General features: G+C 32.8%; 15 protein-coding genes and 5 long non-coding RNA genes across 38 annotated transcripts; 10 read left to right on the top strand and 10 right to left on the bottom strand.

Moving 5' to 3' along the window:
* Positions 1 to 12,640: 12,640 nt before the first annotated feature.
* On the bottom strand, positions 12,641 to 45,274 carry LOC115874945. Its single transcript, XR_004048932.1, has 3 exons — positions 45,067 to 45,274; positions 25,939 to 26,206; positions 12,641 to 13,541 (listed from the first exon to the last, which is right to left on the bottom strand). It is a non-coding gene; the product is annotated as an uncharacterized LOC115874945 (long non-coding RNA).
* Positions 45,275 to 58,522: 13,248 nt separating this feature from the next.
* Positions 58,523 to 232,347, bottom strand: LOC115874943 (transducin beta-like protein 2). Of its 4 annotated transcripts, XM_030890254.1 has the most exons (8): positions 180,425 to 180,909; positions 172,339 to 172,485; positions 171,538 to 171,642; positions 77,352 to 77,572; positions 64,197 to 64,383; positions 63,946 to 64,137; positions 63,698 to 63,883; positions 58,523 to 58,894 (listed from the first exon to the last, which is right to left on the bottom strand). In XM_030890254.1, the coding sequence occupies exons 1-8, from the start codon at positions 180,558 to 180,560 to the stop codon at positions 58,674 to 58,676; spliced, it is 1,395 nt and encodes a 464-aa protein (XP_030746114.1). In that variant the 5' UTR covers positions 180,561 to 180,909; the 3' UTR covers positions 58,523 to 58,673. The 4 variants fall into 4 exon arrangements, with proteins under 4 accessions (XP_030746114.1, XP_030746113.1, XP_030746112.1 ...); XM_030890253.1 differs by lacking the exons at positions 58,523 to 58,894; positions 63,698 to 63,883; positions 63,946 to 64,137; ... (1 more) ...; positions 77,352 to 77,572; positions 180,425 to 180,909 and adding exons at positions 158,752 to 160,748; positions 164,402 to 164,686; positions 164,775 to 165,404; positions 232,199 to 232,347; XM_030890252.1 differs by lacking the exons at positions 58,523 to 58,894; positions 63,698 to 63,883; positions 63,946 to 64,137; positions 64,197 to 64,383; positions 77,352 to 77,572 and adding exons at positions 158,752 to 160,748; positions 164,402 to 164,686; positions 164,775 to 165,401 and having other exon boundaries at positions 180,425 to 180,919.
* On the top strand, positions 93,940 to 96,002 carry LOC115874946. Its single transcript, XR_004048933.1, has 2 exons — positions 93,940 to 94,030; positions 95,644 to 96,002. It is a non-coding gene; the product is annotated as an uncharacterized LOC115874946 (long non-coding RNA).
* Positions 232,348 to 242,060: 9,713 nt separating the features above from the next.
* LOC115874942 lies at positions 242,061 to 242,541 on the top strand. The gene is made up of 2 exons (XR_004048931.1): positions 242,061 to 242,231; positions 242,286 to 242,541. It is a non-coding gene; the product is annotated as an uncharacterized LOC115874942 (long non-coding RNA).
* A 6-nt stretch (positions 242,542 to 242,547) lies between these two features.
* On the bottom strand, positions 242,548 to 256,104 carry LOC115874941 (nudC domain-containing protein 3). Of its 4 annotated transcripts, none has more exons than XM_030890247.1 (7): positions 255,962 to 256,104; positions 255,556 to 255,678; positions 255,318 to 255,499; positions 255,000 to 255,233; positions 246,693 to 246,816; positions 246,532 to 246,633; positions 242,548 to 242,727 (listed from the first exon to the last, which is right to left on the bottom strand). In XM_030890247.1, the coding sequence occupies exons 1-7, from the start codon at positions 255,997 to 255,999 to the stop codon at positions 242,595 to 242,597; spliced, it is 936 nt and encodes a 311-aa protein (XP_030746107.1). In that variant the 5' UTR covers positions 256,000 to 256,104; the 3' UTR covers positions 242,548 to 242,594. The 4 variants fall into 4 exon arrangements, with proteins under 4 accessions (XP_030746107.1, XP_030746108.1, XP_030746109.1 ...); XM_030890248.1 differs by having other exon boundaries at positions 255,848 to 255,972; XM_030890249.1 differs by lacking the exon at positions 255,962 to 256,104 and adding an exon at positions 255,848 to 255,943 and having other exon boundaries at positions 255,556 to 255,745.
* A 3,754-nt stretch (positions 256,105 to 259,858) lies between these two features.
* Positions 259,859 to 288,337, top strand: LOC115874940 (fanconi-associated nuclease 1 homolog). Of its 3 annotated transcripts, XM_030890246.1 has the most exons (9): positions 259,859 to 260,470; positions 263,389 to 263,611; positions 271,346 to 271,479; positions 273,571 to 273,687; positions 275,123 to 275,253; positions 276,981 to 277,482; positions 277,543 to 277,725; positions 285,517 to 285,809; positions 285,860 to 288,337. In XM_030890246.1, exons 1-9 carry the CDS (start codon positions 260,266 to 260,268, stop codon positions 286,787 to 286,789), a joined length of 2,718 nt encoding a protein of 905 aa, XP_030746106.1. In that variant the 5' UTR covers positions 259,859 to 260,265; the 3' UTR covers positions 286,790 to 288,337. The 3 variants fall into 3 exon arrangements, with proteins under 3 accessions (XP_030746106.1, XP_030746105.1, XP_030746104.1); XM_030890245.1 differs by having other exon boundaries at positions 271,349 to 271,479; positions 276,981 to 277,725; XM_030890244.1 differs by having other exon boundaries at positions 259,860 to 260,470; positions 276,981 to 277,725.
* Positions 288,338 to 289,244: 907 nt separating this feature from the next.
* Positions 289,245 to 326,034, bottom strand: LOC115874938 (programmed cell death protein 7). The gene is made up of 8 exons (XM_030890242.1): positions 325,949 to 326,034; positions 323,551 to 323,681; positions 315,829 to 316,279; positions 308,897 to 309,148; positions 308,633 to 308,847; positions 291,922 to 292,078; positions 291,743 to 291,865; positions 289,245 to 289,633 (listed from the first exon to the last, which is right to left on the bottom strand). Exons 3-8 carry the CDS (start codon positions 315,935 to 315,937, stop codon positions 289,332 to 289,334), a joined length of 1,158 nt encoding a protein of 385 aa, XP_030746102.1. The 5' UTR covers positions 315,938 to 316,279; positions 323,551 to 323,681; positions 325,949 to 326,034; the 3' UTR covers positions 289,245 to 289,331.
* On the top strand, positions 300,878 to 305,083 carry LOC115874939. The gene is made up of 3 exons (XR_004048930.1): positions 300,878 to 301,045; positions 303,300 to 303,555; positions 304,594 to 305,083. It is a non-coding gene; the product is annotated as an uncharacterized LOC115874939 (long non-coding RNA).
* Positions 316,164 to 325,839, bottom strand: LOC115874891 (tubulin-specific chaperone A-like). Its single transcript, XM_030890191.1, has 3 exons — positions 325,733 to 325,839; positions 323,551 to 323,681; positions 316,164 to 316,279 (listed from the first exon to the last, which is right to left on the bottom strand). The coding sequence occupies exons 1-3, from the start codon at positions 325,837 to 325,839 to the stop codon at positions 316,164 to 316,166; spliced, it is 354 nt and encodes a 117-aa protein (XP_030746051.1).
* Positions 326,035 to 326,342: 308 nt separating the features above from the next.
* LOC115874890 ((E3-independent) E2 ubiquitin-conjugating enzyme UBE2O) lies at positions 326,343 to 383,679 on the top strand. Its single transcript, XM_030890190.1, has 22 exons — positions 326,343 to 326,721; positions 329,414 to 329,545; positions 329,650 to 329,745; positions 332,212 to 332,355; positions 332,427 to 332,611; positions 342,792 to 342,968; positions 347,574 to 347,609; positions 352,217 to 352,313; positions 352,378 to 352,552; positions 354,394 to 354,518; positions 354,571 to 354,780; positions 354,832 to 355,002; positions 364,927 to 365,052; positions 366,716 to 366,874; positions 366,933 to 367,028; positions 367,104 to 367,302; positions 368,313 to 368,476; positions 368,543 to 368,793; positions 375,112 to 375,362; positions 379,746 to 379,912; positions 379,965 to 380,135; positions 383,226 to 383,679. The coding sequence occupies exons 1-22, from the start codon at positions 326,518 to 326,520 to the stop codon at positions 383,376 to 383,378; spliced, it is 3,489 nt and encodes a 1,162-aa protein (XP_030746050.1). The 5' UTR covers positions 326,343 to 326,517; the 3' UTR covers positions 383,379 to 383,679.
* Positions 383,680 to 391,823: 8,144 nt separating this feature from the next.
* Positions 391,824 to 422,694, bottom strand: LOC115874934 (oocyte zinc finger protein XlCOF26-like). Of its 4 annotated transcripts, XM_030890236.1 has the most exons (9): positions 422,444 to 422,694; positions 421,776 to 421,971; positions 412,820 to 413,020; positions 408,582 to 408,782; positions 401,899 to 402,099; positions 395,525 to 395,710; positions 392,442 to 392,534; positions 392,275 to 392,382; positions 391,824 to 392,062 (listed from the first exon to the last, which is right to left on the bottom strand). In XM_030890236.1, the coding sequence occupies exons 2-8, from the start codon at positions 421,826 to 421,828 to the stop codon at positions 392,328 to 392,330; spliced, it is 990 nt and encodes a 329-aa protein (XP_030746096.1). In that variant the 5' UTR covers positions 421,829 to 421,971; positions 422,444 to 422,694; the 3' UTR covers positions 391,824 to 392,062; positions 392,275 to 392,327. The 4 variants fall into 4 exon arrangements, with proteins under 4 accessions (XP_030746096.1, XP_030746099.1, XP_030746098.1 ...); XM_030890239.1 differs by lacking the exon at positions 401,899 to 402,099; XM_030890238.1 differs by lacking the exon at positions 408,582 to 408,782.
* A 2,015-nt stretch (positions 422,695 to 424,709) lies between these two features.
* Positions 424,710 to 513,882, top strand: LOC115874889 (DIS3-like exonuclease 2). The gene is made up of 14 exons (XM_030890189.1): positions 424,710 to 424,913; positions 424,969 to 425,070; positions 425,122 to 425,390; positions 425,463 to 425,604; positions 425,664 to 425,890; positions 426,460 to 426,667; positions 457,499 to 457,629; positions 458,074 to 458,137; positions 458,492 to 458,732; positions 460,153 to 460,406; positions 493,947 to 494,144; positions 494,199 to 494,283; positions 496,823 to 496,973; positions 511,347 to 513,882. Exons 1-14 carry the CDS (start codon positions 424,877 to 424,879, stop codon positions 511,578 to 511,580), a joined length of 2,343 nt encoding a protein of 780 aa, XP_030746049.1. The 5' UTR covers positions 424,710 to 424,876; the 3' UTR covers positions 511,581 to 513,882.
* LOC115874937 lies at positions 479,529 to 480,270 on the top strand. Its single transcript, XR_004048929.1, has 3 exons — positions 479,529 to 479,801; positions 479,861 to 479,944; positions 480,020 to 480,270. It is a non-coding gene; the product is annotated as an uncharacterized LOC115874937 (long non-coding RNA).
* LOC115874936 (cytochrome c oxidase subunit 6A, mitochondrial) lies at positions 513,782 to 515,100 on the bottom strand. The gene is made up of 2 exons (XM_030890241.1): positions 514,886 to 515,100; positions 513,782 to 514,099 (listed from the first exon to the last, which is right to left on the bottom strand). The coding sequence occupies exons 1-2, from the start codon at positions 514,986 to 514,988 to the stop codon at positions 513,870 to 513,872; spliced, it is 333 nt and encodes a 110-aa protein (XP_030746101.1). The 5' UTR covers positions 514,989 to 515,100; the 3' UTR covers positions 513,782 to 513,869.
* Positions 515,101 to 520,066: 4,966 nt separating this feature from the next.
* Positions 520,067 to 537,235, top strand: LOC115874871 (myoneurin-like). 4 transcript variants are annotated; one of them, XM_030890166.1, is made up of 6 exons: positions 520,067 to 520,187; positions 520,254 to 520,553; positions 520,620 to 520,987; positions 523,743 to 523,950; positions 530,902 to 531,082; positions 536,849 to 537,235. In XM_030890166.1, the coding sequence occupies exons 2-6, from the start codon at positions 520,354 to 520,356 to the stop codon at positions 536,948 to 536,950; spliced, it is 1,059 nt and encodes a 352-aa protein (XP_030746026.1). In that variant the 5' UTR covers positions 520,067 to 520,187; positions 520,254 to 520,353; the 3' UTR covers positions 536,951 to 537,235. The 4 variants fall into 4 exon arrangements, with proteins under 4 accessions (XP_030746026.1, XP_030746025.1, XP_030746027.1 ...); XM_030890165.1 differs by having other exon boundaries at positions 520,254 to 520,987; XM_030890167.1 differs by having other exon boundaries at positions 520,254 to 520,987; positions 530,902 to 531,086.
* A 7,316-nt stretch (positions 537,236 to 544,551) lies between these two features.
* LOC115874933 (BAG domain-containing protein Samui) lies at positions 544,552 to 604,327 on the bottom strand. Of its 2 annotated transcripts, none has more exons than XM_030890235.1 (6): positions 604,157 to 604,327; positions 558,088 to 558,281; positions 553,836 to 554,116; positions 548,406 to 548,517; positions 546,535 to 546,656; positions 544,552 to 546,474 (listed from the first exon to the last, which is right to left on the bottom strand). In XM_030890235.1, exons 1-6 carry the CDS (start codon positions 604,178 to 604,180, stop codon positions 545,369 to 545,371), a joined length of 1,839 nt encoding a protein of 612 aa, XP_030746095.1. In that variant the 5' UTR covers positions 604,181 to 604,327; the 3' UTR covers positions 544,552 to 545,368. The 2 variants fall into 2 exon arrangements, with proteins under 2 accessions (XP_030746095.1, XP_030746094.1); XM_030890234.1 differs by lacking the exon at positions 604,157 to 604,327 and adding an exon at positions 572,169 to 572,504.
* Positions 604,328 to 617,619: 13,292 nt separating this feature from the next.
* On the bottom strand, positions 617,620 to 760,794 carry LOC115874888 (inactive rhomboid protein 1). Its single transcript, XM_030890187.1, has 22 exons — positions 760,775 to 760,794; positions 758,266 to 758,475; positions 739,783 to 739,890; positions 737,880 to 738,014; positions 736,026 to 736,175; positions 731,255 to 731,518; positions 724,378 to 724,584; positions 719,702 to 719,869; positions 713,219 to 713,384; positions 702,274 to 702,563; positions 671,909 to 672,511; positions 665,971 to 666,120; positions 645,590 to 645,863; positions 645,183 to 645,385; positions 639,556 to 639,729; positions 639,260 to 639,502; positions 636,058 to 636,235; positions 635,744 to 635,764; positions 634,583 to 634,671; positions 629,974 to 630,247; positions 624,752 to 625,006; positions 617,620 to 618,718 (listed from the first exon to the last, which is right to left on the bottom strand). The coding sequence occupies exons 1-22, from the start codon at positions 760,792 to 760,794 to the stop codon at positions 618,284 to 618,286; spliced, it is 4,617 nt and encodes a 1,538-aa protein (XP_030746047.1). The 3' UTR covers positions 617,620 to 618,283.
* Positions 760,795 to 851,712: 90,918 nt separating this feature from the next.
* LOC115874928 lies at positions 851,713 to 908,786 on the top strand. Of its 4 annotated transcripts, none has more exons than XM_030890228.1 (16): positions 851,713 to 852,025; positions 857,133 to 857,185; positions 857,239 to 857,467; positions 860,875 to 861,156; positions 861,218 to 861,478; positions 863,914 to 864,035; positions 864,107 to 864,317; positions 864,376 to 864,527; positions 871,539 to 871,727; positions 871,787 to 871,853; positions 873,965 to 874,081; positions 880,344 to 880,958; positions 883,552 to 883,773; positions 887,833 to 888,390; positions 907,900 to 908,073; positions 908,130 to 908,786. In XM_030890228.1, exons 1-16 carry the CDS (start codon positions 851,821 to 851,823, stop codon positions 908,768 to 908,770), a joined length of 4,098 nt encoding a protein of 1,365 aa, XP_030746088.1. In that variant the 5' UTR covers positions 851,713 to 851,820; the 3' UTR covers positions 908,771 to 908,786. The 4 variants fall into 4 exon arrangements, with proteins under 4 accessions (XP_030746088.1, XP_030746087.1, XP_030746090.1 ...); XM_030890227.1 differs by having other exon boundaries at positions 863,914 to 864,044; XM_030890230.1 differs by having other exon boundaries at positions 863,914 to 864,044; positions 907,900 to 908,068; positions 908,130 to 908,594.
* On the bottom strand, positions 908,786 to 914,639 carry LOC115874931 (probable transcriptional regulatory protein Teth39_1009). The gene is made up of 4 exons (XM_030890233.1): positions 914,273 to 914,639; positions 914,065 to 914,218; positions 909,384 to 909,476; positions 908,786 to 909,324 (listed from the first exon to the last, which is right to left on the bottom strand). Exons 1-4 carry the CDS (start codon positions 914,436 to 914,438, stop codon positions 908,943 to 908,945), a joined length of 795 nt encoding a protein of 264 aa, XP_030746093.1. The 5' UTR covers positions 914,439 to 914,639; the 3' UTR covers positions 908,786 to 908,942.
* Positions 914,640 to 916,913: 2,274 nt separating this feature from the next.
* On the top strand, positions 916,914 to 917,345 carry LOC115874887. Its single transcript, XM_030890186.1, has one exon. It carries the CDS (start codon positions 916,914 to 916,916, stop codon positions 917,343 to 917,345), a length of 432 nt encoding a protein of 143 aa, XP_030746046.1.
* Positions 917,346 to 931,167: the final 13,822 nt, after the last annotated feature.

Here is a 931,167-nt window from a genome sequence, read left to right as displayed (position 1 = left end):
ATCTATTTTTTATAAATTATCGTTACTTTTTGATGTTTGCTCTTTGATGTTGTTACTCTTGGTGGCTTTGGTGACTATTGTTGTGTACGATTAAATATGGTTCTTAGTGTCATTGATCTTGTTGAAAATGGTCGAAATTATGAATATTCTCTTGGTCCTTGAAGAAAAATAGGTAAACTTAACACAATATACAATTTGCAGCCTCATTGGCAGTATGAGCCGACATCTACAGACAGTTATAACAGCCGGGGGAGGCAATACAAAGTAATAGAGTATTTTTACAAGTTTTTTGTTTGTTTGTACACTTAGTTATTACAGTTATGTTTTTTTTTTAATATCCTTAGTTCTGTTAGTGTTACTAATATTTATTAACACCAAGCCTGTATCGTTACTTTTTAACGTTTCTTATATCTTAATTTAATATAGAGTTCTAATCCAGTGTCCATATGGTATTACGGCAATAAATCCACCTCGTGATATTAAAAAATGACATCATAAAGTAATGATAGTTGAAAAAATTGCAAATTTTGCAAATTCATTCTTAAGACTTAAGTAAGGCATGTGCCGACATGAGTCAAAAAACAAAATGCTCAGGAGAGGTGGTTCTGAATTATTGCACAGAGTGTTTTAAAATTAGAGTAAAAAATGTGCAATTAACCCTATATATTCAGCCAAATACTAAAGTTTATATAAAACTGAGTTTATGATTTAAAGCGGATAGACTTATATAGTTTGCTAAAAAAATCATGAAAATAAAAATAAAAATAATAACAATGTAGAACATAATTATTTTGTATACGGCTATTGCACAATGACATTGAGAGAAATCAAATTTAGCCTAAGTTCAAACGAACAAACGGTTCAATAAATAAGTAAAACAAAAATTGACAAAAATATAGTGTGTGGATCTTTATATACAGTGTGTTTCAAGAAACATGTGCCATCTCTCCTGGGGAGATTTCCTACGTATAAATAAGATTTATTTCTCATATCAACATAGGTCCGATTCTGCTTTGTTTCGTAGCTACAGGGTGTTAAAGTCTTAATAATATTTCGATTTATTATAATTTTCTTCCAAGTACTTTTAGTGATTCGAATGAAATTTTGAGGGTTAAAGTTACTATAAGTGCTATATATTTTAGTGCTAAAAAAGTATCGATAAATTCATCAGGGACATGCAGATAGATTATCACTGGAATATTTTTCGAAAAAAAATATATGCGCCACTGACTTTTTTCTTTTGATATCAAAATTGTGTAGACCGTTTAATGCCAAGTAAAAGTAATCTCTTGGTATTTTGACGAAATGGGCCTCCTTGATGAGATAAACGGAATTTGATTAATCACAATTAATAAAATTAAAATTAAAATAAAGTTAATAAATTTATATTTTACCTAATTTATTATTAAATATTATTACTATTAGTTATTATTACTGTTAGTCCAACCTAACAGCAATATCAAATAGAAAATAATGGTATTTAAGATAATTTCGAAAAAAAAAAAAAAATTTTAACATCCTGTAACTCTAAAACTATGCATTTATAGCAAATGATATTCTCAAAATTTCATCCGAAACGCTAAATGTACTTGGAAGAAAATTATAATGAATCGAAAAAATATGAAGACTTTAACACCCTGTAGCTACAAAACAAAGCAGAATCGGACCTATGTTGATATGAAAAAAAAATCTTATTTTTACGCAAGGGGTCTCCCCACGAGAGATGGCACATCTTTTTTGAAAAACCCTGTATATCTGGCGTAGACATGAAGCTAATTTAGGCAAGTAGCCATCTGCCTAGGCAAAAAAATAAAACTCTAATTCACCACAATACAACAAAACACTTTACACACTGGTCTTGCGTATCGCTAACCATGTTAGCGTCATCAGCAGATGATTAAGATTCTACCTAGGCATTTGTTAAGTGCCAAGGCAAATAGCAAAATTACTAAATCTCTAAAATAATTTTACTATTTGACGTTGCACTTAGAAAATGCCTAGGCAAATTATAACATCATTATTATTATTAATAAGGATAATTTACTGAAAATAGTTGTCCTCTTAATATTTCACCAACAAAGTAATATGAAATGCGCCATATACCGCTTCATTCCAGGCTGTTGATACTTACAGAATCCCAATATTCTCTGTAGTACCCTCTTACAAAATACTTATATTTACATTAACAGAAGCTAGCCTTGAATGCGGTACTAGACAACTTTATTTATAAAATTTGTTCTTTACTATTCTGTTTTGACATACGAATTAATGACTTTTTCGATTAGCAAGTGAACAAACAAACATTGAACGTTTTTATCTATAGGAATATGTCAATTAAGCACAATCTAAAAACAGTGATTATTTGACTTGATCGACTAATGAACAAATATCAAAGTTAACAAAAAGAATCATACGTGTTATATCATATAAGCATACTAATTATATACCAAAAAATCTTGAATTGATTTTCACAATGTACAATTATATTATTTAATACCAGATGTAATAAATGAGACAATAAGTCATTATCATTCACTGTTGTTATGGATGTTGAAATTTTGAAGTATCCGTGCTAATGATATTTTGAACAAAAATTATTTCAATTTGTTTTTTTTTTATTTTAATTTGAAAATCAATATCAAGTTTTGATGGTAACTAGTTTTGAGCTGCTATTAAACTTCATTCAGAACCTGGAAATTGGTGGAATAAATTAGTTTTTTAAATTAGCGTACAACTTTGTTGCTTTAATTTCAATGTAAGCATTTAGAACGCCAAAATTAGTGGTAGTAATTTTCAATTAGTAAAATTTTAACTTTTTTCCCTAATTACACTTTTTTTGCGAGTAATTTTACTGTTTTATAAACTAATTATAGGCTTTCTCTATCGATACAACTGACTACCGCAAGCTGTTGCTAGGATATTCTATTAATTTTAATTGTATTTTTCAGACATAGTGAATGATCGTAAACTCTAAATATAAAGTATAATTGAAACCACTAGTTTATTCCACTAATTTAGAGGTTCTGTATGAGGCTCTACAATTTTAAATACTGTTAAAATAAATTTTCAGAATCTTTAAAATATATTGAATCGTGCGTGTAACTGAGTAATATATATGTTAAAACTGGATGTGTTGAAAATACGTGTTCAAAATAATGTTTAACTATCCTATGTATAACGTCTTGCCCTAATAAGAAGAAAATGGAAAACATCTTTTCTTTATGATAAAGTCTGCGCAACAATGACCCTAATGATTAAAAATTTAGGAACTGGTTTTTCTTTTAAAATCATAGTTAATGCTTGAAAGTAATGGAGTAAATTCTTAATTGCTTTTGCTCGCAGCAGTTTCTCTAAATTGCAGAAATTGCTTCTAGCTAAAGCTTTTTCTTAACAAATAGAAGCAATTACTAACATTTTCTTAAAATGATATGAATAAATTAAGAAAATGATTTTTCTAGTGGAGTAATTGCTTTGGAATTGAAGGGTTAAGGGGAAAAACATGATAAGCATCATTTCACTGATTTTACAGAATATACAATGGCATGTATAGCCATTTAAAAATCAAAACTTGTAGTCATTTCCCGTGTAACAGGAAGTGGCCGAAAAGAACTGAATACGTCAATCAATCCTAATTTATGTCATATACTAACATATCAAACCCCGCTTTTCTATCTGAAAAAGTAAAAAAGTTATAGGGGTGAGCCACTTTTGAGACGCACCCAGTATATGTAAGTATCACATTAATTCTATACTTATATGTAGATATAAGAGTTATAAAAACAAATATATGCTTTGTACTGAAATTTCCTGAAATTTTTGGTGTGATTCATCTTTTTTAGACCTATTAAGTAAGCAAAAGCTACAGAAGATAAGAAAAAGCAGCATTTACTTAAAAGTTTTATTCATGTGAACACTATAGACCGAGAGCTGGCTACATAAAAAACCTTATCATCGTTATTTGGCTATTTTTTTGTGTGAAGTATCCTTTTGTGTAGCCATTGTGAAATAGTCATGTCTGCCAGCGCGATCTCGGGACTTAAAGCGGGGGCGGCCAATCGAAAGGGTGAAATTTTGACACAAAAAAAAGTAAATATAATAAAATTATTATAATTGCCAAATAGCTTTTATTTATTATTAGGAAACGTGTAAAATTGTTGACAGACATTTTTCTCGTGGCTAAAATGCCGGCAGACAACGCGAAAGAGTCATAGAATTTTGACAAAAGAAAATCATCGCATACATGCATGTCGGTTGGTGGAATGTCATGTTTATTGTTAATTAATTTAAAAAGCCGTATGCAAAAGGGCAGACAAAAAAATCGTTATTGAAATAATAAAAAAATATATTTATAATATAATCGTATATTATCTGATTTATCTATACTTAAATGGATGAGGCGGCCCGCGTTTCCTGAATAAAGCGCTAGAGTAATATCGCGCTTTTGATAACTGTCTGCAGCTGATTGAGCCACGACCTTTTTGTCTGCCCTTTTGCATACAGCTTTTAAAATAAATAAATATGACATTTCACCAATCGGCATGCAAATATGCCATAATTTTTTTCATTCTTCAAATTTCATTTTTTAATAATTTTTAAAATTTCATGCCTCTTTCGCGTTGTCTGTCGGCATTTTAGCGACTAGAAAAATGTCTGCCAAAAATTTTCCACGTTTCTTAATAATAAATAAAAGCTATATTCGCAATTATATCTCATGTATCTTATAATATTTTTAGTGTCAAAATTTTACCCATTCGATTTCCGCCCCCGCTTTAAGCCCCGGGATCGCGCTGGCAGACTCATATTGGCGGATTTCATAATGGCTCGGATTTCATAATGGCTACACAAAAAGATACTTCACACAAAAAATTAGCCATGTAACGATGATAAGGTTTTTTATGTAGCCAGCTCTTAGACTATTAGCACTGGATTTTACTTAGAGCAAATACTATTCGAGCAATATAACAATTACTTGATTTTTATTCATTAGGATCAATGATTACTCCCAATAACTCTACTCTGATATATTTTTATATTACATTTATCTAAGCCATTCTTTAGGAGTTCACAATGTTTCACTTTGTTATCAAAGAAAAGAGTTTCGCAAACTTTTTTTGTGTATAATTCCATTCCATCATCACCATCATTGACATCCTTTATCCCTTGTAATGTGTACTTATTGCCCTATTTGGATATAATAACAAAATAACAAGCATACCAGTGGCGAATCTTATCTTAACCTTTACGGTATAATATGGTACATAATATCAGATATTTACTGAGTTTCTAAATATATTATAATATTTGTTGTGTAGTTCAATGTATTTGAATGCTTTTTATCCCCTCAGTTGAAACTAACCAGAACAATGTAGTTCTTTAAAGTCTGACTAAATTTATAAATGTTAATTTATAAGAGAGATTCCGTTAGATTTTATAAGTTTTTAATCACAGCCAAGATTAATAGGTTTGATATGATAAAATTAAATGAAGTTTTTTTTTAAAATAATATGACATATCATGATATAGAAATATGTTGAAAGTTTATTAAATGATTTTAGTTTATAAAATAGCTTATATACTCCCCGGCACAAAATTCCGCCACCCTAAAAATTTGATTGATGTTTAAGTTTGATGTTTCATAACTTTTTATTTTGTAATCTGATTTTTAAGATTATGGTATCAGTGTGAAGATAAATTTATTTGTATTATTTTTTTTTTTTTAATAGCTTATATTCTTCGATTAGGTGGGTTTATACCGGGGTAAATCAAAACTGCTTTTAGCAACAAATTCAAAATACCCTGTAGAAAAAATGAGACGGGCATTTCCGATAACAAAACACTTTCCTGTAATCTTAGATGTATTCCTAACATTTCATTTTTTGGATTATCCCATTATCTCTATTCGTGAGTGTTTGGGAAGACTCGAAAGGAAACAATGTTTTTGCGACGTTTCGCGACGTTATTGTCGCTTCTTCAGGCACCAAAACAAGGGTGAAGAAGCGGCAATAAAGTCGCAAAACGTCGCAAAAACATTGTTTCCTTTCAAGCCTTCCCAAACACCCACGATTTTTTTCTTTCTGCGTACTAATTATTACTGGGAACTAACAATAATCATAATTATCTCTATTCTTTTATCAGCTACACATTTTTAAGTAAAGTATTGATTTCAGAGATTCTTTTATTAACAATAACAATAATTTTATAATAATTTTAATAGCGTGTATAATCGCTCGCACAATAACAGCTCGAGCTCTTCGTCGTATCGAATGAACAAGGATAATTATTTTTTCTTGATCTATAGCTTGATGAATATCAAGCTAAAGATCAAGAAAACCCTTTGCAAGAGCTAAGGCTAGTTCTTGTGAAGTTTGTGGTGGAATAGGACCACGACGAACCGCTCTTTTAAGTTCATCGCACAAATGTTCGATTGGATTGTGGTCGGGACTACAAGGAAGCTATTTCAATCTTCGTAGTCCAACCTCATCCAGGTACTCGTTAACTACTCGTACTCCTAATTCGTTACCCCGCGCAACGTGGGCCCTGGTTAATGCCATGATAATTGTGCATCAGTATAAACTGATTTCCAATAAAAAGAGCAAATGGGAAGACAATTTCATGGAGGACATCCTCAATATAACGGTGGGCATTGAGAGCTCCATTTTCAACAAATTCAAGATTGTAAAAATATAAGTACAGGCAGTCCTCGTACTTACGGCAGGTTAGGTTCTTCAAAATAGCGCCTTAAGTCGAAACGACGTAAGTCGAATCTTATTTTGTCATAAGATCCTATAGAAAATGGAGAAGTTAGGTACTTTTGTAAGATAAAAATACAATAAAACAAAGAGATGTGCGTTTGTATATATTAATATTATTGTATTTTTAAATAATTGGAGTATGAGAAACAGTATATTGTGTATGTAGTTAAACTTATAATAATACAAGAAACAAAAAAAAAACGAAAAAAAAATATATATAAAAAAAGTATTTTTTTTATGAAAAACAAATTAAGGCTAGTATTTTTACAGTCCCGGGCTTTTTCATTATCTAATCAAAAAAGTATTTTTAACTATCCATAATAGTAAATCTAATACCCTTGTTTATATATTCTTAAAGTTGTTCAACCGACTAGACAAAATGTGCTGCCAACTGGAGGACAAATCGTGAACCTTTCGGGGCGGAGTCAAAAATATCGATTATTTTCGTTATTTTCCTCAGAGTAATGTAATAATATAGCCCCGGGTTTCTGCGAACTTTAATAGTGATCAGCTGATTAAGAAATTTAAACGAAACTTTTATTTTATTGTAAATTGTGGATTATTTTTCCCTGTTATTTTAAGAATTCTAAACCGTATTAACAAAGAAATTATTATTTCGATATGTTGGTACATTATTTATAATTTATGATAATGCTAATTGCTGTTAAATAATATTAAAAAAAAAAGTTACATACCTATTTTAATTTGATTTAATGCAGGTTTATAAAAGAATCATTTCATTCTTAGATTATTTTATTCTAAATTGAGTGCTTTACGAATTTTACGATATTTTTTTTTGAAAACATAAAACTTTTTACATTTTTGATGCCAACTAATTGGCATGGTATTATTGGTATGGGAATTAGCCAAGAAAGTAAAGAATTGGCTATAACTTGTAATTTTTCGAAAGAAAACATATTATACCTATATCGCTGATATAAAGGTTAAAGAATGGCGCTTTTTATGAAGTATTGGCCAACTAGGGTTTCCGTTTAAAAAAAACATAATGTTTGTGTCATATGTCAAAAATGACAGGCTTTAGAAAAAAAACAGAAAACACAAACTCATTAGGTATGTGATTATCTACAACTTTTATCTGAAAACTTTTAACATACCTATGGTAGATTATAATGGAATTAGAGACAAGTTTTAAAATAGCCAAAATTTGTTTTTTTCGAAATGTCTAGTAAGCCTTGAACTTCTCCGAAAAATCCGAAAGGCGCATATTTATGACCCCACAAAACTGCAATTCTTTCCCCATTTAACCGACTCTCTATCTCCAGTAGTTTCCGAGATACCCATAGAGAACATCGTAGGAAACTCACCTTGTATAGTATTTAGAAACTAACTATTATTATTATTTGACTAGATTAATTTGATTAATAAGACTCGATTAATTTAATTTAAAATAAATTTGATCTGATTTTTTTTTCGTATATTCTACTACCAGAAAACCAAAATTATATGATAACGCACTTTTCAACGAAGTTGAAGGAAGATATGTATCTATCACAATACTTAATAGAATTACTACAATTAGAAGAAAAACAAAAAGAAAAACTGCCCTACATTTAAGTAAGGCACTCCTGTTATTAACTTTCGATAATTATATTGTATCAAACCTAAATACAAAAATGTGCTTGTTGAAATAACTCAAAAAATAGAAAGATTCCATAACAGTGTTTAACTATGAAATCTTCGAAATGTCTATATGTTCTAGAAGTATCTTATTTACTTACTATGTAGACTGGTTTTCAATGTTTCCATTTATAATGGTATAGGAAACTGGGCTAAGATGTTATAAAATAAATATATTTATGTAAATATTTGGTTTTAATTATTTTAATAAATTTCCCTAGGTAATTATTTTTCCTGATAGGCCCCTTGATCACAAATATCAACTTCACGTTGTCGGCAGTTAAAACACGGCTTATCCGGAAAATTGCCCGAAAACAAATCACCGAAACGAAGATTGCCTTAATAGGCCAGTCAATCTGGAGGTTGAGGTGGAAAAAATTAGTAACCAACCGATCTCAACGGGAATGTATACATGATACAATGATCTCCTATGTAACCCCTCAAAAGTCCCATTCGGTTCCAGTGGGGGACGTTTGAAAAAAACCGCCGCCATTTTGATTTTTTTTGGTTTTTTTCAAATGTCTCCGTTTGCATAACTTTTTTCGGAAAAACAAAAGATAGGACTTTTGTAGATAATTAAATTTAGAACATTTTACCTTCAATATTTTTTTTTCTAAAATAAACAGTAATAGAGATTTTAATTTTTTACTATACGTTTTATAAATTTTCCAGTTATTTTAAACCAATCAGCTATAATTTTTGCGTCAACACTATAGTAATAATATAGACACAGATTATACAGATTATAATCTTTGTTTTTTCTTTATTATTTTTCGTGGTTCCAATTTTCGGAATCGGGCACTAGTTAGGTGACTAGTTTGCGCACATAGCAAGCCCACTTATGGCCTCTAAAATTGTGCACAGCACCTGACCCGTGCAGTTATTAGAGAGATATCGGAAAACCGAATAGCGTCATCCAGTATTTATGCGCACCTTATCATTGTTACGATATGCGCGAGTCAATTTTTAACGCAACACCCGCTAATAACGTTACCACCTGACGTAATTTGCGGATCAATTACACCAAGCGCTCTTTCTAAATAACCTCTGATAACGTTTAAAAATTGCTTAAATCGGCATGTGCGGGTATTTGACAACCCGAGCCGGCCGGCGCGGCAAGATCTTTTATTTTAGGTTATGTTTGAATTGTTTTAAATTATTGCTTTAGTTTTATTAGGTAATTTGATATTTAAGTAGCTGGGATTAGTTTTAATTAAATAAATATGGCCCAAAATATGGATTCCACCTCTTCCAATACTAAAGAACCTATAAAGAGTCTTAGGTTTACAGCCGATGACGACTTAGCCCTTCTAAGAGAATTTGTTGCTTGTTGCCCTTAACCCATTGGCAGACGTTGAACAATAAAGCACTGGAAATAAGCACTTTAGCCCTTTAGTTTTAAAATACCTAGTAAACAAAACAATTTCAAAATTAGGTTAAGTTTAAATAGCGGACGCGACGCGATCAGAATTCTTTCCGTTCCGATAACTATAAATGAAGAGAATTAATACCACCTCACGTAAAGGAAATAACACCTGGCCTTATTAACGTCCAGTTGCACGCTATTCGGTTTAGCGATATCTCTCTATTACGCTGTTTATTGTTATTTTGCGCGAGTTTATTTTTACGCAGAGGAAATTTGACTCGTTTGCACATCGTCATAAAAAACAATTTTCGTACCACGAATTAGGGACAAGATTTTTATCTGTATACTTATAGGATACCTAATCTGTGATATAGATAAACCAAGTATAATTTTAAGCATAAAAACAATTAAAAATAACGTTTAGATATTATTTATTAAATAAAATCTTCTCTGACGTCATCCTGAGCGTCATTTTCGTCCTCAACTAAAATGCAAACGTTTGTGCAACTGATTCCGTAGCACTGAACACACTTTGAACAACATTTAAGACCCAGTTTTCTACAAGAGCAATTTTTAGAGCACTGACTCTCTTTGCAATTAAAAAAAAATAATTTTAGTAGGTCAGGAGGCGCCACATCTTCTATTGATTGAATAGGTGTCAGATTGCCTTTTTGATTTTTCTTCCATCCTATTGTAAAGGATCTAACTTGTTACCAATCCATTCTTGAATCTAAAAAATACACCTTATAACATTTTCTATAATAGATATATCTTTACAGTTACCTGAAAGTATGTCCTAAGTAAATGGAGGTTTGCAGAGTTCTCGTTAGTGCTACGGAATAGAGTTACGTTAGTGCTACGGAATCAGTTGTACAAACTTTTATATTTTAGTTGGTGACGAAAATGACGATCAGGATGACGTCATAGCAGATTTTTTTTAATAACTTTAATTTAATAATAATTTTTTTAACAATAATTTTATTTAATAAATAATATTTAAACATTATTTTTAATTGTTTTAATGCTTAAATTTATACTTGGTTTATTGATATTTTCACTATACTCTTAATGCCAATAATCAATAATTATAACTGATTGGTTTAAAAAACTGGAAAATTTACAAAACGTATAGTAAAAAATTGCTCTATCTCTATTAATATTTATTTTAGAAAAAAAATTATTGAAGGTAAAATATTCTAAATTTAATTCTCTCCAAAAAACATATCTTTAGTTTTTTCGAAAAAAGTTATGCTAACGGAGATATTTGAAAAAAAAGAAAAAATCTGAGATGACGGCGGTTTTTTTCAAACTTCCCCCACTGGGACCGAATGGGACTTTTGAGGGGTTAAATAGGAGATCATTATCTACACATTCCCGTTGAGATTGGTTGGTTACTAATTTTTTCCACCTTTACATATAATACTCGGCTACGTTTACTGGCTTATAATGAAATATTATCCGAAAGAAGCCCGCAGAGCATTTTAGTGAACGAGAACGCTGCCCAAAAAAGCACTGCAACTGTAATACCCTGGTAATTTCTGTAAAATTGTATTTATGTACTGTGAAGATTGTATTTATTGTGCTTGTCGTCATCCCAGTAGCTACAGGCTACAGGTTCTAGAATTTTCACTAGTGAGTATTTATTGTTTCATTTTTCGCTATAATAAGCGGTAGCAAATTAAAAATCATGAACATAGGTAATAAAATAACATAATATTTAACAGACAGAGAGCAGTAAGTTATCTTCTGTTATCAGTCTTCATTAAGTGTCAGAGTATGAATTGAATCATTGGTCAAGAACCATTCATTAGCTGTAAAATCATTAGGGCAGCCAATATTCGAACAGTTCAAAATGTGCATGGGATTTCCTGTTTCCAACGCCGATGCACCACCCGGTATAAAGTAAACAGAGCTGCAACATGTCAGTTTTAAAAAGACTAAAGTCTTAAGTGATTTCTAAAATCAAATTGATTTAAATCTTAAATCAAATTCAACATACAGTTCAAATGATTTAAGTCTTAAGTCTAACTTAAATAATTTTATTTCAAGTCAAGTCATTTTTGTAAAGACTTAAATCAATATACCTAACGTTATTTAAGTCATTTTGATCTGCAAGTTAAGTCATCAAAATGACTTCAATCAAAATAATTAACGTCAAATCAAGTCAGCCAAAATTGCACCCCAAAAATTGTGATTATAATAATTTAACTTAAGTCTTCCATAAACAGACTTAAACCTTTTTAATGATTAAGTCTTTTCTAAAAAGACTTAAATCATTTTCTATTTCGGAAAAAAGATTTCAAGAACAAATCATTTTGAAAAAGACTTAAATTTTAAGTCTTATGTCGGGCTTTCGAAAAATGACTTCTGAAAAAATCAAATGACTTAAATATAAAAACTTAAGCTTTCTGTGAGATTGGAGCTCTGAAAGTAAATAATAATAATAATAATAGCTCCCGTATATGTATAGAGTTTAACGCCTTGGGAGTAGCAAGGTACAGCTTGCCATGCTAGAGCCGTTCGGTATACAAGGAAGGTAATGTGGCACTACGCTTCACCCGCCTATTATTACCTCAGGACTGTGAATCCCAAGTACTCATTTAAGGCTGAGTCGACCTAGGTACCTAAACTATTTTTATTTTATTAAAAATAGTCGGCTGATGAAATGCCGGCTGTGGGATTCGAACCCACAACCTTTAGATTGGTAGACGAGAGCTGAATAAATTATTTTTTTAAAGAATTAGTATTTTTAATTCCGTTATATTAAAAAAAATAAACTTATAATAAACATAACTTATAATAAAAATAACAAATAAATGCATAACAAAAACGCTGTATTTTAAAACTTTCGGACACAAGTATTTGAAGAACAGAAAAATACAAAAAAAGACATATACTTTATTTGAAAAACATTTTAATATGTATAACAGATTTTATTTTATTTATTTAAAATAAATGGAAAAATAGATAATAGTCTAATAAAAAATATAATCAAAATTTTTTATGAATAAGCGTGCTGAGGATGATAAGAGAAAAACAATTCTTATGGGGAGATCACATTAAATTTTTTTAACTATCAAAACCATAACCCAATTTCATAAAACACTTTGATAGCTCAATAGGTAGATATATAAAAATACAAACAGAAACTTACTTAATTTTTGTATAAAATTTTAATAAAACATTGATAATAATTTAATAATATTGACAAAATATAATTAAAATCTTGTTGGTAAGGAAATTATGACTAGAAGAGAGAAACATTATTAAAACAAAATATAAAGAACCAGAAATTTATAGAGGCCGTGATAGTTGTTGATGTGGCTATACATAATATTTAGGTCACAAAAGAAATTGTGTGGATTATTGACACAAGTCAATCAATTATAGTCACGCAAGTGTGTGTGTCTGTTACAAGAGTACACATATTGTATTATAAATATAATATAAATCGATATAAAAATTTCTTTGATAATGCATTTTTTAATTACCTTTCACATCAACAAGACAACAAATTACGATTTTATATTACATATATTTTTTACATTTACAATATAACTAAATTACAAATATAATTAACAATATACACAAAGTAGTAAGTATATAAATAGAATATTTCGTAAAAATAGTGATACTTTTTGATTTAGTAGGGCTTGAGAGTAGTGCCGTCAGATCCTTTAACTGTGAGACCAATTTTTCCTGTTACTAGTAGAACAACTACTATTATTACAATAATAATCACTAACAACACTGCTAGACAAACGATTCTCCATAGACAGGATAATCTGGAAACAATAAATATACAAATCAATTAAAAATTCTAGAATAGTATACAGTGTCACAGATAAAGTCCGCATCATATGAAACTTCTTTATACAGGGTGGTCCGAACTGTATTCCGGAAACTTCGGCAGCATAAAAAGCCGTAAAAATAAGTAAAAAAGTTCGTATAAATGTATGTCCTAAAATGGTTAGTTTCGGAGATACATTGTTAGTTTTTTTTCATAATATCTGAAGTAAAGTCAATATTTGGATAAAAATTAGTGTCTGGAAGTTTTTTGACATGCGAAATTTGATTTTGATGTCAATATGACTCTCTTTGTAGGGGGCGCCACCTATACGTCGTACAAAATAAAAACCGTTGCGAGCTATCGATTCGGCTAATAAATGTGTCTAAAAAATACCACTACACAAATATGGCCGTTATGGGACGTTTTCAATGAGCTTTAAATTTCCCACTCGATACTGTGTTGGCAACGCCGAGGAAGCGTTTGCAGCGGTGCCACGTTTATTTGACATTTGCCAGAATTTTCTGATCGTTAGTTGGGAGTTGTGTCTCGTGTGTATTGTATCTTTTAAAACCTTTATCTATCGATCGAAAACTGTTGTTTTCAGAATAGTTTGTGTAGTAGTTGTTAGTTTTTTCTTTGAAAATACATAAGCAGTTAAGTAATCGGTGCCAAAAATTAGTGTCATCTTTGATACAATATTTTGAGAAAGAAAGGGACAATAACGGCCCGTTATATTATAATAAAGTATTTTAAAGTAGACCAGTAAAGTGAGTTTTTTTTTATTTTGAGAAAAAAACCTACTAATCTTCTATGGAAAATACTTATTAATTCTTCAAATATTTCAAAAAGTTGCCTATATATATGATAATCATTTACCACTCTTTATAATAGATAGAATAATTGCCCGAAACCCAGACTGTTATGTTTTAAACATTTTGTTTCAAACAATATTTTTAAGACACCACTACTTGTTTTAAATATTTGTTTAAAACAGAGTATTAAATACGTTTGGTGTGCAGGTGTTTATTTAAATAAAAAATTAGAAAAACTCTTTCAAAAGAAAAAAAAAACAACTATAATACAAAAGGAATAAAAAACAGAGTAATCAGCTCAACTTAATATTGTCTAAATAAACTATTAATTCTGTACTACTACTTGGAGGAGCACCATTAAGGTTTCTAAAATCGAATTAAGTTTTGTCCTTTGGCTTTATCATTACTCAACACGATATGGTTTAAAGCAGAGTATAAAAGTGTTTTAAACATAGAGTATTTTAAACATATTTTCGACTTTGTATTTACAATGTTCTTTAAAACCATAAAAAATTGTTTTAAACAATAAAAAACATGTTTTGTTTAAAAATAGTTTTTTTCAGCGCTGCTTTAAACTATTTAAAACTGTTAACAATTTAAAGTTTATTTTAGAATATTTATTAGATCTTAAAAAAATTTTAAAAATATTTCACTTCCGATTGCAATCTGGCAACAATGCTGTCTAAAATCAACGCACGTGCTCGATGACATGCAACGGATTTTATTTTGTACGACGTTTACATATGTTTTAACTGTTTCGAAGAGTAAAAACTTTTCTCGGCCGTACCTGTATAAAGCTACTGAGTGAAAGCATTTCCGTGACTTTTTACATAAAAAATATCTCTTGGTAAAAATCGCTACGAGCAACTGTTCTCAAGATATTTAGAATGGAAATCAAAAAACTTCCAGACACCAATTTTCATCCAAATATTGACGTTACTTCAGAAATTATTTGGAAAAAATCGAAATACAGATGAAAATTCTAAACCCTGTACCTCCGAAACTAAGCATTTTAGGACATACATTTAAAAGAACTGTTTTTACTTATTTTTATTTGCAGAATATGCTGCTGAAGTTTCCAGAATACAGTTCGGACCTCCCTTTATATAGTTTGCATCACACAATCAAATATTTTTACAACAAAATTTTACATTTCGTAAAAAACTATTAATTTATTCAAAACATTGAACTAAACATATGCGTGCTAGATAAATATTTCAAATGACGGGTCCCTATCAGTATCACGAGAACCGGCAGCTATTGGTTAAAAATTACGTTTCATCTAGAGGGCTGAAATTGACATATTTATATAAAATTAAAACAACTTCTGCAAATAAAGTTTTTCAAAATTTGGCCAGAAAACCTGTTTTTTAACCATTTATTATTTTAAACGTCAAATTTGACAGATACACGAGACCAACAGAGTAAATTTTCTTACGTCATTTTTAATCTAACTCATTAACTCTTAAATGATGCGGACTTTATCTGTGACACTGTATTACATAATGAGTGTTGTAAAAAGCATATTACGCGCGATTGGAAAACTAGAAATTATATTATCGTTGATTGAAAGAATTGGAAAGATACGCAACCTAATGGGTAAATTCGTGACAAGGCTGATTTGATTTCCCTTTACGTCTCAAGTGCTTACGGTGGTGACACCAATCGTTCTGCGGTCAACGCATAAAACACTTTTTTTCTCTAATTCGTCCAGCGAAGACATATCGAAAACGGTGTGGATCTGAAAGCGACAGTGTTGCCATATTAAAATGTGTAATATCTATAATACGTTTGACGAAAATATCTTTGGATTAAAAATCCGCGTTTATATATTGAAAATTTATTCTTGTTAAACATAGAATAAACAACAATTCTTTTATAGGTAGTGAATATGTTGTATCATCGAAAGAAGTCGTTTAGTTGGCTTGGAAATGACGATTATTGACACTTACCATAATATTTACATATGAACAGCGATCTTCATTTCCAAACCAACTCTGACGCCGTTCTTTGTTTAATCATATAATATTATATTAAATTATTTAATGTTTGTACTTGTTGTTTAACGTACTGTACCCAAAATCTGTAAATCTACGGATTAATCAGTAGTTCTGGCAACACTGTCGCCAGCAACCACTCACTCTTTCGACTGAAAGGAAAACTACGGTCAAGGTTATTAAAAGATAAGGTTGTCTCGTAACTTTTGGACCAATAGGAGCGAAGCGGAATAGCATTCTTCTGACGTAGACAGAACGTATAAAATCATAGATAAAAGGAATAAAAAATAAAATGCGACCGACAAAGAGAGATAAATGGACAATACAATAAAGAAAACACACATCAAACAACTGAACACTATTGACGCCATACACTATAAACAATAAAGTACACAATGAATATCGATTCGGAAATGCACTGTCGGACTGTGGGCAGTTTTTATTCCTTTATCTATGTGTGGTATTATTCCTATGACGTAGTAGATGACGTTTTCGATAATGGCGGATCGAGTTACGAGACAACCTTATGTTTTAATAACCTTGAACTGCGGTACAGTATTCTTTATCCGCTGCGCTGTAAACGACTATCAGCGCGCAGCGGCGCGGAGCTAAACTAAGTATCGGAATTCTCGGACAGGCTGACGGTAACGCCAACTACATCTCGGACAGGTTTTGTGCCTCAAAATCGCCCATAAGGTTGCGCATCTTCTTATTTCTTCAATCAACAATATTACGCATTACTATGCTTCGATCAGCGCGCACGCTGATTTGCAAATTTTAGTCAGCCGGTCATTTAATTGCAAAATTGAAACCAATATATTCTTATGAAGCTGCGAAAACAAATAGTCGACCGATCGACTCCATAAGAATGTATTGTTTTCATTGTATGCAATTTTTATCTGTTCTATTTTTTTATAATAAAACGTACCGTTTAACTAAAAAACACAAAAAATCTGCGAAATTTAACCTTGAATAAAAAAATTGCACACGGATCGATGGGGATTTTTAACATTTCATTTATAATGGTGCTCCGAACCTTTTCGTACCAATTTTATTGTTTTATGGAATGTTTAAAAAACACATGTTAAAATTATTTAAATCAATGTTTTTTTAATTGAACGTTCTTTTATTTAAATTAAAAACACGACTTCTCCAGCCTTGTGTTTATCGCAGAATGACAGAAGGAATCAAGGGAATCAAAGACATAAGCCTATAAAACTTCAAGAAGTTCTTGGATAAGATAAACCATTACAAATGGGCTGAAGAAATTCTTTACGTTTAATTTTTATTTTAAATTAAATTACTTCAATAAGAAACACAATTAACTTTACAAGTGTCATTCATTCCTTTCATATGAAACTACACAAAGAACTTGTGGATAGTCATATAACGTTAAGATAACGGAACGGATATGGAACAGAAACGGAATGTATAGTGAGAATCAACCTTTTTAATCGGATGCGAATTTTGAGGTGGATTTTCATGCACCCGTCATCCGTATCGCGCGCACTTTATCCTAAATTTTCTGTCCTAAAATCCTGTCCGTCATCGTAAAATAATTTAATTTTTCGCATATTAACGGATGTTTTTACAACTGTAATCTAAGCTTACTTTTTTGTTGGCAAATTTGGGACATTTACGCTATCGTGAAGTAGTTATTCTCCTTCTAAAATTTATACGTATAATATATTCCATATCAATTAAACTCAGTTACGTAATCGAGGGCGCGATTTTAAATTCATTGTTACCAAACATGGACATATTCGGCGCCGTGCTGACTAACTGGAATTTAAATTTCGCGCTGGAGATTCAGATGGTAGCTCTGCTGTAAAAAATGCCAAGTTTCTTCATCTACTTATTTATTTCCTGACATTGTCATTCGTTTTGACACTTTAGTTTTGTATTACGAGTTTTGGGTTTCAATATATAATGCTGTGATACTTTAAGCTTGAAAATGTTTACCAGCAGACCTTGCAGTCGAACATTGTTCTTTTTAGAACCTCTTCTAGTGCAAAGTTATGGCCAGCTTAATAGCGGTAAAAAACTCATCGCAACTTTATTAGAATATTTTGAACGCGAAAAACGGATCCTAAAATATTTTGATTAAAAGGAAGAAGTATAAAGTGGATAAATGTATGAAAGTGGGCAACGCTGTGCCGGTCAAGCTTAATGACGTGACTAAATGTTTATTTCGTATGAACTGTATATAATTTTACAGTTTAAAGACTCAAAAAATTAATAATGACTAGTGTAGAATTATTTCTCCAGTGTGCAGCTTCCAATGTCAGAAATGTTATAAAATTTATTGCTCTTGTCCCTTCTATTATCATAGTTGAGTAGTTGCACTCTCGCAAATATTTTCTGCCAGTTTTTGCAAGCTGGCACAGGGACGGATTGACAAAAAATGAGTGCCTTACTGTGCGCTGCTATTAATTGTGGAAATAATTCAAAAAATTGTTCTTTGAGTTTTTTTTAGATTTCCATCAGATGTAAATCGGCAAGCTGATAGTAATTATCAATTAACATTTAATTATATTTGTTTATTTTAGAAGCTCAGATATTATGTAATTAATTAAATGTTATTATTTTTTTTTAGCATGTGTGCAGATTTTAAAAATAGTTTTTTAGATATACAGGTTGTCTCAAATATGCGCATAAAAATATTTTTTGGTCAGGGGATTTTCCATAAAATGTTCATTCCAATAATAATTTACGAGATAATTTATATAAATTGGTTTTTGAAACAATTTTAGAGTAAATATTTTGTACATCTAAAGTCTCCGCAACTGATTCATATTTTTTAAATGAAAGATTTTTATAATAGCATAATCTCTTATAAATTTAGTGGACTGTATTTTTTTATGTTTTTTTTTTATTTATTTTTTATTATAAGTGGTCGTAATATAACAATATTCAAAATATTATAGACAAAATATTGAGTTTATATTTGAGGGAAGAAAAGTGCCACACCTAGCTTTAAACCACCGTAAATATACAGGGTGACCCATTAGTGCGAGGAAGTCCAATATCGTCGTCGTTGTCGAAGATGTGCAAAAAGCTTTATTCATATGTTTCAAGGTTTCTAAAGGGGTCGTGTATCCTAAAATATTTTGTTATATACAGGGTGTCACAAAAAAAAGTTATGGTAAAGTTAGTTTGATTTTTTTTATTATTTTACATCATTCTATATAGGTACATTATTCTATATTGGGTATTTTTTATGGCGTCACCAAAATCGCAATATTTAAAATGGTATATCACAACTTTTTTAAATGCGACATTCTGTATATTATTTTTCTGTCAGATACAGAATTAAAAAGTGAACATTTTTTTATTAATTTAAAGTGTTTCTAAATTTTTACCGCTGTCGCAGATATTCGCAGTATTATATTACATATGGCTCTTTCAACAGTAAATTTTTTTCAAAGCCACCTAATATGATCTTTGTCTAAAAATGTTCACCTTTTAATTCTACATCTGAAAGAAAAATAATATACAAGGTGTTGCATTTAAAAAAAATGAGATACAACATTTTTTAAATATTACGATTTTGGTGACGCCATAAAAAATATCCTGTATAAGATAAAGTAAATTTTTCTACACGAATTTATTCCGATATCCTTCATGTTTAAGAAAACATAGCAAAGTATTAATAAAATTATATTCACTCTAGTTTTTTACCACTTTTCGTATATAATGTTTTTAACCAAAGTTTTAGTAAATAAGAAATAGATTGGCAACACTGCAGTGTGCTTTAAATAGATTTTCAGATACAGAAGAATTGTTACCTACACGAAATGTGAAAATATTCTGTTTTCAAGCAAGTTTTTACTCGATGATCATTTTTTTTATTTGATTTTATTGTGAACTCATATTTTCCTAAATACATATCTGTGAAACTATGGCGAGTGCCACGTCTATCCTTTGCCTAGTTAATAGACCACGACTATACAGCTACGTCGTCGGCTACGGAGGCGAGAACAAGGTCATATAAAGTGGCAGAAAAAGAACAGAGGATTTGACAAGGAGTAAAACTACTAGTTTCCTTATACTATGCTATTATTACACCTAACAAAAAAAAAAGAAAACCAAAAAGTTTTTGATACGGGATATTTTTAGAAACCGTCGAGACCAAGGCGCCTATCATAATTTATCTAAATATCATAAATAAAATTATGCTCACTGACACTGAAAAATAACTTAATTCCTCAAGGATGTTCAATCAAGCTTTCAGAATTTTCTTACTATTGTGGGACCAAAACTAACAAAACTGTATTGTGCGCGAGAAACCATCCAAAACAAATTAAAAACGTATTTTAATTACGTATACGTTTTTGGCCCTGCTTTAACAGTCTAATATCGTACCGTCGCGTCGGCGTCGTATACCGGACGCATAAAAATCCAGTTTTAACCGGATCAGTAAAAACGCATAATGTGACACTGCACTTATAATTAATAATAAAATGGTGCATTATCACCATCCTCTGAAACTGACGCATTTTGTCCGCACCGGTGAAAACTTATAACGTGACCCCAGCAAGGAACGTTTGTAATGTACTCCAACTCAATTACAACATTTACTTAAAAAAATTCCAGTAATTAATTTTTACAATCCAATAAACCTCTAAATATAATGTAAATTTAAGGATATTAACAAATATTACAACAGTACAAGATGTAAATAAATAAGTTCGGAAGAATATGAGAATATGATACATGGTGCTACAAAAAAACCAAGGATTAAGCCTAGTTCATGCACTTGCGAATTAGGTTTTACGAATTGCGAAATGCGTTCTGTTTGCGTTCTGATTGACTACCTTCAAGGAAGACCTTGAAAGCGACCAATTGCAAGGCAAAAAGAACGCATTTCGCAATTCGTAAATCGCATTTCGCAGGTGCATGAACTGGGCTTTACTGAGTTCTTTAAGAAAACCGGATTTTTTTTCAAAATAAATTATATTTTTTCCTGCCGTTACTTTTTAGAAAATAAAAAAAAAACTAATTGCACATTCTCATAGCCATTTTATCTAGGCTAGATAGTATTTTTAGATTTTCAAATTACCTGATAATTTATGAAAATTTATTTGAGATTTTGAAAGAATTCAGTCTCCTGAGTAAAACGATATGTCACACTTTATATATCTATTTTCTTGTTTTGCGTATAGTTAAACAACAACAAAACTATTTAATTATTATTTTAAATAATTTCAAGTCCGACTCACTTATTTTTTTAATTATTATTAACTTGATTATATTAATTGTAACAATATCGACGAGTGCTAATTAACATTAAATAACAAAAAACCAAGCCATTTGAAAGATTGAAATAAATAATAATTTAACTTTTTTTATTGTGAATTTGAAATCTCAATGTACGATCTCATAATATGCAAATATTAATCAAAGTTATTATAACTAAATCAACTTGTGTAAACTAGTTTCTAATGTCTACATGTTAAAAAAGGTTATCACCCTCCCTATTGCACAAATTCATTTTTCGTTCAGTTTTTTATTTGGTTTATATTATTTTATATTTATATTTTTTACTTTATATTATTTTTTATTATTTTATTGTATTTGATTTTCCGTATTCAATGTTTTACCCTAGTCATAGTTAAGTTTTAAGGCTCATCAATATTGTAACGATTAAATAGATTAAAATTTAAAAAAAAACAGATCCGGACTTGATAATAGTTTAAATAAACTGTGTTTAAATGCCCGAAACTAATAAAAAAAAAAATATATATATATATATATATATATATATATATATATATATATATATATATATATATATATATATATATATATATATATATATATATATATATATATATATATATATATATATATATATATATATATATATATATATTAGTTTATATATACTGTATATATATATATATATATAATATATAAAGTGTGGCATATCATTGTACTCAGGAGTCCGAATTCTTTCAAAACCTGAAATAAAAAATGCATGTCCGTATATATGTAAAAAAATTAAGTTATGTATATAAATTATCAGCTAATTTGAAAATCTAAAAATAATATCAAATAGCCCTGATAAAGTAGCTATATAAGAATGTGCAATTAGTTTTTTATTTCCTAAAAAGTAACGACAGGAAAAAATAACATTATTTTTCAAAAAAGTTTTGTTTTTTGAGGCAAAAATTTTTCAAACAAAAAATGTTTCGATTATTTTTCACGATTCTAATTTCCCATTTTTCATAGTTAGTCTTATTCCGGGTATTTTTCAAAAGTGAAAATATCATTCTGAATAAAATGGCATGCCATATACCAACTTTTGAGATTTTCGCTTGGAAAAAATAGTATTTTAAATTTGAATTATGGAGGATAGAACTAAGGAGTATCTTTGTGTAATCTTACTGCTTGTTAGCGCATCTGTGGTCATTTAGTGAACCTTTATTTTTACCATTTTGGTGAAGACTTTTTCAATTAAAGTCCCATACTCTTATGGGACTCTTTTGCCTATCTCTATCCTCCATAATTTTAATCTAGCGTGTCATGGCCATAGATCATGGCATATACATAACGAAAAGTTGACTCAAAATAGCAAGTGTATGGTTCCAGTTGAAGGTTGGAACCTTTGGTGTGACAACACCAAATTAAAACACTAATTCACCACATCTCTGTGTATTAATTGTGGTCAATTAGTGTTTCATTTTGCACGTATATGGTACTAAACTATATGGTAAAAAACAATGCATTTTCCAAATATACATGAATTACATAATGTTGTAAGTACCAAAAAATCGGTTTGTCAAGTTTTATTTGTAAAAAGTTCCATAACCAACGACTTATATAAAACGCTAAGTGCCACGGCTATTAAATTGTATTGAAAAAAATTAACAACAAAGACACCGCCCATTCTTATACATTAGTTATGAAACAAAAAATATTTAGAAAAAAATCGTGGGTATTTGGGAAGGTTCAAAAGAAAAAAGATGTTTTTGCAACGTTTCGCGGGAAGCGTCAAGTAAGTAAAAAAGCGATAATAAAGTAGCGAAACGTGTCAAAAAAACATAATTGTTTCCTTTTGAGCCTTCCCAAATATCCACGATTTTTTTCTACATACTAATTTATTATTATTACTTAGGAACTTATTTAATTACTTAGGAACAAACAATAATCATAACAAAAACTATTGTTTATCACGAATGTTAATGAGCCATCCTCATGTCATTTGAAAAACTTCAGTTATGATTTATGGTTAAAAATACAATCGGCATCTTTTAGCCGGCCAAAAAAAATTACGAAAAACATTAAACGATCAAATTGATTTTTCCAAGGCTCCTTGACTAAAAATGAGTGGTTTCATCACAGATTGACTCTAGATTGAAATTTAAAATACTATTTCTTTTTAAGCGAAGACCTCAAAAGTTGACATGATATGTCATTCTATTTAGAATGTCATTTTTGTCATCAAATAAAGTAAAAATACCTAATTTAAGGTGCCATTTAAAAATCAATAGTTGTAGTAATTTCCGCGCCTCAAAAGGGGCTCACCCCTATAACTTTTTTATTTTTACAGTTAAAAAGACGAGATCTGGTATGTTAGTATATGACATAAATTAGGATTGATTGACATATTTTATTGTTTTCGGTCACTTCCGGTTTCACCGGAAATGACTCAAACTTTTGTTTTTTAAATGGCACCCACGGTATTTTTTTACTTTATTCGATAGAAAATGACACTCTGAATAGAATGACATATCGTCCCATTGCTGCCAAAAGTCACTAACTTACTTTTTGTTACTTCCGAGAAAACGCGTCTAAAGATGAATTGCATTGCATAAAGATGTTATAGTTAGTAACTATTCGGTATCAAAATAAAACATAAATAGCCAGAAATCGTAGTTAATGAATTTTTCAATCGATTCTCCGCTTCAAAATATAGTTAGTGATTGAATTTTTGGTTGTTCGGAAAATGTTAGTTAGTGACTTTAGGCAGCAATAGGACGATATCATATGTCAACTTTTGACATTTTCGCATATGGTTTATTTGAAATTATATCTTGCAGTTCGTAACGATAATTTGAATCGAAATACCAAGTGTGTAGTACCAAATTATTCGTAAAAAATGCTTTTTCCAAATATGCTAATGAGCCACCCTCGTTCCATTTGAAAAAATTGAGATATGATTAAAAATACGATTTGAGCATTTTCTAACTGACCAGGAGAAGACACTAAAAACATCAAACAATAAAATCTATTTTTCCATGGCTCCTTCATTAAGAATAAGTGTTTTTAACATAACCATGGCACTCTAGATTGAATTTTAAAATTCAATTTTGTTTTAAGCGAGAATGTCGAAAGTTGACATATGATATGTCATTCTATTCAGAATGTCATTTTCTATCGAATAAAGTAAAAAAAATACCAAGGGTGCCATTTAAAAATCAAAAGTTGTAGTCATTTCCGGTGAAACAGGAAGTGACCAAAAACAACTGAATACGTCAATCAATCCTAATTTATGTCATATACTAATATACCAAATCTCGTTTTTTTATCTGAAAAAATAAAAAAGGTATAGGGGTGAGCCACTTTTGAGACGCACCCTATAACATAAATTAGGATTGATTGACGTATTCAATTTTCGGTCACTTCCTGTTTCACCGGAAATGACTACAACTTTTGATTTTTAAATAGCACCCTCGGTATTTTTTCACTTTATTCGAGAGAAAATGACACTCTGAATCGAATGACATGTCATATGTCAGCTTTTGACATATTCGCTCAAAAACAAATCGAATTTTAAATTTCAATCTAGAGTGCCATGGCTGTGTTAAAAACACTAATTTTTAATCAAGGAGCCTTGGAAAAATAGACTTAATCGTCTAATCTTTTTAATGTCTTGTCCTGGCCGGTTAAAAGATGCCCAAATCGTATTTTTAATCATATCTCAATCTTTTCAACCTCGTTTCAAATGAAACGAGGTTGGCTCATTAGCATATTTGGAATAAGCATTTTTTTACGAATAATTTGATACCACACACTTGGTATTTCGAATCAAATTATTGTTATGAACCGCATGTTATAATTTAAAGTAAACCATATGCGAAAATGTCAAAAGTTGATATATAATATGTCATTCTAATCAGAGTGTCATATTCTATCGAATAAAGTAAAAAATATACCGATGGTGCTATTTAAAAATCAAAAGTTGTAGTCATTTCCGGTGAGACTGAAAGTGACAGAAAACAATTAAATATGTCAATCAATCCTAATTTATGTCACATACTAACATACCGAATCTCGTTGTTTTATTTGAAAAAAATAAAAAAGTTATAGGGGTGAGCCACTTTTGAGACGCACCCGATATAATGTTCAAGATTAAATTTGCTTTAAAATTTTAGTAGATACATACTATATTAAATACGGAACTGGGCAGAATCAACCAATCACAAAGTGTGATTGGTTGAACAATTAAAAAAGTTATAGGGGGAGCCACTTTTGAAAAAGACCCGCTATATATCAATTTTGCGCGTCGCGTCGCGTCCTATAAATTTTATAATATTCAGTTTATAGATCGTAAAAATATTGCAAATTAGGTACTTACGCATCACAGATAAAACACACACCCATCGTGGAATAATTGATGTATTGATGGCAATTTACGTTCTACTTAATATTCAGCACAAGACACATTTCTACGAAATAAGACCAGCTTGTAGTTGTTTCTTTCTTCGACCTTGAGTCCAACCTGATCACTGTTTTGTTGTCTGTACGTTCAGTGACGAGTATATAATTCGACTAAATTAATCTCGTTTCTATCTTCTTTAACTGATGACTTATCGTACGGTAGTAAACCTGGTGACGCAAATGACCTGAAACAGGAACATGTGTGTAATAAACTCTATGAAATATAAAAATATATACCAGTGAAAAAATATTGTAGTAAGATCTGATCATTAGATTAGATTTTTTAATGGATATACAGGGTGGGTCAAATTGGACGCTTTTAAAGGGAAACACCCTTTTCTATACGAGATAGACGAAAATAAATATCGGTGTCTGAAGCTCAATTTTCATCAAAAACATGATGTCGAAAACCGCACATCGATATCTATTACCGTTTCGGAGTTACAGGGTGTTTTTTCAAAAATGTGCATTTTTAACAAATCGCTGTAACTTTTTTGCTATGGAAAATGTTGTATTTCTATGAAAACATTTCCAAGGCACCTTTTTACGTAGAACTTAATGGTTTAAGTATATTTTTTTTTAAATTAATAATTTAAGAGTTATCAATAGAAAAATTGTTTTTTTTATTTGGGACAACCTGTATATTTTTAATTAACTGAAAAGAACTTAAAATTACCTTTCCAAAAATATAGCACACTTGATGTTTTGTTATAATCTCCTTCGAAATACAGAATTTTTAAAAGTTCGCCACTTTTAACTAGTAGGCTTTGCAGCCCTTTTTGATGATATGCCCCTAATGGAACTCGAAAACATATTTTTCCAGCAAGACGAGGCACCGCCTCAGAACGCTGAAGTTATAAGCAAATTTTTGCAGCCAATTTCAAGAATAATTGAATAGCTAACCAAGATCCCAGCCGTTGGCCGTTGAGGCCACCGGACTTAGTGCCTATGGATCTAATCCTATGGATATCTTTGCGGAAGAATAAATGTTCTTATTTTGAAATTGTCCGTTAATTTTGACAAGCATTAGAAGTACTTAGTAGTTATGAGATTCATCCCCCACTGATTTAATGAATTCCGCGAGAAATGTTCAAAAACGGCCCCGTCTGTCCATAACAGAAGACGGTCGATATGTCGAACACCTGTGGCAAAATCTCATGTCTTGGTTTGCTATTTATTTTTATTGTTATTAGATATAGTTTAAATGTGTTGATGTTGGTTAAATATAGTTTAAATTCATATAAAATGCTGCATCTCTCATTGCAAATATTATTTTCATAATAAATTGATGATTGATGCTCACAGCTGGAATTTTTTTGCATTACAGTGCGCGCCGTTCAAAGCCTACTTATTTAAATACGAATTTTTATAAACTCTATATCTCGAAGAGGAATCGAGCAAAATATCAAGTGTGCTATATTTTTGGAAAGGTAATTTTAAATTATTTTCAATAAATTAAAAATATACAGGGTGTCCCTTATAAAAATGAAATTTTCTGTTGATAATTCTTAAATTATTAATTTTAAAAAAATTATACTTAAACCATTAAATTCTACGTAAAAAGATGCTTTAGAAATGTTTCCATAAAAATACAAAATTTTCCATAGCAAAAAAGTTCAGCAATTTGTTAAAAATGCACATTTTTTAAAAACACCCCGTAACTCCGAAACAGTAACAGATATCGATATGCGGTTTTCACCATCATGTTTTTGACAAAAATTGAGCTCCGGACACCGATATTCGTTTTCGTCTATCTTCTATAGAAAAGGGTGATTCCCTTTAAAAGCGTCCAATTTGACCCACCCTGTACAGGATGTTAGGCTTTCACCATTGGGGTCTCGGAAATGGTGAGCGATACAGGTTGACTTAAATTGGGGCATAGTTGACTATCAGTGAGCCCAATGATAATCCGTTTAGTAACTGAATTTATCTTTTCGATTTCCACAAATATGACGAAAAATTTGAAGTTTCCGGTTTTATTTTTTACGAGTTTATTTTGACAGAAAAAAATATATAAAGACATTCTCAAAGAATCTTTCTTAGCTTTATCACCTCCCAAATACAGTGACGTAGGATGTAGCGCACCTGTTCCAGAACTGTATAATGAAAAATATATAAGATTAGGATTTCCATAAAGGCTTTTGGAAATTCCGGACAAGTGAACTCCGGACAAAATCCGGTGAATCCGGACAAAATCCGGATGTCGCAAAAAAGAAACTATAAAGAATGTTATTTTAACGCCTAGACATAAAAGTAAAGCACTTTTAAGCCTAAGCATAAAAGTACGAAAATATATAATTAAACTAACATGAAGTATCAAATTCAACCAGCGTAACCATAGTTTCTCGATATATAAATATAATTACATAAAAACGGTTGTTGGCGCCGGGAAGCACGTATAGCCGCCCATACTAAAATATGTTAATAAAAAGCTTTTTTTTATCTCAAAAACTGCGACTTTGACTGATTTTGATGTTATTTCAAATTTTGTTGTAAATATTATTCCTAATCTTAAATTGAAAACCGCGTTTCGCTAGCTACTGTAATTTTGGAGTTACGATTTTTTTTAATTTTTAACCCCCTCCCATACCCCCTTACCAACAAAAAAAACTAATGGCCAGATTCTCGGTTGCCACAGTATTTTTGTGCCAAATTTGGTAAAAATAGGTTTAGCGGTTTTTGAGTTATCGTGTTACAGACGGACAGACAGACAGACAGACACCATGCAAATATTTTGTATTTAGGTCATTTATGACCCAAATAATTAATTTTCAGTGAAATTAAAAAAACTTTTTTTTGCCGATCTTAATAGCCTACCATACCTGTTGGTATAGTCGGCTAAAAATAGCATATTCTATTCGAAGTAAAAATGACTTTTTTGGCTCGCCTGTATGTCGACAGTACAAACAGTGTCAAACGTACAGCCTCGCCAGAAAAAAGTGTAATTTTTACTCCTAATAAAACAATATACTATTATGAACTTTTATAGGGCGCAAGTAATAGCCCCGGAATCAACAAAATATAAACAAAAAAGAAATTCACTTTCAAGGAGTGCACCAAAAGCGACAAATTTGAACGCCAAAGTTTAGAAATGTGTACTTCGAATATGCGTCGGTTTGGTTTGGAAGGTTTGGTTTTGGTTGAGGAAGAACATCTGTTGTCAGAGAAGGATGGGAAATACCCTGTCCCCTCTACAACATAGGTATGATGGGTTATAGAATGTGTGATGACTCAAGAAAGGGGGGCCCAATAGATCTTTAAGATCGCAGTGATTAACCCCCCTCTTACCCATTCTACATTCTACATATGCGTCGGTTAAATAGAGCTAGTAACATCATATAAATATTCAACAAAGTAACTGAGAAATATTGGTTCAAAACAAATCTACCCATGCCCTTGATGCCAGTAGTACAGCACCAAGACCGTTGGGCGATAAACGTTTGGGGAGAAATTCTAGGAGGGCGAATGATTGGACTTTTTTAATCATCTGAATGGAATGAACTAATAATAATTCCTAAGAGAGGAATTGCCAATTTTGTTAGAAGGTCCTCATTGGTGCAGTTATGAGGCTTATTTTGCTATGAATGTGTGGAGCTTCTTGGATACATCTTACTTCATATATTGGCATATTTCCATTGCCAGCTAGGCCACCGGATTTAACATGTCTGGGGTTTATTTATGGGGTCTAATCAAGAACGAACTTGGATAAATAACAATTAAATGACATTAAAATGAAACTAAAATATTTTAATATTTTGACTTTATCGATTTTCCTCTTTTTATTTTATTATACCTTTGTTTTCTAGCCTACTTATAAGTTTCAATAATATTATTATATATCTAGGCTGCAGCCTAATTTTGTTTTTTTCTTCATAATATCTCCCGTTAAGGAGGAGATAGAAAGTTGCGGTTTGTGGTATCTTTTTATTTAACTGTGTAAAAATAAATATAGCCTGTCATTTGATATTTTTGTGCAAACGCGCAACAGCCCCTCTAGCTACCACTGCAATATATATGTAGACAAAGTTTATACTGCAAATCATTAGGAAAGAAAGGATCTTTTAAACGAGCCCTAGCTTGTTTACATCGGCTAACCCAAACCAGACATATCCCTATTTTAATAAAAGCAAAAAATACAAATTTTCCATTGATAACAATAGCAATTTTTAAAATACCTTTTCACCTGCATATTTTTGAGAAAAATCCTGTTTTCTGACCATCCTAGCCATCACAGATGCGCTTCCTAGCGGACATTTTTCAATCTTGAAAATAATTTCCAGCAATTTTTCTTGACCGATTTACTTATTACAATTTTTTTTCTAAAATTATTATATTATTTTATAAGTAGTTTCTGAGATACAGCCGGCGCGGCGTTCATTCTTAGTTGGCCATCCGGTATATTACAATAAAAGTCTAAACAACTTTTGCTTTTGGGACTTTAGAAGTTCATAAAATCCGCAATAGCTTTGTTTTTTTCTTAATAGTTTCGAAAAACGATTTCTTAAAACGTTCTTTAACATGTGCATATTGACAGCACAGGTGAAAGTACTCCGAGAGTACTTTAAATTACACACGATGGTCCGCGCGGACGCGGACAGTCCGCTCTATGCATATTAGAAATGCTAATAACGATATTAGAAAAAAAGTAAAACAAGGGTCATTATGTTAAATTATTTAATGGATTTCTAAAAACTCATTTTATTTTCATTCTTACTCAACCTCAATACTAGACTATTGTATAACAGACCATAATTATAGCGCTTATTAAATACGCTATTGAAAATAATTATGAAGCATATACCTAATATGTAAAACATAATGGAAGATTTTTGCCAGGTCCGGCGCCGCCACCTAGGCTGGTAGCGGGAGGGAATTTAGCTTATAGCTTTAAAATTGTGCACGCAGGGACGGTACTACGTATAGAAAAATCAAGATAATACATTCGGACTGGACGCCTCATATAATTACGATCGAACTTCACTTCAGGTAAGTTCGTTTGATCGTATAATTAATGTCGTTTATTTAACAATAGTAAAATAACCTGTATTTAACAAAGAACTATTTTATTAAACACAAATAAAATATTTTTTATTCATAATTTGTTCCTACTTAACTTATGATTAAGCGAACTATAGACGAATTACAGCTTGTCCCAGTATTCCGTTTACATAGAACTACTACGTATTTTTGAAATCAAAATAAGTTCATTGAACACCATTTACCTCTATACGAAAGAGTGCTTCGTTTGTCCGTTAGAGGACATCAAATTTTAAAAAAATAATCACATTTTTTCAGATATTTTATTAACCGTTATTCCAATTTGAATAAGATTTTGGGTGTCTTTGTTTTTCTAAATGCTTTAACATTTACCTTTCACACAAATCACGAAAAAGTACAAGAAGGGTAAAAACTACCCCCACCCTTACATAAATTTTAATATAAATATTTTCCAACTTAACCAACGACCGATTTTTTTTTGTAAAATAGTAGCTCTAGTATTTACTACATTTTTTGTCTATTTAAACGCAACCGCGCATACTTTTTGAGAAAAAAAAATATTTTTCCAATTAGCTGACTTTCAAAAAATGTTTTTGTCACATCAAGCTATGGAGGTGCATAAAATTTTTATGCTCTAATAATCTAGTTGGTGAAAATATGGAATTTTATGTTAGTATATATATACATAGTATCAAAAATTATATTTGACAATAAACTTCATAAAAAGCGTAAAAAAATAATAAATTTTAAATTAATTAACGTTCGGGTTTATTTTTGATTGGTGCCGTCTAACGGGCAAACGAAGCACTCTTGTATAAAGGTAAATTATGTGCAATTAACTTATTTTGATTCCAGAAATACGTAGTTCTTTTATGTCCACGGAGTATTGGAACACCGTAAACCATGTTGTAGATTTTTTTTAGGTTACAAGTAACCAAGAACTTGATTCTTTTTTAAAATTAATAACAGTACTCCGGTATTTCTTAAAAAAGAATTATGCGCCAAATGTTTATTAAAATGTGTAAAGTCTGAAGCTATGTTTTGTCAATTTGTTGTTGTACTCGTCTTAAATCAATTTTGTCATAAATTGTGGATACATTTTTCTTGATAGCTCAACAAAGAGAGATAGAGCTCGCTCATACGTTAGAAGGCAATATCTCAAAATCACAGTTTGTCGCTTGGGTTCTTTTCGATTAGCATTATCCATTTGTTCTCTTAATATCTCCGGTTAGAGACAAGATAAAAAGTTGCGGTTTGCGCTGATATTTTGGAAATTTTGTGCTCTATTTAACTGTGCAAAGAGAAATATAGCCTACTCTTTAATTGTTTTATGCAAATGCGCAATATCTGTTATGATGTCAAATAACGCCCTCTAGCTACCACGTAAAAAATTATGGAAACAAAATTTATACTGGGTATCATTAAGGAAGAAAAGCTCTTTTAAACGGGCCCTAACTTGTTTAAATCGGTTAACTCAAACCAGAGTTATCCTTATTTTAATAAAAGCAAGTTTAACCTTCCCCCACCACTTTATTTTATGATATAGAGCAAAACACTCTATGTGAAAAAAACTACAAATTTCTCGATGATTACAATGGTAATATTTAAAATACTTGTTCACTTGCATATTTTTTGAGAAAACCCCTCTTTTCTGATTGGCTATCAGAGAAACGCCCCCTAGCGGACATTTTTCGAACTTGAAAATAATTTCCAGCGATTTCTCTTGGTCGATTTACTTAATAGAATTTTTCTCCCAAAGTTAAGGTCGGCCCGCAGCTTTCGCAGGCCCCCCTGTCTTAGCACCTATATGTAAAATAGTTCATTATTTATTATTCCAAAGATATAAAATAGAAAAATGTGACGGTGATATTCTGAGGTTATCCCCAAAACTTTTTTTGGATTAACAATATTTACATTTGAATTAGGGGTAGTTTCCTGATTTCAAACGTCATAAATTATAATTATAATTATAAAACACTAACAACAAATCAATAGGGAAAAATTGAACAAAACGTAAGGCGAAAAAATACGCAAAAATATTCCACCTGGGCCCCTCTGGCTCAGTCCGACCCTGCTTACATCAAATTAAATTATTACAAGATAGAATTTATTAAACTGTGAAAGTCCGCTTAATCTTAAAAAAAATATTATACGTGTTTTTCTAAGTAAAAACTGACAAGTTATAGAAAGTAGTTAGGTAAAAACATAATGTTATAATCAAATTATAATCAAAATCAAAGTCCCAAACGCCTTCAAAACACACAGAAAAATGTTTGACCGTGGTTGGGTTTGGTTTGATTTTGATTATATCATTAAGTTCTTAAATACTGACAGATAAAGTATCCGAATTTAAAAAGTTTCAAAATGTAAGTATTCGAATTCAAAAGTATTCGAATTCAGAAAGATTCGAATTCAAAAAGGTTTAGAAATGTAACTATTCGTTTCTTTAATGTTAATGTTCTGTTCGTTCAATTTAATGTTATAGTATTAACCGTCTTTTTGAAAAAATCAGTAATAGGGTGAATAATGCCAGTAGTTGGACATAAACCAGTGGTTGGACAAAACGTATTTATTGGGAAATAAGTTAAAAATATGGCTTAGTATTGCCTTCAAATAATTAAAAACCCAATTCTACCAATTCTTCCGCTTTGTTCTATAACATTTTCTTTGCCTAAATTGTCACCCTGAAACTGTTAAAAATTCTGGAAAGTGACCACTTGTTTGTGTTTCCTAATTTTTGCCTGTTAAAGATGGAGGTGAGATAGTTTGTAAGGTAAGTTAAAAATTTTGTATCTAATTTATGAAGTACTTATAACTTTACGTTTATGTAGAATAATCTAAACTTTTTTTCAACGAACAAAAAAGGATACTTTTTAATATTTTAATGTTAAATATAGGTGTCCTATAAACTCGTATATAATTTTGTTTTAAATCCAGTAGTCGGACGAGTGTCTGACTACTCAAAAAATAACTCTTTTGTTTTAGCCTTTTTCTTGATAATTGATATGTAATCTATTGTCTTTTTTGTTTGAAATATAACGAAACATGAGTTTTTGGTAGTGGTCGGACAGCAAAAACTCAACACAAACGCAGATCAAATGAAATATAAGTTTTATGACCACCGGTCAACGCTAAATTTAATATATTTGAGAGGTCGGACAGTAGTCCCTTTTCATTATCATATTGCAGAATTCAGACTGCTTTTTTATGAGATTTTGGTTATTTTCAAGCATGACGCCTAAAGTAAAAGAGAGTAAAAGAGATCAATACAATAAAGATGCATTAGAAAAAGCAATCCAAACTGTCCGATAAAAAGGAATATAGTGTAAATTATGCAGTCAGTACAGGGTTCGAAATCAACAGTACAGGACCGTATTAAAGACAAATAAGCGCCGTTTGCAAACGAATGGAATCAGCACTTGTTTTAACAAGAGAAATTGAAAAAAAATGTTACCTGGATTGAAAACTTTTTGCCGTTTGCGGACTTCCAATAAAAAAACATGTGTGTATGTAAAACAACTTTAATTGAAAAAATTGTATCTAGAAGAAGAAAAATTGAAAACGCTGTTTACTAATGGAAGCGTGGTTTTATGAAACGCGTTGGTATCGTTTAAAGATTATTTTTTTCATATAGATAACATACAAAAAAACGGTATATAATGTTCAAGACTAAATTTGCTTTAAAATTCTACATACAGGGTGGCCCATCGAAAACGTTCCGCAAGGCATAACGGCCAGGGTAATTTTTTTTTCAGAAAATTCAAAAACACGTCAATTTTGTTTGTGAGGGGGGCAACTTTTGCCCCAAAAATGATTGCAAAATCTTCAACCCTCTAAGCGGGGGTGTCATCCCCAAACTTTTTTCAAATGGGAAGGGGGGTCAAGTTGTACCGCAATGAAAAGGGCTTTTTATTCTCTATACTTTCCCGCTTCGTTTTTGAAAATCGGTCGAGTCATTGAGAAAATATGAAGGATTGAAATTTGAAAAGTTTATTTAAACATTTATCAGAGTAAATGATAAGGATAAATTCCTTCAACCAATTTGCTGTTTTTTCTTATTATTTCTAGATGTTTACGCATTTTTTCGCTTGCCACAAGGTTGAACGATCAGGTGCCGCAGTTATGACTGTGCTGTTCTGTGACTTGTGCGTTGAAGTTCCTCTCAATATCGTTAAACTTTTTAACAATTATGGTGTACTCACTTGCAGAAAAAGTGGAAATAATCGAACTTTATTTTAAAAATAATGAATGTAGCAATCGGGTTCCGCAGATATTCAATAAATGCCATCCTGAAAAACACCTTTATGGCAAAATTGTTCGCGAGTTAGTAGCAAAATTTCGCGTAACTGGTTCCGTTTTGAATAAAAAGAGGCAGAGGGAAGAGGGAAAACCCTGTAGTAAATGAAGCTATATGGAGGTATTCGTATTGGGACAAGTTGCTATAGTCCGGGCCACTTATGATTTTATTGGGAACAAAATAACATAAAGCTGGGACTAGTCTTAATCGATAGCTTTTATAGTCCGATTGAACATACTAAAAGTCCCCATATCTCTCACTAGGGGAACAAAAAAAAATGACGTTGCCATCTTGGATTTTTGACATTTTTTTCTTAATCTGGTCTTCACTCAAAAACTACTTATTTTTAGAAAAATAATGAAGAGGGAAAATTTTAATACCGATAAAAATACTATAAATAGAGATACATCTGACCTTCCGAAGTACTACCCTTATCAAGATATATGTCTTGAAGTACCACTGACATATCGATTTACTATAGAAATTTAAAAAAAATTAAACCAGAAAAACTTGAATAATTTTCCGTTTTGCTCTAGAGGTAAACATTTAGTCAAAAATCTATGTACCGTCCGATAGTACTTGCAGTACTATCTAGCACTAACCAAGTATTACCCAACAACTGGCGAGTTCTTATGATCTAATATATATTACTACTCCGAAGAGTAAATTATAATTGGTCAAAAATATCTAAACCGTCTAACAATATTTGCAGTGCTGCCTAGTACTGCCCAAAATGTGGTGTATAACTATTGCCTACAGTTGTTGATCTCTCGATTTTGCATGAAAACTAATAAAAAATTCGAAGCTAATTAGTTTTCGATCATATTAATTTTTGATCATACACTTGTATATAGAAACAGCGAATCTATCCCGATTTTGAAATAGTCGAGGAAAGAAAACGTCAAAAGACTGAGTACTTCTGAAGAACACCAGTTAACACGTGTATTTTGTCGCTATACATACAAAAAATATAACTAAAAAAGGTATCTACATTTCTTCCTCAGGCTCGATATCATTCATCGGATTTAATTCGGGGATATTATCGCAAGAGTTTCCTTGGCAAAATCCGCATAAATTTGAGCAAAAAGTGCTAATCTTTTACAGCTGCATTGCTTTGTGCATGAGGTTTTACAGTTACAAAAAATCATCTTTAAAATAAATTCGGGAGATACTTAATTGCATCCTTCCATCCCTACACCAATGGATCAGGAGAGTAGCCTAACCATTCTTGTATTTCGTTATAAATTCTAAAGATATGGAATTTTGCGGCATCTGTGGTGGGAGGAAGAGCAGCCAAATTGAAGTTTGTGCTAAGATTTTGTCTAGCGGTTATAGCATTGTATTTTTTAAATCTTAATTCATCTAGTGAAATTATTGAAGTTTCTCCGTAAAGAGATACTAAAAAGCACTCGCCGGCTTTCAAGTCATCATCAATATCACAATATTCTCGTATCTTACAGAACTTAACCCGCACACTTTCATAAGATTTGATCAGCTGTTTAAATCCTGAATCGACTTGTCTTGATTCTGCGTGGGGGACGCCTACTATGTTATGCAATGACCGAAACTAGGAAAGTGTAAAATCGTTATTTTTGGGGCTTACTCAACCGGGTCTCACAATGCAAATTCACCTCAAATATCCCTTTAGTTGGTCATTGGCAAGCACTCTCTCATTGTACATGAAAATAACAAAACAAACATTTACTGATCTGGATAAAATTGATAGTTAAATAGTAAGACTCACCCGGGGGTACTCCGCCCCAGCCACTGACATCACTGACATTCTATTCAATATATCCCATTCCATATCTTCCATCTAATTCAAATATTATTCGGATCTATTGGTTAATAATCTTCAACAACTAGCTAGTGTCACCTGAAATAGTATAGGGGCTTCCCGCGGACGCAAATCTGTCGTTAAACAGATTCGCATCCCAATCGATGGGGTTAATTGGGGTCCTCACACAACGCCCCAGCGGTGTCAATCGAGAAGCAAGAGAGACCTCAAACTCTCAAGACCATCCTCGAAGGAACGACGTCACAAGAGGTTTTCTACTTCCATAGTCAAAAGACTCGCTACTTCCAAATGTCAGCTCTGTGACAAAACACAACATTATACAGCCGGCCGGCCTATCAACGACTGACTGGCCTGCCGAGCTAAGCCTCCTCTTACATCACAATTTTACCTGATCACAAATATTTACATCGCTTGCCAATGAATCATATTGTTTTCTCTAATCGACCTTCAAATAGAGTGTTTTAGCATTACCAAATAAATGAATAGAGAGGTTCCGAAAGAATGCATATTGTTTATTAGAATAGTGAATAAATAAAAGCATTATTATGACGAACTTATTTTCCAAGTTTTACATTCGGCCAACCTGAACTTAGTTGCGCCCACGCAACTCTAATCTGACAGTGTCTCTAGCAACATCTGACATCTATCTCTAGCAACTCAAATCTTGTCTCTGACAACTCTAGTCCGTAAAATAAAATAAAACAAACAACTGACAACTAAACAAACGTCACAAAATTAAACCCTCAAATAAAAGTGCCCTACACACTTGGTGTCTCACACACAAGTCGTAGAACAGATGTCATGCGAATGCATACAAAGTTAGAAAACTAATTAAACACACATAAAATAAAGGACACAGCGTATAAAACAGTAGTTAATGACAAAAAATTGACTAGTAAGTTGACTAAAAACTGCATAGTAGAAAACAACGAACCGCCGACTAACACAAAAGTAGATCGACTGCACACCATATTGTTCAAATAAACTGCGATACAGAAGAATCGCTGCAAAGCTTTACCTAGCAGTAAAAAACCACAATCTCTGATACATATTATGATATTAAAATGCCTTTGAGAAGAAAAAACCCTAAGAGTACGAAACAAGTTAATGCTCAATTGGAGTGCTCTAAACTACCTGTTGATTAGGGATCTGTTACCTTTGAGATGAAATCTAGGATCGACACTGTGCATTCAAGCCTTTCGATTGTCAGACAAAACTTAAAAGATTTTTACTTGAGTGCGACACTTTCTCCGTTTACTAGTATGTAAACGTATTATTTCTTTATATGGTGCAGATACAGCCATACAGCAAACAACTACCGTAGCTCCAGACAAATTTGTCCAAACTGCAGCGGAAATTATTATATTACATAGGTTTGTACAGCCTAGACGAACATGTTCAAATTGTGAATATACAAAAGAGATGTTGAAGATTAGAGATATTGACATGAAACGTACGTATTGAACTGTAAATATATAAAAGATGACAAACACAACAGAGAATTGAATAGCAGCAATCTTTTTATATTACAAAGGGTTCATGTTTGTATTTAAATGCTGCTGGTATGGTAATAAAATGTTTTAATACCCGTAAATGTTAAGATACCAATTTTAATCAAGAAAATCTCTTATTGTATTTCTTACAGAAACGCACATACTTTTGTAAATAGTGAAATATCAGTTGCTGGTTACAGGCATTCTGTTTGTCAATCGAATGACCGTCACTCAGTTGGTGCAACAATACAGGTGGTGAGCTAAATCCCAGTGACTGTATTAAGAGACGAAGAAAATATGGGACACCACTGTTCTCCATCGCTACACAGCATAATCAACAATAAAAACACCATTGTCAGCGCCGTACATCGCCAAATAGGAATGTGAAACTACCATCAAATGTTCGAGAGGAAATAATGAATTATCTCTTAATAACACCACACAAATCAACTATTGCAGGATATTTCGATGAATGTTGGAGAACAAACGACACTAATAAAAGATATATATAGACCCTGTCAGACATCAATTACTGATACTCGCACTACCCACAGCAGCTACCAAAAAACATAGTTACCACCAAAACGGCATAGATTACGAAACCACAAAAACCTCACAACAGCAGAGAGATGCGGCATATAGAATATCAAAGTGAATAGTCGCCAAATCAACAATCTTATATATCACTGTCTATCATCACTGACGATGCAATAGTCATGACAGACAGCAACAAAGATCTGCAGAATCTATTTCGAAGAATCCCCAATGTCTCCTGCAAACTTCAAACGATATGATCTGAATACGAATTTTATGAAACAAAATTCCTGTTTACGACAAAACACCAAATTATATTTTTAATATATCCATAGAAAATGTGACAATAGAAAAAGTCCAATACTACAAGCACTTGAGCACAATAATAAATAAAACTGTCGAACAGTTATAAGAAATAATATCGAGGATCGAGAAGCCCGAAGCTTTTCTAAAACTCAAGAAATTTCTTTGCCGTAGAAACATTAACTTAACCCAATTAAGAAGTAGAAACATTAACCAATTAAAAACAAAAATGCTCCGATGCTTTATGATGTCAACCTTATTATATGCCACTGAAATATGAACCATTAGAACAACCAAGATTGGTGACTTCCAAAAGATAGTGTTACGAATGTTACGAATTCCTTGGGCTGATAGAGTTACAAATATCATGGTGCTACGTCGTATGCACAAAGAAGAAGAGATTTTTAAAATCCTTAAGAAATTCCTAAGAGATCCCAAGTCTCAGTTACTGCAGAATATTCTGTGGCGGTGGAAAAATCTAGGAAGAACGTAATCAAAGCAGAAGAAGAACATTCTGGCTGAAGAACTTCAAAGAGTGGTGGCCAATGTTGTGAGATGGATTATTTAGAACAGCTACAAATAAAATAAAAACAACCAATCTGATAGCCAACCTATGTGAATGCATATTTTTTTTTTGTCGATATTGTCGAATGATATTTTTCAGTCAGCCTATAGTTACATAAACAACTGAATGTTCCGAGCGAAGTAAGAATTGTTTTTGTCTTTGATTTACGGTTTTATTTTTTCATTAATTTTTTTTATGATTTTAAAACTATCTGTTTATCTATTTAAGAGTTATATCTTATTAAAAAATATTTTTGTTGCCATGAAATATCAGTTAAAAATGCCTATCATTCTTTTAATTTATCTTAACAAGAGTAAATATTAATAGAGAACATTTTTTTAACCAATTTTATTCATAAGTTCAGATTCAAAAAAGATCAATCAGAATCCAGTCGAAGAGGATCAGGCCCTTAATCCTCCGCAACCAAGAGTCCTCGAGGATCATTATCAAAACCAAACATTAATTAATTTACATGTCTTAAGAACATGCCTTCGAAAACATTTTGATCAGACTTTACTTTCCAGAAAACTTTAAGATTAATTCAAAATTAATACTCTAAACAGGTTTTTATTTTATTTAATACAGTTTTAAATTAGGAAACGATACTCAAAGAAGAGACATATAAAAAAGTTCAGTTGACTAACGATAAGAGAGACTGGGAAGATTATAAAAATAAACAGAATACTATAAAAGCAGAATGATAGAAAAGCGTTCTATGAAAAATAACATCGATGGATGTCGTGCTAATCGTACGAAAATGAGGCAAACAATAAAAAATTGGTAGGCAGTAATGAAGTCATACCGGTCATACCCTTACAATCCCTTTCCAAAATTGACGTTCAAGTATCCAAGAAAATTTTAACACTTCTTATGCTGAAAACATTATAGATATTTCTAAGAGTATATCAAACTGATGACGTATATCAAACTGATGAACTGATTTTGTCATAGGAATTATACCACAACGCTAAAGTTAGAAAGGTTTAAATTACTCAAATTGAAAGAGCTACTTAGTGTTTATCTTGAAAAATAAATCGACATCTGAAAAAGTTTCCTGCGTAATTTTTGAAATTTGTTTGACGTAGACTATCCTCTATCGAATTTAATAGACACTCCTTTATCTACCGGATAAGTTTCAAAAGAAATGAAAACTAGTCTAATAATTCCAGTTCTTGGACAGCAAGACCATACAAAGACTTTAGACCGATATATTTCTTCCTGTATATTGACAAAATATTAAAGACTCTCATATGCTACCAGGTACGTACTTTCTTTGAAACAGATAGGAGTATTTATAAAATTCAATCCGAATAAATAAGATTTAATTGTAAACAATGTAGATTGTTCTTAGTGACAATCCAACTGAAAATTCTACCTGCGTATTTATAGGCCTAGTCTGTGTCCACTTTTTTCTTTAAGAATTTATTTATCGATTTTTGCGAACCCTGGTATGTTTACTTTTAGTTGACAAAAACGCCTATGTTTTTGTATTGTTTAGTTTTCGGCCCTTGCCTTGAACAAATATTATCGCCACGGAGTTATTCAGGCGTAGAGAAACAAAATATTCGAACACTGAAATTACGAACAAACTTCCCTTCCTTTAAGAAATGTGATGCAATAGAGTAATAGATTACACAAACACAAGAAATGTTCAAATGACAAATTTTTGAAATTAAGAATAACCTAAAAATCATATTTTGATGATCTCCTAGTTGCGAGACCGGAAAAACACTTTTAGAATATACGTGCTAAAAATAATTTTGATAACAAAATTTGAAAAAATGCATATATGTAAAACCTTCTAATCAGTGATGGAACCAGGCTATTTAATGTACTTTCTACTAATCTGACGAACGCTCTAGTAATGCTAAATTATTTCAAAAATCTATGAAAGTCAACAAAACAATAATAATGTTCAATATAAGTAAATAATATTGTTATTCCAAGGATATTTTTAGTGAACCGATTGCTTGACCCCACACCTGAATGTAAAATCGTTATTTTTGGGGCTTACTCAACCGGGTCTCACAATGCAAATTCACCTCAAATATCCCTTTAGTTGGTCATTGGCAAGCACTCTCTCATTGTACATGAAAATAACAAAACAAACATTTACTGATCTGGATAAAATTGATAGTTAAATAGTAAGACTCACCCGGGGGTACTCCGCCCCCTAGCCACTGACATCACTGAAATTCTATTCAATATATCCCATTCCATATCTTCCATCTAATTCAATTATTACTCGGATTTATTGGTTAATAATCTTCAACAACTAGCTAGTGCCACCTGAAATAGTATAGGAGCTTCCCCCGGACGCAAATCTGCCGCTAAACAGATTCGCATCCCAATCGATGGGGCTAATTGGGGTCCTCACACAACGCCCCAGCGGTGTCAATCGAGAAGCAAGAGAGACCTCAAACTCTCAAGACCATCCTCGAAGGAACGACGTCAAGAGGTTTTTAACTCCCATAGTCAAAAGACTCGCTACTTCCAAATGTCAGCTCTGTGACAAAACACAACACTATACAGCCGGCCGGCCTATCAACGACTGACTGGCCTGCCGAGCTAAGCCTCCTCTTACATCACAATTTTACCTGATCACAAATATTTACATCGCTTGCCAATGAATCATACTGTTTTCTCTAATCGACTTTCAAATAGAGTGTTTTAGCATTACCAAATAAATAAATAGAGAGTTTCCGAAGGAATGCATATTGTTTATTAGAATAGTGAATAAATAAAAGCATTATTATGACGAACTTATTTTCCAAGTTTTACAAAAGCGATATTAGGGATGACCGAGATATGCGTTGCCGGCGTCTTTTAGATGGTACCTATGTGTAGTACATTTCAGGAAGATTTTCCGAAAATGGAATATTTTGCATGCTTCATTAGAAACACGGCGTGCTAATAAATACAAATTTGCACGAGACAATATAACTAGTCAAAAGTACACCGCTCGACGACACTACTTGCAATACTGCCTTGCACTACCCAAGTACTACCTAGTACACAAATTCCGGCCCTAGTCTGCCTAAGTACCATTCCTGCACAAGTATTGCCTAAGTAGAAACTGCCCAGCTATCTACTGTCTAATCGACTGCTCAGAAATAATATGTAAGCCACCCGACAGCATACTTGCAGTACTGCCCAATGTACTGACCAAAAATTTTTACAGGTACTGTCCAAAATTTTTCATCCATCGATCTTGTCACTAACCTTTTTATAAACAGCAAAATATTTACTTATTTCAGGTTAAAAACTACAGGCCAAAAATTGTTATGTTGGTGCTCCTTCTACGTACCTATCTTGGTAACGGTGCTACCTAGGAGCCTCGAAGGTACCTCTTATTATAGAAATTTTATCCGTCTTTCATTTATCTTCTAACATATTTTCTTTAAAAATTAAAAGTTTTTGAATAAATGGCAAATTTAGAAAAAAATGCCAAAAATTCAAGATGGCGGCGCCATTTTGTCAATGTTCCCCTTATGGCAGGCATGGGGACTTTTAGAATGTTCAACAGGACCATTAAAACTATCAATTAAGACTAATCGCAGCTTTATGTTATTTTGTTCCCAATTCGCCCTATAGGAAATTTCTAAGTGCCCCGCATTACTATGGATAGTACGCTGAGTACAAGAAAATTAGCCAATGCAAAATTATAAAAAATTAATAAAAAAACACAAGTTCCACCCGTACAAAATTCAGTTGGTACAAGAACTCAACGAAGACGATTTTGATCGTCGCTTGCAATTTTGTGAAACTGTGAGTGAACGAGTGGCGAATGATAATAATTTCCTATTTAATGTGTGTTTTTCGGATGAGTGTACTTTCTTTTTGAACGGTGTAGTTAATCGGCATAACTGTCGGTACTGGGCTGAGGGTTTTTTCACGAGGTGCACACACAAAGCCCTCAGAAATTGAACGTGTGGGCTGGTATTTTTGGAAATTCTATTTTGGGTCAGTTTAACGATATTGAGAAGAACTTCAAGGCCCAAGTCACAGAACAGCTATCTAGCAACTGCCGCACCTGATCGTTCAACCTTGTGGCAAGTGAAAAAATGCGTAGACATCTAGAAAAAATAAGAAAAAACCTCGGAAAAAACAGCAAATTGGTCGAAGAAAGTTATCCTTATCATTTACACTGACAAATGTTTAAATAAACTTTTCAAATTTCAATCCTTCATATTTTCTCAACGACTAGACCGATTTTCAAAAACGAAGCAGGAAAGTATAGAGAATAAAAAGCCCTTTTCATTGCGGTACCACTTGACCCCCCTTCCCATTTGAAAAAAGTTGGGGGATGACACCCCCGCTTAGAGGGTTGAAGATTTTGCAATCATTTTTGGGGCAAAAGTTGTCCCCCTCACAAACAAAATTGACGTGTTTTTGGATTTTTTGAAAAAAAAATATCCTGGCCATTATGCCTTGCGGAACGTTTTCGATAGACCACCCTGTATATTAAATACGGGGCTCTGCAGAATCAGCCAATCTAATCAACTAACCGGCCGGACCCTGGCAAACACTGTCCGACTACTGACAAAAGAGCACTTTTATCACTTAAAAAAATAATTTAAATCATCGATAGGTTTATGAAAAAAACTGTTATATTTAACGTTAGGCCTAATAACCACACTATCTATTTCATAAAATGTAATAATTATTAATATATTTGTTTTAATTATTAGTTATTTTAGTTTTGTTTTAATTGTTAATTTCTCTATTTAAAATAAAATGTGTACAAACAAAAAAATTGTAGTATGACTCATAATGACATTATAACAAAAACAAATAGTACAATAATGCGAGTAAAATAGCTCTTTAAACACCTTGTATATGACATACCAAAACAGGAATTTTACATAAAAATTCTGTGTTTTGATTTTGAAATACGTCGGTAATATGATTATCGAAAACGCGACGGACGCCGGACGTGATCTGGAGAAGCCATTTAAAAATATCATTTTATTAGGTGGGTATATTAAAACAAATATTCAGAAAATAATATCGTTGTAACATAAATATGTAAGTTTAGAATCATTGAAGCAACTCACCTTGAACTATATTACCACTTTTATTGTAAATTACTACTAATAATATGTATTTTAAATTTTGTTATTTCTGAATAACGCACCTACACTCATTTACAAAACTATACACAATGCACAATGTAACTATTTTCTCTAAAACTAATATTCGTTCTGTTCATAGGTTCTGTTCACTAACAAGCGTCTATTTTGTATGGTATCTAGCGTGTCGACTAACCAAGAGGTCGTTTATGTTGTGCGTTCGGTATTTTTTCTGTTAAATCATTTATATTCTACGTCTCTACGTGTAGATGACATTGAAAATATCAACTAGAAAATCTTATGCATTAATAATTGAAATTAAAAATAGAATGAAATTAATGAAATGTATTTATTGTTAACAAAAGCAAATTTTCTGCCGCCATAAGTTTTGCTTGAGATACAGAATCACGTTTTTAACTTTTTAACAAACAATGCTAAGTTTGATATAAATTATTATTGTTTATATGGTACAATATAGAGTAAGCAACGCTCTTTTAAACGAGCCCTCGCTTGTTGGATTCCGATCATCCAGTCCAGAGTTATTAATATTTAAATAAAAACAGATCTAACCTTCCCCACCACTTTATTTTTTATAGATGGGGGAAAATGGCTCTAACAAAAAATATTCAAAATTTACTGAAGATTGTGAAGCTATTGCTTATTATAGTACACCTTATCTAGGCAAAATTGTGTAAAAACTCCATTTTCATATTTTTTTGTTGCAGTTGCGCCCCCTAGTGGTCGTTCTACAAACTTGAAAATAATTTCCAGCAATTTCTCATAGCCCCTTTAGTCATAAATATAGATACAGCCGAGGGCTATTCTTAGTGGTACACACGGTACATATTTTTTTGTGCCGTTTTTTGCTCTCCTGTAAAATTGGGAATAATGGAGTTAGCAGTTTAATTATTTTAATTCTCTGTCTACAGGTATTAAAAATATATAATAAGCTTTTGAACGTAGATGCTAGGGGGCGTTGTCTTACAATTTAACAAACATTGCGCGTTTTTTCAAAAAAATTAAAATAGCTTTTTATGAAAATAAGCAATAGTATATGTAATTTTAGCTGATAGTAAAGAGTAGTAAAAGCTTAAAAAGTCAGCGAAAACCGCATTTTGATATCTTCTTTCAAACCGAAGATATTAGCAAAATTATAATAAATACCAAAGTGTAAGCCCTTAATTACCTTATTTTTACAACACGGTATCAGTAACCCTCTTAATTATGTCCATTCTAACAAAAAAATAAGATACAAACAGTTAGTTTATTTTAAAATCGACGAAATACCAGAATACCATAATACCAGAGGTATTAATATCTAATAATTTAGATATTAATAACAGTGAACAAGAAACGATGATTCAGTGAAGTCATGGTAGGCTTTGGGAAAAAGTTGCTTTTGACGTCATAGTATAAACGTCAAATTGTTATTAGATCAACATTTTGATAGTCTTATCAGCGTTTTTTATCTTTTAATTGCTTTTTCAAAATGCCTTTATTATTTGAAATAGTTGAAGTTGTTGGCACTTTGGAAATTTTTGTATAGTAAGTATGTAATATTATTATTAACAATATTAAAATAATCAATATTATTTAAAATGTTTATAGCACGCCCATGAATTGCTCATGTAGAGATAACTTTGTTTTTCCCCTTACCCTTTAAGGATACCCTGTATTGCGACGCAGGGTCGAACTGGCCATATAATCAGGTTGGCGATTGCCAGCCAGGCCCCAGCCTTCGCGGGCGCCCCTAGTAGTTCATTATCTATTCTTAAATAGAAATGAAACAAAAAAAGTAACGGTAATATTCTGAGGTTATCCCCAAAACTTTTTTTTAATTAACAATATTTGCATTTTGGGTGCATTGCATTTTGGTTTACTTTACATTACGGGTAGTTTCCTGATTTCTATATATAATAGAGAAAAACTGACCAAAACGTAAGGCGAAAAAATACCCCCCCCCCCGGGCCCCTTTGGCGTAGTCCGACCCTGGATCGACGTACTGTACTAAAGAAACATACGAATAAAGAATTGGCGTATCTGCTTCAGCGTGATCGTAACGTCGCGTCGTAACGGAAATTATGGAGATAGCAGCATTTCGGCGGCTATTTCAGTCACTGGGAGTTAGCAGATATTATTGAGTTAAAATAACAATTTGTTTTAATTGTAAAAAATTTAACCTGCTTTCCATATTTATATAGTATTTTTTTTCTCTTTCTAACGGTATAAAAAACTTATTCACGTAAAAAATGGAGTTAGCATGTTATCACGTTTCACTGATGATGTGTCATATTGAACCAAATTGAATTTATATTCCCTGCTTTGATCTGATATAATATAGATAGAGTTAGATTAGATTACATTATATTGAGATAATTTGTATTATTACATTACACGGGGTGAGTTTTAAATAAGTGCAAATATTTTCAGGGCGGGTAGATCTCGATAAAAGAAACATATTTTCTCTTTACCGTTTTTGAAATAAATCCAAAATTATACATTATTATTAAAAAGAGTTATTTTACTTTTTTTTTCCAAAAGAAATTATTTTTGGTTAAAATTTTGAGATCCACTGGATCTTTTCTGGATTTTCTTTCTTGTAAATTTAATAAGTTAATAGCAATTAATAACAACGTTAATAATTTAATACAAATTATATTTTTTAACTAAAAACTTAAAAAATGTCCAAAAAAGTTTTCAAAAAATTCTAAATTTTCGCGACAAAACCTCATAATCGCGTTTCTGGGTTCGAAATATACTAGCCCTAAAAATATTTGCACTTATTTAAGACTCACCCTGTAAAACAATAATTAAAAAAAAAGTACTGTATCTAAAGATGTGCATATCATTTAAAAATATATTTTTAAATCATTATTGCGCTATGCATGCTGCCAACAGTCTGCTGAATTTTGTCGGCTATTGGAAAATATTTGGAGGAGTAAAGCTACTGTTTTCCTTATATCAAACGATCGAAAAAAACGGCGTCAAAGACGGCTGGGGAATAAAAATCGTTGATAATTTTGGCGAGGTCAAGTCCTAGACGTCACTGATTTGGCCCGTACTCTTCTTTATTTTTTAATGGCGCCTATACTGCCAGTTGACCTTAAGAAGCTTGTAACTTATTTTTATATTGAGAAAAAATAATTTTTAAATGATGCAGATAAAATTCAAGAAAAATATTTGTTTGAAAATAGATTTGTGCCTAGAAACGTTCCTTTTTTAATATTTCTATAATTAGCGTCAATTTTTGACAAGTTTTATGTCAATGTTTAGTAAATGGCGTCTAGTGCTTGACGTCGCCAAAATGATCATCGATTGTCTTACCCAGCCGTCTTTTCTTTGTCGCCGTTCGTTATTTCGATTATACGGTACTATAGTCTTAGTAGCTACCAGTGGATTCATATATCAAAAAGTCTCCACAAATTTTTTAAACCATCTTTCAGTATTATAATTATTATATAAATCTTCCTAGTCATGTCACTTCGCAGTGGAACATGCCGATAGCCATCCCAAAAATATAACCCTATGCCTAAAACACACCTTTTATTTTTAAAATCGGCTGTTTTTATAGAATATATATAATATATATATATATATATATATATATATATATATATATATATATATATATATATATATATATATATATATATATATATATATATATATATATATATATATATACATAAAAATTTATTATCCGTAATAAATAATTAGTCATATTTTATTACTTACCGCGCCTGTTAAACTAATCTGCCTTATTACACACTAAAGCAGGAAAGGGTTAGTAATTTAACAAAACTGTTAATCTTATCTCACCAAATAGGAAATCAATAGTTTAACTCAAACAAAAGCGCCATTCCAACCGATAATGTCCCATACAGCACACTTCGTCCCAGGGACGGACGTACATTTTACGTCGGTACGTCCCGGGACCAATTAGGGACGTACTATGTACGTATAAAAGTATACGTACTTAGTACGTACCCCATGTACGTACTATTTACGTACATTGTAGGACTTCACTACGGACGTACATGCGAATACGTACTAAGGACGTACATGCGACTACGTACTACGTACGTGTCTTGAAAATTTTTGAAAACGCATTACAAAATGTTATTTAATTTTAATATCATGAGTGGAATATTTTGGTCAGATATACCCAATAATAATGAATGGACTGGATCAGTGGATCTTTTCTAGGCTAACGTTAATTCAAGTCACTCTAAACTACCTCTACTTCTTTTATTAATAAAGCTAACCCGACCGCTATAAAAAATGATTTCCTAAATTATCCAATGACCATAATGCATGACAGCCTTTGAAGAAATCTGATGGGTTAAAAATGTACTCAATCTGATGGGTTAAAAATGCGCACTCAGTGTAACTCCATCTTTTATTAATCAACGTAAAAAATAAAAACAACAATACACTGAATGCGCACCTACTCGGATCCAGTTTTCGATTGTGTTGTGTGAGTGGGTGTCATGTGTCATGGTGGCCGTAGGTTGTTTGGCTTCCGCCTTGTTTTCTTTTGTCGTTGCCTTCGTTGCGCGTTGTTTCAAGGTAAGTTAAAGTGTAATAATATAATGTGACTATTTCACCTAGCACAGTCACAACCTCGAATGATTGAGAATCGGCTCATTCAATTTTTTCAAAACAGAGGCAAGAATTAGATATTTGAATATTTAGTTTTCTTTTTGTATTTTTTAGTGCGCTAAGGGTGTAGTTGCCGGACCGAAGCCAGACTCACGGGTGTATCAAGACATAAGGGATGACCCTGTACCTGAGTTTTTATATTAATAAATATTTTAAGCTGACTTCCATTGAATTATTTCTAATTAAATTCCTAGGTCGTATACGTCGTTGAAAAATGTACGTCCATAGTACGTACATTGTATGTCCATACTACGTACATTGTACGTATACTTTCGATCATTTTACATCCAGTTTTGGTCCGGAGCAAAACATAAAATGTACGTACCTGGAATGTACGTACATGCGACGTACATAGTACGTACTTTACCACATCCCAGGGACGTACCGGGGACATACATAGCGTTAGAAAATGTACGTACATAGTACGTACCTGTACGTACCAGGGACCTGACGTTCGTCCCAACATTACGTACCAGGTACGCGCATAGTACGTACCGTGGCTGTATGGGGTTTTGGTTTTAGTTAATGTAAATCTATGGAATTACATTAGCACAGAATTACTATTAGCACAGAATATCTAGCTACGCGTAGCTAGATATTCTGTGCTATTAGCCAAAGAAAACCAACATGCAGAAATATTTTCTGTGCTAATATGAGAAGCTAATAATTTTATTTAACAGACCTCGGGTAGAGAGAGAGACCGCCATGAAATAATCAAGCGACCAATTGTTATAAATAAAGCAGTTTTTAATTAGTGTGTGCCCTTTTGTGTACCCCATTAGATAACTAGAAACAGTGAACTAAAGTGAACTTAAATAAAATCCAGAGAACAAGTGACCAGGGTTCTAGTTATTTAACAAAGCGTAAATTATTTGCAATTGTAAAATTTTCAGAAGGCTTCAAATATAACATAATTTTTTGCAGAAAATGTATTCGAAAAATTGTAAAATTTCAAAAACAACTCCGTAACAACTCAGTGACAAATGGTTAATGAAATGAGTAAAAAATAAAGCAGTTCCTTTAAAAATCTATAAGTCAGGAGATAAGTGTGGTTTCCAACGTATACTAACCATAGATTACTTTAGATTGCCGACTCCCATGTTATTTTAAGGGCTGTATATTAGCGGCATCTAGTAGGAAAACGAACCGGTTTTTGCGTATTAAAGAAACCTATATTACCGACATCCTTGTCGCCTTTATTTGAATCGATGTTCTTTCCATTTTTATAATCAGATATCAACTATTAAGTTACAAGTTTTAGTTAAACCTAAGTTTTGTCTTTAAATTAAAACACAAAACTTAGGACTAACTATAGCTAGTAGCTTAAATTAATTTCTATTAAGAATAATTAGTAAAACAACACAATATTTACATTAAAAACATTTATTTAATAATGATTAGACTTAAATATACAATAAAATATAATGTTCGTTTCGAAATATTAAAAAAATAATACTGCATGTAGAAAATAGAAGTTTTAGTTTTATCCGGATTAATGTCTAGTGAATAAAAGTTTGCATATTTTAGTATTAGGTCTAAAGCTTTATTTACCTTTTACCAAGTTGAATTCAATTCAAAAGAATCAAAAATGAGAAATATTAGTATCATCGGCATACATAACTATGTTACAGTGGTGAATCAGCTGCATATATTAAAAATAACAGAGGCCTCAAGATGGAACTCTGAGGACCTGAACCTGATATAAATTTTTACATGGAGTACGGAAGAGAGTACGTCTGATCCAGCAACCCCTCACTTGCTTCTAAAAACTATATAAACTATTAACATATTAAATATGCCGCTTTCATAACTAAATCTACCTGGTAAATTTACTATCGGAAGTGTTTTATATTTTAATTGGCCATTAAAAGTATAATCTTCAGTTGTAAAACGTCGATAGGCTTTAAAATTTTCTCTGGTGGTATATTGTCTTCTATAAATTTGTTTCAGCTGCGTATCACCGAAATAACAAACTCGGGCAAACTATTTTTTGGACTCGGAAAGAAATGATCTTTCAGTCCATTTCAGCACTTCGAACATACCACAAAATGACGGCATGGTGATGGTGAATTTTATTTCACGCAGAACAAAAATAGAAAGAAAAACACAACGGTGGCAAATCGAACACCCTTAATAAACCGTACTAAAATTATGAAAAAAAACTCGATAGTTTTTGATAACTACACTTCTTATTTAGAAACAGACACATCGAAAGCTAAAATTTACCTTTGTTTACCTCTTTTACAAAATGGTAAACTAAAGTGGAGGAGGAACAGGAAACAAGAAGTTTAATTACGATCTTTGTTCTTATTGGTTTGGTTGCGGTTATTATATTGATGTTATTTAATTGTACTACATGTCTGTTGCTATATTCTCCATAATAATAATTAATTTTCTGGTCTTTCTGTGTGCTGGGTGGAAATGACTCTTTTGCGTTCCACGTCTGTGTAACGTGGAGCTCTCCCCAAAAAGTGCGGAACCCGTCAACTTCCGGTAGCACAGATTTTATAAGAACGACAGTGAGTGGATGAACATACGAAAACAACTATTTGTAATTTTGATTGTTGTCAAGTTAGACATAGCCGTGCCATAATTTGCCGTGTGTGCGCCGCCTAGCGGCACACATTAAACTTATCTTTGACAATTTACCTATAATATACGGAGTCCGGCAATAGTGCGTCGGGCACCAATAGCTCCTAGAATAAAAAACTTGTGATTTTTGTTTAAGTATCAACCTAAAGTATGTACTAGGATGTATTTGAGGAAAATATTTTAACTTCTGCAGGATGACCCAAAAAAGCGTATGCGAATCGGGATGATTTTTTGTTAAATGGAACTACCTGTATATTATTGCATTTTTGGCTTCCTTTCAGATCACTTTACATAATCCGAATAAATGAGTAAATATATTTAGATAGTTTAAGATATATTAATAAATAAATAAATAATGTATATTTTTCAGCCTTTCTTAAAAAAAACATTAAAAATACATGAACTGTCCTTAAATCAAAACTCTATTAGGTACTTACTTTAGATGGTCTGTACTTACTTTTCTATAAATATCGTAATCCTAAGTCATACAGGATGTTCAAAATTCTACGCCAAACTTGAAAGAGCCATATGAAACAATACTGCGAGTATCTGCGAAAAGGTTAAAAATTTTGAAATACTTTAAATACAAAAGATGTTCATTTTTTAATTCTCTATTTAATAAAAAAAATAATATACCGGGATTCCATTTAAAAAAAAACAAAGAAAAATTATTTTATATTTTAGAAAGTTTGGCGTAGAATTTTGAACGCCCTGTATGATTTAATATTACGATATTTTTAGCAAAGTAAGTATAGACCATCCAAAGTAAATGCCTACTATAGTTTTGATTTCAGGGCAGTTCTTATATTTGTAATATTTTTTTAGTATATATTGGAAAATATATATTTTTTATTTATTTATTAATATCTCAGAAACTATCGAAATATTAAAAAAAAACTCATATCTAAGGATTATGTAAAGTGATCTGAATGGAAGCCCAAAAATGCACTAATATATGGGATGTTTCATTAAAAAAAATCATCACGATCCACTCACACTTTTCTTAGCCACCCTGTATAAGTTAAAATATTTTCCTGAAATACATCCTACTACATACTTTAGGCACAGAACAGATACAAATTTGTATCTGTTCTGTGCTTTAGGTTTGCACTTAAAGAACATACCCAAGTTTTTTATTCTATGATGCCCCACGCACTTTTGCCGGATCCTGTATTTTTTTTCATTAATTACCTATAAATGTTAAGTTCATTAAGTGGTCTCGGAGATAGAGCCGACCTCTATTAATAGACCATCCTCTACAATCACTTGAAAGTGTATCCGCCATCTATGTGTCGTTTATACTTTTAACAAATTTTAAGTCGTTTTTATGCTAGTACAATAATAATAAAAACAAATTTTTACATTGCGGTTTTACGCATTAGTTTATGATAAAAATGTAATATCTTGATGTTATTTGACGATAAAGTATGAGTATAAAAGAATGTAATTTTATATTATTTAAAAACTTACTTGATTCAGTGAGCTGTTCAATACTGAAAATACTGCATTTGTTGTTTAACTGATATTATGCATATAAGTTATTATTTATTAGAAATAATCCATGTCAAAATTAAAATGACATTTAAATAATAAGGTTATAGAAAAATCTGTACCGTAGTGACGTTTACGGCAATCTTTCTTTAATCTTTAGTTTAAAATCAGGCTTTAATCTCTATTAAGATTAAAGCCTGATTTTCATGCACCAGTTGTCCGACGATACGATGCTACGATATTAATTTTATTGGTAGAATTTAAATACTTCAATGTGTTACTTTAGGTTTGCACTTAAACAAAATTCTCAAGTTTTTTTTATTCTAGAAGCTACACATGCCTTACTCACTATTACCGGACTACCGGACCCTGTATAAATGTTTGTGAAAGCATGATGCGATTCATAAAACCAGCGAAGTAGTACTGGGAAAATCCAACAAAAAGAATCAACCAGACTGGTTTAACGAAAATCAACCGCATATACAGGCTTTGTTGGAACAAAAGCATAGAGCACATCAAGCCGTCGCTGCAAATCCACACAATTCAAGACTAGCAGATAACTTTAAAGCAGCCAACAACACGCTCCGAAGAAATCTGCGGTAACTAAAGGATAACTGGTGGTGGCAAAAAGCTAACCAGATTCAAGACTATGCCACGCATCACGACTATCGTAAATTCTTCGAGGCTGTAAAAGAAGTAAACGGCCCAACTAAGAAGGCAAGGTGCCCAATCATGGCACAAAATGGCGAACTTCTAAAAGAGGAAGAGCAAATAAGAAACCGCTGCACTAGTATGATGCAGAACCGACGCTTATATGTCACCCTGAATAATAGTAAGAGCAAGTGGAGAACTGAAATGAACGGGCTGCTGAAGGGAGCCTTTTGGCGCCAATACTATTTAAACAGCCATAACCAATAATCAACCTCTCCCTGCCTACTCAAAACATTTCCTTTATGCTGACGACCTGGTAATAGCTGTACAAGACTTCAGCTTTCACAGCGTCGACCAAAAACTGGAAGGAGCACACAACACAATGCATAATTACTACGACCGAAACCCAACCCGGTTAAGACGCAGGTTTCTGCTTTCCACCTACGCAATAGAGCCGCTGGGACAAAACTATGGAGAGGTAGCTTACTGGAACATACAGAAAAGCCGAAGTCAAAAAAAGTGGGACGCAAAACCATCGGTCTTAAAAACAACTGCACGTTTTTCGACCGGAGAATATGCCTGTTTTGTGTGGAATAGGTCAAGCCATTCGAAACAAGTTGACGTTGCTTTAAATGAAACATGCCGAATAACAAGCGGGTGTATGAAAGCAACAAGCTTATCTCAACTTTACAGAGCCTCTGGATTTGCAGCTCCCTCACAGCGCCGCGAAGCAGCTAAACAAACTGAAAAGTTCAAACAGATGTTCGACGAGCGCCATTCGCTTTTTGGCGAGTTCCAAGGATCAAACAGACTCCGATCTCGAAAAAACCTTTTAAAAACTGTTCAAGATCCATCGCTTGGATACTGTCTTAAAGAAGAAGATTCCGCAGGCCAGCATCTTGATTAGGTTATCTGAAACCCTAAACCACATCAGAACAGAAGGAGCGCCTGCTAAAATAACCAACAAAGCGAAATGGGAACTTATCACTGGCGAGGACACAAGATCTGAATGTGGCGACATCCAAAACATGGAGCATCTGGAGGATTTATGTAACTCCGACGAAAATGCTCTAGGCGTCGCCCGGTACTACTGGGCTAAAGAATTTTAAATAATACTTATACATTATGTACCTCTATGGTTCGGACACGAAAAAGAAAAGAAGGAGTGAAATAATAGATGTGGAAATGTTTTTGTAACAAAGGCTTAAGAGAAACCGTTTTATCATACACTAGCGTGTACCAGCGACTTCGTTCGGGTCGAATTAATCATTTGTAATGGTGATGATAAAGCAAAGCAAGAATTTCCATTAACATACAAACTGGATAAAATTTTCTCACATTTATGCCAGCAAGAGAAAAAACGATATGGCGATATTATTACATAACTTGGTAATATTTGAGGGGTAGTTTTATCTCGTTGGAATTTGACTTTCGAAAAATCCGTTTGCCAAAAATAAGCTTTTTACGTCAATCAGTTTAAGCAGAATCGTGGTTAAGAAATTACCCAACTTTTTGAAACACCCTGTATGATTTTTAAAAAAATTTCAAAATATGTAAAAAAACCAAATAAATTATGCTTGTCCAAGCGTTTTCCCGAAAGACTAACCGTTTTTTAAATAACAAATATTGTAATATTTAAGGGGCGTTTTCACCCTCTTGGAATTTGAGATTCGAGAAACCCCTCCTTATCGAACCTTTACACCCCACAGTCAATCCGTTTGCCAAAAATCAACTTTAAACGTCAAGCAGAATCGTGACTCAATGGTCATATTTTATAAAACACCCTGTATAAATTTATAAAAAATCTTAAAATATGTAAAACAACAAAATAAAATATACGTGTTTAAGAGTTTTTCTGAAAAACTCACCGGTTTTTAAATAAAAAATATTTTAATATTTAAGGGATAGTTTTACCCCGTTAGAATTCGAGTTCCGAGGAGAAAAATCCCTTCTTATCGGACCTCTACACCCTAAAGTCAATCTGTTTTCCAAAAATCAGCTTTTTACGTCAAGCGCTTTAAGCAGGATCGTGATTAATCAATGACCAGATTTTTCGAACCACCCTGTATAAATATTTTTAAAAAATCTTAAAATATGTAAAAAACAAAATAAAATATACTTGTTTAAGCGTTTTTTCGAACACTTGACCGTTTTTTAAATAAAAAATATTGTAATATTTGAGGGGTGGTTTCAACCTCTTGGGACTAGAATTTCGAAAAATCCCTTCTTATCGAACCTCTACACTCTATATTCAACCTGTATGCCAAAATTGAGCTTCTTACGTTGAGTGATTTGAGCAGGATCGTGATTAATCAGTATGTCAGTCACTTAAGGATTTTATATATTAGTATAGATTTCAAAATTTAAATCTTTACAAATTTAGCATTTTAGTCAATACAAATAACTATCCAGTAACATGTTTATTTTTGTTATTGATGACAGTATGTATTATTTTAATTTTAAATATCTTAAGAACAATTACACAAGTATACACGGTTTTGGACCTGAGCAACTAAAAACAATTTCTAAGGTAATTTTTGGAGGTGAATCCAAATCAGCAGTCCATTTTTTAAGATTGGTTCTAGTTTTTGAAATATTCAATAAATTCATTATTTTACTATTTTTGACCGTTAACGGTCATTTATTGAATTAAACAATATAAATCAGAAATGAACAGAAGTTGAACTGAGTCTTTTATACTGCTTGGGATCTGTTTCACGGATTAGGGTCCAACGCAGTAATCGCTCATCATGCCTTCATCCCAAAATTCTTGGTATCGCCTTTCGATTTTCGCTATATATTGGTGTAGCCGCTCTCCTTGCTCTTCGCTTGTGTCGTCCAAGTTTTGTGGAAAAAAATCAAGATGTGAATGCAGAAAATGTATCTTGAGAGACATTCGAGCTCCAATCTTGTGGTAATTTTGCAAAAAATTGTCGATTACTTGCTTGTAATCCGGTGATTTATGATTACCGAGAAAGTTGTGAACAACACGATGCCCATGCTGCTGCCTCATCAAGCATTAAACATTTTGTAAACGTTGCGTCAGCCATTAGTTTTCGAATATCAGGTCCGACAAATATTCCTTCTTTGATTTTTGCGTATGACAGTTTTGGAAACAACTTGGTTAAGTACTGGAAAGCCGGTCCTTCGCGATTGAGCGCTTTGACAAAGTTCTTAATAAGGCCAAGTTTAATGTGAACAGGTGGCAGTAAAACCTTCTGTGGGTTTACAAATGGTACAGAGGACACATTTTGTTGTCAGTGCTACTGCCATGCACGAACTCGAAAACTAGAGCCAATCTTGACAAACGGATTGAAGATCTGAGTTCAGGGCATCAAATAACGTTAAGAATCGTTCTCATCTGCTCGCGTCCAAAAGTTGACCCGAATTTGTAAACTTGTGTTATTGAAGGGTTGCCAGGTTTGCCAAGATACCTTTCTTACATAAAAATGGCGTAAATGTTAGTAATGAGTAGTGTAATACAAGTATTCAAAACAGTTAAAAATACAAGTAGGAATCATACCGTACGATAAAAAAAAACGGCGTCCAGTTGGCTGGGAAATGACGATCGATGACATTTCCCATATATGAAATGACAGCGATCCTCATTTCATAGCTATCGCTGACGCCGTTTTTTTTCAATCATACGGTACTAAGTACCATCGAAATCGAATTACTCACACAAATTTTCATCCAAAGGAATTACAGTTTAGTGAAGTTCAGAAATGATATGGAAAAATCTGAAATACAAATTAAACTCCTACACCCTGTATCTCCGAAACTAAGAGAATTTTTTTACATAGGTAAATATAATTTATCATGCAGAATATGTTGTCGAGGTTCCCCTATTACCAATTTAAACCATCTTGTATGTATATTATGCTCTTTTTTTCTGATGTGTATTTAAATTGTACCATTTTTACTCTTATATTTCTTTCAGTCTTACTCTTAGTCTCTATCTGTAGTTCTAATTTTTACTATTCACAACATTCTCAGTAGATATATTTTTTTAAGAATATGTAGTGTTAAAAAATGTATAACATTACTTTTCAAATTATTTTTATTTATTAAAAATATAAAATAGTTGAAATTCCAATATGATTTAAATTTAATAACAGCAAGAAGGGTCCCTAACATGAAATTCAAATATAAACTCAATTAACTCAAATTCAAAGTATTGTAAAATGTTCTATGAACTAATAAATCTCCCCCATGTTCTTCAAAAAAGTCTCGGATTCTTTAATAAGTTGTAGTAGGCGATCTTTGGTGGCAGATGTTTGATGTTCTTTAAGTTTTTCTTTGGCTGTGACAATACTGCATCGATATCCAGTAACGTTGTGAAAAATTTTTATCTGTTTATCAGCTGATACCAAAAGGTACTTTCCTGAGGCATCGAAGAACAAGGCCGTAATACTACCTAAAATAAAATCCAATTTTTAAAAATATCTATACCGGGTGCGTCTCAAAATTGGCTCACCTCTATAACTTTATTTATTTTTTCAGATAAAAAAAACGAGATTTCGTATGTTAGTATATGACGTAAATTGGGATTGATTGACGTATTCAATTGTTTTTAGTTTTTAGTTTCTTACTACAACTTTTGATTTTTAAATAACACCCTCGTTATTTTATTACTTTATTTGATAGAAAATGACACTCTGAATAGAATGACATATCATATGTCAACTTTTGACATTTTCGCTTAAAAAACGTATTTTAAATATCAATCTAGAGTGCCATGGCTTGTTCTGGCCTGTTAAAAAATGCCCAAATCGTATTTTTAATCATATCTCATTTTTTTCAAATGGAACGAGGGCGGCTCATTAGCATATTTGGAAAAAGCATTTTTTTACAAATAATTTGGTACCACACACTTGGTATTTCGAGTCTAATTATTGTTATGAACCGCATGTTACAATTTCAAATAAACCATATGAAAATATGTCAAAAGTTGACATATGATATGTCATTCTATTCAGAGTGCCATTTTGTATCGAATAAAGTAAAAAATACCGAGGGTACCATTTAAAAATCACAAGTTGTAGTCATTTCCGGTGAAACAGGAAGTGGTAACAGTTGCATATACGGTTTTCGGCTATTTTTGGACTATATAAGAAAATTTTTATATACTCACATTCTATTGACCTTAGAGATTGTAAATATGCTGGGGGAGAAGAGAAATTGTGTTTCTTTAAGTATTTTTTCAACCAAACAAACTTACGGGACTTGGGAGCGAATAGGGGTGCTGGGCGGGGTAAAAGCGTACAAGCTGGTAAAACATGACATACAAATATAGAAACATCGTATTTTCCATTTAAAAAAATTGAGAAAATATAGATTATGCACGGAATTTAAATAAAACAAACATTGAACAATGAAAATAATATATTTTATTTTGATGAAATATATAAAAATAAAACCTTAAACTAACAAAATATAAAAAACAAAACCAAAATAACGTTTCACTCTTGTGTTTTGTTTTGTTTTGTTTTGTGTTTTCTTCTTTTTCCCTAGATTAAAAAATAGTTTATTATATTTTTAGGGCTATTTGGGATCCGTTTCACTTTATGGCCCTCAAAATTAAGACATTTTCCATAAAATGAAGTGTCTATTCTAATGCTGTGAAGACAAACATAAAGAGCTTGAGTTGAGGAAAAATGCAATTTTGGTAAAATAAGAGAAAATTTTTTCTAACATACGAAAAAAAACAAAGAATCAAACCAAACAAGATCAACCGAATCTAAACCAAACCAACAAAAACCAACCAAAACAAGCCAACCAAAACCAAACCAACCAAACCGCTCATTGTGTTTTCATTGCTACAGCTATAACTAAGCAATTCTCTATACCGCTGGTGGCGATTTAAAAAATAAATAAAAACATTTTAACAACAACCTATGACGTCATTTTTCCCTTTGAAAAAAAAGGATGCATGAAATTGCGGACAATTTACTAGCTGATTTGGCAACCATGCATCAATTCACGTTTGTCAAAATTCAACCTTCACTACTGTCAGCATCAATGTATCCTTGAATGTAACCTGCCAATGATATCTGAATAAAACAGTTTTACATAGTTTTTTTGAAGAAATTTTACATTAAAAGCTTAATTAAAGGATTGTAAAATGGTTGTGTTATGAGTATCTTTAATCAGAATATTGTTTTTACCCCGCCCAGCACCCCTATTCGCTCCCCGGTCCCGTAAGTTTGTTTGGTTGAAAAAATACTTAAAGAAACACAATTAAGGACAATAGAATGTGAGTAGCTAAAAATTTTCTTATATAATCCAAAAATACCCAGCATATTTGCAATCTCTAAGGACAGTAGAATGTGAGTATATAAAAATATGTTCTTATATAGTCGAAAAATAGCCGAAAACCGTATATGCAACAATTATCCAAGAAGTGACTAAAAACAATTGAATACGTCAATCAATCCCAATATATGTCATATACTAACATACCAAATCTCGTTTTTTTATCTAAAAAATTAAAAAAGTTATAGGGGTGAGCCACTTTTGAGACGCACCCGGTATATGTATAAACACAATGTAAGTGATCGATAATTTCGGGTAAAAAACAATCAACAGTTCTGTAATTTGCATTTATATGAATATATAACATATAATTTACATGTTATATGAAAAAAAACATTTTATTTGTAGATTTACTTTATATTGTCCCTCATGGGCTGTGCTTTTGTGAATCTTCCACGTACTCTGCCGACCACAAAGCCTCAAAGGCCAATATGTAAGAAAGAGATAGACTAAGGAAGTAACGTGTGAGTTAAGGTTGTCGCTCACCAGGTAGGCGGGGCCGGGAATAGATTTTTTCCGTCTGCGAAGGGACTGCGCCGACTATAGCGGGGACTACTTCTTATACAAATCTGTATCAATTTTAAAACTTCGCACCCTTAATATCTTTCTTGCAGTCAAAAATATGAAAAATCGGAGAGACACGTCAATTTTATTTGTAAGGGGGACACGTTAAATGAATATTTTTAGCCTTTTTCTTTCAACCCCCTAGGAAAGGTAGATGTTACCCTTACAATCTTAAATAGGAATGGAGTTCGTTCGGAAGTGGCACATCATTTTAAAGAGCGTTTAATTCTCTTTTCAGTAATATCCTACTTTGTTGCTTTTTGTCCTGTGTTGGTTTCCGAATAATTGCGTTTCAAAGTTGCAGAAACAATTAAATATGCCTGCATTGAGATTTTGGTTTTCTGGCTAGTGTTTACACAAAAATTAGTGCAATGGATCTCCTTGTAGTAGGTACAAATGATTAGAAGATTAGGTTACACCACTTACGCCCTATCTTATAAGTTGTTCAAAATGTTGTTCATTTTCCTGTAAACAACAATAAAGTCTGTTTTCAAACTCCTCCCTAACACTAAACGTTCTCTAAATTCCTCCCTAACATATCGGAAAACTTCACCGGGAATTGACTGGCATTCTACTGTAATTCGCCTTTTAAGACCAGCAAGATTGTGTCTTATAAACAATGGATTTAAGATGTCCCCAAAGAAAGAACTCTAAGGGTGTTAAATCCGGTGATCTTGGAGGCTATTCAATTGGTCCCCTTCTGCCAATCCATGAACCCGGAAATCTCTCGTTTAACCACTGCCGGACCGGAACAAAATAATGAGGTGGAGCCACCGTCCTGCTGGAATGTTAACAAATCCTCCTGTAAAACTGGATTACCCTCTGCATCAATTTGAGTTTCTAGCTCTTGTGTGGTAAGAGGATCAATAGTCTGTTGAAGCGTATAAAGATACAGATCACCTGTCAAGTTTCCTTCAATAAATAAAGAACCAATAATGGCATTTCCGAGAATACGAGCCCAAACATTAACTTTTTGGGTATATTGTGTATCTCCTTCTCGAAAAATATGCAGATTTTCGTCAATCCAATATCGACAATTTTGTTTGTTAACATTTCTATTTAGAAAAAATGAACATTCATCGGACAAACAGATATTCGGTAGAACGTTAGGGTTGGCGTTGACTTGACGACCAATTGAAGTGTCTGCATTTTGGAATTTATGCATTTTCAGTGTTTTTCTTACAGTCTCGTGTGATATTCCTCTGTTGTGCTACTGTCCGCAAGGAGCTGGTGGGCTCTGTAGCAAATAATCGCAAAACCTCAATTTGAGCTCCTTCATTCATCACTCCTAGGTTATTTCTTTTTCTATTACTCACCGAACCAGTTTCGGAGAACTTTGCCACCAAATCCAGCACATATCTGTGACTTACTTCCCGATTTTGATTTCTTTCATTGAAAACCAATGCCGTCCTTCGTGCGCACTTTCCAGCGTCTCCATAAATGAAAATAATTTCAGTTCTTTCTTGAAGAGAATAAACCATTCTCACACTTTATGCACTTAATAAAAGTTATCACTGAACACCCCAACAATCAAAAGCAAATTAACAATAGTAATATTCTTGTTTTGGCTACATCTTTTAAATTTGCTGAACATGGTTTTTTTGTTAAGACAACAACGTATTTTTAGAATTTGTTGGAAACAGGAAATTTGTTGATAGTATAGCAAGGCTTTTTGTGGAATTTCAGTGATAAGACATCGAATAAACGCAAATTATCTAGGTAGGTACTCGTAATTTTTTTAGATTACTTTGATGTAAATATTTTTTGAGGTTACTTTGCCAATCCCGAAACAAAGTTTCAAACGGTGCTATCCATGGCCGTAGCGAAGGGGAGGCAGGGGGTATGCCTTCCCTGTAAATTGCCACTCATTCGAATTTGACAAAAGAAAGGTAAATGTTTATGATGTTTTCTAAAAAGCAACTAAGATACCACTGAAAAGTGAATTAAACGCTCTTTAAAACAATGTGCCACTTCCGAACAAACTCCATTTCTATTTAAGATTGTAAGGGTGACATCTACCCCTCCTAGGGGGTTGAAAGAAAAAGGCTAAAAATATTAATTTAAAGTGTCCCCCCCCCCACAAATAAAATTGACGTGTCTTTTCAATTTTTCATATTTTTAACTGCAAGAAAAATATTAAGGGTGAGAAGCTTTAAAACTGACACAGTTGTATATTTTTAATATACATAACGTACAAACCAACGACGATAAATATGGCTATTTTGGATGCTTCATTTATAAATAGAGAGTATTGTTAACTACATAATAAATATTAGATTCTTAAAGTAAGAACTTATGTAAGAACTAATGAATGTCTTCATTGTCGCTACTACTAATTTACCTTCAGCAACATTTTCAATTGTGCAATCCAATTCACCGGTAAATGTTGAAAAAAATTGCAGATCGTTAGCCGCCGCGATTGCAATTACTTCAGAATTTGGTGATAACGCTATTAAGGCATTACTTCCATCTAGTTCGTATTTCCCCGTTTTCTCGAATCTAACTCCCTGGCCTTGTTTATAATTCACTGAAATATAAGAATATGAATATTGATATATATGAACGTTTCTTGAAACTACATTATATTACCATTAGTATCAAATAATCTCCACGTTCCATCCTTAGATACTGTAGCCATATGAGAAGAATCTACATCAAAAGCTACATCATATACACCTGATGTATGACCACCTAATGTCAACTCCACAACAGATTTTACTTCTTTAAACTCTCCAGATTTGTCAAATATTACTTCCCACGTTTTAGCTTCTGGTGTAAAACCTAAAAGCATTAAACACTATCATAACCTCTCCATTCGATTTTTTTTCAATCGATTATACCCGATGCAACTACAAATCTTCCACAGGGGCTAATTTTTGCACAAGTTGTACTCATTAAGAAGGTATCTACGGTTGCTAATTTCTCTCCTTTTAAATCCCACAGAACCAGATCAGTTTTATTAGAGCAGGTCATTATAAATTTTCCATTTGTGGCAATCCCCATTCCAACGATGTCAGTGTCATGAGCCTAGAATAAATAAAATAAAGCTTCAATTAACTTATTACATAAATCATAAATACAAAAATTCGAAAATATAGTTCATACATAAATTCAAAATTCGTTCTAATTTGAACAATACGATAGAACTTCTAAAAGCTTAACTACTTTTAGAAATGCACATCATTCTACATGTCCGGTTCAAAAAACAATATAGACAATACTAATTATATTAAATTTCATTATTCAAATAAATATTTTTGTAGAAATGTATTTTAGCATAACAAACGAAAAGTTTTTTTCTTTCTTATACCAAAACTCTAAACACAAGGTGGTGAACACTTCCCCCTACTGTCAAGCTTGGTAGTGAATGAATTACTAGAAAAAAAATCACTCTAGCGGGAATAGGGTATGCAGATGGCATAGTCATGATCGCTCGGGGGAAACATGAAGGCACCCTGTGTGATATTATCCAAAGGGGACTCCGCATCATTGAGAAATGGTGCAGGACTTTCGGACTGAGCATCAACTCAGACAAGACCGCTGTAGCGAAATCTGAAAAACTTGAAAATAATTCATCTAGTTAGAAAAGATAGAATACTACCATCACTGAAAATCAAATATCTGGATATAACCCTGAACAGTAACTTATATTGACCAGGCATATTAAGAACATGACCAGCAAAACCACAAAGACTCCCATGATCTGCAGAAGACTGGCGGGAAATAAATAGGCGCTGGATGTATACCATGATAGTAAGACCCTTGATTATCTATGGAGCAGCTGCTTAGTACACAAACTAGAGCAACGTACAGCAAGACAAAACCTGCGCAAAATACAGAGACTGGCATGCATCTGCATCACAGGTTCCATGAGAACATGCCCAACAGCAGTAATGGAGGTCATTATAGACCTGTACACCTATGTACACTACAACACCACTGCACATTGTCGTCGGTAGATATGTCAATGCGACAATGATTAGAATGATCATTAACGGAAACAGTACTGGGAGAATTTTCAGTTCATAGGCTTGGGACACCCTCACAAAGAAAATTCCACTCGTCCAACTCCCAGTAAATGGCATACCAAGGATGTACAACTTTGAGACCTCACTGTAGTATTGAGCAATAAAAAGAATTGGAAGAGGGAAACGTTTGCTCAGCAGGTAAAAGACCATATCATAAAATGGTACACTGATGCTTCCAAAACCAATGCAGGAGTATTTGGGCCGAAAACTAAATAAAACTCCGAACCAATCGGCACCTACCCTAGCATTTTTCAGGCGGAAATCCACGATATCGAAAGACGCGTACAATTTATCTTAGATAGGAGCTATCGGAAACAGGAAATTGCCATCTTATCCGATGGTCAAGCAGCATTAAAAGCGATCAACTCAGTAACCATTAATTCGAAGTTGGTTAAAGAATACCTAGAGAAGCTGAACAAATTAGGCAAAGAAAATACTCCTCCTACTCTGAGTGCCAGCTCACCAAGGACTAGAAGGCACTAAAAAAGCAAACGATCTAGCTAGAAAAGGGGCGAACACTCGACTATCTGAACCAGAACCGTTCTGCTTTCTAAATGGAAACCAACTTACAGCAGAACTCAAGAACCTGGGAGACTCCATCCATAACCTGGAAGGGAATCTGGACAATAGGAACGGTCTAACACTCGAAAAATTTCTCAGAACCTACGACTGAGAAAAATCAAAGATTTTCTTTGATTTAATTAAGAACAATCTTCGGACGGTCACAGGTTTTTAATAGCACATTGTCTCCTCAAAGAACATCTCTGTAGGTTGAAGCTAAGAAATAACGGCGAATACAGATTCTGTGGGGAAAATGGGGAAACACCAAAACACCTTATCACTGAGTGCGCCGAGACGACAACCAGTTGTGCCAGAAACTTTAGTACAATTGATGTCGAAGATGGAGAGCTAGCCTCTATTGAGCCGTCTCAGGTACTGGCTTTTATCAAAGCCCTGAGGCTGTATGATGAGTTATAACTCGTTGTAAAATGTAAAATTTTTAGGAGGGGGGTAATCACCGCGACCTTACTGATATGTTGTGTGTTGCCCTTTCTTGAGTTATAACGAGTTATAACTCATCATATAGTCTCAGGGCTTTAACAAAAGCCACTATCTGAGACAGCTCCACAGAGGCAAGCTCTCCATTATCGACTTCAGCCGTGCCAAAGTCCATGGCACGAACGGTCGTCGTCTCGGCGCACTCAGTGATGAGGTGTTTTGTTTGGTTCGGTTCTAGTGTTTCCCCATTTTCCCCCCAGAATCTGCATTCGCCGTTGTTTCTCAGCTTCAGCCTACTGAGGCGTTGAGGAGACAGTGTCCTAGTTAGAAACCCCGTGACAATCCGAAGATTGATTTTACTTTAACCAAGCAAAATCTTAGATTTTTCTGGATATCGGTAAAAATGCAGGAATTGGAAACAGTGCGAACGATGGAAATGTTAGCGAAAGAAAAAGATTAGTTCAAATGTGTCATACCACTCGGTGCGAATGGCAGCAATCTGCAATGCGAACGATGTCAGGTCTGTCCTCGGCTAAAGAAAAAAAAATGTTAAAATGTGGGCGTTAAGATAAACATGCTGGAAGTGGAAAGAGTATGAATGGTGGAAATGTTAACGAGATTCGCTCAAATGGTGCGAATGGCTACAAAGCGAATGAATGGTAACATTCACCAAGCTGTAACATTTATCGTCGACTTTAGATTAGAAAATGCCTTGTCCATGGAATATCATGTAGCGCCATCTCGAGAGTCATATAAATAGAGTTTTAAACTTTTCTAGAAGTGATCGGAGAACTTAAAAGTAGATATGAGCAACAAATCACAAACAGCGATTCAATCCTGCGATTGGCTCCCATAGGAAACTGCGACTTCGATTTTTTTTCTATTTGTGAGTTTCAATTTAGGCAACAAATATTACTACAGTTCCGATTTGCGATTTTGCTGCAATTTGCAATTTTGTTGTGATTACGATTTTGTAAACTAGGACCCTGATAACCTTCTATTTGCGAGTTTGAATTTTTAGCAGTTGCGATTTACGATTTTGTTGGGAATGTAATTTTGTGGTCCATTCAAGCATTTTATAGTAACTAGGATTGAATTTTTCTCTGATTTTATTTATTTATAGAGAAGGTATTATTTTTTTAGTGCCAAGATGATAATATATCGGGTGTTTCTCAAGAGTGGTTCGCCTGTATAACCTTTTTATTTTTTTCTGATAAAAAAACGAGATTTAGTATGTAATCATATGACATAAATTAGGATTGATTGACGTATTCAATTCGTTTCGATCGCTTCCTGTTTCACCGGAAATGACTATATACCACTTTTGATTTTTGAATGGCACCCTCAGTATTTTTTTACTTAATTCGATAGAAAATGACACTCTGGATAGAATGCTTAGTACAATATTTAAATATTAAAATGGCAATCGCAGGTTACAGTCCCAGCGATTTAAAAATAGCAATTGCAGTTTCAATTACGATTCGGGAATCGCAGTTTTACACATCTCTACTTAAAATTCAAAGATTTAATATAGATTTAATAATAAGAGTCAAAAATGTAATATAAATGGTTCTGTTTAATTACGCTGGAAATCGCTGCATTTCTCAAATAGGTAAATATTTCGGCATTAGCTTCGCTATTAATTGAATTTCCCAGACTCTTTCCAGACGGGAAATTTTTATATTGTTCGTGATAAAAACATCATTGTCTGCCACGCATATCTCTTGACTTGAGCAGATGCGCTTCGTTTATTTTTACGAATGGATAATAAACAAGAGTATACTATTGTTTTCCGCACTATTATTTGAAGTGGCTGTTTATGTAATATTAAGTAGTCCTTTATTATTATTATTAAAAAGAAAAAGCGTGGATGTAAACGAAAAATGGAACAAATGCACTTAGATGCAATCAAATTAAGCTTTTCGACCCAGGATAAAATAAAAAGAACAAAAACGGAAGATTAAATTTAAAATATTTTATATCTTTCCCCTTTCAATATAATTTTTATCATACTTTTATAATCACTTTTTATAATATTAAATTAACTAAATTATATAAAATAAAACCTTTTCAAAGACAAACAATATAATATATAATTATAATATATAATAAAATGACACCGTTGCCTAAAAATGTTTAATTGTCTTATACCGGGTGCGTCTCGAAAGTAACACACCCCTATAACTTTTTTATTTTTTAGATCGGCATTGGCTCAGAAATTATTTTGAAAAATTGAAATAAAAATGATACTTCTACACCCTGTAACTCTGAAACGACGCATTTTGGGACATAAATTTATACGAACTTTTTACTTATTTTTATCTGCAGAATATGCTGCCGTTCGGAATACAATTCGGACCACCCTGTATAATGAGTATCGCCATCCAAAAAGTCAAAGATCGAAATAAAAAAATATATTTATTTTTTTATGACAGGTTTATTCAGGAACTACTTGATTAGGTAATATAAAAATAGGAATTATTATATTTCTTGAAACTGACTCAGAATGATTCAACAATATGAATAAGCAAGTTGAATTTATCAAAAAGTCAGAAACGGAATTTCCTCTTAATTTAACGTTATCTAAGAATCTAATAATTTATAAATTAATATTGCTATGAACTTATTTGTCAGCTGCTTAACGCAAATTTGAGCTGCTAATTCTTCCAATATTTTAAGTAAACCAAATAATATTTTAATTGATTCAGGTAAATTAAAAAAAAAATAATTATATTGTTACGGATTCCGTGGGTCCACTAATTTAAACTCACGATAAAATACTTAACGAATTTATTTTCTCACTTTATACACAATTACTAACTTATAACACACAACAAACTAACTATTTATAAGATTCCTTCACCAAATTGTCCGATTTTCAATTTCCACGCGGTATATTCGAATTTCAAAAACTGTCTCAGTTGTCGATGGCTCCGGCTTATATACTCTATTGACTGCTTCTCGAAACTTCTCCAATTCTCGGAAAGCGTACTTCTTCATACCAGACAATTCTATTGTCTGATTCCCTTACTTCTCGACTTGACTAAAAGATGGCGCCTGAAAAAGTCTTTTAATTTCTGGCGGATACGTTGCGGTTGTGCAGGCAACCAGTAATACATTTTTAATTTCTGGCGGATGCGCCATTTTTCTTGACATTGCCCCCTTCTCAAATTTGATCGTCCCGATCAAGGTTTCCTGTCTGGTATCTCTTCAATCGATCCAGATGAACTACTTTCATCTTACTTCTAGGGCTGCGTTGAATCCGGTACACAACATCATTTATCCTCTTGATGACTGTATAAGGACCTTCCCATGCTGGAGTTAACTTTGGGGACCTCCCTTTCTTGCGCTGTGGGTTATATAACCATACCATATCGTCCTGTTGAAATCCCGTAGAATTAGCTCTGAGGTCGTAACGAGCTTTCATCCGGTCACTGGCTAGCGTAATCTTACTTCTCACGGCCTTATGAATTCCCAATAACCTTTCCTTCAGTTCATCCGCGTAGTCCTCTACGTTCGTGGTGCTGTCGTCTGGTGATCCGAACACCAAGTCACAAGGCAACCGTAATTCTCGACCAAATAAAATCTTCGATGGTGAAAGTCCGGTGGTGTTGTGAACTGCACTTCTATATGCCATTAGGAATAGTGGTATATGCTGATCCCAATCTCTTTGATGTTCATCCACCATTTTCGAGAGATGTTCTTCAATGGTCTTATTGAATCTCTCGACCATCCCATCAGACTGCGGATGTAAAGCTGTTGTCCTAGTCTTGTGAATACCAAGCAGATCACACATCTTCTGGAACAGTCTTGACTCGAAGTTCCTTCCTTGGTCAGTGTGAAGCTCTAAAGGAATTCCAAATCTACTGAAGACATTATTGACTAATACTTCAGCTACAGTCGATGCTTCTTGGTTTGGAATGGCAAAAACTTCTGGCCATTTACTGAAATAATCCATCGCCACTAAAACGTACTTGTTGCCCTTGTGCGTTTCAGGGAATGGGCCTGCAATGTCAACAGCGATTCTTTCGAATGGCAGTCCAACGTTATATTGTTTCATTTTTCCCCTAGATCGAGTGCTTGGTCCTTGGCTGGCTGCACAAATTTTACATTGTCGACACCATTTCTTGACATCTTCGCAATAATCCACCCAGTAAAAGCGATCTCTCAGCTTGCTCAAGGTCTTGTTTACCCCAAGATGGGCTCCAGTTTTACCACCGTGAATTTCTTCCAATACCTGGGTAACTTTCTTCCTTGGTACCAGTAACTGAGTTGTTACTGTGCTGCCATCCGCACTTTCCCATGTGCGCTTTAACAATCCATTCTCAATAACCAGTGAATTCCACTGAGCCCAGAGAGCTTTGAAAACGAGCCCTCTGTCCGCAATATCCTGCCACGGTGGTCTCTCGCCGTTACCTTCCTTGAGCCGTAGTATTGCTCCGATGTCTGGATCTTCCATTTGATCTTTCCTCAATTGTGTCGTCGTCCACTGTTCATCGGTTCCAAGTTTAAACTCCTTATCATGACAGTGCCTTCACGTTGTTCCGTTTTACAGCAGTGCTTACAATCGGTTTGACAGGGTCTTCTGGATAAACCGTCTGCGTTACCATGCATTTTTCCAGCACGATGTTGGATGGTAAAGTGATACTGTTGGAGCTTCTCGAGCCATCGTGCTATTTGACCTTCAGGTTGTTTCATCTCCATAAGCCACTTGAGAGCCGCATGATCTGTCCTAATTAAAAATTCTTGGCCGTACAGATATTTATGAAAATGATCAACTGCCTTCACAATTGCTAGCAGCTCCTTCCGGGTAACGCAGTAATTCCTTTCTGGTTTGGATAGAACTCGACTGTAATATTCTATCACTCGTTCTTCGCCATCTTGCACTTGTGATAGCACTGCACCTATGCCGATATTGCTGGCGTCGGTATCCAGGATATACCTCCCTTGTTGTTGCGGGTAGGCTAGAATAGGACTTGAACATAAAGCCGCCTTAAGTCTTCCAAAGGCTACATCACAATCGGTGTTCCATTCGTAGCCGACTTCATCACCTGTAAGTCTATGTAAGGGTGCAGCTATATTGGCAAATCCCTTGACAAATCTTCTGTAATAGGTGCATAAACCCAGAAAACTTCTAAGTTCATGTTTGTCGCGAGGTTTAGGCCAATCCTTAATTGCAGCGATTTTCTTCTGGTCGGTGTAAATTCCGTCTGCCGAAACTACATGACCCAAGAATTCCACTTGTCGCTGGAATAAGCTACACTTCTTCGGGTTCAAGTACAGGTGCGCATTCCTTATGCGGCCGAAGACTTCTTCTAAATTTCGCAAATGCTCCTCAAAAGTTCTTCCCATAACCAATACATCGTCGAGGTAAACCAAGCACGTTTTCCAAGTTAATCCTCTTAACACCACCTCCATGAGACGTTCGAAAGTGGCTGGAGCATTGCATAATCCAAACGGCATGACCTTGAATTGGTATAGTCCGTTTCCTGTAGAAAAAGCCGTCTTTTCTTTGTCTTCCTCGTCCAGACCAACTTGCCAGTATCCACTCTTTAAGTCGAGAGTGGAGAACCAGCACGAACCTGCCAGTGTGGTTAACGTGTCGTCTATACGTGGCAGTGGGTAGCTGTCCTTCTTAGTGACGTCATTGAGCTTCCGATAGTCCACGCAGAATCGTGTACTACCATCTTTCTTCGTCACCAAAACAACAGGAGATGACCATGGACTCGATGATTCTTCGATAACTCCATCTTCTAGCATCTTATCTACCATTGTCTCCATTTCTTGTTGTTTGGAAAGGGGCACCCTTCTAGGACGTTGTCGAATCGGCTGAGCATGACCAGTATTAATCCGGTGCTTCACAAAATCCGTTTTCCACTGTTGTTCTTCTCAAAATACTGCCATGCTTTAGCAGGAACTGCTTAGCCTTCTGTTTCTCCTCAGGTGTTAGGTGATCCCATAGCTGTTCTAGATGTTTTAGTGTTTCTTGGGATGCCTTTTGTGTAACAGCTGACGACACTTCATCACATCGGGTGACACTTCTTACAGGTTCGCAGATGGCTATCTTGTCACCTTTTGGATCTTGACACAATTCGGGAAAACATTCGCAATTCTGATCGGTATATATTCTTGTCGGTGTTCACCAATGATTTTCCTACTAAGTACCTATCCTGTTTGTTGTCGCTACTTTGTACCAGTCCAACACAGCACCCAGCGATTTTCTCCACTTTACCGAATACGATTTTCTCGGTATTACCAGGTATCACCACAGTTTCCGCTGATCTTACATCCATTCTGCCTGGTCCCTCGTCTGGAGATAACATGAACTCTTCATTTCCAATATTTAAGATATTTCTCTGGTGATCGAACGAAAATCCATGTTGACGAATCACATCCATGCCCAAGATGAAGTCATCTTCAATATCTGCCACTAAGACGCTATGCTGAAACTTCAAATTTCCTAACTTCAGTTCGACGATAGCCTCTCCCCGTACAACGGCCATTTCCCCCGTAACTGTACGTAAACACACTCTTCTTCCCAGAGGCATCAGCTTCAATCCTTGCACTGAGTTAGCCCGCACCAACGATACCATAGCGCCAGTGTCCACTGTCATTCGGATTCTCCTACCATTGACCTTCCCGTCGATCACTAAACTGTCAGCGGTTCTTCCCAGACTCCTAATGGAAAAAATCCTGGGGGCTCTGTTCTCCCCAGTCAATACTCGCCCCTTAGTATTGACTGATTTTAGTTTTCCTGGTGCCTACGTTCTCTGGATGGTGAACGGGACGCATTTGAACGCGGCAATCCTGTTTAATGTGGCCATTCCTGCCACATCTAAAGCACCTTATGTCCTGGGATCTTCTATGGTTCTCTGTCTGGGTGTTGTTGCTACTCTTGTTCACTAGTAACTCACATAGTTTACTAAACATCTCCTCCAAACGTATGTGAGAACTTCCGGGCTGTTCCTCGACCGTTACCGATCTTATCTTTGGTCTAGGGATGGCGCTAAAGGCAGCTTCAATTTCCAGCGCCCTGACCAGTGCTTCGCTGCTGGTAGAAAATCGGGATATTTGCAGCGCCCTCTGCAATTCGTTGTCCTTCAGTCCGCTGATAAAGCACTGAGCAGCGAGTTCCTCCCTAAATCCTTCCGGTGCTTCTGGATATGCCAGGTGTACCAGCCGACGTAAGTCTGCTTCAAATTCCTGCAGACTCTCTCCGGACCTCTGCAGGCGTGTCTTGATCTGGGCCTGGTAAAGTTGGCGTCGATGTTGGTCGCCATATCTTCTGTCCAGTGCAGCAACCAATGTTTCGTATTCCTGCTGTTGGGCTGCAGGAATAGTTTGTAGCAATTCCAGGGCAGGGCCACGCAGCGCGATGACGAGTGCCGCTGCTTTCTCCTGGTCAGTCCATCCATTGGCAGCAGCCGCTGCTTCAAACTGGCGGTGGTACATCGTCCAGGTGGTTTGTCCATCGTAGGTCGGGGCCTTGAGGTTCGCAGTTCCATGAACGCCAGGTGTCCTTACTTGTACCTTGGTCTTCTGTAGGTCCATCTCCAATTTTTCTATTTTCTGCTGAAGGCGTTCCTCCAGATCTTCTACAACTTCTTGGAAATGGTTCTCCTGTCGTTTTTCCAGGTCTTCAAAATTCTTCTGTAGTCGAAATTCCTGATTTTCCAAAGTTTTCTTAAGACGGTCCTGATCTTCAAATTTTTCTTTCTGGCGACGCACTTCTAAATCTTCAACAATTTTCTCCAACCGTTCTTGTCTAATTCCTTGATTTTCTAAAATTTTCTGAATACGGTCCTGTTCTTCTTGTCTTTCTTTTTGACGTCGCTCCTCCAAACGAATTTCCAAATTACCCAGTATTTTCTCAAGCCGGTCCTGTTCTTCTTGTTTCTCTTGTTGTCGTTGAACTTTCAAATCTTCGAAAATTTTCTCAAGCCGGTCCTGTTCTTGTTGACGTCGTAGTTTTTCCTCTTCCTTTTCTCTTTCTAATCGGGCTCGCTCTTCTTCTCGTTCTTTACGGAGTCTTTCTTGTTCTTCTGCTTTCTCTTTTTCTAGTCGGGCTCGCTCTTCTTCTCGTTCTTTACGGAGTCTTTCTTGATCTTCTGCTTTTTCTTTTCGCAGCCTCTCTTGTTCTTCTGCCTTTTCTCTTCTCATATTCTCCATAAAATCGCCTAATAGTTTGCTAACTTCCTCCATTTTCTTCGCTTGTTCCCTTGTACCAACCATAAAAATACTCTAATCCGGTCTAAAAATCCTCCAATCCACTTAATTTTCTCTTAAAATCCTCTTGAATCGCACTTCCGACACCAATTGTTACGGATTCCGTGGGTCCACTAATTTAAACTCACGATAAAATACTTAACGAATTTATTTTCTCACTTTATACACAATTACTAACTTATAACACACAACAAACTAACTATTTATAAGATTCCTTCACCAAATTGTCCGATTTTCAATTTCCACGCGGTATATTCGAATTTCAAAAACTGTCTCAGTTGTCGATGGCTCCGGCTTATATACTCTATTGACTGCTTCTCGAAACTTCTCCAATTCTCGGAAAGCGTACTTCTTCATACCAGACAATTCTATTGTCTGATTCCCTTACTTCTCGACTTGACTAAAAGATGGCGCCTGAAAAAGTCTTTTAATTTCTGGCGGATACGTTGCGGTTGTGCAGGCAACCAGTAATACATTTTTAATTTCTGGCGGATGCGCCATTTTTCTTGACAATATATACCGGGTGCGCCCCAAAAGTGGCTCACCCCTATAACTTTTTTGTTTTTTCACATTAAAAAACGAGATTTGTTATGTTAGTATAAGACATACCTAAGTTAGGATTGATTGACATATTCAGTTATTTTCCGCCACTTCCTGTTTCACCGGAAATGACTAGAACTTTTGATTTTTAAATGGCACCCTCGGTATTTTTTTTACTTTATTCGATAGAAAATGATACTCTGAATAGAATGACATATCATATGTTAACTTTTGACATTTTTGCTTAAAACAAAATCGTATTTTAAATTTCAATCTAGAGTGCCATGGCTGTGTTAAAAACACTAATTTTTAATCAAAAAGCCTTGGAAAAATAGGTTTGATCGTCTAATGTTTTTAGTGTGTTGCCCTGGCTGATTAAAAGTAATGCCCAAATCGTATTTTTAATCATATCTCAATTTTTTCAAATGGAACAGGGGTGGCTGATTGGCATATTTGGGAGAAGAATTTTTTTATGAATAATTTGGTACCACTCACTTCCACGGTATTTCCAGTCAAATTGTCGTTATGAATTATGAATGGCATGTTGTAATTTAAAATAAACCATATTCGAAAATGTCAAAAGTTGACATAATAATATGATATGTCATTCTAGTTTTTACGAAAAATAAAAGGAATAAGTATAGAAAATATGACTAAGAAATGACACAATAAGAAATGAACTAAAATACAACCATTAGAAAAAAAAGTAAGGGTATATAAAAACAAATAAAAGGAACATGGTAGAAAGAATGACAGATGATAGAATTCCACCAAAAATGCTACGATATCAACCTCCAGGAAGGAGAAGTATTGGACGACCAATACAGAGATGGTGCATCAGGTTTTTAAACCTAAACCGAAAAAGGATACGACGACATCATTCTATTCAGAGTGTCATTTTCTATCGAATAAAGTAACAAAATACCGAGGGTGCCATTTAAGAATCAAAAATCGTAGTCATTTCCGGTTAAACAGGAAGCGACCGAAAACAATTGAATACGTCAATCAATCCCAATTTACGTCATATACTAACATACCACATCTCGATTTTTTATCTGAAAAAATAAAAAAATTATAGGGGAGCCACTTTTGAGATGTACCCGGTATATTACTGGTGCAGACACGCTAAAGTGAGATTGCTTAGCAAAATGCAGGGTTTTCATATCTACCCATTACAGGGTGTCATTTAAAATTCTTCACTTATGCTACTGGTAATGGTTCAACTACTATTTTGAACGCAAGTATTATTAAAGTAAACTATTGAAATAAATTAAAAAATATATATCGTGTAAAACTTGGAAAATAAGTTCGTCATAATAATGCTTTTATTTATTCACTATTCTAATAAACAATATGCATTCCTTCGGAAGCTCTCTATTTATTTAGCTAGTAATGCTAAAACACTCTATTTGAAAGTCGATATGATGAAAACAGTATATGATTCATTGGCAAGCGATGTAAATATTTGTGATCAGGTAAAATTGTGATGTAAGAGGAGGTTTAGTTTGCCGGCGGCGAGGCAGTAGTAGACGGGCCGGCCGGCTGTTGTGCTGTGTTGTGTTTTGTCACAGAGCTGACAATTGAGGGCTGCGAGTCTTTTGACTATCATAGTTGCGAGTCGTTTGACTGTAAGGCAACGCGGTCGTTTGACCACAAGAAGAAAACATTTTGTGACGTCCTGCCTTCGAGTTGGTCTTGAGAGTTTGAGGTCTCCATAATGTCTTCTCGATTGACGATGCGGCGTTGGGGTAGTGAGGTACCCCAATTAATCTATTCGATTGGAATGCGAATCTGTTTAGCGGCAGATTTGCGTCCGGAGGAAGCCCCTATACTATTTCAGGTGACACTAGCTAGTTGTTGAAGATTATTAACCAAGAGATCCGAATAATATTGGAATTAGATGGAAGGTATGAAATGGGATATATTAAATAGAATGTTAGTGATGTCAGTGGCTAGGGGGCGAAGTACGTAAGCACTTTTACGCCTAAGCACAAAAGTAAGAAGATATATTATCAAGCTGACATAAAGTGTCAATTTCAACGAGCGTATCCACAGTTTTCAAAAAAAAAAACACAGGAATGTTTCCAAAATATGGACCTTTTTTATACCAGGTAATTAAACACATTTAATTCCCAATATTTTATCAGAATTTAAAATTTAACAAAATCAATATTCATTCATCATTCTTTAACATTTTCTTACCTTTGGAAAAGTAAAAGCTTTATTAGCAGATATCCATCCATCTTTTTTCTTTTCGATTTTAAAGATCTCAATGCAGTTGTCGTTGAAACGATGAGCAATAACCGCCTTGCAATCTGGACTCCATTTAACATGAGTCGCATGATCATATTCGACATTAATGCGTAAAGATCTTCTATCTTTCTGCGAAAAGTCTTTAGTGTCCCAAACAAAAATTGTTCTATCTGAAAAAAAATGAAATTTCAACTATGTAAATATAATGATATGTTACATCTATAGGTATAATCAAAAATTATAGTAAAATCTACTACAGGGTAATTCAAATTCGAACCCCACAATTGGGAGCTCTAAAACTATACCTATAGGGTGATTCATGGCGATGGCACGTTAGACGTTTATGGAGAACCAGTGATGGGATCTTTTTTAAATTTGGATTTTTGGAAAAATGCACCTGCTCCATCCTGTCTAAATTATTTCCAGCATTATTAAAAGTAGTGATATCTTTATTACTTTAAATGGAACACCCGGTACATTATTAAATTTTTCGAAACTACTTTCATATCTCATAATTTTTCTATATACTAACCTATACCTATCTTTAATAATTTTCGAGATAAAAAATTAAACATGTGTAAAATTGACAAAAACATGATCGCTATATATTGTTAAAAACATTTGTTAAATCATAAATTCGGCATATTGAAGCCAGTCTTTGTATATTATTTAAAAAATCTAAACTCAAAATTGTTTTTCAACGATATATCATGTTCCTATACCTAAGTCTTCTGATTGCTTCAATAAAGCCATTTAAGAAAATTTAACAAAAGATAATAATTCTATTATAATTATTTCGTTTAAAGAAAATCGATACCATGATAAATATCCAAACTTTATAAATATTAATTATTAAGGTGCGTACTCACTAGATCATTTTGGTCCGAACGAACCAAGCGAGCCGAGCGCGCACGAACGAAGTCAATAAGGAAAAGATCGCCATGTTCAGAGTGCTTGTTGCGTTCGCTGTGTTCCCACGTTCAGTTGTATTTAATTTTTATTCGCGCTTTGAATCTCTAGGTCACCGTTCTGCATCGAGTGTGTTAATGGACCCGGAAGATGCTATTATCGCTGCTGGTGCTTTTTTCGTTATACAAAACATTACCAATAGGTAAAAGAAGAAAACATCAAGGAAATTATGAGCGAGAAGTTTGTTTTTACGCCGTCAAAATGGAAGGCTACTGAGAGCCAAGATCGCTTAGCTATCACTTTACGGTTCTTAGCTACCGGAGACCCGGAGACTCATATACAAGTTTATAATATCTATTTAAGGTTTCAAAACAACGCATTGGTGTTATAGTTTTAGAAACATGCAAGCTTTGATTGAGGGTCTGAAGGATCAAATAAAGGTAAGTATTTAATTCAGTATATTTATTTTTTGCAACATATTAACAAAAATTATCACTTTTACCTTTCTGTAAAAAAGTATAATATTTTAGTGACCGTAATTAATTGCACGATTACTAAACCCTATTTTTTATTTAAATGGATAATTTTGGCACGTGTCAAAATTTTAATTTCTCGTTGTCTTCTCAATATTCGTAATTTGGTACTTTCATTAATTTTATATGCTTACCTGAGTTAGAACAAATTAGCATCATTATTGTACCCGAAAATGCAATGGTTCAGTCGCTAATATTTAAAAATTTGACCCATGCCAAAATTTTCCATGTGAATAAAAAACAAGCTGTAAAGCCTGTTTTTTTTAATAAAAATTTGACATTTTTCACGTTATTGCTTCTTTACAGCTAGATTAGAAATCATGTGACATTTGCCTAATCTTTCCAAAAAAACAAGCTTTATTATTATATTCGTTATAATTTATGTAAATGTACCTTTTCCCGTTCCAATAGATTTTTTTCCTTTCGCCTTCTCCCTTCTGAAACTTGCCAGAAGACTTTCATTTTTTTCTTTGCTTCTCCAGAAGCACATCCCATGATCTCATCTATCTGCCTCCAAGCATCAAACTTCTTAACTTTATTATAGTATAATCCATCCTTCGGCCCTGGATATTGTTCATAAATGTCTATTAACTGAAGGCACTTTTCTCTATTTCACTCCATTTCGTTTGAGCAAAGAAAAATCAAAACAATGAAAATTTTTAGCCGCGAATGCTCCGAATAGGACGAACACCATGAACGCAACGAACCTCCGTACCCACTGAACAACGCATCCCCTTTGAGCAAAATGCATGTACCGACAAGCCGGCGAAAATGTTTGGCGCGCTCGTTTCGGTAAAATTTTGCTCGCGAACACGTATTCACTTGCCGAATTCGGCTCTGCGCCCTCGGCTCGTTTGGTTCGTTCGGAGCAAAATTCTCTAGTGAATACGCACCTTTAGAGTTTATTTGCTAAATTTCTAAAATTGTCATACTAACAAAATTCTTGAAATGAGATTATAATTATAGAATTATTAATTTTTCATACGGGAGCTATTATTATATATTAATTTTTCAATAGCTCTACTTAAGAAACTGGAAGGTTTAGGTATAGGAACATGATATATCGTTGAAAAGCAATATTAGTAGTCTTTTGATTTTTAAATAATATACATAGATATGGTTGATTTTAAAATAACAAAGATTTGAAGAATTCTATAACAAACGGAAATAAATAATATTTTTGCTCTCCTTGCATAATATCCAATCACTGTAATTAGACAGATCGAATATAAATAAATAAATAAATGCCTTTTTGTCAAAAATTTTTTCAATTTGTAGACAAAGGTAAACTAAACAAACAAAGTAAACAAACAAGGTACACAAACAAACAAACAAAAGATAATACAAAACATTATACAAATAATATTGTCATTATTGTTTAAAATAAACATTTATAAATGTTTACAATGTCAATCAAATTCAATTTTCAAAATATTAGAAAGCCTTGTCTAGTAAATAAGAGTTCAATGCTTTGCGAAATGAAGAAAATGATATTATGGATTTGATTTCAAATGGCAGGTGATTGTGCATTTTTTCGAGTTGTATACACGCTTACGTATTAGGCAAACGGATTCAAATATAAATAAGGAAGGAAGAGTCAATATTTTTGATTTTTTAAAAAAGTCCTGGCAATGAGTTCTGCTGTTTAGTCCCAGTGAATATCGAACAGCTCTCTTCTGGACCTTGAAAATTCGGTCAAATTGAGTCGCACAACACGTACCCCAGAATGGAAGGGCATACCTGAGGTGCGACTCAAAAAGTGCATAATAAACAGTTCTAGCCACTGACAAGTTAAGCTCCTTAGAAACAGATCTTAATGCAAAACAGGCAGAGTTCAATTTTTTCGACAAAGCTTCGATATGTATGTACCATTTCAGAGAATTGTCTACAACAAGCCCTAAGAATTTTACAGATTTTACGACGTCAGTGGAGGTGTTGTTAAGTACAAAAGGCTGCAGCGAGTTTTTATACGACAAAGCTTTAGTTTTAGAAATGTTAAGACTCAGGAGGTTCGAGTCGCACCAAGATTTAATAGTGATTAAATCATTTGATATAATCCTATGAAGTGCCGTGACGTCCTTGTTGCTTCAAGTGAAGCTAGTGTCGTCCGCAAAAAGACATATTTTGCCACTGATGTTTATGTTAGCAATGTCGTTAATAAAAAGAAGAAACAAAATAGGGCCTAGTACTGAGCCTTGTGGTACTCCACATTCTATTGGCTTCCTAGAAGACAACGTGGTATCCACCCTCACAAGTTGACTTCTGTTGCTCAGATACGACTTAAACCATTCGAGAGATGTTCCCCTGAACCCATAGTGCTCCGTTTATTAATTAGGATCTTATGATTTACACAATCGAACGCCTTAGAAAAATCACAGAAAATTGTTGCTGTAGAATGATGGTTATTTAGGCTGGAGTAAACTCTATTAAGGAGGGAAAACATAGCGTCATTTGTGGACTTGTTGCTTAGAAATCCAAATTGATATTCTGTAAGGATTTTGTACTTAAATAGAAAATATACCAGCCTTCTTTTAACCAACCTTTCTATGATCTTAGATAGCGTTGGAAGGAGTGCAATTGGGCGATAGTTAGAAGCTTCATCTTTGTCTCCTCCTTTATGCAGAGGAATGATTATTGCCGTCTTAAGACATTTTGAAAAAATACCATTTTGGAATGACATGTTTATTAAAGTAGTTAGGTGATTCCGAGAGCTTTCTGGCAGATTCGAAAATATTTTTAAAGTTAGCCCGTCCGTCCCATCAGATGAGGATTTATTTTTGATGGTATTAATTGTACTGCGAAGCTCTTCTACAACTACGGGCGAAAAAAAGAAACTGTGTAAGTTTACATTATCATTAGAGAGATATGAAAGTGGATCATGAGAAGGACATATGGTATTAGTTAAGTTTCTCGCTATATTTACAAAGTAATCGTTAAGGTTCTCAGGTGAGGTAGAGATTTGGCTAGACGAAGAAAAGCTTTGTTTCTCAAATCATTCACAATAGACCATGTTTCTTTAGCAACTATACCGACTTTCGTTAACTTATAATCCAAATTTGAACTTTAAAAATGTTTAATTCCTGATTTTGCCAATGTTTATTCACGATCATGTTTTTGTCAATTTTACACATGTTTTATTTTTTATCTCGAAAACTATTAGAGATAGGTTAATATAATAGAAAAATCATAAGATATGAAAGTAGTTTCCAAAAAGGTAATAATATACCGGGTATTCCATTGAAAATAGGAAAAATGCTACTACTTTTCAAATGATGCGGCAACACATTATAATGCTGAAAATATTTTAGAAAGATGGAGAGGATGTATGTTTATGTAAAACATAAATCAAATTAATAGTTCCTTGAAACCACATACTGAGTGTTGCATTTAAAATACAAAAGTAACATGATTTTAAAAGTAACCATATTCAATATTAATTTTTTCTCACCCTGTATAACTTTTTTATGGTCAAGTTTTAAGTTGATTTAAAGTACAATGGTCATTTTAACTACATATATTGGGTTATACGAGGTTAATTTCAATTTCATTAGAATTTCGTTAGTCATTACAAAAAACAACAAAAAAAAATCACCTTTAATGTGCAACTTTTTTTGGAGAGACCCTGTAGAACTCTTTTGGGACAATATATTTTTAAAAATGCTTTAAATTAACCTACATATTTTTTACATTCTTTAAACTGTTACTGCCGTTACGAGCCTCTGCGTCATATGAGAGGCGCCACCCTGTATTACATTAAAATCAATTGAGTTTTTCAGAAACTATGAAATGATGAGTTTGAGATTACTTTTAAAATTTGCATTAAATTTAAAAAATATTTCTTGTATAGAGAAAAATGATATTTTATAAACTCAAGTTGATCAAATGAGATTGAATCATGTTAAATAAACCGTGAACAATCCTTATCTATGGTTGCCAACTTTTAAAATAAAAAATAGAGGACTCGAAGGTAAAAAAGAGCAGAAATAAAGAAAACTTTAAAATAAAACAAACCATTTTCAACAAAACTTTTTTTTTCACAAAACAAGCAAATAATTAATAACAGTAAGTAAATATAAAATAATTAAACATGTTTATCGCTTCCACAAATATTTTTTGTACATAAATATTTCTTCATTTTCTTCATTTTCATTTCTGTACAGTGGATGTTTCTATACAGTGCACAATGAGTGGGAGTAGCGAAAGACACAGATTAACAATTTTTTAAAGCATTGTAGCGATAGACGAATATTTTTTAGATTTTGAGTTTGGTATGTAAAATAGAGGACTTTTTCAATATGTGAGACAAAAGAAGACAGTGAGATCAAAAAGAGGACTGTCCTCTGGAATAGAGAACGGTTGGCAACCCTATCCTTATCCCATATAATTTTACTGTATAATGAGTTTTAAAAATTTGCCTGAATGACCAGACAATATAACTTTGCCATCTAAATGAAAAGAAAATACTGCAATCACAGAAAGTATCTCATAGTAGATATCATCAAGTATCTAGGAATAACCCTGGACAATAAACTTCTCTGGAAAAGCATTAAGAACATTGCCAGCAACGCCACAAAGGCTCTCATGACATGCAGAAAACTGGTAGAAAATAGATGGGGCTGCGCCCCTAATATTTTGCGCTGTATGTATACCATGATAAGACCCATTATACCTATGGAGTAGTTGCTTGGTTCACAAAACTAAAGCAACGTACAACAAGTCAAAACCTGTGCAAAGTACAGAGACTGGCATGCATCTGCATGACAGGTGCCCAACAGCAGCAATGGAGGCCATCCTAATCCTAACAACACTGCATATTTTCGTCGGTAGTTATGCCAATGCCACAATAATTCGAATGGTCATTGACGGAACCAGTACTGGGAGAATTTTCAGGTCAGGGGCTTGGAACAACCTCAAAAAGAAAGTTCCACTTCTCCAACTCCCAGTGGATGACATACTAAGAATGTACAATTCTGAGAAACCTCATGTAGTATTGAGCAATAAAAAATATTGGAAGAGAATTTTGAATTAGATAAGACCATACCATAACTGATGCTTCCAAAACCAAAGCACGGACAGGAATAGGAGTATTTAGGCCGAAAATTAAATACTCCGAACCAATAAGCACCTACCCCAACATCCTTCATCTAAAGATGCGTACAATTTACCTTAAATAGGAACTATCAAAACAGGAAATAACCATGTTAAATGATAGTCAAGCAGCACGAAAAGCGATCAACTCAGTAAGTAGGTAACTATCAATTCGAAATTTGTCAAAGAATGCCTAGAGAAGCTGAACAAATTAAGCAAAGAAAATAAAGTCCTCCTACTCTGGGTGCCCGCTCGCCAAGGGATAGAAGGCAATAAAAAAGCAAAAGATCTAGCTAGAAAAAGGGGCAAACACTCCACTAACTGGACCAGTACCGTTCTGCTTTCCAACCAGAAACCAACTTAAGGCGGGACTGAAGAACCTGGAAGACTCCCACCGTAACCTGGAATGGGAATCATCCAACGGTCTAAGACACTCGAAAAAGTTTCTCAGAACTTCCGACCGAGAAAAATCAAAGATTTTCCTTGATTTAAGTAAGAACAACCTTCGGATTATCACGGTGTTTCTAACAGGACACTGTCTCCTCAACGAACACCTCAGTAAGCTGAAACTGAGAAACAACTAGTACGAGAGCTAGCAACGTCGGGAAAACAAGTATTTTAAGACGTCTGGCTCTTTGATATATCTTTTATTATGCTCTCTGGAACAGCATGCGGCCCGTCTGGCTGCCGATACCCGTTGCGTTTACTACTGCGCATCCAAAGAAGATCCTCTACTTTTTACTTGCGTTTTAAATTCTAGTATTGAATAAAAATCGAGCAAGTCTCCATTAGCTCGGCGCGTAGAGCTTACTCCTATGGCGCGAAGGGTCAGTGGTTCGATACCGGCTGGGGGTGCCACTTTTTTATTTTTTTCGTTTATATTCTGATAGTAAAGCATTAAATATTTGCTTTTTTATCACCAAAACGGATGGCGCTTATGGGTTTATGATCTGTAGTGGGTATAAGTAGAATTTGATACTTTCATTTGTTTTGAAGGATTATTGTGGTAATTAATTATTAGGCAGGTTTAGGATGGTCTGGTTGCCGCGCCGGTAGGTTGCGTTCATTACTGCGCATCACATATGTACAGGGTGTCCCATTTTTGTGCGTTTTTTGGGATTTCTCGTTTATAATTTTATTTTAAAGATTTAAACATAATATATAAAAATTAACATTTTAATGCTTTGTGAAAAAAAACGCATTATTGTATCTCCACTCATAAACGGGAAATCCCAGATATCCCAAATCCCAAAAAACGCACGAAAATGAGACACCCTGTATCCATGTGATGCGCAGTAGTGAACGCCACCTACCGGCGCGGCAGCCAGACCATCCTAAACCTATCTAATAATTAATTACCACAATAATCCTTCAAAACAAATGAAAGTATCAAATTCTGCTTATATACACTACGGATCATAAACCCATAAACGCTATCCGTTCTGGTGATAAAAAAGCAAATATTTAATACTTTACTATCAGAATATAAACGAAAAAAAAAATAAAAAAGTTGCAACCCCAGCCGGAATCGAACCACTGCCCTTCGCTTCATAGGCAAAAGCTCTACGCGCCGAGCTAATGGAGACTTGCTCGGTTTTTATTCAATACTAGAATTTAAACCGCTAAGTAAAAAATAGAGGAAATCTTCTTTGGATGCGCAGTAGTAAACGCAACGTGTATCGGCAGCCAGACGGCCTGCACGCTGTTCCAGAGAGCATAATAAAAGATATATCAAAGAGCCAGACGTCTTAAAATACTTTCTCGAAAACGTTGCTAGCTCTTAGACTAAACGGCGAATGAAGATTCTGAGAGGAAAATCGAGAAACACCAGATAGAACACCTTATCACTGAGTGCGCCGAGACGAAAACCGTTCGTGCCATAAACTTTGGCACGGCTGATGTCAAGAGCTGGCCTGTGTGGAGCCGTCTCAGATACTGGTTTTTGTCAAAACCCTGAGACTGTATGATGGGTTATAACTCGAGAAAGGAAAACACACAATAGATATGTAAAATCGCGATGATTAACCCCCCTCCTGAACATTCTACCTATAAATTATCCCTATATAATTTACTACACTACTTATGTAAAAACGTGTAATCCAGAAGCAAAAAACAACTAACGTACTGTTAAAAATCTTTAGTAGTAGATATTATATCCGCAACAAGAATAATAACATTTTTTAGCGTACGGAATTACGGGTATGTGAAGAAATTCGTGTGTGTACTATTTTTGCAACATCATAATTGTCGAAGTGAATGATAATGATGTATTATACAACAAATTTATTATGGTTTTCTATATTTAACAGACAGTTTGTTAGTAAATATTATAGATTAAGGTATCCATTAATATATGTTTTGTAATAGTAAATATATGCAATCTGTGGTTTTTGAGTAGCCCATAAAATCCAATTTCTATAACTACATAATTATTGGGAAAATACATATACAGAGTGTCCCCCGAGTCCCGGGGAGATTCCCCACGTAAAAATAAGATTTATTTTTCATTTTCATCAACATAGGTCCGATTCTGCTTTGTTTTGTAGCTACAGGGTGTACAGGGTGGGTCAAATTCGACGCTTTTAAATGGAAACGCCCTTTTCTATAGGAGATAGACGAAAACTAATATCGGTGTCTGGAGCTCAATTTTCATCAAAAACATGATGGTGAAAACCGCACATCAATATCTGTTACCGTTTCGGAGTTACGGGGTGTTTTTCAAAAATGTACATTTTTAACAAATCGCTGTAACTTTTTGGCTATGGAAAATTTTGTATTTCTATGAAAACATTTCCAAAGCACCTTTTTACGTAGAATTTAATGGTTTAAGTATATTTTTTTTTAAATTAATAATTTAAGAGTTATCAACAGAAAATTTGATTTTTTATTTGGGACACCCTCTATATTTTTAATTAACTGTAAAGAATTTAAAATTGCCTTTCCAAAAATATAGCACACTTGATATTTTGTTATAATCCCCTTCGAAATACAGAATTTTTAAAAGTTCGCCACTTTTAACTATAGTAGGCTTTGGACCCCTTATTGATGATATGCCCTTAATGGAACTCGAAAACATATTTTTCCAGCAAGACGATGCACCGCCTCTGAACGCTGAAGTTATCAGCAAATTTTTGCAGCCAATTTCAAGAATAATTGAATAGCTAACCAAGATCCCAGCCGTTGGCCGTCGAGGCCGCCTGACTTAGTGCCCATGAATCTAATCCTATGGATATATTTGCGGAAGAATAAAGGTTCCTTATTCCGTATAATCTAGACAAGAATTAGAAATACTTAGCAGTTATGAGAGAGTATCTTTCACCCCAACTGAGTTAATGAATTCCGCGAGAAATGTTCAAAAACTGCCCCGTCTGTCCCTAACAGAAGACGGTTAATATGTCGAACACCTGTAGCAAAATCTCATGTATTGGTTTGCAATTTATTTTTATTGTTATTAGATATAGTTTAAATGTGTTGATGTTGGTTAAATATATTTTAAATTGTTATAAAATTCTGCATCTCTCATAACAAATATTATTTTCGTTTTGATTGATACTCACAGCTTGAATTTTTTGCATTATAGCCGGTGCCGTTCAAAGCCTACTTATTTAAAGCGTGTTATATTTTTGGAAAGGTAATTTTAAATTCTTTTCAATAAACTAAAAATATGCAGGGTGTCCCATATAAAAAATCAAATTTTCTGTTGATAATTCTTAAATTATTAATTTTAAAAAAATTATACTTAAACCATTAAATTCTACGTAAAAAGGTACTTTGGAAATGTTTTCATAAAAATAGAAAATTTTCCATAGCAAAAAAGTTACAGCGATTTATTAAAAATGCATATTTTTGAAAAACACCCCGTAACTCCGAAACGGTAACAGATATTGATGTGCGGTTTTCACCATCATGTTTTTGACAAAAATTGAGCTCCAGATACCGATATTAGTTTTTGTCTATCTCCAATAGAAAAGGATGTTTCCATTTAAAAGCGTCGAATTTGACCCACCCTGTACATGCTTTTTTTAGAATAATATTCCAGTGATTACCCATATGCACGTCCCTGGGGAATATGTCGACAATTTTTTTAGTTTAAACTATGTCGCATTTATAGCAACTTTTACCTTCAAAATTTCATTCGAAACGCTAAAAGTACTTCGAAGGAAATTATAATAAATCGAAAAAATATTAAGATTTTACTCTGTAGCAAAGCAGAATCGGACCTATGTTGATATTAAAAATAAATCTTATTTTTACGTGAGGAATCTCCCAACGAGAGATGACACATGTTTTTTGAAACACCCTGTATATTTCCTTCCAAGCCACAATCACGCTTTACCCGACCCCTGAAAGCGACCCGAACAGTTCAGCGTAATAGACTCTTAAGCCAGAAATGCCGACCTAGTATAGGAAATCCCACGCAAATTTTAAAATTAATTTTTTTGGAAAAATATTTTAATGGAAATTTTTAAAGTAAAAACTTAAAAAAAGAGTACAAAGTAGATAAAATATTAGTTTAAATAATAGTTTTTTTTATTAGTTTAAAGTAGATATTGGAGTACAACGGGTTACCTATCCACATTGAAACTGTTCCGCTAAACCGTTATTGAATTACTTATTTACAAAATTTGGTCCTTAAAAAAGTAATTTGTACAACGGTAAAGCACTCCGGCTACATACGGCTTTGACAACACTAATAATAATAGTCTCCCATATCGGCCCAGAATATAATACAGGCAGTCCTCGATTTACGTCGTTTCGTGTTACGTCAAAGTTGTTGTTCCTCAAAGTTACGTCCCACTGTTTCGAGTTACGTCATTTTTTGAAAAAGACAATCCAAATTTTGAAAGAAGTTTGGACATAAACAATAAAATTTTAGCAGCATACAAGCAGGGTTGACAGATCCTCATAATGAAAAAGCGGGACAGTGTTGATCATTACTTAATTAGCAACTATTAAGACTTTTGACGACACCTACAGTAAAAGTGCCAACCAAAAAAATAAATATATACTTTATAAATATATCTACTTTACTCTATGGTATTTCTGTAGTTGCCATATTTATGTATTATATTTACTATTATGGATAGTTAAAAATACCTTTTTTGATTAGATAGTAAAAAAGCGGGACTAAAAATATTCTAATTATGTTTTTCATAAAATAATACTTTCTAAAATATAATTCGTTTTTTATTTTTTTCTTTTTTTGTGTTTTCCGTTTTTTCTTATTCTTGTATTATTATAAGTTTAACTACATATACAATAAACTGTTTCTCATACCTCAATTATTTCAAAATACAATAATATTACAATAATATTAATATATACAAACGCACATCTCTTTGTTTTATTGTATTTTTATCTTACTAACTTCTCCATTTTCTATAGAATCTTATGACAAAATAAGATTCGACTTACGTCGTTTCGACTTAGGGTGCAGCCACACTATCCTAAAAACGGCGTATCGGCGTAACGGCGTAATGACCTTGAATAGATTTCCAGTAATTCTATTGGCTGAAATTTTTGACAGATGAATTTGACATATAAAATTTCTGACAGATGAATGTTTCAGCCAATAGAATTACTGGAAATCTATTCAAGGTCATTACGCCGTTACGCCGATACGCCGTTTTTAGGATAGTGTGGCTGCACCCTTAAGGCGCTGTTTTGAAGAACCTAACCTGCCGTAAGTACGAGGACTGCCTGTATAAACATTAGCAGTAAAAAGGTCTAGCTTTTTCAGTAGCTGTGAACCAGTAGAACCGTCTCCATCGGTAAATTAGAAATTGTACTAGGAATATATTGTGGATAAATATCGGAGGAATATTCCATAACTCGGGAGATTTTTATCTATCTAATTTATTAATGCATTTAATCCCTTATCGATTATACCATATGATCGAAAAAAAACGGCGTCAAGAGACTACCGGGAGTGACAATCAGTCGCGGCTCGTCAGGTGCAGTAGGTAAACGGGCACTTCACCGAAAAAAATACTCAAATTAAAGAAAAATCTACTGCTTAAAATATTAATTTAGTTTAATATATTTACATGTATCTAAATAATAAAATGGTAATTTTTCATAAATTATTTTTTTTCCGGACCTCTGCATAATAGGTCCACCGCATCGTTAATTCCGGCCGAAAAAGTAGCATTATTGGCCAGCACGCGCCTACGTTTCCACGAAGCCACAAGTAAAGAGAAAACATTTGTGAGCCGAACGGCTGCACGGTTTCCATGGTAACGTGACGTCAGCCTAGCAGCAGCATGTAAGTTCCCCGCCCTGAAATTTTTTATCGGCGACCTATGTGAATGAGTTTTTGGGCAGTTCGCTTCGTCTTCCTTTATGCTAATATTAATATTCGGCTGCTTCGGCCTAACCGTGTAAAAACTGTAAAGTTGTTGATTATTTATTGTTGTTTGTTAATGGTTTTTGTTGATTTAACTTGTTAATTTTTGCTGTTTGTTTTGTTGTTGTGTTTTAAAACTGTTTTGTGTGTGTGTATGTGTTAAAAACTGAACCCAATCAATAACTTGGTGTGCAATTTGAAACATGAAAAATTGAACTGATTTACAAAAATTAGTAAAGTTAGTAATATAAATAAGTCAAATTTATTTTGGTTAATATTGCTTAGTAAACATTAATGTAATAATTAAATAATGATTGAATGGCTCCTCGGTTGTAACCAACAATTTTTTCAATGTCGAAATTTCAGTGAAAAAATTCACAGTCCTTTACAAAGATGCAACCGGGGTGGCATTGAAAATGATGAATAAAAACGTAAAAATATGATTAGTGTTAATATGAGTATATTACATACATATGTTTAAATAACGAACTTAACAAAAAACAACAGATTTAAAGATTCACTGAAAAAGTAGTAATGTTAAAATTAAATAAAACATTATCAATAATAATTATGCGATCGCACCTATCCGTAAAACAAGCAAGCAAAAAACCTCGAAAAAACAAAATAACATACAAAACATCAGGTTAACATGATGACAGATCATGATCAATGACAGATAAAGAATTCTTACGGAAAGTTACACTTTACGATATAATTTTTTAACTGTTAAAGGCAAACCCCATTTAAACACAAAACTTTTTAATACCTACTACTGTATCTAAAAGACTTTTTTTTAAATTACTAAATTCTTAGCCACGCTTCTGTTTTTCTTGGCTGTTGTGCGTCACGTCACAGATTAACAGGTCCACGTTTGCACCACAATGCGATGCTGCAGACCACCAGGTAGACTGGTCGAAGAAATTTATGTTATACAACTTCAATCAGTTCAATCAACTTAGTCAATCTACACAAATATTATCAAAAACTTTTTGTCTTTTAAAATGTGTTCAGATTTTGTAAAAAGTATATAGTATTTGTAAAAAGTATTAAAAAGTCAAAATCGCAAAACTTAAAATCGAGTTTCTTAGTTTTTAACTAATATAGTGGCGAATTACAAAAATTCCTTTTCAATGAAAATTAATGAGTTAAATAAAATAATTTAATAAATTACTAGCTTTTTCTCGCAACTACGTTCGCGTTACACCTCGAATCGTTCATGCATTGATTTAAATGATTTTTTACTTCTTTATAGAGAGCTAGTGAGCATAGATGTTTTTTATTTTTCATCTTTTTTTTTATTTATTAAGAGCACTAATACTCTCTTTATAGGTTATTTTTCATTCTTTGAAGGATAATTGAGGAAGATATATTTCGTTATGATGTCACTAAATAAACCCTTGTATAAAATTTTATACTGTCTGGTTTATAATGTTATAGTATTGCATTTTCGTACAGCAAACTTTCATTCCCTATTCTACTCCCTAAGGGTATAAATTTCATAAATTCGCTTTACCTTTGTGCCAATTTTTATTTGTATGATCCAGAGGTCACCAAGTTTTATATAAATTTTTACTAACTTTACCCATTTGGTTGATGAATTTCAAAAATTTCTTTTAATTCTTTTTGTAGGATTTCATTCTTCTAGACCAAATAGTAAGGAATTTTCATACAACAAACTGTTCCGAGATAATTTTACTCTCTAAGAGGATGAATTTCCTAAAATCGCTTTGTGTAGCTAATTCACTAATGTCGTTTAAACGAACCTTTGTGCTAATATTTATGTATCTAAAACTGGCGACATGAACTCACTCTAAAATATCTAAAAAGGTAATATTTAATCTAACTGACACACCACTGACAATGACAAATAATTTATTTCTGGAGGTATTGTGTGTAGGTGTTTTTCAGGTATGTTTTAGTATTTAGTCGTTTTACACAAAAAATAGCAATTAAGCACTATAAAAATACTTCATAACAAATCTACACATTATATACCTTTCATTTAAAAAAAAGAATCATCAAGATTAGTAAAGCGGTTTCGGTGGGATGGATGCAACAAAAAAAACCTTTGAGCTTTTATATATGTATGGATTAATTATTTTTCCAACATATTTTACTTTGCAAATTTTTATAAATATTCAGACTCGCCAATATCGTACTCTCTATATATATAGAGTATATGTGTCCAGCCTGTTTAGCCAAACGTAGGCCGATTCCTCTTCGGCGGCGTCGTGACCCTGGCCGAAGGAAGAGTCTTGAAGACGCTCATCCGCGCATAGGAATAAGTTGACTGCGTAGCGTATTGCGTATTAATCGATTCTGAAACTTTCTATCTCGTGTATAACATGTTACGCAAGTTTATTATTTTAATCTCGATTTTAATAGATAAATATGAAATGCCACCTGAATATCTTCCGCCATGACATGTTTTTACTTTTTTGTTATGGTAAAGTGATTTGTATAAACTTTATTCAATAACGTATATTTTCCTCCATTTGGTGATTTTTTAATTTTAAGCGAAAATTAAGTATAACATTTTAGGAAAAAGAAACACTGTAATATTTAAAAGAATAAGAAGAAATTAGTCTTATTTTGAAAGGAAAATATAGAAAAAAACTCTTTCTATAGAAAAAGTCTTTATACTAACTAGAATCCGGTGACATATACGCGGTCTCACCGGAAACAATGGAAACATTACTTATTACTTCGCATAACTTGAAGAATATCTACTTTTAATAATGAACACTTAAGAAATACACCAGTAAAAATATTTATTATTTGAGATTAAAACTCGAATTAAATTATAAATATTAGTTACCTATGTTGTTATAGCTTTTATAGGCCTGTTTAACGACTTAATAAGTTACCTAGCGAAAAAATCTGTGCGCGTACCTACCACTATTGTTACAGGTTAATTCGTTAAAGAACTATATTACACAAGTTAAAAAACGCTAAAAATTTTAATGGTATTACTTGCATTATTGGCCTTATAATGTAATTTGTTGGAATTATATCTTCTTTAAATATAATTAGACTTTTTAACGACTTTTAAGTTACCTAGGAAAAAATCTGTGCACGTACCTACCAGTATTGTTACAGGTTAATGCGTGAAACAAATGTGTTACATATTATTCGTGGTATTAGTGGTATTCATAGACTTAGAATAAAATATAGACTACACTATTTACATTTAAGCGCGGTCCAATATTAATTTTTGTAAACATGTTTACTCCTGGGTGCAGCTGACCTCGGCCGTCTGAGTCTTTCGCCTCCAGCCTATGTTGTCACGTCTAAAATATTATTAATATTTTTTTTGTTGTTATACACATATATTGAGATATTAAAACTGTATTTTAATAAAGTAGTGTTTAATAGTAGAAAGATGTATTAAATAGTCCCTATACTACTAAATTATAAGTCGGAGACTATTTAAAAATGACAAATTCTTTACAATTTGGCAACACCCATCAATCGCCGGGTCGCCTGTTCATTCTTTATTCTCTCGTAGTAGAGCCATAGTAGAGTAAAGCACGTGTCGTAAAACCTTGTTGTCACAGTTTCGCCATGGCTATTTTATTGTTTTTATTGGATGTTTTGATTTTGTATTTTTTTGGATTCGATTTTCTTAGTGTGTAGTGTCGGTTTAGTGTTTATTTTGATTACTTTTTTATTTAAAAACTATAAAACATGGTTCGTCAGTGCCAAATTTGTAAGAAATTGGACTATTTAAGTCCTGGAACAACATTCCACAGGTAAGTCAAATTTACTATTTTGGCGTCAGTGGCGTTGTAGAAAGGCGCTTATTTAGATAATAATTTAGTAAATTATAAACCCTGGAAAATCTGTATTTTTTATATTTATCATTTACGTAAAGGTTCTTACTAACCTCGTTATTAATATAACGAGTAGATACATTATTAAGTACATAAGAAGTAGACACATTATTTTCTTGGGCATTGGTTAATTTAATGCTTTTTTTTATGAAAAATGTGTTTCTTTTTATTCTAAAACCATCCTTAGAATCTAAAATAACATACAGGAATTCCAGAATGATATTCCATTATGAAACAACAATTTTTAAGGCTTATTATAAACTATAAACAATCGAGAAAGTCGAAAAAATTACAAGCTACCAAACATTTTAAAATACCAAACATTCCTTATTTTTTTTCAAGACTAAAATATTTTACAAACATTACTTTTTCCCTATAGTTTCACATCAGGTATAGAAATAACTACGTTTTTATGATAGGGTCACCATTATGATAACAAAAATGACGAACAATGGTCCAGAAATGTAAACAAGTACATATTTTTTGTAAATATTTTTCTTACCGCTTGCATTTTTGTCCATTATTATTTCACAAATTATACAGGGTTATGTAAACCAGGTAGATATTTCGTTTTTTTTATATTAAACAAAGATAAAATAAATATGCCATTTTAAAATTTATCCAGTACTTACCTAGAGTTTTTTCTTTTTTTTTCTCGACTGTTAATCTATTATTAATTTGTAATACCGTATGATCGAAAAAAACGGCGTCCAGTTGGCTTGGAAAAAACCATCGATACATACTCCATATAATTTTACATATAAAATGACAGCGATCTTCATTTCATAGCCATCGCTGACGCCGTTTTTTTTCGATTATAAGGTATAATTTTCATTTTTTCTTTTATAATGTAATATCACTTAAGTAATATCACATATAATCTGAAGATAGTTTTAGAATTAACCAAAACGTAAATCTTTAATAAAACAATCTGTTATTATTTGCCATATATGTATGTATCCAAGAAAATAATTTACATATTATTATTATATGTTTTACTGTTTTTTATCTTTATTTGAAACTCAGAAATGTTGCATTGGCTTTCTAAAAAAATGAACTTGTAAGTTTTTAAAATGCTTCGTTTCGGAGATACAGGGTGTAGAAGTTTCATTTTTATTTCGATTTTTTTCCAAATAATTTCTGAAGTGACGTCAATATTTGGACGAAAATTGGCGTTTGGGAGTTTTTTGACATGAAAAATTAGATTTAGATGTCAATTTGACTTTTACTAATAGGGGGCGCCACCTACATATTTTTTAAGTTATTTGAAGAGTAATACTTTTTGTCTGTATCTATATAAAACTACTGAGAAAAATTTACATTTCCAACGTTTTTTACTTAATAAGGTCTCTTGTTGACACTCGCCACAAGTATAGTTCTCAAGATATTTGGAAACGAATTAATCAATACATTCTTCATAAATTATTTGGAAAAAAGCGAAATAAAAATGAAATTTCTACACTCTGTATCTCTGAAACGAAGCATTTTAGGACATAAATTTATACTATTTTTTTTACTGATTTTATTTGCAGATTATGCTGCCAAAGTTTCCTGAATACAATTCCGACCACTCTGTATATCAAGATATCCCCCATTACGTACTAGTTTTTCTTAATAATTTTCTATACATTTTCCAACGCCAAGATGTACCAAGCGCATACAAATACATCAAGCTTCAAACAAGCTTGCACGTTGACAGTAATACCTACAGTAATATTGTATTATATTAATGTAATATTTTTGAACCAATGTTCAATATTACTGTAGTAATACTGTTTATACTCATGCCTTTTATATTTGTTTGAATTTGGTGCATATTTCCATTGAATAAAGTATAGTCACCATTACCATTATTATACTTACTCTATAATAAAGACAGTAACGAGTTAAATAAATGTAGTTTTCATTTTATTCACTTCCTAAAAGCTTGCTTTAATGGAACAGATTCCTGTTTTTTCTAATTTACATAATAAGACATCACTTTTACCGGAAAAAAAAATTAAACAATTATAAAGTTTTTTCTCTTTCTGTTCTATTATATCTATAGAATAGATCCTGTTTTGATTAATATTAGAGTTGTAAATGTTTGACTAAAATTAATATTTTATTAAATTAATAATTTATCATCAATTTCAAAAATTAAATAATTTCGATTATTAAAATTTCTTCTATAACACGTACTTTATTATTTTTATCGTTTTTAGACTCTAAGACGTATTTTTTCTAAGTCCTAAACTTTGCTTTTATATTTAAACTATTTTCTTTATCCTAAATCTTAATAATATAAAAAAGTTTAAATACGATATATTTTTAATTGAATTATAGCTTCATTAAAATTAAAAAAAATACCCGCCTATGATACGGAGAGTGCAGGTGCACTGAAGAAACATAAGACAGTGTTGCGTTGGGCGGCAGAGCCGTCAGGAAACGACCGTTACGACGGAGACAGCCTATCTATCGCTCGTGTCGCACTCGTTAGAGCCAAAAACAATAACACAACAATAACAAGACGTTGTCTGTCCGCATCTTCCAGCTATTTATGAATGAGATGCTCAGTCTATATTTTATTCTAAGTCTATGGTGGTATTATATTGGAATTAGCTTGGCATTAGTGGGGCATTATATGAGAAATTTTGGTATTTAATTTGTATTTTTGGCATTACTTTGGCATTAGTAAACAGACATTTGTCAGCGGTTTACTCCTTGTAGATAATCAAAAAGTTTTTTGATAAAATTTGCTTTTTATGTCAGATCATTTCTATGAAAAATTACATTAGATTTTTATTAAAGACGCTGGGTAATTAAAACATTGACTAATAAAGCTTGTCCACTTTAAATAAGGGGTCACGAAATATCCTCCTTGGAGTGTTTGGGTTAAGGGGTGTATAATAAATTAATCGTTGTTTTATAATAAAAACCACAAAATATTTATTTGTGAGTAAAATAATGCAATGCTTGGATATCTCTCCTTTATAATTAGGTGACTAAAAATACACTAAAATAATTAGAAAAAAAATCTTGTACTTATTTAGTAATTACGTCAATATTAATTAATTGACTTTCTGGTCTATTTTATTTTATGTACAAATATATTATAAATTTTAAGCATTAAGTAATAAAACACTTTGTGGGGGGGGGGGCCCTCTTATATCGTAAGAGGTTACGAAATATACTCCTGGTTACACCCCTTACAGAAAACAGTGTAAGGGGTGTAAATAAATTGTATAATCACTGTTTTTTATAATAAAAACTATAAAACATTTCTTATTTGTGAGATTAAAAAAACAAAACAATGCATTGGTTAAAATAAGTACATTCAATACATATGTATGTGTTATAACATAATATAGCCATTACTATTATACTATTATTATTAAAATAATATGTGTGTAACATATTTCTTTAACGAATTAACCTGTAACAGACATTTATATGCCCAGTATATTTTTGTTTAACAAACCAATCAGGAAAAATCCAAAACCTACCGTTATAGGAGGTATAAGATGATTAAACTTATATAATGACAACTACTTATCGGATAACAAATTAATTACTACTGTCAGCTAGTTCAGCTACTGTCTAGGTAGAATATACCAAGAGTACCTACACCTACCTATGATGTAGGTAGATTAAAGCTTATTTTGACGTAACCTCTCACTTCGGTGTCACAAGCTGAATTTTTCAGGGATGGAAGTACAGTACATGATATGGGGACCCTTATTCCGAAAGTAGTACAAAATTAGACCGGGTAAAACGGCACTATCATCAAAAATCGATATATTAATACAACCGTATAGAGAAAACAAATACTTATTTTTTGATCCAGTACACAATAAAGTCTTATTAGGGAGTAATTTTTTGTAATTATTTACAAAAAAATATTTCCATTAGCGCTTATGACCAAAAAAAAACTTTAAACATGAATAATCATTTCAATCATGCGAAAATTTGGTTTAAAAATAGATTTTTTTTAATATAACTTTCATTTAACGAAAAACGAAGGCCTAAATGAAAAAAAGAAACAATTTAAAAGTTTCGCTTATGTCTTGACAAGGTATCAAAGCAAACCCCATATTTTTTGCTTTTAAACTAATAAAGATATATCAATAAACAATTAGTGATGTAATGGTTTTTGCGCGCGCTGGCCGACTGCCGCCGCTGCGCCGAGATTTCCTATACCCTTGTATATATGACGTCATGGTGTGGCAAATGTAGCATTTTAATTCGATTTGGGCTCCCTTATATAGGATAACAGAAACATTTTCAATGTTAAAATCGAGGAAAAAGCGTTATACCTATGAAAATTACAAACGTATTTCACTGAATTCTCTGTTTTGAAAAAAAATGTCGGTTACGTTTTTCGGGGAAGTCCTTCAATAAATACAGTGTTCGCCATAAAGTTGGAAGTTTTTTTTGGTATTAGAGTTTAAAAAAACTTTTTGTGGCAATCAATTCTACTTTAAAAACAACTTAAAATGCACCAAGTCAAAGGTGAAACATAATTTTGTTAGTCACCTTTTTTAAAATAATAATAAGTTAACCAATTAATTTTTAAAAATTTCTTTTAAATATTTTGTATTTGACAGGTTCCAGATGTTAGCTGTCAACTATGACTTGGTGCATTTTAAGTTATTTTCAAAGCAGAAGTGATTGCCACAAAAAGATTTTTTAAAACTCTAATATAAGAAAAAACGTCCATATGGATCCAACTTTATGGGGGACACTGTATATAATGTTTATTATATTTAATTTCAATTTAATTATATTTTTACTGGAATGCAAAATAATGTGTTTATCGAAAACTGGTTGTATCTCTTTTTACTTAATGTGTTTTAACCCAAACTAAAACGAAAATATTATAGATATCAGTGTATAAATAATAACAAAAAAATGTTGACAAAATGGTGAATGAAACAAAATTTTTTCAAATAATATTTTAAAAAACTCTTCACGTAATTTTATACCCACGAGCCGCCACTGGTGACAATCAATGATAATTTTGGCGAGGCCAAGCAAAACTAAATTTCATTTACTTGGTCCATACCAAGATTATGAAATTAAACAGGTTGCCTCGTAACTTGACACTTGACATTAGCCACCATATTGCGCGTCAACGTGTGGTAGGTAGGTACATGGTAGGTACATGGTAGGTACTAAGCAGTTTTCAGCTTGTTTACAAGTAATTTTATATTGTTTTCCGTGTATTAAGTGCATTATAGGGCAGTTTTAGGGACGTACTACATTTTTTTTAGTTTTAGTATACTGAAAGTATTAAACTCATGAACTAGATATAAAAATATTTATTATTTAAATTATTTATCAAATTTTTCTTAGAAATGGGAATCATTACTACATATAACAGCCTATAATGTTCAGTATTATTTTTACTTAGTGATGTATAATATTTATAATAAATTATTTCGACTAGTGTTCGATATTTTAACAACTTTTAACATGGTAAAAAGCTAAAACTATTTTTTTCGAATACAAGTATTGCTTAAATATGTTAAATGTCAGCAAAATTAGAGAAAAATAAATAAAGATTTTATAAAAGAACAATATAACTTACGTAATTTTTATTATTATTAAACCTTTTGTTAATAGTTATTTTAAATATCACACTAGCTGACGTCATCGCGCCAACTACTGTGATTGGTCCAAAGTTACGAGACAACCTGTTGAATATAATAACCTTGGGCCCGTACTCTTCTTTATTAGCCGACCATACCAATAGCAAAGTTTACTGAATAAAATATAAGTTCCGTCACTTGTGCCGGCGGCAGGTATCAAAAGCCGCTTCACGCACGTGTTTCCCAGTGTATTACTGGTGTGTGGACTTTGGACCCAGCATACACGGCGGATCACGTTCGGCGTATTACTCTGATTTTGGCGTTATTACAGAGTGGTCTCGCATGCATATGGAATTATTTTTCAAGTGGTTATTTAATTTTCATTGCAAAGTGTTACATTAGCCTTAGTTAATTATTTATTAGTTTATTATAAAAAAAGCATAATTATTTTTATTATTTCTTAAAAATAATATTGAGTTTTTCGCCACTGGAAAAAAATTATTTAAAATATCTAATTAGAATTATTCAAGAACACTTTATTTTTTTACACGAAAAATCATATACTGGGTGTGTCTCAAAAGTGGCTTATCCCTATAACTTTTTTATTTTTTCAGATAAAAAACGAGATTTGGTGTGTTAGTATATGACCTAAATTAGGATTGATTAACGTTTTAAATTTTTTTCGGTCACTTCCGGTTTCACCGAAAATTACTACAACTTTTGATTTTTAAACGGCAACCTCGGCATTTTTCTACTTTATTCGATAAAAAATGACACTCTGAATAGAATGATATATCATATGTCAACTTTTGGCATTCTAGCTTAAAAAAAAATCTTTTAAAATTTCAATATTGAGTGCCATAGCTCTTTTAAAAACAAAACTTTAATCGAGGAGTCCTGGGAAAAATAGATTTGATCGTCTAATGTTTTCCATGTCTTGTCTTGGCCGGTTAAAAGATGCCCAAATGGTAATTTTAACCATATCTTATTTTTTTTTCAAATGGAAAGAGGCTGGCTCATTAGTATATTTGGAAAAAGTATTTTTTTACGAATAAACCACACAGTTGGTATTTCGAGTCAAATTGTCGTTATAAACCGCGTGTTACACTTTCAAATAAATCATATGTGAAACTGTTAAAAGCTGACATATGATATGTCTCTCTACTCAGAGTATCATTTTCTATCGAATAACGTAAAAAAATACCGAGGATGCCATTTAAACATCAAAATTTGTTGACATTTAATAGTATCAGCTTTGAATTTTATAGTGTACGTAATTCGTGTTGGAAAACCATATTACGCACTCATGGAATACTGCACTCGTGCGTAATATTATTTTTCCAAAACACTCGTTACGTAATATACTTTTACATTATTTACTGTTGATATTGTGTAGCTTTATTTTTTGTGTTTGTTTTTAAAATTTATTTTATTTTTGCTATATCTTTTTTATCTTGCCATGTCTAAATATTTATATGTAATACACCAATAAACTGATAGTATATTTTTTCTTTTGTAGATTTACCATTAGGTATTTTTGAAATACCCCACGTTCCCCTGCACCTTGTCGCACATTGCGATCAGTAAAAATTCGGCTTCTATTTACCCCGTCTTCCACTCCTGTTTTCATCGAAATCCGGCGTATCGGACGAGGCGGCTTCTGGCTTTTGATACGCGATTTTCAATGTGCCGATGCTAAGTGACCGAACTTATATTTTATTCTGTAAACTTTGCCAATAGTAGGTATGGTAGGTTATTAAGATCGGCAAAAAAAAGTTTTTTAATTTCACTCAAAATGAGTTATTTGGGTCATAAATCGCCTCAATACACAATATTTTCATGGTGTCTGTTTGTCTGTCCGTCTGTCTGTCCGTCTGTAACACGATAACTCAAAAACCGCTAAACCGATTTTAACCAAATTTGGCACAAAAATACTGTGGCGCCCGAGAATCTGGCCATTAGTTTTTGGTGGGGGTGGGGGGTTGGTAAGAGGGTATGGGAGTGGGTTAAATATTTAAAAAAATTATAACTCCAAAATTACAGTAGCTAGCGAAACGCGGTTTTCAATTTAAGATTAGGAATAATATTTGCAAAAAAATTTGTAATAACATCAAAATCAGCCAAAGTCGCAGTTTTTGAGATAAAAAAATGGAAAAATTTCTTTACTTTGAAACTAAAAGAACTGCCTACCTACTTTTTATTAACATATTTTAGTATGGGCGGCTATATGTGCCTCACGGCGCCAATTTTTTTTTAATGGCGCTTACTGCCAGTTGCCCTTAAGAAGGTTGTAATTTATTTTTATATAGTGTAAAAATGATTTGAAATGGTGTAGCTTCAAATTCCAGAAAACCTATTTTTTTGAAAATAGATTTGTATGTCTGGAAACGTTCTATCCTTTTTTAATATTTCTATAGTGTTCATTTTTGACAAGTTTTATGTCAATTTTTATTCGATTATGTCTTATTTAAACAGTACAAACTAATTTTTCCTCATACCTTCCCGTCCGATAAAATACTAAATACCTATTACAAATATTACTACCGTATGATCGAGAAAAAACGGCGTCAGCGATGGCTATGACATGAAGATCGCTGTCATTTTATATGTAAAATTATATGAGGAATGTCATCGATGTTCATTTCCAAGCCAACTGGACGCCGTTTTTATTCGATCATACGGTATTATTTACTGTTACTTTTCATTTACAATCATTTGACTTAATATATAAATAGTAACTTGGCCAAAAAAAATAATGATTGTGTATATTGATTTGCAATAAGTGCAATTTGCAATTTTTGATTTGTTATTACTTACAATATTGTACTTGAATGTATATAGGCTATGTGTATATTTATAAAATAATTCATTTTTTTTTATAAATGTGTTAGTTTATTTAGCTTATCATTTATATCAATACTCCAAATCCTACGTTCTACGTTGTTTTGTATTTATTTATGTAAAATTCTTGAGAAACTGGTTTCAACTGGACTAAAGTATAAATTAAGAAATAATTAGTCGTTGTACCTGTGGTAACCATATAAAAGCACAATTTTTTATATCAAAGCTAATAGAATAAATGGGAATAAATACATTTATAATTCTAAACAGTTAATAAAATTCGTTTATTTTTTACTAACACGTAAAAAATATACTCGTAGATGTATGTATAGATTACCATAATATTGCATTGTTATCAAATAATGTTTTCTAATAACAACTAAAGTAAAATAATATGCGATTGTATTTAATCAAAGCAAATCCTGCCACTAAGTTGTATCCTTGTTTATATATTAACTAGGTATTTAGTGTTGTGTGTGAGATAGTTCTGGGAGTTCACTGATAGATGGCTACGAGAATTGCATTGCGGGTCTTTCAAAAATTTGAATTTCTAATTAAGTGGGACAATAGCAAGAACGGTAAACTAATAAGAGTTATTAACCTAATAAGTTTACCGTTCTTGCGATTGTCCCACTTAAGTAGAAATTCGAATTTTTGAAAAACCCGCGTTTCAATTCTCGTAGCCATCTATCAGTGAACTCCCAGAACTAACTCACGGTGAATAACTAGTTAATATATAAACAAGGGTTGCATCAATAGCTGGGCTTTTTAGGTAATCCTAGCGTTCGCCATTCTACTAATATCTAAACACCAGCTGATACTGTGAGTACACTGAACACCAGAGTGCGCTGATGTTCGTCGATTTGCGTTCTAAACACTAACGAACACAAACAGTTAAGGAGGACGGCCACTTGTAATGCACAAGCGTTGTTCTGCAGAAATTGCTTCCCTGAAGTTTGTAGACGTCCTTTATAACTTGTCTTGAACTTTATTAAGTAGAAAATCGAACGATTTTACACTCATACCTGCATAATTAAAAAATTTGTTAGGGTAATTTCGCATTTTCTTGTAAAGTCGCAAAAATTCTCCATCATGGTCTCTATGCAAGTTATACATACAGGGTGGCCTATCGAAAACGTTCCGCAAGGCATAACGGCCAGGGTATTTATTTTTTCAAACAATCCACAAAACACGTCAATTTTGTTTGTGAGGGGGACAAGTTTTGCCCCAAAAATGATTGCAAAATATTCAACCCTCTAAGCGGGGGTGTCATCCCCCAACTTTTTTCAAATGGAAAGGGGGGTCAAGTGGCACCGCAATGAAAAGAGCTTTCTATTCTCTATATTTCCCCGCTTCGTTTTTGAAAATCGGTGGAGTCATTGAGAAAATATGAAGGATTGAAATTTGAAAAGTTTATTTAAGCATTTATCAGAGTAAATGATAATTAAGGATAAATTCGACCAATTTGCTGTTTTTTCTTATTATTTCTAGATGTTTACGCATTTTTTCCCTTGCCACAACGTTGAACGATCAGTCTTGCTAGATAGCTGTTCTGTGACTTGTACGTTGAAGTTCATCTCAATATCGTTAAACTAACCCACAGTAGAATTTCCAAAAATACCAGCCCACACGTTCAACTTCTGAGGGTTTTGTGTGTGCACCTCGTGAAAAACCCTGGGGTTGTCCTCAGCCCAGTACCGACAGTTGTGCCGATTAACTTCACCGTTCAAAAAGAAAGTACACTCATCCGAAAAACACACATTAAATATGAAATTATTATCATTCGCCACTCGTTCACTCATAGCTTCACAAAATTGCAAGCAACGATCAAAATCGTCTTCGTTGAGTTCTTGTACCAACTGAATTTTGTACGGGTGGAACTTGTGTTTTTTAATATCCTTTGGAAACTTGTACGATTCCCGCCGGTCTCATTGGCTAATTTTCTTGTACTCAGAATACTGTCCATGGCAACTTGGCCCAATACGAATACCTCCATAGCTTCATTTACTACAGGATTTTCCCTCTGCCTCTTTTTATTCATAACGGAACCAGTTTCGCGAAATTTTGCTACTAACTGGCGAACAATTTTGCCATAAACGTGTTGCGAATCGATTGCAAACATCTAGAAATAATAAGAAAAAACAGCAAATTGGTCGAAGGAATTTATCCTTATGATTGTTATTTGGGATATTATTGATAAATGTGTGTGTCTTTACCTCTGATAAATGTTTAAAAAACTTTTCAAATTTCAATCCTTCATATTTTCCCAACGACTCGACCGATCTTCAAAAACGAAGCAGGAATGTATAGAGAATAGAAAGCCCTTTTCATTGCGGTACCCCTTGACCCCCCTTCCCATTTGAAAAAAATCGGGGTATGACTCCCCCGCTTAGAGGGTTGAAGATTTTGCAATAATTTTTGGGGCAAAAGTTGTCCCCCTCACAAACAAAATTGACGTGTTTTTGAATTTTCTGAAAAAAAAATTACCCTGGCCGTTATGCCTTGCGAAACGTTTTCGATGGGCCACCCTGTACATAAATACATACTGCCATTACTCGCTGACGAGTATTTGACACGCATCAAGAAGATGGTTGCGCAAGGCGTTTTCTTTCATGAGCTTTTCTGTGACTGAAAAGCCCTATATGCGATTTTATCTCTCTTCCACACTCCGGACATTCAAAAATCTCATTACTTTGTTGCCTCTTTACTTTTTGGTTGTCGCTGTTAACTGAGTTTACAATTCTTCTCCATTGTGTTCTACTGTGCGCTGCTTCTTCCCACTCATTCTGCATGTTATATTCATACAAGTTATATTATATTTACAAAGTTCACATAAGAATTGTCACAGAGCAGAAGCCTTCTGGCAAATTTTGAATGGGGGGCATGATACTTAAGACACTCACGTAAGCTACAATTTGCAAGTGAACTTGATTAGATTGGTTATTGTTTTAATTATTTTCCGTCCACTACTGCGTACAAGGTATATTTACCCTCTACCCATTAATCTTCACCATCTACCCGACTAGCTTCCCTCCACCCGTCTATAGTGCGGGCTTGGCTTTAATCCTAACCCTAATTTTAGTCCCACAGTCTTAGCTGTGGTCTTGTCACTTACTCAACTCACTACTATTACGACTATTTACAACACAGGCCTTGGATGAAAATTTTCTTTAAATTACTTATAAAAAAGCAACAAAACATTCAGTATATTGAAGCCTCCCCAAACACAAAATCATAAAAATTTATCTGCGGAAATACATCACTCTATTTCCGACTTCAGAATAACTGAAATCAATTACATGAAAACATGTTCCTGCTTTACATTTTAAAATTTTTCTAAACATAAATGGAGCAAAAATTTTCTGTGGAAATGCGTAATTTTCATAAAATAGTGTTAACTTTAGAATAACTGAAATCAGTTAGATCAGGGGCGGATCGTGAATTTGTGGGGCCCTGAGCTGAAACTACTTAGGGGCCTACATAAGTACTCAACTAATAGCCATATCAAAAAACTGTTTCTATAATGATATATTATTATTCTTCTTCTTTACGTGCCGTCTCTTTCGTGGAGGTTGGCGATCACATTGGCAAAATCTTCACGATTCTCGGCTTTCCTTATAAGTTCTTCAAAAGTTAGGTGAGTCCAGTTTCTGATGTTTCTCAACCAAGATAGTTTCTTCCTGCCGAGACCTCTCTTTCCTTCAATCTTACCCTTAACTATCAATTGTAAGACGTGGTATTTTTCATTTCTCAATATATACCCTAAGTATGATGTTTTCTTATTTTTATTATATTGAGCAATTCTCTTTCTCTGCCTATTCTGCTGTAGACTTCGGTATTGTGATATGTGGATTTAAGTAACATAAATGTTACTTAAATCTACGCAAGTATTAGTTGTACAAAAGGCGACCTTATTGCTGTGGTAGCAATCTCTTCCAGGCAAACTTTGGGTGAGAGAGAAACCGAAATAGTGATATTTTATAAGAATATAAAAAAACAATAAAACAATTTTATTTATTTACTTATTATGAATTAGTAAAATAAATTGATAGGTAGTAGTCACAGAAATTGACAGTTATTTGGTCATCACATTCCAAGTCTTTAGTTAGATCACAATTTATGGAAAGAAGTGATAAACTATTTAGTCGATGGTTAGACATTGTTGTCCTATATTTATTTTCTACATAGGACATCTTGGAGAAGGAGCGTTCTGCTTTACAGCTAGTGATTGGCAATGTTAAAAAAATCTTTAAAATGGTATAGCAGTTAGGGAACACGTTAATAAGTTTATTTTCATACATGAGCATAAAAATGTCACTGCAAGAGGTGTAAGACTCAGACATAGATTGGAGTAAGTATGATTTTAATTGAATGCACTCATTCACTAAATGCTCGTCTACGTCATCGGGATTGTAATCAATAATATGAAGTGTAATTTCCAAATCTATGTTTTCGATATTTTTGTCTTGCAAATCCATTAAAAATTTGAATTTCTTGCTATATGTCTCATAGACTTGTCTCCTTTTATTTAAATCCATAATCAGCTTATCCAACGCAACTTTTAACGTGTCTCTTTAAATCTTTCTGCGCCGTATACTGAGAATTCACCTGTAGACTTATCTGAAAATTTTGGGATAATGCGTCTCTTGTTTATGTAATTGTAGTCTATTATTACACTAGTACTTAATTTTTTAGCTTTTTCGTCGTATTCCTGTAACATTTGATCTGATTGATGCCGTATGTTGCTCACAAAGTCTAAACCAGGGCTCTGTATTTTTTTATTAACTAAATGAAATCTCTCCAAAACTTCTTCCCAAAAGATAATTAAAATTGCAGTCTCGAGTTTCGCCATTTTATTGAATAAATTTCGTGCCTCTTTCCGGAAATCAACTTTCTCAACCTCATTTTCGCTGAAACTTTTGAACATTTTCATAATGTCATCATAATTATTTTTTAAGGCTTTGACAGCATCATAGTGGCAAGGGCCATCTTGTCTGGCTTAAACTTTTAACCTGAATTTTAATTTTATTTCACGATTCAACAGTTCCCACCTATGGGTCTATTGTTTTTCGCGGGGCCTGGGGGCCCCTTGTAACCTCGGGGCCCTGGGCTGCAGCCCAAACAACCCGTAGGTAGATCCGGCCCTGAGTTAGATACATGAAAACCATAATGAAAACATACTTGTTCCTGCTTTACATTCTCCCTTTCCTTGTGTAGGTATCAGTGGCGGATACAGAGGAGCTAAATTGGTTTAAATATTAAGCTTTTGAGTTAAAAATGATGCCATAAAAAGCATATTCTACATTACTTTTTATTTGTGCCCCCTTAAAATAAATATCAGGACATACACACAGTAGATATAATTGTAGTGTAGTAGGACTTGCGCGCAAAACCATAGACTTAAAATATATTTTATTTTAAGTATATAACCAACCGATCTACTCACACTTTTTTGAGCCACCCTGTAGAAGTTAAAATATTTTCCTGAAATACTTCCTAGCATATACTTTAGTTCGGAACTTGACAAAATTTTTAAGTTTTTTATTATAGGAGCTACAGATACCCGTCGCAATGTTGCCGGGCTCGTATAAAAATTTAGAAACGTGGCAACCCTTAGTTGCGGCAGGTTTTTAATAGGCACCCCGTGAAATGTGCATTGTCCTATTCATAAATATACGTAAAAATTAGGTTGGGTTTGATGAAAGAACGATGTTGGGTTGAAAGTGCGATGAGCGTAACAATTCGTGCAGCCGGATCTTAGACTATAAGCTCTGCTATGTCATTTCCACCCCGTATACTTAATAAAATTAATGATTCACCACTATTTTCTGGAAAATTAATAAAACTACTGATTAGAGCTACAATTCTCAGATTTGCAAATTATTTTATAGCCTGCTTAATATGTTTTTTTAATACTAGTGAAAGTTATTTAAGACTAATGAAATGTTTCATATATACTTTCTAAATATTGATCATGGTATTCTTAATTGGAAAATAAATAATTTAGAGACGAAGTAATATTAAAAGGTTAGCGACATTTCATAAGTTATGAAATTTGCCTATACATGTATTTATTAATAAATGTTATTAATTTATTAATAAATTTAATCGCTACGATGTCACATTTCTACTAAACCCACGCAAAGTTGAGGTTTTGTTCGAATATCAGAGCTCGCTTGTCCTGAATTTTCAAAAACTTTTATAGAAACGTAGAACGTTTGATGTAGTCAAACTATAAAATCAGATATTACACACTAGTCTACAAACTCTGAAAAACATGTAATATCCTTGGAGGATGTAGAATGTTTAGGAGGGGGGTTAATCACCGCGAACAGATCTATTGTGTGTTCTTGAGTTATAACTCATCATACAGTCTCAGGGCTTTAACAAAAGCCAGTATCTGAGACGGCTTCACAGAGGCCAGCTCTCCATCTTCGACATCAGCCGTACCAAAGTTCATGGCACAAACGGTCGTCGTCTCGGCGTACTCAGTTGTTCTACTGTTTCCCCATTTTCCCCAAAGAATCTGCATTCGCCGTTGTTTCTCAGCTTCAACCTGCTGAAGTGTTCGTTGAGAAGTAAAATCCTTACTAATATTATAAACGCAAAAGTTTGTTTGGGTGTATGGATGGATGTATAGATATTTTTTACTGTTTCACGCAAAAACTACTTAATGGATTTTAATGAAACTTTACAATAATATAGTTTATATATCAGAATAAAACATAGGCTAGAAATGACAGGTAGTTCGGTATTTGGATAGTTCATTAGTTCGGTAGTTTTGTAGTTCAGTAATTTGTAGTTTGGTAGTTTGGTCAGAGAAGAACAATGTTTGGTAGTTCGACAGTTCGGTAATTCGGTAGTTTGTAATTCGTTAGTTCGTAGTTTGAAGTTCGTTAGTTCGTAGTCGACGTTCGTTAGTTCGTAGTTCAAAGTTCGTTAGTTTGTTAGTTCGTAGTTCGATAGTTAATTTGTAGTTCGGTAGGTGGGTAGTTCGATAATTCGGTACCTCGGTAGTTCGTAGTTCGATAGTTTGTAGTTTTGTACATAGTTAGTTCGTTAGTTTGTAGCTCGTATTTCGAAGTTCAAAGTTCCTTAGTTTGTTAGTTCAATAGTTCGGTATATCGATAGTTCGTTGGTTCGTTAGTTCGGTATATTTTTAAATAGACGTTATGCCATTTCATGTTTTTTACATATTATATTTGATAATTTCAATCTAGATTAATTATATATATATATATATATATATATATATATATATATATATATATATATATATATATATATATATATGCCTTCCGGTACCATACTTTTTCCCCGTTGGATGTTGTGCGTCGGATACTAGAATTAGATAAACGTTCAATTCGTTAATCAATTATTTATAATAATTATCGTATATATATATATATATATATATATATATATATATATATATATATATATATATATATATATATATATATATATATATATATATATATATATATATAAATTAATAATTTTACTGTATTGTGAATAGTTTACTATAATATAATTTAACGAATACCTTAACCAGAGAAACGCGTAGCCGAATCTGCTAGTACTTAATAAATAGAAAACGTATATCCATCTCTTGCAGATTATATCATGTATCAGATTATAACCCAAATTTTAAACGCATTAAATACCAAAAAGTTCAAAACCGGCATTATAGGAAATATGGATCACTAAAATTCCACAATGCTGTGACGTTAGAAAATTTATCACGGGGCGCTTGATATCAACGGATGTAAACTCTTATAATGTGAGAACGAAGTATACATTGAGAACGAAGATATGATTGTTTTGAACTGTCCACAGCGTTTTTAGTAGGTTTAGTATTTAAAGTATAAAAAGTATTCAAAATTCCTAAATCAAAGGTTTACCAAGTAAATCCATTATAAATTCGTAATTCTGACGACTCAATAGATACACGATAAATAGCAATCCCGAGAAATAAATGACTGAAAACAATCTGAGAAAAGGAATACCGAAAATATGAAAATTTACTTATGTTTTGTCCACTTTAAATTTTCCACTCTTAAGGCAGGTTACTTAGAAACTTATTTAAATAAAATAGCACATCTCGATATCTCTCTGCAAATAAAAAAAAACAGCAGATTGATGGTTTGATTAAATTGATAATGCAAAAACAGGAATTCTATTTCTACACTCACCGGCACGAAAAACGGTAATCTTAAAATTTTGATGTGTTTTAAAGTTAATAATATAATCAGGGGCGGATACAGGAATTTATTTTAGGGGGGGCCCAAAATAAAAAGTAATGTAAAATATGCTTCTTAAGGCGTCATTTTTAACCAAAAAGCCTAATATTTAACACAATTTACAGATTTTAGGGGGGGCCCGGACCCCATGGCCCCCCCTCTGTATCCGCCACTGAATAATTAGTAATATATTTTGTTCTATTGGATCGATTTTGATGATTGTACCGGGCGCGTCTCAAAAGTGGCTCACCCCTATAACTTTTGTATTTTTTCAGATAAAAAAACGAGATTTGGAATGTCGGTATATGACATAAATTAGGATTGACTGACGTATTCAATTGTTTTTGGTCACTTCTTGTTTCACCGGAAATGACTACAACTTTTGATTTTTAAATGGCACCCTCGGTATTTTTCGATAGTTCTAGTCACATTAGATACCAGAGAATAATATAAAAAGAGTAAAATGTCTAAAAGATTTACCTGTAAGTATTCTTTTAAAAAAATACAAAATATCTCCGTGTAGGTATCATCGGCACCCAAAAAAATGCAACTGTTCTAGTCTTCGGCACCTGGAGTAACCTATTATCGGCAGCGCATTAGGAGATGTACTTTTTACATAAAATCAAATAAACCTGGTAGAAATTTATTAAGAAGATAAATATTTAAAAATAACACCAAAAAAAACATTCGTAAAAACCTGAGAATACTTTCTTTGGTATCGGCAAAATTACTTAGGTAGGTACTTATTTAATTTAGTTACTTACTTAATTAAGGAATCTTAAAAACTAAGTAATTCAAAAAAACGAAACTAAAAGTAAACTCTTTGGAAAAATTAAAAACAATAATTTAAATTAGGAAGTGTCACAAACTGGACAAAGGAAATCTTCTTTATCGTCTTTGGTTAATCCAATACACTCTTCGTGGTAATATTTATAGCAACCGGAACACAGACGCATCGCAATATGTCGATCTGAATCATATAAAGAACAGTACCATGTCTCGGTAGTTTCTGATGGTGGCGGGGTGGCAGGGTTTTTCTTAGGAGTATTTTTTTTAATCCTTTTCGCTTCCTTTTTCTGATTACCTCTCTTACGTACAGAAACATCATTCTTGGCTTTTTTCTTTTTATTTTCATTCTCAACAGATTTCTTTTCACGTTCTAATTTTCTTTTCAGTTTTAGTTCTTCTTCTTGCCTTTTCTTTCCTTCCTTTTTTTTCAAAATATTGCTGCCACTGTAAAGATGTCGTCACAGCAGGGATTTTCTTTCTTTGCTTTCGTGTTTCTTTTTCGGTTTTAGACTCAGGCCAGAAGAGGGATTTTTTAAAAGGTGTGGGTATGCATGAACTATTTTTAATTGTGAAAAATTCATAGCGATTAACGGTGGTTTTGCGTCAGTTTGATTTTGTTCTGGGGTCATCATCGGGGGTATTATTAAGGATTTGACAGGCGTTGAATGTCTGCCAATTGATCCGTATGTTTGTTCTTGTACATCGTCGTCATTTTTTCCATGTTCTCGGAAGGCACATTTGGAATGTTCCGGTATGTTTGATCCCGTTCATTATCATCGTTTTCTTCTATGTTTCCGATAGACACATTTGAAATCTTCGAGGTCAAAAGTTCGTATATTTGATCCCTTTCCTTATCACCAGTGTCTTCTAAATTTTTAATAGGTGAATTTCGGGTGTTCGCGATTAAAGGTAGTGGCGATTCAAGTTGAAGATCATTGGTAAAATCGAAAATTATTGGGAGGCTCAAATTGTCAACATTTATCAGTCCAGTGATGTCAAGGTCGTCGATGTTTTCCTTTTGTCCATTCATCGTGTTAATAAGATCTGAACGATCAAGGTTTGAATCATTCTCAATCTCAATAACATTACTTTTCTCATTGAAATTATTTTTTCTATTATCGAATTCAGTTCGCGCTATTAGCTTTTTTCCATATCATAAAAAGGCTTGTATGTTCAATAGCTCCTTCCCATATCTCTCCAGATTGTTTAAACGATACTAAAATTTCTGATGGAATTTCTTCTTCTAATATCTCCAAAACTGAACCTTGACCTTTCTGCTTATCCTCTCTTTCCCGCTGTTGTTCACTAGTGTCTTGCGATCCGCCCGCCTTATCCTTGTCCTTAAAATATTTCGAAAACTTGATATTATCAGCACAAAAAGGAATTAAACCACATGTTTTAAAACCATTTTCTAACAACATCTGGAAAATTACTCATTTTGTTTAAAAAGTTGTTTCTAAAATCATGACAAACACGTCTTTTGTGATCTTTTTTTCCCATTGTTTTCCAACCTCCTCAGCGGTGTATACTTTTTTTTTTTTCCATTCCATCTTTAAAGGTCGGAATACAGCCACATCCAGAGGCTGCGAATATGGGTGGCGTTAGGGCAGAGCGATATTAAAATTATATTTGCTTTGGAGCAAAATTGACTAAGCGTTAAAGATAAATGAGAGGTGTGGCCGTCTAAGAACAGGATTACAGGAAGAGGAATATTTTCAGCAATTATCCAAGGATAAAAAATATTGGCGATATATTCGTAGAAAGTCCCGGCCGTCATCCAACCACTGTCAGATTTTCCAATGGCCCAACGTTGAGGAAAATTATCTGTAATAGATTTGGGAATCCGTTTATAATTAAAAACAACCATTGGAGGAAGAATCTTTCCGGATGCACTGCAGGTAATTAACGTTGTAAGACATTCTTTATCATCATTATTAGAAAACGAGTAACTGTTTTCTCCCCTTTTCTCACTAACACTTTGTCACCCTTAGGGCACAAGAAGAATGCGGTTTCATCGCAATTGAAGACACGATTGGAGTTCAAAGTTATGTCGAAATTATTGGAATCTTTCAGATAGGTTTCCACTTCTTTAAACCAATAGCGAATTCTGTTTTCATTTAGGATGGCTCTTGAGCCAGATAGATTTTGTGGAATTCTTGTGGTGAGCTCCGGATGTCTTTTTAAGAATAACTCATACCACTTGCGTCCCGGTCGACCATCTGTGAATTTATTCGTCCGACCTAATTCTTTCAGGAGGAGCTGAACGCTATCCAAAACTTGTTTTTTTGTCGCAGGAAACCCACGTTTTGATATATCGAATAGCCACTGAACAAGCAAAGACTCTTCTGGTTCCGTGAGGGTAGTTTCTGGACCGCATTTTTTTCCCAACAACGTTCTGCCCTTGACTTTATCTTGCAGAGTTGCTCTAGGAACGTTATACTTTTTGCTAGCGGTTTTAACAGGCATTCCTGCCTGAACGGCACCAATAGCTTTATTTAAAGCTTCAGAAGAATAATTCAATCGTTTTTTCTTATCCATGCTATTAGTAAGCTGAAATGAAGAAAACCAATTATCAGCACTAGTATGCCCGCATTATCGGCACCCTTATTGAAAGTATATGAAATTTATAATCTTACCGAATTTTGGTGCCGAAAATTGGTATAAAGGAAATTAGGTCTTTTATATAAATAAAAATCACACCGAATTGACAATTCCTTTGTAAGAAATAGAAAAATAGGCCTTATTCGGATAGCGTACATTTCACCAATTAACGGCACCTATGCCGAAAATTAGCGCAAGAGTCTTTTTGGTGTTCCTATTATCGGCACCGGTATAAATCAAAAATTATGAATAATGTGACACTTATTATTACTTTAACACATATATTGAACCCACAAAATATATAGGACAACTTTTAAAGTCAATATCAGCATTTTAAGTATCAAAAATATGATGTTCCACTATTACCTGTTTGTAAACACACACACGAAGCACAAGTTGCCGCCAAAAGCAAGACAAAAACTGACAGGTCTAAACTAATTATTTTCACGTGTTGCAATGTCGGTTGATCGACAGGTTGATAGTAGTGGGGGTAGGGGAGTCAGGTTGTACCAGAATGCAAGAGATGTCGCATAATGTATAAATTGGACCAATTTCTTGTTTTTTGAATAAAATTCGGGCTCTGTGCCGATAATTAGCGCTGCCGATAATTGGTACGTTTACCTTATATGACATAAATTAGGATTGACTGACGTATTCAATTGTTTTTGGTCACTTCTTGTTTCACCGGAAATGACTACAACTTTTGATTTTTAAATGGCACCCTCGGTATTTTTTTACTTTATTTGCTAGAAAATAACACTCCGAATAGAATGACATATCATATGTCAACTTTTGACATTTTCGCATACGGTTTATTTGAAATTATAACTTGCGGTTCAGAACGAAAATTTGACTCGAAATACCAAGTGCGAGGTATCAAAGTATTCGTAAAAAAATGTTCTACCCTCGTTCTATTTAAAAAAATTGAGATATGATTAAAAAGACGATTTGCATTTTCTAACTGGCCATTACAAGACAATAAAAACATTAGACGATCAAACCTATTTTTCCAAGGCTCCTTGATTAAGAATTACTGTTTTTAACATAGCCATGGCACTCTAGATTGAATTTTAAAATACAATTTTTTATTAAGCGAGAATGTCAAAAGTTGACATATGATATGTCATTCTATTCAGAATGTAATTTTCTATCGAATAAATTAAAAAAATACCGAGGGTGCCATTTAAAAATCAAAAGTTGTAGTCATTTCCGGTGAAACAAGAAGTGACCAAAAACAATTGAATACGTCAGTCAATCCTAATTTATGTCATATACCGACATTCCAAATCTCGTTTTTTTATCTGAAAAAATACAAAAGTTATAGGGGTGAGCCACTTTTGAGACGCACCCGGTATGCTATGTAGCTAAATTATTTGATTTTTAATATCTCTTTCTAAATTAAAAATGCAAGTTTCCCTCTATCAATTATACGAGGGAAAACCACATTTCAAATCAAATTCAATTGCTTTGTTGAAATGTATCAAATTAATCGTCAAACAGAACTATCAAAGATCCCCACCCTAGGGCCCTCTCTCCGTCTACCATGCATGAACACACGGATAGCATACTCCTTCCTTAATATTTTTATTCAGAGACTATGAGATATAATTACTACATATATTGGGTATCTAACCAGCTATAGTATGTCCTCTTGGTTAGTAAAAATTAATATTCTTGCTTTATCTACAACGAAGTTACAGATGGGTCAAAATTTGGTTCAAAAGAATGGTACGGTTGTTCTCTACTTGCCGAGAACACGACCATGCCCCCAGATTGCAAGATTTAAATAAAATAAAACAGTGCATAATGTGTTTGTATTTTAAATGACATCCAACACAATCAGCATGGATACGAAACAGTTATTGTTCTTACATCATTATTTTATCTTCGCAGTAATTTTGATTCCTGGCAGTGACGCCAATAATTGTTTTACTATCATTACACAATCGCTTTTTACTATTTCGCACTTGAAAGTACTTGATAGTACTATATTTTCGGTCTAACCATTGATATCGAGTACACCAATCGGTATTAAATATATTTAAACATGTGGAACAATATTATTTTTATTTTTTTGGCAAAATGTTATTTTTTATTTCATTATGTTAAATATAATAAAAGATAAAATAGTTGAATTTTTAAACCATCTTATGTATGTAATATGAATTATTTTGTAAAGAAAAACTTATCTAAAAATTATCTTATATTTTTAGTTCTCATAACGGCATTTTATAGTAAACACATTCCGATTTTATACGAATGATGATCTTGATAAAATTATTAGTTTGATTTTATTTAAAAGTATAATATCGTTTTTAGAATTTGAAAGACGCTTTTAATAACGTTATATTTGTGCGTCTCAAGTGCCTACTCTGATTTAGGAGATCGATAGTGAGTATCGATTTAATAAATAAGATTAAGTGAAGCAATTTTTGAATGATTAGTAGACAAAAATTTATCTGTAATATTTGTTATAAATGAACACTTTAAAAATAAATATTCACATTCACGCATATGATATCAGCGGATGTAAAGTGGGAAAGTATTTTAAGTTTGCGTCGTCTTTTTTCATAACACATCCGATCACATCCGGCATGAATGAGCAGTGTGTGTCGATAGATGTTTCACCTTTGCTATGAAACAACAGCACAACAGAGTTTCCAGACGGTTATCCGTCCATCTACTCGCATAGTCTAACGTCGCTTAGCTTCGAAGATCTATCGGGAACCGGTGTTTCAATGTGGCTGGGCCGTTGCCCAAAATGAAAATAGTGTAGAAATTATATCTATATATGTAGAAGTATACAACATGACAAATAGATATATAGAGTAATTGGGCTGGTTTCGGGCTCGTAATTTCGGCACTGTCTTTGTCGACGTCATTGTCGGCATCGTCTGGACAAACAACTTTAGAGTCTCACACCAGTTCTAGTGACTTTGGAAGTACTTTACCAGACACTCGATATGAATCTAGACAGACCGTCATAATGGTTTATTGGTCCCGAGATTGGTCCTAATCCTTTTTTACATCGCTAACATAAACATCAGTGGCAAAATATGTCTTTTTGCCGACGACACTAGCCTCACTTGGAGCAACAAGGACCAAGGGTTCTTGGTGCGATTCGAACCTCCTGAGTCTCAACATTTCTAAAACTAAAGCTTTGTCGTATAAAAACTCGCTGCAGCCTTTTGTACTTAACAACACCACCATTAACGTCGTAAAATCTGTAAATTTCTTAGGGCTTGTTGTGGACAATTCTCTGAACTGGGACATACATATGTTTCTAAGGAGCTTAACTTGTCAGTGGCTAGAACTGTTTATTATGCACTTTTTGAGTCGCACCTCAGGTATGCCCTTGCATTCTGGGGTACGTGTTGTGCGACTCAATTTGACCGCATTTTCAAGCTCCAGAAGAGAGCTGTTCGATATTCACTGGGACTAAACAGCAGAACTCATTGCCAGGACTTTTTTAAAAAATTAAAAATATTAACTGTTCCTTCCTTATTTATATTTGAATCCGTTTGGTTAATACGTAAGCATGTATCAGCTTCTCAAGAAAGGCCATCTCACACTTAGGAACGCGGAGCAAGATCTTTATCTACATACCCCAGGCTCAGAGTTAGTTAAAAGTTCAATATAATACAACTCGAAAAAAATGCACATATGCCAATCATCACCTGCCAATTAACATCAAATCCATAACATCATTTTCTTCTTTTCGCAAAGCATTGAACTGTTATTTACTAGACCAGGCTTTATCCGCCGTAAATGTATTATATTTTGATAATCGAATTTGATCTTGTAAACACTGGTCTAATGTTTGCTATTGCTATATTTACCAATGACACTGAAATAAATTTATTTAGAGGTCATTGATATTCACTATAAACTAACTAAATATTTTTGAATATTATTTTTATTTTTTTTTATTCTTTAACATTGTAAACATTTATATAAATGTTTATTTCAAACAATAAGACTGACAATATTATTTGTATAATGTTTTGTATTATCTTTTGTTTGTTTGTGTACCTTGTTTGTTTACTTTGTTTGTTCACTTTACCTTTGTCTACAAATTGTAAAATTTTTTGACAATAAAGGCATTTATTTATTTATTTAAATTGAGACCGTCCAGCTACGTCCAAACAGGGGTTCCCGATAGATTACCGAAGTAAAGCGACGTTAGACGATGCGAGTCTACGAAAGTCTGGAGATAAAAGTCTGGAGAGTCTGTCGTGACGTTGCTCCATGGCATAAGTGTAAAATCTATTAATAGACACTGCTCATGCACGCCGATTGATAAGCTGGATGAGATCGGCTATTTCGTGAGTAAGAGTTGGTAGGATATATGGCCGAAGCCCGCGGTTCTGTTTCCACATAAACAAAGTAGGTCCTGCCCAGATTAATCTTAGTAGCAAAATGAAGATGTTAACTTAAAATACTTTAACTTTACTCTTTTTCTAAATTAAAAATCCCGTTTTTAATAGATTTTAAAACGTTCTTCGATACTCATTCGCCATTAATTCCTTTCGATCCACAAGCCTTCATCAAAGCCTCTGGATTTAATATCATCTTTCCAGCTGTTTCGTGGTTCTCTATTTCATCTCATTTGTTTTATTAAGAGTCGGTTAAATTTAGTATCTCTGTTTTAAAGGGATCAGCTACATTGAAACATCAATTCCCTATCGATGATCGAAATTCAACAACAAGCAACCAAATTATGGAGTGTTAGATGTTAAAATTTGATCGGGGTTTAACGTCTAGAAATTTCCGTCGTGCTGTTGGAAAAAGCAAAAGTATAAATCTAGTAAGACACACTGCTTATTCACGCCGGTTTGCGCTGGATGTATACCATGATAGTAAGACCCATGATTACTTATGGAGCAGTTGCTTGTTATACAAAACTAGAGCAACGTACAGCAAGGCAAAACCTGTGCAAAGTACAGAGACTGGCATGTATCTGCATCACAGGTGCCATGAGGACATGTCCAACAGCAGCAATGGAGGTCATTCTAGACCTAACACCACTGCACATTGTCGTCGGTAGTTATATCAATGCGACAATGATTAGAATGGTCATTGACGGAAACAGTACTGGGAGAATTTTCAGCTCAGGAGCTGGGAACACCCTCAAAAAGAAAATTCCACTTCTCCAACTCCCAGTGGATGACATACCAAGAATTTACAACTTTGAGAAACACCTCACTGTAGTATTGAGTAATAAAAAGGATTGGAGAAGAAAAAAACGCTTACTCAGCATATAAAAGGCCATACCATCACGTGGTATACTGATGCTTCCAAAACCAAAGCAGGGACAGGGATAGGAGTATTTGGGCCGAAAACTAAATACTCCGAACCAATAGGCACCTACCCCAGTATCCTACAGGCAGAAATTTACGCTATCGAAAGATACGTACAATTTATCTTAGATAGGAACTATCGAAAACAGGAAATTGCCATCCTATCCGATAATCAAGCAGCACTTAACGCGATCAACTCAATAACCATCAATTCGAAGTTGGTCAAAGAATGCCTAGAGAAGTTCAACAAATTAGGCAAAGAAAATAAAGTCCTCCTACTCTGGGTGCCTACTCACTAAGGGATAGAAGGCAATGAAAAAGCAAATGATCTAGCTAGAAAAGGAGCGAACACTCCACTAACTGGACCAGAACCGTTCTGCTTTCCAAACGGGAACCAACTGAAAGCGGAACTGAAGAATCTGGAAGATCTGTAAGGTCGCGGTGATTAACTCCCCTCCTAAACAATCTACATTCTACATTCTATTCACGCCGCCGCCGCTGCTGGTTCGAGGCCGGATGAGATCGGATGTCTCGTAAGTGTCGAGTTAGACACTCGCCAAGTCGGTAGGCCGAGTATATGGCCGATATGGCCATATTGTCTATATATCAGGCCAAGGACCACTATTTAGACTCCCGCAAACAAAATAGCTCATCCAGATTAGCCCTGTCAGCAAAAAAACAACGTTTACTTAGAATCATTTTTCCTTTTGTTTTGAAAGTCACTGCTCTTAATCATAATTTTTCAGATATATCGTGTTATGCATTCATTTGTACAGGGTGGGTCAAATTGGACTCTTTTAAAGGGAAACACTCTTTTCTATAGGAGATAGACCAAAACTAATATCAGTGTATATACATATGTTTTTGCAGCCAATTTCGAGAATAACTGAATAGCTAACCATGATCCCAGCCGTTAGCCGTCGAGGCCGCCGGACTTAGTACTTATGGATTTTTATCTTTGCGGAAGAATAAAATTTCTTATTTTTATATTGGCCGTAAAATTTATAGGATGTCCCCCGATTGTCTTTACAAGAGAAAAAAAAATATATTACTGACATTTTGAGAAAAATGCGTTCTTCAGAAATAAATTTTGCTTGTTCTGAAATGGTTAATTACCTTCAATGAATTAAAAGTATACAGGGTGTCCCGTATAAAAAATCAAATTTTCAGTTGATAATTCTTAAATTATTAACTTTAAAAAAATTATACTAAAACCATTAAATTCTACGTAAAAAGGTGCTTTTCATAAAAATAAAAAATTTCCATAGCAAAAAAGTTACAGCGATTTATTAAAAATGCACATGTTTGGACAACACTCCGTAACTCCGAAACGGTAACAGATATCGATGTGCGGTTTTCACCATCATGTTTTTGATAAAAGTTGAGCCCCAAACACAGATATTAGTTTTCGTCTATCTCCTATAGAAAAGGAGGTTCCCCTTTAAAAGCGTCGAATTTGGCCCACCCTGTACATCTCATCTGTTATCGTATGTGTCACATCTATGGCTGTCGGAATATCTTTATTTGGCATTTTCTCCACTTGTTAAGAAAATTCCAAAAAGTCTTTGCTTCTATTCGTATATATGTATAGACATTTCGGAGAAATACTTCAAAAGCAAGCAATATCTACGATGAGCCGAAAAGCTATGTGTTTGTGCCCCGGGCGGCAACACTCCAAGTACCTGCGGGGCGACAAAAAATTGTTATAAAGGCGGCGGACGGATTCTGTGGGGGCGGCACCTCTCTCCTAGAGGCTCTCCGCCCTGGGCGCCCTTAAGCCATACTACGCCACTGGAGTAAACATCTCTGTACCATTGAAAACAATGACTAGTGATGAACGAAACTATATAGTGGTCTTGCTCGGGTACAAAAAGCAAGACCAAGCCCAACCAGTGCCAGACTTACGCAAGACAAAGACTTCAGACCCAGCATGTGGTCTTACGTTTTTTCCATACTTTTTATCTACTGACATAATTTTTCAAAGAAATTACATAATTTATCAAAAAATGATTTTCAAAAATCTTATTGATTTTCCATTAAAAAGAAAACTGCAGGAATCCAATCCCTCAGTACCTAAATTGTATGAAATACCTAAAATTCATAAGCTCCGACTTATAATTTAGCCAAATGGTTATCAAAGAAGTTCGGAATTTACCCAATTTACCCGAACCCGATATGTTAAATTTCTTGGTCTCCTTTGGCGAGTCTTCGTTGCTCCAAGCCAATCGCACATACTCTAGGCTACTTAAAAGAATTACGTTAGGGAAATGGTCTCAATAACAAAGCTGTAACTGAATATATTATGCTTACATTGCTTTGTATGAAACAAAATGTTTTCAATTCAATAACAACTTTTTTGACACATATTTTGGTACCATAAACAACTTTATTTCAAAATTAAATAACAGTTTTTCTTCCATTAAATTTACGTATGGAATTGAGGACAACGACAGATTACCATTTCTAGATATATTTGTTATCTAGTTATTAGAAATACTATTCATTTCCTGGAATTTAATATCTATAAAACAAATATGTACCAATATGCCGAAATATATTCCTAATGGCTTTTATAATTGCGTTGAACATAAGATGTGTAGTTTTAATTTGTTGGTCGGTAGTCGGTAGTTGACAGACTACTTAGTTTTTCACTTACCAACGAAAGATATGAAATAGAAAGAAATTACATTAGGAATGTAGTTCTTAATGTAATGGTTGTAATGCTCTCTTTCATTAGATGATAAAATAATTAGAAAGCGTAGGTATAAATTTACGATTTCTGCGAATTAGACTTTTCAATTGGATAACGATACCTAAAATACGTTAAAGAATGCTTTAATACCGCTTGATAGAGAGTTAACCCCGTAACACGCGGACTAAAAAAAAATTGTAAGAATTTCAATCAAAAACTTTTGTATAGCGCTAGTGAATAAATTAAAGCAAATTTTAGATAGTTAAAACACCTCCAGTATAAAGGTCGGGTAATTATCAACATTTATGTAAGGATTGTAATCAGAGATATGTTGGGAAAACTATCAATAATAACTAAATTTAAAGAAAATATGCCTCAACTAAAATATGGTTGAGCCCAGAGCAAATAAACCTTGTGTTGCTAACAGATTTTTGATAAAGATCATTGTATAGATCTTAATAATTTAAAAGTAAATGAAACACGTCTCAAATTACAAGCAATTAAATGCATATGAGAGCGCTGTATATAAATTTAAAGACAATATGAATAGAAATAGTGATCCAGTTGCTCAATTGGTTTGTCTCCCTTCGCTGGTTTTGTTACACTTATGGTAATGGCAATCTTGTGACTACTAAATAATAGTTTAACATCCGCTGATCATGCAAACATCATCATCATCATCATTTAGTTTATTCTGTCCACTGCTGAACAAAAGCCTCCCTTAACTCTAGCCATTTCTTTCTATTTTGTGCCACTTTCCAATTTCCCGTCACTCTCTTAATATCATCTGCCCATCGACTAGGAGGTGGCCTCTGCTTCTATAAGCCTCGTGCCCCGATCTCCATTCTATAAGTCTCTTTGTCCACCGTCGATCTGTTATCCTAGCCACATGTCCGGCCTTCACATGTTCCACTGCATCCCTGACTCCTGCATCGATTTCTTATGGTATGATTGGATATTTTATTCCTAAGTGTAACTCCCAACATGGACCTTTCCATTTTCCGTTGCATGACCTCTATTCTAAAATGGATAACGGATGATATCTTGTTGTTAATTGATGAACATCGAAAGTATATAAGAACAAAACAAATGGCATGTATGGCAAGAAAACCAAATTTATATATGATAATATCCAGAAATCCAGATGTGTTTAAAAACTCCATCGTGTAGATAAATTTATGTACTTGGGCATCTGGCTCTCCGAAGATTGGACATCAGACAAGGAAATTAAAAGTCGCATCGAACAAACTCGGTAGGTATTTTTGAGGTTTCGAAAAATTGTGGTATGGAAGGTTGGACATTGAAAGCAGCTGCCATTAATCAAGTAGAGGCTTTCAAGATGTGGCTATATTGCAGAATCCTGAAGACACCTTGACCAAATGAAAAAGTTCTGGGACGTGTCAACAAACAGCGCGAATTGTTTGAATTGATTAAAAAGAAAAAAAACGCATACCTGGGGCACATAATGCGAAACCATAAATAGCAATGCTTGCATCTGTTGATTGAAGGCAAGATCGAAGACCGGAGGGGTATCGGAAGACTGTATTGGCCGAGGAATGTTAGACACTGTATTGGCTGAGGAATGTTAGACAGTGGACAGGCCTACATCACCATGTACCGTCGTTAGTAAACACCGCCAGGAACAGTGAAGCGATGGAAAATGTTATCGCAAACATCCATCAACGGTGGATGGGCCATATGGGAAAACGGGAAAATTCCCGGTGGGCCGGTGGAAAGATGGGCCGGTGGGCCGGTCCCGATCAGAGCTCAAAAAAGATTGGATTAGCAAAAATTAAATGGTTAACTAAAGTGACGTAAGATCCTTAGTGACTCCATAACTAACTAATCAGTTTGCATCAGTATAATTTACACCAGTTTGTAAAATCTATTGTTACTATTGTTAGTAGCAAACTATTGTCTTTCTCTGGGACACTTATAATTTTAATAATCATCTGTTGTTTGTTCGGTTTGAAAATTTTATTATACAAGGTGAGTCTATATATGCTCTATATATGCAAATATTTTCAGGGCTGGTAGATCTCAATAAAATAAACATAATACATATTCTTTTTATCGAGTTTCAAATAAATCCAATCGAATTATTAAGGTTTGGAAATTCAAAAGATTTATTTTAAAAAAAAATTGAATTGAAAAAATTCTAATTTGATTGAATTTTAATTGAAAAAATTAAAATTGAATCTGAATTTTTCGGTATTAGTGCCGTAATATCAGAGATTAAGAAACTATACCGTCGGAAAATTGGCGGTGAACAAGAAGTTCTAAAAAGTTTTCTAAAATATAAAGGAAAATTTAAAAGAAAATGCTCGATTTTTAACATCTTTTTTTGCAAAAAAAAACCTCATAGACGTGTTCCTGTGGTCGAAATATACCACCCCTGAAAATATTTGCACTTATTTAAGACTCACCCTGTATAGTTTTACCCACTATTCTTTTATTAATAACTAATAAATATGACTGACTGGCAGCAAAAAAAAGAATGAATAGCATTAGGTAAATTTAAATACTCTTATTATGGACTGTAATATAGCATTACATCAGAACACATTTGTATTGCCTAGGTTTTTTTTCGGTTGAGTCATGGCATTATCATAGAAGATGCCAAATGTGGAAAAGTATAGAGGAAAAGTTTCGTGATAAGAACTATATAATAACCTAAAAATGCTGTAGTTTTAATGGCGACCGCGGTTCATTCAGGAAAAAAGATGTGTACACGAGGAGGCTGCTGCTGTACCAGAAAAGAGAGAATTTCTTTCTACAATGTGTAAGAAAGTATATACCCGAAAAACTAAAGGTAATGTATTTCACAGAGGATTGGGTCAGCCGAACTGAATAAATCAGGAAGTCTTAAAGTTTCTCAAAATCGTGACCCAGAATCGTAGCCTATTCAAGATCAAATTACCGTTATCGATAATGGAAATAAAGCAGTAGAACCCTGTAAAACTGAGCCATTTTGTAATAAAAATTCAGATGTCGGACCCAATATTGGTCCCGAAAATTTTGATCGAGACAATTTAATTTTTTTTAAACCGGAGGCAAAAGAGCTTTTTCGCACGAGCGAAAAACACCCTTCCTTACATATTAATAAATAAAATATGTTTCGTCGTTATGGTCATTTTGTTTTTGTGGATTTGGGCCGGTTGTATGTTTTTCCCGGGCCGGTTTCCACTTCCCCATCCATCCCTGACAAATCCCTGACATCCATTAATGGATTTGCACTAGAAGAAGACCTCTATTCTATGTATGTTCTTTTCTTTTTTTGTAAAACTAAGTGTTTCAGCTCCATACGACAGGCAAGACACACTGGTTAAACATCGTTCTTTTTAAACATATTGTACTATATCCCAGTATATGCTTTAGTTTTAGTATTCTTCGTAGGATTTCGTGAGTGTGATTATCCCTTCTAATACCTATCTTATGTCCTAAGTATTTATAATATATGCACTTATGCCAAAAGTATGTTATTAATGTTTAAATTATCACTCAGTACTCAGTTTCAAATTTTCAAACCGACTTTTTCCGAAGCATTGTTTAGCATATCCAGCATACTCTGTGCTTCCTATATGTTATTAAAACAATATCATCTGCAAAACAGAGATGATTGATCAATTTGCCATCGATGTTAATTCCTGTTGAATCCCAGTTTATCACTTTTAACATACTTTCCAGCACAGAAACGAATAGTTTAAGGGAGAGTGGGTCGCCTTGTCTTACCCCTCGATCGATATTGAATTTGTCTGTGCATTGATTTGTCGATATTCTGATGTTTTCCGTGGTATTCTCATATATATGTCTTATGATTGCGGAGTATGTGTCTCCAGAAGCTTCCACTGGTCTACCGAATCGAAGGCCTTCTGAAAATCCACGACGACATGTATGAGTATTAGCATTAGGTCTATTATACTCAATGCATTTCTTGATAAGGATCTTCACTGCCAGAAGATGGTCATATTATGTTCCGTAACCTGATCAGAAACCTGCCTGTTCGCTCGAAAGAAAAAAGTCTATTATATATTTACGCTATCGAGAGATGCGTACAACTTATCTTAGATAGGAACTATCGGAAACAAGAAATAGCCATCTTATCTGATAGTCAAGCAGCGTTAAAGGCGATCAACTCAGTATCAATCAATTCGAAATTGGTCAAAGAATGCATAGAGAAGCTGAATAAATTAGGCAAAGAAAACAAAGTCCTCCTACACTGGGTGCCTGCTCACCAAGGGATAGAAGGCAATGAAAAAGGAAATAATCTAGCTAGGAAAGGAGCGAACACTCCACTAACTGGACCAGAACCGTTCTGCTTTCCAAGTGGTAACCAACTCAAGGCGGAACTCAAGAACTTGGAAGATTCCATCCGCAACCTGGAATGGAAATCTTGCAACGGTCTAAGACACTCGAAGAAGTTTCTGGGGGCTTATGATCAAGAAAAATCACAGATCTTCCTGGGTTTAAGTAAGAACAACCTTTGGATTGTGACGGGGTTTTTAACAGGACACTGTCTCCTCAATGAACACCTCAGTAGATTGAAACTAAGAAGAAACGGCGAATGCAGATTCTGTGGGGAAGATGGGAAAACACCACTACACCTCATCACTAAGTGCGCCGAGACGACAACCATTCGTGCCATGAATTTTGGTACGACTGATATTGGAGATGGAGAACTACCCTCTATAAAACCGTCCCAGATACTGGCTTTTGTCAAAGCCCTGGGACTGTATGATGAGTTATGATTCAAGAAAGGGGGACACAATGGATCTGTAAGGTCGAAGTGATTAACCCCCCTCCCACTCATTCTAAATTCTAAATTATATATTTGTCAATCGCTTGGTTAGTATTTTGCTAAATAATTTGTATACATGGCTAAGAAAGCCGATTGTCTATAGTTTTTAAGGTCTGTAGTGTTGTCTGTATTGCACCTTTCTTGTGTACAATAATGATGGTAGCCTTGTTCCACTGTGATGGGGTTATTTCTTCTTCAATCCTTTTATTAAATAGGACATTTAAAGCTTTGACGATTTCTGGTCCTCCTTCTTGGATTGACTCTATTACCAGTTCATCGTCGCCGGCAGCTCTATTATTTTTCATATCTCTAAAGGCACTCAAAATTTCTTCCTTGGTTATTTCTGGAACTTCTCCCTGACCTAACCTAACCGACCCCAGATTTAGTACCTTTGGGATGTCGTTTTTGATCCCCTGCTGTTTTCATGTGTAAAGATCTTGATAGAAAAGTTTAATAGAGTATAGGTAGCTTTTGTATTCATTTTCTTCCCATTGTACTATTTCTCAATATCTTCAAACTTTTCATACGTTCATAATTTTTTCCGTATTTGGTTGTCTCCTATGCTTTCTGATTTCTTTGGATATCTCTCTATTTAGAGTTCTATATTCTTGTGTGCCCTTGTCCTCCATATCTCTTCTCTGTTTCATTAAAAGTTTTATTCTTTGATTCAGTTTTTGTTCTTTTACTTGTTTGCGACAGAATTGTTCGATAGCCGTTTTTGTGGCGTCTTTAATGTTTTTGTATATTTCGTCTATCGTAGGAATATTTTCATAATTTAGATTTGAGGCTATATAAGAATCTTTGTTTTCAGGAGCTACTAGTGATGGGCAAAACTGTTATTTTTAGATAACAGTTGAAACTGTTATAGTTATTTATAAAAAACAGCTTAAAATAACAGCTTAAAAATAACAGGTTTCTTTATTTTACTGCTAAATATCTGAAAGAGTATGAGACGGTCATCACCAGGCGTATTAACGCAGTTGCAAGTTGCAACAATGACGTGCTCGGTGGTAGTATTTCCAGGGTGTCAAAACATTTCTAAATATCGATTGTTATCTAAAATACATCCCTAAAAACGGTGGTTATTTACAAATAAGCGCTGTTTACAAATTGCGATATAAAAAAAGCCAAAATTCGGCCACTCGTCTATAGTATATACCTACGCCCTGCCCCTCGATCCGCGTAGATCCTGAATTGCGTAGCAGTGTACAGGGTGCATCTCACTCGACGGGCGAGAAGCTCTTAGTTATGATTTTACCATTTGCGGTCAAAAAATAGCAATATAAGAAAATGTGTAGTATATTCTTCATAAGTAAACCAACTACACACTAGAGTTCGAATTAATTTTATACTTAAACTAGCGTGTACCCGCGACTTCGTTCGCGTCGAATTAATAATTTCTAATGGTGATGATAAAGCAAACAAGAATTTCCATTAACATACAAACTGGATAAAATTTTCTCACATTTGCCAAAAATAAGCTTTCTAACGTCGAGCAGTTTAAGCAGAATCGTGGTTAATCAATTACTCAACTTTTTGGAACACCCTGTATGATTTTTTAAAAATTTCAAAATATGTAAAAAAACAAAATAAATTATGCGTGTCCAGGCGTTTTCCCGAAAAGACTAACCGTTTTTAAATAACAAATATTGTAATATTTGAGGGGCGTTTTCACCCTGTTGGAATTTGAGATTCGAGAAACCCCTCTTTATCGAACCTCAACCCCACAGTCAATCCGTTTGCAAAAAATCAGCTTTAAACGTCCAGCAGTTTAAGCAGAATAGTGATTACTCAAAGGTCATATTTTATGAAACACCCTATAATATTCTAATATTTCAGAGTAGTTTCACCCCCTTAGAATTCGAGTTTCGAAAAATCCCTTCTTATCGAACCTCTACTCACTAAAGTCAATCCGTTTTCCAAAAATCAGCTTTTTACGTCAAGGGCTTTAAGCAGGATCGTGATTAGTCAATGACCAGATTTTTCAAAGCATCCTGTATACATTTTTAAAAAATCTTAAAATATTATTCTGAAAATTTTTCAGAATAAATATATACCTAAATATTGAAACTTAATGAGTAAGTACTGAAACATACAGCGCCATAATATCTCGACCTCCGTCCGTTATGCTCGTAACAGGTTGAAACAGAATGTATCTAAAACAACTGATGCGTTATTCCCCAACCTGTTTCGAACCTCCATCGACAATCGACCGATGCAGCAGCGTTCCTTTCCCACACCTATTATCTCGTCCGCCGCCCTGTTATGCTTGTAACAGGTTGAAAAACAACATATCTAAAATGACTGCTTCTCCAACCCGTTGCGAGCCTCCATCGACAATCGACCGATGCAGCAGCGTTCCTTTCCCACTCCTGTTATCTCCACCGCCAGGCGTTATGCCCGCAACTAGAGGTGGGTTGTGAAATCGCAGTCCGCTACTTTGTCACAGCTCCACCAACGTCGCAGTATGTGACTGCTCCAGTTCCAAGAAAATCGCAGTGACATTTCGGAGCAGTTTACAAGTTTAGGACTTCTGCGCTCGTGAGTAGCAATAGGAGCAATAGCAGGCAATAGTGTAAATTCTGAAAATGCTCCTAGCCCCGTCGCCCGGTCAGACTGTTCCAGTCACATTCGTCGCAGGTCGCAGTCGACTGGAGCATAGTATATTGAGTATATTCTGTGTACTGGAGCTGTTGGGAGTTTGGGAACGGGAAACGTAGCAGCGTTCGCTTTTTCTTTCATGAATCTAAATAAGATATTTATGTATTATATATTAATCACAAACAGATGTTTTTGACAAAGGTAATTTTTAACTTGTTAGTATGTTTATTTGTTAGTTAATTTTGTATCTGTGTTTTGTTGTATATCCTAAATCTTTTATTTGATCTTATACATTCATATAAGTTTTATTATTTATATCTATTTTTAAGGTCTGATGATGGCTAAATAGCCGAAACCGGTCACTAATAAAGATTTTTTTGACAGTTTCGACTTTGAATTGAATATAACATTAAGTTTTTACCATGGGCCACCACTCTGTGAAAATGAACAGACTCTTTAAGATATTTATAGCAAAGTGCTTGGTACTTAGAAACACTCAAATTCTTCTGAATAGACTAAAAAAATATAGCAACATCTATCAAACTAAGACATCAGTATAGTACCGTACAGCCGCGATTTTAAGAGCTCTAGGGGCCCGTAGTTCGGAAAAGTTCGAATCTTGTTCGCAAGGGCCCGGGAGGCTTGGGGCCCGTCGGTGACTTACCCCGATTGCACAGACGTTAAAATCGCCACTACTGATCGAAATAAAAAACGGCGTCCAGTTGGCTTGGAAATGACAATCGATAACATTCCCCATAAATTTTACATATAAAATGCCAGCAATCTTCATTTCATAGCTATCGCTGACGCCGTTTTTCGATCATACGATATAAATAAATAAAAACTAGACGATGATGTTGCCTATCATAATCACACCTATAGTCCTGTACTTTTTAGTAATGCAACGAACGGTGCCGAACACCGAGTGCGATTTTTCGGAGCAATTAACCTATAAAACTACATTTTTAATTTATAGGTTAATTGCTCCGAAAAATCGCTGCTACTTGTCACAGTGCTTCTATTGGAGCAGTCGCAGAGCGTAGCAGCTCCACAAAAATCGCAGACTGGCCCACCTCTACCCGCAACTGTTTCAAAAAACCTGCTTCTTTCATATCCTATTATTTTTAAGCTGTTGTAAATACGACCATTGACGGTATCGACCGAAGCAGCTACGTTCGCCGTAGCGCTTTCCCCACTCCGTTGTCCGCTGTCTCGCCGCCTGTATCGATGGTTGACGAAATAACATGTTTTCCATCCATACTAGTTGTTTTTTGGAATTGCTTCAAGCCGCATAGAATTTCGTGGTGATGCAGAGCGCCGACTTCGTTTTTCCTTTCACGAGCGGCCGATCTCTACGTGTCGTTATTTTATATCTGTTATTTTTTAAAAGTAGTAACGGTTGCGTTATGTTATTTATAAATAATTGTTATAAAATAACAGATAGTTAAATAACAACCCATCACTACTTTCCATAGCTCTTTGGCTCATTCGCAACCTGTTCACACTTCGTGCCGTCATCGTCATAGTCTCCAAACCATAGGTTTTGACAAGCAAGACGCATTTGTTGTAAACGTCTCTTTTTAGGCTATTTGGGATTTTGCTTTTGAATATAAAGTTAAGTTTACCAAAAGCTGCCCATCCGAGTTTGATCCTTCTAGAAATTTCGGTTTTGATTTTCCTTGCCGAGTTTTATGGCATGACCTAGATATATATACTCTTTAACGTTCTCAATCCTTTGTCCATTAACATTAACTTGCTCTTCATTTTTATTTAGGGTTTTAGTTTTAGACAAATTCATTTTTAAACCTACTTGCGCAGATGTGTGGTGAAGTTGTTCGAGCATTGTTTGAAGTTCTTCCAACGATGAGGCCAGGACAACGACATCATCAGCGAAGCGCAAGTGATTAAGCATCCCACTATCTACCTTAATACCCTTCTTGTCCCAGTTCAGCTTCTTAAATGCGTCCTCCAGGGCCAGTGTAAAAAGTTTGGGGGAAATAGTATCTCCCTATCGGACTCCTCTTTCCATTTTAATTTTATTTGTGATATTTATGTCATCCAGTTTGATAGTCATTGTAGCTGATTTGTAAATAGATGATATTATGCCCGAGTATATGTAGTCTATTCTGGCATTTTGCAGGGCATCGAGGATGGCGTGTAGCTCTATAGAGTCGAAAACCTTCTCATAATCCACAAAGGCGACATATATAGGGAAGTTGTAATCAGTGCTTTTCTCTATGAGAGTGCGGACTGCCTGAAGGTGATCCACAGTACTATATCCACTTCTAAACCCTGCCTGTTCCGGTGGTTGATAGAAGTCGAATTTGTTTGACAGGCGATTTGTCAGCACCTTTGTGAATATTTTGTAGAAGTGCGAGAGCAGGCTGATGGGACGATAATTGTCGAGTCTGGTGTTATCACTCTTTTTGTGAATAAGAGTGATTGTTGCGTTTTGCCATAGCTCTGGTATTCTTTGTTCCATAATGCATCTATTAAAAATTTCCGTCATCTTCTGCAGTAGAAGTTGTCCACCAGATCTGAACATTTCGGTTGTTACTCTGTCTTCTCCCGGTGTTCTGTTATTTTTCATTTGGGACAGGGCTTTCCTTATTTCTTCTACGTCTATTTCAGGAATTTCCTCGGAGTTAACATTAATGACTGGGAGTCTAGTGGGTTCGCTGATCGTTGTTATTTGCTTGCTGTATAGTGTTGTGTAGAACTTTTCAGTCACCGTCAGCATTGAATCTGTGGTCGAGACTAGGTGGCCTTCCGAATCTTTCAGTTGGTAAATTTTGTTACTTAAACTCTTCGTATTAATAGTGATTTTCCTGTAAAAGTCAACTAAATAAAGCTACCACAAAGTTCCGTGACAATATATAATCTTAAAATAAAAGCCGGTAAAAACGATCCCTGCAACTTTTAACCTCTAAAACTAAAATATTAAATTTTAAGCTAGACTGGAAAACTCGCCACCGTCTTTAAAGAAAATAAGTAATTTTCTAGTTGTTAAAAGACAAGCTTTTAAACCACATAATTAGTTCTTTTTGGTCCTTGTTGTTTATTAATTTTAAGGAAAATTAACTTACATCTAAAGGCTCAAACGCACTGACGACCAGCATTTGAGTCAATGTTATTAGGAAACACAGCTGCGACCAGTAATTAAACAAAAAAACATTAAAAACTTTTTTCTTTCAGTTATACAATTTTCTTTGCTATTATAAAAATACATAAGTAATAGTTTTCATTGATGGATATTTGGAACAAAATCTACTTTCTCTAAAGTTCTATGTCACATACATAGTATAATTTTTATAAATATATTGTTTAATTGAGGCTAATTACAGTTTGCTTCTATCCCTCCATAGATATTCTTTTATATTATCTTTTATATTTAGCTATATTTCTTTAAATCACGCACTAAAAAGTAGTGTTCGACCGATAGGCTTTTTTTGGCCGATACCGATAATCGGCCGATACCGATATGTTTCAGGCCGATACGATATATATCGGCCTATCGGCGTATTTTTTTTAATTGCCGCGAGGGCCGATTTTTATAGCGGCGAGGTTCAGCTCAAGTTCTTCCGCCTAATATATTATGCATATAATTTAATTCCGAACATCTGGCAACATTGCACCACAGTAGTAATAATAACTTTGGTAATAATAATAATGAATTAATGACCTTGGTAAATCCTCTAATCGTCTTCGCGAGACAGCGGCCGTTTCCAAGCATCCCGAGTTTCTTTATTATTCGGTATTTCCCAGAACACGCATTTTTCGTTCACTAGACTCTGGGCTTGTTTTGGGATTGAATTTGTCTAATCCTGTTAGGGTGTTTATTTTTAAATGCGTGTTGTATTTAAACTAATATAAAATGGCTTCAAAGAAAAGTATTTATTGGGAATATTTCGAGAAGAATAAATAATCTGTGACAGCTAAGACTTCGACGGTTAAGTGCCAATTATGTGTTTTATTTATTCGTTACTGTTTATCTTTTTGTCTTATTTTAAGGAAATCGTCCGGTTTGTGTTCCTATGCATTCCGATACTAAAGCTTTTTTTAGATACATTTAAGGGAAATTTGTTTTTTTCAAATTTTTTGTTTTAGCTTATTTTTCTGTTTATTATTTTAAAGAATCCGTTTCAGTTTGTATTCATATATGTTTAATAAAGTTGTTCCTAAAAAAATCAAGTTCAGTTAATTTTTTTATTCCTTTTTCGTGAATAATCAATAAAATAAAATATCGGCCGATATACATTTGTATATCGGCCGATACCGATAATCGGCATTATGGCCGATATGGCCGATATTTTCATATCGGTATCGGTATCGGTCGATCACTACTAAAAAGTTCCAATGTATAATTTAATAAGTAAACTAATAAATTGCATGAATTCCAAACTGACATAAAACAGTAATTTAACAACAAAATAAATAAATAACAATTTAATATAACATTATATTTTATCATTAAATAAAGAACGGCGTCACAGTTGGCTTGGAAATAAAGACTTTAGTAAAACTATCTAGAATAAAAACACAATCGAGATTTTATTATTTTTAAAAAACAGAGAGAAAATTAAATCAGATAAAACTACGGAAATTGAATTACGCGGCACCACGTTTTCTATTAAAAAGAATCATACTAAAAATATATACAGGGTCCGGCAATAGTGAGTCGGGCATCTGTAGCTCCTAGAATAAAAACCCTGAGAATTTTGTTAAAGTGCAAACCTTAAGTATGTATGTACTAGGATGTATTTCAGGAAAATATTTTAACTTCTATAGGGTGGCTCAAAAAAGTGTGAGTGGATCGGGATAATTTTTTTTAAAATGGAACACCCTGTATATTATTGAATTTTTGGCTTCCTTTCAGATAACTTTACATAATCGTAAAATATGAGTAAATATATTTTAATAGTTTTAGAGATATTATTAAATAAATAAAAAAAATATATTTTTCAGCCTTTCTTAAAAAAACTATTAAAAATACAATAACTATCCTGAGATCAAAATTATATTAGGTGTTTACTTTAGATAGTCTATACTTACTTTGCTGTAAATATCGTAATCTTAAATCATACAGGGTCTTAAAAATTATAAGCCAAACTTTTTAAAATATAAAATAATTTTGCTTCGTTTTTTTTTAAATGGAGCACCTTGAATATTATTTTTTCAATGGATGGAGAATTAAAAAATGAACATTTTTTGTCTTTAGAGTATTTCGTCCTGGTTTTAAATCGAGCTACCCATTTCTTGTCGTTCTTCTTGAGTATCATGTTAGTTCTTACCTTCTTTATAATATATACTCGGCTCTTACAATGCGGCGATCGCTTCCTATCGCAAATCTGTTTAATACTTACCTAATAATATACACTTAGGTCTTTGATTACATCTTTTCTATTGCTGATTATAAAACCTATTGCGTTTTTGGTTTTGCTATCTGGACTCGTCCATGTCCACTTTTTGCTGTTTCTTTCTCTTTCGTTTCGGCTTGCCAATTCATGAACTAAACTTTCCGCTTCATCTTGTTTGCTACCAACTTTGGCTAAAATCTGCAAACATGTAAACATGCGGTTGCGAAATACGCTAATATAATAAGAACTTAAAAAAAGAAAAAAAACAATAAGAAATAGCACCATTACTTGTTTAGAAGAGTTTGATTTCGACCTCTAGAAAGTATCAAAGTGACTTTCTCACGTAACAAAAAAATATTTTTTTAATTATTGTTACCGGGGCTGTGATGGCCATAAAGATCTGAACCCTAATTGGTAGTATTAATTAGAGTTTCCAGAACTGTACTAAAATGTTTTCGTTCAACGATTGTGGAGTTCGACAATTAGCAAGCAAGGGATGATTCTCAAAAGTAAAACCGATAAAAAATTGAGTTTCAAATAAAAAAAATATCAAGTTATTAAGTCATGAGAAAGTAAACATGAACACAAATAACGACCACAAGCGAAAAAAAAGACAACACATAGGTAGCTTAAGCCGTCCAATGTTAAAAGTAAAGTGTTTTGATGTATTATGATGAACTAGTGTCTTATTTAGCAGGAGATTTTTCAATATTCTAAATTCCACTAGTATGTAGAATGTTTGGGAGGTGGGTTAATTCTTGAGCTTTTCTTGAGCTATAAGGAGTTATGACTCATCATAGAGGCTAGTTCTCCATCTCCAATATCAGTCGTACCAAAGTTTATGGCACGGATGGTTATCATCTCGGCGCACTCAGTGATGAGGTCTTCTGGGTTTCCCCATTTTCCCCACAGGATCTGCATTCGCCGTTGTTTGTTAGCTTCAATCTACTGGGATTTCGTTGAGGAGACAGTGTCCTGTTAAAAACTTCATAACAATCCCAAGATGACGGTAAATAAAATGTAATGTGATTAATGAATATAGTAGTCCATTATTTTTTAAAATTTAATAGACCTTGAGAGCCAAGTAACACGCATATAACAGACATTTGAAAACCAATTTGTCATACAAGAAAACGTAATTGTTTCACAACTGATAACTTATTACTTATATGTCATCTTCATGTATATACTTAGACAAAATATCTAGGACAGTCATTAATGTACTCAAATATTCTCTTATCTCTTTAAAATATTCTTTTAAAACTAATCTAATTTGTGAAATACATAGATGAGTATCAATTATTAGTTATCTCAAATAAAATATCGGTTTTCCATTATTTTTTACGCAATTCTAAATTGTTGTAACACGTGGATTAAGTATGGTAGAAATGTGAGAGATATACAGGGTGACCCATTAGTCCGAGGGAGTCCAATATCGTCGTAGTTGACAAAGATATGAAAAAAAGATTTATACAGATTTTGCATGGTTTTATAATGGTGCATATCCTAAAAATCTTTTGTTATATACTGGGTGTCCCAAAAACAAGATATGATAAATTTTATTTTTTTATAAATTGCACTCCCCATTATTCGCTGCAGGTTTGGATTCAGCATAAAATTCTGCATATAGTACACTATTTGTATTTGAAACACTATTCGGTGTTGCCATTCAATTTTTTATTTACTGAAACATTGATTAAAAACACTATATCCGAAAAGTGGCTAAACACTGCAATGAATATAACTTTATTAAGACGTACCTATATTTTCCTAAAAAGGATAAAAGAATAAATCCTCGAAGGAAAAATTACATTATCCTATACAGGTATTTTTTATGGCGCCGCCAAAATCGCTGTATTTAAAATGATATATTTCAATGTTTTAAACGCAACATCCTGTATTTTATTTTTCGCTTCGATGCAAAATCCAAAAATGAACATTTTTTGTATTTAAAGCATTTCCAAATTTTTAGCGGTTTGGCAGATACTCGCTGTATTATATTACATATGGGGTTTTCAGTGGTAAAATACCAAACAAAGATGATTAGGTGGATTTAATAAAAATTTACTGCTGAAAGAGCTTTATGTTAATACCGCAGAGCCTTTATGTTAATACCGCAAATATCTGCAAAACCGCTAAAAAATTAGGAGCACTTTAAAAATGGCATTTTTAATAATGCGATGTTGTCGATGCCATAAAAATGGCCCTGTATATATAATAATATATAAATATATAAAGGGACGTCGAGACCGGATGAGCGAACGGGAGCGAGCAAGAATTCGGGTATGTTCTATGGGAATGCTTAACTGGTGTGGACGGCTCTGCGAGCGAACGAATGATTGCTTGCTCGCGCTCGACGCTGTTCCACGCCGTGTCGGTACATCAAAGAAAATTCGCTCTATTGCACGTTCGGTTTGGACAGGATTTTGTTTACCAAGTTTGTGATCGAATATCAAAAATGGAATGGCCGAATGAAGTTGTTTTAGAACTAATAAAGGAGTACAAAAATCGCCCAGACCCGTAAGGTTATAGCTAGCCTTTCTCTAGGTGAAATTGTTTTTCGGTAATTGGTATCACTTTTCATTATTTTTATGTCAATTAAATCTAATAAGGTATTAAAATATGTAAGTGACATCTGACAAAAGTTCTTAAATTTTCCAGAAACTTCTGTTTCAACATCGTTTAGTAAATTGTTACCACCATGAGAAACTCGATTTTTAAAAAGAGTTATGTTCCACCATCTCCTCTGCAGTCGTTTTCTTTTTTGACGTTTCAACAATTCATAAAATACAATGATAGACGCACAAGCAATCATTTTTTCCGACATTATGAACATGAAGTGCCATACACCGATCAACGCTGAACATACAAATAATCGCTAGGTCTGGACGGATGCTGATCATGTGCTCGAGAGCAGCAGAAATCACGAACGAATTTAAATAAATGTTTGCTCGCTCATCTGGTCTGGAGCCCTTAAGGTAATTAAAATTTTCTTCGCGATTTAATCTGTTATCCTTGGTATTTAGGAAAATATAGCTAAATAGTAATAAAGTTAAAGTTAACTCTAGTTTTTAACCACTTTTCAGATTAGTGTTTTTAACAAAGATATTTAAACTAATATCTTTGGTTTTTAACCAAACTTTCAGTAAATATGAAATAGAATGGCATCTAGGGTTTCCAATTTTCTGGATCGGGATCCCGTTTTGAAATCCCAGGATTAGAACCTATAATCTCGGGATTGGCTATCAGAATTAGAAATTTAATCTAAAGAAATACTTAATAAATATGCAGCTACGTATACAGGGCCGCTGATATGTATGGGAACGGTCGAGTATTAGGTAAACTATAAGAGGTACCGCAAAAAGTTAAATATAAAAGTTATAGGCTTTTTAAATATCTATTAGCGAGTAATAAATTTAAGTATACAGGGTCGGTCATAAAGTCATGGCACATCAAAGTTTCATTTTTTTTAAAGGAATCCCTTGTATATCGGTTCTTCCTTCAATTCTAAGCAAAAATCTAGATACACACAATGTACCTCAAACCAACCGTTTCCGAGTTATTGACTTTTGAAAATATCACTTAAACAATTCGATTTAAATCATTTTGATGTATTCGGTTTCATTTAACGATGCCATTCTGCGGAAACTGTGATACTTAATAATATTTTGACATTAGTTTTCAAGTTAGCATTTATAGATCTATAAAATGAGATTATCTATACTATATATAAAATCCTTAAGTGGCTGACATACTGATTAATCACGATCCTGCTCAAACCACTCAACGTAAGAAGCTCAATTTTGGCATACAGGTTGATTCTAAGGTGGGGAGGTTCGATAAGAAGGGATTTTTCGAAATTCCAGTTCCCAGAGGGTGAAACCACCCCTCAAATATTACAATAATTTTTATTTAAAAACCGGTCAAGTTTCCGAAAAAACGCTTAAACACGTATATTTTATTTTGTTTTTTTACATATTTTAAGATTTTTTAAAAATGTATACAGGGTGTTTCGAAAAATCTGGTCATTGATTAATCACGATCCTGCTTAAAGCGCTTGACGTAAAAAGCTGATTTTTGAAAAACAGATTGACTTTAGGGTGTAGAGGTTCGATAAAAAGGGATTTTTCGAAACTCGAATTCTAAGGAGGTGAAACTATCCCTCAAATATTAAAATATTTTTTATTTAAAAACCGGTGAGTTTTTCGGAAAAACTTGTAAACATGTATATTTTATTTTATTTTGTTGTTTTACATATTTTAAGATTTTTTATAAATTTATACAGGGTGTTTCATAAAATATGACCATTGAGTAATCACGATTCTGCTTAAACTGCTTGACGGTTAAAGCTGATTTTTGGTAAACGGATTGACTGTATAGGAGTATAGAGGTTCGATAAGGAGGGGTTTCTCGAATCTCAAATTCCAAGAGGGTGAAACGCCCCTCAAATATTACAGTATTTGTTATTTAAAAAACGGTTAGTCTTTCGGGAAAACGCTTGGACAAGCATAATTTATTTGTTTTTTTTACAGATTTTGAAATTTTTTAAAATATCATACAGGGTATTCCAAAAAGTTGGGTAATTTCTTAACCACGATTCTGCTTAAACTGCTTGACGTAAAAAGCTTATTTTTGGCAAACGGATTTTTTGAAAGTCAAATTCCAACGCGATGAAACTACCCCTCAAATCTTACCAAGTTATATAATAATATCGCCATATTGTTTTTTCTCGTGCTGACACAAATGTGAGAAATTTTTATCCAGTTTGTATGTTAATGGAAATTCTTGCTTTGCTTTATCATCACCATTACAAATGATTAATTCGACGCGAACGAAGTCGCTCGTACACGCTAGTATTTTATATAAGTTAATAAGTAATATAAGTAATAAGCTGAGATAAGTTTGGAAATTACAAAATTTTCGTTTAACATTTCAAAATTTAAAATTTATAATTCAGAAATTGTTGAATTTAGGTACATAATCATAATACATATAATGTACGTAAATTCACCAATTTCCGAACTATGAAGTTCTGATTTTAAAAGATTAAATTAAAATTTTGCAAAAACAGCGACCCTGTATATCAAAAAGAAAATTATTATATATTATAATAGACAAAACAAACATTCATATTTAGTAAGTATTATGCCTGTTTCAAAAAAAATAAAATATAGTAAACACGGAAATATAGGTAACATTTAGATATTAACGTTCTGGCTTAGTATAAATAAAATATGATCTTTGAAAGACTAAATTGTATAAATTGTAAATCATAGCATTTTAGATTGGGAATTTAATATAATTATAAACTTTATATCTAATATCGGGATTTCAGGGATTAAACATACACTGGGATCCCGGTTTGAAAACCCTACCTAATAGCAACATCGCAGAGTGCTGGAAATAAAAATAGTACTATGTGCAGAATTTTATGCTGAATCCAAATCTGTACGAAAAATGGGAGGTGCAATTTAAAAAAAAAATTGTAAATGTGTTTGTAAATAACAAAATATTTTTAAGATATGCCCCTTTATAACCATCTATAAACAACTGTATAAAACTTTTTTTCATATTGTCTACAACGACGACGATATTAGACTTCCTCGCACTAATGAGTAGTGATGTTAATATTTCAGAAATTTTTGATGGTTGCAGAGGAAATTTCCGAAACTTCCGGAAACTTTCGGAATTTTATGAAATTTTACAGTTTTACATATTTTTTTTAAATCAAAGCAAAACCTTTGAAGGCGAGTAAAAGGACATATAACTCACAATCTTTAAGTTGTTTAATTTAAATTTTAATGTTTAAAAATAAATAATGCAAAGGTTACCCCCTTGCTTTTAGCATTAAAATTTAAATAAAACAAGATACCCACATGTAAGTGGAAAAAAAACAATAAACATAATATTAGTTGTTATATTTTTAATAAACAATACATAACTCATAAAAGTCATAAACATAACACATAGCAAAAATCATTTGTACTTCGTACATAAACCATGAACTATGACTATGAACTTAAAAAAAACAAAAAAGCACGAAATATAAATTTAAAAAACGTAAAACACAAATAACTGAATTATTCTATTCCGGAATACTTTCAGACGCCGAGCTGGTCCCATCTTCATAGGGTATTATAGTAGTAGTAGTACTGTCTACTGTACTTCTATTTCCAAATCAGATATATTTGATGTATCATCTGGTTCTGATTTCTGATTCTGAAGGATGGACCTCTACCTCTACAGGTTCTAGTGGTTCTGGAGGAGTTTCATGTTGTTGAACATCATGCTCCATATCCACTTTTTGTTTTTGTAGTAGTAATTATTGTTATGAGCTACGAACATTATTTTGCCGGCTCTTTGTGCAGTTAAGCGATTCCTTTTTTAGTATGAATAAAACTGTACAGTACGTCTGTCCGTTCTGTAGCTACGGGGTATCCGTGAGACGGGAAACAATATTCTCTCGATGTTTTTCGTAAAAAAAATAGACGACGCGTCCCGTCAATAAAAATTCAACAAATTTGCAAGTAGCCAATAAAATGAGTGGGCGGAGCGATTTGCAGTGACGCACTCGTCAAATCGACGTATAAAATATATTGCTGTTTATTTAAATGTTTTTTGTCCGCATTCCTTTCATAGACACAGATCCAGCAGATGTACTGTAAGTACTGAAACTTTTCTCAGTGGCTGCAGATGGCGTTGGTAAAGACCGCAGAGCAACAGCTAAATATTTCAACTGAGTATTTTTACACATTGCTTGCCACCAACTTAGACACCATAAACCCGATTTGGCGCAATAATTTGTTACATCTGTAAAAATGGCTTCTTTATTATTGACAAACTGAGGATGTTTGTTGGTGATATATAATATAATTATGTAAGAATAGGCATACTTGATACACATTCGTTAAATTTTTGCTCAATGTCTTGAATTTTGAAAAGAAATTTCTTACAAAATTCGGATTTTTGCGAATATTCGCAATTTTGGGACCGAATATTACGGAAATTTCTGAAATTTCCTGCAAAATTCGAATGGAAATATTCGCTACCAACATCACTACTAATGAGCCACCCTGTATGTATAAATCAAGTCTTACAATGGAAATAAACCAATGCGTTAATGATCTTTAAACTATATTAGTTATAACATAACGACAGTTATCAAGATAACCAAAATTATTAAATAAAGTGCTAACGCTATCTAACGCTGTAACGCTATCTCAGTGAACTTGATCTGTAAAACCAACTTTTTTTATTAAAAAAAATATAATACAATACTTTTAAAGGACTACTCTTATTAAATTAATATCAAGTTAGCAAAAAATAAATAAATAATCGAAGCGGAAATTTAATTTACTGGCTCCTACTACTAATAATAATAAATATTAATATAGCTCTATGATGTGACCCTCAAGTTTAATTTTTAACAAAATCTAATGGTGCGTATTATAACCTCCATAAATTATTCCTACTCATTATTGGTTGCTAACTAAATATGGAAGTATCGTTTCATTTGCATGCCTTTTTACTACTTAGCAGACGAAAATATGTAGCTTTATAACAGTGGCGGCGCGCCATTCTGTACTTTGGGGGTGCACAGACTTAGTGCAGCAGTATTAAGTGCAGCGCGAGAGTTTTGAACGAAATATCGAGATATGGGCAGTGGCGCAACTAGAAGGGAGCTAGGGAGTGCTTAGTAGAGTGCAAAAAAATACATAGATTATTACCTTCATCTGATGAATTATTAATATCAATAATGCTATTTTATTACTACCAGTCAGTGACGTAGCGAGGATGTCGCGGGCCCGTGTTCAAATATTCTTTGGACTCATCGCCCCCTCAACAAATAAAAATATTGTTTTAATGTTTTAATAAGAGAACACTACTTTATATTCTTATAATATACAGGGTGTTCCATGCTGGGTGTCCAAGTTTCTAGAGAACTACAATATCTAGATCGGAGATTTTTTGCTCATCATTGTTTTACAACGTGATCTATCGATTAAAAATATTCTAGTTTTTTTCTTTCTTCCTTATTTTAAATGGATGCCCCCGTTTTTTATTACGCAGGGTCGCTTTTATGTATGGAAACGGTGGACTAGACAGTCACACAAAAAAAGAAAAGTGGAGTTTGCCTTTTACCAGACCATCATATCCTATAGTATTTCTCGACGCTGAGCACGAATCTGCTATCAGAATTACGCTATCACATCCCAGTTTTATTCTAACCTCAAGAACTTGGTAAAAATCCGTAAAAATTGAGGAAAATGTAGTAGGAAAAAATAAAAATTAAATGTTTTCTTATGTATAACACTATAACCTAATGTAAATAGGCCTGATAAACTCAATACACCCATCAGAATTGAGCTAGCATGTCTCATATTTTTTCTAACCTCAAAAAAACTACTACAAGTCATGGTTTTCAAAACTCGCACGGATCTTAACCAAAACCGGTATAGGGTTTTTTTTTTTGGTCGCTGATCATGAGTCTGACGTCGGATTGGCAGAATTCAAAATGGCATGGCGTATCAAAAATGGCAGATGTGAATTTCCAAAATCGCACAGATCTTAACCAAAACCGGCTTAGAGTTTTTTTTGGGTCGCTGATCATGAATCTGACGTCGGATTCGCAAAATTCAAAATGGCAGATGAAATATGGCCGACGTGAATTAAAAAAACACGGATCCGAACAAAATCAGTATATGGGAGTTATTTGGGTCGCTAATCGCAAATCTGAAGTCAAATGGGTCATTGGTTGTGAATCTGACGTCGGATTGGCAAAATTCATTATGGCGAATCCCATATGGCCGACCTCAAGAATAACCTACCCTGTGAGTGCGGGACCGATTCGAATCGGACTCACACCGTTCTTGAGGTCGGCCATATGGGATCTACCATCTTGAATTTTGCCAATCCGACGTCAGATTCACAATCAATGGCCCATTTGACTTCAGATTAGCGGTCAGCGACCCAAAAAACTCTCATATACTGATTTTGTTCGTTTGTCATATTTGATCCGCCATTGTTGCGAATCTGACGTCAGATTCATGATCAGCGACCAAAAAAAACCCTATGCCGGTTTTGGTTAAGATCTGTGCGATTTTGGAAATTCGCATCTGCCATATTTGATCCGCCATTTCGAATTCTGCCAATCCGACGTCAGATTTATGATCAGCGACCCAAAAAACCCCCCTATACCGGTTTTGGTTAAGATCCGTGTAATTTTCGAAAATCATGACTTGTGGTAGGATTTTTGAGGTTAGAAAAAATATGAGACATGCTAGCTCAATTCTGATGGGTTGTTGGAGTGCAACGCAATAATTTATAAGCGTTTTATTATCCTATTTATACGGTAATAAACATAATTGTTGAAAAGTTCGGACTATCATTACTGAATAAACCCAGAAAAGTAAGAAACTCTCCTACATGGTGGATAAGGCAGACCTTACTCCCCCACATGGGTGTTTTGAGTTTACAAGGCCCATTTACATTCTTTTTTTTGTGTGGCTGTGTTATTAAGTAAAATATAGGAGATACCGCAAAAAGTTAAATACAAAAGTTATAGGACTTTTAAATATCTATTAGCAAATAATAAATTTAAGTATACAGGGTCGTTCATAAAGTCGTGGCACATCAAAGTTTCATTTTTTTTAAATAGAACCCCCTGTACATTATTGCATATTTCGGTTCTTTCTTCAATTCTAAGCAAAAATCGAAATAACACAATGTACAGCTGGTTCCAATAAAATTGAATACGATTTAAAACATATTTTTATTATTTCGGGCAGTATATTCTATGATACCAGTCCCCCATTTCTCTACTCATGTCATGCTGACGTTCTGAAAAATTTATCTGCCACTTTGTCAAAAGCAAAGTTGTTTTATACAATGTCACAATAACCTTAAAATGTCAAACTACTTGACACATAAATATACACTGCCCAAATGTTCGAAAAAAACGTGTAAAGAGTCGTATTCATTTTTTTTGGAACCAGCTGTACCTCAAAGCAACCGTTTCCGAGTTATTGACTTTTGAAAATATCACTTAAACAATTCGATTTAATTAATTTGGATGTGTTTGGTTTGATTTAATGATGCCATTCTGCCGAAACTGTAATACTGTTGTAACGGGTTTTTAAATTCCTATTAGCTACTAGTAAATTTAAGTATACAGGGTGGGTCATAAAATTGTGTCACATCACACTTTATTTTTTTTAATGAAACCCCCTATATATTATTGCATATTACAATTCTTCCTTCAATTTTAAACAATAATCGTAATACACAATGTACAACAATTGAAATGTTAAAGGAAAATTTTGTAATTTCCAGACTTGCTATATTCTCATTTTATACATCTATAAATGCTAACTTGAGAACTAATGTCAAATATTATTAAGTATCACAGTTTCAGCAAAATGACATCGTTAAATGAAACTGAACATATCGAAATTAATTAAATCAAATTGTTTAAGTGATATTTTTAAAAACTCAATAACTCGGAAACGGTTGGTATGAATTTCGATTTTTGCTTAGAATTGAAAGAAGAACCAAAATATACAATAACATACAGGAGGTTCCATTTAAAAAAATTAAACTTTGATGTGCCATGACTTTATGACCGACCCTGTATACTTAATTTTTAAAATTACCCGCTAATAGATATTTATAAACCCTATAACTTTTTTATTTAACTTTTTGCGGTACCTCCTATATTTTACCTAAGTCAACCGTTTCCATACAATAAAGCGACCTTGTATAATTAAATTCTCTGTAAAATTTGTTGAATTTTGATATTAACCACTAATTAAATAGTGAAATAAAAACGTGGTTTTGAAAAAAAATATTTATGATAATTTATTTATTGCTCAATTCCATGACAGCTTTTTTTTGCTCAATTCCATGACAATTTAATTTTTGAAATAAATAGCCACATGCCCTCTCTTTAAGTCACAGTGGCTGTGGTAATTACAAACACAAACACTAAATATGACATTTAGGTAGGGAATGCAATCCCGCAAATGCTGGATCCCTCTGTGATTCCGCGGGATCAAAGTTGCGGGATTTACCGTGCGGGTTCGACACCAGGGGATTCCCATTACGGCTTGGTCATTAAAAATAAGTAAAACAAACAGGTTAATTGTTAGATTTCTTTCTGGCGTGCTTAAGTGAAGAAAAGCGTTTCACTAGTACTTGTGGACAATTACGTCAAATAAACTGCCGGATAATTATTATGGGGACAAGCAAAATTTTAGGGTAAATTGAAAGTTGAATATCTCTTGAACTAAAAAATATTTTGGGATGCAGCTTGGACCAGGTTTTAGATGCATCTATTGTGATTTAAATACTATGTGGTTTTCGAAAATATGAAAATATATTTAGCGAATTCTCGTATACAGGGTGTTTTATAAGAGTGAAAATTTGGTTAAGAATCTTTTTTACGACAAATTTACAATTTTTAAAAAATTAAAATTTTTACCTAGTACGACTAATCTGTATTGAAATTAGAAAAAAACAATTTGATCGTTTTTTTTTTGTTTTTGTTTTAAGGAAAATACGACGTTTTTTATACGATGGTCCTAAATGGTACAAAAAGCTTTGTACATTCTGCATATGCCAAAAAATTATTGATATAGAGTGTATCTGAAAGCAGATAACTAACACAAGTTCAACATCAGAATAATATTTTTATTTATAAAATAAGTAGATAAATTATAATAAAATTTAAGTTGTTGTCAACTTCCGGTATTTCCGGAAATGCCGCCATATTGAAAATATCTTTAAACGATAGATCTCGTTATGAAACAATGATGTACAAAAAAATCTCTGATCTAGATATTCTAGTTCTCCAGAAATTTCTAATGCACGCTCATCCATGGTCACCCTGTATGTATTTTTCTAAGAGGAAATCAATCGCTATATTTCTAACCAAACCAAACCAACAACCAAACCAAACCAAACCAAACCAAACATAAAACATATAGGTAAAAGAATTAAATATATTTTGGAATTTTTTCTAATATATTTGTTCTGGGGCATCTTTACTTCTTGTCATAATTATTCTGCATCAGAATATCTGAAATATCCAGAATAACTGAAAAGTACAGATTTCATTGAAATTTTAAAGTTACTTTCTATTTCCTATAAACCAGAAAATCTCCTGTTAGTTTGACTTATGTGAAAATTTTTGTAAAATATATTAATTCGAAAAAATCTTTGTTTGTTTCGAACATATTTGGTTTATTTTTTTCATCAAAATATAAGTTTGATCGTTTTTTTTTTTCATTTACTATTAAATCGTGCTCGTGCTGCAATGTTTCACTCAGTTGCAAGATTATCATACTCATTTTTCAATTGATCGAACTGATTTCTAAGGTTCTAGACGCTTCCAAGTAGTTTTTCAGACCTTTGAAACTACATCCTAACCTAACCTAACAAAAATAAAGTTTTATAATACAATTCGTAATGTTGAACTGTTAGAATAACGAGAAAATAAATATATGAACTGCTAGTGCACGAATTACATGTGCTCATGTGCCGGCTTAATACCATCTATTGTCGCTAGAATGTCGCAGGGAGCAAAGAACGCAGGCGAGCAAAGTTTTTACCAAATAAATCTAACTTTAGCCAGGTTTAGCCTGCGGGCTTAGTCTGTCACGTACCAAAACTGTCGTATTTACGTGTGCGGACCTGGCCTATCACATACCAAAACCCTCTAGATCACCCAGAATTTGTCAGAGAAAAATCCAACAAAATCATAATTCCCTTCGAAAACGGTCTAATTGCACTGGATATTCCTTTTCTGCTTCAAAGTCCTCTGTAATGCACTTCTGCAAAACAAGAAGTTGCACTCATATTGATGATATTAAATACCAGAATCATCCTATTCCTAGTGAAGGTCAACATAGGTTTCTTGGATTGATCTTGGGTAGTTCACTATCATGGAAGTCTCATATATCTTATATTAAATGAAAGTGTCTCAAACATCTCTACATCATTAAGGCTTTTGGTAATTCTAAATGGGGTTCCCATCCAACTTGTCTTCTTCAACTACTTAATAGTTCCATACTATCTAAACTTGACTATGGTGATGTTGTCTATAACTCTGCCAGAAAGTCTTACCTAAAATACTTGGATACAATACTCCACCAGAGGCTACAATTATCTTTGAGTGCCTTTCGCACTACACCGGTGGAGAGTCTTTATGTCTTATCTGGATATTCTTCCTTGTATCATAGGAGAATTCCCCATACTCTTAATTACGGAATATCCATTAAGTCAAAGCCTTTTTTGATTGACTATGGCAAGTTCTTCGACTTACAAGACAGTGAAACGTATACTGTTCATCTAAAATACCAACGCCCCATTAATATAAGATACCACCTATTTTCCTCCCAACAAAACATTCCTAATATCACTGTATCCACTTTTTCCCCCTCCATGGAAGGATCCTATTTCAGTTAATATGGAACTTTGTAAATTTAAAAAATCTGAAACATCCAGATATCTTTACAAAACTAGTCTAATACAAATCTTAGACAAAAAATATCGTGACTATATTTATTTTTACACAGATGGCTCGAAATCTGACCAAGGTGTTGGCTGTGCTTTTTACAGCCCGGTTTCTAATAAAAAAATCAGATTACCTAATTTCTCTGGCATTTTAACAGCCGATGATTCACTTACTTCCCTCAACGGTATTGCTTCTTTAAACTCCCTAAAATGCAGCATTCGAGATCTAGTCTATAAACTTACTGAAAGAAACTATAATGTTAACTTTATGTGGATTCCTGGACACTCTGACATTGCTGGTAACGACCGAGCAGACAAACTGGCTAACGAGGCAACGCTCTTACATTATTATGTCATATATTATTTTTAATCTGCTCATTCAATATTTTGAATGAGCAGATTCCATCTGTTGTCGATTTCAGAAATTTCCACAAAAAAGTGTACTTCAATATACTTCAAAATGAATGGGACATCCTCGAGGGAACTAATAAACTTAGATCATATATGCTACTTCTTCATCTGTATCAAAATATATATTCTCTTGAACGCGGATATTTTATCATGCAGCTAGGCTACACAAAGCTATGGCCAAGAGTGGGCCCATCCCCAACATGGCACTTAAGAAACCTGACGGAAGCTACACGGAAGGAGATGAAGAGAGAGCTAACCTGCTACTTCATACACACTTTCCAGGTAGCATATCCATTGATACGCAAGTAGCTCCGACCGAACCCCACCATCCTCGCAGGGAAGACTGGGAGACGGCCAAGCTAGTAATAACAGAACAAAAACTGAAATGGGCTATTGACACCTTTCAGCGTTATAACACAGCAGGAATAGATGGGATTTTTCCTGCCCTTCTAAAGAAGGGTCAGGAAATAGCTACACTCCATCTATTAAACATTACAAGAAGCAGCTTAGCGATGGGATATATACCAACCATCTGGAGAAGAGCTAAAGTCATCTTCATACCCAAAATAGGCAAAACTGACTGGGCTAACCCCAAATCATTTAGGCATATTAGTCTCACATCGTTCATATTAAAAACGATGGAGAAAGTAGTGAACAACCATATTAGAGTAAATCATCTACAGGTTAAACCACTGCACGATAGTCAGCATGCATATAGAGCGGGCAGATCCACAGAAACTGCTCTGTACCAGTTAACTGAGCTAATACAGGCAAGCCTGGATAGCAAAGAAACAGCACTTTGTGCCTTCTTGGACATTGCAGGGGCGTTTGACAATATACCTCACAAGGTGGTCAAGCAATCTCTTGAAACAAGAGGGGTGAACAGTACGATAATTCGCTGGTGTTGGGACGAACACGACACGACACTCTCAACACGAACAGCAGAGGCTGAGATAGGTACCAAAACTGTAGTTGTTAAAACAACGCAAGGAACTCCACAAGGTGGAGTGACCTCCTCCCTACTGTGGAGCTTGGTAGTGGATGAACTACTGGAAGAATTAACTCTAGCGGGAATACACTGCATAGGGTACGCAGATGACATAGTCATCATTGCACGGGGGAAACATGAAGGCACCCTGTGTGATATTATCCAAAGAGGATTCCGCATCGCTGAGAGATGGTGCAGGACTGTCGGGCTGAGTATTAACTCAGATAAAACCACAGTAGTGTCATTCACCAGAAAGCGAAGTTTGAAAAACTTGAAAAGAATCCATCTAGATGGAAAGGAAATACTGCCATCACAGGAAGTGAAATATCTGGGAATAACCCTGGATAGCAAACTTCTCTGGAACAGGAATATTAAGAACATTACCAGCAAAGCCACAAAGCTCTCATGATATGCAGAAGACTGGCGGGAAATAGGTGGGGCTGCTCCCCTAACATTTTGCGCTGGATGTATACCATGATAGTAAGACCCATGATTACTTATGGAGCAGTTGCTTGGTATACAAAAATACAAACCTGTGCAAAGTACAGAGACTGGCATGTATCTGCATCACAGGTGCCATGAGAACATGTCCAACAGCAGCAATGGAGGTCATTCTTAGACCTAACACCACTGCACATTGTCGTCGGTAGTTATGCCAATGCGACAATGATTAGAATGGTTACTGACGGAAACAGTACTGGGAGAATTTTCAGGTCATGGGCTTGGAACACCCTCAAAAGAGAATTCCACTTCTCCAACTCCCAGTGGATGACATACCAAGAATTTACAACTTTGAGAAACACCTCACTGTAGTATTGAGTAATAAAAAGGATTGGAAGAAAGAGACGCTTACTCAGCATATAAAAGACCATACCATCATGTGGTATACGGATGCTTCCAAAACCAAAGCAGGGACAGGGATAGGAGTATTTGGGCCGAAAACTGAATACTCCGAACCAATGGGCACCTACCCCAGTATCCTTCAGGCAGAAATTTGCGCTATCGAAAGATGCGTACAATTTATCTTAGATAGGAACTATCGAAAATAGGAAATTGCCATCCTATCCGATAGTCAGGCAGCACTTAACGCGATCAACTCAAGTCAGTTCACGTGTGGTTTAAAGGAAACACACATTAGTATCACGTCGTTCTTTCATATATGCGCATTTTATTATGAACGGAAAGCAATAATTTCTCGTTCGTTCAGCGTTCTTCTCAAGTTTAACAACTTAGGTCCTATACTTAACGTAATAATGAATCAAATAAATAGTTCTTCATGTTCATCTTCTCAGTTTGAAGGAGATTTAGAAAACGCATGTAGTTTACTTGTGGTTGCTGATAATATTAAAACTAGGTTCATGACTTTAATTTGAAAAGAGAGTAATTTATTGTCGATCGGTTATTGTAAAGCACCTCGTGTAAACGCACTTTTTCTATTAGAAATTCTTCCATTTTCCAACCCTCACGTTTTCACGCCTCACGAAATTGATGTTAAAACAGAATATTTGAGCGCGAAACAACTCGCAATATCACGTGATTTCACATGAATCCCCCAAGTGACAATAATGTGTTCACCCTTGATGTGTTGATTAACAAAATAAATGCAAAACATCGGTCTCATCAAATTTACTGCTCATGTGTGTTCACGTGAATTTACGTGACGTGATAGTAATGTAATTCCGTCTTTATTGACGTGCCGCCACTGCTTTGAAATATCAACCAGGAACACTGCCATTACTATATATTTTATGAATTAAAAATCACTGATTATACAACTTATACTTATTATTCGTGTAACAGTACGTTTGAAGCCATGTAGTTCCGTACTGACAAATTTACAATTCTATTGGTTTTCTATAATAATTATGAATTCCAAACAGATAAACTGCTTTTTGATTATCTACAGGGTCCGGCAATAGTGCGTGTATCTGTCACTCCTAGAATAAAAAACTTGGCAATTTTGTTTAAGTGCAAACCTAAAGAATGTACGAGGATGTATTTCAGGAAAATATTTTAAGTTCTACAGGGTGGCTCAAAAAAGTAAGTGGATCGGGATGATTTTTTTTAATGGAAAACCCTGTATATCATTGCATCTTTGGCTTCCTTTCAGATCACTTTACATAATCCTAAAATACGAGTGAAATTATTTCGGTAATTTCCGAGATATGAATAAAAAAATAAATAATAAAATGAAAGAAATATATTTTTTTCTACCTTACTTAAAAAAATTATTATAAATACAAGAACTGTCCTGACATCAAAACTATATTAAATATTTACTTTAGATGATCTAAAATTACTTTGCTATAAATATCGTAATCTTAAATCATACAGAGTGTTGAAAATTCTACGCCAAACTTTCTAAAATATAAAATAATTTTGCTTTGTTTTTTAAATGGAATGCTTTTGTAATGTTTTTAAAAATGAACATTTTTGTGTTTCAAAATGTTTAATGGTATCGCAGACACAAGCAGTATTATTTCATATGGTTCTTTCAAAGATAAAATACGAGTAAAAAATCATTGGGTGGCTTTGATGAAAATTTACTGTGGAAAATGCCATATAAAATATAAAGCCGCAAATATTTGCAAAACCGTCGAACTTCCATCGATAAAAATAAAAATTATTTCTTAATAGATTCTTCATTGTAAATTTATCATAGCTTACTATAATAAAAATTTCTATTTTTGTGGTAAAAACTAATTCTTATTTAAATGACAATTTTAATTTCTATTACAAATAGTAACAGGGTAATATCACAGAATATCTAGCTACGCAACAGAAGCCTCGTTACATGTATAAAATTGTAGGTAGCAAAAGGAGACAGGCTTTAAAAGCCTGTCTCCAAATCAGATATTTTGATGTGGTAGTTTCGCTACTACATAATAGAGGGCAATAAATTTAAAAGAAAACAGTTTTCTACAAACAAAATTTAAAAGAATTTTGTGCAGTGTTGCCATTGTGTAATTCATATCGTAATACTTCCTGATAAAGCCTACCTTCAAATTTGCTACATCATTTAAACATATTAAAATAGATCAGAGCTGTTTTTTTCGTTTTTGCGTAGCTAGATATTCTGTGGTAATATCCTTAATATTGAAGAATCTGGGAAGCCAGCGACAGTCTACAATTTTTTTAAAAAATATTTTTAGCCAGCTACAGTCTACAATTTTTTTATTTTTATTTTTTAAATTGAGACTGTAGCTGGCTTCTCAGATACAGAATATTCTTTAGGTATTTATTACACCAACGAGTGACGCGACGTGTATTTTTAAGCAGTCCACGTTTTTAAGCATTTATCAAAAATATTGTTATTTTAATACAAATTTTGTAAAGGTCAATCAAATTATTTATTATTTTTTTATTTTACACGTATAAAACTAGTTGTTAAACGTAAAAACTATTTGAAACGCATAAAAAACTATTTTTTAGCCTAAAAAAATATTTTTTACACCCAAAAAACTATTTTTGTTACACGTAAAAACTATTTGTTACACACAAAAAAACTATTTTTACGCGTAAAAACATATATTTTTTTAATTTGTTACTTTTGCACATAGCGCACACACCTTTTTTTAAATTCCCCACCCCCCAGAATTTTTTTCTAAAACCGCCCTTAAATACATGACACTTGAATTAAAAAAAGTTTTTATATTACATATTTATAATTGCGGCCTGATGAAAACAAATATTCCCGAAACTAGTTTCTTTCATTTCGACTTTTCATTGAAGGAGATCAAAGAGAAGAATATTTTTAACCTGGTAGAAAATAGCTACAATCAATGCCAGTTAACGATTAGCTTAAATACCATCCAGTGAATAGTATCGTCTACCGTCTACTAAAGTCAAAGTAAATCATTTAAAAAAACAACTACAGTCTATCCGACAACTTAGGGAAGACGTAGACAGTCGACATCCAAAAAATGACAGAAAATACAATTAGCCTGTGAATTAAAATGACGGACAAAACCGTAACTACCAGGGTTCATCCGTTGGATAGACTATACCTATACAGGGTGGCGCCTCTCATACGACGCCGACGCGGAGACTGTAAAGAGAACAACAGCTTGTAATGAAATTAAATTTTATGAGTATATGTAGGTAAATCGAGAGCATTTTTTAAAAATATAGAGAGTTCTATAGGGCGTCCCCAAAAAAAGTTACATATCAAAGTTGTGTTTTTTTGTAATGGAACACCCTACATATTAATTGATTTTCGGTTTCTAGGAAAAAAATAAAGGTGGGTTTCATTAGAGAAGTATATGGCTAAAATGTAAGGTTGTTGACATATTTAACAATTTTTAAAAAAGAAGAACAAATTTTAAATTTCAATTAATGCTACCTAAATTATAATTTATCCGGTATAGCGTAGTATGTAGTTTTGTTTTGGTTTGGTTTTAAAAAGATACAACGGTAATAAAAAGTTACACGTTTTACTTAAACCAACAATTCTATTAACAACCTTAATAGTATTTTGAAGAGATATTTTCCCCATTGAATATCGGAATAATATACTGGGTGTTCCATTTAAAATAAAAGAGTAACTTGCTGTTAAATGTGACCAATGTTCAATATTAATTTTGTCTCACCCTGTATAACTTTTTGGGTCAAGTTTTAATTTCATTTAGAGTACAATGGTTATTTTAATTACATATTAGGCTATACCGGGTAAATTCCAATTTAGGTAGCTTTCACTGAAATTTAAAATTTGTTTTTCATTTTTAAAAAAATACAAAAATTACAAGTTTAATATTATGTAACTTTTTTGGGGATTCCCTATAGATCTCTCTATATTTTTAAAAAATGTTCTAAATCAACTTACAAATACTCACAAAATTTAATTTCATTACAGCAGCCATGCAACCTCCGCGTCGCGTCGTATGAGAGACGCCATCCTATACAGTTATAATCAGGGTTGGAAAAAATCATGATTTAAAAAAATAAATAAAAAAAATCAGATTTTTTTTATTTAAATCAGATTTTTTGATTTTAATTCAAAACAATATTTAAATCGGATTTGCACATGACTAGGACTTATTTCCAATTAAAGTCCTATCCTAAATGACTAAATCTATCTAGATTAACATTAACAGTTCTACGGGGCGTGTGATTTTTCCACATATATTCCACCAATATACTCGGCAAAAAAAGTCGTTCGCTTCAGATCAAAAAATTTATTTTCAAACGTCTCAAAAGTATTAATTTTTTGTCATTTTAACGCCTAGGCATAAAAGTAAAGCACTGTTATGCCTAAGCACAAAAGTACAAAAATATATTATTAAACTGATATTAAGTGTCAAATTCAACGAGTGTACAAATTATTGTTCGATTACTGTTTATATTATTTGCAATGTGTGAAATTGATTAAAAAATTATTTGTAATGTTTAAAAAAAATAGTATGTTCTATTCGGAGTAAAAATGTACTTTTTGTGCCTCCCTGTAACGTCGGAATAGCTTTACGATGGTCCTTCAAATGTACAGCATCGTCAAAAAAAGTATAATTTTTACTCCTAATAAAACAATACACTATTGTTCGGAAATAGTCTTAAGTCGAGAATGAAATTAGTATGTATTATCTAATATCAAAGTGTAAAGTATACTTACTGCAGATCAAAATGTCGGTAGGAATTTGGAAACATACAACCGTTTCAAAAAAAATATAAAACAACATATTTTCTGACAACAATTGTAGATTCTCGGGAATAAAGATATAGTCTCTATATTAGAAGAACCTAGCACTAGACTTGGCGAATGATATGTATTCGAACAGCGAATTTTTGTCACTTATACAGAAATTTTTAAATAAATCCCTGCATTTAGCGGTCTAATGGATTCACGAAATTAGTTCAAAAATCGGTCCAACAATTAAATTGATGAATAGATATTTTTCTATATAGTTTTATAACATTTACAATTATTTTTCGATTTATTATCTGTTACATCTGTTATAGAAAATGTTTATAGTTTTCTAGGACACATTTTTATAACTTTTACACTTTGCAGTTATTTTTTGATTTATTATAAAGTTTCAATAAAATTATTTTTTTTTATTTAAATCACATGATTAAAATTAAAAAAATCACTTGATTTAAATCACGATTTAAATCATGATTTAAATCATTTGATTTAAATCATGCCAACCCTGTTTATAATGCAAATAAAAATTTCATTAAAATTCTGAGAGAATTTCGCCACTAAAACAACAATGTTCTAAACACGGAAAAACAGAAAACATATTATGCGTCACTCAATTCTTAACATTACGCTGGCACCGAGCTGGATATCGAAAAGAGGGAGCTTATCATTTTATAAGTCGATCGATGGGCGTCATATTTTCTACATAACATATGTATTTCTTCGAATTTTATTTTTCGTATTTACAATAATCTGAATTAGGAATATTGGTCAAATAAACGACTAAAGAATACAACGACAAATAACACCCGAGACCAAAGTGTGACCATTCTTCCAAACAGTGCCGTGGCACATATTTTTCTTAACATAGCCGCTTGAAGCGATATTTGTATGTTTGATAAATGTTTTGACTACGCCTATGGTGTATGCGGAGGTATCATACTAATTAATTACGAAAAAACGTATTAAAATGTTAACAAAAGGTACAAAACTAGTATCGACGTATAGCACAAATCAAGTACATATAATATCAGAAAAATAATTATCGAATTCAATAAAAAAAACTGCTAAAAAGGTGGAGTGGACTGTTTATTTCCCTATAAAACCTAACTCCTGGCTCTTTCTTATCATTACGCCTTTTAAATTTGAAAGCTGTACAAATTACATTTTATAATAATATTTACACAAAGTTCACTACACACAACCAACTATTAAAAATCGCTAAAAATTGTCGCTGATGACCAGCTGATGACTCATTCGTTACTTCCAAAAAAATGGCGTCTAAGGTCACAAATTCTGCTGCAGCCCGTATATGGGCGTTACATGTCCTTGAATTCTTTAGTCATTGGGAATAACAGCGCTTTCAAATGGAGCGGACCGTCCGTCGTGTTTTTTCAAGATAGCCGTTGGACGGAGCATACGCGCCCATTTGAAACCGTTCATATAAACTCATGGTACTTGCTCGAAGTCTCGGAGGCTCCGTCCTGACCGTCCGCGACATCGAGCAAGTACCATGAGTTTATATGAACAATTTCACATGGGCGCGTATGCTCCGTCCGACGGCTATCTTGAAAAAACACGACAGACGGTGTATTACGAACTGTGTGAGAATTGCTATACAGGGTGACCCAGCCAAGGACACATATACGGGTGGAAAATGGAGGTAATTACCTCCAAAGAATATACCAAGAAAAAGAAAGTGCTTTACTAAAAATGGTTCCATGTTAGTGGCGCCATCTATTGAGAGGGTCTGAATTTAAATACTCTCATTTGCATAATTTCACTTAAAACTCTCATTTTAAATATGAAAATCATCTTAAAAGTTATTTATTAAACATTAACAAATCTAATGTAAATCTATGTGTAGTGTAAAAAATAAAATTTAATAGTAAAATTTATACATGCAAAAAATAGAAGTCAAATATATGAACATCGTTTATTATAATAAAGCAAGACCAACGTAATACACCCAAAGTTTTTTATATACTAAAGGTCGGCATTTCTGGTCTTGGGTGCCGGTTTTCATGTGTACGAAGAGTACGGTCAACACGCTTAGTAAAATAAGATATACTGAATAAAGACAGAAGACGAGTATTTTCCCAAGCACATGGAATCTAGCGTCAGATTAAGTAGGTACCTATGTAATAAATACTTAGTATTTTTGCTCACTTCGACTTACTAGATTGCCATAACGACTCACTCCTATATGTAACCGCCGACCCAAAGGTTCGCTTGCCAGCGGGGTATATGATATTCTATAGTAATTAAAAAACTTTATTCTTAAATGCACCGTTTAGATTTACTTAGTCATCGAAATAGGACAACGGCCTAGCTACGTTGAAATACCGGTTCCCATTAGAACACCGAAGTTAAGCGACGTAAGGCGATACTGGTGGATGGACGGGTGACCGGTTTGAAACTCTGTATCGTGCTGTTGTCCAAAGGAAAAGTGTCAAATCTATTGATACATACTGCTCATTCACGCCGGTTCGAGGCCGGATGAGATCGGATATCTCGTGAGTAAGAGTTAATTTAGACACTTCCTAAGTCGGTAGGCCACTGACGATATGATGATATGAGCGAGGACCGCGGTTTGGATTCCGCGTAAACAAAGTAGGCCCCAGGTCCAGATTAGCCCTGGCAGCAAAAAGGAGACGTTAACTGAAATCTTTACTTTTTACTTTAATCGAAATAGTAGATTATTCTTTTTTATAATTCTGGTGCCGTGCATGCAATTGCCAAGTCGTTATAATATTATAGAAATAAAGATGACTAATATTGATACTAACGATTTATAACAAAAATGTTAAATACGTGCTTAAAGAGAGACTAAATAAAATAAACTGACTTGGTTTTACATGAGATCTAACAACTTTTTATAGCGGAGGAATTGTGTTGCGAGACTTGGCATTTTTTTAAATTCTATGTTTTTGATGGGATTTTTAATATTTCGTTATCATTTTGAAAAGTTAAAAAAAATCCAACACGAAAAAGCAATCTAGGCCAACAAGTTCAGTCAGCATATGTAAATCTGTTTATTTGGTTAGTTACTTAACGCTATCAAAGGAGAAATTTACTCGAAAAGAACTTTCACTTATATGGTTCCACTTTAGTACCAGTCTAAACCATAATAATGTTATGTTAATTGAGCTAAACATTCGATTTCAACAATTGCAACTTTCGATAATTCATTGTTCATTTAAATCTGTACGTATTTGGATATTTAATTTTTATGGTACCTACATTAAATAAGCAATAAATATAAATAGAATACTTATAAGTGGGAAATAAAACACTTCCTACATAATATAGTAAATTTTATTATAAAAATAGTTTACTTTCTCAAACTACTTCATTTTTCACAAACACAGCCATTTTGTCCTAACATATTTTCTCTTGAAAACAAAATATGCTAATACCGCAAAATAATACTTAAACACTATAATCAAATTAAAACATACTTTCAGTCAAAATATATTTATACAATGATTGATAAGTAGTGGCAGTATGCAAAATAAAAAGTTGCTTGAGGTAATTACTTTCATTCAATTTTTCAGGCAAACTAAAATGATGACTGAACGTCAACCAATTAAAAAGAAACATAAAAATGCGGTCCAAAAAAATTTAAAGCACCACAAATAAGTATACAAAAATAATTTAAATTTACTTAAGATAATATCACAGTAATACATGTTTCAATTTTTATATTAAAAGCAATAGTTTAATTTAAAACAGATAGGAAAGTAATTTCATCACTGTGAGTACAATCTTAGGAACTAACAAAGTTACAGACAAAAAAAATGATTTTTATAAAATTTAAATACAATATATTGTTTTTATATTTTACATTTAAGTTTAGTCCGAACTCAAAAAAAATGTAAAAATTATGAAAGACATATATATAATGTATAAATATGTCATCCTTGATATTACTATTATGTTGAACTGTAATTTTAATACTACTTAAATATAATAAAATATGAAACAAGCACTATCACAGCTTATATTTAATATTTTACATTTTTCAAGTTTGTTACTTAAGATAAGGTCACTTTATGAGAAAGTCTTGGGTTGTAAAACAGTCAAGTAAAGCCACAAAATATCACAATCAAGTTTGTGAAAAAAATGAGATTCTGGGTATCACATCTAATACTAAAAATTATATTCTATGAAACAGTAACATTAACTTGATATGTTAGTGATATAAAGAAACAGTGAAAATATGATTGGCGTTTACAATAAATAAAAGCTGATGAATAATGAAATGTGTAACATTCTAATATAAATAAAAAAAGGGTAGAAAAGCATTTAAAAATATTGAAAAGTTTTAAGAAATCAGATATAAGTGTGCTCTGTTGCAAAACATTTGTCCAAGTAGTTTTATATAAAAAATGTTTAATAACTTCATTAACTCAAATAATTAAAATTTTAGCAGTGTACGAAACATACAATATTTATTCGAGAAATATTAAAATCAAATAAAAAATGTTATTAAGAAATGTTTGCCTACCCTCTTACTGACAGAATACTAAATCACAACCTCTTAAGTCAATCTCTATTTTACTAATTATTAATCACCCAAATCTCCACACTTCTCCAACTGTTAAATTTAACATGTATGAGTAAATTTAACAAACCAGATAAATGAACAAATTCATTGTGATTTGGACTATGCCATTAACAGTTACTGATTGAATTCAAACCTAGGTAGTTACTAAACTTGTTTAGTATAGAAATTGCAGCCGTTAATGGCATAGTTTATAATCTCGTCTCACTCGATATATCATAAGCTCCATACATGCGCGCGCGTCCTCAAAAGAATCGTGGCCCGACTCACTACATTGAATATTACGTTGTAGACAATCACTGGTTAAACCTTTTAACGAACGTTTGTAGGGCAACCCTCTCGAATGGGGAAATGTGAACGCCGTGTCTACGACGGTCTTGTGAATAAGTCTTAACGCTTTAAAATCGTTTTCTAGTCCGTGACCGACCACCACTGTTTCATCAAAGATGAATTTTTTCAAATCTCTTTGCACTTCCTCTAAACTTTTAGGATTATTTTTCACAAAATCCACTTCACTTACGCCACTAAATCTCGTATTGAAATCTACAATCTTATTCTTAGGTTTTATAAATGCGTTATAAACTGGATTGCCGGAAATGCCGACAACTGTAATTTTTACAGCTTCGAGTCCTTTCACGGTGTAAGACATTTCACAATCTAAACTATACGCTCCCCAGTGCAGTCTCCTGGGTCGATACTTGACGGGTTCAGTTTCGGTAAACGATGAATTCACTGGAAAATAAAGAAAAACAATTGTTATAGTAACATATTTCTCAGTTGTACCAAGTAAAATTATAACTATCCGTTTTTGTAATAATAATATATTGTTTTATTAGGAGTAAAAATGATATTTTTTGTGGCAAGGCTTTACAAGAAAGTCATTTTTAATCCGAATAGAGAATGCAATTTTTTTCAAAGGTCACAAATAATTTTTTAAACAATTTTAAACGTTCCGAATATTAGAAAAATAGTTAAAATGTCTTTAAAAAATTATACATTGAGAAACTATGGTTACGCCTATGGGTTACGCCCGTTGAATTTGACACTTTATGTCAGTGTAATATATAAAAATAAAATATATTTTTTACTTTTATGCTTAGGCATAAAAGTGATTTACTTTTATGCCTAGGCGTTAAAATGACTTTTTTATATTGTCACGTCGCAAAAATTAATACTTTTGTGACGTTTGAAAAAAAATAGTATATTGTTTTATTAGGAGCAAAAATAATACTTTTCGTGGTGAAGCTGTACGTTTGACGACATACAAGCGAGCCACAAAGTCATTTTTACTCCGAATAGAACAAAGAAACTCTTAAATAAAGCTAAACAAGCCGTGAGAATGCATATAATATATTCGACATTGTTCTACTTCGCTCTGTTTGGTCCAATCAAACGTTTTGTAAACCTATCTTAAATATTTTTTTTTGTATTAATAAAAAATGTCGAAATGTGCAATGGTCACTGTGAAAACTATACAAAAAAATAACTGTAAAGGAGGACGCACACTGAATCCCTCCAGATCGGCCGGCTAACTGCAAACCATCATAAATACAGAGTGTCCCACAAATAAGTGCTAAATAAGTATTTTAACTGGTAGACAGGAACGCCCATGAGGGTTTTTTACGAAAAAAAAAATGCTGAATATTTTATATTTTTCTTGACATTTTCCGGAAAATATTGAAAAATGTTTGAGTGCCGCTTGTTCAGTTTAGGAAAATTTGTTTAAAGGGGTTCGAGAGAATACAGTGTTGACACCTTCTATACAAGTTAACATTTTTAAATTTCGACAAAAAAAATTAAAAGAATTTTATTCATTGAAGATTTTCTAATCGGTAGATTACTATTAGGTATAGTGCAACATCTATTATTTCAAATACCTTTTTTACAGTTTAGTAAACTGAAATTATGAATAATGAACAATTATAGCAACTTTTTTTCCGCCATATAATGAAATATTTTCCCTCGTTTCCCTCAACAGTTATAACGTATAAATATTTTGATAGTGCTCTTTGCATTTAGTGATTTTATGTTATCTAATTTATTTGAGATTTTACACAAAACAGTAAATCTCTGACAAAACTAAAATAAAATAGGCAAATGTAAGCCTGTAAAAACTATTTTGGTGTTTATTCACAAAAACAAGGGAGTGCGAGAGATATCAAAAAATAATCCTAAATAATTCAGATGGCATATGAATATATTTTGTGCCAAATACACATCGTTTGTAGTGCTGTCATGAACTGAAGTGAAATGAAGTGTTGTTAAGTATAGGGTTGCGGTGTTAGATAAAGTGATAAAACGACGTTCTAACCTAATTATATCAATTTGCAATCTATCGAGTCCGGTTTTCTAATGTTAGGTAAGTTTTTTACTTTTAATCTGTATTTTCCAAGTCGTTTTTAAATCTTTCTAGTCGATGTGTCAACACTGGGCGTCAAACAAGCCGAGATCCAGGTAACTGCTTGATATTTCCCACTGATTTATCGATTGCTGGCGGCGGCTGTCAAAATGTTGCCATTATTTTTTTAAATGTTCAGAGTTAAATAACTCCGTTATTATTAATTTATTTTTAAAATTGTAGAGAAAATATGTTTCTTTTGGCCAGATCTACCACCTCTTCAAATATTTGCACCTATTTCTGGGACACCCTGTATATATATATATAGATATATAGATAGGAGTGCGGCGTCTACAGGCCGAATATCAATGTAAAAGAACGGATTTTTTTATATATTACATAATGATAACACACTAACAACTATTTTCGCAAATATTGTGACTAGAACAATTTTTTTTGCTGCAAAACACAATATTCGCAGTCCGCACTCTTGGATCCAAAGTTTATTTATTTTAGATAAGTGCATAATACTACTTCAAGTAAATATTGTTTTAAGAACTATAGATGCGTTTCAAACATTTTGAGATTAGTAAATCTTACCAATATTACAACCGAAATAACAATGAGTCCTAAAACCAGGTTTAAATAGGAAATAACAAAAATATAATTGTTGAGTAACAAAGTTTGCAAAGTAGATAAATGTAAAACTAAAATTAATTCAAACATAACTTTTCAAAGCATTATTAATAAATACAAGTTCTCTTCGACATTTTTAATAATAAATGTTAAACTTGACAAAAAAACTAAGTTATGAAACTATAACGATGTTATATAATGCTTTTTAGAAACAGGCAAACATTAAGTAACTGCCTTAGATAATTTGATGTATCTCTAATAATAAAAATACCATTTAATGAAAACTTTTTTGTAGACACTGGATATTTTTGTAGACACTAGACTTTTTATAGATATATATTTTTTTATAGATAGATAGATATGCTTTGGTTTAATTAATTTTGTTATGTCGCTAAAATTTATTGTTAAATAATCCAGCATTTTCTGATAGGCAAATTATTACTACCTACGTTTTTCATTAATTTCATTAGATTTCATTCATTTCTTTACATAATACCAAACTTTGATAATACTATCGATAGGAAAGAATGCAATCTTGGTAAATATTAATTTTAGTTAAAACTGCCAAAATATATCATCGTTAAGATTTACACAGGATGAATCTTAAATAAGTGTATTGTTAGGGGTATATATTTCGACCCCAAAAACACGACATTGAGTTTTTTCGCGAAAAAAAAATTGAAAATTTAGTTTTTTTTTGAAAAAATTTTGGAATTTTTTTTTAGGTAAAAAACATCATTTCTTCATAATATGACAACATAGGTAGTAGATTAAATTTACAAGAAAACCCAGAAAAGATCCAGTGGTTCCCAAAGTTTAAGCAAAAAATGTTTTTTTGGAAAATTTCAAAGTAAAATAACTGGGTTATTTTGGACTGATTTAAAAAACGGTAAAGGGAAATTATGTTTCTTTTATCGAAATCTACCAGCCCTGAAAATATTTACTGCATTTCCTATAATAATATTACTTTCTATACCCAAGTTTAACTATATAAAAATTAAAAAGATAAATAAAGCATTTCTAAGTACTGATGCATCTTGTTGAAATGCCAGTCTTTTAGAAAAGATTTATATTTCTATTCTATTTTTATTTAATATTATTAAAAATGATAGAAATATAGAACTGAAAATAATTATAAAAAAATATTCTTTTAAAAGCAAATCACCCATTTGTTTCATTTTTATTAAATTCATTGTGAAAAATAAGGCAACTTAACTGTAGTTGTATCAAATCAATTTTCATACAAAGGGTCGATTGTAATTCATATAAAATTTTACTGTTTTATCTGTAATTCTTATAATTCATTCATCACACATCCCGATCTGTCTATGTTGAAGTCATAAAAAACTAAATGTAATAAAATAAGCACAGACTTTACGAAAAAGACTCAAAGAATTATTTCTTGGCTTACCTGTTATCTCCTTAGGTCCATTCCAAACGTGAAGGTTTCCAGAAGTACATCCCGTTGAATCTTTAGTACCGCCACAACAGGTGTATATCAAAGGTCCGTAACCGTGATAACTTAATGTCCTTAGTTTTCCCCAATGATACTGACAGCCCTCCAAACTGACATAATCACAAGCAGTGGTGAAAAAAAATTTGCCGCACCTAACGCAGATACGCTGTTTAATACCCTTGTAGTAAGTTGTGCCAGAGACTAAATGGGGATAACGTTCATCAGGCAGATCTTCTGAAGCTGTAACAATAATATTCGAAATTAGATTATATCATACTAGCCACAACCGAATTAATAATATGTTAGTTATTTTAAAACTGTTACTTACTGTCGGAACTGCTACTGCTACAATCCTCTTCGCTGCAATTACCAGAAATTTCACTACCATTCCCTGAATCTCCAGAGTCGTACGCTGGTACAAACTCGGCAGCATGAACATCCAAATAGTAATTGGCAGTATAGTCGGTATAGTCTGAATGGTAATAGTAGTGGCCATAATCTGTTTGATAAGTAGACACTTGATAAGAAGAAATTTGTGGTTTCTTCGCTGGACGAACGGGATATCCCAATTTGGTTTTATTCTCATGTTTTAGGGCATAGGTTCTTAGAAAAGTTACAAAAGTGTCTTCATCGATACTTAACAGTTTGTATTGTTCTAATGGCGTGAATGAAAGTTGACTAAATTTTAAACTTTCAATTTCATACTGGCTACCGACAGACGATATTTGGTTTGAAAATTTTTTACTAGGCAGCCTTCCACTTTTCTTCGAGTCGCTCGACTTATTATTTTCCTCCTTCGTCGACTGTTGGTTGTCGCGCCTTCTGTTCTTTCGCTGCCGCCGGCTCAGGCCTTTCACAGGGCTCACGCTCGGGCTGGTTGGCGAGCTGTTCGGATTAGAATCGGAAGAGCTAGACGAACTGTCATTAAGGGATGAATAATCGCCAGGATCAGGATCTTCTGAGAAAGAAAAATAGGTTCAAGTTTATATCTTCTAGGTGCACTTAACACTAAACTAAGTCACTGAAAATAGTTTGGTTGCCCATGCGATAATTTGTTAAATAATTTGCACCACGACAATCAGTATTCAACGTAAAATATAATCATTATTTAACAAAATAGTCGACTTCATTGATTTTTTGATTTTGTATAGAAAAGTCATAATATTTAATAATAATAATCTAGAATTGTGTGCCAATATGGTTGCTGATTTGTATTTTAAAGTAATTCAACAGTATTCTTATAGCAACAAGTAATACAAAGTATGTAAAATAATTTCTTAGATAAGAGTCGATATTTTATCTTCTACCATAGTATTTTGATTTCGGAAAAACGATTTATTTAAGGAGATTTTTAGTGTGCGTTTACACGACATATTTTTTTAACTTAATTTTCCAAATAAGCTCGCAAATAAGAATTCAAGAATTTAGGAAACGGGAAAAATACACTACACAGTGATATTATTCACTTGTTTGTAACCATGAATTAATCATCATCGAACCAACTAAAAAATTTATAAATTATTTATTAAGTGCCAAGGGTGCAAACAAATCAAGAAATTTTAAAACACATTTACTTGATTTTGGTCAGTTTTCTATTTAAATCGGACTTCCAATTAAACTCCTAAGTGGTTAGGTTAGGTTGTATCTTCGGAACTCCGATATCGATAAATTAACATTTCTACGGCGCAAGTTTTAAGGCTATCGGATGGCTGTAATGTTCTACAAGCAGAGGTTTGCGCCATAAAGGAAGCGGCCAGTTGTATATGAGAGAAAACCGCTGATAGACCAATAGGAGATATCGTGATATACTCTGACGTCTTGGGCGCTTTAAGAAACATCACCATGCAATCAGTGAGATCGAAAACTATGATGGACTGCCGAGAGGCACTGTCCTGGCTGCGTCAAGGAAACTGCCCCTTGAAACTGCCCCACGGGGGTAAACCTCGTGATATGGAAGATTTCCAACGACTACTGCAGAGAATACAGAGAGGAAGAAAAAACCATAGAGCACTTGCTGTGCCACTGTCCGGCACTGGAATACCGACGCTTTAATACTTTAGAACAAAGTTTTTTGGAGGGACTAGAGGAAGCAGCAGAAACCAGCATCTACATCAGCGACATTGGGAACTTTGCAGTCTTGGGAAGAGCTGTAAGTGCTTTATGTCAAGAAAGAATGAGAGGAAGGTTTGGCCCCAGACATTAAATAAGTATATGTATAATAGGTAAATAGGTATATATCTTTTACATTAATTTTTCGATTAATTAAAAGTATTTAGACGTAATTACAGTTGAGTGTTGGAACCTTTGGTGTTACAACAGCAGAATAAAACACTAATTCACCACAATACACAAAAACACTTTACTTTTGCACTGGACGCGCGTTTGATTAGCAATCCAAATGATTAAAATTGTCGGTAGTTTTTTTAGGTAGTAGAATTTCACGGTAGAATTTAGACGTTACAACAGCAAGTTTAACTTTTATATTTATGATGAATAGATATAGAGTATATTTGCTATAGGAATAATTTTTTATAGTTTTATAGGAAAAGTTTTTAACAGTTTATAAACTTTTACAGTTATTACTGTTAGTTTTACAGTTATTTTTCGATTTATAAGTTTTTAAACAAGCCGATTTTTTATTTAAATCCATGATTAAAATTTAAAAAATAATCCGTTTGCTTACATCAAGTTGGTTTAAATATTTGCACCCTGGTGCCAACATCCAACATCAACCTAACAAATATTATTTTGAAAATCAATTAATCAATAAAAAAAGTCTTACTAGCGGACATACTCAAATTAGTTTGGTATTAGCATTAGCCCTAATAATATTTAATATAATAAATGATGGCGATATTACGTGATACCGTACACCGTAAACGCTGGCATTACGTCACATTGATTCTACATACAGATTGTTAACTGGACAGTTACTTATAGGGGAACAGAATGGCAACACTGCCTATTGAGAACGCATGCACTTATAGGGTTTTCTGCCCAAAACTGTGACAAAGTCAGAAACAATTTTGATAATATATCCCAATCCTTTATCTCTTCAAAGTGCGCATAATACCGTATAAACAATCTGCTATCTACTATTTTTAAGAAATATATTGCCAATACACGTCATTCATACAAACGAAATTTGCATGTTTCAAGTTTAAAGTTGCAAAGTTCAAAAATCAATATAAAAACAAATATACAACGCTTTACCGGACAAAACATTAAATGAATTCATATAATGTAAATCATTATAATCCCTAGTAACTTAAATAATATTACTAATTAACTTTTTAATGATTTTTATAGATACAAAAATTTATTTTATGATCAGTTATCCCATTGACTAACTACGAAACACCCACTGAATAGTAAAACTGAAGAAGTCGAATAACTACTTTTATATAACCTACTATTTAATTTTTTTTATGCAATATCTGTTATGATCTCAAACAACGCCCTCTAGCTACCACGAAAAAATGTCTGGAAACAGAATTTCTACTGTAGATAATTAGGGAAAAAAAGCTCATTTAATCGAGCCCTAGTTTATTTAAATCGGCTAACCCAAATCAGAATTAATTATCCTTATTTTAATTAAAAGCAAGTTTAACCTTCCCCACCACTTTATTTTATGAGATATAGCAAAATACGTTATCTCAAAAAAAATACAAATTTCCCATTGATTACAATAGCAATATTTAAAATACCTCTCCACCCGCACTTTTTTGACAAAAATCCTGTTTTTTGATTGGCCATCACAGATGCACACCCTAGCTTTTCCGAACTTGAAAATAATTTCCAGTAACTTCTCTTGGTCGATTTACTTATTACAATTTTTTTCCCAAAGTTATACGATAAGTAGTTTCTGAGATATAGCCGGCGTCCATTCTTAGTTGGCCACCACATTCTACATTTCATAACATAAATTACAACGATATTATTGTGAATCTAAAGAGGCTCAAAAATAATATCATAAAAATATAATGAAACAACTTTTAGACTTTAACAACCCTTAGTAAGTAATATATCCGAGAATACATCTAATACAAGGCTATGATAAAAAAAAAAGATTGGCAAGCGTGTACCAGCAACTTCGTTCGCGTCGAATTAATCATTTGTAATGGTGATGATAAAGCAAAGCAAAAATTTCCATTGACATATAAACTGGATAAAGTTTTCTCACATTTATGTCAGCATGAGAAAAAACAATATGGCGATATTATTATATAACTTGGTAATATTTGAGGGGTAGTTTCATCTCGTTGGAATTTGACTTTCGAAAAATCCGTGTGACAAAAGTAAGCTTTTTACGTCAAGCAGTTTAAGCAGAATCGTTGTTAAGAAATTACCATTACAACTTTTTGGAACACCCTGTATGATTTTTTAAAAAAATTCAAAATATGTAAAAAAAACAAATAAATTACGCCTGTCCAAGCGTTTTCCCGAAAGACGTTTTCCCGACCCGTTTTTTAAATAACAGATATTGTAATATTTGAGGGGCGTTTTCACCCTCTTGGAATTTGATATTCGAGAAACCCCTCTTTATCGAACCTCTACACACCCGACAGTCAATCCGTTTGCCAAAAATCAGCTTTAAACGTCAAGCAGCAGTTTAAGCAGAATCGTGATTACTCAATGGTCATATTTTATGAAACACCCTGTGTAAATTTATAAAAAATCTTAAAATATGTAAAACAACAAAATAAAATATACGTGTTTAAGAGTTTTTCCGCAAAACTCACCGGTTTTTAAATAAAAAATATTTTAATATTTGAGGGATAGTTTCACCCCCTTAGAATTCGAGTTTCGAAAAATCCCTTCTTATCGAACCTCTACACCCTAAAGTCAATCTGTTTTCCAAAAACAGCTTTTTACGTCAAGCGCTTTAAGCAGGATCGTGATTAATCAATGACCAGATTTTTCGAAACACCCTGTATACATTTTTAAAAAATCTTAAAATATGTAAAAAAAAACAAATAAAATATACGTGTTTAAGCGTTTCTTTTCGGAAACTTGACCGTTTTTTAAATACAAAATATTGTAATATTTGAGGGGTGGTTTCACCCTCTTGGAACTGGAATTTCGAAAAATCCCTTCTTATCGAACCTCTACACCCTAGAATCAACCTGTATGCCAAAATTGAGCTTCTTACGTTGAGTGGTTTGAGCAGGATCGTGATTAATCAGTATGTCAGTCACTTAAGGATTTTATATATTAGTATAGATACTTTATATGGTATATAAAATGACAGCGATATTCATTTCTAGGAAAATACTGATTTTTTTTCGACCGTATGGTACATGACAACTAATAAATCAATCAATTATAAAAACGTTTAAAGTTATATTAACTCCAAAGTTTAGAGGCTCACAATCCAGGCCAGAGTTTGTCTAGCGCCAAATAATACGATAGGACAGACAACATCCAAAATAATCAATTTTTTTAATTAATTACATATTAAATTTATTTCTGGACTAATATTGTTGAATTAACATTAGGCTAGTGACCGCTAATTCGCCACTTAACTAGGTCTGGTCACTTCATCATCGTGGCCTGTATTTTAATGCATGCGACAGAGATAAATATAAATGACCGGTTGACAGACAGAGAGACAAAGTAAAAAGCGGCATACAATGTTGCCGGTTTTTACGTTTGTAGGAAAATGTAAATAGAAAAAAATAGTTTTAAATACTTTCATGTATATTACTGAAATAAAGAAAATATATCTAAACTGAATATAATCTATTACAGCTGCAGTAAAATGAGTAACTAATTGTGAAAAATAAAGTTCCAATCCTAGATGCGACATTTTTCATAAACGCCTACTTGTGCGGTATGAAATTTTAATGCAAAATCCGGCAATGCCGCATAGAAGAAATGTATCAACTTTTATCTCTTTTTAACACATTTGATTTTCCATTAAGTTCTACATCACTGTCTTACACGTTAAAATCCAGACCACGCAGTTTCGAAGACCACATCGGTATATTTGATCCTTTGATTGTACTTCAGAGGTTTCAGAATTTTTTTTTCAAATACTTTGAAATGTTTAAATTTTAATTATTTTATTTAAATATAGTTAGTTATCTCGGAACAAGTTTTGATTTATTAACAATTTACTAAAAAAAATAGAGATCTTCATTTATGATTGTATGTTGAATTTACAACGCTATGGCTATATATGGCTATTGATTAAAATAATTCTCAACATTTTTAATATCCGATTATTAATATTCATAACAATTTACTTACACTTCATACTTAAAGTATGTTTAATTTGTTGAAATCCCGACCTCTTAAACATCCGTCCATATTTATGAATCACCATGTATACGATAAAACTGATAAAGGCAATGTTGTAAAGCACCACGTGCTACCACGTTTGAGATAAGTTTTCATTGGTTGGTAAAACAGGTTCGGCGGTTGAGAGCCAATCGCGCGATTCACAAACAACGTAAAAAATCATATGGTTAGCAAAATACACATGTGTTGCTGTTGATTGCGATAAACGCGTCACTATTTCTTAGAAAATTGCCAGCTTATATTAAAGTCCAGCTGAATTAGGTTATTTACAGTGTGAAATAATATAATTTCGTAACTTGTTTTGAAATTAGAAGTTATTATATATTTTCGCCTGCTGACAATCAATGACATCAGAAATCAAGAACAAATGAAGGGTAAGGGGAAAAATACACGATGCCGATGTCCCAAAACTGACTTTTATAGAGCAAATTGATTTAATGTTGCCAACTATCATGAAGATACAAAAAATAATTACTGAGTGCGTTATTATTTCGAAATCGGTTGTTATACAGGGTGGCACGAGAACGGTAGTTTATGCCGAACTCGAAAACTCGAAACTCAATAGATTAAGTTGATTACTTAAAAATTCCTATAAAATGGCCATCGTTGTTTTTTCCCTTACCCTTTAAATGAGATCAGCGTATTTTAAAATATCAATATTTCTTGTTAGATTTAATTAAGAAAAATATTAATTTTGAATATCATAATACTATAAAAATTGCCAATGGGCACTCCCCTTAATTATCAGTGACATTAAAAAAGTAAGTAGGTATATTTTTAAAACTTACCATCTCCACATGAAGCTAAATATTTTCCATTTGCTGCAAAATCCATATCTAAAACTCTACCAGTGTGGCCTTTAAGAGATGCTAATAACCAAGGATGTCTAAATCCTGCAAAAAAAACTAAATTATAACAAGATAATAAAAACAAACTGACTAAATTGCGGGGCGGTGTAGACAATTGACGAAAGAAAAAAAAGCATATTAATAAATGGTGAATTTTTCAAGTACGGCGGTTATTGCTAAAATGATACGTTAAATTCAAGCATTGGAAATAAGGGTTATGGATTTCAAAAATCTGTCAAATTTTTGCATCCGCAAATTTTCAACCAGACTGACTTTCCACCACTTGGGATGTGCCAAACTGTTATTTCCATTAATAAAATGATTAATTTTAATAAATGTCAAATATTTATGACTAGAAAAATAAGTTAAAATATTTTATTTATAAAACTCATTCGAAAATTTTAGCCAGACTCACAAATTGCCATTTAATGTCACCATCCGAACAAACTATTATATATAGTCCATTAGCCCAATAGTTAATTTTTTTACTTATTTTCCAAGTGGGTACTGGGAAAATAAGTACAAAAAAATGTCTGCCTCCTGGACTATAAAAATATTCTATATCTTTAGACGGTGGTCTAGCTATAGCTCAAGGGTGATTCTTTAAAACGAAATAAATTTAATAAATCGATCTTCTAAATTTTGATATAAGAAAATTGATTCCAATAAAAATATCAGTGATTTACTGAGGTTATTGAAAATTAGAGAATCACCCTGTCCAACTGCAAATTATTAACATACCTTTTTCGCTAGCTCTGTTATTCCTTCTATTCTCTCTTTCTGTAAGTTTTTTCTTTAATGATGCCGTTTTTGCCGAACTGGTCTGTTCTTTCTTTGAATGCTTTCCAGATAATTCACCAGATGATTTGGATTTTCCAGGCTTCCCGTCTGAAAACAATAAACAAACTGAATTAATGAAAATATCAAAATATGTAAACTAGCATATAAATTAATCAGAAAATATTATTTTGTTTGCATTTACATTGATTGCACATGAACGGTACTAGGTAACAGAGTACAGGGATTAAGTAGATATAATCTCAAAAAATTATGAAAACTTGTCAAAGTTAATTCAGATATAAAATATAAGCTAGAAAGTTTTCACATAAATCATAATTTTTATTGTAAGTTTCTATTTTCTATTTAAATTATAATATTCATAATGTTCATATCAATAAATGACACCAAAAGAATATCATTAAGTCTCTAAGGCAACCTTGACGGCATTTATTTTTGATCATAATAATTTTTAACGGGTCTTATCTGACGAAGTCGTCTCTTCTGTCGTTAACCATAGGTATTCTAGGTCTCTTTGTTTTCAAAAAAACATGTGCATGAAAAATTATGTCTAAACTTAACCATTACCTCATACGAAAAGAGAAAACTAAATATACTGAATATGATTAGAGACAACCGAGTGGATTCATAACAATAAGATACTATACATAATATTGATTCAGTTCATTTTCAGTTTTTTTTCTCAAAAACTATACGATGTGGCCTTTTCCACAAGAGACAATAAATGTAGTAAATACTAGAGGGACCATTATACGAAAAGAAAATCTGGCGTCGAGTCGGTGGAGTTCTAAAAACACTTCTACTAAAATGTATGTAGGGGTGAGGGTAGATTTCACCCTTCCCGTACTTTTTCTTGATTTTTGAGGAAGTCAAATATTAAAGCACTTATTTTTTTAAAGTTTGATGCCCTCTAGCGGACAAACGAAGCACTTTTGTATAGAAATAAATGACCTTATTTTGATTTCAAAAATACATAGTAGTTCTATGTCCACGGAATATTGGAACACTGTATATATAACGTATTCTGAGACTCTTCTATAAAATCGTTGATTTTAATAGACTCTTAACTGATTAAACAACGATTTTAAAATAAATGAATAAGTTTATTCATCAAGTTTTCTTGGAAAATTTAATAATTAATATTGTATATCCTGCAATTATTGTATATCTACTAAAACTAAAAAAGTTCTGAAAAATAAAAAACTAATTCTATTTCGTCCTTTATTAAAAATAAAAATAAGTTATAAAAAATATATCTTTTTTGTTGACCTTAACTCGTATTCAATGAAGCGTTTCTGCCATGATACAAGTAAGAAAATACAAGTAATTTTGCTCATTTATGGGTTACAGTGTCTAGGTTGGCATTAAAAATCAATAAGGATAGAAGGCTTCAAACAACGTTCACTTGTTCCAGTGTTTGATCGACACGTGTTCTTCGTGTAATAAATCAATAGAAAGGGTGACAAAATCGCCATCCCGGTGTTAATATAGCATATTAACAAACGGATAATTCATAAAACTAACAAATTTTACTTTTCAAGATTCTAAATCGAGGTCGTGTTTAGGAAATCCTTCACAGATGTTAGCAACTAACAAATTACGCCTAATGTAAAAAATCGTTTCCCTGCTAATTATCTTAATAAGTTGTAAACAAAAATATTTTCCAAAATAATTCTTCCTGGTTACCCTATCAAATTACAATAAGTGAAGCATAGCTCTGTGTTGTGGGGGCGTCCATTAATTACATGATGATACTTAACACGATGATACTTTTTTTAGGACCAGAGTGTGCGGATCTCCGTCATGCGAGAGGGCCTACCTACTAAAAACACATCTGTGCTCTAAGCTCGCCAATCTCGGTACCGCTGAAGGCATTTCATCGAGAATGGAGACTTGTCATTCTTCTATGTTGATCTTGTCTGTACCCAAATCTTGTCTTTTTCGTCCTTCCCATTTTTCTTCATAATGTTCCTTAACATCCCGCAAATCGCTTCGATATTTTCGTTCAATAATGTCAGAAGGTTTCCGACATTTACTCTAGCGATCTTCGTACCACATACTGTTTCTGCGTTTTCCCGTATATCTTCGTGCCCGTGACACTCAAATACTCTATGGTTAGCCGAGTCTGACGCCTCGCAATACCAACATGTAGGAGAGCCAGCCTTGCGGATCCTGTGCAGATACTCGCCAAATACTTCATGGACAGTCATGGCTTCGTGATGTAGTAGTCTGGCTGTGTTTGCCTGGTCGCATTTTATCCAATCTTTCATATTAGGTATGAAAGTCTTTGTCCACCTGCTATATGTTTCCCATCGTGTCTGCCATTGCTCTAGTACAATGTTTCTGGCCTCTTTCCGGAAGGAGGTTCCGTTTTTATATATTTGGTTTCTTTCCTCGATCAGTAGACTGATCGGAGGTATCTTAGCAAAACACAGTACCGCTACTGTTGGACATGTGCAGTATGCCGATGCAACCGTGAGTGCTAACTTCCTGTTTATCCTTTCTAACATGTTTTCGTAATGTTTGAAGCCCATGGATCTGTCCCAGATTGGCGATGCGTAATGGTCGAATGAACTACCGAAGCCAGAAGTCTTCTTTTTTCCGCGCGAGGTCCTCCTACATTGGGAGTGATTCTCGCCAGATAGTGGATGATGCCAATCGTTTTATCCCTGATTTCTGTGACGTGTGAGGTCATTCGCATGCCCGAGTCGAACCAAACCCTCATATATTTAACCTTCTTTTGGTAAGTTATAAGTATATAAGTAAGTTATCCAGCTTTATGCTTAGATCCTTTGCCCTGCATTGTCCAACGAGAACGACCAGCTCAGTTTTTTCTGGGGCTAGCTCGCCGCCCTTGCTTTCCAACATATTTTTAATCGCTAGCGCAGCCGTTTCAGTCTTTTCATCAAGGGTCGTGTAGGTGGAAGCAGTTATTAAGAGGGCTAGGTCGTCCGCATATGCTAAGATTGCCCAGGCATGTATCGGTTCTAAGTACCTGATCATAAAATATATTCCAGAGGGTGGCTCCAACATGAGGCGTTTATGAAGTTTCTATCAGAATTTCCAAACTAATTTCTGTACACTGTAATTATGTATATGTACGAACATTCGTATATTACTCGGTATATTACATGTCAGTAAAACGCATTGTGCGACTGTCCTTAATGAATACAATTTTGACTTTTCTTACCGTTATTAAGCAATTGAAAAAAGCTTCCTGTTACCGGATATACGTATGTTTTTTTGATACCGTGGGAAATTATTTAATTACAAAGATCCTATCAATCCTCATGTTTATTTTAGAAATAGCTTTACGTAAATAAAAATTAAATACCATTTTTTTAAATGCGAATTATTCTAGATAAGCGGCCTAAAATCTAATAATTACATTCATGTTAATATCTATCCCCGATCTATCATACATCAACCACGCATCTTCAAAAAACAAATATACATATAAAAAAATTAAATCGGACAAAGTATAGATACTTTTACTCTGTAAGAACAACTGAAGACTTGAAGTAAATAATGTGCCAAAAAGTCCATTTGTCATCGGAAAGACCCCAAATTCCATATTTGTAAAAGGCCCTAAATTTCACAACCAACAACATACCATGCTGGAAACTCTTACTTTTGAGTCGGTATTTACATGTATGGAGGTGAATCGCTTAAGCCGGGTGTTCACGGGTCAATTTTAGTCGAACGACTGTTGACTCGACTGTAGATCGAACATGTAAACTACTTAATCGACTTGGTCGTTCAATGAAGTAATTCGATTCGACTAAAGTAAGCCGGGCGTGACGGAGATACGGGGGTTATCCCAAATTGCAAAATTTTCGGAAAGACCCTGTAGCCAGAAACGAAGAGCTATTATGTGCTTTAGTTTTAGTTTGTGCAAACCGCATTCTTCTATCTTCACTAATAACGGAGATACTGTATGATTTCAACAAAAATAAGACACACTGTACATTCGGCCGCAATCGTTCGGCAAAAGTAGATCGCCTTTCAACTTTAGTCGTTAATAGTTTACAGTAAAATAAATAAAAATATCCCGAAGATGCCTCTTATATCAGGCAAACGGCGAAATTCGTCTGTTTATATGTAAAATAGCAAAAAGTCTAGACACATAGGTATTATAAAGTGAGTGAAAAGTACCACCATTATCTGCCTGCTAAAACTTTCACTTTACGATTAAAGTAAACTGATTTGGTCTGAGAGAAAACAAATTTACTAGATGCCTTGACATCTACATTTAATACGAGGGTAGTTTGAAAAATTTGCAACATCACACAATGGAACAAAACACATTTTCTTTGAAAACGTATTTTTATTTTTTTACATAACCTCCTTGCGAAGCCACGCGCTTTTCCCAATGATACTCCACCTCATTAACCCGTACAAATAGTAGCCGGCAAAATAGTTCTTTAAGCAGATGATGACCCCTGGTTATACGTAAATAGTTTCTCCAAGTGCAACATTTAGCTTCAAATCCAAAATAAGTCGCTGAGAACTAAATCTGGACGGAGGATTGCCTTAACGTAAAGGATCGCCCTAAACTGCAGAAGTACGAGACGTTTGTCTTCAGTTTATTCAACTATTTTCATGTATATTGGTTCTTCCTTTCTGAAGATAATTGATTAGGGTGACGTCATAGGTGTCCGAATAACATTCACCATCACTTTTCCTATCGGAAAATTCATTAGCAATTCACTATTTTTATTACAATCAATAATTTATATTTTGTATTAAAAGTTTAAAAATAAAAAGTAATAACAACTTAGTAAGAATTTAATTATAAAAAAAATAAAGAATAACATTCCCAACAAGTGGTGATACGAGTCAAATAGAGAACTACAACATTTGGTGGCAGCGACTACAAGATTGGTGACGACGGTGGTCCAATCCAGGATCACGACACTTGGATTTCCACAATTAGTTACTCATTTTACTACAGCAATAGATTCTTATTAAGTCTCGGTTTTGGAACTACTCTACGTTGTATCATTGGCAAAACAACAAAAACAAACAATCATAGTTGTCAGATTAGTATCTAAAGTCAAAATTGACAGCCATTTTACTTCAGACCAACTTTTATTGGTTCTCAGGCGTATAGCCCGTGACCTGCAGATATTTTATACAATGTTATGAAGCAACTGTCTAACATCGTTTATATTATTATATTATCTTCGTTTATTAAGTTACTTTATACGTACGAACCCGCAACACTGCAAGCCGCTTTTTATTTTGTATCTCTGTCCGTCAAGTGGTCCTATATACAGGGTCGCTGTTATGTATGGAAATGGTCGATTATTCGGTAAAATATAGGAGATACCGCAAAAAGTTAAATGAACTTGTACTTTCAGAATCGATAAAATCAGGCCTTTCAGATGGGTGATAATCTAATTCACTTGGTGCAAATGGACCAGACTTTGTTTCATTGTCATCCGTTTTATCAAAAAAATATTTTTTAGCTCTAAACTTTAGCACGCGTGTTAAAATCGCGGACAGGGTTAAATTTTATGGACTTGATCCAGTTCACTTCTGAAAGGAATCAACAGAATATTCAGAAACCAAATAGAAACAGGCTATAACGACTTAATGTGTAAAGTATGACTTGATTCATATCTCTACTGGAAAAAAAAAATATTTTATAAACATATAGGTAAAGACGATTATGTTAAAATAGTAGAAAATTGAACTTAATCCATTTTAATTCTGACCACTCCAAATGACTATTAGATTATTCAGTTAAAGTCGTATCAACAAATTCAGTAATTTAAATATGGACGTATTTTTAGGTATTAAAATTAAGACAAACATACCTATTACTTATCTTGTATGGAATAACAGAAAAATTAAAGTGTATGTAGGTAAGTAAATAAACAGTTATGTAAAAATATGTTTATGACCTCAATTGAATTAAGATGATCATATGAAAACTGGAAATATTCTTTTTAATTGCTTGTAGGTAGGTTTATGGTAAGGAACGAAGGTCCTACTAACCAATTAATTAAGTTTAGAACTTTTTAGTTAATTTGAGCAGTTAATTTGAGATCTTTTTTGAGATCTTTTTGTCTTTTGACAATGATAATTATTGTTTATAACAATGATATTAATAAGGATAATAAAAGCAAACATTAACATTTCATGTTTAATCACTCTAAATGACGATATCGTATAAACATAAGAATTATACTCTAAAATAAATATAACGTCATAAGTATGTTTCATCAAAATAACTAAAAATCAAGGTCCTTATGATATAAATGTAATACGCATAAAATAAATGAAAATACTATTTAAACAGATTTAAAATACGGATTGGCACACCACTCAAGATAAGATTTCAGAACAGAAAGTTTTTAATTGTTTTATCAGTGTGCTAGATTTTTAGTAGTTCACTAATCTTTAATTTACAAGAAAAAATCTTAGTATCAAATTACAATGCACAGAGTGAAATTCGCAAGACTCATTACCTTTTTAAGTCACAAGTTAAGAAAGGTTGACGTACCTACCTAGGTAGGTATTCAATTCTCATTACAACATAGGCCTCTTTAATAACATAACTTTACATAGGTAGGTATGTAATTAGATGTTACAATTTAGTGCCTACTACGATTTTAATCAAAATAGAAAGGCGTGGATCTCAAATCTTGACTGTGATTCACTTCGTTATTTCCTTAGTAAATATGAAAAGTATGATATAAGCAACTTCCTTGAATTAACATGTCTACTTATACATAAATATAAATTAGTTTACCCCAATGACTAAAGAATATAAGGACATGTAACGCCCCTATACGGGCTGCAGCAGAATTTGTGACCTTTTTTTTGTTTTGGTGGCAAACAATGAGTCATCATTTGGTCACCAGCGACAATTTTAGCGATTTTTTAAGAGTTCGTGTGTAGTAAACTTTGTATAAACTTTATTACAATGGTGATTAGTTGTTCAGCTTTCAAGTGTAAAAGGAGCAGCGATAAGAAAGAGCCAGGAGTTAAGTTGCATAGGTAAATACACAGTCCACTCCAACTTTTTAGCGTTTTCTTATTGAATTCGATAATTTATTCTTCAATTTCAATTAACATCTATATGTACTTGATATGTGCTATATGTCGATACTAGTTTTGTACCTTTTGAAAACCAACCTAACCAATTTTAATACGTTTTTTTTCGTAATTAATTAGGATGATACACCATAGGCGTAGTCAAAACAATTATCAAAAAATATAAATATTGCTTCAAACAGCTAGGTTAAGAAAAATATGTGCCACGGCACTGTTTGGTGTCATCGTCACAATTTGCTCTCGGGTGTTATTTGTCCTTGGATTCTTTAGTCATTGTTTTACCCTCTATAAAAAACCTACCTACCTAAACTAAAATTCTCTGTTAAGGCATCTTTTTTAAACAAAAAATAATTAGGTATCGACTCAAACACTAGAAGTTACAAAAATAGTTAAAATCTCCAGTTCGTACAATTTAAATACAAATTATTATAATAATTCAAAATTTGTCCAACAAAATAAGCTAAAGATGATTACCTTAATTGAAGAATATGGTTGGATTACTCAATAAGAACATGCTATCCAAAAAAATATATTTTAAAGTCTACCTACTTATATGCCATAAAAAAATAATTAAAAAATAGCCTTCAAAATATTCAAAGTTCTGTGATGTATAAATTAATGACAATGGAGAAATTTGGCAACATAAAATTCTCTCAAGGGCGCGGTAGACCGAAGACAACGTGCTTATTAGTCACATTGGTTCTTGGATTTTCTCAACGGCAAAGAAATCGGATTGTAAAGTTAGTGATTAAAGTACACAAAACGATATATCTTGTTTAAAGAGAAAGTGTAATATATATTTTTAGATAACCTAATTTCGGTTCGGACCACCCACAAGGTAAAAAAAAATAGGCGGTCAAAAAAAGCACGTGAAATATGAATTGGAAAAAGCGGTGTTGCAATTTTCTGTCGTGTAAAACTAATTTTAAGTTATCGTACAAATTGTTTGAAAAATAACAATTACCTTTTCCAGAGCCAACTCTAGGGCTTTCCCGCTTAATCCATTTGATAAAAAACACGAAAACGGCCACACCAAGACCGACGAAAATGGTTAAAAGAACTGTCGGCCCCAAAGAGACCTTATTCGGAGCACTATCCATGTTCTATGTTAGTATACTTTTGTAAACTATATAAAAAACCAAAACGAAAGAGTAAACCAAAGTTACGACCACGCGGTAAACCAACTATCTCTCAAATGCCGATGAATGCAGTACTGTTACCATAACATCGGTCGAGGCGAAACATCTGTGAAGGCGGGCAGTGTTAAAATTGCATTGAGATAACCGGCAACGCGAACTCATAATTTACGCACAATAACAACCGAAATTTCATCTTTACAGCTTTGCTAAATATCAATAAAACCGTTGGAAACGTTATGCCCAAAGTACAATCAACGTTAAAACTAAACGAACGACTAAAAGCAACTGGATAATTTGTAGCGTGTGGCTTGGTTTCATTTTGTTCAGTGAGACGTCGCATGGCGTGGAAGAAAGCTACGTTGTCAATACTTGTAAATTGTACTTATCTTAAAGATTTTTAATATTTATTATTTTATTTATTAAATTTTAAATTAATCGAAAATTTCTATTTTTTGTTCTTCTATTTGGATAGATATAACAAAATAAATTGCATATTCACATTGCTACTTTTTTGTTCTTCTTGATGCTGAATGAGTGCGATACATCACTAATTTTGGGACTTTAGGAGCTCTTAAAATCCTCAAAAAAAACAGGGCCATATCTAAATTATGGATGGTAGAGATAAGGAGAAAAATCTCTTATGGAACTTTATTTGAGAAAGTGGTAATCAAAATGGGAAGAATAAGAGTTCACTAATTGTAAGTTTTATATGTGTAAGTAAAAAATACGGAAATGTATATTTTCTCAATCAGTAGTTTTATACAGGTACAGGGTGATTCAAACTTCCCGCCCTTGGCTTATAACAGGAAAAGGAAAACTGCAAATACAAGACAGGATTTGAATGGTAGTGTGTAAGGTATATTTTTTCGTATTTAAACATTTTTCAACTTTTTTCAAAATGGTGGAAATGACGTCAAAAAAAATATTTTTTTCACATACTCATAATTTTTTTTCATATTCTGAAAGAACATATTTTTTTAAACAACTTTTATTAAAATTATTAAAATTAATTTTTTTTTTTGAAAAATTATGACATTGTGAAAAAAATATTTTTTTTGGCGTCATTTCCACCATTTTGAAAAAGTTGAAAAATGTTTAAATACGAAAAAATATACCTTACACACCGCCATTCAAATCCTGTCTTCGAAATTTGTATTCTTTTTCATATTTACAGTCTTTAATAATAATTATTCCTGTTATAAGCCAAGGGCGGGAAGTTTGAATCACCCTGTAGAAACGAAAAGTTATTACTCTTCAAATCAGTTAAAAAACATGTAGTTAATTGGCGCCCCCTACAAAAAGGAGTCATGTTGACTTCGAAATCAAGTTTCCCATGTCAAAAAACACCTAGACACAAATTTTAATCAATCAATATTATATAGACGTTACTGAAATATTGACGTTACTTAAGAAATTATTTGGTAAGAACTTTTTTAAAACAGAAAATATTTTTAGCTACAGAATATGCTGTCTGAAATTGGTGTCTAGGATTTAAGGAATTTTTTTGACTTTGAATTTAATGCCAATTTGATTTTAATGCCAATTTGATTTTAATGCCAATATGACTCCTATTCGTAGGGGGCGGCACCTACATGTATTTTAACCTTTATTTTAACTGTTTTGAAGAGTATTAACTTTTTGTCCGTACCTGTATAAAACTATTGAGTGAAACACTGTATATGTTATAACGGTAAAAATAGCTACGAGCAACCGTTCTCAAGATGTTTAGAATGGAAATAGTCAATACATATAATTATTGAGAAAAAATAAACATGTTGAGTAGATAGTTATTTGACTGAAATGATAAATTTGGGAACTTTTTATTTCTTAAAAATTTTTCTTCGAAAAAATGATGATAAAACAGTTTCTGTTGAAGTTTTGGCACAAAAAGATTTCGAATTTATGAGTTCACTCTAATAACTATTTAGTCAACATGTTTAATTTGTGTCAATGATGATATCAGGTATTGATAATTTCGATTCCAAATATCTCGAGAACCCTTACTCGTAGCGATTTCTTCCAAGAGACGTTTTTTACGTAAAAAACGTGTAAAAAAACGTCGTAAATGTATATTTTTTTACTCAGTAGTTTTATACAGATGCGGACGAAAAGTTATTACTCTTCAAACCAGTTAAAAATATGTAGGTGGCGCCCACTATGAGTAGGGACGACGTTTATTTCATAAATTATTTGGAAAAAATTGAAATAAAAATGAAACTTATACACCCTGTATCTCCGAAACTAAAAATTTTAGGACATACATTTATACGAACTTTTTTACTTATTTTTATCTGCAAAATATGCTGCCAAAGATTCCGGAATACAGTTCGTACCACCCTGTATAATTAATTATTAAGTCTACTATTAAGGCTACTGAAAGAACAATATCGTTTTTAAATTTAAATGTAAATTAAATTAAACAGACTACTACTGTAGAGTATCTTATATTTTACCAGAAATATCAATGAAAAAGTGTGGCAACGCTGTAGCACATGTTCACATGGTCTACCGATAAGATGATGTGTCCCTAGTTGGAAGTAAAATACTTAATAGATTGTATCTTAGGATTGTATGTGAGATATTTAATCAAAGATTTAGTCAAACGCATATACGTATAAATTATTTATAATTATGCATAAGCACGCTTATTCTATGATTCCTACTGTATTCTATGAAGTAACAGTCTATTCTCGATATTGTATTTGGTATTTTTATTTTTACATTTCAGAACATGACTAATACGGTCTAGACTCCCATCAAATTACCCCCGCTCTCATACTTTGCCAGTCGTAAGTGGTCCACTGGAAAAGCTTATATTCGAAAATGCCTATCCCCCCACCCCACCGTTTTTAAGAAACTCAAAAAAATGTTGGATTCGATTTTCTGGCTGAACCGTAAGTCCCACAAAAAATGTTATGGAGCAAAAAACGAAGATAATTAAATTCTCTATATTTTGATTTCAAGTAACTAACCTCTAAAACCTACGGGGACAAAGTTAGAGGGCGCCAAAGTCACTCAAACGCAGGTTTTGTATTTTCCGGGTGAAACCATTTTTTTTACTGTCGCAAAGTTTTTAAAAGTACTTAAACCATAAAAAACCTATCAAATTGATGTGTAAGTTTTTTTACGTTTTACTGTTTACGAGATATATTGCATTTTTTCTTGTCATTCAAAATGTCATTCTATTGCGAATGCCATTTTCTGTCACATAAAGTAAAACAATATCGACGATACCATTTAAAAATCAAAAGTTTTAGTAATTTCCGCTGAATGCACTAGGCATATACATATTGATAATAAAGATGCGTGATTTATATAGTTTTTCTAAAATATCTTCATATATAAGATAATTTAAGTGTCCAAGTTAAAAAAAAGCTAATTTTATGTCAAGTGTGAAAAATGTTACTTTTACAAATTGCGCGACTAACTTGGCCAAAATGTATTGCCTTAAAAAATATATTGATTATAGAAAATATGTAAAAGTGGGCAACACTGTGCCGGTCAAGCTTAATCACGTGACTAAAAGTTTAATATGAACCATAAAATAATAAATACAAGAAGTGTCAAGTCAATGTTAAATTATGGAAACAGCGTGGCTGCCTGGGTAACTAATTTTCAGATATGGCGGCTGGGACATTTGACATGACTATGACATGACATAGACATGACAATTTCAATTTTATGAAATTTATTTCCGTTTCCGGTTTTTAATGGCGGGCTGTTCGGGAGGTTTAAATGAGGGTTAATATACTTTTTTACTCTTTCTAGTAGTAAATAATACAACAAAATTACTCAAAAATATTTATTTGGAATTTAGAACAATGTAAATATGCAAATCAACACAATTAAAGAGCTATAAACCAATAAACTACTGTATCAATATTAAATATTTAAATAATATCAGAGATGCTGTGTTAAAGCGAATTAGTAAAGTAACAGTGCATTGACTTACAGAAACTTGAAGATAAATAAATGTTTTCACAGCTTCACGGATAAATAACTGGAAGCAGGAAAAAGGCAACCGGAACCCACACAAAACCTGGAATCAAAAAAAATATGTAAAAAATATAAATATAGGTACCTACATAAGACTTTTGTGAATTAAATCAAACAGGACTTGAATGAAAATAAAATGAATAAAAAATATGATACATATACATCTAATACCTCATTTGTATTTTAAAAATAATCTACATACATAGATTTATAGCATTATTGCTATGAAAATACATAATAGGTACCTATGTGATATGTAATTACGCATTTCTGTTCATCTTGTAGAAATTTAACGTAGGCTAATAATAGTTCAATAATCATAATTTACCTTGTATAACTTGCTTTCAATTGCTCAAAATCACCGATCAGTCTTTAAAGTAGAGATACGGAAAAATCCTTGAAAGAATATCCCAAGATCCTTGGGTTTAAAGCTAAAAAAATATAAAAACAGTTAATATATTACCTATTTTTACCTATAATATGGCCCATACCTGCTACACGCCGAAACGTCGATTTCATCATTTTCTTCATGTAATTAATATCATATATACTTTATTAAAGTGTTAACAAGGAACTTTATATCAAAAAACATCTTTGTACTTATAAATTTCAGCCGAAATATCAGAAACAAACTTCCAATCAAATCTAAACGGCAAAAATTAAAATGGCGCCCGACCTTGCCAGAGGCCTCGAGGCTCACACTGACACACAGACAAAAGACAAAAGAACAGGACGCCGACGTGCATAAAAATGTTCCGTAGCAGAAATTGACAGAAATCATATAGAAATATTCAGATTTTTGTCTAGGACAGTCTAGAAGGCCATGCTTTCTGCCTGGGTAGAACCGCGCCACAACTGTTTCCAATTTTCCGGTTTACTGTCACCCCCCTGATATGAACTATAGACGCCTTAAAACTGTTGTCAATTTTTTTTCTAACGTCACAAAAGTATTAATTTTTGCAACGTGATTGACAATATAAAAAAGTAATTTTACCGCCTAAGCACAAAAGTACGAAAATATAGGTACTATTAAATTGACATAAAGTGTCAAATTCAACGATTCATTCTCGATATACCTATAATTACATACAAGGTATTACTTTTAAATATTTTTATATTATTTGGAACGTTTGAATTTGTTTAAAAAAATATTTGTGGCGTTTAAAAAAAATAGCATGTTCTATTCGGAGTAAATATGGCTTTTTGCGCCTCGCCTGTAATGTTTCAAATGTCTCTTTGGTCTGAGGTGGTCTAAGACCAAACGTACCGCCTCGCCACAAAAAGTGTTATTTTTACTCCTAATAAAACAATATATTATTGTACTATATCTCTCAGTAAAAAAGCAAAATATTTTTTTTTATTTAGGACAACAGAAAATGATGCAATGACAATATTGCAATGACATATATTTTTGTACAAACGTAAATAACATTTTATTTGCCCCTGGAGAAAAAATTGTACCTATATTGCAAGTTTTTCTGATAAGTACAGGAATTATATTTTGCAAAATATTATAATGCCAATTTTAATTAAAGTAACTATACAATGCGCACCTTTTCTCTTTTTTTTTCTACGTTTTTCTACCTTTTCTTTCATTAAAATATACTTTTATAATAGGCTAATTCTCCACTAGTATTTCGTTTTTATGACTTAACAATTCCTTGTCAAATAGGACTCCCATAACAATAAAAATATAAATATTCGGTTAGCTTAAATAACAATACGGTTATAAATTTAGTAAACACTGATGGAAATAAGGGGGGGGGGGGACAGAATTCTATAACCTTATAGAAATCCAAAAATTTACTAGAATATTGTAAATAATCAATAATCAAATGTAATTGGGGTTAATTAACTTAGAGACTATCAGATTTACTTTATGTGAAATCTACCTATACAGGATGAGTCTTAGTTAGTGAGTCTTTAATCTAGATAAAAAAAAACATATTTTCTCTTTACCGTTTTCCCAATAAGTCCAAAATAACCGAGTTATTTTATTTTGAAAATTTACAAAAAATAATATTTTTTCTTATATTTTGAGAACCACTGGATATTTTCTGGGCTTTCTTTCTTGTAAATTGAATCCATTACCCATGTTGCCATATTATCAAGAAATTATGTTTTTTAACCAAAAACTAAAAAAAATTCCAAATTTTTTGTTTCGCTAAAAAAACATAATCGTGTTTATTGGGTCGAAATATACTACCCCTAAAAATATTTGCACTTATTTAAGACTCACCCTGTATAATTGTTAAGAGGTATATGCTAGGTATATTTAAAAAAAATTGTCGGACATTATTTCTAACATTTATGGCTTAGTAAAAACATAGCATATAATTTAGAAATGAAAAAAATTGTTTTTTCTACAAACGTCAGTAAAAATGTAATTTTTAACGCATGCTGTCAGTGCCTAAAATGTGACATTATGTCACTGATTTTACCATCAGTCATTTTGGTTTGGTTTGGTTTGGTGCCAGTGCTAAAAGTAAGTCATGTGATTTACTTTTAACACTGCAGCGATAATTGTTACCCTAGCAACCATAAACTTCATAATTAATTTGATTTCAGAATGACATATTATGAATTATTCATTAACGTAAAAAGTAATAATACCTTGATATACAGGGTCCGGCAATAGTGCGTCGGGCATCTGTAGCGCCTAGAATAGAAAACTTCAGAATTTTGTTTAAGTGCAAACCTAGGCAAGTGCAAAGTGGCTCAAAATAGTGTGAGTGGATCTGGATGATTCTTTTTAAATGGAACACCCTGTATATTATTGCATTTTTGGTTTCCTTTCAGATCACTTTACATAATCCTAAGATATGAGTAAATCTATTTCGATAGTTTCAAAGATATTAAAAAATAAAAAATATATACATATATTTTTCAACCCTTCTTAAAAAATATTAAAAATACAAGAACGGTCCTGATATAAAAACTATATTAGGTATTTACTTTAGATGGTCTGTTCTTACTTTGCTATAAATATGGTAACCGTAAATCATACAGGATGTTCAATATTCCACACCAAACTTTAAAAATATAAAATAATTTTTCCTCGTTTTTTTTAAATGGGACACCCTGTATATTATTTTTTTATTATGTGGAAAATTAAAAAATGAACATTTTTTGTATTTAAAGTATTTCAAAATTTTTAATAGTTTTCCGGATACACGCAGTATTATTTCATATGGCGCTTTCAATGGTAAAATACGAAAGAAAAATCATTGGGTGACTTTGATAGAAATTTACTATGGAAAATGCCATATGAAATACAAAACCGGGATATCTGCGAAACCGTTAAAAATTTTGACATACTCTAAATACAAAAAATGTTCATCTATTAATTATCCATCTATTGAAGAAATAATTATACAGGGTTACATTTAAAAAAACTAAGAAAAATTATTTTATATTTTACAATATGTTTGGCGTAGAATTTTGAATATCCTGTTTGATATACGATTTACAGACAGACCATCTAAAGTAAATATATACCTAATATAGTTTTGATTTCAGGACAGTTCTTGTATTATTAATATTTTTTTTAAGAAAGGCTGAAAAATATATAAATTTTATTTATTTATTAATACCTCTGAAACTATCGAAATATATTTACTCTTGTCTTAGGATTATGTAAAATGGCCTGAAAGGAAGCCAAAAATGCAATAATATACAGGGTGTTCCATTTAAAAAAAATAATCCCGATCCACTCACACTTTTGTGAGCCACCCTATAGAAGTTAAAATATTTTCCTGAAATACATCCTGATACATACTTTAGGTTTGCACTTAAACAAAATTTCCAAGTTTTTTACTCTAGGAACTACAGATGCCCGACGCACTAATGCCGGACCCTGTATACGAGCGTAAACTTGTTTGTAGAAAAAATAGTGTATATGTGTGCTAAGAGTGATTTTATTTTGTTCGAAGAGGTGGGACACTCCACCTTCGGCGTCGTGTCCTAAGCTTCCCTTCTCACAAAATAATATACCACTTTTAGCACTTGTATCATAAATAACTATTAATAACAAAAAATATACCAAAAATAAATAATAAATTCAGAACTTAACTCAAAATGCTTTAAACTAAAAATAAAAAGAGAATTGTTATTTTTTTCTATAATAAAAATACACTTTTGGAAAAATATTTATCAAAGTTATTAAATAATTCTTTTATACCTACAGTAAGTATACCGGGTGCTATGCACCACCGTTGTTAGAAACATATTTTTTTTTATTTTTAAATAGCTTTTAAGTAAAAATAAATTAATAAATGTATTAATAATGAATTAACCCCTATTGCATATGATAATGAAACATCATTGCAGATGATAATGGAAACTAATGTCTATATAAACAAAATATTTAAAAAAAATACTTAGAAACTAGAAAGAATTTCAGTAATTTATTTTTCTAGTTAATATCTAGAAAAATAACTATATGTATATAAAAAAATTACCAGAAAAATAAATTACTTAGAACCTTAAAATAATAAACGCTTACCAATATAACACCAAATCTTAATGCACAACACCTCAATTAATATCACACAACATTTTATAATGGTATACATACAGACTATTCTTAAATACATGCGAATGCTGTAATGAAACATGAACTGAACACGACGGAAGACAGTATGATACTAAATAAGTTAACCGCACCCTTAAACCAGCACAGGTCTGAGTTATAAAAGTTATTACAAAATATACCTGAGTTATAATGTAAAATAAATTATGATTGGCCCATTTAAGGGAAAAAAGTAGGGGGTTTTATAGAATATAGAATTACAAGAAAGATACTTGTCACAACTTTGACAGTTAAAAAAATGTTGCAATTGAAAAAACTAAAATGTAAACTAAATAGAATTTTAGGGTCCCCTGACCTAAAATTGGGCATCGAAAACAAAAAAAAAAATACCGACGAAAAAGACCAGTTTCAATAAGTAGTTTTCAATAATAAAATTTGCAGACTATCGCGTATTTTTTAAAATATTAAATAAAAATGTTGGTGTTGGTACTATTTGACATTGCGGATGAATTTTGACCACAGAACATGCTTCTTTTGACAGGTGATACGAACAAATTATCACAAGGTTAGGCAGTGTTGCCGCTTATAACACGCAATTTCAGTAGTATTAGTTTTTAATTAATTTGATCATTGTTATGTAGTTTCATTTCCCTACTTAACCAAAACTCATTTTTATTATATGCATTTATCACAAACAAATAAAGATAATCAGTCAATATCAAAAAGTATATATACCGGGTGCATCTCAAAAGTGGCTCACCCCTATAACTTCCTGATTTTTTCAGATAAAACAACGAGATTTGGTATGTTAGTATATGACATAAATCTGGATTGATTGACATATTCAATTGTTTTCGGTCACTTCCGGTTTCACCGGAAATGACTACAACTTTTGATTTTTAAATGGCACCCTCGTTATTTTTTTACTTTATTCTAAAAATTAGTGTTTTTAGCACAGCCATATGGCACTCTAGATTGAAATTTAAAATACAATTTGTTTTTAAAATACAATCTGTTCAACAGTTGACATATGATATGTCATTCGATTCAGAATGTCATTGTCTATCGAATAAAGTAAAAAAATACCGAGGGTGCCATTTAAAAATCAAAAGTTGTACTAATTTCTGGTGAAATAGGAAGTGCCCGAAAACAATTGAATACGTCAATCAATCCTAATTTAAGTCATATACTAACATACCAAATCTCGTTTTTTTATCTGAGAAAATAAAAAAGTCATAGGGGTGAGCCACTTTCGAGACGCACCTGGTATTGTAAAAACCAACCAGATCAACCCCCCCCCTCATTAAATGTCATTTAGGACATAAATTAATATGACGACTTCAATTTTGAACAACTTTTAACGCTTTTATACTGTATATTTTTTAAAAGTAAGTAGCTATAAAAAAATACATGAATTCCGCTCATAAAGTAATTGTGTTGTTATGAAAATTTAGAAAAGATAGACATATTTAGCATGGGCAGTTTTCGTCATGATAACCGAATTTCAATATTGTTAAACTTTATACCATTTGAAAACAGTTTTATATTAGTTGTTTTAAGTTTAAAGCTTGATTTTCATGCATCCGTTGTCCGACGATACGATATTACTTTTATTGGTTGAATTTAAAGACTTCGATTGGTTAACCGTTTCTAACCAATCGAAGTCAATGAAAATCAAGCTTAACCCTGATAGACATAAATGTTTATACTTGAAATAATTTAATTATAAAACTATACTGAAATAATTTTAAATTTATTATAATCTAAGAAATTTTTAATAAATTTATTAATAATTAATTAACCTCTATTGTACATGATAATGAAACATCATGCCAGATGCCTATGGAAACTAGTGTCAATGTAAACAAAATAAATAAAAAGAATAATTACTCAGAAACTTAAAAATGATAAAAGCTTACCAATATAACGCCAAGTGACACAACACCTCAATAGTTATGCAGCACCTCAATTGATTTCACACAGCTTCTTTTAGGAACACAACTGAACACGACTGAAGACAGTACAATACTAAATAAGTTAACTGCACCCTTAAACCAGCACAGGTCAATTATATGTAAGACGAATTATGATTGGCCCATTTAAGGATAAGAAGTGGGGGTGTTAATTGTTATAGAATTACATCAAGAAAGATATCGTTACGCATTTGAAAGTTAAGAAATGTTGGAGTTAAAAATCTAAAATGTGAACTAAATAGAATTTCAATATTGTTAAACTTTATACCATTCGAAAAAATAGATTTGATTGTCTAAAAAAAATAATGTGCGCCACTGCCTTTTTTTCTTTTGATATCAAAATCGTGTAGGCCGTTTAATGCTAAATGCCAATTAAAAGTTATCTCTTGATATTTTGTGGAATCCTTGATCAAATAAACGCAATTTTATTAATCACAATTAATAAAATTAAATTAAAAATAAAATTAACAAATTACATATTTTACCTAATTTATTTTTAAATATTATTACTATTAGTTATGATTACTATTAGTCCAACCTACAGCAATTTCAAATAAAAAAATAATGGTATTTCAGATAATTACAAAAAACCTAATTTTAAAAAGTTTTAACATCCTGTAACTTTAAAACTATGCATTTCCATACCCATGTTTATAGGAACTTTTTTTCATATTTTTTGATGAGGAATCAATGAGTACTTATTTAAAACTTTTGCAAGTTAATTATATTATTTTTTTTTAAATGTTGCTATTAGACTTGATCAAAGCAAATTAATAAAATTGCGTTTATCTCATCAAGGAGGCCGAAATCGACAAAATATCAAGAGACAACTTTTAATCGCTATTAAACTGCTTATACTATTTCGCTAACAAGAGAAAAGAAAGTCAGTGGCGTACAATCCTTTTTTTAGAAAAATATTCCAGTGATAACCCATATGCACATCCCTGGTGAATATGTCGACACTTTTTTAGCTTTAAAATATGTCGCATTTATAGTAACCTTTATTTGTAATAAATCGAAAAAATATTAAGACTTTAACACCCTGTAACTACGAAAGAAAGCAGAATCGGACCTATGTTGATATGAAAAATAAGTCTTATTTTTATGTGAGGAATCTCCCCACGAGAGATGGCACATGTTTTTTGAAACACCCTGTATATTGTCCGCCACATACGTAATAAAAAATCATTGTTAGGTATTTTGTTTTTTTTTTCTATTTTCGGCCCAGCTACGTTGAAACACCGGTTCCCATTATAACACCGAAGTTAAGCGACGTAAGGCGATCCTAGTGGATGGACGGGTAACCGGTTCGAAACTCTGTATCGTGCTATTGTCCAAGGCAAAAGTGTAAAATCTATTGACACACACTGCTCATTCACGGCGCCGCCGCCGCCGGTTCGAGGCCGGATGAGATCGGATATCTCGTGAGTAAGAGTCGATTTTAGACACTTGCCAAGTCGGTAGGCCATTGACCATGATATGGCCTAGGACCGCGGTTCGGATTCCGCGTAAACAAAGTAGGCCCCGTCCAGATTAGCCCTGGCAGCAAAAAGGAAACGTTAACTGAAATCTTTACTTTACTTTTTATTTCGTTTTTCAAAACTTTAAAACAATTTGTATTCGTGTTATACAATACAGTATGTCTCCGGAGTGTCTTCACAAAAGAAAAAACTTTTTTATTATTGACATTTGAGAAAAATGCGTTTTTCATAAAAATTTTGCTTATTACCCTCTTAGAAAAAATTAAAAAAAAACATGAAAATATGGTTGAATTTTTTCTGTTTTAAAATCAAAACGCGCCTCAATGGTAATATAATTTCGTTTTTATTCTTTAATAGATTGTTATTGATAGAATTTTAATTAACCTCATATTTGCTGTTTTAAAATGTTAAAGAAGCACAACATTTATTTAGTTCAATGTAATGGACAGAGTGATACTAGTTAACGAAAAACGTGATTCTTTAACAGCAAAAGATATTACGTTAATCAAAATTAATAATAACCATCTATCAAAGAATGAAATCTAAATTATAGTACCATAGAGACGCCTTTTAATTTTTAGGACTTGGAGGGTCGGACTAAACGGGATTAACTATTATAGAACAAGCAAATTTTTTTATGGAGAATGCATTTTTCCCAGAATGTCAATAATAAAAAAGTTTTTCCTCTTGTAAAGACAATCCGGGGACATATTGTAGACTATTTTGTAAAAACATTCTACAGGGTTGTTCACCACATACGACACGGAGTATTGTAGCTAAACGTTTAGATTTTTACAAATTGTAAGTTTGGGGTTCGTTGAAGGACTATTAGAGCTACAATTTAAAAATATTTTTACAATATACAAAGTGTCCAAAATAAATAAAAAATATCAAAGTTGTATTTTTTTAAATAGAACACCCTGTATATTATGCTATTTTTGAATTCTACGATTGAAATAAAGGTAAATTTGATTAAGGTTTATCACACTTAAACCTTACCGTTTTTGAAATATTTTCAATTTTGTGAAATTGCAGTAAAATAATTAAGGCTTCATTACTCCAAGGGTGTCAAAGCTTTTAATACTAAATATTTACTGAAGATTATTTATTGATCAGATATTGTGTTTCAATAATAAAAATTATACCACCTCATACAGAGTGTCCAAAAATTTATATTAAATAATTACTAGCTTTAAACGGCAATAACTTGTTTAATTTAAGTGGAACACCCTGTATATTTTACGAGAATCAAATGTACAATTTAATTGTCTATCAAATTGTACTATACAATTTCTTACCTATCTCTTCAAGTTTTCGTAGAAAATGCATATTTTTATAATTTAGACCTCATTTATCAATATACCCATGGAATACTGACATTTTAGATTATAGATCTACCAAATGTTTAAAGAGTACAGATACTAATATTGTCAATATAGTTCGTTTATTTCATTAAAAAATAAAAAAAAACTGTTTAAATATTTGTTAAGGAGGACCAATTAATATGATTTCAGTATTCAAACTACATTAATTGACTGTTTACCTTCTTGGAAATATCCTCCATATCCCATATGGAAAAACAAACATTTGAGTACAGAATGTAAGTCAAGAATATACAAAACCTGCATACGACCAGTGATGACATATGGTGCGGAAACCAGAGCTGAAACATCAGTAACAAAGAGAATCCTACGAACTACTGAAATGAAGACCTTAAGAATCATAACTGGATACACATTGAGGGACAGACAGAGAAATGTAGACATAAGAGAAAAGTGCCAAACAAACGACGTTGTCAGATGGATAAGGCAGAGAAGAAGAGAATGGAACCAGCATGTCAATAGAATGGGCCCCGACAGAATGGCCATAATAATTCGCAACAACGTACCCCATGGCAGAAGACCTACTGGACGACCACCTAAACGTTGGCAAGACAGTTGGCAGTCAACCTCGCAAGAGTTGCTTAGACGAGGAGGGAACCGGAACTAAACAGGCGATACGCCTTCTAAAAGAAGTAAAAGAAGAAGAAGAAACTACATTAATTGACTGTTTACCTTCTTGATTGGTAATAATTACTCCAAATACTAAAAAACTGAATTTTGTATGTGTATTAGACAGTGTGGTAAAAAGTAACACCTTATAAATTTTATTTCATTTTTTGACGAATGCCTATTTATAACAACAGAGACTTTAACTTTCATAATTTATTATTACATTGATTTCTGAGTCAAATCCACATTTATTTAGAATAATTTATTAACTAAAAAACTAATTAAGTATGTAATTAACTAATTTTTGGGCGAAAGTAATGGTGGTATATTTAATTGATATACTCTTTTACAAAAATTTAAATAGTTTTCTTTTTGTAAACAAATGGGCTTACAATATTATTATTATTACAACCTGTACGTTCTGTAAATATGTATGTTGCTTTACAAAAATCTAAAATGTCAATATTCAATGGGTATAGTGATAAGTGAGGTCTAAATTATAAAAAAAGCATTTTCTACAAAAACTTAAGAGATAGGTAAAAAATAGTATAATACAATTTGATAGACAATTAAATTGTGCATCTAATTCATGTAAAATATACAGGGTGTTCCATTTAAATTAAACAATTTATTGCCGTTTAAAGCTAGCAATTATTTGTTATACATTTTTGGACACTCTGTATAAGGTAGTCTGGTTTTTATTATTGTACCACAATATCTGATCAATAAATAATCTTCAGTAAATGTTTAGTATTAAAAACTTTGATACCCTTGGAGAAATGGAGCCTTACATTTTTTACTGCAATTTTACAAAATTGGAAATATTTCAAAAACGGTAAGGTTTAAGTGTGATAAACCTTAATCAAATTCACCTTTATTTCCATAGTAGAATCTAAAAATAGAATAATATACAGAGTGTTTTATTTAAAAAAATGCAACTATAATATTTTTTACTTATTTGGGACACTCTGTATCTTGCAAAATTATTTTTAAATTGTAGCTCTAATAGTCCTTCAACGAACCCAAACTTACAATTTGTAAAAATCGAATCGTTTAGCTACAATACTCCGTGTCGTATGTGGTGAACAACCCTGTATAAATAAAAGGTGTGCGGTCCATGGAAGCGGGGAAGCTGATATAGAAACATCTCAAGCGTCTTCAAAAGATATACAGGGTGAGACTTAAATAAGTGCAAATATGTTCAGGGCTGGTAGGTCTCCATTAAATATTTTTTTTTCTCTTTACCGTTTTCCAAGGAAGATTTTGGACTTTTGGTGTTGTTTTACTTTGAAAATTAAAAAAATATAGTTTTGCGGTAATTTTGAGAACCACTGCATCTTTTCTCGGTATTATTTATTGTAAATGTAAACTACTACCTATATTGCCATATTATCAAGATATTTCTTTTCAAAAATTCCAAGCTTTCAAAAATGTTTTTGCAAAAAAAAACGCTGGGCGTATTTCTGGGACGAATTATATTACCCCTAAAACTATTTACATTTATGTAACATTCACCCTGTATTACAACTTAACATTTGAAATTATATTGGACTTATTTATTTATATTTTTTGTGGTACTGGTACGGATATTGTACGTACTACCTACCCATCAATAACTATTAAAGATCGAGCGTTTATTACGTATAATAAAATTAAGATAAACTATTTCGAATAGAAGAAAGTAAAGCCCATTAAGAAATTGTGTTGGTATTTTGATAAAAATGGGAGTAATGATAATTTATGCACAATATAATATAATACAGGGTCGCTTTTATGTATGGAAACGGTCGATTATTAGGTAAAATGTAGGAGATACCGCAAAAAGTTAAATATAAAAGTTATAGGATTTTTCAATATCTATTAGCGAGTAATAAATTTAAGTATACAAGGTCGTTCATAAAGTCGTGGCACGTCAAAGTTTCATTTTTTTAAATAGAACCCCCTGTGTATATTATTGCATCGGTTATTCCTTCAATTCTATTCAAAATACAACCAAAAACAATTGAATACGTCAATCAATCCATACGTCATATATACTAACATTCCAAATCTCCTTTTTTATCTGAATATGAAAAATAAAAAAGTTATATAGTGGAGTGCTTTAAGCCCTTATGATATACAAACCTCGGAATTCATTTACTGTGAACGAATTTTTATAAAACTTTTTGCATTGTATTGTTAATAAGATATATTACAAAGTTTACCCATTTAAATTCGTTGCTTTCACTTTAGTATTTAAATAAACACACACATAATATACAAATGCATACATACAAGATGGCTCCGTTTTTCCGGAAAAGCTCTGTATCAGGATTCCTATTTGAGATTTTCACTCCAAACCTTTTACAAAATATATGTTTAATGGTAGTTCACATTTCAAAAATATTTTTATAGATATACAGGGTGAGTCAAATATATATCATTTATTTATTCCAGTTTAGTGAATTTTGCTATAAAATTCTGGTTCCAAAAATACCTTAATACCATAGAGTGTACTAAGTGGTTTTTGAATTATGACCACGTCCATGAGGACGTCAATCTGGACGTCCGGGAACCTTCGTATGAGAACTTCCAATCGAGACGATCGACTTATTGTAAGTTTATCGCTAAGAAACCGCCGTTTGCCAGCTTTTCAAATTGATAATGAATTGCACTTAAGAACCGTACATATTAACTAACGGACTACAAGAAGAAGATTAAATGAAGCAAATCTTATGTCAAGAAGGCCTGTTTCGGGACCAGAACTTACTAGATGTGTTGACTAGGCACAAAAGCAAAGGCATGGTCTTAATGTAAAAATTACGAAAAATGTTAGTGCCTTCTTTACAACCGAATATTTCCAACAAAAATAAAGCTAATGAGATGAACCAAAAAACAAACCATCGAAAAAGGATGTATCTAGATGATAAAATAATTTTTAAATTTCTTGCTGTTTTAACGTATTTCACAGGGTGTTTCAAACTTTCATCAAAAATATCAACATTTTGTTTTCCCTCGTATAATTAACAGATGGGGAGTTTCATTTTTAATTTAGAAAAGGATACTAAGAAGTCAAATAATTTGGCAACACACTGCTTAAAACATCATCAAAATCGGCCCATTAATAAAATATATTAACCTTTAAAATACATCAAAGTTTTAAGATGCCCATTTTTCGTGCCGGTGAATGTATTTCAAAAACTATACATTATATAATTTTCTATATCTATAGTCATATAATTTTCTAATGAAACAAACCTTTATTTTTTTACTAGAATCCAAAAATCAATTAATATATAGGGTGTTCCTTTAAAAAAAACATAACTTTGATGTGTAACTTTTTTTGGGGACACCCTGTAGAACTCTACATCATTTTGGAAAATACTTTAAATTGACTTACATAAGCTCAGAAAATTTCACTTCAATACAAATTTTTGTTCTCCTTGCAAAAACCGCGTCGCATATGACACGCCACCCTGTATAATTCAATTTCAATCAAAATTTCAATGAGTAGAATATAAGCAGAATAGGTGCATAATACAGGGTGGCGCACCTCATTCACCTCGGTTGATTATACGAAAACGGAAAGATGTAGAAACAAATAAATTTTATGGGTATATGTGGGAAGGCAATGTGCATAATTTAAAATTATTTTGAAATATACAGGGTCAGGTTAAGATCCAAACCAAAGTTATATTTTTTCTTATGGAACACCCGGTATTTTATTTCATTTTTGGATTCTTGGACATAAAATAAGGCATTTATTGTAAGGGTTTAATATGTTCAAAAGCTTTGGTTTTTGAGATATTTAGAGATATTTAAATATGCATGCTATAATATAAAAGATTGTCAACACCTTGTACGTTGCTTTTCAGAATTAATTCTTGTGCTGACTTTCAAGCCAAAGAAATAAACTTTTCTGAAAAATTTGATTGATTCGTTTAATGTATACAGGGGTATAAAAATTGCTGGTCTATTTTAAATATTTATTTTACGTAAAAACCTCGTTATTTCAAATACACACCCTGTGTTTTTTAAAATAAATCGAAGCAGATTCAAAAGCTCTTTCAAGCTATATTAGGGTTTCCTATACCTATCTAGCACAGATTTTGAATAAAGAGCAATTTTTCATTAAAATGGCAACCAAGAGGGCTAGTGCCGTCATGGCAAGTTTCTAGTGACAGTTAGTAGCTATTATCAAAATCGAAATTAGTTTATGGACTTTATTTAAATTTATACCAGTTTACTTTTATTTAATTAACCTATAATAGTTTAATAAATAATATTTATTAAATATGTATTTATTATTCTATCAAGAAAAACAAAGAAGTAGTTCTAGTATCTAGTAGATATATGGATTTTCTATGAAAGAGCCAATTACGGCAAGTTTCTGCCTAATAGATTTTTTATAAACCACACTACCAGTTCTGCGAAATAGGACAAATAGTTTTTCAAAAAGAAACGCTTATTCCAAGAAGATATCCAAATACGAAGATTCCTATTTGGATATCTTTGAGCGTAAGCTCTTGAGGCCAAGAAGCAATTTTTCTCACAAAATAAAATCATTAGTAACATTCGTTCTGCTAGCAGATACTGCTTTATTTTTCTTGATAAAATAATGAATACTTACTTATTAAACTATTGTACATTTAAGTAAACTGTTATAAATCTAAATAATAATGTCCATAAACTAATGTCGATTTTAAATAGTTACACTAACTGTCACTAGAAAATTGCCATGGCGACACCAGCCATCTTGATTGCGATTTTATTGAAAAATCGCTTTTTATTCAAAATCTGAGCTAGATAGGTATAGGAAACCCTAATATAGTTTGAAAGAGCATTTGAATTTACTTCGATATATTTAAAAAAATACATGGTGTTGCATTTGAAATAACGAAGTTTTTATATAAAATAAATCCTTAAAATAGATCAACATTTTTTAGTACCCCTGTATAAATTTAAGGAAGTAATAACATTTTTCAGTAAACTTTATTTCCCCATTTTTAAACTCAGCACAAAAATTAATTCTGAAAAGTAATGTACAGGGTGGCAATAATCTATTCTATTGTAGCATGCATATTTAAATATAATTAAATATCTCAAAAACCAAAAATTTTAAACATATTTAACCCTTATAATAAATGCCTTTTTTTGGGCCTAAGAATCCAAAAATGAAATAAAATACCGGGTGTTCCATAAGAAAAAATATAACTTTGGTATAGATCTTAGTTCTAAAACCCCCTGTATATTTCAAAATAATTTTAAATTGTGCACATTGCCTCCCCACATATACCCATAAAATATTTGGTTTCTACATCTCTCCGTTTTCGTATAATCAACCGAGGGGAATGAGATGCGCCACCCTGTATGCATTAAAGATCGCGCACACTTTACCTACACGAAGAATCTACCGGTGAAGGTGACCGTGTTATTTAATAGAGTAGAGCACACTAGACCAGCACCAGCACGTACCGCCACAAGCCACGACCGTCAAAACAGGTCGTGTCGGTCAGGGACAAATATGACCAGCAATATTTATGCCTGGTCGTGCTGGTCCGACCTAATGTGCGCACCGGCGAACCAGCACACCTCCACAAACATGCAAATATTGAAGGGTTTGTCAGTATTTCGAGTACGCTAGCTGGCTCAAGTCGCATGATGTAGGTTAGATTTCGTTTATTTTTGTTCGAACCTTCAAATCGTTTTAAATATGAATGAAGAAAAGCTTATCTTACTGATACAAAAGTACCCAGAGCTGTGGGATACGAGCCACGCATTTTATAGAGACCAAGAAAGAAAAGATGCAATATGGGAGGAGATAGCAAAAAATAACTAATCAAATTTGATTTGTGACATTCGAAAATATTGGAAAAAACTTTTCTTCGAATCTTTTTAATTCAGGAAACAAATGATGAAATTCGCCATATTGCTTTCTCTTTTGATTTATAGGGTGAACCCAAAATCTTCTTTTTTTCTTAACTTCCTCGTCTTTTTCACACAACATGGCTAAAATAATAATTTCTTCCTCTGAACTACTCATTTTCAATACTTCTATGTTGCACGCTCTAGTAGTTGAGCCTTGACAACTGTACTTTTTTCGAAACTCTCGCTTATGTTGCTGGTCTGTGGCGGTAAAGTGTGCGACGTCTTAATAATTCAATAAATTTACTTAGAAAAAGAATTAAAAAAATCAAAATATTAAGAAGGAAATAATTAAGAATTTACTAAAATTACTAAAATAAAAAATTAAAAGCAACGAAAAAAAATGGGTAAACATTTAAGTATTTTATCTATAAAACACAATACAGAAGGTTTCACATTAATACATTCACAGTAATCGAATTCCGAGGTAAAAGTCTCTGGGCACTCCACTAATAGGGGTGAGCCACTTTTGAGACGCACCCGGTATATGCTTTTACGTTTTAATTGTGTTATAATAAGCAAATAAAAATGTTTTAATTATTTTGACCAGAAGTTTTGATTGGCGTTGTTGACAGGTGTCGAAATTTCTACACAAATAGAGCTAAATCGAAACATTTTGAAAACAAGGTTTCCATTCATTATCGATTTACTTTCGAAACACGAGTTTCTCTCTTTTTAGACACGAATATGATATAATGTAGATGATTTGTGTCCGACTCCATGTTAATTTTGTAAAAAAATAAATCAAAAACTAGCCAAAATGTTGGCTAGTGATAGCGTTTTTAACTACAAATATAGGTTTTTATCGCCTGTTGAGCTTTTAAACTCATAAGAACGCGTTCTACACATTTATATATTTTTATTTTCAGAAGCATGATATAGCAATAAAAATAAAAATTTATAAGTATTTCAAACAAAAATATTCTGGAGCAACAAATAATGGAAGAAGGAAGAAGGAAGAAGGAATGGAAGAATATATAGAAGGGGCATTAAAAATATGAAAGTACATTATTAAATTAAACGATGAATTTGCTTTTGCCAGACACTTTTTAAGCGAGAAAATTTAAAAACAAAGATCTTAAGACAAAAGAATTATGACGGAGGTCGACATTGTTGATGGTTATTCTCATTTTGAAATCCATACAGAGACATAGAGTATTCTAGTTTGGTATTTTGTTTCTTCACATTTAGAAACAGTGGCTGCTGAAAACGGGAACATTTTGGATTTTGAATTTTTGCAAATGCAGAAATTGTTTTGCCGTGGAAGCAAGAGCTCGACGGATGACCGTCGCGTCGAACGAAATCATCTGGACGGAGCACACGTGTCCCATGTGAAATTATTCATTTAAGCTCATGGTACTTGCTCGAACTCGCGGACGCTCCGGCGGACGCTCCGCTCCATCTGAAACAGCACTAGTTAGTGTACAAATTTATTTATTATAATGATTTCTCACCAAACAACAAAACATCCAAGCTGTTTTTATTTTGATAAGGTAAATTAGTATTAAGATAAAAAAGCCGATGATAAAATAATATCGGTGGTTAACCATTGTTTTTGCATACAACTGAAAAATAGTCAAAATATAGTCCGGTCGAGATATTAAATCCCGTGAGTTTTTTTAGGGGGCCTTTTTTATGATTCTAAATAAGGTGTTAAGTCCCATACTGACACTTCGCCACTTCGTCCCTTCACTACGTTGAAATTAAGCGTGGAAGTCACTTCAAAAATTTTGGAGTTTGGTAGCTACATTTAATTATACCAGCAGAAAAAATAAATAAAAGTGCAAATAAAAAAAATTGGCGCCGGGAGGCACGTATAGCCGCCCATACTAAAATATGTTAATAAAAAGTTGGTAGGCAGTTCTTTTAGTTTCAAAGTAAAGGATTTTTTCCAATTTTGGTCCCCGGTTATTTCCCCTATCCGCCACCTGGGGTCGCGTCCGATGGGAGTTTGGAGTTCTCCACACGGATTTTCTCAAAAACGGACTACGGAAACACGGAATATCTCAAAAACTGCGACTTTGACTGATTTTGATGTTATTACAAATTTTGTTGCAAATATTATTCCTAATCTTAAATTGAAAACCGCGATTCGCTAGCTACTGTAATTTTGGAGTTACGATTTTTTAAAATTTTTAACCCCTTCCCATACCCCTTTACCAACCCCCCACCCCCACCAAAAACTAATGGCCAGATTCTCGGGTGCCACAGTATTTTTGTGCCAAATTCGGTTAAAATCGGTTTAGCGGTTTTTGAGTTATCGTGTTACAGACGGACAGACGGACAGACGGACAGACAAACAGACAGACACCATGAAAATATTTTGTATTTAGGTCATTTATGACCCAAATAACTCATTTTGAGTGAAATTAAAAAGACTTTTTTATGCCGATTAGTCTACCATACCTGTTGGTATGGTCGGCTAATAATCCTCTCGGAAACAAGTATGAGTGAGGCTCTACGGATAGAGCTAGTGAAGCTCTGTATTCGCCCAATTAAAATTGTATTTCGAAAATACACAGTTTCCGAGATATTTGATTTGAAAGATTCCGATTGTCGATTTTCTGTCGAGTGTCGAGTTGTCGAGTTAATCACCGCGACCTTATAGATCTATTGTGTGTTCCCCTTTCTTGAGTTATAACGAGTTATAACTCATCATACAGTCTCAGGGCTTTAGCAAAAGCCAGTATCTGAGACGGCTCCACAGAGGCCAGCTCTCCATCCTCGACATCAGACGTACCAAAGTTCATGGCACGAATGGTCGTCGTCTCGGCGCACTCAGTGATAAGGTGTTCTGGTGTTTCCCCATTTTCCCCACAAAATCTGCATTCGCCGTTGTTTCTCAGCTTCAGCCTACTGAGATGTTCGTTGAGGAGACAGTGTCCTGTTAGAAACCCCGTGACAATCCGAAGATTGTTTTTACTTAAATCAGGAAGGAACTTTTTCGAGTGTCTTAAACCGTTGGAGGACACCCATTCCAAGTTACGGATGGATTCTTCCAGATTCTTCAGTTCCGCTCAGTTGGTTCCCGTTTGGAAAACAGAACGGTTCTGGTCCAGTTGTGGAGTGTTCGCTCCTTTTCTAGCTAGATCATTTGCTTTTTCATTGCCTTCTATCCCTTGGTGAGCAGGCACACCGAGTAAGAAGACTTTATTTTCTTTGTCTAATTTGTTGAGCTTCTCTAGGCATTCTTTGACCAACTTCGAATTGATGGTTACTGAGTTGATCGCGTTAAGTGCTGCTTGACTATCGGATAGGATGGCAATTTCCTATTTTCGATAGTTCCTTATCTAAGATAAATTGTACGCATCTTTCGATAGCGTAAATTTCTGCCTGAAGGATCCTGGGATAGGTGCACATTGATTCGGAGTATTTAGTTTTAGGCCCAAATACTCCTATCCCTGTTCCTGCTTTGGTTTTGGAAGCATCAGTATACCACGTGATGGTATGGTCTTTTATATGCTGAGTAAGCGTTTCTTTTCTTCCCCAATCCTTTTTATTACTCAATACTACAGTGAGGTGTTTCTCAAAGTTCTCAAGTAAATTCTTGATATGTCATCCACTGGGATTTGGAGAAGAGGAATTTTCTTTTTGAGGGTGTTCCAAGCCCCTGACCTGAAAATTCTCCCAGTACTGTTTCCGTCAATGGCCATTTTAATCATTGTCGCATTGGCATAACTACCGACGACAATGTGCAGTGGTGTTAGATCTAGAATGGCCTCCATTGCTGCTGTTGGACATGTTCTCATGGCACCTGTGATGCAGATACATGCCAGTCTCTGTACTTTGCACAGGATTTGCCTTGCTGTACGTTGCTCTAGTTTTGTATACCAAGCAACTGCTCCGTAAGTAATCATGAGTCTTACTATCATGGTATACATCCAGCGCAAAATGTTAGGGGCGCAGCCCCACCTATTTCCCGCCAGTCTTCTGCATATCATGAGAGCCTTTGTGGCTTTGCTGGTAATGTTCTTAATATGCCTGGGAATTTTTTCGAGACAACCCTCTAATTTATACCTGATACACCCAGGGTTCCTGGGCTAGTACCATTACATGTTGGTTTTTCTCAAAGAGTCTTGTGATTGTGGCGGAAGACCCTTTTGCATGGTGCAGGTTTATTTGGGATATCCCATGCACCAGGTTTCTGGGGTATGTAAGGATCCCCCTGTTGTAGGGAGCACAGGGTATTTCCCATACGACCCCTTTAAAAAAATCGAAGTTTTTATTTATTAACATTTTCCACATTTCTCATGGTACGGTTAGAAGTTAGAAGGCGTTAATGTAAGAATTCTAAATGGAATTTGACCCCGGTACAAAACAGAGAGGTAAAATATCACAAAAATATTTATGACATACTTAATAAATTTGTTGAGGATATTGCAAAATCCCCCCCCTCTCTCAGAAAAATGATAATATAGAATGTGTCATAGTGTCATTTAAAAAAATAGATTTATTTATTCTCTCTGTTTATTCTAAATAGGCAAAATTCATAAATATACAGGGTGTTTCAAAAAACATGTGCCATCTCTCGTGGGAAGATTCCTCACGTAAAAATAAGATTTATTTTTCATATCAACATAGGTCCGATTCTGCTTTGTTTCCTAGCTACAGGGTGTTAAAGTCTTAATATTTTTTTCGATTTAATATACTTTTCTTCAAAGCACTCTTAGCATTTCGAATGAAATTTTGAGGGTAAAAGTTACTATAAATGCGACATATTTTTAAGCTAAAAAGGGTCGACATATTCACCAGGGACGTGCATGTGGGTTATCAGTAGAATATTTTTCTAAAAAAAAGCATGTACGTCACTGACTTTTTTCTTTTGTTAGCGAAATAGTGTAAGCAGTTTAATGCTGATTAAAAGTTGTCTCTTGATATTTTGTCGTTTTTCGCCTCCTTGATCAGATCTACGCCATTTTATTAATTTGCCTTGATCCAAGTCTAATGGCAATCTAAAAAAATAATATCAATACCTTGAGAAAGTCTTAAATAAGTACTCATTGATTCCTCATCAAAAAATATGAAAAAAAGTTCCTATAAACATGGGTATGGAAATGCATAGTTTTAGAACCTGTAACTCTATTTAACTCTATGTTAAACTTTTTAAAATTAGGTTTTTTGTAATTATCTTAAATACCATAATTTTATTATTTGAATTGCTGTATGTTGGACTAATAGTAATAATATGTAATAATAAATTAGATAAAATATATAATTTATTAATTATTTCATTTTTATTTTAATTTTATTAATTGTGATTAATAAAATTGCGTTTTCCTCATGAAGGAGGCCGAATTCGACAAAATATCAAGAGATAACTGTCAATTGGTATTAAACGGCCTATACAATTTTGATATCAAAAGAAAAAAAGTCAGTGGCGCACATGTTTTTATTTAAATATTAAAGTGATAACCCATATGCACGTCCCTGATTAATTTATTGACACTTTTTTTGCATTAAAATATGTAGCACTTATAGTAACTTTTACCCTCAAAATTTCATCCGAATCACTAAAACTTATAATAAATCGAAAGATTATTAAAACTTTAAGACCCTGTAGCTAAGAAACAAAGCAGAATCAAAGCAAAGGTATTTCGCCCGTCGTTTGTCGCTTATACTTGCAACTCGTAACTCGTAACGCCAAGCAGGAAGTTGCGTGCACAGAGCACATATTCCTTCGGTGATGAATGGCAAGTAGCAAGCGACGAGTAATCACTAGATTTAGTTTACCAGGGGGATGACACTTCTTATGGGAGAACTGGCAATGGTTCAAAACTTGGCTACAAGCGATTTTCTAGGAATCTTGCTTACCGATAAATTATTGACAAGAGTGACAGATAAAACTTTGACGATCTTTCAGTAATTGAGTTCATCTGTTTTTCGTTCTAACGCGTGCGTATGGAGATAAACGATTTTTGGTGACCGACAATTTGTCATTGTGTTTGTCATTTTTCTGTCGGGTCGTTGACTTGCCGCCATTTTATTCTTTTGTTTACACGATGCACTTTGCTTTGCAAATTTAATACAATAATTATTTAAGCAAATAGGGTTTTTGATAAAACTCCTTGGACTAACGTGTAGGTAAGTGCTGATAAATAATGTGTACTATTTTTTTTTCATCTTAAATGCTCATTATTGTCATTCTCCTGATTTAGGTAACAGAAAAGGATCATCGAGTCAAACTGAATTTAATGTGTTTTTATCCCAGGACCGATAGTAAAATATATATTTTATGGATACCTTCCTAAATATCAACGAGATAAGCCATCGGAAGAAACGGACCATAGTACAAAACAGAAAGGTGTTTTTTTTCCACATTGAAATTATATATAGTACAATTCTTTTAAAAGTTCCTCAATATGGCCGACCTAGTTACGAAAATTGGTAATTTCTTTTTAATAAAATATAAGTTGGCGTTAGCGAATTACTCTTTGGTGAACAATAACATTTTTCAGGATTGTCAAGTTGACGTTAAAGTTAGGTTATTAGGTGGTTGTCATAAATCATAAATAAAAACATAGATTATTGAAATTATTTAATAAGAATAAAGGTATTTTACCGCAGATCCGAAGAGATTTTACTTAAAGGTGTTTTATAAAGTTTCTCAGTCAGAATATTAACTCCCCTGTTTCTTATATTTCAGTTAAAGGGACGTAAGAACTATAGGAAGTGAATTTTTGTTTTCATGTTTTGACGATATCTGAGAGTTCCTAGAAATCAAGATTATTGAATAATTATAGTTGTTTAATAAGTGAAATTAATAGAAGGCTTGGAAGTAGGATGACGCGTTTCATGTTATAGTTTATAGATCATCCCATTTCTCTTAATTTGTTTTTATTTCAGTACAGTTAATCACAAATTGAATTGATGTGTGCAAAAACAGCTATATATTTTCAAACATCTTATTTAAATAGTTCTTTTATATACTGTTAAACTGTATCAACTACAAAGTCTTTAGCGAAAAGTTACCTATAAGGTAATACATTTTGTAGATATAATTTATGAAAATTTGTATATAAAGATTAGAACACAATCCTCTGAGGGAGAAAGAAATACTAAAAAACTCATTAAATATACTTTATTAAAAATAACAACATACAAAAACATCCATGCAAACTGTAATAATCAGAACATTATTCATATTTACCTTTATTAAATTTGTGTTCACACTCTTCTCAGGAAAGACAGAAATGTTTGTTTAAATATTAACTTATTTTAAATTGCCAGAAACACATCAGAATATGTCACAACCACAACTATAGGTTTGGAATCAGTCCTAAATTTTATACCTAATAAGTGATGTGTCAACTAACAAGTATAGGATAAAAAAGAATTATTAATATAGAGTGTACTATACAATGTCCTTCTGCTTATTTATGAAATGACTTTCCTTTCAAATGTGAGGAATACCAGTAAAATAAAACATAATCTTTGGTTTGGTTTGGTGTTTGATATTCTAACTACATCTATTACAAACCTTAAGTGCTTTTAGTGAGTAACTGTATTTTTTATTATTCTTTGTGTATCCTGTAAAGTAAAAAAAACATTTTAAGAAATATAAAAACAATGCAATAGATATCAAACAGATTCATAAAAACTACTTACAATTATTGTACGTATTATATATTTCAAGTGTTACTTGATCTTTGGTCCCATTACCAACATTACCTTATTTAGGTCTTCTCTACTAACTCAACTTTTAAACCTGTTTTAAACCTTCTTTATATTTTAAAACTGATTTACAACAATCTCAAATGCCCGCGCTGTTTCCTGAAATTGAAATAAAAGTTTTAATCTATTTATTATCATATACATATTACAAACCTGAAAATTACTGATACGAGGAAACTTCTCAAAATAATTAGAGACCTTTTTACAAACATCTGGACTAATTTATTTTCACGAATTTGCGGACGAGTCAATGTTTTCTAATACGATTTTAAGCGTTTTACACATTTTGAATATCTTCCAGCCTATTCCTATCAGTTCTTGATCGGTGAAAAGATTATTTATAACTATATAATTAGTACTGCAGGCTGCAGGTTAAATAAAAGAACAAAATCAAGTAGAATTTGTGAATAAAAACTCAAAAAATAATGAAAATATTTAGAAAAAGGAAACGTAAACGTCAATGTCAGCCAAGTGTCAGAGTTCAATTGGATTTACCACAGATTATCAATTTGAACGATTTGAACCACAGTCGATTCCAGTCTAGAGATTTTCGTTTTTTAAGCCTCCCATACTGAAGTCCGCCATATTGGGAAGTTTTAAATGAATACAAGTATAGTGTATGTTTGAAATAATCGTCCAGTTGGCTTAAAAATGATGATCGATGACATTTCCAATATAATTTTATTTACAAAATTATGATATACACATATATTCAATTCTAAGCCATCTATGACGCCGTTTTTTCAATTTTGATATATAAATTATTTTGTCTCTTGATCTGTACTTGTTCTTTATCTATTTGTATCTTATCTTTTTATTTGTAACATTATTCTTTTAGTTTTATTAATATTTTGTGGATACATTATATTTTTGTTTTATATTTGATATTGATATTAAACATATCTTTAAAAAAATGTGTATTTTTTGTGTTTTTATGTATGTCACAAAGACTGTCATAATTGAAAATAACTGAAGAATTAAAATTTTAAATTTTTTAATCTTCCCTCCTTACGTCACAATGAAGTCCATAGTTCCTACAAGCGATATTGGGGGCACTAGTAGCGGTAGGCTTGTCAACAGTGTCAAATTTAAACGTCAATTTCACTTTCCAATTTCCAATATTTAACAGGGCGCTTGCACTTCTTCTGTATATGTGTTTTGTGTAGTTTACTTTGAAGATGCTTTGAAGTATTATCGATGTAGGTCGTAACATTTTGTAACGCAACGGATAACGTCGTATAAATTTGCTACCTGCAATGTAAGTATGTAGAAAATTCGCTCGGCTTTGTATCGAGTATGTCATATTAAAATGGAGTACTCAAGCGAATTTTCGCTCGAGTTACCCCATGACTAATTGAAATCGGGAATAGAGTTATCGTAGTCGGGAAACTTCGGCAACATATTCTACAAATAAAAATAAGTAAAAAAGTTCGTACAAATGTATGTCCTAAAATGCCTCGTTTCGGAGATACAAAGGGTAGAAATGTTATTTTTATTTAGTTTTTTTCAGATATTTTCTAAACTAACGTCGATATCTGGATGAAAATTAGAAGGTATCTGGATATTTTTACATGAGAAATTCGATTTCAATGTTAGTAAGACTCCCACTCATAGGGGCGCCATCTACAAGTACAGTTTTGAAGAGTACTAAATTTTCGTCCATACACTACTGAGAGAAAAACTATTTCCGCTGTTTTTTTTACGTAAAAAGGGGGGTCTCTTGATAAAAGTTAATAAACACATGTCATCATTGACAAAAAATAAACATATTGACTAGAGGTAGTTATTAAACTGACATAATAAATTTGCATTTTTTGTGTCACAGGTTCAACAAAAACTATTTTAATATACATTTTCCTAAAAAATGGTATGATTAATTTAAAAAGATGAAATGTATTGATTATTTCGATTTCAACAAATATCTTAAAAACGGTCGTCCATAGCGATTTTTAGCCAGAGAAAATGTATATTCTTTCCCTCAGAGCGTAATACAGGTATAGACAAAAAATTATTATACTCTTCAAAACAGTCAAAAACAAGTATATAGGTGACGCCCCCTACAAGTGGGAGGTGGGAGTCATACTAACATCGAAATCGAATTTCTGATGCCAAGAAACACCCAGACAACAAATTTCATCCTCAAATATCGACGTTAATAAATTATTTGGAAAAAACTTGTTACGTTAATTTACGTTAATTCATAAATTATTTGGAAAAAAAACGAAATAAAAATGAAACTTATACACCCTGTATCTCTGTAAAGAAGTATTTTAGGACATAACTTTATACGAACTTTTTTACTTATTTATATCTGCAGAATAGATTACCAAAGCTTCCAGATTATAATTCGGACCACCCTGTAATATCGAAAAATAAAAATTTTCGTCGTAAAATATTGTTTCTTGCTTGTATAAACGCCCCCATAACAACAACATTACAAGTCAAGAGTGTCACCATCATGGATCACTGAGCGATCCCTTCCTAACAAATACATCAGGAGTTAGGCAGGGATGTGTCTTAGCGCCTCTCCTATTCAACATATTCATGGCAACGCTCTCCATTATAGTGGACAGCAAACTGCAGGAGAGAGGATTAGGCATTAGATATAGATACGACGGCGGTCTGTTCAACATAAAAAGACAAAATTCATCACAGAACTTCAATACGTTGATGACTGCGCTCTAGTTGCAAAAACGTTACAGTAATTACAAGAAATGTTGAACACATATAACTGTGCATATGAGGCTTTGGGCCTTAAGCTGAACATCGATAAAACTAAAATCATGTAAACTCCCCCGGAAAATCACAACAAAGCTATTTTTATAGCTTTGTTGGAGAAGAACTATTGGAATATGTAGCGAATTTCAATTACATCGGCAGTTTGATTTCGGAAAAGGCCAATATCGACTCTAAAATTCAGCACAGGATTAGCAGCGCCTCAAGAGCATGCCGAAAATTACAAGGACAGGTTTTTCTACATGACTTAAGCACAAAAACGAAACCTGCAATGTACCGAGTAATAATAATCCCCACCATGTTATATGGAAGCGAAACCTGGGTGCCGATGCCGTAACGCCGACACATGAATGCATTAAACAAGTTGCAACAGAAACATCTTTGGACAACTCTTAGCAATCAAATAGTTCCATCATGTTTCAAACGTATCGGTCCTTAGAAAGCTAACTGCGAGAGTATTGAAGTCATGATTACAAAATGCCGCTTAAGATGGGCTGGTCATGTATGCAGAATGCAAGAAAACCGCATAACAAAATCTCTGATTTACGGTGAGCTTGTAGACGGTAAGAGTAGGCCGGGTGAACAACTCTAAAGGTATAAGGATATTTTCCACGAAAACTTAAAGGGGATTAACATGCAGAGTAAGTGGAAAGAAGCAGCTGACAATAGAACGCAATGGGGAAGAATTGTAAACTCAGTAACTGTAACAGCGACAACAAAAAGTAAAGAGGTAACATAACAAAGCAATGAGATTTTTGAATGTCCGGAGTGCGGTAGACAGATAACATCACGTATCGGGCTTTTCAGTCACAGGTTCATGAAAGAAAACGCCTTGCGTGACCATCTTCTGATGTGTGTCAAATACTCGTCAGCGAATGATGGCAGTATGTTTCAGAACCGAGAAATCCCGGTACCAAAGTACCAGGTTCCCGGTTCTTTTGAGACCTCAAAGACCCGGGACTCGAAATGATTAATTCCCGGTTCTTTCGGTACTTCCGGGACTCGGTAAGGGCCAAGTTTCGTTTAGCCGAAATCTGTTAAAAAAGAAAAAAAAAATTGTCATTTAGGTACCTCAGGGAGTATATTATTGAAAAAATTTTGCCGCGGAAATGCGTCACCATTTTTTGAATGCGGTCTAAAAGTATCGAAATGACATACATGAAAAATTAATTTTATTTCATATTTTAGACGTCTTTGTAAACACTAATACGAAAATGAAATTCCGCAGAAATGCACTGGTGCCATTTTTTTGAATATGGTTTAGAAGTAACAAAATGATATATATAAAAAATGAATATTATTTTATATTGAAGACTTATTTTTAAGCACCGCTACAAAAATGAAAATCCACGGAAAAGCCTTGTTCCACCACTATGCAGTGATCTTCTTCCCGACCTTTGACACTGATATATGAATAATATCTATTCTTATCAACTTAATATCGCTATGGTCAATAAATGCGAAAATTTAAAAAAAATTATCAATAAAGCATAAAAACGACAACTAAACCAAACCAAACCCTAAAAAAACAACCAAATCAAACCAACCAACTAAACCCACTATAAACAAACCAACTAAAACCAAACCCAATAAAAACAACCAAACCAAACCAAACCAACTAAAACCAAACCGAAAGTATGCAAAAAAGTTGAGAATACTATGGAAAACTTCGAAATATTGAAGATTTTCCATTACACCTCCCTTATGATCAATTTCCGCGGAAATAGTTATATAGAAAAGTCATAGCAAATTATTAATCAAACAAAAATATGTGGTTTTTATTTTCCTATCACATTTCGGCACTTCTAAACCCGAAAAAATCAATGAAAATTATTGTGATAAAAATATATTTTCGAATAAAAATTAGTTCACATCGTTATATTAAATGTTTTTACGTCATTCTAATAATGAAAAAAACTATTTAAAACACCGTAAAGTTTTAAATTTTAGTTAAAAATAGAAAAATTAAAAATTCGAGTTTTCTCAAAAACAAAGAATTTCCGCGACAAAAATCAAATTATGTAGTGCTAGTTTTCTTGTATAGAATCATCTTATAAACCGATATTCTATGTAACTGATTTCGGCTAAACGAAACTTGAGCCCTCGGTAATAATAATTAAAACATATTTTTTGTTACGTTCGAATGACTTTTGATATTTTCTAGCGGTCGAAATCAAACTCTTCTAAATAAGTAGTGATACTATCTCTTACTGTTCTTATATACTTCTGAAGTTATTTTGAAGTTTCTATAATGTTTATTAGCAATTATTGAAGTTTAAATATGTTATTTTATTATGTAGTATAATACTCCTGAATGTTTTAGTTATATTTTTTTGTGTTTTTTTTTATAGGCAGTTGGATCTTTGACTGAAAATATTGCAAATTTAATTAAGTTGATTGACGTTTTTTTTTTGAGTTTGATATAATTTTACAGCTACAAATGTGTTTTCTTTTTTTTTCGCTTGTGTTCATTATTTGTGATTTTCATTTATGTTTGTTTTCTCATGATTAAATAATTTGATATTGAAACTCAATTTTTTATCGATTTTACTTTTGAGAACCATTCCTTGCTTGCTAATTGACGAACTCCACAATCTATAACGAAAATATTTAGTACGGTTCCGGAAACTCTAATTAATACTACCAATTAGTGTTCAGATCACAAAACCGGACCTCGGAAACAATAATTATTTTTTATACTTTCTAGAGGTCGAAATCAAGCTCTTCTGATGCTATTTCTTATTGTTCTTGCTTTTTTTCTCTTTTGAAGTTCCTATAATATTTATTATGTTATGGTTTAATAGATATTTGCATATTTAATTCAATATTTTTGGTCTTTTGTCTCAAATTCAGTTAAGTTAGTTTATGTTGTTTGATGTGAAATTTAAGGTTACCTATATTTTTTTCTTTACTTGTGTTCATGTTAATTTTTTCATGACTGATTACTTAATAATTTGATATTATTTTCATTAAAAATCTCAATTTATTAACCAATTTACTTTGAAAAACCATCCCTTGCTTTGTGATTGATGAACTATTGAATAAACCAGTTAATTTAGTTTTTTTTTAGAATAACTAGTATGTATGTATATTTGTTACTTAAAAATACTATTTATTTGATTAGAAAGTGCCTATAGTAAAAATCCATTAAAAAAGTGCAAGACTTGCAAGAGTCTTGCAGCAAGACCAAGAACAAGACTACTATTAAGACGCATTCTCACAACTCGTGTACTTGACAAACATTTGTAATTTGTATACAGGGTATACACGGTGCATCGAGCATCTGTACAGAATTTCTAAGTTATTTATTATAGGAACAACGCCGCACTCCCGCCAGACCCTGTATGCCAACAAAAAATACTTGCCAAGTACACCAATGAGTCGTATACCAATTACAAAAAATGTTTGTCAATTACACGAGTCTTGAGAACGCGCCATAAAGACCAAGACAAGCGAGTTTTGGTCGTGCATTTGCTCATCACTAACAGAAGATAAAAATATATATTTTTTTTAATTTAACACATTAAGCATCTATTTCATTCTAAAATATAAACATATTTGAAATATTTGTTTGTTTTTGCTTTAATTTGAATAGTTAATAATAATATTTTTTAAATATATCTAAACGCGCAACGGAAACCCGTTTGAAAAACTCCAATTAATTTCGCGTACTACTGACATTGATTATGTTCATTGGACTATTAAACGGAGGTGAATAAACACTTGAAAAACGCAGAAAACTTGACTTTGGGTCATTATACCGTTAAAAACAGCCATCAAAAATACTAATGCGTAGAAAATAATCAGTGATATTTTCGTCAATATGTTTTTGTAATTTTTGGATTAAATTTATCGCCAATAATCAAAATATATTTGGCGAGTAACATGATATATTTCAACACATTACAGTTTAATGTTAAGCTGGGCTCAAACGACTCCTGTACTTGGCAAACATTATTTGTTATTTGCATACAGGGTCCTGCAGTAGTGCGTCGGGCTCTGTAGCTCCTATAATAAACAACTTAAGCCGCGTACACACTTAGCGAACGCATACGACCGCATGGTTTAGAACGAAGAAATTCGGGAAATGTGTACGTAGCAACGAACGCATACGTTCGCGTGCGGTTGCATTCGCTGACTTGGCGGTACTTCAAAGGGAATACTACCGCACGCAAACAGATGTATACTCTGTTTTTTTTCTCAGGTAAGATTTCGACAGACGATGACAGAAGAAAAGCAGATGACGTCCCATACCAATCTATTTATTTTACTGAAAAAATTTCTAATAATTTTTAAGTTATCTATGGATGGGTTTAAATATAAATCCGTCATACGTCGTGTCTTGTTGTTTTTAACCAGTTTTATTGGTTTATTTAAAAAATGACAGATCGTATTTCAATTTTATTGGTTTGACGGAACGATGAACGACAAACGGACGCCGATGCCCCAGATAGCACAAAAGGAACATTTACATTCTAAGAATATTCCTCCTAAGTTCTTATAAGTATATTCTTTTTTTAATAAGTATGGCATATGAATAGTACATTCTACTATGAATGTGATTTAAAGGTATATTATCAGCATGACCTTAGAATGTCTTCTTAAATTATGGTTTATAATAAATTATAAACCATAATTATTAAGTATATATTGTTTTTAATTAACTTTTCTTTGACCAATCTAATATATTTTTTATTTATAGGGTTCTTGGCTTTTGGTCAATAATGGTTTAATATTGACAAAAAGCCAAGAACCCTATAAATAAAAAATTATTAAGTATGTGCTATTCACGTTCTAAACATATCAATATCTGAATAAAAATAAGGGAGAATAAAAATTATTTCGAAATGAAAAAATAAATACAATACATTATATTTGTATATTTTCTTTACTATTAAATTTTTGTTTATTAAATAATTAGGGATTTTATATATTAGTGTATATAGATGCACTGTAAACAAATATTCAAGCAAAAATACAGTGTTTCTTATTCTAACAAATAAATAAACCTGTAAAACTGTTTAAATAAAAACGATCTTCCATTATGAAATAAAAAGATCGATTATACCAAAAGATAGTTTGATAAAACTCGATAGATTCTAATCGATTTTTTGGGTAAAAAGATCGATCTTCGATTGAAATCGATTCGAATCGTACATCCATAACATAACCTAACAAAAAAACAAAAAGTCAACTATAAACGTAAACGTGCTTCATCCAAACCTCTGATCCAAACTATTTTAATAACTAAAACACTGGGATAACGTAAAGGTAAGTGATGCAAATAATTATTTTAAGGATAGAATCGGTAAAATAGTTCTTGTTATGTTTGTGTTTTCAGTATCTATTTTAAGGGGAGTGAATTTAATGTTCTAAAACCATGAGACCTCGAAAAGAAATAGGTTATACTAAAAAATATTTTAAAATTCAACCAAAAAAAAGGAGCCAAAATCTTATTAAGTCAATGTTACGCAAATATGACTTCAATATTGTACATTAAACTGGATTCAGACTAAAGTGATTCTTTATTATCCTCCGTGCATCGTCAAAGTAGTAGTATCTCTGGTAGTATCATTGAAGATTTTGTTCTAATAAGTTCCCGTGCTGAAATTTCCTACAATGTAGTATTTATATAGGTATTTATTTAGGCTCTTCTATAATCATTTATTGTGTATTTTTTAAGAGAAAGATATTTTTTAGAATTATTAGGTTCGAGAATTATCTAGACTTGGTGGTTCAGGAATAGCATAAAGTACCTACAAGGAAAAGGAAAGTGATATACCTATAAGGTTCTGGGCAATGAAATTGCACAAAAATATTCTTGGGATGGGGCCAAACAGAAGAGAAGTTTGAAATCATTGTTAGTAGCCAAAAGCAATTTTAGGTAATCTGAACTTAAAGATATTTGGTGTTGCAAAGACTGTAATAACATATATTTTAGACTCCATGAAAGGTCAATTTCAAGAGTCAAAAGAAACCGAAATTATCAATATAATTAAAATATGGCTTGTAAAAACAAAAGAAAGATTAAAAAATACAAAGGTAAGTTGTGCAAATTTATTTGAACAGTATAATTCTGCTGATATTATTTCAGAAGGGTAGACAAGAGAATATAGAAACATAGACATAGAAGATAATATCAATGTATATCGTTATATTAAAATATTTTTAATTAATAAACATATATTACTCAAGTTCGTCTTTATCCTTACCTATTATTTTTAACCGTTCTATTTATTAGTTAATTTTTGATTATTACACACCAAATTATTTAATTTCAGCAAATTGTTTGTAGTGTGTTCCAGATATGAATGTACTGTATAGGTATCCTATAGATTTTAAGAGATAAAAAAATTGCTAAATATGAAAAAAATTGTATCTATATCTATAGTTTATAGGATATTGATACAGGGCATCCTTATACAGGACACCCAGTAGATACAGAGTTGAGGGTTGGAATCTTTGGTGTTACAACAGCAAATTAAAACACTAATTCACCACAATATACCAAAACACTTTACTTTTGAACTGGACGCTTGTTTGGTTAATCATCTTAGCGTCATCAGCAGATGATTAAAACTTAAATTTTGACCATCTGCTGATGATGCTAACATGGTTAGCGAAACGCGCGTCCTGTGCAAAAGTAAAGTATTTTGGTGTATTGTGGTAAATTAGTGTTTTATTTCGCCTCTGTAGATAATAAAAAAATATGAAAAACATATGAAAAGCATAAATATAGAATATTAAAAACATGAATATCATATAATTGGAATATTATTTTTAAATACATCCTTTTACGAACATATAATTCACGTTCATAGAATATATCTTGGAATGTGAAACACACTTCTATATCACTTGAATAGGGTGGAACGTAATCTCTGCTATTCATGTGCCATATATGTTCCCAATGAAAAAAAGGAATGTGAATAGAACATTGTTGTTCTCCAAAGTCACTTGCTTCGCATATGAAAAGAACGTAAATGTGCTATCTGGGTGCGTATGAACTCGCCTTTAGATTTTTGTCATTTTTGACGCTTGTCAAAGTCTTGCCAAATTATAGGTTAGAATTTTGTGTCAACTTTTGTTAAATACCCTGCGTTTTGGAAGATGATGCATGTTGATTCGTATTATTACGTGTGTTTTGTGTCTTTTGAAGTCAAGTGGAGGAAAAATCGAGTGAAAATTAACTGTAGACCCAGAGCACAGTTTATGGTTAATACTCGCTGCCCAGGCAGAAAGTCTTATACACCAATGAAGTTGCCATCGATAAAGTTTGTACACCATTTCGTCGTAGATAAGTGCATCTCGTATATGGTAGAAGGATCAAACTAAACACATACTAAAAACTGGAGTAGCTGTAAAATATCGACATCACACGATAGGTAAATAATGGATTTTAGTACTGCAGAAAAATAATGTCAAAAGGTACTGGTTTAAAAAAATTATGATTAAAGTTAATTAATCAACCTTTAAGGTATAAAATTTGGTAGGTGTTATTATTAATAAAATAGTTTGTTTTATTTACCTATGTTGTTTTATTTATTCCTGTGGAATATTACAAATTCGTATTTGTACATAAGTTATATTGATAAATATAATCATAAATGCGGGTAGTTTCATAAAGCATGAAAGTAAATAATAGTTCTTTTTTATATTTTTTTGGTATGTAGTGTCTTGTTCTTGTTTGTTTTGTTTTAACATATACCGTTTTTATTAAATAAAATAACTCGATTACATTTTTTCAGTTTTATACAGTTTTTTTCACAATATTTTGAAGTAATCACTTGTCATCTTGTCAATCAAATTTTAAATATATCCTGCAATGCGTTCCAGTTGTACCAACTTATTTCTTTGTAAAATAAAATAAACTACTTTGAAATTAAAATGACAGACACATCTATCACTGTCAAGGATCTTCTCGTTGGACAGACTATATACGCATTTCCGCATATGCGTTCGTCCGACTAGTCCAGACAGAAAGATCATTTTAGTTTATTGGTGTTTGATTTTATAACTATGGAGTGGAATAATACCTAATACCTTGATTTGTCTCTTATTGATGAATACCGATTATACGAATGCCTGTGGAATCCCACACATATTGATTATAAAAACAAATTAAAAAAATTAGACGCATGGAACTAGATAAGTAAAGAATTAAAATGTGCTGCACTCGCAATTGCAATTAAATCTTCATCTGATGACATGATGAATCTAAACTAAGTACAAGTTGTTCAGACTAGCAACTAGAAGCGGCTAGGGGCGAATGATTCCGGATGCATGCGTTCACTAAGTGTGTACGTAACAGCGAACAGCGAAACAGTACTTCAAACAAAATCACCGTATGTGTGCGGATTTGGTCGAACGTATGCGTTCGCTAAGTGTGTACGCGGCTTTAGAAATTAAGAAAATATTTTAACTTCTACAGGGTGGCTCAAAAATGTGTGAGTGGATCGGGACGATTTTTTTTAAATGGAATACCCTCTATATTATTGCATTTTTGGCTTCTTTGTGACCACTTTACATAATCCTAAGATATTATTAGGTAAATATATGTTTTGATAGTTTCAGAGATAGATAATTAATAAATAAATAAAAAATATATATTTTTCAACCTTCACTAAAAAAATGATTATAAATAAAATAACTGTCTTAAAATCAAATCTATATTATTAGTTATTTACTTTAGATGGTCTATACTTACTTTGCTATAAATATCGCAATCTTAAATCATACAGGATGTTCAAAATTCTACGCCGAACTTTCTAAAATATAAAACAATTTTTCTTCGTTTTTTTCAAATAGAACACCCTGTATATTATTTTTTGTTAGATGTAGAATTAAAAAATGAACATTTTTTGTATTTAAAGTATTTCAAATTTTTTAATGGTTTTGCAGATACACGCAGTATTATTTCATATGGCTCTCTCAGCGGTAAAATACGAGAGAAAAATCATTGGGTGGCTTTGATAAAAATTTACTATGGAAAATGTCAAATGAAATATAAAACCGCGAATATCTGTGAAACCATTAAAATTTTTGAAATGCCCTAAATACAAAACATTTTCATTTTTCAATTCTCCATCTATTGAAAAAATAATATACAGGGTGTTCCATTTAAAAAAACGAAGAAAAATTATTTTATATTTTAGAAAGCTAGGCGTAGAATTTTGAGCATCCTGTATGATTTACGATTACCAAAAAACGCAGCAATATTTATAGCAAAGTAAGTGCAGACCTTCTAAAGTAAATACCTATTATAGTTTTGATTTCACGACAGTTCTTGTATTTTTAAGATTTTTTTTAAGAAAGGCTAAAAATATATATTTTTTTATTTATTAATTAATATCTCTGAAACTATCAAAATATATTTACTCATATCTTAGGATTAGCAATAATATACAGGGTGTTCCGTTTAAAAAAAATCATCCCGATCCACTCACACTTTTTTGAGCCACCCTATAGGAGTTAAAATATTTTCCTGAAAAACATCCTCGTACATATTTTAGGTTTGCACTTAAACAAAATTCTCAAGTTCTTTATTCTAGGAGCTACAGATGCCCGACCCACTATTGCCGGACCCTTATATCGTAATCTTAAACCATACAGGGTGTTCAAAATTTTATACCAAACTTTCTAAAATATATCATAATTTTTCTTCGTTTTTTTAAATGGAACACCCTGTATATTATTTCTTTGTTAGATGGAGAATTAAAAAATTAACATTTTTTTTATTTAAAATATTTCAAAATTATAAAGGTTTTGCGAATATTCGTAAAATTATATTACGTATTACATATGAGTTTTTCAACAGTAATTTTTTAACAAAGCCACCTAACAGTCGGCACCCACGAAATAACATAACGTTATTTCGTTATGAACGCTAGGGCTGCTAACCGTTCCCTATTCCAGAGGACAGTCCATTTCAGTCAGACTTCTATCACGTATTGAAGAAGTTACCTTTTTTACATAGTAAACTCAAAATCTAAAAAAGTTTCGTCTGTCGCCACAATGCTTTAAAAATATGTTTTGCAATACCAGCAGAAATTAGCTGACCATACTTCGCAGCTTGTTCCTTGGAGGTGGACTTTTTTAGTGGGTAACATTTGACTCCCACACTGTCTGGAGTTCGTCTCGATGATGTCTCTCGAGATGGTGATGGGAACGAGCACCATTCGCCTATAAAAGTTTATTTACCACCCCCTCACAAAAAAAGCTCAGAGATGGAGAAAAAAGGAAAAATACAAGAAACAAACGGAACCCCAAAAGCCCCAATTTGCAAACCAGACCCATAGTCGCCCAAAATTATGGTAGGCTTCGTCCAGGAAGCATTGTTACCAATACTATCCACATTCAGCGCAGCGCCAGCGCACAGTGCTTCGTCCCATGGACAAAAATCGCAAAAAAAGTTAAAATTTACTAATATCTGAATATGTAATTTTATACTTATAGCAATATTCAATCATCCTGTATATTATTTTTCATAACCAGCGTTTTTTGTTAGCAAATATTTTCACTAAAAATAAATTTTGCGATCAGTATCTTATCAGTGAAAAGAATAACATTCATAGTAGTTCTGTATATTATGGAGTTAAACAGTACGTACTTAATTGAAAGCCACTATGGATATTGTTAAACACAAGGTATGTACTTTAAATTTATTTCTAAACAAGTTCGTGATTGTTTAGTTTTTATTTATTTTTTAAGATGATTCTTAAATGGGTATAAAAATTTTACGTTTTCAAACTTCAAAAAGACATAAAAAAACATATCAAAACATATCGTATTTATTGAATATTTTTGTTGTCATATTTATACACTTTTAATTTTTGTTTAGTTCACCTGCGTCTGCTTACGACGAACTTTATTTTATAATACTTTTCAGATGTAGTAAAATTGATAATCGGTGGATAAATTGATAAGCAATGCCGATCTGGTTAATACTTGGCTTGATCATAAGGACAAGAACTCAAAATTATTTGTATTTCAAAAAATGTGTTCTTTATTAGATATTGATGAACCTTCCAGTCAAATGAGACACCACTTGTGCCTGAAAAAGCCCACTATGTTGGAGCGAAACGTCGCTTAAAAAGTTTCCATCTTTCAATTTATTATAAAACCTCATACCCAAGAAAAGGAAAAAATAATATATGGAATGGTCTATTAAAGAGATAACTATTATTCAAATAATTCAAAACAATAAAAAATAGTTTATTATCCTAACGTAACGACTTACAAAAAAATTTGAAAATCGAGCAATTTTTAAAAGGAATCACCGAAATGCAAATTACTAATTTTTTAAGCTTATTAACAAATAACATGGATATTTAGCATCAATTCAACTGAAATACAATCCTTGTGACATTTTCACGAAATATTTTTTATTGGTGGGTTAATAATATTTCAAAATTAACAAAAATTGTAAAAGCTATCCTTTACTAAATACATGTGTACTAATAATGTGCGAAAGCAGTCTCCACCTTGTCCCGGTCGGGGCTATTTGCACTTAAACCAAGGTCTTATTGTAACCATTTTGTTAACAACTTCTTTTTAAAATTACAGTGACAGTTTGAAAAATTAGGCCACAGGTTGGAAGAAAAAAATAAAATGTAATGTAAACTGGCGACTTTCAAAACGTTGGAAAAAGATCCTAATCTGCGACAAAAAACATCCGTTTTTTTTTTAGATTCTGCAGCACAAAAATCTGAGCTAGTCGAAGCTGGAAATACATTCTTATTTTCATAGGCTAGCAAAAGATTTAGATCAGTTGAGGTATTTTAAATATAAAGCCCTTACATCTCGTCAGGTACTTATAGTAAAAATTTTGATTTAGCTACCTTACCTCCAACAACTAACGCAGCTGAAAATCATTATTATAGGACCTATTTATAAATGCAGTATTGGCTAAATAACGGAGAAGAGGCAACAGAATGTGGATGGAGTAAAAAAACGGATACCTTAGTTCCAACAACAATGTCAAACGCAGTGGCACCAGAATTTGTCTTGAAAATGATTGACTGTAATTGCAAATCTGGATATAATAAACTATGTATCATTGCGATAAAAAAAATAGTACAAGAATTAGTAGTCCCAGATAGAACTCCTGGTCTATAAGGATATTTGAATTATATTGAATTTTGGATTTAGCCAACAACTTTGTTTTTTTTGTTTATCGTTAATGCATCTGCAATGTCCCTTATGGGAACCCCATCCCTTAATCGCGTAAATATAATCGATTTTTGCTCTGAAGTTAAAGGCATTTTTTAAAAATTACGTGACACTGACACAAGAATATAGACCAGCATATTAAATCATATTTTGTTGTACTATTTTCTTTTAATCGCAATGGTACATGTTTAAAATCCAATATGCCATGTTCATGCTTGTGTGGTAACTGTAATGGTATTTCTTGCGAGAACAAACAAATATCGGTCGATGAAGAACAAATCGAATAAAATTGTAAATTTCATTTTTTTTTTCTAGAGATGACAGTTTGAAAAGTTAGGTTACAAGTTGGTAACACATTTTTATTAAAATGGTCATAATTTGAATTATTGTTATTCGATTTGTAGGGGTATGTTTATAATGTATTTATCATAATGAAAAAGTGTTAAGATCTTAAGTTAAGATCGTAGATGATATTTATGTCAAAAAGACATTCGCAAGTAGTTATTACATTTTATTTTTTTTTTCCAACCTGTAGCCTAATTTTTCAAACTGTCACTGTATTTTCAAAAACAAGTTGTTCACAAAATAGTAACAAAAAGACCTTGGTTTAAGTGCAAATAGGCCCGACCGGAACAAGGTGGAGGCTGCTTTCGCACATTATTAGCACACATGTATTTAGTAAAGGATAGCTTTGACAATTTTTGTTAATTTTGAAATATTATTAAACCACCAATAAATATTTCTTGAAAATGTCACAAGGACTGTATTTCAGTTGAATTGATGCTAAATATCCATGTTATTTGTTAATAAGCTTAGAAAAATAGTAATTTGCATTTCGGTGATTCCTTTTAAAAATTGCTCGATTTTCAAAAAAATTTTGTACGTCACTGCGTTAGGATAATAAACTATACTTTATTGATTCTGATAGAGTTTTTTATTCTCTTTAATTTTTACCTCTTGAAGTTTTTCGCTGTAACGCACCGTTTTCGAGTTATTTACATTTTTTCCCAAAAGGCACCAAAATTCAAGATGACGGCCGATTTTTTTTGATGACGCACACATCGGACAAATGGGGACTTTTAGTATGTTAATAAGGGTTACTAAGGCTAACTATTTTCAATGGTCGCAGCTTTCTAAAAATTTTTGCAAATTCAAAATTATTTGCACTGGCCTAATGTTCGAAAGAGTTACCACATTCCCTAATACACAAATTTATTTTTCGTTCAATCCTATTTATGGCTCTTTGAACATATTTGCTTCTTATACTTCTGAATGCATTTTGTTTTTTTTTTTCTAATTTCACTTTTACAAATTAAATCAAGTAACAGTAGCGTAGCGTAGGCACCGCAGCACCCGCAACGACGGGGGGGCCTCGTGATATTGGGGGCCTCGCCGGGGCATCACATTTTATTTACTAAATACATATATATGTGAACAGCGTCCCCTACAATTTCCAAAAATAAAAGGGAAAAATGAAAAATATGTTGGACTTGATTTAATTTTTAAGCTACATTGTTACCTTAATAATGTAGTATATTTTAATTTTAAACACATATTTTTTAGCCAAGTAAAACCTACATAAAGCTATATTATGTTTTTTAGTGTGTTTTTTTATTTTAATTTAAGGGCCCCAAAAAATCTTGCAGGGGGGCCTCACAATTGAAGTTACGCTACTGTCAAGTAAGGCCCCCGGAAGGGGGCGCCCCTGGCGGATATATGATATAATTATCATATTTATATTATTTATTATTTTGTTGCGTTTGATTTTCCTTATTCAATATTTTACCCTACGTCATTGTTAAGTTTGAAAGCTTATCTCAATATTATAACGATGAATAGATTAAATATTAAAAAAAAACAGAGCCGGTCTTGAAATTAGTTTAAATAAAATGTGTTCACATGTCCAAAACAAAAAAATATATTAAGTGTGGTATATCATTGTACTCAGGAGGCAGAGTTCTTTCAAAACCTGAAATAAAAAATGCAGGTCCGTATTTAAAAAAAATAGTTGGTCTCTGTATCTCACAAACTATCAGCTAGTTTGAAAATATAAAAATACTGTCAGATAGCCCTGATAAGAGAATGTGCAATTAGTTTTTTGATTTTCTAAAAAGTAACGTCAGGAAAAAGTAAAATTGATTTTTAAAAAAAAATTCTCAAAAAACTCAGCAATCCTTGAAATTTCTGAAACTTTTTTGATAACATGTTGGCTAACATCCCAAGGCGCAACTTTGCCCCATTTTAACTATCTTCGTATCTATTACGGTTTCCGAGATACCAATGCTCGTACCTCGAATTTGTAGCACCCTGTATACTATGTACCTAGACCTGTTTATTTGTATATTTTAATTTTACATTAAGTTCAAACACTTCAGTTAATTCCTCGTACTTTTGAAATGTTTTGTAAAATATGGAGGTGAATAAACACTCCAAACTATTCATATCATAAACTATATTCTTTTATGTATATCTATAAGAATCACATTAGTATGCAGGATTGTTCACTACAGACCTCTACAGACTATACACTTAGATTTTTACAAATTGTAAGTTTTGAATTAGTTGAAGGACTATTAGAGCTACAATTTAAAAATAGTTTTACAATAGAGAGTATCCCAAATAAGGAAAAAATATTATAGTTGCATTTTTTAAATGGAACACCCTGCATATTATTCTATTTTTAGATTCTACGATTGAAATAAAGATAAATTTGATTAAGGTTTATCACACTTACTCGTAAACCTTACGGTTTTTGAAATATTTTCAATTTTATGAAATTGCAGTAAAAATTTTAAGGCTTCATTTCTTCAAGGGTATCGAAGTTTTTAATACTAAATATTTACTGAAGTTTATTTATTGATCAGATATTGTGTTGCAATAATAAACAAAATGCTATCTTATACAGAGTATCTAAAAATTTATATTAAATAATTACTAGCTTTAAACGGCAATAACTTGTTTAATTTAAACGGAACACCCTGTATATTTTACTAGAGTCAGATGCACAATTTAATTGTCTATCAAATTGTATTATACCATTATTTACCTATCTCTTCAAGTTTTTGTAGAAAATGCATTTTCTTATAATTTAGACCTCATTTATCACTATACCCATGGCATATTGACATTTTAGATTATTTTTAAAGATGTAAGAAATTTTCAGAGTACAGATACTAATATTGTCGATATAGTTCACATATTTTATTAAAAGATTAAAAAACTGATTAAATATTTTTTGTTAAAGAGGGCCAAATAATATATGATCCCAGTATTCAAACTACATTAATTGACTGTTTACCTTCTTGATTAATAATAATTACTCCAAATTCTAAAAAACTGAATTTTAATGTTACTAAATATGTATTTGCAGTACTATGCACATCAATATTTAGTTTATAAATACATATATTTTTATACGTGGTAACTTAATTGCAACAAAATTGTCTCTGAATTAAAAGCCTGCAAATAAAACCGAAAAAAAATTGTTTTTACGAAAATTTTAAGTCCAAAATACTGTACGTCAGCCGTGTCGTACGGCTGCCGACGTGTCTCAATAAACTATCTTTCTCGCGCTTATGGATACTCATAAGACTTTTTTGTCGCGCTCATTTAAAATCTTTATTCGCGCCAGGCAAGTATTAAAACCCGTTGAATTCGTCTGGCAATTAACACATATTTTTTAATATTATCTAATAAACACGTTCTGAAAAATTTAGAATGCCTAAAGTATATTTTCCTGGTATAATAATTAAACATATTTGGGATGGTCGGGTTACAATTTAAACCCGAAAAAAAAGTCTGGCATACTTATTGCTAGGTTAAATAGATGCTAAAATTTAAGAATAAACAAATTTCAAGTTGCCTAAAGGATGTTTTTGGATTTATTTTTTTGCAAATGTAATGGGTTGCGCAGTAGCAAAATGACCACAAACCCCCTGCCCGACTTAGGGTTCTGGGTTCACCAGTTAATAAACTTTAATTTTTTATTATTTTAACTTGCCTAAAATATGTTCTCTAAATATGTCGTCAGCACTTAGACTATTATATTTTCTTATAGACACCATATTAGATTTTAACATATCTAAATAGATAAATTAATTGCGATCCTAACGATGTACGTGTAGTATGTATATGTAGTATCCTGTGTATGTATGCATACTTTCATAGTGGCTTTTAAACGTCAATAATTTCTAAAAATCGTTTTTTCAATAGGTAACCGATTATTACTTTTTGGTTGTGGCACAAATTCCCCCATAAGGTTGCGCATCTTCTTTTTCGTTCAAACAACGGTAGGTACTATATTTAAAAAGGGTAATGTCCTATATCTCCCAGACACATGTAGCAAGCTGTTTTTAATTATTCTAGGTATAATGACTACCTTATTTATATTGATTTATATCGATATTATTTATATGCGATGCATTACAAAAGAATTATCTAGTAAACGTACTTTTAAGATATGCTTATCACGATTAAAAATAATTTTGGTACTTATACAACATGCATTGCAAAACAACCTTAATAATTCATTATAAAGTAAATGTTTTCGAATAATACTTCTTTTATTTAGGCTTACACACAGTAAAAATGATGTGTAAATTTTCTCATTTTGTATACTATTCTTTTTTTATCGCAGGTTTCTCTGGAGTAATTCTTGTATGGGGTCGTACACCAACTTGAACGAGTCAACGGCCTGCCGATACTAAACAACCAAGCAATATATAAATAAATATAAAGAACTAAAAATTGCGCCTTCGGACATGTATCGCTCCTTGACTGACAGTATTTTTTCATTGTTTAGTACAGGGTGTCCCACTAAGAATAGCTCTCGGCTGTATCTCGGAAAGTATTAGCCGTAGCGGCTGCGGAAAAAAATATTTATTAAAGAGGCTATGGGAAATTGCTGGAAATTATTTTCAAGTTTGTAGAACGACAGCTAGGGGGCGCAACTGCAACAAAAAATAAGAAAATGGAGTTTTTACACAATTTTGTCTAGATAAGGTGTAATATAAGTAACAGCTTCATAATCTTCAGTTAATTTTGAATATTTTTTGTTAGAGCTATTTTCCCCTATCTACCAAAATAAAGTGGTGGGGGAAGGTTAGATCTGTTTTTATTTGAATATTAATAACTCCGGACTGGATTATCGGAATCCAACAAGCGAGGGCTCGTTTAAAAAAGCGCTTCTTACTCTATACTGTACCATATAAACAATAATAATAAACTTTTGAACGTAGACGCTAGGGGGCGTTGTCTTACAATTTAGCAAACATTGCGCGTTTTTTCAAAAAAATTAAATGCAATATTATATGTAATTTTAGCTGATAGTAAAGAGTAGTAAAAGCTTAAAAAGTCAAGGAAAACCGCATCTTGATATCTTCTTTCAAGCCGAAGATATTAGCAAAACTATAATAAATACCAAAAAATAAGCCCTTAATTGCCTTAGTTTTACAACACGGTATCAGTAGCCCTTTTGATTATGCTCATTCTAACCTAAAAATAAGATAGAAACAGTTAATTTATTTTAAAATCGCCGATATACCAGAATATCATAATATCAGATGTATTAATATCTAATAATTAAGATATTAATAATAGTGAACGAGAAACGATGATTCAGAGAAGTCATGGTAGGCTTTGGAAAAAAGTTGCTTTTGACGTAATAGTATAAACGTCAAATTGTTATTAGATCAATATTTTGATAGTCTTATTAGCAGCGTCTTTTATCTTTTGATTGCTTTTTCAAAATGCCAACAACTTCAACTACTTCAAATAATAAAGGCATTTTCAAGCATTTAAAGATAAAAAAGACTATCAAAATGTTGATCTAATAACAATTTGACGTTTATACTATTACACGAAAAGCAACTTTTTTTCAAAGCCTACCATGACTTCACTGAATCATCGTTTCTCGTTCACTATTATTAATATCTTAATTATTAGATATTAATACATCTGATATTATGATATTCTGGTATATCGTCGATTTTAAAATAAACTAACTGTTTCTATCTTATTTTTTGTTAGAATGGGCCTAATCAAGAGGGCTACTGATACTGTATTGTAAAAATAAGATAATTAAGGGCTTATTTTTTGGTATTTATTATAATTTTGCTAATATCTTCGGTTTGAAAGAAGATATCAAGATGCGGTTTTCGCTCACTTTTTAAGCTTTTACCACTCTTTACTACCAGCTAAAATAGCACATACTATCGTATTTTTTTTTTTTTTAAATGCGCTATGTTTGTTAAATTATAAGAAAGCGCCCCCTAGCGTCTACGTTCAAAACCTTATTATTATTATTATTATAGTATAATATAGAGTAAGAAACGCTCTTTTAAACGAGCCCTCGTTTGTTGGATTCTGACCATCCAGTCCGGAGTTATTAATATTTAAATAAAGATAGATCTAACCTTCCCCCACCACTTTATTTTAGCAGATATGGGAAAATGGCTCTAACAAAAAGATCCAAAATTTACTGAAGATTATCAAGCTATTATTTATAGTACCCATTATCTAGGCAAAATTCTGTAAAAAATATATTTTCTTATTTTCCATAGCAGTTGCGCCACCTAGCGGCCGTTTTACAAACTTGAAAATAATTTCCAGCAATTTCTCATAGCCCCTTTAGTTATAAATATTTTTTTCCGTAAGCCCTACGGCTAATACTCTCCGAGATACAGCCGAGAGCTATTCTTGGTGGGACACCCGGTACATAGAAGTTGATACAATTTGATTTAATCTTTCACGTTACAGTTCATTGTTCAACCATTCTCTACCTATTTTGATATCATTGTCATTCTCAATCTTTTCAACTTAATTCAGTTGACCGAATCTTTTCAATCCAGCTGGTTGAATCTTTTAGTTCACATACGAGATTCGATCTTTTAAACTAGTTCTGTCGTGAACTACACCACTCTAGTTCCATTCAGATGATTAAAAAAAGTCCAATAATTGGCACCTCCAGAATTCCTGTCCAAACATTTACCTCCTATCTTTATACTTGCATCCAATGTGGATTTGTTTTGGACCAGTAGTGTATATGTTGAATATTCACAACTTTGGTTGTTGTATGAAAAATGACTCAAACAATATAAACTTAATGCAAACTTAATAAAAACCCAACCCAAACTAAAACAAGAAATCGCAAACAAGTAAAATACGCTCAACAAACAAATTCAAAGACAAACATGGATAAATAGCAACTAAACGACTTTGACATAAAACTAAAGCTTAGATTACGAATCCGTATACAAAGTATCCGAAATACGAACGTTTTCTGAAACACTATAGCGGCGCGAAATTTGTAAAAAATAAAAAAAGTTTTATAATTATCGGAATTTCAGATGTTTTAATCTGACAACTATGTACATATAAGATCTACCAAGAAATTCGTAAAAAATAATTTGGTAAATGCATACCGAAAACGGTGTGGATCTGAACCGTGACAGGGCTACCACATTAAAATGTGTAATATCTGTAATATGTTTGACGAAAATACATCTGGATGAAAAATCTGCGTTTATGTATTGAAAATGTATTCGTGTTAAACATAAACGACAAAAATAAAAATTCTGGTACTGAATATTTCGTATGATCGAAAAAAGTCGTTTAGTTTACTTGGAAATGAGGATTATTGACATTTACCATAATATTTTACATATGAAATAACAGCGATCTTCATTTCCAAGCCAACTTTGATGCCGTTCTGTGTTTAAACATATAATATTATATAAAATTGTTTAATGATAGAAAATCCGTATTATTCGTACTGTACTCAAAATCCGTAAATCTACGGATTAATCAGTAGTTCTGGCAACACTGTCTCCGGCAACCACTCACTCTGTCGATTGAAAGCAGAACTACGGTACATTATTCTTTAACTGCTGCACTGTGATCGACTATCAGCGCGCCGCGGCGCAGAGCTAAACTAAATCTCGGAATTCTAGGACAGGCTGACGGTAACGTCAGCTACATCTCGGACAGGTTTTGTGCCACGAAATCGTCCATAAGATTGCGCATCTTCTTATTTTTTTCAATCAACAGTAGTGCGTAGTATAAGCTTGGTTAACCGCACCACATGTATTTATACTAATAAGTTTTAAACACATATCTACTGATAAGCGCTAATTAGTGCCGGTGTTAGTGCGTATAATTGCGATACAAACTAAGTTATGAGACGTACAACTTGCAGATAGAGAGAAATAAGGAGCAAACTGGAAACGTGGGTGTGTGACTGTGAGTTTGTTCCAGAACAACTGAGGATCAATAGTACAAATTGGTGTAATACATTTCTGTTAATTTCTGTAATTTCTGTTTTCCACTTATTTCTTTTCATCGAACTTGGTTTTTGGTTTGGTTTGGACTGCACCGATGAGCGCCAATTAGCGAGACTCGTGTGTTTGCGGTTAACGATCAACATACTACGTCGATTATTTTCACCTTCAATGATCTTATACTCATACAGTGGCGCATCTAGAGATTGAGTCTGGGAGGGGTAGTGTGAATATTCAAAAAAGTACTAAATTTGAATTAAATTTTTGCTGGAAGGTATTGTAACTGTGGAAAAAATCTACTTGGATCGGTTTGGATATTCTGTTTTAATTTGTATTATTAACTTTTTTGTAACAATTTTATTTTATACCAAATTTTATCTTATTAATTAATTTCTTTCTGGGAGGGGTAATTACCCCATTACCCCTCCCGTATATGCGCCCCTGTACTCGTAAAACAGAAAATTAACGAATAAGCGTCAGTTATGGATTTTTAAATTATTTATCAAATCACAAAGTTGGATATAAAAAATAAACTTTGTTCCTTTGTGTTACCAAAAACAAGGTGTTTTTAATATTTTAATACAGAAAATTACATCAATTTTTAACATACTCTGCGTAAATTTTTTTGCCACTTGGGTTATCTTTCGTCGTATCGATAAAGTAAAAACTGGTTCTTAAATCGCGTTTTTGACATAAAATCCAGTGGAGTAGTCAGACTGCGGCTATTATTCAGTGACTCGATGATTTGTCATTGTTAATTAAACCTTCCCTAAATTTATGTCTTTAATGAGACACACATTTTTTATATATTTTTTTTCTCTATTAAGTTTAGGAAAAGTTACCGGCAATAAATAAATACAGTTTCCTACCTGGTTTTGTTTTGAGAAAACTTATGCCACTTCCTGAAAGTCATCAAACTCACTAACCCACACACGGATTTCGAAATTAAAGCGCGAAGTAAAAACGTAATCGTTTTTTAGATACCTTAAATGAACAGTATACAATAACCGACCGTGCACCAGCATTTGTCTACACTATTTAATTAATAAACAAAGACAGCCAGGGTTTTCTCATTGGTCTTCGACCTGTTATCAAAACAATTGAAGGTCTGATTAATGCGAAAATTCATTCTTTGTTACGACTACGATAACACTGGCACCATGCAATTTTATTTAACCTTTTTAAAGGCAAAACTTTTTTAAAAATACCACGCTAATATTTAAAAAATAAAATAAAATACTGTCAAATATTAAATCGTTATACAAAAATATTTGTAAAAATATTGGTTGACTGCTGAATGTTCATTTTTTAATTCTCCATCTAATAAAAAAATAATATACGGGGTGTTCCATTTAAAAAAAACAAAGAAAAATTATTTTATATTTTATATAAGCTTGACGTAGAATTTTGAACATCCTGTATGATTTAAGATTACGATATTTTTAGCAAAGTTAAGTACAGACCATCTAAAGTAAATACCTAATATAGTTTTGATTTCAGGATACCTAGTTCTTGTATTTGTAATATTTTTTTTTAATAAAGGTTGAAAAATATAATTTTTTTATTTATTTATTAATATATCTGAAAATATCCAAAATATGTTTATTCACAACTTAGGATTATGTAAAATTATCTGAAAGGAAGCCAAAAATGCAATAATATACAGGGTGTTCTATTTAAAAAAATCATCTCGATCCACTGACACTTTTTTGAGCCACCCTATAGAAGTTAAAACATTTTCCTGAAATAATCTTTGTACATCTCCATTTATTGAAAAAATAATATACAGGGTGTTCCATTTAAAAAAAAACAAGAAAAATTATTTTATATTTTAGAAAGTTTGGCGTAAAATTTTGAACATCTTGTATGATATACGATTACCGATATTTATAGCAAATTTAAGTACATACCATCTAAAGTAAATACCTAATATAGTTTTGATTTCAGGACAGTTCTTGTATTTGTAATATTTTTTTTAATGAAGGTTGAAAAATATAATTTTTTTATTTATTTATTAATATATCTGAAAATATCGAAATATGTTTATTCATAACTTAGGATTATGTAAAATTATCCGAAAGGAAGCCAAAAATGCAATAATATACAGGGTGTTCTATTTAAAAAAATCATCTGGATGCACTGACACTTTTTTGAGCCACCCTATAGAAGTTAAAATATTTTCCTGAAATAATCCTTGTACATCTCCATCTATTGAAAAAATAATATACCATTTATAATAATACCATGTTTCCATTTAAAAAAAAACAAGAAAAATTATTTTATATTTTAGAAAGTTTGGCGTAACATTTTCAACATCCTGTATGATATACGATTACCATATTTATAGCAAAGTAAGTACAGACCATCTAAAGTAAATATCTAATATTGTTTTGATTTTAGGACAGTTCTTGTATTTTTAGTTATTTTTTATTTATTTATTAATATCTTTGAAACTATCGAAATGTATTTACTCATATCTTAGGATTATGTAAAGTGATCTGAAATGAAGCCAAAAATGCAATAATATACAGGGTGTTCCATTTTAAAAAAAAATCATCCTGATCCACTCACACTTTTTTGAGCCACCCTATAGGAGTTAAAATGACTCTGTATACTATTTAAGAAATCATAACTTTAGTTCATATCTTTAAAAATATTGTTTTAATAACATAAAATAACAGACTATGCCGCTGTATTCTACGTAAAATGTCCTACAATAAATAAGCTTTCATCTTCTCGATACCTTTCATAATAACAGAGATACGGGGGGGGGGGGGGGTAGCCTAAATCAAATCAAAATCAAAATTAAAAAATTGCAAAAATATATTGCAAAATTTTCAAAAAGACCCTGTAACTAGAAACGAAGGAAACATTTTATTTACGGGGTCTTCCGTTTGACAAAAAAGTGAACCAGGTTGTGCACAAACCGCATCCTTCTATTTCACTAACAATTCAAACCAAACAATGAACATACCGCATGATTTCAACCAAGATGGGACACCCCATAGATATATTGCAAAATAAATAAAATATTTACCTCATTGTCAGCATTATTTTCTATTGAAAAATAAAAATGTTAATATTTTAAATAAAAAACGATGCCAAGTTTTTTTCTAACTCTGTAATAAATATGGGATATTAATGTTGTTTCAAACGGTTTGCAGCTATTTACAGGATAAAAAATCCTCAATTTGATCGTAAGCAGTAGTGATGGCTATAGTTTAATTACTATCATTTTCTTTGTTAAAAAAATACAAAGGAATAATTGCTCTTTATCAGCATCAGGTAATAGGTAATTCGTGCTTTAAAAAATAACAAGATTTACGATAAACTTTTGCATACAGACTGTACTACCACAGTACTACAGTCGATAGAATTTAACACTTCTCTCATTTTGATATAAAGAACCTATTTTCTATTACATACAGGGTGTCCCAATATTCCGGAACGTAATTTTGGATTCAAAATAAGTTTATTGGACACAATTTACCTCTATACAAAAGTGCTGCGTTTGTCCGTTAGGGGGCATCAAACTTTAAAAAATAAACACATTTTTTAAGATATTATCTGACCCATTATTCCGATTTGAATGAGATATGAGGTGCCTGTGTTTTGCTAAGTGCTTTAACATTTAACTTTTGAACGGGAAGGTTAAAAATTGCCTCCACCCCTACATTTTTTAGTAGAAATATTTTCCAGCTCCACCAACGACCGATTTTTTTTCATAAAATGGTCCTTTATTCTAGTAGCTATTTACTCCATTTTTGTCTCTTGTAAAAAAACCTGCATAGTATAATTTTTGAAGCATACCTACAAAATATACAGAGAGTTCCAGTATTCCGAGGATATAGAACAACTACGTATTTTTTTAATCAAAATAAGTGAATTGTACACAATTTACCTATACTAGGGTCGGTATTTCTGGTCTTGGGAGCCGATTTTCGTGTGTACGAAGAGTACGGTCAACACGCTTAGTAAAATAAGATGTAGGTACTGAATAAAGACAGAAAGCAAGTATTCTCCCAAGCGCGTGGATTAGCTCTGTAGCGTCAGATTAAGTGATTATGTAATAAATACTTCGTATTTTTGCTCTCTCCGACTTACTAGATTGCCATAGAGATTCACTCCAGTAAGAGGCGGCTATAGGGGAGCGACTTGCCTGCACGGTATAGTTTGCGCAAACTAGAAGGAACACTGTGCGTTGTCCACACAATGCAAGTAGGAGCGTACATTCAGCATTATTTTTATTCTGAATTTGTGGTTCCGTTCGTGGAAATGTCAAGTGACGAATTATTGTTTTTTAATTGCTTATTGTTAAAGAAAAAACAGCAAAATAAACGGTATAGATCGAAGTGGAGTAAAAACTGGCTTTTAAATAGAAAACCAGAAGTGTCTAGCCCGAGGGGGAAACCGCTGGGGAAGTTTGTTTACCCGTTTACCTGGATATTTGCTATGAAAATGAATATTGCACATGGAAAAGTCGAATTGTTCGTTTTATAAATGCGTTCGGATTAAATCGTTTCATTATTTTGTGTCGAAATTTATTGGTGCAGGTTTAATCGGCCTAATTCAATTTTTTTATTATTCGTCTGCAGAAATCACCCTGTATATATTGTATAAACTTGTCTAGCTTAAAAAAATAATAAATAATAGGATTACACATCTATTTGGAATGTTCTATTCAAGTCTGTGCTCTATTCAATAAATTTGTCAAGCGTAACAGGATTTGATTTTTAAAAATGGAATAAAAAAATAAAAAAAACTTGTTGAAAAGAGTTATTAAATTATAATCTGGTTCCGTCACTGAACAACAGTTTTTCGATAAAATTAAAAAGTTCGCCACTATATGGATGCAGAAGGACGGCTAGAGCATATTAAACAAATTGTCGACCAACGTTCCAATCTGTATACCGATGCAACATACTGTTGCTTTTAGAGTAGATTTAAATAACTGTCACATAGGAAGAAAATTACGACAAAAAATTTGTCGACCATATGATCGACTAAAATGACAAATAGTGGGATGACTCTGTTGAAAATTTAGCAAAAGTTAAAAATTGAGCTTTAACTCAATGAAAATATGCTTACAGTATACACCTTAATCTTTTCAAAGTACAAAAAGGGGGAAGTATGCGAGGAAGTACGGGAAGTATGGAAGAAGTAGGGGAAGTATAGAGGAAGTTTAAGAAGTATTGAGGAAGTGAGAGGAAGTAATGGGAAGTACGAGGAAGTACGAAGAAATATCGAGGAAGTATTGAGGAAGTATGAAGAAAGTCCGGTAAAGTTCAAGAGAATTATTAGAAATTAAAAAGAAAAACAGAAGGATTTCCTTATATAGAATATAGTTGATCATAGAATCTGATCCCTACTTGAGCTACTTGGGCTTAGAACTGCTTTAAGTTGCAATTTAAATAATACATTTTTTTGTCTACGGTTTTTGAATATTTTTTACAATTGGCAACATTGTGGTTTCGACTATACTAGGCAGCAATTCTCTCGCGTTTGTCTTCGAGTTTTGTTTTAAAAGTGAATATTTTAGGAATCTCACAAAGGGCCAGCTTATTGTTTGTCAGTATATTGTATGGATAATACTTTTACATACAGAGATGGTTTTACAAGTTGGAAATATTTAGAGCAGGAGGCTAATTGATATGGAACAAAAATATTAGGTTTCTCTTCAGTGGGCGATACGGGACTTTTGAAACTTTATTTTCGACGAGTCAGTTGACGAAAATAATGTCGAAACGTCTTCTGTAATAAATTTTGAGCTGATGGTGGATCAAATTTTAAAGATTAATCGGTATTGGGACGTTTTTTTTAATGCAACACCCTGTATTTTATTGTATTTTGGCTTCCTTTTTGATCGCTTTACTAGACTGCATATAAAGTTTTCAGTTGAGGGTTGGAACCTTTGGTGTTACACAGCAAAATAAAAATACTAAATCACCACAATACACCAAAACACTTTTACTTTTACACAGGACGCGCGTTTCGCTGCATATAAAGTGATTAAAAAGGAAACCAAAAATGCAATAATATACAGGGTGTTCCATTTAAAAAAATCGTATTCACCTACTCACTTTTTTGAGCCATCCTGTAGAAGTTAAAATATTTTCCTGTAATACATCCTAATACATAATTTAAGTTTGCCCTTAAACAAAATTCCTAACTTTTTTATTATAGGAGCTACAGATGCTCGACGCACTATTGCCGAACCCTGTATAGGTAGGATAACTGATAATCTAGTGAATGCAAAGTACAAATTACAGTTTTTACAACAATATGCAAAGCACGATTTGGGGGATTTAAATGGCCAAAAATCTAATGCTGGAAGTACACACTCGCCGAGGCGACCCGAGGTGCGACAAAAATAACGGTCCTAGCCAATAACAATGTAGATATCGTTAATTTTGTGTCGCGCCTCCGGTCGCCTCGGCGAGTGTGTACTCGCAGCATTAACGTGCATTCTCACGACTCGTGTACTTGACAAACATTTGTAATTGGTATACAGGGTATACACGGTGCGTCGGGCATCTATACAGAATTTTTAAGTTATTTATTATAGGAGCTACGCCGCACTCCCGCCAGACCCTGTATGCCAATAAAAAGTACTTGCCAAGTACACGAGTCGTGAGAATGCGCCTTTAGATGTCGACGAAAATTATTTTTTTTAAGGTCCTATAAATTTCCTTAGCAACGACCCTTAAAAACGATTTATTTAAAATTAGTAGACACGACAAAGTCAAAATACAAAATATTTATAAAACGTTAAAAAAATTGATTTGATTACATATTTTTATTCCAGTTTATTTTTGTATTTATGTAAGTAATATTTTGTAATTAAAGAATATATTTTTGAACAGAATAATTTGATTCAATGTATTCATTTTTTTATTATTGAAAACTAACTAAGCATTTTAGGGCATACATTTATACGAAATTTTTTACTTATATTTATCTGCAGAATATGCTGTCAAAGTTTCCGGAATACAATTCGGACCACCCTGTATATTATTCGTTATATTATTTGAACGCCTGTAAACAATTAAATTTTTGCTATTAGGGCTTTTTTATAACGCTGCCTATTTTTGGTATAATTAATAGAGATATATTTTGAATTACATATTTTGGTTTAACGGGAAAGTATTAAGGAAGTACGGGGAAGTATTAAGGATGTACGGGGATATATTGAGAATGTATGAGGAAATATGAGGAAGTATGAGGAAGTATTGAGGAAGTATGAGGAAATATGAGGAAGTATGAGGAAGTATTGAGGATGTAAAGGAAGTATTAGGGATGTATGAGGAAGTTTTTGCATAAAAGGGAAGTTGGTGTACAAAATTTAGGTCAGCGGTTTCCCCCTCGGTCTAGCCCTAGCAGTCAACTTTTAAGCTTGACCAATCAGGTTGGTTAGCGTGGTTATTTGAAGGGTGTTAATTCATTTGTGTTTGTCAAAAACTTTAACGTGATTGGTCAGGCTTAATAGTTGCCTGCTAGGGTTAGCAAACCAGCTAAGTTAGAAAACCAGTTTCTTGTACAGTTTGACAAATATAGAAAGAGACTTGGGGATAGCACCGGTCGCGCACACAATAGAGAGAGAACGCATTCGGCGGAAGAGAGATGCAGTTACGCTACGAAAAATCTGATTAAAGCAAATTTGTGGGCTGTCCACTGCGCATCGAGGGGCGTCTCTTATTTCATATTTCTCCCGTCTCTAGCTATACTTGTTAAGTTGTACGCATTTTTTCTGTTTCTATCGGAATAATATTTCGATTTTATCTTCCATAGGCATGGCAACGATCAATATATTTCAATGAAACTCATCATAAACTCCTTATGGGAATAAGTACGCATATCAGACATTTTCTGAGAGTTGATAAATACTAAAATAATAATAAAAAGTCACAAAACTGTAGTTTGAACTCGCTGATACCGTCTACATGTATGATATCACCGCACAAACTGGTTTGCGCAAACTAAAATCTTTAGCAGCGCGACGTTTACGCAGGCCGCGCTTGTTGGTTTGTGCGTGCTACCGTTTTACCGTCTACACACAGCGTGTTCCTGATACAAACAGGTTTGGCAGGTAAGCTTATATGCAGATAAACTCTATACATGTAAAGGCCGACCGAAGGCTTCGCTTGCCAGCAGGGTATACAAAAGTACTTCGTGTGTCTGTTAGTGGGCGTTAGGCAAAAATAAGCCCGAACGTTAATAAATTTAAAATTATGGAGCTTATTGTCAAAAATCATTTGTGATACTAATATAACATTCCATATTTTCGCCAACTAGATTATTAGCGTATACTAGATTTTATGCACCTACATAGCTTGATTCCAAGTGGGAACCAACTGGAAGCGAAACTGAAGAACCTGGAAGATTCCATCCGTAACCTGGAATGGGTATATAGACAAAAAATGTAGTAAATACTAGAAGGACCAAAAAAAATCGGTCGTCGGTGGAGTTGGAAAACATTTCTACAAAAATTTATGTAAAGGTGGGCGTAGTTTTTACCCTTCCGTACTTTTTTTTTGTTTTTTTTTGTAAAAGTCAAATATTAAATGGCTTAGAAAAACACGGATACCCCAAATCTTATTCAAATCGGAATAACGGTCCTTAAAATATCTTAAAGAATGTGTTTATTTTTTAAAGTTTGATGCCCATTTGTCTGTTAGAACAAGCGAAGCACTTTTGTATAAGTAAATTAGATCCCAATGAATTTATGCTTCTTCTTCTATGGAAAGGTTCTATGACTCTGGGAACACTCAAATCCCGATCCAATCCAGATATGGCCACTTGCCCTTACAACATTCAGCCAGCAGTACACTTTATTCGAAAACTCTGGTATATATAAAAGAAGGAAACTAGGATAAGGTATAAGACTGTACTGTAGCATGTCCAGTAACTGTGTGTGGCCAAAGCCAAATTATAAAATAGAAAACAAATTTCTTGCAGTATAGGTACCTATATAATAAAATTATATAAGAATTCTTGCCACTTAACTGCTTATATAGAAATTTAATTCTACGCTGTGTTTGTCATAATGTTTTCTATTTTATAATTTGGCTTGCCTGAAAAAAACCTTTTACCATCCTTTTACTATCGATAGTTGCGCCCCGGTGGTACGAAAGTACTACCATTGTACGCAGGCCGCTATCTCCCGTCCGGGACTTAATATCTAACCGACACTTTTCGACAAGTCGGAATTAACTATCTCTGCGCTGTGGTTGTCATTTTGTGGATCTGCCCAAGCTCACCTGATGATGGAGTAGGGCTCCGAAACCGGTAGTGAGAGCAGGTTGATCCACATTATGACAAACACATCGTAGAATTAAATTTCTATATAAGCAGTTAAGTGGCAAGAATCCTTATATAATTTTATTATATACCTATACTGCAAGAAATTTGTTTTCTATTTTATTAATATTAATAATGAATACCATTAAATAATGGCATTGACATTTTGACAATTTTGGAATATAAATTTAATGATAAATCCATTAAGAAAAAATGTACAACAATCCACCCAAATTTAACAGCTTTAATCGAAAATATAAATTTTGAAATCACTCTCTGTATATTTAACATTTTAATGAAATTGAAAACATTTTAAAAATATGCGCTATAACCTTTGCCAGCAATGTTATAGAAAAGATAGGAGTGAAAATTGATCTGACAAAAAGTTGAAAACAGTTGTTTACCCTGTATATAATAATTTTTTAATTTGTTAGTGGAATAAATAAGTGGTCTCAATTAGCGTTGTCCTTTTAATTTTAATGTAAGCATTCAGAACGTCAGATATTAGTGGTTCAGACTAGTGGTAGTTTTCAATTAGTAGAAAAAGTCTTCAAACTTTAAGCTTCATTCAGAACCTCGCAATTAGTGGTTTCAATTAGCGTAGAAGATTGTTCCTTTAATTTCAATGTAAGGATTCAGAACGTCAAAATTAGTGGTAGAGTCTTTTTCAATTAGTAGAAAAAGTTAACAAGCTTTTGACTTTTCCACTAATTATACTTCAAAATTTGCGAGGAATGTCATTTTGGCCTTTCATTATCATCCGTCAAGAGAAATTCTGGTTGAAAATAGAAAGTTGATTGTTTTATAAGCTAAATATTAGGCTCTCTCTATGGATACAACAATGACTGAATGAACCTATGACTACCGCAAGCTGTTGCTAGGATTATTCTATTAATCTTAATTGTATTTTTTAAACATTGTGAATGATCGTAAACTAAAGCTTAATTCAGAACCTCGGAAAGTGGAATAAATTCGTGGTTTCAATTACACTTTATACTTTTTAGTTTACTAACGTTTCCTAGCAACGGCTTGCCATAGTTAGTTGTATCCATAGAGAAAGCCAAATATTTAGCTTATAAAACAATAAATTTTTGATTTCTAACCACAATTTCTCTTGACGGATGATAATCAAAGGGCCAAATAACATTCCCCGCAAATTTTGAAGTATAATTAGTGGAATAGTCAAAGGTTTGTTAACTTTTTCTACTAATTGAAAATGACTCTACCACTAATTTAAATGTTCTGAATGCTTACATTGAAATTGAAGGAACAAACTTCTACGCTAATTGAAACCTCTATTTTATTCCACTAATTGCGGGGTTCTTTATGGGATCTTTCATTCCAAGGTTACAAAATGACATCATAAACGATATATGATAATAATAGTTATTTGTGTAACTAGTGCAAAAAAGACACATGAATTTTTCTGAGTTCATTTTAATTTTAATGTCGCAGTTTAAAAAATTCACTAAGGTAATTGATGGACAAACTTCATTTCCAGTAGTCTTTTGAATTTTATTTTGATTTCTGCTCGTGGAGGTCTCGGGTTCTTTCTCTTCACTTAAAACTCTTTTCCGGAATGTTTCTGCGAGGTATCCAGTACTGGTACTTGGTTTATCTTCCAGGATTTGACAAATTTTACAATTTTTTTCTTTTTAGTTAAAGTCGTCATTAATAATGTCACCACAAATATATAAAGATCTATCGAAAATATACAACAGCACCCTTCTAAAATGTAATTTTTCACAAAAATATCGGATTTTTATCAGACACTAAGAAATGAGAGGCAGCTTTATTCAAACAAAAAGCCAAATTATTTCACCAAGCTACATCGCCGCTGGGGCAACAACTAAACAAGATCTGGCTGATGTTATAAAATAGGTATGTGTAAACTTAATAAAACACTTAATTTTTATGAGAGAGTTTTATTAAAACTGTAACAATTCAATATAACTGTATATTATAATACTAAATATTATCCGCATTTTCAATGGATATTTCGTTTGGATTAAACGGTCCAGAAAATGGAGAATTTTCTGCATACCACGCTTTTTTCAGAAGTTCCTGTTTAGCCATATCATCGGAGGTTGGCAAACCCAATCTATAGCAATAATAATTTAATATACAGGGTGGTTCGAACTGTAGTCTGGAAACTTCGGCAGCATATTCTGCACATAAAAATAAGTAAACAAGTTCATCATTTTGGAGGGACTAGGACCTCTAAGACTCTGCGGTGATGAAATTCCTCTCTCGGGGGAGGTCAAGTATCTAGGAATCACGCTGAATACCAAACTACCCAAGCAGCATTTGGACGTCGGGACAATGTTGTGTCACGCGACCAAACGTCGGGACGCAACGTCGGCACAACCTCGTGCCAACCCTAGTCTGCACTAGTTTGGAGAATAATTTTTGGACACCGACGTTGGCTAGCAGCCTAATTTAGTATAAACTGCAACGTTGTTTAAAATCCTAATTCACACAAATACAAAACTATATTAATATGGCGTCTAAGTCGCGTTTTATCCTAAATTGGGATAATTATAGAAAAAATATTATTTTTATGATTTAGTTAGAGACATATGCCAGATGGCAGTAAAGGAAAACAAAACAAAATTATTTAAGTGTGGAGGATGTTTGAAGATCATAATTATTGAAACACTTTAACCGACTCTGTAACTCGTTGCCCAAAGTAAAAAAGTTAAACACAAACAACTTTATTGATAAATGTATTGTTTCTACTTTGAAAAATACTAATGGGCCTTAAAATTAAAGAAGTTTTAAAAAATTTCTTGAATTTTTTTTTAGTAAAATGAGAATAATTTATTCGCAGTCGAAAAAATTGTTTCCGCGTGTTTTTTAGGGTCAAATATTTCAAGTTATGTATTCAAAAAGCAGGAATTGCTATTTTAGGAACGAAACATTTTCTTATTCAACAACATGGCGGCTTTCACTTTGTTGTTTTGGAGATTAAGATGGAGTAGTTCGAGTAGTCGCATACTGGACTAATAAAGTCGCAGTTCAGCCTAAACAGGTAGTATACTAGTCGCAAGATTGTCTAATTTAGTCATCCTAGAGTCTAGCTTGTGCGCCCTCTATAATCTCAATAAACGAGGGAGTGGATAAAGTATCGGCAATATGTCGATGTATATTTAAATTTAGTTTTATATGTACCTTTCTTATGTCCCATTTTAATTAAGTTTTTTTTATAAAAACAAAAACAGCACTGAACTGTCTGACTGAACAGAAGAATGAAGTGAAAATTTAAGATTTAAGGTTATGGTTCAATACAGTTGCAAAAAGGTAGTGGCTCGACGTCCTACCAACGTAAGAATAAGGAAATCTAAACAACGTTGGAATTAGTAAAACAGACGACGTTTGCATAACGTTGGAATAGGTCCTGAAAGTGACGTCGGAAAACTCTTTATTGCCCAACATTGTAACTACGTTGTCGGAATCACCTAAAGATCACTTAAGCAAAAAAGGTTACAAGACAACGTTTATTCGACGTCGCAGAAGCTTTTACTTTGTTGTAGTACTAGTTCAACGTCGGCACAACGTTACAACAACGTTTACATTTATTTTAATACCCAAGGTACGGAGCTAACTATTTTTTGTAAGTAATCCAACGTTGTGTTTAGTAAACATGTGGTCGCAAATCGTGAAAATGCTACTTGGGTAGTCTGGAACCGACATTTGGAAAATGTCACAAGGAGGGCGGTGACCACACTAGCGGTAGTCAGACAACTTCATGGAAAAATCTGGGGCCTCAGACCACAGATGATGCACTGGCTGTACACTGGACTAGTTAGGCCTTCAGTAACATATGCATCCTTGGTATGGTGGCCTAAGGTAATGCAACAAACAACAATGCTCAGCCTCAGGAAGGTGCAAAGACGTAGGGGCGATGAAGTCAACGCCCACTGCATCAATGGAGGTGCTTCTGGACCTTCCGCCTCTTCACATAGTGATCCAGGCGGAGGCAAGAATGGAACTCTATCGAGAACAAAAGTGTTGTCTCTGGGAAATAGGACAGAAACAGGACACTTAAAGATGGGGGATTCTATCGGGGGACCTCTACTCTAAATGAGATCGGACCAAATGACCCTCTTTATCACTACCACAAACCATTCGAGGTGAACAAAATGGACCGAGAAATGTGGACATATATAACATTCCTTCAGAATGGACTAACCTGGTACACAGACGGGTCAAAGACTGTTGAAGGAACAGGAGCTGGAGTATTTGGGGAAAGACCAAGGGTAAGCTTATCCTTTTCATTGGGTAATTACTCAACCGTATTCCAGGCAAAATCTTCGCCATTCTACAATATGTGAGAGAAAACAATAGAAGAGCTTATTCAGGTAAGCTTATAATATATGCTCAGACAATCAGGCGGCACTTAGGGAGCCCAAAGGTATCGTCGAGACTCGTCTGGGAATGCCTAGGTAAACTGGGAGCTCTGGCACGAAGGAACAGAATTAAATTATTCTGGGTGCCGGGCCACAGCGGCATCCAAGGCAACAAAAAAGCCGATGAGCTAGCTCGGCAAGAATCATCGGCATCCTATCTTGGTCCAGAGCCAGTACTGGGAATACCCAAATGTATGGCCCGTAGTGCACTAAAACTCTGAACCAGGGAAAAGCAGAATGTCCACTGGAGAAACAGACAGGGGCACAGGCACAACAAGGTCTTTATCCAAGGATCTAGCTCTAAAATCTAAATAACTTTTCGTCCGTCTCTATATACCGAGTATTACCGAGTAAAAAAGTCAGTCAGTGTGTAAAATACATGTGATTATTGACAAAAATTATACATGTTGACTGTATAGTTATTAATTTGAAATAATAAACTTGAAATATTTTGGTGCCAAAGATAACAGAACCTGTTTTATCTTATTTCTTTCTAGAAAAATGTATGATTAGCTTAAAAAAAAGTTCCCATAATTTATAATTTCAGTCAAATATCTATCTAGTGTTTATTTTTTGTCAATAAATGACATGTATTGATTATTAAGAATCCTCAAGAAAAGACATTTTTTAGGTAGAAAAAGCCACAAATGTATATTTTTTTATTCAGTAGTGTAATACAGGGACGGACAAAAACTTATTACTCTTCAAAACAGTTAAAAAAGATGTATATGGCGCCCCTTACAAGTAAAAGTCAAATTGACATCGAAATCAAATTTCTCTTATTATAAAACCCCCAGACACCAATTTTCATCACAATATTGACTATAGTTCAGAAATTATTTGGAAAAAAGACGAAATAATAATTAAACTTCTACACCCTGTGTCTCCGAAACGAAGCATTTTAATTTATCATACTTACTGTGTAACTTTAAAAATAAATTTTTCTCGCACCTTGTAATGGAAATTTTTCATTTTATCCTTAACGAAAATGTTACTAGGTACTTATTTAAATTATTTAAATTTTAGAAGTAACAAATAAGTCACTATTCTATTTAAAATAAGATTTCAAACTTTAAAATTGACATTTCTCAAAACATAAAAAAAATTACCTTCCCCCTTTCTTCCCTGCACTCTTCAATATTACTAAACATTAAAATGAAAAAAAAAATAATGTCCCCTAACCATAAAAAACTGACGTCGCGCACGTGATCTTCGATTTTTGTGGTAATCACAATCAAAGATAAAATTTACGAACTTCAAGGTCATTATGTTATGCTTATAATTACGATTGCGATATATAAACGATCGTATCTAAAATAATGGTTTTAACTTTTATGATTGTGACAAAAATTGTGATTATGATTCCGACTATGTTGTATAAACCCCCCATTATTTTTATGTGCAGAACATGGTTCCAAAGTTTCCGGAATACAGTTCAGTTGGTTAGCTTACTAACCAACCACCCTATACAGTAAGATAATTTTATTTTGTTCTACCTCTTCCTTTCTTGATTCCATCCCAGCTCTTCAATTTTGGCTTGTGCATCCTCAGGTAAGTCTTCAAAAGGCCTTGAACAATCTAGTTTTGTTATATCCAATCTAAAAACAAATCAATAGGTCTATAAAAAACTACTATTTTGTCTATTTCATATAATCACCGGTTCTCAGATGTAATTAAACGATCCCACCAAATTTCTTTGCATTTGTCTAAATGAATGTTAAGTTTTCCTTTATCCACAGACCAAATTGCATTAGAATATTTACATTTTTGACATAATTCTCCTAAAATATAGAAATATTCAAAATACCCTCCCATCATCTAATTTATTTCATAGTTGTTAAGTAGTAAATATAGATATCTAAAGGCGGACTCTGACGACTCGTGTACGTGACAAAGAATTGTGATTGGCATACAGGGTCCGGCGATAGTGCGTCGTAGCTTGGTCGTAGCTTCTATAATAAATAACTTAGAAATTTTGTACAGATGCCCGAAGCACTAGTGCCGGATGCAGGACCCTGTATGCCAGTAACAAATGTTTGCCAAATACACGAGTCAAGAGAATTTATCGTTGTACTAGCGTGTACCAGCGACTTCGTTCGCGTCGAATTAATCATTTGTAATGGTGATGATAAAACAAAGCAAGAATTTCCATTAACATACAAACTGGATAAAATTTTCTCACATTTATGTCAGCATGAGAAAAACAATATGGCGATATTATTATATAACTTGATAATATTTGAGGGACAGTTTCATCTCGTTGGAATTTGACTTTCGAAAAATCCGTTTGCCAAAAATAAGCTTTTTACGTCAAGCAGTTTAAGCAGAATCGTAGTTAAGAAATTACCCAACTTTTTGGAACACCCTGTATGATCTTTTAAAAAAATTCAAAATATATAAACCAAATAAATTATGATTGTCTAAGCGTTTTCCCGAAAGACTAACCGTTTTTTAAATAACAAATATTGTAATATTTGAGGGGCGTTTTCACCCTCTTGGAATTTGAGATTCGAGAAACCCCTCCTTATCGAACCTCTACACCCCCAGTCAATCCGTTTGCCAAAATCAGCTTTAAACGTCAAGCAATTTAAGCAGAATCGTGATTACTTAATGATCATATTTTATGAAACACCCTGTATAAATTTATAAAAAATCTTAAAATATGTAAAACAACAAAATAAAATATACGTGTTTAAGAGTTTTTCCGAAAAACTCACCGGTTTTTAAAATATTTTAATATTTGGGGGATAGTTTCGCCCCCTTAGAATTCGAGTTTCGAAAAATCCCTTCTTATCGAACCTGTACACCCTAAAGTCAATCTGTTTTCGAAAAATCAGCTTTTTACGTCTAGCGCTTTAAACAGGATCGTGATTAATCAATGACCAGATTTTTCGAAACACCCTGTACATATACATTTTTAAAAAATCTTAAAATATGTAAAAAAACAAAATAAAATATACGTGTTTAAGCGTTTTTGCAAAAACTTGACCATTTTTTAAATAAAAAATATTGTAATATTTGAGGGGTGGTTTCACCCTCTTGAAACTGGAATTTCGAAAAATCCCTTCTTATCGAACCTCTACACCCTAGAATCAACCTGTATGCCAAAATTGAGCTTCTTACATTGAGTGGTTTGAGCAGGATCCTGATTAATTAGTATGTCAGTCACTTAAGGATTTTATATATTAGTATAGATGATTTATTTTTGTTTAAAATTTATATAAAAATTATATTGAAATAATATGACAAATATTTTCAAAATAATAAATACACGTATTAGTGATATCTTGATTAAAAAATTTTAATAGTCTATATTTTTAGTAATTGTTGTCAACGCAGCGAAAAAACGCTCCAAGCTAGCTTTCATCTCTAATATCGTTCTGCGCATGCTCAGTAGCGTATTTAGAGAGAAAGATAGGTTTATACGATAATCTTGTTCTAGAAAAAAATAAATAGAAAAATGCATGTGATTGTCCCGTAAAAGTCGTGTGTAATATCTACATATGGCATAGCTTTATCTACGAAGTTTATAAGATCTAAAGGAACGACAAACGGACGCCAATGCGTATGAACTCGATTTTTACGTGGATGCATAAACGCCATACGATTAGCATTAAAAAAGATGTCTTCAACATCCGACATGCCATTTTCAAACCTTCTTTATTGCACTTATGAAACGTTCAATAGGTTTGTCTTTTCTGAGGACATTACCCATACAGCACGTCCAAATGAAATTACGTTTCTACAAGGGAGACACATGAAAAACAAAATATGTTAAAGTGATCCTAAGTGTTCATCTAGTTCTAACATATACATATGAGATACACGCAGGTTTATATTGATAGAATTGTGTGATACAGTGTTTACTAGTTGTATACCGTGTGCACACAGGATTCTAAAGAGTTTTTGTAACGTAACAAATAATTATTAAAATAATGAAATCTGACGTCGGTATATGAAACATACAATGTATAAGTCATACGTATGTGTGATACTTCGTATCATAGTTGTGCTTATAGTACACACCTTGTAAAAATGTGACGTATACACATAATATAAATATCTATATAGACACTTTGTAATAGTGTACTGTTGTGTCTACATTCTAGCATGAAATGAAGGTGTGCGCACGCGCGGATAGCCTCAGCGTAGATACACCGACCAAGTGTATCTTATGTGTACCTTTCTCCTTTCTAGCAGTGGTATGTGTTAGCAGCTATTATTGTTTTATCATTCGGAAGCTCTATATAAATGTTCTGTTTGTGTGTAGTTTAAAAGAGATTTAAAGGTAAGCACAAGTTTTTAATTGCCTTGTTACACCTTCCTAAGTGTATTATTAATATTATAGTAGCGACTTTTCCCGTACTCGATACCCAATTTACCAAATTTTGACTCCAATGAATGAAAACTCCAAATATTCTCGTATAATGATAAAGAGGTTAGCTCTGCAATATAATTTTTTTTAATTTGGAAATAATAAAAATCTAAATAGACCAGAGAAAGAAAGATTTAAACACTTCAAAGAACTTCTTACACTGATATTCGGTAAGTTATTGACGGATCAATATACAGATATGTTTAATATTCAATAATCAGTTTCATATAAAATTTAAGGGTGAGATTGTTAATCTGGAAATAAAATACAACAAAGTCCAACAGAGTGCTCGATGAATGTGTATGCTAACAAACCAACTGTTTGGAAGGAAAAGAGGAGAAAAAATTACTAAACGAGGTCCACCAAATCGTAGCGATATACCAGTGTAACCATTTTAGTATGTTGTTGTAGTAGGTACTTATATTGTTAATACATTTTGATACAAATTCTGTTCTTTTACAGTGTTTTCTATTGAAAAATACAAAGTTTTGCCTTCCTAATTTTCGTTCTAAAAAGATATAATTGGGATCATTGAATAAATAATTCTTAAAAAGAAAAAGAACGAAAAGTTAGGCATCAGAACTTGTATTATTTCCTAAATTCCTTCATATAAGAAGTAGTTTTATCTAGCACAAGATGGTTAGGTATACGAAGCAAAATACATACGTATACACGCGGTAGTCACAACTGCAATGTGTAAACAGAGTTTAAACGTAATACACAAGCACTATGTATCCTACGGCACACTGTGTATCCCTTACTTTGTGTATACGTAAATGCTATACTGTGGCTACATTGTGAGGCGGACGTTTAACCTTTGTGCATACGTGTTGAACTACAATGTGTAAAAGTGGCATATTTACATCGGGGGAATTGTGTCACCCTGTGTCTGCATCTAATAATGTATACACATCGTAAATGTGATTTTATGTGCTGTATGGGTACTTTGCGCATGCGCGTTAAAGTTGCACGTATTTCCAAAAAAATCAAACTTTTATAGCATGATACAAAGAATAGAAGGTATGATCGATAGCGGCTCCAATTTCGTTCAGTTTGCCAATCACCAGTGACATCATACGCCATACAAAAAATATCCATAAAAAATGTTTATACCTATGTGACGGATTCATCTCTCCAAAAAATCCTATATGGGTATTTCGCCACTGCAAGAAAATCTACAAAATAATATATAGGTATATATATTATTAATTAATAGTTATTTTTTGTAAATACTTCTGCGTTAATCCAAACGGAAACTACTTGTCAGAAGTTAGGTTTACAGATATACAAATTTGCCTAACGGACAAAAAAATGCCTAACGTTTCGGAAAGTTTATCTCTTTCCGTCGTCGGAAGTAAAAAAAATACAAAGAATAAAGAAAAAAACTATTTAAAATATTTATTCAAGACCACTTTAGTTTTTTAAAACAGATACGTCTACAAAAACCGTGGACGTTCTAAAAAATAACTATTTTATTTTGTAGATTTTCTTGCAGTGGCGAAATGTGGATGCATAAACGCCATAGGAGTAGCATTAAAAACGATGTCTCCAACATCACGACAGGCCATTTTCCAGCTTTCTTTATTGCACTTATGAAACGTTCAATAATTTTCTCTTTTCCAAGGACCTTACTTTGCACATGCGCATTAAAAGTTGCACGTATTTCCAACATAATCACAATTTTATACGGTTTAAAAAGTGTAAATTATACCTATACTAGTTGAAGCCTGGCGCATCTGCCACGACATAAGGAAAAAAAAAATACTATTTATTTTTTTTTTAATTAAATTAAAAACAAAAAATCCGGCGACGACAGTTTTTAGAAGAGCCAATTAGCTATCTTTTAGTAAAAAAAGCAACTTTCTAGAGCAAGTCGTTACTTCAGTAGAGACGACACAGATAAACATTAGCATTTTATATACTATGTAGATTGTTATGGAAAGCAACTTTTTATTGTCATCATATTGTCATAATCATATGTCATAATCTTATTACCATTGTGTAACAACGTTTGTTTTTTGCATTTTTTATTTTAAAAATTGTATCAATTACTCTTTTATCGATCGCTTTTATACAGCCAAGGATGCAAGTGTGTTCAGTGAGAAGTTAATTTTAAGTTTGTGCAATTATATTTCTTTTTTTTTTTCGTTGGACTTTTTAAATACTCTTTAAATACTTTTTACTACTAAATAGTAAAAATGACTAGAAAATGTTTGGTGTGTGGAAGTTCTAATATGAAGGTCCCCGAATTATCTTTTAACAGGCAAGTAAAGTATTCAGTTGTTCTTTTATTTATCTTAAACCACACATATTCTTCCTGGTTAGATTTCCTAAGAATATTGATATTCGTTCGGTGTGGCTAAATATATTTTTTATATAAAACAATTTTTTGTGACAGTACACATTCAATTTATTGTTTAAATATATGCATTTTACAAATTAAATTTTTAAAATTAAAAAGTAAAACCTCTGAAGGCGGGTAAGGGGACAAATAACTCACAATCTTTAAGATGTTTATTTAAATTTAAATGCTTCAAAGAAAGCAAAGGGGCGACATGTTTCGGGACTTAAAACTTCCCATCATCAGGCCCAGAAAGCTGAAACAATTACAATCAGAATAATAGAAAATTCCAATAGTCTCTCAAGGCACAATTCAAAGAAACTTACTTAAATATTAGTCAAATGTATTTTGAGGGATATTTTTTTTTATTTTTTGTATTAGTCATGTTAGTTAAGAATTATATGATTATTTTAATTTGTATATGTAGATATTTAATTTTGTAGGATAAATTTTTTAGTTATGTTAGTTAGGAGTAAGTTAAGAATTGTGTTTATTTTTATTAATTTGTATATGTAGAATTTTAATTTATATTTTAATTTATATATGTAGAAAATTAAGTTTATTTTAGTTTAATTTTTAGAAATTTATTTATTATTTTAATTTAATTAAACTTGTGTCCTTTAAAATAAAAGCATACTCACACAAACCCTAAGAAGTACCACCACTCGGAAGAAATAAAAATAGTTAGATTTGTTAACATTCACATATTTCTCTCATTGTAATTAGAAATTGTATAACTTTTCAAAAGGGAAACATTTCGTTGTAATATGTACTCACACTGGGTTAGAGAACGTTTAGTTTTTTTTTAAATTAATATTCAAATTTGGCACGCGGACGATAGGTCCTCGACAAGGATAGATAGAGCATGCGTAGCGTAGGAACATGCGGTGCTCCTACCGCGTGTGCAACAAAGAAAGAAGATAAATGTAAAGCGGCCCATACATTATCAAACAAATTACGCAACGCAGGCTGTTGCGCAACGAGTTGCCAATGTGTGGTAGTGTTCGATGCGTTGCGCAATTGTTTGATGAGTTTTAAGAATGTTTGAATTCTTTTGTGCAACAGGAATGTTTGCGCAACGCGTTGTGTAGTGTATATGTGTGTTGCGCTTCGTTGTGCAGTATTTTAGTTCTTTCATCCAAATTCTTTGTTTTCTTTTTCGTTTTTTGGTATCATCGACATCATCTAGGGTATATACGATAATAATTGACGCAATGGCAATTGAGGACATGATTGTTTCTCAAACAATGCACAACTTTTAATAAAAAGTTTGATCAAAATTTTACTAAGTGCATGAGTGATGCAGTTGTGCAACGGAACATTGTGCATCGCTTTGTTGCGCAACTTGTTTGATAGTGTATGGACCGCTGAATCAGTTGTGCAACGCAACGTTGCGCATCGCTTTGTTGCGCAATTTGTTTGATAATGTATGGGCCGCTTAAAGCTTGATTTTCATGCATCTGTTGTCCGACGATACGATGATACGATATTAATTTTATTGGTTGAATTTAAAGGCTTCGATTGGTTAACCGTTTCTAACCAATCGAAGTTTTAAAATTCAACCAATAAAATTAATATCGTATCGTCGGATAACGGATGCATGAAAATCAAGCTTAAGTCGTTATGTTTGCGACAGTTGTGGCAAAGTTTACGTCAGTGGCGGCTCGTGAGTATATAGGAAGGTGAGTTGCGTCTAGCCGTATCGTGCAACTCTTCAACTCCAACCCACAGTTCTCGCCAAATTTAAATCGTGGGTTATTTTCTTGCCTTTTATTATAAACTTGTAACTTTCGAGAGAAAGGTGAGGTTATATGCATCCGTAACGCGTCGTCCGTCGCTACAGCGCTGTCATCGAGATTGAACTGTTTAAACGCGTCCGTTTTGGCGCGTACGGCGCGATCGTCAATTGTTTAAAATAGCTTGACATTTTATTTTGTCGTTACAGATAGTAAAACTTTGTAGTTTTTTACAAGTAAATAGTAAATAATTTATAAGATAAGTGTTAAATGAATATAATGGAATCAACTATTAAAGTAAGAATAATTAATATTCCTTCCATGTAGTTTACCATTCCATATCACTTCCATGTAGTTTACCATTATGATTTTAGATTGTTTATATGTGCAGTACATGCAAAAATATTTATTTACATGGGACTGTTCATCAGTGCCAGGATAACGGCGAAGAAAATAGAACAACAAATAACATAGATGAAATAGAAGAAGGAGAAACGGAAACCGATTTTTTTGATATCAATGAACTTTTGATACGGGAGATATCAAAACGACGTCCATTATTCGACCATACTTTCCCATAGTGGAACGTTCAAAAAATCAAATTAATCATTTATGGCTCGAAATAATAACATATTTAAAGATAAAGATCATATTTGTGATATTAGAAAATATTTTATACCTATTTTTATAAATTTACATAGATTATTATAACTTTGGATGAGTTGAAAAAGCGCTGGAGGTACATACGCGATCGGTATGTCCGATGGCGGAAAATCGAAATGGAATATAAAAGAAGTGGTTCTGGAGCAACACAATTAAAGAAAAAATATAAATATTATGAATTATTGGGTTTCTTAAACGACACATTAGAACAACGAAAGTATGTATTAGTAACATAAAATGTATTTTATGATTTTTAATATTTTTTAGAACGACGTAAAGTAGTCTTCTGGAAGATACCACTTTTATAAATAATGTGCCAGATGAGGTGCTACATGGTAAATATTTAATATTTATGAAACATACACATATTATGTACCGACTTAAACTTATATTTTCCAGATGACTTCCTGAGTCATGCATACGAGATCGAGACTTTGTCGCATTTTTCAATAGTCAATAGTCAGATGATATAAACTAACAATGAAAACACACCCAAGCGTCAAATATCTCGCCTCAACCCTGCGATCGAGAATGCGTACGACCGGGGTCACATGATCTTAAATCGTCGCTGCTCATAGGTAGGCAATTCAATTAGGTTGTAGGCAATTTGTTAAGGTTGTTGACGTTTTCTTATATTTCTCATATTTATGTTTTTATTTTTTAATTTTGACATTGATTGATGTTTGTCAATAAAATTATAACCCTAAATCAAATGATAACAATTTCTGAAAGGAAATTTTGACATTGATTGAGGTCCGTCAATAAAATTATAACCCCAAATCAAATGACAATGTCAATTACTAAAAAGAATACACAGTAATTTACAAAATGCCTGAACAAACTATATACCTTCAAGTAATATATCATCTTTTAATCGAACTGAAATGTGATTTGTTGATATTTTAACTTTGAAGTCCTTATATCTGAATAGGTTGGGCAACTTTATAGTTACATCAATATCAGAAATAGTTTGGGACCAGCAATAATTGTTTACAACTGCTCCATTATAACTTTCACAATCTGAGAAACTATTCAAATAAAGAGAACATGAACTTCGCTCTGAAAACTCTGTCAAACTGTTATCTAAAACAAAATATACATATTAGGTATAATAATAAGGTAAAAAAGCAGATCTTTCTTCCCATTCTTGAAGTTGATATTATTTACCTGTTGCATCATTACTCAGAATAATTTCATTTTCAATGGGAATCTCATTTTCTTCAAAAATGATTTGATCATCACATTTTGGTTTCCATTTATTATACAAATGTTTGACCAAATTCTCAGCCAATCCCTCTGGTAACCCAACATATGAATCATTGTGACTTGCTGTATAATAGAAATCAGTCCTATTTAAAATACAATATTAAAAAAACTATCTAATATATAATTTATACATTTATACCTCCGTTGGAGAAATCCAAATATGCTATCGAAAAATTTCGGCAAAGTTTTACAATCTTTTAACATATTAAATAGTAATTCATCGTGATTACCCGATTCTATTTCTGACATACCTGCCTTAAAACTTAAATCACTTGATTAGAATTACCCTATTAGCACAGTATGTAGTACCTATAATGTGCCTTTTATTTCTACAATTAATGTAATTATTCTACTGTAATATTAGAATCACAATAAACGCGAATATTAACAAAAAAACAAATCAATTAATTCATCATAAATAAAATACCTACCTCTTATGAAAGCTCATTAAATGGTAACCCAGAACAGAGCCCAGAAAAAGGGCAAAAAGGGTTGTTTTGTTGTTTAGGTTAATTATAAAAAATTATAGGTTAATAAATATTTACCTGGTCAAAACATCTACTATTAGAGATGTGTCGGACATAAGCAAATGAGTCGAAAGAACTATTTGGTGAAAGAAACGCTTCTAACCATAGATGGATAGACCCGCGCTACGTGCTAATACGACATTCAAAGAATACGACCCTTATCCCGAGATCTTGCCCGAGATTAATCAAGGATAGGCGTTGGTAAAGGTGTGGATCCGGTGGCTGACCTTGAAGCCCATATTTGCTACATTTGATCATCGATACTACGCAAGCGCACATCGTCGTTTATTTTTGAATTATTTGCAGTTGAAAATTTTTTTTTGAGTGTTAATCAATAATATAATAATACAAATTCTATAATTAATTTTATAATTTCAGCTTTATCTTGATATCCAAAATTAAGGTAAGAAAGATAATGAAGATTGTGAAATGAAAGTATTATGAATATATAAAATTGTAATAATAATAACATATTTATTTATATATTTACATTAAAATTAAAAATGATCGTTTACGTATTTTTTCTTAATGGTTTTAAACTTATTAGAATTATTTTATTTCTTTCAAGTTATTTAATTTCTAGTTATTTACAGGCAACAATAGTTTTGATTATATGTATTGATGTATTGAAGTACTACCATGACGAATCTTATAGAACAATACACGTCAATGGGAGATAGAGGTAACATTTTACCTATAATGTTACTAATAGGTATAATATACTTTGATTATAATGTTTGTATCATAATTTCCATGATAATTTCTTAAAAATATCAAGTTAATGGAATAATAGCAATTTTAGACATATATTTTATCGAAGAGTGTGGTGATAAGACTAAAATAAGCTTTATGTTTTATCTTTTTCTCTTTAGAAGGGAGATGGTTTGTGTCGTAGAATACATTACAGTATTTAATATCGTGTATTTTGATATTCTTTTCTTAATTTACTGTAATTCTTGTTTCCTTATTTCCTATAATGCCAAATCTTGACAATATGGTGAAAGGTTGAGTTTTGATCTTATTAGTTTTATACCTGTGTTTATACAAGACCAAATTAAGACTTAGTTAGTTTGGGATTTATATTAAGATCTTTCTTATAATATTTGTTATGTCTTAATCTTAATACTATATTATAAAATAGGTAAATGTTAAAATATCTTAATTTTGCATATCCTATTCCATCCTTCCATTAGGAAAAATATGGTTTATAAATCATATATGCTATTCTAAATTAGGTGTAAGAATAGAGAAATCTTAAGGTAGCAGAAAAATTAATGCAATATATATATAAGCAGAGATTAAACAAGGTAACTGTTAATGTTGCTGAAGCTGATTCTACAATTTTAATTACGGAGGCTAAAAAGGCCTTTTAAGGCCTCCGTAGTTTGATGGAATGTTAACAAAAACTATTATGAACAAGACATGGAGCTACAGCATTTAAAAATTAAAAAAAAAAAAAACTTGGGCACTTCCCTTTTAATTTCCCGAATTTTTAATAAAGCCCTTTTAAACGTTGCATAATAATCTAGAGCAATTAGATTAATTATAGGAATCTAGAGTTTTATTTCTATTTAATTTTATTGACTATGAAAATACATAATAAGCGTTCACGTTGTGCGAAATATTAAAATAATATAAATAATATACCGTACTATGACCGAAAAAAAATAGCGTCAGCGATGACTATGAAAGATCGCTGTCATTTTTTATGTAAATTTATATAGGAAATGTCCTCAATCGTCATTTCCCAGCCAACTGACGCCGTTTTTTCGATCATACGATCATACAGGTATATATTGACAAAAAACACTGAAAAACACATATAAAGGAAAATTAAAATTATTTGTTTTCTACTGAAAATAATTCCAAAATAACTTGCACTCCGGCAACATCGACGATTTGCGCATGCGTAGTATCTGTGACTATATGCAGCAAAAACTCGTTTCAAGGTCAGCCACCGGATCCACACCATTACCTAGGCGTTTATTTAACTTTAATTACTTCTTAAATATTAATTGTAGGTAATGGTGTGGATCCGGTGGCTAACGAATTTTGCTGCATATAGTCAGACACTACACATGCGCACATCTTCGATGTTGCCAGATTGCAAGATTATTTTGGAATTATTTTCAGTAGAAAACAAATATGTGCTTTCAGTGTTTTTTTTCAACTCATATACCGTATGATCGAAAAACGGCGTCCAGTTGGCTGGGAAATGACGATTGATGAAATATTCCATTTAAAAATGACAACGATCTTCATTTCATAGTCATCGCTGACGTTATTTTTTCAATCATAGTACGCGGTATATTATTTATATTATATTTAATATTTCGCACAACACGTGAACGCTTATTATGTATTTTCATTGTCAATAAAATTAAATAGAAATAAAACTCTAGATTCTCATTATTAATCTAATTGCTCTAGATTATTATGCTTCGTTTAAAAAGTGTTTTATTAAAAATTCGGGAAATTAAAGGGGATGTCCAAGTTTTTTTCTTTTTTAATTTTTTAAATGCTGTAGCTCCATGTCATGTTCATAATATTTTGTTAACATTCCATCAAAACTACAGGCCTTAAAAGGCCTTTTTTAGCCTCCGTAATTAAAATTGTAGAATCAGCTTTCAGCAACATTAACAGTTACCTTGTTTAATTCTGCTTATACATATATTGCATTAATTTTCTGCTACTTTAAGATTTCTCTATTCTTACCCTTACACCTAATTTATGTGATTTTCTTAGCATATATGATTTATAAACCATATTTTTCCTAATGGAAGGATATGGAATAGATATGCAAAATTAAAATATTTTAACATTTATTTTCAGACAAAAGCATAATATAGTATTAAGATTAAGACATAACAAATATTATAAGAAAGATCTTAATATAAATCACAAACTAATCCAAGTCTTAATTTGGTCTTGTATAAACACAGGTATAAAACTAATAAGATCAAAACTCAACCTTCACCATATTGTCAAGATTTGGCATTATAGGAAACAAGAAATTACAACTAAATTAAGAAAATAATATCAAAGTACACGATATTAAATACTGTAATGTATTCTACGACACAAACGTCCAGTTGGCTTGGAAATGACGATCGATGACATTTCCCACATAATTTTACATATAAAATGACAGCGATCTTCATTTCATAGCCATCGCTGACGTCGTTTTTCTTCTTCGATCATACGGTATATTATATTAGTAAGAGAAAAGGTTAAACATAAACTTATTCCTCTATTTTAGTCTTATCGCCACACTCTTTGATAAAATATATGTCTAAAATTGCTATGATCCACTAATTTCTTATTTTTAAGAAATTGGAATTCAAACATTATAATCAAAGTATATTATATTAGTAACATTATAGGTAAAATGTTACCTCTATCTCATTGACGTGTATATTGTTCTATAAGACTCGTCATGGTAGTACTTCAATACATCAATACATATAATCAAAACTATTGTTGCCTGTAAATAACTAGAAATTAAATAACTTGAAAGAAATAAAATAATTCTAGTAAGTTTAAAACCATTAAGAAAAAATCCGTAAATGATAATTTTTAATTCTAATGTAAATATATATAATAAATGTTATCATTAGTACAATTTTATATATTCGTTATACTTTCATTTCACAATCTTCATTATCTTTCTTACCTTAATTTTGGATATCCAGATAAATTGTATTATTATTGATTAACACTCAAAAAGAAATTTTTCAACTGCAAATAATTCGAAAATAAACTGCAATTTGGCAACATCGACGATGTGCGCTTGCGTAGTATCGATGATCAAATGCAGCAAATATGGGCTTCAAGGTTAGCCACCGGATCCACACCTTTACCTTATTGTTTTTACTTGTAAAATGGTTTTCATTTTTTACACTGTCGTTCGCGAGCGATTATTGTGAGTAGATAGATTTCCAACTTTCCCCATACCTTTTTCTGAATAGTTCTTTTGTATCCAATTCGTTTTTTTTTGCTGTCTGGTTGTCTTGTTTCTTGTTTCTAGGTTCATGAGTGTGGTTACTGTGGTTATGGTGTGGTTTATGTTTATTATATTATATATTTATATTATAGTGTGGTTGATCTATGGTTAATATCGCAAAAAGAATTTGAAGTTACAATGTTATTGTTATACTAGTGATTTTATTTTTCAGTCTTTCGTGAGATTAATTGAAACTGTTGAAATTTTGTCTCGAAATTTCCTGGCTTTATATTTTCTATGACAATTTTTTGTCATCATTGGCTGTACCGGTATCATCTGTATCTGTGATCGTATAATTTACATTGATATATCTTGAACGATGTATAGGAGAAGAAATAAAAAATTCAATATATTACAAGGAAATGAAGAGCAGTCGTTAGAATTTAGTCGGAATGGCATTCGTTTACGCCAAACTAACATTACAGAATTATTAAAAATTTCAAAGAAAACCAATAAGTCTGTTGTAGTTCCAAATACAGCATTTACAATGGAATTGGATGTGAAGTCACTGGGAAATATTTCTGGTAATGCATATATCATGCATATAGGCATATAGTATAGGCACATAGTACCTATAGTCTGTCCAACAAGAGGATTCATGACAGTAACAGCTATGTCTGTCATTTTAATGCATGTCTCAGAACTTTGTACTGTCGTTGGTAACACTAAGTGACATTTCAAAAAACTGGGACCCGATCTGTAAACATATTTCCTGTCTAGTGACTCATCAATTGTATTCAAATAGCATAGGCTAGACAGGAAATTTCTTGCTACGGAGCTTATAGAATCCCACTGCTGAGATTTGTATAAAATTGAAACAGTTGTCAATTTTAAATTTAGTACAGCTCTCATTGGTTCTTTGAAATGTCAACCAGTCTCGCCAGTGACAGTATGAAATTCTGGGAATGGCAGTTTAAATGTATGATTGTGCCATTTTTTGAATGTTATCTAATGAATCTTTCCCAATTTATTATTTTATTGAACAGATTTTATGTATTGTATAAACATAAAGTCTTGTGACCAAGCATGCTTGCTTATACAACTTAGACAACAGTTAAAACAAAATGTAAAGTAATTTTCCATAAGAATTGTTTATCTGTCATCATTTCAAAGCACATTTGATCATGAAACTCTGGTCATCTTGTTTTGCATGTACGAGTCCTGACAACTAACTAATTAACCCTCTGAATAATTTGTTTCTCAGGGCTCGTAGGTATGAATTATACCGGGTGTTTCAAATTCAGAACCGATTATAAATACATAACTCAAATAAGGGTAAAGTTGCCTGTCAATGATCCCAGTGATAATCTGTACTGTAGCTGTGTGAAGTACCTAGTTAAGCTGAACTTTGTCACTTTCGCCGCTAAATTAAATTTCTGTTTTTATTTTTTTTAACTTTATGTTAGCAGTTCAATAATAATGTATTTCAGCTATCTCCCCAAAAAAAGATTTTTTCAACTGCAACATTCGTATCTTGTTTATAAAAAATTGAATTTGTAACTAAAATTTTTGAGTAAATAATACCATTTTAATTATGCATTTAGCCCGGTGGCCTGGTGGTACACCGCGCGTTTTTGCAGTGATGCAGAAACGCACGCGTTTCAACGGCACCAGCATCAACCATATAAACTACAGAGGGCCAGTGCTGCGGCAAAAACGCATATAGCATGTCTCATATTAAGTCGTGTGATGTCGCAATCTCTGCGTTTTTGTGGCAGCCGCGAAAACGTGGTGTATACCACCGGGTTTATACAACACATACATGCTGTTTGTTTGTTTATTTGTGGCAGCTAATGTTTAGACATACAGTCTGAATCAAGAAATATGACCGTTTAATGGTGGATTCACACAGCCAAATAAAATAAAATAAGAATAAAATAAATTAAAATAAGAAAGTTGGTTATATGAGATGCGTTCATACAGCCAAATAAAATAACATATAAAATAAGAATTGGTTATCTTTTAAACTTTTGGCTTTGCGCACGCTTAATTCTAACCTACAAATATTTTCAGTTTGGATTTATTTTATTTTATAATTTTGTATAAGTATAAATTTATAATATAGTATGCATCAAATAAACAAATATACTATAAATAGTAAAATTACTATAAACAATTATTAAAGTTAACTTTTATCCAGCTTCATCGTACTGCGCATGAGCAAATATATATTTCTTATTTTATTTTATTTGGCTGAACGATGAACGCTGACAAATAAGAATTCCTTATTTCTTATTTTATTTTATTCTTATTTTATTGTATACCGAACGGCTCTAGCATGGCAAGCTGTTCCTTGCTACTGTTGCTACTCCCAAGGCGTGAAACGCTATATACGGGAGCTATTATTATTTATTTTATTTTATTTGGCTGTATGAACCCGCCATTTCAGTTGGCAAGAGTTTTTGCAACTCGCAATTTTCTTGATGGAAGGCATGCGCAGTTCAAAAACAGCTGATCCTTTCTTGTAGTTCTCTTGCAGTTGCAACAAATACGTTTAAAATAAAGTATACGGAGGGTACCGCTTAAATTCCTGTCCCGATATTGAAGGATGGCTATAGAATTTCAATGCCTTTCCTACATAAGTCTATCCTTGGTTTGTAGGAGGTTTGACTAAACAAGGATGAACCTATGTCTTGAACATTCGACTCGATTTTCTGTCCTCCTTCAATACTGGGACGTAAATCCTCTCATTGCTCTTATGGGGAGGCCGTCGTATATTTTATTTAAACGTATTTGAGTTGCAACGACTTGGAGAAAAACGGCCTCGCGCGATTTCTATTGCAATCAAAAGAGCACAACTTTATTCATATTTTTCCCATAAGAACATTATATTCTAAATACTAAATTCTACTATGCTATGTACCATAAAAAAATTCGAATATGTAAGATAAAAGTATACTAAGAGCTGGCAAAGGTTAGTCTTGGGTCGAGATTTCCGTATGTAAGAAGAGTACAACGCGTTTATTAATGTACTGAGCAAAGAGAGAACCGTAAAAATGTTGCCAAACGTTTTGTCGTTATAAAAAAATAGACACCTTAACGATATCCTTATAATACCATTTCAGATGCTCAGAAACATATCTAATGATTTTATCTAGTTATCTTTTTGAAAAATTTTTTTTTAAAAATAAACGGTTTACGATCATGATTTTACTTTACTTGATAGGAAAAGGCGTACCTTTTGACTAGACTATATGACAGTATGAGTAAAATGAGAAGTAGGTAATTAATAATTATTAAGATGTTAAAGAAATTATGATAAACATTAGGGTATATTAGAATCACTATCCATAATATAAATCGAATTCATTACATTGAAAAAAATATCATGAACGCTTTATAATATGAAATATGACGTATACTATTGCGCGAGAGAGTGGGAATAAAATAAATTCACAAAAGAAACATACAGATTTTAATAAATATATTAAAATTATTTCAGAAACTGACCATACAGAAACGTCATCTCAATCGGAAGACACGATTATATATGGAGAAAACGAATCTGTTAACAACAATAGCACAAGTCTAGAAACTACAAGTCCAAGTAGTACAATTGTCATTCACGAACATGTAATTTTTAACGACCCTACTGATGTTTTATCTGTCGAAATTTGTGACGACTCTGATATCCCTTTGAGTAACACAGGAAGTGATGAATTAAGGTAAAATAAGTTAAGATAGGAATTTAATATTTATACGTAAACGCAACCACATCGACATAGAATTTAGTAATTATACGAAAAAATCGTCGATCACCGCTTCATCATAAACACCTGCTTATAAATAAAATACATGTATTTTTTTTCGCTGCTTCGCTGATAAAGATAATTTTTTTATTGTTTACCACAGCTCCAATATAATAAAAACTAAATCACCACAATACACCAAAACAGTTTTACATTTACACTGGACACGCGTTTCGCTAATCATGTTAGCATCATCAACAGATGATTAAAACTAAACTATGTACAAAATAAAGCGTTTATACTCGCTCAATTGGCTCTGAGTGGGCGTGACAAAACTGGCCAAGCGAATCAAAACCAACCGAGCGTAACAATGAATTACCGAAACTAGAGCAGTAGGAACAGAGAACTGGAAGGAATTGGGCCATTGTCTCTGTTCATACTGTCTTTACATTTATTAACTTTGACGCTCTCATAGGCATCTTCTAATTGCCTGTAATTTGAAACTTGTCTAACTAATTTTAAATTATTAATATCTATACAATGTCAGCAACGCAAGATTTATCCGGTCTACCATATATTATCTGAGCTATATGGTTTTTAAATCTAGTTAATATTGATGTTCTAGTTTGCCCAACATATTTCTGATTACAATCTTTACATGAAATTTCATAAATACCCGACCTTTCCAGTGGAGGTGTTTTATCTTTAGGATCACACCTAATAATTGTTGTATTTTATTATTATACACTTATTTAAATTATGAAAAAAGCTTATAATTGACATTCTTAAAAATTATTTTTAAACCACGGGATAACTCTCTATCAAACGGCATTGAAAAATATTTTGACGAGCCGTTTTTTCCCGATCATACGGTATGAACACAATCGAACGTCAGGAAGTGGTGTCATAATAGTAGAACAATACTTATTATATTGTCGCCGAATTACAATCAAAATTCAGGATTCAGTTAGAATCAAACGTCAGGAAGTGATTTTAATTCAGCTCGTAAGATTTAACTCCAACTAACATGGCAAATTAAATACTTAAACGTTTGAAAAAAGAGCTCTTAATATGTTTAAATGATGTAGCAAATTTGAAGCTAGGCTTTATCAGGAAATATTACAATATAAATTACACAAAGGCAACACTGCATAAAATTCTTTTAAATTTCGTTTGTAGAAAACTGTTTTCTTTTAAATTTATCGCCCTCTGTTATGTAGTAGTGAAACTACCACATCAAAATATCTGATTTGGAGACAGGCTCTTAAAGCCTGCCTCCTTTTGCTACCTACGATTGTATACATGTAACGAGGCTTCTGTTGCGTAGCTAGATATTCTGTGCTATCACCCATTAAAATATTTGCTCTCCTACCTTTTACACCCTGTATACATCCACATTAAAATTGGCTCTGATATGATTTACTTACCTTTATTACCCCAGAAACACAGTTACGAGATTTTTTTCGCGAAAAAAAAAATTTGGATTTTTTTTAGTTAAAAAACAATGTCTTGATGATATAGCAACATAGATAGTAGGTTAAATTAAAAAAAAAGAAAGAAAACCCGGAAAAGATCCAGTGGTTCTTAAAATTTTAGCCAAAAATTATTTTTTTTTGTAAAATTTCAAAGTAAAATAACTGGGGTATTTTGGATTTTTTATTTGAAAAACGGTAAAGCGAAAATATGTTCCTTTATCGAGATCTACTGAACCTGAAAATATTTGCACTTATTTAACACTCACCCTGTATAAATATCTTTATTAATACGTTAACAAATGCTTTACAGTTTTTTGAACTTTTATCACCCTTATTTTTGCAATTATGTTGGCACTTATATTTTTTTCTAAAAAGTGTCTGGAAATGTTCGAAATACAATCCAGTTCGTCTTAGTGGCCTTGGAAAAATTCCATATCCATTTCTTTACATGCTTTGAATAGTTATTTGATACCAAATCAAATTTTGTATGAACATCGACCATAAAACATTCACGGCTTTTAAATTCAGTCATTTCTATTTTGCAACTTGATCAAATTCAAAAAACGTATTACTTTCACTCATTTTGAATCTCAATAATGCAAATAATATAGGATATGTTTCACCTTAAAAACAAGACAAATACTTCTACCCGAGGGGTGTCTCACTATTGGAATTACCTGTACATTTTCTTGGCAGTCGCGGGCAGTCATTGGCAGTCGCTTAGCAGTGGAAGGATATTTTGGCAGTACGTGTACATTTTTTACCCGAGTAAGACACTCCTCGCTTCTACCGATACTATAAACGTTTAGCACTGCGCGCTGAATCTGCTTACGATTGGTAAATTGTACGATCGGGCGTGTTCGGCAAATCGGACTGCTGGCGCTGCGCTGAATGTGAATAGGATCGGTAAAATCAATTTAGTGCGTGTCCTTTTTTAATGCACACTATCCATTCCGTGTCCGTACCGTTTCCATGGTTACGTTCAATAGTGTTTTACTACAATCAAATTTTAAGGAAGATTACGGAAACGATATGGAACGGAAACTGAAGGTATAGTTGATATGTAAGCATTTACCTTACTTAATTTTGACATACATTAAAATAATACTAATTATTTTTTATATTAATATACAAGGTGAGTTTCGTACGATGTTCTCTATGAGTATCTCGGAAACTACTGGAGATAGAGAGTCGGTTAAACGGGGAAAGAATTGCAGTTTTGTGAGCTCAAAAATAACCGCCTTTCAGATTTTTGAAAAAAGTTTATGGCTTAGAGATATTTCGAAAAAAGCAAATTTCGGCTATTTTAAAAATGCTCCCTAATGCCATTATACTATACGTTAGACAAAAAGTTTTCACAGAAAAATTGTAGATAATCACATCCTTAATGAGATAGTGTTCTCGGTTTTTTTCAGTGGTCTGTCATTTTTCACATATGATACAAACATTTGTTTTTTTTTAAATGGAAACCATAGTTAGCCATGACATCATAAAAAGCACCATTTTTTAAGCTTTTCAAGCTATAATATGTTTTTTTCGAAAAATTACTGAATTATAGCCAATTCTTATCTGTTTTAACCAGAGTTGGAAAAAATCACGATTTTAAAAAAATAATAAAAAAAATCTGATTTTTTTTATTTAAATCAGATTTTTTTGATTTTAATTCAAAACAATATTTAAATCGGATTTCCAAATAACTAGGACTTATTTGCAATTAAAGTCCTGTTCTAAAGGGCTAAATCTTTTCATAACTCTGTCCATACCGATAACAAAAGCAGTACTACGGCGCGTGTCATGTTTCCACATCGGTCACCAATATATTCCGGAAAAAAGTCGCTCGCTTCAGATCAAAAGGATTTTTTTCAAACGTCTCAAAAGTATTAATTTTGTGTAAAACGCTTAGGCATAAAAGTAAAGAAATGTTATCCTAAGTACAAAAGTACAAAATTATATTATTAAACTGATATTAAGTGTCATATTCAACGAGTGTACAAATTGTTGCTCGATTACTGTTTATATTATTTGCAATGATTGAAAATTAAAAAATCATTTGTAATGTTTAAAAAAAATAGCATGTTCTATTCGGAGTAAAAATGTTCTTTTTGTAACAGGAGATTACTGTTACATCAGAACAGCTTACGATGGTCCTTCAAAAAAGTATAATTTTTACTCCTAATAAAAGAATAAACTATTGTTCGGAAATAGTCTTAACATAAGTCGAGAATGAAATTAGTATATATTATCTAATATCAAAATGTTAAGTACTTACTGCAGATCAAAATGTCGGTAGGAATATGGAAACATACAATCGTTAATCGTTGCAAAAAAAATATAAAACAACATATTTTCTGACAACGACAACGATTATAGATTCTCGGGATGAAGATATAGTCTCTATATCAGAAGAGCCTAGTTCTGGCACTAGACTTTGCGAATATGTATTCGAACAGTGATTTTTTGTCAATTACACACAAATTTTACTATATCCCTGCCTTTAGAAGTCTAATGGATTCACACGATATTACGTCAAAAATCGGTCCAACATTTAAATTGCTGAATAGATATGTTTATATAGTTTTATAACATTTACAATTATTTTTCGATTTATTCTTTCTTATATCTGTTATAGAAATATTTTTATAAACTTTTACAGTTATTGTTTGGTTTATTATAAAGTTACAATAAAATATTTTTTTTTATTTAAATCACATGATTAAAATTAAAAAAACCACTTGATTTAAATCACGATTTAAATCATGCCAACCCTGGTTTTAACTAATTTCACTTAATTCGCATGGTATTCTTCAATTATGATTTATAACTTATAAAAAGACAGAATATTTTTTATTAAGCAAATTAAAACTTAACAAAACTAATATCACTACATACACTTAATTTATTTTAGCAAATGTTCATCAATTTCAATAGCATCCGCTATTGTTTTGAATAGATAAAATGCATATTTATAAATGTGAATTTTCTCACAAATCGGCGGTCGACGTTATTAAATTTCTCCTGTATCGTCTCTTCGAGTGTCTATTGATTCATAAGTTCTCTGGTAAACCTTGTTTTTAACCATACCGCATAAAAAAAGTCAACGGATAGGTCAGGTGACTGAGGTGGTCCATGCAATTGGTCCTCCAGTTTGCATAATTATGATATAAATAATATTTAACATTTCTTTCAGTATGAAGGCGAGCGTCGTAATGAAAGTCATGTTGGAACGACTCTGTTGATGCATGGGCTCTAAATTTAACTTTTTTTACATGTCTTGAAAACCATTCTCTAAAAAGCGTAAGTGAAACCCGTCAACGTGTCCTCGAAAATCTATGGTTCAAGAATCCCACACGCTTTTCTTTATTTGAAAAATTCATATTTACAATTTAGTTGCGTCTCGATAAAATATTTTTGTTTAGATGTGACAATTTGACATCTCCGAGAGCAACAATGATTGAACTTGTTTCTATGGCTAACTGAGTGATTTTTTTTTAAATGATAAAATTTGGCTATCACTCAGAAATTTTTCGAAAAAAACATATCATAGCATCGTTGAAAAACTCAAAAAATGACGTTTTTATGAAATCATGGCCAACTATGGTTTCCATTTAAAAAAAATTTGTTTGTGTCATATGTCAAAAATGACAGGCTTTAGAAAAAAACGGAGAACACAGTCTCATCAATCAAGGATGTGATTATCTGCAACTTTCATCTGAAAACTTTTTGTCTGAAATAGATTATAATGGAACTAGGGATCATTTTTTTTTAAATAGCCGAAATTTGCTTTTTTCGAAATATCTAGTAAGCCATAAACTTTTTCAAAAATCCGAAAGGCATAGTTTTGTTCTCAGAAAACTGTAATTCTTTCCCCATTTGACCGACTCTCTAGCTCCAGTAGTTTCCGAGATACCTATAGAGAACATCGTAGAAAACTCACCCTGTATTATGTAATGTACCATTTGATCGGAAAAAAAACGGCGACAAAGTTGGCTTGAATATAAGGACCGCTATCGTATTATACAGGGTGGCCCATCGAAACCGTTCCACAAGGCATAACGGCTAGGGTAATTTTTTTTTCAAAAAATTCAAAAACGTCAATTTTGTTTGTGAGGGGGACCACTTTTGTCCCCAAAAATGATTGCAAAATCTTCAATTTAAATGTGTGTTTTTCGGATGAGTGTACTTTCTTTTTAAACGGTGTAGTTAATCGGCGCAACTGTCGGTACTGGGATGAGGACAACCCCAGAGTTTTTTACGAGGTGCACACACAAAACCCTCAGAAATTGAACGTGTGGGCTGGTATTTTTGGAAATTCTATTGTAGGTCAGTTTAACGATATTGAGAAGAACTTCAACGCACAAGTCACAGAACAGCTATCTAGCAACTACCGCACCTGATCGTTCAACCTTGTTGCAAGTGAAAAAATGCGTAAACATCTAGAACTAATAAGAAAAAACAGCAAATTGGTCGAAGAACTTTATCCTTATCATTTACTCTGATAAATGTTTAAATAAACTTTTCAAATTTCAATCCTTCATATGTTCTCAATGACTCGACCGATTTTCAAAAACGAAGCGGGAAAATATAGAGAATAGAAAGCTCTTTTCATTGCGGCGCCATGCCACTTGATCCCCCTTCCCATTTGAAAAAAGTTGGGGGATGACCGCTTAGAAGGTTGAAGATTTTGCAATCCGTTTTGGGGCAAAAGTTGTCCCTCTCACAAACAAAATTGACGTGTTTTTGGATTTTTTGAAAAAAAAAATACCCTGGCCGTTATGCCTTGCGGAACGTTTTCGATGGGCATCTGTATATGAAATGATATGCTGAGTGTCATCGATCGTCATTTCGAAGTCAGTTTTACGCCGTTTTTTTATTATGCATGTTAATTAATAATAATTATAATTTAAATAATATTTTCTTGCCTTTAGCTGTGTATTCTTTTCTAATTTCGAAAAATCGAAAGTAGAGAAAAACATAATAAATTAAAAATTGTTTTGCTTGTCGTAAAGGGGGGAACCAAGCTCCACTACCACAACCGGTTTCTGGGCCTACCCTTCACCAGGTGGGTTGTCCAGGGGCTGGTTCTTACCGATACGGCAAGCAAAACCTTTCCAATATCAATACACGATGTAGTAAAGTGTCGGTGAGATATTATCGCATCTCCCGACAAAAGATGGTAAAGAGCGTTTTTCCGCCCGCTCAAATATTATGAAATGAACAAAATTCTTAAAGGTGCCCGGTGGCATAGAGGTACAGGCTCTCGTCTACCAATCTCAAGGTAGTGGGTTCGAATCCCACACCCGGCATTGCATCAGCCGACTATTTTTATTAAAATAAAAATAGTTTGGGTACCTAGGTCGACTCAGCCTTAAATGAGTACTTGGGATTCACAATCCTGAGGTAATAATAGGCGGTTGAAGCGTAGTGCTAGCCACATTACCTTCCTTGTATACCGAACGGCTCTAGTATTGCAAGCTGTACGTTGCTACTCCCAAGGCGTTAAACGCTATATACGGGAGCTATTGTTATTAACAAAATTCTTACAGCTGTAGTGTATATTAATAAATAATATTTTCTTGCCTTTAACTGTATTTTTTTCTAATTTCGAAAAATCGAAAGTAGAGAAAAAAATAAAAAATAAAAAGAAAAATTGTTTTGCTTGTCGTAAAGGGGGGGAACCAAGCTCCACTCCCCACAATCGGTTTCTGGACCTACCCTTCATCAGGTGGGTTGTCCAAGGGCTGGTTCTCACCAATACGGCAAGCAAAACCTTTTCAATATCAATACACGATGTAGTAAAGGAGCGGGCCGAAAAACGCTCTTTACTATCTTTTGACGGGAGATGCGCTAATATCTCACCGACACTTTACTACATCGAGTATTGATATTGGAAAGGTTTTGCTTGCTGTATCGGTGAGAACCAGCCCCTGGACAACCCACCTGATGAAGGATAGGCCCTGAAACTATGGGGAATGGAGCTTGGTTTCCCCCTTTACGACAAGCAAAACAATTTTTCTTTTAATTTTTTATTTTTTTCCCTACTTTCGATTTTTCGAAATTAGAAAGAAATACACAGCTAAAGGCAAGAAAATATTATTTATTAATATACACTAAAGAAGTAAGAATTTTGTTCATTTCATAATAATTATGATTATATTAAACTCAATTATCATCTTTTATATGTGGTAGTTGTTTAAAATATGTATTAATATTTATTAACCAAAACAAACATGTTTAGCAGGAAGAAATATGCTAGATCGTTAACGTCAAAAAGAAAACTTATATTTGATGATACGGAAGAGCCGAGTTCAGTGTCCCCAAAGAAAAGGATGGAGTTAACAAATAATAGCACTATGGAAATGGATGTTTCTGGTATGGATCTTTTTTGGTTCCTTTAATGAGTCACAACTCACAACTGTTTTAAAAAACACCTGTTATATCCTTCCTAATATTATAAACGCGAAAGTTTGTCTGTATGTATAGATGTTTGTTACTCTTTCATGCAAATACTACTGAATGGATTTTAATGAAACTTTACAATAATATAGCTTATACACCAGACACATAGACTATAAATTAGGGGTAGTTCGGTACTTCAGTACCTCGGTAGTTCGTAGTTTCGTTGTTCGCTTTAAATATTTCAAAATGTAAAAATGAAGGAAATCTTAGAAAAAAAAATTGGACGATGTCAGTCAAAGTGTACATGAAAAAAATATCACTAAATCTAATATATTCGTGTAGTAAACCTGGGGTTGTCAACTTTCAAAATAAAAAATAGAAGACGCGGGTGTAAAAAAACGGGTCAGGCGAACAAATTTTTAAACCTCGCTCAAATGTCAAGAATTTACCCAAAAGTTATGTAAACTTTATACGGTTAATGGTCTTTTTTACTTTCTTAACGCATCCTAGCAAGATATGCTGTTATCAGATTAGCAATTTTATTAAGCATTGTTGCGATAGACGACATTTTTTTAGATGTTAAGGTTGGTGTGTAAAAAAGAGGATTGTGTCCTCTGAAATAGAGGACTGTTAGGTTAGGTTAGGTTTAACTAATTATACATTTGTTTGTGCATTTTTGCTTTTATTTACTACTTGTCAAAGATTAGATGTCAAAGAATTTAGATACGTCGATATGATTTACCTGCGATTTACCTTTATTTTTGTAAGAATTTTAATAACTACCAACATTATTTATTAACCACGTAAAATAAAACAACAAGTCACATATTTTTACACGTTTTGATTAAAATTAGAACAGCACTGATAAACCAGAATTTAAGTCGGTCATTTTTGGCCCCCGTTGCACCCGAGCTATTTTTTATATGCTCCTTCCTTAACCTTTTTATTCAAAGGTTTGTATGACATGTCGAAAACTGATATTCGAATCTCTCGTCTATGGATAGATTGGACAAGTTACCCGCTATATTGTCGTGAACGATCTGTCTCTTACGATAAATCGTGGACGACTAAACGACAAACAAGCGATTTATCGCTGAACGACTTTTTTGGTATGGCTACTGCAATGATATTTAATGTGTTTGAAATATTTGTTTGTCATTTAGTCGTCCACGATATATCGCTCGCGATAAATGGATCGCAAGCGTGGCCGCACCCTAAGACATGTCCCTACACCATTATCAACATAAATATTCATAAAGCGATTAAAATTATAGACTTATTTTACTAGCTTTGATATACAGGATGGTCCGAACTGTATTCCGGAAACTTCGACAGCATATTCTGTAGATAAAAATAAGTAAAACGTTCGTATAAATGTATGTCCTAAAATGCTTAGCTTTGGAGATACAGGGTGTAAAAGTTTCATTTTTTTACGATTTTTTCCAAATAATTTCTGAAGTAACGCCAATATTTGGATGAAAATTGGTGTCTGGGAGTTTTTTGACAAGAGAAATTTGATTTTGATGTCAGTATGGCTCGTATTTGTAGGGGGCACCACCTACATGTGTTTTAACTGTTTTGAAGAGTAATAACTTTTCGTCCGTACCTGTATAAACTAGTAAATGAAAAAAATAGCCCTCTAGATGTAGGCTAATTGACATCGAAATCAAATTTTTCATGTCAAAAAACTCCCAGATACCAATTTTTATCTAAATATTGACGTTACTTCATACATTATTTGGAAAAAATCGAAATAAAAATGAAACTTCTACACCTTGTATCTCTGAAACTAAGCATTTTGAAACATACAATTACACGAACTTATTTTTATCTGAAGAATATGCTGCCGAAGTTTCCGGAATACAGTTCGGACCACCCTGTAGAATGCCAATTTTACTGTTTTAAGCTCTTCTCGTTCGTTTTTAAAATTTAAAAATATTCTTTATTACTATATTATAACGAGTGTTTACAATTTTTTTATATTCTGCGAAACGTCATTTTCAGGCAAAACAAGACTGTCTGATGTATCACCTAGTAAGACTAATTTAGATAAATCTGTTTCAGCTCCAGTTGACGTTAATACTGCCGAAAATATCCCAACAAATACAAAACAAGATGATCAAGTACCATCATGTTCAAAATCACAAAGTACCAAAAATAATACCACTGCAGGTCAGAAAGGTAAATATATAGATAGATATTAAGCAATAACTATAAAGGTATTTTAAAAGTAATATGTAATTGTAAATTCTCGTTGAAAAGATGAAATACTGTTTATCTAAATAAAGAAAACGAAGTCGGGTTAGATGCTCCATTTATTATAACCAATGTCAAAGCGTACGTCTATGGCGGGTTGATTTCTTAAAAAAAAAATTGTTGGTTGTCCCCTGTGTCAGCATTGGTTCGTTTGATAAACGAACGCTATATTGTGGAAATTTCCATACTTGTATCGCCAAAGATGTTATTGTTGCTTGATATAACACAACCCGAGCCTACGAACTCTTTATTTTTTTTCTGTTTGAGCCATACATAGTCTCCACTACCTGACTTCATTGTTTCACCTCTTTGTGTATTGTTTTTATATTGGTTAAGTCGTACATTTACGTTACGACGTTTTGTCTCCGTAATATACGACTCACCGCATTCACTGGTACCTTAAATACACTCTTTTTTATTTAAAATTTTCCGGTCTGGTTTTCGTTAAGACGCTTTTTAGTGTAGTTCCAGACTTAAAAAGCAGTTATAATGTTATATTGCTTTTACATAGCAGGGAGGAAACAACAAAATTCATTTAGTATGCTATTGAACCACGATACAAAGAAGACAAGGTATGATCGATAGCGGCTCCAATTTGGTTCAGTTTGCGCATATAACCTGTGACGTCATACACCATACAAAAAATATCCATATTGTTCAATTGCCACTAATAAAAAAAAATAGGGAAAAATTAGAACATAACATAACCTAAAAAGTTATGTCAAATCATTGAGCTTGACATTTGAAAAGTAATTTTCACATTAGTGTCACCAGTTTGACGATTTGAAATTGGTGCGCGGATCTTGACGACCAATGCGCAATGGTGCAGTTAGCAGCTGTGAGGTAGTGACCAAACCTGCGCAGTATCATACCTTGTTTTCTTTGTATCATGCTACCACTTACAAAGAAACGTAGGATAGTTTGGTTTGAATTAAGCGGGCACACTAATACGATTTTGAATATTATATGGGGAATTACAGCAATGACGAATTAATTGTGAAATTCTTGGTAATTGAAAAATTATAATTAATACTGCATAGAACAAACATATTAGCAGGCTTTTTGCCCCTGTTTAACATGTTTATTAGGATATTTCTACCATTTTCTTACACTTTAAAGTTCAGACTACGGATTTAGGAAGGCCGTCGCATCGGTTCCAATTATTTTATATACTAAAATGTTTGGTTGATTATATTTTGTCCCTGTATCTAAAGAATGCATCTGATTCCAAAAACAATAAGATAAAAAATAATATTTGTAAATGTATCAGAGAAACTTATAAGATATATTTTTTAAATAGGTGCCCCGTTTATATTTCCTCGTACTATAACATTTATATTTAAATTATATATGGTTTTAGGATTATTAACACCGAGGAAAATTAATAGCACAGATTCGACGAATAAATCTAACAGGATATCTCCGCAGAAAAGTCCAACTAGTCCAAAATGTTTAAAAAAATTAAATCCTAAAGAGGGAAAGCAATTACAGGTAATACATATTTTCTTACATTAATACGTGTCTTTACAAAACAGTGTAGTCTGTCCATCGATACTTTAGGAAAGAGTATAATGCTATCCATGTATTCATGCATGGTAGACGGAGAGAGGGCCCTAGAGTGGGGATCTTTGGCAGTTCTGTTTGACAGTTCATTTGACACATTTGAATTTGATTTGAAAATTTGTCAGTCTTTACTGAGTTTTATGTTTTTTATTATTTAATCTACAAGAAAATTTTGTAGCAGAACATAAATTAATAGCGACATTATTGCGATTTATCGAGAAAGATTGTAAAATAGTTGGTTGTGTAGCGTGCGGTAGATCTCGGTCAAAAATAGAAGGAAATAATGGAAAAATAACTTCGTGTAGTAAACCGATCATTTATGAAATTCACTTAAAATTAACTAATTATATATTTTTTCTTGCATTTTTGCTTTTATTTACTACTTGTCAAAGATGTCAAAGAATTTAGATATATTACGCTCAATAGTCGAATTCGGGCAATTAATAGAGATGCGAGAAAAATACGCAAATTAATGCGAGAAAAATACGCAAATCTGGTTTTGAGCAAGGAATATTTCCCAAACCCGAAAAATCAATTTTATTCGATTATTTTTTTTTTGCTTATAGTGTGATTTGATTGCATTGGTTTCACTCTTTTTGGTTGGATTGGTTTAGTTATTTAGCGAGTTGGTTAGCGTGGTTATTTGGAGGGTGTTAATTCATTGGTTAATTGGTTTTTCGGGTTTGGGAAATGTTCCTTGCTCAAAATTAGATTTGCGTTTTTTTTCGGGCATTCCCGAATTCGACTATTGAGCGTAACAGATACATCAATTTGACTTACCTGTTTCAGGAGCGTATCGGGTATTTGTGTTAATAAATTATTATAACTTAATATAACTTATCTATTTTTATAACTTATCTATTTTTATAACAATTTTAATAACATAATATATTGATAACGTAAAATAAAACAACAAATTATTGAGTCTATCCTACATCATATTTTTACACGTTTTGAATAAAATTAGAACGGCACTGATAAACCGGAATTTAAGTCGGCCATTGTAGGACAAAAAGGTGACGTAGGAGACGGTATCTCTTAATCGGAACAGAGAAACCACTATTTAATTTATTTTGATTTTTATGTTTATACATACATTATGTCCTAATTTCAAATTGACATTTCTTTTAAATCCTGTTTTTTAAACTTCATTATCTCATTTCAACTGTCGATTGACTTACCCTTATTGGTGAAAGTATGTAGGTAGTCTATCGATCTATCTACCCTCCATAGATAGTCTATCGAAAGCCTGTTGTGGTGTACTGAATAAGCTGTGGTATTACATCTATTTTTTTAAAGACGCAGACCTCTAATCTGTAGTTTAGTAAACGTCATTTTATTGTGTACATAGAACTAGAAACTCTCTCTAGTAAAGTTTCGATATTACATCATGATATACCATTATATCATATGATAAAAAAACGGCGTCAAGATGGCTTGGATATGATGATCGACAATATTCGCCATATATGTGCCAAGACAGTATCCTTCGCCGAACTCTGACGCTGTTTTTTCGATTGTATGGTACTTGCGTGGCTTGAAATTAAGTATAATAAAATACTTATCTACTTACTCAGTTCAAATTAATTAATGATAATATCTTTGTAATCCGTAATTCTAGTACTAGCATTTGATATTAGATGTTTTCTTTGTAGATTAAGCAATTGGATGAATTAATCAAACTATTCAAGGGAGTTTCAAAAAACTGCTTCAAGAGAAAACTTTTAAATGAGGCCGAATACAAAATTTTAAAGAGATTTATTTCTTTAGAGGATAATAGAAAATATGTTGTTATGAAGCTTTTTGTTTGGAAAAAAATGTGGTACAATATATTTTCGTTTAGTAAAAAAGCTAATCTTATTGTGAACGATGACAAAGACATAATCGATATTTTTGAGAACTTAAAACAGGAGGAATTTGTTGATACTATGTACAATAAAGTGGAAAATTTATTAGAATTATTAAATACACTTGGACATGATAAAATTAAGGAAATTATGATAAAACTGAAAATAAAACCAATTAAATCGAAACCAGAGAATGTTAAATTAATTTTGCAAGTTGCAAGTAGACAAAGAACTCTACCAGGATCAAAATCGTTCAAAGAAGTTATTCTGAATGCTATAGAAAATAAAATGGGATTTAGTTTTAAAATTAGTGAGCAAGTTTGTGATGCATTTTTTAACGTTTGTTTACTTTCGACTTTCGTTAATCCAGAGTTTCAAGATATCCAGAAATACTTCCAAAGTATAGTTTACGATAAAATTGTCTTTCCGAAAGTTTCTATCGAAAATTATCCTGTCTTTGTGAGCAGACAGCAGTTTTTAGATTATGGGAAAGCATTAAAAGTTAAGTTATTATTGGATGACACATTAAGTAAAATAAAGGAAACTAAGTTAGGTAAGTTTTCTAGATATTAGAGAAATTTTATGTTATAAAAATATACGTATTACCTATGTGGCGGATACATCTCTCCAAACAAAACCCTTTATGGGTATTTCGCCACTGCACTCAAGAAAATCTACAAAATAAAATAGTTATTTTTTTAATAGTTATCTAGACCCTTAAATGGTTAGAATTAAAGAACGTAAAGATTATTTAAGAAAGGGAGATTTTCACAAATCTAAGATTTGTCAGCATTCATGGGACACAGGGCACAGAATAAATTTTAATAACGCCAAAATTATAATGAAAGAAGCGATAGTCTCTAAAAGAAAAATAAAAGAGTTTTTTTAATTCAATCTAATAAAAATAAATGTATTACTCATGCATCTGTAGATGTTAGTAATGTATGGCAATCGCTTCTTTGATTTTAAAGAACATAACATACGTAAAATTTAAAAATAATCATAAAGAAAGTTTGGGGCTTTTTAGTTTTACCTTATTAAGTAATTGTTATCAGGTAATAATTGTTAATTTTGAAGTTTAACTTGATATATAATGTCATTTTAACAGAACGTCAACGGTTTCTTGTACACGTATCTGTTTTAAAAAAGTAAAGCGTTCTCGAATAGTTGAATTTAAATATTTTAAATAGTTTTTTTCTTTATTCTTTGTATTTTTTTTGCTTCCGACGACGGAAAGAGATAAACTTTCCGAAATGTTAAGCATTTTTGTTAGGCAAATTTGTATAACTGTAAACATAACTTCTAACAAGCAGTGTCCGTTTAGGTTTAACGCAGAAGTCTTTACAAAAAATAACTATTTTATTTTGTAGATTTTCTTGCAGTGCAGTGGCGAAATACCCATAAAGGATTTTTTTTGGAGAATTTTATGTTGAAATAACTATAGCATTCTTGATAAAAGTATGTTTCTCTTGAAACTTCTATAATAATATGTTAATCACAAAATTTCAGTTTGTTGCTTGGTAGGTTAAAAAAAATTAAATTATATATAAGAATAATTAATTAAATGTTAGAAATTTAGTTAGCTAATAACTTAGTAGCTACCCATGATCAAAAAAAAGGACGTCAAGTTGGCTTGGAAATGACGCGATCGATGACCCTCCCCATACAATTTTGCATATAAAATGACAGCGATCTGCATTTCATAGCCATCACTGGCGCCGTTTTTTTTTTTCGGTCATATTGTACTTCCGCTTAAATAAAAAAGGCAATATTTTGTAGTGCCATTACTCTAATTTAGGCATACGAAAATATCAAAATAGCGTCTGCTCTAGTAGCAGATTTGTGGTGGTATTAGACATATCTTTCTAAAATATGATCGAAAAAAAACGGCTTGAACGATGGTTATGAAATGAAGATTGCTGTCATTTTATATGTAAAATTATATGGGGAATGATAACATCGATTATCATTTCCAAGCCAACCAGACGCCGTTTTTTTAGATCATGCGGTATTATCTACCTCTTCTAATATAATTTATTGTATATTTTACATTGATACATCTATGTTCAATTTTACTTAACAATAATCTTAACCTATTACAATAAATTCAAAATTTCTAAATACACCTAGGTGCAAAAAGCACCTGTATGTGTATAATAACAAATGTATTTGCGTAAGTTGCACATTAACACTAATAAGAACATATAATAACGCAATTATTAATAATAATATACGTGTGTATAAATTAATCCAAAACAATAATACATCATAACACTATAACAATCTAATGTTCATGGCATACACAAATCTAGAATAAATAAATCTACAAACCACAATAATTCCGCCAACAATCCAAATGTCATACAGACAATACCCGGAGGATACATAATTAAAAGACAACGTGAAATTAAGAAATTTTGTGGAATCAAAGACATCGTGAAATTAAAAGATATCGTGAAATATCCTGGGGTTTACAAAAATATATTGTTTTAATTCTGTGTTAAATTTGTATTTAGTTTTAAGCTTCTTTATTTCTGAAGGAATGCAGTTGTAAAGTTTAGGTCCAATGTATGTAACAAAACGATGTAAAAGATTTTTTTTACAATGAGGAATGGCGACATTAATATTAACTTTACTTTTAGTGCTGTACTGGTGAGATAGTTTAGGCACATTTTGGCTCTGCATGAAATTGCATACGGCCAAGACATATAAGGTTTTAACACTACACACTTCGGCACAGTATAGATCTTGAGTTGAAGCCAATTTTGATTTCCTTTTGATTATTCTAACAACATAGTTTTGTGCAACTCTAAGCTGCTGGAAATTAACACTGTACATACCACCCCAGACTAGAATACCATATCTAAGCAGTTGTTCTACAAGAGATTTGAGAGTAGTTTTTTATTTAAAAATTGTCGCAAGATGAAAAATCTGTGTATTAGACCCTATTTTTTTTGCTCAAATATGACACATGTAGGTTCCACTTTAAATGTTTATCTATTACCACTCCAAGATATTTCATCGAATCTACCTCTCTAAATGACACATCCAAGTCCTCCATTTTAATTTCATGAAAATTAGGCCTATTTGCCGATGTAATAGAAAATGCTAAATATGTAGTTTTCTGAAAGTTCAATGTCAATTTACAAGCATCTAACATATTTTTAATCTCAGCAAATCCGGACTTTAAATTTCGCTCAGCCATTTCCCATGTGTCGCCAGCAGATATTAAGACCGTGTCATCGGCATATGCAATTATTTGTCCGTCCACATTAAGTTCACACAAGGCGTTAATGTATATATTAAACAAAATTGGGCCCAACACCGTACCCTGCGGCACCCCACATTCAATTTTCAGTTGAGAACTGTACATATTACCAATTCTGACACACTGAGTTCTGTTGGAAAGATAGCTTTTAAACACGTCCAAAACTATGCCCCTTACCCCATAGGACTCAAGTATCTGGAATAAAATAGAATGGGACACCGTGTCGAACGCCTTAGCTAGGTCAAGAAACATAGCAAGACACTTCCTCCCACCCTCCAAATGCTGAGTTACTGCATTAACTAACTGGAACATCGCATCTACCGTACTCGAACCCTGCACGAAACCGTACTGGTTGGGAGAAAGCAAATTATGGGCAACAAAAAAAATTATTAGTCGTTCTTTAAGACACTTTTCAAATACTTTAAGGTTTGATATAATACTTATCGGTCTATAATTACTTACTTCTTCTTTATTACCCTCTTTATATATAGGAGTTACTATGCTTACCTTGAAGGTATCAGGTACTGTTCCCTTTTTAAATATTAAGTTCGTTATATGAACAAGAGGGCCAGCGACGTAAAAATATAACATTTTTATTATCCTGGCAGAGATATTGTCAAAACCAGAAGAGCTTCGACTTTTTAGACTATTGATGCATTTAATAATCTCCTCTCGGTACATTGGTTTTAAATACATTGAAAAAGGTCTATTATTGAGAGCAATATTTGTTCTCTTAGTCGTAGTAACTCTATTACAAAGATACTTCCCGATTGATATGAAATAATCGTTACAAAAGTCAGCAATTTGTTTAGAATCCTTGACAACTGTAGTGCCATTCTTTAACAGGTTTAATGTATTTTTTTTTGGAGCTTCATTTGTGGCATCCGCTATAATATTATAAATTTTCCTTATATTATGTGAGCTTTCATTGATTTTATTATTATAATATTCATTTTTTGTAAACTTTATTAATTTATTCAATCTGTTCCTATAATCTCTGTATTTAAGAATCTCTTGAGGAGAATTATTTGTTAAAAGTTCCTTTTTTAATTTGTCTCTTTTCTTTATGGAAACTATTATGCCATTTGTAATCCAAGGTTTCACTTTTCTTTTAAAATACAAGTCCAAATCATCCAAAAAGAAAGGTATACTACATGACGGGGATCTATATAATGCGTGTATATTATAGGTGTTATTGTTCAAATTTACTAATATATTAGTAATTGTGGCTCCTGATTGTAACAATTTATAGTTTTTATATTGTGGATTTAAAGATGTTTTAGTATATATAATAAGACCATCAAAAGCATTATAGTTTGCTCTATTATAATACAAATTATAATTTGGAATATTAAAATTATTAAGAATGTCAAACCGGTGGCACTCACTCAGGATTATAATGTCACAAAAATCCAGTTTGTATGTTTCTAAGAACACTAAGAGACTATCAAAGTTAGTAGTAATTCCACGTATGTTTATATGTAAGATATTTAATAACTTATGGGATAAATTTACCGAAAGTTGTATGTTGTCCGGTTCCAGCCTTGTTGATTCAAAAAGCTCCTCTTCTATGTCTTGTAGGACAGCTACTTTTTAAGGCGTTAAGGTGATACTTGTAAGTGGGACAGTTAACGTCAGTAGATGCGTGACATACATCGTAATTTTTTTGTATTTAGAATTCGCAAGAAAACAATTCTGACATCTCTTTGATTCACTATTGCAGGCCTGTGTATCGTGATCTTCAGTACAATTGGCACATGCTCTTCTATTATTACAATCAGAGTCCTTATGGTAAAATCCTTGGCACTTATAACATCTTCGTATCATCAGGTCTTCGTATACTGGAAATCAATCCCATCCAATCGCAATTCTTTTAAAATTAATTATTTTTTGGAACAACGTAGCAGAACATTCCGCAAATATTGTTGTTGTTTTCTTACTTCTTATGTAATTCATATAAGTCACAGTAAAGGTATCATTTTCGCCTGTCCAGTGATTTTGTCTCCTTATAGATTCTTCCACTTCTTCTATCTTATTTAGTTCTCCCTTATAACCGACCACTTTTATTCTAGGGTTTCTCAATTTCTGTATTTGCACCTCATAGTTATTACCCAACGTTTCTTCCATTGCCGCTTTCAAAATTTCAGTTTCCTCATTAGTAGAACACTTAACAACTACATTTCCTCGTTTTGCAGTATATATATTCTTTATTCCAACTTTAATCTCACTAGGACTTATTTTCCGTTTAATTTCATCCTGCGTTTGTTTAGGATCTTGTGGTTCCCTTGGTTTAACTATTATAGGTGGAATGCTAATCGTTTCCCTATCCTTTACTTTATTGATCAGCACATCAGAATAGGTCTTCTTTGAAATGCTACTTTCTTTCTCAAGTAAATATATTTTTTCTCGCATTAGCTGGATTATTTGATCTTGATCCCTTATAATCCTTTCCTTATCCTTAATACTACATTGCAGAAGATCTAGTGTGTCAAAACCTTTGCATTTTTTACATTTAAATTCCAAAACCCGTTTTGGAATTTATGACATAAAATTGAAATTACATATTTCATAAATGACTAAATTTGGCATATGACATACACAAAAATGTGTTTAGAATTTCACTTAGAATTGCAAAATAGAATTCTACATAAAATAGGCAAATTTAGTTATTTCTGTTTAAAGTGCCAGAAACTGAAAAAAAATTAGAAAGAAAGAACAACCATTCAACAAACGTTTAATGATAAGTTGTGTTAAAAATTTTCTATATCTAGATATGAAATTGTCTAAAGCTTCATTCAGAACCTCGCAATTAGTGGAATAAATTAGTGGTTTCAGTTACACTATACTTTTTAGTTGACGATCATTCACAATGTTTAAAAAACAGAATTAAAATTAATAGAATATCCTAGCAACAGCTTACCCAAGCAGCATTTGGACGTCGGGACAACGTTGTGTCACGCGACCAAACGTCGGGGCGCAACCTCGTGCCAACCCTAGTCTGCACTAGTTTGGAGAATCATTTTTGGGTCGAAACGACGTTGGATACCGACGTTGGCTAGAAGCCTAATTTAGTACAAACTGCAACGTTGTTTAAAATCCTAATTCACAGAAATACAAAACTAATATGGCGTCTAAGTCGCGTTTTATCCTAAATTGGGATAATTATAGTAAAAATATTATTTTTATGATTTAGTTAGAGACATATGTCAGATGGCAGTGAAGGAAAACAAAACAAAAGTATTTAAGTGTGGAGGATGTTTGAAGATCACAATTATTGAAACACTTTAACCGACTCTGTAACTCGTTACCCAAGGCAAAAAAGTTAAACGCAAACAACTTTATTGATAAATGTATTGTTTCTACTTTGAAAAATACTAATGGGCCTTAAAATTAAAGAAGTTTTAAAAATTTTCTTGAATTTTTTTTTTTTTTAGTAAATGAAATAATTTATTCGCAGTCGAAAAAATTGTTTCCGCGTGTTTTTTAGGGTCAAATATTTCAAGTTAATGTATTCAAAAAGCAGGAATTGCTATTTTAGGAACGAAACATTTTCTTATTTAACAACATGGCGGCTTTCACTTTGTTGTTTTTGAGATTAAGATGGAGTAGTTCGAGTAGTCGCATACTGGACTAATAAAGTCGCAGTTCGGCCTTAACAGGTAGTATACTAGTCGCAAGATTGCCTAATTTAGTCATCCTAAAGTCTAGCTTGTGCCGACCTCTATAATATAAATAAACGAGGGAGTGGATAAACTATCGGTAATATATGTCGATGTATATTTAAATTTAGTTTTATATGTACCTTTCTTATGTCCCTTTTTAATTAAGTTTTTTTTATAAAAACAAAAACAGCACTGAACTGTCTGACTGAACAGAACAATGAAGTGAAAATTTAAAATTTAAGGTTATGGTTCAATACAGTTGCAAAAAGGTAGTGACTCGACGTCCTACCAACGTAAGAATAAGGAAATCTAAACAACGTTGGAATTAGTAAAACAGACGACGTTTGCATAACGTTGGAATAGGTCCTGAAACTGACGTCGGAAAACTCTATATTGTCCAACGTTGTAACTACGTTGTCCGAATCACCTAAAGATCACTTAAGCAAAAAAAGGTTACAAGACAACGTTTATTCGACGTCGCAGAAGCTTCTACTTTGCTGTAGCACTAGTCCAACGTCGGCACAACGTTATAAAAACGTTTAAATTTATTTTAATACCCATGGTAGGGAGCTAACTATTTTTTGTAACTAATCCAACGTTGTGTTTAGTAAACATGTGGTCGCAAGTCGTGAAAATGCTACTTGGGTACGTTAGTCAGTTGCCTCCATAGGGAAAGCCCAATATTTAGCTTATCAAACAATCAACTTTTGATTTCTAACCACAATTTCTCTTGACGAAAGATAATCAATCAAAGGCCAAAATGACATTTCTCGCAAATTTTGAAGTATAATTAGTGGAAAAGTTAAAAGCTTCATTCAGAACCTCCCAATTAATGGTTTCAATTACACTTTATACTTTTTAGTTTACGATCATTCACAATGTCTAAAAAACACAATTAAAATTAATAAAATATCCTAGCAACAGCTTGGGGTAGTCTGTTGTATCCATAGAGAAAGCATAATATTTAGCTTATAAAACAATAAACTTTTGATTTCTAGCCAAACATTTTCTTGACGGGTGGTAATTAAAGGCCAAAATGATATTCCTCGCAAATTTTGAAGTATAATTAGTGGAAAAGTCAAAAGTTTGTTAATTTTTTCCAATAATTGAAAATTACTACCACTAATTCTGACGTTCTGAATGCTTACATTAAAATTAGGTGAGCAAACTTCTACGGCTAATTGAAACTACTAATTTACTCCACTGATTTCGAGGTTCTGAATGAAGCTAAAAGTTTGACAATTTTTTCTACTAATTGAAAATGTCTACCACTAACTTTTACGTTCTGAATGCTTACATTGAAATTAAAGGAACAAACTTCTAGGCTAATTGAAACCACCAATTTATTCCAGTAATTGCGAGGTTCTAAATGAAGCCTAAGAGTCACTAATTGACTTTTTAATGATGTTTTTAGGAATTTTGAATATTGGAAATCAAGCATATTTAGAATTACAACAATCAAAATTAGAAGAAAGAGATAAAGTTGCACCACATTTATATAAATTTCGAGCTGTACATGTCTATTCTAAAATTCTTTCATTATGTTGTAATCATATTTATACTAAAAAAGATGGTTTTCCAAACGAAGCCAAGAAATGGTTGGAATACTTAATTCAACGTTTCCCAGAATCACGTTATATAGGGTTTTGGTATCAAAAACTTATTTGGTTACATATGCGGCACTTAAATGAGATTTCTTATGAAAAAGTAAGTTGTATTAAATGTGTGAAAAAAAAATATTAATATTCTATTTTTAGGCTGCCAAGTTATTGATAGAGGTATTGGAAAATAAGGCTTACAAATTAAACATTTTATCAATTTATGAGCTGGCAAAACTTGGAACAAAATTAAAACAGAGTAAAAAATATAAAATTGATCAACTGTATCATGACAAGATAGCCCAATTGATGCCTAGAACAATTAAAGAGGATGAAATTCCTCAAGAGCAGATTGACTCAACTTCAATACGCCATTTAGAGCAAACAGGAGTTAAGAAGAATTATATCACCGTATCGTCTGACGAGATTACTATTCAGACAGTTGAACAAGTTGCTTTAAATTACTATGCTGACAATGGATATCCAGAAGGCATCCATTGTGAGAGTTCACTAGTGAATGGTCTTTTATTACTGTTTTTTTGGGATATTATCTATAATCCATCAATTAACATACCAGCCATATTTATTGAGCCAATTCAACAAGGCCCTTTGGACATTTTTACTGAATATTTCTATGACAACAGGAAAGACTTGTTTAAAGAAAGACTAAATGAAATATCATGTTGGTCTGTTGACAAATTGATTGATTTTGCAAAAAATAATTGGAAAAATCACTGCTATAAAGTCTCAATATTTGGTCTAATACAGAATGCTATAAGAAGTTTAGATATTATTCCAAAATTGATCAATGTTATTGGAAGAAAACTATTAACTAGTATATTTGCGAGACTAATTGAAGATCTAAGAATGTACAGAAGTGGAATGCCAGATTTGTTAATATGGAATATTGAAAAACAACATTGTAAATTTGTAGAAGTTAAGAGTGAAAATGACAGACTAGCTGTTAATCAGTTACTCTGGTTAAAATATTTAAAAGATAATGGTGCAGACGTTGCAGTTTGTTGGGTTCATTCTAGAGGCTCAAAACGAAAAATTATAAAATCTTCACCAGTAAAATCAAAAACTTAAATTATTTTTTATATATTGAGTAGGAAAATATTTTTATGTTTATTATTATTTGTATATGAGTATAGTATGTATTAGTATAAGTATGTATATTTTTTAAAATTAAATTAAGTCATCCCAAAACTGTTATACAGGGTGTGCGAAAAAGTTTCCAACAAATTGAACAAAATTTTATTGAAGTTTTAAAATAAAGTTTACGCAGAATTTTTTCAGCATATCCAATAACAAAAAATAATTTTCATATTTGAGATGCGACAACTGTTATGTAGGAAATGAGTAGGAAAAAAATATTATGTATAACACTATAACCTAATGTAAATGGGCCTGAGAATTGAGCTAGCGTGTCATTTTTTTTCTAACCTCAAAAAACCTATCACGAGTCATGATTTTCGAAAATCGTCTGAAGTCAAATGGGTCATTGATCGCGAATCTGACGTGGGGTTGGCAAAATTTAAGATGGCAGATCCCATATGGTCGATCTCAAGAACAGTGTGCTCCATCTCGAATTTTGCCAACCCCACACACGGTGTTTTGAAGTATAGGGGATAGTGGACAAAAATGGAAAATTCGATTTTCACCGCCAGAAAATGTATTTTCTTACATTACTAAAGGGGAGTTTACACAGTACAAGTTGCTGGATTAGCCAGTAGACAGTAGCTGAACTTGGCGAGTGGGAGACAAAATGAACAGCTGCTTACATATTTACACGAAGTAAAGTAGCTGTATAAACTGTCATTTTCTGGGCAGTCATTTGGTAAGTCTTGAAAAAGAGTACATTGTCGAAAGTACGAAAAAATGCGATTCGCAAAGTAATACAATGTGTTTCCATAATGTTGTGTGAAAAATTGATAGAAGAAATTGAAAGTGATCTGAAAAGAAGAAGAATAAAACGGATTTGGGTCAGAAAATGGTTGCAAAATAATCAACAGGAGCTTCAAATATGATTATGAAAGAGCTAGATTATCAGGATAATATATTATTAATATATATTATCCATAAATTTTCTTGGTCTCTATAAAGGTTAACAAATTTTATGTTTTGGTGGCTGCTCCAGCGTTCAGACATTTTAAGAACTTCGCCGTAATCGTATCGTCAAAGTCGCGTTAACGGCAACTGAACTGTCTAGCCAGGTACTGTACTCTTCGTTAAAATTAGGCAAATAGGATGCGAACTACTGGATTAATATCTGGTGGGGGAAGGCAAGTGGCCAGTAAAATCAAAAACTGTTGAAGTAACTTGCATTCAGTAACTGCTCATACTTGCCCAGGAACAGTAACTCGGCGGATATGTTTAAACGATTACAGTAGCTCGCATATAGTTACTGGCCTTCTCAACTGACCCGCTAGCTCGCACCGTGTAAACTCCCCTTAATAAAAGATAACAATATTTTATATTTTAATATACCTAATTTTTTTTTATTATGATATAAAAATAACCTAAAAATATTTTTGGCAAAAAAAAATTTAATTATAATTTTTATAAATATGGAAAAAATCTCCTGCAGCTCAAAGGGTAATTATTTCTCATTATTAGTAAATAACAAATTAAAAACAAAACGTTCTCCAACCCATTGTGAGTACATATCAAAGTAAAACCTCTGAGGGGTAGAAATAACTCACAATCTTTTAACATGTTTATTTAAATTTAATTTGCTTCAAAAAAAGAAGGGGGGCGACATGTTTCGGGATTTAACAATTCCCATCTTCAGGCCCAAGAAAGCTAAAATAATTACAATCAGAATAATAAACAAATTCCAATAGTCATACAGAGGTCCAAAAATATAAAATACAATCAGAAAAGAAATTAAAAAGTTTAAAAAAAATTTCAGAAAAAGGTTAAAAAGTTATTTCTATCACAGATAACATTATGGCAAGCTCAGTTTGAAAATTAAAACAATTAAATTAAAATCATAAAGGGCAATAATTTAAGTTCAACAAAAAACAAACAAACTTCAAGAATTAGAAAATTAAGATCCGTGCGATTTTGGAAATGCGCATCTGCCATATTGGATCCGCCATTTTGAATTCTGCCAATTCAACGTCAGATTCATGATCAGCGACCCAAAAAAAACCCTATACCGGTTTTGGTTAAGATCCGTGCGATTTTCGGAAACATGACTTGTGGTAGTTTTTTTGAGGTTAGAAAAAATATGAGACATGGTAGCTCAATTCTGATGGGGTGTTTTGAGTTTATCAGGCCTCTTTACATTAGGTTATAGTGTTATACATAAGAAAAATTTAATTTTTATTTTTTCCTGCTACATTTTTTTAAATTTTAATGGATTTTCAGCGAGTTTTTGAGGTTAGAAAAAAATGAGATGTGATAGCGGATTCGTGCTCAGCGTCGAAAAATACTATAGGATATAATGGTCTGGTAAAAAGCATACCCCATTTTTTGTGTGTGGCTGTGTTATTGTTTGTATATGAAGTATATTTTTATATTGAATTAAAACATCCTATAACTGTTATATTCCTATAAACTTTTTAATATATTTTATACTGAATAAAAAACTACATTGTTATTTGTTAAAAATAAAGTACCGCCTTTAGTTCATAGTGTGATCTAAATATTGACTCCACTCATTGCTGGGATTCGGATCAGGCAGTATCCATCCAATAGGAATTTTTGATCCGCTCTCATTATTTGGTGAAACCAAAAATGTATCCCAACTTTTCCTTATCGCTATAAATGTGTCCATATCTCGCTCGGCCGCCGTTAACGCCCAGTAGGTATGGTGACTTGAAGGCATAGAATGCAATTGACTGAACAAAACTACCTTCCACTTTTCCACTAATCTTTTTTCTTTTTTAAGTTTTGCCTGTCTAGAATCTTCAGTTTGAGTTTTTTCTACACAAAGAAGAAAATGTTATTATTTAAATAAAAAATTGGTCAAGTCCGAGTCGGACTCGCGCACGAAGGGTTCCGTACCATTCATTATCTATACAACATTAGGCACTATATTATTATAAACTTTTTTACCGATTTGGCTGAAATTTTGAATGCGCGTATAAATAATTAAAAAAAAATGAAGAAACACATTACCTACTAAAAATTGTATTAATCAATAATAAATTGTAAAAAGTAAAAATAAATGTCATAATTAAAAAAAAAGATTAAAAAAAAGTCGCCTTGACTAGGATTCGAACCTGTCTTACTACAGCTCCAACGTCATAGCAGCGTAAAGTCCTAACGCTTTAACCACGCGGCCACCGAGGACTTGAAAAATTCTATGTAAAATTCTTACTTAAAAGGTAATGTTTAGTGAAAGTACTTTTTTATTTATAAACATTTATTTAATTCTGTTTTTAGTATTTGTTCTTATAGCGGCAACATAGATACATTATCAGTGAAAATTTCAACTGTCTAGCTATAACGGTTCATAAAATAGACCTTAGTGACAGACGGACGGATAAGGAAGTCTTAGTAATAGGGCTCCCGTTTTTACCCTTTAGGTACGGAACCCTAAAAAAATGTGTATGCACTATGTGCGCATATTTGAAGTGAAACCTCTTATTAACAGCTATTAAATTGAAGGATTTGAAAGATATATATTTTTTTATGAATGCTTTTTATAAACTTCAAAAATATTAGAGTTAATATAAAACCGTATACTATTCTAGCTCTTTATCATTTTATGTTTTTTTTCTCAATTTTATTAAAAAACGATAATTCTATCACTTGACTGGGTGGCAGCTGTGGCCATTAAACCAAAATACTACTACATCTATATCTCTGACTACTAATAACTGCTACTAACCAACAATTTGTTTTGTGTGGTCTGTGGTCTGTTTTTGTTTAAATGTTTTGTTCATTATTCATGTTGAGGATTTATTTTTAAATTAATATTAATCGTTAGGCAACCAGTATTTCTTTTGCATAATCAAAATCGATACTCTAAATTTTACATAACCAAACTGTCACTCTAAAGGTTGTCGCCCACTAGACCGAGGCGCGACGCGGCGTGGCGCCATGTGGAAATTTCTTTTGTTTGCTTGCCATGTATCTAAATAGACCAACGCACATTAGAGCGCGCAGCGCCGAAGCGCGCCGCGGAATTTCGTATCAATGGTAGAATTGTATTTTTAAAGGTAAATTAGGCAAACAGATTTTCATAAAGGAATATGATATTTTTTCAGTCTTCCCTTAACAGATGGACGAAATGTTTTTCTATCAATGATTTAATATAATTAGGGGTGTAGAAGCAAAACCAGCAATCTCCACTTTTTGACAAAAGTGACAATCTCCAATTTTTAAATTCTAATTTCCTAAATATATAAAAAATAGGGGTTTTTCATCACATTACTAATATACACATCAGAATAAATAAGAATTATCAAAAGTCGCCAGCTAGAAGCGATTCATTATTGCATTATTAGTAATTTGTCTCTTCTGAAAAAAATATGGTGAGTACAACCTACCCGGTGTTTTGCTTTTAAAACCCTCAATTGAGGAGTTCGTAAAATGTTTCCTTTATATTTTATAATACTGAAAAAACGCTCTTGTCTTTTATTAAATCAGGAAAAAGATGGTAAAATTCTCCAAACTTCTTTCTTTTTTTTGTTAATCTTATGAATCCAAACTTTCCTTTTCTTCTTCACCTGCTCTTCCGCTCTTTCTCTGTTAGAAGAGCAAAAAAATACGCTTTTGTCCGTACTTGAACTCATTGCTTTAAAAACTAAACTACAGTAAGTAAAAAACACTTCGACTAACTAAATAGCGTTTCCGCGTTTCAAAAGCTCGCTATAGTGGGCGCAGTCCCTTCGCAGCCGGAAAATATTCTCTTCACAGCGCCGCGCCGCGACGCGGTCTAGTGGGCGACAACCTTAAATCGCTGTCTTTTTTAAACAGATGTCGCTTGTTTTCACAATTATTTAAGGCCGAGTGTCACGGCCTTAATTTTTTACTCCCAACGCGCTTAAAGAAGTTTCACTTCAAAAAGAAATGTACAAAACATACCCAGCATTAGCTTTAATCCCTGCTCTTCAGTGAGATAGACCTTGAGAGTATTTTCCCACATTTTGATTAATTTTTCAGTAGTAATGTTGAAGGCTCTTCTATCTTCAAGTAACGCTTTCTCACCTGTATGTATAACTCGAATGTCGATAATTATTTAAAAAAATATATAATATTGTTACCTCTCTGTGTTGCCACATTTTCTCTGACATTTCTTAACTTTATTAAAGCACTAATTAAGGACAGTTGCTTTCTAGCTTCAGACTTTTTCTTAGTTACTTCCGAAAGAACAGAATCCGCATCTTTTTGCATTAATTCCTCCATTTTAGCTTTTTCTACCTAAAAGCATTATTAATCAATTTACTTTTATAACATTCAAAAAGTCTTAGGTTTATGTTTCTACATTATTTTTGTCATAATCACTTGCCCCAATGAAAAAATGCACAATGTATCTCATTTTCATGTGTCTGGGTTCCTCTTTTCTTAGTAGAGATACGTACAAAGATGCGGTCTTCACGTCATTTTTTAATGAAATTAAGATGCTGCACACAGATTTGTACTAGTCTTCTTAGTACCTGGAATACAGGGCGAATTTCATATTGTTGCATTTTTGGAGGGGAGTTGCAACTCCCCTCGTATCTTAGTTATAACTTATCGAAAAGGTAAAAACTGAGTCCCATAGAGTTTTTCACATAAAATTTAGTGGTGTAACTAACTTTTCGTTGGGAGCTGTCATTCTTTATATATAAATATTACCCAAACTTATAATAGCTGTAAACTATAGTAAACGCCACGAATGTTTGGGAGTGATTCATCGGTCGCTACCTTTGAATAAGAAGACTAAGGAAGGAGCATAATGCTATCCATGTATTCATGCATGGTGGGCGGAAAAACCACCATAAAAGCACTCTAGGGTGGGGATCCTTGACAGTTCTGTTTGACGATTCATTTGACACATTTGAATTTGATTTAAAATTTTGTGGATTTGTCAGTGTTTACGGAGCTTATTTTATGTTATTTATTATTTATTCTACTAGTGATAGTTGTATAAAGGTAGTAAATCTAGATGGAAATTGTGGCAGAACTTAAATTAACAGTGACACTATCGCGATTTATCGAAAAAGACACTAAAATAGTTGGTTGTGTAGCGTGCGGTAGATCTCGGCAAAAATTGAGAGAAATAATGGAACAACTTTTCGCTAGTAAGTGACTATATAATATACATACGTGTAGTAAACCGATCATTTATGAAATTCACTTAAATTAACTAAATTATATATTTTTCTTGCATTTTAGCTTTTATTTATTACTTGTCAAAGATTAGATGTCAAAGAATTTAGATACGTTAATTTGACTTACCTGCTTCAGTAGCGTATCGGATGTTTGTGTTAATAAATAAACTTATTATAACTTATCTATTTTTATTAAATTATATATTTTATAACAATTTTAATAACTACCAACATTTATTCACAACGTAAAATAAAACAACAAATTATTGAGTCTACCATTTGTCTGGTTCTACATCATAGTTTTACATTTTTAAATGAAATTAGGAACGACACTGATAAACTGGAATTTAAGTATATATATTTGAGGCCCATCGCGGTGTACCTAAGATTTTTGATATGCTCCTTCCTTAGTCTTCTTATTCAAAGGTCGCTACCATGTGAACTAATCTGTTCAAGGTCACATAAAACTTAATTCCAGTGCCGTGGTCTTTCAAGTCATATAATAGTCAATATATAATCTGTTGTAATTTGTTGTTTTAACTGTCAAAGTCTTGTCAAAACATATATTTGGTTATAAATATAAAATGGAATGGCCCGTTGGTCGCACTGCAAGCACACCAATGAACTGACGCACAAAAACGAATCAATCAAAGAAACGCGATATAGTATCGTCTTTGTCAATCACGTAACATTTTTGAAGGAGTTGGAGGAGCGCAGGCAGATCTTATTATAACTTATCGGGCCTATAAAACCTAGTCCCATAAAGTTTTCACATTTAATGTAGTGGTGTAAGCGCGCCTGTCGGGAGCTAACATTCATTATATATGAATCATTACCCAAACATTCGTGGCGTTTATTCTATTAAAGTTTATTTGGGTTGTTAGGAGTTCCTAAAAATATCATACCGGGTGCGTCTCAAAAGTGACTCACCCCTATAACTTTTTTATTTTATCAGATAAAAAAACGAGATTTGGTATGTTAGTATGACATAAATTAGGATTAATTGACGTATTCAATTATTTTCGGCTATTATTACTACAACTTTTGATTTTTAAATGGCACCCCCGGTATTTTTTACTTTATTCGACAGAAAATGACATTCTGAATAGAATGACATATATATCAACTTTTGACATTTTTGCTTAAAACAAAAAATTGAATTTTAAATTTCAATCTAGGCGGTGTTAAAAACACTAATTTTTAATCAAGGAGCCTTGGGAAAATAGATTTGATCATCTAATGTTATTCGTGTCTTGTCCTGGCCGGTTAAAAGATGCCCAAATCGTAATTGTAATCATATCTTAATCTTTTGACGAATAATTTGGTACCACACACTTGGTGATTCGAGTCAAATTGTCGTTATGAATCGCATGTTGCAATTTCAAATAAACCATATTCGAAAATGTCAAAAGTTGACATATGATATGTTATTCTATTCAGAGGGTCATTTTCTATCGAATAAAGCAACAAAACACCGAGGGTACCATTTAAAAATCAAAAGTTGTAGTTATTTCCAGTGAAACAGGAAGTGACAGAAAACAATTGAATTAGCGATGGGAACTATCGAATGAATTAGACTATCGAATGGTTAATCTGGATGAATGATTTCAACTATCGAAAAGTTTTATGGAATAAAATCATTCATTCAGACGCACCCGGTATACTAAAGCATATGTGACAACCTCGTCCGTGTTTTGAATGGGACCGTTGAGCTTTTCGACTATCTGTCCCGGTGTCCCCGAAAGACGCTTCGGGACGCCAAATTGTCCCGTTTTTCAAGAAAATACTAAAAATCCAACAAACCAACAAATATTGATTGGTGCAGACCATCCGTGTCTGAAAGATATATGTGCAAGGTATCTTTGGTTGCCTAACTATAACAAGTTTTGGGTTGGTAATAGACGTTAGTAATGTTTCATATTATTATGTTGGTTATTTACTGTCGGAATATTTCTTCTTTGATAACCGCGTAATATTTGTAATCGTGACGCAACTAACGTTTAAAAAGTTATTAGACTTAATAAATAGTATTTAATCATGCCGAAACGTAAGTGCACTTTTAATGACAATTTAAAAGCAAAATATCCGTTTATTAAGCAAACAAATACTCCGTCAAATGTCAGATGCGAAAAGTGTCGTACAGAATTCAGTGTTTCCCATAGCGGTGCTGGTGATATTGAACATCATTTAAAATCTGAAAAACACAAAAATGCCGATCGCGCAGCTGCTTCAAGTTCTTCAATGTTAAATTTTTTTAAGAAGTCGAGTGTGCCAACTTCAAAGGACTTGGATATCGCTGCGGCAGAGGGCGTCTGGGCTTATCACACGATACAAGAAAACCATAGTTTCCGCTCCAATGATTGTGCGTCAAAATTAATCCAATCATGTTTCGATCAGAAATTTAGATGCGCGCGTACTAAAACAGAAGCTATTGTTGTAAATATTTTGGCGCAAACTGCGATTAAAGAACTGAAAGATGATCTTGGTAAGTCCAATTGCATTTCAATTTCAACCGACGCTTCAAATCATGGTAGCAAGAAAATATACCCTGTTCTAGTGCGCTTTTTTCAACCTTACGAAGGTGTGCAAGTAAAAATTTTGGACCTACAAAACCAACCGGGTGAAACTTCTGATATCATTGTCAGTTATTTAGTCCAAGTGTTAAGAGATAATAATTTGTCTGCTAAAGTCGTAGCGTTTTGTGGAGACAATGCCAACGTCAATTTTGGAGGGGCAGCAAGGCGAGGTACTAATAACGTGTTAGTGAAATTACAATCATCTCTGGATAAAGCAATAATAGGTATTGGATGCGGAGCTCATATAATCCACAATGCAATAAAATCCGCTGCAGATGGCTTACCCATAGATTACGAATGCATTATTGTAAAGATATATTCGTTTTTTTATATTTACACAGTCCGAGTTGAAGCTCTAAAGGAGTTTTGTACCGAAAGTGAAACAGAATATCAAAAAATGCTGGGCTACAGTAAAACCAGGTGGCTTGCGCTTATGCCTGCCATTGAAAGGGTATTAAAGATGTACCAGTCATTAAAGAACTACTTTTTGAGCATTGAAAAATGTCCTCAAATATTAAAAACCTTTTTTGAGAACCCAGCATCGGAATTGTGGCTTTATTTCTTACATGGTCAGTCGGCAAGCTTTCATCAAGCTGTTTTAAAAATTGAGGGTCAGACTTTATCGGCAATTGAAGCTGCGAAAGAAATAAACCTATTGAAAGACAATTTGGCTCAGAAACAGGCTAGTCAGTTTCTTCCATTTACAGTCCGTAGTTTGATGGTGAAATTGAAAGCTAGTGGCACATATATTGACGAAGTCTTTGTAAAAAGTACGGCCACAGAATTTTACAAAACTAGTCGTGAATATTTGGAACAGTGGACTTGGTTTACTAAAGAGTTGGATATATTTAATTGGGCGGATTTAAATAAAGTACCTGCATGGGAAGAAGTTCAAGGAGCATTGGATACGTTGATTGAAAAGGGATATCTTGATTCTGATAAGGACACAGAAGTGTTTGACGAATTTTCTCTAATTTCTAAATACGTCACGTCACAAAAAGTAACCGAATGGAATAATGGAAATATTTCGATGGAAAGTCGTTGGGTAGAAGTGTTTAAGCACTTTCAGTCGAACCAGCTTAAACATGAACAGTTTTCTATTCTAATAGAATATATTTTGTGTCTGCCTGGCACAAATGCAGCAGTAGAAAGAGTATTTTCTTTAATGAACAAATTGTGGACAGCTGAAAAAACTCAGTTACAGGTTTCCGTCCTCAAGGCGATGTTGGTAACTAAAGTGAATATAAAAAAGACATGCCAAGAATTCTATTCCTATTTAAAATCAAAACCGAACATATTAAGAGAAATTTGTTCATCTGACAATATAAAATTGATAATTAAGAATTTATGTTCAATAAATAACCAACGTTTTTAATGTATCTTTAACGCTGTTAGTAAAGCTTATTGAAAAATATGTGCTTTTTTTTTCTAATAATATGGTGAATGGATAAAAAAACCGATGTCCCGTTTTCAGTTTAAAAAAATATGGTCACGTTAGGTATACTTTACATTTATTTTCACAAATAAGGTAAAAAATGCATGATTTAACTTTTTAACATAAACCAACCTAATTTAAAAGAGTATTTATTTTATTATTTAATTTAACCAGATAATTTCGCTTTCCATCTGTTTTCTTAATAAACTGCACTGAAAATGAACTTGTTCAGCTTTAGATAACACGCTGCCAATCAGAATTATTGATATTTTTGATGCACATGTGCAATAATTTCACACACAGAAACTAGAGTGAAATTACCAATAACCCATATTTAACATCGAATAAATAATTTGATTTGGTTGTTTTCATTACCTAATTTAAACAACCGCCTATGTTAAAAAGTTAAATAATGCACTCTTTACCTTGTTTATGAAAATAAGTATTGAGTATATTATATTTTTAGAAAGCTCATAACAAGAGAAATAAAATAAAAAAGGAATATAATTTGGATATCCCGTTTAAAAAGCATATGTTTCGGTCCTATTTTAAGATCATTTCATTTTCATCTTTTCGATAAGTTCTAAAATAACCGAGATACTGGAGGAGTCGAAAAATGCAACAATTTCATATTCGCCCTGTATTTCTGGGCTAAAGCTAGGGCATCTTCTTTCAGGGCTTCTAGCCTACCTAAGTAGGCTAATACAAATCTGTGTATCATCTTTAGTTTCATAAAAAAGTAACACAGTGATGTGAAAACTGCATCTTGGTATCTCTAATCATAGACGAGAAACACCATAAAATACGAAAATGGGACACCCTATACATATATTGTTTTTAATTAATTTTTATAGATTAAAGGTACTCCGTAAAAGGCAATACTACACAAATATATCAAATATTCCAGGTTTTAATAAAACAAACCAGGAGAAGTGAAAATATTATATACTTATTATGCTGGGTTATTCGCGGTAAGTATCCTATTAGACATTTACGAAATATGAAATTTTGGTTGCATATGTAATCGACTGCGAGCTATCTGTATAAAATATGTTTAGCCTTGCAGTGTTGCCAGATTTACCCGTAGCCATAATAGGTTTCTTTTGTAATGGAACACCGTACATATACAGGATTAGTACATCCGTACATATAGTACATATTCAGCGCATTCAGGGGACACAGCGGCTGACCGTTGTTGTATGTAAAAATTGACCGTTCAGGGAAGTCGTTTTCTCAATTACTCCCATAAGGCGCTGACCATCCCTGAATGCGCTGATTGTATCTTCGGATTTTACTTTGAATTCCTTATTGATATGATATAACCTATATCTGAACTTTGCTACTAGTATACAACGGGTTAGTGAAATCACACTTACATTATAGATCAATTTTCATAAAACCCACAAGTATAAGATTGCAAAACAGCCTGAATACAACCCAGTTCTAAAACGAAACCAACTGCTACAAAAGCGCTACTAACAGAGGCGCAAGAAACAGACCTAGAACATCGTCGGATATGGCTAGCGGGGGAGTTTTTAGCACAAAAATAGTCACCACCATCTAAACACAGTGATACACAAATCAAGATTGATACATACAAAGAGTACGGGAAACTGGAGAGCGAAAAATACCCCATACCTGATGGAAAAATCTCGGTAGCTGGACCCGTATCATAGCAGGATGCATAAAAGACATCCATGGATCCATGCTATGACATTGGGTTGCGGTACCAGATCACACCAGTAGACCCCATTGATCTAAAAATAGATAAACGAGATTATACCCCAGGCAAATGTCGACGGTAAGACTATAAATAAAGACGGTTAGATATTAATAAGTTGTCATGCCAAACATGTCCTTGATACAAAGAAAACAAGGCATGATCAATAAGGGCTCCAATTTCGTTCAGTACGCCATACAAAAAAAAATATCCATATTGTTCAATTGCCACTAATAAAAAATGACCTAAAATAGGGAAGAATTAGGACATAACATCAAAAGTTATGTCAAATTATTGAGCTTGACATTTGAAAAGTAATTTACATACTACATATTATGTGTCATCAATTGACGATTTGAAATTGGCGCGCGGAACTTGCCGACCAATGGTACAGTTATCACCTGTGACGTAGTGACCAACCTGCGCAATATCAGATCTTGTTTTCTTTGTATCATGAAACATGTCTAGAATTAAGCAATCCAAACTAGTGTTGGGAAAATTCGAATTAAATAATTCGACTAATTCGATAGTAAATTCAAACTAACTAATTCGATTATCTTTTTCGATATAATCGAGATAAAAATTAGTATCTTATATTATATCTGTGGTAACCGAATTACAAATGAACACACGGAGGAATAAGAGAGGGGAGATGCTACAGCTGTTACAAAAAGAGGTTCACCCAGGGGGGTGACAGTAAACCGGAAAATTGGAAACAGTTGTGGCGCGGTTCTACCCAGGCAGAAAGCATGGCCTTCTAGACTGTCCTAGACAAAAATCTGAATATTTCTATATGATTTCTGTCAATTTCTGCTACGGAACATTTTTATGCACGTCGGCGTCCTGTTCTTTTGTCTGTACGCAGTTGTAGGAGCAGGAAAGGTATCGACTCGAAGAAACTCACCCGCGTAACATTTCACAGGTAGATAAACAGTGTGCAGGTCCGTAAAAGTCTTATTCCTCCGTGAAATGAACATAAAACATAACCTCTTATGGACGAATGTTAGTAATTAGTAGTATTCTTTCGTTCTGAACCAACTGAAAATTTTCACTTAAACTGATTTATAAAGGGAATCGACAAAGAAAAGAACGATCCGATATAGAAAAATCCAGAAATCATTGTTATTTCCTATACCACGTAGGAATAAATCAGTTTAAGTGAAAATTTTCATTTCGTTCAGTTGTTTTTTATTACAAAAACATTTAAAACCATGGTGTTGTGTGCTGTACGCAGTTGTAGGAGCAGGAAAGGTATCGACTCGAAGAAACTCACCCGCGTAACATTTCACAGGTTAGATAAACAGTGTGCAGGTCCGTAAAAGTCTTATTCCTCCGTGAAATGAACATAAAACATAACCTCTTATGGACGAATGTTAGTAATTAGTAGTATTCTTTCGTTCTGAACCAACTGAAAATTTTCACTTAAACTGATTTATAAAGGGAATCGACAAAGAAAAGAACGATCCGATATAGAAAAATCCAGAAATCATTGTTATTTCCTATACCACGTAGGAATAAATCAGTTTAAGTGAAAATTTTCATTTCGTTCAGAACGAAAGAATACTACTATTATTTGGTTCATTTCCATCTCACCCAAATTTCACCGAACACCTGCCGAACACTAAAATTAATTTTCTTCTTTTATCTAAATAATTATTGATTGCCACTAATAAAATAAAAAGAAATACGAACCGCACGTAAACAAGGACATACTTATATCGTTTTAGAAGAAGCTTTTATTTTAGAGAGGAGGTTTTCAATAGGAATTGAAATGTTTATAAAAGGCCATAACAATAACAATCATAAACTCGGCACTTTTAAATTTAAAACTATAAATTATGGTTAGGTTAGTTTATTAAACGGCTTCGGCACAGTTAATAGAATACATTGAACAGAGAATATTTTTTTTATTCTTTATTGAATGATAGAATATAGGTATGGCAATTGGCAATGGGGAATGGTTCAGATTTGTTTAAAATAGCCCCTAGACGAGCACTAGCTGGGACGAATTTATTTTTAGGTTAAATTTATAATTCTACTAAATAATTCGAATTATTAATTCGATTGTCAAATATGAATTATTACTAATTATTCGATGGTGAAAATAATTCGATTATTCCCATCACTATTCCAAACCACGTGATTCCAATATGGCGGCTCAGCCGATGACGGCGATCAGCTGTTTAACATACGGCTCATGTACGACCACGAACCTGTCGACGATTCAGTTTGTTCGCAGCTTTGTCCCACGTTTGTTGTAGCCAGCCGAGTGAATATTTTATTTAAAATGGCAAGCGAATATTTAAAAGATTTATTACGAGAAAATGGAGATGTTGGTAGGAGGTAAGTGTATTAATGGTATAGCATTTATAAATATATAATATATAATTTGCATACAAATATATAATTTGTATGCAGTTGGCTTAGAAATGATGATGCCATTCCCCATATAAAATGACAGCGATCTTTATTTCATAGCCACCGCTGACGCCCTTTTCTTCGATCGTATTTTATTTTCTAGTATAAAACTCGGTTTAATGAAGATATATGATATTTTTTAAACTAATTTTCTGACAATTATATTACAAATAGTCTCGGTGGGTTCATACTTCGAGACTATTAGTCCTAACCTTATCCTTACCATTAACCCTAATTATAACTAAGGAATTAACCTTAAGAACTTAAGAAAGTATCAATCATACTTTCCCTAGAATATTCTAGTAAGCGCTTGCGCTGATATGAAACATATGTTTTCAGCTAACCTAACTTCACAACAAATATTTTTAGAATTTTGGATCACTAAAAAGACTAATTTTTACATTGATTTCTAAACTAAAAAATAAGTTTATTATCATTCATAAACCGTCAAATTCAATATGTCAAATAATATTTCGAGAATTCTTAAAACCGCTAGTCTGGAGCATGCGCAAATCAGTTCTGAATTAACATTAGCCCTAAGATTAAAAAATATCCCATATTTCTTAGGAGCCGTTAGGACTAAGGGTAATGTAAACTAACCTTCGTTAATGTTGGTTCATATTCTTGAGATTACAACTAGGGTTATGATCGGAAACATGGACCCACCTTCATTTTACAGTACGTCTGTCCGTTCTGTGGCTACGGGGTATCCGTGAGAGGGGAAACGATATTCTCTCGATGTTTTTCGTAAAAAAATAGACGACGCATCCCATCAATAAAAATTCGACAAATTTGCAAGTAGCCAATAAAATGAGCGGGCGGAGCGATTTGAGGTGACGTACTCGTCAAGTCGACGTATAAAATATATTGCTGTTTATTTAAATGTTTTTTGTCCGCATTCCTTTCATAGACACAGATCCAGCAGACGAACTGTAAATTTCTATCTTCTTACATTAGCTTAACAGATATTTATTTAAAGTACTATCTGTGGTACTATAAACTCTTGTTATTTTAAGGATATATAAATATGCATACAGGGTTTTCACCTCATTCGACTCGGAGTAGCCTAATGATTAGATTTTTATGAATGATGGGATCGTTGGAGGACTACCAAATCTACAATTTAAAATTATTTTCAAAAGGTACAGAGTCTCCCAAATTAATAAAAAATATCAAAGTTTTATTTTTTTAAATGGAATATGTATATATTATTACATTTTTAGTTTCTACGATTAAAATAAAGGTAAATTTGATTAAGGTTTGCTGCACTTTAATCCTACCGTTTTTTAAATATTTGCGATATTGTGAAAATGCAATAACAATTTTAATGTTTCATTTCTCTAGGCGTATATTTAAGTGTTTAAAACCAAATATTGTACTAAAGTTTTTCTATATACTATATTTTGTGTTGCAGTAATAAAAATTATACTACCTTATACAGAGTGTCTAAAAATTTATATAAAATATATAAATTGTTTAATTTAAACAGCCCTGTATCTTTTACGCGAATCAAATGCACAATTATTTAATTCTCTATCCAATTATTGTATTATACGATTTTTTACCTGTCTCTTCAAGTTTTCGTAGAAAATGCATTTTCTTATAATTTAGACCTCATTTAACAATATACCCATGGAATATTGACTTTCTAGATTTTTTTTTAAAACAACACATGTACAGGTGCTAAAAACGATAATATTACTAGCCTATTTGTTTACAAAAAGAAAACTATTTAAATTTTTGTAAAAGATTATACCAATTAAATATACCACCATTATTTCCGCCCAAATATTAATTAATTAGCATTAAAATTATTACTGTATTTTCACAAAAACGTAAATATTTCAAAAACGGTAAGATTAAAGTGCGGAAAACCTTAATTAAATTTATCTTTATTTTAATCGCAGACACTAAAAACATAATAATATACAGGGTGTTCCATTTGAAAAAATAAAACTTTTATATTTTTTATTTATTTGGGACACTCTGCACCTTGTGAAAATAATTTTAAATTGTAGTTTTAGTAGTACGCCAACGAACCCTTCATTCAAAATTTCTAAAAATCTAATAGTGTGGCTACAATACTCCGTGTCGAATGAGATGAATAACCCTGTATAAATGTGCAAATTCAACCTTTTTGTACGTAAGCACAATAAACATATTTTTCTTTTTATTTTAGATACATCGAAAAATTGGGATTAATTAGCAATCTGGACCCATACACTATTCAGAATAGTGAATTGGACTATTCCTTAAACGGCATCCCTCCCATTACAAACATGGACATCATTGTGTATTTAGTGATAAAACACAGTTTTTTTAGCCATGAACCATGAGGTTACAAAAGTTCACAAGCCTTTAAGTATTTTCAAGGTGGATTTGTTGTAAATATTGGGACGAAGATAATTAACAATTATTATGTTTTACTGGGCAAGGTAATTAAAATATATTCTTTTTTGATATTTGTATAATTTCTAGTTGTAAATGTATGCCTTAAGAGTCCATTTCGCTAGTCCGAAAAAGTAGCAAAATAAGCGTTCGGCATTTAACGTTTTATGTAAAACTGGCTAGGTATTTTTACACAAATGAAGAAGGAAATTAAAGATAAAGGATTATACTATATCCGTATTGTAGCACATTTTTAGACAACTTCTTTATTTTTCAGATTTTGATGGTCAAACATCAACAAAATATTCCTGATGTGTGGACTAAATTTTCTCGAAAATAAATATAATAAATTAAAAGAGCCATAATTTAAAATTCCGTTACAATGCGGAAATAGATTGAAGTTTTGTGATTATAATAAGTGCAAGTATTTTAACTTGTAGTATAGTTCAACCCCAGAAATACGCCTATAAGGTTTTTTTCGCGAAAAAAAATTTGAAAATTCGGAATTTTTTGAAAAAATTTTTGGATTTCTTTTAGTTTTTAGTTAAAAACATAATTTCTTGATAATATGGCAACATAGGTAGTAGAATAAATTTACAAGAAAGAAAATTCAGAAAAGATCCAGTGGCTCTCAAAATTTGAGCAAAAAATCATTTATTTTTGGATATTTTCAAAGTAAAACAACTCCGTTAGTTTGGACTTATTTGAACAACAATAAATAGAAAATATGTTTCTTTTATCGAGATCAATCACCCCTTAAAATACTTGCACTTATTTCTGGGACACCCTGTATAATTGATATGGTTTTGTAACAAATTGCTCGCTATTTTATGGCAAATGCTGAAACTCTGCAAACCATATCAAACCTTAATCATAGCACGTGTGTTTGGAATTTTGGGTGTGGCTTAACACGACAGGATCGGGCTAAGGCTTAGGCAGATTTCTGAAATATAATATATATTTCCTTCGGCCACACACCCGCTTTACCCGAGAGCAACCCGAAAGTACAGCGTAATAGACTCGAAAAAAAAAATTGTTACTGAGGTATTATAATATTCTTCTGCAATAACTTTATTCTTTTCTAGGTAGAACACTCTCAAAGAACCACGACAAATCCCTCGGAAGCTTGGTGCATTATTGCGAAAGATGGCAGTGTGTTGACTGCACATTGCACATGTATGGCAGGAAACGGTGAAGTATGTAGCCACATTGGTGCCTTATTATTTACTGCCGAATATGCGAACAGTCGTAAAGAGGCCATGTCCTGTACCTGTACAGATGTACCCTCGCTATGGCCTGTCCCTTCATTGGCTACAAATGTCCCTATTGTACCTGTACATGATATGGACTGGGGAAATGAACCAGCTTCACAGGATGCATTAGAAAAAGATATTCCGCCGATATCTAAAGTTGAACTTCATTCAATGCTTAGAAGAATGGCCGATCTCTCATTAACCTGTCCTTTAATGAGAGTTACAGAACCTTTTGCCTCTGAGATTGAGGCAAGGAGGGGCAGTGGCAATATTTAAGGAAAATACTATATTTAAATTAAACTTGCGTTGAAAGGTATTGTTACTGCGGAAACAATAAACTTGTATTCATCTGAATCTTCGATTTTGATTGGTCTTATTAATTTCTATTATAACAATTTTATTTTATACTACATTTTATCTTATTTACAAATTTCTTCCTGGGAGGGGTAATTATCCCCTTTACCCCTCCCGTATATGCGCCCCTGGATAATATACAGGGCAGGGTATTTCGTTCAAAAAAAGAAAGTTTATATATAAGGTGGTATGTATTCCGGGAACTTCGGCAGCATATTCTGGATATAAAAATGAGTAAAAAAGTTCGTATAAATTATGTCCTAAAATCAAAATAGAAGAAAAAAATAGAAGTTTAATTTTTATTTCAATTTTTTCCAAATAAGTTCTGAAGTAACGTCAATAGTTGGATGAAAATTGGTGTCTGGGAGTTTTTTGACATTAGAAATTTGATTTTAATGTCAATATGACTATTTGTAGGGGGCGCCACCTACATGTGTTTTAGCTGTTTTGAAGAGTAATAACTTTTTTCGTCCGTACCTGTATAAAACTACTGAGTGAGAAAATATGTATTCCCGTGACATTTTACGTAAAAAATGTCTCTTAGCAAAAATTGCTACCGTTCTCAAGTTATTTAGAATGCTAATAATCAATACATATCATTATTACAAAATGTGTGAAATATTTATTTTTTTTTAAATTAATAATAAATATTTCTGCGAAAAAATTATTGTTATAGTCTATAAAATGAATAACTTTGAATTCTGACCGTTATTTTTTACCAACATGGCAAACATAAAATCCCTCGGTCAAAAAAGTTACTGATATTCTTTAAATTGAGTGCTTGAACGAATCAGATAAATAACTCTTTTTACTTTCGTGAAATAGAAAAGGAAAATAATAAAACAAGTGACAGTTCCTAAAACAAACAAAAATCCTAAAACTTAAAACGCGTTTCTATGGTAATATAATTCCGTTTTCATTCTTTGATAGATTGTTATTGTTAGAATTTTAATCAACGTCATATTTTTGCTGTTTTAAAATGTTAAAGAAGCACAAAATTTATTTAGTTCAATGCTATGGAAGGGGGGATAATAGTTATCGGAAAATGCGAAACTCTAACAACAGCAAAAAATATGACGTGAATCATAACTATTAATAACCATCTATAAAAGAATGAAATCTAAATTATATTACCATAGAAACGCGGTTTGATTTTTAGGACTTTTTGACAAAGGACTTCGAAAAAAAATCAATATATTTTCATGTTTTTTTTTTGTAATTTTCTCTAAAACGGTATGGAAATTTAGAAAAGTATAAACGGGATTAACCATTCTAGAACGAGCAAAAATTTTAATGAAGAATACATTTTTTTCAAAATGTCAATAATAAAAAAGTATTTCCTCTTGGGACAATCTGAACACGTACTGTAGATATGAGAAGATCTGGCTACAACCTAACCACATGATCAAAAATATTTTAAAGATAGCTCATATTCGTTTACCTAATAGTATGAGAGCTAGCAACTTCGGAAAAACAAGTATTTTAAGACGTCTGGCTCTTTGATATACCTATCTTTTACTATGCTCTCTAGAACAGCATGCGGCCCGTCTGGCTGGCGGTAAACGTTGCGTTCTCTACTGCCCATTGAAAGAAGATCCTATATTTTCATTAGTCCTTTAAATTCTAGTATTGAATATTAATCGAACATGTCTCCATAGCGCAGTGCGTAGAGTTTCCGACCACGAACCGATGAATCAGAGTTCGAATCCGGGTCAGGTCAAAGACTATTTTATTTTCGTTTATATTCTGATAGTAAAGTATTAAATAATTCTGGTAATTAAAAAAAACAAATATTTATATCAAAATATAAACGAAAATAAAATAAAAAAGTCTTTAACCTGACCAGGATTCGAACTCTGAATCATCGGTTCGTGGTCGGAAACTCTACGCACTGCGCTATGGAGACATGTTCGATTTATATTCAATACTAGAATTTATAGGACTAAATTAATAAAAAATATAGGATCTTCTTTCGATGCGCAGTAGTGAACGCAACGGATATCGGCAGCCAGACAGGCCGCATGCTGTTCCAGAGAGCATAGTAAAAGATATATCAAAGAGCCAGACGTCTTAAAATACTATCTCGAAAACGTTGCTAGCTCTTAGACTATAAGCAACAAAAATTTCAGATATTTACCATAAGTAATTCTCCTTAATCGTCTAAAAAAGATAATTAGCCGTAAATGATCCTATATTTTACTTATGGGATATTGGATAATTTAAAATACAGGGTGGCGCACCTCATTCTCCTCGGTTGATTATACGAAAACGGAAACATGTAGAAACAAAATAATTTATGGCTATATGTGGGAAGGTAATGTGCAGAATTTAATTTATTTTAACCTACTAATAATTATATAAGACCCTAATAATTATACAGGGTCGCTTTTATGTATGAAAACGGTCGATTATTTAGGTAAAATATAGGAGATACCGCAAAAAGTTAAATATAAAAGTTATAGGGTTTATAAATATCTATTAGCGGGTAATAAATTTAAGTATACAGGGTCGGTCATAAAGTCGTGGCACATCAAAGTTTCATTTTTTTTAATGGAACGAAATATGCAATAATATACAGGGGTATTTTTGCATATTTCGGTTCTTCCTTCAATTCTAAACAAAAATCGAAATAGACACAATGTACCGTACCTCGTTCCAACCGCTTCCGAGTTATTGACTTTTGAAAATACATATTACTACAATTTGATTTAATTAATTTCAATATGTTCAGTTTCATTTAACGATGCCATTTTGCTGAAACTGTGACACTTAATAATATTTGACATTAGTTCTCAAGTTAGCATTTATAGATGTATAAAATGAGAGTAATAGCAAGTCTGGAAATTACAAAATTCTCAATTCTTTTCTCTCTCTCTCAATTCTTCAATTTATGTACATTGTGTATTACGATTATTGTTTAAAATTGAAGGAAGAATTGAAATATCCAATAATATACAGGGCCCTGTATTCTTAAATTTACTAGTAGCTAATAGGAATTTAAAAACCCATTACAACAGTATCACAGTTTCGGCACAATGACATCATTACATCAAACCAAACACATCGAAATTATTTAAATCGAATTATTGTTTAAGTGATATTTTTAAAAGTCAATAACTCGGAAACGGTTGCTTTGAGGTACATTGTGTGTATTTCGATTTTTGCTTAGAATTGAAGGAAGAATTGAAATATGTAATAATATACAGGGTGTTCTATTTAAAAAACTAAACTTTGATGTGCCACGACTTTATGAACGACCATGTTGTTTGCAGTATTATCCAACGGAGAATGCACCAAGCCAATATGAGCATCATTTTCTCACAATTTTAAAATGAGAGATTTTTTCCTCTAGTAGAATATTTAGAACGTTTATAGAACACTTTATATTCGGAGTGAGTTTAACGTCAATCGTCAATACCTACAGACTCAATTTAAAAACCCCATCAGTAAAAGTTAATTTAAAGAAATTATTACAGGTACTAAGAAGAAATCTAATAACTTTCAATTCAATTATTACCTCTTCCTTCTTTCTGCTTAACCAATGATAAATTTCCTTATGTAACTTTTTTCGGTTCTCAGTTTCCTCGTCCTTTTTTGCAATTCTTAATTCTCGTTTCCGTTTTTCATTCAACCTCTTTTTTTGTCTATTTTTCAAGGAAATTTTTAAATGCTTCATAACTTCTGCATTTTGAAAGATGCACATTATTTTGGTAAAATCATCCTTAATTCCTCCTAAAAAAATCTTATAGAATTTCACTAAAATAAAAAAAAAACGTTTTACCAATTTCAATAGTTTTTTCTTTCCATTCGGCAGTTGAAATAGTAGTAACATTCTCCTCGAGTTCCTTCTGACGTTTACTTAGCTTTTGTAGAAGTGAAAGACAATCTTTTATGTATAATTTTGCTTGATGTATGGTCATCGCATTGGGTGGAACATTAATTTTTTTTAGTTTAGGTATAGGCTGATAAATATTATTTTGTTGAAGCCACGACTCTACCCACAGCTCATCATTGGACTTATTATAGATGGTTTCTGAAAATACATAGTTATAATTTTGTGAATAGGTTTTTAAAATTTCATTTATTTTTAATTTTTTTGTATATTTTTGTTCTTTTGGCTTAAATTTTACGTTTAGCGAACGATATATTGAATAATTAGCTAATTTATTAATAACGTTTACCGTATAATCGAAAAAGAAACGGCATCAAAGACGGCTGTCGTCGTAAATAAAGTATAGTACCTAGTATGTAATGGACCACGGAAGTGATGACGATACGTCGGCCATTTTTGTTATGATTTAGTTCTAAACAAAACAAAGTGCTGTCACTGTCAATTACTGTGTCATACTGTGTTTTTGTATTTAAGTATATACCCTGCTGGCAACCTTTGGGTCGGCGTTTACATGTATAGGAGTGAGTCGTTATGGCAATCTAGTAAGTTGGAGTGAGCAAAAATACGAGGTATTTATTACATAACTACTTAACCTGACGCTAGATTCCAGGCGCTTGGGAAAATACTCGCCTTCTGTCTTTATTCAGTACATCTTATTTTACTAAGCGTGTTGACCTTACTCTTCCTACACACGAAAACCGGCACACAAGATCAGAAATGCCGACCCTTAGTATGCTTAAAGTTATTTATTAACTCAAAATAAGAACACTGGTAATTTAATTTAGAATATTCTTAAAGTGAAGTTTTTTATTTTTTTTTAATAATGTCATATAAAATGAGCTGTAACTTAAAGTAAGGTTATGGGTTATGTCGAATGAAATGAACAAAATGATTATTCTAAAATCATTGTTTTTCAACAACGGGAGGATGCGTGACAGTGACTGTTGTCAGCTGTTGTGTCATTATAATTCACAGGCATATCGTATTTTTTCTCATCTGGTTGTCTTCTGTTGAAAATTTCCTTGATTTGTTACACACTATAGTCGAAGTTTACAGATATCTTAAAAGTTTTCAATAGTAAGATCAAAGTTTACAGAATAATTCTATAGAATTCTGTGAACTTTGGTAAGACTCAAACAGAACAACAAAAAATAACATCTAACATAATGAAACTAAGAACTAAAAACTACAATAATTATGAATATACGTATATTGTTTATGAAACCACAAGCTCTCTGATAAAATTAAAAAAAGGAACAACGAAAAATTCTAAAGAAAAAAATCAGACTTTTTTGTTTAGTCTTCAGATTAAACAGAAAAAAATATTCTAAGTCTTCAGATTGAATATTGTCTCTCATCTTCAGGGTAGTAAGTACCTTCAGGGTAGTAAGTACCACAGGGGAACTGTTTACATTTTGTGCGAATGCCAAAATCCTATTGTTATTGTTTGGTATGTTGCCAAGTCTATCTCCGCTTTTGTTTATTTTTAATTTTGTATACGTATACTTTGGGGAAATCTTAAGAAAATAATAATATAATTAGCTTACTACTTTTCAAAATTTCGACATTTATAATTTTATTTAGTACTTATTAAGATTCAGTCAAGATTACAAGAAAAATAAACTTGAAATATTTGTAAATTTCGTCATTTTTCATCAGCCGTTAGGATTAATTTTTAATCTGACAACGCCGCTCTGTTGTTATAGTATTGTTACGTTTTTCGTCGGTTCCGTGTGGATAGAAAGTCACAATTTATTTAAACACTATTTATTTAACACTAATTAACAAAAACAATAACGATAAAAGACTTATAGAACTATTTACAAACGATTTATAACTAAGAATTTATTTTGAATTTTCGCGCGTCAACTGCACTGGTATATTTATAACTGCCCCCTGTAGGCCACAGCCGCCGGCTTTTATACCGACAGGTAAAGAACTCTAGAATAGTCCATAGATCGTTAGGTGCGTAGAGAAGGTTTTCGAATGTTCTCGTATGTACTAGTCCATTCCAGTGGGACTCGATTCTTCTCGAACGAATGAATCATTACGGTGTCTATTCTTTAATGCGATGTTAGTGTGCAAACACAGTGCAAGCAGGTTTGCCGCTTACCGGTAGTCGGCGTCAATCTGGGTACCTATTCTTGACATCATTCGCAATTTTGCGTATACGCATCACGTGTATTGTTATAAACAGGGTATCCCAGAAATAAGTGCAAGTATTTTAAAGGCTGGTAGATCTCGATAAAAGAAACATATTTTCTCTTTATCGTTTTTCAAATAAGTCCAAAATAACGGAGTTATTTTACTTTGAAAATTTCCAAAAAAATTATTTTTTGCTAAAATTTTGAGAACCACTGGATCTTTTCTGGATTTTCTTTCTTGTAACTTTAATCTACTACCTATGTTGCCATATTATCAAGAAATTATTTTCTTTAAATAAAAACTCCAAAAAATTTTCAAAAATTCCGAATTTTCAAAAAAATATTTAGAAAAAACCTCATTGGCGTGTTTCTGGGGTTGAACTATACTACCAGTTAAATATAAAATACTTGCACTTATTTCTGGAACACCTGTATATGGGTACATCGTAGCGCCGCGCCGCCTCTCGCGGTTATAACCTTGAAAAATTAAAGCGTGTTATCAAATCGGCTAGTTCACAGTGAAAGCAGGCAGATGGCAGGCAGGCACCGTCAACCAGCGTTCATCGGCGTTCTCGCTTTTACCGGAACGAAAATTTATTTATTTCTGCTTTTGCACGCGCCGACGGCACACAGAGGGTATTAAGAACTAAAAGTTGGCCAAAATTATGTTTTATGATTTTTTTGCTTTTTTGCTTGTAATATTAATTATTAATTAGAGGAGAGGTTGCTAATATGGAACCCCATTTTGTTTTTCCTACACAATATTTTTTCCTCTACTCTGAAACCCTTTCCACCGATCAAATAGGGCCATTCTGTGCAAAATCAAGCAATTGGATGAGGATGCTAGAACAAGAAAGTAATTTGTATATTATAGACGATATTTGAGCGAGGATGGGTGTTATAGGGTAAAGACTATTTCCTTTAAGAATCTATTTAAATCAATGTTTTTTTGGCAGTGGCAAATATTGGCAAGATTTTTGTACATATTCCAAAGCTGGAGACTTTAAGCATTGAACGGATACTAATTTCCATGCGGAATATTGCCGAATAGTCTTACACCTTATAAAAATGCCTCTGATTTTTTAAATATAAAACATTATAAAGAAATAGAATAGAAGAAAACGTTATTTGATAGTCAACTTACGACTTAAAAAAAGCTAATAAACGCGCTTACATTTAGTATTTATAGATTTGTATTCAGTTAAGATAAAAAATGAAAATAAAAATATTTCACTTTTGGCCAGGTTTATAGACCAAATACCCCTATATGTGCGGCGCTGGCGCGGCGGGAGCGGCGTTTGAATATAGTTAGTAGGTTAGTTAATCAGGTAAATTTCCTCTTAATTAACTACTTCCGAACCCTGCTCGCATCTCGAAAAAAGCCATATAACAATACACGGCATATACGCAAAATTACGCATCACGTGTATTGTTATATGGCTTTTTCGGAGATGCGAGATGTGAGCGATATTTGAAGATGCGAGTGGTCAAGAATAGGTCCCCAGAGACGGCGCTGGTTGCCGGAAAGCAGAAACCTGCCTCCACTATGTTCGTACCCTTAAGGTCATCCGAGGGCGGGACATATAGTTAGGTTAGGTCGAGTTCACACGGGTCCGCAACAGTATTTTCTATAGTAGGGGAATTGGACGCGGTCAACAGTGTCAATACTGTCGATAAACAGCTGATTGGCATGATCAGCTGTTTGTCGTGCTTTTATTTTTCCATATTTCTTAACTATATCTATAGCTTGCAATATATTTCCTAAGGTTTTCAAGACTGCAAAGGTGGTTCCCCTCTTTAAAAATAAGGGTTCAGTTGATGACTGTAACAACTATCGCCCGATATCTTTGCTGCCAATTTTAACTAAGGTTTATGAACGTATTCTAAAGAATCAAATCAATGAACATTTTGAGTTTAATAAACTATTCGCCATTAATCAATTTGGTTTTCGAAAAAACAAAACCACAACATTAGCGATTGACAGGTTTACCAGTGGTATATTGGAAGGGTTTGAGAGGTGGCTTGATACTCTTGCATCATTTTTAGACCTTACCAAAGCTTTTGACTGTGTTACGCACATCATATTGTTAAAAAAATTAATATCCTACAACTTTCAGGACGATGCTGTTCAATTACTAAAGTCATATCTCTCTGACCGTGATCAATATGTTCATTTCAACCAATGCAACTCAGAAAAACAGCCCCTGAAGTATGGTGTACCTCAGGGATCTGTATTAGGCCCCTATCTTGTTCCTTATTTATATAAACGACCTAGCATACTGCCAGGGAGGGGGGAGTCAACACTGTTTTGTTTGCCGATGACACAAATAACCTTTACATAAGTTACCACCCCTTAGAGATTGACAATCTTGATTATCACACTTCACTAGAAAACCTAAATCAATGGTTTCTAGCTAACCGTCTTATCTTTAAATCACTCTAAATCGCAAAGTATGAACTTTACTCTAAGAAACAATATTAATTTTGATCACCCTGTACTTCATCACAGCATAGTTTAGAGCCAAGTTTCTTAGAGGTGCACTTAGAGACAGAACTGACCTGGGAGAACCACCTCAAGTCAACCTGTCAAAAAAAATTATCAAAAGAACTTTTCCTGTTTAGAAATCTGCAGTGCAGATAACCTCAAGAGAAACTCTTCTCACAGTATATCATGGCAACTTTCATATCCCATCTGACTTATGCTATTCTTTGCTGGGGTCATTCTTGTCATGTTGTGGATAAGGTTTTTGCGCAGCAGATGCAAGTGCGCGTGTATTATTGCAGGGTGGGTTACAGGGAGTGATTGTCGTAATTTATTTAAAAATTTAAGATTTTAGCTTTGCCCTGTAGTATTTATATTTTGTATTATATATTTGTGTTAGCTTTTAAGAATTTATTGACTATTCCTATACAATTGTACATTGTTTTTATATGGAAATAAATAAATGATTGATTGATTGAATAAGTTAAAACCATACGATCTAGGAAAAAACGGCTTCAAAGGAGACTGGGAATGAAAATATGATAATTTCAGCGTCAAGCCCAGAAGTCATTTTCTTGGCTCGCATTTTTAAAGGCGCTCTAAGGTTATAAGTGTTTGTTGTTCGTCAAGCAAAATCTTGATCTATACAGGTCACATGAATATTTTCACAGCTACCCAACAAGAAATAATAGCAATCTTGTACCGGACTTTGCCGGCTTGGAGATCCAAGAATGGTTCAAGATATTTGAGCATAAAGTTTTATAACCTGGTACCAGCTAGAATTAAGGCTCTTAATTTTAATCAGTACAAAACAGAAATCAAAAACTACCTTATGATTAATGCATTTTTTTCTTTTGAGGAGTACTTCAGTTCCAGCTTTAGTCTGTGATTTCATTTATTTTGTCTATGTTAGTGTTTGTGTGTTGTATCTGTTCATTTATAACATATATTTGACATACATATTTGTTTTAATTTTAAGGTTTTAATGATTTTCTATTGTTTAATTGTATAAATTTTATTTTATCAAATTTGTGTATTAATGATGCAATGTAAAAACAACAAAAAAAACTGTAGAAACTAAATTTTTATCAATTTTTATCATTTTATATATATATATTTTTTTTGACTTGTAAAAATACTTTTCTTGTATGTTATTACTAATAAATAAACTAAACTAAACTAAACTAAACTAATACTATCTAAATAACAAGACATCTTATATAATAGATCCATTAACATTTTAGTTTATCAATTATCAATCACTATACGATATACAATACGTATAATAATATCTTTTAATTAGGATTATATCTAACTTTTAATTATTGAATATTTAATAAACAAATTTTTTATAGTGTTTGTTAAATATTTTATAGCATATAGCATATACTATTATGTATTTATAATAATTTTTGCATGAACATATTTTCAAAATTTATTATTAAAAAAATATTTTATCTTTGCCTCTAACCACCTACTTCTATATCTCTGGCTTTTACTTTACTATCAGCAATGAATCTCAAGGTTAAATTCTGTTTTGATGCTCTTCTGCTGTAAACTCCCCTACCACTTTCCTCTTTACCCCGCTGTCCATAAACTATGGTAGTGGGGGCACTCACCGATAAAACGATGTAGGCACCTCGATTTTGTGAATTTATGAATGACTTGCTCTATCTATTTTTATTCTTAATCTAAGGTAAGTACCGACACAGAATAGAGAGATAGCGCGCGAACACATATTAGTTTTAACACTGATAGAATTTAAAGAAAATAGAAATGAAGAAACCTCTAAAGTGATAAAAACGGCTTTAAATAAACAACATTAATATTCTCAGATATTATAACTGCTCTATACCATTTTATTACCTGTTCTCAAGATTTATACATTTTCTACTTAATATTCTATATTTTCTACGCACTTTTCTAGATACACGTAGAAAATTAATTTTTTACGCGTCGTTACCCAATCCTGGATAATGGTGTTGTAATAAATATAATATTTTTATTACAAAATCATTATCCTTAACGTAGTATAATCATACTTCTTTCTTTTAATTAAACTAATCTATTTACCTTTTATATAATTTCTCGAATATTGATATGCGCAAAATATTCTCGTAAATTTTACGAATGCCAAAGCACACACGGACGTGTCGTCCAGATAATAAAATAAATTAAAAATAAAGACAACTTACCTAAAATATTGGACTTGTCTAAATTTTGTTTCTGGAATATTTGAGCGGCCACTTCCGAAGCTTGACGGCTTGTAGTAGGCAAAGAGTGAAAATAATAATTAAAATTCATTTTTACAAATACTTAATTCTAAAGCTATAAAGTTAACAATAGAAATCTTAACGACTGAAAATTCTTAAAAAGCACTTATGTTATTTAATAATTAGAAATTACAAGTATATCCTTAGTATGAAATACAAAATATAAATAATAGAACTTACAACAGTATAAAAATGTTTATATAAATTAGATTTTTTTATTTAAAAATTAGATATAAGGTAAGTAAATTGAATTGAAATTAACACATGTGCAGTTCACCAGGTCCTGGCAATTGCAGTTTAGCTTCATCTAACACTTTTTGGGCAGTAGAATATTCTTCAGTTTCTTTTAAGTCTTGTTCTGACTCTAGAATACCTAAAAAATACTATTTGTAAAGTCTATTTATTTAAGAAAGATACTAAAACGAAACAATGACCACTGCATAATCAGCGCTTGCTCATCTTGCAGTGGTCATTGATTTGGACCATAGACTTAAAATAAAATATAGACTGAGCATCTCATTCATAAATAGCTGGAAAATGCGGTCAGACAATGTCTTGTTATTGTTGTGTTGTTGTTTTAGGTTCTAACGAGTGCGACACGAGCGATAGATAGGTTGTCTCCGTCGTAACGGTCGTTCCCTGACGACTCTGACGAGAAATACAACACTGTCTTTAGTTTCTGAGTACACCTGAACTCCCCGTATCATAGCCGGGTAATTTTTTTATTTTAATGAAGCTACAATTCAATTAAAAATATATCGTATTTAAACTTTTGCATATTTTATTAAGATTTAGGAGAGGTTCTTTTAAATAAAAGTTTAGAAAAAAAACGTCTTGGAGTCCAAAAACGATAAAAATAATAAAATACATGTTATAGAAGAAATTATAATAATCGAAATTACGTATTTAATTTTTGAAATTAATAATAAATTATTAATTTTAGTCAAACATTTACAACCCTAATATTAATCAAAACAGGATCTATTCTATAGATATAATAGAATCGGCGACACGGAAAGAGAAAAAACTTCATGATTTTTTTTTGGTAAGTGACGTATTATTATGTAAATTAGGGAAAACAGAAATCTGCTCCATTAAAGCAAGCTTAGAGGAAGTGGATAAAATGAAAACTACATTTATTTCACTCGGTACTGTCTATATTATACCGGGTGCGTCCCAAAAGTGGCTCATCCCCATAATTTTTTTATTTTTTCAAATAAAAAAACAAGATTTGGTATGTTAGTATATGACATAAATTAGGATTGATTGGCGCATTCAATTGTTTTTGGTCACTTCCTGTTTCACCGGAAATGACTAACTTTTGATTTTTAAATGGCACCGTCGGTATATTTCTACTTTATTCGATAGAAAATGACACACTGAATAGAATGACATATCATATGTCAACTTTTGACATTTTCGTATATCAATATATTCATAAAAAAAATGCTTTTTCCAAATATGCTAATGAGTGACCCTTGTTCCATTTGAAAAAACTGACATATGATTAAAAATACGATTTGCGCATCTTTTAACCGGCCTAGATAAGACACGGAAAACATTAGACGATCAAAACTATTTTTCCAAGGCTCCTTGATCGCCATGGCACCCTGGATTGTAATTTAAAACACGATTTGTTTTTAAGCGACAATGTCAAAAGTTAACATATGATATGTGATTCTATTCAGAGTGTCATTTTCTATCGAATAAAGTAGCAATATACCGAGGGTGCTATTTAAAAATCAAAAGTTGTAGTCATTTCCGGTGAAACAGGAAGTGACCAAAAACAATTGAATACGTCAATCAATCCTAATTTATGTCATATACTAACATACCAAATCTCGTTTCTTTAACTAAAAAAATAAAAAAGTTATAGGGATGAGCCACTTTTGAGAAGCACCCAGTATATTAAAAAATATTGTTTCATAATGTAATATCATTTTAAAATTCTTGTATGTTATTTTAGATTCTGAAGATAGTTTTAGAATAATAACAGGGTTATAATTATGATTTTGTTACAAAAACCTTTATAAAAGGGAAATTAAAACGATGTACTTAAACAGCCGTTAAACGGTAGACTACTAAAATGCCGTTAATAGATATTGTGACGTCGTTCATATCGGCGGAAAGTAATGCCTACCTATAAGCATTTTGCAAGAGGACCTGTGGCTCCGTGGTTGAGGCTCATGGTACAAAGAATACAAGGTATGATATTGCGCAGGTTGGTTGCTACGTCACAGGTGATAACAGGCGCTATTGGTCAGCACGCTCCGCGCGCCAGTTCAAATCGTCAAGATATTGTTATAAACCTGTTTTTTTGTTTATATACTGTCATTGAATTATCGCTAAGCAAGTTACTGTGGAGCAGTGCGTAAGGAGTCGGGCTAGGAAGCGAGAGACCGGAGTTCGAATCTCGGCCGGGACATAATTTTTTATTTATTTTTTTAAATACTGTTGTATTCTATAGTTTATTTTTGTAGTATAAAAAAAAGAACTATTTATTCTGTGATTTTTTAATCTCCGGTATTAATATAAATTAATTGTTGGTACAATACCTCATTTACTATAAAATAATATTCTACTTTTTGAAATGTATCGGGCCCTAATTGTACCTAAAAGTAAAATATATTTTTAGTGATATACCATATTGTAAACTATTTAATATTTCAGTCACTTAAAAAGTTAATTTGCATTGAATAATTGCCTACCATTAAGGAAATTTGAGCTATATAATCCTTGATGGGCATCTTCCTCTAAATTTTAGGTTTCGTTCAACCGATTTATTCTCAAAACCTGAAACATCTACATATAAAAAGAAAAGCACAGGTCACTAATTATAATAAACTTCACCCTTGGAATTACTTCCACTAATTATAATAAACTTCACCCTTGGAATTACTTCTATCACAATTACAATACATTCATCTGCATTGGCATTTTCTACTGTTCGATGGGAAACAATAAACTTTCCAACATTTTTTAAATGATGTAACAATTCCTCTTGTGGTTACTTTTCCATAGATATCCTCATCTCTGTCCTCATGTGAATTCAGAGGCAATGAACATGAAAATTATTTACCATAAACATCGCAAACTAAAAACCTAATAAACAATTTTATACCGAATATAGAAATAAATTTAGTATTCTTACCTATTATCGTCCAAATCCATGTTAATAGATAATTATTATTTTTAAATGTATTTTTGGAACTGATGGTTTTAGTAATTATTAAATTAAACGAACTAAAAAGTCTTAAAAATAAACAATTCTTAACCATAACCGCAAAAAATACAGATCTCCTGTCAACTTTCTTTATTTTTTATTTATTCATTATTTTCCTAGTGACGTCACAGGTGGTATGCGCGAACTGAACGAAATTGGAGCCGCTATCGATCATACCTTGTATTCTTTGTACCATGGTTGAGGCTATCGCTTCGTGAGCGAATGGTCCGTGGTTCAAATCTCACGCCGACCAAGACTTTTTTTTTTTGCTAATAGCGTGATCTTATTGCATTGGTTTCACTCTTTTTGGTTGGATTGGTTTAGTTATTTGGCGGGTTGGTTAGCGTGGTTATTTGGAGGGTGTTAATTCATTGGTTAGTTGGTTATTTGGTGGGGTTGGTTGGTTTTTACTAATTTATATTTGTTTTTTATATATTTTTATCAGTGTCGAGGTTAGTTGTGTTGGTTAAGTTGGTTATTTGGTGGGGTGGATAGCATTGCGTCCTTATAAAATTCCTATATTTCATAAAGCTCGTCAAGTGCGTCACATCAACGACGTCATACCTATTAACGGCATTTTAGTAAGCTACCGTTTAACGGCAGTTTAAGTACAGCCAAATTAAAACAACTTTGGCTGCACGTCATCAATGACACCATGCGTCGTCTTATGGAGTTTGCTGGTGGTCGTATTATGATGGGCAACCAAAGTTATTTTAATTTCTCTTAATATAAATGATTATGTAATAGAAAAAAATCAGATTTTACATTTCACTAAAATATTATCTAAATAAGCGCCTTTCTACAACAACGCCACTGACTCTCAATTGGTAAATTGAGAATTGCCTACCGGTCGAAAGTCGTTTCAAGACTTAAATGGATTATTTAAGTCAAATTTCTAGCAAATTTGGCACCATATTTTATAGTTCTTGAATAGAAAAAGTAAATAAAAAAACACTTAAGGACTACAAATTAAGAAAATGCGTTAATACAGCCGGGGACATAGCGGCAACAAAGCTTTACTGCACACGTGCGACGCGTACTACAAGATAATAAATGAATTAATAGGCAACCTCACGTCTAATCGGTGTTGCCATATTGTAAAGAACTTAGCCTTTTTAAATAGTATCGGACTTATAATTTAGTAGTATAAGGACTATTTAATACATCTATGGAATATTAAAACCTACTTTATTAGAATGTAGTATTATGTGTATAGTAAGATATATATGTGTATAGTAAGAAAAAAAATATTAATAATATTAAAGACGTGACAACATAGGCTGGATGAGGAAGGCTCGGTCGGCTGTACCCAGAAGTAAACATGTGTACAAAAAAGATTGATTGACCGCGTTTAGATGTAAATCGTGTAGTCTATATTTTATTTTAAGTCTATGCTTTGGACCGTTTATGGCCCAAATCAGTCGAGCCCTTATACGTCACCAACGAAAAGGCAAGTGAAATGAGAGAACGACATTTTGAGAGAAGCTGTGCGTCAGCTCGGGTTTATGAAGAAGCACTCCGAGAATAAAAACTAAAGTAAAGTATTTTAAGTTAACGTCTCCTTTTTGCTGCTAAAACTAAACTGGACCGGGCCTTCTTTGTTTACGCAGAATCAGAACCGCGGTCATCGGCCATATTGTCATTGGCCTACTGGTGAGTGTCAAATCGATTCTTACTGACGAGATATCCGCTCTCATCCGACCTCGAATGAGCAGTGTGTACTAACGGATTTTACACACTTGCCATGGGACACGAAAGTCTTGTTTTCAGGCAGCCACGCGTCCATCGCCGTGACCATCGAGTAAACGACCAAAACCCATTAAGCAAGCTATTGATTTTACTAAAACTATTAAACTATTCATTTTTGCCGTTTTTAGACTATCCTATAAAGCATGTCTTAATTAACAAAAACGAAACTAAGATTCTGAGCTAGGATAAACCAGAAGGTTTATGAGCATGAATGTTTATAAGAATAATAATAATAAAATGCCTTAATTTCACAAAAAAATACATGAAATTGCATTGCAGCATCAAAAGTCACACTTAAAGAGTATTACATGAATTGAAAAACTAATTAATATTTTTTTCTAAATACAATGTTATCAAAAAATAGTTTATAATCAAGCGAGCTTTGAATGACGACATGAAAATTCTTATGATTATAAAAGTTTTTCATCATAATGTTACCTACCAAAGAGAAAAATACTGCAATATGAAAATTTTCAAATTTAATATTTGAAAACATTTTTTAAATTATATGAAGGGTGATGGAAAAAAACAAACAATGTCACAGAACTGACTTTTACAAAGAAAACTGATTTAATGTTGCAAAATATCATGTTAAAATACAAACGGATACGTGATACGTATCTTTGCGTGCTTTTACGTATGTACAAAACGCAAACGTATCGAACCGAAGGAGTTTCGATTTTACCCGATTGATGCCGAACGTACATAGACAAAAAATGTAATACCTGCCTCTCTGACAATAGCTAGTTATTAATAGTTATTTGAGATATTTCAGAAATGTTTGGTCTTGAGGAACAGGAAATGGGCCCATTTTAATATAATTAATTAATCATTTGTAGTAATAAAATTCTGATAAAGAACAAAAATTAGAAAAGGATTTTTTTATATTAATAGCCAAATGATAATATAAAAAATTATAATTAACAATACTAGTTGTACCGTATGATCTAAAAGAAAACGGCATCCAGTTGGCTTGGAAAAGGATCGATGACATTTCCCATATAATTTTCCATACCGATTTGGTCATTTTAGAAGTGTGGTCTGGATTTTAACGTGTAAAATAGAGAATAATATAAATGACCGGTTAACAGAGACAAAATGCAAAGTGGCATTCACTGTTGCTGGTTTTTACGTTTGTAGGAAAATTTGTGTAAAAAAACTATTTTAAAAACTTTCATGTATACTACTGAAATGAAGATAATATATCTAAGCTAAATATAATCTATTATATCTGTAGTAAAATGAGTAACTAATTGTGAAAAATAAGGTTCCAACCCTAGATGCGACATTTTCCATAAACGCCTACTGGTGCGGTTTGAACTTTTGATGCAAAATCCGGCAATAACACATAAAAGAAATGGATCAACCCAACTTTTATCTCTTTTTAATACATTTGATTTTCCATTAAATTGCCTACATCACTGTCTTACACGTTAAAATCCAGACCACACTTCTAAAATGAGCAAATTGGTATAAAACGACAGCGATCTTCATTTCATTTCATCACTGACGCCGTTTTTTTTTCGATCATATATACAGGGTGGTCCGAATTGTATTCCGGAAACGTCGGCAGCATATTGTGCAAATAAAAATAAGTAAAAAACGTTGTATAAATGTATGTCCTAAAATGCTTAGTTTCTGAGATACGAGGTGTAGAAGTTTCATTTTTATTTCGATACTTTCCTATTAATTTCTGAGAGTTTTTTGTCTGAGAGTTTTTTGATACAAGAAATTTGATTTTGATGTCAATATGGCTCCTACTTGTAGAGGGCGCCATCTACATATCGTTTTTAACTGGTATGAAGGGTAATAAATTTTCGTCCGTCCCTGTAAAAAACTACTATGTAAAAAAATATACATTTGGTACATTTTTTACGTAAAAAAGGTCTCTTGGTAAAAATCGCTACGAGTAGTGGTTCTCGAGATATTTGGAGTCGAAATTATCAATACCTGTCATCATTGCAATAAATTAAACATGTTGACTAAATAGTTATTAGACTGAAATCATAAATTTGATATATTTTGTGTCAAAAGTTCAACAGAAACTGTTTTATCGTCATTTTTTAGAAGAAAAATTTATTATTAATTTAAAAAAAAATAAAAAGTTCCCAAATTTATCATTTCAGTCAAATAACTATCTACTCAACACATGCTTATTTTTTGTCAATAATGACATGTATTGACCATTTCCATTCTAAATATCTTGGGAACGGTTGCTCGTAGCGATTTTTACTAAGAGACATTTTGTACGTAAAAAATCACGGAAATGTATGTACATTTTTCATTCAGTACTTTTATACAAGTACGGACGAAAAGAAATAGGAACTCTCCAAAACAGTTAAAACACATGTAGGTGGCGCTCCCTACAAATAGGAGTCATATTGACATCAAAATCAAATTTCTCATGTCAAAAAACTCCTAGACACCAATTTTCATCCAAACACTGACGTTACTTCAGAAATTATTTGAAAAAAATCGAAATAAAAATGAAACTTCTACACCCTGTATCTCCGAAACTAAGCATTTTCGGACATACATTTATACAAACTTTTTTACATATTTTCATCTGCAGAATATGTTGCCGAAGTTTCCGGAATACAGTTTGGTTTGGATATTGATTGGTTGAAATATAGATGTAATTATTGAATTAATAAAATTAAACTAATTTTCACCCTTTAAGTCCTCAAATGCTTTAGCCAATCTTCTTTGACAATCTGGAACCATCATCAAACTTTCTTGGAGAACCTCTTCTTGCTTTTTAATATCGTGTTCATCGCGTCCTTCAGCTTTATATTTTTCAACTCTGAAAAAAATAATGGATTTAAGACAATATCTTTTCACACAATCAAAGTTAGGTCCAATATACATAACTGTTTACATAGGTACCTGTAACAGTTTTGAAGACTTTTATTTAAAGGACTAATAGCAAATTTCTTGGACGAAAATCAGCCATACCAATTGGTTTAGACACTTTAGAAATGGGTATAGTTATATATACAGGTGGCGCACCTCATTCGCCTCGGTTGATATACGAAAACGGAAAGATTTAGCTTGATCAACATTCGGCTATTTCAAAAAAGGTATAAAACACTTTACTTTAGCTTATCCTTTGACATTGATTAGTCCTCGGGAATAAAAAATATAACCTGACATCAGAAGAAACTAGTCCTGCACTAGAGTCTGCGAATGAAATGTATTCAAATACCAGATTTCTGGCAAAATCAAAATATCTGCCATTTAGAAGTATAATGGATTCACATGAAATAACTTCAAAAATCGGTCCAACATTTTAATAGATGAATAGATATTAGGGATATGTGTTATATGTTAGATCTTTTATAATTATTTTTCGATTTATTAAAGTATTTAAACGTTACAACAGCAAGTGTAACTTAACTGTATTTATTTGATAACGATATAGGGTATATTTGATATAGGAATACTTTTTTATAGCTTTATAGGACAAGTTTTTATAACGTTCTCCACTTTATCAGGGCTATCTGATATTATTAATACTTAAATAATAAAAAATACAGGCCCTTTTTAAAAAAATTAATTTAGCCTATGTATCTCACAAATTATCAGCTAATTTGAAAATCTTAAAAATTATCGTTATTCGTGATAAAGTGGCTATGAGATTGTGTAAATAGTTTTTTGATTTTCTAAAAAGTTACCACAGGAAAAAATAAGGTTGATTTTCAAAAACATCTGTTTTTTCCAAATAATTCAGCAACCCTTAAACTTTTTTGATGGCATCTTGGTGAACATCCAAAGGCGCAACTTTGCCCCAATCTAACCATGTTTGTATCTATTACGGTTACCGAGATACCAGTGCTCTTACCCCGAATTTGTAGCACCCTGTATATAAGCTATATAGCAATATAAAAATAACTCAATAATCGATTTACAGAATGGTAATTATTTATAAAAGATTGCTGATGAATCATTGTGACTGCTGAGTGACGCATATCTGACTAACAACAAAAGGTAATATCTTTATTAAAATTAAAATAGATCAAAATATTGTTCAACATGGTTGGCTAAAACTGATTTTGGAGATATTTTCATATATGTATTTTTGTATATGATAGTATTTTTTGATAGTATGATAGATGTATATTATGTGTATGTAAAATCATGTATTATATTATCTAATCATTATTTAAGTATTTATTTAATATGGTAATTCAAATATCTATATTAGGGCACATATTTAATTCTATTTTTGTTATATTTGAGTTTAAATATCTTTATATTGTTCCATTGATAAATATTTTTATTCCAAAATAAATGAAGGCATATTAGTGAATGTATAAATTGTAATTTTTCAACTGCAGTTAGAACATTTTCTCTCTATTAAAGTATGAAAGTGGCTTTATTTAAAAAATATCCCTCCCTCAACATAAGTTAAAAAACTTATTTGAGATACTGAAAGAATTGTAGAAGCAAAACCAGCAATTTCCACTTTTTAGTAAAAGTGACTATCTCCAATTTTTAATTACACATTACCTAAAAAGTATCAAAAAGATTAGGGTTTTTTCATCACACAAGTAACATAAACATGAGAATAAATAAGAATCATCAAGTCATCAGCTATAAGCGATTCGTTGTTGCATTATTTGAAAATTTTCTCTCCTGAAGAAATAGGGGGAGTGGAGATAGCCGGTTTTGTTTCTATACCCCTCATTTGTGTCCTCAAAGCAACAGTAAATATTTATCTAATAATATAAAAAATAATATACAATATGTATTTGAAATTTCTTTTATAGAAATATAATAATCTTATAATATCCAATTTTTAAATGTATCCATCGTAGAGTACCTAGATAATCACGATGGAATACTACAATATACCTATTTTTCTGTTGATTAGCTTCCTTCTCGTATACGGTTTTTTCTTTGGCCAACCTTCTTACAACACCTGTTTTGATTTTTAATGTTTTTAATCTTGGATCAGCCATTATTGAATTAAATGTACGTTGAAAATTATGCAAAAATTATGACAAGTACTTTTGACAAAAGAGGATTCAAATAATGACTCATTTAGTTTAAATAATAAAAAGTTCTTACTTTTGCTTTTTCAGCCTATGGGATGGGATTTATCAGGATTTATTAAACGCCTTGGTTTTTATTTTTCCAGTACTAGAGATGAGCCAGAAGATCTAGTAGAACTACGAAGGCCCGCTCTTCATTAACGCTCACCTAGATCTATTGAATATGTATGTGATCTATACATATACAGTACCTATTCCCAGAATATAAGGCAATAAATAAAGGGGTTGTTAATTAAAACAACACAGAAAATTTCCTAATAGGCAAGACTTGCTGTATTGCTGTTTGCTGTATAAAAATATTTGTTTGAAGGAAATCATAGATAAATGAAACCACTATCGAAAACCTTAATATACATTAGTTTCATTCCTACTAAGACCTTGGTACATTTGAACTTCGGTATGTCATGTCAAACAGCTGATTAGTTTTTTGCGGGTTTTTTGTTTACATTCATGTCATGCGCCAAAAAAATCAAATAAGCCGTTTTTGTACTCTTCCAAATTTAAGTCAGATCTCTGGTCAGATTTAAAAGTATCATTTATTGTGTCTATGGTACTGCATGCCTCTGGGAAACATAATTCGTAAAAATGGCCCAGGAAAAAGTTAAAGAATTTTATTCCAACGATATCGTATACAGGTTTGATAAACATAAAAGAATCGTATTCGGAGTCGTCGTAGATTCTTACGAAGCATCCAGCGATGATGTAGACGATTCACAAGCTTTGCAAAAAGGCCAAATTAGAGTTTTGTGGAGTACGGGACCGCGAGAACAAATTTGGCGTCAGAATAAGGTAAGTTTTTATTAGTTATGTATTGCTATTCTAGTGCTACTCCAGTGCTCTCTTGGAGTATAACCATGATACCACCTGACACTTTACTCGGTATTTTTGGAAAGGATATTTCCATAGTGTTGACTGGCATTCAGTATTCCTCGTCAACAGTTGTACCGATGCATTTGTTTATATGGAAATAGCAATTTAGACATCAACCGAAAACCGTCCTCACACAACTGGAGAGAGGGCAATGTCACCTGTTGTCTCAAAAGAAAGACAACAAGACCCCTATAATTTACTTCAACTGTCAGGAGTCGATTTGTAGGGAACATCAGGGACAGATATTTTTATTAAATATTACCTCTAATGTAAAATATTCTGTGTTTTGTGAATTATCTAGACTGTAGATTGATTTGTATATTTTGTGCACTTTTCTAATAAAAACAAGTACATGAAAATATATACAGGGTGTCCCAATTTCACAAACTGTTATTCCGATTTGAATGAAATTTGGGGTGTCTATGTTTTGCTAAAAGCTTTAACATTTGACTTATACAAATATCAAGAAAAAGTAAGGGAAGGGTGAAAACTACTGACTCTACTGACGACTTTTTTTATTGTAAAATGGTCCTCTAGTATTTTACAATATTTATTGTCTCTTGTAAAATATCGTTAGCGCGCATGCTTTTTGAGAATAAAAATAGTTTTTCTTCAGCTGACTTACTGACCTACCCATTACCCAACTAAGAATGGACGCCGGCTGTATGTCAGAAACTTACAGTTGGAGGACTTTTGGTGTTACACAGCAAAATAAAACACTAAATCACCACAATACGCCAAAACACTTTTATTTATACTTTTACACTGGACGCGCGTTTCGCTAACCATGTTAGCATCTTAAGACTGACTAAAAGTGTTTTGGTGTATTGTGGTGATTTAGTGCTTTATTTTGCTGTCAGAAACTACCTATCTTACAACTTTGGGAAAAAATTCTAATACCTAAGTAAATCGGCTACGAGAAATCGCTGGAAGTTTGTAAAATGACCGCCAGGGGGCGCAGTTATCATAACCAATCAGAAAACGGGATTTTTCTCAAAAATATGCACGTGATGAGGTATTTTAAATATTGCTATTGTAGTCAGTGGATAATTTGTATTATTTTGGCATAGAGTATTCTGTTCTATCTCATAAAATAAAGTGGTGTGGGAATATTAAACTTGTTTTTATTAAAGGATAACTCTGGTTTAGGTTGCTGTTTGACAGGAGCTTTTTGACGTCATAACAGATAGGTACTGCGTTTTTGTATCAAAAAGTTAAATAGCAAACTATTGTATATTCATTTTTACAAATTTAAGCAGGGTACAAAATTTCCAAAAAGTCAGCGCCAAACCGTAACTTTCTATACCGGGTGCGTCTCAAAAGTGGCTCACCCCTATAACTTTTTCATTTTTTCAGATAAAAAAAACGAGATTTGGTATGTTAGTACATGACATAAATTAGGATTGATTGATGTATTCAGTTGTTTTTGGTCACTTCCTGTTTCACCGGAAATGACTACAACTTTTGATTTTTAAATGACACCCTTGGTATTTTTTTACTTTATTCGATAGAAAATGACATTCTGGATAGAATGTCATATCATGTCAATTTTTCACATTCTCGCTTAATAAAAAATTGTATTTTAAAATTCAATCTAGAGTGCCATGGTACCTATGTCAAAAACACTAATTCTTCATCAAGGAGCCTTGGAAAAATAGATTTGATGGTCTAATGTTGATGGTCTAAGAGTCTTGTCCTGGCCAGTTAGAAAATGCTCAAATCACTTTTTGAATCATATCTCAATTTTTTCAAATAGAACGAGGGTGGCTCATTAGCATATTTGGAAAAAGCATTTCTTTACGAATAATTTGATACCACACACTTGGTATTTCAAGTCGAATTTTCGTTACGAACCGCAAGTTATAATTTCAAATAAACCATATGCCAAAATGTCAAAAGTTGACAAATGATATGTCATTCTATTCAGAGTGACATTTTCTCTCCAATAAAGTAAAAAAAATCCCGGTGGTGCTATTTAAAAATCAAAAGTTGTAGTCATTTCCGGTGAAACCGGAAGTGACCGAAAACAATTGAATACGTCAATCAATCCTAATTTATGTCATATACTAACATACCAAATCTCGTTTTTTTAACTAAAAAAATAAAAAAGTTATAGGGGTGAGCCACTTTTCACCCGGTATAGTTGCGGTTTGGCATTTTAACGGGAGATATTGAGAGAACAAATTGGTAGGCTGTGTGTCCAGATTACTGCAAAGTAAACCAGCCGAAGCAAAAAATTATTTCAGAATTGTTAAAATATCCCCCACGATCTACTTTCTCAAAAAGAATCATTTCAATCTTAACAGACGAACTAAGATCATCTTCGCCCTTCGAATTTCGTATTTACTAATTTCGAGGTTCTGATTGAAGCTTAATATGAGGAAATTCAGAATAAAATTTAAACAAGTAACTGATGATTTTCTAAACCATATTATTTATGCTAATTATAAATTCTGGACATTTGCTCGATTTTGCTCGTTTATTCTCTTTTATTCTCGAGGAACGTTCTCCATAAATAAACTCAAATATATTACAACCCGTGTTACAACACTGCATACTTAATCGAAATCAGAACTTATACCCAACTTATGCTTAAATTTTTTTATTACAGGTTAGGTTAATTAACCGAAGTATAATTCCTGGAGATATTGTGCGTAGATTGGAGAAAGGTAAAGAGACCCAGAGGGGTTACTGTAAAGAAACTAAGCAAATTGCAACTGTTCAGATTGTGGGAACTGATAAGGTACAATCACACATTGCGTAGGTTATTTAAAATAATTGTATTTTTTTAAAGACAATAATTATAAAATAACAGAAAATATTGAAACAAATTGTTTATTTTTATAGGTCATTGAACACGTTTCCAGCGAGAGACTACACAGCGTTAGACCTTATGATGTCGATGATGCTGTTTGTTTTGGAAATAAGTTCGGAAGAATTGAAGTAAGTGTTTTTTAAATTATTCAGTAGTTTATTAATATTTGATATATTTTTCGTCGCCGTTTATTATACCGGGTGCGTCTCAAAAGTGCCATTACTTTTTATTTTTTCAGATTAAAAAACGAGATTTGGTATGTTAGTATATGACATAAATTAGGATTGATTGACATATTCAATTGTTTTTGGTCCTTTCCTCTTTCACTGGAAATGAACGAATAACGATAATGTAATAAATATATATTACTTAGGATAATGTAACAAATATTCGCATTTGCAAATATTCTCAACTTTTTGGTATTCGTATTTGCAAGCGCATACTAGGCGAAAGTGAATTTTATTTTTGAAATAGATATTCTGTAACTTTGAAAACGCTAACCGCTTTTAGACGCTCCGCGTATATGACGTTAATTTTCGCTGTGCGCGCACTTAATTAACGATTTGGTATTCTCGTCTGACGCGCTTAGCGTCTTTACTGATTGCGCTGAGCGCTTTGAAAACGGTTGCCTAGGATCGTTTTGCTTGTCAAACTGTCAGTGATTTTGAATTGTCAAAATTGTGATTTTGTGCGTTATCTTGCTCTTTAGTGTAAATTACTACTTCTTCTATAAATTCCTCAATAAATAATTGATAGTTTACGATTTGGCAGCTATAAATATTGTTCAAAACATCGAAAATGCTGAGAAGCGTCTTAACAACTTCCCTCGTATAATAAGAATAAGGACATATCCATAGAAAAATAGCTTGACAAAACTCAACAATACGTTATGAAATTTACTTAACATTGACATTTTTCATAGTTACATCCGTCATTTATCAACTTTTGACTATTACCTACATTAGAAATTGTGATGTTGCCAATATGTGCTCAACGCGTATCCAGAACACGATTCGCATGGCAACGAGAATACCAAAATCGACTGCCTTGCGTTTCGCTGATCGAATACTTGCGCTCACCGCTTTGAAAATGTAACGTTTTGATGTCAAAGTTACAGAATACGGGCCCTGGGCCGGAATTCTGTAACTTCGAAAACACTAAGCGCTTTTAGACGCTCAGCGTATATGACGTTTTCGCTGAGCGCTTTGAAAACGGTTGCCTTAAAGGATCGTTTTGCTTGTCGAACTGTCAGTGAAAATCGAAAAAATTGTGTTTTTTCCTCAATAAGTAATTGATAATTTACGACTTGGCAGCTATAAATATTGTTCAAAACATCGAAAATGCTGAGAAGCGTTTTCAACATTTTCTTGGTATAATAAGAATAATGACATATCCATAGAAAAATAGGTTGACATAACTCAATAATAGGTTATGAAATTCCCGTAACATTGACATTTTGAAATTGCGATGCTGTCAATATGTGCTCAACGCGTATCCAGAAAACGATTCGCACGGCAACGAGAATACCAAAATCGACTGCTTGACGTTCCACTAATCGCATACTTTCGCTCACCGCTTTGAAAGCGTAACGTTTTTATGGCAAAGTTACAGATTTCGGGCCCTGCATGTGTCGTTTTTGGTTAGGTTAGGTTTTTTTATACCTTAAAATGGTAAAAAAGTTGATTCACAGGTACAGTGAGCGTTTATCGCTAACAATTACTTTTACTATTCTACGTTGACCTAGAAACTGATCGCTAAGTAACTTTGTCTTAATTTGAATCGTTCTAAATCTTTAGGCCGGGTTCTCACCATATCGGACCGACACCAATCGTCCAGATTTCGATCGCGCGACAAAGATCTTGCACCTAATCGCAAATAGGTACGTGCCCACTGACAAGATTTCAGTCGTGACCGATTTTAATCGGGCGATATTAGTCGTACGCGACGCTGCTTGCAACGTCTTTGGTCGGCAGTTATTTCTTCCACTGACACACATTTTGTGTAATTTGTATCTCGTTTGGAAATATACGCCCGCACCATGTTACATAGGAGGTTAAAGCTGTCTTTCGACATGCGGTACATAGCTTTAAACTTGTCTTTCTGGCATGTCAATTCACGAGCGCAAATGAAAGCACCTCTGTTTTTTCGCTATGTACGGATGTACCCAAAACCGGCGACGACGGCGGCGTCTTCGTCTTATACGCGCGAGTGCTACAACTTCGTCTTCACTTGACGACATCTTGGAGAAGACTAGGTATCTCCACTTTAAAATAAATCTGACCATAATCGTCCCGATGCAATCCGATAAACACATTCAATCGATTTCGGTCGGAACGACCACAATCGAATCGATCTGGACCAGGACGATTATGGTCGGTCCGATTTGGTGAGAATCCGGCCTTACAGTTTTCAAAATACCAATGGTGAGAGTTGAATTTAAGACACCTGGTATAGAATTACCGGTACAATTAACATTAGTTAAAAGTATAGATATAAACAGAAATAATTTTTATATTTATATCTATTTTGTTTCAATATTTTAGCATTTGCATTTCCGAGTCATTTGTTTACTAACTTTATTTTTTTCTCAATAGAATATTGATCAACTTATTTCAATGCAGTCCAAAGATGGATCGGTAGTTGAAGTTTTAACAAGCATTAATAATGATTTAGATGATTATTGGCTCTCTAAAAGAAATAGAATCTCATTTGATACCTATTATCCCGGACAAGAAGTTGTAAGTGTATCAATTATTAATTGTTTTAAAAAAATTCTAAGATATAAATGAATATTTTTTTACGATTATAGATTTGTGTTCCTATTAATTTCGAACAACCAAATTGGATAAAAAAATCCAAAGTAATGAAGAGAAACATCCAACAGCGCCAAAGGTTTACTATCCAACAAGTTACTGACGTTATGATAGAGGTTGCTTTGTATAATCATACAGGTTATTCTAGGATATACGAAATATCAAATGATGATGTAAAAAGGTAGGTTTATTGATGTATTTTTTATTGCTTATTGATTGCTAGATGATCCGGCTAACCTCGTATGCCTAAAGCTTGACTCCCATGCATCCGTTATCCGACGATACGATGATACAATATTAATTTTATTGGTTGGACTTCAATTGGTAGAAAATTACGCAGTTTTCAAATTTATTGCATTTTCATACTTTTGTTCATCGGATATACAATTTGCTTGTGATTGGTGTCATTTTATATTTTCATTTCCATGAGGATTTCGCTGTTTATCTGTTCACTACTGCGCATCACAAATTCGCCCTGTATTTCAGGAACTAAGGAGGTTAGGACGAACATATGTGTAGCATATTAGTTTCATAAAAAAGTAATGTGAAAATCGCATCATTGTATCTCTACTCATAAACAAGAAATCCCCTAAACCATACGAAAATGGGATACCCTGTACAGATGCGATGCGCAGTAGTGAACCGCAGTAGTCTACCGGCAGCCAGACGGCCCGCACTTTGGTCAGAAGAGCATAGCAAAAGATATATTAAAGAACCAACTTCCTTAAAATTCTCGTTTCCCTCTCTGCTTAAAGCTTAATTTTTATGCGTCCGTTATCCGTTGAAACGATGGTCCGTGGCCGACGGCGCGGCGCACAGTGGATCGACCCAATGCAATTTGCATGGGACATTCAGCAATTATGCAAAATTTCTAACTTAAGACATTTTTTGAATAAATGTGTTCTAAAATCTTCAAATTTGTTAAAAATGGTCATACCTTTATTATAGATAACTTACTGAATAGTGCAGGGGTGTTTTTCCAGAATATATATTTTATTTGAATTTCCGGATTAAATTGAGTATTACAAATTAAACTGCATAATTTCATACTTATTTCAAAACGTAATGAACTTTTTATTATATTTTTATTCTATATGAATTATGACCTTGCGATTTGTCTAGTTCTTTAATACCAACATGTATTCAATAACAATAATTTTCAAAGTCTAATTATTGTATAGTGTATCACTCAATTTTCCATAGCCATCGGTGCTGCAAGCGGCTACAATAAAACTTTGTATTCATAAGTTTAGCATAAAATAGAGATGTCATACCCACATCACAGGTATACAACCTAACCTAACCTAACCAACGATAATTACGAAAAAAAGACGCAAACTATAATAAGTTTCGCTGAAAAATGTATATTTTCACGGAAAATAGAGTTAAATAAACACCCAAGTGTTTCAAAATTTCTTTTAAATTATTCGTTAAAATATGAGCTAAAACTTTTGTATGGGGCACATGAATTAAGTCCTTTAATCCATAATTTGCTCTGTAAATTTCCCACATGTTAAATATGTTTAACAAGAAACGCATATATTATATACCATAATATTATATAGCTTTGGGTGAATTTTTCAATAAAATTCGATTTTAGTTGATTAAATTATGGCTTTCTAAATATGTATTTGAAGAAATTTGTATTAAAAGTGTAAATACGATTTTAAGTGTTATGTCCAACGTCAAACATACGATTGTTCTACTGTGCGGCGCCCTGATTGGTCATAGCGTTTTCGCGCCACTTTTCATCCATAAATTTTTTACTCCAGCCCGTCAATGGAGAAAGACCGTACGACGACGGACGTTTTGACACTTTTTGACAAATTAACCTTAATAAAAATATAATAGTGCAAGAACTAGCAACGTCGGGAAAACGAGAATTTTTAAGAAAGCTGGTTCTTTCAGAGGCCTACCCTGACGAGCCGCCACTGGGCTATACAGTTCAAAACTCTGAGATATCGTTGCATGTAGGGCCTTTTGTTGAAGAATTTCAAGAAAGATCTTGAAGTGGTAATTGTAGATTCCCTCCTGTATTATTGAAATTATCTGATTCAGAAAAGAAACTCTATTTGTGACTCAGAAAAACAACTAAATCTAGATTGGTTTCAAACTGTATCGGTACTACTGCTTGAGAGCACCAAATCCAAAATTGAGAGTAATATTCAAATTACTCTCGAATGTGTAATTAATTTCAAAGTGGATCCAGTACACGTCGCAAAAAAACTACTAGGGTCAACAACAACACGTATATTGGCAAATGATAAAACTTTAAACACGGTAAATCAAACTGAAATTAAACAAATTCACTGCAGCTTCCCATTAACTTAAAGGTAAACTTGATATATAAAATACCTACAATAAATAGGTGAGAGAGAGAAATAACATTACCTAACTGAGGCGAGAGTAATATTGCGAGAATTAGCGAAAAATGTACAATTCAGAGACTAAATTAATAGGCGTGATGCTGCCTGAGAGGGTTCACGGGCGTCTCCTCGTGACAAAATAGAAAGTTAAGATCTGCCATTCGAACAAGACAAAAAAAACACATGGCCGTCAAGGGTGGTATTTTAAGTGTTTTGCAGGTCAATTTAGCAAAGCGTGTGAAAGCATCCCTTCGTGATCAACTTTCTATTTTGTATACATTAGGTAGTAGGATAATTTTAACATATTTACAAAACTAATACTAGGTGTTTATCAAAATAGTAAAAAAAAACAAATGCGTTTGAATTGTATTCGAACATACTCCCCGCCTTAAAGGCTCTGCCTTTAACCGCAAACAACAGGGTAACTGAGGTATGATGAATCATCAATTGCATTTTTACAATATATCTAAACAATCTAATTCTTAGCCGTACGCGACAAACTTAAATCAAAATTTAAAGGAAACATACTATAAAGAAAATTATTTTATGATTAGGGCTAGTTATCGAGTTTGGGTAGGGGACATAATTTAGTGACGTTTCTTGTTAAAATGCCATTTTTAGATTTTACTTTAACAAGTCTAACATTTCCGTCCTTACTGGGTATAATTTCAAGTTCCCTAGCCAGAGGCCAGTCTAGAGGTTTAGTGTTAATTTCCTTTAAGAAAACTATGTCGTTAACTTGAAGGTTTGGTGCGGGGTATAGCCATTTTGGTCGATTCTGGAGAAGATTGAGGTAGTCTTTAGACCATTTGGACCAAAACTGTTGTTGAATTTTGACACATCGTTGCCAGCGATTAAGTCTATTTTCTGAAATATTGGAAAGGTCTTTTTCTGGGAAAGAGGTCAACGAAGTTCCTATCAAGAAATGTCCCGGGGTTAAACAAGTAAAATCTGAGGGGTCAGAGGATAAGGGGAGAAGAGGTCGTGAATTTAATATTGCCTCAATTTGTGTGAGTATTGTATATAACTCCTCAAAAGTAAAATTCTGCTGTCCTGCTAATCGCCTTAAATGATATTTGGTACTTTTGATTCCGGCTTCCCATAAGCCGCCCCAATGGGGAGAATGTGGGGGAATAAACTTCCAGTTTATCTCATTGCATACCAATAAATCATTTATCTGTTCTTGGGTTGACTTAGACTTGAATAGAGTGTAAAATTCTCTGAGTTGGTTTCGTGCACCTAAGAAATTTGTTCCATTGTCACTAAAAATGACATGTGGATTTCCTCGCCTTGAAATGAATCGTTTTAATGAAGCCAAAAATGCTTCTGTAGAGAGACTTGACACCAATTCTATATGTATAGCCTTGGTAACCATGCAAACAAATAATGCTATGTAGCATTTTTCGGTTTTTGAGCGTCTAAGACTCGACGATTTCACAAAAAAGGGGCCACCAAAATCTACACCTGTGCGTGAAAATGGCCGAGAGGGAATGACTCTGTCTTTTGGGAGATCAGCCATCAGCTGTTGATGGTTTTTTATTTTGAATCTACAACATGTCATACATTGCAAGCATTCCTTTTTGATTTCCCTTAATCCATTTAGGGGCCAATATCGGAGGCGAAGATTTGACAAGACAGTTTGAGGACCAGCGTGTCCGAGTCTAATATGCTCTTTAAGTAAGAGTAGTTTGACAACGCGATTTTTTGAGGGCAATAAAATGGGAAATTTTTGATCATATGGGACTAGAGCTTGTGATAATCTTCCTCCTACTCTGATTACATTTTCTCCATCGATAAATGGATTTAATTTTAATATTTGTTTGTCCGATATCTTCCGAGCTGGACTTTTTAACTCGTTTAGTTCTTTTGAGAAATACGTAGACTGAATTGTTTTTATTATGAAAAGTTCAGAGTTTCTTAATTCATCAACAGTGAGAGGTCCAATGAGTTTTTGAGAATTAGCGCGACTATTATTAATAAACCTTAATATAAATGCAATAGATCTTCGTAATTTGGAATAATTGGAAAATCGGTCAAACAGTGTTTCCCAGAAATTATCATTCCTGAGGAGTAAGACAGTACTTTCCTTTCTTTCTTCTTCGTGAGTTGGAGGTACCTTGATATTTAGTGAGTCTAAGTCGAAATCAAAGGTTTGTAGAAACTGTGGTCCATTCCACCAAAGAGAAGAGTTCATTATTTGCTCAGAAGTTGTACCACGAGAGAGGCAGTCAGCAGGATTTTCTGCACCAGGGATGTGCCGCCAAACATAATTATTAGTGAGAGATTGGATCTGCGATATTCGGTTAGCAACAAACACATTGAATCGTGAAGAATCAGCCTTTAGCCATGCTAGAACAATCTCTGAATCTGTCCAAAGATTCACGCTATGAAAATTATACCTATCCTTAAATATGGATTTGACACGACTAATCAAAGTTGAAAGCAATAGAGCACCACAGAGTTCTAATCGGGGTATTGTAACTTCCTTGATTGGAGTTACTCGAGATTTTGAAGTAATTAAGTAGCATGATACAGAATTATCAAGGTAAATAGTTCTCAGGTAGACACAAGATCCAAAGGCCTTGCGACTGGCATCACAAAATCCATGAAGTTCAACAGAAGATATCTGGTTATCGTGGAATATATACCGGGGTATTTTTAAACACTTGAGTTGAGTAATATTTTGAAAATAAGAATTCCATATTGTGAGAAGACTATCGTTCAAATATTCGTCCCAGCCAATCTTTGCCTTCCAAATATCTTGCATGAATATTTTAGCATTAACTATTATAGGGCCAATTAATCCTAATGGATCGAACATTTGCGCGATTTTTGATAAAACATCCCGTTTAGTGGCTGATGTGCAAATTGCAACATCGGGTAGCGATATAGAAAATACGTCAGCTTCTGAATTCCATGAAATACCTAGAACTTTGTTTGAAACTCCTTCTACTTTAATGTCATATGCCTGTACGTCGGAGGATACATTAGAAGAATTAACGATTTTTAAAAGAGAATTCGAATTTGAGCACCACTTGTGCAGCTTGAAATGCGCGCCTTTGCATATTTCGTTCAATTGAAAATACAGGTCTTTTAACTTATCGAGAGTGTCTTGACCACACAAAAGATCATCAACATAGCACTGTGAGAGGATTGTGTCAGCGGCAAGAGGGTATTCTTCCTTATTTAAGAATGCCAGCTCGTTTAGAACACGAGTGGCTAAATATGGAGCGGAGTTAGTACCATAAGTCACTGTTTGCAGCTCAATACATTGAAAATCATGAGCGGGATTACTACGCCAGAGGATATTTTGCAAGTATGTCTGACGTGGGTTCACTCGGACCTGTCTGTACATTTTCTCAATGTCGGCAGTGAGGACGAATTTGAAGCTTCGGAATCTCAGCAAAATATCATAAAGATCAGGTTGAACTGTGTATCCTTTGTACATTGTATCATTTAATGATAATCCTGATGACGATTTCATAGAGCCGTCAAACACTACTCGCAATTTCGTACTTGTGCTTTGTTCGCGGATAACACAGTGGTGGGGTAGAAAATATTTGTTATGGCCGTGAATGTTTTTTAATGAGAGAGGAACGACTTGCGCGTGTCCTAAAGAGAGATATTCATCAATAAAATTTTTATATTCCTGAAATAAATTTGGATTTTTTTCGAATCGCCTTTCTAAATTAAGGAATCGTTTTTTGGCGAGAAAGAATGATTCTCCCAGAGGAAATAATTTTTCAGGAATTTTGAGGGGAAGATTCACTTGAAAAGAACCGTCATTCAAAATAACGGTAGTTTCGCGAAAATTAGTTTCCACAAAGTTATTTTCTGGAGATAAAATTTTCTCCGAGGATTGAGGGCAGTTCTCCATGTTCCAAAATTTTTCCAACAATGAATCAAGAGCAAGATCTGAATTCCGAGCAAGAAGACAGCTGCGGTTGTTGGTGACATCAAATATAGCCTGTGTTGAGAAAGTATCCGGAGGAATTAGGCCAGACAAGAGATATCCAAAGTGTGTTCCAACCAAAGTGAGGGAGTGTTCATTAATTTTTAATAGGTCACCTGATAAAATCTTATAATAAATATCAGCACCAAGTAACATATCTACACAAGCAGGTTGATCAAACTTAGGGTCAGCAAGTTCAATGCCTTGAGGGATCTGCAAGTTACTTTGTTTTACTCGAACTCGAGGACTGACATCAGTAATTTTATTTAAGATGCAACAATTTGCATCGAGAGAGAAATTTCCTATCAACGAGCATAATGTAAGTCGAATTACTTTGCTCGTGTGTTCAATTTTTCCCCCAATTCCTGAAATTTGAACGTTTTGAGTTTCCGGGGTATGATTGAGCATTTCCAACAGTCGTTCAGTGATAATGGATATAGTGCTGCCAGAATCAAGTATGGCTCTGGCAGTAATGGTATGTCCATTTTTGGCAACGATGTTGACAAGGGCTGTTGCCAACAATACTTCGTTATCTTCTTGTGTAAAAACAGTGAGTGTTTGGTGACTATTAGTGGTTTGCTGGGGTAGATCATTGGGGTTTGTTTGGGATGGCTGCTTAGGTTCAGGGGGTTGAGAAGTAGAGTTCATGCCTTGGTTACTCTGACGAGCATTGTTTTGAGAATTGTTCTGTTTGAACCTTTGAGTGGGGTGACTAGCAGAATGCAGCAACGAGTGGTGTCTTTTCTTGCATACTGAGCAAGACAAGAGTGACATGCAGTCACGAATATGATGTTTCGAACCTAAACAGTTTATACATAATTTGTTCTGATAAACAAAATCACTTCTTCGGTTCAAGGGCAATTGAATAAACTGTGAACAAGAGTAAATTCTGTGAGTGGGTAATTTACAAAAAATACAATTAGTGGGCCTAGAGGTTCCAAATTTATTTGAGATATCGTGGGATGAGTGAGTGTGGTGAGAATTAATTTGGCCATTACCACCTGGCTCATTGAATCCTTGAGCAAGGTGAGTAGCCCTATAGAAGCTACTATGGGCAGGGCCTCGAGGGGGACCGGTTTGAGTGTGAGGGGATATTTTGGGTTCTGAGAGGTCTTCCAAAACAGAGCAGCGTGATTCAAGGAAACTGAGTAAGTCATCTAGTTTTGGAAAGGTACCTGATGTAGCCTTTGATATATGTGCCCCTCGCTCAGCAATGTACGCCTTCCGCGTGCCATAATCTAGTTTTTGGGAAAAAATGTAAATGAGTATTAAATCCCATTGGTCTACTGGGATTCCTTGAGTTTTGAGAGAGTCGAGATTTTGTTTTATTTTTACGATAAAATCTCTAATAATATGAGCATTTACCTTAGTGAGAGAGGGTATGTCAACTAAATTCTTAATGTGCGAGAATATTATTGACAATTGATTATCATAACGTTGTTTCAGGGTTTCAATGGCAATATTTAAATTTGAGTCAGTTAATTGTAAAGTGTCAATGAGGTGTAGAGGCTCTCCTGATAGGTATGATTTCAGGTAAATTAACTTTTCTATATTTGAAAGCATATTGTTGTTAACGATAAGCGTATTAAATAATTGGTAGAATGCATTCCAACTAGTGAGGTCTCCATTAAACCGAGGAATATGCAATTGAGGCAGATTAACGTTAGGTTTTTGACCCTGATGATTTGATACGGGTACTGATGCCTGTTGAGTTTGCGATTGAGGCGAGAGCGTTATAATTTTACCCCTTAACTTTGCTCGACATGAGCAATACTTATCATCTATGTCATCCTTGTCTTGGCTGTTGGAATCTATGTTCATAATTTGCATATTAACGGCTTCATACAGCGTGAAAGCTTGGGTTAAGCAATCTAACCTAGCTTCAAATTCCAAATAATCGGTTTCTGTGGTTGCGTTTTTATTATACCAATTTATAATTTTCGATATTTTTCCTTTATAAATTCCGCGTTCTTTAACCAAAGCTTCCAAACTTGCAGCCATTTTTTTTTACCAAGGCACGACAACTATTATAAATAAAAAAAACAATTTAGATAGCTCGCTATTACAATAGTTAGAATACCTGTGGGTTAGTGACGTTATATCTAGAAAATTTAGATGACAAAATGACCTACAATAAATTTAGAAACAATTAATTTACTAATCTAGTAGAGAAAGAGTTATTCTGAGTAACTTACTACAATATCAACTTATATGGGAGGCTAGCAGTGTAAATCTAGTGCGAAAATAACAACAATAAAAAAAATGAGGAAAGAGAGCAATATAATATGGTTTATATGATTTTCTTCGGGAGAGAGTCTCTAAAAAAGTTTATAGTCTATCGAGGACGAGATAATAGAGATTGTGGAGAATGGAATCCTGTTGAGACAATTTGCAAGACTACTTGTCTTACCTGGGATACTTCCAGCTTACACCTATCTCTTTTTAGCACACTATCACACACACGCGTTGTAGTCGAGTTACACTGTCACACACTCATCACTTCTTGTAGTTGTTTTAATGTCCAAAATACTGTCACTGTTTGAATTACCCTTTTATTGGAGCACTTCTACTATTGTGAGTTTTTTGTAAACATATACCATCACTTAAGGACCTTTTAAAGATCCGGCTCGAAGGACCAGCTTTTGTATCGGTACTACTGCTTGAGAGCACCAAATCCAAAATTGAGAGTAATATTCAAATTACTCTCGAATGTGTAATTAATTTCAAAGTGGACCAGTACACGTCGCAAAAAACTACTAGGGTCAACAACAACACGTATATTGGCAAATGATAAAACTTTAAACACGGTGTAAATCAAACTGAAATTAAACAAATTCACTGCAGCTTCCCATTAACTTAAAGGTAAACTTGATATATAAAATACCTACAATAAATAGGTGAGAGAGAGAAATAACATTACCTAACTGAGGTGGTATTTTAAGTGTTTTGCAGGTCAATTTAGCAAAGCGTGTGAAAGCATCCCTTCGTGATCAACTTTCTATTTTGTATACATTAGGTAGTAGGATAATTTTAACATATTTACAAAACTAATACTAGGTGTTTATCAAAATAGTAAAAAAAAACAAATGCGTTTGAATTGTATTCGAACACAAACATCAGATCATTCCAGAAAATTCACGTATCACAGTTTTAATGACAACTTAACAAGTATAGCTAGAGACGTGAGAAATATAAAATAACACGCGACCGGTGCTATCCCCAAGTCTCTTCCTATATTTGTACAACTGTACCATACTTTTGCGTAACGGCTTGACCGATTTTGATGAAATTTTATATGTATATTCAGTAGGTCTGAGAATAGGTTATCTATTTTTTATACCCCTAGGTAATAAGGGTGGTCTACTCCAATTTTTTTGTATTTTTTGGACGAATTTTTTTTATTATTTTTTATGATGTGGCATTAAAAAATACATACAACCCTAAATTTTCACCCTTCTACCATCAAACCCTATTTTTTAAGCGATATTAGTAATTCAATAATTTTCAACCCCATGAATAAAAATGACTGTTGTCCCATAATAGTATATTATTCAACGAGCATATAATGGCGGCTGTTATTCACGCGGATATAAGTTTATTATAAATCATCCAATTGAATAACAGCCATTATATGCTAGTGGAATACTATACTTTATCCAGGACTATCAAAAAAATTTAGATAATACTAATATAAGTTTTTATTTTTAATATCAAAAAAATATTGAACGGGTATAACGAGTAAGTAACATGGAAACAAAACACTGAAATTTTCTCTTGTTTGGAATATGGATTGAGATATCCGTGGAAGCGGTGAATAATGAAACCATTATTCACTAGTGAATAATGAATATTATTATTATTTTATAAACTCATGTATAATAATCAAATTATAGACGAGTCGTGAATAAAAAATATTTATATGGCAAAACAACGTTTGCCAGGTCAGCCTAGTGATAATATAATATTTCGAATAGTATTGATAATGCAGAGAACCACCGGCACCGTTGTGATCAGTAATATTGAACCACCGTTTGCTTTTTTAGGTTGAAGGTGTTTGAACGTTTAAGCGACGCATGTTTGGAGTTGGCTGAAAGGAGACTTCTAAAATTGAATTCACATGATATACTTCTGAAGAAAAAGGATTGGGTTAGAAAATTGTCTTTAATGTATCGTCCCGATGTTCCGAAAGTCCGCCATATTGTAAATTGCAGTTCCAAAATGTAAGTGAAATGTTAGACTTTTTTTCTCAATAACAAGTGGCCGGAAACACTGCGACCTGTGAGTAGTGATATTAATATTTCGGAAACTTTTGATTGTTGCAGGAAATTTCCGAAACTTTCGGAAATTTTACAATTTTACATATTTTTTGTTGATACAATGAATAAATTAGATAGACATTTGATACCAACATGTAAGTGGAAAAAAAACAATAAACATAATATTAGTTGTTATATTTTTAATAAACAATACATAACTCCTAAAAGTCATAAACATAACATATAACAAAAATTATTTTGTAACATTTGTACTTTGTACATAAACCATGAACTATGACTATGAACTTAAAAAAAAACAAAAAAGCACGAAATATAAATTTAAAAAACGTAAAACACAAATAACTGAATTATTCTATTCCAGAATACTTTCAGGCGCCGAGCTGGTCCCATCTTCATAGAGTATTATAATAGTATAGTAGTAGTACTGTCTTCGTCAGTTTTTATTTCCAAATTAGGTATATTTGATGTATCATCTGGTTCTGATTCTAAAGGATGGACCTCTACCTCTACGGGTTCTAGTAGTTCTGGAGGCGTTTCATGTTGTTGCATATCATGTTCCATATCCACTTTTTGTTTTTGTAGTAATAATTTATTGTTATGAGCTACGAACATTATTTTGCCAGCTCTTTGTGCAGTTAAGCAATTCCTTTTTTAGTATGGATACAACTGTAAGTACTAAAACTTCTCTCAGTGGCTGCAGATGACGTTGGTAAAGACAGCAGAGCAACAGCTAAATATTTCAACTGAGTATTTTTACATATAGCTTGCCACCAACTTAGACAGTCTACATTTTTAACTGACATCTAAACGTAGTCGAGAGCCCATAAACCCGATTTGGCGCAATAATTTGTTACATCTGTAAAAATGGCTTCTTTATTATTGACAAACTGAGGATGTTTGTTGGTGATATTGTTGATAAATTCCATAGTGGCTATGTGTTATTCATTGTTAAGGTGCTCTTCCAGGAAACAGAGGGTGCCAAGGGATTCGCGGCAAAATGCATTATTTTAAAAGCCATACGTTTTCTATTTTGTAAGGCGGAGAAGCATTCTTTTTCTTCTGATTTAAGAATAGGCATACTTGATACACTTTCGTTAAATTTTTGCTCAATGTCTTGAATTTTGAAAAGAAATTTCTTGCAAAATTCGGATTTTTGCGAATATTCGCGATTTTGGGACCGAATATTTCGGAAATTTCTGAAATTTCCTGCAAAATTCGAATGGAAATATTCGCTACCAACATCACTACCTGTGAGGCCTATTGTGTTTGTCTCCTTTCTGTATCTGCACCCATTCTCCTATCCCTGTGCCCTGCACTAACTTATGCAGGTCCTTGATAGGATAGGAGTGATAGGTTCTTCCGGTTCTAGCCTAGCTTTCTCAAATAAAAGTGTCGCTTGCGATCCAAAGCCTCGCAGTCACATATTATGTGCTCCGCTGATTCAGTATCTTTATCGCATAGTCTGCAGCAAAGACTTCCTTGATACAGGTTGAGCTTGTTCAGATAACACTTGACAGTCATGTGCCCTGTCAAGAGGCCTGTTGTAATCCGCACTTTATTCCTGCTAAGCATTAGCAGTTCTTTTGCGGTTGTAGAGCTAGGCCCTTGGATAAAGGCCTTGCTGTGTCTGTGCCCCTGTTTGTTTCTCCAGTGGACATTCTCATTTTCCCTGTTCCAGAGTCTTAGTGCCATACATTTAGGTATTCCCAGTACTAGCTCTGGACTAAGATAGGATGCCGATGATCTGTTAGACTTAATATGCTTGATAAACGGTGTCTAAGTTATTTATACGGAGCAATCCCAAATGATTAAAATAACCGGCTATTCCGATGTTCATTTGGTTGGCCATAAATTTAATAAATTTAAATATTTATCAGCTGTTATCAGAAGCGGCAAAATAAACGAAAAAGTAAATAATATGATTTCAATATGAAGGATTTCTAATTTAATTTTTGAATAAACTCTCAAAATAAATAAAAAATAGATGTTAGGTTATGTACTCGTAATAAAGTTTGATAATGCATACTAAGGTTTCATAAACTGGTTTTATTCCAAAAAATGTGTGTTAGAAGGTATCCAAAATAATCACCTGCATATTATTGAGAAAAATTCCATTTTCTGATTGGCCATAAGAGATGCACCCCCTAGCGGACATTTTTCGAACTTGAAAATAATTTCCATCTATTTCTCTTCGCCGCCGATTTACTTCTTCCAATTATTTTCCCAAAACTATACGATAAGTAATTTCTGAGATACAGCCGGCTTTCGTTCTTTGTTGGCCACCCGGTACATTTATATGATATAAAATAGGAAATCCAATTTAAAACATTCAAAACATTAATATCTTGATTGAGCAAATAATAAATAATTAGTACTTACTTTTAATCAGCCTTAAAATATAACTAATAATATCACTGATACTTTAAGAAAATACCACGGGCACTGGGTGTTTTATGAATGAAATCGGTCATGTTTTGTTACAACAGCACTCCCCTTACTTGTTTCTATTGTATTCCATTTGCTTCGTAAATTTTATTTGGAAACCCGCCAGGGCAGTGGCGTATCCAGGATTCATGCCTGGGGGGTCAATAACTCAGTATTATACCTAAATATATATTTTTTTACATTAACAAGTAAGTACCTACCTAATTACAGCTAGGTACTATGATAAATAGTAGGTATAAATAAATAACAAATATTTTTCTTAGGATAATGGTTTAATAATTTTTCTATACTTTGCTAAACTGTTGACCGAAGAAAGGACCGAATACCAACAAACATTGCAGCCACAATCCGACATTCAAATAAGAACCGCAGCCTCTCCAGTGGATCAATATCAAAGAAGTAAAACAAATTTGCCAAACCCTGAAAAATAGAAAATCGCCTGGTCCAGGTGAAATTCCTCCAGAATTACTCAAGTATGGCACGGATAAATTATATAAGCAGCTCGCTAGTTTTTTCCAAAAGTGCCTTAATGGTGAAAATATAGCGAAAGAATAGGAGACATCATATATAACAACAATACACAAGAAAGGAAGTAAAGACGATTGCGATAATTATCGAGGAATCTCCGTGTTGAGCTCTGTTTCAAGGGTCTATGGAAAATTGGTCAAAAAAAGAATTGAGGAAGAATACCGGGATATGGAGGCTGAAGAACAAGCGGGGTTTAGAGCTGGTAGATCCACGGTCGACCATTTATTTACACTGACACAGATAATTGAGAAAAAGATGACAAGAAATCAAGAAATACATCTCCTTTATGTAGACCTCAAGAAAGCATAAGTGTACCCCAGTCTAAATTGTGGGAAGCCCTCGAGAAAACGAATATCAGCAAAACATTAATTAAGGCTGTCCAAGAACTTTATAAGAACAACACTAGCCAAGTAAAGAAAGGAAAACAGTATCAAAGGGATTCAGCATAAACAAAGGTCTTAAACAGGGCTGCTGTCTATCGCCGACACTGTATAAAATCTATTTGGAACAAGCTCTGAAAACGTGGAAAAGGAAGTGCGAACAGATGGGGATACCACTAAACGACTCGATACTTTACACTCTTTGTTTCGCTGATGATCAAATAATACTGGCTCAAGACTACTAAGTAACATTACATCACAAAAAAAATAATCATTAACACAAAAATTAACTAAAAATTAAAGAAACAAATAACAAAATAAGAAGAAACAAACAAAAGGCCAAGTGAATAAAGTAAAAGCACAGATACAAATAAAATTAAATAACAATATCCAGGCTTTTTTGCCTGCATTTCATTAAGTACCTCCTCTGTACTAACAGATATTTCTGGATACATATACAAAAGGGATAAGCCATTTAGTCTGTCTTTACTTACGGTTTTACTGACGTAGGACTTTAACAATTTTAGGGTTGAAAATTTCCTTTCAGGTGTAGCCGTACTAACGGGTGAAGTGCAATTTTTTTTTAATAAAATAAATATGTTAGGAAGTAGTTCTTGGTCAAATCTTAACAGAGCATCGAGTGCGGAACTTGGGTAATCTTCTGGTGCATAGTCTTCAAATATTCTATGCTAGAGCTTAAATTCAGCCGAAACTACAGAAAATGAAGAGTTTTCTAAATCGTTTTTATAAAAATCTATAGCATATATTTTAAATGCGATACTTCATAATCGGATTTTATTTAGGGAGGGAATATAAGAGAGCTAAATGACCGTAGTTTGTCTTTGTATTTAACAAATCGTTCTTCCAAATAGATCTACGTAAATCTTCTACGTAATCTAAAAAAAGAATAAAGATTGATAATCTATAATAATCTTGAGCAGTTTCAGTTTTAAAATTCGGCCTGTTTTTTTGTCTACTAGTTATTCGGTTTTTTTTATTTCCTGTCCAAACAATTCGTTCATGTTTCTGTTTGCTTCTGTAAAAATATCTGCGAAGCTGGTATTTAAATTATTGTTTAAAATATAAATAGGACCGGCGCGCGTCGTGTCTGGAGGGGGCAATTGCCCCCTTTGCCCTTACTTGGATACGCCACTGCGCCAGGGTTTATTATTAATGACATGTATGTATTTTCCAGAAATTTTCGAGTTCCTCGTATTCGAAGTTCCTCGTTGTTATTTTCTTAGCGCAAAAACGGGTTAATATTTTATAGCTTTTTTGCCCTGAATATTTTGTCGAACCATTTTTGCGCTGATTAATATTCGATTCACTTTTGCCCAAAGTTGTGATGTATATGCTATTTTTGATCTTAGAGAAAATTTAAACCCACTTTTGCTTTGAACAAAATTTTATCCCATTCTTACTTTCGACCTCTCAGTTATTGCTAGGTAGGTTATTTTATTTTATAAAACATTAATTTCAAATTCGGTATAATGGTGCCTCTGATGTGACTTTTTTGAAATGTACCATACATTGCCAGAATACACAAACTTTGGCAGTCATAGGGCCCCGCTAAGTCGAGAATAACCTTTTTATACTCTGTACATATATTTATTAACTAAAGAATATCGACTCCAAATTGCACTCTGTGAATCTCTAATAGTTTTTGAGATAAAAAATAAAACATATATGTGAAATTGACAAAAACATGATTGTGAATAAGCATTGATAAAATCATGAATAAGGTATTTTTAAAGTTGAAACTTGGGTTATAAGTTAAGAAAAGTCGATATACTCTTTTTTTCTCAGGTAAGATTTCGACAGACGATGACAGAAAATAAGCAGATGACGTCCATACCAATCTATTTATTTCACTAAAAAAAGTTTCTAATATTTTTTAAGCTAACTATGGATGGGTTTATATATAAATCCGTCGTGCGTCGTTTCTTGTTGTTTTTAACAAGTTTTATTGGTTTATTTCAAAAATGACAGGTCATATATTTTGAATATTATTTGATTAACACAACGATTAACGATATACGTACGCATATGCGTGTGAACCCGACTTAAGATTTTTGACGATTGTCAAACTCTTGTCAAATTATAGGTTATAATTTTGTGTCAAATTATGTCAAATATCGATTTGCGAATTGCTTTTGCATTTTGGTTCGTGTTATTAGTAGTATGTTTTGTGTTTTTTGAAGTTCAGTGGAGGAAAAATCGAAGGAAACTTAACTGTAGACCCAGAACACAGTTTATAGTTAATATTCGGTGCCCAGACAGAGAGTTTTATATATAAATAAAGTTACCATCAGTAAAGTTTGTATACCATCTTGTATATAGTACTAAAAACCTATAAAATAACATCACACAATAGGTAAATAATAGATTTTAGTACTGCAGAAACAATGTCAAAAGGTACTGGTTTAAAAATTTAAGATTAAAGTTAATTGATCAGCTTTTAAAGTATAAAATTCAGTAAGGGTTATTATGAATAAAATATTTTGTTTTATTTATATGTTGTGTTTTATTTATTACTGTGCAATATTAATGTTTTTTATTTGCATATAAGTTATATTGATAAATATAATAAAAAATGCAGGAAGTTTCTTGAATCTTGAAAGTAAGAAATAGTTCTTTTTATATTTTTTTGGTATATGTTGTTTTGTTTAAAATACATGCTTGTTTGTTTTGCACACATATATTTTGCTTGTACACATACCGTATTTTTTTTTAATTAAATAACTCGATTGGATTTTTTATGTTTTATACAGTTTTTTTCACGATATTTTGAAGTAATCACTTGTCACTCAAATTTTAAATATAGGTATTCAATTGTACCAACTTATTTCTTTGTAAAATAAAATAAACTACTTTGAAATTAAAACGACAGACACATCTATCACTGTCAAGGATTTTGTCTTTGGACAGACTATATATTCGATCTGTCTAAATAAACCGATTGGATATTACACAGGGAGAGCAAAATATTATTTATTTTCGTTTGTTATAAAATTGCTCAAATCTTTGTTATTTTAAATCCAACCCTATGTATATTATTTAAAAAATCAAAAGACTAATAAAATTACTTTCCAACAATATATCATGTTTCTATACCTCAACCTTCCGAATTCTTAAGTACAGCTATTTAAAAATTAATAATTCTATTATTATAGTTTCATTCAAAGTTTCATTTCAAGAATTCGTTCCCCTGACAAATTTAGAAATTTAACACGTATATTTGTCATGGTAACAATAAACGAAATAATTATAATAGAATAAATTATTATCTTTTAAATGGATTTAAAAGATAATATTATTTTTTATTTATTTAATTTATTGAAGAAACCAGAAGGTTTAGGCATAGATATATATTATTTGTGTTTCGATTTTTTAAATAATATACATAAGCTTGAATTTAAAATAACAATAATTTGAACGATTTTATAATAACCGGAAATAATTATTATTTCTGACCTCTCTGTTTGATATCCAATTAGTTGAGTTAGACAGATCAAATATGTCGACTTTCGTTAACCTATAAACCAAATTTTAACTTTCAATATATACCCCACACCTATAAATGTGCACAGCATATTTTTAACGCCAACAAATACTAATGAAGTAATACAAACAATAATATCTTTAAAAAATGGCAAAACCCCTGGAATTGATGGAATCAAAAGCGAAACATTCAAAGAACTAAAAGATTTTATATCACCACCACTTGCCCACATAATTAACACATGTTTTGAAACCGGAACTTTTCCCAAAACTAGAAAAAGAGCAATTATTAAACCTGTATACAAAGCTGGAAATAAGACTTTACCTTCAAACTATAGGCCAATTTCATTACTTAACACTACCAGCAAAATTGTAGAAAAAATAATAAAAAAATAGGCTTTTCAATTTTTTAAAAAAACATAATGTTTTATCTGAAAATCAATTTGGGCTTCAAGATAATCATTCGGCTGAAGATGCCTTGGTCAAACGCACAAGAACTACTGTATGATCGAATAAAAACGGCGTCAACGATGGCTATGAAATGAAGATCGCTGTCATTTTATATGTAAAATGATATGGGAAATGTCATCGATCGTCATTTCCAAGCCAACTAGACGCCGTTTTTTTTCGATCATACGGTATTAATAATTCATTAGATAGTGGAGAAAAAGTATTGTGCGTTTTTGTCGATTTGGTCAACGCATTCGACACGGTGGATCATGGAAAATTAATAGAAATCCTTGAGAATTCTGGTATACGAGGCACAGCTCTCAAACTGTTTAAAAGTTATTTGTGTGACCGCACCCAAAGCATAAAAATTGGTGAAACTACAAGTGCAGAGACTGAGGTTGAATACGGGGTTCCACAGGGGACCGTTTTGGGCCCGATATTGTTTATACTTTATATAAATAATGTGTTCAACATCGCCTCTTCTGGGGAACTAGTATGTTTTGCTGATGATTCTGCAATAATTCAATCTATTCAAATCAAGATTAAAAATATGGCTACTAAATCAGGGAAGAAATAAAATTAATGCCCTTACGAATAAAAAGTATGGATAATTAATATCTACACTTTTTTCTAAAAATAAATTATTTAAGTAAAAAAAGCGATTTAAAAAGTCTTATAATTAAGTGAATAAAACAGAAATAATTATAACCCAATTCAGATCCTATTCCCAAACATGACTTTATTCCTGGCTAGAAATAAAAAACCTTATTTTGGCACAAAAATCCTGATCTAGACACGAAAAAAAAATAACTTTGTCATTTCTTTATCCCCCTTATCTGTTTGTATACTTGTTTATTTTCTTCATTGCTAAATGGAAATAGTTTTCTCACCGACAAGATTTATTTCTTTGGTGAGCAACTTAGTTTATTTATCAAATTAGAAAATCTATAACTAAGGAATTGCTTTATTTATTTTTATTTTATTATTTTTCAAGAACTTTAGTTTTATTTTTTATTTTATTAAAATACTGGATACAGTATTCGTTAAAAATATATTTTGTTATTACTTTTTTTACCTTTAAAAATATATATCGCAGTCGAATCGGTGAGGGATATTTTGACAACTGTTCTCTCAACACATTGACGTAGTCCTACATCGTATGAAATTTGATGAAAGAATAAAAAATTAGAGAGTGGAAATTTTTGACTCGGTTAGTTTATAGACAAATAGATGACAAAATCACAGTCTTGCCATACATATATTTGATATGGCCAAGTGTCTGCCATCCCTTTTACATTTTTCGAGAAAAAACTTATAAATGAATTTGTAGTTATTAAATTTTCTAAAATATTATATACTTAACAGAAATTGTAAAAATTGTGATTTGTTCATAATTTTTGCAAGTTTTATAATATTTCTAATAAAAAAATTGCCGCTTGGCACATCATAAAAAGGAAGTAAATGACAAAGTTGTAGAATACTTAATTATCGTCAATTTTTGTACTGTTCAATTTGCGAAGTTTGAGTCTTTTGTCACAGATTGTCATTAGTTCTTATCCATGTTTATCACATGAAATGGAAATTTTGTGTCAAACACGTAAGTCCATCATATTTCTTACATCGTACGATTATTTTTTTCTTTTTACATACGGATCACCTTCATTACGTATAAAGGATTGTACTTTCTTGTCCAATGTGCACGAATAGAAAAAGGCAAACATCGTATTTGTATTACCCGCCGAAATCGAACAAAACGAATCGCCGACTGTCAAAGTTGTCGTTAAATTTTAACGACTCTGATAGTTTCCCGTAAATTTTTGTGGGATTTTCTATGTTTATTTAGTTATTTATGATTTAATTTGTGTTTAAACTGCCGTCCCGTTTTAGTGAAAAAGAACAACGGCTCATATTAAAAGTTATCGAGTATTTGAAACTCGAAAAAGATGCTGGAAAACCCCTTTTACCTGTGTCGGCTGTTTACGATGTAATTGGACCACTACCGAGTTAATATTTTGTAACTAAATCGAAAATATTCACATGTTTTATAGAGAACATCGGAGGCTTTAGGAATTTCATGCTCTACTATGCAAAGAATAAGTTTCAGAGGAATCGTAAAAGATAAAAAACAAAAAGCAGCAAAACAAGTCACAACATTCGTTTGTTCCGTGGAATTCCTGCTTATAAGATCCATGGACATATTATTAGAGGACGTATTTATTCATTGTATACTGCGGGTAGGCTAAAATAAATTTGTCATTGTTATATATAACAATATTTTGTTATTATATTTGTTATTGTTAGTTTACAACCAGAGATATAAACAACTCATGGAACAAGTCAGGAAATACGTGAAAACCAATATGGCGCCGAAAATGATGACGAAAGTTTCAAACTTCGCAAATTGAACAGTATAAGAAATATTTTTGTTCACGACGGGAAACGCGCTGAACATGTAGTGTAGCGGAAGAAATTTAAAACTCATCACGGACCGTAGTTTTCAGTGTCGTTTCTGTCTCACTACAATGTTTAGCGCTTTCCCGGTCGCGTATTTCTATAATATACCATGTAGAGAGCATAGGGTCTCTAAGCTCCGCCTCCAAGCTTAGTTTAGCATTGAAGATGTCTTTAACGCGGTATAGAATGGAATAGGATAATGCGCTAAATGTGGTATAGTATATAGTCGCTTTCTCAGGGGGGTTACAACGTGATATATGTCACATTCTTAGACACTTTTTGTATTTTGCATTGAATTAGACAGTTTGCGACCGTTGCGAATTGTAAACAAGTATCAGGATGGCTGAGCAATGTACGTTAGAGATTATGTTAACAAATATAAAATCTGAAGTAAAATTGTCGATATAAATAGTAATTCGGCTTCACAAGAGACAACAGCTATTCACCAAAAAACAGTGCTGTGAGTAAATAATATTTGTCGGGCTGGAAGAATTTAAGGAAGACAGTTTTGAAGACCAACATGCTTTATTGAAAACAAATATAGAAAAAAGTACTAAGTACTAGGTTTAACACAAAAATAGAAAAGTAATCAGATGCTAGAAATATTAACACGGTTTAATAATGTCACATCATATTGACACAGTGCAACAGTTAAAAACATTTCTCAAAAATACTACAATAAACTGTAAAAAAAGCAAGTAGTATATTAAAGTACAACCAAGAGCTTTATCCAGAAGAACTTGCTGTTTGCACTCGAAAAAAAGAAGGCTATCAATAAGGCTATCCGAAGAGAACAGACTAAAAAAATAGAGCTTGAGAAAAATATTACCAAAAATACACTAAATACCAAAAGACATTAATATTTAATACTTAAACTAAACAATACAATCTAACAGGAAATAACAATGTTTATTTTTTTTATTTTTTAAGTGGCTGATATTTTAAAGAAATTAATACCGTATGATCGAATAAAAACGGCGTCCAGTTGGCTTGGAAATGACGATCGATGACATTTCCCATATAAATTTACATATAAAATGACAGCGATCTTCATTTCATAGCCATCGCTGACGCCGTTTTTATTCGATCATACGGTATAATATACATTATTTAATAATTAAATGTTATTTTTGTTGATATTTTCTTTGTTTTATATTTTGTAGTCATGTTTTTAATGTAATGATAAAGAATAAATATATACCGCATGATCGAAAAAAACGGCGTCCAGTTGGCTGGGAAATAAAGATTGATGACATTTTTCATTAAATTTATGTATAAAATGACAGCGATCTGCATTTCATAGCCATCGCTGACGCCGTTTTTTACCATACGGTATTATTTTTACTACGAACTATACCCGATATTGGCGCATTTCCCATTTCGTTCTATACCGTGTTAGAGACATCTTTACTGCTAAACTAAGCTTGCGGGCGGGGTTTGGAGACCTTATGCTCTCTACATGGTATATTATGGAAATACGCTTCCCGGTCGGTAAATTTGAATGTGATGAATTGTTAAAAAATCGTTGATAACTAAATAACCAAAAAGAGAGTCCCAGTTATCGTTATTAATATTGTTTGATTAATATGTAAAATATAGTATTTTTTTAGGTGGTAGTGGTGCGTCTAGCCAAGATGCTTCTGTGGTGAATGTAAATACAAAAAATCTTCTGAGAAAAAAACATTATCCTCCGAAATCATACGAACTTAATTCTGGACATACTTTGCCAGTAGAGGTTACACATTATATATGTAACTATGTATTTTATACATAAAATCCCATTTCAGGTTATTTGCGTTGAATCTAAAATAACGGTTATATGGCAAGATGGTACTGAAGAAAAAGATATTCCATCTACTCAGCTATATTATTCAATATCTTTAGATGACCACGAATTTTTTCCTGGCGAGTGGGTTATAAATTACAACAAGATTGATGACAGCGCTTATGGTGTGGTACAGCAAGTCAATTATATAGAACGAACAGCGACAATAAAGGTTTGCTACCTCGTTACCTTTTTTTCTACATATACAGTAATTTACTTTTAGTGGTTTAGATATTTAGAAGATGATAAAAAACCGGAAGCGTTAAGTACTGAAGAGCTAAGTGTTTATGACTTGAAGAAACATTCTAAATTTGGGTTTAGACCGGGAAGTGTAGTAAAATCAAAGCCTACTCAGGAAGGAAAAATGGGCAAAGTCATAGACAGTTGTATTGAGGTAAATCGTAAAAAAAACCTAATGCATATAGGGTGTTCCAGGCTGAGCTTGCATTCGAAATGTGTAGAGAACTAAAATGTCTATATCGGAGCTTTTTTGCATATCATTCTCTCACAGCAAGATCTCTCGAATAAAAATATTTTCAATATGGCAACACTTCGGGAAGTACCGGAAGTTGACAGCAACTTTCTTATTTTAAATTGATACCCTCCTTTATACCTTATATATTTGAATTATCAACGTTTCTTATTTTATTTCTTATTCAATTTTTAGAGCTACAATTTGTCTGTCAAAGAAAAATGATGTAACCTGTACATCATTGTTAGTGATCAGTTCCAATACTGTATCTTAAAGAGAAGACATGAAAATACCTATTCCAAAAATAAAATTTACATATATTTGTATGTCATTGGCTATAGCAGTCTTTGAATCAGACATTCAAAAGGTTATCATAACTCATTTTTTCAAATGAAAATCCACCATTTTTATTTTATTAACGAAAAAGTTGTTTTTAATTTGTTGGTTTTTGATATATCAAAAACCAACAAATTAAAAACAAATTAACAACCTTACAGATTGAAAACCTAAACCTAAAGTACCCCGTTATTAAATTATTAAAGATTCGTTTTAAATTACATGTTTTTCTTGATTTTATCTAGTTACCTGTGACATTAAATGTCAACTAATGCAAAGCAATATATATCCTTCAGTCAAAAAAAATTATCAATTCAGTTTTATATATTTAAAATAATGGAGAATAAAACTTTTTAAATATTTCTGGCATTATTATGATTAATGATGTTCCTATTTACGATTTTTTCAATCATTTAATATAGTTTTATTCAACCAATAGTCTATTTCATACCAATAGTCTGATTTTAACACAGTAGTAATATACCGTATGATCGAATAAAAACGGCGTCAGCGATGGCTATGAAATGAAGATCGCTGTCATTTTATATGTAAAATTATATGGGGAATGTCAACGATGTTCATTTCCAAGCCAACTGGACGCCGTTTTTTTTTCGATCATACGGTATTATAATTTCATAAACACAGATATATAGTGTTTTACATTATTTGACGTTTAAACTCATAGGCTACTAATCAAAAATTAAGAAAAATGTGTTTTAAAACGAAGTACTAAATTACTTGAAAACAGGTTACGTTATCAATATAAACATATATCAGAAAAGATTGTTACGGATTCCGTGGGTCCACTAATAATGAGATAAAAAAGTTGGTTTCTGTTTGGAAAAAATGAGTTATGAGTATGAGAATTTTTTGATGAATAAATTTAATGACATATACAGCCAATGACATGAATTTTGATAAAATGTATTCTTTGTAATATATCATTACATGCCTTTTTTAAGATTTGTACAGGGTGTCCCACTAAGAATAGCTCTCGGCTGTATCTCGGAAAGTATTAGTCGTAGAGCATGCGGAAAAAAATATTTATAACTAAATAGAGCATGAGAAATTGCTGGAAATTATTTTCAAGTTTGTAGAGCCGCCGCTAGAGGGCGCAATTGCTATTAAAATAAGAAAATAGAGTTTTTACACAATTTTGCCTCATTTTCTCCTATCTGCTAAAATAAAGTGGTGGGGGAAGGTTAGATCTGTTTTTATTTAAATGTTAATAACTCTGGACTGGTTGATCGGAATCTAATAAGTGAGGGCTCGTTTAAAAGAGCGTTTCTTACTCTATATTATACCATATAAACAATAAAAATAAGGTTTTGAGCGTAGACGCTAGGGGGCGGTCTTACAATTTAACAAACATTACGCGTTTTTTCGAAAAAGTTAAATGCGATAGTATATGTATTAGTTGATACTAAAGAGTAATAAAAGTTTAAAAATTCAGCGAAAACTGCATCTTGATATCTTTTTTCAAACCAAAGTTATTAGCAAAATTATAATAAATACGAAAAAATAAGCCCTACCGTGTTAAAAAGATTAATTACCTAAGATAAGGTAATTAATCTTTTTAACACGGTATCCCTAGCCCTCTTGATTTATGACCATTCTAATAAAAAATAAGATAGAAAAGATTATTTCATTCAAAAAATCAACAATGTACCAGAATACCATAATACTAGGTGTATTAGTATCTAATAATTAAGATATCAATGAGAATGACTAAGAAACGACGCCTCAGGGAATTCATGGTAGGTTTTGGAAAAAAGTTGCTTTTAAAGAGATAGTATAAACTCAAAATATTATTATATCAACAATTTGATAGTGCCAGCAGCGTTTTTTATATTTTGATTGCTTTTCTAAAAATGCATTTCTTCAAAAGAGAAAAAACGCTGCTGAGACTATCAAAATGTTGATTTAATAGCTTAATTCGGATTTCTCTTATTACCGATTCTGAACCGTCCTTGAAATGTGATGCGTATGCGCAGTAGGAAATATGAAGACATTATTTTATTTCCGCATGCGCTGCAGAGTTCTAGGACGGTTCAGAATCGATAATAACAAGAACCCGAACAAAGCTAATAACTCTTCTAAAGCCTACCATGACTTCACTGAGGCGTCGTTTCTTATTCACTGTCATTGATATCTTAATTATAAAATATTAATACATCTGGTATTATCGTATTCTGGTATATTGTCGATTTTAGAATAAACTAATCGTTTCTATCTTATTTTTTATTAGAATGGTCATAATCAAGAGGACTACTGTAACCGTGTTAAAAAAATAAGGTAATTAAGAGCTTATTTTTTCGTATTTATTATAATTTTGCTAATATCTTCGATTTGAAAGAGGATATCAAGATGCGGTTTTCGCTGACTTTTTAAACTTTTATTACCCTTTACTATCAGCTAAAATTATATATACTATCGCATTTAATTTTTTTGAAAAAACGCGCAATGTTTGTTAAATTGTAATACAGAGCCCCCTAGCGTCTACATTCAACAGCTTATTATTATTGTTTATACGCTATAATATAGAGTAAGAAGCGCTCTTTTAAACGAGCCCCCGTTAGTTAGATTCCGTTCATCCAGTTCGGAGTTATTAATGTTTAAATAAAAACAGATCTAACCTTCCCCCACCACTTTATTTTGGCAGATAGCGGAAAATGGTTCTAACAAAAAATATGCAACATTTACTGAAGATTATGAATCTATTATTTATAGTATCCGTTATCTAGGCAAAATTGTGTAAAAACTCCTTTTTCTTATTTTAATAGCAGTTGCGCCCTCTAGCGGCGGCTCTACAAACTTGAAAATAATTTCCAACAATTTTTCATGCTCTATTTAGTTATAAATATTTTTTTCCGCCAGGTCTACGGCTAATACTTTCCGAGATACAGCCGAGAGCTATTCTTAGTGGGACACCCGATACAGACATTTTTATGATTTTTGAGACACTATTTGTACAGATCACGAACTGAAACGTTTAAACTGTATTACTTTTCTTTGACAGCCAGTTTTTAGCTCCAAAAATTTTAAATATTTTTTTTTTCAAAAAAGGATAATTTTAGATACTGAGGTTTTTATATCAAATTTTATGACATTTTACAGAGAATTTAGATGTGTAAGAAAAGGTAGGGGTATTAATTTTAAATAAGGAAGTTGCTGTCACCTGCCGGTACTTCCGGAAGTGCCGCCATATTGAGAATTTTTTTAATCGAGTAAGTTACACGATCTCACAGTAATATCGATTTCGCAGTTAAACATTGATATGCAAAAAAGCTTCGATTTAGATACTTCTAATGCTCAGTTTGGGACACCCTGTATATTATATATACATGTGTGTACACATCTTTGTACAAGTCTTGTGTCTGACCAGTAACACATTAAAATGTTTGTACATATCACAGAGAAATAATGACTTAAAATTGTACTGAGATATGAAGAAAAGAACTAACCACCAAGCAGTTAAAAACTATTTTTCTAAAAAATTACTTACTTAAAAATTTTAAAAAAATCAAAAATTGAAAATAATTAAATTATTACAAAATATTATCTGACATTTGAAGACAAAGTATGATCCTAATTAAAACTCTGACTTCGTTCTTGCGTTACTGTTATAATATTTTGTAGCGATTGAGGTTTCGTACACTACAAAAAAAATACAAATTAAAAAAGTTATTTTTTATAAACGCCACTGCGTTGATAAAGCGGAGACCAATTTGTCAGTGGTATTTTACTAATAAAACAAATTTGCCTAACGGAAAAAAATACTTAATGTTTCAGGAGGTTTATCTCCTCTCGTCGCCAGAAACAAAAAAAAACAAAAAAAACGTCAACGGTTTATAATAGACTTATGTAAAAAAAACTAAAGTGTTCTTGAATACTTGGATTTAGTGGTGTTTCACATGGAGCAGACTGTCCGCTCGGACCATCGTGTGTATTTTTATAGTGCGACGGAGTACTTTAACCGGTGCTATCAATCTGCGCATGTGAAATATGGTTTTTAATCATATAGCAAGTCCGCGCGCCTCCTTCGAAGCAAGAGCTTGATGGATGGCCGTCGCACGAAATCATCCGGACGGGTCATCCGCACCCATGTGAAAATACTCATATAAACTCATGATATCGTTTCAACCTTTGAATAAGAAGACTAAGGAAGGAGCTTAATGCTATCCATGTATTCATGCATGGTGGGCGGAAAAAGCGCCATAAAAGCTCTCTAGGGTGGGGATCCTTGACAGTTCTGTTTGACGATTCATTTGACACATTTGAATTTGATTTGAAATGTTGTGGATTTGTCAGTCTTTACGGAGCTTATTTTATGTTATTTATTATTTATTCTACTACTGATAGTTGTATAAAGGTAGTAAATCTAGATGGAAATTGTGGCAGCACTTAAATTAACAGTGACACTATCGCGATTTATCGAAAAGACTCTAAAATAGTTGGTTGTGTAGCGTGCGGTAGATCTCGGCAAAAATTGAGTGAAATAATGGAACAACTTTTCGCTAGTAAGTGACTATATAATATACATACGTGTAGTAAACCGATCATTTATGAAATTCACTTAAATTAACTAAATTATATATTTTTCTTGCATTTTAGCTTTTATTTATTACTTGTCAAAGATTAGATGTCAAAGAATTTAGATACGTTAATTTGACTTACCTGCTTCAGTAGCGTATCGGATGTTTGTGGTAATAAATACTTATTATAACTTATCTATTTTTATTAGAATTATATATTTTTATAACAATTTTAATAACTACCAACATTTATTCACAACGTAAAATAAAACAACAAATTATTGAGTCTACCCCACGCCTACCCTACATCATAGTTTTACATTTTTTAAATAAAATTAGAACGACACTGATAAACCGGAATTTAAATCGGCCATATTTGAGGCCCATCGCGGTGTACCTAAGATTTTTGATATGCTTCTTCCTTAGTCTTCTTATTCAAAGGTTTCAACCAACGGACCAGTGTTGCCAACTATCTGAAATAGAATTTCCCACGAAGACACTCAAAGTTTCCCGTTTTTTTTTCTAAAAATTCCCACGAATTACTCAAAATAAATCATAGCGTCGAGTAATTCATAGTCCAGACACAATTTTCGGAGGAGGGGACCTTTCGTTGCTGGGCCCGAATTCTGTAACTTTGACATAAAAACGTTACGCTTTCAAAGCGATAAGCGAAAGTATTCGATGAGTGGAACGCCAAGCAAGATTTTGGTATTCTCGTTGCGAATCGTTTTCTGGATACGCTTTGAGCACATATTTACTGTCCTCCATTCGCGCAGTTGTGCAGCTCTGAACTGTTCAAGAACGCAATACTCTCACTCCATTCAATTGAGTCATAAAGTTCAGAACTGTTCCGCGCCATATGGAGGCACTAGGCTATCGCGCACAGCTCCTTTCAGAACCGTTCTCGAGTAGCCCAGGGCGTAAAGTTCTGGAACTTGAAATTCGTGAAAAGAGGACAGCAATTGACAGCGTCGCAATTTCTCAGGTATCTAATTGTCAAATGTGAATAAAACAATGAAAAATGTCAATGTTACGTGAATTTACCTATTGTTGAGTTATGTCTACCTATTTTCTATGGATGTCATTAATCTTACTATACGAGGGAAATGTTGAAGACGCTTCTCAGCATTTTCGATGTTTTGAACAATATTTATAGCTGCCAAAGAAGAAGTAATTTTTACTAAAGAGCAGGATAACGCACAAAATCACAATTTTTTCGATTTTCACTGACAGTTCGACAAGCAAAACGATCCTTTAAGGTAACCGTTTTCGAATCGCTTAGCGCAATCAGTAAAGACGCTAAGCGCGTCAAATGAGAATACCCAAAACAAGCGCTTAAAATAAAAAGCGCTTAAAATAAAAATAAAGCACTTAGCGTTTTCTAAGTTACAGAATTCGGGCCCTGTTCATTTACGCTTTCATCCGTCGTACTAGACATTATACTGCCTGTGTTAACGACAACCCATTTATTTTCGAAAAATAATGCAACGTTATTAATATTAGTTAATTAGTACATTAAAACGCTTCAACTCAAAAATAAAATAAAACACCACAAATATGTCCCTGCCTAACTGGCTCAAATCCACTAATGAATTGAACGAGAAAGGGAAGAATTCGACAGTTCGACATCCAAAAAATGACGGAAAATACAATTTACCTGTGAATTAAAATAACAGACACGACTGTCACTGTCATGGATTTTCTCGTGGGATAGACTATAGCCATCTAATTGTTCTACGCGCTGCGTATTGCGTCCTGTATGAGAACGGCGGTGTGCGATGCGCGAAATTTTATTTTTATCGAGTTCTTACTCTTAATTTATATCTATTTAATTGCGATAATGCTTTAAGATACCTTACTTTGAAATACCCAAAAGCTATTTTCACAGGAGAAACAAAAACACTTTTTCAAATGAGTTCTATTCCTATTAATTATGGAAAAATTGTCCACGGATAGCGCAATAATCAAAATAATTCGATTTTTTGTCTTGCAATACAATAGACTATGATAGTCTAAGATCCGGCTACATGATTATTATGCTCATGGTATTTTTAATCAAAACCTAATTTTTACGTACTAGGGGTTGCCACGTTTCAAAGCTTTTCCTACGAGCCCGGCAACGCAAAGTCTGACGCACCTGTAGCTCCTATAATAAAAACTTAGGAATTTTGTATAAGTGCCAAACTAAATTATACCGGGTGCGTCTCAAAAGTGGCTCACCCCTATAACTTTTCTTAATTTTTCAGATAAAAAAACGAGATTTGGTATGTTAGTATATGACATAAATTAGGATTGACTGACGTATTCAATTATTGTTCTCGGTCGCTTCCTGTTTCACCGGAAATAACTCAATACTTTAGATTTTTAAATGGCACCCTCGGTAATTTTTACTTTATTTCATAGAAAATGGCATTCTGAATAGAATGCCATATCATATGTCAACTTTTGACATTCTCGCTTAATAAAAATTGTATTTTAAATTTCGATCTAGAATGCCATGGCTAATTTTTAATCAAGAAGCCTTGGAAAAATAGATTTGATCGTCTAATGTTTTTAGTTTCTTATCTTGGCCGGTTAAAAGATGCCCAAATCGTATTTTTAATCATATCTTATTTTTTTCAAATGGAACGAGGGTGGCTCATTAGCATATTTGGATAAAGCATTTTTTACGGATAATTTGGTACCATACACTTGGTATTTCGACTCAAATTGTCGTTATGAACCACATGTGGCAATTTCAAATAAACCATATTCGAAAATGTCAAAAGTTAACATATGATATGTAACAATTGAATACATCAATCAATTCTAATTTATGGCTTACCTTAACATACCAAATCTCGTTTTTTTATCTGAAAAAATAAAAAAGTTAGGTTAGGGGTGAGCCACTTTTGAGAAACGTATTTCAGGAAAATATTTTAACTTCTACAGGGTGGCTCAAAAAAGTGTGAGTGGGTCGGGATGATTTTTTTTTTAAATGAAACACCCTGTATATTATTTCCTTGTTAGATTTCGAGAATTAAAAAATAAACATTTTTTATATTTAAAGTATTTGAAAATCTGTATTTTGTGTCATTATTAAGCCGGGTCTACACCAAAACAAAATTTGTCGGCGACTGCGTCGCCGACTAGTGTTGTCGACAATGTTGCTAGAGATTCAATAAAGTCGAAAGACGTCTCCACCGAATCAGTAACTTTATCGGGTATATTTTGCCATTTGTACTCGTGTAGTTCATTGCATCTCGATAATTTGTGCCCATTTTACAAATCCTGGGACCTATCATTTGGAGCAATGATTCAAAGTCAGCAGAACTCATTCTTAGAAAATTCTTGAAACTACTTCTTATTTCATTGTGGAGCCGATTTAAGTCATCTGTACAAAGATCAGTGAGCAAGTCACTACTACTATATAAATTTCTCTTCCGGAGGCTAGGACGTATCTAAAAACGACGTTGCCGTCTGGCTTGACGACGCTCATTTCGCGAAATAATAAGGAATGCGGCTGAGATTAAAATTACATCCTCGTCGTTCCACATGTTGATAAACACTAAATAGACTTTCGCTCTTTAGTCGAAAAATAAAGTCGATCAACAATATTTCTTTGGTAGGTACAATCTGCATTTCTCAACAATGTTTGTGAAAATAGTAACAAAAGTTGATGACAATGTCGTCGACATATGTTGCTTTGGTGGAGACCCAGCTTTAGTCTGGTATTTATCGAAGAAAGAGCCATATTTAATAGAAACGCGAATATTTGCGAAACCGTTAAATATTTTCAATTACTTTAAGTATTAAAAATGTTCATTTTTTAATTCTCCATCGCAAAGTACTAATATATAGAGTGTTCTATTTAAAAAAAAATAATTCTGATCCACTCACACTTTTTTGAGCCACACTGAAGAAATATTTTCCTGAAATACATCCTAGTATATACTTTAGTTTGGCACTTATACAAAATTCCTAAGTTTTTTTAAATTATGCCCGACGCACTGTTGCCGGGCTCATAGGAGAATCTTTGAAACGTGGAAACCCATAGTTGCGGCAAGTTTTTGATAGGCACCCTCTGAAAAGTATATTTTCCTATTCATTGATATACGTAAAAATTAGGTTTTGATTAAAAATACGATGAGCGTAATAATCATGCAGCCGGATCCTGTACTATGAGGTCTTTGTCGAAATAGGCTATAAATATTACTTTTTCCAAAAATTGAACTTACGAGGTTTTTAAGGTATATATTATAAGTCCGGTTCTACAGCGTGATCCGCCTTCCGGTTCCTTACCGCCATTGCCTTCTAGGTTTTTAAAGTAAGGTATCGTTTTTCATTAAGTCCAATTTACTCAGTTTGCGGAATGCGTATACAATAATGATGTTTTACAAATAATACATAAACTTCCCACATACAGAATTTCTCACGAATATGGTGTTTTGAGTTAAAATATCCCTTTTTCCTCTGGATCTCGAAATTTACCATGAATTGGGAAATTTCCACGAGTTGGCATCACTGTAACGAACGGTCCGCACGGACTGTCCAATCCATGTAAAACAGCACTTATACTATTAACAACTATTAACGTGATATTTTAAATAGTTTTTTCTTTGCTCTTTGTGTTTTTTTTTGTTCTGACGACAGCAGGAGATGTAACTCCTGAAAACTTTTTTGTCCGTTAGGCAAATTTGTTTTATTAGTAAAATACCATTGACAAACTGGTCTCCGTTGGATAGACGCAGTGGTGTTTACAAAGAATAATTTTTACTTTGTGGCTTCTTAGATATTTGTTTTGTTTTAATAGCGACGGAGACCCTAGAGATAGGGTCTCGTAGAGCCTTTTTAAGATATGAAAATATTGTTACTTTTAGTCTGATAACTATCAGTAATTCAACTTTTCGAAACATCGCTACAAAATTTAATAAAGGAAACGCGAAGTCCGAACTCAAGAGTTTTAATGAAATATTTATCTTATGCAGTATTATAGGGATACGTAATTGTTGAGTGGCTTGATAATAAGCAAGAAAATTGTTGGCCACAGGACATTGAATTAATACCGGACACCCCAGATTATGAATATTCTGATTCGGGAGAAAGTTCTGATGAAGAAAAAGTATGTTTATTTTTATCACAAAATATCCCCCTTTAGAACTTCATCTGTCATGTTAAGAAATGAAACTAAATAAAGCGCCTCTCGTGTTTGTTCGCATACTAAAAGTTTCAATTAATGCCTGTATATTAATAATATATTTTTTAAATTTACATTTTTTTAACTGTAAAGTAATATATTACATTTAAATGGAATATATTACATAACAGTTAGGTATGTCAATTACAGGCTTATTTTCTAACAATTTGTTAAAGAAAACGAATTATAAAATCTTCATATCGTCCCATTGCTGCCAAAAGTAACTAACTTACTTTTTATTACTTCCGAGAAAAATGCGTCTAAAGATGAATTGCATTGCATAAAGATGTTATAGTTAGTAACTATTCGGTATTAAAATAAAACATAAATAGCCAGAAATCGTAGTTAATGACATTTGCAATCGATTCTCCGATTCAAAACATAGTTAGTGATTGAATTTGGTTGTTCGGAAAAATGTTAGTTAGTGACTTTTGGCAGCAATAGGACGATATATAAAATGCTAATGTTTATCTGTGTCGTCTCTACTGAAGTAACGACTTGCTCTAGAAAGTTTTTTTTATACTAAAAGATAGCTAATTGGCTCTTCTAAAAACTGTCGTCGCCGGATTTTTTGTTGTTCATTTAATTAAAAAAAAATGAAAAGTATTTTTTTTCCTGATGTCGCGTCGTGGCGGATGCGCCAGGCTTCAACTAGTTTCAGTATATTTATGTATATTTGTCATAGGTATGAAAAAAGTAAAATGTAAAATGAACAAACGCTTACTTACATTGCAATAAAACTGCCACTTTTAGTTTTGCTATCCAAACACAATATTTCTTTTTCACAAATAATAATATCTTACCACACTAAAATCACTGAAACTTCCGCGGCTGACAACGAAAACTGAAAAATATAACAGCACTTTTTGTTTTGAACCTGCATATCAAAATTACGCTGTACTATTGTTATATTTTTGTTTTTGAAATAATATAAACTATAACTGAATTGTCTAATTACTAATTATAACTTCTGAATTTTAATATTTTAACTGTCTCTGACTCACTAACTTTTTGTTATCAAGATGACATTTTACAGCGCTTTCAGATGGGGCGGACCGTCCGTTCTGTTTTTTTAAGATAGCCGTCTGACGAACTCCGTCGGACGGAGCATACGCACCCATGTGAAATTGTTCATATAAACTCATGGTACTTGCTCGAAGTAGCGGACGGTCCGTCGCGGACGCTCCGCTCCATCTGAAAGCGCTGTTAAATGGCAACTGACATATATGTCATAATATTTTAATTTTAAATATGTATGTAATATAATTTAACTTAATATATGCAACTTTATGCTAAGAAAACATTTATACATTCACAGAATACAACAAAATCTAATAATATAGTTTGAAAACAATGAAAATTGAATTAAAATTAAAAAAAGTTAAGCGTGACCCCTTGTGTCAAAATTAGATGATTAAATTTTCGCAATTTTTCCACCATTTGATGACCGGTGGCACCTTTAGTGTTTGTTCACACGGTTCGTCTTTTACTTCCGTTTATAGCTATTAAGGAAAAAGTTCTAAAGGGGAATGTTTTGTGATCTTTATAAAACAATTCGCATTTGACATATTATTAAATAATATTTAAGGTATCCTGGGAAACTGAAAGCGTGGAGTCTTATGCTGGAGGAGATTTATCTAACGAAACAGTATTACAGAATATGGCTGCCAGATTAGATTTTGTACGATCTCGAATAATATATTTAAAAGAAGCTTTTAAAAATCATTCAATTATAGAAAATTTTGCAGTAAGATAGTTGGTCAGAATAAACAGAAATAATTCTAACTTAAATTTGTTAATTTTAGATACTTAAGGACTTACTATTAGTATATGAAAACTCTAGTTATTTAGACAAACTATTAGGAACATCATTTTTCAGTTTGAAGAGCAAACATTTTCAGGTATCTGACATTAAGAACTTCTATAACATAGTTAAGTTTGAATAATAGTTAACTTTACCAGTTTGACGGTTTTAGGCTTTATTAACCCAAGCGAAAGAAAGAGCTAAACAACAAAATATAGAACTTAGGGGCAGATTGTTTTCAAGTGATGAAAAGCGGTTAAGCGGGACGAAAATAAAGGTGGCAGAGTCTGACAACATTAAAAAAATGATTAAGTTGGAGAATAAAATTAATTCAGAAATTGAAAAGAAAGAAGGGAATAAAGAAACGACAGGTAATTGCTTCGGATCAAATTTAATTTTATTATTTCTGCTATATAAAAATTTCTACTAATACTGAAAAAATATTTTAATGTGTAGGAAACACATTCACTTAGCAGTGACACTATTGCAATTTATTGAAAATGGCTGTAAAATAGTTGGCGGTGTAGCGTGCGGTAGATCTCGGTCAAAAATCGAGGGAAATAATGGAATAACTTTTCGCTAGTAAGTGACTACGTGTAGTAGACCGATCATTTATGAAATTCACTTAAGATTAACTAATTATATATTTTTTCTTGTATTTTTGCTTTTACTTACTTGTCAAAAATTTGATGTCAAAGGATTTAGATACGTCAATTTGACTTACTGCTTCAGCAGCGTATCGGATGTTTGTGTTAATAAATAATTATTATAACTTATCTATTTTTATTAGAATTATATTTTTTATAGCAATTTTAGTAACTACCAACATTTATTGACAACGTAAAATAAAACAACAAATTATTGAGTCTACCCTACATTATACAAGGTGTCCCAGAAATAAGTGCAAGTATTTTAACTGGTAGTATAGTTCGACCCCAGAAATACGCCTATTTTTTTGGATTTTTTTTTGGTTTTTAGTTAAAAACATAATTTCTTGATAATATGGCAACATAGGTAGTAGATTAAATTTACAAGAAAAAAAAATCCAGAAAAGATCCAGTGGTTCTCAAAATTTGAGCAAAAAATATTTTTTTTTTGGAAATTTTCAAAGTAAAATAACTCCGTTATTTTGGACTTATTTGAGAAACCATAAAGAGAAAATATGTTTCTTTTATCGATATCTACCACCCCTTAAAATACTTGCACTTATTTCTGGGACACCCTGTATTTTTACACGTTTTGAATAAAATTAGAACGGCACTGATAAACCGGAATTTAAGTCGGCCATTTTAGAGTCCCGTCGCGATCGATCTAAGATTTTTGATATGCTCCTTCCTTAATCTTTTTATTCAAAGATATTGACCAAGCTTTTTGGTTTTAGCTACTACTCCTTTAACTCCAGATAGCGTTGTTGACGTTTCTTATATTTCCCAAGAAAATTTATGTATAGAACTTTTATCTACGTTAAAGGTTAGAATGGATTTAGCATATGCAGAAATCATTAGCAAGATAGGTGGTACACAAGCTTTAAGCGTATTGACCAAGGTAATGATTGTAAAAATTAAGTGGAAGCATACGTATTACGTAAATATTTTACTTAAATATTTTTAGGCAACGGATAATTTTGCTACTCCAGCTAATTCGACACCTTTACCTAGTTGTCCCACTACCCCAGAGGATTCATTTTCAATTCTTAGTCCATTAAAACCAAAAAAATGTTTAACGGTACAAACAGATGATCGGCCCTCCCTAACTGTGCATAAACTCCAAACTGGAGAGAATGAGTGGTATAATGTAATAGATGAAGCCCCATTGACGCATCACTATTATAGCAGTAAATTTGATCCAACCGATTACCAAAAGTACGATTCGTTATCTGATCTGTCCGACAATTAGAATATATGATTTTGACAGACAAAACATTCAAAAAATATCAGAAAAACAATCTATTTAAGAAATAATATGATAGAATACTGTCAGTAATGTCATATATTCATTCGTCAGATGAATACATGCTTAGTTATTAAACTACTTATAACTAGAGGGTTGAGAAGCCAATCAGTGTAAGTCATTCAACAATTGCATCGAGATAATGAGGTTTAAAAACAGTTTTTATAAGTGTTACAACTTTGATTTATATTTTAAAAATTCATTATTTACTATCCTCAAATTGACTCTCATTTTTTTAAATCCTGTTTTTTAAATTTCATTATCTCAGTGCAATTGTTGATTGACTTAGTGATTGGCTTCTGTTTAGAAGAGGGTTTCCTCCAATTATACATACATATTTACATAAAGTAATCGCAAAATAATTTCCGATGCACGTGATCAACTTTGAGTGACAAGAGATGACGACAGCGCTGCCAGATTGTGATGGATTTATGAAATGAATCTTAATGTAAAATTGGGAAACAATATATTTATTATATAATTTTTTAAGATTTTTACGTGTTATTTTTAATTTAATAATTCATATTTTAGTAATTAATTTATTTATTAACAGTAGTCACCAACACTAGTAAAAATATTTCAATTTAAGGCAGCAGCTACTCCCTACAAATCGAAATCACTAGAAATAACTTTGAAAGTGACTGACTGCAGTCAAGGGTAATAAAGTACCTTTATTGTCACGTTCTCGTTCAAAATAGTTTATCAGGAAAGCTACAAGCTTTGCTTCGACTGTTTAAATGCTTCGGCATATTTTCAACACACAATTTCAAGAAATGCAATACAAAAACTCGAAAATTTAGTTTTTAAAACTACTGTTTTTAAAAAAAGACTATGAAAATCGGCAAAAAAACGAGAATTACTTCCAATGATTCATCAACAACATGATATACAAAATAATGACTGACATGATAATTGTCAAACAATAAACGACAACGATGCTGATCGCGGCGCAATGTAACCAACATGCCGATAATAAAAATCGTTTTAAACTAGTTAATTATAATAAAAAACTAGTTATTTAAATAAAAAGTGTGTGTAATTTTTGTAGGTTTAATCTAACATAAGTATATGTTACAATCATTTGCTCTATAAAGTAAAATGAAGATACTGCTTGGTATATTAAATTATTCAACAAATTTAAACATTTTTGCCAAAATTTTATTTAGTCAGGTTTATAGGTTTTAGTGTCAATTTCGATATGATTGATGACGTGCATCGGAAAATGTTATGCGATTACCGTATTATAAAGACCTATATAAAGTCTACTAAAGCTTACGTCATTAACTATTTGTAATATGCAGTACCGCCACATTTTTCAGAAAATATAAATAATGGTAGTAGAGGAAAATCCAACTATGTCAAGTACACATTAGACACTATTAGAGCTTAAAAAGACTAAGGAACGAGCCTAATACTATTTTCCTATAAATTATACTAAATAAACTTTTAGTTAACGTCATTAACCTCGACCGGCACAGCGTTGTCGAGATATTTTCCTTAAATCAAAATACTTATGAAATATGAAACAAAAGTGAATTAATTATAAAATGTAAATATTTATTATTAAACATTATTTCAAAGCTTTATTTTCTTGTATTTAAAAACAATTCAATATTGCTTACTTGCACACGGAAAAAACGATGATTGTACACTCATCATTTAAAACGATAAATGTCTAGAAAAGCGTTTTTTAATACAAATTACGCATGGACTCTTTTTATCGTTTTTCCCATTTTTAAATGCCTATTTCTATGTGACCGCTATCAATATTCCCGTTTATTTAGGTACCAAAAGGGGTAGAGGTTTTTAAGACGGAAAATATTATGCATTAAAACCAAATTCGCAAAAAATGGACTTTCGTCTTTTTTCCCGTGTGCTCTTCATTTATAAATCATCAGAAGAAGAAAAAATAAAATTCGGTACCTACTTACAGCCACTCTAAAGATTAATAATTATGAATATTTGAACACATCAAGAATATTTTCCTTTCTAATAAATATTCTGAGTCAATGACATCTACTAGAATCACTAGAGATGGAGATTTCATTACTTGTTCCCTGTTATCGGTTGTGTCTTCGGTATCTAATGGAATTCTTTCACATTACAGGGGTAATAGATTCCAGTGCTTTCCAGGTTTGCTTCCAGATGCTTGGCAAAAAGTTCTAATAGGGATGCCGATGAGTTCTTAAACACTAACAACGGCTGTTACGCTACTTTGGCATTATAAGCTGGTGTAAAAACAACAATTTTCGACTTCAAGGTCTGCTAGTAAAAAGTTTAACCTTAAAATATCACAATTCACTCAAAATCGTACAAAACTAAACTGTCAAAATAAATCACAATGTCATTAAATAAATAAATGTGTGGCAATTTGACATATTTCACATCAGGGTCCAGTTAATCAGCCCCCCAGCGTCGAATATATCCATGGTTGGCAATAATGAATTTAATTGACATAACTAAAAGTTTATTTGGTATAATTTATACCGGCGTTTTTGAAAAGTGGCTCATCCCTATATAACTTTTTATTTTTTTCTGATAAAAAAACAGATTTGGTATGTTAGTATATGACATAAATTAGGATTGATTGACGTGTTCAATTGTTTTCGGTCACTTCCTGTTTCGCCGGAAATGACTGCAAATTTTGATTTTTAAATGGCACCCCCGGTATTTTTTACTTTATTTGATAGACACTCATATACATAGCATGACATATCATATGTTAACTTTTGACATTTTCGATTAAAAAAGCCGTATTTTAAATTTCAATCTAAAGTGCCATGGGTGTGTTAAAAACTCTAATTTTTAATCATGGACTAAGACATTTGATCTCCTAATGTTTTCCGTGTCTTGTCCTGTTAAAAACTGCCCATAAAGGCCGGTTAAAAGATGAAAAACGAACAGAATCTATAAATGAACTACTTATCTTTTTATTCTTACATATTTGTATTTATTTAACAGATTGTCAAACCATGGTAAGAAACTATGGTTCCCGAAAAATATCGGTAAAGTACGGAACAGTTAAAAAAAGGGATAAAATAATAGAAATGTGAAATATAGACTTTTTTAAAATTTCAATATCTTTATTACAGAATGCTTCTTTCCTGCTTTATTCATCTTTTCGATGGAGTTTAATATTAAAAAATACATTTCAAGACACTTCAGACGGTTTATAAGTTTTTTCTATGATCTGCGACACAAATAAACTAGTGATGGGATCACTCGAGTGAAAAATACTCGATCATCCGAGTATTCATATCCTCGGTATGTCTCGAGTATTTTTGTCGATCCTCCAGGATTACTCGGCACGCAACAAACATCGGTTGTGGAGTACCGTCCTCGCTGCTCGCGACGATACAGGCGATTTTACGATTTATGCTGAAACCTTTTATAGAGGACAGAGGATAACCGTTTAATCGTAATAATAGTCGGTTTTCAGAGTAGTAACCTGCATTTTTGAATAGAAATGCATTACTTTTTTTTTACTATTAATTATAATATTTATTTAAATTATAAAGATTTTTTCTCCATACTTTATATTTTAAGATTTATAGTTTTTTAACCATTGATATAATAATAAAATGTTGTTTTTTCTGTGTAATTCAGAATTGAAACATCGAAAATTCATAATACGTCAGTTTTCGACTTTCAAAATTCTATTTGACAAAACCACAGTTGTTTATTTGGGCTAAGGCTTTGAAAATTTAGCTTTTTTTGCATTTTTAATTTTCAATTTACGTGTTTTCTTGTAAAAAAACTATATTCTTATGAAAGTATAATCGAAATTTAGTGTGATTGAACGTAGATATAAAGTGAATAATTTACGGAATTTGCCAACAAGAACAATAACAATATTGCTTTATATTTTATTTCATTTTTTTCTCAAACAGTTTTTAAAGCGATAGATGACTCGTTGTAAGCCTTAAGCTCGGCCTTAAGTAAAATTTTATTAGTTAATATTTTTCTATTATGAGGATTCACAAGAGAAAGAGGTTGAAAATCCGAAACAATCATCATTAACAATTTTTTTTCGATTATTAGTTAAGCTGTGCCCAAATAATACAGTTGGTAAATTCAATTTTAAAACTGGATATTATGTCGCACAAAAACTTAAATACAATACTACTACAATTTATTAGGTACTGCAGTTTATTTTCTGTGAAAGTACGCTATTAAAAAGTAAAACAAAATATATTTTTTATCTCAATGACCGACCGCCGACAAATAAACAATAAATAAGAGCCCTTTTTAAAAAGCCGCACGTATTTCCTAGAATTAATTGGTTTTATTTAGCCTGAAAGTGTGCTGAAAGGTTGCCAGATTAGCCTCAAAGTCCGAGTTAAGAAACAAGATCAGCACAATTTAAAGCAAAACCTATGAAAATTTTATTTCCCACATGAAATTATACACGAACATATTAAAAATTATTAAAAAAGTGTTTAAAATAATTAGTATTTATTTTTATTACAATATTATTTAAGTCATTCAAGTACATGGCAACAGTGTGTTAAAAACAGCAAGCAAAATCATTCACACCCAGCGGCGAGTATTATTCAGGTTTCGATCGAGATATTATACAGAGAAAATTTTATGACCGAGGATTCCTCGGATGATCATCCGATTACTGGAATCCTCGAGGATCAATACTCAGGATTAATACTCGAGGATCAATACTCGAGGATTGAATTCATCCGATTTTTCCCAACACTAAAATAAACCCAATCAAGGACTACGGACTAACTAGAAAAAAACAGTGTGTTTTGTGATAATAAAAATTTTAGGCAATTTATAGAAACGGAACAGAAAACGATAACCAAGGTAGAACGGAATACAGTCTCTGTTGTTTCAGTGGCTTATCTGTATTTTTGTTATTAATTATTTATATTAATTTACATTTCTCGTAGAAATATATATTTCTTAACAATTTTAATTACTAATATTTGTTGACTGGACGTAAAATAAAACCAAATTGTTGAGTTTACCCAACTTTATACAATTTTAACATGTTTTAAAAAAAATCGAAGGCCACGGATAAACCGGAATTTAAGCTTTATTAAAGTATTTTAAGCTTCCTTCAGAACCTCGCAATTAGTGGAATAAATTAGTGGTTTCAATTACACTTTATGTTTTTTAGTTTACGATCATTTTCACTGTTTAAAAAAACACAATTAAAATTAATATAATATCCTGGCAACAGCTTGCGTTAGTCAGTTGTATCCATAGAGAAAGCCTAACATTTAGTTCAAGTAACATTATTCAAGTAAATTGATTCATGAAAGAACCAATTTACTCGAATAAATGGATTTAAGTTAAAATGACAAAGAGGATATAACAAAAACACAAAAAAAACTATAAGAAACCATCTTTATTGAACTGAATATAGTAGTATATATTAATATAGTAAAATTTATCTAGATCTGTAAGAATTAGGGCAACCTATTTTACAATTAATTAACAATCTCAAAGGAAGGGAAACTATCTTGGTTTATACTATGTAACACGTGTTAACACTTACTATTTGATCCTTCGGAAACAAAAGCATTTGGGCATCATTTTGGTAATGCTTACAGCCAGTAACACAACACTTAACAACCATTGTCTATAGATAAAAAAAATATGAAAAAACACAAGAACAGAGCCGTATACAAATCGAAAACAAATTTAAAACACGATCTACGGATAACGGGCAAAATAAAAATATAAATTGACAACTGTTGATAGGTTAAATTTTACATTTGACGGTAAAAACCAGGTAAAAACAGGTAAAAATTTAAATTTTGTTGCTAATTGCGCCCCCTCGTGTGTCTATTACTGGACTATCGGCTACAACCTGTCACGTCCATAAGAGTTTCCTAGGCATGTTTCTAACTACAATTCCTCTTGACGGGAGATAATAGGCCAAAATAATATTTCTCGTAAAATTTTAAGTAATTAATGGAAAAGTTAAAAGTTTGATAACTTTTTCTACTAATTGAAAATGTCTACCGCTAATGTGACGTTCTGAATGCTTACATTGAAATTAAAGGAACAAATTTCTGCGCTAATTGAAATCACTAATTTATTCCACTAATTGCGAGTGTCTGAATGAAGCTTTAGTGTATGCTTCTTCCTTAGTCTTTTTATTCAATGAGTAGCAATGTAATCAGGGACAAAACAGTAATTAACGACGTAGGCGTAACATTATTTGGTTTTATCCATAGAATAATTTTAGGCTCAAACTTTTTTTTCAGATTTATTAAGGCTGTTATGAGGGAATACAAACTTCTCAAAGAATCTTTACCAGACAACGTTTGGGTACGTTCATATAGCAATAGAATAGATCTCTTAAGTGTTATGATTCAAGGTCCAGCTAAAACACCTTATGAAGATGGGTTGTTCTTGTTTGATGTTCAGTTAGGTGTTGATTACCCTAGATCTCCTCCATTAGTTCACTATATTAGTTATAGTTCGGAAAGGTTGAATCCTAATTTATATGTTGAAGGTATACAATGACATTTTCTCTATATTTTAGATAAAAACATTATTAGTAGAAAATTAAAGCTAATTTCCTTTTGGTTTTGATTTTTTGGTAACATTTATCAATAATGATCAATGAAAAATATTTCTATTTACTAAAGTTAATGTTTTATACTGTTACGTTTTTTCGTCGGTTCCGTGTGGATAGAAAGTCACAATTTATTTAAACACTATTTATTTAACACTAATTAACAAAAATAATAACGATAAAAGACTTATAGAACTATTTACAAACGATTTATAACTAAGAATTTATTTTGAATTTTAGCGCGTCAACTGTATATTTATAACTGTCTGAAGGAATTTGCATAAATCGTTCAGTTAGGAGAGCAGAAGCGTAGTGCGCAAGCGTGGATTTTGAATTATCGATCAGATAACTAGACCAATAAGAGATTAGATACTAGCATTATCTATACAGGGTGAGTCTTAAATAAGTGCAAATATTTTTAGGGTAGTATATTTCGACCCCAGAAACACGATTACTAGTTTTTTCTGCGAAAATTTATATTTGAAACTTTGTTTTTGGAAATATTAGTTTTTAGTTAAAAACATAATTTCTTGATAATATGGCAACATAGGTAATAGATTAAATTTACAAGAAAGATAGCCCGAAAAAGATCCAGTGGTCCTCAAAATTTAAGCAAAATTTTTTTTTTATGGAAATTTTCAAACTAAAATAACTCGGTTATTTTAGATTTATTTAAAAAACGATAAAGAGAATATATGGATCGAGATCTACCAGCCCTGAAAATATTTGTACTTACCCTGTATATATTGTACTCACCCTGTATATATTGTTACGGATTCCGTGGGTCCACTAATTTAAACTCACGATAAAATACTTAACAATTTATTATCTCACTTTATACACACAATAACTAAGTATTTATAAAATTCCTTCACCAAATTGTCCGATTCGTAATAATGTAAAGCGCGGTATATTCAAACTTCAAAAACTGCCAACTGTCAAAGCGCGGGCCTTATATAGCCCCTGGCAAGTGTTTCTGGAACGTTCTAAAGAATTCTGTAATTTTCTTTTACTTTCTGGCGAATTCGCCAGGTTCCTAAATGCACGTTGCGGTTATGTAGCAGTAATGTAGTTCTGCAACCAGTAATACAGTTTAGCGCTACATACACCTTGACATTTTAATAAAAGATTAATTTGAACTACTTTTCTTCATCTAACTGTATACCTTCAAAATTACTAAGTGTTAGATTAAGGTTAGATTTTTGAAATTGGATATTGACCTATACCACTATGACATTTACCGATCTATATTTCATATAAATTAAACTTTTAGTTACGTAATCGAGGGCGCGATTTTTACATTTATTGTTACCAACCATGGACATATTCTGCACCGGTCTGACTAAAATTTAAATTTTGCGCTGGGATTCAGGTGGTAGCTCTGCTGTAAAAAAATGTCAAGTTGCAGCATTTATTTATTTATTTCCTGACATTGTCATTCGTTTTGGCACTTTAGTTTTGTATTACGAATTTTGGTTTAAATCAAAGACATTATAAAGATAGACCGAACATCTCATTCATAAATACTCGTTGGAAGTGTATCAAACATTCCAATGTGTCAAACAAGGACAGCAGAGACAGAGAAGTCTAAAATTTCCGACCCCGGCAACTAGGCGCATTTGGATTGTTCTGATAGGCCATTGGCGTATCGTTTTTGGAAGGAATTTAATTAGTAAAGTAAAAGTAAAGTAATTAGTAGTAACATTTTTACTCCATATTAATATACTACATTAACACTTTTTCGTCAAATGAGTTTTGTTATAAGGTCTAATATAATAATATAATTAATATCCCATATATACTTATGTTGAAACGTTAGTAGGTAGTTTTCGAAAATCGCTCCAACGTCGATTTTCAATTTAAACTTTTCAGTTACTTCTATATAAACTTTCAGTTACTTTTGAATATTTACAGGGTGACTCAAGTTTCTGAAACAGTTCTATATTAGGTTTTGTGGTTGGTGACTTTTCTTTCAATTTTTTTTCAGAATATGGAGGCAATGGTAAAGCACATTTTGGACATTTTTGTAAACATAGGTGGCCGGAACATATTTTCAAACTAAAGTTGTAGATTTGCCATTAAATTTCCACTCCAGAAATACCTAGGGTTGCCACCTGTCCTTTTTGAAAAGGACAGTCCTTTTGGAATAACTTGTCCTTTTGACTTTTTTTGACTTAAAAAGTCATTTTTATTTACGTGTTTTCCCTGAGAAAATTACCTACAGCAAACAGAAATATTCTTTTCGTCCAAATTTAATTAGAGATGTTATAAAACTTATAAATAAATTTTTCTTGTTTAGAATAGGCAACATTATTTAGACCTTCCCGTTTAATCTCAAATGATAGTTTAGGTTTTAGTTTTACCTTTTTTGATCTTAAAAAGAACTTTTCAAAATTAGTAATTAGTAACGATTTAGTTAGTTCGCAATCGATAGCTTCCTGTGAAGTACTGTGTAATAGTTGTTTAATCTTATATTATTAATAACTTCCTATACCTAAAATGAATATTTAATGAGAAAATTGTGTTTTTTTGAAAATATAAGACAAGATTTGACTCTTTCGGTCTTCTTCTTGTATTAGGATGGCTCTGATACTAGGCAATTACCTTTTAGTCTCTCAATAGAAGGCATTTATCATTAAAAGTATCAAATCTGTGTGCTACAGTATGGGATTTCTGTCGCATAATAATGAATATTACATTTATTTACAAACCCATTACTTTTAAAGGTAGCTTCATCAGACAATCAAATTTTAGTTAAATGTCTCAATCTTCATGAACTGTATTAAGCATATATATTGCGGTTTGAATCACCCTGTATGTTGACAAAAATATTTTGAAAATGTGCGTTACAATGGCCCCCATCTTATGAAAAAATTTGAAATAAAAATCACAAACCAAAAACGTAATAGGTAAAAAAGCTTTTTTGGAGGCCTGGGTCACTCTGTATATAGGTATGTATAAAACTAGTAGCCTAAAAATTATTTACAGTTCGTCCCATTCTAAAAAAAAGGTAAATACACCGTACAAATAACTCTAGGAAGAGGTATTTGTACGGTGGTAAAAAATTGTCTAAACAAGGCCGAAGGGAGGCCTTATACAATAAAGCAGTAAAATGTAAAAAAGGTCGGGTAAACACCTTTGTTTATTTGTTGAGCAAAATTCCTTTAGAATATCGTATATAATGACCAAAATATGGTAAGCTAACGTAGTACGTTAAGCTAAACGTAGTACGCTACTATAACGGATCAAGGGCCGTCGCGAGTGTTGGTGGGACGGACGGCTCATTTTCATTCTGGAAGACTAGCAGCTGCGTTGCCAATAGTTCTAGACGTTTCAGCACATTAAACAGTAAACATGTCCTTTAATAGTAAAGTATATATCCTCTGGTTAATAACATATTATTACGCATGCTTCTTTAAAAATAAACTATTAATTTAATTAAGAAATTGAGATTTATTGATATCCGGTGAAGGTTTTAAAGTCACCTTTTCTGCAAATCAAACTAAGTAGATAGGCGCAAATTTGAGATGTGGCAATGTCGCCTTCTCTATCTCAGTTGGTTTTTACAGTACGTAGTCAACCTCCGATTATTTGATCGGGTTAAAATGCACAATGTGATATCTGTTCTTACTAAATCTATGTGTACAAGATAGCTTAATAGCCGTAAAAAACTCGTCGCAACTTTATTAGAATATTTTGAACGAGAAAGCGGTATTAATAACTCTTTATGTCCCTTAAGTGCTGTTAAGAAGGTGAGTTTTGTTGATGTAAATAATAACTGTTTATATGTTTATAATTAATTTGTTGTTGTTTCCTAAAATATTTTTATTAAAAGAAAATATATAAAAGTGGACAACGCTGTGCCGGTCAAGCTTAATCACGTGACTAAAAGTTTATTTGGTATGAACTATATTTTGTCACTCTTCTGATCTCCAAATTACGTTCTTCAGTTCTATCCATTTCAAAATGTTTAACTTGGACACTGGACGAGGGTTCAATAGCTCTACAATGACTTAGAGCCCTTTGTCAATGACTTATTATTGCTTAATACAAAATACAAAGAAACATGGCTATAACAACATCACCATTTGCTATATGAATCCTGTCAAAATTTCAGACCGCTGAACAACATTTTAGATTGTTCTTTTTGTACTGCTTTCCAATTAAACCAAATAAATTTATTTTGATTCTTCTAGTGTACCGTTTCTTATTTATGAAATAATAAGATAAAACCATCTATAGACAAATTAATTTTATTACTATTTATAAGTATTGATTAAGCCCATTCATTTCTTAATTGAAATAAACTTATTATTTTAGGCAAAGTATGTATATCTCTTCTTGGTACATGGGTAGGTAAAGGAACAGAAGTTTGGGGACCCGAGAGTACATTATTGCAATTGATAGTTTCAATTCAAGGCCTTATTCTCGTATCAGAGCCATACTACAATGAAGCTGGTTATGATAAACAAACTGATACGCAACAAGTACATATAAAAACGTTTGTTTGGTGCAAAAAAATGAATTCTTATATTTTAGGGATATGAAAATTCTAGAACTTACAATGAACTTGTGATATTAAAATTAGTACAGAGCATGACAGAACTGCTCTCTAACCCTCCAGATGTATTTAAAACTGAAATTCTGAGACATTTTACACAAAATGGTGAAAAACTGTGTCAACGTTTAGAGAAATATTGTGATAGCTTGGTAAGTACACTAACCAACAAAATAAAACACTAATTCACCACAATACACCAAATTAAAAGTAGTTATTAATTTATTATGAAATTGAGTTATGAATTATATTATGAAATTAATAAATTAAAACTAGTTATTAACTAGTTTTCATTTATTAATTAATTAAAACTAGTTATTAACTAGTTTTAATCATCTGCTAATTGTCTAACATGGTTAGAGAAACGCGCGTCCAGTTCAAAAGTAAAGTGTTTTGGTGTATTGTGGTGAATTAGAGTTTTATTTTGCTGTTGCAGCACCAAAGGTTCCGACCCCCAAATGGAATACACCAAGACAAACATACCGAAGACCTTAAAAATTTTAACTGCTTGGTGTTAGAAGACTTTATTAGTTGAAGACTTGAAGCAAATAATGTTCTAAGTGCCAAAAAATCGGTTTTTCATATTTTATTTGTAAAATGTCCATAACCAACAACATAATAAGAGCTAAGTAATATAAAGTATAAAGAGCTTAAATTGTATTGTTTTTGGTGTTTCAAAAAACATGTGCCATCTCTCGTGGGAAGATTCCTCACGTAAAAATAAGATTTATTTTTCATATGAACATAGGTCCGATTCTGCTTTGTTTAGTAGCTACAATGTGTTAAAGTCTTAATAATTTTTCGTTTTATTATAATTTTCTTCCAAGTACTTTTAGTGATTCGAATGGAATTTTTAGGGTAAAAGTTACTATAAGTGCTACATATTTTAATGCTAAAAAAGTGTTGATACATTCATCAGGGACGTGCATATGAGTTATCACTGCAATATTTTTCAAAAAAAACATGTGCGCCACTAACTTTTTTTCTTTTGATATCAGAATTGTGTAGGCCGTTTAAAGCCAATTAAAAGTTATCTCTCAATATTTTGTCGAATTCGGCCTCCTTGATGAGATAAACGCAATTAATAAAATTAAAATAAAAATTAAATTAATAAATTATATATTTTACCTAATTTATTATTAAATATTATTACTATTAGTTATTATTAGTATTAGTCCAACCTAGAGCAATTTGAAATAAAAAAAAATAATAGTATTTAAGATGATTACAAAAAACCTAATTTTAAAAAGTTTTAACATCCTGTAACTCTAAAACTATGCATTTCCATACTCATGTTTATGGGAACTTTTTTTTCATATTTCTTGATGAGGAAGCAATGAGTAGATACTTATTTAAAACTCTCGCAAGTTAATGATATTCAAATTTTTTAAAGGTTGCTATTAGACTATAAAATTGCGTTTATCTCATCAAGGAGACCGAAATCGACAAAATATGAAGAGACCACTTTTAATCGGCCATTAAACGACTTACACTATTTCGCTAATAAGAGAAAAAAGCCAGCGGCGTACTTGCTTTTTTTTAGAAAAATATTCCAGTAATAACTTATATGCACATCCCTGGTGAATATGTCGATATTTGTTTGGCTTTAAAATATGTCGCATTTATAGTAACTTTTACCCTCAAAATTTCATTCAAAACGCAAAAAGCACTTGGAAGAAAATATAATAAGTCGAAAAAATATTAACACTCTGTAGCTACGAAACAAAGCAGAATCGGACCTATATCGATATGGAAAATTAATCTTATTTTTACGTGAGGAATCTCCCCACGAGAGATGGCACATATTTTTTGAAACACCCTGTATAACAAAAAATGTTGATTATCTCGAAATAATGTTTTTGGCTCTTAAAATATTATTTACTTTCGACAGTGCTCCTATTGGTCGGTTGTAAATACTTTGACACCAATTTTTATCCGATATGTTTAACTAATCGTCACCTCATCCTCACTTTTTTTAAACATTGGTTTTTAAAAACAAGTTTAGTGGGAAGTGGGCAATTTCGGGATATTTGGCGAGGAAGTTATTTTTATAAGTGTTTCTCCAATAATACATGACATGAATAAACATAAGTCTAATTAGGCTTATTTAATTCGGCATATTTTATTACTTCAATATGATAAGAGATTGTTTAAGAATTACCTCGGATTCCTCTAAGAACTCACTTTCTACTTCCTCAGTTTGAGAGTCATTTCCATGTATATTACCTAAATCACTGGTAAATTAGCTAGCTAACTATTAATCTTAAATACAAATTGAAAATGGAATTTATTATGTTTTGTATAACCAAATAATACATAACCATAACCAGGATTGTCTCTGCCATAACCAAAAATTAATAATGATACTGTGGACTGTTGATAGGAATGACAGGTCTAAATGTCAAAACCGTCAAATTTCGGAACGAACTTTCGGATGTATGTGCCAGGCTTTTTTTATTTCACAGGATAACTTCAAATTTCAGATGTCGTACCATCGGATTTCGGATGCATGAGACTCCGGCTTTAAGCTTGATTTTCATGCATCCGTTATCCGACGATACGAGGATACGATATTAATTTTATTGGTTAATTGGTTAACCGTTTCTAACCAATCGAAGTCTTTAAATTCAACCAATAAAATTAATATCGTATCATCGTATCGTCGGATAACGGATCGAAAAAATATTGTCTAGCTAGCTTGATTTTCATGCGTCCGTTATCCGTTGATACGATGGTGCGAAGGTGCTCTGATTGGCTTAACGTTTTCGCGCTACTTGTCATCCGTAAATTTTTTACTCTAGCCCGTCAACGGAAAAAGATCGTACGATAACGGACGTTTTGACACTTTTTTGACAAGTTTAACCTAACCTTAATAAAAATATAATAGTACAAGAGCCAGCAACGTCAGAAAAACGAGAATTTTAAGAAAACTGGTTCTTTAATATATCTTTTGCTATGCTCTCCTGACCAAAGTGCGGGCTGTCTGGCCGCCAGTAGACTACTGCGGTTCACTACTGCGTATCACATCTGTACAGGGTATTCCATTTTCGTGTGTTTTATGGGATTTCTCATTTATGAGTAGAGATACAATGATGCGATTTTCGCATTACTTTGCTACTTTTTTATGACTATACTATTCATATTTGGATTCGGGATATTTTACATAAGCATATCGGCCAGAATTGTGTCAGGGCCGATTTTCTTGCAGCGTTATCAAACTTTTAATTTCTTAATTTTTTTAGGATCCATTAAAACCAGAGTTTCCATTGCTTCCAGTTAGTAAAGGATTAAAACTTTCTTTAGCCACTGCATTAAAATTATTTAGGGATGTATTGATTAAGAAGACGGAGAAGTTAAATACTGAACTGAGCGACGAAAAAATCTGCTCACAATAGCAATGCAAATATTCACACAAACACATATAACAAAGCTGTCAGACGAACTATCGTTACTATGTTGTTGCATTAAGATAAAGACATTCACAATGGACTTTTTATCTGGTACTAAAATATTTGTGATACTATCTTTTCTACAAAATAGTATAGTGTTATATATTATAAAAACGAAAAAAAAAATATTTTTTGTCATTTTCTTTGTTTTGTTTTTGCATTAATAAATGTTAAGCCATTTTGTATTTACTTTTAAATCGTTCATGTTTTTGTAGAAATATTTTTGGTATTATAACTGCTTTTTTAATTTCTAGTTTTGTGAAAAATTAAAAATTTCTTTTTACTTTCTATTATATAAGATGTTGTTACTATTTTTATATTCTGTTGCATGCCAAATAAAGAATAATCCTTTATTTATATTTATTTCGATAGGAGATTTTTATTTAGTTCAAGAGAGTTGAGATTAATATTTATATTTATTCTTGCATGATAATTATTAAGCACATTTCCTATAAAAGAGCGCTCTTTGGATATTTTTTGCATTATAGTTCAATGAGCGGTTTTTGAAGTGATAGTTAAAAGACATTTTTTGCTAGGATATTTAACAAAAATAAACAAAAAGCAATCTATTAAGATATTTTTAGAATTTTCTGCGTAATCTGGTAGCAATTTTATGCTTCATTATAATTCATAATAATCATTTAAGTTAAAAAAATATTATAAATTGTAATGATAATTAAACAAATTAAAACAGTTTTAAGAAAATATTCAGCCGTCCAAGGGATAGTAGATATAACAGATTAGTATTGTGCTTTAAATAGCATATGTACTCAATTATAAGTGCACAAAGAAACATTAGTTTTGAGAAATGATCTTCCTAATTAGAATAAACAACTTGTTATTTAATTAATAAAACGTTATTGTTTATTACCCTTGTTTATAGCTATAACTATTATCAGGGGCGACAGCTTTTATAAAACCTCGTGGGTGCCCATCGAATATGTGTAAATGTAACAAATTTCCAGATAGTTACATTTGTTGTATTTATTATACCTTTTTACATATGTAACATACATAACAAAATTAGGGAAATACCATATCAATTTATGTCATTTTTGCAATTCTTATTGAGGGTAATTTGAGTTATGCAGAAAAAAACTTTTTAGTTCAGATACCAATTTGCGAAAATATTCATTATATCCATTACAATTGTGTAAGGGCAGGCAGTAAAACAGACAGATACTGTATTTTATATAGAGATTCAAAATGAATGAAGATAAAAATTGCTGAGAAGAGCTGCTAGTGGAGGGATATTGAGAAGCTTAGGGTTTCGATCGAAGAATGTATCAATTTTCTGTGATTTCTCTAAGGCTTTCGACTGTGTAAATCATAATATCTTAATTAACAAATTGCAATACTTCGGATTCAGGGGAGTGCCGCTCGAATGGCTTAAGTCAAATCTTGGCAACAGAAGCTGTGAGCAGCTTGTGAGCATTGATACGTCTGTCTTTTTACAAACGATTTATAACTAAGAATTTATTTTTAATTTTCGCGCGTCAACTGCACTGGTATATTTATAACTGCCCTCTCTAGGCCACTGCCGCCGGCTTTTATACCGACAGGTAAAAGAAATCTAGAATAGTCCAAAGATCGTTAGGCGCATAGAGAAGGTTTTCGAATGTTCTCGTATATACGCGTCCATTCTAGTGGGTCTCGATTCTTCTCGAACGAATGAATCATTGCGGTGTCTATGCGATGTTAAGGTCATCCGAGGGCGGGCCATATTGTGAGGTTAGGTCGAGTCCACACCGGCTCGCAACAGTACTATAGAACCTTTTGTACTTAATAACACCACCATTGACGTCGTGGACTCTGTGAAATTCTTAGGACTTATAGACAACTCGTTAAAATGGGACTTTCAGATCGAAGTTCTATCAAAGAAACTAAGCGCTGTCTGTTTTGCGCCAAGATCAACTTATCAACCTCTAGAATAGCCTATTATGCCCTTTTTAAGTCACATCTTGGTTATACCGTTCCATTCTGGGGTACTTGCTGCGCAACAAAATTTGATCGTATTTTCAGACTTCAAAAGAGAGCAGTTCGATATTTATTGGAACTGAACAATAGAACTCACTGCCAGAATTTCTTTTAAAATTTCAAAATACTGATTCTTCCTTCTTTATTCATTTTTGAATCCGTTTGCTTAATCCGCAAGTACATATCTGCTATTCCCGAAAGGCCATCTCATAACTATCCACTTTGGAATACGGAGCACGATCTTTATCTGCCAACCACGAGCTCAGAACTAGTTAAAGGTTCAATACTGTACAATGCCAAAAAAATGTACAATCATCTGCCTTTGAATATCAAGTCGCTTTCATTCTTTCCCGCATTTCGCAAAGCTCTGAAATCATACTTACGGGAGAGAGCTCTATATGCGGTAAACGACTTTTTTTGTTGATGTTTAATCATGAACAATTTTGAATTTTAAAATTTTGATCATCTCACAAGTCGATCATCTCACGATCATCATTTCGATCTCACGTTTTCATTTTTTCATTTCATCTTACATTTCGATCTCACGTCAAAGGTCAAGTATTTAATATTTTATAACTCTTAAAATTATATCTATTTACAATCTTCCTATTGTAAAATTTTATTGATACGCCTTTTTTTGTGTTCTGAAATTGTCCACGTATGTTCTATTTGTAATTTTAATGACTTATTTTTTTTTGAATTGTATGATTTGTATTGTAAGTATATTTTTTTGTGCTTTTGTTTGTTTTGTAAATTCTTTGTCGATGAAGCTATTTTGGCTTTTTGCCACAATAAAGCGTTATTTGTTGTTTGGTGTATCCATCAAAACTAAAAATTCTCAAAAATAAACACAATATAAACATACACAACGAGTCATATAAATGCATCCAAATCACATGGCACATTTTATACAGATTGTTAACTGGACGGTTACTTATTGGGGAACAGAATGGCAACACTGTCTCCATTCCAAATGAGTACTAAGCCAAGCTGCCGACTCGTCCCGTTGCGTCGTCTCTCGACGAGCGGGCCGAGGTTGCCATATTTCAACCATAAAGCTCTTGCCGCGAGTAATAAACAAATTAACAACCTGTATACCGTATGATCGAAAATAAACGGCGTTAAAGACCGCTGGGGAAGGACAATTGATGATAATTATGGCGAGGTCAATCTCGAGGCGTCATTTAAAACATAGAACATAAAACTTAACGCTAGTTATAGAAAAATTAAAAAATGATTGGACGTTTCGAGACACACAAATCTGTTTCCAAAAAAATATATTTTTTTGAATTTACCATTGAACTACACCATTTAAAAACATTTTTACTCAAAACAAAAATAAATTACAACCTTTTTCAGGCCAACGGTCAATCTTCTACGGGCCCAGTAAATAACGTCTAGAGACTGACCTCGCCAAACATCATCGATATCGTTATTCTCTAGCTCGTTAACGCCGTTTTTTTTCGATCGTATGGTACTTAGCCAGCTAAACTGTTAGAAAAGGATTCAGAAACACGTGCGTATGCGTCAGTTGACTGAAAGAATTGGGAAGATACGCAACCTAATGGGCGAATTCATGACAAGGCCGATTTGACTTTCCCTTGCGTCTCAAGTGTTGTATGGTAGAGACACCAATCGTTCTGCGGGCAACGCATAAAACACTTTATTTTCTCTAATTTGACCAATGAATGCGGTTACATCGAAGACAGTGTGGAACTGAAAGCGACAATGTTGCCATATTAAAATGTTTAATATCTGTAATAAGTTTGACGAAAATATCTTTGGATGAAAAATCCGCGTTTATGTATTGGAAATTTATTTATGTTAAACAGAATAAACAATAAAAATAAACATTCTTTTATATGCACTGAATATGTCGTATGATCGGAAAAAGCCGTTGAAAGCCGTGTTTGGAAATGACGATTTATTATAATATTCTGCATATGAAATAACAGCGATCTTCATGTTCAAGCTAACTCTGACGCCTTTCTTTGTTTAATTATATAATATACACACCAGAAAAATCTAGGGATATTTTATTAAAATTAAAAATAAATGTTTTGAATGAACAACCGCATATTTCTAGGCCGATTCTTTCTACTTCGATTGAAACGAAGTAGACTGTAACACTTGTTATTTCTAAATTTCGCATATTTGCAGAAGTTTTTGTGCATTTGTTGTCAAATGCACAAAAAGCACCTAGCATCAATTGTTCGAATTTAACCTGTACTAGCTATGTTTTTATGATAACTGATCAGAATTCATTCAAATAACTTTGTATAGTATTAAACAACGTTATGGAGCGTATACATCTTAACAGAAACCAAATGGTAAGGGCCGTGGGTATGCTCGAAGCTAGAATGCGCGAAATCGACGTAGCTAGAGTATTAAATACAACGCAAAGTGTAATATCGCGATTAAGTGCACGCTACCGTAAAAGTGGTAATTTTGCTGAAAGGCACACAGAGCGACATCGCATTACTACCCCTCAGCAAGATCATTTTTTATGGTGCAAGTATACACTCGGCGAGGTGACCCGAGACCGAGACGAGGCGAGTGTGGAGATACCAAGTACACGCTCGCCGAGGGGACCCGAGACGAGACAAGGCGAGTGTGTACTTGGAGCTCTCGTCTTGCCTCGGTGCCTCTCGCCTCGTCTTGGGAGCGCTCGGTCTAGAGGCGGTCTCCAACACGAGTCAAAGGAGACGAGAGCCACAGAGAAACTAAATAAAAGAGAGACACAATAGATTCTATATTTCTCTATGGCGAAAGCGTTAAGTAGGAAGTCTGACGCCTATTTTCGGTATTTAAATTATTAAAATATAAATATATAATTAATACAGTGGATAAACGACTGTAGTCAAAGTACCGAAAAATCTGTTAAGAGAACTATAAAAAATATTCCTTAATGGTCAATTTCCGGGCGGTTTAAGAAAAAAAAACACGTCTATTAAAAGCTATGCACGAAGTTTTCATTCAGTTTGATGGAAAGTCCTCAAATTCGAATATATGACTGCCAACCTAATATAAACATTCATTAGTTTCTATAAGTATCTACGTTTATTTTAATAATTGAGAAGCGATCAAACAAAACGAAATAAATCCATTTTGAGATATTAGCAAAAAACGTGTCTTTATTGGTATAAACATATCGTTATTGCGTTCTTTAAACAAAGAAACTTATAATGTACGTGAAAAATATTATGATACAGGCTTTCTATACACTGTTTTCGCTTTTTTGTCATCATTAACATAAGAATTATTAATCTAATTAAAAATTATTGATAACAACTTTTTATCCTCAGTTAAACATTTTTTTATAATCTAAAATAGTTTGTTTTAATATTACCTAAACTAGCAAATATTTTACGTTTTTATGCAGGATTATGTTTTTTTAAATTTTAAAGATCGCGCGCACTATACCTACACGGACCGGCACGGACCAGACCAGTAAAATCTACCGGTGAAGGTGACCGCGTTATTTAATAGAGTAGAGCACACTAGACCAGTACCAGTACGTACCGCCACAAGCCACGACCGTCAAAACAGGTCGTGTCGGTCAGGGACAAATATGACCGACAATTTTTATGCCTGGTCGTGCTGGTCCGACCTAATGTGCGCACCGGCGAACCAGCACACCTCCACAAACATGCAAATATTGAAGGGTTCGTCAGTATTTCGAGTACGCTAGCTGGCTCAAGTAGCATGATGTAGGTTAGATTTCATTTATTTTTGTTTGAACCTTTAAATCGTTTTAAATATGAATGATACGAGCCAAGCATTTTATATATAGAGACCAAGAAAGAAAAGATGCAATATGGGAGTCGATAGCAAAAAATAATAATCAAATTTGATTTGTGACATTCGAAAATATTGGAAAAACTTTTCTTCGAATCTTTTTAATTCAGGAAACAAATGATGAAATTACACGCACACTTTGCTTCCTCTTTTGATTTATAGGGTGAACCCAAAATCTTCTTTTTTTCTTAGCTTCCTTCTCTTCCTCCTCTTCTTCACACAACAGGGCTAAAATAATAATTTCTTCCTCTGAACTACTCATTTTCAATACTTCTATGTTGCACGCTCTAGTAGTTGAGCCTTGACAACTGTACTTTTTTCGAAACTCTCGCTTATGTTGCTGGTCTGTGGCGGTAAAGTGTGCGACGTCATGCAGGATGCAGGTTTGTGCTGTGCTGGTCCGTACTGGTCCGTGTAGGTATAGTGTGCGCGATCTTTTAATACACCTCACCTCGGCAACATAAAGTCGAAAATACAGTTTGTTTCGATCCTTGGCAGTTACGTCATCATTTTCGACGGTATATTGGTTTTCATGATTTTTTCATGACAAACACGGACAATAGAATGATAATCTGTGACGTAAAAGCCAAGTATCAAAAAACAAAGCGTATATGAGTATGCTTCTATAAAATACCAAAAATACAATGAAAACAAAAATAACCACAGGCGGATTTTTCTTTTTCTGTTTGAAACTAATATATTCAATTTGATTTTGTGGATTTCACTGGTTTTCTTTATTTTCTCGACTTTCAGGACGGTTTTAAATTGGATTTAAGAAAAAATTTTGCCCAAATTTTCCCAAAAGTGTTACTAAATTTATCTCGTTGAGCGCCTGATTGTTTTTATTTTTACAAAATTATTCTTCAGAATATATTTATTTATGTACTGCAAAATTTTATTGGTGTGTTTTTGCGCTATGTCTCGGGGCGCCTCGCTGGACCTAGCATTTTTTGAGACGCCTCGGGTCCCCTCGGCGAGTGTGTACTTCCAGCATTACAATTAAATGCTCGACGCCGCCCGACTCTTACAGCACCAGAGCTTAGTTTAATTCCCCAGGAAACACATAATGTAACCATTAGTCTTGACACTGTTCGCAATAGATTAAGAGAGGTCAACTTAAGAGCAGACTCCCCTGGAGAGCTCAACCCTTAACGAGAGGAAATCGAGAGGTACGATATTGGTTGAATGAACAATGGGCCAATGTTCTCTACACGAATGAGTCACGCTTTGGAATCCATCCGGATTCGAAAAGGCTTAGGGTATGGACAGAATCAGGAAACCTTATTCGGTTGCATCATGTTCAGGAAGTGCACCCTTATCAAGGTGGAACAATTATGGTCTGGGGATGTGTCCAGTTAGGCCGAAAACCCGATCTCGTTTTTCGTGAAAGGTTCCTAACAGGAATCACATACCGTGATTTAATTCTTGAGTCTGTCGTGTTACCATATGCATAACAATGCACGGCCTCATAAAGCCAGAATGGTAAGTGAGTTTATCAATGCTCATCAATTAAACATCTTACCCTGGCCGGCACAATCTCCTGACGTCAACCCCATCGAGCACGTATGGGACGCGGTCCAAAGAAGAATTTTGAGTATGGGTATGCCTTGTGAAAGTCGTAGGGAGCTGGTTCGGGCTGTGAATGCAGCGTGGTAGGTTATACCTCAAGAAGAAATCGACAACCTGATTAGGAGCATGGAGACGATGTAGGACTGTAATGAACAGTAGAGGAGGCGATACCTTTTATTAACTAAAAATGGTTTTATATTTTTTTTAATTCACAATTTAGAATAAAAAAAAATTGTGTTGAGTTCAATAAAAATCAAGGTAAATTTGAAAATTTCGGTAAATTTCGCATTTTTTTTTAGAACAAATCTTTATTAAACCAACAAACTATTACAGTTTACAAATTTTTTTTATTATTTTATAGTTTATTATTTTATTTTTATTTGCCAAAACTTCCTCTAAACCATTATTTGTTTATTTTAATTTTATTATATCAGAAATCCAAAGAATAAAATTACTGACGATGGCTGGATAAAATTGTAATATCCCTAGACTTTTCCGGTGTGTTTATATTAAATTTTTTAATGATAGAAAATCCGTATTATTAACGTACTGTACCTAAAATCCGCAAATCTACGGATTAATTGGTAATTCTTATCCGCTGCGCTGTAAACGATTAGCAGCGCGCAGCGGCACAGTGCTAAACTAAATCTCGCCAGCTACATCTCGAACAGGTTTTGTGCCACGAAATCGCCCATAAGGTTGCACATCTTATTTGCTCAATAACCGATGCGTCATAGTAGTGGCGGATTTTTCGTTTGGAATAATGTATGAGATCAAGACTTTGAGTCTTTTTTTCTTTTTAATTTAAAAATCAGGCCTCTTTGTATTTGGTGTTCCTAAAGTAGTTTACAATTTGCTTCCAATTTAGAATAATTGGTTTAACTACCTAAGAATGGAGGAAACTTACTTAAAACTATTGAAATTGATTTGTTCGAAAAACTACCACTGTTGCAGACGATGAAAGATGTAACCGACAACCGCGACGAAGCAAAAATCTAATAAATAAAATTATTAAAATGTATATATTACACAGTAGTATATAAAAAGTAAAGTATTTTAAGTTAACGTCTCTTTTACGCTCTCAAGGCTAATCTGGACGGGGCCTAATTGGTTTACGTGAAATCCAAACCGGTCCTCGGCCATCATTGACAATTTTAGGCAAAACGCGTCTACTTGTCTAGAAACGGAGCGCCACCGTCCGGTTCCATTTTTATAAAATCTTAATCTCTAATTTCACTTATTTCCTTCTTATCACTTCCTTATTTACAAATAAATCTTCGGTATTTCTGGAAACAATAAAACATTTAAACACAATATGTATCTACAATAAGATAAAAAAAAACGGCGTCAGAGATGGCTATGAAATGAGATCGCTGTCATTTCTTATATGTAAAATTATATGCGGAGCGTCATCGATCGTCATTTTTCAGCCAACTGGACGCCGTTTTTTTTTCGATCAAACGGTACTAGTAAAAATATATTTAAAAAACATACTTACAGTCATCGTGCATGTCATTATCCAAAACCGGACCGACATTATCAGGTTCTATTTTAAAAAAAATCTTCCGTTTTTACTTCATTAGTCGCAGGTAGACATTCAGCATTTCTAAAATGAATAAATTACATTATTACATTTCATTAGTAAAAATACACTTTAAAATATACCTAAAGTCATCTGTAAGCGGAGCGTGATCATCAATTTCTATTTTTAAAGAATCTAATATCACTTCATCAGTTGAAGAGATACAATTAGCATTTCTGGAAACAATAAAAAATTAAAATGGCGAGTTCCAATGACAACATTTCTGTTAAAAAGTAAAGCGTTTTGGTGTATTGTGCTGAATTAGTGTTTTATTTTGCTGTTGTAGCATCAAAGATTCTAACCCCCAACTGTAATAATTTAGAACTGTCTTGATATTTTTTCTATTAGGTTTAGCAATTGATTTAATTATAGGGGCATTATATTCATCAGATCAGGCTGATTTAGTGATGTGTTGCTATTTGAGTAACGCGATTTTGGAACGGTATTTTCCTGTAACGTCGAGTCGCACTCCGCAACGATTCAGGGCCCTGTTACTGAAGAATGGCGATCATATTATTTATAATTTGCAAATAAATTATTTATAAACGCTCTTAAGGTTGGCTCGAACCGCAGTAACCGCACAGCGACGCGTTTCGCTCCAGACGTCGCGCTCCTAGGGTCGCGATTTCGTCGGTTGCGAACAGTAGTAACTGGTAACTACGTAGCGACGTACAACCTCGACCGCACCGTGTTTTTCTTCAGCTGCCGCGCTCCTGGAGTCGCGTTTTCATATATCGCGTACAGATGTAACTGGTAACGACCCTAACCTAACCTAATCGCGACGGGTTTCGCTCCAGTTAACTGCTGGAGCGCTCCTGGGGTCCAGTGTTCGTCTGTCGCGTCTTGGTCGGTCGCTATAGGCGTTGATGCTCCCCTTACAGTCGTTACGTTACTTTCGAGATCGTAATTTTCCGTAGGTCTAGGTATTAGGCATTTTTGATTGATAATAAATAAATGTTAGATACATTAGATAGTTCCAAATAAACATTTTTACAAAAATAAGAAAAAAATAAAGAAGAAATATGAAGAACAGTGAAGAGATATGACGAAAAGAATATGAAAAAAAAGGAAATTTGTAAAGTTCAATTGATTAAAAATATAATCCCAATTAGAGTTATACAGGGTGACTCTTAAATACGTGCAAATAATTTTAGGGGTAGTATATTTCGAATAATGCCATTTTGGCCTTCGATTAACATCCGTCAAGAGAAATTGTGGTTAGAAATTAAAAGTTTATTGTTTGAAAAGCTAATTATTAGGCTTTCTCTATCGATACAACTGAATACCGCAAGCTGTTGCTAGGATATTCTATTAATTTTAATTGTATTTTTTTAGATATGAATGATCGTAAACTCTTAAGCTTCATTCAGAACCTCCCAATTAGTGGAATAAATTAGTGGTTTCAATTACACTTTATACTTTTTAGTTTACGATCATTCACAATGTCTAAAAAACACAATTAAAATTAATGAAATATCCTAGCAACAGCTTGTGGTAGTCTATTGTATCCATAGAGAAAGCATAATATTTAGCTTATAAAACAATAAAGTTTTGATTTCTAACCAAAATTTGTCTTGACGGGTGATAAAGGCCAAAATGACACATTCCTGGCAAATTTTGAAGTATCATTAGTGAAAAAGTCAAAAGTTTGTTAACTCCATTCCAAACTTTCCAATAATTGAAAATTACTACCACTAATTATGACGTTCTGAATGCTTACATTAAAATTAGGTGAACAAACTTCTACGGCTAATTGAAACTATGTACTAATTTATTCCACCGATTTCGAGGTTCTGAATGAAGCTTTAAGCTTTATTCAGAACCACGCAATTAGTGGAATAAACTAGTGGTTCCAATTATACTTTATAGTGAAAGCTTCATTCAGAAGCTCGCAATGAGGAAGACGCATATATTTTATTTTTCGCCAGAAACTGTTCAATTTATTAGAATAAATATGTGTAAATGCAAAAAAAACTTTTTTCTTGAAAGCAGTACCACATTTTTATAAAACGGGCCATTAAAATACTATGGATAACGCAAACGACGCCTCGCGAATTGAAACGATATTCTATTGGTCTGACGTCACCCGCCGTTCTCGTCGACGCGCGATGGCCAGCAGCAGCCAGACGTGTTCCGTTTATGTACATATTTAGGTGGCGTACTAAGACATTTTTGTTGCTTTTAGCGTTGATTGAAGGAGTTTATTAAAAACATGCATTTTCCTCATCAGTGAAATAAATTAGTGATTTCAGTTAGCGTAAAAGTTTGTTCCTTTAATTTCAATATAAGCATTCAGAACGTCAAAATTAGTGGTAGATATTTTCAATTAGTAGAAAAAGGTTATCAAACATTTAACTTCTTAATTATACTTCAAAATTTGCGAGAAATGTCATTTTGGCCTTTGATTATCTTCCGTCAAGAGAAATTATGGTTAGAAATCAAAAGTTGATTGTTTTTATAAGCTTAATATTACGCTTTCTCTATGGATACAACTGAATACCACAAGCTGTTGCTAGGACATTCTATTAATTTTAATTGTATTTTTTTAGATATATGTGTGTACTTATACTCTTAAGCTTCATTCAGAACCTCGCAATTACTGGAATTAATTAGTGGTTTCAATTATACCCCATACTTTTTAGTTTACGATCATTCACAATGTTTAAAAAACACAATTAAAAATAATAGAATGTCCTAGCAACAGCTTGCGTTAGTCAGTTGTATCCATAGAGAAAGCCTAATATTTAGCTTATAAAACAATCAACTTTTGATTTCTAACCATAATTTCTCTTGACGTAAGATACTCGTAATCAAAGGCCAAAATTACATTTCTCGCAAATTTTGAAGTATAATTAGTGGAAAAGTTAAATGTTTGGTAACTTTTTCTACTAACTGAAAATGTCTACCACTAATTTTGACATTCAGAATGCTTACATTGAAATTAGGAACAAACTTCTACGCTAATTGAAACCACTAATTTATTTTACTAATTGCGAGCCTCTGAATGAAGCTTTAAGTATAAAGTATAATTGAAACCACTAATTTATTTCACTAATTTCGAGGTACTGAAGTTTAAGGTTAAGAATGAAAAATATGGAGAACATTATTACAAAAAAGGTATTAAATTCATCATTATCAATATTTCTTATAATAATAATTAATTTACCTGGAATCAACATGAACACGCTTGAGGTGGCGTTGTAAGCTGCTGTTTGTCGTATATTTACTTTTACAGTGCGTACAAGCAAACAACTGTCGCTCTTCCGGTGCCCAGTGAATTTGCTTGTGTTGTCTAAAGTGTGCCTTTCGTTGCGTTTTGTAGTTACATGTGGCACATCTATAGACTATATTCCTAGAAAATATAATACAAACCTTAATAAAAACTTGTTAGTTAATATAATGGGTTAGCTTCTTTGTTGTAGCAAAATCAGTCTATTTTTGTATCTATTTTGATTGAAATGTAATTTTTACTGTGCATAATCCATTCGTAGGTGGTGGTTCGATACTAACTCTAATTTTGTCCTGTACTATTTATTTTCACTATACATTTTTGTATTTATTTATTCATGCCAGTAAAAAACTTACGTAAGTCGGAACGTAGGTAGTTCCTAAGGACACCAGAGGCGCTAAAGCTGCATAAATCATGATGCGCATGCGTAATAATACCACAACATTTTATCAATTGGCGATTGGCGTCACCTGGAAGTTCGCCATTGGCACCCGTTGGTTCGTTCTTGTGCTTTTGACTATGGAGGGTAGAGGTAAGGAGAAACAACTCTTATGGGACTTTTATTGAAAAAGTGGTTACAAAATGGGAAGAATAAGGGTTCACCAAATAACCACAGTGGCGCTAAAAACGCGTAAATCTAAAAAATTAAAAGTAACCACAGATAAGAGAATAAAAATCACATAACCAAACATTACACCAAAAAAGCTTTGTTTTTATTTTTTAGAATATAAAATAATTATTTTTTATCCATATTTTGTGCTTTATTTATTATTTAACAATGGTTAAAGTACGGTGTACGGTTTTATGTACGGTGGTTAAAGTGTGTGTGGTGCCTACAGTATGTAAAGTACGTATAATTCAGTATTATTTGTATTACATATATGTAAAAAATAGAGTAAATCAAAAGTGTAGTAAAGATTTTTCGTAAGATTATTGACATACATGTTACAAAGTATATTTTTACAACCTAAATAAAATTTATTTTTAATGATTTTAAAGTTTGACAGGCATGCACAAGTTGTTGGCATTTTTTTAAACAAGTAAAAGTAGGAAATACATTAAAAATTGTACTTTCAAGAAATATATTTAACTATAAGTGATATATTTTAATAATCATTTTAATCAAAATCATCGGGATAAAATTAAGTATTGATTTTCAGACAAGAATTAGATTACAGCGATGGTCAAAACCATTAGATATTGCTTTGAAATCTACAGATAAGGTTCATTTTAAAGAACAACAACAACAACAAAAACATAAATATCAACATTTTGTAGAGCAACAAAAGAATAAAAGACCAAAACATGAACACCAGCAACTAAAACAGGAACCATTAACATTAAATGAATATTAGACGCGTAAGTACAATTTGATCGAAAAAAACGGCGTCAGCGATGCCTATGAAATGAAGATCGCTGTCATTTTATATGTAAAATGATATAGAGAATGTCATCGATGTTCATTTCCAAGCCAACTGGACGCCGTTTTTTTTGATCATACGGCATTATTATACACATAAAGAGTAATATTACACACATAAAGATGCCTTGATAAAGATCAACATTTTGTAGAGCAATAACAGCATGAAATAATGGAAATAATGGACCCTGTTGCTCAAATCAAAAACAAAATATCAGCATTACCACTTTATTGGTTATATCAATAAACATAAAGAAATTGAGTTTATAAGTCTAGATCCTACAAGCAAGCAGATCTTAAATCACATAATTTTAAATGAAGATTTATCTATTATAGTATGTATAAATACTTTGCATATTTTATTCAATGTTGTAATGAATTAACAAATTGCAGGTAATTTATTCTAATAACGAAAAAAAAAACTTTGGATCAAAAAATACTTTCTTCTGATGAGGTTTATGAATATTAAAGTCTGTTGAAGTTTGGCCATTATGTGTTGGTATACAATTTATTTATGATGTTACAGTAGTTAAACAATCCGAGTACGAAACATGTTTAAAATCCACTATTCTTAATGAATGGCAACTACCAACTTGAGAGGAAGCTAAGAGCAAGGTTCTATTGGGTTGACTACAAGGAAAACATGAGGATCTGAAAGGGCTACAAAATTACGTCCCAAGCCATGGGACAATAGGAAACAAAATTCAAAGGAAAAAATTACAATACGTGGGATGCAAATTATACTGCAAAGAATTGAGCAAAAGAATTATTAAAAGTAGTTGAAAGTAGTTAAATGTTACGATAGTTAAACCATCTGACTACCAAACATATTTAAAATCCACTATTCTGAAAGAATGGCAACTACCAACTTGAGAGGAAGCTGCGAGAATGATTCTATTGTGTGAACTACAAGGAAGACATGAGAATCTGAAAGGGCTATAAAATTATTTTTATTCCACGTCCCATGTTGGAATAGCTGGGAGTGAAAAAGAAGATAATATTGCACACGATTCTTGTCTAGAAGTAGTTGATGTTAAGGTAGTTAAGCCATCCGACTATCGAACATTTAAAATCCACTATTCTGAATGAATGGCAACTACGATGGCAAAACGTAAATAAATACTTGTACAGTATAAAATTACATTTTATTGGCTTAATTTGGTATACTAAATAAAATGTGTTACGTTATTTTCGACCTGCATTATATTTATTTAAATCCCATATCATCAATTAATTACTTTAAAGTTTTCCCAATTATAATTAACATTAATTTTAAACTAAAGTTTTTTCATCTTGAATGAGATTTACGAAGTAACTTATGAGAAACAATAAAAAAGAGGCCCAGTCTATTGCTTCTGAATAATCGATAATAAAACCATATATTGACTTAATTTTTATACTAAATAAATGTATAAGTTATTTTAAAGCTGCATTATATTTATTTAAAACCCATCACCAATTATTATTTTAAATAAAATTTCCTTAATTAACATTAATTTTAAGCTAAAACGATCACAATATTTTTTCGTCGTCTTGAATGATATTTACGTAATAACTTATGAGACAATAAGAAAATGGCCTAGTCTATTGCTGCTGAATAAAAATCAAATAATTAGTTTTTCATGTGACATGAAAATAAAATTTGTATTTTTTTGAAACCCGCGGCTTCACACATATGCTTCAGGTCAAATATTTATGTCTTTTGAATCATCTGTTCTAAAAATGTTCGGCGCATGTCTTTGCTACAGCAGCGCCATCTTAAGTCTTCCCTTTTTTGACCATTTTTTAATGCACGGAGTTGTTTCTCCTTACCTCTACACTCCATAGTTCCGAGTTATTTATATTCCGGGACTAGACTGTTATTCTCATTTTGTGTTTTTTATTTCGCATTTGTAAACTTTTTAACGATGATGGTTAACTGTTGTGTTCCTAGTTATTGTCAAGAATTACAATAAAGATGCTCAAATGCAGTTTTTCCTAAAGATCAGTCGTTTTTTTAATTGTATGATCCTGAGTGTCTGAAATTAGTGATGCTAGTATTTAAGGATCTTGAACAAATTGCATTACAAATATAATTATCTAAAATGTTTCCCTATGTAAACGTTTTTATATCCGTTACAGTTTTTGAGACACTAATACTGCCATCTACATACAGTTTCAGACACATTATAAAAATAAATAAGAATTAAAAAAGTAACTAAAATGGTTTAAGTTCCCGCTTGTTTTTTAATACTTCGTTCCTAAGGACAGCAGACGGCAGCATTAAACTTTTTTACCGCCCGATACCCCTGACCTCTCTAGCCTCTAGTATGGTATAACTATATTTTTCTTATTTCTGGTATCGTATGTATGCAGATCTTAATGGGATTCGAACTGTGCCCTATTCTTTAGATGCATTATGTTTTCACGTATAAGCTGAGAGGTTAATGTCAGAATTTTCAGATCAACAAATGCCTGCCTGCAGTCATCCTGATATCCGAGACCAACCTGCACTCTAACTGCTTTCCTCTGCAAAGAGAACAGCTGAACAGTTTCGGCAGAATGATCCCAGGCAAGCAAAGCGTAAGCTTCGCGGGCCCCTCGCCTTTGGACCTACTTGTACAATAGTTCACTATTATTCTTAAATACACCGAAAAAATAAATTGTAATAAACCCCACGATTGTAGAAAACACTGCTACATTTTGCGTCTAAAATGGTACGAGGCATAACGTCGTAGTCTTTATTTCTATCACAAGATCTCCAAAATAGTTAAATATGCTTGATTTTATACGAAAGTAGCCCACAAGTTTGGTGGTAATTCCTTTGAATAAGAAGACTAAGGAAGGAGCATAATGCTATCCATGTATTCATGCATGGTGGGCGGAAAAAGCTCTCTAGGGTGGGGATCCTTGACAGTTCTGTTTGACGATTCATTTGACACATTTGAATTTGATTTGAAATTTTGTGGATTTGTCAGTCTTTACGGAGCTTATTTTATGTTATTTATTATTTATTCTACTACTGATAGTTGTATAAAGGTAGTAAATCTAGATGGAAATTGTGGCAGAACTTAAATTAACAGTGACACTATCGCGATTTATCGAGAAAGACTCTAAAATAGTTGGTTGTGTAGCGTGCGGTAGATCTCGGCAAAAATTGAGCGAAATAATGGAACAACTTTTCGCTAGTAAGTGACTATATAATATACATACGTGTAGTAAACCGATCATTTATGAAATTCACTTAAATTAACTAAATTATATATTTTTCTTGCATTTTAGCTTTTATTTATTACTTGTCAAAGATTAGATGTCAAAGAATTTAGATACGTTAATTTGACTTACCTGCTTCAGTAGCGTATCGGATGTTTGTGTTAATAAATACTTATTATAACTTATCTATTTTTATTAGAATTATATATTTTTATAACAATTTTAATAACTACCAACATTTATTCACAACGTAAAATAAAATAACAAATTATTGAGTCTACCCCACGTCTACCCTACATCATAGTTTTACATTTTTTAAATAAAATTAGAACGACACTGATAAACCGGAATTTAAGTCGGCCATATTTGAGGCCCATCGCGGTGTGCCTAAGATTTTTGATATGCTCCTTCCTTAGTCTTCTTATTCAACGTGGTAATTCCCACAATTTGTGTCTGAATATTCAGATTGTACTTCAGATTGTTGAAATTTAAATGAAAAGCATTACAAATCGTAGCACTACTAACTAAATTTTTTTGGCACAATTAGCTGTTATGGCACTATTGTAAACTGAGTTGTTGAAGAATAATAACTTAGCTAATACAACAATAGGTGCGTTATATGTTTACAAAAATCTAAGAACAATCTGTGGTACAATATTGTAGTTTTTTAGTGTTCCGTACCCAAGGGGTAAAAATGGGAACCCTATTACTAAGACTTCGCTGTCCATCCGTCCGTCCGTCCGTCAAAGGTTTATCTTATGAACCGTTATAGCTAGACAGTTGAAATTTTTACAGATAATGTATCTATGTTGCCGCTATAAGAATAAATACTAAAAAAAGAATTAAATAAATGTTTATAAATAAAAAAGTACTTTCACTTAAGATTCAAGGCAAAATTTATGTAGCTTAGCGAAGGCGCTGGGAAATGCCGAAAATAAGAAAATAATAAGGAAGCCACGCGAGAGTTTTGGGGGTTAGGTGAGACTGGTTTTGGCGCTGATACGCATATCGTCTTTTGTATTTTTCTAATAAAAATTGATAAAATTTAAGTGGTGAAGTTTGAATTTTGTGTATTCTTACACACTAAACATTATCTTTTAAGTAAGAATTTTACATAAAGTCTTTCAAGTCCTCGGTGGCCGCGTGGTTAAGGCGTTAGGACTTATGACGTTGGAGCCGTAGTAAGGCAGGTTCGAATCCTAGTCAAGGCGACTTTTTTTTAATCGTTTTTTTTTATTTTTACATATTTATTTTTACTTTTTACATATTTATTATTGATTAATACAATTTTTGGTAATGTCTTTCTCCATTTTTTTTTTAAATTACTTATATGCGCATTCAAAATTTCAGCTAAATCGGAAAAAAAGTTTATAATAATATAGTGTCTAGTGTTGTATAGATAATGAATGGTACGGAACCTCAATTTTTGTTTTATGTGTTTTTTTTTTAGTGTAGAAGTGAAACAGATTTGTAATATAAAATAGAAAACTTGTAGTATGTGTGCGCGGAAAAAAAATATGACAGTGAATTTTTGATAAAAAAGTATCAGCCAGGACAGATCATATATGAGTATATTGACATCATAGTTGGGAGGTTGTTATAGCATTTATATATATTTAAATTATTTATCTATAGTTGCAGCATTATATCTATGAAAGTATATAATATGATTTAGGTATAATTCGGCTAACAAAATTACCTGGAATTAATATGAACATACTGAAGGTGTTCTTTTAATTTTTGTTTTGTTGTATATTTCTTATCACAGTGCGCACATGCAAACAACTGTCGCTCTTCCCGTGCCAAGTGAACTTTCTCGTGTCGTCTAAGTTTTGGTAAATCTCGTGCTTGGTAGTTACATGTGGAACATCTATAGTCATTTTTCTGCGATTCATGCATTCTAAAAGAAGAATTACTTAATAATATTCTGTTCCGAAAAAGCTCCAATATCATCATTTCTGATAGAAAGTTTTCCTCCAATTGTGATTAATTTTGATATAAAATAAATTTGATATAGCGGAGAAAAACATAATTAGCTTTGAATAATGTTGTTGATTTATTGGAAAAGTCTGGGTTTATGGTACAGAGTACTACTGGACCTGAATTCTGTAACTTTGGCATTAAAACGTTACGCTTTCAAAGAGGTAAGCGAAAGTATTCGATGAGCGGAACGCCAAACCACAGATTAGGTATCCTATAAGTATACAGATAAAAATCTTGTCCCTAATTCGTGGTACGAAAATTGTTTTTTATGACGATGTGCAAACGAGTCAAATTTCCTGTGCGCAAAAATAAACTCGCGTAAAATAACAATAAACAGCGTAATAGAGAGATATCGCTAAACCGAATAGCGTGCATGGACGTTAATAAGGCCAGGTGTTATTTCCTTTACGTGAGGTGGTATTAACTCTCTTCATTTATAGTTATCGGATCGGAAAGAATTCTGATCGCGTCGCGTCCGCTATTTAAACTTAACCTAACTTTGAATTTAAAACTTTGAAATTGTTTTGTTTACTAGGTATTTTAAAACTAAAGGGCTAAAGTGCTTATTTCCAGTGCTTTATTGTTCAACGTCTGCCAGTAGGTTTAGGGCAACAAGCAACAAATTCTGTTAGAAGGGCTAAGTCGTCATCTGCTGTAAACCTAAGACTCTTTATAGGTTCTTTAGTATTGGAAGAGGTGGAATCCATATTTTGGGCCATATTTATTTAATTAAAACTAATCCCAGCTACTTAAATATCAAATTACTTAGTAAAACTAAAGCAATAATTCAAAACAATTCAAACATAACCTAAAATAAAAGATCTCGCCGGCCGGCTCCGGTTGTCAAATACCATTTGATTTTGGTATCCTCGTTGCCGAGCGAATCGTTTTCTGGATACGCGTTGAGCACATATTGACATGTGCATTGACAGCATCGCAATTTCTCAGGTAATAGTCAAATGTGAATAAAACAATGAAAAATGTCAATGTTACATGAATTTCATAACCTATTGTTGAGTTATGTCAACCTATTTTTCTATGGATATGTCATTATTCTTATTATACGAGGGAAATGTTGAAGGCGCTTATACGAAAAATAAATCTGTATTATGTTAATATGACTTCAACTCATAGAGGGCGTCATCTACATATTTTTTAAGAATCTGAGAAAGAGTCTGAAGAGTACCTAACAAGTTTTCTTCCGCACCTGTATAAACCTACGGTGTAAAAAATAAAGATTTACGGCATTTTCTACGTAAAAAAGGTCTCTTAGTAAAAATCGCTGCGAGTAAAGCTTGATTTTCATGCATCCGTTGTCCGACGATACGTCAATAGGATATTAATTTTATTGGTTGAATTTAAAGGCTTCGATTGGTTAACCGTTTCTAACCAATCGAAGTTTTTAAATTCAACCAATAAAATTAATATCGTATCAACGTATCGTCGGACAACGGATGCATGAAAATCAAGCTTAATGGTTCTCGAGATATTTGGAATCAAAATTATCAATACCTGTTATCATTGACATACATTAAACATGTTGAATAACAAGTCATTAGACTGAAATCATAAATATGATTTTTTTTGTGCCAAAAGTTCAACAGAAACTGTTTTATCATTATTTTCTTGCAGAAAAAATTGATTAATTTAAAAAATAAAAATTTCCAAATAACTACCTACTCAACGTGTTTATTTTTGTAAATAATGACATGTATTGACTATTTTCATTCTAAATATCTTATACAGTTCGGACCACCATGTATAATCTCATGATTTCCCTATAATAATAATAATAATAAAAATATTTATTTCAAAAATGATCTAAATATGTACAATAAAATTACAAATATATAGACATATTGAAATATTGTCAGCGGTGAAGAGACTTTTATATTAAGAATTCATTGATTGAGTAGGGTTCCAATTCAATTAAGAGTTTTTTCAATGATTTCTTATAGGTTTCTTGACTTTCGATTGCTCTTATGTCTTCAGGGAGGCTATTGTAAAACTTTACACACATATATACTGGATTTTTTTCAGTCAGGGTGAGACGATGTGAGGGGAACTTGGCATCACTGGATCTTGTTTGGTATTCATGAGATTTTTCCATTTCAAATAGGGACTTATGTTTGAAGATGAATATTAAACACTCATATATATAAAGAGCTGGAAGCGTCATAATTCCGAAGGATTTAAAGTGTCCTCGACAGCTTTCTCTGTACTGAAGTTTCTTTATAAGTCTTATAATTCTTTTCTGAATCACAAAAAATTTTGCAGTTTCTGAATTTGATCCCCAGAGAATAATTCCATATCTCAGCAGTGCCTCAAAATTCCCACAGTATAGTGTCTTCATTGAGTCTGGGTTCACATAACTTGACACACACACAATTCTCAGACCGTAAGAAATTGTACCAAGTCTCAAGCATAGCTTATAAATATGTTGGGTCCACTTTAAATGCTCGTCTATGTAAATACCAAGAAATCTGCATTCACCACCAAGGCTGACATCCATTTCTCCAATTTTCAAATTGCTCGCTAATTCAATTTTCTTCTGTTGTGTTCGAAAAATTAGTATATTAGTTTTTTCTTTATTTAGCATTAGTCTATTTGCCTCAAACCATTCCTCTACTCTCATGAAAGCCTTACTGCCATTCTCCTTCAGAATATCTTGTGTCTATAACGATGAAGACGTCATAAAACCATTTTGAAATACATTTTTGACGATTTTTTTAACAAAATATTGTTTCTCTTGACAAATTCAAATTGAGAAATGAATTGAAAAGATTAAAATTATATCAAAAATCCCTTACATCTCTTGACTTCGCTAATACTAAAATCGACGCACCGTAACCGTTAAACGCAAATATCTTGAAAACCGTTTATTTATTTACTTATGTTATTTTACACTATCGCCATTCGCTTTGGCAGTAAAATGTGTGTAAAAGTACCAAATTTCAAGAAAAAGGGTTTATCAATATTCTTAAAATTAAACTAAACAAATTATCTTTATATATATATATATATATATCATAGGAACATTTAGTTTTATTTTTATCTCAAGAGTCACCTACCGAAGTTAGATACACTACTGATTTAACACCCTGGATATCTGATTTAGGTATAATTCTTATGAAGGATAGTTCTATTCCTATCTTCCTGCACTGTCAGTTTTTTTACGTCATCTAGGGACCGAGTTGAAGTTCGCGCTAAAGATTTTAGACAGTGACAGTTATTTTTGCGTTTGACGGAAGATGCACAGTGCGGCGGAAGATTAATCTAGCGGGACAAAACCGTTTGGTTAGAAATAAGCCAAAAATGTGTACTGATAAGAATAAACAGTAGACATTCCAATTGATATAAAAATGCATGAATTATTTTTTGGTCGTATATATTCTTTGTATTTTGATACATTTTTATCAACCAAATTTGATCGTTTTCTGCTCAGCAAGGCCCATACGAAAAGAAAATATTTAAAAGTGCTTATATATTTTATTCCAAAGCCAAATTATGTTAAAGATTGCCAAAGTTATGTACTTTTCTACTGTAGGTATATTATTTGTTAAAATCCTTCGTGCTTTTGTTCTGCAGATATCAAATTTTCACTTTTGTCAAATATTGATATATTGAATGATGTAGATCTTTTGAGTTACCAATAGTTACCAACACAGGTAGTCACATTCACAAGGAGTTCAAGCTTAATAGGTGAATGCCCAAAAGTTTCATATCAATTGGAGAGTATAAAAACAAAACAAAGACTCGTTAAAGGGTTAATTGAAAAGCATTCAAAAGAAGAATTGGGTTTTGCAAGTACTATGAGCTTTAGGACGGGAGTAAGTGGGAGTAAGAATGCTGCTGTTAATTGTTGAAACCTTAACTCTATCGAAAGGTACTGAGTTTAAAAAATTAATAACTGCCCATACACGGAAAGACCCGGCCTTCGGACTTGGCCTTGAGGCCGGGGCTTTCACCCAAATCACCATAGCGGAAATATATCCGCGGACTTTGCCTTTCACGCAAACCTATAGTATTTTGGGTTAAAGGCCCGGACCCAAGGCCAAGTCCGAAGGCCGGGCCTTTCCGTGTATGGGCAGCTAATGAATGACACCAATAGTCAGTTCGGCAATTTTCCTCACGACAAAAACATTCAAATGATGTTCTAGTTAAATAAAGTATGACGATATACTACAGCTTTTTTTTTACTTTCTGATAATTTATAATAAAGCTAAAGATTATTACTAGTTTTAATAAAAGTTTAAAAAATTGTCTTAGATACTTACTATACAGGGTGGCCCATCGAAAACGTTCCGCAAGGCATAACGGCCAGGATATTTTTTTTTTCAAAAAATCCAAAAACACGTCAATTTTGTTTGTGAGGGGGACAACTTTTGCCCCAAAAATGATTGCAAAATCTTCAACCCTCTAAGCGGGGGTGTCATCTCCCAACTTTCTTCAAATGGGAAGGGGGGTCAAGTGGTACCGCAATGAAAAGGGCTTTTTATTATCTATACTTTCCCGCTTCGTTTTTGAAAATCGGTCGAGTCATTGAGAAAATGTGAAGGGTTGAAATTTGAAAAGTTTATTTAAACATTCATAAACATCATTCATACATCAGAGTAAATGATAAGGATAAATTCATTCGACAAATTTGCTGTTTTTTCTTATTATTTCTAGATGTTTACGCATTTTTTCACAGGTTGAACGATCAGGTGCGGCAGTTGCTAGATAGCTGTTCTGTGACTTGTGCGTTGAAGTTCTTCTCAATATCGTTAAACTGACCCAAAATAGAATTTCCAAAAATACCAGCCCACACGTTCAATTTCTGAGGGTTTTGTGCACCTCGTGAAAAACCCCTCAGCCCAGTACCGACAGTTATGCCGATTAACTACACCGTTCAAAAAGAAAGTACATTCATCCGAAAAACACACATTAAATACTAAATTATTATCATTCGCCACTCGTTTACTCACAGTTTCACAAAATTGTAAGCGACGGTCAAAATCGTCTTCGTTGAGTTCTTGTACCAACTGAATTTTGTACGGGTGGAACTTGTGTTTTTTAATATCCTTTGGACACTGGTACGATTCACGCCGGCTAATTTTGCAATGGCTAATATTCTTGTACTCAGCGTACTATCCATGATAACTTGGCCCAATACGAATACCTCCATAGCTTCATTTACTACAGGGTTTTCCTTCTGCCTCTTTTTATTCATAACGGAACCAGTTTCGCGAAATTTTGCTACTAACTCGCGAACAATTTTGCCATAAAGGTGTTTTTCAGGATGGCATTCACTGAATATCTGCGGAACCCGATTGCTACATTCATTATTTTTAAAATCAAGTTCGATTATTTCCACTTTTTCTGCAAGTGAGTACACCATAATTGTTAAAAAGTTTAACGATATTGAGAAGAACTTTAACGCACAAGTCACAGAACAGCTATCTAGCAACTGCCGCACCTGATCGTTCAACCTTGTGGCAAGTGAAAAAATCCGTAAACATCTAGAAATAATAAGGAAAAACAGCAAATTGGTCGAAGGAATTTATCCTTATCATTTACTCTGATAAATGTTTAAATAAACTTTTCAAATTTCAATCCTTCATATTTTCTCAACGACTCGACCGATTTTCAAAAACGAAGCGGGAAAGTATAGAGAATAAAAAGCCCTTTTCATGGCGGTACCACTTGACCCCCCTTCCCATTTGAAAAAAGTTGGGGGATGACACTCCCGCTTAGAGGGTTGCAGATTTTGCAATCATTTTTGGGGCAAAAGTTGTCCCCCTCACAAACAAAATTGACGTGTTTTTGAATTTTCTGAAAAAAAAATTACCTGGCCGTTATGCCTTGCGGAACGTTTTCGATGGGCCACCCTGTATATGAATTTACAATTACCCAGTGTTAAAATTAAAATATCTATCTTATTTATTGTTTTCAAAATAAAATACAATTGTTTAAAATAAAATATACAGGGTGTCATAAGATTACAATGTAATTAAAAAATAACTGCTAAAGAGTTTTTTGTATTTTACCTGATATCATAATTTTATGTATTTGACAATAGTTTACAGTACGGTTTTTGTGCGTCATGTATGAATAATATAGTTTTATTATCTTGTATTTATTTATTAATAAATTAAGTTGTTAATAAATAAATAAATTTAACCATAAGGTTGCTATATATTAGACCATTTGCTACGTTCTTAGATTTTAAGTTTAAGTCCCAAACATCGCTCCTGAGATTTTGCCTCGCTAGAATAACCATCCGCCGCACTGTGGAGCGCTGGTCCCTGCGTGACGCGACGTAAGCATCCACGGCGACTACGACAGCGGCGATTTGACACGATCGAACAGTACTTTAGAATATATACAGTCCTTGTCTTATGCTAACAATAAATTTACCTGGTATCAATATGATTATCCTCGATGTGATATTTTAAGGTTTGCTTTGATTTATATTTCTTGTCACAATGTGCGCAAGCGAAAAACTGTAGTTCTTCCGGCGCCAAGTGAACTTTCATGTGTTGATTAAAATGTGACTTATGTCGAGTTTGAAAAATACATATGGCACAAGTAAAGACTTTTCTTTGCGATTTCTTCGTCCTAATAAAATAAGTTTTAAATGTTAGTCTTGTAACTCTATAAAACAAGGTATCTATACAGGGTGGCGCACCTCATTCGCTTGGTTGATCATACGAAAACGGAAAAATGTAGAAACAAAATATATTATGGTTATATGTGAAAAGGCAATGTGCATAATTTAAAATTATTTTGAAATGTACAGAAATGTCAGAACTAAGATCTACACTAAAGTTATATTTTTTCTATGGAACACCTTGTATTTTATTTCATATTTGGATCCATGGACACAAAATAAGGCCTTTATTATAATTTACCCTTTGTGGGTAAATTTAATTAAACTGTTATAAATATAACTAATAATGTCCATAACCTAATGCTGATTTTGAAAATAGTCACTGTCACTAGAAAATTGTCATGGCGACACCAGCCATCTTGATTGCCATTTTACTGAAAAATCGCTTTTTATTCAAAATCTGAACTAGATAGGTAGAGGAAACCCTAATATAGTTTGAAAGAGCATTTAAAAGTGCTTCGGTTTATTTTAGAAAATACAGGGTGTCGCATTTGAAATAACAAAGTTTTTGTGTAAAATAAATATTTAAAAATTGCTAATTTTTGGTATCCCTGTATAAATTTGAAGCAATAAAATTTTTCAGTAAAGTTTATTTCTCTACCTTTAAACTCAGCATAAGAATTAATTCTGAAAAGTAATGTACAGGATATTGATAATCTGTTCTATTGTAGCATGCATATTTAAATATCTTTAAATATCTCAAAAACCAAAGATTTAAAACATATTTAACCCTTATAATAAATACCTTTTCTAGAGCCCAAGAATCCAAAAATGACATAAAATACCGGGTGTTCCATAAGAAAAAATATAACTTTGGTATGAATCTTAGTTCTAAAACAACTTATATTTCAAAATAATTTTAAATTGACCACATTGCCTCCCCAGATATACCCATAAAATATTTTGTTTCTACATCATTCCTTTTCCGTATAATCAACCGAGGCGAATGAGGTGCGACACTCTGTATACACCTGTCATAGTTCACAGATGAGTGTATTTCAAATAAAAAATTGAATGAGAATCATCCATATGTTGGCATTATAGTTGAGAGATTATTACAGCCTTAAGCTGAGCGCGCACTGGGCCCGTATTCTGTAACTTTGAAAACGCTAAGCGCTTTTAGACGCTCAGCGTATATGACGTTAATTTTCGCTGAGCGCGCACTTAATTAACGACTTCGGTATTCTCGTCTGACGCGCTTAACGTCTTTACTGATTGCGCTGAGCGCTTTGAAAACGGTTACCTTAAAAGATCGTTTTGCTTGTCGAACTGTCAGTGAAAATCAAAAAAATTGTGATTTTGTGCGTTATCTTGCTCTTTAGTGTAAATTACTACTTCTATAAATTCCTCAATAAATAATTGATAGTTTACGATTTGGCAGCTATAAATATTGTTCAAAACATCGAAAATGCTGAGAAGCGTCTTCAACACTTCCCTCGTATAATAAGAATAATGACATATCCATAGAAAAATAGCTTCACATAACTCAACAATAGGTTAGGAAATTCACGTAACATTGACATTTTTCATTGTTACGTCCGTTAGTTATGAATTTTTGACTATTACCTACATTAGAAATTGTGATGTTGCCAATATGTGCTCAACGCGTATCCAGAACACGATTCGCATGGCAACGAGAATACCAAAATCGACTGCCTTGCGCTTCGCTGATCGAATACTTGCGCTCACCGCTTTGAAAGCGTAACGTTTTTATGTCAAAGTTACAGAATACGGGCCCTGGACAGGTACGGGCGCGACCGACTGCACGACCATCGACCGATCCGAAAGTCGATGCTAGCCGCGCACTGAACTCGCACTGTCGACGGTCGAGGTTACGTCACCAGCATATATTTGAGCATAGACGAGGAGAAGTTTATTTAAATTTAGTCAAATTAATTTGGCATTTCAAATATATTATAAAGTATTATTAGGTATATTTTTAGGCAACTTTTATATTTTATGCGTTATGATGGAAAAATTTATATTATTTAGATATTAACAAATCACATAAAATTAGTGAAATAGAGTGGAGTTGGGGGTATGGGGATAAAAAATACTACATTACTCTTTAGCATGACCGATTTTAACAAATTTGGTGTCATTTAAAAGGGCTTAATTTGATCTATAAAAACAAAACTATATATGAAAAATAGTGAAATAAAACTTCTATTTTTAGTTTCTTAATCTAAATAAGTTGGTTGATGTTGTTTAATGTAATTTTTAAGCCACCTATGTGTTTTCGTTTTTTTTTTCGCCTGTGTTCATTATTTATGTTCATGTTTACTTCGTGACTTAATAGTTCGATATTTTTACATTGAAAACTCAATTTTTTTATCGGTTTTACTTTTTAAAACCATCCCTTGCTTGCTAATTGACGAACTCTACAATCATTGAACGAAAATATTTTAGTACGGTTCAGGAAAGTCTAATTGATACTACCAATTAGGGTGTAGATCTTTTTGGCCATCACAGAGCCGTGCCTCGGTAACAATAATTAAAAAATATTTTTTTGTTACGTGAGATTCCTTTGATATTTTCTAGCGGTCGAAATCAAACTCTTCTAAATAAGTAATGATGCTATTTCTTATTATTCTTGCTTCTGTTCTCTTTTGAAGTTCATATAATATTTATTATGTTATGTTTTAATAGATATTTGCATTTTTAATCAATATTTTAAGGCTTTTGTCTCAAATTCAGTTAAGTTGGTTTATATTGTTTGATGTGAAATTTAAGTTACTTATAATTTTTTCTTTACTTGTGATCATGTATGTGTCATGTTAATTTTTTCATGACTAATTACTTAATAATTTGATATTATTTTCGTTAAAAATCTCAATTTTTTATCCATTTTACTTTGAAAAACCACCCCTTGCTTTCTGATTGATGAACTACACCACCATTGAACAAAAATTGGTCAGTACCGAAAGTAGCGAAAAAAACCGGGAAGTCCCGATTCCTAAGACGTGCGGTACTGAAATTCCCGGTTCCGGAAAACAGCTCTGGTTCCGGAAACCCTAATTATGACAAACACAGTGTGGAATTAAATTTCTATATTAGCAGTTAAATTGCAAGAATTCCTATATAAATTTATTATACATATACCTATACTGCAAGAAATTTGTTTTCCATTTTATATATAGTTTTTATTTTTTATAGTACCGTATGATCGAAAAGAAACGGCATCAGCGATGGCCATGAAATAAAGATCGATGTCATTTTACAGTACGTCTGTCCGTTCTGTAGCTACGGGGTATCCGTGAGAGGGGAAACGATATTCTCTCCATGTTTTTCGTAAAAAATTAGACGACGCGTCCCATCAATAAAAATTCGACAAATTTGCAAGTAGCCAATAAAATGAGTGGGCGGAGCGATTTGCGGTGACGTACTCGTCAAGTCGACGTATAAAATATATTGTTGTTTATTTAAATGTTTTTTGTCCGCATTCCTTTCATAGACACAGATCCAGCAAACGAACTGTATATGTAAATTTATATGGGAAATGTCATCAATCGTCATTTCCCAGCCAACTGGACTTTTTTTCTATCATACGGTAGATATATGTAGAAATATTTTATTCAAACATAAACATTATTTTCACTATTTTGTACCTCGTACGAAGCGATCAACAATGATAGGGTGTCTTTTTATCAGCTGTTATTACTAACGTCACAACAAACTAAAAATTAAATAACATGATAAGTTTTTTGAAGATATTTAAATTCGATTTCTATAATAACGTGAGCTAATCAAAACGAAATGAGAAATGAATTTAATCGGAAGGTTTTCTAATTCAGTTAGTGAATAAGTGTATTAAACAATATAGGTTACGTGCTTGTAAGAATTTTTTATAAAAAAACCGCATATTAAGTATGATATGGTCTCGTACACTTTCGAACAATAATTCGTAATAATGCGCGCTCAGCTCTATAATCCACGAAACTATATATTTTATGATCTATATAATTCCAACACAAAAATGATTTACCTGGAATCAATATGATTATCCTCAAGGTGATGTTTTAAGGATTGTTTTGATGTATATTTCTTGTCACAGTGTGTACAAGCAAACAACTGTCGTTCTTCCAGCGCCAAATGAACATTCTTGTGTTTTCTAAGATTGCTGATATGTAGTGTTTGAAAACTACATATGGCACATTTATAGACATTTTTCTGTAATTCCTTCACCCTAATAAATTATTTTTTAAACATCTTGTAACTAAAGCATACAGGGTGAGTTTTCTTCGATGTTCTCTATGGGTACCTCGGAAACTACTGGAGATAGAGAGTCGGTTAAATGGGGAAAGAATTGCAGTTTTGTAGGGTTTTGTGAAGTTCATGGCTTATTAGATATTTTGAAAAAAACAAATTTCGGCCATTTTTAAAAATTGTCCCTCATTCCATTATAATATATTTTAGACAAAAGGTTTTCAGATAAAAGTTGTAGATAATCACATCCTTAATGAGATTGTGTTCTCCACATAGACAAACAAATAAAAAGAGACTGGCAAATTAAATGGCAAAGAGAGGGACGTTAAATGGCAAAGAGAGGGACGTTCCCGTAGCCTGCCGTCACAAAACATCCCCCTTTAGAACTTTTTCTTTAATGGCCATAAGCGGGAGTAAAAGCCCAACCGCCCGAACAAACACTAGAGGCGCCACCGGTCATCAAATGGTGTAAAAATTGCGAAAATTTAATCATCTAATTTTGACACAAGGGGTCGCGCTTAACTTTTTAAATTTTAATTCAATATTCATTGTTTTCAAACTATATTATTAGACTTTGTTGTATTTTATGAATGTATAAATGTTTTCTTAGTATAAAGTTGCATTATAGTAATTTGAATTATATTACATACATATTTAAGATTCAAATATTATGACATTATGTCAGTTGCCGTCCATGTCATCTTGATAACAAAAAGTTAGTTATTGTCTCTGTTATTGTCAAAAGTAGTTAAAATCGTGTTAAAATATTAAAATTTACAAGTTATAATGATATATTTTATATTATTTCAACAACAAACACATAATAGTACAGCGTAATGTTGATATGCAGGTCCAAAACAAAAAGTGCCGTTATATTTTTCAGTTTTCGTTGTCACCTGAGGAAGTTTCAGTGATTTTAGTGTTGTCGGATATTTTTATTTGTGAAATAGAAATATTGCGTTTGGATTGCAAAACTAAAAGTGGAAGTTTTATTTTATTACAATGTAAGTAAGCGTTTGTCCATTTTATATTTTACTTTTTTCATACCTACGACAAATATACATATATTGAAATTTTATAAATCGTTTTATTTAAAAAATGTTAGAAAACAAGCTTGTAATCCTGTAATTGACATAATTGTTATGTAATATATTCCATTTAAATGTAATATATTACTTTACAATTTAAAAAATGTAAATTTAAAAAATATATTAAAAATATATTATACAGGCATTAATTGAAATTTTTTGAGTGCGAACAAACACGAGAGGGGCGCTTTATTATTTACTTTCATTTCTTAACATGACGAAGGTCTAAAAGGGGATGTTTTATGCCTGCCGTAGCGCAACTCAGAACCATAGATAAAAGAAAATAATCTACCATTAAGATAGATATGAAACTTAATAGTAAAATTTTAGGTCAAAGCGCCCCCCGTGTTCTTAGTAGAGACTACGTTTAACCCAGCGCCTTCGCCTTTTCTGCTGTAAATGTTTTTTATATTTATATTTGAATTCAAAGGATTTATTTTTAAAGTTACACTGATATATTAGTAATCAGAGTAGCTTTAATAAAACATAAGAATATATATATATATATATATATATATATATATATATATATATATATATATATATATATATATATATATATATATATTTTACAGTTTATTAAAAATAAATTTTGACTACAAGGTAGAAAGTAAATCACAATATTTGATAAAACTTATAAGTATACCATTTTTACATTTAATAAATAATAAAACTATTTCTGACTATGATATTTAAAATTTAGATAGATAGAAAATTAAAAAACATACCGGTATTTGCAGACGCAGGCCCAAATTCAATAAAAACCAAAATTTTTCCTGCGAAAATCGGGATTTTTTCACTAAAAAGGTATTTTTTGATTTATCAGCAACCATTGTCAAGTTGACAATATACAGGGTGTTTTCTAATTAGTCTAAAAAAATTGTGGTGTGATTCCTCATGTGTTCTTAAAACAATTTTTATATAACCATTAGGTCTAAATTGGGTCTAAAGTACTTCCTTTCTGATCTACAGGGTGTTAAAAATTTTAAAAAATGAATTTTTTGCTTAACATAATAAAAATAAATGGTACACCACTGCTTTTTTAAAGAAAATATATTTTTTTCTTGACTGGCCATCCTTTTTCAACAAAATTGATCTTTTGAGTTTTTCTTGTTCATCAAACGGTTGTCGAGAAACAAATAAATATACTTATTAAGAGCCCGCCTTAAGCCGTTTTCTAACGATTTTTTATTTTTTAGATTAATTAGGAAACACCCTGTATATGCATATCACAGGCAACCAAATAAACTAGTAACCTCTAAAAATTATTTTTCCCACCACTAGCGACATACCGTGTTTTTAGTGAGTACTAAATTATTTTATCAAAATTTCACCATATAAGTTTCCAGGCAATGCTCAGAACGCAAAATTTCGTTCTATTTATGGTGATCTGCGCATTGCGTCTATTGGGCCTACTATCTCATTCTAATTTAACAAGAGAGAAAGAAGCAGCCATATAAAACGTAATTTCTAAATAGAAATTAGAACAATCGCCTTTCGTTTTCGTTATCATGACAACCAAGATGACATCATGACAATTCGTCATGTTTGTTAATTTTTCTTTTGGTGATTTACTTTTTTTTCTAAACTTTCCAGTTTATTGACTTATGAATATGGATAGGGAACAAATTCCTTTGTTCCATATAGGTATTTATATTTTGTTACTTATAATTGTAGGTTATACTATTTGTTATTTTATTTGCTGCAGGAGCCAGTATCATCTATATGTATTGGTGCCCCCTTTCTCTGATAGATATGTTAAAGACACCCGGTAAAATAAAAGAAAGTGGTTATATTTATCTTCTTATTAAGAAAAAAGTAGAAGTAGTAGTGTCAAAAATATTTCGAACCTCTCTTAACATAACAAATTAATACAATTAATTTTTTTCATTTTTTGGGTAGGTAGTTTATAGCTGGTTTATAGTAAACAGAAACTTTATTAATATACCTATTTTACTTTTGTTTTAGGATTAAAACTGGACTTGAAAATGGTTCAGGATCATGATTCTCGTAAAGCCTTCTTTGCTTGGATATTCACAAAATTAGATTTTTAATGCCCTTAAAAAATTGGCCGATTGTTTCCTGCAATAGTCAGTTCTTCTGCATTTAAAATTGGTAGGTAGGTGGAATAAACACTGTTATTTTTTGTTATTATATTATAAAAAGTTTATTTATTTTTATGTATAAATAAATATGTTTATAAAACAGTACAATTTTTGCTTTTTTTATAATTTCCCTTATAATAGTAGCAAATTTTCGTATAAACTGATTTATTCCCTACACCACGTTCTCTTTACGTGGTATAGGGAATAAATCAATTTAAGTGAAAATTTTCAGTTTCAGAATGAAAGAATACTACTAATAATGGCTAATTTAAATTTTCCGCCCGCCAGAATGTGCGATAATGTCTTACGATACGTTTTATACCTATCTCTTTCTGTTTCATATAAAACACACATAATAAAGAAAGATAGGAATAAAGACGTACGTCCTGCCATGGTCCTGCTAATTGGTTTCAAAATTGTTATTCTGAGTTGCGCTACGGGAACGCGGTCCCCCTCTTTACCATGGGATTTGTCAGTCTCTTTTTATTTGTTTGTCTATGGTTTGGTTTGGTTTGGTCATTTTTGACATACGACACAAACACAATATGTTTTTTTAAATGGAAACTATAGTTGGCCTTGACTTCATAAAAACCGCCATTTTTTAAGCATTTCAGCGATATAAGCTGTAATATGTTTTTTTTTTCGAAAAAATTACTTTTGAATTACTCAGTCTTTTTTAGACTTACATTCACGAACACTAAAGTTAGTTATTGTCTCTTGAAAGTAAAAAAGCATCTATGAAAAAAAAAACTTTTGAAAGTAAAAAAGCATCTATGTACTGTTTGACCAGCGGATCTGAAGCTACGGAAGGAATGCGAGAAAAAAAAATCGATATTGCCACGTTTATCTATAAAATTGCAAAATTGCCAGACATGAACTATAAATTTAACATATTTTTATTATATATAATGTGTTTAGCATATATTCTGACGTATATTACTAAGGAATTTTAACGTAGTTCATATTGTTCGATATGTTTTATTTAATAACTTATTTCTTTCATTCTGTATAATCTGCTTATTATAAAAGTTGAAGATTTTTCAACGATATCATTGGCAAACCGGCATCACCGCGCATGGCCGTCTATTCATCGAACCTGATTGGCGAGAGTACGTCACAAGATTTGTTACCACGCGGTTGCCATGGCTTTTACGCCTTTCCTATTCGCTTGCTTTATCCCCAACTTCACGGTCTCTTCTGAAAAGAGTAGGAATATTGAATACTATTGAAATATCCAGTGGCGGTGTCATTTTTTTGATCATTATTACTTTATTTCATTATTTTATACCGGTTATCCTAAACTTTATTCCTATATTTTTCGTATATTTGATAGTTAAGTTGTGTTTTATTGTTTTGTTATCTTGTTATAATGTTTTTCGTTCGTAGTTTTTAATTATTAATATCCAGTTTGATCATATATTTGTGTTTTGAAAATGAATAAATCTGTTAAGGGTAAGACGCTACATAGTCAGACAAGAGAAATAATAGCTAATTTATATAGGTAAATTAATAATAACGTGGATGAAATCTCATTTGGTTTATTTCCTTCTGTTCATAATAGGGCTTGCGATGAAGAAGCTACAGAGAATTCGCTTAAGTTGCCGCTTAAACGTAAACTTGAGCGGATATTTCTTTATACCGGAGTTAGCGTATCGGCTATAAAAAAATTCACACAGAAGATAAAAAAGGCTGAAAACTAACCCCGATAAAATGATATCCAGCTCTGGAAAGAAACGACCACGTGAGACTGCTGTCGAAAAGCTCGACGACTTTTTCGAAGTGGTCAGGAATTTGATAAATAGATTTTATCTCGAATTCAAACTCGTTCTCAAAAGAAACGCTTAGGGGGTTATGAAAATCAAATGAATTTTTTTGGCGTAAATGTCAAAATAACAGATAAGTATTAATGGAGCGGCCCATTATATTGCAGAGAGAGAGATATAAATATATACGCGAAATTAGAAAATATAGCCAAGTATTATCTATTTGGATGAAACATATGGGTAGCCAATGACCTAACCTTTAAAAACTGCTGGCGGAGCGATACCATATATCTGGTGTAATAGGCAATATTGGATCTACTGGTGAGTAAAATTATGTTTTGTTTGCGCTTCCAAAGTTAACTATTTTCAAGATTTTTTTTTGCTGGAAATAGTTATATCTAAAATTATGTATTATAGAAAAAATATAGTTAGTACAGATATATAAATAAATATACCTCAAGACTCAGTCTTGATCATCTGCTGATGGCAGACATCGTTAGCGAAACGTGCGTCCAGTGTAAAATTAAAAGTGTTTTGGTGTATTGTACTGATTTAGTGTTCTATTTTGCTGTGTAACACCAACCCCCAGCTGTAATTATTTCTTCTATTATATTAACAACACAATAATAAAATGATTCAAAATATTTAAGGGAGCTTTAATCAAAGCTTTTAGTGTTTATCTGCTAACTCAACAGTAACGATTCAAACAGCATAAAGTTTTTTGAAAACAAATATTAATCTGAGTATTATATTTATGATACACATTATTTTCATATAACACCGTACGCCCATGCCTATTTTATGAATGAAATTGGGCGTGTTTTGTTTACAACTGCGTTCCCCTGCCGATGCCCCGTAGCTACAGATCCGTTGGTCACACTATAGGTATAATGGTGGGTTCATACAGCCAAATAAAATAAAATAAGAATAAAATAAAATAAGAAATAAGGAATTCTTATTTGTGTGCGTTCATACAGTCAAATAAAATAAAATAAGAAATATATATTTGCTCATGCGCAGTACGATGAGGCTGGATAAAAGTTAACTTTTACGATTGTTTATAGTAATTTTACCATTTATAGTATATTTATTTATTCGTTGCCTACTATATTATACATTTTACTTATGTGAAATTATAAAATAAATTAAATCCAAACTGAAAATATTTGTAGGTTAGAATTAAGCGTGCGCAAAGCCGTTTTCACATAAAATAAAACAAGAAGTTAAAAGATAAAGACTTCTTATTTTATTTGTTATTTTATTTGGCTGTATGAACGCATGTACGGTATCCCATATAACCAACTTTCTTATTTTATTTTATTTTATTCTTATTTTATTTTATTTGGCTGTATGAACCCACCATAATTCAATGACATCGAAATAAATTAGACCCGGCGACTCACATTTTGGCGAAATCCATCATTGCCTTAGAAAATTGCATGTATGCCAAATTTTCACTTCGACCGCATTTAAAAGGAAATCTTACCTACGTATACGTACGGGGATAGCAAACCCACATTGTAAACCAGGGATTCCAAATATAGATTACGTCGTAGAATACTTTAAACCGACAATAATTAAAGGTAGCCAACGGTAATCACCAACTACTCACAATCAGCATTAGCCGTTAGTTAAATCTTCTGTAATTATAATTTTTAAATTTTAAGAAATTTAACATAAAACAATCGACAACGTCGCAACGCCAGCTGATGCCGAAAACGTACGCATTTTACTATCTTCACTCCTAAATTTAGGCAGCCAACAAAACATCCAGTTCGAATTCGTTCATAAATTGTTTTACGGCGTTGCCAATGTGTTGTCGTTTTTCGAAATGTTTTACGAGGTGATTTCCAGATATTTTAGTGTTTTGTGGTATTATTTTTAGTGATTTTATTGAGAAACAATAAGACAATGGTGCGAACTTGCTTAATTTGCAAAAATAGAGACGATTTAAACCTAGAAGTTTGATTTCGAAGGTGAGTAAGGCTATGTTACATCAGTGCGGTGCCGAAAGGTAAAATAGGAAAAAATCTTTGGAAAAGTAAATCACACAGTTTTGGAATGTACCGTTAATAAGTAACGAACCATTACGTTAAGTTAGTTTCGTCACGTTTGGTTTTATTGAATATTTCGTCAGGTTTGGTTTTATTAAATATTTTGTTCATAATATTTAAATATTATTAAAACCAAGTATACAAAAAATGCGAATATTAATTTGTTGAAAAAATATAAAAAAAAATTAAAGATGTCATAATTACGAAAAATGTTCAATAGTGAAATACCATATGATTGAAAAAAAAACGGCGTCAGCGATGGATGTGAAATGAAAATCGCTGTCTTTTTATATGTAAAATTATATGGGGAATGTCATCGATGTTCATTTCTAAGCCAACTGGGCGCCTTTTTTCGATCATACTGATTGTTATTAGGATTTTTAGTTATTAAATATGATTTTTTAAGTGTAAAATCAAAATAGATTTATATAATGATTGAAAAAAAGTTAAGGGATTGAAAAAGATAAGGGGTTGGATATTACATACTAAATACCGAATGATCGAAAAAAAAACGGCGTCAGAGACTGCTGAGAATAACAATCGAATATAATTTTGGCGAGTTTTATTTCTAGATGTCGTTTATTAAAAATTGACATAAAACTTGTCAAAAACTAATACTAATTATAGAAAAATTATAAAAGGATAGAACGTTTCCAGAAACACAAATCGATATCCAAAAATTTTTTTTTCGAATTTATACTACACCATTTAAAAATCAAATACAACCATAAGGCCTACTACTGCCACTAAGTGCTATTAAAAAATAAACAGTAGGGGTCATGACATATAACCTCGCCAAAATTATCACCGATTGTCGTTTATGACGCCGTTTTTTTTTTCGATGGTATAATTTTTGTGGTAATAGAGGAATGTATTTTTTGTTTTGTTTATTAAGACTAAAAAGATTTATATGTATAGTTTAAAAGATGAATGCGTCTTTGATATTTTTTTAAAGCATTACTTATTTTTTGTTTGGCAATTTCTAATGAAAAGTTAATTATTTATTCAGTACAAGGTCCCGATTATCCGCGAAGAAACTGAGCCAGAAATAAGTAAATATTTTAGAAATTTTCTTTTGTTTAACAAAGATCTTTATTATTGTTGTTATATAGTAATATTTTTACACCTAATATAAAATTGCAATTAGTCACGACAGTTTTAAAATATTCTCATTTTCCACCGTGCGTTGCTTCAATCAAAATAATAACCATTCATTCAAATAAATGATTTATAAAAGTCGTTTTCGGCTCGTATTCATTGAATGTTTGATGGATTATATTACTACTGCAGCAATTTACAGACATTACTATGGAAATGTGCATATCATAATATTTCAATTAGTTATTTTCGTATAGAAGTCATTGGAGTATGTATTTTCGTAATTTTTAAAAATTTAAAATGTATTTTGGCAAGTAGTATTTTCAAAATTTGAAGAGCCATCGAGCACAACAATATATTGTATCCAAAAATCATATTTACGAGAATATAATATTAAATTATATATTACAATCAAAGTAACTACGCCACTGGCACACATTCTCAAGATCTCTGAACAGCGTTGCCATTCTCTCGGGAATCCTTATTTTACGATCAGCCCGTCTTGTTCCTACTCGCATAGAACAAGAAACGAATGTCTGATTCTGATCTTTTTCTTTTTATGAATGAAATGCCGGGTCTACTTTATTTAGAGGTCATTGGTATAATTCTTGACAAGAATAAATTTACCTGGAATCAATATGATTGTTATCAAGGTGGAATTCTAACGCTTTTTCTGACATATATTATATTTGTTGTTGCAGTGTGCAAAAGGAAACAACTGGCGTTCTTCCGGTGCCAAGTGAACTTTCTTGTGATGGCTCAATGTTGTGTTTGGAAGCTACATGTGGAACATCTATATACCTTTTACCGCGGTTCCTTCACCCTAATAAAATGAAATTTAATTATTACAGTCTCATAAAAGTCGTAACTCTATTGATTAAATATATAACCTTACATATACTCTCATTCTACCATTGCTATAATTCGCAGAAGATTAGAATTGAATTAACAAAGGATTTTTGTTAAAAAATTAGAATAGAATCAGATTATGAAAGAATTTACAGATGTATAGAACAGTTATAGTATAGATGTATAGTATGATATAAAAAACGGCGTCAAAGATAGTTTGGAAATGAAGATCGCTGGCATTTTATATTATGTAAAATTATATGGAGAATATCATCGACCACACTGCGGCTGTCCCAAGGAAAAACACAGGATATGCATTTTTTTTCTAAATATTTTGGTAATTATTGGAAAAACTGGAAATCGTCTGATTTGCACAAACATTTGTATACGCCCTATTTTGAGGTCGAAGATTACGAATCTGAACTTTTTTTCTGGCGGTCTCTTACCTGTGTCTCTACCGTTTTTCAGAAAAACGAAAAATTATTTCAACATCGAATTTTCCTTAATTTCTCATACTTTTAAGGGTTTCTAGCATATTCTATCAGTTTCTAGCTATTTTGTTAGGTATTCAATAAACAATGATGTTTTTGCTATTTTCCTCTATTTTCTGTTACTTTTTTAACCAATTCTATACCTTTGTCTATACATAGAAGAAAATTTGCTAAAATAAATTTGTAAACAATCTGAAAATGTTGGGTTATGTGTTTCTGGCATTTAAAGCAACGTTGCCAATGCTAAACCTAAATTTAGCATGTTTTTTTCGCTCATTCTGGGATTAGGAAAGGCGGTCGCCAGAGAAGAACGGCTTCCAAGCTTCTTCCCATAATTGCTACCGTATGATCGAGAAAAAACGGCGTCAACGATGGCTATGAAATGAAGATCGCTGTCATTTTATATGTAAATTTGTATGGGAAATGTCATCGATCGTCATTTCCCAGCCAACTGGACGCCGTTTTTTTTCGATCATACTGTATTTTACCAACGAGATCTGACATCTGTAGAGGTGGGAATTCTAGTTCCTTGGGAGGAACTAGGTTCTTAGTTCTAGTTCCTCCAGAGGAATAGTTCCTTGAACTAGGTCCTTATTTCACAATAGTTCTCGACTAACATTGACATCCCCTTTGCTTGCTAATGGATTTCGTTTTGTCAGAACTATTCACAGTTTACTATTCAAAATTATACAGATCATTATAATTTTTATAATGTACGAAATATAAGAAGACGTGTAATTGCATATGTTAAAAACATATAGGTAAGTTTTATAGCAGATAAAAAAAATTAAAGAAACTCGAATCAGAGTTTAAAAATTATATCACAAATCAATTGGAGGAAATAATACGAAAAATTTACGAAAAAATGAATTTTTCCTCACTTCAAGCTTTTTGTTTTTGTCTAAAAATTCAGAATATCTACTTCGCGGTTTATAAGATTTCTTAATTTTAGGGACCTAAAGTAAAACATTCCCATAAAATATTTAAAAAACAAAGTAAAAATCAAAAACAGTATCCACGACAAGTTTCTGTGGTAATTACGCCGCGCCGGCTGTGGCAATAAACAAGGCCGAATCCATCGTCGTCGCCTTGTATTATATCTCGGATCTGCCGACTGAATAGATTCCCGTGAACTAGTCTTTTAATAGTTCCTCTATGTCCGGATCCGATAACATACGGCTGGTACTCCCCACGCCTGCCTAGCATCAATCGCGCTGGCTAATCCATACGTAAACTAGTCTTTTATTTAGTTCCTCTAGTTCCTTTAGGTCCGGATCCGATAACATACGGCATACGACTGGTACTCCCCACTCCGGCCTAGCATCGATCGCGCTGGCCCGATCCGTTCGTACGTAAACTAGTCTTTTATTTAGTTTAGTTCCTCTAGGTCCGGATCCGATAACGTACGGCTGGCACTCCCCACTCCTGCCTACCATCGGGCTACGCGCGCTAGCCGATCCCTTGTATCATGGCCGATCCGTCGCCGTCGCATATTATTCTATATCGGTCACAGTCTCGATCCCGGAACAGGTCCTGAGGAACTAGTTCTTTGAGAAACCAGGAACTAGTTCCTTTCATTCCGGGGTCGGAATAGTTCGTTGGAACGAACTACACACCTCTAGACATCTGACCTTTGCTTATAGCGTGATTTGATTGCATCTTGATTGCATTGGTTTTACTATTCAAAGGTTTTACTCTTTTTGGTTGGATTGGTTTAGTTATTTGGCGAGTTGGTTACAAGTTGGTTAGCGTGGTTATTTGGAGGGTGTTAATTCATTGGTTAGTTGGTTATCTGGTGGGGTTGGTTGGTTTTTACTAATTTATATTTGTTTTTTATATTTTTTTACCAGTGTCGAGGTTAGTTGCGTTGGTTAAGTTGGTTTTTTTGGTGGGGTAGGGTCTTGGGATGGTTTTTGGGGTAGGGTGGGGTGGATAGCGTTGGTTAGTCCTTTGAAAGATCCCAAAGATGTCGCCCTTGGTCGCCGCTCTGCTGTGTTGTCTTTCGTACGCTGACCAATAAAAACCAAGTAAATTTTGTTGGTGCCGTACTTGTGCCGTAGGTCTGTAAACTGTAAAGATGTTTATATGCCTACAGGGAACCGGGAGCTGTGATGAAGTGGCAGAGATCGAGATATGGTTACCCATCTCTACACATAACCTTTTAAGTAGTTCTTTTGAATTAGTTCCATAATGTAATTAGTTCGTTCATATCAAATATGTCTTTTAAAGGTTTAGGTTAATTTCTTTTGTAAATATCATTTATCTTTAGTGATATCTTATTTTTTAATAATCTCTTTGATTAAATATAATATATTCTTGATACACAATAAAGTGATAAACTTCAAGATTTCGGGTATTTTTTTAGTAAAATTATAGATATTTGAAATAATGGACGAGGAACAGGAAAAAGTCCTTAAAAATATAGGTATCTTTTACATTAAATTATTACTGGAAATTTGATTTAAAATATTTTTTTACAGACCAGAAAAAGAAAAAACGACGAAGATTTAGAAAATCAAAAATAAGAGATTCCGATAAGGATGTAGCTAGTATAAGCAGATATTTTAATAATTTATCAACTGGTACGATTATAATAATTAAATTATGAAAAGTGATAACAGTTTTGATTTAAGGGAAATTAGAAAGTTTAATGATACAATCCACTGTTCATGATGATGGGCAAGAAACTGACAATAAATCCAATATCACTTTTCAGTTTGATATTTATCCTGTACAAAACAAGTTGAAATATTGTTACTTTAAGCAGCGAAATAGACGACAGAAATATATAAATTTAAAGTCATATTTAGGTTCTGACAAGACTTATATTTTTGTAACTAAAATCTTTTTAAATCAATATAATAGTCAAGTTGAGCAAATATTGGAGGATAATACATCAGAGGTAACACTAATAAGATTATTTATAATAATTATGACAAGTAGAAAAGTAGAAACAATTAAATTTTCCATTTAGGTTGGTAAAAATGTTAAAAATATGGATAATAAGTCGGGTCGTAGTATAAAAAAAGAAAAACATAAACATAAGAAAACAGGGAGAAGAAAACTTAGTGAAGGTAAATTTCCCAGTTATTTAAAAGAGGAAGAAGTCTTAGAAGGTAGTGTGTTAAGTGTGATCTAAAATTCTTATGATTTTATTCAATTTTTGCCTCTGTAGGTTTACAAAATGGAAACTTAGTTAAAGGATTTTTAAGAATAAATCCTAAATCTGCACACAACGCTTATGTTAGCAATAAAGACAGTTCCATATCAGATTATTATATAAAATCGCTTATTGATAGAAACAGGGCATTAGAAGGAGATGAAGTTGTGTTAAAAGTAAAACCTAAAATATATTGGGAAGAGGGACAAATAACTGCTACTGTTGTTTACATATTGAATAAGGTAAGATTAGAATTTATTCTGTATGTATAGAAATACCATATGATCGAAAAAAAATGGCGTCCAGTTGGCTTGGAAATGACGATTGATGACATTTCCAATATAATTTTACATATAAAATAACAGCGATCTTCATTTCATAGCCATCGCTGACGACCTTTTTTAGTTTTGTACAGTATTACAGATAAAGTCTACATCGTAGAGGTATATAATATGTTTTTTTTTAATTAACTGATTTTTATCAAACTTGACTTTGGCGTTAATTTTTGCTTGAGAACTAATTAAAAATGGCATAATAAAATTTAACCTGTAACTTTGTTAATTCTAAAGCTTGATTTTCATGCATCCGTTGTCCGACGATGCGATGATACAATATTAATTTTATTGGTTGAATTTAAAGGCCTCGATTGGTTAGAAAGGGTTAACCAATTGAAGCCTTTAAATTCAACCAATAAAATTAATATCGTATCATCGTAACGTCGGACAACGGATGCATGAAAATCAAGTTTAATTGCCTTTTCTAATTATTATTTTAAGTTATTTTACATATAATTTTGGTTTATTTATTTTAGGTGCACTCTAGAGTAGCTGTAGGAAACATAAAGCCAATAAAAGATAATAACGAATTTGCTGCTTTTTTTCCTAGAGATAAACGTTTGCCTTCTATGGATATACCTTCTACATGTTGGCCAAATGGATTTTTAAATAAACCTGATTTATATGCCAATGTTTTATTTTCTGTTAGAATGACAGAATGGAGCATACCAAGCTATGCAATAGGTACGACCTTTGTATCTGTAGTAGATAATGTTATTCTTTTTTTTTTATTCCCGAATGAAAAAATATTTGACGTGACATTTAGCGTTCACTTCACAGAGCATCACGCGAACAGTTATTGATTTTAACGATCACTCCTTGTACCTGCTCAAGTCATCGTCGGCCAAACTCATTTTTCTTAACATTTAAAGGCACCCAGGGGCCTTATTCTGTATAGTGATGAAGCTTTGGAACAGGATCTGTTATTTTCGAAACAGGTTTGTTTTGGAACTGGCTTGGAACAGGTTTATGTGCTATCCTATACCAGTTCCAACTGTTCCAGCTGTTTCAAAACACTGCAACTTAAATTAAATAATTAAGGAAATAAATTCTTGGAATTGTGGTTTAAATTATGTTATCTACTATATTTGTGATACTAGATTCTTAATAGTGTATTTTTCAAAATGAGATAATTATAAATTATATTGCATTTGGCAACATCGCCAGTACTTTTTTTTGATGGTAAGAAATTCTCTACACCTATTCTGTTTACATTAAAAAAAAACTCTGCGTAAAAAATGTATACATACCGACAAAGAAACCGCTTGTTATGATAAAGGCGACGACCTTTTTTATAGGCATGATAATTTTCGAAATAGGTTTAAGGAATTCACTTTAAATTTTTTTGTTTTGGCTAATTACAGTTGAGGGATGGAACCTTTGGTGTTAAACAGCAAAATAAAAACACTAAATCACCACAATACACCAAAACACTTTTACTTTTACACTGGACGCGCGTTTCGCTAACCATGTTAGCATCATCAGCAGATGATTATAAACTAAAGTACAATCTACAAGTTGAGCGTTTATATACTCGCCCAGTGGGCACCGAGTGGGCGTGGCAAAAACTAGCCAACCGAGTCAGAGCCAACTGAGCGTAACAGTTAGATTTCCGCCACTAGAGTAGTAGGAACAAAGAACTTGAAGGAATTGGACCGTTGTCTCTGTTCATACTATCTTTACATTTATTAATTCTGATGCTTTCATATGCATCTAATTGCCTGTAATTTGAGACTTATTTTATTAATTTTAAATTATTAAGATCTATACCATGTTCTTTATCAACAATATGTTCGGCAACGCAAGATTTATCCGGTCTACCATATCTTATCTGAGCTAAATGTTCTTTAAATCTAGTTAATATTGATCTTCTAGTTTGCCCAACATATTTCTGATTACAATCTTTACAAGAAATTTCATAAATACCCGACCTTTCCAGTGGAGGTGTTTTATCCTTTGTATTGCCTAATAATTGTTGTAATTTATTATTAGCACTATACACAAGTTTATAATTGACATTCTTAAAAATTACTTTTAGACCACAGGATAACTCTCTATCAAACGGTATCGAAAAATATTTAGACGTATCTTCCTCCACTTGAAAAGTCGAATTTTCAGGAAATCATTAAGCTATACCTACGTTTTCTAATTAATTTATCAACTAGTGAAGGAGAATATCCATTACACTCAGCTACATTCCTAATGTAATCTCTTTCTATTTCATTTCTTTCGTTGGAAAGTGGGAAACTAAGTAATCTATGAACTAAGAAATTTAAACTAGCCATTTTATGTTCAACACTATGATGTGATTCATTAGGAATATATCAGCGTGTGGTATTTTTCCTATAGATATCAAATTCCACGCAATTATTAGTATTTCTAATAACTAATACATCTAGAAATGGTAATCTGTCGTTGTTCTCAATTTCATGCGTAAATTTAATGGAAGGAAAACGATTATTTAACTTAGAAATAAAATTATCTATGGTGTCTCAATGTGTGTCAAAAACAACAAAAATATCATCCACATACCTAACCCATACTCTTGGAAAATACTTAAACTGATTCTTAGCTTCCACTTCAAACCTGCTCATGAATAAATTAGCCAAAAATGGAGACAATGGATTACCCATTGCTGTACCTTCCCGCTGTTCAAAAAAGTTGTTATTAAATTGAAAACAGTTTTGTTTCATACATAACGATGTAAGCTCAATATATTCAATCACAGTTTTGTTGTCGAGACCATTTGCGTTCAGTAATTCCTTCAAATAGCCTAAAGTATGTGGAATTGGAGCACTTGGGAACAACGAAGATACATCAAAGGAGACCAAAATTTCACCTTCATGCAATGTTATATCTTTAATTTTGTTAATGAATTCAATATTATTTTTAACTGAGAAAGAAGGTTCATGATCAGGTAAATTTTCGAACTCCCTTGATAACCATTTTGCCAAATTATAAGTCGGAGAACCTACAGCCGAAACAATTGGGCGCATAGACTTGTCCGGCTTATGAATTTTTGGCAAAGCATACAATTTTGGTAATGAGGGATTGGATACTTGCAATTTCCTCTTTAAAGAAAGATCAATAAGGGTGTTACATTCTTTTAGAGTTTTTTTAACGTCTGCTACCATCTTAGACAAGGGATTCTTTTTCAAATTTATGTAGGGGCCATTATCGATTAAGTTGTTAACCTTATCATAATAGTCTTTTTTATCTAATATAACAACCTTATTTCCCTTATCAGCTTTTAGATAGAAACAATCTTTGTTACGCAAACTCTTGACAATATTGTGCTCTTTGTTAGATTTTAATGAATTACTTGAAACAATATTTTTTGATAACTGATTTCTACAAGCCTCTCTTGCAAATACTTTAGAAGCCTCGGGCAAGTGCTGAATAGCAGTTTCAACACCAACGACGATTTCCTCCAAAGCGCTACCAGAGTTGGGCAATGCATACTTTAAACCTTTGTTTAATAAACTGAGCTCTTGTTTATCAAAAGTCTGCGAAGAAAGATTTTCCACTATGTTTATGTCTCTTTGGAAAACATGTTTTTTTAGAGCTTTTAATTTTTAAACTTACTATTCAAAATGGACATTTTTTAACAAATTTTGAATTGATAACCACAAACATATTTCTCTGAAAGAGACACCAACATTCATACTCTACATTAGTTAGCTTATAAGTAAGTTTTTTGTAAAGTCCATAGGCTTCAATTTCAAGCCTACTTCGTTTACTATACAGAAATTTGATTTCTAAATCAAGCCATTTTTGTTTTGCAATTTTCTCTACCTTATCACTAACGTTACTTTTCGGAATATCAACTTTAATAAAACTAGGATAAACTAAATTTTGGCTAATTCGTGCTACCGAATTATTATCTAGAGTTACTTGGTGCAGTTCAATCATCATTATTAAGCGGGAATTGTTTTAACCGATCGCCGAAGAAGACTTAGTGCAAACAAATTAAAACAATTGTTATTAAACGTTAACAATTTCTTCCAAGATTCTTTGTGTTAATTTATAATTAGATGTTATAATACTATTTTGCTTGTCGGTACTCTTTGAGCAAACCAAAATAATTTTAGTCTATCTCTGTTATTATTTGTTTAGTTGTTAATTTAGGGTATAAATATTTATAGGTCTGTTGAATTTTTATTATTACAAGAATACAGTAGCGGCTCGTGACCATTAGAACTGATGAGGCGACGCAAACGCGGATGAAAAAAAGACGGGGGGGGTCGAAGCTGCAACAAGTTTTTTTTGTTCCTTTTTTCATCAATAAACGATTTTTCCTAACATATTATATCATTATATAACATTTTTGAAAGGTGGGCGTTTTCTAAAAGTGCATCTCTAAATTAATGTGGACATGTTTTTGGAAAGTCGAACTAAGTAAACCTAAAGAGTTTTGAATGTGGTTCTTTGACGAATCGTGCAGTTTGACAGACCGAGAAAATTTTTTTAAGTCTATGTACCCATCAGTTGTCCAAACATTTTTTGATTTGCCTAGCAACAAACATGGCCAACAAAATAAGCGCTGTTTAAAATAACTACCGTAAAGCCAGGAATGAACCGAGTACCACGAACTCTGAAATGAACGCGCATATTTTCGGCCCCCCTTTTTATTTTTTTATTTATCATTTGTTATAACACTTATCTGGGGAGTAGGTCTGTTTCCCTGTAAGACCTCTCGGTTCTCATCTTCCTGTCTTCTGGAAAACGGGGTTTCACGACATGGGACATCACAATGTCATGTACAGGATTCATTTTAAAGTCTGATTATTACAAAATAAATCACTAAACTCTGAATTACGGCTAGATCACACTACTTGCTACTCACAAAAGCATAAAACAAACCGACCGAACAGACGTGACGTTTAGTAATTCCCCGAAATATCTAAAGTTAAATATTTTGACCAGTATTGCGTGGATGCCAAGAGTTCATATTATTCACATTTATTCTATATACTATATACTCTTCGATATACGATATTATTTCCATAATTATTGATGGGGTATTTCGTGAAGATCAGTTAATAGATTAATTTTAATTACAAAGAGCATTATAATATTGCATTATCCAGCCATATCAAGCACGAACTATTTTTGAACTTAACAATCAAGTTTGTAAAGAATGGATTTTTTTCATGAATCTGGCAACAGCGTTGCATTTAAGCGATTTGGCTGTCGCCTCTGCAGCAGCTAATTTCACGCTTTCCCTCCGCTTCCCCGACCCACTGATTTCAATGTGTGACGTTTTAGTTCATTGATAAAAAGAGGTCGGCAGAGGCGGCAAAAATTACGCCTCAGGAACGTAGAACGAAAAGATGCATTGTAGTCCAGTTAAAACAGAAACGATATGGCGCGATCGGTTGGTTTAGACCGGTCGAAAAGTAAAAAACTTGGTATATTTTAATAAAATTATTCAATATTAATATTGCTATATTATAAATATACGATTAGCTGGAAATAAATTTGTGTACTACTAAAGGCTAGAATTTCGAGGTGAGGCGGCGCCTCAGTTGCCTCACCTGACGGGCCGCCACTGCAAGAATAGATTTTGATTTGTGTACTATCTAGGACTTTAAGTTTAATATCTAGGAATGTAAGTTGTTTTTATTTTATATATGTATTTTGCTATTTTACATATATAAAATAGTAAATATTAGATATTCTTTTCTTTTTGTATTTTTAAATATTGATTTCCTATTTAAAATTTATAATAAAAAATTAGTTGAATTTTAATTAAATATATCAAATATCGGCAACGCTGCGAAAACCGTCACCTTTGTTTTTTTACGTCTATGCACTATATTAGTGCACTCGCACTCAATATCGATAATATAATGCCAAGCGACCGCGTCGCTAAAGCGATATACTACCTCGTTTCTCAACTGAAACTAGTTCTTTTTACTTAACTGTTCCAAGTCCCAAACTGTTCCACGAGCACTAGCGAAACCGATATACGACCTCGATTATCAACTCAAACCAGTTCTTTTTACTTAATTTTTTAAACAGTTCCAAGTTCCTAACTGTTCCAAACCCTAAACTGTTTCAGGTCCCAACCTGAACAGTGGGACTTGGAACAGTTTGAGACTTGGAACAGTTTAGGGTTTGGAACAGTTAGGAACTTGGAACTGTTTGAAAAAGTTAAGTAAAAAGAACTAGTTTTGAGTTGATAATCGAGGTCGTATATCGGTTTCGCTAGTCTATCTAAAGTTTAGCGGACGCGACCGTTCAGGTGTTATCTGTTATCGGGATACAGGGGCGTAAAAAACAATTATTATATATTATTATTATTTAAAATAATTAATTAAAATTCAACTAAATTTTTATTATAAATTTTAAATTTATAATAATTTTTTTTTAATATTTTATTTTTTTAATGTAAACAGAAACAGAATAGGTAAGGAACATTTTTTATTAAAAAAAAATGCTGGCGATTTTGCCAAATGCAATATAATTATTGCATTATAGTTTTTTTTTGAAAAATACAGTGTAAGAACAGTCGGTTATTGTTTTCTATTATAAATATAGTAGATATTAAAAAAAATTAAACTCTTCCAAGAATTGACTTTTTAAGCATATAACAAAATTATAAATCTATATTTATTCATTAGTGCTTATACAGGGTGGGTCTTAAATAAGTGCACATATTTTTAGGGACGTAAGGGGTATTGAAGCGATACATATAGCCTAGCTTACCCAAAAGTCAACCTCACCTTCACGTGGTGCACCCTGTTTTCACAAACGAGGCTCTGACGTCCGAGTATAGGCGGTATAACGCTATACAACCCTCAGACCTACCATCGTTCTGGGGAAGAGGAGAAGTAGACTACTCCTACCCGGCCGAGAACGTAGCACAAGGGAACTATCGTCTCAGTCCTCACTGTGCCATAGTTATCCCGTGCTACAGTTGCAGCCAAACTGTGCGGCAGCGTAACCGTCACAGTTTAACCCTTTTACGCAGCTAACACTCATCAAAGATGGAACGTTCGAGTGGGACAAAATCATCGTCCGGAGGTAAAATACCCCCTCGATCGGATCTCCGGGAGGGGGTGCCTACTCGAGCGTATCATCGGAGAATTAAGCAGCGTCAATGTTTCACGTTTGCGGCGTGGAACGTCCGCACTCTCCTGGACAGGACAAACTCTAATCGACCAGAAAGAAGAACTGCTCTGGTCTCACAGGAACTCCACCGGCTAAGTATAGATGTTGCCGCTCTTAGCGAAACTCTTAGCAGATAAGGTAGTCTCACTGAGGAGCATTACACCTTCTTTTGGAAGGGTCGCCCTGCCACACACAGTAGAATTCATGGCGTAGGCATTGCTGTCAAAAACGAAATCGCCACCAGTTTAACAGAAGTGCCCATTGGAGTCTCCGAACGTCTCATGACTCTAAGGTACTCCATATCAGATAAAACCTACGTCAATATCATTAGTGCCTACGCTCCACCCTAGCCGCTAAGGTTGAGGAAAAGGATAAATTTTACCAAGATCTACAAAATGTTCTCCAACGAATTCCAAAGCAGGAGCGAATCATCTTGCTAAGTGACTTTAATGCACGTGTCGGTAATCAGCAAGAAATATGGCCAGACGTATTGGGAACACATGGAATGGGAAACGTAAATATCAATGGTGAACGCTTGCTAACAACATGCACAGATTACAACCTTTGCATCGCCAATACATGGTTCAAGCTGAAAGACAAGTTTAAAGGTACCTGGAAACATCCCAGATCAGGCCACTGGCATCAATTAGACCACGTCATCGTTCGAAGGAAGCATCTGAAAGATGTCAGACTTACAAAAGCCAGAATAGATGCCGAATGTGGTACTGACCACCGACTTATAGTTTCGAAAATGAAACTTCAATTAAAACCCAAACATCCACACTGCAAAAAGCAAAACAATATGACCAGATTAAACGTACGGAGTCTAACGAACAACGACACCGCCAACGCCCTCCGGGAAGCCATCAGAGAAGCACTTCCACCGATAACCTCAATCTCCGAAGCTGAACAAGGCTGGACACAATTGAGGGATGCGATTTATAATACCAGCGAAGAAATACTGGGAAAATCCAACAAAAAGAAACAACCAGGCTGGTTTAACGAAAATCAACCACATATACAGGCTTTGTTGGAAGAAAAGCACATCAAGCAGTCACTGCAAATCCACACAATCCAAGGCTGGTGGACAACTTTAAAGCAGCCAACAACACGCTTCGAAGAAACCTGCGCCAACTAAAGGATAACTGGTGGTCACAAAAAGCAAATCAGATTCAAGAATACGCCGCGCATCACGACTATCGTAAATTCTTCGAGGCTGTAAAAGAAGTATACGGCCCAACTAAGAACGTAAGCTGCCCAATCAAGGCACAAAACGGTGAACTTCTAAAAGAGGAAGAGCAAATCAGAAATCGCTGGAAAGAGCAACCAAGACAATATCCCCAATATGGAAGCACTAAACACAATACCTCAGTATAACAGCATTGATGTATTAGATATCCCAATAACGGAACAGGAAATAAGGGCCTCCATAAAACAACTTAAAAACAACAAATCGGCTGGCTGTGACGCGATTCCAGCGGAAATCTATAAGTCTGCAAGCAAAGAACTTATTGGTCATCTTAAGGCCTGCACCCACATATAGAAAAAATCCTCCCAGAATCGCAAATGGGCTTTCGCACCAACCGCGGTACAGTTGATTCCATATTTTCCGTCCGCCAACTACAGGAAAAAGTAAAGGAACAGCAGAGTAAACTTTATGTTGCATTCATCGACCTAACGAAAGCCTTCGACTCTGTAAACAGAGATGCACTTTGGGCAATTATGCAAAAGTTCGGAGTGCCCAACAAATTTCTTAGTGTGTGTAAAAGCCTCCATAACAACAAGTCGAGAGTGTCACATCATGGATCACTGAGCGATCCCTTCCTGACAAATACAGGAGTTAGGCAGGGATGTGTTCTAGCTCCTCTCCTATTCAACATATTCATGGCAGCGCTCTCTATTATAGTGGACAGCAAACTGCAGGAGAGAGGAATGGGTATTAGATACAGGTATGACTCGGTCTGTTCAACATAAAAAGACTCAGGGCAAAAACACGTATAAAATTCATCACAGAACTCCAATACGCTGATGACTGCGCTCTAGTTGCAAATACGTTACTACAATTACAGGAAATGCTGAACACATATACCTGAGCATACGAGACTTTGGGCCTTAAACTGAACATCGATAAAACAAAAATCATGCGCACTCCCGCGGAAAATCATAACAGCGCTACAAAAATCGGAGAAGAACTATTGGAATATGTATTGGAATTTAATTACCTGGGCAGTTTGATTTCGGAAAAGGCGAATATCGACTCTGAAATTCAGCACAAAATCAGCAGCGCCTCAAGAGCATTCTGGAAATTAAAAGACAGGGTTTTCTACAATCATGACTTGAGCACAAAAACGAAACTTGCAGCGTATCGAGCAGTAATAATCCCCACCATGTTATATGGAAGCGAAACCTGGGCGCCGTACCGCCGGCACACGAGCGCATTAAACAAGTTGCAACAAAGACACCTTAGACAACTTTTAAGAATCAAATGGTACCATCATGTCTCAAACGTATCAGTCCTTAAAAAAGCAAGCTGCGAGAGCGCTGAAGTCATGATTACTAAATCTCGCTTAAGATGGGCTGGCCACGTATGCAGGATGCAAGAAACCCGCCTACCGAAATCTCTTCTTTACGGTGAACTTGTAGAGGGTAAGAGGAAACCGGGTGGACAACTTAAAAGATACAAGGATGTTGTTCATGAAAACTTAAAGGGGATAAGTATGCAGCATCAGTGGGAGGAAGCGCGCACAATAGAACGCAATGGAGGAGAATTGTAAATTCAGTTAATAACGACAACCAAAAACTAAAGAGGCAACAAAGTAATGAGATTTTTGAATGTCCGGAGTGCGGAAGAGAGATAACATCACGTATCGGGCTTTTCAGTCACAGAAAAGCTCATGACAGGAAACGCCTTGCGTAACCATCTTTTGATGCGTGTCAAATACTCGTCAGCGAGTAATGGCAGTAGTAGTAGTATATTTTTAGGGGTGGTATATTTCGATTCTCATGAGTTTTTTTCGGGAAAACATGCTTTTGAAAAGTTTATATTTTTCGAAAATTTGATAGTTTTTTTTAATTTTTAGTTAAAAAAACATTATATCTTGGTAATATAGCAACATAGATAGTAGATTAAATTTAGAGAAAACAGAAAAATCTCTAGTAGTTCTCATTATTTAAGCAAATAATATTCTTTTATATAAATTTAAAAAGAAAAATAGAAACCGAATCAGAATGACGCAAGTACGGTATTAATTTTCGTTTTGGAACAGTTTGGAACTGGAACAGGTTTCTTGGTACAGGTATCTTTTGCAATTGGAACAGCTTGTACCTGTTATTAAAAAATCGCTGTTCCGGCCATGACTAATTCTGTAACTATTTTACCGATCGATTCCGTAGAATTTGTTCGGTTGTGATGACATTTTCGATTCTGTAGCGCGTTAAGCTGTTCTCTAGCTCAGAACCGAACGGAAAAACACGGAATCTCTACCGAATCCCCGATTCGCGTACCGGGAACTCTAATCGTCCGTTAAGGTGAGTTTATATGTATCCGTAATGCGTCGTCCGTCGTTCCGTCACTCCAATCATATTTAAGTATGATTTGTCATTTTTCAAATAAACCAAAAACCAATAAAATTTCATAAAACCAACGACGGACAACGCATTACGGATGCATGTAAACCCAGGCTATCCGTTGATACGATGATCCGATGGCGCTCTGATTGGTCATAGCGTTTTCGCGCCACTTTTCATCCGTAATTTTTTACGCCAGCCACCAACGGAGAAAGATCGTACGATAACGGACGTTTTGACATTTTTTTGACAAATTTAATCTAACCTTAATAAAAATATAATAGTACAAGAGCTAGGAACGTCGGGAAAACGAGAATTTTAAGACAGCTGGTTCTTTAATATATTTTTTGCTATGCTCTCCTGACCAACGGGCACGTCTGGCTGCCGGTAAACTACTACGGTTCACTACTGCGCATTACAACTGTATGGGTATCCTATTTTCGTGTGTTTTATAGGATTTCCCGTTTATGAGTCGAAATACAATAATGCGATTTTAACATTACTTTGCTACTTTTTTATAAAATTAAATATGCTACGCATATATTTGTCCTAGCCTCCTTAGTTCCTGAAGTGCAGCGCGAATTTGTGAGGCGCAGTAGTAAACAGATGTTGAATACAGATATAATGCGCAGTAGTGAACGCAACGTCTACCGGTAGCCAGACGGTCCGCACTCTGTTCAGGAGAGCATAACAAAAGATATATTAAAGATCTAGCCTTCTTAAAATTCTCCCTCAAAAACGTTGCTAGCTCTTAGAATATAAGTAAAACAGCGAAATTGTTATGGAAATGAAAATATACAGTGACACCTATCATGTCCCAAACGTGTTCTATAGGGTTCCGATCGGCCTATAGGGTTCAGATCGCGAAATTACGGTAAAAACAACCCTTTGATAACCCTGTATAATAAGCCAAATATTGAAGTTTACAAAACAAAAATTGAGTTCACGAATTAAAGTTGATACAATTATATATATAGTCTGTAAAACGAATAACTTTGAATTTGACAGTTCCCGCGGGCTTTTCTAGTGTTAATTTTATTAGGTTAGCAACTTGCGGCCATGCTGACGCAATGCCGTCTCTAATAGAACAGCCTAGGAACGAGATTTATGACGTCACACTAGTTAGATACTACAGATTAATAACTATGTTGTAGAATACATGGAAAACATAATTATTCCTCGATTTGTTGGTTTGTATTTTAAAAATGATATAGTTATACATAATTTACAGTTAATAAATACAATATATATATATATATATATATATATATATATATATATATATATATATATATATATATATATATATATATATATATATATATATATATATATTAATAAATACTTTGGCAGATAAACTATGAACCATACAAATGCAGCAAATGTTTTACATATGACTGAAATCGTACTCCATAGTCAATGTAGATAGTTTTTGTGTTAAGAATAATAATTTAAAAAAATATGTGGTCATCTTTTGACAAATTTATATTAGTTTATTAATTGCAGTAAATATTATAATATATAAATAAATTTTGTGAATGCAAATAATAATACATCACTATTAGTAGATATTGAATGTTTTTTGTTAAATTAGATTGATTTTCGAACCCCAAAATTTAAAATATATTTTACATTTTACCCATTATCTTATGTACCACCTATTCATTATTTTTATATTGTAAAACATTTGCTGCATTTGTATGGTTCATGTTTATTAGCCAAAGTATTTATTACAATAAATCGGTATATATTATATTGTATTTATTAACTGTATATTATGTATATTTCATGTAAACTATATCATTTTTAAAATACAAACCAAAAATACGAGGAATAATTATGTTTCCCATGTATTCTCCAACATATTTATTAATCCGTATTATCTAACTAGCGTGACGTCATAAATCTCGCCTCGTGGCTGTTCTAATAGAGACGGCATTGGTCTAATATTTAGAAATGTCAAAAGCTGATGACATTTTACTTTTGTCAATTATGACATTTCGTGTTGATTTTTGCAAGAAGAGGAAGAATTGTCACTTGTTTTATTATTTTCCTTTTCTATTTCACGAAAGTAAAAAGAGTTACCTATCTGATTCGTTCAGGCTAGTTTAGGCACTCAATTTAAAGAATATCAGTAACTTTTTTGACAGAGGGATTTTATATTTGCCATGTTGGTAAAAAATAACGGTCAAAATTCAAAGTTATTCATTTTATAGACTATAGCTTGCTAAAAATTCAGTAAAATTGGGCAAAAAAATAAAAAAAATAACACTTTAAATTTGGCAAAAAAATTCCGTTGCAGTTTTTTTTGCATTTGAGTGTACAGTATATCCCCGGATTGTCTTTACAAGAGGAACAACTTTTTTATTATTGAGATTTTGAGAAAAATGCATTCTTTATAAAAAAATTTGCTTGTTCTAAAATAGTTAATCCCATTTATACTTTTCAAAAATTTCAAGACCGTTTTAGAGAAAATGAAAAAAACATGGATATGTAGTTGAATTTTTTTCTAGTCCTAAAAATCAGAAAGCGTTTCTATGGTAATACAGGGTGGCCCATCGAAAACGTTCCGCAAGGCATAACGGTCAGGATATTTTTTTTTTCAAAAAATCCATAAACACGTCAATTTTGTTTGTGAGGGGGACAACTTTTGCCTAAAAATGATTGCAAAATCTTCAACCCTCTAAGCGGGGGTGTCATTCCCCAACTTTTTTCAAATGGGAAGGGGGGTATTATTGACATTTTGAGAAAAATGCATTCTTTATAAAAAATTTTGCTTGTTCTAAAATGGTTAATCCCATTTATACTTTTCAAAAATTTCAAGACCGTTTTAGAGAAAATGAAAAAAACATGGATATGTAGTTGAATTTTTTTCTAGTCCTAAAAATCAGAAAGCGTTTCTATGGTAATACAGGGTGGCCCATCGAAAACGTTCCGCAAGGCATAATGGTCAGGATATTTTTTTTTTTTCGAAAAATCCATAAACACGTCAATTTTGTTTGTGAGGGGGACAACTTTTGCCTAAAAATGATTGCAAAATCTTCAACCCTCTAAGCGGGGTTGTCATCCCCCAACTTTTTTCAAATGGGAAGGCGGGTCAAGTGGTACCGCAATGAAAAGGGCTTTTTATTCTCTATACTTTCCCGCTTCGTTTTTGAAAATCGGTCGAGTCATTGAGAAAATATGAAGGATTGAAATTTGAAAAGTTTATTTAAACATTTATCAGAGTAAATGATAAGGATAAATTCCTTCGACCAATTTGCTGTTTTTCCTTGTTATTTCTAAATGTTTACGCATTTTTTCACTTGCCACAAGGTTGAACGATCAGGTGCGGCAGTTGCTAGATAGCTGTTCTGTGACTTGTGCGTTGAAGTTCTTCTCAATATCGTTAAACTGACCCAAAATAGAATTTCCAAAAATACCAGCCCACACGTTCAATTTCTGAGGGTTTTGTGTGTGCACCTTGTGAAAAAACCCTCAGCCCAGTACCGACAGTTATGCCGATTAACTACACCGTTCAAAAAGAAAGTACGGGGTGTCCCATTTTGGTTGAAATCATACGGTATCTCCGTTATTAGTGAAGATAGAAGGGTGCGGTTTGCACAAACCTATCTCACTTTTTTGTCAAACGGAAGATGCCGTAAACAAAATTTTCATAGCCCTCTTCGTTTCCGAGCTACAGGGTCTTTTTGAAAATTTTGCAATTTGGGACACCTCCTGTATCTCTGTTATTGTTAAAGCTATCGAGAAGGTGAAAACTGTTTATTGTAGAACTTTTTACGTAGAATACAGTGCCTTAGTCTGTTTTTCTACCAAAAAAATATTTTTGAAAATATGAACTAAAGTTATGTTTTTTTAAATGGAACACCCTGTATATTTATAAATCATATGATCTGTCTTGCCATAAGCTTCTCAAAAATATAAATCACTCTATATTTATTTTCACTATTTACTGCAATATTTAAAAGTTTTTATTAAAAGATCATATTTATTAGTAGGCCATGATTGATAATAAAAGAAACTAAAGAATTATTAAAAGTATACTGCTATCTATCTCTTGTTTTATTTTGGGAGCCGCTAATAAATTCTTTATATATTAGGGAAACTTAACTCTCTACCGCTATTTGTAAATCTTGGAATACGTGTATACGTAAGAATAATCTATCGTATCGGAAATTTTAGATATTCCTTTAGCTAATTTACGTGAAATATACTTTCAGCAAGATGGGGAACATTCCCCCTCATAACTATGGAAATATTAGAATACTGTTAAATTATTATTTTTCAAATCAATGAATTGGAACCAATGAACGCATATTGATAGCCTCCTCGATTCCCGGATTTCGCCGTTCTCGATTTCTGATTTTGGGGATTTTTGAAATACGAAATATATCGTGGGCACTACAACAATGTCGAACACCTGAAAAATGCTTTAATAATTCAAGATTTAGATATTTGCAAACCCATCCCGTTATAAAAAAAAGAAAAATATATTCACAGTTTCAGTGGTAACAGTTATTTCAAAAGTAAAATATATCAATCCCAAATAAATTTTAATATGTGTATGACTATTTTAGTAAATATTTCATTTTGATTTTTTGTTATTTATCACAGCCTACTAATAAGAAAATGATATATTTTAAATATTGCAGTAAATAGTGAAAATAAATATAGAGTGATATATATTTTTGAGAAGCTCGTAGCAAGACAGATCATATGATTTATAAATATACAGGGTGTTCCATTTGAAAAAACATAACTTTAGTTCATATTTTCAAAAATATTTTTATGGTAGAAAAACAGACTACGCCATTGTATTCTACGTAAAATGTTCTACAATAAGCAGTTTTCGCCTTATCGATACCTTTAACAATAACAGAGATACAGGGGGTGCCCCAAATTGTAAAATTTTTGAAAAGACCCTGTAGCTCAGAAATGAAGAGGGCTATGAAAATTTTGTTTGCAGCATCTTCCGTTTGACGAAAAAGTGGGACAGGTTTGTGCAAACCGCACCCTTCTATCTTCACTAATAACGGAGATACCCTATGATTTCAACCAAAATGGGACACACTGTACACTCATCCGAAAACACACATTAAATAGGAAATTATTATCATTCTCGCCACTCGTTCACTCACAGTTTCACAAAATTGCAATCGACAATCAAAATCGTCTTCCTTGAGTTCTTGTACCAACTGAATTTTGTACGGGTGGAACTTGTGTTTTTTTAATATCCTTTGGACACTGGTACGATTCACGCCGGCTAATTTTGCATTGGCTAATTTTCTTGTACTCAGCGTACTATCCATGGCAACTTGGCCCAATACGAATACCTCTATAGCCTCATTTACTACAGGGTTTTCCCTCTGCCTCTTTTTATTCATAACGGAACCAGTTTCGCGAAATTTTGCTACTAACTCGCGAACAATTTTGCCATAAAGGTGTTTTTCAGGATGGCATTCATTGAATATCTGCGGAACCCGATTGCTACATTCATTATTTTTAAAATAAAGTTCGATTATTTCCACTTTTTCTGCAAGTGAGTACACCATAATTGTTAAAAAGTTTAACGATATTGAGAAGAACTTCAACGCACAACTCACAGAACAACTATCTAGCAACTGCCGTACCTGATCGTTCAACCTTGTGGCAAGTGAAAAAATGCGTAAACATCTAGAAATAATAAGAAAAAACGGCAAATTGGTCGAAGGAATTTATCCTTATCATTTACTCTGATAAATGTTTAAATAAACTTTTCAAATTTCAATCCTTCATATTTTCTCAATGACTCGACCGATTTTTAAAAACGAAGCGGGAAAGTATAGAGAATAAAAAGCCCTTTTCATTGCGGTACCAATTGACCCCCCTCCCATTTGAAAAAAGTTGAGGGATGACACCCCCGCTTAGAGAGTTGGTTGAAGATTTCGCAATCATTTTTGGGGCAAAAGTTGTCCCCTTACAAACAAAATTGGCGTGTTTTTGAATTTTCTGAAAAAAAAATTACCCTGGCCATTATGCCTTGCGGAACGTTTTCGATGGGCCACCCTGTATAGTTTCGATTTCATTCTTTGATAGATGGGTATTATTATTAATATAATATTAATAATAATAATAAATTTATTTTTTTTTTAATTAAAAGAGGGATATTTCAGGGTGACTCTCTGAGCGCTCTGTGGTTTTGCCTCTGCCTCAATCCCCTTTCAAACCTACTAAACGCCACAACTTACGGAGTTAAAATAAAATATGAAAATAACTGTTACTATAAAATAAACCACTTGTTATACATGGATGACATAAAAATATTCGCCCCAGATCAAAAGGAAATGAGATTGTTACTAAATTTAACAGAACAGTTTACACAAGATACATGCATGCAGTTTGGTATAAATAAATGCAGAATTCTCCACATTGAAAAAGGAAAATATAAAGAGCACATCGAAACAGAAAAACTAAACAATCAAATACTAAAAAATATGGAACCACAAGAAACATACAAATACCTTGATTTGGAACAAAATACAAATATAGATCACACATACCTTAAGAATCAATTAAAAGCTAAATACAGGGTGAGTCAACGATAGAGTAAAATCCATTATCTCATTTGTTTCGAGGTTTACAAAAAAATATTAAATATAAAAGTTATAGAGATGGTTAAGATACACATTTTAAAATTATTATACAGTATGGTGCAGGGTGCTTCAAAAAAGTGTGGCTAATATAACATATGTTTTTTTAAATGCAACACCCTATTTTTTATTTTATCTTTAGATTCTGCGTAAAATTCCATAACTTTTTTATATATAATGTTATATAGCTAAAATTAATAGTTTTTGTTATATTTAAATTTCTTTAAACAAATCTTAGATTGCAGTGGGTTAAAAAATTGTCAATGATGGCATTGATTCTGAAGTTGGACAACTAAAATTTGGTAGGAGAATTTTATAGAGATATAGAAAAAGACCTATGTAAAGATATTTTAGTTAGATGTTACAGGGTGTTCAAAATATATTTAGGAATTTGAACTACTTAAAATTAAGGAATTTCAATTTTTTTAAATGGTGGTTTAGTATTACCCTAATCTGTGACTATTCGTCCCGACGAAAAATCCCAAGTGTCATCTTTCATAATATAGAAATACACCAAGAAATTCACAACTGCGATTTAGTTTATTTGAGTAAAGTTAATTAACTTTAACTAATACCAGCAATTGTAACTAATTATGAAGCTATTTGTTAAAGGTAAGTAATAAATAGTTTTGTTTTGTCATGGCAACTATGATTTTATAGGGTAATTGTATTAAAAATATGGGTAAAAATAGAAAAAAATGGGAATAAATCGCAAACTATTAAAAATAGGGATATGACATACTTAATAAAAATTGAAGAGTTTTGCCAAATCTATCAGAAAAAATGATAATATATAGGGTGTCCCATTTAAAAAATTTGAGATTTTTTAATTTTAACTAGTTGAAATTAATAAATATATTTTGAGCACCCTGTATCATTTAACTAAAATATCTTTACATATATCTTTTTTTTCATCTCTATAAAACTCTCCTACCAATTTTTGGTACTCCAACTTCAGAAACAATGGCACCACTGACAATTTTTTACCACACTGCATTTTAACATTTGTCTAAATAAATTGAAATATTACAAAAACTATTAGTTTTAGGTATATAACATTATATATAAAAAAGTTATGGAATTTTGCGCAGAATCTAAAAATAAAATAAAAAATAGGGTATTGCATTTAAAAAAAACATATGTTATAGCCGCTACACTTTTTTGAAGCACCTTGTATACTTTATAATAATTTTAATATGTGTATCTTAACCATCCCTATAACTTTTATATTAAACATTTTTTTGTAACCCTTGAAACAAATGAGATAATGAACTTTACTCTATCGTTGAGTCACCCTGTACAAATACAGACTTACACAAATAGCCAAGTCAAAGTTGAATGCTAAAAATATCACAAAAGCGATAAATAGTTATGCCATCCCAGTTTTAACATATTCATTTGGCATTGTTAAATGGTCAGAAACAGACTTGGAAGCATTAAACCGCCTGAATAGAACAACATTAACAGAACATCGTAAACTACATCCAAAGTCATGCATCGAAAGAATCACATTAAGTAGGAAGGAAGGAGGAAGAGGCTTAGTAGATATAAAAGTACTACATAATACACAAATAGAAAACCTAAGGAAATATTTCAGAAATAAAATCACACCTCTTCATCGAGCAATTCTAATAGCAGATAAGCAGTACACTCCGCTCAACTTAAATAAATATAATACTGGTGATAATGCTGAGGAAAATAGATGCACAAATCCAAAACAAGAAAAGAAAGATACCTGGGCAGGTAAGGCACTACACGGGACGCATTATGCCATAATGCAAAACTCACAAATAGATGTAGGATTATCATACAAGTGGTTGTCGGTAGGGCAACTATTCCCTGAAACTGAAGGGTTTCTGTTAGCCATTCAGGACAGAGTCATAGCAACCAAAAATTATAGGAAATATATACTGAAAGAGAGAATGGATACAGACAAATGTCGAAAATGTCAGCAGTATCCAGAAACAATCGAGCATATAACGGGGGGTTGCAAAATACTAGCGGGGACAGATTACACTGATCGACATAACACGGTAGCAAAGATAATCCATCAAGAACTGGCACTCAAATACAGCTTAATGACAACAAGGTTGCAATATTATAAGTACACTCCCGAAAACGTAATGGAAAATGAAACACATAAACTGTACTGGGACAGAAGAATCCATACAGATAAAACAATAATAAACAATAGGCTTGACATAACACTGATCAATAAAATAGATAAACAAACCTATGAGTTTTTCAAAATAGATTTTAAAAACCTATGAGTTTTTCGGAAAAACTCTTAAACACGTATATTTTATTTTGTTGTTTTATATATTTTAAGATTTTTTATAAATTTATACAGGGTGTTTCATAAAATATGACCATTAAGTAATCACGATTCTGCTTAAACTGCTTGACGTTTAAAGTTGATTTTTGACAAACGGATTAACTGTGGGGTGTAGAGGTTCGATAAGGAGGAGTTTCTCGAATCTCAAATCCAAGAGGGTGAAATCGCCTCTCAAATATTACAATATTTGTTATTTAAAAATCGGTTAGTCTTTCGGGAAAACGCTTGGACAAGCATAATTTATTTGGTTTTTTTACATATTTTGAATTTTTTTAAAAAATCATACAGGGTATTCCAAAAAGTTGGGTAATTTCTTATCCATGATTCTGTTTAAACTGCTTGACGTAAAAAACTTATTTTTGGCAAACGGGTTTTTCGAAAGTCAAATTCCAACGGGATGAAACTACCCCTCAAATATTACCAAGTTATGTAATAATATCGCCATATTGTTTTTTCTCATGGTGACATAAATGTGAGAAAATTTTATCCAGTTTTTATGTTAATGGAAATTCTTGCTTTGCTTTATCATCACCATTACAAATGATTAATTCGACGCGAACGAAGTCGCTGGTACACGCTAGTAATATAATATTTATATAAATATAAATAATGTAATATAAAATTAATAATAAATATATTATTAATTTTGATTCACATTTTCCGATAACTACTATCACCCTTTTCGTAATATTGAACAAGGTAAATTTCGTGCTTCTTTAACATTTTAAAACAGCACAAGATGTGACGTTAATTAAAACTCTATCAATAAGAATCTATCAAAGAATGAACACGAAATTATATTACCATAGAAACACGTTTTGATTTTTAGGACTTTTTTTAGGAAAAATTCAGCTATATTTTCATGATTTCTTTTAATTTTCTCTTAAACGGTTTGGAAATTTGGAAAGATATAAAGTAGATAACCATCTGAAAACAAGCAAACATTTCTATGAAGAATGAATCTTTCTTAGAATGTCAATAATAAAAAAAAATTTCCTCTTGTAAAGACAATCCGGGGACATACTGTATATAATGTTTCATAGATTTAGTTGTTTTTAATTTATCTCTCTCTCTTCGAATATTACAGTTACATAACATGTTCTTTAACATATACCCCGTTGGCAAGCGAACCTTTAGGTCGGCGTTTACATGTATAGGAGTGAGTCGTTATGGCAATCTAGTTAGTCGGAGTGAGCAAAAATACGAAGTATTTATTACAAAACTACTTAATCTGACGCTAGTTTCTATGCGCTTGGTAAAATACTCGCCTTCTGTCTTTATTCAGTACGTCTTATTTTACTAAGCGTGTTGACCGTACTCTTCATACACATGAAAACCGGCACCCAAGACCAAAAATGCCGACCCTTAGTATTATCACAGAAACATCACTGATATTATTAAGTATTTATCCTGGTTTTCGTCGAGAATAACAGTTCTAAATTTTTTTTTTGTATTTTGTAAAATTATTTTGTTATACATTTTTATAAATACAGGGTGATCACGGCCATGGCACGTTAGACGTTTATGAAGAACCGGTGCCAGGATTTTTTTGAAAATTTGGATTTTTGCATAAAGGCATCTGCTCCGTCTGTCTAAATTATTTTCAGCATTACCGTGTTGCCACTTCGTAATAAAATTGGTAACATCTTTATTATTTTAAATAAAAAACCCGGTAAATTATTACATTTTTCAAAAACTACTTTGATATCTCATAATTTTTATATTATACTAACCTATACCTACCTTTGATAGTTTTTGAGATGAAAAATAAAAGTGTAAAATTGACAAAAACATGATCTTGAATAAGCATTGGTTAAATCATAAATTCGGCATATTGAAAGCTGAAATTTGGTTTATAGGTTAAGGAAAGTCGGCATATCCAATCTGATTGGATATCAAACAGGCAGATCAGAAAAAATAATTATTTCCGTTAGTTATAAAATTACTCAAATCTTTGTTATTTTAAATTCAACCCTATGAATATTATTTAAAAAATCAAAACCCAAATAAACTTACTTTTCAACGATATATCATGTTCCTATATCTAAACCTTCTGGTTTCTTCAGTAAAACCATTTAAAAGATAATAATTCTTTTATAATTGTTTCATTTAAAGAAAATCGTTGTCATGGCAAATATTCAAACTTTATAAAAGGGGGAACCCACCTTTTAAAGTATCCATCAATTAAGCTAGGTGCCCGGTGGCGATTGCGTAGAGGTACAGGCTCTCGTCTACCAATCTCAAGGTAGTTGGTTCGAATCCCACACCCGGCATTTCATCAGCCGACTATTTTTATTAAAATAAAAATAGTTTGGGTACCTAGGTCGACTCAGCCTTAAATGAGTATTTGGGATTCTCACAATCCTGAGGTAATAATAGGCGGTTGAAGCGTAGTGCTAGCCACATTACCTTCCTTGTATACCGACGGCTCTAGTATGGCAAGCTGTACCTTGCTACTCTCAAGGCGTTAAACGCTATATACGGGAGCTATTATTATTATTATCAACTAAGCTTCATTCAGAACCTCGCAATTAGCGGAATAAATTACTGGTTTTAATTACACTTTATACTTTTAAATTTACGATCGTTCACAATGTTTAAAAAACACAATTAAAATTAATAGAATATCTTAGCAACAGCTTGCGTTAGTCAGTTGTATCCATAAAGAAAGCCTAATATTTAGCTTATAAAACAATCAATTTTTGATTTCTAACCACAATTTCTCTTGAAGGAAGATAATCAAGGACCAAAATGACATTTCTCGCAAATTTTGAAGTATAATTAGTGGAAAAGTTAAAACTTTGATAACTTTTTGTACTGAATTGAAATTTTCTACCACTAATTTTAACATTCTGAATGCTTACATTGAAATTAAAGGAACAAACATCTACGCTAATTGAAACCACTAATTGCGAGGTTGTTAAAGCTTCATTTGGGACCTCGAAAACAGTGGAATAAATTAGTAGTTTCAATTAACCGTCGAAGTTTGTTCACCTAATTTTAATGTAAGCATTCAGAACATCATAATTAGTGGTAGTCATTTTCAATTAGTGGAAAACGTTAACAAACTTTTGACTTTTCCACTTATTATACTTCAAAATTTGATTGCTCTGAATGAAGCTTTATGTGCTAAATTTCGAAAATTGTCATGGTAACGAAATTCTTGAAATGAAACTATAAAACATAATAGAATTATTAATTTTTAAATAGCTCTACTTAAGAAACCGGAAGGTTTAGGTATAGGAACATGATATATCGTTGAAAAGCAATTATATTAGTCTTTTGATTTCTTGAATTATATTCAGAGGATTGTATTTAAAATAACAAAGGTTTGAGTAATTTTATAACAAACGGAATTAAATAATATTTTTGCTCTCTCTGTGTAATATCTAGTTGGTTTATTTGGGCAAATCGAATATATCGTTCGTTAACTTATAACGCAAATTTCAACTTTAAAAATGATTAATTCATGATTTTACTAATTCTTAATCACGATCATGTTTTTGTCAATTTTTGTTTTATTTTTATCTTAAAAACTATTAGAGTAGGTATAGGTGAGTATAATAGAAGAAATTATGAGATATGAAAGTAGTCTCCAAAAATGTAATAATATACTGGGTGTTCCATTTAAAATAAAAAAGATGCTATCACTTTTCGAATGATGTGGCAACACTGTAATGCTGAAAATATTTTAGAAAGATGGAGCACGTGCCTTTATGTAAAAATCCAAATTTTCAAAAACATTCAGTCATCGGTTCTCCATAAACGTCTAACGTGCCATCGCAGTGAATCACCCTATACAGGGTGCTTCACTACAAATACAAATTCGAGGTACGAGCATTGGTATCTCGGAAACCGTAAGAGATACGAAGATGGTTAAATTGGGGCAAAGTGACGCTTTAGGATGTTCACCCAGATACCATCAAAAAAGTTTTAAAAATTTCAAGGATTGCTGAGTTTTTTTGAAAAAAAAACGGATTTTTTTGAAAATTAATTTTATTTTTTCCTGGCGTTACTTTTTAGAAAATCAAAAAACTATTTGCACATTCTCATGGCTACTTTATTAGGGCTACCTGATAGTATTTTTAGATTTTCAAATTAGCTGATAATTTGTGAGATACAGAGGTCAACTTAATTTTTTTAAATACGGACCTGCATTTTTTATTTGAAGTTTTGAAAGAACTCGATCTCCTGAGTACAATGATATGCCACACTTAATATTTTTTGTTTGTGACATTTGAACACAATTTAATTAAACTAATTTCAAGTCCGGCTCTGTTTTTTTTAATATTTAATGTATTCATCGTTACAATATTGGTAAGCTTTCAAACTTAACAATGACGTGGAGTAAAACATTGAATACGGATAATCAAATGCAATTAAATAATAAAAAATAATATAAAATTATTGGGCATTACTTGATGTCATTTTTAAAAGTGACAATACATTTCAACATTACAATAAAGAGTACAGAATTCATTCGGAAGTATAACAAGAAGATAGCTATAAATAAGATTGAACGAAAAATACATTAATTTGTGCATTAGGGACGGTGGTAACCCTTTCGAACATGTAGAGCATTACTAGTTTTAGAAACTAGCTTGTAGAAGTTGACTTATTTATAATAACTACGATTAATATTATGCATATTATTAGATCGTACACAAGATTTCAAAATCACGATAAAAAAAGTTATAAATTATATTTTTAAATTGCTGACCTGGGTATTATTTGTTTGAATCTTTCAATTGGCTCGATTCAATGTTAATTAGCGCTGATCCATATTGGTGCGATGAATATTGTCACACCCCATTTTGTGGGTTATGACTAGGGGCATAGCAAATAATAAATACTTCAATTTAACTTAATAATCAATTTAATTAATCTACGAATAATAAAATAATTATAAAACTAAATGTGTACTTACATATTATATTTATGGACGAACATCATCACTGGCTCGGGGGTAGTGTCAGGGTAGTGTAACGCCAATGCCCGAATCTCGACCGCGACCTTATCGAACTTACTATCGACTATCGACTGTCGACTGTCCCCCCAACAGGTGACATTTTTGTATTTATTGGTTCGTTACGTCGAATCATCGAATCAGCATTATTGGTCTATCGGTGCGATGACCGGTGCGATGACCGCGTTAGTGCTGATTTGATGATTTTATAAATTCGTAGTATTGAAAGGAAATATTTCGCAATTGCCAATTATGCTTATAACTTTGATTTTTAAAACTTTACTTTTGTTGCGTAAATGCCAATGAACTTTAATTATTTTATACTTCCTTTCAATCGAATTATTAATTTACGAAATATATTAATATTAAATATGTTATTTTATATATCGAATAATTCCATCCTTGACACTTCCCCCGCACCTCTAAAGCTGGACCCCAGCGATAATTCAAGATTTATGAAATTATACTTTTTAACAATAATTATTATACATTGCAATAAATTGTGCTTAACGTTTCATAATAAAAAAATGTTTTAAGTATACAATATTAAAAAAAAATTAAAAAAAATGTTTTTAAAGAAATTACTAACTAAAAAAAAATATAAAAAAAAGCTTCTCTATAAGTTTAAGGATGGCGATTAGCCGTTTACATATAGACAAAAAAAAATGTCTTTTAATACTGGCACTAACGTGAACTGCACAATACCTATATAGTTTTTAAGTTTCAATACTTTGCACTGACTTCGTTCATAAAACACCCACCCACAAATCTCGTCGGCTGCTCACGGAGGCTGAAAACTGAAGTTTTGATTGTAGTATCCACCTTCACATCATAAACCTAACGAATGCACACATGCCTCCCGTTCCCTGCACTTTGAAAAGCTCTTTGTTTTGGTAAGCTGTTTCTCAATACTTGCGTCCTTAGGGAGTTGTTTCTTGATATCGGTGTAGGCTGACAATGGAAACAAAATTCCAGTATGATTTTGTTTGTCATCTGGATTGGCGTCGAATTCATCTTTCGAAGAAGAGACCAGTTTTTAGACAAGACAATAACTCTTCCTGTAGCTGCTTATATCGCCAAACCAAATTTGACAGCACGTTCTGAACCCATTTTTGAATTGGACTACTTGCTTCGGACTGCATTACCATAGTGTACTGTTCACAAAGCTTCATAAACAAGGGTAGGCAGTTTGCATCGTATAGGCATGATGGTGTGGTACTACATTCTTCTTTCTCCTTCGGGGTTGAGTCCATACGTCGATTCTTCTCAGTGGTGTTCCTTGACTTGTTGCTTGGTATTGGCAGTTTTGACCAGTAATTACATGAAAAAAGAGAACAAAGAGTAAATATGTGCTCTTACTTACAGCTTATTGTATTAAATTATTATGTCTTATAAACTAGTTCTTAAAGTATATCAAACTTAATCCTATTTTAAGTTTGTTTGTTTAATTTCATTTTTCAACTTAGTTCAGAATATCATTTTTTTTTGTTCTTGACGGCAAGGGAGAATATAAAAATTTTATATGATTGGGCGTAAAACAAACAATAAACTTATATTTTCGTTGCAAATTTGTAGGATTTATGAACACTCCTACCTAATTTGTATGCCCTCTATCTCCTACCTACATTTGGGTTTATAATAATTTACTTTATTTCTTTTATTTTTTATATTAAGCGCTAAATAATTAACTCTAGTGGTTCAATACTTTTCGTTTCAAATTGATATTTGTCCTAGAGTTTGCGCGCAGTTAGGGTTAAATATCAATTTAAAACCTACACACTAGGGGAGCTCCAATAATACATGTCATTAATAAAGACATCATTAATATTTTATGTTAAGAAAAACATATCTTTTTTCCAATTATTTCAATATTCCATCTTGATTTTATTTTGAAGAAGACTAACTTGGGCATACAGAGTTGCCTTTCCAATACACGTATACACAATACTTATTCTATTTGTATGCATTCAATAGTTGCATTTATTTTATCCCCAGGAGATAGAGATAGGAGGTTCTGATTATCATTTGGCTCTAAATTATAATGAAATGTTCGATTTTCGCTAGATACGCAAGAGAGTTTAATATTTTTATTTTCATTGTTAAAATTACATCTATTTAAATTTTTTAAACGCCTATTATTTTGCCTTTTTAACTTTATAAAGTAATGCCAAATACAGTAAATAACTAAACATAAAAAGAAAACAATGAAAAAAGTGCAAACTAGCCCAAAAAGTATGTCATGAGACGTGTCGTGATCAAGTTTCGCACCTTGACCGTGAACCATTTGAATTAATGACGTTGCAACTGCTAGTCTATTACGATTACATAAGAGATATATTACTAAGACAGATAATACGATATTCCATATCATGAATAAAGTATCACTGTGAGCGCCATAGGTATCACTATAAGAATCAAATATTGGAAACGAATTTTTAATTGAATCTATGACTGTATCGATATTAGTTTTAGTTGAGGTTAAGTTGAGATGCGGCACCTGAAGGGTCCAGTTTGAATTTAAACATTCAGATAAATTTTTGAAAGTTGGAGAGACGTGTAACATCTTTGGTTTAAGAATAAAAGATTTTAGATTTGACCAAACTGCAGGTATAATATGAACTACGTTTGTATTGAATGGAGTTAGATATTCTACGCACGGAAATTTCTTTGGTATAATAATTTCGTTAGTGGAATGTAAATGACAATTGCAAGGTAGATGAATTTTTATAGCGCCTTGACCTGCAAAGTTTGATGATATTTTGTATTGGCTGATGCCTGTCTGTATGTCACATGATATCTCTAAATCGTTTTTGATGTGTGTTAGTACATATATTTCCTCGTCTATTTCGGATATGATCATCGCTGTTGCGGAGTGGCAATTCATTGGGCAGTACTGGCTTATTTCTTGTACTGTTGCTCCTGTATATAACTTTTTCGCGCATTGTGGCCCTTGTAGACTATCTGCAGAGAATCTAGGGATGTAGCACAATTTGTCGTGATAGGGTTTACACTGGTGTAGACCTGTTCCCGATATCTGTCTCATGCTATCTTTAAGATGTTTTGTTACCGATACTGCCATGTAAAGTGGTTCGTGTGATATTGAACATGTCTGATTAAACCATGCAAATGGTGTAGTTACTAACTCATATAACTGCCATTGTCGGTTGTTTTGGATTATCGGAACTTTGATGTGTATGAATAATTTAGTACTTGTGAATGAACAATCGCAAATAGGAATTTCGTAGTATCTTGATATCTCAGGTGTTTGGATGGCCAGTCCTTGACCTGAGGGAAATATTTCTTTATTCAATTCGTTTAAGTCTTTTATTAAAATTCGTGGATTAACTAAATCGGACGGTATTTTATGGTCTTTGCATGAGTTTATAATGGCATGTCTTCTTAATGCTCTTGTTAGGAGTACGATTCTCTTTAAACTTAGATATTGGTTATAAAGCATGTTTAACGTTAATACTTCTTGTTTGTCTACAGAGTTTTTTATGTTTTTCTGAATTTCTTCAGTATATCTCTCAATGTATTTTATTCTAGTTTCTGTGGTTTCAAATGCCTTTGCTACTGATTTTTCATATTCTTTGAAATGTTTCGAGTCTTCGCTAATCTTTTTTATAGTTTCGGAAACACCTTCGTTGATTTTATTTAACCTTTGAACCACATGTTTCTCAGTTTCTTCGACTAAATTCAATTTTTGCATTGTTGCCACTCCACAGCACCAAGACAATCCTGATCCTATAAAGTCTAGCGCTCTTCTTCGTCTTACTGTTGGCGGATCTTCGTATCTCATCGCCTTAGTATTCCAATTTTCATTAAGCATATTAAATTCTTCTGAAAATGCTTCTGAAAGTTGCCCCATTTGGTATAATATAATGCATTCTTTGTCATTCAAAACAGAGTTCTGACAAACATTTTTCAATGGCACGGTAGTGTTAATCTGATCTTCATCCCAACTTGTTTGGTAAGTTAGCGGAATTGTTGCCTCATATATTTTTGTATCTGGTAACGGTTTCCAGTACGCACCTGCGCTTACTTCAACATTGTAATTTTCTTCGTTTATGTTATGTGTTCTCGCTGTTGCCAATAAACAAACAAACCTAGGATAAACATTCTTATTTATTTAACTCCTTATATCTTTATTATTTTTTTTTTTTTTTTTTCATTATACGAATATATTAGCATTATTATATAATATACAGAAATATGAAATATATGTATATTCATATATTCATATATGTTATTATCGCTAAACGATTAGATTTCATTTTTTTCTTACTTACTATATTATATGTTTATTTTGTTTCAAAATAAAATTATATATCAATTTATTTTAATTATGTACTTAATAAGATAATTACGTTATTTACGTTTCGTATACATATATACACTCTTTAACTCTTCTCGAGAAATTTAGATTTTTTTTTTTTTTTGGGAACAGCGTTTAAACTAATCTTATTCGTAAGATAACGGTAATATTAATGATTATCCTATATATAATTTTATTATTATCTATCCATTTCCTTATTCAAATATAATTGTAGGTTAGTTGTTTTCAATTATGAATTAATCATTATACGTATGAATGATTTACTCGGGTATTGCCTCGGGAGTCCACGGGTCATGATAAGGTAGGATTCTACTAACATGCACTATATCCCTTTTGGACTGCTTGGATGAACCCTTCTGTATTTCATAATCTACATCAGAAACCTTTCTGATTATATAGTATGGTCCAAACCATTTTAACAAAAGTTTTTCACTTCTACCGATTTTCCGTACGGGGGTAAAGACTTTTACTTGGTCACCTTCCTCATATTCAATGTGCCTGTGTTTAAAGTCGTAGCGAACTTTGTTGGAACTTTGTCAATATTTTGACGACGTTTTATATTTTCGACAGCCATATTTCGAATTGCCAGGGCGGTATCTCGCAATTCGTGACTATTCTGGGGGTTGGGAGGGGGTAATAAGGTTGCTTCTGTTGGTAAAATAGGCTCTCTGCCATATACCAAAATAAAGGGAGAGAAGTTTGTTGTATCTTGTTTTGCGGAATTGTACGCAAATGTTACGTGTGGAAGAAATTGATCCCAATTTGTTTGGTTACTATCAACGAGGTAACGGTAAAAAAACCCTTTTTGTTTAAAAAAACCCTTTTAAACAATACGGTGTTGTCCCGTATCTATAATAGAAGGTATGTCCCTCTTTTTCTATTGCCTCCTTCGATTTGAGGTCAATTCGTGTTGTGAGGACCTGACCATGACCCTCCTCTCTCGAGTTGATGACTCGCCAACTCGATGTCCTTACATTAAAGTTCTGACCCTGGATAAGGTTCAGCAGGTAGATGGTGTCTTTCCCCTTGCTCCTCGGCAGAAAGACCGTGATGGCCACCCCTTTAGGGATGTTTTCTCCAAAAAATGGTTACAACCGGAGTGAATTTAACTTTATTGATGCTTAGCTATAGTTTCGCAAACACTAAGGATAATAGAATAAATTCGTAAAGAAAAATTCACATTATCTATTACAGGCATTTTTATGGCTTGGACAACATAGCGATATTTAAAATGATTTGTCTCAATATTTTAAAATAGAACACTCTGTATATTATTTTTGTTTTAGATTTAAAAAACTAAAAAATTAAAAAACGAACTTTTTTGTATGTTCACTAACAAGTAAAATATCACTAACAAATTGGTCTCCGTTTGATCAACGCACTGGTGTTTAAAATGCCTGTTTTATTTTGTTCATTTTCTTTTGGTGGTATAAAACCCAAAAGTATTTTTTGAAGAAATGAACCCGTCACAAAGATATAGATATAATTTAGAAATTCATGTTTTATTTTCTAAATGAATTTTTATATAAATTATTCTAAAATGCTATTTTATAGAAACGGTAAACTTTATCGAGGTTCTCTTTAATCAGATTAAATAATTTAAAAAACCAGAGTGGGATTTGAAATTATTTTAAACAATAATTAAATAGCTTTGTTATTGTTAAGGTACCTAAAACAAAATAAAAAGCATCAAGTGTGGCATATCATTGTACTCAGGAGATCAAGTTCTTTCAAAACTTCAAATAAAAAATGCAGGTCCGTATTTAAAAAAATTAAGTTGGCCTCTGTATCTCACAATTTATCAGCTAATTTGAAAATCTAAAAATACTATCAGATAGCCCTAATAAAGTAGCCATGATAATGTGCAAATAGTTTTTTGATTTTCTAAAAAGTTACGCCAGGAAAAAATAAAATTGATTTTCAAAAAAATCCGTTTTTTTCCAAAAAACTCAGCAATCCTTGAAATTTTTAAAACTTTTTTGATGACATCTTGGTGAACATCCTAAAGCGAAACTTTGCCCCAATTTAACCATCTTCGTATCTCTTACGGTTTCCGAGATACCAATGCTCATACCTCGAATTTGTAGCACCCTGTATATTGATAAAAAAAGCCTAAATTATTCCTAAATTAATTTAAATAAAATTAATACGTTAAAATTTCTACGAGATATTTAGCTTTAAATATGACTAAATATTGGTTTAATACCAATAATTATTTTTAGGAACATTTTATTATTATTACGATCTCCGCCAGCTACGCGCTACCTTAAAGTAATTGCTGGAGTTTGCAAACAAAAAATTCTTAATGTAATTTCCTATCTATAATATTTGATAATCAATACCCAAATCTCAGTTTTTTATATTTAATACTGTACGAGTATAAGTACTTAACTAGAGAATACTTCTTTGAATGTGGTAGACATTGATTTAGTATTGATACTAAAAGCATTTTGGCATAGTTTCAGCAAAAAAAAAACCGGGTTTTGGTTTAGTTTTATCGGCTTTATTTTGAAATAGTTATCAAATACAACACCATAAACAGTTTAGCATTTTTTCTTATATTTAGGAGTTATTGAAGAAACCATTGGAATTAGTGGAGATTTAAAGGTTGAAACACTATCAATTTTAAAAGAATTTAATTTGGATATTACACCTTTTATATTGGAGGATATTAAGGAGTATCTACCTATATCTAAGGTAAATAAAATCTGAACCCTAGATCATATATACTTACGTGGATAAGTAAATCACTATGGAAACTGTCGCAAACATATCAACGACTTCCATTTATCTTCTTTTTTTGTTGCATACGCGGTGCTTCTACTCTATCTATCCTTGTCCAGGACCTATCGCCCGCGTGCCAAATTCGAACATTAATTTTAAAAATTTAATTTGTAAAATGTTTATCTTTGAACAATAAATTGAATGTTACTGTCACAAAAATTAAATTATATAAAAAATAAGCAATAAGCATTATTTTGTATTTGTTGGAATTCATGATCTCTATTCATGTTAATGTATCAGATTATAATTTAGTTTGTATTTTGTTGAAACAATGTATTATTTCAAGGTCGGCGGCATGTCTAGTTTCTGTATTTTTTATTGTAAATTATTTTAAATTGATTTAACGACATCTACCAGACAATCAAGCAATTAGGCAACCGCGCTCAGCTGACTAAAGTTTCAGTTTATAGACAAAACTCAAGTAAGACACAAGGCCGCCCGATCGCCGCTGAAAAATAATAAATAAAAGTGTCAAAAGTTCAAAACCTCTTTAAACTCATACCTATTACAGTCCACTAATAATCTTAGAACAAAACAGTTATAAAAACCAAACAACTGATTTTTATTAACTTTTTTTTAACTGTTATGCTATAGGTAACACGGGCAATTATATCTATCTATCTATCTATTCAGCCTTCTTTGGTCCATCGTTAGACATAGGCATCCCCCCATCTCTTCCACAATTATATACCTAGTACAATATTTAAATATTAAAATCGCAATTGCAGTTTCAATTGCAATTGGAGAATCGCAGTTTTGCTCATCTCTAGTACAGATTATATTATTTTTACTAGGGAATTTAATACAGACGAACTTCCACAAATTCGAAATAACTTTTCACCTAAAGATCTTAGTAAAACAGTGAATGTCCTTCAGAGAATTGCAGTGAATTTACGGGAGGCGAGAGTCAAAAATGGTTCGTTGCGGATTGATCAAGTAAAATTGCTTTTTAGCTTAAATCCTCGAACGGGGGAGCCGAACGATTTTATTACTTATGAAAACAAGGAATCACACAGGTAAGCTGTTATTAACATTTTTCGACATTTTTACAATTTTTGAAGTGAAACTTCTTTACGCGCTTTGGTAGTAAAAAATCAAGGCCGTGACCAAACCAAACCAAACCTAACCGTAAGAAAAAGACAATATAAATCAGCTCCATATTAATGCTACATAAGTCTATTTCACCCGGATATTGATTGAACTGCGATTGCGCCAAACTCCGATTGATTGTTGTTTTAGTTCCGTTTAGATTCCTTTTTCTTTGTGCGCGTAAAAGAGTGATTTTGTTTAGTTTATTGTTCCCGACTATTTTTTGATATTTTTCCAACTCCATGATAATGTGTTATAAATAATAAAAATATAAATAAAATTGAAGGTTAGGTGAGATGTCAGTCAACCACTTCGACCTTCATCGACCAAAAGGTAAGGCATGCGCAATTAAATGTATATCCGGGTGAAATAGACTTATGTAGAATTCCATATTTCTCATTCACCGTTTGGGCATCACTTTTTAGAGATTAGGCTGAGTATATTTATTTATACGTATATGCAGTGTTGCCACAGCTACCCTATTCGGGGTAGATCTACCCTTTTGTAAAACAATTTACCTCCGCTATCTCGTGATAATCTACCCCGATGAAAAATAAGCTTGTGGCAACACTGGGTAACGATTTCTGCCCTACGCGGCTGAGAAAATCACTATAATAAACTTGATACTGTACCAAACTTGATTTTATGCTCTTTTTGATTTATTTTCCTCGATAGGTTTGTAGCTTCTGAATAACGGTCTAGGTAAAGCATCTAGCTCATTTTCCAGCTCAGAATTAGAATTTAGAGTTAGTAACTCGCATTTTCATTGGAGGACACTGTCATATTTATTTCAAACCAATAATCAACGAGAATATTTGTATATTTTAATAAAATTTCTGTACATCACAAGAAATAATGAATTGTTTGTAATTGAGCTGTAATTTCTGTATTATTAATCCGATAAATGAAATAAACAATTGTGATTGATTAAAATTTTATTTTAAGATTAAACGTTTGTTAACAACATTCTGAGAATTCGAATTATGAATTGAATAATGACAAGACAAGTGACATCTGTCTAAAAAAGACAGCGATTTAGAGTGACAATTTGGTTATGTAACATTTAGAGTGACAGTTTTGATTATGCAAAAGAAATACATATTCTATGACTTTACTGGTTGCCTAACAATTACGATTAATTTAAAAATAAATCCCCAACATGAATAATGAACAAAACATTTAAACAAAACAGACCACACAAAACAAATTGTTGGTTAGTAGTAGTCAGAGATATAGATGTAGTATTTTGGTTTAATTTTTTTTTCAAATCCTTCAATTTAATAGGCTGTTAGAAGTTTCACTTCAAATATATGCGCACATAGTGCAGACACAATTTTTTGTTATTAGATTGATAGAAGAATTTATGCTACTTGCGAATATATCTGTAGCGAAGAAGATATACGACTCTTTCCCTGACATAGCATTTTTAAGATGTCACGAGCCTCCTAAGCATTCTATGTTATTAGACGCACAAAGGTTACTGGAGCGTTATGGAGTATTAATTGACATTTCTTCAAGTGGCAATATAAATAATAGTTTTAAGAAATATATTACGGCAGATTTGGAAGGTTTGTATCTTAATACAGCTTTAGATAAAACTCGTAAGTATAAGATCATAAAAAAGTGTATAAGAGCCAATAAGAAGTTCTGAAGTCGCTTTCGTCTTGCCTTTGCGGTTGAACTGAACTAATCAGTTCAGTTCAACTAAGTGTGAGTTTACATGCATCCGTAAAGCGTCGTCCGCCGTTGATTTTAAACAATCTTATGGGTTTATTTAAAAAATGAAAGCTCATAAACCAGGTGAACCAGACCGGTAAAGATCAGTTCCTGAAAAACATCAAATACAGAACGGTTTGATAAAATACTGGATATGTCAAATGTTGACGTTTTCTAAATTTTACATACGCGATACCTTTATTATAATCATAGATAAAGGAAACAAGTTTAGATTGGAACGCTCGGCTTGCCGCCAAAACTTATATATCGGAGTGCATACGTTGTAGGGCGCTGCTTTAGCGGTTGCTAAGAGCAACCGCAAACAAGAACAGAAATTTTCCCTTGTCAAAGTCAGAATCTTCGATAATATTTATGAATATATTAATTATTTAAAGAATAAAAATTCAAAGGTAAATTACCTAATAATGTTTAAAGTGATTAAGTTACCTAACATAAATATATATTTCGCTGAATAAAAGTTGGTTTAAAAAACTATTTTAAATAATTTACCGGGTGCGTCTCAAAAGTGGCTCACCCCTATATTTTGTTTATTTTTTCAGTAAAAAAAAAACAGATTTGGTATGTTAGTATATGACATAAATTAGGATTGATTGACGTATTCAATTGTTTTTGGTCACCTCCTGTTTCACCGGAAATGACTACAACTTTTGATTTTTAAATAACACCCTCGGCATGTTTTACTTTATTAGATAGAATATAACACTCGATAGAATGACATATATGTCAACTATTGACATTTTCGCATATGGTTTATTTGAAATTTAACTTGCGGTTCGTAACCAAAATTTGACTCAAAATACCAAGTGTGTGGTATCAAATTATTCGTAAAAAAATGCTCTTTTCAAATATGCTAATGAGCCACCCTCGTTCTATTTGAAAAAATTGAGATATGATTAAAAATACGATTTGTGCATTTTGTAAATGGCCAGGGGCGCTATTCTGTACAATCGTCGGTATCGGCAAGTTACCGACAGCTATCGGTACGTACGGCCAATGAGCGTCGGGTTGATTGTTGTTGTCATAGTTACCGATCGGCCCTATGACAGATATCGCAAATTTGTACCGACGACTCTCGGTATCTCTACCGTAAGGTTGACAAGGGCACGGAGATACCGATTTTCGTCGGTACAAATTTGCGATATCTGCAATAGGACCGATCGGTAACTATGACAACAACAATTAACACATTTTTACTATATACAAATACGTATCGAGAGCTGTCGTAACTTACCGATACCCACGATTTTACAGAATAGCGCCCCAGGACAAGACACTAAAAACATTAGACGATCAAATCTATTTTTCCAATCAAATCTATTTTCAACATGTTCGCTTTCTACAGGTTCTGTTCTAAAAGAACTGAGAGAAGGCCTAAGCTGATTCGAATGCCGTCTAAATTCTCTATCATCCTTAGATTTGACCTTATAAATTACCGATCCCTCTTGCGCAATAACACTGCCTGGTATCCAGATAGGATGTTCAGGCTTTTTAAGTCTCTTAATAAAATCTTATCACCTAAATTAAAATTTCTAACACTACTATTTTTATACTCGACTTGTTTTTGAATTTTATCTGATATAATCTCTTGATTTTTAGGTATTAATAAATCTAATTTACAGCGTAAGCGTCTGTTAAACATTAATTCTGCGGGGCTTTTGTTAGTAAGAGCGTGTGGTGTATTCCTATAATCAAAAACAAATTCAGTACGTGCTGTATCATAATTTCTATTTTCTGATACTGCCTTTTTAAGTGCTAATTTGAAAGTTTTAACTAAATTTTCTACTTACCCATTACTTTGAGGATGTTTTGGGGTTGCAAATAATTGTCTAATTCCATTTTGCTGTAAAAAATGAGAAAATTCACGCGATGCACAAGGAGGACCGTTATCTGAAACTATTTTACGAGGTAATCCAAAACGTGCAAATATTTTTTGTAATAATTTAATTACGTTGTTTGCATCACTACGATTAGATTTAAATACCTCCGGCCATTTGCTATAAGAATCTATTACTAATAAATACTTATTTCCAAAAATTGGACCCATAAAATATAAACGAATTCTACTCCTGTGACGACTTTTTCTGTCATCACTCAAACAGAAAGAAAAAGGTATCCGTTGCTCAGGGTTAGAGGAGAGCTGGGTTCGTAGGTAAGGCTTGTGACCTGTGGTGACTTAATAATGTTGTTAAATAATATAATAAAAGTAATAATGTATAGGCTGCAAAGATTCTAAAATTGATGTCAAGTATTCAAACAGTAATGGTCAAAGACAGTAAAAAGGGCGCCACTTACTTTGGGTATGAAAAGGTAAAGTAAGAAACCAGTAAGAAAATTTGATCATGAAATAGCTAAAATAAAATAATCAACAGCAATAAGGGTCTATTATGTTCATCAAGAATAAAAGTCAGATATAACTATCCTACATTAAACATTTATTGAAAACGAACACAAGTATCAATCAGTTTAAACCCAGTTTCAATTATCCCAATGAAATCGTTAGTTACTTTAAGTAAACTCAAATTTAGTTAAAGTTCTCTCCAGTATACTATACTACGTAATATATAAACAGGTGAAATTTATGTTAAGTACCAATACGATGATGTTTCGAAACAAGTCGTGTACAATAACCTTCAAAAATGAATCCGTGTTAGCGATTCTCACATAAAAGATCATACTGAAGTAAAATGTACCGTTAAGGACAAAGCATGACTGATAATGTTAACTAAAAGGTAAATTTTGACTATACTATATGGAATAAATGACAACAATTTACAGAGATATTCAAAATATTGTCTCAAAGTAAAAAAAATTTAGGGAATACCTTGTGTGTTGAACTTAGAACTTATCTGTATTTTTTTTTATTTTGTGATGTAGTGAACAGGTAGGCAGGCAGTCTCCAGACTAACGGAAGTGGATGTAGACTCTTCGATAGTAGCAGGAGTCTTCGATATCAGTAGAATAAATGTAGAGTCATAAATACTGTCTCAAAAGTGGTTACTCATATGCCAAATACTTATACGTCAATTTCTTATACGCCAGTTACTCTAAAAAAAAACTCTCAGAACAGTCACCGAATACCAAAAAAATAACTTACGGTCTGAAAATCAGCTGTACACCTTCGAAAATATAGCCAAACTATATGCTGATCCAAACCAGTAATGCACAATCAAACATTGTCAAAATAAATAAAAAACGGGAATAACTGAAATAAAATTTAGTTAGACATGGCGATACAAAATGGTAGATACACTTACTGTGATCTTATTCCAGGAAAAGGCCAAAAAACACGAACTAGGCTCTGAACAGTATATTCTACAGGATTTCAAATCTCCACTTTTGGATACCCGTGCCTTTACTGTTAGGAAAAGTGTTTCAGAAAGCCCTTTTCTCTGAGATTCGTCGGACGCTGAACCACGCGTCTTTTTCTGATCTCAATCTCTCGGAAATCCTCCTTTTCGCAAAACGGAAGTCTTCGAATTGACAGGTCATATGACCAAAGGCAATTAAGTGAACTCTATCGTCTATACTGAATGAAATTTGTTTTTATGGAAAGGAACCGCTACCTGTACTGAATGAAGTTTAACATCTAGCGAATAGATGGCGCCAGCAATATTAAAATTTGGAATTTTATAAAAAGAAAAATAAAACGCTACACTGCCCCCCTCCAAAAAAAAGAAAGGCCCTCAAAGAGGACTTTCGCCCAAACACCACATAGGAAAACTAAACTAAGTTTGTACAGGGTTTTGGATTTTTCAAATGAAAATTTGGTGGATGATAACTTCGTGTATCACACGTCCATAAAGGAGTCACTATTGGTAAGTCGCAATCGGTATGTCAAATCAGTGAGATTACACAATCGGGAAAGTCAAATCACCATATAATCCAAATAAAAACATTCATATAAACTATATATGAAAACTAAAACTAAATCTAAACCTAAAAGTATGGGATAGGAAAAGAAAGAAAGAAAGAATCCCATGGAAGCGCAGATGTTCCTGAAGAAATCCTCAAGCTGATTGTCCGTACTCAACCCACCTAGTGTGAGGCAACGAAAGATTCACAAATCGCGTGTAATCAGTCATGCGACCCCTCACACCCAAGGAAGCGGAGAACAAAACAAACAACAAAAGAACCTCAACAAAAGCCATGCTACGGATCACTATAAGAGGTAAGTTTGGCGTGACCAAAACAAACTACCTTCGCCACAACCTGTGTGCTCACCGGTTAACCATTCAAGGTAACTCACCTGTATGAGAAAAAGAAAGGAAAATAACAATAGAAATCACAATAGATAAACATATAAAGGAAGAGAGAAAAGATTGTCACGAATGACCCAAAATATCCGTAACATAGGATTCCAGCCTATGAAACGCTATTGCAAATATGGAAAGAAAATCACAATCATACCCAATACACAGTAAACTTACGAAGTTATGAGGTCAGCTATGTCTCACCATTAGGTTGCAATCAGAATCATAACAACTTTTCGTTTTGTCACGAAGTCGTGTTCTCAAAATACAAGAATTGCTTAAATTTCAGATTCTTGTGAACTGAATGTCATAGAATGGAGCAAATGGCACAAAACCATATGAGTGATTAACAGAATTACCATCCCACAAAATATTTACTCAAAATTAGGTAATCTGTAGAATACTCGGAAAAAGAAAAATACTGCTATATGCTCGCATTTCTAAATAGAAATACTATATTATACTGAAAATATACGCAAAAAAACTAAATAACACAATAGTTATGCTGATTCGCGACAAATCCGTAAAAACGATAAGCGAATTGTTGTATAACTTTTTAATATAAACTAAAAAAACTAAAATATAATCTATGTATCCTTTAGACTAAACCCTAAAAAGGAATCGGACATAATAGATTATTTAAATTACTGTGACGTAGTAGAGACATTTCCTGTATCATCGTCGTCAATCATGTGACCTTGGTATGGTTTAAGATCTTTTATATGCCAGCGGCCTGCGTTATTACCATCCTCGTCTACTAAAACATAAACTAAATTCGAAATTTTCTTTCGTACTGAAGATAAAACAAAACGAGGGGCTAACTTGGCTGAAAAGTTAACACCAGCATTTGATAAGACCTTATTACGTCTCCAAACCAAATCACCAACCTGAAAAGATAGATCACGTCTACGCAAATTATAAGACTTTGAGTTTCTTTCGTAAGCAGCATGAAGTTTCTTACGGACTTCGCTAAAGACACTATAAAGATTTTTGAGTTCTGAAGCGTAAGAGTTGCGATCGCCAGGCATAATTTCAAAATCTTCAGAGAACTTAACTTGACCATAATAATTACCAGAGATGGGAATATGCCTACCGAAAACTAAAAACGAAGGAGAAAAACCTGTGACCTCATGTTTAGAAGTGTTTAAAGCAAACTGAATATTAGAGAGTTGAACATCCCAATCTGTATGTTGTTTAACATAAGTTCTAATAGCTGTTCCTATTGTTTTATTCATTCGCTCAACAAAGTTACATTGAGGAGAATACACAGCATTATACCAGATCTTCTGAACTTGATATTTCTTTGCTAAATCTCTGAACTCTTTAGCAACAAACTGAGGACCATTATCACAAATTATATATTGAGGTACTCCATAAGTAAGGAAAACTTCACTCTCAAGATACTTCACAACATACGGAGATTTTGATGAACGTAACGGACACAGAAGAACATACTTCGAAAACCAATCGCCAACAACTAAAAGCCACTTATGACCCTTTTTTGATCTAGGAAAAGGACCCATAAGATCTAAAGCGATTGTCTGAAAAGGCATATTAACTTGTTTTTCTCTTCCCATCCTACCTAACGGCATAGTATTTGAAGATTTCTGAGCTCCACAAACACGACAACTCCTAACAAATTTAAGAACATCGGCTCTCATCTTGGGCCAGTAAAATTGTTCTTGAAGTCTTGATAAAGTCTTATAGAAACCCAAATGCGAACAAGTTGGCGGATTATGACATGATTCGATAATATTACGACGTTGAGGACGTGGAACAACCTTCTTCCATTCTTGAAGATTTGATGAAAATGGTAGCTGTACCGGAATAAACTTAAAAAGAAAACCATCTTCAACTTTCCACTGTGGAAATGAACTAGGCGAAGCTAAAATCTTTCGCTTCATTGTCTCATACCATGCATCAGTATGATCTAAATCTATATTCAAAATAGAAATTTGTGGACATACAAAGGAATCATTATCTGAAATATCTGAAGGAGAATCATCGCCAGGTATTCTACTAAGAAAATCAGGAACTACGTTATGTGAACCTTTACGATGAACTAAATCAAAAGTAAACTGTCTAAGTCTGACAGCCCATCTAGCAAGACGACCAGTAGGATTCTGTAATTTATTAAGCCACAAAAGAGAGTAATGATCTGTACAAACGGTAAAACGTACGCCATCAATCCAAGGACGAAATTTTTCCAAACTAAAAATAACAGCTAAGCATTCTCGCTCAGTTACACTATAATTCCGCTCGGATCTAGTAAGAGATCTGCTAGCATAAGAAATTACACGGTCTTCGTCATTAATTTTTTGTAGAAGAACTCCACCAAGACCGGTGTTAGATGCATCTGTTTCTATAATAAAGGGTTTAGAAAAATCCGGCTGGGACAAAATTGGAGCAGAAACCAGAAGTTGTTTAATTTTCAAAAAAGAATCTTCAGCGGCAGGACTCCACTGAATTCCTTGACCTTTCTTTTTACCTTTTAACAAATCATTAATGGGTGAAACTAATGTCGAAAAATTTCTTATAAAACGACGGTACCAACTACACAAACCTATAAATCGTTTAATTTCAGTCGTCGTGGTAGGGCGAGGAAAGTTTAACATTGCTGAAATTTTTTCTGGATCAGTTCTTAATGAATTAGAGCCAACAATATATCCAAGAAATTTTAAAGATTTCTTGAAAAACTCACACTTCTTTATATTTATAGTTAAGTTAGCATCTTTTAACTTGTCTCTAACTTCAGAAAGCAATTTGGTATGTTCCTCAAAACTGGGTGAACATATGATTATATCATCCAAATAGCAAAAAATGTGTGGTTCATAACGTGGTCCAAAAATAGCATCAACAAGTCTTTGTTGTGTCTGAGCGGCATTGCACAAACCAAATGGCACCGTAGTGAATTGAAATTGACCTCTACCAACTATACTGAAAGCAGTTTTTGGTTTTGAATCCTCTGATAATGGAATTTGCCAGAAACTTTTACGCAAATCTATACTCGAAATATACGTAGCTCCACGAAGAGAGTTTAAAATTCTATCTATATTTGGCATAGGGTAGGAGTCATACTTTGTAACCTGATTTAAAGATCGACCATCGAAACAAAAACGAAATTCACCAGTTGGTTTTTTAACTAAAAGCACTGGGGAACACCACGGACTATTAGAAGGTTCCACAACACCAAGTTTAAGCATATCATTTAATTCCTCATTTAAGATTTTTGACATATAAGGTGACATTAAAAAAGGTTTTTGACGAAATGGTTTGGCATCACCAGTGTCAATTGACATAGTAATTTTATCGGTACGACCAAGACCATGATCACTGTTAATACTGTCAAAAGAGTTAATAAGAAGTTCAGCTGGTTTTCTCTGATTTGGTGTTAAATCATCAAGGGTACACAACATATTTACTGCATGAGTGTTATAGGGAAATGAAGAAAACTTTGGCTGAGATCTAGAGTTGACTTCCCACCAATTCTTCTTAAGATCTTCCATAAGATCAAACCGCAAGATAAAATCACAACCAAAAATAAAACTATGAGGCAATGAAGGTACTACAATAGCACTGATAACTTGACATGAACCATCAACGACTAAAGGTAGATCGACTACACCAACTATTTTCTTTTCAGTATTGTCTGCAGTACTAATTGACAAATGAGTTGGTTCCCTAATATTCAAATTTAGATTCTCAATAACAGGAATACCAGCAGCTCCAATAACTGTAGATGTACTTCCAAAATCTAAAAGACCACAAATTTCAACGCCAAGAATTTCTACTAAAATATAAGGTCTGTTATCAGATACCTTAGGACAAAAAAGAGGAGAAACTTTATGATTGGTAGTGGTGGATCTATAAAAATTTTTAACACATAATAACCACTTTTTCCAATCAGATTCTGAAAATAAATTTCTGGGTTTGAATTTTTTTTGAACTACATGACCAGAAACACGAGTTCGTCCGATTAGTTTTTTGAACATTTTGGACACGCCGGTGATTTAACCCCTAAATTACCACATTTAAAACAAAAAACCCTACGTTTCTGTCGACAATCATGAAACGTATGATTCGGACCAGAACAATTCCAACAAACTAAACGCGAAGCTGTTTCCTTACCTGAATTTTCTACAGATCGGGGCATACTCGAAGTATTTACCATATCAGGGTCAGAAGACGACGACGCTACAGCAGAACAAGGAGACCTAGCAGTAGTATTTTTATTTTTGTTCTGAGCATTTACATTCTTAGATTTTTTACTAAACTGTACGCGACGAGAATCAAACGAGCTAGAATCAGGAGTGGTATTTAATTCAGAAACATTTAAATTTCTAGAATGTTTTTCATTCTGATGTTTAGCATTTTCTAATTTTCTACACAAATTAGACAGTTCAGACACAGATAAAACATCAACTAAAGCTAACTGAGTAATGTATTCAGGAAGTAAATTTTGTCTAATGATTTTTATTTTAGTAACCTCACTAGGGCATTTACTTAATCTACTAAAAAGATTCTCTAAAGTTGCTATAAAAATTAAAATACTTTCATTTTTTCGCTGTTTATAAGATTTAATTTGTGACCAAATATTATCATCATTATCTGGTGGTAAAAAGTCTTTCTTTAATCTTTCTACAAGAGATTTCCAATCTGCGACATGTTGTTTAATACTTCTATACCAAATAAAAGCATTACCAGTAAAAAGTTCTACTGCAGAAGAAAATAAATCTTGTTCACTAACTTTACGTGATTCAGAAAGCTCAGTAACAGTTTCTAAAAATGAAAATAAATCTTGAGGATTACCATTAAATTTAATAGGCCAGTCTGACACTGGACAAGGTTTAGCAACATAAGTAACAATAGGAGGCGGTACATTAATAACTGGTCCTGAAGGAACAGAACTAACGTTTAAAGTTTCATTAATGTCTGAAGTTTTGACAAGCAGGTCAGCTTCAAGTTGATAACAACTAGTATAAACATCAGTTTGAATAGTTTCTGCATCAGCACGATTTTCATCTAAAATTATTCTCTTGATTCTACCAGCCAAATGCGCAAGACGAGATCTTATAACTTTGAACATTGAATCATTTACTCCACCCTCAAATTCAGAAATTGACAAGGAAATTGAATCTAAAGTTGCTTTAATTTCTGAAATTTCTTGATCAAAAGAAACAGGATAATCTTCCATATTAACTAAACAAAAAGGGTTATTTACTTCTCTACTTAAAAGACCTGACAAAATTTTACGTTTACTGTCAACATTTTTAGATGTTTTAATACCCCTAATAAGAAGTTCGTAATCTAATTCTACTTGTCGTAAATGATTAACTTTAAAAGATTCTTTCTCCATTGTAATTCAGCTATATGAAATACTAAAGACTAAATGATTCAGAAAAACTTACTAATTTTAACAAAAAGCTGTTATGATTCGGCGCAAACTATCAGAAAGAAAATATGTTCAATGTCAAAACCAAAAAAGATTCAAGTATTCGAAACAAATTCCAAAATTTTATGAAATACTAACAGTGCTACCCTGTATACTGAAATTATGTCCACTCTGTATATTCAAAATATAACCATACCTGTATATTTAAATCAAAATCGAAACGTCAATAAAAAATGTAGTCAGAAATACGTATTAAGTTATTTATCTGGGTTTTAAATAGATAAACAAACACCCTCAAGAATTTATAAAACAAAAAAATTGCTGTTGAACTGAAATTATTAGAATTTAATTACAGAAATAATGAAAATAAAATTTCAAAACTATAGTCTTTGCCTTATAGAAAATTTATCTGAGCCTAACAAAAATTATTTTACAAAGTCTACCAAATAAGTGAAGCAAATTAAATTAAATTGAGCCAATTAAACTAAGTCGAGCCAATTAAACCAAGTAAAGCCCCACGTGACAGGGCGTCATATTCTTTATTCTTCTATTTGTGTGACGACTTTTTCTGTCATCACTCAAACAGAAAGAAAAAGGTATCCGTTGCTCAGGGTTAGAGGAGAGCTGGGTTCGTAGGTAAGGCTTGTGACCTGTGGTGACTTAATAATGTTGTTAAATAATAAAATAAAAGTAATAATGTATAGGCTGCAAAGATTCTAAAATTGATGTTAAGTATTCAAATAGTAATGGTCAAAGACAGTAAAAAAATGGGTATGAAAAGGTAAAGTAAGAAACCAGTAAGAAAATTTGATCATGAAATAGCTAAAATAAAATAATCAACAGCAATAAGGGTCTATTATGTTCATCAAGAATAAAAGTCAGATATAACTATCCTACGTTGAACATTTATTTAAAAACGAACACAATTATCAATCAGTTTAAACCCAGTTTCATTATCCCAATGAAATCGTTAGTTACTTTAAGTAAACTCAAATTTAGTTAAAGTTTCTCTCCAGTATACTATACTACGTAATATATAAACAGGTGAAATTTATGTTAAGTACCAATACGATGATGTTTCGAAACAAGTCGTGTACAATAACCTTCAAAAATGAATCCGTGTTAGCGATTCTCACATAAAAGATCATACTGAAGCAAAATGTACCGTTAAGGACAAAGCATGACTGATAATGTTAACTAAAAGGTAAATTTTGACTATAATATATGGAATAAATGACAACAATTTACAGAGATATTCAAAATATTGTCTCAAAGTAAAAAAAAATTAGGGAATACCTTGTGTGTTGAACTTAGAACTTATCTGTATTTTTTTTTTTATTTTTGTGACGTAGTGAACAGGTAGGCAGGCAGTCTCCAGACTAACGGAAGTGGATGTAGACTCTTCGATAGTAGCAGGAGTCTTCGATATCAGTAGAATAAATGTAGAGTCATAAATACTGTCTCAAAAGTGGTTACTCATATGCCAATTACTTATACGTCAATTTCTTATACGCCAGTTACTCTATAAAAAAAACTCTCAGAACAGTCACCGAATACCAAAAAAATAACTTACGGTCTGAACATCAGCTGTACACCTTCGAAAATATAGCCAAACTATATGCTGATCCAAACCAGTAATGCACAATCAAACATTATCAAAATAAATAAAAACGGAATAACTGAAATAAAAATTTAGTTAGACATGGCGATACAAAATGGTAGATACACTTACTGTGATCTTATTCCAGGAAAAGGCCAAAAAACACGAACTAGGCTCTGAACAGTATATTCTTACAGGATTTCAAATCTCCACTTTTGGATACCCGTGCCTTTACTGTTAGGAAAAGTGTTTCAGAAAGCCCTTTTTCTCTGAGATTCGTCGGACGCTGAACCACGCGTCTTTTTCTGATCTCAATCTCTCGGAAAAAGCCTCCTTTTCGTAAAACGGAAGTCTTCGAATTGACAGGTCATATGACCAAAGGCAATTAAGTGAACTCTATCGTCTATACTGAATGAAATTTGTTTTTATGGAAAGGAACCGCTACCTGTACTGAATGAAGTTTAACATCTAGCGAATAGATGGCGCCAGCAATATTAAAATTTGGAATTTTATAAAAAGAAAAATAAAACGCTACACTCCAAGGTGCATTTTCTAGAGGCCAAGGTTGGATTTGACTTCTACCGGGGTTATTTAAGAATAACGTACAAGTAGAACAATTACGACACATTTCTCCGATATCTTTATCTATTTTTGGCCACCAAAAATAAGACCTTGCAATAACTTTACATTTAATAATACCCATATGGGTTTTGTGCAATTCTTTTAATAAAAGATTACATAATTTAATTGGAACTATAACACGATATCCCCATAGTATACAACCATGTTCTAACTGTTCGCGTTTAAAATAATAATTTTTAAATTCATCTTTAACTTCTAACTTTTCAGGCCACCCCTGTGAACAATAACCGTAAATTTTATTTAATATAGGATCTTTTTTGTAAAAGATGCAATTTTTTATAGTCTATAGGCAAATTCTCTTCCAAATAAAAAATATGTGAATAATCAAATTTATTTTCTTTGGTGTTTTTTAAAGGAAGTCGCGATAAAGCATCAGACGGATTTTTTTCTAACGAAATATATTTAATCTATACTACTATATAAAATCCTTAAGTGACTGACATACTGATTAATCACGATCCTGCTCAAACCACTCAACGTAAGAAGCTCAATTTTGGCATACAGGTTGATTCTAGGGTGTAGAGGTTCGATAAGAAGGGATTTTTCGAAATTCCAGTTCCAAGAGGGTAAAACCACCCCTCAAATATTACAATATTTTTTATTTAAAAAACGGACAAGTTTCCGAAAAAACGCTTAAACACGTATATTTTATTTTATTTTTTTACATATTTTAAGATTTTTTAAAAATGTATACAGCGTGTTTCGAAAAATCTGGTCATTGATTAATCACGATCCTGCTTAAAGCGCTTGGCGTAAAAAGCTGATTTTTGGAACACAGATTGACTTTAGGGTGTAGAGGTTCGATAAGAAGGGATTTTTCGAAACTCGAATTCTAAGGGGGTGAAACTATCCCTCAAATATTAAAATATTTTTTATTTAAAAACCGGTGAGTTTTTCGGAAAACTCTAAACACGTATATTTTATTTTGTTGTTTTACATATTTTAAGATTTTTATAAATTTATACAGGGTGTTTCATAAAATATGACCATTGAGTAATGACGATTCTGCTTAAACTGCTTGACGTTTAAAGCTGATTTTTGGCAAACGGATTGACTGTGGGGTGTAGAGGTTCGATAAGGAGGGGTTTCTCGAATCTCAAATTCCAAGAGGGTGAAAACGCCCCTCAAATATTACAATATTTGTTATTTAAAAAACAGATAGTCTTTTGGGAAAACGCTTGGACAAGCATAATTTATTTGTTTTTTTTATATATTTTGAAATTTTTAAAAAAATCATACAGGGTGTTCCAAAAAGTTGGGTAACTTCTTAACCACGATCCTGCTTAAACTGCTTGACGTAAAAAGCTTATTTTTGGCAAACGGATTTTTCGAAAGTTATTCTAACGAGATGAAACTACCCCTCAAATATTACCAAGTTATATAATAATATCGCCATATTGTTTTTTCTCATGCTGACATAAATGTGAGAAAATTTTATCCAGTTTGTATGTTAATGGAAATTCTTGCTTTGCTTTATCATCACCATTACAAATGATTAATTCGACGCGAACGAAGTCGCTGGTACACGCTAGTATCATATAAATACGTACTTAAAATAATACTCCATCTCTGTAAACGACTAGCAGCATAAACCGAAATACCTTTTTTCTTGCCGAAAATATTTACTAATGCTTTATGATCGCAAAGTAATGTGAATGGTCTACCATATAAATAATCATGAAATTTTTTTAAACAGAAAATTATCGCGGCGCCTTCTTTATCAATTTGACTATAAGATTTTTCCGCGTCCGAAAGTGTAGGTGAGGCATACGCAATTGGTCGTTTATCTCCAGTTTCGTATACATGATACAAAACACCCTCAAGTCCGTACCATACTAGCATCACAAGCTAAAAAGATAGGTAGTTTATGATCATAATGAACTAATAATTTAGGTGAAGCTAATTCTTTTTTTATTAATTCAAAACATTGATTTTCTTTGTCTCCCCAATACCACTTCATATTTCTTTTACAATTTACTACTTAAATTACTAATAAATTTCCCGTAAAAATTAATTAGCCCAAGAAAGGACTTTAATTCGGTAACATTTTTAGGTGTAGGGGCATATAAAATAGCTTTAATTTTTTCTTTTGACGTAGAAAGACCGTTGTCACTAATTGTATACACTAAAAAATTTACTTCCTTTTGAAAAAAAATACATTTATTAAGTTGAATTGTTAATCCAGCTGTTTTCAATTTATCAAAAACTTTAAACAAATTTTCTAAGTGCTCTTGTTCTGATTTACCTCAAATTAAAATATCATCTAAAAAAGTAATAACATGATCTAACCCTGAAAATAAAGTTTCAATAATTCTTTGAAGAATTCCGGGACTGTAGAAATAAGGCAACCGATTCATTTGAAATAAACCTTTATGGGTGTTTAATGTAGTTAATTTTTTATAGATGATTCATCTAACTCAATTTGTGCATAAGCCCTAGATAAATCTATTTTAGTAAAATATTTACCACCATTTAAAATTGTAAACAATTGTTCAATTTTTGGTATAGGATATTTGTCTACATGAATATTTGGATTTAGTGTTATTTTATAATCACCACAAATTAGAACTTCACCTGTTTTTTTAAGCACTGGAACAATAGGTGTTGCCCAATCACTAAAATCGACAGGTGTCAGAATACCGCTTTCAACTAGATTTATTAATTCCTTTTCAACTTTTTGCTTTAAAGCTAAAGATAAACTTCGAGCTTTACAAAAAACAGCTATAGAGTTTTCTTTTAAATACAATGTGGCTTTACTCACATTAAATTTTCATAATTTATTTTCAAAAACTTCATGATATTTATTTTGCAAAATTTTAGAAACCTGTGTAGAATCAATTTTATCAATATGATTAATATTTAGTAATTTATCGACCGATATATTTAATTTTTTGATCCCATTTCTACCTAATAAAGGTGGACCTCCATTTTTAATTACAAAAATTTTCAACTTTTTATTTAACAATTTGTAATTAACATTAACCCAAATAAAACCTAAGATTTCTAAAATATTTCCTGCGTAAGATTTAAAATCTAAATCTGAACTATTTAGAGAAATTTTATTAAATTCTTTAAAATATAATTTTTCAGAAACAGCTGAAATGGGTATCGTATGGGAAACCCGTATCGCATTCCATTAAAATATTTTTATTATTTATTTTTATGTCAATTTATATAGGTTTTTCATTTTTTTCTCTAACATTATACATTCCTAAAATATCAGAATCTGAATCCGAAAAATTATGTTCGTCTTCACCAGTCAAAAAATGATTAAAAACTTGTTTATTTGATTGTTTATTTGGTACCTTTTCATTCTTCTTATTGCATACTGTGCTGATGTGACCCTTTTGTTTACACTGATGACATATTGCATTCTTGAAGAAACAAGCTGATTGGCAATGATTGCTTTTCCCACAGTGACAGCACTTGCTTCTTCCTGCCTTGGAACAAACGTTATCTTGAGATTCTTCTGCGCCTATTTTTATTGAATTTAGTCGTGGATTTTCCTCTATGTGATATTTTCAGAACATTTCCAGGTACAATTAAATTGGAATTTCTTGCCGCTGCTTCTAAATTGAAAGCTATGTCGCATGCCTTTTTATATGTCAGATTCTTCTGTTGAAAAAGTTGTTGTCTTATAACTTCGTTTTGCAAGCCGAAAACTAACTGATCCCGTAGCTGAGTTTCCAGATTTGATTCAAAATTGCAATACTTGGATAATTTCTTCAATGCCGCAATGTATGTAGCAATTGTCTCACCACTTTCTTGTTTTCTCTATCTGAATTTATACCTTTCTGCTATTTCAGATGGTCTGGGTTGGTCTGGGTTGTAGATGATTTTTCATTAATTTAATTAAATCGCCGAAAGCTATCTCTTCTGGTAATACCGGACTACACAAATCAACCATCAACTCAAATGCTTCATCACTCACTATAGTTATTAAAATTGCAGTTTTTAGATTTTCTTCCACTTTATTTACTTTAAAATATTGGCAGATTCTGGTCACATAAGAACTACAATTACTTTCACCCACTCTGAATGCTTCTAATTTTCCAATTGACATTTTCTTCAAACTTAATTTCACTTTATAATTTATTTATTGGTTTCGTTTACCGACTGCGCCAGTGTAAAGTACTTAGATTTTATAATTTATATATTTATTAATTTAGATATATTTAATAATATAACAAAAGCCAACTGAGAAGTGAAGTCTTTATTCTCTAGTTTTACATATATTTATAAACTCATAAACCACATTCCTTAATATATAAATAAGGTATTTTACACTTAGAAACTAACAATTTGATTTCATCATTTATTCTACAATAAGTAATATTCAAATATATTACACCTTGATTAAGGATTAGAGTTCTTAACATAGACATGGAAGTCTTGATTGAATTTTAAAAAACGACTTTTTATTAAGAGAGAATGTCAAAAGTTGACATATGATATGTCATTCTATTCAGAATGTCACTTTCCATCGAATAAAGTATCAAAATACCGAGGGTGCTATTTAAAAATCAAAAGTTGTAGTCATTTCCGGTGAAACAGGAAGTGACCAAAAACAGTTAAATACGTCAATCAATTTTAATTTATGTCATATACTTGTATATGTAACATACCAAATCTCGTTTTTTTTATCCGAAAAAATAAAAAAGTTATAGAGATGAGCCACTTTTGAGATGCACCCGGTATATCTTGTTTTTTGAAAATATGGAACATACTTCAGAGATTTTCATACTTTTAGTGTTGTGGAGTTCTTTTAAGGATAAGATTTTTCCTATTGCGGACAGCTTCATAGTCATAATGTCTATTTATCCACTAATGTATCCACTAACTTTATTACACTACAAAAACAAAGTTTCAAAAAGAACACAAATCTAAAATATCGTCGGAAATCCAAATAAACTTTTTTTTATTACGGCTCAAACAGTATACAAAAAGCACAAAAAGTGACATTAATTATTTTTTTTATTAAAATATGTTTTGAATTTTCAATGTGAAAACATATTTTAATGTTTCCCTTGTTACTGATTCTATGTTGCCCATTCATTATAACTATTTTTCCAAGTAGTATTTTAAAACATTTTGAAAAAACAATTTATTGTTATATAATTGAATTTTTGTTTAAAATTTATATAAAAAGTAAATTGAAATAATATGACAAATATTTTCAAAATAAATACACGTATCAGTTATATCTTGATTAAACAATTTGAATGGTCCATATTTTTAGTAATTGTTGTCACCGCAGCGAAAAAACGCTCCAAGTTAGCAATCACGTCAAATATCGTTCTGCGCATGCTCAGTAGCGAATTCAGAGAAAGATAGACTTATAATAGATAATAAATATAGTACCGTATGATCGAGAAAAAACGGCGTCAGCGATGGCTATGAAATGAAGATCGCTGTCATTTTATATGTAAATTTATATGGGAAATGTCATCGATTGTCATTTCCCAGCCAACTGGACGCCGTTTTTTTTCGATCATACGGTATTATATTATCTATATAGTATATATACAGGGTGGCGCACCTCATTCGCTTCGGTTGATTATACGAAAACGGAAAGATGTAGAAACAAAATATTTTATGGGTATATGTGGGGAGGCAATGTCCACAATTTAAAATTATTTTGAAATATACAGGGTGTCTCAGAACTAAGATCCATACCAAAGTTATATTTTTTCTTATGGAACACCAGGTATTTTATTTCATTTTTCGATTCTTGTGCCCAAAAAAAGGCATTTATTATAAGTGTTAAATATGTTTAAAATCTTTCGTTTTTGAGATATTTAAAGATATTTAAATATGCATGCTACAAAAGAATGATTATTAACACCCTGTAAATTACTTTTCAGAATTAATTCTTGTGCTGAGTTTAAAGGTAAAGAAATAAACTTTACTGAAAAATGTTATTGTTTCCTTAAATTTATACAGGGGTATCAAAAATTGGTGATCTATTTTAAGGATTTATTTTACATAAAAACTTTGTTTTGCATAAGGAAGCATACTATTCTGCATGATATCCCTATAAACAAATCGGTCCATCGTGTCATTAATAAAGTGTATAGGGCCTATCCCATTCCATGAGAAACAACCCCATAAAAATAAACTGCCTTTACCGTGTTTAATTGTAGATGTTACGTATTTAGGATTAAACCTTGTATTGATTGGTCGCCTCACACGTCAAATTCCACCAGAATTGAATATTTTGTAGCGCGTTTCATCACTGAACAGAACTTTTTTCCAGTCATTGACGGTCCAGTTTAAATGCCGACGTGCGAATGCCAACCTTGCTGCTCTATTTCTTTCCGAAACTAACGGCTTTTTGGCTGGACGTCTACTAAATAACTTTGCATCTACTAACCTTCTTTGTACTGTTCATATACCAACCATAATTTCTGGAATTTCGGCAATAATTCTAGGTGCGGACTTCCAAGGATCATTTTGAGCAATTCTTTTGATGCGTCTGTCTGTCATTACTGTTTTTTTTGGCCTTCCCGATTTTGGCAACTTTTCTAAGTGTCCCCTGTTATTATACAATGAAATTATTTTAGATACACTGTACCGGGGTAACACAAACTGTCTTGAAATATTGGCTTGTTTGTTACCTTCCAGGAATGCATTCACAACTCTTTGCTTCAAGTCTTTTGAAATTGGAATTCCTCTTGGCATGACTAATCCAGCATAGAAATGTTTAAAAAAACATAAAATAAACCTCGCAGAATTATTTTGGGCTTTACTTTTGCTAAAACCCTTCTTTGGAATGAATTATTTGAATATTGCTCTACTTTTGACGCGTTACTATTAAGCATTTAAAACTAAATGTCAAAATAAATTCATTTGTTTTGTTAGTAAAAATTCTTGTTGTCATCGATACTCATAGCCTACTTCGTAGTTTTTAAATTTATTGTATTTGTATACATTATCATGCATGTATAATTAAAAAATCGCGATTTGCAAATATTTCTTGAAGTGTTGCTCTACTTTTGTCCGATAGTGTATATAGACATAAATAGAAAAATATATTGTAGCATTTTCATTTTCCAAATGCTACTTTGTTTTATTATAGACGGTATTTTATTATTGTATTGATATTCTTTTTACATTTCTACAACACATAAATTTCGGAACGCTCTCTATCGAAAATATTGGATCGTACCCTGGTGTATCGACAAGACGGGAAACGTCAAAATCGCCACCTCGGATTTGGCCGTTACCGAGGTCACTGTGCCATTTTGAGAATTAAATTTATTTGGCTGGTATTTTTCACAATATGGGAAAAATATTGTGATTTTGTTATCCTATAGATGGTTGAAGGTCCCATATAGCTTTTGATTATTGAGATTTTAGTGGATCTATAGTTTTGGTAAGATTTTCTTTGACATTCCATTCGGTAGAAAAAACCTTCACATGCCTTTCTTTTAGATTCCAGTTTTTTGATGAGAAGTGTCCAGCCCTTATTTGAGAAGAAATGTTAAATAATTATTGATTGTGTGCCTTCACAATGAGGTAAATTAATACCTTCGTAAATTTTTCGAGTTTTTTAAAATGTAAGGTTAACTAATACCGTGCATTTCTTTTTAGGTTTTTCTACAGATTTTTCTACGTATTTTTCTCAACGTTTTTCTTTGGATTTTTCTTCAAGTATTTCTAGACATTTCTCTAGACGTTTTTCTGCAAGTTGTTCTGCATATTTTTCAGAAGTTTGTGCCAAGTTTTTCCACAAGTTTTTCTTCGAGATTTTCAATCACCGAGTTAATCAGTAGCAGCCTGTTCGGTTAGATTTCAGCCCTGCACCCCTCTGAGAAGAAATTGGATGCTGTGATGTTTTTTTATTAATTTAGAAGATCCTTAGATTTAGAATTTTTAGAATTATTATATTATTTTTAGAAGATTTAGAATTTAGATTGATTAGAAGATTTTTAGATCATTAAGAAGATCCTTTTTTAGTATAATTTGGTATACAAGGCCAGTATATTCTTTATAGTAAACTAAAATTTTATTAATTTGATTTTTAATAATCATTAGTTTGTTAAGAAATTAACTATTCTTAACATTTTACATTTAACTGGTTAAGTACTTGCCTTCAGCATTACATTAACCCTTAATTTATAAAATTTAACGTTCTGTTACATTTTATTATTTTTTTTAACACTTAAGTATTTGCCTTCAGCATTGCTTAAATTTTACTTGTAGGTATTTGATTATTAAAATAATCATGTTATATTGATTGATTATTCATATTTAACATCTATTTATGTTAACCTTTTATATCATTACGATCTTTGACCTGTAAGGGCAATCTTGGATACAGCTTTTAAACTTTTTCCCTTAACTATATATAAACAAAAAGGTTCATGAATCTTCGTAATAAGTCAATTGAAATTTAGATATTTAATATTCGAATAAAACCAAGACCGTCTCTAAAAGTATTTTTTTATATTATAATTGTTTGAATAATATCTGAAAAGACATAATTTGATTTTAAACAAGTTTTAGGATAGAGTTTCTTAAATATAATTCTTGTATATTAATGTACATAACTGCTGTGCCGAATAGGTACCGAATATTTCTAATAAGTAATAAATCTTATTTTTTTGGGTATTTGAATTGTTTCTCAAAATATTTAATAGCTATACTAATTATTTTAGTTTCCATTCAATTAATACACTTGTACAAATTTTCTTATTTCAGTTTGTACTATCCTTTGTAAGTATCAGCATCTTTTTGAAATAAGTGGCGCCCTTTAGTATGCAGTGTAAGATATAGGTGGGTATCATCTTTTTAGTCAAGTGCAAAAGCAAAAGCTTGTTCCCACCGCCTCCGATATAAAAGTAGCCGTTCGCAATATTTTGACTTAAATTTTCAATAAAAGGAAAGTTTATGTCAAAAAAACAATATGTGAAAGTCCCGTAAACAAAGTCGTGTGTAATATACATATGGCTTTATCCACGAAGTTTATAAGATCTAAGATGGAACGACGGACGACACATTCCGAATACATGTAAACCAGTAAAATTAGGTAATATAACCCATAAACTTTGAAATATAATGGAAATTGTTTAAACTGACTTAGGGCAACGGCCTAGCTATGTCCAAACACCGGTTCCCGTTAGATCACCGAAGTTATGCGACGGAAGACGATACTAGTGTATGAACGGGTGACCGCCCGGTAACTCTGCCGTGCTGTTGTTCCATGGCAAGAGTGTAAAACTCTATTGACACACACTGCTCATTCACGCCGGTTTGAGGCCGGATGAGATCGGATATCTCGTGAGTAAGAGTCGATTTAGACACTCGCCAAGTCGGTAGGCCATTGACCATGATATGGCCGAGGACCGCTGTTATGATTCCGCGTAAACAAAGTAGGCCTCGTCCAGATTAGCCCTGGCAGCAAATAGGAGACGTTAACTTAAATTTTACTTTTACTAGGGTAGAGCGGTAACATTTCAGTCGATCCGTGTAATTACACGCAAAGCGAACATGGTAGAAACTAAACAGTTTGCCTCGTGCTACCGAAAGATGCAAAAATATTTTAATCAATTAGAAACATCATTGATTTTAAAATCTTATTAAACACTTAATTTCACTTTATTTATACAAAGTTTTGTTCTGTTTATCATTTTTGTGTTATATCTTAATATAATAATTACTTTCTTTAGGGTACGAACATAGTGGAGGCAGGTTTCTGCTTTCCGGCAGCCAGCGCCGTCTCTGGGTACCTATTCTTGATCACTCGCATCTTCAAATATCGCTCACATCTCGCATCTCCGAAAAAGCCATATAACAATACACGTGATGCGTAACTTTGCGTATATGCATCACGTGTATTGTTATATGGCTTTTTCGGAGATGCGAGCAGGGTTCGGAAGTAGTTAATTAAGAGGAAATTTACCTGATTAACTAACCTAACCTAACCTAACCATATTCAAACGCCGCGCCCGCCATAGGGGTATTTGGTCTATAAACCTGGCCAAAAGTGATATTTTTTTATTTTCATTTTTTATCTTAACTGAATACAAATCTATAAATACTAAATGTAAGCACGTTTATTAGTTTTTTTAAGTCGTAAGTTGACTATCAAGTAAATAACATATTTCAATTATAAGTATGAATTATCTTGAGTGTATTCTGAATATTTCTAAGATTATAAAATAGTGCAATTGTTTTTTTGCAAATTGTTTATAATAACTGTCATGATGGATACAGAGCCAGCTGGCAAGTCCTGTTTTATGCCATATTTTTTATTTTGAAACGTTTCCTTCTATTCTATTTCTTTATAATGAGAGGCATTTTTATAAGGTGTAAGACGATTCGGCAATATTCCGCATGGAAATTAGTATCCGTTCAATGCTTAAAGTCTCCAGTTTTGGAATATGTACAAAAATCTTGCCAATATTTGCCACTGCCAAAAAAACATTGATTTAAATAGATTCTTAAAGGAAATAGTCTTTACCCTATAACACCCATCCTCGCTCAAATATCGTCTATAATATACAAATTACTTTCTTGTTCTAGCATCCTCATCCAATTGCTTGGTTTTGCACAGAATGACCCTATTTGATCGGTGGAAAGGGTTTTAGAGTAGAGGAAAAAATATTGTGTAGGAAAAACAAAATGGGGTTCCATATTAGCACCCTCTCTCTAATAATTAATATTACTAGCAAAAAAGCAAAAAAATCATAAAACATAATTTTGGCCAACTTTTAGTTCTTAATACCCTCTGTGCGCCGTCGGCGCGTGCAAAAGCAGAAATAAATAAATGTTCGTTCCGGTAAAAGCGAGAACGCCGATGAACGCTGGTTGACGGCGCCTACCTGCTTTCACTGTGAACTAGCCGATTGATAACACGCTTTAATTTTTCAAGGTTATAAGCGCGAGGCGGCGCGGCGCTACTATGTACCCGTATACAGGGTGTCCCAGAAATACGTTCAAGTATTTTAACTTAACTGGTAGTATAATTCAACCCCAGAAACACGCCTATGAGATTTTTTCTAAATAATTTTTTTTGAAAATTCGCAATTTTTTGAAAATATTTTTGGAATTTTTTAGCAATTTTTTTTAGTTTTTATTTAAAAAAAATAATTTCTTGATAATATGGCAACATAGGTAGGTAGTAGATCAAATTTACAAGAAAGAAAATCCAGAAAAGATCCAGTGGTTCTCAAACAAATCTCGAAGTATTGGAAAGAATGTGTAAGGACCAAGAACTATTGACTACAATAAAACGACGGAAAGCAGCATATTTCGGTTTGCTACAGCTGATCGTTGAGGGAAAGATTGAAGGACGACGAGGCATCGGGCGTAAACGGTTTTCCTGGTTGCGGAATTTGCGCCAGTGGTTTAATATAGGAGAGGCCAGTGCAATTATCCGTTTGGCTCAAGACAGGGAGGAATTCCAATTGATGGTCGCCAACCTCCGATGAGGAGAAGGCACACGAATAAGGTTCTCAAAATACTAGCAAAAATCTTTTTTTTTTTGGAAATTTTCAAAGTAAAATAACTCCGTTATTTTGGACTTATTTGAAAAACGATAAAGATAAAATATGGTTCTTTTATCGAGATCTACCACCCTTTAAAATACTTGCACTTATTTCTGGGATACCCTGTTTATAACAATACACGTGATGCGTATACGCAAAGTTGCGAACGATGTCAAGAATAGGTACCTAGATTGGCGCTGACTACCAGTAAGCGGCAAACCTGCTTGCACTGTGTTCGTACACTTAGAGACCACATGGGGCCATAAAGTATTTTAATTAGTTAAATAAGATTTTTTGCGTTGCCATGTATACTCTGATTCGCGAAAGATGACGATTGCGCCAGAATATTTCTATTTGGACAAGGCATGCGGAATCGATATTTAAATGTGTTGTATATACAGGGTGGTCCGAACTGTACTCCGGAAATTTCGGCAGCATATTCTGCAGATAAAAATAAGTAAAAAGGTTAGTATAAATGTATGTCCTTAATGCTTAGTTTCGGAGATATAGGGTGTAGTAGTTTCATTTTAATTTCGATTTTTCCCAAATAATTTCCGAAATAACGTCAATATCTAGATAAAAATTGGTGTCTGGGAGTTTTTTGACATGAGAAATTTGATTTTGATGTCAATATGACTCCTAGTAGTAGAGGGCGCCACCTACATATTTTTTAACTGGTTTGAAGAGTAATAACTTTTCGTCCCTACCTGTATAAAACTACTGAGTGAAAGAATATACATTTCCGTGATTTTTTAGGCAAAAAATGTCTCTTGGTAAAAATCGCTAGGAGCAACCGTTCTCAAGATATTTGAATGAAAATAGTCAATACATGTCATTATTGACAAAAAATAAACATGATGAGTAGATAGTATTTGACTGAAATGATAAATTTGGGAACTTTTTTTTATAATTAACCATAAAAATTTTCATCGAATAAATGATGATAAAATAGTTTCTGTTAAACATTTTGCACAAAAACATTTCATATTTATGATTTCGGTCTAATAACTATTTAGTCGATATGTTTAATTTATGTCAATGATGACAGGTATTGATAATTTCGATTCAAAATATCTCGAGAAGCATTACTTGTATTATCAGGCTGCAATAAAACAACTCTCGAAAGGGTTTTGTTAATAATTATATTCTCAACATGACTATGCCAAAGACAACAGCAACAGCACTAAACTAAAAGACGATGTTATGCAACTCACAATACCTTCTATTACAATATGTATACCAGCGCATTCACCAATATATAATACATCTCCCCTCTTAACAAAATATTAAAATTATAAATCTAATTTTAATGGTTTTTTAATAAATCTGCCAGACCTAGTTTTAGGGAGATTTTGAGGTAGTTCAGGATTAGACTGGACACTTGAACAAGGTGGTGGACTATTTTGTTTCACAACTTGTTCAATGCAAAATCTTGAAAGTATCTTCACTAAAATCATTAGCTGATTCTTTGATGTCCACTCTATTCCTGCTCACAATGTTACCTAACTTATCTAATACTTTATAACATCTTGGTTTGTTATCTAACTTTACAATTTTCCTGGCTCCCAATAATTCTTAACTGGATTAAATATCACAACATTCTGTCCAGGTGATAATTCTTTAAGATCTTTTATTGTGCTTATTAAAATAATTTTTATTATTAACTTGTCTAATTTTTTGTTTATTATATACACCTGTGCACAATGTTGGTTTCAAGAGTTCTGCACTAATAGGTAATTTCGTCTTACAAATACGTGACATTAATAATTGAGACAGGGAATAATTAATTGTTTTTAATGGGGTGTTCCTATATTGTAATAATGCCTCACACATACTTTTTCCTTCCTCAATAGATTTTTTTAAAAGTAATTTAGCTATGCCTACACCCTTTTCTGCTAATCCATTTGATCTTGGATAATTTGCGCTACGTGTAATAATGTTAAAATTCCAATTTTTTGCAAATTCCTTAAACGAACAACTTCCAAAAGGTATATTATCACTGATTAAAGTATCAGGGCTAAAAGTTAATTTTTAAAGTATCGGATACACAAAGGGAATCCTTTATTTTAAAGAAATTTCGTGCACAGTGTGATAAAACTTTTTTATTTTCTGGCCAACCATCAACAAGATATTTTACAATTGTCTGTAAATCCGAATCATTTAACGTAGCCTTTCTAAAATCTGATTTTTTTTCATTTGACATTGGTAAATATTTTTCTATAGAATGCACAACAGTTGATAAATCTACTTCTAATTTTGTATCTACATTAGCTAAAGATGCTCTAGATAAGGTATCAGCAACATATAAAAATTTACCTGGCTTATAAACAGCACTTTTTATAAGGCATAATTTTAAATAACATTCTTTTGCAAACGAGGTGGTACAGAGTTTAAATCTTTTTTGAAAATCGCCTCAAGCGGCTTATGATCAGAGTAAATTGTGACATTACGTACACCATATATAAAATAATGAAACTTTTGGACACTAAACACAATTGCCAATAGCTCTTTTTCAATTTGTGAGTATCTAATTTCTGTTTTACTTAGACTTCTGGAAGCAAATCCTACAGGATGATTGTTCTGAGACATACAAGATCCTAATCCATCCTTCGATGCATCATTTTCAATCTCTATTGGTGTAGATGGATCAAAAAATGATAACACGGGTGCTTTAGTCATTAACGTTTTTAAAGCGTTTATAGCTTCATCATGTTCTTTAGACCAGTTCCATTGTCTATCCTTTCTTGTTAATTCTCTTAACACTGACGTAACTTTGGACAAATTTGGGATAAATTTGCCCAGATACTTAGCCATTCCAAGTAATCTCAGTAAATCTGTTTTATTTTGTGGATTTGGCATATCTAGAATAGCTTTTATATAATTCTCATCCGGTTGAATTCCTTTTTCTGAAAAAATTTGGCCCATAAATTTTACCTGTTCCTGTTTAAATTGAATTTTCTTTTTGTTAAACTTTATGTTGTATTTCAAAGCCTTCTCAAGAACAAGTTTAAAGTTTCGATCATGTTCTTCTTCAGTTGCACCTGTGATGATAATGTCATCAAAATAAATATCTACTCCCTCGATGCCTCCAAAAATTTCAAAATTCATTCTTTGGAATACTTCAGGGGCAGAACTTATACCGAATGGTAACCTGCAAAACTTATAACGCCCAAATGGAGTAGCAAAACTACAGTACTCTGAAGATTCATCATCTATTTTCACTTGAAAGTAACCATCTTTCATATCCAGTACCGAAAAGAATTTTTTGTTTGATAATTTGCTAGCTATTTCTTCTGATGTTGGGATCAAAAAATGCTCACGCTTTATATATTTATTCAAAAATTTTGGATCAAGGCACAATCTGAGATCACCATTTTTCTTCTCAACTATTACCAATGGATTAAGCCACTCTGTTGGATTCTGTACTTTTTTAATGACTTTCTGCTCTTCTAATTCTGCTAGTTTGGATTTCAACCTCTCATGCAGAGCCTGAGGAACTCGTCTTGCTGGCTGTATATGTGGAACATAACCTTCCTCTAAAACAATTTTATGTTTCTTTGGAAATTCACCAAGCCCCGAAAATACATTAGGATACAACGAAATAACTTTGTTTAATGATTTAAACTGAATGTCTAATTTATCAATTCTCTTCAAAAGATTTAAATCTGTACACCCTGACAAACCTAACAGTGGCATTTGATTCTTGCCCTCAACTACAACAAATGACAATTTTGAACATTTACTATTTATAGAACAGTTTAAAATAACCTCACCTCTCGGCTTAATTTTAAAATTTGAACTGCCATAAGATACTAACGTGATATTAGTCTTTAACAGGTTTCTTACCTTCCCAATCTTCTCCAGGTATTCAATTGGCAATACATTGACCTCAGCCCCAGTCATCGAGCTTGAATTGTATCTTCTTATTTTTCAACAATGATGTCCTCACACCACATCTCTCTGCTATTCTGGTTCACTGAACTAACACTTTTTACCAAGGCATAAATAGAACTCACTCTCTTCTGAACTTTCTGACAGGTCCACATCTCTTGAGACTTCATTGACTTTTTTTCTATTCTTGTTAGTGTCTTTTTCTTTCTTCTACACACTGCTGCAAAGTGATTTTTACCCACTTGCACTTGGTACACTTCTTCCCAAAAAGCTGGACATTTGCCTCTATCATGATTGTACCCACAATAGCTACACATAATCTGTTTTTCTGATTGGCTTCTTTTTACTTTATCTTTAGTAGTTACTGCACTTACAAATGCTTCATTTTGAAGGGCTTTGCTCTGTGATTTGCTGATCTCAACAGCTCTACAAATTTTTATAGCCATTTCAAGCGTCAAATCAGATTCTCTCAGTAGCCTTTCTTGTGTAAAGTTTGTTTGACACTCCAACCAACAGAAATCTATCCCTAATCATTTGTTCGAGGCTCTCCATATTCTGTCGTTTTGAACGCTTTCCTCAACTCAGTCAAAAAGAATCAACGATTGACCATCATTTTGTATAATGGAATTGAATCTGTATCTTTCAAATATAATATTTTTTCTAGGACTACAATATTCTTCAAACTTTTCAATCGACCTTCTTCAAATCTTCGGTTTCAGCATCAGTTAATGAGAAGGAGTTATTAACTGTATATTATGTATATTTCATTTAAACTATATCATTTTTAAAATACAAACCAAAAATCTGAGGAATAATTATGTTTTCCATGTATTCTACAACATATTTATTAATCCGTTATATCTAACTAGCGTGACGTCATAAATCTCGCCCGTGGGCTGATCTTTTAATAGAAGGCATTGCCTAAAGACTGACTCCATTTTGTTTTGTATGGCTGACGCACTTGCGGAAATCTTCAAATCCAAAAAAAAAAAAACTTACTCGTAGCAAGAATTCATTTTTTCTTCACTTTGCTTAATACCCAGACTAATACACAGGATTCACACTTGACACCATGTATTATCAGGCTGCAATAAAACAACTCTCGAAAGGGTTTTGTTAATAATTATATTCTCAACGTGACTATGCCAAAGACAACAGCAACAGCACTAAACTAAAAGACGATGTTATGCAACTCACAATACCTTCTATTACAATATGTATACCAGCGCATTCACCAATATATAATACATTACTCGTAGCGATTTTTATCAAGAAACCTTTTTTATGTAAAAAAAGGTTGCAAATGTATATTTTTTACTAAATAGTTTTATACAGGTACGGACGAAAAGTTATTACCCTCCAAACCACTTAAAAAATATGTAGGCAGCGCCCTCTATAAGTAGGAGTCATACTGACATCAAAATCAAATTTCTTAACGCAAATATTGACGTTACTTCAAAAATTATTTGGAGGAAATCGAAATAAAAGTGAAACTTCTACACCCTGTATTTCCGAAACTAAACATTTTAGGACATAAATTTATACGAACTTTTTTACTTATTTTTATTTGTAGAATATGCTGCGAAAGTTTGCGGAATACAGTTCGGACCACCCTGTATACAAGGTCCGGCTGTAGTGCGTCGGGCATCTGTACCTCCTAAAATAAAAAACTTGAGAATTTTGTTTAAGTGTAAATCTAAAGAATGTACGGGGATATGTTTCAGGAAAATATTTTAACTTTTATAGGGTGGTTCAAAAAAAGTGTGAGTGGATCGGGATATTTTTTTTAAATGGAACACCCTGTATATTGTTGCATTTTTGGTTTCCTTTCAGATCATTTTCCATAATCCTAAGATATGAGTAAATATAAACTACTCAAAACAATTATCGCATATTTTCTAAAAAAAATATTAATTTGAAAAACAAGACACTTTGAGTTCCCTGACTTACGATTTTAAATAGTATGGACACTGTGAAGGGAAATTCGATACAATAAGGCCACGCGCTGAACTGTAGTTTTTAATCGGTCGACTATTTAGTTGCAAAAGTGAAAACAATATATACTTATGAAGTCGATCGGCCGACTATTTGATTGCATGTGAGCGCGGCTTTATAAGGACATATTGGTTACAAATATGCAACTAAATGTCGGCCGATTAAAAATTGCCTTTCAGCGCATAGCCTAAGGCAACAATTAATCAAATATTGGGCCGATCGGCTCCAGAAGAATGTATTGTTTTCACTTTTGCGCCTAAGTAGTCGGCCGACTAAAAATTACATGCCAGTGCGTACCCTAATCATCCTTAAAAAACTCACAAGAGAAATGCAGAAAAGCGTATGCCTCATTGAGAAATATGTAATAATTACTTTTATTCAAATATGCGATAATTGTTTTGAGTAGTGTATTTCAATAGTTTCAGAGATATTAATAAATAAATAAAAAATATATATTTTTCAACTTTCTCTAAAAAAATATTACAAATACAAGAACTCTCCTGAAATGAAAACTATATTAGGTATTTACTTTAGCAGGTTTGTACTTACTTTGCTACAAATATGGTACTCGTAAATCATACAGGGTCTTCAAAATTCTACGCCAAACTTTCTAAAATATAAAATAATTTTTCTTTGTTTTTTTTAATATAACACCCTGTATATTATTTTTTTATTACATAGAGAGTTAAAAAATGAACATTTTTTGTTTTTAAAGTATTTCAAAATTTTTAATGGTTTTCATCATACACGCAGTATTATTTCATATGGCTCTTTCAACGGTAAAATACGGGAGAAAAATCATTGGGTGGCTTTGATAAAAAATAAAACATAAAACCGCGAATATCTACGAAACCGTTAAAAATTTTGAAATACTTTAAATACAAAAAATGTTAATTTTTCTCCATCTATTGAAAAAAATAATATACAGGTTTTTAAAAAAACGAAGAACAATTATTTTATATTTTAAAAAGTTTGGAGTAGAATTTTGTACACCCTGTATGATTTATACAGGGTGGCGCACCTGTAAGCTTTGGTTTTTGAGATATTTAAAGATATTTAAATATGCATGCTATAATAAAAAGGTTTGTCAACACCTTGTACATTACTTTTCAGAATTAATTCTGGTGCTGAGTTTCAAGGCAGAGAAATAAACTTAACTAAAAAATTTGATTGCTTCCTTAAATGTATACAGGGGTATCAAAAATTGCTGGTTTATTTTAACTATTTATTTTACATAAAAACTTCGTTATTTCAAATGCAACATTATGTATTTTTTTAAATAAGTCGAAGCAGATTTAAATGCTCTTTCAAACTATAATAGGGTTTCCTATACCTATCTGGCTCAGATTTTGAATAAAAAGCGATTTTTCAATAAAATTGTAATCAAGATGGCTGGTGTGTCGCCATGAAAATTTTCTAGTGACACTTAGTAGCTATTTTCAAAATAGACATTAGTTTATGGACTTTATTTAAATTTATAACAGGTTATTTTTATTTAATTTACCTACAATAGTATTAATAAGTAAGTATTTATTATTTTATCAAGAAAAATGAAGCAGTATCTGGTGGCCGAAGGAATGCATATGTTACTAGTGATTTTATTTTGTGAGGACAGTTATTATTTGTTGGCCTGAAGGGTTTATGCTCAAAGATATCTTAATAGGAATCTTCCTGATAAGCGTTCCTTTAAAAAACTACTTTTCCTATTTCGCAGAGTTGATGAAAAACCTATTAGGCAGAAATCTGTCGTTGGAAGTGAAGAAAATGAATTTGTCTTAATTGATTTTTTTATAGAAAATCCAATACATCTACAAGTCATCGTAATATAAATCAAAGAACTATTTCTTTATTTTTCTTAAAAAATAATAAATGCTTACTTATTAAACTGTTGTGGGTAAATTAAATAAAAAATTAACTGTTATAAATTTAAATAAAGTCCATAAACTAATGTCGATTTTGAAAATAGCTACTAAGTGTTACTAGAAAATTGCCATGACGACACCAGCCATCTTGATTACAGTTTTATTGAAAAATCGTTTTTTATTCAAAATCTGAGCCAGATAGGTATAGGAAACCCTAATATAGTTTGAATAGTGTTGCATTTGAAATAACGAAGTTTTTATGAAATAAATAGCTAAAATAGACCAGCAATTTTTGATACCCCTGTATACATTTAAGGAAGCAATCAAATTTTTTAGTTAAGTTTATTTCTTTAGCTTGAAAGTCAGCACCAGAATTAATTCTGAAAAGTAATGTACAAGGTGTTGACAAACCTTTTTATTATAGCATACATGTTTAAATATCTTTAAATATCTCAAAAACCAAAGCTTTAGACATATCAAACCCTTATAATAAATGCCTTATTTTATGTCCAAGAATCCAAAAATGAAATAAAATACCCGGTGTTCCATAAGAAAAAATATAACTTTGGTATGGATCTTAGTTCTGACACACCCTGTACATTTCAAAATAATTTTAAATTATGCGCATTGTCTCTCTACATATACCCATAAAATATTTTGTTTCTACATCTTTCCGTTTTTGTATAATCAACCGAGGCGAATGGGGTGCGTCACCATGTATATTAGGTATTTACTTTAGATAGTCTAGTTATAATTGTATAATTAACACACCCTGTAGAAATCTTATACTTTATATTCATCAGCACTTATGTTCATATTTAAGCCGCTGCACGACGCAGGCACAGGGTTCCTTCAGAATCCATCAACGCGTATTGTACTCCCGCTTGTTTAATAAATGTTTTTAAAAACATCTCCACAAAAACCAGGAATTTTTTGGATTTAGTGTGTTCAAAATCGTCGATAAAGCCACTGTGGGGTTTACACTTAAATAAAATTCACAAGTTTTTTATTCTAGGATCTACAGATGCCCGACGCACTATTGCCGGACCCTGTAGGTATACAGGGTGTTTCAAAACAAATGCGAAAAACTTTAGGGGGTGATTCCTTGTTCAAAATAAAGGGTAGTTTGCTTTATAAACGTTGGGTCAAAAGTCAACCATTAGGAAGATATCGCGGTACAAAGATGGCGGAAATATAATGTTTTTATTTTTTATCTTGAAAACGAAAAGAGATAGACTAATGAAATTTTATGGAAGCATTACTGTTATGAAAACACACTTTCAGGTAATTTTTTTACTTTTTTAAAATGAGTGGAAGGGGTTGAAATAAACTACCCCTATCATTCTTGTTAACGAAATTTAAAGAAAAATCTTATCAAACACATGCAAATGCTTTAATTTGGGTAGTTTAGTTTGTTTAGAAACTTTTTTACCTCTTTTGTTTTTTTGATAAAACTCACCGATTGGAAATTAAAAAATAAAATGTAAAGCATTACATGTCAGGACAAAAAACATTTTTAGATTAAGAATCTAGTGATAACCAACGATAATAATAATCATCTAGATAATAACGTATTGCAGTAGAGTAATGTCAAATAAAATAATATTAGGAACATCCTAAAAAGTAACAGCGGCCGACTAGATTTTTTCCTAAAAAAATTACAGCAGCCCACTAGATTCTTTATCAGAAAATGTTTTTTGTCCTGACATGTAATGCCTTACATTTTATTTTTTAATTTCAAATCGGTGAGTTTTATCAAAAAAATACAAGAAATAAAAAAGTTTCTAAACAAACTAAACTATCCAAATTAATTTATTTGCATGTGTTTGATAAGATTTTTCTTTAAATTTCGTTAACAAGAATGATAGGGGTAGTTTATTTCAACCCCTTCCACTCATTTTAAAAAAGTGAAAAAATTACCAGAAAGTGTTTTTTCATCAGACAGTAATGCTTCCATAAAATTTTATTAGTCTATCTCTTTTCGTTTTCAAGATAAATAATAAAAACATTATTTTCCGCCATCTTTGTACCGCAATATCTCCCTAATGGTAGACTTTTGACCCAATGTTTATGAAGCAAACTACCCTTTATTTTGAACAAGGAATTACCCCCTGAAGTTTTTCGCATTTGTTTTGAAACACCCTGTATAAGAACCTACTATGATGAAATATTTTTGTTAATTCTTTTATATAATAAATGTTTAATTAATTAATGTATTATTTAAGAACAATGTATAGGAGGACATTGTTTAAAATAATTTATTTGTGCTTTTTTTAACAGGTTTCTGCAGAGGCATTGTTCTAAACCATTTATTTGCAAAGCCAATGACAAGAGCAAATTATTTTTGTTCCTCTATTATGGACAACGAAAGTGAGTTTGCTCATTATGCATTAAGCGTCCCACTATATACCCACTTCACTTCTCCTATAAGAAGATATGCGGATATAATGGTGCATAGATTGTTGGCAGCTAGTTTAGGTAGAATAAAAATAAATATATATTAAATATTGATTTACTAAAGTTTTTTTCAAGGTTATTCGGAAAAGCCAAAATGGGAAACGGATCATGTACAAAAAGTGGCTACAAACTGTAACGTACAAAAACATAACGCTAAAAGGTATTTTATTTTTAAGTGAAACTAAATTATCAAATTTAGTATAACTTGATAATTCAGTTAAGCAATAACTAACCTGGCTAGTTATTTGAGTTATTTTAGTAATTTGGGGACTAAAAGGAAATGGAGCTTTTTAAATATTGTAAATTACTCATTTGAATAAATTAAGGATTCTTTTAATCCCAAGTAGCATTTTTACACACAAAATCGAAACACAATCTCTGCTGAGGAACATTACATAACAGTTTTGTCACATTTTTGATACATATGTTTCGAAACATAAATCGCTTTTTGTTTCGCAACATTTTCCCAAATTATGGTTTCGCTACATAAGCTATAACAATAAAGATCTTAGTGTCACAAATTTTTCGAAACTTTTAAGAAACAGATGTGGCTCATATTTATAAAGATTTCGTATCCGTTTTGTACCTGAAGTTTCCATAATTTTTTTGATATTCTGTCAAATATGAGAACATAACCTTACTTTATTGTTTGGATTTTGTCCTGCGGTTTTTGCATTTAAGCATTCTTCAAGTTTTATAGTACTATAATTAAAAAAGCAGAAGAAAGGAGATATGGTGAGTAAATGTTACCAGCAAAACAAAAATATTTTATAGCAACAAATAATAATATATAGAAGGGGCATTAAAAATATGAAAGTGCATTATTAAATTAAAAGATGAATTTGCTTTTGCCAGACATTTTTTGTGCGAGAAAACCTAAAAACAAAGATCTTAAGGCAAAAAAATTATGATAGAGGTCGATATTGTTGATGGTTGTTTTTATTTTGAAATTCACACACATACATTTTAGTTTGGTATTTTGTTTCTTCACAATTAGAAACAGTGGCTGCTGAAAACGGAAACATCTTGGACACAAATTGCAGAAAATGTTTTGAAATATTTCCTCTAAAAGTTTTAATTCCGCGTCGAAACATTGCAGGAAACGGCTAGTGCCACTACATTGGAAACACATGTATTAAAGCCATATAAAATCTATAGGTTTCGAAAATATATCCTATTTGTCGCATATCGTTTCCATTTTATGTCAAGAAATAGACACGATTATGAGAAACATTACCTGAAATGTGTCCAAAAATGCTACTTGGGATAATTATTCTTCAGTCGATTTACTGAGGGGTATTTTTTGGATAAAATCCATATGAGGATTCTAAATGTTCGAATTTAATTTAAGTAAGCATATTCTGTGAATAAATAACCATAAAAAAATTAAAAATAAGCAACCATAAAAAATATCTGTTTTTCAATATTTTTTATTACTAAGAAACATTTAAAATTTTAAAACTATTTTCTATATCTTTCTGTATCTTCAATGTTATTTTTATAATTTAATCTGAAATCGGTGAAATGAAAATATGTCCACCAAACCTAAAAACAAAGATCTTATGAAAGTACTTTGGCAAGAAATCATATGACATATTCTGCCATTTATGTGTACTTGTTGGAAATAGAAAAAGGGAGATTGAATTGTTCATAAAAAAACAGTTTGTGAGAAAGCCATATACATATTTAGTTATTGAGACATTTAAACTCAGTATATTAGCTTCCAGCGATTCTTTCACGTCTTGCAGTGAGGCTTGACTTCTGTCAAATAACTTTTAAGTAATGAACAAGTTTTACTTTTAATACCTATATTGTTTTATTTATTTATTTTTATTATATTGTATAAGTTTTTCCAGTAATCTACTATGATTCTCAGTATCAAATGCTTTTTGTAAATCAAGAATACGAATGGTCTTTTTGTTACTACTAAAATTACTCAGTATGTTTTCTATTAGTATCTGAAATGGTTGTTCATTAATAGGTTAGTTTTAACCATCTGCTGATAATGCTCACTTGGTTAGCGAAACGTGCAACCAGTGTTGAAAGTAAAATGTTTTGGTGTATTGTGATTTAAAGTGCATTAGCTTACTAGTTTTGGAAATAAAAAAAAAAAAATGGTAAATAGACCCCATTCTCGTTGAAATCGGTAGGAATATTCCCAGTTGCTATAAAGTTCTAATAAGTAATACTCGCTGTACTCTTATACTCTGTAGTTCTTCATTTGTTACTTTGATTGAAACCCACTAAGTAAAAAAATAATGACATTTGAATAACGCAATTTAACACAGAAGCTGGAAATGTATGAGGCCATTTTTTGTTTTTTTTTTAATATGAATTTGAATTTTTATTACGGTATTTTTATCATTATCTTAAACGTTAAAATCAAAACCACCGATTTCGCATGACTAGATGGGTATAAAATGTTACCGGTCGTAATCTCTACTGATGCGTAACAGGCGCATTACGCATCAGTAGAGCGTATTCAGATATTCGATACTTGTCACAGATCACAGCCAATAGCCGCACGGCAGCCGCAGTCAATGGATACACACCATGAGGTCATGGTTTTTTCAAATATTTAAACCTAGACATATATTTTGCTAAACATGTTTGTATGTGTTGTTTGTGTGTCTTATGTTATTCCATTTACCACTTTTTGTTGGGAAGCCCATTTACATAATATACAAATGATGTTTTAGAGCTGGAGAAGCAAGCAGTGATTTATATTTGGCTTTTTATGTGGACAAACATCAACCATATATCCAGAATTGTGTTGTGATTGATGTCAAAGATCGATCTTTCGATGTGATAGTATTAAAAACTGGTAGTACAGTGAGGGTACATCAAAATGTAAGTATCTGTGTTCCTTTAAATTATACACTCAGATGCAAAAAAAAACACAACGGAGAAATGTTTGCTCAAATTTAAAGTGTTATATTTTTGTTATTTTTAGTCCTATTTTCATGATTTTTTTTGCAAGCTGTATATAATTATATCAACTTTTATTCGTAAACTCACTTTATTATATTATTCATATTATATCATATTATCATATATTTGGCATATAAACTTACGTGCCAAACCAAACTGTGTCTTTTAGAATCTATTTATCGTGGCAAGTAAAAAATATGAGCTGTTTCAAAGACAATTTAACATGCTTTAATATGAGCATAAATTTATTCAGGGTACTTATCGTTTATATGCGTACCAACGGGTAAACAAATAAAAGGTATTTGTGTTGTGGTGACAATAAGAATAACAAACTTGTCAAATATTGCAATTACTACCTTTGTAATAGAAATTTTCATATTGTTCTTTTATTCTTTGATTAGTTCTGTTTCATTGTTTGATTAGTGTTTCAATTTAATGCATACATCACCGGAAAAAGCTGCCCAAGTAATCGCTTTAATCGAAAATGGACTTAAACAGAGAGCTGTAGTTCGGCAACTACATATGACACGCGGAGCGGTTCGAAGAGTGTGTGAACGATATGAGGAGACTCGATCCTTTCGTAGTCGACCTCGAACTGGTAGAAAGAGATATAGAACGGATCGTGATGACCGCTTTATTGTGTCAACAATGTTAAGAAATCGGCATCTTAATGCTATTCAGGTGCAACAACAGCTCCGTGAAACACGAGGAGTGACTATTAGTCAGTGGACAGTAAGACAAAGATTGAAGGAAAGTAACATGACCCCCAAAACACCCGCAATTGGTCCAAAACTTACCCCAGCTCATCGTCAAGCACGCCTGCATTGGCACTGGAACATCTGAATTGGACACTATAACAATGGGAACCTGTTTTATTCTCAGATGAGACCAGGATATGCCTCTATGGTAGCGACCAAAGAAAAAAAATGTACCGGAGGCCAGGTGAGCGATTCGCAGAATGCTGCATTGAGGGGCGGATTGCTTATGGAGGTGGTTCCTGCATGATCTGGGATGCAATTTCTATGACTGCGCGAACCGACCCAGTTTTCATCCGTTGGGGCGACCGTCGGCACGGGAGAGGAGGTTTAACTGGTGCTAGGTATATTGAGGAGATTTTAGCAGTTCATGTGGTACCTTACGTCGACTACATTGGAAACGAATTCACTTTTATGCATGACAATGCGAAGGCACACACATCAAGAATCGTACACGATTACATTTCAGAAGTCGGATTTTGGGTTATGGAATGGCCAGCATGCAGTCCAGACTTAAACCCGATAGAACATTTATGGGATGAGCTAAAACGAAGAATTCGTACTAGACGAAGAGCCCCAACTTCTATCCCAGAGCTCATTGTTGCAGTAGAGGAAGAGTGGCTTAACATCCCGCAAGAAACAATATCAAATTTGATCGAATCTATGCCAAATCTTATGAGAGATGTTGTTAGAGCAAGAAGGGGTCATACCCATTATTGAAAATTTAGTTTAGTTAATTGTCCATAAATAAATAAATAAATAATAACATACCTCTCTTTCATGCATTAATTTAATAATTTTAATTCAAAGAAACCAAAATACAAATTAATATCTCTAAACTGTTTCCAAAGAATATGAAATTGTCTTTCAAACAGCATGTATTTTTTCTTAATCTGACAAATAGATTCTAAAAAATATATAGTTAACTTTAAAATTCTGCCTTGGGCCGATTTCTATGCACGCAAGTGTAATACAGGGTTAATCGAGGTTTTTGTTTTACTCTAACTTTAAAACATCCTATGCAATAATTTCGTGTATAATTTTTTCTAAATATAATTTTACGGTCAGAACCACGTATCCGGAGCATTATATTTTTTGGATCATGTTAATACATGCCTTGGTTAATTTTTAAGAGCGAAACGAACTTGCCATCAATAATTTGCAATTTTTTATTTTTTTTAAGTTATTTTTCAAGAGGCTTAGAGATCGCGGAGCGGTAAGCTTCATTAAGTGAACTTCGCTTGGTAGATGAATGGAAAAGCATAACGCAATATGATATATGCAGCCCCAATGACAGTATGAACGGATGTATATAGGCAGTTATAGTAGCCAAGGGAGGCAATACAAAGTATTAGGGTATTTTTTACACTTTTTTTCTGTTTGTATACTTGAGTAGTACAGATGTTTTCTTCAATATCGTTAGTTCTCTGAAATATCGTTATTTCTGGTATGGTTTTGAATATTTATTAAAACCAGGACTGTATCGTTAGTCTATAATTTAATATCCAATGCAGCGTAATATGATGTTACGACAGTAGTCACCAACCATCTCGTCATATTAAAAAATTAAAATAATAATTGTAAAAGTTGTAAATTGATCACGATCAGTTCATTTCGATCTTTAAAATTTAACCAAAGCATGTATTGACATGAATCAAAAAACAAAATGCTCAGGAGTCATGATTCTGACTATAAAATTATATTTTAGGAAAATTTACAAACGAAATTATTGCACAGGATGTTTAAAAGTTAGGGTAAAAAACAACCCTCGATTAATACTGTATAATATGCCAAATACTAAAGTTAATATAAATGTTAGTTTACGAATTAAACTTATTAAACTCATGAAAACAGGGCTAAAAATAACAAAAATATAACACTTTAAATTTGACCAAATTTTTCTCCGCTGAGTTTTTTTTTTGCATCTGAATTCAGGGTATAAGCTTTAAGTAAGTGCAAATATTTTAGGGGTAAATATTTTTGGTATGTTTCGATCCTAAAACACATTTTCAGATATTGTATTTCTCAAATAACAATTGTCAATTTTTATTGTTTATACATGATGTCCCAATATTCTGTAGACATAGACGTAGCCTTTTAACGGACAAACGAAGTATTTTTGTATAAAGGTAATAAATTGTACGCAATTAACTTATTCTGGTTCAAGAAATACGTAGCTGTATTATGTCCATGGAATATTGGAACTCCCTGTATATTTTGTAGATCTGTCTTGAAAAAAAATTCTCCAATTTTTTTTCTCTTTTATAAGAGACAATAAATGTAGTAAATACTAGGAGGACCATTGCGAAAAAGAATTTGTCGTTGAGTCGTTGGTGGAGTTGGAAAATATTTTCTACTAAAATTTATGTAAGGGTGGGGGTAATTTTTACCCTTCCCGTACTACTTCTTGTGTTTTGTGAATGTTAAATGTTAAAGCCCTTAGCAAAACATATTATGCACCTCAAATCTCATTCAAATCGGAATATCGGTTCTTAAAATATCTTAAAAAAATGTGTTTATTTTCTTCTATGAAAATCTCTTAAAATCTACGGACAAACGAAGCACTTTTATCTAGAGGTAAATTGTGCCCAATGAACTTATTTTGATTTCAAAAATGCGTAGTAGTTCTATGTCCACGGAATATTGGGAGACCCTGTATATAATATTCAATTAAAAATATATATTTTGTTATTATAGAACAAAAAACATCCTCAGAATTTAAGATTTTTTTAGACAATAGCACAGTCAAAGATCACAAGTAAAGTTAGACCAATAGATTTTTCGGCTATAATAATGATCACAAAAAAGTCGGAATATATACAACCGTCTGCTGATAGACGCAAGGGATTTTTGAGCATTCAGTCCCGTACAATAAAAAGATAACAAATAATTGTAGGTATTTTATAAATACCTGCAATATCTGAAACACAAAAATTAACCAAGTCCTCATAGATTTCTCTTTTTAAGTTTTTATTAACGTAGAATGTAGAATGAGTGGGGGGGGGGGTAATCACTGCGACCTTAAAGATCAAGTGCGCCCCCGTTCCTTGAGTTATAACTCATCATACAGTCTATACATTTTACGGTATTCAGATATTCTTCTTCCGAGGGTATAAACCTTTCCACGGTTGGAGTTTGGCCCTCCGTGCCCTCCACAGTCGAGGAGCTTGCCTCCAGCTGAGGTACCCGTGAGATGGAGGCTAGAGGATCTGTCTCCATTTTCTTTACCTCTTTAACTTGGTCTCTCTTTAGACCCGATACTGGTGTTCTCCCGAATCTATAATAGAGGATATATCCCCCTTTCTTTATTACCTCCTTGGATTGAGGCCAATTTCTATTGTGAGGACCTGACTATGACCTCCTCGAGTTATGACTTGCCAACTCGATGTCGTTACATTGGAGTTCTGAGCCTGGATAAAGGCTCAGCAGGTGTCTTTCCCCTTGCTCCTCCTTGCTCCTCCGCAGAGGAGCTTTTCTCCTTTCACTGCAACCTCGGGATGAACTCCTTCTTGGGATGTTTTCTCCCTTCACCGCAAACATTTCCGACCCTTGTCAATTTTTAAGCTTAGGTACGATTTCCACCAACCAATCCGCTGATTCTTGAGATACACAATCTATGAGGATATTGAGGATCATGCCCACCCGAAAGTGTATCCCCGCAAAACGCAGCTGACCCACATCGTTGTGTTGCAATCCGGTCGCCACTACTTCGTCCAGTATCGCCTCTTCTAGAGCCGTTTGCTGGTCGGTGGTCAGTGCAGCCTCTGGGCAATCCTTTGGTAGCACCGCCATTTTCACTTGTCCAGCAATAGCGGCAAAGCTGGTGATACGTCCCTCTCTAGTGAAGTCAAGTGCTTTGTGGAGCAGTCGAAGGTATCACCGTGCTTCTGCTCCGCTCAGACCTACACTCAGAAGAACGTCTAGCTGGCCTGCTTGACCCAGGCCGGGTAGACGAAACGGTAGCTTGTGTCGCTTATTGGGTCTAGAGGTAGGTTTATTTAGGTAACTTTTATCTTTATCTTTCCATAAACACATTCTTTCTTTGTTTAAGTCAATAAATTCAGTTGTAAATTCTCTGGTACACACTGTATTTGATTTTCAATTTTAATAATCATAAGTTATAGTTGACATGCCTATGCAGGCAGAATCACCAAAGAATTACTCTTTACCTTTGTGAGCACAGCAGGTTATAACTCGCAAAGATCCGGACTGCCACATGTCCGAATTTCTCCGTGGTAGTCCACTAACTTAACAGATATTAATAAAAGGTATAGATTGCGACGGCACAAACATTCCAAAAATCCTTTACGTGTATGCGCGGCTAATAAAATAGGCACTGGGATTCAAGGAAAATCCAGTTTTTAATCTACAAAGTAGTGATGGGCAAAACTGTTATTTTTAGATAACAGTTGAAACTGTTATAGTTATTTATAAAAAAACAGCTTAAAATAACAACTTAAAAATAACAGGTTTCTTTATTTTACTGCTAAATACCTGAAAGAGTATGAGACGGTCACCGCCAGGCGTATTAACGCAGTTGCAAGTTGCAACAATTACGTGCTCGGTGGAAGTATTTCCAGGGTGTCAAAACATTTCTAAATATCGATTGTTATCTAAAATACCTCTCTAAAAACGGTGGTTGTTTACAAATAAGCGCTGTTTACAAATTGCGATATAAAAAAGCCAAAATTCCGCCACTCGTCTATACCTACACATTGCGATCTACCTACGCCCTGCCCCTCGATCCGCGTAGATCCTGAATTGCGTAGCAGTGTACAGGGTGCATCCCACTCGACGGGCGAGAAGCTCTTTGTTATGATTTTACCATTTGCGGTCAAAAAATAGCAATATAAGAAAATGTGTAGTATATTCTTCATAAGTAAACCAACTACACACTAAAGTTCGAATTAATTTTACACTTAAACTAGCGTGTACCCGACTTCGTTCGCGTCGAATTAATAATTTCTAATGGTGATGATAAAGCAAAACAAGAATTTCCATTAACATACAAACTGGATAAAATTTTCTCACATTTGCCAAAAATAAGCTTTCTAACGTCGAGCAGTTTAAGCAGAATCGTGGTTAATCAATTACTCAACTTTTTGGAACACCCTGTATGATTTTTTTAAAAATTTCTAAATATGTAAAAAAACAAAATAAATTTATGCGTGTCCAGGCGTTTTTCCGAAAGACTAATCGTTTTTTAAATAACAAATATTGTAATATTTGAGGGGCGTTTTCACCCTGTTGGAATTTGAGATTCGAGAAACCCCTCCTTATCGAACCTCAACCTTACAGTCAATCCGTTTACCAAAAATCAGCTTTAAACGTCAAGCAGTTTAAGCAGAATAGTGATTACTCAATGGTATACATATTTTATTAAACACACATATATTAGTTACACATTTATTAAACAAACATATATTAGTACACATATTTTATGAAACACCCTGTATATATTTTTAAAAAATCTTAAAATATGTAAAACAACATAATAAAATATACGTGTTTTAAGAGTTTTTCCGAAAAACTCACCGGTTTTTAAATAAAAAATATTCTAATATTTCAGAGTAGTGTCACCCCCTTAGAATTCGAGTTTCGAAAAATCCCTTCTTATCGAACCTCTACACACTAAAGTCAATCCGTTTTCCAAAAATCAGCTTTTTACGTCAAGGGCTTTAAGCAGGATCGTGATTAATCAATGACCAGATTTTTCAAAACACCCTATATACATTTTTAAAAAATCTTAAAATATTATTCTGAAAATTTTTCAATTTTCAGAATAAATAAATACCTAAATATTGAAACTTAATAAGTAAGTACTGAAACATACAGCGCCATAATATCTCGACCTCCGTTCGTTATGCTCGTAACAGGTTGAAACAGAATGTATCTAAAACAACTGATGCGTCCCCAACCTGTTTCGAACCTCCATCGACAATCGACCGATGCAGCAGCGTTCCTTTCCCACACCGATTATCTCGACCGCCGCCCTGTTATGCTCGTAACAGGTTGAAAAACAACATATCTAAAATGACTGCTTCTCCAACCCGTTGCGAGCCTCCATCGACAATCGACCGATGCAGAAGCGTTTCTTTCCCACTCCTGTTATCTCCACCGCCAGGCGTTATGCCCGCAACTGTTTCAGAAAACCTGCTTCTTTTATATCCTATTATTTTTAAGCTGTTGTAAATACGACCATCGACGGTATCGACCGAAGCAGCTACGTTCGCCGTAGCCAAATACGTTTAAAAAAAATTATTTAAACGTATTTGGCCGTAGCGCTTTCTCCACTCCGTTGTCCGTTGTCTCGCCGCCTGTATCGATGGTTGACGAAATAACATGTTTTCCAGCCATAGTAGTTGTTTTTTGGAATTGCTTCGAGCAGCATAGAATTTCGTGGTGATGCAGAGCGCCGACTTCGTTTTTCGTTTCACGAGCGACCGATCTCTACGTGTCGTTATTTTATATCTGTTATTTTTTAGAAGTAGTAACGGTTGCGTTATGTTTTTTCTAAATAATTGTTATAAAATAACAGATAGTTAAATAACAACCCATCACTAGTGCATATTATGAAAAATACGAGTTTTTCAACTTTGGAAATCGCCATATCTCAGGAATGGTGGTTCGTAAGAAAAAAGTATAAAAACCTTTATTGTAGAAAATTTAATGGTCTACAACATTTGTTCAAGGTACTTTTGCGATAGCGCTTACCGTTTAGGAGAAAAAAAAGCAAAAAAAACATATTTTTGACTTTTGACCTTGAATAATTTTTTTAGCAGACGTGGGAGGGGTGGGGATTTTTCAGATATAATTTATAATAGTGTATTTAAGACCTGTACCAATTTTCAGCTCTATGCGAATTATTGTTAATTGAAATGTCTATTTTGACTGTGGTATATTGCATGCACCCCATACAGATTAAATTTCAAGCAGTTGATTTGATACAGGAAAAGCAAAATCTGTAAGAACGATCATAAGTCAAAAAATTTATAATTAAGGCTCTATTAGTTTTGTTGTTAACTAATGTCAAACACTAAAGTCAAAATTTACTTAAACCATTAAAAAAAAGTAAAATGCTATACAGGGTGAGTCTTACATAAGTCCAAATATTTTCAGGACTGGTAGATCTCGATAAAAGAAACATATTTTCTCTTTACCGTTTTTCAAATAAGTCCAAAATAACCGCGATATTTTACTTTGAAAATGTCAAAACAAATTGATTTTTCGCTTATATTTTGAGAACTACTGGATCTTTTCTGGATTTTCTTTCTTGTAAATTTAATCGACAATCTATGTTGCCATATTATCAAGATACTATTGTGTTTTAACTAAAAACTAAAAAAAAACAAATTTTCAATTTTTATGACTATATTGTTTTTCAACTAAAAATCAAACAAATTTTTCAAAAAAATCCAAATTTAAAAAAAAATCGTGAAAAAAACCTCATATTCGTGTTTCTGGGGTCAAAACCCGGCCGTCGCTAGACTTTTGGTCGCCCGATGCAAATTTTTAAATTGCCGCCTTTATATCTGTATGCAATAAAAAATTAATGAAGTTAAAAAAATTCTTTATTAAAAAATAGAAAATAGAAAGGATAAACCATAAATATGATCCTTAGAAATGACAATCAATTAAATTTTATAAGTAAAATTATATATGAGGAATGTTATCGATCATTTCTGTTTTTTTTTCGATTATACGGGATTAGTATACTTACAAAGTATAATACCTATATTTTCGCAAATTTTTTTCTCGACACAAGTCCAATTATAATGACAAATTCTCTATTTTTTATAAATTACAGGGTGTTTCATTTCGAATAGCAGTTGTGTCGAAAGCAGGGAAAACAACATTATATCTAGTTTCGATTCTATTACCTAGCTAATTTTTGACCCTTGATTCTATAACGGGTGTTTGTCAAAAGTGGCTCACTCCACAACTTTTTTTAATTTTTCAGATAAAAAAACTAGATTTGGTATATGATATAAATCATAGGATTCCAGGATTGATTGACGTATTCGATTGCTTTCGATCACTTCCTGTTTCACCGGAAATGACTACTTACAACTTTTGATTTTTAAACGCCACCCTCGGTATTTTATACTTTATTCAATAGAAAATGGCATTCTGAATAGAATGACGTATCATATGTCAACTTTTGACATTTTCACATATAGTTTATTTGAAATTGTAAAATAGCGGTTTTGACAATTTGATTCGAAATACCAAGTGAGTGGTATGAAATTTAAAAAAAAAATCTTTTTTCAAATATGCTAACGAGTCACCCTCGGTTCGTTTGAAAAAAATGAGATATGATTAAAAATACGATTTGGACATTTTTAACTGGCCATGACAATACACGAAAAATATTAGACGATCAAATCTATTTTTCCAAAGCTCCTTGATTAAAAATTAGTGTTTTTAACACAGCCATAGCATTCTAGATTGAAATTTAAAATAAGATTATTTTTTAAGCGAGAATGTCATGTAAAAAATACCGAGGGTGTCAATTAAAATTCAAAAGTAGTAGCACAGACTAACCTAAACAGATGCGACAAACAATGCAAATGTGAAAATTACATTTTGGCGAATGCGCCAGGCAAATTTTTCCGTTAGATTTGTCATATAGGCGAATTTTACAGCGGACCAGCAAAGTAACCTCCATTCGTTTACTAAGAAGCCACGCCTCCTTTGTGTAGAAAATAGAGAGGGAATTTTGTAGTTCGGAATCAAATAGAGATGATTTTAATTTCGTTAGTTTTTTTTTCAATTTTTGATACATTCACAATCTATACCTACTAATATATATAAAATTCTTAACCACTCAACGTAAGAAGCTCAATTTTGGCATACAGGTTGATTCTAGGGCGTAGAGGTTCGATAAGAAGACATTTTTCGAAATTCCAGTTCCAAGGGGGTGAAACCATCCCTCAAATATTACAATATTTTTATTTAAAAACGGTCAAGTTTCCGAAAAAACGCTTAAACACGTATATTTTATTTTGTTTTTTTTACATAATTTAAGATTTTTTAAAAATGTATACAGAGTGATTCGAAAAACCTGGTCATTGATTAATCACGATCCTGCTTAAAGCGCTTGACGTAAAAAGCTGATTTTTGGAAAACGGATTGACTTTAGGGTGTAGAGGTTCGATAAGAAGGGATTTTTCGAAACCCGAATTCTAAGGGGTGAAACCACCCCTCAAATATTAGAATATTTTTTATTTAAAAACCGATGAGTTTTTCGGAAAAACTCTTAAAAACGTATATTTTGTTTTGTTATTTTACATATTTTAAGATTTTTTAAAAATTTATACAGGGTGTTTCATAAGATATGACCATTGAGTAATCACGATTCTGCTTAAACTGCTTGACGTTTAAAGCTGATTTTTGGTAAACGGATTTACTGTGGGGTACAGAGATTCGATAAGGAGGGGTTTCTCGATTCCAAGAGGGTGAAAATGCCCCTGAAATATTACAATATTTGATATTTAAAAAACGGTTAGTCTTTCGAGAAAACGCTTGGACACGCATAATTTATTTTGTTTTTTACATATATTGATTTTTTTTTAAAAAATCATACAGGGTGTTCCAAAAAGTTGGGTAATTGATTAACTACGATTCTGCGTAAACTGCTTGACGTAAAAAAATTATTTTTGGCAAACAGATTTTTCGAAAGTCAAATTCCAACGAGATGAAACTACCTGTCAAATATTACCAAGTTATATAATAATATCGCCATATTGTTTTTTTCTGAGGCTCAGGACATAAATGTGAGAACATTTTATCCAGTTTGTATGTTAATGGAAATTCTTGCTTTGCTTTATCATCACCATTACAAATGATTAATTCGACGCAAACGAAGTCGCGGGTACACGCTAGTAATTAATAATAACTAAAAGATATTAATACATTTTAAAAAAGGTTTTTTACTATTAGGTATTTTTATGTATTTCTTATTTTATATTATATAATTTCTAACTATATAATTATTAGAAAGTGACTCCGCTGCCGGCGCCGGTTCCCTTAATGGTTGCCGGCTTCGGTTCCATTGACGGCTCAAAGAACGGCCGAAAGTAACGCCTAGCTATAGCCAATTTTGCAAGAGCAGCTGTGGCTCCGTTACTGAGACTGAGGCCATCACTTCGGGAACGAGAGGTCCGTGGTTCAAATCTCACGCCAAACTAGAATTCTTTTATTTTTTTACTGCTGTTTTTATTTTTAAAAAAAGCTGTAAATATTTAATAGCAATCAAAATACGGATTGCGTTGGTTTCACTCTTTTTGGTGAGGTTAGATTGATTATTTGGTGGAGTTAGTTGCGTTGGTTAAGTTGGTTATTTGGTGTTGATTGCATTGGATAGGTTAGCTATTTGGTGGGGTTGGTTTGGTTTTTATTAGTTTACATTTGTTTAGCGTTGGTTAGTCTCTGACGTTAACATTTTTATTTTCGGAGCCGGCATCTATGCTCCTGAATTGTGGAAGCCGGCGCCGGCAGCGGAGTCACTTCCTATACATATACTTCCGATTACAGGGTGGTCTGGGTCACAATTTCTTTCTTCTTAGTCTAAATACATTTGCAATATAAATACATTTGCAATATAAGAGATAAAAATTTGTTGACACGCCCGACCTCCGTTTTCCGTTTATTATAGGCGCTCTGTGCTCTCAGCTCCATTGGAACGAACTATAATTATTATAATTATCCCTAAATTTCATCTCCCAAAAAGGGAAAAAGTCGGTACAAACATTCCGTAAAAATTGGTTGTGGGAGTTTAATATTTTGACAAAGGTAAATTCATCCCCTAAAGAGGTGAAATTAGTGGTGGAAATTTATATAAAAATTTGTAAAAATCTCGTCCGAAGAATATACAATGATTTTGTTATTAATAATTTCAAAAGGTTTTTTAAGTAACGCAATGACTATATGAGAGGCGACTATGAAAATTCATCCCCGAGGAGGGTAAAATTAGGGCTGAACAATTATAAAGCCAAAACATAAAATAAAAACCTGTTCATTCAAAACATTACACAATAAAGGTTTCTCTAGGGATTCAATAAAAAAATCCGTCCCTTAAAATAAGGGAAAAAATGATTGTAAATATTCGTTAATATTTGGTATAGAAGTATGATATTTCGGTGTGGCATACTTACGAAGCGTTTTCTAGAAACTCATTTCCTAAAGGGGTAAAATTAAGGGCAAAATTTTATAAAATTCGTTACTACTATGTGGTTTAAAAGTACATAATATTTATGAATTAAAATTTGGCCAAATATGCTTAAGTATAATTGGGAAGCAATAGTATAGAGTAGAAGAAACGATTTTTGAAAATTCATCATCTCGGGGATGATAGGGGTGAAAGTTGGCATGAAAATTTATTACTACCTGGCATAGAAGTATAATATTTTTACAAAGTATATGTAGTTAATAAGTCGATTATTTGATCGAACTGTATGTGTATTTAAATTCACTTTTTTCGTATTAGAAAATCTAGGTATTTTCGGAAAAAACACCCACAGTTTTTGATATAATTTAGTCCTAGAAAATCTAAAAAATGTATCTTCTTCAGTTTATAGTGAAATGTTTTCTCATCCATTGAAAGCACACTTTTTTAAAAGCATTTTAAATAAAATCAAAACAAGAAACTTAAACTGAATAGCTGAATTAACTAAAACAATACTAAGAACACCGTGAACTAACTAAATGTAAACCAACAAAACCCAACAGAAAATTAAAATCGGAAACAGCTAATAATAATGATGTATGTAATATCCATGTGAAACAACTGAAGAAACTGACTTAAAAATCCTCTGAAAACCTTCAATATTCCCATCTTAGATTCCCATATCCTTTTTCTAGGACACTGTTGCCAATTCTACTTACCAATTTGTATAAACTATATCGGTATCACGGCACATGCAAACAATATGCCGTGTCTGTATCATAAAAGTACCTATTTGCTATATAAAAGATCAGCTGCTAAATTTTAAATCAATTTAAAATATCAAATAAAATTATAGTAGTGCATAAAACTATTAACAAGCAGGATATAAAAATAATTAAAGATAATTTAAGCTGGCTAATAGTAGATAGACTTTAGATTAATATTTGAAATTAACAGCTGGAAGTACAGCTAAATACAAACGGCAAGCTGACAACAAAGATCCTATTCTTTAAGAATTGTATATTTCTGATATTTTATATAATTTTTAATTTTAAAGAAATCGTCATTTTCTTTATACATATGTATTGATCTTAACCGATTGTTAAAATTTGTAAATTTCTCATACTTTACAAATAAATATTAGCTGATATTTCCTAACATCATGTAATAGTTATTTATTATTATCCAGGAGAAAGCGCTAATACAAGTACATATAACATTTAATTCTCACATAAAAAAAGTTCAAGCTGGCAATCTCGCTTTGACTTTATAATCGTGCGGCGGCTGCGACGGCAAGACGAGACGGCGCGGTGTATCAAAGGCAAGGTTAAATGCGAGAAAGAACGAAAGAAATGGAAGCTTAGGGGGGAGTGCGGGAACGATTTGAAGTCACCACGGCTGTTTGTTTGGCCGAATATTTTGCCTTCATCGACGGTATCGCCGCCCTGTCGTCGCACTTCCGAACATAGGTCTTTTTGAACAAAAAATTTCCCATAAGGTGTCGCATCTGTTTAACTTAGTTTGTGGTAGTAGTCATTTCCGGTGAAACCGAAGTGACCGAAAACAACTAAATACGCCAGTCAATACTAATTTATGTCATATACTTTTTTTAAAAAAAGTTAGAGGTGAGCGACTTTTGACAAACATCCGATATACCAAGCAATTTAGACTATTTTATTATGTTAAGGCTTAAGGTATAAAAGAAAAAAAACTATCAAAAACTACCTACTTCCAGTTAAAATTCATCAAAAATTAGCTTTTGTATTTTTGGAACGGCTTTAAATTTAATCTAAAAATTGTTAGATTTTCAAAAACCCCATAAGTATATATTTATTATTATTATATGTATATAGTATAGATTATGATTTTGTGTTATTGGTATATTCTTACAAATTCAATGAACAAAAAAATGTACAGAATTGTATTTTCAAAAAATAACTAGTTATTTTTGTCGGTTATAGTACCGTATGATCGAATAAAAACGGCGTCAGCAATGGCTATGATATGAAGATCGTTGTCATTTTATATGTAAAATTATATGGGAAATGTCATCGATCTCATTTCCAAGCCAACTGGACGCCGTTTTTTTTCGGTCATTTTCGGTATAACTTTGTTATAAAAATATACTTGAACCCTGTTACGAAAAATATTTTTAGAATGTGGGCTACCATGGCATCCATACTTTCGAAAATTAATAAATAAATAAATTAAGAAAGTTACCTCTTCCGGCCGCCTCGCGCCTCCCAAAAAGGGAGGCCTGGTGCGGCCGCACCTTCGCACCGCCTCTAATGACGGCCCTGGGTCGAAATACACCACCCCTAAAAATATTTGCACTTATAACTCACCCTGTATAATAAAAATTAATTTTAGAAATGCCAGAATAACCCTGTTTGGAACTTGGAAGAAATTCGTGCGGCCGACATAAATACTCAGAAGGGAAAGAAAGCATTTAGGTTAGTATTAAAATACCCCCAAACAAGTGACGGTTTAGAAGAAATGTTCATCATTGAAATGTTTTCAATTGTAAAAGTTAAACTAAAAAGAGTTCCTAATTCATATAAGTTGGAGGGTTACCTATTAAGACCAACTATTAAGACAAATTGATCTTGTATTTGTATACAAAATCTTTTCTTTTTTTGTTTGTTTTACGTGTAACATACTGGGACATACTGTTGAGTACACGAGTTTTTATACACTCAGATGCAAAAAAAATGCAATTGAAAATTTTTTCGTCAATTTTAAAGTGTTATATTTTTTTATTTTCATTGAGGACAAGCAATTTTCCCAACTTCCTACTTTTTTTTAGAGGCCATAATACATGTAATAATGTATCGTGATAGGAATAAAAACCCTAGTTCAAAAAAAATTGTTTTATTAATTTAAAACTTAAATTTAACATTATTGAACATTATAACATGCATAAATAATTATTGTTATGACAACTCTAAAGTTAAAATAAAATCGTACCATCCTTAATATTTTTAATTTGGGATTTAGAGGTCGCGTTGTCATGACTAATTTCCCAACTCAATTATACATTGGGGGAGAGCATCACCCCCCATAGCTTCACTACTGATACTAAGGGTCGGCATTTCTGATTTTCGGTGCCGATTTTCGTGTGTACGAAGAGTACGGTCAACACGCTTAGTAAAATAAGATGTACTGAATTAAAACAGAAGGCAAGTATTTTTTCAAGCGCATGGAATCTAGCGTCAAATTAAGTGATTATGTAATAAATACTTCGTATATTTGCTCTCTCCGACTTACTAGATTGCCATAGCGATTCACTCGTATAGGTACATGTAAACGCCGACCCAAGGTTTCGCTTGCCAGCGGAGTATAAATATATCAGCTTTTGTTCTTAACTTCAATTTTTATAAACTTGCATTTCATAAACAAGTATTGGGCTTTATCATGCAGGGTTTATTGAATGGTTGTTTTTTACCATAAATTTAAAACATCCTGTGCAATAATTTCGTGAACAAATTTTACTAAAACATTATTTTTCTGTCAGAACCGTGTCTCCTGAGCATTTTTTTTTTGGATCATGTCAATACATGCCTTGGTTAATTTTTAAGAGCATAATGCACTTGCCACCAACAATTTGCAACTTTTTCAATCATCATTTAATTTTGAAGTTATTTTTCAATATGACAAGACGGCTTTGGTGATTATTGTGAACTATATACTACTATGAACTGCCCATCATGTTCGACGTTTTGGAAATGCTTGGCAGAATGGTTAGAGGTCGCGAAGCGGTACCAGCTTCATTAAATGAATTTCGCTTGGTCCTTAAGAATGGGAAAATATAACGCAATATGACATATGCAGCCTCAATGACAGTATGAACTTCTCTGGTATGAACGCACGTATACAGACAGCTAAGACAGCCAAGGGAAGCAATACCAAGGGTATTTTTTACGAGTTTTTTTTATATTTTTGTATACTTGAGTAGTACAGATGTTTTATTTAATATCGTTAGTTCCGTTATCGCTATTAATGTTTATTAAAACTTTATTTTTATTATTACTCTTTAACGTTTTTCTTAATTTAGTAGAGTATCTAATGCAGCGTAATATGACGTTGTTACGACAATAATCACGAAAGCCAACTCGTCATATTGAAAAATAACATCAAAAATTAATAACTGAAAAAATTGCGAGCAAATTGTTGGTGTCAAGTTCATTTCGCTCTTAAAAATTAACCAAGGCATGTGCTGACATGAGATAAAAAAACAAAACGCTTAGGAGACATGATTCTGACAGAAGAATAACGTTTTAGGAAAAATTGCTCACGAAATTATTGCACAGGGTGTTTTAAAGTTATGGTAAGAAACTATTCGATAATAAAGTCCAATACTAAAGTTTACTCAAAACTGAGGCTAAGTTAATTAAAATTAATACATATATTTATATACAGTTTACCAAAAAAATGAAAGTTGGGCTAAAAATAAAAAAAATATATCACTTGAGAAAATGTTTTCCGTTGCGTTTTTTGAATCTGAGTGTATTATGAAAAATATTTTTGGATACTTTGTTTAAAAAGGTTTAAATTGAGTAGTTTACTAGAACTTTTTATATTTTCCGGTAATATATACAAAATATTTAAAATTAAGTCTCTAAAATATCTTACAATTGGTTTATTTTTTTAACTTGGTATTTACCAAATTGTTTAATTTTATTATTGTTTAATCATAAAGTATCCCAAAATAAATACTCACACGCAATTATAATTGTGTTCATTGAAACAATGTTGACTTGGAAATTTATATTTTGATAATGAATAAATTTTATAAATAAAATGCATTTTTATTTTCCTAGCCTATTATATTACAAATATTTGGGATTAAAATTGAAATTACAATGAAATAAACTAGTGACTGCAATTACTGTTTTATTCCTCATAACCTGAAGGGAGAGCATTGGTTTTTGGGTTGTGGAAAAGGCTATGGTTGCCATCACCCCATGGGAATTTTTTAGTACGAACGGCTAAATAGTCATATTTTATAAATTCTGGCCTTTCAGCGTGGTGACTTTGATGTTGAAGATAGCAATTTACTGCACACAGGATGATGGCAGGTGCTGCTACAAAAATTGAAAGATTCTTCCAGATTTTGTAACCACCTGAAATAAATAATAGTATCAATAACCTGTCTAAAAATATAGCATTTATTGGAAAACTGCAAATAATGTATCTTTCTAAAAATTAGTGTGTCCCCTAATTTTAGGTTGTAAGTTATGCTCTTAATTTTTTGGGACCATTTAACGGTGTTTACAGATGATTCTATATTGCATTTTTTATAGAATTTTTGGTTTGGTTAAAGCTGAGTGGGTGGAGAATGAATCAAACATTAAGAGGGCACATGAAAAGAATTTAGTTGTCAGGTGCCTAAGTATTATAATTATTGTAAAATGACTAATGGTCCAACTAGCTGTAACAAAAGCTGTAATAAAAGCTGTAAACAAGCTGTAATTAATCAAAAGGCTTCTTGGACAGTTTTGGTTATTGGTTGTGGAAGATGTGTGAAAGAAATTTATCAAACTATACCTATTTTGTCTCATGTTTGTGAGACAAAATACGACTGTCATTTTTCCATTACAATATCTCTATAATTATCTTTATTATGGACTTTACATTAAAATCCAGACCGCGGGTGTAGGATCACCAAGACTGTATTTTCCCCTTCTTTTAATATAATCTTCAAATTTTTCACATTTACTATAAATATTTTCAAAATCAGATCTAAGGAATTTACCATAAAAATATATGCATGGAGTGATTGAAATGTCTAGGTATAAATGAAAGTCTGTAGCGCTCTGTACTTTTTGTCCACAATCATTTGTTTTACCCTGATGAAACTGATTATCCACATCTTACGTAACACAAATCTTACATAAATAAAAGCTTACCTTCATGAATTCCAGAGACAGCTGAAGGGCCTTCTACCTGGGCGCTTCTTTGAGCTGATGTTTGAATGAATCTTTTTGCGGCGTGTTGTAGTATCGCTGCCATGTCGCTTAAAATATTATACAATCTTTTTAAAAGCTTTTTTCTTTTCTATTCCTGCTTCACGAAACTCCTTTACGTGGTTTTACGTCAAATGTCAAAATATAGTAAGTCATCAACGTCAATGTAATAGCTATGTGCATAAATATCGATTTAATAACTTATCGATATACATGCTTAACGCTCACGGGTGGGTAACTATTCATACTCTCCGATTTTTCATACTTTAAAAAAAATTATTTTAAATTGAAAAAAGTTGTATGTGCACTATGTGTGCATATTTGAAGTGCAACTTCTTACTAAGGCTGGTATTACACTATAAAATTTCTTTGCCAAAGATCTTTTATTGAAGATGATTTGAAGGACATGTTTGAAAAAGTGTAGTTTGAAATGTTGAAAAAGTAATAAATTTAAAATTAATAAATAACTTGATTCACTTTCACAACATTTGTATTAACATATCAATATTTTTGAACATTACGTGGACTGCTCACAAATACACTTCGTGTCACTACGTATTTCTAAGCCGTAGGCTGTCCTTACCACTTTTTGTCTCGCGCTTGTGTGTCACGGCTTTGAATTTTTACTCCCAGCGTGCGTAAAGAACTTTCACTGCAAAATACTAGTATATTGTTTTATTAGGAGTAAAAATGACACTTTTGTGGCGAGGCGGTTTGTCATAACTTCGCGAGTTTTTGATCTACGAACTTTTTTAAAAAAAGCATTTAAAAGGCCTTTTTAAGCACTTTAAAAACGGTCATATTCAGTTTCTTCGAAAAATGTGTCATTTCGCCATTATTTTACGGTAAAAGGTTTTTGAGTAATTTATAAAAATTGGCAAAAATATGCAGTTTTTAGATGAAAAATCAACATTTTCAATCCTAAATAACTAAGAAAATATTAATTTTCTGAAAAAAAATTATAGAACATTTTTTGCTTAGAATTCATCTCTTTATTGATTTTTGCAATTAAAATGGATGATTTATTTTTCATCCCCCAGAAGAAGGGGTGGCACTCACCCCCAGGGTAAAAGCGCACATCGCTACTATGTAACTTTTGTTTCTTACATATATCTCTATTCACTGTTGAAATTTCACGTCAATCGGTGCAGGGTGTTTTGTGGGTGCAGGTGTTCAGAATTCGGACCCTAAAACCCTCGCTTACTGGCCTAATAATAATATAAGAATCCTAGATCATATATTACTTACTTTTTGTATTTAAAGTATTTCAGAATTTTTAACGGTTTTTCGAATATTCGTGGCATTATATTACATACGGGGTATAATTTTTATTAAAGCCACCCAATGATTTTTGTCTAGTATTTTAGCGTTGAAAGAGCCATAATATGTAATAAAACGAAGAAAAACTATTTTATATTTTAAGAAGCTTGGCATACAATTTTGAACACCTTGTATGGTTAAAGATTACTATATTTGTAGCAAAGTACGTACAGACTCACTACAGTAAATACCTGATATAGTTTTGATTTCACATTTCTTGTATTTTTAATAATTTTTTGAAAAAATCCTGAAAAAAATATTTTTTGTTCATATTTATTAAAATATCTTTGAAACTATTACAACTTATTTAATAATATCTTAGGATTATGTAAAGTGATTAAAAAGGAAGCGAAAAGTGCAATAATATACGGGGTGTTCCATTTAAAAAAAAAATATCCCTATCCACTCACACTTTTTTGAGCCACCCTGTAGAGGTTAAAATATTTCCATGAAATACATCCTAATACATACTTTAGGTCTGCACTAAAACAAAATTCCTAACTTTTTTATAATAGGAGCTACAGATGGCTGACGCACTATTGCCGGACCCTGTATAGGATCCTGTACAGGTCGCTTTTATTTATGGAAACGGTCGATTATTAGGTAAAATATAGGAGGTACCGCAAAAAGTTAAATACAAAAGTGATAGGATTTTTAAATATCTCTTAGCGAGTAATAAATTTAAGTATACAGGGTCGTTCATAAAGTCGTGGCACATCAAAGTTTCATTTTTTTTAAATGGAACCCCCTGTATATTATTTCATATTTCGGTTCTTCCTTCAATTCTAAGCAAAAATCGAAATACACACAATGTACAACCCTGTACAACCAACCGTTTCCGAGTTATTGAGTTTTGAAAATATCACTTACACAATTCGATTTAATTAATTTCGATGTGTTTGGTTTGATTGATGACATTCTGCCGAAACTGTGATACTGTTGTAATGGGTTTTTAAATTCCTATTAGCTACTAGTAAATTTAAGTACCTATACAGGGTCGGTCATAAAGTTATGTTACATCAAATTTTTTTTAACGAAACCCCCTGTATATTATTGCATATTTCAATTGTTCCTTTAATTTTAAACAATAATCCTAATACACAATCTACATAAATTAATTTGAAGAATTGAAATGTTAACAGCGTTTTCAGATGGAGCGGATCGTCCGCGACGGACCGTGCGTCGTGTCGTGTTTTTTTCAAGATAGCCGTCGGACGAAATCATCCGGATAGAGCATACGCGCCCATGTGAAATTGTTCATACTAAGGGTCGGCATTTCTGGTCTTGGGTGCCGGTTTTCATGTGTACGAAGAGTACGGTCAACACGCTTAGTAAAATGAGATGTACTGAATAAAGACAGAAGGCGAGTATTTTCCCAATCGCATGGAACTTAGCGTCAGATAAAGTAGTTATGTAATAAACACATCGTATTTTTGCTCGACTTACTAGATTGCCATAACGACTCAGTCCTAACATGTAAACGCCGACCTAAAGGTTTGCTTGCGATGCCAGCGGGGTATAAACCCATGGTGCTTGCTCGAAGTCGCGGAAGGTCCGTCGCGGACGCTCCGCTCCATCTGAAAGCGCTGTAAACGAAGATTTTGTAATTTCCAGACTTGATATACTCTCATTTTATACATCTATAAATGCTAACTTGAGAACTAATGTCAAATATTATTAAGTATCACAGTTTCAGCAGAATGGCATAGGTAAAAATAAAACTGAACATATCGAAATTAATTAAATCAAATTGTTTAAGTGATATTTTCAAAAGTCAATGGTCGCGTTCATCAGGACGTAGCGCTACCGTAGCGATCACTAATTTTCTGCTGAACGCGCCGATTAGTTGTGAGCGCTCTGGGATCAGTCGCCATTTTTTCCATCAGATTTAAAATACGCTACGCTACCGATGCATGATGGATTAAACGTCACATACGCCAAATGTCACAAAATGTTTTGGAAAACGAAAACAAAGCATTTTGTTTATTGTTCTCGGTTGACTAATCCCCTCGATTTGTGCCAAAAATGGGTGAAAACAATTTAATATGCATTACTTATGATTTTGATCTAAAAAGCACGTTCAGCAGGACAACCAATCGATGGTACATCGCTCACTGATCAACTTGTCCTGATGAGCGCGACCAATAACTCGGAAGCGGTTGGTTTGGGGTGCATTGTGTGTATTTCGATTTTTGGTTAGAATTGCAGGAAGAACCGAAATATGAAATAATATTAGGGGGTTCCATTTAAAAAAATGAAACTTTGATGTGTCACGACTTTATGACCGACCCTGTATACTTAAATTTATTATCCGCTAATAGATATTTATAAACCCTATAACTTTTATATTTAACTTTTTGCGGTACCTCCTATATTTTACCTAATAATCGACCGTTTCCATACATAACAGCGACCCTGTATATCCTACGCGGAGCAAAGGGCTTCAGTGAAGTTCCTTTCTCCATCGGGTTCTATTTTTGGCAGTTGTTTTTGCTTCCTTCTATGTTGATCCTACTTTTTGAAGCTCGTCCAGTATGGAACATCTCCACGTTTGAGCAGGTCGTCCTTGCTTCCTTTTTCCTTGGGGATTCCAGTCCAACGTTGTTAACTTATAGCTAACAAGCTTAGGTATTAACTTTATAACAGAAAAAAACATTAAAAATTTTAGGAGTACCTACAACGTACGTTTCGCTAACCATATTAGCAAACCAATTCTTTCAATCAACGATATTAGTATTTCTCCAAAATAAAATATTTTTTATTTTTTTTGATATTAGTATTTTTAGAATTTAGGTGTCTTTTGATAAGTCATGGTAGTGAGATAAAATATCGTACAATCGAAAAAAAAAACGGCGTCAAAGACGGCTGGGGAATGGTAATCGATGATAATTTTGGCGAGGTCAAACCCTAGACATTACTACTTGGCTATTTTTTAATCGCGCTTACTGCCATTGTAATTTATTTAAAAATACAATTTTTAAATAGCGTAGTTTTAAATTCGAGAAAAAATATTTTTTTTGGAAATAGATTTGTGTATCTGGAAACAGTGACGGATACAGAGGGGGGGCCATGGGGCCCGGGCCCCCCCTAAAATCTGTAAATTTGTGTTAAATATTATTAGGCTTTTGGGTTAAAAATGGCGCCCTAAAAACATATTCTGCATTACTTTTTATTTTGGGCCGCCCCTAAAATAAATTCCGTTATCCGCCCCTGTCTGGAAACGTTATATCCTTTTTTAATTTTTCTATATAATTTTTAATATTTCCCTATATGTATAATTAGTAATTATTTTGAAGTCTCATTTTACAAAATTATCATCGATTAACATTCCCCACCTGTCTTGACGCCGTTTTTATTCGATCATACAATATAAGAAAAATAAGTACCTAGGTAATTATTAATTTTTGTAAGAAAACAAATTCGTAGAATATTGTAAACATAGACAGACACAAATACCGCATGATTGAAAAAAAAATGACGTCAGCGTTGGCTGTGAAATGAATAAGATCGCTGTCATTTTATATGTAAAGATATATGAGAAATGTCACTGATCGTTATTTTCACAGACGTCGTTTTTTTTCTTTCGATCACCCCATTTTATACAATCAGCGCTATTGTTGAAAAACAATTGAAAATTTGACAACTTTAAAAGACAAAACGTTTATAACAATATTTTTTAATGGCATACGGCTATTCAGGTTTCCGAATCTCAACAAAACACCAATGTTTTGCTTTTTTTGAAGCTACTTGACAAAACAAGAGCAAAAAATCGTTTTAACATCCAGCACATGTAGAACGATTTTGATCATCTCAAACTCCATATCGTTTTGTTAAAATTTCGGTTCAGAAGTCATAAACAGAAGGAAACGAATAGGCCTATATATCGAGTTAAAGCAAGAGAGACATTCCAATGACGCCTAGAGTGGTTTGTTTTTTGTTTAAATAATTTATAATAGTTCAGAAAATCAGTTACAAAATTGCTTTATTTCAGTTCCGCTTTGTATTGAATATCATCAAAAATTTCCGGTAGTTTTTTATTTTATTAAAGATATTTGTTATTATAAGTAGAAGAAAAAATACCTGTTATTGAAATGACTGTAATTTGTGAAATATGCCGTTTGAAACTGCCAACTGCAAAAATATTAATTTCTCACTATTTGTGTAACCATTCGAAATTTAAATTAGCCTGTGAAATTTTGAGATTAAGTGTTTTAAAGAGTACACCAAAAGTTTTGTCCAAGCAATTAGAACGTAAAACAAATACAAAATCCAACAGAAAAAGAATAAGAAGGTCTGAAACATTATTTGTAAATGATAATATTCATATTTTATATAGAAATAATGAAATTATTATTAGAGATGATAAAAGTGCTGTGGATATGGAATTCTCATTCGAGGAAAAATCATCTAAATCACAGGTTCAGCTTGATAACAAAGAAGTAAAATTAACCAAACTTGATGTAAATAGCAATAGTAGTAGCAACAATATCTATAACGAGTGCAAATCTGTAGAACGCTTTCGAAATACTGTGAAACTGGAAAATAAGAAATGTCTAGAGCCTGGATTAAATATATCTTCCAGCAGTATCTCATCGGAGGATACAGTTAGGAAAATTTTACCCAGAAAACGAATAAAAAAACGAAAGGATGTTAGAGAAAAAACAAGGCATTACAAAATTAACATAACCACATTGAAGACCAACGAATCCTTTAACGAAATTACGGGTTAGTGTTTCTACAGGGTGGTCCGAACTGTATTCCGGAAACTACGGCAGCATATTCTGCAGATAAAAATAAGTAAAAAAGTTCATATAAATGTATGTTCTAAAACGCTTAGTTTCGGAGATACAGGGTGTAGAAGTTTCATTTTTATTTCTATTTCTCCAAATAATTTCTGAAGTAACGTCAATATTTGGATGAAAATTGGTGTCTGGAAGTTTTTCAACATGAGAAATTTGATTTTGATGTCAATATGACTCCTAGTAGTAGAGGGCGCCACCTACATATTTTTTAACTGGTTTGAAGAGTAATAACTTTTCGTCCCTACCGGTATAAAACTACTGAGTGAAAGGATATACATTTCCGTGACTTTTTACGTAAAAAATGTCTCTTGGTAAAAATCACTACGAGCCACCGTTCTCAAGATATTTAAAATGGAAATAGTCAATACATGTCATTATTGATGAAAAATAAACAACGTTGAGTATAGATAGTTATTTGACTGAAATAATAAATTTGGAAAATTTTTATTTTTCTAAATTAACCATAATTTTTTCTGCGAAACAATGATGAAAAAACAGTTTCTGTTAAACTTTTGGCATAAAAACATTTCAAATTTATGATTTCAGTCTAATGACTGTTTAGTCAACATGCTTAATTTATGTTAATGATGATAGATATTGATAATTTCGATTCCAAATATCTCGAGAACCGTTACTCGTAGCGATTTTTACCAAATAGACAAGAGACCTTTTTTAAGTAAAAAACGTCGTAAATTTATATTTTTTTACACGCTAGTTTTATACAAGTACGAACGAAATGTTATAACTCTCCAAACCAGTTAAAAATATGTAGGTAGCGTCCTCTAAAAGTAGGAGTCATCAAAATCAAATTTCTCATGGCAAAAAATTCCCAGACACCAATTTTCATCCAAATTTTGACGTTACTTCAGAAATTATTTGGAAAAAATATAAATAAATATGAAACTTGTAAACCCTGTGTCTCCGAAACTAAGCATTTTAGGACATACCTACATTTATACGAGCTTTTTTACTTATTTTTATCTGTAGAATATGCTGACAAAATTTCCGGAATACAGTTCAGATCGCCCTGTATAACTTTATAATAAAAAATAAATTTAACAAATTTTATTCATTAAGCGGGTATAGTCTGTCTAACGAGAGCATCCGTGACAGTGACAGTTGTATCTGTCATTTGAATTTACTAGTAAATTGTATTTTCATGTCATCATTTTTTGAATGCCATCGGTCGAAATCTTTCTTGGACCGTTGGATAGACTATACCATCAAATAATAGTTATAAGAGTGAGTTATAAGCGTTATAGGTTACAAAAAAATTTAAGGCATTTTATTTAAAAAAACAACGACTTTTGCCTTGAACAATATTGTTTGTAGTATTTTGTGTCAAACATTTTTGAATCATATCACCATTACATCTCTGTAAAGATAATTTTAATAATTATACCGGATGTTTTTCATAAGTGGCTCAGCCCTATAAATGTTTGATTTTTTTTCAGACAAAAAAACGAGAGGGTGTATGTTAGTATATGACATAAATCAGGATTGATTGATGATTTCAATTATGTTCAGTCACTTCCTGTTTCACTGATGGAAATGACTACTATAAATAGTATTTTCGGTCTCGGTATATTTTTACTTTATTTCTTAGAAAATGTCATTCTGCCAACTTTTGACATCTTCGCTTAAAAAAATAGTATCCTAAATTTCAATCTAGATAATTAACTCTGTCCATAACGAAAATTTGACTTGAAATACCAAGTATGTAGTACCAGTTAAATAAAACACTAAATCACCACAATATACCAAAACACTTTTACTTTTACACTGGACGCGCCTTTCGCTAACCATGTTAGATGTTAGCAGCATCAGCAGATTATTAAAACTTAAACTTAGTTATAAATGGTCCGGCAAAAGTGCATCTTAGACTAAAGAACTTCTGAATTTTGTTTAAGTGCAAACTTAAAGGATGTATTTCAGGAAAATATTTTAACTTCTACAGGGTGGTTCAAAAAAGTGTGAGTGGATCAGGATGACTTATTTTAAATGGAACACCCTGTATCTTATTGCATTTTTGGATTTCTTTCTGATCACTTTACATAATTCTATATGAGTAAATATATTTCGATAATTTCAGAGATATTCATAAATAAATAAAGAATATATATTTTCAGTCTTTCTTAAAAAAATAATTAAAAATAGAAGAACTGTCCTGCAATCAAAACTATATTAGGTATTTACTTTAGATGGTCTGTACTTAACTTTGCTATAAATATGGTAATCGTAAATCATACAGGAGGTTCAAAATTCTATGCCAAACTTTTAAAAATATAAAATCTTATTTAAAGTGATCAAAAGGGAAGCCACAAATGCAATAATATAAGGATGTTTTTTAATGGAACACCCATTAAAAAAAATCATCGCGATCCACTCACACTTTTTTGAGCCACCCTATAGAAGTTAAAATATTTTCTTGAAATGCATCCTCGTGCATACTTTAGGTTTGCACTTAAACAAAATTCTCAAGTTTTCTATTCTAGGAGCTACAGATGCCCGACGCACTATTGCCGGGCCCAGGGGTGATAAAAAACACCTAGTATACGCTACAATTTATCGCCATACCTTGAAATAAAAGATTGGAGTGAAAATCTGAAATAGAAATATTGATGTAAATAAACCTTTTCGAAGCACTGGCCAAACACTGTACGTTGTTATTTTTTCAGGTAATTTTTACTATTGCACCTGTCGAGATGATAATAAAAATAAAGTGAATTTGAATAGTTTGAAATTAACATCGGATACTGAATCTGCTTCGGATAATGCTAAAACTAACACGTACGATCCAAAAGTATTTTGTAGTAAATGTGGAAATGGATATCGTGAGGAGCGAATGTTACTAGAACATATGAAAATTCACGAGACACATTGCAGGTGAGACTAGAATAATATAGTAGAATAAATAATTATAATAATAGTCTATCCAGCGAAGGAATGGCAGTTGTTGTTTGACAGTTTAATTAAGAATCAATGCTGTGTTTTAAGGTCGCTGAGGACAATGAGAATTCAGAAAAATTTCACAGGGATTTAGAGTTTTTTACACAACGTATAGTGATCAAGACTCCCTTGGTCTTGCAGTTTAATAGTAGTCTGGGTCCATGGTCTTGCAGGATCCAGCCTTAAGCTTGATTTTCATGCGTCCGTCATCCGTTGATATGATGGTCCGACGGCGATTGGTCATACCGTTTTTGCGCCACTTTTCATCCGTAAATTTTTTACTCAAGCCCGTCAACGGAGACAAGGACAAAGATCGTACCACAGTTTAAAGAATATAAAATATATTAAATATATTTTATATTCTTTAAACTGTGATCGTACGATAACGGACGTTTTGACACTTTTTTGACAAATTTAATCTAAACTTAATAAAAATATAATAGTACACGAGCTAGCACCGTCAGGAAAACGAGAATTTTAAAGAAAGCTGGTTCTGAAGTACATATCTTTAGCTATGCTCTACTGACCAAAGTGCGGGCCGTCTGGCTGCCTGTAGACTACTGCGCTTCACATCTGTACAGGGTATCCCATTTTCGTGTATTTTATGGGATTTCTCGTTTATGAGTACACATAATGATGCGATTTTCACATGACTTTGCTACTTTTTTATGAAACTAAATATGCTACACATAAGTTTGTCCTAGCCTCCTTAGTTCCTGAAATACAGGGCGAATTTGTGATGCGCAATAGTAAACAGATGTTGAATACTAACATGATGCGCAGTAGTGAACGCAACGTCTACCGGCAGCCAGACCGTCTGCAATCTGTTCAGGAGAGCATGGCATAGCAAAAGGTATATTAAAGGACCAGCTTTCTTAAAATTCTCTCTAAAAAACTTTGCTAGCTCTTAGACTATAAGTAAAACAGCGAAATCGTTATGGAAATGAAAATATAAAATGACACCAATCACAAGCAAATCGCATATCCGATGAACGAAGGCATGAAAATGCAATAAATTTAAAAACTGCGTAATTTTATAACCAATCAAAGTCTTTATTTAAAGACTTATTGGTTGAATTTTCAACCAATTAATTTTATTGGTTGAATTTAAAGATTTCGATTGGTTAGAAACGGTTATCTAATCCAAGCCTTTAAATACAACCAATGAAATTCAAATCGTATCAACGTATCATCGAACAACGGATGTATGAAAATCAAGCTTTATGCCTTGCTGCAAGACTGTTGTAAGTCTTGCACTTTTTTAATGGATTTTTACTAACTACTGGCACTTTCTACATAAAAAAAAATATTTAAATAAATAGTATGTTAAGAAATTTAATGCAAATGAAACTTTTTGAAGAAAGAATAGTATATATTGTTCTATAAAGAGTAAAAATTACACTTTTTGCGACGAGGCGGTACGCTTGATATACAGGCGAGGCACAAAAAGTCATTTTTATTCTGAATAGAACACAACACAGCTATTTTTTTCAAACGCCACAAATAATTTTTCAACTGATTTCTCTCTTTCTCAAACGTTCCAAATAATAAAAGTAGATTTAAAAGTTAGATTTAAAAGTTATCAAGAGGAAAGTAATTTACGGCTCGTTGAATTTGACACTTTATGTCAGTTTAATAATATATTTTCGTACTTTTATGCTTAGGCGTAAAAATGCTTTACTTTTATGCCTAGGCGTTAAAATGTTTTTTTTAATATTGTCAATCATGTCGCAGAAACTAATACTTTTGTGACGTTTGAAAAAAAAATATTTGTCCGATAAAAATTTTTATTTTCCAGTATACAGAGTGGTTCGAATTGTAGTCGGGAAACTTCGGCAATATATTCTGCAGATAAAAATAAGTAAAAAAGTAGGTATAAATTAGTGATGGGATAACTCGAGCGAAAATTCGCTCGTGTACTCGATTATTGAAATAACTGACATCGCTCGATTATGAACGAGCAATGCAAGTGACGAGTTACGAGCGATGAACGCAAGCGATCCTAGAATAAAACAAATTGCGCGATTTTAATGTAACATACTTGATAAAAAGCCTAGCGAACTTTCTACATACATTGCAGGTAGCAAATTTATACGACGTTTTCCGTTGTGTATCTGAGTGACAACATTTTACGACCTACATCGACAATGCTTTAAATTAAACTAAATCAAGCGAATTACGCTTTACTTGTCGCTTGCTACTTGCCATTAGCCATTCATCACCGAAAGAATATGTGCTCTGCGCACGCAACTTACTGCTTGGCATTACGATGTCAGTATAGCAAGCGACGGGCGAAAAATCGTATTTTTAAATACGAGCGAAATATCGCTCGAGCGATCGTTCGATTATTGAAATCGCTTGAAACTCGAGTACTCAATTATCGGAATTAATCATTTTTTCCATCACTAGTACAAATATATGTCCTAAAATACTTCGTTTTGGAGATACAGGATGTAGAAATTTCATTTTTATTTTGTTTTTTTCTAAATAATTTCTGAACTACCTCTGAAACCAAATTAACGTCAATGTTACTTTGAATGTGGTAGACAATGAATCAATATTGAAATTAAAAGAATTTCGGACTTCCATTGTCTTTATTTATTTTTTTATTAACACAACATCTCGCTCGGAAAGAAGGATTACTGATTGTTATCAAGAGGAAAGTAATTTAATTCCTAAAACTACTGAGCTTTTACACTACAGCCAGGCATTCATCCTTGAAGAAGTATACCTGCTTTGGTGCGTCTTATCCATGGTGCCATATCGTGCCATAATACGTTATTTTCCTGTAGACAACCCGAGCTTCTGACTACTTTATATTGTGATGTTTTGACCAAACATGGTCCGCATTACCTGACTTCATTGTTTCACTTTTTTACATGTTTTTTGTGCTCGCTAAGTCGTACATTTAGGCGACGTTTAGTCTTTTCAATATACGACTCACCGCATTCACAAGGTACTTTAGTAAGTGGCAGATGCACTGTTTCTCTTGTTTCAATGATTCCGGTCTTGATTTTGTTAGGACGCTTCTTAATAGAGTCGATCCAGATTTGAAGATCTTTATAGTTTTAATTTTACACTTTTTGACTATTCGCCTGATATTTTCTGACGTTCCTTTTACATTATGGAATAGTCAAGAGAGGCATCCTCCTCAGGTCGATGAACCAATGAGTCAGTTTTTTTTCCACAAGGGGCCGTCCTCTGCCGGAAACACTGCGACCTGTGAGGCCTATTAATTGTGTTTGTCCCCTTTCTATATCTGCACTCATTCTCCTATCTCTGTGCCCTGCGCTAACTTATGCAGATCCTTGATAGGATGGGAGCATAGTTCCTCCGGTTCTAGCCTAGCTTTCCCAAATAAAAAGTATCGCTTGCGATCCAGAGCCTTGCAGTGACATATTATGTGCTCCGCTGTTTCAGGATCTTTATCGCAGAGTCTGCAGCAAAGACTTCCTTGATGTAGAATGTAGAATGTAGAATGTTTAGGAGGGGAGTTAATAACCGCGACCTTATAGATCTCTATTGTGTGTTCCCCTTTCTTGAGTTATAACGAGTTATAACTCATCATACAGTCTCAGGGCTTTAAAAAAATCCAGTATCTGAGACGGCTCCACAGAGGCCAGCTCTCCATCCTCGACATCAGACGTACCAAGGTTTATGGCACGAATGGTCGTCGTCTCGGCGCACTCAGTGATAAGGTGTTCTGGTGTTTCCCCATTTTCCCCACAAAATCTGCATTCGCCATTGTTTCTCAGTTTCAGCATACAGAGGTGTTCGTTGAGGAGACAGTGTCCTGTTAGAAACCCCGTGACAATCCGAAGATTGTTTTTACTTAAATCAAGGAAAACCTTTGATTTTTCTCGGTCATAAGTTCTGAGGAACTTTTTCGAGTGTCTTAGACCGTTGGAGGACACCCATTCCAAGTTACGGATGGAGTTTTCCAGATTCTTCAGTTCCGCTTTCAGTTGGTTCCCGTTTGGAAAACAGAACGATTCTGGTCCAGTTAGTGGAGTGTTCGCTCCTTTTCTAGCTAGATCATTTGCTTTTTCATTGCCTTCTATCCCTTGGTGAGCAGGTACCCAGAGTAGGAGGACTTTATTTTCTTTGCCTAATTTGTTGAGCTTCTCTAGGCATTCTTTGACCAACTTCGAATTGATGGTTACTGAGTTGATCGCGTTGAGTGCTGCTTGACTATCGGATAGGATGGCAATTTCCTGTTTTCGATAATTCCTATCTAAAATAAATTGTACGCATCTTTCGATAGCGCAAATTTCTGCCTGAAGGATACTGGGGTAGGTGCCCATTGGTTCGGAGTATTTAGTTTTCGGCCCAAATACTCCTATCCCTGTCTCTGCTTTGGTTTTGGAAGCATCAGTATACCACGTGATGGTATGGTCTTTTATATGCTGAGTAAGCGTTTCTTGCTTCCAATCCTTTTTATTACTCAATACTACAGTGAGGTGTTTCTCAAAGTTGTAAATTCTTGGTATGTCATCCAATGGGAGTTGGAGAAGTGGAATTTTCTTTTTGAGAGTGTTTCAAGCCCCTGACCTGAAAATTCTCCCAGTACTGTTTCCGCCAATGACCATTCTAATCATTGTCGCATTGGCATAACTACCGACGACAATGTGCAGTGGTGTTAGGTCTAGAATGACCTCCATTGCTGCTGTTGGACATGTTGTCATGGCACCTGTGATGCAGATACATGCCAGTCTTTGTACTTTGCACAGGTTTTACCTTGCTGTACGTTGCTCTAGTTTTGTATACCAAGCAACTACTCTATAAGTAATCATGGGTCTTACTATCATGGTATACATCCAGCGCAAAATGTTAGGGGCACGTGTTCACCCCTCTTGTTTCAAGAGATCGCTTGACCACCTTGTGAGGTATATTGTCAAACGCCCTGGAATGTCCAAAAAGGCACAAAGTGCTGTTTCTTTGCTATCCAGGCTTGCCTCTATTAGCTCAGTTAACTGGTACAGAGCAGTTTCTGTGGATCTGCCCGCTCTATATGCATGCTGACTATCGTGCAGTGGTTTAACCTGTAGATGATTTACTATAATGTGGTTGTTCACTACTTCGTTTAATATGAACGATGTGAGACTAATAGACCTAAATGATTTGGGGTTAGCCCAGTCAGTTTTGCTTATTTTAGGTACGAAGATAACTTTCGCTCTTCTCCAGATGGTTGGTATATATCCCATCGCTAAGCTGCTTTTTGTAATGTTTAATAGATGGAGTGTAGCTATTTCCTGACCCTTCTTTAGAAGGGCAGGAAAAATCCCATCTATTCCTGCTGTTTTATAAGGCTGAAAGGTGTCAATAGCCCATTTCAGTTTTTGTTCTGTTATTGCTAGCTTGGCCGTCTCCCAGTCTTCCCTGCGAGAATTGTGGGGTTCGGTCGGAGCTACTTGCGTATCAATAGATATGCTACTTGGAAAGTGTGTATGAAGTAGGAGGTTAGCTCTCTTTTCATCTCCTTCCGTGTAGCTTCCGTCAGGTTTCTTAAGTGCCATGTTGGGGATGGGCCCACTCTTGGCCATAGCTTTGTGTAGCCTAACTGCATAAGTAAGACTTCCTTGATACAGGTTGAGCTTGTTTAGGTAACACTTGACAGCCATGTGTCCTGTCAAGAGGCCTGTTGCATGGCCTGTTGTAATCCGCATTAGCGTAATTAGCAATTTATTCTTGGGTGTGCCTGGGGGTCCTGGAGTTGAGCCCAGTGGGGGCCTAGGGCTTTGGTTGAAATGAAAAATAATTTTAAAAAACACATTTTTTGAATAAAATGTTTACATGAATTTCTCTATTAATAAATTTCATAGACTTGGTTATCCAACCGTGGTATCCAACTACGTTATCTCGTAGATTATTTAAATACCTATAAATTTTCTAAAAAAATAAAAATTGACACATTTTTTGAACACAACAAAATAATATTAACTAAACAACATTAGAAAACGTAATTTTTACTACATTACAAGCAAATAAAAATTAATACGTAGCCAAGAGTCTTAATTCATGATTTCTCTGGAGGTGCCCAGCAGTACCTGGGGGGGCGGGGGGGCGCACCTCCGGGCGTCCCTATAGTTACGCCAATGGTAATCCGCACTTTATTCCTACTAAGCATTAGCAGTTCTTTTGCAGTTTTTGAGCTAGGTCCTTGGATAAAAGCCTTGCGGTGCCTGTCCCCCTGTCTGTTTCTCCAGTGGATGTTCTGCTTTTCCCTGATCCAGAGTTTTAGTGCACTACGGGCCATACATTTGGGTATTCCCAGTACTGGCTCTGGACCAAGATAGGATGTCCATGATCCTTGCCTAGCTAGCTCATCGGCTTTTTCGTTGCCGTGGATGCCGCTGTGGCCCAGCACCCAGAATAATTTAATTCTGTTCCTTCGAGCCAGAGCTCCCAGTTCCCAGTTCACCTAGGCATTCCCAGACATGATGAGTCAGTTTTACTATTTGATATCATTTTGTCTACGGACTAGTACGGACTTCTCAGAGTAACCATTCTGAAACAAATCCGAATTGAAACGGAAATATATTACTCTTCAAAATACATAGTTAAAAAACATGTTGGTGGTGCATACTAATATCGAAATCGAATTTCTCATATCAAGAAACACCCAGACACCATTTTTTATCCAAATATCGTTAGTTCTGAAATTATTAAGAAAAATCGAAATAAAAATGAAACTTCCACACCCTGTATCTCCAAAATGAAGCATTTTAGGTTAGGATATAAATTTATACGAACTTTTTTATTAATTTTTATCTACTGAATATGTTGCCGAAGTTTCTCGAATGCAATTCGGACCACCCTGTATTTTCTAGCTGGACAGACTACATTGCGACTAATTGAAGCGTATGTTTTCAATTTCATTTTTTTTAGAGTGTGCAATGAAATATTTCCTACCGAACAGTTATTCAAACAACACATAGAAAATCATATGTTTAAAGTATTTGTATGTCATTTATGTAATTTTGAGTTTCCCGTCAAACAAATGTTGCACAATCACTTTCATCATCATTTTGAAGATTCTGTGTTAGACACAGTCATAGATCTGGAAAATGTACGTAAGCTTAAAACCGGACTCGTGTACTTGACAAACATTTGTTATTGGCATGCAGGGTTCGGCAATAGTTCGTCGGGCATCTGTATCTCCTATGGTAATCGCAAACTTTGAGTGACAAGCGATGGCGACAGTGCTGCCAGATTGTGATGGATTTATAAGATGAATCTTAATTTAGAATTGACAAACAAGATATTATTTATTATATCATTTTTTAAAGAGTTTTACGTTTTATTTTTAATTAAATAACTAATATTTTAGTGATTAATTGATTTATTTGTTTTGTAGCTTATTTTACTTATTACATATTGGCAAAAACTAGTCCATTATGAAGATTATTATAAGCGTTATTATGGGTTATTTATTTATTGATGTACATCTTACAACGCCATAAGTGGTAATAACAAGTAAGAGGGTGCTATTACTGCACAAACCAATAATCACAGAATTTAATAAAAATTAACTTTGAAAGTGATATAATGTGCTTATCAATCTCTTATCTTTCTGACTGCAGTCAAGGGTAATAAAGAATCTTTATCGTCAATCGTCACGTTCTCGTTCAAAATAGATTAAAAAACAGAGAAGCTACAAGCTCTTTACTTCGACTATTTAAATGCTTCGGCATATTTTTAACACACAATTTCAAGAAATGCAAATACAAAAACTCGAAAATTTAGTTTTTAAAAGAACTGTTTGTGTTTAAAAGTGAAATTTAAAAAAAAAGACTATGAAAATAGGCAAAAAAAACGAGAATTACTCACAAAGATTCAACAACAACACGATATTATACAAAATAATGACTGACACTATATACTAATTGTCAAATAATAAACGACAACATTGCTGAAAACGGCGCAATTTGACCAACTTAGCGATAATAAAATTCCAATGCCAAATTTTCATTTAGTCAGGTTTATAGACTTTAGTGTCAATGTCGATATGATTGATGACGTGCATCGGAAAATGTTTTGCTATTACTATAATAGAATAAACAACTTAGATATTTTATATAAGTGCAAACCTAAAGTATGTATTAGAATGTATTTCAGGAAAATATTTTAACTTCAACCGGATGATTAAAAAATGTGTGAATTAATCGAGATGTTTTTTTAAAATGAAATATACTCTGAATGAATATTATTGCATTGTTGGATTCCCTTTCTGATCACTTTACACAAATAAAATATTATTAAATATGTTTTGATAGTTTCAGAGATATTAATAAATAAATAAAAAAAAATAGTCTTTTTTTAAAATAAAATATTAAAAATACAATAAATTTCTTGAAATGAAAACTACAGGGTGCTACAAATTCGAGGTACGAGCATTGGTATCTCGGAGACGGTAAAAGATACGAAGATGGTTAAATTGGGGCAAAGTTGCGCCTTGGGATGTTTGCCAATATGCTATCAAAAAAGTTTCAAATATTTCAAGGATTGCTGAGTTTTTTGAGAAAAACGTATTTTTTATATAAGTGCAAACGTATTTAAGAAAAACGTATTTTTTTTGGAAAATAAATTTTATTTTTTCCTGACGTTACTTTTTAGAAAATCAAAAAACTAATTGAACATTCTTATAGCCACTTTGTCAGGGCTATCTGATAGTATTTTTAGATTTTCAAATTATCTGATAATTTGTGAGATGCATAGGTCAACTTAATTTTTTTAAATACGGACCTGCATTTTTTATTTGAGGTTTTGAAAGAATTTAGTCTCCTGAGTACAACGATATGCCACACTTTATATTTTTTTTTGTTTTAGAGTTTATATATTTTTTAGTTTTTTTGTTTAGAGTTTTAAGTATCTATCATAACCAAACCAAACAACAAAACTATTTAATTATTATTTAAAATAATTTCAAGCCCGACTCTAATTCTTTTAAATTATTTAACCTGATTATATTCATCGCAACAATAAGGAATATCGAGTCAATAGACAGATTTAAATAAATAATATCCAGGTCAGCAATTTAAAATATATTATTTTTAATTTTTTTTTGTTAATTTGGAATCTCAATGTATGATCTAATAATATGCATAACATTAATCCTAGTTATTATAAATATATCAACTTCAACAAACAAATTTCTAATGCTCTACATGTTCGAAAGGGTTTATTTAATACCACCCTCCCTATCGCACACATTCATTTTTCGTTCAATTTTATGTATAGCCCTTCCAACAGATCTTATTATACTTCCGAATGCATTTTGTACTTTTTGTTGTAAATGTTGGGGTATATTGATTTCACTTTTACAAATGACGTCAAGACACAGGTTCTGGAACCTTGCTGGCCATTATGCTGCTCCACCATTCCCAATCCATCTTCCGAGGAAATTATTTTATTGTTTATATTATTTATTTTATATTATTTTTTGTATTTGATTTTCCTCATTCAATGATTTATTTCACGTAAAAGTTTTCAGTTTTAAAACTCCTCAATATTGTAACAATTAAATATTTAAAAAAAAACGGAGCCGAACTTGAAATTAGTTTAAATAAATTGTGTTCAAATTTCCGAAACAAAAAAAAATAATTAAGTGTGGCATATCATTGTACTCAGGAGGCGGAGTTCTTTCAATATCTCAAATAAAAAATGCAGGTCCGTTTTTAAAAAAATTAAGTTGGCCTCTGTATCTCACAAATTAACAGCTACTTTGAAAATCTAAAAATACTATCAGATAGGCCTGATAAAGTTGCTATGAGAATATGCAATTAGTTTTTTGATTTTCTAAAAAGTAACGACAGGAAAAAATAAAATTGATGGTAAAAAAATCGTGGGTGTTTGGGAAGGCTTGGAAGGAAACAATGTTTTTGCGACGTTTCGCGACTTTATTGTCGCTTCTTCAGGCACTATAGGAGAAGCCTGAAGTGCCTGAAGAAGCGACAATAAAGTCGCGAAACGTCGCAAAAACATTGTTTCCTTCCAAGCCTTCCCAAACACCCACGATTTTTTTTATCTGCATATTAACTACTGGGAACTAACAATAATCATAATGGAATAAAATTGATTTTCAAAAAAATCCGTTTTTCTTAAAAAACTGAGCAATCCTTGAAATTTTTGAAATTTTTTTGATAGCATGTTGGTGAACATCCTAAGGCGCAACTTTGCCCCAATTTAACCATCTTCGTATCTATTACAGTTTCCGAGATACCAATGCTCGTACCTCGAATTTGTAGCACCCTGTATACTATACGTTACGGTGGTGTGGGAGGCATGGGCCTTAAAATCTATAAATTGGTTTAAATATTAGGCCACCCCGAAAATAAATTCCTGTATCCGCCCCTGTTTCTAAGTTGTTTATTATAGGAACTACAGAGGCCCGACGCACTATCGACGGACCTTGTATGCCAATAACAAATGTTTGCCAAGTACACAAGTCGACAGAGCGCACCATAATACGATTGGCAAGTATTAATGTAGTGTAAATATACAATATTAGCAGGCATCATGTGTTATATTACTGCATGGATATTACTGCAAAAATACTGTTAAGGTGCGTCCACATTGCTCGTGATCCTGCTCGCGCTCTTGCTTCTGATTGTGCTTGCGTTGCTTGCGCTTCTCGTTTGTCGTGTTTCTCAAGCTCTTTCGGCTCGCAAGCAACGGCGGCGGCGTCCACATTGTAATGTAGTGCTTGTGTTCATGCTGTTCGGTTATGGATGATACCCAAGTATTTTTAATAGCGGCTGCTAGTGCGATCATTATTGCAAAACGAAGGAGGCAAAGAGAAAAAAAGGCGATATTGGATGTCTAATAATTTCAAAAGTAGATCCCAGCACAGTGAAAATAAACATCTACGCGATTTACAAACAGACAGAATGTTTTTTAATATTTTTTATCGCATGTCCGCTACTGATTTTGAAAGACTTATTAACTTAGTTAAATACAACTTTTAGGAAGTGTATTCCGGTTAAAGAAAGAGTTAAATAAAGATTGGCCATAACATTAAGATTCTTTGCAACTAGAGACTCACATACTACTTTGGGTTATTTATTCAAAGTTTCCAAGCAAAGCATTTTAAAAATAATAAACCAGGCGTATGCCAAAAGATAAATCAAGTTCTCAAAGATCAGATTAAGATAAGTAGGTAATATAAATATATTACTTATATTTATATTGAGTTATATTTTATTAAACGTATATTTAAAATTATTAATCCAAGAATAAAAACAAATATCTGTAATTCTGAACAAAATAAAATACGAAAAATCATGGTAGTATCATCATACTGCAGTAAATATCGGATCCTATGAATGAAACCAAACTAAAAACTTAAAAAACAACATCGCAAACTGCTCGAGCGCTCAAACCGCGCCGTAAAGTGTGCTCGTATGGCTCCCAAGCATCTCTTTCATGTAGCCGAACACTCGGAACAGGCATTTTATGAGATCGCAAGCACGTGGAGCACCGTAAGCGCCGTGAACATCTCGCTCCGACTGTTTGCCATGTTTTTCGTGTCTCACGTGTTCGTTCGGCCTGCTCGCGAGCAATGTGGACGCAGCTTTAGAGATTTTATGTATCGATATATTTAAAAATACGATAACACACTTAACTAACTTTTAAACGACAAAAAAAACTAGAGTTCACCACTAAAAATAATAAAAAATATAACAATACCTATTATTAATTTTCGATTATTTCTGATGGATTTTTGCCTTGATCGCCTTCTTATATAAGACCACCAAATGGAACATCTGCTTCGTCCCAGTGGATTATAGATATCTCTAAAGTCTTTAGATAATACACAGGATGCTTCAAAAATCGGGAGAATACTTCTTCCCCCGATTCCTCGCGTAAAAATAAGATATATTTTTTATATCAAAGTAGGTCCGATTCTCTTTGTTTTGTAGCTTTCTAGCTTTGTAGATAAAGTTTTATATTTTTTCGAAATATAATTTTCTTCCAAGTTCGTTTAGCCATTCGAATAAAATTTTAAGGGTAAAAGTTACTATAAGTACGACATTTAGCATTACATTTTAATTAACTTTTTTTAAAGATTTCTAGTTAATATTGTTGAGTTTTGAGAACATTTTTGTGATTTGATATAAAAAAATCGCTGTAAGGTATTATAAGGGTATTACCATAGTAGAAGGCGGCTTTCCCTTCTATTATGGTAGGGTTTCCATAAAGGCTTTTAGAAATTCCGGACAAGTAAACTCAGAAATCCGGACAAAATCCAACTGTAACTGTAAAATATTTTACAATTTTATTAGGTTTCCCGGACGCTTTTCCAAATCCGGGCCGGACCGCCCCGTACACTTTAAAAATCCCTTCGTAAATCCGGTCGTATGGAAACCCTATATTATAGTATTACCACAGATTATACAGATTATAAACTTATCGTCAAAAGCATTGTTTTTCGTGGTTCCAATTTTCGGAGTCGCGCACTAGTTAGGTTACTAGTTTGCGCACAAGCACGCCCACTTAAGGCCTCTAAAATTGTGCACAGCGCCTGACCGGCCTTATGACCGGCCCAGTTATTACGCTGTTTAAACGGGAGTTTATTTTTGCGCACAAGAACATTTACTCGTTTGCTCATCGTCATAAAAAATAATTTTCGTACCACGAATTAGGGACAAGATTTTTATCTGTATACTTTTATAGGATACCTAATCTGTGGTATTATTGTAGATTAAACCTGCACCAATAACTAACTAATAAGTAACTGCGCCAGATTGAATTTCAGTTTTCGATACATTTTTCATAAAACGATAGGTCGTCATTATAAACTGCTGAAATGAAATGTTTTATTTTAAATTTTTAGGACTATAACCTAACAAGATGTTTTCCGACCACTTTAAATTATCAGACGAGTATTAACGACATACTGTATTATTTAAGAGAAGGACAGCAAGGTGTTATGTAAAATTGCTTTACTCTGCTCTGGGATAACTAAATTGCTACAAGGAAACAACTACATTTCAATAGTGTACCTACAGAGAAAAAGTAAGCTACATTTAGTTTACAAGATGTTATAAATCGTAAACAGTGGTTGTATAAATAGCATATAAAATAAGAGTGTTTCATATTCTACTGGGAATCTACCTATGCGCTATACAGGGTCGACCTGTATTCCGGAAACTTCGGTAGCATATTCTGCAATAAAAATAAGTAAAAAAGTTCGTATAAATGTATGTCCTAAATTGCTTAGTTTCGGAGATACAAGCTGTAGAAGTTTAATTTTTATTTCGATTTTTTCTAAATAATTTCTGAACTACCGTCAATATTTGAATGAAAATTGGTGTCTGCGAGTTTTTTGACATGAGAAATTGGATTTTGATGTCAATATGACTCCTATTTGTAGGGGGCGCCACATACATGTGTTTTAACCTTTGGTTTTAACTGTTTTGAAGAGTAATAACTTTTTGTCCGTACCTGTGTACACTACTGAGTGAAAAAAATACATTTCTGTGATTTTTTTACGTAAAAAATGTCTCTTGGTAAAAATCGCTACGAGCAACCGGTCTCAAGATATTTAGAAGGGAACTAGTCAATACATGTAATTATTGAAAAAAAATAAACATGTTGAGTAGATAGTTATTTGACTGAAATGATAAATGTGGGAGCTTTTTATTTTTTTTAAATTAATCATAAATTTTTCTTGAAAAAAAATTATGATAAAACAGTTTCTGTTGAACTTTTGACAAAAAATCAAATCAACAAAATGAAAATCATCAATTTGAAATCAATCATTTCAAATTTATGATTTCAATCTAATAACTATTTAGTCAACATGTTTAATTTATGTCAATGATGAGAGGTATCGGTAATTTCGATTCCAAATATCTCGAGAACCAATATTGGTACCTAGCGATTTTTACCAAGAAACCTTTTTTACGTAAAAAACGTCGCAAATGTATATTTTTTTAATCAGTAGTTTTATACAGGTACGGATGAAAAGTTATTACCCTTCAAACCAGTTAAAAATATGTATGTGGCGCCCTCTACAATTAGGAGTTACATTGAGATACAAATCAAATTTCTCAATGTCAAAAAACCTCCAGACACCAATTTTTATCCGAATATCGACGTTACTTCAGAAATTATTATTTGGAAAAAATCGAAATAAAAATGAAACTTCTACACCCTGTATCTCCAAAACTTAGCATTTTAGGACACATATTTATACGAACTTTTTTACTTATTTTTATCTCCAGAATATGCTGCCGAAGTTTCCGGAATACAGTTCGGACCACCGTATATTATGAAGCAAAACTTTAAGTCAGAATTTTATAGCTGGGATTAATATTGTATTTAAATCTTCTAGCTATAGAAGCCTAAAATAATGGCACAATTGTTGAAAATATAAATAGAATATTTGTTTTAGTTTCATAACAGTATTAACAATAACCAACTAAAATTATTTATTTACCTATTGGTAAGTAGGTACCTACATATGCATTTAAAGGTTAAATTAATTTTTTTGTTCAATAGTTTTCTGGAATCTACTCTAAAAAAACAAACACATTAATTTTTAAGATAATTTAAGTTGTGAATAATTCAAGTCCAGTAATTTAAGTACCTCTTGGTAATCATTGAGTGATTTAACAACACTATATTCTTTATGGGTATTTCGCCACTGCACTGCAAGAAAATCTACAAAATAAAATAATTATTTTTTGTAAACACTTCTGCGTTAAACCTAAACGGACGCTGCTTGTCAGAAGTTATGTTTATAGTAATACAAATTTGCCTAACAAAGAAAAAAAAATGCTTAACATTTCGGAAAGTTATCTCTTTCCGTCGTCGGAAGCAAAAAAATACAAAGAATAAAGAAAAAACTATTTAAAATATTTAAATTCAACTATTCGAGAACACTTTACTTTTTTAAAACAGATACCGTTACCGATACCGTCTACAAGAAACCGTTGACGTTCTAATAATCTTGATTTTTTTTGTTTCTTGTAGACGTATCTGTTTTAAAAAAGTAAAGTGTTCTCGAATAGTTGAATTTAAATATTTTAAATAGTTTTTTCTTTATTCTTTGTATTTTTTTGCTTCCGACGACGGAAAGAGATAACTTGCCGAAACGTTAAGCATTTTTTTTCTTTGATAGGCAAATTTGTATTACTATAAACATAACTTCTGACAAGCAGCGTCCGTTTAGGTTTAACGCAGAAGTGTTTACAAAAAATAATTATTTTATTTTGTAGATTTTCTTGCAGTGCAGTGGCGAAATACCCATAAAGGATTTTTTTGGAAAGATGAATCCGCCACATAGGTATAGACATTTTTTAACACTATATTGTGTCTACAATAATGATAATGTGTAATTGTAAATTATTTTTTATTATTTACTTAATACATAATGATGGAAAAATAAACTTTAATTTAGCTTTATTTCAAGAAACCGAAAGATTTTTTTATTTTTAAAACTGTTACCTATATGTTTAGTTAATTCTTAAGTATTAAGTTAATCAATAAAAATATTTTTAAATTGGGTTAGAAATATAATAATATAATAAATGTGTTATTCTCCTCATAGGTATAGATTGGTTAGTATTATTTACAACGTATGTATTATTTGTATTAGCATAAAATATATATTTTTTTTTAATTTTCAAGTCATACTTTTTTATTCTATCCTCTTCAAAACTAAACATACTAAAGTAGGGCTATAGTCTAAGTAAAATTATTCGTAAAAAAAATGCTTTTCCCAGATATGGTAATGAGATGAGCCACCCTCATTCCATTAGAAAAAAATGAGATGTGAATAAAAATACGATTGGGGCATCTTTTAACCGGCCAGAACAAGACTTGAAAAACATTAAGGCTGCCATTCACTAGCCGATAAACGAGCAATCCGATCGACCGATCTAGTCGCTTTCGATCAAATTGTCGAAAGCTCTCCAGGTCATTATAGTACGAGAGCTAGCAACGTCGGAAAAACAAGTATTTTAAGACGTCTGGCTCTTTGATATATCTTTTAATATGCTCTCTAGAACAGCATGCGGCCCGTCTGGCTCCCGGTAAACGTTGCGTTCCCTACTGCGCATTGAAAGAAGATCCTATACTTTTATTAGTCCTTTAAATTCTAGTATTGAATATAAATCGAACATGTCTCCATAGCGCAGTGCGTAGTTTCCGACCACGAACAGATGATATTTGTTTTTTTTAATCACCAGATTTATTTAATACTTTACTCAGAATATAAACGAAAATAAAATAAAAAAAACTCTTTACCCTGACCCGGATTCGAACTCTGAATCATCGGTTTGTGGTCGGAAACTCTACGCACTGCGCTATGGAGACATGTTCGATTTATATTCAATACTAGAATTTATAGGACTAAATTAATAAAAAATATAGGATCTTCTTCCGATGCGCAGTAGTGAACGCAACGCGTATCGGCACCCAGACGGGCCGCATGCTGTTCCAGAGAGCATAGTAAAAGATGTATCAAAGAGCCAGACGTCTTAAAATACTTTCTCGAAAACGTTGGTAGCTCTTAGACTATTAGTGCGTCATTTCAATCAAATTGAAAGTGATATTGTGGTTGTCAAGCAATCTTGATTTGCAGTGCAGTGCTAGCAATTTAAAGAGGTTGTACGAGGATCGCCCAATCAGTGGACGTCGGGAACCAGGTTGCTCAACTATTTTTATTATTTGGTACGTGAACAGGAGAGTGTCGGATATTCTCGATTAATTTCCAGAAAAATTGATTGACAAATTGTTTGAATGTCGTCTGATAAATGGTCCGTTACAACCAAATTTCCAAATAATTTAGAAGCAATTTTATCGCTCAACTTGATTGCTACCAAATGGCCCAGTGAATGGGGGCCTTTAGACGATCAAATCTATTTTTCAAAGGCTCCTTGATTAAAAATTAGTGTTTTAACACAGCTATGGCACTCTCACTAAACAACCGCACAAAGTTAAGTATAAAAGTTATAGGGTTTTTAAATATCTATTAGCGGGAAATAAATTTAAGTATACAGGGTCGGTCATAAAGTAGTGGCACATCAAAGTTTATTTCTTAAAAGGAACCCCCTGTATATTATTGCATATTTTGGTTCTTCCTTCAATTCTAAGCAAAAATCGAGATACACGCAGTGTACCTCAAACCAACCGTTTCCTGAGTTATTGACATTAAGAAAATATCACTTAAACAATTCGATTTAATTAATTTCGATGTGTTCGGTTTCACTTAACGATGCCATTCTGCCGAAACTGTGATACTTAATAATATCGGAAAGCGGTAGTAAGCCCTTTATGTCCCTTAAGTTTTGAAGAAGGTAAGTTTTGTTGATGTAAATAATAACTGTTTATATATTTATAATTCTGCTACGGTACAGTATTCTTTATCCGTTTCGCTGTAAATGGCATTCAGCACGCAGCAGCGCAGTGCTAAACTAAATCTCGGAATTCTCGGACAGGCTGACGATAACGCCTGCTACATCTCGGACATGTTTTGTGCCACGAAATCGCCCATAAGCAGGGGTGGATGGAGAAGTGGAAACCGGCCTGGGAAAAACAGGCAACCGGCCCAAATCCACAAAAACAAAATGACCATAACAAAGAAACATATTTTATTTATTAATATTATAAGTACAGATTAGGTATCCTATAAGTATACAGATAAAAATCTTGTCCCTAATTCGTGGTACGAAAATTGTTTTTTATGACGATGTGCAAACGAGTCAAATTTCCTGTGCGCAAAAGTAAACTCGCGTAAAATAACAATAAACAGCGTAATGGAGAGATATCGCTAAACCGAATAGACGTTAATAAGGCCAGGTGTTATTTCCTTTACGTGAGGTGGTATTAACTCTCTTTATTTATAGTTATCGGATCGGAAAGAATTCTGATCGCGTCGCGTCCGCTATTTAAACTTAACCAAACTTTGAATATAAAACTTTGAAATTGTTTTGTTTACTAGGTATTTTAAAACTTAAGGGCTAAAATGCTTATTTCCAGTGCTTTATTGTTCAACGTCTGCCAATGGGTTTAGGACAACAAGCAACACATTCTCTTAGAAGGGCTAAGTCGTCATCTGCTGTAAACCTAAGACTCTTTATAGGTTCTTTAGTATTGGAAGAGGTGGAATCTATATTTTGGGCCATATTTATTTAATTAAAACTAATCTCAGCTACTTAAATATCAAATTACCTAATAAAACTAAAGCAATAATTCAAAACAATTCAAACATAACCTAAAATAAAAGATCTCGCCGGCCGGCTCCGGTTGTCAAATACCCGCACATGCCCATTTAAGTAATTTTTAAACGTTATCAGAGGTTATTTAGAAAGAGCGCTTGGTGTAATTGATCCGCAAATTACGTCAGGCGGTAACGTTATTAGCGGGTGTTGCGTTGACTCGCGCATATCGTAACCATGATAAGGTACGCGTTAATACTGGATGACGCTATTCGGTTTTCCGATCTCTCTATAATAATTGTGCCGGTCAGGCGCTGTGCACAATTTTAGAGGCCATAAGTGGGCGTGCTATGTGCGCAAACTAGTCACCTAACTAGTGCCCGATTCCGAAATTTGGAACCACGAAAAAACAATAAACAAAAAACAAAGATTATAATCTGTATAATCTGTGTTATAAGTAAGGGTGTTTTCGCTCGTTCGAAAAAGCTCTTTTGCCTCCGGTTTAAAAAAAAATAAATTGTCTTGATCAAAATTTTCGTAAAGACCAATACTGGGTCGGACATCTGAATTTTTACTACAAAATGGTTGAGTTTTACAGGGTGGTTCTACCGCTTTATTTCCATTATCGATAACGGTAATTTGATCTTGAATAGGCTACGATTTTGAGTCACGATTTTGAGAAACTTTAAGACTTCCTGATTCATTCAGTTCAGCTGACCCAATCCTCTATGAAATACATTACTTTTAGCTTTTCGGGTATATACTTTCTTACACATTGTAGAAAGATATTCTCTCTTTTCTGCTACAGCAGCAGCCTCCTCGTGTACACGTGTTCTTAACTGAATGAACCGCGGTGGCCATTAAAACTGCAGCATTTTTTAAGTTATTATATAGTTCTTATAACGAAAATTTTCCTCTATACTTTTCTACATTTGGCATCTTGTATGATAATGCCATCACTCAAACGAAAAAAACTTAAGCAATACCTAGGCAGTGGATATAAATGTGTTCTGATATAATGTTATGTTACAATCCATAACAAGAATATTTGGATTTTCGAGACATATTAATATTTTATTATCTAATCTGGTTTAAAACGTATTTAACTCTTCTCTGCTGTCTCAGTAATTTTTAGAAAATTCATTTTTGCAACATTTTAAACAATTTAGACTTGGCTTTTAGTCCGTCCCCAATTCAAGCCATGCATAGATATGTTTTCTCCGCCAACCGCAGAATTCGCGTCAAATTCGTCTATCTTTTTACAAAGGGAAGCTCGAAAAATATTGCACCGAGGCCCCCAGTTGTCAAATTACTACCGTATTCTTAGTATACATTTAGATCGAGACTATTTAAATTTACCTAATGCAATTCATTCTTTTTTTTGCTGCCAGGCAGTCATATTTATTAGTTATTAATAAAAGAATAATCGGTAAAACTATACAGGATGTAGATCTTAATTAAGTGCAAATATTTTCTGGGGTGGTATATTTCGACCCCAGGAACACGTCTATGAGGTTTTTTGCAAAAAAAGATGTTAAAAATCGAGCATTTTCTTTTAAATTTTCCTGTATATTTTAGAAAACTTTTTAGAACTTCCTGTTCACCGCAAATTTTCCCACGGTATAGTTTCTTAATCTCTGATATTACGGCACTAAAAGAGATGCAAATACCGAAAAATTGATGTGGTTCAATTTTTTTTACATAAATCTATTTTTTTTTAATTTCCAGACTTTAATAACTCGATTGGACTTATTTGAAACTCGATAAAGAGAATATATTATGTTTATTTTATTGAGATCTACGAGCCCTGAAAATATTTGCACTTATAGACTCACCTTGTATAATAAACATTTTCAAACAGATGATTATTAAAATTATAAGTGTCCCAGAGAAAGACATTTTACAATAGTTTTACAAATTGGTGTTTATGTTAAAAAGCAACTGATGATTATACTGATGAAAATGGATTAGTTAGTTATGGATCACTAAGGATCTTATGTCACTTTAGTTAGAAGATTAACCATTTAATTTTTGCTAATCCAATCTTTTGAGCTCTGATCGGGACCGGCCCATCTTTCCACCGGCCCACCGGGAATTTTCCCGTATCCACCCCTGCCCATAAGGTTGTGCATCTTCTTATTTCTTCAATCAACGTTATTACCCAGTATAATAATAAAATATTAGTCAATAGCTGTTTGCATTTCATTGTAGTTTATTTAAATTTTATGACTGCGAACAGCAATGTATTTTAATGTTTCATGATTAATTAACCCTCAATATTCCTACATGTTATTCATGAAAATTGCATGTAGTAAATTGCAGAATTCTTAAAGATTTTTTAAAGCTTCCTTAAAATTAAAAATAATAATCCTTTATTTTAAATACGTCTATTTGTACAGAAATACTTATACAATTTCAATTGTACTAATATCAACAAATTAAACACACAAGTAAAACAAATTGTTAATATGGCTCCGTTTGATAACCTAATGTTTAACGGTAGAACTTACTTCTTTTCATATGAAAGACGGAGCCAACAAGGAAAAACTATTAATAGTAGATACAGGAACAATCACAGTCGCACAAAAATATATTTTTCATTTTTAGAATTTAACATATATATTATAAATTCTACAAATAAAAATTGAACTGTAAAATCAATTTTATTACACACCGTGAAATGAAAATCCAAACTATTTTTATGTACATATAACATATGGAGCTTTATATAAAAAGAAAGTGAAAACATTTTAAACTCACTCTAACTCTACAAAATTGAATTATATAAAAGTTAAAGTCAGTCTCACTAAATTTTGTAGCTTTTACAACTATTAGCCTTTAGTGATATTGCCAAAACTATTTGAAGCTAGCATAAACTACAGTTTTTTTTACTCCAGGAATTAATGTGCTTTTACTTATGTAAGTTTATAATAAATTAGTGTAATAATACTAAAAATCTTATAAAATCAAATGAATTTTACTCTTTGTTTTTTTTAGTGTTTATTACTAATGAAATATTTTAATATTCTTGAAAGTTGATGAAAGTCATCAAAATGTTATAATAAGTACAAATCTTGATTAAAAAAAATAATTACTTTCTGTTTTTAGATTCAATATGTAAAATTTTCATTTTAATAAATTTCATCATCTTTGCCATGAAAGTCACAAATGTATTATAATAAATATCTTTACTGTTTCTTTTCCTTATCTTCCTTGTTTACCTTCTTTTTGATTTTCTTTTTTTCTTTTTTAGTTTCATCTTTCACTTCAGTAGTCTTATCATCTTGGACAGTTTGGTCATTAACGCTATTTTCTTGTTTTTCACTTCCACAGTCTGGTTTCCCGGATTCTGTGTTATTTTTTTCACCTTCCACACTTTGAGTGTCAGGTTTAACCTTACTATTTCCTTCAACATCCATTGTTTCTTGTATATTGGACGGTTCATTTGTAGTGGGTTTCAAACCAGGTTCTTTAGTAATGTCCTGACTTTTATTTACCACTTCAGTAGTTTCACTGGAATCTATGGATTGATTAACATTTTGAGATTGTACATTATTTAATTCCTGCGAATTATTTTCAGTTTGTGCACTTTGGTTAGTATCCATTTTTTCATCACCCTGAGAGGATTGTTGATCAACATCCATTTTTTCTAGATTGGGTGCAGCATTTTGTGCTGCCTTGGATTCCAAAAGACTTATTGCTCTTTCAATACATTTTATCGCTTCTTTTCTAGCACTTCTTATGGCGTCTTGACCTTGAGTATCAATATTGTCTAATTTAAGTAGATTTCTTGTAAGCATTTCATCTAGATATAAATAGTTTTTATCTTTAGGCATCCCCTTAAAGGCTTCTACTTGATTTAAAAGGCTGGAAACGTCTTTCTGAATCACCTGTATCTGCTCAATGGGACCCGCCGGCTGTTTGGGAGGTTGTTGTTTAGGAGGCGCTTGTGGCGCTTCTGCTGTTTTAGGAGGTTCATGCTGTTCTGCTGCTTGAGGCACGTTTTCCTGTCGAAATTGTTGCTGGTGAGGTTTAGCATTTGCAAATCTACTTGGACTTTCGCTTCTACGAAAGCCAAAATCTTCATCTGGAAAACTGTCGAAAGGTGACTGAGCCCAATCACTGGGAAACCTTGAATGGATTCCTCCTCGGTGATGACCGAATTGCTCAGGATCTGCTCTTGGACTAAAAATGCGTTCAGGCTGTGGACGAGGAGATCCACCAAAGATAACTTCCGGTTGCGGCTGACCAGTAGACGATGCAAAGCGTCTCGGGATTATAGGGTCGTCCCGGCCTACAATCGAATTAATGTTAGTGTTCTGTTACATTCATACTAACCTATTATTAAATCTACCTTCAACATGGATGGGGATAACTCTTTCAGTGCTTCCACTGCTAACGCCTTGCGATTGACCTTTAGTTGCATCTTCATGTCCTTGGTGGCCACCCATTGGTACATGTACAGAGGATGTAAATCTGTAAAAAATAGTAGAAATTGTATTCATTTAATTATATATTTTATTTGTGCAAACATTCTATTAACATTGTCAATTTTTTGGCTCTACTTCCAAAATTGCTAAACATGCAGTTTTTAATATGCCTAGATGGTTGATACTTTGCACTTTAGTTTTACAATAAGTATAGTCTGTCTTTTTTCCCAGGTAAGATTTCGACAGACAATGACAGAGAAAAAAGCAGATGACGTCCATACCAATCTATTTATTTCACTAGAAAAAGTTTATAATATTTTTTAAGTTCACTATGGATGGGTTTATACAGTGTGCTACAAATTCGGGGTACGAGCATTGGTATCTCGGTAACCGTAATAGATACGAACATGGTTAAATTGGGACAAAGTTGCGCTTTGGGATGTTCACCAAGATGCCATCAAAAAAGTTTTAAAATTTTCAAGGATTGCTGAGTTTTTTTTGAAAAGAAAACGGATTTTTCTGAAAATTAATTTTATTTTTTCCTGTCGTTACTTTTTAGAAATCAAAAAACTAATTGCACATTCTCATATCCACTTTATTAGGGCTATCTGATCTGATCTGATCTGATAGTGTTTCTAGATTTTCAAATTAGCAGATAATTTGTGAGATACAGAGCCCAACTTAATTTTTTTAAATACGGACCTGCGTTTTTTATTTCAGATTTTGAAAGAACTCGGTCTCTTTGAATTCTGGTTGCCTTGACTTGGGGGTAATTATATTGATTTAAGTCATTTTACTGACTTAACTTGCAGATAATCATGATTTAAGTCAAATATATAGACTTAAACGATTTAACGTTAAATTGATTTAAGCCTTTACAAAAATAACTTGACTTGAAATAAAATGAATTAAAGCAAAGACTTAAGACCCAGCTTAAGACTTAATCATTTGATCGTTATGTTGAAATTGACTTAACATTTAAATTCATGATGTCTTGAGACTTAAGATCTAAGTCTTTTTAAAACTGACTTGTTGCAGCCCTGAATCTAATAATAAATCTATACGCATATTGAAAATATGGACCTTAACACCTCGCCCATCATTATTAGTCGCCATCGCCATGGCGAATTGAGGAAAACTTCGATAATTTCTTTTTAAAAAAAACCCTAATGGTAATTAAGTCAAAAGGTAAAAAAAACACTTATATAGTCTGTGAAACGAATAACTTTGAATTTGACAGTTCCCGCGGGCTTTTCTAGTGTTAATTTTATTAGATTAGCAAATGTTTCTTTGTTTTTGTTGTCTCTAGAAATGTCCAAAGCTGATGACATTTTACTTTTGACAATTATGATATTTCGTGTTGATTTTTGCAAGAAGAGGAAGAACTGTCACTTGTTTTATTATTTTTATTTCAGGAAAGTAAAAAGAGTTACCTATCTGATTCGTTCAGGCACTCAATTTAAAGAATATCAGTAACTTATTTGACAGAGGGATTTTATATTTGCCATGTTGGTAAAAAATAACGGTTAAAATTCAAAGTTATTCATTTTATAGACTATAAATAAATGAAGCATGAATCTTGTGTATTGAGGGGTAATCAATGTTCTACATACAATAATTAAAATTTTTCAAGAAATGTCTTCAAAGCAAAACAGTTGTAGTCAAAATATTTACGACAATATATGTTAATATGTAAGTAATATCAACTAGTTTTCCTATAACATGCTATATCAACTATAAATATGAACAATTATATTACAGATAAATAAAAAAAATCAGTTACATATACAATTACCTCTTATTTTCTGGAGGGGCCGACATAGATCTTTGATTTCTGTCATAAGCTGCCTCGTCAAGGGGTTGTTTTTGACCCAGGTCAACGGTATTACTCTGTTGGATTGGACGTCCTAATAAATAATAATAAATAAATTTAATAATAATTGTGTGTGCACTATGTGCGCATATTTGAAGTGAAACTTCTTACTAACAGCTATTAAATTGAAGGATATATATTTTTTATGAATGATTTTCATAAACGTAAAAAATAGAGCTAATATAAAACCCTATACTATTCTAGCTTTATAATTTTATAATGTTTTTTTTTTAATTTTTATGAAAAAACGATAATTCTATTAACCGGCAGGTTAGCTATGGCTATTAAACCAAAATACTACTACCTACATATATCTCTGACTATTACTAACTGCTACTAACCAACAATTTGTTTTGTGTAGTCTGTGGTCTGTTTTTGTTTAAATGTTTTATTGATTATTCATGTTGGGGATTTATTTTTAAATTAATGTTAATCGTTAGGCAACCAGTATTTCTTTCACATAATCAAAATTGTCACTCTAAATTTTACATAACCAAATAGGCATGTTCCAAAAAAATAAAAATTCGCAAATAAATCATTGTATTGCATAGATTAAGTCTCCATTACTTACAATACATAGGAAATTAGGAAAAATTCCATGATATCATTTTAGAAATTAAATTATAATTTCAAACTTGAACATTCCCGGTTGAGTTGTGACGTACATAGCCTTCACCAATCACGTTTCAGATCGTAGAAAGGGAAGTGTCATATCATATGTTGGTAAGACTGATTGCCTGGCTCATGCGTATCGGGCGGAGCCATTTTGGATTTTGTTATTATTGTTCTTCGTGCTTTTCAGTTCAGCGGTAAATTTTCTTGGTTATAACATTTAATTTTATCTAAATGGCTCAAAACTATGAAAAAACTTTTTCGGATCATTTTCGATTGGTGACGGAGTATATGGTGGACAGTTTTTATATAAACAATTTAAAAAACTTAAGTGCTGATTCGATTGGATACGTTCAATAAAAAGAGGGCTTCTGTACAATAAAACAAAAAGTACACCTGAACATTATGTGACTGCAATGGTAAAAGTGTACAAAAAGTGGAGGGAACTAAATTTTTAAGCTGTGCAGCTTAACACTGGTGATTTTTAAATTATAACTAAATATGTAGGTTTTTATTTATCTATTTTAATTTTAGGTGGCATGTAAACATTATGTCATACCCCTGTATATGAATTTTTAAAGTAGCTCAACCTAAGACGTTTATGGATGTAAAGCACCAGATGGCGGGGCGTATTTCACAGTCATTTACTACAGAAAAATATTTTTTGTTACTCTGAATTTTGAAGCGACCAATAAAAACAGAGAAAATAAAAATCGATAATTTTCGGACTGTGCCAATTGGTTACTAATCGACCAGATACTTTTTTGTCTATTAGATATGCTATAAAAGCTGGTAATTATACAATTCGACCACATTGTAAATACCCGACAGATTCCGCAATTCCGAAGGCCGACGAGGCCGATGTTTTTCACTGATAAGAAAACAAAATGTTTCTTTAGATAATTTTCGAGATATTTTTCTTTCTGAATGCACATTTTAAAGTATTTTATATTCTTTGTCCGCTTGATCTATTATACTGGTCGCACGTATCGAAGTTCTGTTTCTTCTAGTTTTAAACAATGTTCTTATTTCTTTGTAGTTGTAGTGGTTGTAGTGTAAAATTAGATTAATTTTATTAAGTTTAATTATAATGTTTAGTGTAGAATACCAGAAATAGTTTAGTAGTGTTTTTATAATTTATTATTTTGTAGTTAAGTAGTAGGTAAAGGGATAATTTGGTTATTTTTTCTTTGTGTTTGATTAATTAGTAAGTTTGTGATAATTTTTTCAGTGTAAAATACAAGAAGTAGTTGTGTAATGTTTTGATAAGAGATTATATTCGTTTATTTTGTATAGCAGGTGAAGGTATTTGGGTATTTTTTCTTTTTGTTTTTCTTCTAATTGTAGTAATTCTATTAAGTATTGTGATAGATACACTATATCTTCCTTCAAGTTCGTTGAAAAGTGCGTTATCATATAATTTTGGTTTTCTGCTAGTAGAATATACGAAAAAAAAATCTGATCAAATTTATTTTAAATTAAATTAATCGAGTCTTATTAATGAAATTAATCTAGTCAAATAATAATAATAGTTAGTTTCTAAATACTATACAGGGTGAGTTTCCTACGATGTTCTCTATGGGTATCTCGGAAACTACTGGAGATAGAGAGTCGGTTAAATGGGGAAAGAATTGCAATTTTTCGGAGAATTTCAAGGCTTACTAGATATTTCGAAGAAAACACAAATTTTGGCTATTTTAAAACTTGTCTCTAATTCCATTATAATCTACTGTATGATCGAATAAAAACGGCGTCAACGATGGCTATGAAATGAAGATCGTTGTCATTTTATATGTAAAATTATATGTGAAATATCATCGATCGTCATTTCATAGCCATCGCTGACGCCGTTTTTATTCGATCATACGGCATTTTATACAAAAATATTTCAGATAAAAGTTGTATATAATCACATACCTAATGAGTTTGTTTTCTGTTTTTTTTTTCCAAAGCCTGTCATTTTTGACATATGACACAAACATTATGTTTTTTTTAAATGGAAACCCTAGTTGGCCATGACTTCATAAAAAGCGCCATTCTTTAAGCGATATAGGTATAATATGTTTTTTTTCGAAAAATTACAAGTTATAGCCAATTCTTTTCTTTCTTGGCTAATTCCCATACCAATAATACCAAGCCAATTAGTTGGCATCAAAAATATAAAAAGTTTTAAAAAATATCGTAAAATTCGTAAAGCACTCAATTTAGAATAAAATAATCTAAGAATGAAATGATTCTTTTATAAACCTGCATTAAATCAAATTAAAATAGGTATGTAACTTTTTTTTAAATATTAATTAACAGCAATTAGCATTATCATAAATTATAAATAATGTACCAACATATCAAAATAATAATTTCTTTGTTAATACGATTTAGAATTCTTAAAATAACAGGCAAAAATAATCCACAATTTACAATAAAATAAAAGTTTCGCTTAAATTTCTTAATCAGCTGATCAGTATTAAAATTCGCAGAAACCCGGGCTATATTATTACATTACTCTGAGGAAAATAACGAAAATAATCGATATTTTTGACTCCGCCCCGAAAGGTTCACCATTTGTCCTCTAGTTGGCAGCACATTTTGTCTAGTCGGTTGAACAACTTTAAGAATATATAAACAAGGGTCATACATAACAAATAAAATCATGAAAGGTACCACGCTATGATTTATGTAGAATGAAGGAAGATCACATCTTACTTTCTAGCAACTTTTATTGCCATTCTTGTCTTCTCATAATATTTATATTTTATATTCTTGTAGCGGGTTAATTGTAAATTGACTGCCTTGATATTCAGTAAGTCAATATTGTAATTAAAACACTTAATATTTACTTGCCTTTTAATTTAATAAATTTAAAAAATAATAAAATATGTATATGTAATACCTAATGTATGTTTCCTTCAAATCTCCTAGATATATATAACACTCTTAAAAAATAATATTTTATGCGTATATAATAAACATTATTGATCACATATTAATACATTTAATAATAAAACTTTAAAATAAAATATTTACTTGATTTTATGTAAAAAGGCACTGCATCAGAGCCTTATTTTATCTATACAATGTATTTTATTAATAGTCTTCTGAAATAAATTAACCATGAACGTATTTATTAACATTCTTGATGCCAATTGAATTTTTCTAATTGCCTTGTTCATCTTCTCTAACTTTTCTTGGTCAGATAGTAGATGTACTTTTCATGATCAGATTGTATCGTCAAGTATCGTACCTGTTTTATACCATAACTGTGAATACTGTGATTTTCCGGAAATACTATTAATCTTAGTTATCAGGAATTACATTTTTTTCAAATTAATTTTTCCCCACCTTGTTCCAACTGTAAAACAGGCCATTAATGATTTAACAAATCAAACGTAATATAAACTCACAAACTCACTTTGAAATGTTTTGAAATCACATTCATAGCTTAAGAGAAGTTTTCTGAAAAAACGGCATTTATGATTTTCCATCTTTTTTCGGCGCGTACAAAAACATTTTATTATAGTTACTGGTAAATGTTACCCAACATATAGAACAATTAATTTTTTAGCATTATTGAAAATAGTTTAAATGCAAATTGAATTTAAAATCAAAAATAAACAATTATTGTAAACAATGTCATTTTGACATTCAATAAACAGCAATGCTGCCAACATCATAAAATTCACCAAGTTTATTTCGAGACGAAAACCAGCCAATCATATTGGCGCTACATACGTCATCGCAGCGCGCGTAAGTGTGAAATTCAAACTTTTACCCCATTTTTTGGCATAATATTAAGTTTTATATAAAAAAGGCCAAGTAGCAAGCACTATTAGGTTGAAATCTGCATAATTACGTGGAAATTGAAAAACATAAAACTTATAACAACAAAATATTGTCACTTAAATCGCTGTCTTTTTTAGACAGATGTCACTTGTCTTGTCTTTATTAAATTCATAATTTGAATTCCCTGAAAAATGTTGTTATACTCGTATAACAAAAGTTTCATCTTAACATAAAGTTTTAATCAATCACATTTGTTTACCTCCATCATTTACCAGATTAAATAGTACAGAAATTGCAGCTCAAACAATTCATTATTTATAGTGATTTATAGTATTTTAATAAATTATACAAATATTCTCGTTGATTATTGGTTTGAAATTTACTAAGTTATACTAAAGAAAGTTACTATATCTGAGCTGGCAAATGAACTAGATGCTTTACCTAGACCGTTATTCAGAAGCTACAAGCCTATGGATGAAAATATGCATGAAATCAAGGTTGGTACAGTTTCAAGTTTGTTATAGTGAATTTCTTAGCCGCGCATGACACAGTTCGTTACCCAGTGTTGCCACAAGCTTATTTTTCATCGGGGTAGATTATCACGAGATAACAGGTTAAATTGTTTTACAAAGGGGTAGATCTACACCGAACGGTGTGGCTGTGGCAACACTGCCGTTATCACTTTTCCCCTCGTTAGCTCGCGCGTCACGGCCTTTTACTCCGAACGCGCGTAAAGAAGTTTCACTTCAACAAATTTATATTAATAAAAACTAAATATACTGTTTGACTATGCATATTTATATTATTCTCCATTTTATAAATTTCTTAAGAATTCATGTTTAAACGCATTTTGAACGCCAGGGTAACTTTGGGAAAACTTTATGGTCTGATATTTTTTATCTTTTACTGACAATATATTAGTCCAGAATATACAATATAAAAACGTTATAGTATAGGTACCTCGAGTGTGTCCTGTATCTTTCTGGACCTGCTTTTCAGTTTCAACAGGTTCTGTTGAATCAGTTTCTGTTTGTGTCCCCTGGGTTACAAGTGTGTGTTGTTGCGGTTGACTCTCTTGACAATCTTGATTTGTATTTCGCTGCGTATGACTGGGTGGTGGAGTAAAATGTTGCTGAGTTGGCTGTGAAGCAGTTTCTTGAAATTGATTAGGCGACTGAGAATTTTCAAAATATTCTGGATGAGCGTCGTAAAATCGTTGAGGTTCACGCTGAAATTCTTCCCTAAACAACAAAAATTTATATACATGAAAAACTTATAAAACTTGGATTAATTAGGGTACTCTACTTTGAATGTAGCAGACAATGATTCAGTATTGAAACTAAAAGAATTTCGGACTTCCATTGTCTTTATTTTTTTTAATAAACACGTTTCGATTAGAAGGATCACTGACCGTTATCAAATGTAAACTAATTCCTAAAACTACTGAGCTTTTATACTGTAACGTTTTTAGTTCGTTACATGTCTTTAATATGATGTCTGGCGTATTGTCACCGGATTCCGTATTGTTCAGGCCTGATAACTTACTTGAAACGCTTGGCGTAGTTCTAACGTTCTCAAGTCGACAATCCTGCGCTGCTCTGTGGACATTGATTTTCAAGGTTTCGCTCTCGGCAAGATAACCTCACTTTTGTTTTGCCGGCGGGTCACCATCAACAACCCGACTTTTAGAAATGGTAATTTAAATCTTGCTGTATAATTTTAATCGGCTGCTATTTTGAAGCTACAGGTAAAGATGAGATATTATCTTTTTTTGATTCAATATTATTAGTGCATATTTTTAGGGTAGAGTTTTGGATTGGCCCAGCTCAACTTGTATTTGGTGTTTGCTGACACGTTAGTTTTCTTTTGTCCTCCAGAATGTTAAATGAAAGAAAGGACAGTTTCTTTGTTTATTATTGAGCCCTCGGAAGTAATTCGAGGTAGGTTTATTTTGTTTATTAGACCTTGTTTGGTTTTAAACAAGAGTTTCGTTTTTTTAGGGTCCAAGGTACGGACATTGTCTCATGTACTAGTAATGTTCCAAGGTACGGACGTTATCCAAGGTACGGGTAGTGTTCCCATGTACAGATTATCCTATGGACAGGTGTCCCATGTATATGTAGTTTTTCTATGGACGGATGTTCTATGTAGGGGTGTAGTTCCCATGTATGGGTAGTGATTCCTATGTACGGATGACCCATGGACGAGTGTCCTATCCCAGTCGATAGTTACGGCTGTATTGGTTCATGGTGTCCTCATCCTGGCTTCTTTTGTTGTATTGGCCAACAGTAAAGCCGAGAGAGAGTGCGAGATACAAGTCCCACCTCACGCTGAACTGTTTGAAGCAGGATTGTCTAAAGAACAAGCAGCTAAGTTTAGATTTAAGTTCTGGTTTTTATATTTTATATTTTCAGTCTTGAATAATATCGTATAGACTTTACGCTTAGTGGTTAAATTGCTTATGTCAGATTAGTATTTGAAATACGATTTAGATTTTAGTTTCATTACGAACATATCTTGTAATAGTATTACTTTCTATATATATTATTATTGCGTCATTTTGACAGATGAATAACCGAACCGATTCTAGAATCTACGGGTTGCAACATCTCAGATTTAATATTGTATAAAATTTAACAAATTAATTAAAGTATTACTACCTTTTATATATTTTCTATGGCCTAATCTATATTGTATTCTTCTATAGACTTTTTCATTAAACATATGTAGTACTATTTTTAACATTACTTTCTTCGACATATAACCACTATATTGTTAAAATCCTACAATGTTATTTACTATCAACAGAGTCCATGAATAAATATAGTCATTAATTTTAAGTAATATACAACTGTGTTTTCGTTCTCTGTTCATGCCTGGCGCCCAATATTCATATTTTTGATTTTTTATTGATAAATAGTTTTTCTCCAGTGAAATACAGTATCCACGACTGCTCTACCGACGAAAAGCTGCCGTTCGCAGTGGTAATGTTTAAAAAACGTTATGATACTACAACCAGGTATTCACTCGTGAAGAAGTTGGGTGCAGTCAACCGTGAGGTTATCCACTTAGAATTCCTGCATCGGTGCATGAGTGGTTGCCATATCGTAGATATTTCCGTACTAGGATCCCACTCTTTAAATTTACACTTTTTTTCAATGAGGTTCCCTGTGGGAAACCCCAGCTTCTGACCACTTTAAGGTCTATTCTTCCTATACCTTCCTTATCAGCTCCTTTCCGTTTACATAAAAATATTATACCATGTAAATGAATAGGACAATGTACATTATCCGTTCCGTTTCCCTTCCGTTCCATATCCTTTCTTCCATACATATTTTGGCGAATGGACTGAAGCGTATCGGAAACAGCGTTGTCAAGTTCTTACATTTGTACCAGCTCCGTTAAAATTTTGCTGATATCTATTTATTCTTTCACCTATTAATTAAATCTATTACCTTTTTTCAAAACATACGAATTTTTAAAATTAAACTTTCGTAATGATATAAATTGTACAATAAAAAGTATGAAACTGAAGCTTACGTATAGCGTCAATACAATAAAAATACAGAACGAATATGGAATGGAAACGGAAGGTATAGTGAGAATCAACCTTTATATTGTGCTGTTCTGACTCAACATGGTCCGCAATACCTGACTTCATTGTTTCACCTTTTTGTACATGTTTCTTGTGCTCGTACATTTAGAGGACGTTTACTCCAATATACGATTCACCGCATTCACAAGGTACCTGGTAGATACAATTACTGGTTACGCTAGACAAAATTATATCAAATTGTAAAACTGACTCATTGGTTCATCGACCTTAGGAGGATGCTCTCTTTTGACTATTCCATATGTCAAAGGAAAGTCAGGAAAGATCAGGCGAATAGCCAAAAAGTATCAAATTAAAACAAAGTTTTCAAATTTGGATCGACTCTAAGAACTGTCCTAACAAAAACATGACCGGAGTCATTGAAATCAGAGAAAAAGTGTATCTACCAGGTACCATTGGTAGTATTAACTTCATTAAGTATTAACTTCAGAGCAAAAATCGATTATATTTACGCGATTAAGGGATGGGGTTCCCATAAGGGGACATTGCACATGTATTAGGGATAAACAAAAAAACAGTGTTGGCTAAATCCAAAAAAAAATCAATATCCTTACAGACCAGGAGTTCTATATGGGACTACTAATTCTTGTACTACTTTTTTTTATCGCAATGGTACCTTGTGGATATTGGAGAGACTATACGTCCTCTAAATGTACGACTAAGCGAGCACAAAAAACATGTACAAAAAGGTAAAACAATGAAGTCAGGTATTGCAGACTATGTTTGGTTAAAACAGCACAATACAAAGTGGTCAGAAGCTCGGGTTGTCCACGGGGAACCTCATTGGAAAAAGCGCAAAAGAGGCCATTTTATTGCAAACAATACCAACATCATAGTAAATAGGATAGCAATCCTAGTAAAATAAAAAATATCTACGATATGGCAACCACTTTTAAAAAAGCATCAATGTAGTGATAATAAGTGGATAATCTCAGGGTTGACTGCACCCAACTTCTTCATGAGTAAATGCCTGACTGTAGTATAAAAGTTCAGTATTTAAATAAAACTATTTCTTGCCACATAACTGCTGTTTTGTAAAATTTTCAGCTTTCAAAAATAATGGAAAACTGAAAATAACAAAAAGTTATGTTTGTTTGCCGATATGGGGAAACCAACCAACCTCTCGTTACCGGTTTCGAAGCCTATACCCCATCATCAGACCAGCTAACTTTCTGGCTTTGGGCTGGATTTCACAAAACGGCAAACAAACAAATTCCTATATCAACTGATGACTTAGTTTAGTGTCAGTGAGTTATTAAATAAAGATCTAATAGCGGCCAGTACACAGATGGAAGAAAAAAGGTCAGTAGCTTTAGGAATTAGTTTACACTTGATAAAGGTCAGTGATCTTTCTGATCGAAACGTTGTGTGAATCAAAAAAATAAATAAATACAATAGAGTCCGAAATTATTTAAGTTTCAATAGGGTACTTTTATTCTAAATCTATTCATATTTTACTCTAGTTCAAAACCGTTCTGGAAAAAATTGTAAGGATATGTCAATTAATTACGTTAGGCGTTTATGAGGATTTTTTGAACCCCAAACTTTTGTGACAAATTACAAAGGTTTCAACTTAAATCGTGTTTAAAGTGTGCCTACCTATCAAAAGGAAATCCAAATCTTCCGCTGCTAAAAGGTCTCTCAAATCGCCTTAAAAAGTCATTATCACCTTGCTCTGGACGGGCGGCTCTTCTCGGAAATCCTTGTAAATGTTGGGCAAATTCTGGATGCCGTTGGGCAATATCTTCAAGAGGGTCCCTACCACGTCGGGAATTGTCAAAAGGGAAACCAGACTGAAAAAATAAATAAACAAAAATAAGTAAAAATTGTTAAATCATCATTCCATAAAAATAGTTTAATCATAGGTATAAAAAAACAGGTGTCGGTTACAGAGAAAGCGATTAAAGTGATTTGGCGTGTAAATCGTTTAAAACGTATTTTATGACTAGTACTATGACAAAATAACAGGATTATATAAGAGTGGTCCGACCAAAGAATTCTTCTATCTAATATATAAAACTTTCGTGTCACATTGTTTACCGTACTCCTCCGAAACGGCTTAGCCGATTTTAATGAAATTTTATGTGTAGGTATATTCAGTAGGTCTGAGAATAGGTTGTTATCTATTTTTTACCCCCCAGTGATAGGGCGGTCCACTCCAATTTTTTTTATCTTGGATAAACTTTTTTATTTTTTTTATTTTATTATGTAGCATTAAAAAATACATAATAATAATAGCTCCCGTATATAACGTTTAACGCCTTGGGAGTAGCAAGGTACAGCTTGCTATACTAGAGCCGTTCGGTATACAAGGAAGGTAATGTGGCTAGCACTACGCTTCAACCGCCTATTATTACCTCAGGATTGTGAATCCCAAGTACTCATTTAAGGCTGAGTCGACCTAGGTACCCAAACTATTTTTATTGTAATAAAAATAGTCGGCTGATGAAATGTTGGGTGTGGGAATTAAACCCACACCTTGAGATTGGTAGACGAGAGCCTGTACTTCTACGCCACCGGGCACCTTTAAAAAATAGATAAAACCCTAAATTTTCACCCTTCTACCATCAACCCCTATTTTTTAATAGCGATATTAGTAATTCAATAATTTTCAACCCCGTGAATAAAAATGACTGCTGTCTATGTATGTAGCAATGGGCTTAGTCTTCTCCAAGCTCAAGAATTAATTTTATAAAATGGCCAATAGCTAACTTGTACAATTTTATTAGCAACAAACAAATTTGTATTCCTATACAATAATAGAGTTAAATAGTATAGAATAGTATAGATATAAATAGTATATAATATTCCATTAAAAAACAGTGTGATTATTATAAACAAATTGACTATTAAATTGATCATTTAACAAAAATCCCGCAGAAACCTTTGATTATACATCTTTTTATAGATATTATTGTAAAACATCTTCCGAACCTCGAAATTGGTGGAATAAATTAGTGGTTTCAATTGTAGGTACTTTATACTTAAGAGTTTACAATTATTCAAAAGCAACAACTTGTGGTAATGTAATAAGTTTTGTATACCCAGAAAAATCCTAAAATTAGATTATAAAACAATACACTTTTTAACTAACCACAATTTCTCTTGGCGGATGATAATCAAACGCCAAAATGACATTACTCGCAAATTTTGAAGTATAATTAGTGTATATTAAGTTAAAGGTTTGTTAACTTTTTCTATTAATTGAAAATGATTACCACTAATTTTCACGTTCTGAATGCTTGCATTTAAATTAGAGGAACAAACTTCTACGCTAATTGGAACCACTAATTTTTACCACTACTCTGAAGGTTCTGAATGAAGCTTCATTCAGAACCTCACAATTAGTGGAATAAATTATTGATTTCAATTACGCCAGTGGCGGCTCGTGATCCGTGTGACTGGGTAGGCGACAAAATTTTAGTTGCGTCTATTGCCCCCCCCCTTCCATGTTAAAAACATAGTTCAAAAATATTTAGGACAAAACTAAAGCAAAAATAATAGCATTCAACGTAATGACATAATGATTGACATAATGTACAGGGTGTCCCATTTTGGTTGAAATCATACGGTATCTCCGTTATTAGCGAAGATAGAAGGATGTGGTTTGCACAAACCTGTGCCACTTTTTTGTCAAACGAAAGATGCTGTAAACAAAATTTTCATAGCCCACTTTGTTTCTGAGCCTCAGGGTCTTTTTGAAAATTTTGCAACTTGGGACACCCCCCGTATCTCTGTTATTGCGAAAGGTATCGAGAAGGTGAAACTTTTTTATTGTAGAACTTTTTACGTAGAATACAGTGGCGTAGTCTGTTTCTCTACGAAAAGGATATTTTTAAAGATATGAACTAAAGTTAGGTTTTCTTAAATGGATCACCCTGTATATTTATAAATTATATGATCTGGTTTGCCATAAGCTTCTCAAAAATATATATCACTCGATATTTATTTTCACTATTTACTGCAATATTTTTAGAAAAATATTAAAAGATTATATTTATTAGTATGATATCATCATATAATCATTATATTATATATATAATGATTAATAATAAAAGAAACTAAAGAATTATTAATAGTATACTGCTATCTGTCTCTTGTTTTATTTTGAGAGCCACTAATAAATTCTTTATATATTAGGGAAACTTAATTCTCTACCGCTATTTGTAAATCTTGGAACCTATCGTATCGGAACTTTTAAATATTCCTTTAACTAATTTACGTGAAATATACTTTCAGCAAGATGGGACTTCCCCTCGCAACTTAACTTACATCGAAAATATTAGAATTTTGTTAAATGACTATTTCCCAGATCAATGAATTGGGACCAATGGATCCATTGATAGGCTCCTTGATTCCCGGATTTGTCCTTTCTCGATTTCTGCATGATTTTGGGGATTTTTGAAATATGAAATATATCGTGGCAACTAATACAATGTCGAACACCTGGAAAATGCTTTAATTATGCAAGGTTTTAGATATTTGCAAACCCATCCCGTTATAACAAATTCCGTTATAAAGAAAGAAAAATATATTCATATAATCATTAGAGATTCAGTGGTAACAATTCAAAAATAAAATATATCAATCCCAAATAAAATTTTAATATGTGTATGACTATTTTAGTATACCATTTTGATTTTTATGTTATTTATCACGGCCTACTAATAAAAAAAATAATATATTTTAAATATTGAAGTAAAGAGTGAAAATAAATATAGAGTAATATATATTTTTCAGAAGCTCATGGCAAGACGGATCATATGATTTATAAATATACAGGGTGTTCCATTTGAAAAAACATAAGTTTGGTTCATATTTTCAAAAATATTTTTTCCATAGAAAAACAGACTACGCCACTGTATTCTACGTAAAAAGTTCTACAAGAATCAGTTTTCACCTTCTCGATATCATCCACAGTAACGGAGATACGGGAGCTGTCCCAAATTACAACATTTTCAAAAAGACCCTGTAGCTCAGAAACGAAGAGCGCTATGAAAATTTTGTTTACTGCATCTTCCGTTTGACAAAAAAGTAGGACAGGTTTGTGCAAACCGCACCCTTCTAACTTCACTAATAACGGAGATACCCTATGATTTCAACTAAAATGGGACACCCTGTACAAGTATAGTTTTTATTAATCTATTTTATCTATTATTTTTTTTATCTATTACTATGGAGTCACTATGAAGTACATCATAGAATTTTACTTTATTTTTATTTATTTACGCAAACTTAAAAATTGGTAGTATTGAGAGAAAGAATAATTATGTTTTATATATTAAATTGATGAGTCGCTCTCTTAATAAAGAAAAGTTATTTATTATTATATCAGTAAAATCATCAGATTGTTGAAGAGCTGTGAAAAGATCTTTTTAGATTGAAAGTAACAAGTTGCGATAAACGTTTATTTTTCATGGAATCTCTACTACAAATTTAGTAACAAACAAAACAAACAATTTGAAATCCTTAAATTATTTTATGCTCGAAATTATCATATCTATTATTAATACCTGCAATTTATTCATTAATTTATGTTGATCAATAACATTTTTTGTTTGTTAAATCACTATTAAATGCTTTGGAAGTTGGAAATGCATCAATATAACAAGTTTGTTAAATCAGATGTTAAATGCGTTGGAAATTTTTATAGGATTCTTTAAATTTCGGATCCGCAAGAGATAAATAAAAATAATTGAGACATACGAGTACCTATCTGCAAACCTTATTTTTAAATGTATAAAAATGTTACCTAATATTTCATAAAATAAAATTTGCAAAGATATTTGACTTAGCCGATTTATTAACATATCGAATTGAAATAGCACAAAGACTTTTCTGTAATATCTGTTGTATCGTCTTCTTGCACCGAATAAAATAACGCGCTTTTTTATTTCGGATTCTTTTATTTCTGTGGCGTGTTCATACAACCGGTTATATCATTTTTAATAATTTCGAACAAGCCCGAAAAATGTTTCCAATTTGCTTTAAACGTTTTTTGAATTTTCATATAAAAGTTTTAAATGATACGTATAAAGGCTGACGCTCACTAGACGGAAGCGCGCTGGAGCGCACGGTAGCGCGGCGAAAAGGATTTTTTATAATACATAGTTTTAAATCGTTTCGCTGCCGACCGCTGCGTTTCCGCCAAGTGAGCGCGCTCCCATTTAAAACTATGTATTTTAAAAATTCCTTTTTGCCGCACTGCCTTGCGCTCCGTCGCGCTTCCGTCTAGTGAGCGTCAGCCTTAATGAATCATATGAAATATCCCCTTAACGAAATGTGATATATCTCCTTATGAAATATCCGGAATATCCCCTTAACATCTAAGCCCACAGGGGAACTGTTTACATTTTATGCGAATGCCAACATCCTATTGTTATTGTTTGGTATGTTGCCCAGTATATCTCCGCTTTTGTTTATTTTTAATTTTGTATACGTATACTTTGGGGAAATCTTAAGAAAATAATAATATAATTAGCTTACTACTTTTCAAAATTTCGACATTTATAATTTTATTTAGTACTTATTAAGATTCAGTCAAGATTACAAGAAAAATAAACTTGAAATATTTGTAAATTTCGTCATTTTTCATCAGCTGTTAGGATTAATTTTTAATCTGACAACGCCGCTCTGTTGTTATAGTACCGTATGATCGAATAAAAAACGGCGTCAGCGATGGCTATGGAATGACGATCAATGACATTTCCCATATAAATTTACATATAAAATGTCAGCGATCTTCATTTCATAGCCATCGCTGACGCCGTTTTTATTCGATCATACGGTATTTTCTATAGTAGGGGAATTGGACGCGGTCAACAGTGTCAATACTGTCGATAAACAGCTGATTGGCATGATCAGCTGTTTGCCGTGCTTTATTTTTCCATATTTCTTAACTATTAATAAACTATTAATGTATAATTGTTTCATTTTATATAAAAGACCAAAATTAGCATTTAAAATGGGTCTACACTGGCAAAATGTGTGAGAATAAAAGAATTTAAACATCGTCATTTCAAAAGTAAGTACTGTTCTATGGTAATACAACATCTCGTTTTATTTACCTAAATATTTACCATATTTGTTAAAATTTGTTTTATTTGTTTTCTAATATAATTTTGTCAATATAATATATTATGTATATTATAAGAAGTAATGTTTATATTTTTGTTACAATATTGTCCGATTTAAAATCGTATATTTGTATTTAATTATGAATACAAATAATTTGTATGTTTACATAAATTATAATTGGTATGTTTACATTTGTAAAATAATGCCTATTTACGTTTTCTATTACTAAGATAAATATTTTATTTCAGATTTCTAAAAGATAGTGAGAGAAAAATTAAATGGTTTTCTCTGTTAGGATTTATTCATAGCATAATATTAAAAAGTCGAGTAAAAGAGAACTCAAGACCAGCTGATTTTTTTTATAAGGAATTGAAGAAAATATTTAAAATCTGATGATTTACATAGTCATTTATGTCGCGATTTGTGGTGTTTCAGTTGTTTCAACATCACCTAGGAAATTAACATTAAGATATCAGGATCCTGCATATAATGAGATAAGAAGTATGATCTTGTTATAGGATACCTATTCCGTCGCAATATGTAAGTACATATATATTTACAGTTTAATTTTTTAATATAAAATATTACTATATACTAATATGGGTAAAGGTGTGGATCCGGTGGCTGACCTTGAAGCCCATATTTGCTGCTTTTGATCATCGATACTACGCAAGCGCACATCGTCGATGTTGCCAAATTGCAGTTTATTTTCGAATTATTTGCAGTTGAAATTTTTTTTTGCGTGTTAATCAATAATAATACAAATTCTATAATTTCAGATTTATCTTGATATCCAAAATTAAGGTAAGAAGGATAATGAAGATTGTGAAATGAAAGTATTATAATATATAAAATTGTAATAATAATAACATTTATTTATATGTTTACATTAGAATAAAATTTATCATTTACGGATTTTTTCTTAATGGTTTTAAACTTATTAGAATTATTTTATTTCTTTCAAGTTATTTAATTTCTAGTTATTTACAGGCAACAATATTTTTGATTATATGCATGTATTGATGTTTTGAAGTACTACCATGACGGGTCTTATTATAGAACAATAAACGTCAATCGGAGATAGAGGTAACATTTTACCTATTATATAATGTTACTAATATAATATACATTCATTATAATTAATGTTTGTATCATAATTTCTTAAAAATATCAAGCATAGATATCAAGTTAGTGGATTTTATCGAAGAGTGTGTTGATAAGACTAAAATAAGCTTTATGTTTTATCTTTTCTCTTTAGAAGGAGATGGTTTGTATCGTAAAATACATTACAGTATTTAATATCGTGTATTTTGTTATTCTTTTCTTAATTTACTGTAATTTCTTGTTTCCTATAATGCCAAATCTTGACAATATGGTGAAGGTTGAGTTTTGATCTTATTAGTTTTATAAGAGTAATAATAATAATAGAAATACAAGACTAAATTAAGACTTAGTTTGTGATTTATATTAAGATCTTTCTTATAATATTTGTTATGTCTTCATCTTAATACTATATTATGCTTGGTTTGGAAAATAAATGTTAAAATATCTTAATTTTGCATATCCTATTCATCCTTCCATTAGGAAAAATATGGTTTATAAATCATATATGCTAAGAAAATCACATAAATTAGGTGTAAGAATAGAGAAATCTTAATGTAGCAGAAAAATTAATGCAATATATGTATAGGCAGAATTAAACAAGGTAACTGTTAATGTTGCTGAAGCTGATTCTACAATTTTAATTACGGAGGCTAAAAGCGCCTTTTAAGGCCTCCGTAGTTTTGATGGAACGTTAAAAAAATCTATTATGAACATAACATGGAGCTACAGCATTTAAAAATTAAAAAAAAAAAAAAAAAAAATTTGGACACATCCTTTTAATTTCCCGAATTTTAATAAAGCACTTTTAAACGTAGCATAATAATCTAGATAGGAATCTAGAGTTTTATTTCTATATAATTTTATTGACTGAAAATACATAATAAGCGTTCACGTGTTACAGTGAAATATTAAAATAATATACCGCGTACTATGATTGAAAAAAAAAAATAGCGTCAGCAATGACTATGTAATGAAATGAAGATCGCTGTCATTTTATGGAAATGTCCTCAATCGTCATTTCCCCAGACAACTGGACGCCGTTTTTTCGATCATACGGTATATATTGACAAAAAAACACTGAAAAGCACATATTTGTTTTCTACTGAAAATAATTCCAAAATAATTCACAATCTGGCAACATCGAAGATGTGCGCATGCGTAGTGTCTGTGACTATATGCAGCAAAAACTCGTTTCAAGGTCAGTCACCGGATCCACACCATTACCCTAATATGTATACACAGATTCAAAGTGTACAGGGTGGTGCCTTTCATACGATATGAAGGTTTCAAGGATTTTTGTTGATGGAAGTTTGTATTGAAAGAACAAATGGAGGGTTTAGAAATCAATCAAGTCATACAAATTCACTTTCATTTTCCTTGGAGCCTTCGCGTCCTATAGGTGTTACCCTATATATATATATAGATTTGTATATATATATATATATATATATATATATATATATTAATATTATTTTACTAAAATTACACTATAGTTGTATAAGATCTCACCATCGAAAAAAAAAACAGCGTTAGGGTTGGCTTTGAAAGCAAGATTTATGTAATTTTATAAAATGTAAATTTATGTGGTGAATGTCATTGATCGTCAATTTTATTTTGCTCACAATGTATACTCAATGTAGATATTTATATTCACCAACTTCATGTTTATATTTTGTTTTAGGAAGTGAAGATATTCATGGTGTGGAAGTCGTTACTTTAATTACATAGTGCATATGAAATTGGTCCTTTACATCATGTTTAAAATTGACGTAATGCTACTATGCAAAATAGTGAGAGATGTGAACCCTAGGCAGAGCTACAGAATTACTTTTGTTGAGAGACAAATTATGATAGTGATTAGAATCGCATATTCTAGACTTTTACTTAAAAAATGATTTGTTCGGAATGAACTTTTATAGTGTGGAGGAATACCTGCAAATTATAATATGAGGCCTACGTATATGATAATTTTATTATGATCTGTTGTGTTTGTTTTTTTATATTTTGTATTATATATTTGTGTTAGCTTTAAGAATTTATTGACTATTCCTATACAATTGTACATTGTTTTATGGAAATAAATAAATGATTGATTGATTGAATAAGTTAGGAAACCATACGATCGAGAAAAAAACGGCTTCAAAGGCGACTGGGGAATGAAAATATGATAATTTCAGTGAGGTCAAGCCCTAGAAGTCATTTTCTTGGCTCGTACTATTTTTTAAAGGCGCTCTAAGGTTGTAATTTATTTTTACATTAAGTAAATATGATTTTTAAATGGTGTAGTTTAAGATTGACCTCGCTAAATTATCAATCGTCATTCCTCAGCCGCCTTTGACGCCGTTTTTTTTAGACTATTTGCTATAACTATGTTATCTGTTATGCAAATACATATGTCAACAAGTAAAAAGCCAATGAGAAATTAGTTTCTGCTTGGATCCTTACAGTGGCATTTAACAAAATATATATTTTTTCAGGTTACAATATTTTATTTAATATGAACCTGTAAATGTAAGAATATTATACATATATTATATTTTTTACTCAGTCCCTAAATATATTATTAAAATACAACACTTGTGTTTTTTATTAATATCGTGTTATGATTAATACCTAATTAATGTAAAATTATATGGTATGTAAATATCCTTACACTGAGAATTCGTTTGGTCAAAATATTACTCTCTTACTAATATGAATTTGAAAACTACAGAACATTGTTTTTTTTTAGTTTTTGTGCTAATATTTCCACTTAAAATTACCGAATATATTTATGGTATAGGTAGGAAAAGATGAATTTTGTGCTTTTTAATTATACATTATATTAATTATATTATTATTGTAAATAATATCTACTGATATTTAATATAAAAAATAGTTATTCACATGCATCTATTTTTCTTTTGTAATTAATACTATCTAAATAACAAGACATCTTATATAATAGATCCATTAACATTTTAGTTTATCAATTATCAATCACTATACGATATACAATACGTATAATATCTTTTAATTATATCTAACTTTTAATTATTGAATATTTAATAAACAAATTTTTTATAGTGTTTGTTAAATATTTTATAGCATATACTATTATGTATTTATAATAATTTATTAGTTTTATTGCATGAACATATTTTTAAAATTTATTATTAAAAAATATTTTATCTTTGCCTCTAACCACCTACTTCTATATCTCTGGCTTTTACTTTACTATCATCAATGAATCTCAAGGTTAAATTCTGTTTTGATGCTCTTCCGCTGTAAACTCCCCTACCACTTTCCTCTTTACCCCGCTGTCCATAAACTATGGTAGTGGGGGCACTCACCGATAAAACGATGTAGGCACCTCGATTTTGTGAATTTATGAATGACTTCCTCTATCTATTTTTATTCTTAATCTAAGTCTAAGCCCACCGAGCCTCCACGACTTAAAGGCTGACGCTCACTAGACGGAAGCGCGACGGAGCGCAAGGCAGCGCGGCGAAAAGGAATTTTTATAATACATAGTTTTAAATGGGAGCGCGCTCATTTGGCGGAAACGCAGCGGTCGGCAGCGAAACGATTTAAAACTATGTATTATAAAAATTCCTTTTCGCCGCGCTGCCGTGCGCTCCGTCGCGCTTCCGTCTAGTGAGCGTCAGCCTTTAAGCTCCGCACTGAAGGGGTATCGGCGAGAGCGAGCGGCGCGAGCGGCACGACCGGTCGGAAAGTCGATTGTAGCCGCGCACTGGAGTCGCACGATCGACGGTCGAGAGTACGTCACCAGCATAAATCTGAGCATAGACGAGGAGAAGTTTATTCAAATTTAGTCAAATTCATTCGGCATTTCAAAAAATTATAAAGTATTATTACTATTTATAATTTTATGCTTTATGATGGAAATTAATATTATTTCGATCTTAACCAAACACACATTAATATATTTAGATCTTAACAAACCACATAAAATTAGTGAAATAGAGTGGAAGATGAGGATAAAATATACTACATGACTCTTAGCTTGACCGATTTTAACAACTAACCTCGACACTGATAAAAAATATAAAAAACAAATATAAATTAGTAAAAATCAACCAACCCCATCAAATAACCAACTAACCAATGAATTAACACCCTCCAAATAACCACGCTAACCAACCCGCCAAATAACTAAACCAATCCAACTAAAAAGAGCGAAACCAATGCAATAAGATCACGCTATAAGCAAAAAAAATATAAAAAAGTCTTGGTCGGCGTGAGATTTGAACCGCGGACCATTCGCTTACGAAGCGATAGCCTCAGCCACTGACCCACAGGTGCTCTTGCAGAATGCTTAAGGTTAGGCATTACTTTCCGCCGACATGAACGACGTCACAATATCTATTAACGGCATTTTAGTAGGCTACCGTTTAACGGCTGTTTAAGTACATCGAAAATTAATATAACTTTTTTAAATAAATTTGTTATGGAACTGGTTTTTCATTAATAAATAATTTTTTTTATTTAAAAAATAAAACAGAATATCACTCAATAAATATTATTTTTAAGTATAGCAAGTACTTAACAAAAAACATAAAGATAAAACCGTGTTCATTTACTTATTTTGTTATTGCAAGTAAGTACTAGTAATAAATAATTATTTCAAAATACTTTTATAATTATTATATATATTAATTATTTATATATTAATATATAAAAAAAACTTATGCCAGACTTTCTAATTTTTTTTGTGAATAAAAATAAAACATCATTAATTTACTTATATTTCCATATATGGCGTGTTGACGAGTCAACTGGCAATATTTAAATAACATTAATGGTTAAGCTGAGTGGGTTTACAGAGTATACATAAAAGAGAATGCCAATTAAAAGTTTGTAATACTAATTACAAGTGTATCGTAGTCATGCATAATAAGCCCGTGCGCTGACAATTTTTAGTCGGGCGACTTTCTTTTTAGTTGCAGGTTTGTATAACCAATGTATTCTTATGGAGTCGCACTCATTGACTATTTGATTGCATCTGTGTCATATTTCAATGCATTCCATAAGAATACATTGGTTACAAACCTGGAACTAAACAGTCGGCCGACTAAAAATTCTCTGTCAGCGCACAAACTACCATACATAGTAAGAGAAATAGATCAGTATTTTAGTTATAAATAAAAAACAAAGTTTGTTTACAATAAATCCATATTTCTTGCCTTTTTGGAATTGTTCGAATACGAATATTAAACGTATAGAACCGCTTTATATTTTAATATTGTTATATTATACGGGGTATTTAAAAAAACATGTGCTCGTGGGGAGATTCTTCACGTAAAAATAACATTTATTTTTCATATCAACATAGGTCCGATATTGCTTTGTTTCCTAGCTACAGGGTGTTTTATTAATAATCTTTCGATTTATTATAATTTTCTTCCAAGTAGTTTTAGTGATTTGAACGAAATTTTGAGCGTAAAAGTTAGTATAAGTGCTACATATTTTAATGGTAAAAAAAGTGTCTACAAATTCATCAAGGACGTGCCATATGGGTTATCACTGGAATATTTTTCAAACAAAAAATGTGGGCCACTGACTTTTTTCTTTTGATTTCAAAATTGTTTAGCCCGTTTAATGCCAATTAAAAGTTATCTCTTGATATTTTGTTGAATTCGACCTCCTTGATGAGATAAACGCAATTTTATTAATAACAATTATTAACAAAATTAAAATTAGAAAATAAAATTAATAAATTATATATTTTATCTAATTTATTATTAAATATTATTACTATTAGTTATTATTACTATTAGTCCAACTTACAGTAATTTCAAATAAAAAAATAATGGTATTTAAGATGATTACAAAAAAACTAATTTTAAAAAGTTTTTACATCCTGTAACACTAAAACTGTGCATTTCCATATCCTTGTTTATAGGAATTTTTTCATAATTCTTTATGAGGAATCAATGATTACTTATTGAAACTTTCGCAAGTTAATAATATTTTACATTTTTTTAGAGGTTGCTATTAGACTTGTATCAAGGTAAATTAATATAACATTGCGTTTTTCTCATCAAGGAGGCCGAAATCGACAAAATATCAAGAGACAACTTTTAATCGGCATTAAAACTTTTAGCCTCAAAATTTCATTCAAAAAGCTAAAAGTACTTGGAAGAAAATCATAATAAATAGAAAAAATATTAAGACTCCCCACGAGAGATGGCACATGTTTTTTGAAACACCCTGTATAAATAAAGTATCGTTATTTTTATGGTATTTTTAGTAAATGACCTATGCATATAAAATGGAACACGAGATGTAAATGAATAACTGCGAACATTTCTGGAAATGATTCCTTTTTGAAAAATAAACAATGCTGTCATAAAAAATTGTCTGCTTCTTCCCTACAAAGTTATTCCATTACACAGAGAAAATAAAAATGGCAATACACGTATACAATACTCATAAATCAAAAATCATTCATATATTTCAATTTGCACAATCATGTTCACCTTGCGTGTAACCAAAATTCACATACCAAATGTCAACTTTTTTCTGTATTAAGTGTTTTTGAAAAGTCGAAAGTACTGTGTTTTGGTTCACCCTGTAGAACCAATTAATTTTGTGGAAAAACGCCAAATCCAAAAAAATTATGTGAAAAATTATGAAAAAGATTACTTAATTTAAAAAAATTGGCGCCGGGAGGCACGTATAGCCCGCCCATACTAAAATATGTTAATAAAAAGTTGGTAGGCAGTTCTTTTAGTTTCAGAGTAAAGAAATTTTTCCATTTTTTTTATCTCAAAAACTGCGACTTTGACTGATTTGGATGTTATTACAAATTTTGTTGCAAATATTATTCCTAATCTTAAATTGAAAACCGCGTAGCTACTGTAATTTTGGAGTTAGGATTTTTTAAAATTTTTAACCTCCTCCCATACCAGAGCCCATACCCCCTTACCAACCCCCCACCCCCACCAAAAACTAATGGCCAGATTCTCGGGTGCCACAGTATTTTTGTGCCAAATTTGGTTAAAATCGGTTTAGCGGTTTTTGAGTTATCGTGTTACAGACGGACAGACAGACAGACTGACAGACAGACAGACACCATGGAAATATTTTGTACCTATTTAGGTCATTTATGACCCAAATAACTCATTTTGAGTGAAATTAAATAACTTTTTTAATTTCTTAAAAGTCTACCCCTACCTATTGGTATGGTCGGCTAAAAAAATATCTACCGAATTTTTTCGCACTAATTCGTTTACACCCTGTATATAAAATTTAAACAACAATCTCCCTATAGGAATTCTGTAAACTTAGTTCTGTTAAACAATTAGTAATATTAAATCTATAAAATAATTTGAAAATTTTAGGAAAATTCATTTTAAATAGTACCCATTTTACTTATGTTAATAAAGTTAAGGAAACTTGCTTCGACTTCGGCTTTTGAAGCCATTACCTTAATCAGATTTACAATAAATATAGGGTATTATTATCATTAATACAAATTAGTTAATAAAACTCACATCGATATACTCCTGATCTACAGTCATAGGATCTATGTCACATTTATTCCTATGCTCTACAATAACCGGTATATCCCTTATTGTATCCACCGCGGACATCTTATTTGGAAACAATTCACAGTACCAAAAGTATAGTTTATTTCTCTCTAATAAAAAATAAACAAGACTAAGAGAGTAAAGCAAGTTTCTTTTTTGTTGAAAACACTACTAACTACAACACTAAACGTAATTCGATTTTTAAATATACGGCGCCACGATGAACTATCACGTATATCTAAAAGCAGCGCGACGCGATCGTGTATTTTATACGTCGCCAATGGAAATCTAGAATACACGGATGAATTCGCAACTGTTCGAGAGTTCGATACTGACGTTGGCGGAACAACTTTGCGGTATTTTAAAAAGATCGAGAAGGCGGAATATACGAGACGTACCAAAAACATCGGATCTGTTGGCGAGATATTTTTTTTTCTCTGAAACACCTAAAATGTGATTTGATGTTTAACGACTCTAAGTGTACAATAATATCATTATTTATTAAAATTTATTATAGTAATACCGGGTGCGTCTCTATTAAAAGATTGTAACACATGGTTCATAACGACAATTTGACTCGAAATACCAAGTGTCTGGTACCAAATTATTCGTAAAAAATGCTTTTTCCAAATATGCCAATGAGCCACCCATGAGTTCTATTTGAAAAAATTGAGATATGATTAAAAATACGATTTAAGCATTTTTAACCGGCCAAGACAAGATACGAAAAACATTAGACGATCAAATATATTTTTCTAAAGCTCCTTGGTTAAAAATTAGTGTTTTTAACACAGCCATGGCACTCAAGATTGAAATTTAAAATACGATTTTGTTTTAAGCGAAAATGTCAAAAATTGACATGTCATATGTCATTCTATTCAGGATGTAATTTTCTATCGAATAAGTGGCCGAAAACAACTGAATACGTCAATCAATCCTAATTTATGTCATATAGTAACATATGGTATATCATGTTTTTTATATGAAAAAATAAAAAAAGTTACAGGAGTGAGCCACTTTTGAGACGCACCCGGTATACCTTTTCTATGTCACAGGATGACCAAGCAATAAATTATATTTTTAATTATTTATTTTATTTCCTTTTGCCGATTTCCTGTATTTGAGATAGTTATAGCCAGCGATATTTACAAAATACAATATGATCGAAAAAAACGGCGTCAGCGATGGGTATGAAATGAAAATCGGTGTCATTTTATATGTAAAATTATATGGGGAATGTCATCAATCGTCATTTGCAAGTCAACTGGACGCCGATTTTTTCGGTCATACGGGACTTATTATATGATTAAAAAAAAGGCTTCGGAGTTATCCTAGAAATGGCAATCGATGAGATTTTATATGAAAAACACAACCAAACTAATATTTTGTTTTATACAACATGTTCAGGGTGTCCCATTTTCGTATGTTTTATGGGGTTTCTTGTTTATTAGTAGAGATACAAAGATGCGGTTTTCACTTCACATCCTCCGTTTCAAAAAAAAAATGGAACAGGTTTGTGCAAACCGTATTCTCCTATCTTTACTAATAACGGAGATACTGTATGATATCAACCAAAATGGGACACCCTGTATACTCCTTCGATTCAGTCCAAATCAAACCAAACCAAACCAAATCTCAACGTGTAGTGGCGGCTTCAACAAAGATCTCATCGAAGAGATGAGATCTGCGCTTTTTCAACATTGTTTAACTGCATGGACCACAGATTTGGCGGGAAGTGTACTATAGACTGACGAAATTATCTGTTATAAAATCTGAACGTGTAGTGTAAAAATCGCTATCGATTTGATCTTATTGTCCAATAATATTTTAGTTCAAACATTACTCCTACTGTATATCGTAAGTTTTTGAAATTCACAACTCATCGTGATATATTTGGTCTCCTTGTTAAACGTTGGTAAATCATAATATGAAGAATATAAATAGTATCTAACCAAGAAAACAAGTATTTTAGAATCTATTTATATTGCATATCGTAGTTTTAACGTTACAAAAGGACTTCAAATGATTCACGGACAGCTGTTACTGTTGTTAGAAAGAACTTCAAAGATAAACATAAACAGTTTTCTGAAAAACGCAGTAAAGTTCGTACGAAAATAATATTCCTATTTCTCAGTCCTCAATAACTGGTCTCTTGACTTCACTCACACTGTATCTGAACATCTAGTTTTTCGTCATTTTGGATTTCATTCGAATTTTCCAAAAAAATTCTTGAGCAGATTTTACATACCCTGCCGGTCATTCAATTTATGTGGTCTGGATTTTAATGCATGTGACAGAGAATAATATAAATGACCGGTTAACAGACAGAGAAACAAAATCAAAAGCGGCATACAGTGTTGCCGGTTTTTTTCGTTTGTAGGAGAATGTGCGTAGAAAAATATAAGCTATTTTAAAAACTTTCATGTATTCTACTGAAATGATGATAATACAGGGTGTCCCAGAAAGTAGTAGATCAACCCCAGAAACACGCATATGAGTTTTTTTTTGCGAAAAAAAAATGTTGAAATTTTGAAAAACTTTTGAGTGCCACTGTTCACCCTCCGGAAATTCGTTTACCATGCATAGAGAGAATCTCGGAGAGAATGCAATGTTGCCACTTCCTACCATACCCACATCGAAATGTTTATAAATTCGCAGTAATAATTTTAATGGGCTACAACATAGTGGTAATCATAATCATAATTTTTGTCTTAAGCATAAGCACAGTCACAATCACAATTTTAATATGCGTTTATACAACATACTCGCATAACTTGGAATGTAAATACAGCTGATAAAGTAACCCAATTTTCTTATTTTTCTATTTCATAATCATTTTAGAAGTGTATTTTTGTTTAAATTTTATTACTCAGGTTTTTTAAACACGAAAATTATCATAATTATTAAACAAAAATAAAAAAAAAAATAATGCTCCCTAACGGATTTTTGTCGTAATCACAATTAAAAAACTTATAATTTACGAACTCTTCAAGGTTATTAAATTATGCTTATGATTACGACTTCGATGTATAAACAGTCGTATCTAAAATAATGGTTTTAACTGTTATGATTGTAACCAAAATTGTGATTATGATTACGATTATGTTGTATAAACCCACCGTAAGTTTCTATAGAAAAATACGAAAACTAAAGTTATTCATATTAGTGGACATTGCTAATACTAATTTTAGGAAAATGCGCAATGTTTTAAGTACTTTTTACAGTTGAGTAGGCTGAAAAAATAAATTATAAGAGCTTCTTTTTTCGCCATATTAGGAATTTTTTTCAATCATTTCAATCACCGATTATAATCTTTAAATATTAAGTTAGAGCTTACCCTTTTGATGAAAATTGATCAGTATTTGGTTACCCAGTATTTTTATCCAACATATACCATTACACATACACCCCAAATATCTAATAATCTGAACATCACAAATCTATCACTTGCAAAATATTATTTAAAATGTCTCACATTAAACACTAAACTCACAAATACAACAAAAAGTGTTAAAAAACTTGCTTAATAATTATTTAAGACCTCTACTGAACTCTCCCACAAAAGAAAAATAATGATTTTACACCAAAAGTGCCAAAACTTTACGCGATACACGCACGATACACGAATACACGTACAACATACGTTGATTTTGATTTGTTTACATTCTTTATTCTTTAAATGATTTTGGGAACCCCCGAGAAATCGTAAATACCGTTAAGAGCAGTAGGGCCCTCTACCGCTCCCATCTAATACGACTTGCCTTGCGCGCCACAGTGCCGATTGTCCGTTCACAAAAAAAGCTTAATCCGTTATTCTATAGATGTCGCTGGTTGATCGATTTGAGTTAAATTTTGGTTTGGTTAATAAATAAGATTTGTGATCAGCACGTTCGACTATAGTGTGACCAACGGATCTGTAGCTACGGGGTATCGGCAGGGGAATGCAGTTGTAAACAAAACACGCCCAATTTCATTCATAAAATAGGCATGGGCGTACGGTGTTATATGAAAATAATGTGTATCATAAATATAATACTCAGATTAATATTTTTTTCAAAAAACTTTATGCTGTTTGAATCGTCACTGTTGAGTTAGCAGATAAACACTAAAAGCTTTTATTAAAGCTCCCTTAAATATTTTGAATCATTTTATTATTGTGTTGTTAATATAATAGAAGAAATAATTACAGCTGGGGGTTGGAACCTTTGGTGTTACACAGCAAAATAAAACACTAAATCAGTACAATACACCAAAACACTTTTAATTTTACACTGGACGCATGTTTCGCTAACCATGTCTGCCATCAGCAGATGATCAAGACTGAGTCTTGAGGTATATTTATTTATATATCTGTACTAACTATATTTTTTTTCTATAATACATAATTTTAGATATAACTATTTCCAGCAAAAAAATCTTGAAAATAGTTAACTTTGGAAGCGCAAACATATAATTTTACTCACCAGTAGATCCAATATTGCCTATTACACCAGATATTGTATCGCTCCGCCAGCAGTTTTTAAAGGTTAGGTCATTGTCTACCCATATGTTTCATCCAAATAGATAATACTTGGCTATATTTTCGAATATCGCGTATATATTTATATCTCTCTGCAATATAATGGGCCGCTCCATTAATATTTATCTGTTATTTTGACATTTACGCCAAAAAAATTCATTTGATTTTAATAACCCCCTAAGCGTTTCCCTGCAAAAGGAAAATTCGATTCTTCCTGCAATTTTTGCAAAAGCTTCCTAATTGTGGGGACGAGTTTGATTTCGAGATAAAATCTATTTATCAAATTCCTAACCACTTCGAAAAAGTCGTCGAGCTTTTCGACAGCAGTCTCACGTGGTCATTTCTTTCCAGAGCTGGATATCATTTTATCGGGGTTAGTTTTCAGCCTTTTTTTATCTTCTGTGTGAATTTTTTTATAGCCGATAACTCCGGTATAAAAAAAATATCCGCTCAAGTTTACGTTTAAGCGGCAACTAAAGCGAACTCTCTGTAGCTTCTTCATCGCAAAGCCTATTATGAACAGAAGGAAATAAACCAAATGAGATTTCATCCACGTTATTATTAACTTACCTATATAAATTAGCTATTATTTCTCTTGTCTGACTATGTAGCGTCTTACCCTTAACAAATTTATTCATTTTAAAACACAAATATACGATCAAACTTGATATTAATAATTAAAAACTACGACCGAAAAACATTATAACAAGATAACAAAATAATAAAACACAACTTAACTATCAAATATACGAAAAATATAGGAATAAAGTTTAGGATAACCGGTATAAAATAATGAAATAAAGTAATAATGATCAAAAAATTACACCGCCACTGGATATTTCAATAGTATTCAATATTCCTACTCTTTTCAGAAGAGACCGTGAAGTTGGGGATAAAGCAAGCGAATAGGAAAGGCGTAAAAGCCATGGCAACCGCGTGGTAACAAATCCTGTGACGTACTCTGACCAATCATGTTCGACGAATAGGCGGCCATGCGCGGCGATGCCGGTTTGCTAATGATATCGTTGAAAAATCTTCAACTTTCATAATAAGCAGATTATACAGAATGAAAGAAATAAGTTATTAAATAAAACATATCGAACAATATGAACTACGTTAAAATTCCTTAATAATATACGTCAGAATATATGCTAAACACATTATATATAATAAAAATATATTAGATTTATAGTTCATGTCTGGCAATTTTGCAATTTTATAGATAAACGTGGCAATATCGATTTTTTTTTCTCGCATTCCTTCCGTAGCTTCAGATCCGCTGGTCAAACAGTATCAGAAATCGTTCTAATAGTATCGAGCTTTTAAAACACCAAAAAGTTATCGGCGATTGTCTTTAAAATGTTTGTTAGTGCATATTTTTGTGTCGGTAATCGGTATCGGTAAATCGCGATGGCCTATACAAATCCGAAGAAGGTGGATATGGTTCTAAACTCTACCTAAAGTGTGAATTTTGCACACTTCCTCCTGGCAGGTGAAGGGGCTGCGGAAGCTAAGAGACTTTATTCCGAAGAGTATTCGAATAGACAGATCACGAATGCTCGAACCTTTGTGAGTATATTGAAAGTAAAAGAATTTCGGACTTCCATTGTCTTTATTTATTTTGATTAACCCAACATTTCGGTCAGAAGGATCGCTTACCGTTATCAAGTGTAAACTCTGTGAGTTGTGAGTATGGTTCAGCATTTGAGGGATTTTGGAAGTTTGGATCCTCAGGTGGCAAGTTCTAGTGTTGTTAAAAATTGTAGTGAAGTTAAGTGTAGTGTTAAGGGCAGTTTTAGGACTGGTAAAATGAAAAAAAAGAATGCTTTGCAATTATATCGATCTTCTATTGGGATATTTTTTAATGTTTGGTAAGGTTTTTTTCTTGTAATTTAATTTGGGAAATGTGGGAAGTATGGCTACTGGCGATCATCCACTTAGTGTTATGGAATTTGTAGTAGTTTATAAGACTTTCTAATCGCGGCAACAGCGGGCGGCGAATAAGGTGAGATCCGGGAAATTGCCGGTTATAATCGGAAATAATTCGGTTATTTTCAATTTATTTTTAAAATGGCAAAGAGAAAATATGTTTCTTTTGACCAGATCTACCACCCCTTAAAATATTTGCACCCATTTCTGGGACACCCCGTATATCTAAACTAAATATAATCTATTAGAGTTGCAGTAAAATGAGTAACTAATAGTGAAAAATAAAGGCCCAACCCTAGATGCAACATTTTTCGTAAACGTCTATTTGTGCGGTTTGAAATTTGGATGCAAAATCCGGCAATACCGCATAGAAGAAATGTGTTGACTCAATTTTTATCTCTTTTTAATACATTTGATTTTCCATTAGGCTCTCTACATCACTGTTTTACACGTTAAAATCTAGACCGCACAGTTTCGATGACCAAATCGGTATATACAAAACACGAATCTGGAAGGGTTTTTTTATTCTTGCTAAATCTTTATATTATCCATTGTCATTTCAAAGACTACTCTGACGCCGCTATTTTCAATCATATGGTATATTAATGCTGATATTAAAAAAATGCATATATTGAACAGCTTCCAAAAATAAATTCGCTATAATTTTAATTCAACATGATATACGCGAATTATTAATATTACAAAATTGCATACGTACTTAAAACGACGTTACATATATAAAATAAATTTAAATAATACAGTTTCTTATTTTTGTAGAGTTAATAAGTTTGTAACAGTTGTCAAATGACATGTGAAAATGATTTTTACAACCAAGTACAAAACACTAATTACTTAGAAGGAGATTTTATTACGGTTCTCTCTAATTTCAACCCGTGAAAGAAATATACGTCCTAAAGTTAAAGATGAAGAACCTAAAGTGTTAAGCCGAGAATACACCTGGCGAATGTTACTATTTTTTTGCATTCATTCTTATTCGTAGCTATTAGCAACCGTTGCTATCCATTCGTCATCTGAGTTTTAATTGCTTGAAAATTACGAACTATTGACATTTACTATAATATTTTACATATAAAATAACAGCAATCATTCTTTCCAAGCCAACTCTGACACTCTGACGCCATTTTTTGTTTAATCATATAATATTATATTAAATTGTTTAATGATAGAATATCCGTATTATTAACGTACTGTACCCAAAATCCGTAAATCTACAGATTAATCCGTAGTTCTGCCAACACTGTCTCCGGCAATCCCCCACTCTCTCGAAAGCAGTAAACTGCTATCAGCGCGCAGCGGCGCAGAGCTAAACTAAATCCTGGACAGGTTGACTATTTTTAAGCACCGATACAAAAATGAAAATCCGTGGAAATGCGTTGTTTCAACACTACGCATTGATCTTCTTCCCGACCTTTGACACAGATCAATAAATAATATCTATTCTTATCAACTTAATATCGCTATGGTCAACAAATGCGAAAATTTAAAAAAAAATCAATAAAACATATAAACGACAACTAAACCAAACCAAACCCTAGAAAAAACAACCAAACCAAACCAAACCAACTAAAACCAAACCGAAAGTTTGTAAAAAAGTTGCGAACACTATGGAAAACTTTTCAAGATTTTCCATTACACCGCGCTTATGATAAATTTCCGCGGAAAAAGTTATATAGAAAACTTATAGCAAATTATTAATCAAACAAAAATATGTAGTTTTTATCTTCCTATCACATTTCGGCACTTCTAAACTAAAGTTTTAAATATTAGTCAATAACAGAAAAATTAAAAATACGAGTTTTCACAAAAACAAATAATTTCCGTGGCAAAAATCAAATTATGTAGTGCTAGTTTTCTTGTATAGAATCATCCCATAAACCGATATTCTATGTAACTGATTTCGGCTAAACGAAACTTGAGCCTTATTAAAATTTAGTAACATTTTTAAATCACCCTGTAAAAATGTATTTTAAAGATTCTCTTTTCTTTATTTTAATTTAATTGATTTTTTTAAAATAAAGTTTAATTTGCTTATATCCATACCACCCATACCTACAATTACAATATCCTATTTGACCGTATTTTTATCACACGAGTTAGAATTACTCAGGTTCTCATTTATGTTTTTTAGTAGAATTAAGAATCACAGTAATATAAAAATTGGCATGCAGTACTAAATGTAGATATAGAAATAAAAACAATGAATCATCCTTATTTATAATATTTAAATGAAGTAAAATTCTGCGAAATATCAACATACGTTTATTTGGTAAATGATTAGTTTTAATTAGCACCTTTTATATTATGTTGTGCATTAGAAACATTAATGAAATTTCTTTTCGAACTTACTTTATTTTAGTTGCAAGTTTATACTAATTTGGTATACCTAAGGATATTACAAGGCTTGTGCTTTCACTTAAGTAGATATATCGATAATAATTGAATATAGGGTTGTGAGTTGTGAAAATCAAAAAAAATAAAATAAAATAAAAGCCTTAAAAACATATTTTTTATTGTAGGTAACTGTGACATTCCATTGTTAATATTCTAATACTTTTTTTAGTAAAATTTTGACGTATTTTGAAGATTACCTAGTTTGGAGCGAATTCTATTTTTTTTTAAGTTACCTACAGTATACTAGACAATCTAGTTAAACTCTGAATAATTTATTATTTCTCAGTTTGCAGAGATGCAGAGACTTCTAAAAAATATGAATTTCGTACTTGATATACCGGGTGCGTCTGGAAAATGGCTCACCCCTATAACTTTTTTAATTTTTCAGATAAAAAAAACGACATTAGGTAAGTTAGTATACGACATAAATTAGGATTGATTGACGTATTCAGTTGTTTTGGATCACTTCTTGTTTCGCCGGAAATGACTACTAACTTTTGATTTTTAAATGACACCCTCGGTATATTTCTACTTTATTCGATAGAAAATGATACTCTGACTAAAATGACATATCATATGTCCAACTTTTGACATTTTCACTTAAAAAAACGTATTCTAAATTTCAATCTAGAGTGCAATCTAGGCTGTGTTAAGACCATTAATTTTTAATTAAGGAGCCTGGAAAAATAGATTTGATCGTCTAATGTTTTCCGTGATTTCTCCTGGCTGACTAAAAAATATCCAAATCGTATTTTAATAATAACTCAATTTTTTCAATTGGAATGGGGATGGGTCATTAGTATATTTGGAAAAAGCATTATTTACGAATAATTTTGTATCGCATACTTGATATTTCAAGTCAAATTGTCGTTATAAACACAGCATGACAGTCCAGATTGAAATTTAAAATATTTTTTTTAAGTGAAAATGTCAAAAGTTCACATGTGAGATGTCATCAAGAATATCATTTTCTGCCGTGCCGTTTAAAAATCAAAAGTTGTAGTATTTCCTGTGAAACAAAAAATGACCGAAAATAACTGAATATGTCTAATCTAATAATCTTGACTTATGTCATATACAGGGTGTCCCAGGCTGAGCGTGCATTAGAAGTTTCTAGAGAACTATAATATCTAGATCGGAGATTTTTTGCACATTACTGTTTCACAACGAGATCTATCGATTAAAAATATTTTCAATATGGTGGCACTTCCGAAAATACCGGAAGTTGACAGGAACTTTCTTATTTTAAATGGGTACCACCATTTTTTATTACATACTTAAATTCTCTGTAAAATTTTGTGAATTTTGATATTAAACACTCTATACCTAACATTAACAGTTTTTGAGAAAAAAAAAAATATTTAAAATTTTTAGAGGAAAAAAAATGCCTCTCAAAAACAGATTTTTTTTATAGCCTAAACAACAAATTTAGTGAGTACCACAACCACTGTGGCATAAAGAGAAGACAGTGGCTATTTATTTCAAAAATTGAATTGTTTGAATGTCATATAATATTGGCCGTAGCTGTCATGGAATTCAGCGATTATAAAATTATCATAAATCATTTTTTTTAAATGGAAAGCCACTTTTTTTATTTCACTAGTGAAAAGGTTTTTTAAGTCGTTACTTTTTGATTATACATGTTCCTGTACCTAAAATAAATCGTTTTTAAGTTATTTTAGATTTAGTTTTAAAAAGTATATTTTTTGTTTTTTAACCAGTAGCGATGACTTTAAACGTCACGCGATGTAAAACTATATCTGGCCATGTCATATTGTCACTAGCATATCAATAAAATACGATATATATTTTTATAAATACACTTTATAAAGTTTTACCAGCAGTATTTATAATATACGAAATTCAAATAATTAGTTTTTGACAAAAGGAAATAAATTGTCTGATGGTTTGACACTTAATGTCAAAGGAAGCTAGCTAAAATCAAGAAAAAATTACACTTTAAAACTAAATCTTAAATAACTTAAAAACGATTTATTTTAGGTATAGAAACATGTATAATCAAAAAGTAACGAATTAAAAAACCTTTTCACTAGTGAAATAAAAAAAGTGGGTTTTCGTTTGAAAAAAATGATTTATGATAATTTTTTAATCGCTCAATTCCATGACGGCCAATACTATATGACAATCGAACAATTTAATTTTTGAAATAGATAGCCACATGTCTTCTCTTTATGTCCCAGCGGCTGTGGTAATCGCTAAATTTGACGTTTAGACTATACACATTTTTTTGACAGGCAGTTTTTTTCCTCCAAAAATTTTAAATATTTTTTTTTCACAAAAACCGTTAATGTTAGGTATAGAGTGTTTGGTTTGGTTTCGTTGAATCAAAATTCACAAAATTTTACAGAGAATTTAAGTATGTAACAAAAAAATGGGGGTACCCATTTAAAATAAGAAAGTTGCTGTCAACTTCCGGTATTTCCGGAAGTGCCGCCATATTGAAAATATTTTTAATCGATAGATCTCGTTTGCAAAACAATGATGTGCAAAAAATCTCCGTTCTAGAGATTATAGTTCTCTAGAAACTTCTAATGCACGCTCAGCCTGGGACACCCTGTATAAGAACACACCAAATCTGGTTTATTTATCTAAAAAAATAACAGTTATAAGGGTTGTGACAAGTATACCGGGTGTTTTTGAAAAGTGCTTCTTTCAAAAACACCAAGAAATTAGTAGTTTCAATTAGTCGTAGAAGTTTGTTCACCTAATTTTAATGTAAGCATTCAGAACGTGATAATTAGTGGTAGTAATTTTCAATTAGTGGAAAAAGTTAACAAACTTTTGACTTTTCCACTAATTATACTTCAAAATTTGCCAGGAATGTCATTTTGGCCTTTGATTATCACCCGTCAAGAAAAATTTTGGTTAGAAATCAAAAGTTTATTGTTTTATAAGCTAAATATTATGCTTTCTCTATGGATACAACAGACTACCGCAAATTGTTGCTAGGATATTTTATTAATTATAATTATGTTTTTTAGACATTGTGAATGATCGTAAAGTAAAAAGTATAAAGTGTAATTGAAACCACTAATTTATTCCACTAATTGGGAGGTTCTGAATGAAGCTTCACAGTAACTAAGTGAAACGAATAAAATAAGCATTTATTTTGCCCACCTGATAAATTCAAACCTGAATGATATTGCACAAACTGTACCATTACCTTATTTAGGAAAACGATCCGTTTCGCCAATTTGTTTATCTACACGGCTACGGCGAAGGTATAGAGGGTGTCTCAAGCTGAGCGTGCATTAAGGTGCGTATTCATTATCCGAACGAACGAACGAACGAATGAAAGTGCGGTATATTTAGACGGGGACCGAACGCATGCGGCCGTTCGTTCGTTCGTTCGCTCGACCATCCGTTTCGAGTCGGTACATCAAAGGCGTTCGCCAACAAATGCCTCCGGTCTTCTCGTGCGGTCCTATCGTGCGGTCCCCGTCCATACCACTAGCGTACATTTGTTCGTTCGGATAATGAATACGTACCTTTAGAAATTTCTAGAGAACTACAATATCTAGATCGCAGATTTTTTGCACATCATTTGTTTCACAATGAGATCTATCGACTAAAAACATTTTCAATATGGCGGCACTTCCGGAAATACCGGAAGTCGACAGCAACTTTTTTATTTTCAATGAGTACCCCCATTTTTTATTACATATTTAAATTCTCTATCAAATTTTATGAATTTTTATGTCAAACACTCTATACTTAAGATTAACCGTTTTTGAAAAAAAATTAAAATTTTTGAAGCGAAAAAACTTCCTGTCAAAAAAATTGTATAGCCTAAACGTCAGATTTAGTGATTACCACAGCCACTGTGACATAAAGAGAAGGCATGTGGCTATCTATTTCAAAAATTAAATTGTTTCAGTGACATATAATATAGGCCGTAGTAGCTGTCCTGGAATCGAGAGGTTCCATCGTTAATTATCATAAATACTTTTTTTTCAAATGGAAAACCACTTTTTTATTTCACTAGTGAAAAGGTTTTTTAATTACTTTTTGATTATACATGTTCCTATACCTAAAATAAATCGTTTTTAAGTTATTTAAGATTTAGTTTTAAAGCGTAAATTTTTCTGGTTTTTAACCAGTAGCCTTTGAGGTCGTCAAGCGATGTAAAACTATATCTAAAAATTATATCTGGTCATGTCATATTGCCATTAGATATCACTAAAATACGAGATATATTTTTATAAATACCTACATTTAATAACCTAACTAATAATTAGTTTTTTGACAGAAGGAAATAGAATGTCTGATGGTTTGATACTTAATGTCAAAGGAAGCTAGATAAAATGAAGAAAAATTTACGCTTTAAAACTAAATTTTAAATAACTTAACTACGATTTATTTTAGGTATATAAACATGTATAATCAAAAAGTAATGAATTGAGAAACCTTTTTACTAGTGAAATAAAAAAGTGGGTTTCTATTTGAAAAAAAAATGACTTATAATAATTTTTTAATCTCTGAATTCCATGACAGCTACGGCCAATATTACATGACATTCAAACAATTTAATTTTTGAAACAGATGGCCACATGTCTTCTCTTTATGTCTCAGCGGCTGTGGTAATCACTAAATTTGACGTTTAGGCTATACAAAATTTTTTGACAAGCAGTTTATTCCTCCAAAAATTTTAAATATTTTTTTTTCTCAAAAACGGTTAATATTAGATATAGACTTCAATATCAATCAGATTAGAATATCAAAATTCGTAAAATTTTACAGAGAATTTAAGTGTGTAATAAAAAATGGGGGTACTCATTTAAAATAAGAAATTTGCTGTCAGCTTCCGCTATTTCCGGAAGTGCCCCCATATTGAAAATATTTTTAATCGATAGATCTCATTGTGAAACAATGATGTGCAAAAAATCTCCGATCTAGATATTGAAGTTCTCTAGAAACTTCTAATGCACGCTTAGCCTGGGACACCCTGTATATTGTTTTTTATGCCAGTTTGATAACAACTCATGAACAACTTTCGCATTTAAAACGAATTAATATATCTATGCCAATCTATCAAGTTCAATTTTATATTGACACCTTTTTAAATACAGGGTGACCAAGTCTTCTGAAAAAATATCACTCCAAACTTGTTTAGAAAATAAATGGACAATGACAGTCTACATTTTAAAATATTTTGTTAAATATACAGGGCGATTCCAATATATTTTAACACTAAATTTTAGAAAATACCATATTGTCATAATAATATACTGGGTAGTTTTTTAAATATTGCCATTTTTAAACGAAATTTGCTGCACTTTTAAAGTACCCTCAAAGTTAAAATGTAAAATTCGTTATATTTTTTAATTGAAATTATTTTATAAGTGGGTTTACAAAAATAAGTTTAAGCTATATTTATATTAATTGATGACCATGACATATACAGGCCAGGTCAAATGTAGGGTCGTTATTTTAAACGGAACACTCTGTATTTTGAGACGTAAATGAAAGTAGGTTTTATTCATGTTTATGTTCGATAAATATTTTTATCGCCAAAATAGATTTTTATGCACAAATGTTTTTTATAATGGTAATTTTCTATTTCATGAGCACAGTAAATTGTTTTTATAAGCCTATCATTATTAATGACAAAAGCCAACTAATAATAAAGCTATAAACATATCATGTGTTTTAGTTAAAATATCGATTTTAAGTGCTTAATAAAACAACGTTAGATAAATCATAATTTCATAATATGTATATAAAACTCAAGCATCATATGTAGTGTTAGGGCTGGTCAATTGACTGTGGTAAATTGCCCGATCAATTGACCAGTCAAATTCGGTCAAAATGTCTTAAATAACATATTACAATTGTAGAATGTTATCTACAATTATTTAATAATAATATGGTAATTTATAATTATTATGCGTTTGTGATGTCCAATTTACCTATAACCTTCTGCAAGGAATACGATACTTAGCGATTCGGAGAATCTTAATAAAAATTTGAATCCTGTTGTTCGTTTGATATCTTTATGGAAAATGCATCTGTCACTTTATCGGATGTCCGTCACAAACTGTATTTGTTAAAAGAACATATTAATACATTTGTTTCACTAAGTCCTTTCTTTAGAGACAGCCGTAAAAAGTATCAGATCATTATGTAAAAGATATTATCGTCAGATATTACACCATCAACATGGTGGGACAGTTGGTAGAATAAATCGGTACTTCACAATGTTGCAACAAAATTACTAAGAATGCCGGCCTCCTCAGCTTCCTGTGAACGAAACTGGTCAACTTGAGGAATTGTTCATAATAAACTTTTTTAATTTGTTAATTTTTTAATTTAATTTTTTTTGTTTTAAAATGAAAATATTTGTTATTTATATATCATTTCAATGATTATGTGAAATAAAAGATTTATTTGTTTCATTGTACTTTTAAAATTATTTTGGTCAATTGACGAAAAAAAAATTGACAGGTCAAATCCACAACCCTAATCATATGGGAGGAGCAAGGGGAAAAACACCACCAGGAAAGACACTTATCCAGGCGCGGAGAGAAATCCCAAGAGAAAGAGGGATATATCATCTATTATAGATTCGGGACAACACCATATCAGGTCTAAGAAGAGACCAAGTTAAAGAGGCGGAGAAAATGGAGACAGATCCTCCAGCTTCCACATCACGGGTACCTCAGCCGGAGACAAGCTCCTCGATTGTGAAGGGCACGGAGGGCAATTGGCAATTCGGAAAAGTATAAACTGGATTAACCATAGACTTAAAATAAAATATAGACTGAGCATCTCATTCATAAATAGCTGGAACATGCGGTCAGACAATGTCTTGTTATTGTTTTAGGTTATAACGAGTGCGACACGAGCGATAGATATGTTGTCTCTGTCGTAACGGTCGTTCCCTGACGACTCTGACGAGAAACGCAACACTGTCTTTCGTTTCTCAAGTACACCTGAACTCTCCGTATCATAGCCGGGTAATTTTTTTATTTTAATGAAGCTATAATTAAATTAAAAATATATCGTATTTAAACTTTTTTATATTTTATTAAGATTTAGGAGAGTTTTTTTTAAATAAAAGTTTAGAAAAAACGTCTTAGAGTCCAAAAAGGATAAAAATAATAAAATATGTTATAGAAGAAATTTTATAATCAAAATGACGTAATTTTTGAAATTATTAAAAAAAATATTAATTTTAGTCAAACATTTACAACCCCTAATATTAATCAAAACAGGATCTATTCTACAGATATAATAGAATCGGCGACACACAGTGCTTCGAACATATGGCTCTAGAGAACAAAAATCCAAAACTTCTCTTTTATTGTAAGCAATTTATTCAAACTAGGTTTATTTGACACAAATGATGAGTACTCTCATTGTACTAAATGATGATGTTCTTAGTCCCACGTTTATGAAAAAAAAAATCTTATAAATAATAATAATGTTGGAGCTGTGTTCCATCTAAGCAAATAATAAGTTATTGTATGAAAACGGTGTAAGTATTAAATAAATTCCTGTGATAAAAAAGAATTGAAATAACATTAGAACATGATTCCTAATATAAGCCTAATATAAGATAAAAATGTTTTTCTTTAATGAAAAAGAAACATGATTATGTAAGAGAAAAAATTCAGATTTTACATTTTACTAAAAATATTATCTAAATAAGCGCCTTTCTACAACAACGCCACTGACTCCCAAAAAAAAATCCCTGGGTAAATTGAGAGTTGCCTACCGGTCGAAAGTCGTTTCAAGACTTAAATGGATTATTTAAGTCAAATTTCTTACAAATTTGGCACTGGCGAACCATATTTTATAGTTCTTGAACAGAAAAAGTAAACAAAATAAACACTTAAGGACTACAAGCTAAGAAAATGCGTTAATACAGCCGGGGAGATAGCGGCAACAAAGATTTACCGCCACTTTACCGCACTCGTGCGACACGTACTACAAGGTAATAAATGAACGAATAGGCGACCTCGCCTCTAATCGGTGTTGCCATATTGTAAAGGATTTATCCTTTTTACATAGTATTCGACTTATAATTAAGTAGTATTAAGGACTATTTAATACATCTATGGAATATTAAAACCTACTTTATTAAAATGCAGTATTAATATCTCAAAATATGTGTATAATAAGTAAAAAAATATTGATAATATTAAAGACGTGACAACATAGGTTGGACGAGGAACGTTTGGTCGGCTGCGGTCGAGTGTACCCAGAAGTAAACATGTATACAAAAATTATTGTTTGACCGCGTTCAGATGTAAATAGTGTAGTCTATATTTTATTTTAAGTCTATGGGATTAACCATTTTAGAACAAGCAAAAATTTTTATGAACAATTCATTTTTTAGGGTTCCGTACCCAAAGGGCAAAAACGGGAACCCTATTACTAAGACTTTGCTGTCCTTCCGTCCGTCTGTCACAAAGGTCTATCTTATGAACCGTTATAGCTAGTCAGTTGAAATTTTTACAGATAATGTATCTATATTGCCGCTATAAGAACAAATACTAAAAACAAAATTAAATAAATGTTTATAAATAAAAAAGTACTTTCACTAAACATTATCTTTTAAGTAAGAATTTTACGTCCTCGGTGGCCGCGTGGTTAAAGCGTTAGGACTTTACGCTGCTATGACGTTGGAGTTGTAGTAAGGCAGATTCGAATCCTAGTCAAGGCGACTTTTTTTTAATCGTTTTTTTTTATTTTTACATATTTATTTTTACTTTTTACATATTCATTATTGATTAATACAATTTTTAGTAATGTGTTTCTTCGTTTTTTTTTAATTACTTATACGCGCATTCAAAATTTCAGCTAAATCGGAAAAAAAGTTTATAATAATATAGTGTCTAATGTTGTATAGATAATGAATGGTACGGAACCCTTCGTGCGCGAGTCCAACTCGCACTTGACCAATTTTATTATAAAAGTATACATAAGATGTCAATGAAAGTGTTCCCTTTGGAAATAAAATCCGAAGACATTTTGTAGAGCATTTTCGAAATATGTACTGGGTCACTCTGTCTACTGCCCGATAACGAATTTGCAAATTTACAATTCTACTTTCATAATAAAGTATAAAGTGTATTTTGACATACATATAGATATAAGTAACTCGTCAACAAGCCTTTTATTTAAACCCACTGAAAATGAAACGTAACAAGCCAATGGTTTTCTCACCAATTTGAGAAAGTAGGATCCTTTTAGGCGCGATCCACCTACGATAACCAAGCTTGAAAATAGTAGTATCTATTTAAATAGTAAATTGAGTTGGATGATTCGGTTAATTAAGAAAGATGATTTGTAAATGGTTATATTTATTTTTATAATAATAATTAGTAGAACTATAAGGTTATAGTAATAATTCAGAACTAATTTTTGTTTAATAAATGTTGTAGGTATATGGTATATTACTTGACTACTATTCGAAATATAAAATGTACAAGGGAGTCAGCGATAAAGTTCATGAAAAATAATGTAATCTAAAATTAAGTGTAGATTTCTCTATTTACAAAATTTAGTTTAATAAACAAAAGCACTGTAGATCTTTTGTAATTTGACATGCCCTATAACTGAGGTTGGATTTTTTGGCTTTACAACAGAAAAATATTATTAAATTACCCACAATATAAAAAAAAACTATATAACAATTAAATTTTTAGTTACGTAATCGAGGGCGCAATTTTTAAATTTATTGTTGCCTAGCCAACCATGGACATATTCGGCACCGGGCCGACTAACTGGAATTTAAATTTCCGGCTGAGGATTCAGGTGGTAGTTCTGCTGTAAAAAATGTCAAGTTGCCACATTTATTTATTTACTAGCGTGTACCAGCGACTTCGTTCGCGTCGAATTAATCATTTGTAATGGTGATGATAAAGCACAGCAAGAATTTCCATTAACATACAGTGTGGATAAAATTTTCTCACATTTATGTTAGCATGAGAAAAAACAATATGGCGATATTATTGTATAACTTGGTAATATTTGAGGGGTAGATCTCGTTGGAATTTGACTTTCGAAAAATCCGTTTGCCAGAAATAGGCTTTCTACGTCAAGCAGTTTAAGTAGAATCGTGGTTAAGAAATTACCCAATTTTTTGGAACACCCTGTATAATTTTTTAAAAAATTTCAAAATATGTAAAAAAAACGAAATAAATTAAGCTTGTCCACGTGTTTTCCCGAAAGACTAACCGCTTTTTAAATAACAAATATTGTAATATTTGAGGGGCGTTTTCACCCTCTTGGAATTTGAGATTCGAGAAACCCTCCCTTATCGAACCTCTACACCCCACAGTCAATCCGTTTGCCAAAAATCAGCTTTAAATGTCAAGCAGTTTAAGCAGAATCGTGATTACTCAATAGTCATATTTTATGAAACACCCTGTACCTATACATTTATAAAAAATCCTAAAATATGTAAAACAACAAAATAAAATATACGTGTTTAAGAGTTTTTCCGAAAAACTCACCGGTTTTTAAATAAAAAATATTTTAATATTTGAGGGATAGTTTCACCTTTCACCCCCTTAGAATTCGAGTTTCGAAAAATCCCTTCTTATCGAACTTCTACACTCTAAAGTCAATCTGTTTTCCAAAAATCAGCTTTTCACGTCAAGCGCTTTAGGCAGGATCGTGATTAATCAATGACCAGATTTTTTGAAACACCCTGTATACATTTTTAAAAAATCTTGAAATATGTAAAAAACAAAATAAAATATACGTGTTTAAGCGTTTTTTCGGAAACGACCGTTTTTTAAATAAAAAATATTGTAATATTTGAGGGGTGGTTTCACCCTCTTGGAACTGGAATTTCGAAAAATCCCTTCTTATCGAACCACTACACCCTAGAATCAACCTGTATGCCAAAATTGAGCTTCTTACGTTGAGTGGTTTGAGCAGGATCGTGATTAATCAGTATGTCAGTCACTTAAGGATTTTATATATTAGCACAGATAACACATAATCCAGATGGCTCCTTACGTGTTAAAAATTGTCACCCCAATTTCACTCCAATTTGGAAAAATATTGGAGTGACGTTTGAATAATCTGAAATTTTTAGATTCCTTTTCTAACTTTTTTGGGAGGTTTTGCTTCTCTTGCACAGATGTCGCTTGCACTTCAGTTGCGTGGTTGCCAAACGTTATATCGAAATATATTTCATTTCATTATGAATATATAAAATTAAAAATTATGTAAATTTATAAACATGAAATAGATATGGATGTTAGGTAATACCGGATGTTAAATTAATATATAAATATTTAACTTAATACGTACATTATTATTTTATTAATTTATCGTCACACGTCATTTACCAGTTGCCTAATTACGAAAAGTTTCATATGATATTAACCTCAAAAATGATCTTTGAAAACAAACAACAACAAATAACTCAAAGAAATAACTACATACTACATAATAATAACTGATAATAATGACTTTTAATGGTATAAAGGCTGATGAAGGTAATTATAAACATTATTTTGAGTTTGTTTAATAAAATATAGGATACAATATAACTAAGCAAAATCAAACAGTTTTAGACAACCAATACAAGATTCAGAACTTGACATCGTGATAAACAAATTGTACATTCAGGAACTCGTTTAAATATTATAGGTAAGTAATATTTTCACAAAAGTAAACATAAAGTAATATAGAATATTACCTGTGATAAAATGTTAATTAGTGACGTATATTTATTCTAATCACATTTAAATTTAAACTCAAAATTTTCATAAAGAAAATGATAATTTTTCATAGATATAAAGTAAATAATATTACATATTTCAGGTTGATTGAAGAATAATCTACAATTGATTAGAGCCTATGACGATGCGAAGATAATTAATCACCTAACTTTAAGAAACCAGCCTAAAAAGTTTACATGCATCTCATCTAACCATTATAGGTAATAATTTACAAAATTAGTCATTTTGATTATAATATTATGGTACTTAGGTACATTTTATCTTCTAGATCAGTAGTGATTTTTCATAATTTGAATGAACTCACAGATAGCAATGGGGCACCGCACCGAAGCAGTATTACAAAATGTGAAATAAAACTGTAGTACATATTGCTCTATAAAATTTAATAGAAATAAATTTATTTATGAAAATTAATGAAGTTTTATCTTTCCTAGGAAAAAAATAACAATTATATTTTGAACAATTAATTTAGAACATTAGAGTTAAAAAAATATATGTGTTAGAAATTGTAACACATATTTTTAACTCTATGTTATTCTAACTTAGAATAACATATTTTTAATAAAATTGCGCTTATACTTTATACTTTTTTGCTATTATATCAATAAGAACTAACGTAAGGAGCAATTCATTTATACTATAAACACACATGCATATTTTTGATCTTTTTTAAAACCAGTGAATAATGTTGAAATATGCTACACCTTTAATTCTTATTAACTAACTTTATAGCTAGACAGTTGAAAATTTTACAGATAATTAATGTATCTATGTTGCCGCTATAAGAACAAATACTAAAAACAGAATTAAATAAATGTTTATAAATAAAAAAGTACTTTCACTAAACATTATCGTTTAAGTAAGAATTTTACAAAGAATATTCAAGTCCTCGAGTGGCCGTGTGGTTAAAGGCGTTAGGATTTGAAGGCGGTGAGACGTAGTGAGGCAGGTTCGAATCGTAGGCAAGGTGACTGTTTCTTAATCTTTTTTTTTATTTTTACATATTTATTTTTACTTATTTATTATTGATTAATACAATTTTTAGCAATGTGTTTCTTCATTTTTTTTAAATTACTTACAAGCGCATTCAAAATTTCAGCTAAATCGGAAAAAAAGTTTACAATAATATAATGTCTGATGTTGTATAGATAATGTGTGAATGGTACATTCAATGATAATGAACCCTTCGTGCGCGAGTCCGACTCGCACTTGGCCAATTTTTTGTTAATTGAAACGTTTAGAATTTGAATATTCGTTCAAAATTTTTTTTAATAAATTTATTTATGATAAACAATTTATTAATGAAAATAATATGACCGAATTTCCTGGAAAGTTTTTCAAATTTGTACATATGAAAACCTAGCTTTACCACTTATCATAGAAAATCTCTATTCCTTCCCTTATCACGGAATAATAAAGGAACGAACCATATGCGACAAAGATAGAAGATTTAGATATGTCGTTACTGTCTTTTGTTTTTTTAATGGATATTTTAAAAGGCGGGTAATTTACCTTTGACTGTCTTTGATTATAACTGTGTGTGATTAGTGATAATAAAATTATTATTAAAATGTCTGGTAATAAGTGCCAATTTTATAATTGTGGGATTTCTCGGAAATCAGGTGTACATATGTTTAAGTTTCCTGCGTCAAGAGATCCTAATTTATGTACAAAGTGGATAGAAAATTGTGGTGAGTTCATTCATATAGAATTTTTGCACATTTTGTATGTAAAAATACGGCGTTAAGTTACCTTAGAAATGGTGATCGATGGCTTTTACCATATACCGTATGATCGAAAAAAACGGCGTCAGCGATGGCTATGAAATGAAGATCGCTGTCATTTGATATGTAAAATTATATGGGGAATGTCATCGACCATCATTTCCAAGCCAATCGGACGCCTTTTTTTTGGATCATACGGTATAATTTAACACATTAAGAATTGTCCATCGTTATTTCTTTATCTATGCAAAGTTTATGATGGATAAATCAAGTAATTAAGTGGATATAAATTATAAATGAATCAGTGAACATAAACTGTTATAAATTATAAGTAATGCAATTATTGAATATACCATACGATCGAAAAAAAAAAACGGCGTGGGAGTGGGCTTGGAAATGAAGCATATATAGATTAATTGAAAGCATTTTATAAATATATAGTTATACAGGGTGTCCCCAAAAAAGTTATACATTAAAGTTGTTTTTGTAATGGAATACCCTATATATTAATTGATTTTGGATTCCAGGAAAAAATAAAGGTGTGTTTATTAAAGAAGCATGTGCCTAGAATGTAAGGATTTTGACATATTTCACATTTTGTGAAAATGAAGAATAAAATTTAAATTTCAATAACAGCTATCTATATTGTAATTTATCCTGTATAGCCTGATATTTAGTTACAATAACCATAATATGTTAAACCAAATTAAAATGTGACAGGAAAAGTTATACAGGGTGGGACAAAACTTATATTGAACATTTATCACTTTGAAAAGCAAGTTACTCCTTTATTTTAAATGGAACACCCAGTATATTATTTCCGTGTTCAATGGGAATTCATATATCTTCAAAATATTATTAAGGTTGCCTACCCCTCTAACAAAGATTTTCCTAGATACTTTCATTTTATGATTTTGCGTCAGTAGATCTTTTATTATTTGAAAAAATCTAGGTGGCTGTGTTAATTTATCAAAAATTAAAGGATGTAGTATAAAATACTGTAATAAAAACATACGTTTAAAACATATATTAATTATCACAGAATTAAAATTAGATATAAATGTATAATTATATAACAAAAATTTGAATCTAAAAGTAGAATCATATCAATTCTTTCTGATGTAGGATAAGTTTCTATTTTCGGAAAATTTCTTAGATTTTTTTTGTTTCAACTGACGAACTGACACAAAATAATAACTAGTTGCTAAAGTTGAACTAATTTGACAGCTATGTTGAAGTAACGTAGACATATCACAGCCACCCTAGATTTTATCAAATAATAAAGATCTATTCACACTAAATCATAGAAATGAAAATATCTAGGAAAATCTTTGTTTGAGGGGTAGGCCGGCAACCTTAATAGTATTTGGAAGTGACATGAATTTCCCATTGAATATCGGAATAATATTCTGGGTGATTCAATTAAACTAAAGGAGTTATACAGGGTGGGTATTAAAGGAGTTATACAGGTTATACCAATGTTCAGCATTAATTTTGCCCCACCCTGTATAACTTTATGGGTCAGGTTTTAATTTGATTAAAGTGCAATAGAGTAAATTCCAATTTAGGTAGTTTTTCTTGAAATTTAAAAATTGTTCTTCAAAATCTTAAGTAAGTCTAAAACCTTACATTTCAGTCATATACTTCCCTAATAAAACACACCTTTATTTTTCTCTTAGAATCTAAAAATTAATTAATAAAGGGGGTATTCCCTTACAAAAAAATACAAATTTGATGTGTAACTTTTTTTGGGGACACCCTGTAGAACTCTCTATATTTTTAAAACGTACGCAGAATTAACTTACATATGATCACAAAATTTCATTTCAATACGAATTGGTCGTTCTCCTTGGAGCCTCCGAGTCATATGAGAGGCGCCACCCTGTATAATTTTTATATAGTTGCACTTTAATAAATTGTTAGTTAAAACTAACAGTCCTACGAGTGTGGAATTTTGTACAGGTGGATTTTGGACATTCATCTCTTAAGAGAGTGAAATAAGGGATGAAAATTTGTACAAACATTTGTTAAAATCGGGTTTAGAAGTATGAAATTCTGTTTGTTCCTTATGTAACGTAATTTAGTAATAACAAGCAATTTTTTTTCAGAACGTCCACACCTCATTTCACCCCGTTAGAGGGCGAATTTCCAAAAATTGTTCCTGAGTGCTAAATTACGTTACATAAGGAACGTCTGCGCAAAATTTCATACTTCCAAAACCGATTTTAATGAATTTTTGTACAAATTTTCATCCCTTAATTCTTATGGGGCGAATGCCTAAAATTCGCTTCTGAGTACTCACTTTCATCACTTGAGGAACCTCTGTGCAAATTTTCATACTTCTAGGACAGATTTTTTTCAGAAAGTTCACCCCTCATTTCACCCCCTTAGAGGGAAAATTTCGAAAAATTGCTTCTTAGTGCTAAATTACCTTATATAAGGAACGTCTGCGAACAATTTTATACTTCTAAAACCGATTTTAACAAATTTTTGTACATATTTTCATCCCTTATTTCTTAAGGGATGAATGCCCAAAATTCGCTTCTGAGTATAACTTTCATCACTTGATGAACCTCTGTGCAAATTTTCATACTTCTAGGACAGATTTTTTTTCAGAACGTTCACCCTTCATTTCACCCCCTTAGAGGGAAAATTTCCTAAAATTGCCTCTTAGTGCTAAATTACGTTACATAAGGAACGTCTGCAAAATTCATACTTCTAAAACCGATTTTAACAAATTTTTATACCAATTTTCATCCCTTATTTCTTAGGGGATGAATGTCCAAAATTTGCTTCTGAGTACTCACTTTCGTCACTTAATTAACAATTTCCAAATTTCAAACTCCTCGGACTAATTTTAAAAAAGTATGCAAAATTTCACCCCCAGTTTCACCCCTTAGTAGAAGAATTTCCTAAAATCGCTTTGTATAATCGAACTGTTAAGTTACGCTACTTAAGGCACCTCTGTGCAAAATTTCGTAGTCCTAGGACATGCTTTTTTTTGTATACAAAAGTACCCCCCATATCACCCCCTTAACGAGCGAATTTCCAAAAATTGCCCCTTAGTGTTCAATTACGTCAGTCAAGGAGCACTCGTGAAAAATTTCATACTCTTAAACCAGATTTTAACAAATTTTTATGCAGCTTTTCATCCCTAATTTCACCCCCTTAGCGGTCGAATTTTCAAAAAATCCCTTCTTAGTGCTCATTTACATCACTTAAGGAACCTATGTGCCAAATTTTATTTATTACTATATAGATAACCTTTACCCTTATTTTCAGCTAATGAATATTAAGAGACAAATAATAAAAATAAAATCTAAATTATAAATTTCATGGCTATAAATAGAATATATATGCATCTAGAAATTCTGACTTTCAAACATCCACTGCGACTAGTATTTTCATATCCAATTGTATAGTATTAAAGTCCGAATATACATTTTCCCTGGGTTTGACCGAATTTGCTTATAAATATGAACAACCGGCTACGTCGCTTCACATCGCGTGGCCGTGGTGTGGCTCGAAATTCGTTCGTTTTAAAAATATTATTAGATTTGGCTATAGGCGCCCTCTGTGTCATTAATAGGGAACTGTCTCATCGAAAACATGCTGTTCCGTAAGCAATGGCCATCTGGATTATGTGTTATCTGTGATATTAGTATAGATTTCCTGACATTGTCATTCGTTTTGACACTTTAGTTTTGTATTACGAGTGGGCGCTAAATTTTTATTAGCCTAGGGCGCAAACATGTCTTAATGCGCCACTGAGTCGAACATTGTTCTTTTTAGAACCTCTTAATGCGAAGTGCACAAGATAGCTTAATAACCGTAAAAAACTCATCGCACCTTTATTAGAATATTTTAAACGGGAAAGAGGTAGTATGTCCCTTAAGTGCTGTTAAGAAGGTGAGTTTTGTTGATGTAAATAATAACTGTTTTAATATTTAATTAATTTATTTTTGTTTATAAAAATATTTTATTACGTTATTAACCCTAATTTATGTTATATACTAACATAGAGCAAATCTCGTTTTTTATCTGAAAAAATAAAAAAGTTAGGTTAGGTTAGGTTAGGGTCAGCCAGTTTTGAGACGCACCCGGTATATGTATAGAAATGGCTTTAATATATATTTTTAAAGATAGAATAAGATAAAATACATTTGAAAATGATTTTAAGATTGAACTAGACTCAAAAATATCAAATGCTAATAATAGTAACATAAAATTAAGGAAAAAATCTTTTAATAATTTGCAGATAAAAACTTAATAAAAATATTATTCCTTATGGAGAATATTTAAAAAAAAGTATATACAAGGTGCTACAAATGCGAGGTACGAGCATTGGTATCTCGCAAACCGTAATAGATACGAAGATGGTTAAATTGGGGCAAATTTGCGCCTTGGGATGTTTGCCAATATGCCATCAAAAAAGTTTTAAAAATTTCAAGGATTGCTGAGTTTTTTTAAAAAAGCGGATTTTTTTGAAAATCAATTTTATTTTTCCCTGTCGTTACTTTTTAGAAAATCAAAAAACTAATTGCACATTATCATAGCCACTTTATTAGGGCTATCTGAGAGTATTTTCAAATTAGTTGATAATTTGTGACCATTGAGTAATCAGGATTCTGCTTAAACTGCTTGATTTTTAAAGCTGATTTTTGCCAAACGGATTGACTGTGGGGTGTAGAGGTTCGATAAGGGGGGGTTTCTCGAATCTCAAATTCCAAGAGGGTGAAAACGCCCTTCAAATATTACAATATTTGTTATTTAAAAAACGGATAATCTTTCGGAAAAACGCTTGGACAAGCATAATTTATTTGTTCTCTTTACATATTTTGAAATTTTTTAAAAAATCATACAGGGTGTTCCAAAAAGTTGGGTAATTTCTTAATCACGATTCTGCTTAAACTGCTTGACGTAAAAAGCTTATTTTTGGCAAACGGATTTTTCGAAAGTCAAATTCCAACGAGATGAAACTACCCCTCAAATATTACCAAGTTATATAATAATATCGCCATATTGTTTTTTCTCATGCTGACATAAATGTCAGAAAATTTTATCCAGTTTGTATGTTAATGGAAATTCTTGCTTTGCTTTATCATCATCATTACAAATGATTAATTCGACGCGAACGAAGTCGCTGGTACACGCTAGTTTTACATATAAAATGATTCATCTTCATTTCATAGCCATGGTCGACGCCGTTTTTTTCTTGATCATATTGTACCTAGTATTTTAATAAAATTGTGCATATTTCGTCCTTTTTTAGTGCATATTAGCATGCATATTTTAATTTTTTTATAGTGCATATAATTGATGAACATATAACGATATCTAATTATACGAAAACAACTTTTAAAACAGAGTATATAGATTACAGATTTAAAATGACTAGGCCAGTATATATTTTATATACCGGGTGCGTCTCAAAAGTGGCTCACCCCTATAACTTTTTTATTTTTCAAGTTAAAAAAAAATCAAGATTTGGTATGTCAGTATATGGCATAAATTAGGATTGATTGACGTATTCAATTGTTTTCGGTCACTTCCTGTTTCACCGGAAATTACTACAATTTTTGATTTTTAAATGGCACCCTCGGTATTTTTTTTACTTTATTCGATAGAAAATAACACTCTGAATAGAATGACTTATCATACGTCAACTTTTGACATTTTCGCATACTTGACTTGCGGTTCGTAACGAAAAGTTGACTTGAAATACCAAGTGTGTGGTATCAAATTATTCATAAAAAAATGCTTTTTGCAAATATGCTAATGAGCCACCCTCGTTCCATTTGAAAAAATTGAGATATGATTAAAAATACGATTTGAGCATTTTCTAACTGGCCAGGAAGACAGTAAAAACATTAGACGATCAAATTTATTTTTCCAAGGCTCCTTGACTAAGAATTAGTGTTTTTTACATAGCCATGGCACTCTAGATTGAATTTTAAAATACGATTTTTTCTTAAGCGAGAATATCAAAAGTTGACATATATAATATGTCATTCTATTCAGAATGTCATTTTATATTGAATAAAGTAAAAAAATACCAATGGTGCAATTTAAAAATCAAAAGTTGTAGTAATTTCTGGTGAAACAGGAAGTGACCAAAAACAATTGAATACGCCAATCAATCCCAATTTATGTTATATACTAACATACCAAATCTCGTTTTTTATCTGAAAAAATAAAAAAGTTATAGGGGTGAGCCATTTTTGAGACGCACCCGGTATATTATTATTTATGATTATAAAATTAAATTTTAAAGTTATAAACCAATTAATTATTTCCTCAGTACAGAATTATCACATACAGATCATACCAAATAAACTTTTTAGTCACCTGATTAAGCTTGACCGGTACAGCGTTGCCGACTTTTACATATTTTCTTTTAATCAAATATTTTAGAAAACAAAAATTAATTAATTATCAATATATAAGCAGTTATTATTCACATCAACAAAACTCACCTCCCTAACAGCACTTAAGGGACATAAAGGGTCATTACTAACGCTTTCCCGCTCAAAATATTGTACTAAGGTTATGATGAGTTTTTTGCAATGGCTGTTAAGCTGTTTCGGCATCTTGTACACTTCGCCTAAAAGCGGTTCTAAACAGAACAATTTTCGACTGTAAGGTCTGCTAGTAAAAATTTTTAAGCTCAAAGTATCAGAACACAATTCACTTAAACCAAAAACTTGTAATACACAACTAAACTGTCAAAACGAATGACAACGTTAGGAAATAAATAAATCTGGCAACTTGACATTTTACACACAACCTGAATTGCCAGCAGGACATTCAAATTCCAGTTAATCAGTTGAATATGTCCATGGTTGGTGGTTGGCAACAATGAATTTAATAATTGCGCCCTCGATGACGTAGCTTAAAGTTTATTTGGTATCGCTTATACAACAATGTAAAGGATAGATGTAATACAGATTGTCATGTATAAATGATGTATGATCAAGCAAGCTTTGACATTGACAGTTGAAAAATTCTAATAATATTTCCCCATATTTTTTTATGTCATACAAAGCACACTTGATCCTAAAGCCTTTTGATCATATGCTATATGATAACACAATAATATAAATATAGAAAATTGAATATACTCACAAACACCGATGTGTAGCATATAGTCTAAGCAGCAGCCATAATAGTGTTAGATAGAATCCTGCAAACCAAAACAGCACACTTCACACAATGCTACTACATTTATATTACAATAAAAAGTCAGTCAGAATTTTATCAGTTAGTTTTATTTTCTATATACCTAAATAAATATAACAGTTCTACAATTTCTAATAAGAATTTGTGTTATTTTCAAGTAGAATCAAAATAACTCTTCCGATGGAATCACCTCTAAAATATTTAAAATAAAAAAAAATATTTATTTTGAATATACATATACCGTATGATCAAAAAAAAAAACGGCGTCAGCGATGGTTATTAAATGAAGATCGCTGTCATTTTATATGTAAATTTATATAAGAGATGCCATCAATTGTCATTTCCCAGCCAACTGAACGCCGGTTTTTTCTATCACATAGTATAAGCCCATCTGGTTAAGACAGAAGAACAAATGAAGAGTACAGGGGAAAAACGGTCTAAGTCAAATTTTATGATTTTGAGATAAAGCAATTTTAAAGTTCAAAACGCTACAAAAAATACAATATTTCAATTTAAAAAATTCTTCTTTTACCCATATGTTCCCTAACTATCTCGGATCTTTGAGTCATAAAGTTTTCGCTTTTAGAAAAAAAATTGATAGAAAAATCAAAAATTTATTGGTAAATGGTCATGACTTAGCCCGTTTTTTCCCTGAATTTATAACACTTTTGTATTTTGAAGTATTTTATTTCACTTAATAACCAGATTTATGCCTACATAAATAATACAGAACAAAAACTAGAAAATGATCTAGATTATTCTGACATTGATCCGATCATCTAAAATGGAAAATTAGTGTTTTTATTTGTGTAAAAAATTAAAAAAAAATTTACCTTGAAATTTGTTTAATAGGAGAGAAGTCACCAATTTTCTCAATTAATTATGCACCAGTGAGGTAAAATACTCCTGAGTTTCCTTTTCACAAAACTTTTTCAAACTCTGCAAATTAGCAAAACGATTAAAATGGCGACCAGAACGCTATCGAATAGGCGCGTAAAAACACGGCTTAGCCCGTTTTTGCTCGGTACCGCACGCACTTGTCACGTTATTCCCCTGTACGGGATATTTTTCTTGTTTAATATCTTCTGACTTATCGCGTTCTTGCCATGGAAGCTATCTTTAGAACAACATTTAACATATTTTCCATCAGATGACATCAATATCTCAATTTCGCTAAAAATTGACTTAGCCCGTTTTTCCCCTGTACCCTTCAAATGGAATTGCAAAATACTATTTAGTTAAAATATCTTATTTTGGGTTTTTCTTATAAATGATTCTGAACTGTCCTAGAACTGTGATACGCACGGTTCAGAATCGATAACACAATCCCAATGAAAGCTGTTTACATTTTATAACTCTTTCACAAATACTTATTATATACCTATACATTACATAGATGATTGGGGCTTTGACATTGACAGTCAAAAATTCTAATATAATTTGTAATTTCCCATAAGAATTTGGAAAAAGAAATGATATTACTATAGCCTTTTGATTTTTAGGACATCTTAAGAAAAAATTCAACATTATTTTCATTTGAAAAAGTACCGTATGATCGAAAAAAAAAACCCGCATCCAGTGGGCTTAGAAATGAACAGCGATGACATTTCCCATATAATTTTTTTTTCACAACGATGTTCATTGCATAGCCATCGCTGACGCCGTTTTTTTGGTTGTATTGCATAAACGGGGTTAACCATTTTAGAACAAGATTTTTCATCAAGATCAACAAGAATACATTTTTCTAAATATCTTAATAGAAAGTTGTGTAAAACTGTGTTTTAGTTGTGATTCCATGTCCCATTACCAGAAGAGTAACAATAACAAACATGGTACAAAGATATTAAGCAAGTACCTAGGTGTTTTAACAATTATTAAAGGGTGGTAATAAAACAATTATTAGTTGTAACTATGTACTCTAGGTTTCTAGGTAGCTAAATAATGGCTAAATACTAAAATAATATTCTCGAATTTAAGACCTTAAACTTCACTAAGCTATTTTAACTCGTAAATTATATTATATCCATACAAAGTATGTTTTTGAAGAATATATAGTTACAATTTGCAATCTTTTATTTTTGTAAGGTTTTAGAATGCCATTGTACTTATCAAATAAGATATATTTAAAAGTTTTAATGAAAAGGAAACTGGACTGATAACAGCATATCACAACAGGTCAAAACTTATTACTTAATCTCTTATTAGAAATTGTTTAAACATTAGGTATACAAATTATAAAGTTTGCAGAATGTCAGCAATAGAATGGACATCTATTTATAACCTATAACTCACTGTTATAACATTCTTAATAGAAAGTTGCAAAATACTTGTTGAAAAGCACACAAATATATATTAATTAAGTAAGTAAATCCCTTCCAAAAATCCAAGCTGTTAGTAAAGAAAATTGTTATAAATAGCACGTAAAATAAATTTTAACAATAAGAATATAACAATTCTACTTACGAAAGCATTGCGGCTAAAAGGCATTTCGGCTTATTCGACACTTAAGTAAACAAAATTACAGACCTAAAAATTATAATTAACCAGCTAAATTTTCTATTTTTTCTTGAGAATCCTACGGCTAATAAAAAGAATCATCTGGAACTGGAAACATTGAGTGGGTGTGTTCAGAATATCCTTCAAATTTGTCATTTAAAAATTTACTTATAGCTCTGTTTACTACCTATTATCGATTCTGGAAATTTAATGTTGAAGCATGAAAAAAGTGGGATTTTTATTTTAACTAGGTTTGTTTAATTTTTTTATTTAAAATTGTAATATGGGTTTTTGAACATATTTCATTTTAAGTCAAAGTCCTGCCATCTGTATGTGATGCACCAAGGTAGTTATTAGAAGAAATATGAAGAAAACTTTTAGATGAATGAAATTATAATTATTTCAAAATCCACCCAAAAACATTTTCTTTTCTCATCTGCTCATCTCATCCAAAATCTCATCTGCATCTCATAATTAATAATACAGATTAATACCCATAGAAAATATTAATAACGAACTAATTTTGCTCTTATAATACCGGTTTATTAATTGAAATACCGTCAGAGATACCGCATATCAAGAAAAATGACGTTCAGTTGGCTGAAGAATGACGCGCGCGATCGATGACATTCCCCCACATTCCCCATTGTTCCCCATATAATTTTAATTTTACATCTTTGAATAAAATATTAAATTCTCGTATCTCGTAGCACAGTTGTTTAGCATTAAACGAGGGTTTTAGTTGCTATACTCCTCCGGAACGGCTTCATCGATTTTGATAAAATTTTATATGTACTTATATTCAGTAGGTCTGAGAATAGGTTGTTATCTATCTATAATCTATTTATATCCCTATATGCACAGAATATCTAGCTACGCTGTGCCAGGGGGGTGACAGTAAACCGGAAAATTGGAAACAGTTGTGGCGCGGTTCTACCCAGGCAGAAAGCATGGCCTTCTAGACTGTCCTAGACAAAAATCTGAATATTTCTATATGATTTCTGTCAGTTTCTGCTACGGAAAATTTTTATGCACGTCGGCGTCCTGTTCTTTTGTCTTTTGTCTGTGTGTCAGCGTCAGCTCCCGAGGCCTCTGGCAAGGTCGGGCGCCATTTTAATTTTTGCCGTTTAGATTTGATTGGAAGTTTGTTTCTGATATTTCGGCTGAAATTTATAAGTACAAAGATGTTTTTTGATATAAAGTTCCTTGTTAACACTTTAATAAAGTATATATGATATTAATTACATGAAGAAAATGATGAAATCGACGTTTCGGCGTGTAGCAGGTATGGGCCATATTATAGGTAAAAATAGGTAATATATTAACTGTTTTTATATTTTTTTAGCTTTAAACCCAAGGATCTTGGGATATTCTTTCAAGGATTTTTCCGTATCTCTACTTTAAAGACTGATCGGTGATTTTGAGCAATTGAAAGCAAGTTATACAAGGTAAATTATGATTATTGAACTATTATTAGCCTACGTTAAATTTCTACAAGATGAACAGAAATGCGTAATTACATATCACATAGGTACCTATTATGTATTTTCATAGCAATAATGCTATAAATCTATGTATGTAGATTATTTTTAAAATACAAATGAGGTATTAGATGTATATGTATCATATTTTTTATTCATTTTATTTTCATTCAAGTCCTGTTTGATTTAATTCACAAAAGTCTTATGTAGGTACCTATATTTATATTTTTTACATATTTTTTTTGATTCCAGGTTTTGTGTGGGTTCCGGTTGCCTTTTTCCTGCTTCCAGTTATTTATCCGTGAAGCTGTGAAAACATTTATTTATCTTCAAGTTTCTGTAAGTCAATGCACTGTTACTTTACTAATTCGCTTTAACACAGCATCTCTGATATTATTTAAATATTTAATATTGATACAGTAGTTTATTGGTTTATAGCTCTTTAATTGTGTTGATTTGCATATTTACATTGTTCTAAATTCCAAATAAATATTTTTGAGTAATTTTGTTGTATTATTTACTACTAGAAAGAGTAAAAAGTTATTAACCCTCATTTAACCTCCTGAACAGCCCGCCATTAAAAACCGGAAACGGAAATAAATTTCATAATATTGAAATTGTCATGTCTATGTCATGTCAAATGTCCCAGCCGCCATATCTGAAAATTAGTTACCCAGGCAGCCACGCTGTTTCCATAATTTAACATTGACTTGACACTTCTTCTTGTATTTATTATTTTATGCGCTGTGCTATATGATAAGAATGGTCCACCCAGGGTCCACCCATAGATAAAGGAAACTAGTTTAACCCTTGATTATGTTTAACTAAGTTTAGATTGGAAAGTGCCCATAAGGACAATGTATGGGACAATGTAAACAATATTTGGCGCTATTCTTGCAACGGTCGCGGCCCAAAGCTTTTGATAATTTCGGATCGGTTCGGCTTTTTCCGGAATTATGTCGCCAAATATTATTTATTCAAATTTATTATTATGTTCTTTTAATTTTATAAATAAGATACAGTTGTTGTCTATAAGAAACTTTATTTTATATAAAGACATATATGAAATACCTATGAAACATTGGAAACCGACGTTATGCCACAACGGGTTTTGCAGTTCACAGTCCACAACATAGCTTTTTAAGTTTTTAATGCCACTTTTTCACAATTATCACGAGTTTGAGTAAATAAAATTTAAATTAGACTCACAAGATAGCAATAATTACTTTGAGAATGGACGCTGTAAACACTTTTCGGTATTTTTTCAATGAGGGCGGTTTAAATTTTAAAAGATTTCATAATTTTTGAAACTAATACCAAAAATATTTTCGTTTTAGTTTGGGCTAAAACACATTAAGTAATAAGAGATACAACCAGTTTTCGATAAACACATTATTTTTCATTCTAGTGAAAATATAATTAAATTTAAATTGAATATAATAAACATTATATATAGTGTCCCCCATAAAGTTGGATCCATATTCACGTCTTTTTTTTATATTAGAGTTTTAAAAAATCTTTTTGTGGCAGTCACTTCTGCTTTGAAAACAACTTAAAATGCACCAAGTCAAAGTTGACAGCTAACATCTGGGAGCTGTCAAATACAATATATTTAAAAGGAATTTTAAAAAATTGGTTAAATTATTATTATTTTAAAAAAAGCGACTAACAAAATTATGGTTCAACTTTGACTTGGTGACTTGGTGCATTTTAAGTTGTTTTTAAAGCAGAATTGATTGCCAAAAAAAGTTTTTTTTAAACTCCAATACCAAAAAAAACCGTCCATATGGATTCAACTTTATGGCGAACGCTGTAATTATTGAATGGCTTCCCCGAAAAACGTTGTAACCGACATTTTTTTCAAAATAGAGATTTCCAAAGATATTTAAACTAACCGAGTTTAAATATCTTTGGAGATTTCAGTGAAATAAGGTTGTAATTTTCTTAGGTATAAATATAACGTTTTTTCCTCTGGGTTTTCACTGAAATTTCGATATTAAAAAAATTGTTGGTTACAACCGAGGAGCCATTTAATTATTACATTAATTACTAGCGTGTACCAGCGACTTCGTTCGCGTCGAATTAATCATTTGTAATGGTGATGATAAAGCAAAGCAAGAATTTCCATTAACATACAAACTGGATAGAATTTTCTCACATTTATGTCAGCATGAGAAAAAACAATATGGCGATATTATTATATAACTTGGTAATATTTGAGGGGTAGTTTCATCTCGTTGGAATTTGACTTTTGAAAAATCCGTTTGCCAAAAATAAGTTTTTTAGGTCAAGCACATTAAGCAGAATCGTGGTTAAGAAATTACCCAACTTTTTGGAACACCCTGTATGATTTTTAAAAAAATTTAAAAATATGTAAAAAAACCAAATAAATTATGCTTGTCCAAGCGTTTTCCCGAAAAACTAACCGTTTTTTAAATAACAAATATTGTAATATTTGAGGGGCGTTTTCACCCTCTTGGAATTTGAGATTCGAGAAACCCCTCCTTATCGAACCTCTACACCCCACAGTCAATCCGTTTGCCAAAAATCAGCTTTAAACGTCAAGCAGTTTCAGCATAATCGTGATTACTCAATGGTCATATTTTATGAAACACCCTATATAAATTTATAAAAAATCTTAAAATATGTAAAACAACAAAATAAAATATACGTGTTTAAGAGTTTTTCCGAAAAACTCGAAAATTTTCGAAAAATCCCTTCTTATCGAACCTCTACACCCTAAAGTCAATGTGTTTTCCAAAAATCAGTTTTTTACATCAAGCGCTTTAAGCAGGATCGTGATTAATCAATGACCAGATTTTTCAAAACACCCTGAATACATTTTTAAAAAATCTTAAAATATGTAGAAAAACAAAATAAAACATACGTGTTTAAGCGTTTTTTCGGAAACTTGACCGTTTTTTATATAAAAAATATTGTAATATTTGAGGGGTGGTTTCACCCTCTTGCAACTCGAATTTCGAAAAATCCCTTCTTATCGAACCTCTACACCCTAGAATCAACCTGTATGCCAAAATTGAGCTTCTTACGATGAGTGGTTTGAGCAGGACCGTGATTAATCAGTATGTCAGTCACTGAAGGATTTTATATATTAGTATAGATTATTACATTAATGTGTACTAAGCAATATTAACCAAAATATATTTGACTTATTTATATTACTAACCTTACTAATTTTTGTAAATCAGCTCAGTGTTTTTGTTCTTTATTGATGCAAACTTATCAGTAATATCGTCATTTAATATTCATTTAAGTCTATTTAAACGAACATTTTCATTAAAATTAAGCATAAAATCTAGCGTTTTTTTTTCTAAAGCATCGGCTATTTTATTTTGATTTTTTTAAATTTCTTAGCATTAACTGACATTTTAAATGTTCTGCAGAATCCCCGTGTTTATACACAGATTTTGTTATATTTACGAAATCAGTGAACCCTTCCTTATTTCAAATGCCATGTTTACTAGAAAATAGTAGAATAGTGCTACTACATAGCCAATTAAAATTCCTTAAACGTATACAGGGCTATCAAAAATTGTTGGTTTATTTAAATATCTATTTTTCACAAAAACTTCGTTATTTCAAATACAACACTTTGTATTTTTTAAAATAACAGTAAACTGTTATAAAATTAATTAAAGTCCATTAACTAATGTCGATTTTGAAAATAGCCATCTTGATTGCCATTTTATTTAAAAATCGCTTTTTATTCAAAATCTGAGATAGATTGGTATAGGAAACCCTAATATAGTATGAAAGAGCATTTAAATCTGCTTATATTTATTTAAAAAAATACGGGGTCTTGCATTTGAAATAACAAAGTTTTTATGTAAAATAAATATTTAAAATAGATCAGCAGTTTTTGGTACCCCTGTATACATTTAAGGAAGTAATTAATTTTTCAGTAAAGTTTATTTCTGATAATCTCTAATCGGTGTTGATAATCTTTTTTACTGCATATTTAAATATTTTTAAATAGGTATCTCAAAAACCTAGGTTTTTAAACTTATTTAACCCTTATAATAAATGCCTTTTTTAGGTTCAAGAATCCAAAAATGATTTAAAATACCGGGTGTTTCATAAAAAAATATAGAACTTTGGTAAGAACATTAGTTCTGAGACACCCTGTTTATTTAAAAACTATTTTAAATTATGCACATTTCTTCCCCACATATATTATATCCTTAACAAATTTTGTTTCTACGTCTTTCTTTCCAATAATCTACCGAGGCGAATAAGGTGCGCCACCCTGTATAAATTTAACATTTAAATGACAACCATTGATAACGAATATTCTAAGAAAATAAGAAAAATACGCAGAAAAATCTCTGATATCTGGATAATATCGTTGATTGAAGAAATTAGATGAGCAGCCTTATGGGCGATTTCGTGCCACAAAACATGTCCGAGATGTAGCTGGCGTTACCGTCAGCCTGTCCGAGATTTAGTTTAGCTCTGCACCGCTGCGCGCTGATAGTCGTTTACAGCGCAGCGGATTGGACTTGGTGGTCGGAATGGATGGATCGGAATCCAACAAGTAAGGGTTCGTTTAAAAACAATAATAATAAGCTTTTGAATATAGACGCTAGGGGGCGTTGTCCTACAATTTAAAAAACATTGCGCATTTTTTCAAAAAAATTAAATGCAATAGTATATGTAATTTTAGCTGATCGGAAAGAGTAGTAAAAGCTTAAAAAGTCAGCGAAAACCGCATCTTGATATCTTCTTTCAAACCGAAGATATTAGCAAAATTATAATAAATACCAAAAAATAAGCCCTTAATTACCTTATTTTTACAATACGGTATTAGTAGCCCTCTTGATTATGCCCATTCTAACAAAAAATAAGATAAAAACAGTTAGTTTGTTTTAAAATCGACGAAATACCAGAATACCATAATACCAGATGTATTAATATCTAACAATTAAGATATTAATAACAGTGAAAAAGAAACGATGATTCAGTGAAGTCATGGTAGGCTTTGGAAAAAAGTTGCTTTTGACGTAATGGAATAAACGTCAAATTATTATTAGATCAACCTTTTGATAGCCTTAGCAGCGTTTTTATTGCTTTTATTATTTGAAGTAGTTGAATTTGTTGGCATTTTGAAAAAGCAATATATAAAATAAATATATAAAAAGCGATAAAAACGCTGCTAAGACTATCAAAATGTTGATCTAATAACAATTTGACGTTTATACTATTACGTCAAAAGCAACTTTTTTCCAAAGCCCACTATTTTCTTATTTTTTGTTGCAGTTGCGCCCCCTAGCGGTCATTCTATAAACTTGAAAATAATTTCCAGCAATTTCTCATAGCCTCTTTATTTATAAATATTTTTTTCCGCAGCTCCTACGGTTAATACTTTCCGAGATACAGCCGAGAGCTATTCTTAGTGGGACACCCTGTACAGCACTTGAGACGTAAGGGGAAATCAAATCAGCCTTGTCACAAATTTGCCCATTAGGTTGAGTATCTTCCCAATTCTTTGAAACAACGGTAATGGACTACGTGTAAAAAGAAATTGCATCAAGACGACGGAAAGTAGGAAGTATAGGAAAGAGCTCTTATTTCCAAAGAAAAAATAAAACAATATATATTATTCATAATATGTGCAGAATTTATTTATTATATAATATTAATCGTAAGGCTTTGGTCTTAATAGTGTAAACACCTGATAATTACAATTGAAACTGTACAGGGAATTTTATATCATAGAATATCCATCATGTATTGCTATATTTTTATTTCAATAAATATAATCGAAACGTTTATGTATCATATACAACAATATTCGATAAGTTCTTATTTTTATATACTCATGTTATCAACAAACAAGTAATAGTATATTTAAAATAATTTAGTTTTTCTAGCAATTCACAATGGATTATGCTATGTAATTTTTATAAAACAAATTCTTTTCAGTCATATAATTTAAAGTATATTAATTTAGCTAAACAAGAAAAAAACATATACATAAGTACAAGAAAAGTATTTTTTTTTCTAAAAATATCTTTTATGTTGGAAGTTTCTCCAGTGTTTACTTTTGTAAATACACTTGATTTCAAACAGAATATATACAAATAAGGGTTTGTACAAGTCTAAATTAAAAAGATTATAGCATTTAATACCTTGATATATCATAGAATACATTCAGTCAAACTTCTTTAACAAAATAGCGAAATGGAATGACTAGTACGTGTACACAAATACAAATATTTATTTACGACTAAGTTCTTATAAAAACATTATTTTACATCATACTATAAATTATAGTAAACATAAAGTATTGCATTAAATAAAATTAAATTTACAAAATATAATCTATTTTATAACAGAACGGGGATATAGTTTTCATTTTTTTAATAAAATTCAGTATAAATTATAGTTATGTTCTGTGACGATTAGTAAGTGGTTCGTTTTTATTACAAATAGTTATTTTATTGTAATCTGATTTATGGTGCTATTATCACATTATCACACCGTTCATATGGGTATTAAAAATATGCACCACACTTTATGAAAAATAGTAATGAAAAACAAATTTGTGCATCAAGAGAATTTATGCGTTTTGTTTATTAGTGTTATTTTAGGAGTAGAATGTAGAATGAGTGAGAGGCGAGTTGTAGTCACTGCGACATTAAAGACCTTGTGCCTCTCAAAAGTGGCTCACCCCTAATCATTTTTCAGTAACAATTTTTTTTCTACATCTTTTCAGTTAAAAAATTGAGATTTGGTATATTACTATATGACGTAAATTAGGATTGATTGACGTATTCAATTGTTTTCTCTCACTTCCTGTCTCACCGGAAATTACTACAACTTTTGATTTTTAAATGGTACCCTCAGTGTTTTGTTGCTTTATTCGATAGAAAATGGCACTCCGAATAGAATGACATATCATATGTCAACTTTTCACATTTTCTAATATGGTTTATTTGAAATTGCAACATGCGATTCATAACGACAACTTGACTCGAAATACCAAGTGTGTGGTACCAAATTATTCGTAAAAAATGTTTTTTCCAAATATGCTAGAGCCACACTTGTTCCATTAGAAAAATTTAGATATGATTAAAAATACGATTTGGGCATCTTTTACCCGGCCAGGACAAGACACGAAAAACATTAGACGATAAAATCTATTTTTCCAAGGCTCCTTAATTAAAAATTAGTGTTTTTAATACAGCCATGGCACTATAGATAGAAGTTTAAAATTCAATTTTGTTTTAAGCAAAAATGTCAAAAGTTGACATATGATAAGCCATTCTACTCAGAATGTCATTTTCTATCAAATAAAGTAAAAAATACAGAGGGTGCCATTTAAATATCAAAATTTGTAGTAATTTCCGGAGAAACAAGATGCGGCCGAAAAAAATTGAATACGTCAATCCATCCTAATTTATGTCCAAATTATACCAAATCTCGTTTTTTTATCTGATAAAATAAAAAAGTTATAGGGGGAGCCACTTTTGAGACGCACCCGGTATTGTGCCCCCTTCCTTGAGTTATAACTCATCACGCAGTCTATAACCCATCATACATTTTTCTGTTGTAGGGGAGAAGGGTATTTCCCATCCTTCTTTGATAATAGATGTTCTTCTTCCGAGTTAATAAGTTATTAAAAAGTGGTTGTGGCAATATTATTCTGTGAACTACTGTAAAAGCTTTTTAATAAACATTTAAATAAAAATTTCAATTCGATCGTAGAAAAAATGTTGTGTGCAACATGTGCAAAAATCATATTTGTTGCACTCAGTATGATGACGTAACCGTTGCATTTACACTTGAGGTGAAACTATAATACATTTCATTATAATAATTGCAAAAATAAAACAAGAGAAGATTTTTTGCTTTTCATTTAGTTGGAAAATACCCCTTTTGCTTTTTAATTACACACTTGAATCTCAATTGTAGTTAATTAGTTTTTCCTTGCCTTTCATTTGGCTTGTGTGTCTGTTTTGATAAAGTTCTTCATCAGTTATGGCACATATTTTTGCACATCCTGTCAAAACTATTTACCGAACAATGGAATTAAATGGTGGGAACAATTTCTTAAAAATAATGAGTAAGATACTAACAAAATATGAAACGAAATTGAACCTAAAACAACAAAAAGCTAATAAGTATTTAAATACAGACCCCTTCTCTATAGTAATATTTATATTGAAGAAAACCCTGCAATCCATTCACAAAATATAACAGTTCACCATACATTAACTGACTAATGTCTTTACATACAATTATGTAAGTATTTCATTGATAGTTTTCTTGAAACTATTGTATAGAATAAATCCAATTATTTTCCAAATAAAAATATAAAGTGTATAAGTGTTAATTCGCAAATACACTTAAAAAACTTATAAATGCTTATTCTAAAAATAAAAATATCGAAAGTTATTTAAATAATTTGTTACGTACATTTATAATAAAAGAAGGTAGGTACTCCATTCTTAAGTATTTAATTTTTTAGAATTATTATTTACACATTTTTATATTATCATTCATGCTTTAGGGGGTAATTCTACTTATAGTACATTATCTATCATTAATAATGAAAATATTTTATATTTTTCGATAGTTGATTTTTTAAATACACTCAAATTAGATCATGTATTTAACGACATATACATGTATTTTAATGTGACATCTCAACTTAAAGATTATCCTGCTGACATATTTTTTTAATCTTTCAGAACATTTCCTCGTTCTTATATTGTATAAACAATTATTAGTGCGCCTGAAGTATTATATACAAAAATAAATTATAAATTTGTACATAATAATACTTCAAGTTAGGATGTCGGCTTGACAATAATTAGGATTTAAAGCTAAAAACTGTAATTCTTAAGAGATATAAGATAGGTACTAATCTCCGTATAAATAAAACTGCATCTTTTTTAACAGTGAAATCCTTGTTATGTTGGCATTATATAATTCGTTGCAAACAAACATAATGGAAATGCTTATTTTTCAGTTTATTTATCTGTATCATTACCAGATATCTTGCTAAGGAAGCTGAGAGAAGTTAGCTCTATTATTTTCCAAGCACTCTGTTTATAAACCAAGAGATTACAAACATATTAAGAAAATAAAGTTGTTGACTGGTGTCCTTGATTATTTTTTTTTATGTAATATGTAGTCTTGTTTTATCACATACGACGATCTTAAATTACATACATATGTAGTAGTTCTTATCACAAGAACTATATTATAAAAGTCTTTTCAAATTGTCAATGTTGCCTCATAATCTGTAGCAGTATATTTTTATTAATACTAATTTATTACCTCTCTTCAATCCACTTCATTCTTATAAGTAAATTTAACAAACAAAAATACATTTTCAACTAAATAAACCTTATAAGAACATAATATCAATAAAACTATGGCAGAATGAACGAAAACTAATTTTGCGGAAAAAATTAACTATTTAGGCCAACGACAGTAACCCGATGTTAAATAACATAGAGTGGTTTTATTATAACTGGTGAACATAACGTTTAAAATAAAATGATATCTGGCTTATAACAGGGTGTCGCTTAAATAAGTAAAAGTATACACTCCGGCACAACATTCCGCCACCCTAAAAATTTGACTATCTATGTTTCATAACTTAGTAATCCGATTTTTATGATTATGGTATTAGTGTGAAGATAAATTTATTAGCATTATTTTTTATTATTTTAATAGCTTATATTCTTTGATTAGGTGGGTTTATACTGGGCTAAATCAAAAAGTTGTTTTTTGTAATAAACTCAAAACACCCTGCGGAAAAAATGAGACGGGCATTTTGGAAAAAAATACTGTATCCTGTAATCTTAGATGTATTCCGAACATTTAATTTTTTGAATAATCTCCTATTATCTCCATTCTTTTATGAGCTACATATTTTTAAGTAAAGTATTTATTTCAGAGATTCTTTTATTGACAAAAACATTAATTTTATAATAATTTTAATAGCGTGTATGTTGACCTTCTGCAACAGCTCAAGATCTTGAATGAATCTTTTTCTTACAGTGCCACACTCTATATAGAGCGTCAGCTACCTCTCGCATGTACTTGTGATGTGTGTCATCAGTGTTTCACAAGTACACGGGACGTACAGTTTATTACCGAATCCGAACGGCACTATTTGAAAGGCTGTACAAGGCAAATATACTAAAGGTGGTTTGCGATTGCCTTCCTTGAGGTGGCGGCTCGTTGGTCGCTCTATTTAGATAAATAAATATTTTTTATTTAAATAAATAAAGGGATCGTACTGGCTGGGGATCGAACCCAGTACCTTCCGCTCCGCAGATCGACACACTAACGCTGGAGCTACGGCCGGCCCTTGAATGAATAAGGGTAGTTATTCTTTCTTGATCTATAGCATGATGAATATCAAGCTATAGATCAAGAAAACTCTTCACAAGAGCTAAAGCTAGCTAGCCATAGCTCTTGTAAAGTTTGTGGTGGAATAGGACCACGACGAACAACTCTTTTAAGTTCATCGCAAAAATGTTCGATTGGATTGAGGTCGGGACTACAAGAATGCCATTCCAATCTTCGTAGTCCAACCTCATCCAGGTACTCGTTAACTACTCGTGGTCCTAACTCGTTACCCCGCGCAAAGTGGGGCCTGGCATTATCATGCATCAGTATAAACTGATTTCCAATGACCTTTCGTTGTTGTCATTTTAAGTTGTCGTTCCATTTGCTCCTTAGCAAATGAAACGACAACTCCTTGGAGGACATCCTCAATATAACTGTGGGCATTAAGAGCTCCATTTTCAAAAAATTCAAGATTATAAAAATATTAGTACTTTATTTAAAAATGTGTATCTCATAAAAGAATAGAGATAATAGGACAATTCAAAAAAATGAAATGTTAGGGAATACATTTAAGATTACAGGAAAGGTTGTGTTTTTATCCATCCATATGAATCGACAATAACCAATTTAGATATATTATACTTTTTAAAAGTCAACATATGTATATAGAAAATGTATGTTTTATAAAATATATGTTCACAGTTATAATAAAAGTACGGTCTAAAGAATAGTTTATAATCATGAAAATGCAAAACAATACTGAAGTAATGGCCACGAAAATTAATGGTCAGTAAAATAAGAGTCTATAATAAGTAATAACAAATTTAATATCACAATCGAAACAATATATTTGTAAATAATGTCTATACCTTTGTGGCGTTCATTTCTTCAAAAAAGTCTTCTGGGTATTTCGTCTACTAGAAGAAAATCCACAAAATAAAAATAAAGGGAAATTAAAACGACTTTCGTTGCACGTCATTAATGACACCATGCGTCGTCTTATGGAGTTTGCTGGTGGATTATGATGTGCAACCAAAGTTATTTTAATTTCCCTATAGTTATTTTTTGTAAGGACCGGTGGGTTGATCCAACGGAGACTAATTTGTCAGCGGTATTTTACTAATAAAACGAATTTGTCTAAGGGACAAAAAAATGCTTAACGTTTCAGTATATCTCCTTCCGTCGTCGGAAGTAAAAAAACACAAAGAACAAATAAAAAACTATTTCTAAATAGGTACAGGGTGGGTCAAATTGGACACAATTTAAATAGAAACATCCTTTTCCATAGGAGATAGACGAAAACTAATACCGGTGTCTAGAGCTCAATTTTTTATCAAAAACAAGACGGCAAAACCCGTACTTCGGTATCTGTGACCGTTTCGGAGTTACGGGGTGTTTTTCAAAAATCTGCTTTTTTAACAAATCGCTGTAAATTTTTTGCTATGGAAAATTTTGTATTTTTATGATAAGATTTCCAAAGCACCTTTTTACATGGAATTTAATAGTTTAAGTATTAACCTTTTTTAAACCAATAATTTTGAATTTGAACAGAAAATTTGATTTTTTAAATGGGTCACGCTGTATTTTTTTAATTCATCGAGGAGAACTAACTACAAAATATTTTTTGCGTGGAACTCTAAAATTGTTAACTAAAAAAAATTATACTTAAACCATTAAATTCTATGTAAAAAAGTGATTTGGATATACTTTCATTAGAACACAAAATTTTCCATAGTAAAACAATTACCACCGGTTTTTAAAAATGCACATTTTTTAAAAACACCCTGTAAATCTAAAACAGTAACAGATGTTCGGGTTTTACTATTATGTTTTTGATGACAATTGAGCTCCAGATACCATTAGTTTTTCTATATCTCCTTTAGAAAGGGGAGTTTGCCTTTAAAAGTGTCCAATTTGGCCCACCCTGTACAATTCAAGAACAGTTTAGTTTTTTTAACAAAAACGTCAATTAAAAACCGTTAACGATCTGTTAAAATAAATACATGTATATTGTTGTACTATTTTTTGTCCGTTAGATAAATTTGTTTTATTAGTAAAATACCTATTGACAAATTGGTCCCCCAAACTATTCTTATTGTACAATTTCTTCTAGTGGCAAAAATACCGAGAAGACTTTTTTGAAGAAATTAATTTGTTTCATATTCAACAATAAAAACACAATATAAATTTATTTTTTGGCGAAACATGCATTTTTAAAATGAATATTAGTTACCATCAAAGAACCCAGACTTACATATACGGTAGAATACCGTTGAATTTGATGTCATACTTTTATGTCTTCTCTTTTAAAATTGATATTTTGAGAAGCACAAAAGTCTCGTGTGAGCGGCAAACAGTTAAAATATGAACATATTTTACAGTCGTAAACGGGTATAATATAAAATAATAATATTAATACAATGAAAAGTATCAAAGCGGTCAAAAGACAAACCCATATTAAGAATATTTTCTTCTGCTTGTCATATGGCCCAAAAGATACAAAAGGCAAAAGCGCGTAACTCAGTAGAAAGCCGAACATGAACCCAAATAAATGAGCGTAGTTGTCGACCCAAGGCAACAACCCAATAAAAAATAATAATGTAGTTATTGATAGTAGTTTGCAGAGAGCTTGATTAGGATGTTTCAACATCTTCCAAGAGTTAAGTACTTCAACGATTAAGCAGGCTAGTAGACCAAACTGGGAGCCAGCTGGACCCACCTAGTAAAAAAAACATAATATTTAGACTTAACGCACTGTAAACGAAGTTATTTATAGGTTTGTTCCAACACAGCAGAGGACCGTTCTTCAGAGGTGGGCAAAGATTGAACGAGTCGTTCATTTGAACGAGTATTAAAAATGAATCGTGTGATTCGATTCACTGCTTAGAATACAGTTCGTTCAATTGAATCGTAGCCAGCACAGATTCATAAGAGTCGTGAGAATTGATTCATTACTTACAATACGGTTCGTTCAATTGAATCGTGGCTAGCACGGATCCATAAGACCAAACCAAACGAAACGATGAGTCGTAAAAAAGTATCGTGAGAATTGAATCGGATCACAATGCGATCGTTCGTTTCTACGGCGCGGCGGTGATATAGGCATAGAGTCAGGCACCAATATTTAGACTTAAAAAAAAGACCTAAACAAACATCATGGACATAAAATGCAAACGATAAAAATGTTATTTACAAGAAAAAAACTTATTTATACTGTGCTTAGTACAGGAATGTCTGTAATGTATTTAATTTTTACGTTAATATTTTTGTTAAAATAATATTACCGACTAAAAACTGTTAAATTTCGGACTAAAAGACGAAATCGTGTTTTTATGCAACTCCAAATAAACATTGTTGGCTCCTGCTCAATATGATAAAAAAATGGCGTCAGCGATGGTTATAAAATGAAAATCGGTGTTATTTTATATGTAAAATTATATAGGCAATGTCATCGGTGTTCATTTCCAAGCCAACTGGATGCCATTTTTTTAGATCACATGCGGTATTATATACTATTTATTATATGATTATTAAATGGGAATTAAAATATCGGCTCTAAAAATATTAAATTGGTATTAAGAAGTCTCTAATAAATAGTATATATGAATTGAATTGATAATTTAACATTATTTGTAAAATAATCAATCCAATTACGCTAGTGTCATAAAGTGTTGAAAAACAAATGAAAGAACTGTATATTTCTTTTTCTGGTCCCTTATAAGTAATTGTCCGGCCAAATTATCGCCATAATGCAAGTGGTTCGTTCAAATGAACGAATCGTAGGAGTCGATTCAATATGAGAAATTGAATCATGTGATTCAATTCACTAAAAAGAATCGTAATGCCCATCACTACCGTCCTTGGTATGGTTACGCTTATGCGCAGCGGATAAAATACGCTCCATCAAAGAGGGAATCGTTTAGCGAACGATATCTTTTGCATTCCAACGGTACGGTGATTTCGATACCAGCCTAAAAGCAAGAATCAAAATAACTGACCTGCGTATTAAGACTGTGGGTCAGGTGATTATTATTTTTACTTTATTTCTGTGGCTATTTCCTATTTTTAATTCGTTGATCCCTCAAGTTTTATTTGGTATTGATCGTTTTTATACGTATTTTAAATAAATATTTTTACAATTTTGTACTAAATATGAAGAGTGACGACAGTGACATTATAAATGATTATTTATATTGATATTGAGTATGTGGATACCACTGAAGATGATTTAAAACTTTTGTTAAACAAAGCAAAGGTGATTTCGTGTTAATTAAAAAAAAATTGTGGATGCACTATGTGCGCATATTTGAAGTGAAACAATAACAGCTATTAAATTGAAGGATTTGAAGGACATGTGTGAAAAAGTGTAGTTTGAAATTTTGAAAACGTCATAGATTAAAAATTAATAAATAATTTGATTCACTTTCACAAAATCTGTATAAAATTATCATTTGGCCGTCTGAGGACTCCAATCAGGTACCTCAATCCACGTGCCGAGTTTGGTTCCAATCGACAAATAATTAAGAGAAAAATTCTGATGATTTCGTCCATTTAGAGGCATCGGTTCGAAACGTCGAGGGCGTCATCCTGTAGTCCGTTCCCAATTATACCGAAACCAACCCACATGTTTCTTCAATATCAAGTCCTTAGTCCCACCCTGATGAAGAACTAAACGAAACGTCGTATCCAACTTTGTAGGGTGGGACCGTGTGCACCGTCGCTCACATAGCCTACCCACAAAATTTGGTCGCGATCGAACGACATCAACATTTGAAGTTTTTTATATTAAAACTAACAGTCACAGTGATACGTGTCGTACAACCTAGCCAAGTTGGCCTTGGTCCAATTTATCGATACACCAAATTTCATTTAAATCGAACGATTTTTTCGCCATTCCTGATGGGGTTTCATAGTGCACGAAACGTCGTCAAAATGAAAAGATCGGGTTCTTCGAGTCCCATCTACATTCCCAATTTCATCCCCCTAACTCACATAAGGCCCGAGTTATAACGCTCCAAAGACCCATCTCAACTTCCTCTTTGGCTTTCCACTTTTTCGATGGTTACCACTTTTCGTGACGTGTGTCGTGACGCTAGCTCGTGTGTCGAGCCTTCAATTTTTACTCCCAGCGTGCGTAAAGAAGTTTCACTTCAAAAATAAAGAAATTGAATAATCCGTAAATAAATCCAATAAATAAAAAATTCGAAATTTATATGGAAAATATATCTAACCTATATTAATAATTAAATTATATTTTGAATTTGATTCTAAAATTAGTTCAAAAACCTTTCCAATCCGTATTTAATTTTAGTATAGTAACAGAACTAGAGATGAGCGATAATTTTTATCGGCGACTTATACCGGTGACTTACATGGTCACCAGTAATACCAGCGACCTATTTCTCCGGCAAGCAGCGACCAGCGGCCCTGGTTTACCCAACGGTGAAATGTGAGACAGGCGATGTATTGCAAAATGCAGACGAGAGCGTATCATATGATTTATTTATTTATTATTGATTATTTTTTATAACTAACTAATTCATGGATCTATTATCACAACCTACTCTTGAAATCATATAAAATGTAATATAATTAGTATAAATTTAATTATCAATTGCAAAATTGTTTAACTAACAAATATTTTTTAGAAAACAATTTTTTTTCGTAAAATTTTGTATACTTGTGATTGTAAATCAATAAAGATTATTATTACTGTATACAGTGTATACGGAACTCGTTCAGATATTGACGTTAAATAAAAAAACATTCTCTGTTTATACCTGACATTTAATAAAATGTATGCATCTTTCCGTAATTAATTGACAGTGATTCCTATTATGTGAGAAATAAGAATATTCGAGCGGCTCTCGTAACGGGATATAAATTTAAAATTTATCTATACCTCATAAATAGTCATATTAAATATTAAATAAACTTCCTAAAGGAACATAGTATACGATTATTTGACTAGACAAAAAGAAATGGTATCTAAAACGTAATATCTTATTTTTAGACATAATATTTCTTAATTTGTATAGTTAAATAATTATAATTAATAAAAGCAAATAATCCGTTCACGTTTTTTTCTATCACACTTTTATTACAATTTCTTCTTTTTTTATTTTCCACAATAATAAACATCGCAACTATTTAATAGATGTACAGAGGCGTATCTCTCTCGATTGAGCTAATTTAACCAGCGAATTAAGGGGCATGGTAGAAGTAAAAATTATCCAGCGGTTGCTGGTCGCTGGAACACATCGATACGCCAGGTCACCGTCTCGGCTCCTAGAGCAAGCTGCAAACGGAATCGGATGAAGACAAGCGATATTTTGTATCGGTGAGTCCCGACGCGATGGTCCCGGTGACTTAAGTCGCTGCTAAAAGTAACCAGCGACCGTCTGGTCACTGTCACTTAGAAGTAGCTGTTAAGCTCATCTCTAAACAGAACTGTCCAAGTTGACACATGCGTACAAACCCGATGCCGGCGATCTCAATTACCGTTCTAGAACGGTACAAATTTCTAGGTTGGAACAAACCTTAGGATAGGCACGCAAAGAGTAACAAGGGCTTAAAAGCGCCAATAATTAAATGCACTTTTAAACGCACCCGTACACAGAAAAAAAACTTGTAGGCGCTGGCGCTTGTTGCCAGCGTAAATCGGCGCCGTCTTTTTACCTTCATTGTGTACTATTGAGACACCTTGTATGCGCTGGTAATAGGCGCTTATTAACCAGCTTTCTTTGCGTGCGTACTCTTATAAAATATACAGGGTTAAGGTAGATTCTCACTATACTTTCCGTTTCCATTCCATATCCGTTTCGTATTTTTTATTGTATTGACGCTATACGTAATCTTCCGTTCCGTATTAGTTCCATACTTTTTATTGCACAGTTATTTATATCAATCATTAAGAAAGTTTTATTTTAAAAAATTGTATCTTTTAAAAAAGATAATAGATTTAATTAAGAGGTGAAAGAATAAATAAATATCAGCAAAATGTTAACAGAGCTAGTACAAATGTAAGAACTTGACAACGCTCTTTTCGATACGCTTCAGTCCGTCCGCCGAAAATATACAGGGTGTTTCAAAACAAATGCGAAAAACTTTAGGGGGTGATTCCTTGTTCAAAATAAAGGGTAGTTTGCTTTATAAACGTTGAGTCAAAAGTCAACCATTAGGGAGATATCGCGGTACAAAGATGGCGGAAAAATAATGTTTTTATTTTTTATCTTGAAAACGAAAAGAGATAGACTAATGAAATTTTATGGAAGCATTACTGTTATGAAAACACACTTTCAGGTAATTTTTTACTTTTTTAAAATGAGTGGAAGGGGTTGAAATAAACTACCCCTATCATTCTTGTTAACAAAATTTAAAGAAAAATCTTATCAAACACATGCAAATGCTTTAATTTGGATAGTTTAGTTTGTTTAGAAACTTTTTTACCTCTTGTGTTTTTTTGATAAAACTCACCGATTGGAAATTAAAAAATAAAATGTAAAGCATTACATGTCAGGACAAAATTTTTTTTAGATTAAGAATCTAGTGATAATAACGATAATAATAATCATCTAGATAATAACGTATTGCAGTAGAGTAATGTCAAATAAAAGAATATTAGGAACATCCTAAAAAGTAACAGCGGCCGACTAGATTTTTTCCTAAAAAAATTACAGCAGCCCACTAGATTCTTTATCAGAAAATGTTTTTTGTCCTGACATGTAATGCTTTACATTTTATTTTTTAATTTCAAATCGGTGAGTTTTATCAAAAAAAAAAAGAGATAAAAAAGTTTCTAAACAAACTAAACTACCCAAACTAATTTTTTTGCATGTGTTTGGTAAGATTTTTCTTTAAATTTCGTTAACAAGAATGATAGGGGTAGTTTATTTCAACCCCTTCGACTCATTTTAAAAAAGTGAAAAAAATTACCAGAAAGTGTGTTTTCATAGCAGTAATGCTTCCATAAAATTTTATTAGTCTATCTATTTTCGTTTTCAAGATAAAAAATAAAAACATTATTTTTCCGCCATCTTTGTACCGCAATATCTCCCTAATGGTTGACTTTTGACCCAACGTTTATGAAGCAAACTACCCTTTATTTTGAACAAGGAATAACCCCCTGAAGTTTTTCGTATTTGTTTTGAAACACCCTGTATATGGAAGGAAAGGATATGGAACGGAAGGGAAACGAAACGAATAGTGTGCATTGTCCTATTCATTTACATGATATAATATTTTACGTAAACGGAAGGGAAACGGAGGGGAGCTGCTACGGAAGGTATAGTGAGAATCAACCCCAAAACTCAGTTTCTAAAAATAGAATCTTTTAGCTGAATAACCGTGCATAAGTTTTTAATATTAACCATCTTTAATTAAAAATAGTAGTCTCGAAGTCTTTTAGAAACAATTATATTATTTTTGAATTCTAGGAAAGGATAATTTTTGATCAAAAATTTGATCATGGGGGCTTTGACTGGGAGATCGGACAAAGCAAACATTACTATAAAACTTTTTGACTATATTGCACTCCAAATTAGTGGTAAACAGTTGTTAATCTCAAGAATTCCTTTGACAGAAGTGTAGTAAAGGACGATTCCTATTACTGATCGGTAACTTTTGAAATTTTACATTATTTCTTTAATTTTTAAATAATAGATACTTTTAGATTTACCTATATGTATTCGGAAAACTGTATTTATTAGACTTCAAGACTTTCATAGATTCAAATAACGCTAGTAATACTTACATCAGCCCTGTATGGAACGAAAATAGCACTTGCTAGATTTCCTGCCACCCCGGAACCAATATAAATGATTCCTATTCTGAGAGATCCAGTCAGTTTTTCTAAATCCCGCATTAAAAAGTACTGAACCACAACGGTAATTATAAGTTGTAGAATACCGGCGTGAAGAAACAGCGACGTCCACAGCCGGTAAAATTGATCTGGGGTATCTGGGAAATAGAAATCCACCATACCACAAACGTCGTTTAAACAAGATACCTGCAAGAAGAAAATTAACTATTAAAATAAATAGTAACTACGAAAATAAAATAGATAATGCAAAACATGTTCGTTGTTCAACTAAAATCGAATCGATTTTTGGTTTATACATATATTTCAAGTAAAATTGTATGTATTGCCTAAATGAGTGTGCTCTAAACAGGCAAGCTTGGGCATACATTCATGTAAAGTATGTCCCCGGTCTCCGGATTGTCTTTACAAGAGGAAAAACTTTTTTATTATTGACATTTTGAGAAAAATGCATTCTTCATAAGCATTTTTGCTTGATCTAAAATGGTTAATCCCGTTTATACTTTTCCAAATTTCCATACCGTTTTAGAGAAAAATAAGAAAAACTTAAAAATTTGTTTGAATTTTTTTGTCCTAAGATCCAAAAAAAAATCTAAAAATCAAACGCCTTTCTATAGTAACATGACTTCGTTTTCATTCTTTGATTAAGTGTTATTCATAGAATTTTAATTAACGTAATATTTTTTGTTGTTTTAAAATATTAAAGCACAACATTTATTTAGTTCAATGCTAAGGAAAAGGTGATGATATGGGTGATGATATTATAGTTATCGGAAAATGTGATACCATAGATAAATGAAACAAGTTTAGATTGGAAAGTGCCCATAAGGACAATGTAAACACTATTTGGCGCTATTCTTGCAACGGTCGCGACTCAAAGCTTTTGATAATTTCGGATCGGTTCGGCTTTTTCCGGAATTAAGTCGCCAAATATTATTTATTCAAATTTATTATTATTATTTTCTTTTAATTTTATAAATAAAATACAGTGTATTGCTTACAAGAAACTTTATTTTATAGCCGTTATAGTTTATTTACGTTTTACTTTATTTTCATAAACATGTCCTTATGCCACGATCCACGATGGTTTTTGCAGTTCACAGTTCACAACAGAGTTTTTTAGTTTTTAATGCCACTTTTTCACAATTATCACGGATTTGAGTAAGTAAAATTTAAATTAAACTTACAAGATAGAAATAATTACTTTTCGGTATTTTTTTTTTAATGGAGGCGGTTTAAATTTTGAAAGTTATAAAATCTAAAAGAAAGATATAAAATATACAATTTTTGAAGATTCTGACTTTGACAAGAGAAAATTATTTCTGTTATTGTTTGGCGGTTGTTCTTAGCAACCGTTATAGCACCGCCAGATCGCGTACAACGGCCTAAAACAGTTAACATATATTTTGACGGGCTTTCCCAAAGAGGCTTTCCAATCTAAATTTATTTCCTTTATCTATAGCTTTGTTCGGGTTCTTGTTATTACCGATTCTGAACCGTCCTAGAACTGTGATGCGTATGTGCAGAAGGAAATATGAAGACATTATTTCATTTGCGCATGCGCTGCAGAGTTCTAGGACGGTTCAGAATCGGTAATAACAAGAACCCAAAAAAAGCTTGTGTGATACTTTAACAACAGCAAAGAATATGCCATTAATCAAAATTAATACCATCTATCAAAGAATGAAATCGAATTGATATTACCATAGAAACGCCTTTTGATTTTTAGAAAAAAATCCATCATATTTTCATGTTTTTCTTAATTTTCTCTAAAGCGGTATGGAAATTTGGAAAAGTAAAAACAGGATAAACCATATTAGAACAAGCAAACATTTTTATAAAGAATGCATTTTTCTGAAACAGTCAATAATAAAAAAGTTTTTTCCTTTGTAAAGACAATCCGGGGACATACTGTATATTACACGAATGGCTTGAAGATTGAGAAACTCGAAATTGGCTTGGAGATAAAAAAAAAGCTGTTATTTATATGGAAAATTATATGGCGAATGTCATGAATCGTAATTTGCAAATCAACTTGATCGAACTCAACCCACTCTCTGTCGGTAAACATAGCCCGAGTCAAACGATTAATCGTACACTTGCCAAGTGTACTTGGCCAGCCTTGTTTACACTTGCCTAGGCGCAAAAAAACGACTGCGCAAATAATTGTACTGTTATAGCGTATGTCCGATTTATTTCCGGATCGTGTTTTTCGAGTTAATTGCGGATAATTTAAAACGTTAAAACAATAATAGATTATGTAATATCAAATTTACATTAATAACTTCAATATTGGCGGCATCTAAATCGTTCCCACAGCAATACATGGAGTGGACAAATGAAGACTACACGGGAAAAACCAGATATGTCACTTTTTTTTCATAGAAATTAAGATAGCGACGTTGAGCGATACAACTTTATGGACATTATGTTAACGTCATTCGAGAAAAAAGAAATCAATAATACGCTTCGTCCCAGAGATATTACATATTATTATTTATATTTTGCCGTACAAAGGAAAAGCCAGAGCAGTCCACGCGTAAATGGCAAAAACCAGAGATGTACAGACGCATGGGCGACAAACATGCATCTTGCTATTAGTATTATATGTTATAAATTTATGTATTGTAATAAAAACCTACTTAAATGTTCTCCCTACAACAAAAAAATATATTTTTTTAAAATTTTTGTTAGATTGTTATTATTATACAACCTTTAATTGGACATTCCTGGTTTTCCCCTGTTTTGTTTTGCCTTTTGACATCTTTATGTCGGTATTTCAGAATATGGCGATAATTCACAATATTAATAATTCAGAATTGGTAGTAATATATATTTTTCTAATTATTCAACCGAAAATAACATATTTCTTTAAAAACACTAAATTGCATTTTTGTCGGCTCCTATTAAAATGGACAAAACTGGATTTTCCCGTGTAATCTTCAAATGATGTTGTTTTGGAATTTATGGATCTATACGAAAATGAGCCCTTCATATGGATGGCCAAACATAAAGAATATAGAAATCGTACCTATTGCAGTGTACAGTAAAAGAACATAAAAAGAAAAAAGAATCACTAGCAACGACAATTTCGGGACGACCGGTATCCATCGTATATATACTGTTTACTTGCCAAGGATTTAAACAATGTTTGTGCTGGGAGGCAATTTTTGGCCATTCGTTTCCTTGCAAATTGTTCGCAACTTTTCGATCCACACTAAAATCCAATTTTTAAGAGTTCGCATTTTCGCGTATTAACAAATTTCTCCGCGTTATCTTGCGAGCGGATCGACAGCAGCGTAAGGATAGGTTTTTTAAGTGCGCATATTAGATTTGATAGTTCCAAGTTTGTAGTTGGGTTTAGGTGTAACAATAGCTTTGTTCGGGTTCTTATATTACCGATTCTGAACTGTCCTAGAACTCTGCCGGGCATGCGCTAATGAAATAATTTCTCCGTATTTCCTTCTGCGCATGCGTATCACAGTTCTAGGACGGTTCAGAATCGGTAATAAGAAAAACCCGAAGTAAGCTAATAATAGTAATGGATGACTTAATGAACGTTTTGGCCATTCGAAACCTAGAAAATGCAGAACTGCAATACCGCCGTAATGTTTTGCGCAATCCAGGGAATACGTTTATAGAACTGAGTGAAAGGCAATTTATTAAAATATTTCGGTTATCCAAAGACTTGTGCCGTTTTTTAATTCAGTTACGTGCGACCGCAAAGAAGAGAGACTGATTTGGATGTGCAAAGCCGGGTAACATTTTTCTCTATTATTGTATATCTATGAAGTAACACTAAATTTATTTCAGATTTTAGCTGCTTTTTTTCTCATTCAAATGATGAAGTTACCAACGCTCTAAACCATCCAGAAATATTCGATCAATGTGTTGAATTTCCAAATAATTTTCTTCCTCGTCTTTACAAATTCTATTAATGTTGCTTTTTGCTTTTCTGTAACATTAGTTCCACGTTTTTTTTCCATTATTAGCCCACTTGACCAACAACACAACAAACCTCGATTATCGACACCAAGTAATGAAAAGTAAACAAACAGTAAAAAATACGGTTAAACTGGGGAAGGGAGAATTTAGTTTTTCACTGCGATTTGTCGACGTTGCCACAGCTTCGGCTCGTAGTATTGCGTACGCTCACGACGATCGCAAATTAAGATGCGAAGATGGCTGAAAAATTGAATTTTTAAAACGCATTCGTTTTCTAGCACTCGCAGAGTTGCGCGTTCGCATGTAAACGATCAACTCCGAAAATTGCCCCCCTGGCGTACTTGTTGAAATGCACACGTCGTGTGAGCGCCACACTTGCCGATGTCACCGATGTTGTTTACAAAGTGGGGACTGGTGGGGATACTTGACAAGTACGCAAATATTGGCGTATTTGCCAAGTAGACCAGTCGTGAGAGTGCGCCTTTACATGGAGCATAGAGCTTCGGTAAATACTTTCCAGCGGGTGCGGTTGTTTGAAATCAATTTAACATCTCGCCATGATCGGTTTACTCATTTAATCTCCTTTTTAATTGTTTTTTGCCAAGAGAGTCTTGAACGACCAGTTTTTCTACTGCCTTGTGGGTTCCACTCAATATCTCTGACAGCAATGTTGCTGCTACTTCGCCTTAATGTGTGACCAATTCACCTCAATTTTCTCTCTGATCATACTATACACCTGCCTCTGGTTGGTTAAGCTCCATATATTCGCATTACTAATACTGTTTGGCCAGAATATTCCTAAATTTTTCAGCAGACAGCGGTTTATGAATACTTGGAATTGGTTAATCAACGACTGTGTAATTTTCCAGGTCACTGCGCGTGTGTCTAGAATGCGAAATATTGTTGAGTTGTTGAGCTTTCTAAATATTATTCTAGCCTTGTTTATTCTGGTTATGATATCTTACTCTGTGCAGGGTCGGACTGGTCCTAACCTAACCAGCCTTCGCCCCCCCCCCTCTGTGGACCCATATGTAAAATAGTTCATTATTTATTCTTAAATACACGGAAAAAATAAATTGTAATAAATTCTACAATTATTGTAGAAACTACAGCATCACCTACTGAAGGATCGATACGTTTAAAACTTCAAAATGAATGGAGCAGAATGTTAAAAATAAATGTTAAACTTACATTTAGTTACAACTACTTACTTGAGAACAAAGCGATGCTTCTTCGTGAAAAGTACCTCGAACAAAGTCGCAGTACTCCCTAGTGGTTATATGACATTGGCCATGAATACCTAAACAGCAAGGATGGCCGATTACTTCGCATACCATATGTTCAGCGGACCGGTCTTTAGTTCCTCCTTTATCGCGTTTGGCAACAGATTGCGAAATTTGAGTGTTAGTTTTCCTACAAATAGGCCATTTTGTAATATCATCGGGCCATTCGTAAGGGTGTACGCTCGGCGGTGCATCGCAATACCTAGAAAAGAATTATTCCCAATAAATTACTGCCAGCATATATTTATATCTATAAATAATTCATCTTTTCTTGGGTTGAGGTTCGTTAATAAAATAAATCTAGTTTTCTTTAAAATATTTTGACGTTTCGCCCTTATTTTTGGGGCAATTTCAAAAGTTCTGTCGAATAGCACGAATATCCAGAGTGTTGACAAAACTAAATAAAAATCGTAAGACAATAAAAAACTTTTGAAAATGCCCCAAAAATAAGGGCGAAACGTCATAGTACGAGAGCTGGCAACGTCTGAAAAACAAGTATTTTAAGAAAGCTGGTTCTTTGATAAATCTTTTACTAGGCCCCTGGAAGAGCGGGCAGCCCGTCTGGCTGCTGATAGACATTGCGTTCACTACTATACGCATTGAAAGAAGTTCCTATATTTTTATTTAGTCTTTTACATTCTAGTATTGAATATAAATCGAACAAGTCTCCATAGCGCGGCGCGAAAACGTTCCGCCTATAAAGCGAGAAGTCCCGAGTTCAATGCCGGCTCGGGGTAAACTTTATTTTATTTTATTTTCCTTTATATTCTGATAGTAAAGTATTAAATAATTCTGGTGATTAAAAAAAACAATATTTAATACTTTACTATATCAGAATATAAACGAAAATAAAATAAAAAAGTTTACCCCGAGCCAGTATTGAACTCGGGATTTCTCGCCTTATAGGCGGAATGTTGTCGCGCTGCGCTATGGAGAGTTGTTCGATTTAACGGACTAAATAAAAAAATATAGGATCTTCTTTCAATGCGCAGTAGTGAACGAAACGTCTATCGGCAGCCAGACGACTCGCACGCTATTTCAGAGAGCATAGCAAAAGATATATTACAGAGCCAGCTTTCTTAAAATACGTTCTCGAAAAAAAATCTAAATTTATTTTATTAACGAACCTTACCCAAGAAAAGTTGAATTATTTATAGTTAAGAAATGGCTCAAGAAAATTTCATGCAAATATATTTATATCTGTAAATAATACAGAGGAGGATTACTACTGACATGACAAATTATGCAATGAAACCGAAACAGCATCAGTTAAACTAAAAATCTCGCTTTGCTATAGGCTTGGTGCATTTCAGTTGATTTCAACAAATTCCGACCGCAGCGCTTCAACGGTAAAAATCAGAAATTATCTGTATGTATTTCACGACGCCATCATGTTGATCGCATTAAAACAATATTTAAATCGTGATTTTGTTATAATATTTAATTAAGTTTTTTGTTAGTGCAGTTATTGAAACTATAATAGCGCTTTTCGATGGAGCTGAGCGTCCGCGAGGGAGCGTCCGCAACATCGAGCAAGTACCATGAGTTTATATGAACAATTTCACATGGGCGCGTATGTTCCGTCCGACTTTTTTCAAGATAGCCGTCGGATGAAATCGTCCTGCTGGAGCATACGCGACCTATAGGAAATTGTTCATATAAACTCATGGTACTTGCTCAAAGTTGCGGACGGTCCGCTCCATTTGAAAGCGCTGTAAAACACTCAGGTACGAGGTTTGCGTGAATTCGAACTAGGCGTCGTGTTGTGTTGTAATAATTCGTTGAAAAAATGTTAACGCATAAAGGAGAGCAAAATTAGGCCGTTGTTGGGTGCAATAACATTCAATAACTCAACTTTCCAGGATATTCAACTCTCCCGAAACAACATTTTATAGCTTCATAGTTTCTCACACCGATTTGATCAAAAGCAAAAATGGATTCAAGCAGTTCGACTAAACAAGTAAGTAAACAAAGTGCTTGTTACATAATCAAAAAATTAAATACTAGACATATACTAGGTATGATATATATTGATGTATATTTTATAATTCTTACATAATTTTATCCATTTACAATTTTCCTTTTGTAAAATTTTATTGATACGCCTGTGTTCTGCAATGTCCATGTATGTTTTATTTGTAATTATAATGACGTAAATTTTTTTGAATTGATTTGTATTGCATGATATTTTTTTATTATTTGTATATTTTTTTTGTGCTTTTGTTTGTTGTGTAAATGCTTTGTCGATGAATCTATTTTGCCTTTTTGTACAATAAAGCGTTGTTTATTATTATTATTATTATTATTATATGAGAGGATAAAATATAATTTGCAATATCAATGGTAAACTTTTTCTAATCAACTAGTTTTTAAATGTTTTATAAACATCTTCTAAAATTATAATTAAGTACCTTTAACAAATTTCGTTATAGCCGAAATAGCGCCAATTATGCCCCACTAACAAAATCGGTGATTAAAACTATGCTCGCTATCGTAGTTGAACTAATCTAAAAAGTTTTTTTAACTGGAATAATAAATTATAATACCAGTTAGACCTTCTGAAGATATCAAAATATTTATTTTTTATTTGCATTTTTAGAATTTTCACAAATTATACTTCTTAACACTTTTGAATAATTAAATAATAAATTTTTCGTATACTCGCTATTTAAAAACACTAGATCATATATACTTACGTGGGTAAATCAACGCCATAAGTTTAGCATTAAAAAATATATCCCCAACATCACGACAAGCCATTTTCAAACCTTCTTTATTGCACTTATGAACGTTCAATAGGTTTGTCTTTCTCGAGGACCTAACTTTACGCATGCGCAGTAAAAGTGGCACGTATTTCCAAAATAATTACAATTTTATCCGGTTTAGAAAGTACAAATTATACATTGTTATGGAAACCAACTTTTCATTCTCATAATCATGTCATAATCTTGTCATAATCATATGTCCATAGATAAATGCAACAAGTTTAGATTGGAAAGCCCCTAAAAATTTTGGGTCGCGAAATTATTTTGGGTCGCGACCGTTATACGCGATCTGGCGCTGCTATAGCGGTCGCTAAGAACAACGGCAAACAAAAACAGAAATAATTCTCTCTTGTCAAAGTCAGAATCTTCAAAATTCATAATAATCTTAAAATCTAAACCGCTCTCATTAAAGAAATTCCGAAAAGTGTTTATAGCGTCCATTTTCAAAGTAATAATTACTATCTTGTGAGTTTAATTCAAGTTTTATTTACTCCAACCGGTGATAATTGTGAAAAAGTGGCATTAAAAACTTAAAAAGCTGTGCTGTGAACTGTGAACTGCAAAAACCATCCTGGATCGTGGCATAACGTCGGTTTCCAATGTTTCATAGGTATTTCATACATGCGCCCTTATATAAAATAAAGTTTCTTGTATGCAATACACTATCTTTTATTTATAAAATAAACGAAAATAATAATAAATTTGAATAAACAATATTTGGCGATATAATTCCGGAAAAAGCCGAACAGCTCCGAAATTTTCATAAGTTTTGGGTCGCGACCGTTGCAAGAATAGCGCCAAATAGTGTTTACATTGTCCTTATGGGCACTTTCCAATCTAAACTTGTTTCATTTATCTATGCATATGTCATAATGTTATTTCCATTGTGTAACGACGCTTGTTTTTTGCGTTTTTTTATTTTAAACATTGTATTAATTACTCTTTTATTGACCGCTTTTATATAGCCAAGGATGCAAATGTGTTCAGTGAGAAGTTAATTTTAAGTTTGTGCAATTATATTTCTATTTTTTACTCATTGGGTTTTAATTTTTGGGTAAATACTCGTAAAAATGACAAGAAAGTGTTTGGTGTGTTGAAATTATAATATAAATGTCCCCGAATTATCTTTTCACAGGCAAGTAAAGTATTCAGTTGTTCTTTTATGTATATTAAACCACATGCATACTTTCTGGTTAGATTTCCTAAGAATATTGATATTCGTACGGAGTGGCTAATTTATTTTTTATTTAATTTAATTTTTGTGACAGTAACATTCAATAATTGTTCAAATAGATGCATTTTACAATTTAAATTTTTAAAATTAATGTTCAAATTTGACGCGTGGACGATAGGTCCTCGACAAGGATAGATAGAGTAGAAGCACCGCGTGTGCAACAAAAAAGAAGATAAATGGAAGTCGTTGATATGTTTGGGACAGTTTCCATAGTGATTTACTTATCCACGTAAGTATATATGATCTAGGATTTAAACCCGTGTATTTGTATATGCTACGGCTAAAATGGATACTTGGCTATTTTGCATAAAGTGCTGTTGTTTTGTGGGTTAGGTGTTAGTTTGCGGTGTTGGTTGTATCGTTTGTTTTAAAATAGCTGGCTAGTTTGAAAACTAGCTAAGTATCTATTTTAGCCGTAACATATATAATAGTTGTTTACGATATTCTCCGATGGTGGCAACACCGGCACCAGCGGATAATGCACCAAACCTATAAGAGTGCGAATAATCACCAATGGAGCAGAATTTTTTTTACTTACTTTGGATCCAGGCCGCACACCGACCCAGATATTCTGCCTCCCGGACCGGTATCGCCCGATGTCCATTTCTTCCATGTTGATATTGTTTTCTATATAAAAATATTTGTATTAAATAAGGCCTAGCGATAAGAGAAGTAGTGATTAGCAAATGGCGAAATTCTTGCAACGCTTTCATTTTTAATAGGTTTTCATTAGAGGTACACTTTCTACATAAAATGTTTTTAAATAAATGGTATTCATAGTAATTTAATGCAAATAAAACATTAAAAAAAGAAGTTATTAATTTGTCCCACGAAACTTTATTTTTCAATATACAGGATTGTTCATACATACATACACGGAATATTGTAGCTAAACGATTAGATTTTTACAAATTCTAAGTTTTGGGTTCGTTAAAGAGTTGGGTTTGCTGAGCCCCAAATAAATAAAAAGTATTAAATTTGTATTTTTTTAAATGGAACACTCTGTATATCATTACATTTTAGTTTCTACGATTAAAATAAAGGTAAATTTGATTCAGGTTTACTGCATTTTAATCTAACCGTTTTTGAAATATTTACGTTTTTATGAAAATACAGAAACAATTTTTATGCTTCATTTCTCTAGGCGCATTTAAGTTTTTAAACCTAAATATTGTATTGAAGTTTTTCTGTTTAGTAAGTTTTGTTTTGCAATAATAAAAATTATACTATCTTATAGAGAGTGTATAAAAATTATATTAAATAATTACTAGCTTTCAACGACAATAACTTTAATTTAAATGGAACACCCTCTATATTTTACGAGAATCAGAGCACAATTTAATTGTCTATCAAATTTTATTATACCATTTTTTACCTATCTCTTCAAGTTTTCGTAGAAAATGCATTTTCTTATCTGTAGGTTGGGTTGGGTTGCAAGACAAAGACTGCAACATCAAGAATAATCTCGCTCATCATTAAAGAGAAGTAAAAATAAATTGGCAAATACTGCAGATTAAAGAAATGGTTGTTAATCTTTCGAAAGCTGTAATTTCTTCGGGAAACATTTTAGAACATAATATATTCATACGAACTTTTTGTTTTATTTTTATCTGTAGAATCACCCACCGAAGTTACATACACTATTTTTTTGACACCATGTATATAGCATTATTACTCTTATAATTAGTACCTCACTTACCGTTGGTCTTAGACCCCTCAACTGTAAAGCAGCAATAAAAGACATAAATAAGTGATAAATAAGATTAATATTGTATTAAATGCATTAAAAGTATAAATGATGCTAGGAGAATAAGTGATTCTGTACAATAAGAAAAAATGATCAGACGAGCTTTGAGTTTAAAAATTGTTTGAAATTAAATCTGTTATTATACAAAGTCAGCTTGATCATAGCTCTTTTTGAACATATTGTTTTTTTGGTTGAGTGTAGAAAGTTTGAACGTAGTTAGCAATTACAATTATTATTTTTACAACACGTATGGTTTATTGTCTTACCGAGCAATCCGCCTGAGATGATTGCACACATCCCGAATCATCATTTCTAATGCAGCAGGCTGTCTCTTTCTCCTTCTTTCTAATTTTTTCAATTTCTAACATTATTTTATCGTCCAACCTCATGCATGGAGCAAATTTTGCCCCTAAGTGAATTAAATCTGCTGCCCTCGGTCCGATCCTATAAAAAGAAATATTGATTTTATAAATAAACTTTAATTGAAATACATTTTATAAGGAGCGGTCATTAATTACGTGGGCGTTTTTGAGGACTCCCCTAATCTAGCTTGAGAAAATTTTTATTTTGAGTATAAATGTGCTGGATTTATTAAAAAAAACATAATTTGCTTTATTTATATTAAAATTAGTAAAGACTAATATTTTAAATTAGTTAGATCGTAAATCTAAAATTATAGTAGATAAACATTAAATAATAATAGGAACTACGAAAATTAATAGTGACCATTCATTCTAATTCAGTCCATGGAGACTCATGTGCGCCATCATTTTTCAACCAATAATAAGACTGGCCAGAAACGGCGACGGTGGTGACTCGACTATCGTAGATATTAGAGATAAGCTGGATTTATAAACTCAGCAGTTGAAGTTCAGTTAAGCTTCAGTTGACGTTGAAAATGTTAATACTACGAAATGAATGCGCACATTTATAAAGTCAGTTAGTCGAAAAGTTGGCAGTTTGTTTTACGTTCAGGGGAGTTCAGAGATGGTTAATATTTAAGTCGGCAGTTCCCGACGTTCAACAGTTGGAACGGCAGCCAATGAGTAAGCGCCTGTCAATCACGTAAAGCACAGAAAAGATATGCATTGGAAAATGACCCTTATTGTTGTTTCATTATGTCTGTTTTTGTAATGTTTATATTTTGCGGAATGTTGGATTATTATGTTTGAACTTTGAAAAATATCAGAAATATTTTTAAATCGAAAGAAAAACGTTCGAAATTTTCACAATTCCAAATCTAACCTACAACCGAAACTGACAGTTTATAAATGCAAAAATGTTGAACTTCAACTGCCGCGGATGGATTTTAGTGGATTTTTTTCCGATAACAAGGGGCCGTCCTCTGCCGGAAACACTGCGACCTGTGAGGCCTATTGTGTTTGTCCCCTTTCTATATATCAACCCATTATCATATCTTGCTCTAACTTATGGGTTCCTTGATAGGATGGGAGTATGGGAGCATACTTCCGGTTCTAGCCAAAGTTCTCAGTAGTTCTTTCGCAAATAAAAAGTGTCGCTTGCGATCCAGAGCCTCGCAGTGACATATTATGTGCTCCGCTGTTTCAGGATCTTTATCGCAGAGTCTGCAGCAAAGTCTTCCTTGATACAGCTTGAGCTTGTTCAGGTGACATTTGACAGCTCTATGCGCTGTCAAGGGGCCTGTTATAATCCGCACTTTATTCCTGCTAAGCATTAGTGGTTCTTTTGCGGTCTTAGAGCTAGGTCCTTGGATGTCCACTGGAGAAAGCCGATGAGCTAGCTAGGCAAAGATCATCGGCATCCTATCTTAGTCCAAAGTATCCTGGGGTCCAAAGTAGTTCTCCAGTGGACATTCTGCTTTTCCCTGATCCAAAGTTTTAGTGCACTATGGGCAGTACATTTGGGTATTCCCAGTACTTTAGACCAAGATAGCATACCGATGATCCTTACCTAGGCTCATCGGCTTTTCCGTTGCCTTAGATGCTGCTGTGGCCCGGCACCCAGAATAATTTAATTCTGTTCCTTCGTGCTAGAGCCCCCAGTATGCCCCAGTTCACCTAGGCATTCCCAGAGAGTTTTGACGATACCTTTAAGCTCATAAGCGTCCCAAGTGCCGCTTGGGGCGCTTGGGACCCTCATCAATATTTGCCGACTGTTTCAGCATATATGTTGATGAGCTTACCTGAATAAGCTCTTCTATTATTTTCTCTCGCACATTGTAGAATGACAAAGATTTCTGTCTGGAATACGGTTGAGTATTTACTCAAGGAAAATGATAAGCTTACCCTTACTCTTTCCCTAAATACTCCAGCTCCTGTTTCTTCAGCGGCCTTTGACCCCTCTGTATACCAGGTTAGTCCATCCTGAAGGAATGTTATATCTTTCCACATTCCTCGATCCATTTTTTTACCTCGAATGGTTTGTGGTAGTGATAAAGAGGGGTCATTTGGACCGATCTCATTTGGATTAGAGGTCCCCCGAAAGAATCGCCCATGTTTAAGTGTCCTGTTTCCAGAGACAACACACTTTGTTGTCAATAGAGTCCCATTCTTGCCTCAGCCTGGATCACTATGTAAAGACGCGGAAGGTCCAGACGCGCCGCCATTGATGCAGTGGGCGTTGATTTCATTGCCCCTGTTATGCTTAGTCTTTGCACCATGCTGAGGCTGAGCATTGTTGTTTGTTGCATTACCTTAGGCCACCATACCAAGGATAAATATGTTACTGAAGGCCTCACTAGTCCAGTGTACAGCCAGTACACTGGAGTAGTGGTAGGATAGTCGCAGTCGCCGTTGCTTACCCGTCCGTACCGATTCAGTACGCGGAGTTATATATACATTTATTTCTATGTAAAGTGAAAATCGTCGATAGATCTTAGTTAAGTAGACCGACTGGTACCAATTTAGTGCGCGTTGAGTTTAAGGAATAGGGGACCACATTTTCTATATATCTACTAAATTAATATACCGGTTGTTATCTCATAAATAAAAAAGTTATAAAGGTGAGCCACTTTTGAAAAACGCCCGATATAGAAGAATTGTTCTTCGAAAAATTGTAGTCTACAAACATCTTTTATTTTAAATTAATCTGTTTTTTTTACATTTTATCCTATTTTTTACCCGAAACAAATTTCATCATATTTGCCAAAATCCTCTCTCTCCCCTACCTGAGATTTAGAAAGATTTAGCTTAACCCCCTTCCCCCTCTAATCCCCTAACGTAATTAATAGACGCTCCCAATAAACCTAATTTTAATAAGCGAAATACTAGCAGATGATGAACAGAAACATAAAAAATCCTATTAATCTTAAGAAAAATACATAATTTCACCGCAATACATTTCACATAGCAATATATTAGCTGAAAATAGTAAAAATGAATGGAACTTGAACTTAGAATAGTTAAAGTACTGCGAGACAAAAGAAAATTGTAACTAATATACACGAGAAGCTGTGAATGCTAGTGATGATGTAAACAGTATATTTACCAAAAATTAGCGGGTTCCATGTAATCGACTTGTTGCAGACTTAAACTCGTGACTAACACTTGTCCAGATCGTGCTTGTAAGTTGAATCCGAATGGTCCAAGACCATAACATAATATTGATATTAATAGTACTAATATCTGGACTGCCGTTACCCAGTACGTAAAAAACGGTCTGTTATCGTCCATGTCATCGATTTGAGCTTGAATTCTTGCGTCTCCCACTACAGATTTTCGATACGAATTCCTAGAAATAATATAATAGGTATGCAATTCGGTAAAAATAAAAAAGTTTTTTACCCGAACACTCGTCCGATCCATCCAGTTCCATATTGTTTTCGATTGGAATTGTCTAATACGTTGTCTAAAATAGAAGTTGGTATATGAGACGATCCAACTGTTGTCCTGTGTTGAGCATGTCTGAGAACTACATCGTGATCCCTAGGCCAGTTTATGCCTGCGGCAGCTGAGTATCTGGAATTGTATGATAATAATATGAAATTAGGTATATCCAGTGACATATGCATGGAAGCTCAGAGAGGTCTGGGAGTATGATTCTCACACTTTCAGGATATTAAATATATAACAGAGAGGTTGCAATAGGACCTAATTATAGAAACTCAGATGAATGAAAATAGTAAATTCACAACTTCAAACATTTCTAGTCAGATTTAGCTAATTCGAACAAGGTTCGATCACTAAATAAATATCACTAAATAAATAAAAAACATATGTTTTCAGCTTAAAAAATTATTAAAAATACAAGAAATGTCCTGAAATCAAAACTATACTATATATTTACTATAATTGGGTATTTACTGGTACAGGATGTTCAAAATTCTACGCCAAATTTTCCGAAATATAAAATAATTATCAAAGTAAAACCTCTGAAGGCGGGTAAGGGGACAAACAACTCACAATCTTTACCTTTTAAAAGATTGTGAGTTGTTTGTCCCCTTACCCGCCTTCAGAGGTTTTACTTTGATAATATGTACTCACACTGGGTTAGAGAACGTTTAGTTTTTTTAAAATAATTATTGTTCTGTGTTTTTTAATTAATAGAATACCCTCTATATTATTTTTTTTAGATGGAGAATTAAAATATGAATACTTGTTGTATTTAAAGTATTTCAACATTTTTAACGGTATCCCAGTTTGCTTTGTATTTAAAAAAACGTAGTAAAATTTTATATTTTAGAAAATTTGGCATACAATTTTGAACACCCGATATGATTTAAGATTACGATATTTATAATAAAGTAAGTACAGACAAACTATAGTATGCAAACCTTTTTCTTATTATTTATTATAAACAAATTTAATTTAATAATTATTAAATTTGTTTATAATACACATATAAACAAATTTAATAACATCTTAAGGCTATGTAAAGTGATCACGAAGGAAACCAAAAATGCAACAATATACTTCTATTTAAAAAACTCATCCCGATTCGCTCACACCTCTTTGAGCCACCCTGTAAAAGTTAAAATGTTTTCCTGAAATAGGCCCGAGTATATACAGTATGATCGAAAAAAAAAACTGCGTTAACGATGGTTATGAAATGAGAGATCGCTGTTACTTTATATGTATTACTAGCGTGTACCAGCGACTTCGTTCGCGTCGAATTAATCATTTGTAATGGTGATGATAAAGCAAAGCAAGAATTTACATTAACATACAAACTGGATAAAATTTTCTCACATTTATGTCAGCATGAGAAAAAACAATATGACGATATTATTATATAACTTGGTAATATTTGAGGGGTAGTTTCATCTCGTTGGAATTGGACTTTCGAAAAATCCGTTTGCCAAAAATAAGCTTTTTAGGTCGGACAAGTGTGCCCCCCGTATTAGAGGAAATTCAAAAAAAAATATACCATTATTTTGCACACATTTTGCACAATTTTGCACATCATAAATGATATTTTGCACACTTATCTAAGAGAAACCAGGGCCGTTTTTCAAACGGGGGGCAAACTTGACCGTTCCCCCCCATTTGTTACGAAATTGATTTATTTCTATGTACATCGATTCGGCCAATTTTGCACAATTTTGCACATCTGTTTTTGAATTTTGAAACCAAACCAAACCACACCCTTCTGACGAAAGTTATAAGCGGTTGAAAATTTGAAATTTCCCCCCCATCTGTGACTAAATTGAATTTTGTTTATATCAAACAAATCGACTAATTTTGCACAATTTTGCACACCTGTTTTTGAATTTTGCACATCATCCTGATTAAAGTTACGAAGGTTTGAAAATTTGCAATATCCCCCCCATCTGTCACGAAATTGAATTTTGTGTATATCAAACGAATCGGCTAATTTTGCACAATTTTGCACAGCTATTTTCGAATTTTGCACACTCTCCTGACAAGAGTTATAAGAGTTTGAATATTTGAAATTTGTCCCATTGCGTGTGAAATGTCCCATTTAAAAATACATAAGTATGAGTCATATTTCGAAAATGATAGATCTCAGCGACGTGAAAAACTGCACAGAACTTAGATTTCACCTTTTCGATAATTTATAGCTTGCATAGAAGAACATTTATGAAACTAAAGATTCTACACACAGATTTGTCCTAGCCCTCTTACTTCCTGAAATACCTGGCAAATTTGAAAATTTTGCATTTTTGACAACCCGCATATTTCGGTTATCCTATAACTTATCGAAAAGGTGAAGTCTGGGTTCCTTACAGTTTTCCACGTCGCTGAGATCTATCATTTTCAAATATGACTCATACTTATGTTTTTTAAATGGGACAATTCACAACAAAATAGGACAAATTTCAAATATTCAAATCCTTATAACTTTTGTCAGGAGAGTGTGAAAAATTCGAAAGTAGCTGTGCAAAATTGTGCAAAATTAGCTAATTCGTTTGATATAAGCAAAAGTCAATTTCGTAGCAGATGGGGGGGAAATTGCAAATTTTCAAACCCTCATAACTTTCGTCAGGAAGGTGTGCAAAATTGTGCAAAATTAGCCGATTCGTTTAATATAAACAAAATTCAATTTCGTAGCAGATGGGGGGGAAATTGCAAATTTTCAAACCCTCATAACTTTCGTCAGGAAGGTGTGCAAAATTCTAAAATAGTTGTGCAAAGTTGTGCAAAATTAGCCGATTCGTTTGATATAAACGAAATTCAATTTAGTCACAGATGGGGGGGAAATTTTAAATTTTCAACCCCTTATAACTTTTGTCAGGAGAGTGTGAAAAATTCGAAAGTAGCTGTGCAAAGTTGTGCAAAATTAGCCAATTCGTTTGATATAAGCAAAAGTCAATTTCGTAGCATCTGCATCTGCATCTGCATCTGCATCGGGAAATTGCAAATTTTCAAACCCTCATAATTTTCGTCAGGAAGGTGTGCAAAATTCTAAAATAGGTGTGCAAAATTGTGCAAAATTAGCCGATTCGTTTGATATTAACGAAATTCAATTTAGTCACAGATGGGGGGAAATTTTAAATTTTCAACCCCTTACAACTTTCGTCAGGAGGGTGTGCAAAATTTAAAAATAGGTGTGCAAAATTGTGCAAAATTAGCCGAATCGATGTACATAGAAATAAATCAATTTCGTAACAAAAGGGGGGGAACGGTCAAGTTTGCCCCCCGTAAAAAAACCGCTCTAGTTTCTTTTAGGTAAGTGTGCAAAATATCATTTATAGTATGCAAAATTGTGCAAAATGTGTGCAAAACAGTGGTATATCTCTCTTTGAATTTCCTCTAGTACGGGGGGCAAACTTGACCGACCTAAGCTTTTTACGTCAAGCAGTTTAAGCAGAATCGTGGTTAAGAAATTACCCAACTTTTTGGAACACCCTGTATGATTTTTTAAAACATTTCAAAATATGTAAAAAAACCAAATAAATTATGCTTGTCCAAGCGTTTTCTCGAAAGACTAACCGTTTTTTAAATAACAAATATTGTAATATTTGGGGGACGTTTTCACCCTCTTGGAATTTGAGAACCTCTACACCCCACAGTCAATCCGTTTGCCAAAAATCAGCTTTAAACGTCAAGCAGTTTAAGCAGAGTCGTGATTACTCAATGGTCATATTTTATAAAACACCCTGTATAAATTTATAAAATATCTTAAAATATGTAAAACAACAAAATAAAATATAAGTATTGAAGAGTTTTTCCGAAAAACTCACCGGTTTCTAAATAAAAAATATTTTAATATTTGAGGGATAGTTTCACCCCCTTAGAATTCGAATTTCGAAAAATCCCTTCTTAACGTAACCTCTACACCCTAAAGTCAATCTGTTTTCCAAAAATCAGCTTTTTACGTAAAGCGCTTTAAGCAGGATCGTGATTAATCAATGACCAGATTTTTCGAAACACCCTGTATACATTTTTAAAAAATCTTAAAATATGTAAAAAAACAAAATAAAATACGTGTTTAAACGTTTTTTCGGAAACTTGACCGTTTTTTAAATAAAAAATATTGTAATATTTGAGGGGTGGTTTCACCCTCTTGGAACTGGAATTTCGAAAAATCCCTTCTTATCGAACCTCTACACCCTAGAATCAACCTGTATGCCAAAATTGAGCTTCTTACGTTGAGTGGTTTGAGCAGGATCGTGATTAATCAGTATGTCAGTCACTTAAGGATTTTATATATTAGCACAGATAACACATAATTGATTATGCGTTATCTGTGATATTAGTATAGATTATATGGGGAATGTCATGGATCGGAATTTTTTATAAATGCTTTTTGTAAACTTCAAAAAAAAATAGAGTTAATATAAAACCGTATACTATTCTAGCTTTATAATTGTATAGTGTTTTATAATTTTTATTAAAAAAACGATAATTCTATTACCCGGCCGGATAGCTGTGGCCATTAAACTAAAATACTACTACGTATACATCTGACTACTACAAAAATTTGTTTTGTGTGTTGTTTGTGGTCTGTTTTTGTTTAAATGTTTTGTTTATTATTTATGTTCGGGATTTATTTTTGAATTAATGTTAATCGTTAGGCAACCAGTATTTCTTTTGCATAATCAAAATTGTCACTCTAAACTTTACATAACCAAATTGTGACTCTAAATCGCTGTCTTTTTTAGACAGATGTCACTTGTATAATATATATTTTTTTATGAATGCTATTATATATATTATTATTCAATTCATTATTCGAATTCTCAGAATGCTGTTAACAAAAGTTTAATTTTAAAATAAAATTTTAGTCAATCACAATTGTTTATCTCCATCATTTACCGGGTTAATAATACAGAATTTACAGCACAATTACAAACAATTTATTATTTATAGTGATTTACAGTAATTTTATTAAATTATACGAATATTCTCGTTGATTATTGGTTTGAAATAAATATAATAATGTCCTCCAATGAAAATGCGAGTTACTAACTCTAAATTCTAATTCTGAGCTGGCAAATGAACTAGATACTTTACCTAGACCGTTATTCAAAATGTTGCAAACCTATCGATGAAATTATGCATGAAATCAAGGTTGGTACAGTTTCAAGTTTCTTACACGTTTATTATAGTGATTTTCTTAGCCGCGTATGGCACAGATCGGTACCCAGTGTTGCCACAAGCATATTTTTCATCGGGGTAGATTATCACGAAATAACGGGGTTAAATTGTTTACCAAAGGGATTATAGATCTACCCCGAATGAGGTAGCTGTGGCAACACTGCCGCTATCACTTTTCCTCTCGCTAGCACGCACGTCACGGCCGTCTCGCAGGCATGCGTCTCGCTCAATTTTTACTCCCAACGCGCGTAAGAAGTTTCACTTCAAAAATAAGTTGTTTACTAGTTGACATAACATTTAAAAAGTCTTTAATTCGGTGTAGACTTGTTCAAAATAATTTTGAATAGAAGTGAATTTTGAATTCACTGTTGGAACATAATCAATAATTGATAAAGAATGTTGGGACATACCTAGGTACGTCGGCAGGTTTGGAAGGCCGATCTACAGTATCTTCATTACTGATCACTTCAACAGGTTTTTCGAAAAATGCTTCTGCCTCTTCTTCGGGGGATGGTAATTGGTTGACCGGTGACTGCTGTTCAGTTTCGGGTGGAAAGCTCCGTGACCAATTCCCTTGCTGCGATCTAGGATGTTGCTTATGCCTCGTAAGTGTCTGTAACATTTGCATAAAAATTATCTATATAGTGAAACTGTAAAAAATACATCTGAATATGATAATAACATAGTTCTCACAGTTTATAGATAGATAGTTACTCAGTGCAAGTTATCTCAGACTTTTATTTTATCCATATAGAACAAACAAAGAATCTAACATATAAATTATTTCGTTTTATGATTAATTGGAATTGTTACCTACCGTAACCACATAATTTAAGCCATTCCAAGTCATTCTGGCTACGGAGTCTTTTCTTCTCAATTCCGTACCACCGACTCTATCATAGCCGTCGGTAATATCCTCCTGTTCACCTGGTAGTACGTCAGGACGCCCTCCGGACATCAGTTGGCCGGACATTCCCGAAGTTCTCGGTGCTGCTTCCGATGCCGTTCTTCTGTGTCTGATGTGCTGCGGAACTTGAGACTGGGTTCTATACGATAAGGTAGCGTACTCTTCCTTTAAGGGACCCATGGTTCTAAATTAAAGAAAAATGCAATACATAGAAATCGTACATTTTATAAAGTATAAAAGTAATACAGGGTATTTAAAAAAAATGTCCCATCTCACGTGGAGAGATTAATAATTCTAAATCACGTAAAAATAAGATTTAATTTTTATTTATTTATTTTATTTTATTTTAAACTACTCCTTACAAACACCAAAAGAATACTTGTTGCAAGTAAGGGACTTAAATCTTAGATATTGACAGATCTACCAGGGACGTGCATATGGGTTATCACTAGAATATTTTTCTAAAAAAAAACATGTGCGCTACTGACTTTTTCTCTTGTTAGCGAAATTGTGCAGGCCGTTTAATTCCGATTAAACGATCTTGATATTTAGTCGATTTCAATCTCACTAATGAGATAAACCCAATTTTAATAATCACAAAAAAAATAAATGATATACCGGGTGCGTCTCAAAAGTGGCTCACCTCTATAACTGAGATTTGGTATGTTAGTATATGACATAAATTAGGAATGATTAACGTATTCAATTGTTTTTGGTCACTTCCTGTTTCACCGGAAATGTCTACAACTTTTGATTTTTAAATGGCACCCTCGGTATTTTTTTACTTTATTCGATAGAAAATGACATTCTCAATAGAATGACATATCATAATATGTCAACTTTTGACATTCCCGCTTAATAAAATATCGTATTTTAAAATTCAATCTAGAGTGCAGTGGCTATGTTAAAAACACCAATCCTTAATCAAAGAGCCTTGGAAAAATAGATTTGATCATCTAATGTTTTTAGTGTCTTTTCCTGGCCAGTTAGAAAATGCTCAAATCGTATTTTTAATCATATCTCAATTTTTTCAAATGGAACATGGATGGCCCATTAGCATATTTGGAAAAAGCATTGTTTTATGAATAATTTGAAACCACACTTGGTATTTCGAGTCAAATTTTCGTTACGAACCGCAAGTTATAATTTCAAATATAACCATATGCGAAAATATCAAAAGTTGACATATGATATTATGTTATTCTATTCAGAATGTCATTTTCTATCGAATAAAGTAAAAAAATACCGAGTGTGCCATTTAAAAATCAAAAGTTGTAGACATTTCCGGTGAAAGAGGAAGTGACCAAAAACAATTGAATACGTTAAGCAATCTTAATTTATGTCATATACTAACATACCAAATCTCGTTATTTTATCTGAAAAAATAAAAAAGTTATAGGGGTGAGCAACTTTTGAGACGCACCCGGTATATAAATTATTTATTTAATCTAATTTATTATTACAATTTATAACACCATGTTAACCTCTAGCACTAGAGAAAATAAAAAAATAATGGTATTTAAATTAATTACAAAATTATATACAGGGTGGTCCGAACTGTATTCCGGAAACTTCAGCAACATATTTTCCAGATAAAAATAAGTAAAAAAGTTCTTATAAATGTATGTCCTAAAATGCTTAGTTTCGGAGATACAGGGTGTAAAAGTTTCATTTTTATTTCGATTTTTTCCAAATAATTTCTGAAGTAACATCAATATTTGGATGAAATTTGGTGTCTGGGAGTTTTTTGATATGAGAAATTCGATTTTGATGTCAATATGGCTCTTACTTGTAGAGGGCGCCACCTACATATTTTTAATTGGTTTGAAGAGTAATAACTTTTCGTCCGTACCTGTATAAAACTACTAAGTAAAAAAATATACATTTACGACGTTTTAACGTAAAAAAGATCTCTTAATAAAAATCGCTACGAGTAATAGTTCCCGAGATATTTGAAATCGAAATTATCAATACCTGTCATGATTGACATAAATTAAACATGTTGACTAAATAGTTAGTAGACGGAAATCATAAATTTGAAATGTTTTTGTGCCAATCATCATTTTTTCGAAGAAAATTTTATGATTAATTTAAAAAATAAAAATTTTCCAAATTTATCTTTTTAGTCCAATAACTATCTACTCGACGTGCGACGTGTTTATTTTTTGTCAATAATGACATGTATTGACTATTTCCATTCTAAATATCTCGAGAAGGGTTGCTCGTAACGATTTTTACCAAGAGACATTTTTTACGTAAAAAAATACGAAAATGTATATTTTTTAACTCAGCAGTTCTATACAGATACGGACAAAAAGTTATTACTATTCAAAACAATTAAATCACATGTAGACGGCGCCCTCTACAAATAGGAGTCATAATAACATCAAAATCAAATTTCTCAAGTCAAAAAACTACTAGATACCAATTTTCATCCAAATATTTACTTTACTTCAGAAATTATTTGGAAAAAATCGAAATAAAAATGAAACTTCTACACCCTGTATCTCCGAAACTAAGCATTTTAGGACATATATTTATAAGAAGTTTTTTACTTCTTTTTATCTGCAGAATATGCTCCCGAAGTTTCCGGAATACAGTTCGGACGGACCACCCTGTATATATTTTTTAAAGTTTTAACATCCTGTAACATTAAAACTATGCATTTTCGCACCATGCTATAGAAACTTTTTCCATATTTTTTGTACTTATTTAACTTTCATTTCGGCTAGTTAATGACATTAAAATTTTTAAAGGTTGCTATTAGACTTGGATTAAGGAAAATTAATAAAATTGCGTTTATCCTTTGCGTTTATCTCATCAAGGAGACCGATATCGACAATATAATATCAAAAGACAACTTTTAATTGGTATTAAACGGTCTACACAATAGTGCTAACAAGAGAAAAAGTCAGTGGTGTATAGGTTTTTGAATATTTCAGTGGTAACACCAAACCAAACCAAACCAAACCAAACCATTTTAGTTTTAGCATTAAAACATGTCGCACTTATAGTAACTTTTACCCTCAAAATTTCATTCGAAAAGAACTTTATAATAAGGAAGAAAATTATAATAAATTGAAAAAAATTAAGACTAACCATTTGTAGCTACGAAACGCATAACCTGGCCTATGTTGATATAAAAAAAATAATACTTATTTTTATGTAAAGAATCTCCCCACGATTTTTTTTAAACACCAGGTAGGCACTGTCACTACTTGTCTGTTTGGTTTGGTTTGGTATATACAAAATCATGACAGGTATTATCGGTTGAAACAATTTTTATGGGTACACAGTTGGAACAGTAAATAGCAGTTGATTTATGTCTGATTTTTGAAATCTTTCCTTTTAGTTTCTTTTCAAATTATTTTCATTAAACAGCTTTGTATTAAACAATACTGTAGATATTAACTATTTCTCTTATGGCCGCTACAGACGTCAACGATTTATCGTAGCGATTTATCTGTACAGTCAATTTGCACAGTTTTATCGAACGTATGTCTGATAAATCGTTGCAGATATTTTCATCTGCACAGATGATCGGCGGTAGTTGCAATTTCTATTCGATAAACCGTTGTCGATTGCGTTTGCGCAGTTTTATCGTTGCGTGTATATGGCGACAACGATCGATCCGAACGATCGTTGAATTTATGAGAGGATGGGCTATTAGACAAACTCAGAATACGCACACGTCCATGGAAAGGTCCTAGTCCTAAAATATGTCGGAACAAGATCAAAGGGGACACCGTAAGCAATTGGAAGAATTTATACAATGTTAATGTTACAGAAATGAAACTTGCTTTTGGCAAATCAAACCAAAATCAAAATGTTTATTTAATAAATTTATATGAGACTATGACTTCCGTTTTAGATGCCAGTCTTTACACCACACCCTACGTGACTTTTTTCTTTAAGCATATCATCAAGCCCAAAAATGCGAATGCATCTTCATCAAGTTCTGTTATTGCCGATGACATGTTTCCGCGCGAATTTCTGTGGAGAACTGACGATCGACGCAGATATCTGCAACATGTGGAGACACTAGGGGTATTCGATTTATCTGTGCAGTTTGAAATCGCTACGATATATCGTTACGTGTGTAGCGGGCATTACTTGTTTTACTTAATTTTCTTACTTTTTTTTTCACTTACATACTTAAATGTTTTTTACTTGTTGAAAACTAATTACCCCAACTATTTTTATAGATATTAAAATACTGAAGACTGATTAATTGGCAATAATTAATTCTTACAATTAGAATTAACGTTGAATAATATATGTTTCAATATTATATTTTGTTTGCATGCGTTTCACTGATCTCGATCACTGTTTAAAACGCCCCTGGGAAGGGGGCGGTTGAAACAAATTGTTCTATTTTTTTAATATTGTATACTTATCAAAATAGCAGTCCAGGAACTAAAATGGAATATTTATTTCGAAGATAGAAAGGCGCTCTTGAATTTACATATACAAACATACTACCATTACTCGCCGACGAGTATTCGACACGCATTAGAAGATGTTTGCGCAAGGCGTTTTCTTTCATGAGCTTTTCTGTGACTGAAAAGCCCGATATGTGATGTTATTTACCTACCGCACTCCGGACATTCAAAAATCTCATTGCTTTGTTGCCTCATTACTTTTTGGTTGTCGCTGTTAACTGAGTTTACAATTCTTCTCTATTGAGTTCTATTGTGAACTGCTTCTTCACAATGATTCTGCATGTTAATCCCCTTTAAGTTTTCGTGGAAAATGTCCTTGTACCTTTTCAGTTGTCCACCCGGCCTCCCCTTACATCTACAAGCTCACCGTAAAGCAGAGATTTTGGTATGCGGTTTTCTTGCATTCTGCATACATGACCAGCCCATCTTAAGCGGGATTTTGTAACCATGACTTCAATACTCTCGCAGTTAGATTTTTCAAGGACCGATACGTTTGAGACATGATGGAACCACCGGATTCTTAATAGTTGTCTAAGGTGTCTCTGTTGCAACTTATTTAATGCGTTCATGTGTCGGCGGTACGGCACCCAGGTTTCGCTCCCATATAACATGGTGGGGATTATAATTGCTCGGTATACTGCAAGTTTTGTTTTTGTACTCAAGTCATGATTCTAGAAAACCCTGTCTTTTAATTTCCGGAATGCTCTTGAGGCGCTGCTAATCCTGTGCTGAATTTCAGAGTCGATATTGGCCTTTTCCGAAATCAAACTGCCAAAGTAATTAAATTCCGCTACATATTCCAATAGTTCTTCTCCGATTTTTATAGCATTGTTGATCTTCTGGGGGAGTGCACATGATTTTGGTTTTGTTGATGTTTAGCTTAAGGCCCAAAGCCTCGTATGCCCAGGTATATGTGTTCAACATTTCTTGTAATTGTTGTAATGTGTTTGCAACTAAAGCGCAGTCATCAGCGTATTGAAGTTCTGTGATGAATTTTGTACGTGGTTTTGCCCTGAGTCTTTTTATGTTGAACAGACCGCCGTCATATCTGTATCTAATGCCCAATCCTCTCTCCTGCAGTTTGATGTCCACTATAATGGAGAGCGCTGCCATGAATATGCTGAATAGGAGAAGCGCTAAGACACATCCCTGCCTAATAACTCCTGTATTTGTCAGGAAGGGATCGCTCAGTGATCCATGATATGACACTCTTCACCGGTTGTTATTATGGAGGCTTTTACACACTGTAAGAAATTTGTTGGGTACACTGAACTTTTTCATAATTGTCCAAAGTGCATCTCTGTTCACAGAGTCGAAGGCTTTTGTTAGATCGATGCTTGCTACCCCTTGCTCTTGAATTTAACATATCATCATCATCGTTCAGTTAATAAACAACTTAATAACAACTACAAACAATAAAAATCAAATTGTTTCAACCGTACCCAGTCTACCCTACCTATGTGTTTGTACACTGTTTTACTTGAAAATGGAAATTCCAAAATGAATATTCACTGATTCGAGAATATAAATTCCCTCTAATGTGAAAAAAATATCAGAATTAAATTGCAGTTGGATAATTTTCCTTAAACTTTTTACGTGTAATTTGTTGTTGCTGCTTGCTATTAATAATTGATGGGCGTGTAAAACCAGAGACAGATGCGGTAAGTTAAACCAGATGAAAAGTTAAATTAACCGAGAACGTCCAGAGCTCCGCCTTTTTAAATATATTTTGTTAAAAATATGACACAGTGTTTGTTAAAAATATGACACTACATAAAAGTTTGCATCAAATGGGATTTTTATCTGGATCGTCAGATGTAGATATTAAAGATCAGGTTCTGAATTCTGGAACTTCGACATAAAAACGTTACACTTTCAAAGTGGTAAGCGAAAGTATTCGATTAGCGGAACACCAAGCAGTCGATTTTGGAATTATCGTTGCCGTGCGAATCGTTTTATGCATACGCGTTGAGCACATATGTATTGGTAGCATAGCAATTTCTCAGATATCTAATCTAGGTATCTAATAGTCAAATGTGGATAAAACAATAAAAAATGTCAATGTTACGTGAATTTCATAATCTATTGTTGAGTTATGTCAACCTATTTTTCTATGGATATGTCATTATTCTTATTATACGAGGGAAATATTAAAAACACTTCTCAGCATTTTCGATGTTTTGAACAATATTTATAGGTGCATAACTGCAACCTAACCAAGTCGTAAATTATCAATTACCCCAAATTGAGGAATTTATAGAAGAAGAAATAGTTTTCACTAGAGAGCAAGAGAATGCACAAAATCACATTTTTTTCTGTTTTAACCGACAGTTCGACAAGTAAGACGATCCTATACCGGGTGTGTCTCAAAAGTGGCTCACCCCTATAACATCTTTACTTTTTCAGTTCCAGAGTCGAGAATTTTTAAATGGCACCCTCGGTATTTTTTTACTTTATTCGATAGAAAATAACATTCTGAAAAGAATGACATATCATATGTCAAGTTTTGACATTTTCACATATGGTTTATTTGAAATTATAACTTGCGGTTCGTAACAAAAATTTGACTCGAAATACCAAGTGTGTGGTATCAAATTATTCGTAAAAAATGCTTTTTCCAAATATGCTAATGAGCCACCCTCGTTCCATTTGAAAAAATTGAGATATGATTAAAAATACGATTTGAACATTTTCTAACTGGCCAGGACAAGGCACTAAAAACATTAGACGATCAAATCTATTTTTCCAATGATCCTTGATTAAGAATTCTTGTTTTTAACATAGCCATGGCACTCTAGATTGAATTTTAAAATACGATTTTTGAATAAGCGAGAAGGTCAAAAGTTGACATATGATATGTTATTCTATTCAGAATGTCATTTTCTATCGAATAAAGTAAAAAAATACCGATGGTGCCATTTATAAATCAAAAGTTGTAGTCATTTTCGGTGAAACAGGAAGTAACCGAAAACAATTGAATATGTCAATCAATCCTAATTTATGTCGTATACTAACATACCAAATCTCGTTTTCTTATCTGGAAAAATAAAAAAGTTATAGGGGTGAGCCACTTTTGAGACGCACCCGATATAGTAACCGTTTTCAAATCGCTTAGCGCAATGGGTAAAGACGCTAAGCGCGTCAAATGAGCACCCAAATCGGTGGTTTGGCGCGGGCTAAACGAAAATTAACGTCATAATATACGCTGAGCGACTAAAAGCGCTTAAATATACGCAACCTAGTGGGCGAATTCGTGACAAGGCAATAAAAATTCTTTTATGATCGAAAAAAGTCGTTTAGTTGGCTTAGAAATGACGATTATATTTTATACATTACATTACATTTACGATAATATTTTACATATGAAATTAGAGCAATCTTTAGTTAAAAGCCAACTCTTACACCGTTCTTTGTTTAATCATATAATATTCCGTATTATTAACGTACTGTACCCAAAATCCGTAAATCTACGCATTAATACGTAGTTCTGGCAACACTCTCTCCGGCAACCACTCACTTTGTCGACCAAAAGCAGAACTACGTTACAGTATTCTTTATCTGCTGCGCTGTAAACAACTATCAGCGCGCAGCGGCGCAGAGCTAAACTAAATCTCGGATAGGCTGACGGTAGCGCCAGCTATATATCGGACATGTTTTGTTTTTCTTCAGTAAACGGTTCTACGTAATTTAGATAAGAAATTAATAAACAAGTATTTAGAAGAACGTTCCGATTATAGAGATACCGTTCCAACTACACTCAGATGCAAAAAAAAGAATTTTAAAGTGTTATATTTCTGTTATTTTTAGTCCTATTTTCATGAATTTTTTAGCAAGCTGTACATAATTATATCAACTTTAACTCGTAAACTAAGTTTTTTATAAACTTTAGTATTTGGCATGGGGGGGGGGGGGGGCGGAAGGGGCGGTCCGCCCCTGGCCTCGTCTTTTAGGGGGCCTCCGAATCTTAATAAGTATTTTTTTATTCAACTGGCAAACAAGGCCAATATGTGTTCGGTATAAAGCAGTTTATAGGTGGAGTATGCAAACCATACGTATACGCCAAATATAAACAGTATAAATGGAAGCAGATATTTACTTAATTATCAATTATTATCAGGCCCCAGTAACTGTCAATGGCATTTTCTATTTAGGAAATTAAATCAAGGGGTAATTTTCTTTGTTTAAAATAACGAATAATTATTATTTTTTATATATTTTGAGACTGAATTTATTTATTTTAGCTTTTAAGTTACTTTTCAATGGTTTCATTATTTATTTTTACTGAATAAACATTTTAAATTACAACCAATGCACAGCATAACTTGTATTCTAGCTTCATTATTGATTATGAGCAGTGAAGTCTTTAGTATAACGGGAGCCACGGGCCTGAGACAGCGAAGGGGCCCCTCGGATCTTGGAAGACTTACAAAATCGCTATATTTTGTCGCGGTATTTCCCTGAAAGCATTTTTAAGAAAAAAATATTTAAAATTTTTGGACGAAAAAAACTACCTGTCAAAAAAATTTGTACAGCCTAAACGTCAAATTTAGTGATTATCACAGCCCCTGTGACATAAAAAAAAGATATGTGGCTATCTATTTCAAAAATTAAATTGTTCAAATGTCATATAATAATGGCGGTAGCTGTCATGGAATTGAGCGATTAAAAAATTATCATAAATATTTTTTCAAATGGAAACCCACTTTTTTTTATTTCACTAGTGAAAAGGTTTTCCAATTCGTTAACTAGACATATTCCTATACCTAAAATAAATCTTTTTTAAGTTATTTAAGATTTAGTTTGAAAAGGTATATTTTTCTTGATTTTATCTAGCTTCCTTTAACATTAAGTGTCAAACAGTCAGACAATTTATTTCCATCTGTCAGAAAATTAATTATTTGAATTTCCTATATTATAACTACTGCCTGCTTAAAAGTTACTGCTACTGGTTAAAATCAAGAAAAATATACGCTTTAAAGCTAAATCTTAAATAACTTAAAAACAATTTATTTTAGGTACAGGAACATGTATAGTCACAAAGTAAAAACGAAAGTAACGAAAGCCTTTTCACGAGTGAAATAAAAAAGGGGATTTCCATTGGAAAAAGAATAATGATAATGATATGCATAAAATCACGTATTTAGATATTGTAGTTCTCTAGAAACTTCGAACGCAGGCTCAGCCTGGGACACCCTGTATAAATACTTGAATTTTGTCAACCATTATACATACGTCATTCAATTTTTACAAAATGTGCATTATAAGTATATCATTATCTAAAGAGACCGGGGGCCACATTCAGCTTCGCCGTCCCGGGCCCCTGACAGGCTTAGTCCGCCACTGTATTGCATCCCGTGGCTGTTATAACTGCCTGTATACGTCCGTTCATACTGTCATTGAGGCTGCATATATCATATTGCGATATGTTTCCTCATTCTTCTTTAAGGACCAAGCGAAGTTTATTTAATAAAGCTTAATGCGCTTCGCAACCTCTAACCCTCTTGGCAAGCATTTCCCAAACGTCGAACATGATGAACAGTTCATACTGGTTTATAGTTTACAATAATCTCCAAAACCGCCTTGTCATATTGAAAAAAACTTCAAAAAGAAATGATAATTGAAAAAATTGCAAATTGTTGATGGCGAGTTCATTTCGCCCTTAAAAATGAACCATGACATGTATTGACATGATCCAAAAACAAAATGCTCAGGAGACATGGTTCTGACCGCAAAATTATATTTTAGGAAATTTCACAAACGAAATTACTGCACAGGGTGTTTTAAAGTTAGGGTAAAAGAACAACCCCTCGATTAACCCTGTATAATATGCCAAATACTGAAGTTTATAAAAAACTGAGTTTACGAATTAGTTGATGTAATTATTCACAGCTTGCTAAAAATTTCATGAAAATAGGGCTAAAAATAACAGAAATATAACACTTTAAAATTGACCAAAAATTTCTCCGTTGCGTTTTTTTGCATCTGAGTGTATAATATCGCAATTAAGATGTTTCCAATATTGGATGTTTTGATTAATGCGTGTTCTGTTTCAAGAGTAATGAGTAAAAACTAACTGCGTTACTTATTTTTAATTGTATAACTAATATTAAATATATGATGGGCTGGCTCTCTCATTTTATATCTTAATTATATGTGCATGAAAAATATATACAATATTAAGTAAAGCAGATTATTTTGCAACAAAAAATCAAATTTTAATATATAGAGGTAGTTTAAAAAGAATATATTTGCTAAAAAATACAAAATTTTCAACCACGAAAAATGTTCCTGAATACCGTCAAACTTTAATCTTTCCTAAATGCATTTGTAACAGCTTGGACGATTAAACCTAAGTTATGGTTTTTTAATGTTTAAGATAAAATTAGCAAACTTTCAGTTTATTTATTCCAAAAAACTGGAAAAGTCCTTTTTATTGACTATGGTTAATAAATTAGTGACAGGCTGTTTCAGCTAATACCGGGTGTTTTTCAAAAGTGGTTCATCCCTATAACTTTATTATTTTTTCAGTTAAAAAACGAGATTTGGTATGTTAGTATATGATATAAATTAGGATTGATTGACGTATTCATATTGTTGCGGACCCGTGTGGACTCGACCTAACCTAAGTTAGGTTAGGTTTTCTAACTATATGTTCCGCCCTCAGATGACCTTAACATCGCATTAAAGAATAGACACCGTAATGATTCATTCGTTCGAGAAGAATCGAGACCCACTAGAATGGACTAGTACATACGAGAACATTCGAAAACCTTCTCTATGCACCTAACGATCTATGGACTATTCTAGATTTCTTTTGCTGTAGGTATAAAAGCCGGCGGCAGTGGCCTAGAGAGGGCAGTTATAAATATACCAGTGCATTTGACGCGCTAAAATTCAAAATAAATTCTTAGTTATAAATCGTTTGTAAATAGTTCTATAAGTCTTTTATCGTTATTGTTTTTGTTAATTAGTGTTAAATAAATAGTGTTTAAATAAATTGTGACTTTCTATCCACACGGAACCGACGAAAAACGTAACAATTGGTGTCAAGTGTGGCGTGTGTGATAGACAAGAAAAATAAAAAAGACTGACCATGGCTCTGAAAAATTGTTGAAAGACTTGAAAGTGTCCGAACTGAAATGCATATTGAAGAAGAGAGAGTGCGAGACAGATGGAAAGAAAAGCATTTTGCAAGCTAGACTGAGAGACGTTTTGGTGGAGGAAGGTGAGGATCCTGACACATTTTACTTCGAGCTGGAAGGTGACCTTGACTCGTCATTGAAAAATTTGCAAGACAATTTAAACGGCAATTTGAATAATTTAGAAGATAAAATGATGAAAAATTCCCAGGATTTAATTAATATTTTAGAAGATAAGATCGCAGAAAATTCTAAAGACATACAGGCCAGCTTTAATAATAAAATAACTTAATTTAGAAGAAAAGATAACAGAAAATTCCAGGGAATTAGAAGAGAAGATAACAGATACACAAGACAAAATAACACAAATTGAGGACGATGTAAATAAAAAAATCGAAATTTTAAAACAAGAAATAGCAAAGGCAAATTCACCAAAATGTCAAGAAACATCGGAGGCACCGAAACTAGTCGAAAATAAGTATATCTCAAAGTCAGTTATTAAGCCTCCACAGTTTGACGGAAAGACCGCTTGGGCCAATTATTTTTGCCAGTTTGAGGCCGTTGCGAGAGCGAACGGATGGACAATCGCTGAAAAGGCTACCGCTTTGACTGTCGCACTGCGAGGAGATGCGACTGATATTCTGCAGACATTGTCACCATCGGAACAGGGAGATTATCAGCAATTGGTACGACATTTAGAAATGAGGTACGGCCAAGCTCATTTGGAACATGTCATTCCCAGCTAAAAAATCGCATTCAAAAGTCAAATGAGTCTCTGCAGGAGTTTGAAGCCGACGTAGCCCGCCTCGTTCGCCTTGCGTACCCTGCTACGCCAGAGAATGTTATGGAGCGGTTGGCAGTACAGGCATTCTCCGACGACTTACGTGACAACGAGACAAGACAAGCACTTCTCCTAGCCCACCCAACGCACTTGGTGGATGCTTTAGCACGTGCCCTAGAATTTGAGGCCGCGAAACAAAGTTCTCGGTCTTTAGGAAGAGTACGGGCCATCGACGAATGTTCTGACGAATCCGTGGAAGGGATTATTCGGAAGATAATGGACCAGTACATGGGCAAGAAGGGACCGATCGTTGCTGGAACTGCGGACAGGTGGGACACGTGCGAAGCCGTTGTAAGGAGAAGAACGAAGAACCGGCTTCGTCGAGGTCGGAAACCTACTAAGGGTCGAAATGAAGGGGCACACGTCGACCTGTACCCAACATGCCCCAACGAAAACTGTTCAAGTCGCCTCACTACAACACAAATTCAACAGCATTTTTGTGGATGGTTTTGTTGATGGAGAGTTCCGGACCATGCTGTTGGATACTGGTGCGACGAAAACTATCATCAGACCGGACATTCTTAAAACATCGAAGAAGGTTAAAACAACACAATGGCGACTACGTACTGCTACGGGGGGCTCCGCTGCTGTCCATGGAGAAGTAAACCTTAATTTTGTTATTGGGAGCACCAGTTTTGAACATCCAGTGTTAGTAGCAGACATCGAAGATGAACTTATTCTCGGAATGGACATCATGACCACTAGAGGTTTTGAGCTAAACCTCAAACAAGGAATTTTGAAAATAAATGAAGAAGAAGTGGTTCTGCATCGAAAATGTGAGGAGACGCTTCGCGTGGTGGTAGCAGAAGATGTTTCGATCCCTGAGCGCTGTGAGATATTTTTGGATGGTTGCCTAGAAGGTAAAATGAATAATGGGAGTATTATTCTGTTGGAGCCAAGGAACCATGACAGCGAAATAGGACGAGGGATCGCTGTTGGAAAAGCCCTGCTACGAGCGAAGAAAACTGTACCGGTGAGAGTAATGAACACGAATTATTATTCTGTATCCTTGAAGAAGGGAACCCTCTTAGGGTACTGTTGTTCGGTCTCCTCAGTCGTTCGAAGCGTGGAAGCCTCCAAAGTTTCGACTTCAAAAATTCCGGACAAAATGGTGAAGGAGTTAGTAAACGTTAAAGGATTATCTCCCGAAAATAGAAGAAAATTGAGAAACCTGATAATCAAGTATCAAGATGTGTTTGATAAAGGAGAAGCAGGACAGAGAGGTCGTACCAATTTAGTACAACACAAAATTGATACCGGAGATGCACGACCAATCAAACAAAATCCGAGAAGACTTCCGCTCGCCAAACGTGAAGAAGCTGATAAAATCCTTCGAGAAATGAAAGAAGAGGGTGTCATCGAACCATCTAACAGCCCGTGGACATCGCCGGTAGTACTAGTAAAGAAGAAAGACGGTACCACCAGGTTCTGTGTTGATTATCGGCAGCTCAATAATGTTACCAAGAAGGATAGTTATCCCCTGCCGAGGATAGACGATACTCTAGACACGCTGGCGGGGTCAACGATATTCTCTACGTTAGATCTGAAGAGTGGATATTGGCAAGTCGACATGGCGCCGAAAGACAGAGAGAAGACAGCGTTCTCGGTGGGCTCCGGACTGTGGCAATTTACCGTCATGCCTTTTGGATTGTGCAACGCGCCAGCTACCTTTGAGAGACTAATGGAGTCTGTGTTAAAGGGACTATCCTGGACTACCTGTTTAGTGTACCTGGATGACATCATAGTGGTTGGGAAATCCTTTGACGATCATCTGAAGAATTTGGAAGAAGTTTTCAAGCGACTAGGGAGCTCTGGTTTGAAACTTAGCCCCAAAAAAATGTCATCTGTGTCAAGAAAAGGTACACTACTTGGGCCATGTAGTCTCCTCCCAAGGAGTTGCGGTAGATCCACAGAAGACCAAGACAGTGGAAGAGTGGCCAATACCTAAAGATAAACATGAACTACGAAGCTTTTTGGGACTATGCACATACTATCGCCGCTATGTACAGGGTTTCGCCACCATCGCAAAACCATTGACCAGACTTACCGAAGGCGAGAGGCGTTTCTCTTGGGACTCAGATTCTGACGAGGCATTCCGAAAATTGAAGAAGGCCCTGACTAGTGCGTCCATACTTAGCTACCCTCTTGGCAACGGAAACTTTATATTGGATACCGACGCTAGCAATGTTGCGTTAGGCGCTGTTCTGTCTCAGATCCAGGATGGTCAGAGAAAAGTCATTGGTTATTTTAGTAAGACCTTGTCAAAACCGGAAAGGAACTACTGTGTAACCAGACGAGAATTACTAGCAGTAGTTAAAGCAGTGGAACACTTCTACAAGTATCTCTATGGAAGAAAGTTCTTGTTAAGAACAGACCATGCTGCTTTGAAATGGCTGTTGCAGTTTAAGAATCCTGAAGGGCAGGTAGCTAGATGGATTGAACGATTACAAGAATTTGACTTCGACACAGAACATCGAGCTGGGGCAATCCATCGGAATGCCGACGCACTTTCCAGAAGACCTTGCGCTAAGGACTGTAAGCATTGTTCCCGAGCAGAAGAGAAAGAAGTGAAACTCCTAAGAACAACTGTGGTTAATGATAGTTGGCAACCCGAAGATCTTGCAAATGACCAAACCAGTGACCCAGAATTAGGTTTAGTAATTAACTGGAAAAACACAGGCCAAAGACCAACGAAATTCCTTGGTAATAGATAACGGACTACTTCGCCGTGTGATCGAGAGACCGGAGGGACAAGAAGAGAGAAGGCAGATCGTCATTCCAAAGAAGAGGGTCCCAGAAGTCTTGGAGGAAGTTCACAATGGAACCAGCGGAGGACATCTTGGTGTTACCAAGACACTTGGCAAGCTGCGTGAACGGTTCTACTGGGTGAACTGCAAAGAAGATGTGAGGGCCTGGTGTAAGAAATGTGACATTTGCGCAGCCATTAATGGGCCACAAAAGCGTGGTAAAGCCCCTATGCGCCAGTACAATGTTGGTAGTCCCTTCGAACGAATAGCGATCGACGTGGCTGGTCCTTTCCCGGAGACGAACGATGGCAACAAATACATTGTGGTAGTAATGGATTACTTCAGCAAATGGGTCGAGGCCTACGCGTTGCCAAATCAAGAAGCGTCCACGATTGCTGATGCCCTTGTTAAAGAATGGATCTGCAGGTTTGGTGTTCCCATGGAGCTTCATTCAGATCAGGGAAGAAACTTTGAGTCCAATCTGTTCCAAGGCGTCTGTGAAGTCCTGAACATCCGCAAGACCAGGACGACTGCTCTACATCCACAATCCGATGGGATGGTTGAACGCATGAACAGAACTATCAACCGTTATCTGGCCAAAGTAGTCTCTGACCACCAAAGAGACTGGGACAAATTTCTTCACCTGTTCCTGTTGGCCTACCGTTCATCCGTCCAAGAATCTACAGGGCAAACTCCAGCCAGCATCGTTATGGGACGGGAAGTGCGCCTACCCTGTGATCTGAAATTTGGTTGCCGACCGGGAGAAGAAGTCGCCGGAGAAGATTATGTCCACACACTACGTCAAAGGATGGACGACATTCATCAGAGAGTCCGCCTAAATATTCAAAGTGCTAGTGACCGAATGAAGGAACACTACGACATTCAAGCTGAGCATGGAGGATACCAACCAGGGAAGTTGGTGTGGCTATATAACCCGCAGAGACGTCGTGGGTTATCTCCGAAGCTACAATCCTCGTGGGAAGGGCCATACGAAGTCATGGATAGAATTAATGACGTCGTATACCGTATCAGAAAATTGCCAAAAGGAAAACCGAGGGTAGTCCATTTCAACCGTTTGAGCCCCTACCAAGGCGAAATAGAAGATCGTGCTGGGACCGTGAGAACCTGCAGCTTTGATCCCCCTGATTCGGAGATGTCCTTTGACGATTTCATGGCCCGATACAACAGCAGTGAGAAGGCTCGCTATGGTGTAACCAAAGAAGATCAACGAGACCTCTTTTCCGTGCCTCCTGATTATTCGCTCGCTCATTGTGTGGCTCGAGATTTGCGGATGTCCAGAGGAATCGCTGCGACGTTCAATGAGAAGTTTGGGCGTGTCGGAGAACTACGCCGACAGGATCCAGAGGTTGGAAGCGTCTTGAGGCTAACCGACAATGCACATGGTCAAGCAAGGCACATCTTCTACCTGGTCACCAAGGAATGGTCCCCGAGTAAGCCGACTTATCTCAATCTATGGAAGACCCTGATTGAACTGAGAGAAGCCCTGCTAAACAACAACATTGCACGATTAGCCATTCCGAAGCTGGCGTGTGGACTCGATGGTTTGAGTTGGCGTACAATCCGGAACATGATTGAAGTCTTGTTCAGATTTACGGGAATCGAGATCCTCGTTTGCTGCTACAACCCAAAGCTGAGATCGGGAGAGAAAACTGTAGACTGCTATTTCTACCAGACTTCTCAATGTACCAGGGGCCAGCTTTGCAAATACCTTCATTCACCGTGTACATCTCAGGACGAGAGTACATCTCATGTACCTAAGAAGGGGGCAGTGTTGCGGACCTAACCTAACTATATGTTCCGCCCTCAGATGACCTTAACATCGCATTAAAGAATAGACACCGTAATGATTCATTCGTTCGAGAAGAATCGAGACCCACTAGAATGGACTAGTACATACGAGAACATTCGAAAACCTTCTCTATGCACCTAACGATCTATGGACTATTCTAGATTTCTTTGCTGTAGGTATAAAAGCCGGCGGCAGTGGCCTAGAGAGGGCAGTTATAAATATACCAGTGCATTTGACGCGCTAAAATTCAAAATAAATTCTTAGTTATAAATCGTTTGTAAATAGTTCTATAAGTCTTTTATCGTTATTGTTTTTGTTAATTAGTGTTAAATAAATAGTGTTTAAATAAATTGTGACTTTCTATCCACACGGAACCGACGAAAAACGTAACAATATGTTTTCGGTCACTTCCTGTTTCACTGAAAATTACTACAACTTTTGATTTTTAAATTGCACCCATGGTATTTCTCTATTAAACATTTTCGCTTAAAAAATCGTATTTTAAATTCCGATCTAGAATGCGATTGCTGTGTTAAAAATACTAATTTTTAATCAAAGTACCTTGGAAAAATACATTTGATCGTGTAATGTGTTTCATGTCTTGTCCTGGCTTGTTAAAAGATGCCCAAGCCGTGAATTTAATTATTAATCGTTTAATAATTTTATTAAATGGAACGAGGGTGGCTCATTAGTAGGGTTGTGGATTTCACCTGTCAATTTTTTCCGTCAATTGACCCGTCTATTGACCAAAATAATTTTAAAAGTACAATGAAACAAATAAAAACAAATTAATATTTTATTTCACATAATCATTGAAATAATATATAAATAAAGAATATTTTCTTTTTAAAATAAAAAAAAAATAAATTAAGTAATTAACAAAAACATATTTCTATTTTAACTTAATATAAACAGGGAACATTTCAAAGTTATTTTAAAAATACTCTTATATTCTAATTCAAAACAAACAATTAATTGACATAAGTAGACAGTGGTAAGTTCTCATCTTCGTCTTCATAGTTGATGTCATGGATGTCGATGTCTGAAGACGGACATGTCATATTCAGAAGATACATATACAGAACTTACATTGAGGTCAGTAACCCTTCCATTTTTGTTTATTATATTTAAATTATATTAACATAAACAAGTTTACCAGATCTTGTAGTGGTCAACCTGTTTCTTAATTTATTATGAACAGTTCCCCAAGTTGACAAGTTTCGTTCACAAGAAGCTGAGGAGGCCGGCATTCTTAGTAATTTTGCTGCAACATTGTGAAGCACTGATTTATTCTGCCAACTGTCCCACCAAGTTGATGGTGTAATATCTGACGCTGATGGTGTAATATCTGATGTTTTACATACTGATTTGATACTTTTTACGGCTGTCCATATTATTCGATTATTGAATGCATTTGATGCTGTTCTAAAATTTGATATCTCTCCAAGTATTTCAATTTCAGATTCATTGATACCAAGTTATACGATCAACGTAGTCGCGCGTTACAGTTCTTCTGGAGCTAGATTCTCTCCTTTATATCTAGAATCGAGTAAATATGGTGCATTATGCGTGTCGGTACAGGCCATATCAATTCTTATTACTGATGCAGTTGTTATTTTTTCCGATATTTTTATTGAGATTTTCCGAATCGCTAAGTATCGTATTCCTTGAAGACGGTTATAGGTAAATTGGACATTACAAATAATAATTATAAAATACCATATTATTATTAAATAATGATAGATAACATTCTACAATTATTGTAAGATGTTATTTAAGACATTTTGACCAAATTTGACTGGTCAAATAAGAAGTGGTCAATTGACAGTCAACTGACCAGCCCCAACACTACTCATTGGCATATTTAAAAAAGTATTTTTTTACAAATAGTTTTGTACCGCACACTTGATATTTCTAGTCAAATTGTTGTTGTGAACCGCAAACCAATATGCGAAAAATAAACCATATGCGAAAATGTCAAAAGTTGACATATGATATGTCATTCTATTCAGAATAGACTATATATAGTCATTCTATTCAGATCATTTTCTATCGAATAAAGTAAAAAAATACTGGGAGTACTATTTAAAAATCAAAAGTTATAGTCATTTCCGGTGAAACAAGAAGTGACCGAAAACAATTGAATACGTCAATCTATCCTAATTTATGTCATATACTAACATACCAAATCTCGTTTTTTTATCTGAAAACAAAAAAGTTATAGGTGTGAGCCCCCTTTGATAAACACCCGGTAAACAGGGTGTAAATAAAATTAAAAATAAGGGAGGCGATTGTTTTCTGAAAAATAAAATATGTTTTTATTTTTTTGTTTTGTTTTGCGTTCTCTTACAAAATTATTTACTTATACGGGGTGCATTAAAATCAAAATATAAATCTCAATTTGAATATCCACATTTAGCACCAAAGAGAATAATGTTAAATGTACAATTATCTTTGTCTTCACACTTCCATACCTTAGTGTCTTTAGTTTCAAACCTCCGGTTTATTCTTTAAACTGTTGACTTATTCAGCCGTTTAGCCATCAGTAAGTTATTCAGAAGTTGCAAAATTCATAATAATTTTATACAAAATTACTTTGTTTGATACATTCAAATTTTTGTAAACAAAATGTGACATCGACTTTGATAATGACATAATCACATTTTTGCTGGTATTTTAATTGTAGCTTTCTCTGGGCCGTATTACAAATTTTATTAATTTGAAGGTAGATTTTTAAAAATAACTTTTAAATGACTATTCCAAATGAAACGAAATTCTACACAAAAGTGCAACTTAACGCCTCTTCAAAAAAGTCTAATACAACTTTTGTATAAAATCATCTGGGGGGATAATATTTGACCTTTTCAAAATTAACATGGGATTTCCTATGTCCCGTGTTTCGATGCATCACACGATATACGGTATATGATCACTAGACAAATATTCCATTGGTAAATAAACTAGGTATCAATTATTTTTGCTTCCATTGCGATAATCGGTTACTTTTGGTCAAATATGTTGATTTTTTTACCTCAAATTGGCTGAAAATTGAGATACTTACGTAAAATTAAAAGAGAAACAACTTTTTCAAACAAAATTTTTCAAATTTCAGCCAATAAACTCATTTTTAGCCATTTATAATTATAACTGTCAACTTTGACAGATACCGGAGAGCAACAGGTTAAATTTTCCAACGAAGTAAAGAACGAAGTCAAATTTCACCTAAGACAATATTCTCCAAATCACATCTCGTTCAATTATCTTATTTTATTACCTGATTAAAATTTTGAAACAACATTGTTGGTTACTTACCTCGAAGCCATTCTTTTCCTTCTATCCAACCATCTTTGTTGCTCTTCATCTTCATTTTCACCAACGCCGAAGAAATTTGCCGTTTCCTTTTTAATATAGTTTTTAATCATTTCTTTTTTACTAAGGGATCTATTGAGCGGTGGTCTGCTCCTGAAAATATACAAGATTAAAAATAAAACTGAAAATAACTATAAAATTTGCATCATATCTTGCTTTGAGTATTTTTAGGAGATATAAATAGATATTTGCCCGATAATTGATATATTTTTTAAGGTGCCCGGTGGCGTAGAGGTACATGCTCTCGTCTACCAATCCCAAGGTGTGGGTTCGATTCCCACACCCGGCATTTCATCAGCCGACTATTTTTATTAAAATAAAAATAGTTTGGGTACCTAGGTCGACTCAGCCTTAAATGAGTACTTGGGATTGACAATCCTGAGGTAATAATAGGCGGTTGAAGCGTAGTGCTAGCCACATTACCTTCCTTTTGTATACCGAACGGCTCTAGTATAGCAAGCTGTACCTTGCTACTCCCAAGACGTTAAACACTATATACGGGAGCTATTATTATTATAAATAGATATTTCATTTTGTTTTAGATTTTCACTGCAAAATTCAACATCAATTTTGACATTGATATAAGTATATGAAATCCCGATTTAATAAATTCGAATTTTAATCACTTCAAATTCTACATTTTGAATAATTTGTACGTATTTGTTTTTGAGTTATGAGAGATACAAGATTACTAAATTAGACGAAAATTTAAAATAGCCCTGTCCTGGTTAAACAAACATAACAATCACAATATATATTCTCTATCAAAAGTTACAAAAAGTACACTAAAAATATAATATGATCTTTAAAAATCAAATATATTTCGTAGATCAGTAAACAAATTACTCCAAAAGAAAATGTATTTATTAAATACCAAACAATTCTCGAAATTAAGTACTAAATGGACAAAATTTCCCTACGTTCCTTACCCTCGTCCAATAATTCTTGGTGGTCGAAATATTTAAATGACTTAAAATTATGCTTCTTCAAAATTCGCCAAGCAGTTGTACGAAGTTTTTAAACAATTTTTTCAAGCATTCTTCACTTATAACAGAATATCTTTTGAAGAAGTAATTCATTTATTATTTCTCAATGATTCTGAATGAATATCTTATTAAAGACTAAAATTTTTTAATTTCAGTCTTTAATAACAATTCTTGTTGAAATTATTCTTTTTACATTTATATTCTTTTTCGTCATACTATATTGTTATATTATTATAACATAAGCAAAATCAGAATGGAAAAGATGCATATAACGTCCGCCGGACGTTATCATAACGGCCGGCGGCCGTTAAGTTTCTAAGGTAATCGTAACGTCTGTCACCTGCAACAATGACTATTTATTGTCAGTTGGACTTTTCAAAAATTGGGAAAATAGACCATAGCGAGATGTCGCGAGAAATTCCGTTGGAAATACAGGAGGAAGCGGCTGCGGCTACTCAAAATTTACTTCCGACTATAACCAGAGAGAGATATCAGCAGGAATATGACAATTTTTGAAGTGGCGGCAGGATAGAAGTATAAACAGCGTAAATGAAGCGGTATTGCTGGCTTATGCTAAAAGAATGTCTGAAATGTATTCTCCTACATCACTGTGGACAAAGATATCCATGCTGAAGCTTGCGTTGAGAGTATATGAAAACATCGACATATCAAGGTAAAAAGCCATTATATTCTTCGATATTTAATCATACTCATCTAAATTATATTTGTTCATAGATTTGGTAAACTGTTCATGTTTCTGAGGCGCAAAAACGAAGGTTATTCACCAAAAAGCCAAAGTTCTGTCGGAGAATGACATAAATAATTTTCTACTGGATGCCGATGATTACACCTGGTTACTCGAAAAATTGTATTGGTGCTTGGTATTCTTGGAGCTTGTAGGCGCAGCGAGCTTTGGTCACTCACAGTTGATGATTTCGAAGATTCGGAGAAAAATATTCTTGTCTCATTAAGAAATACTAAAAATAAGAAAGATAGGAAATTTCTTATTCCAAAAACGGGCCTTCCGTTTGATGCCTATGGTTTATACAAAAAATACATCAACCTGCGTCCTCGTAACTTTGACAATCCAAAATTTTTCATTGGTTACAAGAAAGGCAAGTGTGTTAAGCAAATCGTCGGTATACATACCATCGGGAGCGTACCGCAGAAAATTGCAAAATTTTGAACTTGGAGAATCAGAACGTTATACAGGGCATTCATTTCGTAGATCATCAGCAACCATGCTCGCCGAAAATGGTGGTGATTTACTATCGCTAAAGGAGCTAGGAGGATGGGAGTCTTCAACAGTGGCAGAAACTTACATAGAAAATCAGTTTCCAAAGAATGAAAATAACAAATCAACTTTTTTCATGATAGCTCCAAAAATAATGTGTCTTTAGTGGATACAAATATTTGCCATTCTTCAGTAGCATCATCTTCTTCTATAAAATCTGTAAATCCCTGGGAAGGATTACAGATTTCTAAGAACAACAAGTGCACTTTTAATTTCCATGTTCATTATCATGAAAAATGAATTTTAGTATAAGACATTATGTATTTTTATCCTTACTTGTGTTATTGTTCAATAAAATTTGTTATTAAATAGTAGTGTTTATTGCTCTAAAAAATCTGCAGTATGACGAAAAATCTAGAACGCAACACGGCCGATAACAAATAACGGCCTTGGCTGCTTATGATCCTCGGCTATCGCCTCGGATCACAAACTTCAGCCCGGCCGTTATTTGTTGTTTATCGGCCTTATTACGTTAATAACTATAAAGCTCCGCGCGCACTGAAGGGGTATCGGCGAGAGCGAGCGGCGCGAACGGCACGACCGGTCGGAAAGTCGATTGTAGCCGCGCACTGGAGTCGCACGATCGACGCGCGACGGTCGAGAGTACCGTCACCAGCATAAATTTGAGCATAGACGAGGAGAAGTTTATTCAACTTTAGTCAAATTCATTCGGCATTTCAAAAAATTATAAAGTATTATTACTATTTATATTTTTATATTTTATGCTTTATGATGGAAATTAATATTATTTAGGTCTTAACCAAACACACATTAATATATTTAGATCTTAACAAACTACATAAAATTAGTGAAATAGAGTGGAAGATGGGGATAAAATATACTACATGACTCTTAGCTTGACCGATTTTAACAAATTTGGTATCATTCAAAAGGGTTTAATTTGTTCTTTAAAGACAAAGCTAGAGAAAAATAGTCAAATAAAACTTCTATTTTTAGTTTTTTAATCTAAATAAGTGTCATTACAAACATTTATATATAGCTGTTATTTTAAGTTTTTAAAATCTTTGTTTTAAGTCAGTAGTAAATAAAACGAAACTTGTGTTTAGATTTTGTTTAATGATTGACGTTTCGACCAATTTTAATTCGGTCTTCTTCAGAATCTATAATATACGTATAAATGATGTCCTACATTTGTGGTAAGAAAAATTATATATTAAACACATTGTTAGTGATAAAATAGTATTGTATATTATAGATTCTGAAGAAGACCGAATTAAAATTGGTCGAAACGTCAATCATTAAACAAAATGTAAACACAAGTTTTGTTTTATTCACTACTGACTTAAAACCAAGATTTTAAAACCTTAAAATATAATAAAAAAGTCAAAGAAAATTAAAAAAAGAAAAAATATATAGTTTTTATTTTATAGTACCGTATGATCGAAAAGAAACGGCATCAGCGATGGCCATGAAATGAAGGTCGGTGTCATTTTATATGTAAATTTATATGGGAAATGTCATTTATCGTCATTTCCCATCCAACTGGACGCCGTTGTTTATCATACGGTAGAGATATGTACAAATATTTTATTTAAACATAAATATTATTTTCTCTATTTGTACCTTGTACGGAGCGATCAACATAGTAACATTATTTATCAGCTGTAATTACTAACGTCAAAACAAACAAAAAATTAAATAATATGATAAGTTTTTTGACGATATTTAAATTAGATTTCCATACTAATGTGAGATAATCAAAACGAGATGAGAAATAAATGGGTTTAATCGGAAGGTTTTCTAATTCAGTTATTGAATAAGTGTATTAAACAATATGGGTTACGTGCTTATAAGAATTTTTTATAAAAAACCGCATATTAAGTATGATATGGTCTCGTACACTTTCGATTAATAATTCATCGGAAATGTTTAATGTAAAACCGCTCCACTAAAAACAGTCGCCCGGCGTAGACTATTCGTCCCCCTCCCATGCATTCTCTGATTTCGCCTGATGGCGCCGATAGCTCGAATGGCGCCGATAGCTCGAAGAGCACCGATCTAATGCGGTGCGCGGGCTTACATTTATTTCAACGTAAACTGAAAATTACGTGCTGCTCGCTCGCGCCGATACCCATTCAGTGCGCGCCCTCCTTAATAACTCTTCTGACCAGAATCCCACTAAACTATTTTTTTCTTCAGTTGTATATTCATATTTTCAAATTATTTTTGGCAATTTGACACTGAGGACGGAATTCGCCGCCAAACTGACGTTGCCAAATTTATCACTTATAAAATAACTTAACAAACTAAACAAAAAAATATATTATTTTTATTTTCAGAACTATGATATAGAAATAAAAATCTATGTTTGAAACAAAAATACTTTGTAGCAACAAAAATAATGATATACCGGGTGCGTCTCAAAAGTGGCTCACCCCTAAAACTCTTTTATTTTTTTTCAGATAAAAAAACGAGATTTCGTATGTTAGTATATGCCATAAATTAGGATTCATTGACGTATTCAATTGTTTTTGGTCACTGCCTGTTTCACCGGAAATGACTACAACTTTTGATTTTTAAATGGCACCCTCGGTATTTTTTTACTTTATTCGAGATAAATTGACATTCTGAATAGAATGACATGTCATATGTCAAATTTTGACATTCTCGCTCAATATAAAATCGCATTTTAAATTTCAATCTAGAATGCCATGGCTGTGTTAAAAACACTAATTAATTTAATCAAGGATTCCTGGAAAAACAAATTAAAAACACTAATTCTTAATCAAGGAGTCTTGTCCTGGGCAGTTAGAAAATGCGTATTTTTAATCAAATCTCAATTTTTTCAAATGGAACGAGGGTGGCTAATTAGCATATTCGGAAAAAGCATTTTTTACGAATAATTTGATACCACACACTTGGTATTTCGAGTCCAAATTTCGTTACGAACCGCAAGTTATAATTTCAAATAAATCATATGCGAAAATGTCAAAAGTTGACATATGATATGTCATTCTATTCAGAATGTCATTTTGTATCGAATAAAGTAAAAAAAATATCGTGGGTGATATTTAAAAATCAAAAGTTGTAGTCATTTCTGGTGAAACAGTAAGTGACCGAAAACAATTGAATACGTCAATCAATCCTAATTTATGTCATATACTAACATACCAAATCTCATTTTTTTAACTAAAAAAATAAAAAAAGTTATAGGGGTGAGCCACTTTTGAGACGCACCCGGTATAGAAGGGGCATTAAAAATATGAAAGTATATTATTAAATTAAACGATCAATTTGCTATTGCCGGACTATTTTTGTGTCTTCATATTTATAAACATTGACTGCTGAAAACGAGAACATCTTGGACACAAATTGCAAAAAAATGTTTCGAAACATTTCCTTTAAAAGTTTTGATTCCGCATCGAAACATTTCAGGAAACCGCTAGTGCCACCACATTGGAAACACATGTAATAAAGCCATATAAAATAGGTTTCAAAAATGTTTCCTATTTGTGGCATACCGTTTCCATTTTGTGTCAAGAAACAGACACAATTATTAGAAACATTACCTAAAATGTGTCCAAAAATGCTACTTGAGGAAGCCTAGTTGCAACAGAAATAAAGAAAAACTATAAAATACCTTGGTGTTCTCTCGCTTTGGCTGTAATTAACCCTCTTTCCAGCGGGTCTATCTGATGCCTCGCTCCTTTGTAATCCAGCTCGATTGTCTTGACCGATTCTTGAATGTTCGCCAGAAGAGGTCGGCATGGATATTGCTCTCTGGACTGAAATTCCACACTTGCCCGATGATGACGGTAAATTTTGAGTAGGAATTTGAGATGTTTGGCTACCACTTGCCGATAAAGGTAGCGCTTGTATATTTGGTATGTTGGAGGTAGAAGCATGAGCGATTTGAACATTTCGGTTTGTCGGTACGTTTACTTGAGGTGTTAAGGTTTGATTCGTCGATACAATGGTTTGGTTGAGACGTTGTCTGGGAGTAGAGTTATCTCTTCGATCCTCACTCGATCCACTTAAACTAATACCCGATTGTTCCGTTCCCGAACTTGATAATACAGTAGTTGGAGTTAAGGACCTTTGATTCGTCGGTGTCAGACTTCTACTAGTTTGAACATGACGCGGCGTCAGTTGAGAAGAACTCTGAGATTGATCGCTTGAGATAGAGTGATGTTGCGGTATTGGTTGGCTTGAAGATTGTTGAACATTTGATGCGGAATTTCGCCTGAAATAGAGATAAATACTAATTTAGGTTACCTAATTATAAAAATATAAATTATTATAACAAACAAATTTGTTACCACAAGTGAAATAGAAGCCATAGAAGTAGACTTATAGAAGTAGCACGAATAAAGACTTTTATTAATCACAATTAATAAAATTAAAATAAATAAAAATATTAATGCAGTTTTGTCAAACTATCCTAGATAATGTTATTAAAACATTAGTAATATATTATAACTGTTTAAACATAAGTATCAAGATTGTCTGGATTGCACCTAACCGATGACAATCATCCTTTTTTTACTTGAATGCATTAGCGTAACTAGCAATTTATCCTGGGGTGGGCCTGGGGGGCCTGGATTGAGCCCAGGGGGGGCCTAGGGCTTTTGTTTTTTTCAAAAATGAAATAATTTTAAAAAACTCGTTTTTTGAATAAAACGTTAACATGCATTTCTCTATCAATAAATTTCATAGACTTGGTTATCAAACCGTGTTCCCGTAGATTACTTTTATCCTGGATTTTCTAAAGACCTACAGATTTTCTAAAAAAATAAAAATTAACACACTTTTTGAACACAACAAAATAATATTAACTAAACAAAACTAGAAAACGTCATTTTTACTGCATCACAAGCAAATAAAAATTAATACAAGAGTCATAATTCAGGATTTCGCTGGGGGGTGCCCAGCAGTACCTGGGGGAGGCCCGACACCCCCAGGCACCCCTGTAGTTACGCCAATGTTTGAATGTGGTAGACAATGAATCAGTATTAAAACTGAAAGAATTTCGGACTACCATTGGCTATGAAACAATGGCTGTGACACAATGGCTATGAAATGAATAACGTTCTCATTTTATATGTAAAATTATATGGGGAATGTCATTGATGTTCATTTTCAAGCCAACACGATTCGCATGGCAACGAGAATACCAAAATCAACTGCCTTGCGTTTCGCTGATCGAATACCTGCACTCACCACTTTGAAAGCGTAACGTTTTTATGTCAAAGTTACAGAATACGGGCCCCAGAAATGGCTCTGAATGCCTCTTCTTCAATGTCAGAGGTTATACTTCCCGAATCGCTCATTTTTTAAACTAATGACATCAATATTATTTACTGTCATATTGACATTGCCATGCATGGTGTTATTTGAACAAAGGTATTAAGGTAATTGACTTTTAGGATAGATATATAGTTAAGTACAATAATTTTTAAAATTAATTGTGTGTTTTTATAGTTAAACGTAGAAAAAATATTGTACAATACACGCCAGTTAACTCCATTAAGATAATTTCACACGCGTATCTTAATGAGGCTGTTAACGCACTGATATTGTAAATATCTATTACCTAATTTATTATTAAGTATTATTACTATTAGTTATTATTACTATTAGTCCAACCTACAGCAATTTCAAATAAAAAAATACTGGTATTTAAGATAATTACAAAAAAAACTGATTTTAAAAAGTTTTAACATCCTTTAACTCTAAAACTATGCATTTCCATACCCATGTTTATAGGAACTTTTTTTCATATTTTTTGACGAAGAATACTTATTTAAAACTTTCTCAAGTTAATGATATTAATTTTTTTAAAGGTTTCTATTAGACTTGGAAAGGCAAATTAATAAAATTGCGTTTATCTCATCAAGGAGGCCGAAATAGACAAAATACCAAGAGGTAACTTTTAATCGGCATTAAACTGCTTACACCATTTCGCTAACAAGAGAAAAAAAAAGTCAGTGGCGTACATGCTTTTTTTAAAAAAAATATTCCTGGTGAATATGTCGACATATTTTTAGCTTTAAAATATGTCGCATTTATAGTAACTTTTACCCTCAAAATTTCATTCGAAACGCTAAAAGTAGTTTAAAGAAAATTACAATAAATCGAAAAAATATTAAGAATTTAACACCCTGTAGTTACGAAACAAAGCAGAATCGGACCTATGTTGATATGAAAAATAAATCTTATTTTTACGTGAGGAATCCCCCCCACGAGAGATGGCACATTTTTTTTGAAACACCCTGTATATTTCAAACATCTTAATTTTGATCTTAGTAAAGTGCAATAATTGAAACTTCACTGTTTTTTGTGGAGTTTTGTGATTTAGGCTATCGAAAGATGCGTACAATTTATCCTAGATAGGAACTATAGAAAACAGAAAATTGGCATCCTATCCGATAGTCAAGCAGCACTAAACGCGATCGACTCAGTAACCATCAATTCGAAGTTGGTCAAAGAATGCCTAGAGAAGCTCAACAAATTAGGCAAAGAAAATAAAGTCCTCCTACTCTGGGTGCCTGCTCACCAAGGGATAGAAGGCAATGAAAAAGCAAATGATCTAGTTAGAAAAGGAGCGAACACTTCAATAACTGGACCACAACCGTTCTGTTTTCCAAGCGGAAAACAACTGAAAGCGGAACAAAAGAATCTAGAAAACATCCGTAATCAGGAATGGGTGTCCTCCAACGATTTAAGACTCTCGAAAGTTCCTCAGAAGGTACGACCGAGAAAAATCAAAGGTTTTCCTTGATTTAAGTAAAAACATTCTTCGGACTATCACGGGGTTTCTAACAAAACACTGTCTCCTCAATGAATACCTCAGTAGGCTGAAGCTGAAAAACAACGGCGAATGCAGATTCTGTGGGGAAACACCTTATCACTAAGTGCGCCGAGACGACGACCATTCGTGCCATGAATTTTGGCACGGCTGATGTCGAGGACGGAGAGCTGGCCTCTGTGGAGCTGTCTCAGATACTGGCTTTTGTTAGCTGAGTTATAACGTTATAACTCAAGAAAGGGGAACACACAATAGATTTGTAAGGTGGCGGTGATTAACTCCCCTCCTAAACATTCTACGACACCTGCGTCTATGCATTATTTTTTGCAGCGTGGGCAACTCCTAAAAATTCTGAGCACGCGTCGCAACTTTTGATGTTGCACGCAGTAAAGATATACTACATGTTGACGAGCTACGCCAGGCAGTTATGGAGGGCAGGCGTATTCAGATGAGGATTCGTTGAGCAGTTTTTCGTACTGCAAAAGTAGTTGTGTCTGACCTTAGCTTTAGTACCGCCGTATGATCGAAAAAAAAACGGCGTCCAGTTGGCTGGGAAATGACGATCAATGACATTTCCCATATACATTTACCTATAAAATGACAGCGATCTTTAGTTCATAGCCATCGCTGACGCCGTTTTTTTTCGATCATACGGTATAAGAATAGTACTTCACTCTTTCCTTAGTCTTTTTATTCAATGATTTATAAGCTATTATAAAATATGTAAATTAAAAAGAAGTTGATATCAAATTTTAGGATGTAGAATGCGCTGACTCGTTATTACGTTCTAGCTCGTTAAGCGTCTATTAAAACCAGAAATTTATTTGGGCATGTATTCCATGCAAATAAGCAACGGATTTATGTGTATGATATTAGTTTCTAGGCCGTCGATAGATAGAGCCGTGGCTTAGGCTCAGTAATTAAAATGATATTTAAATTTATTTGCATAAAATTTCACCATTATATTACATGATCCTATTAAATGATATCCAATACTGCTATGTAATCAGTAGACCAGTAATTTGTACGTTGAATATTGAATATGGTTTAGCTCAATAACTTAGTAACTGTAACATTATTCCAGGCCAGTCCAGGACAGGACAGTTTACTCGTTATAATTCCGTTTTAATATATTCTTTTGATGATAATAATGTTATTTAATAATTAATTTATACCCTCAAATCCAAGAATTATACTTCTTCAGCTAATGATAAACTGCCGATGGACAAATGCCATCCAGTTCAAGAGGACCCAGTCCAGGACAGTTTACTCGTTATAATTCGGTTTTAATATATTATTTTGATGAAAATAATGTTATTTAATAATGAATTTATACCCTCCAATCCAAGAATCATACTTCTTCAGCTAATGATTAACTGATGATGGACAAATGCCATCCAGTTCAACAAGACCCAGTCCAGGACAGTTTTCTCGTTATAATTCGGTTTTCAGCGGCACTTCAGCGGCGCCAAAATGCACCAAATTCAAACAAATACATAAGGCATATACGTGAATGCTACATACATATAATATGAAATAGAATATATGTTTAGTTTTTTTTTCTTAGGTTCTGGGTCCGGCAAAAGTGCGTCGGGTATCTGTAGCTCCTAGAATAAACAACTTGGGAATTTTGTGTGCAAATCTAAAGTATGTATTACGATGTATTTCAGGAAAATAACTTAACCTCTACAGGGCGACTCAAAAAAGTGTGAGTGGATCAGGATGATTTTTTTAAATGAAACACCCTGTATTATTACATTTTTGGCTTCCTTTCTGACCACTTTACAGAATCTTAAGGTCTTTTTATATAAGTTTTCATAGTTTCAGTGATATTAATAAATTTAAAAAAAATATTTTTTTCAGCCTTTTAAAAAAATTATTAAAAATACAAGAACTGTCCTGAAATCAAAACTATATTAGGTGTTTACTTTACATGGTCTGTAGTTACTTTGCTATAAATATTGTTATCTTAAATCATACAGGGTATTGAAAATTCTACGCCAAATTTTCTAAAATATAAAATAATTTTTCTTCGTTATTTTAAATGGAACACCCTGTATATTATTCTTTTAGTAGATGGAGAATTAAACAACAAACATTTTCTGTATTTAGAGTATTTCAAAATTTTTAACGGCTTCGCAGATACTCGCGATATTATTTCATAAATATGGCTCTTTCAACGGTAAAATACGAGAGAAAATAAGAGAAAAAATAATTTATTTTAACCTCTATGGAAAAAATCATTGGATGGCTTTGGTAAAAGTTTACTATGGAAAATGCCGTATGAAATATAAAACCGCGAATATCTACGAAACCGTTAAAAATTTTGAAATACTCTAAATACAAAAAAATGTTAATTTTTTAATTCTCCGTTTACTAAAAAAATAATATACAGGGTGTTCCATATTAAGGAAACGAAGAAAATTTATTTTACAATTCAGAAAGTTTAGCGTAGAATTTTGAACATCCTGTATGATTTAAGATTACGATATTTATAGCAAAGTAAGTACAGACCTCGGTACAGACCATCTAACGTATATACATAATATAGTTTTGATTTCAGGACAGTTCTTATATTTTGAATAATTTTTTTAAGAAAGTATAAAAAATATATATTTTTTTATTTATTTATTAATATCTCTGAAACTATCGAAATATATCTACTCATATCTTAGGATTATGTAAAGTGATCTGAAAGGAAGCTAAAAATGTAATAATATACAGGGTGTTCCATTTAAAAAAAATCATCCCGATACAATCACACTTTTTTGAACCACCCTATAAAAGAAGTTAACCACCCTGTAGAAGTTAAAATATTTTCCTGAAATACATTCATACTTTAGGTTAACACTTAAATAAAATTTCCAAGTTTTTTATTTTAGGAGCTACAGATGCCCGACGCACTATTGCCGGACCCTGTATAAGCTTTATAACTGAATTATTGAAGACATTTTTTATGCGACGTTTCGCCCAATCATGGTGGACTTTTTCAAGCACTTTATTCTTGAAGCCGTCTTGTTATTAGCACTAGTTCCAGTTTGTACAAAATGGGCATTTTGTACGAATCATTTTGTACAAACACACAAAAACCAGAAGTATAGGAACATGATATATCGTTGAAAAGCAATTTTATTTGTGTTTCGATTTTTAAATAATATACATAGGCTTGAATTTAATATAATACTGATTTGAGGTATTTTATAACGACCTGAAATAAATATTTTTTTGATCTCCCTGTTTGGATATCCATCGGTTGAGATCGAAAGTGTCAACTTTCGATCGTGTGGTGGTACTTCGAAGATTGGATTGAATTACATATTTTGACAACAACTTTTGATTTTTAAATAGCACCCTCGATATACTTTTACTTTGTTCGATAGAAAATGACACACTGAATAGAATGACATATCATATGTCAACTCTTGAAATTTTCGAATATGGTTTATTTGAAGTTGTAACATGCGGTTCGCAACGAAAATTTGACTCGAAATACCAAGTGTGCGGTACCAAATTATCCGTAAAAATTGGCGCCTGAAGGCACGTATAGCCGCCCATACTAAAATATGTTAAGAAAAAGTTGGTAGACAGTTCTTTTAGTTTTAAAGTAAAGGAATTTTTCCAATTTTTTAGCCGACCATACCAACAGGTATGGTAGGCTATTAAGATCGGCAAAAAAAAAGTTTTTTTAATTTCACTCAAAATGATTTATTTGGGTCATAAATGACCTAAATACAAAATATTTTCATGGCGTCTGTCTGTCTGTCCGTCTGCCGTCTGTAACACGATAACTCAAAAACCGCTGAACCGATTTTAACCAAATTTGGCACAAAAATACTGTGGCAGCCGAGAATCTGGCCATTAGTTTTTGGTGGGGGTGGGGGGTTGGTAAGGGGGTATGGGAGGGGGTTAAACATTTTAAAAAATCGTAACTCCAAAATTACAGTAGCTAGCGAAACGCGGTTTTCAAATTAAGATTAGGAATAATATTTGCAACAAAATTTGTAATAACATCAAAATCAGTCAAAGTTGCAGTTTTCGAGATATTAACATATTTTAGTATGGGCGGCTATACGTGCCTCCGCCAATTTTTTTATCTCAAAAACTGCGACTTTGACTGATTTTGATGTTATTACACATTTTGTTGCAAATATTATTCCTAATCTTAAATTGAAAACCGCGTTTCGCTAGCTACTGTAATTTTGGTGTGACAATTTTTTTAAATTTTTAACCCCTTCCCCAACCAACCCCCCACCCTCACCAAAAACTAATAGCCAGATTCTCGGGTGCCACAGTATTTTTGTGCCAAATTTGGTTAAAATCGGTTTAGCGGTTTTTGAGTTATCGTGTTACAGACGGACAGACAGACAGACAGACACCATGAAAATATTTTGGTTTCATGGTCATTTATGACCCAAATAACTCATTTTGAGTGAAATTAAAAAAACTTTTTCTTTGCCGATCTTAATAGCCTACCATACCTATTGGTATGGTCGGCTAAAAAAATGCCTTTTCCAAATATGCTAATGAGCCACCCTTGTTCCATTTGAAAAATTGAGATGTGATTAAAAAAACGATTTTGGCATTTTTTAACCGGCCAGGACAAGACACGAAAACATTAGAAGATCAAATCTATTTTTCCAAGGTTCCTTGATTAAAAATTAGTGTTTTAATTTTAACACAGCAATGGCGCTCTAGATTGAAATTTAAAATACGATTTTTTTTGAGCGAAAATGTCAAAAGTTGACATATGATACGTCATTCTATTTTATTCTATCGAATAAAGTAGAAATATACCGAGGGTACCATTTAAAATTCAAAAGTTGTAGTCATTTCCGGTGAAACAGGAAGTGACCAAAAAGAATTGAATACGTCAATCAATCCTAATTTATGGCATATACTAACATACCAAATCTTGTTTTTTTATCTGAAAAAACAAAATAGCTATAGGGGTGAGCCACTTTTGAGGTGCACCCGGTATATCATAACTATCCTTGGTATTGTCCACATTGCCCACAACATTACATAAAATTTTAATGCATAGTCACAGAATTGTAGACAGCGATATAGCCTTTAGTCTATTAAGTGAAGACGCTCAAGAAAGCCGAAACAAAGATGTTCGAAAATACAGACAATTTTCCAAAAAATTCTCAAGAATTCAGACCATGCAAGATACCTATCAAAACTGTATGGTTTCCTCAGATCCATATATTACTGGATTAAGAAAATTGTTTTCCAAAAAAACTGGGATTATCTCAAGAAGTTTTAAATTTATTAGATGAACCTGATGTTGACAATACTTTCTGATTTATTTTTATTAAATGTCACAATAATTATAATTACTAATCTCGTTCCCGCTGAGTTAGAAATTCAAGGCACTTAATACCGTATGATCGAATAAAAACGGCGTCAACGATGGCTATGAAATGAAGATCGCTGTCATTTTATATGTAAAATTATATGGGAAATGTCATCGATCGTCATTTCCAAGCCAACTGAACGCCGTTTTTTTTCGATCATACGGTAGAAAAATGACCCAAGAATCACAAGTATTCTATGTTATCTGTGCTCAGAATTTCAAAATCATGTAATAATTAAAAAAAAAATTCTGAGAACTGTTTTTTATGTATTTATATTTTTACATGAACTATTGTTTACATTGGTTTATTAATATAAGCATACACTTCTAAAATTATATACGGACTATAGCTGTCTCCTATATTTTTAGAAAAATTCTCGCGCGTCTAATTGTGAGAATGAATGGAAATTTTTATATTATTAATATAATCTATATAACTTGTTTATTGAAATTTGCTTATGCAAAGCAAATAATGACTTTTTATAAACACCTATATGCGAACAACTAATTTCCGTAATGAATATAATTAAAAACGATCCCAGATGAAGATTAAATGATGTATGTATAATTAGATTAGTACACCGGCGTCCGTCGTCTAGATCTGTAAATATACCGGGTGGCCCATTTGTGCGCGAAAGTCCAATAGCGTCGTTGTTAATAGTTAAGTTATGAAAATATGTTTAATATAAATGTTGCATGGTTTGTAAAGGTGCATATCCTAAAATTATTTTATTGTATACAGGGTGTCCCAAAAAGTAGCGATAAAGTTGTAAGTTTTTTTTTAAATTGCAACTAGGGTTCCCAACTTGAGCATCGGCGATTCCGGGACAATTATTTTTAAGCTTTTAAATAATTGAAACAAAACATTAAATATTAGAAATTAAAATATATTATGTGTGTAGTTCACACTTTTTTAGTTTCCAGGTCCCGGCCAAGGCAAAACTTTCGCCGGGACAAACTTTCTGATTCCTGGTTAATCCCGGCCAAACCGGGACGGTTGGGAACCCTAATTGCAACCCCCATTTTTGTGAATGGAATTGGATTCAGCATAAAATTCTGTATACCGGGTGCGTCTCAACAGTGGCTCACCCCTATAATTTTTTAATTTTTTCAGATAAAACAACGAGTTTGGTATGTTAGTATATGACATAAATTAGGATTGATTGACATATTCAATTGTTTTCGTTCACTTCCGGTTTTACCGGAAATGCCTACAATTTTTGATTTCTAAATAGCACCTCGGTATTTTTCTACTTTATTCGATAGAAAATAACACTCTGAATAGAATGACATATGATATGCCAACTTCTGACATTTTCGCATATGGTTTACTTGAAATTGTAACATGCGGTTCATAATGACAATTTGACTCGAAATACCAAGTGTGTAGTACCAAATTATACGTAAAAAATGATTTTTCCAAATATGCTGATGAGACATTCTAGTTTCATTTGAAAAAATTGTGATCAGCCATCGTGTGTGAATGATATAAATACACCCACGTGATGGGAACAATCATTGAAATGGCATTCTCCTTTATTACTGATATTTGTTTATTTTGAGCGTGTGGTTGAGAGCCTAAAGCACCTTTGGCTCTGGGCACCGTGGGTACTCTTAAAACTGTAGGAATCATAAAGGCTCTATTTTGAGGGTCAATGTGCAGTCTTGCATTAGAGCCAACGGAGTGAATCCATCAACATTCGGAATGGGGTGAGACAGGGTTGCGTACTGTCGCCATTTTTTTTAATATTCTCTTAGATGATATTCTAAAGAGAACAATTTCCAGGAATCATCATGTAATGTGGACTCCTTTTAGCATGTTAGAAGCGTGTAATGTAGTGGATTCCTTTTAGCATGTTAGAAGATCTAAGTTATGCAGATGACATCTGTCCCCTTTCTCATAGTTCACGCGGATATGACATCAAAACTACTTGACTTGACAAATGAAGCTCGAATTGCAGGTCTTAAGATCAATATTAAAAAAAACTAAATCGATGAGAGTTTGTACCAACAATATCTCTATGGCTCACTTTATCATTGAAACAAAACCTATAGAGAAGGTAAATAATTTTACTTACTTAGGTAGTATAATCTCAACTAACAGATGCACACAGCAAGATATCATAAATAGAATAAACAAGGACAGAATAACATTTGGAATACTCAACAATTTTTGGGGATCTAGACAGTACTCAAAACTTACTAAACTAAAATGTTCAATTCGAATGCCAAGTCAGTATTGCTGTATGGTGCAGAGACCTGGAAAATTACATCTCCATTAATTAACTCCAAGTTTTAATAAGCCGCTGTCTGCGCAAAATTGTAGAAATATTCTGGCCAAATACTATCAGATATGAGAATTTATGGAGTTTGACCAACCAGAGGCAGATGTATAAGAAATCAAACTTAAGAAATGGAGGTGGATTGGTCACACTTCAAGGCAAAGCGGCAAAAACATCGCTGGCAGAGCAATTGAGTGGAATCCACAAGACAGTAGAAGAACTGATCATCCAAGACGTACATACATGGCAAAGGACAATTAAAAAGGACAATTAAAAAGTGAGATGTCAAATCAATTGCCAACAACCAAACCCGTTTTTTTTTCGAAAGCGTTTATTGAATGCTCTACGTAGGAGAAAGGGACAAAATGAATGAATGAACACCGCACATTCCTTTAAATAAAAATAGTGTACTATATGCAGAATTTTATGCGGAATACAATTCTGTACAGAAAAATGAAGGTTGCAAAAAAAACTACAACTTCATCTTTGCTTTTTTTGGATACCCTGTATTGGTAAGACACGTTCGTACGATACGTAAATACGCAACAAATGGATACCCGGCTTTACAGATGCCTATTTCCCATTAAAGTTAACAAATTCTGTATATATTTTTACCCTTTCATATTTCATTTAAAACATACTATAAGACTACGCGACTATACATACTATAACTAAGGGAAAAATAAAAGATGCTAAATGAGGATTTATTCGAGCGTCGCGTAAAGGTTTTATGATGTATGCTCTTTTACTGTTGGAGAAAGGGTGTACAGGGTGTCCAATTTAAGTTGAAATCATACGGTACCTCAGTTATTAGTTAAGGAAGGAGGATGCGGTTTGCACGATAGTCTCACACTTTTGTCAAACGGAAGATGCTGTAAATAAAATTTTCATATCATAACCATATATCAAAGAGTTACAACGAATTGATATTTTTCTCGGTATTACCACAGAAACGCATTTTGATTTTTAAGAATAGTCAAAAATTTAACGGGATATTCATATTTTTTTATTTTTCTTTAAAAGGGTTTGGAAATTTGAAAAGGTATAAACGGGATTAGCCATTTTAGGGCAAGTAATTTTCTTATAAAGAATACCTATCTCAAAATGTTAGGAATAAAAAAGTTTTTCCTCTTTTAAAGAAGATCCGATATACTTCATATTTAATAATTTATTTTAAAGAGACAAATAAATTAACATTGATGTGTATAACTGGTAGATTATACAGGGTCAATCTTAAACAATTGCATTCTCGTCAATCTTAAATAATCTTAAATAAGTGCAAATATTTTCATGGCTGGTTGATCTTCAAATAAGTCCAAAAGAACCGTGTTATTTTATTTTGAAAATTTCCAAAAAAATATATTTTTGCTTAAATTTTGAGAACCACTGGATCTTTTCTAGGTTTTCTTTATTGCAAATTTAATCTACTACCTATATTGCCATATTATCAAGAAATCATGTGTTTTAACTAAAAACTAAAAATTTCCAAATTTTCAATTTTTTTTCGCGAAAAAACTCATAATCGTATTTCTGGGGTCGAAATATACTACCCCTAAAAATATTTGAACTTATTGAAGACTCACCTTGTATAGGTAATGTTAAAATATTTTGGGTATGAATTCAAAACCAAGTACCTATTCCTTTGTACAGGGTGGCGCCTCTCATACGACGCGGAGGCTCCATAGAGACCGGTACTTCAGTTTAGAGCATTTTTGAAAAATATAGAGAATTCTATAGGGTGACACCAAAAAGAGTTACGAATTAAAGTTGTTTTTTTTTTGTAATGGAACACCCTATATATTTATTGATTTTCGGATTCTAGAAAAAAATAAAAGTGAGTTTCATTAAAGAAGCATATGCCTAAAATGTAAAGCTTTTGGCATATTTCACATTTCGTGAAATTAAAATTATCATGAATAAATTTAAAATTTCAATAACAGCTACCTATATGTAATTTACCTTGTATAGATTGATATTTAGTTAAAATAACCGTTATATGTTAAGTTAAATTAAAATTTGATCTGAAAAGCTGTACAGGGTGAGACAAAATTAATATTGAACATTTGTCACATTTAAAAGCAAGTTACTCGTTTATTTTAATTGGAACACCTAATATATTATTCCGATATTCAATGGACAATTGATATATCTTCAAACATATACGTATTACTTTTTACAAATATACTCAGCCTAATCTCCAAAAAGTGAAGCCCAAACAGTGAAAGAACAATATGGAATTCTGCATAAGTCTATTTCACCCGGATATTCATTTAACTGAGCATGCCTCACCTGAAGAAGTTTTCATTGGTCGATGTTTTTAAAGGGAAGTGGTTGACTGACATTTCCCCTAACCTTCAATTTTATTTATATTTTTATTATTTATAACACATTATCATGGAGTTGGAAAAATATCAAAAAATAGTTGGAAACAATAAACTAAACAAAATCACTCTTTTACGCGCACAAATAAAAAGTAATCCAAACAGAACTAAAACAACAATCAATCGGAGTTTGGCGCAATCGCAGTTCAATCCATATCCGGGTGAAATAGACTTATGCAGTTTTAATATGGAGCTGGGTTATGTTGTCTTTTTCTTACGACACAGAAATTGCACACGGGGTTAAATAGGGAATCCTGAGTATATTTGTAAAAAGTAATACGTATATGTCTTCAAAACAGTATTAAGGTTGCCTACCCTTTAGACAATGATTTTTAATCCATTTAAAATAAAAGAGTAACTTTTTGGGTCAAGTTTTAATTTGATTTAAAGTACATTACATATTAGGCTATACCGGGAAAATTCCAGTTTAGGTAGTTTTTATTGAAATTTAAAAATTATTCTTTATTTTTTGAAAATTTTAAATATGTCAAAAACCTGGCTTTTTAGTCATATAGGTACTTCTCAAATGAAACTCACCTTTATTTTTCTTATAGAATCCGAAAATCAATTAATATATGGTATTTCATTACAAAAAACACAACTTTAATGTGTAACTTTGTTTGAGGACACCCAGAAGTCTCTATATTTTTAAGAAATGTTCTAAATTGGCCGACATATGCTCACAAATCACAAAATTTCATTTCAATAGAAACTGTCGTTCTTCTTGGAGCCTCTTCGTGCCACCCTGTATATGTATTACCCGAAATATATTATTTTGTTTTAAATTTTCTGCCTATAAAAATTAATGCCTATTATGCATAATACAATTTCAAAACAGTTAAGATACATACCAAAAAAAAAATATTTTATTAAAAGTGACTTTATGCTATAAATTTTTATAAATTATTTTTTTAATATTATAGAATTAAGTATGGGTATATAGCTATTAACACTGTATTATTTTTCTGTTAGATATACATAAACTAATTAAAGTATGTTTATTATTTCAATTAATAAAAATTTGCGGTTTTGTTCAACCTTTTTATGTGATAAATTCAGCAAACAAACAGATTAGTAGATACTTACAAAAAGGCGAGTTCTAAATTTTCGTGTTCCTCATCGTCGTTTTTCATTTTAATAACTGAGAACTGTTACGAAAGAAAACAATAACTAAACAGTCACATAAAACTTTTACACAGTATAACAGATTTCACCATTATGAACTTCCTAAAAGCCGTATAAACAAGTTTAGTAAATACACTTTTATGAAACACCTGCTATGAAAATAATGTATCGTAGATCGTATGCTTGGTAAATACTGATTTGTCATGCGTTTGCGTTTAGAGATATTTTTAGTGGCGAGATCTACACCGGAATATCTCTTTCTTTATTCCCACATGGTTCCGACCTTCAGTATAAAGTGCTTATGCATTGAACTGATACAATTTTACGATCTACTAACAAAGATATGTTTGGTAATGAATGTATATTATAAAAATACGATATTAGATATTATAATTTTTTTATCATAAAATATATTTCCATTTTGTATTTCGTATTTCTCATATCAGTAATTTTATCAAATATCGGTAACGTATTATTTCTTATGTATAATTATATACCTACACTCACCGCCACGAAAAACGGGAACCTTAAAATTTTGATGTATTTTGAAGTTTAATATATTTGGTTCAAGTAGGCCGATTACGATGATTTTTTAAGCAATTTTCAGCTAAATTATTATAGGCATATATATTGACTTTTTCGTATCTCTTTCTAAATTATTGATAAAAGTTCTCCCGTATGTCAACTATACGAAGGAAAACAAAATGTTGATATTTTAGTTTGAAACTCCCTGTGGAATATATTAACAAAGCAAGGAGTTTCAAAATTTTATCATCTAGGTACAGGTATGTACGTCTTTTCTCGATAGTTTGTTTTTTGACTCATCTCAATAGCTTTATTTTTATTGGAGATATTAGCTTTTGAATAAGACAGTAACGATTTACAGCAATTTTAGTATTGAAAGCGTGCCTTTGCTTTTCCTCATCAACACACTTCTAAAAAAGTGTTTATCGTTTTTGTAATGTCACTGTTATTGAAAACTCATATTATTATTGTTTATTGATGTTTACTCCTAGTCTTCTAGATCATTTTCATCATATTATGATCTAGGTGTTTACTTTAGTAGAGATGGTTTTAAGTTTTGAAATATCGGCTTTAATTGATCATGGCAGAGATCAACTTTTGGACTTAATCTCTCTCTGCTGGAGTAAGACAATACTAATATGGTTTTTCAAAGAGAGTGACATTACATAAATCATAAACACTATTATACTAAGGGTTGGCAATTCTGGTCTTGGGTGCCCGTTTTCATGTGTACGAAGAGTACGGCCAACCACGCTGAGTAAAATAAGATGTACTGAATCTAGACAGAAGGCGAGTATCTTCCCAAGCGCATGGAATCTAGCGTCAGATTAAGTAGTTATGTAATAAATACTTCGTATTTTTGCTTACTCCGACTTACTAGATTGCCATAACAACTCACTCCTAGACATGTATACGCCGAACCAAAAGGTTCGCTTGCCAGCGGGGTATAGGTCTGTTGACAAGGACCAAAAACACATGTATGGTTTCAATGTAAAAAATACTAAAAAATGTTGGTTGTATCTTCTTCAAAAGCGAATATCTTCAAAAAAATTAAACTATTGAAAACAAGCTATCTAGAAAAGATACACCTAGATGATAAAATTAGTTTTAAATTCCTTGCTTTGTTAACGTATTCCACAGGGTGTTTCAAATTTTCACCAAAATATCAACATTTTGTTTTCCCTCGCATAATTGACAGATGGCAACTTCGACAAGTGTCATTTTTAATTTAGAAAGGGATTCTAAAATGTCAAATAATTTACCTACAAATTGCTAAAAGATTATCAAAATCGGTCCACTAGAACACAATACATATAAAAATACATGAACATTTTAATGAGTCCGTTTTTCTTGTCGGTGAGTGTATTATCGGAGGTAGATAATAGACCGAGAGCTGGCTACATAAAAAACCTTTTCATCGTTACATGGCTAATTTTTTGTGTGAAGTATCCTTTTGTGTAGCCATTGTGAAATAGTCATGTCTGCCAGCGCGATCCCGGGGCTTAAAGCGGGGGCGGCCAATCGAAAAGGTGAAATTAACCAAATAAAAATATTATAAGGTACACGAGTTATAATTGCCAAATTGCTTTTATTTATTATTAGGAAACGTGTAAAATTGTTGACAGACATTTTTCTCGTGGCTAAAATGCCGGCAGACAACGCGAAAGAGGCATAGAATTTTGACAAAAGAAAATCATCGCATACATGCATGTCGGTTGGTGGAATGTCATGTTTATTGTTAATTAATTTAAAAAGCCGTATATGCAAAAGGGCAGACAAAAAAATCGTTATTGAAATAATAAAAAAATATATTTATAATATAATCGTATATTACATGATTTATCTATACTTAAATGGATAAGGCGGCCAGCGTTCCCTGAATAATGCGCTAGAGTAATATCGCGCTTTTGATAACTGCAGCTGATTGAGCCACGATCTTTTTGTCTGCCCTTTTGCATACGGCTTTTAAAATAAATAAATATGACATTTCACCAATCGGCATGCAAATATGCCATAATTTTTTTCATTCTTCAAATTTCATTTTTTAATAATTTTTAAAATTTCATGCCTCTTTCGCGTTGTCTGTCGGCATTTTAGCGACTAGAAAAATGTCTGCCAACAATTTTCCACGTTTCTTAATAATAAATAAAATCTATTTTCGCAATTATAATTCATATATCTTATAATAATTTTAGTGTCAAAATTTCACCCTTTCGATTGGCTGCCCCCGCTTTAAGCCCCGGGATCGCGCTGGCAGACATGACTATTTCATAATGACTACACAAAAGGATACTTCACACAAAAAATTAGCCATGTAACGATAATAAAGTTTTTTATGTAGCCAGCTCTTATATTAAAATAAAAATGCAAGATAGATAATAGAAAATCTATTTAAAATGCAAAATAGAAAATACCTTTTAGATTTGTATTTAAAATGCAAAAGAGAAAATAGGTATTTTCAATAAGCGATTTATACAAAAGGAAAATGCTTTCTTTGTTTTTAGTGACATATTGTTACTTATACCGGGTGCGCCTCAAAAATGGCTCACCCCTATAACTTTTTTATTTTTTCAGATAAAAAAACAAGATGGTATGGTATGTTAGTATATGACATAAATTAGGATTGATTGACGTATTCAGTTGTTTTCAGTCACTTCCTGTTTCACCGGAAATGACTACAACTTCTTATTTTTAAATAGCACCCTCGGTATTTTTTTTACTTTATTCGATAGAAAATGACACTCTGAATCGAATGACATATCATATATGTCAACTTTTGACATATTCGCTCAAAAACAAATTGTATTTTAAATTTCAATCAAGAGTGCCATGGCTGTGTTAAAAACATCAGTTTTTAATCAAGGAAGCTTGGAAAAATAGATTTGATCGTTTTAGACCAAGACAAGACCAGGGGCGTAGATAGGTGTATGCTATGGGGGTGGTACTATGATTAAGTCGCAAAAAAAATCACCTTCGGAATTTTCTTGTCGAATTAAAACGACGGCGATTTTTTTGTCTTCAAAAAGATATAAAAACATAACACAAAAATTAAAATATAGATTTGTAAATAACATAAACAAAAATGAAACAACGACGTTTATTAGTTAATTTTCTATAAACTATAAATAAAAAACTCTAAACTATCAAAAAAACTATAAAACTATAAACTATAAATAAAACTACAAAACAAAAGCAAGTTTTCTAGTACGCTGTTTGGAAAACCTATCAATAACAGCATCAACATTTTTTTCAATATCTTTATGGATATTGATTAGAGTTAACCCCACTAATCTGTCCTGGCCAATAAGAACACTTTGTGTGCTTTTAATTAGGTCGAACATATTATAAACGATAAATCAACATAATTAAAAGCATACAAAGTGTTCTTATATGTCGGATATTAATAAAAAAAATCCTTTCATAGTCAATGACTATTTCAATTCTCGTATCTCGTCAAGCGTCAGGGGGGGGGGTACTGTCCCCCAGTACCCCCCCCCCCCATATCTACGCCCTTGGACAAGACACTAACTTGTCTTGGTCGGTTCAAAGATGCCCAAATAGTATTTTTAATCATATCTCAATTTTTTAAAATAGAACGAGGATGGCTCATTAGTTTATTTGGAAAAAACATTTTTTTACGAATAATTTGATAACACACACTTGGTATTTCGAGTCAAATTGTCGTTATGAACCGCATGTTATAATTTCAACTAAACCATATGCGAAAATGACAAAAGTTGACATATGATATGTCATTCGATTCAGAGTGTCATTTTTTATCGAATAAAGTGAAAAAATACCGAGGGTGCCGTTTAAAAATCAAAAGTTGTACTCATTTCCGGTTAAACAGAAAGTGACCGAAAAAAATTGAATACGTCAATCAATCCTAATTTATGTCATATACTAACATACCAAATCCCGTTGTTTTATCTGAAAAAATAAAAAAAATTATAGGGTGAGCCACTTTAAGACGCATCTGGTATAAACATTAAGATTAAATACTTGATTATATAGGTACCTGCATTATGTTATTTTTCGAAATTACTTTCCTTCGCTAGTTTGAAAAATATTGTTTGTTTCAATTATTAAGTTTTCCGAAGTTCTTTTCTGATTTCTACGTTAGTAGTATTTTTTCGTTCTCAATGAACTGAACATTTTCACTTAAACTGATTTATTCACTTTACGTGGTATTTTTTCATTTACAATCAGTACCTTTCCAACTCAAGTGATTAATTTTTCGTTTCTCGATAACTCTTTCATTATTAATATTTAAATAAATTTTAAACAGAACAATCGGTAAACTATATCAGTAAATCAATATAGCCTTAATGTTAATGAATTAATTCTTAATTTTCTTGAATTCTAATATATGGTATTATCCTATACTGGTACAACTAAAACAAGTTAATCGAGTTTATCGATGTCTCTGAATTTTAAAATTATGAAGTACATATTGCTCCGTCCTAAATTTATTTTTATGTAAATGTAACAGAATATTTTCAATAAAAAGACATATCTTTACATATAAAATATTCAAAAGAGAATATAAAAAAGCACTAAAAATACTTTTGATAAATAAGTACTAGATAATTTTGTGGCAAGTAAGGGTATAATGTTTTATCATCTTCAATCGGTGACCACTTTATACCAACTCTTACTGAGTCGGATTTCTTCAAGAATGAAACATTCATGCGCAGCCATTGGGTACTATAATGAGGGGGTACTATCTATCACCCTTTATCACCAACTATCCTTTTTCAATTCGTGCTTAGGTACCAGGGTTCGGTTAAGTTATATTTAAAAACGAGACCGGTTCGTGGTGCAAATGTGGTACCGCATGGGTAATGGGTATCGCTTAGCTTGCGCTTAGCAAATACAGATGCTAATTTGTACACGGTCTTATGTAAAAACAACATAAAGAGTATATCATAACATATTAAAATAATATTAAAAATATATGTATGTATAATATTACAATCAAAATTAATAAGTTTATAGACATTTCTAAAAACTTCTGTGAATATCGCTACTGGCAATGAAACAAAAAAATATTCTATTATAACTCTCTATCGATACACTCGTCGATGGAATTGTTAAGTCTTAGATAAATCAAGGAGTAAGCTTCTACTGTTTGCGTAGCTAGATATTCTGTGCTTCTAGGAAAAAATGCCCTTCTGTCCGTAATCTTATAATAGTTCTTGCAAACTCAAGTTTTTATTATTTTCTTGCAGTGGCGGCTGGTACTAAAGGGCACAAGGGAACGTGCCCACCCTCCATACACCATAAATCCAACCAGTTAATAGTACATCATTATAATAATTTTATTATATTATTGCATCAAAAATAATCAAAATTACTTTCCGACTATTGAGATGATAATATTTCAGCCAACGGATATCAAAACTTGCTTCCGGGGACCACTCATATTTTGTCCCGATATTTATTGCATATTCTTGACGATCTGGTGACCGAACCTTTAAAAGTAATGGTTAATTCGCTAGCGAAATGGGCACAATATTTTGCGTCTCTTCCTCTCTTCGCATGCACTTTTAAGTTTATTGAATATGGAACTAGAATTAAATTCCGTGCAATATATATTTCAAAAGGCTTCGCTGGAATACCAGGAAAAAATTTTAATTAAAGAACAAGGAAGACCTACCCCAGATTTGGACATTAGCTATACGTCTACTAGTAAAACACGAAGTTACAAAAGAGTGTTTAACAAAGTTGTTTACGAGAAATATAAGTGGTTATGTGGCTGTTCAACAACAAATAAACTTTTTTGCTTCGTTTGTTTGATTTCAAAAAAAGAACAGACGTCGTGGACTTATCAAGGTGTTAGTGACTTGAAACATTTAGCCGAAAGGACAAAAAAACACGAAAATTCGGTGGCTCATATGAATGCCTATGTTGACTTTAATGTGTTAGGAAAAGTGGACATTCGAGAACAATTAAATAGTGCGTATTTGCAACATAAACTAAAGTATAATGAGAACGTAGACAAAAATCGTCATATCTTACGGCAAATTATAATGTGTATTAAATTTTGCGGTGCTTTTGAGTTGGCGTTGAGGAGACATGACGAAACATCTTCATCTGAAAATCCAGGTATTTATCAAGGTTTAATCAACTTTGCCTTTGAATTAGATTCCGCTCTTGCCTTACATTTAATAGATGCCAAAGTGTTTAAAGGCACCTCAAAAACAATCCAGAATGATTTATTAGATGCTATGTTTGAGGTATATCGAAATGAACTGATAAATCAAATAAAAGTTTATTGCCATAGAAGCCGACGAAACAACAGATACCTCAAATCAACAACAAATGGTAGTTATAATTCGGTATGTTTTTAACGGTGAAATTTTTGAGATGTTTTGGGCATTCGTTAAACCAGAGGGGTATGCTGCAGATATTTTAGCCAATTGCCTCATGGACCAATTGAAATAAATTTTAAATTCACCGGCTGATAATTCTAAACAACTAATAGCACAAAGCTACGACGGCGCAGCAGTAATGAGTGGCAAAAATAATGGAGTACAGGCAATAATCAAGAACATATTTCCCCACGCTCACTTCGTTCATTGTTATGCACATCAATTTAATTTAATTATGGAACGCGCCACACAATGTAACAGGAATATCAAAATATTTTTTGCAAATGTTCAGTCCTTCTCAACTTTTTTTTCCCGATCCCCAAAACGTACAGCGGTTTTGGATCAAGTTGTTAAACGGAGGTTACCACGCGCCGTAGCTACGAAATGGAATTTTAAAAGTAGAGTCGTAAATACTGTTTTTGAATATAATGAATTGCTTAAAGAATACTTGGAAAATATTATTGATCAACCAGGAATGGATTCAAAAACAATAAGCGAGGCATCTGGTTTATTAAAGTTCTTAGATTGTCCAGAGTTCATGTACTGGTTGAATATGTTTCATAGATTAATGCCTCATGTCGAGATTTTTTTCAATCAGGCATAAACTCGAGGAATTGAGAGCTCCCAAATGCAAGCCGCAGTTGATTAATTTGAGCAACAAATTGTTCAAATCAGGCAAAGCTTTAATGATTTGGAGTGTGACGAAGATGAAGTAATACATCCTGCCAAGTTTGCAAAGCAACCACGTGTGACATCAACTGGAGACAGACGGAGTACAATCGCAAAAGAAGTATTGGATACAATTTTAGTTCATGTCAATGACCGTTTCGATTTTAAGGATCATTTAAATGCAGCCAAACTATTTGATGCCAGAAGTTTCAAATTTTACAGGAAGTCATTTCCACAAAATCATTTTGAATCTACTGTAAAATCATATCCAATATTAGACAGTATAAAATTAAAAACGGAGCTTACAGCAATTTATGAGAGAGATGATATGTGCACTGTGGACGGTGTTTTATCAGTCTTAGTCTTTATATCGGAAAATAACTTGACGACAGTGTTTTCGGAAACCAACAAATTAATAGACAAAATCTGTACAACTCCCATGACGACGGTGGAATGCGAAAGATGTTTCTCAACTCTGAAACGTACTTTTTTGAGAAGTACTATGTCCGAGGATAGACTGAACGCGCTAGCAACATTGTCAATAGAAAAAACGTTTATACAGTTGATACCTGACTTTGACAACAAAGTGATCGACGTTTTCAGCAAAAAAAAGAGAGGAGGATGGATTTTTTATACAAATAATGTTTTTGTGTTAATTTTTTATATGTATTAAAAATTATCCATTTAAAATTTGGTTATAAAACGTTTAAAGAATATAAAAATTATTATAATTATCTTTTAGTTACTCGAAAGCAGTGGCGGATACAAAGGGGGGCCCATGGGGTCAAGGCCCCCCCTAAAATATGTAAACTGGGTTAAATATTAGGCTTTTGGGTTAAAAATGGCGCTTTAAAAAGCATATTCTACATTACTTTTTGTTTGGGCCCCCTCTAAAATAAATTTCTGTATCCGCCCCTGCTCGAAAGCTTTTCATTTTTTTTGTGCCCTCCCATGAAAGAAAGTCACGAGCCGCCACTGTTTTCTTGGGTAAATAACCGTAATTTTGTGGTCCATTGAAGCGTTTTATAATAAACTGCGATTGCATTTTTCTCTCTAATTTTATTGATTTATACAGAAGGTATTATTTTCTAGGGCCAAGATCAATAATATACCGGGTGTTTCTCAGGAGTGGTTCGCTCCTATAACTTTTTATTTTCTCTGATAAAAAACGAGATTTGGTATGTTAGTATATGGCATAAATTAGGATTGGTTGACGCAATCAATTCGTTTCGATCACTCCCTGTTTCACCGTTTTACTTTATTCGTTAGAAAATGAAACTCTGAATAGAATGGTATATCATACTCGAATGTCAACTTTTGACATCTAGGCTTAAACAAATTGTATATAAAGTTTTAATCTAGAGTGCCATCCATGTCTGTGTTCAAAACACCAATTAATTTAATCGATTAGATTCCTGGAAAAAAATCTATTTTTGTTTTCCGTGTGCTGTCCTGTTCGATTAAAAGATGCCCAAATCGTATTTTTAATCATATCTCAATGTTTTCAAATGGAACGAGGGTGGTTCATTCATATTTAGAAAAAGCATATTTTTACGAATAATTTAGTATCATATATTTGGTATTTCGAGTCAAATTGTCGTTAAAATAAACCGCATGTTACATTTCCAGTTAAACCATATGCGAAAATGTCAAGAATTGATATATTATGATATACATACATACATTCATACATACTGCCATTACTCGCTGAGGAGTATTTGACACGTATCAGAAGATGTTTGCGCAAGGCGTTTTCTTTCATGAGCTTTTCTGTGACAGAAAAGTCCGATACACCATTTTATCTCTCTTCCGCACTCTGGACATTCAAAAATTTCATTAGTTTGTTGCCTCTTACTCTTTGGTTGTCGCTGTAAACTGAGTTTACAATTCTTCTCCATTGCGTTCAATTGTGCGCTGCTTATTCCCACTCATTCTGCATGTTTATCCCCCTTAAAGTTTTCGTGGGAAATATCCTTGTACCTTTTGAGTTGTCCACCCGGTTTTCTCTTACCATCTACAAGTTCACCGTAAAGCAGAGATTTTGGTAGGCGGTTTTCTTGCATTCTGCATACGTGACCAGCCCATCTTAAGCGGGATTTTGTAATGACTTCAACACTCTCGCAGTTAGCTTTTTCAAGAACCAATACGTCTGAGACATGGTGGAACCATTTGATTCTAAAGAATTATCTAAGGTGCCTCTGTTGCAACTTGTTTAATGCGTTCATGTGTCGGCGGTACGGCACCCAGGTTTCGCATATAACATGGTGGGGATTATTATTGCTCGGTATACTGCAAGTTTCGTTTTTGTGCTCAAGTCATGATTGTAGAAAACCCTGTCTTTTAATTTCGAGAATGCTCTTGAGGCGCTGCTAATCCTGTGCTGAATTTCGGAGTCGATATTGGCCTTTTCCGAAATCAAACTGCCGAGGTAATTGAATTCCGCTACATATTCCAATAGTTCTTCTCCGATTTTTATAGCATTGTTGTGATCTTCGAGGGGAGTGTACATGATTTTAGTTTTATCGATGTTCAGCTTAAGGCCCAAAGCTTCGTATGCCCAGGCATATGTGTTCAACATTTCTTGTAATTGGTGTAGCGTGTTTGCAACTAGAGCGCAGTCATCAGCGTATTGAAGTTCTGTGATGAAATTATAGAGAAGATTATGATTAGTGTTGCACAAGAGTCTTGAAAAAGTCTTGCAAGAGTCTTGGTCTTGCAAATTCAAGACAAGACTTTTCTTGTCTTGAATTTCAAGACAAGACAAGACTTTAATATGCAAGAAATTTCAAGAGTCTTGCAAGATTTCTTGAAAGTTAGAAATGATACATATTTTTAAGTGATAAGTAGGCAAAAGGTCTTTGCGCAAGTTATGCCGGGTTTATACAACATTTACATGGTCGTAATCACAATCATAGTCATAATCATAAAAGTTAAACTATCCACTTCTTATAAACCTGTTGACATCTACCATGAATTTAGCCTTTAATTATGTTACCCAACTTCACTGATATAAAAATTATGATTATGAAAATGTTCTATAAACGCACATTAGAATTGCGTTGCGATTATGGCGATGATTAAGACTGTGATTATGATTACGACTTATGCAAATGTTGTATAAACCCGGCATTAATATTGACCAGTGTTCATTTTTTTCTATCATAGCCAGTACTGCTCATATTTCATATCAAAACTTTTTTTGATAGTAAGTAATACTTAAATAACTTAACGCACAAGGTTAGGTACGAAATAATAACCCAAAACCCATAAATCGAACTTAACTTTACTTATTCTTATTCAGCTTTTATTTGGTAATGGCTCCTGTTTCGTCAAACGGGCGAGTTGACGTAGTTCGTTTGCGGTCCTTTAAGATTTTTTTTGCTAAAATTAGCATCGTTATGGTGTTCATATTTCCGTATTTCATTTTGTATACGACGCTTTCTATATAAAATAAAATATAGAAATATTATTACCTTTTTGTTAGAATGTAAAATTTTTCAAGACAAGAAATTTAAAGAGTCTTGCAAGACAAGACAAGACTTTGCCATTCAAGAAATCTGCAAGACTTTGAAAATTTCTTGAATTTCAAGACAAGACAAGAAATTGATTTTCAAGACAAGAATTCTTTTCTTGTGCAACACTAATTATGATATGTCATACTATTCAGTGTCATTTTCTATCGAATTAAGTAATAAAAATATAGAGGGTGTTATTAAAAAATCAAAAGTTGTAGTTATTTACAGTGAAACAGGATTGCATACAAATCAATGAATACGTCTATCAGTCCCGATTTGTGTCATATACTAACGCACCAAATCTCGTTTCTTTATCCAAAATAATAAAAAAGTTATAGGGGTGAGCCACCTTAAAAAATAGTTTTTTAAGATCTTTTAATTGGGTTAATTGGATCTCTTAATTCTTAAGAACTCTTCTTTTTTCTTAAACGAATAAAGAATTAGATAACCGTAGAAAGAGTAGGTATGTGTAGTTGCAGCAGTTGCAGTATATTGTTAGTACATTATACCTATACTATGTGTTGCAAATGTTATAAAAAACTTAAAACTAAACAACTGGTTTTTATTAACATTTTTTAACTGTTATGCTATAGGTACCTCCACAAACAATTATATGTATACCTAGTACATTATTTAAATAAAATCATAATCGCAGGTTACAGTCGCAGCGATTTAAAAATCGTAATCGCAGTTTCAATTGCGACTGGAGAATCGCAGTTTTGCTTTAACAAAATAAAGTCGAAACAAAAAACAAAAACATATAAATGTTGGAACCTAAAAAGCGCTGTTATTTCAGAAACTATTTTCAGATCTTCATTTCATAGCCATCGCTGACGCCTTTTTTTTCGATTATTATTATAAAGAAAACAAAAGCATTTTTGAATAATAATAGAAAATGAATCATATAATTATTAGATTAATAAATTATTTCCGAGTACAACTGGAAATTAATGCCAATCATGCTAGCTAGATTGGTTTGCAGGAAATTTAATAGTCGACTTGTAAATTCATTAGGTAACAGATCGCTGAAATCGTGATGAGTTTAACAGCAAGTCAAACGTGAATGTTTAGGATTTAATTGTCAGTTAAATTACTGAATGTTTAGTTCTATCAAGAATTCCTAATATTGCGATAAACTACGTAGAAAATAAGTTTGAAATATATCGATAAATGATAATATATTGAATGTTCACCTGTATGTTATGTCCGAATTATAAGTTATTTTATCATAGCATATTTGCGTACCTACATACAGTCAATACAGTGTCAGAATCATAAAGTTAGCATCATAATATTTATTATAAGAATATTAAAAAACAATTTCTATTCAAAAATGAACCGGGTGGCCAACTATGAATGGACGCCGGCTGTATCTCAGAAACTACCGTATGATCGAAAAAAAACGGCGTCCAGTTGGCTGGGAAATGACGATCGATGACATTTCCCATATAAATTTACACATAAAATGACAGCGATCTTCATTTCATAGCCATCGCTGACGCCATTTTTTCTCGATCATACGGTACTTATCGTATAACTTTGGGAAAAATATTGTAATAAGTAAATCGACCAAAAGAAATCGCTTGAAATTATTTTCAAGTTCGAAAAATGTCCGCTAGGGGGCGCATCTCTGATGGCCAATCAGTAAACAGGATTTTTCTCAAAAATATGCGGGTGAAGAGGTATTTTAAATATTGCTACTCTATTCAATGGGAAATTTGTATTTTTTTTTGGTATAACCGTATTTTGCTTTATCTCATAAAATAAAGTAGTGGGGGAAGGTAAAACTTGCTTTTATTAAAATAAAGGTAACTCTGATTTGGGTTAGCCGATTTAAAGAAACTAGGGCTTGTTTAAAAGATCTTTCCTTCCTTAATGATCTCCAGTATAAATTTTGTTTCCACATATTTCTTCATGGTAGTTAGAGGGCGCCAGTGGCGGCTCGTCAGGGTAGGCAAGGTAGGCGGCGCCTACCCTAAGATTTTGGCAGAATTTAAGCGATTTATTACATTACATCTTTTGCTATTAATGTCGTCAATACATAAAAATACTGTTAATACACGGAAGTGTGTTTTAATAATCAATATTATTTTAATATTTGTGGTCTTGTATTTTAACATATTCACTACCGCTGGCATACGCTGACGCTCACTGGGCCGCTATGTTAGAAAACGAAATAATTTTGACCGTTGGAGTGCCTTTGTTCGGCGATTTCTACATCTCCTACTATCAGAGTTGATGCACGACGTACGACAGTCTTCTGTCTCTGTCTAACTTATCGTGCGGTAGCGACGCGACGTAAGTCGGAGTTGTATCGTATTAAGGCGGGCCTTAGGCGAAATCTCCGGTCGCCTTCGCATGAAGTCGTGGAGGCTCGGTAGGCTTAGATGTTAAGGGGATATTCCGGATATTTCATAAGGAGATATATCACCTTTGTTAAGGGGATATTTCATATGATTCATTATACGTAGCAATCGTAGCATTTAAAACTTTTATATGAAAATTCAAAAAACGTTTAAAACAAATTGGAAACATTTTTCGGGTTTATCCGAGATTATTAAAAATGATATAAACCGGTTGTATTTCAGAACACGCCACAAAAATAAAATAATCCGAAATAAAAAAGCGCGTTATTTTATTAGGTGCAAGAAAACGATACAACAGATATTACAGAAAAGTCTCTGTGTTATTTCAATTCAAAATATCTTTGCAAATTTTATTTTATGAAATATTAGATAACATTGTTATACATTTAGAAATAAGGTTTGCAGATAGGTACTCGTATGTCTCAATTATTTTTATTTATCTCTTGCGGATCCGAAATTTAAAGAATCCTATAAAAAATTTCCAACGCATTTAACATCTGATTTAACAAACTTGTTATATTGATACATTTCCAACGCATTTAATAGTGATTTAACAAACAAAAAATGTTATTGACCAACATAAATTAATTAATAAATTGCAGGTATTAATAATAGATATGATAATTATTTCGATTATAAAATAATTTAAGGAGAATAATCCTGGAAATATATTTCCAGAGGCTTTCAAATTGTTTGTTTTGTTTGTTACTACACCATTTACAAGTACTTGGGTTGAGAGACATTTTTCATGTTTGAAATGCATTAAAATTTATAGTAGAGATTCCATGAAAAATAAACGTCTATCGCCACTTGCCTTACTTTCAATCTAAAAAGATCGTTTCACAGCTCTTCAACAATCTGATGATTTTACTGATATAATAATAAATAACTTTTCTTTATTAAGATACCGACTCATCAATTTAATATATAAAACATAATTATTCTCTCTCTCAATACTTTACAAATTTTTTAAGTTTGCGTAAATATATAAAAATAAATTAAAATTCTATGATGTACTCCATAGTGATAGATAAAAAAATAATAGATAAAATAGGTTAATAAAAACTATACTTGTATATTATTATTACATTAACTGCTGTTATTTTTGCTTTAGTTTTGTCCTAAATATTTTTAAGCTATGTTTTTAACCCAGAGATAGCATACATATATTTACAAACTGGGCTAGGGTATTATGTAAATTAGGGGGGGGGGGTAAATAGACGCAACTAAAATTTTGTCGCCTACCCAGTCACACGGGTCACGAGCCGTCACTGGAGGGCGCTGTTTGATGTCCTAACAGATATTGCGCGTTTACATAAGAAATTAAATAGCAGGCTATGTTTCTTTTTGCACAGTTAAATAGAGCACACAAGTTTCAAAATATCAGCGCAAACCGCAACTTTCTATCTTCTCTCTAACGGGAGATATTAAGAAAATAAATCATATTAGGCTGTCGCCTAGGATTATAAGGTCTAAAAGTTATAGTAGTAGGCTAGGAAATAAAAAGAACTAAATTGGTTACGCCAAAATATCAAAACGTTTAAGTTTAGTTTTCATGCATCCAAATTTTGGACGTTATCTTAAAAAAATGACTATATAATCCTAAGCTGCAGCCTAACATGATTTGTCATCTTAATATCTCCGGTTAGAGAGAAGATAGCGTCCCATTGCTGCCAAAAGTCACTAACTTACTTTTTTTTACTTCCGAGAAAAATGCGTCTAAAGATGAATTGCACTGCATAAAGATGTTATAGTTAGTAACTATTCGGTATTAAAATAAAACATAAATAGCCAGAAATCGTAGTTAATAACTTTTGCAATCGATTCCCCGCTTCAAAACATAGTTAGTGATTGAATTTGGTTGTTCGGAAAAATGTTAGTTAGTGACTTTTGGCAGCAATAGGATGATAGAAAGTTCCGGTTTGCGCTGATATTTTGGAAATTTTGTGCTCTATTTAGATGTGCAAAAAGAAACATAGCCTGCTATTTATTTTTTTTATGCAAAAGCGCAATAACTGTTATAATGTCAAACAGCGCCCCTAGCTACCACGAAAAAATCTGTGGAAACAAAATTTAGACTGGAGATCATTAAGGAAGAAAAGATCTTTTAAACGAGCCCTAGTTTGTTAAAATCGGCTAACCTAAACCAGAGTTATCTTTATTTTAATAAAAGCAAGTTTAACCTTCCCGCACTACATTATTTTATGAGATAGAGCAAAATAGGTACTCTATCAAAAAAATTACAAATTTCTCGATGATTAGAATAGTAATATTTGAAATACCTGTTCACCTGCATATTTTTGAGAAAACCCCTGTTTACTGATTGGCTATCAGTGGAGCGCCCCCTAGCGGACATTTTTCGAACATGAAAATAATTTCCAGCGATTTTTCCTAGTCGATTTACTTCTTACAGTTTTTTCTCAAAGTTATTTGATAAGTATTTTTTGAGATACAGCTGGCGTCCATTCTTAGTTGGCCACTCAGTACAATGTACTGAGTCATATGCACTCAGTACAATGTACTGACAATATTTTTTTTAGATATTAGATTCTGAATGTATTAATCTATTCCAATAAAAAAAATAAAACGGACAACAAAACTTACCACGCCTGTTGTTGCTGTCCTCTCCCTGTAGACCTCTCCAACGTTTGTGACTGTGTCGACAATTGGACAGCTGCGACCGCTGCAGCTGCCGCCTGTGCCGCAGCTTGTATGCAGCCCTCGCACCGTTCCTGAGGACGAGGAGGTGGCGTTGCACATACTCGTCTACCTCCACTGGCGCCAACGTATTCAACTCCACCTTCACAGCCTCCATGGCGACAAGGAATAAGAGCTGAGGTTCGGCCTGGCCCAACTGGTACGGAAGGGGTGGCTGAACATTGGGTACCCTTTTCCTGTATCAAAAATTGGCATTAGTTTTAGTATGTCATTTTTATAGTTCGTGAAATCAGTTCTCAAGTCTTAATCCGATGCTGATAATTCCAATCGTAATGGTACGAACACAAAGAAAGCTGGTTACACGCGCTTATTACCAGCGCCTTCAAGTTGTTTCAATAGTACCCAATGAACGTAAAAAGTAATCGTCACTAATTAAATGCGCTTTTAAACACACCCGCACAAAGAAAAAAAACTTATCGGCGCTGACTTTACCGGAACGAATTTTTACTTCTTGGTCGCTTGTTGTCTGTGCTGGATGCGCGTATTGTGATTTTCGATGCTGGTTTTTGGCGCTGGCTCTGACCAAAGAATATACTGCGCTACTCTGGCGCTGGTTTTCAGCGCTGATTAACCAGCTTTCTTTGTTTGCGTACTTTAAGCTGATACTTGAGTGCACAAATTACATATCCGTATTAAGACATCCAACATCGCTGATAAATTATATCTAATATTCCGATGAGCAGTAAACAGAGAGATATCTTAAAAAAGATGACAACACGGGTAAAATTTTCAGGTAACGCTAGGGTTGCTAACCGTCCTCTATTCCAGAGGACAGTCGCACTCAGTCACTCGTTTTTTATCGTGCTGCTCTTTTCTTTCCCGTATTGAAAAAGTCCTCTTTTCTACACACTAAACTGAAAATTTAAAAAATATTCGTCTATCGCCATAATGCTCAATAAAATTATTAATCTGGCAACAATGTCATTCGCTACTCCCACTCGTTCGTACAGAAAAAAAATATTTACGTACAAGAAAGATGTTTAGCTTTTTTTGTTAGCTTATGTTTTAAAATAAAGGAGTTTTGTAGAAAATTTTTTGTTTTATTTTAACAAATTTTGAGTATAAATACTTTCACAGCGCTTTCAGATGGCGCGGATCGTTCGCGACGGAGCGTCCGCGACTTCGAGCAAGTACCATGAGTTTATATGAACAATTTCACATGGGCGCGTATGCTCCGTCCGGCGGCTATCTTGAAAAAACACGACGGACCATCGCTCCATCTGAAAACGCTGTTAAGATTGTGAGAAAGACTACAAAAACTTAAGGTACATTTAGGCTGAGAGCGTCGAGCGTAGCGTCGCGTTTGCGTCGCGTCCGCGTGTCGAAAGGGAATCAATTCACTTAACTTAAATTAGACCGTTCAGGCAGACAGCGTCGCGTTTGGCGTTGCGCTAGCATCCGCTGAGCGTCAGGGTTCGGGGCGGACGCCGACGCAAACAAGACGCGACGCGACGCTCGACGCTCTCAGCCTGAATGTACCTTTTATGCATGACAGCGCTTTCAGATGGAGCGGACCGTCCGTCGTGTTTTTTCAAGATAGACGTCGCGCGTCGGACGAAATCATCCGGACAGAGCATACGCGCCCATGTGAAAATGTTCATATAAACTCATGGTACTTGCTCGAAGTCGCGGACGGTCCGTCGCGAATACTCCGCTCCATCTGAAAGCGCTGTGAGTCAGTCAACTCGTACATACGCCCAGACCTGTATGGCATACAAACGCCTAGAGATGAGGAAAACTGCGATTCTCCAATCGCAATTGAAACTGCGATTGCAATTTTTAAATCACTGCGACTGTAACTTGCGATTGCGGTGTTAATATTTAAATATTGTATTAGGGATATAACAGCGTTTTTAAATGGAGCGGAGCGTCCGCGACGGACCGTCCGCGACTTCGAGCAAGTACCATGAGTTTAATGAACGATTTCACATGGGTCGCGTATGCTCCGTCCGGATGAGCTATATTGAAAAAACATCCGCGCGGACGCTCCGCGCGTACGGTCCGCTCCATTTGAAAGCGCTGTAATTGTCTGTGTATGTACCTATAGCTTAACAGTTAAAAAAAGTTTTTTTTAACATCTGACAATTTGACACGAAATACCAATTGCTTTTTCTAAATATGCTAATGAGCCACCTTCGTTCCATTTGAAAACATTGAGATATGATTAAAAATACGATTTCTGCATCTTTTAATCGGTCAGAAAAAATACCGAAAAATAATAGACAATTAACTCTTTTTCTAAGAATCCTTGGGTGAAGTTTTTTTTTACTTGAAATCACTTATAAAAAAATCAACAAAACATCCAGTATATAGAAGCCTCCCCAAACACAAAATCATAAAAATTTCTCTGCGGAAATGCATCATTCTTTTTTTTTCCGACTTTAGAATAATTTGCCAAGTACTTTTCAGATATTGCTATATTTTACGATATTTTATGAATAAATGAAAATGGTATACTTCCGTAAGGTGTTTTTTGTGTGTCTATGTTTAGAAAAATTTTTAGAATGAAAAACAGAACCACCTTCACTGTGTAACTGGTTTCAGCTATTCTAAAGTTGAAAAACTTAAAATTATGCATTTCGGCAGAAAAATTTTTGTGACATACTATTCAAAAAGACTTCCAAAAACTAAATAAACAAATATTTCTTACATCACTGATCTGAAGTAAAAGAATATTAATTATTAATACATATTATATTAATTTTATTATGTAAATATTCTAAAGCTGAAAAACTAGAAAAGGATGCATTTCCTCAGAAAATTTTTTATGACATACTATTCGAAAAAGCTTCCAAATACTAAATAAAAAACTTAAAATATTTCCTACATAACTGATTTCAAGTAAAAAAAAACTAGAGCCGTTCTCTTTTTTACACACCAAACTGAAAATTTAAAAAATATTCATTTATCGCCACAATGCAATGCTCAATAAAATTGTTAACCTGACAACAATGTCATTCGCTACTCCCACTCGTTCGTACAGAAAAGAAATATTTACGTACAAGAAACATGTCTAGCTTTTTTTTGTTAGCTTATGTTTTAAAATAAAAAGTTTTGTAGAAAGTTGCTTGTTCTATTTTAAAAATTTTGAGTATGATAGTAAGAAAGACTACAAAAACTTATGCATGAGTCGGCCAACTCGTAGATAGTAGATACGCCCAGCATGGCATACACACGCGGCGTGACGGTGTGACACGCGTACTAATACACATTTTAGGCTTCGTCCTACGTGGGCGACAAAAGCGGGCGATGCGAGCGACAAGTGTTTTTTCAAACCACCGTTTTCTTCTGAAATCGTCCTGCTCCGGCAATGCAGGACGCCGTCATAAGCATACATAACAGAGCTAATTTATAAGTTTCATAAAAAATTATTAATTGTTCATAAGAAAACGTTTTTTGATGAGGTCGCGTCGCTCGCATCGCCCGAATTGCCCGCTTTTGTCGCCCACGTAGGACGAAGCGTTAGTGTTTTAATAAATACACATACAGATTGTTAACTGCTTAACTGCACGGTTACTTATTAGGGAACAGAATGGCAAAACTGCCTACATTCCAAATGAGTACCAAGCTAAGCTGCCGACTCGTCCCGTCGCGTCGCCGTCGGGCCGAGGTTGCCATATTTCAACCATAAAGCTCTTGCCGCGACTAATAAACAAATTAACAACCTGTATATGTGTTAATAATAACTTTGTAACGACACTGTTTAATAAAAAATAATGTTTTCTTCGGGAAACATCCATTGTTTTTACTGTAAAAGTAGAAAAATATCTTTGTTTATTGAAGTTAGAGTAGAACCCCCTCCTAATAATACGTTGCGGTCCTGTTGGTATTTCAGTCCGTTTGTAAACGTTCGATAAACCTAAAGATCTAATGGAGACCGCTCCAGTAACTAATTATGTTAATGGTCAATTTTATAGGTTCCAGTTATCTTCAAGAAGTAGTTAATTTTGAGGTTACTAATGGAAGTCGGTTTTATGAGTTGCCGTAAACTACAATCTAAAGTTTGAACACCATCTGGTGGATAGGGTCAGGTTAGATAGCGCATAAATAATTATTTTCTCATTTACCTATATTTCGATTAGTTACCCTGTTTCTTTTTCATATACATTATTTTTTTCACTGTTGATTAACATTTGAAATGTGCTAGATTATTAAACGATGAAAATGAATACGGGGTTATTGTTATTTTGTAGCTCTGTATGGTTTATGGCGGATTCTCAATAGGTGCACATATGTGCCTTAAATTTAATGCATTTCTATAAAATAAATAATTAAGTTTTATTTTTCTTTTATCAATTTTATATGTATTCCAAAAACGATTCGTTATAGACTTCAAATTAATATCTGCATAAAGAATTGTGTTTGTTACTTGGCGTCTTAAACCAATCTGCTACATTCTAAAGAAAACTCTTTAATCGTTATCTCTCAATCAACTGTTATTTGCTTTGCATCTTACTTAAGTATATTTATTATCAATTAAACGTTTAGTTACGTAATCTAGGGCGCGATTTTTAAATTCATTGTTGCCAACCATGGAGATATTTGGCGCCGGGCTGACTAACTGGAATTTAAATTTCCCGCTGGGGAAACAGGTGGTAGCTCTGCTGTAAAAAATGTCAAGTTGCCACATTCATTTATTTATTTCCTGACATTGTCATTCTTTTTGACACTTTAGTTTTGTATTACGAGATTTTGGTTTAAATAAATAGTGTTGTGATACTTTAAGCTTAAAAATGTTTACTAGCAGGTCTTGCATTAGCAGTCAAACATTGTTTTTTTAGAACCTTTTTTAGTGCGAAGTGTACAAGATAGCTAAATAGCCGTAAAAAACTCAAATTTATTAGAATATTTTGAACGGGAAAGCGGTAGTAATGGCCCTTTGTGTCCCTTAAGTGTTGTTAAAAAGGTGAGTTTTGTTGAGGTAAATAATAACTGTTTATATATTAATAATTAATTTATTTTTGTTTCGTAAAGTCTTTTGATTATTTTGATTAAAAGAAAATATGTAAAAGAGAGTAACGTTGTACAGGTCAAGATTAATCACGTGACTAAGAGTTTATTTGATATTGCCAGTTCCACTCTTGTTGTCACCTTTCATCAAATTTATTTCACTGCTCGTAGGACTATTAGCTCCAAAGCCTGGTTGGTAAGTGTCCAAGTGAGACGCGCGCAGCGGCCAAAAGTATATTTAATCCAAGTACACTTTGGTCGTATCAACCAGGCTTTATTGGTCAAACTCTTGCCGCCCGTACCCTTTTAGTCTAGTTTACATGTACCGTTTTTATTTTTACTGAGGTTTGTGTTTAATGCTTCCATATTGGGGTTGTTTTCTTGGTTAAGGATATGGCTGTAATGTTCTTTCCAGCGATTTCTAATTTGTTCTTCCTCTTTTAGAAGTTCGCCATTTTGAGCCATGATTGGGCAGCTTACCTTCTTAGTTGGGCCGTATACTTCTTTTACAGCCTCGAAGAATTTACGATAATCGTGATGCGTGGCGTACTCTTGAATCTGATTCGCTTTTTGTGACCACCAGTTATCCTTTACTTGGCGCAGTTCTCTTCGAAGCGTGTTGTTGGCTGCTTTAAAGTTGTCTACCAGTCTTGGATTATGTGGATTTGCAGTGACGGCTTGATATGCTCTATGCTTTTGTTCCAACAAAGCCTGTATATGCGGTTGATTTTCGTCAAACCAGTCTGGTTGTTTCTTTTTGTTCGACTTTCCCAGTACTGCTTCGCTGGTTTTATGAATCGCATCCCTTAATTGTGTCCAGCCTTGTTCAGCTTCCAATACTGAGATTGAAGTTATCGGTGGAAGTGATTCTTTGATGGCTTCCCGGAGGGCGTCGGCGGTATTGTTGTTTTCTAGACCCCGTACGTTCAATCTGGTCATGTTGTTTTGCTTTTTACAGCGTGGATGTTTGGGTTTTAACTGGATTTTCATTTTTGAAATTAAAAGTCGGTGGTCAGTGCCGCATTCGGCATCTACTCTAGCTTTTGTGAGCCTAACATCTTTTAGATGCGTCCTTCGAACGATTATGTGGTCCAATTGATGCCAGTGGCCTGATCTAGGATGTTTCCAGGTACCTTTAAACTTGTCCTTCAACATGAACCACGTATTGGTGATGCAAAGATTATACTCTGCGCATGTTGTTAATAAGCGTTCACCATTGCTATTTGCGTTTCCCATTCCATGTTTTCCCAATACGTCAGGCCATATTTCCTGTTGTTTGCCTACACGGGCATTAAAGTCACCTAGCAAGATGATTCGTTCGTGCTTTGGAATTCGTTGAAGGGCATTTTGTAAAGCTTGGTAAAATTTATCCTTATCTTCAATTTTAGCGTCAAGGGTGGGAGCGTAGGCACTAATGATGTTGACGTAAGTTTTGTCTGATATGGGGTACCTTAGGGTCATAAGACGTTCGGAGACACCAATAGGTACTTCTGTTAACTTGGTGGCGATTTCGTTTTTGATCGCAATGCCTACACCATGAATTCTCCTGTGTGTTGCGGGATGACCTTTCCAAAAGAAGGTGTAATGCTCCTCAGTGAGACTACCTTATCTGCAAAGCGTGTTTCGCTTAGAGCGGCAACATCTATATTTAATCGGTGGAGTTCCTGTGAGACCAGTGCTGTTCTTCTCTCTGGTCGATTTGAATTTATCTTGTCCAGTAGAGTGCGGACGTTCCACGCCGCGAACGTGAAACATTGATGTTTTTGTTTCTCCGATGATACGCTTCGAGTAGGCACCCCTCCCGGAGATCCGATTGAGGGGTATTTTACCTCCGGACGATAATTTTGTCCCCACTCGAATGTTCCATCATTGCTGTGTGTAAGCTGCGTGAAAAGGGCCGCACAGTTTTGGCTGCAACTGTAGCACGGGATGGCTATGGCACAGTGAGGACTGCGACGATAGTTCCCTTGTGCTACGTTCTCGGCCGGCTAGGTGTATTTTATTACTCCTTTTCCCCAGAAGATGGTAGGTCTGAGGGTTGTATAAGGTTATACCGCCTATACTCGGACGTCAGAGCCTCGTTTGTGTAAACAGGGTGCACCACGTGAAGGTGAGGTTGACTTTTGGTTAAGCTAGGCTATATGTATCGCTTCAATACCCCTTGCACCCCAAAAGTTCGGTGGAAGGTTAGGATTATGTAAAGTGATCAGAAAGGAAGCTAAAAATGCAATAATATACAGAGTGTTCCATTTAAAAAAATCATCCCGGTCCACTCACACTTTTTTGAGCGACCCTATAGAAGTTAATATATTTTCCTGAAATACATCCTCGTACATAATTTAGGTTTGTACTTAAACAAAATTCTCATGTTTTTTTATTCTAGGAGCTATAGATGCCTGACGCACTATTGCCGGACTGTGCATCCAACAAAACAATATGCTCTAACCACACAGGGTGGCAGTTTAGGGCAGATTTATTTTGCGCGATATAAAAGTATAAGGACTACCTAAGCGAATGAGATGTATAAAAAAATATGATATTTCTAAATTTTTTTTAAATTGTTCATAAATTTTAAAGGTTTTTTTTGAAAAATATATTTTAACAAAAATGACCCTAACACAAATATGGGAAAATATTATTAAAATGCGAAAGATCAGAAAAACAGTAAAAACTTACCCCTATCATCTACATTCATCATAAAAAAAATATTTGTAAAATATACGGTTTAAAAAAATTACAAAATTGAGACTCTTCTGCTGCGATATAATAGCATTTCGCAAAGCCTACTATCAAATGAAGCGATTTTCGACATGTTACGACAATTCCATTATTCATTTGCTTTTGTTTTGTGATGCTCCAAAGCCTACTTGTTGTAAATTGATAACAAGATTTATGAAATATTAATATATTTTTTTTGAGATATTCAATGTTTTTAGTGACCCTGGTCCTCTGTTGTTTCCAGTGTGGAGACCCTTGGGGATTAAACATTAAATTATTTTAAAAGATAATTTTTTTTTGGGAAAAAACTAAAAAACAGCTTATGGAATTCTACATGAAATGTCTTTTGACCGAATTGGTGGATCCTAGAAAATCTAGAAATATGCCTATTAGAAATATCTCCGTTAAAAGTTAAGTAGTCCATCGTAATCGTCAATTTTTTAAACAATATGATTATCTAATATAGTAAATGTTTATATGCACTATTATTGTCTATATTGTTACGTTTTTCGTCGGTTCCGTGTGGATAGAAAGTCACAATTTATTTAAACACTATTTATTTAACACTAATTAACAAAAACAATAACGATAAAAGACTTAAAGAACTATTTACAAACGATTTATAACTAAGAATTTATTTTTGAATTTTAGCGCTTCAAATGTACTCGTCTATTTATATAACTGCCCTCTCTAGGCCACAGCCGCCGGCTTTTATACCTACAGCTAAAAGAACTCTAGAATAGTCCATAGATCGTTAGGTGGTTAGAGAAGGTTTCGATTGTTCTCGTATGTACTACTCCATTCCAGTGGAACTTGTTTCTTCTCGAATCTTCGAATGAATCATTACGGTGTCTATTCTTTAATGCGATGTTAAGGTCATCCGAGGGCGGGCTATATAGTTAGGTTAGGTCAAGGTCGAGTCCACACCGGTCCGCAACAATATGTATGTCCATTGACGTCGTATATGTACTACATACTTTTTGAGTAAAGATATCATCTTAGTACATCTCAGTGTTTTTTTGTTTTATTTTGGTGTGTTTTTTTTCAACGCATTATTTTTTGTTTGTAGAGTACTACTATTATGGTACTCTTTTAACTATCACCAGTTATAATACATACCCAGTAGTATAATTTTTATCACTTTTAACAATATTAATTTTTTAAACAATTTAAAAATAATACAGCAAAGTAAGAATAGGTAGTAACAATTATTATATCATGTAATCTCTGTATCATGTATCATGTACTATCTCTTTATTTAATGCGATATAACAATTTTATGCTCTAATTTTTGCTTATTGAAATCGCGCCGGTCCAAGTTACTGTGGGCTTCCATTACCATGACAATGACAACTGAAGCATTATGAAAATAATTTAATAACATAAAATACTAATTCACAGTGGTCAAACCATCTTATTAATTATTTATTGTTTTATGTTTTGTTACATTGCATCATGATCAATGACCATACACACACAATAGATGCAACGCAAATTTTGTTTGCCGTGTGATTTGATTACAAAATAAAAATTTCAAATTATTGTGTAAGAGACAAAAGTGTTATAAAATAATTTATCCAAATAATTCGAACACGTATCTGGTTTCCTTTGCCCGCCTTCAAAAGCGTCAGCGACAAAATTCACGTGGAGGCGCCACATTACGGGCAACAAAAATGACCAAATTGGGTTTGCAGAGGGTCGGGCGTCACAAAATTGCGACCATGTTTTTTAATATTTTGAAATCATTTTTGTTTCACTCTATTAAGGAAGGTTCTTGGTTAACTTATAAAAACGACTTCGAAGGTTCTTCGTTTCACTCTATTAAGGAAGATTTGAATACATTTAATGCTAAAAAAATTACTTATAAAATCATCTTTTTTTAGGGTGTTTCAGGGGTAAATTTGAAACAGTTTGAGTTGAGTTTGGGAAAGAAAATATAATTATAAGCACGTCTTAAGATGTATAGAAACAAATAAAAAAAGATTTGTGAAGAAAGGTCACATGGTTTTTACAGCATTTTGTGACAGCCATACTCTTACAAATGCTAGGCTAGCACCAGTGGGAAGGAGAGCCTTAAACTTTCTAGGTGACAATACGCATCGAATGACACCATATGACCACATTCGTAATTTTTGGAGAATATTGAAACATTTTACTAAAAATGGCACATGAGAACCAGACTATTTGTTCTCCGCGACAATCTAAAAATGTTGTTAAGCTGGCTCATGTGCACTAGTAATTTGTGCACATGCGGCTCACGATTGTAATTATCAGCGTCAGATTGGCACTTCTGATTTCACAAACTACAAAAATAACATTACTTTGTAATATTTATAGACAATACATTTTAGATGGCAATTTTAGTTTTTAAGTTCTTAATAAAATTGACGATTTAATATAACCCAAAAAGAGGCGGGTTGGAATGGCCGAATTTCCTGATAAACAGTTTGTTTGAAAAATTTAAAATATCAAAGGATTAACTTTATTATTATTTTAATTATTTTATATACAGTATGTAGTATGTCCAGCGATCCAGCGATAGACTAGACAAACTGACAAAAAATTGTAATTTTCGAGGAAAAGTCACTCTTTATACAAAACTTGCTTCTTAAAAAATAAGATTGACGATGGAATAAAATAATAATTATATACAGGGTGTCAATACAATACAAATTATTTTTTTTTTTACAAAACTAAATTTCTTACCTCCGGTATAAACTTTTTAGCAAAATGCTCTTTAAGAAAATTGTTTCAATAATCACAAATTCTAAGATATTGGTTTTTATTAAGTTTGGTAAGCCATATTTTTCTTGTTTATATGTAACTTCTTGGCTGTAATTTCTTCAGGAAGCATTTTATGGCATATGTTCAAAGGAACTTTTTGTTTTATTTTTATCTGTAGAATCACCTACCAAAGTTAGATACTAGATACACTGTTTTTTAACACTCTGTATATTCCCATCATTATATTATCAACTATGTGCATAACTGTATATTGAGTGTCGGTTAGATATTATACTAACGGAGGCCTAATATTTTAGAACTAACTCCCATCCATATTTTTTTCTATCCAAATCACGACATTGACCTTTTATTTTTCAAAATTCCCGTTTTTCCATATTAACATTTCGCACTGAAATTGAACCTAAATAAATTTTATTACCTGTTGATAATGAGCATGGTTTCCTTGGTAATTTTGGCACTGTATGTCTTCTTGCAGACTGGAAGTATGACCGCTGGTTACCGAACTATTACTACTACTTGAACCGGGACTTGAACGAGACATCTCAAACTGACAACATTTTGCTCGCGACGGTGTGCCCAAGTATCTAAAAATTTATAAATTAGTATTGTAGTTGTAATCAAAGCTGCAACAAGTCAGTTTTAAAAAGACAGTCTTAAGTTATTTCTAAAACCAAAATGATTTAAATTTTAAGTCAAATTCAGGGGCGTATACAGGAATTTATTTTAGGGGGGGGGGGGCAAATCAAAAAAGTAATATAGAATTTGCTTTTTAGGCACCAATTTTAACCTAAAAGACAATTTACAGTTTTTAGGGGGGCCGGAGCCCCATGGGCTCCCTTCTGTATCCGACACTGATCAAATTCAACATAAAGTTCAAATGATTTAAGTCTTAAGTATTTGACTTAAATCGTTTTATTTCAAGTCAAGTCATTTTTGTAAAGACTTGTAATATATATAGATAGACTTGTAAAGACAATATAACGTTATTTAAGTCGTTTTTATAAGTTAAATCTATATTTTTGACTTAAATCGTGATGATCTGCAAGATAAGCCAGTAAAATGACACAAATCCACCAACAAGCCAGTAAAATGACACAATTATATCTAATTTTTCAGGTATTTCCTTCTTTGGTTTTTCAATTTTCTCTGAAATTTTATTTTATTATTCAGCATCGTCTAATTTTAACTAGAGAAATGCATTGGAAACCTTCGAGTATTTTGTCATTATGCTCTATAGGCATAGATGAAATAAAAAAAGAAATATTCACATATAACGGGTGAATACATATACCGGGTGGCGTCTCAAAAGTAGCTCACCTCTATAACTTTTTTATTTTTTCAGATAAAAAACGAGATTTGGTATATGGCATAAATTAGGATTGATTGACGTTTTCAATTGTTTTCGGTCAATTCCTGTTTCACCGGAATGACTACAACTTTTGATTTTTAAATGGCACCCTCTGTATTTTTTTAAATTATTCGATAGAAAATGACACTCTGAATAGAATGACATATCATATGTCAACTTATGACATTTTTACTTAAAACAAAATTGTATTTTAAATTTCAATCTAGAGTGTGTCTTGTGTGTGTGTAGTACAAACACTAATTTTTAATCAAGGAGCCTCAGAAAAATAGATTTGTATATGTTTTTAGTGTCTTGTTCCAGCCGGTTAAAAGATGTCCAAATCGTATTTTTAATCATATCTCAATTTTTTCAAATGGAACGAGGGTAGATCATTAGCATATTTGGAAAAAGTTTTACGAATAATTTGATACCACACACTTGGTATTTCGAGTCAAATTCTCATTCTGAACCGCATGTTGCAATTTTAAATAAACCATATTCGAAAATGTCAAAAGTTGACATATGATATTTCATTTTATTCAGAGTGTCATTTTCTATCGGAGAAAGAAACAAATACCGAGGATGCCATTTAAAAACTAAAAGTTGTAGTCATTTCCGGTGAAACAGGAATTGATCGAAAACAATTGAATACGTCAATCAATAACTAATATAATCAACAATAAAAAAATAAACATAAAAGCATAAAGAACATAAACCACAACTTAATATACAGGGTGGTCCAAACTGTATTCCGGAAACTTCGGCAGCATATTTTGTATATAAAAATAAGTAAAAAAGTTCGCATAAATGTATGTCCTAAAATGCGAAGTTTCTGAGATACAGGGTGTAGAAATTTCATTTTTATTTCGATTTTTTCCAAATAATTTCTGAAGTAACGTCAATAATTGAATGAAAATTGGTGTCTGGAAGTTTTTTGATATCAGAAATTTGATTTTGATGTCTATATGACTCCTATTTGTAGGGGTCGCCACCTACATGTGTCTTCCCATATAACACACAATATCCGCAGGATATTCATAGAATGTCGGAATGTCCCATTATAAGATCATCTTATAAAGACATCTCTAGGATATCCTCCAGACATCCTGAAATCCTGTAGATGTCTCAGAATAGAATATCCTATGGATATCTCTGTCGTATATCTAATGTACATCCAGCTGAGATATCCAAACATGCTCATGATAATAAAATATCCTAACAATATCGTCTAGATATTTAGGAAAAATAAATAATGTACTACTTTTTTTATTACATAAAATGCAATAAACCATACAGATAGATATATATTATGTCAAGGCAACACAATATCCTGTTGGTATCTTCTGGATAATCTGGATATTTATGAGCTTGGTCACTCCCAGTAATACAGAGAATTTAAAACGCCCGCGCAAAAAATTTCCCACAATCCATCTCGACAGTTGTTTGTTTTTGCATCGTGTATTATTCAGTTCTTTGATTTAGTGAAATTCGAGGTGAATTCGGTCGTTTGTCGATATTGGATGGGCTTAAAAATGACTGAAACTAACAAAACTGGTTGAGTTTGACTTAGTTTTTTCTTATACTCATAGTTCTCGCCATGTTCTAGTAGAAATTCTGTTCTAACCTCAACTAATGTCGAAAAACGATGAACGACTCAGGGTCTCACAATGAAAAATTTGTGACAAAATTATAGGTGAAAATTTGTTGAAAAGCGCTTGTTCTTTTTTTTTTGTTTGATCTATTCAAACAGAAATCCTATTTTTGTGATTAAATTTTGAGTTTCTGTAATGTGTGGTGTTAGAAATTATACCTGTATCCTGTGTGCTAACTTTGATGTAAACTGTTGCTGCTAGATATAAACTGCTAGACTCCATAAAGGGTAGTATAATCTGGTATAATACTGTTACGTTTTTCGTCGGTTGTGAATCAAATTGTTCAAGTTGTCGTCTAATTTGTGTAGGCACGAGTCAAGGTCACCTTCCAACTCAAAGCAAAATGTGTCAGGATCCTCACCTTCCTCCACCAAAACGTCTCTCAGTCTAGCTTGCAAAATGCTTTTCTTTCCATCTGTTTCGCACTCTCTCTCTTCCAATATGCATTTCAGCTCGGACACTTTCAAGTCTTTCAACAATTTTTTCAGAGCCATGGTCAGTCTTTTTATTCTTCTAATCTATCACACACGCCACACTTGACACCAATTGTTACGTTTTTCGTCGGTTCCGTGTGGATAGAAAGTCACAATTTATTTAAACACTATTTATTTAACACTAATTAACAAAAATAATAACGATAAAAGACTTATAGAACTATTAACAAACGATTTATAACTAAGAATTTATTTTGAATTTTAGCGCGTCAACTGTATATTTATAACTGCCCTCTCTAGGCCACTGCCGCCGGCTTTTATACCGACAGGTAAAAGAAATCTAGAATAGTCCAAAGATCGTTAGGCGCATAGAGAAGGTTTTCGAATGTTCTCGTATGTACGAGTCCATTCTAGTGGGTCTCGATTCTTCTCGAACGAATGAATCATTGCGGTGTCTATGCGATGTTAAGGTCATCCGAGGGCGGGCCATATTGTGAGGTTAGGTCGAGTCCACACCGGCTCGCAACAATACCATACGATCGAAAAAAACGGCGTCAGAGGTGGCTTGGAAATGAAAAGATTGCTCTTATTTTGTATGTAAAATTATATGGGGAATGTCATCGATCGTAATTTTCAAGCCAATTGAACGCCGTTTTTTTTCGATGGTACAGTATAAATTGAAAGCTCTTAAACTCATACAAATAAACTTCTAAATTTTGACTCAAAATTCATTGACATATAGGTAGGTATATTTTAGAGCTGTTAATAAAAATATCCAATGAATAACGTCAAAATGTGGCTAAATAAGACTAAATCGCGAACGTTTTTACTAAAAAGTTTATAGTATAAACTAAGGATGAAGTAAGTATTGTCAAATAACAGTCCTCATAGAATGTCCTAAAAATATTCTATAATGCTCCCAACATCATCCTTGTATTATCCTAGAAATATCCCAAATAATCGTAAAAGGCTTGCCTAGGGATGTCTTGAAGACATCCCTTTTTTTGTCCCATCTGGATATCCCATAAATATCCTCCTCTGGTTTTTGGATATCCCTAAGATATTTACTATATCCTTGGTGGATATCCTCAAGATATCTATAGGATTGTGTTGTGTTATATGTGTTAACTCTATTGAAGAGTAATAACTTTTCGTTTGTACCTGTATAAAAATACTGAGTAAAAAAATATACATTTACGAAGTTTTTTAAAAAATGTCTCTTAGTAAAAATCGCTACTAGTAATAGTTCTCGAGATATTTGGAATCGAAATTATCAATACCTGTCGTCATTGACATAATATTAAACATGTTGACTAAATAGTTATTAGACTGAAATCATAAATTTGAAATGTTTTTGTGCCAAAAGTTCAACAGAAACTGTTTTATCATCATTTTTTCGCAGAAAAAAATTATGATTAATTTAAAAAAAATAAAAATTTCCCAAATGTATTATTTCAGTCAAATAACTATTTACTCAAATTGTTTATTTTTTTGTAATAGTGACATGTATTGACTATTTTTATTCGAAATATCTTGAGAACGGTTGCTCGTAGCCATTTTTACCAAGAGTCATTTTTTACGTAAAAAGTCATGAAAATGTATATCTTTTGATTCAGTAGTTTCATACAAGTACGAACGAAAATTTATTACTCTTCAAAACAGTTAAAACACATATACGTGGCGCCCCCTACAAATAGGAGTCATATTGACATCAAAATCAAATTTCTCATATCAAAAAACTCCCAGACACTAATTTTCATCCAAATATTAACGTTACTTCAGATATTATTTGGAAAAAATCGAAATAAAATTGAAACTTCTACACCCTGTACCTCTCAAACTAAGCATTTTAGGACATACATTTATACGAACTTTTTAACTTATTTATATCTGCAGAATATGCTGTCGAAGTTTCCGGAATACAGTTCGGGCCACCCTGTATATTAAATTAAATTTTGTGGTACTTTGGACAGGGCTCATCCTGTATTTCGCGTGTTTTACACGGTTTTTAGTTTACGAGCAGAAGTGTAAAGATGCGGTCTTCACATTACTATGCTACTTTTTTTATGAAACTAAATATGGTACACACATTTGTCCTAGCCCTTTTAGTTCCTGAAATACTGGGCGAAATTGAAATTGTTGCATTTTTCGACTCCCCTCATATCTCGGACGGTGAAAAGGTGATCGAAAAGGTAAAAATCGAGCTCCATAAAGATTTTCATGTAAAATTCAGTGGCGTAACTAAAACCAAGATTCGAAGGGGCTCGAAAAATGCAACATTTTAAAATTCGCCTTATATTTCAGGAACTAAGAATACTAGGTGTATACTATACCAGGTGTGTGAAAACAAAATGCCGCTGTTAAAAATTTATCATAAAAATATATAAAAATCTGATGTAAGCCTTTTATAAAACTTTAAGGCTTAAATCTTTTTGATGACTTAAATCTTTTCAATGACTTAAGTCTTTTCTAAAAAGACTTAAATCTTTTTCTCTTTCAAAATAAAGATTTAAATCACAAATCATTTTGAAAAAGACTTAAATCTTAAGTCTTAAGTCAGCTTTCGAAAAATGACTTAAGTCATTATAATTATTTAAATAAAAAAAGATTGAAGTTTTCTGTGAGCTTGGAGCTCTGGTTGTAATGAAATTTTAAATCCGGTTTACTATACTAACATTAGCGTAACTAGCTCGGTAACTAGCAATTTATCCTGGGGTGGGCCGGGGGGGGGGGGGCTGGGGTTGAGCCAAAGGGGGTCCTGGGGTTGGGCCAAAGGGGGGCCTAGGGCTTTTGTTTTTTTAAAAATAAAAAATAATTTAAAAAAACACATTTTTTGAATAAAACGTCATGAATTTCTCTATCAATAAATTTCATAGACTTGGTTATCAAACCGTGTACCTGTGGATTACTTAAATACCAACAAATTTTAAAAAAAAATAAAAATTAACACATTTTTTGAACACAACAAAATAATATTAACTAAACAAAACTAAAAAACGTCATTTTTACTGCATCACCAAACCAAACCAAACCATCACAAGCAAATAAAAATTAATACGTTGCCAAGAGTCATAATTCAGGATTTCTCTGGGGGGTGCCCAGCAGGGGGGGGGGGGCGGCACCCCGGGGCGCTCCTGTAGTTACGCCAATGTTTACTAAACATTCAGCGCAAATTCGAAATTAAATATAAAAAATACTTAGTCTTATTTTGTTTTGATTTAAACCCACACAGGATATTTCTTAAATAAGAGCAAGTATCCAGTAGAATATTTTGACACAGAACACGTTCATAATAAATTTTTTTTCATTTTTCTTGACTTTTTTTGGAAATTTTTTTTAAATTTTTTAGTGTTCAATCTCCATAAAATATGTTCCTAGTGTCTAGACCTACTCCTTTTTAAAATATTTGCACTTATTTAAGAGATTCCATGTTAGATAAAAGCTACGAGAGCATTTTTTACACTTACCTAATTTTCTGAAATTGATTTTGACTAAATTGGATAGGCAATCTATAATGATAGGTTAAGTCTCTTCGCATGTAAGGGTCACTGCCATTGTATTGTTTAGCATATCGCTCGTACGCCAGTTGATACGAGCCATAAAAAGTTTCTTGTGGTTGGGGTTGAGGTACATACCTAATAAAAAAATAGTGTGAATATATTAAATTCAATTTTAGCTTTAAAATTGGTAATTTATATTATTATATAGATGTTTATTATTATTAATCATTTTTAAAGTTCTTATGATAATTATGGTTACAATTTTACTATTTATATTACAATTTTATTATTTTTAATATTAAAGCACAAAAAGAACATAAAAGCATAAAAAGCATAACAAAGAAACCATAGAGCATCTGCTGTGCCTTTGTGTGGCACTGGAACACCGACGCGACGCTTTAAAACTTTAGGGCAAAGTTTTTTGGAGGAACTAGAGGAAGCAGCAGAATTCAGCGACATTGGAAACTTTGCAAAGAGCTGGAAGTGCTTTAACACAAAGAAAGAATGAGAGGCGGGTTTGGTACAATAATGCAGGGGTATCGCAATGGGCCCAAGGCCTCCGAATGAGGGATCAAACAGGATTCCAAATCCCAGCAACTTAACCTAACCTAACCTCTTCTTCAAATAACTCTGACAAATTTGCATTCTGGCTTCAAGCCTATGTCATATTTGTTTTTTAATGAGTACCAGAATTACCGATATTTGAAGACGATTTAACGGTAATATTTTATCGCATTTTTAGTACAGGGTGGTCAAAATTGGCCTGTTTTAACACCTATTTCCTGACTAGATAGAGCAAAACCGATATAGATGTCATGGACTCGATTTCTGAGACACGTTTAGTGGCATTAACCGCCTGTTGATATTTTCACTGCCAACTGAGATACGGGGTCTTTTTGAATTTTTTGCCATTTGGAAAATCGCCTATAACTTTTTTATTTCGCGGAATAATAAAATTCTGTAAAAACGTTCTTAAAGCACTTTTTTAAGCACAATCCAGTGGCGTAGTCAGATTTTTTCTATGCTTGCTCTTTGTGTTAGAAATAATAAAAAATAAAATTTTTTAAATGGAAATTATAGTTGGCTATGAACTTAAAAAAATGCTGCCGTTTAACCCTTTCCAACGATATAAAGTAATTTCTAAGAATGAGAGAAATATTAGGTTTTTTATCTTTGTATCGAAGTGGGCCTTGATTTTGTGTTGGCCTAGTTGCTTAATTATGTTTTATTACAATTTAATTAATATTATTATTTATTATTATTTATCTGCATAATTAAAAACTTTTAGTATTAGTAATTACAATTGAAGTCGATACAATAAACAAAGCACAAAACTAAAAAACCGTATTTTTTGGGTGACGAATATAGTTTTCTAAAAAAATCATCTGAGACGTTTGAACTGAGCACTTCCTTGTTGAATAAATATCTTTTGCGCACAGAGTTACAGCGATTTATTACCGCAAACTGGTGTAATAAGTCCAAAAGCTTGCCTAGTAGCACAGAATATCTAGCTACGCAACAGAAAAATACTCGAAATGAAAGAGCTAAAATTGCACAAATAAAATACTAGATGGCGCGACAATATCACAATCAGAATATAATTGGAAATTTTTAACTTTTGGTTTTGGATCGACGTAGATCGGCGGCACGTCGACGGCCTTGAAGCTCGGCTAAAAATGCACAGTTGCCAGATTCAAACAGACTTTAATTGGCCTCCCATTCTTTTTCTGGTGTATAATAAATAATAATAATTCCTTTCTATTCTTCGTTTCTTGTCAGATACACTTATATTAATTATTCGTTTGGCTTTTAAAATAGTTTTAATTTTAAGTATATTATTAGAAAACATATGCTCTCAAAATACATTTTTAATATACACTACTTTATTATGTTAACTAAGAAAATAACTTTAACTACCTTTAAAATTAATAATATACAGAGCGATTGATAGTGATATTTATTAATGCTGAAACGTTAGTAATGAAATATACGTTTAAAAATAATGGAAATGATTTATTAAAATGCAGTACAAAAAATGTTAATTGACTAAAAAAATACTATAATAACAATTTTTTTCTGTTTGCCAAGTTATTTATATAGACCTAGGTAGATTTTAAAAAGTGACACAGGTACAATTAATAATATATTAGTTCGGCATAAAAGTTGCTGTCACGACATCGTACAATAAATTAAAATTCATAAAATAAATTAAAATTATTAATTAAACAAATCTTTATCAAGTATATCAAATTTGGGCCCAATCGAACGCCAGGAAATGGTATCGTAATATGGTACTGCATTATGGTACTCCTTGATATGCTTCATGGTACCATAATATTGCAATGTCATCAAAAATACGCAAGTATAATCAAATATGAGCCCAATCGAACGTCAGGAAGTGGTATCGTAATATGGTACTATATTAAGGTACCACTTTATATATGCATCATAGTAGATGCATCATAGTACCATCATATTACAATGTCACCGAAGATACTTACTATACCAAGTTAAGCCCAATCGAACGCCAGGAAATGGTATATGCTTCATGGTACCATAATATTGCAATGTCATCAAAAATATGCAATATCAAATAACAATATCAAAGAACGCCAGGAAATAGTATCGTAATATGGTACTACATTATGGTACCCCTTGATATGCTTCATGGTACCATAATATTGTAATGTCATCAAAAATACGCAAGTATGTATAATCAAATATGAGCCTAATCGAACGTCAGGAAGTGGTATCGTAATATGGTACTATATTAAGGTACCACTTTATATGCATCATAGTACCATATATTACACTGTCACCGAAGATACTTACTATACCAAGTATTAGTCCAATCGCACGCCAGGAAATGGTATCGTATATGGTACCTCTATCGTATATGGTACCTCTATGTACTATTATGGTACCTCTTGATATGCTTCATGGTACCATAATATTACAATGTCACTGAAGATACGTAATATACCAAGTTTAAGCCCAATCGAACGCCATGTATAGTAATATGGTACTATATTACGGTATCACTTGATATGCTTCATGGTACCATAATATTGCAATGTCATGAAAAATACGCAAGTATATATCAAATACCGTACGATACCGAAAAAAACGGCGTCCAGTTGGCTAGGAAAAGACGATCGATGACATTTCCCATATAAATTTACACATAAAATGACAGCGATTTTCATTTCATAGCCATCGCTGACGCCGTTTTTTCCCGATCATACGGTATGAGCACAATAGAACGTCAGGAAGTGGTGTCGTAATAGTCGAACAATACTTATTATATTGTCGCCGAATTACAATCAAAATTCAGGATTCAGTTAGAATCAAACGTCAGGAAGTAATTTTATAATTCAGCTCGTAAGATTTAACTCCAACTAATATGGCGAAAATACTTAAACGTTTGAAAAAAGAGCTCTAATCTATTTTAATATGTTTAAATGATGTAGCAAATTTGAAGCTAAGCTTTATCAGGAAATATTACAATATAAATTACACAATGGCAACACTGCATAAAATTCTTTTAAATTTCGTTTGCAGAAAACTGTTTTTTTTTAAATTTATCGCCCTCTGTTATGTAGTAGTGAAACTACCGCATCAAAATATCTGATTTGGAGACAGGCTTTTAAAGCCTGTCTCCTTTTGAGACCTACGATTTTATACATGTAACGAGGCTTCTGTTGCGTAGCTAGATATTCTGTGCTAGTAGCCTTCTGCAATTCTTCTCGTCTCAATGGTTCTTCCCTTATATATAAGGTTTTTTGAATTTTCCCCATAAAAAGTCGAAAGAAGTTAAATCACAGGACCTAGTACGCTAAAATATGGGGCCCCTTTTTCTAATCCGATTCTGTCTAAATTCTCCATTTAATAGTTCAGTTGTAACCCTGGCGTTTTAATTGTAATTGGTAATACTCATATAGAATGTTGATTTATCTTTTCAAAAGTGTTTAATTATGCGGATAAATAATAATATAGAATATTAAATTGTGATAAAAAAATAATTAGGAAAATAGGTCAACACAAAATCAAGACCCGCTTCGATACAAAGATAAAAAACCTAATATTTCTCTCATTCTTAGAAATTAAATACCCATAACTTTAAATTGTTGGAAAGGGTTAAACGTCAGCATTTTTTTAATTTCATAGCCAACTATGATTTCTATTTAAAAATTTATATTTTTTATTATTTCTGACAAAAAGAGCAAGCATAGAAAAAAACTGACTACGCTACTGGATTGTGCTTAAAAAAGTGCCTTAAGAACGTTTTTACAGTATTTTATTATTCCGCGAAATACAAAAGTTATGGGCAATTTTCCAAATGCATGGTAAAAAATTCAAAAAGACCCCGTATCTCAGTTGGCAGTGAAAATATCAACAGGCGGTTAATGCCACTAAACGTGTCTCAGAAATCGAGTCCATGACATCTATATCGGTTTTGCTCTATCTAGACAGAAAATAGGTTTTCTCTGTTAAAACAGACCAATTTCGACCACCCTGTACATTTTAACCGGTAAATAGGCAAATCGATAAACCGGTAATGCAATCCCTAATAAAATATTGATTTATAATTACAGTGTGCCCGATTATACCTATATAAGAAATTTACATTAAATATATCTTACCGTTCAACGGGCATATGTGCGTTTGGTGGTATGTACCTCTGCCCTTCGTTGAATCTTTGTTCATCATCGTTCACCGGCTGATGATATCCACTCGATGGAGTGGGACTGGTTCCGGTAGGCATTTGATACCTATCCTGTTTATATTGATAATATCTATCCGAAGGTGATTGATGTGAAGAGCTGTAGTTGTACTTTTCCTGATGATATCTGAAAAAAAGAAATTATTACCTACTGAATAATACTTTTAAGCGGTTTCTAACTGTTCCTCATTCCTCACTTCTACTTTATCTATTTGCAGATGGCCTAAATATGTTTTAAAGTCTAGTTCAGACATTTCCAGTGATTTAGTAAATTCAGAAATTTAGCTAAGTAGGTATCATTAACATTCACACAAAATTATAATGTTAAAGCAATGCTTTAAGCTTCATTCAGAACTAATAGTGACTAATATTGATTTCAATTAGCGTAGAAGTTTGTTCCTTTAAAAAAAATCCTTTATGGGTTTTTCGCCACTGCACTGCAAGAAAGATCTACAAAATAAAGTAGTTATTTTTTGTAAACACTTCTGCGTTAAACCTAAACGGACGCTGCTTGTCAGAAGTTATGTTTACAGTAATAAAAATTTGCCTAAGAAAAAAATGCTTAACGTTTCGGAAAGTTTTCTCTTTCCGTCGTCGGAAGCAAAAAAATATAAAGAATAAAGAAAAAAACTATTTAAAATATTTAAATTGAACTATTCGAGAACGCTTTACTGTTTAAAACAGATACGTCTACAAGAAACCGTTGACGTTCTGTTAAAATGACATTATATTAAGTTAAACTTCAAAATTAACAATTACTACCTGATAACCAGGGTTCGGAAAACTACATGTTACTTTTAAAAACTACATAAACTACATTACATGTAGTTAATGTAGTTTATGTAGAGGGTGTAGTTTATGTAACCTATGTATGTAACTTTCAAATATCAAAAGTTTGAGGTGAGGTTATAATAAGTTGAAGCTTTAGAAAATACAATGTATTTAAGAAAACAGAAGAAATATGGCTTTAAATATAATATTCACACATTATATTATTTAGACCCCTCATACAAAGCAAAATTATTCATAGTATCAATACATAGTTTATTAATGTAGTTTTCATGTAGTTAATGAAGGGAAAAGACGTAGTTTTTGAAGAAAAACTACACGTAGTTAATCAGGTAAATTACGTCTTAATTAACTACTTCCGAACCCTGCTGATAACAATTAGTTAATGAGGTAAAATCAAAAAGCCCAAACTTTCTGTATGATTATTTATTATTATTATTTTTATTATTATTTTTTTTAGTGGCGAAAAACCCATAAAGGATTTTTTTTGGAGAGATGAATCCGCTACATAGGTATAGACATTTTTGTTCCTTTAATTTGAATGTAAAGCTTCATTCAGAACCTCCCAATTAGTGGAATAAATTAGTGATTTCAATCATACTTTATACTTTTTAGTTTACGATCATTCACAATGTCTAAAAAACACAATTAAAATTAATAAAATATCCTAGCAACAGCTTGCGGTAGTCTGTTGTATCCAGGGGGGTGACAGTAAACCGGAAAATTGGAAACAGTTCTGGCGCGGTCTTACCCAGGCAGAAAGCATGGCCTTCTAGACTGTCCTAGACAAAAATCTGAATATTTCTATATGATTTCTGTCAATTTCAGTTACGGAACATTTTTATGCACGTCGGCGTCCTCTTCTTTTGTCTGTGTGTCAGCCATTGAGTGGAAAAGTCAAAAAAGTTTGTTAACTTTTTCCTTTGAATAAGTAGACTAAGGAAGGAGCAAATGCTATCCATGTATTCATGCATGGTGGGCGGAAAAGCCACCATAAAAGCTCTCTAGGGTGGGGATCCTTGACAGTTCTGTTTGACGATTCATTTGACACATTTGAATTTGATTTGAAATTTTGTTGATTTGTCAGTCTTTACGGAGCTTATTTTATGTTATTTATTATTTATTCTACTACTGATAGTTGTATAAAGGTAGTAAATCTAGATGGAAATTGTGGCAGAACATAAATTAACAGTGACACTATCGCGATTTATCGAAAAAGACTCTAAAATAGTTGGTTGTTTAGCGTGCGGTAGATCTCGGCAAAAATTGAGTGAAACAACTTTTCGCTAGTAAGTGACTATATAATATACATACGTGTAGTAAACCGATTATTTAGGAAATTCACTTAAATTAACTAAATTATATATTTTTCTTGCATTTTAGCTTTTGTTTATTACTTGTCAAAGATTAGATGTCAAAAGATTTAGATACGTTAATTTGACTTACCTGCTTCAGTAGCGTATCGGATGTTTGATTATCTTATCTATTTTTTATTAGAATTATATATTTTTATAACAATTTTAATAACTACAACATTTATTCACAACGTAAAATAAAACAACAAATTATTGAGTCTACCCCACGTCTACCCTACATCATAGTTTTACATTTTTTAAATAAAATTAGAACGACACTGATAAACCGGAATTTAAGTCGGCCATATTTGAGGCCCATCGCGGTGTACCTAAGATTTTTGATATGCTCCTTCCTTAGTCTTCTTATTCAAAGACTTTTTCCAATAATTGAAAATTACTACCAATAATTATGACGTTCTGAATACTTTCATTAAAATTAGGTGAACAAACTTCTACGGCTAATTGAAACGACTAATTGATTCCACTGATTTAGAGGTTCTGAATGAAGCTTAAGCATTCAGAACGTCCAAATTAGTGGTACAGTTTCAATTAGTAGAAAAAGTTATCAAACTTTTAAGTTTTCCACTAATTATACTTCAAAATTTGTGAGAAATGTCGTTTTGGCCTTTGATTATCTTCCGTCAAGAGAAATTGTGGCTAGAAATCAAAAGTTGATTGTTTTATAACTTTTTTATAAGCTAAATATTAGGGTTTTTCTATGGATACAACTGACTAACGCAAGCTGTTGCTAAAATATTCTATTAATTTTAATTGTGTTTTTAAACATTGTGAATGATCGTATACTAAAAAGTATAAAGCGTAATTGATACCACTAATTTATTCCACTAATTGGGAGGTTCTGAATGAAGCTTTAGTATAATCGAATAATTTGAGTTGAGGATAAATCTAATGAAGGAATATGACAGATCATCAGCGTACCAACAACACCGATTGTCATGATACAAATAGTGCACCTAAATATGAAATTCTGTTTAAAAAAAAATGCGGAAAAAAATGAGAATACTTTACACAACTAAAAATTAGAACAAGCTTATGTTTCCCTGGCTCAACTATCGGTTCGAACTTTCCGTTTAGCTGATTAAAATAGTAAAAAATAGTAGACAGTAAATATTAGTAGTTTAGCTAGCTGAGGTTAAGTCCTGCGACTGGATCTCTCCGATTCTATTTTTACGGTCAAGTATAGTCCCCCACCATGTGCAGTTACCTGTAACACTAAATCAAGTCTGGACGTGTGTGTTTAGTCAAGTGAATTAGTTAACGAGAGCCTGCCGAAATATCGTGCCAAAACTATTTTTATTTTATTAAAAATGGTCCGCTGAAAAAGTCATCAAAAACTATAGACCAATAAGCCCACTACCTGTAACGTACAAACTATTCACAAAAATAATAAACACCAGAATACAAAACACGCTAGACGCTGCACAACCACGAGAACAAGCAGGCTTTAGAAGCGGCTTCAGCACGATTGACCACATACATATACTAAGAGAAACTATCAGCCCAACAAAAGAATACGAACTTCCACTAGCCATAGCCTTATAGGCTTTGAGAAGGATTTGGACTCGATGTACCCTAAGGCAATAAAAGAAGCCCTAGCGAAACAAGGTATACTCTGTTTTTTTTTCTCAGGTAAGATTTCGACAGACGATGACAGAAAATAAGCAGATGACCTAACCTAACCTAACCAATCTATTTATTTCACTAAAAAAAGTTTCTAATATTTTTTAAGTTAACTATGGATGGGTTTATATATAAATCCGTCGTGCGTCGTCTCTTGTTGTTTTTAATCAGTTTTATTGGTTTATGTCAAAAATGACAAATCATATTTTGAATATTATTGGATTGACGCAACGATGAACGATATACCTACGCATATGCGTATGAACTCGACTTAAGATTTTTGCGGCTTGTCAAACTCTTGTCAAATTATAGGTTATAATTTTGTGTCAAATTATGTCAAGTATCGATTTGCGAATTGCTTTTGGTTCGTGTTATTAGTTGTGTTTTTTGAAGTTAAGTGGAGGAAAAATCGAGGGAAACTTAACTGTAGACCCAGAGCACAGTTTGTAGTTAATATTCGGTGCCCAGACAGAGAGTTTTATACACAAATAAAGTTACCATCAGTAAAGTTTGTAAACTGTCTTGTATATCAAACATCTTGTATAATATGGTACTAAAAACTGGAGTACCTGCAAAATGTAACACCTGTAAAATAACATCACGCAATAGGTAAATAATATATTTTAGTACTGCAGAAACAATGTCAAAAGGTACTGGTTTAAAAAATTAAGATTAAAGTTAATTTAGCAGCTTTTAAAGTATAAAATTCAGTAAGTGTTATCATTAATAAAATATTTTGTTTTATTTATGTTGTGTTTCATTTATTACTGTGCAATATCATGTTTTTTATTTGCACAAAAATTATATTGATAAATATAATAATAAATGCAGGAAGTTTCTTGAAGCTTGAAAGTAAGAAATAGTTCTGTTTTATATGTTTTTGGTATGTGGTGTTTTATGTAAAACACATCCTTGTTTGTTTTCCACATATATATTTTGCTTGTACACATACCGTATTTTTTTAAAATTAAATAACTCGATTAGTTTTTTTCAGTTTTATACAGTTTTTTTACAATATTTTGAAGTAATCACTTGTCACTCAAATTTTAAATATAGGTATTTAATTGTACCAACTTTGTTATTTGTAAAATAAAATAAACTACTTTGAAGTTAAAATGACAGACACATCTATCACTGTCAATGATTTTATCGTTGGATAGACTATACTGACAGGCCTTAAGCCGCCTTAAGCTACATTCCAAATCAATTCGCTGGCCGAGTGGTACTTTGGCACGCAAGCTTATCATAATGTACTTCAGTGTACTCATTCACAACAAAATTCGACGCCAGAGTGCAAGTTGAAGTTGGATTGAAAGCTTGCAAGCTGCAAACTTCCACTTCAGCACGGAATTTTCGTTTGACAATTATGACAAATTTGACATTTAAATTTTAATAATTATTTTGTTTGTGTTGTTGTTACAAACCATTTTCCTGTGAAAAGTAAATAATTATTAAAAGAAAAATGAGTGAAGAGGACGCTATTCTTATTTTATTATGAGGACTTGTGGCTTTGCTGTTAAAAAAACGGCAATTATTATTGTTGCAGCTCAATAATTAGCTTTACCGAAAACCAAGGGGTTTACCAAAATCCAATAGATGGGGCGTCCGACCCGTATTAATGGCGAGAAAAAGTTTTGGGTGCTTGAGACACATTTTAGAAAAAAATCATCACTAAATGAAGTTTTTGTTTCCATTTTTTTAAACATAAAAACTTGGAAAACTTAATTAACAACTGTCCTGGATTTTGACTCTTCCAAAATCAAAACAAACAAATAACCTAAAAAATGTCAGAAGAACGTTTAAACACGCATGCGCAAAATTCGACTTGAAATTTGTTGTGAATGGTTCATTTCGTGCCGACTTTAACGTCGAAGTGCCACTCGGCCATGGAGACACTTTCGCCAATACATACAAAGAAGCCAAAGCGAGAGTAGATCCATATATGTATACAAAACAACCCCAGAGTTCCCAACTGGCAAAGGAGTACAACAGGGAGACGCGATATCCCCAAAGCTGTTTACAGCAACATTAGAAGAAATCTTCAGTTGACTGGACTGGACCAACAAAGGATTTCTTATATTGATGGAGAATATCTTAACCATCTAAGATTCGCTGATGGCATAGTCCTAATTGCCAATAGTCTTGAAGAAATACAAACACAAATTAATGAAGTAAATACAGCCAGCAATGGAGTGGGTCTGGAAAAATGAATTTAGCAAAAACTAAAGTAATGTACAACGAACTAGTGAAAAAAACCTTAGATTAACGAAAAAACATACATTCTAATAAATAACACAACACTGGAAATAGTAGAAGAATATATATATTTGGGACAACTAATACACAGCTCGGGATCTCTACTACCAGAAACCAACAGAAGAATTTAGTTAGCATGGAGTACTTAGAATAGAAAAAACTATTCGACCAATGTGTACTACCAGTCATGACCTATACGTGCGAAACCTGGGCACCTGAAACATCATAGGGAAACTGCATGTCGCACAACGTCCAATGAAACGAAATATGCTGGGAATAACCAAGAGAAGCCGTAAAATAATAGAGTGGATTCGACAAAAAACCCAGGTAATATAAGTCAGTCGTAACAGAGTCAAATCCCTCAAATGGCAATGCGCAGGACACCTGGCAAGAAGAATGAACAACAGATGAACCACAAAAATTACAGTATGGTACCCACGAGGAATTAAGAGACCTAGAGGAAAACCAAACCTGAGATAGGACCATGATATTTGGAAATTAGCAGGGATAACTTGGGCCCGCATAGCCAACAATAAACAACAATGGGCCCAACTACAAAGAGAGTATGCAAGGGAGGCTACGCCATAATTGGAAATGGTTGAATAAGCTAAAAATGAAAATGAGCCGGCAGCTGGATTCGAACCCAAGAGCTTAAGATTGGTAGACGAGAGCTGTACCTGGACGCTACTGATCACCTCACCTCATATAGACTTTGAGGGACAAAAACATGATTTAAACTAAGCTCGTAGGATATACCTTTGTTTACTGCTGGGTCGTTCTTCTGTAGGCGATGGAGCGGGTAGCGGAGGCGGTGGTGCGAATCTTTCTTGTGCTGCGGGTGCCACAGGACTGGGGAAAGCGCCGTGGGCGTAACAGTCCGAGGACTCGGGTTCACCTTCTGCAGGCGGGGGTGCGACAAATCGATCGCACGCTGGTGCCGGAGAGGGTGGTTCGGATGGCGCCGCCGGACCGAATGGTGCTGGCGCTGGTGGACAGGCCAAAATTGATGGTGTTGCTGGCCTGAAAATTAGTCAGAACAACATTAATATATAGAAAAATTATTAAAAGCTGGCGTGCGTGTCATTAAAGATGTCGAAAGTATTACCAAATTAAATTTCTAATAAATAAAACTTGTTGGAAACTTAGAGCGTACTGTTTCCTATTTCTTAGCAACTAAACGCGAATCTCTATATCAAACTCAAGAAACGCTGACAAAGGATCTCGCATCTTTGAATATCTATTTTATAAAATGAAGACTTCAACCCACTGCAAATAAAACAGGAGTGGCCAAATAACAAGTTGGCGAGTACTGAAATAAGCGTCCAGTTTCACACCGTTCTACGTAATAACAAATATCCAAAATATCTGGAGGTTACTCTAAACCGCACACCCCCTAACCTAACCTAACCTAACCAAATGTCCATCATTAAATATCCTTGAATGAGGTACAGCGTAGGTGATGCTGTATCTACTTCAGGGCTATTCAGCACAGCTGGAAATCTGTCATACAATTGTTTTTGTCTCCAGCCTTCTTCCTACTCTCTGATGTAATTTTTGTCGAATGTTACAGGTGGAGTGGTCCCTGCCAAACTCAGAGGCGAGAGATTGTCGTCGAGGGAGGTGATGGTTTGGTGGAGTGGGTGCTCTACTGATTATAGCTAATTAAAAAGTTTTTCTACTACTTTTGCATGGGCTTGTTTTATGTTTCGCAAACCGCTGCCACCTTTTTTCCTTTGCAGGTACATTCTGCTGACCAATGAGTTGGGATGGTGCAGGCGGTGTCTTGAGAGGGTCGTTCTAATCAGTCTATCCAGTCCCTCTAGATCTGTAGGGCTCCATCGTACCACTCCAAAGCTATACGTCGCAACAGGTAAGACCCACGCATTACTATCTTTGACCCAGAATACAGCTCTGTGTTAAGGATTATCTTTAGCCGTTTTCTTAAAGCTTCTTCAATCTGCTTTTTAATGGATGAGTGTTCTAGGACCATAGCTTGATATTGTAGACCTAAGTATTTATACCTTTCATTTGGCGGGAGTGGAGAAAATACCGAGTAGTCCATTAGGTATTGGGCTTCCAAAATTTGTCCTGCTTTAATGTTGATAAATGAACACTTTCCTATTCCAAAATATATACGGATTGATCTTGTGAACGAGGATACCAGCATAATTTTTATATACCGGGTGCGTCTCAAAAGTTGCTCACCCCTATAATTTTTTTATTTTTTTTAGAAAAAAAAACGAGATTCGGTATATTAGATTCCCCAATAGGATTGATAGACGTATTAAATTGTTTTTGGTCACTTCCTGTTTCACCGAAAATGACTACACCTTTTGATTCTTAAACAACACCCTCGGTATATTTTTCTTTTATTCGATTTATAATGACAATGAATAGAATGACGTATCATATGTTAACTTTTGAAATTTTGGACAAAAACACTAATTTTTAATAAAGGAGCCTTGGAAAAATAAATTTGATCGATTAATGTTTTTCGTGTCTTGTCCTGGCCGAGTAACAGATGCCCAAATCGTATTTTTAATCATATCTCAATTTTTTCAAATGGAACAAGTGCGGATTTAGCATATTTGGAAAAAAACATATTTTTACGAATAATTTGGCATCACACACTTGGTATTTCGAGTCAAATTGTCGTTATGAACTGCATGTTACAATTTCAAATAAACCATATGCGAAAATGCCAAAAGTTGACATATGATATGTCATTCTACTCAGAGTGTCATTTTCTATCGAATAAAGTAAGAAAATCCCGAGGGGGTCATTTAGAAATCAAAAGTTGTAATCATTTCTGGTGAAACAGGAAGTGACCAAAAACAATTGAATACGTCTATCATTCCTAATTTAGGAACTAGCTTCCAACATTCTGCTTAGTGGGTTTATTGGCACACAGAACCATAGGGGGCTAAGGTTGTCACCATGGAATACGCCTCGCTGAACTTTCATGCCGGTCGTTGTGTTGGATTCTGCCAACATTTACACTCAGGTTGGTTGGTTTGGTTTGGTTTCCCACTATGAAATAATCCCAACTATGAATATCCAGCAGCCAAGAATGCGGGACCGAGTGAAAGGCCTTTCGATAGTCTATCCAAGCCATCGAGAGGCTTCTCCCCTTATCCTTAGCATGCTTCGATATTATGGAATCCAGAATCAGCTACTCCTTACTTCTCCGAGCGTTCGGCCTGCATCCATTTTGATGTCTAGCGATAATTTCATTATGGTCTAGATGTGTGTTTATCATTTGCTCAATAAGAGTTTGCAGGGCAGGCAGGCATGTTGAGTTGCTCAGGCAGGAGTTGCTCAGGCATGAGTTGCTCAGGCAGGCATGTTATGGGTCTATAGTTCTGACACCTGCCCATGTCGCTGTTCTTTGGCAACAGCTAAGTTTTGTCCTTGATGAAAAAATTTGGCAGCAAGTGTCTTATGTACTGCAGTAAGGTTTTTCCACCAATATCCATGCATTTCTGGATATCCCCTTCCGTGAAGGCAACTTCCGGCATTGGTACGATACGGGTCATATTTTGGTATTCTTCTTCGATCCAATAGGCAGAGTTGTCATGACGTTCTGGATTGCTCCATATGTCTGCCCAATATTTGTACATTTCGTCTTGATTTGCTGGTTTCCCTGTCAAAGTTTCATCTGTCTTATTCCCGAGCCTGCGGTAGAAAAATAATAATCCCTGGTTTTGCCGAAATTGTTTATTTTGTTGATATCTCTTAACCCTTTTATTATATCGCCCCAGCCTACGCCCTAACGCTGCTATTTTTTGTTTCAGGTCTTTATGGTATACCTTCAACTTTTGTAACATATCAGGTGAGTGGAATTTAATTTTTATTCTTTTGTAGACGTTCTTCACTTGCTTTCGGATCTTAGCTGTCAGCTCCTGAACGTTAATATCCTTTTAATAAATATACTTTTCTTATTATGTAGTTTTAATCTCAAAAAGCACCTAGAACCAATAGCGCCCCTAGCCAAAAAATCCCTAAAGAGAAAAAAGACTAAAGAAGGATAAATACGAATAGCAAAAAACAACAATTAAGAACTCATAAACTTTTTTGCGAGGCTCCCAAAGTCGGACGTATGGAAACCCTACATAGAGGCATGCAAGATATACAGGGTCCGGCAATAGTGCGTCGGGCATCTGTAGCTCCTAGAATAAAAAACTTGCGAATTTTGTTTACGTGCAAACCTAAAGTATGTACCAGGATGTATTTCAGGAAAATATTTTAACTTCTATAGGGTAGCTGAAGAAACTGAGTGGGTCGGGATTATTTCTTTTTAAATGGAACACCCTGTATATTGTTGGATTTTTGGCTTCTTTTCAGATCACTTTACATAATTCTAAGATAAGAGTAAATATATTTCGATAGTTTTAGAGATATTAATAAATAAATAAAAAATATATATTTCCAGGCTTTCTTAAACAAATATGTCCTGAAATCAAAACAACTATTATTAGTTTGGTAACTAGTATTTACTTTAGATGCTCTGCACTTAACTTTGTTATAAATATGGTAATCGAAAACCATACAGAATGTTCAAAATTCTATGCCAAACTTTCTAAAATATAAAATAATTTTTCTTCGTTTTTTTAAATACTAACCTAACTTAACACCCTGGGGTATTATTTTTTCAGTAGATGGAGAATTAAAAAATGAACAATTTTTGAATTTAGAATATTTCAAAATTTTTAACGGTTTCGTAAATATTCGCGGTTTTATATTTCAAATGGCATTTTCCACAGTAAATTTTTATCATAGCCATCCAATGATTTTTCTCTCGTATTTTACCGTTGAAAGAGCCATATGAAATAATACCGCGAGTATTTGTGAAACCGTTAAAAATTTTGAAAAACTGTAAATTCAAAAAATGTTCATTTTTTAACTCTCCACGAGATAAAAAATAATAAACAGGGTGTTCCATTTAAGAAAATAAAGAAAAATTATTTTATATTTTGAAAAGTTTGGCGTAGAATTTTGGGCATCCTGTATGGTTTTCGATTATTATATTTATAGCAAAGTTAAGTGCAGACCATTTAAACTAAATACCTAATATAGTTTTGATTTCAGGACAGTTCTTGTATTTTAAATAATTTTTTTAAGAATGGCTAAAAAATATATATCTTTTTTTCTTGTTTATTAATATCTTTGAAATTATCGAAATATATTTACTGATATCTTAGGATTATGTAAAGTAATCTGAAACGAAGCCAAAAATGCAATAATATACAGGGTGTTCCATTTCAAAAAATCATCCCGATCCACTCATAGTTTTTTGAGTCACCCTGTAGAAGTTAAAATATTGTTCTGAGATACATCCTAGTACATACTTTTGTTACATACGGTTTGTACTTAAACAAAATTCCCAAGTTTTTTATTCTAGGATGCCCGACGCACTATTGCCGGCCCTGCATTAGAAACCACCAATACATAATATATATAATGGATGCACTTGTTGTCTGTGGGATAATGACTAATAAAAAACCGCTAATTTATTTATATTATGTACCTTTCGTATTGACCTGTCGACTCATATTGAGGTCTGGTCTGATGAAGGTCTCTTTGTAGTCTTTCTTTCCTATCCGAGCTAGACGATCTCTCTCTAATCTTGTAAATGTCGGATTTGGAGTTCCGTCTGTGTCGCTCAGTCGGAGTGTATCTGTAAGTATTATAATGCATATATTTCATATACATTCCTGTAAGTCGGTCATGCCAACGTCCCCTATCATTCCCAGAATGAAATATTAATTTTGATACAGCACACTATGGATCCGAAATGCCTCTTACGCAAGATACAGGGTGTTAAAGTTTTAGAAAAATTAAAGATATTCTTTAATAATTTTTTAACAGCTGAACGTATCGTTATAAAATTTCATTATAGGAGTCTACCTAACAGAGACACTTTAAATGTAAAAAGAAGAGGTTTTAGTTTCAACCAGTGGCGTAGATGTGATACGCATCAGGTAATTTAGTCAAAAAAAAATAGTACGCCACTGATGAAAATAAAAATTTCGGAGTTTTTTTATTTACTCGGTTTATTTCCAAGAAAAAATGTCTCTTGCAACTTTCTCCTAACACCATTTTGTCACAATTTAAAAATAAATAATTTTTTTAATGAGAATCTTAAATACAGCGAATTATTATAACTAGAGGGCAGAAACACATGTGCATCGTTAGCTCCCTTCATCTTGGGTAACTTTTTACTATTAGCTCTAAATAAATTTTTAAAAAAGTATAAATTTAAACTAGATTTTTTTTATTGTTAGTAATAAAATTCTCAGTTTTAAGGTAGTTATAATAATTCGCATATTTAAGGTTCTCTTTAAAAAAAATATTTATTTTTAAATTGTGACAAAATGGTGTTAGATAGAAAAAAGTTACAAGAGACATTTTTTCTTGGAAATAAACCGAGTAAATAAAAAAACTCTGAAATATTTATTTTTATCAGTGGCGTACTACTTTTTTTGAAAATATTAGCCGATCCCTATCCCTATCATTCCTCGAAAGCATGACCGACTTACAGGAATCACCCTGTATATGTTTTAGGTAAAAATGTATTAGAAATTATAAATATTTGAATTTTACCCGACACGTGAAAGGACTCCATTGTGGACTATTTGGCGAAGGTTCTTTAAAAAGTTTTATTAGTGTGTTGTATTTATTTTTTATTGTGTTTATACTTGTAAAATAAATTAGTTAAGTGGTTTATCGTGTGTTTTGAATTAACACCCACGGAATCCGTAACAATATTTTCAACTTAAGTTACGTTTATTTCCATGAAATCCAATTCCATATTCCGGTATATCTAAATCACTTAGAACTTATGCTGGATTCAGAGTTCCGTAGCCGTAAGACGTAAGCCGTATCGTTAGCCGTAAGACTTAAGACGCAAGGAAAGCCATTCATAGTTGCCGTAAGACGTAACGATAACTTCATCGTAAGCGTGCGCATTACCGTTTTTAATAGGTTATGTTGTTGTTTGGGTTGTGAATGTTGTGAATAAAACTATAATACTCCTTATTTATTTTGTTATTATTAATTTAATTGAACTAAAATGGACACGGACAATTATATTTTCGTTGCCGAAGTGAAATATCTGTGAAATATATTATAAAAGTTGTAGAAATGGCTACCGAGTACCACCGAACCTAGCCGACAACACCCGATTCGATAAGACGTAACGTAAGAATTAAAATTGGTTCATTTCTTACGTCTTACGGCATACGGCTTACGGCATACGGAGATCTATGAACGCAATCATATGATTGTGAAGGTCGATATCCCTTACGTCTTAACGATACGGCTTACGTCTTACGGCTACGGAACTCTGAATCCAGCATTAGAATCACTGTATTTTCAGTACCTTTCAATCGCACAAGTCTCTTGCGCCGTCGCCTCCATTGCTTCATTTTGCTGCAAATGGTACTTCTTGTCAAAAGTGTGGTACCTCTCCGAAGACGGAGTAGGAGTACGTGAGTAAACAGCGGCAACATGGTATCTAGAAACAAAACTTTAAATTAAATGTCAAGGTTGTTTTTATTTGTGGGATCTTGGTAAAAAGAGTCAAGTTTATTATTTAGTGACTGGTCGACGTGTCGACAAATATACCGGGTGCGTCTTAAAAGTGGCTCACCCCTATAACTTTTTTATTTTTTCAGATAAAAAACTGAGATTTGGTATATTAATATGGCATAAATTAGGATTGATTGACGTATTCAATTGTTTTTGGTCACTTCCTGTTTCACCGGAAATGACTGCAACTTTTGATTTTTAAATGGCACCCTCGGTATTTTTACTTTATTCGATAGAAAATGACATTTTAAATAGAATGACATAGCATATGTCAACCTTTGACATTTTAGAATATGGTTTATTTGAAATTGCAACATGCGACTCATAGCGACAATTTGAATCGAAATACCAAGTGTGTGGTACCAAATTATTCGTAAAAAAATGCTTTTTCCAAATATGCTAATGAGCCACCCTCGTTCCATTTAAAAAAAATTGAGTTATGATTAAAAATACGATTTGGGCATCTTTTAACCGGACAGGACAAGACACGAAAAACATTAAACGATCAAATCTATTTTTCCAAGGCTCTTGATTAAAAATTAGTGTTTTTGACAGAGTTTTTAACATGGCACTCTAGATTGAAATTTAAAATTCAATTTTGTTTTAAGCAAAAATGTCAAAAGTTGACATATGATATATCATTCTTTTCAGAATGTCATTTTGTATCGAATAAAGTAAAAAAATATCGAGGGTGCCATTTAAAAATCAAAAGTTGTAGTCATTTCCGGTGAAACAGGAAGTGACCGAAAACAATTGAATACGTCAATCAATCCTAATTTATGTCATATACTAACATGCCAAATCTCGTTTTTTATCTGAAAAAAATAAAAAAGTTATAGGGGTGAGCCACTTTTGAGACGCACCCGGTATTGTCTTCCTAAATTCTCCTTTATTTGTGACGGTAAATATTATTAAAACTTGTAGGATTATTATTAGATGTATTATTTGTTATTTAAGTAAAAAAGTTTTATTTAGCTAAAAAGAAGAAGAATGAGTATGTATATTTCATATCAATTAAACTTTTAGTTAAGTAATCGAGGGCGCGATTTTTAAATTCATTGTTGCCAACCATGGACATATTCGGCGCCGTGCTGAATAACTGGAATTTAAATTTCGCGCTGCGGATTCAGGTGGTAGCTCTGCTGTAAAAAATATCAAGTTGCCGCATTTAATCACAAAACTTATCTATTATTACTATAAATCTATTTCCGTATTGTAAGGGAATTTTAAATTGTGTCTTTATTTTCGAGAAAATTTAGTCCAAACATAAGGAATATTTTGTTGATGTTTGACCTTTAAAATCTTAAAAATAAAGAAGTTATTAAAAAATGTGCTACAATACGGATATAGTATAATCCTTTATCTTTAATTTCCTTCTTCATTTCTGTAAAAATACCTAGCCAGTTTTACATAAAACGATAAATGCCGAATGCTTATTTTGTTACTTTTTCTGACTAGTAAAATGGACTAGTAAAAAGTCCATTTAGAACAATTATTCACTTGTATCCCTTTTATTCTAAGCCCCTAAGTTATCGTCTACTTTCTGTTTAAGCGAAAGTACCAGAAAGTGAAAAACTTAGGATGGCTAAATCTCTATAGGTAATTATTGTGTTTAATTAGGAAGTGTTGAAAATTGACTGAAATTAAACTTATGTAAAAATAACTGAACTTTAGAATATACGAATAATGTTTACCTTTCCAGACTACCATGTGAGTACCTATCGTTATTGCCGGATCTAGAGTACCGGCTAGCATTTGTAGAAGATGCTGATAGGCACGGAGAGCGTTCATTATATTGGTACCTGAAATGTAATAAATAAATTAATTAATAATATCAAAAATTAAAAAAATATTATTATTATAAATTCATTATCAAATATAAATTAATTAATTTAGTCGTTTTTACCTCGTTTTCGAATATGAGAGAGAATTTAGGTTTGTTCCAACCCGCCATAGAACCGTCACCGAACGATCACGCTCGTGCGCAGTAATTCAATTGTGTTCCAACCGAGATTTGACGGTTATCGGACGATCCTATTTGCGTACCAACCTACTTTGGGATCGTTTAGTTACGATTTCAGAACGGTCATTTCGGTACATGGTCCAAATTGAGAACTGTTTGGGTTGACTTGCGCATTAAAGCATATTGGCAGGGATTATCGATGTTTAACAGCTGATTCTGGTCCGGCGTCCGGCTGATACTTCTGTCTTGGTTATTTTTTACAAATTCCAATACGTGCGCGTTATACTTTTCACTTGTGTGGAGTAAATCGGAAATTTTAGTTAATTTTTTATTTATAAAATAATGTTCGAAGATTTTACCACTGCAATGAAATAACAGGAAACTACGCATAACAGGATCATAAAAGAGGGGATAGGTAAGTGAGTTAGTGACTATACAGTTGAAACAACACTTACCAACAATTACTGAATTCTGATTCTCCATTTCAAGAATAATAATTATTATTATTGCAAATTGCAAACAAAAATAATAGGGTTATGTTATGAAATTCTAAACAAAAACAAAAAACCGATTGATACACTTTTGACAGTCCCGAAAACAATCCACAAAGCGTTCCAACGTTGATACTTTTTGCACCGTCACGAAACTATTCGAAGTCCGCGCATGCTAACAAAGTGCATGAAAACTGATTCGAGTACGATTTCGAAACGATCCCGAAATGCTGGTTGGAACAAACCTTTTAAAATGTAGTTGTGATCAGAAAGTCTGTAAATTTATGTGAAATAAAATATAAGAATAAAATAATAAAAAAATGTAACATAATCTACAGTATGTCCCCGGATTGTCTTTACAAGAGGAAAAACTTCATTATAGAACATTTTGAGAAAAATGCATTCTTCATAAAAATTTTTGCTTATCCTAAAATAAATCATAAAGCATGAAATATAACACCTGTTTATACTTCTCCAAATTTCCATACCGTTTAAGAGAAAATTATAGAAAACATGAAAAAATATGGTTGTTCTCTTTGAATAAGAAGACATAGGAAGGAGCATAATGCTATCCATGTATTCATGCATGGTGGGCGGAAAAAGCTCTCTAGGGTGGGGATCCTTGACAGTTCTGTTTGACGATTCATTTGACACATTTGAATTTGATTTGGAATTTTGTGGATTTGTCAGTCTTTACGGAGCTTATTTTATGTTATTTATTATTTATTCTACTAGGTACTGATAGTTGTATAAAGGTAGTAAATCTAGATGGAAATTGTGGCAGAACTTAAATTAACAGTGACATTATCGCGATTTATCGAAAAAGACTCTAAAATAGTTGGTTGTGTAGCGTGCGGTAGATCTCGACAAAAATTGAGTGAAATAATGGAACAACTTTTCGCTAGTAAGTGACTATATAATATACCGTATGATCGAAAAAAAACGGCGTCCAGTTGGCTGGGAAATGAACATCAATGACATTTCCCATATAAATTTACATTTAAAATGACAGCGATCTTCATTCCATAGCCATCGCTGACGCCGTTTTTTCTCGATCATACGGTACATACGTGTAGTAAACCGATCATTTATGAAAAATTCACTTAAATTAACTAAATTATATATTTTCTTGCATTTTAGCTTTTATTTATTACTTGTCAAAGATCAGATGTCAAAGAATTTTGATACGTTAATTTGACTGACCTGCTTCAGTAGCGTATCGGATGTTTGTGTTAATAAATACTTATTATAACTTATCTATTTTTATTAGAATTATATATTTTAATATTTTTTATATAACATTTATTCACAACGTAAAATAAAATAACAAATTATTGAGTCTAGCCCACGTCTACCCTACATCATAGTTTTACATTTTTTAAATAAAATTAGAACGGCACTGATAAACCGGAATTTAAGTCGGCCATATTTGAGGCCCATCCAACCTAAGATTTTTGATATGCTCCTTCCTTAGTCTTCTTATTCAAAGGTTGTTCTGAATCAAAACGCGTTTCTATGGTAATATAATTTGCATTTCATTCTTTGATAGATTGTTATTGAGAAAATTTTAATTAACGTCATCTTTTCTGCTGTTCTAAAATGTTAAAGAAGCACAAAATTTATTTTGTTTAATGTTACAAAATAAATGATTTTTAGAACTGAGTTACAGAAAATTGAGCTACATTTTTATGTTTTTTTTTATTTTCTCTAAAACGGTAATATTAAATATTCTCTAATATATCTACTGTGTGGTGCATCGAAACACGGGATATAGGAAATCCCAGGTAAATTTAAAATGATAAAATATTATCTTCTTAGATGATTTTATGTAAAAATTGTAGATATTAGACTTTTTTGAAGAGGCGTTAAAGTTGTACTTTCATATAGAATTTTGTTTTATTTGGAATATGCATCTAAAAGTTATTTGCAAAAATCTACCTTCAAATTATAGTACGAGAGCTAGCAACGTCAGAAAAACAAGTATTTTAAGGCGTCTGGCTCTTTGATATAGATAATCTTTTACTATGCTCTCTAGAACACCATGCGGCCCGTCTGGCTGCCGGTAAACGTTCCGTTCCCTACTGCGCATTGAAAGAAGATCCTATATTTTTATTAGTCCTTTAAATTCTAGTATTGAATATAATCCGACCGAGTACCGAGTCTCCATAGCTCAGCGCGTAGAGGTTCCGCCTATTAAGCAAGGAGTCAGAGTTCGAATCCGGGTCAGAACAAAAACTATTTTAGAGTCTCTTTCGATAAATCGCGATAGTGTCACTGTTAATTTAAGTGCTGCCACAATTTCCATCTAGATTTACTACCTTTATACAACTATCAGTAGTAGAATAAATAACATAAAATAACCTCCGTAAAGACTGACAAATCCACAAAATTTCAAATCAAATTCAAATGTGTCAAGTTTAGATTGGAAAGTGCCCATAAGGACAATGTAAACACTATTTGGCGCTATTCTTGCAACGGTCGCGACCCAAAACTTTTGAAAATTTCGGAGCGGTTCGGCTTTTTCCGGAATTATATCGCCAAATATTGTTTATTCAAATTTATTATTATTTTCGTTTAATTTTATAAATAAAATACAGTGTGTTGCATACAAGAAACTTTATTTTATATAAGGACTTTGACATTTGATTCTGACTTTGACAAGAGAAAATTATTTCTGTTTTTGTTTGCCGTTGTTCTTAGCGACCGCTATAGCAGCGCCAGATCGCGTATAACGGTCGCGACCCAACATAATTTCGCGATTTAAAATTTATACGGGCTTTCCAATCTAAACTTGTTGCATTTATCTATGAATGTGTCAAATGAATCGTCAAACAGAACTGTCAAGGATCCCCACCCTAGAGTGCTTTTATGGCGCCGAGGATTCAGAGTTCGAATCCGGGTCAGAGCAAAGACTTTTTTATTTTATTTTCGTTTATATTCTGATAGTAAGTATTAAATATTTGTTTTTTTTTAAATCACCAGAATAAGTATTTAATACTTTACTATCAGAATATAAACGAAAATAAAATAAAAAAGTCTTTGCTCTGACCCGGATTCGAACTCTGAATCCTCGGTTCGTAGTCTGATACTCTACGCACTGCGCTATGGAGACATGTTCGATTTATATTCAATACTAGAATTTATAGGTCTAAAGTAAAAAAAAATATATATAGGACCTCCTTCTGATGCGCAGTAGTGACCGCAACGGGTATCAATAGCACAGTAAACGATATAGCAAAGAGCCAGCTTTCTTAAAATACTTTCTCGAAAACATTGCTAGGCTCTTAGACTATTACTAAAAATTTATAATACGGCCCAGAGAAAGCTACAATTAAAATACCAACAAAAATATGACTTTGTCATTGTCAAATTCGATGTCACATTTTTAGGATATTTTTTTATTTTGTCACATTACAAGGATATATGAGGTTTGGAAAGAATGGTTATTTTTTTCTGAATTGGAATGATCATTTATAAAAGAATTAGTTGAATTGAGAATTAGTTGAACTGTATTCGCGGAGTATGACTTAATTGCTGTTCATTACCAGATCACTCGCAGCCCTCGCTCCTACCACATACCATCCACAATAAATTAACAAATAAAAGAAATATTTGTAACTAAGAGAACCAGGGGCGGCTCGTAGCACTGGAAGATGGTGAGGCACATTAGAAGAGAATTTTTATTAGTATGTATATAGGGTGACCATTTGTACGAGGAAGTCCAATATCTTCGTAGTTGACAAATATATGAAAAAAAAGTTCTATTTAAAAAAGTGCATATCCTAAAAAAAATTTTCTTTAAAATTGCAATCGCATTACCATTTTTCTGTACAGAATTGGGTTCAACATAAAATTCAGCATACATCACACTATTGATTTATTTGAAGCACTATATATGCGGGATTTCCATGATAATTCATATTTGAAAAATTTCATTTTTTAAAAAGTGGTAAAAACCTGGAGTGAATTTAACTTATTGATATATTATTGCTTAAGTATGTATATAGCGAGGTATGTAGGAGAAAAGAAGAAATCCGAGAAAAATTTACATTATTATATACAGGGATTTTTTTATGGCAGGGCCAACATTGCAATATTATAATGCTATATCTCAAATTTTTTTTTAAATGCATTACACACTGTATATTATTTTTAGTATTTTAGATACCTACAGACTTAAAAATCGCACATTTTTGTATTTAAAATATTTCTAAATTTTTAGCAGTTGCCTTAAGCCTTATGTAATATAATTCGCAGTATTATACCGTATGATCGAATAAAAACGGCGTCAGCGATGGCTATGAAATGAAGATCGCTGTCATTGTATATGTAAAATTATATGGGAAATGTCATCGATCGTTATTTTCAAGCCAACTGGACGCCGTTTTTTTTCGATCATACGGTACCTATTACATAGGGCTATTGCAACAGTAAATTTTTATCAAAGCGACCTCAGGATATTTTGTCTTATATTTTACTCTGTATGGTAAAATTTTGTTTTTCTACCCATCCTATAAAAATAAAACAAAATGAAATCTCTGTAACAGGTTGCTTTACTTTTTGACTATACGAGTACACAATTTATCTAGAAATGATTCGAATTCGAAAAACTTTACCTGGGGAAGTCCTCTGATGATGCATGGTCCCTCTAAATCATCATATCAATCAACAAGTCACTGCTCACTTTTTAGGTATTTATATTAATCAATTAGAGACAAAACAGTGCAATAACCGGCAGAGTTAATTCAAACTGTAATTCAAACTAATACAAATTCCCAAATAATGCAATTCTGCATTTTCAGCCTGTCGCCTAAAATATCTCGGGCTGATCGGGAAGTGATACATATTTTTAACGATCGACTTTTAAGGTTTAAATTTACATTTGAGGCTCGCCTCAATACGGTCTTTTTACGCGCTACTACTCCATACATTTTATCTCTCTTCAACTAAAGGTTTTGCCTATACTTTTTCTTTTCATTCTATAGATTTAAGATTCCAGTGAACGCTGTCGCTCCGTCAATGCGATATACCACAATACGTTACACAAGGAAAGGCGAGAGGCAAACCTCTGCACATATACTTCTTAAAGAACAAATGAGATGGATATATATATATATATATATATATATATATATATATATATATATATATATATATATATATATATATATATATATATATATATATATATATATATATATATATATATATATATATATATATATCGTCGAGTTTGTCGCATATGGGAAAGGAAGCGCGTTTAAAGGAATACCATCGACGTAATTTATTGTAGAATGACGGATAAAAAATACAATTATTATTGATTGCAAATAGGGAAAAAAATATAAAATTGTGATTAAAGATGTATCGATTAATACGTGTAATTCTTCAAATGTATTGGTGAGGCACTGCCTCATCTGCCTCATAGGACAAGCCGCCCCTGAAGAGAACCTTATTAAACTATACTAATTAATAAAATGTTTATATCCCCCATTCACAGCTATACAATACCCCAAATGATTAGTTAATGATAAGTTAAATAATAATGAATGATTTAGATAAATTCACACCTCACAATACAAAGCTGTTAAGGGGAGAATCTTTAGCTTCCACAGACATCCACGTTTTCAGCTCATCTAAATTTTTGTATTTAATATGCCCATAAAGACGTTTTTCGAGTGTTCTCCACAGGAAGAAACCGTTATTGTTGTTTTCTTCCTGTTCACTTATTTTTGTCTTCACACTTTCATGTGCTTAAACTGTACCAACTTAAACTGGGCTCAAACCCCTGCCTAGTAGTTTATTCTTTAAACTGTTGACCTATTCAGTATAAGCTTTTCGGAGACTGAGCTGCGAACTAATCTAACACAGCGGGAATACTATTTCCCGCAAAATGCCGTTTACCCATCGTAACTTTTTTATGTTTATCGTGTTGCGAAAATCTTAATTAATTTATACAAAATTACTCTATTTACTACCTTCAAATTTGTGTAAACAAAATGTGACATAGAATTTGACAATGACACACTCACATTTTTGACGGTATTTATTATAATTAATTATATTTAATATATTATACCTTTCTCTGGGCCCTTTGAATAAGAAGACTAAGGAAGGAGCATAATGCTATCCATCTATTCATGCATGGTGGGCGGAAAAAGCGCCATAAAAGCACTCTAGGGTGGGGATCCTTGACAGTTCTGTTTGACGATTCATTTGACACATTCATAGATAAATGCAACAAGTTTAGATTGGAAAGCCCGTATAAATTTTAAATCGCGAAATTATGTTGGGTCGCGACCGTTATACGCGATATACGCTAAGAACAACGGCAAACAAAAACAGAAATAATTTTCTCTTGTCAAAGTCAGAATCAAATGTCAAAGTCCTTATATAAAATAAAGTTTCTTGTATGCAACACACTGTATTTTATTTATAAAATTAAACGAAAATAATAATAAATTTGAATAAACAATATTTGGCGATATAATTCCGGAAAAAGCCGAACCGCTCCGAAATTTTCAAAAGTTTTGGGTCGCGACCGTTGCAAGAATAGCGCCAAATAGTGTTTACATTGTCCTTATGGGCACTTTCCAATCTAAACTTGACACATTTGAATTTGATTTGAAATTTTGTGGATTTGTCAGTCTTTACGGAGGTTATTTTATGTTATTTATTATTTATTCTACTACTGATAGTTGTATAAAGGTAGTAAATCTAGATGGAAATTGTGGCAGCACTTAAATTAACAGTGACACTATCGCGATTTATCGAAAGAGACTCTAAAATAGTTGGATGTGTAGCGTGCGGTAAATCTCGGCAAAAATTGAGTGAAATAATGGAACAACTTTTCGCTAGTAAGTGACTATATAATATACATACGTGTAGTAAACCGATCATTTATGAAATTCACTTAAATTAACTAAATTATATATTTTTCTTGCATTTTAGCTTTTATTTATTACTTGTCAAAGATTAGATGTCAAAGAATTTAGATACGTTAATTTGACTTACCTGCTTCAGTAGCGTATCGGATGTTTGTGGTAATAAATACTTTTTATAACTTATCTATTTTTATTAGAATTATATATTTTTATAACAATTTTAATAACTACCAACATTTATTCACAACGTAAAATAAAACAACAAATTATTGAGTCTACCCCACGTCTACCTTACATCATAGTTTTACATTTTTTAAATAAAATTAGAACGACACTGATAAACCGGAATTTAAGTCGGCCATATTTGAGGCCCATTGCGGTATACCTAAGATTTTTGATATGCTCCTTCCTTAGTCTTCTTATTCAAAGTCTGGGCCATATATGGGGCCATATTATAATTTTTTTATTACTCATGCGGGGAAAGTAGTATCTTTTCGCTTTCTTTTGGAGTCAAAAAGACGCTAGTTGCCCACTTCATAATTACCACAAGAGTTTTGAGCATAGTTTTGAGGAAATTTAAAGTAGATTTGTGAGTGCGACATGTAAACTTCTCGCCATCTTCTGGCACCAAAATTTTCATTGGCACATGCAAATTGACAAGCAAAAAAGACAGTCTCGAAGTGTCAATATTAAAGAAGTGAGGTTGGCATTTAAATAAATTATTTTGTATTCGCGTTTTAATAAGCTAAAATAAAAATTAAAATAAAGAAAACATGAGTAATAACCCCGACTGGATTCCGGAAACTGATGAAAGTGATAATGATGAATCTATATCGCCAGAAATTCTTGAAACACCAAATGATGAGACTATACCGCCTGAAATTCTTAAAAGAGCTAATGAGGTGATTAATAATCTGACCCCTGCAACATCACGGATTAAATATGAATCAGCATACAAACATTTTATGCACTGGCGAGCAACACCACGAATTACAAGTCTCTCTGAAGAGGTGTTTTTGAAATATTTTAGTGAGCTATACGAAACTCTTGCCGTCAACTTTATGGGCGAAATATTCAATGGTAATTGTTGCATATACGGTTTTCGGCTATTTTTCGACTATATAAGAAAATTTTTATATACTCACATTCTATTGACCTTAGAGATTGCAAATATGCTGGGGGAGAAGAGAAATTGTGTTTAGTTAAGTATTTTTTCAACCAAACTAACTTACGGGACCGGGGAGCGAATAGGGGTGCTGGGCGGGGTAAAAACAATATTCCGATTAAAGATACCAATAACACAACCATTTTACAATCCTTTAATTAAACTTTTAATGTAATATTTCTTCAAAAAAAACTATTAAAAACAGAAGAATTGTTTTATTCAGAAATCATTGGCAGGTTACATTGAAGGATATGCTGACAGTAGTGAAGGTTGAATTTTGACAAACATTGTGAATTGATGCATAGTTGCCAAATCAGCTAGTAAATTGTCCGGAATTTCATGCATCCTTTTTTTCAAAGGGAAAAATGACGTCATAGGTTTTAAAATGTTTTATTGATTTTTAAATCGCCGCCCGCGGTATAGAGAATTGCTTAGTTATAGCTCTAGCAATGAAAACACACTGAGCGGTTTGTTTGGTTTGGTCTTGGTTAGTTTGGTTTTGGTTGGTTTTGTTATGGTTGGTTTTGTTGGTTTGGTTTAGATTCGGTTGGTCTTGTTTGGTTTGATTCTTTGTTTTTTTTTCGTATGTTAGAAAATGTTTTCTCTTATTTTACCAAAATTGCATTTTTCCTCAACTCAAGCTCTTTATGTTTGTCTTAACAGCATTAGAATAGACACTTCATTTTATAGAAAATTTCTTAATTTTGAGGGCCATAAAGTGAAACGAATCCCAAATAGCACTAAAAATATAATAAACTATTTTTTAATCTAGTGAAAAAGAAGAAAACACAAACAAAACACAAGAGTGAAATGTTATTTTGGTTTTGTTTTTTATGTTTTGTTAGTTTAAGGTTTTATTTTTATATATTTCATAAAAATAAAATATATTATTTTCATTGTTCAATGTCTGTTTTATTTAAATTAAATTTGCTTTATTTGGGTTAGTTTGATTTTTGCTACAGATATAAAAATTTTAAAGAAAATTCAGTGGGACTGGCAACATTGCTTTCCTTTTTGTCGGTGTCATGTCAAATCAAGTGTAAAAATGCTCATAACGTCAAATATGTGTCAAATATTAAATTTAAATATTTTGAAAGTCCGTGCATAATCTATATTTTCTCAATTCTTTTAAATGGAAAATGCGATTTTTCTATATTTGTATGTCATGTTTTACCCAGTTTGTACGCTTTTACCCCGCCCAGCATCCCTATTAGCTCCCCGGTCCCGTAAGTTTGTTTGGTTGAAAAAATACTTAAAGAAACAAAATTTCTCTTCTCCCCCAGCATATTTACAATCTCTAAGGTCAATAGAATGTGAGTATATAAAAATTTTCTTATATAGTTCAAAAATAGCCGAAAACCGTATATGCAACTGTTCAATGTTGAGAAGAATGGTTGATATAAAGCATAACTTCAATATTCATAACTATTCAAGATTAATCGCTTTTTTAAAGCAGAATAGTAAAGGTTTTAAGAACAAGAAAGCCCGGAAATTAAGTGAACAAGTTGACCAATTCCTACGTGAAGCTCCTGATCGCGAATTCTTGGCTACAAAGGTTATTAAAATATCTTTTAACTTTTTCATTATTTTTTTTTGACTAAAATTACTACTCCAATTATACCCGTATACGTAATAAAAAATAGTATGTGCAACTCGTGCGAAGTTGTCGATTGCCCACTCGAGCGAATGAGCGCACTCGCTTCGCTCGTAACCTTAACTTCGCTCTCGTGCGCTACAACCTAACCAATCGACAACTTTTCGCCCTAGTTGCACATTGTACTATTACTAATTTGAATGCAGATTTTTGCAAATATCCTTTAAATGGTTATTCCAAATAAAACGACATTCTAGACAAAAGTACAACTTTAACGCCTTTTCAAAAAACTCAATACAACTTTTGCATAAAATTTATTAGGGGAGATAATATTTGACCTTTTCAAAATTTACATGAGATTTCCTATGTCCCGTGTTCCGATGCACCACACGGTATAATAAATAATGGCTACAAGACGAAGATTGACTTGAGCCGGACGCTGTAATCACAGACCAAAAAACATTTAGATTGGCAACTCTCGTCATTTATCGAAAACGCGTTTTACAGCGCTCGGTGAGTTGAAGACGTACTAAATCTTCATTTTTCCCGCCAGGTACTGGGAATTTAAAATTTGAAATTGAATTGCATTATTGCTTTTTTACCAAAGGTGAAAGAATTAATACTGTTTTTTTAGTTTTCTGTAAAATATAACTTTTATTTTACAGAAAACTAAAAAAAAAACAGTATTAATTCTTTCACGTTTAGAAAAAAGCAATATGTATATAATATTTCTAATAAGACTGATACGGAACAATAATACAATAACCAATATGACACACAAAAATTTTATTAAAAATCATCAAATAATACTATAATATTATCCATTCAACATTTGAATAAAAAATAATTCGTTATATAGATTATTACCTTACGTTATATACATACACATTATACAGACATTTTACATTATAATATAAACAATATTTATCAACAAAAGCAATAAAACATTAAACTTTATAAAGGGACTTGTTTAATTTTATTTAAGGCTTTTATGTTTTACTTTATTTTTTTTAAAATACTTCAAATGCAAGTTTTTTTAGAGGATCTCCTGGACTTAAATGCCCAGGTTGGACCTGGGCATAACCCTAAAAAAATACTACATATACAAATTTTTAAACGGGTCAAAAACATAAGGACACTTACCTCTTTATCCATTGGCATACTATGTAAAATCGACGATCTACTAGAGGATTTACAGCCCAACACACAGCAATATAACACCATTTTTAAAAAGTCAAAACAATAACACTTCGTAACAATTACAAAAATTTAGATCGAACCACGAACAAACCCAAAGGATGACGGGGATAGATTGAAGAATTTTAAAATTCAGCCGGTCGCCCCTCTTTTGAGCAGTATCAATCATAAAACAGAAAAATTCTTATTGGCTGTCGCTTTCTCCCGCCAGGCGACACTAGCGCACGGTGTCTTGAAGTCGTACTAATTTCGTGGTTTGACGTTTCGCGGAGAGTGCGCAGGGCCTGGCTGTAATGTAATGCTTGTTCACTGCTCGAGACAATTCAAATTCGAAAAAATTGGTCAAGTGCGAGTCGGACTCGCGCACGAAGGGTTCCATACCATTCATTATCTATACAACATTAGACACTATATTATTATTATAAACTTTTTTTCCGATTTAGCTGAAAGTTTTAATGCGCGTATAAGTAATTAAAAAAAAAGAAGAAACATATTACTAAAAATTGTAAGAATCAATAATAAATATGTAAAAAGTAAAAATAAATATGTAAAAATTAAAAAAAAAACGATTAAAAAAAGTCGCCTTGGCTAGGATTCGAACCTGCCTTACTACGACTCCAACGTCATAGCAGCGTAAAGTCCTAACGCTTTAACCACGCGGCCACCGAGGACTTGAAAGATTCTATGTAAAATTCTTACTTAAAAGATAATGTTTAGTGAAAGTATTTTTTTATTTATAAACATTTATTTAATTCTGTTTTTAGTATTTGTTCTTATAGCGGCAACATAGATACATTATTTGTAAAAATTTCAACAGTCTAGCTATAACGGTTCATAAGATTTGTGACAGACGGACGGACGGACGGATAGCGAAATCTTAGTAATAGAGTTCCCGTTTTTATCCTTTGGGTACGGAACCCTAAAATATAATGAAATAGAGCTGACGACCGGGATCAGGTAGGTGCATCAACTGCTGCAGCATCCATATTTGAAGCCTCACTGGGAATGCAAAAATATGTTTCGTTTGCTGTTCGGTTCGCTGAAAATAAGTTTTCAATTTTTCGTCTTCATTTGCCATTCCGTTTGTTTTGAGCGTAACATTCAGGTCTGTAAAGTTTAACAATCAAAGATATTCGCTAAAAAACAGACAGTCGAGTGGAGCACCGTTGTTGTTCGCGAGCAGCTCGGTTCGCCGATTAGTTCCCAGCATTGACTAACAAATGCTCGGGTTACAAAGCGTTCCCAAGTAGCATGTTTGGACACATTTTATGTAATGTTTCTAATAATGGTGTCTGTTTGTCACAACATGCAAACGGTATGCCACAAATCGGAAACATTTTCGAAACCTATATATTTTATATGGCTTTATTACATGTGTTTTCAATGTGGTGGCACTAGCCGTTTCCTGAAATGTTTCTATGCGGAATCAAAACATTTAGAGGAAATGTTTCGAAACATTTTCTGCAATAATTTGTGTCCAAGATGTTTTCGTTTTCAGCAGCCACTGTTTTTAAATGTGAAGAAGCAAAATACCAAACGAAAATGATCTGTCTGTGTGTGGATTTCAAAATGAAAACAGCCATCAACAATGTCGACCTCCGCCATAATTTTTTTTCCTTTTAAGATCTTTGTTTTTAGGTTTTCTCGCACAAAAAATGTCTGCCAAAAGCAAATTCATCGTTTAATTTAATAATGTACCTTCTTATTTTTAATGCCCCTTCTATATATCATTATTTTTAGGCTACAAAATATTTTTGTTTCAAATATAGATTTTTATTTTTATGTGTATATCATGGTTCTGAAAATAAAAATATATAAATCAGTGTAAGTAGAAGGCGTTCTTATAAGTATAAAAGCTCAACAGCCGATAAAACATGTATTTTTAGTTATCACTAGCCAACATGGCGCAATGTTAATTCATTATTTTATAAAATTCACATGGAGTCGGACACAAATCATCTACATTATATCATATCTGTGTCTAAAAAGAGAGAAACTCGTGTTTCGAAAATGAATCGACAATAAATGGAAACTTCGTCTCCAAAATGTTTCGATTTAGCGCTATCTGTGACGAAATTTCGAGCTAGTCACCTGTCAACAACGCCAATCAAAAGTTCTGGTCAAAATAATTAAAAAAAATTATTTACTTGTTACAACATGAAAACATGTATTCCATTGTGGAAAAAAGAGAAAAAAAAAAACGTTTGCTGTTAAAAATTTTCTTCGGTCTCCTGTCGGGTATGGGTAGTGGCTGACATATATTCCTAAATTCCTAAAACAAATCATCTCTGTAATGCGTATAATAAATATTTACAAAATCGCATAAGAAAAATATCTGTATTTGTACTCACCATATACGAGTATGTCCTTCCTTCTGATTTTTTAATTATAGTACTATAATAACTTAGAAGAATGCTTAAATGCAAAAACTGCAGAACAAAATCCAATTTTTCTATTTGACAGAATATCAAATAAATTATGGAAACTTTTCAGGCACAAAACGGGTACGAAATCTGTAAATGTGAGCCGACATCTGTTTCTTAAAAGTTTCGAAAAATTTGTGACACTAAGATCTTTATTGTTATAGTTTATGTAACCAAACCATATTTTGTTAAAATGTTTCGAAACAAACAGCGATTTATGTTACGAAACATACGTCTCAAAAATGTGACGAAACTGTTTCGCAATGTTTCTCAGCAGAGATTGTGTTTCGATTGTGTGTCTAAAAATGCTACTTGGTTACATTACAACGCTTGGCTCAAGTCAATCTCAGTCTGTATATTACACGAGACATTCCGCAGGTATAGACTCGGTTTAATGATATAAATTAATGTTATAAATGATAAAAACTTACGTCGACCCAACTGTTCGTTGCAAATGTTTGCACGCTCGAGATAAATTTTATTAATGTCGAAACGTGTTCGTCGCATAAATTGGACTCCCTCGGTTAGCGATTTTTAAGCGAAGATCAAAGGATTTGAATCGCATGCATTTTGCAGTGTGGACGATGTCTTTGTGAAACTTTGGAGCAGTTTGAAGTTGTTAGAGAATTGATTGGGATAATGAACTAAACGGAAATGTTACGATATACAACTATTTAGTGTACGAATTTAGCGGTTGTGTTCCATTACCGGCAACCGGCACTTACGTCAAGTCTGCCTCTAAACTGCGATTAATGTAAATAGATAAAAAATGTCTATACCTATGTGGCGGATTCATCTCTCCAAAAAATCCTTAATGGGTATTTTGCAGTGCAGTGGCGAAATACCCATAAAGGATTTTATTGGAGTGTAAATAGATACTTTTTTAGTTTTACGTTTCATGTATTTGTTAAGCTTTTAAATGTTTTCCTGTTCAAAGCAATTTTAGAAAATCTTTGAAATTTTTTTTTTGAAAAAGAAAAAATTGTTACGTGTGTCGTTAAGTTGTCGTTAAGGGGGGGGGGGCAACTCCAACTCCCACGACTGGTTTCTGGGCCTACCCTTCATCAGGTGGGCTGTCCATAGGTTGTTTCTCCAACGAAACGACAAACACAACGACTTGGCGATTAGAGATTAAGGATCTCGCACCAAAACGATAGAAAAGCATTCTTCGGCCTCTCTAATACAAAGGGTGGTCTCAACTGTATTCCGGAAACTTCGGCCGCATATTCTGCAGATAAAAATAAGTAAAAAAGTTCGTATAAATGTATGTCCTAAAATGCTTAATTTCGGAGATACACGGTGTAGAATTTTCATTTTTATTTCGATTTTTTCCAAATAATTTCTGAAGTAATGCCAATATTTAGAAAATTTGTGTCTGGGAGTTTTCTGACGTGAGGAATTTGATTTTGATGTCATTACAGTTACATTACAAACAACATCTTTAACTTTATTATTATAGGAGCTACAGATGCCCGACGCACTGTTGCCGGACCCTGTAAAAAATGACAGCAACCTTCATTTCACAGCCATCGCTGACCCCTTTTTTTCGATCGTATTGTATTAAGTTACGGCTAAAATGAATACTCGGGTAGTTTTAAAACTAGTCAGCCCTTTATTGAGTGTTCCCATCTGAGACTGAACAAGTTTCCATCTGACAGTCTCACTAAATCAGTTTTGATTGAATTTAAAATTATTGGACAAAAAAATGATTATCCCCAAAACATTATTTATTTTTAAAATTATACTTTTCTATTTCTCTAATAAATCTTCATGTTTCCCTATTTCGGTGTGCCTAAAAGGATGAAAATAATTTCAACCTGTTATGTTTTTATGTATGTACGATTTAATCTGTTTACGCTTAACTTCTAAACGGCGTATTATAATTTGACAAATTATGATAAGAAAAAAATATGGTCAGAACTATCTTAATCTGGTTATAGGCAATGTGAAGTAACAATAATTATTTCAATATGGCTCCTTATATGTAGAAGATAAAGTCACATAAATATTTTTTTTGCAAAGGAATTAGCATGCTTTATCTTCATAGACAGTTTTAGAATTAATCAGCAGTTTTACCTTTTATTGAGTGTTCTCACCTGAAACTAACATGTTTTAACCTGACTGTCTCACTGAATCAGTTTTGACTTATCGTGCTATAATAATAAACGTGAGAACACATTGTTAGCGAAAATCATCAGTATAGACATACTTTCAGTGAAAGTGAAAACCGGCTATACTTTTCTTTTCATTTTGACTGCATAATAAATATAAACTGAAATGTAAGAACGTATTTGTTTTGTTCAAGTTTTTAAATATAGTTTCACTAGCACTAGCACTTAGCACACACTAATAATTAATCGCCACATGATCTAGCACCTACCACATTTCGTTTTTGATACATAAGAATATGTATTGCGTAACTCATATGTTAATTTTAAACACTATTCGAACAAGCGATTGTGTTTTTGTAGACATTTTATAACTTCGACATCAACGAAAAATGCCTGGATCAAATGAATGAATTCAACGAGCAAAACGAAACGTTTAAATACAAACGTCGTTTTCTGTCTTTTGAGTAACATTGAGTCAGTCTGTCCCCTTTCTTTCTAAGGTCGCAGTGAGTAGGTATTGGGACATTTGAGCCAGACGGCCACTTCCGGTCCAGACACCTAATTCCAGGAACCCAATCAGATAAGAACATGTAAAATACGTTAATAAATAAGAATAAACAGGTTTGAGCCGCGGTGAACCGCTTTTAAACAGAAATAAACAGGTCTAAACAAAAAAATGAACAGGTCTGTTGTTTTAAACTAAAAGCTGTTCAAAGCAGTTCAAAAGCGGTTCACCGCGGCTCAAACCTGTTTATTCTTATTTATTAACGTATTTTACATGTTCTTATCTGATTGGGTTCCTGGAATTAGGTGTCTGGACCGGAAATGGCTGTCTGGCTCAAGTGTCCCAATACCTACTGCAGTGTTTCAGCAAATTCAGCAAAACTGACAAGTAAGAACGCGCTTTAAGATCATAAGTATGAACTAGGCATGACTTGTTGAAGTGAAACCTTTTTAGAAACCAAAAGCGCGATGGGAGTATAATTGAAGGCTGTGCTACACGAGACGCGAGTGGAAATTGATGACAATCTTGGAGCGTCGTAACTCGGGCCCTATGCGAGCTAGAGGGCTGAAACTTGGAATGTAGATGCTCAAAGAGTCCCATCTTTTCATGATATTTTGGCGAAGTTTCCCGCACTGTGAACCCCCATCATTAATGAATCAAATAAAAAAATCTTCCGAATCGTTTTAAACGAAATTTGGTATGTCGATAGATTGGACCAAGACCAACTTGACTGTGTACGATACGTGTCACTGTGACAGGTAGTTTTGGCGTAAGAAACGTCAAAAGTTGATGTCGTCCGATCACGACCAAATTTAGTGAGTAGATTATGTGAAGGACGGTGCACGCGGTTCCACCCTGCAAAGTTGGATACGACGCGCGACGTTTCGTTTACATCTTCATCAGGGTGGGTTTAACGATTTGATATATTGAAGAAAAATGTGGGTCGATTTCGGAATAATTAGGGACGAGCTACCGGATGACACCCTCGACGAACCGATGCGATGCCTCTAAATGGACGAAATCATCAAGATTTTTCTTAAAAATGGGTCGATTGGAAACAAATTCGGCACGGGAACAGTTTTTTTATACGTCTACAAAAACCGTTGACGTTCTGTAAAGATGACATTATATCAAGTTCAGGTATCTGTAGATGCTAGTAATGTATATTACAGTTGGGGGTTGGAACCTTTGGTGTTACACAGCAAAATAAACCACTAAATCACCACAATACACCAAAACACTTTTACTTTTACACTGGACGCGCGTTTCGCTAACCATGTTAGCATTATCAGCAGATAATTAAAATGGTTAGTTTTAATCATCTGCGGTGATTTAGTTTTTTATTTTGCTTAGTAATGTATGGAAATCGCGTCTTTGATTTTAAAGAACTTAACATACGTAAAAACTAAAAACAAATTAAAAATAGTCATAGAGAAAGTTTGAAGCTTTTTGGTTTTACCTTATTAAATAATTGTTAATTTTGAAGTGTAACTTTATATAATGTCATTTTGATAGAACGTCAACGGTTCTTGTAGACCAGATACGTCTAAAAAAAATAAAGTGGGCTCGAATAGTTGCCGTTAAATATTTTAAATAGTTTTTTTTCTTTATCCTTTATGTTTTTTGCTTCCGACGACGGAAAGAGATAAACTTTCCGAAACGTTAAGCATTTTTTTGTCCGTTAAGCATTTTTTTTTATTTGTAAGCCACTGCTGACAAGTAGTCGCTGTTGGATTAAAGCAGCAGTGTTTACAAAAAGCAACTATTTTATTTTGTAGATTTTCTTGCAGTGGCGAAATACCCATATAGGATTTTTTTGGAGAAATGACTATTATATTACCCACCTCTCCTGGTGCTGGTAGGCTTTTTGTGGTTGTGATATTGGCGTCGCTTGGCAATCTTTACCCAACGGGAATCGTTCCGATTGACCTGTGATGGTGCCGCTGCTGCGCACAGCAACAGCGCCAGTAGTACGCGCAGGGGGCCCCAGTGCAGAAGAACATCCGCCGGAGCCCCCTGCACAGCCGGTGGCCCGGGACCCGTCGTCAGAGCACCTGAAACAAGAAATTATCCTGTATATAGCATGTCAATCGTACATATACAGGGTGAGCCAGTATTCCGATAAGATTCCATATCAGGCTTACAATTATTTGAGATTTTTATTCCAATCTTTTTTATAAAATATACGGGCAATTTTATTGTACTGTACCGACATTTGTACCGACAAATACTTTAATAGATATACAGGATGATTCAAATATATTTTGACACTACATTTGCAGTTTTTCAAAAGTAATATACAGGATGGCAATTTGAAAACGAACAGTATTTAATATTACCTCTACCGATGATAGTATGAAAATTTGGCGAAATACGCCAATTTACATATCAAGGGGGCCAATTTTTGAGGCATTTGTTGTCGTATTACTTTCAACCCTTTGATCCCCAGGGTACCTACCCCTAAAATTTTAAATGGTAACCCCTATTTCTTTTACCATTTTTGTGTTCCAAATTTATGTAGAATTCTATAAGAAACACAAAAATGGTAAAAGAAATTGACGTGTTTCTCGCCAAATTTTCATACTATCATCGGTAGAGGCAATATTAAATACTGTTCGTTTTCAAATTGTCACCCTGTATAGGGGAGCGGGGGGCACGTTGTTACACGGGTAAGAAGTTACACGCCTTTTTTACCGAGATTTTAAACTCTTTGGTGGACATAAGTGGACTCATTTGTTCTCTTATAACATCGTGCATTACATAAAAATGATTAGTGACCCGTCGAGCGCCAAGCTGCTACGTTGTGTGCATATGTCTCGATTTGAACCAAGTAAGTAAACAAATCGTTTACGAGATTTTTGATTCCTGATGTCTATATTTTTTATTTTCTCAAAAATTTTTTCAAATATATTTTGACACTACATTTGCAGTTTTTCAAAAGTAATATACAGGATGGCAATTTGAAAACGAACAGTATTTAATATTACCTCTACCGATGATAGTATGAAAATTTGGCGAAATACGCCAATTTACATATCAAGGGGCCAATTTTTGAGGCATTTGTTGTCGTATTACTTTCAACCCTTTGATCCCCAGGGTACCTACCCCTAAAATTTTAAATGGCAACCCCTATTTCTTTTTACCATTTTTGTGTTCCAAATTTATGTAGAATTCTATAAGAAACACAAAAATGGTAAAAGAAATTGACGTGTTTCTCGCCAAATTTTCATACTATCATCGGTAGAGGCAATATTAAATACTGTTCGTTTTCAAATTGTCACCCTGTATAGGGGAGCGGGGGGCACGTTGTTACACGGGTAAGAAGTTACACGCCTTTTTTACCGAGATTTTAAACTCTTTGGTGGACATAAGTGGACTCATTTGTTCTCTTATAACATCGTGCATTACATAAAATGATTAGTGACCCGTCGAGCGCCAAGCTGCTACGTTGTGTGCATATGTCTCGATTTGAACCAAGTAAGTAAACAAATCGTTTACGAGATTTTTGATTCCTGATGTCTATATTTTTTATTTTCTCAAAAATTTTTTCAAATATATTTTGACACTACATTTGCAGTTTTTCAAAAGTAATATACAGGATGGCAATTTGAAAACGAACAGTATTTAATATTACCTCTACCGATGATAGTATGAAAATTTGGCGAAATACGCCAATTTACATATCAAGGGGGCCAATTTTTGAGGCATTTGTTGTCGTATTACTTTCAACCCTTTGATCCCCAGGGTACCTACCCCTAAAATTTTAAATGGCAACCCCTATTTCTTTTACCATTTTTGTGTTCCAAATTTATGTAGAATTCTATAAGAAACACAAAAATGGTAAAAGAAATTGACGTGTTTCTCGCCAAATTTTCATACTATCATCGGTAGAGGCAATATTAAATACTGTTCGTTTTCAAATTGTCACCCTGTATAGGGGAGCGGGGGGCACGTTGTTACACGGGTAAGAAGTTACACGCCTTTTTTACCGAGATTTTAAACTCTTTGGTGGACATAAGTGGACTCATTTGTTCTCTTATAACATCGTGCATTACATAAAAATGATTAGTGACCCGTCGAGCGCCAAGCTGCTACGTTGTGTGCATATGTCTCGATTTGAACCAAGTAAGTAAACAAATCGTTTACGAGATTTTTGATTCCTGATGTCTATATTTTTTATTTTCTCAAAAATTTTAATCTTTAACGTTCATAATATATCTACCTTTAATTTGCAATGTTGTTGTTTTCTACTATCGATATCCATTAATGCTGACTTCAATTTATATTTAAAAACGTACCATGGGGCAGGTAGTTACAATTTTTTAGGGTAAGTTGTTATATGTAACAACTTACCCCAAAAAATTACCATGCATTATATTGAACGGTTCTTCATATTTAAAAAAAGATTAAAGTAATTTTCACAAGAACCAGAACTAATTAGCTACTTATCTACTCAAAAGAAATATATTTTGGTTTACTACCAAGAGAAGTCCGGAAACTAGTTTACCAATGTGCTGTAAAACTCAAATTAACAAATATTCCCCCCAGCTGGCTTATAAATAACATGGCTGGACCAGACTGGTTTAAAAGTTTTATGGATAGAAATCCTTAACTATCTCTACGAACACCAGAAGGTAGGTACATCTTTGAGTAGAGGAACGTCGTTCAACAGAACCAACGATTTTTTTTGGCAAACTGCAAGGCTTTCTCCAAAATTATGAATTCACTGCTTCGCGCATATGGAAGGCTGACGAAACAGGTGTCACAACGGTACAGAAGCCTGAAAAAATAGTTGCTGCCTGTGGTCAAAAACAGGTCAGTGTGATCACATCTGCCAAAAGGGGAACACTTATGACACTTGCATGTGCTATAAATGCTGCTGGAAATTCAGTTCCGAAGATGTTCGTCCAGAATGATACATAGATCTTTTTCTCCATGCTGTAGATATTATAATTACTCATAAATGTTAAAAGACTGTTAAAAGTGATCTCTTTTGTTTATAATGCTTTGAAATAATAAAAAAAATGATTTATTATTGGTGATTTTGTTTATTTATCTACCGAAACATCGTGCCCCAAAGATGTAACAACTAGCCCCAAATCGGGGGTAAGTTGTTACAATCGACGTTTTTGGTTAAACTGTTCATTGTGAAAAAATTAAATAAATTTTAATAATTTTTCAATAATATTTTAATAGCTGAATAGATATACTAACGATAAAAGCAAGCAAATGTATAAATTATTTAATAGATTTTGTCATATTGACAATTATCTAAAAATTGTAACAACGTGCCCCCCGCTCCCCTACCGAGTAGTTTTTAAAATGTAAACATTCAAAGCTCTTTTAAAAAGTTTAAAAATTAAACTATTTATTCCCTTTAACTGGTAATAATTTATGGCATTTAATATTATTATTAGTATCCTTCATAAATCATTAATATAAATACATCACTTTTGTAAACATATACATAAATTGCTCATTATCTCTATAAAAAATATGTGCGCTATATCAAGCTGTTGCATATTGAAAAAAAGTGGAAGTGAAAATCTGAAATAGGAAATATGATATAGCGTTATATTGGATCACCCTGTCGGGCTGTAGATTATTATAAACTACTACAGTTATCATAAATACGGTAAATGCTAATAACTAAATATAAACAGGAATATTTCAGTTATCTGTATTATTAGATAACAACAAGAAAAATCGGTCTACAATGTCTAAACTAAAAACTATAAAACAACGACTCCGAAAATATTGTACCTTAAGCCGAGGATAGACTATTTATATTATAGGCTATTATACCGATATCAGGTCTAACGAGAGAGCAAGTTAAAGAGGTAGAGAAAATGGAGACAGATCCTCCAGTCTCCACCTCACGGGTTCCTCAGCCGGAGGCAAGCTCTTCGACTGTGAACGGCGCGGAGGGCCAAACTCTAACCGTGGAAGGGTGTGTACCCTCGGAGGAACAACTATTGTCAGAGGAGGATGGGAAATACCCTGTCCCCTCTACAACAGGGGTATGATGGGTTATAGACTGTGTGATGACTCAAGGAAGGGGGGCACAATAGATCTTTAAGGTCGCAGTGATTAACCCCCCCTCTTACTCATTCCACATTCTAATTTCTAAACGGAGAATCATAGTTTGAGAAATTATGATAAAAAAGTGCAATGTATGCACTATGTGCGCATATTTGAAGTGAAGCTTCTTACTAACAGCTATTAAATTGAAGGATGTAACAGTTAAATTTCATCGCTACGACCTCTATGTGCTAGCTCATAAATTATCGCAAATAACTATTATTTTTGCATCATGTTTACTATAATTTTATTGTTAAATATTATTTTATTTAAATTTTACGATTATGCAACCCGGTATACACCGCGATATTATATAGCTACAGCTCCACAATATTGTCACTGGCCAAGCATTAGAATTTTTGTCGACCTCTCTTTATCTTTGGTCATCACTTGTCACTTGTCACTGTCAGATCAAATCAGATGTTTTTGGATTTATTTATCCTTTGTTTTGGTTATTGAAATTTTATAATTATGAGATAAAATTTCGTAGTTAAATCGTTTATTTTTGATGTGGATCGCAGTGTGCAATTCGTTCATTTAATTGTGGAATTTCTGAGTTTAGTTCGTTCATTGACCGGATATGAAATATGGCTGTTGGAAAATATTCTAGAACATCGTTTTTTATTTATGCCTTTTTGTGAGTTGGACTAGTCGAGATATATAGTTCTCTATCTATATCCTGGAGGGAGATTTCCGGTTGAAATCTGATTTTGTGAAGGAAATCGAATCCTTGCATCACTTCTTGTGTACCCACCGTCCGAATGTCGTCGTGAAGAACTGGCTGCCGTTTCGTGAAGCATTCGCTGTTAGTAGTTAACTGGTCTTCCTAGAGAAGGATTAAGGCTTCCGAAACACCTTTGGTCAGAGACGCGGTTGAATTTTGTTGATTTGTATGGACCGCCGACCAATTTCCGCAATGGGATTAAAATAGCCAAATTTTCCGACCGATATTCCGATTCCACGTGCCCAAGAAGTCTCCGAGTAGTTCCAAGAGCAAGAAGACCGATCCAGACCGTAGCATAGAACAGTCTAGAATTCCATCCGTTCCTGTTGTCCGTGTAGAGGTACCCGTTAGACATCATAAAACCTCGTTGATGGTTTTTATGTTACCTTTTGAAGTCCTGCACCTGCCTGGTATCTGTACATTTGCTGACGAGCTCCAGTGACAGTACACCGAGCTGCTGTACCCTGCTGTAGCTACCCCATTGCTATACACCGAAGCTCAGCCGGAGGAACTTCCGAGCAGTTTTCAAGTTCTTGTCAAGACATTACACTGTAGAGTAAGATCGTTCAGATAGTTAGATTTAGTTTGCTATTTGTATTCCGCCCTTAGAGCATACTTAGTTTAAGTTAAGGGGGATGACGTCATAGATTTAGTTTTTGGTTTGGGTCAAAATATACCATTCCTGAAAATATTTGCACTTATTTAAGACTCACCCTGTATATACCAGTCCTTGTTAATGTAGAGTTTTTGGGTATATAGATAATGAAATTATGATGGACATAAGAACGACAGAATATTAGTTTTGTCGCAGTTTTGTCCGTTTGATGAAACTCCCGTCTTTAGAAAACAAAATGTTTTGAACTGAAACTTCTTTACGCGCGATAGGAGTAAAAATTCAAAGCCGTGACACACCAAAGCTTTGACACCACATGACCTTGACCATGCCCTGGCACACGAGTTAGCGAGAAAAAAGTGGTAAGGATCGAGCAAACACCAAAAAACATTTGATTTAAAGGTAAGGAAAGCATTATAATAAACTTGATACTGTACCTGAGTACTCTGGTTGTGTGCTAGGAAGTAAATTTTAATGCATATTTTCATCGATAGGTTTGCACCTTCTGAATAATGGTGTAAGTAAAGGATTTAGCTCATTTGCTAGCTCAGAATTAGAATTATTAGAGTTAAGCGATTCGCATTTTCATTGGAGGATTTCGTCATATTTATTTCAAACCAATAATCAACGACAATCTATACTAATATTGTGCTAATATATAAAATCCTTAAGTGACTGACATACTGATTAATCACGCGATCCTGCTCAAACCACTCAACGTAAGAAGCTCAATTTTGGCATATATGTTGATTCTAGGGTGTAGAGGTTCGATAAGAAGGGATTTTTCGAAATTCCAGTTCCAAGAGGGTGAACCCACCCCACAAATATTACAATATTTTTTATTTAAAAAACGGTCAAGTTTCCAAAAAAACCCTTAAACACGTATATTTTATTTTGTTTTTTTACATATTTTAAGATTTTTTAAAAATGTATACAGGGTGTCTCGAAAAATCTGGTCATTGATTAATCACGATCCTGCTTAAAGCGCTTGACGTAAAAAGCTGATTTTTGGAAAACAGATTGACTTTAGGGTGTAGAGGTTCGATAAGAAGGGATTTTTCGAAACTCGAATTCTAAGGGGGTGAAACTATCCCTGTAAATATTAAAATATTTAAAAACCGGTGAGTTTTTCGGAAAAACTCTTAAACACGTATATTTTATTTTGTTGGGGTTTTTCATAAAATATGACCATTGAGTAATCACGATTCTGCTTAAACTGCTTGATGTTTAAAGCTGATTTTTGGCAAACGGATTGACTGTGGGATGTAGAGGTTCGATAAGGAGGGGTTTCTCGAATCTCAAATTCCAAGAGGGTGAAAACGCCCCTCAAATATTACAATATTTGTTATTTAAAAAACGGTTAGTCTTTCGGGAAAACGAAAAACTTTTTAAAAAATCATACAGGGTGTTCCAAAAAGTTGGGTAATTTCTTAACCACGATTCTGCTTAAACTACTTGACGTAAAAAGCTTATTTTTGGCAAACGGATTTTTCGAAAGTCAAATTCCAACGAGATGAAACTACCCCTCAAATATTACCAAGTTATATAATAATATCGCCATATTGTTTTTTCTCATCCTGACATAAATGTGAGAAAATTTTATCCAGTTTGTATGCTAATGGAAATTCTTGCTTTGCTTTATCATCACCATTACAAATGATTAATTCGACGCGAACGAAGTCACTGGTACACGCTAGTATTCGTATAATTTAACAAAATTACTGTAAACCACTATAAATAAGAATTCAGGGTACTAGTAGCACATATATTCTGTGGTAGTAGTATAATGGCCACAACTGCTAAGGCTATCCGGCCGAGGAAGTCAGATTCATTTTTTTTCTCTTCTTAAAATTAAATTTAAGCGTTAACATTATTAGGTATTTGCATAAAAGTGTGTATTTTGGGTGGTATTCCACAAAATTTGCAGGTTATTGTGAAAACAGAAAATGTACAGGGTGGGTCAAATTCGACGCTTTTAAATGGAAACAACCTTTTCTATAGGAGATAGACGAAAACTAATATCGGTGTCTGGAGCTCAATTTTCATCAAAAACATGATGGTGAAAACCGCACATCAATATCTGTTACCGTTTCGGAGTTACGGGGTGTTTTTCAAAAATGTGCATTTTTAACAAATCGCTGTAACTTTTTTGCTATGGAAAATTTTGTATTTCTATGAAAACATTTCTAAAGCACCTTTTTACGTAGAATATAATGGTTTAAGTATAATTTTTTTAAAATTACTCATTTAAGAGTTATGAACAGAAAAAATAATTTTTATTTGGGACACCCCCTATATTTTTAATTAACTGAAAATAATTTAAAATTACCTTTCCAAAAATATAGCACACTTGATATTTTGTTATAATCCCCTTCGAAATACAGAATTTTTAGAAGTTCGCCACTTTAAACTAGTAGGCTTTGGACCCCTTATTGATGATATGTCCTTAATGGAACTCGAAAACATATTTTTCCAGCAAGACGACGCACCGCCTCTGGGATCTAATCCTATGGATATATTTGCGGAAGAATAAAGGTTCCTTATTCTTCCGTATAATCTAGACAAGAATTAGAAATACTTAGCAGTTATGAGAGGGTATCTTTCACCCCCCTGAGTTAATGAATTCCGCGAGAAATGTTCAAAAAATGCCCCGTCTGTCCACAACAGAAGACGGTCGATATGTCGAACACCTGTAGCAAAATCTTATGTTTTGGTTTGCTATTTATTTTTATTGTTATTAGATATAGTTTAAACGTGTTGATGTTGGTTAAATATATTTTAAATTGTTATAAAATTCTGCATCTCTCATAGCAAATATTATTTTCGTTTAAATTGATGCTCACAGCTAGAATTTTTTTGCATTGTAGCCGGTGCCGTTCAAAGCCTACTTATTTAAAGCGGGCGAATTTTTATATACTCTATATCTCGAAGAGGAATCGAGCAAAATATCAAGTGTGTTATATTTTTGGAAAGGTAATTTTAAATTCTTTTCAATAGATTAAAAATATACAGGGTATCCCGTATAAAAAATCAAATTTTCTGTTGATAATTCTTAAATTATTAATTTTAATTTTTTTTTACTTAAACCATTAAATTCTACGTAAAAAGGTGCTTTGGAAATGTTTTCATAAAAATACTAAATTTTCCATAGCAAAAAAGTTACAGTGATTTGTTAAAAATGCATATTTTTGAAAAACACCCCGTAACTCCGAAACGGTAACAGATATCGATATGCGGTTTTCACCATCATGTTTTTGACAAAAATTGAGCTCCAGACACCGATATTAGTTTTTGTCTATCTTCTATAGAAAAGGGAGTTTCCCTTTAAAAGCGTCGAATTTGACCCACCCTGTACAGATTACAGAAATACATTTAAAATAATTTTTATATTAAAACAGCATTATTTGACACTTTTTCGAACATGTCCTTCAAATCCTCCAATTTACTAGCTGTTAGTAAGAAGTTTCACTTCAAATATGCGCACATAGTGCACACACATTTTTTTTTAATATCGTGTCATTATTCCACCAAGTTAAAAAGTTGATTTTGTTTACGAATTGAAATAATAAGCTTTAATTGAAAATTAATTTGAATGATCGATAATGGGGAATAGGAGAAAAGAAATGTTTGATTGATGATTAATTTAATTACGGAATCAAGAACAGGCTAGAAAATGAACGTGATATATTAGAGTTTCGATGCCGGAAATTCTTGTACAATTAAGACAAATGGGCTTTTATATTAAGTGATAATTCAATTTCAATCCTTGCAAGATTTGGAATAAAAAAACATAAATTTTTCTGAAAAAACAACTTGTGTGAAAATTTAATTAATTTAATTAATATTAGTAACTATTGTTGGATTGCCCACTGTGGCGACAGAATATGCCGCGCCGCACAGTAGATCAACTCAATGCAATTTACTGGACATACAACAACTATACTTAAAAAAATTATTTACGACTTCGCTGTAAATCAATAGGAAACCCAATATTTGAACAGTTCAAAATTTGCATGGGATTTCCTATGTTTCCAACGACGATGCACCACCCGGTATATTCAAAGAATACACTGTATACAGGGTGGTCCGAACTGTATTCCGGAAACATCGACAGCATATAAAAAGTTCGTATAAATGTCCTAAAATGCTTAGTTTCGGAGATACGGGGTGTAGAAGTTTCATTTTTATTTTGCATATTTCCAAATAATTTATGAAGTAACATCAATATTTGGATGAAAATTAATGTCTCGGAGTTTTTTGGCATGAGAAATTTGATTGTGATGTCAATATGACTCTTACTTGTAGAAGGCACCACCTACATATTTTTTAATTGGTTTGAAGACTAATAAATTTTCGTCCGTACCTGTATAAAACTACTGAGTAAAAAATATTAATTTACGATGTTTTTTACGTAAAAAAAGGTATCTTGGTAAAAATCTCTACAAGTAATAGTTCTCGAGATATTTGTAATCGAAATTGTCAATACTTCTCGTGATTGACTTAAAATAAACATGTTGACTAAATAGTTATTAGACTGAAATCATAAATTTGAAATGTTTTTGTGACAAAAGTTTAACAGAAACTGTTTTATCACTTTTTTTTCGCAGAAAAATTTATGATTAATTTAAAAAAATAAAAATTTACCAAATTTATTATTTCAGTCAAATAAATATCTACTCAATGTATTTATTTTTTGTCAATAATGACATGTATGGAGATGTATATTTTTTCACTAGATAAATTTTATACAGGTACGGACGAATAGTGATTAAGTACTCTTCAAAACAGTTTAAACACATGTAGGTGGCGCCCCCTGCAAATAGGAGTCATATTGATATCAAAATCAAATTTCTTACATCAAAAAACTCCCAGGCACCAATTTTCATCCTAATATTGACGTTACTTCAGAAATTATTTGGAAAAAATCGAAATAAAAATTATTCTTCCACGCCCTGTATCTCCAAAACTAACCATTTTAGGACATACATTTATACGAACTTTTTTACTTATTTTTATCTGCAAAATATTTTGCTAAAATTTCCGGAATACAGTTCCGACCACCCTGTATATCTATAGTAATACCATAACATAAAGTAATATAATCGAATTTGAAAAGTAAATTATATTTTTGTCACTTTGTCAGACTGCCATAAAAATATTACTACAAGCAATACCAGCACAGCTGATTTAAGACTGAATATTAGTTTAACTATAAAATATATCTTATCTACAAAATACAGTAATATAAAAGTTTGGACTTGTTCCGGTGTCCTGTCCTAGTAACTACCACAGGAGATTGGATTCAAAGGCGACACTGTATTTTCTCCAGCAGCATAATCAGTAACACAGCAACATATCGCAAGACAACATGCGGAAACCAGAGTCAGAATAGAAAGTCCAAAGCAGCCTAAACTATAGGCAGATGCCAAAACTAGGCATCGAACTCCTTAGCATTACCAAACGCAACAAAAGTGTACATCGAACTTATGTTCATAGTGTAAAAAGTGTAGACACTTTCAACCGTTCCGAAGTCAGCTATAATAAGCAAAAGTAGGTATAATTATAGTATAATCAAGCCGATTAGCTCAGCATCTTTTAATTAATTATTATATGTATATTTCATCAATAAAAGTGCTTATTTATACTTTGCCTTTTAAATTACTCGAAATAGTAGATTTAGTTGCTATTTTATCCCTTTAATTACACACAAATTAGAAGATATTAACTATATTAAATAAAAGAACTAATCAGGGAAAACATTTAGCAGAGAAAATCCTTAACCAACCAGCTGTAAATCCGTGTCAAAGGAAACGGAAATGAAATAGATGCTCATCTCAATTTGTAAACCGGCGCAATTAAATTGCAATGCCCAACTTTGCAACGGATCCACATCTTACATTTAACAACTTTGAAACTTGTTACGATGCTACTACAAAATTTAGCGAGGCAAAAAACTAAAGTAAATATGTACAAAATTTGAACGGTTGGTTGAACAACACACTTGTCAAAAGATTTTAGCTCTGCTATTTAATTATCACACTAGTAAAGCATCGCTACACATCATTAATAGTCTAAAATACTTCAATCTGCCACGATATCACGCTTTACTTATTGATTTTTGCTCCCACAACCAACTTGTCATTGGTGGTACTATATTTCCACATAAAAATATTCACAAAGTCACTTGAACTTCGCCAGATCTAACAACAAACACCCAAATAGATCACATCATAATATCGCGGAAATGGAGATCATTCCTACAAGACGTCAGAACTAAAAGAGGAGCTGATGTTGCCAGTAACCATCATCTTGTAATCGGTATTTTGAAACTAAAGCTAGCAAACAAGAGCTGCGGATATCTATCAGTTAAAAAGCATTGAATGAGATCAATAATATTAAGGAGAGATGGGACGCGGTGAAACTATTTTGATCGAAACATCTGATGAAATCTTGAGACTAAAGGAAAAAGCTTGTAAGGAGTGGCTGTCGGATGCTACCTGGAATATGATTGAGAGCAGAAAACGTGCTAAAATTAAAATAAATTGTGCAGAATTTGGAGGAAAAGCAGCAGCTATCGAGGCACACAACGAACCTAACAAACAAGTAAAGAGAAGTGCTAGGAAAAACAAGCGACAATGTACTATCGACTTATTACTCCAAGCTAAAAAGGCTGCAGAAAGGCATGACATGAAGGGTCTGTACAACATCACAACAAAACTAGCCAACAAAAGAATGACTAATTTGCCAAGATTAAAGAACAGCATTGGACGCGTTTTAGCATCCACAGAGGCTCCAAACCGCTGTCTGAGAAAAATTCAAGACAAAACATCATGGAGAGACACAGTAAATGTGATTTCTTCATGATGTCGCTATATTCTTATAGAGTAGTAGGAACGAGTAGGAGGAGGATTTAATTATAGCCTAAAAAAAGTTAAAAAAATACAATACTTCCATTTTCTCTGAGCATTTTATTTTTATGCTCATGTCAACACATGCCTTAGTTAATTTTTGAAAGAAATGAACTTGCCTTGCCAAGAACAATTTGCAATCTTTTCAACTATCATTATTTTTTGATGCTATTTTTTTCAATATTACGAGGTGGCTTTGATGACTATAGTCTTAATACCATATCGACACTGCATTAGAATTAAATTGTATAAATATAATATTACATTTTAATAAACGTTAAAATGTAACGATACATGCTTGGTTTTAATAAATATTAGTAACACTAACAGAACTTAGGATATTAAAAAACATAACTGTAATAACTAAGTGTATAAAGAAAAAAAAAGTCTAATACTTTGTATTTGTATTGCCTCCCCCTGTTGCTAAAATTGTCTGTATTGTCAGCTGCCAATGAGGATGAAAATATATTGTGTTAAGTTTTCCCATTCCTCTTCAAGGACCAAGAGAATATTCATAATTTCGGCAATCTTCAACAAGATCAATGACTTTTGTACCAATCTTCGACACTAAAAACCATATTTAATCGTACACAACAATGAAGAACAACATCAAAAAGTAACGATTATTGAAAAAATTGCAAAATGTTGGTCGCAAGTTTAATTTGCCCTTAAAAATTAACGAAGGCATGTGTTGACATGAATCAAAAAACAAAATGCTCAGGAGATATAGTTCTAATCAAAAATTATTTTTTTAGGAAAAGTTACTGGCGAAATTATTGCACAGGGTGTGTTTTAAGGCTCTATAATCATCCAAATACTAAATTTTATACAAAACTGAGTTTATGAATTAAAGTTGATAGATTTATATATACAAAAAAATATATATACAATACAGTTTGCTAAAAAAATCATGAAAATAGAGCTAAAAATAAAAAAAAAAATATAACACTTTAAAAAAACTTGACGAAAAAATTTTCCGTTGCGTTTTGTTTGCATTTGAGTTTATTTGGATGAAATCTTTTTACATGGCTCGAATTAGTTTTATGACAACACAGATTATACCTATTGTTTAAACAAAAAAAAACTGAACTATCGAGAATAATGGTCTTTTAATTTTTACTATCCATTTTGAAGGTATATTTATAAATAAATAAATAAATAAATGTCTTTATTGTCAAAAAATTTTTCAATTTGTAGACAAAGGTAAACTAACAAACAAAGTAAAAAAAAAACAAGGTACACAAACAAACAAACAAAAGATAATACAAAACATTATACAAATAATATTGTCAGTCTTATTGTTAAAATAAACATTTATAAATGTTTACAATGTCAAGGAACAAAAAAATAAAAATAATATTCAAAAATATTTAGCTAGTTTATAGTAAAATATCAATGAACTCTAAATAAATTCATTTCGATGTCATTAGTAAATACAGCAATAGCAAACATTAGACCAGTGTTTACAAGATCAAATTCGATTTTCAATTCAAATATAATTCATTTACGGCGTAGAAAGCCTTGTCTAGTAAATAAGAGTTCAATGCTTTGCGAAATGAAAAAAATGATGTTTTGGATTTGATTTCAAATGGCAGGTGATTGTGCATTTTTTTCGAGTTGTATAATATTGACCTTTTAACTAACTCTGAGCGTGGGGTAGGTAGATAAAGATCTTGCTTCGCGTTCCTGAGTGGATAAGTGTGAGATAGCCTTTCTTGAGAAGCTGGTACATGTTTACGCATTAGGCAAACGGATTCAAATATAAATAAGGAAGAAAGAGTCAATATTTTTAATTCTTTAAAACAGTCCCGGCAATGAGTTCTGCTGTTTAGTCCCAGTGAATATCGAACAGATCTCTTCTGGAGCTTGAAAATGCGGTCAAATTGAGTCGCACAACACGTACCCCAGAATGGAAGGGCATACCTGATGTGCGACTCAAAAAGTGCATAATAAACAGTTCTAGCCACTGACAAGTTAAGCTCCTTAGAAACAGACCTTAATGCAAAGCAGGCAGACCTCAATTTTTTCGACAAAGCTTCGATATGTATGTCCCATTTCAGAGAATTGTCCACAACAAGCCCTAAGAATTTTACAGTGGTGTTGTTAAGTACAAAAGGCTGCAACGAGTTTTTATACGACAAAGCTTTAGTTTTAGAAATGTTGAGACTCAGGAGGTTCGAATCGCACCAAGATTTAATGGTGATTAAGCCATTTGATATAATCCTATGAAGTGCCGTGATGTCCTTGTAGCTCCAAGTGAAGCTAGTGTCGTCCGCAAAAAGACATATTTTGCCACTGATGTTTATGTTAGCAATGTCGTTAATAAAAAGGAGAAACAAAATAGGGCCTAGTACTGAGCCTTGTGGTACTCCACATTCTATTGGCTTGCTAGAAGACAACGTGGTATCCACCCTCACAAGTTGACTTCTGTTGCTCAGATACGACTTAAACCATTCGAGAGATGATCCCCTGAACCCATAGTGCTGCAGTTTATTAATTAGTATTAATTAGTTATTAGTAATATTATTAGTTATTATTTATGTAAGATGACTTCACATATGGTTAAAGGTTGATTCTCACTATACTTTCCGTATCAGTTACCTTCCGTTTCCCTTCCGTTTACATAAAATATTATATCATGTAAATGAATAGGATAATGCACACTATCCGTTCCGTTTCCCTTCCGTTCAATATCCTTTCCTTCCATACATCTTTTTGGCGGACGTACTGAAGCGTATAGGAAACAGCGTTGCCAAGTTCTTACATTTGTACAAGCTCTGTGAATATTTTGCTGAAATTTATTTATTCTTTCACCTCTTAATTAATCTATTACCTTTTTCAAAATATACAAATTTTTAAAATCTTCGTAATGATCTAAATTGTACAATAAAAAGTATGGAACTGATACGGAACGGATGCTTACGTACAGCGTTAATAATGACGCTATATGTAAAATACGGAACGGATATGGAATGGAAACGGAAGGTATAGTGAGAGTGAGAATCAACCTCAAATCGCAACTGACTAGATAAAAATCCAACGGGAAAGAACAAGTATAGTCATTAAATAAAAAAAAACTTTATAGCATTTTCAAGCAAAACTGTGTGAGGCGGTGTAATAGCATTGAAATCAGCGATGTTTATTATTTATGTTCCATGCCTGCCTCGGGCCTTATTCAAGAAGAGGCCGAACCATAACGACAGACCGCCGCGCCGTCACGAAACGATCAATACCTAGACTACGCGCATGCTCCATATTACATCTGGAAAAGCTTTCCAGAGAATAATAAAATTCAGCGGACGTTTGCTGAATAAGTATCGCCATATAACTACAATATACTATAAACACACGCTAACGACTACTGTTTTTGAGATAGCACACAGAAGTATGTATATTATTAAAGTTAAAGTTACTTGGCCAGTTTATAGACTATAGCTGGATAGTTTACAAACTATTCGAATGATATTTTGATAGAAAACCATTTATACAAGGTGTCCCAATATTTCGTGGGCATGTAACTACTAAGTATTTTTGAAATCAAAATAAGTTCATTGGACACAATTTACCTCTATACAAAAGTGCTTAGTTTGTCCGTTATATGTAGGAGAGGATGTCAAACTTTAAAAAAATAAACACATTTCTTCAGAAATTTTAAGAACCGTTATTCCGATTTGAATTAGATTTTGGGTGTCTATAATTTGCTAAGTGCTTTAATATTTGACTTTTTCAAAAATCAAGAAAAAATACGGGAAAGGTGAAAACTACCCCCACCCCTACTTAAATTTTAGTATAAGTATTTTCGAACTCCTCCTACGACAGATTTTCTTTTTGTCTCTCTAGTATTTACTACATTTTTTGTCTCTTGTCAAAAAACGCCACATCGCATAGTTTTTGAGAAAAACATGTTGGAGAACATTCCAAAGGAACATTGAAGAACATTCCAACTTTCCAAAGCAGACCTACAAAATATACAGGGAGTTCCAATATTACGAGGATATTTATACATAATTACGTATTTTTTCTAATCAAAATAATTTAATTGCGCATAATTTACCTTTATACAAAAGTGCTTCGTTTGTAGAGGGCATCAATCAAAAATATACCCGAACGTTAATTAATTTAAAATTTATTTTTTTAAGCTTTTTATGAAGCTTATTATCAAATATAATTTGTGATAAACTAACATAAAATTCCATATTTTCGCCAACCAGATTATTAGAGCATAATAGACTTTATGCGCCTCCATAGCTTGATGTGACAAAAACATTTTTTGGAAGTGAGCTTCGGGAAAATTATATTTTTTCAATTTTTCCTCAAAAAGTATGCGCGGTGGCGTTTTTTAACAAGAGACAAAAATGTAATAAATACTACAAGGACCATTTTACGAAAAAAATTGGTCGTCGGTTGAGTTGGAAAATATTTATACTAAAATATATGTAGGAGTGGGGGTAGTTTTCATCCTTCCCGTACATTTTCCTGATTTTTGTGAAAGTCAAATGTTCAAGCACTTAGCAAAACATAGACACCCAAAATCTCATTCACATCGGAATAAAGGTTCTGAAAATATGGAAAAATGTGTTTATTTTTTTAAAGTTTCTTGACCTCTAGCGGACAAAGGAAGAACTTTTGCAAAGAGATAAACTGTGTCCAATGAACCTATTTTGATTTCAAAAATACGTAGTAGTCCTATATCCACATAATATTGGGACATCCTGTATGTGATAAAGTTAGGGTTGCTTTTATTCCAGTCCTCTTTTCTACACACCAAAGTCTATCGTCACAATGTTTAATAAAATTGTTAATCGAGCAACAAATCTTTTGCCTACTCCCACTCGTTCGTGTAGAAAAGAAAAATGTACCGGGTACTTATCGTATAACTTTGGGAAAAAAATTCTTATATGTGAATCGACCAAGAAAAATCGCAGGAAATTATTTTTAAGTTCGAAAAATGTCCGCTAGGGGGTGATTCTCTGATAGCCAATCAGAAAAAGGGTTTTTCTCAAAAATATGCAGCTGAACAGGTATTTTAAATATTACTATTGTAATCATCGAGAAATTTGTAATTTTTTTGATATAGAGTATTTTGCTCTATCTCATAAAATAAAGTGGTGGGGGAAGGTTAAACTTGCTTTTATTAAAATAAGAATAACTCTGGTTCGGGTTAGCCGATTTTAACAAACTAGGGCTCGTTTAAAAGATATTTTCTTCCTTAATGATTTCCAGTATAAATTTTTGTTTCCATAGATATTGTCGTGGTAGCTAGAGGGCGTGTATAAGTGTGTAGTTTTAGGATTTAGACCGTTCACGCTTGAAAATGGTCATTAACAAATAATCTGACCGAAACGTAATGTAAGTTAAAAGAAATAAAGACAATGGAAGTCCTAAATTCTATTAGTATCGATAGACACTTGTATACCACATTTAAAAGAACCCCAATATTCTGTTCTACCGTATGATCGACAACAAATTGCGTTACCGATGGCTATGAAATGAAGATCGTTGTTATTTTATATTTAAAAATATAATGGGAAATGTCATCGATGTGCATTTACAAGCCAACTGGAAGCCGTTTTTTTTCGATCATACGGTATAATAATAATTTTCGGCTGTCATTAGCACAATAAATCATATTTATAATAATTTGTCCAATTTAAAAATTGATTATATTAAAATATACCTATATTAGATATAAACTGGAATTATTAGTCAGTCATATTGAAACCCTTAGGCCGGCCGCACTTTAGATTAGTGATGGGATAACTCGAGCGAAAATTCGCTCGAGTACTCGATTATTGAAATAACCGACATCGCTCGATTATGAACGAGCGATGCAAGTGACGAGTACAAAGCGACGAACGCAAGCGATCCTAGAATGAAATAAATTGAAATCCGATTTTAATGTGACCTACTCGATAAAAAGCCGAGCGAAATTTCTACATACATTGCAGGTAGCAAATTTATACGGCGCCGTATATACCGGGTGCGTCTCAAAAGTGGTTCACCCCTATTACTTTTTTATTTTTTTAGATAAAAAAAATGAGATTCGGTATGTTAGTACATGACATAAATTAGGATTGATTGACGTATTCAATTGTTTTCTGTCACTTCCTGTTTCACCGGAAATGACTACAATTTTTGATTTTTAAATGGCACCTTTGGTATTATTTTTACTTTATTCGATAGAAAATGACATTCTAAATATAATGACGTATCATATGTCAACTCTTGACATATTCGCTTAAAAACAAATTGTATTTTAAATTTCAATCTACAGTGCCATGGCTGTGTTAAAAATACTAATTTTTAATCAAGGAGCCTTGGAAAAATAGATTTGATCGTCTAATGTTTTTAGTGTCTTGCCCTGGCCGGTTAAAAGATGCCCAAATCGTATTTTTGATCATATCTTAATTTTTTTCAAATGGAACGAGGGTAGATCATTAGCATATTTCGAAAAAAAAATTTTTTGCCAATAATTTGATACCACACACTTGGTACTTCGAGTCAAATTGTCGTTATGAACCGCATGTTGCAATTTCAAATAAACCATATGCGAAAATGTCAAAAGTTGACATGTGATGTGTCATTCTATTCAGAGTGTCATGTTCTACCGAATAAAGTAAAAAAATACCGAGGATGAGATTTAAAAATCAAAAGTTGCAGTCATTTCCGGTGAAACCGGAAGTGACCGAAAACAATTGAGTATGCCAATCAATCCTAATTTATGTCATATACTAACATACCTCGTTGTTTTAACTGAAAAAATAAAAAAGTTATAGGGGTGATCCACTTTTGAGACGCAAAAACGCTTTCCTCCGTTTCGGTGACATTGTTATAAATATCGCACTCGTGGAGTCCTCTTTGGAGCGCAATGAATCTGTATCTTCAAGATAATTCTCTTCTATGGAGATTGCGGCAACGTCGCCGTCGTGTCTAAATCTATCTAAAAAGAAATATATGAATTCGGCGAACATATTATGGAATGACCCTTTACATTTTAATTGCTAGTTTCCTTACACCATGGTTATAGTAAAATGTTCTCGTACAGCAAACTTTCATATCCCATTCTACTCCCTAAGGGTATGAATTTCCTAAATTTGTGTTAAAAATTACATTAATTACCATTATATAATTACCTACATCCATTTTTTTCAACGGTTCAACGCACGAGAACGTTTAAAAATCCCAACAGGTTCGGATTGTTTTCGGATGTCGGAACTATGCGTGAGTTTACGTACGACCAATTGCTCCCATTGTACTAGGAAGGTCGGGATCATTCGTGCGTGTTCGTACCTGTTAGCACGAATTAAATTCGTACGAAAACGCGTTCAATGTGCGGCCGGCCTTAGCCCGTGGTTACATTGGATGCGTGTCCGTGCGTTTTTTTGGTCGTACGTTTTCGGACGTGCACGCAGCAAAAAACAAACAAATGGTATCTACGCAGGCGGTTACATTGCATCGGAGTTTGCGCGTCCGTGCACGTACGTCGATTTCCGTTGGTCGGATGAAAACAAACGGGTTTGTTTTTTTAATACGTGCACGTCCGAGCGTTCGAATTTTTATATCTCTGGGCCCAATACATTCCCGAAAAATTTGAATATTTTTGAATACCAGGTTTATTTTTATTTTAGATATATTGATGATCTTGGAACGGATTTAATCGGATATATACTTATTTTTATCTGCAGAATATGCTTCCGAAGTTTCCGGAATACCAGTTTAGACCACCCTGTATATAGGACAAAACTCTTAAATAAATTAATAAATACCATTTTAGTCCCAAAAAATGAGATTTTTTTCTGTGTGTGCTCTTTCAAAGCCCCTCCAAGTATATACCGCCTCAAATTATTCAAAAATATTTTGGAATACCTACTGTTTTTTTTTGTTTTTTTTTTGAGGTGTAAATCCTTAAGCTGCCTGGAGGACACTACCCGCCAAACATCACCCCCTCGCTCCTGCCACGTCTACCTGGACCCGCTGGACGCATCTCCTCAAGTAGACGCCGGACTGTTCCTTTTTTTTTTCATTACCCCTGCTCTTCGCTGTATTTTGCCTCTAGTATATTTTGGGCCAGTTTTGAGATGGCTTCAAAGTTTTCTCTTCTTTCTCTTACCGATTTTAAGAAGGTATCTGCGGAGATGTTGCCACCAATCGTCATGCGTGCCTCACATCTTTCCTGTTCTCATCTTGGACAAACAAACATTGTGTGTTCTGGAGCATTATTGGGTTCAACACAGTATCGGCATTTCGCGACTTCCCTCTTTCCAATTTTACACAGGTAACTCCCAAAATTTCCGTGGCCACTCAATATTTAAGTAAGATAGAAGTTTACCTCTCCATGTTTTCTTTTAATCCACATATTTATATTTGGGATGAGTTTATATGTCCATCTTCCTTTTTGTGATACTTTCCATTCTGCCTGCCACTGCTGCACTGTGCTGCACTGTGCGGTTTCTCTCCATCTCTCTGCTTGCCCTGGTTTGTACTTCACCCTCGAGAAAGAGTCGTTCTCTTTCTCTTGAGAGAAGATGCAAGGGCACCAGACCCGATAGGTCCGAGACCCGATGTTGTTGGAAACATTCTAAAATATTCAAAAAATTTCACCGGTTGCTGTTTTAATTCACCAAATATTTTACATATTCATTTTCTTCCCCTTTTCTTGCATATAAATAATTTACCTAACATTTTCTTCTGTTTATAAGTAGTTATTTTAACATTAAATCCTCAGACAGCATCAAAGTAGTGGCGCCCGTTTTGACAAACTCGACACACAAGACACCATGAAGGCGCATCTAATGTAACCACTAAAATAAAATAGTCGTGCGAGTAAATTCCGTCAGAGCTAGCACGCTTAAAAAACGAACGGATCCGCGTCCAATGTAACCGCGAGCTTATGAGGTCCATCCAATTTCATCGATTTAGCTCGCGGTTACATTGGACGCGTGTGTTTAGATTTTAAAAAATCGTCCATTTTGAATAAGTACGCTTTGAACGGTGCCCACTGTTATACAAAAAAATTCTAGCTCTGAGCAGCAATTAAAACGAAAATAATATTTGCAATGAGATGCAGAATTTTATAACAATTTCCACATTTACATCAACTTACTTACACACATTTAAACTATATCTAATAACAATAAAAATAAATGACAAACCAAAACATGAGATTTTGCTACAGGTGTTCGACATGACCGTCTTCTGTAATGGACAGACGGGACCGTTTTTGAACATTTCTCGCGGAATTCATTAACTCAGTGGGGATGAAAGATACCCTCGCATAACCGTTAAGTACTTCTAATTCTTGCCTAGATTATACGGGCAATATGAAAATAAGAACCGTTATTCTTCCGCAAACAGAAAAATTCATAGGCGCTAAGTCCGGCGGCCTCGACGGCCAACGGCTGAGATCTTCGTTAGCTATTCATTATTTTCGAAATTGGCTGGAAACATTTGCTGATATCTTCAGTGTTCTGAGGCGGTACCTCGTTTTGCTGAAAAAAATATGTTTTCGAGTTCCATTAGGGGCAGATCATCAATAAAGGGTCCAAAGCCTACTAGTTAAAAGTGGCAAACTTTTAAAAATTCTGTATTTCGAAGGGGACTATAACAAAATATTAAGTGTGCTATATTTTTGGAAAGGCAATTTTAAATTATTTTCAGTCAATTAAAAATATACAGGGTGTCTCAAACAAGAAATCAATTTTTCTGTTAATAACTCTTAAATTGTTAATTTAAAAAAAAATATACTTTATACCATTAAATTCTACGTAAAAAATGTACTTTAGAAATGTTTTCATAAAAATACCAAATTTTTCATAGCAAAAAAGTTATAGCGATTTGTTAAAAATGAACATTTTTGGAAAACACCCCGTAACGGTAACATATCGATGTGCGGCTTTTACTATCATGTTTTTGATAAAAATTGACCTTTAGAGACCGACATTAGTTTTCACTTATCTCCTATACAATAGGGCGTTTCCCTTTAAAAGCGTCCAATTTAGTCCACCCTGTATATAAATAAGTGCAAGTATTTTAACTGGTAGTATAGTTTAACCCCAGAAACACGCCTGAGGTTTTTTTCATGAAAAAGCTTTTTTTGAAAATTCGAAATTTTTTGAAAAATATTTTCGAATTTTTTTTTTAGTTTTTGGTTAAAAAACATAATTTCTTGATAATAGGGCAACATAGGTATTAGATTAAATTTACAAGAATAAAAATCCAGAAATGATCCAGTGGTTCTTAAAATTTTAACACATTTTTTATGGAAATTTTCAAAGTAAAGTAACTCCGTTATTTTTGACTTATTTGAAAGACGATAAAGAGAAATTATGTTTTTTTTATCGAGATCTACCACCCCTTAAAATATTTGCACTTATTTCTGGGACACCCTGTATAACTTTAGAAGTCTCAGGGCTTGAGCCCCCCAAAAGTCGGTGTCTAGTTGCGCCCCTGGTAACCACTAAAATAAAATAGTCGTACGAGTAAATTCCGCCAAAGCTCGCACGTATAAAAAAACGAACGGACCCGCGTCCAATGTAACCGCGAACTTACACCTTTAGTTATTTCATTCAATGCCCACGTTATTTATATCATCTATTATAATATTTACAATGTATTATGCATGTGTGAAGAAATGCATAATGGGTAAAATAAAAAGAATTACGTAAAATAGTATATCTAGAGTCTAGAATGTTGAGAATGTATACCTATGTCGGTCGCCGTGGTGATCCGTGATGGCGGCGCCAGGTCGACAGGGGGGCTGCAACCCCCCGACCCCGCCTACCACATTGTGTCTTCAGGGCCCCTGAAAAAAAAAAACAGAAAGAAATGTAGGCTAAATTACAGAATCTAAAGAATCTGAAGACGCATTATTCGGTAATCGCGATTTATAACAAACTAAACAACAAAACCATTTGAATGCTTTTTACTGAATAAGTTTAAAATGTGTGTTTAAAGTATTCAAATAGTTTGAGAAAGTTTTTTTGAAAGAAAAAAAATGTAATACAAATAATGTTATTTCTTTAATTCTGCAATCAAAAGAAAAGTATTATACCGAGTGTCAGAAAATACAAGCTAAAATACTATTTTAAAGATTTCGGCATTAAACTTGAAACAACTTATGATTATACATATACTAGCAAAACTGTAGTAAAAATATAATTTTATTTTTTGCTATATACACTTCAAAATGTATTTATTTATTTATCTATCTATTTCTCTATAAAAATAGATTTGTGTGTATGTAATTGTCTTTATTTCCCAAACTCACAACTCAAAAAAAAATAAATTCGAGAAAAGTAATATAAACACAATGGGCCACTGGCATCAATTGGACCAATCGTTCGAAGGACGCATCTAAAAGATGTCAGACTCACAAAAGTCAGAATAGATGCTGAATGTGGTACTGACCACCGAATTTTAATTTCAAAAATGAAAATCCAGTTAAAACTCAAACATCCGCACTGTAAAAAGCAAAACATGGCCAGATTGAATGTACGGGGTCTAGAGAAGAACGATACTGCCGATGCCCTTCGGGAAGCCGCCAAAGGATCACTTCCAACGATAACTTCAGTCTGAATCTTGGAAGCTGAGCAAGACTGGACACAATTAAGGGATGCGATTCATAAAACCAGCGAAGCAATGCTGGGAAAATCCTTTTGCAACGCGAATATAGTAAATATATTTAAGAACAAAGGAAGTGCATCAGACTGTGGAAACTACCGGGGAATTTCAATACTGGTTATCGGAGGGAAAAATCTTGCAAAAATTATGTCAAACCGCCTCCATCCTCACAAAGAAAAAATCCTTCCAGAATTGCAAACGGGGTTTCGCACCAACCGCGGCACTTTAGATTCCATATTCTCCGTCCCCCAACTAGAGGAAAAAGTAAAAGAGCAGCAGTGTAAACTTCATGTTGTATTCGTCGACCTAACAAAAGCCTTCGACTCTATGAACAGACATGCACTTTGGGCAATTATGAAAAAGTTCGGAGTACCCAACAAATTTCATGGTAGCGCTCTCCATTATAGTGGACAGCAAACTGCAGGAAAGATGATTGGGGGTTAGATACAGATACGGAGGCGCGGCGGTCTATTCAACATAAAAAGGGTAAAAACACATTCAAAATTCATCACAGATCTTTAATACGCTGATGACTCCTTCTAGTTGCAAAAACGTTACAGCAATTACAAGAAATGTTGAACACATACTAAGGGCTGGCAAAGGTTAGTCTTGAGTCGATATTTCTGTATGTAAGAAGAGTACAATGCGTTTATAATATATTGAACAAAGAGAAAACAGTAAAAACCGTGCCAAACGGATGCAATAGACCCAGAAACTGTGCACATTGCTAAGAGACATGGAAGGGGATATAGCAGATTTGTCGCAGTCGATCTGTCGACCGAATCAGTACATCGGTCAGTACTTAAAGTTCTAGGGAAAGGTGTACATCATGCGTTCAGCTTCACGATTTCATTACCTCTTGTGATACTTTATTTGTTTATTTATTAACGAGTCGTAATTTTCCTTATAGCTTGAAAATTTTTAAGTGTAAGTTACATTTGCATTTTGGTAAAAATAAGTGGATTTGAGTTGATGTTCGACAGTCGTCGCGCTATAAGAACTCTGAATTCAAAAATCGATATCTCGAAATCTATTAGAAATAATTGATTGTAGTTTTTTCAAAAACGTTCTTAATATTTCTGCTATATTATTTTCTTCGCAGACAGTATGTGAAAATCTTAATAAATAAAAAAAGCTACACGATTGCTGAAATTTGCTATGCACTAAAAGTAAATGGATGGGTTGTTTAAAATTTTTGAATGGAAGAAAACAACCTTATCGAATTTCTCTTAGTTAAACATATTGTAAAAGATCCGATCTTCAAAATAAAAAAAAGTTTCAATATCTAAAGTGGTTATGAGATGCTCAGAAACGTATCTAATGATTTTATCTAGTTATCTTTTCAAAAAAAAATCTTTTAAAAATAAGCGGTTTGTGATCGTGATTTTACTTTACTTGTTAGGGAAAGGCGTACCGGCAACGTCGCAACAGCACACCGTCGCATTTCTCTCACTCCCACTTAATATTCGATTTACTACCACACATGTAAATACCGACCCAAAAGTAACAGTTTCCAGCGCGGTATACCTGGGCATAAAAAAGGCTTTGGGCCTTAAGCTGAACATCGATTAAACTAAAATCATGTGTACTCCCCCGGATGATCACAACAATGCTATAAAAATCGGATAAAAACTATTTGAATATGTAGCGGAATTCAATTACCTTCGGCAGTTTGATTTCGGAAAAGACCAATATCGACTCTGAAATTCAGCACAGGATTAACAGCGCCTCAAGAGCATTCTAGAAATTAAAAGACAGAAGTAAAAGACAGGGTTTTCTATAATCATGAATTGAGCACAAAATTAAAACGAAACTTGCAGTGTACCGAGCAATAATAATCCCCACCATGTTATACGGAAGCGAAACCTGGGTGCCGTACCGCCGACACATGTACGCATTAAACCAGTTGCAACAGAGACACCTTAGACAACTCTTAAGAATCAAATAGGTAGTTCCACCATATTTCAAAAGTATCGGTCCTTGAAAAAGCTAGCTGCGAGAGCGTTGAAGTCATGATTACAAAATCCCGTTTAAGATGGGCTGATCACGTATGCAGAATGCAAGAAAACCGCCCACCCATGGGCGCCGGACACGGGGGGGGGGCAAGAGGGGGCATTTGCCCCCCCCCCTGGATCACTGAAACAATAAAAATAAAAGCTATCTTCTTACATCCATCTGTAAAAAAATAATCATTATTATGAAATTGTTAGGTGTTACCTGTCAAGTAATAAAAAATGTGGTAATTATTGGAAAAACCGGAAATCGTCCGATTTTCACCAAAATTAGTATACACACTATTTTGAGGTCGTAGATTACGAATCTATTTTTTTCTTGGCGGTCTCTTGCCGTTTTTCAGAAAAACGGAAAATTATTTCAACATTGAATTTTTCTTTATTTCGGCCCTATAAAGTAATAATTTCACTATATTTTCATTATAGTATAGTTTATCTAAAAGCCACACTTGATTGGGGATAGAAAAGTGTCCAACATTTTACTAAAAAACACTTTTCTTAACAAAATAGCAAAGAAAATTGAGACCAGATGGAAGTTTGACATTTGATATATCCTTCTTTCTCTCTCCTATGTAATAAGACAGACAAATATATTCTAGACCTAATCTAGAAATTTGAAAATTTACAACGTTGCCATATCTTCTATTTTTTCGGGTGATTTATGAGATCGACAATAATTAAATATACACTTATATCCACAAAATTACGCGGAAGAGTTTTGATTGTATTGGTTTTAACTTCTTTGCGGAGGGGCTTAATCTTTTTTTAGTTAATCTAATAATATAACAACAAAAGATCAACACCCTCTGCATGGAAGTTGTAACCAATGCAATCAAAACTCTTTCGTGCAACTTCGTGGGTATAAATAGTCAGATCTCGTTGGTAAAATAGCAGTTATGGGAAGGAGCCGTTCTTCTGTCGACCGCCTTTCGTAATTCCAAAATGAGCGAAAAAAACACGCTAAATTTAGGTTTAGCATTGACAACGTTGCTTTAAATGCCAGAAACACATAAACTTACTTCGGGTTTCTCTTATTACCGATTCTGAACCGTCCTAGAACTGTGATGCGTATGCGCAGAAGGAAATACGAAGACATTATTTCATTTGCGCATGCGCTGCAGAGTTCTTGGACGGTTCAGAATCAGTAATAACAAGAACCCGAACAAAGCTATAACCTAACATTTTCAGATTGTTTACAAATTTATTTTAGCAAATATTCCTCTATTATGCATAGAATTGGTTAAAAAAGTAACAGAAAATAGCAAAAACATTATTGATTATTGAATACCTAACAAAATATGTGCTAGAAAACCTTAAAAATATGAGAAATTAAGAAAAATTCGATATTGAAATTATTTTCCGTTTTTCTGAAAAACGGTAAGAGACCGCCAAGAAAAAAGTTCAGATTCGAAATCTACGACTTCAAAATAGGGTGTATACCAATTTTGGTGAAAATCGGACGATTTCCAGTTTTCCCAATAATTACCAAAAATGTCAATTTTTTATTCATTTTTACCTTGCCCCCCCCCCCTAAATTTCATTCTTCCGGCGCCCATGCGCCCACCAAGTATCTCTGCTTTACGGTGAGCTTGTAGAGGGTAAAAGGAAAACGGGTAGACAACTCACAAGTTACAAGTATATTCCTCATGAAAACTTAAAGGGGATAAACATGCAGAATGAGTGGGAAGAAGCAGCGCACAATAGAACGTAATGGAGAAGAATTGTAAACTCAGTTAACAGCGACAACCAAAAAGTGAAGAGGCAACAAAGCAATGAGATTTTTGAATGTCAGAGAAGAGAAATAACATCACGTACCGGGCTTTTCAGTCACAGGAAAGCTCATGAACGAAAACGCCTTGCGTAACCTTCTTCTGATGAGTGTCAATTACTCGTCAGCGAGTAATGGCAGTAATGCAATTTTATTTTTTTTACCTGACCTAAATGACACCGTACATTTCAATTCTTGAACAACTGAATATCGAATCTAGACTGTGAACATTTATAAATCAATCTTATTTAAGGTACTTTGGCTACATATCCAGGGACACCAATGGCCTAGAAAAATGAATTGTAAAGGAAAAGTAAACATGAAACGTCCTAGAGGGAGATCTGCAACCAATTGGATGGACCAAATGAAGACAATAATAGAGCATAGTCTGCACGATGCCAGTACTGCTGCGCAGGAAAGAAAAACATGGAGATACACAGGACACAGTAAATGCGATTTCATAATGCAACCATACTCACATAAAGTAGTAGGAAGAAGGGAGGAAATGACACCTCAAATGACACAAAATTTAAATATTTTTTTTGTTATTTTAAAAATATTGGAAAAATAATATTATCACTTCTCAAAATGAATGGAGACTATATTAAATCGATAAATGTTTCTTTCCCTAGATGGGGATAAAACAAAAAAAGGAAAATCAGAAAAATATGTATTATTAATAAAATTTTTGATATTAATCATTTTTTATATCTCAAATCAAAATATTCTTTAATGGAAATTTATCATGATTATTACGATATATTTGTTTTATCTCGGATTATTCCTCCCGCCTCCAAAGATTAATTACCTTATATTGATAAATTACGGTTTTCCGGATACCTATATCCCTTCTGCATGACCGGAAGTCATAAATAATAGCAATATAATTTCCAGTCATCTGAATTTAAGAAAAATCTAATTAATATATAAAAATTAAACTAACTCGATGTCAATTATCACACTTTAATAGTTGATCCTATTTAACGGATCAATTACTTATTACTCACAAACCGCCTTTTGTGGGCTTTTTATTTAACAAATATGAAACTTGAATTTTGAAGTGGAAAAGTTAGTGAAAGACATTCAACATGCAGCATAGACAAATACACCTGAAAACAAAAGAAAGATAAAAGGTAACAATTATACCAAAGAAATTTTGGAATTAGTCTCAGAAAAAAGAAGAGCGAGAAAGGAATGGCATAATTCCAGAGCCCCCAAAGACAAAACTAAGCTAAATAATCTCACAACTCAACTAATAAATGAAATTAAACAATTAAAAAACGATTCGATTAGCGAATTTCTGCGTACGTTAACCACTGATTCCAGCATAGAATATTCACTGCGGAAAACTGCAAAAAAATTGAAAAGACCTATTATCCAAACTCCTCCAATAAAAAAGATAATGGAAGCTGGGCCAGGAACAACGAAAAAAAAAACAGAAAAATTTGCGGACCACTTTGAAGAAGTAGTCCAACCTAATATAGCAGAGGAAGATATTACATTTCCCCACGTTAGCGGGCGGGAAAGTGAAACAGTTCCGCTTGTCACACCATTGCTTATTAGTGAAAATTTACTAGATTGCTATACTAAATTGCTTAAGGATGAAAAAAATGAAACTTGAGTTCAAAATATAGATAGATAATAAACAATTTTCTATTAAGATATAACTCTAAAAATATCATCAATTTAATCGTATAGAGAGTACATGCCACAAAACCTAAGCAATAGGTTTGTGTATCTTTTGAAAAAAGCTTACTGATGCACCATCATTTACCACCGTAAAATTTTCTGAAACAATGTATATGTTACTGTTAAAGTCCGATGTCCGGTTAATGTCGACATTAACAGGTTAATGTTTGGGTTTGGTTGTTTTGTTGTGTGTTATTCTCGAGATTAACCGGGTAAAGTTGATATTAACCGAATATCGGACCCTTAAGAGTAACATAGGTAACATAACATACATTATAATGAAAAACCAGATAAACGAAAAATAAAAGAAGCTTTTAATCTAAGCTAGTAGATATACCCCCTGAAATATTAAGCATTTTTTTGTCGGTTAGGCAAATTTGTTTTACTAGTAAAAAGCCACTGACAAGTCAGTTTCTGTTTGGATTTGGCTGGCAGTGATATTTAGAAAAATATTTTTTTCATTTTGTGGATTTTCTTCTAGTGGCAAAAACAACATAATTTTTTTCAAGAAATGTATACATTGCCGAACTAGCTCGGGAGATCTAGGCCTGTAGAACTATTTTTATGTAGAAAAATAAAAATAGATTTTCAAGAAAAATGGGCTCGGTTTTACATTGAACAATGTTTGGAAGAAAAATATTTTTGCTGATGAGCTATGACGAGATAATAAACAAATATATTTTCTTTTTTAACAGAACGTTTTATAATAGATATAGGTATCTGTAAAAAAAATTAGCGCTGGGAGGCACGTATAGCCGCCCATACTAAAATATGTTAATAAAAAGTTGATAGGCAGTTCTTTTAGTTTCAAAGTAAAGGATTTTTTCCAATTTTGGTCCGCGGTTATTTCCCCTATCCGTCACCTGGGGTCGCGTCCGATGGGAGTTTGGTGTTCTCCACACGGAATATCTCAAAAACTGCGACTGACTGATTTTGATGTTATTATAAATTTTGTTGTAATTATTATTCCTAATCTTAAATTGAAAACCGCGTTTCCCCAGCTACTGTAATTTTGGAGTTACGATTTTTTTAAATTTTTAACCCCCTTCCATACCCCCTTACCAACCCCCCAACCCCACTAAAAACTAATAGCCAGATTCTCGGGTGCCACAGTATTTTTGTGCCAAATTTGGTTAACATCGGTTTAGTGGTTTTTGAGTTATCTCAAAAATTAGTATTAAATTAATTAAGTATTAAAAAACTCATTATTATCTTTTTGAGTGTTACAGACGGACAGACAGACACCATGAAAATATTTTTTATTTAGGTCATTTATGACCCAAATAACTCATTTTGAGTGAATTTAAAAAAAACTTTTTTTTTCCGATCTTAATAGCCTACCATACCTGTTGGTATGGTCGGCTAAAAAATTAAAGTGTTTTTCAATAGTTGTATTTAGATATATTAAATAGCTTTTTTCTCTGTACCTTGTGAGGTATATCTCCTTCTAAAACTAATATTTTTATTTTATAGATTTTCTTCTCACCATCATCATCATCATTTAGCTTATTCCGTCCACTACTGAACAAAAGCATCCTTCAACTCTAGCCTCTAGCCATTTCTTTCTATTTTGTGCCATTTGAATCCAATTTCCAGCCACTCTCTTGGACAGTCGATATGTCCATCGACGGTTGTTCTCTGTTTCTATATAGGCCTCGTCTCTCGGTCTCCATTCTATGCCCACCTTCCATTGTCCACCCTCCATTTGTTATCCTAGCCACATGTCCTACAACCTAACCTAACCCAATCCACTTAAGATGTAAGACAGATATCACCGCATCTCTTTCTCCTGTTCGATTTCTTAGGTACGATTGGGTATTTTATCCCCAAGTGTAACTCCCAACATGAACCCTTCCATTTTTCGTTGCCACGACGTGTATTCTATGTATGGTATTTTTGTCAAAGTAAGTGTTTCGCTCCATACTTGAGAACAGGCAAGACACACTGGTTAAAGACCTTTCTTTTTAAACATATTGGAAGATCAGGTCTCAGTATATGTTTTAGTTTACCAAATGCCGCCTACGACTAACATATTCTTCGTAGAAATTCGTGCGTCTGGTTATCCCTTCTAATACCGATCTCATGTCCTGAGTATTTATATATATGCACTTGTTCTAAAAGTATGTTATTAATGCTTAAATTACCACTCAGTAATAGGTTTGTCATATATTGTGACTTTGAAAAGTTACTTTTCAAACCGACTTTTTCCGAAGCATCAGCTTTTAGAATATCCAGCATACTCTGTGCTTCCTGTATTTTGTCTGTTATTAAATCAATATCGTCTACAAAACAGAGATGATTTACCAATTTGCCATCGATGTTAATTCCTGTCGAATCCCAGTTTATCATTTTAAACATACTTTCTAGCACAGCAATAAATAGTTTAGGGGAGAGTGTGTCGCCTTGTCTTACCCCTCGATCGATATTGAATTTTATCTGTGCTCTGATTTGTCGATATTCTGACGTTTGCCGCGGCATTCTTATATACCATATTCTTATCAATGCGACTCTCACTTAGTGTCTCTAGACGCTTCAACTGGCCTACCGAATCGAAGGCATTCTCAAAATCCACGAAGACAAGCATTAGTGGTCTATTATACTCAATGCATTTCTCAATAAGGACCTTGACTGTCAGAAGATGGTCATATTATTTTCCGTAACCTGATCGGAAACCTGCCTGTTCGCTCGAAAGAAAAAAGTCTAATTTATTTGTCAATCATTTGGTGAGTATTTTGGTAAATAATTTGTATACGTTGCTAAGAAGGCTGTTCGGCCTATAGTTTTTAAGGTCTGTATCGTCACCTTTATTGTGAACAATAATGATGGTTGCGTTGTTCTACTGTGGTGGGGTTGTTTCTTCTTCAGTGCATTTATTAAATAAGACATTTAAAGCTTTGATGATTTCTGGTCCTCCTTTTTTGATTCACTCTATTACCGGTCCATCATCGCCGGCAGCTATATATTTTTTTTTCATATCTCTAAGGAAACTTATAATTTCTTCCTCGGTTATTTTTGGAATTTCTCCCGACCCTTGATTTAGTACCTTTGAGATGTCGATGTCGGTTTTGATCCCCTGATGTTTTGGTGCGTAAAGTTCTTGATAGAAAAGTTTTATAGAGAGTAGGATTTCCTGTTTGTGTATTTTTCCTGTTGTGGATTTTCTTCTATTAGCGAAGAAAAACAAGTCTTTTCAAGAGATAGTATATTGCTTCCTTTTATTTGAAGATGAGATGTTATTCATACTTAAATTCTCGCTTAGTTTTCAACGATGATAATATCAATCGCAATAGGACAATGGGTAGATATAGATAGAGATGAACCGCCTATTTAAAAATAAACATATTTCTTTAAATTCAAAACTTTCTTTTTCCAAGACACTCTGTATACATAAATAAAATTAGGGATTAAACGACTTACCTGTAAGGAAGTTCAATCCAAATTATACGAAGTTGGACACGTCCTCCTAGATCACCCTGTAGTAATACTTCTGTCACTGTTTTGAGCGCATGTTTAAAGAAAATGATTCACCGCCTCCCATATCACACCACTTTTGTGTCTCATTATACTTCTGAAGCATTCTGATCGCCGTTGGGTCGGGCATGTATCTATCATATAGGTCGTTTACCTTTGATAGTGTGATTCACTTTGTGAGACACATAAGGGTGGGTTGATCTAGGAGGACGTGTCCAACTTCCTATAATTTGGATTGAACTTCCTTACAGGTAAGTCGTTTAATCCCTAATTATACTTCAGTTGGACACGTCCTCCTAGATCACCCTGTAGATGTTTAAAGAAATGTAAGGCGATCTGCATGTAAATTTGCTGCATTTTTAGAAAAGGCAAAACATAAATATATGTTAATTATAATAAGAACTTGATAGTATGTAACATTTATAGCATTTCCCGTTATGCTATTTTCCTTATTATATTATAATAATTATATGAACATAATATGTACAGTACCTTATTGTTTATATAAATCACACTCTAATAAACTACTATAACAAAACTCATAAAGTTTTCATATTTTAATTTCCTATGTAACGACGAACAATTAACATTAAAGTATACAGGACTTAACAATCTACTTCTTATTTTCTGTTATTAATAATGTCGTTTATGTAATTAGTAAACGACTGCTCTTTCGCACTTATTATTGGTTTGTTATAAAATTTACAAAACGTTAATGATTTTTCGGACCAGCCAGCTTCGTTGCGAATGGTTTCAATGGTTACCCCCATTCGCAACGCCGCAGAAGTCGCGGTATGTCGTGTATTCTGACCTTTAAATTTGTCTACATTTACACCACCTCTTTTTAAATCCTCTTTTATCCACTTACTTAAGGACGGGTGGAGACCCGTCTGTATGGCTTTTTTGTTGTTATAAATAAGTATTGTTCGTTACCCCTAAGGTTTTTGGTACGTTCTATGTAATGCAAAATCGTGGTGGCAGCACAAAGATTGGGGTTTTAGCAAAAAAGAAAACTTGAAGCTTCGGCTGTGCAGATTTTGGGGTAGATGTTTTTAACATATCGTTAACTTTGATGTGCAGTCCTTCTTCCCTATGATGTATATTTTCCAACCGTATACTTGATAGAGTTTGAATCCTTTGTGCTGTACATAAGGCCAGTAATAAGATTAATTTTATTGATAAAATTTTTAAGTCAAGGTCATGTAATGTATACAGTTTTCCAAGCATTACTAACACCGGGTCCGGATCCTAAATTTCTTCATATTTTGGGAATGATGGTCTACATTTAAATATACCTCTCATAAGCCTTTCCACTGATTCAGTTTTCCACGCATCCGTTAAGATGTTAAGGGCTGATCGGTGAGCGTAAAGGGTGTTATATTTTGAATTATTTTGATATTCTTGACTTAAAAATTTTAAAATGTCCTGAGTACTAGGTAGGAAAATCATTTTTAACTGACAAAAGACCCACCATTTTTTATATGTTGTATTATACTGTTTGATTGTGCCCAGAGAAATCTGGCAATGGTTTGTTTAGGTTGCAGTTGGGCCTAGGTCTCTTTCCTGGAAAATCATTTCCAAATTTTAGTAGTGATAAAATTAAGGTGCAAAAAAAATTAAGATTTTACACCTCCCATTCTATCAATATATGGTTCTTGGTCTCAAAAACCTCTAGCGTTTAAATAATTTATGATAAATAATATATATTAAATACCCTAGCCCGATTTTGATGCATCAGTACTAGGTTATTGGTTTGGTTTGGTTTTCTACATTTTTTGCACATTCTATGTTTCTGAGCCACCAGTCGTAAACTTCAGAAAAAAAAACTTGTTGACACAAAGAACGCGTTATAATGTTCATTATTTTCCTTAAGGGCTTTGTATTGAGCTTATTCAAATCTTTTAATATCTATAAAGCCAGCTGTACTTATCTGCGGAACAAAAAGAAATTAAAGTGCCTATAAGTTGCGAATAAGCCATATTATATATAGTATGGATACATACTATCTATATCTTTTGGAAAATTTCAAAACTAACTTTTTAATCTTAAACTTCTTGTGTCTGAAGGATACATTTCCATTAATTTTGTATTTAAGATAAACTCGAAAAATATGAAATTTCTTGAGTAGGTATAAAAAGACCTTTTTTTTTAATTTATATTTCCAGTACATTCCGCTAAATTTTTGTCTAATAAAAGAACATCATCAAGATTCGTAGTCATTCACAAAGAATGTTTTCCCTTAGACAGTTAATTACCTACAGGTGTTCAGGGGGTTGAAAAACATATGTTGCAATTGCAAGAAAAATAGCTTAAAATTCATATTTTTTCCGTGAAGTTTCAAAACCTTACATATATTTATATTTTAAAGGTTTAATTTAAATTCCAGTTTGCTGCAATGAGAGTTTCTCGATAACTATATTGTTTAGGTTAGTCTAAAATTTTGTCTGCTAAATTTACACTGCTGCTCGTGCCAGCGCAAGAAGTATAATGAGACACAAAAGTGGTGTGATATGGGAGGCGGTGAATCATTTTCTTTAAACATGCACTCAAAACAGTGACAGAAGTATTACTACAGGGTGATCTAGCAGGACGTGTCCAACTGAAGTATAATTATTTATTTTTAAAATATTATTCGCAAACTAGGGAGAGGGAAATCAGACAAATAACAGGCGATAACAGATGTTAAGTAATAGATTTTAGACTACCATTCGAGACGCATTGATGTTATTTTGGTTTGTAAGTTTTGCGGCAAGGAATAAGTATTAAAGGTAAAGTAAATGTTTCCTCATTATTTAACAAATGTTAACTAAAGCATACATTTTATTTTCCTGTTGAAATATTCTGTACTAAAATTTTTCCTTATTTATTGGATCTGACAAAGATATTATATAGCATGTGTATTGTGTATGTATTCAATGGATCCAATTTATGCTGTGAATAATTTCTAGTTTAAAATTAAATCTAAATGCTAGTTTAGATTTAATTTTTATATTTTAAAGTTTACTGTCCATTCGTGCCGATATTTTTGGTTCAGTATGACTTATTGTGAAAATAAGGGCCTTGTTGCGTGTACCAATAATTTCCAACCGTGCCTGGGCGAATATCTTAACACACAGATGAGCAGTCTAAACCAAAGAATGGTATGACTCATAGTATAAAGATAGTGGCACCAACTATATCAACTCTAGCTGAGTAGCCTCCCGAATCCAGGGACCTCAGTACCTGCAGGTGGGGACCTGCTAACTAACAACACCTCTTCAGTTATGAATGTTTTAAGTGTGTTTAAACTTCAAACCTTGGTATAAAGGCCAGTATTTACTTTATTATTATTTCTCTTTTATTAAAGTTCAAAACAGCATAGTTGGATTCCCTGGAATAGTGATCATGGTTTTCACTGTCGTGCTCTTTTACTGGTGAATTCCAGGTAGGGTACGGCACTCCTTTCATTTTGTTTAATAAAATAAGTAGGGCTATTTACAAATTTAGTCCTTAATTTCCATAACCTATTCTCCTCAAATTTCCCAAATTATTGCTTCTGTCGAGCGCATAAAAAAATAAGTCACCATGAAAATATTTTTAACACAACGTATAATAATAAAAATGTATTATATCGCCTAACACCCTATGAATCTTTTCGTAGACTTTCGTAACATTATTGTTAATTAAACTTATTAAATTAAATAAATGTTTAACAATTATTAATATTTAATAATTAATTAAATAAATTAAATTAATGCTTTAATCTTTTTTAATAATCGTTATATGAAAGATAGTCATTTCACTCATAACTACCAGATTTAATAGATCAAATTGACTTATAACATGTCATGTGCATGTAACAAAACGTGGATTTACTAAACTTGCGCGACTCTAAACATCTTAAGGGATTTCTGAATATCCTTTCTGACGCTTTTAATCTCTTTCTACTGTAAGATTTGTCTTTTGCGAAATAGCTTTGAGGGATATTAATTATATATGCAGCTTGGACAGGTCTTGTTGTTTCTTTAAGCGGTTGTTTTGAATATATTGGCAATGCGTCTAGAAGCTTTATATTTCTAACCTAAAAATTAACTTTAAAAAGCTCAGAATTATTTTACTATAGTCTGTGAAACGAATAACTTTGAATTTGACAGTTCCCGCGGGCTTTTCTAGTGTTAATTTTATTAGGTTAGCAACTTGCGGTCATGTTGACGCAATGCCGTCCCTAATAGAACAGCCAATATATACAATGACAGCGATCTTTATTTCATAACCATCATTGACGGCTTTTTCTCTATGATTTTGTATTATTTGCAAATATAATTTTTCGAACATTGATACTTGCAAAATATACATATAAATTTTGTGAATGCAAATAATAATACATCACTATTAGTAGATATGGAATGTTTTTATTCAATTTTCAAACCCCAAAATTTAAAATATATTTTACATTTTACCCATTATCGGTATTATGTACCGATTCATTATTAGTATATTGTAAAACATTTGCTGCATTTGTATGGTTCATAGTTTATTACCATAAATAGGTATATATATATATATATATATATATATATATATATATATATATATATATATATATATATATATATATATATATATATATATATATATATATATATATATATATATATATATATATATATATATATATATATATATATATATATATATATATATATATATATATATATATATATATATATATATATATATATTGTATTTATTAACTGTATATTATGTATATTTCATGTAAACTATATCATTTTTAAATACAAACCAAGAATACGAGGAATAATAATTTTTTCCATGTATTCTACAACATATTTATTAATCCGTAGTATCTAACTAGCGTGACGTCATAAATCTCGCTTCGTGACTGTTCTATTAGAGACGGCATTGGTCTGATATTTTGAAATGTCAAAAGCTGATGAAATTTTACTTTTGACGTTATGACATTTCATGTTGATTTTTGCAAGAAGAGGAAGAACTGTCACTTGTTTTATTATTTTCCTTTTCTATTTCACGAAAGTAAAAAGAGTTACCTATCTGATTCGTTCAGGCACTCAATTTAAAGAATATCAGTAACTTTTTTGATAGAGGGATTTTATATTTGCCATGTTAGTAAAAAATAACGGTCAAAATTCAAAGTTATTCATTTTATAGACTATACTATTAGATCAAGCAGTTAACAGTTCTACACGATTAGTATAGTAATAGTTTAATTGATCTAATACGGAGAGATACAAATGAAACAGTTGGCAAAAATGAGTTTATTTTAGAATTAGTGATTGGCATTGATGTACGCTGGGTATAATACCCAATGGGTATAATAAAGAAATTTGGGTATACACCCAGAAGGTGTAGGGTATATACCCACTGAGAGTATATTTCGTCGGGGAACCACCTTGTAAAATTCGTCTGCGAAAAATTCTAAAAATAAAAATAAAAAAGTAAATATTTTGATATCTTCAGGAGGTCTAACTTGTATTATAATTTATTATTCCAGCTAAAAAAAAATTAGATGAATTCAACTACGGTAGCCAGCTAATTTAGGCTATTTCGGCTATAACGAAATTTTTTAAATGTACATATGTAATTATAATTTTAGAAGATATTCATAAAACATTTAAATACTAGTTGATTAACAAAGCATACCATTAATATTGCAAATTATATTTTATCCTCTCGTAGTGTATGTCTATTTAATTTTTTGATTATGTAACGAGCACTTTGTTTACTCACTTCTTTCGACGAACTGCTTGAATCCATTTTTGCTTTTGATCAAATCGGTGTCAGAAACTATGAAGCTATAAAATGTTGTTTCGGGAGAGTTGAATATCTGGAACAGTTGGGTTATTGAATGTTATTGTACCCAACAGCGCCCTAATTACGCTCTCCTTTAGGCGTTAACACAACACGACGCCTAGTTCGAATTCTTTTTCATTTATTTTTTAATACCTGACACAGCGTCATCACACAAACCTCGTACCTGACTGTATTATAGTCTGAATAATTGCGATAGCATAAAACTAAAATACTTAAATATTATGAAAAAGCCACGATTTCAATATTATTTTAATGCCATCAACATGAACTGTAACCGGGACGGCACGGCGTGAAATACATAACGAAAAGTTCTGATTTCTACCGTATAAGGCGCCGCGGTCGGAATTTTTTTAAATCAACTGAAATGCACCAAGCCTATAGACTTTAGGAGAAGAGTAAACCTCGGAGTGAAATAATACAAAAATTAAGGTCTATATCTCAAGGTTTATATCTCTGTAGCGGGTTAATTTTCAAAAAATCCTTGACATGTTGCCACCGAAACAGAAATCAACAAAATATGCTTAACTTTTCAAGGGGTATAGTCCCCCTTCGACAGAAGCAAAAAAAAACAAAAGAAATAAACAAACAATATTTAAAAAGTCAAACTGATTTTTGTTTGTTAAGAAATAAAATCATATATAGTTCATACCAAAAAAACTTTTAGTCACGTGACTAAGCTTGACCGGCAAAACGTTGGCAACTTTTATATATTTTACTAGCGTGTACCCCCGCGACTTCGTTCGCGTCTAATTAATCATTTGTAATGGTGATGATAAAGCAAAGCAAGAATTTCCATTAACATACCAACTGGATAAATTTTTCTCACATTTATGTCAGCATGAGAAAAACCAATTTGGCGATATTATTATATAACTTGGTAATATCTGAGGGGTAGTTTCATCTCGTTGGAATTTGACTTTCGAAAAATCCGTTTGCAAAAATAAGCTTTTTACGTCAAGCAGTTTAAGCAGAATCGTGGTTAATCAATTACCCAACTTTTTGGAACACCCTGTATAATTTTTTAAAAAAATTCAAAATATGTAAAAAAACAAAATAAATTATGCGTGTTCAAGCGTTTTCCCGAAAGATTAACCGTTTTTTAAATAACAAATATTGTAATATTTGAGGGTAATATTTCACCCTCTTGGAATCTGAGATTCGAGAAACTCCTCCTTATCGAACCTCTAAACCCCACAGTCAATCCGTTTGTCAAAAATCAGCTTTAAACGTCAAGCAGTTTAAGTAGAATCGTGATTACTCAATGGTCATATTTTATGAAACACCCTGTATAAATTTATAAAAAATCTGAAAATATGTAAAACAACAAAATAAAATATACGTGTTTAAGAGTTTTTCCGAAAAACTCACCGGTTTTTAAATAAAAAATATCTGAGGGATATTTTCACCCCCTTAGAATTCGAGTTTCGAAAAATCCCTTCTTATCGAACCTCTACACCCTAAAGTCAATCCGTTTTCCAAAAATCAGCTTTTTACGTCAAGCGCTTTAAGCAGGATCGTGATTAATCAATGACCAGATTTTTCGAAACACCCTGTATACATTTTTAAAAAATCTTAAAATATGTAAAAAACAAAATAAAATATACGTGTTTTTTCGGAAACTTGACCGTTTTTTAAATAAAAAATATTGTAATATATGAGGGGTGGTTTCACCCCCTTGGAACTGGAATCCGACTCTACACCCTAGAATCAACCTGTATGCCAAAATTGAGCTTCCTACGTTGAGTGCTTTGAGCAGAATCGTGATTAATCAGAATGTCAGTCACTTAAGAATTTTATGTATTAGTATCATGATTAGTATAGATTTTAATCAAAATATAAAGTTTTAGGAAACAAAAATAAATTAATTATAAATACAGGGTGCGTCTCAAAAGTGGCTCACCCCCTATAACTTTTTTATTTTCTCAGATAAAATAACGATATTTAGTATGTTAGTATATGACATAAATTGGGATTGACGTATTCAATTGTTTTCGGTCACTTCCGGTTTCACCGGAAATTACTACAACTTTTGATTTTTAAATAGCACCCTTCGTATTTTTTACTTTATTTGATAGAAAATGACACTCTGAATCGAATAACATATCATATGTCAACTTTTGACATTTCGGCATATGGTTTATTTGAAATTGTACAGGCGGTTCATAACGTATTGTACATGCGGTTCATAACGACAATTTGACTCAAAATACCAAGTGTGTGGTATCAAATTATTCGTAAAAAAATGTTTTTCCAAATATGCTAATGAGCTACCCTCGTTCCATTTGGAAAAATTGAGATATCATTAAAAATCCGATTTGGGCATCTTTTAACCGGCCAGGACAGGACACTAAAAACATTAGACGATCAAATCTATTTTTTCAAGGCTCCTTGATTAAAAATTAGTGATTTTAACACATCCATGGCACTCTAGATTGAAATTTAAAATAGAATTTGTTTTTGGGTGACTATGTCAAAAATTGACATGATATGTCATTCGATTCAGAGTGTCATTTTCTATCGAATAAAGTAAAAAAATACCGAGGATGCCATTTAAAAATCAAAAGTTGTAGTCATTTCCGGTGAAACCGGAAGTGACCGAAAACAATTGAATACGTCAATCATTCTCAATTTATGTCATATACTAACATACCAAATCTCGTTGTTTTATCTGAAAAAATAAAACAGTTATAGGGGTGAGCCACTTTTGAGACGCACCCGGTATATAAACAGTTATTATTTACATAAAAAAACTCACCTTTTTAATAGCACTTAAGAGACATAAAGGGCCATTACTACCGCTTTCCCGTTCAAAATATTCTAATAAAGTTGCGATGAGTTTTTTACAGCTAATAAACTATCTTGTACACTTCGCACTAAAAGAGGTTATAAAAAGAAAAATGTTCGACTTCAATGTCGGCTAGTAAATATTTTTAAGCTTAAAGTATCACATCACTATTTATTTAAACGAGAAACTCATAATCCCGGGAGTGTCACTTGTATGGGAAAACAGGCAACACACTCAAATTTAAACGTGCCAGGACCAACGATAAAGAAAGCAACATCTGCCAGGCATTGGCTTTCTTTGTCACTCACATTGCTTAAATAATGATACCGCGGCCATTTTGTCAACAAAGAAGCTGGCCGGGCTGGCCGGGCTGTCCTGGCAAGTGATTTAAAACAATTTTGCTTTTTTACAATATTCAACTCTTGCAAAGACCCGCCGATAGAACTTGCCTGGCAGCGTACCTGTTTAACTAAACGTATTATTTCCTGATAATAATATCAAAACACGTAAGTACCTCTATAATTTATGATGAAAAATTATTTTGATTATGTTTTATATTATTTAAATACTTTCTAACCTCAAATAATAGTAAGATCCTTGTTTATATGGCACAGCCCGTTCAAAACTGTATTGTCTTCAAAAAATGTTTACAAAACAAACAATTATTAAAAAAACAATGTCCTTTTAATCTGATTTATACCTCAGAAGGATGCCAGTAAAATTTTATTAAATCAACCTTATATTATTTGGCCGTTAATATGCAAAAAGGAGCATATTGCCTTAACTTAAATGTTTTTTTACTTCTCCTGACAATGTTCTCTATATTCTCTATTTTGAGTTAGTAAACTTTTGAACGGGATGTGCGATATATAAAATACATAATATATCCAAGGGTATGATCTGATAAAAGTATTTTTTGATGCATTTTTTGGTTGTTTATGCACGTTGGCTTGGTTTATGTTTTATTCAGCTTATATTTATTTGGTATAACAGTTTTTTTTGCCTTTGGAATGGCGTGCATTGAGGCTAGATAGTGTTTCATTAGATCATTAAAGGAATTTAAATTAGCATATATTTTTGTCATATTAGTGTGTTATCATGATACAGGTAGTTGTATCATAGTGCCTTATGCATGTTATTTACCTATTATATACTTATGTAATGTATTATCAGTAAATAGATGATAACATACTACTAAAATGTCTTTTAATAGTATGTTTATCTTTCCAATTCACTAGTTATTTGCAAAATGTATTTTGAACTAATTTAAGTCATTAATTGATCATCTTTCTTTTTCAGGTTCAGGATACCTATTCTTTTCATTGTTAAAAAATATATATATTTCAATATTATTGTAATATAAATCGCAGCTCTAAAAAATAAATGATATTGTTTATTAATGTGTAATTTATTTACTATGAATTTTCTCTGAAAATAATAAGTCTTTAATAATATCATTGATTTGCTGTGTAAAGTTAATAGACATATTTTTTAATACATTAAATTATATTAAAGTAATAAAAAATATGTTTATTAACTTTAAACAGTAAGTCAGTGAATCTTATAAAAATATTTTTTTAAAAATTTCCCCTCTTTTAAGCCCCGCCCCTCCAATTCCCCTCAATTTAGCTAGTACTGCCAGGCGACACCAGGTGGCGTCTGTTTCCATTTTTTAACATGAAGTTAGCATTTCTTTAATGTACCTATTCTTTGCTCATAATAAAAAAACTAAAGTGTCAAAACGAGTGACAATGTCAGGAAATAAATAAATAAATGCGGCAACTTGACCTTTTTTACAGCAGAGCTGCCACCTGAATCCCCAGGGGGAAATTTAAATTCCACTTAGTCAGCACGGCGCCGAATATGTTCATTGTTGGCAACAATGAATTTAAAAATCGCGCCCTCGATGACGTAACTAAAAGTTTATTTGATATGAACCGTAGGTACTCTATAATATGTAAAACGCCGCAATATGGCATCGAGTGAAACTCAATACGTCAAACTCCGTATCAATTGAATTACGCCTCAAGTTTGAGTTAAATATTGAGTTACTGCATAACAGAAGAGTATTCAAATAAAGCCAATATCATTATAGGAAATATCTGATTTTATAATAAATATTTAGATATAAGCGGTAGCAAAATACTCTCTTAATGTTATAATCCCTTTGAAGTTTTACTTCAAAATATTCGTATTATTATAATATGAATAAGCAATCGGTTAAGAGGTTTTAAAGGAAATTCAGTTATTTTTTTCAAATACTTGCTTTTTAATTTGATCGGAAACCGTATTAAGGCGTAACGGCAATATATAAACTAACAATTTTATAAGTGGACTATGAAAATTACATTTTGACTTTACAAAGTATGGTGCAAATAAGTTTAAGAAACGGAGTCTTGGTTTTGGTGTTGAATTTACTCATCACTAACCAAATCCACCCACATTGTCCTCTATTTTTTTCAAACCATAATACAGAATGTTCATCAAGTTTTATGATCAAACAAGTTTGAAAGAAGGCAGTGAGGCAATTCATATAATAAATTACGAAATTATGCTTTTGTATATTTAGTCATTTTTGACAATGTCCATATAGTATAATCATTAATATATTAATATTTACAAAATGAATAATAAAATATATATTTGGAAAATTAAAATTTGTACTTTTTGTCACTTTTAGTCACATTATTTAGGGAACAGTTACGTATGTGTGTTTTATTCATTTTTATTAGACCAAAGTAGGGTCTGGTAACGTAACAACGACGTCACCTAGAACACATTTTCCTTAAAGGAATAAAATTCTCACTGGGTATGATATCTCATAATATATTCGCATTTCAAAACTTATCCCCTAAGGGTACAAGACGTTAGTTCTTCATCTATTGTTATAATTATTCATCATTAGAACAAAATTGAATTTCATTTAGATCCTTTCTGATGGTATCCATTTCAAGACTTTCTTAGGAATTAGGTCCTCACTCATTCTTTCTATACACAGCCATACTATACCAGTTGTCTTCTCTCTATTTTATCTATTATCGTTTGCTGGACGTGCATACTTTGCTTTATTTTTTTGTTCGGTATTCTTTCCATTCTTGATATCTGTTTGCTGGACGTGCATACTTTGCTTTATTTTTTTGTTCGGTATTCTTTCCATTCTTGATATCCCCGCAGATCTTCGCCAAAAGTCCATCTCGAGTGCTAATAGTCGTTCTATTCTATTAGTGAGCTGCCATGTTTCACGTCCATACAAAACTATACTTTTAAAGATATGAGTATGTTTATGTCTCTCATATGAGTATGTTTTTTTCTCATATGAGATGTGTTTGGGCCATAATACTGAGTTTAGGCACCCAATGATTATTTTACCTCTCATCTGAGTTCCAAGGTAGGTGTATTTACTGTATGTCTCTATCTCTATATTTCCACCCAGATGTTCAGTTTCTGCTGCTTACATAAATATTTAGTCTTCAACGTATTTACCGACAACCCCCACTTTTTATACTCGTGTAAAAGTCTCGTTATCATAAATTGTAGGACTTCTTTATCTTGTGCCAGTACCACTTGACCATCTGCAAAGTGAAGGTTGTATAGAGTTGTTTCGTCATTAAGTGGTATTCACATTCCTCTGCACGATCTTCTTCATTTTTCTAGTGCTTCGTTCAGATAGATCTTAAATAACATCGGGGATAGGAAGCAACCTTGTCGTAGGTCCTTAGTTACAGGAAAACTTCCAGATAGATCATGCCAAGTTTTATTCTTGATTTTGCCTCATTATATTAACTGCTTCTATCGCTGTGTTGTTTATAGAGGATTTATCGAGGACTTTCCAGAGCTTTTAGATAGGAACGGTGTCAAACGCTTTTGGAAGGTCAACAAAGAGCAGATGTTATATATCTGTATTGGTTGCCACTTTTTTATTACAAGAGGAATATATGGTCCATACACGATCGTCTCGTACGGAACCCTGCCTGTTCTTCTATATCATATGGTGCAGACTCCCTTTCAATTATATTTCGCAGTCTAATTTTTAAACAGTTGGAAAGAGACATTTATTTTTTTTATTTTTGAGAGGCTTATTCCAAAATTAAATTAGAAAACCTTTAAATTAAATACATTTATTTTTCTTCTCGATTTGTTTAATTTCACATTTATGGAAAACTAATTTAATATCATTAAAAAATTAATAATTTTACTTTTTTCTGCGCTTGTGATAACAGCTATAAATATTTGAATTTCTTAAATTTATTGCCAACCAAATAAACAAAATCGGAATAGCCACTTATTTCCATAATTTTGGATCGTTTTTTAATATTTGTATTTGAATAATAGGATACAAATTAGACTTAATTTCATTCAAAGTTATAATCTTTTAACTATTACCCATTATAAATTTGTTTCTACTATTTCTCAGTGTTACTTAGTTGCTTTCATACATCAATAGCTTATGCTGACTAATGCGATGGTGCTTAATACTCTGGCCCAGTCTGCGGTTTTTCACTTTAATAGCAAAGCCTGTGGTAATGGACCAAACTTGAGCCCTTAATCGTCATGAAATGGGCCATCTAACCACTTGGGATCCATAAAGTCTTTAAATTAAAGCTGATATTAAATGAAGATAAACATGTTCATTGCGTTTGATATAAATGAGTTATACCAAACCCTTTTAACGAAGCCGAAGTTGTCTTCAAAATATCAATTTTATAATTAATAACAGTTTCTATTTCTAGTCAACCATTAAATTGTCTTTAGAGCATGAAATCAGAAAAGCTTCTTAATGTTGTGTCATTCCGGTTAAATAATTTTTAGTTTCCTACTCATATTTTTTCTGTTAATATACATAGTTATTTATGCGATTCGAAAGGGATTATTTTAGGTCATTAAAAGACCACTAGGGCTAACGGTGTAATGTAGAATGTAGAATGTCATTAAAAGACCACTAGGGCTAACGGTGTAAACAGAGATGCACTTTGGGCAATTATGCAAAAATTCGGAGTACCTACTCAACAAATTTCTTATAGTGTGTAAAAGCCTCAATAATAACAAGTAGAGAAGAGTGTCACATCATGGATCACTGAGCGATCCCTTCATGACGAATACAGGAGTTAGGTAGAGATGTGTCTTAGCCCCTATTCTATTCAACATACTCATGGCAACGGTCTCTATTATACCTAATGGACAGCAAACTGCAGGAAAGAGGAATAGGTGTTAGATATATATATGAGAGCGGTCTGTTCAATATAAAAAAACTCAGGGCCAAAACATGTACAAAAATTTATCACAGAACTTCAATACGCTGATGACTGCGCTCTAGTTGGAAAAACGTTACAGCAATTAATTAAGAAATGCTGTAATGTGTGAAAACACATACACCTGAACACACGAGGCTTTGGGCCTTAAGCTGAAAATCGATAAAACTAAAAACCATGTGCACTCCCCTGGAAAATCATAACAATTCTGTAAAAATTGGAGAAGAACTATTGGAATGTGTAGCGGAATTCAATTAACTCGGTAGTTTGACTTCGGAAAAGGCCAATATCGACTCTGGAATTCAGAACAGAATTAGCAGCGCCTCAAGAGCATTCTGGAAATTAAAAGACAGAGTTTTCTACAATCATGACTTGAGCACAAAAACCAAACTTGCAGTGTACCGAGCAATAATAATCCTCACTATATTATATGGAATATGGAAGCGAAACCTGGGTGTCTTACCACCGGCACACGAACGCATTAAACAAATTGCAACAAAGACACCTTAGACAACTGTTAAGAATCAAATGGTACCATCATGTCTCAAACGTATCACTCCTTCAAAAAGCTAGTTGCGAGAGCGTTGAAGTGATTACTAAATCCCGCTTAATATGGGCTGGCCACGTAAGCAGGATGCAAGAAAACCGCCTACCGAAATATCTTCTTTACGGTGAGCTTGTAGTGGGTAAAAGGAAACCGGGTGGACAACTCAAAAGATACAAGAATATTTTCCATGAAAACTTAAAGGTGATAAGTATGCAGAATCAGTGGGAGGAAGCAGTGCTATACCTATAAGAAGCCAATAGCAGCCAATAGAACGCAATGGAGAAAAATTGTAAACTAAGTTAACAACCGGCAATCAAAAAGTAAAGACGCCAACAAAGTAATGAAATTTTTGAATGTCCGGAGTGCAGAAGAGAGATAAAATCACGTATCGGCACAGTTACAGAAAAGTAGAATTTTTTTAGAATGTAATTACAACAGCTACAATTTAATATTATTTTCTTAAGGTACAGAGTGACCCAAATAATTTAGAATATTAAACTTGTATTTTATTTAACGAACCGTCCTAATAGGGCGGCCCTATATATTATTACATTTTTGGTTTTCATTGAGGTTTACCGTTTACCTCACTTAAATATTACCATTTTTTAAACATTTAACATTTTTAACTTTTATTTAACATTATTTATTTAACATTATTTATTTTCATAATTTTATGAAAAAAATATTTACCAAATCTTGTGTCCCAATAATGAAATTAATACTACGTTATAGAGAGTGTCTACAAATTAATTTTAAATAAAAACTAGCTGTAAACGGCAATATCTTGTTTAACTTAAATGGAATTTAAAGGAACACTTATTTTGCAAGCGTCAGATGCAAAGTTTAATTAACTATCAACTTTACTTTAATAATTAAATATTATTATCATTTTTAGCTATATCTTCATTTTTTTGACTGATGTCACTATACCACAGACTATACTATTATCGCCATATACCTACATAAAACCTTTTCAATTTAGATGATTTTTTATAAATTTACAAAAATACCTACAGATGTTAATAATGCTAATATTGTTAGAAGGAAACCATGTACATAATTATACAGGGTGTTTCAAAAAACATGTGCCATCTTTCGTGGGGCGATTCCTCACGTAAAAACAAGATTTATTTTTCATATCAACATAGGTCCGATTCTGCTTTGTTTTGTAGCTACAGAGTGTTAAAGTCTTAATATTTTTTCTTAATACCTCTAGCGTTTCGAATGAAATTTTGAGGGTAGAGTTACTATAAATGCGACATATTTTAAAGAAAAAAAGTGTCGGCATCTTCACCAGGGACGTGCATATTGGTTACCACTGGAATATTTTTCGAAAAAAAGCATGTACGCCACTGACTTGTTTTCTTTTGTTAGCGAAATAGTGTAAGCAGTTTAATGCCGATTAAAAGTTGTCTCTTGATATTTTGTCGATTTCGGCATCCTTGATGAGATAAACGCAATTTTATTAATTTGCCTTGATCCAAGTCTAATAGAAACTTTTTAAAAAAATTTAATATCATTAACTTGCCAAAGTTTTAAATTAGTATATATTGATTCCTCATCAAAAAATATGAAAAAGAGTCCCTATAAACATGAGCATGGAAATGTATAGTATTAGAGTTACAGTGATGAGGTTTTTTGTAATTATCTTAAATACTATTATATATAATATACTATTATCTAAATAATTATTTTTTATTTGAAACTGCTGTAGGTTGGACTAATATTAATAATAACTAATAATAATAATATTTAATAATAAATTAGGTAAAACATATAATTTATTAATTTTATTTTTATTTTAATTTTATTAATTGTGATTAATAAAATTGTGTTTCTCTCACCAAGGAGGCCGAATTTGACAAAATATCAAGAGATAACTTTTAATTGGCATTAAACGGCCTACACAATTTTGATATCAAAAGAAAAAAATCAGTGGCTCACATGATTTTTTTTGAAAATATTCCAGTGATAACTCATATGCACGTTCCTAATGAATTTACCGACACTTTTTTAGCATTAAAATATTTAGTACTTATAGTAACTTTTACCCTCAAAATTTCATTCCAATTACTAAAAATACTTGAAAGAAAATTATAATAAATCTAAAGATTATTAAGATTTTAACACACTGTAGTTACGAAACAAAGCAGAATCAGACGTATCTTGATATGAAAAAAAAACCTTATTTTTACATGAAAAATTTCTCCAAGAGAGATGGCACATGTTTTTTGAAACACCCTGTATAAATTTACAAAAAATACCTACAGATGTTAATAATGTATATTATTAGAAGGAACCCATTTAAATATCTCTAAAAGAGCACCAATTAAATATGCCGATATTTCCCCCTAAATTTTAATTAATTATTTGTCTTCATTAAAAATTGTTCTAAATAAATGTGCATTTGAATTAAAAATTTGAATCAGATTTGAAAAGAAAAAAAAAACGGAGAATATACCTACAAAGTTATATGCTTGTGATCATATTCTTTGATATAAATAGGCATTCGTTAATATCTGTAGGTACTCTTTCAACATTCGTTGGTTCTCTAAAAAAATCTAAAATATTGTTGCGGACCCGTGTGGACTCGACCTAACCTAACTATATGTTCCGCCCTCAGATGACCTTAACATCGCATTAAAGAATAGACACCGTAATGATTCATTCGTTCGAGAAGAATCGAGACCCACTAGAATGGACTAGTACATACGAGAACATTCGAAAACCTTCTCTATGCACCTAACGATCATGGACTATTCTAGATTTCTTTTGCTGTAGGTATAAAAGCCGGCGGCAGTGGCCTAGAGAGGGCAGTTATAAATATACAGTTGACGCGCTAAAATTCAAAATAAATTCTTAGTTATAAATCGTTTGTAAATAGTTCTATAAGTCTTTTATCGTTATTATTTTTGTTAATTAGTGTTAAATAAATAGTGTTTAAATAAATTGTGACTTTCTATCCACACGGAACCGACGAAAAACCTAACAATTGGTGTCAAGTGTGGCGTGTGATGATAGATTAGAAGAATAAAAAAGACTGACCATGGCTCTGAAAAAATAATTGTTGAAAGACTTGAAAGTGTCCGAGCTGAAATGCATATTGGAAGAGAGAGAGTGCGAAACAGATGGAAAGAAAAGCATTTTGCAAGCTAGACTGAGAGACGTTTTGGTGGAGGAAGGTGAGGATCCTGACACATTTTGCTTTGAGTTGGAAGGTGTCGTGCCTACACAAATTAGACGACAACTTGAACAATTTGAATAGTAAAATGACAGAGAATTCTAAAAAATTAGACGACAACTTGAACAATTTGAATAGTAAAATAATTGACTTGGAAGTTAATTTAGAAGAGAAAATCAGTGATAAAATTAATATTTTAGAAGATAAGATCGCAGAAAATTCCAGGGAATTAGAAGAAAAGATTATAGAGAATTCTACGGAGCTACAAGACAAAATAACACAAATTGAGGACGATGTAAATAAAAAAATCGAAATTTTAAAACAAGAAATAGAAAAGGACAATTCACCAAAATGTCAAGAAACATCGGAGGCACCGAAACTAGTCGAAAATAAGTATATCTCAAAGTCAGTTATTAAGCCTCCACAGTTTGACGGAAAAACCGCTTGGGCCAATTATTTTGCCAGTTTGAGGCCGCTGCGAGAGCGAACGGATGGACAATCGCTGAAAAGGCTACCGCTTTGACTGTCGACTGCGAGGAGATGCGACTGATATCCTGCAGACACTGTCACCATCGGAACAGGGAGATTATCAGCAATTGGTACGACATTTAGAAATGAGGTACGGCCAAGCTCATTTGGAACATGTCTATCATTCACAGCTAAAAAATCGCATTCAAAAGTCAAATGAGTCTCTGCAGGAGTTTGAAGCCGACGTAGCCCGCCTGGTTCGCCTTGCGTATCCTGCTACGCCCGAGAATGTTATGGAGCGGTTGGCAGTACAGACATTCTCCGATGGCTTACGTGACAGGGAGACAAGGCAAGCGCTTCTTCTAGCCCACCCAACGCGCTTGGTGGATGCTTTAGCACGTGCCCTAGAATTTGAGGCCGCGAAACAGTTCTCGGTCTCTAGTGAGAGTACGGGCGGTCAACCAATGTTCCGACAAATCCGTGGAAAGCATTGTACGGAAAGTCATGGAGGAGTACATGGGCAAGAAAGGACCGACTTGTTGCTGGAATTGCGGCCAGGCAGGACACGTAAGAAGTCACTGTCAAGAAAAAGACGTGGACTCGGTTTCGCCAAGTGTCGAATCAAAGGGACACATATGGAGCAGTACCCAACAGGTTCCAACGAAAACTGTTCAAGTCGCATCGCTACAACACAAGTTCAACAGCATTTTTGTGGCTAGTTTCGTGGATGGAGAGTTACGGACCATGCTGTTGGATACGGGTGCGACCAAAACGATCATCAGGCCGGATATCCTTAAAACATCAAAAAGGATTAAAACAACACAATGGCGACTACGTACAGCTACAGGAAGCTGCGCTCTCATCCATGGAGAGGTAGATCTTAATTTTGTTATCGGAAGCACCTGTTTTAATCATCGAGTGTTAGTAGCAGACATCGAAGATGAACTTATTCTCGGAATGGACATCGTGACCACTAGAGGTTTTGAACTAAACCTCAAACAAGAAATTTTGAAAATAAATGAAGAAGAAGTGGTTCTACATCGAAAATGTGAGGAGACGCTTCGCGTGGTAGTAGCAGAAGATGTTTCGATCCCTGAGCGCTGTGAGATATTTTTGGATGGTCGCCTGGAAGGTAAAACGAATAATGGGAGTATTATTCTGTTGGAGCCAAGGAACCATGACAGCGAAATAGGACGAGGGGTCGCTGTTGGAAAACCCCTGCTACGAGCGAAGAAGTCTGTACCGGTAAGAGTAATGAACACGAATTATCATTCTGTATCCTTGAAGAAGGGAACCCTGTTAGGGTACTGTTGTTCGGCCTCCTCAGTCATTCGAAGCGTGGAAGCCTCCAAAGTTTCGATTTCAAAAATTCCGGACAAAATGGTTAAGGAGTTAGTAAACGTTAAGGGATTATTTCCCGAAGATAGTAGAAAATTGAGAAACCTGATAATCAAGTATCAAGATGTGTTTGATAAAGGAGAAGCAGGACATAGAGGTCGTACCAATTTAGTACAACATAAAATTGACACCGGAGATGCACGACCAATCAAACAAAATCCGAGTAGACTGCCGCTCGCCAAACGTGAAGAAGCTGACAAAATCCTTCGAGAAATGAAAGAAGAGGGTGTCATCGAACCATCTAACAGCCCGTGGACATCGCCGGTAGTACTAGTAAAGAAGAAAGACGGTACCACCAGGTTCTGTGTTGATTATCGGCAACTTAATAATGTTACCAAGAAGGATAGCTATCCCCTGCCGAGGATAGACGATACTCTAGACACGCTGGCGGGGTCAACGATATTCTCTACGTTAGATCTGAAGAGTGGATATTGGCAAGTCGACATGGCGCCGAAAGACAGAGAGAAGACAGCGTTCTCGGTGGGCTCCGGACTGTGGCAATTTACCGTCATGCCTTTTGGATTGTGCAACGCGCCAGCTACCTTTGAGAGACTAATGGAGTCTGTGTTAAAGGGACTATCCTGGACTACCTGTTTAGTGTACCTGGATGACATCATAGTGGTTGGGAAATCCTTTGACGATCATCTGAAGAATTTGGAAGAAGTTTTCAAGCGACTAGGGAGCTCTGGTTTGAAACTTAGCCCCAAGAAATTTCATCTGTGTCAAGAAAAGGTACACTACTTGGGCCATGTAGTCTCCTCCCAAGGAGTTGCGGTAGATCCACAGAAGACCAAGACAGTGGAAGAGTGGCCGATACCTAAAGATAAACATGAACTACGAAGCTTTTTGGGACTATGCACATACTATCGACGCTGTGTACAGGGTTTCGCCACCATCGCAAAACCATTGACCAGACTTACCGAAGGCGAGAGGCGTTTCTCTTGGGACTCAGATTCTGACGAAGCATTCCGAAAATTGAAGAAGGCCCTGACTAGTGCGCCCATACTTAGCTACCCTCTTGGCAACGGAAACTTTATATTGGATACCGACGCTAGCAATGTTGCGTTAGGCGCTGTTCTGTCTCAGATCCAGGATGGTCAAGAAAAAGTCATTGGTTATTTTAGTAAGACCTTGTCAAAACCGGAAAGGAACTACTGTGTAACCAGACGAGAATTACTAGCAGTGGAACACTTCTACAAGTATCTCTATGGAAGAAAGTTCTTGTTAAGAACAGACCATGCTGCTTTGAAATGGCTGTTGCAGTTTAAGAATCCTGAAGGTCAGGTAGCTAAATGGATTGAACGATTACAAGAATTTGACTTCGATACAGAACATCGAGCTGGGGCAATCCATCGGAATGCCGACGCACTTTCCAGAAGACCTTGCCCTAAGGACTGTAAGCATTGTTCCCGAGCAGAAGAGAAAGAAGTGAAACTCCTAAGAACAACTGTGGTTAATGATAGTTGGCAACCCGAAGATCTTGCAAATGACCAAACCAGTTACCCAGAATGAGGTTTAGTAATTAACTGGAAAAACACAGGCCAAAGACCAACGTGGGAAGAAGTTTGCAGATATTCGCCGAACGTAAAGTCGTACTGGGCCCAGTGGAATTCCTTGGTAATAGATAACGGACTACTTCGCCGTGTGATCGAGAGACCGGAGGGACAAGAAGAGAGAAGGCAGATCGTCATTCCAAAGAAGAGGGTCCCAGAAGTCTTGGAGGAAGTTCACAATGGAACCAGCGGAGACATCTTGGTGTTACCAAGACACTTGGCAAGCTGCGTGAACGGTTCTACTGGGTGAACTGCAAAGAAGATGTGAGGGCCTGGTGTAAGAAATGTGACATTTGCGCAGCCATTAATGGGCCACAAAAGCGTGGTAAAGCCCCTATGCGCCAGTACAATGTTGGTAGTCCCTTCGAACGAATAGCGATCGACGTGGCTGGTCCTTTCCCGGAGACGAACGATGGCAACAAATACATTGTGGTAGTAATGGATTACTTCAGCAAATGGGTCGAGGCCTACGCGTTGCCAAATCAAGAAGCGTCCACGATTGCTGATGCCCTTGTTAAAGAATGGATCTGCAGGTTTGGTGTTCCCATGGAGCTTCATTCAGATCAGGGAAGAAACTTTGAGTCCAATCTGTTCCAAGGCGTCTGTGAAGTCCTGAACATCCGCAAGACCAGGACGACTGCTCTACATCCACAATCCGATGGGATGGTTGAACGCATGAACAGAACTATCAACCGTTATCTGGCCAAAGTAGTCTCTGACCACCAAAGAGACTGGGACAAATTTCTTCACCTGTTCCTGTTGGCCTACCGTTCATCCGTCCAAGAATCTACAGGGCAAACTCCAGCCAGCATCGTTATGGGACGGGAAGTGCGCCTACCCTGTGATCTGAAATTTGGTTGCCGACCGGGAGAAGAAGTCGCCGGAGAAGATTATGTCCACACACTACGTCAAAGGATGGACGACATTCATCAGAGAGTCCGCCTAAATATTCAAAGTGCTAGTGACCGAATGAAGGAACACTACGACATTCAAGCTGAGCATGGAGGATACCAACCAGGGAAGTTGGTGTGGCTATATAACCCGCAGAGACGTCGTGGGTTATCTCCGAAGCTACAATCCTCGTGGGAAGGGCCATACGAAGTCATGGATAGAATTAATGACGTCGTATACCGTATCAGAAAATTGCCAAAAGGAAAACCGAGGGTAGTCCATTTCAACCGTTTGAGCCCCTACCAAGGCGAAATAGAAGATCGTGCTGGGACCGTGAGAACCTGCAGCTTTGATCCCCCTGATTCGGAGATGTCCTTTGACGATTTCATGGCCCGATACAACAGCAGTGAGAAGGCTCGCTATGGTGTAACCAAAGAAGATCAACGAGACCTCTTTTCCGTGCCTCCTGATTATTCGCTCGCTCATTGTGTGGCTCGAGATTTGCGGATGTCCAGAGGAATCGCTGCGACGTTCAATGAGAAGTTTGGGCGTGTCGGAGAACTACGCCGACAGGATCCAGAGGTTGGAAGCGTCTTGAGGCTAACCGACAATGCACATGGTCAAGCAAGGCACATCTTCTACCTGGTCACCAAGGAATGGTCCCCGAGTAAGCCGACTTATCTCAATCTATGGAAGACCCTGATTGAACTGAGAGAAGCCCTGCTAAACAACAACATTGCACGATTAGCCATTCCGAAGCTGGCGTGTGGACTCGATGGTTTGAGTTGGCGTACAATCCGGAACATGATTGAAGTCTTGTTCAGATTTACGGGAATCGAGATCCTCGTTTGCTGCTACAACCCAAAGCTGAGATCGGGAGAGAAAACTGTAGACTGCTATTTCTACCAGACTTCGCAATGTACCAGGGGCCAGCTTTGCAAATACCTTCATTCACCGTGTACATCTCGGGACGAGCATGTACCTAAGAAGGGGGCAGTGTTGCGGACCCGTGTGGACTCGACCTAACCTAACTATATGTTCCGCCCTCAGATGACCTTAACATCGCATTAAAGAATAGACACCGTAATGATTTATTCGTTCGAGAAGAATCGAGACCCACTAGAATGGACTAGTACATACGAGAACATTCGAAAACCTTCTCTATGCACCTAACGATCTATGGACTATTCTAGATTTCTTTTGCTGTAGGTATAAAAGCCGGCGGCAGTGGCCTAGAGAGGGCAGTTATAAATATACAGTTGACGCGCTAAAATTCAAAATAAATTCTTAGTTATTAATCGTTTGTAAATAGTTCTATAAGTCTTTTATCGTTATTATTTTTGTTAATTAGTGTTAAATAAATAGTGTTTAAATAAATTGTGACTTTCTATCCACACGGAACCGACGAAAAACGTAACAATATCAAGATTCTATGGGCAATTATATTGATAAATAGTAATAAATATAGTCTGAATTATAAAAATATGCATTTCCTACAAAGATTTGAAGACAGGAAGACATAATTAAAAATAAGGGGTATAATACAATTTGACAGATTTAAATTTTGCATTTGATTCACGCAAAATATATATAGAGTGTTTCATTCGAGCTATAGAAAATTTTATGGAACAGCTTAAAATACACGTTCTAAAAATACAAAATATTTTGATTAAATATCATTTGGTAGAACTTCTTTGGCTTACTTCAAATTTAGCCAGAAAATAACTCAACGAAACTATGTCTAACGATAGAAGGAACGGCCTGAATAGGCATCCTAAAATTGACATTAAAACAATTTTACTTCTAACTAAAAATGACAACAGTTATGGTCATATATTCTATGATTTGACATATTTAAATTAAATTTACACATTAATATTTAAACTCATATTATGACTTTAAATATTTTCTATATTTCTTATCAGTAATATTTTATAGAAGCTATATCAAAAAAGTATAGTTTAACATGAATAACTTACCAATGTCAACGGCAACACATTTTAATCAATTTTTGAACTGATTCACGATTCACTTTCGCACATTGATTATCGCACCAACTAGATTAATCACTAATTTGTAGATTCCACCTGAAATAGAAAATATACCTATTAATTATGTAAACAAAGAAACAAATTATAAAAAAATATTGTTTTCAATAATATATAGATAGAAAAATTCATTGTGGTTCATAAAATATTAATTTGCAAATATCATCTTAATATCAGAATCTTCAACTATATTGATATTTTGTTGTTTTTTTGTTGAATACGAAAGATGGTTTATATATTTTGCATATAGAAACATAGTAGGCACCCTAGCATGTATAAAATATCAAAATTAACTGTTATCTTTAGTTAACTATACACAGCGATCGCTATCTTTTATGCCCATCCTTTTCAGGTATGTGCCATGACCTGTGGTAGCTTGAGTAAGAAAATGATCTACCTCCACCAGAGCTGGGCAGTAGTTAACTACTTTTTTTCTAAAAGTAGTTGTATTCTAATTACTTTCGTTCTCCCGGTAGTTATACTCGATTACTTTATGTCAACATAAAAGATTCGAAAAATGTAGTTAAAAAAGTAGTTAACTACTCATTGCTACCTACTTTAGGTATTTTAACTGCTTTTTGAGATTTAACTACTTTTAAGAATATTTAACTACTTTCATCCCTATGTTAAGTGTGGCGTGCCAAAAGTCATGGCGTATATTCGGTAAAAGCGGAGGTTTATTTATTAAATCATTTTACCATGATTATAAATTAATTAAAGAAATATTTATTAGGTACAACACCAATTTACCATCACCTGCAGTTGAACGTATGTTTAGTTTTGCAACCTTGATAAATTCATCAAGAAGACACGCCATCTCTGATAACCTTTTTGAGCAATTGTTTTTTTTAAAGCAAACCTAACATAGACGTTGTATTAAAACTTCACTATTTTTGATAAAGTTTTGCATTTTTATATTAACTAAACAATATTTGTTTAAACCAAACAAAAGAAATTTATTTTTTTGCGTGTGTTTATTTGATTTTCTAGACCCTTTGCTGTTAATTTTTGGAAGTACTGCATTGGGTTTATGCGCCACACAAGTACAGATTTGGTTTTTATTCAAAAAAGTACTTAAATATTTAACTACTAACTACTAAGTAGTACTACTTTTTTAAAAAAGTAGCTTAACTACCGAGTAGTTAAACTACTTTATTGACAAAGTAGTTAGTAGTTATACTCCACTACTTTTCTCAAGTAGTTTGCCCTGCTCTGCCTCCACCCATCCATTCTTGTGCCACTCTGCCACATTTTCAATAAATTTCTTTGCCCAGCCATCATATCTCTGCCAATCCTCCTGCCATTTCATCAAGATGTTTTCTCTTACTTACATCCTATGTGCCTTGTCCAACCTGTAGGTGTCGAATCTTTCCTCTACCTGGCGTACCATAGGCATATCACCAGCCAATGCCAGTACTGCCGTTGTCGGCGCGGTGCTCGTGATACGCAAAGCCAATCTCGTAATCATAGATTGCAACATATTTTCATAATGTTTATATCTTATAGCTCTTCTCCAAATTGAAGCGGCATACAAAATCATAGAACTCACGGCCGATGCCATCGTCCTCCTCCTCATAGCCCTAGACCCGCCAACATTGGGCATTACCCGGGACAATTGCACGTATGGCCTTTTCCACTATTCTGCTGACGTGGGTGGTCATACGCAGACCGCTGTCCAACCACACTCCCATGTAATTTACAGCTTTACAGGGCATAATAGTCACTCCCATGTATCAGCGCTCCAACCTTCCAATTTCCGCTGTCCCACCAAAGCAAGCAACTCAGTCTTCTGCTTTGCCAAGCTGATAACCATGCCAGCCAGCCTGTTTTCGATTATCAGTACCGCAGTCTCCACTTTTATTTTTAACATACTGGGCGTTGAGGCTGTGATCAGGACTGCCAGATCATCTGCGTAAGCAAGAATCTCGCACCCAGGTCCTATCTCCAATCTCAGCACCTGGTCGTAGAAGACATTCCACAGCGTCGGGCCGAGTTTAGCCGTCCTCCACCCCTATTTTCCTGCATGTTAAGTAGGACTGAATTACTCTAACTAGGTACCTGCTTATACCCATTGACCTCAATTGATCTATAATCCCCCCCCCCAGGAAGCAGAGTTAAATGCGTTTTTCATACATCCAACGTGAGAAGGGCTACGTATCCTCTACTCTTCCAGTTGCGTTGCCTTAGCAGGTTGACCTTGTCCACAATTATGCTAAGAGCATTTATTGTTGATTTGCCCTTTCTGAATCCAAATTGCTTATCGAACAATTTATCCTTTTTCGTCCAGTTCAGTCTCAAGTCTAATATTTATTAAGGACTCGTAGAGTTTCCCGCTGGCATTAATTAGACATATTAGTCTGTAGATTATCGCAGATGAACTCTCTATTTTGGGCTTTTCAATCAAAACCAGCTTTCCAACCTTCCACAGTCTCTATAAACTCTGCAGGGCAATAAGTTGATAAATCCTATGATATATACCTAGTAAAAATATAGAATAAGCGGCAAGAACCTGATAACCACCAGCCGTCCAGTGCTCTCCTGTAAAATCAGTGAAATGGCGCTTATCATATTTTTCTCCGGGACCCTTCAATTAATTATAGTTTAAAATATTAACAGATCTGATAACGACAAATCTACTAAAGAAGTAAATGCTAAAACAATGTCTTTCTTAGACAATGCAAATGATGTGCTAATTAAAAACTTACCCTAGCCATTGTATTAGATTTAAACTTTTGCCGCAAACGGAAAGTTTTTCAACAAGTGCAAATTATGCTGATGGCCTTCCGACTTGTAGATTTTCAGTTCTTTGCGGAGACTCTTTTTCGTTGTTTTTTTTTTGACCGTCCTTCTATTTAAATACCTAAATTGAGTTCCTTTGCTTTTTTAAATGATATTAGCAGACAAAAGCGGTTGTCAAATTTTCGTAAAATAATACAGAGAATCATTATTCCAAAAAAAATTCAATTGAACTTTTTGATTATTTCTTATTCATTGAGATAATTTAAACTTATTTATCCAAAAATATCCTTATGGGTTTTTCAACGATTTCTTGTAGACGTATCTGTTTTAAAAAGTAAAGTGTTCTCGAATAGTTCAATTTAAATATTTTAAATAGTTTTTTTTTCTTGATTCTTTATATTTTTTTTGCTTCCGACGACGGAAAGAGAAAACTTTCCGAAACGTTAAGCATTTTTCTCTTTGTTAGGCAAATTTTTATTACTGTAAACACAACTTCTGACAAGCAGCGTCCGTTTAGGTTTAACGCAGAAGTGTTTACAAAAAATAACTATTTTATTTTGTAGATTTTTCTTGCAGTGCAGTGGCGAAAAACCCATAAGGATATTTTTGGATAGATGAATCCGCCACATAGGTATAGACATTTTTTAAACTTATTTCAACACTAAAATTTTCGAATGAAATCTAGATGTCGCAGGCGTATCGAATAACTCGGCATTTTGCAAAAAGACTAAGCATATTATAAAACGACGGCGTTTTTAACAAAAGAAGGATATTTTACAAAGATCCTATCTGTTATCAGTCGCTTTGCAAAATACCTAATGAAGACTAGTCAGATTGCACAAAACATTTTACGCTGGATTGGTATAACTAACCTAAATTCTCTCTTTCAAACTTTGGAAATAATAGCACAAAAAGTGATAATTCTGTTAAATAGAGTATGGTTAAGGATGATTTTCATAAAGATCTAAATTCATTTTATTCTAAAAGAAAGTACAGTTTCACAAAGAAGCAGCCCTGTACACAGGGCTGCTTCTTTGTGACACAATTAAATGAGATATTAATATTAAGGTTTTAATATATTTTGTATTTAAAATTATGTTATTTCTAATTAAAATTTATAAAATAGGATTCAAGTTGTGTTTTCGTATAAACATAATAAAATTTTGACATAAATAAATATTGTTTTTGTATAGGAACATGGGGTATTTTTATTTAAGCGGAAATTATTCAATACGAGATTGAATATGCTTATGCTCATGGCTGACTAAACTTTGATCATTTTTTTAATCTGCCTGGCCTCGATTCTCGATTTGGCATTTTGTAAAATGACTGAAAATAGGCAGTTTTTCTTGTAGAAGTGTACAGAAAATACCATCATTCTTTAATATGCCTAATTCTAATTAGACTTTTTGCAAAGTGACTGAAAATAGATACCTAGGCTTTTTGTCTTGCTTTTTGTATAAATTCCTTCTTTTGTGTAAAAAGCCGGCTTTTTATTATGCCTAGTCTTTTTGCAAAAAAGCGGATTATTCTATACGCTTGCGACATATATTTTTCCTACTCAATGCAACATAAACACCACAATATTGTCAAGGTGTATTACTGGTTGCATAACTGCATACTGCTAAAAAATCGCAACGTGCCTTGAGGAACCTGGCGCATTCGCCAGAAAGTAAAGAAAATTATAGAATTCTTTAGAAAAATCTAGAAACAACCGCCCGGGGGTATATAAGCCCCGCGCTTTGACAGTTGGACAAGTTTGAAGTTTGAAGTCTAAGTCTGAAGTTTGAAAATACCGCGAAATACCGTTAGAGTAATAGTAGTTGCATAAGTTGTGTTGTAAATAGTATAAGTTGTGTACAGAGTGAAACAAATAAATTCGTTAGTATTTTATCGTGAGTTTAAATAGTGGACCCACGGAATCCGTAACAATATTATAGTCTGTATAGAGGTATTTTGAAAAATGGAACCATTTTTAGATTAAAAGTGACAAATTGTTCCAAACATGCTCCATACCAGGTTTCTTGATTACATTTCATTTTTATGCATACCTGGCATATTTCATGAAGCTGGCGAACTATTAACTGATTTTGAACAAAGTATCCAACAATTCTAAAAACAAGAAATAAGCGTCTTATCTAACAATGTCAAAATCTAAACAAATTAGGCAAAGATACAGGCCTCGTGCACTTAAGTAAGTAATTGTTTTTTAAGAAACTTAAATACCCATCCTAATTTTCATTATATTTGAAAATTATTACACCTCCTGTACTAAAATGTCCGTTCCATCTAAAAGGAGAACAGAAATATGTACCGCTGCGGTAGTGTTTGTATCAAGTGAATGTGCATACCTTTCACTCCCCGACAGCACCGCCAGCACTAAAGGTAGGATATTTTACTTTCCAACACTGCAACATGCCACAACGACGTGCGACACTGCGGTGTACCGTAAATTTAATCTAGCACTAATCAAATCGGTATGTTGTTTAACCTATCGACTTGCGGCAGCGACATGGCGGCATCGCACATGTCGCTGCGGCACGTCGCACAGTGGAACGAACTTATGGGAGCTGTTGGACATGAGGTTTTCTTCTCAACACTTTTAATCCAAAAGACGAAAAAATGATTTTTATATACCGTAATAATGTATAAACAGAACAATTTTAAACTTTAATGAAAGAAAGTGGTTGGCTCGTTACAAACCATCTACAGGGTGACCTAAAAATATAGTATGTTTTGGAAAAATCTTACAAGTTTTAAATGCTTATAAACTTTGCCAAACTGTCGTGGAATGTTTTAGTTTTGATCCTTTTAAAAAGAAATAGCTTTAGATTTTACCACTGAAATCTAAGACTACTGATACCGTGTTATAAAAATATGGTAATTAAGGGCTTATGGTAATTAAATTGCTAATATCTTCGATTTGAAAGAAGATATCAAGATGCGGTTTTCACTGACTTTTTAAGCTTTCATTACTCTTTACTATCAGCTAAAATGGCATATACCATCGCATTTATTTTTTTTTTTTTGAAAAAACGCGCAATGTTTGTTGATTTGTAAGACAGCGCCCCCTAGCATCTACGTTCAAAAGCTTACTATTATTGTTTATATGGTATAATATAGAGTAAGAAACGGTCTTTTAAACGAGCCCCCGAGTTGGATTCCGTCCATCCAGTCCGGAATTATTAATACTTAAATAAAAACAGATCTAACCTTCCCCCACCACTTTATTTTGGCAGATAGGGGAAAATGGTTCTAACAAAAAATATTCAGAATTTACTATTATTTATAGTACCCCTTATCTAGGCAAAGTTGTGTAAAAACTCCATTTTCTTATTTTTTATAGCAGTTGCGCCCTCTAGCGGCCATTCTACAAATTTGAAAATAATTTCCTGCATTTTCTCATGGTCTCTTTAGTTATGAATATTTTTTCCGCAAGCCTCACGGCTAAGACTTTCCGAGATATAGCCGAGAGCTATTCTTAGTGGGACACCCTGTACAATAACTTTATTATAAGCAAAGAATATAACAGTAAATCAACGCACTAGAATATTTTTATTACAAACAAAAAACCTCAACACTTGCACTTTAACCCTCTTTCTTTTTCCAATAGTTTATAAGTTTTCCATATATTTGTAGCACCCTGTATCTGTTTTTGATTTTAGCGTCATTTTGTATTTATCCAATTAATAATTAAATATTAATAAATTTATAAAAAAATAAAGATAATTTGACTCTAAAAATTTTAAATTAATTTATTGGAATTGAAAAGGTTTTTGATTTTAGTATAGCATGTATTAGTAATATATTAAATGGAAATTTTTAGAGGGGGGCAAGCTGGGGCAAGATGTTAAATTAGTTTCGTTATTAGAAAGGCTTAATCTACCTTGTGATATATATAAAGTCTTGGCCAACTTTGGCCATTTTTTTATTTTTCTACATACACATTTTTTTGCTACTAAATATAGTATTTAGCAGCAAAAAAATGTTTATGTGTCTCTTATATACAATTGTTCTCCCAAACTTTTGTGACTATATATATCTTTTATTTTAAAGTGAAAACAATCGTTTGCACTAATATGTATAGTTAAAAAAAATTATTAATGTCTTTGCCAGTTTTTATAAAACTAGGTTGTTTCACAAGAAATGAATACCATAATTAAGTCAGTGTAATATCTTCATTTGAAACTTTTCAAACAGACATATAATTAAAAATATTTTTTTGAGTTGGATAAAATATAACGGTCTGGACTTTAAGTAATTCAAATCTTCTACCAAAATTATTTAATTTAAAATTTTATTTTTAAGTCAATGTCCAACATTTTATATTGGGTCTTTCCACCGTGCGTCGTCGAGAAAAATAAAATCTTTTCTGAACGACATCGCAGCTAGTACTTTTGTAGCATCCACCGCGTCGGCGTCGGTCTCTTTAGATTTTTTGGCCGTTAAATCATTTGTTTTTTTTTCTGCCATGTCACAAACATGGGGTGATGACGTCGACGAACGTTTAGTAGATTGTGTACGTACATTTCTAGTTCTCTAAAAGATGAAAAGAAACTCATATAAGGATAAGGTGGCCAAAGACAATGCATGGAAAAATATCTCGAAGTATATATCAGAATGTTTCTGAAAAGGTTCAGGAGCGTGAAGTAGTAGAGCTAAATTTTCTTCTTCTCATCATAAAGCAACATAACCGCAGCAATATTACGACGAATAGCGTTCATCTTAATAAACTGCACTGCTTCGAACGACTTGCTGAACTGAACTGTCGCATAGTAAGAAAACAAATTTGTCGCAAACCCGCAATCCGCGTCGCCACAGTTTATCGCACGTCGCTATCTCATGTCGCAGTGTCGGAAAGTAAAACATCCTACCTTAAAGATGATTCACGGTACACCGGATCGTGCCCAAGCCGGGCACGTTTCGTGAAGTAGACACCGAGCCACGTCCGGGCCTTCTGTTTATGCTACACCGAGTTGATAACGGGGCTCGTATTAGTTCTGAGTATATTATAAAACACAGCCCCATAAACACACGAAGATTTAATACGAACAATGCCAAAGTTCTCGCAAGTGAAATTGGTACCAATTACAGTTGATGAAGAAAGAACAACACCTGCTCAAAGGGTAAGATGAAGGACCTATCTTTTTCATTACATCCTTTCATTGTCCAGTTTTATGCATTCCCTGTCATTAAATACTGCTGTAAGATTCAGTACCTACTACAGACATAATAAAAAGTGTACTTTGTTTATACCATAACTGCAGATTGCAGTCGGGGCACCAGGAAAAGTACATTCATGCTTTCCGCAACGTGGCGGGAACGGAGCGGATCCGAGAAAAAAATGTACCTACGCCGACATTTCTGGGACGGGGCACGGACGAGTTCCGGCGAAGCTCGGATCGTGCTCGGCCTGGCATGAATGTATATGTGTAAAGAACACTTGACAATGTTTGGCCGTGTCTTCACCGACGCACGGCTCGGACCCGTTACGGTGTAGCGTGAAGCATCCTTTAACCGTAACAGAAACGACACGGTAAAATGTACCTACTATTAATACAGAATACTGGCCACACAATATAATAATCTATAATGGGTAGTTTTTAAAATGTAACAATTTTTAAATTAACTTTTCTACACGATTAGAATTATCTCAAAATTTAGCAATCGCAAATTATTACGATTGATGCTTTTATAACTATAGAATTTTTTTGTAATTACGTCCTTTCCAAACTTTTAATAGTAGGCGTTCGTTTATCATCAAAACTGAATCGTATAGCAAATCAAACACTTTCGAAATATTAGATAACCAATCATAAATCATATATATTTTGGTGAATAGTAAAACAGATTTTCCTACTTTTTTGTGGATAATTTTTTCAGCAGAAAGTAACGTTTTCCTAGACTTGACTTGCAAATCAGTGGGTTGTTTTATATATTGTTGCTGCGGATACGAGATTAAACGGATTATTGAAATATCAAGATAATTATTCTATTACTGGTTAAAGTAAACTTTACTAAAGAAAATCCATCTAGATAAATATTGTTTACTTAGAACCGGACACAAAACAATCTCAACACAAGCGAAAATACATAATGTCCCGTAATTTAAAGTAATTGTTAGTTTATATTCTTATTTCACCCCCTTAAAAAAGAGGGTAAATAAAACGGGTCCCTCCCCGGTGGAAAAACCAAGTATTTTACCATAGAAACAGAAATCCAGAAAGTTAAAACTATATTTTTGTAAAATACCATTGGTTATAATACAAATTAAATCTAGCATTCTTACTTGTAAACAAATTTGCGTAATCAGCAAAAAAGGCACTTAAAGTTTCAAGGAATATATCTCCACCCGCCGCTCCAGCAGAAGCTAAAAAACCCATCCTTTTTCCTAGAATGCAATAATAATGCAAACGCATAAATGTAATGCAAAAAATCTAACATAATTGCATAAAAATTACTGAAAATCACTATAAAAGTAACGTAACAAGTCGTAGATTTTAGCCCATAAATGGTTTTAAATAATAAATGACATAATTTGAAATAAATAATACTAAAAAATAAGGAAGTAGTAATATTCTTCAATAAAAGATGATAACTAATAACATTATTCTGAAAAACATAGGCATTTGCTTAGTTAACAATTTATAAAAAAAATTAAAATATTTAATAATCCTTACTTTCTGCTTTTATACATTGATATTTCCAATAAGTTTTGTTATTCTGTTCAAGAAATAGATATAAAATAAAACTTGAGAAATAAGCATCAAAATCTGTTTAAGAAACTTGAATACCGATCCTAATTTTCATTATATTTGAAAAATATTACACCTCCGATACAAAAAGTCTGGTTTTTCAAAATGACCGTTCCATTTAAAAGGAAAACAGAAATATGTACCGCTTCGATAGTTCCAGGGCCGGCGGAAGGAAAATATTGAGACCGGGCGAGTACCTACCCTGGCGCCCCCCCCCCCCTATTAGTTATTATAACTCTCTCTTTCCTTCAATACTATACTTTAACTATAAACATAACAACTAAGCATATTTATGCTACTTCAAAAATCAAGTTTAAAATTCTTCTCTTCGTTCAATCTTAGTCCGCGTTTGTTGTTTTTTCTATACCGGGTGCGTCTTGAAAGTGACTCACCCCTATAACTTTTTTATTTCTTTAGATAAAAAACGAAATTTGGTATGTTAGTATGTGACATAAAGTAGGATTGATTGACATATTCAGTTGTTTTTGGTCCCTTCTTGTTTCATCGAAAAAATATTGATTTTTAAATGGCATCGTCGGTATAATTCTAGTTATTCGATAGATGAAGTCATTCGATTATATGTCAATCTAGTCTAAAGTACCATGGCTGTGTTAAAAGCACTAATTTTTAAACAAGGAGCCTTGGAAAAATAGATTTGATCGTCTGTTTTTCGTGTCTTGTCGTGGCCGGTTAAAAAATGACCAAATCGTATTTTTAATCGTATGTCAATTTTTTCAAAAGGTAAGAAGGGTGGCTCATTAGGATATTTGCTAAAAGCATTTTTTATGAATAATTTTGTACCACACACTTGATATTTCGAGTCAAATTGTCGTTATGGACCAATTGTATGTTACAATTTCAAATAAACCATATGTGAAAATGTCAAAAGTTGACATATGATATGTCATTCTATTCAGAATGTCATTTTCTATCGCATAAAGTAGAGATATACCCAGGTTGCCATTTAAAAATCAAAAGTTTTGGTAACTTCCGGTGAAACAGAAAGTGACCAAAAACAATTGAATACGTCAATTAATTCTAATTTGTGTCGTATACTAACATACCAAATCTCGTTTTTTTCATCTGAAAAAATAAACAAGTTATAGGTGTGAGCCAGTTTTGAGACGCACCCGGTATATAAATCATAAATATAATTGAACTTTGAAAACATTAGTATTTAGTTGCAAGCAAATTCCATTCTTTTTCTATAAGAATTTAAAAAAAAAATAATTTTCTTTTTCACAATCAATTATTTCGTGCAGAATCAGTATACATATGATGAGATACAGTTTTGTCGGCTTTAAAATGAGGATCAGCCAGTGTTTGAGATGCATGCATTCCTTTGTCTTGCTCTAATGAGAAAATTCTATAATTCTGCAACCATTTTTTGTGTATTAGTACATATTCAATCAAGAACAACCAAAATCACTAAAATATTGATATTTTTCCAACTACTGTTATAAATTAATTTAATTATGAGCCAAACTTGTAAGCTTTTTTTTAATAATAAGGATATCGGGATCTTCTTTAGCTTCTTGCGAATAAATATTTGCCGCATATAATTTTACGGCAGATCAGCCATTAATAACAAATAAAGGGTGTGGGTAGTAGACAAAGTGCAATTTTGAGCAATCAGTCTAAAACTGTCAATTTTGCTGACTCTTGATCCAACAACAGTTTGTTTAGAGAAAAGTTATAAAAACAAGAAAAGAAGAGTTATTTACAAAAAGTTAATAGCTTAATATATAAGAGTTATAATAAGAGTTATAAGTAAAATACCACGAACACATTTTTTTTTAATATTTGGCCCTTCCGCCGGCCCTGGATAGTTCTATACGTGTTCGTATCAAGTGATTGTGAAACAAATCCAAATGTGACAATATTTAAATTAACTAAATTAACTAATTAACACAATTAAAATTATCTCAAAATTTAGCGATCGCAAGTTATTACGATTGATGCGTTTATAACTATAGATTTTTTTTGTGATTACGTCCTTTCCCAACTTTTAATAGTAGGCGTTTATCATTAAAACTGAATTGTATAGCAAATCAAACACTTTCGAAATATTGGATAACCAATCATATATACTTTTGGAGAATAATAAAACAGATTTTCCGATTTTGTGGATAATTTTTTCAGCAGGAAGTAACGTTTTGCTAGACTTGACTTGAAAATTTCGAATCTAAACCAAATGAAAAGCAAATGCTGCAAATCATTAGTTGTTTTATATATTGTTGCTGCGGATACGAGATTAAACTGATTATTCAAATAACAAGATAATTATTCTATTACTTAAATTAAACTTTACTAATGGAAATTAATTTAAATAAATTAAATATTGATTGCTTAGAACCAAACACAAAACGTAGTTTTTTCGAAAAATAAAATAATCGATAGTATGATTAACAAAATTAAGTATCTATCTGCTAATCAGAATATTAATATATTGATGCAAATATCTTCTAATGAAAAGTAGCGAAAATACATAATGGCCCGTAATTTAAAGTAATTGTTACTTTATCTTCTTATTTCACCTTCTTTAAAAATTTTAGGGGTAAATAAAATGAGTCCCTCAGAATAATAATAACGTTAATATTTATCATTTTTAATGTAAAATAGAGACGATAAAGCTTTTTAATTTTCACTCTGTTATATTTTTGTACAGTAGGTACTGACTTCTTCCGTTATAGGCAGTTACTCTCCAAAGTGTAATATTTCTGGAAAAACCGGTATTTCACCATCGAAACAGAAATCCAAAAAATTAAAATTATATTTTTGAAAAATACCATTGGGTTACAATACAAATGAAATCTAGCTTTCCTACTTGCAAACACATTTGCGTAATCAGCAAAAAAGACACTTAAAATTTCATGGGATATATCTCAACCCGCAATCAGATGCAAAAACCCAGCCTTTTTCCTAGAAATGTATCCATTACAACGGTGTAAACATTATAAAAAACACTACATATTAATAGAAAAAAATCTAACATAATTCCAATAAAAAAATTACTGAAAATCACTTTAAAAGTAAGGTAACAAGTAGTAGATTTTAGCCCATAAATGGTTTTAAATAATAAATGACATAATTTGAAATAAATAATACTAAAAAATCAGGAAGTATTAATATTCTTCAATAAAAGATGACAGCTAATAACATCATTCTGAAAAACATAGGCATTTGTTTAGTTAACAATTTATAAAAAATAGAATATTTAATAATCTCTACTTTTATACATTGATATTTCCAATAAGTTTTGTTATTCTGTTCAAGTAATAGATATGAAATGACTTGAGAAATAAGCCTTAAAATCTGTTTAAGAAAACTTAAATGCCCATCCTAATTTTCATCATATTTGAAAAATATTACACCTCCGATACAAAAAGTTTAGTTTTTCAAAATGGCCGTTCCGTTTAAAAGGAAAACAGAAATATGTACCGCTGTGATAGTTCTATACGTGTTCGTATCAAGTGAATATGCATACCTTTCACTTAAATAATCCTCTGGGACAAATCCAAATGTGACAATACTTTAATTAACTTTTCTACACAATTAAAATTATCTCAAAATTCAGCAATCGCAAGTTATTACGATTGATGCTTTTATAACTAAAGAATTTTTTTGTGATTACGTGCTTTCCAAACTTTTAATAGTAGGCGTTTATCATTAAAACTGTATAGCATATCAAACACTTTCGAAATATTGGATAACCATCCATATATACTTTTGGAGAATAATAAAACAGATTTTCCTACTTCTTTGTGGATAATTTTTTCAGCAGAAAGTAACGTTTTGCTAGATTTGACTTAAAAATGTCAAACCTAAACCAAATAAAAAGCAAATGCTGCAAATCATTAAGTTGTTTTATACAGGGTTGTTCACCACATACGACACGGAGTATTGTAGCTAAACGATTATATTTTTACAAATTTCAAGTTTTGGGTTCGATGAAGGACTATTAGAGGTACAATTTAAAAATAATTTTACAAGATACAGAGTGTCCCAAATAAGTAAAAAATATCAAAGTTGTATTTTTTTAAATGGAACACCCTGTATATTATTACATTTTTAGTTTCTACGATTAAAATAAAGGTAAATTTGATTAAGGTTTATTATACTTAAACCTTACCGTTTTTCAAATATTTTCAATTTTGTGAAATTGCAGTAAAAATTTTAAGGCTTCATTTCTCCAAGGGTATCAAAGATGTTAATACTAAATATTTACTCAGTTACAGTTTATTTATTGATCAGTTATTGTGTTGCAATAATAAAAATAATACTACCTTATACAGAGTGTCTAAAAATTTATTTTAAATAATTTCTAGTTTTAAACGTCAATAACGTCTTTAATTTAAATAAAACGCCCTGTATGTTTTAGCAGAATCAGATGCACAATTTAATTGTCTATCAAATTGTATTATATCATTTTTTACCTATCCCTTCAAGTTTTCGTAGAAAATGCATTTACTTATTTATCAATATACCCATGGAATATTGACATTTTAGATTGTTTTTAAAGCAACAATTGTACAAAATGTACAGGCTAGTAATATTATCGTTTTTAGCAAAACGATAATATTACTAGCCCATTTGTATGCAAAAAGAAAACTATTTAAATCTTTATAAAAGAGTATACCATTAATTAAATACATATAACACCATTATTTCCTCCCATATACTAATTAATTACATACTTAATTGTGTGTTCGTTAATAAATTATTCTAAATAAATGTGGATTTGAGTCAGAAATAAATATAATAATAAGTTATCAAAATTAAAGTCTCTGTGGTTATGAATAAGCATTTATTAAAAAATGAAATATGATTTTTAAGGTGTTACTTTTTATCACACTGTCTAATACCGATACAAAATTCAGTTTTTTAGTATTTGGAGCAATTATTATTAATCAACGGAAACAGTCAGTTAATGTAGTTTGAATACTGGAATCATATTAATTGGTTCTCTTTAACAAATATTTAAACAGTTTTTTTTTATTTTTTAATGAAATAAACAAATTAGATCGACAATATTAGTATCTGCACGCTTTAAAAATTTGGTACATCTTTAAAAATAATCTAAAATGTCAATATTCCATGGGTATATTGATAAATAAGTTCTAAATTACAAGAGAATGCATTTTCTACGAAAACTTAAAGAGATAGGTAAAAAATGGTATAATATAATTTGATAGACAATTAAATTGTGCATCTGATTCTCGTAAAATATACAGGGTGTTCCATTTAAATTAAACAAGTTATTGCCGTTTGAAGCTAATAATTATTTAAAATAAATTTTTAGACACTCTGTATAAGGTAGTATTATTTTTATTATTGCAACACAATAACTGATCAATAAATAAACTTCAGTAAATATTTAGTATTAAAAACTTTGATACCCTTAGAGAAATGAAGCCTTAAAATTTTTACTGGAATTTCACAAAATTGAAAATATTTCAAAAACCGTAAGGTTTAAGTATAATAAACCTTAATCAAATTTACCTTTATTTTAATCGTAGAAACTAAAAATTTAATAATATACAGGGTGTTCCATTTAAAAAAATACAACTTTGATATTTATTACTTATTTGGGACACTCTGTATCTTGTAAAATCATTTTTAAATTGTACCTCTAATAATCCTTCATCGAACCCGAAACTTACAATTTGTAAAAATCTCATCGTTTTGCTACAATACTCCGTGTCGTATGTGGTGAACAACCCTGTATATTGCTGCTGCGGATACGAGATTAAACTGATTATTCAAATAACAAGATAATTATTCTATTATTGGTTAAATTAAACTTTACTAAAGGAAATTCATTTAAATAAATATTGATTGCTTAGAACCAAACACAAAACGTAGTTTTTTCGAAAAATAAAATAATCGATAGTATGATTAACAAAATTAAGTATCTATCTGCTAATCAGAGTCTTAATATATTGATGCAAATATCTTCTAATGAAAAGTAGTGAAAATACATAATGTCCCGTAATTTAAAACAATTGTTAGTTTATTTTCTTATTTCACCCCCTTTAAAGATTTTAGAGGTAAATAAAATGAGTCCATCAGAATAATAATAACGTTAATATTTATAATTTTTAATGTAAAATATAGACGATAAAGCTTTTTAATTTTCACTCTGTTATATTTTTGTAGAGTAGGTATTGACTTCTTCCGTTATAGGCAGTTACTCTCCAAAGTGAAATATTTCTAGAAAAACACAGGTATTTCGCCATCGAAACAGAAATCAAGAAAATAAAAAATATGTTTTTGTAAAATACCATTGGGTTACAAGACAAATTAAATCTAGCATTCCCAGTTGTAAACAAATTTGCCCATAAGCAGTAAAAAAGACACTTAAAGTTTTCAAGGAATATATCTCCACCCGTCATCAGAAGCAAAAAACCCAGCCTTTTTCCTAGAAATATATCCATTACAACGGTGTAAACATTGTTAGAAACATATTATATATTAATAGAAAAAAATCTAACATAATTCCAATAAAAAAATTACTGAAAATCACTATAAAAGTAAAGTAACAAGTCGTAGATTTTAGCCCATAAATGGTTTTAAATAATAAATGACATAATTTGAAATAAATAATACTAAAAAATAAGAAAGTAGTAATATTCTTCAATAAAAGATGATAACTAATAACATTATTCTGAAAAACATAGGCATTTGTTTAGTTAACAATTTATAAAAAAATTAGAATATTTAATAATCCCTACTTTCTGCTTTTATACAATGATATTTCCAATAAGTTTTGTTATTCTGTTCAAGAAATAGATATGAAATGAAACTTGAGAAATAAGCATTAAAATCTGTTTAAGAACCTTAAATACCCATCCTAATTTTCATTATATTTGAAAAATATTACACCTCCGATGCAAAAAGTCTAGTTTTTCAAAATGGCCGTTCCATTTAAAAGGAAAACAGAAATATGTACCGCTGCGATAGTTCTACGTGTTCGTATCAAGTGAACGTGCATACCTTTCACTTAAATAATCCTCTGTGAGCAACACTTTTTAAAATAACTAGATTACGAACAAAGTAGACAGACCCGCCAGCACTAACCGTAACAAAAACGACACGATTCAAATATGGCCGTATACGCGTACGACAAATAATCGCCCGAAATGTACGTTTTCCGAACGCGCCACGCAGCAATTACCCGTCCACCCCTATTTCGCTAAGGTTTTACGATAATTCACTTTGTCCCTGTAATATTTTGGACGCCCCGACAGGATTTTTTGAAAATATTTCCGTGGGAATATACGGTCGGAAAATGGCATCCACGGAGCCTGGAAATGCGCGCGGTCAGAATATTATACGCAGAATTGGGATGTGGAGGGTGGAATCGATGGACGTAATGTTGAGAGGTAAAAGTGGGGGATCTGTCGGAAAACTAGGCAGGGGAAAAGGGTCGTAGGCCTTGGGGTGGGCATAAACAAAAAACTATATGCACATTATATGCTTATTGTTTTAGTTCATGTCTATTTATTAATATGCGTTTAGTTGGTATGATAATCTTTGTTTTAACGTGTTGTTAGTGGACGATGTTTCATTTAATAGAAATATAGTATGCCGAACGATTTTTTTATTTTCTGATTTATATTCTTATACACATAGAAAGAGTAGAAAAATGTAAGTATTTGGGCATCTGGCTCTCCGAATACTAGACATCAGACAAGGAAATTAAATGTCGCATCGAACAAGCTCGGCAGGCATTCTTGACGTTACGAAAAATACTTGTCTGTAGTGCTGAGCGAGACTGGTCTTCCTCTTGCATTTTTGCAAGACCAAGATCAAGACCAACACCATCGTTAAACGTGCAAGATTTACCAGACCAAGACCAGGCAGGCAAGACTCTTGCATTTTCCTATGCATTTTTTATTTATTTGCATATTAACTATTTTAGAACGAGCAATTTTTGTTATAAAGTATCTATTGGTCTCAAAATGTTAATAATAAAAAAGTTTTTCCTCTCTTAACGACGATCCGGGGACAAACTCTATATTAGAGATGATTGCAACTACTGCAACTACACAAACCAAACCAATACCTACCTTGTCGGCCAGGACAACACACGAAAAACTATAGACAATAAAATCTTTTTTCAGAGTATCTTTGATTAAAAATTAGTGTTTTTTACACAGCCATGGCACTCTAGATTGAAATTTAAAATACGATTTTTTAAGCATAAATGTCAAAACTTGGCATATGATATGCCATTCTATCCAGAGTGTCATTTTCTATCGAATAAAGTAAAAAAAATTGTGTGTGCACTATGTGCGCATATTTGAAGTGAAACTTCTTATTTCCGTCTGTCTGTCTGTCCGTCTCAGACCTCCATCTCTATCCACGTGTTGAGTTTGTTTCCAATCGACCCATTATTAAGAAAAATCCTGATGATTTCGTCCATTTAGAGGCATCGGTTCGAAATGTTGAGGGCGTTATCCTGTAGCCCGTCCCTAATTATGCCAAAATCGACTCATATTTTTCTTCAATATCAAATCATTAGTCCCACAAACAGCAGTATAAACTATAAATACAGTATAAATCAGAAATACACAAGATGATTCAATGTTAGATTGAAAAACTTCAAGAAGTGATACCTAAACTAGATTTTTTTAAATTACTGTTTAAAAATATTAACGCATACAGGGTGGTCCGAATTGTATTCCGGAAACTTCGGCAGCATATTCTACACATTGAAATAAGTAAAAAAAATCGTATAAATGTATGTCCTAAAATTAGTTTCCGAGATACAGGGTGTAGAAGTTTCATTTTTATTTCAATTTTTTCAAAATAATTTCTGAAGTAACATCAATATTTGAAGGAAAATTGGTGTCTAAGGGTTTTTTGACATGAGGAATTTGATTTTGATGTTAATATGACTGCTACTTGTAGAGGGCGCCACCTACATGTTTTTAACTGGTTTAAAGAGTAATAACTTTCTGTCGGTACCTGTATAAAACTACTGAGTAAAAGAATATACATTTACGACGTTTTTTATGTAGAAAAGCTCTCTTGGTAAAAATCGTTACGAGTAGTGCTTCTCGAGATATTTGGAATCGAAATTATCAAAACCTGTCATCATTGACACAAATTAAACATGTTGACTAAATAGTTATTAGACTGAAATCATAAATTTGAAATGTTTCTGTGTCAAAAGTTCAACACTCTGTTTTATCATAATTTTTTCGCAGAGAAATTTATGATTATTTTAAAAAAATAAAAATTTCTCAAATTTATTTTTTCAGTCAAACAACTAACTACTCAACGTGTTTATTTTTTGTCAATAATGACATGCATTGACTATTTCCATTCTAAATATTTTGAGAACGGTTGCACGTAGCTATTTTTACCAGAAGACATTTTTTACGTAAAAAGTTACGGAGATGTATATTTTTTCATTCAGTAGTTTTATACAGGTACGGACAAAAAGTTATTACTCTTCAAACCAATTAAAAAATATGTAGGTGGCGCCCTCTACAGGTAGGGTCATATTGACATCAAAATCGAATTTCTCATGCCAAAAAACTCCCAGACACCAATTTTCATCAAAATATTGATGTTACTTCAGAAATTATTTGGAAAAAATCAAAATAAAAATGCAACTTCTACACCCTGTATCTCCGAAACTAAGCATTTTAGGACATATATTTATACGAACTTTTTTACTTATTTTTATCTGCAGAATAAGCTGCCGAAGTTTCCGGAATACAGTTCGGACCACCCTGTATATTATAAATTATCGTTGTAGACTAATACAGTACATCTGCTGGATCTGTGTCTATGAAAGGAATGCGGTCAAAAAACATTTAAATAAACAGCAATATATTTTATACGTCGATTTGACGAGTGCGTCACCGCAAATCGCTCCGCCCACTCATTTTATTGGCTACTGGCAAATTTGTTGAATTTTTATTGATGGGACGCGTCGTCTGTTGTTTTACGAAAATCATCGAGAGAATATCGTTTCCCCTCTCACGGATACTCCGTAGCTACAGAACGAACAGACGTAATGTACTTACTATTTAGAAACAGAAATTTTCAGATAAACATCAGACAAATATTGTTTCTTTCTTTACAGTTTTATTAAATTAATTAGTTTAAGTTACTTGAAAAATTTTGCTTTAAAGATTTTCTACGTAGAAATTATCTTCAGTAAAAATGTAAACAAAAGTGCAAGACCTGCAAAAGTCTTGCAGCGAGACCAAGACCAAGACCGCGTCTTATTTGCGAGTGAGCATGAATTTGCTAATCACTACTTCTTGTCTGTTATAATTTTGACCTTAATCTTAGACTATGATTCGTAAAGAGTTACGTGTGGTTGCTGTATGGTATGGAAAGTTGGACATTGAAGGCAGCTGCCATTAACAAACAAGAGGCTTTCGAGATGTGGCTATATCGCAGAATCCTGAAGATACCTTGGACGGTGACGGTGTACAAATGAAGAAGTTCTAAGACGTGTTGACAAAAAGGGTGAATTGTTTGAATTGATTAAAAAGAATAAAACTGCATACATGGGCATAATGCGAAACCCAAATTATCAATTATTTTGAAATCTGTTGATCGAAGGCAGGAGGGGCATCAGAAGGAAAAAATGTCTTGGTTGAGGAATGTCAGATAGTGTGCAGGTTTATATGATGTACAATGTACAGTCGCTAATACCAAAGTTTACAGAATATATACTCTGTAAACTCTACTAATACGACAGGAACAGAGAATAAATGGAAAATGTTAACGCAAACATCCATTAATGGATTTGCACTAGAAGAAGAAGATTGATATTACTACTGTGTATCGGCAAAATATAACACTAAAAGCGTTTCGCTAACCATATTAGCATTATCAGCAGATTATTACACAATATATGCCTTATAGCGTAAAGTTTCATTCAGAACCTCGCAATTAGTGGAATAATTTATTGGTTTCAATTAGTGTAGAAGGTCCTTTAATTTCAATATAAGCATTCAGAATGTGAAAAATTTAATGGGAATTTATTCAAATAGAATATGCAAGTTGTGGCAACTACTAACGCAATAAGGAAACTACTAAACGAGTTGACAGATGATATTTCTTCAGGTAATATTATCTATAAAGTAAGAGAAGTATCCGAGATTTAATAATTTTGTATTTAATTTTTTAGGCGCTAGAGCTAACATTGTAATGCAATTACTGTCATATATTTTGCCAACAATAAGTATACGAACGGAAAAACCAGCAGGACGGTGGAAGCTCCCTCGCTTAGAAGTTGCTGAAGGATAACCATAAACTCTGAATCTACATAAGAATTTTCTCTAAGTACGCATGTGTGCTTATCTACCCTAGCAAATTCCCTTTGTTGGTTTAGTAAAAAACTTTTCTAATGTACGTGGTAAATTAGTTCCCTCACGCCAAGATATTATACAGTACGTCTGTCCGTTCTGTGGCTACGGGGTATCCGTGAGAGGGTAAACGATATTCTCTCGATGTTTTACGTAAAAAATTAGACGACGCGTCCCATCAATAAAAATTCGACGAATTTGCAAGTAGCCAATAAAATGAGTGGGCGGAGCGATTTGCGGTGACGCACTCGTCAAGTCGACGTATAAAATATATTGCTGTTTATTTAAATGTTTTTTGTCCGCATTCCTTTCATAGACACAGATCCAGCAGACGAACTGTATACACCAGCACGTTTATTTTGTATTTGATAAAATAAAAGTATTTACTACAACATGCGATTTCTAAATTGGTACTTCTTCCTATGTACCTTAGTGAATTACCTCCTCATTTTTTTAATAAAACGTTTGTTTATCACACACAACTATATTTTTCATCTGTTTTCAACTACTAAATTTTCTTTTGTATAGTACATAATATTTTATTTGAAAAAACTAACGACTTTATTTCAAACACAAAAATGGTTATTAATTCTTAATAATTAATATTTTATAAATTACATAATAGTGTTATTTATATTAGGAGAGAAATTCTAGTCAAAATATTTAGATACGGTAAATGAGGTTTTGTCTGTCCCTATAGTGCTTAAGTATTTTATCTAATCTGGACAAGTTTTTTTTTCTGTGTAGTGTTCGTTGCTTGCTTATTTTGCCTAATTTTCCCTCGAGTTTTTCTCCACTTAATTTTAAAAAACACGAAACACAAGTAACAACACAGTCCAAAATGCAAAATGCAAAATATTTATCATTTCTATTTGACATAATTTGACACAAAATTATAACCTATACTTTGGCAAGAGTTTGACAACATATTTGACAATTCTCAAAAATCTTAACTCGAGTTCATACGCATAGGCGTCCGTTTGTCGTTCATCGTTGCGTCAAACCAATAATATTGAAATATGATCTGTCTTTTTTAAAATAAACCAATAAAACTGGTTAAAAACAACAAGAGACGACGCATGACGTATTTATTTTTAAACCCATCCATAGTTAACTTAAAAAAACATTAGAAACTTTTTTTAGTGAAATAAATGGATTGGTATGGACGTCATCTGCTTTTTTTCTGTCATCGTCTGTCGAAATCTTACCTGAGAAAAAAAAACAGAGTATGGCCACTTTATTAGGGGTATCTGAGAGTATTTTTATATTTTCAAATTAGCTGATAATTTGTTAAGGTCAACTTAATTTTCTTAAATACGGACCTGCATTTTTTATTTCAGATTTTGAAAGTAATCGGTCTCCTGAGTAGAATTATATGCCACATTTAATTTTTTTTTTGTTTGGGACATTTGAATACAATTTATTTAAACTAATTTCAAGTCCAGCTCTGTTTTTTAATATCTAATTTATTCTTCGTTACAATATTGATTTGATTGGAAATTATTTTAAATAATAATTAAATTGTTTTGTTGATGTTAAGGTACCCAAAACAAACAAAAAATAAAGTGTGGCATATCATTGTACTTAGGAGTCCGAGTTCTTTCAAAACCTGAAATAAAAAATTCAGATCCGTATAAAAAATTAAGTCCGCCTCTGTATCTCACATATTATCAGCTAATTTGGAAATCTAAAAATACTATCAGATAGCCCTACTAAAATGGCTATAGAATGTGCAATTAGTTTTTCAATTTTCTAAATAGTAACGACAGGAAAAATTAAAATTTATTTTCAAAAAAATCCGTTTTTTCCAAAAAACTCAGCAATCCTTGAAACTTTTAAAACTTTTTTGATGGCATCTTGGTGAACATCCAAAGCGTAACTTTGTCTTAATTTAACCATGTTCGTATCTATTACGGTTACCGAGACCCTAAATTTGTAGCATCCTGTATATACGAGTATTTAGCAACAACCGTCGCGGCCGTACTTGAAAAATTTACCTTGTTGTTCGGCGGTATTCATATGTTAATAAATATGCAAAACTGTCTAACGACGGTCTTTCTTTCTTCTATTGACTATACCGCCGGGTGTAATTTAGCTAGTTTGTTTTTAATACCTTGTTAATGTAAAAAAATGTAAAGTATATAAAGATGTAAAATGCAGCCATCGTGATGCTGTTATGTATTGTTACGTTTTTCGTCGGTTCCGTGTGGATAGAAAGTCACAATTTATTTAAACACTATTTATTTAACACTAATTAACAAAAACAATAACGATAAAAGACTTATAGAACTATTTACAAACGATTTATAACTAAGAATTTATTTTGAATTTTAGCGCGTCAACTGCACTTGTCGATTTATAACTGCCCTCTCTAGGCCACAGCCGCCGGCTTTTATACCTACAGCTAAAAGAAGTCTAGAATAGTCCATAGATCGTTAGGTGCATAGAGAAGGTTTCGATTGTTCTCGTATGTACTACTCCATTCCAGTGGAACTTGTTTCTTCTCGAATCTTCGAATGAATCATTACGGTGTCTATTCTTTAATGCGTTGTTAAGGTCATCCGAGAGCGGGCTATATAGTTAGGTTAGGTCGAGTCCACACCGGTCCGCAACACTGCCCCCTTCTTAGGGACATGCTCGTCCCGAGATGTACACGGTGAATGAAGGTATTTGCAAAGCTGGCCCCTGGTACATTGCGAGGTCTGGTAGAAATAGCAGTCTACAGTTTTCTCTCCCGATCTCAGCTTTCGGTTGTAGCAGCAAACAAGGATCCCGATTCCCGTAAATTTTTTATTTAGCCTCAAGACGCTTCCAACCTCTGGATCCTGTCGGCGTAGTTCTCCGACACGCCCAAACTTCTCATTGAACGTCGCAGCGATTCCTCTGTTGATCTTCTTTGGTTACACCATAGCGAGCCTTCTCACTGCTGTTGTATCGGGCCATGAAATCGTCAAAGGACATCTCCGAATCAGGGGGATCAAAGCTGCAGGTTCTCACGGTCCCAGCACGATCTTCTATTTCGCCTTGGTAGCGGCTCAAACGGTTGAAATGGACTACCCTCGGTTTTCCTTTTGGCAATTTTCTGATACGGTATACGACGTCATTAATCCTATCCATGACTTCGTATGCCCCTTCCCACGAGGATTGTAGCTTCGGAGATAACCCACGACGTCTCTGCGGGTTGTATAGCCACACCAACTTCCCTGGTTGGTATCCTCCATGCTCAGCTTGAATGTCGTAGTGTTCCTTCATTCGGTCACTAGCACTTTGAATATTTAGGCGGACTCGCTGATGGATGTCGTCCATTCTTTGACGTAGTATGGGGACATAATCTTCTCCAGCGACTTCTTCTCCCGGTCGGCAACCAAATTTCAGATCACAAGGTAGGCGCACTTCCCGTCCCATAACGATGCTGGCTGGAGTTTGGTTTATAGTTTCCCCGTAGATTCTTGGATGGATGAACGGTAGGCCAACAGGAACAGGTGAAGAAATTTGTCCCAGTCTCTTTGGTGGTCAGAGACTACTTTGACCAGATAACAGTTGATAGTTCTGTTCATGCGTTCAACCATCCCATCGGATTGTGGGTGTAGAGCAGTCGTCCTGGTCTTGCGGATGTTCTTCCACTGTCTTGGTCTTCTGTGGATCTACCGCAACTCCTTGGGAGGAGACTACATGGCCCAAGTAGTGTACCTTTTCTTGACACAGATGACATTTCTTGGGGCTAAGTTTCAAACCAGAGCTCCCTAGTCGCTTGAAAACTTCTTCCAAATTTTTCAGATGATCGTCAAAGGATTTCCCAACCACTCTGATGTCATCCAGGTACACTAAACAGGTAGTCCAGGATAGTCCCTTTAACACAGACTCCATTAGTCTCTCAAAGGTAGCTGGCGCGTTGCACAATCCAAAAGGCATGACGGTAAATTGCCACAGTCCAGAGCCCATGAGAACGCTGTCTTCTCTCTGTCTTTCGGCGCCATGTCGACTTGCCAATATCCACTCTTCAGATCTAACGTAGAGAATATCGTTGACCCCACCAGCGTGTCTAGAGTATCGTCTATCCTCGGCAGGGGATAACTATCCTTCTTGGTAACATTATTGAGCTGCCGATAATCAACACAGAACCTGGTGGTACCGTCTTTCTTCTTTACTAGTACTACCGGCGATGTCCACGGGCTGTTAGATGGTTCGATGACACCCTCTTCTTTCATTTCTCGAAGGATTTTATCAGCTTCTTCACGTTTGGCGAGCGGAAGTCTTCTCGGAGTTTGTTTGATTGGTCGTGCATCTCCAGCTCAAAGCAAAATGTGTCAGGATCCTCACCTTCCTCAATCAAAACGTCTCTCAGTCTGGCTTGTAAAATGCTTTTCTTTCCATCTGTTTCGCATTCCCTCTCTTCCAGTACGCATTTTAATTCCGACACTTTCAAGTCTTTCAACAATTTTTTCGGAGCCATTGTCTGTCTTTTTATTTTCCTAGTCTATCACACACGCCACACTTGGCACCAATTGTTACGTTTTTCGTCGGTTCCGTGTAGATAGAAAGTCACAATTTATTTAAACACTATTTATTTAACGCTAATTAACAAAAACAATAACGATAAAAGACTTATAGAACTATTTACAAACGATTTATAATTAAGAATTTATTTTGAATTTTAGCGCGTCAACTGCACTTGTCGATTTATAACTGCCCTCTCTAGGCCACAGCCGCCGGCTTTTATATCTACAGCTAAAAGAACTCTAGAATAGTCCATAGATCGTTAGGTGCAGAGAGAAGGTTTCGATTGTTCTCGTTCCACTCCATTCCAGTGGAACTCGTTTCTTCTCGAATCTTTGAATGAATCATTACGGTGTCTATTCTTTAATGCGATGTTAAGGTCATCCGAGGGCGGGCTATATAGTTAGGTTAGATCGAGTCCACACCGGTCCGCAACAGTATTATAAAGATAAAACGGATATACCTATTATAGTTCATATCAAATAAAATTTTAATCACGTGATTTAGCTTGGACGACACAGCATTGACCACTTTTATATATTTTCTTTTAATCAAAATATTTTAGGAACCAAATGAGTTTTGTTAATGTAAATAATAACTGTTTATAGTCGTATATTTATAATTAATTTATTATATATTTACCTTCTTAACAGCACTTAATGGACATAAAGGGCCATTACTACCGCTTTTCCGTTCAAAATACTCTAATAAAGTTGCGATGAGTTTTTCACTGCTATTAAAGCTATCTTGTATCTTCGCACTAAAAGAGGTTCTAAAAAGAACAATGTTCGACTGCAAGGTCAGCTAATAAACATTTTTAAGCTGAAAGTATCACAACACAATGCATTTAATTATAATTATATATTATATATTATTTTAACCAAAAACTTATAACATAAAACTAAAGTATCAAAACGAATGACAATGTCAAGAAATAAATAAACAAATGTGGCAACTTGACATTTTTTACAGCAGAGCTACTACCTGAATCCCCAGCGGGAAATTTCAATTCCAGTTCGTCAGCCCGGCGCCGAAGATGTCCATGGTTGGCAAAAATGAATTTAAAAATCATCTATCCCTCTATTACGCAACTAAGAGTTTAATTATTGATATCATATACAGGGTGTCCCAGAAATAAGTGCCAATATTTTAACTGGTAGTATAGTTCAACCCCAGAAACACGCCCATGAGGTTTTTTTCGCGAAAAAAAAAAATTTAAAATTCGAAATTTTTTGAAAATTTTTTTTGAAATTTTTTTAGTTTTTAGTTAAAAAACATAGTTTCTTGATAATATGAAAACATAGGTATTAGATTAAATTTACAAGAAAGAAAATCCAGATAAGATCCAGTGGTTCTCAAAATTTTAGCAAAAAATCATTTTTTTTGGAAATTTTCAAAGTAAAATAACTCCGTTATTTTCGACTTATTTGAAAAACGGTAAAGAGAAAATATGTTTCTTTTATCGAGATCTACCACCCTTTAAAATATTTGCACTTATTTCTGGGACACCCTGTATAGGTGTATATTCCAAACGAACCAAAACAATGCATGACAATATTTCATTTGTTACAATTTTTATTAAGCAAAATATGTATTAAAATAAATTTCTAAAATTTCCCATCTTAATTCGAAACAAATATACTATATCATTATAAGAACGTCCGTCGATTATGTTTTAACTATTAAGCCTATATATTATATGTTTCAAATAATTTTGTTCAGGAAGTGTTACAAAAACTCAATATTCAACATGTATATGAGAATCAATAAAAGCTGGAGTGCAAGTCATCAACATTTTTGATGAATGCACGTTGCAATGTTGCCACGGCTACTTTTTTAATTTGACTTTCGAGAAGTGTTAAATAAAATTCGTAATTTTTTCTTGCTCTAAATTTAATCTACAAAATATACCGGGTGGGTGCGTCTCAAAAGTGGCTCACCCCCTATAACTTTTTTATATTTTCAGATAAAAAACGAGATTTGGTATGTTTATATGACAAAAATCAGAATTATGTATTAATATATACAATTGTTTTTGGTTACTTCCTATTTCACCGGAAATAACTAAAACTTTTGATTTTTAAATGACACCCTTGGTATTTTTTTTTATTTTATTCGATAGAAAATTACATTCTGAATAGAATGATATATGATATGTCAGTTTTTGACATTTTAGCATATGGTTTCTTTGAAATTATAACATGCGGTTCATAACGACAATTTGACTCGAAATACCAAGTGTGTGGTATCAAATTATTCGTAAAAAAATGCCTTTTCCAAATAGACTAATGAGCCACCCTCGTTCCATTTGAAAAAATTGAGATATGATTAAACATTCGATTTAGGCATTTTTTAACCAGGAAAGACATGACACGAAAAACATTAGACGATCAAATCTATTTTTGGCTCCTTGATTAGTGTTTTCTGACTTAGTAGTATTTTTAACACAGTCATGGCACTCTAGATTGAAATTTAATTTTAATTTGATTTGTTTTTAAGCGAAAATGTCAAAAATTGACATATGTTATCTTACTTTAATTTTACTTATTTTAATCTCACTTGTTATCTTACTTATCTTACCTAACCTAACCTAACCGACTTATGTTGTCATTCCATTCAGAATATAGTTTTCTATCGAATAAAGTAAAAATATACCAAGGGTGCCATTTAAAAATCAAAAGTTGTATCATTTCCTGTGAAACAGGAAGTGACCAAAAACAATAGAATATGTCAATAAATCCTAATTTATGTCATATACTAACATACAAAATCTCGTTTGAGAGAGAAAGAGAGAGAGAATGAATAGAATAACATATATGTCAACTTTTGCCATTTTCGAATATGGTTTATTTGAAATTGTAAGTGGTTCATAACGACAATTTGAGTCGAAATACCAAGTGTGTGGTATCAAATTATTCGGAAAAAATTCGTTCTCTCTCTCTCTCTCTCTCTCTTTCTCCCTCTGTAATATCCAATCGGTTTATTTAGACAGATCGAATGTATCGACTTTTTTTAACTTATGACCCAAATTGCAACTTTCAAAATGTTTAATTTATGATTTTACCAATGCTTATTTACGATGATGTTTTTGTCAATTCTACACATGTTTTATTTTTTATCTCAAAAACTATTAGAGATGGGTATAGGTTAGTATAATAGAAAAATTCTGAGATATGGGTGTAGTTTCGAGAACTATAATAATATGCCGTGTGTTCCATTTTTAGTATGGAGCGGCAACACTGTAATGCTAAAAATACTTTAGCCAGATGGAGGGTACCTGCTTTATGTAAAAATCCAAATTTTCAAAAAATCCATGAATCACCCTAAATACCGGGTGCATCTCAAAAGTGGCTCGACCCTATAACTATTTTATTTTTTCAGGTAAAAAAAACGACATTTGGTATGTTAGTATATGACATAAATTAGGATAGACTGACGTATTCAATTGTTTTTGGTCACTTAATGTTCCACCTGTGTCATTTTCTATCGAATAAAGTAAAAACATACCGAGGGTGCCATTTAAAAATCAGAAGTTGTATTCGTTTCCGATAAAACAGGAAGTGGCCGAAAAAAACTGAATATGCAAATGCATCCTAATTCATGTCATATACTATATATTATCTGAAAAAATAAGAAAGTTATAGAGGTGAGCCACTTATGAGACGCACCTACGAGTGCAGTCATATACCGATACGACTGTTGCTTTATCATTATATTAAGGGAGAAAAAAATGACATAATAAAATATTTTAAATATATAAGCTTTATAATCCTAAATAAAATAGTAAATTTATCTTGAAATAAAGGTTTATATAAATTTAATATTGTTTTATATAACAATATTAAATTTATATAAACCTTTATTTCAAGATAAATTTAAGCTGGTATAAGGAAAAAAGATCTTACCAACAAGGGCTTAAAATATAGTGTATTCGTATTTATAAAAAAAATATTAAAAATAAATCTAAAAAAGGTGCTGCCTGATGAATGCAAACCGACTTTATCTGGAAAATAGTGGAAATGGCGCATGTCTTTACTCCCTCTAGCGGTGGTCTGCCTTCATAAAGGGAAAACATGTTGTCGATATCATTCTGTAGGGTGGCTTGCGCAATGTTGAGGGCTCGGATCATTTTTGTACGACGTTGCCAATGCTTATAGAAACTATAGAACCGGTTTTATAAACGCAGCAATGTTTTTATTATTTAACCTAGCTTTTAAAATTGAGAAAATTAAATAAAATATACAGTGTGGTCCGAACTGTATTCTTGAAACTTATGCAGCATATTCTGCAGATAAAAATAAGTAAAAAATTTCGTATAAATGCATGTCCTAAAATGCTTAGTTTCGGAGATACAGGGTGTAGAAGTTTCATTTCTATTTCGATTTTTTCCAAATAATTTCTGAAGTAACGTCAAAATTTATGTGTGGGAGTTTTTTGACATGAGAAAATTGATTTTGATGTCAATATGACTCCTGTTTGTACGGGGCGCCACCGACTACGCATGTTTTAACTGTTTTAACTGTTTTGAAGAGCAGTAACTTTTTGTCCGTACCTGTATAAAACTACTGAGTAAAAAAATATACATTTTCGACGTTTTTTACGTAAAAAGGTCTCTTGGTAAAAATTGCTACGAGTAATGGTTCTCGAGATATTTGGAATCGAAATTATCAATGCCTATGATAATTGACATAAATTAAACATGCTGACTAAATAGTTATAAACTGAAGTCATAAATTTTTGATTTTGTGTCAAAAGTTCAACAGAAACATCATCATTTTTTCGAAGAAAAATTTATGATTAATTTTAAAAAAATAAAGTTCCCAAATTTATCATTTCAATCAAATAACTATCTACTTAACACATGTTTATTTTTTTGTCAATAATGACATGTATTCACAAATTCCGTTCTAAATATCTTGTAAACGGTTGCTTGTAGAAATTTTTCGGAAGACATTTTTTACGTAAAAAGTCACGTATCACACAGTAGTTTTATACAGGTACGGACGAAAAGTTATTACTCTTAAAAACAGTTACAACCTTTGGTTACAACACATGTAGGTGCCACCCCCTACAAATAGGGGTCATATTATATATTGAAATATAGTTCATTTATATATTGAAATCAAAATCAAATTTCTCATGTCAAAAAACTCCCAGACATCAATTTTCATCTAAATATTGACGTTACTTCAGAAATTATTTGGAAAAAATCTCGAAATAAAAATGAAACTTCTACACCCCGTATCTCCGAAACTAAGCATTTTAGGACATACATTTATACAACTTTTTTACTTATTTTTATTTCCAGAATATGCTGGAGTATTCCGGAATACAGTTCGGATATTACTGATTGAGAATATCTTTATTCGCTAGGAATATCTGTTTTGTTTTCCTGTTGATATTTTTCTTCAATCTGTTTTTATTATTTTTGTATGATTTATTTTGAGGGACTCGTAAAATATCTGCAGTTAAAGAGGATTAATACAAGATTTCTCCATTTTGAGAAAGCTAATATCCAGAACCTCTAAAAACATTCATATTTTAGAAACAACTCCATGGTTATAGAAGATTTTTTCATATTGTCAATCACGTCGCAAAACTTAATACTTTTGTGACGTTTAGCATTATATACCGGGTGCGTTTCAAAAGTGGCTCACCCCTATAACTTTTTTATATTTTCAGAAAAAAAAACGAGATTTGGTATGTTAGTATATGACATAAATTAAGATTGATTGCCGTATTGTGCTGGCTGAACAAATGGATGTGTCACTAGTGATTTTATTTTGTGAGGAAAATTGTTCCTTAGCCTCAAGGGTTTATGCCCAAAGATATCTAAATAAGAATCTTCCTGATAAGCGTTCCTTTGAAAAACTACTTGTCCTATTTCGCAGAGCTGGTAGTGTGGTTTATAAAAAACTTATTAGGCAGAAATATGTCGTTGGAAGTGAAAATAAATGAATTTGCCGTAATTGGCTCTTTTATAGAAAATCCATATATCTTAAAAACTACTTCGTTTTTCTGAATAGAATAATAATAACATATTTAATAAATATTATTTATTACACTATTGTAGGTTAATTAAATAAAAGTAAACTGGTATAAATTTAAATAAAGTCCATAAACTAATTTCGATTTTGAAAATAGCTACTCATTCTCATTAGAAACTTATTGCCATGACGACACTAGCCCTCTTTTTTTGGTTACCATTTTATTGAAAAATTGCTCTGTATTCAAAATCTGAACTAGATAGGAAGAAATAGATAAGAAATCCTAATATAGTATGAAAGGGCATGTTGTATTTGAAATAACGAAGTTTTTATGTAAAACTAGCGTGTACCAGCGACTTCGTTCGCGTCGAATTAATCATTTGTAATGGTGATGATAAAGCAAAGCAAGAATTTCCATTGACATACCAACTGGATAAAATTTTCTCACATTTATGTCAGCATGAGAAAAAAACAATATGGTGATATTATTATATAACTTGGTAATATTTGAGGGGTAGTTTCATCTCGTTGGAATTTGACTTTCGAAAAATCCGTTTTCCAAAAATAAGCTTTATGCGTCAAGCAGTTTAAGCCGAAACGTGGTTAAGAAATTACCTAACTTTTTGGAACACCCTGTATGATTTTTTAAAAAATTTCAAAATATGTAAAAAAAAACAAGTAAATTATGCTTGTCCAATCGTTTTCCCGAAAGACTAACCGTTTTAAATAAAAAATATTGTAATATTTGAGGGGCGTTTTCACCCTCTTGGAATTTGAGATTCGAGAAACCCCTCCTTATCGAACCTCTACACAGTCAATCCGTTTGCCAAAAATCAGCTTTAAACGTCAAGCAGTTTAAGCAGAATCGTGATTACTCAATGGTCATATTTTATGAAACACCCTGTATAAATTTATAAAAAATCTTAAGATATGTAAAACAACAAAATAAAATATACGTGTTTAAGAGTTTTTCCGAAAAACTCACCGGTTTTTAAATAAAAAATATTTTAATATTTGAGGGATAGTTTCACCCCCTTAGAATTCGAGTTTCGAAAAATCCCTTCTTGTCGAACCACTACACCCTAAAGTCAATCTGTTTTCCAAAAATCAGCTTTTTACGTCAAGCGCTTTAAGCAGGATCCTGATTAATCATTGACCAGATTTTTCGAAACGCCCTGTATACATTTTTAAAAAATCTTAAAATATGTAAAAAAACAAAATAAAATATACGTGTTTAAGCGTTTTTTTTTTCGGAAACTTGACCGTTTTTTAAATAAAAAATATTGTAATATTTGAAGAGTGGTTTCACCCTCTTGGAACTGGAATTTCGAAAAATCCCTTCTTATCGAACCACTACACCCTAAAGTCAATCTGTTTTCCAAAAATCAGCTTTTTACGTCAAGCGCTTTAAGCAGGATCGTGATTAATCATTGACCAGATTTTTCGAAACGCCCTGTATACATTTTTAAAAAATCTTAAAATATGTAAAAAAACAAAATAAAATATACGTGTTTAAGCGATTTTTTTTGGAAACTTGACCGTTTTTTAAATAAAAAATATTGTAATATTTGAGAGGTGGTTTCACCCTCTTGGAACTGGAATTTCGAAAAATCCCTTCTTATCGAACCTCTACACCCTAGAATCAACCTGTATGCCAAAATTGAGCTTCTTACGTTGAGTGGATTGAGCAGGATCGTGATTAATCAGTATGTCAGTCACTTAAGGGTTTTATATGTATATTAGTATAGATAAATATTTAAAATAGACTTGCATTTTTTGATACCCCTGTATACATTAAATGAATCAAACAAATTTTTCAGTAAATTTTATTTCTTTAGCTTAAAAGTCAGCACAAGAATTAATTCTGAAAAGCAATGTACAGGATGTTGACAATCTTTTTTATTATAACATGCATATTTAAATATCTTTAAATATCACAAATACCAAATCTTGTAAACATATTTAACCCTTATAATAAATACCTTATTTTATGTCCAAGGATCCAATTATGAAATAAGATACCGGGTGTTCCATAAGAAAAAATATAACTTTGGTGTGGATGTTAGTTCTGACAAACACTGTACAGGGTGGGTCAAATTCGACGCTTTTAAATGGAAACACCCTGTTCTATAGGAGATAGACGACAACTAATATCGGTGTCTGGAGCTCGATTTTCATCAAAAATATGATGGCGAAAACCGCATATCAATATCTGTTACCGTTTCGGAGTTACGGGGTGTTTTTCAAAAATGTGCATTTTTAACAAATCGCTGTAACTTTTTTGTTACGGAAAATTTTGTATTTCTATGAAAACATTTCCAAAGCACCTTTTTACGTAGAATTTAATGGTTTAAGTATAATTTTTTTAACATTAATAATTTAAGAGTTATCAACAGAAAAATTGATTTTTTATTTGGGACACCCTCTATATTTTTAATTAACTGAAAAGAATTTAAAATTACCTTTCCAAAAATATAGCACACTTGATATTTTGTTATAATCCCCTTCGAAATACAGAGTTTTTAAAAGTTTGCCACTTTTAATTAGTAGGCTTTGGACCCCTTATTGATGATATGCCCTTAATGGAACTCGAAAACATATTTTTCCAGCAAGACGACGCACCGCCTCTGAACGCTGAAGTTATTAGCAAATTTTTGCAGCCAATTTCAAGAATAATTGGATAGCTAGCCAAGATCCCAGCCGTTGGCCGTCGAGGCCGCCTAACTTAGAGCCCATGGATCTAATCCTATGGATATATTTGCGAATAAAGGTTCCTTATTCTTCCGTATAATCTAGACAAGTATTAAAAATACTTAGCAGTTATGAAAGGGTATCTTTCACCCCCACTGAGTTAATGAATTCCGCGAGAAATGTTCAAAAACTGCTCCGTCTGTCCATAACAGATATAAGGTTAATATGTCGAACACCTGTAGCAAAATCTCATGTCTTGGTTTGCTATTTATTTTGATTGTTATTAGATATAGTTTAAATGTGTTGATGTTGGTTAAATATATTTTAAATTATTATAAAATTCTGCATCTCTCATAGCAAATATTATTTTCGTTTTAATTGATGCTCACAGCTAGATTTTTTTAAAAAATTACAGCCGGTGCCGTTCAAAGCCTACTTATTTAAAGCGGGCGAATTGTTATATACTCTATATCTAGAAGAGGAATCGAGCAAAATATCAAGTGTGTTATATTTTTGGAAAGGTAATTTTAAATCCTTTTCAATAAATTAAAAATATACAGGGTGTCCCATATAAAAAATCAAATTTTCTGTTGATAATTCTTAAATTATTAATTTTAAAAAAATTATACTTAAACCATTAAATTCTACGTAAAAAGGTGCTTTGGAAATGTTTTCATATAATACAAAATTTTCCATAGCAAAAAAGTTACAGTGGTTTGTTAAAAATGTATATTTTTGAAAAACACCCCGTAACTCCGAAACGGTAACAGATATCGATATGCGGTTTTCACCATCATGTTTTTGACAAAAATTGAGCTCCAGACACCGATATTAGTTTTTGTCTATCTCCTATAGAAAAGGGTATTTCCATTTAAAAGCGTCGAATTTGACCCACCCTGTACATTTCAAAATAATTTTAAAATATGAACAATGCCTTTTCACATATACTCATAAAATATTTTGTTTTTTGGGCACCCCACTCCTTTATTTTTTAACTTTTTGAAAATGTTTTTAAGTAAGATATGCTATGCTCCCTGGTTTGTGCTATATATTTTTAAAGTCACTTTGATCAAACTAGAAAATAATTAGTACTGCCCTATAAAGGGTTAAAATACCTAACAACAGTTTATAGTATAGTAAATTTTTTATTATTATCTCACCATATTAAACAAAAAAAAAATAGAAAAATATACTAAAATAGCATAGGCTACTCAAATAATTTAGTTCTACAGGGTGTTTCAAAACAAATGCGAAAAACTTTAGGGGGTGATTTCTTGTTCAAAATAAAGGGTAGTTTGCTTTATAAACGTTGGGTCAAAAGTCAACCATTAGGGAGATATCGCGGTACAAAGATGGCGGAAAAATAATGTTTTTATTTTTTATCTTGAAAACGAAAAGAGATAGACTAATGAAATTTTATGGAAGCATTACTGTTATGAAAACACACTTTCAGGTAATTTTTTTACTTTTTTAAAATGAGTGGAAGGGGTTGAAATAAACTACCCCTATCATTCTTGTTAACGAAATTTAAAGAAAAATCTTATCAACACATGCAAATGCTTTAATTTGGATAGTTTAGTTTGTTTAGAAGCTTTTTTACCTCTTGTGTTTTTTTGATAAAACTCACCGATTGGAAATTAAAAAATAAAATGTAAAGCATTACATGTCAGGACAAAAAACATTGTTAGATTAAGAATCTAGTGATAATAACGATAATAATAATCATCTAGATAATAACGTATTGCAGTAGAGTAATGTCAAATAAAATAATATTAGGAACATCCTAAAAGTAACAGCGGCCGACTAGAGTTTTTCCTAAAAAATTACAGCAGCCCACTAGATTCTTTTATCAGAAAATGTTTTTTGTCCTGACATGTAATGCTTTACATTTTATTTTTAATTTCAGATCGGTGAGTTTTATCAAAAAATACAAGAGATAAAAAGTTTCTAAACAAACTAAACTATCCAAATTAATTTTTTTGCATGTGTTTGATAAGATTTTTCTTTAAATTTCGTTAACAAGAATGATAGGGGTAGTTTATTTCAACCCCTTCCACTCATTTTAAAAAAGTGACAAAATTACCAGAAAGGGTGTTTTCATAACAGTAATGCTTCCATAAAATTTTATTAGTCTATCTCTTTTCGTTTTCAAGATAAAAAATATAAACATTATTATTTTTCCGCCATCTTTGTACCGCAATATCTCCCTAATGGTTGACTTTTGACCCGACGTTTATGTAGCAAACTACCCTTTATTTTGAACAAGGAATCACCCCCTGAAGTTTTTCGCATTTGTTTTGAAACACCCTGTATAACCAAATAACAGTGTTTTTAACTAAAACATTTTTAAAAACATTAATTTGCTGAACTACAGAAACCTAATTAAGTGAAATTTGTTTAGCCGGCATTTTATTTCCATTTTCATTGTTGTATTTTTCATGAACTTGCTAATTTTTTTTTATTCCAAATAGTACTATAATGTGTAGTAAAATAGATCTGATTTTTTATAAAATTGATTTTACATTGAAAATATTTAAGACGTTTGACTGTAACAATGTTTTTCAGTGCGGTATTATATTATATTATTACACTCCAGCTTGTTTTTGTGTTAACAGATGTAAATAAGGATTTTCCACAAAAGCATATCCACAAAAATCTCAAAATGTTAAAAAAAGACTTCAATAAAATTTTAGAAGATGTTGAAGATTTTGCCACAGATTTCTTTTTTCAAGTTCGAGATATTGAAAAATACACACAAGGTAAGAACTAATTTTAAAAATATTTTTATACAGGGTCCGAAAATAGTGCGGCGGGCATCTGTAGCTCCTAGAATAAAAAAAACTTGAGAATCTTGTTCCTAGAAACTTGAGAAAGTGCAGACCTAAAGTATACACGAGATACATCCTCGGAAAATATTCTTCCTAACTTCTACAGAGTGTCTCAAAAAGTGCGAGTGGATTGGGATGATTTTTTTTTAATGGAACACCCTGTATGTTATTGCATTTTTGGCTTCCTTTCAGATCACTTTAGATAATACCATTGTTTATATATTCTTAAAGTTGCCCAACCGACTAGACAAACTTTGCTGCCAACTGGAGGACAAATCGTGAACATTTCGGGGCGGAGTCAAAAATATCGATTATTTTCGTTATTTTCCTCAGAGTAATGTAATAATATAGCCCAGGGTTTCTGCGAACTTTAATAGTGATCAGCTGATTAAGAAATTTAAACGAAACTTTTATTTTATTGTAAATTCTGGATTATTTTTGCCTGTTATTTTAAGAATTCCAGACCGTATTAACAAAGAAATTATTATTTCGATATGTTGGTACATTATTTATAATTTATGATAATGCTAATTGCTGTTAATTAATATTTAAAAAAAAGTTACATACCTATTTTAATTTGATTTAATGCAGGTTTATAAAAGAATCATTTCTTAGATTATTTTATTCTAAATTGAGTGCTTTACAGATTTTATGATATTTTTTTGAAAACATGAAACTTTTACATTTTGATGCCAACTAATTGGCATGGTATTATTGGTATGGAAATTAGCCAAGAAAGAAAAGAATTGGCTATAACTTGTAATTTTTCGAAAAAAACATATTATACCTATATCGCTGAAAAGCTTAAAAAATGGCGCTTTTTATGAAGTCATGGCCAACTATGGTTTCCATTTAAAAAAACATAATGTTTGTGTCATATGTCAAAAATGACAGGCTTTAGGAAAAAAAACAAACTCATTATTAGGTATGTGATTATCTACAACTTTTATCTGAAAACTTTTTGTCTAAAATACCGTATGATCGAATAAAAATGGCGTCAGCGATGGCTATGAAATGACGATCGATGATATTTCCCATATAATTTTACATATAAAATGACAGCGATCTTCATTTCGTAGCCATCGTTGACGCCGTTTTTATTCGATCGTACGGTAGATTATAATGGAGATTATATGTATATTAGAGACAAGTTTTAAAATAGCCAAAATTTGTTTTTTTTTAAATATCTAGTAAGCCTTGAACTTCTCCGAAAAATCCGAAAGGCGCATATTTATGACCCCACAAAACTGCAATTGTTCTTTCCTCATTTAACCGACTCTCTATCTCCAGTAGTTTCCGAGATACCCATAGAGAACATCGATCGTAGAAAACTCACCCTGTATAGTATTTAGGAACTAATAGAAACTAACTGTTATTATTATTTGACTAGATTAATTTGATTAATAAGACTCGATTAATTTAATTTAAAATAAATTTGATCAGATTTTTTTTTCGTATATTCTACTACCAGAAAACCAAAATTATATGACAACGCACTTTTCAACGAAGTTGAAGGAAGATATAGTGTATCTATCACAATACTTAATAGAATTATTACAATTAGAAGAAAAATAAAAAGAAAAAATACCCAAATACCTCATCTACAAAATAAACTAATATAATCTCTTATAAAAACACTACACAATTACTTCTTGTATTCTACACTGAAAAAATTATTATCAAACTTACTAATTAATCAAACAAAAAGAAAAAATAACCAAATTATCCCTTCACCTAATACTTAACTACAAAATAATAAACTATAAAAACACTACTAAACTATTTCTGGTATTCTACACTAAACATTAAATTAAACTTAATAAGATTAATCTAATTTTACACTACAACCACTACAACTACAAAGAAATAAGAACATTTTTTAAAACTAGAAGAAACAGAACCTCGATACGTGCAACCAGTATAATAGATCAAGGGGACAAAGAATATAAAATACTTTAAAAATGTGCATCAGAAAGAAAAAATATCTTAAAGTATAAACAAAACATTTTTTTTTATCGTTGAAATCATCTGGCCTCGTCGGCCTTGCAGAGTAACTGGGTATTTACAATGAATCAGTGTATAATTACCAGCTTTTATAATATCTAATAGATAAAAAAATATCAGTCGATTAGTAACCAATTGGCACAGTCCGAAAATTATCGATTTTTATTTTCTCTGTTTTTATTGGTCGCTTCAAAATTCAGAGTAACAAAAAATATTTTTCTGTAGTAAGACTGTGAAATACGCCCCGCCATCTGGTGCTTTACATCCATAAACGTCTTAGGTTGAGCTACTTTAAAAATTCATATACAAGGATAATACTAAGATATGAGTAAATATATTTTGATAGTTTCAGAGGTATTAATAAATAAATAAAAAAGATATATGTTTCAGCCTTTCTTAAAAAAAATATTAAAAATACAAGAACTGTCCTGAAATCAAAACTATAATAAAATATTTACTTTAGATGGTCTATATCTACTTACTTTGCTATAAATATCGTAATCTTAAATCATACAGAGTGTTCAAATTCTACGCCAAACTTTCCAAAATATAAAATAAATTTTCTTTTCTTTTTTAAATGGAACACTCTGTATATTATATTTTCATTAGATGGAGAGTTAAAAAATTAACATTTTTTGTATTGAAAGTATTTTAAAATTTTTAATGGTTTCGCAGATATACGCAGTATTATTTCATGTGGCTCTTTCAAAGGTAAAATATGAGACAAAAATCAGTGGCTTTGATAAAAATTTACAGTGGAAAATGCCATATGAAATATAAAACCGCGAATATCTGCGAAACCGTAACAAATTTTGAAATAATTTAAATTCAAAAAATGTATTCATTTTTTAATTCTCCATCTACTGAAAAAATAATATATAGGGTGTTCCATTTAAAAAAAAAACAAAGAAAAATTATTTTATATTTTGGAAAGTTTACCGTCGAATTTTGAACATCCTGTATGATTTCATTTATTTGCTATAAATATGATAATTGTACCATATTTATAGCAAAGTAAGTAGAGACCATCTAATGTAAATACCTCATATAGTTTTGATTTTAGAACAGCTCTTGTATTTTTAATTTTTTTTGAGAGAGGCTGAATAATATATATTTTTTTGGATCTGCACATCCCTCAAACTATCGAAATATATTTATTCATATCTTAGGATTAAGTAATGTGATCTGAAAGGATGCCAAAAATACAATAATATACAGGGTGTTCCGATTAAAAATATATATCCCGATCCACTAACCCTTTTTTGAGCCACCCTATAGAAGCTAAAATATTTTTCTGAAATACTATCCTAGTACATAATTTAGATTTCCACTTAAAAAAATTCCCAGGTTTTTTATTCTAGGAGCTACAGATGCCCGACGCAGCATTGCCGAACCCTGTAGATATACAAGGCAAGTTCAGTGTATTTTCAGGTTAAAGTTGTAGTTTTGAATATAGAATGCTGTATTTTTTCTTAAGTGTATTTGCGATTTATTTTTTTTATAAATAGCATAGTCAATACTATATGGGATTTTTGAAAACAATAATTTTCAAACTAAATTTCTCTCTTACATCTTACATCTCTCAAAATTACTTGATTAATTGAAGGCTATTGATGTTTTTTAATAGGATGTTTTTATAATAACGTAAAAAACTGAAAATTACTCAATAAGTTACTCAATAATAAGATATAAGGATAAGTTCGATAATAAGATCAATATTAGGTATAGAAAGTGATTAAGAAATCAATGTTTCAAAAAGTAGTTGATTTTAATTTCTATTTGAAACAGCATAGAATCGTAGAAAAATACGATATAGGTACAATAATTTTAACTAACTTTGTATAATATACCTAGTAATACAGGGTGTTCCAGTATTGCGTGAACATAGAACTGCTACTTATTTTTGGAATCAAAATAAGTTCATTGGATACAATAATTGAGGAACAGACTTTCTAGATGCATTTTGTCTATTTTTTCGAATTTTGACCAACAAAGAAAAACTGCCACGCTTTTTGCAAGAAACTTACCGAAAAACTAGTATACCTGAAAAATGGATAAAAAATCATAGAAATAGTATACCTACACGTGAAAAATCTAGTTTTGATGATATCTGAAAAAGTTGAAAAAACTGTTGAGTATCCTTTAGACCAGGGTTTCTTAAAGTGGGGTCCACGGACACTTTAGGGGTCCATAGCTTCTGTATCAGGGGTCCGCGGTCCGCATTACGCCAGTTAACTGTAAACATATTTATTAACGTTTTCTTTTTATGTATATAAGGCTTTTTTTATTTTCATCTATTATTTCTGATAGGGGTCCGTGGAATTGTACAAACTGCGAAAGCGGTCCGTGACTGCAAAAAGTTTAAGAAACCCTGCTTTAGACGTAAAATTTCTCTTTATTTTTCTGTTATCATGGTCCGTATCCCCAACTACATGGTCCTCAGTCGTAGTTCTATTCATTATTTTAAGTAGTATTATTCAAACAACAGAAAAGTTGTAGTACAATAAAACTCTACATCTGGCAATCACAAACAACAGCAGTATAGCCACAGCACACAAGGACATACATCTGTTTGTTTGTCTATCGCCAATAGACATACAGCACATAGAAAGTCTAAGGTATTTTCCGCCATTTAATTCGAATGGGATAAAATGTATTTAACACGTCGCCGCCGTTTCTGGCATCATATTGTAACTCTTTGTATGTAGTTTGCAATGCCACCTTTGGTAGAAAATCTTAAAAATAAAAAGTTCTTCGATTGTCCATTTTTTAAGATATTTTAAGAACCGTTATTCCGATTTGAATAAGATATAGGGTGCCTATATTTTGCTAAGCGTTTTAGCATTTGACTTTTACAAAAAAAAAACAAGAAAAAGTACGGGAAGGGTGAAAACCCCACCTTTGCCTAAATTTTAGTAGAAATATCCTGTATTTCCAAGTTTAGTTTTTTTCCTTAATTCAAAAATGAAATATACAATAATTAGTAATTTCCACCATATCTTCATAATTACTAAAGTTTCTTCGTTTATTACAGGCTTAGCTAATAAAGACTATGACTGGAATGACGACACGACTTCTAGCACAAAAGTAAGTAAACTATAAAATTCCCTTTTTTTAAATTTTAATAATTCTATAAATAGCCAGTGTTCGAACATACTCTTACACCTCCGGAAACAACGCTGGACGACAGTAAACTGTCTTTGCCTCGGAAAAAACGATCTGTTCCTACAATTTCTGAGCCTGAGCAAAAGTTTCAATCTATGAAAAATGCGTTTAAATCTGCTACTCCTAATACTAAATTGGCTGGCCTTAAACAACCAGAAAATGGGTATGAAGAATTTATCCAAAAGAAGAAATCCATTGAGCAAGGTATATATTATGATTTAAAATATGATTTAGAACGACAAAAAATTGGTTGAAATAATTACCGGTATTACTCTATTACTCTATCGGGTGGTACATCGTCGTTGAAAACAGGAAATCTAATGCAAAATTTTGAACTGTCCAGATATTGGTTCGCCTGTCGATTTTACAGCGAATTCGTAAATAGGTTTTTTAAAGATCTGCGTATGCTGAATACATGTGCCAAATTTGAACAATTTTGGACAAGCCGATTTTAAGTAATTTCAGAAAAACTGCATCTATTTTTAAATTAAAACTCAACAAAGGTAACAACGCAAAACCAGACAAATTTAAGCCTAACGTTTAAGCTTGATTTTCATGCATCCGTTAAGCTTGATCTTCATGCATCTGTTATCCGACGATATGATGATACGATATTAATTTTATTGGTTGAATTTAAAGACTTTGATTGGTTAAAAACTTAAAGACTTTGATTGGTTTTTAGGTGGGATAACGGATGCATGAAAATCAAGCTTTATCCGTTGATACAATGGTCCGACGGCGCTCTGATTGGTCATAGCATTTTCGCGCCACTTTTCATCCGTAAATTTTTTACTCCAGCCCGTCAACGGAGAAAGATCGTACGATAACGGATGTTTTGACAAATTTAATTTAAACTTAATAAAAATATAATAGTATTGAGCTAGCAACGTCGGAAAAACGAGAATTTTAAGAAATCTGCTTCTTTAATATATCTTTTGCTATGCTTTCCTTTGCTCTCCTGGCCAAAGTGCGGGCCGCCTGGCTGCCGGTATCTGTACAGGGTATCCCATTTTCGTGTGTTTTATGGGATTTCTCGGTTATGAGTAGAGATACAATGATGCGATTTTGACATTACTTTGCTACTTTTTTATGAAACCAAATATGCTATAGCTAAATAGCTAAATATACACATAGGTTTATTCTAGCCTCCTTATTTCCTGAAATACAGGGCGAATTGGTGATGCGCAGTAGTGAACAGATGTTGAATACAGATATGATACGCAGTAATGAACGCAACATCTACAGGCAGCCAGACGGTCCGCACTCTCTTCAGGAGATCATAACAAAAGATATATTAAAGAACTAGCTTTCATAAAATTCTCTCTCGAAAACGTTGCTCTTAGACTATAAGTAAAACAGCGAAATCGTTATGGAAATGAAAATATAAAATGGCACCAATCACAAGAAAATCGTACATTCGATGAACGGAGGCATGAAAATGCAATAAATTTAAAAAACTGTGTAATTTTCTAACCAAGTCTTTAAATTCAACCAATGAAATTAATATCGTATCACCGTATCGTCGGATAAAGGATGCATGAAAATCAAGCTTAAGTCATAATTGTCTAATAAACAAATAAAAATAAAAAAATAATAGCTATTTTTTAAAACCAATTAATCTGTACAGTTGTACAAATACAGGAAGAGACTTGGGAATAGCACCGGAAGAGACTTGGGGATAGCACCACAGAGATACAAAGATGTGGTTTCCAAATCACTATGCTATTTTTTATGAAACGAAAGATTCTACAGATTAGTCCTAGCTCCAGGGATGGATGGGGAAGTGGAAATCGGCCCGGGAATAACAGGCAACCGACCCGAATCCACAAAAACAAAATGACCATAACGAAGAAACATATTTTATTTATTAACATACAGGGTGTCCCAGAAATAAGTGCAAGTATTTTAACTGGTAGTATATTTCGGCCTCAGAAACACACCTATCAATTTTTTTTGCGAAAATTAGGAATTTTTTAAAGAAATGTTTGGAATTTTTTTAGTTTTAAGTTAAGAAAACATATTTTCTTGATAATCTGACAACTGACAATAGGTAGTAGATTAAATTTACATGATAGAAAATACAGAAAAGATCCAGTGGTTCTCAAAATTTAAGCAAAAAAGCATTTTTTGTTTAAATTTTCAAAGTAAAATACCTCGGTTATTTTGGGCTTACTTGAAAAACGGTAAAGAGAAAAAATGTTTCTTTTGACCAAATCTTCCCCCCTTAAAATACTTGCACTTATTTCTGGGACACCCTAGGTAAGGGTCAAATCACCCTAAGTAAGGGTGATTTTCGCTCGGGCGAAAAAAACTCTTTTGCCTCCGATTTTTTAAAAATATTGAAATTGTCTTGATCCAAATTTGTATAAAGATCAATATCGGGTCGGACCTGAATTCTTACTAGAAAATAGCTCAGGGTCACAGGGTTCTACAGTTTTATTTCCATTATCGATACCATTTGATCTTGAATATGCTACGAGTTTGAATTACGGTTTTGAGAAACTTTAAGACTTCCTGATTCATTCAGTTCAGCAGCTGGCCCAATCCTCTGTGAAATACATTATTTTTAGATTTTCAGGTATATACTTTCTTACAGATTGTAGAAAGAAAGTCTCTCTTTTCTGGTACAGCAGCTGCCTCGTCATGTATACGTGTCTTAATTTTCGTATAATTCTCATCACGTAACTTTTCCTAGTTTCTACATTTGGCATCTTGTATGATAATGCCATGACTCAAACGAAAAAAACCTAGGCAATACCTAAGCAGTGGATATAAATGTGTTTTAATAAAAGAATATTGGTAAAACTATACAGAATGAGTCATATTTCGCAATATATTTTCAGGGGTGGTATATTATGTCACCACCAGGTGCCAGGACACGTCTGTGAGTTTTTTTTGTATAAAAAAGATGTTGAAAATCGTGCTTTTTCTTTTAAATTTTCCTGTATAGTTTAGAAAATTTTTTAGAACTTCCTGTTCACTGCAAATTTTCCCACGGTATAGTTTCTTAATCTTTGATATTACGGCACAAAAAGAGATGCAAATACAGAAAGATTGGCGGCAATTTTTTTTTTAAAAAATCATTTTTTTTTAAATGCAAACTTTAATAACTCGGTTATTTTGGACTTATTTGAAACACGGTAAAGAGAATATAGTATGCTTCTTTTATTCATATCTACCAGCCCTGAAAATATTTGCACAAAGCAAACAAAAAAACATATCAAATGGAACAACAAACAAAATTATTAGATTTTTATTAAAATTATAAGTGTCTCAGAGGAAAACATTTAACAATAGTTAATTTAAAAACTGGTGTTTATGTTTAAAAGCAACTAACCATTATATTGATGCAAACTGATTAGTTAGTTAGGCAGTCACTAGAATCTTACGTAATTTTAGTTAGAAGATTAACCATTTAATTTTTGCTAAATCAATCTTTTTTTGAGTTCTGATCGGGACCGGCCCATCTTTCCACCGGCCCACCGGGAATTTTCCCGTTTTCCCATACGGCCCATCCAACCCTGCCTAGCTCCCATCGTGCTTTAACTGCACTCAAACGTAATAAATAGTTTAACTTTATACGTTACATTTAGATTTATTTTTTCTTTTAGTCCAAAAATTCGATGATAGTATTTTGGGTCAAACTATAGACAAAACAACTGAATCTACTTTTAAAACAGATAAAAGTGTTGAAGATACTGTTTGTCCAACAAATAAACTCGAAAAACAAAAGCTAGATGAGTTAAAAACTGAAATGAAGAAACTAAATGAATTAGTGTCTCTTCTAAAAGACCAACAGGATTTTTTTCGAGGAATGAACATATTAAATGAAAAGTCTGATAATGATGGAAATTCAAAAATTCTTATTAAAAAAGTTATAAATGAATTAGCGCGTAAGTTAATTGCATTTTTTTAATTAAATCCTGCCAGGAAATACTTAAAAGTTGATTTTAGAGAAAGAAAATGATCAAATGAAAGACGACAAAAGTAGTGAGCTGGGTAAGATTCAACTGAGTTTGAATAATGTATACCAAAAATTGAATAAAACAAGATTAATGTTGGATCACGAACATGAACAACAAAACGTTATTGAAAATGAATTAAAAAAACAAATTAATGAAGTAATAGGAATTCAAAAAATGGTAAACCATTTATACAATAGGAACGTGCAAGATTGGGAACTAAAACAAAGTAGCAATCAAGAAAAAGTAGAAGGTATGTAGGCACACGCAGTACATTTTAAAGTTCAAATAGATTTTTACCAATACAATTTAATATGAAACTAGCTACCGTTTCGTCTACCCGGGCTCGGTCAACAAAGCCGGCTAGACGATCCGCTGAGAGTAGGTTTTAACGGAGCAGAAGTACGGAGATACCTCCGGCTGCTCCACGAAGGATTTGCTCCAGAGGAAACAAAAGCAAAAACAAGAAAGAAGAAAACAAACAACACCTCGAAAAAGGGGAGAGCAAAGAAACAGCCTGGCCCATCTCCACCAAAGGCAAGAGAGCGAGCGAGAACCTCTCACCTCAAAAAACAGCATGGAAAGCCGTCCAACACCGAGAGGCAAGAAGGGTATCACCGCGTTTACTATTACAACTATTTTCACTTGTCCAGCAAGTGAAAATAGCAGTGCTGCCAAAGGATTACCCAAAGGTTGTACGGACCACCGACCAGCAAACGGCTCTAGAAGGGGCATACTGAATAGGTACTGAACGAAATAGTAGCGAGCGGATTGCAAAGCAACCGTTCACAATATGTGGGTCAGCTGCTTTTCGCGGGAATATGTTTTCAGGTGGACATGCTCCTTATAGATTGTGTATCTCAAGAATCGGCGGATTGGTTGGTGGAAACGGCACGTAAGCTTAAGAATTGGCAATAGCCGGGGCTAGGTGCAGTGAAGGCAGAAACGATCTTAAAGGGAGCGACCATCACGGTCTTTCTGCCGAGGAGCAAAGGGAAAGACACCACCTACCTGTTGAGCTTTTATCCAGGCTCAGAACTCCAATGTAAGGACATCGAGTTGGCGCGTCATCTACTCGAGGGAGGTGGGTCATTGTCAAGTCCTCAGAATAGAAAATTGACCTCAAATCCAAGGAGGCAATAGAGAAAGAGAGATATATACTCTATTAGGTATAGATTCGGGATAACACCGGTATCCAGTCTAAGGAGAGACCAAGTTAAAGAGGTGGAGAAAATGAAAACAGATCTTCATGCTTTCCTCACGGGTACCTCAGCCGGAGACAAGCTCCTCAACTGTGAAGGACACGGAGGGCCAAACCCTAACCGTGGGAGGGTATATACCCTCGGAGGAAGAACATCTGTTGTCAGATGAGGATGGGAAATACCCTGTCGCCCCTACAACAGGAAAATCCTCAAGTATGATGGGTTATAGACTGTGTGATGAGTTATAACTCAACAAAGGGGGCACAATAAATCTTTAAGGTTGCAATGATTAACCCCCCTCTCACTCATTCTACGTTATAAGTCCGGTAAATTAACTTTTACAGTATGAGTAAGATGTTTGTGGACAAGGCGACCGACATAGGAACCATGTCGGCTTCTTCGCAGTCATTGGCAGTCACTTAACAGTAACATAATATCTTGGCAGTACATGTACATTTTTTACACAAGTTTTATCCCTCGATAATTTCCTATAATTTTTGTTGCCAGTTGAAAATTAGCGTTTTTTGGTTGTCTCCGCAAATACCTACTTTTTGTACTCCAAAACTATTAATTTATTATAAGTCTAGTATGAGTTTTTTTTAGTTGTAACTTGAATGACATATAAACAGTAATTTCAATAATGACACCTCCTCCTCCGATAATAAAAAATCAAATTAATATTATATTTAATTTTTTTTGAGGGAAAAAATCCATCATAGGTACTTGAACGTAAGACAACCCAAGTTTGTCAGACTCTTACTGATGCGTCTCTTTCTGGAACCGCGGTAGCACTACTTCAGAAGGGGGGGGGGTTCTATGTAGATGGTCTATTTAGCTGGTTTGGATCTATTGGATCATACGTTCTTTCTCTTTTTTCCATAAGGATATCTTTAGCCATTTTGCTTATTTCCTTCCAAAATATTTCGTTCTTCAGCGTGGTGTCAAACCGTAGGTTACCTGGTGTTTGTAATTTTAAACTTCCACAGCATGTTTAATAAAGCTCTATCTTGCGCAATGGAAGGAAAATGTGTGTTCGACATTATCAACAAGTTCGCAGAAACGACAAGTATTATATCTGTATCCCTAAGGTGGGAGCGTTTAAAATAGACTTCAAAGTATCCATATAAATCCGGTAATTCTTGTATTAGGTAGAAGTCAACTGATTTCTGAAGACCCAGGGCTCTATGTTGCATCTAAGACGTCTTGTCCAGCTTGCTGCGGCTTCTTCATTAGACCACTCTTCTTGCCATGTCTTCATCATGTTTGGTTGTGAAAGAGAAGAAATCAGAAGTAACCCAAAATGTTCCTCCAAAAGGTTTATTTTGAGTACAAGATGACTAGACTATATGATTAAATATACAATTTAGCAGCGTTTTTGTCATCATTAATGATTATAGGTTAATAATAAATATAAACATATAATTACAAGCACGTATTAAAATCAAATGTGTTTTATTCTTGCTTTAAACAAAATGTAAATTTTTAGATTCTCTTCTGGGTTCAGTTCAGAAACCATTGCCTCCTTTTTTCAACTCACATACGGATTTGTTACATGATCAAAACTATCATAAAATAGATATTTTTGGAAATTTGGATAATAAACAAAAAGTAAGTATGGTATGGATAAGTTCATGTTGACTCAAAGCAAATTTTAAACCACATTATATTTAAAATTTTAGGTAAACAAAAATGTACTTGGAGACGAGAATGACTCTACAGAATACAAGAAAAGCAAAGAATCGATACCTGCATCGGATATCAAAAACAGACAAGTAAAAGATTTGGAAAATATTCTCTCTGAAGAGAAAGTATCTTCGAAAGCCAGTGCAATTGATAACATTGACGATTTAAGAACAAAACTAAAACTTATAGAGATGTTAAATAAAGAAGGTAAATATGGAAATGTAGAAAATTTATTCAGATTATAATACGTATTAAATTTTCGCAGATAAAAATACCGAATTGGACAACACGAATGATAAAGTAAACGAAGCAATAAAAAAAATACTATTTCCTGAAAAAAAACCACCTGAAAAATTGGATGTCGATCTATTATTGGCTTTAGCACAGTTGAAGAGAAAAGAAAATGAAAAACCTCAGGTTTGTATAATGTTTTAATTTTTACTGAATTGGTTTTATTTTTATAATTAGTACGGCTACTGCCATTACTCGCTGTCGAGTATTTGACACGCATCAGAAGATAATTACGCAAGGCGTTTTCTTTCATGAGCTTTTATGTGAGTTGTCCACCTGGTTTCCGCTTACAAGCTCTCTGCAAAGGTCATCGTAAAGAAAAGATATCGGTAGGCGGTTTTCTTGCATCCTGCGTACGTGACCAGCCCATCTTAAGCGGAATTTAGTGATCATGACTTCAGCGCTCTCGCAGCTAGCTTTTTTAAGGACCGATATGTTTGAGACATGGTGGAACCATTTGATTCTTAAGAGTTGTCCAAGGTGTCTCTGTTGCAACTTGTTTAATACGTTCATGTGTCGGCGGTACGGCACCCATGTTTCGCTTCCATATAACATGGTGGGGATTATTATTGCTCGGTACACTGCAAGTTTCGTTTTTGTGTTCAAATCATCATTGTAAAAAATCCTGTCTTTTAATTTCCAGAATGCTCTTGAGGCGCTGCTAGTCCTGTGCTGAATTTCAGATTCGATATTGACCTTTTCCGAAATCAAACTGGCGAGGTAATGGAATTTTGCTACATATTCCAATAGTTCTTCTCTGATTTTTATAGCATTGTTGCGATCTTCCGGGGGAGTGAAGTTTATTAGATAAAATACGAACGGACAAACGTACGTACTCAACAATAACTTGCCTGGCTCTTTCCTCTTTTTACATGATTTGCCTGCTCTTTTTCCTTGATAGTATAACTTTGACGATATACAGAGTGTTCCAGGCTCAGCGTGCATTAGAAGTTCCTAGACAACTACAATATCTAGATCGGAGATTTTTTGCACATCATTGTTTCACAATGAGGTATGCTATTTTGATATGTGATATTTAAATTATCTATAAATGTTTATGAATTTTTATATCAAACACTCTATACCTAACATTAACCGTTTTTGAGAACAAAATATTTAAAAAAAAATATTTGGAATAAAATAAATTGTATAGCCCAAACGTCAAATTTAGTTACCACAACCGCTGTGACATGAAGAAAAGACATGCGACTGTCTATTTCAAAAATTAAATTGTATGAATGTCATATAATATTGACCGTAGCTGTCATGGAATCGAGAGATTAAAAAATTATCATAAATATTTTTTTTCAAATGAAAACCCACTTTATTTCACTAGTGAAAAGCTTTTTTAATTGGTTACTTTTTGATTATACATGTTCCTATACCTAAAAAGAAATAGTTTTTAAGTTATTTAAGATTTAGTTTTAAAGCGTATATTTTTCTGGTTTTTAACCAGTAGCCTATGACTTTAAAAAAACGTCAAGCGATGTAAAACTACATATACCGTATGATCGAGAAAAAACTGCGTCAGCGATGGCTATGAAATGAAGAGCGCCGTCATCTTATATGTATATTTATATGGGAAATGTCATCGATCGTCATTTCCCAACCAACTGGACGCCGTTTTTTTTTCGATCATACGGTATATTGCCATTAGATATCACTAAAATACGAGATATACTTTTATAAATACAATTTATAAAGTTTTAGCAGCAGGATTTATAATATACGAAATCCAAATCATTAGTTTTTTGACAGAAGAAAATAAACTGTCTGATGGTTTGACACTTAATGTCAAAGGAAACTAGATAAAATCAAGAAAAAATTACGCTTTAAAAGTAAATGTTAAATAACTTATATAATCAAACAATATGGAACATGTATAATCAAAAATGAACGAATTGAAAAACATTTTCACAAGTGAAATAAAAAAGTGGGTTTCCCTTTGAAAAGAAAAAGATTTATGATAATTTTTTAATCTCTCAGTTCCCTGACAGCTACCGTCATTATTATATGACATTCGAACATTTCAATTTTTGAAATAGAATAGCCACATGTCTGCTCTTTATATCAGAATAGCTGCGGTAATCACTAAAATTGACGTTTAGGTTATACAAATTTTTTTGACGGGCAGTTTTTTTCCTCCAAAAATTTTAAATATTTTTTTTTCTCAAGAACAGTTAATGTTAGATATAAAGTGTTTGATATCAAAATTCATAAAATTTTACAGAGAATTTTTGTATGTAATAAAATATAAATTCCGGAAAATAATAGTATTTCCGGAAGTGCCGCCATATTGAAAATATTTTTAATTGATAGATCTCTTTGTGAAACAATGATGTGCACAAAATCTCCGATCTATATCTTGTAGTTCTCTAGAAAAATGCAAGCTCAGCCTGGGACACCCTGTATATCTACTAACTAGGATGCTTTTTTCCCAGTGTAGCGGCTTCTAAAAATGCTTACACTCACTCCGAACCAAAAATGCACCGAATATTTAAATAAAGCAAAAAAATTGACTGTTTTCCCCTGACCCATAAAATGCGTTCTGTCGTTTCTTCTTCAATTTGGCAGACACTGCTACATGGCTTCGTCCGTCAATGCCATTAGCTTTATATGCCTATTCAGCTTACAATACCCACTACAGCTGTGACTGTGTTTCTCTCTTTGCTTATCAGGTTTGTCGTAAATGTTGGCGAATATTCTACTACGAACTCGCATGTCTCTGCCCTGGTGAGTTTCTGCACCATTCTAGAGATTTGTTGGCCACCCATCGTTTTGTGGCCATTCTCCTGACTGTGGCCATTTCGTCTAGCTTTTCGTTTCGTTTTGACCGACTTCTGACCCTCGTGCCTTATTGCTTATACCCAGGCTAACGTAACATTGCTACAAGCTACAATGGGTTGAATATTTTTCAAAATGCCTTTATAGAGCGGTTCTGTTCCAAATTCGATCTGGCTGTATTTCAAAGTTACTAGAAATGGATAAAGATTGAACGAATCGTTCATTTGAACGAGTAATAAAAATAAATCGTGTGATTCGATTCGCCGTATAAAAAATAGGAATAGAAATAAATCGTGGAGAATTTGCACAAGTTGTAAAAACGAGTCATGAGAACCGAATAGGTTGACCGCTCAAGGTGCGTCCACATTGCTCGTGATCCTGCTCGCGCTTTTGCTTCTGATTGTGCTTGCGTTGCTTGCGCTTCCTGTTTGTCGTGTTTCTCAAGATCTTTCGGCTTGCAAGCAACGTCCACATTGTAATGTAGTGCTTGCGTTCGTGCTGTTCGGACATGGATGATACCAAAGTATTTGTAATAGCGGCTGCTAGTGCGATCATTATTGCAAAGCGAAGAAGAGAAAGAGAAAAAAGGCGGCGTTGGATGTCTAATAATTTCAAAAGTAGATCCCAGCACAGTGAAAGTAAACATCTACGCGATTTACAAACAGACAGAATGTTTTTTAATATTTTTTATCGCATGTCCGCTACTAATTTTGAAAGACTTATTAACTTAGTTGGCCCCCGTATGAAAGGAAAAATACAACTTTTAGGAAGCGTATTTCGGGTAAGGAAAGAGTTAAATAAAGGTTGGCCATAACATTTAGTTTCTTTGCAACTGGAGACTCACATACCAGTTTAGGTTATTTATACAAAATTTCCAAGCAAAGCATTTCAAAAATAATACCAGGCGTATGCCAAAATATAAATAAAGTTCTCAAAGATCAGATTAACATAAATATAGAGTTATACTTTATTAAAGGTATATAATATTATTAATCCAAGAACAAAACACAAATATTTGTAATTCTGAACAAAATAAAAGAAGAAAAATATACCGAATCCTATGAATGAGACCAAACTAAAAACTGAACAAACAACACAACTCAAACAGCTTGAGCGCATCGAACCGCCGTAAAGTATGCTCGCATGGCTCCGAAGCGTCTCTTTGATGTACCTCGACAGAGCCGAACAGTCGAAACAGCAGGGGCGGATCGTGAATTTGTGGGGCCCTGGGCTGAAACTACTTAGAGGCCTACCTAAGTGCTTAACTAATAGCCATGTCAAAAAACTGTTTCTATAATGATATATTATTATTATATATTCTTTATTGCACAAAAAAAACTTAAATGTTACTTAAATCTACGCAAGTATTAGTTGTACAAAAGGCGACCTTATTGCTGTGGTAGCAATCTCTTCCAGGTAACCTTTGGGTGAGAGAGAAACCGAAATAGTGATATTATAATAAGAATAAAAAAAAATAAAACAATTTTATTTATTTATTATGAATTAGTAAAAGAAATTGATAGGTTGCAGTCACAGAAATTCACAGTTATTTGGTCATCACATTGCAAGTCTTTTGTTAGATCACAATTTATGGAAAGAAGTGATAAATTATTTAGTCGATGGTTTGACATTGTTGTCCTATATTTATTTTTTACATCTTGGAGAAGGAGCGTTCTGCTTCACAGCTAGTAATTGGCAGTGTTTAAAAAATCTTTAAAATGGTATAGCAGTTAGGGAACACGTCACTAAGTTTATTTTCATACATGAGCATAAAATGTCATTAGGCTTAATGTCTCTGGCTTAGATTGGAGTAAGTACGATTTTAATTGAATGCACTCATTCACTAAATGCTCGTCTACGTCATCGGGATAGTAATCGATAATATGACTAACAATTTCTAAATCTATGTTTTTGATATTTTTGTCTTGCAAATCCATTAAAAATTTGAATTTTTTGCTATAAGTCTCATATAGACTTGGCTCCTTTTATTTAAATCCATAATCAGCTTATCCAACGCAACGTTTAACGTGTCTCTTTTAAATCTTTCTGCGCCGTATACTGAGAATTCACCTGTAGACTTATCTGAACATTTTGGAGTAATGCGTCTCTTGTTTATATCATTGTAGTCTATTCCCACACTAGTACTTAATTTTTTAGCTTTCTCTTCGTATTCCTTTAGCTTTTGATCTGATTGGTGTCGTATGTTGTTCTAAAAGTCTTTTAATGACACAATTAACTTGTTGCCTTTACAAATGTCTAAACCAGGGGGGCTGGTCCCTTGTAACCTCGGGGCCCTGGGCTACAGCCCAAACAGCCCTTAGGTAGATCCGGCCCTGCGAAACAGGCATTGAAGCCGCGTCCAAGCTATTCGAACAAAATGTTTTCTCGAACATAGGTATATAATTAAACAGCGCGCCGAACGGCTAGCTTAGAGCGCGCGCGTACTTTTTCCGACGGGTGTCGGTAAATCAAAAGGAGCGAACGGCGTGCATTTCGGCGGACATTGTACCGGACACTTGGAAGGGTCTCATTTAATTTCGGGCGTCCATCTGTGATTTTTATTTTTTACCGAGTATTCGACAATGGGGGACGCAGTTATTGACTGGGATCGTGACAAACATTTACAACTAATTTGTTTACACAAAGAAACGATTTTATAATTTTAATTTTATTGTGGGTTGAGTGTGAACAGCTATGTAGCTAGACTTCGTCCATATAATTTCATTTTTGTTAATAAAGACCTTTATGATTATTTTTATTAAAAACCGGAATTATTATGGGCTTCTAAAATTAAAAATTACTACTTAATAGGAAGTTAGACACCGGAAATGAAATTTTACCATTACATTTTTAGAAATAAATATACCGGGTGTTTCTGAAGAGTGGTTCACTTCTATAACTTTTTTAATTTTTTAGATAAAAAACGAGATTTGATATGATAGTATAGGACATAAATCAGGATTGATCGACGTTTTCATTTATTTTCGGTCACTACCTATTTCACTGGACATGACAACAACTTTTGATTTAAATGGTACCCTCGGTATTTTTTTACCGTATATGATAGAAAATGACATTCTAAATAGAATTATATATTTTGACATTTTCAATTTAAAAATGGCCATAAATAAACGTAACGACAATTTTACTCCAAATACCAAGTATGTGGTACCAAATTATTCGTAAAAATGCTTTTTCCAAATATGCTGAACCAGCCTCGTACCAGTTGAAAAATTTGAGTTATCATTAAAAATACGATTTGGGCATCTTTTAAGCGGTCATGAAAGGATACGAAAAAAAATTACACGATCAAATATATGTTTCCAAAGTTCTTTATTAGAAATTAATAGTTTTAACTCAGTCTTAGCACTCTAGACTGAAATTTAAAATGCTATTTTTATTTAATTGGAATTGTCTAAAATTGACGTATGGTATGTCATTCTATTCAGAATGTCATTTTCTATCAAATAAAGTAAAAAAGTACTTAGGATACAATATACAATCTAAAAATACAAAGTTGTAGTAATTTCCGGTGAAACAGGAAGCGACCGAAGGTAATTGAATACGCCAATCAATCCCGATTTATGTCATATATACAAACAAACCAAATTTCGTTGTATTATCTGAAAAAATAAAAAAGTAAAAAAGTGAACCCCTTTTGAGAAACACCTGGTAGAATCGGCTGAAAATGAATACAGTTCTTAAAAATGCACTATAACGAATAATCTACCAAAAGACCCCTGTAACCCTCCGCCTGCTAAATATTGATTCTTCAACGACAACATTTCTTAAACGGTTTACCGGTTAATTTATTTCATAAAATGCTTGCACTAGATATCCGGGCACTCGAAAAAACAGCGACTACCTAAACGCATCCTAGATCTATAGAGCAAACTGGTTGTCGCATTCTTCACCGCACCTCAGTCCTCGGGACCGACGCGATGGGCTGTGCCGTCGTTTACGACCTGCTGCTACGAGTATATAGTGTGAATTATATATGTTCGCGAACGTTTTGTTCGAGTAGCTTGGACGCGGCTTGCGATCGCAAGCACGTGAGAACCGCGAGCGTCGCGAGCGCCGCGCACATCTCGCTCCGACTGTTTGCCATGTTTTTCGTGTTTCACCGGTTTTCGTTCGGCCTGCTCGAGAGCAATGTGGACGCAGCTTCAGAATCCGATTCGATTAAATTAATCGTATCGAATCTATAAAATGTGAACGGAAATTTAATGGAAAGTTTTAGTGGTTATTAAATTTTAACGGAAAATGTAAGAAAAGAAAACAATCAAATGATGATTTGGGCAATCAAATCGTTGTCACCCGGTTTAAGTATTAAATTATTTAATCCCTTTCCAGAATTCGGTAGAAAAACTTCTTAAAATTTTAAACACAAAACCTGAAAGTAGAACAGATACTAATATAGAGACAGAATTGAAACTTTTACAAGAAGCAATCAACAAACTAAGACCCAAAGAAGATGCAGATTTAGATGGTTTTATTAACATTAATGATAAAGGCGGCAAAGATGATGCATCTAATTTTCAGGTAGAAATAATATTTTAATTCAAAAATCGTGATCCTAAAACTACACTAAATTTTTTTAGAATTTACTATCTGAAATTATAAGCAACGGAATCAAAGAGGAAAACAATAAAAAGCTTCCTACCCCAGGTAAATATCTTGTTAATAATACATTTAAAGTGTGATCAAAAAGTTTTATAGTCTACAGGCTTCAGAGGATAACGTAATAACTTCTACAGTACATTACATTAGAATTTATATAACATCAATATCCAAAGTCAAATTGATCAGAAATCTTTCGTTCGCACAGTAAATAATTGAGTTCATTTTATTTGAAGAATATTAAGTAACATGTTTCTTAAAATACCATTTTTTAACTTATCAGTGGGAATGCTTGATAATCAATATCATGTAATGAAGAAATCGAATAAGAATTATATTATATAGCTTATAACTCATTCCTTAAAAACTCCATATTTGATATTAATAAATGCTTAAATAACACAGGCCAACAATCATTTTGTAATTTGGTATTTTTCATATTTTTGGTGTTTTGGGAACTAAACTAATGAAAATCATTGTATTTTTGTTTCCATCGCGCACAACTTTTTAATTAATTTTTGAAATGTAATATTTATTGTTTGGTTTGGTAACATTTTAAAAATTACAATTGTTACGCCACTGGCTTAAATAGCGTACACATTATTAGAACGCTAGAAGGGAATCCAGCCAATTTAGAAGAGGTTACCAGTTTTTCTGGACCTGGAGTTTACCTGGACCTGGAAGATAACCTTAGCGATGTTGAACAGAACAGAACATCGGAAAAGAGCAGTTTGGATTTCGTAGCGTTTGGACACGTGAAGCCATATTTTGAATGACGCTATTGTTGCAAAAGTGCTGCCAATTTAGCCAGAACATCTATGTGTGCTTCATCGACTTTGAAAAAGCATTTTATCGAGTCAAACATACAGAGCTCTTTCGGCATCTGAAATCGTATAACTACACAACTATGCAATGCGCCTTTTAGTAAACTTATACTACAATCAAACTGCTGCTGTTAAGGTCGACGAAGAAACTACAAATGACATCCCAATAAAACGAGGAGTAAGACAGGGGTGTATTTTGTGACCGTTACTATTCAACTTGTAGTACGAGAGCTAGCAACGTCGGGAAAACAAGTATTTTAAGAAAGCTGGCTCTTTAAAATATCGTTTACTGTGCTCTCTGGAACAGCATGCGGCCCGTCTGGCTGCCGGTAAACGTTGCGTTCCCTACTGCGCATTGAAAGAAGGTCCTATATTTTTATTAGTGCTTTAAATTATAGTATTGAATATAAACCGACCGCGTCTCCGTAGCTCAGCGCGTAGAGGTTCCGCCTTTCAAACGAGGAGTTATAGTTTGAGACCGGGTCAGGGCAAAATTTTTTTTATTTTATTTTCGTTTATATTCTGATAGTAAAGTATTAAATAATTCTGGTGATTTAAAAATAAAACAAATATTTAATACTTTACTATGGACATGGACGCTAAAAGTAGAGAATATAAATAAACTAGAAGCCTTTGAAATGTGGTGCTACCGGAGAATCCTTAAGATTTCTTGGACCGAACATACAAGCAACGAAAAAGACAGCTAAATAAAGATCGGGAACTCTTAACCACCAAGGCCAGAAAGGTTAGCTACTTCGGACACATAATACGTAGCACCAAATATGATATTCCTCGTTTAATCGTCCAAGGAAACGTCGAAGGTAGAAGATGGGCAGGTCGAAAGAAACTGTCATGGCTGAGAAATATATGGAATTGGACCGGTCTGGGGGTGGAGAGGCTGTTTCATGCAGCAGAAGATAGAGAACTCTTCAACGAAATAGTCATGGAGATCGCCAACGCCTGAAGACAGGCATGGCACCGCAAGAAGAAGATTGATAAAAAATCATCTTACGTGATAAAGGAAAATGGTAATCAGATTTCAATTTAGGAGACCTAAACTAAACAGGTTCGAAATAAACTTTGAAAAGTTTAAAAATTGTTGGCCTGTATAATAGGCGACTAGTTTTGGTTCTAGATAAAAATCCAAGCAGTCCCTATCTTCAGGTCGTTAAGTCTGAATGCCATAGGAAAGTAAACACAGTTAAATTCCGTTAATAATTAATTTCTATCAAAATAGAAATAGAAAAAATACAATCTTATAAGAGCTAATTAAAGAATAATAACCAATTACTAGCAAAAATTGTTCAATTTAATCCTAACCAAACATACTTTTAGGCCCCGAACCAAGTTTGTCTGCTAATGTGATAGCAAATTTGACACCACAGCAACTACTGCAACTAAAGGAAAGTATTAATGGCAAAGAAAATTGGAACAATTTTATGAAGGCAATGGGTAAGTTTTTAATATTTTTTTAATGACCCCATGTACAGGATTCTCCCACAACCTATTCATTAAAAGCTTTTTAAGATCTAATTTCAATACAGATCTGAGTGTTTTTCTATATAATGCGTATTTTCAAGGTAGGTATGTAGGTGGTGACAATTTGGATGCTCAACATTGGCATATCAGAAACTACGAGAGATACTAATTCGGTTAAATGGGATAAAAGTTGCGTAATTAGATGTTTGACAAACACTTATGAAGAAAACCCCGGTATCTTGATTAGTTTCGGATGTATGTCAAAAAAATGAAAATAATGCGTTTATATTAAATGACAATATCTTGAGAACTATTGTATCTATTGGAACGTAAGTTGGTAGTTTTATATTTTTAACCTCGGCCAATTAAATGCCGTTTTCAGAAACTTTCTAATCCTTCTAGATTTCGCACAACAGCAGTCAAGTTTTTGTTTTCTTATGGCCACCATTTTGAATTTTCATACTATTAGATAGAGCAAAAAATAATCTATACGGTGGTATCTAATATTTATTTATTATGATGTAAATTCACTAAAAAAATAAGATATTTTAAAAATTCGCTCAAAACATCAAGTCTGCCTTGGAAATCCAATTGACATTTTATATGACAGCAAGTTAATTTTTGTGTGCTCTACTAAGTGTCAAATCTGGACACAAAAATTTATAGTAAATAGTGTATTAACAGTCAACAATATGTTCACAAGTGAGGAAACACGAGATACCTATGTATGATGTTTACTTAAAAATAATAGAAATTCCGATATGGCATGCGCAAGTAATAGAATATTGTATTCTGAAAGGACGCAGCCTCAACGTACTATTTTCGCAAGGATTTCAAGAAATTTAGCAGTTGCTGGTAGCTTTAAGAAACAAAAGGACAATATTTTAAAAGGCTTAATGATTTTAATGTGCCATTCAGATTTAAATAAATCCGGATACTTCTAGTATACCCCAGTGCAGTTATGACTTTCACCATGTTGAAATTGCACAACTTTTTAGAAAGCTGCGACCATTGAAAATAGTTAGCCTTAGTAACCCTTATTAACATACTAAAAGTCCCCATTTGTCCGATGTGTGCGTCATCAAAAAAAATCGGCCGCCATCTTGAATTTTGGTACTTTTTGGGAAAAATGTAAATAACTCGAAAACGGTTTGTTATAGCGAAAAACTTCAAGAGGTAAAAATTAAAGAGAATAAAAAACTCTATTAGAATCAATAAAAAATAGTTTATTATCCTAACGCAATGACGTACAAAAAAATTTTGAAAATCGAGCAATTTTTAAAAGGAATCACCAAAATGCAAATTACTAATTTTTTAAGCTTATTAACAACTTACATGGATATTTAGCATCAATTCAACTGAAATACAATCCTTGTGACATTTTCAAGAAATATTTTTTATAGGTGGGTTAATAATATTTCAAAATTAACAAAAATTGTAAAAGCTATCCTTTACTAAATACATGTGTACTAATAATGTGCGAAAGCAGTCTCCACCTTGTCCCGGTCGGGGCGATTTGCACTTAAGCCAAGGTCTTATTGTTACCATTTTGTAAAAAACTTCTTTTTAAAAATACAGTGACAGTTTGAAAAATTAGGCTACAGGTTGGAAGAAAAAAATAAAATGTAATGTAAATTGGCGACTTTCAAAACGTTGCAAAAAGATCCTCATTTGCGACAAATTACATCCATTTTTTTAGATCCTGCAGCACAAAAATCTGAGTTAGTCGAAGCTGGAAATACATTCTTATTTTCATTATATGGTCGACATAGGCTAGCAAAAGATTTAGATCAGTTGAGGTATTTTAAATATAAAGCCCTTACATCTCGTCAGGTACTTATAGTAAAAATTTTGATTTAGCTACCTTACCTCCAACAACTAACGCAGCTGAAAATCATTATTATAGGACCTATTTATAAATGCAGTATTAGCTAAATAACGGAGAAGAGGCAACAGAATGCGGATGGAGCAAAAAAAAACGGATACCTTAGTTCCAACAACAATGTCAAACGCAGTGGCACCAGAATTTGTATTGAAAATGATTTACTATGTACTAAATTATGTACCATTGCGATAAAAAAAAGTAGTACAAGAATTAGTAGTCCCAGATGGAACTCCTGGTCTATAATGATATTTGAATTATATTGATTTTTTTTGGGTTTAGCCAACAACACTGTTTTTTTGTTTATCCCTAATGCATCTGCAATGTCCCTTATGGGAACCCCATCCCTTAATCGCGTAAATATAATCGATTTTTGCTCTGAAGTTAGAGGCATTTTTTAAAAATTACGTGACACTGACACAAGAATATAGACCAGCAGTTAAATCATATTTTGTTGTACTATTTTTTTTAATCGCAATGGTACATGTTTAAAATCCAATATGCCATGTTCATGCTTGTGTGGTAACTGTAATGGTATTTTATTGCGAGAACAAACAAATATCGGTCGATGAAGAACAAATCGAATAAAATTGTAAATTTCATTTTTTTTCTAGAGATGACTGTTTGAAAAGTTAGGTTACAAGTTGGTAACACATTTTTATTAAAATGGTCATAATTTGAATTATTGTTATTCGATTTGTAGGGGTATGTTTATAATGTATTTATCATAATGAATAAGTGTTAAGATCTTAGGTTAAGATCGTAGATGATATTTATGTCAAAAAGATATTCGCAAGTAATTTATTACATTTTATTTTTTTCTTCCAACCTGTAGCCTAATTTTTCAAACTGTCATTGTATTTTTAAAAACAAGTTGTTTACAAAATGGTAACAAAAAGACCTTGGTTTAAGTGCAAATAGGCCCGACCGGAACAAGGTGGAGGCTGCTTTCGCACATTATTAGTAAATACGTATTTAGTAAAGGATAGCTTTGACAATTTTTGTTAATTTTGAAATACTATTAAACCACCAATAAATATTTCTTGAAAATATCACAAGGACTGTATTTTAGTTGAATTGATGCTAAATATCCATGTTATTTGGTAATAAGCTAAGAAAAAATATTAATTTGCATTTCGGTGATTCCTTTTAAAAATTGCTTGATTTTCAAAAAAATTTGTACGTCACTGCGTTAGGATAATAAACTATTCTTTATTGATTCTGATAGAGTTTTTTATTCTCTTTAATTTTTACCTCTCGAAGTTTTTCGCTATAACGCACCGTTTTCGAGTTATTTACAGTTTTTCCCAAAAAGTACCAAAATTCAAGATGGCGGCCGATTTTTTTTGATGACGCACACATCGGACAAATGGGGACTTTTAGTATGTTAATAAGGGTTACTAAGGCTAACTATTTTCAATGGTCGCAGCTTTCTAAAAATTTTTGCAAATTCAAAATTATTTGCACTGGCCTAGTAGTAAAGTAAAATAACTCGCGAGTGTTGTATAAGTGATTCTTATGTAGGGAAATTATCAAAAAACATAAATATTACAACTTTAAATTTAAATGTATATCAAATTTACATTTTTTGTACATGCTGGTGATCACGAGGGAAGGTTAGAATTTTGCAAATGGTTCCGGAAAAGTGTTCAAGAGCCCTTTTTCTAGAAAAATATTATAGACGGATGAATATTTATTTACAAATTCTGGTACATTTAACAGAAAAAAATTCACATTATTATGCAGAAGAAAATCCGCATTAAATTAAGCAGAGAAACCAGACTACAGTAATATATTCTTTGAGCGTCTGGGCTGGCATTCTTGACAATAAAATTTTAGGTTCTGTATTGATCTGTATTGACCTCTACTATATCATTTTTGTGCATCCAGATTTGACACTTAATAGAATAAACAAAAAATAACTTGCTAACATATAAAGTGTCAATTGGATTTCCAAGGCAGACTTGATCTTGATCGGCGAATTTTGAAAAAATCTATTTTTTTAGTGAATTTACATAATAATGAATAAAAATTAGATACCACCGTATAGACTTTTTTTCGCCCTATCTAACAGTATAAAAATTCAAAATGGCGGCCATAAGAAAACAAAAACTTGACTGTTGTTGTGCGAAATCTAGAAGGCTTAAAATTTTTCTGGAAATGGCATCTAATTGGCCGATGTCAAAAATATAAAGCTACCAACTTACGTTCCAATAGATACAATAGTTCTGAAGATATTGTCATTTAATATAAACGTATTATTTTCATATTTTTGACAAAAATCCGAAACTAATCATGATACCGGGGTTTTCTTCATAGGTGTTTGTCAAACTTCTAATTACGCAACTTTTGTCCCATTTAACCGAATTCGTATCTCTCGTAGTTTCTGAGATGCCAATGTTGAGCATCGAAATTGTCACCACCCTGTATTTACTTTCATTTAAAAACTAAATTAAATTAAATTAAAAAAATGTATTTCCAATTTACCCGAAAGTTACGACATATTGCCTATTTTGTTTTATTTTCGGCGGAGTCTACATAAATTTTAAATACACATTTTGTGTAAAATGATCTATATTAAGCCGTTTTTAAGTAAAATACTTTCAATTTTATAATAAAAATATCAATGGCAAAAGCAGAAGTAAATGATCCCTTTTTTGGTTTTGATGCATTTTTATACAAATCTACGAGCATAATGCTTTTCGAAAAAAATCCGAAGATGATATAAGCGAAATTTGACTTTAAAGTTATTTTTTGCTTTAAATTACTGAAAGACATAAAAAATTGACTTGTAGCTCTCGGGAATCTGTCGAATTTGAGATTTAAAGAAGCTAGAAAAAGGGGAAGAAGGGTTTTGTAGAAGATGGGGAAGAATGGATAGAAGGGATTAAAACAAGTGTGTAGTCCAGAAAAAGACAATATACAAGGTGGTCCGAACTGTATTCCGGAAACTTCAGCAGCATATTCTACACATAAAAATAATTAAAAAAGTTCGTATAAATGTATGTCTTAAATTATTATTTTTATTTTGTAGATTTTCTTGCAGTGGCGAAATACCCATATAGGATTTTTTTGGGGAGATAAATCCGCCACGTATGTATAGATATTTTTCATAAATTTTTCTTCAAAAAAATTATGATAAAACAGTTTCTATTGAACTTTTAGCACAAAAACATTTCAAAGTTATGATTTCAGTCTAATAACTATTTAGACAACATGCTTAATTTATGTCAATGACAGGTATTGATAATTTAGATTAAAAATATCTCCAGAACCATTACTCGTAGATTATTTGTTATATATAGAAAAAATCAAAATAAAAATGAAACTTCTACACCCTGCATCTCCGAAACTAAGCATTTTAGGACATACATTTATAGGAAGTTTTTTACTTATTTTTATCTGCAGAATATGCTGCTGAAGCTTCCGGAATACAGTTCGGACCACCCTGTATACAGAATGATTCCTGTAAGTTGGTCATGCTTTCAGGGAACGATGGGGGACGTCGAAATATTAATTTTGATATAGCACACTATGGGTCGGAAATGCCTCTTACGCAAGATACAGGGTGTTAAAGTTTTTGAAAAATTAAAGATATTCTTTAATAGTTTTTTAAGAGTTGAAGGTATCGCTATAAAATTTTATTATAGGAGTCTACCTAACAGAGACACTTTAAATGTAAAAGTAAGAGGTTTTGGTTTCAACCAGTAGCGTAGATGTGATACGCATACGAGTAATTTTTTCAAAATAAATAGTACGCCACTGATAAAAATAAAAATTTCGGAGTTTTGTTATTTACTTGGTTTATTTCCAAGAAAAAATGTCTTGCAATTTTCTCCTATCTAACACCATTTTGTCACAATTTAAAAATAAATAATTTTTTTAATGAGAACCTTAAATATGGGACTTATTATAACTTAAAACTAAGAATTTTATTATTAACAATAAAAAAAATTCTAGTTTAAATTTATCAATTTTTTAAAAATGTATTTAAGGAGCTAAACCTCGGCCTACTTAAATTCACATGCATGTAAGTGATGAAGATAGCTGACGATGCACATGTGTTTTCTGCCCTCTAGTTATGATAATTCGCTGTATTTAAGATTCTCATTAAAAAATGTATTTATTTTTAAATTGTGACAAAATGGTGTTAGAGAGAAGAAAGTTGCAAGAGACATTTTTGCTTGGAAATAAACCGAGTAAATACAAAACTCTAAAGTTTTATTTGACCCATATCCTAAAAAACAACTTTTAACTATTTTGGTGTCACTAGAACAATGATTAGATCATATTTTTTTTAATAAACGAATTGTGTGAAAAATTCTGTATATTTACTTAATTTAAAAATTTCAGGTACCAAACAATTAATGCCGCAAAGCATCGACCCGATGTACGATTACAATAATTTGAAATATCAGAATTATCCTCCAAGTGCAATTTCTCCTCAATTTGGTCCTGCTATAATTCCATATTCCGTTAAACCAAACTTCTATGGCTATCAAACTAGTTTAGATCCCTCCTCGAATTATGGATTAGTTCAAAATTATTACAATGGCCGACTTAATCCTAACTTATTCAACGCCATTAGTGGAAATAATTACAAATATCAATGGCCGTTGTACGAAGGAAATAAGAATGTTGACGGAAATATGGCTGGATTATATAAAGATCCAAGCTTCAAAAGTTACGTACCTTACAGTAATTACGAGTCGTTTCCAAACAATCCGAAACCTTTCTATTATTCTAATCCATTAAGCAGTTTTTCTGGTTATCCAAGTAACATAGCTGAAGATGCCGATAAGCAGTGGAACAGTGCATATCAAAATAATAATAGATATATTTATAATAGATATAATACTTCTACAATGAATCAGATACCCCCAGCTGGTACGAACACAAACACAAATTATGGAAATCAGTTTTTTCCGATTTCAGAACAAGCTTACAATTATGGACAACCTTTTGAAGGTATAATATAGACTAGAGAGGAGCAAAATTGCGATTCTCCAATCGCAATTGAAACTGCGATTGCGATTTTTAAATCGCTGCGACTGTAACCTGCGATTTTTCTTCTTTTTCAGCCAGGTTCCGTCCAGTGTTGGATATAGGAATTTTCCAGGTTTTTCCATGCTTCGCGATTGCTATTGGCAACCTGCGATTGCGATTTGAATATTGTACAGGGTGTCCCACTAAGAATAGCTCTCGGCTGTATCTCGGAAAGTATTAGCCGTAGGGCCTACGAAAAAAATATTTGTAACTAAAGGGGCTATGGGGAATTGCTGGAAATTATTTTCAAGTTTGTAAAACGGCCGCTAGAGGGCGCAACTGCTATGGAAAATAAGAAAATATGATTTTTACAGAATTTTGCCTAGATAATGGGTACTATAAATAATAGCTTCATAATCTTCAATAAATTTTGGATTTTTATTGTTAGAACTATTTTCCCCTATCTACTAAAATAAAGTGGTGGGGGAAGGTTAGATCTGTCTTTATTTAAATGTTAATAACTCCGGACTCTGGATGATCAGAATCCAATAATCGACAGCTCGTTTAAAAGAGCATTTCTCGAATTCGGCCTTATTACACCATAATAATAATAATAATAATAAGGTTTTGAACGTAGACGCTAGGGGGCGCTTTCTTACAATTTAACAAACATAGCGCGTTTTTTTCAAAAAAATTAAATACGATGATAGTATACGTAATTTTAGCTGATAGTAAAGAGTAGTAAAAGCTTAAAAAGTCAGCGAAAACCGCATCTTGATATCTTCTTTCAAACTGAAGATATTAGCAAAATTACAATAAATACCAAAACATAAGCCCTTAATTACCTTATTTTTACAACACGGTGTCAGTAGCCCTCTTGATTATGCCCATTCTAATCAAAAAATAAGATAGAAAGAGTTAGTTTATTTTAAAACCGACGATATACCAGAATACCATAATACCAGATGTATTAATATCTAATAATTAAGATATTAATAACAGTGAACAAGAAACGACAATTCAGTGAAGTCATGGTAGGCTTTGAAAAAAGTTGCTTTTGACGTAATAGTTTAAACGTCAAATTGTTATTAGATCAACATTTTGATAGTCTCAGCAGCGTTTTTTATCTTTTAATTGATTTTTCAAAATGCCCAACAACTTCAACTACTTCAAATAATAAAGGCATTTTGGTATATTATTTTCATTAGGCGGTACTAGGTATACAGGGTGTTTCAAAAAACATGTGCTATCTCTCGTGGGAGATTGCTCACGTAAAAATAAGACTTATTTTTCATATCAACATAGATCCGATTCTGCTTTGTTTTGTAACTACAGGGTGTTAAAGTCCTATCATTTTTTCGATTTATTGTAATTTTCTTCCAAGTACTTTCAGCGTTTCCAATGAAATTTTGAGGGTAAAAGTTACTATAAATACGACATATTTTAAAGCTAAAAAATTGTTGCCATATTCACCAGGGATGTGTATATGGAGAATAACTGGAATATTTTTAAAAAAAAACATGTCTGCCACTGACTTTTTTTCTTTTGATATCAATATTGTGTTGGCCGTTTAATGTCAATTAAAAGTTATCTCTTGATATTTTGTCGAATTCGGCCTCCTTGATGAGATAAACGCAATTTTATTAATTACAATTAATAAAATTAAAATAAAAATTAAATTAATAAATTATATATTTTACCTAATTTATTATTAAATATTATTACTATTAGATATTATTACTATTTGGCCAACCTACAGTGAATATGTCGACACTTTTTTAGCATTAAAATATGTCACATTAATAGTAACTTTTACCCTCAAAATTTGATTCGGAACGCTAAAAGTACTTGGAAGAAAATTATAATAAATCGAAAAAATATTAAGATTTTAACACCCTGTAACTGCGAAACAAAGCAGAATCGGACATATGTTCATATGAAAAACAAATCTTATTTTTATGTGAGAAATCTCCTCACGAGAGATGGCACATGTTTTTGAAACACCCTGTATAATTGTTTTTGTATGTACCTATAGCTTAACAGTTAAAAAAGTTAATAAAAATCAGTTGTTTAGTTTTTAAGTTTTTTTAACATCTGCAACGTCAATCAATCCTAATTTATGTTATATACTCACATACCAAATCTCATTTTTATATAAAAAAAAAATAAAAAAGATATAGGGCCGAACCACTCTTAAGAAACACCCGGATCTTGGCCGTAGAAAAATAATACTTTCTCTATAAATAAATAAAATCAGAGAAAAAATTCAATCGCAATGTACCACAAAATTACAATCGCAACAAAATTGTAAATCGCAACTCCTAAAAATTCAATCTCGTAAATAGAAGGTAATCACGGTTTTAGTTTACAGAATCACAATCGCAGTAAACTTGCAAATCGCAACTATAGTAATATTGGTTGCCTAAATTCAAACTCCTAAATAGATAATAGAAGAAATCGCAGTCGCAGTTTCCTATGAGAGTCAATCGCAGGTTGCGATTGCGATATAAAATCGCTGCTCATCTCTAATATAGACATGTTTTTTATAAAAAATGTAAAAATAATAATTTTGTAGGATATGCAGATGACCCAAAAGGTTTTAGCAAACCAAACATGGTTCAATCACAGTTTAATGACCAAAATACTGACCAATACAAAACTGGAGTAATTACGGATTTAACAAGCCAAATAGAAAACCTTGAAAATGTCATTCAAAACCTCAATCAGCCCTACACACAAGAAGTAAAAGACAAAAATACCATTTGGAATTTGGAACAAAGGATTTATGATTTAAAAAGTAAATGGATATTTACCCAACATTTATTACAGTTGAGGGTTGGAACCTTTGGTGTTACACAGCAAAATAAAATTACACTAAATCACCACAATACAAAACACATTTACTTTTACACTGGACGCGCGTTTCGCTAACCATGTTAGCATCATGCTGATGATGCCAGTCCAGTGCAAAAGTAAAAGTGTTTTGGTGTATTGTGGTGATTTAGTGTAATTTTATTTTCCCAATATTTATTACTTAAAAAAACGGATCGAAAGATATAATTCAGACGTATACAGGGTGGTCCGAACTGTATATTTTTTAACTGGTTTGAACAGCAATCACTTTTCGTCCGTACCTGTATAAAACTACTGGATGAAAAAATATACATTCACGACGTTTTTTACGTAAAAAAGATCCCTTGGTAAAAATCGCTACGAGTAATGGTTCTCGAGGTCTTTGGAATCGAAATTATCAATACCTGTAGTCATTGACGTAAATTAAACATGTTGACTAAATAATTATTAAACTGAAATCATAAATTTGAAATGTTTTTGTCTAAAGTTCAACAGAAACTTTTTTATCTTCATTTTGCAAAGAAAAATTTATAATTCATTTAAAAAAATAAAAAGTTCCCAAATTAACTATTTCAGTCAAATAACTATCTACTCAACATGTTTATTTTTTGTCAATAATGACATATCTCGAAAATGGTTGCTCGTACCCATTTTTACCAAGAGATATTTTTTACGTAAAAAATCACGAAAATGCATTTTTTTTCACTCAGTAGATTTTTATCGAATAAATACCGTACGACCGAAAAAAAGCGTCGAAAACGGCTGTGGAATGACAATCGATGATAATAGTGCTGAGATCAATATAAACGTAATTTACTGAAAACTGACATAAAACTTGTCAAAATTAACACTATTATACAGGGCGCCCCAGAAATAAGTGCAAGTATTTTAAAGGGTGGTAGAACTGGCCAAAAGAAACATTTTTTCTCTTTATCGTTTTTCAAGTAAGTTCAGAATAACCGAGTTATTTTACTTTGAAAATTTAAACAAAAAATGCTTTTTTGCTTAAATTTTAAGAACCACTGGATCTTTTCTGGATTTTCTTTCATGTAAATTTAATCTACTCCCTATGTTGCCGTATTCTCAAGAAATTATGTTTTTTAACTTAAAACTAAAAAAATTTTCAAAATTTTTTCAAAAAATTCCAAATTTTCTTTCAAATTTTTTTTTTGCAAAAAAACCTCATAGACGTGTTTCTGAGACCGTAATATACTACCTGTTAAAATTTTGCACTTATTTCTGGGACACCCTGTATAAGGATTAAAAAAGGATAGAACTTTTCCAGACACACAAATATATTTCCAAAATAATATTTTTTTCTCGAATTTTGAACTACGCCATTTAAAAATCATTTTTACTCAGTATAAAAATAACTTACAACCTTCTTAAGGCCAGGCAGTAAGCTCCATTAAAAATAAAGAAGAGTATGTGGGCCAAGTAATGACGTCTAGGACTTTATTAGGAAACTTATTACTTGGAAAATTATCATCGATTGTCATTCCACAGCCTTCTTTGACGCCGTTTTTTTTGTACGATAGAATACTATATAAAAAAGGCAAAACTCTCATTCCACCTCTGTAATAAATAGCTTATTATACTTGTTAAAGAAAATGTACGAAATACACATATTAGTAGGCGGCAAACACTCGACAACAGGACTATCTTCATAGCAACAATCTAATGGCTTCTATATACAAATTGGCCAATGTATGTGCTAATACTACTGACCAGTGTTTATAGCCATCCGATTGTGAATGGCTCCTCTACACGTTGGTCAATGCTGTGCCAATCTAGTAGGGCAGTGCTTATGGTCAACGGGTAGAAGGGACTATTGGTCATGTTGGCGGCATTGGCTGAGTTAGCCCTAGAATTGGCGACCGATCCGTCCAAATACGTTTAAATAAAATATACGACGGCCTCCCCATAAGAGCAATGTATTTACGTCCCAGTATTGAAGGAGGACAGAAAATCGAGTCGAATGGTTTCAAGACATAGGTTCACCCTTGTTTAGTCAAACCTCCTACAACACAAGGATAGATTTATGTAGGAAATGCATTTAAATTCTATAGCTATCCTTCAATATCGGGACAGGAATTTAAGCGGTACCCTCCGTATACTTTATTTTAAACGTATTTGAATCCGTCTGTTGTCGGATTTTTCAAGACACATTGGGCGCATTCAGTAAACACACACCGGTATTAACCGGTAAAGACCTACCGATAACTTTTCATTGAACGATCAAGTTACAGGTATGGTCAATGACTAAAGAATATAAGGACATGTAACGCCCCTATACGGGCTGCAGCAGAATTTGTGACCTTTTTTTGTTTGTTTTGGTGGCAAACAATGAGTCATCATTTGGTCACCAGCGACAATTTTAACGATTTTTAATAGTTTGTGTGTAGTAAACTTTGTATAAACTTTATTACAATGGTGATTAGTTGTTCAGCTTTCAAGTGTAAAAGCAGCAGCGAGAAGAAAGAGCCAGGAGTTACGTTTCATAGGTAAATAAACAGTTCACTCCAACTTTTTAGCGTTTTCTTATTGAATTAGATAATTATTCTTCAATTTCAATAAACATCTATATGTACTTGATATGTGCTATACGTCGATACTAGTTTTGTACCTTTTGTTAACATTTTAATACGTTTTTTTCGTAATTAATTAGGATGATAATAGGCGTAGTCAAAACAATTATCAAAAAATATAAATATTGCTTCAAACAGCTAGGTTAAGAAAAATATGTGCCACGACACTGATTGGTGACATCGTCACAATTTGCTCTCGGGTGTTATTTATCCTTGGATTCTTTAGTCATTGGGTATGGTAGAGAATCAACCGGTGAGTTACCATGGGCATTCAATTTAATTTTCTGCATCGGTGGACTAACCGGTGTGTTTACTGAATACGCCCATTAAAAGGAGTTGGTCTTGGCGCTTGCATATGAGTCAACACGTTGGCTGCATTGGTCTGGTATATTTTGCTTTGGGTAGTATATGTACCGTATATAATAGAAAAAAAAACGGCGTCCAGTTGGCTTGGAAAAGACGATTGAGGACATTTCCCTTATAATCTTACATATAAAATGACAGCTTTCTTCATTTCATAGCCATCGCTGGCGCCGTTTATTTTTCGATCATATTGTACCAACGTCTAGTAAGTTGCAAAGTCACGGATAATCCTGACCAGGACCCCCAGCGGTTGCGGGGGGGCTCTGTTATAAAGAGCTCCGGCCGACCTGTTAAAAATTGAGGTAATATTAGGGCGAGGTTTTGATGGCGGAAAGTTGCGGGGTAATTCAAAATTTCTAGTTACGCCATTGACGTAATATATTGTTGCGGACCCGTGTGGACTCAGCATAACCTAACTAACTAATATGTCCCGCCCCCATATGACCTTAATATCGCATTAAAGAATAGACACCGTTATGATTCATTCGAACGTTCGAGAACAATCGAGTTCCACTGGAATGGAGTAGTACATACGAGAACATTCTAAACCTTCTCTATGCACCTAATGATCTAACGTCTAACGGACTATTCGGGAACTATTCACCTGTGGGTATATAAGCCGACGGCTGGGGCCTGGGGAGAACAGAAATAACGATACGACTACACTAAATTTAATATATGTACATAGTGAGTCTTAAATAAGTGCAAATAATTTTAGGGGTAGTTGCATTTCGAGCCCAGGAACACGTCTATAAGGAGTTTTGGCGATTTTTTTTTAAATTTGAAATATTTTTGGTTTTTAGTTAAAAACATAATTTCTTTAGTAGATTACATTTACAAGAAAAAAAAAACAGAAAAGATCAAGTGGTTCTGAAAATGTATGCAAAAAATATTTTTTTTAATTTTTTAAGTAAAATATTTCAGCTGTTTTGGGAGTTATTTAAAAGACGTTAAAGAGAAAATATGTTTCTTTTATCGGGATCTACTAGCCCTGAAAATATTTGCCCTTGCTTAAGATACTGTACGTTGCTGAATATTAATGCTCTTTTTAGGTGTTGTTAACAGTCTCAATCCTCCATATACCCAAGAATCGAGACAATATACACAAATGAATCAACCCAACAAAGTTCAGTATGTAGAAAATCCCATTTCAAACATACCACGCAATTTAGCGTATCCTGACAATAAATTTTCTGATCCATCAGTTCCTAAAATACACAATTTTAAACCGTATGACCATCAGTATAATTCTTATCCCGAAAATATTCCAAATCCACCCCCAGTCCAACAATACCCTCCAATCCAAGAACAAGTAAATGACAATTCTCCAAAATCTGTTATATCACCATTCAAACCGGAAAATCAACCTGCCTTATATCAAACCAATTATACCAGCTCGTATCAAGTCAATCCACAAGAAAACAATTTACCTCCCCAAGTCAGAGAAGTAAAAAACGACGGAAATATAAACCGAAGATTAAACAAAAATTCGAGGAAAAAAAGACAAGCTGATTATAGATCACCAGAAGTGATGGCATATCAATACAATCCACCGCAGCAAACGTCAAATTTTGTTATTGGTGAAGGAGGAAATCAAATGAAATATGATCGTAAGTACATTTTTGATCTCTAATTTATCATGTTTAAAGTGAGTATAAAATTATATTCAGATCAAAGTGTAAGATAGATGATAAGGTAATAAAGTCTTGATTACATATTTAAATTTAATTAACATAATATTTAATTAAATATTTTAATTTAATTAAACATTACAACACTTAACAAATAACAATATACTATACAGAGTGAGTCCTGTTTTCCAAAATAGTTTCATATCAAATTTTCACGCCAGTCTTTAAAAAAAGATGAAGACAATGATGTTTAAAAATACTTTAACAGAGTGATACCAAATATGCAATACGTTTTCATTAAAACTGTATTTTGAACTGAAATATTGCATATATTCTGGCTCAGTTTATTCTCCATAAAATTCCAATTCGTGTTTTTTTGGAAATATAATTTTAAGATGAATTTTTCTACACATTCAAAGCCCTCTTCGGATTATAAAACACCAAACAATTGATGGTAAAACTTATAAGGTTAAGTTAAGTTAATAACATGGCGATAGATTTGCTCTGCCCAATTTGCTCGAAAAAGATAGGAAAAACGGGATATAAAATACAGTGTTGTGGTAAATGTGCGAGATGGGTTCATCTTACATGCACTCCAATAAAAAAGAAGGACCTGGAAAGCAAAAGGAGGACAAAAATCCAATGGATTTGCGACACATGCAAAAAGTTTGAGGTTAGTGAACCCTCTACTTCTTTTAAGAACAAGGGGCTACTATATTGGACTCCTCTTCTTCTGAAGACGACAATGGCTCCGACGACGAGTACTTATCGGTCACAAGCCAAACAGGAAGAACACTTACTGAAGCCAAGTTTCGAAAAAAGAAGAGTAAACCGCTACCCGAACCTAAGAAAAAGGGACGCTTGACAGATTCAAAACAAAGCACTGACGACTTGTTAAAGGATATTTTGGAAAAGTTGCACAACATGGAAACTGCAATGACATTTAATAATCATACAGTAGAGGAAATAAAGGACACTATAAAGGATGGTGTTGTTGAAAATAATAAATTAAAAAAAGAATGCTCTTCTCTGAAACAAAAAATTCAGCAAATGGAACTGGACATAAGAAAAATAAAAGACGAGCATACGAACAATAATCGAAGTAAAAACCTGGTTATAATGGGTCTACAGAGTGAAGAAACACATGATAGGTCAAATGTTATCAAGCTTCTCAATATGCTGGAAGTCAACGTGGAGGATAGTGAATTCTCAATAAAAACAATACCCAGCGAAATGCCAATAAAACCACTTCTAGTGAGTTTCAATTCTGAGGACAAGTGCAAGTTGGTACTACAAAGAAGAAAAGGGAAAGGGAAGATAACCTCTGGGGAGCTACAGTTGCCTGGGGATAACCGAAACATCTTTGTAAATGAAGATATGCCTCAAGAAGTAAGACATTTATATGGGAATGCACGAAGCTTGAAGAAACATGGATTTAAATTTGTTTGGCAAAAATATGGATCAGTTTTCTGTAGGAAATCGGACACTTCAGAAATTGTAAAAATCAAGAGCAATGAACAGATAGACTTATTGAAGAGTCCATGAACCAGTTAATGGTGAATCTCACTATGTTGACTAATGTCTCTGCCAGGAAACATGATTCCGTAAGTGACTACATTAGGAGTTCTGAGCAAGAATCCCTGCCGGGGATATCTATATTGTACATGAATGCGAGATCATTAAAAAACAAAATCAATGAATTGGAAGCCCTCATGGGTCAGCTTGGGAGGGGGATTGACATAATTGTAGTGACAGAAACATGAATCTCAGAAAATGACCAAAAATTTTTTAACCTACCAGGTTATGAAGCAGCGTATGCAAATCGAGACAAAAGGGGTGGTGGATGTGCAATATTTATAAGGGAACCTCTGCAGTTTAATCTGGTAAAAAAGCTAAATAAAAACAACGTTTCATATATAGCAGTGGGGCTGGCGGAATTGAAGATATACATAGGAGCCTTGTACAATCCGAGCAGGAACTTAGCTGATGTGAATGAAACGTTACAGATCCTGGAGAGGGAGTTTACAACTTACAAAAACAAAAAATTGATCATGGTGGGTGATCTAAACATAGACTTATTACGTGATAATACTAATAGTAGAAATTACAATGACCTTTGTATGGGGAATGGCTTTTATCACTGCAACCGGACAATTCCTACTAGAAATCGAACCTCACTGATAGATCATATTCTAACAAATGCTATTGATATTCCAATGGACCTCAGAATTGTTGGTAACACCCTTAGTGATCATGATTTACAGTTACTGAAATTGATGTTTAAAGAAGAAGTAAAAAACAAGCGCCTATACTACACAAAGAAAATAATAAATATGGAAAAAATCAAGACTGACCTAATGGAACTAAATAAAACATTCTCAATTAATACAAATATAAACGAGAATTATCAACATATAGTTCAATGCTTTACACAAAACACTGAATACAAGGAGAAAAGAATAAAAGTTTCTAATGGGTCTGGGCCATGGTTTACACCAGAGATTTCTAGAGCAATGAAGTTGCTCTAGATCGTGATTGTTTTTTTTTAAGGGATTACTATTATAAAAAATCAAACAAACACCCAGAAAGTATTTTTCTGAAAGAGAAATACATATAAACAAATAGGAGAGTAAAAACAATGGTTAAACTGGCTCAGAAAAACTATTACACATTGCAGCTTGAAAAGTCTGAGGGTGATGCCCGAAGGCAATGGCAAACTATTAATGAGATAGTACACAATAAGAGAAACACAAACAGACCCACTATAACAACATTAAAAATCTCCAATAGGGAAATAACTGATGAAATAGAGATATGTGAAGAGCTGATATGTGAAGAGCTACTTTGTGAGAATTGGACCTGAACTATCCTCAAAACTCCAGCCGGTAGATATTGATACGGAACTTGAAAAAAAGAACCCTGAAAAGTTTGTATTGGAAACTGTCACTGAAGAGAAGATTAAACAATGTATACTAGATCTTGATACGGCGAAAGCCCATGGCTTAGACAATATCGAAATTAAAACTGTAAAAAACTGCATTGATGCGCTTTGCCCAGTTCTTGCAAAGCTTGTGAACCAATCTCTTTCTAGTGGTAAGTGCCGGATAACGTAAAAATAGGAAAAGTTGTGCCAGTGTTTAAATCGGGAGAACGTGAATTTCCGCAAAACTATAGACCTATAAGTATATTATCAGTTTTCTCAAAAATTATTGAAAGGATAGTTAACACCCAGCTTGTCGCTTTTTTGGATAGAATAAATTTTCTTTATGACCGCCAATACGGTTTTCGTTAGTCGAGCGATACTAGTGCTGCTGTTGTTGACTTAATAAGTAAAATTCAATTAAATATAGACAAAAAACAGATATGTGCTCTGGTGTCGCTTGACTTGTGCAAGGCGTTTGATCCGGTGGACCATGGTATTCTTTTACAAAAGTTGAAATGGTTAGGGCTTGATAATGTGTCGTTGAGCTGGTTCTCTAATTACCTATCAAACCGCCAACAGAGCGTAAATATTTCAAACAAAAATAGTTCCTTAAAGAATGTCATCTGTGGAGTTCCCCAAGATTCAATACTGGGACCCACATTATTTCTAATATTTATGAATTCTATATCCAACTTAAAACTAAGTGGGGAACCATTTCTTTATGCAGATGACACCCTGATCATGTATATTGGGGAATCAGTTGACGACTTAAAAGCTAGGATTATGGTTGATTTAAAAATTGTACAAAGATGGCTTACTTCACATAAGTTAACCTTGAATGACAAAAAGTCTAACTATATGTTTGTCTCCAGTAGAAAAATCAATAATAATACATCATTGAATTTTGAAAATATAACATTGCCGTATAGTGGTGTGATCAGGTACCTGGGCCTTCTGATAGACGAGACTCTGTCGTGGAATGAGCACATAAATTACATAAGAAAAAAAATAGTCTCTCCAATAGGGATATTCAGAAGGCTAAGCTCAGTCCTTCCAATACAACTTCTTAGACCACTTACTTTTCATTGGTACATAGTCATCTCCAATATTTAAATATGATATGGTCAACGGCAAATGAAACTTTACTAAAACCAATAAAAACATTGCAGAACAGAGCCATAAAAAATATATACAAACTACCAGTTAGGTATCACACAATGGATCTGTACTCAAATCACAATATAATGTCGGTTGATAGTATCTACAAGTTTCAGGTGTGTCAATGTATACATGGAATTATTTTAAATGCCAAACACTCTGTCCTCAAATTTGATAGGAGGGCCCAGGTGCATGATCACAACACTAGGAGGCATAATGATGTAAATCTGCCTAAAATGCTCACCTGCAAGGGGCAAACCTCCATCTCATATAATGGAGCTAAGTTGTACAACGAACTCCCAGATTCTTTAACGTTGAATTTAAATATGCTAACATTCAAAGTACAACTCAAAAAATATATTTTTCAAGGACAAGGGGTAGGAAAATAAAAGTAGACTTGCTCTGACAGGATTCGTAGACTGATTGTTTTTTTTTTATTTGTATATAGAATTTATGTTCTAAACTTGTACACTTGTAAACTTGTAAATTGCGTACTTGTAAGCTTTATTGTGTATGTATTCTAAGGTTAAGTAAAATAATACAAGTATCTTTTATCATGTTGTGTAACTTTATCTTAAAAAAAAAATTATCTATAATTATATTTGATTGATCTGTGATATAGATGTAATGAAAGGATGAGCCTGTATGAATATTTTTTCTGTATTCCTAGGTTTTGTTCAATAAAGTACTGTTTTTTTTTATAAGCAACAGAAAATTTTACAATAAGATATACCCGGTGCGTATCAAAAGTGGCTCACCTCTATAACTTTATTTTTGCATATAACAAAACGAGATTTGGTATGTTAGTATAGGACATAAATTAGAACTGATTGATGTATTCAATAGTTTTTGGTCACTTCCTATTTCACCGGAAATAACTACAACTTTTGATTTTTAAATTACACCCTTGGTATTTTTTTACTTTATTTGATAGAAAATGACACTCCGAATAGAATGACATATCGTATGTCAACTTTTGACATTTTCGCATATGGATTATTTGAAATTGTTACATGAGGTTCATAACGACAATTTGAATTTTGAGTCAAATTGTAAATAAAAAAAACGAGAAAATTCAGAATAAAATAAAAAAACTGATTCATTTTCCAACCTACTTTCTTTGCGCTAATTATAAATTCTCGTCATTTACTCGTTTATTCATGGGGAACGTTGTCCAAAAATAAATTCTCGAGCATTTACATAACACTACAGAGATCTAGACAAATGTCATTTGCACTGGGAACATAAATTGCATAAGAGGGGAGTGCAAAGGATCTGCATCCAGTCCTGAATCACACCTGAATCATCAAGGGCGGTTTTAGATAAGTCAGCATGAACATCAAAATTAGAGACCACTCATCGCCACATTTTCAGTACAACTACTCAACTTGCCCAAACGTATTTCTCAATAACGCAATCTGCGTTTTTTGAGTTATTGAAGTAAAATAACACTCAGATTAAAAGTTTTGCTAAATAAGCAAAATTACAGTACCTTTCCTTCTTAGATTTAGTTCGTATTAGTGATGGGAATACCGGTTCCTAATTAGTCGCGTTTCAATAGCGACCGTTCCAGAGAAATACCGCGATCTTGTAATCGCGGCAAAAAAAAGTGTCCCAGTCCAAAGTGTCGTATTCCCGCTTATGCGGTATTTTTGGTCACTGTACCTACCTGGTTGGTTGAAGTGGCGAGTATGACCGCTTGTCGAACTCCAATTAACAGAATTGCCGTTTTGATACCACTCACTCTGAGACCCTATCCCTAGGGATCGAAAAGTTGGAATATTTGTTGTGGCCAAATCTTAATTTTTAAATTTTAAATTTTGCGCGCGAAACCGTAGCGGAAGTATACGAGAGAGAGAGAGAAAGAAAAGAACTGTCAATAGTGTCAATGAAGCCGATCGAAAAAGAACGAAAAAGTTTTTGTCGAATTAATTTTCTTTAGTTATAATCAGGAAAGATATTCAATAGAAAAAAGGTGGGTTATAAAGTAGAAATTACAGTCCCAACATTGGAGCTAGCTCAACATTGGTCCAAACTAGCCGGATTCCACAACGTTGAAGTGAACAAGTGGAAAATACAATTGCAAGCGATAGAAATAGAAGGCAATCGATCGAATCGACGCCATTTTCGATTACAAGGTTCCAGCATCGGCAGGGGGTGAGTTTCCTATTTCTTTCAATTTCCATTTTTTATCGTTTACCTACCTTTTTTCCTTTAATATTGACTGATATTGATTCTATTATAAAAAGACAATAGCAATAATGAGTGAACTGGATAAACTAATAACAGAATGCCGGCAAATAATACAAATGTTATGGCGAAACAAGAAGTACTTTGACAATCTCCTCCCAGAATCCATCGACATGAGAATTATACAAGAATTAGATTTTCGAGTGTTAAAATTAGAGCCTTTGTTAACAGAATTCAGTGAAAAACAAAACGAAGTAGAGAAATATCCAGAAATTAACTTAGAAGAGCAAGAGCAAGAACGGGTGAGTTTTGAGTCGTTATATTATAGTCTTATAGGTGACATGAAATATTGCATTGCAAATTTTATCAGTAGTGCTGAATTACAAGTAAAATCACCAGATCGTACAGATATGAGACAAAATGGTACTGCTATGGAGCCACAAAGAGCTGTACAATTACCTGCTCTGAAATTACCACAGTTTAATGGACACTACGATGGGTGGTTAGAATTTAAGGATGGTTTCAATGCTCTTGTACATGACAACATCACTAACTAAGGTACAAAAATTTTATTATTTAAAATCATGTTTAAGAGACGAGGCACTAAATTTAATTGAAACAATACAAGTCACTGAGGCAAAGTACGATACTGCATGGCAGCTACTATACGACAGATATGAAAACAAGGCTCTATTAATTCATAATCATATTAGAGCGTTGTTTGACTATCCAACAATCGATACAGAGAATCATGGAAGTTTAAGAGCATTCTATGACGCAATTACGAAGAATATTAGAGCATTCAAAATTCTAGGGGAACCCACAGCATCTTGGGACAGAATCTTAATATACTTATTATCCCAGAAAATGGATAAGACCACTAGAAGAGAATGGGAATTATATGATTCTAAGGATGATCTACCCACAATGAATGACATGAACAAGTTTCTGAAACAAAGATGTGATCTTTTAGAAAAGCTAGAAATAACAAATAAAAGCACTTCCAGAAGTTATGAGAAAAGAGACAATAGAGCAAAGGGAAAGTTAAATGCATTCACAACTATCGATAAAGGAGGAATGTGTTATTATTGCAAAGATGGACATGCAATATATCAATATGATAAATTCAAGAATTTGACAAGTGATCAGAGATCGATGCAAGTACGAAAGTTAAGTTTATGTTACAATTGCTTAAGACCCTCGCATAGAGTTAGTGAATGTTCACATTCAGGCTGCAAAAAATGTGGAAAAAAGCATAACACTTTGCTGCACAGCGACAAGGACAATGAGGAGAGGCCAAAAAACAAAGAGGAAAGAAGCAATGCTCAACCAGTACCTCAAGGGAGTACTAGTACGACGGTTATGCACACAATGGAAAAGGACAATGAATATGAAGTTGAAAAAGGTCTAGTACTATTGTCAACGGCTATGGTAAAGGTCAAGGATTCAAGGGGCAATTTATTACAATGTAGAGCTTTGCTAAACAGTGGTGCTCAAAGCAATTTCATAACCGAGAAGTTGCAATGCAATGCAATCGATTAAACTTGAAATGCAATAAAATAAATATGTGTGTTGTTGGTATAGGAAAATCTTCTTCAAAGAAACAATATCAAACAAACACTGAGATAACTTCATGCGATGGAAAGTATACGACTACACTAGACTGCTTAGTGATTCCAAGTATAACAGACAATTTACCAGTAAAATCATTCGCAAAGCAACGGGTGAACATTCCAGAAGGAGTTACTCTCGCAGATCCTCAATTTAACAAGAGCAGTTCAATAGTGTAAAACAACATAATATTAGAAGCAATCAGGGGCGGATACAGGAATTTATTTTAGGGGGGGTCCAAAATAAAAAGTAATGTAAAATATGCTTCTTAGGGCGTCATTTTTAAGCAAAGAGCCTAATATTTAACACAATTTACAGATTTTAGGGGGGGCCCGGGCCTCATGGGCCCCCCTCTGTATCCGCCACTGGAAGCAATCAGATAATTATTTTTATTTTTTCAGTAAACACCCTTAAATTTAATATACTAAAGGGAAATTATACCCTTTCCAAACCCCCGTATTCAAATTTTCTTGCAAATCCTTGCGAGGGTAGTAATGGGGGTAAATTAAAAAAAATATTTTGTATTTATACTTTATCTGAAAAGTGCACACATAAAAATGTTGTGTACGTACCGCCGATAGTTTTCCGTACCCCCGCTGTAAAATTATACTTGCAAAAACGTACGGGGGTAGTTATAAAGGTTAAATTTAAAAAAAATCTTATTTTATATTCCGACTTAATTGGAGAAGAATGCACCTCTAAATTTCGTGTACTAAAAGCAATTTGTATGCTTTTCATACTTTGGCTTTCAAACTAACTTGCAAACCCGTACGAGGGTAGTTAAAGGGTTGAATTTAAAAAAATCTAATTACGTGTTCCGACTTAATTTGAGAAGAATACACCTCTAAATTTTGTGTATTAAAAGGAATCTGTATGGTTTCCACACTTTCCCCTTCAAACTTACTTGCAAACCCGTACGAGGGTAGTTTAAGTGTAGAATTTAAAAAAATATAGTTACGTATTCCGACTTAATTTGGGAAGAATACACCTCAAAATTTTGTGTATTAAAAGGAATATTTATGTTTTTCATACTTCCGTTTTCAAATTTACTTGCAAATTCGTACGAGGGTAGTTAAAGGGTTGAATTTAAAAAAAATCTAATTACGTGTTCCAACTAAATTTGAGAAGAATACACCCCTAAATATTGTGTATTAAAAGGAATTTGTATGGTTTCCACACTTTCGCTTTCAAACTTACTTGCAAACCCGTACGAGGGTAGTTAAAGGGTTAAATTTTAAAAAATCTAATTACGTATTCCGACTAAATTTGAGAAGAATACACCTCTAAATTTTGTGTATTAAAAGGAATATTTATGCTTTTCATACTTCCGTTTTCAAATTTACTTGCCTTTACTTTCGCTTTCAAACTTACTTGCAAACCCGTACGAGGGTAGTTAAAGGGGTAAATTTAAAAAAAAAAATCTAATTACGTGTTCCGACTTAATTTGAGAAGAATACACCTCTAAATTTTGTGTATTAAAAGGAATTTGTATGGTTTCCACACTTTCGCTTTCAAACTTACTTGCAAACTACCGTCAAATTTAACTACCCTCGTACGGGTTTGCAAGTAAGTTTGAAAGCGAAAGTGTGGAAAGCATACAAATTCCTTTTAATACACAAAATTTAGAGGTGTATTCTTCTCAAATTAAGTCGGAATGCGTAGTTAGATTTTTTTAAATTTAACCCTTTAACTACCCCCGTACGGGTTTGCAAGCAAATTTGAAAACGGAAATATGAAAAGCATAAATATTCCTTTTAATACACAAAATTTAGAGGTGTATTCTTCTCAAATTAAGTCGGAATGCGTAATTAGATTTTTTTAAATTTAACCCTTTAACTACCCTCGTACTGATTTGCAAGTAAGTTTGAAAGCGAAAGTGTGGAAAGCATACAAATTCCTTTTAATACACAAAATTTAGAGGTTCTCAAATTAAGTCGGAATGCGTAGTTAGATTTTTTTAAATTTAACCCTTTAACTACCCCCTTAGGGGTTTGCAAGTAAATTTGAAAACGGAAGTATGATAAGCATAAATATTTCTTTTAATACACAAAATTTAGAGGTGTATTCTTCTCAAATTAAGTCGGAATGCGTAGTTAGATTTTTTTAATTTAACACTTTAACTACCCCCTTACGGGTTTGCAAGTAAATTTGAAAACGGAAGTATGATAAGCATAAATATTCCTTTTAATACACAAAATTTAGAGGTGTATTCTTCTCAAATTAAGCCGGAATGCGTAATTAGATTTTTTAAAATTTAACCCTTTAACTACCCCCTTACGGGTTTGCAAGTAAATTTGAAAACGGAAGTATGATAAGCATAAATATTCCTTTTAATACACAAAATTTAGAGGTGTATTCTTCTCAAATTAAGTCGGAATGCGTAATTAGATTTTTTTAAATTTAACCCTTTAACTACCCCCGTACGGGTTTGCAAGTAAGTTTGAAAGCGAAAGTGTGGAAACCATAGAAATTCCTTTTAATACACAAAATTTAGAGGTGTATTCTTCTCAAATTAAGTCGGAATGCGTAATTAGATTTTTTAAAATTTAACCCTTTAACTACCCCCGTACGGGTTTGCAAGTAAGTTTGAAAGCGAAAGTGTGGAAACCATACAAATTCCTTTTAATACACAAAATTTAGAGGTGTATTCTTCTTAAATTAAGTCGGAATGCGTAATTAGATTTTTTTAAATTTAACCCTTTAACTACCCCCGTACTGATTTGCAAGTAAGTTTGAAAGCGAAAGTGTGGAAAGCAAACAAATTCCTTTTAATACACAAAATTTAGAGGTTCTCGAATTAAGTCGGAATGCGTAGTTAGATTATTTTAAATTTAACCCTTTAACTACCCCCTTACGGGTTTGCAAGTAAATTTGAAAACGGAAGTATGATAAGCATAAATATTCCTTTTAATACACAAAATTTAGAGGTGTATTCTTCTCAAATTAAGTCGGAATGCGTAGTTAGATTTTTTTTATTTAACCCTTTAACTACCCCCTTACGGGTTTGCAAGTAAATTTGAAAACGGAAGTATGATAAGCATAAATATTCCTTTTAATACACAAAATTTAGAGGTGTATTCTTCTCAAATTAAGTCGGAATGCGTAGTTAGATTTTTTTTATTTAAGCCTTTAACTACCCCCTTACGGGTTTGCAAGTAAATTTGAAAACGGAAGTATGATAAACATAAATATTCCTTTTAATACACAAAATTTAGAGGTGTATTCTTCTCAAATTAAGCCGGAATGCGTAATTAGATTTTTTTTTAAAATTCAAGGGTTTGTAAGTAAATTGTATACATTCCAATATAGAACGATCAGTCGTACCAAACACATTAATTTAGAGGTGTGTACTTTTTTGGCCTTTTTTGAAATGAATCGAAATAATTCTATGATTGTTTCAAATATTGTGTTAATGTAAGTACCCTTGAATATACTTCTCATTAATTTTTAAGATGTGTTTCCAATATTATTCGGCTACTATACAAATTAAACTCTTCTGTTGGATATATCCAAGGGCTATAATACGAGGCATGTTTTTTAAGTAAGTACCGTTTTGCGATTCCGCCGCCGCAGCGCTACGGTCGGCGTTCCGCGCATGCGCGCTGGTTACCTACATCTCTTGTCTATGCACAGACGCCAGTACAGTCTGATTCTTCATTGTATACGTTGTTTATTGAGTGTTTAAGATGCCTCCGACAATCGTGAGCCCCGCCGATTGTGAAGTACGGGCTGTCATACGATTTCTTAGTGCTAAAGACGTAAAACCGATCGATATTCATCGTGAGATCTGTGAAGTTTACGGACAAAACATTATGAGTGATGGAATGGTAAGGAAATGGGTGAGAGCATTTAAAGATGGCCGCACAAATGTGCATGATGAAGAACGGAGTGGGCGTCCTTCGGTCGTTAATGAAGATTTGGTGCAGAAAGTGGACGAAAAGGTGAAAGAAAACAGACGCTTTACAATTTCATCATTGTGCGACTACTTTCCTCAATGTTCTCGTAGTGTTTTGTATCGCATTGTGACCGAGAACTTGAATTACCGGAAATTGTGTTCACGTTGGGTTCCGAAAATGTTGACGGATTTGCACAAAACCCAACGTTTAGGCAGTGCATTGACTTTCCCTGAGCAGTACCACAATGAAGGTGAAGATTTTTTAGACAAAATTGTTACTGGTGACGAAACATGGGTGGCCTACGTCACACCAGAATCGAAACAACAGTCCATGGAATGGCGACATTCATCATCGCCCAAAACAGTGAAGTTTAAGCAAACAATTTCTGCCCGGAAAATCAAGTGCACAGTTTTTTGGGACAATTCTGCCTCGTAATGAGACAATCAATGCAGCATCTTATTGTGAGACATTGAACAATCTGCGCCGTGCAATCCAAAACAAAAGACGTGGCAAGTTGAGTAAGGGTATTGTTTTGCTGCATGACAATGCCCGTCCACATGTGGCTAATCGGACCAAAGATCTCATCAAATCTTTTAAATGGGAAACTCTAGATCATCCTCCATACAGCCCTGATCTGGCGCCCAGTGACTACCATTTATTCCTGCACTTGAAGAAACACCTGGGCGGTCAGCGTCTTCAAGACGATAACGAAGTCAAAACAGTTGTGATAACCTGGTGGTTAACCAGTCAGGCGGCAGAATTTTATGAGGAGGGTATTGAAAAACTGGTGCCACGTTATGACAAGTGCCTCAATATTCACGGAAATTAAGTAGAAAAGTAGATTAAGGTACAGGCTTTCATGTAAAAATAAAATTACTGCGATATCTTTGCACGTTTTTTTTAATTCCAAAACGGTACTTACTTAAAAAACATGCCTCGTAGATTGACACAATAACGTCATAATATATAATATTCCGCATGTGCGAAAACTCTCCCTCAGATACTATTTCGCGTTCGGGATCTCTCGGCTATTTGGCTGCCAATTCGCGGCTGCCAAGTTCACACCGGTGATAATCTAAGCACTGAAAGCATAAGATTAGATATTCTACCAGAAGAGAAAACAATAGCAAATATACTTACCTTGGATAATTTTGTGTTATTTGAAAGATTCTCGTCGTTACGGCGCACAGTGGGGTATTTGACACAGATAGTTGATCGAAATTTTTTTATGTAGACCTTATATAAATTATTGCTAATTTCAATTAAAGAGGAAATAATATGAACAAAATAAAGGATAATTCGTCGATTCTAAATAAAGAAAGAAAAATCACTGTTCCATTGTTTCCACGGACAATGCCACTAATACCAGTAGTAATATCGCAACTAATACTACTAATGCTACGACTGATCCGCGAGCAATGCCCATACCACTAAAGTCGCTACTAATGCCAAATTGTGTTATACTGCTAATGGCACTAATGCGATCGCTTTGTACACAACAATTCCATCGCGGTTTACACCTCGCATTAGTATATCACTGATTGGCAAATTAGAGGAAACCAAGAATGTTTTTCTCATTTTATCAGCAAAGTCGCAGTATTTTATTTTACTGTATGAAAGCCCAATGTTTACTAAGTAAAATGTATATAGACAATATGCTGAATTCTTCGAAATACGCAACTGAATCTCTAAGTATAATAAAAATGTCACTAATTTAATCAAATTTTCTGAACGCCTAACTTTTAGTTGCAAAAAAATCGTTAGTATAGAGAATATCAAAATTAATAATACGTTTTCGTAGAATACATACCTGCAGCTTGCTGAGCCATTTTCAATCAAAACAATAATATAAACGTAAAAAGAGCACAAGAACAAAAACAATTTATAATTTTAGACATAAAATTTAGCCATTTTCCTCTTATCTGTGAGAAGTAACAACTTTGACGTTTCGTTGAAACAAATGAATGCAACTAAACACACCCATAGCAACGCCATTCATTGCAGACATGATTTAACTTATCATTTATCTTTTTTTGGAAATCTTAAACACATTTGCTTTTTCGAATTTCGATCACCTTTTTTATGCTAATACCCCACCGTGCGGCGTCTTACTACAGTATTTGCTTACTGCTTACGATTTATCGCTAGTACAAGGAAGAGAAAGGTGAGCAATTTTTAATTTTTGACAGCTGAAGAAGTAGACGATTCGTTGAAGAATTTAACGCAATTAGCGCAAAAACAATCCTATCCAGAAGAATATGATAGTTTATGCAAAAACCTACCTTTGTCAAAAAGAAGCAGTTTACTATGTTTAAATCCAATTTTGCAAGACGAAATTATACGTGTAGGTGGTCGATTGCAGAATTCAGGACAAGATTTTGACAAGAAACATCCAATTATTTTGCCGAAAGATCATAAGTTGACAAAATTAATCTTTAGAAACGAACACAAGAGGCTTTTGCACTGTGGGCCTACGCTTTTATTGTCATCAATTCGAGAAAGATATTGACCTATTGATGGAAAAAACTTGGCTAAAAAATGAGTGCGCGAATGTATCATTTGCTATAAGGTAAATCCAAAACAGACAACCTACATCATGGGAAATTTACCTAAAGAAAGAGTAAACCATTACTTACCTTTTTACAATGTTGGTTGCGATTTTGCTGGTCCATTCTTTTTAAAGGATCGTATGACTAGAGGAGCAAAATTAGTAAAAGGATATGTGTATATTTATATGCTTGGCAACAAAGGCTATTCATTTGGAGGCTGTTGTTTTAGATTTGACAACTAACAGTTTCTTAGCCTGTTTTAGGCGATTTATAGGACGCCGAGGAAAACCTGCAAGTGTTTTTTTCAGTCAATAGAACAAACTTTATAGGAGGCAACTCTGAACAAAAGAAGCTTTTCAATTTTGTAAGAGAACAATTCAAGACAAATGAAGTTAATTTTTATTTTACAGACCAGAATATAAATTGGCATTTCATCCCAGCAAGGGCCCCGAACTTCAGAGGTTTGTGGGAAGCAGGCGTGAAGAGTTTCAAGTTTCATTTCAAGAGGGTAGTTGGAAACGCAAATCTAAACTATGATGATTTTATAACAATTTTAAATCAAATCGAATCAATATTAAATTCCAGGCCTATCTGTCCCTTACTATCCTCACTTGATTCAATCCCTCTTACACCCGCTCACTTCCTGCTAGGAAGAAGCTTGACAGCCTTGCCGGAGAAGTCGTCCCTCGACATCAAGGAGAATCGTTTAAAGCGATTTGAACGATTGCAACAAATTCTGCAACATTTCTGGAAGAGGTGGCATAGAGAGTATCTCTGTGAATTACAAAAAAGAACGAAGTGGAGATCACATGCTGCAGCACTGCTCAAGGTTGATAGCATCGTCCTTCTCCAGGAAGACAACACTCCCCCATTAAAATGGCCATTGGGAAGAATCGAGGAACTTCATCCAAGTCCAGATGGTGTAGTGCGTGTTGTAACAGTAAAGGTCAATAATAATAGTTTTAAACGCGCCGTCACAAGAGTGTGCTTATTGCCTACAGACTCTAATGATTTATAGATTAAGTTTGAAATTTAAATTATGTTAATGTTAATATTTGATGTTCATAATTTGTAAGCAGTTTTAAATAATTTTGTTTGTATTTTTGAAATAGTTATATATTTCAAGGCGGGCGGCATGTTGTGGCCAAATCTTAATTTTTAAATTTTGCGCGCGAAAGCGTAGCGGAAGTATACGAGAGAGGGAGAAAGAAAAGAACTGTCAATGAAGCCGATCGAAAAAGAACGAAAAAGTTTTTGTCGAATTAATTTTCTGTAGTTATAATCAGTAAAGATATTCAATAGAAAAAAGGTGTGTGATAAAGTAGAAATTACAGTCCTAACAATGTTAATTGTTTATAACAACCATTCGGTGGCATTAAGGTAACGGGTGACTTCCGTTATGCCCTTCCCGACAACATCTTCAAGATTTACAAAGCTGTAACCACCGAGGAAACAGTTGCGGGTCCTATACAAAGCCGGACAGCGGTACAGGAAATGCAGAACCGTTTCCCCTTCCTTCGGGTTCTTGCAGCTTCGGCAAACTTCGTCAAAAGGGAAGCCCATTCTCACCGCATGTGTGCTAATTGGCCAGTCTCCCGCATATACCGCCGTAAGCCTGGCGATATCCTTACGCGAATTAGTTATGAGCTCTCCCGATTTCTTATAAGATCGTATTTGGGCCAAGTTTTCCTGGCTGTCCTGCAGGTGCTTAGTTTTCCATTTACTGTTCGCCATAGACAGAAAATTGTGGTAAATATCTTTTTTATGGTATTGAGGGGAGTAAAAACTTCCTCAGCCTACCTTGACTTACTCAAGCCCAGGTTCGACACAGGAGGGAAAGTCAAATATACAAGAGGTACCTGGAACGAGCCAGATCAAATCTACGGGCCTCCTCTACCAGGCTAGCAACTTGACACCGCTGGCAAAATCCCTCCTGTTAGGCAGAAAGGAAACCAAATCTCCGGGTGGCGGCGCGCTCACACCCACGCCCGCACCATCCACGCCCCTCATCGAGAGAATACACAGCGAAACGCCCACCAACAAGCAGACTTCCAACCAATACTACCGCCAAATTACCGCCGCTCCAGTAGCCGCTCACAGCAGGAAACGTCACCATGCATGAAGCCGGCATCCTTGAAGCCATAACACCTGGCAAGAGGCGAAGATCGCCGTCGGACACGTCTCCTATCCCCGACAGGCCAGCGAAATCAATCAAAATCCCAACCCGCCTACCGACCACGCCGGAAACTACTATCGGCGATACCAGAACCAGAACGCCCTCACCGACGCCTTCCCGAAGCAGCGACGTCGCCTACCTATCACCCCGGCCGAACAACAGCCTAAACGAGACCGCCTACTTTACTCCCGAGCCAGATCCAGTCCCTCAAGACCCACTCAGAGTCATAATACACAGTAACGTCATAGTCCACAGTTATCAGCGAGCAACGAGACACCAAACAGTAACCCCGACTCCTCCGAACAACAAGAGGAAATCACTGGCGCAACATCCAACGACCCCTCTCCAAACCGCTCCTGGCTCACTAACATCGAGGAACCTATACCCGAGAGCCCCGAATTCGCAGAGTTCTTCTATACGGAGCGGAGAGACCTGCCCGTCACTGAAAAGCTCCTGCGGAAAATTATAGATCAGGTACTCCTGGGCTCCAGACGGAATCTATCGACGCCTGGCTGGCTGAAATTTCCAGCAAAACCAGCAGGAAGTCAGCACCGAACCGCCCCGCAAATAACCAAAACTCGGCGAGAAACTATGGAGCTTCCAGAGGTGGCAGGGGTCCACGCGCCAGTGCATATAAAAAGGCTCAGGATCTTTTTAAGAAAGATAAGTCAATGCTCGCTGACTTGATCCTATCCGGTCGAGCTCTGAACGAGCCCCCGGAACTACCGTCCATTCAAGAAGTTGAGGACTTCTACGGTGGATGTGTTTGAGGGCCAGTCTATAGAGGACTCGGAGGAAGTACAACCAAAATGGGCTGCGAACACCTTCCAACCCATCACACCCAACGACGTCGAAAAGGCAATGGCGAACTGGAAGGTGTCGGCCCCCGGGCCAGATGGCCTAACTGTCCAGCAGGCGAAAAACGTCCCGGTGAGATACTGGTCCATTGTGATGTCTGCCATCTTATTCAGAAACACTCACCCTTCATGCTGGAAGCTGCTCCGGACCGTCCTTGTTCCCAAGGACGGCGACAGAAGGTCCCCCACCAACTAGCGACCCATAACCATCGGGTCAACCGGGCAGCGCTTGATGCACAGAGTTCCCACCGCCAAACTAAAGAACTGCATCGAGCTGAACGCGGGTCAGAGGGGATTCACGCAGATCGACGGAACTCTGGCAAACGTCCTGCTTCTTGACCACTACATCCTGTCAAGAACTGAGCAGGGCAAGTCCTTCAGCGTGGTCTCCTTGGACATTAGCAAGGCGCTCGACACGGTGTCCCACAACAGCGTACGCCGGGGGCTAGGAAGGGCGGGTGTTGATGACAGGATGACATCATATATTATGGAGACGTTACGGACCGCTTCCACAAGAATCAAGATCAAATATCGGCAACGCTGCGAAAACCGTCACCCTTGTTTTTTTTACGTCTATGCACTATATTAGTGCACTCGTACTCGATCTCGATAAGATAACGCCAAGCGACCGCGTCGCTAAAGCGATATACTACCTCGTTTCTCAACAGAAACTAGTTCTTTTTACTTAACTGTTCCAAGTCCGAAACTGTTCCAAGTCCCAAACAGTTCCAAGTTCCTAACTGTTCCAAGCGCTAAACTGTTCCAAGCCCTAAACTGTTCAAGTCCCAACCGAAACAGTGGGACTTGGAACAGTTTGAGACTTGGAACAGTTTAGGGCTTGGAACAGTTAGGAACTTGGAACTGGTTGAAACAGTTAAGTAAAAAGAACTGATTTGAGTTGATATAATCGAGGTCGTATATCGGTTTCGTTAGTCTAGCCAAAGTCTAGTGGACACGACTGTTCAGGTGTTATCTGTTATCGGGATACAGGGGCGTAAAAAAAAGTGTGGCCGTTGCCGGTATTTAAAATATTTAATTAAAATGCAACTAAATTTTTATTATAAATTTTAAATTTATAATTTTTTTTAAATATTTTTTTTTAATGTAAACAGAAACAGAATAGGTAAGGAACATTTTTTATTATAAAAATAAAAAAAATGCTGGCGATGTTGCCAAATGCAATATAATTATCGCATTATAGTTTTTTTTTGAAAAATACAGTGTAAGAACAGTCGGTTATTGTTTTGTATTATATGTAACTCTTCCAAGAATTTACTTTTTAAGTATATAACAAAATTATACATCTATATTCATTAGTGCTTATACAGGGTGGGTCTTAAATAAGTGCACATATTTTTAGGGGTGGTATATTTCGATTCTCATGAGTTTTTTTCGGGAAAACATGTTTTTGAAAAGTTTATATTTTTCGAAAATTTGATAGTTTTTTTTTAAATTTTTAGTTAAAAAAAACATTATATGTATCTTGGTAATATAGCAACATAGATAGTAGATTAAATTTAGAGAAAACAGAAAAATCTCCAGTAGTTCTGATTATTTAAGCAAAAAATATTCTTTTCTATAAATTTAAAAAGAAAAATAGCAACCGAATCAGAATGACGCAAGTACGGTATTAATTTTCGTTTTGGAACAGTTTGGAACTGGAACAGGTATCTTTTGCAACTGGAACAGCTTGTACCTGTTATTAAAAAATCGCTGTTCCGGCCATGACTATAGATGAAATTAAGGTACCTGATGGCGTAGAGGTACAGCTTTCGTCCATCAATTTAAAGACTGTGGATTCGAATCCTGCACCAGGCAGGAATGCTGTCTTGCACAAAAACACACAATTGATGGAAATCAGCCGCCAATTTTTAATAAAATAAAAATAGTTTGGATACCTCGGGTCAGGTAGCTCAGCGTGAGATCGACTCAGCCTTAAATGAGTACGTCGGATTCAAAATCCTGAGGTAATAATAGGCGGTTGAAGCGTAGTGCTAGCCACATTACCTTCCTCGTATACCGGACGGCTCCAGCATAGCAAGCTATATCTTGCTACTCCCAATGTGTGTAAACGCTTTATACGAAAGACTATTATAATATATGAAATAATCCTATAAATATTTTTCAGTTGATGACAATGCCATAAAAAAAATCGTAAATTTGTTTAATAAATATCTTGGCAATAATATCACCACCCAGCAGGAAATAGATACTCATGAAGATTCAGATTACAATGAAAAAGGACGAAGTAATTTATTGAACGGCCTTCAGGAAAAGTTGGACCAATTAAAAATGCAGTTAGGTATGCTCACTATATATGTCGACTTGTTATAATTAATTTATGATTATAAATTTCAGAATTACAAAAACACGATGATAATCCTTTTAGCTATAAGGTAGAGAGCAAAAGTACCAGTTTGCACCAGGATATATTTACAAAGATTGTAGTAAAAATTCTAGACAAACTTATAGCAGTAACCCCTACAGTATTGTCTAAGTTATTTGGTAACTTAGTAACTGATATTGGTGCCACCAGTGATTATTACAGTCCACTACAAAACATATTCAAAAATCTTGGCGTTGCTGGGTACTTCCCATTAATCTTAATAAAAATATTAGAAACAACAGGAACTGTCATTCAATACATGAAGAAAAATAGTTTTGTAAGAAACTTCCTTGTTCCAGGAATTTCGTTAGCTTTAGTTGCAGGGGCTGTTTTATTTGTTATTTATTTCTATCAAGATAACCAGTATAATACTGAACTAAGTGATAATAATTATGATTCCAGTATGTATGATATCCCTTACAAAAGTCACAAAAACTACCGTAATACCTTGGAGCCAAGGGAAATGCAATACTTGCCGCCCATGCCATACATCTCAGATAGATTTATTCAAAATGACATTGGTGCACCAAACATCAATAATCTAATACCATATTCAAGAAGCTATTATGATTACTTTAATAGAAAACGTGTAGACAATGTAAATAGTATCTAATAAAAAACACCTAAAAACAACAGCATAAAAATTTATTTTATAACAGATAAAATATGTTATGTACGAAAAAACGACGTCAGCGATGGATGGGAATGTCATTTCCAAGCCAACTGGACGCCTTTTTTTCGATCATACGGTATAAATAACTTCCTACTAATTTAAGTTTGTTTTATCAGCTTACATTGACATTATCAAAAGTTCTAAGAACCTCTGGAAATTCTTCCAGTTTTTTTATTAACTTTTCATACATTTCGTAATCAGATGTTCCTAAATCTTGAGTTTTAAAAGGAATATAATCAACGGATGCATTTAATATTTTATAACCCATGGTTTCTAGCAAATCTTGTGTCTGCATAAAATATGTCTTACTACATACAAATTCCAAAACGTTGTCCTCTAAATAATTAACTTCTTCGGCATTGCTTTCGATTGCATGTTCGGTAGCTTGTTCCATCAATTCCTCTTTTGGTGTCTGAGATAACTTGGAATTTTCAGCAAGTATAATACCTTTCTCCTCAAATATATGAATAGCTCCCCCATCACTATATTTGGACCTTTAATTTGTTGAAATAAAAAAATTAACTGTGACAAACAAATGCAATATCCTACTTACTGATGCTTTCTTAAAACACTTGACATATGTTGTTTTATTAAGTGAAGATTATTGGTAAACAACTCACATAATATAATTGAACTTCCGGGACCCCTTAAACAATAATAATACACCTAATTAATAATTTAATTATTTTATACTCCATGATAGATAGATCAAAGATATTACACGACCGTATCACATTACTTCGTCTCTCAGGCTTGGAGTAAATAGATTAAGTAAGGAAGTCTTTGGGTCGAACGCAATGGGGGATTAATATGGCTGATTTAAATTCGAGTATTTATTAGTACCGTTTTAATTTCATTAATAACGTCTAAAAATATACAGTAAGGTAGCCGTTAAGGTAAGATATTACATACAGGGTGAGTTTTCTACAATGTTCCCTATGGGTATCTCGGAAACTACTGCAGATAAAGGTCGGTTAAATGGGGAAAGACTTGCACATTTCTGGGGTCATAAATATGCACCTTTCAGATTTTTAAAAAGTTCAGGGCTTACTAGATATTTCGAAAAAAAAAACAAATTTTGGCAATTTTAAAAATGGTCCCTAATTCCATTATAATACATTTTAGACAAAAAGATTTTAGATAAAAGTTGTAGATAATTACATCCTTAATGAGATTGTGTCATTTTTTACATATGACACAAACTTATGTTTTCTTAAATGGAAACCATAGTTGGCCATGACTTCATAAAAAGCACCATTTTTTAAGCTTTTCAGCAATATAAGCTATAACTATAATATGTTTTTTTTTCAAAAATTACTGAGTTACAGCCAAATCATATCATTTTTAAACAATTTCACTTAGTTAGCCATGAAAACAAATTCAATTGTTTTTGCTCTCAGAAATGTCAAACTGTCACATCCAAACTTTGTAAATTAAAATAACCAAAAATTTTTAATATAAATTTTTCAAATGAAGTAAAGCGTGTAGGATTATTGGTTCAACTTTTCTTGGCCATACATTTTCGAGGATACGTTACATACGCTTTTTAGAGAATGGTTTTCAAGACATGTAAGAAAAGTTAAATTTAGAGACTCGCGCATCAGTAGAGTCGTTCCAAGATGACTTTCATTGGCTGTCCTCCTTTCACGCAGTTGAGCAGCTCTGAACTGTTCAAGAACGCGATACTCTCACTCCATTCAATTGAGTCATAAAGCTCCAGAACTGTTCCGCGCCATATGGAGGCACCAGGCTATCGAGCACCGCTCCTTTCAGAATCGTTCTCGAGTAGCCCCAGGGCGTAAAGCCCGGAACTCGAAGTTCGCGAATGGAAGACAGCAATTATGACACTCCGCCCCCTCCTCCATAATGAAAGAAATGTTAAAAATTATTTATATCATAGTTATTCAAACTCAGCGTTAGGAAAAGGTGGACTAATTGCATGGGCCTTCTCGATCAACTGACCTATCCATTTTAGATTTTATGCGGTATATTTTTTGAACATTTTCTAAAATAACTTAAAGTGTATGTAGTGATATTATTTTTTTAACCTTTGGTTTGTGTAATGTAAATTGTAAAGAACCGTTTATAAAATATTCTTTTTATACGTTATAAATTATAATAATTAAATAAATAACAGAATAAGAATACCATGCCAACTATGTGAAATTCGTCAAGAAAGATAAGATTTGGCTATCTCACACTAACACTAAATTTTTCGAAAAAAAAATATTACAACTTATATCACTGAAAAGATTAAAAAATGGCGCTTTTTATGAAGTCATGCGGTGGGATTCTGTAGGCTCCGTAGCAAGGAATTTCCTGTCTAGCCTATGCTATTTGTATACGATTGATGAGTCACTAGACAGGGAATATGTTTACAGAATCGCTAGCATGGCCAACTATGGTTTTAATTTTAAAAACATAAGTTTGTGTCATATGTCAAAAATGACAGGCATATGTCAAAATTGATATCGCTCAACTCCATGACAGCTACGGCCAATAGTATATGACATTCAAACAATGTAATTTATGAAATTAAGGGGGATTTTGACGACTCGTGTACATGACAAGTACGCCAATATTTGCGTATTTGGCAACTATGCTATCTCTGATTGCGATGCATGAAAAAAATGCGTATAAAGTTTTATACGTTAAAATCCAGACCACGCTTCTACGATGACCAAATCTGTATGCCCCAATGACTAAAGAATATAAGGACATGTAACGCCCCTATACGGGCTGCAGTAGAATTTGTGACCTTTTTTTTTTGTTTTGGTGGCAAACAATGAGTCATCATTTGGTCACCAGCGACAATTTTAGCGATTTTTAATAGTTTGTGTGTAGTAAACTTTGTATAAACTTTATTACAATGGTGATTAGTTGTTCAGCCTTCAAGTGTAAAAGCAGCAGCGATAAGAAAGAGCCAGGAGTTACGTTTCATAGGTAAATAAACAGTCCACTCCAACTTTTTAGCGTTTTCTTATTTCGATAATTATTCTTCAATTTCAATTAACATCTATATGTACTTGATATGTGCTATACGTCAATACTAGTTTTGTACCTTTTGTTAACATTTTAATATGTTTTTTTCGTAATTAATTAGGATGATACACCATAGGGGTAGTCAAAACAATTATCAAAAAATATAAATATTGCTTCAAACAGCTAGGTTAAGAAAAATATGTGCTACAGCACTGTTTGGTGTCATCGTCACAATTTACTCTCGGGTGTTATTTGTCCTTGGATTCTTTAGTCATTGGTATGCCCATAGTCTAAAAACACTACTCGCAAAGTAAGCTGAAGTAGGTCAAGGTCAAACAATAAAGATATTTTGTGTTTCCTCATCTAACTTTGGCTCGTCGCGGCTTATTTTTATTACACAAGGAAACAAAAAAAATAACCCTTTTTACTATTTGACTTTGACCTACTTCAGTTTACTTCGCAAATAGTGTAGAGGCCGTTTTATACAAAGTCCGGCAACAGTGCGTCGGGCAGCTCCTATAAAAAAAATTGGTAATTTTGTGTGAACCTAAAGTATATACGAAGATGTATTTCAGGAAAATATTTTAACTTCTATAGGGTAGCTCAAAAAAGTGTCAGTGGATCGTGATATATATATTTTTTTAAATGGTATATTATTACATTTTTGGCTTTCCCTGTATGATTTACGATTACGATATTCCAATTGCCAAGTACTTTTCAAATCCTCCTATATTTTACAATATTTTATCACTAAATGAAAATGGTACACTTCTGCAAGAATTTTTTTTGCGTGTCATGGTTAGAAAAATTTCTAGAATGAAAAACAGAAACGTGTTTTCATGTAACTGGTTTTCATCTATTCTAAAGTTGAAAAACTGAAAATTATACATTTCCGCAGAAACATGTTTGTGACATAATCTTCAAAAAGGCCAAATAAACAAATATTTCTCACGTAACTTATTTCGAGTAAACGAAAGTAGCCCTGATTTCAGCTATTCTTAAAGTTGGAAAACTCGAAAAGGGTGGATTTCCGCAGAAAAAATTTATGGCATACTATTCCAAAAGGCGGTGACGATTCACTTTAGGGCTGTCGCGAGGATTGCATTTAAAATAAAAATTTTGCTACCAAAACAAAGTAAAAGACATTTGTGAAAGACCTAGGTGAGGAATATTCGGTTTCTTAAAACACTTTTTATATAATAAATAACACAAATGGGTACTATTTTTGACGCGGAGATGGCGGAGTAACGTCGGGTGTTCGATATTTACGTTCCGATTGACGGATGGCGTCTTGTTGCTCTAACGCACTTGTATCTAGCACTAGCAGGCAACTATTAAGCCCGACCAATCACGTTAGAGTTTTTGACAAACACAAATGAATTGACAGCCTTCAAATAACCAAGCTAACCAACCTGATTGGTCAAGCTTAAAAGTTGACGGCTAGGGCTAGACACTTCTCTCTAACGCGCATGCTAATACCGGGAACATGGACGCTTTTAAATTAACGCTACGCTTGTATATTTTTTATTTATTTAGAGTTGTTGGTAACAGCGATTGATTGCGTTGGTTAGTCTTTGGTGTGAGTTTTTTTGTATTCTATATATTTTATAGGTATATATTTTATATATTCATTGATTTTCTTTATCTGCTTTTTGGTTGGAGTGGTTCAGTTATTTGGCGGGTTGGTTAGCGTGGTTATTTGGAGGGTGTTAATTCATTGGTTATGTGGGGGGGGGGTTGGTTGGTTTTGACTAATTTATATTTTTTTTTAGATATTCATTGATTTTCTTTATTTGTTTGTAATAAATGTATATAGTAAATGTACAGTTTGAGTTAAATAGGGCAATAAAACTATATAACAACAGCAAACTAAACTAATACTGCCGAAATTGCGCGAAAAAGCGCAAAAATATTTTTGAGGTTATAAAATTTTTCTCGCTTATTTTACAACAAATGGCATTTTTCCTCACCTCAAGCTCCTTATTTTAGAGAAAGGCAGAATATGCACTTTATTTTATAGAAAATTTGTTAATTTTGACAGCCCTAAAGTGAAACGGACCCCAAAAGGCTTCCAAATACTTTATAAACAAATATTTCTTACATAACTAATTTCAAGTAAACGAAACTTGAGTCAAAGCCTCACTCAAATTTTAAAATATCTGATACTGTATTAGTTCTTATTAAATTGCATTTTAGTTAAATATTTAATTTAGTCCAACTTGGTAGTTAATCTATAAATTTTCTATACTTACTTAATTTCTATTAAATGATATCGAGCATTAGATTTATCTGACTGGCAACTTTTCAAAACACTTTGCAATGTGGTGTGAGGCATATTAAATCTTTTGCATTGATCAATTACTTGTTGTAGTTTAATATTAGAATTAGGATCAAGCGAACCACCCTCTAAAAACAATATTACTTTAATAATTACACTATCATTACCTTCTTATTCTGTACCTTGAACAGCCACTTTTATTTGCCTAGATAATTTTGTGAAATTAACATTCTTTTCAGCGTCTTTTATCCCTTTTATATGTTTTATATTTGCCCATTTCGAATGCCCAGCATGCCTCTTTAACACTAAGGATAAATTATACGATCTGCAAAATATACTTCGCTGCATTTTTAATCATAATTTTCAAATAGTTATGTAAATGTTTATATTATTTGGTTTCCATCATAGAAAAATAAATAAAAAGGTTTCAAAATCTATAATCCCAACAACTTCATAATAATTAATATAACCTACAAAAGCAAAAGCCCAAAAATCAGTGATCACCAAAGAATAAGTATTTTCATCAAGTCAAGGACAGCTGCTAGGGACGCAAACGATACATCGATGTTTGTGAAACATCGATTTTCAATGCATTTCACGCTTCACGCTACATGATGTGTCATTTCAGGATAGGGATTTCTATTATTGTTGAACCACAGCTTACAGAATAACATAGCTTGGACACGCGCCAATTTTTCCCACGCTCGAATTTAAAACGCCCTACTCCGACGATGCGCTAAATGAATTAAGCGACCGACAGTCAGCCTCATTCAGTCGATGCATAGCCTCCACCGGTGGCGCGTAGGGCCGTATTACGGAAAATTTTAATTGGATTTTTTTTCTTATATTTAGCCATAGGTATTTGTGCTTTTATTTCAATTTTATTTTTATTGATGGAATGGGAATAGGTTTTCCGGGATGTGCGGCTGCTGGTTGCACAAATAATTATGGAAATAATTCAAAATATAGTCTGTTTAATTTTCAATTCAATTCAAAATTAATGTTCAATTCAAAAGTATATTCACACTTTAGAGCTTTTCAAAACGATGAAGACTACTTATTTGGAGACTTGCTAATGCCAAGTGACCATTTTTTTATTTAGTTTCCTCATTGGAGGTTATTTTTATAAGCTTTTATTTAACTTGCTTTGTATGTAACTATCTATGTATGTATGTATGTTTGTTCGGGGCAAATCTTGTAAGCTAAATTAAAACCACTTCCTTTTATTGTAGGAGATTGAAATTTGGCATGTAGGTTCAGTCCCAATGACAATACATTTTTTTGCAAGGCATGACCCGAATTTTTGACAGCTGTTAAAATGGCGGCATTTTTGAGGTTTTTGATTTTTTAAAATTCTATTTATGAATGGATCGGGCTGAAATTATATATATATATATATATATATATATATATATATATATATATATATATATATATATATATATATATATATATATATATATATATATATATATATATATATATATATATATATATATATATATATATATATATATATATATATATATATATATATATATATATATATATATATATATATATATATATATATATATATATATATATATATATATATATATATATATATATATATATATATATATATATACCGACCTGGTCATTTGATTACTGTGTATAGGATTTTAACGTGTAAGACAGAGAATAATATAAATGACCGGTTGACAGACAGAGAGACAGCATCAAAAAGGGGCCGGCGAGAAGCCGGTGCGACCGATACAGTGTTGCCGGTTTTACGGGTGTGGGCAAGGTAAAGCATAAGCATGGTGGGAGAACGCATTGAGAGGGGCGGTGCTTTATGTTAAGGTTCGTATTCACTATCCGAAAGAACAAAGGAATGAAATTCGGTATATTTGGACAGCAAACCGAATGCATGCGGCCGTTCGCCATTCGGTTCGCTCCCTCATCTGTTTCCATTCGGTATATCAAAGACGTTCGCAAACGAATGAGAATTATAGAACCGCGCGAACAAGACTGGACGTTCGCTCGTTGGATAGTAGCATTCGTTCGTTCGGATAGTGAATACGCACCTTTATGTAGATGAAAAGGTGGGGAAAGGAAATAGATCACCTGAGATCCAAACTATTTTTGCATCATTCTTTTCGCCTAGCTGTTTCGGTGTGTACGTTAAGTGTTTCAAAAATGGCTATTTATACGACCGAAGAGAAGGTGCATATCGTTAAATGGTTTTACATTTCCTCAAGTGTGGAAGAGGTCATTGGGCGTTATGTGTTCACCTTTCAAGATCGCCCTGTGCCTTATGCCACAACTGTACGCAACATTGTTCATAAATTTGAGCAAACAGGCTGCATTGCGGCGTGCAGAAATTGTGACAATAAGGAAGGCGCAGAGAAGGTAATTCCCGACAAGGAAATTAATATTTGTGCCGCTGTCGAAACAAGCGAACCTTGTTCAAGCCGAAATATAGCCGAACAAGTTGGTTGCAATGCTCGAACGGTGCGCAGAGTTTTAAAAAGGCATGGATATAAGTCCTACAAAATCAGACCACGCAAGAAATTTTTCCCGCAGATTGTAACAGACGTCTGAGTTTTGCGAGGCTGTAAGAGAAAGAGCCGATCGGAATCATTTATTTTTGAAAATATATTATTCTCAGATGAAAGCTCGTTTCCCTTACATGGCTACCACAATCCTTCGATAGTACGTTATTGGTCTCGAGAAAATAAGCACCTTAGTATGGCACTGCGGACACAATATCCACAAAAACTAAATGTTTGGGCTGGCATGCTGCAAAATCATATCATTGGGCCTTTTTTTATTGATGGTATGTTAACAGCTGCCAAATATTTGGATATGCTACAAAACCAAATTGTACCAGCAGTTCGAAATTTGCCAATCAATTTTGAGGAAGTGTGGTTTCAGCAGGATGGCTGTCCTGCGCATAACGCGCGGAACGTAAATCTGTTCCTTCAAACCACATTTCCCAATCGGCTAATTTCCACACAAGGCACAATTAATTGGCCACCACGTTCTCCTGATTTGTCGCCCAATGACTTCTTTCTGTGGGGATATGTAAAAAACTCCATTTATGGCCATAACCATGAACGACCCATGAATATTGACGAGCTGCGATTAAAAATCGTTCAGTCGTTAGAAAATATCCCCGCTGTTATGTTAGCTAAAGTTAGGTCAGAGTTTTATAACCGTCTTGGCTATTGCGAAGCACAACAGGGAGGTATTTTTGAACCTTTGATTTAATTTTTTATAATTATTTTGCTAATTGTCCTTTTTTAAAGTTGATTTTTAGTCATTTTTTAATGCTTGTTTTAACTTATGGTGAAACAGCAACAAGCATGAGCAGTGTAGATACAACCGGACGTTTAATTATTTTTATTGTTAAAAGATTAAACGTCTCGAGATGTATGGATAACCTTCAAAATCGTAAATATATTGTAGAATGATGTACACCCAACCCCTTTCAAAATCCGACTGATTTGATAAATTTGTGAAAGTATGTCTACCGTTCTACGACTTCGATACTATCAGTGTTGCCATATGAAGTTTTGAAAATTTCCTGAAGCCTGGTTGGCACGGTCAATCTACCAACAAAAAATATTCTTTTAAAATATTTATCTGATGATACTTTTAGAAATGCCAAGTTTGAGAAAACAAATTAAATACACACACTAAATTGTGTCCAAAAATATGCTTTCTAAAAATGTATTTCCTGGATAGAAACCTTAATGTTAGGGAATATTTCCTAGACCTGGCATCTACGGCCATATTCTCTCCCACCACTTGATTTGTCTCACCCCGCCTCTCGAAATGTGGAAGCAAAGACATTATAAAAATAGACCGAACATCTCATTCATAAATACTCGTTGGTAGTGTATCAAACATTCCAATGTGTCAAACAAGGACAGAAGAGACAGAGAAGTCTAAAATTTCCGACCCCGGCAACTAGGCGCATTTGGATTGTTCTAATGGCCAGTGGCGTATCGTTTTTTGGAACGAATTTAATTAGTAAAGTAAAAGTAAAGTAATTAGTAAAATTTTTACTCCATACTAATATACTACATTAACACTTTTTCGTTAGATGAGTTTTGTTATAAGGTCTAATATAATAATATAATTAATATCCCACATATACTTATGTTGAAACGTTAGTAGGTAGTTTTCGAAAATCGCTCCAACGTCGATATTCAATTTAAACTTTCAGTTACTTCTATATAAACACTCAGTTACTTTTGAATACTTACAGGGTGACTCAGGCTTCCGAAACAGTTCTATATTAGGTTTATGGTTAGTGACTTTTCTTTCAATTTTTTTTTAGAATATGGAGGCAATGGTAAACCACGTTTTAGACATTTTTCTAATCATAGGTGGCCGGAACATATTTTCAAACTAAAGTTGTAGATTTGCCATTAAATTTCCATTCCAGAAATACCTAGGGTTGTCACCTGTCCTTTTTTGAAAAGGACAGTCCTTTTTTGGAATAACTTGTCCTTTTGACTTTTTTTGACTTAAAAAGCCATTTTTATTTACGTATTTTCCCTGAGAGAAGAAGGGAACTTACAACTTCCCGTTTAATCTCTGAGAAAATTACCTACAGCAAACAGAAATATTCTTTTCGTCCAAATTTAATTAGAGATGTTATAAAACCTATAAATAAATGTTTCTTGTTTAGAATAAGCAACATTATTTAGAATTTCCCGTTTAATCTCAAATGATAGTTTAGGTTTTAGTTTTACCTTTTTTGATCTTAAAAAGAACTTTTCAAAATTAGTAATTAGTAACGATTTAGTTAGTTCGCAATCGATAGCTTCCTGTGAAGTACTGTGTAACAGTTGTTTAATCTTGTATTATTAATAACTTCCTATACCTAAAATCAATATTTATTTTAATCCTTTTAGTCTCTCAATAGAGGGCATTTATCATTAAAAGTATCAAATTTGTGTGCTACAGTATGGGATTTCTGTCGCATAATAATGAATATTACGTTTATTTTACAAATCCATTTCTTAGGTAGCTTAATCAGACAATCAAATTTTAGTTAAACGTCCCAATCTTCATGAACTGTATTAAGCATATGTATTGCGGTTTGAATCACCCTGTATGTTGACAAAAATATATTTGAAATGTGCGTCACAATGGCCCCTGATCTTATGTAAAGATTGAAATAAAATCACAAACCAAAAACGTAATAGGTAAAAAGCTTTTTGGAGGCCTGGTCACTCTGTATATAGGTATGTATAAAACTAGTAGCCTAAGAATTATTTATAGTTCGTCCCCATGATACAAAGAATACAAGGTATGATATTGCGCAGGTTGGTCACTACGTCACAGGTGATAAACGGCACCATTGGTCGGCAAGCTCCGCGCGCCAATTTCAAATTGCCAAACAGATGACACAATAAATGCGAAAATATATATATATAAAAATATATATTTTAGGTCTTTTTTTTATTAGTGGCAATTGAACAATATGGATATTTTTTTGTATGGCGTATGACGTCACAGGTGGTATGCGCAAACTTAACGAAATTGGAGCCGCTATCGATCATACCTTGTTTTCTTTGTACCATGGTTCGTCCCATTCTTAAAAAAAGGTAAACACACCGTACAAATAACTCTAGGAAGAGGTATTTGTATTGTACGGTGGTAAAAACTTGTCTAAACATGACCGAAGGGGCAGATACAAGATATAATTAAGCAATAAAATGTAAAAAAGGTCGGGTAAACACCTTGGTTTATTTGTTGAGCAAAATTCCTTTAGAATATCGTATATAATGACCAAAATATGACGCAATTTAAAAAAAATGTCACTTTCTGGCATATAATAAAGTTTCAAATGCAACGTTTATATTCAAATTTGTTATGATATACAACACTTAGGTAGTAATTGAGACGAATTATAATTCAATTACCGGCTACTAGGTTCTTGTTTTAATAGATCAAAATTCAACAAATATAATTAGAAATTATTTTAATTTTGAGAGGCTCCCTTGTGGGACGCCTATGTACGATTACGGCGGAAACAATACCTACCTGTGAAAAGACAAATTCGGGTAATTTGAGCTTATTTTTCCACACATTTGACACTGTCCTACCCAAAGACATTATAAAGATAGACCGAACATCTCATTCATAAATACTCGTTGGTAGTGTATCAAACATTCCAATGTGTCAAACAAGGACAGAAGAGACAGAGAAGTCTAAAATTTCCGACTCCGGCAACTAGGCGCATTTGGATTGTTCTAATGGCCAGTGGCGTATCGTTTTTTGGAACGAATTTAATTAGTAAAGTAAAAGTAAAGTAATTAGTAAAATTTTTACTCTATATTAATATACTACATTAACACTTTTTCGTTAGATGAGTTTTGTTATAAGGTCTAATATAATAATATAATTAATATCCCACATATACTTATGTTGAAACGTTAGTAGGTAGTTTTCGAAAATCGCTCCAACGTCGATATTCAATTTAAACTTTCAGTTACTTCTATATAAACACTCAGTTACTTTTGAATACTTACAGGGTGACTCAGGCTTCCGAAACAGTTCTATATTAGGTTTGTGGTTAGTGACTTTTCTTTCAATTTTTTTTTTAGAATATGGAGGCAATGGTAAAGCACGTTTTAGACATTTTTGTAATCATAGGTTGCCGGAACATATTTTCAAACTAAAGTTGTGGATTTGCCATTAAATTTCCATTCCAGAAATACCTAGGGTTGCCACCTGTCCTTCTTTGAAAAGGACAGTCCTTTTTTGGAATAACTTGTCCTTTTGACTTTTTTTGACTTAAAAAGTCATTTTTATTCACGTATTTTCCCTGAGAGAAGAAGAGAACTTAGAACTTCCCGTTTAAACTCTGAGAAAATTACCTAGAGCAAACAGAAATATTCTTTTCGTCCAAATTTAATTAGAGATAATATATAATAATAAAACTTATAAATCAATTTTTCTTGTTTAGAATAGGCAACATTATTTAGAATTTCCCGTTTAATCTCAAATGATAGTTTAGGTTTCTGTTTTACCTTTTTTGATCTTAAAAAAAACTTTTCAAAATTAGTAATTAGTAACGATTTAGTTAGTTCGCAATCGATAGCTTCCTGTGAAGTACTGTGTAATAGTTGTTTAATCTTGTATTCTTAATAACTTCCTATACCTAAAATCAACATTTATTTTAATCCTTTTAGTGTCTCAATAGAGGGCATTTATCATTAAAAGTATCGAATCTGTGTGCTGCAGTATGGGATTTCTGTCGCATAATAATGAATATTACGTTTATTTACAAATCCATTACTTAGGTAGCTTAATCAGACAATCAAATTTTAGTTAAACGTCCCAATCTTCATGAACTGTATCAAGCATATGTATTGCGGTTTGAATCACCCTGTATGTTGACATAAAAATATTTTGAAAATGTGCGTTACAATGGCCCCTGATCTTATGTAAAGATTGAAATAAAAATCACAAACCAAAAACGTAATAGGTAAAAAGCTTTTTGGAGGTCTGGGTCACTCTGTATATAGGTATGTATAAAACTAGTAGCCTAAGAATTATTTATAGTTCGTCCCATTCTAAAAAAAGGTAAACACACAGTACAAATAACTCTAGGAAGAGGTATTTGTATTGTACGGTGGTAAAAACTTGTCTAAACAAGACCGAAGGGGCAGATACAAGATATAATTAAGCAATAAAATGTAAGAAAGGTCGGGTAAACACCTAATTCCTTTAGAATATCGTATATAATGACCAAAATATGACGCAATTAAAAAAAATGTCACTTTCTGGCATATAATAAAGTTTCAAATGCAACGTTTATATCCAAATTTGTTATGATCTACAACAGTTAGGTAGTAATTGAGACGAATTATAATTCAATTACCGGCTACTACGTTCTTGTTTTAATAGATCAAAATTCAACAAATATAATTAGAAATTATTTTAATTTTGAGAGGCTCCCTTGTAGGACGCCTATGTACGATTACGGCGGAAACAATACCTACCTGTGAAAAGACAAATTCGGGTAATTTGAGCTTATTTTTCCACACATTTGACACTGTCCTACCATATTGAAAATTCGCAGATTCAAAAGTACGTTAAACAAAAATAAAACTACTGAAAACCACTGAAAAGTTCACTTCGGCCTTGATTCCGACTTCAAACACACCGTAAGCTAAACGTAGTACGCTATAACGGACCAAGGGCCGTCGCGAGGGGTGGTGGGACGGACGGCTCATTTCATTCTGGAAGACTAGCAGCGACGTTGCCAATAGTTCTAGACGTTTCAGCACATTAAAGAGTAAACATGTCCTTTAATAGTAACGCATATATTCTCTGGTTAATAACATATTATTACGCATGCTTCTTTAAAAATAAACTATTAATTTAATTAAGAAATTGAGATTTATTGATATCCGGTGAAGGTTTTAAAGTCACCTTTTCTGCAAATCAAACTAAGTAGATAGGCGCAAATTTGAGATGTGGCAATGTCGCCTTCTCTATTTCAGTTGGTTTTTACAATACGTAGTCAACCTCCGGTTGTTTGATCGGGTTAAAATGCACAATGTGATATCTGTTCTTACTAAATCTATGGTCCTACCATATTGAAAATTCGCAGATTCAAAAGTACGTTAAACAAAAACAAAAACTACTGAGAACCACTGAAAAGTTCACTTCGGCCTTGATTCCGACTTCAAACACACCGTAAGCTAAACGTAGTACGCTATAACGGACCAAGGGCCGTCGCGAGGGGTGGTGGGACGGACGGCTCATTTCATTCTGGAAGACTAGCAGCGACGTTGCCAATAGTTCTAGACGTTTCAGCACATTAAACAGTAAACATGCCCTTTAATAGTAACGCATAGATCCTCTGGTTAATAACATATTATTACGCATGCTTCTTTAAAGATAAACTATTAATTTAATTAAGAAATTGAGATTTATTGATATCCGGTGAAGGTTTTAAAGTCACCTTTTCTGCAAATCAAACTAAATAGATAGGCGCAAATTTGAGATGTGGCAATGTCGCCTTCTCTATCTCAGTTGGTTTTTACAGTACGTAGTCAACCTCCGGTTGTTTGATCGGGTTAAAATGCACAATGTTATATCTGTTCTTACTAAATCTATGTGTGGAAGCCATGCATATCTCTTCGCACGTGTCGCCACCAAACCAAACCAAACTCTTGAGTCATAGGCGTACTAATATTTTATTTTCATTTAGATTTAGTATTACAGCCAATTTTAGTTTAAAAGTTTTGCTTATGAATTCTGTAAAATTTGATTTATTAGAATTTTAATAAGAATCTTTTTATGACAGCTGACAATGTTTAAGATGGGAACAGTGGAACAACACCTTCACCACGCTGCTTCTTAAGCCCAATACATACTCAATATAAAAAAACTCATCGACATGATCAAAAAGTTTTATGATCGAGCGGGTTTTGTATCATAAATAAAAACAGATAAACTATTTTTATGTAAAACGACCTTTAAAATTAACATTATAAACATTATAAAACTGTTAGGTGGCATCGTATTTATGATTCTAATTGTGCTACCCTTTGAGGGGTGTGAACTAAACTACTTAATTTATAATAATACTGAATTTATGCGGGGTGGTATAACTAGTGTTATATACGGGCAACCAACGGTCCAGCTACGTCGAAACACCGGTTCCCATTAGAACACCGAAGTTAAGCGACGTAAGGCGATACTAGTGGATGGACGGGTGACCAGTTCGAAACTCTGTATCGTGCTGTTGTCCAATAAAGGCAAAAGTGTAAAATCTATTGACACACACTGCTCATTCACGCCGGTTCGAGGCCGGATGAGATCGGATATCTCGTGAGTAAGAGTCGAATTAGACACTTGCTCGGTTATTGACCGAGGACCGCTGTTCGGATTCCACGTAAACAAAGTAGGCCCCGTCCAGATTAGCCCTGGCAGCAAAAAGGAGACGTTAACTTCAAATCTTTTACTTTACTTTATAGTATTACATTATAACATTATCATGTCATAATATTATGAAATAATATTTCCTACTACCAATTTTTTTAATATTGGTACAGCAAACTTATCAGTATAAAGTTTTACTTATCTTTATCCTTTTTATTGCTATTTATAATTCTGAATACGAGGATAAGAAATTTTAGTTTTCAGTACGCCTATGACCGAAAGCGAACGTCTACCTCACGGGGGTGTCACTTGTATGGGAAAACAGGCAACAGTCAAATTTAAACGTGCCAGGACCAACGACAAAGAAAGCAACATCTGCCAGGCATTGGCTTTCTTTGTCACTAACATTGCTTAAATAATGATACCGCGGCCATTTTGTCAACAAAGAAGCTGGCCGGGCTGTCCTGGCAAGTGATTTAAAACAATTTTGCTTTTTACAATATTAAATTACCATTTGGATGTATTTAATGCGATTATTCAATTAACTGGTAAGTCAGAAATTACACACAAATACTTTATTCGTAAATACAACTAAGATGTAAACGTAGTTTTGTATTTTTAGATTTCAACTTTTGCAAAGACCCGCCGATAGAACTTGCCTGGCAGCGTACCTGTTTAACTAAACGTATTATTTCCTGATAATAATATCAAAACACGTAAGTACCTCTATAATTTATGATGACAAATGATTTTGATTATGTTTTATGTTATTTAAATACTTTCTAACCTCAAATAATAGTAAGATCCTTGTTTATATCGCACAGCCCGTTCAAAACTGTATTGTCTTCAAAAAATGTTTACAAAACAAACAATTATTACAAAAACAATGTCCTTTTAATCTGATTTATACCTCAGAAGGATGCCAGTAAAATTTTATTAAATCAACATTATATTATTTGGCCATTAATATCCAAAAAGGAGCATATTGCCTTAACTTAAATTTTCTTTTACTTCTCTTGACAATGTTCTCTATATTCTCTATTTTGAGTTAGTAAACTTTTGAACGGGATGTGCGATATATAAAATACATAATATATCCAAGGGTATGATCTGATAAAAGTATTTTTTGATGCATTTTTTGGTTTTTTATGCACGTTGGCTTGGTTTATGTTTTATTCAGCTTATTTATTTGGTATAAGTTTTTTTGCCTTTGGAATGGCATGCATTGAGGCTAGATAGTGTTTCATTAGATCATTAAAGGAATTTAAATTAAAATATATTTTTGTCATATTAGTGTGTTATCATGATACAGGTAGTTGTATCATAGTGCCTTATGCATGTTATTTATACCTATTATATACTTATGTAATGTATTATCAGTAAATAGATGATAACATACTACTAAAATGTCTTTTTAATAGTATGTTTATCTTTCCAATTCACTAGTTATTTGCAAAATGTATTTTGAACTAATTTAAGTCATTAATTGATCATCTTTCTTTTTCAGGTTCCGGGATATTCTTTTTCATTGTTAAAAAAATATATATATTTCAATATTATTGTAATGATATGATGATATTGTTTACTAATGTGTAATTGATTTACTATGAATTTTCTCTGAAAATAATAAGTCTTTAATAATATCATTGATTTGCTGTGTAAAGTTAATAGACATATTTTTTAATACATTAAATTATATTAAAGTAATAAAAAATATGTTTATTAACTTTAAACAGTAAGTCAGTGATACTTATAAAAATATTTTTTTAAAAATTTCCCCTCTTTTAAGGCCCGCCCCTCCAATTCCCCTCAATTTAGCTAATACTGCCAGGCGACACCAGGTGGCGCCTGTTTCCATTTTTTAACATGAAGTTAGCATTTCTTTAATGTTCCTATTCTCTGGTCTACCTCCCGCTTCATCAGCGGCCATAATTGGATGGAATCAGGGATGAGTAAATATAAAGGACCATAAAATTAATAAATTTTGCTCGTCTGCTCTGTTCAAACACGTAAGAAATATTTAATGATGAATCAGTACGACAGAGAAGTAATAAAAAGGCCGTTTTTATGAATAACAAAATGGTATTTGAACATCATATTATAATCATATTGAATTGACAATAGATTAATTTATCAGCTATACGTAGAAAATTGACAATAATAATAAAAACATGACACATGGCAATTAATATAATTCCAAATTAAAAATCGATAAGAGTTCTCATTCATAATAGCAATATAGATATATTTCAAAGACTTTACTTAAAATTGACTTTTTTAATTTTGTACTAGTTTATAGCACTCGGTGATATAACTTAACAAAATAATATCGATCATTAAATAAAGCATAAACGAACCAATAAATAAACAAAAAGGTTAATTTATTTAATAAAACGTACAACGTACGGCTTTGTATGCCGATTGTCGTGTGTATGAAGAATAAAGTCAACGTTTGTTCAGTACAATACGATATACTGAAAGAGAAAAGACTATAAAATACACACAAGACTATAATGTACACACGGCTTTGGGTGCCGATTGTCGTGCACAGAGTCTATAGACTCTGTGATTGTATAAATGAACAAAGAGAAAAGAGCAAGAATTTTCCCAAGCGTATGAAGTTGAGCTCCGGATTAAGTGGATAGGTAATAATTTTCTCTCCCCGACTTACAAGATTGCCATAGCGATTCACTTCTAGACATGTAGGTAAATGATGACTAAAATAAACGACCCAAGATTTTCTCTTGCCGACCAGTATATTATCGTAGTCTTAAAGAAATTAGAATAAAATAAACTATGTTTAAAATGTTCATGTATACTACTGAAATGAAGATAATATATTTAAGCTAAATGTAATCTATTACAGTTGTAGTAAAATGAGTAACTAATTGTTGAAAATGCAGATCCAACCCTAGATGCCACATTTTTTTGAAACGTCTACTTATGCGGTTTGAAATTTTGATGCAAAATCTGGCAATACCGCTCAGAAGAAATGTTCCCACCCATACCCACTCAACTTTTTTCTTTTTAATACATTTGATTTGCCATTAAGCTGCCTACATCACTGTCTTACACGTTAAAATCCTATACACAGAGTTGACCTGTCCTGATGTGTATATATATATATATATATATATATATATATATATATATATATATATATATATATATATATATATATATATATATATATTTATATATACATATAATAGTTTATCCTTTTTTACTTATCAAGAGTAACATATTTTACCTTTTTTGAAACTATGGTGTTCGTTAGTGAACGATCGGCGGTGCTAACAGAAACGCACTTTACTGTAAAGAAAATCTTGAAAATTAATTCGTTTCTTTTGTCTTTTAAGTACTTACAATAAAATAATTAGATCGTTCATGAAGCAGAATTAATTGCTATTGTATTTTAAGATTTTTGACATGCAATTTTCGTGCTTTGACTTTGTACTCACATATACGTTGTATTGTTTTTTATAAAGTTTTTGTAGTTAGTTTTCACGTGTATTTTAAAAGTTGATTTTTACTACTGCATTTGAGAAATGAGGATTCTTTTGATTGTTGAGCAATGTTGTAAACTTTACCATAATCCCACTTTGGTGAGTTGCATTTTAATAGTTTTTTTACAAGAATAGAAATTGTATTTAATTACTATAATTGTAGAAGAGTCCTGAAGAAGAGAACAACTGAATTCTCGAAAGCTTGACTAAACAATAAAGGGTTTTTCCTTGAACTAACGGCCTTCTTATTAGACTGTATCCCCAAGACACCTGTTTGAATATTTTTCTCAACTAGTCAGTCGCGTAGACTACCCATCTCTTTTATTATATATATATATATATATATATATATATATATATATATATATATATATATATATATATATATATATATATATATATATATATATATATATATATATATATATATATATATATATATATATATATATATATATATATATATATATACAGGTTGTTAACTCGACAGTTACTTATAGGGAAACAGAATGGCAACACTGCCTATTGAGAACGTATGCATTATTGATTTTTCTGCCGACTCGTCCCGTCGCGTCGTCTATCGACGAGCGGGCCGAGGTTATTTCAACCATAAAACTCTTGCCGCGAGTAATGAACAATTTAACAACCTGTATAGGTATATTGTGGGTATATACATATGAAAAAAAATATATGGGCGGCCATCTTGAAAAAATGACAGTTTAATGACATGTCAAAATTTCAAAGTCAACCGATTTTCATAAAAATTGATATATAGGATGGCCATGGGCTAAAATGAAAGAAAAAAAATTTGAGCTGTCAAATTTGACAGCTGTCAAAAAAATTTCAAAGTTGTCCGATTTTGATAAAAATTGATATATAGGACGGCCATGGGCGAAAATGAAAAAAAAATGTTGAGCTGTCAAATTTGACAGTTGTCAAAAAAATTTCAAAGTTGTCCGATTTTGATAAAAATCGATGATGGCCGTGGGCTAAAATGAAAGAAAAAAATTTTGAGCTGTCAAATGTGACAGCTGTCAAATAATTTCAAATTTGTCCGATTTTGATAAAAATCGATATATTGGATGCCCCCTACCCCATAGTCGGTTTTCATTTTATTTGTCTCACATTTGAACTGTCAAATTTGACAGCTGTCGTTTTTTTTAAGTTCTCCTTTTTTAATGAAAATCGATATACATATTATTAGGATACCCATAGAAAGTTATTTAAGAAAAAAATTGAGTTTAAGTGTGTGGCACTGAGAAACCAGCATAACTAAAAAGTAGAAAATAAATTTTATAAAAAAACCTTTTTTAAAAACAAGCTTTTATTTAAATACACTAAAAAGAATAAATAAACTCTTTTTTCTTTAAAACTTTTATTATGAACTTAGAACGTCATTACACAATTTTAATATTAGATATATAAAAGCTTGTCGCGAGATTTCTCTACATCGATAAACAAGTAAATTAACTAAAACCTGTGTCTACCCTGTCTCATTTTCAAAGTTTGTGTTATGATAGACCTCTAGACCAGGAATTACAAGATAAAGTTGTCGTACCAGATTTTTATGAGTGCAACTGTACACTCAAATCTCGCGACAAGCTTTTATATAATATTAAAATTGTGTAATGACGTTATAAGTTCATAATAAAAGTTTTAAAGAAAAAGTTTATTTTATTCTTTTTAGTGTATTTAAATAAAAACTTGTTTTTAAAAAAGTTTTTTTATAAAATTTTTCAGAACAATTTTGAAGAACTTTCCTTAAATGAAAATATATTATGTAAATTCGTTAAATTATTTCAGACAATTTATTAATATAATAAATATAATAAATATAATAAATAATTATTTTATTAATATAATAAAAAAATAAATAATTAAATTATTTTTTGTTAAAATTATACGCAAAAGTTAGAATTTATTATACCTTAAAGAATATTAATAAGAACTTAAATGTAGCAAACAAAAACCGAAAGCTCCTAATTTAGAAACATTCGTAAATAACTATAAGTAATCAATGTACCTATTTCATTTTGCTGTTATTTCTAGAAATAAATTAATTAATTTGTTTTTTAAATGTTTTTCTTTGAGAATGCATATTTATTTAAAGTCAACAATTTAAAAAACGTGTATATAAATTATGTTCTAGCACCAGTCGAATAATTTTTTACGTCACGTGTAAAATTTTTTTGAATACATCTCTGGGCTGACTGGCGCTTACGCGGCTATTGGTTTTGGCTCCAGTGTTCCCCCTCTTTCGAATCGCAAATCCGAGCGTAAAAAGATCAAAGCGGCACGCTACACTGTCCGAGCTGGTTTTTACTTAAGCTGTGGTTGAACCAGTGTTGAACAATAAAACATACAGGGTATCCCAATATTCCGTGGACATTGAACTACTACGCATTTTTAAAATAAAAATAAGTACATTGAACACAATTTACCTCATACAAAAGTTCTTTTTTGTTTTTTGTCCATTAGAGGGCATCAGATTAAAAAATTAAAAATGTGTTTTAAGTTATTTAAAGAACTGTAATTCCGATTTGAATGAGATTTGGGGTGCAAAATTAACATTTGACTTTCAAAGAAATAAAAGAAAAACTAAGGAAGGGTAAAAACTACCCCAACCCCTACATTAATGTTGGTACAAATATTTTCCAAATTCACCGACCGTCGACTGGATTTTTTTCTTAAAATGGTCTTTCTAGTATTTGCTACATTTTTTATCTCTTGTAAAAAATGTCACATTGCTTATTTTTCCAGAAAAAAAATTAAGAATTTTTTCCAAAGACCTACAAAATATACCATAATTAAATAAAAAGTTATAAAGCTTATTGTCAAATATCATTTGTGATACTCAAGGGATACTAACATAACATTCCATATTTTCGCCAACTAGATTATTAGCGCATACTAAAATAATAATTTTACGCGCCTATACATTAGCTTGATATATGCCAAGAAATATTTTTTGTAAGTCAGCTTCGGAATGATCCCCCAGACCAACGCGAAATGTTCGCTACGAATGGGGGATCCTTTACTTTTTTCTCAAAAAGTATGCGCGGTGGCGTTTTTTTACAAGAGACAAAAAATGTAGTAAATACTAGAAGGACTATTTTCCGATTAAAAAAATCTGTTGTCGGTGGAGTTGGAAAATATTTCTACTAAAATGTATACAGGGTGGCGCCTCCCATACGTCGCGGAGGCTCCAAGGAGAACGGTCGTTTATATCGAAATGATATTTTGGTTGCGTATGTAAGTTAATTGTAAGCATTTTATAAAAGTATATAGAGTTATACAGGGTGTCTCAAAAAAAGTTACACATCAAAGTTGTGTGTTTTTTGTAACCGAACACCCTATATAATAATTGATTTTCGGATTCTAGAAAGAAAATAAAGGTGAGTTTTATTAAAGAAGCATATACCTAAAATGTAAGGATTTTGACATATTTCACATTTTGTGAAAATAAAGAGTAGGTAATTTTTAAATTTCAATAACATCTACCTAAATTTTACGGTTCATCTGTAATTTTCGGTTACTGTAATTAAATATCAGGCTAGACAACCTGATATTTAATTACAGTAACCGTTATATGTTGTAGAATGTAGAATGTTTAGAAGGGGAGTTAATCACCGCGACCTTACAGATCTATTGTGTGTTCCCCTTTCTTGAGT

This window comes from Sitophilus oryzae, unplaced genomic scaffold (genome assembly GCF_002938485.1).
Source record: "Sitophilus oryzae breed Bouriz unplaced genomic scaffold, Soryzae_2.0 scaffold_1307_pilon_pilon, whole genome shotgun sequence".
Taxonomy (NCBI): Eukaryota; Metazoa; Arthropoda; class Insecta; order Coleoptera; family Curculionidae; genus Sitophilus; species Sitophilus oryzae.
Note: the sequence above shows the minus strand (reverse complement) of the source record. Positions and strands in the feature narration are given on the sequence as shown.

What these genes read in the sequence shown, in the direction of transcription:
- LOC115874936 (XM_030890241.1), bottom strand. Translation starts at nt 514,988, where the DNA reads ATGGCAGCGATACTACAACACGCCGCAAAAAGATTCATTCAAACATCA. An exon ending in TGTCTCTGGAATTCATGAAG is followed by an intron (nt 514,100 to 514,885) that starts GTAAGCTTTTAT and finishes TATTTATTTCAG; the next exon opens with GTGGTTACAAAATCTGGAAG.
- LOC115874928 (XM_030890227.1), top strand. Translation starts at nt 851,821, where the DNA reads ATGTTTTTCAGTGCGGTATTATATTATATTATTACACTCCAGCTTGTT. An exon ending in TATTGAAAAATACACACAAG is followed by an intron (nt 852,026 to 857,132) that starts GTAAGAACTAAT and finishes CGTTTATTACAG; the next exon opens with GCTTAGCTAATAAAGACTAT. An exon ending in AAGAAAATGAAAAACCTCAG is followed by an intron (nt 864,528 to 871,538) that starts GTTTGTATAATG and finishes ATCCCTTTCCAG; the next exon opens with AATTCGGTAGAAAAACTTCT.
- LOC115874940 (XM_030890244.1), top strand. Translation starts at nt 260,266, where the DNA reads ATGTATAGGAGAAGAAATAAAAAATTCAATATATTACAAGGAAATGAA. An exon ending in GTCACTGGGAAATATTTCTG is followed by an intron (nt 260,471 to 263,388) that starts GTAATGCATATA and finishes AAATTATTTCAG; the next exon opens with AAACTGACCATACAGAAACG. An exon ending in AATAAAGGAAACTAAGTTAG is followed by an intron (nt 277,726 to 285,516) that starts GTAAGTTTTCTA and finishes TGATGTTTTTAG; the next exon opens with GAATTTTGAATATTGGAAAT.
- LOC115874931 (XM_030890233.1), bottom strand. Translation starts at nt 914,438, where the DNA reads ATGCAGCGAAGTATATTTTGCAGATCGTATAATTTATCCTTAGTGTTA. An exon ending in AATAAAAGTGGCTGTTCAAG is followed by an intron (nt 914,219 to 914,272) that starts GTACAGAATAAG and finishes TATTGTTTTTAG; the next exon opens with AGGGTGGTTCGCTTGATCCT. An exon ending in AGTGTTTTAAGAAAGCATCA is followed by an intron (nt 909,325 to 909,383) that starts GTAAGTAGGATA and finishes AACAAATTAAAG; the next exon opens with GTCCAAATATAGTGATGGGG.
- LOC115874933 (XM_030890234.1), bottom strand. Translation starts at nt 572,267, where the DNA reads ATGTCCGCGGTGGATACAATAAGGGATATACCGGTTATTGTAGAGCAT. An exon ending in TTTGGATTTCCTTTTGATAG is followed by an intron (nt 554,117 to 558,087) that starts GTAGGCACACTT and finishes TTTGTTGTTTAG; the next exon opens with GGAAGAATTTCAGCGTGAAC. An exon ending in AGATACAGGACACACTCGAG is followed by an intron (nt 548,518 to 553,835) that starts GTACCTATACTA and finishes ATTATTTATTAG; the next exon opens with GACGTCCAATCCAACAGAGT.
- LOC115874889 (XM_030890189.1), top strand. Translation starts at nt 424,877, where the DNA reads ATGGACGAGGAACAGGAAAAAGTCCTTAAAAATATAG. An exon ending in GAAAACAAGGAATCACACAG is followed by an intron (nt 458,733 to 460,152) that starts GTAAGCTGTTAT and finishes TTTTGTTATTAG; the next exon opens with ATTGATAGAAGAATTTATGC. An exon ending in CAGTGAGGGTACATCAAAAT is followed by an intron (nt 496,974 to 511,346) that starts GTAAGTATCTGT and finishes AATTAATTTTAG; the next exon opens with AAATGCCAGAATAACCCTGT.
- LOC115874871 (XM_030890165.1), top strand. Translation starts at nt 520,354, where the DNA reads ATGACTGTAATTTGTGAAATATGCCGTTTGAAACTGCCAACTGCAAAA. An exon ending in ATTCACGAGACACATTGCAG is followed by an intron (nt 523,951 to 530,901) that starts GTGAGACTAGAA and finishes CATTTTTTTTAG; the next exon opens with AGTGTGCAATGAAATATTTC. An exon ending in CAGTCATAGATCTGGAAAAT is followed by an intron (nt 531,083 to 536,848) that starts GTACGTAAGCTT and finishes TTAAATTTTTAG; the next exon opens with GACTATAACCTAACAAGATG.
- LOC115874938 (XM_030890242.1), bottom strand. Translation starts at nt 315,937, where the DNA reads ATGAATTTTAATTATTATTTTCACTCTTTGCCTACTACAAGCCGTCAA. An exon ending in AGAAAAAACTATTGAAATTG is followed by an intron (nt 308,848 to 308,896) that starts GTAAAACGTTTT and finishes AGATTTTTTTAG; the next exon opens with GAGGAATTAAGGATGATTTT. An exon ending in AAATGTGGCAACACAGAGAG is followed by an intron (nt 291,866 to 291,921) that starts GTAACAATATTA and finishes TTATACATACAG; the next exon opens with GTGAGAAAGCGTTACTTGAA.
- LOC115874891 (XM_030890191.1), bottom strand. Translation starts at nt 325,839, where the DNA reads ATGGCTGATCCAAGATTAAAAACATTAAAAATCAAAACAGGTGTTGTA. An exon ending in GCTAATCAACAGAAAAATAG is followed by an intron (nt 323,682 to 325,732) that starts GTATATTGTAGT and finishes TATTTTTTTCAG; the next exon opens with AGTTGAAAAATATAAAGCTG. An exon ending in AGCATTTGAGGACTTAAAGG is followed by an intron (nt 316,280 to 323,550) that starts GTGAAAATTAGT and finishes AGTATTTTTTAG; the next exon opens with GTATTCTAGAGTCAGAACAA.
- LOC115874887 (XM_030890186.1), top strand. Translation starts at nt 916,914, where the DNA reads ATGTTAACAGCTGCCAAATATTTGGATATGCTACAAAACCAAATTGTA.
- LOC115874888 (XM_030890187.1), bottom strand. Translation starts at nt 760,794, where the DNA reads ATGCATGGTAATTTTTTGGG. An exon ending in TCGACAGGTCAATACGAAAG is followed by an intron (nt 731,519 to 736,025) that starts GTACATAATATA and finishes ACTAATTTTCAG; the next exon opens with GCCAGCAACACCATCAATTT. An exon ending in TGAGGGGTCTAAGACCAACG is followed by an intron (nt 634,672 to 635,743) that starts GTAAGTGAGGTA and finishes ATTTTTATATAG; the next exon opens with AAAACAATATCAACATGGAA.
- LOC115874890 (XM_030890190.1), top strand. Translation starts at nt 326,518, where the DNA reads ATGGCCCAGGAAAAAGTTAAAGAATTTTATTCCAACGATATCGTATAC. An exon ending in ATAAGTTCGGAAGAATTGAA is followed by an intron (nt 329,746 to 332,211) that starts GTAAGTGTTTTT and finishes TTTTCTCAATAG; the next exon opens with AATATTGATCAACTTATTTC. An exon ending in CGTATTCGAAGTTCCTCGTT is followed by an intron (nt 347,610 to 352,216) that starts GTTATTTTCTTA and finishes GTCCCGTTTTAG; the next exon opens with TGAAAAAGAACAACGGCTCA.
- LOC115874934 (XM_030890236.1), bottom strand. Translation starts at nt 421,828, where the DNA reads ATGTCAGAAAAAGCGTTAGAATTCCACCTTGATAACAATCATATTGAT. An exon ending in GATAATCATATTGATTCCAG is followed by an intron (nt 408,783 to 412,819) that starts GTAAATCATTTT and finishes TTATTTTATTAG; the next exon opens with GACGAAGAAATCGCAAAGAA. An exon ending in CGTGTTCATGTTGATTCCAG is followed by an intron (nt 392,535 to 395,524) that starts GTAAATTAATTA and finishes TATTGTTTCCAG; the next exon opens with AAATGCTAATTGTATCTCTT.
- LOC115874941 (XM_030890247.1), bottom strand. Translation starts at nt 255,999, where the DNA reads ATGTCCGACACATCTCTAATAGTAGATGTTTTGACCAG. An exon ending in TCTGAGTAATGATGCAACAG is followed by an intron (nt 255,234 to 255,317) that starts GTAAATAATATC and finishes ATTTTGTTTTAG; the next exon opens with ATAACAGTTTGACAGAGTTT. An exon ending in TGGAATCAAGAAAGGAAGAG is followed by an intron (nt 242,728 to 246,531) that starts GTAGAACAAAAT and finishes TTATTGCTATAG; the next exon opens with ATTGGGTTTGCCAACCTCCG.
- LOC115874943 (XM_030890251.1), bottom strand. Translation starts at nt 180,560, where the DNA reads ATGGATAGTGCTCCGAATAAGGTCTCTTTGGGGCCGACAGTTCTTTTA. An exon ending in TAACAGAGCTAGCGAAAAAG is followed by an intron (nt 171,643 to 172,338) that starts GTATGTTAATAA and finishes TTTTTTTTGCAG; the next exon opens with GATTTAGACATCCTTGGTTA. An exon ending in TTTAGCTTCATGTGGAGATG is followed by an intron (nt 165,405 to 171,537) that starts GTAAGTTTTAAA and finishes TTTCTTTCTCAG; the next exon opens with AAGATCCTGATCCTGGCGAT.